Genomic DNA, 1,031,200 nt, shown 5'->3' with positions numbered 1-1,031,200 from the left:
TTTTTCATTGTTCTAAGATCCAAGGGTTTGGGTCTGTGGTCACCTATGCAAATTGGTGAGGATTTTTACCAAACCTTCCCCAGGAAGTGGGGTGCAAGGGTTGGGAGGATTTTGGGAGGAAAGACGTGTCCAAACTACGTTTCCCAGTAAACCCAGATAAAGTTTGGTGGTGGCAGTGGAAATCCAAGGGTAAAATAATTTTGTACCTTGAGGAAGTTTTAACCTAAGCTGGTAAAAGTAAGCTTAGGAGGTTTTCAATCAGGTCCCCACATCTGTACCCTAGAGTTCAGAGCGGGGAAGGAAGGGAGCTCTAGCTACTACTGAACCAAGTACTCTGTATCCAAGTTGCTGTTTACTGGATAGAATGGTGTTTTGTTATTCTACAATGAGTGGTTGGTTTTCCAACTTTCCCCGTGTCAAGGTTCCTCCCCCACTCTGAACTCTAGGGTACAGATGTGGGGACCTGCATGAAAAACCTCCTAAGCTTATCTTTACCAGCTTAGGTCAAAACTTCCCCAAGGTACAAAATATTACACCCGTTATCCTTGGACTGGCCGCTACCACCACCAAACTAATACTGGTTACTGGGGAAGAGCTGTTTGGATGCGTCCTTCCCCCCAAAATACTTCCCAAAACCTTGCACCCCACTTCCTGGACAAGGTTTGGTAAAAAGCCTCACCAATTTGCCTAGGTGACTACAGACCCAGACCCTTGGATCTTAAGAACAATGAACAATCCTCCCAACACTTGCACCCCCCCTTTCCTGGGAAATGTTGGATAAAAAGCCTCACCAATTTGCATAGGTGACCACAGACCCAAACCCTTGGATCTGAGAACAATGAAAAAGCATTCAGTTTTTACAAGAAGACTTTTAATAAAAAATAGAAGTAAATAGAAATAAAGAAATCCCCCCTGTAAAATCAGGATGGTAGATATCTTACAGGGTAATTAGATTCAAAAACATAGAGAACCCCTCTAGGCAAAACCTTAAGTTACAAAAAAGATACACAGACAGAAATAGTTATTCTATTCAGCACAATTCTTTTCTCAGCCATTTAAAGAAATCATAATCTAACACATACCTAGCTAGATTACTTACTAAAAGTTCTAAGGCTCCATTCCTGGTCTATCCCTGGCAGAAACCAGCATACAGACAGACACAGACCCTTTGTTTCTCTCTCTCCTCCCAGCTTTTGAAAGTATCTTGTCTCCTCATTGGTCATTTTGGTCAGGTGCCAGCGAGGTTACCTTTAGCTTCTTAACCCTTTACAGGTGAGAGGAGCTTTCCCCTGGCCAGGAGGGATTTCAAAGGGGTTTACCCTTCCCTTTATATTTATGACACCCCGCTTCGGTATTCCATAAAACCTTTGCTTAAAGAAGCTGTCCCCACTTCAGCACACTATACAGTGAGAGGAACATTCCACAAACATGCCCTTAAAGTCTTGGGTTCCCTTGTTCTCCCCTCAGCCATAACTGGCTGACAAAATTACAGTTTAAAATTTGTTTGTATTTTCTTGATATGTGCAGTAATTCGTATTCTGAATAATCTGCAGCTCTTAAGGATTTATGGAGTCTGTCCAGACTTATAATTGTCTAGCAAGTAAAAAAATCTGGGCTTTCTAAATATTTAACAGCATATTTGTATAATAGGATTATAGTGATCACCTAGCAGGTGAATGTGTTAAGAACGGATATTATATGTTCATATTTAGGCAGGCCATACTAGTAATTATAGCCTACAAAATATTTTCAGAAGTTATGAGATATGTTTTAGATAATGAAGGTTTTAGCCAGAGACCATCACAGTGGCTCCTAAATAGCATTTTAAAAATTCTCAGTTTGTATATATTTTTTTAATTAATATGTTCAAATTTAAAAATGGAAAGTCATACACCTAAAGCCAAGTTAACGTAATATTGGATTTGGGTGGAATACACATTAATCACATGGCTCAAAGTTATTAATAGATCTTAAGTATTTCAGTTGATATGATCCTTTACCAGATAAATGGATAATTTTCTATACTTCTATATGCAGAGAAAACTGAGGCACATTACATTAAGGACACTATCAGCATTAACTATGAATTGCTTTTCTTACATTGGTTTAAGTCAGATATCACCCTCAAAGTACTCATGTAGCCTGCTATTCGGACAGGACTACACCATGTTAAAAGATTGTAACAGCATTGTGTGCACACAACTAGTTTAATAAGAAAGCACAGGATAACACTTTTGAATTTTGTAGGTTTGAAACTTTGCAGAGAACAAAATATTCTGAGGTTTTGGGTTAAGTGACAGTTGACAACTCCTACAGCGAGCTAATCAGAATAGAAGGGGTTAACATCAAGGGGGAGGCAGGAGAACATGATGATGCAATTAGGTTAAAAAGATGCAGAAAAACGCTCAACAATTCTGTTGTCAATCTGCTCTTAAGTTGCTATACCTCTGACCACCACTAGCAATTGTCACTTACACATTTTGCAAAGGTACACATTAAGAGCAGGTTGTAAGAAGTCTTAAGCTTCTAGCATTCTAATGGGAAAAATATTACCTGAAACAAGATATTCATTACAAATAGGGATCAGAAACCAAACTCACTGGAGAAACAGCTGAGAGAGAAGCTTGCTCTGTCATATACTCATTTTGCCTAAACTGTCAAAATGCAACAGGGTATCTTGGCTACATAAAGTGAAAGCTTTAGTGCTTATGAAAGTCAAGGACCAACCCTACTTACAGCTAAGAACTGTATGAGGAGACACTGTGCAGGCTTCCGCATGCAACTCTGTTAAGTAACATATAATGGTATAATATCTACTTCTTCCCCTCCATCACCAAAAACAATTTTCAGAAGTCATTTGCTTCGTGTGGTTAGGAATGTATGTGCACAGTCCACTGTTACAATAGGGTGTTCAAGTAAAAAAGTGAAATGCACACTCAGGCATAATGACCTGGAACTAGGTGGAGTCTGAAAGAGGTGGCCTGGAAGCAGTGAGAAATGTTTGGCAGAGAAAGAACAACATTGCAGCAAGGAGCTAGAGGGAACTGGCAGCACAGGAGAAAACAAGGTGACCAAATGATCCCAGTGTCCTGGAAGATTTTAACTCAAGTGATCTGTCGCATAAAATTGAATGCAACATTGTGATATCAAACTTAGATCTTTCCTCAAGTGCAGTCGCTTACTTTCCCATCTTCAAATAATATAGAGATGGAAAATATCTCTTAAATCTAATCCTATCATCTCTTTGTACAGAATTGTTTTCTATGTATTGTTTACTGGGCATACATGCAGACTGTGACCAAACTGTCAGGACATTTCTCCCGCTATACACTAAATTGTCCTCTGAGTTTCATCCTCCAACTTTAATTATTCTGTTTTGTGGCATCTTAAAGAATTATTCTGTATTGGTGATGTTACTTACAGACAGTTATATTTCTCTAAACTGTTATTCAGTCAAGCTAGGTATTTTTAGCTCTTTTAAAACTATCCTTGTAAGCAAATCCCTTCAGCCCACTAATCATATTTATAACTCTTCTCTGAAACTCCCTCCAATCCACATTCAAATTTCTGGATAATAAAATGTCCAGAACTGAATGCAATATCATAGTGGTGGTTTTACCAGAGCCAGAGAGAACTGTTTACTGAACTCCATCCAATCTTAGTCTTCAGCCTGAAAAAAACCACAAAAGAACACACAGAATTGGGTGCCTTTGGAACTGCTAATCTTGTCATTTTCGCAGACCAGTGGAGTAAAGTTTTCACAGAAAAGGTGCAGATGAAACTATTAGATTCTATCTGTAGAAATACTGTCACAATAGTGACAGGATATGCTTTTTCTGTTCTCCATCACTGTGACTAAAATTATCTTACTTGATATTGAAATTCTATGCATAACTGTGAAAACAAGGATCAAGATTTGTCTTTGTTCCTGGGAGGACAAAGGTGAGTAAAGGGTTTGGATGAGTAAACTGTTTAAACAATAGAAGGTCAAAGTTTGAAACAGACTAAAACTATGTAAGTGGTAAGGGGAAATTTACAGACCCTTGATAGCTCCCCCGGCTTAAAAGAAGGAAGCTTCATCTCCATTATAACATCTTAGAGGAGGCCAAAGTTTTTCTTGAAAATGCATCAGGAGGGGAAGAGTCAAGGACCAGGGGACAGCCAATATTGGGAATCTGTTGGCATGATGGAAGCAGGATTATGAAGTGGGATTACCAGCCATTGTTGAAGCTCCCCAAAGATGAACACTAACTGGGGAAGGAGGACTTGCCGCTCCTCCCCCCTCAACCCTCCATCCCGGGGACCTGAGCAGGCAATAGGAGGGAATTGAGGGGTGAGGTAAATAGCACCAAGAGAACCAAATCAGGTGGGAAGGCAGAGAGAAGGGGGATCTGAGCAGGCAACAGGACGGAACTGAGGGGTGGGGTAGATAGCACCAAGAGAACCAAATCAGGTGGAAAAGTAGAGAGAGATCTATTACCAAGATATCCACACAATGGAAGGAGTACCCTTAACACCACATAGCATTTTTTTGTGAAAAATATTGATGACTGAGCAAAGAATCTATGGAACATATAAACAGATCTTCATCGTCTTAGTAACCTTCATCATATTTGCCATTCATATAATGCCACTCATGCTCAAGGGATCCCCCAGTACTTTGCAGACTGCACACACACACACACACCTTCACTTGCCAATGAAATGCAGCAACATCTAGGGTGGAATATGGCCACTAGAACATTATATGAGCTATTAGTTATTATTTTTACAGTGTGACCAACTCTTGTGATTTGTGTTATTCCTAAAGCCCAGAATCATGTGTTATTCCTAAAGCCCAGAATCAAAGATCCAATTGCATGAGAATCTCAGCTTTCATTGAAGAAAAAAGGTGTGTAGCCTTTATGGTTGCAAAGAAAAGTCTTGAAAAACATAAAGCTAGTGCACCATAAAGGCTCAAAAGCCAGAACCCAAACAACATTTATTATTTTTTAAAATCTCATGATTTTGGGGGGCCAGACTAATAATTTTTGAACATTTGGGGTGGCAGTACTGCATACAGCGACAGTGTATCTAACTCAAACATCAAAAGGTGCTATGGACTCTTATGACCTCAGGTGGCTAGGACTTCTGCTTTTTGTCTCACCTGGATCACAGTGTCTCTACCACACCATGCTGAAGAAATAAGACTCAGAAAAAAAAGGGAATGACCAACACCACTATCTAAAGCACCTTTGTTTTCACTGGAAATCTCACACCCACATACTACCAAGCCTCAATATGCTAAGCACACTTAATTCAGAAAAAAAAATCACAGCCCACAGTATGATGGATACAGATTATTCCTTTTCAAGAAGAACGTATGTCATCCTACAATTGTTAAACTACATTGCTAATTCTGACTCTAAAATTAATCCAGTGGGATAGAAATGAAATAGAACAAAGATCCAATTCATGAGTCAAATGAAAGTGAAATAATATATGAAGATATCATAATCCAACTATTTGTATTAATAAACATACATACTGCTTGACATCTGTCAAAGAAGTGTAACGGTCAATTCCTTCTCATTGCTAAAATGATCTTGATTCATACACACTCCATGAGGTTCTTGTAAACTACCATTTGACTTACTCATAACAAATATAGTGTCCATATTTTAAAAAGAGAAGAAAGAGAACTCAGGGAACTACAGACTGGTCAGCCTCACTTCAGTCCCTGGAAAAATCATGGAAAAGGACCTCAAGGAATCCATTTGGAAGCACTTGGAGGAGAAGAAGGTGATCAGGAACAGTCAGCATGGATTGACCAAGGGCAAGTCATGCCTGACCAACCTGATTGCCTTCTATGACGAGATAACTGGCTCTGTGGATATGGGGAAAGTGGTGGATTTGATATATCTTGACTTTAGCAAAGCTTTTGATACAGTCTCCCAAAGTATTCTTGCCCGCAAGTTAAAGAAGTACGGATTGGATGAATGGACTATAAGGTGGATAGAAAGCTGGCTAGATTGTCAGGCTCAATGGATAGTGATCAATGGCTCGATGTCTAGTTGGCAGCCGGTATCAAGCAGAGTGCCACAGGGGTCGGTCCTGGGGCCAGTTTTGTTCAACATCTTTATTAATGATCTGGATGATGGGATGAATTGCACCCTCAGCAAGTTCGCAGATGACGCTAAACAGGGGGGAGAGGTAGATATTCTGGAGGGTAATGATAGGGTCCAGAGGGACCTAGACAAATTGGAGGATTGGGCCAAAAGAAATCTGATGAGGTTCAACAAGGACAAGTGCAGAGTCCTGCACTTAGGACAGAAGAATCCCATGCACCGCTACAGGCTGGGGACCGACTGGCTAAGCAGTAGTTCTGTAGAAAAGGACCTGGGGATTACAGTGGATAACAAGCTGGATGTGAGTCAGCAGTGTGTTGCCAAGAAGGCCAACAGCATATTGAGCTGTATTAGTAGAAGCACTGCCAGCAGATCAAGGGAAGTGATCATTCCCCTCTATTCGACACTGGTGAGGCCCCATCTGGAGTATTGTGTCCAGTTTGGGGCCCCCCACTGCAGAAAGGATGTGGAAAAATTGGAAAGAGTCCAGCAGAGGGCAACCAAAATGATTAGGGGGCTGGGGCACGACTTATGAGCAGAGGCTGAGGGAACTGGGCTTATTTAGTCCGCAGAAGAGAAGAGTGAGAGGGATTTGATAGCAGCCTTCAACTACCTGAAGTGGGGTTCCAAAGAGGATGGAGCTAGTATGTTCCCAGTGGTGGCAGGTGACAGAACAAGGAGCAATGGTCTCAAGTTTCAGTGGGGGAAGTCTAGGTTGGATATTAGGAAACACTTTCACTAGGAGGGTGGTAAAGCACTGGAATGGGTTACGTAGGGAGATGGTGGAATCTCCATCCCAGCCAGGGCTTTGTCAAGCCGGGCCTTAAAAACCTCTAGGATGATTTAGTTGGTGGTCCTGCTTTGAGCAGGGGGTTAGACTAGATGACCTCCTGAGGTCTCTTCCAACCTTAATATTCTATGATTCTATAACTGCTATCGTTATAAAGGTAAAAGATACTTATCGTCTTCTGGAGACAAAGAGGTACAGGCTTCTATGAATCAGTTCAGACACAGTTATAGAAATCACAATTCCATAAACCTATTTCCTATTTATTGGAAAACAAAGGGAAGAAGATTTAAACCATGGTGCTTTACAATTACCTGTGTAATAGTTTTAAATATATTGTATCATTCTGGCAAATAGCAGTGTCTTACTTTAGCAAGGATTTGTTGAGGAATAAACACATGCAACCTGTATCAAAGATCAAAATAATGCTTTATTCAACTGTGACAGCGCATGACTCACCATGGTGGCATCTCCTACTGGCCATCTTGGGAATTAGCTGCGCAGGTTGGTACACCCTCTCCCAATGGTGGCTTGCCCGCCATCACATCTGCTGTCAGGCCTACATCACTCCAAGAACCGCAGCATCCTCTTCATGATACAGTCATGAGGCTGTGTCACCATCTGTGATCTCCCCTTCTGGGGCTTAGTACGGAAGTCCAACTGTCCAGCCACTTCCCCAGTGGCGAGTGGAGGGGGGGAACCCGGGCCTACCCACTACTCTGGATCCCGGCCCAGGGACTGTCTGAACTGAAGTTACCTACTGCATTTCTTTGCCTCAACTACCACTGCATTTCTTTGGGCCACTTTCCTGTGGCTACAGAACCCTACTCAGTCTCAGCAGCCTGTTTGGAGCTCCTTCTCTACTCCCTGGGTCCCTGCCTGCACTGCTCTGTCCAAGGTGCTGTGGGTTGCAGCCCACTCTGTCTCTCCTCAAGCTCCCAGAGCTCCTTTTATGTGATCCCCCTGGGCCCTGATTGGCTGCTTCCCATGCTGCCTCCCTAGGGCTCTATTAACCCCTTCCCTGCCAGTGTGGGGCAAACACCCAATCACACACCTTCCCCCTCAGACCTCGAGGGTAGGGATGCCTCTTGCCCTGCATCTGTCCAAGATGACCCCGCAGGTTATCCCTCTCTTTCTCAGCTTCCCTCAATAGGAAACATACATTTTCCTGATCCTTCATAGTATGCCTAAACTATTCCCTTAGGTGTGCCTGGTCTCTTTCTGCCCTTAGTCGGGCCTGCTCAACCACTGCTAGTTTCTCTTGCAGTTCCAGCTGAGTGCCTGGCATCCTTTCATTCAGGGTCTGGATCCCCACAGTAGCCTGCTCTGCCCCTGCATTGATTCCCTTATCTGCCTGGGCCCTCTTCATCTGAGTTCATCTTACCTATCAGTTCTTTGCCATCCCCTGCTGGGTGTGGGAGATGACTCCCTGACAAGTCTATGGTCATCACTGCCACGTCTGTCCTGATCGTCTATGACCTAGCCTGGTCCCCAGACACCCCTTCACTATTCCACCTTCTTGTAAGGCTGCAATATCTTTTTATATGGCCCTCTTCATGGCACCAAAAGCAAACTCTTTGCCTCCCCTTGGCCATGGGCCTCCCATTGTTCTTCCATTGCTCAGCTCCTTCCCCTGGGCTAGCCTTTACCCCACAACTCATGTATGGGCATTCGCACTGCTGACGCCCCTGTTGTCCACAGGCCCAACACTTCCGCGTATCCCTGTTCTCTTCACAAGTTGGACTCTCTTGGGCTCTCTCTTCTTTCTGTTCTCTGGGTGAGACTTCTGGCCCCCATCCCAGTAGGGCCACTCTCCCTTCCAGTGTCCTTGTCACCCACCGGCATAACATTCCCTCAGACCAGTCTCTGGCTTCCTAGCTCTGGTACCTCTCTACCCATCCTGCCCCCTGTCGCCTCTACTGATTTCTCCCCGCAGGAGCTTTACTATGGCCACCTGTTGCTCTGCATGGTGGTATCTCCAGAATTATTTGGTATAGCTGGCAGATCTGCACCAAATAATTCTGGAGATACCTCTGTGCCTTCCATTGCCTCTGCTCGTTCTCCAGAACTTCCCGCAGCAAGGTCTCGAGCCATCCCCACTATCTGTCAGTCCCTTTCTGCAGAGAGACTGAACCTGGAGTCCAGCATAGGAGGGCACAAGAGCCCTCAGCAAAGAAGGCCTCTGCATACTGTGGCTCCATTGTCTCTTTTCTTCTCTTGTACTGTTTCTCTGCCGTGCACCTCAGCCTCTCTTAGTCCTTCTCACTCCGATTATATCAGGATATGCGTCTGGTACCATCTTTCACTGTGCACCAGTGGTCTCTCCACCTCCCCTTACTTCAGGGGCAACTGTGTGCCTGCATTCTCCACCAACTTGTGATGGGGCTCACTCACCATGCTGGTACCTCATGCTGGCCATCTTGGGGATTGGCTTCATAAGTTGGAGCTCCCAGTGGTGCCTCTCCAACCATTATATCTGCTGTCAAACCTACGTCACTCCAAGGACCGCGGAGTCCTCTTCATGACACAGTCCTCCTGCCGTGTCACCATTTGTGCTCTGCCCTGCCATTTGGGGATAGTACTGCAGTCCAATTGCCCAGCCACTTCCCCAATGGCAAGTGGAGGACCCGGGCTCACCCACTACTCCCTGTCCCTGCCCAGGGACCCTTTGAACCAAAGTCACCTAATGCATTCCTTTGCCTCGACTATTGCTGCATTTCCCTGGTCCACTGCCCTGTGACCACAGAACCCTACTCAGTCTCAACAGCCTGTCCAGAGCTCCTTCTCTACTTCCCGGGTCCCTGTCTGCACTACTCTGGAGGGTAGGGATAGGGTCCAGAGTGACCTACACAAAATGGAGGATTCGGCTAAAAGAAATCTGACAAGGTTCAACAAGGACAAGTGAAGAGTCCTGCACATAGGACAGAAGAATCCCATGCATGGCTACAGGCTGGGGACTGACTGGCTAAGTGGCAGTTCTGCAGAAAAGGATGTAGGGGTTACAGTGGATGAGAAGCTGGATATGAGTCAGCAGTGTGCCCTTGTTGCCAAGAACACTAACGGCATATTGGGCTGCATTAGTAGGAGTATTGCCAGCAAATTGAGGGAAGTGATTATTCCCCTCTATTTGGCACTGATGAGACCACATCTGGAGTAGTGTGTCCAGTTTTGGGCCCCCCACTACAGGAAGGATGTGGACAAATAGGAGAGAGTCCAATGGAGGGTAACAAAAATGATTAGGGGGCTGAGGCACATGACTTATGAGGAGAGGCTGAGGGAACTGGGCTTCTTTAGTCTTCAGAAGAGAAGAGTGAGAGGGATTTGATAGCAGCCTTCAACTACTTGAAGGGGGGATCCCAAGAGGATGGAGCTAGGATGTTCTCAGTGGTGGCAGATGACAGAACAAGGAGCAATGGTCTCAAGTTGCAGTGGAGGAGGTCTAGGTTGGATATTAGGAAAAACTATTTCACTAGGAGGGTGGTGAAGCACTGGAATGGGTTACCTAGGGAAGTGGTGGAATCTCCATACTTAGAGATTTTTAAGGCCTGGCTTGACAAAGCCCTGGCTGGGATGATTTAGTTGGGGCTGGTCCTGCTTTGGGCAGGGGGTTGGACTAGATGACCTCCTGAGGTCTCTTCCAACTCCAATCTTCTATGATTCTATGATTAATCCCTTCCCTGCCAGTGTGGGGGTGAACACGCCATCACACCAACAAAATGTTAAACACTCCTAAAGAGAGGAAATCAGTCAAATGGATTTATGAACCTTGCCAACAAATTCATTGGACCCATAAAGAGATAACTCAGAACATAAGGTTGAAGTCACCAAGATAAGCCACAATGAATGTGTGTAGTGTTTTGTTTACCAAAAAGGGTGATTTTTATATATAAATGCAAATCAAGGGATAAGGTGTAGACTGAGTTGGCCAGGAAAGCATGTTAAAAATGCAGCTAGGATTTCGTTAAAACCTCACCATATCATTCTGCTCAAGCTAATCCACACAGAGCTGTCGGGGGGTGGGGGAGAGGTCCATTAAACAAGATGTTACAGTATTCAAATATTTGAATCACTACTTTATGATCAGATTAAGATAATAAGTGTTAAAATTTATAACCATTACTTGACAGGCACATCTACATGCTATATGTTCATCCACTAAAATTTCCTGATGAAATGTAAAGCCACCGTTACTAACAACATAGGCAGGGAAGATATGACCATGAAAAACTTGTATATCAATAGAAGCAATACCATGCTGGGTCATAGTGTTTTTTTCTGCCTCTCCTTGTCTGATTTGAGCCAGCTGATACTCAGCTAAAAACAAGAATAATGACTGTGTATCATCCTATAGATATCAATGAAGAACAATTTCAATATTTAGAACGTAGCTCTCATCACCGATCCTTGACAGCCACAGCATATGGGGACAGGGAAGCTTCACAGGCAAACCGTAAGAGACGTGCACTGTTTCAGTATTATTTTCTCAGACAATGCTACATAATTAGAATTGTACATACATTTTTTGTTTCATTAATAGTTTACGATATGTTTGAAGTGATAAACAGGAAAAACTTTTCAGGTTCAACGATGGCTGATTTGTGTGTGAATGAAGCTGAATCTTTAAAGTCAGTGAAATGTTTGGTTTAAACTTTGGAATGTATCATTATAAGACTGCATCAAAAATGCCTGTAAAATAATTTCTAGTACATTCTTTTCAAAGAAAACTCATCGTATTCAGATTATTACGCCTAACAATCAAGCATTCAATAATAGGAAGTTATCACAGTGTGTTGTATGGGGCCAATATGCAATGGAGCTGAGAAAATTACATCTGAGATGCAACAGCTATCTTTTCTGCCACCGCCTTGTAAGGAATAAGAAAAAGAGAGTCTTCTACTTGTCCTTTATTCCAAACTAATGAAGTCTCCGCTGAAAAGCCATTTGAAGTTTCATAGCACCAGATTCACTGTGTTGGCTAGAAGAGGAAATCTCAGGTATTTTTTAAGTCATAGGAGCCGGACATTATGATTATCCAAAATGCACTTGTGTCACAAAGAAATCTATTCTCAAGCATTTTCACTACATCAAAAAGGCATGACTTAGTGAGTCATGTAATTTGGTGCTGAAATGGGCAGTAATATCTGTCAAACAATGCAAGGTCAGAAATACACAGGATCATACTTGTCTTTAACAGGTAAAATTTTTTCCTTCCATTCTGTGGTTGCTATTAAAAGGTCAATATTTGCCAACAATTACCACAGCTCACTGTCTAAAACACTGTAGTTATTTCCTATTTCAACTGTAGGATAATGATGCCATTTTCCAGATACAACTATATGGCAACTCTTGGAAAATGCTGACTCAAAGCAATCACCATACATTGCTTGATGTTCACCCTAAACTATGGAGGTATTGTATGCATGTTGTCAACATTTACTCATAAAACTCTAGTGTCGAATACAAAGTCTACATATTATACAACCATTTCATAGAGAAGTGGTTAGAATTATTGGTTTAGGACACAAGCACAAGTGTACCTGTAGTTAACATACAGTATATTTCTCATCCTGAGTACAGAACATACTTCTCTGCACAGTGCTTTTCAGTGATAAACGTAATGAAAAAAGGGAACATTTTTAACAGATACTTCAACCTTGTCTTCAGTGCAATACACTCCATTTTTCCCCACCATAGCAAAAAATGTGATCAATCAGGATGCCCACCAGTTTATCTCATTTCAAGACCAGCTCCTCAAATGTTCTGGCAAGATATTTGAAGATACCTACACCCTTTGTTGTGCCAGGTAGGCTTTGTAAGCTTGCAAGTTCCTCAGACAGTTATCTGATATCCATTATCAACACCTCACATCATTCTCAGTAGTTAGTCAGTGATATTTGAGCTTTCTTCCAGTGCTATCCTAAAACAAATATATTTTGTTGTAAGCTGAATAGTTAGTTTTGCTTTCCTGCAGAGAGATTCAATCCTTTGTTTGTTGCCATAATGTATTATTCAGTTTTTACTTTGTGTCTTTACCAGCACTTTACATATAGTCAGTTTTACTATTTCCCTTATAAGTTTCCCATTTTGTTCATGTTGGTTTTTCACTAAGGAACAGGGAAACAAAAACACTTTTAGAAAAATATAAAACTGATGGTAAAATCATAAAAAGTAATAGGGGAGATTCAAGTATTACAAAAACCTATATTTTAAAAAACCTTAACTATATTTCAGTTTGATTGTGTCCTTAAAGTGGAACATTGCTGTTTCATGCATCTCATAATAAACATCATTTGTATAGCACCTTAGGTCTCCATTACACTTCAGAGACAAAAAGACTCTGACATGCCCTTGCTTTGTGGGCTTCCTGTGTAAATTAGACATAAGACAGCAAGGGATGATATAAACAAAGGAGGACAAGGATTCCAACAGTAAAATATGGTGTGCTGTAAAAATGCCATCCTTGATATTTCTCTTTCTATCTCTTTTTTTTTAGTTATTTCAGTTGATTTGGATGGAAGTCAGTCCTCCATCACTAACTGCAAGAAGTGAACTTAGTCACAATTTTTTTGTCAAAACACTTTTTGAAAATTTCCACATTGTTGAAGTTTTTAGTTCTCCCCTAATCTCTTTCTCTCCCCACCCCTTTTTCCCTTTTCCACTACCTCTCTTTTTGCCATGAGCTGCAATAAAGTAAATAATGTCCAGAATTTTTCATCACTGTAATTTTTTTAATTTTCTCCAAGTTTGGGAAAAGTTATGCAATGGCAGCATTATAGAATTTCATTTTTCTTTTTGCCACACTGTAACTATTTCAAAGTTTGAAGTTTTGAAAAGTTAGATTGGATAAAGGAAAAAAAAAGAAAAGAAAAAATCCTGGCTATCATTCATTCTATTACTTTCAGTGGTGAAAAGGGGGAACAACATGGAAAAAATCTAGATTTTAAAAATGTCAGTCTTTGAAAACCAAAATTAAACAAATGTTGCTTTGTTTCTTAATGTGCCATCCAAAAATTTCATCTGCAGCGATACATGCCTCAGGCTATGGCACTGCTTTATACCTGTGCCAGTTTGTGGTGTGGATGGGAGTAAGGGGTGTGTACCAGGTCTCAAGTTTCAATAGGCCTCCACCCCCGCAGTTTGAGTGCACTAAACCCTTTTCTTCCTGACCCTTATTCAATTAATAAAGGTCCCTGTCTCCCTGTTTTCACCAGTAGTACCAAGCTGCACTGATTACATCAGTACAGTTTTGCACCACTCTTGTGATCAATATGAGTGAACGTGGATCCTGCTCTGAGACGAGCTGCCTGGCTCAGTGACCATACCAGTGGTTAATCCATGTGTGGTGGGAGTATACCATCCTCCATGACACATCCCAGAGCAGCAGGAACATTCACCTCTCCTGGGATATTTCAGAAGCAAGAGTAGATGGGCATTAAGCAGACTTCAGCCTGGTGCCGGGAACACATCAAGCACTCGAGGCTCCTGTACAGGAGGGCAAAAGATTCCAACAGTCACTCTGGGAGGGCTCATCATACATGTCCCTTCTGTTAGCAGCCAGTCCAGCTGATATCAAGGCTCTCAAATACAGAATCTGAAGTAACTAATGATGTTCTCCTCAATTCTGCTGGCCTCATTGTCAGATGGGATGCTCACCAACGTTGCCTGTGTTAACAGTAGTATTGTGTTTACTGCAGCCCTGCAAAAGTATTTTAGGCAGTTTACAGACACACAAAATGCTTAGAACTGAACGGCTCAATTCTGCAAACTGATCTCAAGGGGCAGAAACTTACTCCCACATTCAGCTCTGTTGACTTCACATGAGATTCTCTGCAAGAGCAAGGGTCCTGTTTGCATGATGATCCTCTAAACAGATAACATACCCACAGGAACTGAGAAAGGATACCCAGTTTTTCCTTTTCCCCCGTTACTGTAACTCTCAAATTCCAGTTTAGATTTGCAGTTCAGCCTTCATTCTTCCCCTCTCCTAGTGCCCCAAATGTTTCCTTCCATGTTCTCTCACATGACCCTTTATCCTTCGTCAGCACTTTATCCTTAGATTTCCCTTTGTACAGACTCCCTTTCTATGGACTGGGTCCATAGAAGTCAGAGGGATGCCAAGGCATGCTGCTGCTTTCGGATGAGAAGTCCTTTCTCCCTTTGGTTTGAGCCTTTATATGTTGCCCCTGAGAGGTGTTTGGTGAGGCTCCAGTTCCAGGTGTTGCCAGGAATACCACTTGTGGCTTATTGCCTCAGAGCAGTTCCACCACTTCTGGTGGGCCCATTCTGCCCCTAATTCACTCCTGGTCATGGGGGAGTTTCTTTTTCTGGGAAGCTGGGTCTTTAATGCAGTGTTAGGAAGGAGACTACTGGGGACATATTTACCCACAAAATATTTTGGAAGTACACAACAAGATTTTCACTAGTAGGCTTTGTTATTTAAGGCATTGTGTACATTTAGTTATGCAAACTGGCAAACCACCGCTAGTGTAGGCAGAGTTATATTGTTATAGAAGTACTTATGCTGGCACAGTTTATTCTGATTCAATGACACACTGACATAAGCACTTTTAGACCACTGTAACTGCATCTACACTAGGGCTTTTACCAGCATAGCTATGTTGGCAACATAAATAAATAAATAAATTTCACACCCCTAATTGACATAGATATGCCCATAAAATGTTTATGTGTAGACCATCATATTAATCTCAATTCACTGCAAGAGATTTGTTAATTTACCAGGTGCACCACTAGCCTCCCAGTCCCACATCATCCCACTCCCTCCTTCACCCACTTCAACTTCACATCCCAGTTCATGTTCCCACAGCTTCTCCCAATCCCAGCGCTCCCCACACAACCTTTTCTCAGGGTCCCATCACATGCTCTCCCCTGCCCACATCCCACCAATCCCCTTTGTTCCAGTCCCTTCTCAGTCTCCCTCTCAGGCACCCCAACCCAGCTGCTACCATACCCCCCCCCATGACCCTATATTCCAGTCAGGTTTTTTCCTTCTCCATCTGCCAGCCCGGGCACTAGCAGGAGCAGCATTGAGAGCTCAGGTGAGGCAGTCTCTCTGCTCTCAGTTTCTGTTTCCAGCACCATAACAACCCTTGGCTGCCAAGAGGAGCAACTGCAGCTAAAGTTCTGCTTCACTCCTGTACCATGGGCTGCAATATACCCAATATAGGCAATATGCTCAGAGAACGTAGCTGCTAATTTTCACACGCTCATAACTTGGCCAAATGTGGGTGGATTTTCTCAGGGATAGCAAAAGGCACATTCCTGATACCATCAAGGGGTCAACGAAATGGTTTTAAGAATTTTCTAACACAGTCTAAACATTTTTTCCCAAAAAAATTCAGCTTGCGACACACCAGGCATGGAAAATGTCAAGTTCTGTGCAATTGAAAACATAGTTATAATGGAAAGTACCAGCTCTGCCTATAATATTTAGACTGAATATCTGGAAAAATTTCATTATAAAGTTTCTTTTGCAGGACTGCAGATGAAGCAATGAGAGGCCCACTTCTGGCGGCTGCTGAAAACCCCAGCTAACTAATCTAAGGCCTTGTTGCAAGTCCACGTACTGACCAGTAAGACCCTCTCTCTTTAAAGATGCCATGTCCCCAGCTAATTGGTACTGCAGCACCTCCTGGAGTGAGGCTGCCCTTGTAGCCCTACTATACAATTGCATTCTGGCTGCAAGGGGCAGGGTGCTTTCCACCTTGCTTTGACTGATTTAAAATCCTTGACAAACGTTAAATTCATCCTCATGCCATCCCTAGCTGCATTTATCCCTGTTTTGCTTGTGGGATAACTAAGGAACGAAGATTGAGGAACATGCCCAAGATCACAAGGGATTTAGTGTCAAAGACAATATTAGAACTTGGGAGTTCCTGGAAACCAGTCCATGTGCTGACCATATGCTGAAACTGTTAAAAGTTTCAAAATGCTTGAAATGCCTCTAGGCTAGAAGGGAGTATTTTTCAAAAATCTGTAAATGAAACTGATGTTATGATTATTTAATCCATTTTAAAATGAATGTGGGATTTGTTTCTCAACAACAGTATTAAATGGATATTCTGTGCTTTGCTGTTTATGATCTAGGGCAATAAATATGCTCTAATCAAAGGGAGTTTGAAAACAACTATGAAGTATAAATTCCCCTTCAATACATAAGCCAAATGCTCACAATTGTAAGAGGCTTTGAAATGCAAAATGTATAGTCATCGCTGGGTACATGCACAAGAGGAGCATGTGGACAATATTCAGCTGACCTTACAAATTGAGGCAAAATTAATTATAGGCAAGAAGAAACATTTTTGCCTCTGGGTATGGAGGTCTTATTTAGAAAAGATATACTAGTTACTATTCAGCTGATATTGCAAGTAACACAAACAAGATAAAAGTTGAATTAGCCCTACTGCAACAGCTTGTACGGGTCTCTATCCATGTCTCAAATATAATCCTTTGTCTCCTGACAGAATGACTGTGTTATCAACAAAAGTAAAACAAAACAAAACAAAAAAAGTGAATAAAAATCTGACACTTCTAGCAGAGAAAACAGTGTAAAACTGTAGTATCCCATCTGGGAGGTTTTTTTAGTCCTTTTGTAGAGAACTGTGTACTTCTGACTGGTTATTTTATTTGTCATTTCTGGTCAACTTACAGAAATCTATACGTATATTTTACCAACACTATTACCTTAACCAAACTTTTAATCTCATAAAAAAGATATCCAGTTCATTTGGCAGGATCCATTTTCCATAAACCCATGCTGATTGATATTATATTACCTTCCTTCAATTCTTTATTAATTGAGCACCATATCAGCCATTCTATTATTTTGCCCGAAATCAATGTCATGCTGGCAGGTCTATAATTACCTAGGTCATCCTGTTTACCCTTTTAATATATTACCACAATATTAGTTTTCTTCTAATCTTCTGAAACTTCCCATGTGTTCCTAGAGTTATTGAACAGCAACCCCAGCAAGCTCCTTGGCCAGCTCTTTTAAAAATTCTTGAATGTAAATTATCCAGACGTACTGATTCTTAAATGTCTAACTTTAGGAGCTGTTGTTTGACATCCCTTTGAGTTACTATTGTAATGTAAACTATTTCATTATATGATTTGACCACATCTGGGTTTTTTTCGTAACCACAGAACAAGAATATTTATCGAACATGGCAGCCTTTTCTGCATTCTTATTGATGTTATTATTATTATTATTCCCTCTAGTAATTGACCAATACTATTGTTAGAACATAAGAACGGCCATACTCTTTGTGTCCTTTTGCATCCCTTATTAATTTTCTAAAATTTCTAGCTTCTAATTTATATTAATTACTACCAACTTCCCATCCCCCTTCATTTTTTTTTTAAGATGACTACTTTGCCTCTAAGGCAGGTTGTTTTTTAAAGTAGTGTGGCCTTCTTTCTTGATTGTAGCATTGAGTAAAATTCTTTAACAATTCCCAATCAATCATTCACAATTTTTCTGTTTAAATTCTTTCTCCCAACTGATTTGGCTCATAAGTGTTTTTGGCTTTGAAAACTAGCCTTTAAAGCACCAACTATATATATTACTGTGTTGGGCTTTATTCTATTTGTACATAATAAACATGGTTAACTCATGATCACTTGTACATAAGTTACCACTAATTTTTAGTTCTATGATCAATTCCTCTTTATCTGAAGATAAAGGTCTAATATATAGAATATAAAGATGAGGTCTAATATATAGAATTCCCTCATGTTGGATGCAATGCTTCTTAAGTTAGGAAATGGTCATCTATAATATTTAGAAATTCCAAAGATGTTTTAGTACTGGCAGTATAAAACCTCCAGCATATGTCACTCAGATTGAAGTCTCCTATAATCAAACAGCTTTTTTCCTACACAACATAGATAAGGTGCTTAAGGAGCTGGCCATCCTGTCTCCTAGTATGATTTGGCAGTCAGCAGCAGACATCAACTAATACCCCATCCAGTTATTGATCCATAAGCATTCAAGATCATTTTCTTACAAGGTATCAGTGACTCAGAAACAGGTAATGTTATTTCTGACAGAGTGCCACTCCCTCTCCCTGTTTGTTCACTTGATCATTCCTAAATAGGTTATAACTATTTTGAAGTATCAGAGGGATAGCCGTGTTAGTCTGGATCTGTAAAAGCAGCAAAGAGTCCTGTGGCACCTTATAGACTACCAGACGTATTGGAGCATAAGCATTCATGGGTGAATACCCACTTCGTCGGATGCATGTAGTGGAAATTCAGGTTTCAGTAAAGCCAACTAAGTCGAATTTATGCTCATAAATGAGCAATTTCTCTTGTTTGTTTCTCAAACTTCTAGTATGAGAGCATCAGCAATTTGTTCCTTCATTTGTTCCTTCTTTTTGCCCTCCCCTTTTGTTATTAATTCAATGCCATCCTGACTTGTCAACCTGTGCCCAGGAAGATTGGTTTCCCTTTTATTGAGATGGAGGCCATCCAAACTGTTCAGCCCCCTCTCCCTATGGAAGGTGGACCAGTGTTCGACAAAATCAAACCCCTCTACTTTATACCACTTACCTAGCCAGTGGTTCACTTCCAGAATTTTCTGACCACCTCTCAAAGCGAGGGAAAAATGTTACTCTGAGGGGATCTACTCTGAGGGAATGTTACTCTGAGGGGATCTAGCTACCATCTCCGGCTACAGAGAGCTGTAAGATCTGCTGTTGTAGAAGAAAGCTGGGCAGGGTAGGGCCCTAAGTTGTTCACCTGATCAGGAATAATAGTAATGGTAAGTATAGAGTTTCCTGGTTATGTTTGCTTGGTATGGAGGGACAATAGCATTCCAAAGTGTGTCATTAAAATGACATACCAGCCCCTAGAATATGCTTATCCCTAAACGACTCAGTGAAGAAACATGAAAGTACAGTAAGCCTGTCAGCCATCACCAGCAAATGCCAGCTATAAAAAGCAATGATGAGTAGCGGAAAACAGCAAGTGAAGTGGGAATAAAGGAATAAGTACATTGATGCAATCCTAATATAATTGTACACACACTTAGCGCTCATACTCCAGTTACCAAGTCCACAAAACATAAGCACATTATAGCCCTCTGATAGCTGCATGACACAGGCAAAAGGATTCCCTATTTCCTATTAAAAAGATCTTTGACCCTTTTATTTCACTGCTTATCAAAGTAACAAAAAAAGTCAATAGAATATAGTCTACAAACACAAGTTATGTAATTAAGTATGGTCATATACATACAAGTCATAAGATCAGAGCTTAGTTCATTCAACAGAAGAATGCTCTTCCATGTATACCAGTTCCTGCCAAAATGGATGAAGCAGGATTAAAGCTAACAAACACATTTGTGAAAGTGCTGGGGGAGGGGGGTGAGAAAGTAATTCTTGGAAGAGGTAGTACTAAAAGTACATATAACAATAGGAATGTTTTTCTACTCACCCCTTACATAAATACTGCATACTAAATACATTTTCTTTAAGTCAGAAATATGGCTCATCTTAGAACCTTAAATTAAAAAAAGGATTGGGGTTTATTACAATGTTACTTCACAGTCTGGGGTTCTGATCCTATAAACACTTATGTACATAAGTAACTTCAGAATTTAGAAAAGATTTCCTCATTAAAGACCTGAGATTATATTAACCCTTTACATTTACATGTATTCAGTAACAATATTGGAAAGGTTGAAGTGTTCTTTGCCATTGGGGCTGCAGGAACTGTCATTCTTTGCCTGGTTGATGACACAAAACAAAGCATCAGCTTTCCCATATCTTTGTAATATTAAATGGTTTAGTAATTTTTTAGTAAGAGTTTACACTTGTTGTTTAGTTTAGTAAGAGTTGACATTGTTATTAATTTATTTCAGTAAAGCTAATATATCTGAGCAAGTCATTATCTTTGACATTTATCCACTCTCCCTTGTGGCCTCATCTCGTTGTGAAACTTCTAAAGAGTTGGGTTCCTTTCTGTGAACCCTACTAGTCTTAGCCCTGGTCTACACTAGGACTTTAGGTTGAATTTAGCAGTGTTAAATCGATGTAAACCTGCACCCGTCCACACGATGAAGCCCTTTTTTTCGACTTAAAGGGCTCTTAAAATCGATTTCCTTACTCAACCCCTGACAAGTGGATTAGCGCTTAAATCGGCCTTGCTGGGTTGAATTTGGGGTACTGTGGACACAATTCGACGGTATTGGCCTCCGGGAGCTATCCCAGAGTGCTCCATTGTGACCGCTCTGGACAGCGCTCTCAACTCAGATGCACTGGCCAGGTAGACAGGAAAAGAACCGCGAACTTTTCAGTCTCATTTCCGGAGACTGCAGGAACTGTGGGATAGCTACCCACAGTGCAACACTCCGGAAGTCGATGCTTGCCTCAGTACTGTGGAAGCACTCTGCCGAGTTAATGTACTTAATGCACTTAGAGCATTTTCTGTGCACTTAGAGCATTTTCACACACTCGAATATATAAAAACGATTTCTAAAAAAACGACTTCTACAAATTCGACCTAATTTCGTAGTGTAGACATACCCTGAGTGCACAGGGACTGCCAGGGCTCCTGCACACCTTGTAAAAGGGAAGGGAAGGGCCTGAGATAAAGCTCTGTATTAGGACAATAAGTCATTTATATGCTGTGTTTCTTTTTGAATTGTTCAGCTGAGAAGTGTTTCTAGGATATTCTCATTTTTCTTTCAAATGTTTGACTAAATGTGGGGGCATAATGTTCACAGAAATATTTAACTTTTATCCATGCTTCTATAGGTATGTATGCCTCCATCCCAACATACTTTCCAAAAGCGTTAAGAAACCCTATGCCAACTGCTAACTTCTCACTATGCAGTTAACGTAGATATGCACACATAGCTGTGCACTTTACAAGCTGTGTGAAAAAGTGTATTCCAGGTGCAGAGAACCTGATTTTCAAGGGGGCATAACTCAGTCAAGTCAAAAGGAATTTTCACTGGAACCTTAGAAGGTACTTCTCAAAAAGGGCCAATTTCATATCAAATATTGACTTCCTAGCCCCAGACATTTTGGTTGGAAAGCTGTTACAAAGAAAGAAAGAAAGTAGTAGTTTTTTATTTTCTAATAATGAAACACTGACACTTCTGCCTCCCTCCCATTTTCCCTCTAATCAAAAAAGGCTGAACAGTTTCTGCTGAAACTTGCCAAAACAAATAAATTCATCTCTAAGCAGAGGCCAAATTAGGATTATTTCTGCCTGAAAGATAAAAAATTTCAGAAAGTTACATCTGTTTAACTTAATTTTTATACTTGCTTGTGTTATTGATATAGTTCTACAAATAAGACTTGTTCATGTATTATTATACAATTACAATTAATACTTAGCACATGCATAGCACTTCTCAAAGTGTTCTATGCACAATCAGATAATGGACGCTTTATGATGCTCAGTAATATTAGATAGGATTTGGATCATTTTTTCCCCACTTTTTGTTGACTAAATTATTGTTTTTCATTAGTTCATCTTTAAAGAGGTCCTAGAAAGCAAGGAAATATTGTTACTCCCCAACACACACACAGGCTTCACAGATGAAGAGCCAGCCTAAATCAATTGCACAAAGCCATATAATGACACAGCAGCAGAACTAGGATTCAGAACTTGGGAATTTCTGGTCCCCAGACCAATGATCTGGCCACTGGAACAATGTCTCAACTGATATAATAGCGTGCTTCAGAAAGGAGAATCTATTTTAATTACCTACATACACATAGCCTTTGACGTGTGTGTGTTAGGAAGACCCCAGAGTAGAGCAATGATAATGTTTTGCCAATATATTGTTGATACACACCGTTTCTTCTGGGGGGGGGGGGGTTGGCCTCTTAATTAAAAAAAAAATCAGAGAAAACAAAGTTATGGGAAAGTATATACAGTACACCAGGACTTTGTATATAACCTTACACAGGATAGAGTTGAGCAGTCTCCTATTTTCCACGGTGGTTCCTCCCAAACTCTACACATTGAGAAAGACAGATTGTTTGAATGCTGTAAACATTAATCATGTGTCTTCTAGTCACCCACCCTCCCCAGTGCAGGAAGGGATTTGCATCCATCAAAGCCCGCTATAGGGGGAACTTGTAACCACCCCCCAGTCCAAGCCTTGCTGCATCCGTCTTGCAGCAGGAGAAGAGGGAAGGGACCGCACACAATTCTGACAGCTTTCAGAAACAAACAAAAATAACCCAGCGACATCTTGCCTTAATACAGCTGGTAGGAGGTGGGGAGAACTAACAGGGCTGCAAGGGAAACTAATAAAGGCAGGAGAGAGATCCCCGCTTCTGCCTCTGCCCAGGAGCTATTTATAAAGCAGCCGCAGCGGCAGCAGGAGGAGAGAGCTGGCAATAAAGATTTTCTCTCCCCCTTGTGTTCTGCACTCGCGCGGTGACTGCGAATAAATCCGAAGTTTCTTTCCGGCGAGCGGGCAGCCCTGCGCTGTGGCGGGAGGAGACACTGCCGGGAAGCGGAGGGACAGAGCGGAGCAGGCAGACAGACAGACGGACGAAGGGTTGTTACCTTGGAAGACGCGCAGTCCTCGGCTCGGCTGCTGCTGCTCCTGCAGGTGCAGAGCGGCGCTGCCCAGTCCGGTTGCTGCGGCGGCGGCTGCCCGCGCGCTAATCCCGCTCCTCTCCTCCTCCTCCTCAGGGTGACCACTGCCGCCGCCTGGCACTTACAGCCTGCCCCCGTCTCGCCTGCCGGGCTCATTCGCAGCAAAGGAGCCCGCGCGGGGCAGCTCCACAGAGAGGGGCAGCGCCGGGGCCGGGGCCGGGGCCGGTGCCGGGCAGCTGCCTCGAGCTCCTGGCTTGACGCGGGAGCCAAGCGGCGCAGCAGCGGATGGGGCCTGGGCGACAGCAGCAGCCAAAATCCCCGAAACAAGGGAGCAGAGGAGCAACCTTCCCCCCCCCTCCGACCCCCAGCTAGATTTCAGTGGCTCTCTGCCCCCCAGGGACTATCCATCCATCACCACCCATTCCCTTCCCTGCCCCACCCCCTTGCCAACAAACGCGTGTGTGTTTGGGGGTATTTTCTGGTCCTGTGAAAGTCACTGCTCATGTGGGTTGCTGTTAAATCCCCATGGCAGAAAACATTCCCCTGCAACGTCTGGGCTTCTCAGGCTGGCTATATCTGTCTTGCTGCTCTCCCGGGAGCATCCATGAAATCGTCCTCCCCCGAGCCCAGCAGGATTATTTGTTATGATGGAAATAGGGCTTTTAGGGAAATAAGCTCCACTTTGGAATTTACATCATCGACAAAAAGATAATCATCGCCCAGCCTTCTGAGTTGCTTCCTGTATAAACGCGCAACCCAGGTACTTCCTAACACTCAAAGCTACAAGAACCGTCCCTGCAGTTGTTTTACTTCAATTCAAGCATGGGCCATAGAGGAGCTGAGCTTGTGGAGGCTAAAGAATCTATTTTCTTACCTAAAAATCTTTCTGATATTGTTCATTGAAACATTCAGTTCTGGAGCAAAGCAGGGAAGAAGCAAAAGACCCTTATTATTTTATTACACATATGATTTATAAAGACACAATTTTTAAAAGCTGCAATTAATATAGCCTTCTGTGAGACATTAATAGTGACTGTACAATTTGGGAGGAAAAATGGCATTTTGATTCCAGCCATGCTTGAAGACCTTTGTAAATGTTAACACATTACAATGACATCTCATGCTTAGGCAAAATGTAGCATCTCTTGTAGCTACACATGTGGTTCTGCTTAGATTCATTAACAAGACTCCAACACTAGAGGCCCACAACCTAATGAAGGATATGAGTGCTTCCTGCAATAAACAGGTGTTGATAAAATCAGCTCATAACATGTGAAAGACAGGTCTTTCATAAACAAAATTAAATCTTAAAGTAAATAATGATTAATAATAATTAAAGTCATTCACTTGCTACTTCTACCTAAAATTCTTGAGATCTTTTCTGATCATTTAAAACTTCTTTTCATCACTGCAGATAATTCTTAAAGTTGTAGAAACTTGATAGTTTGCTCATGCTATACTTACCATCTCCCATCTAGTAACCTACAAGTTTGCACTACCTTACCTATAACATCACTATTTCACATCATAGTCAGAGACAAATACTGTGAACAGAACAGAAAACAGATATACCAGTTCCAAGTACTTTGAAAAGTTAGTTGTTTTCTTTTTAAAATGTGTTCTCTCAAAGGGAGATGAATTATTATACTTTGCTGATAGAAATTTCACTTTTTGGGTGCATTTGCACTATGATAAGGAGACAGAGGAAAGACTGTACATGTAAAATGATCAACATTACACAATTATGTCAACCTGCAATGTAGGGCACATGGAAAGCAAAACCTAATCTCTGAGAGGTTTCCGCTTCATCTGCGCTCATCAGTGTAATCAGCTTTTCATCTTGACATGGGATAAATGCAACCTCCCTGCTGCTTCATTTACCCTACAGAGACAGCTACTGTAGATTTGTATGAAACAAAACAAGTACAGAGTTTAGGAGGAAGTGTCTTGACTTAAATTTCCTGCAAGTATCCCATTCTTAGGACGCATTGAAGTTTGAGGTCTTCTACCAGCAGAGTTCCTACCCAGGTTAGATATGAAAACCATTCATTATATATTTAATATGGCAGTTGAGCTACCATCTGAGGAACTAAGACTCACTTTTAGCTGAACTATAATTTTGTTAGTTTGTAGATGGGAAATAGTGGTACTTATTGCTCAAAGAAGAGCTCAGCAGCACTCAAAGATGAATTTCCTGAACAACTTCAGGCTCCATTCAGTGGAAATAATCAAGGTGATTGTATGGTTGTATTGCTTTGTTCAACTGGGTATGCAAAGGTTCCTACAACTGGAGATTCATAGCAGGAGAACAAATAAGTGCCTCCTTTACACATAGTAATATTCCTGCAAGGAAAGGAGCAAAGTGTCTTGTGAACTGTGGCTCTGTCACCCTCCCAATACATAAACAATTTCACATTGACACTAGTTCTCCAAAGCAAGAAGTAACATCTAAAGTGCAAAAGTGCTAGGGGACAGGAAAAGTAACTCGAAGCATTCTAACCCAAACCTACCAGAGTAGAGTACTGTGTAGGGAGGACAAGAAAGAACTCTTTATTTATGGGAAATATAAAGACTAGCAACACATTTTTCCAAGGGTGGGAAAATATGTTTTGCTTACACACCATGGGATTTAGTTTTTTCAATACAACTTGCCCTTCAAAAAGTTACTCTTGACTTCAGCAAGATGCTCATAAGCACACATTATACCCACACCAATCCGGCCATTTTGGGTGGTCCAACCGTGGACTCTTTTCTCTTTCCCCGAGGGAGGGACTCAAAGTTACAGTTATTGCAGAAAAGGGCATGCCCCTGTCACAGACTCCTTTCACAGCCACTATTCTTCCATTGAGTTTCTCTCCATCCTACTTTCAGGGTCATAGGGCAGGGCTTGAGCAGCTCAAAGTCAGATTTCTTGGCTAAGGTCAGGATGGTGTCAGGTCCCAGATTCAGGGCAAGGGGCAGAATTCAAGTCAGAGCCAAAGTTGATGCCAGGACCAAAGTCAGTCATGACAGCCTACCTGAGCACTTCCTGGTATGCCTGTGGGCTTATATGGAGCCAAAAGACCATTCAGGAGCCTCCCAGGAAGCTGCCAAATCAGGTCTGTCAGGCAGGATTTCCCATAGTGTACATCCACTGTGATCTGCAAGTTGCCAGGAGCAACCTATTTACAGCTGCTGCCAAGTGGCAGTGTGGAGGTGTTAGTTACCTGGTTAGTCTGCTGACCCAAGTTTGAGTCCTAGCGCTCCTTACAGCTACCCGTGGAAAGGCAGTGGCTCTGCAAAATACTGCATCTTCCCTCCTAGCAGAGAGAGTTTTCTATCTCCCTTACAAGCCACTACAGCAGGGATGTCAAACTTTCATTAGAGAGGGCTGAGTCCCATTTTTAATTATGGGACATGAACTGAGACACAAAATTAGGATTCCATACTCCCCTCAACCCATAGAAGAATGTCCACTGCTGTCAATGGGAGGTTTACACAGATGATATGGCCCTTATCTACTAAATAAGCTCTGGGTTTTTATTTGTTCAGAACTTTGATGAACACATTTTCCCCTCAGGAAATGGAAGATCACGGCTATTTCCACCTCCTCCCTTCCCTCTCAATCCTCCTGTTTTCTTCATTCCCTGTTCTCTGTCCTCGTGGTTTTCCCCTGCATTCCTTCTGCACTTTCTTTCCTGCAGCAACTCCCAATCCCCCTCTCACCCCATGCCCTTTCCCCATTCTAAAGTAATCAGCAGTTAAATAGCTAATGTTTATATGCAAGTCTCATCACTGGGCAGAGTTGACATGCCAGTGTAATTAATAGGGAATAGAGGAATTCAAATCTCCCAATGCCATTGCTTCAAGATGTCTCCAAACTCGGAAAATCATCACTTCATCAGCTTACACTTGATTCACATTTGGAAAGTTAGTTTTGCAACCAGAAGAGCTAGAATTCTTCCTCCTTCTCCCCCACCACCAAGGGGGGGGGGAGCTTAGATTCTGTATAATCTGCATCTGTCATATCTGTATAGGGTACAATAGAAGAAGGTCACACATTTTGGGTATGTCTATACTGTGTTTTAAACCCCATGGCAGTGAGACTCAGAGCAGAGTCTATAGACTCAGATTTGTGGGGCCTGTGCTACAACACTAAAAACAGCTATGTTGACCTTTGGGCTCAGGCTCTGAAACCCATCCTCAACCCCAGGGTGCAGACCGCAATCCTGGACAGCTGATTTTAGCCTCAGAGCATGAGCCCGAGGCTGTAGAGCTGGGCTCTAAGATTTGCTACAGGAGGTTTTAACACCACACTGTAAACATACCTTTTGTTACTTCTGCAGGCCAAGAACACTTCACACACCAGGAGCTCTTGTGTCTTCCTCCATTCTCCCTCACAAGCTTTCTGTGCCACCCTCCCATCCCCTTCTGTTTCAGGGACTCCTTGCAAGGCTCCCATCTCCTTCCTCTTGCCCCACGCTCTGTACATTCCCCCACACTCTCCAAGAGGGGCTCTGTGATGCTCCCTTCTCCCATGTCTCCCTTAGCACCATCTCAGTGCCTCTGGGGTCCCCCCATGCCCTCCTTCCCCTACCATTGTCATCCATTCTCCTATTCCCATGCCAGAAACTGTGTCCCCCACCATGACAGGAAATTAGTGTGATCCCCCATTCACCCCATGCCTGGGACTGAATTTCCTGCATCTCCCCCACCACCCACCAGGTCAGGAGCTCTGTGTGCCCTCCATTCCCACCTCCTGGGGAACAGCAGCCAATCTGGACTGTTGCAGGAGGTAGACAGTGCTCTTCCATCTCCTTTCAGGAGCCAGAGAACTTTTTAGGTGCGGGGGGAGGAGGAAGAGCGGAAAACCAAGCTCAGGGCTCCCCCACTCCTGTCAACAATGGATTGATGTGCTCTCTGTTCCTCTTCCTTTTCCATCCTGGCAACACTCTGAGATAGAGGGAGCAGGATGAATCACCCCTTCAGCTGTAGGAGAAGCAAAGTGAGGCTGGGGGAACAGGCAGATTGTGGGCTAGGGAGACAGAATTAATGTGAGGGCTGGAGGTGCATAATTAATTGCTGAGCTGCGGAATGGACAGATAGCGGGCAGGAGACACAGAAGTCATTAGGTAGAAGTCGGAGGTTTGGGAGAGAAGCTGGAAGCTCTGCTCTATCTGGCAGCCTGCAAGTGCTCCTGCCGTGCGGGCCAGAATCACTCAGTACATTTAGGACAACACTAGTTGTCACCTATGCATGCACACAAACCAAAACCACCATAATAAAAAGATTATAAGTCTCATGATTTCAAGGGGGGTGGGGTCTCCCTCATAATTTTTGAATTCTTGGGGCTGGAAATACTGGAATTATAATAAATTGTTAAGAACCCTGTTAAGCTCAGAATGATAACTGTAAAATATATATAAAACACATTAGTATGAATGCTACACCTGCCAATGGAGTGGTAAATAAGATGTAGATTATGAAAAATAGAATTACCTTCTAGTGATAAATTATTTAACAGGAATTAATTGTCCAACAAACATTTTATTGGAATGGAATTGTCCTCAGCTAGCGTGCAAGGCTGTTGAGGTAACTGATCCCTAACTGTACTCCCCCCTCCAATTATGCAGCTCTGATTGGTTCTAAATGTCTGTTTGTATAATCTCTATGTGGTTATTGCTGAATAACCATGATTCAATTGTAATATGATGGCTATGGACATGTCAGTTGGAATTGAACCATGAACCTCTGGATAGAACAGCATAAGATGCTATTGCCTGAGCTAAAGAACCCAAATCCAGAGTTCAAAATGTAGCAGACAAAGCTATGTATGGATTATAGCAATATGTATAGTCCATACCCAGAGAGGGGGACAGAGCTCCACACAGTGAAAGCGTGAGCTACACAATTACAGCTAGGAAAACTGTTTACTTGTTATTCTAATCCCTCTGCTCTCTCATAGCTCCTTTGCTCAGTATTCAAGCTATCTGCTAAAACAAAGATGGCCACCTCAGCTTCTCACTCCTGTCTCACCACATATTACAGGAAAAAAGAAAAAACTACAGATTTATAATCTAAAGTTAATTTCACAAATTGATGGAAATACATTCAACATTAAAACTTCCACACAACACTAAGTTAGCTACTAAATCCATCAATTACTTATTCTTCATTAAACAATCCTTTCTTCTGAGTTTTTTCACATTTCTGAATAATGGTCACTTTCTGCTATATCTTGACAAAATGTAAGAGTTTACACATCTGGCTGCACTAAATACTGTGGATGTGTTTGGGGGATGCCGAAGGTAGAGAAGAGGATGGATAATACTGGATGATTCAGTCTCATGACCTACCCATATGGTCACCTAGTGAATTGATCATATGAGCTTGAGATCAGCAGATTGACATTTATAAGCCACGTAGAACATTTATACAACTCTAAACACAGGCAGTTTTATTCACTGATACTTACTAAAAATAAACTAATATATTACAACACATTCATGTGATCCTGTTCTCTCTAAAATACCATAGTTTATCACAGGACCTAGCAAAACTGAGTGCAGATAAAAAAACCCAAATGAGACTATGTGACTTCAGCATAAGCTTAAGAGAAAGAGCAAAATGAACAAAGACACCAAGCAGAAGAAAACTACGAAATGGAACTGGCTGACTATTATTAAATGCAATATGCAAACATTTGGAGTAGTTTTTTCAAAATTGAATTTAGCTTGGCATTATTGCAGGCTATGCCTAGTATTAAAGTTGTCCAATACTTCCTATTACAAGACTGCTTATAACTTTGCCAAACTTTAACCATTTGGGCTGAAATTTTCCACGTTAGGAGTCTGTCTCAGTATGATTTTTTTCCCCAAAACTTTCAGCAAAAATGGTTGAGTCAGTGCTAAGAACTAGGGTAGGTAATACATTGTTTTGCCCAAGTTAAAAAGGTTCTTGAGACCCTTTCCCTAGAGCCCCATGCTTTGGAGCACAGCCTTCAAATGTGGCAGGTGGTAGCCTTTGTGTCAGGGATTTGCCATCCCCCAAATCTGGCCAAGTTATAAGCCTTTGCAAAATTGCAGTTTACATATGCTAAGTAGAGAATTGCAAGAGTCTAACAGCTAAGTTTCTTGTGCTGACCAGACTCTGCATATGTTATCTCTGTAGAGCAACGGTGTCAGAGACTATGTCTACCCTGCAATAAAAGAGCTGGAGCACAGCCCTGGCTGACTTAGGCTGAAGGTCTATAAGATTGCAGTGTAAACATTTGGACTTGGGCTGGAGTCTTGGCACAATGGGTCCCAGAACCCGGGGTTCCAATTCAAGCCCAAATGCCTGCATTGCTATTTTAAGCCCTGCAGCCTGAGCCCTGTGAGCCTGAGTCAAGTGACTCGAGCTCTGAGACTTGGTGCCATGGGTTTTTTATTGCAGTGTAGCCATATCTAAAAAAGCCTTTCCCTGTAATGCTCTGGGCCTGGTCCAGGTTTCAGAAATAAGAGGAAGGAGCCCATCTCTCTTGTGTTGCCCATGACCTCCCTTTTGGCACCCAGGCAGCATAGAGGAAGAAGCCATCTGATCTGAATGCATTGGGGACAAGAGCCAGACTAGGGAAGTAGGGAAAGGAGTAGATTGAGAAAAGGAGTCTGGCAAGACTGGGACCAGACGGGGGCAGGAAAACTGTGACAGAGTTGGGGGTGGGAGGGAAGACTAGGAGTGGTAGCAGGGAGGCGGGGGAGACTGGCAGCTTGGGGGAATGGGAGCTGGAACTGGTTGGGAAAGGAGGTTGAGACTGCAAACTGTGGGAGGGGAGAGGAAGATAGCAGGAGTGGCTCCAGCCGTCTTGCATATTTCAGCTCTGCTTAGGGAAGCACCTACTGTGACTAGCTGCCTTCCCTACTGGCCAGTCTCTTGGGAAAGAGTAGCCAGTCAGGCCTGCTGCAGGAAGTAGGCAGATCACTTCCCCTATCCCCCAGAAGCAGACACCATTCTCACAGGAGGGAGCAAAATGAGCCCAGCAGCTGGGGGTGGGGTGGGGAGGAGGGAGCAGAAGCACTTCTTTGAGTAATGGGACGGCTACTCTCTGCACCTCCCTTCTCTCCCCCTGCAACACCAGGCCTGGTAAGGGGAAGAGGTAGATAAAGAACCCTTCGGGGTGCCCCGCATCCCAGCCTGGAATGGTGAGAACAGGACCTCAGTGCAGCCTCTTTCACCACCCCCACCCCCAGACCTTGGGGGGGAGGGGGCAGTTAAGAGCCCAGGAGGAGCAGAGGTGAAGTTGTGAGAAAGGGGTCAGAATTGATAGGGGAGCTAAGCAGATGTAGAGGCAACACTGACAGGGGCAGGCAGATGTGGAAGTGAGAGCTCCTGCAGTGGGGGCCCAAAATCAATTTAATAAATTGGAGAGTATTGGCTACACTAACTGTCACACACGTTGGGGGTCATCAAGGAGAACTCAAAAATCAAAGGACAGACCAAAACCAAAACATCATTTAACAAACAGTCATGATTCTGGGGGTGTGACTCATGAATGGGTGGGGGAAGAGAGAGAGATCATACAAAGAACTGGGACTGGCTGGACAAAGTGGATGGGATAAGGAGCCAAAAGAGAGAGCAGAGGTGGTGGGAAGACTGAGATTGGAGGAGGAGCCCAGGGAGGGAGACTGGGAGCCAATGGAGGGGTCAGGGGAAGGGGAGGCACAAATAGGATGAGGAACCGGGGGGGACGGGGACAGACGATGGGATGACAGGGAGACAGTGGGAGATGCGACTTTGACAGCAAACCTGGAGGGGAAGATTGGGATTCGATAGACAAGGAGACTTGAACTGGGTTGAGGAGCCAAGGGGTAAGGAGAGACAGGATTGGGACAAAGACAGGTTGGAGGGGATGGGATAGAAAAGGGTCATAGCTTAGGAGAAAGAATCTGTAATCACTACAGCACACTCTCCTCCAGAGCCTGGAATGCAACTCAGGATTCTTGAGTCTCACAATTCCTCCACTGTCAGTGAAACCAACTGAAAAAGTCTCTTCCTCCTCTCGTGCTGTTCCACAAAGAGGATGACAACCTACTATTGTTAGTTCAAGTGGCAGCATTCTGTGCAGTGGACCTAAAGGTTTCAACCCTGCTGATGAACGATATTAGTGTTAACGAGACATCACATGATGGAATTTGTTTTTTCAGTTTGCTTAAAATACCACTTAGGAAATTACATAAAAACGATGTTAAAAGAACATTAAGGTTGCAAGATTAAGCACTCAAAAGTTAGGAAATGCTAGAATTAAGGTTGCCTGTGTAACCTGAAGTTATCCCTCTTGTACATATGCATTATGGTATGGTCTTTAGCTACATGACCACGTACTATTTTTTCCTCACAGGACCCCTCCCATATTCAGCGCCCAGGATGGAGAGTGCTCAGTTAATGACAGGTTTTAGAGTAGCAGCTGTGTTAGTCTATATTTGCAAAAAGAAAAGGAGTACTTGTGGCACCTTAGAGACTAACCAATTTATTTGAGCATAAATTTTGTGAGCTACAGCTCACTTCATCGGATGCATTCAGTGGAAAATACAGTGGGGAGATTTATATACACAGAGAACATGAAACAATGGGTGTTACCATACGCACTGTAACGAGAGTGATCACTTAAGGTGAGCTATTACCGGCAAGGGGGGGGGAAACTTTTGTAGTGATAATCAAGGTGAGCCATTTCCAGCAGTTGACAAGAACGCCTGAGGAACAGTGGGGGGTGGGGGATAAACATGGGGAAATAGTTTTACTTTGTGTAATGACCCATCCACTCCCAGTCTCTATTCAAGCCTAAGTTAATTGCATCCAGTTTGCAAATTAATTCCAATTCAGCAGTCTCTCGTTGGAGTCTGTTTTTGAAGTTTTTTTTGTTGAAGAATTGCCACTTTTAGGTCTGTAATCGAGTGACCAAAGAGATTGAAGTGTTCTCCGACTGGTTTTTGAATGTTATCATTCTTGACGTCTGATTTGTGTCCATTGATTCTTTTACATAGAGACTGTCCAGTTTGGCCAATGTACATGGCAGAGGGGTATTGCTGGCACATGATGACATATATCACATTGGTAGATCTGCAGGTGAACAAGCCTCTGATAGTGTGGCTGATGTGATTAGGCCCTATGATGATGTCCCCTGAATAGATATGTGGACACAATTGGCAATGGGCTTTGTTGCAAGGATAGGTTCCTGAGTTAGTGGTTCTGTTGTGTGGTGTGTGGTTGCTGGTGAGTATTTGCTTCAGGTTGGGGGGCTGTCTGTAATCCTGTCTCCCAAGATCCGTGAGAGTGATGGGTTATCCTTCAGGAGAGGTTGTAGATCCTTGATTATGCACTGGAGAGGTTTTAGTTGGGGGCTGAAGGTGATGGCTAGTGGTGTTCTGTTATTTTCTTTGTTGGGCCTGTCCTGTAGTAGGTGACTTCTGGGTACTCTTCTGGCTCTGGTCACTTGATTACAGACCTAAAAGTTGCAATTCTTCAACAAAAAAACTTCAAAAACAGACTCCAATGAGAGACTGCTGAATTGGAATTAATTTGCAAACTGGATCCAATTAATTTAGGCTTGAATAAAGACTGGGAGTGGATGGGTCATTACACAAAGTAAAACTATTTCCCCATGTTTATTTCCACCCCCCCCCTCAGCCCCCACTGTTCCTCAGATGTTCTTGTCAACTGTTGGAAATGGCCCACCTTGATTATCACTACAAAAGGTTCTCTCCCCTCCCCCCTCTCTCCTGCTGGTAATAGCTCACCTTAAGCGATCACTCTCATTACAGTGTGTATGGTAACACCCATTGTTTCATGTTCTCTGTGTATATAAATCTCCCCACTGTATTTTCCACTGAATGCATCCGATGAAGTGAGCTGTAGCTCACGAAAGCTTATGCTCAAATAAATTTGTTAGCTTCTAAGGTGCCACAAGTACTCCTTTTATTCGCAGTTAATGTTTTGTTCTATCCCCACTGTTCAACATGTGGTCTAAGGCCTTATTTACTGCACACTATTCAAACCCTGCTCTGAAGACAGAATTTATTTATTTCCTCATGGACTTTTCATGTAACAACCATCTCTTATTATCCAAGTGCTTCCCAAACATTAGTTTATCTTCACAACACCCCTGTGAGGTGACGGGGCAGGTATTACCCCACTTTATAGATGGGGATCTGAGGCACAGAGAAATTAAGATTTAAGAGTATCCACTAATTTTGATTTTTCAGAAGCATTTTCTCAACATTATATAGCACTTCATATGTTCAAAGCACAGCTCCCATTGACTTTAGTTGCAGTTGTGAGTGCTCAGCATTTGTGCAAGTCAGACAAGTGTCTCAAGGGTCTCAAGTTGGGCACACAGAAAATTAGTGACCACCTGTGAAAAGTTTAATTTAAGTGACTTGATTAGCATAACATGAGAACTCTGCCATAGAGACAGGGATAGAATCCAGTTCACCAGGGCAGCATCAAACTGTCTTAACCATGAGACCACTTTCTCTTCCTGCATTCCCTTGCCCCAGTACTACAAATAGTACACATCTTTCTGCTTCTACAGCAAGCGAGACCTTGGCTCTACAGACAACAGCCTCCATTACTACACAACTCCGATTCATCCCCAGAGCAGAGTAGAGTAGAAAATTCAGTATGTAGCTATTTAATTAAAGGCTGTATCATAACGCGCACACACACGAGGGCAAATTAAGGTTGCTCAGGAAACCTTAATTCTTGCATCTAACTTTTGAGTGCTTCACTTTGCAATTTTAATAATGTTATTTTACAGTACTTTGTGTATGTAATATTCACTACATTAAATAATTTGATCATTTGCGGATACATAGGATTGTAAAACCTTCAGAACCAACACTGGATTGACTTTAATAAAGCACTTTAGGTTAATTTTATGCCTTTGGGCATGCACCTAGGTTTTGCACGCTAACAATGAGAAGATGAAAACTAAGAAAATTTCACTATAACTGTTTGATTTTCTTTTGCCTGTCATGTGTAGTGGTGCTGTATGCTGACAGACAAGACTTTAAGCTACAGCTTCCCAAGGGTACTAACATTTTCAATTATAAAAATCTTTGTTATGTCTATATTATATAAAGACTCCCCCTTGCATTTTTCCTTGATAGAATTTCATGCTTGGTAAAATGTCTAGATTTACAGCCCAGAAGTCTTCCATTCAGCCACAGAACAAGTACAGCGCCAGTAGTACAAGCTTCCTCGCTGCCCTTCAACTGTAACCTGAAGGAGCCACACTTCTACAAGTGCAAGAATAGTTGATTTTCATGCCTATTCAATCTTCTGCCTCTCTGCTAGAACTATCAGCAAGAATGCCAATTAATGCCAGTTATGGTGTGTGGGTCTTTGTTTGTCTGGTTTTTTTTAAAATTAAATTAATGTAGGCACCTTCACTGGGTAAAAAAAAACTGAGACCTAACTCTTTTCATATTATCTTTTCAACAGCTATCTGGAACAGGACAGCAGACTATAGGACTGTGCAGAGGGACTTAAGGCTCCTGTGTCATCTGGATTTCAGATGTTTTAACTTTGACTGAAGTTTTAGGGTAATAGGGTAACTGTGCTCATACACAGTTGCAGGTTGGTTTTGTTGCCTGTACATAGGATATATAGTAAAAGGGGCTCTACTGCCTCTCTGGGGAGAGGGAAATAGGGGCTGGGAGAAAGGAGGTCCTGTAAGGAAAATCTTAGTTACAACCAAGCTTGGAGCAGCCGAAAGTAGAAATCTGAGTTAGAGGTTGTATGTCTTGTTGTAATCTGAGTTAGAGGTTGTATGTCTTGTAATGTAAATTACTCCCTTCCTGACTGTCATAAATATAAAGGGAAGGGTAAACACCTTTAAAATCCCTCCTGGCCAGAGGAAAAACCCTTTCACCTGTAAAGGGTTAAGAAGCTACGGTAACCTTGCTGGCACCTGACCAAAATGACCAGTGAGGAGACAAGATACTTTCAAAGCTGGAAGGAGGCGAGGGGGAGAAACAAAGGTTCTCCCTGTCTGTGTGATGCTTTTTCCGGGAACAGAAAGAAATGGAGTCTTAGTAAGTAATCTAGCTAGATATGCATTAGATTCTGTTTTGTTTAAATGGCTGAGAAAATAAGCTGTGCTGAATGGAATGTATATTCCTGTTTTTGTGTCTTTTTGTAACTTAAGGTTTTGCCTAGAGGGATTCTCTATGTTTTGAATCTGATTACCCTGTAAGGTATTTACCACCCTGATTTTACAGAGGTGATTCTTTTACTTCTATTAAAAATTCTTCTTTTAAGAACTTGATTGCTTTTTTCATTGGTCTTAAGATCCAAGGGTTTGGGTCTGTGTTTACCTATGCAAACTGGTAAGGATTTTTATCAAGCCTTCCCCAGGAAAGGGGGTGTAGGGTTTGGGGAAGATTTTTGGGGAAAGACGTTTCCAAGCGAGCTTTTTCCCTGTTATATATATTTGTTAGATGCTTAGTGGTGGCAGCAAAAAAGTCTGTACCTTGGGGAAGTTTTAACTTAAGCTAGTAAAAATAAGCTTAGGGGGTTTTCATGCAGGTCCCCACATCTGTACCCTAGAGTTCAGAGTGGGGAAGGACCTTGACACTGACATTTTGCTTTTTTGTTAAATTTGGACTATATGCAGCACATATACAGTCTGCCCAGAGCAGGGTAGAATTCTATCCATTTGCATCATTGGGGACTAACAACTTCAATCACTATCAGTTTGGGCTAGGTTCAAGAGGTGAAAAGCACTATAAACCCACTGATACTCCACTGAGCCAGTGGCTCTCAACCTTTCCAGACTACTGTACCCCTTTCAGGGGTATGATGGGTCAAGTTTCACCTCACTTAAAAGCTACTTGCTTACAAAAATCAGACATAAAATACAAGTGTCACAGCGCATTATTACTGAACATTTGCTTACTTTCTCATTTTTACCATATAATTATAAAATCAATTGGAATATAAATATTATACTTACCTTTTAGTGTATAGTATATAGAGCAATGTAAACAAAAAGAAAAGGAGTACTTGTGGCACCTTAGAGACTAACCAATTATCTAAGGTGCCACAAGTACTCCTTTTCTTTTTGCGAATACAGACTAACATGGCTGCTACTCTGAAACCTGTCAATATAAACAAGTTATTGTCTGTATGAAATTTTAGTTTGTACTGACTTTGTTAGTGCTTTTTATGTAGCCCTGTTGTAAAACTAGGCAAATATCCAGATGAGAAGATATACTTCCGGGAAGACCTCTGCATACTGCCAGGAGTACATGTACCCCTGGTTGAGAACCACTGCACTAAGCTATCCATTTCTCCAAAACAACAAATAAAGTTGTTGTTTTTTGGGGGGGGGGAAATCCCTCTATTTACAACTCTTTAACCATTAACCGTTTTACATATGACACTGTAATGATATGCAGTTGTAGTCACCTTTGACTTTGTTTACAATAAGAACTGTTATATAAGCAAGTGATTCCAAATTCAGACAGTGGAAAACCAGTGTTGCCCAGTACTGCTACAATCTTCAAAATGTCTGCAGGTCAAATCTCAAAGTTATAAAATCTCTCCCACACATGCCCATTTAAAGTTTCAGACAATGATCAACTAATTGTTTAGGATAGCACAGCCATCAAGAGTCTCAGAATAAAAGACTATGAAAGGCAGCAACTGTCAGCTGGGTAGATATTTAGAAAGCTTCTAAAAATAATGAATGTAAAAAGAATCAGCTACTTGCTTATATTGGAAGAAAACATAGTGATAAGCTGTTTGAGAACTTTACTGACACATATTTCTAGCCAAGAAGAAAGTGGAGCTCTTTTGTCAGAGAACTGACATTTTTAAAAACCCTTAGGAAAAGAAAGCTTGAAAGCAAACAGCCTAGTGTATATCCACTTTCCATTAATGAAGTGGTGAACCAATAAATAAATCTGCATTGCTCGTTTTGAGCAGTAGAAGATGGTATATTCCTGAGGTACAGTGCTGGGAACTGGGTGGGGGAAGGAGGGGGGGGAAATTGGGCTGGTGATTTTCCCTGTGTGATTCATGAGGGGCTCTGGGAGCATTCATGCAATATAGTTGGGTGTGGGGCTCCAGTGATAACAGCACCTGGAGAGGTTTGCTGCTGGTTACTAGCAAGGCATTGTGAGAGACAAGGCCGGCTCTAGTGTTTTTGCTGCCCCCAAGCAGTAAAAAAAAAAAAAAAAAACTGTCGCCGCCGAAATGCCGCCACGGACGGCAGGGGAGAGAGAAGCTGTTGCCGAATTGCCGCCGCCGCGGAAACCCTGCCGCCCCTTTCCTACTGCTGCCCCAAGCACCTGCTTGGAACGCTGGTGCCCGGAGCCAGCCCTGGTGAGAGAGCCCAGGCTGGAGAGAGTTAAGGGGGCACAGCGGTCCCATGGCCCCAGGCTGCACCCCAGGGATCCTATCACACTGTCTTCTTGCTCTTTCATCAGTACTCCCAGGGCTTCTTGGAAAGGACTCAAGGTCTTTTGCTGCCTTCTTCATCGGCCTCTCCTGCTCCTCATGGCTCTCCAATAGCCTCTGCTGTATCTACCTCAGCCTGATTGGGTCACAGGACCAATAGTCACATGATCTTAATTTTCCCTGTCTGGGGAGGAGAGTGTTCTGTCACAGGTGGGGCTGTGACCCATCTTCCTTTAAAGGGCCAGCTATCCTGTGACAAAGCACAACATCTTATATTTATAGAGCATCCCTTCATCATGAAGAATCCCAAAACATTGTACAATGTTATCTTTGTACATATCAAGAATCGATTCACCCCAACACTACATTGCAACAATTTCACGTAAGTAACATGTCAGTAGTAGAAATAGTGTACAGCAGAACTACAGGACATTAAGCGTACCATGTCCAAAGGAAACTGACAAAACCGGTTGAACAAAGTCAATTATATTTACGCTTACCCAAAACAGTTTACTAAACAATATATTAGTGTTTGAAAGAACTTTGCTTTTAAATAAAAACTGTTTTCCCCCCCCCCAAAATTTCCACAATACCTGGGGAAGATATTTGGCAAAATGTTACTTAGAAAGGGGGTTCTGCAGTGTTTGGAGGACTGTTTTCACAACTCTAAGTGCTAGATTATTAGTATTAGTATTTAAATAATGGAAGCTGAAATTCTACAGAAGATGATATCTTAATTCCTTTCATTCTCTAGGGAAAGTTTCCCTTTTACCAGTGAAAACTATTGATGTGGATTTTTCAAGCCCTCTCTTGTTTACTTTAATTTCCCCTCCTCTATTTTATTCTCTCAATTATTCTTCTGAATCTCTCTGCTATTGTTTTAGGGAGTTCACTTCTTTTTTTTCCTAGTCCACTTTACATCTCATTTAATATCTACATCAGTGTAGCTAAGGTGAATGTTTCTAAGTATCCTGCTGTTCCCTTTTCCTAAATAAAGTTTATTTTGCAAGTTTCTTGTGTGTAAAGAAATCCTCTCAAGTCTTCCCTCACAGATATGGTCTTTGCAAATATTATGGTTAGGGCCCTACCAAATTCATGGCCAAGAAAAATGCGTCACGGACAATGAAATCTGGTCCCCCCAAATCTGGTGGTTTTTGTGTTTTTACCCTATACTATGCAGATTTCACAGGGAAGACCAGTGTTTCTCAAACTGGGGGTCCTGACCGAAAAGAGTTACAGGGGGTCACAAGGTTATGGGGGGGGGGAAATCATAGTATTGCCACCCTTACTTCTGCACTGCTGCCTTCAGAGCTGGGCGGCCAGAGAGCAGCGACTGTTGGGTGGGTGCCCAGCTCTGCAGGCAGCAGTGCAGAAGGGTGGTAATACCATACCATGCCATCCTTAATTCTGCGCTGCTGCTGGCGGTGGCTCTGCCTTCAGAGCTGCTTTCAGCTGCTCTCCAGCTGCCCAGCTCTGAAGGCAGTGCCACAGCCAGCAGAAGCAAGGGTAGCATTACCGCAAGCCCCCCAAAACTCCTTTTTGGGTCAGGACCCCTACAATTACAACACTGTGAAATTTCAGATTTAAATAGCTGAGATCATGAAATTTACTATTTTAAAAATCCTATGACTGTGAAATTGACCAGAAAGGACCATGAATTGGGTAGGGCCCTAACTAAGGGATTTCTAGAAAGGAAAATTTGAAAAAGGGTCCCTCTGTGTTGAGCTGTGCTGAAAGCACTAATCTTCACATATTTCTACTTTGCATTGGGTCACTGTATTAGCCAGCTAGTATTTCCAAAGTGTCATGGTCATCAGCAGGTCTCACAATTAATAGGTTGCATATCATTCCTCCGCCATTCTGGTTTTTTGTAGGAATCTTTGCCTGTTTTGTGGAAACAGGCATGAATATATGGAATGGTTTGCAGAGAAGGTGACCGGAAAAAAAAAAGTTTAAGATACATCTAGATGTGCTCCTCAAAGAGGCTATTAGAAATAAAAGAAAGTGGGATTAAGGTAGATTGCATTGGAAAACTTCTTCCTATTTCTAAAATTTCTTATTCATTCGTTATAATTTGTTGGTAACAAAGTTACCATATACTATTACGTATTAACCCATTAACAGCACTTTTTGGAATGAAACAATTGTAAAATAGATCACATTCCAGCAATGTACAGTAACTTTCAGAACCTGTTTAAAGGGAGTAATGTCTAATCTGCATGCATTTGCTTTCGACTAGGCCACATAACACTGATGGAAACTAAGGATCTAATCTTAAAACTGAAGTAAAATTTCCAGCTGTTATACCAACTCTTTTCCTGGTGTTAGGCACATCACTTTACCTCTCTGCCTAACTTCCTCCCACCCCCACCCCATCTATAAATTGGGAATATTAAATTTACCTGACTGACAAGGGTAACGTGAGCGTGATGGGATGAACCAGCCCCATATTGGATGGGGAAGGTTAACGCCTCTCTGATGGTGGAAGAAACCACACCCCCACATCCCTACTGGGCATGCTCCAGGTGTAGCACAGTAAAAGAGGGAGCAGCCCAGCTCAGTCTGGGCTGACTGCCGGAGGGGAAGGCTTCTCCTTGCCGGCTCCCAGCTGGGAGCAGTTAGAACCCCAGACCATGGAAGCTAGAGGCCTAAGCAGATGTCCAGCTCCCTGCAGACTCCCCAGGGAGGTCTGAGCTACAGGGAGTTGCAGTAGCTGAGAAACCCGGAGATCCCAAAGACACACAGACCACCATCACGAGTAGCTCAGTAGGAAATAGCGCAGGGTTGGGGAGACTAACTATTGTCCCCATGATAGTCAGTGTGTTGCGGACGGATCCCCACTGACTCAGTGGCAAGCACCCTCACCACTGACAGGGCCCTGGGCTGGGACCCGATGGAGCAGGGAGAGCCTGGGTCCCCCTACCCTGGCCACCACCCACCCCCTTGCATGGTGGCCCACACACCCCCAACTGGCCATACAGCCCTGTCCCAGAGGACAACTCTTTTGAGTCTGGCTGCTAGGCCCCACTAACCCAGGGTATCTCTATTGACTCTGGCCGCTAGGCCTTGCAAACACAGGGTAGCTCTGACTCTGGCCACTAGGCCTCGCTGCCGTGTGAAGAAGGGTGACCCCATTGACGTGGGTCATGAGACTGTATCACCCTGTGGATCAAGGCAATTATATAGACTCTGGCCATTGGGTCTTACAGCCCAGCGGATCAGGGCAACTCTATTGACTTTAGCCCTTAGGTGAAACTGCCTAGAGACACAGGGCAGCTCAAAGGACAGAGTGAACTCACCCTGCACTGGATGGGGTTCCCCTGACCCTGTCACAGTGAGAATTAATGTTTGTTAAAATGTTAGTACCAATTACAGAATTTTCAAGAAAAAGTCTATCAGATTTATAGTATGTAAATTCAGAAGCAATAGGTCTTCTGGAGAGACATCAGTTTATCCAAAAATCTTGATTCACATGCACAGTGGGAATCTGCTGTCAAAAGTTTAATCAAAAGAATCCCAGCTTTGGGGGCTGGTATTGGAAGTATGGTTTCTTCTTTGCAACAGTAGACAATTCCTTAGGTTTACAGGGGGGTAGATTAAAGACAGTAACTAAAGACTAACTATAGCAAAGGTTTTGGGTAACAGCTGTTTTTATAGATGTCACTTGTAAACTCTGGTCATTGTACTCAACCAGATGAAGCAGTGGTGTACTCTTCACCCCTGAATGTATGCGTATGTACAGGTGCACCCCTCCCAAAAATAGAACAAGATCAGATGCCAAACAGCTCCATGTAGAAAAGGCACTAAATAGAATCTGAAAACTTATGACTGTCACAATGCAGTGTGGTGTATACAATTACCCAGTTCCAACCCAAATGATGATAGGGTTCTCTAATGTTCACAGAACAAGGATGAATACAGGGTTATAAAAAAGAATAAAGACATTATGAAGTGTTCTGAAAGAGACAGCCTCTGAGCCTGTGGAGGAGATGCATATCACACTGCTTTGGATTCCACAGAGGACATCTCCATGGGCTTAGTCTTTAAACACTCCTTGTGAACGACTACACAAAACAAAACTAAGGTAGTTTTAGTAAAAGCTGTAAACCCAACCCATACTAACAGGTTTCATAGGAAAAACAATAATGGAAGTGTTTTATCTGGGGAGAAAAACTGTGAGACTATCTAGCAAACGCGGTCACATTAGAAATTTCTTAATGATTTTTGGGGGGCTGGGGATGTCCACTGATTACATATATTAGAGTGGGGAAGAAGGTGACAAACACAGAATGAAAGAAATTCATTCTAGAGACTGCCTGGGAGTAATTGCTACATACAAATGGAAACCAAGGAGAGCAGAAAACAAAACAAAAAAAACCTGACTGCATTTAAATAGGTCAAACTGCATTAAAAGGCAGAGCTGGGATTTCTGTAATACCCTATGTTCTGTAATATTAAAGGGGAAACATATTAAAAGAATCTGAAAAAAATCTGAACATTTATCTAAAAAGCAATTCACTAGGCAATTCATTTTTCAGTAATCCCTGCGTTACAGTATCAATATTAGGATTCCTCCTAAAAAAACAAAAAACCTCAATTATTCCACAAAGCTTTCTAGAAATGATGATTCCTCCTTCATCTCCAACACAGACTGGAACACGATGGACTGTGTGTGTCAGATCTGTTTTTATTTATCTGAAGAGGAGAGTTAAAAATGCCTTAGGTCACCACCTGGGTCTCATGTGTTTGTAAAGTGTCTCATACACTGCTGAACCTCTTCAAACATAAACCACATTAATTACATTCAATAATGTACAAGTCTAAACTCATTAATACCTAGCCTAGCTAATTGTGTTTTGAACTCAACCTACTTTATTTTTAGTTAGGGTTTTTTAAAAAAAAACAGTAACTGAAAGCATTACACAGAACCTGGAGATTTTACAGAGTCTTGGAATGCCCAGAGTGATCAGTGCAGAAGGGATTCAAACTTCCCATCAGAAAACTGGCTCAAACACTAGAAAGATAAGTTTGCTTGTGAGATTAGTTGTAAAAGACATTATAAACAAGTAATTTCCACCCACTTATACTCTTGTAAACTGCTTCCCAACCCTTCCTTCTTTGGGGTAGGGATGAGAAATAGGCAGAGAAGGATTGAATGAATAAATAATAATAAAATCCAGACCGATGTGTTTAAGAATTCCATGCTGACCTAGTCCAGCTGTTATGTTAGTACAAATTGCTGCCACATATGGAGAATCATAGTTTGTCCCCTAACCTTGTCTCAAGGTCAGCATGCTGCAGAGGAATATCTTTATGGAGTATCTCATATTGCTTTCAAGTGAGTACTTTCATTCCATTCTCAAAGCTGCACAGTTGGATTCTAAGGTAACATGGGGCCTGTGACTGAAGATCTGGGAAAGTAGAATTAGATCCCATAGGACCCCCAAAACACCCAAATATTTGAACCATCCTCTAGAGTTCAAGAGTATAATTAAAGCTATTACCATTCAGATTTTTCATTAACTTGGTACAGTAGAACATCAGAGTTGACCGGTCAACCACACACCTCATTTGAAATCGGAAGTATGCAATCAGGTAGCAGCGACAAAAGCAAATGAAGTATAGTACTGTGTTAAAATATAAACTCCTAAAAATAAAGTGAAAAATCTTTGACAAGATTTGTTTCTGTTCTTCTTTCATTTAAATTAAGATGGTTAAAAGCAACATTTTTCTTCTGCATAAAAGCTGTATTAGGTCAAAGTTGTATTAAGTCAATGTTCCATTGTAAACTTCTGAAAGAACAACCATAATTATTTGCTCAGCGTTATGAACATTTCAGAGTTACAAACAACCTCAATTCCAGAGATGTTCATAACCGTGAGGTATTGCTGTAATTAAGAAATGAAAATTATAGTGACAATGAAACTGGCAGGAGGAGAATTAAGGAGCACAACAGTTCAATTACATAAGAAGTCCTGTTTTTCAAAATACTTGTACTGTAAAAAGCAACAAAAGGACCTAATTATAAAGATGCATCCTATGGCCCATCTGAGCAGTACTGCAAGAAACCTTAAGAGGACAGGAGCCTATGGCAGGCTCAGAGTTATGGTTGTGTATTGCACTCAGCAGAATTTCTCTCAGTGAATACATTTGTGTTCAAGGCATAAAAAAAAAGAGAAGAAAAGCCACATGCCTGCCATCTACAACAAAAATAGGACAGATCTGCTTCTTCATATTCAAACCTTTCATCACATCCAAAAAGTATACCTTAACTATAGCGTGGTGTAAATATTGACCTTTTTCTGGGCTGAAAGTAACAACATTGTCAGATTGTTTTCAAGGCAGCTAATCAATTTCAGAAAGGAAGGCTGCAGTCCAGCAGAATTTAGTACATGAAAGTCTTGACATAAGATTGATTTAATGAAGAGGTGGATATTACATTTGAATAAATTCCTCCCTGTGGACGGATCAAGAGTATTGAAATCTAGCAAGTGATATTCTGGCTAACAGAGCAACGGCACCTGTACTTAGTTTTATTCCACTAATTCAGTTTGAATGTGGCAGACACATTACCAAATGACAATACTAACAAATGTTTAGAAAAATATGTAATAAAGGGCCATAGTTGACATCTAGGGGCTTAATTCATTTTGCTATTTAATCTGACCCACACAGTAGAATCTTTCTAAATTTTAGAAATCATGTCTTCATCACCACTTCATAGTTAGCCTACATCAACATTGAAGGGAATGAAAATTGCCACCTTTTGACGGCTTATCAGCAATGCGTGTGTGGACTTTGTCAAAACAGCATCATTTTGTGTAGGTGTTTTTTGTGATGTGAACACCTATCCGCTAAAAAAACGGACCATCTCAACCCGGAAGCCACAGTCTGAAAGCGTGCCAGAGATTTAGTTTCCACTTTTGCTGTTAGGGTGGGTCCTCCAGGTTAGGGTTGAGGCACTTTGACAGAGCAGTACGGGGAAAGTTGCAGTGCAGCTGCCTCCGTTGTTCTTGAGTCTGTTGATAGATGGAGAACCAGGCCTATCAGTCCATCACTTTTCATGAGCATTGAAATATGGTGAGAGAAAGTCTACAAGTGAAAGTAAAAGATCATGCCTTCAGAGTTCACAGTGAAGTCCTAATTTAAGAGTGTACTGCTACTGAAGGCAGAAAAAGGACTAAACTCAGTTCATCTGGTCACATTTCCATTTGATGCAGAACTGCATGGGATTTGTCTACATGGAGAAATCTATGAGCATTATTACCACACTGATATAATAATACCACCACTATAACTCCTCATCTGGACACTTATTGGGAATAAAAGTGGCCTTTCCTCAATTCATCTTATGTCAGCCCTTAGTTCCTCAACCAGCATAGTATTTTAACTTTATTTTGGGTTATCATGTCTCTAAACTCAACAGCCCCACTTTGTCCAAGTGATAAAAGATAGTCAATGACAATAGGATCCAAAACCTCACAGTTATAAAGGGACTTACCAGCTTTATTTCATTTTGGCCAGAAACAATGTCTTTCATCCAACTATGTCATATTCTACTGCGGGGCGGGGGGTGGGGGGGTGGTCACTGACAAAAATCTCAAATGTCCATCTTAACTGCCATGTACATCATAATATATAGAACCAAAGACCCTTGGTTGTAAAATACATGCTTCTTAATATGTGAGGTAAAAGAAGTCCCCCCCTATCTATCAAAAGTAGTAGGGCTTTTATCATTCTGTGGGCTGCTGCCAGCCACTAGAAGATAAAATAGTGTCCCACCCTACCATTATATTACAAGACCCCTTGTCTCATTTATGCAAGTTAAGGAGTATAGGAAAAAATATTTCCCACTCTTTGTGATATGCTCACCGTTCAGTAAAGATAAAAGCCTGAATTTAGGGTTTAATAAAAAAAAGGGAAGGAGGAACTCACAGCTGTTATTCTTTAAAGCACAGATATTAATATCTGCATGTGAATAATCTGTTAAGGTGTAATTAGAAGCAGAGAAAGGAATGGATGCAGCAGGTGAGATTCAATTTCAAAATGTACTGAGAATGTGGTATAAATAAGAAACCAAAAATTCTTTCATTAGATTGACTAGTGCTACTCAGCAGATTACTCTTCAGAGAAACTTTGACAGAACCATGTTCTGGAGGAATATGATAGGTCCTGCAATGACTATTAGCCAGGATGGGCAGGGATGGTGTCCCTAGCCTCTATTTGCCAGAAGCCGTGAATGGTTGACGGGGGATGGATCACCTGTTCTATTCATTCCCTCTGAAGCATCTGGCACCGGCCACAGTCTGAAGACAGGATACTGGGCTAGATGGACCTTTAGTCTGACCCAGTATGGCAATTCCTATGATGAAATCTTAAGGCTTCATGATATTGAATCATTTCAGCCAAATTTCATTCAGAAAAAAATGGGAAAAAAGTTCCAGCAATGAATGAAATATTTCTATTATATACTATTCTCCACCACATATTATATTATAACCCTTCTGCTAGGTGGAGCCAGCAGCAACCAGGGCTGGGTTCAATATCTACAGGTTCATTTTCAACGGTACAACATAGAACTGGCTCATGCCTCCATCCAGTAACCTGGGAAAATTTACACACCACCCCTGCGCATCTCTGAGAGGCAATACTTCCCCACTCACAAGCACAGAGTCTGGGTGTAGAAAAGAAACTTTTAATGAAAGGAGGGAAGTCACCTGACATTAATTAGGGAAAATGCCACAAGCAGGATTCATAATCCTAAAACTGTGAGCAGAATGCCCACCCCAGAGTGCATGGGGCAGTGCCTTCCACCTCATGTTCTTGAGTTCCTTTTCTGTGCCCCTCTCTGCTCCCTCACCAAACCCCACTCACAGAGGTTGTCCTTGGTTAGAGAGGACCCATCTGTGTGAGTTCACCTCCCACCCAGGGAAGAAGGCACCTTGTTTGCTCCACCATCTGAGTACCTGCTTTGGCTCGCCACCTCGCCAGCCATTCTTTCTGCTCATAGCCTTGCCAGCCGCTCGTTCACAAGCTGTCAATCACCTTCTGCTACCATCTGCCTCTCTGCTGTGACCTCTGAACATCAATCTCTTAGTAATTTTCAGCTCTTAGCAGGCAGGGCAGAAACACAATCCCACCACAACTGATTTCAGCTGTGATTGAGCATTTAAAGTAACAAAGAGTGTCATAAATATAAAGGGAAGGGTAAACCCCTTTGAAATCCCTCCTGGCCAGGGGAAAGATCCTCTCACCTGTAAAGGGTTAAGAAGCTAAAGGTAACCTCTCTGGCACCTGACCAAAATGACCAATGAGGAGACAAGATACTTTCAAAAGCTGGGAGGAGGGAGAGAAACAAAGGGTCTGTGTCTGTCTGTAGTCGTCTTTGCCAGGGACAGAACAGGAATGGAGTCTTAGAACTTTTAGTAAGTAATCTAGCTAGGTATGTGTTAGATTATGATTTCTTTAAATGGCTGAGAAAAGAATTGTGCTGAATAGAATAACTATTTCTGTCTGTGTATCTTTTTTGTAACTTAAGGTTTTGCCTAGAGGGGTTCTCTATGTTTTTGAATCTAATTACCCTGTAAGATATCTACCATCCTGATTTTACAGGGGGGATTTCTTTATTTCTATTTACTTCTATTTTTTATTAAAAGTCTTCTTGTAAAAAACTGAATGCTTTTTCATTGTTCTCAGATCCAAGGGTTTGGGTCTGTGGTCACCTATGCAAATTGGTGAGGCTTTTTATCCAACATTTCCCAGGAAAGGGGGGGTGCAAGTGTTGGGAGGATTGTTCATTGTTCTTAAGATCCAAGGGTCTGGGTCTGTAGTCACCTAGGCAAATTGGTGAGGCTTTTTACCAAACCTTGTCCAGGAAGTGGGGTGCAAGGTTTTGGGAAGTATTTTGGGGGGAAGGACGCGTCCAAACAGCTCTTCCCCAGTAACCAGTATTAGTTTGGTGGTGGTAGCGGCCAGTCCAAGGATAACGGGTGTAATATTTTGTACCTTAGGGAAGTTTTTGACCTAAGCTGGTAAAGATAAGCTTAGGAGGTTTTTCATGCAGGTCCCCACATCTGTACCCTAGAGTTCAGAGTGGGGGAGGAAACTTGACAGTCTCCTAACGAAGCATATAATTTTTTTCCCACAAATAATTTTCTTCTTCAGAATTTTCCTTTGGAAAATTTCAATTTTTTCAGTTGTTCTGATTTGTAATGAAGCCAAATTTCAAAACCCTTCACAATACTAAACTTGTGCACCAGCCTCTATTAACCATAATTAGTGTGTAAAAAGTGTTTTAAGTCCAATCACTATTGTTTTACAGCACTAAAATGTTTCCAAAGTGCAGGTAAGAGTTAAAAGTACAGATTAAAGGTGCAATTTGAAATTTCAGTAGAAAGTCCCGTTGGACTCATTCTCTGCACTACCTTACAGTTTCCTGGCAAACAGGAGTCCATTTCATATTAATGCTAATGCTACCCAGATTTTATGTATATTTGAAAAATCACTATACATAATACAATCCATAATTGACACTTTCAGGAATTTTTATAGCTGGGATTAAGCTTCAGATCACTTTATCTTCCAGAATCCCAAAGTCACACAAACAGTGCAGGAAGAGGAAAATCTCACTCTCAGGATAATTCTGACATGACAAAAATCCAAATTTGCATCGGTAAAGAAATCCATCTGAATACAACAACTATTACTGTCTGCAGCGTGTTCATGCTGAAATAATTGCCAAGGCTAATGTTCACTGTTCCTACCTTCCTTCCTCATCATAATTGATGCTGTCACCTCTAGTTCATCATTCTATAGCCAACCAATGCTATTAAGTCAGGGGTAAATCGACAGGTGGACCTCAGGCCAAATCTGGACCGCCAGATGCTTTTGAATGGACAGCAAAATCTTTTTATTATTATTTTTGTATTCTTTTCTCTGGAGTCTGGACCTTGACTATACCTGTCAAGGTTCCTCCCCCACTCTGAACTCTAGGGTACAGATGTGGGGACCTGCATGAAAAACCTCCTAAGCTTATCTTTACCAGCTTAGGTCAAAACTTCCCCAAGGTACAAAATATTCCACCCGTTGTCCTTGGACTGGCTGCTACCACCACCAAACTAATACTGGTTAGTGGGAAAGAGCTGTTTGGACGCGTCCTTCCCCCCAAAATACTTCCCAAAACCTTGCACCCCACTTCCTGGACAAGGTTTGGTAAAAAGCCTCACCAATTTGCCTAGGTGACTACAGACCCAGACCCTTGGATCTTAAGAACAATGAACAATCCTCCCAACACTTGCACCCCCCCTTTCCTGGGAAATGTTGGATAAAAAGCCTCACCAATTTGCATAGGTGACCACAGACCCAAACCCTTGGATCTGAGAACAATGAAAAAGCATTCAGTTTTCTTACAAGAAGACTTTTAATAAAAAATAGAAGTAAATAGAAATAAAGAAATCCCCCCTGTAAAATCAGGATGGTAGATATCTTACAGGGTAATTAGATTCAAAAACATAGAGAACCCCTCTAGGCAAAACCTTAAGTTACAAAAAAGATACACAGACAGAAATAGTTATTCTATTCAGCACAATTCTTTTCTCAGCCATTTAAAGAAATCATAATCTAACACATACCTAGCTAGATTACTTACTAAAAGTTCTAAGACTCCATTCCTGGTCTATCCCCGGTAAAGACCAGCATATAGACAGACACAGACCCTTTGTTTCTCTCCCTCCTCCCAGCTTTTGAAAGTATCTTGTCTCCTCATTGGTCATTTTGGTCAGGTGCCAGCGAGGTTACCTTTAGCTTCTTAACCCTTTACAGGTGAGAGGAGCTTTCCCCTGGCCAGGAGGGATTTCAAAGGGGTTTACCCTTCCCTTTATATTTATGACAACATTCCATTCAGCACAGCTATTTTACCAGCCATTAAAGAAAAGAAAATCTAATGCGTTTCTAGCTAGATTACTTACAAACTTAACAGAAGTTCTGAAGAGCATTCCTGATCTGTTCCCAGCAAAAGCATCACACAGACAGACAGAGCCTTTGTTCCCCTCACCTCTAGCTTTGAAAGTATCTTGTCTCCTCATTGGTCATTTTGGTCAGGTGCCAGAGAGGTTATCTTAGCTTCTTAACCCTTTACAGGGGAAATGATTTTGCCTCTGGCCAGGAGGGATTTTTATAGTTCTGTATACAGAAAGGTGGTTACCCTTCCCTTTATATTTATGACAACGGTGCTATAAAATCCCTCCTGGCCAGAGGCAAAATCCTTTCCCCTGTAAAGGGTTAAAAAGCTAAGGTAACCTTGCTGGCACCTGACCCAAAATAGCCAATGAGGGGACAAGATTCTTTCAAATCTGGAGGGAGGGGACAAAGGGTTTGGTTTGTCTGTGTGATGCTTTTGCCAGGAACAGATCGGGAATGCAAGCCTTACAGCTCCTGTAAAGGTAGTAAGTAATCTAGCTAGAAAATGCATTTGATTTTCTTTTGTTTAATGACTTGTAAAATAAGCTGTGCAGGAGGGAATGTATATTCCTGTTTTTGTGTCTTTTTGTAACTTAAGGTTTTGCCTAGAGGGATTCTCTATGTTTTGAATCTGATTACCCTGTAAGGTAGTTACCATCCTGATTTTACAGAGGTGATTCTTTTACCTTTTCTTTAATTAAAATCTTATTTTCAGAACCTGATTGATTTTTCATTGTTCTTAAGATCCAAGGGTTTGGGTCTGCGTTCACCTGTACCAATTGGTGAGGATTATTATCAAGCCTTCTCCAGGAAAGGGGGTCTAGGGCTTGGGGGGGAGGGATATTTTGGGGGAAGATGTGATTTTGGCAATTAATTGATCTTTAAATATTCATGATAAATAGGCCCAATGGCCTGTGATGGGATGTTCGATGGGGTGGGATCCGAGTTACTACAGAGAATTCTTTCCTGGTTATCTGGCTGGTGAATCTTGCCTATATGCTCAGGGTTCAGCTGATCGCCATATTTGGGATTGGGAAGGAATTTTCCTCCAGGGCACATTGGAAGAGGCCCTGGAGGTTTTTCGCCCTCCTCTGTAGCATGGGGCAGGGGTCACTTGCTGGAGGATTCTCTCCTCCTTGTAGTCTTTAAACCATGATTTGAGGACTTCTATAACTCAAACATAGGTGAGAGATTTATCGCAGGAGTGGGTGGGTGAGATTCTGTGGCCTGCATTGTGCAGGAGGTCAGATTAGATGATGATAATGGTTCCTTCTGACCTTAATATCTATTAATAGTTATGGCATTTTGCCATAACAAATCAATACAGTTTCCTAAAAATTCATCAACAAGACTACATTTCCTTACTATCAGAGGCTGAGGACTCACAGCTTTCATTTCCTCTGGTTGTCACTGAGCATGCCCAGTTGCTTCAGAAAATCAGGACTAAGGAATCACAAGCAGGGCACCCAGAATATAAGGCACACACAGCTAGGGGCCACCTAAACCAAAATTTTCTTAAGTGACTTTTCCAGTACTCTAGCCAGGGCTGGCAGCACAACCTATAATTAAAGTTGCCCAACACCTCCCACTATTAATCCTTGTTTTCAGTTGCTTATAAGGGAAGGGAAGACAGATCAAATGAGGAGCCGGGAAAGGGGAACTGAGACTAACTGGGAAAGAAGCCTTTGGGGTGTAGACTGGGCCTGTGTAAGTAACGGGAATGGGACAAAGAGCCACAGATGGGAAAGAGACAGGGACATGCTGGACGGGATGGAGTAAAAGCAGTCAAGGACCGAGGGGAACAGATAAGAGTCTTTGCCCACTACAGAATAGTACCCACCAGAGCCAGAATGGAACTAAATATTGGAGTCTCATCATTCCACCGCTGTCAGCAAGCCATACTCAGTGAGGGCAGAATCTTGAGAGATTTTTAATGATCGTAATGCATCCTGCAAATAGTGATTTTTGACAGTGTAGAACTCAGCCACATCACAATGGATTTTCATGGGGAAAACATAAGACATCTCTCTCACCCCAGGACTACCGCCTGCCAAATTTCAGAGTACTGCTGAAAACCTTAGAGATGTTAAAGTTCTTTTTAAAAATGGTTTGAAGTCTTTAAAATGGAACTTATTTGTAAACTTTAATATAGGAGGTGCTACTGTTCCCCTTATAATACCAAGCCAAGGCTCTTTACTTTTTTCTATCCTAGGTTAGTGATCTGCTGGCCTAACTGCTCATCTGGCTCTGCCAATTCTAGTCCTTCTTAATATAAAGTAGTAAGAGTTCTGTTGGCTTCTGCACTTGAGGAAGTTGGAATTTCCTTCAAACTTACTAGCATGTTTGACAGGGATTTCTTGTAGACGCACTCTTCAGTGACAGTCTAATGGGCATTTTAAGGCTTGGGATGGAGATTGAGACAACCAGGCAAATGACTATACATCTCTGAGCTCCAAGAAGCTGGCTCATGAGATTTTTCAGACTCCATGATCACCGTTCATTGCAGCTTTAGCAGGGAGAGCAGTTTGTTTGAATGAACATTATGAGTTAAAATTAATTTAGTGTTTTTAGCTTCATAGAGTACACTGACATTTTTCAAAGTGTGTGCGCCTGCACACCAAATGTGGGTATACAATCCCCCAATGTGCATGCACATAACTGTGTGTGTAACACAACCCTGAATTAAGCATAGGAATTGGGAAATGTGTGCACCTAAATGGTGTCAATGCAAAATACACCTGTTGAAAGTTTTAAACTTTATCTTAAGAAAGGGAGAGAAGGAGCAGTTAAATTCTTAGAAAATAAAGAATATGATCACAGGTAATAACGATCCTTTTATGATAAAAGTTAAAGGAGTGTAGGGGGGGGGGGGTGAGACTCCCTAGATCCCCCCCTACATCCCACTGTCCTTAATTTACCTTCTGTTCCCCCAGTAGCCTCATTTGGGGGAGGGGAGTTCTCTGCGGGACACCCTCCCTGGAAGAGGGCTGGTTCTTCTTCCTTCCTTCCCGTTGCAAGAGAGGAGAGTCTTGGTGGAACAGGGGTCAACCTCTCAGACAGCCCATGGATAGGGCTTCATGGGATCTTCTATTGCCCCTTCATGGGGTTTGTCTCCCAACCCTCTTCCTGTCAGCCAGGGCAGCTCTGGAAGTGATGCGTTCAAGGGCTCTCTCTTCCTTGACTGGCCTGCCTCTGTAACCAGCTGACTCTGCATGGAACAGCCTTCTTTCTAGTCACCATCCCCTCCCTATTTAAGCCCTGCCTCCTCCAGGAGGAACAAGCTGTGCAGGTGCACCTCATTAGCTCAACACTGGCCCAGAGGAGCTCATCAGACTCCTCCATGCCAGTGGGAGGGCATGCCCCTTCACAAGGATGATGCATACAAACACGCACACACTTGCTTTAGTTTGTGCTGTTTGACAAATTTAAGTTTCACTATGCCCCTTGTGAGGGAAGCACAATACCTGTTTTTACAGGTGAGTCAGAAAAGTTGAGATCACAATAAGGCAGTGGCAGACTCTTCATAGGACCCAAGAATTCTGATTTCCAGTCTCCCATAAAAAGACATAGAAGATCTACTGTAACACTAACAGAAATGGCATTTTTGTTGTAAATATGCAAAACTGATCACTTATCAAGAGGATAAATTTGTAGTCACAGTCCCTGAAATCATAACATGCTAAAACGTCAAGTAAAATTTTGCATCAGTTAACCTGTTATAGTAAACTTGGGGGTGGAGTGGCTAGAGGGTAGACATAAGCAAGAAACCAACAAGAATGCATTAAATTCCTATTTTAGAGCATATTATAGGCACAGTTATTTGTCAGATATTTTTCAGCTTCCCCTGTGTTTACAGCCACTCTTGTAGCATATTAAGTATATGAAAATTTACAATATATACAATTTATGTCTATGTATCAGGTACTATCTGCCACTTGGGGCAGGAGAGTATGTTGGAAGAAGATAGGGAGCTTGATACCTAGTCAATTTCCATACACAAAAATTCAAAATAGTTTCACGTACTATGCATGTCCTGAAATTTTCTTCCTCTTCCCTGTTTCCATGTGAAAGACCTACACAAAGCCATCGGATGAAAGAATGAAACAGACTTGAGAGCATATTTGGTAATATGTACAAAATAAACAAGTTGAAAAAATACAAAACATTTTCTATAATCTGTTTTCAGCTATGGTAATCTTAGATGTTACATGTAACACTAAATAGCATTTTAAAGTCAATGTCTGAAAGCTTTCCAGCTCATAGATTGATGTTCCTGCCAGAGCAACCAGAACGCATACTTAATAATTGTAGGCCTGATCCAAAGTCCACTGAAGTCAATGGAGAGTCTTTCTGCTGACTTAAATAGATTTTTAATCAGGCTCTGTATAAAGTATTCTTCTCCACTAAAAAAAAGGCAGTGGGGAAAATTCAAGTCTTTCTAAGTCATGAATAAATGAAGTTCTTAGCTCAAGGTCAAATATGTTTTAGCTGGCATAGATGGATGATGTCTCTCATTCCTTTTGGGACTATATATTTTAAATTTGTAATTGGCTACACAAACATCTCTCATTTAGTAAACACACTTTCCTTGAAGGCTATGCATTGGAGATGAAAGGTAGTTATTTGCATATCTACACAGGCAATTAACAGAGATTTAAGTAGCATATTCCTTAAAACCGTTTCCTGGGGGTAGAATGTGTTATTCCAAACAGCAGAATAATTTTGCTCATCAGACCTGTTATCGGTGCATTAGCTCTAACTGCACCTGCTGCTACTGATCATTTTGTACTATGTTGGATTACAAGGGGAATGAAGGTATTGAGGGTAAGGGAAAACATGAAAAGGGGATTTGTATTCCTATATTGGCTGAAACAAGTGTCCAACTCCAGAAGGAGATTTTAAAGCATCGAAAGGGGTTTTTACTAAATAGATTTTACAGCAGAAAAAAAGATTTTGATTAGAATCTTAAAATAGGCAGTACCAAAAAGTGTTGCTTAAGGGTTTCCAACACAGTTTTACCCTCAGCTAAGTCCAGAAGCAACTTAGGTTTCCACATAAATTTGTTCTTCTTGAGGTTCCAAACTAAAGGGATTTTCTGGATAATTTTAGGAGATCTTATGTATAAACCTTGATCCCAGAACTCCCCTTTTAAAAGAAACCTTTTTCCTTTTATGTTTTTATATGCAAAACAAGAAGCACCTGAAAGCCTCTTGCAACCCAACGCTCAGGACAGTGTATGAGCCCCTGCCCACGCAAATTAGGTCTGGTTTGCAACATCCATTGGCTTTACGCTATGGCATCCCTGAAAGTCCAGTCAGTTGTAGCTGCTCTTCACTTTATTTTTCCTCCTAGCCTCTGCTCAGAGTGGAATATATACAGACAAGACACCCCAAGTTTTGAAACAGAAAATAAGGAACATAATTAAGAGTGAATTGGCTAATGCTTTTAGATGTAAGTAAATTAAGAAAAAGATGAGACTTGGGTATGATGACAAAAGTGATTGAACTCTAGACATTACTAACTTCCAGGAAAATAAAAGTGGGCAGGGCTAGCCTTCAACATGAGCAACCAGTTAGTGCTCTGTGTTTTTACAGAACTTGAAGCAGTTTCAAACTGCTTAACATCCCCATTGGGCAGTGGGACTGGAAACAAAAGGCACCTTGAAGTGCACTCCTGTTCCTCCAGAAATTTGGAGATTACAGGAACTATGGGTAAGTCTATTCTGCAGCTGGGAACAAGCCTCTCAGCCCAGGTAAACAGACTCGCACTAGCGGGGTTGAACTAGCATGCTAAAAATAGCAGCGTGGAGATTGCCGCTTGGGATCTCACACCTAGTGCGTCGGCACTCACAATGTCCACATTGCTATTTTGGGAGTTTAGTTTGAGCCACACTAGTGCAAGTCTGTCTAGCCTGGAGAGCTCTCTTGATCTTCTAGCTCCTATTGGGCCAAAGAAACAGGGAGACTATCACCCTGCCATAGGATTAATGAGAGCACACTTAAAATTATTAAGTTCCCACATATCCAGAATTTGAGGATCAGCAGCAGTTTTATATCCCCTCTTCTAGAACTGTACTGTCATGTACCAGATTTCTTGATTAATGAGTAACTTATTCTGTTATTGATTTTAATCTTAATTGGGTGACTTTTTTCATACTCCCTTGTGCTCGTGGCTTTGTCAAATTCACTTGCTTCTGATGGGGATAGTTTCCTTAGAGTAATCACATTACACTAATCTTCCCTAATTTAGGGAAGTTAGACAATACCATTTTCTTTGGGTCCACATACAATAGGTGTTCCAGAAATAAAGAGAAAAATTGCTAAAAAAAATAAAAAAAATCTTAGCAGTAACAAAAAGGGCTTCTTCTTTCTAACCAGGTGTTTTCATTGATTAAAACACTGACTTTCATTAGAAAATCCTACAAAAGAAGAGAGACATTTTTCAAATGTTTGTGCATTCTCCTTCCTCTCCACTTTATGACAAGAATGGAGTGGAATCCACCCCTCAAAAGCACCCCTTCTGGTCAGGTGTGTCTGTGGTCTTTAAACCATTCTGGCCCTGGTATCAGGCCATGCCTCCTGGGAAAAGGCCCTGGAAGTAACAGTTTTGCCTTGTTGGTCTGTTCTATCCCCAGTTCTGCAGATGGGCCTCTTAACAGGTCAGTTCCCCTTCCTGGGTATTTATTGCTGTCTGATCATAGGCCACTTCCCCCGTGGCCTATGGGGCAGGAGAGAACCCAGGACGGCCCACTACTCCAGGTCCCAGCCCAGGGATCCTAAGATAGTAGCCACATGCCACTGTGTCCCTTTAACTAAATTGCCTTCAGTTCCTTGGGACACTTCCCCAGCCTTAGGACAGGGGTCTTCTGTGTTCAGGCCCAGCATCCAGCCAGGAGCTCTTCCCCAGTCCCTGCCAGCACAGAGCTGTCTTTGGTGTTGCAGTTCCCTTTGACCCGTCAGGAGCACCATCTGCACTTCTGTAGCTACAGCAAGGAGCTAACTGTCTCTGGTACTTCAGCTTCTTTTTATGTAGCCCTCCTGGGCCCTGATTGGTTGTCCCTGCAGCCTCTCTCATTGGCTGTGTCCCCTGCAACCACTCCAGCCTGGTTGGAGGACTTCTCTATTGCTCATTTCCTGGTTCAGCAGAGGGCCTCTGGGCCTACTACATCCCATCATAGACTGTCTCTAATCTTCTCTAGTAAATCTTGGCAGACAAATGAAAAGGACACTTCAATGACGTACAGACAGACAAATAAACTAAGGGGGAGCTTATCCCTGCGATCCATATGGATGGAGGTTTCTTCACAGCAGATCTACACTTCCCACCCATAAAGGGGGCCAGAAAGAAGTCTGTTGCCTTTGTGGCACAAACCTTAATCCTCACATCCATAGAGGGCCTTCCATAGTTTCAGATGTCCCCACAGATTGTAATGCCAGAGGGACAAATAAGTTATATTTCCTTTGAGCAAGCTTTGGCAGAGGGCTGCATTAAACTTGCACTCCATCGCCACTGAAGAAATCCCCTTTAAAGTGGCTTCTAGAGTCAGCAATAAGATGGGGAGTCCCTTACAGAGTGGTTCCAATGGAGCTGATTTTCAAATAATTTGAGTAGAAGAGCAGAGGCAAATATATTTTAAAAATCTTCTGCCAAAAATTCTCACTAGAAAAAAAATAGAAAACAACGGTTTTGAAAATTTAAAAACTTTTCCCAATGCTTTTTATAACCACCTCCCACCAAACCAGCTTTACAGTTTATGGTGTTTGCTAACTCTTATCAAAAACAATTTTCTTGCTGGGAAATCATCACTAAAAGTCCTTTCTGATCACAATTAAACCTAGTTAATATAGTGAAAGCAAAGCTCATTTTCAATCAATTTATAACCAAAAAAATTGCTTAACACAGAACTAAAGTTTTAAAAAATACCTGCACATTTCTATAAAATGCCACAGTGGGTATGAGAGAGAACTATTTATAGGAATTTTTACAGATGAAGTATTCCTATCAGATCCAGAGCATAGGGTTTCAGTAAGGAAGGGCACACTTGAATAGTAAACTAGGCAAGGATGTCCAGTTCTGCGCCTGTACCATAAAGATAAATCAATTTTGCACTTGCTCATAATAAATTACTTCTTGCTACTACCAATCAATGAAAAAACATTCTAGGGCAACTGTGAGAGAATGTAGAGTACTTTGGCATTTCTTCATAATGTTATGCAAAATATTCAGACCAAATTTCAGCTAGAAGCTTATGTTAGCCTGCACAATAGTGCACCATTTTCTTCATCTGATGAAAATAAAGAATATCTTAAATCTTAATTGAGAGTTTAAATTCACTTTTGCTGCATTTTAGAAACATTTCTCTTTGCACTTTTCATCAGAGGATCTCAAAGCGCTTTACAAATGTTAAGCCTCAAACCCATGAGGTATATTACAGGGTAATTGTTTTACAGATGGGTTAACTGAGATCCAGCCATCTTAAGACATACACTAAGTCACACAGCAAGTCAGCCTCAGATCTGGCCAAGAATCCTGGCCCCCAGTCACCTTTTCTAACAAGTCAATGTTCCATTCCCCATATCTTGTAAAGATTTTTTTTTAAAGTAAATCCCTAAGGAACAGAACTAATATAAAGAGGTACTCAAGGCTTGTATAAGAATTTTAGCACTGAAATAGCCAGAAGAAAGGATAATGGAAAACAGTTAAATAAGCATTGAGATAGGCCTTCTGAAAACCTTTACAAAACATCAAATATTGCGTGACCTTACAGGCTTGTAAAGTAGAGTGATTTTAGCCCTCCACTGGAGGACCCAACAGAGATCAAATTACAAAGATTTGTATAAAATGGTGCCTGATGGGGTGGAGCTTCTAAGCTTCTCCCAAAACATTCTAATTAGGTAATTCCGTACTTCCCCCAAACCTCACATCAATTCTGCCATCCCCATATCTCCCCCTTGCTCCTCTGCTCATCTTGCAGCTCTAGGGGTTTTTCGTCCTCATCTTCCGGGTGTAATAGGGCAGCTACAGTGGGGTCCTTTTCATAGGTCTGGGGTGATAACTTCAGGATTACTCACCCCGGACTTTTTCTTCCCAGGACTGGGGGCAGCAGAAGGAGGGTAGTTCTGTAGAATATTGAGAGGAGCAGAAAGCAGACTGAACCATTTTTCATAGGGGGAAGGGGACAGAGCTGCCCTTACCTACGTAGCTCATGAAAGCTTACGCTCAAATAAATTTGTTAGTCTCTAAGGTGCCACAAGTACTCCTTTTCTTTTTGTAAATACAGACTAACACAGCTGCTACTCTGAAACCTTACCTATGGATCTCTTTCCGCTTTTTCCTCTCCACCCCGCTTGTGAATATGGAATTAGCTGCTCTCCCTCCTTCCCCAGAAAGGGCTGTAGACTCCCAGGGCTGGGGGCAAATTGGTCAGCTGCCTCCTGCAGTGACCCTGATTGGCAGCTCTTCGTTGGAGTTGAGAAAGTCAGTCAATCTCAGAGTGGTGTGGTTTCCCCTCAGCTGGGCTGAAATCTATGTGGAGGCTAAAAGCTCATTACTCTGATCAGCCTGCAAGAGTTGGCCTCAGTGTGAGTACAGTCCATGTGTTCTGTGTTGCAGTCTTTCTCGAGAACGGGAGTTAAATAAGCCAGGGTTCTGAGTTATACTAGTATGTTTGCTCCTTCGTTTTGATTTAAGGTGGTTTTTATTTTTATTTTTTGTGGGAGGGGAGGTATATGCCTGTGAATCTTCTAGAAAAAGCTCCTCAGGTGAGCATAGTGGGAATTAATAAACCTTGCCTTTATAATTAAATTGTAATTTTACAATCTTATTTAGATTGTATGGGGTTTGGGGGGGGGCAGAGACTGTCTTTTTGTTCTGTGTTTGTACAGCAGCAAGCACAATAGGGTTCTGAATCATGACAAAGCCTCCTAGGTGCTAATAACAAATAATAATTGCTCCCTGGGATAAGAAAATACTGGATTTTTTTCATACTTTCTTCCCCTCTTGCTCTTCCTGACAGTTTAATAAGTTCTTATTGTTTTGTAAAATTGAAAAAGGAAGATAATACATATAAATTCCAAGCCATGTTGGCAGAAACCAAAAGTTATAACCTGGTTTAAAAAAAAAAACCCACAAAAAGCAACCCCTACACAAACAAACAGATCCCTGTACTTAGAGGCAATTGAAAAGAAAAGCCTCACCAAGTCTCTTAGCCAAGAATATTTAGCCATCTATTAAAATATTCATTATGGCCCCAATTGCAATGGACTGCAGGTGCCCATACCTGTATGGATTCACATGGCAGTCAGCCAGGCTCCATGTGAGGACCAGGCTGCATCCACCCACAGTCAATGGCAGGATCAGGACCTATGACACTTTCTTGGCTGACTAGAGTAAAATTTCTTATCACATGTATAATTAAATCTCTTAGTATGTTTTAATCTGCCTCCATATAATGTTGAACTCATGATATCCCATGATCCCAAGTAAATACATTGCTCTAAACTAGTAGTATGTGTGTATGGAAAGTTAGACCAGGAGATGTTTCCCCCTTGACCAGCTATAGGAGGTGACAAGGCCAGCCCGTGAGTCGGTGCTAGTGTGGCATGTAGAGCAGCAAGAGGCTGTTTCCTTTGTTTATATTTAATGTCAGCCCTGTCCATATATTTATTTCTTATTATATCTTTATTAATATATCGGTAGGTTCTCCATGTTTGTTTACCTACTGCATAATCTGAAGACTATGACCCTCATCCTGCAAGTAGTCCTGTGCAGGTGGACCCTTGTGCTCTTCAGGGGCACTCTATGGATGTGCAAGAGAGAGAATGCATAGATCTGCTTGCAGCCCATGTTGGGGACCAAATAGCTGTTGTGAGAGTGATCAGTTGTCTGAATACACAGGTATCTGGTTACACAAGTTTAATCAAATACAACATTGAAAGATAATATAGCAAGCTGAAATGGAAACAATGTAACACTTCTTGCTTGATAAATTTCAGGGGGAAATGAATTAATGAACAGCTGTTATCCTACCCTATAACCTCAAAACATAAAATACAGCTCTCTTTCTTTATGCTAATTTTATTTCAGATTTTTAATTCCCTAGTTTTTTTTTTTAAGTGTTTAGTTGCTCTGTGTGCAATGTTAAATAAGGATCAAATACCTGGTGTAATTCCCATTGACCTCTGTTTTAAATTTGAGACACATTTTTTCACAACTTTGCAGCGCTTAGCATCTCTTGGAAGATTTGAGTAAGGGCTTTGACTTCAAATTACAGGAAGGTAAATGTATCTATTTTACCTTTTGTAAAGTACTCGCAGATCTTTTTGGTTAGTCTTTACAAGGCTTGTCTCACAGCTCATTGCAGGAATGAGGCCTAAGTTACGAATGTTACTGAACAGCAGGGTATAGTAAAAATATAAAACGGCATACTGATGCCCACCGAATGGATGCTTTAGTCAACTACCTTGTCAAAGAGTTACAGTAGATCTTGTCCACAAAGTGCTCCCTTTCTACTCTTCCAAATCTCTCCTTAAAGCCCACTTATATTATGAATGCTTCCCATCCTTACCTGTACTGTTACTTTCTCTTATTATCCCTGTGTATGTGTCTTGTTTTAGCCCCTGATCTTGTATCCACATGGAAAAATGGTTACGATTGAAGCTTTAGATTATATATTATTTTTAGGTCTAGGAATATAAATTACTCTGTAAGTAATAATCTGTCATCTGTCTTTTGTTTGGAGGAACAACACGAGACTTGCATTATTTTCACAACTACAGCACAATTAAACCTGGTCTATTGTACAGACAAAGATTAGTCATAACAATCTGATAAAATACTAAGGCATTTTTAAGTTGTTTTCCCAGGAAGTTTCTGTGAAAGCACTATTGCTGATTTTGCTGAATGAATTCTGATATTCTGACAGGATTTTGGTTGGAACACTCACTTTAGAAGTGTTTAAGCATTGAGTGCTATTTATAAACTGTGTACGCTTTCTAGAAGATGGCATGAGATTTTTCAAACCCATGTGCTCATATGCATATATCCAAACAGTGGTATGCATGTAAATATCTGTTATATTGCTATCTGTGTATCAGATTATGTACCCCATGAGCATCTTGAGGATGAGACTGAACCATGGTGACCCTAAAGCTGGGGACAGGGCATGTTGAGAATGATTCAATTTCAAAGTGACAGTCCAGTGGTGTACACCCTTTCTTGAGTATTCACTGCCCCTGGCTGGAGACATGGAAACTTCCTGAGTTGCCTGATTGCACAGCTTGATTCCATAATCAACAACTTAAAAGCTGGCTGCAGCCATGCTGCTACTCATTGTTTTCTCAAAAACTGAATAAATATTAATTTCAAATTAGCATGAGTTCCTCAGTCTGTGTCACAGGGTTTCCTATCTGTATGGTTCAGATTATGTTTTTATACTGTGCAGTTAGTATGGATTATCTGGTTTTCTAGTGCACTGCTAGGAAGTATTCTTGGAGCTTTTAGGTGTGGTTGCAAGTTTCTTTTCAGTTTTTTTTTTAATTGGTGTGTTGTCTTGTCTTCTTCACAGGATTACAACTTTTCGGATACTTTGTTGAGGATGGTCAGGGAATCAAAGGTCCTCCCAGTCACTACAGAATGCAGTCAGAGGAATTGTGAGATGAGGGGATGTGTTCCTCTTGCAGATCTTTTTTATTTGTATATTGTCATAAAGTGTGCTAGCTTCTTCATAGACTTACAAGTATAAAATGACAAACTTCCTCCTCCCAAGAGGTGCTTTCAGTCCAAATAAAGATGAACAAAGGATGGAGGAAAGGCCAGTTTGACATGGTGTGTTGGTCCTTTGCGGTTCAGGACATAGAATCATAGAATCATAGAATAACAGAGTTGGAAGGGACCTCTGGAGGCCATCTAGTCCAACCCCCTGCCCAGAGCAGGACCAATCCCAACTAAATCATCCCAGCCAGGGCTTTGTAAAGCCTGACCTTAAAAACTTCTAAGGAAGGGGATTCCACCACCTCCCTAGGTAACGCATTCCAGTGTTTCACCACCCTCCTAGTGAAAAAGTTTTTCCTAATATCCAACCTAAACCTCCCCCACTGCAACTTGAGACCATTACTCCTTGTCCTGTCATCTGCTATCACTGAGAATAGTCTAGATCCATCCTCTTTGGATCCACCTTTCAGGTAGTTAAAAGAAGCTATCAAATCCCCCCTCATTCTTCTCTTCCGTAGAATAAACAATCCCAGTTCTCTCAGCCTCTCCTCATAACTCATGTGTTCCAGTCCCCTAATCATTTTTGTTGCCTTCCGCTGGACTCTCTCCAATTTTTCCAAATCCTTCTTGTAGTGTGGGGCCCAAAACTGGACACAGTACTCCAGATGAGGCCTCACCAAAAATGTCGAATAGAGGGGAACGATCACATCCCTCGATCTGCTGGCAATGCCCCTACTTATACACCCCAAAATGTTGTTAGCCTTCTTGGCAACAAGGGCACACTGTCGACTCATATCCAGCTTCTCGTCCACTGTCACCCCTAGGTCCTTCTCTGCAGAACTGCTGCCTAGCCATTTGGTCCCTAGTCTGTGACGGTGCATTGGATTCTTCTGTCCTAAGTGCAGGACTCTGCACTTGTCCTTGTTGAACCTCATCAGATTTCTTTTGGCCCAATCCTCCAATTTGTCTAGGTCCCTCTGTATCCTATCCCTGCCCTCCAGCGTATCTACCACTCCTCTCAGTTTAGTGTCATCCGCAAACTTGCTGAGGGTGCAATCCACACTATTCTCCAGATCATTAATGAAGATATTGAACAAAACCTGCCCCGGGACTGAAACTTTGGGGCACTCCGCTAGATACTGGCTGCCAACTAGACATGAAGCCATTGATCACTACCCATTGAGCCCGACAGTCTAGCCAACTTTCTACCCACCTTGTAGTGCATCCATCCAGCCCATACTTCTTTAACTTGCTGACAAGAATACTGTGGGAGACCGTGTCAAAAGCTTTGCTAAAGTTGAGGAATAACATGTCCACTGCTTTCCCTTCATCCACAAAACCAGTTATCTCATCATAGAAGGCGATTAGCGTAGTCAGGCATGACTTTCCCTTGGTGAATCCATGCTGACTGTTCCTGATCACTTTCCTCTCTTCTAAGTGCTTCAGAATTGATTCCTTGAGGACATGCTCCATGATTTTTCCGGGGACTGAGGTGAGGCTGACCAGCCTGTAGTTCCCAGGATCATCCTTCTTCCCTTTTTTAAAGATGGGCACTACATTAGCCTTTTTCCAATCTTCTGGGACTTCCCCTGATCGCAATGAGTTTTCCAAGATAATGGCCAATGGCTCTGCAATCACATCCACCAATTCCTTTAGCACTCTCGGATGCAACGCATCCGGCCCCATGGACTTGTATATGTCCAGCTTTTCTAAATAGTCCCGACCACTTCTTCCTTCACAGAGGGCTGGCCACCTCCTCCCCATGCTGTGCTGCCCAGTGCAGTAGTCTGGGAGCTGACCTCTTCTGCACCATCAGCATCCCTTATGAAACTAGTCCCTGGAATAGGGCTCTGTTTGTTTACTCCGGGGGGGGGGGGGTGAGAGAGAGAGAGAGAGAGTGTGTGTGTGAGAGAGACAGAGAGAGAGGTGGGGGGTGTGGAAGTTGGGAACAATATTACCTGATGACCATCTCTCGTTAGGACTCTGGGAAGCTCAGATCCTAGGGAGCACATAACCAAAGACTCAATATTGTCAATCCCAAAAGTTAAAAAATCATGAATCAGACCCCTCCCCCCAAACAAGATTATATTATGTTTTTTTACTTGCTTAATTTTTAATTTCTCCTACTCCCCATGTGTGAGAAAGACAGTAATGCTAGCTCTCCCAAACTTACTGAATTTTGGCCCCTGCTGCCAGAGGTCTTTCTGGTTGCCAGGTGTTGCAGAACTTCTAGTTTCTCTCCAAACACCAATATTGTATTTAATTGTCACCTCACCCCACATATTTGTTCCCCTGCCTAACAATTAATTCTGCCCCCAGCCTCCACATCAACTCTCTCCCCCAGAACTCCATCAATTCTGCTCAACATCTGCCTGCCCCCACATCAATTATTCTCTTCCCTGCCCCCTTCACCTCTGCTCCTCCTGTAGCTCCTGGGGTTCTTTGTCCCCTCTCCCAGGGGGCAGCTGCAGTGGGGCCCAGGGGTGCTGGAACAATTTGTATAGTGGGGGTGCTGAGAGCCATTGAACCAAACTATAAACCTTGCATATAATGAAAACCACTTCAAGCCTTGGGGTGCGGCAGGAGCCCTAGTTCCAGCACTTATGTTGGGCCCCTCTCCTGTTGCAGGGAGGAAGATCAAAGAAGACCCACCCCATTTTTCACAGGTTGGGAGTGGGAAGTGGAGATGCCCTGAGTTGCTGGGCTCTTTCTGCTCCATCGTCTATCATCCCACCATTTGGGAACACTGCTTAATTAAAGTCAGACAGACAGACAAAAATCTGTGACAAACAGAAGAATCATGTTATCGTTGACTATTTTTTTTTTACCACCATGACAAATGTGCAGCTCTACTTATGAGTGATAGTTGGTAACACAGAGACTATAACTCATAGCAGTGAAATATGATTTTTTTTGGGGGGGGGGGTCTGTGTTTTGAACAGCCAAATGCTGCTATTGTCAGTTATTAACTAACTTATCTATAAGGAGATAAGTTATAAGGAGTTATTAACTAACTTATCTATAAGGAGATAAGTATGCATCAATTATACTATTGGGGCAACCACACTGACCACATTAACGATGTGGTCCATCCTGATTGGTTGGTCTGTTTTGAAACACGGCCAACAGATCAGATAAAAGGTACAAAAGCACGGGACTGTGCATGTGTTTCGGTCATAAGGGAAACCTGATCCACACCCTCTGAACCGAAGGAAAGTGCACTTCTTGACTGTCTGTACCTGGCCAGAGCGGAAAATGGCCGACTGAAGGGTAACGCATTTTTCGGACGAATGCAGGGTAAGATTATGGAGTAAAGAAGTTTGGTTGCTCGAGCAAAATTGATCTCAGTTGTATCGATACTGTAGTGTAAAACCAGTGATAAATAACTGGTGGATGATAGCTTTACATATGCTTGTCTTCAGGGCTTTCAGTATAACCTGCCAGGACCAGTGTATGTAGGGTTGCTGTTCATTAGCTCCTTAATGGTTCAGAACATTACATTGTTCTTGTCTTATCCAATGCTGGTCTTTACTTTTTCTTTTCTTATTTTGTCTGTGTTGTTTTTATAGTCAAAAATAATTACAAACCTTTTTTGAGGAATAACTAGTAGTTTTAATTTTTCTTATACAGGCACTACTCAACCTCATTACATCTGTGTTGGGAGGTAGGAAGTAGCAATCACCCAGGGCCCAATTAGGGTCCTGACGCGTGCCGCCTCCTTCCTTTATCTCCGCACTACCTTACATTTAAAGAGTGCTTTTTGTCTGGAAAGATGCCAAAATACATCACAAACACACATATGCAGCACTACTGAACTTCAGCTACCATTGATGTGGAGAGTGACAGTCAGTTGGTATGCATCACATTGGATACCAATGGGGAAACTTTGGCAAAGGCAGAGAAACAAAAATGTCATGGAATATTTACTATCCGCTCAAAAGACATGGGCTCTTTTTTTCTGGAATATCTGAAAACAGCAAGAAATTCAGAATTGAATGCTGTTGTAGGGGCATTAACCTTATATGACTTATACATTGACTGGCTTTATTTGAAGGCGAACTGTAGTGATTTTTATCACTGACTGGTTTATATCAAAGCATACACTGTGATGGCTCTTTGGATAAGATAAATTAAACCCCATTTTCTCAGATCCTGAATAGTATACTGAGTATCCATCCATCACCACAAAATGATCCCTAGCCCTTCAACTCAGCTCTGAGATTGCACATAGAATCAGAGAAGATTAGGGTTGGAAAAGACCTCAGGAGGCCACATAGTCCAAAATGGAGTGCTTTCCAGGGCCTTTTATATCTTCTGCCATGTGGAGGGAAACCCATTGTTTCAAAAAAAGCCCTCAGCACAGCTAGTGGAAAATTACAGATGACAAGATGGGAGTTTGGAGTCACATGGGCAAGTCACCTGTGCATGCCCAATTTCGCTTAGTCATTGAAGGAAGCCATTATCTATACTTCAGATGGAATGTCCACTCTGTGTAGATGGGCGTCTCTCAGGGTTCATTGTGAGTTAAGTGTCTCTTGATGAGCCACTTAATTTGAATAGTCCCTTCAAGATGTGCTGGCTAACTACCTTGTGGGCATTACCCCGAGAGCAAACATTTGAAATACAGGTATAGAGCCAATGCTCATAACTTCAAATACAAAAATGATACATGCATACAAATAGCACAATTATATTCAACAAATCCTAACCTTTCCACAAACGTTTTGCATGCCACATTTTATACAAGATTTGTTGCAAATATATAACAATGATTGCAACAATGATCTATATGGTCATATTTTAATCAGATAATGTCACAGGAGGCAATACCATAGAAAGGCAAAGAAGTTTAAACCATAATGTAAGACATGGCAGCCACAAACCAAAGGGAAGGTAACAGGAAACCACCCTCTGTATGGACTCCCATGAGAACTACTACGGTAGAGCAAAGGCAAAGCAATCTGCACAAGGCACTGGATGGTGAGATACCCCAGCCAGGAGGCATGACAAATTATATTGGGGAGGAGGCACCAGGCATTACAGGCTGTCAATATATACCATGCCTTAACCACAGGGCTTGAGAGCGTATTGCTCCTTTTTATGCTGGCAATTTAGCCATGCTATATAAAACAAAGAAGGCACACAGCAATTTTTGAACTGAAATTGACTGCCTAATTAATTTCTCTTCATTACATGTGAAAAAAGTCAATCTTTCATCCACAAAAGGCCACCCTTTAAGGTATGTTTTGTATCTTGAGATTAAAATGGTAACTCTCTATATTTGACCTTTTTGATAGGCTTTTACTGATTTGTGAGGATCTCTGACATAATGTGGTAGGACTGGTAAAATAGTAGATATTTAAGAAAAGGAGTACTTGTGGCACCTTAGCGACTAACAAATAAATTTGTTAGTCGCTAAGGTGCCACAAGTACTCCTTTTCTTTTTGCGAATACAGACTGACATGGCTGCTACTCTGAAACTAGATATTTAAGTACTCCCACCATAATTTTGAAAGATGTTCTTTGTTTTTGTTTTCTTTTTTTTAAAGAAACTAGTGGATATCAGCAGCATCTTCCATATATATTATGACACTGAATATACTTTTTTTTTCTTAGTAGAAATGAGCCTGAACCAGAACCCTGATGCTGAACATTTCCAAAGTTTGGGGAAATTACAGGGGCACAAAAAAGCTTTTGTAACAGGAAAGAAAATAGCATTCTTTTTCCCCAACTGCAGTGTATCCAAAACTACCTTGATACAACTTTTCATTAATTAAAATTGTATGCCAAGATTAATCTTCATGGTATGTTTATGGAAATTGTAAATTCCTTAGAATTGCTGACAGGCTCTTAAAAGTAATGGCAGTGCTGGGCCTCACTATGTTAAATGGAAAAAAAAATCTTTCAATCATTTGAGGCATTCATTATCATTTTCCCTCAGACTTCACAATTGCATTTTGGGAATATTCTGAAGACTTAATTGCAATTGATAATCTGTAATTGGTGGTTTATGCTTTCCCTAGAGTTAAAATCTAATAGCAGCAGAATCTTATTAAAGAAATTAATTAAGGTTCATCCATTGTATTTTCATTTACAGCAAAATAACTAATAGTCCTAAAATGCCTACTCTAGATTTGAGGAGAATATGTGCAATTACCATTTGTCATAAATATAAAGGGAAGGGTAACCACCTTTCTGTATACAGTGCTATAAAATCCCTCTTGGCCAGAGACAACATCCTGTTACCTGTAAAGGGTTGAGAACCTCAACTAACCTGGCTGGCACCTGACCCAGAGGACCAATAAGGGAACAAGATACTTTCAAATCTTGGGGGAGGAGGAAGGCTTTTGTTTGTGCTCTTTGTTTACATGTTTGTTCTCTCTTGGGACTGAGAGAGGCCAGACAGAAATCCATCTTCTCTAACCCATCCTAATCCAAGTCTCCAATATTACAACCAGTATAGGTAAGCCAGGCAAGGCGAATTAGTTATCTTTTGTTTTTTGTGAATTTTCCCTGTGTTTAGAGGGAGGTTTATTCCTGTTTTCTGTAACTTTAAGGTTTCGCCCAGAGGGGGATCCTCTGTGTTTTGAATCTGAATACCCTGTAAAGTATTTTCCATCCTGATTTTACAGAGGTGATTCTTTTTACCTTTTCTTTAATTAAAACTCTTATTTTAAGAACCTGATTGATTTTTGATTGTTCTTAAGATCCAACGGTTTTGGTCTGTGTTCACCTGTACCAATTGGTGAGGATTATTATCAAGCCTTCTCCAGGAAAGTGAGTGTAGGGCTTGGGGGGATATTTTGGGGGAAGATGTCTCCAAGTGGTCTCTTTCCCTGTTCTTTGTTTAAAACGCTTGGTGGTGGCAGTCTTTCAAACTTGGGGAAGTTTTTAAACTAAGTTTGTAAGAATAAGTTTAGGGGGTCTTTCATGCGGGTCCCCACATCTGTACCCTAGAGTTCAGAGTGGGGAAGGAACCTTGACACCATTTGATTTTTAAAACCTTTACTATGGCTACTAGAGGCATTTAATTATAGCACTTTTATTAAAGATGAATCTGAACAAAAAAAATAAATTGGAACATTCCTTAGCAGTTATGTGCAAGAGTGTTCCCCTAAAATGACCTACATTATTTTAAATTGGGCTTTTTAAGGGGGGGGGGAGTTTGCGTGTATTTTACCAAAGAAATTTCAGGAATGTCAACTCAGATTTTCCTTGGTTTTACTGGAAGACTTCTGAGAGATGTCCTTTTATGGTAATCTCTGACATTTTAATTGAAAAGACATGAATGCTGATTCGCAAGTATGAAGTGTGTCATGTTTGCCTATCAGGTGATATCCAAGTCCATTTCCTCTACAGCTTTCTTTGTTCAAATAGTGGGTTTATCATCACCAGGTTGTTACTTAGGCATAAAATGAGTAGACTTTCTCCTCTTTTTATTTTCTTCACCTAGTCCAAATCCTATTGCTCCAATGCAGGAAAAACAGCCTGATCCTCCTTTCACATTAAAATGTCATTTCATCAGTAACATGTCTTGTTTTGAAACATCTGGTATTGCTTTCTGTAGATCATTATAAAATTCATTAATTTCTTCCTTGGATGCTGCTCAAGTAGGCATATATATTTGTACTATTGTAACTGTACCAGATTTGATCCTGAATCTTATCTTCAGCATATGAGGAGATATTAGGTTAAATGCTGGCTTGCCTTTGGCTTTAGCACAAATGTGACTCCATCCTGGTGCCCACCATCTTTTCCTCCCCATGTTAATATCCTATGTTCATCATAGTAGAATTCTCCTTGGCCTTCTCATCTCATTTTGCATAAACAGATTTCCCACTCATATCTTTTCAGTTCGTGCATCATTACTGCAAGTGCTCCAGCCTGGTGTAATGTTCTTACACTCCATGTTCTGAAAAATGTCTTATCCTTTGAGATCATTACATTACAAGGATATTGTGCTTGTGTTTTGGGTTTCTGCCTCTCGTGTGCTTTCGCCCCTCTTTTGGTTTCTGAATGAGGACCACAGCTCATTTTGTCCAGGCGACAACTGAGTCACTGTATTTTTTTTCTTTCCATTTTTCATTCAGTTTCTATGGTCTTATATTCGCCAAGTGTTTCAACAATGGCTCCTTGGCTTTGTGGTTGACCAGTGTATTGTAATCCATCTGCTACACTGCTATCCGCTAGCTTGCTCCAGAATCATTTCCACTACTGTTATACTTTGGAAGTTGCTTTGCCATAGAAGACTTCAAGCACTTGGAGGGCCAAATGTTTCCTTTCACTAGCGGTCTCTGCTAGCTCTCCCTCACTAGGATTATCATGCCAGCGAGGTCCTGGGGTGTGGTGCTGCCCACACACCACTTTGGAGCCACTAGTGAGAATTCAGTGAGTCGCCAGGACCAATTGCAAGCAAACCACTCCTTATGGGTGTGGCTGCCTGCTATGCAGAAGAATTACCTTTTGAATTCACCCCACACATTCCTGTGGTAGTTAGGACCTAAAAAAGAAAATGAGAAAAGAGAAAGCAAGATTATCTAGGTTTTCTCTCTTCTGGTGAAGCTTTAGGGAAGAAGCTGCACCCTGAGTGGCTGCAGAACAGCTGACCTGCTTGCAATGATCTAAGAGGATGATCAGGAATGGATTAAGTGGGTGAGAGAAGACTGTCAGGAAGAAGACCTCCTAGTTGCTTTAAGTGGACTTTACCAGTAAGAATGTGAGTTGTGGATAAAGAAGGTTCATAGGGGACTGACCTAAAACATTTATCACATATTAACAAACCTATAGGGAGGGAAATACATAGAAAAGTTTGTGGCAGCCCGTTGTTAAAATATTGGCAGCCTATTAGTGTACAAAAGTGCTTTTCAGTGATGGTTTTCTCAACCTGTGGGCCACCTGTGGTACATAGTAACTCCAGGTCAGGGGAGGCAGTGGGAAGGGGCTGGCGGGGGCTATAGCCACTCCAAAATTTGTCTTAGTGCCCCTCCCTTAGCCACCTCTCCCAGAGCTGGGCACCAGGCCAGCAGCCACCACTTTCCAGCTGCCCAGCTCCTTTCTTTGGGAAGCTGATCCATGGCTGGTGGGGCGCTGGAGGAGCTTGCCCCATGCTAGAGGTGGCCATGCCTGAGTGGGTCTCTACTGAGCTGGGGTGGGGAGACAGGGAGCCTGTCTGTGCTGGTGCCTCTGCCTCAGGATTGGGAGCTGTGACTGCTGCTGTACTGAATAAGCTTCAGGCTCCTGAGTGCTTGGCTTAAACAGACAGCACATTGATATGCTCACTCGGGTGCATATAGTCTCCTACACACACTCCCCCAGCACACATTCTCTTTGTCACATAAACACACAGTCTCCCTCCCACACTCCTCTTCCCCCTCCCCCCAACACACACTGTCTCTCTCACAGAAACTTGTGGTCGTAGTGTTGTTACTACTTGGTGGTACTTGTCAAAATGTGCAATGCATGTATTCTCTCAAAATTTGTTAAGGATTACAGTACTTGTTTTAATTTTTTAATTGGTCTGTGCATTTCATAATTTTATTTCTCTTTTGCTTAAATTTAATTCTTTGAGTAGTGAGTTCTAAAATGCCTAACCTGTCCTGGTTGGAGGTAATCATCATTATTACTTTTATTACCATATTGTGCCTTGTCATTCGTTATTTAAAGTGGTACAACCAAATAATAGCTAAACACACAACTTTAGACACTGCAGATGAAAGTCGCTTATTTTCAAATTGTATTTTTAATTATGTCTGTAAAATAACTTAATTCATATGAAAATAAATGTGGTTCCAAGTCTGATAGTAATAGTAAAGATGGAGCCAAATATTAGTGAGTTACGTACATGATTGTGTTCGGTAACCATAAATGCCAAATTAATGAGAAAAATTAATTCCCATTCTTATTAAGAGAAGAAAAACCTTAGCCCCATATTTTAAAATTAAGTAAATTTTTAGTGGTATGAAAAACAATAGACTAAAATAGAGTAGATAATGGCAGTAACATAGAATGTTGGAGAAAATGAACAGATTTTAAGCAATTTTGTTTTATTTTTATTTCTCTACTAAAGATAACGTGCAAAGTATCAAACTTGTGTTTCTGATGTCTGTGTTAAGACTCCAAAACTGATATCTCAAGGCTTGGGATTGGGAATATCTTGCTGTATTATCTACTGATTGTTTTAAACTTTAAAATATGGCTGTAATTGGTGTGTGTGTGTGTGTGTGTATGTATTTTTTCTTTCTTTATATAGGAATTAGATACAGTGTTCCTAGCAATTTCCAAATTATATGTGCACATGCGTGCAAAAAAAAATCAACAACAACCAGAAAACCTCCAGAGTTTTCAGGTGCCTAAGTAGCCCCTGAAATCTCAGTTAAAATTGCGCCTCCTACGAAAATCTGAAATGGCGCCCCTGTGAGGCGGGCTACATGGGTTTGTGAGATTTAGGAAAAAAGGTGCAAAGATTATGGGATAAGCATAACATTGTGGGATGGTGAACATTACATTATGGGAAGTTGATCCTAGTCACCCCATGTGACCGGTTTGGGCCCCAGAATACATTGCCCAAGCTTCCCAAACTACAGTACAGTGGATGGTGGCAAGTTGTATAGTGGGATACATACCCATGGTGGACTGCACTCTGAATCAATACAAGCGCTACTGGTGAGTATGCTCACCACCAACACAAGGAGCCCAGTAGGCATAGTAACTGCAATGACAGTATGCTGATGTAACTTGAGTTAACATAAGTTTGTAGTGTAGATATGGCCTTCGGTATATGAATTATTTGGGAATGGTAACTTCAAAAGTATGCGGCTAGGCCAAGATTCACTCAGGTGTTTAGGCTCCTCCTGTGGATCTGAGCCTCCTGAACCCTAAAGGCTCCGGAACAAAAAGGCACATAAAAAACCCCCAATGTCATTTATTTCTTTTTTAAAATTTCATGACTTATGGGTTCACAGTCCCAAATTTTGAATTCTTTTGGTTGTCAAGCAATCTTGGGGTTGTACATGTGTGTTCATTATGTTGTGAAGGCCAAAATTATAACTGGGTTTAAAAAAAGAATTAGAGAAGTTCTTGGAGGTTAGGTCCATCAATGTTATTAGCCAAGACAGTCAGAGATGCAGCCCCATGCTCCGAGTGTCCCTAGCTTCTGACTGTTAGAAGCTGGGAGTAGATGACAGGAGACGGATCATTTGATGACTGCCTGTTCTGTTGATTCCCTCTGAAGCAACTGGCCACCATTGGAAGACAGGATACGAGGCTAGATGGACCATTGGTCCGACCCCGTATGACTATTCTTATGTCCAGTAAAAATTACAGTAGATTTTTGCCTTTGAGGAGGATTTCATATGAGATAGTATACTGCCCTTAGTGAATATTTGGGAACCAAGTTCTACACACAAGCAGTGACATATGAAAAAACACTAAGGGCTGGATTGAAAGGTAAAATAACAGTTCAGAAAAGCAATCCAGCAATGGCAGGACCGGCTCTAGGCGCCAGCAAAGCAAACACATGCTTGAGGTGGCAGAATTCCAGGGGTGGCGTTCTCGGAGCTTGGGGCAGCAAAAAACCTAGAGCCGGTCCTGACCAATGGCGATTGCCTAAATGAAAATGAAGTATTGACACCAAGCCAGGAAATCAGTCAGACTAGAAGTCACATGATCCAATAGAATGAGCTTGTGCTATAAAAATAAAGAAAAATTTAGAATTAAAAATTCCAAATTAAAAATCATAGTAAAAATATAGGTTTCAGAGGAGCAGCCGCGTTAGTTTGTATTCGCAAAAAGAACAGGAGTACTTGTGGCACCTTAGAGACTAATCAATTTTTCTGAGCATAAGCTTTCGTGAGATACAGCTCACTTCATCAAGCTTATGCTCAAATAAATTGGTTAGTCTCTAAGGTGCCACAAGTACTCCTGTTCTTTTTTAGTAAAAATGTAGGTAGTGCTATACTAGAAACACAAATGTCCTTGATAAAACTACTAACAACTATTTACTTATAAATATTTTCAATTATTATTTGCTGTTAAAATAAAAATTAAATAGCACACTTACATTCATCTACACAATGTTGATAAAGGTAAATGATGGAAGTGCTAAGTAACAAAAATATTTTAAAAAGTGAACAATTAGAAGGAGCAAAACTATATTTAAAATGCAGTACAGGACAGAGAGTGCAATTCAGGAAATCACAGCAGCTGATAAGACAAATTTAGTGAATTGCTATGAGACTTTAAAAGAATCCCTTATCAGTTTGTGTCTGCATAAATTCTCAAATTGTACTTTTGTGTGTGTGTGTGGTGGGGGGGATGTAAAATATTTCAAGTCTCCTGTGTTATATCAGACAGAGAAGAGCTGCGGTGTCTAGGCATCAGGATGCCCTGTGCCTTTAAGGACACAGTCTTAGAAAGCGTGTGCTGTGATGGCCTGTCAGAGGGGAAATAAGAAAGCGCCTCTGTCCCACACACTATTTTGCTAACACTGCAGGTGGCTCATCCCAGCGGGGCAATTGTTATCCCCTCTGCCCCTCCCTATGCCACAGTCTGGAAGTGCCTCAACTCTAGGCTTAATCCTGGCTCCTACTCTGAACTCAGATTTTTGCCCCTTGGCTCCTCTCCTTCCCCTGCCTCCAACTATTTGACCCCCCTATGCAGTCAGTTTCTGCCCCCTGCTCAGACCCTGCCCATACCCACCTCTGATTTGCCCCCCTTTGAACCTCTGTGAACAACAGACCGCAGATTTGAATCCCAAGTGAGGACAGCTGCTTCAGCAGATGTTACTGAGCATGCTCAGTTAGTGTGTGCATGCTCAGTACAAGTCAAGCAGCAAATTCTGTCGAGTAGCAGTTTTTAACATTATACCAGCCAGTAGCCACTGCTCTCTGGCTGCCCAGCTCTGAAGGCAGCGCCCTGCCAGCAGCAGTGCAGAAGTAAGCCCAGATGGGGGAGCTAAGGTGTCCAAGAGCAGCCCCTAGCCCATGTCCTTGCCCACTGGGGCATGCTGCCCAGGGGAGGTGGAGGGTCTGAGGCTCCCCACAGTGGCACAGACTGACCTTCTCTGGCCTAGGCTCCTGGGCCCTGTCCCCCTGCCGTTGGTGCTCCCTGAGGGCTTTGTCAGCCCCAAAGCCAGGTCCCCTGCCCAGGCCACTTAGTATTTTTGCCATACATATTTTATTAAAAAAAAACAAACTGATGTGCAGGCATTGCTGCTGGTATTTCCAGATTTTTCCAGGGAAGCTCCCCATTTTTGTACATGTATACAGCTTCCCATAGCAATCCCAAATTGGGCTTGCCCTGGATGTAGATACAGTTCTGCTTAAGGCCCATTTCTCTCTGCAAAAGATGTGTGCGTTGTCAACTACTAGGTATCACACCCTTTGAATAGGGGAATATGTTACATTTTAATACATAATCCATCACAGGACTTTACACAAACAGAATAATAACTTTTACTCTGCTGTGTTTTGTTGATAATTTATTTATCAAATTCCTATACTATTAAACTACTTTTAGTTATAATCCAAAGAAACCATAGTAAAACAAATTATTGCACAACACATTTAGAAGAAAGAAGTAGATGGGCAAAAATACATTTCTTCAATGTTGAATTTTTACAATAATTGCTTTAATGGGCACAAAGGGATGATGCAATATTTGCTTTCAGATATTTAGTTTATACCCAAAAGCTTTTATTCTTTACCTACATGTAACAAGGTGAATGCATCTTTGATTCATTTGATTATGAAGAATAGCCAGCAGCGGTCTTTAGTAAGGTCTTAGAAAAGAATTCATGTGTTTTTTAACTACATTTTTAGATTATATTAATTTTTTTCTAGTATTCCACAAGCCTCTTCTAACTATCCACTTGTGTGTCACAGTAAAAATATTTTCAAGTATGTTCACATCTGTGTGTGATCAATCATACCAGCTGATGTTTACAGTATATTGTAATTCTGGGTTTTATTTGAGGTTCTACTCTGGATGTTATGTACATGGCTACATCTCCAAAGTACAGGGATAGTCAGTGTGAGTCATGCCTAATTCAAGGTAAAGGTAAAGTCCATTATGCCCTTATTCACTCCTTATATTTAATGAATTCAGAAATAATTCTACGTTAGTATGGCATACAGCCTAACCAGTATATGTTCCAAGAATGAAGTTAAAGGTCTGGATGCCAAGACACTAATGACTGTAGACTTAGTTGCAGGGGTTTAGCAATATTAGACCCTAAATGAGATTTTAGATCATATGAGATATTTGATATCACTTTATTTAATCCTAAATATATGAAACATATTCCATAACTTTTATTTTATTGTACCTGAGAACCAAATTTTCCAATTTTAGTTTTATAGGTGGTGTCAACCTTTGATCATAAATAGAAATGTTTAAAATAACTTTTTATTCCGCTTAAACTTTACAGTTGTTGACTATATATCTTTTAATGTCTTTCCCAAGGAACCATTAAATCAAGCATATAAATGATGCCTAATGTCATTTGAAGATATATTGTATTTAAATACAGTTCACTTTGTCTGACAGGTTACTACAGGTATACCAGTGATTCCACTTGGCTTGCATATACTCTATTCAGGATCAGTTTCTAGAAAAGATTAAGAATGTTATTGCCAATTAAAACATAATTTGGATCAGTGGTGCTCAACCTGTCACTATGAACTTGCTGTTTACTCTCTCCATTCATACAACTTGTCATGTTTAAATGATCTGTTTTACTGAATAAAATGCTGTAGCTGTACCATTGTGACATTTAGTTGCTAATTAATAAGTATTTTTTTTAGTACTAACATAACCTTTTACTTATATTCTTTCATGATTATCCATCTATAACTTATGTGTCAACAGCCTTGGTTTAGAGTCACGGTTGTCAACACTTGTTCAGAATCCTATTACTCTAAGCAAGCGCATGTGCAGCCATGTACAATAGTCCACTCAATTTCAATTGATGGGATTTTCCCCCCCATTCTCAGGCAGCATTTCAGATAGTTTTTACTAATGCTGTGCTGTACTATCATCAAAATCCATTACCTCATGCAGTGTTCTTCGTAAAAAGGAACCTTCAGACTTGCATCTGTTGTATATTTTTTAAAGAAAGCCTCCCTGTTACAATCCTTCTTACCATTACTCTGGTGCATAGCTTTGCCCTTTCCCGCAGCATAGCAATAGCACAATGCCCAGAGGTGTGAACCACATTTGCCATATTCTGAACATTTGATGCACCCAGATCTTTAAGTATCCTTAACTCTGACCCCGGGAAGCTAAGCAGTCTTGCCATTTTCTAGGTATTTGGTTCATCGCTAGTCATCATCACTACCAAATAAGCTGATCACTCACTTGTAACTCCGTACAAGAGGAAGAATTAAACAGAGCAAGTGTTGGTTAAGATGATAACTCGTCAGTTGCTTCCAATCTGATGCAGACAGTTACTATACAAAGATACACATCAGAAATCCCAGGACTTCACCTTATGTGGACCTATGCAAAAACAGTGGTCAGTTGGCCTTGACAAATGATTATCTTATGCAGACAATTTACCTGACATGATCTGTATTGAGAAACCTATCTGTTGGAACTTCCACAGCAACTCCATAAGAACGTCCATAGCAATTGTTTGTCAAAAACAATCTAGTTATTTCCTTTTGTAGCACAAACCTATAAGATAAAACACAATTTATAAATGGCACTTATATTGTCCTCTGCACAAAAGTTTTTCAATATATTTTCTATTGTTTACTGTTAATTCAGTGTATTACAAAATGTTTTCTTAATTCTAAGCAATTTGATTTCTAACAAAAAAATGAAGGTATTTCTTTTGTACGGTTGAACATGCAGAGACTAATATATCTAATAATTCCAGAAAAATAAAATACTACTGTAGTTTTAAAAGGGCATTAGAAAAGTCTATATCTTTCATAATTTTACTAAAAGCTTTTGTTTCCTGTTCCACTACTTCCTGCTAGCTTTCTAGGTACTACTACTGTAAAAATTTAGGCTTCATTGTGCTGTCTTTAAATATGGCTTCTAATAATTTTCAAGTAGCTTTCTGGGTCTACTCTTTTGCTTTGCACGAGCTTTTATTAAGAACCCTCTCTCTGTAGTGTGTATCAATATGTGAGCCGCTGAGTTGTCTGGCATATTCATGAAACCACCTAGTAGTGCTGTTCTGGTGTTGAATTTTTGAAGTTGTAATAAGGCAGTTGGGGGGCCCTGTATTCAGCTTGGCTAAATCTCTAGATATGTCTACACTAGAGCTAGAAGGTGTAAATTTCAACTCGAGGAGCCATACCTGCACTACCTTTGATCAAGCTACCTTGCTAACAATAGAAGTGTAGCCATGGCGGCACAAGGGGCTAGCTGTCGTGAGTACAGTAGAAACTTAGAGTTATAAACAGCTTGGGAATTGAGGTTGTTCGTAACTCTGAAATGTTTGTAACACTGAACAAAGCATTATGGTTGTTCTTTCAAAAGTTTACAACTGAACATTGACTATTAATACAGTTTTGAAATTTTACTATGCAGAAGAAAAAAGTTGCTTTTAACCATCTTAATTTAAATGAAACAAGCACGGAACAGTTTCCTTGCCTTGTCAAATCTTTTTTTAAGTTTTCCCTTTATTTTATTTAGTTGTTAATGTTTAACGCAGTACTATACTATAATTGGTTTGTTTGTTTGTCTTTGTTGCTGCCTGATTGCGCACTTCCAGTTCCAAAGAAGGTGTGTGGTTGACTGGTCAGTTCGTAACTCTGGTGTTTGTAACTGTGAGGTTCTACTGTATGTTCTTTCCAAGACCATCAGTATGTATTTGTTGCAGCTAGACCCTCCCACCTCCCCATCTACACTTCTATTTTTAGTACACTAGCTCAATCAGAGCTAGTGTGGGTATGTCTCCTCAAGCGGAATTGACACCTTCCACCTATAGTGTAGACATACCCTGTTACTTATCCATTATGTAGTTTCACTAATACTGAATGAATTCTGAAAAGTCTGTCTCTTAATTAGATAATTTTGAAAACTCTGTAATGTTTTACTTTCCTTCTTTTTTGAGTCTGTTTTAAAAGGAAACGTGGCACTTCCTCAAATATTAAATTCCTTGTGGCATCTTTCCCTTTGTATGGATAATATACCCTAATTTGGGGAGGAAGGAGATAACAGTGACAAAAGGCACACTGAAATATGTTGCTGAGGTGATGGGAATGAGGGATAGGTTTTTAGGTTGGATATTAGGAAAAACTTTTTCACTAGGAGGGTGGTGAAACACTGGAATGCGTTACCTAGGGAGGTGGTGGAAACCCCTTCCTTAGAAGTTTTTAAGGTCAGGCTTGACAAAGCCCTGGCTGGAATGATTTAGTTGGGATTGGTCCTGCTCTGGGCAGGGGGTTGGACTAGATGGCCTCCAGAGGTTCCTTCCAACTCTGTTATTCTATGATTCTATGATAGGGAGCTCATGCTGACATTCTAGAAGGGATAGATACCATGACAATTGGCAGAGCTCAGTTGCTCTTCTAACAAGGGTTCTTTTAGCAATCAGACTTGAGAATTCTCTGACTGTTTAGAATAAAGGAGCTGGCTTGGTGGCCTTAAAAGAGGAGCAACAGCATAAAACAAGCCGCAGCAAAGGAGCCAATTAGTTAAGAAGAAGGTGTGAACATCAGCCGCAGCCCTGGAACATACTTATCAATTTCACTCAGCCGCTTCCAGTCCCAAGGAAGCAGATTTTGTTTTGGAAATACCATGTTTGGTGGCATTCAGATGTCAGGACTGAAGCAGTTGTGTGCATGTCCTATGGTAGATTTTGAGAGACTTTATTGGTGCAAAAGTAGGCACCTAAGAATTTTAGGTGCCTACAAGGTTAGATGACAGCTGAGTAGGGGTTTGGGGGGATCTAAATTTTGGACATGGACTGCCTAAATGGACATGGATCTAAATTTTGGACATGCTTAAAGTTCCAGTTAGATGCTCAAATACCTTTTTACATCTAACCTTAAGTTAACAATTTTCTGAACAGATTAAAAGAGAATACCTTTTTATTCATAATAACAATTATGTACTATACCTATGCCATGTCATTGTTGCTCTATTTAATTATGTAAGCGGGGGAATTGTCCCGCTATTGGGGGGAACTTTCCTGGCTTCTGCACTATCCCAGTGAAGTGGGCTAGCGAAAGGATCTGAGTCCTCACTCCCACTTCCTTTACCCCATGGCCTCCCTGCCCTGGAGGACTCCCCTTCCACTCTCCTGTCTGGCAGAGTCCTCGTAACCCCAACAAGGCTGGGCCCAGGATTCCTGGGGGGCTCGACCCCCAACCCTGCTGTGGTCACCTAGGACAGGGGCTAGGGTGTCCCCACTCCGGGATACTCTCTTTGCACTAGGCACTTCTCTGACCCACTGATCATTACATACAAGTTAAAGCAAATGCAAGTTATTTAATCAACAATTAATTTTAAAAACAATAAGGAAAAATGGGAAAGGTTAAAGGAAACACATCACCCCGCTCTGTGGCAGGGAACATCACAAACAGTGTCTCTGGAATGTCAGGGCAGTTCACAGTCTGTTCCTTGTAAGTCCCAGGCCACCTTCTCAGGCCCTGGCTTTGCTGCAGGGATCCTGTGGGTTGGACACTTGCTCTGGTGGTGGCCACACGCTCTCAGGCTCTAAGTGGTAGGACCCTTCTTCCCAGTGTCGCCCCCACCATGTCGGGGTTATGATCTGAGCCTGGCCTGCAGAGCCCATTGGCTGAGGCGTCTCCCTGTGCTGGGCCTGCTGCCCAGGGTCCCCCTCGGTCTCCCCAGCTGCTCAGCGCACCCAGCTCCGGACTGCTCCAGCCCCAGCTCCACCCCTCGGTCTCTGCACTGCTGCTGCTGCTCTGCCTCTAGCTCCCTGGGCTGCTTCTTTGGCCCCTCTGGCTCTGGTTGCTGCATCTCTGCTCCCAGGACAGGTCTGCTCTGCAGGCTGCTTCCATGACTCTGCTCCCAGCACTGACCTGCTTCGTGGGCTTCTTTTCTGCCCCTCTGGCTCTGGTTGCTGCAGCTCTCCCCCAGGGCAAGTCTGCTCTCTCTGGGCTGTGCCTCTGGCTTTGGGGCTGCAGCTCTGCTCCCAGAACAGGGTCTGCTCCCTCTGGGCTGCTTTTCTGGTCCCTCTGGATCTGGCACAGCTCTGCTCCCCAGCTCAGCTTGGACCTCTGCTTTCTCCTTAGCTCAGCCCCACTCTGTCTGACCCAGGCAAATCTAGCTCACACGAGGGACGGGACCTCCCTGGCCTCCTGACACTCTGATTAGCCTGCCTGCCCTGTCATTCAGGCTGATCAGGAGCATTGGCCTCTCCCCATTGTTCCTGGGGACTATTAGTCTCAGGGTCCTGGTTTCCCATAGACACTTCCCCTTTTAGTATTGGGAGCTAGCCAACCAAAACACTCTCACTGAATGTTAGTAAGGGGGCAACAGTCCCCTTACATTCAGTTCATTTTAAAAAATATCACCAAGTGTTCTTTCCATATGCTGCGTGCTTTTACATAATTTAAGTAGGACATATGATAACATGTAGTGTTAAAGTTTAGAGGAGGTTTTTCATAGTATCTGTTAAGCTTTGGTTTTGTTTTCTATTTCCGTTTCCAATTCTTTTATTGGTGTGTGTGGCTCCTTGACTCTTCTTAAAGTTTTAGTCTAACATCTATGTAAGAATGATAAAGGGGAGGGCCCAAGCTTGATTAAGCTTTTGAGGATAAAGCCTTTTTCAAGGACATTAAGATTCTGAAATCCTAGACAGCATTATTTAACAGATACTAACAAAACAAATTCATTAAAACATCAACATAAGAAGCTGCCAGATAGTAATTATTATTTCCATTGATTTTTCTCTTAATTCTGTAACATTAGTGTTCAGTGTGAATTTAATATTTTTGCTTCCTTTTCTGTTTACTCTCATCTTTTGATATTAAAGAATTCAGTGGTTACTTTAAGTTGCAAAGTATTTTCAAGAAGTATCAAAGTTACAATTCTAGCTCATACATCAATAATCACGTAGTACGGCACATTATTAAGTAGGGCTGGATTAAGGGAGTTTGAGAGCCCTGCAATGTGTTTGGCTTAGTGGCAATTTTAGAAAACAAAACTAGAGGGCCACTTGCAAGCATACACAGAACCATAGTGTTCAATCAAAAGCAAAGACTTGACAGGGAGCTTGCTTTTGCTGGCATTGTGGCACAGCCACTGCAGTGGATTCAAGTTGACCTGAAGGAAGGGAAAAGCGAGAAGAGACTTCAGTTTGCTGTAGGCTGTGGATCCTAAATGTAGATGGATTTAGGAAACAGGAAGATCTGGGAATCCTCTCTTGAAACATGTTGGTAGCGTAGATACAATTCAGACACATTTTAATGGCAAAACAAACAATGATTCATTTTCCTTTCTTGTTCCCCTTCATTTTACCTGTCTCTGTTAGGGAAGCCCAAATCATCTGTCATTCTTATCCTGGTGCCTAAACTATCTCTAGATCACAGTTTCTTCTCTGCAACTAATCAGAGGCAATGTTTCTGATGGATATATTTTTAGTCTCTTTGTTTTCCTCTGTAGTTGTGTTAAATTTTCACTCTTCTCTTTTCCTGTTTTCTCCTAATCCCCGTTGCCTGTCTTCTTACAGTACTCTTTATTTTGTCTTTATTACTCTCTCCTCCCTTCCCCCCCGCTTTGATAATTGGGCCTACAAATTTACCTAAATTGTGAGATCAACTGTAAAAAATATGTGAAAGTTGATAAAATGTCACAGAAACCTATAACAACGCATGTTGATGGGAAAGGTACAAAAGAGGCAGCCTGAATTAGTACAAACAAAAAGGCATACTAATATAATTCAGGGACTGTTAAGATCATGCTTGGTAAGTAAGAAGTGTGGAACCAAAATTGATGCATCAGAAACTAGGTCTCATTGGTGGAAAAAATAATGAGGGGATGGGTTATTATGCCCATCACATCCTTTGTGGGCCCTTAAAGAAAGAGACTTTAGGGAGAAAAATTGGTACTGGTGTGAGCTTCATCCTCACAGCTACCAACCTCACAGCTACCATCCCCACTGTCTCCTGGGAGCCTGGACCTTCATCATCCTGATCCTAAGAGATGTCCTGACCAGATGGGGCCAGAGAGAGAGACCCAGATACCATTGATGTCTCTACAAGCTCCAGCTGAATCCCAAACACCATCTCAGATGAAATGGGATTGGACTTTTATTTTTTCCTTCTAAGAATTCTCTCCAGTTAAAGAGAAAGGGAACAAGGGAAGTTGTTAAAATGAAAACCTTATTTCATGCTTCACATTTCAAATGCTTTACCTGTTTCTCCTTATCTTTAATAAAATATTAAAATGATTTTCAATTGTGTTTGACATGGTAGTAAGCTCTGAAATTTAACACTGTTTAATGTTGGACAGTGACTGGGTTATCTTAACACCTGTGGTCTATATATTCTATCTAAATTAATATAACATCCTGCATTGATTGGTCTCTGGATCTTACCCTTTATGTTCTTGTCAATCTCTAATCCCTCAATCCACATCAGCATATTCCTTCCTGCTCAGCTCTCTTGGTACTAACATTACTCCACTAGGAATAAACCTAAAGAGGAAAAGAAAATTCTGTAGCTGCTATCAACACACAACCTTCTCCTCGCCTCTGCCAGGACTTTTGAGTGCAGCTGAACTGCTTCTCTGATAGTGGGATGTTTGGGATGAACTACTGCTCTGTTAGTGGGATAAACAAACAGTGAATAAAGGTGCCTTGGGCTTTTAATGGTCAATCACAATGCAAGTCCTCTGTGAGGGCAGGGCCTAAGTTATGACCCCATGAGACTTTTACAAAAATAGCTGAATGCTGAAGTATTCTGAGGATATTTGTTCACATTTGTAATGAATTTGCTTGCCATGTTTGCACCCTCATTGTGTTTGCTTTACATTAATGACAAATCACAATTAAGCATCCCAGCTTGAATACAAAGTATGAAATAAACATCATAAACATAGTCAATCTGTAGGGTAGAAAAAGTTGAATAAATGAATTTGAGTAGATTGATCGACTTGTAGATATTTAGCAAGCAGAAAGAAGCTAAATTTGTCAGATAAATTATTCATTGTGAATTATTCTCATGGCTCCAGTTAATTTGGGCTTGGCATTTTGTCTTTATCTATATGGCAATTCCAATAGAAATAACTGTAATTACATGTTAACTCTTATAATACTGTCATGCTAGATTTTGATAATTGTGCATTTAATTCATTTCAGTACTCTGTGTGCTTAACCACAACCTACTGAATTTTACTAAAAATCAACCTACTTTGGATTTTGTTTCTGTCTCAGTCAGACCTTAAAGTGATTAGCTGTGCTTTTATTACCGCAAAAGTGAATTAGTGCAATTCCCTATTGGCTGGTTTGCTGCATAAGATTTTGCCTAAACTCCGGGTGGTTCGCAATGCGCAGCTGTAGGTACCACTCTAAAATAATGATTTAACTTGTTTTAATGGGCTCATTTCAACCCACTGAATGCCTGTTAAGGTTACTTATCACTTTACATTTTAAGTCTCTCTCTTCAGTTGCTTATACTTTGTAAAACTCTTATCTTTACTGCTGAAATTTCCATACTTGATTTCTACCAGAGGTTGAGATTTTTGGAAAGCTTGGTCAAAATAGTTCAGATACCTAACAATAAAGCTAGTGAAAAATCCGGCAGTTTTGTCAACGTTAGTTTTACTAACATAAAATAATAATTTTGAATAGCTCTAGTGCTTTAAGGGCTTGGATTTGGAACTTGAAATTTTGCAGAGGAATTTTGCCATCCTTGTGACTATCCATCAATGTTTGGCTCAGTTATAAATCATGGAAATTCAGCATTCCCACGGGAGCTCAGCAGAATTAATTAAATATTTATTCTCTGTTATCCATAGTATCTCAAAGTTCTGACTCTAACACCACCCCTGTAAGCCTCCTGCATTACTCTGAAGTGACTGCTCTGTAGAGCCCTGCGCAGGTACAAAATTTATATCTGTGGATGCAGATATCACATAAATAAAGTGGATATCCGTGGAGCTGCAGGGCTCTACCAGGAACCACAGTGGCGAAAGCAGCAGCATGTCGAGCTGCCGCTCACAGGAGCCATCTCCCAGCCTGGGCAGCTCCTCCGGCAAGGCTGTACCATCCCCAGCCATGCCCACAGGGGCAGGCACCATGCTCACTGCACTAATAGGGCAGTTTTTTTTCTCCATGGGCTTCTGCATGCCCATTATCATGGTAGTATCTGAGTCCTTACAAAGACTAATACATTTATCTTCACAACACTTCTGTGAGATAGGGAACTATTATTTTTCCTCAGGTAGTGACCTGAGGCAGATATTATGCCCAAAACTTGCACAAGTACCTCCTAATTTTGAGACCCTCTGTAATTGGGTGATTAGCTTTGCATACCTAGGACCTGAGTCTTTAGAGGAGTGGAAAACTTTCTGTTGAATATAGGAATGTCCATATTGGGTCAGACCAAAGGTCCATCTAGCCCAGTATCCATCTAGCCCTGTCTTCCAACAGTGGCCAATGCCAGGTGCCCCAGAGGGAATGAACAGGTAATTGTCAAGTAAGCCATTCCATGTCACTCATTCTCAGCTTCTGGCAAACAGGCTAGGGACACCATCCCTGCCCATCCTGGCTAATAGCCATTGATGGACCTATCCTTCATGAACTTATCTCGTTCTTTTTTGAACCCTCTTATAGTCTTGGCCTTCACAACATCCTCTGGCAAAGTGTTTCACAGGTTGACAATGCATTGCGTGAAGAAATACTTCCTTTTATTTGTTTTAAACCTGCTGCCTATTAATTTCATTTGGTGACCCCTAGTTCTTGTGTTATGAGAAGGAGTAAATAACACTTCCTTATTTACTTTCTTCAGACCAGTAATGATGTGTTAGACCTCAATCATATCCCCCCTTAGTCATCTCTTTTACAAGCTGAAAAGTCTAAGTCTTATTAATCCCTCCTCATACAGAAGCTGTTCCATACCCCTTATAATTTTTGTTGTCCTTTTCTGAACCTTTTCCAATTCCAATATATCTTTTTTTGAGATGGGGCAACTGCATCTGCACGCAGTATTCAAGATGTGGGCATTCCATGGATTTAAATAGAGGCTATATGATATTTTCTGTCTTATCTATCCCTTTCTTAATGTTTCCCAACATTCTGTTTGCTTTTTGACTGCTGGTGCACATTGAGTGTATGTTTTCAGAGAACTATCCACAATGACTCCAAGATCTCTCTCTTGAGTGGTAACAGCTAATTTAGACCCCATCATTTTATATGTATAGTTGGGATTATGCTTTCCAATGTGCATTACTTTGCATTTATCAACATTGAATTTCATCTGCCATTTTGTTGCCTAGTCATCCAGTTTTGAGAGAGCCTTTTGTAGCTCTTCGCAGTCTGCCTGGAATGTAACTATCTTGAGTAGTTTTGTATCATCTGCCAATCTCGGCAGCTCACTGTTTACCCCTTTTTCCAGATCATTTATGAATATGTTGAATAGGACTGGTCCCAGTAAAGACCGTTGAGGGACATCACTATTTACCTCTCTCCATTCTGAAAACTGACCATTTATTCGTGCCCTTTGTTTCCTATCTTTACCAATACATGAGAGGACCTTCCCTCTTATCCCATGACCACTTACTTTGCTTAAGAGCCTTTGGTGAGGGACCTTGTTAAAGGCTTTCTGAAAATCTAAGTACGCTATATCCACTGGATCCCCCTTGTCCACATGCTTGTTGACCCCCTCAAAGAATTCTAGCAGATTGGTGAGGCATGATTTCCCTTTACAAAAACCATGTTGACTCTTCTCCAACAAATTATGTTCCTCTATGTGTCTGACAATTTTGTTCTTGACTATAGTTTCAACTAGTTTTCCAGGTACTGAAGTCAGGCTTCCCGGCCTGTAATTGCTAGGATCACCTCTGGAGCCTTTTTTAAAAATTGGTGTCACATTAGCTATCCTCCAGTCATTTGGTACAGAAGCTGATTTAAATGATAGGTTACAGACTACAGTTAGTAGTTCTGCAAATTCACATTTGAGTTCCTTCAGAACTCTTGGGTGAATACCATCTGGTCCTGGTGACTTATTACTGTTTAGTTTATCAGTTTATTCCAAAACCTCCTCTAATCACACCTCAATCTGGGACAGTTCCTCAGATTTGTCACCTAAAAAGAATGGCTCAGGTTTGGGAATCTCCCTCACATCCTCAGCCTTGAAGACCGATGTAAAGAATTTGTTTAGTTTCTCTGCAATGGCCTTATCATCCTTGAGTGCTCCTTTAGCATCTTGATTGTCCAGTGGCCTCACTGGTTATTTAGCAGGCTTCCTGCTTCTGATGTACTTATAAAAATTTGCTATTACTTTTTGAGTCTTTGGCTAGCTGTTCTTCAAATTCTTTTCTGGCCTTGGTAATTATATTTTTACACTTCATTTGCCAGAGTTTATGCTCCTTTCTATTTTCCTCACTAGGATTTCACTTCCACTTTTTAAAGGATGCCTTTTTGCCTCTCACTGCTTCTTTTACTTTGTTTAGCCACGGTGGCACTTTTTTGGTTCTCTTACTACTTTTTTTAATTTGGGATATACATTTAAGTTGAGCCTCCATTATGGTGTCTTTAAAAAGTTTCCATGCAGCTTGCAGGGATTTCACTTTTGGCGTTATACCTTTTTAATTTCTGTTTAACTAACTTCCTCATTTTTGTATAGTTCCCCTGTCTGAAATCAAATGCTATAGTGTTGGGCTGCTGTGATGTTTTCCTCGCAATAGGGATGTTAAATTTAATTATATTGTGGTCACTATTACCAAGTGGTCCAGCTATATTCACCTGTTGGACCAGATCCTCTGCTCCACTTAGGACTAAATCAAGAAATGCCTCTCCTCTTGTGGGTTCCAGGACTTGCTGCTCCAAGAAGCAGTCATTTAAGATGTCAAGAAACTTTATCTCTGAATCCCATCCTGAGGTGACACGTACCCAGTCAATATGGGGATAGTTGAAATCCCCCATTATTGTTATTGAGTTTTTTTGTTTTAATAACCTCTCTAATCCTTCCTGAGCATTTCAGAGTCACTATCACCATCGTGTTCAGGTGGTTGGGACTATATCCCTACTGCTATACTCTTATTAGAGCATGGAATTACCATCTTTAGAGAGTCTGTGGTAATGTTTGGCTCATTTAAGATTTTTACTTCATTTGATTCTACGCTTTCTTTTACATATAGTGCCACTCTCCCACCAGCACAACCTGTTCTGTCCTTCCAATATATTTTGTACCCTGGTATTACTGAGTCCCATTGATTATCCTCATTCCACCAAGTTTCTGTGATGCCTAGTATATTAATATCCACATTTAGTACAAGGCACACTAGTTCATCCATCTTATTATTTAGACTTCTAGCATTGGTATATTAACACTTTAAAAACATCACTTTTTAGCTGTCTGCCATTACATGATGTAATTGAATGGGACTTTTTTCATTTGACTCCTTCTCATCAAATCCTATCTGTATTTTATCATCTTCCATCCTCTCCTCCTTACTAGGACATAGGGGAGGATCTATTAATGGAAATTCTCTAAGGGATGTTTCTTTCTGAACCACATGCTCCTTCGCACCTGTCAGCTTTCCCCCAGCCCTTAGTTTTAAAAAACTGCTCTGATATTTTTAATTTTAATTGCCAGAAATCTGGTTCCATTTTGGTTTAAGTCAAGCCTATTCTTTCTGTATAGGCTCCCCCTTCCCCAAAAGTTTCCCCAGTTCCTAATAAATCTTAACCCCTCCTCCCTACACCATCATCTCATCCATGCATTGAAACCCTGCAGTTTTGCCTGTCTAACTGGCCTTGCGTATGGAACTGGAGGCATTTCAGAGAATGCTACCATGGAGGTCCTGGACTTCAATCTCTTAGCAGCCTAAATTTGGCCTACAGGACCTCTCTCCTATCCTTCCCTACATCATTGGTACCTACATGTACCACAACCACCCAGCTCCGGCTCCTCCCCAGCACTACACATATGTCTATCTAGATGTCTTAAGAGATCCGCAACCTTCACACCAGGCAGGCAAGTCACCATGCGGTTCTCCCGGTCATCGCAAATCCAGCTATCTGTTTCTAATGATTGAATTGCCCATAACTATTACCTGTCTCTTCCTAATAACTGGAGTCCTCTCCCCTGGAGAGGTATCCTCAGTGCGAGAGGATACCACAACATCATCTGGAATGAGGATCCTAACTATGGGATTGTTTCCCTCTGCTCAACACTTCTGGAAACGTGGCTCTTTGTTTCCTAGATTGGGCAACCAGAAAATAATTAATGGACACCTTCAAAAATTTTGCTATACACAATTTTTCTAGTACCACTCGGGAAGTTTCAGCAGCATACCTGGTAATAAATACACTAAAATATGAATGATTCATATTCTGATTTAAATGCTTTGGGTTTAGAAAAGAACTAGTGAACAGTCCAGGCTTGTTCTCAAGGAAAAATTCAATTTACAAGTTCACAGCAACATGGACTATAGTTTTAAGTGTATTTTATGCTATTTTATTCTGAAATATAGTTGGAAAATAGATTACTTTTGTCCTACATAAAATATTTTTTGTCATATTACCAGCTTGATACTCAACCAGAGATTCTGGGTTTTTTTCACGTATACCACCAGATGGCAATCTAACATAAAGTTTGGAGATCAGTCAAAATAGAGGGGAAAAAAAAGGGAAGCATAGCAAATAATTACTTATTATTTTCATTGTACAATCTTTTTCTTTATTTGCAATGTTCTTTACTATGTTTCTGTTCACCATAGTAATAGAAATGCACAGAGCTGGAGCAATTGCATTTCACTTGATCGACAGAAGCTGGAGACCTTAGCTGTTTAGGCAGCCTGCTTGCTCAACAGAGATCTTTTCCTGATCCTTCTTAGTGTTGGTAAGTGACAGCAGCATTTTTCTTTTAACTAACAGAACAATCAGCTCTCCATGCAGGTCAGCAAAATAAAATTTTATGTTTTGCCAGCAGGGAGATACTACAGAAAAATAGCATTTATAGTTTTGTTTCCAGAGACAAAGCAGATCAGCTCCATTTTGCACAATAGCATCTTGTACTTGCAGCCTCTGTAATCAGGAAGTCACAGGAAATCAAGTAGTTCTTGTAAAGAATCAGTATTGCAGAGTGAAGAAAAACACCATCACCAAAAAGGAACCGGAAGAGATCTGAGTTTCAAAACTCTGATACAGAGAGGTTTCTGAGGTTTATAAAAACATACAAACAAAAAAGGCATCCATAATTTGTAAAACTTATCTCTAGCTCATCTCTAATAATATCTCATGGAGATAACTTCTCCCATGAGATAATATTAGGCTGCTATGTGACTGTGTGACAGACTTCAAAAGCATGTGTCACGCTGTGACTATATGGGAGTTAAGAAGTATGTTTTCCTGGCAGAGAACCTGAAAGACCTGAGTCTATTCTCGAATATTGAACTGTGGGTCTTACAGATTTCAGCACTGGGGCTTCAGGCAAAGAAAATGGGACTGTAACAATTTCTAATTTAGCAAAATAAATTCTCATTAATAAAATGACATTTTATTTTAAATACCATATCATTTATTTTAGAAAATATTATGATACAAACATATTGAATAACTTCATTTTGATATTAGAAGTAGTTTTGACTTTAGTTCCAATAATTCTATTTCTAAGTAGGTGAAAATAAAGCTAACTTCAAAACAAAACCGCAGACCTAAAATAGCTGAAAGGTTGAACAAGAAAACTACTCTAGTTTGTCCTTCAGAGTTGATTCTGAATGGAATACCCATTTTAGGCTCAGCACAATTCTTTCATATCTTCTAAAGCTTCTAAATCTTCTTCTATCTTCATATCTCTGTTTTCAAACCTTCTCCACCTTAAAACTGCCTCACTTTGCAAATATCATTGAAGGTCTCTGCAGTGCCTATGGAACTTTCCAATCCTGCAGCTGTCTCCTGCAAAAGTGGGCAGGATCTTTTTAGGGTCTGAGCATCTCCTGTGAGGTACTGCCTTGCCTCCCATTGACTGCAGTAGCATTTGAGGGTACTCGGCAACTTGTTAGATTGGGTTTAAAGCAGTACTGATTATGAATATGTAGTGGGCTCCATAAAACGTTAAAAATAATTGTATCAAACAAGATGTCCTGAGTATTCAAAACAAAACTAGCCCTGATGAAAAATCAAGTACTGACATCCAGGATAATTTTAAAGATCTAAGAAGGATAGAATCTTTGACAGCACAGGAGAGAACAGACCTAGAATTTTAGCTAAGATTTAGAAATGCCTATAGATAAATCATACCTCTGTTTAAATTACTAGAAAACTAAGAATCTGTTGGCAAATGTGTCCTTCATCTTGTCAATTTAAACCTGTAATTATTCTGGTATAATTTGTAATAATTCTAATTACATAGCAGTCTATTCCCCCCCTCCCCCCCACCCCAAAAGTAAGAAGTGTAAACTTAGAAGAACACAGACTGCTGAAATTATAAATAATATGAATTAATGCTCTTACTATTCCAAAAGCAACAGATATTATTATTGCAAAGCTTTTCGCTTACTGATATTCAAGGCATCTTTTCTGCCATCTGTGGGAGATTATAATTCTCAGTAGGAGTTGAACATGTATTAGTTGCCAGAAATGGGAAGAAAAATGGTAGATGGCTCTCATCATGCACAGGTTAGAGATGGGAGCAGGATACAGAGGATACAGAGGAATATAGCCCAAAGAAAGATTAACTGTTGCAGAGCAATCCTGGTTTATAGATTCAAAAATCAGAAGGGACCATTGTGAACATCTGACCTCCTGAATAATATAGGCCATAGGACGTCCCCAGTGCTTAATTTATTATGAAAGAGGTGCCGGGGCTCAAGCAATTTTTTACTTTCATAACAGATGCGACAGGCCTAAAAGTGCTGGGGCTCAGCCCTGGCACAAATTAAGCATGGGACTTTCCCAATATAGAGCAGAACTTTTAGACAAACATCCCATCTTGATTTAAAAATACTCAATGATCAGGGATCCACCACAACCTTAGGCAAATTGTACCATTGTCCAATAACCCTCATTGTTAAAAATGTGCCTTATTTCAAGTTTGAATTTTTCAGGCTTCAGCTTCCAGTCACTGGATCTTGTTAAACCTTTGTCTGCCAGATTGCAGAACTCATTGTCAAATTTTTGTTGCCCATGTAGATATATACACACTGTAATCAGGTCACTCCTTAACCTTCCCTTTCTTAAGCTAAACAGATTGAACTCCTTGAGTCTGGCAAACGTGCCTTATAGTGATAATCTTTTCATCATTACAGTGGCTCTTACGTTTATCAATATCGTATGATTCCCATAGATGCATTTTGACTTAAAAATTGAAACAATTGACTCTTGGTGACCAGCAGTGAAATCCCATTGATGAAATTCATCCCAGTGCAGACTGCCTGCAAATCATTTAAACCTTACTTAGAACTCACCTTAAAGGCTTTAGGGAGGTCTTTAAGTGTTTGATGTGGTTTTTTGGGTGGCCTTCTGAACTGGTGTATGTTTCACTCTTACAACTGTAAGAGCACAATTAAACTGAACACATGCACCCCGAGGCATTACAGACGGCCTTTTAATTTGTATGAGAAAATCAGTTAAGTATTTCCAGTCTCTGTCAAATGTTAAATCCTATATCGTATGCAAGAGCTTTCCTGGGAAGAGCCTAATGGAACCAGCTATTATCCAAAGTGTATTGTGACTCAGTTTTTGAGCTATGATTATTATATAGACAAACAGTGTGGCACCACCCACCTGAAGCTGATGCACTTCTGAAAGTGCCAACGTATGCATGCATGTGCACACACTCATACCAATGAGCTTTGTGAATATAGTTTAGAAATCTTCTGACTTAGCTTTTTACAAGGTTTGTTTAGACTAACACAAACAACTAAAAATTGTTCAGCTCCAGATATTTCCCAGTGGCCACAGCATGGACATTTAGTTCCTGTTGTCAAACTCTCCACACTACTGTTTGTCATTGCCAGGCTGGTGCCACTATACAAATTCTGACTTATTGGTTGGCGGCAGCAGCAGTAAAGCTTGCCAAAAGGCAAGCTAGAAGCAAGAATTCATGTGAAGAGTCATAATGAATCTCTTAGTAAAAGGCTAGAGCCAGATGTTGCAGCATAAGCAGAGCTGCATGTCTGTCTGTCCATGGTGATGACAGAAAGAAGGGTTTATTTGCAAGATTTGTTTTTGCTTCTTATATTTTTTGTGGAACAGAAGACTTTTACTTTGAATAATTTAAGGTATCCTAGTCTCTGCCAAGAACAGATTCAGCTGGAAGATGCACTGAGGGGAATGACTCCAGTGAAGAAGCCCCCTAAGGTCAATTGTTGAGAATCAGGACCATTGTGTATATTATGTTCACCCAGTTTGTGTCAACTGACTGTAGATATGGCCCAATATGGTCAAAGTGTTTGCATTCCTAATGAAAGTAGTTATACTTCCTATACTTACTGCTTTCCTCGAAATGCACACCTGGCCATTTCAGACTGAATTATTAAAACTGCACTGAACTGGAAGTAAATTGTTTTCAGTTGCAGCTTAAATAAATCTGTTAAGCTGAACTGCAAGAAAAATTAGAATGCAGACATTAGAAATCAAAGGGATTTTGTTTTGTGTAAGTGAGGCTTATCTGATTAAGTGCAACTCCATAAACTGCTAGATCTCAATCTCAAAGGAAAGGGGGGATGAGGTAGATGAGGCTTTCTTCCGGCAGCTCACGGAAGCTACTAGATCGCATGCCCTGATTCTCATGGGTGACTTTAATTTTCCTGATATCTGCTGGGAGAGCAATGCAGCAGTGCATAGACAATCCAGGAAGTTTTTGGAAAGCGTAGGGGACAATTTCCTGGCACAAGTGCTAGAGGAGCCAACTGGGGGGGGGGCGCTTTTCTTGACCTGCTGCTCATAAACGGGGTAGAATTAGTGGGGGAAGCAAAAGTGGATGGGAATCTGGGAGGCAGTGACCATAAGTTGGTTGAGCTCAGGATCCTGACACAGGGAAGAAAGGTAGGCAGCAGGATATGGACCCTGGACTTCAGGAAAGCAGACTTCGACTCCCTCAGGGAACGGATGGCCAGGATCCCCTGGGGGACTAACATGAAGGGGAAAGGAGTCCAGGAGAGCTGGCTGTATTTCAAGGAATCCCTGTTGAGGTTACAGGGACAAACCATCCCGATGAGTCGAAAGAATAGTAAATATGGCAGGCGACCAGCTTGGCTTAATGATGAAATCCTAGCGGATCTTAAACATAAAAAAGAAGCTTACAAGAAGTGGAAGGTTGGACATATGACCAGCGAAGAGTATAAAAATATTGCTCGGGCATGTAGGAATGTTATCAGGAGGGCCAAATCGCACCTGGAGCTGCAGCTAGCAAGAGATGTCAAGAGTAACAAGAAGGGTTTCTTCAGGTATGTTGGCAACAAGAAGAAAGCCAAGGAAAGTGTGGGCCCATTACTGAATGAGGGAGGCAACCTAGTGACAGAGGATGTGGAAAAAGCTAATGTACTCAATGTTTTTTTTGTCTCTGTCTTCACTAACAAGGTCAGCTCCCAGACTGCTGTGCTGGGCATCACAAAATGGGGAAGAGATGGCCAGCCCTCTGTGGAGATAGAGGTAGTTAGGGACTATTTAGAAAAGCTGGACGTGCACAAGTCCATGGGGCCGGACGAGTTGCATCCGAGAGTGCTGAAGGAATTGGCGGCTGTGATTGCAGAGCCATTGGCCATTATCTTTGAAAACTCGTGGCGAACGGGGGAAGTCCCGGATGACTGGAAAAAGGGTAATGTAGTGCCAATCTTTAAAAAAGGGAAGAAGGAGGATCCTGGGAACTACAGGCCAGTCAGCCTCACCTCAGTCCCTGGAAAAATCATGGAGCAGGTCCTCAAAGAATCAATCCTGAAGCACTTGCATGAGAGGAAAGTGATCAGGAACAGCCAGCATGGATTCACCAAGGGAAGGTCATGCCTGACTAATATAATCCCCTTTTATGATGAGATTACTGGTTCTGTGGATGAAGGGAAAGCAGTGGATGTATTGTTTCTTGACTTTAGCAAAGCTTTTGACACGGTCTCCCACAGTATTCTTGTCAGCAAGTTAAGGAAGTATGGGCTGGATGAATGCACTATAAGGTGGGTAGAAAGCTGGCTAGATTGTCGGGCTCAACGGGTAGTGATCAATGGCTCCATGTCTAGTTGGCAGCCGGTGTCAAGTGGAGTGCCCAAGGGGTCAGTCCTGGGGCCGGTTTTGTTCAATATCTTCATAAATGATCTGGAGGATGGTGTAGATTGCACTCTCAGCAAATTTGCAGATGATACTAAACTGGGAGGAGTGGTAGATACGCTGGAGGGGAGGGATAGGATACAGAAGGACCTAGACAAATTGGAGGATTGGGCCAAAAGAAATCTGATGAGGTTCAATAAGGATAAGTGCAGGGTCCTGCACTTAGGACGGAAGAACCCAATACACAGCTACAGACTAGGGGCCGAATGGCTAGGCAGCAGTTCTGCGGAAAAGGACCTAGGGGTGACGGTGGACGAGAAGCTGGATATGAGTCAGCAGTGTGCCCTTGTTGCCAAGAAGGCCAATGGTATTTTGGGATGTATAAGTAGGGGCATAGCGAGCAGATCGAGGGACGTGATCGTTCCCCTCTATTCGACATTGGTGAGGCCTCATCTGGAGTACTGTGTCCAGTTTTGGGCCCCACACTACAAGAAGGATGTGGATAAATTGGAGAGAGTCCAGTGAAGGGCAACAAAAATGATTAGGGGTATAGAACACATGACTTATGAGGAGAGGCTGAGGGAGCTGGGATTGTTTAGTCTGCAGAAGAGAAGAATGAGGGGGGATTTGATAGCTGCTTTCAACTACCTGAAAGGGGGTTCCAAAGAGGATGGCTCTAGACTGTTCTCAATGGTAGCAGATGACAGAACGAGGAGTAATGGTCTCAAGTTGCAGTGGGGGAGGTTTAGATTGGATATTAGGAAAAACTTTTTCACTAAGAGGGTGGTGAAACACTGGAATGCGTTACCTAGGGAGGTGGTAGAATCTCCTTCCTCAGAGGTTTTTAAGGTCAGGCTTGACAAAGCCCTGGCTGGGATGATTTAACTGGGAATTGGTCCTGCTTCGAGCAGGGGGTTGGACTAGATGACCTTCTGGGGTCCCTTCCAACCCTGATATTCTATGATTCTATGATTCTATGAAAGCCTGAAAAAAATTGACAGCTTCGGCTTCCTGAGGAGACTATAAATTTCATTACACCATAGCAACTGAATATATTTCTCATTAAACATGTAGACATAATACTAAGCAGAACAAAACTAGAGAATACAAGTACTGTACAGTGGTATTGCAGTTCATTTGTCAGTTTTAAAACCATGGCTCTAAACAAAATATTTTGTTAATTGAGGCAGTAAATTGTTTCCCAAAATAATGTGTAGAGTACTTTGTAAAACTGAATACCAGGCAAAGGAATAGAGAGCCTTAACAAAAAAATGAACAAACAAAACTGCTGATGGGAATTGATATTAGGCAGAATGTTAGTTCTTTGAGTGCTGGTTTAAGGCTATGAGTTTTCAGATCAAAGTAAGAGGATATTTAAAGTGAATGTATCTGTTGGTTTTAGAAGTAGACAGTGAAATTCTGGCCCATTGAAGTCAATGGCAAACTCCCATTGACTTCAGTGGGGCTAGAATTGTACCCACTCTCTTTTTACAAAACAGAGAGATATGCATGCTAGTGATGTCAATTAATTTCACGTGCCTAGTGGAGTCTCACAATGTAATTATCTGGAACCAAACTTTGGTACTGAACATCCCTTTATGTGCAAAATATTTGATATTCTGTTTTTGAAAATGCCCATAGTTTTCAAATGGGCCAGATTTAACTCAAGATTCCTGATGCTTTTAAAATGTGTGGGGTATGCCGAGTCCAGAGCAGATATTATTTCTGTAGCTGTAGTCCATTTTTATTTCAACAGATTTATCAACTGTCACTACTTTCATGTGACCATTGAACTAGCTGTATTAGTACAGTTTAAGAGCATGCATCATATACATTTTGCGAAGTTTATTACTTGGTTCTAGTTTAGGTTCTTTTCATATGCAGTAGCATGTTGGATAGTATGTTTTGCTATAGGACCCCACAGAAAACTTGCCCTAGCATAGCAAAAGTACACATTACTGTATGCCAAACCCCACTGTCACTGTAAAAAGACAGAGGAGAGAACACAGCACAAAAGGCTCCCACCTGCTGCTGTCTTCTCAGAGGAACACTGAGTGGCCTGCTTTGATGTCTTTGGGTATGGATGGTAGGCACACTCCTTTCATTGAATTTTCCCATGGATATTTTGCTTCCCTAAGAAACCTTTTGGGAATCCTGGAGAGGTCTCTCTCTTCTCATCTCCCCATTGTGCAGTGAGATGGAACAATGGGAGGAGTGGGTCTCAACCTTCTTTCAAGTGTGGTTGAAACTGAATAACTGATTTCCAGAGCAACAGAAATATTGGCTATATTTGGCATCTGAATATTTTAGGAAGATATTTGACTGCAAGGGATCCAAGTCACCATTTTCATACTGTCCGAATTAGATAGGAACTAGGAGTAATGATCAGGGCTCCAACTGTACCTGAGTACCTCCTTTTGCGGAGGCACTTGCCTAACCAAGTCAGCACATGGCTTTTGAGTTGCCCCTGCGCAATAGGAGCAGGAGACCAACTGTTTCTCCCCCAAAACCCTGCTCTTCCTGGATACCCTTGAAGTTGTAAAGAGAGAGTGAGAGCAAACCCTTGAGGTACCTAGTCCTGAGGTGGGGGAAAGACAGACTGCTATCCAGGCACCCTCTTCCCTGGTTGGTTGCTACGCTTCCTTGAATTAAGGACATAGAAGTCTCATGGTCAGTTTGGACCTGGTACACCTGAACACCCCAAACTTTGAGAAAGTGGTGTTCCAGTTTTATCCCACTGATTTCAGCATTTGCTATGGATGAAATAACACATAAATGCTAAAGATTTTTACATGAGTTTCACTTTAACTTGGATTTAAAGTTATTTTGTTGTATTTTTAACCTAATTGTACCTTATCATTTTTTAACTGAAATATATATATGAGCCACTAATAACATGTTTCAAGTGCACCTTCAGAATGCTTCAGATGAAAACTTTGCAGTCCATAGCATGACTCCGACTGAAAGAGACAGGATGAACAATTACATGTAGTGGCGTTAGACCATTAAATCGTCTTGCCAATTAGACTCTCAGCTGCTTATGCGGAGAAGCAATAAATAGAAGTTAATGTGAACAGGCTGAAAAATCCATTGTCAAAATCAGCTTATGCTATGTGATCTGTATTCCCATCCTTTGATGTATAATCAATAGGTTCAGAGTTGCTGAATTGGTTACGTTCACATGCAAAACTGTAGACCCTAATCTCTGAAAACGGAAGTGTGAGCTTTGCTTTTATTAACACTTCACCATTAATCCTGCTCTGGACGGGCATTGATAAGGGGTGGTGGGGGAGAACTACTGATGTATAGAATGTTTTCTGCAATACCTTAACAATAGGTTTTTCTCTAGGGGGCAAAGAGACAGACAGAAAGAAAAGGAATTGTTTGCTGTGGAACTGGAGAAGCGGCGCAGTTGGTTCTGGCAGTGAGGGGGTTGACTGACAGTCTGCAGTGCAGTGGAGTTAGCTGGGCTCCCTATATGGCTGTGGATTAGCTATATGCTAATACCGATAGGAGAAGAGGAGCTGTACCGAGCACAGCAAGCTGCCAGTGGAGGCAATCAGAGTCTTAGCAGAGCTGACTCCTCAAGAGCCATGGCTGAAGGGGGTGAAGGAGGGGAAGATGAAATACAGTTCCTGCGAACTGTGAGTATCGGCTTTTCTGGGTCATGCAGTAGATTGTTTTAGTGTGTCTTGTGTCTGTTCCTGCTATATTGCATTAAAAATGAAATGTTATTTCTGTGTTGGCTTTGCAAAGTGGGAAGCTTGATTTAGTCAGTAAAAATATAATGCTAGAATCTGAGCTGTAATAGCATTGGGCAGCCTCAGTGGGTTCTGAATTAAGTCTGCTCAATAGCTTGCCTGGTACCAGGTTGGTACAGGGAGACCTATTTCCGTTGTAATCTGTCTGTGTTTGAAGCGTCCCTATCAACTTTGTACTTGGGTTTCTAAATGGTGCATGCCAAATATCTGACCTCTGAAACTTCTGTATAGGTTAGATTTCACTGACATTAACAGAAGCTTTGCAGATGGGAGAGCCCTGAAATGATGAATAAACCAGGCAAGAATGCCCCCTGGTAACCCTCTTCTAACACAAACACAGGCAGCAACACACTTTTGTGAGGGGAGCATTATACTCCAGAACCGTCTTGGGATATTTTCTCAGTTTAAAGGAGGTTTATTTTAAAAGGAAGAAGGGTTTCTTTGGCTAGGAGGTGTTAATTAGTGAAATAGCCTGCACACAATGTAATTTTCTATAAACAGCCCTCACACCATTCTTCCTTAAGGCTTTATACAAACCTAGTGACAACCAATTTGGGCTTTTAAGCAAGCACTGTTCATGCATTAAGTTTGCTAATGGTGGTGGGGAGAGTCCTTTTTCTTAATTCCTTTTTTCACCCAATACCGATACCGTAGTATGTATTAAAGTATAAATGACAGGAGGAAAATCCTGTTGGTTCAAGTGTGTTCCCTCCTCCCACAGCCTTATCACTCCTCATTCATTGCTGAAAATGTTTCAAGAACAGAGAATCCCCAGCATTGGTGATACAACTTTAAAAAGCTAAGATTCCAGACTAGACATGCTCATCACCCAAAATAGATAGTTGCCACACATCACTTCTGGGAGGGTGGTGGCGGCTGCCACTGCTTATGTAAACTGTTAGCTGTGATGAAGTGTCATTGGCACTTCATTGCCTGTGAGCAGTTCATGAAAAAACAGATAGTCTCACTGAAGAATAGTGTTCTTCTGTTTGTCAGAGGGTGCAGATGGATGACAGGAGAGAGATCACTTGATCATTACCTGTTAGGTTCACTCCCTCTGGGGCACCTGGCATTGGCCACTGTCAGTAGACAGGATAGTGGGCTGGGGGGACCTTTGGTCTGACCCAGTATGGCCATTCTTATGTTCCCCCCGACTGCCCTCACGCTCCACTGCCATTTGAGGGGGTGCCTCTTTCCCAAGATGTGCCTGATGGATACCTCAGCCTTGGGGAGAAGGTGCTCTTCAGACAGCAAATCTTTGAGTGTCCTTCATCTTTTCACTTTCTAAGATGATTCCTTCACAGAACACCCTTCCTCAGTAACAACATGAAGAGCTTTGCTCCTGTGCAGTTGGGCTGTCTGCCATGTGAGATGGCAGTGACTGCTGCTGTGATCCTTTCTTGCTGTTCAGGGGGACTCTGTCGTGATCCTTTCCAGCTGAGACAGAATGAAGTGCTAAGCACATGGGGGGAGGGGGTAGGCTGTAGAGGAGTGTTTCTTCTCCTTGGCGCTAGAGAACATTATATGGGAAGAAAGCTGCTCCTCTTCATTTGTCAGGACTATGATTACTCCTTTTGCAGTCCCGTGTTCTCCTTGCAGGGCACAAATGCAGCAGCTGCTGCTGTCTCCTCTCCACATAACTGGCTTCCCATTCAAGGAAGTGGGACTTGCTGTTAGACCCTTTCTAGCCCTCGCCTACTGACAGGGAATGATATCATTTTATTAGATAATCTGGTACCAGTGATGAGGGCCATAAAAACTTATGTTATTTACACCTTCTTTTGCCTGAACATTATACTCATGCATGTGCACAGCATAGCAATTCTTATTAAACTATTCATTGCACTTTTTTTTCTCTGTGGAATTGGATGGCCTATCGGAATCTTTTCCAGACCAAAACTCTTTCATCCAGGATTGGAATCACCTATTGAATGTTCCACAGACTTTCTTCAGAATAGAATCTTCTACTGAATACATCCATCTAAATCAGAAAATTGGACCTACAGTCTTTTTTTTTTTTTCTGAGTGTGTAGGAGCCCAGTGCGCTGGGGCCACTGTGCACTAGAAGTGTCTCCTTTAGGATGACACATAAAACAGAAGATCAGATCATGTGTGAGCCTTAAATATTGTATGGCATTTAAAGAGCAGCTGTTTTAACTCTGTTGGTTGAGCAAAATTCCATTTTGCTTTTGTAAAGCACAATCCCCCATGTTTTTCAATTGATATGGTATTCTTCACTTCCAGACAATCTGTTCTGTAGTTTAGCTGTGTATCGTTTTAAGACTACAACCTTCCCACACAGAAGTGGCTGCATTTCAATAATGGGTGAAGTAATATCTGTATTCATTTCTAAAATTTGTCCACCTTTTTCATATATATATTGTTTCTGCCCCAAAGAACTTGCAGTCTTTTTGTTCTATGTGTATGTGTTCAGTACCTAGCTGACTGGGGCCTTTAAGTGATATGAATAACAGAAATAAATAATTAGACTTACTAATTTAACAGTAACTCTTCATTCCTCTTCTCCCCCCTCCCTCCCAGCTATTATCTATACATTTTGAAGATGGACTATACATTAAGGATGAAGATGTATTTTCCTCTTGGTCTGTACAGTTACAAGGTTGCTACAACCTTCATCTTTTGAGATTTATTTAGTGTTGCCTTTGATAATATTTGGGAATTTCTTCTTTAAATTAGTCTTCAGCTAATGACATCTGCCCCAGCCTTTATTCTGGACACTCAGTAATTTTTGTGTGTGTGTGAGACACGTATGTGAAGAGAGCAAGCAAAACAAACATCTGATACGCAACAAGTATATCTCACAATCTACCACTGTCCTCCAAAGCCCTTCCCCCATACCCTTTTGTTTGTAACATACCACAGGAAGGGGTAACAGATTATAACCACTTGTGTGTGTAAAGCACCATGCACTTCTGTGAAACTGTGTATAAATAATGTGAAACAGCATAATTTATCATTATTATGTGTTGAAAGGGTTGGAAAGAACTCACTGTTGGCCAGTGTGGGTTGGTGAGTGAGAGACTGTCAGTTAAGTCTATCCTCAGCACTGATTTTACTGCTGTGATTGAGATTGCCTGTGACTCTTATCCGTTCAATTTTTTTTCTAAACTTCTATCTCACTCTTCTTGTTTCCAAACCAACCAAATATGAGGTAATGTGTTGAGTCAGACAGCATTTATGTTGCTCCATTGAAAATACTTGCATAATAATTTTGTATCAGGGGACTGATGAAAGAAACAAAATGAAAGTAGTTATACTCACATTTAGTGAGTATAGGCCAAACTAATTTTCCAGGTCACAGTCAATGGTGTTGACTGTGGTAAGATTGATAAGTGAGTGTATGGTACATTAATGTACAATACATTGGCATTTTTCTGGACCTCATGCCGCTAAAAATAATTTCCATTCCCCATCCAAATGAATCACAGGTGGATCACAACAAAAATTAGTGATTCTTCTTTCCCAAGTGTAGTGACTTTGCCTTGTTTTCCATGGATCCTTACAGTGTATATGCATACACACCTTTTTCCCTCAAACTTATTATAAATTCTAGCTATGGACAGAGAACAATATTTTTTTAATTGTGTATTCTGCTCCTGACTTCAGGTTGCTGTTGTCCTCCAACTCCCCTTATGGCTTCTCTCACTGATATAATTCAGAAGCTTGCAGAAAAAATACACCAGAATACAACCATTACATAAGAACGTATGGGTAGCAAAACTAAATTGCTCCATCTAATGTACTGTGAGTGCAGCAGTCTTCTATTTGTAAAAAAGAAGGTATGGGAGGAGAATTTTATTTAAAGGGTTTCACTCCGCGATCTAGGCTAGAACACTTGGGGCTGATTTTTCAGAAGTTTACTCAGGTACATATTGTACACATTTGCATAGCTAGTTGCACATAGTAGAAATAATTGTGCACAATAGTGATCTTTCATGTATCTCACTAATTATTTGGATGTACAATTACAGCTCCCAGTCAAGATCATTGCACATTTACCCACCTAAACTGTTGAATATCAAGTGCTAGATTTCTACTGTCCGGGTGCAGAAAGAGAGATGGACATGAGTCTCCGAATTAGTTGTAAGAAATTAATATCTAGAATCAATGTACTGTACTTTAGTCCTTCTCTAACTCTTGGTATTAGCCAAGTTTAGCCAGTGTTTATTATTAGAAAAAATAACCATAGCTTTAAAGAGTATACTATAGCATTACACTTTGCTCCTGATTAATGTTGTGTAAAGACCATTCCTTTTGGATAAGCCTAGCAGATGTAGTCTTATCAGATCTGCGTCCCTGGTGATACTGCAGTGTAAGTATGAAACATTAAAACAATCCATCTGCCACAGAGCAGCTTAATATCTCATATTCCATACTAATTATTTTGTTCACTCCTGCATGCTGGTCTCCATTTTCAAATATTTAACAAGAGATATGAGAGGCTTTGATTCGCCATATGACAGAGTGGCTGCTCATACTTTGCTAACCAGTTTGATATCTCTGAGCAGGGATGTACCCAGGAATTTCAGAAGTGCTTGACTACTAGGGAGAGGTCTTTGACAACAGTCAGTCTCATAACTGAAGATTTCAGCAAGCTGCACCCAGAAGTTACAGACATAGGGCTATGAGGAAGCACATCACAGGTGGGGCAGCCTGAGAGAAAGGAGATAAAGCAGGCTTTTGTCATCTTTCTGCTCCCCCGATTATGGAATGCTGCAGGGGCTGAAACAGCTCCCAGTGTAAGTTAGAGCAGCCTCTCTGGTTATTAACAGCATTCCCAAAGCTACATATGGTCTATGCAGCAGACCAGTATCACCATAGCACCCAGTACTACAAGAGTGCCCCCTCCAACTCTCAGCATCCACCCCAACAAAACCCATATGCCAGGCCTTTTGAGGGTGGGGAGGAGTGTAGGACCAAATGAAGTGGAATTCTCCCACAGCTCCTTTAGCTCCTGTATAGCCCTTTTATGGCTATACAGGAGCTATATATTTCCCCTTCCTTTTCCTGCTCCCACAGTTTTTAACAGTTGTACAAATAACCCTTTTCCTTTGTAGAGTTTTATATATATTCTGTTATTTTATATATATAAAGTCCAATTCTTCTGTCTTCCATTAACTGTTAGACTTTATTTCTGGTATTTTCTAACTTTAAAGATACTCTATCAGTATACACTACTGTACCTCCACCAAGCTACTTTCTAGTCTTCTTTCCCCCTCCCTTTTGGTTTCTACCACAGAAATAACACCCAATTCTATCTGCTTCTTTGCACCAAGCTACTCAACCTCCTGCGCATCTCTCCCTCCAAATAGTATTGCCCCAGCTGCTCCTATTTCTGCCCACCCATTGAGCTACCTCTCCAGGTCCCTTAACGTATCCTTCACACAAAATCCTACTCATAAAATCTTCGAATCTGGTCATCAAAAGGAAATTTCCAACTGCATCAGCTGTGCTATTCAGCAGCCAAGAAATTGATGACTCATACTGATTCATTGATATAGGAAAATGTCCTTGCAACCAGACTACATCCTATTATGGGCGGGAGGATGGTTATGACATATGATTGACTTCACCAGTGCTGCCATTGCACAGCATGTACCCTAGTACAGTGTCAGTGCTGCTTCTGATGGAATCTGAGGTGATAAGGTAGGAATTTTTTGTAATATTTTTATGAATCCTGTATGTGCCTCAGTTTCCCCATGTGGTGCATTGTTACCTAGAAGGGTGGGAGAGGACTGGTTGTTCACAGGGCAGGCCGAGAGACATAGGTATGGGTGTTGCCTAGCAGTCAGGGCCTTAGTCTCTATATCAGTGGAGCATCTGAGAAGACAATGGCAAATTCAATTGCCAGGAAATTGACACCTAGCAACCAGTGACCCAAAGGGATATGGACTTGCCCGCTTCTCCTTAGGAGCTGAACAACAACCCCCAGTTCAAGATCCAAGGACTGGCGAGATATGAGGTGGGCGATAAGAGCTGGCTGTTGGAAGGAGTTGAGGATCTCCCCTGGAGTCTGACAAAGGAAGTCAGACTGAGGCAAGGGGTTCACTACATCTTGGCTGGGCTCGGGGCTAACCTGAATGGACTATACTTTAACCTTCAGTTCTGTATATTATCCTAAGGACTTCCTAAGCTGCATTCCAGTTAACGAATAAACCTTAGAGTTTTGTGAGTGTGTCACTGGAAATGCTTGTTGAGGTGCATTAATCCCTGAAGAGTGTACAGGTCTCCATTAGGAGTCTATCTCAGTTGGACTTGCTGAACAGAGTCATTGTGTGAAGCACAAGTTCTGAAGACTCAGAGATCCAGTCTAAGGAGGCAGTGAAGCCACATGACTTACCCTGGAGGAAGAGTGAGACCCTTGGGGGGCCTGGCATACTGCAGGGGTTCCTCTTAGACACTATTCCAAAGCTGGGGCCATAGCATCAATCCTGTGGAACTGTGACATCCAGTCAGCCTTTCTGCTATTAGTTAAAATTCTTTTCAAGGCATTGGAAACCTGAGTATCATCCCTCTCAAACTGTGTAAAGCCCCCTGTTTCTAGCCTTGGAGAACCCTGAAACATGAGCCTTCAGAGCTGTTAAATTCTTACATATAGAAAATTGCCACTGCTCCAGGGTTGAATTGTGTCAGTCCAGACAGCAGTAATCTTGGGCTTCAGGCAGGTTTAATTCTTTGAGGAAATTCCACAATGGGGATGGGGGGGAAAGAGGAAAACTTTCAGTTTGATGTGATTTAATAAGAGGGCAGCAGTTTGAAGCTGGTTAATGTTTTGGAAATAGAACTGGGCAATATTTTTTTTTTTGAAACATTTGAAATGTTTGTTTGGCCCAACAATTTTTTCTTTCATTTCAGCAAGAATTAAAAAAACTGTTCACTTCAAAACTAATTGGATTTTTCAGTTTGGCCTATGAACCAAAAAAAATCAGTTATTTGCTCACCTTTATTTGAAATGTTATAATTCATCTGGAGGAAAGATGGATTAGTGGGCAGAAACCAAGGGAGGCAGTCTTACTTAGACTGTAAACTCTTTGGGTCCAGTCTGTCTTTCTGTTGTGTATTTGTACAGCACCTAGCACAACAGGACCCTGGTCCATGACTCAGGCACCCAGGCACTATGGTACTACAAACAACAAAAATAAAAGAAGCATGCTAAAGTCAAACTGTATTAATTGACTATAACATGGATCACACCTCTACATGTGTGGTGTGTGTGTGTATATGCAAATAGCGTTGCTGTTGTCCACTCCTAAACAAATACTATAAATACAAGAAATCGTGACTAAAGGTTCCTTCAGAGTTTAGAAGTCAATTTCTCCACATATTTCAGTTAATACTCACATGTAAGAATGAATAAGAAAGGAATTTCACTATTCAACCTTAACTTGATCACTTAACATTACTGTTTCTCATCGTATTTACTTTAGGTAATGATTTGAGAACTACCCACGAGAGCTTTATTTCCTCCCTTCCCCCCCTGGAAATTATTCAATTTTAAGACAGGTGCTCTGCTGACTCTAGGTTCAAAAAGGAAAATCCTCCCACCCACCCACCAGTGTACAGTCAATGTATTATTTCAATGTACCACCTTCTACTGAGGCATCAGGTATGGTTCATGGGCAGAGAATCTGATATTGGAGTTTATGGATTGATGATCTGATCTGGAATAATAAATCTTGCACAGCACCTAATTGTAGAATAATTGGTTTCCAAGGACCCTAGGAATTATTGTATTAAAGAATAAACATAGATGCCATTTAACATAACTTCAAGTAGGTAATTAAAACATGTCCTAGTTCATAGACAAGTTGCTTAATGTTTAGCAAAGTTGTAAGGAATCATCCTAAAAGTAACTTAATTAAACAAACACTCGCGTAGATATTATACTATACCAATAGCAGGGAAAAGTAAAAATAGAAATGTATGAACTTATTACTCAATAACTTATCAATTAAGAAAATGAAATGTCACCAATTTTCAAATTATTCTGAATTTTTTTTTCATTTTGAAAAAAAAAATCAGAACATCTCTAATTTGGGAAAGAATTACTTTCAAATTAATTAATTACTAAGCCTAAAAAGGGAATAAAAATTGTGTGATTAAAAATTAATCTTGATTAATCGTGTGATTAATCACGCTGTTAAACAATAATACCATTTATTTAAATATTTTTGGGTGTTTTCTACATTTTCAAATATATTAATTTCAATTACAACACAGAATACAAAGTGTACAGTGCTCACTTGATATTTATTTTTATTACAAATATTTGCACTGTAAAAATACAAAAGAAATAGTATTTTTCAATTCACTTAATACAAGTATTGCAGTGCAATCTCTTTATCATGAAAGTTGAATTTACAAATGTAAAATTATGTACAAAAAAACCTGCATTCAAAAACAAAACAATGTAAAATTTTAGAGCCTACAAGTCCACTCATTCCTACTTCTTGGTCAGCCAGTCACTCAGACAAACAAGCTTGTTTACATTTGCAGGAGATAATGCTGCCTGCTTCTGGGAGGCGTGGTAGATACACTGGAGGAGTATACACTGCGGGGAGGGGAGGAAATAAAACTGGGAGGAGAGGCAGATACGCTGGAGGCTAGGGATAGGATACAGAGGGACCTAGACAAATTAGAGGATTGGGTCAAAAGAAATCTGAGGAGGTTCAACAAGGACAAATGCAGAGTCCTGCACCTAGGACAGAAGAATCCCATGCACTGCTGCTGACTAGGGACCGAATGGCTAGGCAGCAGTTCTGCAGAAAAGGACGAGAAGCTGGATATGAGTCAACAGTGTGCCCTTGTTGCCAAGAAGGCTAACGGCATTTTGGGCTGTATAAATAGGGGCATTGGCAGCAGATCGAGGGATGTGATCATTCCCCTCTATTCGACATTGGTGAGGCCTCATCTGGAGTACTGTGTCCAGTTTTGGGCCCCACACTGCAAGAAGGATGTGGAAAAATTGGAAAGAGTCCAGTGGAGGGCAACAAAAATGATTAGGGGGCTTGAGCATGAGACTTATGAGGAGAGGCTGAGGGAGCTGGGATTGTTTAGTCTGCAGAAGAGAAGAATGAGGGGGGATTTGATAGCTGCTTTCAACTACCTGAAAGGGGGTTCCAAAGAGGATGGATCTAGACTGTTCTCAGTGGTAGCAGATGACAGAACAAGGAGTAATGGTCTAAAGTTGCAGTGGGGGAGGGTTAGGTTGGATGTTAGGAAAAACTTTTTCACTATGAGGGTGGTGAAGCACTGGAATGGGTTACCTAGGGAGGTGGTGGAATCTTCTTTCTTAGAGGTTTTCAAGGTCAGGCTTGACAAAGCCTTGTCTGGGATGATTTAGTTGGGGATTGGTCCTGCTTTGAGCAGGGGGTTGGACTAGATGACCTCCTGAGGTCCCTTCCAACCCTGATATTCTATGATTCTTTGATTCTTGTTTACAATGTCACCTGAAGTGAGAATAGGTGTTCGCATGGCACTATTGTAGCCAGCGTCACAAGATATTTACATGCCAGATGCCGTAAAGATTCATATGTCCCTTCATGCTTCAACCACCATTCCAGAGGACATGCATCTATGCTGATGACGGGTTCTGCTCGATAACTATTCAAAACAGTGCAGGCCATTGCATGTTCATTTTCATCATCTGAGTCAGATGCCACCAGCAGAAGGTTGATTTTCTTTTTTGGTGGTTCAGGTTCTGTAGTTTCTGCATCTGAGTGTTGCTCTTTTAAGACTTTTGAAAGCATGCTCCACATCTTATCCCTCTCAGATTTTGGAAGGCACTTCAGAGTCTTAAACCTTGGGTTGAGTGCTATATCTATCCTTAGAAATCTCACATTGGTACCTTCTTTGCGTTTTGTGAAATCTGCAATGAAAGTGTTATTAAAATGAACGTGTCCTGGGTCATCATCTGAGACTGCTATAACATGAAATATATGGCGGAAAGTGGGTAAAAAAGATCAGGAGGTCTACAGTTCATAGAATCGTAGAATATCAGGGTTGGAAGGGACATCAGGAAGTCATCTAGTCCAACCCCCAAGGAGTTCAGTCACAAATTTAATTAATGCATTATTTTTGTAATGATCATCGTCAGCATGGAATCATGTCATCTGGAATGGTGGCTGAAGCATGAAGGTGCATACGAATGTTTAGCATATCTGGAATGTAAATGCCTTGCAATGCCGGCTGCAGAAGTGCCATGTGACTGAATGCCAGTTCTCACTTTGAGGTGACGTAAATAAGAAGTGGGCAGCATTATCTCCTGTAAATGTAAACCAACTTGTTTGTCTTAGTGGCTGGCTGACCGAGAAGTAGGACTGACTGGACGTGTAGGCTCTAAAGTTTTATGTTGTTTTGTTTTTGAGTGCAGTTATGTAACAAAAAAAAATCTACATTTGTAAATTGCATTTTCATGATAAAGAGATTGCACTATGGTACTTGTATGAGGTGAATTGAAAAATACTATTTCTTTTGTCATTTTTACAGTACAAATATTTGTAATAAAAATAATATAAAGTGAGCACTATACACTTTGTATTCTGTGTTGTAACTGAAGTAAATATATTTGAAAATGTAGAAAAACATCCAAAATATTTAATAAATGTCAATTGGGATTCTATTGTTTAACACTGCGATTAAAACGGGGATTAATTTTTTTAGCGCAATTATATTTTTTTAGTTAATCCCGTGAGTTAACTGCAATTAATCGACAGCCCTACTAATTACATATGAGCATTAGCCACAACTAGGTTCAAAATCCATGTTCAGATTTTGGATGTTTCAAAATTCAGGGGGCGTTTGAATGTAGAGTTTTGGTTTTGACTCATCACTGAAGTGCTTTTCAAAAAATAATTTGTACTTTTTTTAAAGGTACTTTAGTATAGATTTACAATAGACCATAATTCCAGTTCTTCCTATGAAGGAAATGAAGCAACATCACACAGAAGTTCATTGTGTTGAAATCTACATAGTGATCACTAAAACCAAAGACTCTACACGTTTTCCCCTCCTCTACCCTACCCCCCCCCCTCTGATATCCTGCCTGGTATCAGGCAGGATTTTTCATTTTGCCAGTAAACAACTTTGTATTCAATGACATCTTTTGCTTTCCTCCTAACCTTCCAGTATTGACCACTGCAGGACACTGCACTTGATGAATCAGTGATGTGATGCAGTTTTGCAAGTCTACTCTAATTGGGTCAGTCTGTATCAGGTAAAAAAATACAGGGTACCTAGCCTCAGGTGAAGCCAGCATCCTGTATGCTTTTAGTCCTTCTTTCCCCCCATTTTAGACTTTCAATAATCTAACATTTTAAATCTGTATATAAAATATTATGAATCGAATATATTCCCTCAGGATGAAATAAGAGGATTGTCTATAGCTGTGCTTTAAGATTTGATTCCCAATGGAAGAAGCAACTATTCACCATCCAATGTGTACGGTTTCTAGCCTGATTAATGGGCAACAAGTTTGACAGGTAACTTGACAAACCCACTGTAGAGAAAGAGCAAGCAGATGAGCAAAGCTTTACATTTATAAATAAGAGGATACTTAATTGTTTCAGCCAGACCAAGCTCAGGTCATTCTCTCCTCTTTAGGGATTCTTTAGCTACTAACTTAGTCAAAAAGTCCTATTGATTGAAATAGAAGTTTGAGCAATAAATACTGACTTAGGATTTTTAGAATGAAATTTCCTCCCCTCCCCATGTGCAGAGAGCCAATACAAGGCATATGCACTACTTACGTCCCACCTTCTGCACAGTGGTGATTTTCACCCTAAGCAAACAACGAGAGCTTGTCCGTGACATTCCTACAATTTCATAGAAGGCACCAAGTTGATTGCCTGATATCAGTGCTTCTCACTAATCCCCTGCCATGTTAACTGGGTATGATTCATATTGAAACCCAGCTGTGAATATTGCTTCCTGCTCGGTTCCCATGACAATGCTATGGTCATCTCCAAATGCTGCCAGATGCATTGGGAACAGACTAAAAAAAAAAATAATAACGAGGGGGTGGTGAGGGAAGACTTAGTGTGGAATAATAAAACCTGACATGAATTATAATGAAATGCATTAAAATCAAGGACAGGACACAATTTAAAGGTTATGGACCACCCTCCACTCTCATTTCTGTACCCTGATATAAAACATGGATATTCCCAAATGGCACTGGATAATGATGGAAGTCTCTTGTGAAGACTTAGTATAGATACTAAATGTGTGGCCCAATTTAAAAAGAATTACAAAGCCAAATGCTCTTTGAAAGAGGCATAACCACAGGAAACCATGATAGTAGGGGAACTGTAGCCTAACCAATATTTGGTCTTATCTGGCAGAGAGAATGCGGAGCCCTATCACATTATCCCTTTCGAGCTTTGTTAGACTCTTATTTGCTCAGATGACTATGTAAAAAAGCCACCAGGCAAATGTCCATTTCCTTATGCTTTTATTAACTAGTCCTGTTGAAACACATTTGGAAGATACAGTTTTATTTAAACCCAACAGCAGCTTTAACCTACTTAGAAAAACCTTGAAAATTAAGTACAGCATAAGCGTTTGGCAAGAGTTTGAGCATTTTGTATAAGGTACTGAGCATCCTCAACTCACATTGATTTCATAGGCTACATTGACATAGTTGCTTATTCGTATCAGGCCACTCGTTTCTTTAATTCCTCTGTGCCAATAACTGTAGCAGAAGTTTGAGCAAGTATGCAACTGTAATATAAGTCTTGCTGAAATCACCAGCAATTTTCTTTTTAACTGCTCCATTTTAAGCAATGAAAGGTCTTTTATTAAGTAAACCACTTTTGCATACTATAAATATCATAACTTGAACCCAACAAAATTAGCATCAAGATGTGTTGCAAAACTGTAAACACAATCTAAGTTTGTCTTCTCTTTTGTATGTTGGGGATGTAATTGAACTCTCCTTGAATGATACTACATTACATTTTAATACACCACGCACAAGCAATTATTTTGTCTAATACATCTAAACATACCTTCTTGGTCAGAGGAAACTATTAAATACTAAATTGCAATGCTCAAATTAAAATGTAAACCAAAGACTATTTAAAAAACAAAAGGAAACAATTACAGTTAAGGACATAGTGTAAATTGTAACTTTGAGTGTCATAGTGGCTTTTTCTCTCTCAAATTTAAGTAGCTTTAAAGTTTGATTTTTACTAGATTTAATTTTTGTTGAATTAAACACTGTCAGAAAATCCTGCAGTTGGAAAATGATTGACATTTTGGTTCTTTTTTTTTTTTTACTTACTTTTGTAGCAGTCCTGATTCATTTAAAAAAAAATTGATACAGCTGGCTTTTTACATTACTGGGTGATGCCTGCATTCATGATGGGAAGGGATTGAATCATCACAGAGAAATTTTAAAAAGTTGCAAGGTAAGGGAGGAAACTTCTTGATATATTCATGGTTTTACCTAAAGAACACATTTACCCAATTCCTTGTAAAGTGAAATAAAGATCTTAGAGGACATCTGGAAAGTATTAGTTTTTGCCATAATTGTAGAGAATGATGACTAGTATTTAATGCATCACTATCAAAGAACAACTCCATGTAAAATGCACTTTTTCACGGAGTATTGAGTGCAGTCTTTTTCATGGAAAATGTATTTTAAAATTTGCTTCTAGAGATTCTGGTAATAGTTTAGTATATAGACCAAACAGGGATACTAGATTGTTGGTATAAAAAGGAATCGGATTTTTTGAATGTGTGAAGTAGAGTTTATATATTAGGCATGTTAGAGGAGTGTGACAGTTTTTATGCAGGTGGATAGTGAGTCTTTGGTACCTGCCAATAGAATGGAATGGTTCTCTCTGATGGAAAGGTCTGAAGTTTGACCAGCTGCTTTGTATTTGTGTTCATCTTCTCAGTATGAAGTGTATGTTGTTTAAAATGACTACACAGATTAATCTGCAGAGTTGCAAACTGTTGCTGACCAGATGTTGGAACCCTGCAGGGAACTGCACACCAATTATAGTTGACTCACTGAAACAGGTGTGACTCATTAGACTTCATCCTCAGAATAAGGGATGAGAGAATAGCTCTTTGGTAGAGGGGGCTAGTATGAAACAAATGCTCCCTGGAAGTAGCCAAACCAGTGGACAAGCCTTAGGCTGGGTTCATGTAGTGTTCTTTTGGAATTACTTTTTGTTAGTAAAGTCAGATGTAATAATGGGATGTTTGAGGCCTTTTTTTTTTTTTAAAGCCCCATGATTGTGTACCTCCTTTTGGAAGGCAAGTGGGGACTGCCAAGCTACTCTACCTCATACCTGACAAAAGATTTTGCAATGCTGTTTTGTATACCAACTGCAGTCTGATATACACTGTTTGCAATATCAGTGAAATGCAATAATCAGCAAATTGAATGGAGGACTATCAGCAGGAAGAATTTTTCTGGTTCAAGTTGTAGCCTTTACATTGCAACAAGGGATTGGCCAGGTTTATTTAACTACATGAGGAAAAGGTAAGAGTGTAGCCTTATGGCAGTATAAAAATGCCAGATTTGAAATAATAAAATATGCAATTTCAAAATTGGGAAGATAAATTTACATTGATAGAATTCATGCTTGTACAGAAGTCTGCAACAAGGTTGAAAATTTTTTGTTTTTTTTTAAATCTCTTCTGTAAAACAACTTGGAATTTATTTACTCATTAAACTTAACCAGCTTTTTTCACTTTATCTGCATGACTTTAACCTGTTCTTTCATGAAAACTCTGAAGTTAACAAAATGTTCTTTCTGTAATCCACACCACTCTAAATAAACTACTAAGGAGATTTAAAAGGGAGATTAATAATTTAGGGACTAAGTAACAAGATTTTGTGGAGCAAAATTTTAAAGCCTAAGATCTATTCTCCCATTTTATGTGCAAAATTTCTGCTGCAAAATATGTACCTGCATTTTTGTATCTACAAAACTAATCTGAGTATGTGTGTTCCTCTGTGGATGCAAGTCAGGCAGCTAACAAGGTAGTCATGAGCATGTACCCAGGTTTGCACTTGAATCCATTTTGTGAGTGCAAAACTGCAAGTGTAATTTAGGCCTGCAAAAGGACAGTCACCTTTGTGAAAATTTGCCCCCTATATCTTAATATCTATGAATATATATATATATATATGAATTGGTATGGATTTGTCTTGTCACAGGCTGTAAAAACCTTATTCTTGAGTGAATTTGAATACCATTAGAAGACTGAATGCACAATCTTCCTCAGTTAAACACAAATTTATGAAACTGTCTTGAAGACTGTAACTTTCTGTAAACACCTGGTTTTGGGAAAGTTCTAAATGATTGGGAATGAGCTATACGTTGTACAGTTGCCAGTTTGATGAAATATGTCCTTGTTACTCTCAGCCAACTTCAAAACTTCAGAGTTTCAAAAGTTTGTCAAAATCCATTTTCCAGTTAATTAATAATAAAAAATAGCAATAAAGCTCATTGTCTGTGATTACTTTTTATGAGATTGCAAACACCTGTCAAGTTTCCAGTGGCTTTTTTAACTACAACGCCCTGCTGGTGACAAACAATAACCCATAACCATTAACTTGAATGGACCTATCTTTACCTGGAATGTTTTGTATTATAAATTCAAAACTTTATCTGTGCCACACAGTGTGCAATAGATGAATTTTTCCCACAGAAAGTAACGAGTGGCAAAATTTGGATTCAGATTTGTGCAAGTCTGGGTGTATACCCCTTTAAGATTCTGGTTTGGTAAGATGTAAGATTCTGTAACGAGTTTTTATTTGAAAAAAAGAATAGCAACATTTTTAGTTGCAGAGCAAATAGTCCACCAGACTGCATTTGCCAAGATAGCTCTGCTGTAGTTTTGCGAAACCATCAGTTTGCAGCAACATTTCACAATAGCAATTCCAAGCACTGAATTGAAATAGTTTGATTTGGGAACTGGCATTTTCCATAGGAAATTAAAGGTTTGGGAGTAATGGGCAACTCTTTTTCCCCCCCCTTAACTCTGATTGCAGTGCTGCCAAGTGTCAAACTCCTCTCCTCTCATGATACATGCTGCCACACCCATATTTGGCAGATCCATCACACCTCCCTTCAGCTCAGTCTCTCACATTTGGCCAAGCTACAAGCAGACCTGCAGTTGCGCCTTTTGGCTGCTAGAGGTAGGGTGATCAGACAGCAAATGTGAAAAATCGGGAGGGGGGTGATGGGTAATAGGAGCCTATATAAGAAAAAGACCCAAAAATCAGGACTGTCCCTATAAAATCAGGACATCTGGTCACCGTAGCTAGAGGCCATTGTGGCACTTGCCAGCCAAGGGGTTGGGATGTTTTTTCTTGCTTCTCCCCTGGCTGCTTGAAACCAGCCCCACTTCAGCAGAGGCAGCTGCAGCCAGAGGAAGGCTCTCAATAACAGCACCAGTTTCTCTCCCCTCAGTCAGCGGCTGAATGCCCCAGACAACCCCTGCTCTCTCACCAGGAGTAACCACAGCAGCCACCCTGTAGGTGCCAGTGACAGCCCCAGGCACCCAGCACAGACTCACCCCACAGCAATTGGAAACATACCACCGCTTTCACCTTCCACGCAGACTTCCCTAGCACTCACTTAGCTTCCCTTTATTTCCCCCACAGTCACAGCTGTCAAGTTTTGAACAGTTCCATGTGCTATCCATGCATTAGGCAGGCTGTGCTGACCTTTCCTCACAGTGGTCTCTACTCATCACAAGGGCAGCTCCTTGTGGTTGCATCTGGGGATTAGCTTCATTCAGGTCTGATGTCCCCTTCTGCTGCTTGCTGTGCCTACTGCAGTAAATTTGTTAGTCTCTAGGCTCAAATAAATTTGTTAGTCTCTAAGGTGCCACAAGTACTCCTTTTCTTTTTGTGAATACAGACTAACACGGCTGCTGCTCTGAAATCTCTCATTCCTTGTGTGTCAGCGTCCTCTGCCTTTTTGGCTTGACCTCCAGTCAGCTCACTATAGTCTTCCCCTTCCAGGGTATCAAAGTTCTTCCGCACCAACAGTCTCAGGCAGTCTCCATATGCACTGCCCTGATGGTTCTATTTCCCCAGTGGGGGAACCCAGGCCCCTACTCTACTCCAGGTTCCAGTCCAGGGATCCTATACCTGGCAACTGTGCCTTCAGACCCTATTGTCCCTTCCTGCAGCTTCTAGTCCCCATCCTGGGAGTACCAACTCAAATGCTCTTCTCCCAGGCAGTAATTTGAGGCTACTGAACCCTGTAGCCTCAAACACACTTTCTTACTCCTATGAAGGGGTTATAGAGTATTTCCCAGCAGCCCTTTTCTGTTGCCAGCTTCCTGCCTTTGTAAACTCAGCCCAGCTCCTCTCCCAGCTGGACTTTATCAGCAGATTAGGCCTTGGCACCCCCTGGCTTTCCTCCAGGTGCACCCATAGTGCAACCTATGGTTATTGGACTAATTTGCCTCTTTAGGCCTTGTGTGGGGTGGGCATGACCCCAGCACATGACCGTAAAGCAAATTTAATCATATCCAGATTAGCTCACAAAGGCCCCATCTACAGTATGCTGCTACAGCAGCCCAGATATGGCACTGCAGCTGTACACTGCCAGCAGGACAGAATGGCTTTTTCCATTGATGTAGTTAATCCATCTCTCTGAGTAGCAATAGCTAGGCTGATGGAAGAATTCTTCCAGTGACCTAGCTATCTCTATGCTGAGTGTTAGGTACAGCTCTTGAGTGTGAAGTTTTCACATTGTTGAGCGCTGTAGCTATGCTGACCTGCCTTTTTAAGTGTAGACCAGGCCTAAGTAATTTTGCCTAACATGTCACACATGGAGCTGCACAACGCTCATCAGCTGTATGATTCAAACTGTTTCAAATCATTAACAGAATGAAGGGCAGTATTTCCAACATTCACAATATTTGGTGTTTTTCTTAAAGTACCAGCTCTTGGATTCTGGTGATTTACATGAGAATCTCAGCTTTCATTTTTTAAAATAAATATATTTGTAGTCCTCATGGTTCAGAGTAAGGCTTGAGAATATGAATTCTAACGGCTGGAAGAGGTCAAATAAAATGTACCCCACACTATTATTATTTTTTAATCTAATGTCTCTTAAACCACTGCATGATTCTTCTTCGAAAATTATTTCCTTCACTTGCCTGCCAGGACCTGAGTTCAAGATTTTTTCCCTGCTGCAAAGATTGAAAACATCACCAACACTTATTATGAAGGAGTGCAGCTACCTTTACGAAAAATGCACCCATGATTAACTTAAATAGCACTATTTTCTTGGCAGTGACTCTTCAATTGGCCTGCCCTCCTGTTAACTAATGCTTTTATAGGTTACCCACACACACACACACACGTTAATAGGTATTAATATGGTATATATTGAGTAATTATGTTAAATTGTATTAAGCTTCTTCTTGTTCACTTATGCTAAGTATCCCACAATACCTTGTTAAAAGTACAATTGAGCATTTGGCATAGGCAGCTAGGAAAACTGTCAAAGGCAAGATGTATAATTGTTCTATCCTGGAACAGGTAGGGCGTGCCTTCATGGCCCAGATAGCTTAAAATGCTGTTTGAAAACAAGGTAAAAGCTGACTGACAAATTTTAGTTTTGGGTAACATGTAAGGTACTTTTACTTTTAAACCCATATACTATTAATATAAGTTTTGGGAGTGTATTTTGGGAGCATACCTCCAGTGTATGGTGAACACAACACAATGGAATGTATACAGAAACATAAGGAAAACTTAAGACATAGTGCATATTTGAGACAGACATATGTCATTAGTGACAGTCCGCCTCAGTTACGCACAGAATTCAAAAGTCATTTAACAACTTTGATAGCATCTTTTTTTTAACATTTAGGATTTCTGTGTACACAGGCAGTTAATAATTTTGACAAGGCAAACGTAATGTGAAAAGCATATATTAAAAACACAGTGTCAGTCTTAATAGTGCTGACTCCAACAATGACAACCTTTAAAATATGAACCTCACCCTGCAAGTATGCCCCTGATATCAAAACCAGTCATATTTTGTGGTGATGTTGTGTGGTATCCAGCGCAGGGCCTGGAATTGAAGGGTGTGGTCAATATTACATGAATATATAAGTGCTCTGACCTGATCTTCCCACTTCTAACCCAGATCACTCTCGTCCATGGCAGAAATTGTCAAAGGGTGGTAGACCCTTTGCAGCATACAGGTTACAATGTAATTTTCCATATTAATGCTGTTTTTGCAGTGTCAGTGAACAGTATACCTTTCTGTGCCAAAAAAAAAAAATCCAATAAGGTTTGGATTTGGCCCAAAGTGTTAAGGCTATGTGACCTAGATCCAGTATAATGTAACTCTGCTGTTCTAATTGGTAGCAACATTTTCCTACTAGGAACCTTATTTTTATTTAGAAGATCCATTTATAAATGTAAGAATGACCTCTTTCAGTTCTGCCATCTTCCTAACCAAACAACTATACTTCCCTCAACTTGAGAATGTCATGCCTGCAATCCCAGCTATCTTTTCCCCACCTTTGACTCATTCCCCAAACCCATCCTTCCTGCTGCTTCCATTTATCTCTCTGCATAGGCCCTTGCTGATTTCTTTCAAGAGAAAATAGATAAAATATGGTGGTATTAGGTACGGGAATCAATTGCTGGCCTACTTCCTGACTAACTTTCCTGCTAGGCAACCAATATGACCAGCTGCACTGCTTAGGAACTGACAGAGTAGGTACAGCACCTGATTGGCTGCTTGTTTTTAGCAGTCCTGTTTATAAGCCTGGCACCCACAGCAGGTCAGCAGCTGCTAAACACATACCATGCCTGTATCTGCACTTGTTCTGCTCCTATTTCTTGACCCTTGCTCCAGCCTGCTTCCAGTCTCTGCCCCTGCCTGGTTCCCATCCTGATTTCCATACCTGCTCCGGCTCCAGAACTTCTGACTTCAAGTCTCAGCCCGCCTTCAGCCTATGACTCTGGTTTACCTTCTGACTCTGGCATTTGGTTTCAACCACGAGGCATGACCACCCACAGCCCAGTAGGCTACAGTTTGAACAGCCAAAATACAAAGGCTAGGCACCCACTTTATTGGTATGGACTGCACTCAGGCCTATTTTTCCCTTGCAGAGCTGGTGGGGGCTACAGAGAGCTTGCATGCACAAGTGTCCACTTTGCAGGAGCAGAATGCAACCCTACAGCCCTGGTGGCTTCTCCAGCAGCCCTGGCTCTGGCTTCCTGGCAGTCAAAGGTCCCGCTCCCAAACAAGTTTAATGGTGATCATAGTCCGTTCCAAGGTTTCCTAAACTAATGCTGGCTCTTCTTCTTCCTGCATCCCCAATCGTTCCCCACAGACCAGACCTGTTTGCTCATGGGGAGGCCTTGGCTTGGGCCTTGCCCATCTTGGAAGAGTCTGGTCCTCTTATGGGCCAGTTGAAGCTGTTTGTTCAGGCCATGCCAGTTGTCTTCAGTGACTTCCACCAGACCACTGAAGACATGCTGCAAACTCTACAGCAAGGATGTTGATCGGCTGCCTAGTATGCTATTAAATTCTGTTCTCTCTCTGCTGACGCTCAGTGGAATGAGGCCATGCAGCATTATCAGTTTCGAATTGCACTGAGTGATGATAGAAAAGATGAACTGGTGTGGGTCAAGCTCTTGCCCCACTCATATCTATTCATAATGCTGCTGCAAAGATTACTTTTCTAGGCTGTCGCTTTAACCGTGTCACTCCTCTCTATGCATCCCTCTCTGGGCTCCACTCCTCTATCTCATCAAACATAAGCTACTTGTCTTAATGACCTATCCCCACTCTACCTACCATGACTGACTTGGTATCAAAAGAGCTACTCCTGTCTCCGTTTGATGTGAGGCCAGTCTCCGTTGCCCACTTGTTTCCGTTTTCAAAAAAGCACCTTTATGCTTTTTCCTGTGCTGCTTCTTGTGCTTGAGAGGACGTCTCCATAAACATCTGCAAAGCTGCCTCATTATCTTCCTTCAAAGCTCTCCTTAAATCTTTCTTGCTGTGATGTCTGCAAAAACTTGACAACGGTGAGGCTGCTTGTGTGCTGAGACAATTGGTTATCATGCCAACCAGAACTGACTCCTGTTTCCTTCTACTGCCCCATCAGTCTGTCTGTATCCGTCTCTTGTCTTATACTTGGATTGGAAACTCTTTGGGATCAGGGATTGTCCTTTTTGTTCTATATTTGTACTGTACCTAGCAAAATGGGTCCTGGTCCATGACTTGGGGCTCCTAGGTGTGTCCCAGGGACCTCGTGGTGCCATCAGGCAGAGTGAACAGGGCGTGCATAGAGTTTTACAGGGCTCTTCTGGGTCAGGTATGTGTATAATAGTTCATCAAAGAGTGGCATGTAAGTTCTCTACCGAGAGCCAATAGCCCACTGGTCATCATAATTGTTGCAAATTGTTTGTACAGAAAATAGTTTGAGAACTGTAAAATATTAGGTTTGAAAACTGTTGAATTAAGCTTGTCATCTGAGTCTAAGTGCGCCTCAGGACTAACTCAATGAACTTAGAGCAATGAACATCCATGGAGACGAGTTACATTTACTGTCTGGGCCAGGTGCAGGCCTGAGATTTTACAAAGACAAAGAAACCCCAAGATAAGACTCTCAAGAGGGGACTTCCTAGGGTGAGACACAATCATCTGTAACTGCATAAAAAAGAGGAGAGGGGACAAAATTTTATCCTTTATCTAGGACACAAACTGAGAGTATGTTTGCTTCACGAACAGAGGGTCACAACGAACCTGGCTGTAAATTGCTCTGACAATTTTGGGTGAGTGTTGCTTTGTAAAACATAAAAGTATCTAGTTAAATAAGGTTCTAGAATGCATGTTATGATTTGATATGTAACCATTTGTTTCCAGTACTTCTACTTGCTATTACTATAATCCAGTGGTATCATTGTGGTCCGCAGGTTGAGAACCACAGTGCCCCCCACCTAACCCCCCCGCATAAACCCCATGCCCAGCGCCCTCCGCCAAGAGACCCATCCACAGAGTGGGGCCTCAAGTGGAGAGCTGGGTGCAGGGCGGGGGGCAGGGACCCTGCCGCAACCCCAGAGTCTGTTGTGTGGGACCGGGTGGCAGCCGGCAGCCTAGAGCCCACCAGATGGGGCTGGGCGGCAGCTGGCAGCCTGGAGCCCATGGCCTTTAGCACAAAGCTGAGCTGGGCCGCAGGTGTGTGCTAATTGGTCCACATGCAGCCAGCGGTCTGTGGGTTGAGAACCACAGCTATAATCTCTATCCTCTGTTAAATAATTGTATACTTGTTTCCACTGTAAATATACATGTGATGTGAGTTAAACAAAGTGGTGATCTAAGGTGTAACTGGCAAGCTGGTGTGTCCTGTTCCTTTTGGAGCAGCAAATCGGTGAATAGTGTGAGTGTCCAGGGGAGCAGGGGTGGACATTCCAGGGAGACAATGGGGGATTGGAGTGTGCCTGTTGCTAACCTGTGAAGAGACAGCAGGGCCTAGAGGGGAATGCTTTGTGTTGCCAGTGGCTGGTGGAGATGGAGAGCTGATCTCTGCCAGGCACAGACAAGGTTTCCTCACGCTAAAAACAGGGGGTAGCGAGGGACCTCACAGCCCTGGGTACCCTTAGGAAGCATCACACTAGGTACTACAATAATACAAATATTATAATAGAGCATAGTCCTGGTCTTTTTGTTATAAGTTGCATCACTGCTCTGTGAAAGCAAACCTTCCTGAGAGCATTGGGCAATTAAGACAACCTTCCTGAAGATATAGTTGGTACCAACTACATGGAAACAGCAAATGTTAAATGTCAGGCTCTGAAAAGGAACATCAGGGTGAGGTTGATTTTTTCCCCTCAACCCTTTCTGTCATAGCAGTGGATTAGAGCTGGCTGGCAAGGAGGCCAATTCCACCTTCAAAGTGGGAGTAAACAGATCTGTAGAAAAGCCTGTTTGTGGCCCAGAAAGTGTATTTGAAATTTCTAATTAGATGGATTAATACCAAGAACTTTGGAGGCCATCTTAGAAAGTAGGAGTACGTTAATTAGAAATACCTCCACCAGAAATACCCTGGAGATTTTTCATGCTGATGAGCAGGAATACTGGTAATTAAACTGATTTCATTTCTGTCTCCCCTCTCTCAGAGTCACTAACATGAAGCTACTTGTCCAATGGACAGCCTTTATGTTCTAGGGTAATACTGGGCCATAGTAAACAACTGGTCTTAACAAAGGAATCTGGAGAAATCACTAACAATCTTTTCTGGGGTGTCTTAAATCCAAGCTTTGGTGTCACATAAAAGAGAACAAAATAAGCTATTTGTATTACTGTAATGCCTACAGTTCCCGCTTGAGATCAGGGTCTCTTTGTGCTTAGACATGAACAAATACAGACAGTTGGTCCCTGTCCCAAAGAGCTTACATTTTATAGAATAGGGGAACTGAGGCACAAAAGATTGCCAGTAGCCTAAAGTCACACTGCAAAGTCTGTAGTAGAGCTAGGATTTTGAACCAAGTTCTCTTGAGTTCCAGGCCAACCCCTGGACCACAAGTCCACTTTGCTTGATGGTCTCACATCAGATATGACAGAGAAAAGTATGAACAATGGATGACAGCCTTCTAGGCCAAGGTCAGTTGAGCACAGATCAATTTAATGAATTCACAAAACATGGAAAAAGGCTCTATATATGTTTCAGAATTTAGGATTATCTCTATGAAAAGGACTGGCAATAAAGCAACTGTAGGGTATATGAACCAGAAAGAAAGCACAAGGAACAAAAGGTTACTCCGGGGACTAATATTAATCTTAGTGCAAGGAGCCCTATCTGTTATTTCGAAGGCTCATCATATCAAGAGTAATCTGGGTTAAATGGGAAAGAAAATAGTGAATAATGTTTGACCAAAGGGAGATTCAAAATAATACATAATACAAAGTTGAGTCTAGCCAGCTGTAGATCTCTTATGAAAAGACAATGTCAAAACAGAGCACTTATTCCAAGGAATCAAACAAAAGGGATGTTTAGGCAAATGAGAAGCTCTCTGTGGAATATCCAAAGCTATTACTATATGAATTTTCTTTATTGACAGACATTAATCAAGACAGAGGGAAAAGACGATGCCATCTCATAAGACTAGTAAGGCTTAGGAGGAGGTTATAGTCCAGCATAATAAAAGTGGTGCAAGCAGAAACCAGAGGGGACCCCTTTTAGTGAAATCCGATACTGTAGCTGTATCCTGAAACTTTTAGCTAGACAAGGGAGCCATTAAAAGGGAGAGAGTGAAAGGTTGTGCTCAAAACCAGTGATTGATATGACTTCACCAATGAAGACAAAGTAGTCCTCCAAGCTTATTTAAGGATATGGCTGAGTTTTACGTGGTGTAGGCAAAAATCCAAATAAATGCTTTTGATTTCCTTCATGGTGGCTTATTATAAAATAAGTTCAAATATAATGAAGTTTGAATAACCACAATGGGCAGCGTCTTGGATTCAGGCACTAAATACTTCACACCTTGCACCCATATATATATCAATTTTTTTTAGAACTGTTAAATTAGCAGTCACCAAAGGTGAAAATTGCTTCACTTGGCATGTAAATGATAGCTTTACAGGCACCAGTAGGGCTCACCTTTCCTGTCTACTTAATTTCTATTATTATTTTGTGGCAATACAAGTGGCTTCCTGATATTGTCACTTTCAACAAAAAGGGTCATTTCATGCTTTTAAAGTATTATCAGAAGAGCAATCCACAAGTATAAAGTGCTTCCAAGACCTGCTGCAAATAATATACTAGAGATGTGACACAGTTTTCACAGGTTTCATAACTTCACAGTGCCATTTTTTCTGTTCAAAATTCACGGGAAGAGAAATGGCACAATTAGAGCATATGTAGAAAGGAATAAGTAGCTTTCCAGAGGTGGTGGAGTAAAAGGTCCAAGTTAAAAGTAGCAAGATGGGTAAGGTGCTGTTAGTCCTACAAATCACCGGTTAAGCTTGCATCATAGGGAAATAGTACCCCCACTCAGTGTAATTATGGCAACTTCATGGACCAAGAGAGCATTTGCTTTGATAAAAAGAGAGAAAAAAGCAATGTAAGCCAATATATATGTCTTCATATATATCTGGATCTCTGTTCACTATGTGAAGTTACATTTAGACCAGGAAAGTGTGGTAAAGGGAAGTTGAAAGGAACAAAGTAAACACAGTATAGAGAAACATTAAAGGGGGCAATGTTTTTAGGATATGTGTGTGCTTTCTCCTGTTTCTGACTTTTTTCTCTCCCATTCAAAAGAATAGCAAGATTTCATGTCTCTTATTTTCTTATCTAAAAATGGTATGTCCACCAATCACTGTCCTTCTGGTATGTGTTTCCTGGTTGGGTGGGAGGGGGAGGAGATGTCTCTTTGCTTTATTTAAACTAATATTTCTCATGAAGAATTCCTAAAATAGTCTATATAAGGAGAATATTAAAGTAAAAATGTTACGTTCTTCTATGTCTAAAGTGCAATTCTACTCTTAAAAAGTGTTTATATAAAAATGGCATCTTCTTATTAATATACATACTCCCTCTTGAGTGTTCTTTTTCATTTCGGCTTGCTTTACTGACTTGTACATGTTTTTACTGCTTTTTACTCCTGTTAGCCCATGTTGTTCTGGGAGAAGGATCTGGATTCTATTGTGGCTTGTGCATCATCAACAGCATAGTTAACGATATTATGATGCATGAAGCAGAACCCAACATGACTTTCTAATTGGAAGGTAAATTTGCAGTTCTGGCAATTAGGAAAAACAAAACAAAAAAGACCCAGCCCATGTATACTGAACTTCTATAGTCACAGAAATCATTGAAATAATAATAGAACTACAGACTGGTATTTTAAGAAGAAAAGGAGTACTAGTGGCACCTTTAGAGAAAAATTGGTTAGTCTCTAAGGTGCCACTAGTACTCCTTTTCTTTTTTGCGAATACGGACTAACACGGCTGCTACTCTGAAACCTGGTATTTAGTGAAGATGCTCCTATGCTGACGGCAGAGCTTCTCCCATTGGTGTAGCTACCACCTCTCGGGGAGGTGGATTAACTATGTCAGCAAGAGAAGCTCTCCCAACGACAGAGTGCTATCTACATGAGGGCTCGGTCGGTATAACTACATTGCTCAGGATTGTGGATTTTTCACACACCTGAGCAACGTACTTATGTTGATATAGGTCTGTAGTGTGGACCTGGCCTCAGAGTAGAGTGGCACTTTAATATGGTTATAATACGTTTGCAGATATTTAATAGTTAAAGTTTTGAAGTACACATCTGTGGAATTTTCCAGAGAAGAGGGTCCTATGATGACCTGTTCCTGGCCGACAGGTTTGCAAAATGCCTCTGTTCCTGCTCCAAGGAAGCAGGGGCACTGGAACAATTTGTATGGGAGGGGTGCTGAAAGCTATTGAGCCAAACTAAACCCTGTATATAATGGGAATCACTACAAGCCAGGGGATGCATCAGTACCCCTAGCACCTATGCAAGGAAGGATGAAACCTAAGGATTGACAGACATTTTCAGAAAAAGAAAATTAACAGGAAGATGTTGTCCTCACTTTCATTTTACATTAATGTGAAAACAACAATACATTTTTTGTTGCATGGATTTCATAGCTTCTTTAAATATCTATGTTTTATCCATTAGCAATGAAAGCATGTAGAAATAGAATGGTATATTATCTTAAAAGTAGACAAGGTGCAGTTCAGTGAAAATAACTTACATTTGTGTACTTAATGGCATTTATAAAAATCATGGTTTAGGAGCTTATTAGCATAAAAAAGTCTTGTAATTTCTCCGTGTATAACCAGTCATGACTACCTGTGAATAAACTGTAAATTTACAAAGATTTATTATATGGATACAGCAATGCATGGCATCAGTTAATGAATAATATAAATATGATCACACTACCAGCAAAATACTTGAGTTTTTCTCGTTGCTGAAATTTATTTATAAGTGACCTTCAAAGAAAATAAATAGCACTTTCTTTTTTTAAAGAAAAGCCTGAAGGATTTTTATCCAATCTTTTTTCTTATTTAAAAAATAAAGTAAGACGCTGCTATTCTACCTTGCAAAAGTGTCTGATTACTGGAGAGTTAGTGAAATGACATTGCAAGACTGAGCAATTGAGAGGGGGAAGACTGTACACCTTTGCTTTTTGTCAAAACCTTTCTAATGCCAGTGTCTAATGAAGTCTTGGTTGAAAGAATATCTGTTAGTTTCTCACCTTCACCCTTTCCATTAAGGAGTGAAAGACCATCTTTAATATCATAAAGAAGGAAAAAAAGGGAACCAGTTCATTTCAAAAATCTCTTCCTTTTCACATCACTGGTAAAGTGAATTTAATACATGTGAAAAGTGGTAGATAGACAAACTCACAATATGTCCACGTCAAAGTCGGGGGTGTGAATGGCAGTTTATGTAGATCTACCTACCCTACCTGTTCTCTAATGAACTTACTAAAAGTAAAGGGAGGACAGCATTGGCTTCAGTAATGGCTGCACAAGCCAGTACATAGCCATCAGGGTCAAGTGGACTGCATAGCAGGTTCCACAGCAACCACATGGTGGCTAGGGGAGCAACTACAGCTGCAATGTAGACTACTACTAGAGACTGAAAAACCCTTTCTGTAGTCATGGAATGTATAGCACATACAGCATTGCAAGCTTCCTATCACTGTGCCTTGATCCTGATCTGAATGGTATTTGTCTCCAGGCCCATTCAATCCTTAGTTTCATTGCGTAGCCTGCCAACAAGGATGCTACTTATGGTTGTGGTTTTTTGTGTAGTCATGTGGGCCAAAATTTTGAAACTGAGTGTCTCTAAATTTAGATGTGTTATGCACCTAAATTAATGTCCTGATTTTCAGACGTGCTGAGCACCCACAGTGTCTATTCCAAAGCTCCCAGCTAAGTGAACAGCTCAGCATCTCTGAAAATAGGTCTCTTTATTGAGATACCTAATGTGGACTTAGTTGTAGAGGTTTAAGAACTTCTGGCCTTGTCTTCTAGGAACTACACTGAAGCCACCAAAGAGCTCTTGTATGCTAATAGTCTTGTCACTTCTAATCGGGGCAATGTGGGTTTGAACTGTTGTCCTGAAATACAGTGTATGCTGTTACAAATCAGTGATCCCCCCCAAGATAATTTTAAATTTGCTTTAATGTGGCAAAAGTGATTTCACATTTTTCTATAGGACAGTGTCCTTATACTAATGCAATTGAGTAATGTCACTAATGTACTTTATGGGACTATTTGTGTTAGCTGCAAAACTTCATTCATATTTTTTAACGAATCAAGTAGTGAATAATGTTATAGCTTAGTTCTGTATTTTATGGCAGTTGCCATTCAACTCAGATCTTCAAAACAAGAATCTGAAGGCAATGATAAAATTTCCATTTTCTTCTTTCATTTCCTTCCTCTCCTCTCTCAAATGTTCCTTACTTCCATTTCTTCTTGTACCACTCCCACAAGCAGTGAGCTCAGCAACTTAATTTGCTGAAGAAGCACTGAGTGGAACAGTGCCTTGCTATCAAGAAAAGCTGCAGCTTCTAGAAGTGCTGATTCAACACAGGAGGAATAGGCCTTCTAGGAGTCATTTGAAATTCATGAAGATTGGTGGTAAGGAGAACACTGAATTCAGTTTTAAGGGCATTTGAGACTGTGATATTGGGTTTATTTTTATTAGAATGTCTTCTGATACAATTTAATCTTCTTCTTTTATATGCCAGGGTTTTTCCTAAAAAAGAGTCAGTCCGCTGTTCTCAGGATTGGCCTTATGTTTATACAACTTCTGCACCTATATAAGGGCCCGGTAACACACTCCCGACTTGCCATTTAGTGTCATCCCCACTTCTTATTTCTGGTTCCATCTGATGCTAGACCCAGTGGTAATCATGGACCACAAAGCTTCAAAATGGTGAAGTGGGATCCCCACAGCCGTTGGTGAGGAAACCACAAAGGCAGAAGATGTCCAGGTAGATAATTGGGGGTATTCTGTAGGTTGGCTTGTGATATCAGTGGGACTTCCCATGTGTTATAAGGTGGGGCGGTGAAGTGTATTGCATCTGGCTGCCCTGTCATGCATTCTGGCAACCCATCTGGATTTTGGTGCACCTACAGCTGGGCTGTGGGCAGGAGCTATAATTTGTTCCTCCAGCAACCAGGTGTCTACCGTGTAACCTCCTCAGCAGATAGCCAGACATCGTCTGTACTTCTGCTCTTGCTCTTCATGTTGGACCTGAGCAAGGAAAGAGCAGACAGTGGCAGTAGTAGTAGCAACAAAAGCACGAGGTGGTGGTGGCAGCTGTTGGGAACAGAAGGTGAAGGCATATTCTACAATAGCCCCAGGCTATTCCCAGGAAGCCCCAGCCAGCTACCCACCACCACCTAACAGTACTCACGAGACAACACTCGGACACCGCAGAACCTCAATCCTGCCAATCTCAAAATTTCCAGATACCCTGGCTGTCCTAAGCACCTGCTCACCCCAGATGGCCACCTCAACATGCTGACCCAGCATCCCAAGCTCCCATCTGTTGGAGAACTCACATCTACCTCAGCCATAGCAGCCAAGCTTCGTACTGCTCTTTATTCTAGCTGCCCTTGCTTATGGCAGAGTGTGTTGACCATAAGCTGAAGTTTATAGTTTATTTGCAAATATGCAAATTAGTTGATTAAGCATTTTGTATAAAATCAGCACAGCTGAACAAAACTCAGCAGGTATGAGGATCAGCCCGGGCAATTTAGGTGATGAAAATATATTGTTGCTTCTTAATTACTGGTTTGATGGCAAACACACTAAACAAAGTTTACAACTTTTGAAAGGGAAGAACACTCAAAAATATTACAACAAAAAACCTTCAAAAACAGACTCCAACGAGAGATTGCTGAATGGGAATTAATTTGCAAACTGGACACCATTAAATTAGGCTTGAATAAAGACTGGGAGTGGATGTGTCATTACACAAAATAAAACTATTTCACCATGTTTATTTTCCCCCGCTACTGTTCCTCACGTGGTCTGGTCAACTGCTGGAAATGGCCCACCTTGATTATCACTACAAAAGGTTTTTTTTCCTCTCCTGCTGGTAATAGCTCACCTTACCTGATCACTCTCGTTACAGTGTGTATGGTAGCACCCATTGTTTCATGTGCTCTGTGTATATAAAATCCCCCTACTGTATTTTCCACTGCATGCATCCGATGAAGTGAGCTGTAGCTCACAAAAGCTTATGCTCAAATAAATTGGTTAGTCTCTAAGGTGCCACAGGTACTCCTTTTCTTTTTTCAAAATATTTGCTTACTAACCAAAACTATGATTATATCAAACCAGAAATTAAATTTCTAAATGTCTGTGTATAAAGTTCAAAAGTAATGGAGGCCATCTAAGTACCTGATATACTAGAACACAGACCTAACAGTCTGTCCAGACCAGTGATACTCAGACCTCAATGGTTCAGGAGCCAAATTAGAGATCAGCATTACCCAAAAGAGCCCCAGTAGTGTGAATTCGGTGTTTCATTTACTATGGTACTATATATTCATATGTAAACAGTATAATAGGGAAATATATGTAATATGATTCTCACAGCAAAATAACTGACCAAGAATTATTTTATTAGTTACAATTGGTTAATAACATAAAAGCATCCTGACTGGTTAATAATTAAATGACACCGTATTTTAATATCATGTGCTGCAAAGAGCCACAGGAGACACATTAAAGAGCCACTTGCAGCTCACAAGCCTCAGTCTGAGTGTCACTGGTCTAGTCCAACATTCTATGGCCCATGTTAAATGCTTCAGGGAAAGGTACACACCTCCCTAATACAGCAATGGCTCAATAATGCATTAAAGGTGAAAATGTTTCCTAAACCCAGCTAGTATGCCCTCTTTTTATGGAAGGGGAGAGAGGCTCAGAGAGGCTAAGTGTCTGGGCAGAGAAATGTGCTTCGGAAGGCTAAGGCTTGGCACCTACTCTGGTTAGAACTCAGCCTTATGGGTGTGGAAGAAGCAGGTGGGTGACAACTTTTTTCATGCTGTAACTAGAGCTAAGGCAGAAGACAAGATAGCAACTGAATTTCTTGGTCAGAAATACACTATAACGGGGTAGCCAAACTTACTGACCCTCCAAGCTGCCTACAACAATCCTCAGAAGTTCTAGAGCCAGGGCGCACCTGCCGCGGCTAAGGCCTTCAGCCCTGTGGGAGGAATCTGCCAGGGCTCGGGGCTTCAGCCCCACTCCTGCTGAAGCCCTAAGCCCCGGCAGGTGTGCCCCGCAGAGCTGAAGCCCCGAGACCCCCTCCTCACTGGACAGAAGCCCCTACCCTACCACCCTTCTGCAAGGCAGAGCTCCTGAGCTTTCCCACCCCCCAAACTAGTAGGTGGAGAAGGGAGCGGGTGGAGGGCCTGAGGGCTCAATGAGCTGCACTTTAACTGCAAAAGAGCCACATGTGGCTTGTGAGCCACAGTTTGGCCTAGGATTGCCAACTTTCTAATCGCGCAAAACCGAACACCCTTGCCCTGCCCCTCCTCGAAAACCCCACCCCACTCACTCCATCTCCCCTCACGCCTTTCGTCATTTGCTCTCCCCCACCTTCACTCACTCACTCATTTTCACTGGGCTGGGGAGGGTGCCATTTCGACCGGGTGTTCTGATTGAAAACTTTTTGGCCACCCCTGCACTATAAGCTCTGAAGCTTCTTTAATACAAAGAAAATTACCTATTGTTGACATTGGCTGCACCTGAACCAGGGAAGCATATTGTTTGTTCTGTTTGCCCTTGCAGATAGCTATGTTTATCATCAGTTCAGTTGCACCCATTGTCAGCAATGGGTTATTTTCCTACAATAGTTGAGGTATGAATTGAATTGAAATTCTGAGGGAAGGATTTCCCAGTCAGAGAGCTTATCCTTCAAGTCAATACTAAAACAAGGATTTTTGTCTTTGGCCAAAGCACTTGCAAAAATACCTCCTTGAACTACCACTTTGCAGGTAAAAATTAAGTGACCTAATAAAGCCTGCAAGTGGTGCAGTGTCATTTATTTGACTGTGCCTCCAAATACTTTAAAATGCTATAAATTTTTCTGTGGGTGTCTTGGCTCCCTTTTAGCCAAAATCAGCTTGATTTCAAGGAATTTCATCACTGTAGAAGGATGCTCTTTCTTAGCTGGTGTTAATGATTCACCCTACCCTGAAGCATTTTTTACGAAGCTCTTGTTTAACGTAAACAAAATAGGTCTTACAGCCTAGAGTGTTCTTCTTTTTGAACATTTCTTAATTTAACTCATATTCCCGAACAAGCACAGAAAAACATATTAAGAGCAAATCAATCTTAAGATGGTGAATGGGAGGGTATGCTCTTGGAATTTTGTTGCTTACAACATACAGAAATAAATACAATAATATTACACTTAGTCGGAGTTCATAGATTGGCAACTAAAGAATGACTAAAGGCATGGAAATAAGCTCATATGAAGTGACACTGAAAAATTGTACTTGTGGCATCTTAGAGACTAACCAATTTATTTGAGCGTAAGCTTTCGTGAGCTACAGCTCACTGTAGCTCATGAAAGCTTACGCTCAAATAAATTGCTTAATCTCTAAGGTGCCAGAAGTGCTCCTTTTCTTTTTACTGAAAAATTGGGGACTGTTTACCTTAGAGAATAAGTAAATAAAAAGGACCATAATGAGAAGGTAGTCTGGGATCTTCTGTACACCCTGTTTCAGAATAGAAGAACAGGAGTCACCTTGTGAAACAGGAAGGTGGCAAATTCAGACCTGCTAAAAAGTAATATATTTTTTTCACATAATGTAAAACTAGCCTTTGGAATTCACCACTGCAGGATATTATTGAGGTAAAGATCTTAGGAGGATTCAGAAAAGGATTAGATGTTTATTTAACTTACAAGAATATCCAGAGTTGTTATAGTAAATAGAAAAGAGTTTTGGAAGGAATCTAAGCAAAACTTTCTAATTACTGGGCATTAGGAGAAATTTCCACAGGGACAGCTATCTCATAACTGCCCACTGAAGGAGGCTATGTATGTATGGGAGGAGGGTGGGAGTTCCTGAAGCATCTGCTGGTACTGTTCACCGTCAGTAACAATGATGGACTAGATGGACCACTGGTCTGACCCAGTATGAAAATTTTTGTGTTCATTTGGCCCAAAGTCTACCTTTAGACGTGTGTGAAATTCTGTTGACTTCAGTGGGAGTTGTGTGAGCATATCCAAGGGCAGAAGTTTCTGTCTTTTTTCTTCTTTTGAGTCTGGAGCCTGATAGATTCTTGGCAACTTTTAAATAGCTGTTATTTCATGATCAGGTATCCTGCCAGCAATCTGCAAAGGGTATCTGACTGAACTGATGTTGGAGTCTTTCTGCATGTCCGTCTATATTATTCCTGTTTATTGCTCACTCATCATAATGAAGCCATACTGAACCACCGACAACTTGTCCGAGTCCTTGAAATCTTCTCTGTACATTGAAATGAGCCTATATGCTTCATTCAGATAACACTGACAATACACTGAACTTGTAATCTGCTTTTTAAAATGTTTACTTACTTACCTGGTTTCTTTCAAACGATAGGGAAATGTGAATTGTAGACAAATGCATAATTTTCATACTATACTGCAAGATAAATTGTTTTTATTATTTACACAGTACTGTAGGTGTTAATGGCACTAAATACAAAATTCCAGTTTCAGTATTTTACAAGATGGTGCACCTCCATAGATTTTCATCTTTTTAAATTTTAGAACAACAAACTATTGAATTTTGGCTAAGGTCTGTGTCCAAACTTGCTTGCAAACTATTATGAGAAGAAGACTCCTTTCCTATCCAAATGAAAATAAGGAGACTAAACTGTAGGACAATTACATGTCTCATATATATGAGGGAACTGGGATTATTTAGTCCGCAGAAGAGAAGAATGAAGGGGGTTTTGATAGCTGCTTTCAACTACCTGAAAGGGGGTTCCAAAGAGGATGGATCTAGACTGTTCTGATCCCCAATCCCCCAATCTAGCCAGCTTTCTATCCACCTTATAGTCCATTCATCCAGCCCATACTTCTTTAACTTGTTGACAAGAATATTGTGGGAGACCGTGTCAAAAGCTTTGCTAAAGTCAAGGAATAACACGTCCACTGCTTTCCCCTCATCCACAGAGCCAGTTATCTCGTAATAGAAGGCAATTAGATTAGTCAGGCATGACTTGCCCTTGGTGAATCCATGCTGACTGTTCCTGATCACTTTCCTCTCTTCTAAGTGCTTCAGAATTGATTCCTTGAGGACCTGCTCCATGATTTTTCCAGGGACTGAGGTGAGGCTGACTGGCCGGTAGTTCCCAGGATTCTCCTCCTTCCCTTTTTTAAAGATGGGCACTACATTAGCCTTTTTCCAGTCATCCGGGACCTCCCCCGATTGCCATGAGTTTTCAAAGATCATGGCCAATAGCTCTGCAATCACATCCGCCAACTCCTTTAGCACTCTCGGATGCAGCGCATCCGGCCCCATGGACTTGTGCTTGTCCAGTTTTTCTAAATAGTCCCAAACTACTTCTTTCTCCACAGAGGGTTGGTCATCTCCTCGCCATGCTGTGCTGCCCATTGCAGTAGTTTGGGAGCTGACCTTGTTCGTGAAGACAGAGGCAAAAAAAGCATTGAGTACATTAGCAGAGTACATCAGAGAACTGCCTGTTGGGCTGTCCAATATTGTCTTATTGTTTACTTGTACTCCCCATCTCTCTCTCTTCATCTGTTTCTTTTGTCTTATTGTAGATCGTAATCTTCTGGGGGCAGGGGGACAGTCTGTTTTGCATTTGTACAGTGCCTAGCACAATGGGGTCCTTGTCCATGAAAAGGGCTCCTAGGTGCTGTGGTAATATAAATAATCTTCCCACAGTCTGCTACTTTTTCAGTCACAAATGAAACTTTTGGTGGTTTGCCATCCTCTTCTTATACAGCAATTTATTTCTTTGTAATATGGTAGTGCACAGGAGCCCCAATTATGGACCAGAATTTCATTTAACTAGGTGCTCTAGAAACATAAAACAAAAAGACAGTCCTTATGCCAAAGAGTTTATAATTTTCATATCTCTGAGTGTGCTATAAATGGCTTTGTTTACTTACTCCTTGATTTTGTCAAATTTGACCTAAATTACTCAGATCGATTTAGTTACCACTTCAATTTACTCTGTAATTAACTCTCTCGAATTTTTAATTTCACACAGCACCAGTTGCTTCTGGTCTCCTTTTAGCAGCAGTTGTCCTTCAAAGTGCCTGAGTGGTCTGAGTTCTCTGTGCAAACACATGCTTTCTCAGTGGATGCAATCTGGAAGTATAGAGCAGTAGTTCTCAAAGCCAGTCCACCGCTTGTTCAGGGAAAGCCCCTGGCGGGCTGGACCAGTTTGTTTATGGGAAGCAGCGCGGGCCAAGGGACGTGCTGGCTGCCCTTCCCGCAGCCCCCATTGGCCTGGAGCAGCGAACCGCGGCCAGTGGGAGCCACTATTGGCCGACCCTCTGGACACATCAGGTAAACCAACCGGCCCAGCCTCTCAGGGGCTTTCCCTGAGCAAGCGGTGGACTGGCTTTGAGAACCACTGGTGTAGAGTACTGACACTACCAATTTCCAACTAGAAGAAAGGACATCTCTAGCAATAAAAAGTATTAACTAGAATACAGAATTGCTATTGAAAGAACCAAGTTAGTCCATGTTGGAAGACGTGCCGCATTGTACTTTCTCTATGAAAATCAGGAGGGATCACTGATTTCAGTGTTGGCGAAAGAAGAGCTACTCATACTATTGTCTGCTTTGAGAGAAACCAGGACGTGAAACAAGAATAAAGGTGCTGTCAGTAGCAAGATGATAGGTTCAGACAGTGGATTTAAAGGAGGATGGAGAAAAGTGGCAGATTGTGGGAACAAGGAAGGGGGGAAAAACCATAGTCCCCTGACCTAGAAATCAGCAATGGCTATTTGGGTTATACTATTAAAACTCTCCTAGTGGGAAAAAACAGCCCCTTTATTTGTCATTTATTTAAACTGAACAAAGTACTTGAGAATATATTGCAAGGATCCACTCCATGTTGGCAGGAGTGGGACAGGTGAATAATAGAGGGTTTCCAATCTCTAACTCCTGTGGTCATTTTCTGTAATAATGAAACAATGGTCACATTTATAACATGGCCAATTATCCAGTTTTCCAAATTCTTACACACACAGTTCTTAAATGTTGCATAGTACTTCTGTTAATTACAGGATAGAAGAGTGATCCTCCTGGAGCATATCTCATGACTCCATTATAAGGAAGATTTTCTGTTAAATTAAAAAATCTTAGTATATGTCACAGAACCATAAACTGCTTTGGAGCTAGCACAGCTAAAGTATTGACCTTTCATTATTGTCTTGATGTTTTTAGTAATGGAAGAGATTACATGACATTATGTGAATACTTTTAAAGATGTTTTTGATATTTTGAAGTGTTGTTGTAACTGTCTTGTTCCCAGGATATTAGAGATACAAGGTGGGTGAGGTAGTATCTTTTATTGGACCAACTTCTGTTGGTGAAAGAATGGAGCTTTTAAACTACGAAGATCTCTTATTCAGGTCTGGGAAAGGTACTGAGTGTCATAGCTAAATGCAAGGTGGAATAGGTAGTTTAGCATAAGTAGTTAACACACGTTGTAAGAGAATATTCAAGGTGAAATGGCCCGTTAACACCTCTGCAATCAGGAGTAAAAAAGGGTGGGTTACAGATTGTTGTAATAAACCATAAATCCAGTGTCTTTATTAAATCCATGATTTTTAGTGTCTAGCAAAGTTATGAATTTAAACTCTCAGGCTTGTCTTTGGAAAGTGTTGTGTGGGTTTCCTTTGAGGATGAGGATTGAGAGGTTAGATATAGACTGACTGATTGTTTTGTGAACAGTGTTCACCCAGGGGTGATATGGTGTTTTTGTCTTTTATAATTTTTCTGTGTGTATTCATTCAATAATGTAGTGATTCTCATTTCACGTACATGGTTGTTACTGGGGCATTTAGTGTACTGGATGAGGTACATCATGTGTTGTGACAGTCCTATAAATAGGTCTAACACCTTGGTTTCTTTTGTGGTGTTGATAGTTATTTCTCCCATTTAAAACTCCTGGATTTTATTTCTACAAATGAACTTCAATCTCAAATTATTACACACACAAAACTTTAGGTGTTAAGTAGGATCATTACAACATTTTTCTCCATATAGTATTAAATGTGTAAAATCCCAGTCATGTGAAAGGATATCTGCAGTCTCAGGTGTAGATACCTTCTGAACTTCCTAATTCTATTTTGCAGTAAGGGCTCTTCCCCTGAGCCTTGTTTTGCCCTTGAAAGAGATAATCTAAACTCCCTACACAGCAACATTGGTTTAGACAGATTTTGAATGTTTGTCTAAATTGAAGCTTAATTAAACTACACAACGTCTCCCTCTTCCTGCTGCCTAAGTGACCGCATAGCCTTTCTCATCAATCAAATTATACTGTGTACTAACTGGAGCTAGTTATACATTATACATACAATATATTCTGCATTATAGATACAAATATATTCTTCAGTATACATTTTGAGAGCTGTAGTTCATGCTGAACATTTTCAACAATAGCAGTTTGATATCTGCACTTGTCTTTTTCTTTACGAGAAAGGAATTTTAATACTTTCTTAGAGACTAATGTAATTTATTGTTGTTTTGAAGGACCATGCACAGCACTAGTGTTTTTCTTAGCTTTTGAAATTTTAAATATTTCAACTTCATTGTACACTGCAGCTTCTGCACTTTTTCCCCATGCTTTGTTAATGTGTTTTTGATTGCTTATTATCTCTGTAATAGACACTGGAATACTTAGTTTTACATAGACATATAATAATGAGACACTGTTTCCTTCTCTAGATGGCTCATAAAAATAATAATTAATAAAGGACTATTGGAATTATTTGATAGCGAGAGACAATATATCAGTGCATTGGCTAATGTGTATCCCAGCAACGCTTGCAATATGAATGACAGGTTTCAGAGTAGCAGCCATGTTAGTCTGTATCCGCAAAAAGAACAGTAGTCTCTAAAGTGCCACAATTACTCCTGTTCTTAATATGAATGAGAATGCATTAGTGTTCTTCGTTCATACAATGAGTGGGAGATCTAGCTGAGAGTTGGAAAAGATGACAACTGTCCAGCAAAGAATAATGATCAAACCTTCACCTGTGATTTGTTTTTATGTTAAATTCGTCTACAGCACTATTCTTCGCTATCAAACCATGATATGCCACAATGCTCCATAAAGGCTTAATTTATGATAAGCTTAAGTTACAAGCTATAAAATGTATTGTTTCGTTAAAGAATAGATGTGTTTTCTAGTATAATGACCTTTTAAAAGTAATCCATGCTTCTACTTATCCTAGATATCAAATGGTTTTTTTTTTAGAAGCTGACCAGGTGTATTAGCAATTTCAAAGATCGCTGTTTCCAAGTGCTCCAAAAGTATAGATATATTATTATATACAGCAATTTTTCTTAAGATGCAATAACTTGGTCTTAACACCCCTCCCCCCCCCAAAAAAAAAGCTTTTAAGAAGAACTTCATGCCATTTGTAAATAGTGGAATTTTATGGTGCAACAAAAGTAATACGCTTGCTTTTTAAAAAATTTGGCTTTCTGAATGAGCTGACCTGCAAGTTACAGCACAATACTTTGATGTTGTTTCTAGTATTCTTTCTCTGTTTAGAGGTCTGTCCAATGTTCAAGTTCCTGTTAATGGCCTTTTATAGCATGAGAGGGAACACTTTATAATGGCTAGACTGTACAACTGGGAATTGGGGAAAAAACAGTTTTTCCCATCTCTGCTACTAACTCGCTGTGTGACTTTTCTGTCTATCAGATTTGCCTACATTGCAAGGGTGTTGTGAGTGAGACTTAATGTTTATAAAGCATTTCTTGATTTAAAATTAAAGTATGAAATCTGGGTTCCACATTTGGTTGAATTATTCAGGAGCAAACTTTAGTGTGCTATGCAACCATGCTTGTCTAGTCCCGCAGTTGCTTATTGTGACAAGCCTCATGGAGATTGAGATCAGACCATACTTCTGATTTAGTAGGACCTAATATTAGGTCTATGTTCAGACTAACCAAATATTTGAGAGTTGACAATTAATCCAATCAAATATGCAGCCAGTAACCTGCTGCTGCATGGATTGTCAGTCTATTGCAATCTAGCAAAGTATATTCAGTTTTTAAAACCTTTTCCTTTTTGAGATTCATGTGCCCTCAATCACCATTTTTCTTTTTATCATTTTTATGTGACAATTTTATAGGTGAAAGATACTAAAGGATCTTTGTTGGTCAGCTCATGCTTTGCTGCCACTCAGCCTCCATAACTTCATTTCCTGGTTGTGAAAATCAAGTGTGTCTCATCTGTAGACAGAGGATTAGAAAACTCTTACTTTATTAAAAAAAAAAAAGAAAAGAAAATAAGCAGCCTACTTGGTTTTCCTTACCCAGTAGAATCACCTATCAAGTGCTGACTCAAATATATTTGTTATTAATGTCCAAATTCTGATACACTCTTGTGCAGTGTGGGGAGAAAGATATAAGGGGACTTCCCCTTGCCCAACCCAGGTAAGGACCAGGCAGGATCTCAGCCTCAGGGGCCCCTCTAGCTCTACTCCTTATAGGAGAGAAATAAGCTTCCACCCACAAAGGGGTATAGACATGTATGTACAACCTGTATGCACCTGGGAACTCTAGTAAGTAGCCTGCATCTTGGTACTCCTGCGGTGATATGGCTCCACACCAGCTCTTCATAAATATTTACTTAGCACCAAATAAGAAAAAGGAATCTGTACCATCTTCCTTAATAAACTAATATTGCCTATTCTATAGTAATGGCCCAAAACTTTGCAGCTCATACAGTATTTTGGACAATTAGTACACAACAGAGTATAATGGCTAGCAGTAACAGACAACACACTGATAGCTCAAATTATAACAGGTGCATGCAATCACACTTGGTGTTCTTACATTTTTTGGATAGATTTGAAATAACCTATACATAAGTGTCCAGAGAGAGAGGTTTTCACCAAAGAAAAAACGAGAGAACAGAGTATGATATGACAGAATCTCCATTATACTCCGGGCTTAGAAGGGAGAAATTGTTTTGGACCAAATATGGGGCTCAGTTTTGCAAAGTGCTGTGAGCACTTGCTGGGGTGCACTGAACACCCTGACCTCCCATTAAAGTCATTTGGAGTTGAGGGTGCTCAGCACCTTCCTGGAACGTGTCCTGTAAAAATATACAGCACAGTAGCTTGAATTATAGCAGGTACACATAGTCATACTTAATATAGCCTGTCATGAGTTATAAAACAATAACTTGTAATTTCTTGAGTCCAGCTTCTGGGAGGAATAAAACAGTTTTAAAATTAATATGTAATTGCTGTGTTTGGAGTTTTATATTCTTCTGACTAGCACAATGCATAATAATACATGACTTTTAGAATTCACTGTATACATTAGTTATTTGTTATTAATGGTAGAGGAATTCAAGCTTCGCTGAAGGTTGTTGATGTAGGGGCACCTACAGAGGACAAACTAGTATAATTTACCATTTCTGTGGTAATTTGTGTATTGTCTACTGCCTAACAATGCTAGAATTCAAAGAATGGAGCATCAGTCATGGTTTATTTCCGTATACACTGCACTTGCATACCACATAATCACTTCATATTGAGTACTGGTTTCATTTTTATTATTTATCATGGCACCTAGGAGTTCTAGTCATGGACCAGGACACCATTGTGTCAGGCATTGCACAAATACAGAACAAAAAAGGAAGTCCTTTCCCCAAAGAGCTTATAGTCGGAAGTATAAGACAAGAGACAATAGATAGGGGAGTACAAGGAAATAATTAGACAATATTGGTCAGAATGATATGCAGTGTTCTCAGCACAGCAGCAGCCAAACTGTTGTCAAGGTTTTTGTAGGCAAAGGAGTGTTTGTTGGTTTCGAAGGATGATGAGATAGCTTTGTGGATGTTTACAGGAGTGTCTTCCAAACATGAGGGGGCAGAGTGTTGAATGGATATGAGCTTTCTGAATGGGGGAGCAGTATTCTGAATGCATATGAGCAGGGTAAGGTTGCATTTATAAAGGCCAGAGAAAAGGATGTTGCAGTAATTGAGACACCAGGTGAGAACTTGGACGAGAATTGTAGCTGTATGGGCAGAAGGGAAAGGCCATATTTTAGGCATGTTATGCAGAAAGAATCTGCATGATTTTGACATGGCCTGGATTTGCGAGGGGATGAGGGTGAGTACTAGTTCTGAACTTTGGTTAGGAAGAGGTCAGTCAAGTCTCTGAGTGTGGTTTCAGTGGTATGCAAGGGGTGGAAGCTGGATTGGAAAGGATCTAGGATGGAATTGGAGGAGAGGAGCTCTAGACAGCAATTATAAAGAACATGTTCAGTGAGCTTTGAGAGGAAGGGGAGATGGGGCAATAGATGGAGAAGCATCTTCAGTGCTTATCTGGGACCCATATTTAGTCACTGGAACTTGGAGTCTTAACTACAGCCGTTCTTAAATAGCTACAAGTTTTGCTCTTGTATTCTCACCAGAAATAACTTTTTACAGATGTGTGGACACACCCACCATCCCTTACTTTCATATATTACATTAAACTATCAGGTCAAATTTTCGAAGGAGTCTCAACTCAGACACTGAAATTATGCAGCTAGACTTAGATGTGTTTTAAAAGATGTGCATGCATACTTTTGCATGCCTTGAACTTAAATGTGCAAATCCCTGATGTGTTCTAGCCAAGGCTAAATGCATGCATATCTATATGCATATGTAACACTGACAGACCCCCGGCTGTCGGTGGGTGGAATTGAACCTGGGCCTTCTGGAGCTAAATGCATGAGCCTTTACTGCACGAGCCTCAAGTCATGTGGCTCTTAGCTAAGGCTGTAGCAGACTCATTAATCTCTAAGTGGTCTCAGTGCCACTAGAGGGGATAAAATACCACACCCAGAAGGTGTGTAGATTACATTTAGAAAAAAAAGTGATTTTTAACCCAACACCAGCCAAAGCTGATTACTTGGAGCTACACAGCTCCTGTCTGCTAGATCCCTATGAAGAGTAGGTGTGTTCATATAAATACAGTTTGCTCCTGAAGTCTCTGCCCCTCCCCAGCTAGCTGTCAGGGCGAGTTCATTCAGACCCTGCTTACATCTCCTCCTCCCAGCCAAGAATTTGCTATCCCAGCAAATCACGCTCCAGATTATACCAACTGCATGTGTTATCCCCAAAGGGTCAGAGGAAACCCACTATGGCTGCCACAAGCCTGTGAGCTAAGTGTATCACTTCTTCACTAACCACCCGAGGTACATTGTAAGTTAGTCTGTTTACTAGCCTTATCAACCTGTTGCGCCTATTGAGAATGGGCATGGCAGGGACAGAGGGGTTTCTTCATGGGCTAGGAATGGTGAGGGTACCCCCACCACTGGGAGAGGCCCCTGCATCTCTTGCTTGGGTACTGGCAGAGCATCCCTTGGGTACGGCGAATTGGGGTGACCGCTCCAGGCCCCACATTATGGGGGGGCCCCATGGGCCAGTGCGATTGACTAGCATGGTCAGTCCCAGAAGACATAGGCAGAGGAACTAAGGGTGAAGGGGGTGCTGCAGAACCACCGGGCTCCCGGCTGCCAGCTCCACGTGCCCGAGGTCCTGGCTGTCAGCTCCGTGCGCCCGGGGCTCTGCCCAGCTGCCAATTCAGAGTGGAGCCCCCAAGCCAGTGGGGCTGATTTGTCCCTGGACCTGGAACCCCCACGGATGGCTCTGGGTATTGGAATGTCCAGGGTACCAGGGACCTTCCACTTGTATGTCCCCTCTGTCCAACAGCCTAGGTGTGTCATCACAGGCATGTTTTTCTTCCAGGAGGTCTGGGAATGTTGGTGGGACAAGCTGGTGGTGTTAGAAGAGGGGGCAGAACACCACAAGCAGGAGGTGTGTGGGTTATATACTTCCCCTAGTTGAGGAAGTGCATCCTGAGCTTCAGAGACGTCCCACTTGAAATCCCGGATGACTCCCCACTTGTAACACCGAATACATGCAACCTTGATTGGTGTGGATATATCAGGGAGTGTATAAAAGGTGTATATTTGGGCATAACATTCCATTTGCTTTGTGCATGTAAAATTGCAGGTGCATATTTACAAGATGTTTTTGGAAATTTGGCCACTGTGTACTGCAGAATGGTACAATGTAAGATTGTTAGTTGTTCATGGTCAAAGTTTAGTGTAACACAGGTGCTAAAACATTGTTAGCATGTGGGAAAATGTCAGATTATTATAAAAAAATGTAGTTTAAACTAAAAATATGACATATTGGGATGTTCCTTCATCCTGTAAGAGCCAGAAGTTTTTTTTGGCAAGACCATTATTTTTCAGTAATGAGTCAGGATATAAAAGTACAGACTTTCTCCTTGAAATGTACAAATGTTGCCTTATTAAATATATTTGGGGTGCCCAAATGGTTAAGAAAGTCCTTTTGAAGGTCATTGCGGGAGGCATGCTATGTAATATAATGTATATTAAGACAAATCCTGGTTTGAAAACTGAATAACTGCGTTTGTCAATTTAAAGTACAAAATATCACTGAATTATGGTTGCAGTGACTTATTTAATCATGTATTCTTTTCAAACATTCTTTATAACTTTTTTACATGTATACGTATTTAACACACACATTTGATTTTCCTCATTCTAAAAATTTCCACCCCTCAAGCACATAGTAAATGACACATAAGCTATTCCAAACTTAGATGGAGGCAAACCAAGAAATCCTGGAAATTATTACACTTGTGCCTTTATTCAAGAAATATATGCATAATTTAGGGGCAGTGAAATAGAATTTGGTTTTGGTTCTTTGAATCCACTTTCATATGTTTGGTATTCAGTATGCTTTGGAAGCAGGCAGTTGAATTATTGGTATTAAATGAAACCTAGGCAACAGGGCATGTGGGGAGAGGGCTGGCGGAGAGAGAGAGAGTGAAATACAGAGGCGGGATCAGTGAGATGACAGACACAGGAGGTGAAGGGCAGAGGAGAATAATGAAAAACTGATGCAAGGGTTGCAGGAAAAGACTGAAACATGGAGGTGTGGGAGGGATAGAAAACACAATGAGAGGAGAAGAAAGGGAAACAAACACACACATTTGTCTTAAAAATAAGAGGTGGCCTAAAATTTTGACAATTCCTGTTGGGATGATGTGGCATTTTAAAAGTACAGGAAAATTTGGGGATGGTGCCCTGCAAAAACACAGTGGAGAGGAAGAAACAGAGAAGGAGGGCCCAGTCCAGTGGAATGACTAACACAAAAGGATGGGGGTGTAATTAGGGTGATTAGGCTCTTCCGTTGGCCATCTTGTCAGCAGGTGTTGAAATCCTTTGTAAAGCTTACTGAAATTTGGCCGACTTGTTGTGGCAAGAATGCTTTGTTAACCACCAGAATATAAGGGAGGTGGCAGTGACTCTGGGCATTATGCTGTTTATGTTACCCCTAAAGCAAAGCCCATGTATGAGATGAGTTTGGACCCTGTCTCCATATCTGTGAACTTTGTGACAAGACAAAGCGACGGCTCATTCAGAAAGAGAGATTGATGGAAATTGTCTGCAGCATTACTAGTTTCTATTTGTTTGGGGTGGGGTGAGAGTAGTTTGTGCCTTTTGTAGTCACACAGCCATGTTCACTCCAGTGAGACTGTTTAGAAAATATATAAATATGTAACAAACCAGTATGTTTGTTTGGAACTACAGAGATCATGCTCAGACATGTCATAACTTGTCATATAACAAAAAGTCATTTTTGCTATAAAACTATTATAATAAACAGGATGATTTATTTAGACTACACTGATCTGTTTTCAACTTCTTATACATCAGATATGTAATTTTTATAGAAAGCATGGTTTTTTGTCAGTGATTAATGGGTTTGATATCACTAGAGGAGTGTGCCTTGTTAGTAAATCTGCACTTTTCATTCCAGTTAGATTCTGGTTAAAGAGAAAAGGGAGAAAAAAATTGTAGAAAACAGATCTGGTTTTCACTGTGTGTTCTCAGGAAAAGAAATAATTAGGTACAGGATGTTAGGCTTGTCTGTTTTGTTCTTACCCAGTATTGCCAACCCAAGTCATTCAAAAATCATGAGTCAGGCCCAAAAGATTTGTGAGCTTAAAAGAAATCATAAATAAGAATTTCACCTTCTGGTTTCTGAGGCATTAATGTACACTCACGTCACATTTCAAGCTATTATCTCAACCAAGAGGCTAGAAACCTACTTAAATTAAAAATGAAAGCTAAGATTGTCATACAATTTAGGAAAGCTTGTGATAATACTTTAAGCAGTCACTGAGCCAGGTAGACAAAATTCCTCTGTAGCCCAGTGGTTAGGACACTCAGCTGTGGGTGGGGTTACCCAGGTTCCAGTACTTGTTCCACAGAATATTTAAGTGTTTATACAAAGTAGAACTGCTTCGATAGAAGAGATTGAGAGACCCACCTCAGAGTACTCATCTGCAAGGGGAGACAGCTGGTGTCCAGTCCCTGCTCCAGAGTGGGGATTTGAACCTTTTTCTCTTACATCCCAAAGATGGGTTCCTTAACCCGTTGGCTAATGATTATAAGGGTGGTAGCTACTGCTACTGTTTTGCTATGTGATTCTAGCCTGAATATTTGAAACAAGAAGTTTTAAAAACGTCTAAATGAACCCTTTCAACATTTCTAATGTTTATTTTTTTGTTCCAACAGAAAATTCACTGAAATTGACAAAAATATGCGAAATGTTTTGCTCTAGTCAAATGTGCATTTTTAACAAAAAATGTTTTGGCCAATTTTTTTTGTCTAGTTCTAATTATATGTACTCTGTAAATGAAATTCAGGTGGCACTTTTTCCAATCTGGCCTTTATTTTCAGTCATCAGACTTTCTATAATTTGCCTTTGCGGCTAAATTCTCATGCGTGATCTCAAATCAGTAGTGAAAATATTTAAAAGTTGCATAGAAACTCTTTAGTGACTTTTGATTGATCTGATCATAAAGTTAAGGCCATTTTAAATCCTTGCTTTTTTCTAGAATAACTCAAAAATGGCTGTGTTCTAAAACTTCAGCTCTGGCTTTTATGTTTCGTTGCCTTGAGTGAGGACTGTTGCCTTTTTCCATGCTGAAAAGTAGTTGTTTTTGGAATTCAAGTCACAATCCCTTAAGAACAGCTTATTGAGCCCCAGCGAGGTGTGTGTTTTCTTAATTTCAAAAAGGTAGAAAGTTTCCGGGCTTAGGATGTCTGCAGGTTCCATTTTTTGAAAGGCCACAGAATAGTTCCCAAACCACAAATAATTAATTATATGGGAGGCCAGGTAATAAAACCTGTATCAGCAACTAGAAGTAAATATGTATTACCTAGAATACATTGTACCTTTTTCTATCTAAATATTTTTGGGTTTTTTATAGTGTCCCTTTCTGCAGTATGTAAGTGCTTCACAGATAAATTGGATCTGTATAGCAATGTCCCTAGCGGACTGCGTGTTGTCTTTAGCTTTTTGCCTTTCCCGGGTTCTAGAGAACTCTGCTTGTGTATGCTTTTGTTTTCCTAAAAAACCTTCCTCCTTGACTCTCAACTGTCCAAAAAAAAAAAAACAAAAAACCCCACCAAACACCAACAAAAAAATCAAACCTAAAAACCCAGTTGTGGTGGGTTTTTCATTAACTTTTTATTATTCTGGGTATGTACTGCCTCAGCACACTTTTTTTTTTTTGGCAACTCTACAACCTTTCTTAATTTTTCAGCATGTCAACAAATCAGCAAATCAAACAAATCAGTGAGATTACAATTTACAGCAACTTTCACAGCGTATGTACCTGTAACTTAGCAGTTGGATGCAGGAAAGCTGATATTCTTGTTTGAATGAGAGGCCTGTCTAAGGCTTCACTTGTCTGCACTAAAAGTGAAAACACATGGTGACATGCTTTTTTGACGATTTTCAATATAGTAGGCTGTGTCCACGCAGCAGCTTTATTCATAAGACGTGTCAACTTTGTGTCCTTGTTCACTGTATTTTATATCTGAGAAGGTACTTAAATACTCAAATTGATAACATACTCTCAGCCTCACCACTTTGATTGTGTATTCACGTGGCACTCCAGGAAATGCATGGCTGCTACTATACTGCATAGCGTGGTCATTTGAAACTTCACAGCAACACTGGGATTGAACTCAGACATACGTTTCATCCTTACAGGTACCAGTGTGTGACATGAGCAGTCAAAAAGTAGAACAAATAACTGAAATGTGAAGCAAGTGTTTTGTTGTGTGCTGTGCCATAATTAAGGCTATGTTTTAGTCACTGGTATTTTTTAGTAAAAGTCATGGACAGGTCACAGGCAGTAAACAAAAATTCGTGTTCTGTGACCTGTCCATGACTTGTACTATATAGCCCTGATTAAATCTTGGGGGAGAGGGCAGCCCAGGGCTCAGGACCCCCACTGGTGATGGGGGCATTGGCAGAGCTGCCAGGCTCCCTACCCGGCTCCTCGCGGCTCCCCAGAAGCAGTGACATGACCCTCCCTTGCTCCACATGCTGCCCCCGCCACAAGTGCAGGCTCTGCAGCTCCCATTAGCCATGACAAATTTGCAGCCTTAGCCATAATTGACATGTTATAATGGTTCTTAACTATAAAATCTGTTTTAATATTTTCCCACTGTATGAATTAAATAAATCAATTTAAATTTTAAAAAGTCAAGAAAACAGTGATCCTATGTGCAGCCCCAGTGACCTCCCCAATGAGTCAACTTTACCATTAAAGTTGGATCTTCAGTTCCTTGATCCAGACGTCAACCACTTCAGCTAATGGGAGTAACCATTATCATGCGTGCATGTGTGTGTACCAGCCACTGTGGCAGGACATGACACGTTTTGTCAGCCAACTATTTGCTTATTGATAACCAGTGGGTCTGATTCCTTTTTAGATTAGACATTAGATATAACCAGGCTCAATCAGTTTATTAACTATAGATAAATCAGCACAATACAGAAAGGATTAATACTTTACCCAATCTGGAGAACAGGCTCGCAGCTTACATCTTGGCTCTGTTCCAAAATCATGAGCTGAATTTGGGTTACATTTCTATCCCCCTTGTTACAATAGAGAAGCATGCCAAATCATCGCCTCCCCCTCATGCTGAATACAGGTATTGGTTGATTTCATAAGGTAGTGAACCTGCACCTATTCCTCTCCAGATCAGGCATTTGCCCCCTTTACTTGACACTGGAAATTCCTGATGCACAAAACCCAATTATGCACAGAGGGATTTTGTAACCATTTATATAAAAGAATATTAGGCAAGGGAATGGGTATAGACCAAACAGTCCAAAAGGGATGAGAAACTAAGGGAATTCAACAGCAACAGTGAAACAATAGTACAGTCTCTTCCACCACCTTCAGAGGTGCCCAAACCCTTTACCCTCTCCTGCAGCCTCTAATCCCACTGGTGCAGCATACAAAGCTGAGATGTGCAAGCCTGGTGTGGTTGTTGCTCCTCTGGTGGCTGCTCAATCTGTGCCTCCGGCCTGGTGGGGTTTTTGTTTACTAGGCCATCACCTGTCCTCAGGACACACATGAGCCTCAGTACAAAGTGTTCATCACTGGCACCAGTCTAGCAGTGACCATCAGACGTCCTGTCCCCCCAACTCACGCACATCTGCACCCAAAGCAACACAGTCCTCCTTCCTTCTTCCAAGCCCCCTCCCCACCACTACAGCCAAGACCACACCCACCCTCCAGTTTCTCCCCACTGTCACAGAATCCTTCAGCTTCATGCTTCTTCTCCTGGACTTGGCTGCTTGCACTTAGGTGCCACCTGCTGAGTTATTACAGAAGAGTTACAGATTCCGCTATATTACCACAAACCTTTCATCCCTTTTCTTATCTAGTTTCCTTATGTATTTTGAAAGTCACAAACCCAGCTGTAGCAATTGTCCTTTGAAGATAACCACCATACCTCGCACATTTTTCACATTTGGCATTGGTTCTGACAGGTTGTGCGCTCACAAAGAGAGAGTACATATAGTTTACCTACTAGTAATTTCCACTGTAAAACTTAGCATAAGTACAAAGCATTCTGGGAGTCCCGTTTATAGTTATACCTTTTAGTGTGAATACAAAACTTTCTACAAATAGATGATATCGGCTAACAAGCTAAACAGCAATAGAATGCTGATGATCCAGGATTTCTAGGGTTCTGTTCTGGGCTGTAGGAAGGGACTCAAATGTAGTGCTCAGGAATAGATCTGCCTTGGGTCTGCCATATTAGAGACCAGGGTTCTCTACCCAGGTGTGCATAGAATGACCTTGCAACTTTTCAGTTATCTCATTTGCAAAATGGTGAGGAGCGGATATTTCACCTATGGTGAAAGTATCGGGCCTTGTTTATATTTCTGTATACTTCATAGTCGTCATTGTGCAAGAGATTTTAACTCATGATATACTGCCTTCCAGTCCTGTGTACTTTCCCTTAGGGTAAGGGGCATTTTGATGGAACCCCTTTCTCCACTGTGCAACAGGGAGACTGATTTAGCTGACATGCAGAATGTCCCACTTGAGAAATCAGATTATTCTGCTCCAAAAGCAGAGGCCCCCATCGCTTGTATTACAGGAGAATCTCCACTAGCTATTAGCAGTATAGGTCTGTGATACAGATGAGTATTTCTGTACAGTAGAGGACAGTGGCACTCCTTGGTTTTGTTTCTTCTAATTCTCTTCATAAACTATATCAAATTAAATCCTGTTTTCCTACAGACAGATTTAATATATTTCCTCCCCATCCCTATACAGCCCCAGAAATAATTTTAAAAGGCAGAGGGCAGTTCTGACTACTGAGGAGGAAAAGCACGCAACAGGTTGTGCAGTTTCCCTGCCTTGTTTCAGGCTACTTTCACCTATTAATACCAGCATAATGGCTTTCATAAGTGCAGGCAAAACATGCTCCATTGTCAGTTGATTTTTTTTTAAACATTTAAAAATCACCTGCCTCTGACAACTCATGGTTATAATTTTTGCTGACAGTAATGAATGGTCAGTGGCTGTCCTTGTTTGCTGTGTCCTGCTCAGTGCTATGTCACAGTAGACCTTTGCAGAGTACTCTGTTCTGCCAGTAGTATACTATACAATATGAATAAGCAATTTGTTCCTGAATGTTCTGCTGACACTTAGCAACATCACTCTCCTGTTTGCTGTTCATGAAATCAGCAAAAATTTACCATTAATTAGCATTATACAAAGTAGTTCTCTGCAGTGCTTAGATTAAACACAACAGACGTTTATAATTCTTTTTTCTGGGGTATGATGTAGAGCAGGTTAGCAACCCCTAGAGAGGATGTTTGCTGCAGGGACTGCCTACTCTCTCTCAGTGGCAGGTCAGACTCCTTGCTGTGAGCAAGTTGACTAGTGTATTAAAAAAAAAGTCTCCTACAAATATTTTGCATTTCTGGAGGCAACTTACACTAAACTACCCTTCCCTGTCTTACACGCACAGTGGATTGAAATATCAATATTGGCCATGTAACATCACATTCTAAGTGGGCTCTAAGGTGGATTCAGCTTCCTGTGGATGCTTGGCCAAAATTACTGTATATTGAAATCAAACATTCAAATTAGTTTACCTAGTGCAATTTTCAAAATTGTGTAATAGTACGAAAGAACATCTCACAAAAAACTCCAAGTGTTTTCTGCCTGGTAGAAGCTTTTTCATATTCTTGCAGTAGAAAAGTTCCTTTTTGTTTCATTTTACCTAACGATGGGTCCAAGTGGTGAAAGTTGGATTCAAATCCAAACTTTCCCAAACTTTAGAGACGTTCAGATTTAAGAGCCCAATCTGGACCATTATAAGAATTTTAGATCAGAATCTGTACTTGCTCAAAGTACAGAGTGGGGAACTGTGGATCTAGAGTTCTTATTCACAGCCATCTCTGCACTTAACATTTGTGTTTTGAAGGCAGTTTTTGTTAACACATGTATGGTGTTTTCAAACCTATGTCAGATTTTTTTCTTTGAATCCTTCAAATCAAATGCTGTCCAATACAAAAAATTTGTTTGCGCAGGTGTGAAATTTTCAAAAGGTCAGCACTGTCAGAAGTGGGGATTTTCTCTTCATGCATTTTGGCTTCCAGATCAAGTGGCACTTTGCATCATATAATTTCTGGACAAAACTTACGTGAATTTAAAGGTTGAGAGTACATATCAGTAATCAAGGGTAGAATACATTACTGGAATGTTGCAATCATTCCCAGAATAATCATTATAAACCCAGGAAATTCATGGTTAAAGAAATCCAATATTGTTAAGATATGGGAATGCAATAGAGTATATAAACAACTTTAACTCTGCCATGCAGTGATATCATGAAATAACGATGTGATTATGATTAAGGCATTGTAGTGTTAGTGGTTCCAGATTGGATAGATCTGATTTTTTTAAAGTTGCAGTACACTTTTTTCTTCCCTTCACCCTCACCCTAAATTCTAAAGCTGTAAGATCAGGAGGGACTTATCTTGGATGGCAAAACTTCATGCCTGCTCTCTCTGTTGAGTCCAATTGGTTCCCTTCCCTAGATCTTCAAGTGGCAATGAATGGTGCCTGGATCCTCCCCAGCAAATGTTCTCTGGTGCATGGTAAGGTCTACTGAAGCCTATAATCTACAATGATCTTTTGGATCTGTGACCACAGGGCAGAGTGAGATGGGAAACATCCAGTTAGCAGCTTACTAACTGAGGTAGGACCAGAGAAATGAATACTTTTGGACCTGGGTTGCTGTTTGTGATTTCAAAAGAGGCACAACTTAATCCTGATTTTGTCTGGGTTCTTTAAAAAGAACAGGAGTACTTGTGGCACCTTAGAGGCTAACAAATTTATTTGAGCATAAGCTTTCGTGGCCTACAGCCCACTTCATCGGATGCTCAAATAAATTTGTTAGTCTCTAAGGTGCCACAAGTACTCCTGTTCTTTTTGCGGATATAGACTAACATGGCTGCTACTCTGAAATCTGGGTTCTTTGTGAACCATTCATACAGCCCTAGCCAGGAGGTCTAGCTAAATGCCAAGGAATCCCAGTGCTGGATGTGTGTTTAAACAGCAGCCTCACCTGGGCAGCATACTCACTGCCAAACTGCTAATAAGAGGGTACAAGTTTAGATCCTCATGCTTTTAAATAACAAAAACTGGAGCTATATGTTACAGATCAGAATCCAGCCCCCAAAGCAGATATTTTCGTTTTTCCAGTCAAGGACGAATGGGAGCAAAAATGGAATTTTGGCCTGTTGTTACATTTGGGTTCTATGATCTATAGAATCTGGGTTTTTTCCTTTTCACTGGAGCACCTGAAGGTTGTACCACATGGAGGAAAATTAAATTTCAGAGGGAGATGTTATTTCCCCCCCTCATTTTATAAGAGAACCCAGCTGCAGTTGCAAACTAATTTGTTTTTGAAATGATGATGTCAAGAAAAGCACCCTCTTGATTCTCAGGGGTTTAACCTTCCAAATGTCAATAGATTCAGTTAATCACTAGACCAGCTAATTTTCAAATAATACAGAAACCTCTTGAACGGATAAGTCAGAGAGGAAAATTGATTCTGAACATCTAGCCTTTGAGTTCTCTAAGAACATCATCTCATTTATAATAAGTCTACTTCAAGGGCGAACAAAATTTTCTGAGAAATAGAATATGAAACCATTCTGAACACGTATCTTTCCCATTGTTGGGTGAGTTGCCTGATAATTGTTTACATCCCTTAGTGCAGCGGTGTCCAATAGAAATTCGATGCTAGCCACACTGTTAGCCACACTTGTGGTTTTGAATTTTTCTTATTAGCCACATTATAAAAAAGCCACATGCATTAGCCACAATTCAATAGCTTATTAGCCACATATGGCTAGTGGCACACATGTTGGACACCGCTGCCTTAGTGCACTCACAAACTTGTATATGCCATAAAGCAGTGGTTCCCAAACTTGTTCCACCGCTTGTGCAGGGAAAGCCCCTGGGGGGCCGGGCCGGTTTGTTTACCTGTCGCGTCTGCAGGTTCGGCCAATCGCGGCTTCCAGTGGCCGCGGTTCGCTGCTCCAGGCCAACGGGAGCTGCTGGAAATGGCGCAGGCCGAGGGACGTACTGGCTGCCGTTTCCAGCAGCTCCCATTGGCCTGGAGCAGCAAACCGCAGCCAGTGGGAGCTGCGATCGGCAGAACCTGTGGACACGGCAAGTAAACAAACTGGCCCGGCCCGGCCCAGCCCGCCAGGGGCTTTCCCTGCACAAGCAGCGGAACAAGTTTGGGAACCACTGCCATAAAGCTTTAAACACAGTGATGCAAATTTAGAGAAGCTTTGAGAAAAACACTTACTGTATACCAAAAGAGATGTACTTGTCTGGTATTTTATCTGTATTCCTTATACTGTTATTGAAGATATTGGTATTTCAAGTTAATCTTTCCTGCACAGACTACCTGATCCTTTTCTGTCCTCTTCCCTCTAATCTACTTCATCATACTGCTCTGTCCTTATTCTAACGATGGGTGCGAGGGCCTCTCTCTGTTACCTCACAGTCTGATGCTATGAAAATTACTTATTTCACAACTTCAGCATTATGACTTCATTGCAGGATAAATTAGAAGGAGCAGATGAGCTGTGATGGAGTTAGGTAAATAGAGACGTATAAATGTAATGGTTTCAATTTCAGTTTACCCTGGGCTTTAGTTTTACAGAAGTTCATAACACCCGTATTCTGAAGTAAGTTCTTGTGGGTTCACACATGAGATTGTATGAAATAGTTGCAACAATTGGCAAAAGTACTCAACTGAGGGGTTTTCACACATCATTATAAACTCTCAGCTGTGCCTATGATGCTGAAATCATTGCCATTTCAGTTAACTCAAAAATGTGGGCTCTTTCCAGTGGTGAAAGTAGTCCCATTTCTGAGGGGGTAAAAAAGGCCTATTTACATAAACTAACAGCTCTCCTTTTTTCAATTTATCTCTGCTCCACATTTGGAGTTACATACTTTTACTCTTTAGAGTATAGGCAGAAGGGATCTGTTATGAATGAGGAATAAAAAAAGAGTTCCACTGATGTGGGAAATGATGAATGCTTGAGAAGCAAATTTCCTAGGTTTGGCACAAATTGGGTTAAATTATAATTAAAAGCAATTGCCCTAAATGTATTTATAGCACCGTTAAAACTGTCGATATGAAGGTCTGCATTTTTAAAAGTGGGTCTGGTGTGTTCTTTTGTGACTGGCCAGTAGTTGCCCAGTCCTGTGTTGTGCACAGAGAAATGCCTGTGGACCTTGAATGTGACATGTCTTGAACACTTGCCCTGTAGAGTTATATTTTGTGCTTTCCATTTATTAGCTTGACTTTTTTCTACCTATGTAGAATTCCCAAATTTTTAAAACACACAATTAGAAATATGACATTTTCAAATAATCAGTTAATCAATGTTTCCTATTAATAGACACTCTGATAGGACATAAAGCCACTTTTTCCGACCATATCATGAGACTCTAACTTCAGTCATTTTCAGCCTCTAGCTCCAGATCTATAAATCCCCAACCTATCTAAATACTTGTGAGGAAAAGATGGACTTTGCAGTGTGCCCAAAAGGATAACTATTCCAGTCTTTAATAGACCAAACAGTGAAGTATATTCCAGAGTTTAAGACCCCTCACAGAGGATGTGATGCCAGGAGCTTTAGCCTGAGAACCTGTGTTGAGTTCCATTATGATAGTATGGAAAAGAGACTGTCTGTCAGGTAACTGGCCTTTAGATTTGTGAACACTTTGAATTCCTCCTGGAAACACATATGGAGCTAGCACACGGGCAGTTCAGAGTATTGAAGTTACATTCTCCCTACATGATACTACTCAACAAGTGTTTGGTTTTTATTTTTTGTGCTAACTTGAGCTTCCATTGTGGTCCCAATGTGCAGCTCCCTATTGAATGCATTACAGCAGTCTAGTCTTAAAATGATGAAGGCAAGAATTAGGACAGTTAGGTCTGTATTAGAAATAAATATTTGCTACAGCTAGTATTTGGTTTTCCAAAGCCTGTCCTAGATTTAATAAATTCCAAGATTTCAAACATAAATGAAAAATGGGAGATAACACCCTCAATCATGGATTCAGATATTCCTGTCATCAACTCTTTCAGTTACTTCTTCCAAGCTGTTAACTGCATTTTGGTCCTGTCTGAACTCAGCAATAGTCAGCTTGTTCTTATCATTTTCTGATTTCAGAAATGTACTGGGCTCTTCATTTCACTGCACCAAGTCTCATTTGATCTGAGTAAAATCAGCATTCTGAATTCACTACAAGTCCCTGTTTCCATACTACCTCTACTAACTGACTCCAATTTTGAATAGGAGAGGTGACAAAATTGACCCTCATGCTACCCTAATTTCTTTGGGGTGGACTATAACCAACATTTGAGTTGATGTTGAGGTATGAACAGAATCACTTGAGTAACTCCAACCACTCCTGCTAATGATCACAGGCTTTCTAATAAAACTGTAGCTGGCTGGTCTAATAAACTAGAAGGAGAACTCTATCTTCATTCATTGCTAGGAGAAAATAATCAACCAGCACAATGCAGTTACAAGCCCAAACATAGTTCTAAAACAAATGATCAGAATCTAGAAAATCTGAAGATTCATGAAATGATTAGAGATGCCTTCTCAGCGACCTTCACCAAAAAATGGAGGTATGATATAGTCTGATAACTGGAAATAATTAATATCAAGCAATTTTTTCTGAAGTAGGGACCCCACAATAGATTACTTAAGGATAGCTCCTCTGCAGGGAGATGATTACAACCTCCAACAATAATGAATCCAATATTTCTCTTCTGTCTTGTACAAGTCTAGAAAAAGGTGATTCCAACTCACACATAATAGCATGGAGTTAGCCCACTCAGTGAGCAGTAATGGCTGAAAAATAAGGCAGGAGAGCCTTTATTTGTCCCCTCAGATTATCACTCAGTCTTCTTGAGTGCAGACAGTCCATTCTGAATCTTAGTGATTTTTTTTTATCTTCAAAGTGACTTGAAAACTTCACAGGGAAAAACTTGATCTACATTTGGAATGGCAGAGCTTCTACACCTGAAATATGATGTGAAAATCACAGCTGTATATTCTGTCCAATCTGTTGGGTGAAAAAGGAGATAAACTCCACTTTAGGTTTAAACAGTTTCTTGTAGCCTTCATTATGTACTTTTAAAGGCAATGCTATTATCTCCTATGAATAGCATATATACTTGCAAAAACAGATAAGGCAATAAAAGTAAATGGCCAAATTACCTCTCCTGGCGACAGGGCAACTCTTTTCACATCTCTGGTCTTTGCTATGTTCTTCCCATGTGTCTTATCCACTCTCCTATTGTCAATCACCTATCTTTTATCCCTTGTTCCATAACTTTATGCAGACTCCGTTTACCCAATTACCTCATCTATGTACCTATCTATTTTAAACATGCATAAATCACAATGACTTACCTAAGATAATATGTATTTTTGTTTGTCCTGCTAAAACTTACTTTTATCCATTAATGGCTATTAGCCAAGATGGTCAGGGCTGCAACTTCATGCTCTAATTGCAAGAAGCCAGAATTGCTTCAACTTTCCTGTTCCATATACTTCCCCTGAAGCTCTGGTACTGGCCACTCCTGGAGACAGGATACTAGGCTAGATGGATCATTGGTCTGACCAGGTATGGCAGTTCTTATGTATTTGTATACATCTGCCATCCCTATTCTCTGTTGTCAACCCCACTCTCTCCATCCAGTTCCTATCTTAGTTGTTATCCTTCTTACTGATCTGTTTTTGTGGCCTTGGGTTTTGGCTTGTTAGTTTGTTTTGCTGGGGATGTGGGAAGCATGTCTTCAGCTAATAATTCCCGCTTAGCACTCTGTTCACCTTGTTATTTACATAGATCAGGTTTTTACAAATAAGACACATGAGCCAGGTTTCATGGTTAACACAACCATGAAGCTGTTTCAGCTAACTTCTGAAATGCTGCATCAGCAGATACACATCCAAAAGCAAAAAAATACTTTAAAATGTTCTTATGCTATTTCTGTAACATTATTTTATTTATATATTTTATTTATTTATATGAAACTGTCATGTATTTTGTTAGTCATATATATAATTTGACTCACAAAATACATTTCACAGTTTTCTAACAAACCTGTTTTCATACCATACTGCACTGTATGCTTGCCAGGAATCAACTGCATCAGTAATGTTCCTGTGACATCACCTAGCTAGGTCTGTTTTATATCCAGTCAGATGCCTCATAGATAAGATAGATAAGATCTTATATAATCCACAGTCTGTGGTAGTTTTCAGCCTTTTCAGCCACTATGAAGTGGCCATCAAGGAACACAGCTACTGTAGCTTGGTGCCCAAATAAGACCCTTCCAAAGTCCATCTCACCCCTTTTTTATCTGTCAACGACACTCACAGGTTCTTATCTCCCAATCACCCTAAAAACTGACCACAAATTTTTTTCTTTCTTATGAATTTCTCCCTCTCCCCTCCCATAAGGACCTTCAATGCTGCCTCACTCTTACTCCCGCCTATTATTTGTCACTTCCAGAAGGAAACTGAACAAAAAGATGAAAGGCACTAGATTAAAAAATATTCTGCAGGCTGAAGTCTAAAGGAATAGATGACTGTTCACTGGAGCTGTTGCCCTCATAAAGTACCAGGGATTTAGCTGCAGCCTGAAGGACACTCTTACACGTTCAGGCTAGGGATAAGTACCCAAATCCTAATTAGAAGGGATCTTGCCCAGTCAACAAGGAACCCTCGCCTTTTCAAGTCAGGCACAACTTTAGGATCTCTGGGTAAGTAATCCAGCCCCACCATTAGATAGCTTCTACACCCTTGGGCAGGAGGGGTAGTTTTCTGGATCTCAAATTAGTCATCCTCTGTTTATGTATTTACCAGCCATGCCAGTCAGACCATTGTAGCCTTGTGGCTATTTGTGGAAGAACCGAAGAAGCTTTTCCCCAAGTACAACATGAACTAATTGCATCTTATAACCATTACCTAAACATTATTTTTGAGATTACTCAAACACTGTAGAATCCATGCTGAAGGAATATCAAATTTGTGTTTTGTCAGGTCTCAGTAGAATATGATGGTATTTGTTGACATGATACCACATGCCTCATAAGGCTAGATGTAATTAGGTAGCACATTGTGTCATCTGAAGTGATGTGAAATGCTGTGTAGTGTAGATAGAGGGTTTGGACTCTCTTAGAGGAGATCTAACCAGGAGGGAAAATGTCCACTGATAAAATTACTAGAGTAAGACTGATTTAAATGGTTGCTTAATAACATTTCATTGTTTTCATTGACAACTTCATTAAGAATTGGCTCTATAATTTATTAGTGGAAGTGATGGTTGATTTCGAGATAAGGAGTAGTACAGACTTCAGAAATGAACAAGGACTCTATAAAGAGGTTTGCAACTAAGTGAATGATAAAAGATTTTTTTAACTTTTGTATCTTGATAGAATCAGTGGCAAATACAATCAAGAGGCTATTACACTATTTTTAATCAGAACAAAATAATTATGCTAACAACTGTATTTTTCCTTAGTGTTGGAATAAGATGTGATTTATGGACATGAAAGATATGCAAATAAACCTTGTATCAGTATTATGCCTTACACCGTCAATTTATATGTACAAAGAACTGGTAATTTTTGTCTTAATACTTTTGATGTCAACTTTTGTTTTCAGTGGCTATACTTTAAATTTTGAATAAGAACATTTACATATTGATGGCAGGTAGTACAAATGGGGATATTATGTGTGACTATACATAAACATTTTGTAAAAATATACAAAAGAAAGAGAGTTTTGCAGAAGATAACAGTTTTAATCCTCCTAATGACAATGATCAATAAAAGAGTAATTTGTCTCCTAGTGCTTATTATGCATATCTTCAGTGAGTCAGATGTTTTAAGATTCTAAATTGTTCTGCATTTTTGTAAAGACTAACACTGTTACCCAGTAATAAGCATGTGAAATATCAGGCCTCTTATTGTTTGATTAGCCGTGCCATTAAAATCAGTCAGAAAATTTGCCTTTTACTTCAGTGCTAGCAAGGTTAGCACCCAAGAATATTAATTACTTCATGCTGCCAAACTTATGTTGTAGCTTTAATTGCATTTTTTGTTTGTTCCTTTGTTTTGGATTGGTTTACTTAATCTTTGATTTTTAAATAAATATTTCCTGGCATTTAAAAAAAAAAATCTAGCTGACCATCATCTCAGTGGAGTTGGAGTAATGCCATTGCAAATAGGCATATTGAAAGTACTGTGGCTTCTTAGGCTAATTATTATGTTGAGATGTTCATGGCAGATAGTAAAATACATGGTGGCTATGGTGGTGCTATTTCAGATAAAGTGCATTTTTCATGTTACTTTTTCATGCATAGTGTGACAGCTAGAATATTGTTGGGCTGTTTTTGAGTTTGTTACTGAAAGACTGTATGCTTGTAAGTTTTGAAGCATTGCTGGTGTTAAAAACAAAACAAAAAGCAAAAAGTACCTATGTTACATCATGTATGCATTCTATAAAAACACACGGCCACTCAACATCATCTTTTAAAGTGTGGAGATACCTAATGTAAGATTTATATAAATATGCTCTGGCATTTTTGGTGTTTTCATTCTTTTTTTAATCCTGGTTGACTTGTGCAAAGACTCATACCAACGCAACATATGGGGAAACACACAATAGTAATGAGCATTTATTTGATAAAATGTCCGAGTAAATATAATGTTTAATTTTAATAGGAAACCTCAAAGAATTCACAGGAATCTAGCAGGCATGTACAGAGTGCAATATCAGCATGGAGGACTATTGCCCAAGAAAGATAAAATATAGATTGATTTGAAAGGCATAAAATAACTTTAACTTTAGTGCATTTCTACAAGACTCAATTTGAATATTCTTTAATACCATTTTTCAGATCTGCAATTAGAAGAATTTAAGTACATAAAATAGCTATTACCTACAGCACTCAGAAACTATGGTGATGTGTGGTATAAAACAACTAAGAGAGTTTGTGCCACTGAAATTTAATAATTCAGTAGAAATGAAGTGGAAGTAATTTGTTACATTTAGACAAAATTTTAATCATGAAAGCTCAGCTTTATTCCTATAATGAATCTTTTATGGATATCTGATCTTGCATTTAAAAGCATTCTCCATGAATAAATCCTTTCTTGCAGGAGATGTGTACTATCATGTCTGAGTTACTGTACTTTATTTTCTTATCACATCCATCTGTAAAGAACATTTAGACTTTCATCAGAACAATTTTAAGTTTGGTAAACTATTGCATGCTGCAAGGGAAGCTAATAGTGCTTGTGTAGACATAGACATTGTGTGGGAAGGTGCTTTAAACTACCCCCACATTGTTAATTTATCTAAAATCCTAATCTGTGACTCCTTTGCTATTTAGTCTTTGGCCTTTCCTGAGCAGACTGCCAGTGATGCAAATTTGAATGTTCTTGCAATGTGAACTCATTTCACTTACTATTTTAGCCATATTACAACCCTGGTATCCAATGGCAAAAGGCTAATGTATTAAACTACTCTGGCCCTAGAGCATCTGTTAGATGTGGTTTAAAACTGATCATATCCAGAAAATCTTAGGTTTTCAACCTGCCCATCCAAAAATTTCCCAGAGTCCTAGTTTTCATAGTTATTGTGAAAAGGGAACATGCACTATAAAACCTGAGCCCTTTTGTATTTATTAATAATAAATGCAATTGTGATCTCATACTTCTGCTTCGATATCCTATTTATACTGGGCTTCTGTAATCCATTTTTCCAAAACTTCAGTAGGATACAAATCATGTAGCTTGCCTGATTTTTCCCCCCTTTGCTTTGCAGTTTACATGTGTCTTCTTTCTTTTCATCACTGCTGATTTCTCATCCGTCTGCATTAGCATGAAAATCTGTTAGTCAAACAAGTGCGTCCTACCGTTTTCTGCTAATATCCTGTTCATTCTGTGAGTTCGCTTTCTCACCATTCTCCTTACCACAGTTCAGTTGTTCTATTTTCTCCAAAAATGCCCAGCTCTATGGAATACCCTTTATTTCTGTTTGTTTTTCTTACTCTCCATCATTTTAAATATAATCTCAAACTCTATCTTTATCTTCTGAACATGAGTTCTGATGATTTGTTAAATATTTTGTATGCCCAGTACTTTGCTTTTATTAGGGCTGTCAATTTTCTTTTTGTATTAATTGTTTGTTACATTTGTTGTTTTGTCCCTTTGTTACCATTACCCAGCACTTTGGCTCCAAGGCACTATTAAAATATGAAGCAACAATGTAAATTCACACAGAGTATATTAAAAAGTCAGACAACAATCAGTATGTATACATCAATGACTAATCCTATGACCTGCAATGGAGGTCCTCCCAAAGTAAGAAGCCTAGTGGTCAGGTCTTCAATGTTTAATTTTCTAAAGCTGCTGTACTGGAAAACTAAGAATATGTGCAATTAGTAACAGAGCTCTAGAGGCCAATTTTAGGGTCAAGTAAGGAGCAGGAAATTATTTGGCACAGAAATGCATTTAGAAATCTCAGGTTACTGCAAATGTATGCATCAGCTATGTTTCTTGAACATCAGCTGCACCTGCGGCTGTCGTTCACAAAGCTTGCAGAGGAGGAACCTGTTTAATTAAATGTACAGAGATTATGATGAATGTATTCTGAAAAACATTCTTGTACCTTTTTTTCCTGGTGATCATGGATATCATGTTCAATTGTGTAAAATAATTTTATATCAAGAAGTACAATTATATGCGAAATGTTTCACATTTTCCTGTCTGATGGTCTAATGGTTTGCCTACTGCTTGACATGCTAGTGACCCGTTATAAGATACGGAAGTATGTTCCAGAGCTTGGATTAGGCTTTGGTCCAACTACCACTAAGGGAGCGAACTGACAACGGAAACCCCAGCTCTATTTATAGACTCTTTTGAGGGTCATCAGGTGGTGTTGTGTGGATTTCCATCAAATAACTCTGCTGTCATCGTCAGGATCAGTTTGCAGTGTTTATTGGCAGAAATTCGTATGCTTATGGGAGAAAGGAAGGCTTTGACATTTTACTACTGAATCAAGAAAGTTCTTAATTTGCAGGAAGAATCTGGAAAATGCTTAATAATAAGTTCTTAAAATAAGGCTAGCCCTACTAATGATTTTTAAAAAAAACGAATGGATATTTAAAATCTATTCATGTTCTCTTATGCTGTTTTCTGATATACAATATTACAGTCTTATCTGAACATGCTTTTATAAATTAACACATATATTGTTTGTCAAAAGATTTGTTTGTAATACATTTAAAGTAGAAGAAAGTCAAACATAAGGTATGTTTACATGACCTATCGTTAATTGGATTATGTGATTGTGTTTGTATATCTGGAGCAAAATATTAGCATAATATAAAGGGGCTTAATTCAGTTCAATGTTGGGATCTTAAAATATGCCTACAGAAATTGTAGGTAGCTGAATATGTTTGCACACATGTATACTTTTGTTTTATGTTCTCTAAAAAAATATTATTTGAAGCAATTTCCTGTTTTTATAACTTAGTTCAGAAACTAATATTGGTTGTAAAACTTGCAATGTTGATTTTAGGGTCATTTTTAGTGGTAGAGTATTCCTTAATATTGATTATAGAATGAAGAAACTAATTAGGAACTTGTAGAAAAGTTGGGACTTTGACATAAAATTTGTAAGAGGACATTGTACAGGTAAGGCACTCTTAGGAGACTCTGAGGAGAGTCATGCCCTTTGGAAAGAATAGCTCACCTTATTTTAGCAACTTTCTTGACAGCCGAGAATTATAAAGCGATGATACAACAAGTGTGACTACAATGAGGTATGAAAATCTTGGATCCAAAGCAGACAGCAGTTTTATTTTTGGTGAGAGGAGAGAAAAGGGAGTTAGAGCAGAACATTATAGGAGAGGCATGCAGATTTTGACCATATGAGGGCTGCATTGCTAACATGCCAGGAACCCAAAGGATGCACCTAATTTACATTAAGTAAAGCTGATGGCTGCCATGCTAGCCTTTCTCTTCTTAAAAATGGGCATGCATTCTGCAGAAACTGAAAGACGCACTATGAAATGTGCCATCTTAATTCACATGGCCACAAACCACATTGAAGAGCTCATAAGGCTCTGGCTTTGGCTACTTTTGCTATGCCATGAACATGGAATGTATGTATTGTGATCTTTGAAACAAAACTGAGTGGTGCCTCATGGAGTTTAGGTAGCAGTGCTGCCCAACATGATGACATATGGGTAGAGACGATGCATAACTCTTGATGGTGAGGGGGCACAATTTAAAGGTCGGGGAGGCATGTGATCGCCCCACATGTCGCCTCTGGGTGAGGAGAAGCAGCAGAACCAGGAGCGCCAGAGCAGAAGCCTCAGGGAGCATCTCATGGGATCTGGGCTCCGCAACCAGGGGCTAGCTCAAGGGGGCATTGCTGGCCCGTGCCACACTCCTTCAGGGAAAAGGCAAGAGTGCATCGGGGTGCAGCTCAGAGTTGTGCCATGCACTTAGCCGGGCGAGCGTCCAGCTGTGCAGAGGTGGCCCAGCTCAGGGATCAGGGCAGGGAAGGCTGCCGGGCAGCCACCTAGCCACCCCAGCTCTCTCAGCACAGAGAGCCAGGGGCCCGAGTGAGCCTGTCAGTCCACTAACTCTTGGCAGGAGGTGACAGTATTCACAGTTTGAAAACCTCTGTCAGAAGGCAGAAATCTGGTGGGTGTGACCCTGCATTCTCCCCCTCTCCCTCTGCCCCATGCATCCCCTTCGCATATGGATTAGATTAGTGGTTTCCAAAAAAAAAAATTGAGGACCCAATTGAAGAAAATTGTTGATGCCCACGACCCAACAGAGCTGGGGATGGGGGGTTTGGGGTGTGGGGGTGAGGGCTGTAGGGTGGGGCCAGGAATTAGGGGTTCCGGGTGTGGGAGAGGGCTCTGGGCTGGGGCAGGGAATTGGGGTGCAGGAGGGGGTCTGGGCTGGGGGTGCAGGCTCTGGGGTGGGGCTGGGGATGAAGGGTTTGGGGTGCAGGAAGGGGTTCCGGGTTTGGGGGGGCTCAGGGCTGGGGCAGTGGTTTGTGGTGCGGGGTTGGGGCATGGATTTACGTCAGGCGGCTCCCAATCTGTGGCACAGCTGGGGTGCAGAGACAGGCTTCCTGCCTGTCCTGGCACCACAGACCGCACTGTGCCTGACGCGGCCAGCAGCTGGTCCAGCTCCTAGGCAGAGGCTCCACGCAGCTCTTGCCCACAGGCACTGCCCCTCCAGCTCCCATTGGCCACGAACTGGCCAATGGGAGTGCGGAGCCAGTGCTCAAGGCAGTGGGAGTGCACAGAGCCCCGTGGCCCCCCTGCCTAGAAACCGGACCTGCTGCTGGCCGCTTCTGGGGACTGACAGAGTGACCCCCAACTTTGAAAAATGCTGGGTTAGATGAATGTGAGATAAAAGCACATGAGCACAGAGGATTCTGAGGCCTAGAACTTTAGGAAAGCCGTAGAATATTCAGTAATCACATATATCACCTCAGTCCCTGGAAAAATCATGGAGCAGGTCCTCAAAGAATCAATCCTGAAGCACTTGCATGAGAGGAAAGTGATCAGGAACAGCCAGCATGGATTCACCAAGGGAAGGTCATGCCTGACTAATCTAATCGCCTTTTATGATGAGATTACTGGTTCTGTGGATGAAGGGAAAGCAGTGGATGTATTGTTTCTTGACTTTAGCAAAGCTTTTGACACGGTCTCCCACAGTATTCTTGTCAGCAAGTTAAGGAAGTATGGGCTGGATGAATGCACTATAAGGTGGGTAGAAAGCTGGCTAGATTGTCGGGCTCAACGGGTAGTGATCAATGGCTCCATGTCTAGTTGGCAGCCGGTATCAAGTGGAGTGCCCCAAGGGTCGGTCCTGGGGCCGATTTTGTTCAATATCTTCATAAATGATCTGAAGGATGGTGTGGATTGCACTCTCAGCAAATTTGCGGATGATACTAAACTGGGAGGAGTGGTAGATACGCTGGAGGGGAGGGATAGGATACAGAAGGACCTAGACAAATTGGAGGATTGGGCCAAAAGAAATCTGATGAGGTTCAATAAGGATAAGTGCAGGGTCCTGCACTTAGGACGGAAGAACCCAATGCACAGCTACAGACTAGGGACCGAATGGCTAGGCAGCAGTTCTGCGGAAAAGGACCTAGGGGTGACGGTGGACGAGAAGCTGGATATGAGTCAGCAGTGTGCCCTTGTTGCCAAGAAGCACTTGGCATTTTGAAGGCATCTTGTTGCCAAGAAGGCCAATGGCATTTTGGGATGTATAAGTAGGGGCATAGCGAGCAGATCGAGGGACGTGATCGTTCCCCTCTATTCGACATTGGTGAGGCCTCCTCATCTGGAGTACTGTGTCCAGTTTGGGGCCCCACACTACAAGAAGAATGTGGATAAATTGGAGAGAGTCCAGCGAAGGGCAACAATAATGATTAGGGGTCTGGAACACATGACTTATGAGGAGAGGCTGAGGGAGCTGGGATTGTTTAGCCTGCAGAAGAGAAGAATGAGGGGGGATTTGATAGCTGCTTTCAACTACCTGAAAGGGGGTTCCAAAGAGGATGGCTCTAGACTGTTCTCAATGGTAGCAGATGACAGAACGAGGAGTAATGGTCTCAAGTTGCAGTGGGGGAGGTTTAGATTGGATATTAGGAAAATAATTTTCACTAAGAGGGTGGTGAAACACTGGAATGCGTTACCTAGGGAGGTGGTAGAGTCTCCTTCCTTAGAGGTTTTTAAGGTCAGGCTTGACAAAGCCCTGGCTGGGATGATTTAACTGGGAATTGGTCCTGCTTCAAGCAGGGGGTTGGACTAGATGACCTTCTGGGGTCCCTTCCAACCCTGATATTCTATGATTCTATGATATCAGAGTTTTTTCTGAGCAATTGCTAGAGGAGGGGTTCCCAAACTTGGTTCGCTGCTTGTTCAGGGTAAGCCCTTGGTGGGCCGCCAGACTCTTTGTTTACCTGAGCATCCATGGGTATGGCCACTCGCAGCTCCCAGTGGCCGTGGTTCGCCATTCCTGGCCAATAAGGGCTGCAGGAAGCAGTGGCCCGGCCCATGCTGCTTCCCGCAGCTCCCATTGGCAGAGAATGGCAAACCTTGGCCACTGACAGCTGCGAGAGGCCGTATATGCGGACACTCACGTAAACAAAGCATCTCGCGGCCCACCAGGGTTTACCCTGAACAAGCTGTGAACCAAGTTTGGGAACCCCTGTGCTAGAGAGTGGGAAGTGAAATCATAATTAGTTTCAAGTGGAGAAGTTTTTTTTAAAATGAAGTTACAAATAATCATATGGTTATAAGGACTATGGTGAGATCTTGCTTAGAATAATATGTATTCAGTATGTGATTTAAATGACATAATTCATCAACTCTGCCATTTGTTGTTTTCTTTTCAAAAAATCAGATATTTTTTCCAAGACTGCTAAGAGAATATAATTGTCCTATTGTAGAGATTGTTTTTAAAGAAAGGAGGCCAGTTTTAAAGTTGACTGTGATACTGACAGAGAAATTTGTTGGCTGTAAAAATGAGGGAGAAATTTGTGTATTATCAGATTTTTTAGCTGTGAACCAAATTCTAACCAATGACTATCTAGAAGTATCAAACAAACAAAAAATTCCCAGAAATGTATAGGATAAAATTGTGGCAAGATTGGTCAAGAATGCATTATCTCCCCCTCTTGTGCTCTGACCCTGTCCAGTCTCATAGGGTGAGAGGTCTGGTAAGTCCAGTCTGAATGAATGAGTCATCCAAGGGAAAACCCAGGTACTTTTAGAAGTAGAGTTGTGATTCAGTAAGTGGCATTCTTCCCCCTGAATCGGTATTGACTCAATGCTGCAGCATGGCTTTGGAGGGCGCTGTGCTCAAGAAGGATGCGTTTTTGTGGCTGAAACATAAAATGAGTGTCCTGATCATTTGTGCTTATGGAGCAACAGGTTCCCACCTCGGTCAGGAAGGGGTTAAAGAGTTGCTCTCGGCACAGTCAGCCGCAAGCTGGTGCACCTGTGAGGCCTGTCAAGCCTGGAGAGGGGTGGCCCCTTAGAAGGGAGTATCCAGGCCCAGTGTAGGCAGCACTCAGAGGGAAGCAGAGCTAAAATACAGAGTGCTCTCTAGCTTCACAGAGCAGGGGCTACATACCAGGAAAGCTGCTAAAGAGTGTCTGCCACTTTGACCCTCAGAAGAAGTAGAGGGACCATCCTCAGTTTGTTTTCCTTTTTAGAGCCCAGGGTACTCAGCCTGGGGCTGTCTACACTGCAAAGCAATAGGGCATGAACCCTGGGTCCTGGCTTGACTCAGGCTCAGACCCTCCACCGCTGTGGTATTCTGGGACCCAGGGTCCAACCTCTGAGCTATTGCATGTGTGTGTGGATGGGGGCTGTTAAATTTGAGCCTGAGTTGACACAGAGCAGCAATGCTATAAACAGGAGTGCTGTATAAGGCTTCAACCAGGTATAAAAATTCATCTTTCATACCAGGGCATGTTTAAACGGACGCAGTTAGGTTTATTTTTTTTTATTTTGGCTTGTGGATCTCCTCTGTGCTAATCCCAGATGCTTTTGTTTGCTTGTAACTTTTAAGCTAACCCCCAAGAAAGCTTAATTTTTGGAATTGCTCTTTTAAAATATAGCAAAAGCCTAAGTTCCATATGTATTGTCTTACTTTTTGTTTTTAATAAAATTTACTTTTTTTAAGAACAGGATTGGATTCTTGGTGTCCTAAGAGGTTTGTGCATGTTGTTTGATTAGCTGGTAGCGACAGCTAATTTCCTTTGTTTTCTTTCTCAGCTCTTCCCTAGAGAGGGGGTGAAAGGGCTTGAGGGTACCCCACAGGAAAGAATTCCCAAGTGCTCCTTCCAAGGGTCCAAGGGTTTTTTTTTTTGCATTTGAGTGGTGCCAGCATTTACCAAGCCAAGGTCAGAGAAAATCTATAACCTTGGGAGTTTTATATAAGCCTGGAGTGGCAAATATTAATTTTTAAAATCCTTGAGGCCCCACACCTTCTGTACTCAAAGTGACTGAGTGGGGATTCAGCCTTGACAGCCTCTCTCTCCATTTGCACAGTAGTTGTGACTTGAGTTTGTGTGTTTTGTGCTAGTGGTGCTGATTTTAAACTAAGGGTAATCCTTAACTCCCATTAGAGACTGGATGGGTGAGTGAAATGCTAGATCAGAAGACCTTTATTACAGATCAGCAAATAACCTAGGATCTAATCTGTCTGAGTATTTACACTATGCTCACCCCTGTGGTGTCTTAGCACCTACCTCATAGGATCTGTACTTCTTTTGGAAGCAATGTTGACAAGTATGCAAGATGTTAGAAACGCTCGATTATAAGACATTTGATTTGTTTTGATTGTTGTTTTCTAAATCCTAAGTATTGATTGTTGATCCTCTTTCATGTGTAGTCACCCCTGTGTGAGTGCACCTTGCATATTTTCATTAAATCATATGGTACAAACAACAAACTTGTATTTCTGTAACACTTTGCAGAGTCTCAGAGGAACAAGGGCAAAGTCATTTATTTGGCATGCAACTCTTGTTTTTCTGAAGCTGCAGTTCAGTTGACCTTACTCTCTCTGTGTGTGTGTGTGTGTGTGTCCTACCTTCGTGCATTTATCAGACAGTGGCTTCAGTCATATGTTTACACCTTATATCTCTGTTCCTATGGTGGATTATTAAAACCAATAGAAAACCGTGTGGCGCTTTCTGGACCACAATGGAAGCACAGTTGTCTTCTGAAGGCAGAAGAACCCTCCAAGGGACTACCATACATCTGTTATGGCTACTTGTGACGGGGTGTGACTCACCACTGTGGCACCTCCTGCTGGCTGTCCTGGGAATTAGCTCTGTTCACCAGTACGCCCTCTTCTGGTGAGGTCTTGCCACTGTCACTTCTTCTGCTCCTGGGCCCAGGTCACTCTCAAGACCACAGTGTCCTCTTCATGATACAGCCCCCTGGCTGTGTTGCACTACTGTGCTTCCCCTCTTCCAGGAGGATGCCACAGTCCCTTAGTCTAGCCATTTCCTCAGTGGCGAGTGGGGGCAGGAAGGGGGGTACCCAGGCCCACTCACTACTCTGGGTCCTGGCCCAGAGACCCTGTAGATGGCCTCTGCTTGCGGCGCCCCCTACGATTCCTCAGTAGATTTCCCTAGGCCACTTTCCGTGGCCCCGGCATCCTCTTTGCCCTTGCCTCAGGACCTCAGCCTGCAAAGCACTGCAGCCTGCCAGGAGCTGCCTTTAGCTCCCAGGGTTTCTGCCTGCAGCACTGCTCTGTCCACAGTGCTTGCTGCCTTCAGCCTGCAAGGCAGCCAGTCCACCTCCCTCCTTAAGCTCCGGCGAGTGACTGACGCTGCTCTGCAGCCCTTCTTGAATGGGCCAGCCCAGCCCTGATTGGCTGCTGCTTCCAACCCCTCCCTAATTGGCTGCTTCCTGCACATTCTCCCTAGGGTTCTGTTAACCCTTTATGGGCCAGTGTGGGGGCCGACTCCCCATCACTCTACTCAATTCCTTTCCTTGCCATGAAATATGAGGCTCTTCCCAAAGTGCCATTCTGCATATGAGAATTGGGTGGTGGATCACTACACCAGGAGAAGCACAGGGGATGCATACTACCAGCGTGGGACTAATTGCTCCTGGCTCACTGACAGGGAGCAGGAGTCAGGCTTGAAGGGATGGTGGAGCTCTTCCAGGGGTTAAACTCAGTGAGTTTCAAGCTAAAGATACACTTCCCTTTAGCAACTAAGGTGGGTAAAAAGGAGCCTCACACTCATCTACCTACTCCTGTAAGGTACATTGTAATCTTGTTTTGAAAAGGGACTAGGAACCAGTTTTTCCATTCATCTAGGGTTTTAGTGACTTGCTGCCTTTCCATCATCAGTGTGCTGAGAAGAGAGTATCAGGGACACGCAGATTGCTGCTCAGGGGAAGACATGGAGGTAGCCCATCTATATGTGTTCCTCTCCACCCCAAGCAGATCCAGAGAAGAGGCTTGGTTTCCCTCCCTCCGACCAGTGCAGGAGTTCTTGTTCTATGAATCCAAATTGTGATTGGGCCCACTGTGTGCTTGGTAAAGAGGAACTGTGAAAAGATGTCTCCACTTTCAGGCTCTAGGGCTCTTTTTTTCGTCTATTGAAAACAAAATGGCTTTATGACGTTGCACTCCATATGATTTTATGAAAATATGCTAATGAGTGTGAATATAATGTAACTGGAATATGCTTCATGCAAAAGGTCTCATGTAAGGTATCATTGCAAAGCTTATAATCTACTGAGTGTGTTCATCCTATTTGTATGACATAAATATATCATTCTTGTATCTGAAACTAGAAATATGAAATATAACTCAGATCCTATTGTAATTATGCAAAGTGTGGGCCATTAATGGTGGTTTGGAATCTTGATGGTTCCCATCAACTACGACAATTAGTTGTAAGGTTTCAGAGTAGCAGCCGTGTTAGTCTGTATTCGCAAAAAGAAAAGGAGGACTTGTGGCACCTTAGAGACTAACCAATTTATTAGAGCATAAGCTTTTTACAATTAGTTGTAAGTGGCTCTGTTTACTTACAAGCCTTCCTGTGAGTGTGGCCAGGAAGAATGAAAGCTTGGGGTCTCACAGGACATGTGACCACATCATCTGGTACTGGAATCCATCATAAACCTGGTGCTTTTCCATTTAGAAGAAGGGGTGGGGACCCAAAGAGACAAAAGATTCCTGCCTTGTGCCAAAGCTATATAAGGGAGTGGAACAGAACAAAGGAGGTTCCAGTTATGAGAAATCTCCTAGTTACCTCCTGAGCCTGAGCTAACAAGAACTGTACCAGGAGAAAGGATTGGGCCCAGACTAAGAAGGAGTCCAGTCTGTGAAAGAAGCTTATTGGAACATCTCTTAGGGTGAGATTTTATCTGTAATCAGTTTCTTACTATATTAGGCTTAGACTTGCGTGTTTTGTTTTATTTTGCTTGGTAACTTGCTTTCTTCTGTCTCTTATTATTTGGAACCAATTAAATCCTACTTTTTATATTTAATAAAATCACTTTTGCTTATTAATTAACGCAGAGTAAATAATTTGGGGGAGCAAACAGAGATATGCACAGCTATCAGTGTTATAGAGGGCAGACAATTTATGAGTTTACCCTGTATAGGCTTTATACAGAGTACAACGGATTTATTTGGGGTTTGGATCCCACTGGAAACTAGGTGTCTGGGTTCTAGAGACAGGAGCACTTGCTATGCTGTTTTCAGTTAAGTCTACAGCTTTGGAGGCGTGGGTCAGACCCTGGATCTGTGTTGCAGCAGATTAGCGTGTCTGGCTCAACAAGACAGGGTTTTGGAGGCCCAAACTGGCAGAGAAAACAGTCTCAGAGATAGTCTCAGCACATCAGGTGACAGTCCTAAGGGGATTTCTGTGATTGAACCTGTAACAGGCTTTTTCAGCATTTTTTTTAAATTAACTTACCCTGAATATCTTACTAACCATGATGAGTAATCAACATTTGGGTGAGTCTCAGGGGCCCCAGTAGCTAATCTTTGAGCAATGGAGAATTATGGATAAGGCTTATGGTACCTGCCCTAAACGTTACATTTATTCTAACTACAGTTGAGAGAAACGTGGTGATTTGTTTTCCAAAGGTATGTGAAATCCTTTTTTTCATATTTTGTTTGGTGAATCCTGTTCCCTTTATTTTCACATTGAGCTTCTGATTTGGATAGACATTGTCAAATAATCTTGGAAACTGCAAGCTTCACATAGTTTTGATAGGACAATAAAATAGGCCAGATTTGCTTAAAATTGGTATTGGACTAAAATTCATTAATAGTTGAAACCTAGCTTGAGTTTTGAATATATAACAAAGCTGTAAACCAACTGGTATCAATAAATATGCTTTAGGTTAAGTTGTAATTAATCTTATTGTTGTATAATACTTGAATGTGAATATATTCCTCAGTCATGCCCTCTTGATATATTGTATGTATGCTGAAAGGTTACAAATCTCTCTCTGAAAAAGTATTATATATTTTTGTGGAAGCCTACACGAAGGGATATCATCAATAACTTTAATAGATACACAGTAAAGAATGAGTTTGAGGAGAAAATAAATCTACATCTATAATGGATTGAGTGGTACATGAGTTCTACATCATTTATAGGTATGAAATATTGTTATGGTTCAAGGGGTGAACTGTACCTTTGACCTCTGTCTTTCTGTAGGTACCCTTTTCAAGTTACCTGTACCTGTGGAATCTAGAAATTGACCCCACTTTAGACTAGATCACCAGTTCACAGCACCTCCAGTGTACCAATGGCATTACCTCCAGTGTTTGGTGCCTGAAATATTGCTCTGTGGGATCTTGATCAATATGAAATTGCAGTGATTCAGGATTGCATCTTCAAAACAAAAGTGTTATTTTTGGTCCACAGGGATATAAAAAACAGACAAGGCAAAGGGTCAAAATAACAAAAAAGCCTATGTGTATATCATTTTAGCTACACTTAGCCTTTCCTTGACAGTTTAAGTAGGTCCTACTTGACCCAGCATGTGCCAGCATTGGGGCTGGGTGAGACAGCCTCCATCTCTGAAACTTCTGACTCTTTGACAGTCTGGCCCCCAGTCTGTATTTTTCCTTCCACTATCAGTCTTTTATCCATTTTAAGAATTACCACCTGAAGATCTTCTGAGGTTCCGAACAGGGATTCTTAATCTGGCCACACTGGTTTGTGTTTATCACATGGACTGGAGATAGTCTTTCAACAGTGGATTCACTGTATTGTCCATTTAAGCACCTGGTAATTCAACGAGTAATTCCTGAGTTTCTGGATATCTGAGGAGAGCTCTAGCTGGAATTAATCCTTTGGGTTCCATAGAATCAGCCATACCACAATAACCATCATGTCCACACATCTGTATATATAAGTATGTATGCCCATTCTGCAGCACCCCCTACTGGTCTCAGGTAGCTCAGAAGCATCTCTCCTCTTTCTCTTTTACCCCGGGCTCTTCGATACATGGTGAAGACTGGAGCGATGTCTTGAGGGCTAGTTTATTAACATGTAATAACTTAAACACAATCTCTGTTTCCCATCCTTCAGTGAGTCATAATTCCCACTTGTTGGGGTCTGAGTGCTTTGTTGATTCATATTCAACCTCTGTTGTTTTATTTCTAACCTCCTGCTGGACAAACACAGTTCCTCCTCCCTGGTTCTTTCTTCACTTGTCCATAGGCTGAGGTTTTATATTTGTCTTTCTGGCTACTCCCTGAGCTCTTTTCCCTTTAGAGTTGTGTGGTTTCCCAGGAACCTTTTCTGCAGTCTCTCTCTAAATGTTCAGGCTACCCCCTGAAGGCTTACCAGGGTGCTTCTCCTGGGAATCCAGCCCAGCTAGTTCGTCCAGGCTATCTCCAGCAGCAGCCCTCCCTGGCTAGTGTTCCTGACTCCTGCTCTGATTGCTCAACTCTGTTTATATAGTCCATCTTGAATTTCTCCCCCAGCTGGTGTGAATTGTCATAATTAAAACTCCCTAACACCTTTAGCTGGAGTCACTAATTGTCACTGGGTTGCAAAGTTACAGGAAGGCTGAGCCCAGCTAGTCTTAAAGGGCCAGCTGGCCTGCGACTTATGTAAACAGTCATAACATTACTATAGGTATCTCCCATGTTCTTCATATCACTAGAATCTACTAATATACAAAATTAGTACAAAATTAAATGTATTAATTAGTCAAGAGTTAGCAAAGCTCAAAATTAATTTCACACATTAATTTTGCTTCTACAGTATCACCTCAGAAACAGGATTAAGGCAGTCCTTATGAGAAACTGAGTCGCAATCTTGTATGTCTCCAAATATTGTCTATGGTAAAACACAAAATTAATTTTTTTATCGAATACTGATTTGTAACGTTTATATCCCAAAACCTTGGTTTTTAAAACAATTTTTCTTAACTGTTGTGCAGGCTATATTAAAGCCCACTGGAGGGGGATCCTGGGTGGAAATCTCCATGAGAAGTCCCTCACAGAGATCCCACTCAGTGGCATTAGAATACCGGTGGGAGAACAGTCCCCAGAAGAGAATGCATGACCAGGCACCAAACCTGACATATTTCTAGGGACCACAGGAAACACTATGTCCCCCACAGCAGTTCAGGCCCCAGCCTCCTCGTAGCTGATAGGTCCTCTTCTCCCCACCCATTCCCACTATTTGCAATGGCACCTTGGGGATCTTTGCAGGTAAGGTCTGCAAATGCAAAGGTTGATGATGTCTCAACCCTGGCTATACTCCAGTCCGCAGTTACTTTCTGTCCCTGCCTCCGTAAGCAGCCACTCTAAATATGTGGAGGGTACTGCCTTGTCAAGGTCAGGTAGTAGTGGAGGGACTATACTGTGGAGGCAGCTGAATCCCCCTTTCATGTGGAACAGGGTGGTTCTACACCTGGATGATGAGGGAGTGTGATCTAGTCCAACATTAAAAAGAAAAGGAGTACTTGTGTCATCTTAGAGACTAACAAATTTATTTGAGCTTAAGCTTTCGTGAGCTACAGCTCACTTCATCAAGTGAGCTGTAACTCACGAAAGCTTAAGCTCAAATAAATTTGTTAGCCTCTAAGGTGCCACAAGTACTCCTTTTCTTTTTGCGGATACAGACTAACACGGCTGCTACTCTGAGTCCAACATTATTAATTAATGCCACTGTATATATAAACAAACTGACATAATTTTAAAAATCAAATGTGCTTTTTTAGATGTTCTTTACAAATTGCTCAGCTTGAGCAATTGGTCCGTTTCATTTTCAGATTCTCAAGCACTTGCACAGTATTGCAAAGGTTGCATAGGAATGGGTTTTTCATTGATTTTTTTTAAAAGATAACTTTAATTTCAAGATTTACATCAATATAAAAAATTGATGAATATGGCCTATGAATTTTCAAGGCAGTAGCATACAATAAAACAAATATAAGCTGGTTGTCAAGTCCTCAAAAATAATGTATTGACTAAAAAGCTAATACTACTAAAGAATTTTATTTCTGCATATGAATTTTACATATAATAACTAATTCTAAACTATATTTTTCTTTTAAGTTGAAGTTGTATTAGATTTATTGACTGAATACAAAGAGCCTGCAAAGTTAAACTGAGCCCCATTAATAGGATGACAAGCAAATATAAACGTATTACTCTCCAGTCCTAGTTCGTTTGATTAAATTTCACATTTTTAAGTGTCTTTTTATGTTCATCACATTATTCATTGAAAAAGCCTACAAAATGAGGCCCCTATTGCTATTTTTCTGAAAATTTTAATATCTAGATCATAAAGTTGTAATACAAACGTTCATATAGAAAACTAAATCAAAGCTGCTTTTACAGTGGTCAAAGTCCAATTAAATGATACCGTGTTATTTAGCAAGACAGCCTACAGAATTAAGTCACTACAGATTATTATTAATAATAATAATAATAACAATAAAATCCTGGTAACATTTCTTTTGGTCTAAAGGTGTCTTTAAAACTTTATTTTTTCAAAACCTTATTTTTAGGGCAAATGGGACCCCATAGTCTCCCTTAAAAATATTATTGTGTGAGGCTTATGTTTTTAGAATGATAAGAACAAATCAACCATAACTGTTGAGAGACAGCATGGTAATGGAAGTGAAGTAACTTTTCTTGCAACAGTAGTGCTAAATTTTATAATTTTATATTATTTTTGGAGCAGAAATTCATAAACTATGACTACTCCCATCCACTGAACTGGAATACACATTGGCTCTCTTGAGTCATCCTTGTCCTATTTCCTCCTTTAGTGTTGCAAATCCGAGGATGTATGGGTCACAGAATTTTGTATATATGATGTTAGCCTAAAGCCAGAAACTGTGAAATTTGGTCTACAACTAAGTCATTTGTCACCTACAGAGAGAGAGAAATGGTATGCCCCACTGAGTGAAGAAATACTCTGACTAGTTAGTTTGATTCTGTTCCTCTCTCTCTTTTCTATATTATTTTAAGGCCATGCAGAGCTGCTGCCTACACAACATTGTTCTTAGACTTCAACATTTGCATCTTTTGCATACAGATTTTATTACAGCTGGTATATTAATTAGGCATGATGAATGAAGGTGGATATTAGCTATGTGTAATCGACTATATCTTCCTTATTCATAGACCAGTTAGCATTCTCATTCTTTGAGAAAACACTCTCTATATGCTTTTATGTGCTTCATATGCTTATTCATTGTCATTTAACATTTACTTAATAGTCTTTAACCTGTCCACAACAAATTTTCAAAAAGACATCAAATACCTGATTCTGACCTCACACAGGATTTATACCAGTTGGTCGTCCATTGGCTTCAGTGGAACCGCTTCTGTTTCCACCAATATATATGAGATAAGAATCAGACTCTAAACCTTTATTTTCCAAGGCAACGCAGTTATACCAGTTTCCCCTGGGCAACGCAGTTGTACCGACCTTACCTCCAGTGTAAATAGCGCTGTGTCAACAGTAGGGCTTCTCCTTTTGACATAGCTATGGCCTCTCAGGGAGGTTGAGTGCGCACACCGATGAAAGAAACTCTCCTGTTGGCTTAGTGGCATCTTCACTGAAGCACTGCAGCGGTGCAAGTGTAGACCTGCCCCAACATTTCAGTGCTAAGGATAGATAGCTTTGGTTAGAGACAAACATATTTATTAACCATCATTATTGGACTGAATGTATACGCCCTTTATTGGAAGTCAAATGTGCCAGACAAAAAGCACAAAGTGTGCCCTGCAGATCTTGAAATCTAAAGTTATGCGTGGAAACAATAAAGTCTGGGGAAGACTGAAGAAGGATTAGTACAACATAGTTGCATCTAACTACATCAGAATTAAATTCTCAACAAATTTCACCTCCCCAAAATTCCTACAGAGGACTAGCACAGGTTAGTCCTATATGGGTGTATTTCACTTAGAATATTGGTCATGAATTTTTTCCTCATTTGGAAATGTGTACCTGTTTTTGTGTATTGTCCCTATGATTATCTTTATTTTTTCCCATCAGTCTACAAAATCTAACCTAAAATTAAAATACTAGGCAAAGCTGAAAGTGCTGTCTTCCGAAGATGATAGACCCTATGGCATGGTTGTGAATTTTGCATATCTTCTCTAGAACGTTGGACGTTGTGTTGAGTCGGGAATTCCTGCCATTTGTGAGAATTCACTACACTGGTCACTTGGTGGTATTGTATTTATTAAGAATTGCCAAGCACTTATACAAACACTAGAAAAGAAGTGTAGGGGTGAAAGTGACTTAGGGATAGTGGAAGAGATTCACAGGATGGCTTTCATGCTGGCAGAGTATAAGCTCTTTCCCTTCCATCATTGGAGAATAAATAGCCATATAAATGAGAGAGAGAGAAAGCTGTAGATGTTTTTAGAGCTTAAATGAGAGGTGCATGGGACCATAACTGAATATCAAATAACGAATTTTATCATTGCATCTGTCATACAACCATATGCCCACTAATGGACTGATTCAGTGAAATCACTATGGAGACTCAACTATCTTATTATCTACAGAGGAAGTCTCTCCCCTTAGATTTGGGTTGAATCATATTGGGAGACATGAGCTTGAGAAGTTTCCCTGAAATAAGAGGACTTCATTCACTAAGGCTCTCAAGGTATATCCTCCCGGCCAATGGCAGCTAGCCTCCCAGCCTAGGTTGACAGACTGGGGCTTGCACTACCGTGCTAAAAATAGCTGTGTGGCTATTGCAGTTCAGGTTGGAGTGTGGGCTCTGAAGCCTAGGAAGGAGAATGAGTTTCAGAGCCGAGCTCCAGCCTGAGCTGCAACTTCAGAGCAATGGCTTCACAGCTATTTTTCGAGTGGTAGCACAAGCCTCACAAATCTGTCAGTCTGGGCTGGGAGGCACACAACTGCGCACTGTGTGGATGTACCCTCAAGCTGATGCCTTTCCTCAGCCTTAAATTCACACAATATTTTTAAAGATGATGTTAATGTTTATATGCAAAATGTTGCAAAATATAAATTGGTACAATTTGCATAATATGACATAAATTGGGCTGTGCAAAATTTATCTGTGGTGTTGACAAGATTCTGCCCTCTATACTGAGCAGTTTATAAATTTGTCTGTGGAGTGGTTTTAGGGCTTGCTTGCTTGCACATGAAAATTAATCTGGAATAAGGTGAATTGTGAATTTAAAGTAGATTGACTATTCCTGATTAACTCCCTGTATGGATGCTCTTGTTCCAGAATAAGAGTACTTTATTCTGAATTATCTTAATCCACTTCCAAAATGGATTGAAATAATCCAGAATACGGCACTCTTATTCCAGAAAAAGAGCATTCACACACTGAGTTAATCAGGAATAGCTATTCCAGAATAACGTCCTTTGTAGACAAGCTCTTACTAAACTCGGTGAAAGTTGTCTTCTGCAGTGCTTCATAATGGGTATTTTACTTCAATCTAAAGCAAACAGTACAAAAAGGGTTGTTTGCATTGTGTTCTGGGGTTTTATTTTTTGATAAGTTTTCCATTTATTTTTGAGATGGTTTTTAAATGAAAGTTGCATAAAGGAGAAATATTTGATTTTGTTTCCTTTTACTGAGAAGATTATGCTGAAGTGATAATCCCATGATGTTTGTTTTGTACAATTAATCAGTCTGAAGTGAATTTGATTGCAGTTTTGTAAGCATCTTGAGTTATTAAAATTTTTGGAGAAAAAATAATTGTGAAATTCAATAGTAGGCTTTTTAAGGATGTTCATTGTAATTCATTGGTTTGTAATGTGGTCAGTCTCAAATGTGAGCACTCAGAGAATATTGTACACAAAATATAGACTTCTAATGACAGTAATTATCATCTGATCTGGGTACAGGTGGTTCATTAACCAAGGCATTCACAACAGGGAAGATTCGCAATATCTTCTTGGCATATACTTAATTTTTTAAAATATATTTATTATTTTTCAACACTATTCATGATTGAGGCTCAAAAATACAGAGACTTCTTTATTACAGTATATATAATATTGCATTAAAAACAATGTTAAAAGAATATCAAGATTGCAAAGTCAAGCACTCACAAGTTAGGAAATGTCAGAATTAAGGTGGCACAGGCACCCCTTTGTGAATATGTATTATCCTTAGAGATGGCTCAAAAATGCTGATTTGTTAAACCTGAAATGTGTCAGGGAAACATCTTGGGTTTGAACATTCATCAAATCACAGGTAGGTTTCTGTTCAAAGCCTGCGTGGTTTCCTGGTGGATTCCTGGGGACCCCAGGGTTTCTAGGTTACATGGCACTGGGACAGTTCTCTGATACAGATGGCCCTGGGGTTAGGGACCCCAGGCCTTACAGGTCTGCAGCTGTGAAGCAACTGCTGTGCAGACTATTCCAGGGCCTCCAGACTCCCCGGCCAGTACTGAAAGCAGCTGACAGCAACTGACATGATTCTTGTCCCTTGCACTACATGTTTTTAGCCTGGTGAAATGGACAAGAGTTATGTCAAATTTCAGTCACCAGTTGCTGGGGTCCTGGGGAGCACATTTCATTTTGGAAATACCATGTGTCAGTGTTTTCTGAATGAAAATTTCACTGAATTTCTGATTAAGGGGAAAAAAATTCTTGAAAATGTTTAGTTTCAGTCCAAATCAGAACAAAACCAACTTTGAAATGTCAAAATTTCCTGCAAACCAGGAATCCTGAGTTTCGGCCAGTTCTAATTATGTTAGCGCATGATGATGTAATTAAAAACTATTTTTTTCCACAGAACCCCATAGATATTTATTGTGATAGGGAACACTTTTTATGTATTTTGAGAATAAATATGATTGTCCTTTGGAATGCTGTTCATTCTATAGAAATATAATTGTGCTCCAGATAATAGTTTCCAGATGTTGATCTTCACAAACATGTTTGAGGGGGTTGACTATGAAGACAAATCCAAAATACATAAAGGGAAATATCTGTGGGGGGGAAGAGGTGTAGAAACTGACAATAGAGGGCTTGGATGGACTACAGCATAAAAGAGCACCTATGTCCTCATCCGCAGTAAGAGTAAAGCAAACCAAAGTGTGGTATAAATCCTTTCGCCCTCATAGTACATAGAGATCGTCCCAAACTTCTCTCTTATACACCTTTCTTGTAAGGTGTCAGGATTGAACCCGAAGTGTTTGTTTAATCATATCTGAAAGTACTGAAAAGTAATTACAGCTTTGCATAAAAACATACAGCATTTGGCTTTCTAGGTTCTTTCTAAAATAAGCCAGAATGAAGATTTAAAGATGGAATAGTGCAAACACTATAAAAACAGAGGTTTACTACAGCAAATAGTGAAACCCAGATATTAAAAACTCAGAGATAGTTTGTTGCTGGGCAAAAATCCACAAAACTATGTTGTTTAATTTAGGTTAAGAATCTTGTTTTTATTTTGTCAACATGTTGTATATTTTAAGTCTAGATAAGTGGACTTTCTTTAAACTCTGTACTATAAATTTTAGTGTAACTAGTAAGGACTGCTGTTATGATCATTTATACTAAATGAAAAGACATTAAAATATCTTTTGCCAATGTGTATTTAGATACCAAAAATTAATACACACAAACACTAGCTGAGCATTGTTTGTTTGTTTTTAATTTATTTTGCATTTTGGAGCTGTTGTCTTTTGCCCTGAAGTGTATATATATGTTGTCTAACAGTATACTGCAAGTGACCTTGCACAAAGAGCTCAAAGTTTTTAAATTATGTTTCCTGTATTTTTATTAGTGACAGTTGAACCTCCAAGCATTTTTAACTCTCATTTGGTCCTCTGTACAGAGGTTACTCTGCAGTTATTGGGGCAGGTAGCAAATTAAAAGTGTTATACAAGTGCTAAATATTATCAGTGGCCTGTGCAAGATACCTGGGGTGTTGGGGTTTGGCGTATCTATTGGCTTAGTAAGCTTCTGAACCCCCTTGCTCTCTGGGATGCCAACTCAACCCCCACTACCAAATGGATTACTAATGAGGAAATGGGCTGAAATATAGGTAGTTGTTTGCCTCTTCTGTGTTTAAAATTAAACAGAAAATATACACAATAAAATAATAATGAGAAATATGAAATATGCTCTCTTTCTCAGCCCTAACTCTTCAGATCATGAAACATTGCTGTCAAAGAGATTATGTTATTGTATTAGCTAGTATACATAGAAAATATAGAGGGCCACAGTGTCTCTTGCACCAAGACCCACTAAACAAAAGGGGGCTCGTTATTGCTGCTCCAGCTTGTATTTAAGGGGGCATTCGAACTTACAACAGCTGGCTATGGCTCCTAAAGGGACACTACTCCAGCTGTGATTTGATGTAGCAGAGCAAAGGTCCATTACACCGCTGATGCTGGGTTGGAAATGGTGGTTGGTATAGAAGTTGGCTCCACCAGCATAACACCAGCTCAGAATTCCTTTCAACCGATCAACTTGGCAGTTACTGAGAGATTCTGGCTCCTCTGTGCCACTCAGGCAGCAAAGAGGCAGGAGCAAGGGCAGAGAAACTGGCCCAGTGCTTGAGCTAGAGCTTCCTCAGTATAAACAAGAGGGAACTGCTGACAAGGTGTTCTCTGCAAGGAATTTTGGTACTTGCTCCCTCCACATTGCTCTGTCAGATCATCAGTTTAACCTTCCAAGTAATTCACAATGTCCATCTTTTTTTCTTTCTTTGTGAACGCTGTTGAGGTGGGTGTGGATTGAGGTGGATATATATGTGGGCAGTTCTTTGTCAGTTTTATGTTGTAATTATAACTGGTGGAAGAGGTACCCAAGACCACTGGATGGGCACCATAGATATCCTTAGAACATTTAATTAAAAATAAATACATCTGAAACAATGTTCTGCCTCTAAATTCTGAGCCCTTTTAATATCTTTGAATTTCATTGGGGGCATAAAAGCAGTGAAACTAGTTGCTTATTATGCGGTTATGTTACCTAAGTGTAACTATATATGTGTGAAATATATGACAATAATCTCTTCTGAGTTTTGCCCAAATAGATAATGCACTGCTAACTTGACATTTTCCTTCTTTGTTCCTATATCTGAGAGAAATGTCTGACATTCTTGTAGAAAAATGACACAAGTCAACATTTATTTTCTTATTTTTGTGAAAGAATTTAGTGATGAGAAAGTAATTTAGAGTGAAGAAAGGAAAGTAATCTCAGGTGTTCCGTTGTTAGGACCATCTGTTCTGATTTGTCTCCTAGTATATATTGTTACTTAGATTGCAGCATTATTTCTCTTTTAGTGAATAGATTGAAACAACAATTACTTGCAGCTGTATGAGAAAATGGGGACTTTCTAAATGCTGTGCTTTATATAGAAAGATGGTATGTTGGTGCTTAATTCTGAGCTGACTCAATTATTTGAAGTGGAAAAGTATAAAAAAATCATGGAGGGTGTCTAAACTTTCTGTGGGCACAAATATTTCATTACTAGATTTTTTTTTTTTTAATCTTTGGCTGAAATAACTAAATACATCCAGTAGGATTCCATTTATGTAAATTGAATGAGGGATGTGAAATTTCTTCAGACCTGAGAGACGGCTTGCTTGTAATTGAAAAAGTTGCCTGGAAAACCACACCTACCTGAATATAGATTAGAAGGTTTCTACTCTAATGAAATGAACATTCTTCATGACTGGAGACAGATGAGGATGAGTAGGCTGTGGTCACCAGAGAGAAGAGGACCAGGAGGAATTTCACACAGCTAGAAGATTCCAGTTGATACCATGTGCTGAACCTGGAAACAGTGGAAGATACCTTTCCAGATCTAGCTGGTTCAAGGGTATGGTGACATGTGCAGGACATACCTGTGGATGGCAGCTAGGCCCAACCTGTAAGAAAACAAGCTTGCCCACAAAGAGTTCTCTAGTAATCCAAGGAAGACCAACTATCCTTGTTGGGAATTCAATACTCAGAAGAATCAAAAGAACATTCTGCAAGGACAAGCAGACAACAGGACAGGGTTCTGTCTTGCCTGAGTGAAGATAAGAGATGTCACTCTAAGATTGAATAGGCTTCCGAAGTCAATGGGCAGGGATTGATGATAGTTCTACTAATAACGAATAATACTGCATAGCTGGTTGTCTTGCAGAGAATAGATTACTTCAGGGAGCTCAGAAGCATGAGATCCTTCCTGTCCTACAAGCAAAGGAAGACAGAAGGCACAAGATTCTGGAAGTGGACCACTGACTAGGTAAGTGGTTTAGGGTGGAGGGTTTTGGTTTTGTGAAACTTTGGTCCACCTTCTGTAAGGAGAGGAGGCTGTATAATTTGGATGGCTTCCACATCAGTAGAAGGGGAACCAATCTCCTCAGGGACAGATTGACTGAGGTAGTTAAGAGTGAATTAAACTTGATAACAAAAGGGAAAATAAAAAGAGGAATGATATGAGAACTCATTTAGCACAGGTTGGAATCATTTGTTCCACAGCAAAGATCACAGACTGCTTTAGCTCACAGAGTGACTGATAGCAATACTAGGCTGTCATCCTCTACATGGACCAGCCACTAGAGGGGGATGAGACAAACACTTTGCTAGTTGTTTTCACAGATATTTGCTGACAGCAGAGGAATGGTGAAACTTGGGAATCTTGGGTTGCATTCTGGGCTCCTACAGGGAGTGTTCTTTAGTGGATGCAGACCCTTCTGTCTCTGTTCCCCAGAAGTTCAACCTCTTTTCCCCTTGTCTCTACTCATCAATCTCCTCATCCTAACCCCCACCCCCATCACCCATTTCCCAGCTCCTCACCCAATTTTAACCTCTTTGCCCAACCAGGTTCAATCTACTCCTCTGGGGTCTTCATTCAAGTCCTAGTTTTCCCTCCACCCCCAATTCTGGTTCCCTCCTCGCTCCCTTGCCCAGTCTCCTTGCTATTATAGGACATATTTTCAAAGAGTTGCATAGCAGTTTTAGATATGACTCCCATAACACTTAGTGTGAGTATGCAAACAAAATTTGACATTGTCCTTTGAAAAAACTGCTTATTTTTATTACAGTTTTATAGCTAAGATCCTTTATTTCTCAACAAGCATCTACAATGGCAGTTCAGTGATTTTTGGGTTTGTTCATCCTTATTTTTGAGAAAAAGTATTGAATACATGGGTTTGGGTTGGGGCACACTGCATGTTGCAACCTGAAGTATCCAAGTAAATGTAGTGGTGTCTATCTTTCCCAACTAGTTCAAGCTAAACATGTAAAACTGGTTGCATTATTAAATACAGCCTCTATACAGATTCAAATGTATTATATATACCTTTGCACTGTGCTTCTCAGTTCTGGGCTGTATGTACTGTACCACAAGAGAATGCCAAACCCTCAGAGGGAGTATCCACAGCAACATAAATCAAGAACATCATGTAGCAGTTTCATTTAGATCCTGAGTGTGTTGGAAAACTGATGAATTGAGCAGAAGCCATAATAGCTGCTGAACATGCGTGTATTGATTCAGTAGATCACTGACTCACTGCTCAGCAACTCAGTCATCGTTCTGTTAAAATTGATTTTTGTACATATTTTTGCCTGCCACTGCACACAGCGATCTCACTGGTGGAAAGATAACTATATATGAAAGAATAAATTATTTCTGAAAGGATATTAATGCAAGATTTCCTGTACTACTTTTAGTGTTTATATTATTTAGGAATGGATGACAGCCACTGGTGCTGTATCTTGGAGGCGGAGAGACAGGGGGCCATGGCCCTCCCACTTTTTAGCAAAAGAAACATAAGCACAGAAATAATGTCTCCTGCAGATTTCCCCCCACCCACCTCCCACCCCAGAATAATAGATTCTGCCAGGGAGGTGCTGCAAATTACACTTTTGCCTACCAGGCGCTGCTGTGGCACCAGAAGAGATGACACCTGGCTCGCGGTCAGAGCAGCCATCCACAAAGAGGAAGGGGACCCTTTGGCATTGGACCCCTCCCCCATTTCTACAAAGGTTCTGGCGCCCTTGCTGACAGCAACTCTAACTCCATGTTGAAGTGTTTTTTGTGTCGCTGTTTCCTTTGTTGTTGTGTGTGTTTTAGTATAAATAGAGAATTATTACTCCAGGGAGCACATGAACAGAACCTAAATGAGTTTGATTTTTTTTTATTAAGTAGATATTGTCAAATAGGAATGTTTAAATTGTTACTCAGGGAACAGATTAGAGAATTCAGTATTTAAATACAAAAAAAAATTCTTCCATCTAAAGAGGAAATCAAGCTGAATTTTTGCTTCTTATAGTGACAGAAGAGAAAAAGAGAATTTCTTGTAAGGAGACTTTTTAGATCTGGTGCACTAATATTTTCTTCAAAAGCAGGGGATCTTAAGCTGAAAAGTGCAACCACCATGTCCATCTCATGTTCCTAAAGAGGAAACTAGTCATGACAGGGCCCCAGGATGTCTTTAAGGAGGTTGCATTATTAAAAAGGTTGAGAACCACTGCTCCAAATCACCTTTATTAGCATCACAAATAACCTGGACAGTGTGGCGCACAGTTGGAGTTTACCCACATATAAAGTGGACCGTACTGATGGGAACTGTACATTCAGATTTAGCTCTATGAGAATGTGATCTTTTACTGAAGAAGAGAGAAATTGCAATGGCAATTTGCTTCCTGGTGCTATAACCAATGTTCCCTCTAATTTCTCCCTCGCATGTGGGGAAATAATTTTGTTATGTGCACCAGTATGGAGGTGATGTGTCATATTGGTGCATATATCAAAATTCACATGATGGGTGGAGCCGAGGGGTTCAGAGTGTGGGAGGGGGCTCAGGGCTGGGGCAAAGGGTTGGGGTGCGGGCTCTGGCTGGGGGTGCGGGCTCTGGGGTGGGACTAGGGATGAGCAATTTGGGCTGTGACGGGGCAAGAGGACTCCCCACAGCTCTCTCTCCCCGCAACAGCACCTGGGCTGCGGGAGGTGGCGCACCTCTCTCACGGCTGCAGCAGGGCCAGGCCGGGGCTGGGTTGGGGCCAGGGGAGAGGCGCCTTTCCCATGGCAGCTCCGGGCCAGACCGGGCTTGGTTGGGGAAGGGGGAGGGTGCGCATATCTCCCGGCCACGGCACGTCTGTGGCTAGGCTGGGTTGGATCCAGGGCTGAGGGAAAGGGATCTCTGCCAGACGCAGCCCTGAGCTCCTCTGCAGTGCTTAATAGACTGCTGCGCAGCCACGCAATGTAGAGGGAACTTAGGCTATAACCCCATCCTGGACAAGTCATGCTCACCTCAGATAGAGATCTGAGTAACAAAGTCTATTTTACACTTTAGCAACGTTTGTATAGCTTGTCATGCCAGTCAAATATTGAAGGAAATTAAAGTGGAATGAAGACTGTGTATGCTGGGCTGGACAAGAAGATGCATTAAAAACTAAGGGGCAGAAGCAAAGGGGAACTGAGCCCCTGGAAGTAAACAATTAGTGGACAGCCAGATGTGATGTGTGAGGAATAGACTTAGGGAAGAGAGGGAGAGTCGTCATTGCTTGTGGCTGGGACCAACTTTGACATCTTGTCCTAGGCCCAATAAATCCTGGCTCAGGCTTTGGATAATTGTGTTTTATATTGACTTCTGTTGTCTCCTGGCCAAATAACCAATTCATGCCCTTATCTATGGTGACTTTAGTTGGATAACTATAACCACACACAAAAATAAAGTAGGACAATCAAGTTGGCACAGGGAGTCCTTGTTTACAAGTTTACAGTGCAGCACTTTTCATTCTTTTGTTCAGTCTGTAATTTGAGCTGTACATAAAATTTGACTGACATGTCTTTTGGAGTTCTGTCCATCCAGAATGTTCCAGGCCATAAAGGTGTAGTAACCACACACACAGTTGTTTTACTTCTTAAAGCTCTATATACCTCAGCTTCATCATAGTAAAAAGTCTTCTCTCATCCATAGTAAAATCCATTCATTGTCAAGTTCTGTGGTATAAGTGAAAAAGAGTACAGTGAAAAATGTAAAAATAATTCATGGTGTCAATATTTAATGTATCATTGGTGACATTATCAATTGGTTAGTCTCTAAGGTGCCACAAGTACTCCTTTTCTTATTATCAATATCTACGCTTAGAAGTTTGAGGTTGCTAAATTACATTGTTAACTACAGGAACCCAATGAGACAGTATAAAACCTGTGAAATTTTCCCAAAATAGGTCAGTATTACTTTCACTTTTTCACTTTGTTGAACAGAGTCACTTAACTTTCACAAACTAAATTTTGCTACCTTTTCTTTTCTTTTCTTTTCTTTTCTTTTCTTTTCTTTTCTTTTCTTTTAAAGGAAGGAGTGAGGGTTTGGGAAGGTAATACTTAATTTTTCCTAATATCAGTGGGAGTAAATGCCTACTTTAACTGCATCACACAATCTTAACTATGGAGTTGTTGTAATTAATGCCTCTGCTATGCATAAGTATTGTATACTATTAATATGGTATGTGTAATATATTGATATAATCCATATACAAACTAAATATACACAGCAAGTTGAATGTTTAAAAAAAATAAAATAAATATAATTCTGACTCTATTTTATCAATAAGTTAAAATTGTCCAGCGATAAACATAGTTCGTGTCAAACTTCAATTTTATTCTAATCCTGGGTATTGGACATTTTAGTCTCTGTTAGCTTGATTTTGAGTCTCTCAAGGGCACATATGTTGGAGTACTGATATAGGAGTATTGTGAAGAAAAATGTTGAAAATATCTTTGTATTTTCATTTTATATCTCTCTCTTTTTCTTTCTCAAACTTTTGGTAGAGATATATGTCCGCCTCTGTTTATTGATCTGACACTCTTTGACTATTGAATAGTGGACTATTAAGCTGGATTGCTTTTTAATTTTTTAACTGAAGAAAGCAGCAACCATCTCTGTACTGAAGAATTTGAAGGATATATGAAAGAATACATTATGGAGGAAATTATAGGAGAGGGTTGTGGCAAAAAGAAAGGTTAATATGGTCTTTAAAATGCTGCCTGTCTCCCAATGGGCAATACACTATGTTCTATAGAAAAAAAACAACCTTGGAAATGAAAATTGCTGAACATGCATTCTGTATCACTTAGCAAGCTGTGTGGCTGGTGATATACAAAACTAACTATAGGACTGTCATCAACTGCCAAATGGTCTGTCTTAAATATAGTAGCCAGCCATGTAGTTTAGTTAGAGATTATCTGAAAAGAATAGTAACAAGGTGGAGAGTAGCCATCTGGTAAAAAGATAAAAGCATGCTCTGCTTTTGTATTTCCAATGTAATGGTGACTTCCTCTTATTTCCAAGGTCAAAAACCTTTTGTCCCTCCCAGATTAAATTCTCTTACTTTTTTGTAGTGTCATTATCTGTGGTACTACTAAGTAATACAGCATTTTACCTGCATACAGTACTTGGAAAGAAGAAGCAATGTTGCCTTTTGATGATATCTGTGCAAGTGACCTGTTGCATAACATCTCCACATGCTGAAGTATCTGGCATGACCAGAATAATTTACACCAGTATAACACTGTAGCTAGGTGGAAACACCCTATTTCTCTTATTTTATCCTTTTTTTTCTTCTGTAGGCATTTATTATGTGGTATATTTTGATGGACTGTGAAATACCTGATAGCTAAAATATGTTACATTATTTGCCAGTAGCAGGTGTATCCTAAAAGGGTTGAAAACCACAACTAATCTATCTTGGCATGCTTATATCATCTTTCATCTAAGTTATGAAGTGAGTAATGGTTTGCAGAACTTGGTGGTTATTTATAAAGTGTTCTTTTCGGAATGTGATGTACAATAATTCCTAAAATGTTTAAAAAACTAAAACATAACAGGATAATTAGATAGTAAAATTGCCCACATAGAGCTAAATTTGAAGAAAATAAAACTCGTTTTCCTCCTTTTCTGGTATATTGTTTACCTTGGAGATTTGTGCTGTGAGGAGTGAATCTATGTGGGCCCTGTGTTTTGAAGGTTTAAAAGCTTCCTTTTAGATATAAAATGTCTCTTTGATCATTGGTAATGCTCAAAGATTTTTAAATTAAATGAAGCATTAAAATGTCTTCAAATTGTGCAGCTAGGGAATCCAAGATGGTGGCTGTAGTGTACTGGTAAATAAGGCAAAATAATTTCTTTTAGTTCTTTTTTAAACAAATACAAGCAATAATCTATTCCAGAATATGTGTGATACCATAACCAGGGAATTTCTAATGCAGTGGAAGAACTCCGGTATTGGCTAAGAACCTTGTTTGATGTATACCATCCACAGTTTAGATAACAGTTACCCTTTTTCACTGCCTCACAAGTTGATTTATAGCTGTAGTTTGGTGGAGCAACAATGATATCCCCAAAATAGTTTGAGTGTATAATGGTGAATATCTCCAGTCCCTCCTCCTTAAAGCTACTACTTTATTTTCCTTTACAAAGATGTCATTTGTAGTATAAATTGATTATGTATTTTAGCTACTTATTTGGCCCTCATTAGCATAATATCTCATTATCTTTAATGTAGTTAAACTCAAAACACCCCTGTGAGGAAGGAAAGTGCTATTATTCCCATTTTACATATAGGAAACTGAGGCACAGAGACACTGTGATTTGGCTAGGGTCACATAGACAGCCCAGGTGTCTCAGGGTCCAGGTTAGAATCGTTCTAATTCTCTGTTGTACATAGCTGCCTGTGGGGTTTGCTACTTGCTACCAGATAGAGGAATGATGTTTACTATCTTTTTGGAGTTATTAAATATGCAATTGTTAGATTAAATGTGGGGGGGAGGGGTTCCTTCTTGACACATGCCTTGATTGAAGCATATCAACAGCAATAGTCCAGGAAACCATAACATTTGATTAAAAGTGCCCATTGTGATTACATACCTTCAAGTGGAAGTAAATACAGTTTTATTTTGGAACTGTGATTACTTTGGACCAGTCTTACATTCACGGGTGACATTTCTCTTGCAGTCATTGGTTTAAGCAAGGACTGTAGATTGGGCCCCAAATTTAGCTAATGACTTGTGTATGGCAGAGAAGGCAACAGTGTACATTAGTAAAGGCAAACTCAGTTACATCCAATATTTCCTGTTGACACCAAAGAAATGCTTTAGGAAGTTTTAACTTCATGTGCCCTTTATTTACCAAGATTGTGAACAAGCAATTTTCATTTTTTTCCCTTTCTACTCACTCTGCATCCTGAGCTGCTAGAGAAGAAGTCTTTGTAGTCAATCTTAGCCAACCATTGCAATAGATATTGTCTATCCTAAGTATAGGAGAAATTGTGTAATCAAAGGGATTGATAACTGTTGGGAAAAGCTGGATTTTTAAAAAATTGTTATCATAGAACATACTGTGAAAATATCCTGGAGAAAAAAATCTTGGCACTCTCTTGGCTGTTGCTCCAATACTGTGATCCTGCAATGTTGGTATTTCCACAGGAGTATATGGAAAATTAGTCTGGAAAAATCACCTGAACCTAGTGTAGTGGGCTTCCATCCAACATACCCACACAGTCGACAGACCTGAAAAATTTAAGTATGATCTCAGACTTGCCTCCTCCTCTAGTGAACTTGGGCCAAAGTTGTCTCTTAAACTCAAAGATGTTGGCAAAGGACTCAGATTCTTTTCTTGTTAACTCAGAGAAGTAAGCTTTAGCTTGGATGCAGTTATCCCAGTCCACATAACTTACAATCAGGACAAATTCAAAGTTGTTCATTTTACTTACTGCTAGACAGAAACCTGCTTTCCTTTCTCTTCTATTTCACTCTGTTCACTTAAACTGTTAGCAAAACACTCTTTATGTCCTATTCCAAATACAAATTTTTATAGATGAGGAAATTAAAATGACAAAAATAAACTTCCAAAACAATTCAGCACCATATAAACATGATGTATTCCAATTTTTGCCTAACCTGGTCCCTGATTAAAAAGTAGTTATATGATTAAAGCCCTCACGTTCTAATGGCACATGTGAAAATATGGATACATGACTGTCTTTAAATAGATGGACAAGGTGAGTGAGGTAATACCTAAAGAAGAACTCTGTAAAGCTTGAAAGCTTGTCTTTTTCACCAACAGAAGTTGGTTCAATCAAAGATATTATCTCACTCACCATGTCTCTCTCATATCCTGGGACTCTCACAGATACAGTACCGCTGCAAACTTTAAACAGATGCAAAATCCCAGACTTGTAATAATGTAGCTCATATGTCATTGCTCCAAACTTTATAGGTATTTTATATTTTCTCACTAGTTCTTGTGTTTCTTGACAGGATGATGAAGTAGTACTTCAGTGTGTTGCCAACATTCAGAAAGAACAGCGAAAGTTCTGCCTGGCAGCTGAGGGACTTGGGAATCGCCTGTGCTTTTTGGAACCAACTTCAGAAGCTAAAGTAAGAATTACTTCAATAAATGCTCTCAGCTGGGGTAATTGATGAATGTTAATCTACCAAATGGCTATGAAGAAATTTAACTGTATGCCCTTTAATATATAGTATATAAATATAAACTATTTGAGGAAATATTTTTCTAGGTCACTGAGATTTGCAAAATTAGTATATTGGTAAGTCAGAGCCTTTTTCCTTTACCTTTTTAATAGTAAAGGGAATTGCATGGCTGAAGTATCATCTATTGTATTAAGGATGTTTCTTAATATAAATCTATTTTTATTCTTTCAGTCTTTCTTTTTTTTTCTTTTTTTATAACTTTAATATTGGATGCTTAGAAAGGATCTCAGTCCTCAGTTCTCTCCCAAAAGGAGGCAAAATTTTGGGACAGTACAAGGCATGCTGTAGTTTTTTAGATGTTATTCACCACTTTCAAATCTGTTACTGTAACTACACTGAAATTTATGATGTAGTTTGAAAATTTACCTTCCAGAAATGTTTACTAATCAAAGTTTGATAATGAACTTCTTCCTGCTACGGCTTCTATCTCTACTGTTCTAATATACTGGACTGGCATGGCCAGAAGCACCATCTCCTCTTAGTGATTGCCATTAAGTGCTGCTTCCTATAAAGCTGACTCAGCAGAACAGAAGCACCGCAGGCAACCACTGGCCCCTGGAAGAGAATTATACAGTATCTGAAAGTGTTTAAAGTTGGTGGATGAAAAACAGACAACAGGGAAACAATATGAGGAAAGGCAAAAGAGACTGGTGCATGGGAGAGCTAATGAGAAGAGTTTGGGGTGGGGGAAGAAGAGATGGTGATAGAAAATAGGAAAGATGGATTAAACAGAAGGGAGTTAAGGGAGAGAAAAGCTGTTGTGGTGGAATACCTCTTATTGTCCTTTGCATCTTTTTCTCTTCCAATATGTTGCACATTTGCACTCATTTCTCTTCTCTTCCTTCTTCCTATTTTCTTCTTTTTTTATTTTTAGAATGGTATCTGTCTGCATCTTCCCTAATGAAACTTTGTCAGGTGGACATATTTTTCAACCCAAAGATTATAGAATCATAGAATATCAGGGTTGGAAGGGACCCCAGAAGGTCATCTAGTCCAAACCCCTGCTTGAAGCAGGACCAATTCCCAGTTAAATCATCCCAGCCAGGGCTTTGTCAAGCCTGACCTTAAAAACCTCTAAGGAAGGAGATTCTACCACCTCCCTAGGTAACGCATTCCAGTGTTTCACCACCCTCTTAGTGAAAAAGTTTTTCCTAATATCCAATCTAAACCTCCCCTACTGCAACTTGAGACCATTACTCCTCGTTCTGTCATCTGCTACCATTGAGAACAGTCTAGAGCCATCCTCTTTGGAACCCCCTTTCAGGTAGTTGAAAGCAGCTATCAAATCCCCCCTCATTCTTCTCTTCTGCAGGCTAAACAATCCCAGCTCCCTCAGCCTCTCCTCATAAGTCATGTGTTCCAGACCCCTAATCATTTTTGTTGCCCTTCGCTGGACTCTCTCCAATTTATCCACATCCTTCTTGAAGTGTGGGGCCCAAAACTGGACACAGTACTCCAGATGAGGCCTCACCAATGTCGAATAGAGAGGAACGATCACGTCCCTCGATCTGCTCGCTATGCCCCTACTTATACATCCCAAAATGCCAAGTGCTTCTTGGCAACAAGGGCACACTGCTGACTCATATCCAGCTTCTCGTCCACTGTCACCCCTAGGTCCTTTTCCACAGAACTGCTGCCTAGCCATTCGGTCCCTAGTCTGTAGCTGTGCATTGGGTTCTTCCGTCCTAAGTGCAGGACCCTGCACTTGTCCTTATTGAACCTCATCAGATTTCTTTTGGCCCAGTCCTCCAATTTGTCTAGGTCCTTCTCTATCCTATCCCTCCCCTCCAGCGTATCTACCACTTCTCCCAGTTTAGTATCATCCGCAAATTTGCTGAGAGTGCAATCCACACCATCCTCCAGATCATTTATGAAGATATTGGACAAAACCGGCCCCAGGACGGACCCTTGGGGCACTCCACTTGATACCGGCTGCCAGCTAGACATGGAGCCATTGATCACTACCCGTTGAGCCCGACAATCTAGCCAGCTTTCTACCCACCTTGTAGTGCATTCATCCAGCCCATACTTCCTTAACTTGCTGACAAGAATACTGTGGGAGACCGTGTCAAAAGCTTTGCTAAAGTCAAGAAACAATACATCCACTGCTTTCCCTTCATCCACAGAACCAGTAATCTCATCATAAAAGGCGATTAGATTATGGCGATTATGAACATGTTAAGCACACAGTGGATCAATGTGAAAGATCCTTGGCCTCTAACCCCAAGGGGAAAGTCACACTGTTGTTTCATTTGCATTTCTTTGTATCCCAACAGTTGAATCACAATGCTTTTCCTCACGTGTAGTATTACAGATCTGTAATAGTTTTCATCAATGTGTCAATTAAAACTGCGAGCCTGCTTTAATAATAGGCTTCTCTCAGAATTCCTTGCTACTATGGAGTTTAAGTTGTGCCTGATTCTGCATAGCCTTACTCTCCTATCATCATCTATTTTGGTATCTATTAATTGGCAATTCAAAATGCAGCATAATATGTCTAACGATCGTGACCCATTTGATCCTTGAGAACACCAATCAAGATTTGAGGATACTAATATGTCAGTCACTTATGCTGGACTCAGGAAAATGAACAATAGAATCTGTAACTGCACAGGACCCAGTGAAATTACAGCAGTTTTAGGGCCCTAAAAGGCTATAGTCTAAAATCTTTACATGGTCATTGGTCTTATTTTCTATTTGGTTTTCTTCCAAGACCATTTGTGCAATGGCATCACTATTTCACATGATCAAAAATTCCCGTTGGTCTTGACACTTCGCAGGGACACCACAGTTACAAAGAGATCCGAAAGACGATTCATTGATAGATGGAAATAGAAGAAGTTCATTTACTTTATACTTTAACAGACCAGTGATAGCAATTACATTTTTAAATACATTCTTATTTTCTTTTTTCAAGAAAAGAAAATGGGTTGGTGTTTGTGAAATATGCTAGATCACTTTCAGTGGAAACTGAAATCCCTTTTTCTTTCTAATAAATCAGAAAGCTCCCCCCCCCTTCTGCTGCAGAACCCTCATTTCAGTATGTATCACTAAATAGTGTCCAGCCACAAGCTCAGATGTCTTTCCATTCCTGTACCACTGGAACAGAAAAAAAATAAAATTGTACACTCATTCTTTATTCCCATGTAACTTTAGTGCCCTGATGGCCAATATGGAGTCTCCTTTGCAGGCAGCTTTGGCCAAGGGACAGCATGCGCAGGAATGCAGCAGGAAAAATTTTTACCACCCCAGAGGCACCTGTTTTAACCCCCCCAGAGTGAACATACACACCCACAGGAAAAGTACAATGGATATAACAAAGGGAGATACACCTCTACCCCGATATAACGCAACCCGATATAACGCGGGTTCGCATACAACATGGTAAAGCTCCAATACGCTGCTTTGAGCAGCGTGTTAAGGGTGACGGGCTGGGCCGAGGCCGAGGGGTTGGATAAGGGGCAGAGGGTCTTGGTTGGATAAGGGTTGGTCAGGGTCTGGGAGGCAAGAGCTGTTGGGGGGCACTTTTGGTGGCCCCGCAGTTCCAGAGAAGCCCGGGGGATTAGCGGGAGGCCAGGAGCAGCTTGCTCCGCTTCCCTCACCACAGCCCCAGCTGTGTAGCTTGGGGGAGGGGCTTGGCAGAAGGGATCCCCCCTGCACTCACCAGCAGCAGCGGAAGTGGAGTAGCCCAGCCCCAGCCCACTCCACTCTGCCAACTCCCAGCTGCGGCACTCTGCTTCTTGCCACAGGTGAGCGCGGGACCTTTCCCCAACCCCGCCCTCCCCAGCGGGGGGCCAGGGCAAGGAAAGCGGAGCAGGCTGGTGCTGCATCGCTCCACTTCCCGCCACCGGTGAGTGCGGAGGACGTCCTTTCCCCAGCCTCCCCACACTCACTGGCAGCAGGAAGCTGAGTGCTGTGGCTGGGAAGTGGCGGAGTGGAGTGGGCTGGGGCCGCTTTGCTCCACTTCCCGCTGCTGCCGGTGAGTGCCTGATAGGGAACAGGGGGGTTGGGTAGTGGGTGGGGTCTTAGGGGTGATTAGGGACGGGGGTCTCTGGAAGGGGCATTCAGGGAACAAGGAACGGGGGGCTGGGGGCAAAGCAAGTTCAATAGAACATGGTCTCACCTATAACGTGGTGAGATTTTTTTGTCTCCCAAGGACCACGTTATATCGGGGTAGAGGTGTATTTATTTACAGAAGGATGAGAGGAGAAAAACAACAAGGGAAAATATACGGGGAGCAGTAGAACAGGGTTGCATTCAAACCAAGGCCCCACAGGCCCAGTGGTAGCACAGTCTGAAAGCAATGTGTCTGCACACAGAGTTTAGGAGTTTTGAGCAAAGTTTTAGTTTAGTGGTGAGTTGTGGGTGCTTCTGGTCGTCTTCAGTGTCAGTGAACTTTTTTTAACAAACCCCTTTGGTGCCCTCTTCTGCCGCTTTCTGCAAAGCCACACAGTGACCACCTTCTCACTTAACTAGGTAGCAGCCTCCCTTCTTATTTTGAATGCAGAGTTACAAGCCCCAGTGCTCACAGCCCCATGCAGCTTTGGGCAGCGGTGATACTGCGTTCAGCTTCGGCCTGTTCTTCTTGGGCGATTTCTCCCTGGCATAGTGCTCCTCCTGGCTTTTGTCCTGGGACGTTCCCCAATTGGCCGCCCTGTCCTTCCCAGGCTTCAGGCAGGTTTTTTTTCCTTCACTTTGTCAGGGTCTGCGGGCTGCAGCCCTTCTCTCACTGGAGCTCCAGCGGCCCACCCTGGAGTTTCCCTCCTTTCTCTCATTGCTCCCCCTGCCCACTAGGAAAAAGATTTAAAGGGGCTATGCTCTCTAAACCCCAAAGGGGTTACACTCAGAATGAGGAGCACCAGCTTCATGGTTTAATTTACATCTACCTTGGATGCATCATGAGGAATACATATCTAAAGGGTATATCTACACTACGAAATTAGGTCGAATTTATAGAAATTGGTTTTATAGAAAGTGTTTTTATACAGTCGAATGTGTGTGGCCCCACACAAATGCTCTAAGTGCATTTAATCGGCGGAGTGTGTCCACAGTACCAAGGCAACTGTCGACTTCAGGAGCGTTGCACTGTGGGTAGCTTTCCCACAGTTCCCACAGTCTCTGCCGCCCATTTGAATTCTGGGTAGAAATCCCAATGCCTGATGGGGCAAAAACATTGCCGTGGGTGGTTCTGGGTACATATCGTCAGGCTGCCCCTTCCCTCCCTCCTGAGGCACTCTCCTAGGCACTCTCTCAATCCTGCACAGCATATTACTGCACCTGGAGCCAGTGGTACCCTCCCAGGACACCCCATCCAGGTCCATCTCCTCCCACCCACTGAACATATTGGTGCTCCTAGATTCCTCACTTCAGGTCTCCAGACTATCAGAAACCAGAGTGAGAGTTCACACAGCTATCACCTGTCAGGGATAAGGCTCAGTCCCTGAAGGAGTGTTAGGAGGAAGCAGAACAGCTGGACCCACCCAATCCATCAGCAGCAATTCCTGCCACCTCGTCTGATGAGGCACCACCCTATGGTTATAGATCACTTCAAGACCTCCTAAAGAGCATTGCAGAGGCTCTCCTGAATCCCCTGGAAGGGGTGCAGCCATCTTTCCTGAGTTTATCACATTGTGCATAGCAAATTATGAGGCACTAGTGCTGAAGTATGGCTTTATTAACAAATGGTCTGAATATGCTAATAAATTGCCACGAGAACTCAGGCCTCAATTCTAGGCCATCCTGGATGAAGGGAAGCTGATAGCCAGATCATCTCCCCAAGTGTTGTTGGACGCAGCAGACATGGTTTCCTGTTCCATGACAACGTCAAGAGTCATGATGGGCTTTATGGCTGTACTCCTTGGGGGTTCCCTAGGAGGTCCAGGTGACAGTGGAGATCTTCCCTTTGAGGGCAATAATCTGTTCAGGGAGAAAATGGAAGAGTCACTGCAAACCCTTTAGGACTCCTGCACCACCTTCTACTCCTTGAGGCAACACACCCCAGCTCCTGGGGGAAAGCACTTCAAACCCTCTTCTTTATAGGCACCATACTGCTCCCCAGCCCTTGCACTGTGAAAGGGCATAGGATTCCTCCTAGGAAGTGCCAATTAATTCAATGCAGCAGACATAATGCCCTGCTCCTGTTCCTTCCTCAATCCTAGCCTCCCTCCAAAAATCATTTTGGTGGGACTCTTGAGAGCTGCCAACCAGTCTCTACACCGCCAGATACTCCACACACACTTCAGCGGCTGCCTGGCCTGTTTCCAACCAATGTGGGAGCATATCACATTGAACAAATGGTCCTATACATCATTTCTAGCAGCAACACAATAGAATTTCCTTACACCACACCCCCAAATCCTCCTACCCATCCTTGTTCAGGGATGCCTCTCATGAGAGAATTCTCAAACAAATAGTGGGCTCCCTGATCCAGTTAGAGCCTCTGTCTCCTCAAAACAAGATATTTCCTTATCCCCCAAAAGAAGGGAATCTGGAGATCCATCCTCGACTTTAGACAGCTAAAGAACTTCATAGGTCATACAAGTTTCAGGATGACCACCCTGCTCTGCATAATCCCCTGCTGTCAGGGTTCCCTCCCCACTCTGAACTCTAGGGTACAGATGTGGGGAACCGCATGGAAGACCCCCTAAGCTTATTTCTACCAGCTTAGGTTAAAAACTTCCCCAAGGCACAAATTCTTCCTTGTCCTTGGGTGGGTACTGCTGCCACCACCAAGTGAGTTAGACAGAGATTCAGGAAAAGGACCACTTGGAGTTCCTGTTTCCCTAAAATATCCCCCCAAGCCCTTTCCACCACCTTTCCTTGGGAGGCTTGAGAATAATTGACCAACCAGATAGGTAAACAAGGTGAGCACAGACCAGACCCTCGGGTTTTTAGGACACTAAAAACCAATCAGGTTCTTAAAAACAGAACTTTATTATAAAAACAAAATAAAAGAAGCACCTCTATAAAATCAGGATGGAAGGTAATTTTACAGGGTAATCAGATTCAAAACACAAAGGATTCCCCTCTAGGCAAAACTTTAAAGTTACAAAAACAAAACAAAACAGGAATAAACCTCCCTCTTAGCACAGGAAAAATTCACAAGCTAAAACAAAAGATAATCTAATGCATTTCCTTCCTATTACTTACAATTTGTAATCTTAGATGCTTAATTCAGCTATGACTTTAGGAGATGTATTTTCACTGCCCTGGTTCCTCGCTGACCTGGAGAGAACACACAGAAAACACAAAAGAAAAACCTTCTCCCCTTATTGGTCCTTTTGGTCAAGTGCCAGCCAAGTTATTTAAACTTCTTAACCCTTTACAGGTAAAGGAGGGATTTTATGCTACCCGTAGGTGTATGTTTATGACACCTGCCTAAACACAGAAGACTGTGCAGCTCTCTGTTTGAAGGATGCCTGTTTCCATATAGGTATTTATCCAGTGTCCACAAGGTTCCTTTTCTTCACAGAGGATCGGGAAGATTTTCAATTCGGAGTTCTCCCCTTCAGTCTCTCAATGGCCCAGAGTGTTCAGTGGTAGCAGCATACCGGCATCACCGGGGCAGATGAGTATTTCTTTATCCTGATGAGGCCAGTCATATCAGGAAGTACAGACTATGGTCCTTTCCCTGCTAAACCTCCAACACTCCTTGGGATTTCAAGCAAATCTAGAGACATTCACTTAAATTCTATAACCCGTGTGGAGATTAATCAGAGGGACTATGAACGCTGTTTTGGCCAAGGCTTTCCTACCGCAGGACAAATTCCTTGTGATGAGGGATCTCATCACCCATCCTCAATTGAGTCCCCCGATGACTGACTGATCCTGTCTAGTCCTTCTAGGCCATAGGACTTCCTACACCTACATGACATTCTTTGTGAGGCTCCATCTTCAGTGCCCCCAGGCATGGTTGAGGATGGTCTATGATACAAGCAAACAAATGAGACTCGATTCCTCAGAATGTGTTAACATCACTCACCTGGTGGGAAACCAAAGAGACTGTGTGCATTGGCATTCCTTTTATTCCCCACCAAGAAACTAGCTATGGACAGCTCCCAATTGGGCTGTGGAGTGCACCTGGATAAACATCTGGCTCAAGGCTCTTGGACTTATCAGGAATCCAAACTGCACATCAGTCTCTTCAAACTTAAAGCAGTTCATGAAGCTTGGAAGAAGTTTTTACTCTTCATCTATGCTGTATGTGTTCAAGTTATGTTGGACAACATGACGATGGTATACTGTGTAAACAAGCAGGGAGGTATGACAGTCATTCCACTCTGCCTCAGGTGGTCAAGCTTTGACACCAGATCACCCTCTTGGCAGTACACCTTCCAGGCAAGATGAACAGTGAGAGATAAAAAGGCATCTTTTAAAAAGTGAAAGTCAAATCCTAGTGAGGTAAATAGAAAAGAGCGTAAACACTTCCAAATTAAGTGTAAAAATGTAATAAGAAAAGCCCAAAAGGAGTTTGAAGAACAGCTAGCCAAAAACTCAAAAGGTAATAACAAAATGTTTTTTTAAGTACATCAGAAGCAGGAAGCCTGCTAAACAACCAGTGGGGACCCTGGACAATCGAGATACAAAAGGAGCACTTAAAGACTATAAAGTCATTGCGAAGAAACTAAATGAATTCTTTGCTTCAGTCTTCATGGCTGAGGATGTTAGGGAGATTCCCAAACTTGTTGAGCCGTCTTTTGTAGGTGGCAAATCTGAGGAATTGTCACAGATTGAAGTGTCACTAGAGGAGGTTTGGGAATTAATTGATAAACTTAACAGTGACAAGTCACTGGGACCAGATAGCATTCACCCAAGAGTTCTGAAAGAACTCAAATGTGAAATTGCAGAACTATTAACTATGGTTTGTAACCTGTCCTTTAAATCAGCTACTGTACCCAGTGACTAGAAGATAGCTAATGTAATGCCAATATTTAAAAAGGGCTCTAGAGGTGATCCTGGCAATTACAGACCGGTAAGTTTAACGTTAGTACCAGGCAAATTAGTTGAAACAATAGTAAAGAATAAAATTGTGAGACATATAGAAGAACATAAATTGTTGTGCAAAAGTCAACATGGTTTCTGTAAAGGGAAATCATGTTTTACTAATCTATTAGAGTTCTTTGAAGGGGTCAACAAACATGTGGACAAGGGGGATCCAGTGGATACAGTGTACTTAGATTTCCAGAAAGCCTTTGACAAGGTCCCTCACCAAAGGCTCTAATGTAAATTAAGTTGTCATGGGATAAGAGGGAAGATCCTTTCATGGATTGTGAACTGGTTAAAAGACAGGGTAGAAATCAATGGTAAATTTTCAAAATGGAGAGGAGTAACTAGTGGTGTTCCCCAAGGGTCAGTCCTCAGACCAATCCTATTCAACTTATTCATAAATGATCTGGAGAAAGGGGTAAACAGTGAGGTGGCAAAGTTTGCAGATGATAGTAAACTGCTCAAGATAGTTAAGACCAAAGCAGAGTGTGAAGAATTTCAAAAAGATCTCACAAAACGAAGTGATTGGGCAACAAAATGGCAAATGAAATTGAATGTGGATAAATGTAAAGTAATGCACATTGGAAAAAATAACCCCAACTATACATACAATATGATGGGGGCTAATTTAGCTACAACTAATCAGGAAAGAGATCTTGGAGTGATCGTGGATAGTTCTCTGAAGACATCCATGCAGTGTGCAGCGGCAGTCAAAAAAGCGAACAGGATGTTAGGAATCATTAAAAAAGGGATAGAGAATAAGATGGAGAATATCTTATTGCCCTTATATGAATCCATGGTACACCCACATCTTGAATACTGCGTACAGATGTGGTCCTCTCATCTCAAAAAAGATATGCTGGCATTAGAAAAGGTTCACAGAAGGGCAACTAAAATGATTAGGGGTTTGGAATGGGCTCCATATGAGGAGAGATTAAAGAGGCTAGGACTTTTCAGCTTGGAAAAGAGGAGACTAAGGGGGGATATGATAGAGGTGTGGAGAAAGTGAATAAGGAAAAAGTTATTTACTTGTTCCCATAATATAAGAACTAGGGGCCACCAAATGAAACTTTTGGGCAGCAGGTTTAAAACAAATAAAAGGAAGCTCTTCTTCAACACAGCGCACAGTCAAGCTGTGGAACTCCTTGCCTGAGGAAGTTGTGAAGACTAGGACTATAACAGGGTTTAAAAGAGAACTAGATAAATTCATGGAGGTTAAGGCCATTAATGGCTATTAGTCACAGATGGGTAAGGAATGGTGTCCGTAGCCTGTTTGTCAGGGGGTGAAGACGGATGGCAGGAGAGAGATCGCTTGAGCATTACCTGTTAGGTTCACTCCCTCTGGGGCACCTGGCCACTGTCGGTAGACAGGATACTGGGCTGCATGCACCTTTGGTCTGACCCAGTATGGTCATTCTTATGTTCTTATGTTACTTTAGCAGACAGCCTCAGCAAGGATTTCTACAAGGACCATGAGTAGGACCTCCACAACTCGGTGGCACAGGACATTTTCCATCAGTGGGGCTGCCATCCTGGGACCTATTTGAATCCCAGGCAAACAAGAAGTGTCCGGCCTGCTGCTGCCGAGCCATTCATGGGGAGAGTTCCAGAGGGGATGCTTTCCTGGAGCTACTAATGTATGTCTCCCTCCCTTCCCCGTTTCTGCTCCCCTCATGTAAAGAGGGAGGTCAAACAGGACAAAACAGTAGTCTTGGTGGCACCTAGATAGTTGATACAATTTTGGTTCACCACCATCCTCCAGATGGCCTCACTCATACATTCTGAACCTACTGACTGAGTATGGGGGGCAGGACCAACTATCCCAACCTAGCATCCTTCTGTCTCAGAGCCTGATTTTTGGATGGATAGCACATGTAAGGAGATCATGTTCAGAAGAGGTCCAATCTGTCTTCCGCAACATTAGAAAAACCTTTACAAGAAAATGTTATGCTGACAAATGGAAGTGGTGCTCCCTTTGGTGCCAGCATCATTACGTATGTCCACAGAATGCGATGATCTTGGACTAACTTCTGTCTCTAAAGACATAGGGTCTATCCATTAGCTCACAGTGTGTACGTCTAGCAGCAACTAATGCCTTCCACCCTCCAGCGGAGAACTGCTCAGTATTTACTCACCCTATGACTGTGAGGTTTTTAAAGGGTACCACTAGAACCTTCACACACGCACATGCTCCCCCCACCACTGGTATCAAGACCTACCCCTGCCTAGAACCTGAACCTGGCACTGCCAGCCCTTATGAATCTGCTGTTTAAGGCTTTGGGGCCCCTAAGGTGGATCTCCCTTACACAGTGGATTTTCCTTACGTAAGGATAAGGTTTCTATGATATTGCATCCCAGTTTCAGGATTTCAGTATTTACATTTATTGCATTTAAAATCTAAGGTATAGTAATGAAAAATCTGTTGCCAAATTCTTGTGTGTGTTCTTGTTCATGGAGAACAATGGAGGCAATGTCAGTGGAGAGAAAATTGCTAACTTATCTTACTGGCTTCTGACAAGTCTTATATTTTGTTTTTAAAGCAACCTACAATAAACAAGTTTTCTCCTTTTATTTATATAGCTATTTATGGTAATTTTAATGTGTTAAATGTTAAGTTTTATCAGTTTTTTGTGCTAAAATGTTTATTTTATAAAGAAAATGTTAAACCTGAATATCAAAATACATAATGGTCTCTGCAATAGTAATGGTCTACCTTGTACCGTATATCTCAATTTTGTTGTTATGAGACCTGGTATGTATGAAGTTGCATATGTAACTTGTGGTTCCTGATAATTTAGCTGGGTATAGTGAAATTGTCTTAATGTTCAGATAACTATAAGGAGTTATTTAGCCAAAAAAGTATGTTGACAGGAGATGAGTTGTTTAGCTTATTCTGGTTTACAATGAGGCATTTTGAAGCGATGAATGGGCATGTGATTTTGTGGTCTTTTATAAATCAGTTAGGAGAAGGATTGATGCCTATTAGAAGTGCTAATCACTTATTGTTTACATTCAGAAGGGTTTTCTACACTGCAAAACGTAAAAACATCTGCACTGCTTCTCTCTGCCAAGTGTTTTTGACAACAGAACTGCTAGCTGATTATTCAAATTGAACACAGCTATATGCATGTTTTTCCTTTTTAAACCAAATTATGTTGCAACATAATATGTACTGTTTAAAACAACATGCACTGACTTAATATTGGCCTTAGTGAAAAATGAATAGGTTGATGTGTGTTTTTTTTAAAAAATATTGACAAACACTGTAAGTTTTCACAGTGACTGATGACATCTGTGCCCAAAGTGCTTAAAAACTAATTCAATAATAATAAACAGAACAGTTTATATGCAGAAAGGAATAGGGAATACCGCATTTCACTACTAAAGCTTTTGAATCTATTATTTATTTTTATTTCAGTGTTTTTTCTGTTTTGGTTTGAAATATGCTCTGGCACACTTACAGATATACAAATTCAAAAAAGGATAATTAGTCCAACTGAATTTAATCATGTGCATAATAAAAAAAGCTTTGAGCAGGAGATTGTAGGAAAAGACATGAAGAGGCTGACTTAGAGGCATACCCCATTGCTGAAGCTGCATTATTACATCTGCATATAAAAGACCTGGAAAATCAATCCTGAATAGGGATAATGGGCACCTTTTGACTTCTGCTTTATGCACCTGATGGTGCAGGATAAATGATGATGACTCCTGTGCATAAAATTACTCATGTACATGTTTGCAGGATTGAGACTTCAAACTTTGCAGCATGACCTGAAGGTCAACAGCACTAGGCTCTGATGTGTGAACTCTTCTGTTCTAGTGTGTAAACTCTTTTGCTTTCAAGGATGCACTGTATATACTTTTTATTATACTTTTCTTGTCCAATAGAAAATGAAAGAGGATTACCGTTTTCCTCTAACATCATACTGTACACATATGCATTAGTTTGGGTTTAAGATTTGTTTTCATCATCTCACTTTTGGTTGGTTTTCTGTTACATTATCAGGATAAAAATATCCATTTTGTGATGTTACTGAGAAAGAAATGCATCAGACTGCCTCTCCATATTTGCTTGTATATTTGGTGGTAATCACATCTATATGTACAACTTTACACAAAAACCTATGTTAAAAGAACATTCTTATGTTTGCAAAGTCAAGCACTCAAAATTTAGAAAATGCTTGTGCAATCTTAATTAAGCCCCCTTCTGCATATGCATCATGAGACAGTCTTTAATTATATGACCACATGCTATTTTGCATCACCTTACACTAATGAAGGTAAGTATTTATAAGAATATATTTTGAGGGGTGAGATTGTCCCTGGACCCCATGTAGGTGTGAAGGAGCACAAGGAACTTAACACAAAGCACCAGTACAATACCCCCCAAAATTTGGGATTCCTGATGAAGATTTTGACTACTTTGCAGTAGGTTTTAGAAGCTGAAAAAGGGCTGGATTAAGATACTTATTGCATAGATTAGAGACTCAGCACACTGTGGCTGGGGTGAATGCGAGGCAGATTTTTATTTCCTGTTTTTTGTGGCCATGCTAACCATTCACAACTAACACCACATCCCCCTTCCTAAAAAGGAAGGGTGATCAAACCTTTATTCTAACAGTACATGAAACAACAAACAGCCCTATGAAGAGCAGGGTAGACTGCCTGAACTTTCAGTGATTTATTCTGCCCCTTTTAAGGCATTTGACTGCTAGTCCTCCGACTTCCTTAAATTCTCAAGATCTTATATAATCCTCCAGGAATGTAGGAGACTGTATTTTTCTTGCTTGATCTCTCCTTTCAGGAAGAGTCTCAAGAGGGTACATGTGGTTCTGTATGGGCAGGCAGGGTGTTGTTCACAGGTTCCATTTCAGGGTAGTGATCTGGGTAGACTGGAGGTCCCCCTGGTGACACAAGGTGACATTGGTTCCAATGGATGATTCCTGCTGGCATTCTAACAAAGTAGGTTTGAGATGTCCTGGCACATCCCCTTTTCTTGAGAGTCTTTCATGCAAATGTGATCTCCTAGATTCAGTACTCCCAAGGATTTGACTCTGTGGCACCTGTCAAAGACCACCTTCTGGTGGGGTTTCTATTGATCTTCCATCTTCTGTATTCTTGGGACATCTGGCCAACAAGAGTTGAGTTGGGAAAGGAAGGTTATGATAGTGGACTTCAACTGCCTTCCCATCAACAGTTTTGCAGGCTGAGTCCATTTGCTGGAGGTGTTGACTGGTATGGCAACAGGGCAAGATAAAGGTATGAGGATTTAGAAAGAAGTTGTTTTATTTTCTTTACTATATGTTCTGCTTCACCATTACTCTGATGAAACTGTGGCTGGATCTGACATGAATGAAACTGTAGGTATCTGCAAACCTCTTGAAAGTCTCAGAGGAAAACTGAGTACCATTGTTAGAGATGACTTGCTCCAGAATCCTAAAACAGGAAAAACATGGATTTTATCCTCTCCACAACTGCACTTGATGTGATGCTGGGTGGCCTGACAACTTCAATGAACATTGAGACATAATCAGTCATCAGAACACAGGTGGTATTATCCAGATAAAAAAATCAGTCCTGACTTTCTGTCACGGCCTGTCTGGTACAGCAGATGATAGTAATGGTTCCAGTGGATTGGGTTCACGTGAGCACAAATTTCACATTTCTCAACTCTCTGCTGTAATTGTTTGCTCAGCCCAGGCCACCAAACTGTCTGTTTAGCTCCCTTCCTGCATTTTGTAATGCCTTTGTGTCCCTCATGCAGTCTGTTGAGGATTTCCTGTTACATTAGGGATAACTAGTCTGGACCTCATCAACAATAAACCTTGCTTTGTAACAAGATCCCTGGAAACCACCCAGTATGATTTCCTGTCTGTTTTGTGCCAGCTTCTTTGTAGCGTTTGCAGTGATTCATATCTTGACTCAGGAATTCATCTGCTTCTTGCAGATGTTTTTCTGTGATAAGTAAATCAGTATGTACTTCATCTGTGAAATCTTCCAAAAACAGCTCCTCTGTTCACACTCTTGCTGTGGCTTGCCTGAGATTGGGGCTCTGGAGAGTGTATCAGCTGTGGAGGAATGCTCATATCTTGCTTCATTTTTCTGAATGCCTGATTCTGTTTAGTTCCAGGAATTCTGTGGACTAATGAGCTCTCGTAATGGCTTTGACTACTCTGCCAAGTAAGGTAGGAATTTTCCTAGGTGTGTTACTATGTCCATGAATCGATATATTTCACTGATGCACTGAGGCTCCTTCATCAGGGTAATCACTTGTACTTTCTCTGGATCTGGTTTGACCCCCTGCTCCATTAGTGACCGAGCCTAGACAGACACTTAATTCTGTCTTTGAGAATTTACATCTGTCATTTCGTGTTAGGCCTGCTGTCTCACATCCTTCAAGAGATGTTGGTTGTGTTGGGTTTGAGCTGATCGGTAGACAAGGATATCATCCATATGGCAGAGAACCTCTTCCAGACCCTCCAGGAATTATGACATTTTTTTCTGGAAGTGTTACGGAGCAGAAGATATGCCACATAGTACTCTATTGAAACAAAACCTTCCAAAAAATGTGATGAAGATCATTGTAGTACAGCTTCTGCAACAAGTTGTATCTGCCAAAACCCAGACGGGGCATCCAATTTTGAAACTTTTGCTTATCTAATTGTCAAATGGTGTGCCCAACATATGGGAGTATGTTTCACTCTCTACAGACATTCTCATTGAGCTTGGTAAGGTCTACACCGATCCAAATCTTGTCATGTAGTTTTGGGATCACAACCATGCCTGCACAGCATTCAGTTGGAGTGTCTATTCTGGAAGTGACACCCATCTACTCAATGAGGTTGATCTTTGCTTTCACCCTGGGTGGTAAAGGATGGGAGATTCTCCTAGGTGGAGTTGGAGCATGTCAAGGTTCCTTCCCCACGCTGAACTCTAGGGTACAGATGTGGGGACCTGCATGAAAAACCCCCTAAGCTTATTTTTACCAGTTTAGGTTAAAACTTCCCCAAGGTACAAACTGTTTTACCTTTTGTCCCTGGACTTTATTGCTGCCACCACCAAGCGTCTAACAAATATAAGCGGGAAAGAGCCCACTTGGAAACGTCTTTCCCCCCAAAATTCCCCAAGCCTTACACCCCCTTTCCTGGGGAAGGCTTGATAAAAATCCTCACCAATTTGCACAGGTGAACACAGACCCAAACCCTTGGATCTTAAGAAAAATGAAAAAGCAATCAGGTTCTTAAAAGAAAAATTTTAATTAAAGAAAAAGTAAAAGAATCACCTCTGTAAAATCAGGATGGTAACTACCTTACTGCGTAATCAGATTCAAAACATAGAGAATCCCTCTAGGCTAAACCTTAAGTTACAAAAAGACACAAAAACAGGAATATACATTCCATTCAGCACAACTTATTTTCTCAGCCATTTAAACAAAACAGAATCTAACGCGTATCTAACTAGATTGCTTACTGACTTTTTACAGGAGTTCTGACCTGCATTCCTGCTCTGGTCCCGGCAAAAGCCAACACACAGACAGAGAGAACCCTTTGTTCCTCCCCCCTCCAGCTTTGAAAGTATCTTGTCTCCTCATTGGTCATTTTGGTCAGGTGCCAGCGAGGTTGTCTTAGCTTCTTAACCCTTTACAGGTGAAAGGGTTTTTCCTCTGGCCAGGAGGGATTTAAAGGTGTTTACCCTTCCCTTTATATTTATGACCGAGCAAATGGCTTTGCATTTGGTGTAAGTTTAATGTGGTATTCTTCCTCTATTTCCCCAGTCCTTGGAACATTTTTGGGACCTCTTTGGAATCTCAGGTTCTAGGTTCATGATGACTGGTTCTATCCTTATAACCATGCTTATAGCTGTGATTGCTGGAAAGTCAAGTAGAGCAGTGTATCAGCTACCTATAGCATAGACATCTTGGGATGTAGTCTTCTCAGAGTTTTAGAGTGGCTAACATTTTCCTTTCACATCAAACAAGGACTTTCCTGTGCCTTTCAATTCATTTTTGAGTCTTGAAGTGTTGGTGGTTTGGCACACCATGGAAATTCTTTCATGCTCTGTTGTATTCTTGTTCTTTACTCAGTGTTAGCATAGCCATCTCTGGATCCCTTTATGCTTTTACTGATCTGGTTGGGTATTGTTTCTCGGCATTCTAGATATTTTCCTTCCCATGTGTATGGCTTCTACAGTGGGTTCCTTCTCAAAATTTTTGTTCTTTGAACAAATACTTTGTTCTTGGCTGTCACTAGTGTGAGATTAGGATAATTTTGGTGTTGTGTTGCTGTGGGCCCTAGCCTAGTTTCAGTGTTCATTACTTTTCTAGCCACACCCCCTGTTGCAGCCTGGACTCACCATAGCAGTTCTCTCTGGACAGTCTGTGTTTTCAGGCCTCTGCCAGTTTCGATGGTACTCTGCAGGTTTTTTTGGCTGTTCTGGATAGAGACTTGCTTTTTTGTGTCTCCCCTCCCCCCCCCCCCCTTTTTTTTTTTTCCTTTTTGCAGAGGTGTTGTGTGATCCACTGGATCTTTATTCAGTCCTGCTCAGACATCATGCAGCGATTACAGAGACCCAGAAGGTGGTGGTTTGGGTGAATGAAAAACTCTGGCTTCTTTGAGAAGTGTGCCTGACTCTGCAACTTGTAGGGACACTACCTGGAGATCAGTACATACTTTTATAAGACACTATTCCCTTGTAGGTTTCAGAGTAACAGCCGTGTTAGTCTGTATTCGCAAAAAGAAAAGGAGTACTTGTGGCACCTTAGAGACTAACCAATTTATTTGAGCATAAGCTTTCGTGAGCTACTGCATCCGATGAAGTGAGCTGTAGCTCACAAAAGCTTATGCTCAAATAAATTGGTTAGTCTCTAAGGTGCCACAAGTATTCCCTTGTAGAGGCATCTAGGTCTTATACCCATTTTGGCAGAACTATCTTACAATCACTGGGCAGACTCTGAGCACCTACTTTCAACACATTAGGTCACTGCTTGAAAGTCACCAAGAATGGAATACATCTGGGCAATCAAAGAAAGAACGGTTACTTACCTTACAGTAACTGTGGTTCTTTGAGATGTGTTGTCCATATGTACTCCATGACCTTCCTCCACCCTTTATGCCCTTGGGTGGGCAGGTGTGAAGACATTCAGAGCACAGGTGTGGCCCCCTATGGACACTGCTGACCAAAACATTCCTATAATGGGTGTATGGGACATGTTTTCCACTGTTGGTACCATGTGGAAAACACATATTGAACACCTACTGTTACTGTAGAGTAAATAACTGCTCTTTCCTGTTGTAGAACTAGTGGATTGAAAATATTTCCACTCTTTTGTATTGAATGTAAGAATTATAATTCAATAACTATAGACCTTTTGATGCTACAGTTAAGGTTTTTCTTATAATGTGAAGTACATTCAAGGGCTGGGATATCAAATTATGATTGCAGATCTTTCCTTATAGTTTTCTATTGATTTTTCATGACTAAATATTTTAATAACTGAGGGAAAAAAGTAGCCTGAAGATACACTCTTCTGCTTTTGGGCCTGATGACCCCTTATTTTAACAGTAGTACAGTGCTCTTGTCATAAATATAAAGGGAAGGGTAAACCCCTTTGAAATCCCTCCTGGCCAGGGGAAAGCTCCTCTCACCTGTAAAGGGTTAAGAAGCTAAAGGTAACCTCGCTGGCACCTGACCAAAATGACCAATGAGGAGACAAGATACTTTCAAAAGCTGGGAGGAGGGAGAGAAACAAAGGGTCTGTGTCTGTCTGTATGCTGCTCTTGCCAGGGACAGAACAGGAATGGAGTCTTAGAACTTTTAGTAAGTAATCTAGCTAGGTATGTGTTAGATTATGATTTCTTTAAATGGCTGAGAAAAGAATTGTGCTGAATAGAATAACTATTTCTGTCTGTGTATCTTTTTTGTAACTTAAGGTTTTGCCTAGAGGGGTTCTCTGTGTTTCTGAATCTAATTACCCTGTAAGATATCTACCATCCTGATTTTACAGGGGGGATTTCTTTATTTCTATTTACTTCTATTTTTTATTAAAAGTCTTCTTGTAAAAACTGAATGCTTTTTCATTGTTCTCAGATCCAAGGGTTTGGGTCTGTGGTCACCTATGCAAATTGGTGAGGCTTTTTATCCAACATTTCCCAGGAAAGGGGGGGTGCAAGTGTTGGGAGGATTGTTCATTGTTCTTAAGATCCAAGGGTCTGGGTCTGTAGTCACCTAGGCAAATTGGTGAGGCTTTTTACCAAACCTTGTCCAGGAAGTGGGGTGCAGGGTTTTGGGAAGTATTTTGGGGGGAAAGACGCGTCCAAACAGCTCTTCCCCAGTAACCAGTATTAGTTTGGTGGTGGTAGCGGCCAGTCCAAGGACAACGGGTGGAATATTTTGTACCTTGGGGAAGTTTTGACCTAAGCTGGTAAAGATAAGCTTAGGAGGTTTTTTCATGCAGGTCCCCACATCTGTACCCTAGAGTTCAGAGTGGGGGAGGAACCTTGACAGCTCTAAATAAAAAAGGACAATTAATTGCAGCGAGAAAATCTTCTGAAGGTGAGAAAATCTTCTGAAGGTATAAATTTTTTTATACAAAAACTTGTGTTCTTAGAAAACAAATGTACTTTCACCTTAAAATGTATGTTTTTTTTATTTTGTGTGTATGTGCATATGTGCTTTACATTTGCTTGAACTCACCAGCTAGGTCATTCTTGTCCTTTGTCTTGTTCTTGTTTTTGCAGTATGTGCCTCCAGATCTTTGCATCTGTAATTTTGTGCTGGAGCAGTCTCTTTCTGTCAGAGCCCTACAGGAAATGCTGGCCAGCACAGGGGAAAATGCCAGTGAAGGGGTAAGTAAATTATTTTTATTTTGGCATCAAAAAGGATACCAGGCATCCAACTTTGAACTGTTTCTCATTTTTTTAATCCCCATTAAGGACCTTTAGAACAGAGGATGCCTCAGAATGGGGTAGCAGATACTTCAATATTCCTTTTATTTAGGGTTGCCATTGATCCATCACCTTTATGATGCAGACAAATTTTCATACTGAGAAGCTAGGTGCATTTAATGTACTTAGCAGATGAAAGAAAACACAACCATACTCTACAAAGGCCAGTTACTGTACTGCTAGTTCAGAATTGGCTGCTGAACAATGCAGAAGTTCACCATTGGGATGAGCCTAGCTTCTGCCAGCCAAAGGAGTATGAGTTGCTTTGAAATTTAGGTCATAAGGTTGCTTTGAAATTTAGGTCATCAGCATGGGGTAGTACTATAAACCTATCAGCAGTCACAAGTCAGAATAAGAGAGTATAATCTTTAAAGTTAACTGTTAGCTCCTTAAATTCATCTATCAACCAAGTAAAATGACATAATTTGTTCTGGACTTCAAATATTAATATACTTTTTGTAGTTGTACTTCTATAACTAAAGATTTGTTTCTCCATTAGTTTGTTTTAGTTATGGTGAGGGAGCATAAATTCTCCTGTGGAAATGTTTCATTACAGATGATTTGTATGTGTTTCTGCATCTCTAAATGTATTAAAACACAAAATTATATTTAAGTAATGTTGATAGTCTGGTGTAAATGCACACATGAAAGAGATTTGAAAAGTAAAAGCTGCAAGTTCTTTCTGTTGTGCTTACATGTTGCATCACTGGTGGAACGTTAGACCACTGTGATACCAAAACACAAGAACGAGCTAAAGAGGATTTTCATGCTGCAGGAACTTCCAGATGTCAAACTAATAAATGTACTTCAGAAATGTATTCTCTTGCCATATTTACTACTGAAAAAGCTATTTGAGTTTAAAAACTGTGGTTTGCTCTTTCACAGTCTATCTTTTTCTCCTTTTGTGATATGGAAGTGAAGTGATAATACTGAATTTGTGGCACTGTAATCATTTCTTAGGCAATAGATGTGATGGTGAGAGTAAAAACTGGCCTGAAACTGAACACCCTTACTTGTGTTCTTCCCCCTTTCATCAAGCACATAGAATCGTGGCTACCTGGTAACATACAGTCTTCTTAATTTATTGGGAGAAAGGACAAATATTTCATTAATCAATACTAAGGAATTAAATAGAAGCTCTAAAATGTGCATGTGTTGCAGCAGAATCTGTATGATGGGCTGCCATATCGGGGGCCACAAAACTCTTGCCCTGGTAGTAGTCAAACAAGCAAATGGGCTCCTCTTGGCTTGTACTGAGCATTATTTGCTGTGGACTTCTTTGGGCCTCTGAGGTTGGCTTTTGACTGCTTTGCTTTGCTGATGTAGACTATAGGCCCTGCTGCCAGCCGGACCATCACTAGGCTGCCGATGTCTGCTGTGATGAGATGCTTGAATTAGTTTCCCAGTCTAGATTTAAACCTCTCTCCCTGGACTGGGAGCCCAGAGCAAAGGAAGGCTGAATCTCCACTCTCAATTTAATTGCTTTGGGCTCAAGCACCCTATCTGAGCCAACCAAGAAACTCCAAATGATACCGCTCTGTTACACTTTGTGTAACTACATGGCAAGAACTTTATATGTATCAAATTAACCTGCATTCAACTAGATGACCATTCAATTTTCCCCTTTTCTGTTGTGGGGAAACCTGAAGACTCCTGTTTTCTGAAAGCTTCATAGCGCTGGGGCTTAAACATATAATTTTGATTTCACTGCCAAATCAGGCAGAAGGAAAAGTGGACCTTGGAGGGAGAAAACTTTGTTTTTCAGATTAACCCAAGGAATGCACCATATGTGTATGTTAATTAAAATTAATTTGGGGTAATATCCTTTTTGTACAAATGCTGCATTATTCCAAATTTACTTCAAAATGAAAACCTCCTTTGACTCAGTTTTCCATGCTTTTATAGACTTAATACGGTTTAAATGTACTTGTAGTGCTTTCTTTTTCTTTTTCTTAGGATAATCCTGGAAAATAAAGGAGGTTGATGCGGGGAGGTGGGGTTTGTATGTTACATAATAAGATAGCCTGTAATGGCTCCTTTGGGAGGTAGAGCGAATGGGTGTTTGACGCAATAGAGGATAATTGTTCCTTTGAATGTTTCCACAGTTTATTTGGAAATTTGCATCTGATGAAGTGAGCTGTAGCTCACAAAAGCCTATGCTCAAATAAATTGGTTAGACTCTAAGGTGCCACAAGTACTTCTTTTCTATTTTCAAAAATGTGTATTTTTATACTAAAGATGGTAATAGGTAGGAATAAAAAATTAGAAACATGATTTTCTCTTTTGAATTATAAATTGGCTTTTATACTGTGGTCTGTTCACTGTTCTGCAACAACTGACCATTTGAAAACAGATTTAGATTTTATCCGCTTGTAAAGTGGATGCATCAAAGTACTACGTAAATATTGATTATGTTACAGTGATTCTTATTTCTCCCAATAAAATGAAAGGTTTCAGAGTAACAGCCGTGTTAGTCTGTCTTTGCAAAAAGAAAAGGAGTACTTGTGGCACCTTAGAGACTAACCAATTTATTTGAGCATGAGCTTTCGTGAGTGAGCTGTAGTGAGTGAGCTCATTCGAAGTGAGCTGTAGCTCACGAAAGCTCATGCTCAAATAAATTGGTTAGTCTCTAAGGTGCCACAAGTACTCCTTTTCTTTTTAATAAAATGAAAGTGTAACTCTAGCTATGATTAGCTATAAAGTAGTTATGTACTAAAGTTTCCCATCTATAGTCAAAAGGCTATATTCTCTTTTCAAATAGGATAAATGTTTCCAAGCACTGTGGGAGTAACAGAGCCACTGTAGTCTGTTGCATAAGGACCCGTCTCAGTGCTCACTAACTCAATGGAGTCTTCCTCTTTCTTTCAGTGTGTGTGTGAGACCTTTAATACATTTTTAGATCATTTTATTAAGTTTGCAATCTATGAAGTCACTGCAATGTTTCAGCAGATTCGCATATATTAAAATTTTCACATTAAAGTGCCATAGCCATGGTTCAAAATTAATAATTGGGTTGGTTGAAAATTTAAAACAGCTGCCCCAAAATGCCACATTAACAACATTGTAAATTAACAAAATAAAGTTTTAGATAACTAGGAATTTTTCATCTGCAAGCAATGCAAAGGGGAAAAAATGAACAACCAAACCCAAAATAGATCAGAAGCATCAGAGATATAGAAGAAATAGCCAAAAATATTATTCCATTTATAAAGATTAATTTTTGAGTATAGACCTGTGTAGGATTTTCATTCCAGAGTAAATAGGTACAGTTGATATATACCCCAAACAGTTAAAGTTTTATATGGTTTCAAAGAAAATGTTAACGTGTTTAAAAAGTTATTCAGTTTCTGCAGATCCTTCTGAAACTTGCTCCTTTGCAGCGGGTCAGCACAAGGCCTGTGTTCCACCACTGTGGTGCAACTTAACAAGTACTTAACTTAGTGCTGGCCCTTAGCATGATGGTGAGTTTCACTTTGTGAGATGACCTCCCATTGACTTCAGCTGAATTTTGATGTAATCTCCCGAGTGCTTTTAGCATCAAGACCTTTTCAACAAAGTTTTATTTTGGGGACGGGGGGGAGAAAGGGCATTTCTGGGTCACAAACACAAACAAACAAAAATTTAAAACTGGTGAATTTTTGCATTCCTGCAATTTGAACAGTCTGTCAAACTTTTAGACCCTCAAATTCATGTTCTTACCAGTTGTTTCTCTTTGCAGGTGCTAAAGATATTCCTGTTTTTTTTATAAAAAAAAATAAAATAAACAATTTTTAAATGCAATCCATAATCCCAATGTCTTGGTCAACAGTTGGGTCAGAATAATAATAATAATAATAATAATAAAAATAATAATAATTTTTAAAAAGTCAGCATCCGCTCTACAAGCCTATTCCTGCAGTGCTTTATGTGTGGGGCTCTCAGGAACTTTACTGGGACAGGCATCTACAGAGGGCTTACAGAACCAGTCATATATGTAAGCATGTTATTTTTCATACTGTTCTATTAGCACAAAATGCTGCAGTTCGTGTGTGTGTGTGTTTAAAGACATAAATTGTGTATATACACCAGGGGTGGGCAAACTTTTTGGCCCTAGGGCCACATTGGGGTTGCGAAATGGTATGGAGGGCCCCCAACCCCTAGCCACCCCATCCCACTTCCCGCCCCCTGACTGCCCCCCTCAGAACCTCCGATCCATACAACCCCCCCTGGTCCTTGTCCTCTGACCGCCCCCTCCCGGGACTCCAGTCCCTAACTGCCCCCACAGGAACCTACCCCCTATCCAACCCCTGCTGCTCCCTGTCCCCCCCCCCCGGAACCCCCCTGACCCCTCAGGACCCCACCCCCATCCAACCCCCCCGCCTCCTGATGGCCCCCCCCAAACCTCTGCCCCATCCAGCTGCCCCCTGACTACCCCCCAGGACCTCCTGCCCCTTATCCAACCCCCCGCCTTACCATGGCGCTCAGAGCTGCAGGACAGGCTTATTGGAAAGCCTGGGAGGTGGGCAGGTGCACGTCATGCTGCCCGCGCGGCTGCAAGGCAGAAGGGACATTGGAGGGGGCGGGGGGGTCTGGGGACTAGGCTCCCCAGCCGGGAGCTCAGGGGCCAGGCAGGACGGTCCCGTGCTGTAGTTTGCCCACCTCTGATATACACACATACCTATAGAATATATATGATGATGTGGTATGAAGTGTTGTGGCTCATCAGAATAAGTTTGGGATGACTGAATTCATTACTCATGAAGATGTGAATATGTTCTTCAAGTCAACCAAAAGGCGTGCCAATAAAGAATTTGCACCATAATAAGCCAACATATATTGCACCTGCATCACATATTTGACAGAAATACTATTTTAGAAGGGTTTTAGAGACTTTAACTTTTTATATTGGGACTATTTTGGATATCTTTCCACCTGTAAAAATAAGCTGCTTTAGTACCACAAATTCAACTGTGCAGTGCTCAGAGGAAGAAAAAAAGTAACTTAATTGTTTTCAGTTAGTTTAATAATTTACACTAGTGTAGACTCAGAGCAGAGTTTTTCACCCCAGAATATTCCAAATCAGGAGCTGAACCTGGGTCTCCCAAGCCAGGATCCTAACTACCAAACTACAGACAGTGTCTCTCTTTTTCATTCTCTCACTCAGTTTCAAAAATCTCATTTTCTTTCCAATCCAAAACAAAAACAACCTTGGAAATGTTTTTCGAAATGGAATTGTTTTCTGGCCATCCCTATTTTTTTTTTTACCTGCAAAGAAAACATCTTTTAAATAAAATGAATGTTATAGCCTAAAAGTTTTACAAAGATTCTATAAAGGCAGCTGACTGGATTGATTTTGTAAAATTTGAGGAGGAAATATACTGATGTGCTGAGATTTTGTAGGGTTCTTTTCAGTGTGCTGGTGGAGCTATCAAGTTGTAGAAAGTGGACAGACCTCTTTATGCATCAAACCTATAATGGGAAGGATTTTATTATGTTAAAAAGAAGATGCAAATGTGTGTCCTGGAGATATTTTTATGCAATGTATCTGAATCAGGATTTGTGTGTATGTGTACAAGACATTTTGTGTGTATATTCGTGTCTCTCTATCTAATCATCAGAGCCCCATACTTAAGTTGGAGTTCAGCTTTCTATGTAAAGCAGTGATTAATTCACTATGTTTTGTATGAAGAATATAGTGTATCCTTCCCTAAATGATAATACACAATCTATGGGGTAGATCCTTAGCTGGAACAAATTGTCACAGTTCCATTGTAATTAGTGGAGCTATGATAGATCCCTTAGCTAGTGTAAACTATCCTTGAGAGTCAAGAATGATTAAACCAGTTTCACTTACAATTAATTAGAAATCAGCCCTTTACGAAAGTTTACTTTTTGAGCCTTATGATTTTTTGGGCTCTGCTAGAAAATTAATTACTGAGTTTTCAGATTGGAAAATTGAGTCACTTGTAGAATTTTTTTCACCATCTGCAAGGTAGTTCAACTTTTAAAAATTATTATTGTACTAAATTTTCATTTGCTGATATTCATCATAACTGTTTCTTTTTCTGTCACATTGTTTACTACCAATTTTTATAACATCAAATGGATACTCCAAAAGCTAAGTATTGCTTTAAAAAAATTGTTTCTAGCCTTTATGGTTGTAGAGAAAATCTGTAAAATATGATCCAAGTGTTGTATTCAGTGGCTAGCAATGCAAATTATCTATTCATTTGTTAGCTGTGGCTCTTGCCAAAGGGTTTTCATGAAAGTGACCAGCTGACTCAGGAGTATAGCCCCTATGTCTACTGGGCACATTTAAGGATATGCTGTTCTTTGTGCAAGAAACTCTTGGTTGGAGATCCTTTCTCAAGCTAAAAACCCTGGGTAATTCATACACATTTTATATTGGTTAAGGTTCCTGCACACATTGCATACCGGACAGCAACCTCAAAGGCAAGGAAATGAAAAGTTAAGCCATCTAACAGTACATATCCTTTACTCTTCCAGCCATGGACTGACACCTTACCACTAGCCTACATCACCTTATCACCAATGACCAACACAAACAATGCACCATCATCTTATCTCTGGTGCAATAAGGATGTCAGCCTTCCATGAATCCCTTTCCCAGACTTGAATGAGTATGATATTCTGGAATTCTGCAGAATGGATGGAGGGATAGGAGCAGACTTATCTGTTTGTGGTGATGAGTTTGGAGGAGTTGCAAGAAGGTTGACTTCTCTCCTTAGGCAGATGTAAGGTTGTGGTACACTGTCTATGGTGATTGAACTAGCTGTGAGATGTCTCTCTCTGGATGGAGGAATAGAAGGTGTGCACTGTTAGATGGTTTAACTTTTCCTTGCTTTTAAGGATTGGGATCAGGAATACTGTGTGTACTCTAACCATAACTCTTATACAATGTAGTATTTATGTGTGCGCATGTGTGAGGGCAAGGAATGTTTGCAACAACAAAAATAATGTGAATTTAAAATACAGTTTTTGATTAGTACTCAGAAGTTTATATTTAAAACTAGTATCAGAACAAGCAAAACCTGGGGCTATTGATTATCAGACCTGTTTTGCTATAGCATTCACGAACACAATCAAATTAATTACTGTCTTTGTGAAAAAGTATGTGTGACACAATAAGAAAGAGCATGAAAGAATCAGTTTTTGTTCAAGCTGATAAAATGAAAGTAGAAAATATGTTTACTAATCTGTTCCATTCTCTCTCTCTCTCTCTCTCTCTCTTTTAATGGTAAAAGCAAGGGTAGCTAATTTTTTTCCTGACCATTTTCCTTGGCTGAATTCATACTTATAAATGTTATGATGTAACACTACTGCAATACCATTACCATGATTTACAGCTTCTTGCAGCTCATTTTATTCTGTTGCATGCAGCTTACTAGCCAGTTTGCTGATGGTATCAGAACTGTGTCAGAAGAGAATTAATGTTGAACGTTATATATCTGTTTATTTGGATCAATTTAAAAATACCTGACAATGGTAGATCCAACCATTAGGTCAGCAATATGTTTATATTGTTTGAGTTTATTGAACTATTTAAAAAAGGCAAACAAAACATTTGAACACATCCACAACAAAATCATATGCACAACTAAATTTTCATTTATTATTTTGTTTTTCACTTTGCTAGCCTAGTGACCTCTCCGAATGGGTATGTTCTTCCTTTCTTCACTTAATATACATACAGTTTGCATGAAACTGACTTCAGTTGTACTTTTAATAAATTAGGCCTTTCACTTGTAAGTGATCAGAACAGTTTCAATCTTTGTACCTATTGTTTCTTGTTGTTGTAGATGTTCCCACACACCTCCAAGCTAATGATCAATCAATCAGTTAAAATATTTGTCTCAGCCAAGCTGAATTCTTTGTCCCTTAAAATAATAATTTTTAAATTTTAAGTAGAGGACTTCTGAAATTTTAGAAATTTCTGAAGATCTGTGATCTGAGGGTACAGTAAATTAATCATCAAACTTTCAAACTATTGTATTAAAATCTACGGGAAGCATGCTTAACCCAAGTTACTTAGAAGCCCTAATACAGCTTCAAATGCTATTATGCAGTTACAGTTTTGCAGTTACATATAACTGTGGAGTGCATAATAAGAATGAAAAAGGCTAGTGAAAAAATTACATACTTTCGGTGGGCTCAATTCTGCACCTTATTTAAAATAAATTGTATATTACATTACCTATAGCCCCGTGAAATCAGTTGGATAACTTTCAGAGCAAGGTGTCCCTCTAATGAGCAAAAGTGGCAGAGTCGGGTCCTACATGCCAAATCTATGGCATTGCATCTTTGGCAATATGGTAGTGAAGAATGCTAACTATGTCCCAAAACTTTAAGGTCAAACTAGCTTTTTACATTTTGCGATCTCATGAGTAAAGGCATTTTCAAGTGAAAGAACATATAACATTTAATCTGTTGACTAATATTTCTCTCTCTTGTGCTCTACCACCTACTTTTCTGAAAATAGAATTCCTATTTCTGTGGAATTGTCTTTTAAGGATGAATTATTTAGTCTTTTTTTTTTTTTCAAATTCTAAATATGCTTGCGATGAAGTCTGGATATTGTTTTGCAACGAGAATAACCACTGTTCTCCCCCTAATATTCTATAAACTCTAGAATTTTTCTTGTGTTTTAATGGATATACAGAAGCAGTAGTTGAGCATTTGTAATGATAGCCTTTGCCTGCAAGAAAAGTTAACTTATTAACTGTAAGGTGATTGATGAAAATATATTTTGAAATACTGCATTAACATAAATAACTGTATTCAAGAGCCTGCAGTAGCCTATGATTTTAAATGTCTGAATAGAAAAAGCATTTTGTTTTCAAGCATTTTGAGGTTGGAATTAGCTACCAAAATACATATTCACCAAAAATATTGAAATTCAAAAATCTATTTTATGTAGTTTTTTGCCTCCATTTAGCATGTCTGTTTGAGTTTTATTTTTTCATGATTTTAGTATTCATGAAAAGGAGCGTTTAGCCAGTCTTTGAAGAGTTTAGCCAATCTTTGAAAATGTTACCTGTGTGCTCTATTTGGTTATGAATTGAAGACATGGATCATTTGTGCAATGCTTGTGAGTGATGGTCACTTGAGGTGGATATGACCAAACGTACTGCATCTGTTACAGTAAGAAGGATTCAAACTGGTTTCACAGGGTGGATTAGAAAGCTGAATTTATTTCATCTGCAATTTTTATCCAGATGAAGTGATGGGGTCAAGTAACACTAACGTGTTTTAAGTCCCCCGCTCCCAGCAATGATTCTATTGAATGTAACAACTCTATATTTTTATTTTTTCATGAGCTGTGCTTCTCTGCTATATAAATAGTGAAGTGTAGAGGATTGTGATGGCAGAGCTGGCTTAAAAACAAACCAGACTTGGTGTGCTCATGGTAATGCATTATTTTTTGAAATATGGTAGGATGTGCCTAAGCATTTCATCTCATCGATAAAATCTGTAGGTCTAGTACTTTATTTTAATATAACCCCATTACTTTTCTGTTCATAGTGTCTTAATTTGCAAACCAAACTTGATGCACAATTGATGTTGTAAGGATGACTTCAACAGTTTTGTGTAGAATAGTAAAGATAGTAGATCTAATGTAGAAATATGATTTGTGATTTAAGTTGGAATGTATTCTGTATTGTTAGTGGTGATTTATTAAAATATGACAGATGCTATGACTGTGGGCCTAATTCAGCAAATCACCATGGTGAATAGTCCCATTGAAGACACTGGGACTGCTCATGTGAGTAAAGGTATTCAGGTCTGCCCCAATGTTTGGAGTGTTGAAGACAGGCTCACGTGAAATGTGTTTCTGTAATTATCAGCATTGGCCTCAGAATTTTCAATGTGCTGTTTTTGAAGCAAGTGAACATTACTGAAATGAACTTCCCCTAAAGTACTGAAGTTCCCCTAAAAGCATTATTTTTAAAAATGGATTCAATACTGCATTGCAGATGTAAGCTAGTTCTTTTGTGTAGGAGAGTGGTGTCCAATCCATGACCCTCAGAGGCCTATGTTAAGGAAAACGTGTACTTGATTATGAATGTGTTCCTTGAGTCACACCATGCCACTTTCAAATGAAAGTGTATGAACAAAGTTGGTCACTACCACTATCTCAACTGCCTGTCATGGCCTGCAGCTTCAGGAGCAGCTCTGATGTGATCCTGGAGCACTCTGAGCACCTGCTCTCTCCATGTGTTGGTTCTTATGGAAAGGAGAAGAGTAGATATGGTTGCTCCATTGCCTGATTATCTGCCATTCTGTGGGAGCCCCAGGGAAATCAGGGTAGGAGCTCAACTGCCTTTGCTTAACCCTATGGGAGTGTCTAGCAAAAGACGGCACTCCTCCCCCACACAGCCACCCAGGACAGCCCAGGAGGCAGTGTTGAAAGAGGAGAAGATGAAAACCATTAGTTAATTTTGGTTCCCCGATTTTGCCCCAGCTCAAGTTAGAACATTTTAGGGGTTGTTCTGACTTGCACCAGCTAGCAACAGTTCCCCAAGGAGCCATACACCCACTGAGAATAACTGGAACACTCTGCGCTTGCAGAGCAGGAGATGCATAGGGATTCCTGTGTTCCAGCTTGGGGTATTTCCAGCAGGGGATTGGTAGATTATTTTTTCATTCTTTGCACCACTTGAGTGGCATAAAGTGAATAAAATAGGAGAGAGAATTTGCCCCTAAATATTGATTGTTGTCTCCTTACCTCCTTAACATGATGTTTGGCCTTGGACTGAAAAGTTTGAATACCTACTGAACTATTATTACTTTGAACTGTTGTGTTTTTTCCCTGATTTCCAGTTATTTGGAATAACATTTGAAGTGTTATATATTCCAACTGTTCAAATGTTGTAACTCGTTGGTTAAATATTTAATCCCTCCCTAGCTTTACTTTATTTAACTTTTCTTAGATTAACTTCTCTTAGCAGTTGGGGAAATTTTTCAAACATGGCCTCTGGATTTGCATGGAAACATTTTCAGGCTTGGAGTTTGGGGCTTAGAAGCTTATTTTTATGAATATGAACAGCATTTGTTTGTGCAAATCCAAGTCTGGAGGACTCACAATATTTCTTGCTTCAAATTGCATGCCCAGAAAGTTGGTCATGTAAATTTAGCAGTTCAATTTTGACCACTTTTAAAAATTAGTACTTTCAGTAAAGTATATACATACATGGGTGGGTAATAATTTTAAAATTGATTTTATACATTATATTTTACATTATAAAAATAAATCCTGTCCATTTGCATCTTTCTTTGGATTTAGTGTCAGAAATTGAAATGGTGGTGTCTCAACCATGTTTGTATAAAATAATCTTTTCCCTAAAATACCAGTGTGCGCCCTCTGCATAATACTTTAATTATTTTCAAGCTGGTTAACCAGTTGTGGAGGTATATTGATACAGAACTGATACAGATTGCATTCAGGTAAACGTTGTAAGAACATTAGAGTCACAAGAATGGATGCATCTGGGTTAGTAAATTCTTTAGAGTAAGCATCTTCTCTTATTCTCTGTCTCGTGAAACATCATGTATCTTTAAAGCATTATGTATATGCTTCATAATACTAACTCATTTAGATTATATACAGTATATGGCTATTGCCTTGTTTAAAAAAATCAGCTTTGACTATTTTTGTGACCATTATTCACAAGCATTCTTTGAAAAATCTGCAGTTTTGCCCACAGGTCAACGGAGAGATCCAGTGAAGGTTTCTGTGCTGCACGAACATATTACATTGTGTTAATTGTGGCATTTTGGGATGTATAAGTAGGGGCATAGCGAGCAGATCGAGGGACGTGATCGTTCCCCTCTATTCAACATTGGTGAGGCCTCATCTGGAGTACTGTGTCCAGTTTTGGGCCCCACACTACAAGAAGGATGTGGATAAATTGGAGAGAGTCCAGCGAAGGGCAACAAAAATGATTAGGGGTCGGGAACACATGACTTATGAGGGGAGGCTGAGGGAAGTGGGATTGTTTAGTCTGCAGAAGAGAAGAATGAGAGGGGATTTGATAGCTGCTTTCAACTACCTGAGAGGTGGTTCCAGAGAGGATGGTTCAATGTTATACCAATAAAATAAAAACCAGCAGGATCTTATTAAAGGGAAAAAGGCAAAATACCACATTTATTGTGAATACAGAAAGAATCATAGTAAGCAGTTAGTTATAGTTATAACATTCCATTCAATCTCATATTTATTCACACACACACACACACCCACACCCACACACACACACACACACACACACACACAGGTTCTGCAAGGTTATTGTCATAGTTACCAGCCTTAGAGTTGCTCATGCCAAGCCACTGGCCAAGTGGCCTGGACATAAGGAGGGAGCAGGGCCTTGTCAGATGCTCATCTGATGTTCCTGGAAGTTGGTTTGCAGAATCAGACCCCAAAGTTCTCACTTTTTAGAGTCTATTTTTATAGGAATTTCTTCCTATGCCAGTCTATGGGAATTGCTTCATCATGCTGTTGCTGAATCAATCAGCAGATGGCACATTCCTGACGGCTCCAAGATGTTATCTTGTTCTTTGGTTCTCCCATTCTTGAGGCTGTTGGGTGGATTCCAGTCTGCCCTCCGGGGGATCCTCTGGTTATTTCCACTTGACGCCTTCTTCAGCCGATGGACACTGGATTCTTAGGCTGGCACCTCCCTGATCATTCAGTTATTATCCACACCAAGCATCCATCCACATACATCCTCTATCTCTATTTTAATCACAATTGTTAATACAACAAAAGGGTGGGGAGTCTCTGGGTGCTGTTTCTGTTGTTAGAGTATTGCTTTGAGTCTCTCTCTCTGTGAATTGCTTTGAGAACAGACTCTGTCTTAGATTGTACTAACACAATTAGCAGCTTGCAAGTTTCACACATAGAGGGAGAGAAACAGTACCAAAAACCAAGAGACCTCTTAATTAGTAATACCCTGGAATTTGAACTATGGGGAATCAAACTCATTTGTGATTTTAATACAGAACTTCTTTAATATGATCCAACATCTAAACTATTCTCAGTGGTAGAAGAGGACAGGACAAGGAGTAATGGTCTCAAGTTGCAGTGGGGGAGGTTTAGGTTGGATATTAGGAAAAACTTCTTCACTAGGAGGGTGGTGAAACACTGGAATGCATTACCTAGGGAGGTGGTAGAATCTCCTTCCTTAGAAGTTTTTAAGATCAGGCTTGACAAAGCCCTTGCTGGGATGATTTAATTGGAGATTGGTCCTGCTTTGAGCAAGGGGTTGGACTAGATGACCTCCTGAGGTCCCTTCCAACCATGATATTCAATGATACTATGAATTTTAGAGTCCTAGTCCATTGGAAAATAACTGATTATTTATTTTGTTGTTGTCCCTCCAAGGAGGCAAATGTCAGCACAAGTGGGATCTAAACACTTTTTAATAATGCTCATAAATTTGTTTATTCCACAATTTACTTTTTGTGTAGATTGCTGTTGACAATTTTAAATTTACAATTTTAATTTGTTGTTCGAGTTGTTTTCATTCATTGTGGCTTGCAGCTCTGTGCAAATATTAAAGTTTATTGCTGCCTTCTAGGTTATCCTGATGGTACCAGAATGATTAATTTTCTGCAGTCAAAATGGAAGAAAAATAGATTCTGATGCTGTTTTTGAGATTGATGCTGCTGAGGCCACTTTTCTGCAATGAGAGGCTATTTTTTATTTTTAACAAATTTTTAGATTTTTAAAACGTCAAAAAATCCAACTATAAATTTAGGCCTTACCTTTGGAGATGCTGAAAACCTACAATTTCCATTGAAGACCATGGAAATTAAGGGTGCTCACCTCTGCAGAAGATTAGGCCATTAGTTGATTGAAAACCACAGACATCTGAGAAGCTAAGTATTGGGAAGGGAAACAAAAGGAGAGTTAGGGATGTTTTAGTTTAAAATAAAACAGTTCATCATATGTTTGTTTACTTCAATACATGGACCACCAACTATACAGACTTGGAGGACAATCGTGCCAGAATATTAATTAGAAATCCCGTATTTAATAAAGGGACTGTGATTTATGGATTGGAAAAAGTGGCTACAAAATATCCACTATTATAGTTGGCTTTGCTAATAAACATGGCAGTGCAGCTACTCTGAAAGTATGCATACAAATTAATAGATTTAAAATGTATTTCATATGGTCAGTTACTGGTTAGACAAAGGAAATATTTGCACCTTTTGGCTTTATATATATACTTGACCTACAGCCTTTAAAGTAACAGAGGCTGAACAGACATCATATGTTCAAATAGATGCTTCAGGTACACCAAACCAGTATTTTTATTGCATTGACTGGGTGTTTTTAAGTACCTTTGACAGGTATCTGAACAATTTCAAGATAAAAATAAAAGTATAATAGTAAACAAAGCTTTGTCCTTAATAACTGGAGAAAAAAAACTGTTTTGCGCCTGACCTTGAAGTATTGAGAAGAACTTGAATGTATGTTAGTATTCTACCACCTTAAGTCAGATCAGGAAATGACCTGAAGACAGCACGCAGCCTAAATGATGCAACCAGCCAACTATCTGACACAGATTATAGCCCAGGCTGTGACACATTTGTTACAGTGGCATATGAATCACAGCATCTCAAAATTCCATGAACAGCTTGAAAAAGGAAAGGGGAATACCAAGACGTCTGTACACAATAGTTCATCTCATCTTCTCTTTGTGTTGTAAATTTATTTTTCCTATCATCCTCATACACTTTTGTTTGTCATTTGTGCTGTCATGTGTTTTATTTAGACCACACGCTACTTAGGCAAGGACCTGTGCACGTATGTGGTGGTACAAAAAATCATAATAAAAGCTGAATTTGTCTTCATTTTAGTGGTAATGAATATACTATAATTTCTACCAAAGTTGGAATTCTGACTTGTGAAACCTGCTGCTTCCTGAGCCAGGACTGGTGTAGTCTTTCTCCTTTTTTTGGAGCCTCTTTTCTTATTATTTGTTAATCCAACATCGGAACAGCTGTGCCTAGTGGCATATATAAAGCACTGCAGCCATTCCTGCCATGCCAGGCTCTCAGGGAAGTTAGAGCTCCTCTACCTCTCTTCCCATCTTAGTGCCAGCCTTTGCCCATCTGGAATGCTGACTTAACTGGTGCTGGCTGTATACTCCCAATACTCTCTTCTCCAACTTACAATTAGACAAGTACAATAATTCTGATTCTAGCAATGATGATGTCTTCTGGGAAGTGGAGGTGTTGGGAGTATGTTACCAGAGGAACTAAAGGAAGTCAGGTTTCAGAGTAGCAGCCGTGTTAGTCTGTATTCGCAAAAAGAAAAGGAGGACTTGTGGCACCTTAGAGACTAACCAATTTATTAGAGCATAAGCTTTCGTGAGGAAGTCAGTACTGCACAGCTGGTCCCAGCTGAGATTAAAAAAAAAAGGGCTGCCTCTCTGCGTCCAACCAGACTGCACATGCTCTACATCCCAGCCACACTCTCAGAAGCAACATGTCAGGCTTGCCTTAAGCTGCTTGGGGCAGAAAGACTGCTGCACTACCTGGCATTCTAGATTTCCTTACTTAGGCTCTCCAAACTGATTTGCTTTTTTCTGGCTAAGACTTCCAGGGGTGCCTCAAGGTTCAGGTCAGTTAGCGGAGTAGAAAATGCCCTAGTGTGAGACTCCTCTCAAACTGCTTCAGTAGTCAGCTTATGTTGCCCTAAATCAGTGATTCTCAAGGTGGAGTCTGGGGGCCGCTGGAGGGCCATGAGCAGGTTTCAGGGAGTCCGCCAAGCAGCACCAGGGTTAGACTCTCGGGGGGCCACGGCAGACAGCCTAAGCCCTGCTGTGCAGGGCTGATGCCCAGGGCCCTGAGCCCTGCCACTCAGGTCTGAAGTAGAAACCTGAGCAACGTAGCTTCACAGGGCACCCAGTGGCATGGGGCCCTGACAATTGCCCTGCTTGCTACTCCTTAATGCTGGCCCTGGCTTATATATGCAGAAAACTAGTTGTGGCACAGGTGGGCTGAGGAGCTTTGATAGCATGTTGGGGTGGGGGACTCAGAAAGAAAAAGGTTGAGAACTCCAGCCCTAAATAACTAGTTCTCATTCCCTATCCCATTCTCTGGAGATTTCTCCAATTTTACCCTGAGTGTGTTGAGTCCCCCCTTCACCTCATCTCATCATAGAATCATAGGACTTGAGAGTTCTTCTAGACCAATTACCTGCATTCAAGGCAGGACTAAGTATTGTCTAGACCAGTGGTCTCCAACCTATTTATGCCCAAGATCACTTTTTGAATCTAAGGGCAACCCAGGATTTACCCTGCCCCTTCCCTGATGCCCCGTCCCTTCCCCAAAGCCCTCCCACTCCATCCCCCCTCTCTCCGTTGCTCGCTCTCCCCCACCCTCAGTTACTTTCACCGGGCAGGGGGTTGGGGTGCAGGAGGGGATATGGAATGCTGGCTCTAGGAAGGGAGTCAGGGCTGGGGCAGTGTTGGGGTGCAGGATGCTGGCTCTGGGAGAGGGCTCGGTGAGGCTTGGGGTGCAGGAGGGGGTGTGGGGTGCTGGCTCTGGGAGGGAGCTCAGGGCTGGGGCAGTGTTGGGTGCAGGAGGGGGTATGGGGTGCTGGCTCTGGGAGGGGGCTCTGGGCTGGGGCAGAGTGTTGGGGTGCAGGATGCTGTCTCTGGGAGAGGGCTTGGTGGGGTTGTGGTGCAGGAGGGTATTCATGGTGCAGGAGGGGGTATGGGGTGCTGGCTCTGGGAGGAGGTTCAGGGTGCAGGAGGGGGTTTGGGGTGCAGGAGGGGGTATGGAGTGCTGGCTCTGGGAGGGGGCTCAGGGATGGGGGTTGGGATGCAGGAAGGGGCTCAGGGATGGGGATTGGGGTGCAGACTCCTGCCGGGCAGTACTTACCACTGGCAGCTCCCGGGCGGCGGCGGGCACAGCAAGGCTAAGTCAGGCTCCCTGCCTACCCAGCACCACACTGCTCCCAGAAAGGACCAATGTGCCCCTGGTGAGGGCGGGGGACACGTGGCTCTGTGTGCTGCCCCTCCCTGAAAGCACCACCCCCGCAGCTCTCCCGGCCAATGGGAGCTGCAAGGGTGGTGCTTGCAGGCAGAAGCAGTGCACGGAGGGACACCCCTGCCACCCTGCCCCCATGGCTGCGGGTCTGTACTGGCCACTTCCAGGGGCGGCGTGGGGCCGGGATAGGTAGGGAGTCTGCCTTAGTGGCAGCCACACTACATCACTGGAGATCATGACCACTGATCTACCATCCCTGACAGGTGTTTGTCTAACTTGCTCTTAAAAATATCCAACAACAGAGATTCCACAGCCACCCTAGGCAATTTATTCCGATGCTTAACTACCCCGACAGATACACAAACTGTAAGTTTTTCCCAGTGTCCAACCTACACCTCCCGTTGCAATTTAAGCCCATTGCTTCTTGTCCTATCCTCGGAGGTTAATGAGAACAATTTTTCTCCCTCCTCCTTGTAACAACTTTTTATATACTTGAAAACTGTAATCATATTCCGTCTGAGTCTTCTCTTCGCCAGACTAAAGAAGCCAATTTTTTTTCAATCTTCCTTTGTAGGTCATGTTTTCTAGACCTTTAATCATTTTTGTTGCTCTTCTCTGGATTTTCGTTTATAGTCAGAAGATTAATTAATTACCTAGACACCTCAAAATTTTACTTTTAAAAATCTCATTGTTTTTAAGCCAATATTATGATTTTTGGGGCCTGATTCTTGATATTTTAATGTTTGCGGTTATCAGTGCTGAGGGCTGCATATAGGTGCATGCTCTCAAATAACTGTAGCCAGGAAGAAAACTATGAAGGTCACTTTTTGTCCCACCCATAAGCCCATGGGCTTCATGCTCTACTGATTGGACATGTAGGAGTTAAAGTGTCATATGTTGTGCCTTGTGTTTTTGCACATTTTCTCCTTCTGAGCATTGCACTCCACCCCCACCACATGTAATCCCCCTATCATGCTGTCTGGAGTGGCTCATGACTGAGTGTGCCAACCTCAAGGCAGACTTCAGGGTGGACACCCCAAAAAGCAGGGCAGACCCCCAAGATTGGTGGTATGTCCTATCATTAAATTTCACCACCCAGTAACAAATGTGAACTCCTAGATCACTGAAACAGTCTTACCATGGGTTCAGACAGTCCCCTTAGGCACTCCAGTCTATCTTGCCACCCAGGCAAGCTGGATTTAATGATAAATAGTCACTTGCAACAAAAATCACACAATATTCAAGTTGCTTCCAGTCCCAAGAGACCAGTCATTTACCCTAGATCAATCTGTACCTTAGATATCACAATGCCTGTAGCCAATCCTGTAATAAACTAACTAAAGGTTTATTAACTTGGAAAAATAAATGAGTTATTTACAGGTTGAAGCAGGCAACATATATGCACAAGTGAGTTCAGTCTCTGATTCTAAAAGGTGACAGATGTAATCTGTCAGTATTGAATGTCCTTTCAGGGCTTAACCCAGGTCGACCCTGGGGATCTCTCATGTCACATAGCTGGACTAATAAGTAGTAATAACAGCAAAATAATTGTATGGGCTGCTGTATCATTTTTCTTTAGATCGTCAAGCACCTCCTGTGAAAAGCTCATGCCAATGAGTTCTGGCAGTTATTCCCGCCTAAGATGGCCAGCTGGATTTGTGCTTTGGCAGACACAAAGCAATAACAATTTTTTTGTGAGTGGGTTTTTTCCCCTCAGTAGTATCTTGCTCCGTCCAATAATTATTATTCATGTTTTAAAAACAAACGTTGGTAGACTTCTCCAAGACTCTAAGAGTGTTGGGCATCTTTGTTTGTTTGTTTTAAAGCAGTTACCTTTCCATTATTTAAAAAAGGTTCCTTGTTTTACACTAACATCAGCAGGTTGTGTTTATGACATGAATCTGCAGTGGTAACTGATTGCCTAAGGTAACTGCCAACCTTTTTGAGAGTGACCACTATACTGTAACAGTTCCTGGAGCATGGACCAATATAATTTAAACTGACTGCAGAATGCTGACTCTTACAAATTAAAAATTAAATTTTGAGACGCAGAGATGAAACAGGAACTGCACAATTTTTTTTTGAAGTCAGATGTGATTTGGAGATGGTTTTGTTCATTGATAGTAAACCCCCCCACCCCACAATATTTCCTCTTCATTTCCATGTCAATCAAAACATGAAAGAAAGGGTGTACATACAATAAAGAGAAAACCCCTTTAATTAGTGGGCAGAGAAGGGTTGTCTTTTGTGCAGATTATTTTTGTTAGTTGTGTAGCAGACTTCTACTTGAGACTTGTTAGTAGAGCAAGAAAATCAGAACTGTGCTCACCCTTATTTTATTGTTATGACAATAAAGGAATCATCCCCAACTTTATTACTTTTGGCTTTTTAGTATGTCTGTTGGACAAACATGATTTCCCCTTTAGTCTTTTGAATCAACATTAGGTAACCTGGGTGCCCAGCTACAAAGTCCCAAGGAATTTCTTCAGCTTGGCATTTTTAGAGCTAGTGTTTTGTTACATATGAAATGTAAACTTAAAGGACTAATCGATGAACTTGTTAATTCATTTAGTGCCAAATTTTTCCTGTGCAAGCTATTTTAGCCCATGGAAACACCTCACTTCTCTGGTCTGCTACTCTCCTCTACACATGTCCAATGGTAAAATTTGGCCTTAAGAGAATTCACTTTTGAAAAATATAAAGTAAACCAGAAATGAGCCTTATTCTACCATTATATTTTCAAGAGCCACCTTGTTTGTGTGTATTAAAAGCTATTTGAATGGTCCCTGAACAAAGTGAGCATCAGGCCTAAATGTCTAAGCATTAAATGGAAAATAAGCCATGGTGAAATGTTCAAACTGACAGCATAAGCTTTTACCAAATGTATGCATCTTCTCTAGCCATATGTAACAGTTAGAAATACATAGGTCAAATTCTGCTTTTTATACTTCAATTGGAAACACCAGAATGCATCAAGAATTAGCCCTAATTCTTTGGACATATTTTGATTAACTCCATAAAATATAAAAACTATGTGGGTGTGTGCACATGAAAGAAAGTTGAGAGAGAAAAAATGAATGGAAGCCCTGTAAAGCTTGTTATTGTTTATTAGTTATATTTTATAGCCACCGTTGCCAACTCTTATGATGTCTGATGCCTTTCTTAAACCGCCAGATTCTGGAATCTTGGCTTTCATTAAAAAAAAAAAAAAGTGTTAAGCCATCCTGGTTGTGGAGAAAAGCTTGAAAATGAGAATTGTAAATGCTACAATTCCAAAAGGGAAATATAAAGAACCCCAAACCTATTATTTTTAAAATCTCATTATCTTTAAGCCAATCTCACAATTTGGGGGGTCTGACTCATGATTTTTGAATGTTTGGGGTTGACAATTCTGCATGTCTTGACCACTCTCAAATTGTATTTAGTTAAAATGAAATGACCCATACCATAATTATATCACCTGTGATAAATACGTAACTTAGGCTAATTTTAGCAAATGCTTATCCTTATTAGCAACATGTGGTCTCATTGAACGTTGATTATTTAGTATGTGGGAACATAAGAAAATGTACATGCCTAAAATATTAATATGGATAATCATTTTTAAGACTTCAATTACATATTTTTTTATTCTGAATGCTTCTGAAAAGTTTATAAGAAAGGTAAGAAATGCCTTTTTTCATTTCATTTCAGAACGTATTTGTAGAAAACTGTGGTTTTTTACTTTACTCGCTAAAGTGATAATTAGGTCACAATTGTCTGGTCAAATATGTTATTTTTTCACAGTGAAAATAGTTATTGCTGTAACTACTTCAATATTGCGAATGTACAAACTTTTGTAACATATCTGCACTTTTGTAGATAATCCAATTTGAGTATCTGTGTATGATACTTAAATTATTGGTAACTTCAGATGAATGGAAACAGTCAGAATCCCTGCATTGCTATCAAGTGTTAACACTTTCTGTCATTTCTATAGGCAGTTCAAGGAGGTGGTCACAGAACCCTGCTGTATGGCCATGCTATACTACTTCGGCATTCGTTCAGTGGAATGGTAAGTGACTTGTTAACTTACATAACAGAGTGCACTTACTATTGGAAAAGCATGTTATGTCTACAGTAAAATAATGTGTTCTCCATAACTGATAATAATAAACTCAAGATATAATAAAAACTTTAGATCAAGTAACAAACAAATATATGAAGCAACATAATCATTTAGTGTTCCCTCTTTGCGCAAGAACATTGAGGCCAATATCATAGAATCATAGAATATCAGGGTTGGAAGGGACCTCAGCAGGTCATCTAGTCCAACCCCCTGCTCAAAGCAGGACCGATCCCCAATTAAATCATCCCAGCAAGGGCTTTGTCAAGCCTGACCTTAAAAACTTCTAAGGAAGGAGATTCCACCACTTCCCTAGGTAACGCATTCCAGTGCTTCACCACCCTCCTAGTGAAAAAGTTTTTCCTAATATCCAACCTAAACCTCCCCCACTGCAACTTGAGACCATTACTCCTTGTTCTGTCATCTGCTACCACTGAGAACAGCCTAGAGCCATCCTCTTTGGAACCCCCTTTCAGGTAGTTGAAAGCAGCTATCAAATCCCCCCTCATTCTTCTCTTCTGTAGACTAAACATCCCTAGTTCCCTCAGCCTCTCCTCATAAGTCATGTGTTCCAGACCCCTAATCATTTTTGTTGCCCTTCGCTGGACTCTCTCCAATTTTTCCACATCCTTCTTGTAGTGTGGGGCCCAAAACTGGACACAGTACTCCAGATGAGGCCTCATCAATGTCAAATAGAGGGGAACGATCACGTCCCTCGATCTGCTCGCTATGCCCCTACTTATACATCCCAAAATGCCATTGGCCTTCTTGGCAACATGGGCACACTGTTGACTCATATCCAGCTTCTCGTCTACTGTAACCCCTAGGTCCTTTTCTGCAGAACTGCTGCCGAGCCATTCGGTCCCTAGTCTGTAGCGGTGCATGGGATTCTTCCGTCCTAAGTGCAGGACTCTGCACTTGTCCTTCTTTAATTTCATCAGATTTCTTTTGGCCCAATCCTCCAATTCGTCTAGGTCCCTCTGTATCCTAGCCCTACCCTCCAGCGTATTTACCTCTCCTCCCAGTTTAGTGTCATCTGCAAACTTGCTGAGGGTGCAATCCACACCATCCTCCAGATCATTTATGAAGATATTGAACAAAACCGGCCCCAGGACTGACCCTTGGGGCACTCCACTTGATACCAGCTGCCAACTAGACATGGAGCCATTGATCACTACCCGTTGAGCCCGACAATCTAGCCAGCTTTCTATCCACCTTATAGTCCATTCATCCAGCCCATACTTCTTTAACTTGCTGGCAAGAATACTGTGGGAGACCGTGTCAAAAGCTTTGCTAAAGTCAAGGAACAACATGTCCACTGCTTTCCCTTCATCCACAGAGCCAGTTATCTCATCATAGAAGGCAATTAGATTAGTCAGGCATGACTTGCCCTTGGTGAATCCATGCTGACTGTTCCTGATCACTTTCCTCTCATCTAAGTGCTTCAGAATTGATTCCTTGAGAACCTGCTCCATGATTTTTCCAGGGACTGAGGTGAGGCTGACTGGCCTGTAGTTCCCCGGATCCTCCTTCCCTTTTTTAAAGATGGGCACTATATTAGCCTTTTTTCCATATCTTCAAAAGCGACCACTAATTTTGGGTGACTCAAAGTATCAATCACCCACACTGTGAAAACCTTTAAGGTGTCCCTTTGAGGCAACCAAAAATTACTAGTATATACCGAGTATGATGTAACTAAAGTAAGGAGTGAAAAGAAATTGATCATTATTTATTCATTCCAGCATTATGGAAGTTCAAATGGAAAGAGAAACTGTAAAATTAGTATAATCGATGTCTAGGAGCTATTAAAATGTTTTGCATATGTTTTAAAGTACTTTAGGAATGAAGGTGTTAACATTCAGAAGGGAATGTGAGGGCCATATGTTCACCCTTTGTGGTAAAAATATGTGGAAAGGATGAAGATCTGCCATAAAACCCGAAACACACCACGCTATAAAAATGCACAGTGCAAGTTGATGTGCAACATGCCATCCAGTCACAGCGCAAAAATTGTTGTAGAAGTCAGCAGTAGGTATGGCTAGGAACAATCATTAGAGAGGCAAAAGGGACGGGTACCTTGTTAAGGTTGTGCACTAGTGCACAACTACATGCATGACAGCATCAAGGATATGGAGGTGGCCCTAAGTTATAATGCATTATTTGAGAGTATTGCAGCCTGAGATGTATTTGCAAGCTTCCATTTTTTGCAGATGGGATCTCTATGCCTAGTGGTTAATTGAAATGTTGCATGCAAATAGGTGCCAATAGTAAGTTGCTGCTGCTAGTAAGTTTATGCCATTTCTGCACTGAGTTATATAGTTTCTCTTGGGTATTTTATATAGTAGGTTCTCCCCTCCCCAACTTCCCCAGCATTTGCACAGTGCACACCCACAAATATGCCTTGACAATATTTTGAGGCACTCTTTTATGGATTTTGTTTGTTGTGTCATTTGTTAAGGCATCTTATCCACTAGGAAGTTCCAGGTTTTTTCCCTCTCTGGATCACATTGTTTCATTGGAGGAGAAAGAATCTCACAGAAGCAGTTATCAAATAGTGGTCAATAATGTGCAGAAGGAAAGAGAGATGTGTTTGAAGCAACTCCCCTTCTTCCCCCTGTGCTGGAATTCACAATAATAGTTTTTGAGCTCTGGCTATTCTGACCACCCACTTTAAGGTGCAATTCTGAATGGACTCGTAGTCCGAGCATATGCCAGTGCCTAAAGTGAGGAGACATTGGTGCTTTCAGGTCTGCTTGATATGTCTTCCTCAGGAGCAATGCTGTCATGGGAAGCCTGCTTGTCTCAAAATCCCTGTTCATGTATGTACCTTTACACCTGGAAGGAGGAGCATTATCTTACATAGAGAAATTCCTGCAAGATGCTAGTTTTGAACTGTCATTGCAGTCAATGGGATATTTAAATTCAGTTTAATGTTAAGGTTGAGCTTTGTGAATCTATGAGCATCTTCGATTAGAGATGTATGCCTCAAATGATTCTGCTGATTTTGATGTTTTTAATAATGTCAACATGTTTTGCAGTATTTGACTTGTTTGTCAACATCAAGATCCCAGACAGATAAACTTGCATTTGATGTGGGGTTACAAGAAAATGCAGCAGGTATGCCAATATTCTGTTATTTTGTGAGAAAAAAATGCCAGTTGTACTAGTCTTAAGAATGCATTTAGGATAGTGACAGATATTATTAGCATTACAAATTTGTGAACCTGCCATTATTTATTCATTAAGAAATAAGAAGACTGACTTACAGTAAGGTAAGCACCCTGCGGGGTGGGGGGTGGACATGAAATAAACAACACTGTATGACCAGTGGTCAGTGTTATCTTAAGATGGAAAACACTGGCAAATATGGACTAAGTACAAATTTCTATATTATTTTATTAATAAAGTTTTATGAACTTATTTTTCAATTCCATTTTAGCATATTTAATATTCACTAAAACTTTTAGTTTAGTATTAAACTGTTAGTTCATCCTTCAGATAATACAATAATGTAACTGTAGTAAACAAAAACAGGCAAAGATTATAAAAGTCTCATAATTAAAAAATAATTTAAAAAGCGTGAGGTGGGAGAGCATGGAAAGTATTCCCTTGCCATACAAGTCCATTAAAATACCACCAGGATAAAATAGGAGAGAGAAACAAATCTTAGATTTAAAAATAAAGATCAAAAGGTTTGGGGCTTTGAACTTTGAGGCTTTGAACTTTTGACATTAAAAGCAATAGACATACAAATAACCTATTTGTCCTCAAATATTGTAACAATAACTATCCTAACTAATCTCATCAAGACTTACATCATCTTCATTTAAATTAGCTTTCTTTTGTCTAAATTGTGTTAAAGAGCAGATTTTGGGCATTGTATTTTTTTCTAAGTTTCACCTTTACGAGAATCAACATGGAAACCTGACAACCTAATTACTAAAGTTCACGGAGTAGTGCTAATAACAGTGAGAGAAACAAAGGTGTTTTTTTTTTAACTATCCCCCACTTTCTTGAAGTCACTTCCCAGGTCTCAAAGGCCAAAGAGAGCTAAAATATGAAACTGCTATTTTAAAAGAAGAAAAAAGCAGACCAGCAACAGCTGCCAGCCATAAACCAAAGACCAGGCCCCCATCCCAGGGGGAGGGACCTACCTTTTGTCCCTTCACAAATGTCTCCCTCCCTTTCATAGAATCATAGAATATTAAGGTTGGAATATAGAATATAAGAGACCTTAGGAGGTCATCTAGTCCAATCCGCTGCTCAAAGCAGGACCAACATCAACTAAATCATCCCAGCCAGGGCTTTGTCAAGCTAGGCCTTAAAAACCTCTAACCTTTGTTCTGAGATTGTCCCCATTTCAGTGCCAGTCCCATCAAGTCCCCCAGCCATTGATGCAGATAGTTGACTTTTTTTGGTCTTTAAAATAATAATAAAAGTAAAGTTTGGGAGCAGTGATGGAGTGACACAGTCATGTACATTCTATACCCCCATTTCACAAGGAGTCTAATCTTTGACATTTCCTCCTGGGCTGGCTGTCTACTCTATATGACCTCTACTCTGAACCCTGTGAAGTTTAGAGTTTTTTTCTTTCACTCCTTTTTGGACTCCAGGAAGGAGTTAGTAGTTGCTTCCAGTCTGTTTCATGGTTACTATTATGGATGAGACCTTACAAGTTTGGCTGCCATTTGTTTTAGCATGCTGCTCTAAGGAATATGTGCATTTTTATCTCTTTGATAATAAGCTCCTGTGAAAATCAATCCTGGTATTTTTGTGATCCCTTTCAGAGTTACTCTGTATGGAGTCCCATGTTCCCCCTGGGCTTTGTAATATATATTTGCTTGCTAGTTGCAGGGTTAGCTTTATCTTGGTGTTTTGTCTTATTGTAAATGTACAAAAAGGGGCTTTTCACAACGTCACATTAAAAAAATAAGTAAAATAAGTCTTTACAGGAGCTTTTATGTGTTAGGAATTTTGATAACGTCTTTGTGCTTTTGAACCAATCTGCATTTCATGAGTAAATATGCCTTTTTTCTATTAAACTGTACCGTGGAATCATCTCAGCAGAAAAGAGGGCTATTACTTTGCATGTACTAAATCTCAAGCCACTGCATATTTAAAAACAATTGACTGACACTTTATAGAAACACATTCTATTTGGAATCAATTGTTTGTATGTCTCCTATAAATTGAGTTTATTTCCCTTTGTTCTTTGTTAAGAATTAGGGCTGTCAAGTGATTAAAAAAATTACTTGTGCAATTAATCACACAATTAAACAATAATAGAATACCATTTATTTAAATATTTTTGGATGTTTTCTACATTTTCAAATATATTTATTTCAACTGCAACACAGAATACAGAGCTCTTTTGTTTTTTACAGTGCAGATATTTGTAATCAAAAATAATATAAAATGAGCACTGTACACTTTGTATTCTGTATTGTAATAGAAATCAATATATTTGAAAATGTAGAAAAACATCCAAAAATATTTACTACATTTCAACTGGTATTCTATTGTTTAATGGTGCGATTAATCGCGATTAATTTTTGTAATCGCAGTTAATTTTTTTAAGTTAATCACGTGAGTTAACTGTGATTAATTGACAGCCCTATTAAGAATATTACCACAGAAAAACCCAGAATATTTGTTTCCTTGGAGTCCATCTTCTCCTCTTATGTAATGTCATAATCTCCATAATTATTTCTGTAGAATTCATACATAACTTTGCAATGACAAAATTATGATTTAAAGTGAGGAGTAAGTGTTAGGAGAAAAACAACTCTTAAGAATATATTGCCTTAGATAATGAAACAGCTCTTTGCCCTCTTAATGTTTGGTCAACTCTTCCACTTGTGTATAATTCCTTCCTACTTTTCACTGGCTCACAACCTCTCCATAAGCAGGCATTAATGGGTGAGAAAACATGGGACAAGCTGAATAATTTCCCTGGGAGTTTTATTTGTGTCAAAATAAACCAGAATGTTACAAGGCATGTGGAGAAAGAGCTCTAGAGTGATCACTTTTAAACTTTGCTCTCCTGGGCAGGTAGTGTCTACCAGCAGAGTCCATTCAATTGGTCCATAGTTTCTACTTTTGTAACACAGCAGTGTTGTAAGGTAGTAGACATCATTTTAAAATAGAGTATAATTTAATTTTATAGTGGGCATATAGCTCCAGTTAAAATGATAAAATAAGGTAGAGGTGTGTGGAAGGTGGGACAACAGGCAAGGGAAGGCATGAAAGACTGATAATAGTTAACTCTGGTGTAGGAAATGAACCAGTAGCTCACTGGTTGTCGCAAGCATAGAGGAGGCAGGTTCTGAACTGCAAGTTTGGTGACCCTCAGAGGTTGTGGGGGGTGTTGTTCAATTACAGTGTCAGCTTCATTGTGGCTTGACTGACAATACTAGGGGAAATGGGAGGTGTGAATTGTCAGAAAAGAGAAAAACTAGCGGGTATATAAGGCTGATACTATCCTTATAAAATGGTAAGTCTTTACTGTATGTTAGTTTACTGGTAGCTTTTTAAGATATTTACATATCTTAGAATGATATATTATTTATTATATACTAAATAATTGGCATAAGCATCTCTGTATATTGTAGGTGAGGCATGCTGGTGGACAATACATCCTGCTTCAAAACAGAGATCAGAAGGAGAAAAAGTTCGAATTGGCGATGATCTTATCCTGGTCAGTGTGTCCTCTGAAAGATATCTGGTAAGGGCGTTTACCTTAGAAATTCTCTTCTTCTGATTGTCCTGTTATAAGCTACTACTATTAACATTGAATAGATTTGGATAATAGTATGATGTGAAACAAGTGTCTGATTTCAAGAAATTGTATAAAGACTTCTGAGATATTGAAAGTTTTCAACAAAATATTTATCTTTGAACACTGTTTGAGAAAAGAATATTTTATCGAAATAGATTTAATAGCAAATCCTTTTAATGATTCTCTCTCCGGGGTATGGCTTTCTCTCTGTTACAGCATCTCTCCATGTCAAATGGAAATGTTCAGGTGGATGCCTCCTTTATGCAAACACTCTGGAACGTCCATCCTACATGCTCAGGAAGTAGCACTGAAGAAGGTTTGTCATGTTAAACATTGTTAAAAGTGAATATTTATTATATAACTTTTCATGGCACTTTACAGAGTCTAAAAATAAAAAAGACAGTTCCTAAACCAATGAATGTAATAGTTTAAATTACACAAACATAGAAAATAAGTGTAACAGAGAAAGGAAGGATGAGTGATGGGCAAGAGGGGAAGTGTGGATAGCACAACAGTTAAAATCATTGGTAAGAAGTAAAATCATTGATGTAATTGTAGGTGTACAAAGCACGAAGGGTTGAGTGAGAGAAGACAAATGGAGTAACAAGATGTGATGAATATGCAGAGCAAAGGTGGTGTGATAGGGATCAATGAGAGAAAAGATTTATTATTATTAATTGATTGAATTTATTTATTTGTATTACCATAGTGCCTAGGAACCCTAGTTATGAACCAAGACCACATTGTGCTAGGTGTTGTGTAAACCTAGAACAAAAAGATGTTCCCCACCCTATCAAGCTTACTACCAAAGTATAAACCAACAGGAAACAACAGATGGTTACAGACAGGCCAATAGGGGAGTACAGGGAATTAACGAGATGTTGGTCAGCATGGTAGGCAGTGGTCTCAGTACACCAGTGGCCTAACCATTGTCAAAGTTTTTTGTAGGTGTCATGGCAAAGGAGGGTTTTAAGGAGGGATTTTTGAAGGAGAATAATGAGGTAGATTTGAGATGTTTGTGCGGAGCTCATCCCAAGCATGAAGGGCAGCATGGAAGGAAGCATTAAGGTGCTGACTTGTTTGGAAAATTTAACAGGTAGGTGATGGAGGCTGGCATCATGAGCTGATTGGAGGCAGAAGTCAACTTCTTGATACTGAATAACAGATGATAGGCCATGAAAGATGTTGAAAAAGAAGACAAGAATCTTATGTTTGTTGCAACAGAGAAGGAGGGATGCAAAGAGAGGGCTGATGTGGTGAAAGCAGTAGGCTAAGAAAATTATCTTTGCAGTTGCAGCAGCATTATGGATGGATCTAAATGGTGTATGATTGCATATAACAAGGTCAGAGAAAACGATGTTGCAAGATGATGCGCATCTGGGGTGAGAGGTTTAGTTTTGTGGATGGATAGGGAAGGCCATATTTTAGAGACGATATGCTGCAAAAATTGGCAAGATTTAGACATAATCTAGATGGGAGGACTGAGAGAGAGGTTCAGATTGCAGATGATGTCTGGGTTATGGGCCTGAGTGACAGGCAGGATGGCAGTGTTGTCCATGGTGATCAAGAAAGTAGAGGAGAGAAGTGAAGGCAGGAGGAAGGGGAAGATTTGAGGAGCGAGTCAGTGGTGGCAAAAAGGCAGCTGGGATTGAGGACATGGGATTGAATTAAGTTTGAGAAATAGTTATTTAGCTAGGAAGATGGCAGAGCTGAAGAAGGATTTAGACAGGGGCAGAGTTGTGTAGAGCCTTAAAAGTAACGCTGACATTTAATTTTCTTCTTTGAGTGGCCTCTGTATGTTCTTGTCTGTGGGATCAAGCTTATTCACCACAAGCTTCTGGAACCTTCTAGAAAGCAGTGTCTGTTGAGGCTTCTCACCCCCCACCACCTGCTGTCCTGGATGATTCCAAGGGTATAAAAGGAGGAGTGGCCCAACGTCTCCTCAGTTCCTTCTAACCACCGAAGGGACAGTGAGCTGGTATCTCACACAGTGTACTCAGATTGTTCGTTGTCATTTCATTAAATTATAGACTTCCAGAACCATAAGAATAGAAGGGACCGCAAGGGTCATCTAGTCTAACCCCCTGCCAAGATGCAGGATTTTTTGGGTCTAAACCATCCAGGACAGATGATTTTCCAGCCTCATTCTGCAAGCTTCCAGTGAAGGAGCTTCCACAACTTCTTAAGCAGTCTGTTCCATTGTCCTACTGTTCTTACAATTCAGAAGTTTTTCCTGAGATTCAATCTAAATCTGCTATGCTATAGTTTAAACCCATTATCTCTTGTCCTGCCCTCTATAACAAGAGAGAACAACTTTTCCCCATCTTTTTATGGCAGACTTTCAAGTATTTGAAGACAGCTATCATGTCCCTCCTTAATCTCTTTTCCAAACAAAATATATCCAGTTCCTTCAGCCTTTGCTCATATGGCTTGCATTCCATTTCTTTGATCATCTTTGTCACTCGCCTCTGGATCCTTTCCAGTTTCTCCACATCCTACTGTCCAGTAGAGGGCTGGGCCATACAGGACATACCCAGTCCCAGATGTTCCCCAGAAATATATGTGTTGGGGTCACCCTGATATAACCAATGCTGGGGAAAACCAGGGTGTGGCTGGCTGGCAGGCTGCAGTTACACACAGACGCTCGGTGCAGCTTACATGCTGTAAGACTGTGAGCGTCCCAGCTGGGAGCTGCTACAGCAAAGCATTGTAAGGCACCCACGGTTGCAGGGCAGGGATGACACAGACCCCACTATGCTGTATTGTGCCCTGGTATGTCATAATGAGTCCATCCATCATGGTCCAAAGGTTGTCCAGGTAAAATGCACTATGTTTCACAGTTATCATGACCTGACAGGTTCAGCCTCCTGGAAATGTTAGTCTTCATCCAGGACAAAGGCAGCATTGAAGACAAGCCCTCACACTGTCTTCATCACACCATACAGACTGAAACTGCAGCTGTACATGTGTTTTCAGCAAAAAAAAAATTCCCCGCATTAAGACATGCTTTGGGAGAGCAAGAAGTTCATTCACCTCTATTCACTCTTGACCTGGCATCCAGAGCTGATGCTTCCTTGGCATACCTGCTGTTCTTGTTTATCTAGAAGAACTCAGCCTCCCTTCCTAGGCTTTGTTCTGCTGGATGAAAGGGTGGGAATATACAGAAGCCTCTTGAAGAAGAAATGAAGTAACTGTAGTTCTTTGAGATGAGACCCTGGTAATTGTGCTCCCCACTTTTTAGGAGTCTCAGGTTAGGAATTCCTGAATTAGTGGAAGAACTGTGGGTCAGTTGGGGCCAATCACCTCTTTTATACCTTTGGAACCCTCCAGGAGGGGCAATTCCCCCAATGGATGGTGCTTTCCAAAAGCTTGTGGTGCAGTTGCCTTGGTCCAACAAGTGGGACTATGAAGAGGCTTATCTCAGACAATGCTGGTTACAGGTAATTAACCTTAATTATGCAGAAAAACATAATTGGAAAGGAAAGAATCAGGGAAATTGGGTGGAAAGATGTTAGGGTCGTGTAGGTAAGAAAGAAGCACCCAGTGAACTATGATTTTGGCAGTAAGGAAAGAGGAAGGGCTATGGTGGAAAGATTTTATAAGATGCAGCAGCAGCAGCAACTTTTGGAGAGCCTAGGTATGACAGGAAAAGGAATTGGGGGAATGAAAGATAAACCAAAGATTGCAAGTTTGAATGACACAGAGAAAAGTGAATTTTTCAACAAACTTAAAAGTGAAGGACAAAAGTGTGAAATGGATAGCACAGAAATTTCAGGAAAGATGAATTCATTTTTATGTTCTTTAGTTTAGAGAAGTGACAGGACACGTAAGAAGATATTGGGCATGTCTACACTTAAAATGCTGCAGCGATGCAACTGCACCACAGTAGCACTTCAGTGAAGATGCTACCTATACTGATGAGAGGCGTTCTCCCATGGAGATAGGTACTCTACCTTCCTGAGAGGTGATAGCTAGGTTGATGGGAGAATTTTAAGCAGCGTGCCTATCTGTATTATGCTTCATTCAAGCCAGTGCTTCACTTTCATGGGTACAAAATGTCCTCAAGGTTTTACATTCTGTGTCACCTTTTGGACCCAAATTTTGGAATTAGCATAAAACCCTCAAACACAAGTGTTTTTTGGCAAGACTACCCTTATTTTCAAAATATTGCTATAGGTATGTAGAAAAATTGTAACACCACATCTCCTATCAAAGTTCTGTGTATGTAGAATATATTTAAAATATAAGATATCTAATTATTAGAGATGAGACTCACAATGGGACACAACTTTCTTTTGTCAGTGTTTCATCAAGATGACGAACACTGAATATACTAATTTTAAAAATAAATTAAGTGATTAACATTTCCAGAGGATGAACTCTGCATTACTCTTAAACACTGAAAATATTTTGATAGAGTTTTGTCTATTTGTAATGATGCAAGAAGAATTGTGACTAACTTGTGAATGTTTCAATGCCTGTTAGAGAGAGTCTGTTTTGCAGTGAGAGGATGTATTAAAAAAAAAAGTGAATGGAAATAATCTCATAAAATCAAGCTTTATGTGTAAGGATGTTGTGGACTAATTATAAAATATGCCATTAACTTTCAATGGCCCAGTTAGTGCTTTATTAGAATATTATTAGTACTGTTAATTTTATAGCAAATTTTTTCTATCAAAAAGGTTATTTTCCAGTATTTTGGAAAAGAGTATACTTGATATCAGAATATGTGGGCCAGATATCCAAAAGTGGCTTTAATTATTTCTGTATGCACCTTTGTCCATTAGTTTTTCAAGCACAGTCACCTGCATCTCTTAGTATGAGAAATTCTGGCCATAGGTTTATCTTTTGTTCACAAAACTGCATATATTTCTGAATGAGCATAATGCAGGCTTGTTAATACCTCAGTGTAGTATGGAAATCTGGATTACACATGCAAATATCTTTATGCTTGTGTAAACCTCCGATGTATCCAGTTATTTAATTATGCACTTTTATACTCACCTGTTTGAAAATTTGGGTTTCTATCATTTGCATATGTGGGTGCATATATACAGCAAGCCTATAGTACCTATCTGTATTGTTAGAAAAATGTACATGCAAGCAGGTGCACCTACTTAAACAGAGGTCACATTTTTAAAACTTGGCCAGTTACATATGGAAGTCAATATATCATATGTAGCATCAATCTACCTTTGGGTCAGTACTATCAAATTATTCAAGGCTTTCTTTCTGGTGTTCCAGAGTTTTCTTATTGATTCTTCTTACAAAGATATCCTTTCAAATCCTGATGCAACAGGGATCTGCAAATGCCTACTCATCTTAAATGCAGAAATATGGGGTCTCTTTGACTTCTTCATGCTAAGTAAAAAGGCTAGAGCTGCTTTTAGGAGCCCTAAAAGCCTCTCATCTGTCCAGAGAGAACTCCCCTGGTGCAGACACTATTGAGAGTGCCATAAGGTGTATGGAGAAAAACTGGACGAACTGAAACTATTAGTATATAAGATAAATTGTGTCTTAATTGGTGTGATACAGACTCAGTGGGATAAATCTCATGACTGCTATAAGGAGTATAGCTTGTCCAAGAAGGACAGGCAGGAAGAAAGGAGGAGGTGTTGCAGTATACATCAAGAATATGTACACTTATTCTGAGGTCCAGAAGGTGATGATAGGCAGACCAATTGAAAGTTTCTGAATAAAGATGAAAAAGGGGGAAAAATAAGAGTGGTGTCATTTAAGGGGTCTATAATAGATGACCACCAAATCAGGAGTAGGAGGAGGTGGATGAGGCATCTCTAGAACATAGAAATGTTGAAAACATAAGACCTGGTAGTAATTGACTTAAACTACCCAGACATCTGTTACAAAATGGCAAAACACAAAATTTCCAATAAGTTCCTGGAATGTATTGGGAACAATTTTTTGTTTTGCAAACTGGAGGAAGGAACCAGCAGGCAAGCCAGTTTAGACTTGAATCTGACCAGCAGGGAGGAATTGGCTGCAAATCGGAAGGTTGAAGGCAATTTGGGTAAACATGATCATGCAATCATAAGCGCCAACTCCGTGGATGCTCCAGGGCTGGAGCACCCCCGGGGAAAAATTGGTGGGTGCTCTGTACCCACGGGCAGCTCCAAGACCCGCCTCCGCCTCTGCCTCCTCCCCTGAGCACGCCGCCGTGTCCTCCTTCTCCTCTCTCCCTCCCAGCGCTTGTGCCATGAAACAGCTGTTTCGCGTGGCAAGCGCTGGGTGGGAGTGGAGAAGAGGCGGAATGTGGCTCGCTGGGGGAAGAGGCGGGGCCAGAGTGCAGGTTTGGGGAGGGATCTAATAGGGGCAGGGAGGGGGTGGAGTCAGTGTGAGTGTGGGGGCGGGCCTGAAGCGGGATGGGGGGACACGTGAGCACCTACCAGTGCCAATGAAAGTTGGCACCTGTGCATGCAATGATAGATTTCATGATTCCAAAAAAAAAGAAGTAGTGAAAGCAGCAAAATAAGGAAAATGGACTTCACAAAAGCAGACTTTAGCAAACTCAGAGAACTGGTAGGTAAGGTCCCATAGGAACACAATCTAAGGGATAAAAATTGTTCAGAAATGCAGAGCTAATAGTTAATGACATCAAGAAGGCTGAGGTGTTTAATGCCTATTTTGGTTAAGGTTCGCTAAAAATGTGAATGTTAACCAGATACTCAACACAGTATTAAGAAGAAGGAAGGAACACAGGCAAAATAGGGGAAAACAGGTTAAAGAATATTTAGATAAGTTAAATGTATTCACATCAGCAGGGCCTGATGAAATTCACCCTAGAGTACTTACGGAACTAGCTGAAACAATCTTGGCACCATTACAAATTATCTGAAAACTCATGCGGCCTGAGAGGACTGGAGAAGGGCAAACTGTGCCTGTGGTTAAAAAGGGGAACAAAAAGATGAGTCAATCTAACTTTGTTACCTGGAAAGATACTGGAACAAATTATTAAGCAATAGGTTTATAAGGAATAACCAGCTTGGATTTGTCAAGAACATGCCAAACCAACCTAATTTCCTTCTCTGACAGGGTGACTGGCCTAGTGGATGGGGGGAAGCAGTAGATGTGATTATATCTTCATTTTAGTAAGGCTTTTGACAAAGCCCCAAATGAAACTCTCATAAGCAAACAAAGGACACGGTATAGATGAAATTACTGGAAGGTGGGTGCAAAACTCGTTGAAAGATCATTCTCAGAGTAGATATTAGTGATTCACTGTCAAACTGGGAGGACATATCTAGCGGGACAAGTGCAAAGTACTTCCCTTAAGAAGGAAAAATCAAATGCACAACTAGAAAATGGGGAATAACCGGGTAGGTGGTAGTACTGCTGAAAAGGATCTGTAGGTTATAGTGGATCACAAATTAAATGTAAGTCAACTATGTGATGCAGTTCCAAAAAAGGCAAATATTATTCTGGGGTGCATTAACAGAATTGTTCTATGTAAGACAGGAGGAAGTTGTCCTGCTCTGTTCAGCAATGGTGGGCCACAGCTGGAGTACTTCTGTCCAGGCACCACACTTTAGGAAAGATGTGGGCGAATTGTAGTGAGTCGGGAGGAGAGCAACAAAAATGATAAAGTGTTTATTATTGACCTGTGAGGAAAGATTTAAAAATTAAAAAAGATTTTGAAAAACTCTGCATGTTTAGTTTTAAGAAAAGAATACTGAAGGTGGATCTGAAAACAGTCGTCAAATATGTTAAGGGTTGTTATAAAGAGGACAACGATCAGTTGTTCTCGACATCCACCCAGGGTAGGACAAGTAGCAATGGGCTTAATCTGCAATAAGTGAGATGTAGGTTAGATATTAGGAAAAACATTCTAACTCTATGGGCAGTTAAGCTCTGGAATAGGTTTCTAGGGGGGCTGTGGAATCCCCATCACTGCAAGTTTTTAAGAACGTGTTGTACAAATGCCTATCAGGGATGGTCTAGGTTTACTAGGTCCTGCCTCAGTGCAGGGGGCTGGACTTGATAACTTCTTGAGGTCCCTTCCAGCCCTACATGTCAGCATAAAGTGGGTTTTGTGTGGCTGATCAAGTGTGTATTTTTCTAGGGCTGTTATTCTGCATATGTAGCTAAATGTATAGCTTTAGATTTACTTCTGGGAATAGTTTTAAATGATGAATGATTAGACCCCAAAATATTTAGAACATTTAGTTCATATTGGGTAGGCAAAATTCCAGTTAACTTATTCATTCTCCTGGGTCTGTAAAACTGAGCTGGAAATCTGGTAACTTGTCTCTGAGATTTCCAATGCTTCCTGAATCTGGTGGGATCATAAATACTGGGAGAACTGCCTTTTCTCCCTATTACAGCCTGGCTTTACTACATCTATTCACTGACGAATGGATAATTTACTTTAAGCCAGTGTTTCTCAAACTGGGGTCTGTGGATCCCTGGGGGTCTCTGAGGGCACTCAAGGGGGTCTGCGGATCCCGATGGTCGACTCCTCCCCGCTCTCTATCTCCTGGAGGCTACTGAAGCCAAACCGGGAGATTTTAGGGACTAAAAGTCCGGCGGTGCAGCCAGGCTAAGGCAGGCTCCCTACCTGCCCTGTGTCCGCACCACTCCCGGAAGCAGTCGGCAGGCCCCCTGCAGCCCCTAAGGTGAGGGGCAGCGAGTCTCTGTCCGCTAAGAGTGAGAGATATGCCCGTTGCTTTCGGGAGCTGCCCGAGGTAACCGCTGCCTGGCTGGAGCCTACAACCCTCAACCCCTCCCACACCCAACTCCCTCCCAGACCCTGTACCGTGCACCCCCTCCTGCACCCCAATCCCCTGCCCCAGGCTGGTGAAAGTGAGTGAGGGTGGGGAGAGCGAGCGGAAAGAGGTAGGGCAGGGGTGAGGACTTGGGGGAAAGAGTGGAGTGTAGGTGGGGTCTGGGGACCAACGGGGGGACTTGGGGGTCCCCAAAATTTTAAATCAAAATCGGGTCCTCGGGTGGCTAAGTTTGAGAACTGCTGCTTTAAGCCATATTGTCAATTACTGTGTTATCTAGTTTGTTTAATCTGTGTTGCATTAGTCACCACAGTATGTAGGTACACATTATCTAGGTTGTTTCTCTAACCCAGGAGTTCTCAACTTCATTGAATCACAACCCCCTTCTGACAACAAAAGTTACTACACAACTGCAGGAGGGGTTACCAAAGTCTGAGCCTGCCCGAGTCCCTCTGCCCTGGGCAGGGGGGTGGGGCAAAGACAAAGCTCGAGCCCCATCACGCCAGGAGAGTGGGGCAAAGCCGAAACCAAAGGCTTACAGACCCAGGTGGGGGACCTGTAATCTGAGCCCCGCTAGTGAGGGCTTCAGCCCTGGGTGGTGGAGCTCAGGCTTCAGCTTCAGCCCAAAGCCTGGGCCCCAGCAAGTCTTACACCAGCTGTGGTGACCCCATTAAAACAGGGTCGCAACCCACTTTGGGGTCCCAACCCACAGTTTGAGAACTGCTGCTCTAACGTTTCCCCCACTTTTACATGTGTGTTCTTTTAAATAAACTAAAAGGCACAGATTTGACTGGTGACGTTAGAACAGTTCGCAGTAAGATGTTGATTAATTATGTTTCTTCTTTTGTGCTGTGTGGCAAACGACCTACATTTGACCTGCAGTCTTTGTGTTAAATGGGTGGGAAAGATAGCCTCCATTAAAATCTAAATCTACAGAATAGCTAAGTGTTTTTCTCTGCTCCAATCACCTTCTATTGCTATGCAGTTTTGATTTTGACACAAATTATAAATGTCAAAACGGGCTGATAGTTTCACTTATCAAGACATTTTGTACTGTAGACATTTAACATTTCAATAATTTAGAAAACTCACTTCTATCTCAAAACTATAGTAGTATGCATTTGACTATGCTTTTGTTTCAAAATGCCACTCTCAAAACAATAGTAATTATGGAAGCTTTAATTTCCACTTGCCTATCTCTGAATCCTAATTTAGCTCTTAAATGTCTGGGATACTTATTTTCTTTTCATCTTCATTTTCAATGCAGACTTTCTTTGGTTGAAAACAATATCATACTAAAGTACTACATTTGATGTAATACAAATTGTTGTTTGTACTTATTTAATTTCACTGCTGATAAAATACTGACTAAATCCAGGTTTTACAACTGTGGACTTCACAAATGTTATTGCTTTTATCAATGTTTCCACAAGTTAATTAGGTAATATGATTCTTCTCCAGGATTTCTACTTGGTGGGCATGTAGTACGTTTTTTTCATGGCCATGATGAGTGTTTGACAATCCCATCTACAGACCAGAGTGATTCACAGCAGAAGTGAGTGAACATGGATTTTTATACACTTTCTTTTTTTCCCTGAAAATCAAAGTGCAGCTTCACTTGCTGAGAAAAAGATTCCCTGACATTTTCTTTGTGTGAGGAAATATAAAACTATAAAATGTATATAAAGCGTGTGTGCATGCACAAACATGCGGAACTTTTATACAATTTCCAAATGCCTGGTACTGACAGTGGAGCAAACTCTGACCTCCAGAATACCCTTGCAATCTCACTGAGGTTAGTGGTGTTGCACTGGTGTAAATAATGGCAGAATTTTGTTCAGTGTGGAGAGAAATCACAGGCACTAATTTACTTGCTACTCTTTCACTAGAAGTCAGTTGCAACTAAAATCATGAAAATGAGTTGTGCAGTCATTAGGCTTCTTCTGATCTTATGTGTGTGTGTCTCTTTCACTTTAGTTTTAAATATATGTTTGGCAAGTGTCTAATATGCCCCAGTGTTCCTGCTTCAACAGGCAGCTTTATGTGCATTCTGAAAATGCTGTATACATACAGTGCTACAATTGAAAAAGTTATTATTTATGTTAATGAAGCAAGACCAGCTCATTACAAATTGGTATTTCAAGAACAGGAGAAATTCCCATGTGATTAGGAATGCCATCTGCAATAGTTTTTGAAGTTTACCCACAACCGTGATATAATATACTGAGATTGGTTTGGAGTTGCATTGTCATCATCAGGATTTCAGAAAAAATAAACGTTAGTACCCAGTTTGAACTGCTTTATATTCAGATCAGTCACACATAGATTCTACAAAACAAAATAAATTTGAAAAATAGGAACAGATGAGGGAAAAAAGAGAGCCAGCAAAATTAATTAGTAAGAACTATGTAAGAGAGACTGAAAATTACTTTGGTTCATGGTACATTGCTTGTGGGAAAGGGTTTTGTGTATTACAGTCCACTTGCTCAACCTGTTCCGGACAACCTGAAATTCCAGTATTACTATTGATGGAGCTGCCTAAGATGTGCATCTCTGATAGTCTTTTCTTTTGTAGAAGAGACATCTAATTTTTAAAAGACTTCTACAAAGACAGCTGTTCATAATGGTGCAATTCACACAGTGACAGAAGGCCCATTCGTGTTTCTGCAGCCACAGGGGACAAGAGGGCCTGGGCTCACTGTGTACCAAAAAGAAGTCCCTGCACCAGCTCAGAGTTTGATGGATGGCATGAAGGGGAGAACTGGAGGAAGTTCCTCTGCAAATCCTGCTTATGCAGATGTCTGCTGAGGAACATGGAGGAGCAGTAGTTACTACTTCAGCAAAACAGAAACGCTGCCTTGTGAGGAGTTTCTGCTGGAGCCATGTAGCTTGCCCCATGTTGGTGGGAGGGGAGTTTATTACCCCAACTCCTTACAGACCTGATTACTAAGAGCTTTGTGGATATTCTGAGAATTTCACCCCAAATTATTTGCATTCCCTACTCATACAACACATACTTGTTATCACTCCTGATATGCAAACAACAGGTTCATGTTTTTACATATGTTTTATTGAAGAAAAGGTCTTGCGATATAGAAAAGCAATTTCAGTTTTTAAATAATTCTATGTATTACATATATATTAAATAGGTGAGGGTGGTATTCATGCGTTCTATAGAAAAGGTTCAAACACAATTGCTATTATAAATCTTGCTTTCACATGCCTGGTAATTTTCTGAAACATTTATTTATGGGGCTAAAATTTTCCATGCTTGGCCTCTGTCTGAAGGTGAACCTTTTGGAAGAAAGGTTAAATAACATTCTTTCTGGAGTTACAGTAATTGTAAAAATAGTCTAACTACCATTTTTACTAAGTCTTAAGCAAAAGTGACAAAAGTGTTTAACTTGAAATTTGGCAAAGACTGAGTCCTCACCGAGGAGTGTGAACTTTGTTTATTCTGGGGTGGGGGACTTAAAACAATGCATGAGTGAAGACAAATTCTGAGCCTGATCACTAGGCATCTGCTAACGTATGTTAGTAGAGCCTAGGGAAGCCCTGACTCTTTGTGACAGCCCAGTGCACATTCTTCCTGATCAAAACATAGGGGCCTGTCAGACACGAGAGCTGCATCTCTCAGTGTGTTGCTGCAACAGTCTCGACATTGATAGTTCCTTGCTCAAACACACACAGCAAATCCCCCCACCCCAACCCCAAACAAACAACAGTGAGGGTGGGGCGGGGAACAACCAAACCCCTGACTGAACATCAGGGATGAGAAAAAATTGCATCAGTGGAAAAATGACTGATCCTTGAGATTTTTTTACTACATTCTACAATATTCTGCAAATTCCAAAATTTTAGTTAAAAAGAAAATTGTATGTTTTTTTCATTGTCAAGAATAATATAAGGGCTACTTCTCTGATAATCCAATCTTGCAGAAAATGTCTGTAAGTAAGAAAGAACAGCACAATGTGATCCTTGTTCCTTCTCTGATCCCATTCACCTTGATGTGTGAACTTCACAGCCTAATTAGGACTAGTTAAATGCTATCATTATTAAGCAAAGAACCTTTCATTTTTTCTTTTCCCTAAGATGCAAGCAAATTAAGTGCAAAAAGATATATAAATAGTATGTTCATGTTGCTGTTAAAAGTCACAAAACAGGACAAGTAATATTTTGGGGCTTTGGCTTTGTGTGGTTCGACAGAATACAGGTTTGTGTGTAGCAGTGTACTCTTAGGGAAAACCTAACATAAAAACTGTATCTAGAACTTTGTGTTCACTCTTGTCTTATGCACATAACAAAGGTTATTCTGAAGCCTGTCCCATGCAGTGTGGCATTTTTCTTGTTGCCCATTAGGTTTGATTCTAGATTATCAGAAACATTTTTGTTTCTGATGCTGTAAGGGAAGGCTCTCCAGTCTCACATGTTTAGTGTAGGCTAATGGAGAAATCACAAAGTGTGAGGACAATATTCAAACTGAATGGAGTTGGGATCTGATGTTGCGGTGAGAATACTTTACTTACCTATTTATTCCACCTCACATAGCTCTTTGTCAATTTTTTTTCATTTATGGTCATTTAGGTACAAATAGATATTCAAGTTGCTTACATACCCTTAAAGACTGCTGGTAAACAATGCTTAAATACAGCTCTCCAAGTGTATCTTGGGACAGATACTATTGAAGCACACTATTCATTACAGTGCTCACATTTTTTTTTAACATGGTAGCACATGGCTTTTGCCTCAGATTTATTAGGAATACTTTGGGAAGACAGCATCAGGGAAATTGCCATCTCCGAATTTTTTGTTAATGGAAAGGTTATGTTTAAAGAACAGTTATGTTCAGAAAAGTGATTATGTAAAAATGTCACTTCCTTATTCAGCAGGTCTAATCCATGTGTGTGTTCTCCATCCTTTCTGCTTTTATTAGTGGCCAAAAGTTTACGCTACTCTTTTATCTTGTTTAGAACTACAGAGCCTACACTGTTGTAAGAAAACAAGCTTGACTGATTTCTAGCTTGTACCCAATCTGTGGTAGTATAAATCAGTTTCCAGTTGCATGGTCAAGTTCTGTCCTCAGTTGCACTTATGGAAATCCCATCCAAGTTGGTTTGAATTCTGTGACTGTGGACAGAATTGGATCTGCAGAATCTTTACTGCAAGTGAAAATGCACACAAAGATCATAAGTTGAGTGTGCAGGCCGAACAGTTGGGCAAATAAAAACAATAATAAACAGATTTGATGTGGAAATCATAGAGATACAATAATGATATGGTCTCCACAATGCCAATTTAGTCACATTTCAGAATACAACTTCAGTTTAAAAGATATTATCTATTCAATGGGATGTAACTTGTACACAAGTCTATAATATTTTAATAGGCTTGTCAGAGCAGGAGTTCTGTAGATTTAGGTGTAGTTAAACTACTTTGCTGTATGCTCTATTGTAAAACAGAAAAGTAAATGTAAATAAAGAAAAAGTCCAGCCCCCTTAAGGGCTGAGCAGGTCTTCCCTCTGCAAAGGTAAATGGAATGAGATTTGGTTTGTGTAAGAAATTTTCTGGTCATCATTCCTGTCATTTCATCCAAGCACCAGAAGTGTTATAATATTTACCATTGCAGTGTAAAGGCCAGGGTTGGCCCTGGAAGTCAGTAATCTTAGATAAACATTCCTAAAACAAACCAGTCTGAACTGCCCTGTTAAACAATACTTCGTAAAATGAAAACCAAATCTCATTATATGGATCAAATTTGAATTTGACCATCAAACTTTTCATATTTTTGATCTTCTAACCAAGTGGACCCATTATGAGGTCTTTTTGTTCCACTGTTCTAGGTCTGTCCATTTTAACCCCTCTGTGAATTTTTTGGAATAGTTTCAATCGTTTGCATTAATAGAGGAAATACTTCTGCAGTTGGTGTGTTCCTTTGAACAAATACTAATTACTGACTACACTCTTGTATTTCTTATGCTTTCCTGTTGCCTTCTCCCACTTGAGAATGAAGGAAAAAACAAACCACACAGATTACCTTCCACAACTGTGTGAAAGCTACAAAAGAATCAGTAACTGGAAATTTTGATAGACACACTTAGGACTTGGTATGAATCAAGCATTCATGTTGAGTAGCTCAGCTAATGCTCCTTGAGAGATGGATGGGTGAATACATGAAAAGGACAGAAGCACCAACAAAAAACAAATTATTAAAGCCCACCTATAAATTCCTATGTTGACATGAGAGAGAGAAGATAACCTGTCAGAATATAAAATGGAAGGTCTTGCAGTTATGGAATAAAATCACTGATTCAGATTTGTTTCACATCTAGAATGAGCCCATCTAAATTAACCCTTCTGTCGTGCTCAGATTCTAGAGGAATGCACTGTAGTGTAATATGATAATTAATAATGTACACTTCTCTAGCAGTTTCTCTCCAAGGGTTCAAATTGTTTTCTGAACATTAATGAATTAATCTCACCACACCTTTTTAGACAGGTAAATGTCGTTATACCCATTTTGCAAATGAAGAAACTGAGATACACCACCATTAATTGTCTTGCCTAGTGTAACACAGGAAATGAGTGGCAGCTAAAAGAGGGCTTTTCCTGCACGGGCATGTACCTATATATTTCCCACCCCACATCTCTTCCAGTCACCTGTGGGGGGAGGAGAGGAGGAATGGATCAGCATCCCCACACTGACCTGGTCTGCCACTGCAGTTGAAAGTCACTCCCTGGCTTTCTAGCCCTTAAAGGGGCACACATCTTTTCCGACAAGCCAGACAATGGCCCCCACCAGTTAATGAGTGGGGAGGTGTGGAGTAAGACTCTCGCTAACCCTCCTTGTCAGTAGTCTCCTCAATGAAATATGTAGTCTGACAGTTTCCCAAAAGCACTAATCTCGCAGTTTGGAAGAGTGAAGCCTAGAAAAGAAGTTACTTACTTTAGTTCTTTTTCTCTAATTGACATGATGTAATAACTTTTCTGAAAGTGCGAGTAACAATACCACACTGTACATGTTAGAACGTTTTGCAAATGATCATAATCACAAACAGAGATGGGAAAAATCAGACCTGAAATCTCCACCAACAGCTTGAACTGGACTTGAATTTTAAATATTTATAAAAAAGTTTGGCTATTTTTCAATTTTATTCATATTTTCAAAACAATTTAGATGATTAAACCTTATTAACAAAAACATTAAGTCCACAAATAATTTCAGACAGTGAACAGAGTGTTCAATTTTGGCATACATTAATAGAAAAGAAGAGTTTAAATATTGTGTGAAAATCATTTAACAACTATACTATGCAATAAGAAAAATACAGATAAGTTATGAAGAGAGATAGTGAGGTTGTTTAAAAGGGATCCTAAAACATTTTAGAATAGGTAAAGCTGCTTCAAACTATAGAATCATTTTTTTCTGGTAACTGTGGAAAAAGTAATAAGTTAGCCAAGGGCTTTAACATTTTCTCATAGCCCAAAAATTTTAACATGGCAGAATTTAATATTTTTCATAGTTTCTGTTAGTTGATGGAGTAGAATGTTTTCTTTATCTCTAAGAAGAGATTTTGTGCTTTTTACCTTAGTCTTACAAAACTACTCTTGTCATTATATTTGTTTTCTTTGGTAGAGGGTGTGAATCACAGAAAATGTTGCATTAAGTGGGACTCCTTAAATCTTTCTCAAGGACGGTTGATATGGAGATAAAGTTTTCCAGCTGAATGAACAACTTTGCAAGCTACTGCAGCTAGTGGGAGGTAGGGGAGTAGCAATGGATGGACCAGTGGTCCCTTAATTCCCATACTCCCTCCTTCAGAACTCTGTTAATTAACATACTTAATCAATTGTTATTTTGTTGATGTTTTAAAAACAATTAAATATACCTTAAAAGAAAGATGATAAAGATTAAGGCATAAGCCTTAAATAAGTCATCTTCCAGCACAGCAGAATACTATTTGAGTACAGTGCTTTGTTACTCCATATACCGTAAGTATACACACAGTAATAATTGCATAAATCTTGCCCGAGAGCCCAATCATTGATGAAAAAAAGGAAATATAGCAATGACTGCCATCAAATTCCAAAAATAATACCTTTGGTAAACCACCCCCACAGTCTGTGTAACCTCCAGTTTGGATTTCTGTAATACACTATACATGGGGCTATCTTGATAGGCAAATCAAAATGGAACCAGTGAAGAATGCAGCAGCTTGTCTACAAAGAAGCATTTTACACCAGTGCCCCAAAGAGTGCACTGATTTTCTACTCACTCCCAGGTGCAATTTGAAGTGCTGATACTTACCGTTTCAACCTTATGTGGCTAATTTTACCTACCTGAGGGACTGCCTCTTACCCCATGCACCAACACAGCATTTGAGAACAGCTGATGCCTTTAAGATAACAGTCCTGATATTTGAGAGCTTAGAGGCTGGTGACGGAATGGAGGGACTTAACTCAGGAATTCATTTGCCCCTGTTGATTTGGCAGAACCTGAATCAGTTGACCTTCAAGAGATAGTATGATGCCAAACTGTTTACTTCATACCTTTTCCTGAATGGTTGGACAGGGGCTACTGGTGTTATGTTTATCTTTCATTTGAGGTAGTCTGTCTTTTTAAAATTATTTTATTGTTCTGAACTCCTTAAATTAAGTGTTTTTGTGAGGGCTATTTGTTCAATATTTTTCTTTCATATTTTTAGGCAGTGTTTCCCTTTAGTAAATGCAAGGGATGAGTCTTTCTAGCAATAAAAATGCAATGTTCCTGCAGATAGCATTGTAATAACTGTCTCACAACATATAATTGGAATTATAGTACATTACAGTACTTTTATTTGTGAATATGTACAGATATATGTACAATCTTTGAAATTCAGATATTGATCTAACAATGAATTTAAAACCCTGAAATTATATTCTGATTACCCAGGTTGCTGTAAATTACAGCTCCTGAATGTGTTCAGTTTTCTGTAATTATATTTACTATCGTACTTCTATGTACATACAGCCTTATTAATTCATACTTGTGATTGGGAACCTCTATGAATTAGAGATATTTGTGAACAATCAAGTGACATAAAATTGATCTGGTGTTTTTGAAGTTACAAAATTTTTTATCAGCACCTAAGACGAAGTAGCTGAGGAAAGAGAGCTACAGATCTTTCGACACTGCAAATTTAACAACAAAAAATCAGATGGTTGTGGATCAACTTAAACTCTTACATAGACCGTGCAGTTGATGAGTAGGAATCTGGTCTCCATTCACCTCCACTTAACATGGCTGGAAAAATAGTGTTCAGTGACGTAATAAGTTATAAAATCCTTGTATTATAAGTAACCACATGGAGATGATCTTTTCAATCTGTCCGCAGGAGGGTATTGTATGAAATAGGAGGAGCTGGTGTTCGTGCAAGATCCTTGTGGAGAGTGGAACCCCTTCGTATAAGGTACTGTAATTTTGTGCCAGTGTTGTTTGTAGATCCCATTAAATTACTAGGAATTTGATTGGATCTTCTACTATGGATTATCCAGAGGTATAGCTTGATTTAAAATTTTTTCCCTGCTACTTGACTTATTTTAGTCCATCCATTAATATTAATAAAAACTAACCTGTAATAATACAAAGATAAGGAGAAATATTGAACATATATCTCAGCAGAATTGTTTGTGAATATGATGGTTTTTAAGAATTTTCAGCAGGTCTTTTAAACCTCCAAGTAGAAATGTTCATTTCATGTAATTTTGAGATTAATCTTTGCTATCTGTTTGTTTAGTTGGAGTGGCAGTTACATCAAATGGGGACAACCTTTCCGCCTTCGACACATTACAACAGGACAGTACTTGGCACTTACTGAAGAACAAGGTCTTTCACTTTTAGACAGAGGGAAGTCAGACACAAAATCTACTTCCTTTTGTTTTAGAGCATCAAAGGTAAATAATTATGAAGCTCTCAAATGTTAGATCAAAATAGGTTCCAGCATCTTAGAGAATTATTAAAAGGAAGAAGCAATTGACAGTGATTTTGAATACAAATACTGTACAAGAATAAGTAACTCTGGTTGAAGATGGTAGTGCGTTTTTTGCATCTTAAAAACTTGATACTATGTTGAACAAATTGAGATTATTATATGCTGGAAAAATTATTAATAGGCAAAAAAGATGACAGACTATCTTTAGATATAATTATTCTAGATATGATCATAGAATCATTTTAGTTGGAAGGAACCTCATTAAGAGAGTCATTATTATCATGTATCATGGTAGGATTAATTTCACTGGGACAAATTCTGTCCTGGTTCTCACTTTAGGTAGTTGTGTAGATAGTAGTGGCATTGCAAGTGAAGCATTTCAACCCAGGTTCCTAGTTGGTCAATCTCTAAACCACAGGTTCTCAAACTGTGACCTGTAGAGAGCTGCTAACTAATCATATGGTGCTAGCATTTTTCCTCATTTCCAGTTGAGAAAAACAGTACAGATGGGAGGGGGAGAGGAGATGAAAAACAGAAGTAGGCAGTGTGATTAACTGATTTCCAGCAGGTCAAACATTTATTATTCCAAGGACAGCTAAAAATGCATAAATACTTTACTGATATTACTTTTTAATGTAAGCAATTGTTGTAGTTGCCACAAGGATGATGTGATTGGAAATGGGAGGTTAAGTGGTCTACATGATCATGAAGATGCATGAGGGAATTTCTCTGTTATGTGTGATCTGAACTATGAAAAAAATAGTAGTTTGAGAACCCCTTTCCTAAACCATCCTTGATAGACAGACGGCTACTGTCGTATTAAGGCAGATACCGCTTTTTTTTAAAAAAACACAAGAACAGTGCTTTTGACCAGTGGAGTCAGACTAACAGGTTAGCAGGGAATTATCCTCTGACCTCTGATCACTAGATATTTGGCTAAGTAATTTTCCAGCCCCTTCTGGTATATGGAGGCTATGCAACATGGATTGCATGTATGATATTGCCTGCACGGCGTATCAAGTGGTGGGGGACTTTGTCCAGTGGACACCAAAGGTGAGTTGCCTCCTTTAATTGCAGGGGCAGGGCTTGTCTGGCAGGCTGGTAGTAAGGAGGTAAAGAGGCAGGAAGCAGTACAGCCAGACCAGGCTGTGGGAGGGGAGGGATGCTACACTTCTCCACCTGACTGGAAGGTGGGAGGTATTTATATCTAGAACAGTTCTGGGACCAGGTTAGTAGTAAGTGATTTAAAGGAGGAATCCTTTAAAGGAGCAGAGAAAGGAGGTTTGGGGCTTCTACAACTAGTATGGCAGGGGGTTAACTCTCCCCCTTCTTTATAAACCCCTTACGCATACATGAGAGGGGTGGGGGTTCCAGCATGGGATGTATGGGACCAGGATTGGAAAATGGAAGGTCTAACAACAGCCCCCCAAGTATATGGAATTACCTGCACTGTATAATTTTAGCTCCCAGGTACACCCCGATATTTAAGTATAAAGTTGCAATAATTAAAGCCACATCCAGGACCTCCTGTCCTCCTTCCCGCATAGCCGAACAGTGAAGCAGGTATGTGGTCTAGCCTCAGGTATTTCCAGTACTGGCAATGCTGCAATTTACTGTGGCAACTTCACCCACTGCATAATTCCTTGAGGTTTCTGCTATCTTTTAGCCTGTATTTTCCCAGATATATTCTTTAATGCTATGATTGAAACATTTTGAACTCTTGACAAACACCTTAGATAAGTAAATACTTGAAGTTAACTTCCATATTCACAGTATTTCCTATAGTAAGTATTGGGAAGCTCAAGGGAATGTTGCAGACACTGAGGTAACCTTACCTATTAATTCTTATTCTGTACTTGTTGACAAGAATAATTGCTTCTGAGCTCCTTACAAATACTGCTTTGTGTTTTTTGTAGACAGGTATCACGTCTCCCCTTCAGGTTTCTTTTTTTCTGAATAATAAGCCCTTTTCTCTTAACCTTGCCTCACAGTACCATCACTGTTATTATTTAGACTTCTGTCCTCTGAACTGCATTCCTCCTGATCTGGAAGCATGTTTAGGACTTTTCTTCTCTCCATTCTTTGCACATTCACAATGCACTTCATTTCCAATAACTCAATTGCTTTTACACAAGCATCTCTGATACTAGGAATAATTTTTAAAAATATGAATTCATACTAGATTCTTTCTTAATGTCTCCCTATAAAAATAGAGCAGAGGTGAAGAAGTCTGCACCTTATAGAAAACTAAAATTATTGTATAAATTTTGTGGAAGTTTCATAGGCAACTGTACTGCTTTAAGTGAAGATGGCTGGAAAGATGTTAATGACAGATACACCAACTAGTTTATCTGTTTTCTGTGGCCATTACGAACAACATTTTCAAATGTAGCATTTCCTGCAGTCCTATTTTGTCCTGATTTTTTTCTGAGGTATTGAGCACCCATAACTCCCACTGAAGTTAATGGGAACTACAGGTGCCCAGCAGTTTTAAAATCAGACTGTTATTTAAGTTTTGAATATGGATTTAGGGGCCCACTTTTGAGCACCTCAGTTTTAAAATGTCAGCTTATATGTTTTAAGGGAAATATTCTATTGTGAGTGGAGAGGCAACAGTTTCCCCACAGCTGGTGGGTGTAATCCTGCTTTGAGATGGGATGTTCCTATTCTAGCACAGTACTTGGCATACTCTGCTAAACTGAGTTCAGCTGCCATTTATAAAACTTTCTGGGCACAACTATAGAAGAACTAGGATTAATTCAAAAATAATATTTTTGTTTCTTTTTTATTTTTTTTAATATTTCAGAATTCATATTTTCTACTTCAGGTTTTATTTTCTTAAAAGTATGTAAAGATAAAAATAAATTATTAACATCAGAGTCAAAGTAAATAACATTCTAATGCATTTAAAAGTCACAGATGACTCATACAGTAGCATTTGGCTTCGTTTCTACATATCTGCCAAAGTGTAGCTATCTTTGGGGATTAAAATGGCATTAGGATGCTGTAATAGTTTAACAGTTATCATAAAGCTTAATTCATTTTTGGTAGAAGATAATGAAATAGGTATTTTAGATTTCTCTTTATATGATAGTTTCCAAATGTTCAAATATTCATTATTAACTATATATTTTATATTTGTCACCAACTAAACACTGCATTTCACATGCAGAATTAAAATGGAAGGAATGTTTTCCTTTTTCCTTTATATTAATGTAGAAGAGAAATTAGAAAGTAGACTTCAAGCTTTGTATTTTCTGAGTTCAGGGACATGGAGCTATAGGATTGAAGTATTCAGCAGCAGCAATAAATAGGCATTGACAAGGTGCAGCCAGAGGCTCAGTGAGCTGGCTTGATCAGGCTATTCTTTTTATAATCCTGGACTGCAGGCCTCTGCTTCTGTCAAGTGGCTTTAACTTTTGCCAAGTGTTGTTAATAAAGGGAGAAATGGAGCAGGTGAAGATACCATTTTAATTATTGTCTAATCTACCTAATCATTTTTGGGATGGGTGAACTTAACCCTAAGGACCTTTCCTTACTGCTGTTTACAGAAGGACTACAGATGGGTCAACATAGTTCTAATGGCACCTTAGAGACTAACAAATTTATTTGAGCATAAGCTTTCGTGAGCTACAGCTCACTTCATCAGATGCTCACAAAGGCTTATGCTCAAATAAATTGGTTAGTCTCTAAGGTGCCACAAGTACTCCTTTTCTTTTTGCGGTTACAGACAAACATGGCAGCTACTCTGAAATCTGTCATAGTTCTAATCACATTCCTGTCCTTCCCTTCATAACAGAAGCCTCTCCTCGGTCACCACTCATGCTCCTGCTTCCCTCTACGAAGTGAGAACACCCAACTTTCCCTTAGTCTATTTCCCAGACTTTTGACAGAATTTGCCCGTCCTCCTAGTATACTGACTGCATCATACAGCCTACCCTCCTCCATTCTGTCAGCCTTCCCTCCCTGCTCTTCCATTTGTTTGATTGCTGATTTTTTTCCTTGCCACCAGCCAGACCTCCTGGTGTGATTTGTTTTCCTCACCTGATTGGTTCCTGTCCTGAGAGAAGCAACCTGAGCACAGGTTATGAGGAGGGAAGAGAAGGGTGTTCCTTGCAGGTGGAAGTGCTTAGGCACTACCATGTTATGGGGTCTGTATAAATACTTAAAGAGAGACCAGGCTTTTGCCAAGAATCCTGACCTATCTACCATTTCAGCTTCTAGAAAACAGCCCTCTTCCCTTGAGAGTGGAACCAAATGTCTTAGCTGAAATCATAGGGAAACTGGCCAGCCTCCAAGGAACAAAACAGCTGGGGGGTTACCTAGTGTCACAAGGTTAAAATAAGAACTGACCTAAAAAAGCCAAAATTCAAGTTGTGTATTTATTTATGAGGTAGAAAAACTTTGGTTTGTGGCTTAATATTATTAACAGGGGCACAGTTGGAGGTTCAGTATAACTTAATTTAATATTTTATTTTGATAGCTAATGTTGTATTAACATAGCTTGATTTCAACATCATAACATGCTCCCTTTAAGCTTGTACTGAAGTAGTTTTGTTTCCTTTGGCATAAGCTTCACAGAGTTAGTACTATAGTCCTTTACATGTTCAAAGTTCTGTGCAAACGTTAAGCGATTATTCAGCCAACATTAATAATTGGCACCAAAATGATTTTATTTTATTTGTGACATTGTATTATACTCTTTTTAGAAGTTCATAACGTCATAATGTCCTCACCATAAATATGCACTGAAATTAGATGAAATTTCATCTCATTTGGACGTCACAGTACAATCTCCAAAAACTTGATCTGACATTTTCCCATGGTTTTGACATTGTAATGGCATCCCCAAGGAGTACATGGTAATTTCATTTCATCTTGGCATTGCAATGCTGTCTATTCAGGCTTAAATTGACATTGAAATGTGGCAGCTCCATGCAAGTGAAAAGAGAATTAACATAGTTATGGCAAACATCATTAAATGCACTTCATGTTTTAATAGCTATTTTTAATATCTCAATATCTTGACTTCAAAGAGGTAAGATAAAAACATTCAAGTGCTGTTGTTATACTCAAGGACATAGGCTGTTTGGGCACTGGGATCAGAATAAACCTTCCAACCACAGACATGTGGTTTATGTTACAAAGGGAAAGAGACGGGACTTAACTTTAGTAAACACAAAGGGATTTTTTTAAAATCCAGGGTGCTGGACAAACACAGTTACTATAGCTCTTCCTGACTTTCTAGCTCCCAGACTGAGAAAAATAGCCGATGCTGTACAGTGTTACCACAAAGGGTCTATTGATATCCTGGCCTGGACTAAGTAATCATTCAGTGGATACAATACATTGCAGTATATTAAGCAATGTGTATTGCATGAATTTGGAGGCAGAGAGAAAGCTAGGTTTTCCACCAAAGTTTCCAACATTGACCATTATCAGTGAGATGATACTAGACTATATGGTCTATTGATATTGTCCAGTGTGGCAGTTCTTTGGTCTTTCTCGTTATGAGTTTGAGCAAATCTGGGACCCTTACAAAATAATTCAGTTGATTTACTCTGATCTGAGACCTCTAATTCAGTGTCAAGCCCTCTTCCCAGCCCACCACCATCCTTAACTTTTGTGCTCTGACTTCTTGCACACAGAGAAGACTGAATCAGGCTTATCAATATACCCAAACAGTATAAATACCTATCTAGATATTAGATAGAACTCGTGTTTGTTAAGGACCTGCTTTGTGGAAGGAATTAGGGGAGATAGTGAATGAAGGTTGCCTGTTGCCTAACTGTAGGGGGAACATGTGGAAACCCTGAGCCAGGCCTTGGTAAAGAACTCATCTTGATTTTCTGGGGCCTGAAGTTGGTATTATCACAGAATTTTAGAGAGGACAAATACCTTGTGCTTCATCCTTGTATCACTGGAACATTAATAGTAAACATAATCTTAGTAACATTGGTGGGTCTGTCTATGCCTGAAGCATTGACTGGCCTAACCCTGGTAACATTAGAAAGACTGTAAATATCAAAAATGCTCAGTCCGTGTATAATTTTTTTTAAAGTCATAAAATTAAATGTCCAAGTTGCTGATGTCATCTGCAAGATTGCCTCCCACTCTTACTGAGTTAGATCCATAGGATCCATTTTGCCTGACACCAGAAATCAGATCGATATTTTGTGATATGTTTTGGGGGAGGTCCTCAAATAAATAAATAAATAAATAAATAAATATTGATGAAAAATTGTTTACAATTAACCTAGTACTCATGTACCAATGAGTCTAAATATGATTTTTGAAATACATGCTCTCTGCCTCTAGATCTGAATATGTGGCATGATGGAACTGCTGGCTTAATCTATCTACGGCAATGTGATCTGCTTTGCTACAATTGCATTTACAGCAGTATTAATACTTTTTTGATAAAGAGTGAAATGCAGTAAGAGTGGGAGGCAATCTTACAGATGACATCAGCAACTTGAACATTTAATCTTAAATCTGTTTAGTCCAAGTGTAAAAAAAAATCTATTTTAAGAACCAGAGCATAAATCGTGTTGATAAATAAGCTCAGTCTATAGTCACAACAGCAGTTTTCTTAATTCATGCCATCAGTCTCTTCATAACTCTCTTTCCTTAGTGCGTGTACCATATATATGGATCGGGTCAATGCAACAACTGATTATTGAAGTCCCTTGTATGTTTGGGCTGTTGAACTTTCAGAACTCCCTCTTTCCACATTAGGCTTCCACCATGACATTGAATCAACCACTTAACTATAAATGTTGTCTGTAACTAGAGGAAAGTTGTTAATATTCCTCCGTAATAAATGTTAAAACATTTACAAAATAATAATAAAATAAGCAAAATGCATATAAATATAATACCGTTAAATGATATTATACAGAGAGTATAGATTTCTACTATAGTACTTATTTAGATACATAGTAGCTATACCTGTTTTTTACAATGCACTGAAATATTTGGAATCATAGGGCTTATCTACTCAGCGACTTAGTGCGCAGCAGGCTAGTGCATTGAACATTCACACCCTGACTTGCCATGCACTAAGTTGCTGTGTGGACCCTGCTACTGCTCACTAAAAGTTCTGTATTGAACTTTTGACATACTACTGTTTCAAATTTTTAGCGAACAACAGGAGAGTCCACACAACCACTTAGTGTGCAGCATGTTGCTGCTCTGTACATTCATAACCTGGCTTGCTGTACCTTAAATTGCCATGTAGAAAAGCCCATACTAAAATAATAAATTCCAAATGTTCTGTTTCCTTATTTGATTTACTGTCCGGGTCCTGTTAGTTTTGCAGTCATAGAATTTGCTACAGAATCCACTTCTTGCTCCAGAATTGTACACTGGCACTGAAACATTCATTTAAAAAACAAACAAACAAACAAACAAACAAAAAAACCCTTAAAAAGAACAGGAGTACTTGTGGCACCTTAGAGACTAACAAATTTATTAGAGCATAAGCTTTTGTGGGCTACAGCCCACTTCATCGGATGCATAGGATGGAACATATAGTAAGAAGATATATATATACATACAGATAAACTGGAAGTTGCCATACAAACTGTGAGAGGCTAATTAGTTAAGATGAGCTATTATCAGTAGGAGAAAAAATCTTTTGTAGTGATAATCAAGATGGCCCATTTAGACAGGTGACAAGAAGGTGTGAGGATACTTAACTTACAGAAATAGATTCAATTATTCAAACCCAAGTTAATGGTATCTACTTTGCATATTAATTCAAGCTTAGCAGTTTCTCCTTGGAGACTGGTTTTGAAGCTTTTCTGTTGCAAAATTGCCACCCTTAAGTCTTTTACTGAGTGGCCAGAGAAGTTGAAGTGTTCTCCTACCGGTTTTTGAATGTTATGATTCCTGATGTCAGATTTATGTCCATTTATTCTTTTGCGTAGAGACTGTCCGGTTTGGCCAGTGTACATGGCAGAGGGTCATTGCTGGCACATGATGACATATATCACATTGGTAGATGTGCAGGTGAATGAGTACCTGATGGCGTGGCTAATGTGATAAGGTCCGATGATGGTGTCACTTGAATAAATATGTGGACAGAGTTGGCACTGGGCTTTGTTGCAGGGATAGGTTCCTGGGTTAGTGGTTCTGTTGTGTGGTGTGTGGTTGCTGGTGAGCATTTGCTTCAGGTTGGGGGGCTGTCTATAAGCGAGGACTGGTCTGTCTCCCAAGATCTGTGAGAGTGAGGGATCATTTTTCAGTATTTGCTTCAGTGGGAAGAAAATCTTCCAGTTGTGAACTGAATGTAAAGTGGTCTAATGGTAGCCTGAGTTTCCAAAAAGCACTATACAACAGTTGGAGAGATGTGAATAATTCCCATTAATCTCACATGGGTGCTAACTCTAAATTTGTCATTATTAACTAATTAATTGCTGATCATTATAGAGGAAATAACCAGCTAATTTGTTTATCCCACAATCCCAAGCAACTTTCTCTACATATACAATTTGTAAATTCAAAAATCACATTGAAAATTAATTGAACTTTAATATAAAAATAAATCACACTCAAATTTATTTATATTTATTTTCATATTTAATTCAATAAAATTCTTAGCTTTTTTTTATGTGAAGCTGCCACAGAATTTCTAGTCATGTACAGAGGAACAATTCAGAAACCAGTGTCTGCTGCAGAGCAGATGGGGTGTTGCTTTATTAACTGTGAATAAAAAGTGAACTAGAATTGTTTTCTGTTTTTGGGGGGAGAGGGTTAATATACATGTAATGCTAGCTTTGAGTAAATCCTCACAAAAGTTGAACTTATTGGGCTTATTTATTTAATTGGTTGTTGTGCTGAAAAATGGTTATAACAATGAAAGAAGATTTAAAATAAGCATTTTTTCTGAGGCTAGAATGTAATTTATTGATTTGGTTAGATCAAGGAATAAATTATGTAAAGGTGTACGTTTAGCTTCATCTGTTAGCAAAGTTGTTAGTATAGGCTTTATTCAGCATTACTGAGTATAATGTTTGCCTTTGACCTATTGAGATTAAACTAATACTTTTGCATTTTATTGTTTGTTTTATATTTTTTTAAACTAAAGGAAAAACTGGAAACTGTTCATAAACGGGACATAGAAGGCATGGGAGTCGCCGAAATAAAGTATGGTGATTCCATTTGTTTTGTCCAGCATGTAACCAGTGCATTGTGGCTGACTTATCAAGCACAGGATGCTAAAGCACCACGTTTAGGACCCTTGAAAAGAAAGGTAAGCGTTTAAAAAAATAAAAGTATAAGCTAAAATCATAGAAATTAAAGGTGTAAGAGATCAATTGGGTCCTATTGCCTTTCATCCTGACAATGTTGAGGTGTTGAGTGCCTTAAACCCCCATTGAACATAGAAGGAGAGTAACGTGGTGCACGCCATGACCCTCCAGTTTGGCCCTTCTCCCCCTCTTCTCAGAGACTCAGGGACACTTCAGGCTGGTGCAACACCCATGCTCTTTATTTGTGAGCAAGTCCGCAGCACCAGTTCCCACTATATACAGGTTTCAGAGGGTAGCCATGTTAGTCTGTATCAGTAAATACAACAAGGAGTCCTTGTGGCACCTTAGAGACTAACAAATTTATTTGGGCATAAGCTTTTGTGGGATATAACTCACTTCATCAGATGCATGGAGTGGAAAATACAGTAAGCAGGTATAAACATACAGCACATGAAAAGATGGGATTTGCCTTACCAAATGTCTGGGGGGGGGGTCAGTGCTAATGAGGCCAATTTAATCAAGTGGATGTGGCCCATTCCCAGTAGTTGACAAGAAGGTGTGAGTATCAACAGAGGGAAAATTATTTTTTGTAGTGACTCAGCTATTCCCAGTCTTTATTCAGGCGTAATTTGATGGTGTCAAGTTTGCAAATTAATTCCAGTTCTGCAGATTGGAATTTGACACCATCAAATTAGGCCTGAATAAAGACAACCCCCCCACCTCACTTCCAGCCTTTTAGCTCCTGCTTACGAGGCTGGCAGGTGCGGTCCCTTACCAGGCAAGCATCAGGCTATCTGCACAGCCCCAATCCAATCCCCCAAGGAACTGATTAAGCCTCTCTAGTAGCACCCTGCCACGCGGAGTTATATATATTCATCAGTTCCTGGAGTGCTCAGCAACTTGCAGAACTGAGCCCTAATGGTCACTATGATTGCCCAAATATGGGATTTAGTCAATTTATAATATTAAGGCTCCCAAATATAGGGTTTAGTCAACCTCTAGTATTAAGGCACCCATGATATTCAATTGGTCTCAGTTAGGAAAACCATACAGCTACAAGAAAGAATTTGAAAACAGTCTTACTGAACAAATGAAACAAATCAAACCTCTTAATAGATAACTCACCTTACGGAGAAAACCTCTAGCTTTCTAAATATTTAATTCTCTTTACTTAAGCAGATTTCAAGATAAAAAGGAAATACCCTCATAATTTAAAATTTTATTTATTTTTGTTAGATGAAATGGGCAGACTTACTGCAAACTTTATATTTTCCTTCTTAACTACTTGCTAAGTACAACATGTAGAAGATTTGGGAAATTGTATTACTTTTTCAGTACTACACGTTGTTGTGTGTCTCTTCCCCTACACCTAGAAGGGAGTCTAAGACCAAAGCATCTCATCCTGGGAATCACATTTATCATGCTGATAAGGAAGGAGGATTTTTCAGGCCCAATTAGGGATAAGGTGTTAAGAAAACCTTTACTGTTACAGCATTAAGCAGTTAAACATTTAACACTGAAAAACACAAGTAAGGCTTTCATTTTAACAATTTCCCTTATTCCCTTTCACTTTAGTTCTATAGAAGTGGGTTTTTTTGGTTTTTAAACGGGGGACCCTGCCTACTTGACAGGGTTTTTTTAGATGATATTAAAGATACTGTTGTGGTTTTCTTTTTTTGTGCTGGAGGAAGATAGTTTAGATGCTGTTGAGCTGTTTTTGCCCTTGTTGTTTCCTTTAATACAAAATGAAGAAAACGCACATAAAATGGGAGAGAAAAGAATATGACAGATAGAACATGCAGCATCTATCTCTGGTGCTTTCTTTTTGGATTGCATCCTCCCTGCTGGAGAAACACAGGCACAGATTAGGACAAGATTTACTTAGTTCACAGATCAGGACATCTGTTGGCATTTTAATTTCATGGAGCAGTTCTATAAACTTCTTATAATGCTTGTAGGAAGTATTCCCCTTTTATGATTCAGTTTACTAGAAAGTAACTGAAGTGTGTAGTGAAGAGGTAGGTATCCAGATAATACTGATATCGCTTAAAATCGAGACTGGGATACTCAGATCTGAGCTGATGAAAAGAAAGGGCAATCCTTGTACTGAGGCATTCTCTTTAATTCCCAAAAATTGTAGACTATCTCACTCTTGACCTTCCATTATAAGGGAGAGATGCGTTGAAGTGATTTCCTTAGTCGGAGGCACATGACCACCTATTTTTTTCAAAGTCCATGGACATTTTGTTTAGAATAATGGAGTTAGTAATAACATAGTTTATCTACAGCATTTCCCCAACTTATTCTTAGAGCTTGTTATGGTAGACTGTACAGTTGGAACACATTGTGCGAATGAGAAAATGAAAATGTTGTGCTGGGCACCAATGATATGGAACAGGTGCCAAAAGAATTAAGTAACCTCCCTGTGTCATTCTTTTAGCAAGGTATTCAATATCTGAAAGCAAAATTATTTCAGCAGATGCTAGTTTTACAGCTAGTAGTGGCTGACGCATTGTGATCATCCATCAGTGGTTATGTTTACAGGGGCATTAAATATATATTTAACACCCTCAAGGATCCTTTCTCACTTTACAAACTCAACAAACTGATATTAATCATTTCAGCCACACTTAAGATGAAAGGGGTATTCAGATAGGTTGAATGTAATTACTGGGGCAAAAATGGGGCAACAGGGCAAATCATACTACTCTGGCCAAAAGTGCCATGGAATTGAATGACTCCAAATGAACCTGGGTTTTACATCATCTTCAAAAGTCAGCATGGTGTTCTCTCATCTTATGCTATTACGGTGGGGGAATAGTTGAAGACAGAGGTAAGACCTACTAAAACATCAGTACCACTTCTTGAAGCTCCTAAGTGTTTCTTTGAGGTCTCCCATCTAGAAAGGCCTGGACTGACTGTACTTAGTTTGGTGATCCATCAGGAACCCAGGTCAATGTAAGAATGGTTAGATGAATCAGGAGAAGTTTTTGGTAAATGTTGATGCTTTCAAAACATCATTCCTCTTGCTGGGTAGTATGTCTTATAGATATTTGTCACTCTAACTGGTTTTCCTGTTTGTAGTTTTTCCATGCAGGAGTCCTGTAGACTGGTGATTCTTAAAATAGTAAATTCAGTCCTCCTTTTCCTGCAAGGTAGAGCTTAGAAAGGAAAGCATCTTTGTTTTTACATTGACATTTTGTTATGTTATCTTTAAAAGGAAGTTTAAAGAATCTCAAAGGTTCACTAATAATCTCTCTTCCCATTTTCTAAGTGGACTTGCTAGAAGAGACTGAAGAATTCATTATTGTTATAGGCAAATTATCAGTATTAGAAGTGCCTGGACAAAGTGGATTTCAGCTATTATATAAATACTATATATATAATTCAAAATTAGGTAGGAGATTTTAGCACAATATTGAAGCAAGAGGTGCAAAGTATTAAAATTACATTTGAAATATTGTTTCTGCCAAATGCAAGTTATTTGTCTAATTATAGGCTTTATATTTGCAATTGCACATTTTTCTCCAAACATGATTTTATTTTTACATTTCATAGGTTATATTACACCAAGAAGGACATATGGATGATGGTCTAACATTACAAAGGTGTCAACATGAAGAATCCCAGGCTGCTCGAATCATTCGCAATACTTCCAGCTTATTTAGCCAATTTATAAGGTATATGGCACAGCATTATCTATAGTGGGTTTTATGTAGTTATTTTCAAATATACTGAAATGTTTTAATTTAATTATTTTTAGATTTATAATTAGATCTGGGACCTAGCTTTGCCAGTAATGCCTGTCTCTACAATCAGCCAAACTTGAACAATGAATCCAAACACCATAGAGTGCTGAAAGTTCATATTTGGGTCCAATTCCAGATTCCCAAATTTCATTTGGCCCCATGATTACTGATAGTATGTCCCCATCATATATATTTTTTTAAACATTTTTAAATTTTCTCAAAATGTTTACCATCATGTGCCCTTAATAGGCTGTTTCCAGATGCAGCAGACTGTCTCCCACCAAGAAACAGAGCCTTGAGAGAATGGATGAGCTGTGCGCTATGTCTGGAAAGTCTCAGCTCTGTTGGATCAATGAGAGAATTGAATTCCAGAGTCAAGCCTTTTCCACCAAAAATGCCTTAACTTGGTCCCCAAAATGCTCGTATTTAGAGTGTTAACAGAACCATCTTTCCTGATCTGAGTTTGTCCCAGCTAAGTGTGGGGAAGGAGTGATTCCCTTATATAGCTAGGACTCAGACCACTTATGACTTTGTAGCTCAGAAATCAACCCCTTGAATTCTATCCAGAAGTGAACTGCATCCCTTTACAAAGTTTGGAGAATAAGTGTTTTATGCTCCCAATGGTCAAACTCCATGAAGTAGGTGGGGCTACATTCTGCATCCTAAAACATCAGACATTCTTCGAGTGCTTGCTCATGTAGGTTCCATTCTAGGCATATGCATGCCCACATGCACAGTCATCGGAGATTTTTGCCTTAGCAGTATCCATAGAGTTGGCTGTGGTGCCCTCTTGAGTGCCATGCTCATGTGCTGGTATATTAGGTGCTGCCGACCCTACGCCCTCTGAGTTCCTTCTGACCACCTAAGACGGTTGGTCAGAGTGCCTCATCTTGAATTGCAAGAGTGTTAGCCGTTCTTAACCGCTATTGTTACCTCCTTTGTATATAGCTGTGCCTCCTCTGTCCAGGTCCTGGGGGACTCCCCAGCTGAGCACCTATAGGAAAAAGGACAAAGACAAGGGATTTAAATGATGACACCCTTTGTCTTCCTGGTCATCTGCTCAGCCTGGCCCTTCCAGGAACCAAGGAAGTTTGAGGGCACACTCGAGGATGGTGCCCCAGTCACATCCCAGGATCCACCTTCCTACTCTTTCCTCAACTGCCTGCACCCCTTCCGGTCAGCCTGGTTGTGGCTGACCTGGGATCATTGGGTGCTTGACATAATATCTTCAGGCTACACCCTGCAGTTCTTGGCCAACTCTCCCTCCACCCCCCTGCCCTGTCCCTCTTCAGGAACCCTTCTCATGAGTAACTCCTCATCCAGGAGGTACACAACCTCCTCAGAATGGGGGCAGTAGAGGAGGTCCCTCTCAAGATGAGGGGGAAAGGAGTCTATTACCGTTATTTTCTAATCCTGAAAGTGAAAGGAGGCCTCAGACCCATCTTGGACCTGTGACACCTCAACAAGCACCTCAAAAAGTTGAAGTTCCACATGGTTTCCCAGGCCACCCTCAACTTGAAGGACGCATATTTCCATTTTTCCAGGACACAACGATTCCTCCTTTTGTGTTGGGCCTGTGCCATTTCCAATTTATGGCACTGCCCTTCAGTCTCTCGTCAGCCCCAAGAGTGTTCACAAACTGCATAGCACTAGTGGCCACTTACCTGCGGCGTTGAGGTGTTCAAATTTGCCCATACCTCAATGACTGGCTAATAAAAGGCCTGGCATCAAATGTGGTGGCATCTTGATCTCAGCACGTAAGGTTGTTGGTCAAGTCACGATCACTCCCTACGCATAAACATCACAGAGCTCAGAGTGGTACGCTTGGCCTGCCAAGCCTGCCTAGCCTGCCTGCCTCACATAAAGAGCAGGATGGTCCAGGTCCTGATGGACAATACAGTGACTGTGTTCTATATCAATGAGCAAGACAGAGCCAGATTGTCAACTCTTTGCAAAGGAGTCCTCAGGATCTTGGACTTCTTTGTTCAACACGCTGTCCATCTCGTAGCCACACACCTCCCCGGGACTAGGAACGCTTTAGCACATCACCTCAGCAGGACCGTCTCGTCTCGCCACAAGTGGTCACTCCATCCAGAAGTGGTCAGCATTATCCTCCAGAGGTGGGGGACTCCCCAGGTGGACCTATTCGTGTCCAGGCAGAATAGGAAATGCCATGTTTTCTGCTCATTTTGGGAGATTGACAGAGGCTCCCTTTTGCATGCTTTTCTGCTCCCATGGTCAGGGGCCTTCTGTACACCTTCCCTCCAGTGCTGTTAATTCAGAGTCCTCATGAAGATCAAGCAGAACGGGGCAAAGGTTATCCTCATAGCACCGGGTTGGCTGTGCCAGCACTGGTTCGACACGCTGCTGGAGGACCTCTTGGTGGCTGCTCCATTATAGCTACAGCTCTGGCCAGACCTGCTGTCCCAAAACCACAACAGTCTTCCACATCTGAACCTGGCGGTGCTGCACCTGGCAACTTGGCTGCTGCATGATTAAATGCGGAGGAGCAGGAGTGCCCGGCTGATGTCCAACAGGTCCTGTTCAGCAGTAGAAAGCCCCCCACCATAGCGACCTATCTGGTCAAATGGAAGCAGTTCACATGTTGGACCTCAAATAAAGGTATTCAGCCCAAGCAGGCCTCTCTGTAGTTAATCCTAGACCACCTTCTGTATCTCAAGCTCCAAGGCCTGTTCCTTTCATCTATTAAGGTCCACTTGGCTGCTATTTCAGCCTTCCATCTTCTGCTTCAGGGCGGGTCGGTTTTCACTCAGGACATGATGGTCAGGTTCCTCAAAGGCCTGGAACATCTCTACCCTCAAGTCTGGCACCCCATCCCTCTGTGGGATCTGAATCTAGTGCCGTCGCACCTCATGGGTCCCCCCTTCAAGCCTCTCGCTTCCTGCTCCCTCCTCCTCCTTTCCCGGAAAATCGTGTTCTTGGTTGCAATAACATCTGCCTGCAGGGTCTTTGAGATTATGGCACTTACCTTGGAACTTCCCTATATGGTCTTCTACAAGAACAAAGTCCAGCTGCAGCCACACCCGGCGTTCCTGCCCATGGTGGTCTCTCAGTTTCATATGGGCCAGGACGTATACGTACCTGTCTTTTTTCCAAAGCCACATAAATTGGAGGAGTAGCACAGGTTGCATTCCCTAGATGTCAGGAGGGTGCTAGCCTTCTACATTGACAGGACCAAGCCATTCCGCAAGTCGACACAATTATTTGGCACATTGGCCAACAGAATGAAAGGTCATCCAGTGTCTGTTCAAAGAATTTTTTCTTGGATCACTGCCTGTATTCACTGCTGCTATGATCAGGCAAAGGTGCCCCCTCCAGCAATTGGAACCGCCCATTCAACCAGGGTGCAAGCCTCTTTGGCAGCTTTCCTAGCCCAAGTGCTGATCCAGCATATCTGCAGGGCAGCCATCTGGTCATCCATCCACACGTTCATGTCCCATTACGCACTACGCAGCAGTCCCGGGATGATGCTGGCTTTGGTAGAGCAATATTGGAAGACCGAGAATTCCAAGCCCACCTCCAAGAATACCGCTTGTGAATCACCTATAATGGAATCAACATGAGCAAGCACTCTGAGGAAAAAATGGTCACCTACCTTTTTGTAACTTGTTCTTCAAGATGTGTTGCTCATGTCCATTCCATTATCTGCCCTCCTGCTGCTCTGTTGGAGTTGCTGGCAAGAAGGAACTAAGAGGGTATAGGGCTGGTGGTGCCTAATATACAAGCGCATGAGCACGGCACTTAAGAGGGCACCACAGCCGACCCTACAGATACCGCTAAGGCAAAAATCTCCAACGACTGTGCACGTAGGAATGCACACACCTAGAATGGAATGGACATGAGCAACACATTTTGAAGAACAACAGTTACAAAAAGGTAGGTAACCATTTTTTCTTCAAGCGTCTACTATGTACACATCATTTTGGCCGTGGTATCTCAAATATTTGTTGATAATTGTATTTATGTCTGCTTCAGAGAGAAGCATGTGTAGTAATTTAACCAACAGGAAATAGGGTGGGGGGAACACATCAGGCTAATCCAATATTAGTTGTAAATTGAGGAATGAACAGGGATCCACATTCATCCCCAAACTATGCAACTAACTAACAAAACCTAATGTATTGGTAACAAAGTAATAGTGTTAACACCATCTCTATCATGGTATCAAGATGCTTCTCCTACCCAGCCAGCATCCCTCCATTTTAGGATCGAGTCTCATCTGTGTTCTGATCTTGTCTAGACACTAGGACATGACAATTTCCCTCTGGTAGATGAGCCATCACTACCATTTGATTCTCTCTGAGAGAAAGAATGAAACCAGTAAAGTGTTGCCCCCATCTAACCTTGTCATAACCTTAGAAAAGTCTACAAAACACTGTGGCATCAGTGGTTGATGACAGTTTTAAGCAAGTCCGCTTGGACATTTGACTTCTGTCCATTGATAGGAGGAGAGCAGCAACTGAGGAGATTAAACGTTGTCTGTGCACTGTAACTGGATTGAAAACCCATGTGAAAGCAGTCAAGGAAATTGGAGATCTCCACATAACACCAGAATATTCCTATCACAACCTTCTCCATAACTTTCTTCATGAAGGGTGGTTAAAAACAGGGCAGTAGTTGGCCTAACTGCTGTACCACGCATGTGAGAGAAGGTAATATTTTCCTTTCCCAAAGAGATATTAATCTCAGCCAATGTTAGAACAAAATTCCCTTATGCTAGATTTTACCAGTCATGAAGACCAAGCATCTAAATTGTAGATTGCAGACAGGGTCCCCACTTCACAAAAAAAAATAAATAAAAATCTTGGACCTCAGTGAACAAAACTGTCAAATTCAGCCAGAGTAGATGTCAGATTTGTCACATTGTCCAATTTTGCTATATTAACTATTTAACTATTTAAGCCAGTATTTAATCAACTGTATCTACAAAGTAGATACTTTTCTCAATGAAAAACATTTAGCTTACTTTTACATTATTCATGCAAATGAATACTTAGCCTAAGTTTTTCAGCTGTCTTGGATTGGGTTTTTTAAAAAAAGTATATGGTGCCAAAAAAGATTTGATCAACTGCGGTGTAGCCAACTTGTGTACTATGGTCTACAGTATTGTTTAGAATCATTGCTGTCAGTTATCAAGTTAGATTAGTTTCAGAGTAGCAGCCGTGTTAGTCTGTATTCGCAAAAAGAAAAGGAGTACTTGTGGCACCTTAGAGACTAACCAGTTTATTTGAGCATAGCTCACAAAAGCTTATGCTCAAATAAATTGGTTAGTCTCTAAGGTGCCACAAGTACTCCTTTTCTTTTTGCAAGTTAGATTAGTATTATAAGACTTTAGTTGCCTAATAAAGGTTGAGACTTTAAATGGAATAATTCTGAACTGTCTGTTCCAGTCATAGTTTGGAGTTCAGATACAGAAGCAAAATATGTGCATAGATAAATTTACCCTTTTGGAAGATAGAAATTACTATAATATTTAGATATATGTTGTAGCTGAAAACGTGTTTTAAATCATGAGGCATATTTTTGGTGTGTTGCATTGTGAATCCAGTATGCTACTTCTGCTTTTTCTCTTGTTTTTTTTCCCTCCTTTGAGTAAATTGGTTGTTGTATTACCAACCTTCCAGAATAACATGCTTTAATATTCAGCAACATGTGTATCTTAAAGGAAGTGAAAATACAATCTTCCTTGTGCTGATCTAGATCTGTGTCTTGTGTTCTGGCAAGGTGATTTCTAGGGTGAAAGGGAAGTTTGGATTCTGTGTGCATTAATTTCTAATGACTTTGGGAAAATGTGTAAGAAAAGAGTGAAATTAAGAATCTTGGTGTGCAATTTTGAAAAATCTGGAGGTAGCATAGAGAAGTAATGCAAAGATGGAAATTGAGAACACAAACATTACTAGAGATGGCCTCAAAGCTTTCACGTTTGGATCTATATCTGGATCTGAACTTTCCTCAGCTTGGGGCATGTTAAGTTATTGGATTTTTATTCAGGCCCATCTCTGACAATAATCAAAGCTCATTTGGAAGAACATATTTCATTTGTTCCTTCTTCAGTATATTTAGTGATACAAGGGAACTGTACAGCAAAAGGAGGGGGGAAATCATAGTAATAGAGCTGAAAAATATCAATCTCTTTGACCTAAACAACATTACTGAAAATACTGCTGTCTCTTTCTCCTGCTCCTCTTTTTCTAAGAGATGTTGTAAAAATAGCCACAGCTGCTATATGATGTGTGGAGTAGTTCTGATCAACAATTTTCTATCAAAACTGTTTAATAGAAAATTGGGGGGTTTTCCTATTAACTGAATGTTGTCATGGAGAGTGTATGTGTGCTTTTCTGTCAATTTTGCTGAAAAAGAAATGGTTTGCATTTTCATTAAAATTTTCTGTGAAGGGGGATTTTCTTTCCAATCAGTTCTACTGTGGAAGTACTATGCTTTATCGTTGTATTTGTCTGATGGTAATTGAAACAATCCTCTGCTTGGAAAATGTGAATACTCAAATTTGAGTGAGGAGAGACTGAGTGGCAGTGTTTTTGACTTATCTTTCCTTCTTCTTGCTCCTAACCCCCCCCCCCCCCCATAACATCATATTAACTTGATCCCTTCTCCACACTCTTAGAAAGATACGTCTTTCTTCTTTTTTTTTGCAAAAATATGAAACTGTATGGCAATATGAGGCTATCCTTGTACCACTATTGATCTATTTGTTACATTCCAATTGACATTTAATGGGAGCAATCTCTATTAGAGAATCCATTACAAAATTAAGAAATAGCAGTTTTCTTTATCTTGTTGCTTTCCCTTATCATCTTGTTTACTCGCTTTCTCTCTTCTCTTTTTCATTTTTTTCCCCTTCATGTTACACATATGTAGGAGCTAACATTCATAGATTTTAAGGCTAGAAAGGATCACTGTGATCATTTACTCTGACCTCCTGTATAAACCAGGCCATAGGACTTCTCTGAATATCATGATCCAGCTTCAGTCAGGCTTGTTTGTTCACGGAATATCCAATAAACTGTTGTATGAGTTACTGGCAATTCAGGTTAATTGCTGCCTAATGTTACACTTGGGGCACACGTAGCAAGTATTTTATTTTTAGCCATTCCTAGTCATATGTATAAAAGGAACTGCTTTAGATATCAAAAGGCCAATAGGTTGCTATATTAATATTGTAACGTAAATTGTATAGAGAAGTTACTACTGTCAATCTTTCTTTCTCGATTCTTAGTGGAAACAACAGAACAGCAGCACCCATCGCCCTGCCTATTGAGGAGGTACTTGAGACCCTGCAAGACCTGATTACTTATTTCCAGCCTCCAGAAGAAGAACTAGAACATGAAGATAAGCAAAACAAACTTCGCTCACTCAAAAACAGACAAAATTTGTTCAAAGAAGAGGTGAGGGGGGATTATTAGATTGTTTCAGCATATCCTATAACTAGCATTAATAGGAAAACAAAATGTTTGTCTTCCAGAGGCATTAATACTAGGATTTGTGTGTACGTATTTGCTGTGGGTATATGTAGTAAATTGTAAAATCATATGCTACATTGCTGTTAGCATGCACCTTTGACTGCCTCACCTGGTCGCTGTCTACTAATCCATGTCCATTTGTATTTAGTCTAATATTTCATTCTTCTGAGCATCTTCAAACAAGTGTCATTATTAATGAAATCACACTGATACAAAGAAGTTATTTATTCCCTCCCCCCAAAAAAAAATTACACAAGAGGCCCAAGGTGGCTTATGTTAAGTCTTGGACCAATGATGAGTTTAAGGTCTGATAGCTTGCCAACCCCTGAGGGTTAGAAACAAGAGCTTTATACTGCAGAGAAATCCCAGTTTTATGGAAGGGGATACACTACGTAATTCTAACATTGGTAGGCTCTGAGATTATTATAAAGTAATGAAAATGAGTTACAACTACAGGGGACATAAAAGGCAATAAAAAGAGGTTCTTCAATACATTCTAAGCAAGAGAAAGATGAAGGAAAGTATAAGTTCTGTACTTAATGGGGAAGGAGAGCAAAAGAACAGATGAGACAGAGAGACATGTTTAATGCTTTTTATTGCTTCAGTCTTCACTAAAAAGATTAATTGTGACCAGAAGCTTAACACAGTTAATATTAACAAGAGGGAAGGCTCTCATGACAGAATAGGGAATGGATAGGTTAAACAATATTTGGATAAGTTAGATGTATTCATGTAGATGGGGCCTGATGAAATTCACCCAAGGTTACTAGCTGAAGCAGTATCTTCACTTTCAGTAATTATTTTCAAGAACTCATGGAGAACAGGTGTGGTCCCTAAGGACTGGAGAAGAGCAAACATAGTACCAATATTCAAAACGGAGGAAAGAAGGAGCTAGGGTGTAGTGGTACTGGAACAATTTTTATAGTGTGGGTGTTGAAGGCAGAAACCATGTATTTGAGTTGTTATTACTACTTTAAGCTCCAGGGGGTGCAGCAGCAACCTCAGCACCCCAAGTTCCAGCACCAGTGCTAGGGTGTTATAGATCAATCAGCCTAACTTTGATATCCGGAAACATATTTGAATAAATTTTAAATTATCAATTTATTCAAAGCTAAAGGATAAAAAGCTGGTAAGTAATAGCCAACATGGATTTGTCAAGAACAAATCATGCCAAACCAATCTAATTTCCTCCTTTGACAAGGTAACCAGTCTAGTGGGAAAGGGGAAAGCAGTAGATGTGATGTATTTTGACTTCTGTAAAGCTTTTGACACATTCCCAAGTGTCAGTCTCATAACTGAACTAGGAAAACATGATCTAGATAAAATTATTATAAGGTGAGTGCACAGCTGTTTGAAAGACTGTACTCAGAATAGTTCTTAATGGTTCACTGTCATACCGCAAGGGCATATCAAGTTGTGTTCCACAAGGGGTCTGTCCTGGTTCTGGTACTATTCAATATTTTCATTAATAACTTGGATAATGGAGTGGAAAATATGTTTATAAAATTTGCAATGGGTTGCGAACACTTTGGAGGACACAATTAGAATTCAAAATGATCTTGATAAACTGGAGAGTTGGTATGAAATCAAAAAGATGAAATTCAGTAAAGACAAGTGCAAAGTACTACACTTAGAAATGAAAAATCAAATGCACAGCTACAAAATGGGGAATAACGCTAGACAGTAGTACTGCAGAAAAAAGATCTGAGGGATTTGGAAAACAAGTGGAATGAGAGTCAGTGTGATGCTGCTGCAAAAAAGGCAAATGTCATTTTGTGATGTATTAACAGGAGTGTCAGATGTAAACACAGAGGGTAATTGTTCTTCTCTACTCAACACTAATTAGGCTTCAGCTGGAGTACTGTTTTGGCACCACACTTTAGGAAAGATGGGAACAAACTGGGAATTGTCCACATTAGAGTGACAAATAAGAGTTTTAGAAAAAACTAACTTATGAAGAAAGGTTGAAAAAATGGAGGTTTAGTGTAGGGAAGAGAAGGCCTATGTAGGGCCAGATCAGTCTTCAAATACGTACAGGTTGTTTAAAAAATAAGTAAGGTGATCAATTGTTTCCCATGTCCATTGAGGGTAGGACAAGTAGTAATTGGCTTAGTTTGCAAGCAGGGAGATTTAGGTTAGATACTTTGAGAAACTTTTGTAACTTTCAGGGTAGTTAAGCACTTGAACAGATTACCTAGGGAAGTTCTGGGATCCCTGTCCTTGAAGGTTTATAAGAACAGATCAGACAAATACCTCGCACAGATGATCTAGGTGTACTTTATTCCTGCCTTTGCATAGGGGAATGGACTAGATCAGTGGTTCTCAAACTTTTTTTTTCATGGACCACTTGAAAATTGCTGAGGGTCTTGGCGGACCACTTAGTGATCTTTCCAAATGTTGTTTGTACCATTAGCTAACTATTTTAAAGTTCTTTGGATAAAAGCACTATATAAAAAAAACTTAATAATAATTAACTTTTTTTGTTCTACAAATAAAAGCACACAATTCATATTTTAATATCAGTAGTCTTAACTTTCTAGTGCGATGGATGTGCCCTCTTTCCCCCGCCAAAGCAGCCACAGAGCTGAGGCTGGGAAGGAGGGCTGTCTCTCCCCGGCAGCCACAGCCCTGGAGCTGGGGAAAGTTGCCTCTTTCTGTGGCCGCTGCAGCCCTACACATCCCAAATTCCCTCCCACCCCCTCTTTTCACCCCACTGCCCCCTCCCACCTAATCTCTATTCCCCCCCATGGCCGCCACCTCACCTTACATGTGCATCTTCTCCAGGGTCCAGACACCTAATTAGTGGAGCCACGTCTGTGTGGCTCCACTAATTAGATAGGTGGCCCTTCATTCTCTCGTGTGTGGCCACCCTGTTGTGCACCTTAGAGGGAACTCCACAGACCACCTGAATGGAGCTCGCGGACCACTGGTGGTCCACAGACCACAGTTTGAGAACCTCTGGACTAAATGAGCTCTTGAGGTCCCTTCCAATCCTACATAGCTGTGATTTTATAATATTTTTATGGATAGAAAAATCTATTTTAAGTAATATTTAGAGATGTTTAAAATACATTAGTTTTTCAGTATTATAATAACAGCTACAAATGAATTAGAATATTTATTCAGGCATTTGGACTTGTTTCTCTTGAGACAGTTTTGTTGGCTTATCAAAATTCCAGCCTTTTTCTAATCACCAGGGGTTTTATGGAGTACAAATTCGTAAGTGGTATCAGTTTGTCTGACTGGAATTAGTTGTTTCCATTAATAAAAAAGGAAAGTTCTGCATCTAGAGCTGTTTCTATGTGAGTCAGATTCCATTCACAGAAAATGTAAAGACGGTCTTTATAAGATTGTCATGCTCTTTATTCCTTAATGTGTACAGCATTTAGATTAAACTCTCGTGGGCAAGCCAACAAAAAAAAAAAAAAAAGCTGAATCATCCTCAAAAGAGGATATTTATAGCTTGGATACAGAAAAATGCATGTTCAAAAAACTCTAATTTCAAGCACAATAGTTCCCCATGTGTTTAAAACAATATTGGCTTTTCAGCATGTAGCTCAACAAATGTGTTAAAATTCAAAGGAATATGTGGATATTTTCCTCTATATCATGTCATTTTTTAGGGAATGCTGGCACTTGTTTTGAACTGCATCGATCGCTTAAATGTCTACAACAGTGCAGCTCATTTTGCAGGAGTTGCAAGGGAGGAAAGTGGAACAGCATGGAAGGAAATTCTGAATCTCCTTTACAAATTGCTAGGTAAGTTCTCAAGCAGTCCATTGTAGTGTAAGAACTTTTTTTCCTGTCCCTTGAAAAAGGACTTTTATGTGGGACATATCTTGCCATGTGAACTACATTATTTGTTTAAAAATAAAAAACTGGACACTTTCAGTACAATAGAAAAAACTAGGGTTGTCGATTAATCGCAGTTAACTCATGTGATTAGCTCAAAAAAATTAACTGCAATTAATCGCACTGCAATTAAACAACAGAACACCAATTGAAATTTAGTAAATATTTTTGGATATTTTTCTACCTTTTCAAATATATTGATTTCTATTACAACACAGAATACAAAGTGTACAGTGTTCACTTTATATTATTATTTTTATTACAAATATTTGCACTGTAAAAAGGATAAAGAAAAGAAATAGTATTTTTCAATTCACATCATACAAGTACTGTAGTGCAATCTCTTTAATGTGAAAGTGTAACTTACAAATGTAGGGTTTTTTGTTACATTACTGCACTCAAAAACAAAAACAATTTAAAACTTTAGAGCCTACGAGTCCACTCAGTCCTACTTCTTGTTCAGCCAATTGCTAAGACAAATAAGTTTGTTTACATTTATGGGAGATACTGCTGCCTGCTTCTTATCTACAATGTCACCTAAAAGTGAGAACAGGTGTTCACATGGCACTTTTGTAGCCGGCGTTGCAAGGTATTTACATGCCAGATATGCTGAACATTTGTATGCCCCTTCATGCTTCAGCCACCATTCCAGAGGACATGCCTCCATGCTGATGACGCTTGTTAAAAAAATAATGCATTAATTAAATTTGTGACTGAACTCCTTGGGGGAGAATTGCATGTCTCTTGTTCTGTTTTACCTGCATTCTGCCATATATTTCATGTTATAGCAGTCTCGGATGATGACCCAGCACATGTTCATTTTAAGAACACTTTCACGGCAGATTTGACAAAACGCAAAGAAGGTACCAATGTGAGATTTTTTAAAATAGCTATGGCACTTGACCCAAGGTTTAAGAATCTGAAGTGCTGTCCAAAATCTGAGAGGGACAAGGTGTGGAGCATGTTTTCAGAAATCTTAAAAGAGCAACACTCAGATGTGGAAACTACAGAACCCGAACCACCAAAAAAGAAAATCAACCTTCTGCTGGTGGCATCTACTCAGATGATGAAAATGAACATGTGTTGGTCTGCACTGCTTTGGATTGTTATTGAGCAGGAACCCATCATCAGCGTGGATGCATGATCTCTGGAATGGTGGTTGAAGCACGAAGGGACATATGAATCTTTAGCGCATCTGGCACGTAAATTTCTTGCTATGCCGGCTACAACAGTGCCATGTGAATGCCTGTTCTGACTTTCAGGTGACATTGTGAACAAAAGCTGGCAGCATTATCTCCTGCAGATTGTAACCAAACTTGTTTGTCTAAGCGATTGGCTGAAGTAGAACTGAGTGGACTCGTAGATGCGAAAGTTTTACGTTGTTTTATTTTTGAATGCAGTTATTTTTTGTACATAATTTTACATTTGTAAATTCAACTTTCATGATAAAGAGATTGCACTACAATACCTGTATTAAATGAATTGAAAAATACTATTTCTTTTGTTTTTTACAGTGCAAATATTTCTAATAAAATAAATATAAAGTGAGCACTGTACACTTTGTATTCTGTGTTGTAATTGATATCAATCTAATTGAAAATGTAGAAAACATCCAAAACTATTTAAATAAATGGTATTCTGTTATTGTTTAACAGCATGATTAATTGTGCAATTAATCGTGATTTTTTTTTAATCAGGCAATGAATCACGATTATTTTTTTTAATCACTTGACAACCCTAAAAAATCCCTCAGCACCACACCTAGAAAAGTAGAAAAATTTTAAATGCAACACACAGTGCTTGTGTGGTTTATTTATAAAATGTGTTTATGGTGTCCAAGTGGGAGTGAATTATTTTTTTTAAATCAGGAAAATAGGAGAGAATATTCTCATATGTAAGATAAAGATGGGCCTATACCAATATCCAGGATCTAAAGACCATTGCATTTTGGGAAAGTGTGTTTCTGGTTCCAAACCTTATGGCTTAAACCAACCTCTAGCAAACAGACCACTGCAACATGGGTCTGTCAAGGCTTCCAGAACCAAACCACCCCTATCTGCCAACAAGTCAGATCTCGATCTCGATCTCCCTCTCTCTCTCTCTCCCTCTCTCCAGAGTATTAGCTTGCCCACAAGTTAGCATAATCCCTTTTATAAGTTTGTTGCCATCCTTTCATCTGCACAAGACTGTGGCAATTTCAGCCTATGGTGTAGTTGGTTTGCAATGTCTCTGAATAGTCTGATCCAAGATTTGCATGATCTTTGGCAGTTGCTGCAAATGTATGTATCTTGGTTGGGAGCTGCTTGCTTCCTATGTACTCTTTTCTCTTCAAGCTGTAGGAGCCAGCTCTTGTCATGGACTTTGATGCCCGGATGGAGACAATGGCGCCACTTGTTACAATCACTTGCCAAAGTTTCCCATCGGTCAGGATCAATTCCAAATTCTTTCATATCTTGCTTGCATGTGTCTTTATAGTGAAGCTATAAAGCTCATGGACCGCCTTTCAGGTTCTTGTCGATCATCAGCATTAAGAAAACGGTTGTATTAGGACAGGGGGTTCCACAAGATCCTTCAATTACCTTAAATGCAAACCAGCTAGAAGTAGCCCAGAATTTCAGTTATTTGGTTCTACAGTGACCACCAACCTCTCACTGAATGAAGAACTAAATGTTCACATAGGAATATAAGAACATAAGAATGGCCCTACTGGGTCAGACCAAAGGTCCATCTAGTCCAGTATCCTGTCTTCCGACAGTGGCCAATGCCATGTGCTCCAGAGGGAATAAACAGAATAGGTAATCACCAAGTGATTCATCCCCTGTTGCCCATTCCCAGCTTCTAGCAAACAGAGATTAGGGACACCATCCCTGCCCATCCTGGCTAATAGCCATTGATGGAACTGTCCTCCATGAAGTTATCGAATTCTTTTTTGAACCCTGTTATAGTCTTGGCTTTCACAACATCCTCAGGCTGCCACCTCCTTTAGCAGACTAACTAAAAGAGCATGGAATAACTCAAAGCTTACCATCAAGACCAAAATGCTTGTGTACCAAGCTTGTGTTCTCAGCACTCTCATGTATGGTGGGGAAACATGGATAACTTACGCTTATCAGGAGAAAAGGTTAAACAGTTTCCACCTACTCTGTTTATGCCACATACTCTACATCAAATGACAATATAAAGTCACCAATGCAGAGGTTCTTCATAGGACATATTTACCAAGTGTGACAGCCCTGCTCAAGGAAAGAGGACTGCACTGGCTGGGCTATCTGAGTAGGTTGGAAGACAGATGCATACCCGAGGACATACTATATGGGGAGCTATCAGAGGGGGGCAAAATAACCAAGCTTTGCTATAAAGACACATGCAAGCGAGATATGAAGGAATTTTAGAACAAGGACTTGCCGTATAGTGTTCTTTTTGATACATTTTTATTTTATTTTTACAAACAAAGCTAGCTCTGGTGAAGAATGATGAGTTAGCTTGTGCCAAAGATTTAGAGCACAGGAAAACAAGGGACAGATGGAGTTTTGGGGAAAGAGAAAATTCATGTTGGAGTGGAAGTGTATGCACCTCAATGAAGTCAATGGCAAACTTCCTATTGATTTCAGTAGGGTAAGGATTTTCATACCTTACATTCAGTCTAATATCACAAATTAGAAAAGAAAGTAGGAAGAGAGCAGAGAAGAAAAGAGCAACCCCAAATTCTTTATTCTTTGTAGCTCTGTAGGACTACTGTACATCTGCGTCTCCCCTGTTATCAGTCTGAAATTTTCTTTCTTAAAAAAGAATACTTGCAGTCTTCATCTATTCTGTTGTAATAAGTAACAAAATTATATAACAATTATCCACCTTATAATAAAAATCTTTGATAATTGGCTTCAGTGGGCCAATAATTAGTATGGCTATTTTTATCTTTGTTTGATGGTGTGTTTGCAAATTAGTGAGCTGTTCTGTGGGGGAGGAAATTAAGAGTTAGTTAATTTCAGTTACATTCTGAAAACAATGCAAGTTCTGTGCTGCTGAACAATAATTATCCATTCTATAGCACCTTTTGCTCAGGAGGTGGAGCTAAAGGCCATTTATTTCACTTGGACTTGTTCCTGTACTGCAGCTGCATGGTATTTTCCCTCCTGGAGATATTTGGGGACAACTTTAGAAGAGTACAGGCCCCTTGATCATGTGCTGTATTTAATAGCTGAATTTAAGGAAGGTGGTAGTTTGTATAACTAATAATGGACTAGAGCACGGTGGGCAGATTCCCACCTTCCCAAGTGGAAGGGTAGGTGAAATGCCTCCATGATATTTTACATGCCCTCCCATCTGGACCCTACAGGGGCTTCTCTATAAGTATGGGGTCTGTAATGGGGGAAGAGGGAAACCAGATGGGTTGTGGGGAGGATTGAGTAGGCTGGGGGTATACCTAAGCAGGGGTATGCACAGTGTCTAACGTCTGGCCCCAGATAGATTCTCTGGAGAAGATAGTACAGCCCAGGCATATTCTCTTTTCCATGGAACCTCTCCCATGGGTCCCATTATACAAATGGGATTATGGAAGGCGGTTAGAGAGGGTTGAGATAAAGATACTTCAATTGATGGACTAATGGTGTGTTCGGATATAGCAAATACTGTTTTCTAAGTACCACTATTACCAGAGTTCTGCTTTATCAAATAGACCACTAACAAACCTCAAGTAATGCATAACATTAAGAGTCTGAGATAGATTGTTTTAAGAGTGTATTCATCATTTAAAAGATGTCATGTTTCAAACATTTCAGTTGGGTATGTACATCCCCTAAAAAATGGGAGCAAGATGGGAGGAACAGGTTCTTTATGAATAATAAGTAGTACAGTCAATTAATATTTTCATGGCTGCCTGTTTGTTAGTGTCAGGTGTGATGGCTTAATCAACTAGACTGATACCATCTAATTAATTTCACATAGGCTACTAAGCAGCTATCAAATGGTAACAACATTTCCTACTGACCTGGGTAGAATTTGGATTAGTAAACTAGATTCCATTACCAGTTTCCTGAGCTAAGTGGTTCAAACAAAATATAGGTGGTTATTTTACTAATACAAAAATTTCAAATATATTTGGTTCATAGGACAAAGAAAGGATAATTATGATTTTTGTTTGGTTTATCCTAGAAATTATATTAAAATATTTGTATTCAGCACTGGTTGTTAATATAAGGGTTCAACTATCATCAGTGTTATCAAACCCTTTTTTTCCAGCTGCCCTCATTCGTGGTAACAGAAATAACTGCACCCAGTTTTCCAATAACCTCGACTGGCTAATCAGTAAATTGGATAGACTAGAATCTTCCTCAGGTAAGAGCAATTTTATAAAAATAGGGTGTTGCTATTGATAATTCTATTACATCCTGTAAAAAAGAAAAATTTTGCTTGAAAAATAGTAAGCATCAGAAAACAGCTTTTCTTGCATGAAAATAAAATTAAAGCCCATCTCTCAAGTTAACAAACTGTTCTTTCTTAAGTAAATCTCTCAGATTAACACTCTGTTCCTTTTTTAGCCTGTCATTTTCATCTTCCTTGCCAGAGGATGTTGTGAAGGCCAAGACTATAACAGGGTTCAAAAAAGAACTAGATAAGTTCATGGAGGATAGGTCCATCAATGGCTATTAGCCAGGATGGATCACTTGATAATTACTTGTTCTATTCATTCCCTCTGGGGCACCTGGCATTGGCCACTGTTGGAAAACAGGATACTGGGCTAAATGGACCTTTGGTCTGACCCAGTATGGCCATTCTTATGTTCCAGCCCTCCTCCGCCTTTTCCTTTGAATTTTCTTTTCCTTAATTTCCCTAGTACCATCACAAAGAACCCTGAAATAAATTATTTAATGAGGCCTGGTACAATCGTATGATTCATAGCAGTGCAAAGTGGTACCACTCAACAGTTACCAAAATAATTGCAAATAGCATAGATGCTGTTTGTGGCTCAGTCCCAGCAAATAACAGCAAGAAAATGTTATACATAAAAAACAGCTTTAAAAAAGTTTACAATAACATACAGTCTGTTAGGAAGACTATTTCCTTCAGTGACTAGCTGAAGCGAATTTTGTTTTTTCTGTGTGTTTTTACCAAGATTTATGTCAAGAAAATCATAAATTATAGTTTCAACGTGCATTTTAACTTCCTATCATAGACAGATTTTTTTTTAAACCAGAGAATTAAATCCAAATGTAAGTCATATCATAGCTGGCCCTTAAAGCCTGTTGAAGATGAGTTCATTCTTTTTAGTCTGGAGATACTGAATAGACTGCAAAAGGGAAGATATGATTACTTTCCCCTTAGGATGTTCTTTTTTCTTTCCCACATTCTTAAATTGTATTCAGTTCTGCAGATTGTTTAATGTAAAATTGATTTTTGTGGCATTCATATAGGTATTCTGGAAGTATTACATTGCATCTTGATTGAAAGTCCAGAGGCTTTAAATTTGATAGCAGAGGAACATATCAAGTCTATTATTTCATTGCTGGATAAACATGGACGCAATCACAAGGTATGATTGAGAAATATAAGACATATTGATAATATCAAGAGTAATTTACAGAAAAAAGTGAATGAGTCTCTATAATGCCACCTATGTGATACATAGTGTCCTTAAATATATTTTAAAAACCCACAGTGAAGAATACCTATTACATTTCTTTGCAAAAACAAAATGAAATATGTGAAATCTATAATTGCTTTTCTGTGTAGAATAAATCAGTGTGTGTAGGAGACTAGGCCTTCAAAACATCCTTTCTATGCATGATCAGCACATTTGTGTCTGTTATAAATATTGATAGGCAACCAAATAATGTGTCAGAATAAATAAAAAGCTACATGTAAATGTAATCTAGGACCTTGAGACTGCAAATTACTCCATATGGGTTCATGAGTCCGCCTGTGTGGAGTAACTTGCAGCCTTGGGGTCCAAGTTCACTGCTGAAGGACTTGCTCTATTGTTTTCATACATCTAAGAAGACAGAGCTCAGTCTTACAAGTCCTTACTCAGATAAGAAGTTCCATTGTCTTTTTCATGTGACTATTCATGTGAGCAAGGATTGGGCTCTGAGACTTGCATAATTTAATTTTTACCATGACCAGGGATCGCATGATATGGAAGGTCATAATCTGATCTCATTTACATCCTAGTGTAAATCCATGGAATTCAATAAATTATTCTGGATTTACACGGGCAAAGTCTGCCCAGAATGAGGAATGATATATTATCATTTATACTTTCAAATATACAAAGGCAGAAATAAGAATATTAAGATAATGTATTTTAAGAAAAAGTAAATGAATATTTAATAAAAGCGCCTTTAAAAAATATACACATCATTTAAAAGGTTTTTACTGTTACCTAAAATCTAACTCTTAAAATGTATTGAATTGGTCTTGCAGATTAATACTATCCCATGGATTGTAAACAAAGTGTCTAGTGAGGTACCACAGAGACCTTTGGTAAATCAGGTTTTATTTAATATCTTAATTAATTATCTACAACAGAGACTGAACAACATGTTAATGAAATTCACAGATGATGCTAAATAGGGAAGAGTTTTGAGCACCAGTGAGGAGAGAGAAATAATCCAAAATGACCTAGAGATATTAGAAATAGGAGTAGAACACAACAAAATTCAAGTTGGAAAACTACAATCTATATCTGAAGGGAAAATTTTGAAACACAGCTATGAAGTAGATGAGAGAAAGCTGGAAAGCAATAATACTCAAGAAATAGTGGGAAGCAAAGTAGATAAGGGTATGAAATGTATTGTGGCAGCAAAGGAGGCCAAGAAAATTTGTAGCTGTATCAAGAATGGCATCACATTACACAACAGAGAATAATTCTCTGGTGTGACTGCAGTTGGAATATTACATTCAGTCCTGGGAACTTTAATATCTGGATGATATTGTCAAATTGGAGGATGATTAGAGAAGAGGAACCATGGTGTTTAGTGGGCTGGAACTTTTTACAGAGAAAGATTATAAGAATTAAATATGGCATAGCTTTCTACAATATAGTATACTAAAAATATCAGAAGGTAATAAACTCCATTTAGGAAATATTTAGACCAACACAAGGTGACATAACTAGAAGTATGCAATTAAAATTAAGACAGGGAAAAATTTAGCTGATTATCAGGAAATACATCCTGTCAGCAAAATCTGTAATACTGTGAAATGGTCTCTTAAGAAACCCCTTCAGTTAGAACATTTAAATGTAGACTGCATAATGAATATTAAAAACACAAAAGGGAACAATTCTGCATTGACAGGAAAGGGGGTTAGATGACCTAACTGGTCTTTTCCATCTATAATGACTATGATTCTGCATCATAGGCTAATTAAAGGATTTTTTTGTTGTTCTGGGAACAGTGTTTCATTTGACTGCTAGATTTGAAACTCTGTCTTGTAGTAAGAAATATCAAACAAGGAATCTCATTAACCCAATTTTATCCAAACATGAGGTTTTTAAAACATTCTTTGTGTTTGTCTGGAGTGATATTGATATTCAGGGATGAGTTCTGACAAGCAGTTTGAGGGAATTATGCAGCATTTAAATCGAAGTGAAATCAATGGGCTTTAGGTTCCTAATTTGCATATGTGCTTTTGAATATCCCTCTGGCATCTCTCTGTATCTTTAGGTGCCTAAACACTTATGAAAATCTGGCCCTGTGTCCTTTGAGATTTTCAGATTGTAGATCTCATCTTGTCCCACCTTGTTTTCCTCTTCACTGATTGGAAGAAGAAAACAAGCTTTCCTGTTTTTTCAGGTCCTAATTCATTTCTCAATTTTCCCAAATTAAGAAAATGTTTTCTCTGTACCTGCAAACTAAACTGAAACCAAAGTAATTAAGCCAAAAGCTTTACTACACAACAGAAACACAAAGTACTTACATTTGGAAAAAAGTAAAATAAACAAATTCATCCATTGTAAAGACTGAAAAATAAACAGAGATACTTATTTAATATAGTGCATGACATCAAGACATATTTACAAAGCTTGAGTTGACCTCAGAAGCTTCTCCCCCTTCTGGATACAATTAAAAGAGAAGCGCCCTTTAACTCATTAAAATTTCAGGAGGTCTTTTCGATGCACCACATTTTTGGTTCTATTTTGAATGATTTTAATAGATTATAATAAATGTAGAATTTAACATAGGTTATCATACTTTTAAATTTAACTTTAAACAGGTTTATTTTTAAAAAGAAATATGTATTAATTAAAAAATCTGATGTAAATTTTGTAAAAATGATCTTTTTCCTTTAAATCATTGTTTTTTTTTAATCCACCCTGAAATTATGGTCATCAATTGCATGAACAGGATGTAAGTAATATACACATCCTGTTCATATTTAGTACCTCATTCTCATTTAGAGTATGTGTACCCTTCAAAAAATGTGTGTGCATAATTTGTGTTAGCTAATCCTTGTTACATAACCTGAATTAAATAGCAGTAAAGACGCAACTCAGCTTTTTACTTGGGTTAACAGCTCAAGTCAAACCTAGGCTGCCATGTAGCAGAGTTAAAAGCAGAGTTGCTGTGTCTTCACTACTATTTTAATCCAAGTTAAGAACATGGCTTTTTTTTTTTTGCAGTGTAGACATACCCATACATTAAGGGCCCTTTACACTTCTCTGACAGCTTAAAGGGAATTTAAAGTGAATGTAAACATCAGTGGCCAGGTAGAATAAATGTAAAGATGGACTCCTTTGTCTTATGTTTTGAGACTATATTCTGAATTAGAGAAGTAAGCAGTGTCAGCTCATAATCATGAAGAAAAGCAATTCTGATAAAGAGAGACCCTTAACTATTCTCCCCCCTTACACCACACTGTTCCATTCCCCTACTCCCCTGAACCTTAAAATCTTTTACTCCAAACTCTAACTGAACATAAACTAAGTGCCACAGATCTTATAGGAAGAACTATTCTTGTGAGATTTGTAAGCCATCTTTAGGATTTATAATCCTAAAGTGTTTTATATAGGTATAAAATCAATAGGAGCTTGTTTTAACTTATTTGATGTCAACTGTCACTGCTACAAGCTGTGTTCAGATCATATTTAACCAAAAATCTTAGAAAAATCACCAAAGTTTTCATGTTATATTTCTCCAGTCTCCTGCATATTTTGAAAGGGAATTAAATTGAGATCAGGATTGTATTGTAAACAGTTACGTTTACTTGACCGTACCCTGATCTGTTTTAGGTTCTTGATGTGCTTTGCTCTCTGTGTCTCTGTAATGGAGTTGCAGTGCGTGCCAATCAGAACTGTATCTGCGACAATCTACTCCCCCGAAGAGATTTGCTCTTGCAAACCCGTTTGATTAATGATGTGACAAGGTATAGTGCAGTGTTTGTTTTGTTGCTATATTTGCAAATGAACAGAGCTTTAGTATTTAGTATTACTTTAAATTAAGAAAATACTCTGTTTTATTCTGGGGAGAGAAACTTTTTTATTAGCAATCACTGAAAGACATACTCTTTAGGAAACTTTTAGATGATAACTGTTTTTAAAAGTTTCATCATACTAACAATATAGGAAATGTTCTGGAAACTGTCTTGGAAGAGAAACTGCTTGTTGAATTCCCACTATAAAAAAATGAAAAATTGATTATTTATATAATACCATAAGTATACAAAATACAATGCTGTATTGTAACAAGGTTGATGCAGGGCCCTCTTGGACATTGGTGAGGTTTGCAAACAAATAACAGGTCCGTTAGGGAGAAAGGATCAAGACAAAAAATAAGTCCAGTACAATAGTGTAATATAGTACAAAAATTGTGTATTATATAAAAGGAATCAATATTCTTTTTCCTTCTCCATGCACACTAGCTAATAGTGTACTATTTTCAAATTAGGAAATTACTATTAAGAGGTTGATAGTTAATGATTATATATATTATTTATTAAAATTTGTACCTCTAATCTGAGCATACTTATGATATCTGGCCTAAATTTCTAAGATTTTGGAATCGGCATTTGAGGGTTTCATATCCGGGTCTCTTCACTGTTTTGGCACTTCTAGCCAACATCTCCTCAGTAATGTTATTCAGATGAATCCCATTCAAGTTCTCAGTTGTCCAGTGGACAGCAACGTGCATGATGAGTGAGACATCACTCTTCCATGAGAGAGTGAAACTAACTTCTCTTAGGCTGGTCCAAAGCAGGGCACTCCTGGATCAGCCTAAGAATATACAGTATGTAAGCATATTGTAAAATAATTTGTTTTATTAAGGATTTTATTTCTTCATATCTCAACCCCCATCTTTTGGTATCAGGAAAATAGAAACAATATTGTTTTTCTTTTTATAGGATACATTTTTCCTTCATGCATAGCACCCTGGACTTGTTTGTTATTCAGTTCAGCTAAGAATTTGGCACAATTTCTTTCTCTATCTTTTATTTATTAGTAGTATTATTTATTATGCAGACATACAAAGTCATAAAACAGATAGAATCAGTCTGGACAGAAGTTTACATGATGTGTCTCCACATCTGAACTCAGGTGTCATATTTACACAGTGCCAGCACATCCCTCGGCCCATGCTGCTTCACGCAACCCCCATTGGCCTGGAGCAGTGAACTGTGGCCAGTGGGAGCTGCGATCAGCCGAACCTGCAGACACGGCAGGTAAACAAACCGGCTCAGCCCCCCAGGGGGCTTACCCTAGCGGGCCGCATGCCAAAGATTGCTGATCCCTGGTGTAGTGTAATGTCATATTCCAGTGTTGCAAGAAGCCAGGAATACATAGTACAAAATGTACAATCAAATGTATCTCTTCTATTCTAGCATGAGGCCAAACATATTTTTGGGGGTTGCTGAGGGCTCTGCACAGTATAAGAAGTGGTACTTTGAACTAATAATCGATCAGGTAGACGCATTTTTGACGGCGGAACCCACTCATCTACGGGTTGGCTGGGCCTCTACATCAGGTTATGCTCCTTATCCTGGAGGTGGAGAAGGATGGGGTGGCAATGGTGTTGGTGATGACCTCTACTCCTATGGTTTCGATGGCCTTCATTTGTGGTCTGGTAAGTACTCTTTAGGCATATTTTTCAATTATTCTTACCAATAACCTTCTAAAAATTAGTATTCAGGAATAATATATCCCTAAATATTACTCCCAGGTCATCATTACTCCATTGCATGCTATTTTGCAATGAGCCAGATTCCACTCTCCAATGCACAGGCTGGATTATTCTGGAATTCTACCTCTATAAATGGAATCAAATTCCTAGGCCATTGTTTTTATATCTTGTCATTATCTAACCTAGTCTATTTTCTATCTACATGGGGACATGTGGTGCACTGGATCCATGCATGGAACTCCCATTGACATAAATGGAAGTTGTAAATGCAGATCTACAGCAATAAAGGGCCCTTAGCGTGCCTGAGATTAGCAGATTATTGAATTATATTGTGTGTGGGATAACAAAGAACACAAATTAATAATATTCAAGATCAGTGAATGTTACCTTACTGTGTAATCCAGTATTTCATTATGATACCACATAATGGAATTTCTGTTTTATTCAGTTAGGGTTTTTCAGCACAATTTTCTAGGTTATAAAAAAGCAACGTTAAAAGAACTATATTCTGTTTGCAAAGTCAAGCACTCAAAAGTTAGAAAATGCCAGAATTAAGATTTCCTGTACAACCTTAATTGGCCCACTTGTATGTGCACATTGCGATATAGTCTTTCATGGCATGATCACACATTTCATTTTCACAAGACTCCTGCCTCATCCAGTATATGGGATAGACCCTGCTCACTTAAAGAGCATCTATAAAATCTTTCTTGTTCTCCTTGTTCACTGTGTGGGTCATGCCTTATTTATTGCACATTATTCAAACACTGCTCAGAAGTTAGGATTATTAATTTCCTCATGGGCTTGTCTATCATCATTAAGTGATCCATCCCATCACCCATTCCCAGCATCTGGCAAACAGAGGCTAGGGACACCATCCCTGCCCATCCTGGCTCATTATCTAGTTCTTTTTGAACCCTGTTATAGTCTTGGCCTTCACAACAACTTCTGGCAAGGAACTCCACAGGTTGACTGTGCATTTGTGAAGAAATACTTCCTTTTGTTTGTTTTAAACCTGCTGCTTATTAATTTCATTTGGTGACCCCTAGTTCTTGTGTTATGAGAAGGAGTAAATAACACTTCCTTATTTACTTTCTCCACACCAGTCATGATTTTGTAGATCTCTATCATATCCCCTTTTAGTAGTCTCTTTTCCAAGCTGAAAAGTCCCAATCTTATTAATCTCTCCTCCCATGAAAGCTGCTCCATACCCCTAATCATTTTTGTTGCCCTTTTCTGAACCTTTTCCAATTCCAAGAGATCTTTTTTTTATATGGGGCAACCACATCTACACGTACTATTCAAGATGTGGCCGTACCATGGATTTATATAGAGGCAATATGATATTTTCTGTCTTATTATCTATCCCTTTGTTAATGTTTCCCAACATTCTGTTGGCTTTTTTGACTGCCGCTGCAGATTGAGTGGATGTTTTAAGAGAATTATCCACAATGATGCCAAAATCTCTCTCTTGAGTGGTACCAGCTAATTTAGACCCCATCATTTTATATGTATAGTTGGGATTATGTTTTCCAGTGTGCATTACTTTGAATTTATCAACATTGAATTTCATCTGCCATTTTGTTGCCCAGTTACCCAGTTTTGTGAGATCCCTTTGTAGCTCTTTGCAGTCTGTTTTGGGTCTAACTATCTTGAGTAGTTTTATATCATCTGCAAATGTTGCCACCTCACTATTTAACCCTTTTTCCAGATAAAAGTGTTCTATAATGCTAAGGACTCTTGGAATGCTAAATGGGGAAAAATGATATGTGATCATATAATTAAAGATTCTATCATAATGCAAACTCACAAGGGGTCTGAAATAGGGTTGCCTGTACAACCTTAATTCTGACATTTATGACCTTTTGTGTGCTTGACTTTGCAAGTTTAATAATGTTTTTTTTAATATATGTTTTTGTGTGTTATATGATATAAAATACATACATGGATGCTTCCATATCCATTTTACTTTTTATGCTTCTGTCATATAACTTATCTCAGATGGTGGAAATAATGGTGAGGAATTTTTGTGGGGATGCCCATCTTTAGAATACTGCAGGAAAAACATGTTGAATAAATTATTCCATGAAAAAATGACAAAAAGTACCAAATAGCATATTCAGTGAGTACTATTAAAGCAACTTTATCCTTACTTCACTGTCCTGAGTTATACTTAATGTAAATTATGAGAGTGCTTCCATTTGTATTCTGGAAAGATATAAAATCTTGGTCCAGAATGTTGTAGAGGGCAACAACTGCAGTAGATACTGCTCTTGTGAAAGCAGTTTCAGGTTTTACACAAGACTCTTGGAATAAACTGGGAGAGATGCTTTTGGGAGTGGTTAGTGCTTTGGATTCATTTAACTAAAGATCCTAGTTAAATGCCTTAATGCCAAATGTATATTAAACCAAGCTTCTTGGTATCTTAGGACACACAAGTTAGTATTGCTGAAAAAATGTATTATTTTTAGTCCTTCAAATGTACCAGTTTGCCTTTTTGTTGTGTTAAATATTAAAATAAAATGAGGATTTTCAAAAATGATGAAATGGGAATGATGATTCTTATAGCCAGGATGATTCTTATAGCCCCAAGTGGGCAAGACAACCTCCAGATGCTCTTGATCCAGACTATAGTGACATTACCTCTTGTACACAACCTACTATCACTGAATTGTGGCCAAGTTCTCGACCTTAGCCCTCTCAGTCTCCACCTTACAGCATGGATGTTGAATGGCTAAACCCATTGGAGAGGGGCTGCTCTCAACAGGTTCAAAATATTCTCATCAGTAGCAGATAATTTTCCATTAGGGTAACTTATCTTGCAAAATGGAAGAGATTTTCTCTCTGGGCCACTTGGCTCCATCATCAAAAACACAGGTTCACAGTATCTTGGAATACACATTGCATTTGAACAATTCAGGCCTCTGTGTAAGCTCCATAAAGATTCATTTGGCAGCCATCTCTACATTCCACCTTGTCATTGAAGGATGTTTGCTCTTTTTGCATCCCATGGCTGAAAGATTTTTAACAGGTTTACCTGGGGGTTTATCCTCCTATTTGTTAACACATTACCCGGGATTTTAACTTGATATAGATAAGGCTCATGGGACCACTGTTTAAGCTACTGGTCTCCTGCTCTTTTCTTCAGCTGTCTGCAAAGACAATGTTCTTTTTAGTGCTAATATATGCTAGAAGGGTGGGAGAGTTGAAGGCTTCGATGGTGGGATCTCCATCTTTTATAAAAATAAATTTCCTTTAAGACCTCACCCTAACTTCCTGACAAAAATGGTATTGGGTTTACATTTGAATCAATTGATTAATCTACAGAAATTCTTTCCAAAGCCTCATAACCATAAGGTTGAAGACACTTCACACACTAGATGTGTGACTCTTTCTATGCTGATCGGACTGTGATCATCTCCAAAACTGTTTCTAACATAAACAGAAGAGAATGAGAGGTCAGGCAGTTTCTGCACAGAGGATCCAGAAATGGATAACTCTTTGCATCACGATTTGTTATGAACTGGCTACTTCTGTGGCACTTTTAATTAACATCCCAATCATGGAAAATTATAGAGCTGCTACATGGTCTTCATGCTGCCACCAAACATTATGCTATGAGAGCTTCCAGAGCTGATGCTGACTTTGTAAAATCTGTCCTTCTGCCTTTATTTAAGAATAATTCTAATTCCCACCACCTAAAGAATTACTGCTTGGGATCACCAGAAGTAGAATATATTTGTGCACAAAGAATCGAAGGAGAAAAAAATGGTATCTTAACTATACAGTAATGTGTTGTGCACATATATTTTCCATGAACCCACCTTTGTGGTCTGACATCACCGAGATACTAGTTTAAAGGAAATGGGAGGAGGTCAGGTGACTTTGCTCTTTTCATGCCTGTTGCTGAGGGCATAGATACACAGGGCACATGCACTGCCCCAAGAGGTACTGCCAGGTAAACATCTCCGACTCACGTGCAGTGGGTGTGCACACACCTGAAATGGATTATATATGTGCACAGCACATCTTGAAGAACAACAGTTATTGCGAAGGTAAGTAACCATTTTTTGTGATTACTTGGAAGTATGAGAGTTATATCCCCTCTAATTTTATTTAGTCCTCTAACTGCAGATGCTCTCGTTATCCCTATAAATATTTAATCCTGTCCATGAATGAAGTTAATTATAATGCAGTGGGAACTCTGATATTTCATGAATAACTGAAATAAGACCTAAGTACTTGGGCAGTAGGTACTAAAATTATCTGCCAATCACTATTAGCTTTATACAGGCAAAGGCTTTTGAGTTAGGTCATGGTATGAGCACACATTGCCTGAGCTGAGCATATTCCTTTTTGCTAACAGCTTCAAAGGTCTCAAACAATTTGCTCAGTTCACGCACTGTTCTGCCACTTATCAGTCTGGAGAATGTAGCTCATTGTCTGTCTCTTAAAGCAAAAACAGTCACAAAGCAGATGAAGACAAGGTTATGTCTTCATGTCTGAAAGAAAATAAATTATTTGAAATAGCTTGTGAGGCTGTCAAAATATTTGTGTCGGTATAGTTGCTATTCTCTTGCTAACCCCTTAAATACAGGAAATTGTTCAAAGCCTTTCTCCCCTAACTCCTTTCTCATCAGGTCGAGTACCCCGAGCTGTAGCATCTGTCAATCAGCATTTGTTGGCATCTGATGACGTAGTTAGCTGCTGCTTGGATTTAGGGGTGCCCAGTATTTCATTCCGCATTAATGGGCAACCTGTACAGGGAATGTTTGAGAACTTCAGTGTCGATGGACTTTTCTATCCTGTGGTGAGCTTCTCTGCAGGTATCAAGTAAGTGCTTGATCTCTTCCTATTAATATTTTGGGCTTTTTGCCATGCTGTCATGATGACATGTTTAACATATATGATTTATTTTATTTTATTGCTTAGATACTCTACTACTTTCAGTCAGGGAAAAATACATCCATTTGTTTGGAGACTAGTTGGTATGGAGTTGGAACGTGGAGCTTTTGATCTCTTGGTGATTGATTTGACAATGACTGAAATCATTATCATTCGATGGCTTTTTGGTGACTTAGAGGAAGTTAGTTTGGTCTCAGTCCAATTATCAGTGGACAAGTATCCACTTCAGAATCACAGCACCACAACTGGCATTAACTGAAACTTTGTTGGCAATCTCAAAAAGAGGTGAAAAAATAAATTATCATGAAGACTAAACTCCCTTCTCACACTACAGAATTTGAAGAACAATAGTGCTGCAGTATGGGAAACCTTATATACTCTACTGCTCATTCTCCATGTGTTTTATAGAAAAAAAATGAAGACGTTTGACTTCAGAACTGTCAGTCTGGCACCTTTCACCACACCTAAACTCAGTTCCAAAAATATTTTTCAAGTGTGATTCTACTCTCAAAAGTCACTGGGTAAAAATAGTATCCTCTTTCTTAAGAGAGCTGATTAAACTGTTAAGTCTGTTTACTTCAGTGACTAAAATAAATTACTAATATTAGCATTGTTAATATTACAGAGCCAGCATAGTAGACAGAAAGGTGGATTCTATTCTGGCTTTTCAATGATCATCAGAATTGTTACCTAAATTTCCAATCAGTTACACCTGTGCAGACCCGTTAGGCACAGGAAGCTCTGGGGGCCTCATTTACGCTTTATTACTGTTTTGATTTGCAAGTAGGAAAGAATGAAACCTGACTTTCAGAGCCCAGGATCATTCTGCAAGTAAGGAAATAACTGAGAGGGTGTGATGGTGTGTAAAAGCTCTCTGCTGAGCTAAGATAAGAAGGGATTGATGGCTTGGCCTGAAGTTCTGTGGTTCTTGCAACACATGCAAGAAGTATCAAGCCTAGAGGGAATAATCAGGAAAGGAACCAGCAGCAAAGGAAAATAACAAGGTGCAGAGGGCATGGGCACCTTTGCAGAAGGGGAATCTCTCTATAGGCCTGGAACGAATTGAATCCCACAGTTGTGAGACCTACATCCCACCCAGAATAGAAAGGAAGAGCAGTGGGGCTTACATTAGGGAAGAAAAACTCAGGCTACAGATGATTCATCCATTTAACAATTAGGAAAAGTGGCTAGGTTTTCCTGAGATAAAGGAAGTCTGAGGACCAGCTGTATGTGGGCTTTTCCCAAGGAGCTGATTTCACAAATGTTATGAAATGGGAGAACTCCCAGGCCTCTCCAAACAGAATAATCAGAGGGCCTGGAAAGAGATGAGGAGTGGGAGTGGGTTTTACTCTCTCTCTGGAACCGACATTACTCTCTACCCAATTTAGGGCGTAGATAGACAAGAGCTAGTTGAAAATTTTCAGAAGGAACAGTTTTCCACTGGAAAATGCTGATTCAGTGGAAATAAGCCATTCTGTGGGAACATTCAGGAGGAGCACACTTCATCAGCCTTTCTGATTAGCTCCTCTGTCTGGAGGACTTCTCTCTGCTCTACTCTGGGGAAGGATGATACAGGACCACGAGGTCTCCATCAAGGGGCCTCCAGACCTAGTCCACTCTGCCACATGCTTCCTCCTTCAGGCTTGTGTCAGTGGTTCTTGCACCCATCAGTCAGGGCATACTCCACTTGGGCTGCTTCTGGCTCTCTTCAGCCTCTGGCTCTTGGGCTACCTCTGCCTCTGAATCTGGCCTTCTTTGGCCTCGGGGTCTGGCTCTGGCTCTGCCCAATAAATACTTAAAATCTTGCCTGTTTTCTGCATCTGCCTCTGGCTCTTGCTCCCTTCAGCCTCTGCCTCTGTTGTTTTACTGCTTTTGCCTCTGCCTCTGACTCCGGCTTCATTGTCTTACTGCTTTCTGCCTTGGCCACTGGCTCTGGCTCCCCTTCAGCCTCTGGCTTTGTTGTTTTACTGCTTTTGCCTCCGCCTCTGGCTTCAGTGTCTTACTGCTTTCTGCCTTGGCCGCTGGCTCTGGCTCCCCTTCAGCATCTGGCTCTGGCTTTGTTGTCTTACTGCTTTCTGTCTGGCCCCTGGGCCTTCTTCAGCGTCTGCTTCTGGCCTCACACAATAAAACAGTTAAAAGCTTGCTACAGTAAAACAGTTAATTCTAACCTAGCCCCCTTTAGACAAGATCGGTCTGAAGATCCCGCTTCTGTTACCAGAATGTAACAGGGTCGGCACCTACCTCTCACTGGTGCCCCCTTTCTCTGGTCAATATGCCTTCAATCAGTTTTTTTCATGGGGCAGCACCCACCTCTCCCAGGTGCCCCCCCCCCTTTGGTTGGTTGATTGGATGTAAGCCTGATTTTGGTTTTAGTTCGTATATCGGGGTGGCACCTGCCTCTCATGCACAACCTCCCCTCCCCCAGCTGATGGTTCTCTTGGCGAGTCTTCAGTGACTCAGTCCTCCGGCCGAGCCACATATGTTGCCCCCCCTTCCGGAGTATACAGGCCAAGTTCTTATCTTGGCCCTGGTATGGGACCATAGCTCTAAGGCTTCTCCCAGAGGCACTGCCTTCTTCAAGCACCTAGCTGGGGCCCATCTCAGTACCCGCAACTGGTGGTGTTTCAGCAGGCCTCCCAGACCAGCGAGACCTATCTCGGTAGCCTCTCTGGCCTGGCCAGGTTCAGTGTTCAGTCCCACTGGGCTTCAGCCTGCCTGCACTGACCTTCCACTGGTCCTGCTGCTCTTCTTGCCAGCCAGGCATCCAGACTTCAGCAGCCTTCTCTGGGCTTCAGTCCTGTCTGCAGTACTGCTGCTCTTCCAGCCAGCCAGTCACCCAGTCTTCATTCCTTGAACTCCACACAGCAACTGAAATTCTCTGCTCTGCTGCTTGTCTTTTATATAAGGCCCTTCTGGCTCCAGATTGGCTGCTCCATGAGCCCCTCTGATTGACTGTTCCTCTGCAGCCACTTTAGGCTGTCAGAAGGACTTCTCTCTGCTCTACTCTGGGGAAGGGTGATGCAGGGCCATGAGGCCTCCAGCACGGGGCCTCTGAATCTAGTCCACCCCGTCACACAGCCCCACAGACTTTTACCTCTGGGCAATATTGCCACAGGCTGATGCTCCCAGGTTGAGACCCCAGAATCCCTGACAGCCTCCTATATCTTTTCCTCCTCATCCCAATCTCCTGACTCAGCATCACGGTGAGATTTTGCATCCGGTGCTCAGCTCCCTGCGTCTCATGGCATGGATGCTACATAGTTAGATGAGGAGAAGGAGGAGGAATGATGTTCGGAGGCAGTCCAGCAAAACTTGCTTAATAGTAGAAAGTCCTCCACCAGAGTGGCCTATTTGGCCAAGTGGAAGCAGTTCTCAATGTGGTTGCTAGCCCAGGGAGTTCAGTCACCAGGGATTAAAGAGATCCTCTGGGCTGACCTAGCCCCACCCTGTTATACCTCCAGTTAATGCCAGTTCTGGAGGGAAAAGGAAAAGAAAGTGTGGCTCAGTTTGGGGCTGACTGGCAAAGGGGCAGGAGCTAACCGCCTCTGTAACTGAGGGGAAGGATCACTAACCTGCCTGCCAATGCCACCATCTGAGAGGAAGCACTGTCTCCCAACCACAGGAGACTCTGGAGGAGTCCAGCACCAAAGAAAACTGAGGGGTGAAGCCTAGGGACATTTTGGGGCTCGGCCTCCCCAGTGTGCAGCCAACTGCCTGAAGCAGTCTGGGATTGTAACGAGGTTCTGTTCAAGGCCCACAAGAGGACCCTACAGGAAGCAGGCCACCCAATTAAGTGGACTAGAGGGGCCATGCTCCAAACAGAACAGATTGGTAGGAAGTAGCCCAGGACTGGGACCTGGTGAAGAGGGAGGGTCTAGGTTCCCCTACCTTCCCCCCTTTCCTTGAAGACTGAGGACCCACAACCAAGTAGGGGGCCAAGAACCATGCACTCTAACCAGTAGGTTGCCTGGGCCTCCGGACCACTCAGTAGAGATGCCTTGAATTCAGGACATCTTGGAGTACCTGTTGCACCTTCAGTCTTCCGGTCTTGCACTTAGTTCATTGAGAGTCATCTGGCAATGATTTCTGCATTTCATCCACTCATCCATGAGAAGTCAGTGTTTTTTAACTCTGTGCTTGTGAGGTTCTTGAAATGAGTCACTTGTAACCACCCACTGCTAAAAGAACTACTGTATTTCCTTTGTGGAACCTTAATGCTGTCTTAGCTGCTCTTATGGGACCTTGTTTGAGCCTCTGGCAACTTCTTTCTCCCTCTGTGTCAGAAAACTGCTTTCCTTGTAGTGATCACATCTGCAAGGAGTGTGTGCGAGTTGCAGGCTTTGATGGCAGAACCTCCTTACACACAATTTTCCAAAGACTGTAACCCTGCAGCCGCACCCTAAGTTTTTTATCTGAAGTTATTTCTCTTGAACCAAGTTATGTCTACCCTACCAGAGTTCTTCCCTAAGTCACATTCAGCCCCAGATGAGCAACATCTTCACACTTTGGCTATCAGGCAATGTTTAGCTTTTTACCTGGGTAGAACTAAATCTTTCCATTCTTCATCTTGTCTGTTTGTTTCATATGCAGATTGAATGAAGGGGCAAGCAGCCTCCCTGTAGACAATCCCCAGGTGGATACCTTCCTATATCATGACAGCATACAAAGTACCTCAGATTGCACCTCCCCATAGGCTGCAAGCTCATTGCATGAGCGCCCAGGCAACATCAATGGCATTTCTAAAGTGATACTCCTATACTGGCATTTGCAGGGCTGCCACTTGGTCCTCTACATATGTTACACATCACTATTGGATCCAGATCAGATGTGAACTTTGGGAAGGTAATCCTGCAGTCCTTGGTTAAATAGCCCACCTCCTGCAAGTACTGCTTGTGAGTCACCTACATGGAATACATGGCTGCATCTATTCAAAGAGGGAAGAATGGTTACTTACTTGTACTGTAACCTGTTCTTTGAGTTGTGATGAAAATGCGCATTCCACAACCCACCCCCATCCCCTATGTATCAGGGACTGTGATCTGGATGTTGGGTACGAAGGAACTAAGGGTGGTTGGAGCAGCACCACCTTTATATAGCCAGGATGGGACTAGGGCCACAGGGTGCAAGTACTACCCTTATGGGTACTGCTAGGCAAAGTTCTCCAGTTTTGGTGCACTGGGCACTCGCATACCTACATGGAATACGTGTCTGCATCCCATCTCAAAGAACAGCAGTTACATTACAGGTAATTATTGCCACATCAAAAGATTCTTAGAGAAGTCTCACTCATTCCTCTTGTGATACACAGGTTCCCTTCTTGGAGCTTGAATTTGGTGCTAGGAGCCTTAACAAAACAACCATTTGAATAACTACATTTTTTCAGCCTAATTTCTCTCTCTCCAAATTTCTTTCTTAGTAACAGTCACCTCAGCTAGAAGGGTATTGGAAGTTGGAGCATTTTCTATGGAGCCTCATCTATGTATTTTTCATAATGACAGATTCTTTGTCTGGACCTGTCATTTATTCCAAAAATAAATACATTTTTCCACGTTCTTTTCTCCTAATCTAAGCATCCCAAGGAGATTGAATGTCATAAATTAGGTGTCAGAAAAGTACTTAAAATCTATCTCAAGAACACAGCTCTTTTCATTTTATATGACTCTCCAGCTAAAGGGAAGAAAGCCTCTAAATCCTCTATTACAAGGTGGATTAAGGCAGAGGTTGCTGAAACCTATAGAGCATTTGAAGTGAATTCACCAAATAATGTTACAGCCCACTCCCTGAGGGGTTCAGCAACCTCTTGTGCAGAGAGGTCTTGCACTTCATATGAATCTGTAAGGAAGCAACGTGGACATCAGTCAACACACTCACAAAGCACTACAAGTTGGATTTCCTTTCTTCTTCAGATGCAGCTTTGGGGAGAATCATAGGACTGGAAGGGACCTTGAGAGGTCATCTAGTCCAGTCCCCTGCACTCATGGCAGGACTAAGTCTTATCTATACCATCCCTGACTTAACCTGCTCCTAAAAATCTCCAATGACGGAGATTCCACAACCTCCCTAGGCAATTTATTCCCGTGCTTAACCACCCTGACAGTCAGGAATTTTTTCCTAATGTCCAACCTAAACCTCCCTTGCTGCAATTTAAGCCCATTGCTTCTTGTCCTATCCTCAGAGGTTAAGAAGAACATTTTTTCTTCATCCTCCTTGTAACAACCTTTTATGTACTTGAAAACTGTTGTTATGTCCCCTCTGTCTTCTCTTCTCCAGACTAAACAAACCTAAATTTTTTCAATCTTCCCTCATAGGTCATGTTTTCTAGACCTTTAATAATTTTTGTTGTGCTTCTTTGGACTTTCTCCAATTTGTCCACATCTTTCCTGAAATGTGGCGCCCAGATCTGGACACAATACTCCAGTTGAGGCCTAATCAGCACGGAGTAGAGCGAAAGAATTACTTCTCATGTCTTGCTTACAACACTCCTGCTAATACATCCCAGAATTATGTTTGGAAACAGCAATATACTGTTAACTCATATTTAGCTTGTGGTCCACTATAACCCGCAGATCCCTTTCAGCAGTATTCCTTCCTAGGCAGTCATTTCCAATTTTGTATGTGTGCAACTGATTGTTCCTTCCTAATTGGAGTATTTTATATATCCTTATTGAATTTCATCCTATTTACTTCAGACCATTTCTCCAGTTTGTCCAGATCATTTTGAATTTTAATTCTAGCCTCCAAAGCACTTGCAACCCCTCCCAGCTTGGTATCATCCACAAACTTTTTAAGTGTACTCTCTATGCCATTATCTAAATCATTGATGAAGGTATTGAATCAACCCGGACCCAGAACTGATGCCTGTGGGATCCCACTAGTTATGCCCTTCCAGCATGACTGTGAACCACTGATAACTACTCTCTGGGAACAGTTTTCCAACCAGTTTTGCACCTGCCTTATAGTAGCTCCATCTAGGTTGCATTTCCCTTGTTTGTTTATAAGAAGGTCATGTGAGACAGTATCAAAAGCTTTACTGAAGTCAAGATATACCACGTCTACCGCATCCCCCACTATCCACAAGGCTTGTTACCCTGTCAAAAAAAAACTGTCAGGTTGGTTTGACATGATTTGTTCTTGACAAATCCATTCTGACTGTTACTTATCACCTTATTATCTTCTAGATGTTTGCAAATTTTTTGCTCCAATATCTTTCCGGTTACGGAAGTTAAGCTCACTGGTCTGTAATTCTCCGGGTTGTCCTTATTTCCCTTTTTATAGATAGGCACTATATTTGCCCTTTTCCAGTCTTCTGGAATCTCTCCCGTCTTCCATGACTTTTCAAAGATAATCGCTAATGGCTCAGATATCTCCTCAGTCAGCTCCTTGAGTATTCTAGGATGCATTTCATCAGGCTCTGGTGACTTGAAGACATCTAACTTGTCTAAGTAATTTTTGACTTGTTCTTTTTCTATTTTAGCGTCTGATCCTACCTCATTTCCACTGACATTCACTATGTTAGACGTCCAATCACCACCAACCTTCTTGGTGAAAACTGAAACAATGAAGTCATTAAGCATCTCTGCCATTTGCACGTTTTCTGTTGTTATCCCCATCCCCCTCCACCCATCCCTCTTTGAGTAATGGGCTTACCCCATCCTTGGTCTTCCTCTGGCCTCTCATGTATTTGTAGAATGTTTTCTTGTTACCCTTTATGTCTGTAACTAGTTTGGTATTGTTTTTTGCCATGGCCTTTCTAATTTTGTCCCTACATACTTGTGTTATTTGTTTATATTCATACTTCAGAATATGCTGCCACAGCATTTATCTGGGGTCAGTCCCCATGTACATTATTTGAACCCTCTCCCCCAACCCCTTCCCTGGGGGTGAATACTGCTTTGCACATCCTGCAGTACAGACTACTTATCTGTGAATTTTCTTTCCAATACCCTCTGATGTTCTTGCCCACCTGGAGAAGATTCATTTTTCTTAGAATTATAGCTTTTTCCCTCTGTTTTCACAGATTAGAATGGAAAATACATGCTTGTGTAAAGGAATATTTGTTTGTTCCCTAAGTCTCTGTTACAAGGTTCACATGTTAAATTTAGGTGACTAAGGGTTTGTCTACATGACCACTTAGTTTGTAGCAAGCTGGCGGGTGAATCTATCTAAAGCTAGCCTGCTAAGATCTAACTGTCCCTGTGGACTTGCTGATGTGCCCTAACAGTTTCTGAGTGTTTCAAACATGGTAATCAGAGCATACTAAGGAACTGTGCACATTAGGAGGGTCTACAGGACAGTTAGTGTCGGTAGACCAGTGCACAGTAGATTCACTTCCCAGCTAAAAGTTGGTGTGGACAAGCCCTTATTGTAATATATTCAGTTAGTATTTTTCGGCTTTGGAAGCTGTCATTTTTGGTTCTCCACAGAAGGGTCATCCTGGCTCCAGGCTGGCTGTCAATCTGTGCTCTGCCTCCAACTAGCAGGGAGAGGGGGAATGCCCACAGTACAGACTGTTGGACATGGAGGGTATTAAAGAAAATTCACAGGTAAAAAGGAAAATTTTGTGGAAACAGCTGAATCATTTGGCTGAAACACATACAAAATTCAGCCTGAGGCAGATACCTGACATGGAAAATTTCAGCCCGAATGGTTATAGTGTGTCCAAGTTATAAACAGTTGAAACTAAAGTTTTATAATGAGAAGTGTGGAGCAACATGAACTGTGGGAAGCACTACTATCTCCTCCTATGATAACATAACACCGTTGGAATTCAGATAATCAAGGAAGGGATTTAACCAGACCACTGTCTTGAGAACTCAGTTTCTTTAAATTTATTCAGATTCATTTAATCTCTGTTTAAGATAGCATGAAGTGACAGAAGTGAAGTCTGAGACTAAATTAAAATGCGCTTTCTAACACATTTATATATATCACAGCTGTTCAGAGGATCTGAGAAACTAGAGGGTCCAGATGTTTTGACATGAAGAGTCAATATGTTTAGAGATAAGTGCTATGTGCAGTTAGTAGCTGAACAGGTGGTATGTTAAATACTGATACCACAGAGCTCTCTATTTCTCAGTCCTGTTCTGTATCACAGAATAATATTAGCTATTTGACATTCTTATCATTCATCCTAGAAAAATCATGTATAATGGAGCGAGCTGTAACCGCAGCTGTCTGGGATATTGAGGAATATGTTTGAGAAAAATATGTCCAATTGAATTATAAGATTTTTTTCCATTTCAGTGCTGAGCCTAAATGCTCTATTGGCTAAATAATTTACTTAACCTTTTGAATAAACTGCAAGAAGTTTATATGTTTCTAATATACTATTAGTAGGTAATATTATGCCAGAATCAGAAATCCTGTTCACCGTTTATCTATGCTATCTCCATTAACTAAAAATAGAAATTGAGAAACCAAGAAATAAAAAAAACATCATAAACTATTTTTCATTAACTTAAAATGAATGGAGATGGGCAAATGTAATGGGAATATCTACACTAAGGAAAATATGTTGGAAGATCTTATGAAACATGTCATGTTGATGACCGTGGTTTCCCCTTTAGCAAAAGCAAAGTGCCAGTGGAAATTTCCCCATAAAGATGTGCACCCCCTTCCCTACACAGATTTAGCCTCGGATTTACAACAGGGCTGCTAAATACAGGTAGGATGGTGATTTAATGCTAACAATAGTAGTGCAGTAAATGAACCTGGAAGGAAGGAATACCAGCATCAGATATAACTAATTTTCTGGTGTCTGCAATCATTCTTCATGTGTTCAGTGAAAGCAGATAGGAAGGAGAATGGGATGCACTCAGGCTGAAAGGAGCAGAAGCAAAGTGAAGGTAAAAACAAAGAAGAAAAGAGCAGTAAAAAAATTAGAGGAGAATAGGAATGCAGGAAAAGGAGGGGGAAAAGAGAAGGGAAGAGAAGAACAGTAAAACTAGAAGAAAGCCATAGAAGTGAAAACTTTATATAGAAAAAAGGATGGAACCTGGTAGATGTGAATTCTTGAAGGATTTTTAGGTTTGTATGGGGGGAAGAGTTTTGGATAGTCCCTGTTCTTGTTCCACTGTTGTTCTTCTGTCTCCAGCTGAAGCTTATTACTTTTTTCATACATCTTTTTTCTTCTTTTTCCTGAATCTGCCTCACTCTTTTTCATTGGAATTTTACGGGCACAGGCATCTGTCACATTTTGTTCCTAATTTGCCCAGATTGGCCTATCATGGAGAAGGGTTAGGAGTGAGGTGGATATAATTCATTACATAATATAATATAATATAATATAAATCATAATTCATTACAAAGCCATTCGCACATATGCATGGGATAAAAGTAAAAGAGATATAAAAGTTTGGTTGACAAAGGTAACTTCATAGATATAATATATTTAGACTTTTCTGAGCTGTTTGATTTAATACAACACAACATTATGATTTAAAAATTGGGACGATGCAGCATCAGTAAAGCATTATGTTAAATGGATTAAAAACTGGATAATCTCAAAATGTAGTTGCCAGTGGACAAGCATCATCAAATGGAGGTATTTCTAGTGGGATTCTGCAGGGGTTCAACATTTTTATCAATGATCTTGAAGTAAATATAAAATTACTACTGATGAAATTTGCAGAAGATACAAAGATTGGCAGAGTGGTAAATACTGATGAGGACAGGGCAGTTATTCAGAGCAATCTAGAGCACATGGTAAGATAGATCCATTCAAACAAAGTGTGTTTTAACACAGCTAAATGTAAATTTTTACATCTAGAACAAGGAATGTAGGCCTACTTACAGAATGGGGGACTGTATCCTGGAAAGCAATGACATTGAAAAGGATTTAGGGGGTCAGAATGGGTAAGCAACTGAACACAAGCTCCTAGTGCAAAGCTGTGAGAAAAAAGGGCTGATGTGACCCTTGGATATATAAACAAGGGAATAATGAGGTGATTTTACCCCTGTGTATATGGCACTAGTATGAGACTGATGATTAAATATGCCTAGCACAGTGGGATGTTGGTCCATTACCAGCAGTGGCGGATTGGCCACTGGGACCCGTGCCCAGGTGCCCTGGCCAATTGGGGGGCCCTGGAAAAATGGGTGCCCCTGTGCCATGACCCACTTTGCCTGCCCGGCCCTCCTGCCAGGGAGCAGAGTCTGAGGGTGGGAACTTCCCCCACCCGCCTGGTGCTCCATCTGGGGAGCGGGGTCGGGACACGGGGCTTGCTGCACTCTCCAGCAGGAGCACTGGGTGGAGCGGGGCAAGCCCTAGCACCCTGACCCTACTCCCCAGGTAGAGTGCTGGTGGGCGGAGCGGGGCAAGCCCCTGTGCCCCAACCCCGCTCCCCAGATGGAGCGCCAGGTGGGCAGAGCATAGCATCATAGAAGATTAGGGTTGGAAGAGACCTCGGGAGGTCATCTAGTCCAATCCCCTGCTCAAAGCAGGACCAATCCCCAACTACATCATCCCAGCCAGGGCTTTGTCAAGCATGACCTTGAAAACCTCTAAGGAAGGAGATTCCACCACCTCCCTAGGTAAGGTAAAAAAGTTTTTCCTAACATCCAACCTAAACCTCCCCCAGTGCAACTCCTTTTTCTGTCATCTGGTACCACCGAGAACAGTCTAGATCCATCCTCTTTGGAACCCCCTTTCAGGTAGTTGAAAGCAGCTATCAAATCCCCCCTCATTCTTCTCTTCTGTAGACTAAACAATCCCAGTTCCCTCAGCCTCTCCTCATAAGCCATATGTTCCAGTCCCCTTATCATTTTTGTTGCCCTCTGCTGGAACCTTTCCAATTTTTCCACATCCTTCTTGTAGTGTGGGGCCCAAAACTGGACACAGTACTTTAGATTAACCAATTTATTTGAGCATAAGCTTTCGTGAGCTACAGCTCACTTCATCCGATGAAGTTACTCTGAAACCGGCTGTTACTCTGAAACCTGTCAGTACTCCAGATGAGGCCTCACCAATATCGAATAGAGGGGAATGATCACGTCCCTCCATCTGCTGGCAATGTCCCTACTTGTACAGCCCAAAATGTCATTAGCCTTCTTGGCAACAGGGGCACACTGTTGACTCATAGCCAGCTTCTCGTCCACCATAACCCCTAGGTCCTTTTCTGCAGAACTGCTGCCAAGCCATTCGGTCCCTAGTCTGTAGCGGTGCATGGGATTCTTCCCTCCTAAGTGCAGGACTCTGCACTTGTCCTTGTTGAACCTCATCAGATTTCTTTTGGCCCAATCCTCTAATTTGTCTAGGTCCCTCTATATCCTATCCAGCGTATCTACCACTCCTCCCAGTTTAGTGTCCTCTGCAAACTTGCTGAGGGTGCAGTCCACCCATCCTCCAGATCATTAATGAAGATATTGAACAAAACCGGCCCCAGGACCTACCCTTGGGGCACTCTGCTTGATACTGGGTGCCAACTAGACATGGAGCCATTGATCACTACCTGTTGAGCCTGACAATCTAGCCAGCTTTCTATCCACCTTATAGTCCATTCATCCAGCCCATACTTCTTTAACTTGCTGGCAAGAATACTGTGGGAGACCGTATCAAAAGCTTTGCTAAAGTCCGGGAATAACACATCCACTGCTTTCCCCTCATCCACAGAGCCAGTTATCTCATCATGGAAGGCAATTAGATTAGTCAGGCATGACTTGCCCTTGGTGAATCCATGCTGACTGTTCCTGATCACTTTCCTCTCCTCTAAGTGCTTCAGAATTGATTCCTTGAGGACCTGCTCCATGATTTTTCCAGGGACTGAGGTGAGGCTGACTGGCCTGTAGTTCCCCAGATCCTCCTCCTTCCCTTTTTTAAAGATGGGCACTACATTAGCCTTTTTCCAGTCATCCGGGACCTCCCCCGATCACCATGAGTTTTAAAAGATAATGGCCAATGGCTCTGCAATCACATCCACCAACTCCTTTAGCATCCTCGGATGCAGCGCATCTGCTTCCATGGACTTGTGCTCATCCAGCTTTTCTAAATAGTCCCGAACTACTTCTTTCTCCACAGAGGGCTGGTCACCTCCTCACCATGCTGTGCTGCCCAGTGCAGTAGTCTGGGAGCTGACCTTGTTCGTGAAGACAGAGGCAAAAAAAGTGTTGAGTACATTAGCTTTTTCCACATCCTCTGTCACTAGGTTGCCTCCCTCATTCAGTAAGGAGCCCACACTTTCCTTGACTTTCTTCTTGTTGCTAACATACCTGAAGAAACCCTTCTTGTTACTCTTGACATCTCTCGCTAGCTGCAACTCCAAGTGTGATTTGGCCTTCCTGATTTCACTCCTGCATGCCAGAGCAATATTTTTATACTCCTCCCTGGTCATTTGTCCAGTCTTACACTTCTTGTAAGCTTCTTTCTTGTGTTTAAGGTCAGCAAGGATTTCATTGTTAAGCCAAGCTGGTCGCATGCCGTATTCACTATTCTTTCTACACGTTGGGATGGTTTGTTCCTGCTACCTCAATAAGGATTCTTTAAAATACAGCCAGCTCTCCTGGACTCCTTTCCCCCTCATGTTATTCTCCCAGGGGATCCTGCCTATCAGTTCCCTGAGGGAGTCAAAGTCTGCTTTTCTGAAGTCCAGGGTCCGAATTCTGCTGCTCTCCTTTCTTCCTTGTGTCAGGATCCTGAACTCGACCATCTCATGGTCACTGCCTCCCAGGTTCCCATCCACTTTTGCTTCCCCTACTAATTCTTGGTTTGTGAGCAGCGGGTCAAGAAGAGCTCTGCCCCTCATTGGTTCCTCCAGCACTTGCACCAGGAAATTGTCCCCTACACTTTCCAAAAATTTCCTGGATTGTCTGTGCACCGCTGTATTGCTCTGCCAGCAGATATCAGGGTGATTGAAGTCTCCCATGAGAGCCAGGGCCTGCGATCTAGTAACTTTTATTAGTTGCCGGAAGAAAGCCTAATCCACCTCATCCCCCTGGTTTGGTGGTCTGTAGCAGACTCCCACCACATCACCACCCGTGTTGCTCGCACTTCTAAACTTAATCCAGAGACTCTCAGGTTTTTCTGCAGTTTCATACCGGAGCTCTGAGCAGTCATACTGCTCTCCTATATACAATGCAACTCCCCCACCTTTTCTGCCTGCCTGTCCTTCCAGAACAGTTTATATCCATCCACGACAGTACTCCAGTCATGTGAGTTATCCCACCAAGTCTCTGTTATTCCATTCACATCATAATTCCTTGACTGTGCAAAGTCATAATGAATTTGCAAAATAATAGTTCTGTGACAAAAGATTGCAATGCTTTAAATGCAGACGTGATAATACTGCATGATAAAGCAAGAGAAGCTGAAATATAAGCAGGAAAGCTCTTAGATAAATAGGAATGTCTGCAATAAGGATCTGCTCCAAATCCCACTGACTTCACTGGGAGTTGGTTTGAGCCTCATGAGTCGAGTACAACAAATTGCCTTTTCTTATTTATTCTCTCTTGTCTTTCCATCAGTGTGAAAATTCCTATATAAAAGTGAAAATAAGGTGTTAAACTTAGATTTATGAAAAATATTGACTAGTTCTTATATATTACTCTTGTAGCGGTTATGATTTGTATTATAACTAGTGACTTTCACATCTCTTTCTAATTCCAGTTAAATTCTATACCATCTTAGCTATATTACAAAACTTTTTTAAACTGACACTTAAATATCTATAACAGCTACAATATTCCCAAATTCATTGGTGGTGTTATTGCAGTTTGTTTTCTTTTATTGTCAACTAACTTGGTTGTGGTTACTTATTAACCTAATTATTTACAGTTTATCGTGATTAGTTTGTCAGGGATTGTTGCTGAGATAAATATACATCTGTGAAGAATGTAATCACTTTGGACTAAATTGCATGAGTTTTGTAGAGAACTCCACCCATAAAGAAATACTAATGCCTTTGTATACATTGCTGCGGTTACTATATCAGCAATGTTTTTGATTAGTGATAAAGTAATTAATCAGCTACTTAATACTGCAGGTCATTTCTGTTTAAATGTCTAACTATATAGAGTAAGGTTTCAGAGTAACAGCCGTGTTAGTCTGTATTCGCAAAAAGAAAAGGAGTACTTGTGGCACCTTAGAGACTAACCAATTTATTAGAGCATAAGCTTTCGTGAGCTACAGCTCACTTCATCAGATGCATATCGTGGAAACTGCAGCAGACTTTATATATACACAGAGAATATGAAACAATACCTCCTCCCACCCCACTGTCCTGCTGGTAATAGCTTATCTAAAGTGATCATCAGGTGGGCCATTTCCAGCACAAATCCAGGTTTTCTCACCCTCCATCCCACCCACACAAATTCACTCTCCTGCTGGTGATAGCCCATCCAAAGTAACAACTCTTTACACAATGTGCATGACAATCAACTTGGGCTATTTCCTGCACAAATCCAGGTTTTCTCACATCCCCCCACCCCCATACACACACAAACTCACTCTCCTGCTGGTAATAGCTCATCCAAACTGACCACTCTCCAAGTTTAAATCCAAGTTAAACCAGAACATCTGGGGGGGGGGTAGGAAAAAACAAGAGGAAACAGGCTACCTTGCATAATGACTTAGCCATTCCCAGTCTCTATTTAAGCCTAAATTAATAGTATCCAATTTGCAAATGAATTCCAATTCAGCAGTTTCTCGCTGGAGTCTGGATTTGAAGTTTTTTTGTTTTAAGATAGCGACCTTCATGTCTGTGATTGCGTGACCAGAGAGATTGAAGTGTTCTCCGACTGGTTTATGAATGTTATAATTCTTGACATCTGATTTGTGTCCATTTATTCTTTTACGTAGAGACTGTCCAGTTTGACCAATGTACATGCAGAGGGGCATTGCTGGCACATGATGGCATATATCACATTGGTGGATGTGCAGGTGAACGAGCCTCTGATAGTGTGGCTGATGTTATTAGGCCCTGTGATGGTGTCCCCTGAATAGATATGTGGGCACAATTGGCAACGGGCTTTGTTGCAAGGATAAGTTCCTGGGTTAGTGGTTCTGTTGTGTGGTATGTGATTGTTGGTGAGTATTTGCTTCAGGTTGCGGGGCTGTCTGTAGGCAAGGACTGGCCTGTCTCCCAAGATTTGTGAGAGTGTTGGGTCATCCTTTAGGATAGGTTGTAGATCCTTAATAATGCGTTGGAGGGGTTTAAGTTGGGGGCTGAAGGTGACGGCTAGTGGCGTTCTGTTATTTTCTTTGTTAGGCCTGTCCTGTAGTAGGTAACTTCTGGGAACTCTTCTGGCTCTATCAATCTGTTTCTTTACTTCTGCAGGTGGGTATTGTAGTTGTAAGAAAGCTTGACAGAGATCTTGTAGGTGTTTATCTCTGTCTGAGGGGTTGGAGCAAATGCGGTTGTATCGCAGAGCTTGGCTGTAGACGATGGATCGTGTGGTGTGGTCAGGGTGAAAGCTGGAGGCATGCAGGTAGGAATAGCGGTCAGTAGGTTTCCGGTATAGGGTGGTGTTTATGTGACCATTGTTTATTAGCACTGTAGTGTCCAGGAAGTGGATCTCTTGTGTGGACTGGACCAGGCTGAGGTTGGTGGTGGGATGGAAATTGTTGAAATCATGGTGGAATTCCTCAAGGGCTTCTTTTCCATGGGTCCAGATGATGAAGATGTCATCAATATAGCGCAAGTAGAGTAGGGGCTTTAGGGGACGAGAGCTGAGGAAGCGTTGTTCTAAATCAGCCATAAAAATGTTGGCATACTGTGGGGCCATGCGGGTACCCATAGCAGTGCCACTGATCTGAAGGTATACATTGTCCCCAAATGTGAAGTAGTTATGGGTAAGGACAAAGTCACAAAGTTCAGCCACCAGGTTAGCCGTGACATTATCGGGGATAGTGTTCTTGACGGCTTGTAGTCCATCTTTGTGTGGAATGTTGGTGTAGAGGGCTTCTACATCCATAGTGGCCAGGATGGTGTTATCAGGAAGATCACCGATGGATTGAAGTTTCCTCAGGAAGTCAGTGGTGTCTCGAAGGTAGCTGGGAGTGCTGGTAGCGTAGGGCCTGAGGAGGGAGTCTACATAGCCAGACAATCCTGCTGTCAGGGTGCCAATGCCTGAGATGATGGGGCGCCCAGGATTTCCAGGTTTATGGATCTTGGGTAGTAGATAGAATATCCCAGGTCGGGGTTCCAGGGGTGTGTCTGTGCGGATTTGATCTTGTGCTTTTTCAGGAAGTTTCTTGAGCAAATGCTGTAGTTGCTTTTGGTAACTCTCAGTGGGATCAGAGGGTAATGGCTTGTAGAAACTCGTGTTGGAGAGCTGCCGAGCAGCCTCTTGTTCATATTCCGACCTATTCATGATGACAACAGCACCTCCTTTGTCAGCCTTTTTGATTATGATGTCAGAGTTGTTTCTGAGGCTGTGGATGGCATTGCGTTCCGCATGGCTGAGGTTATGGGGCAAGTGATGCTGCTTTTCCACAATTTCAGCCTGTGCACGTCGGCGGAAGCACTCTATGTAGAAGTCCAGTCTGCTGTTTCGACCTTCAGGAGGAGTCCACCTAGAATCCCTCTTTCTGTAGTGTTGGTAGGGAGACCTCTGTGGATTAGTATGCTGTTCAGAGGTATTTTGGAAATATTCCTTGAGTCGGAGACGTCGAAAATAGGATTCTAGGTCACCACAGAACTGTATCATGTTCGTGGGGGTGGAGGGGCAGAAGGAGAGGCCCCGAGATAGAACAGCTGCTTCTGCTGGGCTGAGAGTATAGTTGGATAGGTTAACAATATTGCTAGGTGGGTTGAGGGAACCATTGCTGTGGCCCCTTGTAGCATGTAGTAGTTTAGAAAGTTTAGTGTCCTTTTTCTTTTGTAGAGAAGCAAAGTGTGCGCTGTAAATGGCTTGTCTAGTTTTAGTAAAATCCAGCCACGAGGAAGCTTGTGTGGAAGGTTGGTTTTTTATGAGAGTATCCATTTTTGAGAGCTCATTCTTAATCTTTCCCTGTTTGCTGTAAACTTGAAGAGTGGTCAGTTTGGATGAGCTATTACCAGCAGGAGAGTGAGTTTGTGTGTGTATGGGGGTGGGGGGGATGTGAGAAAACCTGGATTTGTGCAGGAAATAGCCCAAGTTGATTGTCATGCACATTGTGTAAAGAGTTGTCACTTTGGATGGGCTATCACCAGCAGGAGAGTGAATTTGTGTGGGGGGGTGGAGGGTGAGAAAACCTGGATTTGTGCTGGAAATGGCCCACCTGATGATCACTTTAGATAAGCTATTACCAGCAGGACAGTGGGGTGGGAGGAGGTATTGTTTCATATTCTCTGTGTATATATAAAGTCTGCTGCAGTTTCCACGATATGCATCTGATGAAGTGAGCTGTAGCTCACGAAAGCTTATGCTCTAATAAATTGGTTAGTCTCTAAGGTGCCACAAATACTCCTTTTCTTTATATAGAGTAATAAATTACATACACACCAAAATTGGTACAGTATTAAACATTTTAAATAGGGTGATGATTTCATTGAATTTATGGTTTTATGGTATGAATACAATTAAAAGGTAATGTTAACAGTAAGATTTGTTGTCCAAGTTTTCATTGTCTGTAGACATAAGCATGAATGAAACTATTAGGAAGGCTTTATTATTAATCTAGTAAATGGCTGGCTAATCTAAAGATTTTGCCTCGATACTGTTACAATGTGTATGGGATTGTTTTTGAACACGCAAGATTTAGGGTGAAATTAATAATGCTGTTACAAATGTTTTCAAAACAAAAATGCTTTTGTGCTTTATAAATTGAGATTGAAAAGGGTGCAGCTGACTAAAGAAGTCAGTCGCCAACACACACATACACTCTCGCACATCTAATTTCAATGAATTATGTGGTTTCAGAAATAGAACATGATTAGCATGTATGTATTTGGCTGAAACGCATCTTCCAGCTAACAAAATGTTTCTTAGGTTTATTCTGATATTTCATCTTAGTTAGGAATCGGGTGTTTCATTGTTGTGGTTTTGGGTTTTTTTAAGAAGAAAAGGAGTACTTGTGGCACCTTAGAGACTAACAAATTTATTAGTCTGCGAATACAGACTAACACGGCTGTTACTCTAACACCTTTTTTTTTAAGGGATTTTAATACCCATGAAAAGTTCTGGGCTGATAGTCCTGTAGATAGAACACTTTTATTTATCTCCAAAAGAGGTATAGACAAATCAGCAACATTATTATGGTCTTGCTCACATTGCCCTGCTACTAATCTTCAGTTGTTCTATAGCATTTGTAGTTCATTCTCCATTACTGTTGTTCAGCCCTGAGCCTCTTTCTTGCACTACAAACAAACGGATCAATTAGTATCAGTTTTTATAGTATTTTGATGGTGTGGACACCTGTTCACCATGAAATTAACTGAGGACACTAACTCATTCCAGGCAGGCCACTCAATCAAGCAGCCAGTAGATGGCTATTGCTTTTAATCCTTATTGGTGTGGGATCAGTTCACACCATGTACATAGGTAGCTTTTCTTTTACTACCTTTATTTCATTTATTACTATAGTCTTAAATTTACATTAAAAATATATGGCTGAGGAGAACTGGAGAGCCCTGTATGTTAATAGAGACTTCAATGAGGATCATGACTCAAACCTACAATGATGATATCTGCGGTGAAGTAATTTTGTTGGTTTAGTTGTTGCACAAGGTTATTCTGATTACTCAGTTCATCATAGATAAATGGAAAGCTTAGTTTGATAATTTAGGGTGGGATTTTCAAAAGTCCTTAAGTGACTTTGGAGCACAAGTCCTATTGAAACTTGGAATTGTGCTCCTAAATCACTTACCTGCTTTTAAAATCCCACTCAAAATGTAGATATTTATTTAAAGAATGACACAGGTGTATTTGGGAATAGAGATTTGAGTTAAATAGTCAAGTTTTGCATTTACCAAAGCATAAATATTTTAATTAGTTTGTAGACTATAATTTTTCAGTATATAGTATCAACTAACATTAGTGCTTGGTAAATTCTTAGGGATTCCTTAAACTTAAGTAGTGTGTCAAAATCTTCATAGATTTCCATTTTTAAAAGATACCAAAATTGAACTTTGTCTCCAGTTGACCCATTTGCTGTGTTATTATAGGCTCTTATTTAAATGTTTCACTTTTTCATTCAAAATTGCGTAGGGTTCGTTTCCTACTGGGTGGACGTCATGGAGAGTTTAAGTTCCTGCCTCCCACTGGATACGCACCCTGCTATGAAGCTTTGCTTCCAAAAGAGAAGATGAAATTGGAACCAGTAAAAGAGTATAAGAGAGATTCTGATGGAGTTAGGGATTTGCTGGGTACAACACAATTCCTCTCCCAAGCTTCCTTCATTCCTTGTCCAATAGATACCACTCAGGTATGTCTACTTTACAATAACGGAAGTGTAAAATTCATTTTACCCAGAATCTTAAAATAAGCAGTAAAAAATTTAGGCCAGCATGTATCCTCTCTTAGCAATATACTGTTTGTGCAATACAGTATTTAATAATATGTTAAATAATCTTGGTATCAGTTATTATAGTTGAAGTCTTTTAGGAAAGTTGGACATTACTGAGTCTCTTCTCTCTTGTTGAATCTTGAAATATTTTCTTCTTAGATTGTTTTGCCTCTTCACCTTGAAAAGATCAGGGACAAGTTGGCTGAAAATATCCATGAACTATGGGGAATGAATAAAATAGAACTTGGCTGGACCTATGGCAAGGTAAGTTGTGAGAGTACTTCTTAGGGAATAAATATCCTTATTATATGTGAAGTTGGTAGTACCACCAACTGTTAAGACTGTATTCCAGAATGATAGAAATGTAGGACTGGAAGGGACCTTGAGAGGTCCAGCCCCCAGCGCTGAGGCAGGAACAAGTATGCTTAGCTCATCCCTGACAGGTGTTTGTTAAGTTCGTTCTTGAAACCTTTCACTGACAGGGATTCTGCAACCTCCTTTGGAAGCCTATTTCAGTATTTAACTATCCTTATAGTTAGAAAGTTTTTCCTAATATCTAACCTAAATCTCCCTTGCTACAGATTAAGCCCATTACTTCTTGTCTTACTTTCAGTGGAATGGAGAACAATTTATCATCGTCCTTAATATAATAGCCCTTAATGTACTTGAAGACTCTTATCAGTTCTCTCTTCAGTTTTCTTTTCTCAAGACTAAGCATGAGCTTTTCCTCACAGGTCAGGCTTTTTAAAACTTTTATAATTATTGTTGTTGTCCTCTGGACTCTCTCTACTTTGTCCACATCTTTCTTCAAGTGTTGCACCCAGAACTGAACACAGTGCTCCACCTGAGACCTTGTCAGTGCTGAGGAGAGTGGGATAGTTACTTCCCATGTCTTACATACAACATTCCTGTTAATTCACCCCAGAATTATATTGACCTTTTTTACAACTGCATCACATTGCTGATTCATATTCAGTTTGTGATCCAGTATAACCCCCAGAGCCTTTTAATTAGTACTACTACCTAAGCAGTTATTTCCCATTTTGTAGTTGTACATTTGATTTTGCCTTTCTAAGTGTTGTACTTTGCATTTACCTTTATTGAATTTAATCTTTTTGATATCAGACCAATTCTCCAATTTGTCAAGGTCATTTTGAATTCTAATCCTGTTCTCCAAAGTACTAGCACCCTCTCCCACTTTGGTGACATCCACAAATTTCATAAGCACATTCTCCACTCCATTTTACAAGTAATAAATGAAAATATTGAATAGAACCAGATCCAGAACAGCCCCTTGTAAGGTCAAATTAGATATGTCATCCCAGTTTAACAGTGAACCATTGATAACTATTCTTTGAGTACGGTCTATCAATCAGTTGTGCATCCATTTTGTGGTAATTTTCTTTTGAGAATGTCATGTGGAACTATGTCAAAAGCCTTTCTAAAATCAAGGTGTATCATATCTACAGATTCCCCCCAATCCACTAGTCCAGTAATCTTTTTTTTAAAAAAGGAAATTAGGTTGGTTTGGCATGATTTGTTCTTGACACATCCATGTTGGCTATTACTTATAACGCTATTATTTTCAATATGCTTACCACTTGATTTTTTGTTATTTTGTTTCAGTATATTTCCAGCTATTGAAGTTAGGCTGACTTTCAGATGCTCTTCGTCTTAAAAGATATTTTAAAAGATAGCTTTAAAGACATGTTTTCTCAGGGAGATTAGAGAGGCTAAAAAAGCAGAAAGCGCAGTAATAATGGGGGATTTCAATTTTCTTCATACTGACTGGGTATATGTGATCACAGGAAAACATAACATTTCTAGACATTATAAATAACTGCTACTTTGATCAGCTTGTCCTGGAACCCAAAAGGGGAGAGGCAATTCTTCATTTAGTCCAAAGTGGAGCACAGGGTTTGGTCCAAGAGGGGAATATAGATTAACCTCTGGGTAATACCAGCCATAATTTAATTAAATTGAAAAATCTTTGTAGGGGGAGAAGTGACAAAGAAACCCACCACAGTAGCATTTAATTTCAAAAAGGGAAGCTACTCAAAAATGAGGATCTAGTTAAAGGGAAATTAAAAGGAACAGACCTGAGGGTGAAATGCTTGCAAACTACATAGAGACTAATTAAAAACACCATAATAGAGGCTCAAATTAAATGTACCCTCCCCACCAAAAAAAAAAAACATAGAGGACCAATAAAATGCCACCATGGCTAAACAACAGAGTAAAAAAAGGCATTTAGGGCAAAAGTTGGAAATAAAATCCTAGTGAGGAAAATAGAAAGGATAATAAACTCTGGCAAGTCAAGTGTAAAAGTGTAATAAGGCAAGCCAAGAAAGAATTTGAAGAGGAACTAGCAAAAGGCAAAAACGAATAGCATTTTTTTTAAGTACCTCATAAGCAGGGAGTCTGCCAAGTAGTCAGTGGGGCTACTGGATGATTGAGGTGTTACAGGTGACTCAAGGAAAACAAGACTGTTGTGGAGAATCTAAATGCATTCTTTTCATCAGTCTTCACTGCAGAAATGGGGGAGATTCCCACACCTGATCCATTCTTTTTAGATGATGAATCTGAGAAACTGTCCCAGATTGAGGTGTCAGTCGAGGTGGTTTTGGAACAAATTGATAAATTAAGCAATAATAAGTCACCAGGACCAGATGGTATTCATCCAAGAGCTCTGATGGAACTCAAATATGAAATTGCAGAACTAATAACTGTGATGTATAACCTGTTGTTTAAATCAGCCTCTGTACCAGAAGACAGGTTTCAGAGAAGCAGCCATGTTAGTCTGTATTCGCAAAAAGAAAAAGTACTTGTGGCACCTTAGAGACTAACCAATTTATTTGAGCATAAGCTTTCGTGAGCTACAGCTCACTTCATCGAATGCATCTGATGGGGAGGGATAGCTCAGTGGTTTGAGCATTGGCCTGCTAAACCCAGGGTTGTGAGTTCAATCCTTGAGGGGGCCATTTGGGATCTGGGGCAAAAATTGGGGATTGGTCCCGCTTTGAGCAGGGGGTTGGACTAGATGACCTCCTGAGGTCCCTTCCAACCCTGATATTCTATGATTCTATGATTCTTACCACTCAAGAAAGAGATCTTGTAGTCGTAGTGGATAGTTCCCAGAAAACATCCTCTCAATGTGCAGCGGCAGTCTAAAAAGCTAACAGAATGTTAGGAACTATTAGGAAAAGGATAGATAATAAAACAGAAAATATCATAATGCCAGTTTTTAATAAAGTTGTGGATTAATTAAATCACAGCCAGTGTCTCCTGTCCTCCTCATGGTATAGCTGGACAATAGGTCCATCAATGGCAATTAGCCAAGATGGTCAGGGATGCAACCTCAGCTCCAGTTGTCCCTAAAAGTCCCAATCTTAGAAGCTGGGAATGGTTGACAGGGGATGGATTATGTAGAAAAGGGGAAAAAAAGGCCATGGAATGTAGGTAGGCCTGGCATGAGTAATTGAAGGTATTGTGGGAGGCCTCGTTCTTTGGAAGACAGGATTAAAGAAATAAATAAATCATCAGGCTGAAAATGTTTGTGCTCAGATAAGTAAATGGGTTAGTATGCTAAAATACAATGTCTGAGCTAGCTAAGATAAGAGGGGGAATGCCCAGGGAGCCATTTACTATGAACAAGATAACAATGGACAAGAGAAACCAGGAGCGTAAAGATGAGGTAAAGAGTAGTGTTGAACGAGGACAATGTGTGAACAGAACATGCTGTACAGGGGTTGGTTCCTGCAAAGTAACCAATCCAATCCAAGGTTTCAGAGTAGCAGCCGTGTTAGTCTGTACCAGCAAAAAGAAAAGGAGTACTTGTGGCACCTTAGAGACTAAATCCAATCCAAGAATGTGTGATGCAATGTATAGTAAGTGCAGAAGTCTAAGTCTGCTCCTGGGGACCCTTTGGAGCTTAGCAAGCAAGGGGACTGAATTAGACTTGTACCAAGCAGTTGGTGCAGGGTCTTGTGGTACCATCTATGATAACAAATGGTACAGTATTATTTCAGTCTTCAGCCATATCAGAGCATGGTACAGACAGGAATGGAAGAGCATATGCCCCCCCCCCTTCTCTGGTATGGGTAGAATTTTATTACCCATAAAACTTTCAGTATCTAAGGAGCTTCATTCCCCTGTATTGGCTCCTCATATCCTCCTTTCCATAAGGGAAAGTAGGATATCCCTGGGACCATCAGGTTTCCCAGTATGGCCAAGCTCAGGGTTGGCTCCATGACCTACATAATCATACTCTGTCTTGCCTATGGAATCTGTTGAAAAAACATCTTCCTCAGAGTCTCAGCAAATACACAATTCTCTCCCATATATCCCCTGGTGGCTCCCCTTTCAGAATTTTATTCAGATTGGTGATATTTTAAGCATGTTGATGGGAGAGATTCTCATCATTACCCTTATAAGACTTGGGAAGGTTCCTTTGGTGTTCCCCTCCTGACCCATATGGGGCCCCCAATGGCATTACTGGAATCCATGGGATCCTTATAGAGGTAGTTTAGGAGAATGCATAAATGTCTTAGCAAGGAGACTGAAAGTATGCAACCTGAATTACCACAGCAACCACACCAACAATTGCCACAGCAGGAAGATGTGATCAACACCCAGGGGAGAAGATCTCATCTTCGTCCCCTGATGAGGTTGTGGTGCTCTCTCTCTTCTTATGCTGATTATTTGAAACAGTTTCAAGAGCTGATGCATTGCAGATCCAACTGGAAGTGATCCAGGAATCTCATCTTAAGTTATTAAACTCTTTAGATGGCAGGATATGTAGCACTTCCAATTAATGAAGCAGTATTGGAATCTGCTAAAGCTGAATGGGACATTCAGCCACAATACCACCTACATGCAAAAGGCTGACAAGAAATATTATACACCTCTCAAGGACTCAGAGTTTTTTATCTTCACACCATGCTACTAATTCTTTAGTGGTCAATGCTGCTGGGAGAACGAAGCAATATCTCTCTGACACCACAGGATAAAGGACAGAAATGGTTAGATTAACTCAGGAGGAAGAGTTATTCTTCAGCTACTCTTCAATTTAAAGTAGCAAATTAGCTTGGCTCAGACATGCACTATGAGTTTTAAATACAGAGTAAGGACTGCAGTATTTAGCCTACTGTTTGCCTTCTCATTCACTAACTATGATTTTACATCTTTCACTATGTTTCAGTGGTTAAGGGGGGTGTTCCATACTTCATAATTTATCATGGAAAGACTCATTTATATAATACTGAATAGCTGTTATAAGGCATCGTGGGATGGATGGTAGAGTTTGTAATACTTTTATCTGTGCAAGGAACAAGTTTATTTTTGCAGTACTGAAATTAGTCTGAGTGTGGTAACGGTACAATATCTTTTTCTGGTATTCTATTATAGATACGGGATGATAATAAAAGACAACACCCTTGTCTCGTGGAGTTCTCAAAATTACCTGAAACAGAGAAGAATTATAACCTACAAATGTCAACAGAAACCCTAAAGTGAGTTTTAAATATAATATTAAAAATAAATAAAGTTTTATATTTTGGTTGATTCTGCCATTTTAAAATCATAGAATCGTAGGACCAGAGGGGACCTGCACTCAGGGCGGGATTAAGTACTGTTTAGACCATCCCTTACTGGTGTTTGTCTAAGTGTGTTGTATGGTTCCAAAATGTGCAAGTCAGATGGACAATCGCGTCCAAATTCCGTTCAAAATAATTTATACAATTTCTGCTGACTTCATTGGGAGTTCTGTGTGTATATTTAAAGGGCAGAATTTGGTCATTTATTTGCAGAGCTATAGAGGAGAAAACAGAGAGAAATTCTGTTGACGTTACTCATGATAAAAGTCCCTGGTGAGTCTAACTTGCAGTGGACTACTCGTTGCAGAAGGACAAGCGAGATTTGGCCCATGTTTTTTAAAACATTAGTTTGTACTTTTTTTTTACTTTGATGCTACTGTTCATTTCATCTTGTAATCCTATTTCTGCTGACTTTTGCTAAATCAAAGTCTTTATTTTTCCAAAGCCTATAAATCTGGAATTAAATGAGAGGTACATCTGAAGTATTTCAAGTATGAAGAATTACGAATAACACAAAACAGTGCATGAGAAGGCGCTATTTTCCCTTAATGCCTGATAGGAGCTGTAACTTCATTCTATTTTACAACAACGAACTTTTTGTCTTTATAGAACTCTTTTGGCCCTTGGATGTCATATTGTGCATGCTAATCTGGCAGCTGAGGAAGATCTTAAGAAAGTAAAACTTCCTAAAAAGTATGTATCTTAACAATAATTATCATGCATTTATTATAATTCTTAATTATGTGTGTGTTACTTAAACAGAAAATACTCATTGCAATTGTTTTGGTAAACATTATTTTTAAAAAAATTATTTTTCGCTGATAATGCTAACTATACGGGCTATGAAAGTTTCACATATACAGACTGCCTGGGCACATGAATACTGACTTGCAACAGCAAATTTTTGTTCCAACACCTGGCCTCTGATGATTGCTGACTGCCAGTCTTGCTGTATTATGTCACCCGGTGGAGTGGCTGTGAGAAAAATAGCCATGCACTGGTGGCTGTATTGAACTAGCATGCTCTTTTTATCTTGTGATGTTAGCCTTGTGTAACCCCAGAATAGAAAGTTTATTTTATCGTGTAGCAAAATATAGTAGATGGTACTTAAAAGGGTATATTCCTCTTCCATATAACTGTCTCCATTTTCCATTTACTTTTTCATTTTGGGTAAAAGTATTGTACTACATACAAAAATGTACAAAGACAAGATTAATCTACCTCTATTGATATTTAGAGGAAAACACTGGGAAAACACAATTCAACATTATGCATTAATTAGGTATTCTCAGCATACTTACCTTTTGTATGGTACTTTGTATCAACAATAGTAATAAACACTTCTTCAGTATTAAAAAGAGTTGAAGATAACTTTTAGGAAGTTGGAACCCAATCCTGCAAACATGTATACATATGGGTTACTCATGGGGATAAATATGTTCACGATCAGGCCTTTAGTGCTTTAGGCAAAGAAAAGTTTCCTTTAAGGCATTTGCCTTTGAAAAGGTCTTTTCCAAATGATTGTATGGGAGAGTACAGTTCATTGCTGGAGGCTGTGTCTGAACTTTAATGGAGTAGTTTTATTTTTATTTCCTTCTTGCTCTAAACCTTCAATGAGCTGAATTCACTACTGATTTGAGGATAGGGCCACTGGTGGTTGAAAGTCTGAGAATGGAGAAGCTGAATTAGTGCAAGGCTGCCACAGTGTCTCTTCCACTCAAGGGCCTTCAAGCAACCTGCACAGCCCAAAAAGTGGCAAACATGGTGCAGCAAACATGCTACTTCAGCACATCTCTGTGGCGGCCTCTGCTGATGGGAATATCATAGTACTGACACAATTTAAAGTTCCCATCCTTTTGCAAAATCCTGAAGACAAACTGGTCAGTCTTTCTGGCATAGGAAAGTGACATGTGCAGTAAGCAAAAGGAATGAATTCAGCTCTACATAGGAAGAATAAGTTTATGATTCTGAAGAGAGCAATACATTCAGTAATTCTATGTTGTGGGAGATGACGTTGAACCATTTGATGATATTGGTGAAGGAAACCTTTTCCAAGGTTTTAATTGCCAAAAACATTTTTCAGCCATGGTAAAACTCTTTTGATGTTATTCCTTTCTACAATAAACAAAGTAAAAGCCAGTTTCTGTCTGTGTTAGTCATATATATGATTCATATGAGAAACACTTTAGTAGATTGTTGCTTTGGTGGATTCTGCAAGGTAAGGTACCGTCACAGTATACTGTATCTCTAGGACAGCTACAGTTTAATTCATAGCACAAAAGGCTTTAATCTTTTTCTAAACGGCTTGCTAGAATATGAGGCTTCACTGAGGTCAATGGAAGTTCCTTATTGTAGGTTTTTTGAGTAACTGCTTGTATATTAATGGCCGAGTCCTGAAATGACATAATATCCATGCTATTCAGTGACTGTTTTGTTGTGTAAGTGTAACCTACACATCTTCTGGGTTTGGTGTTCGTCCCATCTAATGGCACTGAGACCACTTAGAGAGAGAGAGATAAAATGAATTTGCTCTACAGCCTTAGCTAACAGCCAGTTGGCTTTTAGCTCATGCTGTAGAGGTTCATGTACTAAGCTACAGAGGTCCCTGGTTTGATCGTGTCCGCTGAGGACTGGGGTCTGTCGGCGTTACATAAGGTCTTCAAAACCTTTGATATATTTAAACTACATTTTAAACATAATACTCTACAGAAAACTCAGGTGTCTTAAAATATTTGGTTTTATTTATTTTATTCAGTTTTATATATGAAGACGTTAAAGTATATAATCATTAGATGCTGGTGTATTTGAATAGAAAGCATATTAATTGAAATACAATCTATATTCTACAATTTACATCTTTTTTAAAAAAACATTAATCTCCATGTCAAACATTATAGAAATGTTCAAAATATAAATATATCTTCTAATATTTAAAATATAAACATATAAATCTAAATTTGTGCTAAAAAGCACAGTTTATAACATTTTGTTATTTGTTTTACAGCAGCTATTTAAGGACCCAGGAAAGCATTTGGGTCTCATTGAACTAGGTGCTGTACAAATTGGTGGTAAATTAGAGTGTCTGCCTCACAGAACTTCCATGTCATGGGTCTTGTCATAACTTAGAATGGATTCCTCAAGTAAATGGGGAGTGAGGGATGGAGACAGAGGAGAAAATCACACTAAATGCCATATGGAAAATTTAAGAATTCCATCCTTGTGGGGGAAAAAAGTATTTTTTAAAGTTTGTTTTTAAGTTTGCCAAAATAATTTTCACTATTACTATTGTTTTTATTGGGTTATAGTTACATGATGTCAAATGGGTATAAACCTGCCCCTCTAGATCTTTCTGAAGTGAAATTGTTACCTTCTCAAGAAGTTTTAGTTGATAAACTTGCAGAGAACGCACATAATGTCTGGGCAAAAGACAGAATAAAACAAGGATGGACCTATGGCATTCAACAGGTAAGAACCACTTTGTCAGAGACATTTGAAAGCTGTAGAACTGGTGAGTTTGAGCATAGTTAAAGTACGTTTTTATGAATCATTTTTGGATGTTAGATATGAGAAAAATATAAACATAGATTGTACCAGGTACTGTATCTAATATATGATAAATTTTAATAGGCTTTGATCATGCAGTTGGTCCATGGATTGCATGGATCACCTGCTTGGATCTGATTGTAGGATCAGGGCTTGAGGAAGTTAAGTTTTTCTTTTAAACTATAACACTATAGAAGTAGTGTCTCACTCAGTTAATTATAAAATTTCTCAGGGACATATTTCCTTAATTTCCCTCATTCTCGTTTTGTGTGTAGTAACAGTTACTGACTTCTGTGTTTAAGTATTGCATTTACTAGCTTTTATATTTATAAAAATGCCTTTTATTTATGATGTAAGTATGACTTTTATATAGAGGGGGAGGAAGACCCCAAGCCTATATTTTTTGCAGAAAAGAAAGAGCGTAAGTTAATATTAACTGTCTCTTATTACATACATATTGTGTAAAGTTTAAAACACAATTTCCTTGAAATACTTTCTTGTGACTTCTCTTTAGGACCTTAAGAACAAACGAAATCCTCGACTGGTGCCATATGCATTATTAGATGAGCGTACTAAGAAATCAAATAGAGACAGTCTTCGTGAAGCTGTTCGGACTTTTGCTGGTTATGGATATAATATTGAGCCACCAGACCAAGAACTAGGTATGTCTAGTAAATGCTAATTCTTCTTCATGTAGTGTCCCTATGTGTGCTCCACTTCAGGTGTTGCATGCACTTTTGATTGGAGATTTTCAGTAGCAGTGGTTGTTCAGCTTGTGCACACTCTCATGAGATCTTTGTGCTCCACACTGAGAATATATAGAACTGTTTTATGGCCAGGGACTGAGCATCCAGCATGCTTGCTTTCAGATTATAATTTAGCCTTAATGTTAGTGTAGTTAATTTAGTTAATTTTATGATTTTGATAATTTTTTTTATTTGACTAAGAGGTATTTTTGCTCCCCTCCCTACTTTCCTTGCTTATGCCAGAGGGACTTCCCTTGGGGGTTGTCATTGCTGTGGTATACCAGGACACCCAGGCTTCAAGAACTGCCTCTCATGCTCGGAGTCCATCCCAGTTAGCAATGGACATTCTCAGTGCCTCCGCTGTTTGGGAGACACCCATGTACCTAATAACTATAAGATTTCCACATCTTTTAAAAGCAGATCTAGAAAAAAATGGAGAAATCAAATTTAGACTCCTGATGATGCGCAAGCCCTCAGACCAGCCTAGATCCGGACTCAGAGGACCCTTTCCATACCACAGCCTTTGCGTGCACTTAGTGCCCCATCCATCTCTGTATCCAGCTCACAAGAGAAGGGCACCAAAAAAGGCTCTGAGGAAGAGTTCCAACTCTCCCACCAGAGAGCCTTCTTCAAAGAAATCTAAGTCACTTCAGAGAATGACAATTCTGAAGATGTCAGGTCGCAGAGCAAATACCATTGAGGCTCCAAGATTTCCGGTACTGGGAGCTCATCAAAGATTTCCAGTTCCTCCAGGAGTAATGGAACCAAGCGTCCAAAAGTGTCCTTGGTGCTGACCAACATGGTCTCTCCAGCACAGATTCTAAGTGCTCTGCAGTAAAGAAACCAGTATCATATATGGATTCCTTTGTGCTACCGTTGGTATCTAAACTGGTATCCCATACTGCTAAGCACTATAAGCCATTAACATTTTTGGACTGACATCAGACACCAGACATGTTCCACTGAAGCAATCAGTGTCTGTGGTACCGATGGCATCTTCCAGGCAGGCTCTACTGAAACGGTCAGCACCCTCAGTACCCCTGTTGATTGCAGTCTTTAACCTCAGCTCAGGTTTACTCAGTACTGCTGGAGATCAGATACTCAGAAGATCTGCTTGTTTCAGATGAGCTGGAGTCTCCATTGTTAATGGGTACTGAATGTTTAGTGGTGCCCAGATCTGCTGGGACACTGAGGCCTCATCTTTATCAAGTACCAGGGAGATCCAAACCATGTCAGGCAGGCAACTATCTTCACTTTTGTTGTCCACCCATCTCTGGACAGTGCTAAGGATGATTCCTCTGATTCTCAGAGCTCTGTCCAGGGGTCGCTTATCTACCACAGAAATGACATCTCCCCTGTCACCTACCCAGAAAGGAAATTTCCAAGGAAGAAACAATCTTGTGCCACATCTCACTGGTTTGATCAGCAGTGGATGCCCCCTCTTCCACCCTATGGTCCCCCTCGGTGGGCATATTGGGACCTATGGGCTGTTTATCACCAATAATTCTTGAGATCTCTGAGATATTCCCATGGGGAGCATAAAAAAAGATAATGACCTGTTCTATCCCTTACTTCTCAGTAGCCTGAGCATCAGGAGGAAATTTTGAGGAGCAAGAGGCCAGAGTGGACAAGGAGGTGACACATCAAACAAATATCTCATCATCATGGCGAGATGAGGCTGTAATGCTTTCAGCACCTATTTTGGCAAACAACTTCAAGCACTTTCAGGAACAGAATAAGCTTATCACTGATTCACTCAAAATTCCTTTAAAGGAGGTCTAAGAGTCGCAGCATAAACTTCTGGACATCTTACATTTGACAGCTTCCGCAGAAGTAATGTTACCAGTGAATGAGGCTGTACTGGAACCTCCCAAGACAGTCTGGCAGATTCCTGCCATGGTATCCCATACGTGTAAATGGGCAGACAAAAAGTACCATGTTCTACGTAAGAATTCAGAGTTTTTGTTCTCCTACCCACAACCAAATTCTTTAGTTGTGAAAGTGGTCAAAGAGTGTGGTAGAGAGCACCATGCAAAGTCTACACCATATGGTCAGGACAAAAGTGACTTGATTGCATAAGAGCTACTCTTCTGCAGCCCTGCAATTCAGGATCACAGATTACCAGGCTCTGGTGGCAAAGTACAACCACACAAATTATGGTAAATTCAACCCCTTTATTGAACACCTTCCTGACAAACATCAAGAACAGTTCAAGGCCATCATAGACGAAGATCACCTCTTAGCGAGGACCTCACTGAAAGCCTCCATAGGGGTACCCAAACCTGTGGTTCAGTTAATCATCACGGTCATCATACATCAAGCATCTCAGCTGCCTGATCTTATATGAAGATCCAAAATACCATGTAAGACCTCCCTTTTGATGGACTTAAATTCTTTTCTGAATCCACAGGCAAGTGGATAACCATAACTTTGGATGCATCTCTTGTGGGGTGGGGAGTGCACCTAGACACACACAGCATCAAGGTCAAATGATTTGCCCAAGAGGCTTATCTCTGCATCATCCTCTTGGAATTAAGAGCAGTCAGGAATGCCTATCTACACTTTCTTCTATTCGTCAGGGGCCAATCCATAAAAACCTTGGTGGACAACATAGCCTGCATGTTTTACATAAATCTCTAGGGAGGGCAAGATCCCCCCTCATTTTGTGTCAAAGCAACATATGGAACTAGAGTACAGCCAATCACATCCTCATCTCAGTCTTAACCTTCCAGGCATTCAGAACACCATGACTGACAATTTGTACAGGCACTTCTCACAAGATCATGAATGGGAATGAATTGCACTCTTAGACGCATATTTTTAACTTGAAAATTCCCAGAGGTGGACCTCTCTGCAACTGCTGCTAACAAAAAAATGCAAGAAATTCTGTTTGAGGGGAGGACAGGATCATCAGTCTCTAGAGGATGACTACTCTTTGGGGACACAGCCTTCTCTATGCATTTCTTACTCTTTGGAGACACAGCCTTCTCTATGCATATCTACCCACACCTCTCCTCTTGAAGCATCTGAACAGAGCCAGACTGATTCTAATTTCACCAAATTGGATGAGAAATATGATGCCCTTTCCTGATTTGTAAGGCTTCCTCCGCAGTATTACACATCCAGACCATTCCTCATCTGCTACCCCAGAATTCTGGTTGGACTCTTCATCTCCACCTGAACATTGTTTGACACAGGGCCTGGCTCCTTGTGGTTCTCAGGGATAGAGACTTCCTGCACATTAGAAGAACAACAGCTATTATTAAACAGCAAGATGGCATCTGTGCAAAACAATTACCTAAAAAACAGAGAGAGATTTCATCACCAGTGTGTCCAGCCACAGGTTTCACCTGTTCCCTTTTCCCTCTCTGTGGTTCTTGATTACCCGTTAGAATTAAAAAACAGTCCGGTCTTTCCATGAGTTCTGTTGAGGTTCACTTGTGGCTGCCAGAGCCTTTCAGTCTCCTCTAGAAGGATTCTCAGTGTTTGCCTACCCCATGAGGGCAAGATTCATCATCTAGGGGTTGATGAATCTTGCTGCAGATTAGCAGTCATTGTTTTAAAATTAAATTCTTCCATGATATTCTAAGGCAGTCAAAAACACTGGAAGTGTGCTCTTTTGCTTCTTTGTAATGTAGAAGGAAATATATGTGTATATTTCTCTTTTAAGGACTTTTTCTCCCCCCCCCCCCTTTTTTTTTTTTTTTTTTTTACTTCAGACGTATAAGGAATGTCACGTTTGGGCTCTATTTTCTCTAGAGGATAACTAGGAGGTCTAAAGGATACTTATTGCAAGCCATAAAACTTTAATTGAAGGGAAAGGATGTTGAATCTTAAAGGCTTCCTTTAGCCAAAATGTTAGTTACATAAGCTAAATAGATATTAACATCAACAAACAAAAACCAGAATGTTAAACATTCTGGCTACAACACCCTTACTCACTCAAATGTTCAGCTTTCACTCTTTGCTCTGGTGATACCACCATTTCCTGGCTTGGCAGTAATCAGTGAGTCTTCCAGCCTAGACCGGGCTTGAATTTTAATGTGGGTGGGGGTAAAACCACAATGTGTTTAACGTGGGGGGCGGGGAGGGGGTTAAAAACACAAGCAGGAAAAAACATACTTACAAAAAATCAAAATCTCTCAGATTCACTTTATACTAAATAAACAAGCCCAATTTTTATTTCCTTTCAAAGTCATCTCTGACTGCTTTTTAAAGGCTCAATCCTGCATCCATGAAAGTCCAGTGGGAGTTTTGCCATCCACTTCACTTCAATGGAAGCAGGATTTTACCTTAAATTGTGGAATGGATTAATTAATTTTAATCTACATTTACTAATCATATTATTATTTCTTGATCTAAAATATTTTTATTTACCAAAAAAAAACCCCTTTAAATACACTAAATTTGTACTCATGAGGGTTGCATGATCAGTTTTATGTTTCCTAGGTATATCACTGGGCCTGATACTGCTCCCATTGAAGTCAATGGAACTTTGCAAAAACTCTATTGATTCAGGGCAAGAAGGAGCAGACCTATTATTCCTATAGCTGGAGCTATCAGCTAATGTTTAGTAATGTGCTCCACAGAATTATGAGCAGTTTACAGCAGCAGTCTTGCTCAAATGTAGGAAGTCTCTACTCCCATGCAACTTTGTGCTTGGGGCTGTTCCTTGGGAAACAGACTTTTGTTACTCCCCAAAGTTTCTTACACAATCATTCAGTTGTAGAACTAGAATTTGTAATCCTGTGTAGCTTTTATACTGTACTAAATTGTGGATCATTTAGCTTTATCATGGCTCGATGTCTCTCTGTTGTTAATATTTACAGGAAGAATTTATAAAGCTTGTGTGTATGCTTTTTTGTGTTTTAAAAACATATTTGTAAATAAATCTATAGGAATAATTTTTAACATAAAATACAAACACCCAGACCTGAAGAAGAGCTCTGTGTAACTGTGAAAGCTGGTATCTTTCACCAACAGAAGTTGGTCCAATAAAATATATTACCTTACCCACTATGTCTCTCTAATATCCTGGGACCAACACAGCTACAACAATAGTGCAAACACAAACTTCATGTCATTTGAGAAAGAACAAAGCAAAAGACTGCTCCAGATCCATATTATAAATATGAAGAAGAAATGTAGTATCATTCTCAGCCATGTCCATAATAAATAGTTATTTCTTTCAGAACTGAGACAGATGAAAAGTTAAACATTGGCATTTTCAGCTCTAATATTTCATTCTAATTTTTTTTGTTCTCTCTTTCACAGCTGATCAAACTCTGGCAAAAGTCAGCATTGATAAGATACGTTTCTTCAGGGTAGAACAGTCTTATGCAGTGACATCTGGAAAGTGGTACTTTGAGTTTGAAGCTGTGACGGGTGGAGATATGCGTGTTGGCTGGGCAAGGCCAGGCTGCCGGCCGGACATAGAATTGGGAGCTGATGACCAAGCATTTGTGTTTGAAGGCAGCAGAGTTAGTAAATTTATTTACAAAATTTAATTTAAATGAGTTTAAGTTTGTAGTTGTGAATAGGCTACACAGTGACATTGTAAATGTTTTTACTCTCTGAGCTACATTACAATGTTACTGTGTAGCCTATTCCATATGTTCTAATTCTACACACTGTGACTAATTCTACAGAGACAGATTACTGTTATGTTTATCTTCTTGAATTCCATGTAATTCATGGAAAGGACTCTGTTTCAAGTCAAAATTAACAAAATGCAGTTTAGTCTGATAAGGCAGTTCTTTTCAGGCAAATGTCACTTCACAACAAACATAAAGGATGCTTAGCACATTAATATTCGCAGGAGCTCTGTCTCTCCTCTCTTCCCCCCTTTCCCTTTTTCTTAATCTTGACTCCTTCAAGAAGGTGGATAACAATGATATTGTAGATAGGGCTTAGAGTCCTTTGAAATGGGCTTTCATCCAATTTCTGATCTGCTGTGTCACTATATGAAAATTATTTAATGTCTTTGTTCCTCAGTGTCCCCATATAAAAATAGGGAAGATACTAGCCTATAGTACCTCAAAGGAGTGTTCTGGGTCTTAATTCTTTCATGTTCATGAATCTCTTTGAGATCTCTGTATGAAAAGCAGTAGATAAAAACAAAGAAATAAGAGTACAGTCCCACCACTGATGAAATTATTTCATTAAAACTATATCTTAGATTTACAAATTATTCATATATACAGTATTAAGATATATTTTCTTATTTAGAATTTTATGAACCTATTATCATATGCAATATAGATCCACTGATTGGCAATGGGTCTTGGCTTCCCTTTTTTCCCCTTTGCTTTGGATCTCTCTTGCAGCAAATCGGGTGTGTTGTACTTTTAATTCTGAGCTTCTGTTCTTTTTTAGGGCCAGCGTTGGCATCTAGGCAGTGGATTCTTTGGACGAAACTGGCAACCGGGAGATGTCGTTGGTTGTATGATAAACTTAGATGACAAGTCCATGATCTTTACTCTGAATGGGGAGTTGCTTATAACCAATAAAGGTTCAGAACTTGCCTTTGCAGACTTTGAAATAGAAAAGGGTAAGTTGAATCCTATTGTTTTTAAAGTTACACTGCAAGCATATAAGAAAAATTAGGAGAAAATTATGTTGTACTACAGATTTAAAATGAATTGAGAAGTCTGAAATTATATTGTTGCAGATGAATCTGCCTCTTCCCATTTCATGGCTGGGGATTCCTCTTATACTTGGCCCCCAGCTCTGACAGAGCATCTCAGAGCCTTCACCTGAGTGAGAGGCAATGAGGAAACTTACTTGCTGTTGAATCCAGTGCTGTTGCCCATCTAGTCTTTTGTTTGCCAAATGATTGTGCTGATTCCTTGTGCTTGAATGGCCCAAGCCTAGTCCTTTTGGTGTTTCCTGAGGATCAAGGGCAGTTATCAGCTACTTGTCTTGTTATGTTGCAATGTAAAGCCTGAAATTTAATGAAAAGATAATTAATTCTTTAGAGGGCACTGTGGTGAAGGGGTTCTGCAAGCCCTGATCTGGAAATAGAAAAATGGGTTTCAAACAACTTGCAGTACTGAATCATCCCTTTCACCAGGAATAATGGTAAGAACAAACAACCACAAATCAGCAATGATAAATAACTAAACTTAATTAGATAAAATGTTAAAGAAAACAATGTACTCCCAGATCAGGGGTTAGTGGGCATATCACATGAAAAAAATGAACTTGAACCACTTTGATATTTTATTGTATGACAGTGAGAACTAGACTTATAAATTTTAGTAGAAAGTGAGGGCTTGCACAATGAAAGCAATTTTGGGGACAACCATATGTTCAGTTTGTTCTTTTAAATTCTTTACAAAGATTTATTTTCGATACACATTTTCCAAAATGGCTCTATGACTTTCATGTTAAGCAATGAAGATTATTGCCAATCAAATTACATTATTAATGTTAATGTTTTCATTCTAGTTTTTTACTGAAAGGTGAAATAAGTTTGATCAATGTATAGTTAAGAGGGATACTCTCCAGCTTGCTAGACTCTCAATGGACCTTCAGCACTTAAAAAATATCTGTAAAGTCCTTATAATGTGGTGGTTCTTAGGTCCATTATTCATGAATAAGGACTACCCATAGTAGTAAGGATTTTCAGGATCAGCTTCCATGTATGTATGTATGGCAGGGGGAGGTCTAAAGAAATGCATTACTGAAGGTCTGTGCATATTGATCAAATCGCATGTGCATGAAGTAGGAAAGTAAAACATCAGTAAGGAAACAGATTTTAGTTTCATGCTTCTGAGAGTTAATAAAGATAATATTAAGCTAAAATTGTGTCATACCAAGGTACAATCCATACCAATGAGTAGCTGTGTCACCCCTGCCCTGTGACCTGGAGTACATTTTACAATGCCTTGCTGGTGTAGCCTCCAACCTGGACTGCTCACAAACAGCCTCCAGCATGCAAGTCACTCCCAGCTACATCTGTGTGTGGTGCAGCCAGCCAGCCACACCTGGGATCTTACCAGCCTTAAAGATTACTGCAGGGTGCCTCCAACACAATCCCAGCCCCAGTTTTTCCCCCAGAAATGTATGTCCTGTACTGCCCAGCCTTCTCCTAGACAGTCATAGAATCATAGAATATCAGGGTTGGAAGGGACCTCAGGAGGTCATCTAGTCCAACCCCCTGCTCAAAGCAGGACTGATCCCCAATTAAATCATCCCAGCCAGGGCTTTGTCAAGCCTGACCTTAAAAACTTCTAAGGAAGGAGATTCCACCACCTCCCCAGGTAAGGCATTCCAGTGTTTCACCACCCTCCTAGTGAAAAAGTTTTTCCTAATATCCAACCTAAATCTCCCCCACTGCAACTTGAGACCATTACTCCTTGTTCTGTCATCTGGTACCACTGAGAACAGTCTAGAGCCATCCTCTTTGGAACCCCCTTTCAGGTAGTTGAAAGCAGCTATCAAATCCCCCCTCATTCTTCTCTTCCGTAGACTAAACATCCCCAGTTCCCTCATCCTTTCCTCATAACTCATGTGTTCCAGTCCCCTAATCATTTTTGTTGCCCTCCGCTGGACTCTTTCCAATTTTTCCACATCCTTCTTGTAGTGTGGGACCCCAAACTGGACACAGTACTCCAGATGAGGCCTCACCAATGTCGAATAGAGGGGAATGATCACGTCCCTCGATCTGCTGGAAATGTCCCTACTTATACATCCCAAAATGCCAGTGGCCTTCTTGGCAACATGGGCACACTGTTGACTCATATCCAGCTTCTCATCCACTGTAACCCCTAGGTCCTTTTCTGCAGAACTGCTGCCAAGCCATTCGGTCCCTGGTCTGTAGCGGTGCATTGGATTCTTCCGTCCTAAGTGCAGGAGTCTGCACTTGTCCTTATTGAACCTCATCAGATTTCTTTTGGCCCAATCCTCCAATTTGTATCCTATCCCTACCCTCCAGCGTATCTACCTCTCCTCCCAGTTTAGTGTCATCTGCAAATGTCAGTACAAATATACTGAATCTGTTATCCCTTTCAGGGAATAATATGCACATAACTTGTTACCCCAAATGGAGTTACCCAGACACTTCAACTTTAACACATTGGATTAAATAAAACAATAAAACAAGTTTATTAACTACAAAGAGAGAGATTTTAAGTGAATACAAGTAATGAGGCATAAAAGTCAGAAATGGTTACAAGAAAAATAAAGAAAAACCACTTACCAGTGCCTAACTTAACAAACTATATTAGATTCAAAGCAAAGTTTTCTCACCACATGCTTCAGTAGATTTCTGACCAAACTCTCAGGTCAGGACTCCTCCTCAAGAGTCCAACGGCTGCGTCCTTTGTCTTTTCAGGTGCAGAGAATGTGATGGGCAGGGAGAAAGAGAGAGGTATCTTAGGGTGTTTGTCCCTCCTTTTTATATTTTCAGTCCCCCTCTTGACAAACATTTCCAGCTGGGACCCAGGAGACCAAGAGTCTATGTGGAAGGATATTCCCTGCTGGTTGTTGTTGTGGGGTTTTTTTGGGTTTATTTTCTTTCTTTCTTTATTTTATTCTTTGTGCTGAAGTGTAGATTTGTGTCCCTGCCCTGTTTCCTGCCAAGAAGGGCCACTTAGCAGGTAATGGTCCATCAGCCTTGTCAGCCTTCTCTTTGTTTCTGAGGAACTGGTTTGTCCACTCCACAGATTTATCTGGAAAACATACTTTTAGTCACAATCTCAGTTTATGTTTATAACGTCACATATAACACTGCTACATGTATTTTGCCATGATAATATTGATCAGCAAATTATGAGTTTTTAAATGATACCTCACAAGGCATACTTTGTACAAAGATTAGTACAATAATATGTTGGGTATGAACACTGTGGTGTATTCTATCATAAAAATACCTTTATATTGTTCTGTTAACTAATTGCCTGCTTTGGTTTGCACAGTTTGTGATCACTACTATAAATAGCTTTGATTTTGAATAGACATTAAGTCAATACTAATTGATCAGGACATACAGTTGACTGAAGACGGACAAAGGGATGGATTTAAGCAACAGGCCCCAACTTTATTAATTTAGCATTGGAGAGGCCTGCTGTGTAACCACAGGCTCTCTCTCATAAATCAGTGTTGTGTAGTTGTAGCTATGTTGGCCCCAGGATATTAGAGAGACAAGGTGTATGAGATAATATCTTGTATGTATGTATTTATTTACTTCCTTATTTATTTATTTAGAAGTTGATGCAATAAAAGATATTACCTCACTCATCTTGTCCCTCATAAAGCATTTCACTGAATCCAGTGCGAAGTCACAGGGACTCCACCATATAACTATTCACAGCTGCTGGGGTGGGGGCGGGGGAATGGGCAGTTGGTCAGGCTTCCCCATTTGGGAAGGACCCCAAACCAAGGGGTGTTGCAACACCTTTAGTCTTTCTCCCTGCTGGGCACAAGCCACTTGTTTCCTTTCTCTGTTTCCTGCCTGATCCAATCCTAACATCCCAAAGCCAAATGTCAATCCTGGCATCTGAGAACAAAGCTGCCAGGGGTATCAGAGAGAGCATCCTGCTGCTTATGCTGAAGAGGGTTATTGAGAAGGGATATCATAAGTAGAACACAGAAAACTATTTCGAAATCCTTAAAATGCCCACCCCTTTTCCCACAGTCTCACCAAATGGGGATATTGATTGGACTAACTGTGGGGGAGAGAAGCAGCGTGCATGCCTCAGAATGCAGACTTTGGTCTCTTTGCCTCCCTCTGGCCAACTGCGGGGGGAAGGGAGCTGATCAGCTCTATGCTCCCACCCTCCATTATTGTAAACCTCTTCCTGGGCTTTTGGGGGCTTCCTGCCCCTTTACATAGGAATATTCAGTACAGTTAGCCTGAGTTTTTTGGGATGATGAAGTGCACTTGATGTTTGCATTTACTTACCAAATTTATCACTTATCAGCCTGACTGAAAGATACAGCAGTTAATTCTGTGACATTTACAGACTTTAATATCTTCCATTTATTTATTTTTAAATTCAGACTAGTCTGGTCTCAGAGTAGTCATGACATCTGCAGTGTGTGTGTGTGTGTGTGTGTGTATATATATATATATAAAAGTTCCTACTTTGGAAACCCTCTTTTACTTTCTCTTCTGTTGCTGGAATTCTCTTTGGGAACTTTTTAGCTTCCTGTTATTTTATCACCAACTGCTACAAACTTAACCAGTTTTGGTCCCCTTTTGTTCTCAGTTTCCCAGGCTGCCAATCTGCTCTTGTCTAATATTCTCGTCAGAGCTTTTAAAAATTTCCAATGCCTCTGATGCAAGCCTTCAGGCAGTGCCACACATCAACCTAATAAAACGTGTTGTAAGATGGCTGTCTACTAGTACAGACTACGTCTGTTTTCGTTCTTTGGACCACCAATGCACATTAGTTAGGCAATTGGTCATGAAGAGGCAGATTATGTGAGTAGTTTTCCACAAGCACTGCTATGGTGAGCTCATCTACAGAAGTGTACTTAAACAGCAATAATGAATTATGATAGTCATTATTAACACCTTACATCCAAAAGGATCTCAAAGTGTGAGTGTGTTTGCTGTTTATATAATTAGCTTTATGCATTCATATGAGCACGCACAATCATCACTCATGTCAATGCAGATTACACACATGTGGTCAGAGAACATTTTTACATTTGGGATCATTTCACTCACTAACGGTATACGTTATTCTGCACCAGCAGTAGGACACCAATTTTTACAAGATGAATATTGACTTGGCTCCAGTTTATGCATTTTTTTCAGCCTCTGTCTGTCTCATCTCAACTTCTCTTTTCCCTGGCCTCTACATGGTTCATTAAAAAAAAACCTACAGTATTTCCTTCCTCTCTCTCACCCCACCTTATAGAGCAACCCTTACTATATGGTTCTGTCAAAGAGGACCCAAGTGGCATTTTTAATTGTTCTTTCTTGGTTTTATTGCCATTTCCCCCAAAATGTAAAGCAGAATGTAGTGTCCTTGCAATGGTAATAACTTCATGCTGATTAGTAATTATCTGGCAATTTTTATATTTATCACTTTTTTAGTCTCTGGTGGCACTCTGGTTATTTAGTTCTACACAAAATCATTTCCTCAAACACTTAACTTGTCTCATGTGAATTCAGACAGTTCTTCGTCCTGCACCTTCATTTTGCATTTTTATGTGCCACGGTGTAATAGTCATTACTACTTTTTCACATTACCAACCACTGCTACTCACTGTGTTTCTTCCTGATACCATAAAAACATAAGAACAGCCATAATGGGTCACATCAATGGTCCATCTAGCCCAATGTCCTGTCTTCCAACAGTGGCTAATGCCAGATGCTTCAAAGAGAATGGACAGAACAAGGCAATCATCAAGTAATCCATCCCTTCTTCTTTAAGTGCTGTCCCTGTGGATGTTCCACTTCAGGTGTGTCCTGGTGCTATCAATCTGAGATTTATGGTAGCAGTGTCTGTGCAGGTCATGCATGCGCAGTAGGCATCTCGCCTTACTGTTGGTGCCACGTCTAGCACGTGCATGACCCGAGCCCTCCAGTTCCTTCTCAACCTTCCTTGGGTGAAGACGGAGCTCAGGGGCAGTGTTCATTACTCTCACCAAACCTTTAAAAAGATAGCAGTTTACATAGTGGTTAGGGTTTTTTTTTTACAAGTTATAGTTAGTGTTAGTCAGCGTGATGTTTTTAAGAAATAAAAGTTTACTTTCCCAGTTTACCCTCCCCATACCGGGATCCATTAACCGTCAGAGCTGCGTGGCTACCCAGCCTTTAAGCGATGCGGCTCTTGCCGCAAAGCAGTGCCTGTTTCAGACAGACAGTCTTTTTGTGTCTGATGTCGTGGGGAGATGCATATCCCGCAAAAATGCACCCACTGCAGTAATCTGAAAGTGAGAGCTGGACGTGACCGAGATCTCCGCTTGAAAATGATACTGATGGAGAAATCAATCCAACCAGAGCCAGAACAATGGACCTCCTCTCCAGGCACCCACCTGCAGAGACAGAAGACATGGCTTCCTCTAAAAGACCAAGGAAGAGGGCGCAGATGTCTCCACAGAGAGCACCATGGAAAAGTAGATGGTCTCCTGCCAGGTCACTACCCCCGATGCTGACACATGCTCAGGTGAGCACCTATAATGCTCCGGGCACCTCCAAGTCCCAAGTAAAGGAGATGGAGTCAAGTAAGTTATAGAGGAGATCCCCGAACTTCTCACAGTGTGGTACACTCACCCTGTAATGATGATGATGAACCACACACTTTCTTGCCGCACCACTCATCACCGAAAGACCGACGACCAACCTGGAGCCAGATGGGTCCTAAATACCCTCATAACCAGCCAGCCCAACGATGTTACGGACCACCGTGGATATATCCACCAATGGCCTTCCTAATGCAATGGGCACACTGGGAACTGGTGACTTCCCAGGGCCCCCAATCCAGGCTACGCGTGGCTCATAGAGGCGAGTTGAGGTCTAATCCCATGTCTCCCACCCCGAAACCAATGAAGGCCCAGGATGCTGGGGATCACACAGAAACAGCCCCTGATCAGGAAGTGACATCTCCTCCTGTTCACAATTCTTCCTCGTCCCTGGATGATGCAATCATGCCACTGCCGCCTACCTCGGCGGATGACTTCAAACAGTTCTAGGAATTGTTTAAGTGGCTTGCCCAAAGCCAGGACATGCCTTTGGAGGAAGTACAGACAAACCAACACAAGCTGGTACAAATCTTACAACCTGCATCTACTTTCAAAATCACTCTGCCAATCTTAAAACCAGCGGAGACAGTCGGGCAGATGCCAACCTGAATTCCACTGACATGCGAAAGGGTGGATAGAAAGTATTATGTCCCCACCAAAGAGGTGGACTTCCTCTTCTCGCACCTGCCTCCCAACTCCTTGGTGGTCGACGCCGCTAATCAATGTGGCAAACAACAACAGTTTAGATAGATCCCACAAGATAAAGAACATAAGAGGCTTGACCTCTTTGGATAAAAAATTTATTTGGCGACATTACAATTCTGAGTCACAAACTGTTCACCCTTGCTGGCTAAATATGATTATGATAATTAAGGGAAACTCAGCTCATTCACAGTAGAGCTCCCTGAGGAGAAACCATCACAATTCCAGGCTATTATAAATGAGGGTCAGCTCATAGCTAAAACAACCCTCCAAGCGTCTTTAAACATCGTGGACATAGCAGCCAGAACCATTGTCATTCCATAGTCATGCACCAGGTATCCTGGTTGCAGTCCTCTGGCATACCTAAAGAACTTCAAACCAAGGTCGAGGACCTACCTTTCAACCGAGAGAAGCTCTTTTTGAACAAGACATATGAGGTGCTCCACTCAGTGAAGGATTCTCGAGCCACCTTTGCATTTTGGGGATCTACAGACCATCTGTGAAGAGAAGACGATACCAGCCTTACCAGAGGAACTGGGATTACTCTTCCAACTGACAGCAACAACAGCGACAATACGAGAACCAAAGACATCATCAGCGACGCCACCTCAAGATCAACCATTGACTTCTCAGTTGGCTCCACCCAAGCCACAATTTTGAAGTTTTGGTCGAGGGTTTGGACGACCTCCCTCACCAGGCAGCGCTTTCACCCAATCTGTCCCCATGCTATGGATGCCACCTTTGCCCATTCTACCACATGTAGGCATCAATAACAATGGACCAATTGGTGTTAGAGATTGTACGATCGGGATATACCATGCCCTTTACCTCCCGACCACCTACCCTACCAATCCCTCTTCAGGGACCCTTCTCACGAGCACCTGTTATGGCAAGAAGTCAATCGTCTTCTACAACTAGGTGCTGTGGAACGAGTACCTTCTCAATACATGGGGAGAGGGTTCTACTCCCTCTACTACTTGACCCAGAAGAAGAATGCGGGATGGAGACCTATCTTGGATCTCAGGAAACTCAACATTCAAAAGTTCAAAATGGTGACACTGGCACAATACTTCCAGCGCTGCAAAAGTGGGACTGGTTTTCAGCCCTCAACCTTCAAGATGCTTATTTTCATGTTACTATACACCCCTGTCACAGGAAATTCCTGCATTTCACAGTAGGACAGGAACACTTCCAGTACAGAGTACTAGCTTTTAGCCTATCCACCACAGCAAGAGTTTTCTCCAAAACCCTAGCGGTAGTAGCAGCACATCTACGCAAACAGGGAATAATGATTTTCCCTTACCTGGACAATTTCCTTTTCAAAGGCTCAACTCAGCAAGGAGCAGTGGACTCAGTCCAGACAACGATCACACTATTCAGGGATCTAGGACTACAGATAAATGAACGAAAATCCACTTTAGTTCCTGTCCAACAACTGGAATTAATCGGGCCACATCTTGATTCCATAGACACCAAGGCATCACTGCCCTGAACAGATTCACAACTCTGACAAACCTTATCTCAGAGGTAAGAGTCAGCCTCCAAATACCAGCTCGTACTGTCCTGCAACTGCTAGGACATATGGCAGCCACAAGGTTTGTGGTACAACATGCAAGCCTACAGCTGTCTTCAGGGCTGACTGAACTTGGTATACATACCCAGCAAGCACAGCCTACACAAGTGACTTACGGTACCACTCTGTATCCTGGACTCTCTACGCTGATGGACAAGACCAGAAAATGTTTGCATGGGCATCCCATTCCAACAGGAAACCCCTTCAATAGTAATCAAGACAGATGCCTCACTGATAGGCTGGGGTGCCCGTAGCCACCTGCACACAGTTCCAGGCAAATGGTCTCCCATGGAGACTCAGTTACACATCTATCTGCTAGAACTATGCGTGGCCTGCAATGCCTGCAGACACTGCCTACTGTACATACAGAACGAATCAATTCACATCATGACCGAAAACATTACCAGCATGTTTCACATCAATAGACCAGGGGGTGCTCGATCTCATTCACTGTGCACTGAAGCCATGAAACTGTGCAACTGGTGCATACACCACAACATAAACATTTTGGCCTCCTACCTTCCCAGCTGCCAGAATCCGATGGTGGACATGCTAAGCAGATACATCTCTTGAGGCCACGAATGGGAAATGAATGGGAGAGTTTTGCTCTCCATTTTCCACCAGTGGGGCACTCCCCAATGAACAGCAAATGCGCAATGTCCTGCTTGAGAGCAGGAATGGAACCCTGGTCACTGGGGACGCCTTTCTCATCATATGGGATGCACGCCTCTTGTACACTTTCCCACTGATTCCAATGGTATCACACGTGATACACAAGATATGAACAGACAAGGCCAAGGTTATCCTCATAGTCCCAACATGGCCCACATAAGCATGGTACCTTTACCTGATGCGCATGGCGATATGTGCCTGTGGTGCGGCGGTGCCCCACCCCCATGCCAGATTGGGCTACAACAGGCCAGAGCAGCTGCACAAGGCGGCAGCCAATCAGGGAGGGCCTGTTAGAGAGCCAGTCAGGACCAGTATATACAGCCAGCCAATCAGGGCTAGGCTAGGCCCTATATAAAGGCTGCCCAGGAAGGGAGCAGGCAGTCTCTCTCAGACCTTCAAGGGAGAAGGTCTGTCTCCTGAGCGAAGGAGACCAGCAACCAGGACAGTGCAGTGCTGGGCAGGCTTGGGGGAGCTGAGGAGAGCTCCAGCCCAATACCTGCCAGGCTGCAGGCCCTGATAGAAGGGCCCATAAGGTGCAAGCGGGCCGAAGGGGAAGCGCCCAGAGAGGAGAGGCAAAAAAGGGGAGTAAAGGAGGGTAGGGAGGCTGCCACCAGAGGGTCCCTGGCCCAGGACCCAGAGTAGAGGGCGGGCCTGGGTCCCCCCTTCCCCCTTGTACTACACCTGGCCATTAGGAGTGGCCATAGCAGACTGCACCCAACCCCTGATAGAAGGGGTTAGACTTTGTGGATGTGGTTGGCCACTGCAGCTGGGGTGAAGAGAAAAGACTGCTGTTAACCCCCCCCCCAGAAGGGGGCGAGTGTGGGCTTGGGTGCACTGCTGGAGGGCAGTGTCCTGAAGAGGACGCCGCGAGCTGGGAGTAATGCGGGTCGAGAAGCCAATTGAGGACGAGAGATGGACGGGACACCACCGGCAGAGGGCATGCCGCATGAACTGAGCTAATTACCAGAGTGAACAGCAGGAGGCGGTGGGGTGGTGAGTCCCAACCCTGTCACAGCGCCCCTCGAGCTTTCTCTCATTGTCCGAACCTGCTGTCTGAATCATTGTCCGAATCAGTTGCTAAATTTAGAAGCACTTTTAGAACAAGTTGTTCCGCGAGGGATAACCGGTTCTAAAAGGGCTTCTAAATTTAACTGGCCCAAAGTGGCGCCTTAGGCGCTGACTCCATGGGTGCTCCAGCCCTGGAGCACCCAAGGGGAAAATTTGGTGGGTGCAGAGCACCCACCGGCAGCTCCCCGCCCCACCCCACCCCCGGCCCCAGCTCACCTCCGCTCCGCCTCCTCCCCTGAACGCACCGCCCCACTCTGCTTCTCCACTCCCCCAGGCTTCCCACGAATCAGTTGTTCGCACGGGAAGCTGGGGCAGGATGAGAAGCAGGCCACAGCTTCCCGCTTACACCCAGGGAGGCGGAGGTGAGCTGGGGCGGAGGGGCACGAGGAGGGCCGCCCACGCTGCAGCAGGTAACCGGGGGTGGGGGGCACACAGGGGAACCTCTACCCACCCCAGCTCACCTCCACCACCCTCAGCCTGAGTGTGAAGCCATGGCCTGCTTCTCAGCTCTCCCAGGCTTCCCGCCGAACAGCTGATTCGCGGGAAGCCGGTGGAGGGGGTGGAGAAGCAGAGTGGGGCAGTGTGTTCAGGGGTGGAGGCGGAGCAGAGGTGAGGTGATCTGGAGCTGGGCATGGGGTGGGGAGATGCTGGTGGGGGCTCTGCACCCAACAAATTTTCCCCATGGGTGGTGCTTCAGCCCCAAAGCACCCAGGGAGTCGGTGCCTAAGGCGCCACTTTTGATGTGATCAGTGAGGGAGCGGCCGCTCGCCCTGCTCCCCCCTTAGCTACACTCCCCCGCCCCTAGGAGCCAGAGGGACCTGCCGAATGCTTCCTGGGAGCTGCCCCAGGTAAGCACCGCCAGGATTTCCCACCTCGCCCCCCGGCAGGTCCCTCTGGCTCTTAGTCATGGGGCGGAGTGGACACCCACTACGGTGGCCCACGAGACCCTCCTGCCCGGTTCTGGGGGCAGTCAGGGGACAGGGGAGGGGGTGGATGGGGCAACGGTCCTGGGTGGCAGGGGTGGGCAACGACCCCCTCGTGGGGTGAGGAGGGAACCCGTTGTTAAGATTTTGGCAGCTCGTCACTGGGTAGAGGGGAGGTTCGGGGATAGCCTGTAGAGAAGAAAGGAAAACAAACGAAATAAAATAGGTATAAAGCCCAGGGTAACTTTCTCTGTAGAGGGAACATGGGGTTATGGTTTCATAGGGAATTTTTTAAATGATAATTACATTTTAAAAATGTATATGATCCAGAGCCATCAAATTGCATGTTATTGGCCTATGCAAATGTATCCCTTTTATTACTGTTACCTTCATTTTCCCTCCCCGTTTCACTTTTATTGTTTGTTACACTCGCTTCTTATATCTTATTTTCACTAAACTCTTTGGGAGAACGAGCCATGTCTACCTATGTACTTGTATAGTGCCTCGCACAAAGAAGCCGTGGGACCTTTGGGCACTACTACGACAATAGTATGAGCAAGTGCATTATGGAGTATTTTTAAGACCTGTATTAGCACAGCACTCCTCCTGTGCACATTAGAAGCTTTGTAGGAGGATACAGATCTTCTCATATTTATATGTTCCCCAGATTCGTGAGCTCTGAATCTCATGGGCTTGATAAACTCAGCAGATGGAGGGTTGCTAATTTGTGGAACCGTGATTCGTTTAAAGTTTACATGCTCCTATAGAGTTTTTAAGGTCCACAAGAAAAGTGCTGCAGGACTTGGAACCGTGAAGGGCATCAAAGCCCTGCTAATACATAGGAAGTTTAGTTCCTGGGTTGGTTCCCATTGGTCTTCAGCCTGACTCTGAGTGCACCAGAAGCAAATTGGGACCCTAAGGAGAAACGGTGAAAGGCCTTTAACAAAAAAATTCTTAAGACAAATTTCAAGTCCATCTAGTCTTATTTTGAGTTTTGGAAAAAGTTTGTGGCCCAGCCCTTTGTGTTGCTTTTTGGCTGTGTAGATAATTGTATTCCCTTGCATATTTGATATGTATTTGAATTCAGTTTGTATTTTTGTTCACATAGAAATTCATGCTGATTTTTTGCCTAAAATAAGTTTGGAGGTGTGAGTGGTAATTTTATGTATATAACTTTTTCATCCTGAAGAATTGGCACTCAAAGGACTTTACAAGACAATAAAACACACACAGGCATGGGTGTGGGAGCTAGGCAACCAACTACCACACATTGGGGTGAAGGGAAATTTTGGCCAAGGACACCCAGTGAGACCTTACAGAAAATGTGGGATTTTTAATGTTCACACTGAGCAGACATGGCCTTGAGTATTAAGATTGCACCTTAAATATCTCCATTCAGTAAGCTGTATGAACCTATGTTTTATTTGCCTCAGAACAATTAAGAACTGAGTTGATCCTTCCTGTATTTGAATGACTGGTTCAAGCAAACTTGGGTTTTTCAAACCTGATGGTTAGACCCCTAAAGGTATGTTTATGCTTCAAAGAAAATCCTGTGGCACTGAGTCTCAGAGCCCGGGTCAGTTGACTTGGGTTCACAGGGCTTGGGCTGTGGGGCTAAAAATAGCAGTGGGCTCTGAGATCCAGCCTCCATCCTGGGTTTCAGAATCCAGGCTCCAGCTTGAGCAAGAACATCTACACCTCAGCCCAAGCCCTGTGAGCCTGACTCAATTGACCCAGGCTCTCAGATTTGCAGTGTAGACCTATCCTAAACCACCTCTTCAAGTTCACGTATTTTCATGTTTGTTTCAGATATAACTGTCTGTTTGTTTACATAAATGTTGTAGTAAGGATGAACCTCATCCTGGTGCAGAGGTCCAACACAAAGCCCTCTGCAGCAATTGTGCCCCACTGAAGTCCTTAAAAGGGAGAATAAGTGAAGTGATGTGGCCTTGCATGGGCCCTCACGACAGAAATGAATTTCACCCATGTTCATGTATCGGAATGTTAACCTTTCTTAATTCTTAAATGAACTGAGGTTAAATTTACATTGAATAGAATCCAAAATAAATGCTTGTGTTCTCTAGGTAAATTGTGTTTTGTTTTCTGTATTGTCATTTATTTAGGTTTAGTCCCAATTTGCTCACTGGGTTTGTCTCAGATTGGCCGTATGAACCTTGGAATGAATGCCAGCACCTTCAAGTATTATACAATGTGCGGCCTTCAAGAGGGTTTTGAACCTTTTGCTGTCAACATGAACCGAGATGTCGCTATGTGGTTTAGCAAACGCTTACCAACTTTTGTCAACGTGCCAAAAAATCATGCTCATATTGAGGTAACGTTGCATGTTAAGAAGACACCTGTTTCTAAACTGTTGACTTAGTCATGCCAAGACTGTAAATCCTCAGTGATACTTACTGTCATAAGGTAATATATAATAAAGCTATTACTCAAAGACTTCAAGGCCAGAAGGGACCATCGTGGTGTAGTTTGATCTCCTACACATCTCAGGCCTCACAACCACACCCACCCATTCCTATAATAGGCCCATAACTTCTGGCTGAGTTACTGAAGTCCTCAAATCTTGATTTAAATACTTCAATTTACAGAGAAGCCACCATTTATTCTAGTTCAAACCAGCAAGTGACCCATGCCCCACACTGCAGAGGAAGGCAAAAACTCCCCAGAGTCTCTGCCAAGCTGACCTGGGGGAAACTTCCTTCCCAAACCAAAATATGGTGATCAGACCCCGAGCATGTGGGCAAGACTCACCAGCCACACATCTGGGAAAGAATTCTCTATCATAACTCAGATCCCTCTCCATTTAGGGTCTCATCTCTGGCCATAGGAGATATTTGCTAATAGCAGTCATGGATGGGTCATATGCTATTGTAGGCAATCTCATCATAGCATCCCCTACATGAATTATCAAGCTCAAAACAAGTTAGGTTTTTTGCCCCCCACTACTCTCCTTGGAAGGCCATTCCAGAATTTCGCTCTCTGATCATTAGAAACCTTCATCTAATTTCAAGTCTAAACTTGATATTGATAGCTTGATAACTAAATGATGTCCATTTGTTCTTGTGCCAACATTGCCCTTAACTTAAATTATACCCCTCCTCCCTGTGTTTATCCCACTGATGTATTTTGTAGAGAGCAATCATATCTCCCCTTATCTTTGTTTTGTTAATCTAAACAAACTAAGCTCCTTAAACCTCCTCTCATAAAGCAGAATCTCCAGTCCTCTGATAATCCTAGTAGCCTCCTCTGCACCTGTTTCAGTTTGAACTCATCTTTCTTAAACATGGGAGATGAGAATTGCACACAGTATTCCAGATGAAATCTCACCACTGTCTTGTATAACGGAGGTAACGCTTCTCTATTGCTATTGGAAATATCTCACCTGGTGTATCCTAGGATTGCATTAACTAATGTTGGCTAAAATTTCAGATGATCTCCTTGTCTGTCTCCCACTTCATTTATGGTAGTGTTGTCACCCCATGTGGATGTTCATTGTTGTTCTTTATGTATGTATTACTCATTCATACTGGTGCACTACAGTCATTTGGGTACTCAAAGCATGCCAACCGTGGATTATTTTAAATTTCTTTTGTATCCAAATTTATATTTTCTACCTTTTCCTTTTTTACCCTTTTTATCTGCCTTCTTATGTTGAGGGTCTGTTCAGTCACCTTGACCATACATCAAGATAGAAGTCATTGGGACTCTATATTAAAATTAAAGTGAGAATCTAAAAAAAACCTTTTGAATTATGAGTGTAAGAGATTAACAATGCAAATAATATTTGTCTTTCTTGGATTTTTCTCTACTGGACATTTGGCTTGACTTTGTTGTGTGAGGATGAAAAGTTTAAACAGCTACCTGTTCATTATAAGTTAATTCTTGGTCAGCTGAATTCAGCATGAATCAATACAAAATTTCCATAATGTGTTTCTCAGTTTTCTAAATGAATTTGATATTATTTTTATGATTTTTAGATAACGAGAATCGATGGAACCATTGACAGCCCACCTTGCTTGAAAGTGACCCACAAGACATTTGGCACACAGAACAGCAATGCAGACATGATATATTGCCGTTTGAGCATGCCCATTGAGTTCCATTCATCCTTTAACTATGGCACTGGTGTGACAAGTGCATCTGCTGATGCTTTCCAAAAAAGGTTAGATTTATATTTAATCATCTTGTGGTAAACTTCTAGTCGAAATTTAATAAACGATTCTCCATTATTCTCTTTTTTACACATAGTACTTCCCATTCATTTTCCTCCCACACACTGTAATTGTATAGGATTTATGTTACTGATGTTCTTTATTTATTAAGAAAGCACAGCATTTTAAATGTGAAGATTTAAATAACCTTAAAACAAAAATTTGCTGCAGAGCACTAGATATCCAAACAAGAATTGAATCTACCCAAAGAAATGTAGCAAGAGGGCTCTAGTTATTTATTGGCTTGACTTTGAGACGTGCTGAGCACTCAAAAATCCCAGTGAGATCAGCAGGATTTCCAGGGATTCAGCACCTCTGAAAGCCAGGCAAGAATCTTTTACTTAACCTCTAATCTTGAATTTATATTATATAATCTCCACCCCATTTCCTATTTCCACTCCTCTTCTTAGTTCATGTGTACTGCAAATGCAGCAATAAATATGCTCAGGGAAGGAAAAAGACCATTTATCTTTGGTTGGCTGTTGTAAATATTTCTCTCTACAGTTCTTCCTCATGTCAATGGGAATGATCACATATGCATCACCTTCCTTCCTTGATCTTCTCTAGAAAGGGTTGTTGCATTCCATTGACTCTGGGCATGAAAGTACTGTTTGCCCAACAAACAGAAACTAATCCATATGAGCAATTTATTTCAAGTATTCAAAAAAAAATATATATATACAGTGTCACTTAATGCTTTACACTACCAAATTACTACAATGCTACTTTTTTCCTCCAGAAAACAGAACCAAGAAACTGCTCTTCACACTACAACAGTAAGTAAATATGCTCAGTTATGCTTTTCATTGCTTAATGTTTGCTGCATGGTAATATGCTCATTTAAAAAGGGTCTCTTGAAAATCCCTGGAAAATACTTTCCAGTGATTTTATTTGTGTGTATCCACATTGGCCAAAATTTTAAAATTTGGTGCCTATGTTTATGTTTCTAAATATATATCTAAACTCTGTCTTTATTGTGGATTATTTTTTCTTTATTGTAGTACTACTGCTACTTTACTAACTGTAGTATTTCTATATAAGGGGAGACCATTTTCTCATGTTTCAGAGCGTGCACAGTAACTGTGCTTTTTTTTTTTTTTTTTAACTCTGAATGTATATTTGGTGGTCTCTTCCTGTATTTGTTAAGAATGTTTCTTATTTTTGTCTTCATAATACAATTCAGTTTTCTGTCACTGACCCACTACTTTTTCTCTTTTCAGTACTATTACTCAGTACGAATATTTGCTGGTCAAGACCCATCCTCTGTCTGGGTTGGCTGGGTAACACCTGACTACCACTTTTACAGTGAAAATTTCGACCTAAACAAAAATAGCACAGTGACAGTTACTTTAGGTGATGAAAGAGGCAGGGTTCATGAAAGGTAGGGGACTTGCATATCACGTATTAAAGAATATATTTTTTAAATCACCTATTTACTTGTTGTTGGAAAGGAATTTTACTTTATTATCCACAAAGATGAATGAAACAGAAGTAATAATGGATCGTGTTCTAATGCTCATTTAAATTCAAGTATTAGATGGAACTAGTCACTAAATCATATATTTGTTAATTAACAAATTTTAGGTGGTGCTGTTAAAGTCCGATAGGGGGCATTCTGTTTCAACTAATAATTTGCCCAGCTCTCCTCCTTTCATTGTTACACCTGAATAATCACTACAGGTGAACTCATGCTTTCCAAATCAGGCATGTGACAGCTGAGTGGCATTCAGAAAAGTAAGAAATTCATTCATGTTTTTGAAATCTGCAAAGAACATTAGAGAGGGCTTTTCCAAACTGAACCATGTCCAAGCGAATATTGATTCGTTGGTATAAGTGCAAGTAAAGACACCAGGACAAGTGAGAAATGGCTTTGCAAAGTAAGTTTGTTGTTCATTTGACAAATGGTCAGTACAAACAGTGATCAGTAAAACGAAGTTCCTTTATATTTTAAGATGTTCTTTCTTCATTATGACAACAAAACAGTAAAAAATCTGACCTCTCCCTCAGAATTTCTAGTTATTAGTGGAAAAAAAATTATTTAATGTCCATCTTAACCTTTATATTTAATCAGTCACAATCTAGCAAATAGAACAGGAGAACTTGTGGCACCTTAGAGACTAACAAATTTATTTGAGCATGAGCTTTCATACAAATAATTAGTTTTCATTGTTCTTGATATTTTTCTTTCAGTGTGAAGCGCAGTAACTGCTACATGGTTTGGGGTGGAGACATTTCTGCTAATTCCCAGAGATCAAGTCGCAGTAATGTTGATTTAGAAATTGGATGCCTAGTTGACCTGGGTACTGGAATGTTGTCATTCACAGCCAATGGAAAAGACCTTGGCACTTGTTATCAGGTATTAGCAGCTTTTCAGAAAATTAGCTATCAAGTTGGCTGCTTTAACAAAGATTATTTCTTTCTTCGCCAGATGTCTAACTTTCCTGTGACAACAGCACATATTTCTGATATCATTATCTTTTGAAATGTGTGTTGATAAAATGAAAAATCTGCTCATCTAATGCCACATTTCTCCTGTTTCCAATAATTCTTTTAAACAGAGAAAATAGTACTGATATTAACAGAAAAATATTTGTTGGAAAAAATATTGATCAGACCGTTCGTCTCTCCTATATGCCAATATTTTGTTTGATCATTTTTATTTTATTAAATTTTATTTAAAAATAATTCTTTAATATGTAACATATCAAGAAAGGAAGCCAGAATGATTTAGAGTGGAGGTAGATTTTGGCTTCAGAAATCAGATCCAGATTTCAGAAACCCCAAAGTTTGGATCTGGATATCTGGTTTGACTAAATATTTGAATAGCGACCATATACAACTTTTGGATCTTGGTTCAGGTTTTGTATGTCCCCCAGAACTCTGGCATTTGGGGATCTGGTGACTGGGTTTAGTTCAATCTCTAGTTAAGTATACTCTTAAATTTCATTTCTTAAACATTTTGCTCCTTTTTTCAGCTTAGATGGTGAAACTAGACTGGTCAGTTTACTTTATGCTTTTATTTACGCAGTAGCTAACACAATACTGTCACATCTGAGTTTGTGGAATGGCAAGGAAATGTTTAAATTAAAAGTAAACCTTGTTATTAAACTTTAAAAATAATGACAATATTTATTTTCTTTTTAGTATTTTGAAAACTTTTTATTTGCAAAACCTATACATGGAGTGTAAATGCTGAAGTGAAAACTTTAAAAACTATAATTTTTCTTACAATTAAAACACTTACTCTAAATTGGTTAAACAAGAAATTACTGGGTGATTAATCTGTCTGTCCTCTAAACCTGATTTTGCCCCTCTGTATTTGAGACATCTTCGGTTGACTTCAGTAGAATTTGTATGCAAGGATCTTTTGCAGGATTGGGCCCTCTCATGCTGCTGTGACTTTTAGAAAGCACTGTGATCTCCAAACAAGCTATCCAACATTCAGTCTAGCAATGAAATGGCCATATTTCAGATCTAGATGTTTATTTCAATAAAACAATGTTCAGTGAATTATTGTACCAGCAGTCCACTTCACTTTCTTCTGCAGAAGGAGCCTAACAGACTGAACTATTACAAATTATATTAGTTACTTGAAAAACAATTCCTTATTTTGTAAGTCATTGTCATCATATACTAAAAAAGCTGTCACTAGCAACAGATAATAGCATACAGAACCTTCTGAAAAAAAGGATATAAACTACTCATGTGAATCTATCTCTGGCTGGCAGTGAACAAAAATTGTTGCCAGTTGGTAGCTATTTGGAGGCCTATATGAAAGGAGCTGGTGGGTCTCACTCTGCTTCCAACCTGGACAAGTGTCTATATATAATAAAATCCATCATCAAATTTGGTTCTAATTCACTCCTCTTTTTGACAGCCTTAGAAGAGAAGGCAGTGAATGAATGTGCTTGAATGTTTATTTCTCAACCCCTAAAAGTGGGGTAGGCTCATTTGGAAGCTTGCAGTGCTGTTGCCCACTGTGTGTAGCTGCTCTCTGATTAACTTAGAGGACTGCTTTTTCCAATGCTGCCAATTTGTCAATCCTTTTTCTGGATTCCCCCCAAATTCACTTAAATAGCATTAAGATAAATTAAACAATAAAAACTACACTATTAAAGGACTCAGAGGCACAAGTTGAGTAAGAGGCTTTTTGTGGGTGCTAAAAGCAAGGTTAGCACTATAGACTGAGGAGTGTGGCTTGATTGAAGCATCATCTCAAATAGTTTTTCTATTTTGAGGGTATTTTGTTACCCCCTTTTATTATTTTGGAGTGTTCACATTGACGCAATACCAGCTTGGATTCCAGGTTTTAATAAGTTGTAAAACCTGCCAGTAGCAAAATAGCTAACAGGCAAGCTGAATAAATGGAGGTGAATGCTTTGTGATCAGCCATGGGACTAGGCACTGAACCTCTGTTCTTTCCATCTATTGGAAACTGTAACACAATATTTTGGTTGACTTCAGGAGAGTAGTTCCACATTGTTAGTTTTCCATTATAGTAAATCATATGAAATGTACATAAACAACACGGAGGATGTGTGAAATGGAAATGGTGCTAAACATGTTGGGTAAACTAGTCAGGAGATTTTGCACGCCCAGGTCTATACTAGGTCCATATGAAAAAATATCTACATTTCAAGAGCTATAGGTGGATAATATTAAAGATGTTCCACTTAGAAAATATCCACATAGAATTGTATGCTTTTTAGATAGGAATGAGAACAGTTGAAAAAATTGTATTTGTCCCCATATTAGAACAGGCTACTTTGTACGTGTAACACTAACGCTTGCTGGATGGTGCCTTTGACAATGTTGCCCTCTAGTGGACATAGACGACATAAGACAAATGTTTTATGCGGACCACTTTTTTATAAAGGGAGCTGGTATTGACCCCTATATGTTATTTTCTATTATAAACAATTCTTGCAATCCTTTTTTGAGAACCTCTTACACTTCCATTGTTTGCAGCAGACCTTTGAAATTTGCAGGGAAAAACCCCTGCCATTTTCTTGTCCCATTATTATTTTTTTCAAATTTGGATGAGTTATAAGGTGTTGAAAATCAATATAAACCATTTCTGGCTTGCATTGTTATTGCTTAATTTTGTCAGTGTGCCAAAATCTCTGAATATTCTAAGGCCTGGTTGCTGCTGTAGCAGCAGCATACACTGTACTGGGAATTTCCCAGAGCAGAGACAGGCCATCTGCCTCTTTCCTCACTCCCACCAAGCAATTCCCAAAAGCTTGCACTTGGCCCCAAGGCGTATCCCTCCATCTGCGGGTGCTTCATGGGGCATGAACAACAATCATTAATTTATTACACCATAGCCTAACCTACTTGTTTGCCAAAAAATTACCAATGTTCCTAACACCAATTGGCTCCACCAGATTTACAAAGATTTTAAGCCATAGTGCAGAGATGGTTTTCTACCTGTCACAGCTATTTTCGGCACTATGTCAATAAGAATTGCTTGTGGCATGGTTAGGTACTGAGCATGGTTGCCAGTGCCAGAGAGCCATGTGCACTAGAGTTTCTGTTGCAATGGAGCTCAAGCAGTTTTGGCATCCTATTTAAAAAAAAATAATAGAAAAACAAGTTAACAAAAAACCCTTGGGTAGACACAAAAAAGTATGTGTTAACTAAAATTACCCTTAACTCTTTAAACTATATTTAAATTAAATGCTGTGTGCTGCTTTCTTTGAAAACTATTGTAGTGAGATCCCTGATTTTTATGGCCAGTTTTAGATCAAGGTAACAGCTGCTGAATAAAGACATGGAATTTATTGTTCTCATAAGAACAATTAGGTCTGTTATTTTTTGTAGCATTCCTTGTTTGTTAGATGCAAGGATAGTTCATTTAGGTGTTTTCTTAATTTTGCAAAGAACTCCCTGGGAAATGTGGTGATAACGTTAGCGTTATTATTATTCCTGATGTGGCAGCTTTCAAAATGATGTTTCTATTATGTGCAAGCCATTAAAACTCAGGGTCTTTGTACTAAATTTAAAACAGAATATCATGAAAGGACTTCTCTCTTTTTTTCAAGTATTCTTTTCCTAGAAAACACTTTTGAACATATTGAGTGGTTTTCAGATTTTTTTTTTTTAAATTAATGTGGTCTACTAAAACTGGTCTACTAAAAAACAGAGCGTAGCCCTTCCTATAAAGGTGTATTTTCTGTGAAAGTACTTAGGCAATAAAGAGTTAAAAATCTGCACATGAATCATGTCTCAATAACTTTTAAGCTATTTCAAATTGTTTACTTCTTTGCTCTAATTTTCAAAATAATAATGAAAACAACTGTGTTTGGCCTTTGTCTTTCTTTTTAAACACTTCTGGATGAAAATCGTAAAATATAAATGAGATTTTTTTCAGTCACGTCCTTTGGGCAAGTGACTGATAGTTCAGCCAGATCCCTGGACAAAGACTGAAATAATTGTTATTCTAATGTTGTAACTATTTCCATTTTTCAATTTTCTTAAGTGGAGCAGAGGAGCAATATTTGTATGCTGGATCTTCAGTCACAAAGGCCCAGTGACCAAAATAATGAGTGGCTCTAGACCTATTCATTATATACTGTTAGAAAGTTCAGAAACCTTTTTCTATATTTAATATAATAAGGAGGAAATGAAAAATAATATATATTTAATAGAGACATTTATAATTAATTGTCATACCAATATCAAATCATAAAAAATAGAAATGGAATCTTTAATATAGATTTATGAAGGCAGTTTATTTTATTCAAGGCTAGTAACAATGTGTTGACCTTCACACAGGATTAGAAAATAAAAAGTAAATTATTAAAACTGAGAGAGAGAGAAAGTAAGTATCTATCTATCTAGTCAACCTACCTACTAGCAAATAGCAAAGAATTTTACCATGTTTAGTCAATTTCCAAAAGAATATCTAGGATACGTTCAGTATTTTTCCAACTTTGTTGTATTCAAATGTTGCTTTCCAATCTATGATGCTTTGTTTTCCTGCTTCTTAGGGAAAGACTGCGTAAATCACAGGCTGTATAACCATTGCACATTTTGCTTTTTTCCAGGGGCTAGAAATCCATATATTTTGTATCTAACCCAATGCTGAGAGTGTATTTCCCTTAAAATACATCAGCTTAGGACGTGTTGGATACCTACAGTGTATGTTTTGCCGGATGTGATTGCATGATCATTTAAGGCATTTTGTGGTTTTTCTAGAGAATAAAATTGATTGTCTGAGTGACCTACAGAACTTGCAATGCACAATTCTGCAGCCTTCAGCAGTTTGCCACACTTTTTAGCTTGTGACACTTTACACTGATACACAGCATATCTAGTACACTAACTGCACATACATGCTACGTGTAGTATACATGCATATTATATGAAATATTCAGTGATGTGATATAAATGTTTATTTTACTCATTTAGGGTCACTGTAAATGGTGAAACAATTAGGACATACCAAATGAAAGACCATAAAAATATATCCCATTCCACATGGTCAGGTGTTTTTCCATTTACAGAAAAATACTTGAGAAATATTTTTAGAGAGTTCTTAAAAATAAATTGGTACTTTTTCCTGTGTGTAAAGTACCAGGAATCTAAATATACAGATGGCAGAAGAGAAAATTTTTAAGTAATAAAAAAATGTCTACATAAGTTTCTCTGTAAATTACAATGTCACAATTTTAAGGTGTGATATGTTGTGATCAGTCAGGGCTAGACACGAATGCTATATCTAATTGGAAATAGTTAATTCCAAGTTCTCCAAAAATTATAATAGCTTTTATGCCTTTGACATTTGTATGAGAAACTGTTAATTCACTATAAATAATCCTAATATGAAACAGAACTTTACATTACACTGGCTAAATGATACATCTCCCCTCATTTCTTCCCCCTTACAAAAATATGGCATTGAAGTTTACTTCATATCAAATTAGAGTTTACCTAACATGAAGGGGCTAGAGTAGGCATAAGGGCACTCAAAAATCCCCATATCTTGCCAGAGGAAGAACTGTTGTAGAGAGACAGGAGGGGAGGGATAGCTCAGTGGTTTGAGCATTGGCCTGCTAAAGCCAGGGGGTTATGAGTTCAATCCTTGAGGGGGCCATTTAGGGATCTGGGGCAAAAATTGGGGACTGGACTAGATGACCTCCTGAAGTCCCTTCCAACCCTGATATTCTATGATTCTATGATAAAGCTGCTTTCAAAGGATTCCATCACGAGGCTTGGTATATGGCAAGTGCTGGGGTTGGGGTCAGGGTCAGGGCCTCTGTCATAAATATAAAGGGAAGGGTAAACCCCTTTGAAATCCCTCCTGGCCAGGGGAAAGCTCCTCTCACCTGTAAAGGGTTAAGAAGCTAAAGGTAACCTCGCTGGCACCTGACCAAAATGACCAATGAGGAGACAAGATACTTTCAAAAGCTGGGAGGAGGGAGAGAAACAAAGGGTCTGTGTCTGTCTGTAGTTGTCTTGGCCAGGGACAGAACAGGAATGGAGTCTTAGAACTTTTAGTAAGTAATCTAGCTAGGTATGTGTTAGATTATGATTTCTTTAAATGGCTGAGAAAAGAATTGTGCTGAATAGAATAACTATTTCTGTCTGTGTATCTTTTTTGTAACTTAAGGTTTTGCCTAGAGGGGTTCTCTATGTTTTTGAATCTAATTACCCTGTAAGATATCTACCATCCTGATTTTACAGGGGGGATTTCTTTATTTCTATTTACTTCTATTTTTTATTAAAAGTCTTCTTGTAAAACACTGAATGCTTTTTCATTGTTCTCAGATCCAAGGGTTTGGGTCTGTGGTCACCTATGCAAATTGGTGAGGCTTTTTATCCAACATTTCCCAGGAAAGGGGGGGTGCAAGTGTTGGGAGGATTGTTCATTGTTCTTAAGATCCAAGGGTCTGGGTCTGTAGTCACCTAGGCAAATTGGTGAGGCTTTTTACCAAACCTTGTCCAGGAAGTGGGGTGCAAGGTTTTGGGAAGTATTTTGGGGGGAAGGACGCGTCCAAACAGCTCTTCCCCAGTAACCAGTATTAGTTTGGTGGTGGTAGCGGCCAGTCCAAGGATAACGGGGGTAATATTTTGTACCTTGGGGAAGTTTTGACCTAAGCTGGTAAAGATAAGCTTAGGAGGTTTTTCATGCAGGTCCCCACATCTGTACCCTAGAGTTCAGAGTGGGGGAGGAACCGTGACAGCCTCAGCACACATTGCTGCAAAGATACTAAATAATGCTGTTGCCCATAGGGTTGGCCTTAATTTAGATGGGCCTCCAGGGCAGTCTAAATTACATTGAGTGATTCTGGCCCCCAAAGCTGCCTAGAATTGAGAGGTGAGTTAAAGCCATTTTAGCCAGCCCTCCTGCACAGAATTTCACCCCTGATTCCTCTCTTTTTTCCTAACAAAAAAGCCTAAATTCAAATAATTTTACCTAATTTTGATTTCTAAGCTCTTTCCCAGATTGAGTACCTATATACTAATAGATATTTCTTTTTTCTTAATCTTGGTTTGTAATAAACTGCATCTTGAACAGAAGAGGTTATCATAGAATAGCTGACACATTACAGATGACTTTATAGTACACACCATACATATATACCCTGATCCTGCAAGCATATACCTACATGCTTACCTTTAAATTCAAGAGTGGTCCCCTTGACTCTGATGGGGCCACTCACATGCTTAACATTAAATATGTGCCTAAGTGTTTGAAGGATTGGGGTACATTGTACAGTGCAATATAGGGCAAACTGTAGTTTGGCTTCTAATGGGCAATTTAATGCCTTGTGTACAATTATTTAATAAACATGTAGAAGTTGCAGTACAGTATATATATATTGACATAAACTGGTAAGTGACTCTTTATGCCTTTTTAATTGTGATAAATCTATTTTTTCAGGTTGAACCAACCACAAAATTATTTCCAGCAGTTTTTATACAACCTATGAGCACAAATTTGTTTCATTTCGAACTTGGTAAATTAAAGGTATTTGTAATTGTTTTCTATCAATAAATGTTGCTATTTTAAATCTGGTAACTCTCACAGAAAAGCCTGGTAGTGAGATCCTTGTATTGTTAAAACTTAATTACTTTTACAAAACACGTAAATTGACTATTATACAAGGGCAAATTATAATTCTCAAAAGAGGTGAGCCTAATTTCAGTACAGGACAAATTTGTAGAAACTATAATAAAGAACAGAATTCTCAGACACACAGATAAACATGGTTGGTTGGGGAAGGGTCAACGTGGCTTTTGTGAAGTGAATTCATGCCTCACCAGTCTCTTAGAATTCTTTGAGGATGTGGATAAGGGTGATCCAGGGAGTATAGTGTACTTGGATTTTAGAAAGCCTTTGATGAGGTCCCTCACCAAAGGCTCTTACGGAAACTAAATAGGTTAAGGAGGGAAGGTCCTCTCATGGATGAGTAGCTCATCAGTAGCTAAAAGACAGGAAACAAAGTGTTGGAATAATTGGTCAGTTTTCACAATGGAAAGAGGTGAACAGCAGGCTCCCCCAGGGATCTGTACTGGGATCTGTGCTGTTCATTATATGGGGTGAACAGTGAAGTGGCAAAATTTGTAGATGATACAAAATTATTCAACCTAGTTAAGTCCAAAGCAGGAGTTAGAGTGATTTTAAAAAAACGCGTGACTGGGCAAAAAAATGGCAGATGAAATTCAACATTAATAAATGCAAAGTAATGCATATTGAAAAAAATAATCCCAACTATACAGATACAACAATGGATTCTAAATTAGCTGCTACTACCCGAGAAAAAGATCTCTGAGTCACTGCAGATTGTTTTCTGAAATCTTCTGTACAGTGCACAGCAGTGGTCAAAAAAGCTAACAGTATGTTAACAATTAGGAAAAGGATAGAAAAGAAGACAGAAAAGATTGTAATGCCACTTTATAAATCCATTGTGCACATACATCTTGAATCCTGTGTCAAGTTCTGCTTGCTTCATCTGAAAAAGGATATAGTGGAACTGGAAAATGTTCAGAGAAGGGCAACAAAGATTATCAAAATTATGGAACAGCTTCCATGCGACGAGAGACTAAAAAGATTAGGGCTGTTCAGTTTAGAAAAGAAACGACTAAAGGGAAATACAATAGAGGTCTATAAAATCATGAATGGTATGGAAAAAGTGAATAGACAAATGTTATTTATCTTTTCCCACAATATAAAAAATCAGGGGACACCTACTGAAATTAATAGATAGCAGATTTAATACAAAAAAGAGGAAATACTTTTTCACCCAACACATCGATAAACTGTGGATTGCAATGGGATGGTGTGATGGCCAAAAACATAACTGAGTTCAAAAAAGAACTGGATAAGTTCATGGAAGATTGATCCATCAATGGCTTTTGGCCAAGATGATCAGGTATGCAACCCCACGCTTGGGGCAACCCTAACCCTATGACTACCAGAAGTCGTGTGGGGAAGGTGTGTGGATCACTCCATAATTGCTGTGTTCTGTATGCTCTTCCTTATGTTCTGGAACACACTACTGTCATAGATAGGATATTGAGCAAGATGGACCATGTTCTAAAACAAAACTACCTTTGTCAAAATAAATTAAGTACCCTTGATATCTTTAAAGTTGAGTTTGTTTGCTTATTTGCAAATTTATAAATTTCTGTAATCCTCAGTGGGAGTCTCCCAGTGACTAGTGAAAAATAACTACTGTTATACAGAAGCCACGTATTTAAGAGTGTGTGTCTGTGTGTGTTTTAAACCATTATACATGGTAATATTTGTGCCATAAGATGTTGGTAAACAATTTAAAATATTTTCTTTTTAATTTTCCAATTTATTTATTGCAGAACACCATGCCTTTATCAGCAGCTATCTTTAAAAGTGAAGAGAAAAATCCCATTCCTCAGTGCCCCCCACGTCTTGATGTGCAAACAATTACACCTGTGCTCTGGAGCAGAATGCCTAACAGCTTCCTGAAGGTGGAGACTGAGCGTATCAGTGAACGCCATGGTTGGGTAGTGCAGTGTCTGGAGCCACTGCAAATGATGGCACTTCATATTCCAGAGGAGAACAGGTACATTTGGAGAGAACCACAGTGGTTTTCTTGTGAAGGAAATATGTAGGGGTAGCTGACTGAGGTCCCTCTTTCAGAGGGGTGTCCTCAATGCCTAGGAGTACAGTCAGGCTGTAGTCTGAATTACTTTGACAGTCATTTAGAATTTCTGATTTCATTTACTGTAACTAACATCCAGTATATATGTGATTTAAATATATGTTAAAAGCCAAATAATCTTGATGCCATTTGATCACTTTACTGTAGGTAAAATAGAACCCTTTACAGACATTAGGAGAATATCTGATTTTGTTTCATTAAAAGATAGAGCTAGACCTTCTAAAGTACTTTGGATTGAATCTTCACCCAGTTCAAAACACAAATATAAATTACATGCAAATGCTGTAATTCTGCTTCTTTGTGTTGTTTTTAAAAGTATTTAATATTTTCCTATAATCTACTTTAGTTTTACAGTCATTAAACTACATATTCTTGATTGAAATAATATTTTAGAAATCTAAACTCCCTCTAAATTGCACTGAATGTTCAATTTTATCTTCAGAGTTACAGTAATGTAGTTTTGGCTGTTTTATTTGATATTCTAATATGCATAACTTGATCCTGTGCAAAAATGTAGTTTTTTAACCATATTTCTTTTGCAGACTGATTTAATAATTCTGCTTTTGATAGGTCAATTTTAGTGAAATTTGGTTCAAGAAAAAGAGCTAAACATAGTGTACTTTATCCAGAAATACTACAATATTCTTCAGAAAGGCTCCAAAAACACTGCATCTTATATTGATGTTACTGAAGTGTTTTGGACCTTTAAAGTAAAATATTGTCTTTTGAAAATTAATATTCTTGAATGGGTACTCAGGTGCTCTGAAAGCTTTTCCATATATTAGATAACTTATCTGCCATATCCCTTTTATTTCAGTATTTGTCCTCTCCTAACTAGGGATTTCTAAATTATCACTTGCTGGTTAAAAGAAAAGGAGTACTTGTGGCACCTTAGAGACTAACCAATTTATTTGAGCATGAGCTTTCATGAGCAAGAGCTCTCTTCATTGGATGCATTCCAATGTAGCTCATGAAAGCTCATGCTCAAATAAATTGGTTAGTCTCTAAGGTGCCACAAGTACTCCTTTTCTTTTTGCGAAGACAGACTAACACGGCTGTTACTCTGACACTTGCTGGTTAGGTGATGTGGACATAGCGATTATTAGGTACTAAAGTGAATACATGTAGTGTAAAACAGAACTAATCAAAACCTTATCCTTTAACTCATTATACCATTATTCCTATTTTCCCCCAGTTTGTTTGTGGATGTATTTAATGAAATCTCATTTATGATGTTCACTCTCATGTTTCTTTGGTTTGCATTACAGGTGTGTTGATATATTGGAGCTATGTGAACAAGAGGATTTGCTGCAATTCCACTACCACACTTTAAAACTCTATAGCTCAGTTTGTGCACTGGGTAATAATAGAGTTGCTTATGCACTCTGTAGCCATGTGGACCTATCTCAGTTATTTTACACAATAGATAATCAGTATTTACCTGGACTCTTACGCGCTGGATTCTATGATCTACTTATCAGTATTCATTTGGAACGTGCCAAAGAAGCCAAGCTTATGATGAACAATGAATTTATCATTCCAATTACAGATGAAACTAGAAAAATTGAATTATATCCTGATGAATCAAAGAGACATGGGTTACCAGGAGTTGGGCTTAGCACTTGTTTGAAACCAGGTTTTAATTTTTCTACTCCTTGTTTCATTGTGGCCAGTGAAGAACATCAGAAGCCCAGTCCAGAGATACCACTTGAGATACTCAAAACCAAGGCCATAAGCATGCTGACAGAGGCAGTACACTGTAGTGGTGTTCATATCCGAGACCCTGTTGGAGGGAAAGTTGAATTCCAGTTTGTTCCTGTTCTTAAACTTATAGGAACTTTACTTGTAATGGGGGTTTTTGATGATGATGATGTGAAACAGATTTTACTTCTTATTGATCCCAATGTGTTTGGAGAGCACAAGGAAGAAACAGAAGAGAAAACGGATAAGGAGGAAGTTACACAGATTGAAGAAAAAGCTGTGGAAGCTGGGGAAGAGGCATTAAAGGAAACTAAACCACCGATGAAAGGCTTAGTGCAGACAAGATTACCTGAATCTGTTAAACTCCAGGTGACCATTTTAAAGTAAATGTATATCAAATGTTATACTGATGAAACAAGAATAGGGTATGACGTCTAGTGTTTGCAGCCAGTAACCTGGGATTCAGGACTCCCAGGTTCTAGTCCTGGCTCCATCATTGACTTGCTGTGTGACCTTGAGCAAATCACTTCACATGCAAGGTACTTGACATGCATGTTATGGGAGAGAAGAAACATTTATAAAGCACTTTGACAGCATCCAATGAAAGGCAGTGTATAAATGCAAAATAATGTAGATCATAATAATAAAATATCTGTATATATTTATTATTACTTGTTAAAAATCAGAGTTAGTGAAAAAATAAATATTTTTATTATTCTAATTTTTATTGCCTGGCAAATAGAAGAACCTTTCGTATTAGTGTGCAGTGTTCATTGTTGTTCTTTCATTTTAGAGTTTATGGTTTAGATTCTCAATTAAGATATTTAACTCTCCTCTATTTTTTTCATGCTAGATGTGTGAGCTACTCAATTATTTCTGTGACTGTGAGCTGCGACACAGGGTTGAAGCTATTGTATCATTTGCAGATAATTATGTGTCAAAGCTGCAATATAATCAGAAATACAGGTACAATGAACTCATGCAAGCATTAAACATGTCTGCTGCTTTGACTGCCAAGAAGACGAAGGAATTTCGCTCTCCCCCTCAAGAACAGGTAAAATAAAGGACAGGAGGGTTTTTTTAAAGTGTGATAAGTGAGGAAAGGAAGAGGTAGAATTGTCTAACTCCTAAACTAGAATTTTGACCCTGGGAGAGATGGAACATCTTATGAAATAGTTTATTAGGCTGCCACAAGATGTTACAAGCCAAAATTTTCAAACCTGAATTCCTGAATGTAGGATCCTATATCCATACTTAAAGTCTGCCTAATTTTGTAAAGGTGCTGAAGTTAATAGGAACTACAGGCAGTCAACTTCTTTGAAAATCAGGCCACTTTTATAGAAGTGACTAAATGTGGATCTAAGAACTTAACTTTCACGCATAGGTTTGAAAATATTGACCTTAGACCCCTGAATGGAACTCTGTGAACCTACCAGTTTTTGCTTTGCAAGTACTGTTGGTATGCATGAAAATGGACTTATCTTGTAACCAACTGACTTCTCCATTTCTAAAAGTAGTTCCTCAGTTTTGCGGGGGGGGGGGGGGAAATTCAAGGAGAGAGAGAAAAATGTTCTGATTTGTTGGAAATCTATGAAACACCAGAGTCAATTAATTTACCTGTTATTTGCTTCATAGTTTTTGTGTGTACTGCACTAGAGATGCATGCAAAAGGTAGCAGGCATCAGGTTTGTTATGGAGCTAATTTTTTGATAGTTTGTTTTTTCTGTTTTACTTATGTGGGGCTTTGGGAATGTTTGTTTACTTTTTCAAGACAATTGGCTAATGTCTCCTCTAAAACTTTTTTTATTGTTGGGAATCTTTTTATATGAATCATAATGAGGGCTGTTGATTAATCACAGATAACTTACATAATTAACTTTTAAAAATTAATCACATTTTAAAAATTAATTGTCATTAATCACAGTTCTAATTGCACTGTTAAACAATAGAATACCAATTGAAATTTGTTAAATATTTTTGGATTTGTTTTTTACATTTTAAAATATATTTATTTCAGTTACAACACAGAATACAAAGCGTACAGTGCTCACTTTATAATACTTTTGATTACAAATATTTGCACTGTAAAAATGACAAACAAAAGTAGTATTTTTCAATTCACCTCATACAAGCAATCTCTTTATCGTGAAAGTGCAACTTACAAATATCGAATTTTTGTTACATACCTACACTCCATAACAAAACAATGTAAACTTTAGCGCCTACAGGTCCACTCAGTCCAACTTCTTGTGCAGCCAATCGTTAAGAGATACAAGTTTGTTTACATTTACAGAAGATAATGCTGCCCGCTTCTTATTTACAGTGTCACCTGAAAGTGAGAACAGGCGTTCACATGGCACTTTTGTAGCCAGCAGTGCGCAAGGTATTACATGCCAGATATGCTAAATATTCATGCTTTGACCACCATTCCAGAGGACAAGCTTCCATGCTGATGATGCTTGTTAAAAAAAAAAAAAAGCATCAATTAAATTTGTGGCTGAACTCCTTGGAGGAGAACCTGGAGTGCCTTCCAAAATCTGAGAGGGACGATGTGTGGTGCATGCTTTCTGATGTCTTAAAAAAACAACACTCTGATGCAGAAACTACCAGAACCTGAACCACCAAAAAAGAAAATCAGCTTTTGGCTGGTGGCACCTGACTCAGATGATGAAAATGAACATGTCGGTCTGCACTGCTTTGGATCGTTATTGAGCAGAATCAGTCATCAGCATGGACGCATGTCCCCTGGAATGGTGGTTGAAGGATGAAGGGACATATGAATCTTTAGCTCATCTGGCAGGTATTTACCTGCCAGATGCTGGCTACAACAATGCCATGCAAACATCTGTTCTCACTTTCAGGTGACATTGTAAACAAGAAGCGGGCAGCATTATCTCCTGCAAAAGTAAAAAAAATTGTTTGCCTGAGCAATTGGCTGAACAAGAAGTAGGACTGAGTGGACTTGTAGGCCTTAAAGTTTTACATTGTTTTATTTTTTAATGCAGTTATTTTTTTCTACATAATTCTACATTTGTATATTCAACTTTCATGATAATGAGATTGCACTATAGTATTTGTATTAGGTGAATTGAAAAATACAATTTGCTTTTTACAGTGCAAATATTTGTAATAAAAATAAAGTGAGCACTATACACTTTGTATCTGTTTTGTAATTGAAATAAATATAATTGAAAATGTAGAAAACATCCAAAAATATTTAAATAAATGGTATTCTATTATTAACAGTATGATTAATCACAATTAATTTTTTTAATTGCTTGACAGCCCGAATCATAATTAAATTCCTTAAGCCAGTTCTTTTGAGAACCAAGTGTAAATAAGTAACAGTAAAGTATGTCTGTGTTACTGTACTCTGTGTAGGCCCCTGTGCAGTCCTAAATATTTGGGTTTATTTTTGTCCTTAAAAGATTAATATGTTGCTAAATTTTCAACTGAGAGAAGATTGTCCCTGTCCAGAGGAGATTCGGGAAGAGCTATATGAGTTCCACGATGATCTTCTAATTCACTGTGGTGAGAGGCAAATTATTTTTTTCACTGATTGAACATTATACATTTTAGTTCTGATTCTTTTCCATAGCAAGCAAGATACTGAAGACATAACTTACTTCATTTTAGTTGTGTTATGTATCGAATGACTGTTCCTGGAGTTACTAAGTCCCGAAAGGATCTAAAGTGTGTGTCATGGTTTATTTCCATTGTAAAGTTTTAATTGAATTGAACATTTTTATTATATATTATTTAAATTTTCAGCCCTACCTAGCCCTGATATTAGAAGAAGGAGGAGGAGATGATGGTGATTAATTAAATTTAAATAACAAAAAAATCACCAGGGAAGAAGTTCTGGATACCCTAAAAATTAATTAAACTTACAGCTGTAAACGGAGACTGACCCGCTAGACATAATTATATATTACACGGGGGAGAGGGGACATACCTTTTTTGTTCGTTTTGCTTCATAAGTTAGGAAATGCCAGAATTAAAGTTGCCTGTGCAACCTTAATTTGGCCCCCTTGTGTGAATGTGTTGTGATATATTTTTTAGTTACATGAGCACACACTATTGTTTCCACAGGACTCTTGCTTCCGTGCACAGAATGGACGTGCTCTTGGGATGGTTCAGGGTTGTGTAGTGAAGGTTCTGCTTCACTTGTTGGACACTGCTTCATTTGTTGCATAAATTGTATTCTGGGTACCGGGAAGTGGTTGGCCTAAGCCCACCCATTCCTAAAGTCCCTCTCACTTAACCCAGAGGGAGGTACCAGTGGACCTGGGCCACAACTAAATGGTGGAGACAACAAATGAAAAAACAGGGATGGGAGTGAAGGTCATAAGGCAAAAATCAAAGAACATGAAGGGGACACTAAACAGAGAACTCCAACAGTGCCCGCTGCTCCTCAAAGGCTTCTGAGGAGGCAGTAGACACCGCCCAGAGGAACTCTGTTTGGAGGTTTCAGAGTAACAGCCGTGTTAGTCTGTATTCGCAAAAAGAAAAGGAGTACTTGTGGCACCTTAGAGACTAACCAATTTATTAGAGCATAAGCTTTCGTGAGAGAGCTGTAGCTCACGAAAGCTTATGCTCTAATAAATTGGTTAGTCTCTAAGGTGCCACAAGTACTCCTTTTCTGTTTGGAGGCACGATCAAACAAGGGATTGAATGTAGGCTTCGCAGATGTAGAGCAGCCCATCTCTAGCTTCCTCCACCTGGTGTGATGGCCGTATTAGCCAGTGCTGGAAGGAGGTCGAGGAGGAGGTGTTGTGAAGCCACAGATGGGGTGTGCAAAAATCAGGAGGTCCGGGGAGAAGTGCAGCCAGAACCTCAGTGAGAGGTTCTGCAAGTGCTGAAAGAGGCAACAGGTGGCTGGTCCTGCCACTTGGTGTCAGGGCAGGACACAAGGACGAAGAAGTGAATCGTATGAAGCACAAGTGCATACAGGTGTTTTCCTGGCATGGTTTGGAGAAGGACTGGCTGGATGTTGTTCAGCTGACTTAGGTTGCCCGTCAGGGAGGCCAGGGTGGCTCACAGGGCAGGGGTCTGAAGTCAAGTTCTGGAGGGCCAGGGGTGAGGGGTGGCTGGGGAGCAGTTTCCCACAGGACCTGCTCCAGGAAGACAAGAGAAGCAGAAGGAGGCAAGGCCGCCATCACCTCCTGGACCAGATGACAATGATAACCCCATGCGCTGGCTGAGCATCATGGGCGTCCATCAGTCCCTCCAATCATAGTCCAAGAGGACTCCAATTCTGGTGGTGCAAGCCAGGACCAACCTCTGGCATAGCAAAGGGGACTCTACCACTTGCACACTATGTGTGCACTGCAATTAAACACCCATGGCTGGCCAGCTGACTCAGGCTCACAGGGCTTGGGCTTAATTGCGGTGTGGACATTCAGGCTCAGGCTGGAGCCTGAGCTCCGGGACCCTCCCCACTTGTGGAGTTCCAGGGCTCAGGCTGGAGCCCAAGCCTGAATGTCTACGTGGCAATTAAACAGCCCAGCAAACCAGAGTCCCGTGAGCCGGAGTCAGCTGGCAAGGGCCAGTCACAGGTTTTTAAATGTAGTGCACATATATATATACCCTACAGTGTGGATTGTGTGGCAGGGGTTCCGCTAGGAGATTGGAAGGTGTGTAATGAATGAGGCAGGGGATTGTAGGAAGAGAAAGGATGATCTTATGGTTAAATCAGTTGAATGATTTCCTGGAGAAGTGGAATCTATCTCTGCGAGATAGTTTCTGTGTGAGGCAAGTCATGGATACCAAACTTTTCACAAGTGATAATCATTTGTGTTCCTGATTTTCTGATTAGGGACCCTGGGATCTAATTTACAAAAGTGCTTAGCACTCACATATGCAACTGAAGTCAGTGGGAGCTGTAGTGCGAACATATTAAGTGGTATAAAATGCTAAGTACTCTCAGAATGCTAAGTAGAAAAAATAGTTTGTGACAATGTAATTGAGGAAAGTATAATGCATACGTAGAAATTAGCTGAATGAAGGATACACAGGCAACTTTGCTTCTGGCATTTCTTAACTTTTGAATGCTTGACTTTGCAACCTTAACAGTTGTTCTTTTAACATAGCTGTTTGTGTGCAATTTCCTAGATTTTTTAAAAAGCAAACTGAAAATTCAGAAATTCCATTATGTGATATCTTCTTGACACCTATATGTTTCTTCTGCAGAGTTGGAACCCTAAGAGTTGGAACTTCACAGAACTCTGCCATTTGAGTTAATGGGGTAACTGATAGAAGTAGTAGGTTGTAAACGTCTTTGCAGGTCAACATTAGAGGGGGATAGGACACTGGCAGTGTGTTTCAGAGAGATCTGGTGAAACTCAGGAATCTTGGGTTTCATTCCAGGCTCTGGAGGAGAGTAGATCTAATGAACACAGACCCTGTTGCCTCTTTTCCCCCAGATTTGACCCCTTCTGCACTACATATCATCCAATTTATTCTTGACCCAGGTCTGTCTTTTCCCCACTCTCATCTCCTTTTTCCAGTCCCACTCTCTTTACCTACCCGGTCTCAGTCTTCACTGCTCAGGCTTCTTATACTAACCACAGTCTCCTTGCCAAGCAATCCTAGTCTCCACCTCCAGGTTCTCTTAGTCCCTCTCTCCCCCTCCCCACATCCAATCCCAGTCTGCTTGCCCAGCCAATCCTAGTTACTTTCTCCCAGCTCCTCATCCAGCTTGTCCTCTGCTTCTCCCACTGACTCCCAGTTCTAGTCTCTCTCCTTAGGCTTATCCAATCCAATCTCACCCATCCCCTTCCTGCTGACTCTTTGCTGCAGTCTGCTCCCCTCTGTGGATCCTTGTCTCTTTGCACAGCCAGTCCGAGTTCTCCCCCGACACCTCAGCTCCTCATATGATCTCAGCGTCCCACATCTCCCTCCAGCCAACTGAACCCTAGTTCCCCTCTCTGTTTCCGTCATGATCTCTCAGTCCCATTCCCCTTCCCTGCAGCCTGGATTCCAGTCTCAGCTTTCCCTCCCTCCAGATTGCAGCTTCTTTGCCCAGCCAGTCCCAGTTTCCGTCCTCACTTCTGGTCCCACTCTTACCTGATTCTGTGTCCTAATCTACTCCTCCCTTCCCCCCGCCCCCATCCTGTCTGGATTTTGTCTCCTTTGCATTTGAATCAGACTGCTTCCTCCTCCACACTGCCTGGCTGCCAGTTGGAGAGAGAGGCTCCCTGCTCTCCATTCAAGTGTCTGGCTCCACCACAGCATGAAACAACTGGTAGCATCAATTATAGGGAAAGACCACTTTTACCCCTGTGTTCCTGGTCTGGAGGGAACATATCAGTTGCTCAGTGGAGAATATGCATGCACAGTCCCGTCACACATAGGAGCTATAAGGGGATGGAGCATCTCTTTAAGCATGGTTCAGACACAGTTTGGTCAGCTCTAGGTGCTGTGAGAATCTGTCTACACAGCAACTAGACACCCGTAGCTGGTCCGTGCCAGCCAACTCGGGCTCACGGGGCTCAGGCTGCAGGGCCGTTTCATTGCTGTGTAGACTTCCAGGCTTGGGCTTGAGCCCAAGCTCTGGTATCCTCCCACCTCTCAGGGTCCTTTAACAAGAAACAAACTCCACCAGCCAATAAATAAAAGCATCAAACCAACCCCTTTAAATCATCCCATTCAGAGGAATATATTGTTAAACTCTCCCTAAACCCGAGCCAAATCTTACAGGACTTTTGTGTCATCATTAATTGCAGTAGAATCTTCCTAAAACAATAGTTTTATAGTCGTTTCCCCTGTTATACTAGGGGAATCAATTACTGATGTTCAGAAGGAGTATTATATATCTGATTATTTGTAATATTTATACTATAACTGTAGTAAATTTGCTGTTTTGAGGGGTACTACTATAGCTAACATTCTAGAAATCCTCTGGTTAAAAGCTATTTTCAATATTCCTAATCTACAGATTTCTTAACCTTATGCAGTACATGTTGTGGAATTTTTTTTAAGTATGTGTGTTGAACAATTTTATCTTGAAGGCATATGGTTTGTTTCTAATTAGTTTTACTGCATGTTAGGTATTCCACTCGAAGAAGAAGAGGAGATGGATGAAGACACTTCCTGGATGGGCAAACTTCGTTCACTGATATACAAAATCAAAGGCCCACCAAAAGCAGAAAAAAAAGAGCCTACAGAGGTGGAGGAAAAGTCTCCCAGTAAGTTTTTTAAAGTGGTACGTCTAGTACTGCATATTTCTCTTACTCTGCAGAAGTTTCAGTGCTGTAACATTTTTTCTCATAAAAGTTTGTATGAATAAAAAGACATTTTTTATACAGCAGAACGAAGAAGGGAGCTGTATCTTTAAGTAGTTTTCAGACAGTTAAAAAAAGCATCTGGGCTCCAGGCCATGATTAAATGAGTTTTTATTAGAGATGGATCTGAATCTGTGGAATAATTCAGATCCAGAGTTGAACTTCGTGGATGCATACTGGCGTAATGGGTCAAAGCAAAACAAAAACTCAGTGTGGTGTTTAGATGGTGCTTGTAATTATTAGAATTGGGAGCACTGGCTGTTGGGAGTCTGAAAGGACAGGAAACAGGAAGGAGTGGGGAGGAGTTGAAGAGGCTGAGGGAGAGCTACTGAGGATGCAGTGGCAGCTTGGAAAAGAGGTTTCCACTTTAAAAAATAAAGTCCTGTTGAAGTTTGTTCGTACCTTGCTTGGCTACTACAACACTCAGATTGTGGGAAATCCAGATCTAGACTTGCAACTTGTTACCTTGGACCCATGTCTGCTTCAGATTTCTTCTGAAACTTACCATTTTCCACTTTATACCTTACCTACATTTAACTTTTCCACAGTGCCTATTCCAAAGGCTGTATGTTTTCCACTGCCATGATTCCTGTGACAAAAAACTTATCTCTTTCCCCTGTCTTTCACTAAGCAAAACTTTTCCATGGATTTTTACATATTAGTGGTTTGATTCTATTCTGTGTTTTAGCCCAGAACTCGCAGCCCAGGAGGGAAGGGGGCTAAGGTAGCTTTGAGACTCCTTTGTGCCATTCTTACCCTAAGTTGTTCCAGCGTCCACAGCATGATTAGACAGCATTCAGAGCTGTCTAATTTACAGCCATCTCCCCAGGCTGCCCTATGGGCTATGGTGCTACAAGGAATTTTCACATCATTGTGTGCTGAAATCCTGTCACTGGCACCCATCCAATCCCCAGTCCCATTCTCCATATGACAGAGCTTGCAGATGGGTCCTCAGAAGTAAGCCTTGTGGCTCTCTTCCTAAGTGCCTGCACCAGGAGAATCCTCCCATAATTTGAACCAGGGTTTTAAGGGCCCCTTTACGCCATTCTAGCCCTTTACGTAAGCCATTGTTTTTAAATTATTAAATGATAGGTATATAAACTTTTATAATGGAGAATAAACTCTCTTATAATTTAAATGTTGTTCCATGGCTTTTCTTTTTCTTTTCCAATTTTACTGAGATTGTTACTTTTTTATTTTTGACCATCACTTTCTCATTTTTTTGTTATAAAAAGCAACCAGCACCACTTAAACTTAATCATCTTTCCATTGTTCTTACATTTCATTCCATCTACAATTATTAGTGCTAAAATATGTAGTTGGTTTTTGAGTATAAAAATAAAAACAGCTCTTTTGATCTAGTAAAGTAGGGGATAAGAAAAGAACTATGAAGAAATGAATATTAGGAGAGTTTCACTATTTGAATGGATTTAGCAGGGATGGAATATCCTGAATAAGACAAGTGTTTCCACCACTCACGGCCCATTTCTGTGACAATTACTAATGAGTAATCCCAATGAAGTCTATGAATTATTCATGTGAGTGCTGTGTATGGTTGTACATTTTGCTGTCTTTTGAAAATTTTCTACTTTTTTGTCTGAAACACCAAATATTCATCAGATACAATTATACATATCTATAATATGTATTTTCCCTCTATTGAAACCCAGGTAATAATTTCTTGTAAGCCCTTTACGTGGTGTTTGGGACTACTGAAATAGGAATACTATTATCTAGGCATTTTATGTCAGTTTTGCACTTCAGTACAAATTCTGTGTACAATGAAAGCTGTGCTATCCAGCACTTTACCAACCAGAAAGCTCTATAAACCGGCATTTCTGATCTTCATTGAAATCCAGTTGGTGTGGGGCCGGCAGGCTCCCTACCTGGCTCCACGTGGCTCCCTGGAAGCGGTGACATGTCCCTGCTGCTCTTAGGTGGAGGAATGGTCACAAGGAGTCCGGAGTGCAAGAGAGGCTCAGGGCTGGGGCACAGGGTTGAGACGTGGGAGGAGGTGCGGGGTGCGGGCTCTGGGAGGGAGTTTAGGTGTAGGGGGGGCTCGGGGCAGAGGGCTGGGGTGTGGGAGGAGATTCGGGGTGCTGAATCTAGATGGCAATCACTTTGGGTGGCTCCCGCAAGCGACGACATGTCCCTGCTGCTCCTAGACAGAGGCGTGGCTATGCAGCTCTGCGCACTGCCCCCGCCCTGCCTCGCCTCGAGCACTAGCTCTGCAGCTTCCATTGGCCAGGACCCATGTCCAATGGGAGCTGCAGAGATGGCGCCTGTGGGCGGAGGCAGCACACATTGCCTCCTACCTGCACCTCCGCCTAGAAGCAGCAGGGACATGTTGCTGCTTGCAGGGAGCCGCCCGGATCCAGCACCCCAACCCTCAGTCCTGCATCCCCTCCTGCACCAAACTCCCTCCCTCTTAGTTAACTGGAATTTTCAACTTGCCGGCACCCCCCCATTCCCCCAGGATGCTGGATAAAAAAGCTTTTACTGTATATATCTTTGGCCTGAGGTGAAATAATGTTCCAGTGTTTAATATAATAGTTCATTGTGCACCATGTTCCCATAAATCTTTAGCGCATGCCTTCAGAAACAGAGACCAGAGTAAAATATTGTCTTGTTATGATCAGTCTGTCTGAAAACTTTACTCTTTAGTTCTTCAATCTTGTTGCCTTTTTCATTGACCTTTCATCTTATTCAAAATATACATGGGGGAAAGAACTGATGTAATTTATCAGAAGAATTATTTAACTCTCATGTCATAAAGCAGGGTATTGTAGGTACAACCACAAAGGAGAATAAGTGGAATGTATCCCCATAACTTTGCAGTGTTGAGTTAAGCTATGAAATATTCTTCTTATAAAGGTGTATGCAAGTATTAACACAAGTGTTTGAAAGGTGTGCAGAGACTCTGAATTTAAAAGAAGAAGAAAAAGCAGCAGTCCCAGAGGCTAGAGGAATACCTTACACCTTAAAAAAAAACCAATCCCTGGTGTCCAGCAGCATGCACAATGGAGCAAGGGGCTATGGAATTACAGGTGAAAAGTAGAGAATTTTTTGAGGAAGACCACTTCTACCATTTTGTTACTGTTTTTTTAAATTCGTTGTTAGGAACTGAGAGAGGAATAGTGGAACATAAGAATGGCCATACTGGGTCAGACCAAAGGTCCATCTAGCCCAGTATCCTGTCTTCTGACAGTGACCAATGCCAGGTGCCACAGAAGGAATGAAAAGAAAAGGTAATCATCAAGTGATCCATCCCCTGTCACCCATTCCCAGCTTCTGGCAAACAGAGGCTAGGGACACCATCACTGTTCATCCTGGCTAATAACCATTGATGGACCTATCCTCCATGAATATCTAGTTCTTTTTTGAACCCTATTATAGACTTGGCCTTCACAACATCCTCTGGCAAGGAGTTCCACAGGTTGACTGTGTGTTGTGTGAAAAAATACTTCCTTTTGTTTGTTTTAAACCTGCTGCCTATTAATTTCATTTGGTGATCCCTAGTTCTTGTGTTATGAGAGGGAGTAAATAACACTTCCTTATTTACTTTCTCCACACCAGTTATGATTTTATAAGATCTGTATCATCTCCCCCCTTAGTCGTCTGTTTTCCAAACTGAAAAGTCCCAGCCGTATTAATCTTGCCTTTTTGTGAACCTTTTCCAATTCCAATATATCTTTTTTGAGATGAGGGGGGGGCCACATCTGCACACAGTATTCAAGATGTGGGCGTACTATGGATTTCTATAGAGGCAATATGATATTTTCTGTCTTATTATCTTTCTTAATGATTCCCAACATTCTGTTCGCTTTTTTGAGTGCCGCTGCACATTGAGTGGATGTTTTCAGAGAACTATCCACAATGACTCCTTGAGTGATAACAGCTAATTTAGACCCCATCATTTTATATGTATAGTTGGGATTATGTTTTCCAGTGGGCATTACTTTGCATTTATCAACATTGAATGTCATCTGCCATTGTGTTGCCTGATCACCCAGTTTTGAGAGATCCACTCTCTCCCTCCTCCCTTACCTCCCTCCATTCTGAAAACTGACAATTTACTCCCATTTACTCCTAACCTTTACTCCTACCATTTACTCCTACTCTTTGTTTCCTATCTTTTAACCAATCCATGAGAGGACCTTCCCTCTTATCCCATGACAGCTTACTTTGTTAAGAGCCTTTGGTGACGGACCTTATCAAAGGCTTTTTGAAAATCTAAGTACACTATATGCACTGGATCCTCTTTGTCCACATGCTTGTTGACCCCCTCAAAGAATTCTAGCAGATTGGTGAGGCATGATTTCCCTTTACAAAAACTGTATTGACTCTTCACCAACAAATTATGTTCATCTATGTGTCTGACAACTTGATTCTTTACTATAGTTTCAACCAGTTTGCCCGGTACTGAAGTCAGGCTTACTGGCCTGTAATTGCTGGGATCACCACTGGAGCCCTTTTTAAAAATGGGTGTCACATTAGCTATCCTCCAGTCATTTGATTTAAATGATAGGTTACAGGCTACACTTAGTAGTTCTGCAGTTTCACATTCAATTTACTTCAGAACTCTTGGGTGAATACCATCTGGTCCTGGTGACGTATTACTCTTTAGTTTATCAATTTGTTCCAAAATCTCCTCTAATGACACCTCAATCTTGACAGTTTCTCAGACTTGTCATCTAAAAAGAATGGTTCAGGTTTGGGAATCTCCCTCAGATCCTCAGCCAGGAAGACAGATGCAAAGAATTCATTTAGGTTCTCCACAATGGTCTGATCGTCCTTGAGTGCTCCTTTAGCATCCCAATCATCCAGTGGCCCCACTGGTTGTTTAGCAAGCATCCTGCTTCTGATGTACTTAATTCTTTTTTGGTCTTCCTAATTCATAGATATTTCATAGATATTTAGGTCAGAAGGGACCATTATGATCATCTAGTCTGACCTCCTGCACAACACAGGCCACAGAATTTCATCCACCACTCCTGCAAAAAACCTCTCACATATGTCTGAGCTATTGAAGTCCTCAAATCGTGGTTTAAAGACTTCAAGGAGCAGAGAATCCTCCAGCAAGTGACCCATGCCCCATGCTACAGAGGAAGGCGAAAAACCTCCAGGGCCTCTTCCAATCTGCCCTGGAGGAAAATTCCTTCCCGACCCCAAATATGGTGATCAGCTAAACCCTGAGCATATGGGCAAGATTCACCAGCCAGATACTACAGAAAATTCTTTCCTGTGTAACTCAGATCCCACCCCATCTAATATCCCATCACAGGCCATTGGGCCTATTTACCATGAATATTTAATTACCAAAACCATGTTATCCCATTATACCATCTCCTCCATAAGCTTATCGAGTTGAATCTTAAAGCCAGATAGATCTTTTGCCCCTACTGCCTCCCTTGGAAGGCTATTCCAAAACTTCACTCCTCTGATGGTTAGAAACCTTCATCTAATTTCAAGTCTAAACTTCCCAATGACCAGTTTATGTCCATTTGTTCTTGTGTCCACATTGGTACTGAGCTTAAATAATTCCTCTCCCTCTCCAGTATTTATCCCTCTGATATATTTATAGAGAGCAATCATATCTCTCCTCAACCTTCTTTTAGTTAGGCTAAACAAACCAAGCTCCTTGAGTCTCCTTTCATAAGAGAAGTTTTCCATTCCTCGGATCATCCTAGTAGCCCTTCTCTGTACCTGTTCCAGTTTGAATTCATCCTTCTTAAACATGGGAGACCAGAACTGCACACAGTATTCCAGGTGAGGTCTCACCAGTGCCTTGTATAACGGTACTAAAACCTCCTTATCCTTACTGGAAATACCTCTCCTGATGCATCCGAAGACCGCATTAGCTTTTTTCACGGCCAAATCACATTGGCGGTTCATAGTCATCCTATGATCAACCAATACTCCAAGGTCGTTCTCCTCCTCTGTTACTTCTAATTGATGCGTCCCCAGCTTATAACTAAAATTCTTATTATTAATCCCTAAATTAAAACCTTAAACCTTAAAGTGTAAAACCTTACACTTCTCACTATTAAATTTCATCCTATTACTATTACTCCAGTTTACAAAGTCATCCAGATCCTCCGGTAGGATATCCCTGTCCTTCTCTAAATTGGCAATACCTCCCAGCTTTATATCATCCACATACTTTATTAGCATACTCCCACTTTTTGTGCCGAGGTCAGTAATAAAAAGATTAAATAAGATTGGTCCCAAAACAGATCCTTGAGGAACTCCACTGGTAACCTCCCTCCAGCCTGACAGTTCACCTTTCAGTAGGACCCGTTGTAATCTCCCCTTTAACCAATTCCTTATCCACCTTTCAATTTTCCTATTGATCCCCGTCTTATCCAATTTAACTAATAATTCCCTATGTGGCACGGTATCAAACGTCTTACTGAAATCTAGGTAAATTAGATCCACTGCATTTCCTTTGTCTAAAAAATCTGTTACTTTCTCAAAGAAGGAGATCAGGTTGGTTTGGCACAATCTACCTTTTGTAAAACCATGTTGTATTTTGTCCCATTTACCATTGACTTCAATGTCCTTGAAGTCCTTGAATTATATTTTTACATTTCATTTGTCAGAGTTTATGCTGCTTTCTATTTTCCTCACTAGGATTTAACTTCCACTTTTTAAAGGATGCCTTTTTGCCTCTAACTGCTTCTTTTACTTTGTTGAGCCATGGTGGTACTTTTTTTGGTTCTCTTAGTATGTTTTTTAATTTGAGGTATAAATTTAAGTTGAGCATCTATTATGATGTCTTTAAAACGTTTCCATGCAGCTTGCAGGGATTTCACTTTTGGCACTGTACCTTTTAATTTCTGTTTAATTAACTTCCTCATTTTTGTGTAGTTCCCCTTTCTGAAATTAGATGCTACAGTGTTGGGCTGCTGTGGTGTTTTCCCCGCAACAGAGATGTTAAAGTTAATTATCTTATGGTCACTATTACCAAGCAGTCCAGCTATATTCACCTCTTGGACCAGATCGTGTGCTCCAGTTAGGACTAAATCAAGAAATGCCTCTCCTCTTGTGGGTTCCAGGACTAGCTGCTCCAAAAAGCAGTCATTTAAGGTGTCAAGGAACTTTATCTCTGCATCCTGTCCTGAGATGACATGGAGTAAAAAGTACAACAGTTTGTAAGACTGTACAAGATATCAAAATAATTTTCCTATGTGCTATAGTTCTCACGAACATTTTTATAGTCATAGTGCCTATAGGTCAACCAAGTTGGGATCCTATTTTGCTAGGGGTCAGACATAACAGGTGGATGAAACAAAGAAATGGGTCAGGGTGCAGAGGAAGTGAGTTGAGGTATCAAAAATAGTAAAATGTGCCCAATTCTTAGCCAGTCAGGAGCAGTAATCAGAAATTTGCTCTTCCTTAGTCACTAGCATTTGACAGTTTGTATGCTTTATGGAGGAGGTCAATTTTGAGGAGGAACTTAAAGGAGCATAAGATGGTGGCTTTATGGATTTTTATTGGTAGTTTTCCCCACTCGTAAGAGGCAACAAGGGAGAAAGAACAAAAGTGCTTGTCAGAGAAATGGAGAATTAGGCAATCAAGCAGGCATCATTGGTGAAGTGAAAGTGGGAGCCAAGCTTGTGATAAAATAATAGGTGAGATAGATAGGGCAGAGCTAAGTTGTGCATATTCTCTCTTCATGTATTGCAAAAATATGTCCTAATTTTTCCTCTCTCCAACTTTTTTTTAACATTTCTCTGATCTCCTAATGTGAGAATGCTGTCCAGGTTTTCAGTTATTTATCAGTGCCGTAAGGTCATTTGTATATTTTTATTAAACAATACTGTGTCCATCAAGACTTATTCAAAATCAAAGTTACAAAACTTTAAAGTTTACTAAGCCTTTAATATCCAAACCAAAGTTGTAAAACTTCTTATCTACTGCACACACTGCAGCCTAAATCACATCGAGCCTGTGGCTAATAACCATATAGATCTTGCTAAGCAAATCCAACATTGTTTGATAAGTCAAATCCATAGCTCCCGACAGAAAGAAAGTGGGTCTATTTCCTGGCAGCTAGAAACTTTGGAGGAAAATGCTGAATCTAACGTTTCCAGGTATAGTTTATTGGTTTTTAAGTAAAAGTGACAAATGCTAAAAAGTGCAGTGTTTGTAACAATGACACAGTCCCATCTTTTTTGAGCCACACATTCAGGTCATGTTTAACTCTTTCCACTTCTTTCAGCGCAACACTACTAAGAGCCAACTTCTTTCTGCCCACACTGCCAAAATTCTTGTCCAGCCCTAATCATCCCACACCTTATCGACTGTAATCTCTTCCTCTCTGCCCTCAGTGCCCTCATTTCTTCCTATTAAGTCCATTCAGAATGTTGTTGCTAAAATAATTTTACTGGTTCATTGCTCCATACTCCTATAGGCCCTAATTTTTCCACTTCTGAACCTATTCAATATATATCTTTTTATCTTATTTACCTTAAAACCCTTTTTCTTACTAGCCATAATCTCCATTAGGAGATCAACAGAAATAAGAGCCCACTCCTTCAAGAAATCTTATTGGAGCTCTCACAAAGATAAAATTGTTCTTTGGATCCCAGAAGCATTTCTTTACAAAGGTCATCTCTCCTTTCTACACATCAGAGAGTTTTACCCTTTTTCTGCTCTGACCCAAAGCTTGAGAGAGTAGTTCTAGTATAAATTGGATCTAAGCAGCGTGGTACAAATATTTCTCATATGTAGTGAGTGTTCTAAGCCATCAGCATTATTTTCTCATTTCCATCCACTGTGTCCTCTGACATAAATCCTTAAAATCCTCCCTAGCCAGATGATTCATTTGTGACTCAGTCAGATTTATGTAGCATACAGCAAGTTAGTTCTTAACAGTATAATGGCAAATTCCACCCATTCTGTGACAGCATCTTGGACCAAAAAAGCATCTGCATCAACCAAAAAGAACTTCAGAGTGGCCATGTTCTCCACTATTAACAATTTTTATTCTCTATTTCAAGTTGATATTTTATTTCTTAATGGACAGGGACAATATTTAAGGAGAAGATCAAACTGGAGGAAGGGGTAGTGCCTGGGAAGTTGCCCCCTCAGAAAATAATGGTTACTTTCAACCAAACTGGAGCAGGGAAGGTAGGGAGCACTGGGAGAATGATTTTTCAGCTGTAGAGGGAATTCATGGACTGGCAGAGTAGGCAAGCTGCAGGGGGGAGCTGAATTGAATTGTTTTGGAGAAAAGGGTTCACTTACATCAGTGAAACTCTGTAGCTTCTTATATGGGGAAGTACATATGTTTTTCAAGTGCTTGCTTGTGTCCATTCCATTGTAGGTGTGTGTGCTCGCTGGAAGTTTTTACCCTCAGTGGTATCCGTAGGGAACCGGCTCTCGTGCCTTCTGTAGTGACATACATATGTGCCGGTATAAGGGCACCGCTGCCTCCCCTCCCTCAGTTCCTTCTTACTGCCAGTATCGGTGCTGGAAAGCTCCCCTTTCCCTAGCAAGTGGTTCCCATTCAGTGGTTCTTTGAACTTTTTTCTTTGTAAACAGTTGTAGTTACTGTTCTTAATAGTTTAGTGTACTTGAGGGCATGGCTGCACTTGCAGATGTAGAACACCATGAGTTAAACCAGCCCTCAGAGACTGCAGTAGGGAAAGCGCTGCAGTGTGTTCACACTGACAGCTGCAAGCGCACTGACGTGGCCACATTTGCGGCACTTGCAGCGGCATTGGGAGCGGTGCATTATGAGGAGCTATCCCGCAGAGCATCTCTTCCCATTCTGGCACTGTGGCTTGTGGGAAGGGGGCAAGGGGTGCGGGGCATTCTGGGTCCTCTCCTAAAGCCTCGTGATGCATCACTTCGCATCCCAGCAATCCCTGTGCTCCCGTCCACATTTGGTGCCATCTTTCAACATTTTTGTATTGAGCACTCTGTCTTTTCTTTCGGTCTATGGGAATGGAGCCCAAAGTGCTGAGGAATATGCTGATTGGTCTCACCAGCACGTCACGTTTGGCAGTCGAGTTACTCCTTAATCTACAAACTGACAGTGAGGAGTCCGACGATGATGTCGACTTGTGTCATGCATATGACACAAGATTGCTTGTGGCATTCATGGACATGCTTACCACCGTGGAACACCGCTTTTGGGCTCGGGAAGCAAGCACTGAGTGGTGGGATTACATTGTCATGCAAGTCTGGGATGAGGAGCAGTGGTTGCAGAACTTTCAGATGAGAAAAGCCACTTTCATGGGACGGTGTGATGAGCTTGCCCCCACCATGCAGCTCAAGGACATGAGATTGAGAGCTGCCCTGCAGATGGAGAATCGGGTTGCTGTTGCAATCTGGAAGCTGGCAACTCCAGACAGCTATCGCTCGGTCACTAACCAGTTTGGAGTGGGAAAGTCGACTGCTGGAATTGTGTTGGTGCAAGTTTGCAGGGCCATTAATCGCATCCTGCTCAGAAGAACTGTGACTCTGGGTGACATGCATGACATTGTAGCTGGCTTTGCACAAATGGGTTTCCCTAACTACAGAGGGGCAATAGATGGGACGCATATTCCAATTCTGGCACCAGCCCACCTAGCCTCCGAGTACGTTAATTGGAAGGGGTATTTCTCTATGGTTCTCCAGGCGCTTGTGGATCACGGTGGACGTTTCATTTCCGGGCCAGCCTGCGTTAATATCAAGGTGCATGACGCACACATCTTTTGGAACACTGGCCTGTTCAGGAAGCTGCAAGCCAGGACTTTCTTCCCAGACCTGAAGATCACCATAGGGGAAGTCGAAATGCCCATTGTAATCCTTGGAGACCCTTCTTACCCTTTAATGCTGTGGCTCATGAAACTCTACACAGGGAGCCTTGACAGCAGCAAGGAGCAGCTCAACAACAGGCTGAGTTGGTACAGAATGACTGTGGAGTCTGCTTTTGGCCATTTAAAGGGCTGCTGGTGCTGTCTGTATGGGAAGCTGGACTTGGCCAATGACAACATCCCCACGGTTATATCCCCATGCTGTACCCTCCATAACATTTGTGAAGGGAAGTGTGAAAGATTCACTCAGGCATGAAACTCAGAGGTTCAACACCTGGAGGTTGAATTTGAACAGTCAGAGAGCAGGGCTATTAGAGAGGCCCAGCATGGGGCTGCAAGGATTAGGGATGCCTTGAGGGAGCAATTTGAGGCTGAAAGCCACCGGTAATGTTTGGTGCCCTGCACGGGAGTGAGGAGCGGTGGTTCCAATGTTAGTAGGAATCTGTGTTTGCTACACTGACTTGCAGTGCCTGTTGCTTTCCTGGGCTAAGGTATCTGTTACTTAATGCAATAATAAAGAATGTTTTCAAAGCCAAAAAATCCATTTATTGGAAAGAAACACAAATGCTTGGGAAACAGAAAGGGCGGGGTGGGTAACGGTTCAATCACAGATTTGCATATGTCCTGTTATCATACTCAGCCTTCCTGTCAGTAGTGCTGTGCAATGAGTGTTGTACCTCAGGCTGGCAAAATGCATGGTGATGGGGGTTGAGTGCAGTGGGTAAGGGTCGTAGTTTGCAGGGCTGGGTGGTCAAGCTGCAGATATTGGAGGCAGCTGGTGGCGATAAGAACCCGGATGTAGGGGAAAGTGGATTGGAGGTGACATGGGGGCACAAGGGAAAGAGTTTTGGGACAAGGGCTGTGGGGGGGGGGGGGGGGACAGGGGCAGTGGCCATAGTACTCTGCCTGCATTGCTACGAACGCCTGCATTGAGCTGGCTTGGCGCTCCATAATGCTTAGCAGCCACCCCATGCTTTGGTGCCAGTGATCCGCATTCTGCTGATGGACCCTCCTTTCACTCTCCCGCCACTCCTGCACTTTTTGATTTTCATTAAGGGACTGCTGCATTACTTCATGCAGCATGCCATCTTTGTTTCTACATGGCCTCTTCCTAATTCTTTGGAGTCTTTCAGCCGGTGATAACAAGGACGGCTGAGATCTCAAGGTTGCATCTATAAAGCCAAAATGCAACACTTAACAGAGGCAGCATTGTTCACACCAGACAGAGCAATGATTCAGCCATACTTAAGACAACCCAGTCTATACAGTAGCAGAATTTGCCCATCCCAAAGGGAGCACACATAACCCACAGGAGAACCAAAATGGTGAGTAAGCACAGGGGCAAGGGGGACTGATTGTTTCATGGCCGTACTGTCCTCTGGGTTTCTGTGCCTGGGGGAGAGCTAACAGATGCAGGGGTCCCCTATACTGAACACTGTCCCCACATTTGCCACAGAGTTCATCCTGGAAGATATCTCGCTGCTGAGGGTAGCCTGGGAAGCAAGGGAGGGTCTTCTGCTACAACTCTGCTTCCACCCTGGCCCCTATGCAGCTTGCCTGTGTGCAGGAATGGTCCGCCCACCCCTCACGGCACAGTCGCGCAGGCATGTTACCTTTACTGGGACAAGGAGCACAGTGGCTCTCCCAAGAAACCTGCCAAGTGCATTGTCTAGCTTCTGCATGAGACCTTTGAAGAGATCACTGAAGCCGATTACTGCGATGTGAGAGAGCACATCAACGCCCTATTCCGCATCTTTGCATGCATGCAGCCCTAACCCTCCTCGCCCCAAGAGCCCGCACCGAACAACTTCCTTCCCAAAATAAAAGCCGCTTACCGGGAACCTCCTCTGGTGTTTGTCCTTTCCCAAGCATCGACCGCTGCGACTGGCTACCTTCCTCCTGACTTGAGAACAGCTCCTGGCTGCATGCATCTAAGGATGCCGGGGTGTCTCCCTCCTCCTCATCACCCTCACTCCCACTTTCCTCCTCCTCCTGCCCTGTTGAATTGGACTCTGAAGTGTCCATGGTGGTCCTCGGAGTGGAGGTGGGGTCGCCCCCAAGTATTGCGCCCAGATCTTTGTAGAAATGGCAGGTCGTGGGGGCAGCACTGGAGCGGTGGTTTGCCTCGCGGGCTTTGCGGTAGGCATTCCACAGCTCCTTCTCTTTAACCCTGCACTGCAGTGTGTTCCGGTCATGGCCCCTTTCCATCATGTCCCTTGATACCTGCCCAAAGGTATCATAATTCCTGCGGCTGGAGTGCAGCTGGGACTGGACAGCTTCCTTCCCCCAAACACTGATGAGGTCCAGCACCTCTCCATTGCTCCATACTGGGGATCACCAGGCACATGGAGGCATGGTCACCTGGAAAGTTTCGCTGAAAGCACTCCACGCCTTGCTGAGCAAACAGGAAGGGGGTTTTCAAAATTCCCAGAGAATTTAAAGGGTGGGTCTGATGGTTGATCACCTGAGGGCAGGGCAGTAGAGTTCAAAGTGATGACAAGAGTGTCTAGAACAGGCATTGTGGGACACTTCTGGAGACCGATCAGAGCGCATTAATAGACCAGGGCATCCACACTGGCGTTGCGGTGCTCCAGGCGGGGTGCAGCGTTATGCTTCTCGTTGAGGTGAATTACCAGGAGCGCTCCAGCCTCAGAGTCCAGGCGCTCTACATGCCTTGCCAGTGTGAATGTGTCGTGAGTTAGGGCACCCAGGGCTGCTTTAATGCGCTTTAACCCGCAAGTGTAGCCATGCCCTTAGTGATAGATAGTCCCCCGAGGTACTTAGCCCAGGGACGGGGCACGCCCTGCTCCCCTGGCTTCAAGCCTTGCAATTGCTGTAAAAAGCCCATGCCAATCAGCGATTTAAGCTGTTTAAAGTGTCTGGGTGAGTCCAACATTCGCGAGAAGTGTTGTATTTGCAAGGGATTCAAGCCCCAGACTAAGAAGGAAAGAGACATTAAACTGTGAGCGCTCCTCATGGAATTAGTGCTGGCACTGTCCTTAGAGCGAGCATATTCAGACACAGTACCAAGTACCTCAGCATTGACAAGAAGTGCCTCCCTCCTCCCAGCACCGAATTCCTCTCTGTGCCGATCCCTGTCGCCGGTACCAGCCAAAAGGTGTAAGAAACATGAGGAAATGGGGCACTCCCCAGGCACCCATAAGGGCAAGGATAAAGGAGAATTGGAGCCTAGACGGGCTTGGGGTATCTCGCTGTCTCCGAAATCCAGTCAGGCAGCAACCTCACCAGCTGAACATAATCCATCTTACGCTCTAGGGCCATGTCAGCAACCTCTGGAGCTGCACCCCGGATCACAGACCCTCAACCAGGCTGTGAGTTCCTGGCACAGAACGCTGGACTCCAGGCATTGATCCCTGGCATGCGAGACTACTGCTAAGGCCCCTTCATATGTGGCTGTCATTGGTTTATTCCCCAGCCAGACACCCCTTAGACAGGCTCTTCACAATCCCGCCCTGGACACTTTCCTCCCTACAGTTGTGGTCCAGATCCCATCCTGTGATGGAAGGTGTTCCATTGATGACTCTAAGTCCCATAGCATCCCTAGTGTCAGATGCATCCGACCTTGGTTGGGGAGCGCATGTAGGTGCCCTCAAAACTTAAGGGCTATAGTCACTAGAGTTGTTGCTTCACATAAATGTCCCAGAGCTCAGGGCCATCCATCTAGCTTATGAGGTATTTCTTCCCCATCCGTGTGGTCACATGGTACAGGTGCTGACAGACAACGCAGCCACCATATTCTTCTATGTCAGTAGACTGGGGGGAGCCCAGTCATCCGCCCTGTGCCAGGAGGCCCTTTGCCTGTGGGACTTCTGTATCCAGCATGCAATCCACTTGGAAGCCTCCCATCTCCCTGGAGTTTGGAACACGCTGGCAGATCGCCTAAGCAGGTCCTTCTTCTCTCACCACGAGTGGTCCCTCCATTTGGAGGTCATCAGGGTGCTCTTCCACAGATGGGGAGCTCCCCAAGTGGACCTGTTTGCTACCAAGCAGAACAGAAAATGTCATCAGTTCTGCTCTCTGCAAGGCCTCGACAGCAGCTTGTTATCCAACACCTTTCTTCTATCATGGTCGGCTCAGAGGATTTCATCCTGGATCACTATATGCGTCCGTACCTCTCACAAATTGACGTGGGTGGTGCCTCCACTGTTAGTAACTGCTCACTCCGTGAGGGCTCAGGCAACGTCAGCCAAATTTCTGGCCCATGTCCCCATCCGGGACATCTGTAGAGCTGCAACATGCTCGTCGGTACACACCTTCATGAGGCATTACACCATCACCCACAGGCTAGAGATGACGCTGGATTTGGCAGAGCTGTGTTGTAATCGGCACATCCATGAACTCCTACCTGCCTTCAAAGGTACTGCTCGCAAGTCACCTACAATGGAATGGACACGAGGAATAACTCAAAGAAGAAAAAACAGTTACTCACCTTCTCGTAACTGTTGTTCTTCGAGTTGTGTTGCTCATGTCCATTCCATGAACCACCCTTCTTCCCCTCTGTTGGAGTCCTGGCAAGAAGGAACTGGGGATGAGGACGGGGGGCGGGGGGGTTGCAGCGGCGCCCTTCTACAGGTGCATATGTGTGCTGCTCCAGAGGGTGCCAGAGCCGGTCCCCTACAGATACTGCTGAGGGTAAAAACTTCCAGCACTGGTGCATGTGGTGAACACACACACCTACAATGGAATGGACATGAGCAACACATCTTGAAGAACAAGTTACGAAAGCTGAATAACCATTTTTTTCCAGCCAAAAGTGGCAAGGGCTGAGAAACAGATAGAAAGCAGTGGTATAGCTGTAATTTTTAAAGGAAATTAGCTCTCTTCCCACCTGTTTATAATAAATAAGAGAGGTACCTTTTGTGTTTGTTTCAATATTTGTTTAGTCCTATCTGGGCAGAGGACTTTAACATTTTTTCTCACCACAGGAAGTTGGCGGGGAAGGTAGGGGTCTCCACCTCATTTCTCCCCACAGGGGTTGCAGTGGTAATGTTATGATATAGATTGGAACATGTTTGTTTGTTGGCTTGCTTGTTTGGTTTGTTTTTTTCTTTCTTTCTTTGGATTAACATCTCTACCAATCCATCCAAACTTGTTATGAGTTAATTAAGAATAGTTAATCTCAAGACTTATGTCATTCAGAGTGCACATTCTAACCAGCATTTTAATAGTGGTAACTTTCAGTCGAAGTTCTAGTGCTGAGTTTTCACACAATTTGTGGAGGTAATCTTCTTGTAAGCAGTGGGAGCAGGCATGGTTTGCAGTCATTGGTTACAGGCCTCCAGGCTTTACTGGGAAAAATGAACATGAGTGCATAACTCAGACTGTCTATTAGCTGAACTTTTGTATTTGACTTAAGGATAGTTAGACATAATAATTGTGTAGTGTTCACAGACTGAGCCAAATTCTTCCCTTGTGTACTTCAGTGAAATCCTCTGAGTTACCACAAAGATTAATTTGGTCCAGTGTGCTAATGCTATCAACACGCAACAACTTTGTTTCTGTAGAAGTTATACAACTACATTTTCGTGTAACTCTGCTGAGCAATGTTATACTTTATGACCTTTCTATCCAACTAAGCAATAATGAGGATAGTCAGGATACACACATTTTTCTTCTTATTTTTACTTCTCTGAGTGACCTGCTCAAACAAGATAAAAAAAAAAAAGCTTTACTGCTAACTGGGGTAGCTGTCAATTTTCATTTGAGTAGCAAAATTGAATTACAGTCTCTCAAATACAAGCAGTTGCTCAATCAAGGCTCCTTTCATGCTGTGTCACTGTGCTGATGACATTTTATAGATTAAAATAAGGTTAACCAGCTCCTTGCTGCCTCACATACTTGGAATGTGCTTCAAAATTAGCAATGACATCTTCGAGGTGGCAGCGTGGTGCAAAGTTGACATACCTGGGATATGAGGGTGGTATTAAATAATGCTCTTCATCATTCTGTTGTTGCATACAGTATGTGTTGGAAACAGTCAAGAAAGAGGGCAAGCAGAAACAGACTAAACATATCTTTTATCATCAACCCACTTAAACATCTTACCTGAATTTGTAAACCATTCACATGCTTCATAAAATAAGGTTATGATTGAGACCTAAATCCACAAAAACAAGATAAATCTGAGCCGAAGCTACTACATTACCCCTGGAGACCTTGGTGTTAAAATGCAGCTGAAAGGTAGTAGATAAGTATATTAAAAAAATTGACACCATTATTTTGGATCAACTTTATTGTGAACCAGTGCTGCCTCTATTCCCTTCCTCTTTTTTGTTGTCTCTGCCCCTCTGCTACTCTCTGTTGTCTTTTGTTTGTGTGTGGGCTGGCAGAAAAGAGAAGCATATTGAATTCTGATCCCTGGAGTGCTGTGTGCCTTTGCTTGAGAGACCAGGAGACTACTAGCATGTTATACCACATAGCAGAGCAGAGGATTAGAGAGACAGGAAAAGGGATACCATAAAACAGGAGGCAATAAAAAAGAGAATCAAAGGGAGGAACTAGAAAAGGGGGTGGAGTGGAAAATTAATCCATCAAAGTAAAGGAGAGCATAGAGAAGAAAGTCAGCACATGTAAGGGGGAAGATGACTTCATGGAAAGAAAATACACAGTATACAATACTTTGTATAGCACTTACCATCTTTGTAGGTTCATTTTACAGTTCTAAGTTTAGAATTAAACTAACTACTTATATAACCACCAACTGCCATCAAAAATTGTTAAAAAAATAAATAAAAATTGAAAATATAGGTCTCTGAAAACTACCTTAAAGGTGACCTGTAAATGAACTTAAATTTTTAAAGGGAAGACATTCTGCTACTGACAATATAAAACTCACTTTATTTTTGTTTCTTGTAGCTCTCATGACATCTATTCTTTTTGTAGATGGCTGTCTCTTGCTTTGATGAGACAAATCAGCTTGCTGGTAGTATCACAGCTACCTTAGAGACGTGTTGGAACATGCAGCTGACCTACATAGGTCAAATCATTCAAAGGTTGGTTGTAAACCCAGCCAATATCTCCCTGTGGAAATAGGCTTGGGGGGAGGGAATTCACCTCATAAACTTTTCTCTAGCAAGGAAACTCAAGGGGGAAAACAATTTATAGTCTGGTTCCCCACAGAGACTTGGGACCTTGCAAATATTTGGGTAGCCTGCGGGATTCAGTTTTTGATATGAAACTTCCAGCACCATGCATTTCACTTGAGTAGGAGCCAATTGGCCATTACAGGCATGAATACCGCAGGACCTAATTCAAAAAAAGAGGGTGAATTTTCATTTGTTAATATTTTGAATGTCTCCATTTTATCTTTACAATGAAATAAGACCTTTTGTTCAAGGTGATAAAGTGTTTAAAATTCTATATGCGGGTCAACTTTAAAAACAAGAGACTCACCATTACTGCATTTAACATAAATATTTCTTCACAATTGTGACTTGGCTCAAGCAACATAAATTTTGTATCCATTTTGTACACTGTATTATTATGAACAGAGCTCTGCAAAGCTTGACAGCTTTAATCTACAGGAGTTTTTAATCTACAGGTGAATTTCATGAAGTTCTAATTCTTTAACCAAAAATGATCATAGAACTGTTTATGGTTATCTTCACTGCATAGGAATGAATGGATAAACTTGGCAGCGGAATACATTCAGTTTAAATTTTGGACCTAAAAGAGATGGAAAATGTCTCTTTTCTATAGCAGACTAATTGAAATTATTACATCTGCTATTGTTATCCATGCCCAAGTCAACAAAAAGAAAGCCTTTTCAAAATTAAAAAAAAAATTACAGGAAATATTAGGAATTTAACTAATGTAACTGTTGCAGGGTGACTGGCCCCTGGAAGAGGAGGCAGGGTCCAGTGCACCTGTGATTATTTACCTGCTGCCCAATAGGGCTTAAGGGAAGGCACCTGGGCCTTACAAAGTGGGAGACAGTAGCAATACTCACTGACCTCTCTCAACCTAGGGAAGTAAAGATGCTGCTAGAGGAAGAGATGTGAGAGGCTCCAGGGAGCTGGAGGCTCCTGTAACAGACCTTGAGTAACCAAGGGAGGGCCAGGAAAGCAGCAAGGGGCTTAACTGCTGACCTCTTTGAGCTAGAGAGAGTAAGGTGAGGAAGCCTGAGCCCTGCCTGGGAAGGGCTAGAGTGGCTGCTTGGTGAAGAGAAGATTGGGACAGAAGAATTGCTCCAGGACTGGCAGAAGAGGCCAGAGATGAGTACGAGCTTTTGTGTTACGGTGATAAACTTTATTTTGGGGCTTTGCGGAGTGTTTTGAACTGTTTATGTTATTCACCCAGCCCCAGGCAGGGGTAGAGTTAGCCAAAAGAAAGCCTGTGTAAAGTTTATTAAAGAATCCTAAGAGAAGGGAGAACTGAGACAGACCTTTGTAGAGTCACACATGGAAAGCAGGGGGCACTAGAGGGCAAGCCCACCCTTTCCAGGAATACATTTATAATATTTAGGCTCTGATTTTTAAAGGGATCCAAACTTGGCCTGTAATTTATGAGCAATCTTTTGTGGTAGATCACTGTTAATTCTGGTTACAAATAATAGCATGTAGACCTAATTTGTTTTGTCACTAATTAGACTGCGTCATGGTAACATTTTTATCCACAATAACGGCAAATGGAGTTATCTGCAGATACCCAAAAATCATGCCCTTAAACCAGTTTGATACCCAGTGGCTCCTGCTAAAATGCTTTTTATATTCTATGTGTCTGTTTCTTTCTTTTCTGTCAAAGTGGCATGTACCATAAAGTGAATGGAAGAGGCCCCTAAATAATGGTCTGATCTCACAAGTGCTCTGCTCAGCACTCCCATCTAATTTCAGTGCAATTTCCATGTAAGCAGTACTTTCACGGTGTCAGGCCACATGTTTATTATATATCTTTTCATAGATAAAAAAGTGGAAAAAATTAATCATAATCCTGAATTGTAAATTAAGTAATAAAATGAACAGCTGTTCTTGACTGCAATCAATCATTATAACTTGTAAATGCAGCCAGTGGTTATATCATAATAGATGCTTCAGGACATATTAATCACTTTAAGGTTCTCTAAAATATTGGTTTCTTAGATAAACGAAGCCTGTTCCTAACCACAAACAAAACCCTACTGCATATTATAAATGGTCATTTCATTGCAAGGATATTTCTGACGAACATTATTATTCAGTTGGTTAACCGATTTAAGGAATAATGCATGACATACTCATTATCTCTGAGTGATTGATGACTGCCTGGAGGTATTTCAATAATGGCCCAAGGGAGACAGCCATTGAATACACACAGTACTGTATATATTACTCGTAACATCAAAGATAACTGACATTTAATAAAAGAACGCACTGAAAATGAAAATTTGATTGTCATTACAGTATTCTTTGTTCTATTGTGATCTGTTCTATTGGGTATTTCAGCTTAACTGCAGCTTGAGGGCAGAACCAGACCTGTCAGGGGAATGTCCCACTTTCTGAAGTTCTCTCTAGTTCTTTCTGCTCCACACTGGCAAGTGGCTCAACCAGATTTTCCTGATGCAGAGGTGTTCTGAGGAAAGTTCCAAGAGCATAAGAAAGGTCATGCTGGGTCAGACCAATGGTTTATTTAGCCCAGTATCCTGTCTCTGAAAGTGGCCAGTACTGGATCTTAAGGGGAATGTACAGAAGAGGGGAGGTGGGGTAATCTACCACTGTCTTTCCCTCACATCTTCTGGTAGTCAACGGTTTAGGATAACCCTGGGCATAGCATTGCATTCCTGACTTTCTTGGCTAATAACCATTGATGGACTTATCATCCATGAACTTATCTTGTTCTTTTTTTAGCCCAGTTATACTTTTAGGCCATCACAACATGCCATGGCAATAAATTCCACAGGTTAATTGTGCATTGTGTGCAAAAGTACTTCCTCATATTTGTATTAAACCTGCTGCCTATTAATGTCATTGGATGACACCCCCCCCTCACTTTTCTATTCACTTTTTCCACACCATTCATGAGTTTATAGACCTCTGTTATCTCTTTTCTAAGCTGAACAGCTGGTTAGAAAAAGACTTGGAGTTGTATGCAAAGAAATTGTCTACTGCTTTGATTCCTGCTTTGTTCAGGGAAATGGACTCTGTGTGTCCTTTGTGAATAACAGAAATGCGTCAAAGAGGCACAGTCATCATTTTTTCGTCCTAACTCTCAGGACCTCGAATTTTGGCCAATTGCTTGGGTTAGAAAAGGGTAGCAATATCATTGGGTTCAAGGTTTCATCTCAGAGGAACATTTAGATGAAGATTGCCGTTATGGAAAACAAGTGGCGCCACAGAAACCAAAACTCAATTCTTATTGGAGCCTGTTGGAAATTCTGATCTCATACACAGGCATGCTTCGATGATCCAGAATTCATATGATACCTATGCATTAATTTTGGGTATCACCTCCACAGCTGCAAATGAAATCAATATATTTGAAAATCATAAAATCATAGGACGGGAAGGAACCTTGAGAGGTCATCTAGTCCAGTCTCCTGCACTCATGGCAGGACTAAGTATTATCTAGACCAGTGGTTCTCAAAGCCAGTGCGCTGCTTGTTCAGGGAAAGCCCCTGTGGGTCAGACCAGTTTGTTTACCTGCCGTGTCAGCAGGTTCGCCAATCGTGGCTCCCACTGGCCGCAGTTCACTGCTCCAGGACAATGGGGGCTGCGGGAAGAGCGTCCAGCACATCCCTTGGTCCGCACCGCTTCCCGCAGCCCCCATTGGCCTGGAGCAGCGAACCGCGGCCAGTGGGAGCTGTGATCGGTTGAACCTGCGGATGCGGCAGGTAAACAAACCAGTCCGGCACTCCAGGGGCTTTCCCTGAACAAGCGGTGAACCGGCTTTGAGAACCACTGATCTAGACCATCCCTGACAGGTGTTTGTCTAACATGCTCTTACAAATCTCCAATGATGGAAATTCCACAACCTCCCAAGGCAATTTATTCCAGTCCTTAACCACCCTGGCAGTTAGGAAGTTTTTCCTAATGTCCAACCTAAACCTCCCTTGCTGCAATTTAAGCCCATTGCTTTTTGTCCTATCCTCAGAGGGTAAGAAAAGCAATTTCTCGCACTCCTCCTTGTAACAACCTTTTACGTACTTGAAAACTGTATCATGTCCCTCCTCAGTCGTCTCTTTTCCACACTAAACAAATCCATTTTTTTTAATCTTCCCTCATAGGTCTTGTTTTCTAGATATTTAATCATTTTTGTTGCTCTTCTCTGGACAATTTTTCCACATCCTTCCTGAAACATGGTGCCCAGAACTGGACACAATACTCCAGTTGAGGCCTAATCAGCGCAGAGTAGAGCAGAAGAATTACTTCTCGTTTCTTGCTTACAACGCTCCTGCTAATACATCCCAGAAGGATGTTTCCTTTTTTTGCAACAACGTTACACTGTTGACTCCTATTTAGCTTGTGGTCCACTATGACCCCCAGATCCCTTTCCGCAGTACTCCTTCTTAGACAGTCATTTCCCATTTTGTAAGATTGTTCCTTCCTAAATGGAGTACTTTGCATTTGTCCTTATTGAATTTCATCCTATTTACTTCAGACCATTTCTCAGTCTGTCTGGATCATTTTGAATTTTAATCCTATCCTCCAAAGCACTTGCAGCCCCTCCCACCTTGGTATTGTCTGCAAACTTTATAAGTGTACTGTCTATGCCATTATCTAAATCATTGATGAGAATGTAGAAAAACATTCAAAAATATTTATATTAAATTGATATTCTATTATTGTTTAACAGTGCAATTAAAACTGAGATTAATCGTGACTGTTTTTAATCTAGTTAATTTGCATGCATTAACTGCGACTGACAGCCCTATAAATCATTTTATTTTTTGTTTTATTTGAATATCGAGATAATTATTGTTAAAATAGGGGGAGAGGCTAAATCAGAAGTATCTCCCTCACTTCATGCACTCAGATACTTGAAAAAGTCACTCTAAGACTTGCATAGATATGGCAGGTGTCCATGTGTGCTCATCATACTGTCTGACCATGGCATTCCTTGAGAGACAGGGTGATGAGGTAATATCTTTTATTGGACCAACTTCTGTTGGTGAGAGAGACAAGATTTTGAGCTATAAGGAGGTTTTTTTCAGGTCTGGGAAAGGTACTCAGAGTATCACAGATAAATAGATGGAACAGATTGTTTAGCATAATTGGTTAACACACATTCTGACGGATCATTCAAGGTGAAGTGGCCAATTAACACCTCTCCCACTTCACCTTCAATGGTCCCTTAGGGCTTGTCTACACTGGCAAGTTTTATCACCAAAAACTGCCTTTTGGCGACAAAACAGCAAGATTTCAGAGTAACAGCTGTGTTAGTCTGTATTCGCAAAAAGAAAAGGAGCACTTGTGGCACCTTAGAGACTAACCAATTTATTTGAGCATAAGCTTTCATGAGAGCTCACAAAAGCTTATGCTCAAATAAATTGGTTAGTCTCTAAGGTGCCACAAGTACTCCTTTTCTTTTTGCGAAAACAGCAAGAGGGTACACACTACAATGGGACTTTTGTCACGAAAAATGCCCAGTTTTGGCGACAAAAACTTCCATCCCTATGAGACACTTTTGTCTTTTCCCTTCCCCTTATTGTTGACAAAGAACCAGTGTAGACACTGCTGATTGATTGTTTTTTCGACAGAACTGGCTTCCGCCAGTATCCCACAATGCCTGCCCTGATTGCTCTGCTCAGTGTTTTGATCTCTGCTGCCCTGCAGGCATGCACCCCTCCCCTTTCAAAGCTCTGGGAAGTATCTGTGTGCTGCTCCATTTGGGGAACAAACAAAAAGCAAATAATTGGAATGTTCCTGTTCTGCCCTGCACTAGGAACACAGCAGCAGGCAGACTGCTGGGCATTCCTCAGTACAGAGAGCGCACAGAGCTGCTCATGATGCTGCTCTCAACAGCTGAGGGGGCTGTGGGAGAACTCAGAGAGAATCCCAAGATGCACAGCGGTCAGCTCTTCCTTCCCACAACACTGCACTGTGGGATACATACCCATGGTGCATTGCTCACCCTGTTAATGATGGTGTCCCAATGTGGACGTGATCTGTTGACAGAGGGAGAGAGTGTGAACACCCTTTGGCGATCTTTGTTTTGTCGTCTTTTGGGTGTTGACATAAGTTTTGTCAATAAAACTTGGTAGCATAGACAAGCCCTTAGAATATGTATTCAGTGTAGTTGTAGCCCTGTTTGTCCCAGGATACTAGAGACACAGGGTGAGTTTTAACTACTTATGCTAAATATTAGAGACAGGGTGGGTCAGGTAATATCTTTTATAATCATAAAAGTTTAGTAATACTACCTCCTCCACCTTGTCCCTTAGAATATGTGTTAACTACTTGTGCTAAACAATCTGTTCCATCATATATTGAGCTGTGGCACTGAATACCTTACCCAGACCTGAAGAAGAGCTCTGTGTAGCTGAAAAGCTCCTCTCTTTTACCAACAGAAATTGGTCCAATAAAAGATAATACCTCACTAACCTTGTCTCTCTAATATTGTGGGAACGACACAGCTACAACAACACTGCAAACATACTACTTCCTGTCAGTCTCTCAAATGAGTCTTCCAAATCTTGAAGGCGCATCATTTCTCTACCATGCTTCACAGCATAGAAATAAGGATCCACAATGCATTATACCAGGTACATGGGTAACCTAGAGTAGAAGTTACTGGGTCTACTTGCAGGGAGTACTGGGTCAGTTTAGACACAGATGTAATGAGAGACTATTGGACTTGTTTCATCCTTCATCCATTGATTTCAAGGAAAAAGTAACAACTGCAGATGGATCACACTGGCAGACTTTCCATAGTTTCTTCATTACAAAGGTTTTTTGGGTTTCCTGTGCATTTGTGTGTGTGTAGCTTTCTGTGTGCTTTACATGCACAAGGACGTGCACACTACCTTTTCTTTTTTATACACCTACCTAGTTTCAGTGCAGTCTTCTCATCATTGATTTGACCTTTTCCTTCCCTGTTGTTCCATTTCTTTCCAACTCTCTGAATCTCCTAAATCTTACTTCAGAAGCAGTAGAGTTTGCCAGAGGAACAGTCTGACCTCAATTTGCTCATTAATCCATGAATAATTATTCACTTGAAGTACTTTTTTTTAAAAAAAAATTAAGCTGGCAGGTTTTAATGCCTGAAACTCTGAATCCATCTTCTTTGCATTATTTATGATAGGTATAGAGCAGCTGGCTCTCAGAGACTGCCTTGCAGAAGAGAGCATGCAAAAGATGCCTATCCATTCAACTTTTAAAATCAAAAATGTGATTATGTGATTGACAGTCTGTACCCTTATGGTCATCCTTTTTACAAGACTATGATAAATTTTGTACAAAGTATGCCTTATGAGTTGTCATTTGAAAACTCATAATCTGCTGAACATTATTGTCCTCATTAAAATATGTGTGGCAACATTGCATGTCTACTATATCAGACATATTCCTAGTCTAGGGAAACAGCTTCAAACCAGTTTCCCCAGAGACAAAAGGCTAGCCAGCACTTCAGCCGGGTGTCAGAATAATCAAACAGACTCTCACATAGTTAAGCAGCCGTTCTTTGGCAAGAAGAAGGGTATGAGCAAGAAATTTACATCTTGGAAATGGAACAGCTGGAGGTTCCTGTGCAAACAGACTGGCTGCTACCTGAAGATGATTCTCAAAGAGGAGGAAGAAAGATAAAAATGAGGAACAGAGGCCCCAAATCACTTCTCTCCTCTCATCTCTACTCACGGCATCAACAACAATGGAAAGACAAAAGAAGCATAATTGAACTGGGGGAGGGATCCTTGCTGAAAGAAATGAAGCCAGACTTCTGTAAGCATGTGATGAGAGAAACCTTTTCACTTTAAATTCACTTAGCTTGTTAAGTTAGGTATTAGTTTCATTTCTTTGTGTCCAATTCTGACTATTATGCCTCATTACTTCTAATCGCTTAAAATCTTTCTTTCTGTAGTTAATGAACTTGTTTTATTGTTTTATCTAAACTAGTGTGTTTGGATTGAAGTTTTTGGAAACTTCATTTGGGATAACTAGATTTGTGCATATCATTTTCTGTTAATGAAATGACAGACTTTCTAAAAGCTTGTATTGTCCAGGAGGGTACTGGGCAGTAAAAGATGCACATTTCTGGGTACAAGTCTGGGAATTGGAATTTGCTGGTGTTACTCTGTAATACGATTCATGGCTGGCTGGCTATGGCGCTCATACAGTATAGCTGGGGGTGATTTATGTGCTGGAGGCTGTGTGTGGGCAGACCAGGAGAGGTTGCTTTCACAGTAAAGCAGTGTAAAAGGCACCCCAGGTTGAAGAATTGAGGGGACATAGTCCAGATTGCACCCTGGCTAATGTCACAGTGATACAACATGAACATTTAAAATTCAAGTCACTATTGTTGAGCTTAAGTTAATAGTGACGTGTAGTAGAGCACACTTTTAACTGTATTGTCTGTGGCTATGTGTTAGATCGTAAGCACCTCGGCTTCATGGGCAGGTGGGCCAGTGTTAGTGATCCAAATTTGGCATCATTTGAGAGGTTTCCTGAGTTACAACCCCTCCTCCCAAACTCCCCTCCCTCAAAAAAAAGTTTCCTTCTGTTGCTATGTACTGTTACACTGAGAGGTACTAATAACTGGATGAATCACAGACTCACCCTTAAATTAACATAGGTAAGGATATGTTAGTCACTAGCTTCCACCTAAGACTAAAGGAGTTTTGAACTGAGCAGCTAGAGGTTGATACAGTTTGTGAGTCATGGGTGGCAATTTCATTTGGGGAGGACTGTAATCAAAGTCTTTGGGGGGAGGAAATGTGAATGCTTCTCAGGAGGGAGAGATTTAGGAGGCAGAGAAATGGGGATAGAGGGAAGGGGAGGTCTTGGAGCTGCAATGAGGGGCAGGGGATAATTGGGGATGGATGGTGGGGGAAGGTGACTGAGGTTGGAGGCTCAGGTGCAGACATGGCACCCTCCCAGCTCTGCCAGTGCACCCCAAATCCCTGGAGCTCTCCTGCCCCCAAAATCCCAGATCTGTCATTGGACTCCTAACCCACTTGCACCTCAAGCTCGTCCAGTGGACCCCAACTACCCTGCACCCTGCAGCACACCCAAACCTTCCTGCACCCCACAGCTGCCCCTGCATCCCACAACTGTCAGTGTACCACAACCCCCTACACTCCACAGCTCTGACAGTGTATCCCAACCCCCTATGTCCCACAGCTCTGACAGTGCTCCCCAACCACCTTGTTCCTCAGCCTTTCTGCAACCCACCTTTCTGATAGTGAGTCTCAACACTGCATGAAAAATATGCATAATAAGTGTTGGAAGAACATTAATTGGGAAATTTGAGGGTTCATGGCTAGGGCTGCAGATTTGTCATGGCCTTTTTTTGTCAAAAATCCCAGAGCGATCATGATAGATTTAGCAAAAGTCGTGGTTTAGTTACTACTCTGTGCTTTTTATAAATGCCCTGACAACCCCCATCAGTATCCTCCATCCTGGCACCACAACCCTAATCACAGTCCCAGTGGGATGGGAGCCAGAGCAGGGAGCTGGGCCCAGCCCCTCAGAACAGAAGCCACAGGAGCCACCATTGTGGTATGAGTCACAGATGCAGAAAAAAATCCAAGACAAACAGGAAAATCATGCTATTTATGACTTTTTTCCTGCTGTGAGAAACGTGCGGTCTTATTTATGGCAGGCTGGAAAATGTACTTTATGGCATAGAAACATAAAAAACTTTGACAGCTCACTGTTTTTTGGAGATGGGATTCATCTGTTTGACAGGGGCTACAGGGTCTTTTTCTCAAACATAAATCTGTGTGATTTTTTAACAGAAACGCTGTCTATAATTTCTCTTGCTGGCTATGCCATATCTTCATCCTCCAGCTATTGTGGAATGCAACCAGGACACTTTTAGTTGTCCTTTGCCCCAGGCACTGCAGGAATTGGGTTATAGGAGAGAGGAAAGTAACAGCAATAGAAATGTTTGTATACCATGGAGTGAAGACTTCAGGGAGATGGATTTCCTGCTTGCTCTGGGGAGCCTGCGTACAGTAGTGGGGAGAGGCCAGGTTGGACCGGGGAACACAATGAAGGGTCAAGACATGGCTGGAGAGGTTTGCTGAAGCAGGGCTGGTAGGGCACAGCTGCTTTGTGTGTTTGTGAGAGGGGAGACAACCATAATTCTTCATTTTCTGGTTTTCAGAAGCTTTAGTTTTGCTCAGTTCGGTGCTCTGAAAGGGGATGACATACCACCAAGCAACCTTAACTCTGCAATTAACATAGTTTTTTGCCATTAAATATATAGATAGATGAGGAAAAATAAAGGCCATAGTAGAAATATCATCTGTGAATTTCCTCTCTCCTCCTACTTATTGGTTGTGGGGGAAATTCTTCTTGTTTGTGCATTTTTGTTTTGTTTACGAGTATCCCTTTTGTAGACATTCTCTCTCTCTCTCTTCCCCCTCCCCACCATATGTGGGCTCCATCATTGTAGTGTCTTAGCTTCTTTTAATGTATTTATCCTCACAGTACCCCTGTGAGGTAGGGAAGTGCTGTAATCCCCATTTTACAGAAGGGGAACCAGGGCACAAAGAGACTGACTCATCCAGGTATACCCAGAAAGCTATGGTCAAGCAGGAAACTGAACCTGCGTCTCCCAAGTCCCTGGCCAGAACCCCATTATCAGACCATTATATAGAGCAGGGGTGGGCAAACTATGGCCTCTCAGGGCTTTGGATCCAGCCCTTGGGATTGCCACCCTTATGGCGCCGCGGGCCCCACACCGCTCCCAGATGCTTCAGACAGCACATCCTTGTGGCCCCTGGGGGAGGGGGGACAGAGGGATCCGCACGCTGTCCTTGCCTGTGGGTACCTCCCCCAAAGCTCCCATTGGCCGGAAATGGGGAACTGCAGCCAATGGGAGCTTCGGGGGAGGTACCCACAGGCAAGGGCAACACGTGGAGCCCTCTGCCCACTCCTACCACCCCAATGCCCAGGGGCTGCAGGGATGTGGTGCTGGCCACTTCCCAGAGCGGCGCGGGGCCTGGGCCAGGGCAGGCAGGCAGGGAGCCTGCCCTGGCCCCAGTGTACACCGCTACCACCCCGGAGCCACTCCAGGTAAGCGGCCCTGGGCCGGAGCCCACACCCCTGCACCCCGCCTCCCAAACCCCTCCTGCCCCCTGCTGCACCCCAACTCCCTGCCCTGAGCCCCCTGCCTGCACACTGCACCCCCTCCCACACCCCACACTCCCTCCCGCAACTGAACCCTCTGCCCCAGCTCTACATTCATGGCCCTGCCTGCAATTTCCCCACCCAGATGTGGCCCTCAGGCCAAAAAGTTTTCCCACCCCTGATATAGAGGTATTTATATAGAGGTAGTTTGACTTGAAAACACTAGTTTTCAGGCTGCCGTGTAACACCACGATGCATTATAGCACAAGCATAAGAAAATGCTGATTTGTTCTCTCTTTCCCCACTCCACTTCCCCCCAGAAAGTGGTACTAGAGAAGTAGTGACCTGATTCTGTAGATGGCTAAGTCATAGGGAGTACATTCAGGAATAGCTGTTTTCAGGATAGGCTCCAGGTAGTTTCCTATGTGGCGTAAGGAGGAGGTGGCTACTTCTCTGCTATTTATGACTGTGTTACCAAAAATAACAATGTTGATGCATCTCTCCATAATGAAAAAGATAAACATTTTTAGCTGCTACTAATACATAGCTTATTCCTCTAGAGGGAATGTAGAACTTTGCATCCGTGTATGCCAAATTTATATTCAATATTTTTTTTCCTTTTTCTCACTCCTCAAAGAAGCTTTTTGAGACTGTTGGTTTTTTAAACGAACTTCCCTTCCTCCCTATTGTTTAAATATTTTAGAAAGAATTGAAGTAATTATAATAAAAGCAATCCTATTATTAACATGTTAAAAAATCACAAACAAATTATCTACAATAAACACACACAATTTTTATTCTCACTGTTATTTTATGCCCATTTTAATTGGAGCATTTTAAACTACTAAAAGCCTGCATTAAAATGCAAAATACAGTGTTCTCCTCAAAACCTTATCAGTTTTCTTATTTGGTACATCATTTCTTGTAGTATTCTGTGTCACGTTTAATTGTACTAGGTCCTGATCCTGCAAAGGCTTGTGCATGTGTTGTTGAAGGCAGTGGGCCTGCTCACAATGGGAAAAGTTAAGCACATGTACAAGTCTTAGTAAGAATAGGCTTTTAAGCAATTGGAAATGTTAAAGGTGACCAATGTAATTTTTCATTTTCATGCATACGGAAAATGAGAATGAAAAATTGTTCTTCAATTCGAATTAGGTGTGTGTGCACTGCGTGCACAGTCATCAGAAAGTTTTTTCCCTAGCAGCACCCATTGGGTTGACTTTTGGAGCCCCTTGGAGTGGTGCTTTCATAGCGCTCAATATATGACCCTGCCGACCCGGCGACTCCTCAGTTCCTTCTTACCACCAGAAACCGTCGTTGGAACAGTGGCTTCTTGCTTTGCAAGCTCTCCACGTTTCCCTAGCTTCTATCTGGACTGTACTTTGTACTTCTTAGTTAGTTCTTAGTTCTTATAGTTAGTGGTTAGTTAGATGTTGGTCTGGGGGGTTTACCATGGGGGACTTACATGCCAAAGTCCCAGAGGTTCAAGCCCTGCAAGTCCTTCAACAAGCCCATGCCAATGGGTGACTCCCACAACGCTTGTTTAAAGTGTCTGGGGGAAGCACACCAAGCAGACAAGTGCAAGGTTTGTAAAGGGTTTCGCTCCAGAACAAAAAAGGAGTGAGACTTTCACCTCAAGCAGCTCCTTATGGAGGTGGCACTCAGATCGCAACCTAACCCTATGCTCATTGGTGCGCAGTGTCCTGGCAGCAGTGGTGGAAGCAGCACCGCGGAAAGATTCTGTCAGAGACATGCGGCACTGCTGCTTCCCAGTGCCAAAATTGGTGAGATCGACTCAGCACTGGTCCCATTCCCCGGTACAGAAGCGGCACTAGAAGCAGGGGAGGAGTGGCTCTCCAACTCAGAGACCCACCCCTTTGGAGCCGGCCAGTGGGGCACATCCAAGAGAGGAGCACCCCGTGCCAAAAGACTTTGGAGCCAGCACCGTCGACTTCGGCCCCGCAAGGGGGACTGTAGAGTCCGGTGCCATTGGACTCCCCAGGCCAGGTCATCGAAGAGGTGGAATTGCCCAGACACCTTTGAGGCCATGAGGGAACTCATTGCCATAACGGTGTCGAAGTCCCCAGCCCTTTGTGCCAAGCCTCCAGTACCGCAATGTGTGGCACTGTCTAGAGGCAAACTGGCAATGCTCTGTCCCTCGGCACCGCTGATGGAATCATGGCATCGCTCGGAGTCCTGGTGCCACTCGCAATTGTGGCACTGGTCATACTCGCGGCACCACTCCAGGTCACACCAGCACTCCCGCTTGTGATGCTGATCCTCGTGTCGATCCCGGTCGCGCAGCAAGTCCCACTCCTGGCACCAATCAGCGACCCCACACAGATCCCGATCGTGGCACCACTCCAGATTGCGGCACCACTCCCTAGCATTGCGCCATTCACCAGTCCACTCTGCTCGGCACCACCCTGGTCATCACGGTCCTGGTCCCCGTCTTCAGCCTCAGAGACAGGGTCTAGATACTTGGAGCAGGGTTGGCACTGGTTGGGCCGTGGAAGGCCTGAGGTGGAGGCAGAGCCATAGCCTGTGCAGTGGCAGGGACTAGTGCAGTGGCCATTTTGGACCCTGTGGGTGTACCACCAGGCCCAGGGCACCCAATCTAAAGGTTCCCATTTGGCGACCTCTGAACCGCAGATGCCGGAGGCTTCCACCAGTCATCACACCCCCAGGGGTGCTGAGGAAGTACCGTTTGCTTGCCCTCCCCTGGAACCAACCCCAGTTCCTCAGCCTGATCCAGGTTTGGTTGTCCCAGTCAGAGAGGCAGGACAGGAGGCCCCTGGAGACCAAGAGGGTCAGGAGGACCCTGTTCCACCATTAGCCTCCTCGTCTTCTCCCTGGATGAGGCAGTTGCAGGCACCTCCGTTTCTGGACTGCACCTCTGTTCCTGGACTGTGCCCACCAGGATCTCCTTCACAGGGTGGCGCGAAATATGGGCTTGCAGGCTGAGGAGGTGGTGGAGTCGGAGGACCCGATGGTCAACATCCTGGCCCCAGGAGGTCCACTGAGGGCAGCTCTACCTCTCATCAAGACTATACAGGCCAATGCTAAGATCATTTGGAAGATCCCGGCCTCCATCCCTCCCGCCGCAAAGGGTGTGGAGAGGAAGTATTTCATCCCATCTAAGGGGTATGAATACCTCTTCACACACCCGCAGCCTTGCTAGTTGGTGATGGCTGCAGTAAACAAGGTGGAGAGGCAGGGACAACAAGTCCCAGCGCCTAAGTCCAAGGATGCCAAGCTCCTGGATTTATTTGGGTGCAAAGTATATTCTACGGGGTGGGTTACAACTCAGGATTGCCAACCAGCAGGCAATTCTGAGTAGGTACAGGTTCAATTTCTGGAACTCGATGGTCAAGTTTAAGGAGCTGGTGCCTACTAAGTCCAGGAAGGAGTTTGGAGCAATAGTGGAGGAGGGCAAGGCAGTGGCATTAATCTCTTTATAGGCCTCACTGGATGCTGTGGACTCGGCAGCGTGCACCTTGTCCTCCGGTATCACCATGAGGCATAGCTCATGGCTGCAGATCTCAGTACTCCCATCCAAGGTTCAATAGATCATACAGGACATGCCTTTTGATGAGGCAGGTCTGTTTGCAGAGCAGACTGACTCAAGGCTGCATAGCCTAAAGGACTAAAGGGCTACCACGAAATCCTTGGGTATGCACACCCTGGCAACCCAATGTAAACATTTCAAGCCACAGCAGCAGCAGGAATGCTCCTATCCTCCTCAGCCAAGGCAGGATTTTTATAGGAGAAGGGGCAGGAATGGCAGACGAAAGCCTTCCAACCCCCCGTCTGGGCAGGGCAAGGGCTCAAATAAACTATCATTGGGTTCCAAGCAGGCCTTTTGAAGGTGCACCCAAGGATGGCACACCAGCCTCACTTCCGGATCCTTCTCTGTCTTTTTTGAATTGTCTGTTCCCCTTCTACTATGCTTGGTCCCAAATAACTTCGGACCGCTGGGTCCTCCACATGGTGGAAGTGGGATACTCTCTCCATTTCTGCTCCTGCCCTTCCTTCCACCCCCCTTCCCCTTCCTTCTTCAGGGACCCTTCTCACGAGCAACTCCTTATCCAGGAGGTGCAAGCGCTCCTCGCCGTGGGAGCAGTGGAGGAGGTTCTTCAGGAGCTCAGGGGCAAGGGATTCTATTCCCAATACTTCCTAATCCCCAAGGCCAAAGGGTGGGGGGAGATCTCAGACCCATTCTAGATCTGTAAGGACTCAAGTTCATGGTAAAGTTGAAATTCTGCATGGTCTCCCTGGTCACCATTATTTCTTCCCTGGATCCAGGAAACTGGTATGCCGCCCTCAACATGAAAGACACATACTTCCATATAGCTATTCAACCTGCATGCACGCGATTCCTATGCTTTGTGATAGACCACAAGCATTATCAATTCACGGTCCTTCCATTTGGCCTCTCAACAGCCCCCCGAGTGTTCACCAAGTGCATGTCGGTCATGGCCGCTTTCCTCTGTCCGAGGCATGTGCAGGTATACCCCTACCTCGACAACTGGCCGCTCAGGGGCCGCACCAGGGGACAGGTGGAGTTTCAAATCAGATTGGTCAGATCCACATTTGAGAGACTGGGTCGCCTCCTGAACTTGACAAACTCAACCTTGGAACCGACCCAAAGAATAGTATGCATCAGGGTGGTGTTAAACTCGGTGCATGCAAGAGCTCTTTTGCCAGAGCCCCGTTTCCAAAACATCACGGACATCATTCAAGGCCTTAGGCAATACCCGATCACTACAGCAAGGGGATGCCTGAGTCTCCTCGGCTACATGGCAGCCTGCACTTATGTGACCCGGCATGACAGACTGAGGCTCAGGCCTCTACAGGCTTGGCTCGCTTCGGCCTACCACCTGGGATGCAACAGCTTGAATTCAGTGGTCATGGTGCCAGGTCCCTTCAATGGTGGCTCGACCCTCAGACTGTGTGCAAAGGAGTCCCGTTCAGAAGCCTCAGCCTTCCTTATCCCTAGGAATGGATGCATCAGCTCTGGGATGGAGTGCGCATTTGAAAGAGCTCCAAATGCAGGGCCTTTGTTCGCAGGATGAGCTCTCCCTCCATATCAACATCAGGGAGCTGAGAGCAGTGCAACTAGCATGCCAGACCTTTCAGGCCCAACTACGAGGTCAGTGTGTAGCAGTTCTGAAGGACAACACCATTGCCATGTTTTACATCAACAGGCAGGATGAAGCCCAGTCCTCTCCCCTATGTCAGGAAGTCCTCAGCTATGGGAGTTCTGAGTAGCCCACTCGATTCACCTGGAAGCATCCTATCTACCAGGAGTTCACAATGCACTGGCCGACCATCTCAGCAGGTCCATCTACAATCATGAGTGGTCCATCCAGCCAAATGTCATACACCTCGTGTTCCAAAGATGGGCGTTTCCCCAGGTCAACCTGTTCGCCACCCAGAGCAACAGGAAGTGCCCAATGTTCTGCTCTTTCCAGAGACACAGCTCGGGATCAATCACGGACTTATTCTTGCTACCCTGGGAAGGTCACCTACTCTGCACCTTTTCCCCCATCCGCTCTCGTGCAAAAGTTCCTACTCAAGGTCCGTAGGGATGGGGCAGAGATAATTCTGGTACCACCAGTGTGGCCTCGACAACATTGGTACACCACACTCCTAGAACTGTCAGTGGATGCCCCGGTCTCGTTGCCTCTCCTCCCTGATCTAATCACTCAGGACCACAGTTGCCTTCATCACCCCGACCTGCAGTCCCTCCACTTCACAGCTTGAAAGCTTCATGGCTGAACCCCATGGAGCTTCTGTACTCAGAACAAGTAAGGGAGATCCTACTCGGTAGCAGGAAGCCCTCCACTAAAGCCACATATCTGGGAAAGTGGAAGTGATTTACTTGTTGGTGTGATCAGCATCATACACCCCCTCTCCAGGCACTTCTCATCTTAGATTACCTTCTGCACCTGAAACAGCAAGGCCTGACATTATCCTCCATAAAGGTACACCTCACTGCTATCTCAGTCTTCCACCCAGGAGTGTCTGGTTGCTCTGTCTTTGCCAACCCTGTGGTTGGTCAGTTCCTCAAGGGTCTGGAACACCTACATTCCCAGATCAGACAGCCTGTCCCCACGTGGGCCCTTATCCTGGTCCTCTCCAGGCTAATGGGGCCCCCATGTGAACCGCTGGTGACTTGCTCCCTTCTCTATCTGTCATGGAAGGTAGCCTTTCTGGTCACCATTACCTCAGCAAGGAGGGTGTCTGAGTTAAAGGCCCTTACCTCAGACCCACCTCATATGATTTTCCACAGGGATAAGGTGCAACTCAGACCTCACCCGGCCTTTCTTCCTAAAGTTGTGTTACACTTCCACACTAGTCAGGACATTTTCCTGCCTGTTTTTTACCCTAAGCCTCATGCCAGTAGCCATGAGCAGAGGCTGCACTCCCTCGATGTTCAGCAAGCACTAGCTTTCTAATTGAGTGTACTAAGCCATTCAGGAAGTCGAACCAGTTGTTCATAGCGGTGGCAGACTGGATGAAAGGACTCCCGGTCTCATCTCAAAGAATATCTTTCTGGATCACATCATGCAAATGCTCGAGCTGGCCAAAATACCAGCCCCGGCTCTTATGGCACACTCCATGAGGGCCCAGGCCTCATCAACGGCAATCCTGGCCCAGGTCCCTATACAAGAAATCTGTAGGGCAACAACTTGGTCCTCGGTAAATATGTTCACATCTCATTACACTATCATCCACAATGCCAGAGATGATGCAGTTTTTGGCAGAGGGGTGCTCCAATCAGCGATTCCATAACTACAACCGCACTGCCTAGGTGAGGCTTGGGAGTCACCGTTAATTGGAATCGATATGAGCAAGCACTTGAAGAAGAAAAACGGTTACTCACCTTCTCGTAACTGTTGTTCTTTGAAATGTGTTGCTCATGTCCATTCCAAACCCACCCATCTTCGCCTCTGTCAGAGTAACTGGCAAGAAGGAACTAAGGAGGTGCCGGGTTGGCAGGGTCATATATTGAGCACCATGAAGGCGCCACTCCCGGGGGCTCCACAGCCAACCTGACTGGTGCTGCCAGGGGAAAAACTTTCTGATGACTGTGCACGCGGCATGCACACCCAATTGGAATAGATATGAGCAACACATCTCGAAGAACAATAGTTATGAGAAGGTGAGTAACTGTTTTTTATATCTTTTTATTGCAGTTAATACTCATAGTTTTAAAAAATAATTTAAAGGAATATATTGCTTTAAATATTCTACATCTATTTAAATTCTTTCTAGAGCAATTAAAGATCAGCTAGGGAATACTACAAGTATTGTCATAAATCATATAATACACTAAAGCTATCAACAGTTTTTCAGATAGGATGTTGTATATTTGTAAATTAGAAACATGTTATCACTTCCTAAGGCTGCTGCTACTTTTAATGGTTGACTATTAAAAACAATTCTCTGTACTTATCAGTGTTTGTTAATAATAATAAATTTCTGAGTCATGCTTCTAATATCTTATCTGTATCTTCAGGACTTCAGCCCTATAATACCAAAGGTTGATCCTTCTGAATTTGTGCAGCCTACAGTAAACTTAGAAAATGGTACCCCCAACAAAATGTCAGATAAGCTATCTGGATTACTGTTTCACACATATACTGTCTTAGTTAGCAGCTGTGTTCACTCATACACATCTATCTCTCATTTAAAGCTTTGTGGAAGGAGTCAAATTACAACAACCCAGGGTACTTTGTAAGCAAGAAAAGATACTTGTTTAGAGCACTGAAGCATAATCTGCCGCCTGTTAATGCCTCTGGAGTATTTACAGAGATAGTTAAGATGCCATGTAATGAATTTATAATTATTCAGGATTTATAGATTCAGTTTAATCATTTAGGTACACATTATTATTTTTTCATCTTCTCTTACAACTTGTGTATAATGTAAGTTGTCTGCGAAAAGTAGCCTGATTATTTTTGTGGTCAGTAGATTGTATTTTTAAATGTCTTGTTGCAGATGTAGTTCTTCAAAGTAGTCAAATGTTAAAATTATGTGACAATACTAGAATATAATAGAATAAAATACTGGAATAAAATTATGTGATTATTACTAGAATATTTTGGTCACGGAACTGCAGTTTTCACTGTGTAGAGATTGTTAGAAAGTAGAAAAGCCCTTGTGTCACACTTTTAAAAGATTATTATGTTAACATGGCAATAAATTCCTTTAGGTGAATCCTTATATGTGTCATCAATGACAAAAGTGAAGAATTACATGTAATACAGGAAGAATTTCTCTGTTATATAAATGAAAACATGAAATCAATAAGGAGATGTTGTAGGGGAGCAGTGGTATGGCAGTCTGGGACTTCGCAAAATGTTTGGGAGTTTTGTAGCTTTTCTGTTTTTACTTTTGTATCATTTTAAAATCCATAAATGCAAATCATTAAAATCAGTAAGAGCAGCTTGTGGGGAAACCATGGAGGATAATGGGGATTATAGTGGATCACAAATTGAATAAGAGTTAGCAATGTGATGCAGTTGTGAAAAAGGCTAATATCATTCTGGGATATATTAACAGGAGTGTTGTATGTAGGATAGGGAGGTAGTTGTCCAGCTCTTCTCAGCATGGGTGAGGCCTCAACTGAAAAACTGTGTCGTATTCTAGGCACCACACTTCAGGAACGATGTGGACAAATTGGAGAGAGTAAAGAGGAAAGCAACAAAAATTATAAAAGGTTTAGAAAACCTGACCTATGAGGAAAGGTTAAAAAACTGTGCATGTTTAGTGCTGAGAAAAGAAGACTGAAGGGAGACCTGATAAGAATCTTCAGATGTGTTTAAGAGCTGTTATAAATAGTACAGTGACAACCTATAGTTGTTTTCCATGTCCACAGAAGGTAGGGCAAGAACTAATGGGCATAATCTGCAGCAGGGAGATTTAGGTTAAATATTAGGAAATTCTTTCCAACTATAAATATTGTTCTGTAATAGGCCTCCAAGGAATCCCCGTCATTGGAAGTCTTTAAAAACAAGTTGGACAAACACCTGTCAGGGATAGTCTAGGTTTACTTGGTCCTGCCTCAGTTCAAGTGGCTGGGCTAAATAACCTCTGGAGGTCCCTTCCAGCCCTACATTCCTATGACTGTATGACATTAGGGGTCGGAGGCTGGGCTACTCTCCTGAAATTCTGTTGCAGGGGGTTGCCTTTCTAAACTTTCATGTGGGAGCCTAAATGCTTTTGTGGGGGGGAAGGAACTCCACCTCCATGCAAAATACTATTTAGTAGTGATATAATAAAATAGTCTGCTTGTTTATTACATTCACACCTCTAATACACAAACTGGAGCAGTTGCTCTCCTCATATGCCCTTCAATAGAATGAATAGATGAGAGTGCATTCCTAGAGCAGTGCGTGGGCAGGATGATGGCAAAATGCTGACAGAAGGCAGCAGCAAGCGCCAAGATGTGTACATAACAAAGTCTCTTGTTCTGCAAAAGAATTAGTATATCCGAGTAAGTGATAAAACAGGAGAATTACATACGCATTATGAAAATGATTTGTAGATGTCACTAGTAACTTAATTCAGGGGAAATGAAACTTTTAAAATATGTTTTTCAAGCTAACTCTGTCCTTTTAAACCACTTTAGTATTGCATTTAAGAGGTGTTGTATGCTAAAAATAGGATGTAGTATGCAGATAGGAACATGGTCTTGTGTACCCACCTTTTTGTTCATGCTGTGTTGATATAACCAAATCTGTGGGTTACTAGCAAAAATTAAACTACTCTCATCTCTACTTAAAACATGTCTTAAGCAAGCCAATGGGGGTGCCCACTTTGATCTGATCCTTCAAAATGCTACTGGTTTACATAAACTGAAGCAAATTCTGCTTTGCACTAATTAAAGGGTTGGTATCATCATTTTTGACTTTCTGTAAACCAATAAATTTCATAATCTCTCTCTCTCTCTCTCACACACACACACACACACACACACACACACACGTAAAAGGCAGTTAGTCTCCTTTTTTCTTGAAAGAAAACTTGCAGTTTTCTGGTCCTATAGAAAGTGAGCTGGTTTGCAGGAGAGAATGCTTCATTAATTTCAGCAGCAGCAAATAGATATTCTGTGCCTTTTCTTGCTGAATGTGTGCATGAGTGTGACAGGTAGAGAAACAACATTTCTTGTTGCTCTTCTGTTGACCCTGTTGCTTCTGGCTAGATTCCCCAAATGCATGCAGAGGAGACTCAGCCTCCAATCTCAGTTCCGTGGTATGGAGTCCGGTCTCTCAGCGGACTCCTAGATTCTTCCCCCAGCCAAGAGGAGGGAGGGAAGAATGTGTTCTATGCATCCTTGTCCATGAGGACAAACAATTGCCTTGTGTTGTCAGTGACAGACAGGAATGTATGCAACATACCATTTTTGTCAGACCAACCTGGTAGAGAGCACTGTCTGACCTTGCCAGTGACATCTAACTGAACTACAGTTTATCCTGATATTTGCCCACAAGAGAGAAATAATATCATTTAATTGCTTCATATCTGCTTTCTCTGTTCTTGATCAAGTACCATTTCGGACACTGTGTTGAGTAAGGCATGATACACAAATGTAGCCATGACTATCATGGTGTACATCAAGTTTGCACATAACCTAATTTACACCTCCTACTTTAATGAAAGCCTCTCATAATTTAGACCCTCCTTTGTTGTCTAGCTTAGAAGCACTAAACTAGTTTAAAAGAACTAAATATGATTGATAAAGCCTTACTCATTGATATAATGATTTATTGTTTAAATGTTTTGTACATTAATTGAGTAAATGTAACATAATTATTCATAAATGTAATAATAATTCATAATTATTACAACAATTACATAAATTGTTTAAAGAAACATTTATACTTATGACAATCACATAAGCCTCATATTCAATCTGTAAAATGTTTTCATAGAATTATAGAAATGTAGGGCTGGAAGGAACTTTAACAGGTCATTAGGTTCAGCCTCCTACACTGGGGCAGGACCAAGTAAGCCTAGATAATCAGACTGGTGTTTGTCCAACCTGTTCTTAAAAACCTCCAATCATGGGAATTCCACAGTTTCCCTTGGAAGCCTATTCCAGAACTTAACTAGAATTTTTTTCCTAATATCTAACCTAAATCTCCCTTGCTGAGGATTAAGTCCATTACCACTTGCTCTAGCTTCTGTGGATATGGAGAACAACGGATTACCATCCTCTTTATAACATCCCTTAACATATTTGAAAACTTATTAGGGCCCTCCCTCAGTCTTCTTTTCTCAACACTAAAAGTGCCCATTTTTCAACCTTTCCTCATAGTCATGTGGCTAGGGTGAAGAAAATACTTCTATTTTCATTGTAAATAAAGGTCAAATTTTTGTCTCTCTTTCATTCCTTTTTATAAAGCTTTACTGTTTTCAAATTCTGTGTATTTCACTGAATAGCTTTGGGCACACACAGCCAGCATATAGTGGGTTGAAAACCAAAAGTCTATAATAAAGCACTTTGAGAGCTTTTTACTGCTTTGTTGTAGCATCTCTGATTCTAGATTGAATGTTAGAACATTATCAAAATGTAGGTCTGTATGCTATACTTACTGGAATAATGCTACTGTTAGTTGTATTTCCTTAACTACTGTTTTGCTTCAGTGCAGATAAACCATTGCTAAAGAAGCACACTAAATTAAAACTGGGAAGCTTGATGAAAGGAATAGATAGATAGATCAGTGATTAGCAAAGCTCTTTGCATATAAATCTCTGTGTACTGGTAATTGGACTAGAAATCTCACTGAAACAGACTTTGCAAAATCTCCAGAACATCTTAGTTCAACCAGATCAGAAACCTCATGACTTTTTTCAGTTCTCCACAAATATTAATATTTATATTTGTGTCATATTCTGGCTGGACTCCTGAAAAGAGTACCAGCAGAGACAGGTATTTTAATAATTGACATTAAAACCTTATTGAAGAACAATGAAGATAAAATCTAATCGTAGTTTGATATTTATATATCTAATATTATCAGGTATTATGGATAACACCTGTATGTGTATATTCAGCAACTCCAGACTTTGTATGCCAGTCTGTCAGATATATTAGCTTGCAAGACTTCTATCTGTGTATGGCTAAACAGCTTCTTGGGTCTCTCTTTTGTGCTCTAAGGCTAGCTCATACAAATTACAAATAAAGTTGTTGTTGTTGTTGTTTGTTGGTTTGGGGGGGTAGGGCTGCTCATTTGCAGTTTGTTCTACTTGATGATAAAGAATTTGCTTATTACAGGATAATAGATTAATTGGTGAATTCAGAAATAAACCAGTTTTAAATTCATGGAAAAAACATTACGTCTCCCTCCCACCTCAATTATTTATAATGTACATAGAGGTCATTTAAGCCTCATAGCTCACATTCTGGAGATTAGCCAACTTGAATTCCAAAGATAAATTTTCCAAGGATATACTTACTCTGTAAATTCATTAAAGTGATTTTTTTTTAAAAAAAAGATCAATGTCTTTGGCATGTACTATCTTTTAATTTCAAATGTCTTCCTTCCTCAGTAGAGCTGGGCAAATTTCTTGGAGCAAATAGTTTTTGATAAACATAGTCCCCTTTTTCCCTTTGTGAATTATCTACAAACAGGTTTGTGGTGTTTTACAGATTTGTTTATTATTCCCTGAAATGTTTGAACAAAAAAATTGTACACTGTAGATTGTGTGTGGAAAAAATCACAAGCATATGCTTTATTAGTTTGTGGGTTTTTTAGCTACTCATTCTGTGTAATTGCTCACCTATGTCAGATAGTTGTGTTTCTGTTTTCTTATTGGATGACTTAAGCTTTATGGAAAAAAAGGATAATTCCCTTATCTTTCAGTGAGTTATCTTTGAGCTACTATAATTCTAATCTGTTGTGTGAACAATAAATAAGAGATTTTCAAAATGACCATGAGAGAGGACTTTTGGTGTAAATACTCTTGGGACTATTTATCCATGTTAGCACTTGCAACACTTTTGCTCTCCATGAACATTCTTGCAAATAAATGCTTGCTTACTGGAATCTTTGCAAATAATAAAAGAAAAGCAGTCCCTAAATAACAACAAAGCAATTGGTTTTATTTGTATGAATGATTATGAACACATTTTTGCTCTATTTGCCCAGCTCATCTTAATGCTTTTAATCTTCAAACCTCTCTATAAATTTACTGACTTACTAATAAATCAGCATAACAGTGCTGTGAGATAGGTGATATTAATTTTATTGTACAGGTGGGTAACCTAATGAAGTGGTATTAATTACCTTGCCTAAAACCACACAGCGAATCAAGAATATAAGAATTGAGATTAGAACTCAGTAGTTCTTACATCTCAATTCTATGCTTATAGTACTAGACCGGCAGTGGGCCACATATTTAAAGGGAGTTAGGAGCCTTTAAAAATCTGGGGTATGGCTCTTGTTCTATAAAACATACTATATTTTAATAGAAGTTCATAATTACCCATAACAGTATGAGTTGAAAGTGCATGGTATCTCTGAAGCAGCACAGGAAACTCTAGCATCACACTGTTAAACAATAGAATATCAGTTGAAATGTATTAAATTTTTTGAATGTTTTTCTACATTTTCAAATATATTGATTTCAATGACAATACAGAATACAAAGTGTACACTGCTCACTTTATATTATTTTTGTTACAAATATTTGCACTGTAAAATGATAAATGAAATAGTATTTTAGTTCACCTCATACAAGTAATGTAGTGCAATCTCTTTATCATGAAAGTGCAACTTACAAATGTAGATTTTTGTTACATAACTGCACTCAAAAACAAAACAATGTAAAACTTTAGAACCTGCAAGTCCCCTCAGTCTTACTTCTTATTCAGCCAATCACTAAGACAAACAAGTTTGTTTACATTCACGGGAGATAATGCTGCCCACTTCTTATTCACAATGTCACCAGAAAGTGAGAACAGGCATTGGCATGGCACTTTTGTAGCCAGCATGCAAGGTATTTACGTGCCAGATATGCTAAACATTTGTATGCCCCTTCATACTTCAGCCACCATTCCAGAGGACATGTGTCCATGCTGATGATGCTCGTTAAAACAATAATACATTAATTAAATTTGTGACTGAACTCCTTGGGGGAGAATTGTATGTCTCCTGCTCTGTTTTACCTGCATTCTGCCATATATTTCCTGTAGGGTGACCAGACAGCAAATGTGAAAAATTGGGACGGGGGTGGAGGGTTATAGGAGCCTATATTAGAAAAAGACCCCAAAATTGGGACTGTCCGTATAAAATCGGGACATCTGGTTGCCCTAATTTCATGTTATAGGCATCTCGGATGATGATTCAGCACATGTTGTTCATTTTAAGAACACTTTCACTGCAGATTTGACAAAACGCAAAGAAGGTACCAATGTGAGATTTCTAAAGATAGCTACAGCACTAGACCCAAGGTTTAAGAATCTGAAGTGCCTTCCAAAATCTGACAGGGACAAGGTGTGGCGCATGCTTTCAGAAGTCTTAAAAGAGCAACACTGCGATGCAGAAACTACAGAACCCGAACCACCAAAAAAGAAAATCAGCCTTCTGCTGGTGGCATCTGACTCAGATGATGAAAATGAACATGCGTCAATCTGCACTGCTTTGGATTGTTATCCAGCAGAACCTGTCATCAGCCTGGATGCATGTCCTCTGGAATGGTGGATGAAGCATGAAGAGACATGAATCTTTAGCACATCTGGCATGTAAATGTCCTGTGACGCTGGCTGCAACAGTGCCACGTGAATGCCTGTTTGCACTTTCAGGTGACGTGAACAAGAAGCAGGCAGCATTATCTCCTGCAAATGTAAACAAACTTGTTTGTCTGAGCAGTTGGTTAAACAAGAAATAGGACTGAGTGGACTTGTAGGCTCTAAAGTTTTACATTGTTTTATTTTTGAATGCAGTTATTTGTTGTACAAAATTCTACATTTATAAGTTCAACTTTCATAATAAAGAGATTTGCACTACAGTATTTGTATTAGGTGTATTGAAAAATACTGTTTCTTTTGTTTTTTACAGTGCAAATATTTGTAATAAAAATAAATATAAAGTGAACACTGTACACTTTGTATTTCATGTTGTAATTGAAATCAATATATTTGAAAATGTAGAAAACGTCCAAAATATTTAAATAAATGGTATTCTATTATTGTTTAACAGTGCGATTAATTTTGATTATTTTTTGTAATGGTTTGATAGCCCTAATTATTTTTTTAATCTCAGCCGGGAAATGAAGGATGAATTGGCTTGGCGCTTACATGTACCTTATTACCAGTAAGGATGTTGTTGTTACCCATGTTATTGTGATAAGGCTGCATGTGGAAATTTTACTGCTGCCCATATTGTATCAGTCTGGTGACTAAGTAGAGGGCTTCATTCTTCATTGCTACCAACCTGCCACTTTTCATGAGCCCTAATTTTCTTAAAAGTACTACATTAAATTCTGAATAGGAAATTTTATTAAAAAAAAGTCTTTATATGACATATTAAGAAATTAGTCTGCCTGTACTCTCTTGTTATATTGTGAGTGCTTCATCATCCACTGTTAGTCATATGAGGTTTCAAATTAATAAGTACTTTAATGCTTTGGCAGGGTTTCTTTACAATTGCTGCAGTAGTTATTCATGTTTTACATCATTTGTTTGTTATTTCAGCTACTTTGAAGGAACTCATATCTCAGACTATGGTGCGCTGGGCTCAGGAAGACCAGATCCAAGATCCAGAATTAGTCCGGATTATGTTCAACCTACTTCGTAGGCAATATGACAGCATCGGTGAGCTACTGCAGGCTCTGAGGAAGGCCTACACTATTAGTGCTGCTTCTGTGCAGGATACAATCAATTTACTAGCAGCACTAGGCCAGATTCGCTCCCTTCTCAGTGTCAGAATGGGAAAAGAAGAGGAATTGCTTATGATTAATGGATTAGGGTATGGAATTAACATCATTTTATTTTTAAGTATTGAGTAAAGGTTTGGTAATGGGATGCAGAGCCTTTCATTTCTAGGTCACTGGCTTTAGTCTGACCCAGGTAGTGTCTGAATGTCATTACTCTACTGTTATGTAGTTATTCTGCAGCCTATGAGAAATTAGCTGGTGGTCTCATTCCAGTTCCTCAAAGGCATGTGTCCATATCACAAAATCCACCACTACCACAGCTGGTTTCAGTTGGCTCCTTAGCTGCCAATTTGAATGTATAGGCCAAGACTACCAAGGATATTATAAAGACTGAACTTTGTTTTCATACCAAAAACAGCCCCTCTGGATCAGGGTGGCAGTTAATAAAAGTAATAGTGAGATGCTGAAGCTTTGGCTGCTGATCCCCCACATTTTACCAGCTTTGTGGATAAGTAAAGGATTTATATCTCCATTGGTGTCAATCCAGAGGCTTTCATGAACTCTAAATTGACTTCACTTTATTTTATTTTCATTTTATTAAGTTTAAGTGAAAAGTCATTGCTCAAGAAAGACTGTCTGATATCTTTGTAGCAGGCAAGCCTTCATTAGATATTAGGTTGAAACCCAAAAAGCCATCTCAGTAATGACCGACCACATTTGAATCAGAAGACTAGGTAGTATTGACAGTGAACCCTTTATAAGATTATGTTTTTGAGAGACTAACCTGGAGCATTCCCTAATAAAATGAATACATTTCTGCTCCACCTCCATTATAAAACCACCTCTCTTAAGCAATTGATTTTTGTGGGTCCCTGCCTTGGCCACTTTAGACAAATTTCATTGTAGCCTGGGCCTATTGTTGTAGTCCTACATGTGTGTGACTTACTCTGTGTGCATACAGGTCACATATATTTTAAGTAAGAAATGAAATAAGAATATTTTAGATTTTAAAAATTAGAAAGTCAATTGAATGAAAATATTTTATTTAGAGAAAGAAAGCAAGATGATGGTCCTAATGTTTCTGAATAGTATCTTCCAAGACTCTTCGTTAGGCAAGAATTGATACAAGCTGAACATGGTGTTTCTTTCCCTTACAACAGATGTAAAGTTTTCCTTTACCTTCTGTCTGGTTATTATTATTATTATTATTATTTTATTCTGCAAAGAAATTGTTCTTTTTGTTGCATTTAGCAATTCATTATATGGTATCTAGCAGATTACTGTAAGACAGTGGTTCCCAATTTGGCCCTGATCCTGCACCATTAAAGTCCATGGGCACTTTGCCTTTGATTTCAGTGAGCCTGGATCAAGCCTTTTGGAAATTGAAGTTGCCAGTAGCCCTTTTTGGAAGAGGTAGATCATGTCCTACTCCTATTCCCAGTCTTCTATGTTCCTCTAAAGCAGGTTTTTTTTACTGTTTTTTCTAAAATGCCAGCAATATCCAATGGGCCATTGCATCTCCAGGAAAACTATTGTGTCCTATAAAGTGTCGTGAGAGCTAGGATATGTATGAAGAGGACTCAAAGTAAAAATGTTAAAATATCCCCGCTTAAGGAGGCTGTACAAAATGTATTCCAAATGTACTGCACTCCGAAAGCATCTTCCCTTAAAGTACCTCAAAGTGTTACAAACATTAATGATGTAAACTTCAGAAACACCACTGTGAGGTAGGTAAGAACTATCAATTCCATTTTACAAATGTGGCAGAAACAAGAATAGAACCACGGTTCTTGACTCACGATCGTGTGCTTTGACCATTATACAATGTGTCTTTTCTTCAAGGAGACCAGAAGTAAAAATTGTTTAAAGCAGTGTTTCAAGTTGGAATCAGCATATTAGATGCATAATATTTCATATCAAATTAAAGAAAACTGATGCCAAATAAGAAAATGATTAATGTGTGAGAAGTGTCAAACATTTCCACTATTGTGGTAAAAACTCAGAGCTGAAAATGATCATTTTGTAATGACTCTTGAAATATGAATAATGCTATCCACTGAAACACATATTCTGTATTTCTGAAATATCTGTTTTGATAATTTAAATGAAAATATGATTTTTTTAAATGCATTATTGACTTTCCCCCCAATTTAGGGATATAATGAACAACAAGGTGTTTTATCAGCATCCTAACTTAATGAGAATCCTTGGTATGCATGAGACAGTTATGGAAGTGATGGTAAATGTGCTTGGAGGAGATAAATCTCAGGTAATTTCCCAAGTATTTTATCATTAGTTTTATCTCTTGAACATCAGCAAAAACCTATTAAGATGTGTAATAGGAAGCAGTCACAGAGAAAGAAGGATGTTGTTTATGGGCTATGCATACCTGTATTATTTATCTAAGTGGGATGACATCAGATATGAATTAATGTTAAGAATTGAAAGTAATTCCTTGTGATAATATAAGAAAGCTGACTAACATTATAGAAGATGATCTGCTAGGTTTGATATGAAAAACTATATCATAATGACAGGTTTCAGAGTAACAGCCGTGTTAGTCTGTATTCGCAAAAAGAAAAGGAGTACTTGTGACACCTTAGAGACTAACCAATTTATTTGACCATGAGCTTTCGTGAGCTACAGCTCACTTCATTGGATGCATGAAGTGAGCTGTAGCTCACGAAAGCTTATGCTCAAATAAATTGGTTAGTCTCTAAGGTGCCACAAGTGCTCCTTTTCTTTGTATCATAATGTACAATCCTCTTTTCATATAGTTCCATCTTTAGGAATAATGCATTCTGAGTGCTTTACGGAGGTTTGTTACTATGTAAAGCTAATTTTTATATGTTTGTATGTAACTGAATGTCCTTGTAGACTAAGTAGCCTTACACAGGATAAAACATAAAACATGTACAACTGGTAAAGGGCTGCACTGCTAACACTGAAAGCAGCTGCACGATGGGGTTAATTAAAACAGTCTTAATTTTGAATTTCCAAATTCCATCTATTTGTAGGATTGTGTCTCTGCCATAATATTATTGTAAAGCGGTGTTCTCTTGGTTTTTTTTTTTTTTTTAAATTTTGTGGTAGCAAATATTTCACTCAAGCATATGGTGTATATGTATAAACATATAAGCAATGTGGCCTAGGGAATAAAAAGCACTGGATTGGGACTCAGAAGACCTGTATTCTATTCCCAGCTCTGCAGCTGGCCTGCTGGGTGACCTTGAGGAAGGCACTTCCCCTCCCTGTGCCACAATTTCCCCATCTATAAAATTAAGGACATAAGATTTATAATTTAGAGGGGTCTTCTTTTCTGCTCACAAATTATATCCAACTATTTGTAACTATTTGACAAGTCTGTTTTGCAAACAGTGCACTTCTAATGTAAATACTCAAATTCTTGCTAAGATTTTTAGGCATTTTTTTCAGTGAATGTTCTTGAAAATAAAAACTTGCTGCCTAAATATATGCAAAGAAAATGGGTCTTGAGTACTAATGAAGTAAATTTGCAGGTTTTATTCTCAGGATATTTGCATTTTAAAGTTTTTATTTTTGTTTGTTTGTTTTAGTCACCTAACACTAGTCAGGACCTCACCTTTGCTTCTTATCTGAAAGATAGCACTTCCAATAGCACAAAGTCCTCTGGCACAGTATTGAGGCATTGATTCATTTAATTGGGAACAAGGAAAAATAGAGAGAGTGGTATGGCCCACATAGACCTTTGTTAAAGAGAACATCAATCCAGTGACTTATTGCTGAGGTTCTCAACCTTTCTAGACTATTGTACCACTTTCAGGAGTCTAATTTGTCTTGCATACCCCCAAGTTTCACTTCACTTAAAAACTACTTGCTTACAAAATCAGACATAAAAAGACAAAAGTGTCACAGTGCACTATTACTGTGAAGGTAATTACCTTAAAAATTGCTTACTTTCTCATTTTACCATATAATTATAAAATAAATCCATTGGAATATAAATATTGTACTTACATTTCAGTGTGATACTTGAGCCTGTTTTTCACTTGTGAGCCTTATCTGAAGCCCAAGCTGCAGGCAGCAGGGCTGAAGCATGTAACTTAGCTTTGCGGGGGCCCCTGTTGCATGGGGCCTGGGGCGGTTGCTCTGGTTGCCACCTCCTAATGCCGATCCTGCACTTGTGATCCCCCTAAACCTGTCCCAAGATCCCACTGTGAGCTGCAGCCCCCACATTGAGAAACAGTGATCTAGATTGAGTACTCCCTGGAAAACCTCTGCGTACCCCTGGTTGAGAACTCCTTATTTATTGTATCTCTGCATCAAATAAAAGCATAGTGGGAGCCCAAGTATATTTTCAATATTTTGCTTAGCAGGTAGGCTGTCATTGTAAGAAACCTAAAATGATGCATGTCACTGTATGGAATACGTAACACAAGTTATGAAAAGATCTAAAGAAAATTGAGGGAAAACAAAATTGTTGCTGGCAGTTATTAGAAGGTGATCAAGTCATATCAAAGACTTCACAGGAAAGCTGAAGGCTTCACTTACACTGATGTCCTCCACAATTATTAGTTAAGGTAGTTTTTTGTTTTATTTTTTTATAAAAAGAAAGGGAAAGAAGTCAAAATCTAAGGCCCAGGAGAGCAAGAACTGTGGTTTTTAATTGTGGAAAAAATAAAGATAGTGAGAAATATAATCCTTACATCTTTGAAACAAGCAAGGAGAATGCAGAAATCATTCATCTATTCAGGAGCCCTAAAGGGAGGGGATATGTCACAGATAAGGACTGCCATGTATTGTGGGAGACAAGGGGGTGAGGTAATATCTTTTATTGGACCAACTTCTGTTGGTCTCTCTCACCAACAGAAGCTAGTCCAAGAAAATATATTACCTCACCCACCTTGGCTCACATATATCCTAGGACCAACACAGCCACCACTACACTTCATATATGTATTGTGGGAGTCGTGCTCTACTAGCTTGAGGCAATAAGCAAAACGTGCCAGCTTAATAAACTAAAAGTCTCAGACTGCTGTTAAAACATTGATTTTGTCAGTGCAAGCAAATTCAGTGGGAGGACTTTGGGAGGTAAGCCATGAAACTTGTTAGATAGTGCAGTATGTTGGCTTCTATCTGATCTTTGCTAGACTCAGAGTTTGCCAAAATGCAGCTTTTTTTTTGGATGCCATTGCTAGTGGCTGAGATAGATACAATTTTGAATAACACGCAGTCAGCTTTGACAGTAGTTGCCCAGTTATCCACCCATGAATTATGTAAATATGTTTACACCACCTCTGATGGAAACCATATTTGACATTTGGAAGCCCCCCTTGTGACATCTGAAACAAAGATGTAGAAACATGACCATCTTTTTTTTTTTTTTTTACCTATTCCATCTCTATGACAAAACTCATTCTACCCATTTTTGAAACCAACCCAAGTGGTGATGCCTGTGGAGGGCCACATTTCCTGGCTTTATAGGTGTATGTCACACAAACATAGGATCTGATTCTGATCTTGTGCTGGTTTTTTATAAGTGAGAGGAGAATCAAGGTGCGGGAATGCTCAAAAGGTTACATGTTAATGGATTCCAGTGTGCATGCATTGCAAAATATACAGTATTCAAGATGGTTCGGCAGATCCTCAGTTGGTGTACATTGTCATAGCTCCATGAAGTTAATGGAACTTTGACCATTTACAGCAGCGGCAAATCAGCCCCTGCAAAACTCTGCATGTGTTAAAAGAATTTGTTTTAACTGCCAGTATCACACAATATGTTGTAGACATAACTTTAGGAGACTAACTGATCAGTGTGGTATTTTGCTGCCTGCCCATTGAAAAATATAACTGTTTGCTTAGTATAACAGCTGTAGAAGATCAATGTATTAAGCTGACAGTGGGAAAGAAGCTAATGGTTTCTGGTATTGACCAGACTTGCCCTGTAAGTTGGAGTCTTACTGTTCTCATGCTTTTACTACCAGATAGAGCTGTATTAGTACTTCAGAGTTTTCACCTCAGTAATTACAGTACATGCATAATAAACATGAGATTTTCATGTGGCTTTGATAAAGAATAAATTAAAAAAATCATTCTGGAACACAGACTTGATGCCAACAGGAAAAATGTCATTAGGGACAAAAAGGCAAGTTTTTCCGAGTTTGTTTCCCCTAGGAAAATATTTTTGACCATTTTTATAACGATGTTCTTTATTTTATTTTTCAGTAACAAAGTAACAATTCCTCACCTACAGAACTATTTTTCATTTTCACAGATGCAACCCCCCAAAATATTAAATGTCGTCATGAGCATTTAAAAAACCCCAAATTTATATTTTATGTATTGCTTCATAAGTAGTGGGAATTTTTTCACAGTTCTATCATCTGATGAATAAGGGTCTTACTTGTTGAAAAGAATCACCATCAATTTTTAGGAATATGCACATTGGTTATTAAACAAACCCCTGAATGTTCTAGTTCCAATGCTCACAATCTGCTGTTATTACTTCTGAATATTATTGACTTAGTCCGAGCCTATTATTTACCTGAACCATGAACAATAGGTGGCATTGAAGAAACACTGCTGCCTCCATAAATATTAGCAGCAATGTTGTCACTTTGTCACAACCACAAGAAATAAAATAAAAGTTAAACTAATTAAATATATATATTATATTGCGCCCTGAAAAAGAATGAATTCCAGTGATGCAGGCCTCCAGCCGTGTGTGTCCTGCTGCTGGCCCTTAAAAGTTCAGATAGGGGAGGGGTATGTCTGCAAGAATGGTGCAGAATGGCTGCTGCTTTGCACCTAGGGTTGCCAGCTGTCTAATGGCACAAATCCAAACGCCCTTGCCTCACCCCCTTCCCTCACCCTTCCCCAAGGCTCCATCCCTACTCACTCTAGCCCCCCTCCCTCCATCGTTCACTCTCCCCCACCCTCATTCACTTTAACAGAGCTGGGGCAGGGGGTTGGGATATAAGACAGGATGTGGTCTCTGTGTTGGGGGGTGGAGCCAAGGGGTTTGGAGTGTGGGAGGGGGCTCTGGGCTAAGCCTGTGGGCTCCAGGTGGGATTTTCAGTGTGTGAGGGGGCTCAGAGTTGAGACAGGAGGGTTGGGGTGCGGGAGGAGGTTCGAGCTCTGGTAGGGAGTTTGGGTGCAGGAGTGGACTGGGATGGGGGTTGGGGTGCAGGAGGGGGTGCAGGGCGCAGGCTCTGGGATAGAGTTTGGATGTAGGAGGGGCTCAGGGCTGGGAGTTTGGGTGCAGGAGAGGGTTCAGGGTGCAGGTTCGGGCTGGGTGGCTCTTACCTCCGGCGGCTCCTGGAGGTGACGGCATGTCTGGCAGTGGCTCCTAGGCTCAGGGGTGGCCAGGTGGCTCTGCATGCTGTCCCTGCCTGCAAGCACTGCCCCTGCAGCCCCCATTGGCCACGGTTCCCTGATCCCGGCCAATGGGAGCTGCGGAGTCGGCACAAGGGATGGGGGCAGCGTGAAGAGACCCCCCCTGGCCGTGCCTTTGTCTAGGAGCTGCTGCCGGACATGCACTGCTTCTGGAAGCAGACGGCAGAACTAGGGCAGATAGGGAGCCTGCCTTAGCCCCCACTGTGCCACCTGACTTTTAGTGGCCTAAAATCCTCTGGATTGACTTTGGTAGCCCCTGGGAGATTGAGTCCAATTCTGGGAGACTCCCAGACAAACCAGGAGAATTGGCAACCCTATTTGCACCCTGGAAGTGACTGCATAACGAATGACCATATATTTGTGTTGGACACAAAATTGAGTAGAAGAACATTTTTAAGGTTGCAAAGTCAAATGCTCAAAAGTCAGGAAATGCCAGAGTTAAGATTGCCTGTGCAACCTGAATTTGTCCCTCTCGTGCGTAAGCATTACAATACAGCCATTAATTACCTGATCACATATTATATTTTTCCTCTAAACAGCTGCTTCTTTCAGTGCACAGAGAAGACCTGCTCTGGAGATAAATCAGGGTTGCTTAATAAAGAAGGCTATCTACAGCATACCTGCTTTATTTGTGTAGTGAATGAGTCAGGGGGCTGCAGGAAGAGAAAAGAGGGTCTTATGGTTAAGGCAGTTGAAAACTGTCCTGGAGAATTGAATTATATGGAATCATAGAATATCAGAGTTGGAAGGGACCTCAGGAGGTCATTTAGTCCAACCCCCTGCTCAAAGCAGGACCAGTCCCCAGTGTTTGACCCAGATCCCTAAATGGCCCCCTCAAGGATTGAACTCACAACCCTGGGTTTAGCAGGCCAATGCTTAAACCACTGAGCTATCCCTCCCCTGCCTCTGCTACAGAGCAGCTATGTGATGCTAGTCATGTCACTTAAAAACTTGTCTCAGATTTTCTCTAAGTGTGTGTTTCTTATTTTCTGGGTGCCTGACTTGAGACCCTAAGGTCTGATTTGCAGAAGTGTTGAGCATTTAAGCAGGTGATACCATCCCTGTCAAAATCTTTCCCACCACACATTGCTTTCCCCGGTCCAGGTAGGAGGAGGGGTCAGAAACTCTAAGGAGTTAGCACTTTTGGGGAAGTAGCGGCAGCATGGTAAGCCAAGAACAACAGGAAACTGGATGCAGGGAGAGAACCTCAGGAAACTGTGTGTAGAGTAGGGTCTCCAATTTTGGTTGGATATATTCCTGGAGGTTTCATCACGACACAATCTTTAATTAAAGATTGATCTTTAATTCCTGGAGACTCCAAGACAATCCTGGAGAGTTGGCAACCCTAGTATACAGGAGGCTGCAGTACAAGTCAGAGGATCACGAATGGAACAGAGAGTTACTGCTGGACATTGCAGCTGGGAGCAGGTCTGTGCAGGAGTGGGTTGGAAGTCAGTACAGTGGAGCTCCAATAAGAGACACACTGCTAACGATCATAGCCGGGAAACTCCTCTCTGCTTTGAACAGATGCCTGGACTAGTGAGGGAACCCTAGGCACTGGGCCTGAAGAGCTCTAATCCTTCACTGGGCTGCCCTCAGGAGCCCACATAAGAACCACTTTGTCATTCTTTGAGCTGTAAATGTTTAAGCCACTGTTCAGAGGGTATTTACTGTTCCTAGGGTATTTCCCTTTTTTGTCCGTCCTAGTAAAATACCCTTTCACTTCAGTCAGATGGCTGAGTGGTTACTAGGACCCATCAGCACTAGTGCCCGCAGGGTATCCCAGCTGAAGCACCTTCAGTGCTTGCCTCCAACTCACAGTACACCTGGCATGCTACCCATAGATGTTTGGTGTACCACAACACTGGACAGCTATAATATTTACAACTCACAACTACAAGTGAAGTCAGTGGAAGCTGTACTTTGAAATATTAGTACTATATAATGCTTAATACTCTGAAAAATCAGGTCCTAGGTATGTCAGTTTGGGCACCCAAAATTAGTGGGAAAATTTTGACCTTAGCTTGCCTGGGTAGGTCTACACTGCAATTAAACTTCCACAGCTGGCCTGTGTCAGCTGACTCGGGCTTGCGGGACTCCAGCTAAGGTGCTATTTAATTGCAGTATAGATGTTCAGGCTTGAGCCCGAACCTAAACATCTACACTGCAATTAAACAGTCCATTAGCATGAGCCCCATGAGCCTGAGTCAGCTGACATGGGCCAGCCATGGGTGTTTAACTGCAGTGTAGACCTACCCTGTGTGCTTCAGTTCCCCATCTGTAAAATGGGGATCATGTTATCTTGTGCCTCACAGGGGTCTTCTGGAAGTAAATCGACTAATGTTTTTGAAGCACTCAGACGCTACACCCATGAGGTGGTTAATAATTCTCTCTTTACAGCAGGGTTTGAATGGTGTGCAGTAAATAAGGCATGGAGCTCCACACTGAACAATAAAGATAAAACAAAACATTCAATATGTGCTCATTAAGTGAACACCGTCCATCTTGTGCATTGAATGAGGCAGGGGTCCTGTGGCTAAAATACTATGTGATGATGTAATAAAAGACACATGCAAGATAAGGATCTTAGAATCATATAATAGAATCATAGAATATCAGAGTTGGAAGGGACCTCTCTGGAGGTCATCTAGTCCAACCCCCTGCCCAGAGCAGGACCAATCCCCAACTAAATCATCCCAGCCAGGGCTTTGTCAAGCCTGACCTTAAAAACTGCTAAGGAAGGGGATTCCACCAGCTCCCTAGGTAATGCATTCCAGTGTTTCACCACCCTCCTAGTGAAAAAGTTTTTCCTAATATCCAACCTAAATCTCCCCCACTGCAACTTGAGACATTACTCCTTGTCCTGTCATCTGCTATCACTGAGAATAGCCTAGATCCATCCTCTTTGGATCCACCTTTCAGGTAGTTAAAAGCAGCTATCAAATCCCCCCTCATTCTTCTCTTCCGTAGACTAAACAATCCCAGTTCCTTCAGCCTCTCCTCATAAGTCATGTGTTCCAGACCCCTAATCATTTTTGTTGCCCTTCGCTGGACTCTCTCCAATTTTTCCACATCCTTCTTGTAGTGTGGGGCCCAAAACTGGACACAGTACTCCAGATGAGGCCTCACCAGTGTCGAATAGAGGGGAAAGATCACGTCCCTCGATCTGCTGGCAATGCGCCTACTTATACATCCCAAAATGCCATTGGCCTTCTTGGCAACAAGGGCACACTGTTGACTCATATCCAGCTTCTCGTCCACTGTCACCCCTAGGTCCTTTTCTGCAGAACTGCTGCCTAGCCATTCGGTCCCTAGTCTGTAGCGGTCATTGGATTCTTCCGTCCGAAGTGCAGGACTCTGCAGTTGTCCTTGTTGAACCTCATCAGATTTCTTTTGGCCCAATCCTCCAATTTGTCTAGGTCCCTTTGTATCCTATCCCTGCCCTCCAGCGTATCTACCCATCCTCCCAGTTTAGTGTCATCCGCAAACTTGCTGAAGGTACAATCCACACCATCCTCCAGACCATTAATGAAGATATTGAACAAAACCAGCCTCAGGACCAACCCTTGGGGCACTTCGTTAGATACCAGCTGCCAACTAGACATGGAGTCATTGATCACTACCCGTTGAGCCCGACAATCTAGCCAACTTTCTACCCACCTTGTAGTGCATCCATCCAGCCCATACTTCTTTAACTTGCTGACAAGAATACTGTGGGAGACCATGTCAAAAGCTTTGCTAAAGTCAAGGAATAACACATCCACTGCTTTCCCTTCATCCACAGAACCAGTTACCTCATCATAGAAGGCAATTAGATTAGTCAGGCATGACTTTTCCTTGGTAAATCCATGCTAACTGTTCCTGATCACTTTTCTCTCGTCTAAGTGCTTTAGAATCAATCTTCTGTCAACCTAGCTGCTTCTACAGTGGGAGCTAGGTCAACCTAACTACGTTGCACTGCATTTTTCACAGCCCTGAGCTATGTAGCTGGGTCAATCTAATTTTCAGGTGTAGACCAGGCCTAAGATTGCACTGGCAACCTTAATTTTGGAATTTCCTAACTTTTACCATATTTTTTCTATGTAATAATGTATAAACACTGTAGTCTGTGATGCACTTTGGGATGCAGAAATGGTTGTTCATACACCATCTTCTTTCACTCCCGTATAGCCCTTTGCAATTTCCTGAAGCTCTGCAGAATGACTTATATCATCATTTTAGGCTTGCTGTTAAAGTGAACCTAAGAGAAAGGTGCAAGGAAGTCTTTTTTTTTTCCCCCAGAGTAACTGGGGTTAAGGCATGCATATAAGAGCCACTGACTACATTGGTCCTGTCATAATAATTTCTTGTTAGGCATACATGAAGAGGAATTTGTGCAGCATTGGTAATTAATATATTTTTTTGCTTTGTCAATTTTCTTCTTTAGCAGATCGCTTTTCCTAAGATGGTGGCAAGCTGTTGTCGGTTCCTGTGCTACTTCTGTCGAATCAGCCGCCAAAACCAAAAGGCCATGTTTGAGCATCTAAGTTACTTGCTGGAAAACAGCAGTGTTGGGCTTGGTATGTCATGTAACTAACTGCTGAAACCAACTCCCATGGATATTGCAATATCGCAAGACTGCTGTCTGACTTGTTTATCAAGCTGAGGCATGGTATTGTGAGGACCTCTTTGAAGTTTAAATACAATTATTGGATTAATGTTAATGAAAAACATAGTTTTCTATCTTTCTATCATTAGAGTTCTGTGAATTGGATTACAAACAGAAGAATCTTAATCTGGGTTATTTAAACATAATGAAAGAATTAGGAAGAAAACCATATTACTTGATGCCCCTTACCTTTGATACAGTTATTTCTGGAAATTAAAGATTTAATTTAACCCCCATAATAATGCTGGTGTCTAGACGGCCAACTAAATGAATGGTTAGGAAGGTACATATATATCTATATCTATATATTATATTATTATTTAAAAACTTAGTAATGCAAAGATCCTTCCCTGAAGTGCAACCATATGACTTGAAGTTTCATATTCTATCCCCAAAGCCTGGAAGTGCATAGTTCTTAATTTTAGTGTGCCTTAGAATTGTGTGGCCCAAGAAAAAACGACTTTCTTATTACCAACCTAAGAGTATAACAAAAAAATAGTAGGTGATTGTCAGACATGAAACACAATGTTCCAACAAGGTATACACATTTTTAAACTTTTGAGTTGATCTTTTGATAGCACTTAATTCCCTCTAGAGTTATAGAATGAAAATTTTCCCTCTGCTGAGGACATATAACATGTATTCAATTTCTCTAAAGTTCACTGTTTTTATGAGTTGTTATCCCAGGCTGCTTTGGCTGTGTCTTTAAAACAGCAAAGCAGTGTATGTAGGCCCTGAATCCGCACAGAACTTAAGCATGTGCTTAAGTCCATCCCTACTCAGTAAAGCACTTAAGCTTTGCTGTGTTGAGTTGGGACTCTAAAACATACTGTAAATGAATATATTTGAGTATGACCTAGATTACAGTGTAACTGCTGCCCTCTGCTGCACAACTTTCATTAGTGCAAACTAAATAATTTTACAAAAAGAAAAGGAGTACTTGTGGCACCTTAGAGACTAACCAATTTATTTGAGCATGAGCTTTCGTGAGCTACAGCTCACTTCATCGGATGCATACCGTGGAAACTGCAGCAGACTTTATATACACACAGAGAATATGAAACAATACCTCCTCCCAGCCCACTGTCCTGCTGGTAATAGCTTATCTAAAGTGATCATCAGGTTGGGCCATTTCCAGTACAAATCCAGGTTTTCTCACCCTCCACCCCCCCACACAAATTCACTCTCCTGCTGGTGATAGCCTATCCAAAGTGACAACTCTTTACACAATGTGCATGATAATCAAGTTGGGCCATTTCCTGCACAAATCCAGGTTCTCTCACCCCCTCAGCCCCCTCCCAAAAACCACACACACAAACTCACTCTCCTGCTGGTAATAGCTCATCCAAACTGACCGCTCTCCAAGTTTAAATCCAAGTTAAACCAGAACATCTGGGGGGAGGAGGGGTAGGAAAAAACAAGGGGAAATAGGCTACCTTGCATAATGACTTAGCTACTCCCAGGCTCTATTTAAGCCTAAATTAATAGTATCCAATTTGCAAATGAATTCCAATTCAGCAGTTTCTCGCTGGAGTCTGGATTTGAAGTTTTTTTGTTTTAAGATAGAGACCTTCATGTCTGTGATTGCGTGACCAGAGAGATTGAAGTGTTCTCCGACTGGTTTATGAATGTTATAATTCTTGACATCTGATTTGTGTCCATTTATTCTTTTACGTAGAGACTGTCCAGTTTGACCAATGTAAATGGCAGAGGGGCATTGCTGGCACATGATGGCATATATCACATTGGTGGATGTGCAGGTGAACGAGCCTCTGATAGTGTGGCTGATGTTATTAGGCCCTGTGATGGTGTCCCCTGAATAGATATGTGGGCACAATTGGCAATGGGCTTTGTTGCAAGGATAAGTTCCTGGGTTAGTGGTTCTGTTGTGTGGTATGTGGTTGTTGGTGAGTATTTGCTTCAGGTTCCAACGCATTATTAAGGATCTACAACCTATCCTAAAGGATGACCCAACACTCTCACAAATCTTGGGAGACAGGCCAGTCCTTGCCTACAGACAGCCCCGCAACCTGAAGCAAATACTCACCAACAAGCAAACAACTTCAAATCCAGACTCCAGCGAGAAACTGCTGAATTGGAATTCATTTGCAAATTGGATACTATTAATTTAGGCTTAAATAGAGACTGGGAGTGGCTAAGTTATTATGCAAGGTAGCCTATTTCCCCTTGTTTTTCCTACCCCTCCCCCCCCCCCCAGATGTTCTGGTTTAACTTGGATTTAAACTTGGAGAGTGGTCAGTTTGGATGAGCTATTACCAGCAGGAGAGTGAGTTTGTGTGTGTGGTTTTTGGGAGGGGGCTGAGGGGGTGAGGGAACCTGGATTTGTGCAGGAAATGGCCCAACTTGATTATCATGCACATTGTGTAAAGAGTTGTCACTTTGGATGGGCTATCACCAGCAGGAGAGTGAATTTGTGTGGGGGGGTGGAGGGTGAGAAAACCTGGATTTGTACTGGAAATGGCCCAACCTGGTGATCACTTTAGACAAGCTATTACCAGCAGGACAGTGGGCTGGGAGGAGGTATTGTTTCATATTCTCTGTGTGTATATAAAGTCTGCTGCAGTTTCCACGGTATGCATCCGATGAAGTGAGCTGTAGCTCACGAAAGCTCATGCTCAAATAAATTGGTTAGTCTCTAAGGTGCCACAAGTACTCCTTTTCTTTTTGCGAATACAGACTAACACGGCTGTTACTCTGAAACCTAAATAATTTTAATTACTATGTATTATCATATTTTTCTCCAGCATCTCCTTCTATGAGGGGTTCCACTCCACTAGATGTTGCAGCTGCTTCTGTAATGGACAATAATGAGCTTGCACTAGCTTTGGAAGAGCCAGACCTGGAAAAGGTAAGTGCTTATTATTAGCTATTTTTATTTTGCTCTATGTTCTTTCTGTCTCCTTCTAGTCAGATCATGCCATAATGAGGTTGGGTTTTGCAATAAAGGTTTATTAATTATTTGATTATGCTGCAACAATCCCTTTCTCATCTTGCAGTAATGTAGGGCAGAGGGGAAATCTTCCTGACTCCTCTTATTTATAGTTATTAAAGGGCAGCGTGATATTAAGGGCAGGCTAACTGCTCCAATTCTATGTTCTTTTTATAGCAAAGCTATGTAACTAGTTATTAAGGGTAGGGTAAAATAAAAGATCTTTAAAAAATAGGTATTGTTTTAAATAGGCATGAGTGAACTGGATTTGCCTGATTTGAAATCCACTTGAATATTGGAATTCTAAAAATTTGAAACTTTATTGGGTTTTGTGCTCCAAAAAGCTGTCTTGGAATTTAAAGTCTTAAACATGCACCAGTAATCTGCCCCAAATTGGAGCAACACACTTTCTGCCTTGTTGATGTCCGGATCCTTAATTACCCTAAATGTCTTTTTTTAAGTAAAATTAAAGCATGCTAGGATTTCATTTCTAATTTCTTCAGTATCCCCTGATTAAATTCCCGAATATTATGTGATCACATTCCACTGTATATTCAGTACATAACTCAATAGAACAAACAAATTACAGACAATGCAGGAAGTTATGTCTATAGCTAAGGCTGCCTGAGACTTCCCATTATAAGTCTCTACTTTCAGGTCTTATAACTTTGCAAAACTAACTATTTGGTTTGAAATTTTCAAACAGGTATATGTCTCAAGCTATTTTTTTTTTTTTCAGTTTTGGCTGAAATGGTCAAGCTGCTTCCCAAATGAGATTTGGGGAAAATACATTGCTTTGTCCTTGTTAAAAATAATAGTAATAATAAATCTTTCAACTATTTAAGCGAGAAACTCTAGTGCCTCCTTGCTTTGAAACAGGGACTTGAAAGTAGGCTGTGATGGGATCACCTTGGTCTCAGGGATATATCATATGTTATCCCTGTGAAAATTCATCCAAATTTGGCCAAGATATAAGCCTCTGAAAAATCACAGTTCGCACCTGCTCAGTGAAGACTTCTTCACCTGCGTGGCTCTACTAATTAGGTGGGTGGCCCTTTATTCTCTTGTGTGCAGCTTCCCAGGTGCACACCTTAGAGGGAACTATCCGCAGGCCACCTGAATGGAGCTTGCGGACCACTGGTGGTCCACAGACTACAGTTTGAGAACCTCTGACATAGACGATAACAGCCTACTGCTATTAAATTACTCTATTAGCTCAAGTGGCAGAGATCTGTGCTGTGGATTGGAAGGTCCAAATCCTACTGATAACCCATGTGGGGGATCAGTGTGATTCCACTTGGTGTAATTTCTGTTGCCTCATTTTGCTTTTTAAAAAAATTAGAAAATTATATGCAAAAATATGTGAAAAGAACATTAAGGTTGTAAAGTCAAGCATTCAAAAGTTAGGAAATGCTAGAGAGGATGGACCATCTTCTGGGAATCAATAAAGATTGTATAATAAATGACATTGTCTATAGGATCCCTGTCTCACTGGTTGCAAAGTTGGAAGGCATGAAGTGAAAATGCAGGAGATTGCAGGAAGAGAAAGGACGGTCTCATGATAAAGGCAGTTGAATGCTGCCCTCCAGAATTGGATTCTATCCCTGCCTTTGCCATAGAGTTCCTATGTGATGCTGGGCAGGTCATTTAAGACCAAATTTCTTCTGTCTGCTTTGTGTTTCTCATTTTCTGGTAGCCCAACTTGAGACCTTTGGGTCCACATGTACAGACGTGCTGAATGCTCACAACAGTAACTGAAGTCGGTTGGAGCTGTGTTTTCAACATATAAAATGCTATAAAATTGCCAAGTACTCTGAAAAATCAGGACTTATGTGTCTCAACATGGGCACCCAAAATTAGGTGACATTTTTGATAATTTTGGTCTTAATCCCTCAGTGGTTCAGTTCCCCATGTGTAAAATGGGGATAATAACACTGCCTCCTGTTACAGCAGTGTTCTGATGATAAATTTATTAATGTTTGTGAACGGTTTAGGTATTAGAACAGGGGTGGGCAAACTTTTTGTTCTGAGGGCCCTAGAACTAGGAACTAGAAATTGTATGGTGGGCTGTGAATGCTCACAAAATTGGGGTTGGGTTGCAGGACGGGGTGCGGGCTCTGGGGTGGGGGTGCGGGTGAGGAGTTTGGGGTGTAGGAGGGTGCTCTGGGCTGGGACCAAGGGGTTTGGAGGGCGGGAGGGAGATCAGAGGTTCAGGAAGGGCTGCAGGTTCTGGCTGGGGGTGCAGGCTCTGGGGTGGGGCTGGGGATGAGAGGTTTGGGGTGCAGGAGGGTGCTCTGGGCTCGGATTGAGGGGTTTTGAGAGTGGGAGGGGAATCAGGGCTGGGGCAGGGGGTTGAAGCATGGGGAGAGGCTCAGGGGATACAGGCTCTGAGTGGTGCTTACTTCAAGTGGCTCCCGGAAGCAGTGGCATGTCCCTTTTCCGGCTCCTATGCAGAGACGTGGCCAGGCAGCTCTGCACACTGCCCCATCCGCAGGCACTGCCCCTGCAGCTCCCATTGGAGCACGTAGGAGCCGGAGCGGGCCCATGCCGCGGATTCCGGGAGCTGCATGGTGTGGCCCTGACCCTGTGCCCCCACTGGAGCGCCAGAGCAGGGCTGAGCTGCGTGTTCCGGCCCCTGACCCAGCACCCGCAGGCCATAGTTTTCCCACCCCCGTACTAGAGTAGTGAGCACCATAGACACAAACCCGTGAGGAAATTAATAGTTGTGTATTCAATGCAGGGTTTGGATGGGGCACAGTAAATAAGGTCACACATGATTAAGATAAAATGAAATATTGATTATATGAGCACTGTCCATCCTATATACTGAGGCAGAAGTCCTGTGGGAAAAGAAATGTGTTCATGTAATTAAAGATGGTATCATAATGCATACAGCTTGGGTTAGGATTGGCAGTGCAAATTAAGGTTGTACAGGCAACCTTAATTTTGGCCTTTTCCAAACTTTTGAGTGTGTGACTTACAACCTTAACATTCTTTTAATATTTTTGTATGTATATATAATATATATATATATATATTAATTAGAATTGAGGATTATAGTGAAAAAATATTAGCCCACAGATTGATGGTTGAGACCCACAGTAGGATAAAATGCTCAAAGACATGGTTTTCTATCATAAATATACTATTTGAAAAATCCTGGGAGAGAGAACTACTGCTTCTCTTTCCTTCTTTTCCTTCCTTCCTTACCATCTCATGTTATCCTGCAGTATGGTACACATTAGAAGTTAACAGTAAAATTCTATGGCCCATGTTTTGAAGGAGGTAAGACTATTCACTATATCTTACTATAAATAACTTCCAACTTCTTCTGAAAGGTTCATTTGATTTTTCACCTCCCAAATTAAAACACTGTCAATTGTTTTATGGATGTTCTCATCATGTAAATGGGCCATCTTAAAAATAAAAGGGCTTTAGGTTTTTCATTATTTGATTTAGAAAACTGAGAGCTAGAAAAATTAATTGATGCAATGTTACGCATAATCACATTTTTTCTCAGAGGCAAGTCAAAACATTTGCTATATAAAAACATCTTGTAATTTTTTTCTGATCTATTTTGTTTCAAACATTGATAACATTTTTAGAAATGTATGTCAAAACTAAAATATAACAAATGTTTAATACTACAGATGCTTATATTTAACAGGTTGTCACCTACTTGGCTGGTTGTGGGCTTCAGAGCTGCCCTATGCTGGTAGCTAAAGGATATCCTGACATTGGATGGAATCCAATAGAGGGTGAACGTTACCTATCATTCTTAAGATTTGCTGTCTTTGTTAACAGTAAGTTTAAATCTTTGGCATCTTGATTATCTCAAGAGAGATTTTCTTAAATGTTTTAAGAAAACCTCATTTTTTACACATTTCTCTATCAGTAAGATCTAAATCTTTGAGTTATTTAAAGTATACTATCTCTTTACAAATGTTACTAGGGTATTCCTTCCTTTATGTAATTATAATCGTCTTCATAATTGTTATTTAACTATATTTTTTTCTTATATCACATCTTTCAATGCTCTTGCAAATTTTAGTTATTTAACAAAGTCTGGCAATACTTTCTTAAGGTAGGTAAATAAAATTATATGAACTTTAGTGGTGGGTAAACTGAGGTGCCGAGAGGTTAATGACTTATACTGTTCCAGGACACACAGCAATGTCTATACTTTAAATGCACAGTCCTGACTTCCAGCAACTGACCGCATTAATGTTACCACTATGAGAGTTACACGGATATGTCAAAGTGTAACTGTGCCACTTTGTGTTGCAAAATGCATAGTTATATTATATATCACAGTAAAATATTTTTGTGTGAGTTTAGTGTTTGTGAAAGATGCTGGATAAAGGTGATTGAAGAATTTAGTCTTCTCTTCTTCCTGTTGCCTGCCAATGTACCTTAATCCTGAAGTGAAAAAACAAACTCTAGAAGAGAAAAAGTAGTTCCTTCTCAATGTTCATTCATTTCTTGGCCCCTTGGCTGAGACTGCTGATGAGGCTCACAGATAGCAGTTGGCGCTTGAGAATATGTCTACACACTGCATGCTTCTTTAGGCAGCATGTAGTGTACATAAACATAGCTCCACCACCGCAGGTATGAAGAGCAGCATTGACTGGTGGAGGCCTGGCTTAGGTGAGTAAAGACATGCCCAAGTACACACCCTAATGGCTCTCCACTTGCCCAAGCTGTGCTTCCCATCTACACTGCTATTTTTTAGCAGTGTAGTGTCCCACTACTTCCTTGCTGATGGAGCCCTTCCTCGCTGGAGGGAAAGACTCAGGCAGTGGGAAAAGATGTTGTCAGCTCCCCATTGCTGGAGCCCTTCTCCTCAGCAGGGAAAGACTGCAGAAGAGGGGAAAGGCTCTGACAGGGAGGAGGCAATGGGGAAAGGCTCAGTCTTTTAAATGTCATGTAAGTATTCCTAACAAATTTTAAATGTTCATTAACTATACAATGGGAAGAAAGTCACTGATGAAAATCTGACAGTATAATTTTGTTGATCTTGTTTATTATAATATTAGATCACTAATCATACTAGTGAAAAGTTTGATGTAATGCACAAGAGGTTAAAATGAACAAAAAGGACCAGTTCAGTTGTAAGCACAATAATAGTTCAACATGCCAATTGTCCAAAATCTGGTTTTAGTGGCCATACCAAGTTGGGGCTGGGGGCAGTGCTAAAGCTTAAAAGGTTTGCTGATCACACTAATATCAGATTCAAACCTGGAGCCAAGTCTTGAAGTTTTTGTTCTGTCCTTACTCAGGCAAAATAACCATTGTTATAACTGGGAGCTTTGCCCAAATAAGCACTTCAAGGTTAACCTTCAGATATTAATAACAATGGTGTGATTTTTTTTTTAATTTCATCTCTTTATATGACAACCCATAAAGATGAAAAAGGAAATACTGAAGGCTAATTTCAATGTGCCTCAAAAGTACAAATAAATCTAGCCCCTGCTCCCCAGAAGTCCTCAAATAATCTAACTCCCCCAGCCTCACCATATAAAAATGACAAAAATATAAAATATATACAGTAAATACTATGTTCAAATCAAAAGAATTTAGAAAATAATATTTTTAGAATTCAGACATTAGTACAAAATACAAACTGAAACATTACAAGAAAAATTCCAAACCTTATTGAAATTAACAGCAAACAAATCCTAGAAGAGAGCCCTAAGCTAATGAAGAGTCAAACCAACAAAGTATAAAATGTATTAAATAAATTACTGGCCCCTTATAAGGATTTTCAGTTTTCAAGTGTTAGAGAAATGTTTCTCCACCTTTTTTTCATAATTTTTTTCATTACCTGGGAATAGAGTGATCCTTTTGTGAACCACTTACACTTGTAATCTCCCATCAACCTCAATTTGGCTACTGCTGTATGGGGCATAATTGAAAATATTCATTAATCATAACATAGTGATTCTCATTGGGGTGTAAATTCTGTGGAGCCAGCAAACCCTAGAACTTCAAAAATATTTTGAAAGTACCACATGCAGCTCAGGATCTACATATCTGACATAAGGTTAGAGACCTCAGTTTTAATGCTATATGCTGTGTTGTAGTTCTGTAACTGTGAAATAGTGGAAGCGTTTATTCTTCTTTGAGTTCTTTTTTCCGCAAAATATTAAATATTTTCACTTTTACTTTGTCATGTGTATCATAAGCAGTATCACTTTATCCTGTGTTCATAGCCAATATCCGATTTGCATATCTCCTTCCTATAGCATCTCACTGTATTATTTCTCATCACATTGTCTTTTTGCTGTGGAAGTTTTGTCCTGGATATTGAATGTACACTTGAAGCTAGCATCATCAATTCTAACTCCTAGAGGGAACCAATAGTTAGAACTGTAGCGTGAGTGAGGACTTCTGGGTTCTATCTTTGCCTCTGCCACTGACCCACTCAGTGATTTGGAGCACTTAACCACTCAACCCCCAAGTGTACCATGTTACCTACCTGTAAAATGGGTAAAATAATACTTACCTCATAGAGGTGTTGTGAAGTTGAATTAATAGTTGTAAATTTCTTTGTTATACCCAAATGAAAGGCTTTATATAAAGACAAATTTCCACTGATACTACGAACAAAGGTGTAATGCAAGATATTGGGAAAATATGTTCTAACTATAAGCATAATTAAGCACTGGAATAGACTTCCAAGGTAGGCTGTGGATTTCCCATCATTGGAGGTTTTTAAGAACAGGTTTGACAAACCCCTATCAGGGATTGTCCAAGTATACTTGGTCCTGCACTAGCATGGAGGAAGAACTAGATGACTTCTCAAGGCCCCTTTTGAGCACCTTCAGGTTCCAGTGACAGTGAGAGTTGCAGGTACTCGGCACGTCTGTAAATCAGACCATTAATCATCTTCTGCCTGAATTTCTCATCTATAAAATAGGGATAATACTATTTTACTACCTCAGAGGGGTGTTGCAAAGATAAATTAAGAAATATTTGAGTTACTGAGATACAAGCATCATAGAAATGCCTATAAATACATTAGATTTAATACTGGGCTAAAGTATTGCCTGGTGTAAGCTGATGCAACTCCCACGGAGATCTCCAAGCCAAATTCATCATTGAGTTAGACTGTGGCATAGGTTACAGTGGGCTCTAAGAAGTTAAGTAGTAAAGCTTGCACCAATTTGGTATGCAGTGGTCATACAACACAAGTAAAACTTACATGCTAAGGGGGCCAACAATTGCAACCTGCGAGAAATTGTAAAAAAATATTTAGACCTAATTAATTCTGGGTGTAATTTCGTTGAATTTAGTGGGCTACACTAGGGATGAATTTGGTCTCCCTGTTTTGAGATAGAGCTTTCCTTTCCACACACCTCTAACTTATAGTCATATGTAAATTTCTTTGACTTTCACAAACCCACTTTCACCTCCAGTTTAAGTAAGTAGTATAAACCCCACATGTTTCACCACAAATTCTCTACCCTAGGAAATATCACTTAACAGGGGGAGAAACAGGGCATTATCCACCAAAGGAGGTGGATGAAGCATTATCACTTCTCTCATTCAAGAACAGGTTAGATAGATGTTCAGGAGATAAACTATTCAGGCAAAACTGTGTCAGTAGTTTTCTTTTAATAAAATTGTAACGTAATTTTATTCGCATTTGGAGTCTGATTTTGCAACAGGTATGCATACAATCCCACACACCCTCCCCACGGACTCCATACATGCAAGGCTGCAGGAACATCAGGTGTTTGGTGTGCAGTTAGATATTAGAAAGTGTTCTGAATAAAAATGTCTAAGGGTATTAGTTTTGTTGAGTCATTGAAATGTCCATGGAAAGTGTTGCTTGTATTACGTTCACTATGTAATTCAGCTTTACAAAAGTATTTGCTTAACCATTCCAACTAAATCAAACCAAATTTTTTAATGTAAATGCCTGTATGCAAAACTAGATGATGTTATAAAATGAAAGCAGGCAGAATCTATTCCAAGGCAGAGTTATAACTGTGATTTAAAGTAGGATGAGGCATGGTGTGAAATACTTAATCTGAGCTATAGTATGCGTTATATGTAGAAATTGAGAAGGATTCTATTTAAAGCCTTCATATAGCAAGCAAAACATATTTATTCCTACCTAAACATATATTGAAAATAATTTGAGATACTTTTTTACTGCAGTTAAATTACCGTGTCTAGAGGGCAGATGTATCAATCCTTGGAGATTTGACATTCCTTAGTCAAGCTGAGAAGATTTAGTTGCTGGATCACAACAGATATTCTTTGTGCTAGAACATAGATGATACAATATTTAGCAACAATCTCCATTTCTGTTGGACCACTGAAATAATATCACTTTCTTTCATAAAAAACACTGGCCATTTAGAACAATTAATCTTTTAGTTGGGGGGGAATGCACTGAGTTTTATACAATCTGAATGTGAGGGAGCCTGTTAAGTTAGTATTTATTCTTATATCAGTGCTTCATTGTCCCCTGTAGTACATTTTCTAAAGCTTTAAATGAATGCTTCCAGGGACTGGTAATCAGGAATTTAAATGTTATGATTGATCCAGGTCACCAGTTGGAATATTGGCCCTGGTTGGCAATGAACAGAAAATTCTTCTTTGAGTGATTGCACATATGCATTTCATTCTTGGTGTATGTGCGCCCCATGCACAGTAGTCAGAAATTTTTATTTCAGTGATACCCATCAGGGTGGCTTGAGCACCTTCTGCTGTCGCACACCACTAAACTTCAAAATAAAGGACCCAGCTGCCCCAGAGCCCCCTCAGTCCCTTCTTACCACCTGTGATAGTTTTTGGAATTTCATGGTTTGCCTTAGCAAATGCTCTTGTGAATAGTTATCTCGTTTTATAGTTGCTTAGTACTTAGTAAGTGTTAGTTTACTTTTAGTGTTCTTTTTCAGTCCCCAGATCTGGGGTTTCTGTTTCTTGGTACTGAGGGATGCCTTGGTCACCATGCTTCAAGTCCTGTGTCTTTTGTTCTGGGCCAATGCCCGACAGTGACAGGCACGCAAACTGCTTGAAATGCTTGGGGAAGCTCATATTCAGAATCACTGCCAGATTTGCAAGAACTTTAAGCCAAAGACTAAAGACAGAGAAGCCAGGCTGAAGTTTTTGCTCCTGGAAGCAGCCCTGAGACTTCCGTCAGAGCCTAGCTGTCCTGATTCGGCATCAAGTGGTTTGGGATTGGTTAGTAGTGTGCCTTTTATGCTGCCTGAGATTTGGCACCACTTGCCCTCTCCAGTGCCCAAGAAGAGGCATGAGACCTATGGACAGATCACTGAGAAAGCAAAGCTGCTGGCAACCAAATCCTCTAAGCATGGGGATAAGAGTAGAGTACAGCCAAAATCCAAGCATTCCTCTTCTCAGGTAGTGTTGAAACCAGCACCATTGGCTCCAGCACTGAGGCAGGCACTGTTGAGTCTGGGGCCTGAAGAGGTGCCCTCTCCATTTTTGACCACAATAACTTGAGCCCATCTTGGTACTGACCATGCTGGAGGCATTTGCAGCAGTTAGAGATCTGCTGAGTCTGTCGGTACCTGTGTCCCTGGTGGTGCAGGAAACCACGTTCCTGGTACTGGCAGACAGAGGTGCGCCAGTACCGCAGCAACCTCCTTGGCCTCAGACTTTATGTCCCCATTGGTACCATGCAATGTTCGCTGCTTTACAATCTTTACTGACTCGGCACCATTCTCCAGCATAACTGGGAGCCTCCCCCGCCACACCCGACCTTGGTCAGCAGAGAGTGATTCGTCCTTCTCTGAATTGGAGATTGGTTCCTATGTTTCCCAGCCTCAGAGCCAGTCATGCTACTCCCCACCTAGGTGTTATTACCTGGGGTTGCCTTGAGATCCTCAAGCTGCAATGGCCAAGAGTTACTGGGGCCCACCACCCTTCCGATGGTTCTTTTGGAATCTGAAGATTCCCCACAGTTTCCAAGTCATACATAGGGCATTCCTGCTCTGTCTCCTCAGAGAGGCACAAGGAGTCTACTCACCAGACACTGCCTGTTCCTGAGTCCGGTTCTGGGCCCGGTGGTGAGCAGGAAGTGGTGGTTCAAGAGAAGTCTACTGGACAGCTTATGGAGGAGGGGCAGCCTCAACCTGTGCTGACTTCATTGTCCTCCTCCCCTGATGAGGCAGTTTCCGCATGAGCCATCTCATCCCCTTCTGATGATTATAGAGCTCACTTACTCAATGTGTGTGAAGGTGTTCACTGTGTCCAACCTCAGCCTTCATTGACATTGGTGACAAATGCATCTGTTCTGAGTTCGGGTGCTCATCTGGGTCCCCTCAGAGTTTATGGTCCTCACAAGACATGTCTCTACACATCAATGTCAGGGAGCTAAGGGTTATTCGCTAGTATGCCAGTTTTTCCAATCTCAGGTCCAGGGGAAAAGCCTGTTTGTTCTCAGAGACAACACAGCAACAATGTTTTACCTCAACAGGCAAGGAGGAGCCTGCTCTTCCCCACTTTGTCAAGAGTCCATTCACCTCTGGAACTTTTGCTCTGTCAGTTAAATCAATCTTGAAACCTCTTACCTTCCAGGGGTGCAGAGTGAGCTTGCAGACCATCTAAGCAGATTGTTTACAAATCACCACGAGTGGTCTTTCTGCCTGGATGTAGCCAGGTGCATTTTCCAGCAGTGAGGGAATCCCCAGATAGATCTATTCACAACCAAAACTAACAGAAAATGCCATCAGTTTTGTTCCATACAAGGTTGCAGTTCGGGTTCCGTCACAGACACTTTCCTACTACCCTGGCCGAACAATTCTGCTATGCTTTTCCTCCAATTCCACTCCTGCACAGAGAGTTGCTAAAGATCAAGTGGGACCATGCCTGAGTTATACTAATAGCCACAGCATTGCCCTAGGAGCACTGGTTCTCCACTCTCATGGATCTATCGGAGAGGCTCTGATTTCTTTCTGATTTCTGATCAGGTTCTTAAAACAAGAACTTTATTATAAAGAAAAAAGTAAAAGCAGCACCTCTGTAAAATCAGGCTGGAAGGTAATTTTACAGGGTGATAAAAAGATTTAAAACACAGAGGATTCCCCTCTGGGCTCAACTTCAAAGTTACAAAAACAGGAATAAACCTCCTGCAAAGAATAGGGAAAATTCACAAGCTAAAACAAAAGATAATCTAATGCATTTCCTTGCTTTACTTACAATTTTTGTAATCCTAGATGCTCATTTCAGGTATGTTTTTAGGAGATGTTTTTTCCTGCCGTGGTCTCTCTCTGTCTGAGAGAGAACTAACAAGGAGAGCACAAACAAAACCTCTTCCCCCCCCCCCACCCGCCAGATTTGAAAGTATCTTCTTTCCTTGTTGGTCCTTTTGGTCAGGTGCCAACCAGGTTATTTGAGCTTCTTAACCCCTTACAGGTAAAATGATTCTGTACCTCTGGCCAGGAGGGATTTTATGTTACTGCACATATAAAAGTTGTTACCCTTCCCTTTATATTTATGACAGCCCTCATCCAAGATTTCTCTCTAAAGTGATTTCTAACTTCCATATTAACCACTTGATTTACTTTCCTAAAATAGAGATAAGCAATGCCTGCACACCCTAGATGTTAGAAGGGCTTTGGTGTTCTACATAGAACTAAACAGTACCATTTGTCAGCCTAAATATTTGTGGTCATGGCAGATGGGATGAAAGATTTCCCGATCTCTTCACAAAGAATTTCATCATGGATAGCCTCTTGTGTTCATGTATGTTATGTCCTGACTGGCATTTCTGCATCAAGCAGAGTAACTGCTCATTTGACAAGATCTCAAGTGGCTTCGACTGCATTTCTTGTGCATGCCCCTATCCAGGAAATTTGTAGAGAGGCTACCTGATCTTCAGTCCACACCTCTGCATCCCATTATGCCATCACTCAGTACTCTAGAAACTGCTAAATTTGAACGAGTTGTACTTCAGTCTGTGTGCACATCGATTCCTATACCACCACCTGGTTTATAGCTTGTGAGTTGCCAAGTGTGGAATGCTCATGCGCAATCACTCAAGAAAAAATAGTTACTAAACTTCCATAACTGTACTTCGAGATGTGTTACACATGTTCAATCCATGACCCACCCGTCTACTTCTGTGCATTGGGGTTGTCCAGCAAAAAGGAACTGAGGGGACTCTGGGATGGCTGGGCCCTTTATACTTGGATGCATTGGCAGTACCATCCTGGCAGTACCACTGAAGGAAAAGTTTCCAATGACTTGCAGGCTGCACTCATGCCAAGAGTGGAATGAACATGTGCAACACATCTCAAAGAACAGCAATTACAGAAGGTTAGTAGCCATTTTTGTTACCTTCTAGTGATGGTTTAATTATTTATGTGAAATGAGTTCTCAGTCCATTTCCTGCATGGACACTTCAGAAGCTACTATCACAGTTGCTGCCTTTGTTGGCCGTTTCAGAAGAGAGGAAAAAGACAGAAGTAATCATGGAAATGAATTCCCCTGGCAACCCTAGAAATCAATCTTCTAAGTTAAAGTTGTTGAACTTTGGCCAAAGCAGTTTGCAGGCGTTTACACTGTCATTCCCTATATACTAACTGCTCTTTGATTAAGTAGAAGATTTATCTCTGGTGCTGTAAATTTAGCATTTTTTCCTTCTAAAAAAAAGTTTGTTTTTCTTTCTCTCTCTATTATTTTATGTACTGTAAAATTTAGGGAAAAATCCAAACTGTTCATAAATTAGTGATTGCCTTTCAGAAGAAGTATATTGGCTTTTATATAAGAGGCTAACGTGTCCTGTTGGTCTTTAGGTGAAAGTGTTGAGGAAAATGCTAGTGTTGTTGTCAAGCTCCTTATTCGACGCCCAGAATGCTTTGGGCCAGCTCTTAGAGGAGAAGGAGGAAATGGTTTGCTGGCAGCTATGCAAGGAGCTATTAAGATCTCAGAGAACCCAACTCTTGACCTTCCATCTCAGTGCTATAAAAGAGAAGTGTAAGTAAATGTATATGCTCTTTTGGCAAATGCTGATGTTTCATTAGCTGAATTATTAATCTTGTATACTACAGTAGTACCTAATAACTAACCATGTTTGCCCCATTGTGCTAGGCACTGTATAGACACAGAGCAGCAGACAGTCCGTACCTCAAAGAGTTTACAGTGTAAATTGATAAGACAGACAGAGGGGGGACGGGGAAGGATAACACACAAGCAGAGCGAACAGGGTGACAACAGTAAACTTCATGTTAGCTCCATGATTGCTTTTTAGGCTGGGTTTAGTTAGGAGGGGATCAGCTAAATAGAAGGAAAAGTGAAGGGAGAGAGGACATGGAAGGGAAAGAAGGCGTAGGGGACAGGGCAGGGAAGAGTAGGGTAGAGGAGCAGGTGTGGTGTGAAATTGAGGTGAAGAGATTATGAGAGTTGTGGGGAACAAGAGGGTTGGAGCACACACAGAGAGCCAATGAGCACCGACCTCAGAAGTCCCGTCAAAATTGTACAACATTCTCTGGCTGTCTGAAGGTCCCTGCTTTAGCTGCTTCTGCTCTGACCTGGAGTTTCTGACGGGTTCCTCCCTGCAGTTTTTCCCCTGAAGCCACATGGCAGGAGGAAAGAAAGGTCTTAGTGCCCAAGAGTGGTGGAGGTGATGTCTCCTCTGCACAGTTCTTGGATGAGGGGAAGGGTGACCCCAGCTGGCCCTATTTTACCCCCTACCCCAGCCAAGATTCAATAAAATCTATGTATTATTGAATACTTTACACAGAAGAAATGTTTTTGCTTCTGGAATTCTGAAAGAAAAGATTAAGGCTGAGGTTTTCAAAGCAGATCAACAGATTGAAAGATACTTGTCTAAATCCCCTAATGTGCTTTGAAAATCTCAGCGTGAGAAATGTCTTGAAGTTTGTCCTTCCATTTTTCTAAAGCAATTGGACATATTTTTCTAAACCACACTGTAGAGTACATTTTTGAATTGGTCATTGTCACAGAATCCTCCTGTCAGCAGACTCCTGTCTATGACCACACTCACATTTCCATGCAGTGCAGTAGTTTTTTGACTTTACACATCAATTAAAAGTTGATAACTCTGCTTTGATGGTAGACAGCATCCTAAAAACATAACTGAAGAGTAAACAATTATTATCCTTTGAGTGTTTATTCATGTCCATTCTACATTAGGGATATGTGCTTGCCTCAGCAGTATCTATAGGGGACCGGCTCTGGCACCCTCTGGAGTGGTGCCCGCATGGCCCAGTATAAGGGGCGCTGTCGGCTTACCCACCCTCGGTTTCTTCCTGCCGTCAGTGACAGTGCTGGAACATCTGCTTCTTCAGCTAGTGTTGTCTCGTTCTCTGTTTGTTCAAACTCTGTAGAACTTGTAGTATACTTGTAGGTAATTGTTGTTACAGTTAGTTACCTGTAGTAATAGTTCTTGAAGTTCTCGTAGTCCCGAACGAGACTCAGCCAGGGGATGGGGCATGCCCCAGTGCCCAGGCTTTAAGCCCTGTGATTGCTGCAAATGGCCTGTGCCCCTCAGCAATCCTCAGACCAGCTGCCTAAGGTGCTTAGGTGAGAGGCACATGAGCAACAAGTGTCGGATCTGCAAGTCCTTCAAACCTAGGACAAAGAAGGAGTGCCATATCCATCTGAAAGCGCTCTTAATGGAGTCAGCACTCACTCTGGCATTGGAGCAGCAGTCCGACTCCACACTGAGCACTGTGGCCTCTGTACCCTCTGTACACAGTGCTCCGCCAGTGCCGTCCACAGCCTGGCACCGGTCTCCCTTCACGGCTCCTGTCAAGAAGGTCCCAGAGATCCCGACCAAGACTCCCGTCTCGCTCGGGACAGGTCGGCTTCAGGACGCAGCAACTGGCACCAGTCAGACAAGAGCCACTGCTTCACTAGATCCTGGTCGCCTGCTACTGACCGCTCTGCTTATAGCTCCAGCACAGAGCGAGGTTCCCTGACTGTGGGACAAGCCCCGGTACCAGAGATGCTGCCTACATCATCAGCACTGAAACCTGTCCCATGGCCCCAAGTGCAGTGGCTGGGGCCATGGTACCCATGGAACCCTTGGGGGTTCAGCCAACCTCCCCAGGCTGCCCGGTTGGTGTCGGGAGCCTCAGAGAGGCCAGAGGCCTCGGTATCCTGTCCCTCTCCAGTGCTCGAGGCTTCGGGGGGGTAAGACCCCAGAGGTCCAGGAGGACCATGGGGAGTAAGCTACTGGACCACCAATGAACGTTGAGGTTCCCGTGGCACCAGCCAGATGTTGCCAGACAAGGCTATCATGAGGCCCCCTCACCTAGTTCCTCAGGATGACGCCAAAACATACCAGGAACTTTTGAAGAGGGTTGCTTCCAACCTGGGACTTCAGGCAGAGGAATTGAAAGAGCCCTCGGACTCTCTGTTTGATGTGCTCTGCTCCTCGGCTCCTGACAGGGTGGCTCTACTCCTTCATGAAGGGGTTTCCAAAATCACTAATGCCCTGTGGCAGACCCCCTCTTCCGTGTCCCCTATCTCTAAGAGGATTGAACGCAAGTACTTTGTGCCAACCAAAGGGCGTGAGTGCTTATACTCCCACCCAGACCCCAATTCCCTTGTGGTTGAGGTGGTTAGCCACAAGGAGAGGCTAAGACAACCATGCCAGGCTTCAGATGCGGCCCAGACAGCAGTGGCTGGGGATCGTTTATTCCCAGTCCCGAGACCCCCTGGAAAAGATCATTACCATTCCCCAGGTGATACTTACCTCAGTGCGATGGTGGACTGATCACAGGACAGTCCTGGAGTTGGTTCCGTTTGACAACTCCATTGAGTTGGTGTCGGATGCCTTGGACCTCAGCTCGGGGACACATCTCGACGACCTCCAGATACAGGATGTGGTAACCGGAGGAGGCAAAGTTGAACATAAACATCAAAGAGCTCAGAGTGGTCTGGCTGGCATGTGGACTCTTCCTACCCCTCCTGTCAGGCAAGTGGTATGAGTCCTGCCTGACAATAGAGCCTCGATGTTCTACATTAACAGGCAGGGGGGAGCATGCTTGTTGGCTCTCTGTCAGGAGGCGCTTCTGCATCAGCCACAAAATCCACCCAGCAGCTTGTCACCTTCCCAGCATCAAGAATACACTGGCAGACCAGCTCAGCAGGGACTTCTCCTCTCACCACAAGTGGTCACTCTGCCTGGAGCTAGCCTGCATGATCTTCCAAAGGTGGGGGACTCCCCAAGGTGACCTATTTGCCACCACACAGAACAGGAAGAGCCATTGCTTCTGTTCTCGGTAAGGTCTGAGCAGGGGATCCCTCTCCGATGCCTTCCTCCTGTCATGGTTGGGGGGGCCTGATGTATGCGTTCCCACCAATTCTGCTCATCAGCAAGCTACTGACAAAGATCAAGAGAGACAAGGCACAGGTTATCGTGATCGCCCCGGTGTGGCCTTGCCAGCACTGGTTTGGCACACACATGAACCTTACAGCAGCCCCTCCCTGTCCCTTGCCCAACCGACTGGACCTGCAGTCACAGGACCATGGTTGGCTCTTGCACCCCAGCCTCACATCCCTCCACCTCTTGGCATGGATGCTGTGTGGCTGAACCCGGAGGAGCAGGCCTGTTTGGAGGAGGTCCAACAGGTCCTCAAGGGACATAGGAAGCCCTCAACCAGACTGAGTTACCTGGCCAAGTGGACAAGGCTTTCCCACTGGGCATCCGGGTATGGTGTCTCTTCCTCCTGAGCATCCGAGCGTGGTATCTCTCATTCCATTACAATCTGTCTTAGATTACCTGCTTCATTTGAGGAACCAGGGCCTTGCACATACTTCTGTTAGAGTGCATCTCACAGCCATCTCTGCTTTGCACCCATCGATTCAAGGACAGACTGCATTTTCCCATTACATGACGGTCAGATTCTTGAGAGGTCTCAAGAGACTCTTCCCACAGGTGCGGGCTCCTGTCCCCAGTGGGATCTTAACTTGGTCCACTCTAGGCTCACAGGCCTGTCCTTTGAGCCGCTGGGCTCCTGCTCCCTTTTCCACCTGTCATGGAAGGTCATGTTCCTGGTGGCAGTGATATCGGCAAGACGAGTCTCTGAGGTTAGAGCCTTGACCTCAGAACCACCGTACATGGTCTTCTACAAAGACAAGGTTCAGCTGCGACCCCACCCAGCCTTCCTGCTGAAGGTGTTGTCCACCTTCCATATGAACCAGGAAATCTTCCTCCCAGTGTTCTGTCCCAAACCACACAAGAGCAGCGAAGAGAGGTGTCTTCACGCGCTGGACTTCCAAAGGACCTTGGCTTTTTACTTAGAGCTTATCAAGCCTTTCCAAAAATCATCTCAACTCTCCATTGCTACAGCGGATAGGATGAAGGGCTTTCCAGTGTCCTCACAGAGGATTTCCAACTGGATCACCTCGTGCATAAGGACCTGTTATGACCAAGTGAGAGTTCTGCCACCACCGATTGTAAGAGCCCACTCAACTAGAGCTCAGGCGTCTTCGGCGGCCTTCCTGGCTCACATCCCTCCCTATCCAGGACATCTGTAGAGCCACGACGTGGTCCTTTCTTCACACGTTCACAGCTTACTATGCCATCACTCAGCAGGCCAGGGATGGTGCTGGGTTCGGCAGAGCTGTGCTGCAATCAACACATCCATGAACTCCTACCCACCTCCAGGGATACTGCTTGGGAGTCACCTAATGTGGAATGGACATGAGCAAGCACTTGAAGAAGAAAAGAGTGTTACCTTTTCCATAACTGTTGTTCTTTGAAATGTGTTGCTCATGTCCATTCCACAACCCACCCTCCTTCCTGACTGTCAGAGTTTCCGGCAAGAAGGAACTGAGGGTAGGGGGAGCCGGTGGCGCCACTCCAGAGGGTGCCAAAGCCAGTCCCCTATGGATACTGCTGAGGGAAAAACTTACAGCACCAGTGCATGTGGCGAGCACAGACACCTAATGTGGAATGGACATGAGCAACACATCTCAAAGAACACCAGTTACGGAAAAGGTAACTGTCTTTTTCAAAGAGAAATTGGACCTATCACTTATCTTAATATGTATAGGACCTAAATTAGGGCAAATAATTCTCTGTATGGGTGCACAGCAAACTTGAGAACCCAATACATGTTTTAGATACATAAGTATTAGTATGAACTTCCAGATGTGGAACAGGCTACGTAATATATAATTGGACTTTTCATACAAAATGTACACAGGGAACATGCTGCAGTTAATGAAAAATAATTTTTAAACAGAAAACACAAAAGACTTTTCCTTCCTATTCTGGGCTAACTTATAAAATAAAGACTACAATAAAACCTGAATAAAAAGTGAATAATAAATGTATTTCTTAGTGTAGAAGAAATTAACCTGTGACCAGACACAAGAAATAGGTCAATAAACACTGCTTTCAGTCAGCTGGCGCTTCAGTCTAAAGTTTTACACAGTCACCCCTATAATGAAGAATCCAACCTTATTTTAGGCTATCCTATGGCAGCCAAAATATTCTCATGTTTTTGGTGCCTTTTCAGCAGTGTTGAAGAAGAAGAGGAGGAAGAGATTGTGCACATGGGCAATGCAATCATGTCCTTTTATTCAGCTCTGATAGACTTGCTTGGACGCTGTGCACCAGAAATGCATGTAAGTGGTTTTGCTCCCTTGCTCAGAAATAAAAGTAAAAGGAGTTGGGTAAAATATACAAGCTGCAAATATTTCTATCCATTCAAGTGACACCATACTAAGTACACATTATATAAAGTAAACTATACTTATTGCTAACACTGTTATTACGTGAGCCCAAGATTTTGGATATTAGCATATGTGTTGGACTAATAAAGAAATTACAGTATTTCCCTTGACTTATATTATGAGCATAAGTATAAAACTTCTCATCTAGGCAGCTTAACTCAGATGAAGTATAAGAGTTTTGTTTGTTTGTTTGAAGGACCTGCTTTTATACAGTGTTTTATACCTGGATTAGTTATGCTGCAATGAAATTACATTAATTGCCTAGGGTCATGTATTGAGTAAGTAGTCTGGAACCCAAGGACCTTTATTATTATATCTGTATGACAACAACGTGTAGAAATCCCGACTAAGACTGGGGCACAAAGCTGAGAGGTAGTTGCTGCCCTGAAATATTTAATTAGGCAAGAGACAAGTGGTGGAAGAGGGCATAGAGAAACACAGAGGTGAAGTGATTCATCCAAGTTCAGTCAGCATGTCAGTATCAGAGTTGTGAAATAGAACCCAGGACCAAAATCCAGGTTCCATTGAAGTCAATGGGAGTTTTGCCGTTGACTTCAGAGAGATTAGGATTTCACTTTACAGGTCTTATAGTGCAGTGCCCTATCAACTAGGCAGCACTGCCTCCTCAAATATGATACGTCAGTTGGTGATGCTGATGCCTTATAAGTAGGATAGAAAAGAAATCATAGATGCTCTGACCATTCTTCTTGATCTCTAATGATTTGATTAAATGTAAATATAAAGAGTTGAAAATAAAATGTGAGTCTTCAGGATAGAAATAGAATGTAGGAGAAATTAAAAAACCCGTAACTTCCACTCTTAAGGAATAGAGTTAATTATTCTTTGATAAAAACAAACTTTGCAAGGTACTGACAAGTGAACTGCCCACTTGCTAGTTCATTTTACCACATTAGTTTTATTGTCCTGTTGCATACTTTGCAGGAGCTGCTAATGTAAACCGATGATTATGTGGCTACTCACATAAAGATTAGCTTGTCTGTATTTAATTCATCACACAGCAATGAATAATTTGCAAAACTGTACTGATATTGATGCTGGATAGGAATCATCTCTATGGTAGGGAAAAGATGGTATATTTGTAAATGAATGTATATTACATTGTAAGTTTTGTCATAGAAAGCGCCATAAATAAGTTCAGATTTATTTTTTTAATTCTTCTTTTTCATTTGCTCATAACTTTCTCAGCCATTTCTTAGAACATATAACTTCCCCTGTGTGATCTTAGACCAAAGATAACTGTTTTGAAAAATCTGAGGAAAATCAGTTTGGGTGTTTTGAATAGTCTAAATATCTAACCTAAACACAAAATAAGTTCACATAAATAAACGTTCCGGGGAAGATTTTCACAGGCACGTAGGGCAAGTGGGCACTATCATTGGAAGTTTATAGTAATTATGCCCCGAATCAGTTGCACATATACAAAATGGGAAATGACTACCAAGGAAGGAGTACTGTGGAAAGGGATCTGGGGGGATCATAGTGGATCACAAGCGAAATATGAGTGGACAGTATAACAGTGTTGCAAAAAAAGAAACAGCATTCTGGGATATATAAGCAGGAGTGTTCTAAACAAGATTTGAAAAGTAATTCTTCCACTCTACTCTGTGTTGATTAGGCTTCAACTGGAGTATTGTGTCCAGTTCTGGGCACCACATTTCAGGAAGGCTGTGGACAAATCAGAGAAAGTCCATAGAAGAGTAACAAAAATGATTAAAGCTCTAGATTTGTTGCTCTGGTACCCAAGTTAGTGAGATAAAAGTTAGCTTTGGTATGTCTACCTGAACCCTGTGATTTCAGTGTAGTCATAGCCTAAGTGTGTTTTCAGAAATCTGTTACATCCCATTTAAATTGGGACAGGCAAGAAGGGTGGAATGATTGAAAACTGGAACCTCCCTTTTATATACTCTGTTTGTTTGTTTGTTTGTTTGTTTTTGTGGGGGGGATTTGCAGTGATTTACAAAGCAAACAAAACCCTTAGCATTAATATTTCAATCAATTAGGTTTTGTCAATGTTTTTCTGATGTCCCTTCAATTAACTAAATGTCGTCTTTTATATGTATGATTGTGTTTCAACAGCTTATCCAAACTGGGAAAGGAGAAGCTATTCGAATCAGGTCAATTCTTCGTTCTCTTGTGCCAACAGAAGATTTGGTTGGGATTATAAGTATACCACTAAAGCTATCAACAGTTAACAAAGGTAACTTCAATTTATCATTGTGCAGACTTTTCAAAAGTGTTTAAATAGATATACAAAAGTTTTTTTGTTGCTATAGTTTCTATGGACTTTGGGCTAAATTAAACCCTGGTGTGAGTGCATCTTCACCTAAATCAGTGGAGTTGCGCCCACATGCACTAGGGGAGCCCTTGGCTACATTGTTTGGCCATTCCAGAAGAAAGACAAGAAGCAATTATTTCATTAATTCATAGAAAATATCTGGGAGCACCTATCAACAAATTGTACAGTGCAGGTTGTCATCCTTTCCTTAATCAATGCCAAATAATCGCCATGCCCTCCCACACAGGAGGTAAAAGGGGCCTATAAAAAACAGCAAGAATGCCTTTATATGTCTTATACTGGGGCTGTGACTTTACAAACATATTCTGATTGCCTTTTACAATTTCTAACCAATCTTTCTGCATTGTCTAACTGTCTCTATCTCTTTCTCCATAATAGTTCTTTATTGTTAAGAAAATTGCTTTATACATGTTGATTGCTTAGAACAAGAGACAAGGCAATTTTACTGTGGACACAAGTATGCATGCTAGGCCATTGAACTTACTGGTGTTGCAGCTGCCTAGTTCATTGATGAATTAGATCCTATAATTTTATTGTCTTCTATTATACATTAGAATTTTTTAGAAGATTTGAAAAAAAAAAGTTGTTAGGAGATTTTGAGCTGAGCTGCATTTTTTGTGTGAAATAGAAATTAAATATTTAAAAATTTTTTTAGATGGTACAGTCAACGAGCCAGACATGTCTGCAAGTTTCTGTCCTGACCATAAAGCACCCATGGTGCTGTTTTTGGACCGTGTCTATGGTATTAAGGACCAAAGCTTCCTCCTCCACCTACTGGAGGTTGGATTTTTACAAGACTTAAGAGCATCTGCCTCTCTGGATACAGTAAGTATTTTGTTAGTGAGAATTAGGAACATTGGTTAAGGATACTGGCTACATCAGAGTTACAAAACATAACTTTTTAGTTAGTATTGCATAAAAAGGAAAAGTAATAAATAAGCCTTCTCACAATGTTCACTAATATCAGCAAGCAATAATAATGCAATTACAGATTTATAAACATACAGTACATATGTTTGATCAAAAATGTTCAGAACTAGCATTAGGGGAGGAAAAAGCCCCAAAGAAATATAGTATAAAGAGCTTATAAGGTAACAAAAAAGCTAGAAATTTCAATACAAGAATATGTTAAAAAATAAATTGCAGTTAGTATGAATATGCTTAATTGTTTCAGTTAGAAAGCTCTCGGACAGCATCCACAATACTGAAAATTCATATAATAGGATCTGAAGGGATTAGGAACTTAAAGAATATGAAAAATGTGGCAAACTGGGCCAGACCACCTTCAGATGCATAGGAACTCTGCTCACATATCTGAGAAAATAATTTATCCTTTTTCCTTTAAGGACACTGTTAGTTTGGGACAGGGGAGGGGCAAGAAATCTGTTTTCTATGAAAAACTAGAGAAATGCTCATGTTTTTTCTCAGGTTCCCAGAATTACTTTGACTCCTTATGCAGGTGCTGGAGGCACTCTGCATAAGAGTCAAATTCACAGCACAGAATGTTAAATCTACACTGATGAAGAAGAAGAAGCAGTGATGATTGACTGAGGTTACAAAACAGGATTGGTCAGCCTTTCTTTACTCAGCTGCCAAATTCTCCTGTGCAAATCTTCTTCAACTTCACCAAAGCGTCCTTTGTGCGTCAGTCATATTAGATGCCTCAGTTTTTCAGTTTCATAATCTGGTCACCAACCACCATCACAATTAATCTTCTTATTCTAACTATCCAAATTTCTTAGGTTTTCAATTGGGCCTGGACATATTATGATGAGAAACATTCTCATGAGCTTTCTGGTACTTCCTGTAACCATTCAGTCCAGGAATACTATGAATCCAATTCCTTTGATTCTCTCAAAAGATCAGTCTCTGAACCTTTACGTTAATAAGAACTCTTTTCTTTACAGAAACAGGCATCTATTTGTTTTCAGTTTGGACTATCATAGAAGAGAGATTATATTTCCCATGGAGATGCTGCTTTTTTATTCTTTGTTTTTTGTTACTTTGCTTAATCTAAATACACATGATCTTTGCCAAAAGGCCAAAAAGTGATACTTAATCTAAAATAAAAGTAATTTAAACTATTGTATATAGTTCTTCTTTGTGCATAGAAGTCATAATACCCATATCTAATAGTCATCTTTCTGACACATTATGTACTGCCACACATTAAGAGCCTCATTCTCCACTGTCTTATAACTAACTTGGTCATTTACATCAATACAAAATGAGTGTAAAATAGATGTAACAATTACGACTAGTGTGAGTGGAGAGTTATGATTTGGTAGCAAATTATACCTGTGGTACACAACTTCAAGGCAGCTGAGAATCAGGTCCAACAAATGGAGTAGAACATAGGGTGAGACTGTAAGATTAGAATGTAGTGATTTAACTCAGTATTTCTAAATATCTATGTTGAAATCAGATCCTTAACATTGTTTTCAACTGTTGTTAAGAACAATATGTTGTTGAGAATATGAAACACTGTCACTGACACAATTAACTTCCATTGGTGTCATTACTTTTCTTCCACTGAGACTGTCTTTTAGAGTTGATATGATCTGAGGAACTGAATGAGATAATGCAATACTCAGTCTGTAGATCATTAATTTGTTAACATGCATAATGAACATAATGTAAAGATTTATTTCTGTATCCCTATAAGCAACTATAACTGTGGAGGGAAGAGAATGGTAAGATGCACATAAAAGCCCAGAATTGCCATTATGTTCATGGATAATTTTTCTTACAGTTCACCCAGTTAGTCTAATAAAGACTGATTAAGAATAGTAAAAACTAATTAAGACTATCAGGACATGGCCTACTCAGAGAGAGAGAGAGAGAGAAAGAGAGAGTGAGTCTAGATCTGCATTTATATATCTACTAGTTTATAATGCATTAAATAGTTTTTGTTATGGCTATATTAAGGGTTAAACTGATTATAAGACTTCTCCCACCCTTGAAACATAAATGTAAACATTTTCTCTGCTTTCTCCTTACCATTATTAGTCTTTCCAGCAACAGTAAAAGCATAAGGCAATATTTTTCTTGCAATACAAATACATACCTGGGGTGAAATCCTAGGCCCATTGAAGTCAATGGCAAAACTCCCAACTTCAGTAGTAGTTGGGGTCAGGATTTTACACTTTACAATTTTTTTAAATAATAATTGAAACCTCCAGAAATGTGAGTGTGGTATAAAAGAAAAATATTAGTGAATGATTTAAAAATTCTAAAACTGAAAACACTTATTTAACTTATTGGTATAATTGAATAAAGTAATGAGCTAACTGGAGCATAGAGGGAAAAGTATGGGTTCAAGAACAAGCTGAAAAACTTCAAAATCTTGGTAGTTTCTGTTAATACATATGTGTAATTGAAACAGTGTGTAGAGTTTGATAGTAAATCCAAGTGTATAACTACAAGTAATGATAGTATTACAATAATTAAAATAGCAGAGCTCTTGACATTGTTAAATTTCTGATGTAGTTCTGTCTCATATGTTAATAACAATGCCTGGATAGCTGACTCTTGTTGGGTAATTAATAACAATTACAAGAATTTCCTGCTTGTATAATTAGGGACCTTATTTTGCTAGCTTTTCCTCATATAAATAATCCTTACATGAGTAGACCTCTTGACTTCAATAGGACTGTTCATTTGAGTAAGGATCAAGTGAGGGCTGAAGGATTGCCCTGTAACTGAGGCTCCATATCAGTAAGTCAGAATGTAACCAGTATCAAAAAGAGGTAAGAAAAACAAAGTAAAAATACTCAAGGCCCATCATCTTAACATTTTTAATATTCAGATAATGGTAGCTACTGTGTTGGACTGAAATGCATATTTTCCCATTTGTGGATGGATTTAGAAAGGTAAAATTCAACTTACAGGAAAGCTTTGGTTCATACATGCACCTGTACCATATGTTGCATTTAGCTTTTCAGAAAAATAATTATAGTCTTAAAAGTTAAAGCTTTTTTTTAACTAGGGACACATTTCTTAATACCATATGGTTTTAGTTTTAAAAGTTTTCTTTCCAGCCTAAGACTACAAAAGCCTTGAAGGGCTGATAAGAATTTTCCAGCAATGCACTGACTCGTATCAGTAGTGGAGTGGAAGTTATGCTGCAACTGAAATCCAGCAGCTTGCCATAGGATGTGTGCTAACCAGCAGAAACGGCTATTCATATTTTTCTTTGAATTGCATTCTTTTGGTGAGCACAGGGTAGGAAAAATATTTTGCAATTTCATAAAAGATTCAAATTCTTTTGGCCCCATTACAGTCCTAGGCACCTTTGTGTAATTCCATATATACATACAGCATATCCCAAATTAACAGTCCATAGAATCATAGAATATCAGGGTTGGAAGGGACCTCAGGAGGTCATCTAGTCCAACCCCCTGCTCAAAGCAGGACCAATCCACATTTTTTACCCCAGATCCCTAAATGTCCCCTCAAGGTTTGAGCTCACAACGCTGGGTTTAGCAGGCCAATGCTCAAACCACTGAGCTAGTTCACTTTCAGGGAATTTATTAAAATCTATATTTATAGACAAAAGTCTTTCCTTTCTAAAGAAGTTCAAAGTAATCTATATACATGCTTAAATAGAGTATAAGTGCATATGTATTTCTTTGTAATAAACTACATTGATATGTAGTATAGTGTGTGTGTGTATATATATATATATAATTAAAGTTATATACATGTAAACTGCTTTTTAAGTCATGCTTAAAATTGCAGTATGAGCTAAAACATAAGGAGAAAAGAAACTGAATGTCAGTCCTAAATTTCTGTCTTGAGTAGTCTTGATCTATGTAATTTAATCTAATCTAAAGGTGTCCATGGTGTCTAGGATAAATGTAGTATCTAAGGCCATGTCTACACTAGCAAGCATACAGCTGCACAGCTGTATGAATGCAGCTGCACCGCTGTAAGTTCACTTGTGTAGCCGCGCTGTGCTGATGACATAATTAAACCATCTCCAATGAGCGGCGGTAGCTATGTCAGTGAGAGAGCATCTCCCACCGACTTGGCTCTGTGCACACAAGTTCTTATGCCAGCAAAATTAATGTAGCTCAGGGGATGTTTTTTCACATCCCTGAGCAACATAAATTTTGCCAACATAAGGGGTAGTGTAGACCTGGTGTTAGATCTGAGGCTACATGTATCATGTTACATACTTTGGACTGCCATTTATGACCTCAGCAGGTCAAGTATGGAGTGCCTTTATTTTGTTTTTGTTAGTGTCACTGTCTTACCTAATATTACATTCAAGTAAAGTTAAGGTTAAAAGCTATATTTCTGGGTCTAAATTCTATCATTGACAACCTTTAGAAAACCCTAAAACACCATGGGGAGTGAAAGATAACATTTTAATGCCCCAAAATCAGGGCATTAAAAGCTACACTGCAAACTCTCCACAACAAGAACTATAGAGGATTGTTCTTAGGTTCGGTCCAGGGCTTAGTGGATGTGAACTGCACACAATCCTCTTGATAGTGCAACGGCCATTACTTGTACACCCCCAGAGATTATCTATGCTTCTGACAGGTGTTACCTGTGCAGGGAGCCACCACTGGCCAGAGTACAGGCAGACATTAACACTGTTCTCCAGCATAAATGTGTGCCTGTTCGGAGGCTGTTTCAGTGATGAGCCCTATTTCTTTTCCCTGATTTTTAGTATTTCGTAAACACTCTAAGATGGAGTTTTCTCAAACTGACAGACAGTAATACACTTGAAGAATATTTTAGGCATTAAAATTGCCCAACATACTAAACTGATAAATTCACAATTTAAATACAATTGGTATCTAGACACTTTTGGAAATATATCATGGTGTTTATTTCAGAGCATTCTTACTTTACAATATGTAATTCCAGATGGGATTGACAATTATATGCTACTTTTATACAGGTATCCCTGAGCACCACAGAGGCAGCTCTTGCACTAAATAGATATATTTGCTCATCTGTGCTTCCATTACTAACAAGATGTGCTCCCCTCTTTTCCGGAACGGAGCATTATGCCTCTCTGATTGATTCAACACTTCACACAATATATAGACTATCCAAGGGACGGTCCCTTACAAAAGCACAAAGAGATACTATTGAAGAATGCTTGCTTGCTATATGCCAGTGAGTATGATACACATCTGTAAATTGCTTTCTTTTGTACTAGGTATTGAACTGAGCGTATACATTGTAATACAGTAATTTTCTTCTCTTTGTACCATATAGAATGGGAATGTAGTTTATTGTGAAATGCAGTAAATTATCTGAAAGTAAGATAAAAATATTCTTAAGAAAGAAAAGATTAAACAGTTGGTTTTATACTTTTGAATCATGCTGCACACATGATTTGGCTTTGCTACAAACCACAGGGTTGTACAGAATAACTTAACTTTTTTATTATTATTTTGTTTTAAACCAAACCATTATTTAGCAGAAATATCTTCATAATTCTAATCAGACGTGATTTTTAAAAAAAAAAATATTGGCTATGTAGCCTTGGTTATTCCCATTTATTCCTAGAGCTTCCTGGGCTCAAATATCATGAAATCTAAGTTTGATTCAGAAGTAATTTCTGCATTGTTCCTCCAGGTCCCCAAACCTTGGTCTTTGGGCACAGCTAGGGCTTCCTGCTCATTTGATTGTGGATGAAGCTTCTCAAACTAGCTTGAATTGTGTATATTCAGGCTTTGTCTAGTACAATATAAAAATTGCCTTGATTCAATTAAAGTACATTTGTCAATATTAAATCCACTCACTTTTTCTCTTGTATTTTTAAGGTGGTTGTACTACATGACAGCAAACATATATCTCCCAATCTCAGAATCTGACCTTACTAGCAAAAATTAAAGTCAATGGTTCTAATATTTGGAAAATATAGTGCCAGTGGAGATCTCAAGAATGGTATATTTTCAGAACCACTGCCGCTTACGGTCTCAAATGCAGTGGAAATGTCACATTTCCATATCAAGAGATGAGAGGCAGAAAACTGGGATCCCACATGAGGAACTTTGCTAACCCTATACAACACAGAGCCTAGTCCTCACTCACCACTAAAACTAGTGGGAAAATTTGTGATATTTCAAAATATCACTAAAAATGATGAGGGGATGGGAAATTATACCACCTTTTCATTAACAATTTTCCTATTTTTTTAACCAGCTTTGATCTCCATATTGGAACATGGAAGGGGGAGTTACATGCATAGTTTGGCAATAGCACTTGATTCATGCTGTACATGGATCCACAAAGCTAAAACTCTGAGGAGGGGTGAGAATCAGCAGGCCACATTTCTTTTCCCCAGGACCATTAGTAGAAGCTTATCTGTGCACTATGTACTTAAATGTAGGGGCTATGAAGTTTGCTCCTCATCCCTGTGATTTTTAAGGTACATTTTCCTGAGCTAATAGCCTGTTTCCTCAGGCTGTGAATTGATTTCTAAGATTTGGTCCATTGAAATTAAAGATGAAAAAGATATGTTAGATAATTTAGGCAATCTCCCTTCCAGTTTACGTTTGTTTCCGATAATTATAACACATTCCCCGGAGCAGTTTCAATCCATATGGCTTCCACCACTTTCACTGGAAAACTATTTCATATCCCTGTAGTCTCATACCTCACTCTTCTATTCATTTAGTTTAGCTTTTCCACTGTAACCAGTTGCACCCCCCTTGAAGTACTCTGAAAAATCCAGCTCTGTCTTTCGTGCTAGATTATGGCCAGACCCTACATAGCGCATAAGAGAGGGAGGGAGGAAGTAATATATCTTTCCACATTATATTCTCCCATGCATGGACCAAGCACAGTGAGATCCCCTGTTTTACTGACCACCTTCATTGAGTAACTTGAATTCCAGTTGGTATAGTAATTTCTTCGAAATATATGTATGTTATTAAACCATTAATTTCTTTTTAAATTACAGCCATTTACGTCCCTCTATGCTACAGCAGCTATTACGACGGCTAGTTTTTGATGTACCCTTACTTAATGAATACTGTAAAATGCCACTCAAGGTAAATATTGGTCTAATTATTACATGTGTATTCAACAGAAAATGTACTCCAGAATAACCTGTCATCACCATGGATTTTGGGTTTTTTGGGAAGGGTGGTAACAACATTAAAAGAATCCTAACCTCTGTGAAGTTATTTGTATTATGATAAAATTGTATTAAATATAACAGACAAGTACATTGTCAAATGTTTCCCTTGTGAGAACAGTACAGTATATGTTGGTTGTGTGATTTTGCTCAATAAACAGTCACATTTTCCATTGCTTATGTAAGTGTGATATTTGAAAGTAGTAGTTTAAATCTAGGTATTACTTCCTCTCCATAATTTTTTATGAGTCTGCATAGAATACATACACCAACAATGTGTTTGTTGGTTAAAGTGTGTGCATGTGATATAGAGAATAGGACTCAAAATATAGTGCTGTAGAAAAAATTATTTGACTTGAAGGAGCATTTTTGAGCTACCTACAATTGCAGGCCTTAATAATTTCCTTTCTCTCCCTACCACTAGAGAGTGAAACAATCACAAAACTAGTAAGTAGAACTTGTAAGTAGAAATCAGAAAATGCCAATTGAATAAAATTGACATGCACCAAGGGAACATGTCAATTTTGTCAAATCTTCTGTTGGGAACCAGGGAGCCTAGAAGCAAGGCTGCAGGGTTTCCAAGCGGCTCAGGGACCTTCATCAGTTTGTTTAGAAAAATCAGCATGAACCATTGTTTTGATTATTTTTTTTTTTGTAAATGAAATTTCAGAATTCCCACTTTGTAGAAATGTTTGAAATTTTTAAGGTTTTGTTCAGACATGTAGTATTTTTAATTTTTTTTTTAATTTCAGAATTTCCCATGCAATGGAACTTCTGGGTTTTGAGCAGACCTACTAATAAGTGCTTTAGATCAGGTTCTGACATAGCCGTTCCCGTAGAGGGCAGAACTAATCATGCATGCTAGCCTAACAGACAGTGTATTACATACTTTCAGTGCAATTGCTATTCCATGGATTGTTGCAAAGCTGATCAGAAGTGCCTAGTCATGGAAAATTATACATCCTGGCCAGTTTTGCAAAGTTTTCTGATGTCTTCTTTGAATTAAATTGAGACTACTAAATGTGTTTTGCTTGCAGTTGTTGAACTTATCTAAATAACCAGAAGTAAGATCCCTTTGTATTTAGATGAAAAAGAAGACCCCTTTGCCAAAATCCACCCTCATACAGTTCCTTTATTTTCCCTCTGAAATTTTATTTAATTAACCCCCTTTATATTTTATTATTTGGGCAATTTGCACACACTGTAACAAATCTAGGAACTATTTGTCACCTTGTTGCTCACCATAGCTATTCAGAACTTTACAGCAACTGCCAGAATAGACCTCAGATACTCCTGCTTCAAAAGAACAGGCCCCAACTGCTCTAGCAAAAAGGTGGATTGCCATTAGATTAGAGCAGTAAAGTGTCTGTACCGCACACTTAAGTAGTTCTCATTCTTTCTAGTAGATGGCAGTGGTTCAATTCCTCACTAACCAATTTGTTCTAGTATTCATAAGAAATATTAACAGATTTTACATAATTGTATTTTCTTTTGATCTATATAGCTTCTAACAAATCATTATGAGCAATTATGGAAATATTACTGCCTACCGTCTGGATTGGGGAGTTACGGAATTGCAGCAGAAGAAGAGTTACATTTAACTGAGAAACTTTTCTGGGGAATTTTTGATTCCCTCTCTCATAAGGTAACGATGGTCAATCACATCAAAGATTGTAATAGCCATGATAGCATAATTATAATGGTGGTGCGAACTACAAAAAGTGTTTGTTTTAACTCTGCTTTCACTTAATACAGTAGATATTGACAATGACTGCTTTTAACCAGATTAATATGCGATTGAATGCTTGATCACCCACCCTCTAAAATGAATGCTTAATCACCAAGGGCTCTATTCAGACAAGCATAGGCCTAGGGACATTTTAGCTTAGTATAGCATTAACCCTGCATTTAAGTAAATTTTGTCTCCATCACAAACTCTTCCTCCTCCTATTATTATTTATTTATTTATTTATCATAAACATTTACAAATATTTTATTGAGATTTTACAATAAAGCTACCTCTGGAAGATGCATACATGGTGTTGTCATTTATATAGTATAGAAAGGCGTATTATTGTGAAGGGGGGACAGAGTCCATTGCATATAGGAGGGCTCACAAGTTTACATATCAGGATGCAGAAGTCATAATGTGTATATGATTTAACAGGAGGTAATAGAATCTGCATAAAGCACTGACATAAACAACTAAACCCATGGTAAAATTGTATTGTTATTCCTATGTTTCCAGACAAAAAAAATGTGTTTCTGTAGTTTTGCTGGACACTGCATGACTCAGCTCCCAAAAAGCCCCATTCTAGAAGGCAAACATTTTTCTGCATTGCATTTTCAAAGCATGGGCTCAAGGCTTTGGCACTCAACCTCTTCCGTCTATGATTAGGGTAGAATGAGAAATGGTATCTCCCTGATATGAAGAGGACCACTCACAATGAGGGCATAATATTGGACTCATAGTAATCCAGGTTTTGCGATTGACCACAAAGTTTGACAAATTGGAAACCAAAGTAATCAGGCTACCTGTACTCTGCAGATGAGTTCCTGCAGTACAGTCTTGTTCTGTGGTAGTGTTGAGATATCCTGATAAGTCTCAGTGTTCCAGTGGAGACATCTAAAAGTTGGTAACCCAGCGGATTCTAGGATTAAAGTGTCTTCCAATTATTCACTCAGCTCTCCATTATGCTTTGTAAATGCGTGTGCTCAGATAACAATAGACTCAGTATATTAGGCTCTAAGTCCTTATTTACACTATTGATTTTAGTGATATTTCCCACCATTGCACTACCACCAGTGCAGCTCCACCAACGGTAGCAATGGCAGGAGAGCCTAATGTAGACGAACTGCCAACATCTTCATCACTATGTCATCTTAACCTTGTTCCAAATAAGTCTAGACGACATGGTGATACAAACATTGATGCCCAATCTATGGTAGAGCCCCCCCCCACACACACACACACCAATACTGTCATTAGTAGCAGTGCAAATATGACAGGTTTCAGAGTAACAGCCGTGTTAGTCTGTATTCGCAAAAAGAAAAAGGAGGACTTGTGGCACCTTAGAGACTAACCAATTTATTTGAGCATAAACTTGCCTTTTATTTAGACAATTTGTTTGCTGACCAGGTGTGTCCTTTATCTGTAGCTCCTTTGTGCTGCTAGTTCTTTCCTTCCTTTATCAATTAGATAATTTGCATTTGCACAGACGCTTCCTGCTTTTGGATTTAAAGCCATCAGCAGCTCAGAGACTATCTTAAAAGGGACACAATCAACTTTCACCAGAGTTTTGATCACTTTTTAAACTTCTGCTTCCAAAACACACAGCAATCTAAAAAAGAAAACCCAACCTATTGTGGCTCCCTTTGGAACCCTAATAGCATTTTAATTAAGTAGCATGGTATGTATGTAGCTCACGAAAGCTTATGCTCAAATAAATTGGTTAGTCTCTAAGATGCCACAGGTACTCCTTTTCTTAGTGCAAATATGGGAAATTTCTCTAAAATTGCCAGTGTACAGTGTCCTCCTTCATTCTTCTCAGTAAATAGACGTTTGTAGGTTTTAAATGTTGATGGTCTCCAACTACTTTGATGATGTAATTTACTGTGACCTAGCTCCCATTTATTTTCCAGTATATGACATAGAATTAGTCAAGTCTTTCAGGCAGAGCAAGCATGGGAAAATCTCTTTTTAGTACCTCAACTCCTGGGTTTCCCAAGGTGCCATCTACAATACAACCATGTCATATTGACAGTCAGAATTCTCCATGAATCTCAGAAAAGCTTTTCCTTAACTTTTTTTTAGCGTCCAAATGTCAACAGGAGTAATCATTCAAGTTCATAGCATTATATAGCACCGCTGTTTTTCATTACCAACACAATGAAAGGCCTTCCACTGCAGAAGGTTTACCTATAAGTTCCTAAATTTTCCTAAATGTAAGTTTTACCTAAATTCCATCCTCATTTGGTGCCTATGCCCTAATGGCGGGAAGGTGACCAACTTATAAGTAGGGGCCATGCCAGGCTGTCCTAACAAAAGATTACTATTAACAATACCTAGCTCTTACATAGTGCTTTTCATCAGTAGATCTCAGAGCACTTTACAAAGGAAGTCAGTGTCATTACCCCCCTTATATAGGTGATGAAGCTGGGGCACAGAGATGTGAAGTGATTTGCTCAGGGTCACCTAGCAGGCCAGAGCTGGGAATAGAACCAAGATTTCCTGGGTCCTAATCCAGTGGTCTAGGTACTAGGCCACACTGCCTTAGAATAGGTAGCTAAAAGACACTCCATGTATATCATATCAGTTTGCTGAGGGTAGGTTTCTTATATGGGAATTGTGAAGTGCTAGTTCTCTCTCTAATTTGTGCTAATTCAGCTCCAGCTGGTACAAGTTTGGAAATGTATGAAGTGCCTTTACTATGGCAGAAGTCCATTTCTTTTGACCTATGTGATTTAAGCAGAACAGTGTTTAGGAAGAGTGAAGAAGAGACGACAAAATACTACACATTTCCTATAGATTTTGGAAGTTCTATACATGTTAAAGCTATTTTTTGTGGATAGTCAAGTTTTACCTGAACAGGCTGACACATTCTGAAAATATTTGACGTTTGTTTGTAGGTCTTTCAGGTCCATCGACAATTTAAGGCTTGTGCATGTAAAAGGATTGTGTAACATTCAACATTTAGTTTGAAGAGAGCCTTAAACAATGCAACAGTTTCTGTGTAGGAGCATACACCTTTATGCTGGCATGAGTTTCTGCTGTGCGCTTGACTTTAAAATATTCTTCATTATTTGACTGCATCTTCTAGTTCTGCTCCATATGGCTGTCTTGCTTTCACTAACATTTTGCATGTTTTTCTATTGAACTTTCCAACCAGTTCCTATCTCTCCTGCAGAAGTATGATCCAGAGCTCTTCCGAATGGCCTTGCCTTGTCTAAGTGCTATAGCTGGGGCTTTGCCTCCAGATTATTTAGACACCAGAATTAGAATAACTTTGAAAAAGCAGACTTCAGTGGATCCAGAGGGAAACTTTGATCCCAAACCTATCAACACAATCAAGTGAGTCATGGTAACCATACAGGTTTTTCAAATGTCTCTTGTGCCACTTATTGCCAATACCTTTCTTTTCCTTTTGTTGAAGAGAATTGACTGGCACATGGTTTCTTAAATGATACCAGTGCCCTCCATAACTAATTTGGGGAACCTTGCTCCCTCCTGTCAGGCATCAAATATGCCTCGTCTGCAACTTATATTTAGAATGTATATAGCACTTTACATGCCCAAAAGTGCTTTGTAAACACTAAATAAGTCTCCCAATAAACTTGTGAAGTAGGGGCTAGATTCACAAAGGGATGTAGCTGCCTAATTGCGTCTTTAGGTACCAAAGTCCAACATTTAAATGCCACTGACATTCTCAAAACCATTGCTCAGCTGCTGAGTAGTCCCATAGGTGCCTACATTCCCTAAGCACCTAGGTTTCTGCCAGTGGGCATGTGCGAAACTGCCTAAACCTACTTGCACTAACCTGCTTGGACCCCTAGCTCACACCTCAGCTTCAGCAGGATTCTTAAAACTAGGTGTTCCTCCCCCATCTCAGTTGTGGGGGCGGATCTGGTAGGTGTGCTCTGAGCATGCCTAACCTTCACAAAAATTAGGTGGGGATGAAAATTTTGAGGTTTCCTGGTATCCCAAGAGAGTCCCCTAACCACTACCTATAGCCTGCTCTGGGCTGCATCTCTGTGTCTCCTGTTGAAGCTGTTCCACTTTGTATAAATAATTAAATACTCATTGGGTTAAAGTGTGTATGAGAGAGAGATTGACTATAGCCCAGTGGTTAGGGCACTCACCTGGAATATGGGAGAGCCAGGTTTGAATTCCCACTCTGCCTGATTTGGAATAGGGACTTGAGTGAAGGTTACCCATATTCCAGGGGAGTCCCCAACCCCCCAGGCTACTGGCTTTTCTGGAGCAGGTCTCTCTTAATTGCTCATCTCAGAGTGTTCCACTTTATTAAAGTGTTAAATATTTCTTGGAGCAGAGACTTTCTCACATCCCAGCTAAGGGTGCTAACCAGCATGCTGTAGAGTCAGTCTCTCACTTTTTCATTCTCTCTTGCTCTCAGACCTAAGGACAGGTTAATTAACAAAGAGGAATAGCTTCAACAAGTAAGACTGTGAGAGCCCTACCCTAGGATGGGCAGGGATGGTGTCCCTAGCCTCTATTTGCCAGACGCTGGAAATAGGCAACAGGGAATGGATCACTTGATGATTACCTGTTCTGTTCATTCCTCTGAAGTACATGGCATTAGCCATTGTCGGAAGAGTGGATACTGGGCTAGATGGACCTTTGGTCTGACCCAGTATGGCTGTTCATATGGTCTTAGGATACCCAATAACTGGTGGTTAGGGCTCCATCCTAGGAGGGTGGAGATCTGGGTTCAAGTCCTTGCTCCAAATCAGACTGGGGGGGGGAGAGGAGGCAGGTGTTGAAAAACAGGTTGTCCAAATCCCAGGTGAGTGTCTTAACCACTGGATTGTTGGCTATAATTGCAAGTGAAGAGGGGGTGTCTGTCTCTTGGTTATTTTTCAAAAGAAAGGACTGCCCTTCCTCAGATTAATGAGAGTTAAATGCCTAAACACCTTTATGGCCCTTCCCCTTTTCTCTGCATTTTACTCCTGGCTAGCTCAGGCAGCTCCCTGCTTAGCTTGCTGGCTTCTGTAAATCTCCTTCTTAGGTTCCTAACTCTACCCATACAGTGATGGAGAGCCTGGGCACTTAACTCAGGGCTATGAATTCCACTGGGCAGCAGGGCACCTGAGAGTGAGGTGTTACAACGCCAAAGTCTTCTTTATGAATCTAGTCATTGAGTACGAAAGCCAAATCCAAATACTCTGATTATATACTTATACTCTTTTGTTTCTCTCATGATTTAGAGGGGTGAACTATGGTTGAGATGGCTCAAGGCTGCTAAAATCTCACAGGCCAACGTTGCTATAAGTCTATGCCAGGTTATGACAAAATCTTCACTCTGTGTGTGAATTTGTCCTGTGTAATTATAAGTCTCAGCTGTCAAAGTAAATAAGTTGACTTATATAGATAATGATTTAATAGAGAAGTATGGTGTTCCTAGTAATACTGTTGCATTCTCAAAAATACGTTTCTAGTCATTTTTATGCAGCAACCGAACATTATTATTGGGTCATTAAAAATTAACATTTTTTTCCTCCTTGGGGAACCCATCAAAACATTCATCTGAGTAGTACATGTACTAAGAACAACAAAGAATAAAAGAAAAATCTTTTGGACATGGCTTAGCAGGTGTATTTCCTATTACTACAGTTCTTAAATGCTCCAGTGTTCATGCTTTTGAAGAAACTCAGTAATGTCACTATAACACTGGTTTTGGTTTGAGTTATTCCTTGTAAATGGAAATGTAATTATAAAGCATGATTACTTGTTTACCTCTTGAGATGAAACATTTTGACTGTTGGTGTCTCTTATGCCATTTATTTATATGTCTGGTTGGACTAAGATATGGTTAAATGACAGTGCTCTCTTTGTTTGTAGCCTTACTCTTCCTGAAAAATTGGAGTATATTGTTAGCAAGTATGCTGAACATTCTCATGACAAATGGGCCTGTGACAAGGTAGGGATTATTATAAAACTGACAATTGTCAGAAAAGGACAATTAAAGAGCATTGAGGTTTGAATACTGGAAATTTATCCAATTTGTTAAAGTGATAGGCTTGCCCCATTCATTAAGTGTGCATTATACCAGAGCAGCACTTTCCTGGAGTGTCTACAGAGGTTGGTGGAAGTTATTTTTTACATTAATCTGAGAATTGCATTTTTAAAACAGTGTCGGGGGGGAAAAATTGTGTGTGTAGCTCACGAAAGCTTATGCTCAGATAAATTGGTTAGTCTCTAAGGTGCCACAAGTACTCCTTTTCTTTTTGCGAATACAGACTAACACGGCTGTTACTCTGAAACCTTACAGGGAGCTGCAATTGTGGCATGAAATCTACGCAAATACCTTTCAGAGTTTTCCTGAAGCTGTCATCTGGGATTTCAGATTCCACTGTCTTTTTAATGTTCATTTGGGCAAAAATAAAGCTTAATCGGGTTCCTGGATTTTCCATGAAATTACGTTAAATTTGTTAATATTATAGGAGATAAGTAACAAGTTCAGCCCTTTGTTTCCTAGTACGAATTTCAAACCTCTCATTCTGGCATGGAAAGAAATTGGAAAAACTGAGAGTCTTTTAAACAAGTCTGGCCACATGCACATGTGTGTGCACACACACACACACCATTAAATACAATAAATAGTGGTTAAGAGTGCATAAGGAAAAAGCTCTTAAAAGCAAGAAAATAAGTTTTCCTTCTTTTAACTTTCCTTAACAGCCACAATCACAATAACCGCTCTCACTGACAGACTCTGTACCTCTTAGAAACTCACTTGCGTCTACAACAGGTAAAGAAAGACAATCATCTAACTTGAACTAAAATGCAAAAACTTTTCCTCCACACTCTGTGCCCTGTCTTCTCCCTTTGTTGCCCCGCAGCATGGGGGAGATCAGAAGGTCATGCCTTCCCTTCACTAATTCTCTCTTCTCCCAGTCCTCCCAAGCTCATGGAACTTGCTTTTCCAGCCTAAAAGTTTTGCTGGTCTGATATACCACCTTTGGTTCATCAGACTGGGACTTCTGTATCAGCCAACCGCAGGTGTTGCACCCATTGGTGCCTCAGGAGTGGAGTGGCAGCTTGTTTACTGAGACATCTCTCCCATCTCCTGATATGCTGGGTGAGGGCAAGGTGGGGTGCGGAAAGACTTCCCACTGAATCTGTCTAAGGAGCTTCTCAGACAGCTTTCTCTTGCACCATTTGTTATATGGAATGGAGTTGTCAGCCTTGTCTGGCATCATTCAGTTTAGCAAAGGGATAGCATCTGTGTTCAGAGGCTTGCAACTGAATGCTACTGGATAAAAAGAAAGGTGGGGGGGGGGTTGTAGTTTGGATGACAGGGATTTTTAGGTGTAAAAGTGTTATAAAAAGTGAGATAGCTCTGCTCATTTAGAAAGTAGGGGAGTAGTAGAAAGAACTGGTGTGGGTCCGTGTCTGCTACAGTTTAGACGGGTTTTTAAATAGGGAACTACAAACTGTTTAAAGACCATGAGAAATCTTGTAAGTCTGAAATTTAGGTCTACTACCTTAGTCCAGTATCGGGGGTAGCCGTGTAGTCTGTATCCACAAAAACAACAAGGAGTCCGGTGGCACCTTAAAGAGTAAGAGATTTAGTCCTGATTCACATGCCTGCAACTCTTGAGAGGATTGATGTTTACAAAAGCCTGCACTCATGTTGAGTGTTTGAGTGAATGATGTTTGCATGCAGAGGGGATGGAGTAAGTGGTCCGGTGCCTACACTTATGTAGTCCAGCATTCTATATTTGTTGGTTGATAGCCTAGCTGAGATTTTAATGTTTTTATGGTTTCAGAGTAACAGCCGTGTTAGTCTGTATTCACAAAAAGAAAAGGAGTACTTGTGGCACCTTAGAGACTAACCAATTTAATGTAATTAGTCTCTAAGGTGCCACAAGTACTCCTTTTCTTTTTGCGAATACAGACTAACACAGCTGTTACGCTGAAAGCTGTCATTATGCAAGGCACTGCATTTAGCCGTATGGAGTGGTAATGTTTTTATGTTAACACTTTATTTTAGGACTGGTTTTTTTTCTCTGTCACAGGAGAGTTGAAAAATAATGCCCTATAATTTAAGGGAAGTAGGATGGGGTTATATTTTGGGCCTGCCAATCTTCACAGTATCTCTGTTAACACTTTCTTCAGTTTCTGTTTATCTAACTCTGCCCACCTCTGACTTTCTTTGAACCATTAGAATTGCAACTAGTTCTCCGCCAGTTATTCCCATAAGTACTGATAGTAAATAGCCTCAGGATAATGAACACATATGAAATGAAATCACCCATTTATTTCAGAATCAAAAGTTAACTAGTCTTTAAAAAGACACTAGGTTGATCTTAGAAGAATGAAGAATAAGTAGCAGGAATGAAACTACTGTTGTTTCATTTGAACATTCCACTAAAGGAATACAGCTCTATCTTTTTTAATAAATGAGAATAAGAGTCACACAAACTTTGATAATAGCTTTTTTTCTGGGCCTATTTGTAAAAAGGAAAAGAGGGCATCAAAATCTATTTTATATTTAGTCAGTAAAAAATCTGAAGAAATTATCTCAAAATTTTCTTTCATTGTTATCTGCTTATATATAAAAAAAGCAGTAAGAGAGGGAAGCAGAATTTAAACAGCTATACATCATAAAAGTCTTAGGGATAAATGGAGAACAATAACCAAGAATAAAAACCACTTTATGGTCAAAATAACCAGCCATTACACAAGGAAAATATCTGAAGTCTGTGTTTTAGGGGGTCTGCCTGCAAAATATAGAAGGGACAGTATTTTGGGAATCCCTGGGTAGAGACATTTTCCAGGTGTGATGCACAACTGCTGTTTAGGTAGATATGCAGTTCTGTATGTCACATATTAAAATGACTAGTTCATTTACGATTGTTCATTTACATTATTCATATAAGAAAAAAAGTTTAAAGTATATTTTATGTTTTCAGAGTAATAGTGGATGGAAATATGGTGTTTCACTGGATGAAAATATGAAGACACATCCGTTAATAAGGCCTTTCAAAACATTAACTGAAAAGGTAATGAAGGAAAGCTTATAGTTCTTTTTAGCATAAATCAGCATGGTACTAGCACAATTTTCATTAATCCTTTTTAACAAGCACATGAAATAGAGAGAAGAGTTGGGGAGAGCCAAATCCTATTGTATTTCAGTTAATGACAAGAACTGTAGTTTAGATCAACCATTTGCTTTGTAATCTATGCAGGAAGTCTGGATTTGATTCCCAGTCTCTCTCTCTCATCCTGTAGAGCAACTGATGCTGGGAGTATTGTGGATGTAATGCTCTCAGCCCTTTGTGGTGGAGAGAACCCTTTTTATCCTTCCTGTGGCTGAGATAAAGGTATGAGTGAAGATCTTTGAATAGAGATCTCTCCTCAGCCAAGGCAGATCACTTCTCTGCTGAAGGTGTGGAGGATAGAAGGGGAAACTCCCTCTGCGGTAAAACATTTCTAACATTGTTTGTAGGTGAATTGTTTCTTGACCAGGAATGAGAATCTTCTAGTGGGTAGGGCAGCGGCTGAAGTCAGGACTGCTGGTTTCTATTGCATGCTCTTCTAGTGACTGCCTGTGTGACTTTGGACAAGTCACTTAAAGTTACCCTCTCTTTACCTCATTTGTCCCATTTGAGAAATGGGGACAGCTACATTGACATGGATGCTGAAGACTTAATTAGCTGAGATTTGTAAAGTATTTTGAGATCCTTGGACACAATGCACCATAGAACTCTAAGGCATTATTATTATTATTATTATTTGCATTATAATTAAAGTATTTTAATATTTGTTATTCTGAGATAATTTATCTTTCTCATTTGAGGAGAGGATATTTAATCACTTCTTACACAATGTGTTTACTTTATAAACATGCCATATCCTGTAGTTATTAATATATGGTAACTACTTCTAAGAGTTGGATAATGAAACATTCAAATTTTCTTTATGTCATAACCTTTTAAGACAAAAGACCTTTACTTCTCATAAAACCAGCAAGATACATTCCCTGCCAATAAAATTTAGTGGTGTTCATATTTGCATCAAGGGGAGAATAGACCATTATGTTTTATGTTGATACAATCTGTGACTCAAAAGGTGGTGGAAGAAGGGACTCTTGTGCTGACAAACTCAAATGTGCACCATGTAGAGATTTCATTGCAATAATAGCATCTTGGATTGGTGAATATTTTGTGGTAGAAGTACAGTACTCTACATTTTCCTGTTTGGTCAGAAAGACCAGTAAATAGTTTGCAAGCAGCTGCAAATGTTGCTTCAACGTTCACTTGTATGCTGTGCTTAGTTTCTAATGCATTGTACTGTGTCCTAGTAATAAGTGTCCCAAGAGAAAGAAGTAAGCAATATGACTATTTCTAAAACTACTTGAAATAAAGAGCCAAATCCTATCCTCAGTTGTACCTGTACAACATATATTGATTTTAATTGGGCTTTCCCAGGTGTAATTGAGGGCAGAATATTTCTCCATAGGCTTTTGCTAGTTGCTTGTGAAACACTATATAATTATCCACTCATTTGTTTTTCTTTAAAGGAAAAGGAAATTTATCGTTGGCCTGCCAGAGAATCGCTTAAAACCATGTTAGCCATGGGATGGAGTCTAGAAAGGACCAAGGAAGGAGAAGCAATGGTACAGCAGCGTGAAAATGAAAAGCTCCGCAGCATATCACAGCCTAGCCAAGTAAGGCAAAACTGCTTAAAACCACAGAAATTGATCAATTCACTTGTTTACAGAGAATTGACCCTAAAATTGTATCGTTTAAAAAGAAACTGCCACACTTAGCTTATTAGTATTGCTGTCATTTTTGGTATTGTAGCAGCTCCTAGAGGCCTCAGGTGAGATCAGAGACCCAATGCTGTAAAAACACATAGTATCTCATGAAACAGTGTCTTGATAAATTTTATATCATGTCTTGGTGGGGTGTTCTCGGAAATAAAGTTATTTTTAAAAGATTGGGGAAGCTGGGGTAAAACAGTTATTACAAGGTAATGGAGCTTTCATATATGGAGGCTTGTAGTAGGTGATAAGGAAGTGGGATTAGAAGTGACTAGTATGGTTCTGTTTGCTGAAACCTAATTAGTTACACATTAAAACAACTACTGTAGATATTATTTGCAGTCACATACCATAGTGATAGATGTCTTATAATTGCAAATAACAATTATAACTAAAATGTGTTGATAGGGCTGACCAAAATAAAAAAGATAAGCGTGACAGGCATAAGGAGGGTTTTTATGGCTCTGAAGCATTCTATCCCAGCTTCCCTAATAAACTGAGGTGGCATCAACCTACTCACTGGGACAACAGAGTTGTAGGTGAAGGTAGGATCCAGAGAAGTTCCTTGCATGGCTCAGAAAACTTGAAAGACAGCACCTGAATCTCTTTGGAAACTGATTCCCTATAACAAAGGCAGGTGGGCTGCACTGCTAAATGAAAGATAAGCCTATAAAGAGAAGGCAGTCTCTGAAGAAAGAATGCCCTCAGAAACAAGCTCCCTCCATCTCCTCTTGAATCTAGTTGGAAAGACTTGGGAATCAAGCCTTTTTTATATTCAGCCTAGAGGCACTAGGTGGGGTATTTGAAAGCTTTTGTTTAATATTAATGAAACCTAATGATTGAGATCTCTCTGAGAGGTTTTTTTTCCCTCTTGTTTAAGCAAAAGGGCCTCTAGTACTTTGTGGTAGGGAACTGGAAATGGGCCATGACCATGTTAAATACATGAATATTGAAGTCTAATCCCTTTATTTTGTAGATCTTTGTGCTATCTTGTTTTAGCAGTTACATCCCACTTTTTCCATCCGTGGAGGGTGAGAGTCCCAGTTGGCCAGTTTGTATTCCACCCTGATCCCGTGGCCTGCCAGGGATATTAGTTGGCAGCTCCTTCACGGAGCATCCCCTGCCCCCATCTCTTGCCCCTTTTTCAGTGTGAGGGACACCCTGGCACACATTTACATCGATTGCGCCAGGTTTCAGCCCCTTTTCTGGCTCCTCCAGAACCTTCTCCTCAGATTCTGGCTGCACTTCTCCCCTCAGCTCCTGATATTTGCACATCTCATCCATGGGTCCATGAAGTCATGAGACCTCCTCGTCAGCCTCCTTCACTGGCACTGGTCAAGGTGGCCATCCACCATACCAGGAGGAGGATGCTGGATGGGGAGGTGCTCTGTGACTGTGGATCCTGTTTGCACTCCTCCCTTCACTCACATATCTGGGCAGAGTTCCTCTGAGCCACACCCACTGGCTCTCTGGATGCTTTCAAGGAGAAGTGGGTGTTGTTCGGGGTTCTCTGCTCAGTGTCCCCCTCTGGCTCCCTACTTTTGCCCCGTGACTTTCACTCCCTTCCCTGTTTTATATCAGTTGTCCCCCAAAATTACTTGGTATCTGTGGGGAGGGACCTTTAGCTGTGGGTAGACTTGTGCCCTCCCATCCCCAGATTCCCAATCGGTACATCTCACTTTTTCCTTAAATATGGTTTTTATTGTATTTTCTTATATACTTCTTTATAGAACTGATAGATGCCTGTCTGTATACAGCAGAATTGTCTGCCATCAAATTTGGTGTACATTTCTCAAATAAAGAACCTCAGAAATTAATCTCCAAAAGCTTATTTCACTTGCTGGTGTGAATCTCGAGCTCAGTGGTGACCTGGATTAGTGAGAAGCCTTGAATATATTTTCTTCGCCTCTGCCCGGGTACATACTCACACTGTGTGGTGTGTGTCACAGAGTTGCAGTGTCACACATACAATTGAACATGCTCAGAAGCTTACAGAGGCAAATTCATAAGGATCCTGCATCTGTCTCATTGAAGCCAGTGGAAATTTTTTCATTGACTGGTCAGTGGGACAAGACGAGGCCCAAGGAGATAGGTTATCTGTTTGTTGCAGCTAATCACCCTCTGATAGCCTTATCATGTAATGTGCATATATATTTTAAACGTCCTGCTAGAACTATTACAAGAAGAACAAGTTCTCTCTGAAAAAGTCTGTTTACATTTTACATAAATCCATATTATCACCTTTAATTGCATTTTTGAAAATACACAATATACATTACCAGCACTAGATAACATCACATAAATAGAAAACTGTTTCAAACAGCCATGTAAATAAGGGTATGAGCATGTAAAGAAAAATGGACACAATTCAGCAGATCATTTAAGCATATGAGTAGTACCATTGATTTCAGAGTGACTGTTCACATGCTTAACCATAATCATGTTCTTAATTGGTTTGCTGTATTGGGGCCTGATGAACAAAATGAGCATGTAAAGAATAAATATAAGTGTATTATAGCCTCTGTTGTTGGTTAAACATCCATGGTATGTTCATCTCTGTACAAGACACAAAGGCAAACATGATTCTTACTCAAAGGGCTTCAGAAATCTAAATAGTTTAATTCTATTTTTGTTGACAATAGAAATGAAGTAAATAGTTTAAAAACATCAATAACTCTTCCATTATATTTCCAGGGAAATGGATACAGCCCAACACCACTTGATCTTTCTAATGTTGTACTCTCTAGGGAGCTCCAGGTGTGTATTAATATTTTCAGCGTATTCTGCGGAAAAAAGTATGAAGTGACCTATCAACATGTAGGGTCACATCTTCAAAGGAATGTGTAATTGGTGTGCCTACAAAAACCTGCATGTATGTGATTGCAAATGTGTATCTGTGTGTACACTTACCCATTTTATGCACATGTGTGGGGTTTTATGGGTACATGTACATGTCTGTGAGTATACTTGTTGCACCCTCCTATACAAATAGGTAGATACTGCATTTGTTCTCAATTTTGCAGGGTCAGTTAACATGAGTTCAAAATGAGACGTCTACTGTTTGTTCTGTTGATGGTGTTTCATGTGCTAGCTGGTATCGTCTGGCCTTCTAGAAAATAGTGCAATGTAAAGCCCATAAGGGGACTGCAGGCAAAGCATTTTCAGTAACTGCCCCACATCTTAGGAACCTGTCTCTTGCCTTGGTTCTAAAGCGAGTAAATTAATATTCCAAGCATGTTCCAAAGCCCATGTATTTTCCTAGGCATTTAATAAGAGAGTGAGATATGATGGAGGTATGCCTTCCAGAGGTTGCATTATTACTCCAAACAAGTTTACTCGGGGAAAGACAGCCTATATGGCATTGCTTTTCTATGTTTTTTTTTAAGTACATGCACCCAGATCATTGAAAGGGTCATTTTTACAAAACTAAACAAATAATGCAGTTCTGAATCAGAATGAAAATAAACAACTATTTAAAACAAATAAATGTTTTATCTCCGATAGAGCCTGTGCCTTCTCTCACACTCCCCAACCTGGATCAGACCATGGTGGGGTGTTGGCCTTCTCCTCTCCCAGTCCTGCTGCTTCTGACCCTCTTTCCCTCCCTTTTCCCACTCTTTCTTCTCTTTCAAATGGTATTGCTTCTCACTCTTCTCCTTTCCCCCTCCATGATGCTGACATCTACCATCCACCCAGTTCTTCCCCATCCATCCTCCTCATTCTGATTTTGACTCCTGGGGGTCTCTCTTCCTCTTCTCACAATCTCCGACACTCATCCTTGGTGACTTCATCTTCCATTTTGATGACCCATCCAACCCCTTAGCTGCAGGTTCCCTCGCCTCTTTGAACTGCAGCTCTGGTTCAACTCTCCCACTCACCAAAAGACACTTAACTTGATCTTCACCAAGCACTAATCTCTCTCTGTTGATGAGTTCCTCCTCTGTGACCATCACCTGATCTCTTTCAGCATCACCCTTCAGTCCCCTCTCTGCTCCATGACTCCAGTCCATCAGTATTGATGACTTCTCATCTGCTCAGCTCTCTCCTCCCTGTTTTATTTTCCCTTCCTTCCATTGATATGGTGGTTGATTCTCTCCATGCTTTGCTCTCCTTCACCCTTGACTTTTTGGTCCCGCTCTCCTATTGCCAGGTCTGCCTTACTAATGCCCATTCCTGACTTACGCCCAACATCTGCTTCCTGAGCTCCTGTTCTCCTGTTGTGGAGCTGTAACCCATTCCTGCTTGGTGTCCCATTCTAGTGGTGCCTGGTACAGCTAGAGATTGATGAACAGTCTTAGCTCAGAGGCATGTGGCTTTCAGCTCATGCAGTAGTGGCTGATGAATTTAGCTTCAGAGGTCCCAAGTTTGATCCTGGCCACTGCCAACCAGGGTCTGTCAGCATCACAGAGCATATCTGGCAGAAATCCCATGGACTGCTGACGTCTTCCATTACAAATCTGTTCTTTCTTGTTTGGTTCTGTCATCTTCCTAGCTAAACAACTCTGCTCTTCCAACTTAATGGAATCCCATGTCCTCAATCCCAGCCCCCGCTCTCCCAGAACTCCACCTATGTGGGTGCTCTGGAATCACAAGTTAACTCTCCCAGGACACATGATAGATGTAACACACAACACACGCAGAATTCTCTTTACTTAACAGCACAAGAGATGCATAGAACATTTAGAAAACAACAAACACTGGCATCAATACCATTCCTTTCATCCTGGCTCACCCTTCCCTTGGGAGTCCACAGGGGACCATCTGAGTTCAGGTAAGCAGGGTTACCTCCAGCCTCTTCAGGCTCCTGTAGCAACCTCCCTCCACTTGAGCTGGTGAAAATTGGCCTTTTATAACCTTTTTAAAACCTTTGTCAGGTCACTTCTGGAATCAGACTCCTCAGGTGATCACAGATCCACACAGGACCTCATTGCTAGTTGCCTCTCCCCTGACAAACCAGTTCTCCTGAGTGGGAGCCAGCTTATTTTCTAGGGTGTTTATATTTGAATAGAAGATCATCCCATTTAACAATCCTCTATTGTCAGCCCTGTATTTCAGTCCCAACATGGAGGTAAAAAGACAACAGACAAGGCAATTGGCTCCCATAATCAAAATGGAGTTTGCAGTCTGATGAAGATACATGCAGAGAGTTCATGATATCAAACAACATTCAGAAGTTGTGGAGACAAATTCCAAAATCATCACAGCTTCCATGACTTTCCTCTCCTGGTTCTCCTTCTAACTCCCTCCTCACTCCTTCAGCTTGTTCTTCTGGCAATCCTCCTCATTCCTCATCCAACTTTTCGGAGGGTATTATAGGATTCTGTCCTTTGTCCCTTTCTCTTCTCTCTCTACACCTTATCTCTGGGTAATCTTATTCACAGACACAAATTCAACTACCATCTCTGTGCTGAATACTCACAGATCTACATCTTTAATCTAGGTGTGTCTCCATCTGCCCAAGCTAAAATCTCAGCTGACTTCTCCTTGTGGCTGTCGAGCCATCAGCTCAAGCTCAACATGGCTAAGACAGATCTCTTAATCTTTCCCCCAAAACCCTCTTCTTTCTTAGTCGCTGTGGATAGCACCACCATCTTGCCTATCACTCAGGCCTGTAACCTGGGTATTATCTTTAAATTTGACATCTTCGAAGGTCCCCACATCCAGGTTGTGTCTACAGCTTGCTGATTCTTTCTTCGTGACATCTCTAAGATATGGCCTTTCCTATCCATTCACGCAGCTGTAATTGTTGTTGGGGTTCTCATCATCGCATGTCTTGCTTACTGGAACATCGTTTTCTGAGGCCTTGACAAATGCAGTGTTATGCCAATCTATCCACTCAGAACACTGCTTCAAAGATCGTTTTCTTATCTCATTGCTTTGATCATGTCATCCCTCTCTTTGCACCATCTGCTAGCTCCCCTTTCTCTTTTGCATCAAACATAAGCTTCTTGTCTTCACAGTCTATCCCCATCCTATGTATCACCTCTCATTCACTATCAAGATGTCAACTCTCGCCTCTGACTGGCCAGTGAGGCCAACTTCTATAATCCATTTGTTAAATTTTCAAACAATTACTTTTGTGTTTTCTCCCATGCTGCCCCACATGCTTAGGATGAGCTCTCTATAAACATCTACAAAGCTACCTCATTATCCTCCTTTGGATTCCCCCTTAAAACTCTCATTTGCCATGATGCTTACAATAACTGTACAACATTTAGGCCGCTGATGTGCTGAAACCATTGTCTGTCATGCTGACCAACATTGTTTTATTGTTTCCTTGTACTCCCCCATCTGTCTATTTGCACCTGTTGTCTTTTATCTTATACTCAAGCTTTTTGGAACAGAGATTTTATTTTTTCTGTGTTTGCACAGCACCTAAAACAAAGGGGGGCTTGTCCATGACCAGGGTTTCTAGGTATTACGATAATATACATAATAATAATAATAACAATTATTCGTAGTAGTATTATTGGTAAACACAATGATTTTAAACATTCACTGATTCATGCTAGAAAACATCTCTGGATCTGAACTTCCATTCAATTATTGTTGTTCTGAGTCAGACCCAGATAACGTCTCTATTGAGGCTAATGCTTAGTATAAACACCAAATTAATTAATTAATGAAAGAAAATTGTTGATATCCTGTCTACAATGTTTCTGTATTTCAGCTCAGTTTTTAAAGTATATTTATGTGTAATAGTGTTAGCTGAATTTTTATTCTATCACCTTTTAATTTTGGATTGCCTTTTCTTTGTGGCGATGTAGGGAATGGTTGAGGTAGTAGCAGAAAACTATCATAACATTTGGGCCAGAAAGAAGAAAATGGAATTGGAGAGCAAAGGTAAGAACAGAATCTGGTGAACCACAAATGAAATGAGGGAGGGGGAAGAGTCTGAAAGAACAGAAGACAGCATACGACAATGCAAATTATGTAGTTCCCTTTATATTTGAAAAATAACATTACAATAGAAAAATTTACAGTTCTCTCAACTTTCCAAAGGAGGAGGTAGTCATCCTTTACTGGTACCTTATGACACCTTGACAGCCAAGGAGAAGTCTCGGGACCGGGAGAAGGCACAAGAGCTGTTTAAATTCCTTCAAATGAATGGCATTGTTGTATCTAGGTAAGCTGTGTATTTATTTAAAATATTTCCTTACCAATACCTTCATTCTTGCTAATTCCTTTCTCTCGCTATTCTTTGTGTTAATTGTGAACAACATAATTACCATTTTGTATTTTATCTATAACTAAAAGAAAATTATAATTTCCAGTCCTTTCTTAACATAGAAAATTATTTTGATTTTGATTTTGGGGATAGCACACACAGGTAAAATTTATAGTTCATGACAAAAACAGAATACAATAATAAGATCTAAACCAAACAATGTAAACAGCTCAGAACTTCATAAATTAACACCCAGCAGTTGTCAGTAAGCATCATGGGAAAATAGGCTTTGTGGTTATATTCTGTATATATTCATTATATTCTATAATGTTATAGAAATGTATATGCATAAAATAACTCTTTTAGTTGGATTTCTATGATAACTGGTCTGTAGGATTATGTTTGATCTGTAAGACAAATGGACTCTTTGGTGTGCATCCCTGCATAACTTGTTCATGCAACGTGGCAGAACTTACAAAAGACACTGACATGCGTTATTTTATCTGAGGGCAGGATGAACACTAGGGAATTACTTATTCTGCAGTTAAATAAATAATTCATTATTGCAATACTGCATGAGGCCAAACCATTGAAAAATGAATTATTATACCAGAAGGGAAGAACCTCATAAGTTGAATAATATTCTTTTTGTAAAAATTCAATAAGACATTACCTGACAAAGAGCCTGTAAGGCCTTGTATATTTCATAGCGTTCAGTATTTCTTGTAAACTAAAATGGTCTGGTAAGTGGGGTTCTTCTTCAAGTGATTGCACATGTCTGTTCCTTTTCAGATGATTTTACATGTGTATTCCACTTCAGGTGTGGACTTATCAAAAGAGTTTTCCTTACCCATCGGGGTGGCACATGCACTGTTCATTTCCTTGCACGTCCAGGTCAAGGAATAACAGGCAAAGCCATCCCAGCACCCCCTCAATTCCTTCTCGCTGCACTGTTGGAGCTCTCCATGGGCCGTTGCTCTGGTTCCCCTTTTTTCCTCTGAAGAAATTTTTTTTCTTGTAAATAGTTGTTATAGTGCTAGTGTATAGTTACCTGTGTTGTTTCCCACTTGGGAATATTTTATTTTTTATTTTCTCTGTGGTTGTTTCACCTGGCACTGGGCAGTTTGGTTATGTCCAAGTCTCCTGGATTTAAGCACTGTCTAATTTGCAAGGGGGTCTGTCCTGAGCAGTGATTCTCAAACCCATTATTTAATGTGGCCCTCACCAAGGCAAAATAGAGCCAAGTGCTGTGGTTGCTGATCTTTTAAAAAGAGAACACAAAAATCTAGGGACATAAGATTACGAAACTTTATGGAATGATACCAGCTCCTACATGAAGAAGTGATTGGATTTCTTAAAGAAGAAGTGACACATGAGCGGGTCGCTGAAAAGGGATGTGGAAGGGGAAAGGGACAGAAAAGAACTGGAACATGTAACCCAGTTCCATGGTGCTTAGACACTATCTGTCAGTAGTGATGACTTTCCAAGCACCTGGGAGGGGAACAGTCTCCTTCTGAATGGGGGAGAAGTAAGATCCCTGAAGACTGATAATTGATAACAAAGGGTTCTATATCCAGCGAAGTTACATGCTGGATTTCAGCGTCTTCATTGCCCTCTGTTTTGGTGACAGGATGTCTGTGCGAAAAGTAAGATGAGTGTTCAATGCAATAGTGATAACATGTCTATTATATGGAGCAGAAAAATGGTTATTAAAAACAGCTGAGCAGAAGAAACCAAACAGGTTTTTTTCAACAAAAGTTATGGTATATTCTTAACATCCATTGGTTGATTTTGTCACAGACAAATTAGCTGATCCTGGCAAGCTGCAGTTTTGCACCAGTTAAGAAGAAGACAACTGCAAATATGGGGTCATGTCCAATGTGCACAAGAAGGTACAGTTATAGAAGGTTTACAAAGCTGCCATTGAAGGAAGTAGGACATGAGGCCAACCATGAAAGAGGTTGGAAGATTCAATTTTGCGGGATTTAAGAAGCCTAAACCCTCCCATATTGACTCTTGCCAAAGGAAGAAGACTTGCAGGGACCATTCAAGATGGAAGTCCATTCTATGCACTACCACAGCTACATCATAGCTGTGTGAGTCTGCTACTGCTATGGAGAAGAGTTACTACAGCTCTTACAGAATTAAAAACAATAAGGGGTGATTACCCCAGGATTGTAACCAGCTCTGGAGAAGCAGCACCACGAGGGGTGGTTTGCACATACTGGTTCAGAATGGATTTTCCAGAGATGAAGAGACAAACAAAGAACTGGGGATATATAAAGGACTCAGGATCTTCATTTTGAGTGAGCAAATGGACAGGACATTCTGTCCAATGGGAAGGCCCAATCCTGCTAAAAGGATGGAATCACTTTGGCCTAGTAGGGCCCATAAGACTGAAAGGCAACTTCTGCTATGTTTATTACTAAACATGTAAGACTTGTGGTTTTTATGTTTTCTCTGTGATGCTTTGCCCTAAGAATAAATGTACTTTGCTTTGTAAAAGCTGGTTGGTAACTGGTGTACACTGTTGTAGCCCCTGGAGAAACAGCAGCCAGAGGTGCTTGCCCCCAGTCAAGCAGCGAGATGAGAGAGAGAGAAGGAGCATCAACATCAGTTCGAGATGGAGAGATTGTGCCAGCAAAACTGATCTGGTAGGTGGAGCCAGACCTCATATGCCTAGTCTAGGGGAGCCACATAGACTCCAAATTGTTTCCTTGCTTTAGGGAAGGGGATGACATGAATGTACTTCTAAATGCTTTTGAAATGGGATATGAATTGAATAAGATGGGGCAAGAAGACATGGTATGGTGTCTGGCTCCACTTCTGCCAGGGAAGGCCTTAGTGACTTTCATCCATATGAACAGAGAGAACTACAAAGATTGAGGGTTATCTAAAAAAGAATTACTGCAAAAATTTAAAGTGATCCCTGAAGGAAGTTTGAGGGAATTCAGAAAAAAGGAGATATGAAGTATGCTGAAGTTGCAACTCAAATTAAGGGGTACATAAGACAAATGGGAGTGGGTTGGGGAGTCACCATTGTCATGCTGTCTGGAGGGGCTCATGACCATGAGTGCCTACCTCAGGGCAGAGTGTCAAAAAGCAGGGCAGACACCTTAAACTGGTGATACATTCTATAATTAGATTTTACCAAGCCAGTACTAAATGTGAACTTCTGGACTGCTATAACAGTCTTACCATGGAGTCATACAGTCCCCTTAGGCTGTCAAGTCTATCTTGCCACCCATGCAAGCTGGACTTAGTGATAAATGGTCACTTACACCAAAAATCACACAATATTCAGGTTGCTCCCAGTCGCAAGAGACCAGTCATTTATCCCAGGTCAATTTGTACCTTAGATCTCACACCAAAGACAATACCTGTAGCCAATCCTGTAATAAACTAACTAAAGGTTTATTAACTAAGAAAAAGAAATAAGACTTATTTAAAGTTTAAGGAAGGCCACATATATGCACAAATGAGTTCAGTCTATGGTTCTAAAAAGTGACAGAGATGTAATAATCTGTCAGCATTGGATGTCTTTTCAGGGCTTAGCTCAGGCTGACCTTAGGGTTCTCTGCTTTTTTGTTTCTTAGCTCCAGGCCTTGCAAGAATCCAAACAGCAAAGAGATGAAAAATTTTCTTGTGACCCTATTTTATCTTTTACATTTAGCCTTCTGGTCCAGCTCCCTTACATGCAGCATTTCCAAGGTATGAGAGGGTATAGTGGAGTGGCAGTCATCCCTCCCACTCTGGGTCGGAGGAAGGCCACACGGCCTCACTACGCCATAAGGACTGCTGCTGAATATCAGGAGAATTAGCATTAGGCATTAGTGTCTCAACTGGTCTAACAGGGCTGATCCCCCAGATAGTCAATTGGTTCCAGCCCTAAGGCAAAAGCAGGGTCTCCCAGGGCCAGTAGGCTCTGGCCCTTAGGCTGGGGCTGAACAGCCAACCATCTATAGCCCCTGGGCCCTTTAAGCCCGGGCTGAGCAAACACCTTAGTTTGTGGTGTCTGGGCCCTTTTGGCAGCAGCCAGAGCAGACACGATAGTCTGCAGGCTCTGGGCCTGTTAGGCAGGGGCCAGAGTGAACTCAGCTGTCTATAAGCTCTGGGCCCTTTAGAGAAGGGCAGAGCAAACACAGTAGTCAGTTAAGCTCTGGGCCCTTCATGAGGGGGCAGAGTGAAAACCCAGGAGTCAATTAGCTCTGGGTCCTTGGTGCAGGGACAGAGCAAAAACCCAGGATCCAAATGTTCTAGCTCCAGCAGACAACTGACAAATGCAGGCCTCTTGACCTGGCAAGGGGAGGCTACTGCCCCAGGTGTGGGGTGCCAGGGAGGGGGCCGGTCCACCCTACTCCACTAGGCCCCAACCCACGGCCCTTAACAGACAGAGTGGTCCGCCACTGAGTCAGCGGAGAATCTAGCTGCAACATGCCAACCATGCTTCAGGCAGTGCTACAGCTAAACTGAAGTAGGCTGTCCCTGGGCCACTTTCTATCCTCCCCTCAGGGTGTACCTGGCACTATGTGGTGCCTTCCATCTCCTCTGGGTAGGTGGCCAGCAGCAGTCCTGGCAGGTTTGTGGCAGACACAGTTTCCGCAGTGGGCAGGGCATTGCCGGGCTTGGCAGCAGAGTCAGCAGGCTGGAGTAAGCAGAACACATCTGTCTCCCTTGGTGTCCTGGCTGCAACTGAGCCAGAAATAAGGTTTCTGCCCATCATTATCAGGGAACCAGAGGCACTACAGAACAGGGTGTAGTGGTGCCTCCAGCTGAAAGCCGGGACACTGAGGCATCTGCAGTACACTGCCAAATCTATGATACCCATCTAAGGATGGGAAATGTCCCAAGTAAAGTGTGTGACAGCTGCTTGGGAGATGACAATAGGTAACTACAACCAGGAAGGAGGAGGAACTTCTCCCCTGGTCTATGTGAAAATGAAAAAGATACTGAGCCAGCTGTGGGAGGAAAGGCTGCTCAGCTTGACTCAGTGCATTGGGAAGAAAAGGTCACCTCCATCTCCTCCATCTAGCATGCTGGTATCAGGCCATCGCTACCAATTTACTGTCCTCCAAGACTATTTACCAAATGCATGGCCATCATAGCTGTCTCTCTCCACAGAATTGGCATTCAGGTATTCCCCTACCTAGACAATTGTTTAATTCAGGGGCATTCCAGGTATCAGGAAAATCCAGACTCTGCTTGCCAGCTGCACCTGATTATAAACACAGAAAAGTCAATCCTTTATCCTGTACAGAAAATTGAGTGATTCTGGACACTCCTAGATTCTGCATCAGCCATTGCATGCCTCCCTCAGACCAGGTTCTAAGCAATTCTGGAGTTATGCAACTTGCTCCAGGCTCACCTGCAAACAATGGTGAGAAAGTGTTTAAGGCTTCTGAGACACATGGCCTCTTGCATATTTGTAACTCTGCATGCCAGATGACACCTGGGGTGTTTAAAAGACTGGTTAAAAATCCATCAATCATCCATATGACATGCTCTGGACAGGTTGATTCATGTACCTACAAGAGTAATATCCTTCTTGATATCCTTCTTGAACTGGTGGAAAGTCCAATGAAACATTTGCAAGGGAGTGCCCTTCTCTTGACCCTTCCTCCCATGACTCTGGTCTTCTTTAGTTTGGCATGAATGTCTGGGTTCCTGACAGATGGGCAAACACCAGAGATGGAGAGTTATTTAAGTTAAGGGCCAATGTTGGCACAAGAACAAATGGGTATACCTGGCGGTCAACAAGTTTAGGCTTGAAATTAGATCAAGGTTTCTAACCATCTGCAGAGTGAAGTTCTGGAAAAGGGGGAGTAGTGGAGGCCAAAGGGAGTAGTGGGGGCAAAACCCATAACTTGTTTCAAGATTGAGCTTGATAAATTTATGGCATGATGAGGTTACCTACAATAGCATATGGCCTATCTGTGACTGCTATTGGCAAATATCTCCTATGGACAGAGATGGGACACTAGATGGAGAAAGCTCTGAGTTACTATAGAGAATTTGTTCCCAGATGTCTGGATGGGTGGGTCTCTCCCCCATGTGCTCACGGTCTAACTGATTACCATAATGGGGGTCAAGAAGGAATTTTTCCCCAGGTCAAATTGGCAGAGAGCCTGGAGGTTTTTCACCTTCCTTGGTAGCATGGGACACAGCTCACTTGCGGGCTTGAAGTCGAGTAAATGGTGGATTGTCTGTAACTTGACGTCTTTTTAAATGAAGATTTGAGGACTTCAGTAACTCAGCCAGAGTGGGTGGGTGTTGTTCTGTGGCCTGTGATGTGCAGGAAGTCAGACTAGATGATCTTGATCTCCTCTGGCCTTAAAATTTTTGAGATAAGGGAAAACTCTGTTCAGGTCCTTACAGACAATATGACAGCATTATGACATGGGGAGCCAGATCAGATCTGTCAGGAAGCTTTTAGGCTCCGGAATTTTTGCATTCAGAATAAGATATCACTCAGGGTGTCTCATCTACAAGGTATTCAAATTTCTCTGGAGGATCATCTCAGTGGATCTTTCAGCAGGGATCACAAGTGGTCTCTAAAAATCAATATAATATGAGTGGTTTTTCAAACCTGGGAGAGACAGACTGTGGATCTTTTCACTATGAAGCAGAAGAAGTAGTGCCATCAATTCTGCTCCATGGTGGGTCAGAGCCTGCGTTCAATCATGGACATGTTCCTGTTTTCATGGAAGATGAATCTCTACGCCTTCCCTCTCATACCCTTGATATACCTTAGGTAATTCTCAAAACAAAGTAAGATCATGCTTCTCTAATATTAATTGCTCAAGCTCTATTACTAATTGGACACAACAGCACCAGTTTTCGGGCCTCCAGAAGTTGTCAGGACGACTGCCCTTGATTCTGCTTCAGGATATAGACATGGTTTCCGAGAATCACAGCCTTGTTAAATCCAATCCTCAGAGCCTCACAACATGGCTGCTGAGTGGCTAGACTGGTGGGAGGGGGGGTGGGAATGGTCACTAGCTGTGCAGAACTCTACTGAACAATAGAAAATTGTCCACCAGAATTACTTATCTACACAAAGGTGGACAGGCAAGTGGAATGTTCTTCCTGGTGAGGCAAGGGTTCAGGATGTTCTAGAGTATTTGCTGCATCTGAGCGAATCGGGTCTCTCTCTAAGCTCTCTCAAGGTGCACTTGGTTGCACTTTCAGCTTTTCATCTTCTGTTTCAAGGTCATTTGATATTTGATATTTTGCAACCCAATCAGATTTTTTGAAGGGAATGACCAGGCTTTTTCCTCAGGTTAAAGAGCTACTTTCCCCTGGGATTTGAACTTAATATTGTCAGCTCTAATGGGTCTTCCCTTTCAGCCTTTAACTTCTTGCCCTTTTCCATATTATCACCCAGGGTAGCCTTTCTGGTGGCATTTATTTCTGATTGGAGGGTTGGAAAACTGCAAGTATTATTGGCAGACCAACTTTATACTATTTTTTATATGGATAACGTTGCTTTAAGACCTCCCCTGAAGTTTTTTTTCCTAAGGTGAGTACTAATTTCCATATCAACTAAACCATCTATTTACCTACGGGGTTTTTTCCAAACCGCATTCACACAAGGGTGAGGAATAACTTCATTCGCTGGCTGTCATTCTTTGCCTCAAATATTTGTTTCGCGTACAGGGAGGATGAAATGGGAGGTGGTTACCTCACAACAGATTTCTGAATGGATCATGTACATTTCTACGTGTTATGATGTTGCAAAGTCTAAACCACCTTCCAAGCTGATGGCACATTCCGCAAGTGCACAGACAGTTTCAGGAGCATTCTGAAAGAACATTCCAATACTAAATATGTGTAGAGCAGTGACTTGGTCTCCAGTTCACATCTTTATCAAGCACTGTGCCATTTCATTGGCTTCCAGAAGCAATGTAGATTCTGGGAAGGCAGTTCTGCAGTTGCTTTTCAATAGACTCCAAACTCTGCTCCATAGACAACTGCTTGGGAGTCACAGAAATGGAATAGGTATGTGAAATCAGATGATGAAGAAAAAACAGTTCCATACCTGTACTGTAACTGTTTTTCTTTTAGATGTGTTGCACACATCTATTCCATGACCTGTCCTCCTGAACTGTGCTTCACATCTCAAAGCACAACAGTTACAACACAGGTATGTAACCATTTTTCCTCTGTACTTGGAGGAGGTAGATAGCTTAAGTTTGTTCTTTTAAAAAATGAATGCCTATAGGGAAAGCATAGACTCAGCTTCAAAGAAATTAATACTAATTAACACGCAGGTGGTATGACTTGAGTCCCAAGAGTACTCCTATTGGCTGTGATGGTACTATTTGTATGAGTAAAGTAAATCATGTGCATAAGTGTTTACATCATAGGGCCCTAAAAATTGTAGTCCTTTATTTTTACTGAATGAAATCCACTTAACTCAAATATTTAGGCTCTTTGTGAGTGGAGATCAGAGCAGCTGAATTAAATCCATTCAAGTCCAAAGCCAAACTGCAGGTCTGTGGTATAGCACCCCCATTCCTTTGAATAGTCAGTCTGTAGCCTATGTACAGGAATAGGAATTGAAGCCCCTCTATACTAATTGCACAGGATCTTCAGGTCTGGGAAGAAAGTCCTGGCTTGCAGCTTCCTGAACAGTCCAGTGTTCCGAAAGATGCGTGCGTCATGCACCTTTCCGGGCCAGCCTGCGTTAATGTCAATAAAATGCCCACCGTGATCCACAAGCGCCTGGAGAACCATAGAGAAATACCCCTTCTAATTAACATACTCGGAGGCTAGGTGGGCTGGTACAAGAATTGGAATATGGATCCCATCTATCGCCCCTCTGCAGTTAGGGAAACCCATTTGTGCAAAGCCAGCCACAATGTCATGCGCGTTACCCAGAGTCACGGTTCTTCTGAGCAGGATGTGATTAATAGCTCTGCAAACTTGCATCAACACAGTTCCAACGGTCAATTTTCCCAATCCAAACAGGTTAGTGACCGACCGGTAGCTGTCTGAAGTTGCCAGCTTCCAGATTGCAATAGCCACCCGCTTCTCCACTGTCAGGGCAGCTCTCAATCTCGTGTCCTTGTGCCTCAGGGTGGGGGCGAGCTCATCACACAGTCCCATGAAAGTGGCTTTTCTCATCCAAAACTTCTGCAGCCACTGCTCATCATCCCAGTCTTGCATGACGATGTGATCCCACCACTCAGTGCTTGTTTCCCGAGCCCAGAAGCGGTGTTCCATGGTGGTGAGCATGTCCATGAGTGCCACAAGCAATCTCCTGTCGTATGCATTACTCGAGTCGATATCATCGTCGGAGTCCTCAGTTTGGATCTTAAGGAGTAACTCAACTGCCAAACGTGTTGTGCTGGCGAGACTCGTGAGCATATTCCTCAGCAGTTCAGGCTCCATTCCTGCAGACCAAAAGGGAAGACAGAGCGTGCAGTACAAAAAACATTGAAAGATGGTGCCAAGTGTGCACAGAAGCACAGGGATTGCTGGGAGGCGAACTGATGCATCATGGGCTGTTGGGACAGGACCCAGCATGCCCTGCACTCCCTACCCCCTTCCCGCAAGCCACAGCGCCAGAATGGGAAGAGGTGCTCTGTGGGATAGCTGCCCATAATGCGCCACGCCCAATGCCGCTGCAAGTGCCGCAAATGTGGCCACGCCAGTATGCTTGCAGCTGTCAGTGTGGACACACAGCAGCGCTTTCCCTACTGTGCTCTCCAAGGGCTGGTTTAACTCAAAGCGCTCTACATCTGCAAGTGTAGCCATGCCCTCGCTGTTACTGTAATCATACACCACATGATGGAACAAATATATAGAGAGTTATTTGGTTGCACAAAATCAAATAATTAAATAGCAGAACACGGAATGTATAAACTGTCATGCCTTCAATACTGGAGGGAGAATGAACAAATATACAGTGATGATGAAAAAGTAGTAAGCAAAGTAAATGTAGAAAAAACAAAGAGGTAAAGTAGAACAAAAGGAAGTAAATACAAGCCCATTTTAAAAACAAATAAAAGGCATAAATAGATAGAGCTATATGACTTCTATGAGGGAAATAAATTAGGCAAACAATGACAGGAAAATTTCAGGGAGGGAAAGTTGTACTCTGTAACTAGAATATTCTAATTTGGAGGGGGGGTTGGGGTTTTTTTGGTCTTAAATCAGTGCATGGCCTTTTGACAGTTATAGTTTCCTGTCTATTTTTTTAAAATATGAATCCCCACCCCCCATTAGTTTTTATTTAAATAGAGAACCTGAATGATCCCTCAAAGATATGGTTTAAACAATATGCACCACAAGGGAAAAAAACCCTAAGGTTCAAATCTACAAAGGGACTTAGGCCTTGCAAAACTAAGAGTATTGTAGCACCTACAATTTAGGTCCCTAGACACGCAGTGGAATCCAGAACTCTGAGTTTAGGGACTTGGGCTGCCTGTATAACGAATGGGGAGATAGGTGCCTGAAAATGGGATCCATAAAAGCCAGCTAGGCAGACAGAAAAATGAGTCCCTTTAGCCTACTGGTTAGTACATTTACCTAGGACGTGAGAGACACCAGTTCAATTCCTCTCTCTGCCTGATGAGAAGAAGGGATTGAGCAGGGGTTTCTTGCCACTCAACTGAGTGTCCTAATCACTGGGCTATGGAGCTTTTCTCACTCTCTAGACCCTGTATGTTTAATTTTTAATACACAGAAAATACTTTCATCAGGAGAGATTGTGAGAGACCTGCATCAGACTATCCCACAGCCTAGTGCTGTCCTATCCACTCGGTAAAAGGTTGCAAGGCGGGGTTCTTGTCTCCAGCCATTTTGTGTAGAGTTAGGCCTGATCTGAAGACACCTACCAGCTTAGGCCCCACAGGTAAGAAAGGTGGGGGGACACATATCTTCCCCTGGTTTGAGGAGTCCACTGGGGCATAGGCACCTGGGTGTCTAGAATGATGTATTGTGCACATGGTCAGAAGCAGGAACTTAGGTGCTATGGGGAACTTTATGGTGCAAATTTAGACACCAAAGGCGTCTTTAGAGTTGAGCAGAGTTTTTGACCATCTCATTGCCACCTGAATTCCAGACTTAGGTGCTTATGTTCTTTTGTGGATCTGGACATATCTGCTTCCTATGCAATATTCAGCATCTTCACCATGCACTGAAATCAGTGGAAATTGAGTAGCCAGCATCTTGCTGGATCAGGCTCAGAATGAAGTCACTTTCATTTGTGTAATGTGATCAAAACTTTCCGAAGTCATGAAACTGAAGTGCATGATTTTTAAACTCTTTTCATGGAAAAGGATAAAATCCCTCTGAAAAATGTAGCCTTATTTTAAGTAACTGCTATAGAAATAGCTATTTGGAAAGAGTGTTGCTATGAAAGCTGGATTTTAATGTATGAAAATTTACCTTGATTAGGTAATAAAATAAAAAAGGTCATGGAAAGCTTCATAGAAACCTGATAATTTGTAACATTTTTGTAATATCATTTATTTTAACCCTTTCTGAACTAGGGGTCTGAAAGATATGGATTTGGATGCATCATCCATGGAAAAGAGGTTTGCATTTAAGTTTTTGAAGAAGATTCTAAAATATGTTGACTCTGCTCAAGAGTTCATTGCACATTTGGGTAAGTTTCTCAAGTGTTTTTATTATGAACATCATAAAAGTAAAAAGAAAAGGAGTACTTGTGGCACCTTAGAGACTAACCAATTTATTTGAGCATGGAGCTTTCATGAGCTACAGCTCACTTCACGGCTGTTACTCTGAAACCTATCATAAAAGTAGTTAATATTTAAACTTTACAATGATAAAATAAACCCATTATGCTGAGTTGCACATATGACAACTTCTGTTGCTTTTGAGAAAATATACCACAAGATTCTGATTATTATTTATTCTAAAAAAAATGCAAATGCAATACTTGTTGCATCTGCTGAACCTGCCAGCTGGAGTGTCTATACTGCTTTACTTGTACTGCTTCAAAATTAAGTCTGTAAGGCTATTTCAAAAGACTGCAGAGTTATTTACAATTAGATTTTTGCTCAATCTTATTGACATTTATGTTGATTGTATCCTTGCAGAAGCCATTGTCACCAGTGGAAAAACAGAGAAATCGCCACATGACCAAGAAATTAAATTCTTTGCCAAAGTGAGTGACTTAATATTTCAAGGAATGTGCTCAAACTCCTGCTATTATACAGAACATAGTGTGTGTAACAATCGGGACAAGGATGGTTGGACCTAATTGTCAGAGCAGGAGTCAGGCTGAGTCAGGTACAGGGAGGTCAGAGTCCAAGACAGTCCAGAGGGCAAATCGAGTCAGGCATCAGTATGCAGGCAGGATCAGGCACCAGGTTGCAGACAGCAGTCAAAGAGCAAAGGACAAACTAGGGTTGGAAGCCAGAGTCTAGGGTCTATTGCAAGCAGTGTCTGAAGCAGAGACAGGCAGGCAGTCTGTGTTGTTGCTCAGATAGCTCCTCTTCATGGCTTCCTGGTTTAAGTACTGGTGCCAGCCAATCAGTGGGCTCATAGGCGTAGACTCTGTGGGTGCTCCAGGGCAGGAGCACCCATAGGGAAAAAAGGGTGGGTGCAGAGCACACACCGGCAGCCTCCCTACCAGCTCTCCCTGCACCTCCTGCCCGCCAGCAGACCCTGCAGATCAGCACCTCTTGGTGCCTCCTGCCACGAACAACTGTTTCTGAGGGTGCAGGGAGTCTGGGAGGGAGGGAGGGGGGAAGAGCGGGGATGGAGCATGCTCCGGGAGGGGGCAGAACTGGGCGGGAGGGGTGGATTGGGGGTGGGAAGAGGCAGAGCGGGTGTGGGCCCTTGGGGGAAAAAAGGGTGGAGTGGAGGCAAGGCCTGGGGCAGAGCTGGGGGTCAAGCCCCCCCAGCAGTTTGAAAAGTTGGTGCCTGTGAGTGGGCTATGAGGTCCTGCGGTGCGGTACTTCCTTCCAGACCACCCTCACATGGTCCTCCTATAGGAGCCTCACCTAAGCTTCCAGTGGCAATGCAGCAGCAGCATCAGGAGCACAAAATCTCCAAGGTTCCAGCTCTGCAGGTTCCTTCTTCATGTGTTAATGTTACAAAACTATGCATGTAATGGAATATCTGTTTCCCATATATATAGGTGGGTAATGAGTCAGAGAGTCCAAGTGACATTTCCAGAAGTATTGATTTAAGGCACTATTTCTGGAAATTATTTTGCTGAGTGATAGGGGACATAGTATGAAATTAAAAGACAATATATTTATAACTGATAAAACATAATATTCTTTTGTGGAACATATAAGTAATTTCTGGAACTTGCTGCCTCAGGATATTATTCAGGAAAATAGCTTAGTATGCTTTTTATAATAAGATTCAATATTTATATGTATAAGAATGGCATATCCACTTGAATTTGCAGTTACAAGGGCTATCAGTCCTCAGGCTTTGAGACATAAACTCATCACCATTTAGGATAAGGAAGAAATGTCTTGCTCTGGGATAATATTTGCATGGCTTGTTATGAACAAGCAGGGTCACGGGGCTTGAGACCAGATCTGAAGCCAGATAGTTGGTAGGTGTTGTCAATATGCATGGTCTAGTTATCTGAAGGTTTCATAGTCCAGGGTGCAGGCAAGTGCAGCTGCTGTGATATCAGTCCATGGGAGAATGGCAATCAGTGAACAGGCAGAGCGCAGGGGCAGGCTGGTCAGTGTAGATATTGGGCAGGGACAGGCTTGGCAGGATGGGGTACAGGCAGATCGGAAGACTGACTTGGGTAGCAGGAGTTTGGTCTCAGGGTCTGAGCAGCAATATGACTAAAAGATGTGGTGCTCAGTCAAAGGGTGGGGGCAAGAACAGGAAGCTTTATATTAAGGGGTGTCCAATCAGCAGTCTGCTGCTAGTCATCTGATTCTGCTGAGTTAGTGGGTGTAGCCTCTAGTTGTGGGGAACTAGCTGCAGTTCCCTTATCTGACCTTGTAGCATGGGGGTGCAGGATAATGCTCTCACTCTGCAACCGCACGGGCCTGCCTTGGAGATCCATGGCCCTTGACAAATACTGGACAGATAAGATGGGTGAGGTAATATCTTTTATTGGACCAACTTCTGTTGGTGTAAGAGATAAGCTTTCAAGCTACACAGCGCTCTTCTTCAGGTTTGAGCAGACCAGATATCCTGGGACCAACATGGCTACAGCCAATATTGCAAACACGTAATATAGAAAGGGATGGAGAGTACACTTTCCTCACTGATGCTGGCTATTGTTGGGAGCTGCATAGCAAAGCAGATGGATCCAATCTGGCAATTCTAATGGTTTTGCTCAGCAGATAACTGATGAGATAATATCCCAATATCTCTTGTATTGTTAATATTCTGCTGTCCCTATTTTCAGAGGTTCCCATATATTTACATTAAGACACCTCTGACATCTCACAGTAGGCTATTTGTTGCTTGGCTTAATTTCTGTGTAAATTTGTCATATCTGAGATTTGAATTTATAATCTTAATGACTAAAACTAGAAAATGCAATTGTAATATAAAGCCTATGTAATATAAAGCCTAAAATGAAAAGTCTGTGTGAAGGGACTGTGCTGTATTGGAGTGCTGTCTGGTACACTTAACAATGTATGTAGATGATAAAAGTATATTTTGTGTCTGTATTCCCTAGGTTCTCCTACCATTAGTTGACCAGTACTTTACCAATCACTGCCTGTACTTCCTGTCTTCTCCAATTAAGTCACTCAGTAGCAGTGGATATGCTTCCAATAAGGAAAAAGAAATGTTGGCAAGGTAAGTAATAGACTGAGGTAAACTCTGTGGAATTGTATCCAGATTATAAAAATTTAATTAAAAAAAATGGCAAAATAACAGTGCAAAATGTTAGGTTCCTCAAACAGATCATAAAAGGCTGATTCTTCCTTTAATAGAGTGGCAGTAAATAAATAACATTCCTCATCTTTATTTTTTTTCTTTTAATTTTAATCATTTAATTAATTTAATTTGCTTTTCATCATTTTTAAAATGTGAAACGTTAATCAGGTAGAGATTATATATATTTTCAATAATAGTCTTACAAAATTATCAAGCATTTTGACAAGTTTGGTGGTGACCCAAAAATCGGTGCCATGGGATGACTGTTACATGCCCATTCCAGTCTTTCATAAACAGGAAATAATAGCATGAAAACCACCACTACTAAATGATTCCAGATACCACTGTTAAATGTCAGCAGAAAGTCAAGGTGCTAAGTGCCTCCTGATTCCACTGAAGGCATCTGGAATTAAGGGCCTCAGCACCTCTCAGCATCAGAATCTGAATAGTCGTGTATACTGACTCTCCTCTCACTCTTTGAGTTCTACCCTCTGGAAAAGGACAGAGGCAAATAAGAAGCAGACACTGCTGCTGCTTTTACTGTATCAGTTTGGTTACTGAAAAAGGAACTTCAGGCTCTAAAGCCTTTTCTACACTGCCGCTTTACAGCGCTGAAACTTTCTTGCTCAGGGGGGTTGAAAAAACACCCCCCTGAGCGATGCAAGTTTCAGCGCTGTAAGGTGGCAGTGTAGACTGTGTACCAGCGCTGGGAGCTACTCCCTTCATGGGGGTGGTTTTTTTACCACGTCAGCGCTTTAACTTTGCTAGTAAAGACATACCCTAAGATTTGTAAACTTTAAAAAAAGTTAAAAATGAGTCTATTGTGGGAAGTGAAGAGGACAAATCTAGGAAACAATCCAAAACGTCAGTTACAGCTAATGTCTATGATTGAATAGCCTTAGTAGTGAAAAAGGTTTGTGCTCTTTCCCCTGCTCTTCTGTTTGCCCTTTCAAAAGATCCTCTGGATGCCAACATCAGAAAGGAGATAAAAAACTTAAGAAGATAAAAAATGGGAAAGGTCTTGTGTAGAATTTTCCTATGTATGCATGACTTTTGATTGTGTATTTTGGACCTTTCAAAATGAATCCCACAATATTTTTAAAAAATAAAGTAACGGGGCTTTATTCCTATCTATCAGAAACATAACTTAAACAGTAGCAATAATGCTTAGTAAGAAGCTAGAAGATATTGATACTGGTTGAAACTCACTTCATCCACATAAACTGAAGAAAATGGCTCTAATATGGGTGAAGTGTAGGGGAACTGAGTAGGAAAATCTATCCATCTCAAACTAGGGCAGAGTTCAGGTCTTCAGCACACTGCTTCCTCCCCATAGAATCATAGAAGATTAGGGTTGGAAGAGATCTCAGGAGGTCATTTAGTCCAACCCCATGCTTAAAGCAGAACCAACACCAGCTAAATCATCCCAGCCAGGGCTTTGTCAAGCCTGGCCTTAAAAACCTCTAAGGATGGAGATTCCACCACCTCGCTGGGTAACACTTTCCAGCGCTTCCCCACCCTTCTAGTGAAGTAGTGTTTCCTCATATCCAACCTAGACCTCCCCCACTGCAACTTGAAACCATTGCTCCTTGTTCTGTCATCTGCCACTACTGAGAACAGCTTAGCTTCATCCTCTTTGGAACCCCCCATCAGGTAGTTGAAGGGTACTATCAAATTCCTCCTCACTCTTCTCTTCTGCAGACTAAACAAACCCAGTTCCCTCAGCCCCAGTCGCCTACTGACTCCATCCACTTGAGGGAAACATTGACGCCACAGAATGCATGTATAGATCTTATGTCCCCTATGCACGTACCTAGTGGGTTGGTGTGAAGATGCTTTCCACCTCACACAGGTTGTCTGGAAGCCACCCTTCCATGGTCTAACTTCCTGCCCCTCTTCCAACAGCAACTCCAAGCCTCAGTATGGGACTGAGATGAATTTAATCTATTGAAAATCAGTGTAATTGGAACCAAATGTGGTTGAAATACCTTTCAAAACACTAAAGCTAGGGGCTAGAGTCACTGTAGGATTTGCACTAGTGAAAGACAGCACAGACTCTTGCAAAGGGTCCCAGCTGTGAGCAGATAAATTGCTCGGATGCAAGGTGCCCATTAAGAAAAATGGGAAATAGACATTCTTCTCAAAATGGCTATCTAACTGTGGTCAAGCTATGATCACAGTCCCATTGAGAACAGTGACAAATGGCAGCCTTTGAAAGAGCACAGTTCTATGTGGAATTCTCTGTAATATTTTTTTAGTCCCTGCTGAAAGAGAAACTTTTAATTGTGAAGAATAATGTGAAAAAGTTACCATTAATACTAAAAAAAAGTCTTCAAATGTTGCTTGCTCACAAGTTTTTTGGCGAGTTTAATTATAAGAGCAGTTTCAAGTGTCTTTTATTCCATTATTAAGATTATTTGGGATAAATAAACTGTCAGACAATGGGTGCTTCATTTCTGAAAGGATCCATTTATTTTAACTCATAAACTAATTAACCAATTCACTTGTCATTTCTCAGAAAATTCATTCTGTGTTCCGAGTGAATACTGTAATTCTGGAGAGGAGCTGAATGTGTCATATGTACCAAAGTGGTTGAATTCCTGCTTTAAGCACAAAACTCAGTGTTAAGAATGGAACCAACAGTGAAACCTCCATGATTAGTGAAAATTGGAAAATATTAGTGAAAATGTTTTCAAATTAATTTCATAATTTCTGTTCTTAATAGAGAAACTGCAAATGAGGATGAAAGTGATACGTGAAAATTCTATAAAACACTTAACATTATCCCTCTGATGATTTGGGCTTGAAGGCTCTACATATGGATATGAAATATTTCTATTGTTTGTATCCAAATCCTGAGGTACCGTAATACCTAGATTTAAAGTCATGGCAAGAAAGTAACTCTTTGTTTCTCTTTGCATGGGGCTTCAGTTGCAAAAGTAAAATATTGATTAAAATATCACACATTGGAAGGATATAGCCAGGCCTTGCAATGTGGAGTACTTTTGTGAAAGAGGATGTAGCATGGGGGATAGCAGCTGTCACAGCCAGAGTGAGGCAGAAGCAGAATATTAGAAGAAACTTAAAGTGCAATTGTTTAATATGAACATTTCCTCAGCCAGACATTACATGAATCAGAATTTAGTGATAGAAAGTCCAACAAGATCATCTAGTCAGTCTCTCTGCCAGGTGCAAGACTGCTAGTTATAGCAGTATTTCTCAAACATTTTACTATTGTGCCCCAATTTTATCACAGCAATTGAGCTCACAGACCCATTTTCACTGAAGCTACAGATGCTATTCATATTTTATCAGCCATTAATGAAATATAAAAATATTAGAGTTTACAGTGACATAAAAACTACACTAAAAGAACATTATTTAAGTTTCACTGATAAGCTAGACTGCCAAAATTTAGGTTGCAGGTACACAGAATGGACAGTGCCCAGGGAATGAGGAAGCTATTCAATAATTTCTCAGAAAAGTTTCACAACAATCTTTTTATAATGGAAAGTGTTTGACAACCTAAACACAGAGACAGCTCCCAGCTGTCCCTATCATTATAATAGACTTACCATGACACATTTCAATGGATTGATGAGCTTTGGGGCAGCCTGGAGGGTCATTTGAGACTGAGGGAGAGAGACTGGGGCATCCTAGAAGGATGTTATTGGGAGGTAGTAGAAGTCTGGAGCATTGGGAACTGTTTGGAGAGCGTCCTGGAGCATCCTCCCCTATTCTACCCCTCCTACCCATTATACCCCCTTAAGTCCTATGTTTCTCCTTCCTATTCCTCTGGCCTATTCCCCCTTGAGCCCTTGTTCCATATTCTGTCCCTGTCCCACCTCCCTGCCAACAAGGCTCTGAAGCAGCCATGTGCTGTCACCTCCCCTTCCTTCCTGCTCTCTCCTCCCCAGTGATTCTACATTAGCTGAGTACCACTGAGAGGAGACAGCATCTCGCTGCCCTCCTGCTGATGTCATTGTAGCTGAGAGGAGTCAAATCTGGTTGACCCATATAGCTCTGTTAGATGTCTGTGTGACTGTATTTGTTGCTGGAACAAGAAGCAAGGGAGTGTAAAGGAAAATCCCATATAAAGTTTCATTTGTTTATTTTCAAGAGCTAAAAATTAAAAACTAGAGTTTTGGGCCTCACCAAGACACTACCAAAGCCCCAGCACTGGGCTATGGTTCAAGAGTTTGCATTTTTGTGCATTGTCAAGTCCAGTTTAAAAGTCCCAAGTGATGCACTTTTCACCATTACTCTTCTGAGACTATTCTGCAGGATTATAGATCTCATTGTTAGGAAGGTGGGGGAGGGATAGCTCAGTGGTTTGAGCTTTGGCCTGCTAAATCCAGGGTTGTGAGTTCAATCCTTGAGGGAGCCATTTAGGGATATGGGGCAAAAATTGGGGATTGATCCTGCTTTGAGCAGGGGGTTGGACTAGATGACCTCCTGAGGTCCCTTCCAATCCTGATATTCTATGATTCTATGAAGTTTTTCCTTGTGTTCAGTTACATTTTCCTTTTCTTAATTTCATAATGAGTCAGTCCTTCCCCTCATTGAGCATATTTGTTCCTCTTCTCTGAACTCGCTCTAGTTTGTCAATATCTTTCTGGCAGTGGTGCTCAAAGCTGAACAAGGTATTGTAAGTGTAATTGCATGAGAACTTAAAAAGAGGAATATTTAGCTCCCTATTTCTTAATATGTTAACACTACATACTCAGCACAAAACTACATCAGACTTGTTTGCAACCAGTTGACATTGCAAATTAATGTTTAATTCACTCTCCACTATGAGCCTTGAATCTCTGTCCACATTACTGTGTTCCAGGTTTTTTCCGGTCATTGAGTATGTATTTCATATTATGTTTCCCTGGATGCATTAGATTGTCTTTTGTCAAGCTGTATTTCATTTTCCTGTTTCCTACCTAAGTTTCCAATCTTTCTCTATATTCATTTGTTTTATTCCACTTTCCTGACTAGTGTTCACCAACTGTTCCCAGTTTAGTGTCCGCTATAAATTTCATTAATGTGCTGTATACTCTCTCTTCTCGATGATTAATTCAGATATTTAATAAGATTAGACCTAAACATTGAATCCACTAATCTCCTTTCTCCAACTTGTCCACCGATTTATCTTTACCTCTAATCCTCTAATTTTTCATTACCTTTTACAGTCTTCTAGCCAGTTTTCAGCCCACACAACAGTGTTCTTATCCAACTCAGTTTGAATTAATTTTTCAAGTACAATTTCACAAGACACAATATAAAATGCTTTACTGAGCTCCAAATATATTACATAAGAATACGTTCTAGGATGGTCTAATAGTTCGGGAACTAGATTAGAACTCAGGAATTCAATTCCCTGCTCTGCCGCAGATTTCCTGCATGACCTTGGATGAGACACCTAGGGCCAGATTTACAAAGGTGTTCAGGCACCTATGTATTTAGGTGCCTAAAGATGCATAGCAGGATTCACAAATTCACCCAAGTAAATTCAATGGGAGTTAGCTGTCTAACCTGCTTGGGCACTTTTGTATGCCTTCATTCCCCATCTGTAAAATGGGGATATTACAACTTTCCTACCTCCCCAGGGTATTGTGAAAATAAATACGTTAAAGATAATGAGATGCTTAAATACTAGAGCAATGGGAGAGCAATAAAAGTACCTTAGATAGCTATAAGAAATGTAATAAATCTATCTCCAATTTTTAAATCTATTACAAATAGAAAATAAGGTTGCCTGGTGAAATTTATTCTTTAGAAACCTATGCTAGTTATTGCTTATGGTTTCCATTACCCTTTAGATCAGTAAAAAGAAAAGGAGTACTTGTGGCACCTTAGAGACTAACCAATTTATTTGAGCATGAGCTTTCGTGAGCTACAGCTAGCTCACGAAAGCTCATGCTCAAATAAATTGGTTAGTCTCTAAGGTGCCACAAGTACTCCTTTTCTTTTTGCGAATACAGACTAACATGGCTGTTACTCTGAAACCTTTAGATCAGTGGTTTTCAAACTTTTTTTCTGGGGACCCAGTTGAAGAAAATTGTTGATGCCTGTGACCCAATGGAGCTGGGGGTGAGGGGTTTGGGGTGTAGGAGGGGCTCTGGGCCGGGGCAGGGGGTTTGGGTATAGGAGGGGGTCAGGGCTCTGGGCTGGGGCCAGGGATGAGGGGCTTGGGGTGCAGGAGGAGCTCCGGGTTTGGGGGGACTCGGCTGGGGCTGGGGATGAGGGGTTTGGGGTGCAGGAGGCGTTCTGGGTTTGGGCTGGGGCAGGGGTGCAGGAGAAGCTCAGGGTTCTTGCCTGGGGGTGCAGGCTCTGGGGTGGGGCTGGGGATGAGGGGTTTGGGGTGCAGAAGGGGCTCCAGGTTTGCGGGGGCTCCGGGCTGGGACAGGGGTGTGGGAGGGAGTCAAGGCTCTGGGATGGGGGTGCAAGCTCTGGGGTGGGGCCAGGGATGAGGGGTTTGGGGTGCAGGAAGGGGTTCTAGGTTTCGGGGGGGGCTCAGGGCTGGGGCAGGGGACTGGGGCACAGGGTTGGGATGCGGACTTACCTCCAGTGGCTCCCAGTCAGCGGCATAGCCAGGGTGCAGAGGCAGGCTCCCTGCGTGTCCTGGCACTGCGGACCACGCTGCGCCCTGGAAGCAGCCAGGAGCAGGTGTCCGGCTCCTAGGCAGAGGTGTGCAAGTAGCTCCTCGGGGCTCTTGCCTGCAGGCACCAGCCCCACCAACTCCCATTGGCTGGTTCCCAGCCAATGGGAGTGCGGAGTCAGTGCTGAGGGCGGAGGCAATGCGCAGAGCCTGGTGGCCCCCTGGCCTAGAAGCCGGACCCGCTACTGGCCACTTCCAGGGCACAGCGTGGTATTGGAACAGGTAGGCACTAGCCTGCCTTACCTTGTCAGCACCGCCGATGGGACTTTTAACGTCCCAGCTGGCGGTGCTGACCACAGCGACCCAGTGCCTTACATGCCATGACCCAGTACCCGAGCTTTGAAAAACACTGCTTTAGATGTTAGGTGAATTTTCTCTCATCTATTACATTACTTTACTATGGATTGAAACTAAACTTGTAAGACAGTGTTTGCTAGGACCACTCTTTTTTTCTGTTAATATTTCAGGATTAATTTTACCTATCGGTGACTGTTACAAACACAAAAAGATAAACTGTTTATAAACAGTATCTTCTGAAAGCATTTTAAATTATCTTAAGTTTGTTAACGTTTATTTATCTTTCTCATATGTCAAATGAAACAATGCAATGTTATTCACCATGCAGGAAAAATTACAACCGTTAGAGAGAGATTCAGCCATATAAAATGCAGTTGCTGCTAACTATTGTAATTACAGGCAACACATTTAATCTTTGAGGTGCTTTTTAGACTTAAAGTTATTCGGGAAGATATTATTGCCAGATGAAAGAAAGTATCTGGTTGCTTATTTTCATTATGTGATTGAAAATACACCTTCAGGGAACTACCGTGTACCTTTCTTTCACATCTTGTAGTCTCACTATTCTCTCGTTATTGTTTTACCCCATGTTCTAAACAAAACATTAATCTCTGTGTCTTTTCCTACTATTTTGCATTCTTTTCTGCTTTAGCCTATTCTGCAAACTTGCTGCTCTTGTTAGACATAGGATTTCACTTTTTGGTAAGTTATTAAAAGATATTGATGAAGTTTTATTTATAACATGTTGTGCTTCCTATAATATATCTAAGGTTTATAACTGATGAGCAATATGATTTGTGGTGGAAAATAAGTGGTGTATGACTGTTAACTTCATTATTTCTGTAACAACTAAAACTTTTCACAGTCTCTGGATACAGTTCTGCTTTCTGATGCACATGCTCCAATCCCAGTATAGTCAATGGGAGCAACAAATGTGTAACTGAAGATAGAATTTGATACACTACTATACTTTATATATTCTAACAGGTGTAAGTAGCATCAGGTGAAGTGAAAGTTAATATTGAGATTCCATTTGAATCTCTGCCTTTTTCATTTTCTCATAACTTTCACAAAAAATTACTTTATAATAATAATTACAATATTTAGTGTCAGCTGAATTTGATAAATTAACCTTAATTTGCTGTCGTGTTATGTGAGTGTGAAATAAACCCACTTTTTTCATATGGTCTGCTAAGAAATTAGGTAAAGAAATTTAGATGATAAGATTCAAAAATAAAATCACTTTTTCTGATGCTTAAATTCATATATAAATCCTCAATATTGTTGTTATTAAAGTTAAAGTTAATATTTATGAAACACACAGATGCGTATAGCTGGCCAAAACTCCGGGGCGGGGGCAGGGGAGAGTTTGTTGTTTAGGTATTTCCTTCCAATTTAGAGCAAAAGCAAATTTTACCAACATTTCTTCTGAATCAAAGGCCACTACACTCACTAACACCCCTCAAGTTTTTTTTTTGGGAAACATGGTGTTCTAAGAAGGAAATGGGTGAAAATTGACATTCTTGTCAGTTTTATGACTGCTTTGCACTGAACTGCAGCAGTGAAACACAAGAATGTCAGTTTCACTAAACTTCTGCCTGGTGTCCAGGCTCCAGCCAGAGCTATTGCGAAGTAGGGAGCCTAGCTGCCTGAGAGCCCTGGCTCCATTTGAGACTGTGCAGTCTGCCAGGCTCCCTGCCGCAGGTGTCTAACAGACATGAGAGCCCTGGCTCCAGTCATGGTTTCCAGGGCTGCTGCGGCAGAGCAGGGAAACCTAGCAGCCCTGTGAGCCCAGGCTCCAGATGGAGCTCTAGGGGCTGGCAGGCACTCTGCTGCAGAGATGTGGCCTCTGGAACACCAGCAGATTTCCAGTGCCTGTGTTTTGACAAAAGTTTTGTCCAATCTCTAATAGATTCAGTGAAACTATTCAGTTCCTCGAATAGGTGGTTTTGTCAGAAAACTTCCAAACAGCTCTAGTTTAGAGTGCTTTGCAAGTAAGATCCCAGTTCCATGCCACTCACAATTTAAATATATTATTAATTATTTGCATTACCATAGAACTGAGGAGACCAGACTTAATGAAAGGACAGGGAGTGTGGGGTAAAGTGATTATTACAGACACATGTCTCTAGATATATGTAATAATGAGTATGATTCCATATCAGTAAAAGGAAATTGTGGTTCAGGCTCATCACTAGCTACAAAGTTCAGACCCATGTATTGAAATGGGGCCAAGACTCAAAGGGGATTTAGACCCAGTTATAATTGTATTCACACTAAGAAAAATATCCTCTCTTTCTTTCTGCTACACAAAGTAGCACAAAAAAATGCTTAATAAGGTCCTACTCCTGCAATGCAATCCAGTAGGATGAACACCTGTTCCTGTGTGGGATCTCATTAACTGTAGTAGGTCCCTTCATAGGTGGAGGAGTCTGTGTTAGCAGATCCCGTTTCCAGATTGTGACCTACATGTCTACTTTATCTTTCTAAATGTCTTTTCATTCCATATAATTTATAGTATCTTAAGTATCTGAATTTGTTGGGCTATTACCTCTGATAGAATTTCTGCACGTATAAGTGTTACAAAGGAAACCAGAAAGCTATCCTGAAAAATACTTACTCTGTTCTGAAGATTATAAATTGCCATCTTGTAACTAATTCATGATCCTTTAAGAGAAGTTGTCACAGTGCCTTGTGTCATGGAAAGTGGAAGATGGTTAATGAAAACCCTTACCTCATTTTGGTGTGGCACAGTGCTTCTGTTTCATATTTAGAGACATTAAAGAGATAAAGAAAAATGTCTTCAAACAGCATAAAGAAAGCAGGATTGACATCCTGGCCAGAAGTGTTTAATATATACATTTAGGCCCCAAACCTGCAAATATTTATGCACATACTTAACTGTACTCCGGTGAGTAGTTCGACTGAATTAAATGTGTTACTTGGGTGCATAAAGTTAAACACATGCATAAGAGTTTGCAGGACGGGGGCCGTATAACATATGTGTAGGGCCCCCATCCCACCTCTTGTTTAACATGTTGTCTTCTATGGAGATATTTTTTCCAACAATTGGACTATCCTCCATATCTTATTTTTTCATTAACCATTCAGCACCTGCCTCTCAGTGGCTGCTCTTGGCATCCAAGAAGTTTTAAACAAAAAGGAAAAGAACTGCAACAGGGAAAGACAAAACAAAATGAAGGAGACAGAAATGGCACATTCTGAAATAAAGTATGCACCCTGTTCATTTTGCCCAATCTCAAGAGGGAAAATAAGGAGAGAAGGAGGGGAAATAAAACCATTAGTTCTAAAAGATCTTTTTAGCAGGGGGCATTGTAGGCCTTCCCATCACACGTGAATTTGATATATAATTAAGAGTCATGAAATTTGTATGTTTGCACATACTGAAATATTTGTTAAAAGCAAACTATATTGTTCAGAATAATATGTTCTTTATTTATATAACAGGGAGTGATGCTACTACAATGGTGAGCTGCCTGCACATCTTGGCTCAGACACTGGATACACGGTAAATTGGCCAAGTTTTTACTTTATTTCAGTACCAGCTACAAATTATATGGTTGTCAAGAATCACTTCAAAGAACAGTTCTGCAGATCAATTGTTATTTCTTTCTTTATTTCCTGCTGATATTAGATCTCTAGAATAAATATTATGGTCCAGATTTTTCAGACACTGTCCTCCACTTTTTCAGATGTAATGCTGCATCCACAGTTGTTTGTGCCCACAACTTAGGTGATTACAATGTCTAATGTCCCTATTTGCAAATGCAGTCAGGGACTTAATTTAGAAATATAAGTGACATCATCTACGAAATTGCACTTGCAGTTATTTGCACCCACAAAAATGGAGGCAAGTTTACACCAGGCTGAAAAATTGGTACTAGAGGTGCATTGAATAACATTTGAAGCTGGCAGTTAGCATAGTAAAAGACATTAAAATGTAATTCAGTCTGACATTGTCTGATCGTAAATCAGTTTACTTTTAATGACATATAATTTATAATAAAATAAATGCTGAAAAACACTCAAGAAGGTATTAATGAGCAGCTGAGTGATATATGCAAATAAATGTATTAGTGAAAATTATGATGTCCCCCCAGTTATTGCTATTGTATTTTTTTTAAGAAACCCACTGCTCCTAATTATTTGTCACCCCTAACCTCATCTTCATGCTATCTATATCTTCAGGTGTTGCCATTCCAACCAAACAATCAACTGGTTAAAATGCTTGAATCTATTATTTCTTTTATGGATTTTAGTAAGTAGTGAATCAGTGTCCTATCATAGTGTTAGAGGAACACTTGAGATTCTGGAGATGTCACTTTTTGGATGAAGCATAAAACCAAGGAGTCTGCTTATTCTTCTTTGAGTGATGGTCCCTATGTGTATTCCACTCAAGGTGCGCATGCTCACCATGCTCCTTAGACTGGGATATTTTTGCTAGCAGTGTCCATTGATCTGGACTTACACACGTCCCCTCCTTGTGAACTGATTGGAGGACAAAAGGAGCAGTGCAGACCAACCACCTCTCCAGTTCTTTTCTACTACCTGTAGTCTGAGATGGAACCTCTTCAGTGTTTTCGGTATTAGCTAACACTCTTGTTCTAACATTGGACATAGTTGTAGATAGTTTTAGATCGTTTCTAATTAGAGTAGTTTAGCAGATTTTAAGGCTTAGAGGTCTTCCCCAACCTGGTCACTGCCCTGCACAGGGTGCCTAGTTTGTCCAGGATCCCAGGATTCAAGCTCTGCATAGCCTGCTGCCAGGTTTTTCCAATCAGCGACTTTTATGACACATGCCTCTGTTGCTTCAGTGAGCTCATATCACCTTCAAGTTCAATATATGCTGATCATTTCCTAGTTGAACCCATCATGCTCATAAGTTCAGGTTTAGAATTCCTGATGGACTGCACAGTGAGACTTCGGTCTGATCCTGGCCCCCCATTAGATTCTGCCCCCAGTATCCTGGTCTCTGGCTCTGGGAATAATCAGGGCTAAAGACTCTTCCAGACAGAGAGACAAGGAGTGTAAGGGAAAACACTCTCACAAGAAACCTGAGAAATCCTCCTCCAAGTCCTCATTCAAAAAGAGGATCTCCTTTCTGTCACCCCCTTAAGTCATATGAGACAGTATCCCAGCTTAGAGATGTTAGGAGTTCACAAGGAGCACAGTACTGGTTTCTTGGCACCAAGTGGCAAAAGTGACCTGAACCCATCCTTAGCTGAAGGGGGCCAGACCATCCTGAGTACCAGCAAGGGAAAGAAAGCAGCATAACCCTCCTACAATGACGAAGCTGACGCTGAGAGAGGAGGAGTCGTCAGTACAGGAGACTGTTTCCTGTCTGAAGTTGACACCAGCTACACTTCCAAAGGAAAGAAGCCCAGTCCATTGTCCAGCATCACAGTCTAGACAGACTCTACCAGAAAACCTTACTATCTGTGCAGACCTAGAAGAACCAATATTATTTGATCCAGCGCTCACCATGGAGGTTACTATACCTGCTGTTCTCCACTCACCATTACCATTGACCAGTTGAAGTATAATAAAACCTTCAGTACCAACAGTATTGCGCATCAATTTAGAAGCTTCTTTTTCCTCTGATGAGTCCAGAATCAGTGGGAGAATTTCACCACCCCTGTCAAGACATGGGATCTGCCCTGACAGAGGCTCTAAGGTCTTTTGGGCACTTTCCCTCTCTCATAGGACAAACTACCCAACTCTGGACTATTGGTGACCTTCTCCATGGGGACCCCTTCATTTCCCCTATGACTGTTTGTACTGGCTTTACTGGGGTCCCTGGGATCTGTATATGAGACATCCCGAATCAATGAGCTCACTTTGGGAATCTAGATAGGCTTCCACACACAAGAAAGAGCCTCAACCCTCTGAGGAGGAGGAACAACCTGATCACACAGAACCACTCACCCCTGAGAGGTTACCATCCTCATGATAAAGTGGTCATGCCATCCCCACCATTACCACCTGATGACTACAGGCAGTTACAGGATCTCCTGAGGAGAATCACAAACATGCTTCAGATCCCCTTGGAGAAGTACAGAACACCCTCATAAACTCCTAGATATCCTTCAGAGTGCTGGTCCCAGTAAAATGGCACTCTGAATTAATGAGACCATCTTAGAATGGGCTAAGATAGTCTGCTATTTGTGCTCCCACTCCAAAGAGAATGGAGGAGAAACATTTCATTCCCTGGAAGGGGGCAGAATACTTACTGTCACATCTCACTCCAAACTTTACTGCTGCAAGCTATCACCAAAAGAAACAAGCAACACCACCCCAAATCTGCACCGCTTGATAAGGAGGCCAAATGTTTAGATCTCTTTGGGAGAAAATTTGTCTTTGGCAAGCTCGCAGTTCCACATAGCAAACTACCAAGATTTAATATCAAAACATGATTTTATTAATTACAATAAGTTCTCTAAAATCAACAACAAACTCCCTCAAAAAGATAGACTTTATTTCCAAATAATTATTGATGAAGGAAAATTGCTAGATTGGCCCTCCAGGCTTCAGTGGATGAAGTAGATATAGCCTCATCCTCGATGGCAACTTCCATAGTCATAAGATGAGCTTCATGGCTCCAATCTTCCAGATTTACCAAAGAAGTCCTATCCACTGTGGAGGATCTGACTTTTGAGGGAAATAACCTATTGAGGGAGAAGTCAGATGAATCGCTATATTCCCGCAAAAACTCAAGAACAACTCTTTGCTCACTAGATATCTGTGCTCCAGCACCACAGAGGAAATACCTCAAGACTCAGGCTTATGGACAATGACCAGCCCCTCGACCATTCTGCCATCAAAGGACCTACAAGCTGCCTAGGAAACACCAGAGAATGTAGTGCAGTAAACACAACAACCCCCTACATTCTCCTTCCAGTGCCAGCCTCCCACCAAGAAATCCTTTTGATGGGACTTTCGACAGTTACAAATCAGTCCCCCTGACACATTTATTTATTCAAGACTCCTACACACCATTTGCCTCACTCATTTTTCCCAGCATGAAACTATACAATATCAGACAGATGAATTCTGGAGATAATCACCACCATTCTAGAATAGTTTCTCTCTCATTCCCCACACAAAAAGAATCCTTCCTCCTCCCTCTTTAGAGACCCCTCTCACAAGAAGATGCTCAGACAAGAAGTAGACTTTCTGTTCCATCTGGAAATCATAGAACCAGTACCTCTTAAACATAGAGGGAAAGGATTTTACTCAAGATATTTTCTCATTTCCAAGAAGAAAGGGTGCTGGAGGCCCATGCTAAATTTCAGACAGCTGAACATCTTCATCCACCACCTGAGTTTCAGAATGATCACCCTGGCCTGTATAATCCCCTCGCTAAGCAAGGGTGACTGGTTCACAGCTCTTGATGTAAAGGACACTTATTTCCACATAGAGATCCACTCCATACACAAGAGATTCCTGAGATTCACGTTAGGCCTAGACCATTACCAATACAGAGTGCTCCCCTTCAGCCTCTTGATGGCACCGAGGGTATTCATTAAGGTGTTGTCAATAGTGACAGCTCACAGGCATCATGAGGATTCATCAGTGTTCCCCTACCTCGACAGCTGGCTGATCCCAGGGAAATCATATCAAGAAGTATGGATGACAACTCTGCCCCTGCACAGACTACTACAATCCTTAGGGCTCCAAGTAAACATAGCAAAATCAGTTTTAGCTCCCACTCAGACTATAGACTTTGTTGGAGCACCCCTACATTCAATCAGAGCCAAAGGTTACCTTCCTTGGGACAAATTCTAGTGTATGAAAGACCTCATCACTTATCTTCTGCACTTACCCCCAGACAGCAATTCAGACTAGTCTCACCTTCTTAGGGTACATGGCTTTGTGTACTTATTGCAAAACTTTGATTTTGATGTCTACACGCTTGGTTATGGACAGTCTACATGCCAAGAAAGCACAGTCTGGACAGAATGATCTCACTCCCTGTGGCGGGGTGCTCCATTCACCACTACGATGGTGCCTCCTCCTGGTCATTCTGGGGAATAGCTCACAAGGTCAATGCCCCTTCCCACAGCTATTCACTGCCCCGCCTCTCTCTCTCTGGATCTGCGCCCCCTCCCTTGCTCGACGAGCTGCCGTAGCCTCTTTGTGATTCAGCCCTCTGACCAAGTCACTAAATGGATTCACCTTCCAGCAAATGAGCGTCTTTCCTCACCAGCAGTCCTAGGCAGTCTTCCCATTCACTTATTCATAGTGCCACTCTGTCAGTGGCTGGCAGAGGAACCCAGGCCCACACTTTACTCCAGGTTCTTGCTCAGGGACCCTCTAGTCAGCAGTCAAGGCCTGTTCCCTTCTAGACCTTATTGCCTTTCCCTGAGCCCTGTCCTCCCTCTCTGGCTTCCTTTCTCTCTGGGTTTGCTGGCCCAAATGCACCTCCCTTCTCCCAGGGTGTGACTGCAGATTTTCCCAGCAGTCCCCTTTTCTGTTGCCAATTTCCTGTCTTCATAACCCCAGCCCAGCTCATCCCTCCCCAGCTGGGCTCCCTCACTCAGTCCCAGGATTATATACCCACCTGATTTCCTCTCAGCTATGGTCTGCTGGGTTAATTAGTCCCCTTCTTTGTCTTCATTAACCCTTTCAGAGCAAGTATGGGGTGAACACCCCATCTCACTCCCCCAGAGTTCTGACTTATGGGAAAACAGGGAGACAGTATGCATGGGAGTGTCCTTTGTCCCTCTTTCACCCATAAAAATAATGATTACAGATAACTCCTTACTAAGAGGGGGAGCCCACCTCAATGAACACATTGAACAGGGTACCTGGACCACCAAGAATCCCAGTTGCACGTAATCCTTCAGGAGCTGCATTCAATATATGAAGCCTGAAAATGATTCCATTTATTTGAATCTTGCACATTCAGACCATGTCATACAACATGACAACAGTTTATTATGTCAGCAGAACAGGGAGAGCAAGGGCCACCCTCCTTTGCATAGAAATAGTCAATCTCTAAAACTGGTGCATTTGTCACCAGATCACCACCTCTGCAGTGTGCTTTCCATGGTTGCACCACACATTGGTAAACAGACTCAGCAGACGTCACCAGAGACCATGACTAGAAACTACACATATTGATGCTTTCAGCAGTTGGGATTCCCATCATGGGATCTCTTTGCATCTCAAGAGAACAATAAATGCCTGACGTAATGCTGCAAGGCAGCTTAGGGCCACAGTTAAAGGGGGAATGCATTTCTAGCTCAATGATCAGAACAGCTGAGGTACTCATTTCCACACATCCCTCTTTTACCTCGAGTTCTAAGGAAAATCAGGCAGGATGGAACATCAGTGCTGTTGATTGCACCATGGTTTCCCAGGCAATTCTGGCTCCTGAGCATTCTTCAGATGTCCTTGCATCCGTGCATCCATATTCGGTTATTAACAGAGCTATTGACTCAGGACAGAGGCAGGATCCAACTCTCCAACCCAGCATACCTCCATTTAACAATATGATATTTGGATGAATGATGGACCTGGAAAAGTCATGTATGGAGGATTTACAAGCCATCCTTAGCAATAGTAGGAAAGATCCATAAGGAAATGCTACACAGCAAAATGGAAAAGATTCTCTATCTGGTGACAGCATTGTCAGATGCTTCCGAAATCTTCAGAGATCCCTACTATTCTGAACTACTTCGTTTCTCTAAAAAAGTCAAGGTTATCCATCAGCTTCTTGCAAGTATGTTTGGCAGCTATTAGCACTTTCCCCCATCCGGTAGGCAGACATTCTGCTTTATGAGAGCAAGACTTCTGAAGGAACTGTCCTGAACCTTTTCTCCAGTGCTGAAACCAAACCTGATATGGGACCTCAATCTTGTCCTGTCAGCATTGATGAATACCCCCATTTGAACCTTTAGCCTCATGTTCATTCATGCATCTTTCTGTGAAAGTTGCATTTCTGGTTACAGTCACCTCAGCCAGAAGAGGTGAGCAGTGTTCTCTTATGACTGACTTTCCCTATATAGTCTTCCATATGAACAAAGTTTTCTTGAGGTTACACCTCAAATTCACCACAAAAGTAATCTTAGAATTCCATCTGAACCAGATGATTCACTTGTCTGTCTTATATTTGAAGCCTCCCCCATCAGAGGAAAAGAAGCTCCATTCTCTTATGTGACAGACCCAGACCAGTGGGGTACAGGAGTCTGGTAGAAGGCAAATATACTGGCCACTGGATGAATAGTTTTCTGTTCCCTGAGTGATCAGAGCAGGTGCTGCACTAGAGCAATCAGGAACCTGCCAGAACCAATTAAGACAGGCAAGCTAATTAAGACACCTGGAGCCAATTAGGAACATACTAGAATCAATTATGGCAGGCAAACTAATCAGGACACCTGGTTTAAAAAGGACCTCCCATCAGTTAGTGGGGGGTGTGCAAGGAGCAGGGAGTGAGAAGGCGTGCTTCTAGAGGACTGAGGAGTACAAGCGTGATCAGGCCTCAGGAGGAAGATCCTGCATTGAGGATAAAGAAGGTGCTGAGGGGAGGCCATGGGGAAGTAGTCCAGGGAGTTGTAGTTGTAGCTGTCACACAGCTGATACAGGAGACATAGACAGCTGCTACCCACAAGGCCCTGGGCTGGAACCTGGTGTAGAGGGTGGGCCCGGGTTCTCCCCATCCCCCCCAACTCCTGATTGGATACAGGAGGAGTTGATCTGGTCTCTGAGCAGCACCAGAAGGGAAGGTCTAATTTGGAAAGGGATCTGGCCTGTCCCCGACCCACTAGGTGGGACCACAGAGACTGTGGAGATTGTTTTCCATTTTCCCCATGCTGGCTAGTGATGAGGTTAGCTGAGTGAATGGCAGGTTTGAGCCTCTAGCAGAAGCGGCCAAACTGAGGGCTGCCGTGAACCTCTGAGGTGAGCAAATCCGCCAAAAAGTGCAGGACTCACCAAGGCAGAGGAGGAACTTTGTCACACTAGGTATTCATAAACTCTAGCCTTCTACCTATAAAGGATGAAATTCTTCTGCAAATCTCCCAGGCTGTTTCCTTCCTTTGCCGTATACATGAGAGGGGAAGTTACTACCTCACAAAGACTATCCAAATGGATTTTGGCCAGCATCCTGCTTTGTTATGAGCTGATGGCAACCACTCCCCTCAGAAAGTGAGAGCCAACTTGACTGGAGCCCATGCTACATCTGTTTCCGCACTTTGAAACATCTGTCTTCTAGAGATCTGCAGAGCAGCAACATGAGGCTCCATCCCTACCTTTGCGAGACATTATGCTCTGGTACAAACTTCTACAGCAGATGCATCTTTTGGCAGAGCAGTCCTCCAGTTTGTGGTAAAGCAAGGTTCCTCATACCCTCCTCCTCAATGAATACTGATTATGGGTCACCACAAGTGGAACACACATAGGGACCATCACTCAAATAAGAAAGGGAGGATTACTTACCTTACAGTAAGTGGAGTTCTTTATGTGATTCCTACCTATTCCACTACCCACTCTATTTCCCCTCTGTTAAAGAACCTTATTCTGGGCTATTGGCAGTGGAAAGGTATGTGGAGCGGTGGTCAATCCACACTGCCCCTTATGCCCTCAGATTGGAGCACAAGGAGGAGAGAGGGCTGCAGGACAATGGACTGCTAGTAAATATTCTCTGGTCTGTGGTGCGTAGAGTGCACGCATATGTCAAGTGGAATACAGGTAGGGACCACACATCTTGAAGAGCTCCGGTTACTTTACGATAAGTAACTCTTCTGTAGCCTCATTGTCCTTACCAAATCTAAACACGCGTGATCGCATTCTATCTGTCTACATTTACTGAATGGGTTCATTGGGTACAATACTCTTTTTCATGTCTTACCGTACTTTGGTTGTAGTGTTCTTGTTCACTTTGAAACAGCTGTTGTGTTGTATTGTATGGTAGAAGAGACTGCACATTGTGGTGCATACATCTCTTCTTTACCTCACAAGCATATTGTGAAGCTTAATTAATTAAGTACTCTGGATCAAGAAATAAAAGCAATATAGAAATACAGGATTTATTAATAACAACAAAAACTGCCATTTATATAACTAGAATATTTAAGGTGGTTCTCAGAAACTTTATTAAAGATTGATTTGAAGTAATATACAAAAAATTTTAACATATTTGTTGCAAAACTTGTATGATTTTTCCAGTAGCAGGTGGTTACATTTAGAACTGATGAGAGTCAGCGTAGCTAGTGGAAAAGGTGGTGGATTGGGAGTCAGGATAACATTCCCAGCTTAGCTACTAACCTGCTGTGTTACTTCACCTGTTGACCAGAGCAAGAGGCTGGTGTGATTGGCCCTCACTCTGGATATCTGCATGCAGGAAGAAGTTGAAGATATGCACAAAGGGATAGGAGGGTGGAACTGTAATGCGTATGAGTGGCCTGCCCTTCTTAGTTGGGGATGCTGTGTTACAGGAATTCAGCTCACCGTGCATGGCTGCCAGATTACTGTGGCACCAATAAAAGTGGGAGCAGGATTAGGTGTCCTACATCTTGTACCTGATGTATAAGGAGTTTTTCCAACACCAGCTGATTAAAAGCATGGTGAGGCATGCTCAGAAGGCCATTCTGTCACATTTGATGTAGGGTCATGGATTGTGGGATTACAACATTTAGGAAGGGGTTGGTGAAAACATTTGCATGTGATGCTTTGTGCTTTCTTGTTGTCTGTACCACTGTATATACATCATGTTCATTCCATTTCTTCACCTCCATGAACTGAATGTAAAATGCCATTTGGCTTCCACACATACAACCCCCATCCCAGAGGAGTTTTAAAGTTCAAGTTCTTTTGGGGAATATGCACTTAGTTGTCTTTTATCAGCACCTAGGACAACAATATCTCATTTAACTAGCCTTTTCAGTCATAATTCAAAACTCCACTGAGACATAGCAGTGTAACTTCAAAGACTGATTTCAGATACATAGAAACTAAACCAACAAGTAAATATATCTCTGTTTATAAAAATATGTTGACAATAAGTGTGGAATTTAATGCAGATTTTTTCCAAATTATTTTGTAGAACCGTCATGAAATCAGGCTCAGAGTTGGTTAAAGCTGGATTACGTGCATTCTTTGAAAATGCGGCTGAAGATCTGGAAAAGACTTTAGAAAATCTTAAACTTGGGAAATTTACCCATTCACGAACACAAATTAAAGGTGTCTCACAGAACATCAACTATACTACAGTGGCATTATTGCCTATATTGACATCAATTTTTGAACATATTGCGCAGCATCAGTTTGGTGTTGATTTACTTTGTAAGTCTTCTCATTTTTGTCATTTATTTTTAAAGGTTTACTCTGTGGTAATAACATAAAAGACTTTTAATAGTGAATGTATGAGTTCATTGGATCAAAGTCTGTGCTCAGTTACCTTGGCATATTACCACTGTTAAGCCTGGAATTAATTGAATTTTGGTTTTAAAAAATTTGACTTCATTAGAATTACATTTTTGTAAATCTAGCATAACTGAGAGCAGGTCAGTTAATGCCAAAATTCTTTTAGGCTACTGGAAATATATGTTTTGTTTAAAGAGATTATTTGCTTTTTTTATTTTTATTCTCTATGTAAAAATAAGAGATTTTAAGTGCCGAAAGCAAAATTGTTTATGCACAATACCTCTCCAAGCATGGAGGTTAATTTAAAATTCCCCTTCAACTTCCTCTTTTCTAATGTGTTGGATAATACAGACATCATTTCCTAAAAAAATGCAAATGAGGTATTGCAGAAACTTCTGTTGCATACTTTTATTTTGTTGGAGTAAAATGAGCAAGAAGTTGAAGATATGCTCAAAGCTCTGTAGTAAAAGAAGATGGTACTGTTTTCACCTTACGCTGGAGAAAGTATCCTATTAAATGAATGCTTGCTTAGTTTGAAATATTAAAAATTAAAATATTATGAATAAGAAATAGGGATTTTCAGGTATATTTTAAAAATGCTAGTGAGTGGCAAGGAAAAGTAAACAGTTCTATTTACTCTAAGTGTTTCCCTTGAGGTTTTGCAGTATGTCCATCTGCAAACCCCATTTTTTCTTTTATGCATTTGTGGAGATTATGGCACAGAGGTAAAGGAGATAGAGAGTAAAGGTCTGAAATCAGTGGAAATAGTCTCATTGAGTCCACAATGCTTTGGATCAGGCCCCTGCAGATGACATAGGTAGACTGCTTCGGTTTAATTGGAAATTAAGCCTTGGAAATTTGATTATTTGAGAATTTAAGATATATTTGATAAATTTAAGAGTGTATAATGATTTGCAAAGTTTTGAGAGTTGCATAAATCATTGGATAGTTACCAGAGAAACTGAAAATAAATAATATATAAGCACAAGAGTGACAGGCCAAAAGTACTTTACAAATAAACATTCAGTCAGCATTTGGTTAGATTGTATAATAGAGCAAAAATATATTGTTTTCTATTTTTCAAGAGTAACTTTTCAATGAAATTGTAATGACAATATGTCAACTCTTTTTTTTTTCCCTTTCAGTGGGTGATGTGCAAGTTTCATGTTATAGAATTCTTTGTAGCCTATATTCCCTTGGGACTGGAAAGAACATCTATGTTGAAAGGTATTGAATGAAAGTGGTTAATACCTTTGTGAAACTAGAGATAATATTTCTTGCTGTGTATCTAACAAAAGAGGGGTGTTTCAATGTGAAGATATAGGCCCAGATTTTTAAAACTATTTAGGCATTGCTCAGCATTGAAATGCCTAACTGAATCTAAATACCATAGACTGTCAATTGGATTTTGGCTCCTAAATTCCCTTTTGAAAATGATATTTAGGCTCCTAAATCATTTAGGCATTGCAACGCTAAGCAGAGCGATACCTAAATGCCTTTAAAAATCTGGACCTTAGTTAGCTGTAATAAGTGTAAGTGATTTTAGTACAAGTAATGAAATGTTTGGAATGATAAATAGAAAGTGTAAGTGTACTTTTATTAAAATAATGGCACATTTGTTAGTATAATATTTACATACAGAAATAATACAAAATGAACTATTTCTATGGGAACATAAACATCGGTGTACCTGATCAGACCAGTAGTCCATCTGGTCTAGCATCCTGTTTATGACTATAGCCAGAACCAGATGCTTCAGAGATGCTGCAGGAAACCCTGTTGTAATTATATAATATGGCAAATTTCTTCTTAACAGAACTTCTAACTGAGGAGGGTTTATAACTTACTTTGATTCTTCCTAAGCAACCCCTGGTCCTGATGTCTTGTTAATTTTTATTTTATAAATTTGTTCCACTGACTCTAAATTTGACACTTCAGTCTCTGACAGTTAATCTTTATGCATCTTTATTTCTCTAATATTTCTGGTTAGTTATCTCCCCATCCGTAGGTGCCAACTTACTCAGCTCTTTGTGGGTGCTCGAACCCCTCTTCACCCCAGGCCCCACCACCACTCCACCCCTTCCTCCAAGCTCCCACCTCCACTTCTTCTCTTCCTACCCCCACCCTGCCCCCACCCCGCCTCTTCCCAGCCCTGCTCTGTCCCATTATTCAAGCCAAACAGCCATCCCTTTCATAAATGGAAATTCAGTTCAAATGAAGCTAATGGAAGGGAGTACAAACTATGCAGGTAAAACACGAAACAGAATTTAGGAGGACTAAGGAGGAATTTTAGTAGCAAATAACCAAGGAATTTTATTTCAAATTATTAGCCAAATTATTTCAATATCTGAGAACCACTAAACCAGAGAATCTCTGGGTCCACTGGACTATTAAGAAGTAAAAAGAGCAATTGTACAGAGCAAATTATTTCTTTGAACCAAGGATGATGGGAATGTAGGCGCCAACTTCATGGATGCTCTGGGGCTGGAAGACCCACGGGAAAAAAATAGTGGGTGCTAAGCACCCACCGGCAGCCCCACGGATCAGCGCCTCCCTCTCCACACAAGTGCCTCCTGCCTACCACGAATCAGCTGTTCAGCAGCGTGCAGAAGGCACTTGGGAAGAGGGGGTGGAGTGGGAGTAGGAAGAGCCTGGGGGAGGGAGTGGAATCTTTTGAATCTTGTGATTTTAATGCATGCTTTCTGACAGTCATATGATATAATTAAAGTAGCTTCCATGCTAAGGATATTACTTTCCTTACTTTTGCCTTTAAAATATTTGTTACTATTATATTTTACTATTATTATTACTCTCATTATTGTAAATGGACTCAGTTTTTCTTCCTTGGGCAAGGTGAAACAAAGGTGTCGTAAGAGTTTTCATCTGTTTAAGAATGTTAATTTAACACATGACTTATGAGGAAAGGCTGAGGAACTGGGATTGTTTAGTCTGAGGAAGAAAAGAATGACGGGGGATTTGATAGCTGCTTTCAACTACCTGAAGGGGGGTTCTAAAGAGGATGGATCTAGACTGCTCTCAGTGGTAGCAGATGACAGAACAAGGAGTAATGGTCTCAAGTTGCAGTGAGGGAGGTTTAGGTTAGATATTGGAAAAACTTTTTCACTAGGAGGGTGGTGAAACACTGGAATGCGTTACCTAAGCAGGTGGTGGAATCTCCTTCCTTAGAAGTTTTTAAGATCAGGCTTGACAAAGCCCTGGCTGGGATGATTTATTTGGGGATTGGTCCTGCTTTGAGCAGGGGGTTGGACTAGATGACCTCCTGAGGTCCCTTCCAACCCTGATATTCTATGATCCTAAATTTTCAGCGTTCATATTTGGGTTCTTTTCAATTTTGCTTTTTAAATTAAAAAAATATTTCTTCACAGTGAAATATGATTGGGATTCTACTTTTGAATTCTACATAAATCTTTCTATTATGAAATGTTCTGTGGTTGCTGTTTCTGATAGTAATACATTATGTTCTTTATCACAAAGAAGCCAAATTTGAATGAAAAGGATATAAACAGAAATATACGTCTTGAATGTCTGGGTATTTTTTATTTATGTGTATTCTGTTTCTGCCTTTTCCATTTCTTTCCTAGCAATAAAACAACTGTAAGCTTTTACTATGCGATAAAGTGACCTTATCTTAAAATTGTCCTGGATTTTTTCTTCCATTTTTTTCTGTTCTTGTATTTCTATATATTCTATATATTTTTTGTACATACATTCATCAGGAAAAAGTCCTCCCTGCCCCCAGAAAATACTGATGAAAAGAACAGGTGCAGAAATCTCAGAGAAATAGGTTATTATTATTGCAGTGAATTCACTTGGCAAACAGGAATGTTTGCATGTACTCTGTGATAAATCAATATAAAAATACCAAGCATTTTTTTTAAAAGAAGAGAGACAGGTTGATCTTATATAACCCCTTGAAGTGAGCTGTAGCTCACGAAAGCTTATGCTCAAATAAATTTGTTAGTCTCTAATGTGCCACAAGTCCTCCTTTTCCCTTATACTAGAATTACTGAAGTAATTCTCTGGAAAAAGTCAATCGCCATTAAGCGTCAAAGGAGAACAGTCTCACATACATAGTGTTATAGAAAATACTCAGACCAACATAAACATTTTTCATGTTTTCCAGTTACATAAGATCATTTTTATTGCCAATTGTTTACATAATAACCATTACAAAATCACCATCTTTTCTTGCACTGAGAAATAGAACAAATAAATCAGGGACATAGATTTGCATAACTTTATACATTCTTCAATGGAACTTGAATCCAAAAACTACAATCTGTTGGTGGGCAGTTGAAGAGCAGATGGTAAGTCAAAGTCCCTGATGTCAGGTCACAAACATAGCAAAGCAGTGGCTGTCTTAGACTTGCCTTACTTAGTTTTAATGGTACTGCTATTGTTCAGTAATATTAAACAATGCATATATTGATTCTAACATTGTTGCATGTCTTTTTGAAAAAGTAACCCACCTTACGCTGTTTCTCCTCAGATTCCATTTAGCTAAAAGCTTCCACTGGTCATTTTCACTATTATCTCAGTTAATAAGACGAGTAGTGAACATATAGCAAATCTTCCCATTTACAAAAGCAATAAGAAACTATGTTGTAGGCTACTGGTTTTGTCTTTTCAGAATTCAGCACTTCTCTAGTTCAGGAAGGTAAATACAGTTTGCAGTATATAAAACTGCATTGCTACAATAGGCTTTGGTATTTTTGTAGTCTCGGAATAAGGTTCCATTGATGAGTATTGTGTATGAGGCTTGGTTTTGCAGTCTTGGGATTTTTAAAAAATCTTCTCTCTTTAATATTGCCAGGTGTGCAATAGGAGGTATGTCATTCTTACACCTTGACCTACTTCAGCACAGAGGACAGTTTCTGTTGTGGTTTGGATACTGAAAAGAGAAGCTGCTTCCAACTCCAGGGTCACATGAGATTCTATAGCAGTTCAAGGAGGGCACAGAACACTTACAGATGGCACATCAAAATCTGATTACTATTTTTTCTCACAATATCTTTCAGAAGTTCTTAGTTATGTACCAAGAAAGAAAGAGTCTGATGGATACACTCTTGGATTATTTTTCTTTTCCCTCTCTTTCTGCTAGGAATGCAACCATAAAACTTCAGTGCAAACTTAGTCTGCAAGTGTATACAGTAGGCTGGTAATGCGGGTAAGCAAAGGGCTAGATCCACAAAGGGACTTAGTCATTATAATGCTGAGCATGGCAGTGCCTATCTTTTAGGTGCCTTGACACCCAGTGGAATTCACAGCCATGAATTAAGCACCCCGGTTCACAATACACTGCATGGAGAGAGTTAGGCTTCTACGAATCGGATTCACAAATGCCAGCTCACTTAGTAGGAAATTCTGAGGAGAGATCTGTGGCCTAACCCCCTGCCTCCAATGGGCTTAAGCACCTGTTGCAGCTTGGGATTCACAGCTGTGAATCCTCTCCTGGAGTTAAGCATTTAAACCTTTTCTTTCGCAAGCTAGAGGAGGAGGATGGGTAGTGGTGGGGGAGCCTCCCCCACTACATTCACACTCTTATCATTTTTAGCCCAGGGGTAAGATCACTCTCCCAGGATGTAGGAGACCTGGATTTTAGTACAGTAACTCCCCATTTAACATCCTCTAGCTTATCATTGTTTCGATCTTACGTCCCTGCTCCATTACAGAACATGTTCATTGAAAGTTGTACAATGCTCCGCTATGTCATTTGGCCACCTGCTTTGTACACGGCTGGCAGCCCCCGCATCAGCTCCCCTACACCTCCCCCCAGCGCCTCCTGCCCACTGGCGGACCCTGCAGATTAGCACCTTCCCCCTGGTTTGCAACATTCAGGAAGCGGGAGGGATGGGGGAGGAGCGAGGACGCAGCACGCAGGCTCCCCCTCCCTCGTGAACGCCACCAACCAGCTGACTGCTGCAGGCAGAAGGCAGGGGAGGGAGGAGGAGGCTGCACGCTGCGACCTTGCTCCTCCCCCCTCCCTCCCCTGCCTTTTGCCTGTGGCAGTCAGCTGGTTTGCGGCGTTGTGGAGATAGATGGCAAGAGAGAGATCACTTGATCATTACCTGTTAGGTTCATTCCCTCTGGGGCACCTGGCGTTGGCCACTGTCAGTAGACAGGATACTGGGCTGGATGGACCTTTGGTCTGACCCAGTATGGCCATTCTTATGTTCTTATGCTTTAAAATGAGTAAAGGTTCAGGGAAGGCTCTTAGGTGCTTTCTTGCAGTTTACACATTCCTGGTAGTGATGCTGATGGGCTTTGTGAATGAACACTCATTTGCTAGTAAATGGACAAGGTAATCTCTTCATTTCACGTAGTCCACAAAATGCCAGTCAGACAGTATCTTTTAATATTTATGGCTATTGGATTTTATGAGGCAATTTATCCTAATGTCATGCATTGAAACAGAGTTTCCCATTTGTAGAGTATGTAATTACTGAGTTTTAAAAATTTTATTTCAGCATTAATCTGAACATCCTGCACCCATAGATTATGATAAAAGACATCTTCAGATCTTTGCTTCTGGTAAAACTGACAGAGAACAAATGTCTTCAAGATAAACAGATACTGCAGGAGCAATAAATAAACAAGTACATATAATCTGTTGAAAACTGGAAATGACCTGAGTCAGATATGACATCATATATAATGGAGAATTTTACAGACTTATTGTAAGGCTGATTTGGTTTTCTGTGGTGTCACTGGTATACAAGAGGGGGCAGGTGCCCTGTGCCACTTCTGCTCCCTTCTTTGCCCAAGGACTCTCCAGCAGAAGTTGTCACAAACCCTGAAGTGAACTTAGCTCTGGGTACCTAAATTGCAGCCACAAAATCTGTACTAAGGGATATTTGCACATGTAATTACCAGATTTGTGCACAGAAGTCCCTAGTTGTCTACAGAAATATGAATTTTGTACATGGAGTAGGTACATGTTTATGTTAGATAATCATGTTTTTATCTGAATTTGCTGATGATAGTTAACATTAAGGATCAGATTTACAGAGGGGCCTTAACCTCACTTGTATTTGTGCACACAAAGGTGGTTTCCATTGCTTATGTAAGTGCTGCCATTTGTGTGCACAGTTCATGGTCCATCTGTAGTTGCAGGCTGAATATTTAAAATGTGATAACTAACTACATGGACTTCTGATGCTATGTAAGCATTTTATCCATGCATCAGAAGAGCAAAGCCAGCATGAGAACACTAATCACTAATACATACTGCATGTATATTTGAAAGAGATTTTTCATGTTTTGTAATCAGACCTATTACAGCTTCATTTTGACTATGGATGGCTTCCAGAAAAAATAATTTTTCAACCTTTAAGCTTGATATCACATGTCTGTCTTAGAAACAAGTTTCTTGGCCTCAATACAAGAAGGGCCATATGCCTGGTCATTTCAACAAACTGCCATGCTACTTTTAATTAATCTCATCCTTGCATCACCAGCAAACTGTTAATTAAATGTTGGTTATAAATTCTTTACTTAACCAATATAATTTCAGTAAATGTATGTTTGATGTTGGGCTAATTTTCTTCATTCAGTATCTGTCATTGTAAAATGTTTCTTCAGCTTACTTGTATTTGTTGATAGCATTTCACTTGCTTAATGTGACAACATCCCAGAATTCTTTGTACTGGATGATCCTACTTTTAGTTTAATACAAGGTGGAATTAATTGCTTTAGCTAGTCTACTGAAGGCCTTTCTAGCATGTGTGGCCTTGTGAGGCTGAGTGGTTACACTCCTGGGTACTCTTGATAGGTCAGTGTGATTCACATTAATGTTGGCTTATTCTTTAATGTTTTTTGAAGTTGGTCTCTTTCTCTTATATACTGAGAGAAAAATATATATCTAAATATTTTCAAGAGGGTCATCTTATGGCACACCTGAAATAGCTAATAATAAATCTTCTCATCTGCAAGACTGTGCTGTGAGCACATCTGTATGTTGGGGAAGGAAGACTAGGGAGCTGAAGTCAAATTAAATAAAGGAAATGGCAGCACAAAGCTATAGATACAGGTAAAATGTTCTATAGCTCTGGTCCTTTTTGCCATTTTTATGCTGCAAACATGTATGGCTTATTTTTGTAATGTAACTCAAGCCTTTCTATGGTGGATAACAAGGGACTTTACTACTCATAGAGCTAAACAAATATCCTGTTCACAGGGACAGGGAAACTTATTTGCACATTTTGTCAACAGTGCATCATTTTGCTGTCTCCACTGTCTGCAAGTGTGATCTTTACAAAACATCTTTCTCCAGTGCTGCTTTCAAGTGTAATTGCAGGCTTTACTTACAAACAGATTTACTCCTGTTTAGCTGACTTTTATGCATTAATGTACATCAAGATTGTTATAGAAATGTATCAGGAGGTGGTGCTATTCAACAAATACCCTATGTATCACAATACTATTCTGAAATATTTCAGAATCCTTGGTTTGCAATCTAATTTATTAAGAGATTAAAATTATAATAATCAAATTCCTTTTCTTCAGGACAACAAACACTTGAAGAACAGTTTATTCACTTTTAATGTGAAGTGGCATTTATACTGGGTTTTCATACTGCTGTATTTTCCTGTTTCTTATCATGCATTATCATATACTGTAGGTATATTCATGTGAGAAACACAACCAGTTTCCCAAGAGTGGCAAATTAATTCATAATTTGATAAAATGGTAAATAAAATAAGAATAAAAATTGATAACTCTGTATAATGCATGCTGAACTTTAAGAAAGATTTTTCCTTTGAAATCACATTAATTATCTGTCACTTACAGACAGCGTCCAGCACTTGGTGAGTGCTTAGCATCCCTTGCAGCAGCCATTCCAGTAGCATTCCTTGAACCTTCTCTGAACAGTTACAACCCACTCTCTGTCTTCAACACAAAAACTGCTAGAGAGAGAGCCAGTAAGTACTGTACTTCAGAATATAATGTGCTGCACTTCAGACAGTGGGAAGAAATCTAAACAATGAGAAAAATAAAAGTGTGGTTGAGTAAATAACTCTCCTGCTCTTCCATTGCTTGCTATTTGGGCCCTTGCTACACTGTGGTTGAAGCTGGGCTGGCACAGCTTCCCTTACCTGTTTTTCTGAACATTGCATTTGGATTCTTTTTATAAAATTTTATACTTAGGGATTAGTCTAAGGGCACACCTGCACTACAAAATCTGAGTAGAGATACATTTGCCTGACACTGTTTGGTGCATCCAGGGCATAATGGGTTTGGGGGATTAGGGGGGCAAAGATTTGCCTGTATAAACAGAAAATAAAGTTTTTTTTATCCAGGATTAAGAAATCATATTGTGGCCTTCATCAGTATTTTTTGTGCCATTGTAGTTGGGAACCTGTGATGGACTCTGACCCCACCCATGTGGATCCCTAGCCAGATTGACAGTACAGGATTAGTTCCACATGATTTGTAGGGCTCCATTATCCCTGGCAGCATGACTGGCTCTCATGGCACACTCTGGCTCTCTTCACCTCAGTCAGTGATACATATGACATTTGCTGTCTGCCAAAATAAAGTCAATCAATTCCGACTGTTTCCCACAAAAATCCATCAATTCCCTATTGCTCTGCCTTCTCTTCAGACCAACACCCTTCCAAAACAAACAAAATCAAACAAACCCATCATGAAAGCAACTGCCTGTAGCTTCTGTACCTGGCAGCTGTATCTAACAAAAGTAGCAATGGGGACAGGCAAGTTGTTCTGACATGTCCGGCAGTGGAGTAGGCTGGATGGTCAGTTGGTGAATTGGCTGTTAAAGTAGCAGGAGAGGGGAAAGCTGCACTGTGACAAACACATACAGATCATGTTTCTCAGCCACAAACTAATTTTTTTCACTGGTTACATTCAGCTGTTATTATTTAGTTCAAGTTTCTGTCTCCGAAATGTAACTGACTAATCTCATCTTTTCATGGAGAGTGGCAGCATGATCTAGTGAAGGAGATTGGGTCTGGGAGCTAAGAAAAAGTTAGTTCTAATCTCAGCTGTGACACTGAATCACTGGGCATATCACTTAACCTCTCTTTGCCTGTTTCCCCAACTGTAAAATGGGGATGATAGTATACTAACTCACAGGAGAGTTGTGAGTAGTTATTATTTGTCCAGCACTTTGAAAACGTAACATGCTAGATCAGCAGTATGGTCTAAATCCTCAGTCCTGCACCTAGCCCATGTAGCTGGGCTGGACACCAGCTAGCTCTATGGGGGTCGGAATCATCCCATCTAGCTTTCAGAGAGCTCCACAGCCACTTTATAATGACTAATGTACTACCTTGGTAAAATCGTGGCATTTGGGAGGGTCACATTCTCAACCCCCAAATCCTGTCACAGCCATGCACAGCAGAAGGGGCAGGATTCAATCCTAAATTACTTATTTTATTTAACCCCTAATTCTTTGTTTTTAAAACATTTAGACCTTGAAAACACACACACAAATACCGTATTTAAATTAAACATTATTGTTTTCTACCCTAATATGCAGTTTTAGGTATGCCAGATACAGTTGAAGAGATGTGTCCAGATATCCCTCAGCTAGATGGATTAATGAAGGAAATTAATGATTTAGCAGAGTCTGGGGCCAGATACACTGAAATGCCCCACGTGATTGAGGTTACCTTACCTATGCTATGCAACTATTTATCGTACTGGTGGGAAAGAGGGTCTGAGAATATGCCTAAAAGTGCTGGACCCTGCTGTACAATGGTAACCTCTGAGCAACTCAGCATCATTCTGGGAAACATTCTGAAAATCATCAACAACAACCTGGGAATAGATGAAGCATCTTGGATGAAGAGAATTGCAGGTAGCTATACTAAATATAATTTTTTAAGTTTAATTGCATCTAACTATTTGCTATGACCATAGACGTAGTAGTATTTAATTTGTTTACTACCATTTACTTTACTGTTACGTAGTGATATGTAATAGCTAATAACAAGAAGAAATTCAGAATATTATGTTGTTACAAATAATATAAATATTATTAGGCGGAAGCAGTTTTGATTTTAAAAAGGTTTTATTTACATATATTTGGTGCCATCAAAAATGTGCCTAGTGCCACGCACAAATATAGGAAGATATAGTACATGAATCAAATTGCTGATAGCCTAGCAAGGCAAAAACACAAAAAGTGTGAGGAAAAGGGCCACAAAATAAATATGGTGTGAAGAATCCAATTAGAAGTCTACGTTCCAGATGACCATGCCACATCAAGGTGCTCTAGTTGACATCTCTACTGATATGGTCACGTATTGAATAACCAGAAAGACTGACTTTGCAGAAAAGTCCCAAAGAATTTAGTATATATTTATAGAAATTACTCTAAATTCTATAGAATTTAAAAGAGAATGTTATGCTTTCTTTAGGATTTTTTAATCATTTTATAGAATATAGGGGTATAATTTTCAAATCCATTAAATGATTCAGAAAGCCTGCAAAAGATTATAATTTTCTATTAAATTGTATAGAAATTTTGTCAGAAGGGTTAAGTATCCTTTCAGCTCTAGAGATGCTTCCTTCCAAGCAGTTCTGTGAATAACTCACTCCCTTTCACACACCATGGGAAACTCCATTGAAATCAATAAGAACTTTGCCAACTGATCAGAAAGCCCAGTGCTCACAAGATCTGGCCCTATATTCACTTAAGGAGGGAGTATTATGTAGTGTTTACAGCATGGTCTTTAGAAGCTCAAGAGACCTGCGTTATGTTGATAATTCTTCTATGAACTAGCTCTGTGACCTTGAGCAAGTTTATCCTCTCTGTTTCCCATCTGTGAAGGTGATGAAATAACAATAATGCTTAGCACGTCGACGGCTTTTTTCATGTTCAGGTTACTTTATACATGCTATCAAACTGAACTTCACAATATTTCTGACAGAAAAGTATTTGTATTATAACTCCAATTTTACACAAATTTGATAGTTTGAGTCAGAGAGGTGTGATTTACCAAAAGCCATAATTGAATTAGGTAACAAATCTAGGATTATAATTTATGCATTCCAGATTCCCAGTTATTTGTTGTTATCACTCTCTATATAACAACTACCTCACAAGGTTACAGTGATGCTTTCTTAATGGGTATAAGATGCTCCAAGATCACTGGATGAAAAAGTGCTATAGAAATAAAAAGCATTAGCATTAACAAGATTAAATTAATTGGGAATTACTTTTTTCTTTAAATGTGCAGTTTATGCTCAACCTATCATCAGCAAAGCCAGGCCTGATCTGTTGAAAACCCACTTTATTCCAACTCTGGAGAAACTAAAGAAGAAAGCTATAAAGATAGTAATGGAGGAGGAGCAACTAAGAGCAGACAGTAAAAGTGATACCCAAGAAGCAGAGCTACTCATTCTAGATGAGTTTGCAGTTCTTTGTCGAGACCTCTATGCCTTCTATCCAATGCTGATACGTTATGTAGACAACAACAGGTGAGAAACTATAGTATTAATAATTCAACAGATCAATTTACTTTGAATATATGGTTAAAAAAGATATTTCATAAAGAGTGCTATGAACTTAGTGGAATGCTAATAAATGAAGCTCTGAATATCATATGGGTCTTTAATTGTTAGAATGACATATTTTAAAATTTCACCTATGTAAAATTCTATTCACTTTATTTTTTCTTTGCATTTAAAATGTTTTCTAGGACTGTAACAGCAATAATAGCCAATGGGAGTGGCATTTCCAGACTGTTCATGTCAGATGAGATACAGCATCCAACAGTAGTTAAAGACAGTGATGTGCCACTCTAAAATCAAAGGGAGGGATTTAGATAATTTATCATATCTCTGATGGAGTCGCCCTCTGTGGATAGTGCCACATCATCTCCACCAGAGATTATACCTGAGACTCTGAAATCTTCTGGAAAGCATTTTTTAAATGTTTGGAATGGCCAAGATTTCAACAATCATTAAGTATTCTCATCTGCAAAAAGAAAAGGAGTACTTGTGGCACCTTAGAGACTAACAAATTTATTTGAGCATAAGTTTCATGAGCTACAGCTCACTTCATCGGATGCATTCAGTGGAAAATACAGTGGGGAGATTTATATACACAGAGAACATGAAACAATGGGTGTTACCATACACACTGTAACAAAAGTGATGGTAACACCCATTGTTTCATGTTCTCTATGTATATAAATCTCCCCACTGTATTTTCCACTGAATGCATCGGATGAAGTGAGCTGTAGCTCATGAAAGCTTATGCTCAAATAAATTTGTTAGTCTCTAAGGTGCCACAAGTACTCCCTTTCTTTTTAAGTATTCTAAATAATTTACTGGGGATGATACTCTTCAAGCATTCCACAAAAGACTTTAACCCCTTTCCCCATTTCACATTACAAAGTCTGAACGCTGCATTATTGTACATTATCAGTATATAATCAGTCTATTTTTCAGGAACAAATATAAATATGGCTGTACTTAACACACACACACACATATATGTGTATGGGCTCACTAAAAGAAATTAATAGGCAGCAGGTTTAAAACAAACAAAAGGAAGTATTTCTTCACACAATGCACAGTCAACCCATGGAACTCTTAGCCAGAGGATGTTGTGAAGGCCAAGACTATAACAGGGTTCAAAAAAGAACTAGATAAATTCATGATGAATAGGTCCATCAATGGCTATTAACCAGGTTGGGCAGGGATGGTGTCCCTAGCCTCTGTTTGCCAAAAGCTGGGAATGAGCAACAGGGACTGGATCACCTCATGATTACCTGTTCTGTTCATTCCCTCTGAGGCACCTGACATTGGCCACTGTCGGAAGACAGGATACTGGGCTAGATGGACCTTTGGTCTGACCCAGTATGGCCATTCTTATGTTCTTATATATTGCAAAAACTGTGTTAAAAGAAGATTATTGTAATTAACTCTGAAACCTGTAATTACAATGTCAAGCACTCAGAAGTTTTGATATGCCAGTTTTAAGGTTGCATATGAAACCTTAATTTAGTCCCTTTGTGCATATGCATTCTGGTGCTTACATGATTGTGTTTTCCACAGGTCCCTGCCTCATTCATTGCACAGAATGGATGGTGTTCACATAATGAGCAGCTATTCAATATTTTGTTTTCTCTTCATTGGTCAGTGTGTGGCATCACTACTTATTTACTGTATACTCTTCAAGATCTGCTCTGAACATAATTGCTATGGCACACATCATTGTAATTTCTGAGTGCTTCACAAGAATTCACAACACTCCCATGAGGAGAGGAATAATTGGCATTATATAGCATATACCAGTTTCAGCTGTGAGTGCTCAGCACTTCTATAAATCAGATTCCAGAGTCTCAAGTCAGGTACCCAGAAAATGAGGAACACACACTTAATAGTTTGGTATAAGTGGTTACCTGGCATTACATAAGAAGTCTTTGGTAGAAGCAGGGACAGAATGCAGTTCTCCAGGGCAGCATTCCACTACCTTTGCCATGAGACTGTTTTCTTCTCTTCCTGGATTCCCAAGCTTCATTCTCTACAGACTAGAGCTGGCTAGAAACCAGCATTTCTCCTCTGAGGAAAGTTCTGATATTTAAAAAATATTCCAAAAAAGAATGAAAGTTTGAAATTTCTGTGGAATGGGAATTCCAATAATTTTGTTTAGAAACAGTCAAAATAACATTTTGTTTTGACATTTTTGATGTGTTCCCTGAGGCTCCCTGAGCTGTCAGGAGTCCTGGGAGTCAGGAAGCTCAGGGATCATGGAAGCCCTGGGAACTCCAGCTCTGAGGCAACGCCCCCTGGGCTGCCATGGATTCAGGAACGTGCACTACTTAGGAGCCAGCAAGTAGGGAGAAGACCAGGCAGGTTTAGAAATCTGCCTGGTTTCCACTGGAATTTAGTCTAACTTGTCACATTCCTTCAAAACATTTTGATGTTGATGAATCAACATTTTCTGATGGAAAAATCCATTCCATCAAAAAAATTCCAACCAGCTGTCCTATGCACCTTCCAACTTCCGCACCAAATGACACTTTACTACACAGCCCTGATTCAACCCCAGAGCAGATCCACCTTGTTCACTGAATGAGGCAGGGGTCCTCAGGAAAAAATGGTATGTGATAATGTAACTAAAGACCGTACCATAATGCATACAAACAAGGGGAATGACTTAAGGTTGTACAGGTCCTTGGGGATGTTAGAACTTCCCAAAGAAAAGGTCACCAGAATTTTTTTCACATTGCAAAACAATTTATTTTTCCTTAGCCTAGTTCTTGGAACTGGCTGAATTGTTTTTGCTGACATTTTCCAGAACAGTTTAGCCTGATGCAGACAGGTGGTATGGAAAATTGTAGCCTGATTAGTTTAGGTTTGGTAAAGTTCTAAGCAACTGCTAACAGGGTGTTATAATGGGAAGTGTCAGACAATCCCAGTAATAGGTGGGGCTACCAGCCATGCCTATAATACTTTTGCTACACGGTGCTGCCTCTGGTGGTGACAATTAGAGTGATTTGTTTGTTTAAATGAAAGAACATCTCTAATTCTATGGATCGCATATCTCTCAATACTGACCCTTTGATGCCGACCTTGACACCAGATGTGTCAGTACCCAGAGCCCTGGCATCAAGTATCTTGGTATCAGAAGCACCTCTATTCTGATCACCTTGGAACCCAGTATCTTAATACCAGCTATTTCAGTACCCAGCCTATATTCGGTACCAAGTCACTTATCTGTGAGCATGGTACCAGACTCATCTCTTCTTGAGCGATTGAAGATAGTGATATCCAAGACACCCAGCTTCTGAGTTATCAGAGGTCTGCCCAGTACTGACCTCTCCCTATAAGAGACTAGGCACTTCCAATAGAATGCTCCTCCTTTGGAGGAAATGAAATCCTTCTCCTCATCTTCATTTAGCCACAGGAGGGAGTCATCTCCCACCCATCCACCTTTCCCTCTTTGGGTAGCCCAAAAAATGTCAGGAAGGGATTCTTGAGAGGATTCTGAGAGGTAGCAGAAAGAGACCTGGGATTCATAGGGAGCATCCCTCCTGATACCAACTCAGTGTTCATAACCCTACTAACTATGGCCCTATGGGATGACCGAGGGAGTGCAGTCAAATTCTAGAATGCTTGCATCATCTGCCATTTCCACAGCTAGATCCCCCTCCTCAAAGAAGCAGTATAGGTCATTCCAGCCAGGTCAGATAGTACAGCCTGAGGTCCTGGACAGGCAGGAGGATGAAAGTGAAGAAGAGCCTCAAGTGCAAGGGGAAGAACAACCGGTCCCCAATGTGATCTCACCTGGATGAGGCTGTGAACCTTTCTATGTCTGCCTCGGTGGAGGACTTCAAGCTGTCCCAGAGACCCTGGATATACCAATGGAAGTGGTAAAGAAAAAAACACATAAACTCCAGGACATCTTACACTTTTCCACGCCCAGCAGGCTCATGATGGCCATAAATGAAGGACTGTGGGACCCTGCAAAAGATCCATGCTACATGCAAATGCCCATCCTTTCCACATCAAAGTGAGCTGACCGGAGGTATCAGATCCCTTCCATGAGATTTGAATAGTTTTATTCCCACGGGTTTACTTGGAGTGACTGCTGTCCAGAAAACATTAGAAGAGCAGGGATCTCCCAAATCTACACCCAGAGAGAAGGTCCTGAAGAAATGAGACCATCATCTCCTCTTGATGTTCTTTTTGAAGCTTGTGCACAAATTGAGACAACTTATCTCATTTTATATAATCATACTTAGAAAGGAGGACCTGATAATAAGCCACATGTTATTTGGAGTTTGGCTGATATGGCCAATGGGTCATGATCAATAGTTCAATGTGTAGTTGGCAGATGGTATCAAGCAGAGTGCCCCAGGGATCGGTCCTGGGGCCAGTTTTATTCAACATCTTCATTAATGATCTCAATGATGGGATGGATTACACCCTCTAAGCTGGGGGGAGAGGTAGATATGCTATAGGGTCCAGAGAGACCTAGACAAATTGGAGGACTGGGCCAAAAGAAATCTGATGAGGTTCAACAAGGACAAGTGCAAAGTCCTGCACTTAGGATGGAAGAATCCCATGCACTGCTACAGGCTGGGGACCGACTGGCTAAGCAGCAGTTCTGCAGAAAGGAACCTGGGGATTACAGTGGACGAGAAGTTGGATATGAGTCAACAGTGTGCCCTTGTTGCCAAGAAGGCTAACGGCACATTGGACTGCATTAGTAGGAGCATTGCCAGCAGATTGAGGGAAGTGATTATTCCCCTCTATTCGGCACTGGTGAGGCCACATCTGGAGTATTGGGTCAAGTTTTGCCCCCCTCCCGCCCCCCCACTACAGAAAGGATGTGGACAAATTGGAGAGAGTCCATCAGAGAGCAACGAAAATCATTTAGGGGGCTGGAGCACATGACTTATGAGGAGAGGCTGAGGGAACTGGGCTTATTTAGTCTGCGGAAGAGAAGAGTGAGGGGGCATTTGCTAGCAGCCTTCAGCTACCTGAAGGGGGGTTCCAAAGAGGATGGAGCTAAGCTGTTCTCAGTGGTGGCAGATGACAGAACAAGGAGCAATGGTCTCAAGTTGCAGTGTGGGAGGTCTAGGTTGGATTAGGAAACACTATTTCACTAGGCGCATGGTTAAGCACTGGAATGGGTTTCCTAGGGAGGTGGTGGAATCTCCATCCTTAGAGGTTTTTAAGGCTCGGGTTGACAAAGCCCTGGCTGGAATTATTTAGTTGGGGTTGGTCCTGCTTTGAGCAGGGGGTTGGACTAGATAATCTCCTGGGGTCCCTTCCAACTCTAATCTTCTATGATAAGTATAACATGCATAAATAGGTTGGTGCATTCCGAATTACATCACAACAGTGGCTCGGTACCTTCCTAGTCTTCAGAATACTTTGGCAGATCGACTCAGCACACACTTCTCAACAATAACTCATGGTCTGTCAAATATTAAGTCCTGCAGAACATCTTTCTTAAGTGGGAATTCCCAGAAGTAGACCTATTTGCCACACACCAGAACAAGAAGAGTCAAACATTTTGTTCCATTGGGGATTTCAGTCCAGGCTCCCTGGCCAGATATCTTTTTCATCCCCTGAACACTGGGACTGATGTATGCCTTTCCACTGATTCCCATGATACAATGGTTCTGAGGAAACTGAGGCAACACATAGGTTTGATGATTATGAGAGCTTCAGCCTGGGCCATGTAGTTCTGGTATTTGGACCTAATTAACATTTCTATGCAGCCACTGAACTCCTTGCCAGCTCTTCCTGACATAGTCTCTCAGAATAATGGTTAAACCCTGCACCCATATTCAACCTCCTTACATATAACAGCTTGGATGCTAGCTGGATGATATCCACCAAAAGAGGCTGTTCAGCTGACGTTCAGAATGTTCTGTTCCAAAGCAGGAAAGCCTCAACTAGACTGACTTTTTGCTTCTGTGTGGGGATCTCAGCACCATCTGTCTTCCTTCACAACACCCATTTCTGCAATATTGGACTATCTGCTAGCCATGGTACAATCTAGACTTTCTGTCAGATCCATATGGCTCTATCTAACAGCAATATCTGCATATTGCACTCCTATATAAGACCATACTGTATTTTCCCACCCTAAAGTGGTAAGGTTCATTAAAGGTCTCATTCATGTTTCTCCTTTTGTTTGCCATCCCCTTCTCTCCCTTGGCACCTCTGTATAGTACTAGCAGGATTGATGTGTCCCCATTAGAGCCCCTAGCAACCAGCTCACTATACCGTCTGACAATGAAGGCTGCCTTTTTAGTGACCATTACAGCAGGTCAAAGAATAGGGAAGATTCAGGCCCTCATAGCAGGTTGCCTTACATACTATTTCATAAGGACAGGGTCACACTCAGGCCTCATCCCAAGGTTGTTTCAGAATTCCATGTAAACTAATTTATATCCCAATATTCTTCCCAAAGACTCACTCTTCCTCAGAGAAACCTAAACTTCACATATTGTAAAGGTACTGTCATTTTACATCGACAGAACAAAATTATTCAGGAATCATAGAATCATAGAATATCAGGGTTGGAAGGGACCCCAGAAGGTCATCTAGTCCAACCCCCTGCTCAAAGCAGGACCAATTCCCAGTTAAATCATCCCAGCCAGGGCTTTGTCAAGCCTGACCTTAAAAACCTCTAAGGAAGGAGATTCTACCACCTCCCTAGGTAACGCATTCCAGTGTTTCACCACCCTCTTAGTGAAAAAGTTTTTCCTAATATCCAATCTAAACCTCCCCCACTGCAACTTGAGACCATTACTCCTCGTTCTGTCATCTGCTACCATTGAGAACAGTCTAGAGCCATCCTCTTTGGAACCCCCTTTCAGGTAGTTGAAAGCAGCTATCAAATCCCCCCTCATTCTTCTCTTCTGCAGGCTAAACAATCCCAGCTCCCTCAGCCTCTCCTCATAACTCATGTGTTCCAGTCCCCTAATCATTTTTGTTGCCCTTCGCTGGACTCTCTCCAATTTATCCACATCCTTCTCGAAGTGTGGGGCCCAAAACTGGACACAGTACTCCAGATGAGGCCTCACCAATGTCGAATAGAGGGGAACGATCACGTCCCTCGATCTGCTCGCTATGCCCCTACTTATACATCCCAAAATGCCATTGGCCTTCTTGGCAACAAGGGCACACTGCTGACTCATATCCAGCTTCTCGTCCACTGTCACCCCTAGGTCCTTTTCTGCAGAACTGCTGCCTAGCCATTCGGTCCCTAGTCTGTAGCTGTGCATTGGGTTCTTCCGTCCTAAGTGCAGGACCCTGCACTTATCCTTATTGAACCTCATCAGATTCCTTTTGGCCCAATCTTCCAACTGGTCTAGGTCCTTCTGTATCCTATCCCTCCCCTCCAGCGTATCTACCACTCCTCCCAGTTTAGTATCATCCGCAAATTTGCTGAGAGTGCAATCCACACCATCCTCCAGATCATTTATGAAGATATTGAATAAAACCGGCCCCAGGACCGACCCTTGGGGCACTCCACTTGATACCGGCTGCCAACTAGACATGGAGCCATTGATCACTACCCGTTGAGCCCGACAATTTAGCCAGCTTTCTACCCACCTTATAGTGCATTCATCCAGCCCATACTTCCTTAACTTGCTGACAAGAATACTATGGGAGACCGTGTCAAAAGCTTTGCTAAAGTCAAGAAACAATACATCCACTGCTTTCCCTTCATCCACAGAACCAGTAATCTCATCATAAAAGGCGATTAGATTAGTCAGGCATGACCTTCCCTTGGTGAATCCATGCTGGCTGTTCCTGATCACTTTCCTCTCATGCAAGTGCTTCAGGATTGATTCTTTGAGGACCTGCTCCATGATTTTTCCAGGGACTGAGGTGAGGCTGACTGGCCTGTAGTTCCCAGGATCTTCCTTCTTCCCTTTTTTAAAGATTGGCACTACATTAGCCTTTTTCCAGTCATCCGGGACTTCCCCGGTTCGCCACGAGTTTTCAAAGATAATGGCCAGTGGCTCTGCAATCACAGCCGCCAATTCCTTCAGCACTCTCAGATGCAACTCGTCCGGCCCCATGGACTTGTGCACGTCCAGCTTTTCTAAATAGTCCCTAACCGCCTCTATCTCCACAGAGGGCTGGCCATCTCTTCCGCATTTTGTGATGCCCAGCGCAGCAGTCTGGGAGCTGACCTTGTTAGTGAAAACAGAGGCAAAAAAAGCATTGAGTACATTAGCTTTTTCCACATCCTCTGTCACTAGGTTGCCTCCCTCATTCAGTAAGGGGCCCACACATTCCTTGGCTTTCTTCTTGTTGCCAACATACCTGAAGAAACCCTTCTTGTTACTCTTGACATCTCTGGCTAGCTGCAGCTCCAGGTGCGATTTGGCCCTCCTGATAACATTCCTACATGCCCGAGCAATATTTTTATACTCTTCCCTGGTCATATGTCCAACCTTCCACTTCTTGTAAGCTTCTTTTTTATGTTTAAGATCCACTAGGATTTCACCATTAAGCCAAGCTGGTCGCCTGCCATATTTACTATTCTTTCGACTCATCGGGATGGTTTGTCCCTGTAACCTCAACAGGGATTCCTTGAAATACAGCCAGCTCTCCTGGACTCCTTTCCCCTTCAAGTTAGTCCCCCAGGGGATCCTGGCCATCCGTTCCCTGAGGGAGTCCAAGTCTGCTTTCCTGAAGTCCAGGGTCCGTATCCTGCTGCTTACCTTTGTTCCCTGCGTCAGGATCCTGAACTCAACCAACTCATGGTCACTGCCTCCCAGATTCCCATCCACTTTTGCTTCCCCCACTAATTCTACCCGGTTTGTGAGCAGCAGGTCAAGAAAAGCACCCCCCCTAGTTGGCTCCTCTAGCACTTGCGCCAGGAAATTGTCCCCTACGCTTTCCAAAAACTTCCTGGATTGTCTATGCACCGCTGTATTGCTCTCCCAGCAGATATCAGGAAAATTAAAGTCACCCATGAGAATCAGGGCATGCGATCTAGTAGCTTCCGTGAGCTGCCGGAAGAAAGCCTCATCCACCTCATCCCCCTGGTCCGGTGGTCTATAGCAGACTCCCACCACTACATCACTCTTGTTGCACACACTTCTAAACTTAATCCAGAGACACTCAGGTTTTTCTGCAGTTTCGTACCGGAGCTCTGAGCAGTCATACTGCTCCCTTACATACAGTGCTACTCCCCCACCTTTTCTGCCCTGCCTGTCCTTCCTGAACAGTTTATAACCATCCACGACAGTACTCCAGTCACATGAGTTATCCCACCAAGTCTCTGTTATTCCGATCACGTCATAGTTCCTTGACATCACCAGGACCTCCAGTTCTCCCTGCTTGTTTCCAAGGCTTTGTGCATTTGTATATAAGCACTTGAGATAACCTGTTGATCGCCCCTCATTGCCAGTATGAGGCAGGAGCCCTCCCCTCACAGACATTCCTGCCTGTGCTTCCTCCCGGTATCCCGCTTTCCCACTTACCTCAGGGCTTTGGTCTCCTTCCCCCGGTGAACCTAGTTTAAAGCCCTCCTCACTAGGTTAGCCAGCCTGCTGGCAAAGATGCTCTTCACTCTCTTCGTAAGATGGAGCCCGTCTCTGCCCAGCACTCCTCCTTCATGGAACACCATCCCATGGTCAAAGAAACCAAAGCCTTCTCTCCGATACCATCTGCGTAGCCATTCGTTGACTTCCACGATTCGATGCTCCCTACCTAGGCCTTTTCCTTCCACGGGGAGGATGGACGAGAACACCACTTGCGCCTCAAACTCCTTTATTCTTCTTCCTAGAGCCACATAGTCCGCAGTGATCCGCTCAAGGTCATTCTTGGCAGTATCATTGGTGCCCACGTGGAGAAGCAGGAAGGGGTAGCGATCCGAGGGCTTGATGAGTCTCGGCAGTCTCTCCGTCACATCACGAATCTTAGCCCCTGGCAAGCAGCAGACTTCTCGGTTTTCCCGGTCAGGGCGGCAGATAGATGACTCAGTCCCCCGGAGGAGAGAGTCCCCGACCACCACCACCCGCCTTCTCCTCTTGGGGGTGGTGGTCGTGGAACCCCCAACCTCAGGACAGCGCATCTCATGCCTTCCAACCAGCGGAGTCTCCTTCTGCTTTCTCGCCCCAGACATATCATCTGGTCCACTCTCCGCAACGATACCTGTGGAGAGAACATGAAAGCGGTTAGTTACCTGTGTCTGTGTTACTGGAACCCGGACATTCCGCTTACCTCTTCTGGAGGTCACATGTTGCCAAGCTTCTTCACTGGCCTCTTGGCTCCTCTGTGCAACCTGCTCTATATCTGTAGAGCTTTGTGCCCCTAGAAGCCTATCCTGAGTTTCGTCCAGGAAATCCTCAGTTTCCCGTATGCAACGCAGGGTTGTTATCTGTTGCTCCAGACCTTCAATCTTCTCTTCCAATATGGAGACCAGCTTGCACTTTGTACAGACAAAGTCGCTTCTGTCCTGTGGAAGAAAGACAAACATGGCACATCCAGTGCAGGTCACAACAGCTGAACCCCCCCCCTTCCATATCACCTTCCTACTATGAGCTTCCTCAGAGCAGTTTGCAAGACGTAAGCCTCACTGGGCTCCCTCCAGGCGAACTCCCAGGCAAACTCCTGCTGTGTGCTGCTCTGCTGTCCCCGCTGCTCAGCTGGTTCTCCGCCACTCAGCTGGTTCGCGAAGCTCTGGCTATTTTTAAACAGCCAGGCTTCCCTGTCGCAAACAAACAGACACCCTACTGCCCGCCCCCTGCAGGCTAGCAGCCAATCAGACACTCACTCAGGCTCTCACACTGCCCCCCCAGCAAACACACGCTTGGATACTTCCTCAGCAAGCAAACACACACCCTAAGCTATTTATACCCTTTTCAGAGAGGGTTAAAGGACAGGCACTATCCCTTCAGAGACATTATCTAAGTGGTTCTATGACTGTATAGGAACATTTTGAGTGCTAGCCAAGTTATATCCACCTAGTCACTTTAGAGTTCATTCCACTAGAGCTCAGGCAGCCTCTGCTGCTGCCTGTTTGAAGAATTTCCTTGTTTCTGAAATCTTACTCCTGGAGATATTCTGTTCCACTGGGCACTCACAAAATTTATGTCCGCCACAGAAAATAGATTCTGCTGGAGAGAGTCTGCAAGTACACCTTTTGCCCACCAGGGGCTGCTTTGGCCCCAAAACAGAGGGCAGCTGAGTCATGGGCTAGAGTAGCCAGACACTGAGAGGGAGGGGGCACTGGTTGTGTTCCTCATAGCAAAGCCAAGTGAGGAAGTATGGAATGTGGGGGGAACAGACAGAGCGGGGCACTTAAGGCTGCTGGGGTCACACAAACTGTGGTTCAGAATGGCTAGTCGGGGGGGGAAGATGGGGGACAGACCTAATGGGTGACAGCATTGAGCCAGGAGCTGAATAGGAGTGGGGGTGCTGGGACATATGGGGATAGGGGGAGTCTGAGTGGGGATGCAGGCCACATGGGGATGAGGGGGGGAGGAAGTGGCTGAGTGGTGGTGCAGGGACACTTGGGGACAGGGGGAAGGGAGGTGTAGGGACACAAGGGAACAGGGGCAGATGTGCCTGACTGAATGGGAGAGGTTAGGGGTCAGCCAGGGTCTGCATGGGGGAGGCTTCCCAGCTCCCTAATAATCTCCCTTGTGCACTCCCAAACCTGTTCCATACTTCTCCCACCCACACCCAGCAGCCCTCCAGGTTCACTCCCAGGCAATTACTTCCCTCTCCCTCAGCTCCTCCATTACCCCTGACTTCCCAAGCCTTTGCACTGCTTCTGAGGGGTGTGGGAAATTTGTTTCTATATTGTAGTTTAAATGAATTATTACTCAAAATTCTGTAAATATATCTAGTAAGGAATCTATTTGTAAAAACAAACAAACATTTCCTGAATCTTTTTTGTTGTCTTTATTGTTACAGGCGTACTTGCTGACAGGTATTTTGAAATAAATTACCAAAAATAATTGAAACGGGTATGATTATATTATGTTATTTTGACAAATAAAATATGCAGAATTTTAAAATGTGCACAGAATTTTGGCACAGAATTCCCCCGGGGGTAAAATCTGTAGGGGAGCTACATAGATCTCAGTCCACACCTTTACAAGACACATTGTTAGAGGCTTCCAGATCAGAAGCTCACTTTGCTACGGCTGTTCTGGAGTCAGTGCTTAAGCAGGATTTCTACTGCCCACCTTCAAGCAAACAGACAACCGCTTGTCAATCACCAAGCATAGAATTCCTGTGGACAATCACTTGAAGAAGAAAGAACAGTCACTTACTTACTGAACAGTAACTGTGGTTCTGTGAGATATGTTTTCTAGATGGATTCCACCAACTGCCTTTCTTTCCTGCTATTATGAAATCCTGCCCCCCTGGGGTCCTGTATTGGTGAGGGCATTGAGGGATGGTTAGGCCCATTCTTCCCTTTATGCTCTTGGGTGGAGGGGCCTGGGAACATCTAGGGGGCAGGTGTGGCCCCAATGAACACTATTCATCAAAAGAATCTGGTCTCTCACAAATGGGGTGCACATGTACCAAGTGGAATCTATTTGTACAATACATCTCAAAGGCCCACAGTACTATAAGGTAAGTAACCAAGATAAGTAGCCATTCTTTTCTGCAGCCCAGCTTCTCCACAATTCTGGATATCCGCGCTGCTCTCCTCTCTCTGCACCTCCCAGAGGCTGATCAGCATTTGGCACCGCACAGTCTGGCCATGTCCCCACTGCTCCTGCTTGCTTCCAGACTCTTTGGCAGTTTCTTTTGTTCCCTTCCTTACTCTTTCTATGTTAACTTCTCTGCCCAGTTTTTTTGAGGCAGTGGGGAACAGTGTTTTCCCTCCTCAGCATCCCTCCTCCTCCCTAAGTCAGTTAACCCTTTGGTGGTTTAACCCTCCCTGAGTTTCCACTGCAGCATCTCTCTGATGGCTACTCTGCCCCTTGCAGGGTTGGCAGAGCAGCCGAGCAAGCACCAGGTAAAATCTGTGTGCGGCAGCCTTCCCAGGCTTAGAAATGACTAGTTGTTCCCAGTGTACACCCAGCCTTCTGTCCCTAACTCCAATTATAAATCAGATAGGTAAGGGGGATGCCCTACCCGCCGACACAGCAATGAGGGAACAATGGACCAGGAACCCCAGTGCAGAGCAAGAAGAGGCTCCAAAAGTGAGGAGAACCCTGACCACTCAACTGAGAGGATATAAATCCCCAGGGTGATCGCTGATGAGCAGAAAGAGGGGACACTTGTGGGGCCACAAGTCCCCCTCCCTAAAGTGGGTTCTTAGTGTTTTGGGGAAATAAGTAGGGTTTCTAATCAGCCCCCTTCCCTCCCAAGCTGACCAGAAGGGCTCTGACAGTGAGTGCCCCCCACCTTCCAGTGAAATGGGACCCAATCAGGAGAATTCCAAGAGAGACCTCACCAGGCCCTAAGGAGAGCAAACTACAAGAAGGCCTCACCAAAGCTGAAGCAGAGATTCTACACTCCCAAAGTTCACAGAAAAGGTTAAAAATCCTAAAAAGGGTAAAAAGGAGGGGGAAAAAAGGCAAAATAAAAACCTAGAAGATATGAGTCTTCTGACTCCTCCTCCACTGAGGAAGGTGAGCTGTCTCGCTCTGAAATCCCTCTGGGCAGGCTCCTGAGAGTAAGTCTCAGAGTAAATTTCTCCCCTCAACATCCTTCCCTGGGGCTGCAATATCTCTTCAGTCCTTCTTCGAGGAGGTGATTAGTGTTGAATGGAACAAGCCTGATAGGGCAAACACATTAACAACAGTGACCTCAAGATCTAGCTTTAGCATCCCTCACCAAGGATATGGTTATTCCCTCAGAAAGAGAGTTCTTCATTAATGACCCCAACAATAGAAAAATGGAGACCACTCCCAGAAAGGGCATTGAAGCCTCCTCCACCACTGTCCCAGCATCTCTTTCATGGCTGGAAGATCTCAAATCCCTTAAAGACAGAGATCATGCTGACTTTGGCTCCACTTTAAAGAAAGAAAAGGAGGACTTGTGGCACCTTAGAGACTAACCAATTTATTAGAGCATAAGCTTTCGTGAGCTACAGCTCACTTCCTCAGATGCATATCGTGGAAACTGCCACGTGTTTCCACGATATGCATCTGAGGAAGTGAGCTGTAGCTCACGAAAGCTTATGCTCTAATAAATTGGTTAGTCTCTAAGGTGCCACAAGTCCTCCTTTTCTTTTTGCGAATACAGACTAACACGGCTGTTACTCTGAAACTTTAAAGAAAGTCTCCCTAGCAACAGTGTTTGTCGCCAATACTTCAGAGGATGCAATAAGGTTCTCAGCCTAAGCCATGGTCTCCAGCTCAGTAGCCAGGCGTCACTTATGGCTCCAACCCCTGGAAGGTGAGATGTTCACTCTAATCAAGTGCTATGCTTGGCCAAGTTTACAGGCTCCCTCCTTTTTGGAGAAAAAGGCTAGATATGGTGGTAGCTGACAGTGCAGCAAATCCAAAGTGTCTTTCTCTTCCCCTCCAAGTGCCCTCAAAAGGGAATATAGACCAGCCTTTAGGGAGACCAGCCTTTCGCTCATCGTCCTCACAGAGGTACCAGAAAAGGGACAGCAGATTCCCCAAGGGAAAACAATGGAATCAAGGTCCAGGGAGAAAGTCCAGAGGGATCTCAGCCCTTGCAAAATCCACTTTGACAAAGATTGCATAGGCTTCCCTCCAGAGCTGAAATGGCAATATTTCCCATTTTCTAGAGGATTGGTTTTCACTGATGACAGACAAATGGGTTAGGGAAATAGTGAGCCAGGGATACTCCATCAAGCTGCAGGCTCCACCCCATCCATTCTTCATCTAGTTACCCATCTCCAACAACCCCATAAAACACTATCTGATCCAGGATGAAATATGCCATCTTCTGGATATGGGAGTCACAGAGAGTGTTTCAACAGAAGAAAGGCTCTCTTGGTTCCACTTTTGCTCCATCTTCTTAATCTTCATAAATGATTTAGATAATGGCATAGAGAGTACACTTGTAAAGTTTGTGGATGATATAAATCTGGGAGGGGTAGGAAGTGCTTTGGAGGATAGAATTAAAATTCAAAATGATCTGGACAAACTGGAGAAATGGTCTGAAGTAGATAGGATGACATTCAAGAAGGACAAATGCAAAGTACTCCATTTAGGAAGGAACAATCAAATGCACACATACAAAATAGGAAATGACTGCCTAGGAAGGAGTAATGCGGAAAGGGGTCTGGGGGTTATAGTAGAACACAAGCTAAGTATGAGTCAACAGTGTAGAATTTTTGCAAAAGAAGTGAACACGATTCTGGGATGTATTAGCAGGAGTGTTGTAAGCAAGACATGAGAAGTAATTCTTCTGCTCTACTCCTTGCTGATAAGGAATCAGCTGGAGTATTGTGTCCAGTTCTGGGTACGACATTTCAGGAAAGATGTGGACAAGTTGGAGAAAATACAGAGAAGACCAAAAAATAATTAAATATCTTGAAAACATGACCTATGTGGAAAGATTGAAAACATTGGGTTTGTTTAGTCTGGAGAAGAGAAGACTGAGAGGGGACACGATAACGGTTTTCAAGTACATAAATGGTTATTACAGAAGGAGGGTGAAAATTGTTCTTGAGAACCTCTGAGGATAGAACAAGAAGCAATGGGCTTAAATTGCAGCAAGTGGTTTAGGTTGGACATTAGGAAAAACTTCCTAACTGTCATGGTACTTAAGCGCTGGAACGAATTGCCTGTGGAAACTCCATTATTGGAAGTTTTAAGAACAGGTTAGACAAACACCTGTCAGAAATGGTCTAGCTATTACATAGTCCTGCCTTAACTGCAGGGGACTGCACTGGATCACCTCCGAAAGTCCCTTCCAGTCCTACAGTTCCCTGTTTTTTTTTTATTCTATGATTCTTCATTGTATAGAAGTGTATGGATGGTATCAGAGCCTCAAAAGGATCAGCAAATGGATGAAGAAAATGAAGTTTCAGATGGAGATCCTGGCATCTATGGTGTCATCCCTGTCCTTGGGGGACTTCTTTACTTAAGTAGTTCTAGCAGCTGCATATCTCCATATCCTCATGAGACCATGTCACCTCAGACTTCTGAGGTTAATCTCCAGCAGCAAACATTATCAGTAGCAAACACTTCCATTTGGCCAGAGTTCTTACAAATAGGTTACTGGTGATAATAGCTAGACTCAGGTTGCAGGAAACTCACCTGTCCCCTTTCCTAGATGACATCCTGATCAGAGCTCCATTGCAATCAGCTACAGGGCCACCTCTCAGGTGTTGAATCTCTTCAAGGTGGGCATCTTCATCATCAGTACCAAGAAAAGTTCGCTTGTTCCATCCTGGAATTTATTTTCTTGGTCCAGAGCTGCAAAAGACCTACCATAGCCTTCAACTGATAGGACTCCTGGTGTCGTGCATAGGGATCACTCCATTGGCACCATCATGCATCAGAAATCTTCAAGTCTTCATACTAAAAGTCTGGGACGACTTCCCAAAAAACATGAAAGCTCAAGTATGGTTTCCAGCACAAGTGTTCAACTCCTTACAGTGGTCACAGCCACAACAATGTCCATAAAGGCATGCCCATCTGCCTTCCAGATCCTTTCATCCTTACAACCAACACCAGCCTGGAGGGCTGGGGAGCTCATTTGCAGACCTGAACAGCCTAGGGCCTCTGGAGCCAGGAGGAAAAGGCTCACAGCATAAACCTCTCAGAGAAGTTAAGCTAGTTCTGAAAAGGTTCTAGCCCACCCTAAGGCAGAACAATCTGATTCAATCAGACAGTACAATTGTGATTGCATATTTAAACAACCAAGGGGGAAATGAACAGTCTGGCACTGCACATGTAAGCAATGGAAATAATGAGGTGGGCGGAACAGCTCCTCTTTTCCCTCAGAGCAATCCACATCAAAGGGGACCTGAACCAAAGGGTTCAGCAGGCATAGAGTCGTCAACTCGGAGTGGTGCCTGAATCACAAGGGTTTTGATCTCGTTGTTCAGACGTTTGGCCTTCCTTCAGCCAACCTGTTCACAAACTGTACCAATGCAAAGAGGCCAAGATACTTCACAAGGGAGGCAGCTGCATCAAGACAGATGCTTTATTGCAGAGTTGGCCTCAGGGCTCACTTTATATCTTTCTGGGAAGGTGGTCCAGAAAATAAAACAAGAACAGGCGATGGTAATACTGAAAACTCCTCATTGGCTGAGGAGACCTTGGTTCTCAGATCTGATAGAGCTGACGCTGGAGTCCACACACCAGCTTCTGTGGAGACAGGACATACCCTCACAAGATCCTCTTCTTTATCCAGACCCAAAATGGCTTCAGCTGACAACCTAGCTGTTGAGAGGGAATAACTAGAAAGTCTCGGTTTGTCTCCAGAGTCATTAAGACATTGCTTTTTGCCTGTATGTGTGTATCAACAGTAAAAGCGCACTCCTCTATCTGATCGATATTTAACAAATTGTGACAGGAGCATAGTGCAAGCCATTCTGGACTTTCTCCAAGTAGGCATAGACTGAGGCCTTCAGCTCGGTGCCATTGAATGTCAGGCTCTTAGTAGTATGCTATTTGCAGGATCCTTGGGCTCCCTGGCAGACAATCCACAGGTAGCCAGATTCGTCTGAACAGTCCAATTAGCCAGACCGGCTGTCAGGCCACTCTTCCCAAAATGGGACCTACTACTAGTTTTGAGAGCCTTGACAAGCCATCCCTTTGAGCCTGTGACTTTAAAGTCAGCCTTTTATTTATCCATTAAGACTTGTTTCTTAGTAGCCGTCATGTCCACCAGGCAAAAGCTGGCAGCCTTATCTATACAGGAGCCTTACTGCTTGTTCCACAAAGACAAAGTGGTGTTCAGGATACCAGAATTCTTTTTTTCCTAAGGTAAATTCTTCCTATGCTTCCCAAGACGCTGTGCTTCTTTCTTTCTATACCAAACAACATCCAACTGAAAAGTCATGGCGTACCTTAGATGTCAGAAGAGCACTGAAAAAATCTCAAGCATACAAGAATCCACAAAAAGATCAGGTCCCTATTTGTGTCCTTCCTCCTGAAATGCCAGGGACTCAAGGCTTCCAAGTCCTCCATCGCTAGGAGTATTAGACTATGTACTGTGGAAGCCTACAAAATCATCAGAGGCTCCTGTCTGAGAAGAGATAAAGTTGCATTGCATGAGATCCTTAGCAACCTCCTGAGTGGAACAAGCAAGTGTGTCCACTTTGGAAATTTGCAAAATGGTCACTTGGAATACAGCTAACACCTTCATTAAGCACTACAAGGGGGGCCTTCTACCTCCTACAGAGATGGCCTCCTTTGGCAGGAATACACTGCAGACAGTGGTTCAGAAATAAGACAGATGAAACCGAGCTCACAAAAAGGGGGGTAATTCTTTCCTGCTAAACTTTTGTTTCATAACTCTCTTCCTCTGTGTTTTTAACTGCTCACTATTTCCCAGATGTCTAGAATTGTGGGAGATACTGGCCTGCAGAATGGAAATTGGAAAATTTCTTACCGATAATTTTCTTTCTGCTAGCAGCACCTCCCACAATAATGGACATCTCAGCAGATCTCCTCTCTTTGCAGTTTATGGAGGCAGATCAGTGTTTTGGCACAGCCCTGCCCCTCCTGCTTGCTGCCAGATGAGTTATTCCGAAGCTGTAAATCTTGGATAACATTTTGAACAATTATTCCAGAAATAACAAAATTACTACATTAGACCAAGAAAGATGGTGATATGGTAATGATTCCACTTGATATTTGATCCTTGATTCATGGGCCATCTAGGGTCTGTAGAATTGTGGGAGATGCTGCTAGCAGAAAGGAAATTATTGGTAAGAAATTTTCCATTTCCTTAATACACAGACTTCACAATACAAACACATGAGGTTTACCATCATGGAGTTCTAAAAGTGAAGGTCTAGGAAGTGTGTTAAAAGTAGATTTTTAATTCTGCCAACAAGTAGTCATTCAGGCTAAGAGAAGCAAATTGTTTCAAGACCAAAAGGTAGGATAAATAGGAACCTTCCAGCCCAGTCATGTCAAGGGCACTCCATGGATCTGTAAATTGTTTTAATTAATGTTCTGAAAAGCGTACAAATAGTAATTCTGATAGCTTTGACAACTGACACAAAGAAGAATAGCGAGCCCTCCTGAAAAATCAATAAGAAATAGAACAAAAGAACATTACTGACCTCAAGTCCTACTAAATTTAGTTAGCTCAGGAAAAGTGTGCGGTAGATTTAACAGAAGTTTAAATTCAGAGGGTAATCTAACTGAAGAATTCAGAATCTAAGGATGAATAAGGGCAGAGAAAAGACACAGCCAAGAGTAATTTAACACAATGGTACACAATCTCAATCCTATAAATAAAACCTTACTGATAAGGATTTCCGCTAAAAAGATTAAATTTCAGGGACAGTATGATCTGTGCAATGTGAAACTCTTCATAGAGGCCCAGAAATGGATATGGTTACATTAGTCCAGATATAGACGGGGTTCTTTATTTATAAAGTGTAAAAGGTCCCCTGTCCTAAGAAGCTTTATCTTCTAAGTCTCTGATCCAGAGGAACACGTAAGTTTTTGCTTAACTTTAAGCACATGAGCAGTCCCAATGATGTCAATGAGACTTCTCATATGCATAAAGTAAAGCACATGTTTAAGTGCTTTGCTGGGTTGGGAGTGAAAGGCAGAATGTAGTTTTCCCCTTTTACTACAGAGTAGCCTATTTTCTTTAACTTGCAAAATGCCTAAGAACACTAGCACAAAGACAGTTTGAAAAGTTTTTAACTTGCAAAAGACAGAATAAATCTTAAAGATGATGCTGAAGAAGAGATTTAAATAGAAGTAGAGATCCTTTTGGAGAATCCTGTTCCTTTTTCAAATTACACAAAAAATTATGTTGAGCACTATTAAGGTTGCAAAGTCAAGAACTCAAAAGTCAGGAAATGCAAGAATTAAGGCTGTCTGTCCAACTTTAATTTTGGTCCCCTTGTGTACGTTTATTATGATACAGCTTTAAATACATGGTTGGATACTATTTTTTTCCACAGAATCTCTGCCTTGCTCATTGTACAGGATGGATGGTGCTCCGTGAATGAGCAGATATTCAGTATTTTGTTTTATCCTCATTGTTCAATGTGTAGCTCAGGCCTTATTTAGTGCACATTATTCAAACCTTGCTCTGAAGAGAGAATTAATAATATCCTCATGACATTTTCTATGTATAGTATCTGATTGCTTCACAAACATTAAGTAATTTATCTTCATAACACTCCTGGGAAGTAAGGGATAGTCGTATTCCCATTTTACAGATGAGGAGCAGAGGTACAAATTGCTATAAATTTTAATTATTTTGGGTGCCAAACTTTAAACAACTACTACCTGATTTTTCAGAATACTTAGCATTCTATGCCACTTTCAAAGCACAGTTCCCATTAATTTCTGTTGTAGTTGTGAGTGCTCAGCACTTTTACAAATTAGACCCCAGGATCTCAACTTGGACACCCAGAAAATGAAAAACACACAGTTAGTGGCACCTGTCAAAAATCTAGTTTAAGTGGTTTGCCTAGCATCACATAGAAACTTTGTGTCAGAGGCTGGGATGCACTCCAGTTCTCTAGGGCAACATTCAACTATCTTAACCATGAGATTGTCCTTTCTCCTTTTGCAATCCCTTGCCAAAATCCAACTTTTTTGACAAATGAGGCAAGAGTGTTACAGAGAAATGCCTTATTTACTACACAACCATAATTTATCCCCAGAGCAGGTCCACCCTGTGCCCTGAATGCGGCAGGCTTCCTGTGGAAAAAATAGTATTCCATCATGTAATCAAAGATCGTGTCATAATGCATGACTTGACTTTTACCGTGAGTGCTTCACTTTGCAACCTTAATAATGTTCTATTGATGTAGTTTTGTGTGTATAGTTTCCCATTTTTAAAAAAAGTAAACTGAAAAAAACCCCAGAAATTCCATCTCACGACACTCCATGGGCTGGAACCTTAAGATCCACTGCACATATCTCTGCCACTTGACCTAATGGGGAACTGAAAGCAGTAGTAGGGTGTCATCCTTTGTGTCGACGAGCACTAGAGAGGGATGAAACAAACATTGTCAGTGAGTTTTACTGATATTGTCTCTCTTGACATCAGAGAAATGCTGAAACTCCAGAATCTTGGGTTACATTCCAGACTCTGGAGGGAAGTGTGTACTACTGGGCACAGACTCTTCTACCTGTCCCCACCCCCAAAGCTTTGCCCTTTCTGCCTTGTCCCCTCTAACCTATCCCTGTTCCAATCCTTTCTCTTCCCTTGGCTCCTTATCCAAGTCCCATTCTTCTTCTGTACCCGGTCCCAGTCTTTATTCCTCAGGCTTTTCATCTCAGTCCCAGTTTCATTGCCCAGCGAGTCCCAGTTCTCCCCTCCCTGTCTCCCCCTCTCCCTCTCCCTGGATCCCAGTCACAGACTCAATCTCTGGGATTTTCATCCCAACTACATCTCCCGCATCCCTCACAGCTCCTCCCCCACTCTTTTTCCTAGTGTCTTTGCCAAACTAGACTCCGTTTGCTCCTGCACCCCAGCTCCTTATCAGATCTGCCTCTCATCCATCTCTGCCCCCATCCACCCACTGGTTCCTAGTCCAAGTGTCCTTGTCCATCCAGTCTCATCTTCCCTCTCTACCGTGCTGCTTGTCTGATCGCAATGGTGCCCCCCACAGCCAACTGGCTCCCAGTCATTTCTCCCAGTCTACTCCCACCCCCAGTTTCTTCCACTGGTGTTCAGTCCCCGTCTCTCCCTGACTCTGTGGTATTCTGCTTGTTCCAGCTTTCTTTGCCTCTTCACAGTTCCCTATTGCAGACTCCACTCCCTGCCTCTCACTCCTAGCCACCCCTTCTCCACCAGTGAGTCCAAGTGTTCTAGCCAGCCATTTCCAATCACAATTTCTCTTGCTCCCATCTCCAGTCCAAGCCTTACTAGATTCCTAGTCCCATCCTAGTCTTTTCCCTCCCCCGTTTGTCCTGCTTTTCTCCCTGCTGCATTCAAATCACTCCCTGGATGCCAGCAGGTGGGTTGAGAGCACAAGAGAGAGAGGCTCCCTGCTCTCTGTTCCAGTGCTTGGTCCCAGCCCAGCCCAGGGCAGCTGGAAGCAGTCATTGCAAGGAAAGTCTGGCTTTGCCCCATATCCCTGGGCTGGAGAAAGCTCGGCCTCTCTCTGAGGTGATGTGTGCACAGTCTGGTCAATACACGGGGCTGTGAGGGGATGGGGCATGCTGAGTTGTTTTGTGGGGAGGGTGCATGCACAGTCTGGTCAGCACTAAGGGCAGTGAGAGGCTCAATCATACCCATTGTAGATGAATCTTCTGCAATTTTAACTGCTAATGTCAGAGAAGTATCTACTGAGCATGTGCAAACTGATGTTTCAGAGATTTATAACTCGGACAAATTTGGTTGAATTTTCATCCTTGTCAGTTTTCAAATCCCAGTTCCAAAATTTGGAAATGGATTTATTCAAAGCAAAGGTCACCCGAATTTCTTTACATGGGCAAAATAACATATTTTCCCTTAACCTCATTCTCAGAAATGGCTGCAACTGTTTTGGCTGGAATTTTTGTCTTGGCAAAAAAAAAATCAGCCTGAGGCAGACACCCAGCATGGAAAATTGCAGCCTGGACTGTTAAAGTTCCGCACAATTATAAGCAACTGAAAACAGGGTATAATAATGGGAAGGGTTAGGCAACCTTATTAATAGGTAGTGCTACCAGCCTTGGCTATACTACTGTTGTCCCTAGAGAAGGGACCTACTGAAAAATTCATTCCTAGAAAGCAGTTGCATTTGCACAGTCAGCACTTATGCAAACTAAAACCCAAAAACAGAATTGAGTTTGGAAGCACAGACGGTGAAATTCTGCCCTTGGAGGAGTTGCATGCTTGAAATTGAGGGACAGTTTGACTGCCTGGGAGTTATCCTCTGAATGAAATGTTCCAAAAGAGTACTTCCAAAATATTAGTCATAAACCTCAGACATGAATTATTTGTGTGCTGACTTATTCTTGCTAGAACTATTTCTAGTGCAGAGAATAAACTTTTATTTTGTTTATTATCTTCTCTGGTTTCTCCGGGGCATTCCACAGTGGTAATAGAGACATATAGGCTCCCAACCATTCTCCATCTCTGGCAATTTTTAAACCAAGATTGATTGTGTTTTTAAAAGACATGCTCCAGTTCAAAAGGAATTATTTTAGAGCAGTTCTATGGCCTGTGTTATATAGGCAGTAAAACTAGATGATCATCATGATCCCTTCTGGATACAGCACTGTAGCTGGCCACTGTAGTGCTGTCGTGTAAATGCTTCCCACATCAATGGAAGGGGGTTTTCTGTCTATGTATGTAGTCCACCTCTCTGATAGGTGAAATTCTTCCATCGATCTAGCTGCATCTACAGTGGGGATTAGGATATAACTGCGTCACACAGATTTTTCAGTCCTAAGCAATGTAGCTAGGTCGACCCAAATTTTATGTGTAGAGCCAGCCCTATTAATCTATGAACCAAACAGTGTCTTGTTATGTAGACCAGGGATCAGCAACCTTTCACATGCAGCCCACCAGGGTAAGCCCCCTGGCGGTCCGGGCCGGTTTGTTTACTTACTGCGTCTGCAGGTTCGGCTGATCTTGGCTCCTACTGGCTGCAGTTTGCTGCTCCAGGCCGATGGGAGCTGCGGGAAGCAGTGGCCAGCACATCCTTCAGCCCGCGCCGCTTCCCGCAGCTCCCATTGGCCTGTGATGGCAAACTGCGGCCAGTGGGACCTGCGATCGGCCGAACCTGCGGATGCAGCAAGTAAACAAACCAGCCCGGCCCACCAGGGAGCTTATCCTGGTGGGCCGCGTGTCAAAGGTTGCTAATCCCTGATATAGACACTTTCAGAACCCTAGCATCATAAGGAAATTTCTATTCTTTATTGATCTTTTTTACTAAAAGTTTTCTCTTTAGAGCATTGAAAATGATCTACTTCTGCAGTGCCAGTTTTGGCATGTGAAGATCCAGAATCTAGTTCTAGCACCTTTGGTGAAAAGTAGAGAATGGTTCGAATAAGAAAGTACACAGAAGAAAAAGATTTTGAAATATCTTTAACCCAGTGCATGATATTTTCATGGTGAACAAGTGAATATCATGGAGCCAGTGTACCCAATCAGCTGCAAAGATGATCAGGGCAGGTTATGTGAATGTAAAGTCTGTGTGGCTATTTTAAACAAAACACCTAAAGCTTACATCAGAAATACTCAACTTCTCTTTAGTTGTAATGGGTGATTTGCGTGCAGTTTATAAAGCACATGATCATGAAGCACTTAGAGGAGAGGAAAGTGATCAGAAACAGTCTGCATGGATTCACCAAGGGCAAGTCATGCCTGACTAATCTAATTGTCTTCTATGATGAGATAACTGGCTCTGTGGATGAGGGGAAAGCAGTTGACGTGTTATTCCTTGACTTTAGCAAAGCTTTTGACGCGGTCTCCCACAGTATTCTTGCCAGCAAGTTAAAGAAGTATGGGCTGGATGAATGGACTATAAGGTGGATAGAAAGCTGGCTAGATCGTCAGGCTCAACGGGTAGTGATCAATGGCTCCATGTCTAGCTGGCAGCTGGTATCAAGTGGAGTGCCCCAAGGGTTGGTCCTGGGGCCAGTTTTGTTCAATATCTTCATTAATGATCTGGAGGAGGGTGTGGACCTCTGCAAACTTGCTGAGGACACTAAACTGGGAGGAGTGGTAGATACGCTGGAGGGGAGGGATAGGATACAGCGGGACCTAGAAATTAGAGGATTGGGCCAAAAGAAATCTGATGAGGTTCAACAAGGACAAGTGCAGAGTCCTGCACTTAGGACGGAAGAATCCAATGCACCGCTACAGACCAGGGACCAAATGGTTAGGCAGCAGTTCTGCAGAAAAGGACCTAGGGGTTATGGTGGACGAGAAGTTGGATATGAGTCAACAGTGTGCCCTTGTTGCCAAGAAGGCTAACGGCATTTTGGGCTGTATAAGTAGGGGCATTTCCAGCAGATTGAGGGTTGTGATCGTTCCCCTATATTCGACATTGGTGAGGTCTCATCTGGAGTACTGTGTCCAGTTTTGGGCCCCACACTGCAAGAAGGATGTGAAAAAATTGGAAAGCGTCCAGCAGAGGGCAACAAAAATGATTAGGGGGACTGGAACACATGACTAATGAGGAGAGGCTGAGGGAACTGGGATTGTTTAGTCTGCGGAAGAGAAGAATGAGGGGGGATTTGATAGCTGCTTTCAACTTCCTGAAAGGGGGTTCCAAAGAGGATGGATCTAGACTGTTCTCAGTGGTAGCAGATGACAGAACGAGGAGTAATTGTCTCAAGTTGCAGTGGGGGAGGTTTAGGTTGGATGTTAGGAAAAAAATTTTCACTAGGAGGATGGTGAAGCACTGGAATGGGTTAGCTAGGAAGGTGGTAGAATCTCCTTCCTTGGAGGTTTTTAAGATCAGGCTTGACAAAGCCCTGTCATGATTTATTTGGGGATTGGTCCTGCTCTGAGCAGGGGGTTGGACTAGATGACCTCCTGAGGTCCCTTCCAACCCTGATATTCTATGATTCAGGCCATGAACCAACTTCCAGTGCCGTCAGAGATTCTTTCTAGAGTTGAATGAACCCTTTACACTCTGAGGGAATAGTGATTCATGATAGACATAAAGAGAAGTTGCATTAGCACTTAGGGTTATGTTTGAGTGCCACTTCACTTCATTCTAAAGTTAGCAACACAAACACAACCACTTCCTCAAATACCGTAATAATATTTATGTGGAGTTAATTCTTATTGTAAACATGACTTGTTTTTCTTTTCAGAGCAAATTGGCTCAAGAAACCAGATGCAGATTCTGATGAACTTTTCCAAATGGTAGCTGAGGTTTTTATCTTGTGGTGTAAATCACATGTAAGATGTCATTTCTCATTTCTTATCTTCCAGTTTTCTGTATTTGTATATATAAATGTGGCGCACACAATCTTCATGACTTCAACTTCTTAGTGATTTTTGTTTTAGAACTTCAAGAGAGAAGAACAAAATTTTGTGATTCAGAATGAAATCAACAATTTGGCATTTTTAACAGGCGACAGCAAGAGCAAGATGTCTAAAGTAAGTTAAGAAAAATTTTAAGATCAATTAAACCTGAATCATATTTTTCATTTTTTTGATATTTAGTCAGAATAGCTCTGAAAGTATAACCAAATTGCTGCTTTTCTGCTGATAGAGCACACAAAAATGCAGTTGCTTTTTTTTTATAAATATGAAGAAACTTTCTGTGCAGAAACTAGTTATACTTATCACATTTTCTGATGAAATGTTTGCTGAATAAGCATGGAAGGAAACCATTTACATACGTTTGCAAAAAGCATTAGAAAGATTACATGCACAAAAGAATGCTTATCTTAAAAGCAGCAGTGTGGCCTTTTTAGTGTATTACAAGTTCAATATTTTGTGAAAATTATGCAAGGAAACATTTATAGCCTGATTTCTCTCCCCTGAAGTCAGTAGGTGTTTTGCCATTTACTGTAAACGGAGCAGTATGGGCTCATCCTCTGCATATATCTGTTTATGTATATGTACAGTATATACGTTAAAAGAAAAGGAGGACTTGTGGCACCTTAGAGACGAACCAATTTATTTGAGCATAAGCTTTCGTGAGCTACAGCTCACTTCATCGGATGCATCTTGCTTTGTTGTTTATTACTGACAGCATTCATCTCTCTTTTATTCATTTTTGTAACATGCCCAGATACCAGGGTGATGCCTGCAAAATATATTTTGATATACATGTGGTGGAGAAAATGTATGGTAGAGTGGCTTAAAGGTTTCATTGGCATGAGCTGAGGAAGGTCGCAGTACTCAACAGCAAACCCATAAGTGAATTGCACAGGTTAATTCCAGACTAGTGTTGATGAAAACATATCACAAAACACCACCCTGTATTTTATATATGTCACAGATTTATAGAAAACCTATTTTAAAATTTTCTAGAGTGGTTTTAAAAAAATAAATGTGGGCTTATGATGCTTTTGCAGGGTGCCCAGAACTATAAGCCATTGCATTACCCCTCTGCATCAGCAAGACACAGCTTTGGTGGCGATTAGACTATGCCAGCGCCCTGCCACACCAGTCTAGCTGCCTCAACCGCAAATTCCTTGAGACTGTGCCAGTCTTAGCCTTGCCTTGCAGATAACAGTCAGTGAATTACAGTTCCCAAATCCCCTGAAAGAGTGTTCCTTTGCCATGTCTAGCTGCTATCGCTGGACGCTCACAGAAATTACCAATGCCGCTGCCTCCAAAGAGACAATGCACACACAAGCCTGTTAGTCTTGCTGAGGACCCACACTTTACTTTAATACACAGAACTAAGGTGATTGTATGGTCAAAACAAAAATAAGTTTATTAATAAGGAAAAGATATTTAAGTGATGGCAAGCAAGGGTAATAGAAACAGAAAGTGGTTAGAAATAAAAACAAAAATAAAACACACTTTCTAGTGTCTAAAACTTAACAAATTATAATGCTGGTCTCAGGCAGTTTCTCGCTTAGTTAGTTCTCAGTGTCCTCAATCCGCATGGCTAGAGAATCCACCTTTTACAGATTCAGAGAGTACTTGTGGAGGCAGAGGGGTAACATACGGTGACTTAGTTCTGAGCGCCCTGAGCAAGTGTCTCAGGACTCATGGTAACTAAGGTAGTCTAACGTCAGAGGACACGAAGAGACAGAAAGTATATACCTCTAAATTTATTTTAAAATCTCTGTAAATTACCATGTAGTTTCTTTCTTAAACATAAAAATGTCATAAATTTAAAATGCAGCATTTGGGGACTAGTAAGACTAAAACTAAAGTGTGTCCTTGTCATAAATATAAAGGGAAGGGTAAACCCCTTTGAAATCCCTCCTGGCCAGGGGAAAGCTCCTCTCACCTGTAAAGGGTTAAGAAGCTAAAGGTAACCTCGCTGGCACCTGACCAAAATGACCAATGAGGAGACAAGATACTTTCAAAAGCTGGGAGGAGGGAGAGAAACAAAGGGTCTGTGTCTGTCTGTAGTCGTCTTGGCCGGGGACAGAACAGGAATGGAGTCTTAGAACTTTTAGTAAGTAATCTAGCTAGGTATGTGTTAGATTATGATTTCTTTAAATGGCTGAGAAAAGAGTTGTGCTGAATAGAATAACTATTTCTGTCTGTGTATCTTTTTTGTAACTTAAGGTTTTGCCTAGAGGGGTTCTCTATGTTTTTGAATCTAATTACCCTGTAAGATATATACCATCCTGATTTTACAGGGGGGATTTCTTTATTTCTATTTACTTCTATTTTTTATTAAAAGTCTTCTTGTAAAACACTGAATGCTTTTTCATTGTTCTCAGATCCAAGGGTTTGGGTTTGTGGTCACCTATGCAAATTGGTGAGGCTTTTTATCCAACATTTCCCAGGAAAGGGGGAGTGCAAGTGTTGGGAGGATTGTTCATTGTTCTTAAGATCCAAGGGTCTGGGTCTGTGGTCACCTATGCAAATTGGTGAGGCTTTTTACCAAACCTTGTCCAGGAAGTGGGGTGCAAGGTTTTGGGAAGTATTTTGGGGGGAAGGACGCGTCCAAACAGCTCTTCCCCAGTAACCAGTATTAGTTTGGTGGTGGTAGCGGCCATTCCAAGGATAACGGGGGTAATATTTGTTACCTTGGGGAAGTTTTGACCTAAGCTGGTAAAGATAAGCTTAGGAGGTTTTTCATGCAGGTCCCCACATCTGTACCCTAGAGTTCAGAGTGGGGGAGGAACCTTGACATGGTGGCACAGTGGTGGGATTAACCTGAAATCATTTTGAGATTCAGTTGAGATTTTTTGAACTAGAAATACAGATTTTAAAAAGGAATTTTTAGGAAGTCCGGAAGGCAGCTTTGAAACTGAAAGCAGCTTGGTTTCTCTCTGCTTTGTGGCCAAGCAGAGACAAAAGGGGATTATCTTGTGAATTGCAGGTTTTCTTTGCCTGGAGGCAGGGTACTTAACTCCTGCAGGGAAATTCACAGTCTTCCAACCCAGAGGTTTTTTTTTTTTTCTTTTCTTCCTAAAAGTAAATAGGGGGTGTGTGCTCTACCCATTTGCCTGGAGACAAAAGTGGCAGGGTTTTTTTTAGGATTTTGATTTTTTTTTTGTTTTACAAGGAGCACAGGTTTGAAAAGAAATTTTTTTTCTTCTTTGGGCTGGGTAAGCAGGTTTCCAAGTAGTTGGAGGTTTTTTGCTTTAATTTGGGCCCAGAGCAGAGACAAGGGAATTGTCTTTTTCTGTAGGCTGACAATCACTATCAGAGAATAGGTATTCTATTCCAGCACAGCAAAATTTTACAGCCAAGTTTTGTTTGTTTATTTCTAAACCTCGGGTGTAAAGTTAGTTAAAAACAGAGAGGTTAGAATGGCCAAATCCTCAGCTCGACTACAGCTGGAATTAGCCAAATTTCAGGCTGAGGAAAAACAAAGGGAACATGAAAGACAGATAGAACTCATGCGGCTGAAGGAGGAGGAGAAGGAAAAAGAGAGGAAGCATGTGGAGGAGATGGAGAGGATAAAGGCCCAGCAGAATATACCAACAAACCCTAGCAATCCTTCTCCAGGTACCACTTCCCATCCCAGAAAGTTCCCCACCTACAAGGCAGGTGATGATACTGAGGCCTTCTTAGAAAACTTCGAAAGGGCCTGCCTTGGGTACAACATCTCTACTGACCAATACATGGTAGAGCTGAGGCCGCAGCTCAGTGGACCCTTAGCTGAGGTGGCAGCTGAAATGCCTAAAGAACACATGAACAAGTATGAACTGTTTAAATCCAAGGCGAGAGTCAGAATGGGGATAACACCCGAGCAGTCTCGTCGGAGGTTCAGAGCCCTAAGGTGGAAACCAGACATGTCATTTACCCGACATGCCTACCACATTGTAAAACATTGGGATGCCTGGATATCAGGAGCAAGTGTTGAATCTCCAGTAAATTTGCCCTTCCTAATGCAAATGGAACAATTCTTAGAGGGTGTTCCTGAGGAAATAGAAAGATACATCCTAGATGGGAAACCCAAAACTGTAATTGAGGCAGGAGAGATTGGAGCCAGATGGGTGGAGGTGGCAGAGAAGAAGAAAACTGGTCGCAGTTGGAGCGGAGACCAGAAGGGACCACCCCAGACCACACCCTATTACCGGGGGCCGCCCAAAGCCCCACCTACCTCCCAAAGAACCCTCCAGACCCCTTATCGTCCCACCACCCCGTTCTCCAGCAACCCTCCTCGCCCCAGTGACCCGTCAGCTGGACGATGTTTTAAGTGTAACGAGCTGGGGCATGTAAAGGCCAACTGCCCCAAGAACCCCAACAGATTACAGTTCATTGCACCGGAATCACACCAGAGGTCCACAGGCCCAGATACCTCCCAGATACCCTTGGAGCGGAGGGAAACTGTGAGTGTGGGTGGGAAGAAGGTCACCGCGTGGAGGGACACCGGAGCACAAGTGTCAGCTATCCATGCTTCCTTAGTGGACCCCAATTTAATCAACCCAGAGATCCAAGTGACGATTCAACCCTTCAAGTCCAACTCTTTCAATTTGCCTACAGCCAAGTTGCCTGTCCAGTACAAGGGCTGGTCAGGAATGTGGACTTTTGCAGTCTATGATGATTATCCCATCCCCATGCTGTTGGGGGAAGACTTGGCCAATCAGGTGAAGCAGGCCAAGAGGGTGGGAATGGTCACCCGCAACCAGGCTAAACAAGCCGTGAGGCCTAGCTCTGTTCCGGAAACTTCTATCAGGACCCAGTCAGAGGTGATGGACCTGGACCCCAGGCCAATGTCTGCAACAGCAGTAGTGGATCCAGTCCCAGAGACCCAGACGGAACCAGTCCCAGAACCGGAACCAGCCGAACAACCAACACCAGACCCCGTGTCAGCACTGAATCCAGTACTTGCAACCTCAACACCAGAGGGCCCCACCGAACCTGAACTGGCAGCAGCCGATAACCCTACACCAGAGGCTCAGCCGGAGCCTGAATCCCAACATAGTGCACCAGCGGAGAGCGGTTCACAGTCAACAGAAACAGCTCCATCCCCTATATCGCTTCCAGAGGGACCAAGCCTAGGTCCACAATCCCATGAGGAACTGATGTCTCCAGCATCAAGGGAACAGTTCCAGACCGAACAGGAAGCAGATGAAAGCCTCCAGAGAGCTTGGACGGCGGCACGGAGCAACCCACCGCCTCTCAGCTCTTCTAATCGATCCAGGTTTGTTGTAGAAAGAGGACTTTTATACAAGGAAACTCTTTCTGGGGGACACCAGGAAGACTGGCATCCTCAGAGACAGTTGGTAGTTCCAACTAAATACCGGGCCAAGCTCTTGAGCTTAGCCCATGATCACCCTAGTGGCCATGCTGGGGTGACCAGGACCAAAGACCGTTTGGGGGGGTCATTCCACTGGGAGGGAATGGGCAAGGATGTTTCTACCTATGTCCAGTCTTGTGAGGTGTGCCAAAGAGTGGGAAAACCCCAAGACCAGGTCAAAGCTCCTCTCCAGCCACTCCCCATCATTGAAGTTCCATTTCAGCGAGTAGCTGTGGATATTCTGGGTCCTTTTCCGAAAAAGACACCCAGAGGAAAGCAGTACATACTGACTTTCATGGATTTTGCCACCCGATGGCCAGAAGCAGTAGCTCTAAGCAACACCAGGGCTAAAAGTGTGTGCCAGGCACTAGCAGACATTTTTGCCAGGGTAGGTTGGCCCTCCGACATCCTCACAGATGCAGGGACTAATTTCCTGGCAGGAACTATGAAAAACCTTTGGGAAGCTCATGGGGTAAATCACTTGGTTGCCACTCCTTACCATCATCAAACAAATGGCATGGTGGAGAAGTTTAATGGAACTTTGGGGGCCATGATACGTAAATTCGTAAATGAGCACTCCAATGATTGGGACCTAGTATTGCAGCAGTTGCTCTTTGCCTACAGAGCTGTACCACATCCCAGTTTAGGGTTTTCCCCATTTGAACTTGTATATGGCCGTGAGGTTAAGGGGCCATTGCAGTTGGTGAAGCAGCAATGGGAGGGATTTACACCTTCTCCAGGAACTAACATTCTGGACTTTGTAACCAACCTACAAAACACCCTCCGAACCTCTTTAGCCCTTGCTAGAGAAAACTTACAGGATGCTCAAAAAGAGCAAAAAGCCTGGTATGATAAACATGCCAGAGAGCGTTCCTTCAAAGTAGGAGACCAGGTCATGGTCTTAAAGGCGCTCCAGGCCCATAAAATGGAAGCATCGTGGGAAGGGCCATTCGTGGTCCAGGAGCGCCTGGGAGCTGTTAATTATCTCATAGCATTCCCCACCTCCAACCGAAAGCCTAAGGTGTATCATATTAATTCTCTAAAGCCCTTTTATTCCAGAGAATTAAAGGTTTGTCAGTTTACAGCCCAGGGAGGAGACGACGCTGAGTGGCCTGAAGGTGTCTACTACGAAGGGAAATGTGCTGGTGGTGTGGAAGAGGTGAACCTCTCCATGACCCTTGGGCGTATGCAGCGACAGCAGATCCAGGAGCTGTGCACTAGCTACGCGCCAACGTTCTCAGCCACCCCAGGACTGACTGAACGGGCATACCACTCCATTGACACAGGTAATGCTCACCCAATTAGGGTCCACCCTTACCGGGTGTCTCCTCAAGCTAAAACTGCTATAGAACGGGAGATCCAGGATATGTTACAGATGGGTGTAATCCGCCCCTCTGAAAGTGCATGGGCATCTCCAGTGGTTCTAGTTCCCAAACCAGATGGGGAAATACGTTTTTGCGTGGACTACCGTAAGCTAAATGCTGTAACTCGCCCAGACAACTATCCCATGCCACGCACAGATGAACTATTAGAGAAACTGGGAAGGGCCCAGTTCATCTCTACCTTGGACTTAACCAAGGGGTACTGGCAGGTACCGCTAGATGAATCTGCCAAGGAAAGGTCAGCCTTCATCACACATCTCGGGCTGTATGAATTTAATGTACTCCCTTTCGGGCTGCGAAATGCACCCGCCACTTTCCAAAGACTTGTAGATGGTCTCCTAGCGGGATTAGGAGAATATGCAGTCGCCTACCTTGACGATGTGGCCATATTTTCGGATTCCTGGGCAGACCACCTGGAACATCTACAAAAAGTCCTTGAGCGCATAAGGGAGGCAGGACTAACTGTTAAGGCTAAGAAGTGTCAAATAGGCCTAAACAGAGTGACTTACCTTGGACACCAGGTGGGTCAAGGAACTATCAGCCCCCTACAGGCCAAAGTGGATACTATCCAAAAGTGGCCTGTCCCAAAGTCAAAGAAACAGGTTCAATCCTTCTTAGGCTTGGCCGGTTATTACAGACGATTTGTACCGCACTACAGCCAAATCGCTGCCCCACTGACAGACCTAACCAAAAAGAAACAGCCAAATGCTGTTCAGTGGACCGGAAAGTGTCAGAAGGCCTTTAACAAGCTTAAAGCGACACTCATGTCTGACCCTGTACTAAGGGCCCCAGACTTTGACAAACCGTTCCTAGTAACCACAGATGCATCCGAGCGTGGTGTGGGAGCAGTTTTAATGCAGAAAGGACCTGATCAAGAATTCCACCCTGTAGTGTTTCTCAGCAAAAAACTGTCTGAGAGGGAAAGCAACTGGTCAGTCACTGAAAAAGAATGTTATGCCATTGTCTACGCTCTGGAAAAGCTACGCCCATATGTTTGGGGACGGCGTTTCCACCTGCAAACCGACCATGCTGCACTAAAGTGGCTTCACACCGTCAAAGAAACTAACAAAAAACTTCTTCGGTGGAGTTTAGCTCTCCAAGATTTTGATTTCGACATCCAACACATCTCAGGAGCTTCTAACAAAGTGGCTGATGCACTCTCCCGTGAAAGTTTCCCAGAATCAACTGGTTAAAATCGTCCTTGAGATGTGGAAAATATTGTTAGTCTTTATGTACTTGGTAGTATATTTAGAGATGCATGTGTCTTATTAACTCTGTTTTCCTAGAGCTCCAGGAAGAAATCCCAGCCAGTGTTTCACCCTAGCTGAGATTTGGGGGGCGTGTCATAAATATAAAGGGAAGGGTAAACCCCTTTGAAATCCCTCCTGGCCAGGGAAAAGCTCCTCTCACCTGTAAAGGGTTAAGAAGCTAAAGGTAACCTCGCTGGCACCTGACCAAAATGACCAATGAGGAGACAAGATACTTTCAAAAGCTGGGAGGAGGGAGAGAAACAAAGGGTCTGTGTCTGTCTGTAGTCGTCTTGGCCGGGGACAGAACAGGAATGGAGTCTTAGAACTTTTAGTAAGTAATCTAGCTAGGTATGTGTTAGATTATGATTTCTTTAAATGGCTGAGAAAAGAGTTGTGCTGAATAGAATAACTATTTCTGTCTGTGTATCTTTTTTGTAACTTAAGGTTTTGCCTAGAGGGGTTCTCTATGTTTTTTAATCTAATTACCCTGTAAGATATATACCATCCTGATTTTACAGGGGGGATTTCTTTATTTCTATTTACTTCTATTTTTTATTAAAAGTCTTCTTGTAAAACACTGAATGCTTTTTCATTGTTCTCAGATCCAAGGGTTTGGGTTTGTGGTCACCTATGCAAATTGGTGAGGCTTTTTATCCAACATTTCCCAGGAAAGGGGGGGTGCAAGTGTTGGGAGGATTGTTCATTGTTCTTAAGATCCAAGGGTCTGGGTCTGTGGTCACCTATGCAAATTGGTGAGGCTTTTTACCAAACCTTGTCCAGGAAGTGGGGTGCAAGGTTTTGGGAAGTATTTTGGGGGGAAGGACGCGTCCAAACAGCTCTTCCCCAGTAACCAGTATTAGTTTAGTGGTGGTAGCGGCCAGTCCAAGGACAACGGGTGGAATATTTTGTACCTTGGGGAAGTTTTGACCTAAGCTGGTAAAGATAAGCTTAGGAGGTTTTTCATGCAGGTCCCCACATCTGTACCCTAGAGTTCAGAGTGGGGGAGGAACCTTGACAGTCCTGCAATGAAACATTTGAACTGTCAAGATATCAGACTTTGTACTTGTTCCTGACTAAAAAGTGCCCATCCTAGGCTTCAGACCAGTTTCATTTAGAGAGGAAATTCTACATTCGGAGGAAAGAATGAAACATTTTTGTGGGAAGCTGATTTGTGTTTGTCTGTTTATTAAAAAGCAGCTACTTTAAGCCACTTAAGGGATTTGAAATGTTAGTATAATCCTGTATGGGAAGATGAATTAGTGGGCACAGTGTAGGTGAGATAGGAAGAAATGCATAGTAAATGAAATGTATCACACTGTTCAGTAGTTTATCACATGGCTATCACCACATATATATGAGGGGAAAGTGTGTGGATGGATAGATACGTAGATAAACATACACACACATACTATATAGATTATATTTATATATTGTATATAGTTTTGTATATAAAATATATATTAGAAATAAACTAAGGAGTCAATAATTGGGACAGAATTCACTCCAAATTAGGTTTAGAATAGGATCTGGGGCTTTGTTTTAAAGCCAAATTAAGGCTTTGCTATAGTTTTGGTGTTGCCAAAGTGTTTTAAACTGTTCCTGTGATATTTTATCCCAAAAAGACTTGAAATGATATGAAGTGTCTTCTATATAGACTAGGGGAAATATCATAAGAACTGTTCTTATCAGGGAATTTCAGCCACATCTGAACTGCAAAACAGAAAATACATACTACCTGTTGTTGGCTCCAGTGCAGGATCAAAATCATAGGAATTCAAAACCAAATGAATAGCCACACAGAATGAGTAGAGGTTTGGATTTGGGATTAAAGTTTTGCCCATCTCTCATTTGTTATTTTTATATAAAGTATATATAATTTATGGGTAAATCTGTACACTTGCTCAAAGGTATACATGTGTGTATATATAGGTGTGAGAGTGAATCTTTCTATCCAAATGCAGTGCATACAAGAGTATAAGTAGATATGGAAGTATAGTGTTTCTGTGGGTTGTGAATGGTTATCGCAAATGTCTGAATGTAAATAATGGTTTATACTGTTCATGGTTAAATATTTTATTTATATGGTACCATATATGCAGGAGTGATTGCAGAGGAATTCATTCATGTAGGTAGGCATTTGTTTTGTGATGAGTAAAATATCATGATGTGATACAGGTGCAGCACCACTTTAAGTGTTTTTAATGCATCATTCAGGAGAGGTGGAAATAAACTATGTTTCTTAACACACTTTGTATGTATTCAGTACTATTACTAAAATAAGTGAACATTGTAACAGGAAACTGATGGAAATGTTTTAGATGTGGAAAAATTATAAATTCCATCAGTTTTGAAATGTAGTTGATTGGTTATAAGGTTTGCCATTTTCTTCTTCTTGTTGTTGAGCAACTAAATAGTAGAGTAAATTATATGACAGGACTTCCGTTTCCTAATGCTGCTCATTTTAACATTCACCTTAATGTAAGCAGTATTTTGATATTAAGGAGCTCAAAACTTTCCACTTCCTTATTGTGTCATCATTCATCATATTGTATTTAGTGCTGGAATTTAGATCTACTATTTATGAATTGTAACAAATAAATAAGTGTATATGTACATAGAGTAAATATTATTAATATAAATGTTAGCTATATTGGCCCAAACTGTCTCCTGTGATGTGACTGTTTCATGCCATGCTATTGGCAGATGCTGGACTTAATGTCAGTGCAGCTAGTAACTGAGTATCCTCTGTTGCTATGGAGCTAGTGTAGATGTTCCTACCCCAGCTCACTTCCTGACTGGTGGTGTACAGGACAGAACTGGGTTAAGAACAGGTGTGGCTGGGGTTTCTCTGTGCCTCAGAGATCTTCCACCTTCTGGTTTGGCACCTTAAAGTAGTATTAACCGGTGCAAAATATAGCAGCCCTTATGCTGCTCTAAATTATTCCAGGGTTTGGCCTGGTGCACAGTCAATAAGCAGGGAAGCACAAAAGTAGCTTTATTCCCCTCCCCCCCCCCGCACCGTATTTCTGAACTCTATTCTGTACTCCTTAAATGTAGCCAGAGTTCTGGGCAATTATCTATAATATATGTGATGATACTTATGTATAATATATATTTATATAAAATAGAAAAAAGTGGGAGGATATATATAAATAAAATCTTTTTAGTGGATAAAGTTTTAATATCTACAATCTCTAACAGATGGCTATACTATAACCCAAACGTTGATAGAGTATCCACTGTATATTTAGACTATGCAATACTTGTTTGTTAATCTTTATTAAGATAAATGTATTTAAAGCTGAGCAAGTTTTTTAATTTTTCTTTTCTGAAAAAATGGCAGCAGATTGCTCGGAGGGGAATGGTAAGTTAGATAATATTTAGTATGAGAAAGACTGGTTACTTGGACTGCATTGAAATAACAGATTTGTGGCACAGAAAGTGTTGAATATTTAAACTTATTCCACTCCACTAGTGTTTTATTTTTCCAATCCTTCTTAGACTTTTTGATAATGTAGCAGATTTTATAAAGATATAAGTATTCCATATTGTGTTTTACACATGATCTGTATACATTCCTACACATACACCTGTGCATGTATATATTATATGCATATGTGTGTAATATGGATAGAAGCAAATTTGCAAGCTGGGGTGCCTAAAGTTATGTGTCTAAGTCCGTATGTAGGTACCTTGTAAGCAGCTTCATTTTTAAGGTTGCTAAGTATCTGCAGCTCCTACTGAAGTCATATCTAATGGGCCCACATTATAAAACTTACGTCTTGATTTTTAGAAAGTGTTTTGATAGGTCCTTTGTAAGAGTTTGAGGCAGTCATGGAATCCAGGTTTGTATTATTATGTATAATTTCAGGAGTGGCTGGATCCAGATTTTTTGTTTGGTTCTATTTCTACTATACACACTGTTTAGAAATCTTATATTTAGTCTGAATTTCATGCTATTTAATGCTTTATTGTGGGTTTTTTATCTCATCTCCTTGAATCTACTCAGCTTCTGAGACTATGTTTCCATGAATTAGTACGTTGTTTGGCAGCATGCAATAAATCATCAGTGGATTACTGTAATAGTCATCCCTAATGAATGAAATGGGATTAACCTCACTGGCGCACTTACCATTTATTATATGTGTACTATGCCATGTCTGCAAAGCATGTAAAGGCCTCATTTTCCTTATTCAGTTAAAATTCCCATTGAAGGTGTTCCCATTTGCCAGATTAAGGTGTTTAAGATCTGGAAAGGTTAAAGATTTAATTTACTGTAGTTATTCAGAGTTGTAGAAATAATAATATGTTTCCCAATATTACATATGTAAGGGAAAAAAGACATGTATAACCATAGCTAATCCTCAGTCCTTCAGGACCCAAAATGAGAGACTCTGTGCTTTTTAAAGTGTCACAAGGACACACAGATAACCAAAAATAATTGAAGGAGGAAGCTTAAAATAATGTGAAGTACTTTTCTTAAACCTGGACAAAGTTTTCTATTACATTATTTTTGCATGCTAAGGAACACTCCTCAGTTGACTGTTGATTAAATTAGTTAGTTGATGGGTGGGGATGGGTGTTTAATACTAATTATGAATAGTTGATATTTATGTTATGTTAATTTTGTGTGGCATCCTGATATGACTTTGGGCAACAAATAATTTCATCTATAAATAAAATCCTGGTGTAAATTTTTATGCTTAAACAGAGATTTAAAAAAACTAAATGTATATGTGAGGAGGGAAATTTGAGTCTAAAATGAATGCTATTTCTCATTATGAGCTACAATTAAGAGATATCAGGCATTACTTTTGCACTCTGTAACACTGTATAAGAAATTGGAATTTCTTGTTATAAAATAAGAATACTACTTTAATAAATAAAATGCTATATCTGGTTGTATATTTACTGTGAGGTTTGTTTTTCACTTTTATTCTAAGCATAATTTTGTTACAACCAAGATTTAATTTAATAATAAAAGGAAAATTATACTGCTGATGATTGAAATATTCTTCACTGTTGGAGTGTCCAGAGTCCCAAGTCACTTGTCCTATATTACATGAGGGAAACCTAGAATTTAGCATATGGATGTTGTGGCTTACTGGATGTATCCACATCTGATACAGCAGTCACTGGAACTATTCAGTATGCCATGTGTTTGAGAAATAACAACTGATAAATTTAAAAGATAGATTATTTGGTAGGAATTAAGATGAGTAATAAATCATTACTTCATTAAGACCACCTTAACTATACACTCATAGATTCATGATGTTCTAGCTACAAACTTGTTTTAGTTACTCTTCTGATGTTGTAGGCTATTTTTATTACTAACTTGTAAAACTTTCATCATTTCATCTGTTTTACTTACTTTTTTCCTTGTATTTTTCTTTCATACAGGCCATGCAAGTAAAGGTACAGGTCAAAGTGCATGATGTGTCTTTATGTTTTCGTTTTAGAGATGGCCAGGCTCTAAGCATTCTTTCCATTGATCATAGCAGTGGCGTCACAAAGGGAAGGCACAGGCTCCACTCCTGATAAATTTCCTTATTGCAAAACTGGCCATATTTGATTAGACCACCGGATTTTCCCCCCTTAACAGGCCCAGATGCTCCTTCGATGTAAAAATTTAGTCCATTACACTACTTATTAATTTTTAAGGTTACATTCTACTTCTGCTGCCTTCTGCCTTCTGTTACCTTGTTTAATATGTTGAATCACTCACCAGGAGACCACTTCCTAAGTATACCCAAAGGAAACATCGTGTTTGGTTTGTGACTTTCTAAGTCAAATATAAGGGTAAAATATTGTATCAGAGTAACTTCCATAGCACTCCCTACCCATGATGTTTAGCAAGATTGCATGAGATGTTGTAAAATCAGTCCTCCCAAAAAATTTTTAAAAACATACCTTCTTGTTGTGTGGCTGGGTGGGTGCTTGGACCATACCCACTTTTTCCCTACCTATTCTATTCAGAGATTCCCTATTCCCCAGTGATCTATGCTTAGTTCATCTTCCTTTCCATCTTTCAAATGACATTTCTGAAGTGAAATTGTAGTTTATACTATCTGACCTCAGGCTGGAGTTCCTAGGCACTAATAATACAGATAATAAATAAATATATAATAATAAACATAATAATACTGTCAGACCTTGTCAAGTAAATAGGTGTGGGCTTTATCAGCACTGGGATGAGAGGCCTCCAGGAAAAAAATAGCCTGACAATTTTTGAAAGAGTTATGAATGTTAACGCCAATGTCCTGGCCAACTTTGGCAGTTATATTCTGCCTACATGAATTCCCTTTGCATCATAATTATATTTGCAGTTCTTCCAGTTCTGTTGGCAAGTCCTTCTCCCATTGACCTCTATGGGCGTGTTTCCATTAGCATCATCAGGCTTAAGGCCTTAAGCAGTTAACAGTTTAGTGTCCACGTGTGCTGCTAAACAACTGGTTGTATTTCACCCCAGAAGTGGCAGAAAAAAATGTCTTTTCATCATTGCAAACAATTTGGACAAACCATATCCAATTTTATCATGTCTCACACATATCTAGTGAAGACATTGTTTTATTTATGCAGATATCTATCACTATAGTGGGAGGCATTGTTTTGTTGTCACCAATAGTTGAAATTTCTCTGCCTAGTTCTACTTGCATATTTACCAGCAGGAGTTAGTGTTTCCTGCAGTGCCACTTTAGGAAGGCAGAAGTCTAGTGGCAAAGGAAGAATGGGTCACCTCTTCACCATTTTCAAATGTATTGATTTTAAGTGCATTTGTTACTCTCACACACCTTCCACTCTCAATTACAATTGAAAATAAAGAAACTTTGATGGGCAAAATATCCCTCCCACGAATAGAGGTGAGAAAAAAAAATATGGCTTCCTCTTCTTAAGATGCCTCCCATATTTAAGAGGCACAGTGACGCCACTGGCTCCCAGTGATACATTGTGGCATTCGTTTGTCTGCTATCAAAGTAGAGTACAAATAATGTCATTGTAAATATAGTGCCATTACAACAATGCTACTATAGAAAACTTTTTCTAAGGCACTTCCAAAAGCAAAGCTTTAAGGCAAAATATTCTCTTGCAGTTTCTAGTTCCTTAAGAAAGGCAACCACATCCACTTTGTGTACCCTCTGAATTGCTAAACAGTTCGTCTAAGTAATGCTGCCTGCAAATACAGCGGTCACCATTTGAAAGATAGCATTTGGCCAAAATTTACTACAGAGTGGAATATAGATTACTACCATTTTCCTCTATTCTTCTAGTAGATATCATCTATTGTAACTGTGGTAATGATTGGCAGATGATGTAGTTTAATGGCCTCTACTGTATCCTTACATGTAACTTGTACAGTATAATATGAACACAATAGGCATTAGCATTTCATTTACAGAGAGAGGAGGATGTGGAGGGTTAAGTGCAAGCATCTGCTCTTTGTAGTTTTTCATATGCTGAAGGTCCAATCCTGAGCTCTAATCTCCAGCAAAATTCCCCTTAAATTCAATGCGAATTTAGTCTAGATTTGGAACTCAGGATTGGGCTATTTATGTTGCGGTGGTGGTTGTCGTCATTTACCATAAGCTCATTAACCATATGGGTCTGTTTTATGATAAACAATTCTATTGCTAAGAGCTTTGATTTGCTATCTTAAATCCAAAGAAGAAATGCTTTTTTAATATTTTATTTTAAATAACATCTCACGTTGTTTAATATGGTTAGACAGATCAAATATTATTCTATTGTGTTCATTTCTCTTTCCTAGGACAACCTTTCTCTAGTACCTTCGGTGACCAAAGCTGCTGATGGTTTAGTTTGATGTCATTACAGAATTGCTTACACTACAACCCAGCCAGCACAGTCCTGTTTTACAGCTACACCACTTCCTTATTGTTTGGTTGAATTGAATTCTGTGCCTTTTAGATTTTAATCTTTCTCAGGCAGCAGCAATGCAGATTAGCACCATCCATGTATGTAGGACTAAGACCTTGGAAAATCTTATCTGGAATAATCCTTAATAAAAACTTAAGCAACAGGAATTGAATTGTCTCTTTAAAAATGCAAACAAGCAGTCTATTATAATTATGAATCAGTTTTTAGTTACATGTGCCTGTCTGATTCAAGATGTGTGTAAGACCCAGAAGTTATAGTTACATGTATGCACATACATAGGTTAGTATTATGAAAATGAGTATTACTATCACATTATTGCATAGCAGGAAGTTTTCTTTTTGTTTTTTTTTTTTTTACATTTTCCACATAAACTCTACAGTTCACTTTTATTTTACCACTTCTAACTATTCAAAATGTAGCTACATCAATTACTGTAGGCTGGTTGGACCATGAACAGTGAGGAATCATTTTGTGTGTAAGGAAAGTATGTAATTCGGGGTAAATTACATAATCAGTTACCTACGGATCTTTTACTTGTAGTCTGGAGGACAAGACCAAGAGCGAAAGAAATTGAAGCGTAGAGGGGATTTGTATTCAATACAGACATCCTTGATTGTAGCTGCACTTAAAAAGATGCTTCCTATTGGTTTGAATATGTGCACTCCTGGAGATCAAGAGCTGATTTCTTTGGCTAAGATTAGATACAGTCATGTAAGTCTAAATTTTACAATAATTTAGTAAAATAGTAAAATTGAACTTTTGAAGCCAAACTTTGAAACATAGATGCCTAAATATTTGTTCAAATTAACTATGTCAGTGTGTGATAGGGTAATTGTATCTGTAAAATACACATTTGCAGGGTATAAAATGTGGAGGCGTACATATAACTTCCAATTTTCCCACAGTTTCTCCTAACCTTCTATATATGTGTACTTTTAGGACTAAATCCTGAGAGATCTTTAGCAGACGCTTAACTCTCCTCAGGATCTGGTGTATGATTTATGGCCACAATTTAAATAGTTCTTTTTTTGGACATTGAACCCAAATATTTTTCCCAACAATTTGTGTAATTAAAAAAACCAAAACTGTGTGTTATGTGGCAGTACCCTGAATTAATATCTATTCTATATTCTGAATTTATCTCATACAAAAAATTTTATAAGATATATCTCAAACAGAAATAAAACACATTTATATCTTTTCCACAGAGGGACACAGACGAAGAAGTCAAAGAACATTTACGTAACAACTTGCATTTGCAGGAAAAGGTAATATTAAAAAAATCTTTTTAAAATTAGATATAATTGATGTAGGCTAACATTTTTAAATATGGGGTTTGCACTTGCATTTCATGTTCACTCCTATTTCCATAATGAAAATTTTAAAAATAATTTCTGTCCACTTCTTTTTCTGCCAGATCACTTTTTTTCCAGCTTTGCTTGGCTTTTAGGATTCAATACATTCTATAAAACACAACATGTTTGAAGAAAATCAGTTTGTTAGATTTAAAGCTATAATTTTGTTTAAAATCATCTAATTTTTAATGTTAATGAAAACAAAATTGTATCAGTTTTTAACTTGACTCTCCTCTGCCCCTCCCCAAATTATGTTTCTTTGAATACTTTTCCACATTATATTGAACTACGTCTTTAATTTTAACCAGATTATTCCTTTTTTTTGTCTAAAGTCTTACATTAAGTTAAATAGTGTCGACTTTTTAAAAGCTTAGTAAAGTTTGTACTGCTTAAGTAACTTGATACTTAAATTGTTTTAAACGCATTCCCTGATGGTACCAAAACAGGGTCTAAAGTATTATATAAATCCTCATAATTAGGTTCTGGGCCAAAAGCTGTTGAAGTGAACGAGAATCTTTCAATTAACTTCATTGGGCTCTGGATCAGGCCCTGGGTACAAAACCCATGTTGTGTCACAAAATTTGGCTTTAAAAACGGAATTTTCATTTTCTAAATCAGTGGCAGCCTACATTTTCAAAAGTGACTAGTGATTTCATGTACTAAAAGTAAGAAATTTTAAAAAGCCAAGTGCTTAGCACTTGGGAATTATCAGGCCCCTTTAAGGTAGCTCAAATTGGGCACCCAAAATCGCTTTTAAAAATTTAGGCCAGTATTTCTAGCTGTATTGTTTCAAAGAAAACTTTCTACATGAAAGTGTAAACTGATGGAGTTATGTTTGCTTGTCTGCAAACAGCCTGAAACAGTAGCTGTGAGAGTCATAAAGTTTAAGGCCAGAACGAACCATCAGATTATCTTGTCTGACCTCCTGTGTATCACAGGCCACCAACACCATTCAGCATCCGCCCACTAACCCCAACAACCAAAATTAGACTGAAGTATTATAGCCCATCAGAGATTAGACTATTGTGTGTCACAGGCAGAGAATAGGAGGGACCAAGTGTGCATAAGAACATGAGAATGGTCATACTGGGTGAGACCAATGGTCCATGTAGCTGAGTGCTCTGTCTTCTGACAATGGCTAATGACATATGCTTCAGAGGAAGTGAACAGGAGAGGGCAGTTTATCAAGTGATCCATGCCCTGTCATCCAGTCCCAGGTTCTGGCAGTCAAAGGTTTAGGGACACCTAGAGCATGGAGTTGCATCCCTCCCATCTTGGCTAATAGCCATTGATGGACCTATTCTCTATGAACCTGTTGTGACAAAGTTCCTCCTCTGCCTTGGTAGGTCCTGTGCTTATTGGAGGATTTGCTCACCTCAGAGCTTCACGGCAGCCCTCAGTTCGGCCACTTTTGCTAGTGGCTCAAACCTGCCATTCACTCAGCTAACCTCATCACTGGCCAGCATGGGGAAAGGGAGGAGAACAATCCCCGCAGTCTCTGCTGATCCACCTAGTGGGTCAGGGGATAGGCCAGGGACCTTCCTCTCTGGTGGGACTCATAATCCAGGTCACCACCTCTTGTATCAAATAGGAAGTTGAGGGGGATGGGGGGAACCTGGGCCCACCCTCTACTCCGGGTTACAGCCCAGGGCCCTGTGGATTGCAGCTGTTTACAGTGTCTACAACTCACTGGGCTACTTCCCCATGGCCTCCTCCCAACTCCTTCTTTATCCTCACCACAGGACCTTCCTCCTGATGGCTGATAATGCTTGTACTCCTCAGTCTTCCAGCAGTACACTTTCTCACTCTCAGCTTCTTGCACGGCTCTTTCATAGATTCATAGATATTAAGGTCAGAAAGGACCATTATGATCATCTAGTCTGACCTCCTGCACAAAACAGGCCACAGAATCTCACCCACCCACTCCTGCAAAAAACCTCTCATCTATGTCTCATCTATTGCGTCCCCAGTTTATAACTAAAATCCTTGTTATTAATCCCTAAATGCATAACCTTACACTTCTCACTATTAAATTTCATCCTATTACTCCAGTTTACAAGGTCATCCAGATCCTTCTGTAGGATATCCTTGTCCTCCTCTAAATTGGCAATACCTCCCAGCTTTGTATCATCTGCAAACTTTATTAGCACATTCTCACTTTTTGTGCCGAGGTCAGTAATAAAAAGATTAAATAAGATTGGTCCCAAAACTGATCCCTGAGGAACTCCACTGGTAGCCTCCCTCCAGCCTGACAGTTCACCTTTCAGTAGGACGTGCTGTAGTCTCCCTGTTAACCATTTCCTTATCCACCTTTCAGTTTTCATATTGATCCCCATCTTTTCCAATTTAACTAATAATTCCCCATGTTTGCATGGTATCAAACGCCTTACTGAAATCTAGGTAAATTAGATCCACTGCGTTTCCTTTGTCTAAAAAATCTGTTACTTTCTCAAAGAAGATCAGGTTGGTTTGGCACGATCAACCTTTTGTAAAACCATGTTGTATTTTGTCCCATTTACCATTGGCCTCAATGTCCTTAACTACTTTTGCCTTCAAAATTTTTTCCAAGACCTTGCATACGACAGATGTCAACTAACAGGCATGTAGTTACCTGGATCACTTTTTTTTCCTTTCTTAAAAATAGGAACTATGTTAGCAATTCTCCAATCATACGGTACAACCCCTGCGTTTACAGATTCATTAAAAATTCTTGCTAATGGGCTTTCAATTTCATGTGCCAATTCCTTTAATATTCTTGGATGAAGATTATCTGGGCCCCCCGATTTAGTCCCATTAAACTGTTCCAGTTTCGTTTCTACCTCAGATATGGTAATATCTACCTCCATATTCTCATTCCCATTTGTCACGCTACCATTATCCCTAAGATCCTCTTTAGCCTTATTAAAGACTGAGGCAAAGTATTTGTTTAGATATTGGGCCATGCCTAGATTATCCTTAACTCCACTCCATCCTCAGTGTTTAGCTGTCCCACTTCTTTTTACTTTGTTTTCTTCTTATTTATATGGCTATAGAACCTTTTACTATTGGTTTTAATTCCCTTTGCAAGGTCCAACTCTATTTGACTTTTAGTCTGTCTCACTTTATCCCTACATGTTCTGACCTCAATAAGGCAGCTTTCCTTGCTGATCCCTCCCATCTTCCACTCCCTGGATGCTTTCTTCTTTTTCTTAATCACCTCTCTGAGGTGCTTGCTCATCCAGCTTGGTCTACAACTCCTGCCTATGAATTTTTTCCCCTTTCTTGGGATGCAGACTTCCGATAGCTTCTGCAGCTTTGATTTAAAGTAATCCCAGGCCTCCTCTGCCTTTAGATCCATAAGTTCTTCAGTCCAATCCACTTCCCTAACTAATTTCCTTAATTTTTGAAAGTCAGCCCTTTTGAAATCAAAAACCCTAGTTGCAGATTTATTTTTGTTAATCCTTCCATTCAGTTTGAACTGAATTAGCTCATGATCACTTGAACCAAGATTGTCCCCTACAACCATTTCTTCTATGAGGTCCTCACCACTCACCAAAACCAAATCTAAAATGGCATCCCCTCTAGTCGGTTCAGCAACTACTTGATGAAGGAATCCATCAGCTAACGCATCTAGGAAAATCTGAGCCCAGTTATTGTTACTAGCACTCGTCTTCCAGTCTATATCTGGGAAGTTAAAGTCTCCAATGATTACACAATTCCCATTAGTATTTGCTTCATTAAAAACATTAAAAAGGGCTCTATCCATATCAGATCCCGGCGGACTATAGTACACCACAAGCATTATCCCAGGGGAGGCTCTTGTAGTTTTCTTCCCCAATGTAATTTTTGCCCAGACGGACTCTCATCCATTCCATCACTTCTTATTTCTTTACATTCTACCTCATCATTGATATACAATGCTACTCCACCATCTTTACCTTTATTTCGGTCTTTCCTAAACAGCACATACCCTTCAATACCCGTAGTCCAGTCATGACTACTATTCCACCATTGTCATAAATATAAAGGGAAGGGTAAACCCCTTTGAAATCCCTCCTGGCCAGGGAAAGCTCCTCTCACCTGTAAAGGGTTAAGAAGCTAAAGGTAACCTCGCTGGCACCTGACCAAAATGACCAATAAGGAGACAAGATACTTTCAAAAGCTGGGAGGAGGGAGAGAAACAAAGGGTCTGTGTCTGTCTATATGCTGGTTTCTGCCGGGGATAGACCAGGAATGGAGTCTTAGAACTTTTAGTAAGTAATCTAGCTAGGGATGTGTTAGATTATGATTTCTTTAAATGGCTGAGAAAAGGATTGTGCTGAATAGAATAACTATTTCTGTCTGTGTATCTTTTTTGTAACTTAAGGTTTTGCCTAGAGGGGTTCTCTATGTTTTTGAATCTAATTACCCTGTAAGATATCTACCATCCTGATTTTACAGGGGGGATTTCTTCATTTCTATTTACTTCTATTTTTATTAAAAGTCTTCTTGTAAGAAACTGAATGCTTTTTCATTGTTCTCAGATCCAAGGGTTTGGGTCTGTGGTCACCTATGCAAATTGGTGAGGCTTTTTATCCAACATTTCCCAGGAAAGGAGGGGTGCAAGTGTTGGGAGGATTGTTCATTGTTCTTAAGATCCAAGGGTCTGGGTCTGTAGTCACCTAGGCAAATTGGTGAGGCTTTTTACCAAACCTTGTCCAGGAAGTGGGGTGCAAGGTTTTGGGAAGTATTTTGGGGGGAAGGACGCATCCAAACAGCTCTTCCCCAGTAACCAGTATTAGTTTGGTGGTGGTAGCGGCCAGTCCAAGGACAACGGGTGGAATATTTTGTACCTTGGGGAAGTTTTGACCTAAGCTGGTAAAGATAAGCTTAGGAGATTTTTCATGCAGGTCCCCACATCTGTACTCTAGAGTTCAGAGTGGGGGAGGAACCTTGACAACCATGTTTCTGTTATCCCTATAATATCTGGTTTCACTTTCTGCACCGGTAGTTCTAGTTCCTCCATTTTGTTACCTAGGCTCCTTGCATTAGTGTACAAACATCTTAATTTTTGCTGTTTGGTCTCGCTCACATTCTGTACCCGATAAGGCATGGTCATTCTACAGCCAGTATAACCTATTAGACTGGTATCCACACTGCCCTTCCTCCTTATATCCATTCTCCTACCCACGGCTGTATCCTTTCTTACTTTGTTTTCTTCCCTCTCAATGCTAAAATCCGGTGTGGAGGTTACTTGGACATCTCCCAACCACCTCTTGCTCCCAGCTCCTCGCAAGCACCTCACTAACTGAAGTGAGGTCCTTTTTAAAACCAGGTGCCCTGATTAGCCTACCTGTCCTAATTGATTCTGGTAGGTTCTTAATTGGCTCCAGGTGTCCTAATAAGCCTGCCTTAATTGGTTCCAGCAACTTCCTGATTGCTCTGGAACAACCCATTATCTTACTCAGGGAAAAGGGACCTCCTTAGTCCTGATTGTTCTGGAACCTTCCCTATTACCTTACCCAGGGAAAAGGGATCTCCTTCGCTTGCTGCTAATCTATTTGCTTTCTATTCTCTCCTAAAGCCCCCTGGCCTGGGCTTTTCTTACTTTTTGACCCTGCTTCAGTTCCCCCCCCCCCCAACAACCGGGCCAGATGCTTTTTCTTCGTTTTGTTTTGTTTTTTGCTGTTTTTCTTTGCTGCCGTTCGAGTGCTGGTCGGCTGCCAGCCCCCCCCACGCCTGCCCTCAGACGCTGCTACTGCTCCAGCTGAAACCCCTGGAGCAGTGGGGGAGGACTGTCAACCCGCTCCCCGGGGAAGGGGAGTGGACGCCCCCAGACCCAGCCGTTTGCTGTTCGTTTGTGGACCCGTAATTAACCGACAAGTTATTTTTTTCTTCTTATGTACTTGGCATTTTTTTGGAATGCTCCACAAAGCCCGGGAGAGAAGACAGCCAACAGAGAAATCGCCCAGGGAAGCTACAGATCATTGTGGAGGGGGCCGTAAGACTGAGTAACTTTTGAACTGTACTCTCGTGTGGGGGGAGTTTGACTGTGTCTTAACTGCATTTGTAGGGGCACAGGGGGTGTGGCACAGAGCTGCCCCCGATCCATCAGTGCCCCGCCCAACACTACTACAGCCATCACGGCCCCCCCGCCGTCTGTCCCTGCTGGCAACTTGCCATCTGCCTCTGGATTCAGCTGCTTGCTCTGAATTCCGCCATCCGGACAAGACACAACAGCCGACCAAACGAGACTCTTTGGACAAACGCGCGTGGGTCCACGTTCCCCCTCAACTCCCCAGACTGCCCACCCCACAGTTTGCCCCTACTACCTGACCCCAACTCCTGTTTCCTCCCTCTGTCCAGTCCTACCCATTTGGCCCCCCTCCCCCCGCCTGCAGCCCAGCAGGGAGAAGTGGTTAATCTGCTTCCCCCTTCCCCTTCCTCCTTCTGGTGCCTCCCCGTATCTCCCTGCTCACAATGTCGGGGAATGAGAGGGGTGAGGACCCTCTAACAACCTCAGCTGCCCCTCCCCCACCTACCCCCCTGCCCAACCTCCAAGCACTCCCCCACCACTGCTGCCAAAACACCTGCCACTGCACCCACTGGGGCATCAGCAGCAGGAGGTACCGGGGCGACTACTGCCACTGCTACGCCCACCGCCCCCCCCAGATTCTAGGAGAGCCCCCCCCAGTTGGCCGGAAAGGCCAGGGTGTGAAGAAGGGAAAGGGCCCCACTACAACCACCAGGCCCTCCATGGCAGGGGCTGCCCCCACCGCTGTGGCCTCATCATCGACTATGGCGTCCCTCCCCGCTGTTCCCTCCACCAGCTCTGCGAGCGTCCCTCCCTCAGCCCCCAGGGCGTATGCCCGGGCTGTAGCAGCCCCCCCAACCCCCTGCCTGCCGCCTCATCATCTCGTCCACCCACCGCCTCTGCTATCATCAATAGCAGCCGGGGCCCCTTTCCCACCATGACCAGGAAGCACGGCGTCCGTTGTCTCGTGGTGCCCGCCTCACCCCATGTGGAGACATATGTGCAGGCATTGGCGAGGGTGGTAGGACCCATGGCTATTGTGGCGGCCTCCAAAATGTACAGGAAGGTCGTCTTTTTCTTAGCATTGGAGGCTGCCACCCAGGAGACGGTGGAGAAGGGCCTGGCGGTGGGGGGGGGTGTTCATTCCCCTGGAACCGCTAGAGGACCTGGGCGTCCGCCTCGTCCTGACCTCCGTCCCTCCTTTTCTATCCAATGCCGCCCTGTTACCCGCTCTCTCCACCCTGGGGAAACCCATTTCTGTCATCAGCCCTCTCCTGTTAGGCTGCAAGGACCCCACCCTCCGTCACATCCTTTCGTTCGGCCGGCAAGTGCAGCTTCTACCGCCGCCGCCGGCACGTGACGGAGAGGCACTCGAGGGGTCCTTCCTAGTCCCCTACCAGGGAGCCCGCTATCGCCGACGCCCCTGGCCACCCGGCACCTGAAACCACCTCTCCTCCTGCTTGATCCACCGCTGCTTCCTCCCGGGCCCAAGGGACACCTCCCCTGCAACGCCCAGACAAGCGAGGGAGCCCCGCCCTTGCTGTTAACAATCCAGCAGAGCCTATGGAGGAGGGTGCAGCAAAGATATTACCGGGCATAGGAGAGGGCCTGCCCCAAGGAGAACCCCCCCCATGCTGCCTCACCGTTACCCCCCCAAGCCCCTAAACCATCACCTCTGCTCCCCGACACAACCCCTGCTAACCAGCCCCCAGACGATGCTATGGAGGGCTGGACCCTAGTCCAGGGAAAGCGAGGCAAGTGGAAGGCTCGAGCTCCACTGCACCCATCCGATGTGGAGGCCCCCCAGAAGACCAGGAAGGGAGGCACTGACACTGAGCCTTCCGCTATGCCCATGAGTGAGATCCATCGCCGGTGTCGGGAGGGGAAGACAAAATAGCACTGGAAGGTAGGATCTCCCCTCCGAGACCCCTGAGGAAGCCCCTTCTGCCCGAATATCACCCGAAACCCCCGCGAACCCCGAAGCGACCGTCATAGCGGGCGCCAGAGGGGAGACCCCCGGGGTGGCAGAAGATGACCTCTCCTCCATGTATGAGGAGACCGAGGCCCTAGGTTTGACCCTGGTCACCCAGGGAGAGGATGACCTACTGCCTTCTGGCCTCGATCTAAGCAACCTCACCCCAGTCCCCCTTTCCCCATGCTCCCTCCCCCTAACCGCCTTTCCGGGTGGGCACCCTACAGAAGGTAGTCCACCACCTGACGCCGTGGCTGCCAAATCCACCACAGAGCCTGCGCCTAGCATCACTGGGAGCTCCCCACCCCCTTAACCCTTGAATCTGTTCGGGAGGCGTCACCTCTTAGCTGCTTGCCTCCCGAAGCCGAGAGCCTCGCCTCTGCCCCTGCCCCCACCCCTGTCCTGCCCAATCCACCTCCTCCTGCAATGCTATTGCTGCCCCTGGGGTAATTTCTTTCCCTTTTTTTGCGGATCCCCCCCAAGGGGCAGCCTTTGCATTTTCCTGCTGTGACCCATTAGGAGCTGCAATTTTCCCTCCGCCATCCCCTTCTACCTCAAGGCTTGAGATGGACCTAATAACTTTAGCCTGTCAGACACCCCGTCGGTGGTCTGCACCCTGTGTGCCCGCCTCAGCGGACCACGAGGCTGCACCAAGAGCCGCACCAGGGAATAACCAGGAAATCGCAACCCCACCCCCCCATGAGCTGCGAAAAGCGTTGCGGCAGTTTTTAGAAGACATCCGTGGCTCCCGCAACAGGGTACAGCTAGCTCTCCAGCTATGGGGGGACTTTGATCAAATCCTCCAGGCCACAAGGGCCCTTATAAAGAAGGGTAGAGGGAAAGGAAGGCACGGTGCCGCAGCCTACGGGCGGGCCCGCAGCTTCCGTGATGATTTACTCACTTACGGGATGGGTCACGGATTGTTGCGCGACCCGCCGGGGGCCACGAACACCCCCGCCAACAAAGAACCCCCACCCCCCAGACCTCCGCATGATGCCTCTCATTATTGCAACTTTGAACACCGGGGGCTGTAGGATGGCTCTCCGCAGGTCCCAGGTGCTCTCTTACCTTCGGGAAGGGGGGTACTCTGTGGTTTTCCTGCAGGAGACCCATACGGATCCGACCGCCGAGGACAGCTGGCAGCTGGAGTGGGGGGACGGGGTCTACTTTAGCCACTTCACGATTCGGCAAGCTGGAGTGGCGACCCTGTTCTCCCCCAACCTACGGCCCAAGGTGCTAGGGGTCACTGAGGCCGTGCTGAGCCACCTGCTGCATCTCCGAGTCCGTATGGAGGGGCTCGTGGTCAACCTTATTAACATCTATGCCCCGACAACGAGCCCGAAACGGCCGCAATTCTATCAGTGGGTGTCCGACTTCCTCGGCACCCTAGATTCTCACGAGTGCCTAGTCCTGGGAGGGGACTTTAACACCACCCTAGAGGAGCAGGACCGCTCAGGGGCCGAGCTGAGCCCGGCCGCCGCAAACATTCTCCAAGAAATAGTTGAACATCACTCCCTAGTGGACGTCTGGCGTGACCACCACCCAGATGACACTTCCACGTTCACCTTTTTCCGGGTGAAGGCCCATCGGTCACACCACTCTCGGTTGGACCGTATTTATTTATTCGGTTTCCATCTTTCACAAGCCCACTCCTCCAACGTTCGGCCGGCCCCATTTTCCGACCATCATCTAGCCACCATAACAGCCTCCCTCCGTGCAGAGAGGCTGGGGCCGGCCTATTGGCATTTTAACAACAGCCTGTTGGAAGATGAGGGCTTCGTGACGTCCTTCTGGGAGTTTTGGCTGGCCTGGTGAGAGCAGCGGCGTGCCTTTCCCTCGGCGCGGCGATGGTGGGATCTAGGGAAGGTGCACGCCAAGCTCTTCTGCCGTGACTACACCCGGGGCACCAGCCAACGGAGAAATGCAGCGATAGAGCAGTTGGAACGGGAGGTCTTAGAGATGGAGAGGCGTCTGGCAGCCAGCCCCGAGGACCCGTTCTTCTGCAGAGCATGCCGGGAGAAGCGGGAGGAGCTCCAGGCCCTCGAGGACCATCGGGACCGAGGTGCCTTTGTTCGATCCCGTATCCGCTTCCTTCGGGAGATGGATCGTGGCTCCCGTTTCTTCTATTCCCTGGAGAAAATGGGGGGGGGCCCAAGAAACACGTCACCTGCCTTCTAGCAGAAGACAGCACCCCCTTCATGGATCCGGTGGAGATGTGTGGGAGGGCCCGCGACTTCTACACAAGCCTTTTCTCCCTGGATCCGACTAATCCTGGTGCTTGCAGGGTGCTCTGGGAGGAACTCCCCATGGTCAGCGTGGGCAACCGAGACCGACTAGAGCTGCCTCTCACCCTGGCCGAGTTCTCGGAAGCTCTCCGTCGCATGCCCACCAATAAATCTCCGGTCATGGACGGGCTGACCGGGAAGTTCTACCGCGCGTTCTGGGACATCCTTGGCCCAGACCTAGCCACTGTCTGGGCCAAGTCTTTGCAGGGTGGGGTCCTCCCTCTTTTGTGCAGGCGAGCGGTGCTCGCCTTGTTGCCGAAGAAGGGGGACCACCACGATTTACGAAACTGGCGTCCCATCTCGCTCCTTAGCACGGACTACAAAATCGTAGCGAAAGCAATTTCGCTGCAGCTAGGGTCCGGGATGGCGGACGTGATCTGACCAGACCAGACCTACACTGTCCCGGGCCACAGCATTTTTGACAACCTATTTCTAGTCTGAGACTTTTTGGAACTCAGGCATAGAGACGGTCTGTTGTTCGCCCTCCTGTCTCTTGATCAGGAGAAGGCGTTTGATAGAGTGGACCATGGGTACCTCCTGGGCACTCTGCAGGCGTTTGGATTCGGACCTCAGTTTGTGAGTTTTCTCCAGGTGCTGTCCGCTTCCGCGGAGTTTCTGGTTAGGCTCAACTGGACCCTGACCGAACCAGTCAGCTTCGGGTGAGGAGTACGGCAGGGGTGCCCCTTCTCAGGCCAGCTGCACGCTCTGGCGATCGAGTTCCTCTGTCTCCTCCACAGGAGGTTGACAGGGTTGGTGCTGCGGGAGCCGGAGCTGCAGCTGGTCCTGTCAGCGTACGCCGATGGCGTGCTCCTCATGGTCCAGGACCCGGGGGACTTGGCACGGGTGGAGGCTTGCCAGGCCATCTATTCGGCAGCCTCCTCCGCCCGAGTCAACTGGGTCAAGAGCTCTGGCTTGGCGGTGGGGGACTGGCAGCAGGTGAGCTCCCTCCCACCCGTGCTTCAGACCATCCGGTGGAGCGCGGATCCACTGCTCTACCTAGGCGTTTACCTTTCTGCCACACACCCTTCTCCGCCAGAGAACTGGCAAAATTTAGGAGGCGGGGTGATAGAGCGGCTCCGGAAATGGACGAGGCTACTCCAATATCTCTCCCTCCGAGGGAGAGCACTGGTGCTTAACCAACTAGTCCTGTCCACGCTCTGGTAACAGCTCAACACCCTGGTCCCGGCCCCAAGTTTCCTGACCAACCTCCGGACATCAATTCTAGAGTTCTTTTGGTCAGGAATGCACTGGGCCCCTGTTGGGGTTTTTCATCTACTCCTGAAGGAAGGAGGGCAGGGCCTGAAGTGTCTGCACACTCAGGTCCGTGTCTTCCGCCTCCAGGCCCTGCAGAGGCTCCTTTATAGTGCAGATAGTTCGACGTGGAGCATATTGGCACACGCCTTCCTGCGCCGCTTCCAAGGGCTCCGATACGACCGGCAGCTCTTTTATCTTTGTCCGAGAGGTTTTCCGCGAGACCTCTCCAGGCTGCCGGTCTTCTACCAGGACCTCCTCCGGACCTGGAAACTGTTTTCAACGACCAGGTCCGTGGCGGCCACCGTGGGAGCAGATCTCCTGGCGGAGCCCCTGCTACACAACCCCCAGCTCCATGTGCAGGTGGCGGAGTCCCGCTTGGTGCACCAGAGTTTGGTCCTGGTAGAAGTCACGAGAGTCAGAGACCTCCTGGACTACGACCGGGCAGACTGGCTGGATCCCCTGACGCTCACTCAGCGCATGGGGCTCTCCAGACCTCGTACCCCCCGGCACATACTTCAGGAGGTGAAGGTCGCCTTGACGCCGGCTGCTTGGGTTTATCTCAACCGAGCCCTGCGCAAGGGCGCACCCTGCCCACCCTCTACCCCAGGCCCGCGGGACCTTTCAATTGGGCCCCTACCCTGTAGCTCTTAACAAACCCCTCACCCTTTCCCTGCAAGCCGGCTGCATGAACTGCAGCCAGTCAGCTTCCAAATCGCACCACGGAAATATCTATACACACTCACGCTTCACACCCTTCACGCCCACACCCTGGTATCCCGCCCCGTTACAAAGTGGCGGGACCTCCTGCCACCTTTGGAGGGTGAGCAACCCCGGTGGGCCAGCCTGTATTCCACCTTGGTCCCGAGGCCCATCGGGGACATTAGTTGGCGGCTCCTTCACAGAGCTGTGAGCACGGGCGTGTTTTTGACGCGGTTCACCCCCATCCCGGATACTTGCCCTTTTTGCAATGTGAGGGAAACCCTGGCACACGTATATTTAGAGTGTGCCAGGTTGCAGCCCCTTTTCTGGCTCCTCACGAATATCTTATTACGCTTTTGGCTACACTTTTCCCCTCACCTTTTTATCTACATGCTCCCCACAAAATCGCAGCCCCACAAAATGTGGCCCCACAAAATCACGAGATCTCCTGGTTAACCTCCTCCTAGCCCTAGCTAAAACAGCCATTTATAAAACCAGAGAGGGGAGGTTGGCTAATGAAGCATCCTGCGATTGTAGGGCCATTTTCCGATCCTCAGTACATTCACGTATCTGGGCGGAGTTCCTCTGGGCGGCATCCACCGACTCCCTTGACGCCTTCAAGGAGCGGTGGGCGCTGTCCGAGGTTCTCTGCTCGGTGACCCCGTCCGGTTCCCTCCGTCTGACCCTTTGATTGAGGGGAAGAGCGAGAGACCCCAGCCCCAGCCGTTGCCGCTGTGGATACCATCATCACTGTCACCTAGGAGGGGTCCTATCACACGTGGGTGTACGTCCCTCCCACCCCCAAACCGCCCACCCCGCAGCCGTGCCCGTCTTGTCGGGCACTCTCAGGAGAGGAATAATCGGTGACACTGGGCGTGGCACTAGGTAACTCAAGGGGGTGGAAGACCATGAGTGTCGAGGAAGCCTCCCTGCTCTAGGCCACCAGGTAACTCAGGAGGGTGGAAGGCCATGAGTGTCGAGGAAGCTCCCCCGCTCTGGGCCCAGGCTAGCCTGAACACTTCTCCCTCCTAAAGGCTGCTGTGTTATACCTTGTGTTTGCTTTTGTTTTGTTGCATAGTTTTGCTTTATCCTTTTTGGTGATTCTTTGTAAGTGTTACACAAATAAAATTCTTTTCTGCTTTAAAAAAAAAATATTACTCTCCTGTAGCCATCTGGCCCGACCCTGTCACAATAGGCATTGACTCCATGGGTGCTCCACGGAAAAAAATTAGCAGGTGCTTAGCACCCACCGGCAGCCAAGCTCCCCATTCCCACCCCCTAGCATCTCCCACCCAGGGGCAGCCCCACTGATCAACTCCTCCCTCTCCCTTTCAGCGCCTCACACCTGCTGTGGATCAGCTGTTCCACAGTGTGCAGGAGGTCCTGGGGAGAGGGATAGGAGCTGGAACTGGGTGTGAAGAGGCAGAGCAGGGCAGGCAGGAGGGTCTTGGGGGAAGGGGTGGATTCGGGGTGGGGCCTGGGGTAGAGTGGGGGTGGGAAGAGCTGGGATCACTCCCTCCCGCCTTCTTAAATATAGGCATGACATTAGCTATTCTCCAGTCATATTGCACTATCCCCAAATAAATAGATGTATTAAAAATCCTTGCTAACAGACTTGTAATCATACATTCCAATTCTTTCAGCATTCTGGATGGAAATTATCCAGTCCCCCTGATTTGAGCACATTAAGTTTTTCTTCCACCTCAGATGTGGTAATTTCCATTTCCACACATGTTTCCATCATCCGTCCTGCCTTCATGTACATGTTCCTTGTTATCATCCTTTGTGAAAACTGAGATAAAGTATTCGCTTAGTTTTTGGGCCATATCTAGATTATCTTTAATTTCCTTCCCATCCACACTGCATAGCAGTCCAGCCTCATCCTTCATTATTCTCTTTTTATTTATATAACTAAAAAAAAAGTCTTATTATTTATTTTAATTTCCTTGGTAAGAACTAATTCAACTCGATTTTTATCAATTCTCACTTTATTCCTACATTTTTCAACGTCCAAGATTTAGGGTTGGGGTTTTTTTGTTGATCAACCCCTTTTTCCATAGCCTATAGGCTCTCCGCTTACTCCTAATAACTTTTTTGGGGTGGTCATTCATCCAGCTGGGACTGGAGCCTTTCCCTACAATTTTTTTCCTTGCTTGGGATGCAAAATTCAGATAGTTTTTGTATAGTTGATATGAAGAAATTCCAAGCCTTTACATTTAAGTCTTTGAGCTTTTCAGTCCAATTGACTCCTTTAACTAATTCCCTTAATTTCCTAAAGTCTGCCCTTTTGAAGTAAAAAATCATAGTTGACTATCTGGTTTTGATTATACTTCCATTTAATTTAAACTGAATCATCTCATAATCACTCAATCCAAGGTTATTTCCTACAATCAGTTTTGCTCTGATGTCCTCTACTTACTAAAACTAAGTGTAAAATTGCATTACCTCTTCTTGGTTCGAGGACAGTTTGATGAAGAAAGCTGTCATCTATCATATCCAAGAATAACTGGGCCCTACCAGTATTATTAGTATTTATTCTCCAATTTGTATCTGGGAAGCTAGAATCTCCCATTATGACACAATTCCTAATAGTATTTATCTCTCTAATAATATTAAAGAGATTGCTATCCATGTATGAGTCTATAGCAGACCCCTATGCAATCCCAACAGAACTTTTTACAATCCTGCCTCAAAGTGATTTTGAGCGAAACAGATTCTGTTTTGTTCATACTATTACTTCTTATTCCTTTACGGTTAATCACTTAATTGATGTACAGTTCTATCCCACCACCTTTACCTTTATTCTTATCTCTCCTAAACAGCACATCCCTTTCAATACCTGTATGTGACTCATGAGTGCTATTCTACCGTTTCTGTAATCCTTCTACTATCCAGTTTAAACCTTCTGCACCAGTAGTTGCAGTTCCTCCATTTTTTTGCCCAGACTCCTTGTGTTCATGTACAAGCATTTCAGTGTTTCCCTCGCACCATACGCGGTTTTCTACCTGGATTAGATATAGTCCTTTCACTAACCATAACACCTACCTGACTACTACTTCAATCAACATCTGTACTTTTGTCCTCCTTGCTGTCCCTACTCTTGCTTTGTGGTGTTTCATTATCTCTTACTGTTTCTTCAATTAACTGATTATTCATCCAGCTGGGTCTGGATTCAGACCCAGCTGATCTAGCTAAGAGATTTGAAGCATCCTATTCTCCAAAGGGTACTCATTTTGGAACCTAAAGTTGAACTTTAACTATTTCACTACTGGTCATTCCAGCAAAAGCATCCATTTTATGTGCTTATTCCACAATCCCCAAATGCCTTCCACACCTCCCCCAGCACCAGAAGCCCCAGTTGTGCCCTACTGACCTGCTGAAACCCCAGCTTCCCCATGGCAGCTTGTGCAGTGCAGTTCTACATTGTCAAAACAAAAATCTGTGAAATACTGCAAAGTAAAAAATATAAGCGCAATGTAAAATACATTTATTTTAATATCAAAATAGACAGCACACAGTTCACATTACTGTGGGTATTGTACTTTTTCATACATAATTCTATATCAGCTTCCACATTTTTTATTTCATGAAGACACCACAAAATTCCCAGAATGCTTCACCAGCAATCATGAGAACCCATGGAGCCTTGTTACAGAATTTAAGTCCAGCAGTCCTAGTAGTTTGTGGACTTTTGTGCCACGGTTACAGATAATGGAGGCAAATGGGAAGTCTGAGTTGAATGACGAAAATGAACTGGGACTATCTGTCTCTTATCCATGTGAATCAGTGGTAGTAGTCATATTCATTATATTAAGGCAGGACTTGTCTACACAATGCATTAATCCTCACCAGAAAGGTGTAAATTCTGGTGCACACTAATATGCTATGCACTAAATGGCCCATCTGGACCTTGGTAGTATTCACTAAAAGTTCCCTGGTGCATGTTAATGTGGATCTGTTTGAAAGGTAACTGTAGTAACGTGCACTAGGGAACTTGTATTATATGTCAGCAGAGTCCATACAGGCCAGTTAGGGTGTGACACGCTATTGCACACTAGAATTTACTTTTCTCTGATGTGGACTAATGTACTGTGCTTAAAAGCCCTCAATTAGTTAGTTTGTTTTTTTAGATTAAGGAGCATAAAAAGACTCATTTATTATTTGAGAAATGTATTATACATATGAAATATCTTGATTTTAGTCTGATGACCCAGCTGTGAAATGGCAGTTGAACCTGTACAAGGACATTTTGAAAAGTGAGGAGCCTGCTGATCCTGAGAAAGCTGTGGAACGGGTGCAGAGAATCTCAGCAGCTGTCTATCATCTGGAGCAGGTGATAAGGGCTACATTTATAAAGTACTTACTTTAAATTAGAATATGAGGTTCTTTCCTGAGAGCGCATACTGTAAAATGATGTTTAAATTGCTTCATCAAATATACCTGTTGAACAATAGTTTCTGCTTAAAACTAAAATGTGTATATTGTAAATTTAAAGTGTCATCTGCTAAACTTTCAAAGTTCTACTTAGAAGAGCAATCAGAACATTTCTATTTGCCCCTGAAAAATTCTATGAACAATCCCCAAGCAATAGTGCAGAAATTCAGCACACAACTTTTTAATTTAAAAAAGATGCGTGTGCATAAATGTAAGATTTTAATATACATATTTTCAAAGCGACTTCCACATGTTTTCCATTTCTACACATAAGAATACCTTGTATTGGCAATGTCTGCACACTCTTGCATGTTCATTCAAATTATATAACTTAAATATAAAAATTCGTTTGAACCTGATTTGCATTCTGCCCATAAAAAAATCTGTCATTTTCATGCAAAAGTAATAGTGCAAAAATTGTTTACATGAGTGACGGTGCCTGCAAATTTATTTATTCACAGAGGTCACATTTTGGAAATTTTACCCTTCAACCACATGTGAGATCTGTTGACATCAACTGGAGTTTTGAATGTAGATTGAGAACTGTATATGGCCCTAAGTAATTACAAAAAAGTGATTTTTATTAGAAAAGCAATATTTCTAAGAAGAAAGGAAGCTTTTGTAATATCCACTAATCAGTTTACTTGCTAGTCATGCAAATGAATTTTAACTGAATCTGAAGTGTTTGTACTGCACATATTGATGGAAGTGTTTTCCCATAGGTCGAGCAACCATTAAGATCAAAAAAAGCTGTTTGGCACAAACTCTTGTCAAAACAACGCAAAAGGGCCGTTGTCGCTTGTTTCAGGATGGCACCGTTGTACAATCTGCCAAGGTAGGTGCTTTAAATTATTCATGAATAATTATTGTTGAGCAAGCGTTTTGAGGAAGACCAGGAATTTCTTAACACTCACACTGCCTTTGAAATCATTAGCAAAGTTTGTTGCTTTGGCAGAGCTTTTATAGTTGGCAGATGCTGTGACTTTCTGATTTTTAATAAGAATAGTAAAACCAAAAGAAATGTAAACTTATTTTTGAAAAGATCAGCCCTTAGTGCCTTGGCATGCTTAGAAGGACTTTAGAGAGAGGTTGTTAATATCCATTAAACCTATAATAGGTTTTTCCATGTCATTCATTCCTCGTGGTGACCAAATAGGGGCTTTATGCCAAATAACCTACTGGAAAAAACACCACAGGAAGTACACTACTTCACAGACACCGTATTTCAGCTTTTCCCAGTCCTGGTGCAGCCCACTCTTATGTCCCTCACATCATGCCCTGTTACAGTTGCCACAATCTGTTAATCTATTTCTGTCTATTTTCTATCTTCTGTCCTTTTCAACTTTGTTTGGTCTCCTTTATTTATTAATTCTCATCTTCTTCTAATTTCTTCCATTTTTTTAGTTGTTATTTTTCACTTTTATCTGTCTTGTTCTGTGGCTTTCCCTCCCTATTTCCATCCACATGAAGGCTTCATGCTGCTTGCCATTGGGTTATTTCAGCTATGTGGGGGGTGGGTCATGTATATTTTTAAAGCCTATATGAGAGCTGTGGTGATAGAGCTGAGAAATTTTGGCTCATGGACTGCTGGTTGAGTCTGTGGCCCTGCACACGTGAGCTACTCCTGTGTCCAGCTGCATTCAGAGCACTGCGGGGGCTGGGACAGAATGTGTGTGCCCTCCTAGGGTCTATCCACTGCTTTGCCCACACCTGCAAGATCACATTTGTGTTGGGGTGAAAGGACAGATCCACCACCATGCAATTTTCTTCATTCCTACAGTGGCTTTCGTTCGTTCTGTGCCTTCCACCCAGTCTAGTTTAGGGCCTCCAAAGAGATCCTACTCTCAAAGTTGGGAAACATTGCACTGCTAATAAAATGCAATTTCGCCAGTGAGTGTGTGTGCTGGATGAAGTTTGTTTCTTCCCTAAGAGAATAAAGAAATCTTTAAAAGTCAATGTGCTTTGTTCACAGAGTGTTCACAGAATAGTTAATAAAATGCATTTCATCTACCTCTAAAAAATGCATTATTGAAATGTATCTCCATGTTTGGTGTTCACAGCCTTGTAATTGCACTTATAATAGGGAAAGGAAGTTAGGTTTACCACATTAAGACCAGTAAAAGGTTTATTGTACAGTGAAGAGGACACATCCCATCGCTACAAATGACAGAGTTCTGTATTCTTAGAGCTTATCTACACTTCCCAGACAACCATGGTAGCATCTTACTAGATAATCTTTCTTGAACACAGTTCTTGCTAGAAAAAAGCTAACATGTCCATAGAGGGAAGAGAAGAGGGGAGACTTAAATATAATGTAAAAACAAAGTAGCTAGTTTTGGAGTGGTGGCTAATTCTTTCCAAAGTTCTGAGGATTTGGAAAAGGAGATCACATTTCAGAAGATGTACTACTTATGGGTACATCTCGACAACCGTATTCTGGTCTAATTAATTAGTTTATTTATCCCAGGATATGCTTACAACCTCTAAAAGAAGAAACATCTAAGTGAAAAAAGAATGGGATATATTATTTTTCTCTGAAAAAAAGTCACACCTGCATAGTTTTTGAGATACTGGTAAATGGCCGTGCAGAAGATGGGGATGAAGTGAACCTCTGCATTTTATTGTCTATTATCTATAACTTACTGAATGTATTCTCTGTACCAGAAATATTGGGCCTGATTCATTTCAGACTTGCATCATTTTTATGATTAAGTTACTCCTGATTTTCACTAGTTCTGAGTGGTGAATCTGGCCAAGTACCTACTACTTGCCATTTCTAGGGATGACCTTTGATAAAACTGTGCTTTGGTGAGTCAGAATTTTGACATCCACCCCAAAATGGCAAGGTCCTAGAAAAAAAAATGGCGGGGCCTGTAGGTGTATTTCCCAATTGCTGTGTGCAGAATAAAGCATACAGAGGTTCTAGAAAATTCACAGCATTATGGCAGTGACATAAAGATGTCATGTCATGATAATAAATACATAAATAATTATCTATCTATCATTTAAATTGATTGTGGCTTTAAGACATTTCTGAACTCTAGGGAGTTTGTCAAGTCGCATATGATTAGTAATAACAAGTGCTGTGCAACTAAGTCCTTTTGAACCACAATTTCGCATGCAGCTCTTCATAACTGAGTATGTTTTTCCCCAGTTTAGTTTCTGTATTATATTGGGATGAGAGTAAATTCGAAATTTGATAGTAAGACATTAGTTTTAGACACATAAAGCCAGAAAGCTGTTAAAAGCAGCAGCCTTTCCAGCATCCTAGAAAATACTAAAGATTCTAGAGTATTATGACCCTTTCTTCTGATCTGCCTCTGGAAGTCTAGATAGTGGTTCATATGCTTTCATGTTAATCTCACATTTGTACCTGATTTTCTTCAATGGAACATTTGTCCTAATTTAAGATTATCAGTATGTTGTTTCAGAACTTAAAACATCTACTGATGTGCAGCTACTTGTTAAAATAGTACATCTAGAAATCATAAAGAGATTATTTAATTTTCCCCATAAGATTTCTAGGTGCTTCCTGTTCCTGTTCTGAGAAGTGGTTTGAGATACAAAGTAAATAGTAATTGTATTTTTTTAAATATTTTTGTTTCTCAAAAAGTGAACATTTTCAAAACTCATAAATACTAATCCTCTGTGCTCTTTGTTTGGTAATTAGCTACAGTTTGTGCAGTGCTCCGAAGATGAAAAGTGCCTTTTAAGTAATAAGTATATTTTGTGTGACATATGAATATATTTAAATATTTAGAGTTGATGGTTTAAGGAAATGCACTTTATTTACATTTTTTATTTTATTTTTATATACACATGCATAGAGATACAGCAGAATAGAATGTACATGGCAGTTATTCAAACATAACTTGCAAATGCAGACTACTTTACTGAATTTAACAATTTATTGTTAGTTCTTAAATGAAAACCTATATGCTTTTCTTCAGACACAAAATTAGCACTTTCTTCCTGAGCACCTTTCAACGTGTTTGGCTGGAAAAAGTACATGAAAAAACTCAGTATGACAGGCTTATACTCATGTTAACGGTAATGTAACCTGTGGAGAGCCTCTTCTTTATGCGTGCACTTATTCCTTTCCCAGCCATGATATGACGTTGTCATAAAACATGAATTTGTACAATTTTTATAAGGGATTCTGATTGGTCAGTCTTTGAGGTTTAATGATTAAATGGTACCAATGCTGGCAATAACTCACAGGAGGTTATCCAAATAATCATTTCATTATTGCAAAAAGAAATAGGAAGTGCATAATTTGTATACTACATTCCCCAACAATGAGCATTTTATGTGTGTGTATAAATCAGATATGCCCTCTGGTCTTAACTTATGTATACCGTATTTATTTGATTTTTAGCATCAGTGCATTTAGTGCACTATACCTATGATAAAAAGAAAAACAAACAAAAAACTCCATGAATTAAATAACCGCTGCTTTACAGGATACATGGAGTACCTCTAAAAACAAAAACTCCATCTTAAATAGAACAGGGAACATGCAATGTAAAGGCCATATCCAACAGAAGCTTACTTCCAAGACTAGTATTTACTCTGTGAGTTGTCCCAGAGAAATCAGTGGGACTTTAGTATAGTAATTACTGTGTCCAGTGCTATGTGCTTGTAGGATCGGACACTAGGTTCTTGTGAAAGGCACTTTTCAGTATTTTTCCAGTGGATTTTTAAACCAAATGTCTTAGATAACACATCATTATTTATTTAATTTGGAGCTGAAAGAACATAAGCTGAGAAGAGACTTATGTTTGTGGAAAAAGGCACTGGTGAATGTCAAGAAGTTTTATGCTGCAGAATACCTGATGTGGTAGTTACTTAAATGTTGCTGGATGAATTTTGCTGTCTTCGTGGACCAACGTGCCAATTCCCCCAATTTTAATAAGAATTATTCATCAATTTCTGACCACATATTGTGTCCCTTCAATGTATAAAAATCTATGCTTATTTCTATGGCTATATTAAGACCCCAATCCTGCAACGCTTTCACATTACTTAATATATATAAATACTTTAATGGGATTGCTCACAGGCATAAAGTTAAACACATTCACAAGTGTTTGCTGAACCTAAATCTTTACCTAGGTTAATTCCATACATATCTACCATTCAGATGATTTAATAGCTGCACTTAGTGTTGCTTTTCAATTAAAATTAAATTTCCTTTGTCTAGTCAACTGTACGAGACACCAGAATTATAGCAGTCATTCGGTTGTGAACATTATAGTAAAGCTTATAGTACTATTTCATTTAGACTCTATTTCTACTTGTTCATATAGTAACTTTCTGCAGGGGGAAACAACAAAAAAAAAAAAGCCCTCCTCTTTTTGGACTAATATTTTGCATATTCTCAACTGAAAAGTGACTTTTTTGTAAAGTTTGACAAAAATCCATTCAAGTGTACTAAGTTATGCAAGGTTTAAAAATGCATCTTTCCCACTTTAAAAGGAAGTATTGTCACACTTTTTTTCCATGAACATAATTCAGGAAGAGATAAATTTGAAACTTGGTCTGTAAAAAGTGTTCTTTATGGTGTGTGTCCACAATCTAATTTGAAAATATTTGGTTGAATAAAAAATGATTTAAAAATAACTGATTGAAAAATCACTTCTGTGCATGCCCAGCAGGCACTTAGTTAGTTGGTTTTTTTTACCCCATTCTTTTCTGTGACATTACCATGTATGTTCTCCCCACCTAGACTTCCTACTTGATTAGGCACAAGAATTACTTCCTCTAGTCTTCTATCTTAATTTGAGGAATAAGAAAAAATATGTGGATTTGAATAAAATACAGATTGGGCTCTGATCGCAGTCTATGCTGCATTTTGTAATACGTTGAAATAAACAAGCTAAACTTTGATTTGGAAATCACCTATATCAGATGCCAAGATACAACTGTCATAATGTGAAGTATGGTAAAGAGACTTCTTTAACCCAGCCTTACAAAAAATTGTCTCAAGTCAGACAATAGCAAAATAAGATGTAAAACTCACCCCTTCCTACCCCACTGAGGTAAGAAATGCAGAGCCCAACACAGTACATCTAAATGCTAACATTTTTAAGCATGGATAATTTTTTTCTCCCTCCTTTTCTCAAAAACACCCAAGGAAATTAAAGAACTTAAAGCAACCATAATTATTGTGTACTTAAAGTTTATTTTTTGCAAAGTTAAGGTTCCTACAGCAATGTTTGCTGGTCAGATTGTACATATTATTTATTTTCTGGTATGCATTTGAAACCTCTTTGGGGTAGGGACTATGTCTTCCATGTGTTTGTATAGCACCTAAAACAATGGCATCCCAGTCCTAGTGTGGGTCTATCACAATAATACCAATGAAAACAGAACCATATGCAGGAAACTGTGGTGGCATTAAGAGGTATTTGGTGTGCTCCCTCAATGTACCTCAGGTACGCTCAAAAGTCTGAAGAAAAATGTTATTTCACTGAATATTTGCATTAGTTTGCATATTATTTCACTGACCAATCAGAGGATCAAAATTGTACAAAATACATATCCTTACTAATCATTAACCACCTAAGCTATTATACTATGTTCTGTTTACCCCTCTTGATCTCACTTTCACCCCCCCTCCCAGGCACCGTTCTATTAACCTCTTCCTCCATGGTTATCAGAACTATTGGATAGAAACAGAGGAATATTCATTTGAGGAGAAACTAGTTCAAGATTTGGCTGTAAGTACTGGAATAACTGGGCTTAGTTATCAGTGCTCACTTCAATATATATATATATATATATATATATATATATATATATAAAATAACATGTATTTAACTTTTGTGTACCATAGTTATATGTTTAAATTTATAAAATAGCAATTCCCATGCTTCAGGGCATAAACTGATCACCTGTTTTGATCAGGAAGAAATTTGCACCAGGGTATAGTATTGCACATTTAGGAATATTAAAGGTGGTTCATGCCCTCAACCAAAGTATATGGTGTTGATTACTTTCAGAAATAGAACTGGACTAGATGGACCATTGGTCTGTTTTTGTCAGTATGGCAATTCCTATGTTCCTATGTTTTTAATTATTATTTGTTTGAAGACTTAACATGATTGATGCTTTCCCTTTTTTGAATTTTTGTTGTTACATAATACTTTATTTTAACATTCTAAGCTTTAACGCAAATTAAATTTTGCCATTTTCTTGTTGGTATTCTGGAATGAAATGTAAATATGCATAGCCATATTCAGCAGAAATTCATCATTCATGTATCGTGGATGTGGAGGATTAGCAAACTTCTGCATCTTGGCCCCTAATCTTGATTCAAAAAGATCTCCATTTCTGTCTTTCGCCTCCACGGAATTCCTAACTCCAGGTTTTATGCATTTGTCTAATATTTCTAAAATGGCTATCTCCTTGGTGTCTAACGACCATGGGAAAAGAAGATACCACTTCAGTATCTCACAAGGAGGATATGCTTAAGTCTTAATTCAACATGAGCTAACACTGACATACACAGAAAAAGCCTCATTATACTTTTTAAAAGGCACTGGCATATGGGGAAGGATTTGAATTTTTGGAAAATCATAGGTAACTATCCTACCTATGTAGCCCTAGCTTGATATGAATAATTAGAAATGGACTCACCAGAGAAGTATTAGGGGGAGACTGGGACCAAGTGGAAAAGGAATTCCAGAGAGTAGTATTAAATGGGCTCAATGGGTAGTGATCAACAGCTCGATATCTAGTTGGCAGCCAGTATCAAGCAGAGTGCCCCAGGGGTCCGTCCTGGGCCTGGTTTTGTTCAACATCTTTATTAATGATCTGAAAGATGGGATTAATTGCACCCTCAGCAAGTTCGCAGATGACAGTAAGCTGGGGAGAGAGGTAGATAAGATGGAGGGTAGCAATAGGGTCCATAGTGACCTAGACAAATTGGAGGATTGGGCCAAAAGAAATCTGATGAGGTTCAACAAGGACAAGTGCAGAGTCCTGCACTTAGGAAGGAAGAATCCTATGTACCGCTACAGGCTGGGGGCTGACTGGCTAAGCAGCAGTGCTGCAGAAAAGGACCTGGGGATTACAGTGGACAAGAAGCTGGATATGAGGCAGCAGTGTGCCCTTGTTGTCAAGAAAGCCAATGGCATATTGGGCTGTATTAGTAGGAGCATTGCCAGCAGATCAAGGGAAGTAATTATTCCCCTCTATTCAGCACTGGTGAGGCCACACCTGGAATATGTCCAGTTTTAGTCCCCCCACTACAGAAGGGACAAATTGGAGAGAGTCCAGTGGAGGGCAATGAAAATATTTAGGGGGCTGGGACACATTACTTATGAGGAGAGGCTGAGGGAACTGGGCTTATTTAGTCTGCAGAAGAGAAGAATGAGGGGCATTTGATAGCAGCCTTCAGCTACCCGAAGGGGGGTTCCAAAGAGGATAGAGCTAAGCTGTTCTCAGTGGTGGTAGATGACACAACAAGAAGCAATGGTCTCAAGTTGCAGTGTGGGGGTCTAGGTTGGATATTAGGAAACACTGTTTCACTAGGAGCATGGTTAAGCACTGAAATGGGTTCCTAGGGAGGTGGTGGAATCTCCATCCTTAGAGATTTTTAAGGCTTGTGTCAAGGTTCCTCCCCCACTCTGAACTCTAGGGTACAGATGTGGGGACCTGCATGAAAAACCTCCTAAGCTTATCTTTACCAGCTTAGGTCAAAACTTCCCCAAGGTACAAAATATTCCACCCGTTGTCCTTGGACTGGCCGCTACCACCACTAAACTAATACTGGTTACTGGGGAAGAGCTGTTTGGACGCGTCCTTCCCCCCAAAATACTTCCCAAAACCTTGCACCCCACTTCCTGGACAAGGTTTGGTAAAAAGCCTCACCAATTTGCCTAGGTGACTACAGACCCAGACCCTTGGATCTTAAGAACAATGAACAATCCTCCCAACACTTGCACCCCTCCTTTCCTGGGAAATGTTGGATAAAAAGCCTCACCAATTTGCATAGGTGACCACAGACCCAAACCCTTGGATCTAAGAACAATGAAAAAGCATTCAGTTTCTTACAAGAAGACTTTTAATAAAAATAGAAGTAAATAGAAATGAAGAAATCCCCCCTGTAAAATCAGGATGGTAGATATCTTACAGGGTAATTAGATTCAAAAACATAGAGAACCCCTCTAGGCAAAACTTTAAGTTACAAAAAAGATACACAGACAGAAATAGTTATTCTATTCAGCACAATTCTTTTCTCAGCCATTTAAAGAAATCATAATCTAACACATACCTAGCTAGCTTACTTACTAAAAGTTCTAAGACTCCATTCCTGGTCTATCCCCGGTAAAGACCAGCATATAGACAGACACACAGACCCTTTGTTTCTTTCCCTCCTCCCAGCTTTTGAAAGTATCTTGTCTCCTCATTGGTCATTTTGGTCAGGTGCCAGCGAGGTTACCTTTAGCTTCTTAACCCTTTACAGGTGAGAGGAGCTTTCCCCTGGCCAGGAGGGATTTCAAAGGGGTTTACGATTCCCTTTATATTTATGACAGCTTGGCTTGACAAAGCCTTGGCTGGGATGATTTAGTTGGTGTTCGTCCTGCTTTCAGCAGGGGATTGGACTAGATGACCTCCTGAGGTCTCTTCCAACCCTAATATTCTATGATTCTATGAAAAAGAAAAAAGAATGCTTAGCAGAGAAAAGCAGAAGTCGGTTAAATGCAATAAATAAATAAATGGCTAAGCATACCACAGGTCTGTTCAGTGTCATTGCAATTTTGAAAAAATAGGACCCAATTGCAGTCCTGGAAAAAAACAATATCTACTTTTGTTATCTGAAGGGAGTTGGGGGGGAACCAAATCAAGGCAGCAATTTCACAAGGATTATTTCTGGTGGCTAAAACTTTACTGATGAAATATGCCACACTGAGGAAAGAATGCAAAAGTATAAAGAGCAAATCAAAGTTGTAGAGCAGAAAACAAACTAAATGGAAAAAATCCCTAAAAGGTCAGAAAGAAAACGTTGTTTGTTACTTTGGGTTTATGCAAATAGGTTAAAAGCAGCTGTCCTTCAAGGACTGTATTTAGTGAGTGCAGCTTTGTAGGCAAAGTGTACTAAGGCCATGTCTACACTTACAAGCTTACAGCTCTCCCGTCGACATAAGGAAAACCAGCTCAGAAAGCTGCCGTAGATAGGTCAGCAGGAGAGCGTCTCCCGCTGACATAGCACTGTGGCGCACGAGCATTTATGCCAGCAAAACTTATGTCACTTGGGGGTGTTTTTTCACATTTCACAGAGACAGAATGTTTGTATTAGCTAAGATAAGGGGGAAACACCCAGGGAACCATTTACCAGGGCCAGCTCTAGGCACCAGCAAAGCAAGCACATACTTGGGGCGCCACTTTTCCACAGCTGTTTCACGTGGCAAGCCTGGGAGGGAGTGGGGAGAAGCGGAGCAGCGGTGCGCTCAGGGGAGCAGGCAGAGCGGAGGTGAGTTGGGGGGGGGGAGTGGGCGCAGGGAGGGCCGCAGGAAGTAACCCAGGGGGTGGGCAGAGGAACTGCTCCCTGTCCCAGCTCACCTCCAGTCCACCGCTGCCTCCTTCCCCAAGTGCACCTCCGCTGCTCCGCTTCTCCCCCTCCCTCCCAGATGCGGCAAGCCTGGGAGGGAGAGGTAGGAGGGGAAATGCGGCGTGCCCGGGGGGGAGGTGGGGCCGGGGATTTGGGGAAGCAGTTGGAATGGGGCAGGGAAGGGACGGAGTTGGGCTGGGGGCAGGCGGGCGCAAAAAAACGGGCAGGGGGTTGGTGGCAAAAAACCTAGAGCCAGCCCTGCCGTTTACAATGGACTAGATAAGCCTGAAATGTAAGAGGAGGTAAATATAAGAGCATGCTGTACAGGGATTGGTTCCTACAAAGTAACCAAGCCAAACCCAAAGTGTTTGATGCAATGCATATAAAGAAAGAGGTTTTCTGTGTAAATTTGGACGTGTATTATGCTCTTTACCCACCTCCTGTGCAGGCTGTAACCAGTGCGGTGTGAGCGGGGCAGCCACCAGGGCACAAAACTTCTGTGGTGGAAAAAAGGGTTGGAGAAATGCCAAAAAAAAACCCTGACAGGGGTGCGAGTGTAACCCACACACCTTCTGGGCGTGCTGTTCTGTCCCTTCTAGTGGCACCGAGATCACTTAGAGAGAGTTAAATGAGTCTGCTCTACAGCCTTAGCTAACAGCCAGTTGACTTTTAGCTCATGTGGTAGAGGCTCATAAACTAAGCTCCAGAGCTCCCCAGTTTGATCCTGCCTGCCGACAACTGGGGTGTTTGCTCGCTTCAGGTGCTAAAATGTCTAGTTGCAGTTCTGCTCCTACTCTTGAGTCTAATCAAGAATGTACCTTTGCTGTGTGCCAATTAAAAATAACTGAGTGACAAAATCTAGAGTCAAACTGAGTTCTTGGAAAGCTGAGTAGAAAGAGACCTTGGAGGTAATCCCAACACCTATGAAAACCATAGTCAGATTCTTTGTTCACTTTTTTAAAATAGTGGCAGGAGCCCTTTTGACTAGACAGGGATTCCCATTCAAGATTCGACCCATGTCATGACAGTACAATTCCCCTGTCTTTGGTTTTCATTGTGTTGTACTAGTTTCTTTCCTTCCCATTAACTCACTTGCTGCCATGGCTTTTCATTCTCACAGATTTGCTTGAGAAAAGTAAGGCAACCTCAGTATTGTACCTTTTCTTTCATATGTTTTCTACTTCATAGTAAATTTTCAGTTGTAAGTAAACAAAAATTACTAAAAAGATCATACTGTTTACAAACCTATCACCATTTTAATTAATTACATGGGAGCAAATTGCTACCTGTAAGAAGTGAATATTTCCATGTCACAGCAGTGGCAGGATCAACAGGTCCACTCTGTTGAACTTGCAAACACTACAAAACATTCCTCTCTGGAAAAGATTTTCCACCATTGGAATGTCATTCACAGTACTGACATCTCCTTATACTCTAAACTGCTATCAATCCCAAAAGACACCCACTCAAAAAACAAAACAAAACAAAAAAAACAACTATCCCACTGAGAGTTTTTTACCTCAAAAATTGCCAGAAACTCTATGGATTCTATTAGACTTCACAATTGCTATTGTTTTTACTTGGAGGATGCTCATATATTACAATGATGGAAACCTTAAAATAGGCAGACACCTACAGTTAAGGATGAGTATCTGTTTTCACGCTAAGACTTCATTTTCAGTTGCTCATAACTTTCTAAAAACTGTCACCTTTTGGGCTGATGTTTCATATGCTTGATCTCTGCTTAAAGATGAATTTTATTAAAACTTTGAGCTAAAGTGGTTCAGCCAGCTTTTGAGTCAGAGGAAAGATAGAAACCAAATATCTTTATCTGGGGGAGAAACAACAAAAAAGCTCCTGAGATTTCTGTCTAGCTTAATGATAAATTGGCTTAGGGTGGAGAGAAGATATTTGAGATGGTTATAGCCCTCCTTACGGAGAGTGAGTTTGATTCTTCAAGAGAAAAATAGTTTTGATTTGATCAAGTTCAGAGTGTTCATTGCTTATTTGTAGTAAATCTGGCACAACATTAACATTAAGCATGTAATGTGTGCAGGTAAATAAAGAGGGCTGTGTGGCACAAGTATGCATCGCTAACTTACATGTGGAGAAAAAAATTTGTGAAAATAAGCAATACATTTGATGGGTCTTCTCAGGAACCTTTCTCTCATTATTGCACAGCTTGTTAAGTACATCTGCATACCTCCTAGCCTGTGTCAACATTTATGGTGGCAGGTAAAGTACAGGCGCTATATATGAAGCTACATGCTGCAGTAAAAGAAAGGCTTCATCCACACTTGCCATTCCCACCCATCCTTCGGGACTGTCTACCACACTACAGGCCTGATAAAGTTTCTCACCCAGTGGGACAGGGTGGGTGACATTCTATAAGTCCTACTCAGGAATATCCAAACAGTCTATATCAGGGGTTCTCAAACTGGGGGTCGGGACCCCTCAGGGGTCACGAGGTTATTACATGGGGGGTTCTGAGCTGTCAGCCTCCACCCCAAACCCTGCTTTGCATCCAGCATTTATAATGGTGTTAAATATATAAAAAAGTGTTTTTAATTTATAAGGGGGGGTCACACTTAGAGGCTTGTTATTTGAAAGAGGGTCACCAATGCAAAAGTTTGAGAACCACATGTAAGGTTAACAGATGTCTCACTGATCTTATGACTCAAGATTAGTGATATATAAAAATATCACAGTAAAGTCTTCACTCCCTTGACAGTTATCTACAGGAGGCATCTGTGTATATTAGTAAAAATGGTTCCATTTCCTAGCTGATTTTCCTGCTGAATAACTCAGCTGGGCCTTTCATTCATCTTTGGTGGCACAGAAGCCTACATATTAATTTCTGCTGAATAAGGTTTGTAGCTGTCTAAGTCAATACATTGCAAATGAGAAACTTTAACTTTACTATCAAATAAGAGTAACAGAATTAGGTATTGTAAATGCTTAATAGTCATACAAAATAACATGTTTCTGATGTTGTAAACTGCTGAATATCATGAATATTGGCAAAAGAATTTAAATTAAACAAAATAAAATTATGATGATTTTGACTGAGTTCAATTTTCTCTGTATTAATTTGTTGTTTGCGATGCTTTATTTATAAAATACTTAAATGTAAATCTTTGTACAGACACCTCCAAAAAAGGATGAGGAGGAGGTGGAAGAGACTGAAAAACGCCCTGATCCACTTCATCAGATAATCCTCCATTTCAGTCGCAATGCTCTCACTGAGAGAAGGTAAATAGAACCACATTCAAAATTACACAGGACCAATCTACACAGTCCAATTTTCAATTAACTAATTATAGAATTACCCTGTAAAAGTAAATTTATTGTCACAACAGAAGTAAAATCATACATTACTGAATCAGTAATAGACCTTTTCATTACAAAAGTGATTTAGTACCAATGCAATTCAGTATTGTAGAGGATGAGCAGTGTTCTGCCTCTTCTTTTCTGCTTTCTACTTGCCCTTATGTATTTATTTTTCATGTTTAACCTCTATATAAACTTTATATTACTACAAATTTTAACACTTTTTTTTGGTCAAAGGGGAAGAGGCATATATAAACGGTAGTGAATATGTAACACAGACATTGCAAAGCTTAATTTCTCAAAGACATATGAGCCCAAACTAATAATTATTGCCTGCTGCCAGGATGATCCCATTGCTGTTTGGTACTAATATACAAATGTTCATATTATTAGCAGGTTTTCATCACACTTCATGCAATATGTGGGAAATGGTTCAAAATACCACTGGTGGGAGAGTGTGATTTCCTGTTAATGCCAGTTTCTGCCTTATTTGCAATTAGACTACTAGTAGAAGAACAAATTACAGACAAGCAAAGCATCCCTCCACTGTTTTGCAGATTCTTCCCTATGTTTTTTGAATACATAATCTATCTATAATCTTATCACAGATAATCATTAGATAACGGGAACAGCTATAACTGTTATCTCCAGCCCGCTTTTCCAGACATGTCAGCCCTGCCTGTTAATCAGCAGTAATATACATAACGATCTTACTCTCCTGCACATACATATGAATAAATATGTTTTAACAAAGAATTTCACATGGACTGAGAGATTAGGAGATATGACTACAATATGGCTTGCAGATAATGAAGTGTATACCTTCCCCTTAATGAAAATGAAACCTGCATTCTGGCAGCATTATAAGAACCTCAGATGTCAAACCCACATAATAAGCATTTTGAATTATATTTTTTCTCCTTACAGCAAACTAGATGATGATCCTTTGTACACTGCCTATTCAGCCATGATGGCCAAGGTAAATATTTAATTTCAAGCCCTATTCCCAATCCCACACATGCACCTCTAATTTATTTGCGTGTATTTTCTGCATGCTTTCTCCTTTTATCCTTTTGTCTCTTTTGTAAACTACTTGATATTAGTGGTTCCTGGTTTGTACTCTAGCCATATTTATATGGAAACATTGAATCAAGTTCTTCCCTGAGTTACACACTCCCACAGGGTTGAATTTAATTCATTGGATTAGGACAGGTGTAACTGATGGCAGAATTTAGTCCATTCTTAGGGCCCAAACAAGGGACTTTTTGTACTACAAAAAATTATAATTTTGCCACTTCTGCTACACTGTCTTAAACAGAAAATGATTTAATGCATTAAAATAAAATTTTTGAGAGACCCTATTCAGGGAAAACTACTATTGACTTCAGTGTGAATTTACCTAGAATATGGACAGAAGCAGGACTTAATATTTGCTCCTTAACAGTATCTTTATTATTATAAAATAGGTCATAGAAAATCAGCATGCTTTAATCCCTGGATGGTATTTCATGTTTGTCAATCAGTACTTACAGCATGACAGACACAAATCAATAAAAATCAATATTCATAACAGGTCAAAAGTAATTACAACTTCATCTGAGAAAAAAACATGAGATCAAAGGCAAATACTATAGTTAAATATACTGAGTTATGACCAAAAAAACACAACCTGGAATAGTAGCTTCATTTTATTTGTTGGATTTTTGTATGTGTGGGCAAATACTTTAAGGCACTCTCAGCCTGGAGGAATATCAATTTCTTAGCATTCAGGAGCACAAGTGTTAAACGTTATAAATATATATATTTTAAATGCTCTGTCTACTAATGGCTTTTCCCTCTCTAAATCTCTTTACTAGCTGCATTGTCAGTAGTAAGTAAAGTTGCAGTATTTACATAGAGTAGGTTTTAATATGCTTAATTTACTGCTCATGCCTGTAATAGTTTTAGAAAGTTTCTGTTAATTGCTTTTTGCTCACTCAGCACAAATTGTAATGGAAATAGCCACTGTTTGTTTCGAACTGAGTAAAAATTTGCAATTTCTCGTTCCAATGTAAAAAGAGCTGTCAAAGTGAAGAAGAGGAAGAAGAGGATGAAGAAAAAGAGAAGACATTTGAGGTGAGAGTTTAAACTACCTTTCCACACTGAGTGAAAGCACAGAACATTATTTTAACAGGAGCCTGTCAGGAGGTGTGCAGTGACAATAGCCATGTGGAGGATATGGAGGAGCTTTGCTACTTTATTTATATAATAGCAGATCAATATATTAACACAAATTTCTGGAAGCAGAAAAGCTATAGAATAGGATGGCAAGCTGTCTGCATCAAGCTCAAATTTCTAATCCATTACCCTTAAACCTTTGCCTGAATCTGCTCCTGCCTATTTTTAGGCTTGAAAAGGTTAGATTTTTATCAGTAAATATCAGTAAACATCAAGTTACACGCACAAACTGATGAAAAAATATTTTCATTCATAATAAGAGATTTACTGCTTGAGAACTTAATAGAGTTTGATTTTAGAATATTTACTTTGTCTATTTTGACAATTTGTGTTTCAATGGTTATAAAGACAGGTTTCAGAGTAACAGCCGTGTTAGTCTGTATTCGCAAAAAGAAAAGGACTTGTGGCACCTTAGAGACTAACCAATTTATTTGAGCATAAGCTTTCGTGAGCGACACTCACTTCATCGGATGCATACTGTGGAAAATACAGAAGATGTTTGTTTTTATACACACAGATCATGAAAAAATGGGTGTTCATCACTACAAAAGGTTTTCTCCTCCCTCACCCCACTCTCCTGCTGGTAATAGCTTATGTAAAGTGATCACTCTCCTTACAATGTGTATGATAATCAAGGTGGGCCATTTCCAGCACAAATCCAGGTTTTCTCTCCCCCCCCACCCCAAACAAACCCACTCTCCTGTTGGTAATAGCTTATCTAAAGTGATCACTCTCCTTACAATGTGTATGATAATCAAGGTGGGCCATTTCCAGCACAAATCCATGGTTATAAAGTTTTAATATTTTGAAACTCATTGTCTACTGTCTGATTTCTGTCTGTCTGATTTTTCCCATAGTTTCCTGCAACTGTGAAAATATAAACAGATAAAAGTTGAAAAAATGCTAAAAAGTAAACATTGTAATCAGTCAAAATTATTTAAAAAAAAAATTCTGCCAGCCGAGCTATATTTTGTTTTGATTTCTTATTTTCCCTTTTGTTGACTTGGCTCTACCTCCCACCTCAACGCTCCCTTAGTTTCCTTCTCCCACTGTCATCTTTTTGCCATCTTCTATGCTGCCCCTAATGCCTGGAGCAGTTTAATCTCTTGGAGCATCATGCAACCATCCTTATTTCATTAATCTCTCTATCAAATACATTTATTCGACATAGTTTATCAGTTAATCTAGCAATGAAAGGAGCATTCACGGCTATTATCATGCACATGGAGTCATGGCTCCATGCATCAGGGTTCCCTAGGGAGGTCCAGAATACCATTGAGGACCTCCCCTTCGATGAATCACACCTCTTCAACTTCTTTTCAACGGACAAGTCTCTCCATAAAGGATTCCAGGGCTACCCTCTTGTCAAGGTTCCTCCCCCACTCTGAACTCTAGGGTACAGATGTGGGGACCTGCATGAAAACCCTCCTAAGCTTATCTTTACCAGCTTAGGTCAAAACTTCCCCAAGGTACAAAATATTCCACCCGTTGTCCTTGGACTGGCCGCTACCACCACCAAACTAATACTGGTTACTGGGGAAGAGCTGTTTGGACGCGTCCTTCCCCCCAAAATACTTCCCAAAACCTTGCACCCCACTTCCTGGACAAGGTTTGGTAAAAAGCCTCACCAATTTGCCTAGGTGACTACAGACCCAGACCCTTGGATCTTAAGAACAATGAACAATCCTCCCAACACTTGCCCCCCCGCCCCCTTTCCTGGGAAATATTGGATAAAAAGCCTCACCAATTTGCATAGGTGACCACAGACCCAAACCCTTGGATCTGAGAACAATGAAAAAGCATTCAGTTTTTTACAAGAAGACTTTTAATAAAAAATAGAAGTAAATAGAAATAAAGAAATCCCCCCTGTAAAATCAGGATGGTAGATATCTTACAGGGTAATTAGATTCAAAAACATAGAGAACCCCTCTAGGCAAAACCTTAAGTTACAAAAAAGATACATAGACAGAAATAGTTATTCTATTCAGCACAATTCTTTTCTCAGCCATTTAAAGAAATCATAATCTAACACATCCCTAGCTAGATTACTTACTAAAAGTTCTAAGACTCCATTCCTGGTCTATCCCCGGTAAAGACCAGCATATAGACAGACACAGACCCTTTGTTTCTCTCCCTCCTCCCAGCTTTTGAAAGTATCTTGTCTCCTCATTGGTCATTTTGGTCAGGTGCCAGCGAGGTTACCTTTAGCTTCTTAACCCTTTACAGGTGAGAGGAGCTTTCCCCTGGCCAGGAGGGATTTCAAAGGGGTTTACCCTTCCCTTTATATTTATGACACCTCCATTCACTGGGGAGATACATGCCTGCCCCAAGAGGAAGTTTCACTGCCCATCGGTGAAATCTAGATATGTGGCTCAGCAGTTTTTCCACCAGAGTCTCTATGGACCACCACGTAAGAGACAGGGGGTTCAAAAGTCCCACTTTCCTACACCATCTGTAACAGGCTGAACACCTCAATCTCAGCCCTTGGCTCGACGTTATTATTGACAATATCTTAAGAGCTGCAAAACCTCTAAGCCCAACACCTCAACCCCCTCACACCATTTGGGGGTAATTTAGCATTCCTTTTAAACACCTGGAGTGCAGTAACAATGGACAAGTGGGTGCTGAACATCATCCACTTTGGCTAAACAATAGAGTTTGCATCCCTACCTCCTCCAAAAAACCCATCCCGACTCGCCTTTGGGGACCATTCTTATGAGAGTATTCTCAAACAAGAGGTGACAGTGCATCAACGAGCAATAAAATACATCCCTCCTCAATACCAAGAGAGGGTTTTACTCTACCTACTTTCTGATACCCAAAACAGAAGGGTGGTTGGAGACCAATCCTCGACCTCTGCTATCTCAACCACCTCATTCACAAACTCAGATTTCACATGCTCACATTGACAGCTATAATTCCATCTTTAGAAAAGGGCATGCGGTTCATGGCTCTCAATATGAAGAACAACTACTTTCATGTAGACCTTCGTCCTGCCTACAAATGCTTTCTTAGATCTGTGGTAGGCTCCATCCATTTTCAGCACCAAGTACCCTCCTTCAGAATAGCAACCTCAGAGTCTTTACCAAGATATTCTCAGTAGTAGCAGCCCACATCAGACATCGTGATCTCAATGACTGGCTCCTTGTTGCCAAGTCCTGCCAGAAAGCCTATGCATCCCCTTCCATGATGCTACACCTCCTCTCTTCACTGGGAGTCAGCATGAATGTTAAAAAAAAAATCTGTTCTCACCCCCACACAATCTCTGCACTTCATCGGAGCAACTTTATAGTCTGTCACCGCAAGACTGTACCTGCCCAAGGACAGATTCCAGACCATGAACAATATCATGGCTCATGTCACAAGCAATCTTTGAGTACCCATCAAGACATGTCTGTCCCTCTTAGGTAATAGGGTTGTGCACCTGCATCATCCCTTCAAAGGACTCTACCTTCATTGCCTTCAAACTTGGTTGTGGTTAGTATAGTCTCCAAGCTGTCATTCCTTGAACCTCATAGTGATAGTTCCGGCCAAGGTATTGTCTTCACTGCTGTTGTGGACAATTCCTCATTGGATATGCATGGGCCTCCCTTTTCCCCCTTCCTATCTGGCCAGGACCATTATTACGGACACATCCCTATTAGATTGGGGAGCCCACATGAACAGCCACACAGCACAGTGTGCCTGAACATCTTGAGAATCCAGGGTGCATGTGAATATCCTGAAGTTTTAAACTGTCCAGAAGCCATGTGAGTCCTTTCTTCTGTTCATCTGCATTTACCATGTCCTTACAATGTCAGAAAACACTATGACTGTCTTCTACATCAACAAGCAGTGGGGAGCAAGATCCGCCTTCCTATGTGCAGAAGCAGTCAGTCTCTGGAACTGGCGTATCAGCAATCAAATCACCCTATCGGCAACCTACTTTCAAGGGAAGCAACATGTCTGCTGAGGGAATCTGCAAGCACATTTTACAATTGATCACAAGAGGGAGCTCCACGACTCAGTACTGCACGGTATTTTTACTCAGTGGAGGACCTCAACAAGGGCAAGGATCTGTTCAGCTCTCAAGCGAACAATAAATGCACCGCATATTGCTCCAGAGGAGCACTAGGTCACTATTCCCAGAGTGACACTCTTCTTCTTCCTTGATTGGACTGCTCCTGCCACAAGTTTTACACACAATCCGGTAGGACAGAGCATAGGGCATCCTGATCGCCCCCTTCTGGCCCCAACAGTTCTGGTTTCCCAAGAGCCTATGGATGTCATCCTGACCACCAATCATTCTACCAACATTCCCTGAGCTCCTGACCCAGTGGGAACAGCAAGATCAAGCACCCCAATCTGTGTCCACTCCACTTCAGGGCTTGGTATTTGGATAGGCATCATCCTTAGAACATTCATGCTCCACAGCCATTTGAGACATCCTCTGTAACAGTAGAAAGAACTCTACTACAAAATGTTGCCTAGCTAAATGGAAGCACTCCTCTTCTTGAGCACTCCAAAGAGGCATTGTCCCAGAGACGACAAATATTTCCCTCATCTTGGACTACATCCTATCTTTGAAAACATTAAGTTTGTCCATCAGCAAGACCACTTGGCGGTGGTCAGCACATACCATCCAATTTCTAAGGGCTACTCAGTCTTTGCAAATCCACTGACCAATAGATTCTGGAAAGGCCTAATAAAAACTTTCCCACCTACTCAGAAGCCTACTCTCCAGTGGCATGTGAATCTTGTTCTTTCAGTACTCGCAAGTCATCCTCCTCCCTTGTTTTGAGCCTTTAGCAACTTGCTCCATGTTCCTCCTTTCTATAAGGTCACTTTCCTTGTAGCCATCAACTCAGCAAGAAGCATTGGTGAACTTGGAGCAATGATGGCAGATCCTCCATACAATATATTCCTTAAGGATACATTTATTAATGTCTACACTCCAAATTCACCCCTTAAGTAGTTTAGGAATTTCAGGTTAACCAATCCATTCACTTACCTGTGTTCTTCCCAAAACCACATGCTTCCACAGAGGAACAAAGACTCCACTTCCTCAATATTTAGCAAGCCTTAGCTTTTTACATGCAGAGAACAAAACCAGCCAAGAAATCTCTGAGACTGTTGCTATAGTAGAAAGTCAGAGGGCAAAGCATCTCCACCCAGAGAATCTCCAAATGGATCTCTGGCTGCATTCTACTCTGCTCTCAGCTTTTAAATCTCTCACCCCCATGGGGTAAGAGCTCATTCTACCAGAACACAAGCAACAACTATGGCATCTCTTCAGGAAGGTACCCCTCCTGGACATCTGAAAAGCAGCCACATGGGCCTCCAATCACACATTTTCAAGACATTATGCCCTGGCGCAGGACTCTTCTGTTGATGCCTCCTTTGGGATGGCAGTATTCTGCTCAGCCCTACTGTCTACTTAGGTACTGCTTGTCACTTACCCACAGTGGAATACAATTGGGACCATCACTTGAAGAAGAGGAGGTTACTTACCTGTAACTGGAGGTTCTTTGAGATGTGTGGTCCATATCTGTATTCCGCTACCTGCCCTTTTTTCCCTCTGATGCATATGCGTAACTCACAGTGGAATACAGATAGGGACCACACATCTCAAAGAACCTCCAGTTCGTAAGTACCCTCCTCATTTGGAATTTCTGCTTGGTAGTTGTTGTTAATTATTTGTCGTATGATAGTGACTGGAGGCCCCCACTGTAGTCATAACCCCTTTGTACTAAGTATTGTATAAATGCGTAATATGAGAGACTATCAGAGTCAGGAATAGAACCCAGATCTCCAGACTCAGTGCAGTTCCCTATCCATTAGACCACACTGCCTCTCTAATACTCTTCAAATCATATAATTCACTTATAGCAATTTTCATATAATTGTTGAATCAAAATGTAATAGTATACCAATCAGTCAGGCTTTATTGCTTTAACCAACATTATAACTGGTTTGAATATTAGTTATGTATACAGTGGAGATACCTAATGAATAAACGCAAGTAGATTGAAATAGAAGCACTCAGTACAAATAAATCACAAAAATACATAATAATTTGGATCACAAAAACTGCTCCATTAAAGAGATTTGAACATGCAGACTACAGGCAGGACTAGCAGCAGTATGAGGGGAAGAACTGGTTTAGGAAGTGGCATCCAGGAATGATAAAGATTCTGCAGGCAGAGGGAGGTGGTTTTAATCAGATATTTCCCAGCCTTTAATGAAGTTCAGATGTATCTTAGGGGCTGAGAAAGCATAAAGGTCAGTTCTTATTTCACTTTAGAATCATAGAAGATTAGGGTTCGAAGAGACCTCAGGAGGTCATCTAGTCCAACCTCCTTCTCAAAGCCCACTTCTAATTTTGATGATCACATCTGGCACAAGCACACAGATCTGTAGTCAACTAAATCCATCCTTCAGATTCTAACAGTGTTGACTAATTTAAATTTTCTTGTTGTGAATACTTTCCACCCTCTTGTAGAGGAGATGTTCAGGTGAGGAACAGATGACTTAAGGAACAGAAGATTTAAAGAGTAAAAACACTGTGTATAACCAACAGTCTTTTAAAAGATGGAGCAGTTTGAGAGAGAAGCCTTTCTTCTGGCCACCTGGTGCATTATGGATTAGATTTTGTGGGCCAGCCGAGCTCTGCCTGAGTGCAGCTCATCTGACTCTATAGCTGTACTGGTCATACTGTATGTACATGCAAATAATGCATTCATTGTGGTGTTTGTTTCCAAACTCAGGAGAAAGAAATGGAAAAGCAGAAAACTCTTTATCAGCAAGCTCGTCTGCACGACCGTGGAGCTGCTGAGATGGTTCTTCAGATGATTAGTGCAAGCAAAGGTAAAGTTCTCTGAAGTATTTAAATTATGTTAAACCTATATGCAATTATATAAATATATCAGCTTACTAAATGCATGGTATATAATAAATCAAAATTAAATTCACATTATGAACTACATTAGGTATACTCTGTTCTGTTTTCCGATATAATCAGTTACGTTAACACAGATTTTAATTGTTATATGATTGTTTTGACAGGTGAACTGGGCCCCATGGTTATTGAAACATTAAAACTTGGCATTGCCATTCTAAATGCTGGTAATACCTTAGTTCAGCAGGTAACAATATTAAACTTTTACAAGCCTTCTCTTTGTAAAGGGAGCATATTATTTTGAGAATTTTAGTTTATTACTACTGTTCTTATGCTAGGAGGAGTTTGGTTAATTTTAGATTAGATGACAAAAAATGTGGGGGGTAATATTCTGGTTGGTTGAACAGTTAGATGCACACTAACATAATAAAGGCTAGAGCAAACTACATTTTAATAGGAGCAGTAATCAAATATATTGCTGGCCAATTTTGTCAATATGACAATGATAATTTGGCAAATTGTCAAATTATAATGATTTTTATATAGTTTTTCCTAAATCTCTCTCTCCTGTAGAAAATGTTAGACTACCTTAAAGAGAAGAAGGATGCTGGATTTTTTCAGAGTCTCTCTGGCTTAATGCAATCTTGCAGGTAAAAGCACAAACCATGTTGTTACAGCTTTAGTAGCATCTAGGTTGGTGGCTAATTGCTCAGAGTTGGTGCAGAGTTTGGATTACAGCAGTCGAGAACTGAGCTGGGAATTGATCTAGAGGGAATTGTATTTGTGGATCTTAGGCACTTAAGAAGAGTAAGTTCATCTGTGGAATATTCTTCCAAGAGAAAATAAAGCGTAGGCTGACCTTGTACTTCTCAGCAAGCACACATAAGAGTAATACAGCATTTGGTAGGTTTTAGCTCAGTGATAATTTGCAATGACAGCAGTGCCTGTTGCCCATGTGTGTCTTTCTGGGCAACAGTAAAAACAAAGTTCACTTGAAGACAGACCATAAAATGTAAAGGACACTAGAAACAATATGCTAGTGTTTCCCTTTTTGGTTTTAATAATATCACTGTGAATAAAAACAAGTACATGTGTCACTGTGAAACTAAATGAACTGCACTAGCTAAAAAACTTAAAATATATTCAGATTATAGAAATAAAATTATTTCACCAGTGTACTGAGAGAGGTTACCAGCTTCTGTTATGGGAAATGAGCTTTCCTGTATTAGCAATAGAAAATTATTCCTGGGGGAATTCTGCCCCACTGCACATGTGCAGAATTTATGTCCCCCACATATTTCTTTGCTTCCCCACAAAAAAATGACTTTTTTGACGGGGAAGCAAAGGGAAGCCATAAGAGTGGTCATGCGACCCTCTTCAGCCGTCTGTTTTGGGTGCCCAGTGCAGCCAACAGAGAGGTAAATCACTGTGGGGCAGGGAGCAGGACTGGAGAAGACCCAGCTGGTGGCTCCTATCCTGTGGCAGGCTCAGCTGCTAGTACCGGCTGGTCTGTGGAGGACGGGACTTCCTCTTCCCCTGCACGGCATCCAGGGCCAGAACACACCCAGATTTCTCCCCAGCTGCAGGAAGCTCTGCAAATCTCCCCTCTCCCTCCCCCCACTCTTCCCCGCTTCCTGCACCTATTGCTCCTTAGCTGCAGGGGGAGGTATCCCTGTACAGGGAGCTGCTCCCCCATCCGCCTAACCCCCCCGCATCCAGACCCCCTCATACCCAGACCATCCCACCGAGTCTCACCCCCACCCCCGTACTCAGAATCTCACTGATGAGTCCCACTCACCCTGCACCTGGACCATTGCAACGAGCCACCCACATCCCCTCCCCACCAAGACGCAACCAGCTGCAGCTGGATCCCCACCCCACTAAGCCCTACTCCCCCAGCATCTGGACCCCCCCACAATCAGACCCCCATGCCGAGCTCTATCCCCCTCAAACCCAGACCCCCTGCTGAGCCCCAACCACCTTCATCTGGACCCCCCCCTGCAGAGTCCCCTTACCATTGCACCCAGAACCCCCCAACAAGCTCCCGCACCCAAATTCCCCATTGAGCCGCTCACACCAAGATTGCCCCACACAGAACTCTCTCAACCCCCACCAAGCCCCTGCACACTTGGATCCTACCTTCCTGAGCCTGCCTGCCCACACCTGGTGCACCTGGCACAAAGGAGCCAGGACCCAGGGGTGTTTCTGGAGCAGGCCCAATCCTTGCAGTATGTCAGGTGTTGGGTGCAGTCTCTCCACTGAGTCCGTGTCCTGGGGTGGGGCAGGGAGCTACACAGTGATCTCCCACCTCTGTGCAGCCAGTGGCCTGTGCTCCCCAGTGCCATGCTGGAGCCTCCAGATTTATTTGACATATATAATTTGCAGAATTTTAAAATATTGTGTGCAGAATTTTTAATTTTTTGGCGCAGAATGCCCTCAAGAGTAGAAAATCGATCTTTCAATAGGTTTTGACCTTGGAAGACAATTAGACTCTCAACAGGTTCCTTTTAAATGGTAACGGTTTGGTAGAAACCATACGAATGAGAAATAAAGTAAACTCGAATTACGACTTTTTGGCAGATCTGACAGAATTGAATCAATACTCAAAACAAAATTTTGGGTTCCTTTTCTCTTCTACATATAGATGTGTAGCTCCTCTTGATATTAATGGTAGTAATAGGTGTATATCAAGAGGAGATTTAGAGCTGTATCTTTTCAGAAACAGACACTGGACCCTTATCCCCCTTCAAACCCTTTTATTTAAAACATGTTTCATTTTAGATATATGAGTCTGTGTAAAATGGGTAAAATGTGTGGGTCAAGGCTTCCAGAGAGTTCATGGAGGAAATTAATTTTGCCATTACATACAGCAGCAGAACTTTCTCAATTTTCTGTGCTTTGTTAAAAGTGTTCTTGACTTGAATGCATTTGAAAGACAGAATAAAGCAGAAGGTCTTGGAATGGTTACTGAAGAAGGAACTCGTAAGTATAATGAATAAAACCCATTTAATTCAAGTAACAATTAAAGAGTTTATTATGCTTCCTTCTAAAACTGGAATTTTCAGGGCTGTTTTAGCACATTGCTCTCTTTATTGATAGCCTCATTAAAATTAGGATTAGATTAGATTTTTTAACATGGTTAATGTTTATTAAAATTCTAGCAGTAAACATTTGAACGGAAATTATCTTGTAACTTACAATTTGCTTATCCTGTATTCTTATTATTTTTCTCTGATCCACAGTCATCGTTCGTGAGCGTGGTACGTTTGGGTTTACAGCTTTTGATGCTATTGTGTGTTGCAAATACAGAAAGAAATCTTCTTTAATTGCATCTTCCCAGACATCCTTTAGGTTTAGTTTTATGGTCTGCAGCAGGTTGCGTGTTGAGCTTGGACAAAGAATTTGATGCTTAATTAAAGAAGTGTCTTTCATATTTAAGGCATGGTTTTATTGACAACTAACCATTTACTTATTAGAACTTTAGTCCAGTAGTTTTTACCATGAATGCATTGGAGTGCTAAATATTTTGGCTTTTGCTTTTTCTGTTCCATAATTTGTTTTATTATCATTACTCTCAGTACATTTATTTAAAATTACTTTAAAGCAGCTTACAGTATTTGCTTTTTATTAGAATCACTTATTTTGAAGGATGCTATTTAAAGAATATATGTTTTGCATGTTTAATGATGAACAATGATCACATTCATTGTATATATTTTCAAGGTGAGAAAGTGCTACAGAATGATGAGTTTACTCGAGATCTGTTTAGATTTTTACAGCTGCTTTGTGAAGGTCATAACAATGGTAAGTAGACTGGAATGAATTTTCAGGAAAGTGATTGTATTCATATTCTTAAAAGGAAGGACAGTAGTCCTTAGTATTGATGCTATTCAAATTGACTTTCTGTTTTTTGCTAAAGGAAATCCAGTCACCACTCTAAGCTGAAGTGGTTCTTCAAAATGTGACAAACAATGCAATCTAATCAACTTTCACTCTTTAACTTTCACTCTTTAACTAACAGTCATAATGACATTCCAGAATTTATACATCTCACCATTAATAGAAAGATGGATGGCAAGACATTCACAAAAAAGTTCTTGTTATATGTTTAAATTATGATATATTTTAATAAAATTTCCAGAATTTTTAATAAGCATCTGTGCTTTTAAGTGTAGTGTATATGAGATTGTCTTTCACAATTAGTAGCTATAAGAGTAATTATAGTCAGATAATCTCCTATTTTTTTGTTTCTTATACATATATATTTATCAAACACAAAGTATTTGTGATTTCAGATTTTCAGAATTTCCTGCGTACTCAGATGGGCAACACTACAACCGTGAATATTATCATCAGCACTGTTGACTATCTCTTACGTCTTCAGGTAAAAAAAAAGACAAAGACAAAACGAAGAATAAATTATTCCCCTCCCCTTCCACTGAGGCTAACACAAGGAGCAGCACTAGCTTTGTGTAGTCTTTGCACTGGGAGTATCACAAAGATACTTTGTGCCCACCCCTGTGCAGGTGAATGAGGAAGCTGCCTGCACCCTCTGCTCCCTCACCTCGTGCACATGCTCATGGCTGCACATATTTTGGATGGACTTAATTTCATTTGTGATTACTAGTGTGGTAATCCTGTATATGAAGTTGACCTGTAACTAACAGGCTTAATATTAAAGTGTACTGCACTTGTTGTCTTCATTTTTAAATAGCCCATAACTGTCAGATGTGCCTTTGTAAAACAACAGAGTAATAATGTATTTCAGTATTGATCACTGCAGAATACATAACTGGACAAAAATGTATAACATTATTGTGGTTAGAAATAAAAGCACATAAAAATGTGAAATCCTATCTACCATTTCAACTTCTGTTGATGTGATAATGTATGGCAATTGCTGAATATATAATATGAGAGTGGAAAAATATAATATATTGTCATTTGTTCTTAGGAATCAATTAGTGACTTCTATTGGTACTATTCAGGAAAAAACGTGATTGATGAATCTGGACAGCGTAACTTCTCTAAAGCTTTGGCTGTTACCAAACAAATTTTCAACTCACTTACAGAATATATCCAGGTAAATGGAAACCTGACAAAGGATGTTCAAATTTCAATATTTACAGTAAATGTATTTACATATAAACTGCCTGCTCCTCAGCTGGTGTAAATCAGCAATTGACATAGCTTCATTAATTTGAACCGAGCTATGCTCAGTTACACCGGCTGTGGATTTGGTCCATAATGTAAAAATCTATAGATATTTTTGTGATTGTCTATATGCTTAACATTCACAACCTATGTGGTAATTATATTTTGGAAGACATTCTAGAATAACTTCATGGAAGATTGTACTTATTTCTTGAATTGCTCAAATAGGAGCCTTAAATGGGAAAAGCATTTCTTACCCTGATTGATGCGTAAAGAAAAAATGTGTTTTTCTTTATTTTTAGGGACCTTGCATAGGTAACCAGCAGAGTCTGGCTCACAGTAGGCTGTGGGATGCAGTTGTTGGCTTCCTTCATGTCTTTGCTAACATGCAAATGAAACTCTCTAAGGTATTTTCAGTTGTTCAACAATTATCTATAGTGCATAAGCATAAAATGCAATGTAAGCATAAAATGCAATAAAATGTGCAGTGAAAGCTATAAGTCAATCAGGAATAAGGTCTCTGTTCAGTTGTGTATAGCATTCTTATTTTCATTAGGTAACAAATAGCCCTCAACTTAGATGATAGCCCTAGAAAAACCTGTTGGGCCTTCTGCTCTATGGATTATGATTCTCCTTCTGTGCTCAAGTGAGTCAGCTAACCTCTTAAACATGTCCACATACAGTGTGCTTCAATTTTCTCTTTAGACACATCATTCATTACCTAATTGTCCTTATATGGCTAAGGGACTTTTTTTTTAATGGCCAGCCTACAAGTACCATGTTAATGAGTCTGAAACTCCTTATTCACAGCTACTTTAAATAATCCTTGGTGGTTTTTGCTTTTTTTCAAAAGATTTATCTCTGAAATGACATGCTTTCCATCACTTGAGAACATACAAAGGGTGCACTTAAGTTCTACAGCTTTCAAAGATGTTTACCATTTCAGCAATAGCTATGTAACAAGAAAGTTTATGAAAATGGTAAAATCTCTGAGTATAATAGAAATTTTATATGGCACCCATCATATTTGCTTTAGATTTAAAAAAATACAGTAAAATGTTTTAAAGAAATGAATAGTAATATCCTAATTTCACTGATAGGGTATTTGCATCTATGTCAAAAAAGAACAGAACCAATTAGCATATTTACAATTTGTATTGTGATAATAAGATGCAGGTTATTTTTACAGGTCCTTACTCCCACAGGAATTCTGTGCCACTGCGTGTGCGCAGAATTCATGTCCCCTGCTGATTTATTTGCTTCCCCGCAGAAAAAAGACTTTCTGACAGGGAAGCAAAGGGAAGCTGCAAGAGCAGTCACACACCACTCCCTAGCAGTTCAGGTACATCGTTTCAGGCACCCCGAGCAGCCGGCAGAAAGGTATATCACCATGGGGCTGGGGACACCCCAGCCAGTGACTCCTACCCTGAGCCTGGAACAGCTGCTAGTCCTGGCTGGGCTGGAGGCAGGAGAGGACAGGACTTCCTCTTCCCCTGCCAAGGAGTGGCTGGGACTGTGTCAGACCCATCCACAGAAACCTCTCCCAGCTGCAGGAAGCTCGGCATCCTCTCCTGCCCCCATCGCTCCTCAGCTGCAGGGGGAGGGGTCGCTGTATGGGGAGCTGCTCCCCCATCCACCTAATCCCTGTGCATCCGGACCTCCCATACCCAGACACCCCCGCCAAACCTCACCCCATACACCCATAACCCTCCATACCTGAACTCCACCCCACTGGACCTCAACTCCTGCATTTGGAGCCCCCCTGGACCTAGACCCCTGTCTCCGAACCCCCATCCCTGCACCCAGACCACCCCCCACTGAGCTCTCTGCACTCATACCCCCACACTGACAAGCCCCATCCCTCCCGCACCACCCTGAGCCCCTACATCCAGACCCCCACGCCACTGACCCCCAACTAGCTGCACCCAGACCCCACCCTACCAAGCCCCCCTCCCTCAGTACCCAGACTCCCCTGCTGCTGAGCCCAAACCACCTTCACCAGGAAGCCCCTGCAGAGTCCCATTGCACCTGGAACCCGCCCACCGAGCCTCTGTGCATCCAGATCCCCCCACACCTAGACCCCCCAGTTGAGCTGCCTGCACCCAGATTGTCCCACACATAATCCTCTCAGCCCACACCTGGATCCCCCCACATTGAGCCTCTTCACACTTGGATTCTGCCCCACAACTGGTGCACCTGGCACAGAGAGGCAAGGCCCCAGCGTATTGCTGGGGCAGGCCCAGGCCTTGTGCTGTGTCAGGGCCAGGTGCAGCCTCACCGCTGAGTCCGTGTTCTGGGGGTGGGTGGGGGAGAGTGGGTGATCTCCCATCTTAGTGCAATCAGTGGCCAGTGCTCCCCAATGCCATGCTGGAGCCGCTGCATTTATTTATTGACAAATAAAACTTGCAGAATTATAAAATATTGTGTGCAGAATTTTTAATTTTTGGTGCAGAATGTACAAATTTGGTGCAAATTTTTGGTGCAGGAGTAAAAGGTCCTTCTACCAGCTTCCTCCCTCTCCAGTAGAGCTGTGTGGGAATGGGATTTTCCATTCCACACACACACACAAAAAGAGAGAGAGATTAAAAAAAAGTATTATTCCAAATTGGAACAAAAAACAAAATCTCAAAATTTTTCTCAGGAAGAAAAGACAAGAAAAATACCACTGGGGGGGAAATGAAATTTTTTGTGGCTTGTCAGCTTCTTGGTCTGCCTAGACGCTTGCCTGATGGGCTGCTGAGGAGTCAAGGATTCTGAGAAACAGGCTCTCCCGAAACAAGGGGAGCAGGGGGAGGAAATATCTGGGACCTCAGGAAGGCAAGCCAGGCAGCTTGTTGTCTGATGTTCATCAAAAGTTTCAATGGCATTGACTTGTTCCTGCAGAACATTTTGGTTTCATTAAATTGGTATTTTCAAATGGAAAATTTTCCGTCAGACAATTTTCAACAGGCTTTACTCTGCAGTTTATTTCCCACCTTCCTAGAAGTCCCATGTCACATTAGCCTTCCTTCCAGCTTAGGAAAGCAGAATGGAACTCTTGGAAACCCATCACGATTGTTCTTAGATTGGCCTTAGTTGTTTCTGCAGAACAACATAAAGAGTTTGCCTGTTTTTAGGGAGCCAGAGACTCAGCATTTGAATGTGGATCTCTTGCATAGTTTTCAGAACAAATCACATAGCTAAAGAACCAGCCCCTGTGTTTACCAATATGTAACCTTCAAGATGCGCTAGTGTATTTTTATTGTATTTTGTATCTATATCTTCTTGGAGCTGAATTAAACTGACTTAACACTGATAGACACAAGCTACTCCAAAAGGTATAAAATACATAGTTTTACAGTTTTCTAAAGCCTGTATCCTTTTATTTTTTGAATAATGTCAATAATCATGTCATTTTCTAGTAATAAAAATATGAACTTCATGTCTTCACCACTGCAGATTACCAAATTTTGTCACTTAGTGGTTGAGCAAATGTTAAAAAAAAATCAAGATTACTTAATCACAAAATGTTCATTTATTTTGATAACTGTGATTTAGTTTTAGTTACTTCTCTGTAACCTCTCTCATGGATAAGCTGGCCCTCTCGCGTTCCTCCACCACCCAGTTTAGATGTAAACATTCATAAAAATGCTTTGATTATCTTGTAAACCAAATTGATTTGCATACAAGTATATACAGTATGGTGACAAGGAATTACAGAATGGGGAGAACTGAGAGAAAAACAGAGCTGGTGCCTCAGGGAACAGCTTAGGTGTACATCCCCCACACAGGAGAAAAGAGACCTACTGCTGACAGACAGCAGCCACTTCCTTCACTTTAGAGGACCAGCAATGCTTCTTACACTTCTAATCAGCATTCCCCTCCCTTTCTTGTTCTCTCTTCCCCTTTGATCTGCATATAAACATCCTTCTCACCACCTAAAATTATACCATGAATCTTGGGCAAAATTTTCAAGCTTGGGTGCCTAAAGTTAGGCATCTAAATCCATATTGGTCTTGTTATATTAATTAATGTACTCTGGTATATTCTGTAAACATATTAAAGTTTTAGTAATTTGAATCCTAATATATTGTGCTACATCGGGGGGATGGATTTTTTGGTGAGTATTCTCTTATATATGGATTAGCAAAATTAATAAGGTTCTCCTTCACTAATAGTCTCCACTTCAGTTGTCCTCGGTACTTCATTACAACATACCCCAATGCTCACACATCTGCTCTAGTTGGGCACATCGTATTGTATGAGATTATTATAATATAACATTATGGAAATAACAGTGAACGATCCTGACATGTCCGTGTTTACTAGGACTGTATGTGTTAACCATTCCAAGTGCTATTTCTTCATGTTAAATGTATCCTTTATTAATAAGAAAAGGAAAAAAATGTGTTCACCATTTATGTTGCAGGATTCCAGTCAGATTGAATTACTTAAGGAATTGTTGGATCTCCTGAAGGATATGGTTGTGATGCTCTTGTCACTACTTGAAGGTCAGATCTATTTTTTATAATTGCGTGTTATTACTTTCAGTGTTATGAAGCTGAGCTGTCACAATGCAATAATTAATCTTTCAGAATTGTTCTTTAATTGCATTTTTATTATGCCAGTGCAAAAAGCAATTTAGCTTTTATTAAAAAATATTTAAAAGAGAATGATATAAGGTGTGCATACCATTGAAAAAAGAAAAGGAGTACTTGTGGTACCTTAGAGACTAACCAATTTATTTGAGCATGAGCTTTCGTGAGCTACAGCTCACTTCATCGGATGCATACCGTGGAAACTGCAGCAGACTTTATGTACACACAGAGATCATAAAACAATACCTCCTCCCACCCCACTGTCCTGCTGGTAATAGCTTATTTAAAGTGATCATCAAGTTGGGCCATTTCCAGCACAAATCCAGGTTTTCTCACCCTCCACCCCCCCACACACAAACTCACTCTCCTGCTGGTAATAGCCCATCCAAAGTGACAGCTCTCTACACAATGTGCATGATAATCAAGGTGGGCCATTTCCTGCACAAATCCAGGTTCTCTCACCCCCTCACCCCCCTTCAAACTTCAAATCCAGACTCCAGCGAGAAACTGCTGAATTGGAATTCATTTGCAAATTGGATACTATTAATTTAGGCTTAAATAGAGACTGGGAGTGGCTAAGTCATTATGCAAGGTAGCCCATTTCCCCTTGTTTTTTCCTCCCCCCCCCACCCCCAGACGTTCTGGTTAAACTTGGATTTAAACTTGGAGAGTGGTCAGTTTGGATGAGCTATTGCCAGCAGGAGAGTGAGTTTGTGTGTGTGTGTGTGTGTCCCGGAAAAAAAAAAGGGGGGGGGGGTGAGAGAGCCTGGATTTGTGCTGGACATGGCCCACCTTGATTACCATGCACATTGTAGGGAGAGTGGTCACTTTGCATGAGCTATTACCAGCAGGAGAGTGAGTTTGTGTGTGTATGGGGGAGGGGGGGTGAGAAAACCTGGATTTGTGCTGGAAATGGCCCAACTTGATGATCACTTTAAATAAGCTATTACCAGCAGGACAGTGGGGTGGGAGGAGGTATTGTTTTATGATCTCTGTGTGTATATAAAGTCTGCTGCAGTTTCCACGGTATGCATCCGATGAAGTGAGCTGTAGCTCACGAAAGCTCATGCTCAAATAAATTGGTTAGTCTCTAAGGTGCCACAAGTACTCCTTTTCTTTTTGCGAATACAGACTAACACGGCTGTTACTCTGATACCATTGAAAGAGCAAGGAAAATGCAGAAAAATACATTTAAAGGAAAATTATGGAGATTTAGGAATGAAATTGGAAAAGAGGGGTTTTTTGTCGTGTTTCTGAACATAAATATGAAATTAATTTATTTTTACATGCATTTATAGATAAACTAAATAACTTACTGTTTTAACATACAATGTAGGTAATGTTGTAAATGGGACTATTGGAAAACAGATGGTGGACACACTGGTAGAATCATCTAGTAATGTAGAAATGATCTTGAAGTTCTTCGACATGTTCCTCAAATTGAAAGACCTAACCAGCTCAGATGCTTTCAAAGACTATGATCCAGATGGTAAAGGCATCATCTCAAAGAAAGAATTCCAGAAAGCAATGGAAGGTCAGAAACAATACACACAGTCAGAACTTGAATTCCTTCTGTCCTGTGCAGAAGCTGATGAAAATGACATGTTTAATTATGTTGATTTTGTGGACAGATTCCATGAGCCAGCCAAAGACATTGGATTTAATGTGGCAGTCTTGTTAACTAACCTTTCAGAGCACATGCCAAATGATTCACGCCTTCAGTGCTTACTAGATCCAGCAGCAAGTGTACTTAATTACTTTGAACCTTACCTTGGCCGTATTGAAATAATGGGTGGAGCCAAGAAAATTGAAAGAGTTTACTTTGAAATCAGTGAGTCCAGTAGAATGCAGTGGGAGAAGCCACAGGTGAAAGAATCCAAAAGGCAGTTCATATTTGATGTTGTAAACGAAGGCGGGGAACAAGAGAAAATGGAGCTGTTTGTGAATTTCTGTGAGGACACAATCTTTGAAATGCAGTTAGCTTCTCAGATCTCTGAATCAGATTCAGCTGAACGACCTGAAGAGGAGGAAGAGGATGAGCCTTATTATGTAATGGAAGTTGGAGATGATGAGGAAGAAGAAAAATCTCTGGAATCAGCTTCAGCTTTTGCAATGGCCTGTGTTGCAGTGAAGAGGAATGCTGCCAACTTTTTAAAAATGGTCACTTTAAGGAACCTTAGGAAACAATACAGAAAAGTTAGAAAGATGACTATAAAGGAATTGGTGAAAGTGTTTTTCTCCTTTTTCTGGATGCTATTTGTAGGGTTATTCCAGTTGTTCTTCACCATCGTATGGGGGATTTTCCAGATTCTCTGGAGTACTGTGTTTGGGGGTGGCTTGGTTGAAGGAGCCAAAAACATCAAAGTTACCAAAATATTAGGGGACATGCCTGACCCAACACAGTTTGGAATCCATGATGACATCATGGAAGCTGAGAAGGTTGAAGGCATTGAGCATGGCATTAGAGTTGAACTTGTGCAGTTTGTGAAAGGTGAAAAAGGAGAAACAGACATAATGTCGGATATTTTTGGCATTCATGCAAAGAAAGAAGGTGGCTCAAAACATGGTCATGATGCTGGGCTCGGTGATGTTGCAGAAATAGTTGGTACAGATACTCCTCCCTCTTTGGAAAGCACTGTTCGTAGGAAAAGAAAAGCACAGGTAGGTGGAACAAATTTATTGTCCCTTACAGCAAAAATGTATTATATATTACTAAAAGTTCCAGTAATGACTGAACTTATTTGCTCACTAAATTGCTGTTCCTATGAGATACAGTATATACTCGATCATAAGCCTGTTCATTTATAAGCCGACCCCCCCCAAGATGGATAAGTTAAAATGGAAAATTTCTATGACCCATTCATAAGCCAACCTTGTAATTCAGGGGTCAGCAAACTTTGGCTCCCGGGCCATCAGGATAAGCCGCTGGCTGGTCGAGATGGTTTGTTTACCTCGAGCGTCCACAGGGACAGAGGTAAACCGAAGTAAACAAAGTGTCCTGGAGCGCCAGCTGCTTACCCTGATGAGCCGGGACAGCAACTGGTGGGGCAGTTTTTTGGGGGGAAGAAGCTGGGGGTCCGAGGAGTAACCCCTGTGACCACCCCCCACATGACCCCACCCCTAGCCCGAGACACCCACACTCTGCCCATCCCATCCCTTCCCACCTTAGCTGGGGAGGGCCAGGGGAGGATGTCTCTGGTCTGGCCGGAGCTGCTCCGGCAGGCCGGTCAGTGCAGCCGCAGCCTTCTCCGGTGGGCCAGACCGGTCGGCGTGGCCGCAGCATGTTCCAACGGGCTGGGCCGGGTGGCACGGCCACAGCCTGCTCTGCGGGGTGGGGCTGAGTGGCACAGCTGCAGACTGCCAGCCCCGAAGCTGCAGCTGCTTCGGAGGCTGGGGGAAGAGCAGTGTGGCCAGAAGCGGAGAGACTCTGGCCCCGGCTCTTCCCTTCTGGCTCTACTGGCTGTGCTGCCTCTCCTTGCCCCCTCTGTTGAGGGGAGGTGCTGTGTCCCACCTCTTCCTCTCTATACCCGTTCATAAGTCGACCCCCTTCTCTGGTGCTTCCCTTTTTTACTAAAAAAATTCGGCTTATGAACAAGTATATATGGTATATATGCTGGGAATGTCATTTTCTTATATTTTATTATCTAAATCTTATAACAAAGAATAATTTTCTGGAAAGGAAAATTTTAGCCTACTTTTGACTTAATAATAATAATTATTGTTGTTCATTTAGATTGCAGTATTATTACTATTTATTATTTGTATTACTTTAGCATCAAGGAACCTCAGTCCTGGACCAGAACCCCATTGTGCCATGCACTGTACAAACACAGAACAAAAAGACAGTCCTTGCCCTGAAGAGTAGTAGCACCCAAAGAGTCCTAGGTGCTTTCCAGACCTAGTTGCTAACTTCCCATTCTGTAACTGTTATTTCAGCCTCCTCCCTAATACTCTTCCTCCATAATTATACCTGATAATCCCCTTAACTTACTTATTTTGTTTCCTTAATCGATTACACTTAATAAGCTGTCCTTTGTTTCCTACTCTCTGAAATAGCTTTGCCTGAATTTATTGATTTACTGTTAATTTAATATTTACTTTATTTTTAATTGTCCTTTCCTGATGTGAACAGTTTATCTTGTTCCACTTCACTAAATATCTACATAATTGAGTGTAATTCCATTTAAAGATGGGCCTGAACCAAAACTCTGGATCCAAATACATTTTCAAATTTTGAGAATGTCTAAACTCTGCAGTATAGGTCCATCTCTACTTGTATTTGGCCATTTCAAAGGCTTCTCTTCTATAATGGGTTTTAGCCCAGCCCTTAAGGCAGTGATATGATTTCCAGGATTTTCAATATAAACCTCCACTACATGACTATATAATGTATATTTACTCTTCAGTCAAGCTTTTAGCTTCCATTAAATGTGTATTACCATTTTTTCCTACATATCACATTATATTTTCCATTTACAGGACAGTTTATTTATTTATGTCTGTTTTATATACATTTTCTTTAAAATCCTAATTTACTTATGACTATTTCATTGTCAAATCTCATTTTGCACAAATTCCTGATAATACAGTAGCAATTTCATGTCATTTTATATGGATAGTTTGTTGTATTTACATTAGTACTGAGGTATTTAAAGGACATGGTCATTGAACAGAGTGAATCGGCTTTGATATTAAGGTCCCTGGTAAGCCCTAACAAGTAATTTATAATATTTTTTCAACAAATTTTGCCTTTCTTTCTATTACCAAAGTGATTGCAAAGTTCTTAAATGTATTTGTTGTTAATTATTATTCTCATATTTCTTTTGGAATTAATGCAGATCATTTGAATCATTAATTGTGACTAATCAAATATACAATTTTTGGTTCTTCAGGTAGATGCAGCTCTATATTCCACTTAGGGGTGTGTGCACACAGTATACAGAAGCCAGAGAATTTTGCCTAGCAGTACCAGTGGGAGTGGGAAGGAGAGGGAGAGCTCAAAGTGCAAATTTTACAATCTAATACACAATTCAAAATTGGCTTTCAATGAATCATTCAGCATTTAATCTAAAAGCTGCTTTTTATTAGTATTCACACTAATAAACTTGAGTGCTTGGGCATTGAAAAGTTAATGTGAAAAGTTCTCAAACTGAAATTCTCTTTAGTATTTGTGGAGAAAAAACTACTGTTTACTCAGATATAGTCCCTACAGTACCACAGTGTAGTAGGAGGAGCCACAAAATAAGGAAGCGAAAAAACAGACATACTATGTACGGTTCTGTCATGGAGAATGTTAATTTTTTTTAAGATGACTGTCTCTCTCTCTTACTTTTAAAAACGTGAAATGGTAATAACCCTTTTGAGGTTTCATTGTAGCTTTTATAAGGGAGCTTGGAGAGGAAGGATTGTCCAAACTGAACAGTAGCCTGCCACTTGAAAAACCTGAATTCATGGTTCTGTTCCTCCACAGACTTCCTGCGTGACTTTGAACAAAACACTTAGGCACAGATTTTCAAAAGTGTTTTGGCATTGCTCCACTCAGCATTGCAGTACCTAAGTGATTTAGGGAACTAAGTCATTTTCAAAATTGGTTTAGACATTTAGTAGCCTAAGTCCCAATGACTTTCAATGTGATTTACAATCCTGGGAAAATAACTGATTTTTTTCATTACTGGCAAGTTCAGGGGAAAAAAATTAAAAATGGTTTGACCGTACTGAATCCAAAAATTGCAAAACAATTTTGGCAAATCAAAGCTCTGTCATGTTTTGTTCAATCTGAAACTAATTTTGAGCATTTTTAAAGGGCTAGATTCACAACATCGGAGGAGGTGGTGGTGCCACCATTCTTCTCATTGTTAGCCCAGTTGTTGGGGTACTGACGTGGGATGTCTGGGAGACAGGTTCAATTGCTCCCTCTGTCTGATTTGGAGAAAGGATTTCAAGTTCGGTCTCCCACATTACAGGAGTGTTCTCCAACCCACTGGACTATGGGATATTGTGATGAGTATCTTTCAGTTTCTCTTTTCAAGGCTGTTCCACTGTGTATAAATAATTAAATAGTAATTGGAGCAGGGACTGGAACTTATGAATAACTATGAATTGCCACTATGAATGACAATGAATAGTCATTGGGACAGGGAAAGAAACTGAGAATGATTCTGTAGGGCAATCACCTAAGATGTAGGAGACCCAAGTTGAAATTCCTTCTCCACATCAAGAAGAGGGGGAACTGAACCTAGGTGAGTGCCCTCACTACAGGGCTAAAGAATATGAGGAGACCACTGCTGCTGTCATCTTTATGTGAATAGCATCTAAGTTCCAAGTAAAAATTATGACTGAAATTTTTGGCAAATAGTTCTGGGTGGACCCAAAACTGCATTTTTCTGCAAAATAAACTTTCTGACAAAAAGATTACATCAAGGTTTACTCCTAAGTCAATCTTTAAAATGAGACTTAGGGCTTGCAAAACAGAGTGAAGCAAGGCCTAAATACCTTTAAAAATCTGGTCCCTAGCCTCTTTGTGCCTTAGTTTCCTTTCTGTAAAATGGGGATAATAGTACATCTTTATCTTACAGGGGGTTGAGGGTAAATAGATGCATGATTGTGAAGCGGTCAGATACTATGTTATGGGGGAATAGATAGATAGTTTAAGGGGGGAAGTATTGCAAAAATAAAACATATACATATACTCTGCTAATTTTGATTAGATTTATAGAATACTATTACTTTAATCTATATTGACAAAATAGAAAATGTTGCCACTATTATAAACTAAACAATTACATGGAATTTGTGATATTGACATACTGATATTTGTGATAATCAACATTTTTCCACATTCATAGAAATTATACAAAACCATAGTTACATTAATTTTACATGCCACTCGTAACTGTCAAGTTCTTAATGGTGATCACTGTCCTCCAGCTAATTTTAAGCTATGATCTGTGCTCAGTTATCTCCATTCCTTTCTGGTAACTTCACCAGTCTCATTACATTGACTATTACTTTGAGTCATTCAGTCATCTGCACCGATTACTGTATTAATAATATATCTTGAAAACATGTTAGAGGAAGAATCACGATAGTTTTCACTATTGAAATGTTGTCTGCTACTTGTTTTAGAAGCAAAAAAATTTAGAATTATGATAATATGAAAGTGACCCAGTGTTAATGAGACATGGTGGTAATTGATTGTTTTGTTTGCTTTTTAGAAAGCATTAAGTAGAATTGAGAAGATTTTTTTAAAAGTAAGTTTATGGCAATTTTAATATCTTTTTGTTTTTAGATATCTGAAATAGCAAAAGAAGATGAAACAGAAACAAAAGCAGAATCTGAGAAGGCTGAGTAAGTTACTTTTACACTATTGTTTATTTTCTTGCTGTTCCTTGACGAGCTGGCCAGAAATAGCCCTGAGCAGGCATTGATTGGACTCTCCATCTTACCAGTATCTTGGGCAGCCAGCACAACTCTTCACAGGCAGCAAGCATTTTCACTGAGCAGCAGAGCAGGGACCCTATCCCAGGTGCAACTGTCAGCAATCCATAAAAGCCTATTCACAGTCTTGTAAAACTCTCTGCAGCTGCTTCACCTAAAATCCCGAGAAACATTTTTAACATGACAGCCTTCATTAGTGTGGTATTTACTTCACTTGTTTCCAAGCAGCAGGTGAGGCAGTGTGTGATCAGCTTGTGCTGAATCATAGAATATCAGGGTTGGAAGGGACCTCAGGAGGTCATCTAGTCCAATCCCCTGCTCAAAGCAGGACCAATCCCCAACTAAATCATCCCAGCCAGGGCTTTGTCAAGCCTGACCTTAAAAACCTCCAAGGAAGGAGATTCCACCACCTCCCTAGGTAACGCATTCCAGTGCTTCACCACCCTCCTAGTGAAAAAGTTTTTTCTAATATTCAACCTAAACCTCCCTCACTGCAACTTGAGACCATTACTCCTCGTTCTGTCAACCTTCTGAAGTATTAAGATTGATAGTCCTGCCAATTTCTTTGTTCTTTTTGATTGCCTCCTTTTATAACTAGGTGGTCTAGCAAATCTGATGACTCACACAGCTTTCTTGTTCCTGGCATACTTAAACAATTTATTATTATTATTCTTTATATTTTGGTCTATTATTCAAATTCTCACTTTAGTTCCATTAATTTCAGTCCTACGAATACCTCTTCTAACCTGCTAAGTTTATGTCCTGGTGTTTTTGAGCCACTTGTGTTGGAGATTTATTTTTTAAAAGGATAATTTTGAGGCCCAAATAAATTAGTGTAGCTAGACACTTAACTGTGCTATTTTCTTTCTCAGCACTATACATACCTTCAGTGACTTTAACAAGGTAGACTCTAAAGTCTCCATGATGGTTCAGTAATTTTTAATTTCTTAACTTGTTCCCTTTCAGGCTTTTTCTAACTAATTTCCTCATTTTTAAAAAATCCCTTTCTTAGATTTCACTGTTAGAGAATTATTTTGGTATTTTTGTCTGCCCTTCCTTTCAACCCTGTGCAAGGATTTTAAGCATAAATGTTACTTGCAATGTTACAGTACTTCTCTGGTAATTGTCAACTGCACTTAAACTCTTTTGCATTTCTCTGTACTAAGAATCCAAAGAATCAATTCTATATGTTTCTCAGTATTAAGACAAAAATAGCCTCTCCTCTTGTATGCTCCAAAACAAGCAGTTCCGGAAGCTTTTGTTTATTACACCATGTTGTGTTATGATATTAAACTGGTTTATATTTAGGTGGTTCAAATCTCCCATTTTAATGGTTTTGTTAGATTTTATTAGATTTTATTCCTTTTCCCTAATCTCTCTCAGCTAACTGATTTCAGTTTCCTGACCCAGAGGCTAGTAATGTACCTTATCAAATGCCATTGATAAAATATCTAGGTATTCCCCCAATACCAGATAGTTCACCTCACCTATTCTTGGTTAGGCTTTACATATTGTTATGTAGGCATTTATAGCTTTTATTTTCAATTCACCTAACCTCTTTCTATTGACAGTTTATTTCCTTATTCCTCTTCTGCACTTCCTTCCAATTAAATCATAAGTGCTTCTCTCTCACTATTGTATACACAGATTCCCTTGTACTTCTGCTATTTACTACCATGTTTCATTTTCAACTTAAGTACTTTGCAGTACCTGCAAGCATGCAGCTTAAAAATTCTAGTTCTAAAAATTCACTCCCCCAAATCCTCATTGTCATTGCCAGCAGACTAAATCCTTTTTGGTTGATTAAGGAGGAGACCCTGCCTTCTTTATAGAATCCTACTTTCCAAAAAAGGTTCCCCAGAGCTTACTAAACATAAACCTCTCCTCTTTGTATGGCTGGCCCTCCTGTGCATATCATCAGGGGCATTCCAAAGAAAGTTAATGCAGGAGCCGTGGAATGATGCTTTGTTAGTAATAATGTAAGTAGCTCCTCAGAGTTCTCTCAAATGGTTCTTTATTTCACTGGTACTGCTATATACCAAACCACAAACTCCTCTCCATTTCTTTATAACCAACCATCTACTTGCCTCAAAGTTTCAATCCCCTCCCACCTTGGTGGTAATTTACCTTACCATTCTCACCGTTATCACACAGTCAGCTATTTATGTTTTGAAAACTGAATCTTCTAAAACAACAGTGAGTCTTGATACTTGCTTCTCATAAAGGGAATTACCTGTTCTGTTCATTTCTTCTTGAAGCACCTGGCATTGGCCACTGTCGGAAGACAGGATACTGGGCTAGATGAACCATTGATCTGACCCAGTATGGCCATTCTTATGTTCTTATGAATTCTTTTGTGCAGGAGGAATAATTGTCATCTTCTACATGTTTTGTAAGGTGGGTCCTTCTGAAGGAAATTTTCCTTTCATTCCTCACTGATTCCTTACTTTTATTATGGTGATTTTTTTGGTTGAAATGAAACCACTCTGCTATGAAATTGTGTGGCACATCCATAAATGTTTCTATCTTCTGTTCAACTTTGAACTCAAAATTCTGCACATAAACTCTGATAATTTTGAGTTACTTGCACTGGGTATATACATACTTCACTTGTTTAGGCAGCAAGTAATTGTACATTTTGCATTTGGTGCTAGTAACCCCACTTTGAGCTGCTTTTGCCTTTTCTCCATTGATCGCCCCTAAACTCACTAAGTGGATTATTGCTATTCTTCCACCTCACTTAGTAGTAAGGTAACTTTTTTGACTCTTGGTTGTATTCTCTAACTGTCACTTCTCATAGTCACTCACCTCCATTCACCTTCTCTGCAACTAACTCACACTCAAACCTGCCTCTCTTTATTGGGACACACTGTTTTAATCATAGCATAGACAATGCGGGAACTTACTCTGTTTTATTTCTGTAATCTTTTTTCTAGCATGGAAGATGGTGAGAAAGAAGACAAAGCAAAGGAAGAAGTACAATCTGAGCATTTGGGAAAGGAGGAAACCAAGAAAAAGAAACGAAGGCATGGACAAAAAATAGAGAAACCTGAGGCAGTTATGGCTAATTTTTTTAAAGTCGTGGAAATTTATCAAACGAAAATGCTGGTAAGTTTTGCTCCCATTCTTTTAGTCAAACAGAAGTCAAATAACACAGAGAACAGCTGTGCATGAGATACAAGGAAGAGATACTGTCAGTTTTTTACAAATTAATTATTTGTTAAAATTGATCATGTTTTTACAGTAGTGCCTAAGGGCCAACCAAGAATGGAGCGACATTGTGCTAGGCACCATACAGATGCAGAATAGTAGACAATCCCTGCCCTGAAGAACTTAATATCTAAAAAGAGAAGACAGACACAGGGTCAGGGGAGGGGTACAACACACAAATAGAGTGAACAGTGTGATGGCAGAAAACATCGACTTAGTTCTACTATTCATTTATTTAATTTTTGGGAGGTGAGTTTACTTAGGAGGGGATCTGATAAATGGAAAGAAAAAGGCAGAGAAAGGGAGTGAGGGCAGGACAGGAAATGGCGGGGGAGAAGAGGGTAAGATGTTGAGTGACGCTGAGATGAAGAGACTTGGAGAGAAAGGGAGGAGGAAGCTTGGAGCAAACAGCCAATCAGCACAGGATAGAGAAAGTCAGAGAATATTCTACAGTTTTGACTGGAATGTCCAGAGGTAAAAAGGGTCTCTGCTTTGGCTGCTTCTGTTTCTACCATAAGTGCTGGTGCTGGAGGTGCTGGGGGGGCTGCCACACCCCCTGGTTTGAAGTGGTTTCCATAAAAAAGGGGTTTACAGTTTGCTTCAGAGGCTCACTGACAGCAATTCCGGGCCCCAGGGCAAAATAGTCAATGGGCCTCCACGCACGCACAAGCCGTGGACGTGGTCTGCCTGACATTTGGGCGGTGCTGCACCTGCGCTGGCTGGTGCCCAGTGAGCTGCCAGCTGCGCTGCTGGGTGTGGTCTTCCAGCACGGCCAGGGCTTCCACATGCCCGTCCGATAGGGTTGCCAACTGTCTAATCGAGCAAACCCAAAGAACCTTGTCCCGCCCCTTCCCTGACACCACGTCCATGTCCCGCCCCTTTTCCGAGGGCCTGCCCCCTGCTCACTCCATCCCACCCTTCCTTTGTCCCTTGCTTTTCCCCACCCTCACTCACTTTCACCAGGCTGGGGCAGAGGGTTGGGGTGCAGGAGGGGTCATGGGGTGCAGGCTCTGGGAGAGAGTTTGGGTGCTGGAGGGGGTGCTGGGTGCAGGTTCTGGGAGGGAGTTTGGGTGCTAGAGGGGGTGCTGGATGCAGGCTCTGGGAGAGAGTTTGGGTGCGGGAGGGATTCGGGGTGCGGGCTCTGGGAGGGAGTTTGGGTATGGGAGGGGGTGTGAGATCAGGATCTAGGAGGGAGTTTGGGTCGGGGTGAGGGCTCTAGGCTGGGGCAGGGGGTTGGGGTGTGGGGAGGGTGGAGTGTTCGGGTGGCTCCCGAAAGCGACCGGCACACCCTTCTTGCAGCAGCTCCTCGGCAGGGATGCAGGGGATCTCCATGCACCGCTGCCCGCAGGTACCACCCCCGCAGCTCCCATTGGCCGCAGTTCCCAGCCAATGGGAGCTGCAGAGTGTGCACTTGGGGCAGGGGCAGCACGCAGAGACCCCCCTCCCTAGGGGCCACAGGGACGTACCGGCCGCTTCCGGGAGCGGTCCCTGGGCAATTGCCTCCTTTTCCCCCCTCTCTCAGCGGGCCTGCTCTCAGCATCCCCACCATACAAATTGTTCCAGCGCCACTGGTTTCTGCCAATTGGAGTCTGACTGGCTCCTCTGTGTAGTTTTCCCCTAAGGCCAAAAATATCCTGTCATGAATATATAGATACAAAAGAAAAGGTGGCAAAAATTCTAGACAGCAAGTCTGGTGATTCTACCATGAGAGCTCTAATTGTTTTGTTGAACATTACAGAATATAGTTTAGATTTGACTCTCTTAAATAATTTCCTAACTGCTTCCCCAATTCTGATTCCATGACACTTCTAATTTTTTTTTATTTAAATGTTCCTCGTATTTCCAGCATTACTTGGCTAGAAATTTCTACAACTTAAGATTTCTTGCTCTGTTTGTTGCATTTGCCATCAACTTTATACTGCTATTCTACAAGGTAAAGTATTATTTATTGCATTTCATTCTTTGTAGGCTTTTCTACTTATTTTCCAGAGCAGCTGACTGAAGGCTGGTTTTAACATAGTTAATCTAAACTGGACACCCATTTTTGTAAGCCCTACATGCACTGACTAAAATCAACACTGCCAGCCTAGAAATAATGTATCTAAAATTATGTTCTTACCTGAGTTACTAATCACACCTTGAGTAACTAAACATAGGTACTTCTGTATTTTATTCAATCTAGGACAATGAAAACAAACTAATCAGTTGAGCTTTTATTTATTGTCATTTTTTTCTTTTGGCTCTGGTGCACTGGCACAATGTGATTAGGTCTGGCTTGCAAACCCTGACAAAGGAATGTCTAAATCCCAGCCAAAAAACAAAACAAAACAAAAACCCTCCATCTCTCAAAGCACTTTCAATTTTCTTAAATGTTTCTCTAAAATCTAATCCTAAATTGGTACTTCAACTCACATGACTGTTTCTTTAACAGTACAACTCTTTGCATAATACTGATCACCTTGATTTTCAGCATGGAAATGATAACTAAATCATTTAGGAATCATATTAAGGTCTCTCATACTCTAGCTGGCTTAGATAACGTTTTTGCTTCTGTGTGTGATAGTTCTGTTTTGTCTATTTGTAAAATTTGGCTACTTTTTCCTCAAAAGTGTTCAGTGCTTTTTTTATTAAAATATTCACAATTCAATTTAAAAATTTATTTAAAATAAAACAAAACCAAAAAAAGTAGAGGGTAGCAATGGGGGACTTCAGTGCATTGTTTCCCCCACATTGTCTTCATCTTTAACTATTTCTAGGTGTGAGACAATACTTCAGTCTTCATACCCATCATCCCGTCTGTTTTCTCACTGAAACCAACAAGGTTGTTAGTGCCTATTGTGAAGGTATTTTTTGTGTTGAAGACACCTGTCCACTAGGAACCTGTTTTAAATTGTTGAGGACGTACAAGCAAAAGAATAACAGATGCAAAGGATGGATTTTAAACAGCAGGCTGCAACTTTATTAATTTACAGCATGATATGCCAGGCATTTAAAGATTCAGTGCAAGGTTCCTTGGGGTAGATCCACCTAAATCTAGGACTTAGCTCACTTCTGAATCCTCTTGCATTCCCCCAGCCAGGGAGCTAGGAGTATCAAGGGGGAACATTAGTCCATGAAGGCTTCAGGTTTCCTTTTCTCCTATAGGCACACCAGCGAAATTCTGGTTCTCATTTATCCCTTGAAGCTGGCCCTTTTAGCCTTTATTTGCATTGATCACCAGCCTCAAGTTGTGACTAACTAATCGGTCTAATATTAAACATTGAAGTCCTATTGCTTACAACTCAGCTGGGCCTCCATGACACTGCACAGAAAGCAAAAAAAAAAAACCCTACTGGGCCTCAGCCACTTTGGCTGAACAGGAAAAATTCCTTTTTGATATGAAAATAGGCAATTGGTCGTAACAGCAGCACCCTGAAGAACTCAGATCCTATACTAAATGACCTAGAAATGTCTGGGCAGAACTTAAATCAGCCCACTTAGTCCCCACAGCCCAGCCAATGGGAGGCAGAAGATCAGAGGAAGAGGGACCCAGCTCCCTGTATCATCAATTCTCTCCTGTGTCACTGGCTCATCCCTGTTGGTCTGACCAACCCTTGGTGGGGGCATGTGGAAGACATTGCTCAATTAATTTTGCATAGGTCATCAAACATGCCATCAAATGGTAACAGTTTGGCCAATACTGATCTGTACTGACAACCTAGAAATGAAAGGCCAATTTCTCTGCTGCATCCAGCCTCCACTGGTCATAGAAGAGGATAGAGAATTTTGGATTTCCGGGAGCCGATTATGGCTCCCTGATTCTGAGGCCAGTTTCGCAATGGCCCTGGCAGAGTTTAGAGCAACTGGGAGCTTGTTGGCCAGATATTAGTGTGAAATGCTAATCAACTGCTATAGCAAGACTTGTAAACTTTTTAAAGAAGACTGTGAAATAAAAATGTGTGCACAAGTAAATTGGTGACAACAACATAGTTTTTGCCCCCTTTCTCTGAGACTAGTAGTCAAAAATAATGTAAATTCCAAAACAAACCCTGAAGTTTGTTATACCAGTCTATCTCAGCATTGCATTAATTGTTTATTTAATAAAACATTGGTGTTACTTTTGCATTGATTTTGCTTTCATTTTTGCCATTGCATGCCCTAACAGGGAGATTTGTAAATTGAGCTACCACTGAATTGCTCCTTCTATGTCAAGTGTGAGGTACATTGATGAGGTAGTGTAGGAAGCCTGCACTCTTCTTGTATCTGTGCCTGTCTTGTTCTGAGGATGAAGAACTTCACTCTTTAGGACTCAGTGCTCATGTAAAGTGCAAAATGATCTTCATAAAAAAATTAAAATAGAAATAGGGAGCAAAAAGAGATTTGTCCTGTGACTAAGAGAATGGAAGAAAGCTTAAGTTGTTCCTGTTGCTTTGTGTGTGTATGTGTGTATTTCTCCATTCCAGGTGACAGAAGAACCATTAGATGAGTTAGAGGAAGACTCTGATCTATGGAATTCATTTGAAGAAGAGGAAGAGGAAGAGGGAGTGGTGTTTTTTGTTTTACAAGAGAGTACAGGTTACATGGCACCAACACTCAGGGCTCTAGCAGTTATTCATACTATCATCTCCTTTGTCTGTGTGATTGGATACTATTGTCTAAAGGTGAGTTGTGTGTATGTTTGAAACCCAGTTACTTAATCATGTTTGGTAGACAACTAACTCCAAGTCACTGTTCTGAGACTTTGAACTCTTCAGTTTCAATTGAATGTAGACAAATACCAAAATCACTCCGCGTAACACAATGAATATCAGAGCTGAGATCAAGATGATTATTTTTGTCCAGACTCTTTTAAGCATCCATCACCTTTATATCTGAATGGCTTCCACAGAACTGGTAGGCATCTTACTGCTCTGAGGAAAACATAATACAGTATAATATAGTTTAAAATATTCAGAGTTTAAAGCCTAATCAATCACGTTAAAAGCAGTCATCTTCTCTCTTTATTCTAGCAGGGATTAACCTGAAGGAAAATAAATGTTAGTATCTCCCCATCTGCTCTTACTCGGAGTTTTTGTTGTGTGATGGCAAGTGTTGTCTGAACAGAGGCTGCCATGTGTTGAATCAATACATTCTTGACCACCCTAACCACACACCCACCCCAGTGAGCATCACCAACTTTGGGGATATTGCTGGCTTGCTCTCCAGGGCAGTTTGGAAGCACACTGCACCAATGCAACCACCCCATAGTAGACTTTCTGGCACCAGGTGCTTTCCACCAAGATTTGTAGATAGGACAGTGAAGTACAGCATCTAGACTTCGCTTTGATTTCTGTTTTCTGCCAGAAGTTCAGTTTCATTTAACTTTTAGTATAAATACATTTATCTTTTATATAAACAACTTTCAGTGGCTGAAGATGCTGCTGCAAGAGCCCTGACACCTTTATGGTCACTCCTAAATACAATATTCTCAACAAAAAGCAACATCAGAACTCATTTTTTATTCCCCTGAGCTGAGTAACCCTCCAAACCCCACCACTGTCCAGAATACCCTGTTCTTAGAATGTACCCAGTTCCAAGGTTTGAAATTAGGTAGTGTTCTGAGGGTTGGTTTTACACTGTAGAGAGACCTAATTGTTTCTAAGAAATGTGTGAACCATTGCAAACATTTTAAATATCCCTTTTCCAAAGGTTCCCCTGGTTGTATTTAAGCGCGAAAAGGAAATCGCCAGGAAGTTGGAATTCGATGGTCTGTACATTACAGAACAGCCCTCAGAGGATGACATTAAAGGACAATGGGATCGCCTGGTCATAAACACTCCGTAAGTAAAACAAGATGTTTAAAAAAATCTAAAAATAGTATAGCTCACCAAATTTTGCAGTGGAACTTCATAACACTCATACCACCTAGTCCACACAAAAAATTGGTTATCTTTCCTGATATCCCAACAAAGATTTTATAGCAGATACTGTTTTGAGGTCTGATATTACCAAAGATCTGTTCACATAGCAAATACCATATCAGGGAATGTATTTTTCCTTTCCTCTTTGTATTTTTCTGTGGTTTGATTTGTCAATGGCTAAATTTATAGCAATGCTTAATTTATAACTTCAAGGCTTTTGTAAGTCTCTCCTCTCAGCCTCTCCCCTAAGAAATTTTACAAATGAATCACTTGGGAAAACAATTTTTGGCTTTTGCACCTCTCTTTTTGTTATATTCTTCTTCTTTCCTTTTTAATTCATATAATAAATTGGTACTTTTTCCCTCTTCATCAGACACAATTAGTGTATAACAAGATAAGTAAACCTGGACTAAAAAAGCATTATCAGAATATCTAAGTAGATCTGACTTTTCTGTCCAGTTTGTAAATAAAGAGTGTAGGATTCACACAGTGATCCATAGAAGTCTTATTTGCTATTCTGTGCATGAATTATACAAATGTAGGCAAGAGAGAGGAAAAAAACAAAGAACTGTAATAACGTTGAGCAGCACTCAGTTCAGAAGGTCACTTGGGTTTTCTTTCCCCGCCATTGTTCAAGGTGTTGAATTGGTTAGAAAGGATAGATATGAGGCACTTTTAAAAATATTGAGATTTCAAATTACCATTTGCATGTTAATGCAACCAAACTGATTATTCTTCAGTGTAATAGATTGAACACAGAATAATGCTTAATCTGAAGAGAATGATATAGAGCCATTACTGATAATCACTTTTCATAGACAGTGCACCTAGGGTACATCACAAATCAAATAGATTTTTACATGTGTGTTCTCTAGTGGTCCATCTCATGCAGATGTACTGTTCTGTGGCAAACTGATACATCAGTGCTATATATAGGTACACCATTACAGTGTGTTTTAATTTTTCATCAAATAAAACATGTAGAAAATTGTACATTATAATTACATATTACTTATGCCCTGTTACGCCATTGCTGTACAATGAGTAAGCTGTGCCTAACGTAGTCCCTGCTCCCAAAGGACTTAAAGGCACAAAAGGCTATAGAACTGTAAAATACAAGAGACAATAAGCATTGAGTGGTTTGTAGTGTTTATAATTGGAATGATTCACTGAATAAGTTGGTTCTCCTTTGAGTGATTATTCCATACACATTCCCCGTAGGTGTATGTGGGCCCAATGCACTCAAGTTGATGACTTTTGTCAGCAGCACATGTACCCTCACTATCCTCATGCATGGAGCTGACGGCATAAAGGGATCTGGCTGCCATATCCCTCTCAGTTCCTTCTTACCTCCCATGGCAATAGCTGGAACTCCCCTTCACTCTTGAGATTTGTTTCTCTTCTCTTATCCAGCATGTAAAAAAGAGAAATCCTCTTTTCTGCATATAGTTATAGTTAGATAGTTTACTGATCCTTCGAGGCTGGGGGTCAGTATGCAAAAATTGCCAGGATTTAACAAGGTGCCACATGCAGGGCTGTGATCCCTGTAAGTGATAGGCACAAAATAGCCTAATCTGTTTAGGCAAGGGACATGTGAGGGATGAATGTCCCATTTGTACCTCCTTTCTGATGAAGATGAAAAAGGAAAGGGACTTCTGCCTTAAGGTACGTCTACCTGAAAAGGCAATGTGTCTCTCTTCAGTGCCCGACCCTAACCACAGGAGGACGAAGAGCTCATTCATCAGTAGTAAACCTCCAGCTGCCTCAGCTCCTAAGCCCATACTGAGTGAGAAACAGTTGTTCATCTTCGTCTCCCATGGCCTCCATGGAGCGTTTGAAACTTTCTTTGTCCTCTGAGACTGACAGACCATCAAAATCTCATTATTCATTCACAAAAAGGGACAAAGATTTTAAAAAATAAAATAAAGTAGTCTGGTGCTGAATTGAGGTCTCATCACAAACACCAAATGACACCAGCACCATCTGAGGTGACACTATTGACTCTAGCTCCAGTGGGGCCATCGAGACTAGCGCCTTCTTCTCTACCAGAGAGATCGACACCATTGACAGCACAATCATTCTTTATGGCAAAAGATCTATTGTGTCTCCTGCCTGACTGTCCTTTCCTGCATCTTCCAACACCACTCACAGTAGTTTCAACCATGTCAGCATCATCGGCATCTTTTATCATCACAGCACAAAAGGTTCATCTACATCATTGATGCAGCCTACAACATAGGCAGTGCCAGCACCATCAATGGTGACTCATCTCTCTGCCTTCCATACACCTCAGCTGCTTCCATCAGCACCAGTGGATACATCTTTGACATTAGTAATGCTAGGGCATCACCAGAGGTTGCCAGTGCCAACACCTTCACAAACACCTAAAGGAACAACTTCCCAGTCACTGAGGGTAAATATATCTCCTCCTCTTCAGGCATGGAGCATGACAGGTCTTTCAGATCTTCTTACATAAGGATACCTGTGCTGAAGCGCAATAGTGTTATTCTTGCAAGAATGTCCGGGTGTGGTGTTCACCACCGTGAGCAGTATAGAGACGGACTACCCACCTTCGCCTTACTGGGCCTCAGACTGCTTCAGGAGTGTCTAGGTCTTCATTAGCTCCAGAGTCATTCTCACCTCCTCCTGAAGACTTTAAAGTTGTTCACAACTTCATGAGGAGGGTGGTCACATCACTAGGAGTGCAAGTGCAACTTGTACAAGACATTCTGCACTAACTATTACTAAGGCTAAGATTTAGTCATGGGTATCTTTAGTAAAAGTACTGGACAGGTCACAGGCAATAAACAAAAATTCATGGCCTCTGACGTGTCTATGACTTTTGCTATAAATACCCCTGACTAAATCTTAGCTCCTCTGGGGGGTCCAACAGCTTGCACCTGATCCACCCAATGCTCCGAGGCCCCCATGGACCGCTGCTCCGGGGTGGCCCCCGGGACTGCTGCTGCTCCAGGGCAGCCCCCAGGACCGCTGCTGCTCCGGGACCACTGCTCTGGGGCCACCCAAGTAGCAGCAGTGCAGCTGGCCCTGGGGCCGTTCCAGCAGCGGCTGGTGCAGCTGGCCCCGGGGATGCCCCAGCAGCTGGCTCTGGGGCCAGCTACTCCAGGGAGGCCCAGGGGTCATCTGCACAAGCTGCTGCAGCTGCAGAAGTCATGAAGGTGCCAGAAAGTCATGGAATACCAAGTTCCCTAGAAGGAATTTGATTATTTCTCCAACCACCCAGTTCCAGATTTTTTAGTGTCATGGTGGCAAACAAGTGCTAAAGGCAATTTTACCCTAAAGCTACCCCAAAGGATAAAGAACATAAGAGACCTCAGAATGCCTGAGATCTAAGCCTCTTAGATGCTGACCATTGGTATCTTTCACAGCATGCCCTTCTCAGTGGACTTCAGTAGCTTCCAAGTACACCAATAATATCTCTTTTCATCTTCGGGACATGCCTCTCTCTCTTTTACAGTGCATCAGACAAGTGGGTGCTCAGCACAGTAAAGGAGGATATGCCATCTAGTTCATATCCCTCCTTTTCCCCAACCCACTTTTCCCATCCTTTTTCAGGGACCCATCTCATGAGGCTGTTTTGCTTCAAGAAATACAGTCTCTTTTACAACTGGGAGCAATAAAGGAAGTTGTGACATACCCAAGGCACAATGCAGAATAATGAGTAGCTGTGTCATGCCTGCCCTCTAACCTGGGGTGCCCTTTACAATGCTTTGCTGCTGTAGCCTCCAGTCAGGACTGCTCTGTCTGTGTGTGTGCCTCAGCCAGGCCAGCCATACCTTTGCTCTTACCAGCCTGGGTTATATTGCAGAGTGACCCCAACACACTCCAACACACCCCCAGAAATGTATGTCCTGCCCAGATCTCTCCTGGACAATACAAGCTTATATAAAGTCTGTCATTTTATTGATAGAAATGTTATGCACACATCTTGATTTAAACAAACTGGATTAGATAAAACAATTAACTATAAAGAGAGAGATTTTAAGTAAGTACAAGTAATGAGGCAAAGACATCAGAAATGGTTAAAAGAAAAATAAAGATAAAATGCAACTGTTGCCTAACTTAACAAACTATGTTAAATTCAATGCAAAGTTTCACATCACATGCTTTCAGCAGTCTTACTGACCAAACTTCTTAGGCCAGGATCCCTTCTCCAGTTCAGTGGCTACTTCATTTGTCCCATCTGGTGCAGTGAATCAATGGGCAGAGAGGGGACGAGAGAGAGGGTTGTGGGGGGGGGGTGCGGGGGGAAGGTACCTTCTTTTTATAGTGTCTGTCTCCTCCCCACGCCCTTGGAAAACATTTCCAGCTGAGATTCTGGACACAAAAAGAAGGATATTCCCTGCTGCTTTTCCTCTCTTGTTCAAGGTTTCTTTGTCTACCGTTTAGTGCTTAAATGCAAATTAGGCAGAGCACACATTACTTGGTTTGAGACAGACCTTTTCGACAACTTCTGCTGTAGTTTTGGAATGTGTGTTAATTACATTATATAGGGAAATCTTATAATTTCACATACAGTGTTGCCACACATTTTATCAAGATACTATTGACCAGCAAATTATAATATTAGACCTCAAAACAGTATCACGAGGCATACTTTGTACAAAGATTATTACAGTGTGTAGGGTGTGGACACAGAGGAAAGGCTGTTATTCCCACTACTTCCTGATGCCCAGAGAGGTGTTTTTCATTGTGTTCTGTACTTAAGAAAGCTGAACACAGTTGTCAAGAAAATCAAGTTCATGATGTCACCCTTGTGTCTGTTATCCCTTCTGGATTGATATGCTGCTCTTGATTTGCAGGATACTTACTTTCACATGCAAATATATCATGGCCACAGAAAGTCTCTTTGATTCATGGTAGGCAACATGGACTACCCGTACTCTGTGCACCAGCCTGACCAAGGCAGTCCTTGTACACAGACCTCTATCAGTTCTCCATTTGATCACTCATAGTTGTACCTCTGGTTGAAGATCTCTTATCATAGAATCAAGGCAAATCACTGCACCCCAATCTACAATCTCTCTACTCATGGTGTGGATGATCTCTTGTTGAGCAATAAGAAGAGAGTCTGCTTCCAAGATGTCCAGGCCATTTTGGAGATCAGCAGAAAGGATTCCCCCAAAGTCATTTGTGCAGTAAAATGGAAAAGGTTTTCAGTCTGGACTGAATCTCACGAGTTATCACCAATTAACACCGAGGTTAGACACATACTAAACTACCTGCTGCATCTGAAATCTTCAGATCATTTTCCCGGTTCAATAAGTGTCCATTTAGCAATCATTTCTGTGATAGAATACCCATCCATTGGTGGATGTGTATTCTATCTTTTTGTGTCCCTTCATATCCAGATTTTTAAAGGGACTTACTCATGCTCACCTGTGTCCAGTCCTTCATCTTCATGGGACATGAATTGAGTGTTTTCCCATTTGATGGGTCCCCCCTTTGAACCTTTGGCAACAACATCCTTGCCATTGTTGTAAATGAAAATAGCATTTTTGGTAACAGCTACCTTTGTGAGGAGGGTGTGAGATCTTCCAGCACTTCTGGTTAACCCTCCTTTCTCACAGTATTTCACAAAGACAAGATCTCTCGTAGGCTACACACTAAGGTTGTCTCCACATTCTATCTCAATAAGATTATCCATCACCCAGTGTTCTTGCTGAAACCTCATTCTACCAAGGCCAAAGAAAAAGTGTATCTTGGGTGTTTAGAGACCTCTTGCATTGTACCTGGAAATCTTTCAGATCATCTCCCAGTCTTTTTGTAGCCTATGCTGATAGGATTAAAGGGCAACCTGTAACAGCCCATTATATATCACATTGGATTTCTGACTGTATCAGGCTTTCCAAGCAAAGTCTCTCCTCCACCCATTCCACTAGAGCTAATTCCACTTTCTGAGTCTTCATGAGCAACATACCTGTAGTTGATATTTGTGAGGCAGCAACATGTTCATCTGCACATCCCTTTTCCATGCACTACGCTATTACTCAAGTGTCCAGAGACAATGTCAGCTTCAGCAAGTCAGTGCTGCAGGCTCTCTTCAAGTAATCCAGAATCTCACCACCTGTAGGGTTACTGCTGGTGAGTACCCTACAATGGAATGTGAATGTGCACAGTCAAATGAGAGGAAACAGTTACTTACAATATAGCAACTGTTGTTCTGCAAGATGTCTTGCGCGCATATAAATTCCACGGCCCTCATGCCTTCATCGCTACTTTGGGTATTAGTTCTGTGGTAATGTGAAGGAACTGAGAGGGAGGTGGTAGCCACACCTTTATACGTTGGCTCCAGGCACAAAGATAGCAGGGGCACACAAGCCTACTTCTGATAAAAGTCTCAGACCCAGGTGCAATGGGCACGCATATACCTACAGTAGAATGTATAAGTGCACAACACATCTCAAAGAACAACGGTTGCCATACAGGTAAGTAACTGTTGTAGAGTGTTCTGACAGAAGAGATAGAGGGCATTCAGTGAACATTGATTGGAATGTTGTGGTTCCATATATAAAGGGCAATGTGACAAGGAAATTTGATGGATTTTAGAACTTTCCAAACTGGGATCACTGCTACCTAATTAACACTTTTCTTGTCAAGCAAACTTTAGCTTGGAGGCTATTTTTCTGAGTTCCCTCTGTAAGAGGTTTTAATAGCATGTTTTTGAGTGGCCCAGCTATACAGTTAGATCTCCTTCCTTTCCCTGTTATTGCATTGTAGATTAAAGACAGTTGCATAAGGCTAGAGAAGAACAACAATGTACCCAATTCTTTACAAGTCTAAAACAATTGTTGGCTGTATATTTACAGGTACAAATAAGTATTTTAAAAAACGGACTTTCAAAAGTAATTACCAATATGTCTGAAAGAAACAACATTTTGTCAATGAGAAGAAGTCAAAAAAGCTACCTTATCCAGTCATAAACAAATATCTGTCTGTGACTAGACTCCTGTGTTATAAGACACTTAGCACAGCTCTCTTTAGGAACTGATGGTCTGCTACCACTATTGTCTACTCTGAACTTACAGCCTTTGCTGCCTATCTATCTTTGGGCTGGGATAATGCTTTCCCAATTTTAGAGTACATCTACACTTGAAGCTGGAGGTGTACGTCCCAACTCGAGGAGATATACCTGTGCTAGCTCGATCAGAGCAATTATGCTAAAAATAGAGTGCAGCCACGGCAGCAGGAGGGGCTAGCTCCCCCAGTCCAATCCCAGCCAAGACACTAGATATATGCCCACAGTGACTAGCCCTACAGTTAGCACATTAGGTCGATCAGAGCTAGAGCAGGTATGTCTGCTCAAGCCGGAATTTACGCTTCCAGATAGAAGTGTAGGCCTATCAGATTCAAGTGTTAAACTCCTAACACACACTTTGGCAACCTACTCTACCTAAAGTATTTTCCAGTCTCGGACCAAGTTCATAAGTTACATATCCCATCCAAAAGATACATTCTGTGTCAGTGTACCTTAGTAGTAGCTAAACAAATATGCCATGGCAGCTGCCAGAGTTGACCTAATAAAGAATTTCCTTATTACAGTAGTTGAATTCTTCTATTTGTGCATAAATTTGCCAGTGTATGGTGTCTTTTCATAGTATGTATTTTCTTCAGTTATCTTTAAATGCTTCTTTTCTTTTGCATTGAACAACATGACTAGCTTTTTCATTAAAAGTTAAGTATGCTAGTTTTGTTCTCTTGCATCAAGAAGCATGATTTCCTGAAGCTCATCTCTAAGGCAAAACTCTTTTAGTATTTTAGGAATAATGTCTGAATTATTAGCAGCCTTTTAATGCTTTATTTTCCTCAGGCCATATCCTAGGAGTTTTCCACTGATTTCAATTTCGTCCATATAGTGTGATGACACAGATTGGTAAAAAGTTAGAATTAAAAAATTACTTGAAAATATTCTTCTGGAATCCTGCCAATCTGTTTCTTACATCCAGAATGGTCTTTCATTTTGTCAGTAGATAATTGCACATTAGAAAATGTAACGAGAGTCAACAAGCTGAATAATACTCTGTGATGACAGCTTTGATTAATATATGGTTATTAAAACACAGAAGCAACATATTTTTGATGTATGATTCTAGGAAAATGTTAGCAACAATAGAATTCAGTTTGCAGGTTAAGGTTCTACTTGTGAAATAATTAACTTTGTTTTTTCCAGTTACAAACCGGTTTTGTGTAGGAGTTGAATTCATCAGTTCCCTACAGCAAAGTGGTGTTATTTTCTGATTATTTTCTGTAACGGGTATTATAGCCCAGAATTGGCAGTACTGCTGCCGTGTTTTGATCTTCAAGGGAAAATACTACTATGTGAAATGTATTAATTCTTGCAATTAATATGTGTTTTAAAATTATAAGCTTTACGATATTTGTTTCTGTGGATTAATAGATTTGCAGAGCTGAGAGAAACAACAACATACGTGCAGTTCTAGAAGAGTGCAAAGTATTTAAAAACATCATTTTTGAGGCTCAGTCCACAATAGCGCAAACACTAGGTTTCTTTTCATCCCTCACTTTGGCAGGCAGGGTGATGACCATCTAGTATTTTCCTGCTCTTTAGGGCTCCCTCTTCTGCTTCTCCAGCTTCACTCCTGCCTCACTCAGAGCAACATGCAGGTAGGCAACCTCCACAGCTACATGTGGCTGCCATTTAGGTCTTGAGCAGAAAAGCCTAAAATAAAAGGAAGAGGATTGAAACACCTCAACCATGTCTCATGGATTAATGCTTTCCCATGGATGGCATAAATGTTTTTTCTGCTTTCACTGAAAAATGTTCACTACTTAGTAGAATGAGACAGCAACTGAAGGGATTTCTGGGCCTGTGTCAGACAAAGCCAGCCTGCCCAGCCTTCCTATAGGGAGGAAGGAAGGTAACCTGCAGGAGCTGAGACTCTCTCTCAAACAGCTGCAGAGTGAGGGAGTGGCTGAGATGGTCTCTGGGGCTGCGACAGACAGAACAGTTCATGCAGTTCATGCACAGGGAAAAGAGGCTCTCCCTGAGTCAGCCTCAAACTCTTGAGGAAAACTTTAAGAACTTTTAAGATTTCCATGAAATAAGGGATCTTATTGAGCCAGGTCTCCTTAACTGTACAGCATGCTAGTTATACTAATCGAGAGTCTCCCAGGAGAGTTGTCCATAGCAGTTTTCCAGTAGCTATAAGAAGTGGAGAATCTCCATTGTAGAACTGTTCATAACAAAATTCAATGCTAAGTGCTTCCTTTTTTGGCAATGGTTGTCTGGACCCAGCAATGCTAGTGCAGGATGCATTTGTCATTTCATGGAACTTTTCATTGGCTTACATGTTTCCTCCCCTCCAACTCCTATGGAGAGTCCTAAAGAAAACTACTCATCATGGGATTCCTTTAATCCTGATTGTCCTGGCCAAGGCTATCTTAACATATGGAACTGATGATGCTCTTGGAAGGGATAAGAATCCTTCTGCCCTTATGCCATGACCTTCATCAGGAGTATTGCCCTCAAGTCCAGGTGCCCTAATTTCTTGTACAGTGAGACTTAGAACTGATTCCACTTCAGCTGTGCCACTTACTAGGTCAGAGAAAGGAAGTGGTAGTGGACAAGGTTTGCAAAGGTGCTTCCTACATTCTCACTAGGCACTATGGGCCAAATGTGCAGGTGTGTATAGACCCATCCTTTGGCTTCAGAGAGCTGAGAGCACAGTTTAGATGAGCAACTCTCCTTTAGGAGGGAGTAGCTGTAAGGTTAGGCAATCCCCTCCTTCTTCTGGTTCAGTTCCAAGTCTTATTCTCATGCCCTATGGTGTGTTGTATATGGTGCTACTAAACCGAAATCATTATATGCACTGTCTCAGGTCAAATCACAGAAAGGTAAATTATATTCCCATCTACAGGCTAATCCTATGAGGGCATCAACAAAAGCCTTTCTTCCTTAGGAAGGTAGATCAGGCTAACAGATTTCTGTCAGATCAAAGGAGTCAAACTGAAGATTCAAGAGGAGGAAACCCAACAGAGAGAGAACTTCTGGATAGTGATTGGTCATCATGCCAGTAAGTGAGTGAGAAGGAGGAACCTAGAATCTGAACTGGCTCTGACAAGCCACAGATAATTTGCCCTTGTCAAACAGACACCACTGATGGTGGTTACTTACTATCTCATTTTACAAAGAAAACTCATTTCCAAGTTTACTGTTGTGCCTGAAGCATGCCAGATTTACATCTCTATAAAATACATTAAGAGACTGAAATATATTATGCATTCACAGAAACAATACAGCAATGATAGTGCCAATGCAAGCTTGCCCAAACTGTCCTACCAAATTACGTCAGTGCTGTGCTGGAGGGAGCATCTTGGCTTCACTGAAACTACCACCAAGGCCAGTTAGACTATGTCTACACTTTCAGTGATGTGTAGAGTACATACACTGCACACCTCCTAGCATGGGTTTAAATAGCACTATAGACTGTGAAGCACTGCTTAGATGAGTAAAGACACACCAGAACCTTAGGGTATATACCCTGCACAGCTTTCTACAAGCCCAAGCAGTGCCTCACAAATCTACACTGCTCTCTTTAGCAGTGTAGTGTCCTGCTGCCTCCCTGCTGCCAGAACCTTGCCAGAGTGACAAATTGTGGCTGTGGGGGCAGGCTCTGGCAGGGGGAGGCAGCGGGGAAAGGCTCCACCAGTTCCCCATCACCAGAACCTTTCCCTACTGCCTGCTGCCTGCCAGAGCCTTTCAGTGCTCCATATAGCTACACATCACCGTGTGGACACAACATGCTTTGCACTGGGGCATGTACATGTGCCGTACAACATACTGCCAACCGTGCAGACAAGACCTTGCTGTTAACTGTAATGGTGACTTGTGTGAGAGGGAGACTTATCAAGTAGGATTTGATCTAAAACCTTTTACATAGTCAGTGAACAGCCTTCAGATTATTAATTTCAGTTACTATCAGATTAAGGCAATTTCGGATGAGTTATCTAGAGCTGTGTGAGCCACTGTAGGTTCTCTAAACCATCCAGTCTATCTACTTCCCTGTCATATGTTGTTTAAGAACCAACCCATTTTCTTTGTTAAGTAGGACTGTCATCTTTCTTTGACTGAAAACCCACTGAAATTCTTTAAAGTGATAATTATTATACAAGTGTAACATTCTTTCTTAAAAGACATCTACCACAACAGATCCCTCACTCTTGGGTCCATACTGCCAGACAGGAACTCCCATTATTCTAAAGTTCTGAGCCATTACTACTCCAACAGGGGAGCTATGCAGACATGCCCTCTGTTCCTAGAGATCCTAACAATAGTTCATTTTTGACTTCTATTGATAAAGAAGCTCACTACACTATCTCAGCAGTCCTGCACCATCAGCTGTATTACAGATGGATGGGTGCTGAGCAATATTTTTTCAGGCAAATCTTTTATTCTCCAAATATAAGTATTTTTCATGGTGCTTCTTTTGACTCAGTGGCTGTTTTAGAAAACAAAAAATCATGATTTCTTCTGTCTCCTCTAGGTTTTTTATTCTGTGAGAGCAAAGACGCCTCAGGGCTCCTTGCCTCCCTATCCTCAGACTTTTCTCTCTCTCCAGATCATGTGCACATTTTATTTTTGCCAGTAGTTCATCCTAAAGATTTGAAGTGTCTGAGAGGAAGCAACGTAAAAAAGTCCCAAGTGTAGTTATCTCGCCTTCTGATAAATGTGACCACAACACTGTCTACTTCTGAGAAGAGCATGACAAATTTGCCAATTATATCTACATGCACATGTCACCAGGGGCCTTCGGGTCTAAGGATGAGCGTTTGAGTTCTTTGACCCACTACACTATGGCTGCTGGAAACCAATGTTGAGAGGGTGGCCTCACCTCCTCCCAACTGCAGAACAAGGAACCCACTGACTTCCAACATGTTTCTTTGCCTCCTGAAAGCAAGCAGTTAAGGCATTCAGAATCAGTGCTAAGAAGTTAGACATTGTCAGCTGGGCTCAAAGAACATATTGTACAGTCTGTACTCCTCCTGCTACATCACCACTCCAGTTGAATCAAAGGTGAACACCACTTTCAGCTGACTAAAATCTGGTCTTGATGTGAAGTGGATCTCAAGCGTCGGTCACCTCAATGTACTTGAAGATATGATTCTCTCAGTATACACAACACCTTCTGTATGTTTTAATGAACTTTTTACATATCATATGAGATAAAATACGGAAATAGGCGCTCTGATAAATGCAGTTCAATTCAAGGTATCCCTAGACAAGATACAGGTCATTATGGAACTAGTCCACTGCATCTGAAGCAACCTGTGCTTTAAGGTTTTAGAGTTTTCAAAACAAGCAGCGACACTTGAACCCACATCCAGGTAACAGACAACACAGGTACAGAAAGACACAAAACTCTCAGCCTCTACTATGTCATGAACGATACTACCAGATATAGGGATTCAAGGCTGAGAGGCAGAGAAAAATCCCTGATTCTATGTGATCATATGGAACAAGACTCTGATGATGAGGGGCTGTTGGCCACTGCCATCCCTAAAAAGGTCAAGAACCATAAATGGTCAATTAGGTGCAAGTAACAATCCATACTTCTGTCTCTCCTGACACTAGAGATAATGAAGGGAAGACATTTTTTTCCCCTGTTACAGCTCAAGATACACATATTTCCCAGTGGCTATTGCAGTATCTTATTCTTTAAAAAAAATTATTTCATGAAGACCTTGGGGAGTTCAATAATGTCCAAAGAGTGCGGAATCTGTTGCTGAGGCAATTTTAGGAGAACTATTCACCCCTCACCCTCCTTTTGGTGACTGAAGATTCTGTAAACTTTATAACTCCATGTTTGTGTACCCTTCTATACACAGTACTTTCAGTTTCCCTGAAAGGAACGGTCCTTTGGGGACACTAGGGACATGGCTGTTCTGAAGGGCACGCCACCTGCTGGAGTAAGGTTTCATAACATTAGAGCTGTCAGTGTTCTATCTGGCCTTGTGCTGGGATTTTGGACCCAACAGTGGTAAGTGCTACAAATAAGGCCCTACTTGAATTGCGGGATGATTGTCAAAAAATTGCAGCTGAGTTGTGGACAAGCCATGGAAAATTGCAGAAAAACAATAACAGACCTTGTTATTTGCAGTAATGAGGTCCAATATTACTTTCCTGTGATTTTCCACTGTCGGACACCTTGGGCTGAGAGTGGGGGCTTCTGCTGTCAGCAGCCCGGGGCTGACAATGGGAACACGGGGCTGAGAGCAGGGTCTCCCACTGTCGGCTGCCCAGGGCTGAGAGCTGGGGGCTGAAATTGACAGCGGGAACATGGGGTTGAGAGCGGGCTCTCCCAACAGTCAGCTGCCCAGGGCTGACAGCAGGGGCCCAAGGCAGACAGTGCCCACCCTGGGCTGACAGTGCAGACTCCCGCTCTCAGCCCTTGGTGGCCAGGGCTCCCACTGTCAAAATTGTGGTGGATGCCTAATATTGCAGAATCTGCAATTTCCACAATATCACAAGTTAAGTAGGGCCTTAGTTAGGATGATGTACCATCAGAGAATACAATTACAACTAATCACTGCTTCATCTAAGGCTACTCCTACACTTGGATGTGGGGGTGGGGGTGATTCCCAGCTCTAGCAGACATACTTGTGCTAGCTCTCATCAAGCTAGCACACTAAAAATAACAGTGTAGCAATGGTAGTATGGGCAGTGGCGAGTGGTGGCACAAGCTAGCCACCCCAAGTACAAACCTGCTTGGACCTCTTGGGTTTGTGCTCGGGGTGGCTAGGCAGAACTGCCCCTCGCCACTGCCTGTGGCTACACTACTATTTAGTGTGCTAGCTCAATGAGAGCTGGCACGAGTATGTCTGCTTGGCAGGGAATCACACCCCACCAACATTAAGTGTAAACATAACCTAAATCATCATCCTTATATTTATAGCGTCAGTGCACTGTGACATCTGGTGCTACATGTCCCCGTGAAAATGTCTATTTCTGGGTTTTCCGCCATGGATAGAAATGAAATCAAGGCTACTATAGTGGTTTACATGCTGAAAAGAGTCATCTGCATTGAGAAACTTCTTTATCTTCTCCAAGAATGCAAATGTGGGTTGTGCTCATGCATGTATCTTGGGGTGTGGGTGGGGGCTAGGAAGGATTTTCAAATGGATTTGTTTAGTGTTGAAGGATGTTATTATGGCAGCCTTCACAATATCAGGTAATGGTGAGCATTAAATGAAAGCAACCAGCAGTCTGTCCTTTATATTTCACTGATAAGTAAGTATTTACATGGATGGTATAAAGAGAAAAAGCGAGAAGAGACATTGATGTTACAGTGAATTACAATTTATGAGGGCCAGTTACTGTCCTTGCACAAATCCCACTGACATGAATAGTAGTTCTGCTCAGCAAATTGTAACAAAACGTTACCATGAGCAAGAATTTTATTTGTTTTTTGCCTCCATTGATGTGTTAAATAACTTGAGAACTTTTTATCTATGCAGATCCTTTCCTAACAATTACTGGGACAAGTTTGTAAAACGGAAGGTAGGTTCTTTATATTATTATGCCTAACGTAAGACAATATACTGTGTATTTAATTCAAATATCTGTATTTTTGTGGTATAAGCATACAAATGTTTGAGAATTGTATTTTGTTTCATGGAACTCGTAGTTATGGTAAATCTTACTGGGAATAGTCAGTTGTGATGTGGGTGGGGGAAGAGGAAGAAGAGAGAGTGCTTTGGCTTAATTCCTAGACTCATATATTCTAAATAACTTTGTGCTGTCAATCAGCCATGCAGTTCTAATTTACAGCCATTGTCATCATTAGGATACAAAGCCCCCTCATCCCCCTAAAAAAAGAAAAACATGCCAGCTCAAATTACTTTAAATTATACCAAAGCTTTAGATAATAGCCTTTTATGCTTCTAGTTTTCATTTTTTTAAATGCTTTTTCTCTCTCTGAGTTCTCACTGTTCTTGCAGTACCAGTCCTGGAAAACTGAGGTTTTAAATTTTTTGACAAATGTGGGGTAAAGTGAAGGGGATGTGACAGCAGTGTCTTGTCCTGACCAGAAGCTCATCTTTTCCCCTTTTAGGTTATTAACAAATATGGTGATTTGTATGGAGCAGAGCGCATAGCTGAACTCTTGGGGTTGGACAAAAATGCTCTTGATTTCAGTCCAGTGGAAGAGACTGAACCAGAGGAAGCATCTCTTGTATCATGGTATGATATTTGGAGATTTTTTTTAAAAAAAAAGCAGTTGACCTTAGCTGATTTCAAACAAATCAGCATTGGAAGGGATTTTTAATCTGTTGCTACCACTACGTAATTAAAGATAAGAACAGATTTGATATGTTGAGTGTGTGTATTTTCAATACTTTGCTCAGTACTAAAAATCCACATGGTAAAGGCTTCTTTGTAGTAATGAAGTAAAATAAACTAGCTTTTAAAAAATGTACATATACCACTTAAAATAATGGCCCAACACAGCCTTCCCACTTCACTGCACGTGTGTCCAAGGGTCTTTGTCTCAGTCAGAAGGAAGGGAGCACTGATCACAGAGCAGACCTGGTCAGGGATTTTTCCAGTATACAGGTTTCATCAGAAAATGCCAATTGCTCAAGTATGAAATATTCCATGTTTCACTTCCAACAAACCACAGGCAACTTTCTATCAGAAACCTGCCTGGTTTCCTGCCAGCTAGCCTCATGGAATGATGGGGACTCCCACTTCCAGGGTCCACTGCTCCCGGGCACCTCTGCCATGGAAACTGATCTTGGGATAGGCACTTCAGGGCTGCCAGGCTCCCTGCCACAGAATCCTGTCTCTAGCTGGGGCTTGGCTCCTGGCTTCGCAGCAGGGAGCCTGGAAAGCTTGGGGGCTCTCAAGGCTTCCATGCTTCCTGCCACAGAGAGGGGCTCAGGGTGTCTAGGCTCTCTGCTATAGAACTAAAAGCCCTGGCTCCCAAGCTCTGAGGCTCCCAACTCAGCTATGACTTCTGATCAGTCTGATAGGGCTCACAGGGAGCCTAGAAGCCCTGAGAGAGACTGCTGAACCAGGAGCCCCAAAGTTTGGTCTCCCAGGATCAATTCTATTTTTAAGTTTCCAAAATAACATGTTTTGATTATTTCAGAACTAAATTTATTCAGATTTCCCTTCTGCAGGAAATTTTCAGAATTCTGCTTTTCATTGTGAAATGAAACAAATGTTTTCCATAATTTTGGAATTTCCTGCTGAACAGGAATTCCAACTTTCAACCAGCTCTGTCATAGAGGCCAAGTGGGGAAGTGCTGGGCAAAAGGATAGGTGTGCCAGTGATTGTTCCTGTCCATCCTGACAACCACAAAAGGGGGGCATAGAAAGAAGGAAGTGCAGAGAACTGCAAAATAATTGTCATGTCATCCTTCCCTGGTATTGTGAAATTGCTATGAAAATGTCACGTGAGGATGTAAGATTGAAGTAGTTTGGTGCCTTTTCTACAACTCTGAAGTGTCTAAAATTCTTCAGAGTTGAGTACCTCTGTGTTATTATAATACAGGTGATGATCTAATAGCAAAGTAAAAAGAAGGGTGGAAGAATCCTGAGTTCTCTTTGCAGCTCCTGCACTGACTAGATTACACTTCAAAATGACCTTGATAAATTAGAGAATTGGTCTGAAATCAAAAAGATGAGATTCAATAAAGATAAGTGCAAAGTAGTTCATTTAGGAAGGAAAAATCAAATGTACAGTTACAAAATGGAGAATAACTGGCTAGATCAGGGAATGGCAAACTACAGCCCACAGGCCGGATCCGGCCTGTCAGGACTTTCAGTCCAACCTACGGCATTGCCAGCCCTGTGGTGCAGCAGGGCTAAGGTACGCTGCACGCTGCTGCCACCCCGGAGCCTCCTGAGCCCCTTAACCCCCTGCCTTGAGCCCCCTTCTGCACCCCAATGCCCTGCCCTGAGCCCCCTGCTGCTCCCCTCTGTATCCCAATCCCTTGCCCTGAGCCCCTTCCTGCACTCCACACCCCAACCTCCTGCCCCAGCCCTACATCCATGGCCCTGCATACAATTTCCCCATCCAGATGTGGCCCTCGGGCCAAAAAGTTTGCCCACCCTTGGGCTAGATAGTGGTATAGCTGAAAAGGATCTGGCGGTTACAGTGTATCATAAATTGAATATGGGTCAACAGAGTGATGCAATTGTGAAAAAGATTAATATTCTGGAGTGTATTAACAAGAGTGTCATATTTATTATTGTTGCTGCAGACAATTCCAAACCCTCAACATTTAAGCATCTTGACATGCACTTTAATCTCAATGGGTATGTCTTCACTACACATTTAAGTGGGGCTTACTGTAACCCAGGTTTTAACCTTAACACCCACTACCATTTACACAGAAAAACTTCTGACCTGAGTTTAGAGATGCTTTAAGCCTGCACTAGCAGACCTGACTCAGGGTGTGTGTGTTAGAACCTGGGCTCCACTTTAACTCAGGCAGGAATCCACCCAATTTGTAGTGAGAATGCAAGCTAAATCATTCACGTGTTGATAGTCCTCCAGTGCCCTTCCCACAATTCCCCCGAAAGGACAGACAAGTTCTTCCACAAATGCCACAGTTGACTGGGAAAGAATCTGAGTGTGTCTCAGCACAGAGAACCATGGGATATGCCCCAAGACACACCTGGGTGAGTGCAGAAAGACCAAGGACACAGTATATGGGTATGTCTTTGAAGTGGGGATGTGGGATGCTTACATCTGGGGTAGGCTAACCCAGGTGCCCAGACCTGAGTGCCACTACCCAGTTTAACTGTGCAGTGTAGATACAGCCTATATGTTCAAAGTAGAGCTGTAATACTTTTACTGAAACTCAAACTCTTGAGACTATTGGAACTCTGTGGCTAACACTCAATACAGTTTTGAAAATGTAGGGAATGCTCTCTAAAATAGAGAGACCTGCACATCAGTCTTAAAATAATTATCCAGCATGTACCAGTGCTTACAAAAAATAAATACAAATAAACCACCAGAAAGATCCTAGTTACATTTTCTGAAAGAAAAATGTTTAGCCATTATGTGAAGATGTGTTTGTGTTGTTAAGGAAAGGAGTGTAACTGTAGTTATTAACTACTTAACGCTGACATTTATGAGGTTCAAAATATTTGTACTCCATAGGTTAAGCTCTATTGATACAAAGTACCACATCTGGAAGCTTGGAGTTGTTTTCACTGACAATGTAAGTATGTTAGCCTAGAGAAAGACTTTCGTTTATTCTAAATGCAAATATGTATTTTGCACTCAAAGCTATAGTTGGGCACTTTTTTAATAAAGAGAAATAAAGACGTAAATAAAATTGGGTAAGATAAGAAGGCAATTATCTTGAGTATGGTGAAATAAGCATATGTGGGTAACCAAAGAACCTGCAAAAAATAACATATACATTGATAAATTAATAGCTACATACTTATTCAATCAATATAAAAAGTTTGTTCTTTTTCTGTCTTTAACCTTAGCCCAACAACTTTCAGTTAAATTCTCTGTGGGAATATTTGTTTTTGACATCATAGGGCAATATTCAGGAGATACTATAATTGCAATACAAGATTTTGGAAATTAATAATAATGATTGGGTGGTGTTAAAAGGAATAATATTAAGAAGGTTTTTATTGTATTCTGGGGTTTTGATTAATTTTGACTTTGGGGGGTTGTGTAAGTTGCCAGACTGATAGCCTGAAGACCAAAGCCTTCTATCTTCAGAATAGGTACAGCACAGTCAGTGTCTTCAAACACTTGCTCTGTCTTAATCCTGACCTGCAAAGACCACCTGTAGGGGTCAATGGTTAGTTCAGACTCCTTTAGAATCCTTTCTTAACTCCCACAACCATCTCTAAAGGTCCCTAATCACCTTAAAATTCCCTCTTGCAAATGTGGGCTGTATATATCTCCTCCAGGTCTGATCAATACTGCTCAAAGGGTATGTCTACACAGAGCTAAAAGACCCTCAGGACAGCCATGGCTGGTCCAGGTCAGCTGACTTGGGCTTGCGGGCCTTGGGCTGTGGGGATAAAAACTGCTAGAGCCCAAGTTCTGAGACCCTCCATCCACACAGGGTCACAGGGTTTGGGCTCCAGCCTGAGCCTGAACATCTACATAGTGATTTTTAAGCTCCGCAACCCCTGACCTGGGCCAGCCGTGGGGTTTTTATCCTTGTGTAGCTATTCCCTAAGAGTCAGCCAGATGAAGTGGCTTATGAGGCACTCCCTCTCCCTAAGGCTTGTATGCTGTGTTTGTAGCTGTCTTAGTCCCTGCAGAAGCATCAGATCTTCAGAAATTCAGAATGCATAGCAAGCTCTCCAGCTCTGTAAAATATTCTCAACCAAAACAAGATAGTGTTAAGAGCCGGGGGAATTCTGATTTTAGTAATTAATCTGTTCTGAGGAATATAATCAAGTGAAAGATTTAAAGTAAATGTCAAAGGCATCATTTCCAAGGTTAAACGGCAAATCTTTTTATCAGAGTAGTGGGGTGTGTTGGAGACAAAGAATAAGACACAGTTCTTCTGCATAAAAATATGGAGATGCTAAATCCATATTAATTTACGATTGGAAAGCTCAAACCATTAGATCACTGCCTACAGTTCAGAGTTTCATTTTGTGTGTGTGATGTACACTATCCAGTAAAACACATTAGTAACTGTTAATATTCTCTAACATTTCACATTTTCTGTAGTCCTTCTTGTACTTAGCTTGGTACACAACTATGTCTATCCTTGGCCATTACAACAACTTCTTCTTTGCTGCTCACTTGCTGGATATTGCTATGGGTTTCAAGACTCTACGAACCATTCTGTCTTCTGTAACTCACAATGGCAAACAGGTGAGTGCCGTATATGTACTCTGAAAATGAACACCATTCATAACTATACTGAACAAAAATGGTAGTCCTATAATATACCTTGGAAACCAATGCGACTCTTTTCTATTAGATAATATTACATATTTTTAACAGATATTTTTCATAATATAAGTGTCACAGCCTCCTAGTTTCAAGAGTTATGATTCAGCTGCTTCTTAAAATCTCATTCTCAGAAACATGGTGTAAATGTTTGTCAGGCTGGACACATTATTTCTTTGTTTAATACAAATGATTTGACATTTTAAGGTTGCAAAGCAGCAAAAAATAATGTTGATATGGTTTTAGTTACCTTTTATTTACCAGCACTATCTTAAAAAAAGATTTTATTTTGTTGGGAATTGGTCCTTTTATGTGGACCTTAATGACCTACACTATTTAGAAATGCCAAAAGTTTTAAGAAGGCAGTTGAAGGTTTTGAAAAAAGAATTCCTGCACACAGTAGTTTCTATTCAGAATTTCTTTACATTGATGGTGTGGCTATTGGAATGTGCTTTCATTTAGATGGTAAGTATTTGGGGCAAGGAATATGCCTTACTGTGTCTTCTGCAAAATACCTGCACACTTTTAGTCCTAAATATAGAATTTATTATAATCCTATACCCACGGGACAGTAAATGCTAAAAATTTCCAGCGTACAATACATAGCCATCTGGACATTGGAAAAGAGGGAGGAAAGGAACAGCCATTCCTAAATGCATTTAGAAATACAACCATTCTGCAATTTGGAATCTCTACACAAATGTGGCCTGCTGGATTCAGATGTATACAAATCTGATTCCAAAATCAATTTGGATACCTTATAATAACACAGCTCCTTCTTTGTCATCTGACCTGCTTCCTAGCCATCATCTCAACATAAGCACAGGTAATTTATCAACTCACCATCTCCCTCCTATCTGTGTTTTCCCAGACTAAGAGTGCTCTTCACATACTCCCACTAAGGTGCCTCCCACTGCAACCCCTGAAAAATTCCTTCCTGTATATACCCTTCCATTATCTGGTTTCAACCCTAGCTCCAGACATGCACACCACAGTCCCTCCTGCCATCCCTTCTCAAACGCCGTAAAATGTATCCCAGGCCGTCCCCACCTTTGCATGTCTGGGATTTGCTTTCAGTATCTAGTAGAAACTAACACACATGACAAGGGATACTCCTCCAGTAGCGGGGGGTGGGAGGCGGCAGTGTTACCTCTGTCAAACAGAAAGTGATTCTTTAAGTAGGGAAGGAAGGCTTTGAATGAGGTAACTTTCATACTGAATGTTTATCCTCTGTCTAATATACCCTAACAACAACCCCTTACCTATCAGCTTTCTTTTTTAGGGGAATAACAGTGCCCTGAGATTCCCAACTTCCTTGTAATCTTTCTATCTTCCATGAAGTCCATACATGGGCCTGATCAGTTCTTTCAGCAGAGGACATCTAGATGCAGCCCCTTCCTTTATCAGGAAAAGGAAATTGCTAGAGCATGACACCCAGTACTCTCCACAAGAAGCTTATCATTCCTGCTTCCTTCCTACTTCTGACTCAAAAATGAGACCTTAACTCTGGTCCGCCCTCCAGTAGCTCTGATAGTCTGGCTACACCTAGTGTGTTACCTATTAATATTTTAATTCAGTGATTGATATATTTTCTCAGATTTCTATTAAGATGATATTTCTCAGAAACTCTGAGACGGTGTGTGCTGATGAAACAGCTTCAATTCTAGGTCGCAACTTTCAATAAACCTACCATGACTACCCTCCCTGACAAGCAAGTATTAGCACTGCTAAGATCGTCACTGTTGGTTTCAGCACAGACATGAACAGAGTTTTAAATAGAGTCATACATTTTAGAAATATGCCCAATGATCTGCATAAATTGCTCACTTAAAAAGCAACTAAAATGCTTGATTTTTTTCCCTCATTTTAAATAGTAATATCAGTTCTACAGTGCTTTTTAAATATATATAAAAATCTTCCAAAACCACTCTTATAAAACCACAACTCCAACGCCAATGAGTAGGGCCCTACCAAATTCATGGTCCACTTTGATCAATTTCATGACCGTAGGATTTAAAAAAATCGTAAATGTCATGATTTCAGCCATTTAAATCTGAAATTTCATAGTGGTGTAATTGTAGGGGTCCTGACCCAAAAAGGAGTTGTGTGGGGGGGGGGTCCACAAGGTTATTGTAGGGGTGGTTGCAGAACTGCCACGCTTACTTCTGTGCTGCTGCTGGCGGCAGGGCGCTGTCTTCAGAGCTGGGCAGCTGGGAGGTGGCAGCTGCTGGCCCGGAGCCCAGCTCTGAAGGCAAAGGCAATGCAGAAGTAGGGACAGCATGGTAACGTATCATCACCCTTACTTCTGCACTGCTGCTGGCAGGGCACTACCTTCAGAGCTGGATGCCCGATGAACAGCCACTGCTCTCTGGCCATCTAGAAGGCAGCGCAGAAGTAAGGGTGGCAATATCGTGACCCCCCCCAAAAAAAATAACCTTGCAACCCCCCTGCCTGCAACTCCCTTTTGGGTCAGGATCCCAATTTGAGAAATGCTGGTCTTCCGTGTCAAATCTATATAGTATAGGGTAAAAGCACACAAAAGACCAGATTTCATGGGGAGAGACAAGTTTTCACGGTCCGTGACGTGTTTTTCATGGCCGTGAATTTCGTAGGGCCCTACCAATGAGTAATATATTAGTGGTTCTTTATGTGCTGAATTTTCTTGCTCAAAAAGGATTTGATTTGCTTAAGAGTAAGAATTTTAAACCTGAAATGCTGCTGTTTTTGACAGCTCAGTAATGAAAGAAAGAAACTTACCTATTGTATCTCTTTGTCTCATTGGAATTTTAGAGCAGATGGCATCAATAACACAGCTTATTAGACAGAATATTGGCAACAATAATCTGTACTAAAATAGCAAGCAGTTCAAATAAGCCCATATCAGTTAATTCAATAAAGTACATTTCACACAGTTTGATATGTTCGCTGCATGTCCAGTTTCACAAATCAGCTGGCATTTCACCACTCTCCCAAATACTGAATGTACCACATTACTGATATGAAGTTGTTGTTAAGGATATATTTCAGAAAAATAACCATATAACAATGTGTTTCCTAAAACCACTCTGCTGCTATTTTATCCACCAAAAAAGGCATCAAAGTATAAATTTAAGATGTATTTCACCCCATTATAGAATCTTGTGCCTCAGAAACTCTATGTTGATCCAGACAACGGAGAGAGAGTCCATGGATAACAAAGCCATCATCTTTCATTCTTTTGAAAAAGAAACAGCATAGCACTGTCAAGTTTCGATACTTTTGGGAACACAAAAGATCTCCTGACTGACTAGTTCATCAGTAGTGCCCGAAAGAGATTGGAATCAATCATGCCCTTCCGTTTTGACTGAAACTCACGTTTCTTTCTTTCATTTCATTTATTTTGTTTGCGTATAGCTTGTACTGACTGTAGGATTGTTGGCTGTAGTAGTCTACCTTTACACTGTTGTGGCATTCAACTTCTTCCGCAAGTTTTACAACAAAAGCGAAGATGAAGATGAGCCAGACATGAAATGTGATGACATGATGACAGTAAGTAAAATATCACTAGCACTTTTAAAACAGAAATGTCACCCTAGTTTTTAAACCTGATACTCAACATATCCCAAAAGCACTAGATGAAATTGAGGAGGAAAGGTTTTTCTATCATTAAGAACTTGGCACTTTGGGTCTGTTCAAGCTGCTTTGAGCCACTCTTAACAGTGCAAAGAATCTGGAAATTCACTCAGCATCCTCTGATGGTGTAAGGTCAAAATAGTAGATATATGCATGGTATAGAAGGCATGAATGGGGTATCCTGACACTATGGAACTTGCTGCTGAAATTAACATCTGTGAACAGGTATATCTTAGAGTATCTGTGAAGCTGATTTTATCTGTGCTGAAGTGAAAAGAGATTCAATTAAGAAAAATCTACTCCATAAGTAGCAGTAAACTTAAATTTCCAGTCCAATGAAATATAGTTCTAGTTTCTTTAGACCCTAGCCAGTCCAGAAGGGGAGAAGAAAGAGAGCAATTGCATGAGGCTGAGAAGACTTTACTGTGAGTGATAAACAGCTAATACTCCAAGGCCCCTTCTCCTCTCCAACCCCAAAATATAAAAATTATTCATAGGAAATGCAAAAGTATCCCAGAAATATTTACTCTGGGGTGAAGTGCCTGTTGGCACTCTAATCTTCTTATTGTACAAAGAAACACCACAAAAGAACACAATAAAATTTTAATTTTGTAATTCGAATGGCACAGGCTGAAATGAGAAGTGCTGGTCACAAAAGACCCAAAACCCGAAGTGCAGTATATACTGCATGCATGTATTTTTTCTTCTCCTGACCTCTGTATAAAGTATTTAATGCAAGTCAGATAACTGAATAATGGAAAGAATGAACTCCGTCCCATCCAATATTGTTTTAATTGGTCCCTTTGTGGACTGAATACAAAGGTCTGACCTGAAATAAAACTCACAAGATTCAAAAGTACATGAGCAGTTAGAATAATTAAAATATTTAGCAACATATTTTACATATTAAACAGTTCTGCCAAATGAACTAAAATGATTCTAAGTTAATATTTTTATCTATGGTTATAGCAGTATCTCCCCTCAGTAGTAAAAATGCATTAAAAGTCCATTCATAGTTCTATATTGTGTTTTGTTCTGCAAGATCAGATTTATCACATTATTTACTTTCATTAAAGCATGTTTCATGTAGAACTAATATTGCTGCCTGCTGTGACTAAAGAACATAGCTAGGGCTTTTCAAATATATTTTTGACATATATTGCGTGGCTGAAGATAGTTAAAGGGTAATATAACTGTTTTATAGGAGAGAGTTCCCAGAAAGTCCCCTGGAATTAGACTATATACGTGCTTATTTTTATATGCCTAAATTATACTTTAAGCATCTAAATGTGTAATTTGATAATTGGGCCCACAGTGAACATTTTGGTAAAGTGTGAACTTCTGCAGCTAGGACCAAATCCTGCAAGCTTTACTCAGGCAAATCTCCCATGGAAGTCAGAATTAGGGCCAGAGGTTGTACAGAATATATAAAAATATATATATTAAAACTGGCTTCTGGGTGCTGAAAATATCCAAGACTCGAGAGATTATCTGAACACAGTGTTTTGCAAACATTTCATACTCTGCTTTTTGCTCACAGTCCACCTCCTTTACTTTAATTGGGATTCTTGCTAAAATTTTCTAGATCCAATTAAAAGATAAAGCATACAGATAACAACAGTGTACCCTAACTGCTCAGAACACTTTTAGAAGGATTTTGAATTATTATTCATACAGTTGATAGAATACAACAAGTTTCATCTTCTAACATGAGGAAAAAGGCTGTAGACAAAATGGATCTAAAGAATAATGCATTGAAAACAGTCTTGTTTGTGGAACACTGATTTGGAAAAAAATGAATGTGCCTAACTGACTCTGATTCCATTCCAGTCATTTTATTTTAGTGTGAACCTTCCCTAAATACGAAGTTTGAATGTAAATATCACGGTGTATTGTAACATCATTCTCCATGTATTATTCTTTGTACAACTTGGTCTCAGACTTTATGGAAATACAGAACATAAGTAATACGCAGAGTTTATGCAGAAGACAAAATATATTCTTCAAGTGTACGTCAGTGTGACTACCCACTGTAGGTGCACATGCAACCAAGGTTGGAATCTTCTGCATAGCCATGTCAAGTGCTTCCTCATGCTCCCACATGAGGGCACAGACAGCAGAGTGGCCTCTGCCCTCCCTCAGTTTCCTCTTACCACCCATGGCAGAGAGACAGAACCTGGACTGTGTCTGATTGGCTCAGCCTTTTGGATAAGATTCCAAACCTTGGTGAAGAAATATTTTTCATTCCTAGTTTTATTTCTATATTATCTTTTTAGCTGTATGATTAAAAAAACAGCCACAAGAGAAGAGAGACAGGAGAATGCCCTGTACAGCAAGACAAAGTAGCACGGCTGTTAAAATGGCAGATTCTAAACCTTGAGGATTTAAACCCTGCTCTTTGTGGAATGTTCCTGATAGGCAGACATAGCAGGGTGTCTCTTCTGCCTCGTGGAAGCTCAAATCCCCAATAAATGCTCCATCTGCTGTTCCTTCTCCTCCCACACTTGGAAATCAAGGGACTTGAGGCTCAAACCGCACCTATTGGAGCAATCCATAAAGGTAGCTTCAGATCCAAGGGAAGAAACAGTGTCCCATCTGGAATCAAGATGGCTCTTTTCTGCAAGTGCTCCAGCAACCAGGCATACCTCTGGTGACAGAGACAAGAAGAGAACAAAGAAAGCAGCCAAATCAACACCAGCATCAGGTGTCCCAGCACCAGTGGGTACCTCCTTGTTGCTGACCTCTTCACCATCAGCACTGGGACAGAGAGGAGCAGAACACTCTGCATCCAAAATGTAGTGCTGCTTGAGCACAGCTCCAAGCAGACATCATGTTCACCCCAGAAGGAGGACTGTTTTCTGGGCAGAGAGCCCTCCCAAGGGAAGCTGGAATGACATCTTGGGGGATATCCTAACAGCACTCATTACTGGGGTTCCCTAAAACACTGGCAGTGGATAGGCCTTGCACAACCAGGACAATATCCATACGAGATGCCACCATGGCTCTATTGGCCGTATTGGGGCCCACCATCTTATCTGTCCTGCAGTCACAGCCTATCACTCCTCCACAAGAAGGGGGATATATTGGTCTCCATCAGCATCAATAGCGAAAGTCCCTCTCACTAGAAACAAAAGAGCAGCACGGAAAACCAACAGAGCAGGCCAGGGAGTCACTTCTGCTTCCCTCTCCACCCAAGTAATCATCCTCCTCTCCTGAGAAGGCTATAACCCTGGTGCTGACACTGACGGTGGATGACTTTTGGACACTCCAAGAACTCTTATCCAAGGTATACACAATTCTAGACATCAAAACAACCATAATCCAAGAGAATACCCATGAACTATTTGACATCTTAAGTTTCATGGCACCCACAAGAATTGACTTACCTATCAACAAGGGCTTGAGGGACCCTGTGAAGGGTCTCTGGCACACCTCGACCTTGTTCACTCCAACCTCAAAGCAGGTAAAGAAGTGGTACCAAGTACCACCCAAGGGTTCAAGCAGTTCTGCGCATACCCTACACCAGAGTCACTCACATCAGTCATACAAGACAAAACAGGTTCCATCAAAGAAATGCCAGAGGACAAGGATCTGAAAAAACTTGACTCTTTTCAGCAGGAATGCATGCACTTCAGCCTCTGTGGAGTTCCACATCATGACTAATACATGATAATTGCATGCTTCTTCATGATGCTGTGGACCTGCCTTACATTATTAGGCCATATGCCCTATATCCATGTATGACACCATTTGATAGACTTCACGCAAGGCCTCTACAGCTTTGGCTTAGGTCAGTCTATTCCCCAGTGAAGCATCAAGGGAGCAAACAGTTATCATTCCCTCTTGCATCCTCCGGGAACTGTCATGGTGGCTACACCCCAACCTCAAGAAAGGAGTAGCATTCAAGATCCTGTTGCCATCTGGAATGATAGTCATGGACCCTTCTGGAACAGGTTGGGGTGCGCACTTTGACTATCTACAGATACAAGGGACATGGTCCCCAGAAGCCATGAGGCTACACATAGGTGTTTTAGACCTTCAGGCCATCAGACTGGCATATATGACGTTACTTCTGGTTCTGTGGCACATGATAGTACAGGTGCTTATAGACAATACAAAGAGGTGCTTGTTCATCCCCCTATGCAGGGAGACAATCAAACTGTGGAACTGGTGCTGCACCTTGATAGCCCTGCACCTTGATAGCCCTGCACCTGCTGGGAACCAGAAACAGCTAGGCAGATTTCCTGAGCAGGCAATCTGTCTTCAACCAGGCGTGGCCACTGCTGGGGTCCATCACCAAAGGGACATTTCTCTAGTAGGAGGAAATCCAGTAATAGACCTGTTTGCCCCTAGAGACAATGCAAAGTGCCTCAACTTTTGTGCCTGGGGTCCCTACTGCAGTGGAATGAAGAATTGCTATACCCTTTTCTACCAGTCCCACTACTCCCACAACATGATCACCAAAGCCAGAGAAACTCCAACATGGAATCTCAGCGCCTTCATCCTGAAGCTGATGAAGCTCCCATTTGAGCCCCTCCCAAGACTGCTTCATTCACCACCTGATCCTTAAAATGTGTTTTACTCATGGCCATCATCTCAGCCAGAAGAGTGAGCAAGCTCAGGCCCTCACGGTGGAACCCTTGTATACCTCATTTGCAAGGACAAAGTTATTCTGAAACCGGTAGGAAGTTCATCCTCAAAGTAGTGTTTTGAATTAAACCAAATGATCAATTTATCTGTGTTCTTCCCTAAGCCACATTCCATGCCTGGGGAAAAAGAAACTGCACACTCTGTACATATCCTGTGCTCTGCATTACTACATCAACAGGACTAAATCTTTCAAACTGTCCCCCTGCCTGTTCATGATGATAGCTGGCCACTCTACAGGCTATGCTATTTCATTTCAAAGGCTGTCTAAGTGGATACTATCAAGGATCACTTGATGAGGCTGAAACAGCATCCCCTTCTTGTTCCCAAAATATGCCAACAGCCAGAATCTGCAAGGCTGCTATTTGATGCAATCTGCTTATGTTTCTAAGCACTATGCACTGGACTTGGCTGTTACATTCAATGCTAGATTAGGGAAAGCAGTATTCTAATCTCTGTTTGACTGACACAACTGGTACACCTCACTGTCACCATCCTGAAGAGGCTACTGCTTGCCAGTCCCCTACAGTGGGATCCACTGTGAAACATGCTCGAAGAAGACGGAACAGTTACTCTACAGTAACTGTTGTTCTTCAAGATGTTGTAATCTGTGTGGATCCCATAACGTACCCTCCATCCCTACTTTCAGAGTCCCCAGCTAACATGGGCTCAATTTGCCAGGGAACTGAGGGAGAGTCAAGACCATTCTGCCCTTTATGCCCTGGCATGGGAGCACAAGGAGGCACAGTGACCCCAATGGACACTGCTGTGCAAAAGATTCTGAGCTCACACATATGAGCGTGTACGGCTATCTACAACATTTCAAAGAACCACAGTTACCAAAGGGTAAATAACCATTCTTTATTCAATGCCAGCCATTTTAAATACTTCTGTTTTTTGACCGATGTAACTTTCCCTTCTTTCTAGTGTTACCTGTTCCACATGTATGTGGGTGTGAGAGCTGGTGGTGGCATTGGGGATGAAATTGAAGACCCTGCTGGGGACCCTTATGAAATGTATCGAATTGTCTTTGACATTACATTTTTCTTCTTCGTCATTGTCATCCTACTGGCTATCATTCAAGGTATTTCCACTTACAATAGTAAGAAGCCTTGGAGTCTAGTGAGCCTGTTTACTTCTGCAGTGCATGTCAACCACTCATTGAATAAGATGGTTTAAGCAATATTGCTACATTCTCCATAGCAATTCATAAAACAATTCATTCTGGAAGTAGTAATTGTATAATTTACCCATAAAATATATACATTGTCCCAAGCACCAGACAAGACACCAGGAATGTGGTTTAACTAGACTGCAACTTCAAGTAACACATCTGGGTACGGTACAGCAGTAACTTATCCAGTGCAGGTCATCCTTGCTTCCATAACCTGTGCTACTTTGAGGGGATGCTCTCAAGTCCCCCAGCTTTCTGTTAACCTCGTCACAGAACCATTGCTGGGATACCACTGTTTTCCCTTTTGTACAAGGGCTAGGGGGGTGAGAAAGAAGGGGCTGTCTCCTCATTGTACCAAACATTAGGATCCCAACCCCTTTCCCTGCCTTTTTAGGAGATGCCTTTTCCTAATCTGCTTCTAATTCTGGTTTATCAGGGAACCAGATCTCCAATTGAGCCATTAACTGCACTTGACACTTGCTACTGTGACCTCCTGAATTTTAAAACCTAACCTACACACCTGATCCCTGGGCTGCTGAAAGGTGAAAAGGCCCAATCTGACAGGAAAATTCCTTCTGTGCCCAAAATTGGGACTGGCATTATGCCCACCGTAAACACACCATAAAATGGTAGGGAAGAAGATTTTGCTCAGGGCACAGAATGGCACCTCAGGTAGGGGAAAGAGTTAATAAGCCATCCATTGAACTAACAGGCTTACACTGAACCCAAGAAACCCTGCTCCTCAACCTGATGAGGATGGGGTAAAAAAAAGGTGGGTGGGGGGGAAGTTTGGAGAAAAATCCTTAAAGAAATCAAGGCTTTTCTTTCACCTATTGGCCCAGCAAAGCCTTCCACCTGCACCCTAAGTATATGTATATATCACAGTTCTGGGCTTCAGAGTAGCAGCCGTGTTAGTCTGTATCCACAAAAAGAACAGGAGCACTTGTGGGACCTTAGAGACTAATAAATTTATTAGAGCATAAATTTTCGTGGGCTACAGCCCACTTCATCAGATGCATAGAATGGACTAATGCACGCCCTGTCCCTCATGGTCTGCTCAAGAAATGCCCTCTCTGGTCTCAGGCCTCTAGTCTTCACTGCTCCCTTGGCAGAGACCTGCCTCACCTGACAAGGGGTGTAGGCTTGTTGCCCCCTTTCACAGAGTCAATCCCAGCAAAGAGTCCGGCTTATGCACTTGGTTTTCACACCCAAGGGCTACCGCTAGTGTATGCTGGCTTGTTGCGAGATTGTTTACTATACGAATAGTTGCAGTTTGAAATTATTAGGGGTAATGGCATACTCACCCTCCATGCACTAAGGATGCTGGTCGGGTACCCTAGGTATGACAAACACAGATCTACCTTGAGACTATTCTACTTAATATTATGAATGTTATCTGTATGTTTGAGCCAGTCCTTGAAAGCATGAAACCTTCAAAATGCTGAGATGGGCCAGACAATAGGGTCCCATAGAATATTCATAGACTTTTACGTTTTATACGCATTTGTGTGTTCCTGGCTCATTGGGTGGATTCTCTATGGAATCTAGAATTACTCGGGGGTGAGGAATGCAAAATCCCAAGACTGGTTGTGCAGAAGCCCAGCCTTTGAAACTTTACCTGAGGAAGAAAGGGGCAGCAACTGGTTTTACCTGTTTCAGGAGGCCTGCGATTTGTTTGCGTATAAAGGCTGAGTTTGAACTTACTGATGGAGGGGTCCTTGGGCTACAAAATGCCCCGATCTGACACTCAAGAGAGGCAAACTCTTAGAGAAGGGTTTGAAAGACTTTGGTACCTGTCAATCAGGGACTCTCACAAGAACTGATTTGGGGGCCAGAGCGGGCATGCTGGTAAGCTTAAATATGCCTTTAGGTCCCTCTGTTGTTCTCTCTATAAGACTTTTATCCTAAAATAAATGTACTCTGCTTTAAAAGAGCTGTTTGGTTACTTGTAATCGCTGGCCTACATTGTTCATAGCCTTTGAGAAAAAGCAAAGCGAAGCACAGGGGCTGGACTTTTATGTCAGTCCTACCAGTGCGTTACAGGGAGTTGGAAGGCCGGACCCCTGGTCAGGAGAGGAGACAAAGTCCCTGCCCAGAGATAAGTGAGGGCATTCCTTGAGCAGCTTACCACACAACTGTGACAATATAAAGGTTTACATTTCAATTACGAAGCCCTCCAGCAAGTGCAGTGCAAATAATGTTATATCCAAGGGGTCGGCAACCTTTAAGAAGTGCTGTGCTGAGTCTTCATTTATTCACTGTAATTTAAGGTTTTGCGTTCCAGTAATACATGTTAACGTTTTTAGAAGGTCTTTTTCTATAAATCTATAATATCTAACTAAACTATTGTTGTATGTAAAGTAAATAAGGTTTTTTAAATGTTTAAGAAGCTTCATTTAAAATTAAATTAAAATGCAGAGCCCCCTGCCCTGGTAGCCAGGACCCGGGCAGTGTGAGCGCCACTGAAAATCAGCTCGTGTGCCGCCTTTGGCACGCGTGCTCCAGGTTGCCTACCCATGTCATGTGCTACCTGCAGGCACCACCATGCTAAGGCAACTGGAGTCTATGCTATCTGGTGTGCTGTCCTTTTGATGAAGCCTAAAACAGCTACTTCTCCCCCACTCCATAACATGGAAAAGTAATACTGAGAGGTTTTTCACATTACATCTTTCCATTTAAAACAACAGGTCTGATTATTGATGCCTTTGGTGAATTAAGAGATCAGCAAGAACAAGTGAGAGAAGATATGGAGGTAGAGCAACCATATTACATTCTGTACTGTTTCATATTATATCTTAACTAACTGATAAGAACCTAGATTACTGTGTTAAGAATGTGCTAATATCTTCATTTTCTTTCTAGACCAAATGTTTCATTTGTGGAATTGGTAATGACTATTTTGACACGACCCCACATGGTTTTGAAATGCATACTTTACAAGAGCACAATTTGGCAAACTATCTGTGAGTATATTTTTGTTACTGTTTATTCCCAGTGTCATGTTAGTTGAAGATCACCCTATGGAGGCTTTCAGTACAGCAACAGTATGCTTGAAATGCATGTATCTGAACAGCCCTGCTGTTGGGGCCCACACAATTTAAGCACATCTCAGAGAAGAAAGAACAAACATTTGATGCTGTCTGGCTCTTCCCCTCCCACTTTTATTTTAAAGTGGGTCCCACTGTTTGTTTTTTTTTAAGAGTCTTCTCACTGAGTGTTGGTAAAAGGTAGAGGCACATTAGCAAGAATGGGGCTAATGTTCAGCCAAGGAGGAGTCTGCACCGCTATGATTTTTGGTCCATTAAGTTAGGCAGTGCTGTTAGGCAGTCCATTCTGAAGCAGATAAATACATGATACAGCACCAAAAGGGAGATCTTTTAATTTAGAGTTTCATATACAAGCAACAGTAGCTATTTATTGAGAAGAAATCAACAGGAAATAGATTAACTATCGGTCTGCTCCTGCAGTTCTGCACTGAAATGGCCTTTGCTGATTCTCTGTTAAGCGGAGTAAATAGCCTCACAAAGAACTGCAATTTCCAAAGTAGTTTAGCCAATGCATGCAGTTTAAGCTACTAGGGCCCAAATGTCCAAAGAGAGGCTTATAAGTGACTGGTCCCAACTGCCCACATTAGCAAATACTCACAGAGAAGACAAGTTAAGAGGGGGGAAAAATGTGTCAACAGCAAGAGAGGACCTGAATGGCATGAGATGGCAGTCCTTGGTTCTGGCTTTGACATGTGGCATCCGATCGTAGAGTGCACATGCCACCAAGAGCCTAAAGTGCATTGGAATATTCTGGGTACTCACAGGGCAGCAGACTGTGTGTATTAGGAGAACTTGCCTTAAGAATAAATAACCTTATTTCCTTGGTTGGACAAACTCCCGCTGACTTCAGTAGTTTTACCAATGTACAAATTGCAGACTTGGGCCCTCTTGCTTGCACTAGATCACTGGATTTGACATAAGCATTGCTTAATGGTTTCTGGTTTATAGTAAACTACGTTTTTCATTTCCGTAACAGTATAAAGAGGCTAATGAATCTCCCTTCATACAAATAAACAAGGACTTCTTTGTATTCTGGTTTTATGCAGATAGTAAGGCCTGGTCTGCATTAAAAGTTAGGTCGAACCAGCTGTGTCTCTCAGGGGTGTGAAAAATCCACACCTCTCAGCAATGTAGTTAAGCTGATCTAACCCATGGTGTAAACAGCACTAGGTTGATGTAAGAATTCTTCCATTTATCTAGCTACCACCTCGCAGGGAGGTAGTGCTTACATTGAAGTGTTACAGCTATGCACCTGTAGCATTTCAAGTATAGACAAGACTTAAATCTCAGTAAGAAAATGGGCCATATACCACCTTCCCAACCCCCAAAAAACCAACAGATTTTACAGGCCCAGAGAAAAGAGAGCAAAGCAGATCTTGAAATCAACTCATCTAATTAGGGTCTTGGTGGTGGTGGTTGGTTTTTTGTCACTTGTGGTCAGAGTAACTAAACATCAGCAACTCTTAAGGTGGGAGAACATGGCTTTGGCACAGTTTTCACACAGAACAGAATTGCTAAATTATAGGATAACTGTCCTCTATTTAATTTCCATGCTATGGTAGATCACAGGGTATTCTTCTGCCCACTTTCAGAGGGAGCTGTATATCACCTCTTTTCTTTGTCCATTAACATGGAGATTAGATGCAACTTTTGCACTGTTTCTTTGTATCATTATAAATATAAAATGTCAAGAAAATCGGTTTGCTGCTAAAATATTTTCTCAAGGAGTACAATGATTATATTAATACACACATTGTAACTGATTCATGACCAAGTTTACATCTTACAGTATGCCTGGGAGTCTCATATACATGGCCAATATATTTGTTCACAGTATAAAAGTAAAGCATGAAGTGCCTGCTTTGGAACAGCACAAGGCTACAGTAGAAAGATGAAGGGAAGTACCTGATTTATAAACTGTGGGTGTTCATTTCAAAATCACTTGTGAAAATATATGTACAAAAAGAACAAGAACACCACTATGTGATTTGACACAGTCAAGCTGTCCCAGAGAACTGTCTGAGATCAATTCATAGTTAAGGCGTTCAGAATATAAAGCCAAATCATTTTGAAGAATGAAAGGCTTATGATCAGCTTTCAGATATTCTTGGTGTATAGAGGGGCTAAACTGCTGGATAAGTTTCTTGTTAGGTATAGCTTGATAGGGATATGATAGCTGGTGTAAAAAATCTTTTCCAGGACTGCATCAGAAACACCAGACCTTTGAAATGGTATTTTCATGAACATTAAACTTGTTGGCAGTACCCCAAAGCCACTTATTTCTGAAAATTACTGGGTTTCCAATCATAACACCAAAGTTAGAATAGGCACTAACATAAGTCAGAGTGCTAATACAATTTCCTTCTAATAATCCATAGAGTTTAAAATGCACAAGTGCATCTTAATTGTTGTTCCAAGATGTTTGAAACCATCAGTTCTCTGATTGGTGTTATAATAAATATGTAACTAGACTAAAGCTAAGGTTCCTGTGAAGACACTGTTTTTTCATCTCTTGGTGAAGCAGATACTTTAGGGGAGGTACTGTCATGAGTTGAAAAAAGAAATGCTATTCCCATGCTGTTTTATTACGAGGTATTAATGACGCTAGAGTCATTATGGGGATGCTTGTATTCTTTCTGTATGGCTTGACTTTTTATTAAGTCTTATGATCTTTCGGTATCAGGAGGGTATTTCCAGTCATTTAAACATTCTTAGAGAAAACAAGGCTGGGATTTTCAGTGGGAGTTAGGTGTCTAAGCCTAACTTCCCTAGTATGCTTTTAAACTCCCAGCCCAAAAGGGCTAGGATATCCCTGTGAGGCTATGCTGGGTGATGTCTAGGGAAAAATTATGCAGCTCTTGAATTCCCCCCCCCCCAATGTGTATGAGCCCTAGAGGCTACTCTAGCCCATACTCTGCATTAATTCCTTTCACGGTGACCCTCAGTACCTAGCAAGTTACTCAAACTAGACACAGAATTTCCTCAATAGTGCTTGACTGTATGCTAAGATACAAATTATAAAACCAATGTTGTTATAGGGCTTGTCTTCAGTGCAGTGTTAGTTCCAGTCACCTACACTCAAGTTAACTCCTTTTGAGTTAGCTTAGTTCAAGTGAGAGCAGTCACACTGCAAAACACTCAAACTGTATAGAGTGACTTGATTAGCAACACTAAGTAGCTGAGTCCCTACTGCATTACTAGCTTGAGTGTAAGCACCCCCCAATCTTCAATAGACAGCCCCCTCCTGGGCCAGCTAGCTCAAGTTTAAAGTACTACTTAAATCAAGCTAGATATTTTTACGTGTGCACAGAAGTCAGGCACACGTTGTGCAAGTTACACAACTGCTGTGAAGAAATGCCCGAAGTAAATTCAAGCCACATAAGGCCAGAAGAAACCACTGCGATCATCTAGTCTGACCTCTTGTATAACACAAGCCACAGAAATTCCCCAAGCATAACATCCAATCTTGATTTTATCAATGATGGACAATCCTCCACAACCTTTAATAAGTTGTTCCAATGGTTAATTACTCTCACTGTTACACTTACACCTCATTTCCAGTCTGATTTTGTCTAGCTTCAACGTCCACCCATTGGAGTATGTTGTACCTTTCTTTGCTAGACTGAAGAACCCATTATTAAATATATCTTTCCTTTCCTATGTAGATACTTATAGACTGTAAGCAAATCATCCTTTAACTTTCTCTTTGCTAATAATAAAATGAGATAAGGTAGGTTACCTTTGATACTGATAACTGGGATTTCACATCCAGTGTCTGTATTAATAGTATCATAGGAACTAAAAACTGCAGAGGGGAGGGAACTCAGAGGACAGAATCTGGCCCTGAACGAATGCTTCTAACTTTATAACATGTTCACAACTAACCTCAATGCTATTTTGTTAGTTTTGTTAGCTAATGTGCAGTTTGCCTTACACCTCATCTCCGTTTGTCAGGAAATATAAAATGCCGTGTTAGATTTTGCACATTAACAAATATTTCTTGTGCTTGTTTCAGCTTCTTTCTAATGTATCTCATTAATAAGGATGAAACTGAGCACACTGGTCAGGTGAGTATGAAGTAGAATTTTCAGAGCAGGCTAAAATGAAGCATAAATTCATATTTTCATCTTCAAGGTCTGAGTATGAAACTTCAGTCTTGACATCACCACACTACTAAACTAACCCTTCCCAACACACCAAACTACTAGCATGGGGAGGCTACCATCGGTAGGGGATGCGGAGTTAAGGTTGTGGTCTGTGGTAAGGTGTGGGGCTGGCAGAGCAGAGGATACATACTTTTAAATATACTTTTTGTATCTGTGTTTGTGTGTCAAGTAGCAAATAACAACCCTGTTTCACAATGTAGTTTTTGTATGTTGATTTAATTTGTAAAAATAAGCCATTATAAAACCTTAAACCCATAGAATTGTTTCCTCTTTTTAAAAAATGCATTGTTCTGAAATTGGTTCTAGTTATTTTCAAATGTGCAACTGATTCATGTTTAATTGTCCAAGCTGGGAGAAAAAGACCATCAGATTTTTAAAATTTGTATAATTAAAGATACTAATATGAGGATATTTATTCAAAAAATGTTTGACAGGTTCAAAATTAATGGGACACAAATATTTTAACTTTCTCTTTAAGGATTTTTTTTTAAGTTTAAACAAACATAAGTACAATTTAAAACAAAACTTTTAATTAGGAAGGCTTAATTTGCAGTACAATAGTTGTTAAATGCGTATTTTATATTGGATGTGTCCAAGATTTTCTAAAAGAATATTTATGTACATTTAAAATGATGAAGTTTCAGAACAAAGAAAAGTCCACTGGTAGCTAAACTGATTTACAGTTTATCTAGTTGTATTAGTACGAAGCCTCAGTACACATTTAATTGGCTTAGCTTGATTTTGTAACTTACCCTATGAGCTAAAAACAGTTTGTGCCTGTACATGGGGGTTTGCACTGGGATAATGAAATTGATTTAATGACACTGGTGTAACATTTCATAGACCATGACTGAGGGCTTGTCTGCACCGCTTAAGTCAGTGTAACTTATGTCGCACTACATCGACTGAAAGCAGTGTCCACAGATTCCGCCTCTCATTGAGGCAGCGTCAGACATGTTACAGCAGAGTAGGTGCAGCTGTGAAGAATGTAGAACAGTAGTGTAGACTAGCCCTAAGAGACACTTTTCTCTCACTATGCCCTGAAAATTTACTTCTGGGTATTTACGTACAGAAAGCTGCACAGTTAAACTTTAGCGCAGGTTTCAACAATAAGTTTATAAAGGTTGTATAATGTCCTCTGCCATCAATTGTAATATGTGTACATTGTAAGGACAAAAAGAAAAGGAGTACTTGTGGCACCTTAGAGACTAACCAATTTATTTGAGCATAAGCTTTCATGAGCTACAGCTCACTTCAGCGGATGCATACTGTGGAAAATACAGAATATGTTTGTTTTTATACACACAGACCATGAAAAAATGGGTGTTTATCAATACAGAAGGTTTTCTCTCCCCCCACCCCACTCTCCTACTGGTAATAGCTTATCTAAAGTGATCACTCTCCTTACAATGTGTATGATAATCAAGGTGGGCCATTTCCAGCACAAATCCAGGGTTTAACAAGAACGTCTGAGGAACGGGGGGGGGGGGGGGGAATAAACAAGGAGAAATAGGTTACTTTTTATAATGAATCAACCATTCCCAGTTTCTATTCAAGCCTAAGTTAATTGTATCCTCTGCCATGTACATTGGGCAAACTGGACAGTCTCTATGTAAAAGAATAAATGGACTCAAATCAGATGTCAAGAATTATAACATTCATTAACCAGTCAGAGAACATTTCAATCTCTCTGGTCACTCGATTTCTGATCTCAAAGCGACTATCCTTCAACAAAAAAACTTTGAAAACAGACTCCAACGAGAGACTGCTGAATTGGAATTAATTTGCAAATTGGATACAAGTAATTTAGGCTGGATTCAAGACTGGGAATGGTTGATTCATTATAAAAAGTAACCTATTTCTCCTTGTTTATTCCTTTCCCCCCCGCCCCATTGTTCCTCAGACGTTCTTGTTAAACCCTGGATTTGTGCTGGAAATGGCCCACCTTGATTATCATACACATAATCATACACATAGATAAGCTATTACCAGCTGTATGTATATAATCATACACATAGATAAGCTATTACCAGCAGGAGAGTGGGGTGGGGGGAGAGAAAACCTTTTGTAGTGATAAACACCCATTTTTTCATGGTCTGTGTGTATAAAAACAAACATATTCTGTATTTTCCACAGTATGCATCCGATGAACTGAGCTGTAGCTCACGAAAGCTTATGCTCAAATAAATTGGTTAGTCTCTAAGATGCCACAAGTACTCCTTTTCTTTTTGCGAATACAGACTAACATGGCTGTTACTCTGAAACCTGTCATTGTAAGGACAGTACTAATTATGGTTATTTTGTATAAAGCAATAACTGAAAATAAACATATCTTAAAATTAAAACACCTTTTTTCTCCTACTGTTTCAGGAATCATTTGTATGGAAAATGTACCAAGAAAGATGCTGGGATTTCTTCCCAGCTGGAGATTGCTTCCGTAAACAATATGAGGATCAACTTGGATAAACTTATCATGAAAGAAGCTAATATGTTAATGAAATGTAAAACCCAGTAAAAATTAAAAACTTACCTTTTATAGTGTAATTCAAAGGTCACATTTGTTTACCATCTCTTTACTGTGAACTTGTTTAAAACCATCCACTTAGGATTTTTGTGCCTAGCAGATAAGACAAGGGCCTTATAGTCTGGGTTTCAATTTTCCTTTTGAAAAAAAAGGGGGGGGGGGGAATCTATACATTGAAGATTTAGTTACCTTAAACTTTCCAATTCAAACGGAGACTGAAATTGTAACTGTTTTTGACCCAATGTTTGGTGGTATAGTTGAAAGGGCTAAAAAAGACATCATTTCTTAAATGCACAATATCTGAATCTTAAGCACTTGAATGTCAGGTGACTATGACTCACATTGTGAAATTAAACATTTTAACTGCAATCTAATTTTTCCCTTGGTATTTGCTAGTGAATGTATCAAGATACAGCTTGAAAAGCTTTAAGCAGTCAAAGAAAAATTTTCAAACACTTTATCGACCTTGAAATATCGATTAAGTGCCTTAAAACCTCTGTAGACATAGCTATGCAAGGTTTTTATTTATGTTAGTGTTTTAGATTGACAGTTCTATTAATTAGTTGTGTTGCTTTTCCATCGTACTGTATGAAATTGCACTTGAAGGTTATTCATATACTTCTTTCAATAACAGCTGGTAAGATGCTGCTGTTAAAAGGCCAAAATTAAATAATGCTTTATGGTCATCTGTAAGTAGTGAAGTTGCTACCTTTATGCATTTTTCTTCAAATAAAATTAAATGCCCGCTGCAATAACCAAATAAATAGTAATTGGGTTGTCTTTGCCTTATTTTTGGCTGATTACATAATAGAAAGCTGATACAACACAGGATGCACAGTTAAACACACAACTATATTTACTAACACTATTTTATTTTTGGAACTATAGATAGCAAGTAGAAGTAGAAACAAACACTCTGTCAGTGTGTATTATTTTGCATCTTACATTATAAGCACAGGTTTTTGAAAAAATCCTAATTTCATTACAAGATCCTTCTTAATGAACTCAATTGTAACTTTAGACCTTTTTGTTTAGAGAACACTTAGATAACATTCATTTAGAATTTATCCAAATGTGTTATTTCAGATATTGGCTGAAATAAAAGTATGCATTCAGTATATTAAATCACTGAGATGAAGCAGCTAGTTCAGTGAATTCTTGTAGACTGATATTTTGTACTTAACTTCTGCCATGTTCATTTATTTTTCATTTACTTGCATGACAATGAAATGTGGGCTTTAGGAGATCATACTATCCAACCAATCTTCAAGCTCTTCCTCAGTAATGTTTTTAGATGTAGTTTTCTGCTGTTCAGATGCTGAACTCATTTCTTCAGTCACACCCAACTCGAGCGGAACTAAGAAAATAAATACAGGAAACAATTCGATGTAAAGTTTATCTTTGCACTATGGAAACTTTTGAGATATGACAAAGTTAGCATTTTGCTTTTCAGTTCCTGATTGAATAAAAAGAAAGGATGACATTTAAATAGAGTGTATGTCAGCTAACTGGGAGAAATCACAAAAAAGCAGGTGAGTAAAGCAACCAGTATTAGGTGGCTGCCATCTGACTAATCTGCTGGATTTTTTTAGGGCCACTGTAAAAGAAGAGCTTATAGCTTCTAACAGGGCTAAGTTTCCAGTCTACAAGATTCCTAACTGATCCCTACTCCACCCCCCTACTGAGATCTTGTCTCCTGTCCAGTGCAGACTTCCTCTTATGTGAGAGATCAGCAGGAGATCATGGCAGCAGAGCTCCTTTTGTGATTATTAGAGGGTTATCTTAGTGACTACACATTTATGTGTGCATTTTATTTTTCACTTAATGCAAATCTTCTAAGAAAACATAAAATATCACAGAAATCATTCTCAGATGTGCTATTTCAAGGTCTTTTTTTACACTCTGTAGTAACAGCTCAAGGTTTCTTGCTCTGTTCATGGTGGCAGTTTCTCAAATGTACAACCTTAACCTCAGAATTTTTAACAACAAACAGTAAAATCACCAGTGTGAGAGAAGCTGTAAATTACAATTTCAGTTTCACATCTTTTGGGGTTTTTTTGGTGGAAAGCATGAAAATGAACATTTAAACATCTCTTTATTGAACTCTTTGAAAAACGTTGCAGGCTCAGCAAAATCCTGCCAGCTACATCCTTTTCTAAAGCATTAAGGGGCCATGCAGACTTCAGTATGTATAGGAAAGCTGCAATTAATATATAACTAAATCAACACTTAACTTTTAAGTGTAGACCAAGTCTTAGACAAGCTTTATCTTAACTTAGATAGGTCAGTCAGCAGTGTGGAAAAAACCAACCCCCCCCAACAGACATAGTTATGCTGACAAAACCCCAGCACAGATGCAGCTCTGTCAATGGAAGAGTGCTTCTGTCCTTTGGCATGGTAGTGTTTCCACACAGGGGGCTATGCTAGCATAGACTCCATAGTGCAGATGTTGCCACAGGGACCAACAGAATAAAATATACTGGAGTTTCCTAGACAGGAATTTGAATACATAAGCCCAATAGGTATTAGGATAATTTTCAAAATATGAAAGCCTTACTACATCTATGCTTTCCACAATCTATCCTGAGCCAAGATATGCAGGTATCTCACTTTTGGTTTTGGTGAAGATGGAGGAATGATGAAAATTGGGTTTATAAGAGGCAACTAGCTTCAGTCTTTACCTACAGAGGTTCATCTCCCTAATTATATTTAATTAGTAAATGATGTGAAAAATATTTTGTAAAAATAATGGAATCATAGTAATATGACACCTCGTTACTGGTGAGAATTTGGAAGAGATAACCAATTGTTTCGGTGTGGATTAACAAGCTTCTACTGTACTTAGCATCTTCAGTAAATTTCACTCAAGGATTATACCCATTTTTGAGTCCTAAAGCTTTGGAAATTACGTTAGTTAATATTACTCTTATGAATCAGACATAATTGCAGTTAAGAATATATTTTTCTAAAAAAATGTAGAAGACAAAAGTTTAAAAAGTATTTTAAAACCTGTCATCAGAAACAAACCCCTGTGTGTTTTCCCCAGGCTTATTAAAAGGTTAGTAACTGAGTAATAGCACTGCCACTCAAAAGGCTACTGAAATCTTTCATTGACCGATAACTCCCGAGCAGTGAGCCGTTACGTGTTTAAACTTTGCCAACTAAGGTACCACGTTGCAGAAGAGCTCTATCGATCTCTTAAAATGTTCAAAATGAGCATGCTGACTACAGTAAAGTTCTTCACTGATGTTACTCATTGTCCTTGAAAATGAAAATTCCATTAAACTCTTCAGTGGAACATCACTTTCTGTATTATAGGGTGGAAACGTTTCATCAGTTATGTACACCAGTTTTCTGCCTAATGTGTTTTGGCAGATACATCACTGTGCGGTCTGCTAGATCCAAAAGCAGCATAGTAACTACTGCTGAGTATCTTGCTGTTGACAGGACATTTTTTCAATTCTAGCTCAGATAGAGAAGCAAAAGTATCCTGCAGGTAATAGGATCTTGTTCTGAGACGTTATTAGCTCTACTCTTGCTAACTGATGTTACTTCATTTCTAAGGTTATTAACTCATCTAGAGTGGAGGTCCTTGGGGCCTAGGGAGGTTGCTGAGGGGGCTCTACAGCAGTGAGGAGGGAGGCATCTGTGTTCACTGTCAGGCACAATTCAGTCAGGATTTCTGCATGCAAGTCCTGACTGGCTCCTTTTCCTTCATTCTGGGAACTAAACCCCTCCCCATCTCACAGTGAGCTGCATCTTGTGGACGCTAGGTCCTGCCCTTTCATTCACACAGGGGACATAACATCTACAACAGAGCTGGGGGAGGGGAGTAGAAGGAAGCTGGCACAAAGCCCAGAAATATGTCTAAGATCAGAGGCCAACAATTTGAGTCCAGCAATTCTGCTTGGGGAAGAGAGGGGGGTATGCTTTGAAGTAAAGAAGGCTGAAAGCAGTCAAAGTGGTCCATTGCCTTAGGGTCCTAAAGGACTACACACACTATGGGCATTTTTTTAAAGCAGCCTGAAAAAATTGAAGATGAACTGAATAAAAAAACAGTTTAAGATCCAAAATTATTTATCTGCCCAGACGTGAGTTTAGCGCTGTAGATTTTTTTCTGCTATACAGCATACAGTAAGGAATATGACTTCCTGCTCTATTATAGTTATGGGATCACCAGTTACTACTGGCAAGACATACAACTCAGTCCATCACATTTCATCCTATTTAAAAATGGTGTCTATTCCTTATAGACCTATTCTTGGAAGTCAAAGAATATGCATATTTTAGTGAGTACATTTTCTAAATAATGTGTTTAGAATGAGCCAAGTTATGAGTCAGAATATGATCTAGTACCGAAAGGCCTAATACTGGAAAGCACCATATTCCACTATGCTATAAGTAGTAAAAAAAAGTTGGGGCAGAGGAATGTATTTGTTCTACCACAGTATGTATGAAAGACTCGTATACAGTTCAGTTTTCATCATGATTTTCAACCACAAGCAACTGCAGTAAGTTTTGGAATGTCAAAGTACTAAACAAGAGAGGTGCCTCTCTGAAAGGTCACCTGACAGGGAGAATGAGAATGAACAGATGTGTTCCTACGCAACTCCAAATCAATGACATACACTGTCAGGGATATGGGGATGATTAGAGAAGCATTGCTGACTTACTAATCAGGAGTTTAACTAAAAGCATCACTACAGAAAGAACATACAAACTAAAAAGGAGTTAAAAATATAAATCTCACCATTTTCCATTTTCAAATTGCTCTCAGCTGTCGTGTTGTGGGTTTCTGACAGGAAGTTGTTTTCTACATGAACAGGAGCATCTAAATTTAGCAGTAAATCTAGTTCTTCATCCAAATTATCTGCCTCTTGCTGTGACACAGAACAGCCTCTCTGAAAGGATTCTGAAGAAGTTGTTCCCGGTCCATCTTTACTTAAAGGCATCAAATGGACAACAGAATCACTAACAGGATCAGAGATTGATGCTATTCCACTTTGACCCAAAGGTGGTTGTAACTGAGTCACTCTCCTCTTGCTGTTTTCAATACTTTTAGATTTTATCTGTGGGAGTTCTGTGGGTGTTGATGCCTAAGAGTACAAGAAAAGACTTGGGTCTTCATTATGGTGAACTCAATTGTTACAGTTGAAATTTTAAAAAGACAGAACAATAATTCATGACTCCCACATACAAATCACTTACTTAATTAAATTCAATGGAACAGATTTTAAAACTGCAAGGAAAGTAAATTAATACAAAAATAAATTTGAAAATATTTGTGCAATATCATCTATATGTAAAGGTAACTGTGCAAAATTTTTTAAATGAACTATGAGGTTAAACTCTGAATACACCAAACAGCAGCTAGTGACAGGCATTCAGTACATACAGGGAGGGAAGTACTGCCTGTAGTTACACACATTCAGTCCCACTGGAATCAACCTGAAATTAGTAGAATTGCTTTGGTGTCACTGAGGGGAGAATTTGGCCCAGTAATTAGCCTACTGTCTCTGATTTAGGTTTTCCCTCCATAGTATCACATACTGAATCATTCTCTGATGTGACACTGTGTGGTTAATGAGGGATTTTTGGTAATATGTGTATGACCAATATATGTGACTCAGTTTACCCACTGATTTTGTATTCCTACCCACTGTGTGTATAGCGGTGAAACTGCTTGCCCAGAACAGGGGCTCAGAGATAGTCTGTTCAGATGCACCAGTCAAGCATGGATGGATATATGCACATATGACTGAAAGACCCAAAGACTGGAACATTAACTTCTAATGATTGGTAGCCCAGGATGGGCTGAACGCAGGGGAATAAAAACAGAGTCTGAGAGACTGTGTTTTAAGGGTGCTGCCTGAGACACAGGAAATGTCTACCCTGAAGCTGGGAGTGAGCATCCCAGCTCGCACAGACACACTAGTGTTACTAGGGCTCAAGCTAGTGCTCTAAAAATAACAGTGTGGATGCTGCAGCTCTGATGGCTGCTGAGGCTCTCTGAGCTGGGTATGAGCTCAGGTGGCTAGTCTGAGTCACTGCCAGAGCTTCAATTTCCACACTGCTATTTTTAGTGTGGTAGCTCGAACCCTGCCAGCATTAGTTTGTCTACCCGGGCTGGGAAGCTTGCTCCCAGCTGCAGCGTATACATGCTCACTCAGGACTGAGGAAATCGCAGACTCAGAGACTGACAGAGGGACGGAGAGCCAAGAGGGGTCCTAGGAGAGCATTGTACGTTGGTGCAGTTGCTTCTGCCAATATGGACTCTGACTTAGGTTAACCTGGAAAAGTGAAGCTTAAGGGTTCTCAGATGCTGTATTCCAGTTAACTAAGAAATGCTACTTTGTTCTGAAAAAGCTATGCTATGTCACTGCAAATACCTACTGGAGTGCATTGGGCATCTGCTATAGACTACCGGATCAGAAGGATGAGGTAGATGAGGCTTTCTTCGGACAACTAACTGAAGTTTCCAGATCACAAGCCCTGGTTCTAATGGTGGACTTCAATCACCCTGACATCTGCTGGGAGAGCAATACAGCAGTGCACAGACAATCCAGGAAGTTTTTGGAGAGTGTTGGGGACAACTTATTGGTGCAAGTGCTGGAAGAATCGACTAGGGGCTGTGCTCCTCTTGACCTGCTGCTTACAAACAGGGAAGAATTGGTAGGAGAAGTAAAAGTGGGTAGCAACCTAGGCAGCAGTGACCGTGAGATGGTTGAGTTCAGGATCCTGACAAAAGGAAGAAAGGAGAGTAGCAAAATACGGACCCTGGACTTCAGAAAAGCAGACTTTGACTCCCTTAGGGAATTGATGGGCAGGATCCCCTGGGAAGCTAATATGAAGGGGCAAGGAGGCCAGGAGAGCTGGCTGTATTTTAAAGAAGCCTTATTGAGGGCACAGGAACAAACCATCCCGAAGTGCAGAAAGAATAGCAAATATAGCAGGCTTCAGTGAGCTTAAACTCAAAAAGGAAGCTTACAACAAGTGGAAATTTGGACAGATGACTAGGGAGGAGTATAAAAATATTGCTAGAGCATGCAGGGTTGTAATCAGGAAGGCGAAGGCACAACTGGAGTTGCAGCTAGCAAGGGATGTGAAAGGTAACAAGAAGGGTTTCTACAGGTATGTTAGCAACAAGAGGAAGGGCAGGGATAGTGTGGGACCCAACATAGTGACAGACAATGTGAAAAAAGCTGAGGTACTCAATGCTTTTTTTGCCTTGGTCTTCACAGACAAAGTCAGCTCCCAGACTGCTGCACTGGGCAACACAGTATGGGGAGGAGGTGAGCAGCCCTTAGTGGTGAAAGAACAGGTTAAGGACTATTTAGAAAAGCTGGACGTGCACAAGTCCATGGGTCCAGATCTAATGCATCCAAGGGTCCTGAGGGAATTGGCTGATGTTATTGCAGAGCCATTGGCTATTATCTTTGAAAATTCATGGCAATCGGGGGAGATCCCGGACGATTGGAAAAAAGCAAATATAGTGCCCATATTTTAAAAAGGGAAGAAAGAGAACCCGGGGAACTACAGACTCACTTCAGTCCCTGGCAAAATCATGGAGCAGATCCTCAAGGAAGCCATTCTGAAGCACTTGGAGGAGAGGAAGTATCAGAGGGGTAGCCGTGTTAGTCTGGATCTGTAAAAGCGGCAGAGTCCTGTGGCCCCTTATAGACTAACTTCACATGCATCCGATGAAGTGGGTATTCACTCACGAAAGCTTATGCTCCAATACGTCTGTTAGTCTATAAAGTGTCAAAGGACTCTTTGCCGCTTTTGGAGGAGAGGAAGGTGATCAGGGACAGTCAACATGGATTCACCAAGGGCAAGTCATGCCTGACCAACCTGATTGCCTTCTATGATGAGATAACTGGCTCTCTGGATATGGGGAAAGTGGTGGATGTGATATATCTTGACTTTAGCAATGCTTTTGATATGGTCTCCCACAGCATTCTTGCCAGCAAGTTAAAAAAGTACGGATTGGATGAATGTACTATAAGGTGGATAGAAAGCTGGATAGATGTTGGGCTCAACGTGTAGTGATCAATGGCTCCATGTCTAGTTGGCAGCCGGTATCAAGCGGAGTGCCACAGGGGTCAGTCCTGGGGTTGGTTTTGTTCAATATCTTTATTAATGATCTGGATGATGGGATTAATTGCACCCTCAGCAAGTTCGCAGATGACACTAAACTGGGGGGAGAGGTAGATATGCTGGAGGGTAGGGATAGGGTCCAGAGTGACCTAGACAAATTGGAGGATTGGGCCAAAAGAAATCTGATGAGGTTCAACAAGGACAAGTGCAGAGTTCTGCACTTGGGAAGAAGAATTCCATGTCCGGCTACAGGCTGGGAACCGACTGGCTAAGCAGCAGTTCTGCAGAAAAGCACCCGGGGATTACAGTGGACAAGAAGCTGGATATAAGTCAGCAGTATGCCCTTGTTGCCAAGAAGGCCAATGGCATATTGGGCTGTATTAGTAGGAACATTGCCAGCAGATCGAGGGAAGTGATTATTCCCCTCTATTCGGCACTCAGGAGGCCACACCTGGAGTACTGCGTTCAGTTTTGGGCCCCACACTACAGAAGGAATGTGGACAAATTGGAGAGAGTCCTGCGGAGGGCAACGAAAATGATTAGGGGGCTGGGGCATATGACTTACGAGGAGAGGCTGAGGCAACTGGGGTTATTTAGTCTGCAGAAGAGAAGAGTGAGGGGGGATTTGATAGCCTTCAATTACCTGAAGGGGGGTTCCAAAGAGGATGGAACTAGGCTGTTCTCAGTGGTGGTAGATGACAGAACAAGAAGAAATGGTCTCAGGTTGCAGTGGGGGAGGTCTAGGTTGGATATTAGGAAATACTATTTCACTAGGAGGGTGGTGAAGCACTGGAATGGGTTATGTAGGGAGGTGGTGGAATCTCCATCCTTAGATATTTTTAAGGCCAGGCTTGACAAAACCTTGGCTGGGATGATTTAGTTGGTGTTGGTCCTACTTTGAGCAAGGGATTGGACTAGATGACCTCCTGAGGTCTCTTCCAATCCTAATATTCTATGATTCTATTGCTTCCCAAATGGTGAGCAATCTTTAAACAGGAGTCTGAACTCAGTGGGACTTGCAGAGGAGAGCACACAGGGAAAAACAGGACAGCTGAAACCAGAAAGCGTAGTCTCGTTGGAGAGCTGTGGAGCTCACTTTTGAGCTGGCCAATAACAGAGGTACTTAAAGAGAGAGTGTGTACAGACTGGGGCATAAAACACACCCTGTAAATCTGTAACACACCCCAGCATGTAGACATGGTTTTGACAAGTTTATATTTTAATTTTTCAAAGGTTAAGACAGCAATATTAATAGAAAATTTGCAAAACAGTAGCAAAGAGTGAACCAAGAAATACCCACTCTTTACCTAACCACTTAGAGGCAGTTTCTTTGCTCCTTTGGAGCTTCTTGGAGATTGTGCTATCACAGGTTATATCACAGCATAGCCCAATGGCAAAAGAAAGATAAAGATTAATTTAAATATTACAATATGCACTGAATGACCCTATCTATCTGCACATACACATTGTAGGAGGAATCAAATACATTTACAGCACAGATGGTCTTTTATTTTGTTTGAAAAAGAAAATAAATGAGTTTATTTAACTAATAAATTCATCCCCTTGGAATAATTAATACTGGGAAAAGAAATTAATTCTAGTCTTGGCATTTTGGTTGCAAGAACAGAACTTTACTTGAAAAAGAACTATATATGAAGATTCCTTTATATACTCTATATCTGCAGACATACCTTTCAGCTACAGTAAGAAAGAAGTTAGCTGTGTAATTGTCTGAACATCCCCACAGAAAAGAAAATATTTCCTATTAGAGTCATACATCTTTCCCTTTCTAGGGCAGATTGATTTTGTTGTCGTCATTTTTTCAGCTGCTGATAAACTGCTCTCCAAATGTAACCTCATGACAACCGTTTTTAACTCAAGACTCTCATTAGTTCTCTTCCCTCTATGTGAATGATATTTTGTTTTCCATAGCCTGAAGAAAGCATTTTGCTGAAATGCTGTTACCTAATTTTCTATACCCTGAATAGAAGTAACCTTTTTCTTCAGCTGTTTGACTGGCAGTTCACATTCTGACAACTGACTCAAATTTTTTTTAATAAAACTGGATAACACTTACATTATGCCATATCAGATCAGGAAGTTAATTTTTTTAAAAAAGATTACATATCAAATTAGTTTCATTTAAAAAAAAATTCTTAAGGATAGTGAAAACAGAAACCAGTACTGCAACTGTGTAGTTACCCTATGAAAAACATCAAGGATCCTGGCCCTTATTTCTCCTATTTACTGAAGTATTTAAATCTTCCTGTAATTTTATGTGCAACCAGAGCATTACCTGCACCATTTCAGCAGCCACATTCAACCTGAGATGCAGAGGAAGCTCCTGAAGGGCGTGGACCAAAGACTGGCAATCAACGTAAAGTGCAGATAGCTGAAATACAATTAAACACACAGAAAACTTGCATAAAGAAAATTAAACTAACAATGATTTCAATGTGTTATTGAATGTGAATCTGTTCAATGTGTAGAACAGGCAATCTCAAATGACTAAAAGCATTGTCAGAATTTTACTGAAACCTGGATAAAGTTTATCCCTGAGTTGATTACTTGGAATTCCACATCTCTAGCACATATAAGGATTTTAAAAAACAATCTTACAAAAATGTTTCCGAAAGACTGACATTCTTCCTAACAGCTGCTGCCATACAAAAGCAAACTTCAAGATATTATGCAGAACAATTTTTGAAAACTAAAATGTCTATATTTCAACCCAATGTGCAAACACATTAAAAGACACTACAAGCTTTTTGAAACAAATGCTTAGGTAGAAAGTTACTTGAAAACACACCACTTTACCTTCCTCTTACAAAATGCTTTGTTATGTAATGCACTTGGTGGGTTTAATATTTTATAGTCAATTGTAATGCTTTTGTTACCTTCTATTTTATTTTAAGCCTTATTTCTCACTTCCTCTTATTTAAAACGAATGACAACAGAGGGTGCTGAGTTGTACCTCTGTTTATGGATTTTAACCAATCATAACAAAAGCAAAGAAGAGTGTCTGGATGCAATAGTATTAATAGCTCCTCAAATATCTAAATCCTGATGTCCGATTTCCAGTACTGGGCGTAAGAAAAGACCTATTGTGCCTCATACTTCATTGGTACCAATAATTATAATTCTTCAACATTAAGTGATCATTCAAAATGCATCAGTGCTCATCACTAAGAAAATTCTTTAGCACACAGAGCCACAAAAGATCTTTGATCTCAATAAAGTATTAAGCAATCTCCTGGACAACACAGCTATTACACCTCAATGAACTAGCACTTCAGAAAACCTGGCACTCTTGTCAAATACTAAAGAGGAGCCTGGAGTCTGCACACAGAGCATGAATGAGGAGAAAAAGGGGAATTCTGACATTTAAATAACTCCAGGAGTTGATAAATTGTAAAGTAAAAATTAAATTTTTTTTGAAAACTGCTGAATGTAAATAATGCTTTTCAAAGAACTGGAGTGTGTGAGGGAAGAGAAAGCGAATGGAATGGAGAAGGATTAAGAGAGAAGGGGGGAAGGGTAAAGGAAAAGATGATGATGGTGGTACAGAGAAGCAAAATAGCATAAAAGGAAGGATTCAAAATTTTCAAAGGAATATTTTACTATAAATGATGCTCTATCAAGAGACAAGAAAGGGATCAAAGGAGCAATTCACCAAAGAATACAAAGGCCATGAAACAGCAAAAGTATTTTTGTTCAAGAAAGGAAGAAACAGCAATGATATTTGCTGCTGAATTTACCATTATCACTGGCAAGAATGAAAAAGATGCAAATTATTTTATCACATACCCTTGATTTTAAAATGGCACATTAACAGAGATGGCAACTATCAAATATATCACCTCCATTTTGTCCACATTTGGACAAAATACACTGAGTTTTCTACAATTGATAATTACAATGAAATGAGAGGTCACACATGTTCATTTCACTGTTGCATTTCATTCTACCATTTTCAGTCCTTTGTACAACTACCAGGCAACAGTACCAACCATTTTATAAAAAGAAAAGGAGTACTTGTGGCACCTTAGAGGCTAACCAATTTATTTGGGCATGAGCTTTCGTGAGCTACACCTCACTTCATCGGATGCATACCGTGGAAACTGCAGCAGACTTTATATACACACAGAGAATATGAAACAATACCTCCTCCCACCCCACTGTCCTGCTGGTAATAGCTTATCTAAAGTGATCATCAGGTTGGGCCATTTCCAGTACAAATCCAGGTTTTCTCACCCTCCACCCCCCCACACAAATTCACTCTCCTGCTGGTGATAGCCCAGAGAGTGAATTTGTGTGGGGGGGTGGAGGGTGAGAAAACCTGGATTTGTGGAGAGTGAATTTGTGTGGGGGGGTGGAGGGTGAGAAAACCTGGATTTGTACTGGAAATGGCCCAACCTGATGATCACTTTAGATAAGCTATTACCAGCAGGACAGTGGGGTGGGAGGAGGTATTGTTTCATATTCTCTGTGTGTATATAAAGTCTGCTGCAGTTTCCACGGTATGCATCCGATGAAGTGAGCTGTAGCTCACGAAAGCTCATGCTCAAATAAATTGGTTAGTCTCTAAGGTGCCACAAGTACTCCTTTTCTTTTTGCGAATACAGACTAACACGGCTGTTACTCTGAAACCATTTTATAGCTATTTTTGTGCCTTTTCCCACTTATTCTGTCCTGTTGTGACTACTTCTTTCCAATTTATAATTCTATAGCCATTCCTTGTAAATACTGTGCAGACAGACAGATCTGATGAGGAGCTGGGATTAGGGTTGCCAGGCGTCCAGTTTTTGAACACCTGGTTGAAAAGGGACCCTGGTGGCTTTGGTCAGCACCACTGACCAAGCCGTTAAGTCTGGTTGGCAGTGCAGCAGGGCTAAAGCAGGCTCCCTGCCTACCCTGGCTCCGCACGGCTCCCGTAAGTGGCAGCAGGTTCCCCCCCTCTTGGCTCCTAGGCGCGGGGGCGGGAGGGTCCAAAGGATTCTGTGCGGTGCCCCCCACCCCAAGCAACAGCTCCACAGCTCCCATTGGCCAGGAACCACAACCAACGGTAGCTGCAAGGGTGGCGCCTGCAGACAGGGCAGTGCGCAGAGCCCCCTGGCCCCTCTGCCTAGGAGCTGGACATGCCAGCAGCTTCCAGCAGCTGCCTGAGGTAAGCACCGCCCGGAGCCTGCACGCTGCACCCCCTGCCCCAACGCAGAGCCCCCTCCTGTAACCCAAACTCCTCATCCCTGGTCCCACCCCAAAGCCAGCACCCCCAGCCGAAACCCTCACCCCCCTGCATCCTAAACCCCTCCCCCAGCCCGGAGCCCCCTCCCACACCCTGAAACTCTCATTTCTGGCCCCACCCCTGAACCCATTCGCGCACCCCAAACCCCTCATCCCCAGAGCCCGCACCCCCAGCCGGAGCCCTCATCCCTCCTGCACCTCAACCCCCTGCCCCAGCCTGGTGAAAATGAGCGACTGAGCGAGGGTGGGAGAGAGCAAGCAATGGAGGGAGGGGGGATGGAGTGAGTGTGGGGCAGGGCCTCAGGGCAGGGGCAGCATGTGTGGTTTTCTACAATCAAAAAGTTGGCAACCCTAGCTGGGATACATATAGAGAACTAGGAAAAGCTGAGCAAACAGTCTGGGACAAGAAACTAAGGGGGCAAAGTGTGTGAGGGCTGATATTGGAGGAGAGGCCCAGGAAGGAAGACTGGAACCGAGAGCCTGTGTGGTAGGGATTGGTGGGCAAAAGACTGGAGAAAAGGGATTGCGGGGTAAGGGGTGATAAACAGGTCTGATGAGGAAATGGGAGGGAAGGGACAGGGACTATGAGTGGGGGGATGAGGAGAAAATTGGAACTGGCTGGGTTTGGGACTGGGACAAGAAGCCCGAGGAGTGGAGTCTGGGAGAGGCTTGGTGAAGAGATGGGATTGAAATGAGAAGTCTGGAGTAGGGAATAACTGAGACAAGGACAGATTTGAGGGGAACAGGGCAGAAGGGCTCTGTCTTGGGAGGAACAGGGACAGAAGAGTCGGTGCCCATTAGAACACACTCCTGCTCCAGAGCCTAGAATGGAATCCAATATTACTGAATCTCATCATTCTTCTATCAGCAAATATTTGTGAAACCCACTGGCAAAGTATGTGTCTCACTCCCTTCTAGAGCTGGTCTACACAGAGGGTGACAACCCACTATTGCTATCAGTTACTCCATTAGCTCAAGAGATCTAGTGGTAGAGGTCTGTGTGGTGGATTTAACAACCCTGCTGATGACCCATGGGGGTGTCAACATGATACCACATGATAGAACTGAAGGCATGGGGTTTTTTACACACAAAAATACATTAAAAGAACATTAAGGTTGCAAAGTTGAAAACACAAAAGTTAGGAAAAGTCAGAATTAAGGTTGCCTGTGCAACCTTATTTTGGTCCTCTTGTCTGTCTTTAACCATTTTTTCCCACAGGTACTCTGCCTCATTCAGTGAACAGAAGGATGGTGTTTGGGGATGAATCAGGATTGTGTAGTGAAGGAAGCTGTTGTCTGTAGAATCTCTACCTACTTTGTAGTAGAAGTTGGAAGATGTATACTATTTGCATGACTGGGACAGGTGAGTCTAGGCCTGCCCAAAACTAAAAGCCCACCCCCTCAACTAAGGAAGAGGAAGCACTAAGCCCAGGCTTTACTTGAATACTTGGGACAACCAAGGAGAAAATATGAACAGGAGTGAAGTCAAAGGTTTAAAATGAGGGAACCAGAGTAGGACTCCAAGAAGAGCACCCCAGACACCACTCACCACTCTTCAAAGGAGTTTAAGGAGCCAGTGGATTCTGCCCAGAGGTGTGATTGTATGCAAAATCAGAAATAGGCCCCATAATCACAAAATACCCTCCTTCCTCTTCCTGGAGTGATGGATGGCCAACTAGGAGGAGGATCACAATGAGGTCCCACAACTTTGTGGGGCCATAGATGGGGCATGCTTGTAAGGTATGTAGTGAATGGTTAAGGCAGTTAAATGCTACCATAAAGATTTGGATTCTATCCCTGCATTTACCGGAGAGTTCCTACGTGATGCTGGACAAGTCACTTAAATCAAATTTTTCACAGGTTGTCACTAACTGTGTGTTCCTTGTTTTCTGGGTGCCCAACCTAAGACCATGAGGTCCACTATGTCGAAGTGCTCAGCTGCAAATGAACTTAATGGGAGTGCTTTGAACATATATAATGCCATATAATGCTAAGTACTTTCAAAAATCACGTCCTAAATGCCTTAAGTGGTGCACTCCAAATTATGGATACTTTTAATCGTTGTGTGCCTCAGCTCCTCACCTGTAAAATGGAGGATTATACCACTGTCTTACCTCATAGGGATGTTGTGAAAATAAAATGTATCTTTGTAAAGCACCTCAATACTACAGCAATGGAAAAGCCCATGAGAAAATTAGTAATTCTGCATTCAGAACATGGTTCGAATAGTGCACAGTAAATAAGGCCTAAAATCATATGTTGCATAAACAGTATGAAACAAAATATTCATAGATTCCAAGGCCAGAAGGGAACATTGTGATCATCTAGTCTAACCTCTTCTATAAACACATACCACAGAACTCCTACAAAATATTTCGTAGCACATATATCTTTTAGAAAAACATCCAATCTTGAGTTAAAAATTTGTAGCGATGGAGAATCCACCACAATCCTTGATAAGATGTTCCAATGAATAATAACCCTCAATGTTACAAATGTACACCTTATACTGCACAGCTGCTCATTCAACAGCACCATCCTGTGCACTGAATGAGGGAGGGGTTCTTGTGGTCATGTAATTAAAGACTGTGGATACGCATTGTGTTACAAGAGAGCCAAATTAAGCTTGCACACACAAATTTAATTCTGGCATCTCCCTAACTTTTGAATGCTTGACTTTTGAATCAAAATCCATCAGTTTCCCATCCAGGAAAACTTTAGATCCAGAACAGCTGTTCCCTAGTTATTTTCCACAACACCACATGGACTCCATGTATGATAACCTGAGAAACTAACTTCTCTTATGTTCAATTTGGAGTTCAAAGTCACAATCAGATGATGTTTGTTGGTAGAATGAACAGGGGAAAACTACAACACAAACTGAATAGCATAAGAAGTGGAAATCATCATGCTAAACCTCTCCTCTCTTAAGTAAACCTGAAATATGGAAATGGAACATTAATAATTGCCCGAAGAGACTGCAAAGATAGTATTAGAATGTGGCCAGAGTAATCTAAGTTTAGGTAAATACTACTACTACTAAGACTAATATAATAACCCCTTGTCAATGTTCCTTCCCCACTCTGAACTCTAGGGTACAGATGTGGGGACCTGCATGAAAACCTCCTAAGCTTATTTTTACCAGCGTAGGTTAAAACTTCCTCAAGGTACAAACTATTTTCTTTTTGCCCTTGGACTTTATTGTTGCCACCACCAAGCGTCTAACAGCTATATAATCGGGAAAGAGCCCGCTTGGAAACGTCTTTCCCCCCAAAATCCTCCCCAAACCCTACACCCCCTTTCCTGGGGAAGGCTTGATAAAAATCCTCACCAATTTGCATAGGTGAACACAGACCCAAACCCTTGGATCTTAAGAACAATGAAAAAGCAATCAGTTTCTTAAAAGAAGAATTTTAATAGAAGAAAAAGTAAAAGAATCACCTCTGTAAAATCAGGATGGTAAATACCTTACAGGGTAATTAGATTCAAAACATAGAGAATCCCTCTAGGCAAAACCTTAAGTTACAAAAAGACACAAAAACAGGAATATACATTCCATTCAGCACAGCTTATTTTCTCAGCCATTTAAACAAAACAGAATCTAATGCATATCTAGCTAGATTACTTACTTAGTTCTAAGGCTCCATTCCTGTTCTGTTCCCGGCAAAAGCATCACACAGATAGACCCAGACCCTTTGTTTCTCCCCCTTCCAGCTTTGAAAGTATCTTGTCTCTTCATTGGTCATTGTGGTCAGGTGCCAGCGAGGTTATCCTAAATTCTTAACCCTTTACAGGTGAAAGGGTTTTTCCTCTGGCCAGGAGGGATTTTAAAGGTGTTTACCCTTCCCTTTATATTTATGACACCCCTAGATCTCAAAGCACTTTGCAGAGGAAAGAAAATATCATTATCCCACTTACAGACAGAAAAATTGAGGCCGAGATGTGTTGTCTCTTTCCAGTATAGCTATGACCTCATCAGGGTGGAGAGTAAGTGCTTTTAGGATGTCTTGACACAGGACTTACCTACTTACACCCTGATCCACCTGAAACAGCTCATGTTAAAAACCACTGCTGGCACAATTAATACACATTACTGTTATTACAGCGGTCTGCAAAACAAGATCACAGTCCCTAATTTTTCTTCCTCTGGATGGATTTTAATCTTACAGTTCATTTTTTCTTTTTGCAACCTTTATCACCAAAATAACCCAAACAACTAAATCATGCTGCTGCTTTGAATGCCCCTCATTAGAAGCAGAGGAAAACACAACAGGGTGCAGAAAGAGAGAAAAACATACCAAAATGCATACATAATAGTAATCCATCAACAACAATCATCCACCAACAATTGGTGTTGCTCTAACAACAACAATACATGCTGGCTGCACTGGGGGACTAAGTGTGCATTACTACTGTACTTAGCTTGCAAAAGTTTTTAACCATGCTACTCAAAATACATAATAAAAATGAAGCTGTATTTGTGGTTTTATCTTGATGAGAAGTTATGAAGTAAAAGCATTGGAATCCAGTCTGGAATTACAGAAACATTTTACATTTACAAAAATCTTCTGAATAATAATTCGTATGTGTTACCTGTTTAGGGCCTATGCTTCCTGTGTCCCATTCTTTTTCTTCAGCAAATCGGAACTGCGTAAAGGAATCTCCTGTAGAAGGGAAGTAAAATGCAACTTTAATTTTAAACAAAACAGGCATTCCCGAAAACTCCCCCACAATAAAAGTAAACTCATTAAGTCCAGATGAATAAAAACCTGCAATGTCTCCATATATACATTGATTTTTTTTATATTGCTTTCATTCAGGCCCCTTTAAGAAAGCACATCTAAGCTAAGACCCACATTGTGCTAAAATTTGCTCTGGTCTGCAAAAGAGTTACAAGACCAATATACATATTTGAATCTTTACACAGATAAGTCAGTAAATGATATCCTTTAGCTTAACAATGAAACAGAGCTTTAGGAGAAACTTTTCAAGGACAGACTACGGTAGGAAAGAGAAAACCAGTCTTCATGCTATATAATAGTAACTCTTAAATGCTTAAAATTTAGAAAGCAAATAAGAACCTCAAACTTATTTAAAAAAAAACACACACACAATTTTAAAGCAAATCTCATGATTATTTGAATATTTGTGATTGGCAATGTTCAATTAAGCCACTCGTGAAAGTTGATTTTCTGCTGAAAAAGGAAATAATTAAACCAAGAGGTTCTCTGTATCTTTCATATTATGACAACTGTGATGATGACGTCAATGAGGTCAACCAAGAAGCGTGTGACACCACCTACTACAAAGAAGTTGAAGACGACCCCACACAACAATTCACCCACAAATTTAAGAATATCATCAAATCCTTCCCCAAACAACACCAAGAGAAACTCCACAACCTCCTCCCCCAGGAACTCATCCCAGGAACCTCCCACAAGCTTCCAGAGATACACAAACAAGGGAACCCTGGCAGACCCATCATACCTGATCACAGCACTCTTACTGAAGGAATGTCAGGACTCACAGAAACTATCCTCAAACTACTCACCACACAAAGGGCCAGTTTCCTCCTTGAAAAACAGACTTCCTCCAGAAATTCCACAGCTTAACAACCTCCCTTAGAATACCATCCTTGCCACTATCAATGTCAGTTCCCTACTTACCAAAATCCCTCACAATGATGGTATTGTTGCCTGCCTCAAATTTCTACAAGACACTCAGATATCCACCCCAAACACATCACCAAACTCATCCATTTCATCCTCACCCATAATAACGTTACATTCAACAACAAATACTTTGTCCAAACAATGGGAACAACCATAGATACTAGGATGTCTCCCCAATATGCCAACCTCTTTACAGGCCACCTCAAGGAAGAAATTCTGGACAAATGCATGACAAAACCAATGAAATACCTGAGATACATCAATGATATTTTCATCCTCTAGACAGATGACCCAAATTCCCTCATAGACTTCTACCACAACTTTAACAACCACTACCCATCCAACAAACTCCCTCTAGAATTCTCCCATTCCAGTGTCAACTTCCTGGACACCACGATCAGCTTCAGTGATGGAACCCTACAGGGAACTATATATAAGAAATCCATGGATCAACTCACTTATCTTCACAGATCCAGTAACTACCCCCAAAACACAAAGAAATCTATTATCTACAGCTAAGCATTAAGATAATATAGAATATTATCTGAGGAGAAAATCAGGGATACACACCTTAATATACTTAAAACCACCTTCACCAAACAAGGGCATTCCACCAGACAAGCAGATCGCATCATGGAACAAACATCCCAAATACCATGAGCGAACCAGCTTCAAATCGGCGGGGGCTGGGGGGTGGGGAGGGATGCACCCTCTGGCTGCACACTCCTAGTTGTCACCAACCGCTCCACAAGAGAACTCATTAAGGGTACTATTAAACAACTACAACCCATATTTGCTGGGGACCACAAATATGAAATAAATCTTTCCCGAACCCACTCTTATGGCCTTCAAATAACCCCCAAACCTCACCACACTCATCATCAGAAGTAAGATTACCAAAGACCAGCCACGAATGTAATGATGCTGCCATAACGACAGGTTTAAAATCTGCAGACATATTGCCACTACTACGATGATCAATGCTCCCCACAGCACACATTTCAAAAGTACCTTTCCCATGCCTATCACCTGTGGTGTACCTTATCTAGTGTACTAAACGCCCCAATAAGAACTATGTAGGTGAAAAGAGATGATCAGCATGCTTTTAAATGAACTCGCACAGAAAAATGATACAAGACAAAAACGCCATATCACCCATAGGCAAACACTTTCACAAAACCATCACTCCACATCAAACCTCTCAGTCCTCATTGTCAAAGGAAACTTGCACAACGCCTTCAAAATAATAGCCTGGGAGCTTAAATTCGTAATTTTGTTCGACACTAAAAATCATGGATTCAATGAAGACACTGGATTTATGGCTCATTACAACAAACCATAACCCACTAACCCTCCTTTGTCCTACAACTGCAGCAGTGTTAACTGCCTAGTTCACCTTGAACAGTCTCTTACAAAATATTAACTTCTAATGCAAAACAATTTGTTCCACTTTGTATTTAGCTGTTACATACTGAGGGCTGGTCTACACTGAAAAGTTTGATTGGGATGGCTATGTCACTCAGGGGTGTGAAAAATCCACATCCCTGAGAGACGCAGTTAACTCTCAGTGTAGACAGTGCTAGGTTGATGGAAGAGTTCTTCTGTTGACCTAGCCGCCCCCTCTCAGGGAGGTGGATTACCTACAGTGATGAGAGAACCTCTCTTGTCACTATAGTAAGTGTCCAGACTGACATGCAGCTGCGATACTCTAGCATTTTAAGTGTAGACGTAGGCTGAGTGCCTTTCCCAGCCCTCAAGAAGGGCTCTATGTAAGCTTAAACAGCTTGTCTCTTTCATCAAAGGAAATTGGTCCAATAAAAGCCACCTTGTCTCTCTATGACACCATAATCATTCATAACTGGTCCTCCTCAGAAACACCAAAGATCCTTTGCATCATTTCCCATGATTCACCACAAGGAAGCAAGGGCTTCCACAGCTCTTCAAAGAAGTTGCAACAGCGGCACCAGGATATATGGGGTGCCTTACACATCTAAGAATGGTTTCAGAGTAGCAGCCGTGTTAGTCTGTATTCGCAAAAAGAAAAGGAGTACTTGTGGCACCTTAGAGACTAACATCTAAGAATGATTGGCTGCAAAGCAGCTGAACAAATTCACTAAAGCAGAAAACTCCTCTGGGATCAGGAGCTGACTTGTTACTCCCCACTCCCAAACAACTGCCGCCAATTGTTTCTGGGGGTCACAGAGACCCACAGGTTGAGAATTGCTGAATTAAACTATAGATGAAATATACCCTTTAACTGGGCTTTTTAAATACAGTGACAAAGCATGCCTTTCAGATGGAAAAGTGACAACTACAATTCACAGAAGCACATTTAATGCAAATTAGGTTAATGAGAATGTTGGTCTACCCAATTATCTTTTCAAAAATTCCTTTAGCCTGAAAATAACCTCCTTTTACACTATGAATACTAATAAAACATCATACAATGACTCTGAGCTCCTTTCAAATACAAAAGCATGTTTATGATAGATTACAAAGTACTATTCATATTTCAAAGCAGTTTACAAATATACGAAAACATATTTAATTGAGTATGAAACATTAACTTTGTCATTTTTTACAATAAGTTTTAATAGTAATTATTGCACAAACTGCAACTGTAAAATGAAATGACAGGACCTCTAAAACACAGCAGATTTTTCTATCACTAAAAATGCCATTTATCCAATTAAATGAGATGATTTAAACAGAATGCATGTTTTATACCCAAATTAAACTGCACAGTATTAGCCTGTTGATTTTTTTCATATGAATAACACACTAATTTGCAACATCTAACAGAATATTGTCAATATTCTTTCAAATATTTTTAAAATGTCGAAATAATAATACGTAATGCCTAAAATTGAAAAGGTGAATATCTAAACTGGAGAAAAGAACTGACAAATGTTTTTAACAATGATTTGATGCTCAATATTGTATACCATTTGTCTTTTGTCTGAAATATTTCATATACTACTTCATTAAAAATAAGAGAGATAAAAGGTTACGGATATTTGTATATGTGTAAATTGGATAGTATCTTTAGCACTTCATGTTTCTGAGTACATTTATATTATTAAAAAACTCCACAGTAAAATTTAATCCCTATAGGACTATGACATGACTGTGCCCAAAGGTATTATAAGGGTAACAAGCAAAAGGTAAAATGAACTTCCTTGCCCATAATTTTATCTTCTCCAAAGTGGGTACTCACTGCTCCATCAGTCCCATACTGGGTTCTCCATCTTTAATCACTCATACATTGGGAATGGAACTCAAGGTCCCCCTCCCACAACTCCCCCCCCCCCCCATTTATTAAATTGAGCTCCTTGTCTGCAGCTCCTGCTGGTACTCTAGAGGAAATACAATAACTTTCAGACTGCAGACATACTGCCAAAGCTGATGAGACTCAGAGAACTAAGCCATATTAGAAAAATTAATATTGAAATCTAAAGGATCTCAAGCAGGTACTGAAGAACCTCTTGATTGGTGGAACTAGAAAAATGCCCCTATTTACTATACTGTTCAAAGCTGACTATGAGTAATTTGTTGTGCCAGGCTAGGTTGTTGCTGAGGACAGATCTGGCCAAGAACCAGGTAATCTGAGCTTCCTCTTAGAATCTCCCTCTGAATTCTTTGGACCTTTGGTAACTGAGGATATAAGCAGAGATTACACAGATCATAATTTCTCATAAGACAAAGGAGGAAGATTCAAAGCCCCTTTTTAGTGAGTTCTTACTCTTCTGGCTCACAAAATCCCCGAGTACCTCTGCTCAATCCACTGGGATCAAAATTTTCCTTTGTGTAGACTGGGGAGAATTTGACTGATTGGTTCAAGTGTTGTTGGGGTAGCTCCTAAGACAACCAAATGCTAGTGGACCTCTTCCTCTCTGGACTGGACTATTCAGAGTCCACAACCTTTTCCTAAGATTCTGATAACAGAACAATCCATTTGCTCTTCTTATTCCAATTCACTTTAAGAAGGGCTTAAAGTTGGAGGGAGCTGGATGAAAGGGCCTGTTATTTTTAAGGTGGAATAAATCAAGTTCAGCAGCCTCTTAACTTTTTCTTGTAGGCAATGGCAATCCAAATCACTGAACTTATCTGAGGCTGATCAGGAGAGCTCATTTTCCATGAATGGCTTAAGTGACCACTTGTGAAACTGACCAACTCTCCCAAGGATGAAGATCACTGTAGCCTCTTCTTCCTAAGGGTTTTTCCCTTTTGGAGGTCAGATTTTGACTGGGAAGAGCCAGGAAAAAAACAAGCTTTTAAGATTTAATTCAAGGGAATGCAAGACCACTGATACCTATGAGATCTGAGCTAGTTTGTGTGGATCCAGACAGCAGGAGAGAGAGCAGTGTTGGTGTCTTCTATGAAGACTCAAAACCCAAGGATATTTGCCATGAGGAGAGGTCCTACTCAAAATCTTTTAGTTTTAGGTAGAAAATCAAGGCTTGTGAGCTGGGTAGAATTAAGAACTGCCCATAAGGTATAAAGCAGTAAACCCATCAATATGTGATGGATGGAGCACCAGTTACCCACATGGAGAAGGAAAGGGGCACAGCAGAGGTGTGAGAGAAAGAACCTGCACCTGTAAGTTCCATGGCTAGTCACAAATATAAAGACATTCTGAAAACATCATGGTAACTGCAAAAACTAAAATCAAGTGCTTTGTGATGTCACCAGAACTCTGAGATGTGTTATTTCTTATTCTTATTTTTCCTACACTGTGCTTTATGAACCGGTGTATCCACAGCTATCATTTACATACAAAAATCCCAATAGTTTAAACACTGTAAAAAGTGTCCTAGATTTTCCTTAATTTAGATTTCATTCTTCTAAAGTTATTTGCACATCTAAACTGATAAAAGCCATGTGATGATGGCAAATCCATGAGATACTTCAACTAATAAAAGAAGTTCTAAGATTTTTATATAGAACACTAAATGTCCAAATGCAAAGCTTTACCCAAAATAAGGTGCTATGATGGAATGGAACACGTTTTGAAGTCATGAAGCATACAGGTAAAGCAGCCAAGGAGAGCTAAAGACTGGAACAAATTTAAAAGAAACAACAACAGAACAAAAAAAGGGGGGGGCGGGGGGATAGAATGGTAATATTAGAAAGGAAAAAACAAGGAAGTCAGCTGGAGACTGGAAAGAATGAAATACTATGCCTGAGAAGATTAAATGGAGAAAAAAAATCATTACAGAATAAATGTCACAAAGTGATTCCTTCAGTTTCAAAAGAGAAATCACCGTTATCTCCAGACATTCTTAACACCTCCTTAATGAAAGTGTGCGCACAATGGTAGCTTCAATTAACTTCAACAGCAGCCCTTCAGAAAATCCTCCATGAGGTCAATGAATTTCTCAGGGTACAGAAATGTGAAGTACAACAATCTATTAATGAAGTTGCACAGCTTTAGTTTCCTTCCCACTAACTTGCTTACAAACAACTACCTCTGCCATCAGTAAGAGATGGAGCAGCCCATGGGCACAAAAGATAAACACGAAAACTTATTTAAAGGCATTAGCAAGGAAACAAAAATTACAGAGCAGCCCGATGTGTATGATTTATATATTTGTAAATTGACCAGTCAATGAAGAACATTTCCTTATATTTTTCCACAAGCAGTGAGTCAATCCCGCCATAATTTTGGACAATTTCTTAGCAGCTCTGTCAGCAAATATCACCTTCTACTTTTTAAATGTCTACTTTTTAAATTTTGTTTTTATTTAGATGTAGCCTACACTCTCACTAATGCAATCTTTCACTCTGACTAAGGGTATGTCTATACAATCAGACGAATCGGCAGGCAGCGATTGATCCAGCGAGGATTGATTTATCGCATCTAGACTGGACGCAATAAATCGACCCCCAAGTGCTCTCCCATCGACTCCTGTAGTCTACTGCCGTGAGAGGCGCAGGCAGAGTAGACGGGGGAGCGGCAGCAGTTGACTCACTGCAGTGAAGACACCATGGGAGAGTAGATCTAAGTACATCGACTTCAGCTACGTTATTCACGTAACTGAAGTTGCGTAACTTAGAACGACCCACCCCCACCCCAGTGTAGACCTGGCCTTAAGATTTCTAGCTGGCTATGTACAGTTGTATGTATAAAAGAGCCACCAAGGATGTTAAGAGGAAGACTATGATATTTTTACCAATTTATTTTGTCATCTGCAGCTGGGCGCCCATTGTTTACTTGGTCCATTGAGAGAGAAAAGTAGAAAAAATTACTATGCCACATGCCTCCTCCCTCTGCCATTTTTAGGTAGTGCATGCACCAGTTTTATTGTTAAACAAAAATTAATAAACAAGGAACCTTTATGTATAAAATAAGCTCTATATTCTATTTTAACTAGTTTACCCCAGACAAGGTTGGGGGGAAGGGGGGAAAGAAGGAAGAACATATGGTGCATAACTATAATTTTCTCTGTACCTAAGTCCTCTTATAAGTCAATGCAAGTTTCACATTCATACAGTGTTTAGAGAAAAAGAAAAAGCCTGTAACAGAAAACAAAATCAGACTAAGCTATGCTATGGTAGGTTGCATAAACTACCTCCAACAGGTTGCCTTCCCCATGTGTTACTGCCTTTTTTCATGGTGAATAATTGTACAGCAGAAACATAATATTTACAGGATTAAGTTTGACTAAATGTTTCTTTAGTACAGCTCTTAGCTGCAACATCAATACACAGTATTGGAACAATCTGTATTCAACAAAACAAATATATATCAAAACTTCACACAAAACCATATAGCTATTCATGGGGAGCTACCTTCCAAGGACAGGAAGTTGAATTCTTCTCTATTATTCATTTTTTTTCTGAACAAATAATGAAATGGAATTCCAGTGTCAAGTTATTGATTTCCCTGTAAGTTAAGTTTAAAGCTTTGGTTAAGTTTAAGCTAGTCACCTTCAACATTAGCCCTTAAGACAAGCCTTACGGCACTGTTCAGCATTGTGAATTTTTTCAAGATTACGAGTTTCTGCCATTTTATTTATTTATTTATTTTAAAATATAAATATAACCAGCTTGTTGGTCAAGTTAACCAAAATATAATAAAAAGACTTCATTGGACATCTGGTCACTGGCTTTTGAACTATATCATCTATGTGAAAACTGATGAGAAATTGGAAGATCCTACAGTGGAAATTCATAAATTAATTTCCTCAGACAAATATTGTAATTATTTTTAGAACACCAACAGTGTGCTAGGTGCTCTACAGGCAGCTAGGACGATGAAGTCCTAAAGGTCTTAAAATGCAAACCAGAACACACACAAACAAGGGATAGGGGCTGGTATGGAATGAAAAAGCAGTGATCTAGGCAGTAAGCTAGAGCACACAGCTTGTTTGCACCACAATTTTTGCAGAGCAAGGGGGCGGCATCTGGGAAGGAATACTATAGACACATAGTAAGTCAATGATCCCATACCTATCTAGTTTAGAACTGACAAGAGCCAAGGAATTCTGAAGTAAAACCAAAACTATATCCTTAACCCACACCTTACATAGGTATTACAGCTCATAATTTAAGCAAGATCCTTCACACTATTCTGAGCCCCATTGTACCCAGGAGCTATGAAATATTCCATAGCTAATATCATTTGCATTTGGTCTAGAAAGCTTCAATTTGTTTTGATTTGTAGACACAGATTTGGCTTTTACAGCGTTTCTAAATCCAGATCTTATAAACATGGCAATGTGTAAAACAATGTTTAATTTCAAACTTAGCAATCATTTCAAAGACACTTTCCTCCTCTGCAAAAAAAGTGCCATACTCCTTTAAAGAGTATTACACACGCTCTCCATACTGTCAGAATCCCCACTCCAAAATGTGAAAGAACACACAGCATGCAAGTTTTTCCTTCTCAGCTGCTTCCACAATTTGGTTTATGATTTTTCCCTCATGCTCCCTGGATAGTCAATATAATGTTCTGATCAGATTTCTAATAGTTTTATTGGACCATCTGTTGATTCTCTCTGTCAATACATGAGAGGAGTTAATAAACATAGGCCATGTCTATATTAGAAACTGGTCGATAAAGTTATGGTGGCATATAACTGCGTATACTCACCAGGAGTGCTTGTGTCGATACAAAGTGCAGTGCATCATTGTGTCCGCTGCAATTACTTTTGGGAACTTTTCACAACATGTTGTGGGACAGAAATGATTTGTCCAGCAATCTCTGGGAACCAGGGGACAAGGTCCCAGCATGCAACTTTCTCTATCCCAGAATGCAATCCATATCTTATAAATTTATGCCTTTTAAAAAAATATCAAACGAACACAGCACTTTTTGGTGTCTGCCATCTCTGACAGAAGCATGGAACCCCAGAGCTCAGCACTATTCTCATGAATATTGCTAATACAGGATGCATGGTTCTCCTATATTTGCAGACCCACAGGAAGTACCGGAACAATGGGGTACATAAGGATTTCTTGGAAGAGAGTTTGCTGAGGGAAACAGTAAGAAACAATTCAAGGTTGTTGGTGACGTTTGTAAAACAGATGCAGAGGATGCAGCGCTGTTTCTGGGCCCAAGAAACAAGCACTGGTGGGATCGCAACATAATGCAGGCTTGGCATGACGAGCAGTGGCTGTAGAACTTTCAAATGCAAATGCCCATGTTTTGGATTTGGGGGCTGAGCTTGATTCAGCCCTCAACATGCAGGGACACCGGAATGAGAGCTGCACTGAGAGTGGAGAAGCAAGTGGCGATCACACTCCGGAAGTCTGCAATGTCGGATGGATACCAATCAGTGTAAAATCATTTTGGAGTAGGAAAATCCACGCTGAGGCCATTGTCATGCAAGTGAATAGGGCCACTAATCGTCTCCTGCTATGCAGACCTGTGACTCTGGGCAGTGTGCAAGACATAGGGGATGGAGTTGCAACAATGGGGGTCCTGGAACTGTGGTGGGGCAATAGACTGCATGCATAACCCTATTTTGGCACCAGCCAACCTTGCCACAGAGAACATCAATGGAAGAGGTTATTTTTCTATAGTTGGTAGATCACTGCAGGCACTCCAAAGGTATCAGTGCAGGCTGGTTAAGGAAGGTGCATGACACTCCCACCTTTAAGAACCCTGGACTGTTCAGAAAGCTGCAAGCAGGAATAGTCTCTCTCAACCAGCAATATTGAAATGCCAACAATGATTCTGGGGGACCCAGTCTACCTATTGCTCCCCTGGCTATGAAGCGGTACTCTTGACACTTTGACAAGGAAAGATTTAACTACCCGTTCAGCAGGTGCAGAATGACAGCTGAATATACTTTTAGTAGATTGAAGGGATGCTGGTGTTCTTTACTCACAAGACTGGATCTCACTCAGAAAAATATTGCAGTGTTATTGCAGCTGCCTGTTGTGTCCTGTGCATAATATCTGTGAAGCAAAAAGGAAAAAGCTGCCACCAGGGTGGAGGGCAGAGGTAGAGTGGCTGTCTGCTGACTTTCAACAGTAGGGCACAAGGTCTAAACATGGTGGGAGGCTTTGAAAGAGAACTTCAATGGTCAGCCACAGCACTGTTCTATGTTGGAGGTTCTCCTGGCCTGGAAATTTGGGTGCTGCTAGGAATTGTGTAGTTCTTGCTGTACAGTTGATTATGTGCCTTCTTGAACCTATAACTTATGTGGTGCTTGCTGCACAAGTGCTGTATGGTTTGAGTGATGCTGTGCATTCTACAATCAGTGTTGTGAACTAATAAAGATAATTTTATTCTCCAAAAATTGAAATTTGAGTGGCAAATCTAGGCAAATAATGTGCAAAAAGCAACAGGTAATGCAATATAAACTTTTAACATAAATTAATGGAATGGAACTTTAAAATTGGAAAGGCAGTGCACATTTCAGTGCACAAACATAGTGAGTTGTGGCTACACATACACCAATCATGGTTCTCACAGGTCAGCATATGTGAAATTGTGCTTTTCCTTGCTGTTCCCTAGCATAGAGTCGTAAAGGTAAGGATGCAGCCCATGATGCCACGTGGTATGTTGGGGAATGTAGGAAGCTGCTACTATACAGTTCTCTAAGAATTTCAAAGGGTGGGGAGATCGGGATTTTTGGACCTGTAGGTCAAAGGCCTGCAGTATTTCCGTCTGCTACCTGAGAAGACCAATTACATACTGGTGCATCTCCCTCTCTTTTTTTTGCTGCAATTCCTGGTCCTCTCTCCTGTCCCCCTTCCTTCTCTAAGCTATCAGCCACATTGGCCCTCCAGGCCCTTAGGTCACCGTCTAGTGCAGCAATGGCTTGCAGGATCTCACTAAATACGTCCTCTTTTTTCTCTTCCTAATCCGTGTCAGGCATTCTACAGGTGTGGAGGCAGCATTCATCAAGGATGCAATAGCAGAAGCTGCCAGTAAAAACAGACAGCTGTATCACTGGATTTACAATCACAATAGAAAGGGAAAGAAAAGTTTCAGAACTCCCTTCTCTTATTTACATACACAATTTTAATAAGACATGCTTACTGGCACTTCAGGTTTGGAGCGCCTCTGCGCAGCACCACTCCCCAGCCCCAGCCGCGGTGAGTATGGCCTGCTGGGGGCAAGGCTGGGCAGGATTTTCAGTTGCATGAAGCAATAACAATCTCAGTGCCTATTCCATAAGTATGAGTATAGGACAGGCCAACGACACTGAATACTGTCACTGTTTTCCACAGGCGGTGGTGGTTTTACTCTAGCGAGTAACAAAGGCACAGAGAGCACAGCTGCTACTGGAGTCCTGATGCTGGCCGGGCCCATATGCCACTAGCCTATTTACTGCAATGGTGCCAATTGACTCATCATGGAGGGCAGTGGGAAAACGTCTTACCGCAGAGGAAGAAATGAGGCAGCCATCCCTAGAAACCTTTGGGAGAGGACTGAAAAGTTTGTACCTGTGTCTTGTTAAGATGGGGATGGACTGGCACCATTTTAAAATTTAAACGTTGTAAGGAAAAATGCTCGTGCACACTTATCTGAAGTCCCTTCCCCTTCATCGGGCTTATCTGGGCTCAACTGGAGGGACTGGCTAGACTGTGACCGAATCTCAAACAGGTCGTAGAACACAACATGGCTGGAGCCTCCATCCATACCTCCCACCTCTTGTTTTTCCTCCTCACTGTTCATGATAAGGGTCTCTGTCTTAGGCTCCTCTGTGGTATCCACGGTGGTCTGCAGGATGCTGGTGAGGTCTGTGCTAAGTATGGCATGCAGCTCATTGTAAAAGCAGCAGTTCTGCAGCTCAGCACCAGATCTACTCTTGGCCTCTCCTGGCCTTGTGGTATGCCTGGTGAAGTTTCTTTGCTTTCATGCAGCACTGATGTTGATCCCTGTCATAAACCTTTGCCTGCATCCCCTGTGCAATCTGTTCACAGATGTCCACATTTCTATGACTGGTCCATACCTGTGCTTGCACCACCTCTTCTCCCCTTTGGCCCAGGACTCCCAATACCTCTTCTACTCCAGGCAGGAACACATCTAGTGAGCAGAGCAGGCACTGTCAGTTGGGCAATTGCGTGTTCAAAAATTTTTTACTGATGGGGGTGCGCCATCAAAGAAGTTTGGAGACCACTGGTCTACATTACCTAGTGTTGACCATGGTTCCACTCTATTCAGGGAGCTGGTTTTACTGCAGCACTGGAAGAGGGCACTTCCACCAGCTGGAGGCAAATTTGAGTGTAAACACATGTACAAATAGGTCAACACAAGATTACTTTCGTTGATCTAACTTTCTAGTATGGACCAGGCCATATTCTAACAATTGTTTTTCAAAATTATTTAAACATGGTTCCTTCCCATCCACACTGGCTAATGCAGTGCTGTTTAAACAATGTCAGGCAGAAGCAAATATAGTTTGAGACATAGTGGGCACAGAGCTTAAACTGACTAATTTAAATCATTCTCAGAAACTGTTCTGAAAGGGGTATAGGCAAACAAATGGTGAGCATGGTTTAAATTGCAAATGTGCCCAAAGGTAAACCATGCTGAGTATCATTTTAAATACTGTGCTTAACCCTCCTATCCCAGTAAGTCAAGCTTACATTCATTCCCTCAGATTTCCCCTAAAACAAACACTTTTACCATTCAGCCTATCAAATTTAATCCTCTACCTTCCCATCTAGCAATACTAATGCTTATTGGGAAATTAAAAAAAAATTATGTCCATTTTGTTTTCTACTGTTTGCCTTCTAACAACGCTAGGTACTTGGGACAAGGATCTTACCTCTTCCATGTTGTTTTCAGCAAACAAACGGGTTTTTTTTTCAAAAAATAATAATTAATAAACCTGCTAGCATTTAAAATGCTCTTCTTGGCACTGAAATTAATATCATGGCCTTATCTCCACTTGACTTTTTCCTGAAAGTTTCCCACCATTGCTACCATAGGTGCAGCTCCACCAATCATAGCAATAAGATATGTAGATAGGCCACCATTATTTTACCTCCATTATTGCCTAAACTTGCTCATGATAGTTTTTAGGGTGTATGTTGCTGGATTTTGAAAACGTGAACTGGACTCAGAAGTGACTGCTTACTGGACATTCAGAATTCTTCATGCGGCAAAATAACGGAACTAACGTTCTTGCCACCTTTTTGCAATACAACAATAGTAAAACCTAGCTTTTATATAGTGCTTATCAGCAGATCTCAGTGACATCAGAACTTTCACATTAACCTTTTCCTTTACTATGCAAATATAAAAATACAGTATATTCATCTAGGTCTGAAGAAATGTGCAGTTCAAGTCATTTAAAACTGAAGAATAATGCCAATGACTTTCATTCAATATATTTATATTGGCAGTGTGAGTGGGTAGGTTAATCCTTTATTATTTTAAGGGTTGGCTAATTCCTCTCCCTTCTTAAAAAATTAAAGTTTGTATATCTTTCAAACAAATGTTAAAAGAGTATTCATAGAGCAAAACAGTTTTGCAAACTTAAAAGATCCTTTAAGTAGTTTGATACTTTTATTCTGACAACACTCATCGTTTTAATAAAAATTAAGGCAAAACCACATTGCTTTCTGCACCTCCACAATGCTACACTAACATAATAACCATTGGGACTTTTTTGTAAATTATGACTCTCTTTCTTCTCCCCTCTCAAATATTTATAGGCAAAGTGAAGAGACTGTAAAACAGCTTGACAGTCAGTATTCATTGTTCAATCTTAGCTATTTTAAATACATCTTAATTTTTGCTAATAGCACACATTTTTTAACGGTCATTGAATTAGTAGAATTTCATAGTCAACAAGAGTGTTCTGAATCTCTCTTGCTGGTGTGGTTTTATTCATTACTCTGGCTTTGCTAGCTCATTTACAGTGAGGTACACAATCATACAGCAAAAACCATCTTAAAGTTTGATACAATACTAATGCATTTTAGTTAGTTTTTTCTGCATTCCATTCAGTGTACATTCAATTGGAAACAAGAAATAGCACCAAAATTTCAAGAGCAAGAAATATTCACTCTGGGACAATGTAAAACAGAAGAAGGAAAAATGGTGGCCAACTAACACTGAACAGCTCTGGAAAGACAATCAATAAATTCTGAAATAAGTCAAGAGGAAAGTAAAAAACTGAGTATATGCCAAGACATGCTCTGACTGTGCTGTCTGCAGGGACATAGTAATAACAGATGCGTTTGTGTGCTTGTCTTCAAACAACTGACTTATTTTCATAATTTACATTTATGTTCATAATTTTTTTCTGTTTTCCTTACAAGACCTACTGTATCTATTAATTATTTAGCAATACCATGCTAGTAATGCAGGATGTATGAGTAAAGATTCAGGGGGTAGCCGTGTTAGTCTGTATCCACAAAAACAACAAGGAGTCCGGTGGCACCTTAACAGATTTATTTGAGCATAAGCTTTCATGGGTAAAAACCTCACTTCTTCAGATGCATGGAGTGAAAGTTACAGATGCAGACATAAATATACTGACACATAAAGAGAAGGGAGTTACCTCACAAGTGGAGAACCAGTGCTGACATGGCCAATTCGATCAGGGTGGATGTAGTCCACTCCCAACAATAGATGAGGAGGTGTCAATTCCAGGAGAGGCAAAGCTGCTTCTGTAATGAGCCGACCACTCCCAGTCCCTATTCAAGCCCAAATTAATGGTGTTAAATTTGCAAACGAATTTTAGTTTTGCTGTTTCTCTTTGAAGTCTGTTTCTGAAGTTTTTTTGTTCACATATAGCTACTTTCAAATCTGTTACAGAATGTCCAGGAAGATTGAAGTGTTCTCCCACTGGCTTTTGTGCGTTACCATTCCTGATGTCCGATTTGTGTCCATTTATTCTTTTACGTAGAGACTGTCCGGTTTGGCCAATGTACATGGTAGAGGGGCAATCCTGGCACATCATGGCATATATAACATTAGTAGACATGCAGGTGAATGAGCCTCTGGTGGTGTGGCTGATGTGGTTGGATCCTCTGACAGTGTCACTAAAGTAGATATGGGGACAGAGTAGGCAACAAGGTTTGAAACAGGGATTGGTTCCTGGGTTAGTGTTTCTGTGGTGTGGTGTGGTGTGTAGTTGCTGGTGAGTATTTGCTTCAGGTTGGGGGGCTGTCTGTAAGCGAGGACTGGCCTGTCTCCCAAGGTCTGTGAGAGTGAGGGACCATTTTCCAGGATAGGCTGTAGATCGTTGATAAGGTGCTGGAGAGGTTTTAGCTGGGGGCTGTACATGATGGCCAGTGTTCTGTTATTTTCCTTGTGGGGCCTGTCCTGTAGTAGGTGATTTCTGGGTACCCATCTTGCTCTGTCAATCTGTTTCCTCACTTCCCCAGTTGGGTATTGTAGTTTTCAGAATGCTTGATAAAGATTGTGGCTTCTGGGGAGCATATTAAAACTGTAAGGAGCTGAATATTGGGAGCCCTGCAAGGTAAAATGTCCCTTTCAAAGGCAAAGGTTAAAATCCCCTGAACTTGGGGTCCTGCATAGGTGGTAGGTTTATGCTGTTGTTCCAGACATACTTTAAACATTCAATATCACATGTGTACTAATGCCTTTTGTAGTTTTCTTTTCTTTCTTACAATGCTGTTAACTATTTCATGCAGATGATACCATATGCAATGCCTATAGAATGACATCTCAAAAATGTTTCTGAATAATAAATGAAGTTTTGGCCTAAAAATATCAGAGTAGTTTGATACTCTGGATATGGCATTTTGCATTTCTGCTTCGTTGCACTGCATTTATGAGGTGCACTGCAGCATGCAGCGCATTGTTCTACTTAACATCAGCCTGCTAGGAGTTTCAGTTTTAAAATGAGGTGAAATAATAGATGAGGTATAATACAATAAATGCAAAAGACAAAATATAAAGAATTTTTTGTATAGGAGGCTGAGAAATTAAAATTAGTAAAAGGCAACTCTTGGAAGGTTCAGAGTTTCCATTTGGATAAGTATGGAAAAGTTTGGAAGCTTATCTGCAGGGTCCATATTGAAGTCCTGTTCTAGTTCAGTTCCATTCCTTTTGCCCTTGTGATTACTATATGCAAATCAATATACATTACATTAAATATATCAACATTAAATTTTATTTGCTATTTGCCATCAGATTTCCAAGTTCCCTCTTATTTTGTGGCATTTAATACAAATAAATACTTAATTGACTAGCATGTTGATCCTTACACATAGGGCATTTATATGAGCTAAAAAGAGCAGAAGTCCGTTCTTGGATTCTTTCACTTGCTGTCACTAATAATTATATATCTATTAATTTTATGCTTTATGCTAAAATACACTGACTAGCACTTTCACTTGTATTTCGCAATTGTAGACACAGAATTTAAACGTGTAATTTCACAGCTTATCCTATGCATCCTAGTCTGCTGCCACAGGCCTTGCTAAATGATACCCTTCTGCCTGCCCAGAGGGAGATTCCTAGCCTGGACCTACTTTAATTAGTCTTGAGGTAGAGAAAGAGAAGGAGGTGGATGGGTACACCCAATAGCATTGTCCTAATTCAGAGGTGGGCAAACTACGGCCCATTGGCCACATCCGGTCCGCGGTACCCTCCTGCCCGGCCCCTGAGCTCCTGGCCCCTTCCCCTGCTGTTCCCCCTCCCCCACAGCCTCATCTCATTGTGCTGCCGGTGCAATGCTCTGGGCGGCAGGGCTACGAGCTCCTGCCGGGCAGCGCAGCTGCAGAGCCACAGCCTGACCCAGTGCTCTGTGCTGCACGGTGTGTGTCTGGTTCCAGCTGAGCGGCACGGCTGCCTGTCCTGGTGCTCTGGGAGGCACAGCTGTAGCTCCGCCAGCCACCAGCGCTCCAGGCAGTGCGGTAAGGGAGCAGGGAACAGGGGGGGTTGGATAGAGGGCAGGGGAGTTCGGGGTGGTGGGTAGGGGTGTGGATAGGAGTCAGGGCAGTCAGAGGATGAGGAACAGGAGGGTTGAATGGAGGCAGGGGTCCCGGGGGAGGGGGGAGAGTCAGGAAGGACAGGGGGGTTGGATGGGGCGGTGGGGGCATTCAGGGGCAGGGGCTCTGGAGGCGGTCAGGGGACAGGGAGAAGGGGTGGTTGGATGGAGCAGGGGTTCCGGGGTGGTCAGTCAGGAATGAGAGGAGGGGTTGGATGGGATGGTGGGGGGCAGTCAGGGGCAGGGAGTCCGGGGCGGTCAGGGGACAGCAGTGTGTAGATAGGGCAGGAGTCCCAGGGTGGCCGTCAGAGGGCAAGAAGCGGGGGGGGGGGTTGGATGGGGGCAGGGGCCAGGCCACGCTGGCTGTTTGGGGAGGCACAGCCCCCCCTAACCAGCCCTCCATACAATTTTGGAAACCTGATGTGGCCCTCAGGCCAAAAAGTTTGCTTGCCCCCATCCTAATTGGTCAATGAGGAAACTGAGCAGAGCATATCCATCCCATCCCACCAGCTGACTGCTCCATAAGGAGCCAAGAGCACAAATACAGAGCTGAAGCAGAAAATAAAACTGAAGAAAGTAGGGAAACCAGACTGAAGAGAGTGTGCAGTAGGATGGGAAGAAAAAAAACTAATGGAAGGTAGTAATAAGTTCCTCTGTCTATCAAGTTCAAACAGCAAAGAGAAACTCATTGGGTTGACTAAGTAGGAGCAGAAGTTTTTATGACAAGTTGTAGCACAATTTGAATGAAAATACGCCTCTAGAAAATAGAGCTGAAAATGAAAGAAACTTAGCCTTACCTGTATTATTATAACAAAATTCATGCTTAGAAGACAGATGTGCCCAATTCACTTCATCTGTTTTTCTGTTCTTTTTAGAACATATTATGAAATTCAAATTCAATCTTTTTATGTAAGGCTAAGATATATTTACAATGTAGTCCTACTCTATAGAGGGATTTTATTTTGTAAAAGTTACAGTATAGAGTTCCATATTTATTGTGTCCCAATCATGTATCTCACAGATTTGCTCATTTTACAAGTAAAAGCATCAGAAAGTCAATCTGTGCATCTTCTGGCTTGTACATCATCATCAGTAATAAAGATTCCGCAGGCCAGATCTTGCCCTCAGTTGTACCTAAGAAACCCCATTGCCCTGAAATTACGTCCTCAATTACAGCTGTACCAACCTATTCTCCTCTTTGGGGTTGTACAGGTCTAACGGGGCAAAATCTGCAGACAATGGGGTTAATCAAGAGGCCTTGCAACTGGAACTTAGCTAACAATTTTCTTGATAATGCGCAAACCAGAACAGAATAGAATTCACTCTCTCACAGTTGTACTGGCTCTGCAGGGCAAAGTAAAATCTTACTTTTTTCATTGAAGAAAAAAATACATGCAATACGTTGAGTAAAAAGACGGCATTTTTTCCAGAGTAGAACCACACTTCAATACTTCTATCATGAGCTTCCAGAAGCGATCCTTTACTTAAACCAGAAGAGCGCTTATTCTGGGAGTAAGCTTGAAGGAAAGAATTCAAAGCCCCTCCATAAATCTCTCTATATAAATGTGTTATCAAGCACATGTTAATAAGGTGTGGACAGGTCTCTACTGATGAGTGAATGCACTCAGAAAATTGTACATTGATTCCTAAGTGATGTGTCTGACTCATGACCCACTGTGTTTGGAGCCTTAGAACTATTTCGGCATAGAGGTAAAAAAAAGTGATTGCCCCTTCCCAGACTCACGGAGGCTGTGGTAAGGTTCTGATACTCTGCCCTTCCCCTCAGTCTCCATTTTAGGGTCTCTCTCCTCATTGATAGGTTCCAGAGTCTACTACTTCTGCTGCTCATATACTTCTGCTGTTCCAAAGATTTGTCTAAGCATTCCCATTTCATGACTAACCACAGGATTCTGAATAGCAATAGCAAACGCTAAGAAAATACTGGTAAGTTTTCACTCTGATTTCATGATGTGCATGTTTGCTGGTGATGTCTGAGGAGAAGCTTATTTCAGGTGCTTTGAGAGTCCTCTGACACACATAAATAAAAAAAATAGCTGGGTTTATTTTTGGTAAGTGCCTAAAATATTTGTCTTTCTGGTGTTGACCATCAATCTTGTTCCATTCCAGTGAAGGCACTAGAAGGCTCCACAATGCTATTACCTATAGAACTTCTTAGCATTTCATGTGGCTCTCTCAGGCCAACTCTATTTTACAAACTTACATCCGTAGAACTATGTTGCTCAGGGGTGTGAAAAATCCACACCCTCAGTTATACCAACCTAACCCCAGGCATAGACAGCACTATGTCAACGCAGGGACTTCTTCTGTTGACATAGCTATTGCCTCTCACAGAGGTGGATTAACTATGCTGATGGGAGAAGTTCTCCCATAGACATAGTAGCATCTTCAAAGAAGTGCTACAGTGGCACCACTTCATCATTTTAAATGTAGACCTACCCTCACTCTATTCATGTTTATCTTGTTCCTTAGTAACAGAAAAACAGAGTATAAATACAATATGAAAAAAACAAGTAACGTATTTGTGTGAGGAAATGATGCAGAAGGGAGGAGGATTCTGATTTTGTGGAATACTGAAATACCATCTGCTCTTCATTATTTCTACAGTTGTATACCTATTCTCCTCAGTTTTTGAACAATACATTCCTAATTATTTTGCATATTCAGGTAATTTAGCATTAAAAGTGCACATTCTAGCACTTCACTTTTAAATATGAATTAGCACATTTGTTTTCTGCTGTTGTGTTGGTATATTATTAATACTAGTAGAAATATCAAAATTCACTTTTTAAAAGCCTAAAGAACAATGATATATTAGATGATAATGACATAAGGCTAAAATTATAGTGCATCCATATCTTAGCCATATACATACACACAAATGTTAACTTTATGCTATTTTTATATTATGATCCACTTGAAAAGATGGCACACTGCACTTTCAATATATTTAAGTGTATATTAACTTAATATGTGGCCTTTCTTCCAGATTTTTGTAAAATAATTTATCAAGCTATTCAGTCATAGAATAATAGAAATTAGAGTCAGAAAAGATTTATTAGGTCAACTAATCCATCTTCTTTCTAACAGAGGATTGCTTCCTGCAGTATATTTGCTAGTGTTTTGTCTTGTCAAGTTTTGGATGTCCCAAAAGATGGGGCTTGCTCCCCTTTCCTTAAGGGACTATTCCACAGCTTAGTTTATCTTGGTGTCAATTTTTTTTTCTAATATTCAGCCTAAAATTTCCCATCCCATTTGTCCTAATTATACCCCTTGTGCCATTCTCAACATTTTTCTCTATCCTTGGTGTTTTTGTCTATATTTATGTTCTATCTTCTACTCCCCTTTTGAGGTATATCTTTGCTAAGATAGATATCTATGTTTAGCTTTTTTATGGTTTCCTTGTAAGTCAGTTCTTCCAGTTCTGATCGTTACTGTCGTCATTGACCTCCCTCCAGATTACCTATGTGTTGCCTAGGACTGGACACACTATTCCAGGTGGGGATCACACCTGAACTGTGTAGAAAGTAACCTTTACCCTCCCTGCACCATGACATAATGCCTTTGCATATTCAATCCAAAACTACACTGGCCTTTTACCTGCCATGCCAACCTTTTACCTGCCATGCCAACTCAGGGTGTAGTTTGTTGACCATATCTCTTACAGATTTTAGCTTGCAATTTTTCAAGTAGAAACTCATCATGTGATTTCTGACCAAATTTTCTCATCCCTTTGTATTATTATCTGACCTCACTGCTAGCCTCCAACTCCTCTCAATTGGGTAGCACACCTTGCAATTTACCCCGCCCATATAACTGATAGAAATCTGTAATTAATAGACATGTGGACAACAAGTCACTCACACAGTAAGTTGACAGTAGAACGAGTGCACAATCCTAAAGTGCCTAGAAAAAGTTTTAAGTTGATCCTAGCTGGAATGAACAGTTATAGACCTTAGGAAAAAATTCTATAATTTATGCAGAGATAACACAAGCAAATAATGACATTGGCAGCATTAAAGAAATAGTATTTTCACAGGGCTTAATTCTTATTGAACATTTTTTCCTAATATATTAGGCATGAAGAAGCTTTCCCTCAAGCACATGCTGTTTCTTTTTACTTTTTCTTGAACATGCATCTGTCACTGTATGAAAAAATGTACACTTTTCATTTCTTTTTCAGCTTCTCTGCCACTATGCCTCAGGTAATGAAAGGAGAACAGGACCTTAATAAGAATTCCATGGCTACTAACTCTTCCAAATTATTCAGCACAATCCCCAGGTTAAGTGAGCTGTCCAGCAACACAATGGTGCTGCTCTCTCGAGTTCTACCCTGTGGGACTGGCTCCTGCAGTTTGACCTTGAGTTGCAGCCACAGAAGGGAGTTCTGAGTGGGAAGTGGAGTGTAAATAGAGCAGAGGAGAGTACAGCACAGAGGAGTACACTATAACAAAATATCTTCCTAACAATATCTAAGGAATATCTTTGGGGGGGGGGCAGGGAGACTCTTTTAAAACAAAGTTTCCAAACAAAAAATTTCACCATTATCCCTTTGTAACATTTCCTCCCTTAATACTAAGCGAAAATGGATAAACTGGAATTTTCAGTAGACTAAACTGGTCACAAAACCTATATAGCTAAAATGGTACCTGTAGGCATTTCTGTAAAATGCCCTTTGATACAGTGAAGAAAAAAGTGTCAGGATTCTCAGAACAACATCAGTCACCCAATAATGTTGCTAAAGCAAGATTTGCTCTACTATTGATTTTTAAGTCAAACTACTTAGGGTTTCATAAAGTTTCTGATCCTGGTGGTACTGCATTTGCTAATCATTACCTTAGGAATTCAAAATGATTTAAACTTCTGTCTTGACTGCCTTAATTTTTCATACTATTTTGACCCCTAGACAGGACGTTTTTAAAATGTTCATTTGTGCACAGCTTCAAAGTCTAGTAGCATTTCCCTCAAAGCAAATGGTTTATAAGTTGAAATTTCTACATGGTAGGGAGTCCCATAAAGATCTCAAGTTGCAGGCTGGGGTATGTTATAATATATTTAGCAGATGTTAATCAGAATGGCAGAAAAATACAGAGAGAAGGGGCTGGGAAATTACTGTCTATTTTGAACGAAGAAATGAGTATTTTAGAGGGGCGTGGGAATTTTCCTGCCTTCTTCCCAGCCCTCTTACAAATAAATCATTGCTAAATTCATCTTTTTGAAGGGACACCAGCAATTTAAAAACCAGTCCCCATCTTTTTACTTACTACTTTTACACTTATCCAAGATTACTATAACTGAAAGAGATTAAAAGAAAAAAAAACAAAACACTTATTTTTCTTTTTTTACTTTATATATCTGGCAGTACTTTGGTTTTATTCAATTTCATTGTTCCTCTGCATAGCAGTGAGAAAGGTCTTGAGCCTATCCCTTGATTTCAGTGGACACTGGACTGGGCCCTTTGTTTCTCTCACTATTTCTGTGGGTCTTTGACAGAACAGAAGACATTTTTTAAAAATAGAATACGGTGATTATAAAATCACAAAAATTAGCAAAGGTATTCAGAGAGAAGGGTAGCTCATGAAAATACTTTTAATTCCCATTTAAAGCTGACTAAATTTCAAGTTGATGGCTGTCGCACTGTCTGGAGTGACTCACGACCAAGAGTGCCAATCTCAGGGCAGACTGCCAAAAAGCAGGGCAGATATCTCAAACTGATGGTACGTTCTGTAATTAGATTTCACCGACCCAGTAACAAATGTGAAATCCTGAATCACTGTAACAGTCTTGCCATGGAGTCACAGACAGTCTCCTTGGACACTCCATCCTATCTTGCCACTCAGGCAAACTGGACTTAGTGATAAATGGTCATTTACATCAAAAAAATCACAAAAATCTTCAGGTTGCTCCCAGTCCCAAGAGACCAGTCACTTAGCTCAGGTCAAATTGTACCTTAGATCTCACACCAAAGACGATGCTAGTAGCCAATCCTCTAGTAACTTAATTAAGGATTTATTAACTCTAGGACAAAGAAATGCAAGAATCATTTATAATGACAGGTTTCAGAGTAACATCCGTGTTAGTCTGTATTCGCAAAAAGAAAAGGAGTACTTGTGGCACCTTAGAGACTAACCAATTTATTTGAGCATGAGCTTTCGTGAGCTACAGCTCATAGCTCACGAAAGCTCATGCTCAAATAAATTGGTTAGTCTCTAAGGTGCCACAAGTACTCCTTTTCTTTTTAAGAATCATTTACAGGTTAAAGCAGACAACATATACACACAAATGAGTTCAGTCTATGGTTCCAAGAGGTGACAGAGATGTAATAATCTGTCACCACTGAATGTCTTTTAGGGCTAACACAGGTTGATCTTGGGGATCTCTGCTTTTTGTTTCTTAGCTCCAGCCCTTGTAAGCATTGAAACAACAAAGAATTGAAAAATCTTTATGTCAGCTATCTTTATTTCTCTCTTCCAAAATTCAAGCTGATTGGATGTGCTCTCTCACAGGTAGCACCTTCTGGGGGGTAAGAAGGGCATTAAACCAGGCTTAGTGTTGTGATAGAATCATGAATGAGGGGGGATTTGATAGCTGCTTTCAACTACCTGAAAGGGGGTTCCAAAGAGGATGGCTCTAGACCTTTCTCAGTGGTACCAGACGACAGAACGAGGAGTAATGGTCTCAAGCTGCAGTGGGGGAGGTTTAGGTTGGATAATAGGAAAAACTTTTTCACTAGGAAGGTGGTGAAGCACTGGAATGGGGACTTACCTAGGGAGGTGGTGGAATCTCCTTCCTTATAGGTTTTTAAGGTCAGGCTTGACAAAGCCCTGGCTGGGATGATTTAGTTGGGGATTGGTCCTGCTTTGAGCAGGGGGTTGGACTAGATGACCTCCTGAGGTCCCTTCCAACCCTGATATTCTATGATTCTATGTTCCACAATGGCCCATTCAGTTTTGATAGTTCTTCGGATGGGTGGGAGAACCACTTTTCCTACCTAGGTTTACAAGTTCAGAGGAAGTGGGTGAGGTAATAGCTTTTATTGGACCAGCTTGTCTCTCTCACCAGCAGATGTTGGACCAATAAAAGATATTATCTCACCAAGCTTGTCTCTCTGGGACCAACACAGCTACAACTACACTTCGTAAGTTCAGAGCAGGCATATTTTTACAATTATAAAGCAAAACTGACATATCTTACAGCACAGGATGCAGACATTGCGAGTAAGATTAACGCATGCAGCAACTTACAAGCATTTTATAAAGTCTAAACACTAAACACGTTCTTACTACTCCAACTCCTACCTTGAACAGTACTAATACACAAGTGAGCTGGTCTGGTTTCCATCTATGAATTTGTCAGTGCTCAACTGGCAGCTACAGCTTTAGCAAGAGAACCATGAAATAATTCCCAGCCTGAAAAAATTGGAAAAGTTGTCAAATATTATCCTGCTTTCACTTTTTTTTTCTTTTGTTATTCTTAGATCTATGAATGCGATCTGGAACGATCTGTAAAAAATTACAGAAGGCCTGAGATGTGCAGCACACACCGAATAACTTTTTTAAGCCATGCAGCAAGATATTTAAGCCATTTTGGACTTTCAGTTGTAACTCGCCAAGGGTTCTTAACCTTTTTCTTTCTGAGGCCCTCCCCTCCAACATGCTACAAAAACGGCCCACCTGTACCACAGTTGTTTTTCTCCATACAAAAGCTATGGCTGGCATTAAAGGGTAGGAAGCAGGGCAACTGCCTGGGGGCCCATGCCACAAGGGGCACCGCAAAACCAGGGCTATGTCTACACTGACAACTGAACAACAAAACTTTTTGTCTTTCAGAGGTGTTCAGAAAACACACACATACTGAAAGACAAAAGGTTTGCCAACTACAAGTTCCGATGTGAACAGTGCTTTCTCAGCGGGAGCACTCTCCTCCCGACAGTGCTAACGCTGCTTGTTGGGGGCGGACGTTTTTTGTCAGCAGAAGAGCCGACAAACAGCAGCTACAGTGCACGCCTTTTAGCGGCACGGTTGTAGCAACACAGCCACGTCGCTAAAAGCTGCTCAGGGTAGATATAGCCTCAGTTGCTCAAGCTTCAGCTTCAGCCACAGGTGCTGGAGCTCAGGACTCCGGGCTGCAGTCCTGCATGGTGGGGCTTCAGCTTTCAGCCCTGGGCCTTAGTGAGTCTAGCACCAGCCATTCTTGGCGGATCCCCTGAAACCAGCTCGCAGCCCCTGCCAGGGGGCTCCGGACTCATGATTGAGAACCACTGTTCTATACTAATAGTCATAATTCAAGCTTAGCTCTCCTTCATATAAGATAGACATACAAACGCCCTATTAGCACTATTACTCTTAAACAGGAAATTTTACCTGACAGATTCCCTTGAAACTAATAAAGTTATAAGAAAAAGTTTATTTTAACATTTTTTACTGTTCATTGTATTCTACTATTTGCCAAATTCTCTGTTCCTTGAAACTAGTTTTAATGGCACAATACTAGTGTTATACATGCAATACATGTTTGACACTTTGAATATATCAGATGAATATTTATCAAATTAATTATTAAATACCAGGAGGAAAAAAAAAAAAAAAAAAAAGATGAGCTGGAATTTCATTGAACTTGTTTACTTTTATAGTAAATGGACAGTAATATTCCTGTTTACATTTGCAAGGTTCTTTTAAACTGATCTCTGTTTTCTACCTTTTAACATTTTACATATTTATTAAAATTTTAACACACCGAAATGAAATGCTAGAGGATCTGCCTCTAGGTATTTATAAAAACTTGGTTTTACAACACACAAAATTTTCATTTTCTTGATGTAAATTGGCTAGCTTCTGGTGTCAGGATTTGCCACGGTTTTCCCTACTGGTGTTAACAAGCAGTTTCTGGTCTGAGTACAATGTTAGAAAGAAGCTTTGGGTAAGGTACAAAGTAATCTATTGTACTGTTTAACTAGCATAGCTCTCAAGGATCAAAAAACCCCTCAGTCCCCATTGGTTAGGAAAACTGAATTAAATTTAAATTATTATTAATTGGCCAGTTTTTAAAGCACTGGACTGGGTTCTACTCTCAGCTCTGTCATTGGCCTGCGGGGTGACCTCGGGCAAGTCACTCCCCCCTGTGCCTCAATTTCCCTATTTGTAAAATAGAGATGATAATACTGACTTCCGTTGCAAAGCAGTTTGAGATCTATTGATAAAAAGTACTATATAGAACCCATGTATTATTATTACTGCTACACTTTCCTCCTGAAGTCTGATACCTGAGAGAGAACTTTCAAATTACTTGAAAATTAAGGAATTTCTAAATTCTAAAGAAGTGATGCTCAAGATGAGTACAAGTCTAGTCATGATCTCTCCCCAAAAATGTACCTTTGAGCACACCAATCTATTGTTAAAAAAAAAATCCCAAGATTCCTACAATTAATTGTTCCAAAAGATCGGAAAGATAATGTTATGTTTGGTACATGTTCTTCACTATACAGTAGATTTACTTTTCTGTGTTAATAAAAGTAGGAGATTTTATGTTACTTGTCCAGGGGCTGGCCCTCTAGTTATTGATGGGCAAAACACAAAAGTATTCAGAGGCTCAGTTTGGATGCTTATCAAAATTAAGTAACTGTTTAAAGGAGATCTAGCCTCCCAATACTCACCTTTTCTTCCATACTATATTGTCTCAGTTGTAGAGAAAATTCCTCCTTCTCTCTGGTTATAGCAGAATTTTTTTTGGAGAAGCTCCTCAGCCTCTTGAATCCACAAAAGCAGGAGCCTTAGGATGGGAGAGACTCTGCACTTTCCTCCCAAGAGAAACAAGTTGCAGCAATAGTGAAAATGTTTTTTCCTTTTTGAATTTTGATCTCCATTCCCCAGCTGTGATATCCAAAGGTGTGCAGCATATACTGTAAGCCTTAGAATGAGATATTTGAGACTTCCTGGGAATGCTGAGCACTTGACAGCATCACTAATAGGAAATCCTCAAAATGCAACAGGACGCCAGATTCAGCTATCGAAAGGTGAGGAGGCAGAGGGTAGGATGTAAAGGTTCAGATATAATCCAGTTAAAGAGATGGGTAAAAGTTTAGTTCACTTCTTATTTCAATCAAGCATGTTTTTGTCCATTTCTAATTTCTATACAATACTGATATATGCTCTAGACAGACAAAAAATACAGCTATTCAACGTTTGACATTTACAGGGGTGTTAAAGGATTTCTGAAAGACAAATTAAAAAAAATATACCTGAATGATCTAAACTCACTTAGGCTTTATACGTGTGCATTTTTTAAAGCTATGAACAGTTTCAAGCCTGTCAGCTACACTTTCCTTACCTACATCTGATCCCTGATGACTCACTGCAGAAGCTAAATCTAGTCACTAGATTTCTAGTGCAAGGCCAATGCTGATGTGTGACTCAGAACTGTCTTTTAAACATCCATAGACGAGAAAAGAGAAAGCAATGGGAATTTAGAAGATCAGACCTTCCTGATAAAACAAATAAGTTTTAAACTACTCCGTAACCACCCCATCACTCTTAACAGAGAAAAGTAGGATTAGACCAAGAGCTAGTGGAAACTAGGTACAATAAACTGTTGGACTCAGTAAACAAAAACATGCATTCTTGCACTTTTAGGATGTTTTTTTTTGTCAGTGGAATATTGAATGATCTACAGTAGGCACCACAGCATCTCGGGTAAATAATTCATCAATATCACAGGAAAAAAGGGACACACTTAAAATTAGCCATTATTAATTACCACAAAGTTAGATATTACTAACAAGAAATCATGATGACTCAATACAAACATTAAAAGTATGCTGTGTATTTATTAAAAATATGGTAATTAATTAATTAAATCCACTGGGCACAGATAAGAAACCAAATAAATTAAGAGTGTGATCCATTTTGATGTTTGAAAATATTTTTCATAGGGACTTTATGGTACACTTGTGGTTGGCTACGGTTGGAACCATGTAGAATAGAATTTAAGAAAAACTGAGAGAAGATGTTAAAAGCAGAGCCAGTACATTATTTCAGAATTATGCCATAACTATTTATCGTACTCAAGGAAAGAAAAATAATTTAACAGGTTCAATTCGGCAGTGCTAAACTTACTGTGAAATGTAAAGGTAACTTCACACAAAAGAAAGTATTTCTAAATTCAAGAAACTGTTTGAGAATAAACTGCTTCTATGAGGTCTGTTTTTGTTTTGGTAAACAACATTTCTCTCTCAGACAACTGATTTAGTGCACTGAACAAACAGATGCAGCATTTGGAAAAGTCTCCTTAAAGATTTAAGTTGCTACACTGACACTAAGTATCAGAGGGGTAGCAGCATTAGTCTGCATCCACAAAAACAACAAGGAGTCCGGTGGCACCTTAAAGACGAACAGATTTAGTGGGGTTTTTATCCACAGAAGCTTATGCCCAAATAAACCTGTTAGTCTTTAACGGACTCCTCGTTGTTTACAGTGATACTGTCACTTTTGTATAGGAAGCCAATCAGGAAGAATGGACAGACTCAACGATTCTAGTCAAATTATACCAAGGAAATAAACAAGGAACGTGTGTCACACCATCTAGCATAAAAGGACAGTTATAGAGGCTCACTGCCAGTATGCTTCCATTACATAAATGGAAGCTCATTCCAAAACAGCTCTTTTCCAATACTTTCAGTAGAATCGCTAAAGTGGTTTTTCAGATTCCACACATGCAACTTCTGAGACAGAGATCAGTTTGTGACCTCTCTGAAAGGCAGAGAATAAATATTCAGTTTTTGAGACAGATCTATTATCAAATAGTTATCAAATTGTAAGTATAACAACCTCTCCTCCTCCAAAAGATTTTTTTTATTTGTAATTACGTATGTGTTGCAATAATGTATAAGTGACTGATTCTAACTACCCTAATTTTATTGCATTCTAGCTTTGAGCATACATTTTTATTGCATTGTATATATGGTGATTTACAGACTATATAAAACCAGTGGATATTTCTATCTTAAGGTACTCAGAATATTAATGAAATTATCACACAAATAGAAAACAGCCCAAATAAGGAGGTATGCTTTCTTTTTTTCAAGAGCTAGGGCTAAGAGGCACAAAGTAGGCTGATCTTTAAAGGATAGATACAGATGATCAAGTCAAAAACATGTGTAGCTGAAATGTATCAGGAATTATCAACAGGGCTAATGGGAATTTTGACAGGATATAGGGTTTGTCCATAACTTTTGTTTTATAATAAGAAAAATTAATAAATGAATTTTTTAAAAGGTCACTGTCACGCTGTCCTGGAGTAGTTCATGGCCATGAGTGCTACCTTGAGGCAGACTGTCAAGACACGGCACGAACCCAAAACTGATTGCGTGTGCTATACTTAAATTTCAACAACAAAGTAATAAGTGTGAATTCTTCAGGCACTTAATAGGGACACACACACACACATTCCCCTTGGGTATTCCAATCTATCTTGCTACTCAGGAAAGCCTGCCACTGTGATAGATGGTTTCTTACACCAAAAAACATCATAATATTCAGGTTACTCCCAGTACCCAAGGACCAGTCACTTACCCCAGGTCCACCAGGATAGGTATACCTGGGCATGGAAGCAGACACAGTAACAGAAACTTAACAAGTTGACCAAAGGCATCAGAGAAAGGGATTGTTTTCAAAAGATAAGATATTCATGTTTCTTTTTATAGCTGTAATTAAATTGAAAATGCCTTATCCAGTTTAGCTGATGAGAAATGTAAATCTAGATATCTTAAGCCAATTTTTCTCCTGTTTCAATTCTATTTTCTCTGTCTTTAATAAAATTTATTATGTTAATTTTACTGTTCTATGGGTAATTTCATGCAGATGCCATAAAAAAGAAAAGAGAAATCTATAAACTCTCAGAAAGGTGCCGAAGTGTAAGGAATTTCTGGAACCTACATCCGGCAGGGCATGGACAGAAGTGTCTTATCCCAGTAGATTGCTATTAAGCTGCAGCAGAAGAACGTAAAAGTAGCGTGACTGAAGGATAAGGCAGAAAATGAGAGTTGGCAGTGGAGTTGGCCACAGGAACCATGAATCCTAATGGGATATTGTTTACAAGAGTAACCAAAACCTATTTGGGCTCAAACAGATAGAACACAACTAGAAACAGCTATCATTAACATGGTGAGTACTATTAATCTGGAACAGAGATTAGAAATTTTAATCTCATTTGGGTAGAATATCTCAAGCAATGAGGTGTTAAGTGGAATTGGCAACGTTGCATAATAGAGGATTATATAATACAGAGCTGATTTAGTCCTTCCCTATGCTTTCGGTAGTGAATTGTGTAAGTATAATTTCTTTTTTTTGGGGCGGAGGCGGGGGGGGGGGGGGAGAGAAGCTAGAAATGGGAAAAACAAGGACCTAGAATGAAGTAGTGTGAAAACCAAAAAGACACAATTTAGATAACTCTCATATTCAGAGTCGAGAACTGTTAGCTTTTGGTGAGGATCATGGATGAGTGAATTAAACCAGATGACCTAAGCCCTAGCAAGCAGCTGAATACCACTGCCATCAGGATAACAGTTACCATCTACTCTAATATAATAAAACTAAGTAGGGGGAAAAGAAGAGATGAGATTAGGTATCCTTATATTTGATAAAGAGTTACCCTATATAGAAGTTATCTGATGTAAATACTCAGAATTATTATTTAAGATACTACAGTTAGCCGATCATTTTTCACCAAAAAAGATACAGTAATATTACCTAATTATCATTAATTTTTAATCTAATATCTTAATTAAGAATAGTCTTTTTTATATATTAAGACATTATGTGCGTGTGTGCACGTGTGGCAACGGAAGTACGAGTTTCACAGGGCAAGAACCAGCAACTGTAACAACTGCGTTCGTACATTTCATGCAATTACTTTTCCTGTTTTCTTCACCTAATCAAGAAAATACTGTGATTTTAAAATTAAAGTAATTTTATGTCACTGTAGTTCCCCCCCCCTTTTTTTTAAGGAACCAAATTGTCCACTAACAAAAGCTTTTTACCCAAAAAGACTAAAACTAACTTATAGTTGACAAACATTTAAATCATGCTATTTAAATTAACCAAAACATGGTCTGAATGAATAAAAATACTTATTTGTATCTAAATTATATTTTAAGACTCCCACAAAAATATGGAATAGCATATACTTTTCAAAATGAAGTGTATCAAGTTAGTATCTAATTGGAGAACACAATATGAGAAAATCTGGAAATATTATTTTGGAATATTTTGTTGTCATTAAGCCATGACCCGCTATGGACAAAGTGCAGCATTGTACTTTAGCATACTATAAATTGCATATAAATACTGTTGGGTCAAAGAAGACGATGACAGAATACAGAAAATTGAAAGTTCATCCTCAATTGTGTTGCAAAAGCAACTCCTAACAAGGTGCAAACTGAAGTTACACTGTCAGTCTTCACTTTCAAAATACAGCTAAAAAGATTGCAATGTTTTAATTTACAACTGATTTAGGGTAAGTTTAACCAATGTGTTTTATTGTCCTGCAGGAATTTGAACATCAACCATAGGAAGTGAAGCTTGGAATACACACACTTTGGAATAGGAGGGAAAGTTAGCATAAAATGCTATGGCTAATGCCACTGCTACCAGCTGTACTGGTTGGCTTTGATCCTCCAACTTCATTAAGTGATAAAGACAACTGCTGTTGGAAGATACAGAGTTGTTTGGAGAGATAAGAGACCCAGAAATTAGTGTTTCTGTTCTAAAAGCAATCTGGTCAATTCCTTTCCAAGACAAGACAAATAACTGAATGGTGACTGACAAATGCTTATTTACATGTTCCACAAAATATAAACAGGACTTCTAGGGGAACACAGGTTAAAAATTAATGTCATTCTTAAAACAAAAACTGAACAACAGCTGCAAAACTAACTTAAGTTTGTGGGCAATCTATAACTTTCTAAAGTAAATAATACGAGGGGTGTTTTTGTGTTGGACCTATTTATATAAAGGCTTTACACCTCTATTAGAGAAGCTGGATAAAAACCAGGAACATGACTGTTTACAGTGTTGTTGTAGCTGTGTTGGCCCGAGGATATTACAAAGACAAAGTGAAGAGGTAATATCTTTTATTGGAACAACTTTTGCTCGTGAAAGACAAGCTTTCAAGCTGCACAGAGCTCTTCTTCTGGTCTGGGAAATGTACTCAGAGTGTCACAGATAAATAGAAGGTGCAACAGATTGTTTAGCACAAGTAGTTAACACATATTCTAAGGGACCACCTTGTCTCACAGGGATAGGACTAGCAAAAGAGGATAAGGAACCAGCTATTTCTCTCCTGGTCACACAGGAAGAAAAACAAGGAGCAACTGATTTGGTTTAATTAGGCCACAACCTCAACTGGGAAAAACCAGGCAATAATTTGAACAGTACAGGACCATGCTTTCCTTAATTGTTTCCATCTCTTGGGGAGGACTGCCATCAGCTGTCCTCCCTCTTACCTAGTCCCAGTCTGTTGCTCTCCTCTCATATGAGTTAAAGGGGGATCAGAGGGAAGGGGGCTGTCTACTCACGGTATCAGACATTAGGAGCCCCAACCCCTCATTCCCCAGTTTCCTCCTCCAGGTCCACTTACAATTCTGATTTCTCAGGGAACCACACTTCTTCTGCTTCACCATGCCCCCTCCGCCCCTGCAATCAAATCCATACAGTACTTGTACTGGACACCTGTGACAAGCAGGCATCAGCAGTTAGCATAGCTGCCTCCCTCTCACTCCCACCTGGGTTCCAAGTAGTTAACAGTTCCCTTCCTAATAATGGCCAAAGTAGATCTGTTCACTGGTTAGATAGGGGTGTACCCCATCGTCCCTGAATAACTCAAGTGTCCAATGCAATATTTTCTGATGGACAATTACTGATCATCCCCGCTCGCATACAAATTTAGCCGCCTCCCTATGCAGACACCTTCTGGCTTTATCAACCCAGAGGCTCGATGGCTTCCCACTATATCATTCTCTACAGCATTTTAGATCAATTAATCACCCCTGGAAAAAGGCCTTGAATCCACACCAATCCCTCTTTGCCCTGATGATCAAGTCAACCCCTTTACACAATCTTACATCGTTTTGACCTGTGTGAACAATAATCATGTCCAGTGGCTATTCCCTGGCTGCCAAAGAGTGTAAGAGGGGCATCAACTGGTTCCAGAACATGCCCCTCTTCCATGCCAACTCAGGATAACCTCAAAGCAAGGAGGGCATATTCTGTACACACTCCTGAACTCACAGCCCAATCCTCTGTTCATGTCATGTGGTACCCTAGAGTCTCTAATCCTACCAGATCCCCAGCGGCAGCAGAAGTTGCAAATCAATCAAATGATCTTTTCGGTGACATGACACCAGAACTGCAAACACCCTGGCCGAACCCTGTGTGACGCACACCAATCAGGTGCAAGGAGGCAAGGAGATGTAGATAAAAGTCCCTGAAATGTAATTTAAGATTCCTGAGTCTCACCATTCCTTGGCTGTCAGCAAATATACATGTAACCCACTGGCAAAACATGTGCCTCATCGCCCTCTAGTGCTGGTCCACACAGAGGATGACAACCTATTATTGCTAGCATTTACTCCATTAGCTCAAGTGGTAGAGGTATGCACGGTGGGTCTCAAGGTTCGAACACTGCTGATGACCCATGTTTCACTGATGGCATATAATGGAATTTGTTTTTTTAGTTTAGTTTAGTTTAGCTTTTTTTAAAATCTAGAATATGACACACCAAAATTATGTTAAGGAACATTATCAATGCCGTGAAGTTAAGTACTCAAAAGTTAGGAAATGCCAGAATTAAGACAGTAAGTTAGTTGAGATGGGCTGGAGCTGTTCTTGTTGAAGTCTGATCCTGTTTCCTAAAAAAGACAAAACAAGACAAACATACACAAAGGGAAGAGAAAAGAATAGCAGAGATAGAAAATCTGCTTCTGTGTCTGGTGTTGACTTTTGCTTTCAACCTCACCACTAAAAACAACACAGGCACAGCAAACAGTCTTATCAGCCAATCCACAACCTGTCAACTTGTACCAGCACTGGGCTGTTTAGGGTATTGCTTTTAGCTGCCTCTTTCTGGTCACAGGCTTACAACAGTGTTGTCTCACATCCCAGATGATGTTCAGAATTTAGCCAAAGCCAGTAGAAGTGGTGAAGTTATCTGGGCCCCTTTCTCTATCTTAGCCTGGCCAGGACATCTCTCGGGATTAGGATGAAGGAGGTTCGCCAGTTGTGAACCAGCTGAGCAGCGAACAGCAGAGCAGCTAACAAAAGGAGTTTGCCTGGGAGTTCGCCTGGGGAGAGCCCACTGAGGCTTACATCTTGCCAGATTCTCTGAGTAATTACTACAACTCCTGAGGAAGCTCGTAGAAGGAAGGGTGTTCAGCTGTTGCGACCTGCACTGGATGTGCTATGTTTGTCTTTCTTCCACAGGACAGATGCGACTTTGTCTGTACAAAGTGCAAGCTGGACTCCATACTGGAAGAGAAGGTTCAAGGTCTGGAGCAACAGGTATCGACCCTGCGCTGCATAAGAGAAACTGAAGATTTCCTGGACGGATGTCAGGATAGGCTTCTACGGGCACAAGGTTCTGAAGATTCAGAGCAGGCTGCACATCGGGCACAGAAGGATGGTGAAGAAATTTGGCATCATGTGACCTCCAGAAGAAAAAAGGGGAACGTCCATGTACCAGCAGGACAGATACAGGTAAGTAACTGTTTTCATGTTCTCTCCACAGGTACTAATGCAGAGAGTGGACCAGATGATACGTCTGAGGAAAGGGAGCAGAAGGAGACTCCGCCGATTGGAAGGCATGAGATGCACTGTCCTAGGGTTGGGGGTTCTATGACCACCACTCCCAAGAGAAGGAGGCGGGTGGTGGTGGTCGGGGACTCTCTCCTCAGGGGGACTGAGTCATCTATCTGCCGCCCCGACCGGGAAAACCAAGAAGTCTGCTGCTTGCCAGGAGCTAAGATTCGCGATGTGATAGAGAGACTGCTGAGACTCATCAAGCCCTCAGATCACTACCTCTTCCTGCTTCTTCACGTGGGCACCAATGATACTGCCAAGAATGACCTTGAGCGGATCACTGCAGACTATGTGGCTCTGGGAAGAAGAATAAAGGAGTTTGAGGTGCAAGTGGTGTTCTCGTCCATCCTCCCTGTGGAAGGAAAAAGCCTGGGTACAGACCGTCGAATCGTGGAAGTCAACTAATGGCTACGCAGGTGGTGTCAGAGAGAAGGCTTTGGATCCTTTAACCATGGGATGGTGTTCCAAGAAGGAGTGCTAGGCAGAGACGGGCTCCACTTCACGAAGAGAGGGAAGAGCATCTTCGCAAGCAGGCTGGCTAACCTAGTGAGGAGGACTTTAAACTAGGTTCACCGGGGGAAGGAGACCAAAGCCCTGAGGTAAGTGGGGAATTGGGATACCGGGAGGAAGCATGAGGAGGAAAGTGCGAGAGGGGAGGGCTCCTGCCTCATACTGAGAAAGAGGGATGATCAGCGAGTTATCTTTACACAAATGCACGAAGCCTGGGAAACAAGCAGGGAGAACTGGAAGTCCTGGCACAGTCAAGGAATTATGATGTGATTGGAATAACAGAGACTTGGTGGGATAACTCACATGACTGGAGTACTGTCATAGATGGATATAAGCTGTTCAGGAAGGACAGGAAGGGCAGAAAAGGTGGGGGAGTTGCACTGTATGTAAGGGAGCAGTATGACTGCTCAGAGCTCAAGTATGAAAATGCAGAAAAACCTGAGAGTCTCTGGATTAAGTTTAGAAGCATGAGCAACAAGGGTTATGTTGTGGTGGGAGTCTACTATAGACCACCAGACCAGGGGGATGAGGTGGACGAGGCTTTATTCCAGCAACTCGCAGAAGTTACTAGATCGCAGGCCCTGGTTCTCATGGGAGACTTCAATCACCCTGATATCTGTTGGGAGAGCAATACTGTGGTGCACAGGCAATCCAGGAAGTTTTTCGAAAATGTAGGGGACAATTTCCTGGTGTAAGTGCTGGAGGAACCAACTAGGGGCAGAGCTCTTCTTGACCTGCTGCTCACAAACTGGGAAGAATTAGTAGGGGAAGCAAAAGTGGATGGGAACCTGGGAGGCAGTGACCATGAAATGGTCGAGTTCAGGATCCTAACACAAGGAAGAAAGGAGAGCAGCAGAATACAGACCCTGGACTTCAGAAAAGCAGACTTTGACTCCCTCAGGGAACTGATAGGCAAGATCCCCTGGGAGAATAACATGCGGGGGAAAGGAATCCAGGAGAGCTGGCTGTATTTTAAAGAATCCTTATTGAGGTTACAGGGACAAACCATCCCGATTTGTAGAAAGAATAGTAAATATGGCAGGCGACCAGCTTGGCTTAACAGTGAAATCCTTGCTGCTCTTAAATACAAAAAAGAAGCTTACAAGAAGTGGAAGATTGGACAAATGACCAGGGATGAGTATAAAAATATTGCTCGGGCTTGCAGGAGTGAAATCAGGAAGGCCAAATCACACCTGGAGTTGCAGCTAGCAAGAGATGTTAAGAGTAACAAGAAGGGTTTCTTCAGGTATGTTAGCAACAAGAAGAAAGTCAAGGAAAGTGTGGGCCCCTTAGTGAATGAGGGAGGCAACCTCTTGACAGAGGATGTGGAAAAAGCTAATGTACTCAATGCTTTTTTTGCCTCTGTCTTCATGAACAAAGTCAGCTCCCAGACTACTGCACTGGGCAGCACAGCATGGGGAAGAGGTGACCTGCCCTCTGTGGAGAAAGAAGTGGTTCAGGACTATTTAGAAAAGCTGGACGAGCACAAGTCCATGGGGCCGGATGTGTTGCATCTGAGAGTGCTAAAGGAATTGGTGGATGTGATTGCAGAGCCATTGGCCATTATCTTTGAAAACTCATGGCGATCGGGGGAGGTCCCAGATGACTGGAAAAAGGCTAATGTACTGCCCATCTTTAAAAAAGGGAAGGAGGAGGATCCTGGGAACTACAGGCCAGTCAGCCTCACCTCAGTCCCTGGAAAAATCATGGAGCAGGTCCTCAAGGAATCAATTCTGAAGCACTTAGAGCAGAGGAAAGTGATCAGGAACAGTCAGCATGGATTCACCAAGGGCAAGTCATGCCTGACTAATCTAATTGCCTTCTATGACGAGATAACTGGCTCTGTGGATGAAGGGAAAGCAGTGGACGTGTTGTTCCTTGACTTTAGCAAAGCTTTTGACATGGTCTCCCACAGTATTCTTGCCAGCAAGTTAAAGAAGTATGGGCTGGATGAATGGACTATAAGGTGGATAGAAAGCTGGCTAGATTGTCGGGCTCAAAGGGTATTGATCAATGGCTCCATGTCTAGTTGGCAGCCGGTATCAAATGGAGTGCCCCAGGGGTCGGTCCTGGGGCCGGTTTTGTTCAATATCTTCATTAATGATCTGGAGGAGGGTGTGGACTACACCCTCAGCAAGTTTGCAGATGACACTAAACTGGGAGGAGGGGTAGATACGCTGGAGGGTAGGGATAGGATACAGCGGGACCTAGAAATTAGAGGATTGGGCCAAAAGAAATCTGATGAGGTTCAACAAGGACAAGTGCAGAGTCCTGCACTTAGGACGGAAGAATCCAATGCATCGCTACAGACTAGGGACCGAATGGCTCGGCAGCAGTTCTGCAAAAAAGGACCTAGGGGTTATGGTGGATGAGAAGTTGGATATGAGTCAACAGTGTGCCCTTGTTGCCAAGAAGGCCAATGGCATTTTGGGATGTATAAGTAGGGACATTGCCAGCAGATCGAGAGACGTGATCATTCCCCTCTATTCGACATTGGTGAGGCCTCATCTGGAGTACTGTGTCCAGTTTTGGGCCCCACACTACAAGAAGGATGTGGAAAAATTGGAAAGAGTCCAGCAGAGGGCAACAAAAATGATTAGGGGACTGGAACACATGACTTATGAGGAGAGGCTGTGGGAACTGGGGATGTTTAGTCTTCAGAAGAGAAGAATGAGGGGGGATTTGATAGCTGCTTTCAACTACCTGAAAGGGGGTTCCAAAGAGGATGGATCTAGACTGTTCTCAGTGGTAGGAGATGACAGAACAAGGAGAAATGGTCTCAAGTTGCAGGGGTGGAGATTTAGGTTGGATATTAGGAAAAACTTTTTCACTACGAGGGTGGTGAAACACTGGAATGCGTTACCTAGGGAGGTGGTGGAATCTCCTTCCCTAGAAGTTTTTAAGGTCAGGCTTGACAAAGCCCTGGCTGGGATGATTTAGTCGGGGATCGGTCCTGCTTTGAGCAGGGTGTTGGACTAGATGACCTCCTGAGGTCCCTTCCAACCCTGATATTCTATGATTCCAAGGGTCTGGCTCTCAGGAGATGGAAGGGGTGGCTCCCTTCTCTTGTCTTTCAGTCAGCTAGCATTGCAGTAGCCAACTTTTCCCAAAATAGTCTCTTTTTGAGGACCTCAAAAGGGGAGCGATGGCCAGAATAGTGGATCTTATTATTTGGTTAACCTGTTAGGCCTGGTTTCTAACACACCAATTTTGGTTCACTGATTTCTGCTTCCACGCTTTTCTTGTTTACCAAGCATGATCTTAACACAGTCTTTGAGTTATATCAGTAGGTGTTTTTGTTTGGACTAATTCAGTCTTCCTGTCTCACTTTTGCACCTTTTCCCATCAACATGTGTTATTATAGGTTACTGTAATATCTTATGAACTTTCACTCACTGTTTACAGTAGAGCTCACAATTAGAGTAAGTTTGTAGCACCAAGAAAAAGGAGTACTTGTGGCAACTTAGAGACTAACCAATTTATCTGAGCATAAGCTTTCGTGAGCTACAGCTCACTACCGGGGTCTAATGAGCTTCGTTCACAAGCAGGTCTCACCAGGATTTAATCATCAGGAAGACCTGACACAAGAACTGAAAGACTTACAAACTGCACATTTGCTGGGAATGTGAGATTCTCCTGGACAACAGAGGCACTTCGAGTGTCCATCCAAGGCTGGGATAGTTCCCTCGCATGACGGGTAGTATTTAAATCCAAGAGAACTTGACGATGCCATCATGTCAGCAATTAATTTCTAAAGTACTAATGACTGCAATAGGCAAACAGGTATCTACCTACTAACTAAGCTCTAAAGTATAAACTACAGAACTGTAAAACTACTGAGAAATAACTAGCAGACAAAGGTTGGCAGTCTCACAGACCGTCAGGGATCCATCTCTAAGGCCTGAGGTGGCAAAAAAGAACTGAATGGCAGCCAGTATGCTTCACCCTTATATGCCCTTGGTGAAGACCATGAGGGCACGGGGGGGGGAGGGGGGCGAGCATAGCATTTGAAGGAGAAAGTGAGGTTTTCTGAAGATTAATCATTTATTTTAAAAACACACACTTTAGTCCTCAAATTTTACATGACTCTAATAGAAGCTCTTTTAGCAAGTTTTCGATGGGTTATATCAATTTAGTTTCTTTTCCCTGGAGGATTCTATGGTCAGCAAAGTAAAAATCATTCCTGTAATATCATGAGTTCTGCTGCTGGAAAGTTTATCCTGTGAAAATATTTTTAATGTCCCGTATTTTTAAAGTTGTATCTCCATTATATTAGCACTAATTTTTAGTTTAAAGAAAAACATCATTCTATAAAAAAAGAGCTTTAGGGGAAACATGCTGTGTTATTATGTAGCAATTAAAAGTATAATGTCAATGGACTTAGCTTTCATTTTCAATGGATGTACATTTAGTGCCAAAATGGGATTAATGCACTGAATCCTTTTTAAAAGATAATACACATTTGTCTAACTTTACATACTAAAAGTAACTTTTTTTTCCTTTTCAATTCTAATTGCTAGATAACTGGGTTTATCATCTTCATACCTACCTCAAAACACACAGCAAATTCATGTTTGAGAGAGAATACACCTCTATCTCAGCAGTGGTTTACTTAAATTAATTTACTTATTTTAAAATAATAATCTTATCCTTGTGATGCTCGCAGGCCAGGAGCCAGCTCTTGCCAAGGCAGGCATTAGCTAAGAATTAACAAACTCATAGCTGGAGACCAGACCAGTTTACTCACGTGTTAGTGTTGCTCAAAATATGTAATAGTCTTATAAGAATGCATTTTATGTTTAGACTCTTTATAATATATGTAAGTTGCCGCAGAAAAACTATCAAAATCAGATAAGCTATCAAGGAACACCACAATACAAAGGATTGGTTAATGGCCCTATCGCGCCTTGGAAATGCTATCTGCAAGAAGCTTGTCCTGTGGACTGGGGCTGAATGAAGAAAATAAAATGAAGACTCAGGAAAATTTTCAATCTCTTTGTTGTCTGAACTCTCACAGAGCCAGAGACACCAACCTGAAGCCAGAGATCCCTGAGGTTTACCTCCTGGGTCTGCCCTGAAAGACATTGAATTGACAGACCACTACAACTCTCTTACTTCTAGGATTTAGATGGCAATTCATTTGTATATATGTTTGCTTGCTTCAACCTCTAAATAACTCTCTCATTTCTTTTTCCTAGTTAATAAACCTTTAGATAATTTATTACAGGATTGGCTATAGGCATTGTCTTTGGTATAACATTTAGAGCAGGGTTTCTCAACCCAACATTGGGTCACCAGAATGTTTCAAAGGGTTGTGTGGCAGCTTCAGTGGCTCCTGTTGCTGGGCTCACCTTCCTGCTCCAGGCACAGCAACCTCTGGGATCCCAGCACCACTCAGCTTTAGCCCAACCATCATGACAATGGGTGTCTGGGTAGATCAAAGTTAAGCAAGTGGCACTGCAACCTCATGAGCCAGGTCAAAACTCCACTCACACAAATTTGGCCCAGTCAGGTGGGCGGGACCAAACCTGAACAGCACTGCAACCCTGGAAATTGCAATGCCTTGAGCAAAGAGCCAAGCCCAGCCAGCCCTGCAGCACAGTAGCTGCAGAAGCTGTCACTGTGCCATGAATGCTGGGCAGGATCCAATCCCCCTAGAAGACAGGATCCAACCAAGACAATCCCAGATCAGGGCCATAATCAGGGTAGGGCAAAAGGGGCAGTCACCCAGGGCGCAAAGCCATGGGGGCAACTCAGGCCGATGATGCTGTGCAGCAGGGCACAGTGGGGCTCAGGGAAGGAACACCACCTCCACCCCCTGACTCACCTCAGCAGGCCACCCAGCCTAGCTGGGTTGTGGGGCAAAACAAAAAAAAATCAGGGTGGGGGGGCCTGTTCCCCCTTCTTCCCTCCCTGCATCGCCTCTGGTAGGAGGGTGCAAATATTCTTGCTCGCCTTGGACAGTAAAATTCCTAGTTACGGCTCTGCTCCAGGGCCTCCATCCCCAAACTATTTACTGGGTTACGACAGGCCAAAAACATTTACAAATGGGTACTGAATCCAAAAAGGTTGAGAATCACTGATCTAGGGTAAGTGACTAGCCTTTTGGGACTGGAAACAACCTGAATATTGTGGGATTTTTGGTGTAAGTGACCATTTATCACTTTTATTCATCCAGCTTGCTTAGACGGCAAGATATACTGGAGAGTCTAAGGCAACCATCTGTGACTCCATGGTGTGACTGTTATAGTCATCCAGGAGTTCACTTTTGTCACTGGGTTGGTGAAATTTAACTATAGAACTTACCAGCAGTTTGGAGTGTCTGTCCTGTTTTTGACAGTCTGTCCTGAGGAAGGGACTCATAGTCATTAGCCACTTCAGACAGAGTAACTTAAAACTGATGTTGCTGCAGTACTTCATATCCTCTGACTTCAAAGAACATTAAGAAAATGAGAACATTAAATAAAAGACTGATTTTAAAACAACAAATTGCACTGATTTTAAAACAACAAATTGCATCATCAAGGTCACCAGTAAACACATCTGTGCTCGGAGAATATGAGGAAATAAAGACTTTGTTCATATGAATAATATTTAATAATTGAAGTTACATAAAAGTTCTGCTACACTGCAAGAAAGAATGGTCTTATATAATCAGTTAGTCAAAACATGTTCTTTTATAAGTTACATAAATGTATTTGCATATTTATAGTACAATACTACAGTAAGATTTCCAGCTTAAACTTCCTCACTAACAAAACGTTAATCACACCAAGCTGCACTACTCTGAAATTCAAAAACTCTGCATATGGATGTTTCATTATATTCAAGGAAGTCACTTGATTTTTAAAAAGGATATTATCAAGGCTATCAGGCGCCAACTATGACTCCCTTTTCCTAAGCCCCATCCCTGAAAAACAGCTAGCTTACAGTTAAACTGCAAAGTGAGGGCTGTAATACTCTTAAAATTATGTAGTTTTAGAAGACATGAGCCTACCATTCTATATAAGAAAAGACTTTCAAATTGGGCCAAGTTTGAGAAGGGTCACATCCCAATAAAAACAAAATCTTAACAGATGAGGTAGGTTGGATCACTCTACTTCAGAAAACAAGCTGAGATAGTGAAGTGGGGTTTGACCCTCCCCTCTGAGTACAAATGCCAGCAACACTGCTTTGTGAATAGGCATGCATAACCACATGCATCAGACTACAATTGAATTATCACTGTGATGTGCAATGCAAGCTTCCCTTTCTTGAGCAGTGTGTCCTAAGACTAGGTTATCTAGTTTATATTAATAAGAAATTAAACCAGACAGTCCTTAAACTTAATTTATTTGATGACAACAGTTCCATGTCTAGTATCAAAGGAATAAAAGTTTGGGTGGATACCCAATATCGAGCTTGGAAAAAAGAACTTCACTGTGATACACAAAAACCCAGGGAAGCAATCCTCAAAGTCTACAGAACAAGGCATATATATCCACCAGTAGATTGTGAAAGACTTTCCCATGCACAAAGTTAAACACATTAAAACTGGGCTAGGTAAGTTTTGAATCATTTAATCAAATTTGCCTTAAAAGCCCAGAGTGTGGGGCACTTACTAACAGAGGATATTAAATAAAAAAAATAATTTGTATGAACTAAATGATCAAGGAAATTGCAAAACTGATCTATCTTCCACCTAATTCTGGATGGGCCAAAATAATCAGTGACCAAATAATTACTGACAGAAACACACTTATGGTAGAACCCCTGAAATCCAATGGTATGTATAAACATTAGATTTGTGGAGGCTAAAATCACCAAAACCCACTAATTACAATAGAGGCTATGTCCAAGACCATCTGGTAGAAAACACCCTTTAAACCTCAGAGTATATCATCCAGAAGATAGCATAGGAATCTCTGTCCAGATATTTGTAGTAGACAGAACGCAACCTCATGAAACTGAAACCTGCCTGAAAAATAAAATAGAAAACGTACAAAACTGACAACACAGAGAGGTAGCAGATGCCTCACCAAGCATCGACTCAACTCAGTCCATTCAAATACTCTGACAGAAGAAAACCAAAAATATTGAAATAATTAACCTCCGGATTAATTATTAAACAGCTGAATCTCACACAGGCAGCCAGAGGGAGATCCTCAATTGCCCCCAGCAAAAAGGGAACTGACAGTTGAGGGCAAAACAGAACGCACCACTCAAACTACATGGTCAACATTTTCCATTTTCTCATGTGGGGAGGATACAACTCTTTAGCTTTAAGAGTTCCTGCCACTCTTGCACTGAAAGCTTGAAAGCCAAGCATGAGAATACTGTGATGACTGTATCGTCAAAGAAAACTGTTTACTACAATAAGATATTTCTTTTATGTAGAATGGGAAATAAAGCAAATAATTTTTACATTTAATTATTACAGGTACACCAGGAGAATGAGGACAATCACATTAAAATCTAAGATTTGTCAAGCTCCTAGCACAAAACCACCTGCAGAATCAAGATAAAATATTATGGGATGGAAAAAAATCTTAATTTGCAAGATGATCATGATACTAAGGTTTTATTAAACCAATGTTCATAGCTTACAGTATTTAAAGTTAAATAGATGAACACAAGACATGCAAGTTGTTAGCATCAAGCCACAGAACTTTGACACAAATGTCGAAATTATAGAACAACACAAATACTACTTAATAGACCAATGAATTATCTACCATATTGCAGATACACTAAAACTGATACAGTCTGATGAGAAATATATCCTCAGAATTCTAAATAAACATTACTGTAATTTAAAATTAAGAATAGCCCTTATTTATCTTACACTTGAAATAAACCAAGGGAGGTAGTTAAGTTCCCATTACAGGTTCTGCAGTAACAGTTAATTAACAAAGCATATTTTGAAGAGCTGATGAAGAAAATGAAAAAAAAAATGCCTAATTTCAAGCTCCATCTGAAACAGGGATAAAATCAATGTTTGTAAAACGAAAGAAAATGAAACTGATAAATGAAAAGAATGTTATTTTCAAGATTCAGGGCACTGCAAATTTAAAATGGACCTAATTCTGCAGTACAATTCAACAAGAACTTCACATGTACAGGATCACAGGATCAATGCAAAACATTTTTTAAAAACTTTTAAAGCTCTGTCTCAAGTGCTCTTCAATTATAAAATGCTCTGATTTTCCCCACTGGATTTGTATTTAATGTGTGATCCCCCACCTCCCCAAAAACAACCATCCTTATGCCAACCTGATGATTAAATCAGCTCTCTCTTCTGCCCACTTGTACACACACTGGGACATGGTCTCTCCCCCTTGTGATCCTACTGCCAGCAAATGACTGTGAATGTGGAACTCACTCTTCTCCCTCCGCTACCCTGGTGTACTTAAACAAAATGGTAGTTACAAGGCAGACTGTAATTGTAATGGCAATGGTTCAGGCTCCATGATGTTTCAATACCATACAATTGGCACACTAACAACAGACATATTGGATAGACATATGTGCAGACCACAGGGTGAAGCAATTAATTTTTCAGTAAAGATCAAAATTAAAAATACATAGAGATGAGACCCCCAATTTTTGGAGGTGCTGAGCACCCTCAACTCCAACTATATAGTCAATGGGATTTATGGGGGTTCATCACTTCTGAAAACGAGGTCTAATTATTTTTTTTACGTAGCATATACCCAGAGCTGTGAGTGGACATTACACCCTGAAATGGAGTGCCAGAAATCCAAAACACAAAGACTTGAGCTTATTAATTAGGAATGGTTAGTAAAAACAAAACCACCCATTTATACTTGTTTTGAAATTCATATTTTAGGATTTTGCAAAAGTTGCAGCTGTATCATGTTACTGTCTATTACTCCGTTTGTACAGTGCCTAGCACAATGCAGCCCCATTTTTCATTTGCTGCTAGGTATTACTATAATAATCATAGTATTAATAAATAATATTTAGAAGTGTTAGAACAATTTAGTGAAAGTGATAAACATTGAAATGAAGTAATTAGAAATACGCTAAGGTATTTTTAATCAGCTGTTAATTCCTTGTGATGTACCATTTTTACCCTCTCACTGCTGGATCCTGGAACAGGCTCAAACTCTCTCAGGAATCCTGCAATCTTGTGACTCACTTAGTCTAAATGAACCCACAAGATTAGTTTATTTTCCAGAGTAATCCCCAAGTACCGAAACAAAATAAAATCCAGCAGCATACTCAGAAACAGACAGAAGCCAATGTCTTATCTGAAGAGTAAGCTGAAGAAGTGACTCCCTCTAGGCAGATCTCACTATGACCTTTGTACAGCACCTAAATACTCTGGTGAGAGGTACTTTAGAATCACCAGTAAATTAGACGAGAAAGCTGAGCTGGAGTCAGGAGTTGTGCATATTTCAACCTGTGAAAGGGTTAGCAGTGCCTCTGCTGTGTCCACTCCAACGACCCAGAAGCAAAGTTAACACTATGTCTCTACTGCAGAATTAATTCAAGTTAAGTATACTTAAGTTCTCTCAAGTTAGCCTAGTTTGAGTGAGAACAGCCACACTGAGAAAGAACACTCAAACTACACAAAATGATTCTATAAACAGCTGATGAGTTGTACCTGCAAAAGGGCCAGCCATCTTGAGTTAAATGCATCACCACACTCGAGTTAAGAGGTTGTCTGTGGGGGCACAACTTGAGTTATACCTCAAATTAACTCCACAGTGAAGAAAGGCTGTAAGGGTATATTTTCACAGCAGAGTTAACCCAGGCTCTTACTCAGATGTTACATCCAACCCCTTCTCTCATCCCCACACACAAACCTCTGACTCGAGTTTAGTGGGCTATCTGGGACTACAGACTAACGCCTGGGTGCCGCTTTCACTCTGGCTGCCAATCTGCCCACTTTCCTGTGAGGAAGCAGACTACACTACTTGAGTACAGCTAACTCCAGTACCTCCCACAATTCCCTCTGCAAGCCCAAGACAGACAAGTTCTCCCACAATTCACTGGGAAAGAATCAAAGCAGCTTAGCTTACTGCAACACAAATAATCATGGGATATGCCCACAGAAGCCCTAGTGACACACACACGTGAGAGCAGCACTAATGAGGACAAAACTACACTTGAGTTACTTGTGCCATGCAACTGCTTACATCCAGGTTAGGCTAACCTGAGTACCCATAACCAGGTGCCAAACACCTGAGTTAACTCTGCCATGAAACATCCTCAGACACAATGCCACCAGTGGGTATGCCTTCACACACCCCTACCATGAACAGTGTCTTAAAGTGATTTTTTTAATGTAACTTGTATCAGGGTGCCTAGAGATCAAGAGATGTGTGTTTATTCTGCACAAATAAAACCACAATAGAGGCTTTTTCTGAAAGGCTAAAAGGAATGCTTAACACAGTTTTCAGAGTACTGGCAGTATTTTCAAAGATACAAAAGTGAAGCATTTTTATTCTCCGTGTGACCTTTATGGATCAAATTTAAGATATAAATCTGCATCTAGCAACAAGACAAAAGCCCACATAATTTGAACATAAAGGTGACTATTGCTATAATTTGTGTGTCGAAGAAAAACAGAGCATGTTATGAAATTTAATGAAGTGTGCTGAGTCTTTCTAGTCTATTAAATTACAGCATCCTTTTTTAAATTGAACAGTTTTATAAATAGCATGATACGGAATGATGAAAAAAATCCTCAGTTTAGTGGGAAATTAATCTGTGTTTTAATGGGGGTTAGCAGTGCTAACTTCCCATTTCAAAATGTATGTGGCTCACTCAGGAAAGCAATTATCGCTAAATGGCTCTACATAGCTGTGCGCAGGCTGGCAGAAATATTCTTTCTAAAAGAAAGTCACATTCTAAAACATCAGAGGGGTAGCCATGTTAGTGTGGATCTGTAAAAGCAGCAAAGAGTCCTGTGGCATCTTATAGACTAACAGATGTATTGGAGCATAAGCTTTCGTGGGTGAATACCCACTTCATCAGATGCATGTAGTGGAAATTTCCAGAGGCAGGTATAAATAGGCAAGCAAGAATCAGGCTAGGGATAATGAGGTTAGTTCAATCAGGGAGGATGAGACCATCTTCTGGCAGTTGAGATGTGAACACCCAGGGAGGAGAAACTGCTTTTGCAATTGGCTAGCCATTCACAGTCTTTGTTTAATCCTGAGCTGATGGTGTCAAATTTGGAAATGAACTGAAGCTCAGCAGTTTCTCTTTGTAGTCTGGTTCTGAAGTTTTTTTGCTGCAGGATGGCTACCTTTAAATCTGCTATTGTGTGCCCAGGGAGATTAAAGTGTTCTCCTACAGGTTTTTGTATATTGCCATTCCTAATATCTGATTTGTGTCCATTTATCCTTTTACATAGGGACTGTCCAGTTTGGCCGATGTACATGGCAGAGCGGCATTGCTGGCACATGATGACGTATATTACATTGGTGGACGTGCAGGTGAATGAACCGGTGATAGTGTGGCTGATCTGATTAGGTCCTGTGATGGTGTCGCTGGAGTAGATATGTGGGCAGAGTTGGCATTGAGGTTTGTTGCATGGATTGGTTCTTGAGTTAGAGTTACTATGGTGCGGTGTGTAGTTGCTACTGTAGTTGTAGTCCAACCCCTCAGACAGAGACCAACACCTACAAGAGCTTCACCAGGCATTCTCAAAACTACGATACCTGCACAAGGAAATAAGGAAACAGATCAACAGAGCCAGACGTGTACCCAGAAGCCTCCTGCTGCGAGACAAGCCTAAGAAAGAAACCAGCAAAACTCCACTGGCCATAACATACAGTCCTCAGCTAAAACCTCTCCAATGCATCATCAGTGATCTACAACCCATCCTGGATAACGATCCATCACTTTCACAGGCCTTGGGAGGCAGGCCAATCCTCGCCCACAGACAACCCACCAACCTGTAGCATATTCTCACCAGCAACTGCACACCCTAGCCTGATTGAACTAACCTCATTATCCCTAGCCTGATTCTTCTTGTATATTTATACCTACCTCTGGAAATTTCCACTACATGCACCTGATGAAGTGGGTATTCATCCATGAAAGCTTATGCTTCAATACATCTGTTAGTCTAAAAGGTGCTACAGGACTCTTTGCCAATTCTAAAACAGTTTACCTGAAGACTTCCACGCTCATGAAATGCAAAATTCCACATTTGAAAAAAAGAACAGAGTGCACAGCTCTCTAACAATGAAAATGTTCTTTAACTGGTACAGTAATTGCAATCTCATACAACAGCTACATAACACAAGAATAAACAATTATTTATTTCTAGCTCACAAGGCCATAGTGACTGTGATGCCGATCAGCTGACTGACCCTAATATTTTTAAACTTCCCCCATGTCAAGGCTTCCCAACACCTCACAAAGTACAATATGCCCTATACAATGGCCCCTTCTACAATGGAAGATGGTCCTATTTTGGGGGTTCTCCTCAGTAACCTATGTGGCAATGTGCTCCCTTAAGAATAAGCTGCCATCTCCAGCTTCTGATAGTGTGTGCTCTCTTGTCTTCCCTATAAATAGAATCTGCATCATTACTCCATAATTCTGTTGCTGAATAATGTGAGGTGCCAGCACATATAAACAACTACAGTCCCAATAAAGATAGCTGTGTGGGATCACTTCCTTTTTCAATTTGCATCCTGTCTGATGGTCTAAATGCTTCAGATTCTTGATAGTCAGGTCTTCTCAAACACTATGCTGCTGTCTGAATATAAATCCATGTGAATATGAAATAAGAAACTGTGTAATCCCTACATGCAGTATCTCCTGTACTCCAGTAAAAAGAAGAGTATCAGCCATATGACACTCAGTATGTCCATTATAACCTCTAGTCAGTGCAACACAACAGTTCAGAATAGAGGTTTATTATTGGATGATCATAATAGTCTGCCAAATATTTGAAGATTATATAAATTGCTCATTTCCTCTAACTGTCAAGAAGTACACTTCTTAACAGTTTATAAGAATTGATGTTTACTGCTGCATAACCATGGTTCTTCTGTGTCTTTTAGGTTTACTTCTCTATCAAAACCTTATGCTACACCTCTCTCTCACTGCTCCTTGAACTGGAATAATAAGAGTTTGTTCTGTGATTTCCTTACCTCTCTGCTCTTCTAATTACAATGCCTTCTAGAAGAATGATACTATAGTCTGTGCTTCCTACAGGAACATTTTCCTATCCTTTCCCTCTGCAGTGCTGTAGTTTTCTTTAAAAGGTGTCTTTACAGAAGTAAACCTTCGGTATTCATTTCCTATTCAATTTCCCACTTAAAGTCTACACTTCTGTATCCCCAGTTTATGGTTGACAGAATGCTGGTAACCTCGAGAACTGAAATGCACATTGACGGCTAGCAGAGCCTTTTGAGTTGTGAAATTCATGCCTTCCCATTCCTTAACAGCTGCAGTACTCCAAACCAAGTTTCTAGATGTCTGAGGCTGATTATTCCGTTCTTACGAACCTTATTACTGACTTCCCTTAGGTTTTACAGTAATACTGGATTATAGCCTGTACATTATATTTATTCCTTTAAAATATAATTTAGGATGTAACCTCCTACAACGTTTTCCATTTTACTTCACCCTTCATACAACATGTTAAGCTTATACTCTCTCACAAACCCAACACATATCAGACAATTTATTTAATGCGTGGTAAGTTTATACGGTTCTCTTAATATTGGCACCAGTTGAGAAAATAATTAAGACATATCTCATAGCTGTATTCCCATTCTTTCCATACACAAAAGAACATAAAATCCTCCCGCACCCTATGAAAAAAATCCATTAAATCATTGGAGGTAGCACTTCAGAACCACGTAGGAGACCCATTTAGAATATAGACTCCTCACTGCAGGGAATTCCTTGCCTTTTTTTTCTGCCTGCCCCTCTCCAGTACAGCATCCTTTTTAGTTCATTATCTCTAAAACCATGAATAGTCAAAAAAGATGCAAGAAGCTGTCAGATTTTTTGTACCTTATAAAAGTTACTATGAACAGATATTTTTCTGAAAATGTCTTGAGGTTGCTGCTAACTATGCAGATGGGTCAAGAACAGAATATGACCCTCAGAATAAAATACGACATATAATGTCTTGTTTACATTACGTATTAATGACATAAAACTTTGCAGAGAAATACAGAATTGTTAACTGAAACCTCTTCAGATCAGCAAACGTTTGCACTAGGTGTATGTGCAAGGCCTAAGAATATGGGGCCACAATCTTGGTTGGGGTGTTTAGGGTGCAACTGTACTACAACAAAACACTTGCTTACCTGAACAGTAACTGGAGTTCTTCTAGATGTTTTGTCCCTATGGACGCTCCACCTCGGGATATGTACATACCCATGCACTCTTGATCGGAGATTTTTAATTATCAGTGTCTGTGGGTCTGCACCTGTGCCACACACACCCTGGTGCTCCAGTGCGATGTTATATAGGGAGAGGTGGACCCACTGCCATTCCAGTTCCTTCTCAACCACAAAGCTCAGAAGTCAGACTGCAGCAGAGCGGAAGGAGGTTAGGTGGTGAAGCACCAACAGGGGAAAAACATCTCAAAGAACTCCAGTTACTGTACAGGTAAGTATCCTCCCCTTTTTCTTTGGTCATAGTCCCAATGGGTGCTCCACCTTAGGAGACTCCCAAGCAATACTTTAACGAGGGTGCTAAGGAGACAGATTCAGTACAGCTTGTAGAACAGCATCACTAGAGGCCACATCTGCCCTGGAACCAGGTATGATAATCTAATACTTGGAGAACAAGTGAATGGACAGCCAGGTGGCATCCCTGCAAATGTCCATGATGGGTATCTCCTGAAGAAGGGCTACAGATGTAGACTGAGCCTTGGTGGATTGGGCAGTCACTCAAGGTGTGGGATGCACTCCAGGGAGGTTCCTTACAAGCTAAGGTGCATCCTGAAACCCCTTTCAACAGTCTGAGCAGAAATCCTTAATCCTTTCAGCAAATAAGATGAAGAGTCTGGGAGAAGCCCTGAAAGGTTTTGTAGGGGGCAAGAACCCTTCTCACATCCAGTGTAAGAAGACTGGCCCCCTCTGTTGAAGAGTGAGGTTTAGGGTAAAATAATGGGAGTTGAATGCCCTGATTGATGTGGAATTCTGATGAGACCTTAGGTAGGAAGTGAAAATGGGGACATAAGGTCACTTTATCACAGTAGAAAATCATGTAGATGGAGTAGTCACAGCACCTCTAGTTCTCCCACTCTTCTGACCAAAGTTATGGCTATGAGGAATGAAGTCTTAACAGAGAAATGACTGACATAACAGCTGCCTATGGGTCCACACATGGGATAACCTGGAGCACTGAGAACTAGGAGTAGGCACCTTCACTTGCAGAGAAAGGTTAGACAAGCCCTTAAGGAACCTAGCTGAGGTAGAGTGAGCAAAAAACAGAAAAACCTTTGGACTGGCAGGTGAACGGCTGCAAAGGAGGCTAGAAAAACCCTAATAGAACTGAGTGACAAACCTTGTGTTTTTAATTTCAGCAGGTAATCAAGTATCTTCATGAGGAATGAGACTGATGACATGGATATGGATCAATGGGCACATCACACCTGGAAATACTTCCACTTTTGCAGACAGGTCTTCCTCATGCCAAGGTTCCTAGTGCTCAGGAGAACAGATCTAACCTTGGGAGAACAGTCCAGTTCAATGGCCAAGAACCATCATGGAGCCAGTCCTGGAGATGCAGTGAAGAGAAAAGGGGGTGTGTCACAGTGCCCGATTCCTGTGTCAGGAGAACCACTGCGAGCAGATGGAGTAGAGGCATCTGCAGAGAGGGGTGAAGCTGACCCGGCAACCACTTTGCCTTGGCCATGATAATGCTACCAGGATAGTTACTGCTCCCGCTTGCTTCAGCTTATTCAGGGCCTTGAGGATCAATAACACTAGAGGGTAGACATACAAGAAGGCCTCCCACATTGAGTTATGACCATAACCTCCCCTCAAGCGGATGGTGATGCAAAGAGATCTATCTCTGGAAGACCCCAAGACTAATAGATGCTCTGAAGACTGAATTGCTAAGTTCCCACTCATGGTCTTGATGAAAGTGTTTGCTCAGGGAGTCTGCAGGCCTGGCAGGTAGACCACTGAGAGGTCTATGTGATGGCTTATTCACCACTTCCATTGCCTTAGTGACTCTGCAAATAAGGAGTAGGATCCTGCTCCACCTTGACTATTTATATAGTACATTCCAGCATCACTTTCACAAAGTCTTTCCTGATGTTGGCTCAGAAGTGTTCACAAGTATAGCAAACTGCCCTGGGTTTGATAATGTAGATGTGGAGGGACGCTTCTGGGGAGTCTGTTCACCCTGGCCTAACAAGTGCTGGAGATGGGCACCCCAGTCCAGCAGGGACACATCTGTGGTGATGATACATGATGGGGATGAACAGGAAAAGGGGAATCCACAAAAGCGTTGCCAGGGTCCCTCCACCAGTTGAGGAAATTGACAACTCTTGGAGGTATGGTCACAGCCTTGGGAAGACTGTGCCTGTTGGGAATGTAAGTCTAGGCCACGTGTGAAGGTATCAAAAATTTAGCCTTGCGTGGGGCATCACAAACGTGCAGGCTGATGTGTTATCGAACAGCTGAAGACAAATCAATGCTTTGGATTGTGGGCTTTGTGACGGAGCACTGTAATGAACCTGTCTTCAGGTAGGTACACTCTTGAGGATGAGGAGTCTAGAATGGCTCCAATGAAGTATATGCACTGTACTGGTGTCGCAGCAGACTTCAACGTGTGAATGGTATAATTGGTCTTCTTACAAAACAGTTCAGGACATTCAAATGGTAGAACTTCCATTGTATTTTGTAGCTCTTTTGGGATGCTGGAGGCCTTGCAGCCAAGAAGAGCATCTCATTGAGATAGCAGTCACCACTGAATGTGATGCGATATCTGATGGATCAATAGCCACCTGGAGAGATAGCTGAATAGTGAGATGACCCTCGAGAACTATACCTAAAAACTGATCCCTGTATTCTTTGGACAGTTTGTCCCCAAATTTTGAAATTGCTGACCAGTTAATGAAGGACAAAAAAGCTTGGCAATCTGACACCCTCATTTAAAGCTCACCATGTTAATAAGCCTTTCTGTCATATACACCTGACCTCTTATATTCCATATCTCATGGACTCATAGACTTTAAGGTCAGAAGAGACCATTATGATCATCTAGTCTGACCTCCTGCACAACACAGGCCACAGAGTCTCACCCACCCACTCCTGTCACAAACCCCTGACCTATGTCTGAACTACTGAAGTCCTCAAATTGCGGTTTAAAGACTTCAAGGATAATCTTTGAGTGAGACTGCCTCAAACATTCATTTGTCACTGTGGCCACTAAAGAGTCTGAAATAGAATGGATAAAGAAATATTTAGATTCTTGCTTGGGAACCTGATACTGTCTGACCACTTATTTGGCAGCACGTGAGATAGAGGCCAGTGCCTGCCAAAGGATTTTCATGGGATCCAGAAAGCCTTCATTAATGGCAAGGGCAACCCATCCCAGGGCAGGCGTTTGCAAGATGTCCAACAGTTTGTGCAAATAGTCTTGCACAGGTTCTACCTGTATTCTCAGAGATGTGGCCACTCTCCTAATAAGATACTGACAATTTTTAAAGTCTTTAGGAGGAGGTGACAAGAACTTTGGAGTTATGTGTTCATCCAGGAAACTGAAAGAAATATGGATAGGGAGGAGAGGAATATCTAAAGGCTCCTCTAGTCTCCTTGTCCTCTGTGGGCTTCAAAAAAGGAAGGAGGTTGTGGATTAGGAGGAGGATCTTCTCTAATTACTATAGGTACTAAAGAAGGCAACTTTCTCCTGAACTGAGTGACCAGCAGGGACCTAGATGCTCTTGGAGCAGCCCAAGGGGCCCAATAAGGCCAAGGAGGACAGTCCAGTCTTTGTACTGCCCATGGCAGGGGTCACCATATCAGGGCATCTTCATAATTCTGTTCTTGCTCAAGGGTTCAGGTATCTCTAGAGCATGATCTGCATGGCGACAGAAAGACCTTGACAGAGATATGAGTCCGTCATGATCAGAGTCTGAAGAGGGAGATATATAACTGTTCTCAGTGAATGACGGGGCAGCGCCAGTAGGCATTGGTGGAAGTCTCAGTACCGGCAACAGATGATGTTGTTCCAACTGTACCAATGCTGACAATGTGTCCAATAGTGTTGGTAGAAGCAGACGAGACGGACAGAGTACAGATGAGTGCACAAGCATCCATGGTGCCAATGAATCTAAAGCAAGCTGCATCGATGATGAGGATGGAACTACTGGTGCCATGACAATAAGTAGTGTGGGCGGTGTCAATGGTGCTGAGGTACTGGAAGCTATTGAGATTGGGACACACAAAAGGTCTTTTGCCACAAAGAAAGCCTGCAGTATTCACCAACAGTGAAGGTGAAGTGCTTGGCTGCTAACAACAGAGGTGCTGGATCCGGTGTCAAAGATCTCCCCAGGAGAGGTAAAGGCACACATCTTGACGGTCTCACTGGAGCTTGAATTGACAGTGCCACCTCAGATGGTGCAGATGGGCGTCAGTGCTTGTGACCAGACCTCGACTTTTTCAGAGCCTTTTCAGTGAGGGGAAGAATGAGACCTTGAATGTCTATTGGTATCTGACAACAAAAATGGTTTGAGCACTTCAAGGAGGCTGCAGGAGAGGAAGAGGAGTGATAGCCTCTAAGCTGAAATCTGGTGAAAGATGAGGCAGCTGGGGGGACACTCCTCATGGACAAACTCCCCGTCCGCTCTTGGTCAAGATCAGGCTTTGAATAGGGATGCATCACCTTCCTGTGAAGATATACTTTACCATGGAAATACATCTATTCTTCATTTTTGTCAGAAAGGAAATTTAAATAGGACATCTGTCCCTCACATGTCCCTCACCTAAGCAGGTCAGGCAACTTTTGTGTCTGTTTCTAACAGGGATCACAGTCCTGCACATGGCATATTATTAAAAACCTGGGGCTTTCTGCATAGTAAATTCCAGGTTAAATTAACTAATTTACTAAATTTAACTAAAACTATATACAAGAATTTCTTTGTTTCAAAAGCTAGCTAATGAAAGCTCAACAGTGACGGGGAGCTCCAACTCTTGCCCTCCCTACAAGTGGTAAGAAGGACCTCAGAGGGCAATGTTGACCATGCCCCTTCGTAGCCTTTGCTCGGCACCTGAAGGTAGCAGGGGTGCATATGCCGCCTGCTGATATGGCTGGTAAAACTCTCTGACTCAATTACACTGGGCACACATACACATACAGTGACATATATATGTGCACAATCACTTGAAGGAGAACATGCCCTTAATGTTCAGGTAACTTACACAAGTGTGCATAAATCTGCACACTGAATTCAAAAAGTTTATGACTTGGCAGTTTTATATTTCAATCCGTAATTTAGGGACAGATTCTGCCATCTTTTTTGACACTGGTAGGACCCTACTCCGATAGTAGTTCCATTAAAACCAATGCAACTACTCACAAAGTAAGGAACCACCCAACATGAATAAGGGGGCAGAATCCGGCTCTTAATGTTTAATACTATTTAAACGGCTATTTGTACTGTTGTGTCTGGCAGATTATTTCACAAAATGTATTATATAAACAAATTAGTGAACTATATTTTTCTTAAGCTTATGAAGGGGACAGTAGGAAGCTGTGCTGATTATTTCCCCTATTAGGTTTATTAAAATGAAATGATTACAGGGGAAAAAAAGCTTTTAATTTTAAACCCACTCTACCTCAGTATTTAAAATATGCCTTTGATAGCTCCGTAAACCTGCAAATGGAAAACTAAATCTATTCCAGAGGAACTTTATTGATCTGACAGTTAGAGATGTCTCAAATGCTGACCAACTCATATTCAGGTAATACCAACTCATATTCAGAATTACATCTTTAAAAAATAATAGGGAAGTAAGGAGAAGGTGCATTTTATGGGCTATCCTTAAAGCATGGTCACCTATGATAAGCCTAACCAGCTATTGTTTCTATACAGATGAAATGGCCTTTATCTGACAGTGAAATCACATTTCAAAAATAAAAGGTAATTCTTACATTGAAATTCACACTGCTACTAAAATGAAGGCTGCCTGCTTCTAAAACTTCAATAAAAAGTTGACTGAACCATTGATGTTATCAGGCGCCAAGACTGAAATTAGACTCAAAAATTGGAAAAAAAAACCCTCTCTCACGTTCATTTAAGCCCTGCCTGTCTTCAGGCTGCTTGTTCTTCACTACACTGAACCTGCATTTCCAGAAGCAGCACTTCCTGCCAGTCACTGGGGAAAACCACTAGGGGCAGCACTTTCCGACCTCAGTAGGCGACTCTGAACAAAGCTTTAACTCATTTCAGCTGTACTGAAATGTTTACGCTTCTAAACCTTCTATTGTTCTTGGGAAATTAAGTTGAAGTCAATTCATTTTGAGTCTTTACGGTTTTCTTTACTCAAGTATATCTACACTATGGACATGCAGGACAGCATGATTTAAATCACTGATTTTAATCATGTTTTGCATTTGTACTTTTAAGTTATTTTTCTAAAGAAAGGTTGATTCTCATTGGTTGGCAACCATTAAAACATGTTGATTTGAACTACATATGTTGCTTCTTTTTGCTAACCAGGAGGATACAGCATATCTATAAACATTTATTTAAGCAACTATACTGTTTTTAAACTTACATTTATTCAGAATCTTTATTATAATGTTTTTATTATGTTGAGATGGCCACCAAATGAACTTTAACAGAGTGCCAGACCCTGCTGCTTTAGGTAGAGCAAACAGTCCAAGGTAGACTGAAGAGAAGATAGAGATTGAGAGTGATCTTGTTCAGAGGCCCAACAAGTGAAAGTTTCCACTGGGCCAAGTAGCTAGCCCTGATGGAAGGCTACCTACTACTTAGCAAGACTTGTCAAACCTGTTCCAAGCAGGCTCACTCTTCAGGGTTCAGCCATGCAGCATCTAGTTAGTTAGGTGCTGGGAGGCGAGGTTTCGTGAAGCAATCAGACATGGTCATGTGAAGTCAAGTTAGGGCAGAGAAGGCGTGAGAGTGGAGCTGCCACTGAGAGATCTAGAGGCTTGCTGAACCAATGCTGGTGTGGCCACGCCAGTGGTATCAGGATAATTCTTGCCTTGTCCCATTTGATTTTTAGAAGAAGCTTGTTAACCAAGGGGTTTGGGGGAAAGGTATACAGTACGCGGTTTTGCCCACAAGAGCAGGAAGGCGTCTGAGAGGGAGCCTGTACTGTGCCCATGCAGCGAACGGCACTGATGGCATTTTCTGTTCTGCCTGGTGGCAAACAACTCCACCTGGGAAGGCCCCCACTTTTGGAAGATGACACTGACCACCTCTGGGTAAAGAGACCACTCGTGGTGAGAGAAGGACCTGCCGATGTGATCTAACAATACATTCGGGGCTCCCAGAAGGTACAGGGCCTCAAAATGAATGGAGCGAATTGCACAGAAGTCCCATAGACGGATGGCCTCATGGCACATAGCAGAGGATTGGGCCCCTCCTTGCTTGTTCATATAGAACATGGCCACTGTTTTGTCTGTCAGGACTTGAGTCACACTGCCTGAGACCTGGGGAATGAACATTTGGCAAGCCAGGTGCACTGCCCTGAGTTCCCTGACTTTCATGTGCAAGGAGAGTTCTTCCCAGGACCAGAGGCCATGAGTCCTGAGATTGTTGAGGCGGGGCTCTCCAACCTAGGTCTGACACATCCAAGATTAAAAATACCAATGGCTATTGAGCAACCAAGGGCACCCCCAGCATTACTGACCTTGGTTCCTTCCTCCAGCCCAGGGACGCAAGAACTGGGGGAGGGACTGTAAATACTGAGTCCAACTGGTGTCTGCTCAGGAGTATACTGATGCTAGACACATCTGGAGGGGCCTGGGGTGCAGCCTTGTGTCTTGAACCATGGAAGTGCAAGCTGCCATATGACCCAGTCATTGCTGGGTGCGCCATGACCTTAGCTATCAGGTTTGCCATGATCTGGAAGCGGGCCTCTGGCAGGAAGGCCCTGAATTGGGCTGAGTTGAGCAATAGAATAAATTCTATTCTCTGAACTGGGACAAGAAATTACTTCTGCTTGTTTATCAGCAGGCCCACTGCACTGAAGGTGGTTCGGTCCATGCTGATGCTGTCTTGCACTTGAGCCTGCAACTGACATTTATCAGCGAGTTCTTGAGTTATGGATAGACCTGAATGCCTCACTGCCTGAGGAAGGCTGTTACAGCCACCATACTCTTCATAAAAACTTGTGGGGCTGTCTATAGGCCAAAGGAAAAGGCAGTGAATTGGTAGTTGTGATGATCCACTATAAACCTGGGAAATCTTCTGTGGCCACGGAAGATAGAAATGTGAAAGTATGCATCCTTTCAGCCGAGGGCGGCGTACCAGTCACCTGAGTCCATGGAGGGAATGATGGAGACTGGGAAACCATGTGGAACCCAAATTTCTTGAGATTTCTTTAGGGCAACGCAGGTCCAGGATGTTTTAAATTTTAAATTAAATACAGGCTTCCCTTTTTCCAGCGCTGTCCTGTATTACTGAGACAATAGGTTTAACTAGGACAGAGCCTATGAGGATCCTGGACGTGATTCTTTTTGTTTCTTCTTTTAAGGCAGTCTAATAGCTATCCTACTCTATCGTAGGGAAACATCAAAACTTCAGACAGCTTTGTAGTAATCAAGTCTGTCTTGCCAAATTCACCTTAATAAATATATACTCCCGCTTTTCCAACCTGAAATGTTACTGGCTCTATACACATTTGCCATGCTGCCTTGCCAGATCTAGTTTTAGATGTCTCAAGTGATGGAAAGCAACACAAGTAACTAGCAAACAGTACTGTGCAGATTCCACAGCTCTTAGGACTCTGTGTAACTAAAGTGGAAGTCTTCTGCTTGAACAAGGCCCAACAACATAACTATGAATAAAGAAAGCATTATCAAGTGTAACTTCTAGAATTCTATAGCATTTTAGATAAGGTACTGTCCTAAAATATGCTTAGTTAAGTTGAACAGTTTAGGGTCTCTGGAAACAGAATTGGTTTCGCTCATGCTCTTTTCTATCATCGATTTGGTATGCCTCTTAACGTTAAAAAAAATTACAAAAATAGAACTAGAAGAGAAGAATAAGCATATCTATTACAAGGAAAGTTGTAAAATCCTTATTTTGAAAAGGTCTGACCCATGTCACAATAACCACTTTTGCCTAAAAGAAAATGAAAAAGAAAGTATGAAATATTAAATCATGAAGCAGGTACAGTCTATCATTTAAAAATCCTGTTAATGCACAAATCTAAAAATCGTTGGCAGGAGCAGTGTGGTTTGATAACTATGCATACACATATGTATACATGCGTACCATGTATAGTAATCAAACCACAGTGGTTCGACCAGTACTTTTTTAAACTTGTACACACACATATGCACCCACCCACCCCCACACACAAACAGATATAACAAATATTTGAATTCTTAAGCAACGATAAGGAATGTCAAAATGTTAACATCCACTGCTTTTAACCCCAGTGTTGCCTTTTAAAAATAAATTCTAAATGGTTCGTACGCCAACTGGTAAAAAAGGGTGATTGAACATATAATCATAAATGAAAATGCCTTTAGGAAAAAGCACAGTATAGCATCACTCCTTCATTATCTGACACAAAGAAAGTACTCATCCACAAACCATAGTGACTACATAAAACTGCTATAAAATGGCACAGCTGATAGACTATTCAGTTAACAACTTCCAAGGAGTTATAGTTCAACAACTATACCAAGATAAATAGAGCATTTTAAACTAACAAAAGAGAAAGACATGATCCACTGTTCTGTAGAAGAGTGTGAAAGCCAGGAACACCCTGTGTTCTAATTATGCTCCAACAATGTAACTGTTAAACAATTCATTTAATTTCCCTGTGCCTCAGCTTTCCCATATGTAAAATAGGGATAATAATACTTACCTGTGCTATGTAAGTATTAAGAATTAAATCATATTTGGACAGTTCTTCAAATACAAAAGGCCGTACAAATGCTAAATGTCACCAGCTTTATTTTGAGTGCCTACAGTTTCTGGGGCCTTTTTTAAACTGTATTTACTTTTCCATTCCATTCCATCTATGAACTATCATACATTTTCCTAACTCCAAGACTGTCAAGAAACATATGGCCTTGCACAAAAAATATACATAAAATGTATCAATGGTTCATGTTTTTAATAGCATTCTTTAATCCCTCACTCTGTAAGGCAAATATAGTTTATTTGAAAGCATTTAGGTGCCATGGCAATGGGCAAGGTACAGATCCCTAAAATAGTGTTATTATAGAATTACAATTGAATTACATTAAATTTAATAACAATATACTTTGCATTTATGTAACATTTTTCACATAATTTAAAGCCCTTTGAAGATGGGAAAGGGAAGGAGGACTCTTTGACAATAGTTACAAGCAGTATACTTAACCCTTTATGCAACTTAGAGAGCCCTGAACCAGAGATTCTCAACATGTGGCTCTTAAAGGCTACCTCTAGCAATGAGACGACTGGCCCAATACAGATGGCCACTTTTCAGCCAGCATCTACCAGAAACTGATAAAAGTAACTACAGAGGAAAGTAGTGCAGCATTCCTGCATACATGATTTTCACCTCCAATGCCAGATATGAATGTGATTTGACTAGGAATGCACTAGTCTAGGAAGTCCAGCGGTAGTAGTTATGGATATAGTGTTTATATTCTATAGCACAACTAATTTTCTGTAGCTATTGACCCATTCTAAGAAGACAGACACAAAGAACAAAACAATAAAGACACAGGAATCTTATTTGTCTGTTCTACAGTAATGTGCGTATCTGGCCACAAAAACAAATGCAAACCTACATACACAACCATGTATTTCTTAAAAGGGAAATGCATTTTAGACTTGTTAATTTTGCCAAATGAATAAAGCATTTTAGTTAGCACTTATCATACAGATGCACTGTTATTGCCAGTGAAAGTATATGAAGAGTGGCAACTTCATTAATGAATAGCAAGAACCGGACATATTTGTTGCCAGCAAGTCAGTAGAATCTCATTCAAGAAATGCATTTGCCACAGGAATTTCCCTCAAAAGTTATCAGGAACCACATAGAGTTATAATTTTGTCTGAGTTGAAAATCAGAAGGACCGGAGTTATTAACTTTCAGTGGAGAATTGTCCCAGATATGGAAAAACATTTTTATTCTTAATAGCGTCTTTTGACTTTAATTCTATCATCATTCCAATAAGAAGCTGACTCGCAAAGTAATGAAGTGGTAGAAGTCAAAGCATTAACATGGAAAAAAGTTCTCTACATTTTTTATAAATCTGTTATCCTAACCCAGACATTGGATTATGTGTTAGTGGAGAATCCTATTTTGGCTATACAAAATACACATAATTACAACTCCACAACTATCTGTGAAGACACTGTGTAAGCCATTGACCCTTGTTAGATGAGTGCAGATATAATAAAACATCTGATTTTTGAATATATTAATATTTATTACTACAAAAGCACAAAACATAAGGGTAGTAAAAGGAATTAATGTCTTACATGAATGTATGGCAAAATAATGGTTGCTAGGCAACCAATAGGAAACACGCCTGATAAAGAAAAGAAGTATATTTACAGTTCGAACAATCTTTCTCTTATACACAAATTGTAAAGACTGGTTGGAAGGTTCAAAAAGAGTTCATATGGACTATATCTTTTACCACTTGTTTTCCCCTAATCAAAGGCAAAACACAGACTATCACTCTCCTCACAGCACAAGATCTGCAGTAATTCAGAATTTTATCCTGACAGCTATCTGAAAAGCATAAAGTTCTAAATTAGAAGCAGCATATATGCAAAAGGACTCCTGCACTTAATATTCCCAAATGCACTTGTCTGGCTTGCTCTTGTAATAAGATACTCTATGTGCACCTGGTGTGAATTATTCAATTTTCCATGTGTTTTCTATATCATAAAAGCAAAAGTGATGACACAGATCAAAATGTTTGAACATAAATTCAACAGAACTACTCACATAAGCAAAGTTACTCATATGCCTATACTGTAAATTCTTTGGGAGAGGAACCTCATCCATTGTTTGTTCAGGAAACCATGTATATTTTATGGTGTAATACAAATAATACACGTGAATCAATAGATTGGATTCATCATATTAAACTAAAAAAATTACATTTTTCTAATTAAAATATTAGTAGTTGGACTTTTTTCCTATTTTTTTTAAAGTACCATTGAGGCAATTACTTCAGGTAGATTTTGAAAACGTTCATCCCAAGGTATCTGTGTGCATACAAACATGGCAAGAGCAGTGATGTGTACCATACATAATAGTTGTTTTCATGACAAATTAGTGTACTTCACAAATACTCTGAAGCCTATCATTAAAAAAATGCTCAGTTTATTCCTAATAAAGATCCTTTACCACTTTATAATTGAAATAAAAAATATTCAGTAATAATACAGTCATCTAGAAGGCTAGTCAATAATTTAATTTACTTTGATCACTATCATACTTATACTCTTTATTATAATTATGTCTACAATTTAAATCATGCTCACTACATTATAGCTTATTAACAGAAAAAAGATTTAATAACAAGAAGACAATGCAGCAGAAAAATCTGATCTTCATATAAACCTTGAAAAGACAAATAATGAAGAGAAAAAGCATAATAAAAAATATGAACGGTAAACTATATGATGGCCACGACATCAGCTATTTCTTCATTCAAGCTACCAGTAACATGGTATAATGTTAGGTAACGATATAAATTACGTAAGGGGAGAATACCAACTAACGACACATGCCAAGCAACATTCTAATTATGAATGAAGGAAAAAGAACTGCTAAATCAGGCCCAATAGACATGACAAGTGAAATTCTGCATCCACCAATCTTTTTTAATTTAAAGTTATAAAAATGAAACAAGCAATGTCTTATTTTTTCAAATTTACTTAAGTATACTCGTACATTGACTAGTTCCCAGTGTAGGTTTCAGAGTGGTAGCCGTGTTAGTCTGTATCAGCAAAAACAGCGAGGAGTCCTTGTGGCACCTTAGAGACTAACAAATGTATTAGCCCACGAAAGCTTATGCCCAAATAAGTTGTTAGTCTCTATAATAGTGTAGTTTCTATACAAAAATAAAATAAAATAAAATACAATAAAAAAAACTATTTACTAAGAGAAATATATATTGGTTAAAAAAATCTTTCAACTCCATGCATCATGTTCTTACATGGGGCGGGGAGGGGGGCGGAGAATGGAAAGAAAGTAGTGAAGCAGCACAGCAGTTCAGTCATATAGAACAAATGTGCTGTGAAGAGTCCCATCTTTACTCTAAGGAATTCTACACAGAGTAGTAAGATAAATAAATACTGTTTTCTCAAATTCTCTATGCATTTTCTACTTTATAAATGCAAAATTAAGTGATAAAATTATTTATATTTAAGAAAAATAAGAAACCCAAAACATTCATTTTCCTGGAAGTACAATAATTATGAAGGTATCCGTAGTGACTGAATAAATTAAGACTGCCTTCAGATTTGCTTTGAAAAGGGACAAGAATGACGTTGTTCCACACTTTAATGATTAAATTTCATATATAAATTTTGCTCTATCACAATTCAATGGACAAAATATTTTATCTATCTATGTATGGATATAACAAATAGTAGTTACTAACATTTGGAGAGGAAACATTTTTAAAATGTCCTCTGCTAAAGACTGTCACATTCACCAAGATTAGCCAGGGGAATAGCTCAGATTAATCAGGCATCCTACAGTTCCATATTCTACACACACCTACTTCCCTCCACCCAATTTCTAAAGATACACAGCCCAAATACATCCTCGCACCCCACCACGCCCCTTTCTACTGATCTTCTACATTTATCCTTTTAACATTAACTAGATGCTGCTAGACATTTGAGTTTCAGACTCAAAACAACATTTTTCAACAAAGTTTTGGAGAAAAGAAAAAATGCCTTTTTAAAAATCATCTCCAGCTGAAAACATGTCACAATTGATATATTTCAGCATACAAAAACTGAATATACTAAGGAAGCACAGGGTATACAGATACAGGGTGAAGTATACGGAGTATGGCGTAAACCAGTTTGTGCATGTTGGAGTGGAAACGAGGCACTGTATGAGGGACTTCAGGCAGAAGTGCAGCTCTGCAAGAGTCAGGAGTTGACACAAAGTTATTTAGGTAGGTATGGGAGACAATGGACTTCCACTACAGACATACAGTAGTTAACATTGATAACTATCCATTTGACTATCAACTTTAATATATATAATCCAAAACCTGGAAATAATTTTCAAAACCTCAAACTAGTTTTTCAAAAGTGATGAGCATCAACAAATCGCCCTGACTTCAGCTCCAGTTGTGGATGCTCAGCACCTCTAAAATAATCAGGCCCTTAAAAGTTAAAGTGGCTAGACTTCACACAATTCACCAATGCAAAGTGAAAAAAGCAAGAAAATAAGTGGTTAACTCAGTTAGCATTTTACATACACTCATCTCATCAATTCCATTTTTCAGCCTCATCTACAGCTCAATGCCCACATACCTCCACCCTCATCATGAACAATCAACTTGCAGCCTGATCTTTGACCATAAATACAATAAACCAATGCAGATTTCAAGGCTTTATTTTTTAGATAAAAACACCAATTTTAGACCAATCTCCAACACAGATTACTCATGCATATAAATTTTCCTAATATTTACAACAACAACACCACAAACACATTTCAGCCATTATGCCCAATATAACACCAACTTCTATAAACAAATAAATCACACACAAAAATACATGCAATGTGATTTACTATATCAATCCTATATTAATCATGCAAACAGATGTAGGTTTTTCAGAAAGAAGTTGTAGTTACATGGACTTGGGTTAGTAGAAGGAACACATTAGAGAATGTGGAGAACTGATGTACTATGTAGCCCAACAAATTTAGCTAGAAATTAATGAATATGTTAGTGTGGGAGCAAAGACTATGATTATGCAACAGTGGAAGTAAATGTTCCTATTTTTAAATGCAACATCATAGTGGACTCAATTTCTAAACGGAAAATTTTTTATGTTAGCAATCAATTATGATTTTGGATTTTCTTTACTAAACAGTTTGTTGCAAGTATTCACAACTAGAAATTAGTATTCAGAATTGTGTTCCTCAGTTGCAGTCAGTGATTTGTGCCAATAAAATTTGAGCTCAGAAATGTTCAAAGAAAATGAATGCAAATTGATCAAAGTAAATAATTTAAATAGTAAAGTAAATAGTTATATATTTTTTGCAATATTCCCCCAGATTAAAGTTTTCATTTATAAGCTTATAACACAAGTAATGGCAGCCAGCTAATTAAAAAAGTGTACAGTTCTGGTTGCCTTATCTCAAAAAAGATATATTGGAATGGGAAAAGTACAGAGACGGGCAACCAAAATGATTAAGGGTATGGACAGATTCCATATGAGGAAAGATTAAAAAAGACTGGGACTTTTCAGCTTGGAAAAGAGATGAGTAAAGGGGGAGATGATCGAGGTCTATAAAATCATGAATGGTGTGGAGAAAGTGAATGAGAAGTATCACTTGCTCCTTCACATAACTCGGGCCCTACCAAATTCACAGTCCATTTTGGTCAATTTCACAGTCAAGGATTTTAAAAATCATAAATCTCATGATTTCAGCCATTTAAATCTGAAATTTCACAGTGTTGTAATTGTAGGGGGCCTGACCCAAAAGGAATTGGGGGGAGGGGGTCGCAGTGCTGCTACCCTTACTTCTGCACTGCTACTGGCGGCAGCGCTGCCTTCAGAGCCGGGCAGCTGGAAAGCAGCGGCTGCTGGCCAGCAGCGCAATAGCAAAGATGGCATGGTATGGTATTTCCACCCTTACTTCTGCACTACTGCTGGGTGGGGCGTTGCCTTCAGAGATGGATGCCCTGGCCAACAGCTGTCACTCTATGGCCACCCTGCTCTGAAGGCAGTGCAGAAGTAAGTGTGGCAATACCACAACCCCCCTAAAATAACCTGGCAACCCCCCTGCAACTCCCTTTTGGGTCAGGACCCCCAATTTGAGAAATGCTGGTCTCCCCCCGTGAAATCTGTACCATATAGGGTAAAAGCACACAAAACATCAGAATTCACGGGGGGAGACCAGATTTCACAGTCCGTGATGCATTTTCATGGCCAAAAATTTGGTTAGGGCCCTACACATAACACAAGAACCAGGGTCACCCAATGAAATCAACAGGCAGCAAGTTTAAAACAAACAAAAGGAAGTACTTCTTCACAAAATGTACAGTGAACCTGTGGAACTCATTGCCAGGGATGCTGTGAAGGCCAAAATTATTACTGGGTTCAAAAAATAATTAGATAAGTTCAGGGAGGCTAGGTCCATCAATGGCTATTAATCAAAATGGTCAGGGATGTAACCCCATGCTCTGGGTATCCCTAGCCTATGGCTGCCAGAAGGTGGAAGTGGACAACAGGGGATGGATAACTGCATCAGAGGTATGCCAACCAGGGGGCACTTCCTCCTGGGGGGCCGGTGGGGAGACACAAGAGGTTCTCTGGAGATTGCAAAGAAGACTATGGGTCCCCCAGGACCCTCTGCCATAATAGCGGGTGCAGGATAAAAATGGAATGGGTATTGTGGAATATTGCGGGCGATACAGGAGCAGGATTAAAAATATAATCCTCCCATGCTGCAAACAACACCAACGCCCTGGCCAGCAGCTGCCAATTTCCAGCTGCCCAGCTCTGAAGGCAGTACCACCGCCAGCAACAGCACAGAATTAAAGGCATTATTTCAGATTATAAGTAATAGGGAGGGTGTGCAACAAATTCTATGAATGGTAAGGCGGGGGGGGGCACGACTGGAGAGGATTGCCTGTTCTGTTCATTCCCTCTAAAGCACCCGGCATTGGCCAGCTGTTGGAAGTCAGAACATTGGGCTAGATGGTCTGACCCAGCATAGCCATTCTTATGTAATTATAAATCCTACATAAGAAACTATAAATTACCATCCCGTTTCCCACCTCTTGTATATAGCAATGTGCTATAAGAGCTCCTCTACATCCCTACTGGATGGTCTCAGGATCTCTGTAATCTGCTGCTTTCTAGTCTCACCTCCAAGAGACCACACCACAACTACTATCCTTCTGGCTAAGGAGGATAGGACTCCCTGAGGATAAAATTAACACATCTCATTAACTTTTCTTGGCTACCAGAGGTACTGTTGAATGACACAAAGCACTCGCAGCGCCAGTAGTCCTGGGAGCTCTATTATGTTTTAACAGCAATTAAGTAATCATTAAACAAACTGTTTCCAAACATTTTTCTTCTGTTTATTAAACAGGTACAAGCAAACATGTGCAGAGTTTTCAGAATCTTGTTGAATTAGTTCCAATCAAGCCAAACCTGTTTCTTTTGTATGTGTGTGCACGTGTGCCAATTTCCTTGCAGCCTCATTATTTTCTATCGTGATTACTATAATTTCTGTGGCCTCCCTGCAAATGTCCAATATGGAAATGTCATTTAGAAATGCCATTAACATTGCCTGAGCTCACATAGAATGAGCTTGTACTCTCTTGAGGAGGCGTAGCCTGGGCTACTTCATATGCTGTCATGATACAGGAAGTTGTCCACCTGGAGACTGCCTGTGAAGAAACTGCTTGATCCTTCATTTAGTTCGCATATGAAACAAACAGACATAGTAAGGAATGGAAAGATTTAATTCTGTCCAGATAAAACCCTAGACATACAAACTGTAGACACATTGATGCTCTGGGGTTGAATGCAGCTTAGGGAAGAATAGCAGTAGACATATAACTTGGCTCAGATGAAACTCGGAAACCACCTTAGTTAAAAACTTAGGGTATAGCCACAGGGTTACTTTGTCTTTGGAAAATTGCATGTAAGGAGGTTCTGCCATCAAAGTCTGTAACTCATGCACTCTGCTTGCAGACATTATTGCCACAAAGAAGGCAGTTTTCTGACGCAGAAGGGAGAAAAGAATTTGCCAAAGGCTCGAACATAAGAACCGCTAAAACAGTATTAAGGTGTCACAAAGGAACTCTCTCTTTAACCAGTGGGTGGAGACAAGTGACACCTTTCAGGAACCTTACTGTCATGGGATTTGAAAACACCGACTTCCCATGAATAGGGAGATGAAATGCCAAAATCATTGCTGTGTGGATTCTCAATGAACTAAGCGGAAGACTGAAGGTGTGACAGGGCTAATGACCTGGGCTAACGACAACACCAAGAACCACTTCCACTTGGCTGAATATGCCACCCAAGTGGAGGGCTTCCTTCTGTTAAGCAAGACCTGCTGGGATGCCGCCGAACAACATTTCTCTTCCTCATTTAACCATGCAGCATCCGTGCTGTGAGATGCGGGATGCAAAACCTGACTGTCATGCTGAGTCAGGAGGATGTGATGAAGAGGAAGGGATTTGGGAGGCCAGATTGATAACACAGCGTTGGAGAATCAACACTGTCTCCGCCACGCTGGAAAATGAGAATGAGTCTGTCATGGTTCAACTTCAGCTTGACAATGACCTGCAGGAAGATCAAAATTGGAGGAAAGGCATACAACTGTACAAATTTCCAGCTCAGGTGAAAAACATTGGCCAAAGAACCCCCCATGAGCAAAACAGCTGGAATGTATTGTTTTCTCTCATCGCGAACAGGTTGATTGCCAGGATGTCCCAAACTGCGAAGATGGACTGCAGGATGCTGGGCTTCTGAGATCACTTGCAAAGAGAGAAGGAGAAATTCAAGGAGAAATTCCTGCTGAGGTGATCCACCAAGTGATTGTGGATCTCAGACAAATGACAGGCCATGTGGGTAATGTCTTCTCCGCTGCAAAACTGCCAGAACCTGATTGCCTTCTGACAAAGCACATTAGAATATACTCCCCTCTGCCTGTAAACATAATACATCGCCATAGTATTGTCAGTGAATATGAGAACCGCTGAGTCCATCTGTGATCTTGAAAGGTCTGACAAGCACTGTAGATGGCATGAAGCCCCAGGACATTGATCTGAAGAGAAGCTTCCCATTTTGACCACAGTCCTTGGACCTTCAGTGATTCCAGATACGCTCCCCAACCTATAAGGTGACATAGATGACAATAGTTCTGGTTGGTAAAGACTGAGCAATGGAAATGCCCTGGCACACGTTCACTACCATAAGTGGGGTCCTACCAAATTCACGGCCATGAAAAACACGTCCTGGACCGTGAAACCTGGTCTCTCCTCATGAAATCTGTTTTTTTGTGTGCATATACCCTATACATTACAGATAGGGTAGCAGACATATGCCTCAGGAGGTCTTCATATGCCTTTAAGTCCTTAGGTGCCAAGGGAGAGGAAGATTCCAGCATAGTAATCATCTGGGACAGACAAGGAGGTGGTCAACAGTAAATCCTGTTCTTGTGCCACAGAATCCAATCAGAAGAGCCGCATAGGACCAAAGAAAATAGACTCAGTGGTCATGGGAACCACTGTCAGGACAGCAATCTTGCTCTGGAGCAGGTTGAAGAGCAGGACCTCAGGGATGGAGGAGCACTGGGCTTATGGATAAGACAAAAACTAAAAACTTCCTAACTGTCAGGGTGGTTAAGCACAGGAATAAATTGCCTAGGGAGGTTCTCCATCATTGGAGATCTTTAAGAGCAGGTTAGACAAACACCTGTCAGGAATGGTCTAGATAATACCTAGTCCTGCCATGAGTGCAGGGGACTCGACTAGATGACCTCTCAAGGTCCCTTCCAGTCTTATGATTCTATGATTGGTGGCCAGTAGGCACCAGGCCATGAGCTTCTGTCTCATCTGCATGGAAAATGCCAATCTCAGCACCGACAGTGATCCAAAGGCAATTCTTGGCACAAATCCAAAAAGGAGTGGGAGGACAACCCTGACCTGGATCTTGAAGAAACCCAGAGGTTTTGTAGTGACAACGGGGGAGCCATCCCCAATGGAAAAACAACCAGTCAGATTCATCTGAAGCACAATAAGGAAGCGGCATCAGTGCCGAAGCCAAGTGGGGAACTGACACCAGTGGCACTGAATGAGACACACTTCCACCCCGGTACCAGGAGAGGAGTCAGCACTGAGGCCAGTACTGAATGTAATGATGGGATCTGATGCCAAGATAATGATGGTGCCAAAGGATGCTCCCGAGTTAAGTGGGGCTTTGGTGCCTGGCCCGGCCTCAACTCCACAGTCTGCAGCCCAGGAGAAGTGAGCTGCTGTCCTGTAAGACCTGGTGGCTTTGTGACATGTCCAGAAAGTGCCAAGGGCACAATGGAGGATGTGTAAGGCCTCTCTAGCCACATGCGGTGAGAAGGAACTGAGGGGGATCATGGAGGTGCTGCCCTTATAGGCTTGCGGAGGGGCTAGGGCAAAAGGGCATGAGCACTGCCTCTGTGGATAGTGCTAGGCAAAGTTCTCCTGCTCCAGTGTGCACACTCAGATAGAATACACGGCTACCTCTACTCAAAGAAGAACTCAAGGTTAGTTAATACAAGTTTGGAGTATGCATTCCATGGACTGTCTTAAAATTACAAGTAGTAATATTGATAAATACTGAACATGTATCAGTTTAATCTATATAAAGTATTACAGTGATTTGGAGCACAAATTTGAAATCAAGTGGCTAAATCATGTACGACAGATGCTTTTCATTATTTTCAATCCAATAATATAGCAGAATTTAAAGACTATTTATGTATCTTTATACTTTCAGTAGCAAATCTCCAGATCGGAGGTTACTGTGGTTCACAACAGGATATATATATTAGTAGTACTGAGCATTTCTTGTTTGGACTGGCTTCAAAACTGAGATTATCCATCAAGGTGTTATTACAGAAAACAGGAGCTTGTAGGGTGTAGGAGACAAACATAATCTTTAATTAGTGCAACAAACAGCTCTTATTCTCCTGGACAGAAAAGAATCCGTCATCCACAATACAATATTTTGATGTGGGAGACTGGGGAGCCAGAACTAGGAGTGGAAATGATTGTCATATCACAGGGCATATGTGTATATTACACACTGTGACATTCCCCAGGGTACAATTTGGACTGTTGAACAGCTGTGTCCCCTCAATTCTCCAGCCTAGGGTGCCTTTTACATTGCTTTGTTGTGAGAGCAACCACTCCTGGTCTGCGCGCACACAGCCTTCAGCATGTAAATACTCCCAGCTATACAGTACAAGAGCTATGGCCAGCCACTTTTGAATCACACTGCAAAGCAACACCAGCAAATTCCCAGTCCCAGTCTTTCCCCTCAAAGTGAGCTGTAGCTCATGAAAGCTTATGCTCAAATAAACTGGTTAGTCTCTGAGGTGCCACAAGTACTCCTTTTCTTTTTTCAGAGAGATTGAAGTGTTCTCTGACTGGTTTCTCTGTCTCCCAAGATCTGTGAGAGTGATGGGTCATCCTTCAGGATAGGTTGTAGATCCTTGATGATGCGCTGGAGAGGTTTTAGTTGGGGGCTGAAGGTGATGGCTAGTGGCGTTCTGTTATTTTCTTTGTTGGGCCTGTCCTGTAATAGGTGACTTCTGGGTACTCTATAGGCTCTGGCAATCTGTTTCTTCACTTCAGCAGGTGGGTACTGCAGTTGTAAGAATGCTTGATAGAGATTGTGTAGGTGTTTGTCTCTGTCTGAGGGATTGGAACAAATGCAGTTGTATCGTAGAGCTTGGCTGTAGACAATGGATCGCTTGGTGTGATTTGGATGACAGCTGGAGGCATGTAGGTAAGCATAGCGGTCAGTAGGTTTCCGGTATAGGGTGGTGTTTATGTGACCATCGCTTATTAGCACTGTAGTGTCCAGGAAGTGGATCTCTTGTGTGGACTGGACCAGGCCGAGGCTGATGGTGGGATGGAAATTGTTGAAATCATGGTGGAATTCCTCAAGAGCTTCTTTTCCATGGGTCCAGATGATGAAGAGATCATCAATGTAGCGCAAGTAGAGTAGGGGCTTTAGGGGACAAGAGCTGAGGAAGCGTTGTTCTAAGTCAGCCATAAAAATGTTGGCATACTGTGGGGCCATGCGGGTACCCATAGCAGTGCCTTGATTTAAAGGTATATACATTGTCCCCAAATGTGAAATAGTTATGGGTGAGGACAAAGTCACAAAGTTCAGCCACCAGGTTTGCCGTGACATTATCGGGGATACTGTTCCTGATGGCCTGTAGTCCATCTTTGTGTGGAATGTTGGTGTAGAGGGCTTCTACATCCATAGTGGCTAGGATGGTGTTTTCAGGAAGATCACCGATGGATTGTAGTTTCCTCAGGAAGTCAGTGGTGTCTCAAAGATAGCTGGTAGTGTAGGGCCCGAGGAGGGAGCTACATAGCCAGACAATCCTGCTGTTAGGGTGCCAATGCCTGAGATGATGGGGCATCCAGGATTTCCAGGTTTATGGATCTTGGGTAACAGATAGAATATCCCTGATCGGGAGTTCTAGGGGTGTGTCTGTGCAGATTTGTTCTTGTGCTTTTTCAGGGAGTTTCTTGAGCAAATGCTGCAGTTTCTTTTGGTAACCCTCAGTGGGATTAGAGGGCAATGGCTTGTAGAAAGTGGTGTTGTAGAGCTGCCTAGCAGCCTCTTGTTCATATTCCGACCTATTCATGACGACAACAGCACCTCCTTTGTCAGCCTTTTTGATTATGATGTCAGAGTTGTTTCTGAGGCTGTGGATGGCATTGTGTTCTGCCTTTTCTTTGAGAATCATCTCAAGCTGGGGTTCAGGAGACAGGCATCTCCAGCTGTTTCTTTGCCAAGATATAAATTTCTCTCTCACACCCTTTTTCTGGCCAAAGAATGGCCACTTAACCAGGTGATGGTCCATTTGATTTCATTTACACCTGGCTTAGGCATCACTTTGCCTTTTGTCTCTGAGGAACTGGTTTGTGGCTCCTTCCCCAGATTTGGAATATGTCTTACTAACCGCAAACAGTAGAATCTTATAACTTTACACAAAATGTTGCACACTTATTTTATCAGGACAAGAAAGATCAGCAAATCATGAGTTTTCAAATGATACCTCACAAGACATACTTTGTACAAAATTTATCATAATCTTGGAAAAGGGGTGCACATAGGGGTACAGACTGACACACACCTATAGTTCTATAAAATAGCAGTCAAATATATTGATTAGTGTGTTTAAGTCACTAAATTTTCATAGTATCTAACTAGAATCATTTAGATTTAATTTGCTTTTTTACAATGCAAAACTAAAAGTTCCAAGTAAAAGTATGTAAGCAGTCATTTTAAATCAGGACATGCAGGTGAAAACAACACAAACACAGGGATGGGTTTTAAGTGACAGGCCTCAACTTCATTAACGTAATAATGGAGAGAGATGATAACTTCTCTACTTAATTGGGTTTGGTGGAGGGTTAAATGGCTTCACACCATTTAACCAATAATTCAGGTTCGACCCTCTTCAGCTTAACTCTGAGGATTCAGTCTATATTTGAATCCTCTCACCCTTCCCCTGAAACAGGATGAGGGTACCAAGGATTCCTCAATCTGTTAAGTCTTGCCTCTCTTTGTTTCCTTAAAGGCAAGAAGTGGATGACAGCCATATCCCTGGTCTCATTTACTCTGAGAGCTGGCCCTCTTTTAGCTTTTATCAACACTGTGCTGCAATAATTTCAGGATTTAGTCCAACTTCCTACAATGTGGTAATTTCTTAAACACACCTGTAAATTTAGACTTTCCAAAACAAACTAAGCCTAACAATCTTCTTCTTAGTTCTATATTCTTGTTCCACCAAGAAAGTGACAAACTTTTTATCCTTTACCCCACTTCTCTTTTGACAGAGAGAGCTCTTTTTAGCCTAGAATTTTACAACAATCTCGTTTAACTAATGAGAGTCTATCAGTTATACAACAAAAGGTTCAGAGCAAGTGTAGATTTCTAACTATAATTCTCTCAATACCCTGCAATTTAAAACTGTCCCTTCCTAATTCCAAACTAATCTATAAACGTATGCACTTAACTAAATAACACTGAAATTTCAAATCATGAAGCCATTCTATAATCTACTCAAGATACTTCCACAGCCCCGATCCTATAGTTTCTGATAGCTGTAGACAGCAAGAATGCAAAGATCCATCTAAGTGGAATTCTTAGCACAGTTGTATACATTTCCAAGTTTAAAAAAAAAATGTAATGTTGCAACCATTTATTACAAAATTTTGTATGGAACTCTGGGTGTAGTGGAAACCACTCAGATTGAGACTCCACACAAATCCATATATTGTGGAGCTATCACTAATTTAGCACCACAACTTTATACGACAGAGACAAAAGTAGACACTGACAAAATATTAGATGACAGGAAAACTAAACCAGGCTCTTTGAGAAAAACCTGGGCAGACAGATGCAGCTTGCGAATGTTTTCCGAACGTGGCTTTTTCAAAGAGTATGTTTTTGAAAGAGTACAGGAGGCTTTTGTATTGAATTTCAAAGATTCAGATAGAAAACTTGTAAGTATTGGGAGTTAGAAAATGTTATGAGCACAAAAATGTAATATTAGGTTAATAAGTATAAATTAAACAGATTTCAACAAGGGAGAACTCCACAAAAAGAAGATTTTAAAATATCATAAATTTCATGATTTCAGCTATTTAAATCTGAAATTTCACGGTATTGTCACTGTAGCGGTCGTGACCCAAAAGGGAGCAGTGGCAGGCATCACAAGCTTTTTGTAGCTCGGAAGGCAGCGCCACCACCAGCAGCAGCGCAGAAGTAAGGATGGCAATGGTATGGTATTGCTACCCTTACTGCTGGGCTGCTGCCGCCTTCAGAACTGGGCCCTCGGCCAGCAGCCACCACTCTCCGACCTCTGAAGGCAGTGCAGAAGTAGGGTGGCAAGAACACGACCTCCCCTACAATAACCTCGCAACCCTCCTGCAACCTCTCTTCGAGTCGGGATCCCCAGTTTCAGAAACAGGTTTCCCCTGTGAAATCTGTATAGTATAGGGTAAAAAAATCACATTTCACGGTCCATGACATGTTTTTCACAGCAGGGAATTTGATAGGGCGCTTCTCAGCAAAGAGAAGTAAGGGACTGGGAATGTCAATTAATTACTACTAGCTAATAGCATTTTTTAGTTTTGAACAGTACACTCAAAGAAAAACTACAAACATTTTCCTTAGAAATGATCATGTTAATTTAAAACTTTATATACACTTGGCTGAGTCTAGAGTTGGTGACAGTCACCTAGATAAAAAGTGATGGCATTTTTGGGATAAGAAGTGTGGCTCTCCAATGCAAGAACCTATAAAACAATTTTTCAGCTGCTTTAATAATGGCTTATCAAAGAGATTCTAACATACAACAAATTTTCAATTACTAAAACAGGTTTTTTTCTATTATTATGCCAGGCTGGAAACTGGTTGACAGTTTCTTACACTAGAAAACACAATACTAGTGTAAAACCCATAATAAAATGATATCACTTAATATAGACAAATGCAAAGTTACATATCTAGGACCAAGGAATGCAGACCATGGCTACCAAAGGGGGACTGTAACATGGAAAGCAGTGACTGAAGAGGATTTAGGGGTCACAGTAGACAATCAACTGAACATGGGCTCCCAGTGTGATGCCGAGGCAAAAAGAGCTAATGCATGTATAAACATGGGAGTAGTGAGTAGGAGCAGGGAGGTGATTTTACCTGTACATACAGCATCTTATATCCATGCATACAGCTCAGCTACAAAATAGGAATACCTCACTTGGCAGGAGTGCAGCTGAAAAAGATCTGGGAATTACAGTGGACCACAAATTTATGTCCCAACGTGATGCAGCTGTGAAAAAAAGTTTTGTATCATTCTGGGATGTATTAACAGGAGTGTCAAATGTAAGACAGGGAGTTAATTCTCCCTTCTGCTTGGCACTGGTGACGACTCAGCTGGAGCACTGTGGCCAGTTCTGGGTGCCATACTTCAGGAAAGATATGGACAAATGGGAAAGAGTCCAGAGGAGAGCAATTAAAATGATAAAAAGATTTAGAAAAGCTGACCTATAAGAAAAGGTTAAAAATCCGGGCATATTTCGTCTTGAGAAAAGAAGACTCAAGTGGGACCTGATAACAACCTTCAATTGTGTGAAGGGCTGTTATAAAAAGAATAATGATCAATTGTTCTCCATGTCCACGGATGGTAGGATGAGAAATAATGGGCTTAAACTGCGGCAAAGGAGATTGAGGTTAGATATTAGGAAACCCTTTCTAACTATACAGGCAGATAAATAGGAGAGGAAGGATGGTGCAGTGTTCAAGGTTCTAGTCTGGGCTTGGGAGACTTGAGTTCAATTCCCTGCTCTGCCATAGACTCTCTGTGCGACTTTAGACAAGTCACTTGGCCTCTCTGTGCCTCAGTTCCCTATCTGTACAATAGGGATAATAGCACTACCCTGCCTCCCAAGGGTGTATGAGGACAAATACATTAAAAACTTTGAGATCTACTGACTAAATGTGCTATATAAAAAACAGGTATTATTATTATTAAGCACTGGAACAGGATGCCCAGGGAGGCTGTGGAATCATTATCACTAGAGATTTTTAAGAAGAAGTTGGACAAACACCTGTCAGGGATGGTCTAGATAATACTTAGTCCTGCCTCGGTGCAGGGGAATGGACTTGATAATCTTTCTAGGTCCATTTTAGCCCGACATTTCTATGGTTCTGTGGTTGGTGAGACCAATCTGTGATTGGTGAGACTCTATCTTTTGATGTCTCCGAATTCAGACTGGATGTCCTTCAGGAAGATGCTTTAGCCAAACAGAAGTTATTTAGCTCATTATAGGGGTAAATGGGTGAAATTCTCTCACCTGTGCTGCACACAGACTATATGATCTAATGCAGTGTTTCTCAAATGAGGCCACCAGGGGATTTTCCTGAATCTACGACAGCCTCCTGGTTAGAGGCGGAGGAGGGTACAAAGCAGTGGACCCACCATGCAGTGCCCAGGGCTCCAGTCACGGGACTCCTGGGGCAGGCTTCAGCGCCCCCCCCCCAACTTCAGCAGCATGACCACCTGGGGTAGTGAGGCTCCGGTGATGGGCCCCAGACTTCAGCCCTTTCCCCACCCCTTGAAAATTTGTCAGAGCAGCCGCTAGCAAGAGTTGGTGGCCACAATCTGAACCCACCAAAAAATCTGTCGTGAAAACCCCTGATCTAATGGTCTTTTATAGCCTTAAACTCATGTATCTATGTATGTATATAGGTTATGGAAGAGCAAGCAAACTTGCTCACTCTCAGGCCCCTGCCACACTGGAAATGGCCAATATTTTAACCAAAGTTTTTGTTGTTTTTCTACAGCAACAAAGAAAAAAAAATTCAAAACAATAAGCCTATCTTGTACTTCATACAATTACTCAATGTTTTTAAGAAGTAATATTTTTTTTTATACAGGCATGATGCTACCTGCCATTTTCTGAGGAGTGTGAATGAATTAAAAATTCTTGAAAACAGCAGCTTATAATGGAAGTGCTGACACAACCTTAACTACAGCAGCAAATGCTCTGCTATAATCAAGTTGTTATGGCAACTAGAATTGTCAGGTTGAGAATGGGAGAGAGAGTGTGCATGCAGAACTTTCACACACATACACCAGAAATCTTACAAAAATTTGTAGCAACAATCTTACCACTATCGTACATACCCCTATAATGAACTACTGAAGTCCAATATTTTCCTAATAAAAATGAAACAAGTTAGATTTATTGTCTATTCATGTCTAAAATACAAGACAATAATAAGAGCAAGCTCATCTTCTCGGCTAAAAGAGTATATAAAACAGAGTTGGTTAAACAATATTTGTTAATACAAAATTCTATACATTTTGGCTTTTGTTTGGGTTTCATAAAACATTAGTGAAACTGCCTCTATCCAGTATCCAAAAATATTCAACAGATATCACAACTGAACAAATGTCAGTTATGCATTATTTGTAATGTATCTTGCATTGATATTCAAAGCTTGAACTGATTACATTGCTCGGTAGAATACATATATGCTACTATGTATTTGACCAAATCATGCAGACGAGTATCAAAGGTTCACAAATAATAAATTGCTCAAAAATAGCCAAATGTACCTGAAATTCAAATATTGGAGAAACATTCATTATTTCCCCACCATATATTCAATAAGCTCAACATTTACCTTTCACATCAGTCACTGAAAAGGGATGGTCACATTTTTAACATATAAATGAAATGCATAGTTAACGTACAATTAAGCCAAATATAAAAATATTCAAAACTGGATTACTAAATCATCATTATATCACATTTTAATCAATGTATAGTTTAATCCAATAAAAATTCTCCAATTTCCTCTATGAATGTTTTTAATCCTAACCACACAAATCCCACTTTGACATCTAATTGGGTAAACTCTCAGCAAATATTTGTAGCATCAAAGGTCAGAATCCTTCAAATAAAATAAAGTCATAATTAAAATGTATTAAATAATTTTTAAAACATTTTTCCCAAATTAGTAAAATTTTAACCAGGTATATACTTATAAAAATCACAAACTATTTTGCCTCAGTTCTCAAAGGATTTGAAATGAAAGCTCCTTGTATTTTTAAGCTGGATTGCCATATGCAAAGCCCGATAAGAAACTCAAGAGGGTGACAGTCCTCAGGATTTTGACAAAGCGATAGAGATTCTCCTGGGCACGCCAACAGTTTTCCTCTGCAAACAATAACTTCCTTCCACCTAAAAATTATTGTACCTCTGTTTCTATTCAGAGGCTATCAGCTATTCTAATCCATGTTTCTCAGAGAACAGGAAAGACCCATTTTATGGGGTGCTTTCTTATTCTATTATATTGGAGAATGAGGTTTCCACTTGCACTGAGAGTAAGGGCTTGTCTACACTATTGCTTAAGTTGATGTAACTTATGTCAGTCAGGTATGTGTAAAAGCCATCCCCAGAGCGACTAAGTCACATCAACTTACAGAGGTGTCTCAGCTTCTGCCTCTCGTTCAGGTGGAGTAATTATGCCGACAGGAGAGTGCTTCACCAGACCCGCTACGGCAGCAAAGCTGCACCAATGCAGCTGCACCAATGTAGTGCAGTAGTACAGACTAGACGTAAGTAGATTTTTCCTTTCAAATTTTCATTAGGAAGTCCTCTAAGAATAAAGTGTTCATGCTCTTGAATCCCACAGAAAACAATTAAACTAAAATGATTTAATGTTAATCTAATGTCTGGTTGATTACGAAGCTTTTAATCTTTGAAGACTTCCTTCATTTTTTAAGACATTTATTGATTTTTCTTAGAGACAAACAATATAATGTACAAAATTCTACAACGATCACTGACAATTTTACAGCTGGATTCAATTTAGATAAGCACACATTCTGTTCACAGCATAGAAGTATTTCAGTTGCAATAGTGAATAATTAATTATTGTATAGCAGCAACAAAACCAGAAAACCAAGATTCAACTACAAAAGGAAGGGCTAGAGAATCGAATGAGAGAAATAATTTTGTTCACACAAGCAGCCACTACTCTTGGAAGACAAAGGAACTGAAACAATTACAACATTTGCTTTAGAAAGACAGGGAGTTCTTAAGAGATTTAAATTGTGGTGGATGTATCCACCCTCCCACCCCCACCCTCCACCCCAAAAAAAGTCACCACTGAAGTATTAAGCTGCATAAAACATGAAATCAGACAGCACTGCAGAAACAAAATGACAACATTTAGTCATAGGTTAAGAGTGCAATTTATTTATTTTTTGTTTGTTTTTAGTGGGATGAGGAAGTGAGTAAACGTTTAAGGATTTGGGAAAGGAAAAAAAGAAAAAGAAAGAAGAAAGAAGGGATAGGCCTACAGAGCACATCTAAATGTTTTTTTTTTCATAATTTGAGATTTTCACCCTTCCTGGTGGCATTAACTAATGTTCACCCAACCTCTTACAGCTCTAATCCTCAGTAACATTTAATCTTAAAATTGTTTAACTGACAAGTTACTCCTGGAAAATCTGTTTTCCAGTGCTTTAAACAAGTGGCCCTCACATACAAGCTAGTCACGGCCTCCAGCAACACATAGGAGGGAGTAATGACTGGATTTTTACACTGAAGATGAGAGGCCTTATGCACAAATTATTTACCATCAATACCTATGAATTTTAAGTAAGGGTGATTTCAACTTCAGTGCTTCCCTACTTCTCATGCAACATTTATTTTAAAGTTTGTCATCCTCTTAACATGAATAACTGTATTGCTCATACATTGTTTAATTTTCATGTAGACAGCCTCAAGATATTACTACCTGAGGAGAGTCTACACCCCAATATACCCAAAGTACATTTTCTGTCACTTTGGTCTAGGACTGTTTTTGGTAGGGTGGAACAAGAGGAGAAAACATGATGTGGGTTTTAATAAGTTTTTTTCTTTCTTTCTTTAAGGGTGCCATGGCTCACTCAGAGGATGACCAACAGCAGAGGACCAGATTAATGGTTTAAGTCTAATAGCAGCTACATGGAGATTGGCATCACCTACCATTACAGAGCACCTCACCAGGTTTTCATTTTGCTCAAAGCTTGCATGACAGCCAGGTCTGTCCAAGAATTAATCACCCACTGTACACTGGATGGTTCATAGTGAGATGACAGGCATTCAGTCACTACAGTGATTTCAGACAAAGTTTGTTCTTAAGACTTTGAACTTTCTTGCCTTTATGAATTGGTTACCTTAGACTCCTGTGGCACTTTGTGTGTAGTGGTAGATTTACCTTCACCCTACCATTGTGCAACAGTTTCATGTTAACCACCAGTTCTGAGATGGGTGCATTTCACTGATGCTATACATATACAGACGGTTTAGATATTTAAAGACAAAAAGTGACATTGTGAGTGTACACACACACAAATAAATAAAATAGCATGCTTTCTTTGTCCTTTGCAAGATTACCCAGCCATACACCTAAGATATGGAGGCATATTTATTGCTACACACAAACGAATACCCTCTCATCAGGTTCCAATCTTTTGCAGGAATTTGATCTTCTAAAAGTCACATCCTAACCAATTTAGAGCCTCTTCATTTCAGAGTAGGATATAAACTCCAGGTAAACATTCAGTGCTTACATAGGATGATAAAAGAACTATGAAATAGGCAGTCTATATTACTCCTGAAAACCTACCTGGATGGTAAATTCCAACACTAGACTTTATCTCACATATCCACTGTACCATGGGCAGCTCAGATGCCTTCCTTTACAGGGCAATAGCATTGATTGTTTGGATTTGCAACTACAGCTATCATTCGCTGGGCTGGATTTGGAGCCAGCAGCTAGGTAGCATAACTCCAGGCTTAGGGTCCATGGTGTTCCAGAGCCATTTGGAAATATGCATGAGTGGGGCCTGACCAAATTCATGGTGCATTTTGGTCAATTTCAGAGTCAGAGGATTTTAAAATATCATAAATTTCATGATTTCAGCTATTTAAATCTGAAATTTCATGGTATTGTCACTGTAGCGGTCGTGACCCAAAAGGGGGCAGTGGCAGGGATCACAAGCTTTTTGTAGCTCGGAAGGCAGCGCCACCACCAGCAGCAGCGCAGAAGTAAGGATGGCAATGGTATGGTATTGCTACCCTTACTGCTGGGCTGCTGCCGCCTTCAGAACTGGGCCCTCGGCCAGCAGCCACCACTCTCCGACCTCTGAAGGCAGTGCAGAAGTAGGGTGGCAAGAACACGACCTCCCCTACAATAACCTCGCAACCCCCCTGCAACCTCTCTTTGAGTCGGGATCCCCAGTTTGAGAAACACTGGTTTCCCCTGTGAAATCTGTATAGTATAGGGTAAAAGTACACACAAAATCACATTTCATGGTCCATGACACATTTTTCACGGCAGGGAATTTGATAGGGCCCTATGTATGGGGCATAGGATTTGAACTAACTGCAGTGATCATTAACAGACTGGATGAACCAAGGGACCAAGCATTTGTAAAGCTAACAATTTAACAAGCAGGACGAAGGTGAGCTTGCTTGTACAGCTGAAGCAGGATTGGAGCAAATTCTGAAAGTTGTTCCCCATACATATGATGGACTGCCAATACACACAGGCTTATTTTTGAAGTCTCTCTTCCCCACTCCTCTTCCATTCATGAAATGAAGATTGCATCCTATTTCTTCCCAACCAAAACTTCATATCTCTGTTCCCAGTCTCAATGTGCCAAAGGCAAAAGGGAAATTAAACAAAATTTTGTACTTGTTATTGTTTCTGTCAAGAAAATTTAAAATTAAAATAAATTTAAGTTTCTCAAGGAGGGGGCAAATCTTTAACAGTATTTTTAATTATTGTGTTTCTAATATTTTAGGAAGCTCTAAGTGTAGCTTTAAACTAAGATTTTCCCCACAATACACGTACAGGTTTTCTATTAGCATTAACAGAAATACGTGGGTGCAAGGAATGAAGATTTTACCCTGTAATCTTTAAGGACAGATTTTTGATGGGAGGGTTTATGCTATGTTAAATATATTTTTAAAAATACATTATTTAATTTGTATGAAGAGGCATATTAATCTTGAGAGCAATTATTCAACTGACATTAAAAGGAGAACAATTTGTTTGAAATTAACAGCTAATTAAAAAAAGGATTTGTGAGTCAAAAAGCCATTGTCTCAACCAACAAAAACGGGTAACAAGTCTGAAACAGTATCTTTTTCACATGCAAGTGACTTCTTCCATAATGAATGAAAAATTAATTAAGGTAAGAAAAACAATGTTTTAAAATTATTTGTTCAATGGAGAAAACACAGAGCAAGTGTGTAGGCTGAACCTGCACAACAAAGTTGTAAATGAAACAAACCGCAAGACTATAGCCAGATCCACAAACAAAAAGCAAACTGAAACAAAACCAGAATTTTCAATGTCATCTCTTTTTGGATGATTAATCTTTGATTCCAGCTGGCAATAAAGAGGTCTTGATCTGAAGGGAGCTTTAACCCCCACATACGTCACTTACTATGTCAAAACAATCACTGTCCATTCTACCTGATCACACCCAAAAGCAGCAGTCTTTTCCTGGATTCATTTCTTGATAACAAGCTGTTCAAACAGAGAGCACCTATCAAACCTAATATTATAATCTGCTGCTTTTTTTCTTCTAGTATACACTGCTGTCCATCAGAAGAAATAATTAATAGGTTTATTATATATGAAAGCATCATCCTGTCAGTTCAGTGCCAGGTTTGCATAGCTCATATCAGCTACTCATTGATGCCATGCATGCTCACTGTCCCAAGATATGACAAAACACTACACCCTTTGGGATTTTTTTTTCTCCTGTTCAAAAACAGCGTTTCACATCTGTGTCTGACAGAAGCATTAGAAGCAGAGAGGAGCAGACCCGTCATCATCCCTTACGAATATGAGGCTGAAGCATGGGTGAAAAGTTAAGACAAAACCTGAAGTCCACTGATCTTGCATTATAGTTTTTCAAAGCAACATACAATGTGGAAGCTACTGAATTTATAGGAAAACAAGAACTTTTCACTGTTGGAATCATCTACAGAAAACAGATGGGATTTACTGGTTGCTAAAGCTTTTACTCAGTTTTTAATAAGTACTGAACACTTGAGTTATCTGAGGTATGTTCATCTGCCTCTATTGTTTGAAGAGATGTGAAGTTCAGAGCTCCCTTTCTGGAACCGTGAAAGAACAGAATAACCTAAAATGGTGCATATAGAATCCAATCAAGTATTCAGGATGCCTGAGAATCAATTAGAAACAACCACTACCACAAAAGAAAGCAGCAGCAACGAATAAAAATGCTGTGGAGAAAGAAATCACAAGCCACAAGAGAAAAATGCACTTAAATAGAAAAGCTTCCTACCTGATGAGCGTCTTTCCATATATTCAGACACAGCACAGATAAATGAGCTTCGATCAATAAGATTCAATCAAATATCTCCAGGTAAGTTTTTATTTCATATACTACTGTACACCTTTGCTCACAATAATATTACCACGATTTTAAAGACAATAAATCAGTGATTTTCAGTTAAGTGTAACCTTTACACTGATAAGTTCAAACCTTCCCAGGTAAATATTTTGTCCTGTTAAATTTCCTGCACTGTACAAATACCTGATCTATTTTGCATAATTATTTTTTCCAAATAATCTTATTAATGTCCTTCTCTGGGTTTGACCTGGAATTGTTTACTAAGATTTAAATCCTTCACATTGTTTGCATTTAATAGTTAGGAAAATATACGCAAAGAACACATTCATAAGCCATGCTTCTGTTACTATTTGCAAAATAGATTTTCTGTACTTCATTATCTAAGTCAATCTACTAAAGCAAAGAGCATTTTACACAATGGCAGTATCAAATTTGAAAGGATATATTTTATTAGAGGAAAATAAATCCCCATTTACAAAAATAGAAGCTCAACTAAATCTGGTAGTGTCAATTACAGCCATTTATAAAAGGCAAACTACAGTACAATGAGATAATAGCACAGTGTTAATAAACCATAAAGATAAAATGTATATATTTTCAATACAATGATTGAACATAAGGGGCTCAACAGAACTACAAAAAGAACATCTTGTATCTAAATTGTTTTATCTCAGATCACAACTGTACAAGCCAAAGGGTGTGGGTAGCCAGAGCACACAGTCCAAATTGTCATTGGTCCTACATAAAAATATCCTGTGAATCACTTCACAGTGAGATTCTAACATCTGACAGGGCTTGAAAAATAAAATATACCCAACATCTACTAGTCCAAAAACTAAGCTTACTAGTCCTGATGAAGGTGCTGCCACACCCACAAAGTCACACCCCCTGAAAATAAAAAAAAATAAAACAGTTGTGCACTGTTTTATATACACTATATTTTATTCTAACATTTCAGAGTAGCAGCCGTGTTAGTCTGTAACAGCAAAAAGAACAGGAGTACTTGTTGCACCTTTGAGATAAATAAGATAGAGACTAACAAATCTATTACTATCTTATTTATCTCAAAGGTGCCACAAGTACTCCTGTTCTTTTTACTGTAACATTGCTTTTCATTTTTCTATTTAATATTTGTTTTAAAATGTACCTTACTATAGATCTCTTATTGTTATTCTACCCTCTGTTCCTCACTGGTTTCAGCACACTTTTCTTTCCTAAAAGAAAGAATGTCTCTTTTCTTGTATTGCTTTTAATATATGGTTCTTCCATTCCTTCTCTCCCCATTTGTATTTCTCTCTTCCTTTCCTCCATGGCCCCCAGAATATGTTGGCTCTCCTTTCTTCTTCCTGCTCTCTTTTTTCCTTACCTCTTTTCTATCTTATTCAAATAATTTCTCCCCTTCTTTTGCCTGTTCCTCTACCCATCAAACACAAAACAACCATCCATCCACCCACCCAATCATAGAAACTTCCACTCACATATATAAAAGGACTCGGAAATTCTACCAAACACCTAATCGCCAGAAGACTAAACCTACTAGCCAAAGACTAATACAATGAAGAGCCAAAAATATGTGGGTTCCCCCTATCCAGAGGCAACTGTCAAGTGAGAAGCCAACCCCGTTGGAATTCCTATCAGGGAGCTGAGCCTGAAGCCTGCTTGGGGGATTCATCTTTCATGTCACCCTTTAACTAGCAGGTGTCTTATAAATTTGACGCTCCTCCCACTCTATTTGTTCTTTTACCCCCCACATCCCAGAGTCTCCTGGCTGCTACAGTGGGTGGAAATTTTCATTACTCTATCCCCTCTTCTAGTGTCCTGCCTGCTATGGCAGGCATGGAGAGGTTCAACAGAACCATACTGCTACTGTACTCCTCCCTCAGCCTTCTTGCTGCTGCTGGGGATATTGGCACTACTTTACCCCTCTCCCAGTTTCTGCCCTCTTCCCTAATGAATAGCTCCAGATGCTACTTCTGCTGCTTGGAAAAGTTTTAAGCAATAGAAGAAGTGAAATTAACCTAATTGTTGGTTTTCACAGCACATATTCAGAATCCTATGGCAGCAGTAACACTGATAAAGACTGCTGCAGCTTGATAAAACTCTGAGCAACAGCAGATGCAATGCAGCCTATTTGTCCACAGATTCTGGAAGACAGTGATGCATTGTTTACATTTGATTTACATTGGGAAGGTTATCTTTACAGTCACAAGGGCTAGAAACATTTTGTATTTAGGATGTTATTGTCCTGGTTGTTTTAAATGCAAGCTTTGATTCTGCAGAAGCTGATGGCTCTCACCCTGGAAAGTTTACTACGAAACGTGGGATGTAACAATTTTTAAGGCCTGCATATAGTACCCGTGTTTAAAAAGAAAAAAAATGGTAGCTGAGCAACCAAGCCCTCCTTGTAGGAAAGGAAGCCTACTTCTGAAAACACTTTAAAATAGTCAGTTTTAGATTTCTATGTAGCTTGCAAAATTCTATGCAAAACTTCCCCCTTTAGAGACCTTTGAATGCAGTCTTACATATCTAAGCTTCTTATGTTCTTTGACTTAGAAAATATGGAAAGAGTAAAAGCAGACTATAAAGTCAGATGTAATGTACCTGAATAAACCTATTTAAAGAACACAGACATTTCAGAAATTATTTATCCACGCAACCTAAAATAATTTTTATTTTAAATCACCAAACAGCAGTAATTTTTCATTTCATTGGATTATTCCTCTTTAAAATTTTAATTATGATACTGAATTGCTAAAGCCTCTTCCCATCTCCAGAGACACCAGAAATAAACTTGCATGTCATTCAACTAATCCATTTGAATTCTTAATGATCCACTATCAAGTTCCAGTATAAAAAGAGTAATGCAATGAGAAGCAGACACAACCTTCTTTTGAAAAAATATTGTAATTTGTTTTCTGAGTTACTGTGGAAGAGTATCTAAACTGAAAGCAATGCATTAACAATATAATAATACTTTGCACTTCTAGAATGCCCTTTATCCAAGAAGCACAAAACACTTTACAAACAAGTAGATCTCAAAATTTCCTTTGTAGTTAAGTATTATATCCATTTTAGACTGAGAGCAGCTAAGAGGCTGGCCCAAGGTCACTTAGTAAGCCAGTGGCAGAGGAACGAACAGAACCCAGAAGCATTGCCATCCAATCCTGGGTTCTAATTACTAGCCACACATTTGCATTTAACCTTGAATTATAGTCCAATATAGAGAGATTTTTCATAACTTATTATCCATCTCCCCCACGGCCGCTTTAGTAGATCTCTTTCTACACAGAGAGCTATGGTAATGAGGTAACTGGTGCACAGGCACTATGACGACAATTTGCACTCTAGATGTACAATGGCAGAAAAAGTACTAATAGAGTTGGCTGAAATCTGTAAAAAGGTTTTTGGGGTTTTTTTTTTTTGCAAAAATGTGAACATCTTTTGTAGGGAAGCATGCAAAACCTGAGGAGTGGGAACCCTTGCATATAAAGGTGCAAGAAAGACAGGATCATCTTCCTAGAGACCCTATGGCACAGATGAATGAACAAAATCATGGAAGCCTAAAATCCTGAATTCTATTCTCACCTCTGCTACTTCTTTTATTGACTGAAACTGCACTTACATCACACTCTATAAGCATTATTTTTACCAGGCCTCACACCTATTACTATGAGGTAGAGAAATATTTTGCCAATCTAACAGATAGCCTCAGTTTCCCTATGAGAGGGTCAAACAGGAAATCACAGGCATAATCAGGATTAGAACCCCAGTTATTAAGAAGGTCACAACGACACCCTGCAAATCACTTAATCTCTCTTTCAATCTCCCCATATGCAAAACCGGATAATAATCATACCTATCCACATACTTAGGGCCCTAACAAATTGACGGTACATTTTGGTCAATTTCACGGTCATAGGATTTTTAAGATCATAAATTTCATGATTTCAGATATTTAAATCTGAAATTTCACGGTGTTGTAACTGTAGGGGTCATGACCCAAAAGGGGTTGCAAGGTTTTTGTGGGGGGGGGTCGTGGTATTGCCACCTTTACTTCTGCGCTGCTGCTGGCAGTGGCCTTACCTTCAGAGCTGGGTGGCAGGAGAGTGGCAGCTGCTGGCCGGGAGCCCAGCTCGGAAGGAAGCATGACTGGCAGCAGCAGCGCAGAAGTAAGGATGGCATGGTATGGTTTTGCTACCCTTACTTCTGTGCTGCTGCCTTCAGAGCTGGGCCCTTGGCCAGCAGCCACTACTCTCTGACCACTGACGGCAGTGCAGAAGTAAGGGTGGCAACAACATAACCTTGCAACAGTAACCTTGCAACCCTACTGCAACGCCTCTTTGAGTCAGGACCCCCAGTTTGAGAAATGCTGGTTTCCCCTGTGAAATATATATGGCATAAGGTAAAAGTACACACAAGCCCAGATTTCATGGTGGAGACCAAATTTCACAGTCCATGACGTGTTTTTCACGGCTGTGAATTTGGTAAGGCCCTACACATACTTGCCAGTGTACTCTTAAAACATTTTCATTTCTCTTTTGCCTCTGGCAAATATCATTACCACCATTTTACGAAGGAGTCACAAATGTTAAGTCATTGCTCTAGGACACATTGTAGTCTAGTGGATTAGGCCTGAACTGGAAATCAGAAAACCTGGGTTATAATCCTAATTTCAAAACTGTCACTTTGAGCAAGGCACTTACCCACTCTGAGCCCCCGTCTGTCAAATATGGAACAACGATACTTGTCTATTTCACAGGGAGATTGTTAGGCATAATTATTCTCCTTCCACAAGAATTTTACATCAAAATAACTCTAACTGCAACAGAAAGTCAGGAGGATCTTTCCACTTCAACAGTAACTCTGAAGGATGTTAAACAGCAGTTACTAAAGTTAGACATTTTTAAATCAGCAGGTCCAGATGAAATAACTTCCACCCAAGATGTTTTAAAGAGCTGGCTCAGGAGGAATCCAGACCATTAATGTTTATTTTCAATAAATCTTGGAACACTGGGGAACTTCCAAAGGACTGGAAGGAGCTAGTGTTGTTTCAGTATTTAAAAGGGGTAAATGAGATGACGCAGTTAGTTACAGAAAGAAAAGGAGTACTTGTGGCACCTTAGAGGCTAACCAATCTATTTGAGCATAAGCTTTCGTGAGCTACATTGGAATGCATCTGATGAAGAGAGCTCTTGCTCATGAAAGCTTATGCTCAAATAAATTGGTTAGTCTCTAAGGTGCCACAAGTACTCCTTTTCTTTTTGCAAATACAGACTAACACAGCTGCTACTCTGAAACCAGTTAGTTACAGGTCTTCCAGCCTGACATCAGTCGCAAGCAAAAGAGTGAAACAGCTAACACAAAACTCAATTATTAAAGAATTAAATGATAATATAATGAATGCCCTTTAACATGGATTTATGGAAAATAGATTTTGTCATACTAACTTGATTTTTTTATGAGATTATAAATTTGGTTGATAAAGGTAATAGTGCAGGTCATAAACAGACTTCTGTAAGGCATCTGACGTGGTACCACATGACATTTTGATTTAAAAACTAGAATGATTACAAAATCAGGACGGATTAAATGGATTAAAACCTGGATAATGGCTAGATCTCAAAATATAATTGTAACTGGAGAATCATCATTGAACAGGTGTGTTTCTAGAGGAGTCCCACAGGGATCCATTTGTAACCCTATGCAATATAATAGTTTTATCAATGACCTGCAAGAAAAGATAAGATCATTACTGATCAAGTTTGCATATGTATAAACAGGTGAATATTGATTAGGAGTAGGGAGGTTATTTTACCTCTGTTTTGCGCATTGGTACGACCACTACTGGGAGTAGTGAATCCAGTTCTGGAGTCCACAATTCAAGAAGGATGTTGAAAAACTGGAGGGGGTTCGGAGAAGAGGATTGAGGGGTTGGAAATCATGCCTAACAGTGAAAAACTCAAGGAGCTCAATCTATTTCATTTATCGTAGAGAAGGTTAAGATGTGACTTTATTGCAGTCTATAAAACACTTACAGGGAACAGAAATTTGATAATAGAAGGCTCTTCAATCTAGCAGACAAAGGTATGACAATATCCAATGTCTGGGAGTTTAAGCTAGACAAATTTAGACTAGAAATAAGATACAAATTTTTTAACAGTGAGAGTAATTAACCATTAGAACAACTTGCCAAGCCTTGTGGTAGATGTTTGTCTAAAAGATATGCTCTAGTTCAAACAGGACTTAATTCAGGGACGTCCTATGCCCTGTGTTGTCAGGAAGTCAAACTAGGTAGTCACAATGGTTCTCTTTGTCTTTATAATTTATGAACCATTTTAATTTTATTGACTTCATTAAAGTTAGTCTTGATGTATACCACATAACGGAGGCGAGACTCTGGCCAACTGTTTGTAGAATGATATAATATATCCACAGTATTATTAAAGCCCATCAGGATTTGAGATACGAATAGAAGCTAGGTTGTCCTGGGCTCTCAGGCTTGTGACACTGGTTGGTACCTGCTCAAATTTGCCCTACTCCTCCTGACGGAAATACTATACATTTTTTTTTTCACAAAATTGACACTATTTCACAGGCGTGTTGCCAATGTACAGTGAAGCCATTGCATGCAAAAAAACTGTTTGCTGTGAACATTTCACCAGATCTAACAAACACCATAAATGAATTTAAATATTTTTAAAAATCTGTTGCAAGAGTACAACAATGCTTATGAATTTAGTCATGCCACGTTATCAGGATTAAAATAAAAAATGATAAGACTCCAGGGGAAAAAATCAGTTTCTAAAATGCCTATACACAATCTTCTTAATAAGGGGTTCAACAACTGCTTTACTCATGGTCATCTAAATTATGCAAATCATCCTTACTGTCATTACGTGGACATCACCTTTTCCTGACTGACAGACAGTGTGGAAGTATACTACCATTGCCACCAAAATATATCTTGTCCATGTTAAATTCACCCTGTTTAACCTATTACGGTTTTCTTTCATAATTAAATGAACCCTTTTCACTGTAAAACAATACTTTCAGCAGTAACTGTTCAATGCCACAGTAATGCAGTTTCCAAAAAACATGTTAGGGCAGCTTTCTATCATATATTATAGTTTGTTCAACCAGTTGGATTTGTGGTAGAGCAAATACTAATCTCATTAGTTATTGCTGGATGCATTAATTTTCAATTTAGAATTATAATCTTGGAAATTGACAGTAGCGTGGAATTAACAGGCTTCAGGAAAACAGAATTTGGAATGATTTTAAGTATTTAGAAACAAATTATTTTCTGGAGCCTCCTTCACCATATTGAGGTATTCAACAATTATGACGTGAAAGTCATTGTGCGTCTACACAGCTGTTATTAACTGGCTATTTTTTTTAGAATAAAAATGCCTCTCATGGATATTTGTGTATTTTTAGTTTATGATAAATTACGGACTATAAATTCTCATGTTTCCCATTATTGAACAAGTTTGTCAACATTGCTAGGAGATTTATAGCTCTTATACACCCCTGTACACCATTTTTTTACAACCATTGCAGCAGAAGGAAGAAGTAGTACATTAAAATACTTCCAAGTAGGGAGGTTTGGGAAAAGGCTATCCCAACATTTGTTAAGGAACTCTCTATTATTAACAACATGAACAACAAAAAAGAAAAATATCAAAAATAAAATTAACAAATACAAGCAAGTTATTGCATACTGCACACACTATACACAAACAGCCACATTTTCTTACAAAGACAGACAACACAATCCAATCAAGCCCTTCTGATACTGTTAAATGCTTTGCTTTTAGTCAAGTTTTATTCTAATGCTTTCAGGTTATATTTTCACAAGCTAATTTAGCTATCTCATATTTGTGGATAATCTTCTTCTAAGTGACTAGCTTGCTCTTCCTTCTCTAACAGTAGATTTCTGCTACTCCTCTTTCTCTCCCTTGCCTTCTTGTTCACAGTCTCTCATATATACACAAATTCAGCAAAAGTGAGGGATGGTGTGTATGGGGAGGAGAAAATAGGAGGTGGGAAAGCAAAATGGAGTGAAGGAGAGAAGGTGAAAATTAATGTGGGACTATGGAATGAATGGTAAGAGAAAGTAGACAGTGTGAATGAAGGGACAGAGGGAGTAAAGGAATGGAAGTCAGAGAGGCTGCATTCATAAATCTTGTTTACAATAGGAAAATCAGTTGTTGCTAATACCTGTTGTCAGCAACCAGTTCAGCCTCACACAGTTTAGCTACAAACAGAGATTTGGACAAATTGTGTTCAGCACCATTTCAGAAATAGGTTTTACCAACATTTCTGAAATACTGCTGAACATGTTTTTGCCAGTGTGTACAGGAAGTCAAACTGTATTCAGCAATGATTTCTGACACCCACAGTGAGCAACAGGTCATTTTCCTAGCATAAAAAAGGCTATAGCTATTAAACTGGGCTCTGACAGTCACTGGATCCACAGATAGGAGCTAAGACAAAAGAGAATATTGATCAGAGTACCACTGTGACAGATACTGTACAAGCACACAGAAAATATGGTCCCTGCCCAAGAAGCTTACAAACTATCTTGAACAGCTAAAGAATAGTCCATTAGGGAGAGAAGTTTGTTTCTTATTGGATTTCACTTGTTAACCCTGTCTCAATAGTGCTAGCCATTTCTACTACAGTTAATATGCTTAAAATAAATCAGCATAAAAATTATTTTTAACTTGATATATTCCACACAAACACTGCTTGGATATAATACCATGACTGTGACTTACACTCATAAACATCAGGAAATTCGATTTTAAAGCTTAAGGGCTTCCTTTAACTCTTCTTCTGCATGCATTACAATAAACCCAGAGGAGAAATCCTGGCCCCATTGAAATTAACAGGAGTTGACCTCAGTGGGGACAAAAGATTTCACCAAGGGTGTTTTACTGCATGATCACAAATGCAGAATATGACACATATGTAGGACATATCAGACAAATTGCAGGATTTTATCATCAAACTTGCTAATTTGGATTTTCTCTTCTGGGTATAACTTTCATTGCACTAGAGAAGTTTACTTTGAAGGGCTTAAAATTCAGAAATGATTTTACTACTCATCAGAAAGAGAACTGCAATATATTATCTGATATTTCTTAGCAATTGATGGAAAATGCTGGGGGGAGGGGCAAAGTTGTCTTAATGCACAGATGCAACAAAAGTGACGGCAAAGGTTCATTCTACCAAACAGCTTTTGCATTTAACTTGGAGTACTGTTCTTACCAGGAAACAATGCTATTCCAAATCCTGTGACTATATCTGGTGAGGTCTTCTAAGTGTTTCATAAATAATTAAAACATATGTTAATAGGTCAAACAACATGTCCAACTATGCAGACTTCAGTGATATGAATAGTTCCAATGACTTCAATGGGATTACTGGTGTAAATAAGGGTTACTTGCATAAATGAAGGTTGTAAGAACATTTTTATTATGTATTTTATAATATGCCTTTGGTCATTGATCATCTAAAACTACAATCTGATTTGCTGACACTAACTTGTGGAGAATGAAAACCAAAACAACATAATCAGACATATATAGTTGAAATTTTTACTTTATACATCCATCAATGCCTTTGCATTCCTGCTTTATTTCAAACTACTTTTAAAATTTAAGGAAAATCAAAGGATCTTTGTTACACACCTTATTAAAAGTAAACAGTATAGAAAAGTAAGTTCAATAAAAGTGCATGGCAAGGTCAACAAAATATCTATAAAGAATGAATATATTGTATGTAACTTTAAAAAAATGTAGTATCACTGAAGAATTCTTAAAGCCTGAATTTTCAAAAGGGAAAGGATCAAGATAGTTCATAATCCAGAGCTGAAGTGTCATGCAAATTCAGATTCATTATTTTCAAAAACAATAACTCAAAAACATCTGCTACTTCTGCATATTAAAGACTTCTAGAGAAAGAGAAAAACAAACATCCAGTAAAAAATGTTCACTGAACTGAACAAAGAATCAAAGACAAGCAAGGGTGTGAAATTACAGTCAAATCCATGAGGTTAATTCAAAGAAATAGAAAGATTTTAGCATCATTGTGGATAGTTCTCTGAAAACATCCACTCAATGTGCACCAGCAGTCAAAAAAATTAACAGAGTGTTGGGAATCATTAAGAAAGGGACAGCTAATAAGAAAGAAAATATCATATTGCGTCTATATAAATCCATGGTACGCCCACATCTTGAATACTGCCTGCCAATGTGGTCGCCCCATCTCAAAAAAGATATATTGGGATTGGAAAAGGTTCAGAAAAGGGCAACAAAAATTATTAGGAGTATGGAACAGCTTCCGTATGAAGAGAGATTAATAAAACTGGGACTTTTCAGCTTGAAAAAGAGACAACAAATGGAGGATATGATAGAGGTCTATAAAATCATGACTGGTGTTGAGAAAGTAAATAAGGAAGTGTTATTTACTCCTTCTCATAACACAAGATCTAGGGGTCACCAAATGAAATTAATAGGCACCATGTATAAAACAAACAAAAGGAAGTATTTCTTCACACAACGCACAGTCAACCTGTGGAACTCTTTGCCAGAGGATGTTGTGAAGGCCAAGACTATAACAGGGTTCAACTATGTAAATTCATGGGGGATAGGTCCATTGATGACTATTAGCCAGGATGGGCAGGGATGGTGTCCCTAGCTTCTGTTTGCCGGAAGCTGAGAATGGGTAACAGGGATGGATCATAGAATCATAGAATCATAGAATATCAGGGTTGGAAGGGACCCCAGAAGGTCATCTAGTCCAACCCCCTGCTCAAAGCAGGACCAATTCCCAGTTAAATCATCCCAGCCAGGGCTTTGTCAAGCCTGACCTTAAAAACCTCTAAGGAAGGAGATTCTACCACCTCCCTAGGTAACGCATTCCAGTGTTTCACCACCCTCTTAGTGAAAAAGTTTTTCCTAATATCCAATCTAAACCTCCCCCACTGCAACTTGATCACTTTTACCTGTTCTGTTAATTCCCTCTGAAGTACTTGGCATTGGTCCTTGTCAGAAGACAGGATACTGGGCTACATGGACATTTGGTCTGAACCAGTATGACTATTTTTATGTTCTTAAAGCAGAGGTGGGCAAACTACGGCCCACAGGCCACATCCAGCCCGCGGGACCATCCTGCCCGGCCCTCAAGCTCCCGGCTGGGGAGGCTAGCCCCTCTCCCCCACCGCCTCAGCTCGCTGCGACACCAGCGCTCTGGGAGGCAGGGCTGCAAGCTCCTGCCGGGAAGCATGGCAGCAAGAGCCGCCAGCCTGCCCCAGTGCTCTAGCCTGCATGGCGCTATGCCTGGCTCCGGTCAGGCGGTGCGGCTATCAGTCCTGGTGCTCTGAGCAGTATGGTAAGGGGGCTGGGAAGCAGGGGGGTTGGATAAGGGGCAGGGGGTCCCGAGGTGCAGTCGGGGACAGGGAGAGGTTGGATAGGTGTGGGAGTCCTGGGGGGCCTGTCGGGGGGGGGGGAGGAATGTGGATAGGGGTTGGGTCAGTCAGGGGACAGGGAGGTTGGATAGGGGGTTGGGTCCTGGGAGGGCAGTTAGGGACACGGAGTCCCAGGAGGGGCCATCAGGGGACAAGAAGCAGGGGGTTTGGATGGGTCAGGAGTTCTGAGGGGGGCAGTCAGGGAGTGGGAAGGGGCAGATAGGGGTCGGGGTCCAGGCTGTTTGGAGAGGCACATCCTTCCCTACCCGGCCCTCCATACAGTTTCGGAACCGTGATGTGGCCCTCAGGCCAAAAAGTTTGCCCACCCCTGTCTTAAAACCTTGCACAAAAGAAACAAGTCCTAAAGCAAACCACCATCACCTTCATCAGAATCATAATTAGTGGACACTGACTCGATGATAATGGGATAAAGAACTTTTCACCTCTACATTAGTACTTCAAATCAAGCCCAGCTCAGTAATCACTACTAGTCATCATCTGGTACAGTCTGATTGTCTTGGTCCAGTTCATAGGGCTAAGTGTCCACACCTTAAAGCCAGCAAAAACGGCACTACATGACACCTTTTTGCAGACTAGAGACAGAGGACTTTATTGGCATGGAAACTGAACTGTTCTCTCTCCCCTCCCACATCAAGTTTATTCCTCTAGGAAAGGATTGAGACACATTCTGTTCTTATTTTTATACCATACCCATCACAATTGTACCTGAACACCTTCTAAACATAGATTAAATAAAATTACTAGCACCTTGCACACGTGGTTCCTCTCGAACTTTTGACCCAAGGGAACTAGTGTGTGCATGGAGCATTTTTTTAGGAGAGGAATTTTCTCCCCAAAAGAGATGTGCTATGTGCTGCTATATGAGAAGACCAGTTCAGAGAAGCATGCTTAGCATTTGAACTGGAAAGCAATGAAATTTGAGGTATTTCTCAGAGTAAGTTCCTGTGGAAATCAGTTTCACAGCCTTGAGCCAGCTCCCAAGAAGATTCTGTCTCTTGCACAGATGAAATTTACAGTTGTAGCAGATTGTCTCCCAAGAGAACTAGAATCATTGATGGGGATTGAGGTCCCAGAGGCTCTTTTAGTTATCCTGACCCCAGGTCACATAGTAACTTGAAAATAAGGACCTACTCAAATTTAAACACAATATTCTATGGGAAGCCAGTGCAGGGAATGTGCTTATACTAACCCATGCTTCTGGAGGAGGTAAGTGGCTGCATTCTGTACCTGCTGTAGTTTTATCAGCACTACATTATTGTATTCATCTCAGAGATGACATTATTGGTTTCACAATCCACATTATCTGCACTGAATTCAAGCCCACATAGACTGCATTGCTATAGACCAGACATGAAGGCACACATTAGTGAGGCCAGGCCATAATCTTCAAGGATGGGACAGAGTGCCCCAGCCTCTTGGAAAGGGTAAATGCATTGCTCATATATACTGCTATGCGAGAAATCCAAAAGAACTCTGCACTTCATAGTTGTGGAGTAGTGGATAGCAGGCTTTAATCAAAGGAGGTGCAATATGGTTGCAAGCTCTTAGAATTTTTTTCCTCTGACTACCAAACATAACTTCCATCTTGCTAAGATTCAGCTTCAGCCATATCTACCTTCAACCTGTGATGATTTCAGCCAGCAACTGGTTTAGTTAAGTGTCAGTGGTGTTATTCAATATTGTGGAGGTCAGATACATGTGTAGCATCTGCATATTGCTGACATTTGAGTCCATCAAATTTCCCTGTATCTTCTAGTGGATGCATATAAATGTGACCACGACCAGAGGGGGAAAAAACAGAGTCCAATAGAGTCCATGAGAGAGGAGTGTGGTGGCAGAACTGCTGTCTCCCATTACCACCTCCCTTTTGGGGACTTCTCCTAGAAAGAGTCCGTTCATTTCAGTAACACTTCCTTGAACCCTTGCCACTTTTCTCAGGTAGGAAATCAGGAACTTGTGAGACTATGTCTGGATACCTGTGCTAAACCTTTCCCTGAAATAAACTAACGACTTCTGTTTTCAGGACTCAGTCTGGCACATTTCCCTAGCATTAAATTTACTAATAAAAATCAAACCCAATTTCTCTTCTATTACCACTGGGCTATTAGCTTCCAATAATACTTAGCTTTTTGGCAGCTCAATTTTACCAGCATTTCCTCAGTGGAAAGCTAACCAAGTGTCTCAGGTCCAAATGTCCTTACTATTGGTACCATCAGTAATGACCTCTGGTTGCACAACATAAAAATCTCAGTGGTTACAGTGATGTCTTTATGTCAAACAACTCCATCTTCAACTGGACTTCTTCCTTAATTGTCTACACTTTATAACTGCTTTATCTTTAGGTAACCCTCACATAAATCTGCAGCACAGTTAAATACAAATACAGCTATTCAGCAATAAAAGACAGCATGTCATGGTCAGCTTTCAACCAAGGCCTTCAAAAGAAGAGGCTGGAGGTGGAGGACATTATTGTTTCCACAATCCACATTAGCAGCAGTGAATTCAGAAACATCACACTTTCATGTGTTGAGATGGTGAGTGTATACTGCCAAAGCAAGGTCATCTGATTCACATGCCAGTAAAAGTTGAAAATGAGTCAGAGTCAAACAAATCATATTTCCTTCCCACTTCTTTTTGTTATCAAACAAGCACTTCTATACAGAATCTCCTACTTTTAAAAAGTGTCTTTAGTCCAGTGTCTCCAACTCTCACAATCTAATTACAAGTAATGCAATTGTGTCCTGTATTGAGATCTTATTGAATTTCTGGGAAGCGGGCGGGCTTGTGCCCATCTGCATCTAAAGGCCTCTCCCCCAGCCTTGTGGGAGGAGCCACTGGACCCAGGACCCAACTGAATTCAGGGGACAACTAAGGAGTAACAGGGACGGGAGTGGAGGTCACAGGTTCAGAACTAGGGATCCAGAGGACACCAAGCAGAGAACCCCGGACAGCGCCCACTGCTTCTGAAAGCTGTCTAGGTAGCCAGCAGAGGCTGTCCAGAGGAACTCTGCCCAGATGTGTGAAACAAGGGAGGAACGGAAATAGGCCCCATAGTCGCAGAGCACCCTGTCATCCAGCATCCTCCTCCTGGTATTGTAGATGGCCACTTTGGCCAGGGCCAGGAGGAGGTTGATGAGGAGGTATCGCGACTTCATGGGACCACGGACAGGGTGCAAATATACATAAATGTGGGGAAAAGTGCAGCCAGAACCTCAACAGGAGGCTCTAGAGGAGCCAGAATAGGGGCTGCAACCTGGTGCTTTCTAGATAGGCGTGCACCAGGTTCTCCCTCATGCCGCAAAAGGGGCAGGCATCAGGGATGGGGGTGAACGACACCAGATATACACCCGTGCTCACGGCTCCATGAAGGAGTCACCAACTGATATCCCCAGCGACCTGTGGGATCAGGGTGGAATAGAGGCTGGCCCACCGGGGTCCCTCACCCTCTAAAGGTGGTAGATAGTCCCACCACTTGGTATCACGAAGCGACATGTGGGTGAGGAAGTGAGACCTGTGGAACACGAGCATATAAAGTTGTTCCCGTGGTGCAGTTCGGAAGCGAACAGGCGGCAGGGCGTGCAGCCAGCTCAGGTTATGGAGGGAAGGGAGCCGTGGGGGGCTCGCAGGACAAGGGTCCACTAATAAATACACATTGGTGTAGGGACTTGAACCTGACTTTTCCACATCTCAGTTGAGGGTCCCAACCACTGGACTATAAAGACAGTCACATTCTCTCTCTCTCCCCCTCCTCCCCGCCCCAACGAATGGCATTTGGGAAAAGCTATTTATTTACAGTTTTACTCCTTTATATTCATGGAAAACTATAAACAGGTTTCAACCAAACCACCCACTACTGATACTCTGCCACCATTCATAAATATTAGGAACAGAATGGTGAGGTGGAGGTTGTTTTTTACTGGGGCCTGTATGGGTAGATCTACACTGCAATTAAAAACCCACAGCCGGCCCCTGCCAGCTGACTTGGGCTAAAGGGATGTTTGTGTGTGGTGTAGACATTTGGGCTCAGGCTGAAGCCTGGGCATTTGGACCCCACATTGTGGGAGTATCCCAGGGCTTGGGCTGCAGCCTGAACCCAAAAATCTACACTGCACTTAAACAGCCCCCTAGCCCGAGCCCAAGCCAGCTGGCATGGATCAGCTGCGGGTGCCTAATTGCAGTGTAGACATGCCATTAAAGATGGGACCACAGTGGGCTCAGCTTCTAACCAGATGAAAAAATCAATGTGATACAGGAAATACATGTATTATAAGACAGACATTACAAAGAAAAAAAATTAAAACCAGAGAGCACGTGTATTTATGTTATGACAGATAAAGTTCCCTAATTGCATCAGTACATTAGACATACAAAAGACAAGGTCCCTGCCCTGAAAAGCGTGCATTCCAATTCAGATAATTTAAAAAAAGATGAAAGTGGAGCAATGGCTCAGTATCAGAAGGCTAAATAGAAGCAGTAGGTTTTAAGGAGAGATTTGAAAGAGAGGAAACTCAATTGAAACACAGAGGGTGTGCAATCCAAGGTCAACATGAAAAAATATGAAGTTCAAAATATAAAAGAGAAAAGAGGGGGAATTTAAGGACAGGAGCTAAGAAGAAAATAAGGAGGAAATGGGAATATAGGAGAAAATGAGACCGAAGATGTAGGTGGGACAGATATGTGAAGAGCTTTGAAAATGAATACTAGAATTTTGAACCTGCTTCAGAAAAAGGATAAAAGACAAGCTGACAGATGAAACACAGTCAGAACAACAGAAGATGAAGATGAGTGGGGTTGGGTAAACAGTCAAAGCAGAAAGGATAGGAGGAGCAGGCTACACTAGTCAAAATGTGAGATGACCAAGGCATAGACCACATTTTTAGTAACTGAGAAAAAGGACTGGTTTTTGAGATATTATAGAAGGAAGAAGAGACAGAACTTAATGAGAGAAGGGGAAAGCCAAAGGTTGTATCAGGGTTTCAAGTCAGGGTGAATGAAGAAACTGGAGCTGTCAGGAGTAAAAAGGGACTGAGCAGGAGAGATTTTGGGAGGAAAGATAAATAGCTCTACTTTTAATATCTTTGAAATGTGATTCCACACCAGTTTACACCAGTGTAATTCTGCTGAATTCAGTGGAGTTACTCCCGATTTACCTCAGTGTGAGATCAGAATCAGGCCCACTGAGACCCTGAAACGGTGGCACAACACTAAATGAAAAACATATTGGTGACAGAATCTTCAAAAGGGAAAAAAAATCAGAAAGTGTGATGTATAAGTGCTTTCAGAGGTGGACTAGAGGTTTGTGGGGCCCTGGCCCAGAGTAAGCAGGGGCCCCTCCCCACCCCTTCCGCCTGGGTGCACCTCTTCCCCCCACTCTCCCGCAGCGCTCCTGCCAAGGAGCTGGGTCAGGTGTGGAGGCTTGTCCAGCTTGTCCCACCTGCCCTGCCCGCAGGAGCGCCGAGTGGGCGGGGCATGGGGATGCCCATTTTTCCAGGGGGACACGGGCCCATTGGCCCAGTGGCTAATCTGTGACATAGTACTTTAGAATAAAAGCCAGTGTGTGGACATTAAAAGTGGAAAAAGCTTACCCTAATTTACTTCAGTGGGGCCAAGATTTCACCCTTTTACTCTATGAATCTCACATTACTCAATTCTCATGGTTAGTGTATACAGAAAATAACTGTGCATTGCCCAAACCTTTCAATTGTTTCCTTTTATTATTATTAATCATTTATGTTATGGTAGCATCTAAAGGCCAATCAGATCTGGGCCCAATTGTGCTAGATACTGTATAAACATAGGGTAAGTACTTTCATAACAACTGCTGGGGGAGAGGGAAACTGGCATTCAGAATTTAATTTTAAAAGATACTTTACTCTCTGCCTTCTTACTCTCAATTTCCACACCCCATCTCTAATTAAGGACATAAAAACAGACATAAATTAATAGTCACTAACTTAAGATTATGTAAAATGATTGAACGAAAGACAGCCTACTATGTAAAAGACTGCCTTCTACAAAAAACAGTCCCAAATGTGCTTAGTTATTTGGTGAGTTTAGTAAATTCTGTGGCAACATTAATTTGTCCTTTGCCCATAAAATACCCTTCATTCACATCCTTGACCCTGCCCTGACAAACACGCAAAGCTAAATGTCAATTATTAGGCAGTGGACTTGATGGGGTTTTGTGGTCAGATGCCACCTTGTGCTGAGGGGTTCCTCAATAACATCTGAAATTGGTAGGCAATCAAACTTTTGCTGCTATATCCCTCATGGTATGAAACGCACTTACTTCTGAAATCTGGCTCATTTCACCTGTCCCCACCTAAAAGCTTATTTTTTTAGAGATGTTTTTGAATGACCACCACTATTGTTTTACTGTTTTGTACTTTTTGCTTTTGTTTACCCACAATGTCTGTAATTTTGTTGAGGTTGTAGAGTTATTTTATTAATGAATGAGATATTGTTTTTATGATTGTTGTTGAGCACCCGAAGTGCTATTGCAGTAGTTACTTAATAAATAAAAATACTATTTTTACTAATGATTTATGTTCCTTAAAGTTCAGACACCAATGCCATTGTGAAATGAACAGCACAATGTACTGACCTGTAGATGATCTCATCTACTCTGGTTGTTGTAGTGGTAATGTATCTAGGAATCCTAAAGCAAAAAAAAGGAAGTATGGTGTGTCTATGGCATGTGTCAATTCTTATAACTGTATTCCAGTACAGTCATCTTATAGTGTGATGGTGTTTTTGATCTAATAAGGGTGAGTGCATGGATACAGTGTTCTCTTCTGTATACAAGAAAAAAGAAAACATTTCTAAGGAAAATCCAACGAGTAGTTTAAAATCTGGCATTTCCTATTGTTAGACTGTGATAAAAGGGCAGTTTATTTGATAGGACAAAAAGCATACCTTTATGTGCTATCAGAAAGTTAGAGAGGCAATACTGAGGAGGCAGAGAAGCAGCTTACAGTAATGCCAAATCTTGTGATTTTTCATGGTTTGTTTTAAAAAAATATTCTCATGAACTTCAGATTTCTGCTTTCATTTTGTGAAGTCCTGTCTTTATATAAAATGGGAACCACCTCCCATGACTGTCCCTTAGCAAGACAGCCACCATAACTATTTGACCTTTGCAGGTGAGGGTGCGCTCCACAAAGATGGAAACCATCTCCCAGAAACTGAGCTACCCTGAGAGAAGATGGTGGCTCCTTAGTCACCATGTGATGGCCAGGGAGTAGACAGCAACATTTAGAGATGCTGGGAATTGAACTGTGGGGACAGCAGGAAGGGGGGACTGTGTTAGGGAACAGGACAGGAAATAATAAGGAGTCAACAGAATAAGTGGGAAAGGGGGGCAGTGACAGAGAAAGAAAACGTGAGGAGGAACATAAGACTGAGGGAAAGGAAGGGAAATATGGTGGGGAGTAAATGTGTGGGACAAGAGACTGCTGGGCAGCATGTGAATGAAGCAGCTGCCTATCCTGTCTAACTAGGGAGGAGGATACAGAAGGACAGAATGTCAGAACCCCATACCCCAGGGAATGGAGAAAGGAAGTGGAGTTCAGACCAACTGGCAAACAGGGAGGTTTTCAGTTTTGTACATATACTGAAGGTTGAATTTTGAACTCGAGATAATCTCTCACAGGTTAGGTATGAGTGGCTTCCCCAAAGGTGAAAAATATCAAAATGCGACCAACAAAAAAAAATGTGATTTTTTTTTTTAAATCTCATGTTTTTTGTGGGTTTGGAGTCATTATTTTTTAATGTTTGTAGTTGGAAATACGGACCTCGGAGCTGATGAACAACAGTTCTTCAGTGGTCCAGAGCAGTGCTACTCAAAAGTGGTGGTCCGCGGACAGGTCCGCGAGCCATCGGCTGCCAGTCTGCGCGCACATTGGAGAAAAAAAAATGCATGTCCCCACATCAGATAGCTTGAGAAGCACTGGTCTAGAGCATTTCCTAACCATATTGGGGCTTTAAGAGAAAAGAGATAAGAAGATCAAATATATGCAATTCAATATAGATTTAAGTTATCCCAGCATTTAAAAAAAGAAAGTAAAGAATCCATTTATATCGCTGGGAGAGATGCATATTCGCATTCTGAGGAAGGGCAATACTGTCCTTTTGCTAAAAATCTCTTTTTCATGTATCTGAGTGCTCTGTGAGATTCTCTTTGTTGCAATGTCTTATAGCTAACTCAGTCTGCTTTACTGACATAGAACAATTTAAGTTTTCTTGTGACTCATCTTAAAGATAAGTTGTCCTAGCATATTAAATGTATCACTAAAAGGAAGTCAAAGCAAATAGCCTTTTTCTGATGGCACTTGTGCCTTTGCCTATGCCTTATTTCTCAGGCAAGTTACCAGAAAGTTGTTAAGCAAGACTTGCTTGTCTAATTTGTGTAAGAAATCAGAATTCTCCAGTTTAATTCTTCTGTTGCTCTAGGACTTCTCTGATCTATAGGAAGAACTGCATGACTAAAAACTGAAGCAGAAAATTAGGAAATAGGAAAATCTTGCACGAAAATAGCAAATCATATTGATTCTTCAGGGCATAAACAATTTTTAAGAGCAGGCATATAAAAAAATAAATATCTGTGGCACTTATTATACAGTACATTGCCAATAACCCAAGCCAACAATGAACAAGGCAGCACTGCAGAAATAATTTGTACATAAGGATGAACAGGTTTTGAACTACACTCCAGAGCAACAGAAGGACACAGGCTCTCTCTTTACCATTTCTATTATTTTTTGCTTGAGCAAAATTTTTATGAAAAATATAAAGAAAATCAATTCTCTGTTCATGTTATAAGTTTTTCTATTAGGGTGGCCAACTTTCTAATTTGTGAAAACCGGACAATGAGCAAAGGAACCTCCCTCCGCCCCCTACTCCGCCTCTTCCCCTGAGGCCCGGCCTCCTGCTCTGCTTCTTTCCCTCGAGGCTCTGCCCCCCACTGCTCCAGCCCATCACTCGCTGCTCTCTCCACCTCTCCCTGCCAGCTGAGCAGAGTTCTAGGGGTGGAGGGGTGACTGGGGCAGGACAGGGAAGGGAGAGCCACGCTCTGGGAATGGGGATTGTGTGTGGGGGGGTGACTGTGGCAGGACAAGGAAGGGAGAGTTGCGCTCCGGAGGTAGGCGCATGACTGGAGCAGGATGGGGAAAGGAGAGCCACACCTGGAGCAGGACAGGGGAGTCACCAGTACCTCTCTCTGCTGGAGCCTTTCCTGAGTGCTCCTCTAAGCTCCAGCAGCAGCAGCTGCTCTCCCCACCCCCTGGTGACAGAGGCAGGTTACTGCAAATGACCAAACACTGTCTGGTCAAAAACCGGACACCTGACAACCCTATTTCCTACATCTGTCTTACCATATCCACAGGATAGAAAAATTATATGATCTTATTTTAAACGAAGGTCTGTTTTTTCCCTTCAGTCCTCCAGAGGTACACAACAGCTCTTGGCGTTTAGTAATTTTGTATACCACTAATTCTCATCCTGAGAGCAGAAATACATGTTAAATAACTGAAATTTAAGGATAAAACTACAACTTGATGGCCAAGATTGTAGAGAGAGACCCAAAAGCAGATGGTGAGAAGGCAGTCAACAGTAATTTTAGATACTGGAAATGAGATCAGCATCATCCTATGGCAGTTCACCCATCCACCATTAAATGATAAAACTAAACAATTTCTCTGTTCTACTTAGGTTCTTAGACAACACCCAACTGCAATGGTATCTGAGTACCATCTATCTATGGAAATAAAGTTTGCTACTAAATACTGTGTAAAGTATTCTAGCAAAAACAAGATTTATGATCTAAACTTACAGTTTCTTATTCTTAAAGTTCTTTTGGCTGGATTATACAGAGCCAACTCTCTTGCCCTGCCTTTAAGAAAAGTCACCTAAAGCTGCCAGCCACCCCTAAAAAATGTGAAGTTAAAAAACAGAACAAAACACACACAAACCCTGCATTGTCAAAATTCTATTTTCTATCTCAACATCTACCATCCAGCAGTGGAGACATAATCCTACTGAAGCATGGCAAGTAGGTGGGGCATTTTTTAGTTGTTGTGGTGGTAGTAGCTATTGTCTTGAAAGAAAAGGGCTCAGATCCCAAGAGACAAATAGTAACATTTTAATTGGCTCAGTAATAAGCCACTTGACCACTTATTTCTAGCTAAAATATTTATTCACCATCAAGAACCTACTGAAGGATCAAAATCTATATTTGGTACTTAAGATAGATGAATAAAAGAATGAAGGCAGTCACTGAAAACATGGCAAGATTCTTCTAGCAAAGTAAGATTATTCTATTGTTTCCACTTCTTTTGTTCCTTCTGCTTGAACAGAGTTTTTACTAGATTGGTTCAAGACATATTCCCTGAAGACTCCACAATGGATTTGTAGTTTACTTCAGCTAGGAGCCAGTACTAGGTAGAGAAAACTGTTGTCTATTTTAAAGTTAATTTTAAATAACCTGTAGAAAATAAAAATAGATCAATGGAATCTTACATGGCAATCAGAAAATGCTAAAAAGGAAAAAAATGTGAATGTTTTACAACTCTGATTATTGATCCAAAGATGAAGAAAAATCAATGAACTGATGTATTGCCTTGAGTTGTAAATGTAGGCTCATTTAGTCCTAGCAATGCCAATATTATTAAACAGCTCCAAGGATTCCTAGAAACTGCTAACAGAATCACAGAATATCAGGGTTGGAAGGGACCTCAGGAGATCATCTAGTCCAACCCCCTACTCAAAGCAGGGCCAATCCCCAATTTTTGCCCCAGATCCCTAAATGGCCCCCTCAGGGATTGAACTCACAACCCTTAGTTTAAGCAGGCCAGTGCTCAAACCACTGATCTATCTCTCCCCCTAAGAGTGATACAAGAATTACACCAATATATATTGACGTGTGTGGTCCAAAGGAATAAACAGTGTTACTTATTGTAAAATAAGTTACAAGATCCTTCAAGTCTTAACAGCATTAAAAAGTTCTGCTTCTCATCTCCCCAGCCCTCTCCAGTTCTGCTATAACATTTTATGGCATTTTGAATTGAATCCATTATGCTATATTGGAATGCTGAACAGCAATATTTTAATGTGATAAGCCAATTCAAAATGATCAACAATAGGAATAAAGATAAGTCTTTTCCATAGACTACTAAAAACAACATCACCTTATTTTGAGTCTTCAGATATTAAAAGCATTCACACAATAAATCATCAAAGAGAATGTGCACAGAAAAACAACACACAAAATTTAACAAACAAGGAACACGCAAATTATCGGTGAAAATGAATGTACAGCTTGACTATATTAGAAGGCTTTTATATGCTGTAATGCAAACTTGCCTGAGTTTTACACTCAGTTTGGATTTAATTAGCACAAGACAAGAGACTGTTGGAGCCTAAAAGGATATTAGCAGCAACACCATAGAAACTAAAACCATTTCTAACTATCCAAGGAATACATGACAAAAGTACTGCTTTGACTCAAGGCTGGAAGAATATTAAAAAAATTAAATCCAAGAGTTCCCCTTCACCTGTATGAAAAAAACCATGCTTTTCAGGACAGCCCTATAATAATTAAATGAATACAGTATATTTTATAAAGATTTAAATGCCTTTCTTAATATATATACTGTCCATCACAGAGAATTTAAGAGATTAAAGACATTGTGCAAGTAGCATACCTTATAAAAATCATTTCATTGAGTTCTAAACAAATAAATAAGAGAAAGGCTCCTGTTTCAATTTCCTGAACAGAATTGCAACACATCATAAAAAGTAATCACTTAACCAGAGAATTTAACAAACATTAACACCTTTGCAAACCTACAGGGAATGTTCATCATAAATCCTCATTTAATTAACTAATAAATGTTGACATTTCACTTTTTCATTAAGTTATATCAGGTCTGAATACCAAACTGCTCTAATTTAAGTTCTGACACCAGCCTATTTTTTATGACAGCAACAAACTCAGGTTTGAAATCTCTCTCATCAACAATCTATTTCACCAGTTTGTCCAATTATTCCATGACGTGGGACCAGGTGTTTTGATTTAGCCAGAATGGTCTAATAACCCATCCTCTGATAACAGGTACATTTAGTCTTGTTGGTATCTAAAAATAACAGGAAGTCAATCACAATAGATTGACTTGTTAAATTAGAACCAAGATACACCAAAATAACATAGCATGAATCCGATGAAGTGAGCTGTAGCTCACGAAAGCTTATGCCCAAATAAATTGGTTAGTCTCTAAGGTGCCACAAGTCCTCCTTTTCTTTTTGAGGATACAGACTAACACATCTGCTACTCTGAAACCTGACAAAATAACATGTTTTTACATAGCAACATTTAGTATATAATGAAGAGCACCAAACTGGAAAGTCCCCTGAGAACATCACCGACTACTGGACTATTTCTTGTCATACGGTGAGTATTGGCTGGCTACAGATGCAGCAAAATAAGAATAGAAAACGTATGCACACAGCTTTCACGCTGAAGCTTATGCTATAGTCATGACTATGCTAAAAAAATTCTAGTGCTTCTGTCATTTTAGAAAAGACAAGTGTGATGCTACAGAAATAATAAGAAAAATAGCTGAATGAACACGGTTACTGATTTCAGAATTCTGATGCTGCGGTTATGAATAGGTCAAAATATACTTTTATAGATATTCCTTTAACCTTCTTTCTTGTGTTTTCTACATATTAAATTCTTTTAAATAAAATTATTACATCTCTGAGTTTAACACAGAAAGCCAGACGAGCCACCTTCTTCATCCTTAAACTAAATAATGCCTCCCTCTACCTAACTTCATTTTCTTACTTCCTATGAAATAAAAGAGAAAGGAAGTTGCCATTTCCTCTACCACTTTTGTTGTTTAGTTACTGACAAGCAAATCTCCCTTGTTCCTCATCTGCCCTGTAGCACCTCAGGGCATTCAAAGTACATATATTTTGTCTGGAAGCAGTGGTGCTGGAAAAGGGGTGCTGCCACACCCCCGGCTTGAAGTAGTAATAACAAACACGTAATACATAGTTTCCATCATCGGCACCCCCACTATAAAAATTGTTCCAGCACCCCTGACTGCATGGTCTTTTCCTCAGAGTCAGCTCTAAACCAACATCCCCAGCATAGCAACAACAGTGTGTGCTGGAGATGCACTCTTTTGCAGGAGACATAATTCAACACCCTGCTCACCACTTGTGCTTATTAAATAACCCATAGCACTTTATGCAGGGTGTTAGCCCCTACATCCTAGTCCAGGGGCGGGCAAACTTTTTAGCCTGAGGGCCGCATCAGGTTTCCAAAATTGTATGGAGGACCGGTTAGAGGAGGCTGTGCCTCCCCAAACAGCCAGGTATGGCCCTGCTCCTGCCCCTGCCCCCGCCCCCATCTGACCCCCCCTACTTTTCACCCCTGATGGCCCCCCCGGGACTCCTGCCCCATCCAACCACCCCTTCTCCCTGACCGACCACCCCTAACTGCCCCGTGCTGCCCCATCCAACCCCCCCTCCTTCCTGACTGCCCCCCCAGGACCCATGCCCCATCCAATCACCCCTTCTCCCTGTCCCCTGACCGCTCCCGAAACCCCCACCCCTGACTGCCTCCCACCACCCCATCCAACCCGTCCTCTCAGGAATTCTTGACTGCTCCCCCGGGACCCCTGCCCCATCCACCCCCCCGCTCCCTGTCCCCTGACTGCCCCCAGAACCCCTGTCCCTGACTGCCTCCTGCCACCCCATCCAACCCCTCCTCTCCTTCCTGACTGCCCCCTGGGATCCCTGCCCCCATTCACACACCCCCATTCCCCGCCCTCTGACCGCCCCGACCCTTATCCACATCCCCTGCCCCTGAACTCCACTGCCCTCTAGCCAACCCCCCACTGCTCCCTTACCACACTGCCTGTAGCACTGGTGGCTGGCGGCGCCCAGAGCACCAGGACTGGCAGCCACACCACCCAGCTGGAGCCAGCCATGCGCCGTGCAGCACAGAGCACCAGGTCAGGCCGAGGCTCTGCAGCTGTGCTGCCCCAGGAGCTCGGAGCCCTGCCATCCAGAGCATTGCTCCGGTGACCCCGTGAGCTGAGCCTGCGGGGGAGGGGGAACAGTAGGGGAGGGGCCGGGGGCTAGCCTCTCAGGCCAGGAGCTCAGGGGCCAGGCAGAACAGGCCCGAGTTTGCCCACCTCTGACCTAGTCAGATTTTCATTTGGCTACGTTATTCTTCCCATCTTGTCCTTAACTGTTATTTAGTGTTGCTTGATTGCTATTAAAATAGCTGCTGCTTTCCACCCTTGAAATTGCTGTACTTATCCTGGTGTATAGCTTATAAAGCACTTTGGGATCATTTGGTATGAAATGTTCTATATAAATACAAACGTAACATATTAATACACTGATTATAGAAAACAGATGTAGCCATCCAGGGACGTGCTAAGAATGACAGTAGAGTTAATCATAAAAAACCCTACAGATGTATGTAAGTTCATGTTCTATTTCAGGAGTGTTCATTTCATAGAACAGTACATATTTTTCTTCTATTCCAGCGATGGATAATTTCACTCATCCACCAATACCCACACAATGCTATCTTCACTGCAAAGTCAAGAACTCATATTAACAGCAAACGCGAATAGAATTGCACTGCTAGTTCTAAGTAAAGGTTCAATATTTTAAAATGCATTTTCCAGTCACTGTACTGAGCATATTTAATGATCCCACCCTTTTCAAGATATTAGCTGCATGCTGGCATAATGATGCAGAAGACCAACAGACTTTCACCTCCAAGACCCTACACCAACCTCAGGCCAGACCAAAATCATTCAGATGAGGTGCTACAATCGTTTAAAATTACTCTCTCTCATTCAGATATAAAAAGTAGAAAAAAAGTCACTCTTTCAATTATTGTTTGTTCCACTTATAAATGTGTATAAGGAATATTCACAAACACATTTTTCCTTTAGAACTCAATTTCTGCTGCTTTTCCCCCACATACTTATTGCTCCATTTAAAGCTCAAGAGAGGAGGATAAAGTGCTTTGTGAAGAAATAATGTGTATTGATGATGAAAACACAAAATTAAAATCTGCCTGTGAATTCACTTCTATATGTCCAAAAAGATAATTTTTTTCTCAAAGTGTGCATGGTTGTTAAACATAACTTTCCTAACTGGAAAGTATTTCTTCACCAAGTCTAAAAGAAGAAAATACGGTTTTCACTTTTGGAAATACAGTTCTAATTTAATCAAACAAATCACAAGAAAAATTATTGGGTGATTCACCTTATTATGCATGCCACAAAATTGGACACACAGTTTACTATACTCTGAGATTTTCATACTACAGAGAATCGCAAACCTACTCTAACATGTACACTAACTCCCACTTGCCAAAGGCTCTCTGTAAAGCTGAGGGCAGTGAGAGAAAAAGAATGGTTATTTAACCATTTAACCAGTAAATGTGGGTATTCAAAATGTTTTGTCCACAGGGATCCCACTCTAGGTGCACATGTGCCCCATGCATTCCAGATAAAAGTCTTTGGCCAGCAGCATCCATTGGGGCCCCATCTGCATATCCTCTCACCCCTACTCATCTGCACCCAAGGGCATTAAGTGTAGAGCAAGCCCAACTGTCCTTCAATTCCTTTGCCAATACAAAAAGAAAAGGAGTACTTGTGGCACCTTAGAGACTAACCAATTTATTAGAGCATAAGCTTTCGTGAGCTACAGCTCACTTCATCAGATGCATATCGTGGAAACTGCAGCAGACTTTATATATACACAGAGAATATGAATGTGTATATATAAAGTCTGCTGCAGTTTCCACGATATGCATCTGATGAAGTGAGCTGTAGCTCACGAAAGCTTATGCTCTAATAAATTGGTTAGTCTCTAAGGTGCCACAAGTACTCCTGCTGTTACTCTGAAATTTGCCAATACAGTATCCTGGGGGTTCTCAAACTTCATTGCATCCCAACCCCCTTCAACAAAAATTATTACATAACTCGGGGGGGGGGGGACGACAAAGCCTGAGTCCACCCAAGCCCCGCCACCTCTGGGGAGGAAGGGGGGGAAAAGCCAAAGCCCGAGCCCCACCACTCAGGGCAGTGAGGCTCAGGCTTAGGTTTCATCCCTGGGTGATGGGGCTCCGGCTTCAGCTTTGGCCCCAGGCCCCAGCAAGTCTAACATCACCTATGGCAACCCCATTAAAACAGGGTCGCGATCCACTTTGGGGTCCTGACCCACAGTTTGAGAACCACTGCGGTATCCCAAAGCTAAAAGACTCTTCAGTGGCAAGGAAGTATGAGTTAGATTAGCCTGCCCTCTAGACCTGTCACCAAATGCTACTAATAGCCTTGGTGACTTATGGAAAAGCTTTGTTCTACGGAACAAATAGTAGAGTGGAGGATTACCATCAAGACACTGAGCGTGTGAAGTTTTGTTTCTACAGAGATCAAATGGGGTTTGGAGAAAAACTCTGGAAAATATATATATATTGATTCAAATGACACCACTTTAGGTAAGAATTTAGGATGGTGAGTCCTCAGAGACACCTTGTTTTTGTGAAAATAGCATAGGGAGGTCCTGCCCTTAACACTTGAATCACACTCACCCTTTGAGCAGAGGTAACAAAAATGCTTCCTTGATAAAGAGGTGGTAAAGGAGCATGACGGTAAAGGCTCAAAAGGAGGAGATCTATTAGGGCCAGGAGTACAATATTTAGGTTCCCAGGAGGGGAAATGTCCCTCGTTGGGGGGACAATACATGGATCAGACCTTTCAAGAACTTAGATATAATTGAATGTGGGAATATGTAAACCTTGAAACGGAGGGCAACAGGCAGATACCCTGGCTACACAAACCCTACCCAAGCTAAATTAAAGTCCTAAATGTTTCAAGGGTAATAGATAATCCAGAACAACAGGATTAGATGTCGCTAACGGTTAAAGGTCATGCTGTGCAGTCCAGAGCAAAAATAGTGGGAAAAGCATTTAGAATGCCCATCACTTGAGGACACTGCCAGCTCACCAGAAGGGCAGGACTTGAAGGACAGTGACTTTGCCTCAGCCATGAGATCAATGCCACTGTATCAATGATCCTAGGGGTTTTCTATTTTATTTTTATTTTTTGTCAGCAGGCTAAATTAAAAAAAATGTTAAGTACTAAACTAACTAAACTCTGACAGAAGGAAGCAGGTGGGCACTGCTAAATTCTGTCTTGCTGCCATGACTGGTAAGAAGAATTCCATCTTACATGCATGGGCGTGCATGCACATCTAGAGTGGGATCCATGTGGACAAATATTTGAAGAACAATTATTTTTATTACTCCCGAAGTTTTCAAAGAAAATACAGGATTTGTTACTAAGAGTGAAAAAGGTAAATCATCATACAGAAGAAAAGTAATAATCTTTGCCTTCCCTTCTACTTCCTCAGTACAAAGATGGTAGTCTAGATTCTCTGGTGTGTCTAACTGTCATTGAGTGTATCCTCATTCTCTGCCTCACCTCACCTCAGCCCCTCTCGGATAAAGCAAGCTCAGGAGTGCTCTAATATGCAGCACCTGGCTTTGTGCATTGCTATTCTGTACCCATGAAAGTTCACAGACTCAGGGGCTGGGGTAAGGTAATATATGAGCCAGCTCTGCTAGCTTTACACTCACTGAGGACTCCCCCATGTTATGGAATCCTCCAGCTGAGTGTTTGCAATCAGTCTCAACTCCATTTGTACTGTCAGGTGATGAAAAGGGAGCACAGTGGAGCAAAGAAATTGCTGAAGAGCCTAAATCAGTCAGAATAAATAAGGGGAGAATGGGGAGAGAATGTAAATTAGTACCTACCTGTAAATAACAGGGAGAAACATATCTCTGTATAGTAGATACTGTTAAGCAAGTTAGAGGGACACGGCAATGTCTGATAGGTAAATTTAGTTGCCTGTATATTGCAACAAAACTATCACTCACTCGGGTAATTTTTCCACATTCTGCCTATATATGTAGATTCTACCTCAGAGAAATAATTGAAATGCAGAAATGATAAGGTAGGAAAAATTCTATTGCCCAGAACAAACCAGATCTCATTGCAACATGGAAGTTGAAGGGACTTCTCAATTACAATAATCTGGGTTTCCACTAACGTTATTAAAATAGAAATAAGTAAATCTTACAACTTCAGCATTTAGCAAGCAGCTCTTAAAACTTGGTTAGACCAACAAAATACTTTCAAAGACTTCATGCAATTGTGTACAATTATATTACTTTTACAAAGATTCTAGCTCTGCTAAATTAAAATATAGAAAGAGTACTGCAGATAGGTGCGGATTTATTTTTTAGTTCATCACATAACTCAGAAGCAATTCTTAACAAAAGCTCACAAGGAGCAGAATACTTAGGGATCAAATAATAATTCTATTGTATAGAAAAACAATTTTTTTAAATAATAATGATAGGACTTGATAATCTTCTTCCTGACTTTTCTAGTGCTGACAAGAGGGTGAGAGGAGTAATTGTCCCAGACTACAAAGGAACAGTTTGTTTTTTCTAAATTAGTATAACAGAAAAAAGAAACTAAAAATGCTTCTGTCATACTAAAAATATTACATATAAATTGTATATAAAAATGTTTGCTGATACGACAGCAAATATAAAGAAATTCAGAATGAAAACAGTTTACAGGATATAAAACATGATAAACTCTAAATTAGATTTTAAAAAACGTAAGGCATTCCCCAGGGGTATGTGAATGGTCAACAGTCACAAACTAGATTATCTTGTTTTAAACAGGTATAAAACAAGCAACTTCAGTTTCTAGTAATCGGTTTCTCAGTCTTTATGAATACAAACAGAACAGGCAACTCGTGAATCCCTACCATGCTGTAAAACCCAACGTTTTATAATCCATACAGGCATACTGAAATTATAATTTTCAATAACATACAATTAATTTAATAATCAAAATGGCATTATAAGAATGAGATTATACTTTAATTTAAAAAACAGTTTAAGCAAGGCTTGAGTATTTTTCATAAGCAATTTAGTGTACAGTTAAAGATCATCAAAGTTTATGAGCTCAAAATATGATCTACTTTTTTCCCTTGCATCTCTGTGAGAAATCCATATTATTCTTTTGTAAGGTTTTTATCTTCTTTTTATCTTCCCAAAGCAAATATTTCATTTGCTTCGTTGGTATTTCTTTTTATAAAAAAAACAAAACAAAACAAAACAAAACAATGCCAGCAGCACAGCAGTTGTGACATGCCCTATATAATAAACTGGTTTATATGCACAACGAAGGACAAGGAATTGGTAAGTATTAAAAAGACTACTACACAAATTTTAAATTTCAGCCATTTAGAGAATTCACAAACAACAAAAATTGTTGACAATATAATTTTTTAAACAATACAAGTTGTTAGAAACTTAGTTCTTTGTAGTTTAGCTCTAAAAAGTACACAGCACAAAAGAGAGATTTCTAACTGGAGTTTTAATACTATCACACAAGAAAAATGATGAAACATCATTACAATTTTTACTGAAACCCTAAACTCATAGGCATATGGCCCATTCTACACCACAGACTAATCATGCTAGAAACAATTGTTACTAAGATGGTTCCCTGCTCAGTATAAAGAAAGATTATTTTTTTCCTGAAAGCCATATCATAACAGTTTCAGAGTAGCAGCCGTGTTAGTCTGTATTCGCAAAAAGAAAAGGAGTACTAGTGGCACCTTAGAGACTAACCAATTTATCTGAGCATAAGCTTTCGTGAGCTACAGCTATTCCAACAACGTGGAAATATGTTTTAGGTAAACCAGTGAAGGAAGCCAGGCTACCAAAATTGGCCATTAGCATGGTTTCAGCCTACTATGAACAGAGCCTCAGAAGCGAGCTGCCTCTCCATCATGCTGAGGTATTCTAGAGTATAAGATTTATTATTCTAAGATACCTGCTAATAGCCACAAGGTCTTGTCAAGAGGAAGAGTGAAGATGAGACAAATTAAGCTCTGAAATAAGATGTACACACCTCATTTTAACTGGACAGCATTCGCTACAATATTCAGTGATCAAACTAAATTAACTGGTTAAAAAAATTATTAAAACTTGTAATTGAGGGCCTGATCCTGCAATCCTCAGTTAGGCAAAACTATTGATTTCAAGGGACTTCAGCGCAAGTAAGGACTACAAGGTCTGGTCCTTATGTATTTATTGTCGAACATTCCTAAGTTGCCCCTGCTGCCTGTAGCTGGCAATTCTAGGCATAACGAATCTGCATGTTAGTTTTCACAGCTTTTTCAAACCATCCAGATAGTGTGTAACCTTTTACATACCCTTCTATACTAGCACAGTTACTCATCAATAAGTTCATAATGCTGACTACTCCATATGAAACAGGCATGGAAAACTCTTTCTGGAATAATTTTAAGGGATCCTAAACTCAATACTGGATTTAGTCAAGTGCATACAAGTAGCATTCCAAGTGCCATTCCAGAACCAAGGCTAAGAGCTAAAGCTAGAGTTATGATGAAAAAAATGTCTCTCATAAATAACCAATACTCTATGTGATTTTCTCATCCTTACCTGCTGAGCTAAGCAGAACACTGAAGTCCGTTCCCCTCTGAGATTCTCCACTTTCATTTTGTGCCTCCTTCTCAGCATCTTCACCTTCATAACGGTTCCAGTTGGAGACTATCTTTCTTTTTGAATAGCCTCTCAGTTCATCCTTTTTCTCTTCTTGTGATTCAGCATCATCATCATCATCATCTGCCTGTGACATTTAAATGATGATATAAATAAGTAAGATTCATCCAGCATTTAGCTTTTATACAAACATCTCCTGGATCCTCCAACCAAAATATTAAAGCCTGCACATACAAATAGGAAGTGGCGGATCTAATTTTGGGTTATGGGATCATGACATGGTAGCGTTCAAAAGCCACTGCGATATACCATGTTGCCAATAACAGGAAATGTTTATATATGCACGCTCCACTGTTTTGTATGAGCTTTAGGTAAATTACCTTTTCCCTCTTCTTAATCCCAAAGCAACAAATAAAAACTCTAAAACAAGTTTAGGGAACTACCTCTTTTTTTGGTGATGTGGTGCCAGATCTGCATTGCTAGGAGCTAGTGCACAGCTATGATTTCAATAAAATAAAGATCCAAAATCCACCTGCCACGCTAATTGAGGAGAAGCCACCTGACCAATTCCTCTAGATTGAATGGTTTGCTATGGGCAAGCAAATGTTTTGGACTGAAATACCCAATACATAATCCAATCTAATCCCCACTATTTAAAGATGAGGAGACACATTTCAACAGTAAACCATACTTGGGCATGCTTTAGTAAGGTATTATTGCATTTTTTGGTTGGCTGATGGCCCTTGGCCAAATACACCCAACACACCAAATACAAATTGCCTTTACTATTGTTGCTTATCACTTTAATAAAGAATCTTCCAAAATTCAGACAAGGCAGACCCACCTAAGCCAACTCTGGCACCATAATTAGCTACCATACACAGAGCTGTCTGTACCATTTGTTCCTGTCAAGCCGTGATCAAAATACGACCCTATGCTTCTTACTCCAGCCATGCCAGTTTTCAGAAAACTAGCATGGATTTAATTTCAGCTGAAATGCTGAGATAACTCCAAATGAGATTCTATTTTTCAGGGTCTTTTTCCATCAGCTACATTAAATACCAAAGCTCAAATAAGCAGGGCACTGAAGTTAAAATTTCATTTTGAGCTTTAAGAAATAAATCACAAAATTATCATAGCGTTAATGGGAATTGTGCAGCCTAATTCTCTAGGTACAAGGCTGAAATTTACCTTTGAATGGATAAACTTTAAAAAAATATAAATTTAGACCATTTGCAATTCCAATATAGTGCTTCACAGAAGTAAATAATACATATAATAATATACACAAATAATATATTGGCATAGTCTAAAAAAGGTTCTGCCACTAATTACGTTTACAAATTCAACGTTCAGATTACTTAAATGTACATTTTTATCTTCAAAACTACTATTGATTTTATCAAATACATATATTTTTAAACATTCCTTTTTTTGCATAGTGAAGCTTTAGAGACTAAATTTCCTTACTATTTCTACATGGTGGCTATTTTTCACCATTAGTACAGTAACTACCTAAGACATACATCCGTACATATAAACCTCTTTCTTTCCACTTCACACTTTGTTCTCATCTACCTATTCAGAGTGACTTTTTTGCTACCTTTGGCATCATAACATTGAAATGAGAAATTATTTTTACTTTGGTAGCAAGAAGACATCAGTATTAAATGTGGCCCCTAAATATACCACAATATCCAATAATCATACAAGTTAAAACAAAATCTAAGAACTACCTTAAAAGGTCAACTTTTAAATAATGTGACCTTAAATAAGCAAACAAAAAATTTTATCTTTACACTTTTTTAAAGCAATATCTCCAAATAGCTGCAACTTTAAAGGGTCACTATCAGCTTGACATCTAGTCAGTTTGAAAAATGAATTTAAAGTAGTTTCAATACCACATTTTCCCCCAAGTCTCCAGTCAATTTCATGGGATGTTTTTTAATTACATTTCCCTTTTTTTTTTTTTAATTTTCACTCATTTACTGTGTTAAAGACACACACAAAAATAGGAAAAACTAAATGAATGTACAAAGTTATCAAATGTAAACGTAACAAAAACAGAAAAAAAAATATTTCTCTCTCTAATCTCAGTAGAAGCAAGTTTACGTGTTAATTTAACAAAAAATAGGAAGTAAAATTCAGACAGAAGAGTGATTTTTTATTTTACAGTGTTCCTTTAACTTGTTAAAAAATATTATCATGAATATGTAGCTTGACAATGATGTTGGTCTTCAACCAAGAATGCTACTATTTATCCCCAAGACAGATATAGGGGTTGTGTATACAAACACTTTGTAGCAAGCTGGGATGTAAATCTACCTGATACTAGGTTGCAGGACACTAAATGCGCTTTAATCCACTCCTGTTTCAAAGCAGGAGTCTTTCTAGGGCTACGTCTACACTGGCAATTGAACAACAAACCTTTCCCTCCCCCCGAAAGACAAACGTTTTGCCGCAACAAGCACCAGTGTGAACAGCAGGTTGTCGGCAGGAGCACTCTCCTGCCAACAACAGAAATGCCGCTCGTTAGGGGTGGAAGTTTTTTGTTGGCAGGAGAGCCGTCAAACAGCGGCTACACTGCACACCTTTTAGCGGCACGGCTGTAGCAACACAGCCCTGTCGTTAACAGCTGTGTAGTGTAGACATAGCCTGAGGAAGCCTTTGCGATTTTGCAGCTGGGATTGGGTGAGGAATGGTATGAAAAAAACTAGTCACACAATCCCAGGAGATAAAGCAGAAAATTAGGCTATTCTCTACAGGCAGCGGTTATGGCAGACGAACAAAACAAAACAAAACTACATCCTGCCCCTTTAAGGACTAAGTCATGTCAACAAAGCTCTCCAAAGGTCCGTACATGGGGGATGAAAATGAGCCAGGTTTGCCTCAGGCTCATCAACTGCACAAGAGCTTGTGCTATTTCAGAGCCCCCTTGCCCAAGAGCATCTTTCACTTCCCCTCAGACCCCATCATCCTGCTCCCTTTTGGAAGAGATTAGTGTCACTGATTCCCCACCTCTGATCCCAACCTACTCCTTTGCAAATCCCTATGAAAGGGCCAGGCAGCTGTGGACAATTTGTAGCAAAGCAGGATAACTCTTCCCACATTTCCCAGGGTACAGACACCCCTTCACACACAGATTTTGCACAATGAGTTGGAAAGGTATAGCAGCTGAGAGGAAAGCAAAAACAGTACCAGACATTTGGTTCAGCCACTTTCTTACAGACAAGTTGATGCTGATACCTATGCTTCAAGAATGAGGGCCCTAAAATGAATGGAATACGGTTTTCAACTGGACAATTCCCTGGAATCAGCACTCTCCTCTTGACTGGAGCCTAAGTATTGAGTTTTGGCTCAAACCATGAGCTAAAAGGAATGGAGAAAATATAACAGCAATCCATAACATCCTGCCTGTACTCAACCACTCACTAAGGGTGAGTCTTGGCACACTTGGCATGTACACATACACTCACACTCAACAAACACTGTGAATTCAAGGCTTTTTAATACAACTCTAAAAATTAAAGAAAGAGAGATCTTCCAAATGGAATACATTATTTTAAATAGTTGTATCTGATAACCAAGAGAAGTTGTCATCATCCCTCTTAAAATCCTCTTTATATTATCCTACTGAGAGAAGACTGAAGCATTTTATCTGTCTTTCTAGGTACTTATATGTTCCCCGCTCTTCCATTGTAGCTTGAGTATATTTCCATTTTCTCTTTTTCAGGGCATTTCTGTTCTTCCTCCCTATTATATTGCTGATATACTTTACTTTGTCCTTCTCTTGCTTCTTTTATACCTTATAGTACTTTTTCCTCATTTTCTTTTCCAACTTTTGCAATATATAAGTACTGTAACTCATTTTATGCTTTTCCTCTTCTGACTTCCCTCTACCTGCTTTCAGTACTATCTCTATATACTCATCTCGTGTATCATCATCTTTCCCTATTTTGTGCAATTATTACCTCCTTAAAACTCCTTGCAACCACATTCATCATATGCTACTTTTTTCATTGGCCCTGCAATTGCTCTGTACTGAACTTTAAATATTATGCCCATCAGAAAGTTTCAGGTTTCCTTAATCCTTTTCTCTTTATTTTGCCCAGTTATAAGGCATTGTTAGTCTGGATTTTCCAGTGGTAACAATTCTATCCATCCACAAACACGCATAGATTGCATGACGTAATTAGCCATAGAGTTACCCAGACAAAAGGTTTACAAACTGGATTCCTATTGAATATTATGTATATAGCACTGTGCTAATAAACTTTACATTTATTTATAGAAAGTGATTCAAAATAGGTGCAATTTGCTACACAAAGAACACGTTGCCCCATAGAACTTACAATATAAAAACATCTGTCTCAATAAATACAATACAAATACAATATATTGTTGTCTCACTCTTCCCTTGTACTTCCCCGTCTATCTGTCTGTATCCATCTGATGTCTCTTATCTTATACTTCAACTGTAATATCTTTGGGCAGAGGCCAAATTTCTTTTCTGTATTTCTACAGTACCTAGCACAATAGGGTCCTGGGTCCATGACTAGGGCTCCTAGGCACTATGATAATACTAACAATAATAAAACACTAACACAGAAAGTGGCTTATGATCTTAATACTTGTAATGTTTCATGGAATAAAATGGGCATTCAGAAGCTTTTATGAAGAAAGCCAAGTAGGGAGGTTGGTTTTATTAATTGAGTGGCTGCTCTAAGCATGAATAGAAACACAAGAGGTACATTAATAGCACAGCAACTTAAATTCCTCTTGGGAAGCCATATAAGATTTTAATTTAGTGCACCAAATTCATTCCTGGCATATTGATAGTGAGATTAATGGGGTTGCATCAGGACAATTTGCCCCAAAATGAGTAACAACACAGCCTCAAAAAAATCCATTTTCACAAGGGTGTTCATTAAAGGTATTTTTTCCCTTAAATCCAGAAATGTACAAGAGAGTCCTCCAATAACTTAATTTTATCAATCACAAATGGAGTCAGGTAGATTTGTAACCTTTGAAGATAATACTAATAATATTCTAGTCTTTTGCACTACCCTACTTATATCTCCTGGACATACATTCAGCCCTTCTGTATTGCAAGCAGATTAAGAATTCATTAATTTAACCTAACAAGGGCAAAGGGCACTTGTGTAATATGGACAAATTCTGCCCTGTGAAGCCAAAACAGAATGCACACTCAGAATGATGGTAGTTCAGGCAGACTTGCATTAATTTTACACTGTATAGATTAGTGGTCACCAACAGGTAGAAGCGATCAACTGGTCAATCCTGGAGCCTCTACCAATCGATCGCAATCTCCGGCCGCTAAAAGTCCTGCGGAGCAGCGGGGCTAAGGCAGGCTCCCTACCTTCCCTGACCCCATGCCACTCCTGGAAGTGGCCAGCACACCTCTGCGGCCCCTGGAAGGAAAAGGAGGCTGGGGTCTCTGTGCACTGCTCCTGCCTGCAAGAACCCCCCCACAGCGCCTATTGGCCGGGAACGGGGAACTGCAGCCAACGGGAGCAGCGAGTGAGGTACTTGCAAACAGAAGCAGCATGCGGAGCCATGTGCCTCCCCCCAGCAGGGGCTGCAGAGGCATGCCAGATGATTACACTCCACTGCTGGCCAGAGCCCAGGACTCTGCAGCCACCCCAGGTGCAGCAGCCAGGAGGGACCCTGGCCACAGGGCTGGCAGTGGAGTCCCCAGGCATAGGGCCGACAGCCAGGACCCCAGCCGTAGCGGGGGCCAGTGGCAAGCAACAAAGTCCCCAACCGCAGTGGCGGAGTCTCCGGCAGCGAGGTCCACCAGCCAGGATCCCCAGCCCCCAGGCAACGCAGCCCAACATAAAATGTGAGGGTGCTGCAGCACCCCTCGCATCCGAAGTTCCCCGGTTAAACGTTTAACCAATAAAATTTTAATCGGTTACATGGTTATTTTTTTAACCGCTATTTACATCCCTAATTTAGACTACATATAAATAAGGCAAATATGGGGCATAAGCAAGGATAGAATATAGCCCTAAAACCACAGCCATTAAGTGGTTATCTGCATTTCACACTTCTTGTACAGATTTTCAAAAAATAAATGTAAATGACTAAAATATTTCATAATATGGTTGTCATATTTTAGACATTTTTCACAAATGGAAAAAATGTTTTATAATGGTAACCTGCAACACACTTCTGTGGAGATATAACAGGCTGATAGCTTACATATTTAGAACCCCATTTTTACAAGAAGTCATTGTCACACAAATATAGAGATTGTTTTTATAAGTCACAAGTGAAAATATACTTTGGACTAAAATGGGACATACAACTGAAACCCTAGAAATAGGTCCAATTTACAAAGTGTGGTTGAAAATAGTTTAGTAATTTAGTTACAAATGGACAAGTAAATTAAGTATTTTGGCCTATTTCTAATTACCTCCACCATGATTCATACAGGAAATTGTCAGCTGATAATGCCTAGGCAGGTGAGCAGTAGGGATTACGGATATCTATGTTAGGGTTGTTTTCATATATGCGTAAATAAGCAAAAAACAAAACACTGAGTCAAGGCATAGATCCTACAATGAACATCATGTAGGCTGACCCCTGTGCCTGCAGAATTAAGGCAAAATTGTACACACAGCTAGTTTATGTAGCCACGTTCCTATAACCATCAACCTCATCTTCCATTCATTAAATCCACTAGATAAATCTTAATATACACTCTGATATTAGAAACATTTATACACAAGTAATCTCCCTGAGAGATACTCAGCAGGCCTGAAGTAATTTTCACATTGTTACATAAAATCTAAAATTGAACGTTTTGCTTTCAAGTTTACACTTACCACATATTCTGCATGGTACTCACACAATTGATGACAAGTGTCTCACTTCCCAAGTAAAATTTCAATTTTTTTTTAAATGAGTGTAAGTGAGGAGATCCTACCCCATAAAGTACTTATTGGCCTTGGGGAAGTCATACAGGTCTAGAAGCCTGTAGGTCATGAATCCTAGTTTCACTTTTTCCACAAACCACCATTAATATTTTTGCAGTTCCCAACCCATATTACTGAGCAAGCTCTATACTCCTACCTGGGAACAGAACCTAAATCTCTAATGTAATAGATCCAGATCACTTCCATTAACTTCACTGCCTTTCAGAAGAAATGAACCAAATTTGTAAGTTTGGCTGTTGGCTGCAACCATGGACCTAACCATTAGACAACACTCCCCATCCATAAATTGGAAGAGAACCCACAAATTCTGGCACTCAACATTCCACCGTTGTCTCACAAACAGTTCAGGAACCCACTGGCAAAAGGTGAATCCAGGGGTTGGTCCACATAGAAGATAACAGCCAACTTCTGCTACCAGTTAATTACTCCTAAGTTCAAATGATAAGAAACCTGTGCTGTGGCTCTGAAGGGCATTGGCTGAAACCCTGCTGACAACCTAGGTGAAGAATAAATAGTATGTGATCATGCAGTGAAAGATTATTACAATGCATAAACGCAAAAGGGAAGAATTAAGATTTCATATATTGTCTTACATCTGGTATTTTCTAACTTGAGCACTTAACTTTGCAACTTTAATGTTATTTTAAGAGTTTTGTTTGGGGGGTGTGTGTGTGTACACACACACACACCCCCCACACAAAACTGTTAAAATAACATTAAAGTTATGTAAACATATATATACACACACACACACACACACACCCCTTAAATAAGCACTTACTGGGGCACTAGATGCTTCATGGTATTGCTCACTGGATAGTTTTTCACCTGTAGGTGAGCAGTTTGAATCTGGCACAGCTAAGCAGGGATTAAAGTTTGATGGCCCCTCTATTACGACGGGAGTTTGCTAATTCTTAGTTCCAGCTCAACTATCAGAAATTCACCACCACAATTCACACTAATTGGAAAACTCAGCAGAGAAGCCAAGAACTGTATAGGCCATGGAGAATGAACTATCCCCGATCCCCCTAAAGAAAGTCATCTCTCTCCACAGTCAGGGTTGAGCGCACTGCAGGGTATCGTGTATGAGACACTTGCCTGGATGTTGTCCTGTAGATAAAGAGGACTTCATTTTCCAGCCTTGTCAGTCCAACAGTTTTCATCAACACTAAATCAAACATGATTTTATATTAAGTCAAAGTTTGTGGTTATGTTAAAATAATTTGCAAATGTGTAAACTCACTCATTAAATAATGTGTATAAATTGTCACATGGAACCGCACCGACTTGGCTGCTATGTTACTTCCAAACTGACACTGTAATTCGTGAAAGCAGAGTATGCTTTTCTTGCAAATATTCAGAAACAAATGTAAATATAAAACGACAGCCCTAATCTTGTTAGAAACAGGTTTGAATAAATCCTTCCAAAATGAGTGCGTTGAAACAAGGGTTTTAGCATTTCAGTCAGATTAGTAATCGTTGCTAATGCACTGAACATATTCGTGCAAGATCAATTTTAAAATACTTGTTCTAACCAAATGTTGTATTATATGTTCAAAAATAAATCAATCATCAAAAGTATGCTACAGAGATGTCCAGCTGCCGTCAAATGCCTGCTGCTGTCAAAGCTGCAATTCTTAAATGGGAATAAAAATATATGCTGAGGTGTGTTGGAAAATACACGATTAGACAGGATTTTGTGTCATCTTGTTTCATAGTCTAATTGACTATATTTTATTTTGTTCCTTTATTTTAATATTTTTAAAAAACTACACTGACAGTTTCAATAATAATCTAAAAAGTTTATATTTATAGAGACTTCAAAATGTCAAGGAAGCAAAATAAATTGTTAGCATGTATAGTTAAGATCAAAGGTAAAATAAACCCAGACTGACCATTTTCTAAGGAGATTCCCTCTCTTTATTATTATTTTTGATTCTGCTAATCTCTACAAGTCAGTGACACCCCCCTCCCCAAAAATCTCTCCTTCATGATCATATTTAGAGGAAAATATGTGCAAGAATAAGAGGTTAATCTTTGATGCAACCTACAAATGTGATTATATTGTAAAAAGCAATAATGACATTTTTGTTTTATAAACCCAAATCATATATTAAATAGCACCATACCTTTTGCAAGTATCTTATTGATGGAATGGAAGTAATAAAATTTAGAAATCTTGTCAATCAAAGTACATGGAATCAGTACCTGGAATCCAAGATACATTTATGTCTGACAGCATGCAAATCCTTACCCACACAACTAATTTCATTGACTTTAATCAAACTACTGAAGTGAGTAAAGCTTTGTACGCTTGTGTGTTGTAGGTCTAAACTTCAGACAGGTCTCCTCTTATTCTAGCCAAAAGATATTTGCACGTCTAGATTTAAAACCACCAAAAACGCTCTACCCCACTAAGTTTACCTAGCCACAAAACTGAACTAACCCTTCACAAAACCCAATTAAGCCATAAAGATCTGGAAGAGAATTCAAGGCTTTAATGTATATGAAAAATACTTCAGATATATTCAGCTATATAAGAAGATTCCAGAATTGTCATGCTCTGTGTCACTCTGAAGCCTAAAATATCTGTTCAGTCAGAGTGAAGCAACTGAAACAGCTAGAAGCATGGTTAAGGGTTTTTTGTGTTCAAGGTATCTATCACCAGTCACATCAGTCATCACTGGGATTCTCTGTCTGTTACCATCCAATTTTTAAGTGCTCAGACATTTGACTTTACATATTACACCTATGCAGTGTATAGGTACAGCAAGGCATGTATCTATGCCATTCCAAGAGTCCTAGACCATTATGATATCAGAGGTAACAACTAATCAATACCCTTACAAACAATTTCATTGGTTGTATGAGGAAAATGTCACAGATGGCAAGATTACTTGGCCCAACAGCCACATTGCTTGAAAAATTAAAAAAACTCTGGAAATCTCCCATTTTGTTATGGATTTAAAATGGGATTATAATTCTGAGACCTACATTCCATCTAATTATCAATATGGCAGCTTCCTATCCAATTATTTTAAAATAGTATTTAACATTACTTTTTTAAATTACTGCTGAGTTTTCTTCTGAATTTAGAGAACATTTATATCTTTTAAACAATTTTTATTTTTATAAATACATGAAAATTAAGAAACTAGTTTTCTATATCAGTTTCAAAACGAAAAAAGATCAGAGAGTTACTAACCTGGCTTTACTATTATAAAGGTAAAAAAAAGTCCACAATATTTCAAATAGTACATGTTCCTTACATCCGTAGACACAGCCTATAAGCAAGTGCGGCAAAATCTGTCTCAATCTACCACCAATCATGGCACTACAATAAAGTTACACTGTAAATCTTGGAGATCCCTTAAGTGGATGCTTATGACACAGACTCACCTTTCTCTTTGAAGCAGCCAGCATTGGCCACTGTCAGAAGACAGGATACAGGGCTAGATGGACCATTGGTCTGACCCAGTACGGCCATTCTTATGTTCTTAATAGGCAATCCTATCTGCCTATTTCACTCTTACTGAGCTAGGGTCCAAAACTTAATGAGAACATTTGGTGACAACGTCACTCAGACTGTATTTAGATATTTCAAGATATGAAGCTTTTATTCTTATTTGCACTTTAATGTGACAGCCCGAATTTATCCAGCTTGATAAGTTTTTTTTTTTCTAAAAAAATAAGACTGACATATAATAAGGCCTTTGAATGTGACTGGAAATCTAAAATCAACTCACACCAGATCACGATATGAAATAGCCTGCTGTCACTCTATCGTTCAACCAGTCAACTATTTACAACAGGTTCTGATTCCTGATGTTCCAATAAACATTAATATTGTATTTACTCCACTTAATGAAGAGGAAAACACTGGACTTTCTTAATTCATTGTAGTGCTTATGGGCTTTGAAAGCCAGTTTTGTTTTCTGCCTTCCTTTCTCAAAGGATTGTAGGTTTCCTGGCTTATTATTACGCCCATGCCATATGATACCTGCAGACAAGGTAAAGCCTCTGAACATTATATATATAAAGCCTTCAATGCATTCTCAGTTTAAAACATTTGTCACTGTGCTTTTTTCAGTCCTGGTTTTCACTTACTTCTTAGTCACTGATAATTGTAAAATATATCATCTTATGTCAGTCACTTCCTTTTTGACAGCTGTTTTCAAAAGTTTTAATACTTGAGAATGGAGGTTTTAGTTCACAAAGGAAAATTCTTCTACCTTGAATTTAAACTAATATCCAACTGTCTCTTTTTCAGTCAAAAGAAATTATAAGGCTAAACTATCACATATAATAATATTCACACACAGCATATTATAAACACACACAAAAAAATTCAGTTGGTGACAAGTAAAGTTGCATCAGGACACACTCCATGAACTCAAACCCTTAAAAGCATGGGTATAAAAAGTTAAGGGAAATTGTCTTACATTCCTTCCCACTTTCACATTGCCTACAACACAACACATTCCAACACTATAAGGCTTTCACTTCCATCACCATTAAACACCAAAAAGCAATATATACCCCCAACTTCATCAAAATCATACTCTAGCGCAAAACCTTAACAGTAACCTCTGATACTCCCGTTATCAGCAGACTGGCATATCTGACTATACTACACATTCAGGAAGTTATTCTACATTAACATTGCTGATATCACCATTTGGCACAGTGTGAGATTGATGTAGTTGGGAGTACATACTGCTTTTTGGTATTTTCTTGAGGAACGAAAGCCTCACGGAGTGTTGGAATATGTTATCAAGCACATTGTATGCAATGTGAAAGTGGCAAAAAAAATTGCAGGATTTTTTTTATTTCCATGCTTTCAAGATTTTGAGTTGGTGAGGTGTGTCTTGTTCTGTATAGTCTCTCATAGATACTCCTATTGCCCTTTCCTCTTTATTTATCACTTCAGAACCCACATAATTAATGTATTTCCTCTCACAACATATCTGTGAGGTAGGGAAGTACTATTATCCCTATTTTGCAGATACGGAACTGAGGAAGACAGCAATTCAGTGACTTGCCCAAAAAACAAAGGATGTCTGTGGCAGAGCAGGAATTGAATAGTATCCAGATTTGCAGTTCACAACCTTAACCTCAAGGCCACTGAACCTTAACTGTCATGAAATGAAGTCTGCGTGTGTTTATTTCCTAGCTTTTGTTATACACGGATGGTGTACTTCGGGGGCAGGTCCTCAGAGTGAAGGAGAAGAGAGGAAGAAATAAGAAATGCGAAACAAAAAGTGCAAGTATGTGTGTTATGGGTGTTTTGCAGCATTGCTCAAACAGGGTAGAGTTATGGTTGCATGGATGTTTTCCTGTATTTTGGTTTTTCATGCCATAATTAACAGATAATAGTTCTTAAATTAAAAATATCAAAGGGGATGTTTCTAGTGAGGTTATGTGGGGATCAGTTCTAGGCCAGACACTATGTAATATTTCTATCAGTGATCTAGAAGTGAAAATAAAACAATGGCCCATAAAATCTGCAGATGACAAAAAGACTGATGGATTGATAAATAATGAGGACAGGGTAAGTCATACAGAGTGAACTGGATTGCTTGATGAGCTGGACTCATTTAAATAAACTGCACTTTGATACAGCTAGGTGCAAGCTCAGACATCTAGCGTTAAGGTTGCCCAATGACAGCTCGTGTCCTTCCAGAATGTCTAGTTCAGTAGACCTCCAATTTCTGAAAACCAGGAAACACAGAGTTAATGTAAACACCCATGAAACCTTAATTCTGCACCTCTGGAGCTGGCAAGAGCTATGGGGATTTATCTGCCTGCAGTCCAGTTGCATTCAGTGTTTTAGGTGGTGCAGCTGTACTGAGTAGTGGAGGCAGTATGTGAGCCAGTTTGGTAGAGGTGTGTTTGTGATATGAGATTCAGGTCTGTGTCACCCGTGTGTGATGAAAGGAAAGAGGTGCATGTGCATTCTGAAGTTCCAGTCTATATCATTTCAATACAGAATTGTGCAGGTTGTGTCAACAGCTGGGCACTGACAATATGTATAATCATGCAGATTTTAGAGCACTGGAAAGAGACAAGCTCTAAACTTTAACTATACCAGATCTGGCTGCCTGATTTAATGTCATCACATAAGTAAAGACTGTATTTTAATGCATACCCACAAGGAGGCAGACTTGTCATTGAACACAATACCTTATTTCTGGCATTTTCTCACTTTCAAGAGCTTAACTTTGCAACCTAAATACATTTCTATTCATGCAATATTTTGTATGTAATTTCCTAAGGAGGTGGTGGGGATTTGTTTGTTTGTTTTCTTTGTTTTTTGTTAAAGAAAAAACAATAAAAACAAATTCCATGATGTTCAGCTGTAATAAACCCCATCCCTTCCCTATCATGCAACACCACCAAACCTTCAGCAATGCAACACAGGCTTCTACCACTTGAGCTACAGGACTATCTACATTATCTGGCAGCACAAAAACACTCAGGCCTGATCTATGCTACAAGTTAGGTCAACGTACGCCACCTTGAGCTGACCTAGTTGTGCACGTCTACACGTAAAATTTCTCTCTTACTGATACAAGTGCCCCATTATGCCAACATAGTAACACCACTTCCCAAAGCTACACTGTGCTATGGTCAATGTACGTAGGTCAACGCAGCACAAGTGTAGACACTGCATTACCTATGTCAACCCTAACAGCCCTCCAGCTGATGTCCCTCACTACCCAACACTGACTGCTCTAGTTACAACTGTTAACTCCCCTGCCTGGGGGGCGGGCACGCACGCATGCACGCACACCTTTAAAACCCCTGTAAATGTTTAAAATGCCTTTTCCTGATTGTCCAGCTGAGCAAGCACACCTAGCTGACCATGCTGTTGTGTGCAACTGCCCAGCTGACCATGCTGACTACACGCTCTAGACACACTCCTACCTGGAGTAGACGGGAGATATTGGATCTCTTAGGCTTGTGGGGAAAAGAGGCTGTGCAAACACAGCTCTGAACCAGCCATAGAAATGTCACCATCTACAAGCAGATTGCCTGGTGGATGCAGGGGAAGGGCTACATCAGGGACTAGCAGCAGTGCTGTTTGAAAACCAGGGAACTCCAGCAGGCATATCAGAAGGCCAGAAAGGCCAAAAACTCTTCAGGTGCCGAGCTGCAGACCTGTCACTTTTACAAAAAGCTGCATTCCACACTTGGTGGAGACTCTACCACAATTCCGCACACCCACCGTGGACACCTCCATGGAGCCTGAGTCACAGGCCCGTGCCATGAACAGCGAGGAGGAGGACCACCATGAGGAAGAGGAAGAGTACTGGGGACAGGCAACCAGAAGGTGCAACTGTGCCACGAGTCAGGACCTGTTTTTGACTCCACCACAGTCCAGCTAGTCCCTGAAGTTGAGCGCAGGCAAGCGTGAAGCAGGGGAAGGAACCTTGGGTAAGCGTGTAAATAAAATTCCCATTACAGTTATTATTTCCCCAACTTATCAGGGCACAGCTATTGAATTTTCTTGTACTAAAAAAGGTAGAAACAACAACGAGCAATAGAGTTACTACCTCTCATTCCTCTCTATAGTTAGACAGGCCGGGGGGGGGGGGGGGTGTACAGAGCAGTTTGTCTGTAAACACAGGGGTGTCCATTGAATCCTCCTAAAAGATCTTGATGACACTTCGACCGAGGTAAAATGCAATCTGCTCCCAAAGGCTTCTAGAGATTGCAGACTTATTTCTTCCTCCACGGTCTGAAACTTTCCCACACCACTGGACAGGAACTAGAGCGGGCGCCTTTGCATTAAACAGGCTAGCAGTGTACAGGCCTGAGCAACTTCAGGACATCAGCAGCAGCTGTGCTCTTTCTGCCTTTGTTACCCGCAGGAGTGAGGTATCAGCTAAAACCACCACTACCTGTAGAAAATGGTGCCAGTATTCAGTCCCATTGCCCTATACTCTTAGTTTCATGCAACTAAGCAACTCCCTCCTCGTTTCCCTCACCCCAGCGAGTCATATTCACCATGGCGGGTGCTATTAGTGGTGCCTTAAACAAGCGATCCGAAGCAGAAATGGCAATAAGCAGGTCTTGTTTAACACTTTTGGGGAACAAAGGAAGGGATGATTTCTGAATCTTAAGTTTCGCTTTCTGTACATACTATACCGACAATGGTACCTGTGTGCGTTTTATCTGTAGCTGCAGCCATTGCAGCCTTGAGGGGTATCTTCTCCACATCAGCGGAATGACTGACACAGATGGTGGGTGTAGGGGGGAGGCCATGGGAGGACATGTCCTGCAAGTTAGTGCTGCATCAGACTTTGAACAGAGAGCCTGGAGGGTGAATACTGTGGACTGTATTTGGAAGGAAAGAGTATAGAGGAGAAGGGCCCAGGAACAGAAGAGAAAGATGCACTGAGACATAATGGAGCTTCTCCATCAAGAAACTCAGATCCTGCAGACTCTTGTGGACCTCCAGATGCAACAAGTGTGGACTTGATTGCCATGGCAGTTAGTGGAGAACTATGCCAGCACGTTTACTCCTACCACTGCACTCCGTAGAAACCATGGACAACCACAGCTTAAAATACACCAGGGTGGATCTGATTTATATCAAATTGATTTAAAATCACAATTTAAATCACTAGTCAGGAACACTCGATTTAATCATGGATTTCTACATAAAAGTGCATTCTTGGGTGTTATAACCTTAATACATATTCTTCACAACACAGAGATAGATGTAGGTTTCATTTTTAGAAACTATACACACTATACATTTTTAAAGTGATTTATTTTGAAAACTCTTCAGATTAGTTTTACAGCTATATCAGAAAATGAATGATTGTATTTACCAAAGGTAATTGAAGCAGATATTTATGAAGTCATTGGGAGGTGAACTATCTCAAATTCAACAGGTTAATCATTAATATTTGGAGGATTTTCTTGCCATGCTGTATTAGGAGGAGATCACCACCAGACAGACATTTAAATTGTTTATTTAACTAAAACAACAACATTATATATTCTGGATTTTTTTCTTCAACAGCAAACATAATATTTTAACAAAACAAGCATATGAATTTTTGAATTTAGTTGAACATTCAAGTTTTTTAAAATTAGATTTGTTTTTGTTAAAATTGTTTTTAACTAAAATAGTTAAATGAATTTTAAAAAAACACAAAACAAAAATTAAAATTGACTATGTCAGCCAGGTCAACATGAGAAACTTAAAATATTGGCTTCTGCAGCTAACTCAGTCATCTTCACCTTCATTTTCTTGTTTGTTCATAACCTGGAAAAGAAAAACAAGCTCTCCTGCTTTTTTAGATTCTAAATGATTTCTCAATTTGGAATGAATTAGTCCAAAGGAAGAAAATATTCTTTCTACACCAGCAGAAGAAGCTACTGCTGTTAAAAGTGAGATTATCACTTCAACAGTCTCTGAATCCAAGTGCTTAAGTGACGCCCACCAGTTCATTGTTGTGACTTTCTTTAAAACGTCATCAGCAAACATATTTCTTGAATGGTTCACCCTTAGCTCTGAAGTTTATGATATTTGGCATTATGGAGGGATGATTGCTGGATGTCCATATCATAGCCAACTCCTCTTCTTCAGCAGTTAAGGTTTGACCCTGGTACCGAGAATTGAGAATATTTGCAAAAAATGAGCTGGAGATAGCGCTTGTCCCATTTGTTTTTTTAATGCTTGTAATTAAACTCTGTCACTGCATATTTCTCTTTTTAATATCTCACTCAGTTCCTTCCAAATTTCAACAGCATCAGCAATAAAACAGCTATTTCCCTGCATTTTGTTCAAGGCTACAGAAATAGGCTTCAGGGTATTCAGCATGTGTTCAACATTTCTCTTAAGCCCAGTGTTGAGAACTTTGGTTGTGACAGGGCCATCTATTTTTTCACAATGTTGTTCATAAACTGTCATCAGATTAAACCAATTCTTGATCTAGTGCTCAAAACAGTCCACTACTGAGTTTCATCGCACGTCTTGTGGGAGAGTTAGCTTGGTTCCTTCCCACTTTTTTCAGAGCAGCTGCTGCGAAGTGGTTGTTATGGAAGTATTTTGCAATTTCATCAACATTAGCCTTCATTTCTGGAACACTGAAGTCTTTGGCTAGGAGGTGCATCAAATGAGCCCTGCAATTGTATTTTGTTAGCTTAGGACTCTCTTCTAAACTTCTTCTCATCTTGGATACATTTGCAGCATTGTCTGTGACCAAGCTCGTACTAGACATTTGAATTTTTTTTTCCACAGTTTGTTATAGCTTGTACTGCTACTTCTTGTAAGTATTCTGCTGTGTGCGCATTTCCTGATTTATCAGTTGTTTCTGTAAGGAAGACATTCCCTTCTTCTGTTGTCAAGTAAGCACATACAACAGGAACATTGTGGACACTGCTCCACCCATCAAGACTCAGGTTAATAATTTTACCCGCGAGACCTTTTGCATGCTGCTCAATTTCTCTTTCATATACTTTATCCAGTAATTTGCCTGTGACATCTGCTCTGTTGGGTGGACTGTATCCTGGTCTTAATGAAGTGTGGGTTCTCAATCATACAGAAAGAGTTTGTTGCATAAACGAAACGGGCAATTTTTTCATCAATTATCTCTTTTTTTGTAATCTGCTGGTTCTTATCACGAACTTATCTATGGTTGTTTCTGGATGATGGAGTTTTTTTTTTCTTTTTGCTACAGTTGATATACTGTGGCTATGTGACATACATGATGTGACTGAAACACTATCATTGGGAGATAACTCAAACTCTAGAAAATGATGGTGATCTTAAAGGTGGATAGTCTTCAGAATCCTGTATGTTGAGGATGGATTCTCCTAAACAAAATAAGTCAATGAAGTTATTTAATTATTATTACCATACTGCTTATTTAGTATTACTCACTGCATTCACTGACACTCAGTACTACTTTAAAAGGTGAAATTGTAAAAGGAAGATCTGCCTATTTCATCTATTTATTTTTTATCACAACTGAATCTAAAATGATTGAGCAAAAAATATAGTTGTTACTCTATTGTACTAACATGAGAATTCAAGAATAGCCCAGAAGACAGGCAGTCCTTAAGAAAGAAGTGTGAAATAAAAAAGTTTACCAACCTGAAGATCCTGCATGTTCAGACACGTTCCTTTCATCATTTTCAACGCAGCTTCCTCCTGAGAAGAAACACTTCTCATGATATTGTTTCATTCGGGCAACCAGGCCTTGCATTTCTTTATTGCACTGTTTGCATTTTGCACACGTCTGTCTTACCCACAGGTAGAGGAACTTCATTAAATAGTCCCAAACTGGGTCTCTTTTACAGTCTGCTGCCATTATAGGTTTTCCCTTCTAGTGAGAGAATGGTACAGTAGATATCTAATCAATGAAGGCTACACTCAGAAAGACCTCAAGACTTCTGGAATGAAACTGTTTGAGCAGCACACTTTTGTTTCTACTGCCTGTCCCTCCCTTCTCACATTTATCTCCAGACTTCTCCTTGTCCAGATCTATTCCGCCCCCAACAATCTTCTGTTCATTGAACTTTTAGAAACTTTGCAATTTTAGAGAGGGGTAAGGGATTGACTCTGTGTACACAAATTTGCAGAGGGACAAGAGGATTGAGGACTGTTATTTCTCACCTCTATATATTATTTATTTATTTTAAAACATTTTTGCTGTTAACAAGCATGTTATCTCTGGAGACACAAACCCAAAGTTTGAGAACTGCAAAACTAAGTATCTCTGATGGTATCTTCTAGACTGAGAACTGAGTCCCATTGGGTAGATAGAAAGATTAACCTAAATAATCTATACAGAAGCCCCTAGAACCCCATAAGATTGTGTCCCTAATCCATGAACTATTGGAACTCATTTACAAAACGTTTCTTAAATATTACATGAACATATTGTCTCATACTACAGAATTAGAATTTATAATCCCTATTCCATGATGAGATCTCTTTAAACTATAATGTATCTTAATTAAAACGATCTTTAGATAGGTTTTTTCCTCAAAAAGCATTTTATCAAAAAAATCCAATTTAAATTAAAAAAATCATTGATTTTTATCCACCCTGAATACACTGACCTCTGAGAGCCGCAACTGATGTATGTGTAGCTACAATGGACATCAACGTTCTTTTCCCCTGTTTATTTGTTAAGGGTTCCCAAATTTTTTGAAGTTAAGAAGTATTTACTATTATGTTCTTTAGATATTTTGTTAGGTGCTGTTTTCATTATTGAATAAAACTTTTTTCATTAGTTTACACACATTGTGTGTAATGTCTCTGGGCAGTGAAAATAGGGGTCTTGTAAACTCATAATATGTAGGGTCAGTGACAAACACAGTGTAACAATCATCAATGTACAGCAAGCACCACAAAAATTAATAGTGCACTGTCAGTGTTATAGTCATATATGCGTACCACGCACCACACAATTCCTAACAGGCCCCCAAAACAGCAGGGCTAGGTACAGCACAGTACATCACAATGCATTACTGTGGCGCACTATTAAAGTACTCTTTCAAAACCTCTCTGAGCCATATAGCTAGGCAGCTGCTCCATTCTCTACCTCTGCAGCAAGTTTTCCCTCTTTGCTTCACAAATATCATGCAGGACACTACACATGCAGGCAGCTATAACCACTGGGATATTTTTCGCATTGAGATCCAATCTAGTGAGTAAACAAAGCCAGTGCCTTTTCAATCTACCAAAAGCCCACTGAACTGTCATTCTGCACCTGCTGAGCCTGTAGTTGTAAGTCTTTCCTTGCTGCTTTCGAGGTGGCCTGACAGCTTCATGAGACGGGGAATAAAGGGTAGGCTGGATCCCCCAGGATCATTACTGGCATTTCATCATCACCAGTGGTAATCTGTCAGTGAGGAAAGAAGGTCGCTGTTTATAGCTTTCTGAACAGTCCTGTGTTCTTAAAGATAGGAGCATCATGTACCTTCCCTGACTAGCCAAAACTGATGTCAGTGAAGTGTCCCTGGTGATCCATCAGCACTTCCATAACCATGGGAAAATAGAGTATATCAACAGAAAGGGCTGTGTTAAGGTAATGGTGCCAATATAAGGATGTGTGCGCCGTCTACTGTGCCACCAGAGTTTGGAAAACCCATAGCTGCAAAAGCCATCCACTATGTCCATCACATTGCCAAGAATGACAGTCCTGCATAGCAAGAGACAATTAATGGCTCTGCACACTTGCTTGACAACAGCATCCCCCAGAGTGGATTTTCCCACTCACCGGTAGCAATCCAGTGGTGCAAGTTTCCACAGTGAGATTTGCCATTTACTTCTCCACTGCCAGTGAAGTTCCCAGTTTGGTGTCCCTGTGTTGGATGACTGGGGCGAGCTCATCACACAGGGCCAGGAATGTGGTCTTGTGCATCTGAAAGTTCTGCAGCCACTGCTCATCATCCCAACCCTGCATTACGATGCATTCCCACCAGTTGGTGTTTGTTTCTTTAGCCCAGAAGTGGTATTCCACTGTCTGCAGCTTCTCCGTGAATGCCACCAATAACAGTGAATTGGTTCGCACTCTATGTCCCACAGCAATCTATCCTCCAAAAAAATCACGTTCCTCCAGAGTCTTCTGGAGAGTGTGCATATACCAGAGGATTGTGCATCCTGTGCTTGCAACAGTCATGACAATAGTACAGAGCTGTGCAGGTTCCATTCATCTGTCAGAGATAGTGGACAGTGATCAATCCAGCAGAGACTTGTGGGAAATTGAGTACAGGTACAAAAATTATGAGACAGATATAATATCATTGGATGGAGAACACTGCATTATGAGAAGTTGACCCCTTGCTCAGTCACCCCTGTGTAACTCATTTCTCCCACACCATGCATTGCCAAAACCACCCACAGTTCAATGCACTCTGCATTGACACAAGTACTCTTGGTAAGTATGCACAGCACCAACACAAGGAGCCAAGTAAGCATATGCACAAGCGATGTACCAACTGTGGTGGCTATACGCTGACATAATTTGCATCAGCAAAACTCAGTAGCGTAGACACACTCTTACCCTTTTTAAACAAGCCAGGAGAAGAGGATGTATAACACACTGAAACAATGGGCTACCCAGGCATGAGTAACCCCATTTTACAGACAGTGTAACCAAGGACACAGATCTAATTGATTCTTTCTGAGAGGTAGCATGGTAAATGGATGCCATTTTAGAGAGCTGTGTTTTATTCCCAGCTTGTATACCATGTCTGTAAAATGAGACACATCTTAATAAGAGTTGTGAAAGGCAAAGATTAAAATCAGCTAGTAGAAAAAGGGACTCTAGAACTCACACTCTCCTGGTTCTCAGCTGTTATTGCTCTGCTGGAAAATGTTAATGGCAGCCATCAACCACAGACCTAGTAAAAGTTGAGGGGAGTACTAGTCACCCTTCATTCAGATGAAATGAGAGAGAAATTAAATGCCCTTTTATTTAGTAATAACTAGAACAATAGAAGAACAGGCCAACATTGCAAGGTACGAGCAGAAGCTAAGCCATGTGGCACAAAGGGGTTCATGGAGATTGATGCAAACACTGGATAGGGGTATGAGTGAAACAGAGAACCAGAAAGTAAGAAAAAAGCCAGCAGACAAGGGAAGCAGCAGTGCCGTGTGGTCCTCTGAGGAAGCTAAAAGACAGAGCTTCTTTTGGGCACAGCACTTGCTGAAATGACAGACTTTGATTTCTGAACAAGGCAAATGCCTCATATTGTCTGTTTCTTCTGGGCTCAGGAAAACAGGACTTTACATACATTCTTTGTAAATAAACAGGCTTGTTCTGAAGTAATACCCAAATCATATCTTCAGTTTCTCTGACTGGAAACAACCTGACAAGGCCCCGAATATTGGCTAACTGCTTGGATCAAAGGGCCACATTATTATTTATTATTTGTATTTGTCCTTGCTCTGGGGGTTCTCATTCCAGTCCAGAGAGGTCAGAGGCTCCTACATCATACAGTGGCCCCAGAGGAGAAAGGGATTGGTTGTTGGGGTGACATGCTCAGTCTAGGGATTGGTTGGTTGGTGAGGGGAAGCCCAAACACTGCTGTCTCCCAACCCACTCCATAGTTGTTCCAAGAGTAGCTGAGCTTGCTCTTCTCCCATGGGTTCCCAGTATAGGCTAGTGTGTCCTGCTGCTGCAGTGGCATATTCAAGGATTCTGATATGCAGCCATAAGAGAATGTGTTTGGCAGCGACATCTGTAGTCAGGTTGCCTACTCCCCTTATATACTGTCTCTCTCAGAGTTCGGTACTCGGTCCCTCTCCCTCTTAGCTCTCTAAACTCCCATTCTGCAACTTTATCTCCTATCTTCAACCTGTCCAAAGTGTACTGCAAACATAACCTTCCTGCTCTGAGCACTCCACTACCACTCTAAGAATCCTTGTACTACTTAAAATCAAATATTTTGTACTCTCCTACAAATTCCAATACAATCTTACCCCACCTATCTCTCTGCTCTCATTTTTTCCTACTCAACCCACCCTCCATGCGCTACCAAGTCCTTTTGCCTTACCGCTCTCCATCTCCTACTCCCACTCAGCTGCATGTCCTTGTATCATGCTGTTCCTATGCCTGGAACAGCCTCCCTGTTCCCACCCACCACCACCAATGCTTTTCTTTTTACAAGCAATATCAAAGTGCCAGAAATTCTATAAGCCACAGCACATGTTGTTTCTAATGTAGGTTGGCAGACATAACAATCGTCCTACTGTATATTTTGAGATCTAGAAACCAGAAATCGTGCATCTTGTTTGATAAAATTTTTCAGCATCATAAATTATGTTGTTTGCATTTAGCGACAAACAACACAATAGGGCGAGAAATCAAACAATCACTTCTGGAGAAACCATCAATCTAGTCTGCTGTCTCATTGACATTAAACCACCCTCCATTATATGTCCTCCTTTCAGGGTTTCACATTGTGTAGATAAGCTCATTTCCCTTCCAATTAATCATTAATTATTCATTAGAAACTAACCATTTGTAAAAGTCATTCAACTGCAGTTTTTATCAGACACCTCAGACAAGTGAATGTGGGCGTTTGCACCTCCTCTTGCATTTGTGCTTTGTTCTTTTCAGTCTTGGCCTAAGTCTATTAGGTCTGTAGACAAAACATCCTGACTTTTCTCTATCTTTAAGCTAAAAGAACAGGAGAACTTGTGGCACCTTAGAGACTAACAAATTTATCTAAGCATAAGCTTTCCTGAGCTACAGCTCACTTCATCAGATGCATTCAGTTTGGTCAGGTGCGAACGAGGTTATCCTAGCTTCTTAACCCTTTACAGGTGAAAGGGTTTTTCCTCTGGCCAGGAGGGATTTTAAAGGTGTTTACCCTTCCCTTTATATTTATGACACGCCCCCCCCCAAATCACAGATAGGGTAAAACCTTGGCTGGGATTTCTTCCTGGAGCTCTAGGAGAAAACAGAGTTAATAAGACACATGCACCTCTAAATATAAGGTGGTGGGATATAATTGGTTACATAATCATTTTACAATATGTTAGGATTGGTTAGTAAAATTTCAGGAAAATGATTGGTTAAGGTATAGCTAAGCGGAACTCAAGTTTTACTATATAGTCTGCAGTCAGTCAGGAAGTGGGGGAGGGAATAAGGTGGGGAAATTGGAAACATGTTTTGCTAAAGGGGGAAATGGGAACAGGGAATGAGGGTGAGGAAATTGGAATCATGTTTGGCTAAGGGCAGGAATGGGAACAGGGACACAGATGTAAGTCTCTGTGGTGTCAGAGCTGGGAAGGGGGACACTAAGGAAGGAAACTGGAATCATGCTTGCTGGAAGTTCACCCCAATAAACATCGAATTGTTTGCACCTTTGGACTTCGGGTATTGTTGCTCTCTGTTCATGTGACATGGACCAGGGAAGTAAGTGGGTGAAGGAATAAGCCCCCTAACATCTGTTTCTCTGTGCCTTGCACTGCCTTTCTTTTGCATTTTCATAGTAGCACTAACATGCAGATAAAACAATAACAAACAGTACTGCTGAGAACTAAATCTAGAGAGATTTAATGTCACAATTATAAAACTGAAAAATGGATAAGAAAATATTTTTGGAAGAGCATTAATGCATTATTGGTGGTTAGGGTGTTCGTATTTATTTGACATTCGTTTCTTATTGGCATTTGTACAGTTTCAGACATCCATGGATGAGGCTCCCTCAGTGACCTTTAAGTACTGCCTCTCATTAACAGGGATAATTTACTTCCTTTTTTATGGGACACTTAGCCCCCATAACACCACATCTCTCTCTTCCAGCACAATCTCTCCTCTCATTACAGACTTTATCAAGATGAGGGAAATAAGAAAAAGCAAATGAGTTTTACAGAAGGTAAAAAATGCCTTGAGAGAGGTCTTTCATGAAGGTGTGTATATATATATATATATATATATATATATGTGTGTGTATATATATAGAGAGAGAGAGAGAGATCTCCCTGCAACAAAGAGTAATCCTCTCCACTAGCTTGCTCCATTTGTGACCTTTAGAGAGATTTACCAAAGCAAAAGAAGAAGTTTAATTAGAAGAAAGGGCAGCTGAAAGGACAGATACCAGGCAGAAAGCTTTTAATCTTTGTTGTACAGTATGGGAATTTCTGAAAGCTGTATGAAGTCCAGGAAACTGCCTCATGGATTTTGGACATCAGGACTGATCACTTTAGGCTTACAAGAGCCAGCATGTGCTAAAGTGGAGAAAAGGTATCTTCTATAAATAAGTAAGTTCTAAGTGATGCTCTATATAAAGATAGAGAAAGAGATACTATGAAGCAAGTCCCAACTTGATTGTTGAAAGAAAACAAAAAGTTCATCTTCCTGAAATCTTTTGCTCTACCAAAACATTAGTGGTCTTCAACATTCACACACACTCAGCCTGACCCTGGAGTTTTTACTTATGCGAGACATCCCACTGACTTCAAGGGGGAGAGATTATTTTCCCCCTCCCCTATTTTAAAATTGCTTGTAGCAGGTGAACTTAAATGGGACTAGTAATGTGAATACAAACTGAAGATGGGGTACACTATAGTGAATAGGTTCTAGAGCAATGGAACCTCAGAGTTACGAACATCAGAATTACAAACTGACTGATCAGCCACACACCTTATTTGGACCTGGAAGTACGCAATCAGCCAGCAGCAGAGACAAAAAAAAAAAAAGGCAAATGCAGTACAGTACTGTGTTAAATGTAAAGTTTAAAAAAAAAATGATAAAGCAAGAAAACTATTTCTGTATTTATTTCATTTAAATTAAGTGAAAAGCAGCATTTTTTCTTCTGCATAAAAAAAGTTTCAAAGCTCTATTAAATCAATGTTCAGCTGTAAACTTTTGAAAGAACAACCATAAATTTTTGTTCAGAGTTATGAACATTTCAGAGTTATGAACAACCTCCATTCCTGAGGTGTTTGTCACTCTGAGGTTCTATTATACTTTTAACTTTTCCCCCAAGAAGAATCACTGCAGCTACAGAAAACATGGCCTGAAATGACTGAAAAATAAGTTACTGGCAAGGTAGGCCAGTTCCCAAATCTGTTTAAAGCTCTAGAGGACACTCTGGATGGTTCCCATCTATCTCTGGCATTTGTAAAATACACATTACTATATCTGGCTCAACGTATTCGAGAGGAATATTTGCAATACTATTGTTAAGGTGGTGTGAACAATTCCACTATACATCGTAATATCCGCAGTGTTTATAAAACAGCTATCCCACTATTCTTAAACTAGATATGGCATATCAGGAATCCGCAAACCTGCATTTTAGTTCAGTGGTTTTTCAGCTATTCAAGGACAAAAAAGTTCAGAGGATGTATTCAAATGCCTTTCTATGTGCTCTAACAAAAAGTACCTCTGCTTTTAAAAAGAAGTTTGGTAACTTGATTTAGTTAAAAATCTAAAAAAAACCCCATACATTTATCTTTGATGAGTGGCTACTTCACATATGCTTTTTAAGACCACAATTCCATCGGGTTCCCCGTTCATTTCAGCATTGTGTTCAAAACTGCACTCTTTGCAAGATCGACTTCATTACAGAACTTTTTCCCCCTAAAGAGTGACTCAGCGCCACTTTCCTGAAGGTGGAGAATACATCCTTTATGTAAGCTTATTGGTGCTGTGATACTGTTCTAGTACATTCATCTCTAATGTGTTTCCCAAACTTGGGACGCCGCTTGTTCAGGGAAAGCCCCTGGTGGGCCGGGCCAGTTTGTTTATCTGCCGCGTCCACAGGTTCGGCCAATCGCGGCTCCCACTGGCCGTGGTTCGCCACTGCAGGCCAATGGGGGCTGTGGGAAGCAGCGCAGGCCGAGGGACGTACAGGCTGCCAGGGGCTTTCCCTGAACAAGCGGCATCCCAAGTTTGGGAAACACAGTACTAGAAATACCTTGACAAAACACCATTTTGCATTGCTACCTGTCCACAGAAGGTCTCACAATCCTATATTATCAAAGTTGTTGCACAATTAGGCCCTGATCCTGAAACTGACTCTGTATGAACACCCTCTTGTAATCATTCAAAGAAGTCTACAGGGCATCGCTCACGTGTTAGATGCTGCCCACATAGATCCATTTGAGGATCAGAGCCCCAAGCTGTAACTTTCTTTATGGACCACAGTTCTAACAATTGTACTTGTATGTACTCATTTTTAATCCATCTCTTAGGGACCATTTATTTTTTGCACTCTTGCTAAAGATTGCTATGAAGGAGAAAGAGAAAGGGAGTATAATATCACTTCATTTTCAAAAAAAGAAAAGGAGGACTTGTGGCACCTTAGAGATGAACAAATTTATTTGAGCATAAGCTTTCGTGAGCTACAGCTCACTTCATCGGATGCATTCAGTGGAAAATACAGTGGCGAGATTTATATACACAGAGAACATGAAACAATGGGTGTTACCATACACACTGTAACAACAGTGGTCATGTAAGGTGAGCTATTACCAGCAGGAGAGCGGGGGAGGTGGGTGGGGGGACCTTTTGCAGTGATAATCAAGGTGGGTCATTTCCAGCAGTTGACAAGAACGTCTGAGGAACAGTGGGGGGTTGGGGGGTGGGAATAAACATGGGGAAATAGTTTTACTTTGTGTAATGACCCATCCACTCCCAGTCTTTATTCAAGCCTAAATTAATTGTATCCAGTTTGCAAATTAATCCCAATTCAGCAGTCTCTCGTTGGAGTCTGTTTTTGAAGTTTTTTTGTTGAAGAATTGCCACTTTTAGGTCTGTAATCGAGTGACTAAAGAGATTGAAGTGTTTATGAATGTTATAATTCTTGATGTCTGATTTGTGTCCATTTATTCTTTTACATAGAGACTGTCCAGTTTGGCCAATGTACATGGCAGAGGGGCATTGCTGGCACATATCACATTGATAGATGTGCAGGTGAACGAGCCTCTGATAGTGTGGCTGATGTGATTAGGCCCTATGATTGTGTGCCCTGAATAGATATGTGGACACAGTTAGCAATGGGCTTTGTTGAAAGGATAGGTTCCTGAGTTAGTGGTTCTGTTGCATGGTGTGTGGTTGCTGGTGAGTATTTGCTTCAGGTTGCGGGGCTATCTGTAAGCAAGGCCTGGCCTGTCTCCGCTGCTACTCTGAAACTTCATTTTCAGTTACTTTGATGAGTTCCCATTGTTGCTATGAATTAATAGGCACAGGAATAAGTTGAAGAACACAAAGCAGCAGTAACTGAGTGGTACACCACCAAAAGAAAATAAGGGCAAAGCTACAATGTTCAGGCAATAAGAATAAGCTTAAAGCAATGTTGGCAACATAAGAGACGTAGCCCAGGGACAGTTGTGACCCAGAATCTCAATCTCTCATCCCTGTGCAATCCTACAAATCAAAAAAGTCTGGCCACCCCAGGGTTAAAGAGAATCTTTCTATAGCTATCCTCTCGGGAAAGGCAGGAATAGAAGCAGAATTGCAGTAACCTTGAGGCAAGGTTCTCACACACTCCACTGAATTTACCGATTTCACTGGCAAGGTTCTGTTATTGATGTCTACCAACAGAAACACTGAAGCCTCATACTTATACCAGGTGGCATTTTTAAAGCAATAAATAAGATGACAAACGCCCATACAAATGCAAAGGAATACCATACATAAAAGTGGATGGGAAAAACTGGGAGCCCCTCATTCCATAAGACAGATTTATGCAGGCATGAATTACTTTGCTGTTTTAAAAACAGTCAGAAATATTCATTCCAGCATTTGTCATGGGGTCCTAAATCAACAATGAATCGCTTGCCACAAAGTTTTTCTTTTAAATTCAATTAAAACCTTTTGAGGACTACTAGAGAACAATATGATCATATTATGTAGGGCTGAAAAGCAATAATACTGTTCCCAACACTCACTCACTCTTGTGAGGAAATAGGAAACAGAAGCAGTCTCACATTAGCAGTCCATTTACACAGAACTATGAACCCACTTAAAATTCCCATGCTGAAAAATAGGACTGTTTTTTAGCCCACTTAGAATATTCTGGGATAAAGATTTCTGAACCACCAGAATGTATAACTTTTGCAAACCATTTTAAAAAGTTAGTTTTCTGTTTGACTACTCACAAAATCCCATTTGGCTTACATGAATAGTTCCAGGGACTTCACTGGGGATGACTACATGTGAATTAGGCAAGCAAGTTTCCCTGGTCCTTGTACAGGTAATATTCCTACTGAGTTTTTCCTGTGGTAAGGATTGCAGCTACAGTCCGTAAGAATCCAACTGAAGATGAACATTCAAATTTTGGTTTCTTGCACATTATGGAAAACACCACAAAATGAGATGAGAAATAAATATATTCCCACATTGTTTTTATGTTTTGAAGCACTTACCTGTACACTATTTATTTTAAATGGTCAACTACCACCTATTTCTGAATAACTAAGGCAGTCAGGCACATAAATACTGGATATGATCAGCATAAAAGAGAAAGGTTAGACTACCTACCCCACCTGCTGTTCATGACTAATGCTGTTTCCTTGGCAGTCAGAATGCTGTATTTTAAGCTGAGTAGTACAGAAAAATGGTATAATGGCAAATTCTCTGACCTTTAATTCTGTTCTCTCTCAACTTATACTTATTTTTTCTAATGAAATGTGCTGTTAACTTCTTGTAAGAAGTCTTGGAATTAAGTTCTCTTAAATACTTAAAACCATTATCAATATACAGTTTCTTCCAAATAATGCCCCCCTTTATAATATAAACTGAAGAGTGTTAATGGTTTATCTAAAATCCTTTAAAATAACTTTCCCGCTTTTAGAGTTAAAAATATATGCAACTTAAATGAAGACACCTTTAAAAGTTCACAGAATTTCACGATGACCTCTAAGCGTACTTGCTCATAAAATTAAAGAAACTACCAGACACACCCTGGGAGAAATAGAGAGACAAAACTGTTCAGAACAGCAGAAGCAAGATAGTAAAAGTGCAAAGACAGAACCAAAGATGAAAAAAGGGGGGGAAATAACTTTTCCTACTTGGATTAGAAAAAGACACTATGTGATGGACTTACAGCAGTTCTGTAATAATTTATTAATATTGTATGTTAACATGGTTACTGGGATGTTCACTGTATGACTAGATTGGGTTAAGCATTGTTCGGAAAATAAGCAGAATGGAAAAACAACGGTTTAAGATAAGCCATCCATGATAAATGCTTGAGGGCTGGTACAGGACAATGGCAGAGCCATTCACTCTGAGGAGACTGGCTCAACTTCCTATGCAGCCTACCAAATTGGTGTGGACAAGCAGGAGGAAAAAAAAAAAACCAGGAACAGACAAGGACAAGACATCTCTGGCTGGATAAAGAGAGATTCTCTTTCTGGAGGGAGGCTGTTTTGGGGGAGCCATTCAGTCTGACAGAGATAAGAACTTATACCTGCCTAGATTAGCATCCCCTGAAGTTAAGTCTATAGGTAAGATAGATGTGTGTAGACTGCTGTTTTAAAATCCTTTATCTCTAAATGCTTTGTTCCAACTGTTAACATTAAAACAAAAACTTTGCTGGTTATAGGCTCCCAAAGGAAAGAGCCATAGGTGCCAAAGCTAGTAGAATCGCTTACTAAGCTCATATGTAGTCAATGGCCCAATGTAAAGGCACAAGGCCTGACACCTGATGGAGTGCACTCAAAGATGCCTAGCACAGGGATAAAGGTGCAGTTAGCCCTGTAACTGTGACAGAGTAGTCATCTGATTAGTTGCAATGCTGCAGACAGAAATTAATATAAAAATGGATTTTATGATTTTTAAATTCTTTAATTAATATTGAAGGGAACTAGTCAATATTTCTTACTCAGGCACAACTTCCACTGACTTCATGTATGTATATTTTATATTCCTGTTAAGAGTTTTTGCTGAATAGAAGCATCGCTTAATATGAGCCCAATTTTGCAGTCCTATTTGTGAGCAGTCCTTTTGGCTATTACAAAGACTCTAAGAGTAAAATATCCCATATGCCACCCTCCACCTCCTATTTACGATGACTGCAAGGTTAGTGAAGCAAAAGTATTGATCAAGCTACAAAAGGTTCAAGTCAAGTTTTACTGACTAGACAGAATTTAACTTAGGCTGATAACATTAGATATTAATTTAGACCAGCGTTATATCTTTAAATAAAATACTAAGTTCCAGTTTGAGACTGAAGTGAATCTGATGCCATCAAGAGGCTAACCACAGGAAAGGGAGTAAGAAAGCAAGCAACAGATCTATCCATTCAGCTTCCACCACTCAGAACATAAAAAATGCACTCTGACCTTTCCCTACCTGTGAGAAAAGGAAAGTCAGAACAGACCAGGAACTTCCAGCTACACTGAAGCAGCAGGCTTCACATAACATGTCTGATATGTCACTCAGCAGTGAGAAAAAGATATGGCAGTTAGAGAGCACACTACATTCTGTCACAAATGTAATGACAAAAAATATAGAATTAGAAGGCAAGCCCTAAAGCTTTTTGATGCTGCCTGAGGAGCATCCAGTCAAGATAATTATCATAAGGAAACTTTAAATCCTTTCTAAAACTCTGAATAAATGATATACTATTTTCTGTGTACACAGGCTATGACTTAAACATAAAAGTAAAAAAATTCATGGTAGAACATGGAATAAAATACAAAACTGTCTAGAATATTAAGATAAAGGAGTTATACAGGATAAAGATGGAGACAAACATTCTGCTGGTTGATTGAAAAATTAGTACTTGATGTACTATAATTTCTAATTTACAAACAGAAAAAAAAGTAACTGAAAATGTGTTCCATTTATTTTTAACATAAATTAGATGGTTTAATAGAGCAAGCAACATACGTCCTCTATCTGAGGACTATATATTAAATGGATTTTTGGAACAGGGAGATGGAATAGGAGTTTGCTCCATCCACTCCACACATCAACCTGGTATTTCAGTACCTCCAGGAATGGTGCACAAAACAAAAACAAAAAACAAAACAAAAAAAACATAGAATTATCCAATATGACCCACACCTGCAATGAAATATGACATTTGGCAAACCAACTGCCCCAGAGCCTGTCTCTCCCACATATCATGTTGTGGTAGAGGACTGGGAACATTCAGTCTTCGCGCCAATTAAAACAAAGTGCATCCTGGTCAAAGATAACACCATTTGGTTGTCAGTCCCCTTTTTTTCCCCTTTCCCAAGGAAGAATATCAGACACTAGTCACACTGTTCCTCATGGTGTTCTAACCTGAGTGATTCTAGGCTTATTTGCTGAAAGAATGACACAGCAATTATGTCAATTCCTTAATAAAGTGTCCAGATACTTCAGAGAGGTGCATTGGTAATACATAAATCAGATTTAAAAAAAAAGAAAAACAGACCAAAACACTTAAAAACACAAAAGTGTTTGAGATGTAAATCAGTAACACAAAATATATGCAGACATAAAATTAATAAAATAAATTTGTATTTTAAAACTAATATTTTAACGTTATTTTCTCCTTTACTATCCTAGAGTTCAAATTGCAAGTTTCTCTTGCAAGCCTGGACAAAAAACACGCTTCTCTGATGCCTCTGATACCATCAAAGCTTCCAAGTGAAAAGCAGAATCCTGAACTCCAGATCTCAAAAGTTAAAATGTTTCCATTCTAACGCCAGGTCTACACATAGGAGACTTTACCAGCATGGCTATGTCAGTCTAGCTATGTTGGCATAACCCTCTAGTATGGATGTAGCATACACCAATGGAAGAGGTTTTTCCATCAATGTAGGAACACCACCTCCCCCAACAACAGAAGCTAGAGTGATGGAAGCATTCTTCCACCAACTTAACTGCATCTACACTTGGGGTTAAGTTGGCACAGCTACATGGGTCAGGCTTGTGGATTTTTCACTCCCCTGACCAATGTAGCTATGTCAATTTAAACTTTAAGTCTAGACAAAGCCTCACTTGCTTTGGGTACAGAGATTTACTAGTAACTAAGACAAAACATCTGTTGTGGGTTAACCTACACTGAGACTTGATCTACATTTATAAGTTATGTTGGCGTAGCTGTGTTTGTCAGGGGTGTGAAAAAAACCACCCCACTCACTGACATAGCTATGCCAACAAAAACCACAGTATAGACACTGCTATGCTGACGGAAGACCACTTCTGTTGACATAGGTAGCATTGTTTGTGGAGGTGGTGTTCCCACACTCACAGAAAAACTCCTTATGTTGACGTAGGTTGTGTCTACAATAGGGGGCTATATAAATTTGGCTATGCGGTATAGGCTCTGTGACAGACATACCCTGAGGGTTTCTCTACACAGGTCCATTCAGGAAAGTTAACTTTACAACTCGTTAATTCATCTTATGACACATAAAGTGCATTAAAACCCTGCATGGATGCTCTCATTCAGACGTAAAGTGGCTTTAGTTTGCTGTATATTAATCCTGGAGGATTAAACCACAGCAAACTAAGGATTTGTCTTAAAAAACACAAAAAACAAAAAACCCACACCCTAATCCTGAATAAGTCCATGTGTAGATACTTATTCCAGAATAAGGGTATGTGGCAGTGCTTTAACATGGCTGTGTAGTCACAGCTCCGGCGCTGGGAAAGAACCACCCCCACAAGGGGCGTGGATACCAGCACTGGTGCACTGTCTATACTGCCACTTTACAGCGCTGAAACTTGCAGCGCTCAGGGGGGTGTTTTTTCACATCCCTGAGCAAGAAAGTGGCAGTGTAGACAAGGCCTAACTTTCAAATGTAAACAAGCCCTTAGGCCACTTTACTTCTGAAGTAGAGCATCCATAAAGAGGTTTAATGTGCTTTATGTGCATTAATTTCACACCATATGTTAACTTGTCTTAAATTTCCTGAATCTAGACACGCCCTGAGACTAACCATGCCTAATCAATGACTGACACAGTATGGGGCATCAGTGTTTTAACATGGTTTTTGTTTGCACTGCAGACAGGAAAACATTATTACAAAACAGTGTTGGAGATTTGCATTACAGCTTAAGGACATGCTTACATGGGGAAATAGCCCAGAATCAGCTATTCCACAAAAGTTCTCCTTGTAGACACTCATTGTGCACAAAGAGTGCCTTTGTGCAAAAAAGAACCCTAAAGCCATGTCTACACAGGGACACTCAGGAAACTTAAGATGAACATACTAATGGTGTGACATCAGTACATGTTTCTCAACATATGAAACTATTTTGTTCATAAAAGTGTACTTTATTATAGGTTTACTGAATTGCTGGTCTCTGTTTGCCCGTAATTTTATTTGCATTTCATCTCTCATCTGCATGGAAGTAGGCTGAGCAAACCAAAAATCTGACGACTTTAATTTGACATAATCTTAATAGATCTCACCTAGGTTTACCATAATTGCAAGCATAATACAACAGAGACTTCCATATTAGAGGTTGAAATGCCAACAGTGAGAAGGAATTCAAATATCGAATAGGTTTCAGAGTAACAGCCGTGTTAGTCTGTATTTGCAAAAAGAAAAGGAGTACTTGTGGCACCTTAGAGACTAACAAATTTATTTGAGCATAAGCTTTCGTGAGCTACAGCTTCATCCGATGAAGTGAGCTGTAGCTCACGAAAGCACATGCTCAAATAAATTGGTTAGTCTCTAAGGTGCCACAAGTACTCCTTTTCTTTTTGCAAATATCAAATAGTTTACCCTCAATAGTTTTCTAAGCAAGTTTTCTAAGCGACTTTGCAATGTATTTTTAAACTTTGTGTAAGAATACAAGTCTGAAATTATTTTTAAGAAACATCTAGTTCAGCTTCAAGATCTACCACATTAAAATGGTTCTAATCCAAACAGGAAAGCTCTCCCAAAATGCCTGACCAGGACAAGGTTGGTTGGGATGGAGAGTACAGTCTTCTCTCCCCAGGGCTCCTCCATGGGCCCCAAGGAGCATCTAGAATGACCTGGTAGGAGCAGAAGGGATTGGAGGAGGCAGATATTCCTAGTACTTCTGTGGATTCTAGCAAACTAAGAGCCAGCATGCCAAGGTCTTCCCTCCCCACAGGTCCCAGGGAGCTACAGGAGCTGGTTGAAGGAACGGGGAATGGCATGGTTTGAGGTCTTCAAAGTACCCAAATGGGAGCTGCCACACTTTCGGGGTACCTATTCAACAGTTCCAAGCACATAGGCAGGGAAATTATAGGATAGCTCTGGGAGCACTGTGTGCACTGTTGGTGCTGTCATGTGATCCATATCAGTCCCACTGGCACTGACATAACAGAATAACATAGAGGATACTGACAGTGGTTAGTCTTGCTGGAAGTAAGTCTAATCCAACCTACAGCTGGCACATACATACACCATTGGGAGTACTTTTGTGAGCAAAAATAAGGTGCGTTACACGTGCACTTGATACAGAGTACAACTATCAATAAAATAGTGAAAGTATTGTCAAATGCACAAAGTAAACAAACTGAGAAAATAGAGAACTAAAAAACACTCTCTGTTCTCTTAGTTATAGTAAACCTTTGGGGGCTACTTCCAAAAATATCAGGTTAAAAAATTCATACAGAAATGTGATTTTAGGTTGACTGTTTCCCTTTAAAGTTAGAAAAACTGTCTGTAAATAATCAACAATACTGGAATATATACAAAAATATCCAGATAAAAAAATTAATTATACAAAGGTTGAAACTGTTGTTATTTAAAGGCCACACACATGCATGGGCTCACATGCCTGCCTGCCTCCCCCCCCCCACACACACACACACAAATAGCTTCAACTGAATTAAATTAACTGAATTAAATAAATTTTGCAAGCACTTTCTCCTGTAGACAAGGCCTATCATGGGGCAGTTATCTTTGCTATATTCTCTGCAGTAGATGTCAAAACTCTTTAGGACTTTACGTCCTATTTCCTGTTGCCTGTACTCTTGCAGGATCCAGCACAAAGCAAGCCAAAGCTATTGGTTTTCTCAAATATTGCAGGTGCTGCAGAGTGCTTTTATTCCACCTGCATTTGTATGCCCCAGGATTGAAAACAAAACTTAATATTCAAAATAGAGAGTCCAGTCATTTTTATGTATGTAACACCATAGAAGTTTATATTGTTTACAAATGACATTACTAGTGAATACGTTTTATGTAATGGCACCAAACAACAGTTTCATTTTATACTTTAAGGCCCTGATTCTGCACCAGGATCCATTTGTGCCTTAACCCCCGTCCTGCAGTGTAAGGCCATATACCAGCATAAGCAATGGTGAAAGCCAGAACATAGCCGAGACACCAGCTGACACCAACGTTCTAAATCATCACATCATCTAAGGGCTCAGAGTGTGATCAGAAATGTGGCAGAAGCAGCTGCTCTGTCTCCACCTGGCTCCCCACGGTGCCAGACCACTACCGTAGTCAGGGGCTCACTCACAATTTAACTGGGAGATTAACCAGAGGGCAAGAGGAAGAACCGCAGTATAAGAATCAGAAATACTGAACCACTGATCCCAAAAAACACAGCACAACGTCACAAGCAGAATTTACGTGAAAGGGGTGGGTGACGTGTGATATGCCGGGGTGGGCACAGTGGCCTCTCAGCTTCTGCAGCTAGTCACTGGTGCCAGTAGTTGGCTGAACTCGCTCCTCCCACTCTGCCAAACAAACGCGTTCTGGCAAGCGGCGCTTTTCAGTGTCACACTAGAGATGGATTCACGCCACGAAATCCAAATCTGCATTTCAAGCGCTGCACAGCGTGTTCCCCTCCCCGGAGTCTCACAAAACAGGCTCGGGGGAGTCCAGCCCCGGGCTCGGCTCGCGACCACCTCCCGGGTAATTTTCAGACCCGGCACTGCTGCGGGGGGGTCACGGCTCCCCTCCTGCAGGGCGCTCCTCTCAGCCCAGCCTGCACCTCTCGTCAGCGAGGAGGGCGCGTGCCGGGAAGCGAGCGGCAGGCAGGGGCCGAGCGGGGCCTGTGCCTGCTGTGGTGGCTGCAGCAGCCCCTTCCCGGGGCCGGCGCGTGCCGCGGTCTCTGCTCCCTCTTACCCGTCTGTGGTAGCGAGCAGGGGCGGGAGACGCTGCCCCCCGGCTCCGAGGGTCTCGCCTGCCTCGGCCCCCGCCTCCTCCGTGCCCATGAGCGCCGCCTCTTCCGCGGCCCCCGCCTCCTCGGCTGTGTCCGTCCCCGCCGCCTTCTGCTGCTCTATCCCCGCCGCCGGGCCTCCTCCTGCCCTGCCTGCAGCCTCCCCGCCTGGGCCGGCCGCCGCCGCCGCGCTCCGCCTGCATGGCCCGGCAGCGCCTCTCCCTCCCGCCGCGCGTGCAGCCGAGAACCGGCCTGACCCGCGCCGCGCCGGTCCCCGCCTCCGGAAACAACCACCGGGCAGGCCCGAAAGAGGGGGCGCCGCGTCCGCTCCCACCGGGACGGCACAACGCCCCCGCCCCTCAAATCCTTCCCAACCACAGCGACCCCTGCCCACCACCGCATAGCACAACCAGCCACCCTGAGTCCCTCACAACCACCCCGAGCCCCTCACACAACCACAGTGACCCCTACACAACACAACCACCCCGAGCCCCTCGCAACCAGGGACACCCCCCGCAAATAACCACCCCGAGCCCAACACAGCACAGAACAGAATCACCCCAAGTCCAACACCACACAACCACCCCGAGCCCCTGGCAACCAGTGACACCCCTTGCCCAAAATAACCACCCGGAGCCCCTCACTACCACAGTGATTCCTGCACAACTCATCCATACCAAGCCCCTCGCAACCACGGTGACCCCTACACAATATAATCACAGGGGCCCCACACAACACAACCACAGGGACCACTAACACAGCATAACACTGAGACCCTTACAACTAAGCATACCAAATCCCATAACAACTAAACTATGCAACAACACAACTGCAACTCACCAAGTTCTCTGCACACACAGCCCTTCTCTCTCACATACACTCCACAATGGCTACACAACACACCAAACCCCACCATTGGCCCATTCTTGCACACAGACACCCCGTAACACTGACCCTCCCCACACAACGTAAACACAATGAACCCCCTATGCACCTACAACAGACCACTACTGTAGTCAGGGGCTCACTCACAATTTAACTGGGAGATTAACCAGAGGGCAAGAGGAAGAACCACAGTATAAGAATCAGAAATACTGAACCACTGATCCCAAAAAACACAGCACAACGTCACAAGCAGAATTTACTTGAAAGGGGTAGGTGACGTGTGATATGCCGGGGTGGGCACAGTGGCCTCTCAGCTTCACTACACACAATATCCTGACCTAACATATTGAGACCCCAACAGCATTGATTTCCACACAACACAACCATGACACATATCACAACCATATTAATGCTCACACACCACAAACAACCATAGTGAGCTGCCACAATTGCCACAAGTACACTAAACTCACTGTGACCAAATGGACCTCTGTATTCACACCCTACACACTATTGTAATGTACACACTATTGTAATGTACAAAATATGCCTTGTAAGTTATCATTTGAAAACTAATTACTTGCTGGTCAGTAATATCATGGTGAAGTGTATGTAGCAACATTATATGTAAAGTTATGAACATAAGCTGAAATTGTGACTGAAGTGTGTTTACCGGACAAGTCTGTCGAGTGGATAAATCTGTTTTTCAAAGACAAAGGACAAGTTCATAGATTCATAGATATTAAGGTCAGAAGGGACCATTATGGTCATCTAGTCTGACCTCCTGCACAATGCAGGCCACAGAATCTCACCCACCCATTCCTGCGATAAACCTCTCACCTATGTCTGAGCTATTGAAATCCTCAAATCATGGTTTAAAGACTTCAAAAGTAGCCAGGTGACATCAAAACTGATGGGCTGTCACATATCAAGTATCAGAGTAACAGCCGTGTTAGTCTGTCTTTGCAAAAAGAAAAGGAGTACTTGTGGCACCTTAGAGACTAACCAATTTATTTGAGCATGAGCTTTCGTGAGCTACAACTCGCTTCATCGGATGCATGATCACACACACAAACTGAGCAGGAGAGTGAGCAGTGCTGAGCAGGAGAGTGAGTTTGTGTGTCGGGGGGGTGAGAAAACCTGGATTTGTGCTGGAAATGGCCCAACTTGATTATCATACACATTGTAAGGAGAGTGATCACTTTAGATAAGCTATTACCAGCAGGAGAGTGGGGTGGGAGGAGGTGTTGTTTCATGGTCTCTGTGTATATAAGATCTTCTAAACTTTCCACAGTATGCATCCGATGAAGTGAGCTGTAGCTCACGAAAGCTTATGCTCAAATAAATTGGTTAGTCTCTAAGGTGCCACAAGTACTTCTTTTCTTTTTGCGAATACAGACTAACATGGCTGTTACTCTGAAACCTGTCTTTAATGGGATTGTAGCCCACTTGCCATTCAGTGGTTTGAAAGAAGCAGCTCCTGTAGACAGCACCAAATAGGTAGAGGATGGGAATCTGAAATTGTCTGTCTAGCCTGTGCCTAAGATCTAGACAAGCAATGAGTGCTTGGATGGAGAAGAGTTGGAGTTCATGTACCCTAGATCTGACTCACATTCTTGGATAAGTGTGCCCGGAATAGGCTGCACAAGGTTGGGACCACCCAGATGTGCGCCCAGCCGAAACCAACACGCTGTTTAGGAGAGAGTACGTCTGCTTCCAGCTACAGAAGCACACAGATGTTCACAAGCAAGTGGGCCCTATAATTCTTTTACTCCAGGAACAAGCTCCATAACTGGGAGGACAAGTTGGGGATTAAGTCCTGCTTTGAGAAGGGGTTGGACTAGATGACCTCCTGAGGTCACTTGCAACCCTGATATTCTATGATTCTATGATTAGACAAAACAACCACACTAAACTCCTACATATAAACTCCTTGCATCCGATGAAGTGAGCTGTAGCTCACGAAAGCGCATGCTCAAATAAATTGGTTAGTCTCTAAGGTGCCACAAGTACTCCTTTTCTTTTTGCGAATACAGACTAACACGGCTGTTACTCTGAAACCTACATATATCAGATATCCCACCTTGTAAAGATTGCACTGACCTAACTAAATAAATCTAGACACCAGTTTTGTTAAATAGATGCAATGTCTTTGTGTAAATGGGGCTTAAATTAAAGCAGGACTGAAGCTGCTGTATTTTACTGCAGGGACCGGGTAGGCCCCCAAATGTTTCTTCCACCAAAACTGAGGAACAGGTCCCTGATATCTAATTCACCCCAAGCCACCTGCCATATGCCCCAAATGTATCTTTTTCCCACTCTAATGTTTGTGCTGCCTTCTGTTAAACTTCATAATTATTCCTTAAAACACACTTCTTTTATGAAGCGTAATCTTATTGGGGAAACTTTGTTTAACACCTGACCTTGCTCTTTATTATTTGCTTAGTTTGATGAGTCTTCTGCAGGAAGGAAAGTGCTATAAATTGTACATGATACTAAACAGATTATGTACCAAAAGAGTCTGAGTCACCAATAGAATCCTCCAGGAACAATGAACAAACCACGTAATTCTGATGCTTGTTTACCTGGAGGCGAGGAGGAGTCAGAGGGGCAAAATGACTTGAGCCACTAATTTTGTTCCTGGAGGAGAGGAGGTGGCTGCTACAGAACATCTCCTTCAGCCTTCTCCTACCCAGATCAGAATCAGTGGTCCTCTATTCTGACTATCCTCCAGCCTATAGATTCCCTTTCACCATCCCTTCCCCCCAGTAGATAGATAGATATAAGCATATTACCAACATGCTTGCTTTGAGAATTACTTCTATCTGGTATTTCTGTCTGAACTGTTTTTGCTGTCTTTTGAAACATTAACTTTTCAGAGGAGTTGTCTTCTATATTTTGTACTGTGCTAAGCATACTGTAGATCCTCAATCAGTAATAAATAATTAGTAGTATTATTCTGTGTGTATATACCCTAAAAGCTTAACTACTATTTGTCTTATTCTGGAAATTATATGGTCATATTTTGTCTAATAGGACAAATAAAATATCTTCATAAGTGCTTGAATGATCCATCAAAGAGCAGAGATTTTTGACAGCTCCAAGTTATGGCACTTATCCACTGGTGCAAGTAAACAGCAGCATGGAACTGCACAATTTGGGGAGACCTCTTTGAGAGGGCCAGTGTACAGCGGCACTACACTGACAATGCCAGACTTAACATTTTACGCCGTGAGGTTGGGGCTATGGACGCACCTTCTCCCTCTACCCCACCCCACTTTGCAGCATTATGTGCCCTCAGGGATGCACAAAAGGAGCAGCTCCAGTGCTTCTTGAGCACAGGCACTACAATTATGAATGGCCATTATGTAGACTGGGCAAGGTGAGAAGGTTCCTTGTAGTTCAAAACCAGAACTTCAAAACAATCTGATGAAGTGAGCTGTAGCCCACGAAAGCTTATGCTCTAATAAATTTGTTAGTCTCTAAGGTGCCACAAGTCCTCCTGTTCTTTTTGCGGACACAGACTAACACGGCTGCTACTCTGAAACAATTTTACTAGCGTCCTAAATACAAGCAACCAAATTCAACCCTGGAATAACACCATTAACTACAATTAGCGTTATTTCATGAATGAATATTACTGAAGGGGTTTTATTTCAAAAGTATACAATAGATTTTAAAAAGATAGTGGTCACAACAATATATATTTGCCCCCTCTTCAAAATACACTTTAACACCACCCCAGGATATAGATAGGCAATACTGGTGCTAAATTGCTCAAAGTCATGCAAATATTAGGTGCATTTCAACATTACAACAGACTATTATTTCATGGAATCTGTGTAGGCAGCACCTGTGCCCTGCTTTGAAAATGTGTATTTCAGCTGAGAATTATGCTGTTGAATATAAAACACATGGCGATGTGTAATAGTTTGCTGTGTATTTTCATAGTGTGCTCCAAACCTACTAGTACAAGTTATGTATTTGTTATGATTAAATCCACCTGTATAAAGTCTGAGTATTTGAATTATACGCAGATGGAGTGCAAAGTGGCTGGGAACCCACAAGCCAGTGCCATGGTGCAAGGCTGCAGCCACTATTCCAGCCCATAGTATTCGGTACTATTCCTCCCTTATTTGGCTTGAGTTGCTAGTCTTTTAAGTAGAGGGAAGGAGGAGGCAGGGAGTGAAGTATCTTGAACCACTAATTGTTTACTTTGAGCAGAGAAGTTGCTACTACAGAGCAACTCCTCTTTCAGTCTTCCCTTACCCAGACCAGAACCAGTTGCCCTCTATTCCTGACTCGCCTCCAACCTAGCTATCTCCTTTCTATGTGTAGTCTAACCCTCTTCCCACCTCTACCAAAATCTAGTGACTGCTCTCTCTCTCTCTCTCGCCAAATCCCTCAACTCCACAACCTCTCTTCTATCTAGCTCTTTAATCTAACCCCAGGTACCCCCGAATCCTCTTTAACACCAGTACTCCTCTTGTGTCTCCCCAAGGTCCTCCAACTGCATCTTTCCCTCCTGCCTCTTCCAGACACACTCAACTCACCTACCCACTCTTACCCTCGGTTCTCCTGATGGTTCCCCAAACACTGGCTTCTTCACAGAATCTTCCTAATTTGTTTTTGAAATGTTGGCAATTATGATGCACAGTGCACTACATTCAAAAAGGAACACTATGAATCCCTGTCTCATTGTTTTGTGAAACTTTAAATGTCTGTGCATCGAAGAACATGTCCTGTATCCTACTGAAATATTTAGGAGATAAGGGATGACAAGACTGAATACTTTATGAAACAGTAGTTATTTTGGCTGCACTTAGCATTGTTTCAGGATCTACAGAATGCAGCAAAGGTCCCTAAAATGCACCTTTAATTTATGAGTAGAATGGTGGAAACAGCAATCACAATGCAAAGAAAGCATGAAAATAATCTGATTATAATGTTTCATTTGCAGCAAAAACAGTCATCTGGAGCAAGTTGTGTTATTTAAAACATTAAAATAACATTTTTACTGCTTCCAACATTCTATATATACAATGGCTTAAAATGTCAATATTTTGTGCTAAATAAGTCTGTTGAAAGTCCTGTGCTGTTTAATGAGCTGCACTCTCTCTCTCCCCTTTATTCTTTACAGGTGTCTTCAAAAATATTATCAAGTACAGAAAACATTCTTAATATCCTGATGATAATACACTAAGAACAAGAATGGAAGTAAATTCAACCTTTGTAAACAGTACTTCTGTCAACCATAAACAGTTAGAAGGGCATAGCCTTTGGGAAGTCATTACAATTGCCACTGTCACCGCAATTGTAAGCCTAATAACCATAGTGGGAAACATTCTTGTAATGATATCCTTCAAAGTCAACAGTCAACTCAAAACTGTTAACAATTATTACTTGCTCAGCCTTGCTTGTGCAGACCTCATCATTGGAATATTTTCTATGAATCTTTACACATCTTATATACTAATAGGCCATTGGTCTCTTGGAAGTCTGGCATGTGATCTGTGGCTAGCATTGGACTATGTAGCTAGCAATGCCTCAGTAATGAATTTGCTAGTTATCAGTTTTGATCGATACTTTTCCATCACAAGACCTCTAACCTACAGGGCTAAGCGCACACCCAAAAGGGCCGGCATTATGATTGGTCTAGCTTGGTTAATTTCCTTTATTCTGTGGGCACCACCAATCTTATGCTGGCAGTATTTTGTGGGAGAACGAACTGTCCCATCTGAAGAATGCCACATACAATTTTTGTATGAACCCATTATCACCTTCGGCACTGCAATTGCTGCTTTCTACATCCCAGTGTCAGTGATGACTATTTTATATTGCCGCATTTATAAAGAGACTGAGAAACGTACCAAGGACCTTGCTGAACTTCAAGGCTCTGAGTCTGCGGCAGAGCCTGAGATGATAAAACCCCAGAAAGCTCTTCTGAAGTCCTGTTTTAGTTGCAAGCAACAAAATTTAGCCAAAAGGGAGAGGTGTCAGGCTTCATGGTCTTCATCCAGTCGAAGCACTTCAGCCACTGCAAAAGTACCTCAAACACCAAATACTTGTAATGATTGGTCTAAGGCAGACCAGCTAACCACCTGCAGCAGCTACGCATCCTCAGAAGAAGAGGACAAACCTGCCACTGATTCAGTTTTTCAAGTAACTTACAAGAGTCCAGCCAAAGATAAGGAAGAAGAGTTTAATGAGGAGGAGAATAAGGAAGTTTTTATCAAAGACCACCCTATGGAAAATGATTTTGAGACTCAGAAATACTTTCTATCTCCAGCCAAAAGCCAAGTGCAAAAAAGTCCAAAATGTGTAGCCTATAAATTCCACTTGGTGGTTAAGGCTGATGGCACCCAGGAAACCAACAATGGTTGCCGAAAAGTAAAAATAACTCCTTGTTCTGCTGCTTTATCAAAGGACCCTTCCATCAAAAGCATGGATCCAAATTTAAGTAACCAAATCACTAAAAGGAAAAGAATGGTCCTTATAAAGGAGCGCAAAGCAGCCCAGACTTTAAGTGCCATTCTTCTAGCTTTTATCATCACTTGGACTCCCTACAATATAATGGTATTAGTCTCCACATTTTGCTCAGACTGCATTCCTCTAACACTGTGGCACCTTGGATATTGGCTGTGCTATGTGAATAGTACTGTTAACCCTATTTGTTATGCTCTCTGTAACAAAACTTTCAGAAAAACTTTCAAGATGCTACTCTTCTGTCAATGGAAAAAGAAAAAAGTGGAAGAGAAGTTGTACTGGCAGGGTAATACCAAACTGCTATAATTGAAATATACAATGAGAGGCAAACATAAAAAGTATGTAGTGACATTGTCCATGCATCGTAAATTGGCTGCAGTTCTTTCTTTTCAAAGTTGTTGCTTTACATGTCTGGAGACAAAAATTCCCGCACAGAAAGGCCAAATTTTGCATAATGACAGTCTTGTGCATGGGTTCCAGAGGAAAGCAGCAGCTGCTATGAGTGTCTATGGGTGTCTGCAGTCATGCAATGGAGCTGCATTACTGTCAACATCTTAGGGGCCTGTGGTGTTCCCTTTCAGCCAGAGAACTAGTAGAGTGAATCACAAACCCCTGGAAATTAGCGATGGATAGACCTATTAGGTCATCCAGTCCATCTCCCTGCAGTTGCAAGGCTGTTTTCCTGTGTATTTTCTAGTGTTTTGTCTATTCTAGTTTTATACATCCCTGGACCTTGCACTACTTCCCTTGTGACACTATTCCATAGCCTGATGAAATGGCACAAGGACCATCTAAAAGTGAAAACAGTAGTGCGCAAAATAAAGCTTTGGGGGATCTTTTGGATCCCAAATGGGCAAATCTGTTGAAGGCAAGTATAAAGCTAAGAAAATGTTCTATTGTAGGATAACTTTTCTGGGTGGAGGGAGGACTCATAGGTCATGTAATGCATAATGTTACATTGGTGTAATATTAAGAACCCAATGCCTATACCAAGGCTATTATACAAGTTACTATCACCTGGAAACAAGTAGTTAGCAGAAATTTCTGAATTTTTATTTCTTCATATACCTGGAGGGGTTATTTTAAAGTCACTATACCAGTGCAAAGTGATGGTGCAAATTAGAATCTCTTCTTTAACTCCACTACGCCCCCTCAGAAAATCTACCTTTAGTTTAATGATATACAGAACACAGGAAAAATATAAACTGATGTCATGCAGTCATCAATATATCATGAAGTTATTAAAAATACTGAGAAAATTGGTATTGCTGGAAGATGAAAACAAGATTTTTTGTGACTCACCTCTGATAGTTTCTATATTAATCTTAATATTATTTAGCACTTATGCAGCACTTTTGATCTTCAAAGAACTTTACAAATATTGCCTAATTAATTTGTTTGGAATTATATGTTCTCTTTGGCCAGATCTTTTGGGCTGGTCAAACTGCTGGGCGAGGGGAAAGGTGGCTGTTAACCATCTTTGTGGCTCCTGTATTCTGGGGCCAGCATGTGCAGGCCCTGAGCCCAGGTGCAAGTTAGTGCAGGACACAAGGGGCTGTTCCAGGAACTGAGGTTTGCTGGGGCCTAAGGATCCCCCAGTAATGCCTCTCCTGAAAGGAGGAGTGGGGTGTTCAAGGTGGCATTGTGGTTTGGGGCTGCATGGAGGATTCCGTTTGACAGGAGATCTCATATAGATGGATTCACTGTCATTACGGCCACTTGCAGCACAAAGCTGCTGAAGTGGGGTAATGATCTGGCTCACTGCAGTGTAATAAAATCAAGTGTCAAAAAACCCAGGAGGAAACAAAGGAAATGGCAACAGAAATCAGAGGGTATAAGAAAAGACTGAGAATAATTAAGTGTTTATAAAAAGATGACAAAATAAAGGTCCTGTAAGGAATTACAAATACTGCACTAGAGATGAGCCCAGGTCACAGGGTTCAAATCCAGATCTATCTAGCCTTTATCAAACTTCAGGGGTATTTGGATCTAGAGTTTTGATTTGGGCCCATCTCCATACTGCATGTCACAATATACTTAACATGATAATACAGTGTGACATGAAATACTAGCACAGTGCAGAGATAATGCAGCAGATTTTGTGCTAGTTACCCTGAATTTGTCATTGTTTTCAGTGAAGTTTGTTTTTAGTGGAGCTGGCCTATAATTTAGTTAATGGTAGTTATCATGAAAGACATGTTTTTTCTATAACTATCCAAGTAATTCATGTAAATGACCACTGTGTAAGTAATTTTTTTAATATTCCTAATTTTCAAAGGGAAAATATATGTCAATGAAAGGCTAGCAATATGTGAAAAAATGTATTTTGAATTCAACATGATTGATTTTGAAGTATATTGTATTGTCCAAGTAATTTCTGGTACTTTAGCATATGATTATTAAAGGGAAGTATGGGTTTTTATGAAGACCCTTTTTTTGATTTAGCTCTGTCACCATCCAGAACTTCTTCTGTGTATAGTGAGTGGCTCTTATAGTGGGTTGATCTTATTTTGCATTGGATCAAACACATAAATAGTGTGTTTGATTCAACACAATATTAATGTGCACATCTGTGACAAAAGCTATAGTAAAGGCAAAATGTATAAGGCTGTACGAGTTCTTGCTAGCCGCAATGTTGTTGCTAAAGTAAAGCATTGGCTTCTACTTCTGAAGTTAAATGGGATATTTTTGTTGTCCCTTTTGGGCTTCTGTTAAACAAGAGTGTTTTGTAAATGTTTATGGACTCTGTGCTGAATAGATGTATAAGATAGATTATACAGTGATGGATGCAACTATGTCAGTTCAATGTAATTGTGAAATGTGTGCTCAAACTATGCTGCTAGCATCTGAGACATTACATTACCAAACTGCAAGGTACGTTGTAAATACCTGGAATTATATAAAAGAAATATAGGATGTTTATGCTTTCCTGTTATGTAGTATGGTAACATGAACCTCAACAAAACATAATTTAGTTATTAATTATACCTTGTTTCAAGTTCTGTAAAGCTCCCTTTTAAACTTAATGTAGACTAAAAAGCTTACTTTATCTGGATTCCTGTTCTTTTAATGATTCTTTACACCAGGGGTTCTCAAACTGGGGACCTTGACCCCTCAGGGGGTCACGAGGTTATTACATGGGACATTGAGAGCTGTTGGCCTCCACCCCAAACCCCGCTTCACCTCCAGCATTTATAATAGTGCTAACTATAAAAAAAAGTGTTTTTAATTTATAAGGGGGGGTCGCACTCAGAGGCTTGCTGTGCAAAAGGGGTCACCAATACAAAAGTTTGAGAACCACTGCTTTATACAACCATTAACTTTGATAATTGGTTATTTACTAGGGACCTTGTGAAGAGGTCTTTTTTGGTTAAACTTCTATATCTCTAAGTAAGCGTTCCCCAGTCCAACTGCACATGAATATTTTTGAGGATCTAATCCTTACTCAAAATAAATGTCATAATTTCCTCTCTCTTTCCATAAACTCTCAATCCCTTTCCCCTAAAAAGTAACAAATAAAGTAGTCCTGACTCTTCTGTAGATTTCATTCTGATTGAAGATGCAGACTTGAAAGATGTTCAGAATTCTAGCATAGAATATCTAATTAAAAGAGGCATATATTCACCTTTTTGTGGGAGGAACTCAGGACACAACGGGGCCTAGATTGGGCTCAAAACTCCTTCTTTTGTGGAAAAATCCTGTTGAATTTAAGAAGAATGAAACCAAAAGAGATCTACAGAAATTATTCTAACTAACCTATAGAATTTGATAGAGAATTATCTTTTCATTAGAATTTTTAAATCAACCTATAGGATTCAATAGAGAATCATACCCATGCTACAGGAATCCACAGATTGGTTTAAACATTTTGTAGAAGGAAGATCAATCAATCTTAATTTTTTAAAAGATTTTTCCACGGGGTCATTTTTTCTCATTTCTTTTAATCAGAGGTAGGTCCAAACTGAGACCTGGATCAGAATGCTGTGAATTTATGGGGCACATAGTTCTGGATCCAGATGTGAACATGTACTTCAAAAAAGAATCCTGCTCCAAACACTTCCATCTCAATCCTGAACTTGGGGGGAAATTGTGATTCTGATCCGATACTAGAACTCAGCATCATGAAAAGGTGTCATCTCTACTTTTAATTACATCTAATTAAAAGTATTACTTATTCTGGACACTTTCCAGAAAATTGTGACATTCTTTCCTAGCCACATTTGGTACATAACAATTTAAAATTAATTGTACAGGTCAAACTTATTTAATATATCTAAGAACAAATGTTCCTAAGGATAGTCACACTTGAAGAAGCTTTCTACCTGATACAAGCAAAAAGTAAAAATATCAATGAGACATGGTAAGTGGTTTACATTTGATAAATGAGAACTCATGGTAACAATTAAAGAATCCCATGTAATTCTGGAAAATGCTGTTATTGTCCTAGAGAAAAGTCACTACAAAATTGGGTGCTTTTATTGTGGGAAAGTAGAGCTGAATCAAAAACCCATACCCCCAAACCCTAAAACTTCAGCAGAGTTTGAAGTTTGAACCCAGATTCTGATTTGAACTTTGCAAAAGGCTCCTATCTATATTATGGGCCAGCCGAAACTCTAAATCCAAAATACCTTCCAAAACTTTGGGATTTCCAAAATCCAAATCTGGATCTGAACTTTCAGGAATTCCTTGCTTGAATGTGTGGATAAAAATCCATTTGTACCAGGAAAGTATGGAATTGATGTAACCTGTTTAATACCATTTATTTGATAAACAGCTGAAATTCTTCTGAGGTGAATTGAGTTCGGTTAATACTGATAATCTATTCAGAAACTTCTGTCCATGAAAACAATAATCTTAACACTTCCACTCTGTGCAGTGAGTTAGTTGAATTCATACAGACTACTTCAGGCCATTTAGAATGAGCATCTACTGCGATTAAAAAAAGTGTGTCCCATAAGTGGTCCAGTGTAATCTATGTGGATTCATTACCATGGTGACTCCCAAGGATTCAAAGGAGCATGTTTAAGCATGTGTTACATTTGATGACAAACTTGACATTGTTTTTCCATTTCCTTCACATGTGTATCAATCTGTAGACACCAAACAAAATTCTTGGTAAGGACTTTCATTTTTACAATTCCCAAATGGCCTTCATCAACTTCTTAGAATACATATGGTCTGGGTTTTGAAGGAATAACCACTCTAGTACTACACATTAGGCAACCTTGATATATACTTAACTGTTCTTTTCAAGCAAAGAAAGCTGGAAGTTGTTTGTGTGCATAAGCCATTCATTCATTACATATCATACATTTTAGCCAGTACTGGATCACTTTCAGTTTTGTGTTTTACTGTGGCATTTGTCACTGGCAATGGTTCAATTTGTGCCAGTTTGTCTGTCTACTGATACTGCAATTTCTAGTGCACATTTTAGAGTTAAATCAGCCTCCGTAAATTACTGTTTTTGGATTGCTTTCTTTCTGCATATCTCACTCTAGGAACCCCTTAGTTCATCATTAAACTCCCTCTAAACTGGCAATGCTCTTTTAATTTCCAGACTTCAGCCACATATTCAGAAATTGTTACATTTTCTTTTTGATTCCATTTATAAAAGCAGAAACACTCTTCAATTACCAGTGGTTTTAGGGAGAGATGATTTTGTAGAATTTCAACAATCTCAGCAAATAATTTGTCTGCAGATTTAATAGGTGGTGTTAGGTTACATAGCGGGTTATACATTTTAATACTCATCGCGCTCAGTAAAACCACCATCTTTTTTCATCAGTTATATTATTAGCAATTATATACTGTTCCAGTCTCTTAATACTAGTAGGCTAGTTCTCTGCTGAGCTATCAAAGAAGTCTATTTTCCCCAAACAACCAGGAATTTTTAACCTTTAAAATATTATGTAAATGTGTAGTTAAATCTGATTCCCAGGGGCTGTAGGCTCCAGTTTCCTTTGTACTTTTACTAAGTTTCTGCAATCACTCTCTGCTTCACTATATTCCTGGATTAGAATCCCATCCTCATCACCAAGTGTTGTGTCTTTTACTCTTTATACAATAAATGTAATATGAAGGAACCACATCGATACAATGGGATTCAGATAACTGGGTTTACTAACTATATACTTACTAGCATATAAGTATTTGGGGTTGGGGGGAATTTTCCCCTGGATCAGATTATCAAAGACTCTGTGGGAGTTGGGGTTGCCTTCCTCTGCAGCATAGGGAACAGGTCACTTGCAGGTTTAAATTAGTATAAATGGTGGATTCTCTGTAACTTGAAGTCTTTAAATCATGATTTAAGGAATTCAGTAACTCAGTCAGAGGCTACAGGTCTATTACCAGAGTGGGTGGGTGAGGGTCTGTGGCCTGCAATGTGCAGGAGGTCAGACTAGATGATCATGATGGACCCTTCTGGCCTTCAAGTCTATGTAAGGCCTACTTACATACATGATCTCTGCTGCTCTGGCAGGGTTTTGGTGGCTCATAATCCTTTGTATAATGCCATGGTGTAAGATCTCACATTATTGTCACTCTCAGATTTTAACTGAAGTCTAGTCTCTCTTGTTAGTACTTGGGTGACTTCATATTGCACACTTCCACCTACAAAGAGACCAGCAGGAAGTTATCTAAAACTCAGAAAGGCTGGATCTCTAATCCATTGAATTCTGTGGCCACCGCTAGATTGAACACAGTGGAGAATTAGGGACAGAAGCTATCCCTGGCATAGGCTTCAGTCTCAAACAAGTACTGTAAACATTAGATTACCCAGGAACTTTAATGGAAGACAAATGGGCTCATACAAGGCAGCATCTTTGAGGTCATACCATTTAGCACCAATGAGACGTGGTGGGATAAATCTCATGATTGAAATATTGGTATAGAGAGGTACAGTTTGTTCAGGAGGGACAGACAGGGAAAAAAGGCAGGTATTCCATTATACATCAAGAATATATACACTTGTTCTGTGGTCCAGAAGGAGGTGAAAGGCAGATCAAATTAAACTCTCTGGGTGAAGATGAAAGGCAAAATAACAGGGGTGATGTCATGGTAGGGGTCCACTGTAGACCACCAAATCAGGAGGAAGAGATAGATGAGGCATTTCACATGACATTCTCATAAGTAAACAAGGGAAATGTGGTCTAGCTGAAGTTACTATAAGATGGGTACAAAACCGGTTGAAAGAGCACCCTTAAAGAGTATTATTAATGTTCACTGTGAAACTGGGCTGATGTATCTAGTATGGCCCTGCAGGGGTCCTTCCTGGGTCTGGTATTATTCGTTATTTTCATTAATGACTTGAATAATGGAGTGGAGTGTATGCTTATAAAATCTGTGCACAAAACCAAGGTCAGAGGGGCTGCAAGCACATTGGAGGACAGGATTAGAATTCAAAATGACCGTGACAAATTGGAGAATTAGGGTATGAAATCAACAAGATGAAATTCAAGAGAGACAAGTGAAAAGTACTACATATAAGAAGGAAAGAGCAAATGCACAACTGCAAAATGAGGAATAACTGGCTAGATAGTAATACCGCTGAAAAGGATCTGGGATGATAGTGGATCACTAAGGGAATATCAGGTATTGTGATGCAGTTGCTAAAAAGGCTAATATCATTCTGGAGTGAATTAACAGGAGTATTATACGTAAGAGATGAGAAGTAATTGTCCCATTTTACTAAGAACTGGTGAGGCCTCAGCTGGAATACTGTGTCCATTTCTGGGTACCACACTTTAAAAAAAAAAAAGATGTGGACAAAGTGGAGAGAGTCCAGAGAAGAGCAACAAAAATGATAAAAGGTTAGAAAAACTGGGCATGTTTAGTCTTGTGAAAAGAAAACTGAGGGGGGACCTAATAACTATCTTAAAATATCTGAAATGCTTTTACTTTTATAACGAGGACTGTGATCAATTATTTTCCAAGTCCACTGAAGGAAGGACAAGCAATAATGGGTTTAATCTGCAGCAAGGGAGATTTAGGTTAGATATAAGAAAAAGCTTTCTAACTCTAAGGATAGTTAAACTCTGGAACAGGCTTTCAAGGGAGGTGCGGAATACCCATCAGTGGAGGTTTTTAAGAAGACATTAGACCAACACCTAAGCATACTTGGTTCAGCACATGGGGCTGGACTTGACTTCTGGAGATGCCTTCCAGACCTACATTTCTATTATTCTATTTTTTATGATTTCTATGAAAATTATTAGGCGGTAAATCTGTTGTTCCTTATACAGACTTCCCCACTTTGTTGCTGTTACATACACTTAATTGCATGATTCTGACACAACATATTCACTTTTATACTTTGGTACACAAATACATCTAGATGCCCACTAATCTTCTCACAGAGATGATTTCTCAGTCTCTATAATGTGGCCTCAAAAACATGTGTGTGTGTGTGAGACTTGGGTTCTCCAGAGCCAGAGGAGAATGGCAACCTCACAGTTCCCCACCAAACATTTCAAGACTCTTTTTAGCAAAACAATAATACAGAGATCCTTACAGGCAGCAGGAATTCCAGTCCCTGAGCTAAAAGCTGACTGTTTCCTCAGTTTCTAGCAAGCAAGGGAATCTGTAGCCTATTCCAAAGCAGTACAGGTACTGAGAGCCAGCCCTCATAGCAGACATCTCTTGGTCCTACATCAACCAACCACTGAGTTCACAGTATTGTCTCTAATGCCCATACTTGTAACCTTTTTTTCGTTTGAGCTCCAGTACACAGACGGTGAAAGTGTGGAACCTATGAGAATGCTTGCCGTTAATTGAAACTGTTATGTACAGCTTTGGAAACAGCCACTAAGCATATCTAGTAGCTACCACACCCCTCCGGTCTTTCCCAAATTGCCATGGCCCACTTTCTGCATGTGTATATGCACATAGGACTCAACTATAATCTATCTCTCCTCTTCATTACTTCTTTTATTTGAACATCAGATACTGCAATATAAGCATGTGAGTTACATTAACCTATCTCCTGCAGACCTCACCTATGCTTTTAATTCCTGGTCTCTTTTGCATTACATGGTGAAAAATAATTCTTACTGCTTAGCTACTTCATTTCACAGTCTATTTCTCATCTCTCTAATTATCCCCTATGGATCCTCCTGAAAGGTGCTGTAATTTCTTTTCTTTACGTTAATATGCATGGAAAGTATGTGACACTTCTAACATTTTAAAGAAATTCCATGAAAAGATTCCATTTTAAATTGAAAAGCAGAAGGTTGCCAACCTCTAATGAGTAAACATCTTTAATGGAAAACTCCAAAGTAATACAGAAGATCTTCTAATTATTACACTGATGTCTTGCATAAAACAATAATAAAAACTAACAAATAGATATTTTGGTGATGCAGAGTAGGACTGAGTAAAGACAATTCTATTCATATGCACAAGAAAACAGGAACTTTCCAGATTGATGTAAGATAAATAATTTTCTTTATATTTTTTAAAGTGATTAATTTAAAAATTGTTTAATGACTGTTAATGAACAAATTTCTATAGACATATCATATTTCATATTCATTCAGTAACATTATATTTCATATTCATAACAAGAAAAATGCCTGTGTTTAAATAATGTCAAAGTTGAGTAACGTCATCCAAAGCTAGCAAATGTGAAATAAGGCTAATACTTAGAGCTCTGCACAGATATGAAATTTGTATCCACATCCCATCTGCGATCTGCAAAAATGATCTGCAGATATAAAGCGGATATCCACAGATTTGCAGGGCTTTAGAGATAAAATTTGCATCCATATCCATCTGTGATCCACAAAAATGGTCTCCAGGTATCCACATATCACAATACAGTAACTCCTTGCTTAACATTCTAGTTATGTTCCTGAAAAATGCTACTTTAAGCGAAACGATGTTAAGTGAATTCAATTTCCCCATAAGACTTAATGTAAATGGGGGATTAGGTTCCAGGGAATTCTTTTTCGCCAGACAAAAGACTGCCACACATATACACAGTATAAGATTTAAACAAACAATTTAATACTGTACACAGCAACGATGATTGTGAAGCTTGACTGAGGTGGTGAAGTCAGAGGGTGGGATATTTCCCAGGGAATGTCTTGCTGCTAAATGATGAACTAGCACTCGGCTGAGCTCTCAAGGGTTAACACATTGTTGTTAATGTAGCCTTACACTCTACAAGGCAGCACAAATGGAGGGAGGGGAGACAGCATGGCAGAGAGAGACAGAGACACACACTGTGTGTGTGAGAGAGAGATGCGGATTGCCCCTTTAAATACTCTGATCCCACCCTAAGTACATTGCCTTTTTAAGTAGATCAGCAAGTTGAGACAGCAGCTGCTGCCAGAAAGCTCCCTCTATCCTGAGCCCTGCCATGTGTCGTCCCCCCCCCCTGCACTGTGGAGATGAAGTAAAGGTGTGGGGGGAAGGGGGACACCCTGACATTAGCACCCCCCTTCCCCTCACAGTAGTGGGGAGGGACAGCTGAACTACCTGGCAATTGATAGCCTGCTGGGCGTCTGCCACACAGGGAACTTAGGGGAGCAGGGAGCTGATAGGGGGGCTGCCGGTCCATCCTGGTTCCAAACCCCCACCAGCTCGCTCCAACGGGTTGCTCTTTCTGCACGCAGTGGACAAAGCAGGTGGCTGCCAAAGGACGTTATAAGTGAGCATTGCACAACTTTAAATGAGCATGTTCCCTAATTGATCAGCAATGTAACAACGTTAACCGGGACAACTTTAAGTGAGGAGTTACTGTAATGTGAAGAAAAGAAAAGGCTAGAAATATATCATGAATTAGGGGAGAAGCAACACCCTTAACATTGTCTTTATAATGGAATAATATCCTGCAAAATTTCATTTTAAAAATGAAGCAAGACTACAACACAGAAATAAACAGAGAAATATAGGTAACAGTGTAACAGTGTAAAGTTTTTTTTTTTGTTTTTTTTTGCATTGCATTGCAACAACTCAAAAATTACCATTTTGTTTTCAATTTTTTAAAACTGATCACCAAGTTTCATCCTGGAGAGAATTTTATAGGTGTTGTAAACCCAGAATATAGGACTTTCTAATGGAAAGGCTGATAAGATCATTAACTCTGGCTAGTCTATTAAAAATAAACAAATACCCTTTGTTGGATATTTAGTCCTATTGGGGCTCATAAAAAAGGGAATGGGGAAAGAACTAACGGGGGAGAGAAGCCATGTGAGGTAAGATTTAGAAAGACACAGTTTTATGTATTGAAATATCTCTTACTACAGATGAAAAGCAAAGATTGATGCTGCCCTTTGCGATGCAGTGATCACCAATATGCATCTTGTAAACACAGCAACTGCATATGAACACATACACACACACACACACAGTGGGTGACTTTGCAAGACACATGAAAATGAGCAATCATGTATATGTCAAATGCAAATATGAATACTTACATAAGAAGAAAATATTCTGACTCACATATATGTACGTTGCCGCCCTCTACTGGATACAATATGTCAGATCTGCACATTTCCATATCAGTCCTCTCTTATGGCCGAGGCAGTTGAGCTGTTTCTTTAAATCACTTGGTAGAGGCCTGCGTTTCTGCCTGATTCTAGTCCCATTACTGGATGTACTATACATGGTTAGTAGATGACAGTCATGGCTGTAGTCCCAATCTTGCAAGCTCTTTGAGCATGAAACTTGTACAGTGGCAGGACTGAATTGTGAATATGTAGGAAGATCTTTAGCAGATTCATGTCAATTAGGGCTGTCAAGCAATTAAAAAAATGAATCGCGATTAATCATGCGATTAATCGCGCTGTTAAACAACAGAATACCATTTATTTAAATATTTTTGAATGTTTACTACATTTTCAAATATATTAATTTCAATTACAACACAGAATACAAAGCGTACAGTGCTCACATTATATTTATTTATTACAAATATTTGCACAGTAAAACACAAAATTGTATTTTTCAGTTCACTTAATACAAGTACTGTAGTGCAATCTCTTTATCATGAAAGTTGAACTTACTAATGTAGAATTATGTACAAAAAACTGCATTCAAAAATAAAACAATGTAAAATTTTAGAGTTTACAAGTCCACTATTTCTTGATCAGCCAATCACTCAGACAAACAAGGTTGGTTACAATTTTCAGGAGATAGTGCTGCCTACTTCATGTTTACAATGTCACCTGAAAGTGAGAACAGGCGGTCGCATGGCACTGTTGTAGCTGGCATTAAAAGATATTTACGTGCCAGATGTGCTAAAAATTCATATGACCTAACATGCTTCAACCACCATTCCAGAGGACATGCTTCCATGCTGATGATGGGTTCTGCCTGATAACGATCCAAAGCAGTGTGGACTGGCACATGTTCATTTTCATCATCGGAGTCAGATGCCACCAGCAGAAAGCTGATTTTCTTTTTTGGTGGTTTGGGTTCTGTAGTTTCTGCATCAGAGTGTTACTCTTTTAAGACTTCTAAAAGCATGCTTCACACCTCGTCCCTCTCAGATTTTGGAAGGCACTTCAGATTCTTAAACCTTGGATCGAATGCTGTAGCTATCTTTAGAAATCTCACATTGGAATCTTCTTTGCGTTTTGTCAAATCAAATCGTTATCAAGCGGAACCCATCATCAGTATGGAAGCATGTCCTCTAGAATAGTAGCCAAAGCATGAAGATGTATATGAATGTTTAGCATATCTTGCACATAAATACTTTGCAATGCCGGCTACAAAAGTGCAATGTGAATGCCTGCTCTCATTTTCAGGTGACACTGTAAATAAGAAGCAGAAAGCATTAACCTTGTTTGTCTGAGTGACTGCAGAATAAGGAGTAGGACTGAGTGGACTTGTAGGCTATAAAGTTTTACACCGTTTTGTTTCTGAATGCAGTTATATAACCAAAAAAAAATCTGCATTTGTAAGTTACACTTTCACAATAAAGAGATTTCACTTCAATACTTGTATGAGGTGAATTGCAAAATACTATTTCTTTTGTTTATTATTTTTACAGTGCATATATTTGTAATAAAAAATAATAATATACAGTGAGCACTGTGCACTTTGTATTCTGTGTTGTAATTGAAATCAATATTGAAAATGTAGAAAAACATCCAAAATATTTTAAAAATTTCAATTGGTATTCTATTGTTATAAGTGCAATTAATTTTTTAAATTGCGATTAATTTTTTTTGAGTTAATTGCGTGAGTTAACTACAATTAATTGACAGCCTTAGTCATAATGAATCTAGGATTCACATAGGCTATCCATGAATTAATGAATCTGCTGTTTACTTCTCTCCTCAAGATCATTAATAAAAGGAACAAAACACTAACTAAACCTGAGTCTTTGTCTTCAGGCAGGATATCACACAGATCTATCATTTATTCTTCCCTCTCTGTGCTGTGAATGGTGATCATTGAAATAATTGCTCATACTTATTAGTGCATTTATTATTTGGTACCAGAAGAGTCCAAAATGAGTACATCTAATCAGCTGATGTCTGAATTAGAGAGAAGAATGTACTACCCCCCACTCCCACCCCCACCCCGATCTAAATGTCCCTGAACTTTGGAAGAGATTCAGGATCTGAATCCAGATCCAGATCTGAAATTGTCACCTGACTTTAACTCTGCTATAAGTGGAACCAAAACCCTGGGAAAAACTTAGGAATGTTCAAAGTCTGTCCCTGAATTTTGTAGCATGAGCTCATCTTTACTTTGAAATTAGTTTCAGAGTTTCTAGAAGAAATAATCACAGAAAGTAATTATGCTATAGACTAGAAAAAAATTGAACCAATGGAGTCCACTCAGGAGATCAAGAAAACATTTGAAAAGAGTTTTGGAAGCTGATTTTATTGTCTCACCTCATAATGTAGTAATATTATCTACAATTCATCTTTTTCACAACGACAAGCCTTGTTAGGACACTGGCCATTGTCAGTGGGCTTGACCATCATCCAGGCAAACTTGCACAAATGTTCCTTATTGCAGTCTTTTTGCCAGTATATAACATTCCTGCGGTTTAGATTTGCTCCAGCGCAAGCATCATACCACCACCCTCCACCTGGAATGCCATTGTACTCTAGTTTGGCACAATTCTGAAAATAGTTATCATTGTCTCTGTCTTTTGTAGTGAACTTCTGATTATCATGGAGATATGCTTCTGTATCCTGGGTCAGGGCGTCAGCAGCATTGCCTTTGTATAGGCCAAGCCTGATCCTGTATTGAGACTCTTCATCTTCAATTTTGAATGGTTCATACTCTCCCCATTTGATTTCGGCATTTAGGTCTACGAGTTTGACCCTAAGTGTATATGGCCTTGACGTGTTAGTTAACTGATACACATATTCATTCCCTAACCAGTAGTTGTCATGAACTGAGCCAAATCCATACTTGTAGTCATGCCATATCCTATCAAAGTCCACAGTGCTATTGGCTGTAATGTGTTGAATTACCGTCCACCCACCATCTTCCATATTACAGTAAGCAACAATAGGATCTTTCATTGGCTGAATGACATAAAGACCATCCTTGGCACTTCCTTCAGAGTGCTGAAAAATCTCATAACAATCCCTTGCATATTCTGTAGGGGCGGGAAAGAAAAGTATGTTTAACATTTTACTCTGCTCAACTTGTAAACCTCTCAAAATTCTGTACTTTTAACCTCAGAATGAATGAATTATTGTCCTAACGGTATTTGACAAGGACATAGTATGGCCACATACTGACTTCAGTCCATACATGGGACACCCACTAAAATCAATGGAAGTCGTACAGCAGATGGTCAGGACAGAATGTTCCCGTAAGATCGTGAGGGAGATTTTCAAAGGCAAAAAAAGAAATTACTTGCCCAACTCCCATTGTCTTTCAATGACTGTATGGTACTTAGCTACCCTTTGGGTCTCTGAAAATCTCCCCTCTATAATCTAATCATTACCCAAACTCTATAGCAGGAATGCAATCCTATTTTACTGATAGGAATACATGTAGAATTGGCAAAAAAGATAATTTATATTAAATTCTAATGATTATGTCCAGTGTTGGTTTATGAAGGGAATATTTGCACAACTTTCACAAATGCAGACGTATAGAAGAAAGTGGCAAACCTAGAAATTCACTTTAGAAACAGGTTTCAGAGTAGCAGCTGTGTTAGTCTGTATTTGCAAAAAGAAAAGAAGGACTTGTGGCACCTTAGAGACTAACAAATTTATTTGAGCATGCATCCGATGAAGTGAGCTGTAGCTCATGAAAGCTTATGCTCAAATAAATTTGAGCATGCCACAAGTACTTATGCCACAAGTACTCCTTTTCTTTTCACTTTAGAAACAGATTATTTCATTTATAAATGGCTAGATCTTGACACTGATTTTGGATAATTGATTTTAGTTGGTGTTGTATTCATGGAACTACATCCGGGTGTGGCCATTTATTCCCAGTATTTTATAGATACAGATCAGAGGGGAGCTAACAAAATATTTAACATAGATAACAGGAAAATAGATGAAAAAACTATTTCTTTTCACTACACTGTAAATATGAAAATCTATGGGCTGAAGCGGGACTTGTATGCTGCCAAGGGCTTAGCTGGGATAAAAGTGGCACATAAACTTTGGGCTGGCCCTCTGCAGAGCGGTGAATTTCACCCTTTCTGAATAAGTTTTAAGTAAATCACTGATAAGGGTCTATTAAGGCAACAAAGGAACCTTTGGTGACACTCAGGCTGATTTCAAGCAGCTCTGAGACTAACCCACAATGTCTGGTTTTTGAGCTAAAAAGCATGCTTATACATCTCAGCAATTCCTCTTTTGTAGGGAAGGATAATATTTAGTATCTATTCCATTAATCAGAGACTCAGACATGAACTAAAATAGACAGTACTTCACAGATATACTATTATTCTCTGAACAGAGTTGAAAGGAACCCAGTTACATTAAATACTATTTATATTATATTCAGTGAGATACTTTGACAATGTTTGTGAAAAATATCTACAGAGCACCAATAACAGACTACTACAGAACTGGGGTTTTCAGTCCTTAGTTGGTGCTTACTGTAGAGTTTTGACAGACTGATAGGAATTAGCGTGCGGTGTATTGAACTTAATTGGTTATTATGAAAAGGAGAACTCTGCTCCTGAGATAGTTCAGGTGAGCCATGTTTTCCAAAGACTTATCAAACACCAAACAGGAAAAATCTGCCTACAGCTAAATAGTCAAAGTGAGAGTTCAGAAAAGACCCCCCTTTGCCCAACTCTCTAGAACAAAACAAAAGGATGTCTTTGTGAACCCAAAATATGAGTACTTCACAAGGATGGCTTTTCCCAGAAAGCATTTCCTTTTTCCAACAAGGAGAATTTGGTTTCCGGTAAACTCTAGTTCCAGATTATCAAGAGTCCTCCACCTGCTGTTGCATAGTGTTCTGAGATGATGACATAATTCACAGCATCTGGGCCCCAGGTTTCTTTCCTTAAGTCCCTAACAGACCTTCCACTGACCAAACGTCTATGGTCTTTCCTTTCCTCGGGGAAAGATCAATTAATACACTGAAGCCTGTCAGAATTGAAACCATCAGCAGACCAGAGGGACACTAAAGAACTGAACACCAAGAAGGCGTTTGGAAGAAAACACATTCTGGGAAGAGATAGAGACTAAAATCCTTTGTAAGTAAAGTGGTTTTAGACTTTTAATATATTTCAAGATCTGTGAATAAGAGGCATTATAGAAGTTCTAACTAGTAATATGAACATTTATTACTAAATACAGTCTTTGACCTTCAGATGCCTATCAATGTTTGTGAAGTACTCAAAGACTATTGTAGTGAGTGCCATAGAAAAAAAAGATAGTAAAGGCTATAAAGTAAAATAGTGCATACATCCCCGCCACTCCCTCTCTTGCTGAGTACCTTTCTCATTGTTGTTACTCAGTCTCTGGTAGCCTCCTGGAGAGAGAAGGTGGGCATTAGCAAGCACCACAGCTTCTTCAGCACTTGTCCACACCACACATTTAAAGAGTAACAGCAGAATAAATCCCACTGAACTTTTCAAATTCATCTTTCTTCTAAGTCGATCCCTCTGCAGAGATACACACTGAAAACATAACACAGACTGACATTTAAAATTAAATGATTTTTTACTTGCAGAAAAAAACTCTTGAAGGCAAAACCGAAACACCTGCTTTCAACAGAGCCAGTCTGTGCCAAAACAGGCTTTTCACCTCTCACATTCCCTGCTCTCTCAGTGTGTCACATTGCATTTCTGACAGATCATTTTTATGATGTGTAGCACTGTGGCCCATCACTTAGAATACAACTCGTCTCGTTCCTTTACACCATATCATTCAATGCGACATAACACAATTTTGCGGGTGATAAAAACAGACAGAAAATAATGTAATGACAAAGTTTAAATTTAAAAGCATGTTTCACATTTATCAGATCTGATGCTTGGTATTCCCTGAACCTGATCTGTACTGGCACGAGGGGACAGAAGGAAGAGCTAGCACATACAAAACACCAGCTCCACTTGCTGTCTATGCATGAAGCAGTGTTAGATAGCATGGTGTACTAACTGCTGAGAATATTTTCAGGCACCAGAGCTCACTTAGCACATTTGGACTATAATATTTGTATAAACTTCCACCTGTGGCTGCAAGGGACATGTCAGGTAAGCTTAGGGTGACCAGACAGCAAGTATGAAAAACCGGGACAGAGTGTGGGGGGTAATAGGTGCCCATATAAGAAAAAGTCCCAAATATTGGGACTGTCCCTAGAAGATCGGGACATCTGGTCACCCTAGGCAGGCTGAGGTCAGGTGAAGAAAACCAACCTGTGGATTTGGGGCTTGAATACACAAAGCAAAAAGGGCTCCCCTTCAACCAGGCTTTCCCTAAATAAAACCACAAGGTGTATCTTGCAGTCAGAATTCAATATGTTAAATAAAGACTTTTTCATAGTCACATTTTGCCCTTCTCCCTGGGTTATCTGACTCCTAGATTAGTAACTGTTACTGGCCTAGTCAAATCTAAGAGAAAACTCTGCATTATAAATTATTAAGAAAACAACTAAATAAAAGAGTACTCGGCAGACAGCTTACCTCTCGTTTCAAGTGAAACCTGAGAAAGAAATAGCTGAGCACAAATCAGTGAGCTAATTCTTTGGAACTGTACTTTGCCTGCTGCTGAAGTCCAGATGAACAGCTCAGCCCTATCTCAAAATTGGAAGGCCAGCAAAAGTGCACCTTCATGATTTCATTGTGTGTTCTTGGACTAGTGGACTTTACTCTGACACATTGCATTTGCAAGTAAGCACATCTGAACTAAAAACCTACAAAGTTCCGTGAAGCTTAAAATGACACCATTAAAACTGAAACATCTGTGACTATGGAGTGTACACAGTGCTGAGAACAGTGAACATTTAAGACCCAATGCAAAGCATTTAAGTTCATTCCTATTCAGCATAGCACATAAACACCTGCTTCATTTTAAGCAGATGCTTAAGTCTCACTGACATCCATGATGAGTAAAGTGAATACTGAAAGTTAAGCATACACTTCGCTGTATCAGTAGTGTTCCGCATTTTTTTTTTTTTTTTTTACAAATAAAAACTGAAAATCTGGGAATTTTTCAGTGGTTATTTTCCAAACATTAAAACCGGGATGAAATCAGGTTAAAAAATAAAATTAAAAAAAAATGGGAAAATTGGGGGGAAAAGAAAAAACAAAAAAGTTAATAATATACATTTTAATACAGTATAACAAACTTTTTTTTATATACAAGATAGTTTTTCCAGAAATCCTGGTTTGCATACACCCACATAATTTTCTTCAAAGTATCCTTACTCATGTTGAGCTTCTTGCTATTTTGGAGAAAAGCAGTCCATTAATTGAACCCTATTTAACCAGCTCTGATGGTCAATTTAAAAAGTTCTACTCTGGGCCAGCCACACAGGGATCTAAGTTTGAGTCTCTCATCCCGTACCAGCAGTGGCTGGGAGTACTCTTGCACAATCTAACAACAGAAGGAGCAGTGTGGAGACATCTGGGAGAAACTTGGTGTAGTCTTCCTCACAGAGGACACACTGTCACAGGAAGGTCTTTGAAGGAGGGTGGACGAGTAAGGTACTCCTAAACATGAGGGAGTTTTAGAATCTGGTGCCTTAATGTTTGTGAGGTGCTCCGATCCTATGGAGATGAGCCCCTCAGAAAAAATGCATTTATGCATAAATAAATAAATGCTCTTTGTTGCCAGTCTCTAACACAGAATCAACCAAAACTGTGTACCCAAACAACTTGGAACTTTAGGAAAGTTGTGGCTCTGTCAAGGTTCCTCCCCCATTCTGAACTCTAGGGTACAGATGTGGGGACCTGCATGAAAAACCTCCTAAGCTTATCTTTACCAGCTTAGGTCAAAACTTCCCCAAGGTACAAAATATTCCACCCTTTGTCCTTGGATTGGCTGCTACCACCACCAAACTAATACTGGTTACTGGGGAAGAGCTGTTTGGACGCGTCTTTCCCCCCAAAATACTTCCCAAAACCTTGCACCCCACTTCCTGGACAAGGTTTGGTAAAAAGCCTCACCAATTTGCCTAGGTGACTACAGACCCAGACCCTTGGATCTTAAGAACAATGAACAATCCTCCCAACACTTGCACCCCCCCTTTCCTGGGAAATGTTGGATAAAAAGCCTCACCAATTTGCATAGGTGACCACAGACCCAAATTCTTGGATCTGAGAACAATGAAAAAGCATTCAGTTTTCTTACAAGAAGACTTTTAATAAAAATAGAAGTAAATAGAAATAAAGAAATCCCCCCTGTAAAATCAGGATGGTAGATATCTTACAGGGTAATTAGATTCAAAAACATAGAGAACCCCTCTAGGCAAAACTTTAAGTTACAAAAAAGATACACAGACAGAAATAGTTATTCTATTCAGCACAATTCTTTTCTCAGCCATTTAAAGAAATCATAATCTAACACATACCTAGCTAGATTACTTACTAAAAGTTCTAAGACTCCATTCCTGGTCTATCCCTGGCAGAAACCAGCATATAGACAGACACACAGACCCTTTGTTTCTCTCCCTCCTCCCAGCTTTTGAAAGTATCTTGTCTCCTCATTGGTCATTTTGGTCAGGTGCCAGCGGGGTTACCTTTAGCTTCTTAACCCTTTACAGGTGAGAGGAGCTTTCCCCTGGCCAGGAGGGATTTCAAAGGGGTTTACGATTCCCTTTATATTTATGACAGGCTCAAGCTCTCATTTATTAGAATCACTCCAGTTGGGTCAGCCTAATGGTTGGGGAGTAGTAATCCTACCTGACTATTGGAGTTCATGCCAAACTTGGAGTCTTGGGTGATGATCACTTGGAGGAGACTGCCAGTCGACCATTCTTAATGCAGAATACGTCCTGCAACTACAGCTACCTGAAAGACTGGACATAAGGATATGGAGTAGTGCTTTTATAGAACGAAAGGGTGTGAATTTTTCACTATCCAGTTTCTGCAAGCTTCATTTGGACTGGACATAACCCGGTGTTCAGGGGCTGGGATGACGACTCCCACAGAAGCCAGAAGAAGAAAATCTGCTTGGGAAGCGGCATTGTGTCGCATTGCACTGATAGCCTCAGATGGAAGATACTGTACAAATATAAAATGTTAATGCAATTCTAGTAATAGATTAACATTGCTTGTTCTCTACCAAACCAGGGCAAAGAATTTTTTGACACAATCCAACACATAGCTGTACTTTTGTTGCACTGGCGTTTGGGGCCACAGTGTATTACGGTAAAGAAGTTAAATGAAGTGTGCGTATGCACACAAACACACACAAAATCTAGCATTAGTTTAAGTTTCTGGTTAAAAAAAAGGATTCATAAGAATAAAGAAAGCAGGTAGTTACTTTCCCAGTTTACAGGAACATAGTTTATAGTAGAAACAGAGATCATTTCATCTTCAATGGTGATGATGATAAACTGTTTTAATATTCTCAGTAAAACACCCTATTATTGTAGTAATATACCTGTATTTACATAGGTTATTTGAACTCCTGACTTGGAACATGATAGAAATATTAGGCAGTAAAAGTATGCAGACACAAACTATAGGCAAGGTGTTAAATATACATAAAGAAGCAGGTAGTATGAACTCTATTTAAAGGAAAAAACAGTTCTTAAATCATGCTAGCAATTCGTCTTTGAAACTATAATTGTTCCCTAACAAGAGTGCAACTGAGAAAAGACAAAGTTCAGGCAGGAAAAATGAATGATGTATCTATTAACAATTTATTGCAAGACAATAGTAATAGAGCAAATAATGAGTTCTAATGGGTATATTTGGCCTATCATAAAATACTCAAACTAAGTAGGAAAGATAGGCTAATTTTGTAGAAAATCCATACTTTTTTCTAATAATACTGAGTTCAAAGGAGAAAGAGACAGAGTTCCTCATTGTTTTTCTCTTTTGTTGTGTGTGCTACTAAACACAGACTCCAACGAGAGACTGCTGAATTAGAATTCATTTGCAAACTGGACACAATCAACTTAGGCTTGAATAAAAACTGGGAGTGGATGTGTCATTACACAAAGTAAAACTATTTCCCCACGTTTATTCCCCACCCCCACTGTTCCTCACAGGTTCTTGTTAACTGCTGGAAATGGCCCACCTTGATTATCACCACAAAAGGTTTTTTTTCCTCTCCTGCTGGTAATAGCTCACCTTAGCTGATCACTCTGGTGACAGTGTGCGTGGTAACACCCATTGTTTCATGTTCTCTGTGTATATAAAATCTCCCCACTGTATTTTCTACTGCATGCATCCGAAGAAGTGAGCTGTAGCTCATGAAAGCTCATGCTCAAATACATTTGTTAGTCTCTAAAGTGCCACAAGTCCTCCTGTTCTTTCTACTAAAGAAGGTACTTCATGTATCCGGGGCTGGTGGTGGGGTGAGAGCAGAGTATGACCTTTGGTATCATGTACTGGTACTTAGGATAAAGTTTTGCATAAAGAGCTTTAAAACCTCTGTAGACATTTTATTCCATTTTTTAAAAGCAGAAAATCTAAATACTGAATTTTTTTATACTGTGTATTTTCAGTGAAATCTGGCTGATTCTGTATAATCCTGCTGTATTTTTCTTATTGTGCCTAGATTAATAAGGCTTTGGAGAAAGTAACTTCTATCACAACATAAACTTCAGAGGCTAATAAGCACAGAAATCTGGCCAGTCCCATTCAGGCCAGATGACCTCTTACCAGTAGGAAGGTGCCTGGTGATAAAAATAATTAGTTGATGCAATGAAAGAGTTGAAAGTGCTAATAATACATATACTTTTTGCCAGCACTAAGTGTCTCAACAATATGTTTGTCAGAGTAAGTCAAATGAGGCCCTTGTAATCTGTGTAAAGTGCAGAGCAAATCTAAGTGGAAAAGAAAGCCATGTACATACACATTATGAGCATGCAAACAGTAGGAAAAATTAAAAATATTAATTAATTGAGTAGAAGCTTCTGCAGTAGAATCTCAGTGCTATCATAGAACTACAGTATGAAGCTTCCAAAGGGGCCTAAGGGAATTACATATCTAATTCCCACAGACTTTCAATGGGATTTGGGTGCCTAACTCCACTTGGCCCCTTTAAAAATCTCAACCATGGATATTACATTTAGGAAAGGATCTTTTGGTAATTTTTAGCCCAATATAATACATCTAGTAAGGAACCTGGATTCCTCTGTGTGTGTGGCCAACCCTTCTCTAAACACCTTTGGTAAATAAGATAACCTTTGCAGCTCACTAGGCAGTATTCCTGTCTGTAATGTTCCACCTGATGGAGCACAGCAGTCAACCGTCCACTCTCTTGTAGTCTTAAGAGGCTGTGGAAAGGGGCTTGTCTACTCACTGTACCAGGCATTAGGAGTCCCAACCCTGTTCCCCAGCTTCTGTAAGGAATATCTGCTCCCTTATTCCACTTCCAGTTCTGGTTTACCTGGGAACTGGCCTCACCACTGATTGAGTATCTGCACTGGACACCTCCCAAGTTGCAACTACTTGAACTTTTCTTCCTAATCTACCCCACCATCTTCCTTGGCTGCTGTGAAGGCAAAAAAAACCCAACAACAACAACCACCACCAAAAAAACCCCCAAAACAAAACCAAAAACTCTACCTCATGCCAGCCAATCTGGCAGTGAGGGGAAAATTCCTTCCTAGTACCTAAAAGGTGACTCTCACAATAGCCACAGCAGACCCCAAATCCAGTCCTACTCTAATCCTATGAGTGGGACCTGATCTGGGCACCTAATAGTGCCTGACCCAGGGGGAAAGGGCTTATTTGACCTGTGTGTGTGCAGGAGCCAATGGGCTTGCACTTCACCCCTCAAACCAGCCAATCAACTAGGAAGCCCACACTCTAACTACTGTCCCCCATCCCACACCCACAAGGAATCAGAGCTCCCATAAGGTGTGTGTGTGTGGCTTGGGGGGAAGACCTTGAAAGCCACAGAGCCCTCTTTCCCCTTCTAGCCCAGAGACCCTCCTCAGGCTGCAGGGGGTATATGTATTCTAATATCTAGGTGAAGTGTGTGCCTTTAAACATTCTCCCATTACTTGTTTTCATAGTAGCATTCAATGTAAATAATTCACCCACCTTTCATATTGTTGCTCTTCTGATACCTGTAGTCACCTATCTTCGCTACACTCATCTTTAAAGTTTCAGTTCAAAGTGCAGCTGTGATAAAAAAAAAGGGACACTTGAAATCTATTCCTTTCGTGTATCTTTCAGTGTTTTTTGTGTCCCTTCTGTGTATCCTTCAGTGTTATCCGGGCCTACCTGCATTGCAAAGTTTTTATTAATTTTTACTGTTAGCTGTGCACAGGCAACAGATTTAAGAGGGATGAGCTGAGCTGGAGTCTATTTTGAGCATCTACAACAGAATTACGTATCTTCCAACTGCATGGAAAAATTCTGTCACTGCAGCTTCACAATCGTATTGAAAACAAAGGACTGTGCAAGTGTCACTCGGCATAATTTGAAGAGAAAGGTGTTATAAGAGTTTAAAGGTGGGCAGAATTTGGCCTGCAGAATCAGTAATACTGATGACAAAATAGGACTTTGGATCCCAGATTGATTTTGCAGCATTGGAAGTTAACCGCCTCCTCTTTTTTACCTGGAAACTCAGCAGACCTGTGATGGAGTCACAAGGACAGAACAAACACATTTATTTCTTACATGCATTTCTCTTGGCTTCAACAATGTAAAAAGGCTTGCAAGTTTTTCATTGGTTAAGGGCATTTCTAAATGGTCACCTTCAGATTAGCATGCGCTAGCATGAAGATGAAGGGATGGTTGCAAACACTGGGCTAAAAAGTGCCATGTAGGCAGAGCCTTGCACTGAGGTACAATCTTTTTCTCAGTGACAGGTGCAGAGACGGTGAGGTTGTCTCAACCTTTTGGGATGATATAACAATACCTAGCTCTTATACAGTGCTTTGCACCAGCAGATCTTAAAATGCTTTCCAAAAGGTGGTAAGTCCTGTTATCCCCTTTTACAGATGGGAAAACTGAGGCACCAGGAGGGAAGCAATTTGCCCAAGATTACCCAGTAGCCATGCTGGAAATTGAATCCAGATCTCCTGAGTCCTCGTCCAGTGTCCTACCCACAGTTCACTTACCCTCACCCCATACAAAAGGGGAAGCATGGCCACTGCCTCTTCCTTGCCCCATCTGGGTGATTTGCACCACCAGGCACACAGAGAGGAACAGTGCATGTGCTTTCTCAGGTGCAGGAACCATGACTGTGACAAAGCCATGCATGGGACTTGCAGCAGGTGGGTAGGCTCCATGTATTGCTCTCCCCGCTTGCCCACACATACTTGCACAATGGCCAGACCCAGTGTACCCAACTGTCAGTGAATATTGTTTGTTAAAATAAAACTAGTTCCTGCAGGAATTAATTTTTTGTTTAATCATGAGAATACTTTTATTGTTCTAAGGTTTTTTAAATCCCCAAATTTGAGCCAAATCTGACTTGTCAGTGACCCTTTACCTTCTTTCAGTATTCCTTAAGTCCTTATATCATCTTGGTGGCCTCAGTCTGAATTTTCTCTCCTTTAACTATCCTATTAGGGTGAAGAGCAGCCTCAAGAATCAAATTTTCTCCTAAGTATATAATTTTTGAATAACTTAAAAAAAACATTAAACCTCCTCTCACATTAGTCTGCCTGAAGCTCAAACACACTTTGTTCTTTCTGTATTTACTATGCTCCCTACACCTGTCAGTTATGGATTTAATCATTTCCAGATCCATGGTCTCCTTCACTTCATTCACAAGTACACTTAACAGTGCTAGTCGTGGTACAAGCCCTTTTGGGACCACCTTGATACATGAGACTGGAAGGAGAGAGGCAACATCATTGATGTTTTATTGCTATCCATCTTTCAGGCAGGGTTTTTTTTTACCTGTTAGAATCACAAAATACTTGGGTACATTGCTGAGGATGATGAATATCACACCACACGTTAAGGAATCTCATTCAGCATTCCAAAATCCTTTGCATGGTAGGCTTCAAAGTATTCACAGCAATAAGATAAAGGTCAGGCAAGACATCCACTCGCTCGCTGAAATCTCCTTTTTAGTACCTTAAAAATGCTGATACTGCCTTTAATTTCTAGCGAAAACACTGAGTTCAGTTCTTTACCATCAAGTCACAAGCAACTCTAGCACAATTTGAGCCTGTATTTAGTTCATTTTAGTGCAATTTAGTTCATTTTAACTCAAGGCTCCTACCTGACTGTGCACCAGATTCAATAACAAACAAAACCAAAAACTCAAAAGAACACTTTCCTGGCTTGCACACAGAGGCCCATCCAAGACTATGCATTAACCCAAAAATATATCGATTGGTGGCTCATGTAGTATGGAATGGAAGCCAGACAGAGGGTTTTACTGAATCAGGTCCTGATGTAATTTTAGGCTCAAAGCATAGCAAGTGTGTGTGTAGAGTGACATTATTTATTAACCTTCTGAAAAAAAATCAGACTTCAGAGACAAATAAATACACCGAAGTTATATATACACACACATTCTTAAAAGTGGTGGATACATATTTTATAAATGATTCATACACTATATATAATTTGTAGAAGATAATTAAGAGGACATAATCAACTTGAAATCCAGTCCACTAAGACAAAATGAACTAAAAGCAGTCTTGGATATTACGTATGGCCCAGACATCCTCAGTCTATTTGTGTGGTTTTACAATCACATTTGCTGTTTTGTCAAACGCTTTTCTCAGACTTTTCTCAGCAAATCACATTTGCTGTTTAAAAAATCCCACAAAAACAGAAGAGGAAACTGACTGTACAAGGGAATCAGGACCTTTCATAGTTGGTTTCACTGTCACATGCATAAACAAAAGAATTTTCTCAATATTTCAGTTACAGTAATTGAAGGTGTTACTTCTGATAACAATTGTTAAAAAACAAGTTACAGTTTTGTCTGAAAATTATTTAAGTTGACAGTGTCCCAGGAACAAAGGCAGGATGCAAGCACACAAAAAACACCACAGAAAGCGGCAGCTGCGAGTGATCCAGTCTTTAAAAACTAGGGCTGTCAAGCAATTAAAAAAATTAATCGCGATTAATCGCACTGTTAATAATAGGATACTATTTATTTAAATATTTGTGGATGTTTTCTACATTTTCAAATATATTGATTTCAATTACAACACAGATACAAAGTGTACAGTGCTCACTTTATATTTATTTTTGATCACAAGTATTTGCACTGTAAAAAAAATACTATTTTTCAATTCACCTATTTCAAGTACTGTAGTGCAATCTCTATCATGAAAGATGAACTTACAAATGTAGAATTATGTACCAAAAAACCTGCATTCAAAAATAAAACAATGTAATATTTTAGAGCCTGCAAGTCCACTCAGTCCTATTTCTTGTTCAGCCAATTGCTCAGACCAGGGGTTCTCAACTTCCTTGAACCATGACCCCCTTCTGACACAAAAAATTACTATGTGACCTAGGCAGGGGTAGTGGGGGAGGAGGCCCAGCTCAAACCCTGCAGCCCCAGGCTAAGGCACTCAGGCTTTGGCTTCAGGCCTGAGTCCCCAGAATCTAATACTGGCCCTGGTGACCCCATTAAAGTGGGGTCACGACCCACTTTGGGGTCCCAACTCAGTTTGAGAACCTCTGGCTCAGACAAACAAGTTTGTTTACATTTTCAGGAGATAATGCTGCCTGCTTCTTGTTTATAATGTCACCTGAAAGCGAGAACAGGTGTTCACATGGCACTGTTGTAGCCGCAGTCGCAAGATGTTTATGTGCCAGATGCGCTAGAGATTCATATGTCCCTTCATCCTTCAACCACCATTCCAGGGGATGTGCGTTCATGCTGACGACAGGTTCTGCTCAATAACAATCCAAAGCAGTGTGGACAGACGCATGTTCATTTTCACTATCTGAGTCAAATGCCACCAGCAGAGAAGGGTGATTTTCTTTTCTGGTGGTTTGGGTTCTGTAATTTCCGCATCGGAGTGTTGTTCTTTTAAGACTTCTGAAAGCATGCTCCACACCTTGTCCCTCTCAGATTTTGGAAGGCACTTCAGATTCTTAAACCTTGGATCGAGTGCTGTAGCTATCTTTAGAAATCTCACATTGGTACCTTCTTTGCGTTTTGTTAGATCTGCAGCGAAAGTGTTCTTAAAATGAACGTGTGCTGGATCATCATCCGAGACTGCTATAACATGAAATACATGGCAGAATGCGGGTAAAACAGGGTAGGGGACATACAATTCTCCTCCAAGGAGTTCAGTCACAATTTAATTAAAGCATTTTTTTAAAATGAGCATCATCAGCATGGTAGCATGTCCTCTGGAATGGTGGCTGAAGCATGAAGGGACATAAGAATGTTTAGCTTATCTGGCATGTAAATACCTTGCAAAATGCCATGCAAATGCCTGTTCTCACTTTCTGGTGACATTGTAAAAAAGAAGAGGGCAGCATTACATCCTATAGATGTAAACAAACTTGTTTGTCTTAGGGATTGGCTGAACATGAAGTAGGACTTCTAATTTCAGTTACAACACAGAATACAATATATATGAAAATGTAGAAAAACATCCAAAATATTTATGTCTTGCCTGACCTTTATCTTATTGCTATGGATACTTTGAAGCCTAACATGCATTTCAATTGGTATTCTATTGTTTAACAGTGCGATTAAAACTGCGATTAATCATGATTAATTTTTTAATTTGTGATTAATTTATTTTAGTTGACGTGAGTTAACTGCAATTAATCAGCAGCCCTATTAAAAACATATTTCAGCTTCTGCAAATTCACTGCTTATTTATCTTTCTCCCCACTCTTGGAAAACCACTTCTAAATTAAGCATACTCCAGCAACAATTTACGCATTAAATTTTTTACACACATTTAAACCCCCCCCCCATTTTCCTTCTTAAAGGGTCCAACTCAACATGAAATAATTGGATATTGAGGTCACTGTAGCTTTTAGGAGCAGTCTGCTACATGTAATCCTTATGCAATCACAGGCCCAGTAGCCACTGAGGCTGAGATTTTCAAAGCATCTTCCTTCAGTTAATGGAGGATGTTTGTTTAAATTGGCTAGACTGCTTTAGAAATCTCAGCCTGTGACTATGTAAAGGGCTGATTTACTTAATGTTCGTACAGTACTTGGAATCTGTAAAGTGCTATATAAATGTTTAATATTAAAGTCTGATTTTATATATTTTTTTTTGAGAACTTCATATTCATTAATGAATTTATCCTCACAATACTCCTGTGAGATAAGGGAAAAATTATCAATATTTTACAGGTGTGGATTTGAAACACTGAAATATTAAGTGGCTGGCCTAAAGACATAGAAAGGTTGAAGCAATGTCAAGAACCCTTGCCTCTTGAATATCAGTCCTCTTCTCACCTCAGTCTGAATCTCAACCTGCCCTTCCTCTAATAAAATTAGTAATTAATCTTCAGAACACCCTTTGGAGGTAGGTATGCATTATCATCCACATTTTACAGATTAGGTAGGAGACAATTACAAATTGTTTAACAACAAATGTAAAACTCAGTTTTGAAAATAAAATTTCTGCCCCATATCTACATAACAGAAAGATCACTGGTGACATCTTTGGCAAAATTATTTTATAAGTGCCTAAATCACCCATCACAGTAATATCCAGATCTTCTTACATGTGTGTCCAGTAGATGGAATGAGCTCTAACAGCAGCGTAGCTCTCCCTTCTCTCCTTCCATCCAAGTTCTCAAAAAGGGTCGTTCAGAACATGCCTAAATGAGATGGTGGAATTTTTCTGAAGTAGGTAAGAATAATCTTCAGTAGAAACGTGTACCATATCCACTGACTCTCCACTCCTACAGTCCTGTTGCTGCCAGGTGGTGACCCTGTTTTCTGTTAGTGCAAGTATCCTCTTTGAAGGCAGCTATTATTCTGAGGTATGGAGTGAGAAACAGTCCCTGAGATGGCAGGGTCACAGCCTATTCAAGGATATGTATAGGACCCCAAACTGGACAAACAATAGACAATAACTACAGATCGCACATTATACTAGCAGTAACTGAGCAGGGGAAAGGCATTCTTGGTGGAGGTTCTATGGCTATGAAATGAACTTCTGTCAGGTCACCTTTATGGCCAGCTCCAAGCAAAACACGAGATAACACTGTGGCTAGAACCTCATCTGCAGTAAACAATGCCATACCCAGATCAACTGCAGACAGGGGAAAAAAAACACCCCAAAAAAACACATTTGCTACTTCCGTGTTCTGGACTAGTTTAGCAGCACCCCAAAGATGGTTCTGCATACCACTGTCAGAACTGGGGACAGATGCCCTCACTTACGGGGAGGAGGAAACCATGCCAAATAACATTGTTTTTTATATTGAGCCTGAAATAGCCTTCAATAGAAAACTGCAACTAACAGGAGTCTCACCAAATGGAGACAGGTGCCTCTATCTCCGAGAAGGTGAAAGGTATAGAATCCATATTCCGCTTCTAAAGTTTCACCGGAATCCTGCCACTATATTTGCTACCCAGTGCCTTAGTTTTCACAACGTAAGACTTCACTTCCCCCTCAAGGACTAAATTCCCTCCTTTCACACGACATCAAGCCCTCCAGACATTATGAAAGGAGATAATCTGGAAAATTTCTATTTACTCAGTCACTACAGAAGAGTTGTCTACAAATATCAATTACTGTGCTAAGCGTAATTAAACCAACAGTTAATGCAATATATTATGCTGTCGGAAGAAAGGCTAAGCCTATCAAACCACAGTTTGTACATCTAGGGAGAAATACCAGAGGTAATTCCCTCTTCTCCACTTTCAGAGGTTTGTTACACTGAGGACTTGTCTTCACTACTGGGGTAAGTTGACTTAAGTTACGCTACTCCAGCTACGTGAATAACATTGCTGGAGTCAACGTAGCTTAGGTTGACTTACCCCAGTGACTTCACTGGGCTGTGTCAGCATGAGATGTTCTCTGGTCGACTTACCTTACTCTTCTCGGGGCGCTGGAGTATCTGAGTTGACCGGAGAGAAACAGAGAGAGAGCGCTCTGTCATTGATTTAGCAGGTCTTCACTAGACTCGCTAAATCGACACCTGCTGCATTGATTGTAGCAGCATTGACCCTGATAGTGAAGACAAGCCCTTAGAGGGCAAATTCTATGGTATTCTAATGAGTCCTTCAGAAACTTGCTGTTGAAACAGGTGACCTGATATATTCCAGCTTGGCTCTTATATAAGCAAGATTACTTTGGGAAGCAGATAATGCCTCACTTTAGGAATTAGTAAAGACAGACCATTCCTCACATCTCAAAAAAAAAAAAAAAAAGTACTCATCAATATACTACCCACAATTTACTTTTGAAAGGCTGAAAGCTTCTTTATACTTGTCAGAAAGATCCAACTGCTTACTTCCTGTCTCACACCTTGTGTTAACTCAATCATGTAGATCAAAATATACAGATTGAACAAGTATTAGTTTCTAGCTTTTATGTTTCCTAGCTATAAAGGTCTACCATAATAAGATAACTGATGTTTTCCCTTTATGCTGCCTTGTGGCTGCTTAAGTTTCAAGTTTATTAAAATCTAACTTTAATGTGTGTGTGGACAGATGGAAAGAGTGAACTTAATGTTTAATCAGCCCTTATTCCAAGGACAGTTGGAAAGAGTGAGTTTCAGCTATATATTACTTTAAGCCTCAGTTTGGCTATGTTATAGCACCCATCAAGGTCTTGTTATAAAACATTTATTGGTCTAGCAGTTTGGAAAATGGCTATTAAATCTCAGAAGAGAGATGAATATCAGGATTAATTTTTACTTCAGTTGTATAGTAGTCAAATTTTAAATAATTGTTTTATATATCAGACAACCATATCCATTGTATATGGGTCCTACTGCTTATGGCATTAGCAGGCAATGAGAAACAAAATGAACTATAAAAGCAAAAAAAAAAAAAGCAACTGAAACGGATATTTTAAGAATAGCTACATTGTTGAGCTCTTTCATTAAATTAAAATATTTGGGACATGACCTAAGTCCCTGAAAATGTTTGCTTCACCCTGAAACAATTATTCCTTATAAAGCTTAAAAATGGTTTACAGATAGAGCCACTAATGGAAGTAACCAGGTGTTCCTATAATTTTAATTCTACAGAATGTTCATAGAGTGGAGAACAGTCAACTGTGTACTGCATCTGAATTTAAATCACCTTTAACCTGAATTTAAATCACCTTTAATTTAAATCACCTTGCTTAACACCGAGCAGCTTGAGAAGATTCTCTTCTTTCATTTATATAAATGAATGAGTGATTCTAGAAAAGACTAACAAGTCAGGATGAAAAAGAGTAGTGTTGCCAATAAACGACCACATGCAGTTCCATTTACCTTGTAATGCAATCAAGTTCTATTATGGAGTTTGTTATAAACAGTTTTAAAAGTTGATATAAGTGGGAGTCAACCTAGCTACTTGTAAAATTATTTGCCCTGTGTTTGGCTTCAAGTCTGACTCCTAGACAGACTAGTAGCAAATACAGTCAGAGAACTGGAAAGAATCAAGTATGTTTCAGAGACTAGGCATTCAGTGTGGTTAGTGTAAGCGAAAGGACCTGAGCTGCATTCCTCTTACTGTATGGTTATTGGAGATCCATAAGTAACTTGATGGAGGTCATGAGCAGTTTTGGAAAAGGATGCTTGCCTGCTCTTGTGCTGGAGTTTTGTGGCAGCTGCTAGATAAGTAAAATGAAACGGAAAAACCCATGAACTACTATTCCACTCAAACGAACCTTATTAAATAGGATTTTGGCAGCCAGCAAATGTACATACAAAATAAAGTAACTCAAATACATAGTATATTCAGTTCAAATACTTCTAGCTGGCAGAGCCAGTTCTTTCCTCAGTAAACTCAAATGACTCAATTTCATCAAAGGGAGAAACTTTATGCACTTGAGAAGTGGATAGAAGAGAAGGATAGAAAAACACTAAGCTCATTTTTAAAAATAGAACTCTTTCTTTGAAACCAAAAGTTGTTGTTACATATAGTGAGATTTTGTCTAGGGATTAAAACTTATTCATTAATGTATAGCACATCATATAATTTAATTATTTTAATGTCATTTTCTACAGAGCAATATAGTTAATTTAGTATCATCAATATTGACCTTATACACATACAAGATTTAAGCCACGTCCTCCTCTGCTTACTGCCAAGTACAAAACAGCTTAAATAGGCTAAAAAGCCACATCACATACAACAGTTGTAGCAGATCAATTTTCATGTTGGATCAAGTTTACAGTATTGGTGTTTTGAACTTCCAAGACCCACATAGATGATACCACACAAAAACAGCTGTGCAAACTCAGGCGCAGGAGGAAGCAACAACTACCTCCTTTTTCCAGCACCACTTTTCCCTGCTTTACTGCTCCCACTGCCAGACTTGCTGGAAGATTTTGAAGAGAAAAGTCTTGTCATGAACTCAGAGACATCGGGCAGTTCGTGGTTGGAATTTAGCATATTCATTGACTGCTCCATTTCCTGCACACAAAAATCAGACAATCTAAGTGTAAACTGTTGACTATTTAAGGCTGTTTCTGTAACATCAGTTGAACTGGCACATTAAGTAGCTTTGCAATTTCCTCGATCATGTTGCTATGCACTAGTTCTCTAGTGAGCACATCACTATAAAGATAATGTATTTGTGCAACCGCAGCCAAACCCCAAACTACACAAAGAAACTTAAAAACAAACAAAGACAAATAAAAGCACTCAGTATAGCCCAGGCAACCATGTCTCAAGTAGTCTTACAGGGCAGATACTTGTTATATAAAAACTATCAATTTTTCAAAGCTAACTGTAGCTAAGATACACTGATCCTCTGCACAATACTATTTAGACTTGTCTTAAGATTTAAGATCTTTAGATTTTAAGATCAATGTCCTCTTCTGGACTTTACATATTTTTAAGTTTTGCAGATTTGGCCCAAAGGTTTGAAAACCTAGTATTTATTGCACATCTAGCAGAAATTTTTAGAATTTCTTACATAGCTATCAATTACTGAATAGCTAGTTTACAGCTCTGATCCACTGCCTTAATATCTTCCTTTTCCATGTGCAGAAAAGGATCTTAAATGTGAGGACATCTATCCATCCATGCTTAACCTAGCTTTAGACAATTTAGCATAAATATTCTTTCATTTTGAAAAATAAACAAGTTATCTTCTTTTACAAAAGGAAATAAAGTATTTTATTAATAAAAGTTCAATTACTTTTCCAAAATGCTGTAACTTTTTAGTTATATTTTTATTATACCAGCCCTTAACATGAGGGACAGAAAGGCAATACAAACATTCAGAATTGTTTTATAATTTCAAGTATTTTTCAAGTAAGAACAAGCCAAAAGTTAGCTGGGTAGCCTGTTGATATTATTCCTATATTTAAATACTTCTACAAGAGCACAACTATTACCTTAGCTTTATATATTAGATATCAATATGCTGATCACCCAAAGAAAAAAAACAAGCAGTTGAAGAGTGCAGTAAAAGCTCCTTTTTCATAAGTGAATGAGTTTTAGGTTTATACTGCAGGGTTTAATACATAGCCACTAAGGCAATGTCATTTTCCATTTTATTCTAGCTCTTAGATTTTAACACTTTCCCATTCCTCCAAGATAGAATCTTGATAGTCACTGAGACTTTCAACTTTGAATTTTTTATTACAAAGCCAAATTACCCAATTAATAAAAACTAAAAGATGAGGGCAGCTTGTCTGTCCTCAGCAGTGGATGAGTGCATGCACTTCATAAAGAACAACAGGGGTTTTTTTGTTTTTTTTTGGCTGTTTTGGCTTTTTTCTAAAACAGACTCTACGATTTAACCTACTTCAACAGCATTTCATAGGTAGTTGGTCTACTTTCAAGTTTTAGCTTCTCTCAAAGTTAAACCAGAGGCATTACACACCTTCTTCTGATTTTTGCTTTTAATAGATATCACTTTAAAGAGGTCTGGACACCTGCAAAGTACTACTGAAGACAGTGGTTTCTGAGAAAGAGGAGTTGGAACCAACTGAATCCCAAAAGAAGCAGCCACCCAAAGACAGACAATGAACATTTCTAGATAGTAGAAAAGATTTCGTAAACACCTTGAATCTCCATTTTGTCCTAGCTTTCCGCTATTTGGCATTTTGCATGGTAAAAGGACAATAAATTAGGATCATTTAAAAATAAGTGGCTACATTAAGGTTCCATATCAAAACACCTCTGACACCAGGAATAGACACCAGTAAACCATACATTTTTTGTGGTGGCACAGGAGGGGAAGAGAACACGAAGTCTTATGCCCCACAACACACCCAGAGGAGTCTATAAATAGTATACAAAAGCAAGCCCTGTTGGGTCTTCAATGCTTGATTTTAACAGTGAAGAATAAAAATTAGAAGATTTACAAGAGAACTAGGTGGAGAGAGATTTGGGCATTAATTGATTTTTGCAGAAGGTCTGGAAAATATCAGACCATAATACAATTCATAGCTGTGCATAATTAAATTAAACTCTGTGTTCTGACCCAAGTGCAGGCTTATAGAACTGATACTAGAACCGAATAACGGTATTTGCAACTCAGGCCTTGTCTAAACTACTGGGGTAAGTCGACCTATGTTACGCTACTCCAGCTACATAAATAACGTAGCTGGAGTCAACGTAGCTTAGGTCGACTTACTACGGTGTCTACACCACGCTACGTCAATGGGAGATGCTCTCCCGTCAACTTACCTTATTCAACCGGGGAGTGCTCTGCGATTGATTTTGCAGGTCTTCACTAGACCTGCTAAATTGATCGCAGCCGCATTGATCTCCCATAAGTGTAGACATGGCCTCAGTTTTCACTGAATGAATACAGCTGTCTATTAGTGCGTCCCATAAGGCAACTTTCAGTTTATACTGTGTTTGTTTTTTGTAATTTAATATCTCATCACCATTGTTTGCTGCAAATTTGAAATCCACTCATGTTTTTGATATCCACTCATACTGAGCATACTTACTCGTCTCATGTCAGGATCACTGGTGTTGACAACTTTAGGCAGCAATACAAATATCAGTAATGGAAGAACCATCATCATAACCTAAACAGAAGAGAGAAATTCAAAGAACATTTCCTTAGTCTGAGTCATTGTTTGAAGTATTTTAAGAAAGACTTCAGTAAGCAGGAAGACATCTGACATTGAACACCTGAGAGGGAAAATTCAATCTTAGCTGGAAATCCATATTCCAAAACTACTGAAGATTTGGCTCAGTAACCTAGTCATTCTATAAGATGCCAAGTAGGAGACTTCAGTTTAAATTCTGAATTTGGTGATTCATTGGCAGAGAATGGAATGTTTCAAATGGAATATTGTTAAAGCCTTCAACCCTGATTGCTACAATAAAGCAATGCACTCTAGGAGTGTGGAGGGCAACAAAACCATCATGAATTTTAAAGGCAACTGATCACGGGGAAGTTCCAGTAGGATGGGTGTGTGGAGAAGAGGAGGCTACAAAAAAAACCCTGTCATTTATTGAAAGGGAAAAAAAAACAAATGAAATTATAGTTTTTTCCCCAAAATTCTATCAGATTAATCTTTCAGATACACTTGAAAAGGAAGCCCAAGAGATGGATGTATGTCAACTCAGATCCTACTTACACCGTTTTTGGGATGTGTGCACATTTGGTATGAAGTTTTTAACATAGGTGAAAAGTTGCATAATAAACAGACTGTAGTTGAGAGACTGTAAAAAGGTAAGACAAACAAGTAGGAGAGAAACATGTCAATTTTTAGAACACATCACCTCCTAGAAAAGGTGTCATTAGGATCTGTGACCTGTTCCATGGTAGATCAACCCAACAAAATGGAGTTTCAGGGAATCTCAGCTCATTCCCATCAGCAGTTCTGTAGCAAATAGAAGACTTCATTTTCCTGAAAAGTTATTTCAGTGTTTTAGGATAGTCACAGAATCGGATGTACTGATACGTACACTGCCACATTATGGGTCACTAGAGAGATACATAACTAAGGATTCTCAGCAGGACTGCAAAGAATTTAAATAAAATTTAGAGAGCAAGGTTAGAGTGCATGCCAACTATATCAAAGTGGTTGAGCTCTCAGATTCTTTAGAGACTGATTTTAAGAGAGAAGTGGATTCCTGAAACACTGGAAGCACATCTTTTGCCCGGTTCTGTTTGTCATAATTCAGTAAGAACTCTGCCTATGAAAAGATCTGCAGGCCTAAAAGTAATCAAGACAGTACTACCTACCTCAATTTTAAATCTAGTCAACATGCCTTGAAGAGGAAAAGCAGGAACATGTGTGTGATGGGGTGTGTCTTTTATTTCTCTGAATACCCTCCTATTCTGCTAAAGCATGGGAACTCTCTAGGACATTAAAAATATCTAGAAGGATTTTGGTTGGGATTTGTCCATTTTCCTGATACACTATCCATGATTAACCCAGGATATAACAAAATACCCTAAAGATTGATTTATTTATACATACATACACACACTATACATATATAGTGTCTTGTTTTGAAACTTGTACTGAAAGTCTTAAACAAAAACATTAACATACAATAACTGTGCATGCTCAGACGTATTAGGACCAGTCTACAGTAGAAGTTTAACTATCATTGGACAGAGGTGCCCTTAATTGAGCCAGACACAGTTAAACCTCTACTGTAGATTGGTCCTAATTCATCTGAGCATAAACAGTTAGTTTGTTAATATTTTTGTTCATGACCTTCAGAACAAGGCACTATTTAGTCACCAAATTAGTTCTACAAAATTTTATATTGCAGTTACATGTGCTTTGCAATGGATGCAGATCCACAGCTTGCGCTTTAGTGTTTCCCCATCTTAGACTGTTCCAAGTCTTAACTCTTTTAAAGCTCTATTAAGATAGAACCTAAGCATAGTGCACATACACAGCTTTGTTTACATTTGGGACTGACATTAAAAGGAGTAGTGTGCATTTTGGTTCTTCTGATTTGAAGACTATTTTAATTTGATAGCCTTGTTTTTTAAACAATCACATTTACAACTATAACATTGTCCAAGACAAAGTAAAGCTTAGTACCTAGAGAGCCATAGCATTCCTTTAACATATTTTAATACAAAAATGAATGCTTCAGGATGTTTAGGATGCATCATATTTTCATGTATTTGCCTGTGATTTCCCCCTAGATTGTGGTTTTGTTCTCTGCATGTTAGATTTTAATATGCTCACTTATATTCTAATTTAAAAAGTATAAAATAAAGAAATAACGCTTTCATGATTTGAACTGGGAAAACAGCAGATAGCTTGATCCAACAGGAGATTAATATTTTTACTATGAAAACTCATAATCTGTATTGGTTATTTGCAATTACCGTTATGCTTAATGCTGCAATGCCTGCTCTTATTAATGAAAAAAGCAGCGAAAGAATCTTGCTGCTGGCTGAGAGTGTGACCCTTTAAGTCAATGTTGCAACCACCCCACTGGGTTCATCCAATTATCAGTAATAAGCATTTTTCAACTACCATAAACCTGCAATTGCTCTTCAGCTGGTGTAACCATTCATCTCTAGTAATGCCTCTTATTCTATGGACAATATATATGAAAAACAAGTTTATTTTACTGAGATTTCCAAACTGATTGTGTATTTTCTCTATTTCACAAGTACCAAGAATTAATTTTTTTCTTTGCTTGGCGTTCTAACTGCTATGGATGGATGCTACCCTAAATCCGCTATTAAAAAGCTTTAAGGTAAAAATCTCAAATCAGCAGCAAATAGATTTGTGTGCTGCATCTATACATACCATTGGGTTCATTAGAAAGTCTGTCCATCCCCAAGACTCTCTCTTTATGAAGTAAGAAGGGGGTCCAGAAGATTTCATCTGAAGCGGGTATGGCAGCCTGACTACTTCTGACGTTTTGATGTAATTCACATATCTTGCTCTAGTGAAAAAATAAGTATTTTTAAAGCATTTTTAAAACCCTTTCCTCTAACTTGACAAGTCCTTTATAATATTCCCTCTGGTCAAAGCTTGTTACAAGACTACAAACTTAACAAGCTGCTACATGGAAGTGTGAACCATGGAAAACATTTGTCCAAATGTTACTCTTTAAGCAGTACCCATCATCCCATCCACTAATAATATCCCCTCTTAATATTTTTCCAGACTATCAATTATGGTAGAATGTATAAATTTAAAGTGGACAGGTAAGAAAACAAAACAGAAGATCAGAAACAGTAGAGCCATTTGTTGGGAAGTGGTTGATGAAGAACTATGTGTGTTAATTTATTAATGCTGGTCAGAAAAGATTAGTCAGCTAACTTTACCATGAGACAATTTGATTAAAGCTTTAGAAAAAAAATTCAGCTGTGACTCCAAGGTCTTCTTCAATACAGTTATGGAGATCTCAGTAACCAGCTAACTGGTAAACTTGGTTTGTTAAGTATAACTGGGAGAACACATTCTTCTGGGTACTGAATATCATAGTCAGGTTAAATATGGATTATAATGTTAACAATTTCTGAAGTGTCTGCTTAACCCCCCCATGCCGGAAAACAAGTGCATTACATTCACCAAAGCTCATTTTCAAGTCTGGCATTCGACAGGAACAAATACTGGAACAATCTAATTCAGTGATACTCAGACCTCAAAAGTTCAAGAGCCAAATTAGCAATCAACATTACCCAAAAGAGACACAGTAGGGTGAATTCATTGTTTAAATATAAATGTATAGTACTATAGTAAATGAAACAGTATGATGGGGAAATATTTATATTTATATCATATAATGCAAAGAGCTAAAGGAGGCACGTTAAAAGAGCCACTTGCACCCAAGCCTCTCTCTGAGTACCAAAGATTCTAATTATGTCTGACAAACAATCAGTCCCACCTCAACCTGGGATTCCTTTTTAAAAATATTTTACTTTTAAAAATTTAAAGTATGTCATGGTTGTTAATAGGATGAGACATCTAATGAGCTTGTAGGTTTAAGCTTTCAAATAAGACAGACAACATTATGATATATGTAATTAAATGCAAAGACTCGGTTAATGCAATATTCAATTTGAAATGTTAATTTTTCAGAACCAGAAAAATAAGTATTACAGTTCCCATAGGCACCTTTATTCCGCCTCTTGTGCTTATCACTTATAACAGGATTTGCCATTGTATGATCACTTAACGTGTCAAGTTAAAGTTGCTACATACGTATAGAAATTAAAGAAAAAGTACAATTTAAACATTTTTATTTCATCTTACTAGTTCAAATAAATCCCTCTTATTGGACAGGACAGCTATTCCTTTGTACTATGTGCTGAATAGTGTACAATAATGTAGAGTTGTATATTAGGTTATGTCTACACTACGCAGCTTTTAGCGACATGGCTGTGCCGGTACAGCCGTGCTGCCAAAGGGTGAGCAGTGAAGCTGCTGTTTGTTGGCAGGCGCAAGCTCTCCTGCCAACAAAGCGCCGTTCCCACCAGCGCTTGTGGTGGACAAAACTTTTGTCTTTTGGGAGGCTGTTTTTTCCAACACCTCTGAATGATAAAAAGTTTTGCCTTTCACTTGCCAGCGTAGACAAAGCCTTAGTGTGCACTAAGATGCCCTACTGTAACGAACACAAACAAAGGACGCAACTAAAGTTGCTGCGGATGAGGAAAGCATAGACAAACAGTACAGGAATCTGTGCCATGGTCTAATAAGAGCACTTCAGAATTTAGGAACACGTATGGTCCTTCATTCTCCATACTAACACAGCAACCTGCTCCACTCCTGGAATAAGGATGTGCGTTCTTCAAATAACTACTTTAGACTAACTGAAGGAGAATGAACAAAACAGCACAGAGAGATTCCAGGGACAGAGAGATGGAGACCGTCTTCCTGACTCAGACAGAAAGTAACCAAGCAAGACAGAAAGGGGACACATACTAAAAATGTAAAGAAAAGAATCTCAGGAGACCACTGGAAGCCTCTCAAAAAAGAAAGGAGGTAGAGATTTTAGGGGAAGATTTTATTTTACATTGCCTGCTATCAACCCAATAAATTATTGAAGTGGTGAAAGGAAACAAAACTCTTCCAAATCTTTTCCATTCACTCATATTAAAGTTGCGAGAATAGGGAAAAAAAAATCAAAATAAAGCTAAACTTTTGAAACTAAATTTCCATCTATAAATAACTTTTGAAAAAAGGTTTCAGAGTAACAGCCATGTTAGTCTGTATTCACAAAAAGAAAAGGAGTACTTGTGGCACCTTAGAGACTAACCAATTTATTTGAGCATGAGCTTTCATGAGCTACAGCTCACTTCATCGAATGCATACTGTGGAAACTGCAGAAGACATTATATACACAGAGACCATGAAACAATACCTCCTCCCACCCCACTCTCCTGCTGGTAATAGCTTATCTAAAGTGACCACTCTCCTTACAATGTGTATGATAATCAAGTTGGGCCATTTCCAGCACAAATCCAGGTTTTCTCACCCTCTGCAGAGGGGCATTGCTGGCACATGATGGCATATATCACATTGGTGGATGTGCAGGTGAACGAGCCTCTGATAGTGTGGCTGATGTTATTAGGCCCTGTGATGGTGTCCCCTGAATAGATATGTGGGCACAGTTGGCAACGGGCTGAGGTTGATGGTGGGATGGAAATTGTTGAAATCATGGTGGAATTCCTCAAGGGCTTCTTTTCCATGGGTCCAGATGATGAAGATGTCATCAATATAGCGCAAGTAGAGTAGGGGCGTTAGGGGACGAGAGCTGAGGAAGCGTTGTTCTAATTCAGCCGTAAAAATGTTACCATCCCACCATCAACCTCAGCCTGGTCCAGTCCACACAAAAGATCCACTTCCTGGACACTACAGTGCTAATAAACAATGGTCACATAAACATCACCCTATACCAGAAACCTACTGACCGCTATTCCTACCTACATGCCTCCAGCTTTCACCCTGACCACACCACACGATCCATCGTCTACAGCCAAGCTCTGCGATACAACCACATTTGCTCCAACCCCTCAGACAGATACAAACACCTACAAGATCTCTATCAAGCATTCTTACAACTACAATACCCACCTGCGGAAGTGAAGAAACAGATTGATAGAGCCAGAAGAGTTCCCAGAAATCACCTACTACAGGACAGGCCTAACAAAGAAAATAACAGAACGCCACTAGCCGTCACCTTCAGCCCCCAACTAAAACCCCTCCAACGCATTATTAAGGATCTACAACCTATCCTGAAGGATGACCCAACGCTCTCAAAAATCTTGGGAGACAGGCCAGTCCTTGCCTACAGACAGCCCCCCAACCTGAAGCAAATACTCACCAACAACCACATACCACACAACAGAACCACTAACCCAGGAACCTATCCTTGCAACAAAGTCCGTTGCCAACTGTGCCCACATATCTATTCAGGGGATACCATCATAGGGCCTAATAACATCAGCCACACTATCAGAGGCTCGTTCACCTGCACATCCACCAATGTGATATATGCCATCATGTGCCAGCAATGCCCCTCTGCCATGTACATTGGGCAAACTGGACAGTCTCTACGTAAAAGAATAAATGGACACAAATCAGATGTCAAGAATTATAACATTCATAAACCAGTCAGAGAACACTTCAATCTCTCTGGTCACGCAATTACAGACATGAAGGTCGCTATCTTAAAACAAAAAAACTTCAAATCCAGACTCCAGCGAGAAACTGCTGAATTGGAATTCATTTGCAAATTGGATACTATTAATTTAGGCTTAAATAGAGACTGGGAGTGGCTAAGTCATTCTGCAAGGTAGCCTATTTCCCCTTGTATTTTCCTAAACCCCTCCCCAGACCTTCTGGTTAAACTTGGATTTATGCTGGAAATGGCCCACCTTGATTATCATACACATTGTAAGGAGAGTGGTCAGTTTGGATGAGCTATTACCAGCAGGAGAGCGAGTCTGTGTGTGTGTGGCGGGGTGTGTGTGTGAGAGAGAACCTGGATTTGTGCTGGAAATGGCCCACTTTGATTTTCATACACATTGTAAGGAGAGTGGTCACTTTGGATAAGCTATTACCAGCAGGAGAGTGAGTTTGTGTGTGTGTGTGTGGGGGGGGGGGGTGAGAAAACCTGGATTTGTGCTGGAAATGGCCCAACTTGATTATCATACACATTGTAAGGAGAGTGATCACTTTAGATAAGCTATTACCAGCAGGAGAGTGGGGTGGGAGGAGGTATTGTTTCATGGTCTCTGTGTATATAATGTCTTCTGCAGTTTCCACAGTATGCATCCGATGAAGTGAGCTGTAGCTCACGAAAGCTTATGCTCAAATAAATTGGTTAGTTTCTAAGGTGCCACAAGTATTCCTTTTCTTTTTTTGAAAAAAAGATATAAACAATTGAAACTTAAGGTCTAAAATGAAAGTACCAACCCTGTCCGAACTACAGTGAGTTCAAGCAACACTAATACTGCACTAGCAGGCAGATTCAATTTGTTTCAATGGATCAATGCAGAAATAATCTGAAGGGCTCACCTCATTTTGCCTTTTGAAGTTATGTCCACTCGAACTGGTTCAAACCTATAAGCTGGGGATATAACTTCTACTACGTAAGATCCAGAAGGTATATCATGAACCACAAAACTTCCATCTGTCCTGAGGAAATAAAATAAAGATTCATCACGCTTCAATATACAAGAGACTATTAGAACTGACAGTTTTTTAAGATGATTTATACATAGAATCTCAGGGTTGGAAGGGACCTCAGGAGGTCATCTAATCTAACCCCCTGCTCAAAGCAGGACCAATCCCCAATTTTTGCCCCAGATCCCTAAAGGCCCACTCAGGGATTGAACTCACAAACCCAGGTTTAGCAGGCCAATGCTCAAACCACTGAGCATGTGATGTCACCTGATCGTTGTCATTCAGGGACATTAAAGAGTAGCCTATAAATTTCAATAGATACTATCAGAGTTTACAAAAAAAAAAAGCTATGATGGAATCACTGATGACATCACAATCAGGTTCCCAGAAATAAATTGGTGGAAGCTTTGCAACTGTGACTGAACTACTTGTCCTACACGGTTTTTGATTCCTATGTTACAACATCTGTGGAAGGCAGCTCCCTTTGCCTGCACAAGCTGCCTAACCTCGTGGGCCACTGGGAAGGCTGGGCAAGTGAGAAATGTGGTCTGGTTCTGCCCATAATTCTGTGGGTTTTTCCTGCCATGAGTAAGGGAAGGGGGTTAAGAACGCCAGCCACCCACCGATCATAACGAACCCTACACCATCAACCCAGGGGGCAAGTAGGAGCGAGGGGCACAGCCGCGGGCCAGGCCGCCAAAGCATCAACAGGCCCAGCGGGGCGTGACAGCAGGGCGGCTCGGCAGGGCGCGCTCAGCCCCCGGAGGCCGGCCAAGTGTAAGGCGTGCGGAGGCGTAAGGCGGCCCGTGACGGGGAAGGGCGTTTGCGGCAGGAGCCGGGCGAGCGTCAGCCCAGCCCCCGCTCCCCAGATCGCCCCCTCGCCGCGAAGGGCTGCGACGCAGCTCTGTGTGCGGGGGGCTCCCGTCCGTCACCCGCTGCCAGTCTAGGGAGTGGGCAGCAGAGACCCCGGGAGGGGCGATCCGCCCGGCGGGGTCTAACGGCCCTGCTGACCCCGGCACGCGGCGACTGCCCACCCCCGGCCCGGCCTCTCCCCGAGCCCCTCCGCCGCTCACTTGAGGAAGCCGACGTGCTCCTCCCCGTCCACCAGCACCCGGGCCGCCGCGATCCAGTCCTGCGGCTTCACCCCGGGCACCACCGCCCGGCCCTCGATTTTAAACCGCTCCCCGGGGCCCGGCCCGCCCGGGGACTCCCCCGCCCCGGCCGCCTCTGAGCCCCACGAGCCGCCGGGCAGCACCGACGCCACCAGCAACAGCAGCACCGAATGGAGCGAACCCGGCCAGGCCGCCATCACAGCCGCCGGTCCCGGTAGTAACGAAGGCGGAGCTAGAGCAAGGTGGAGCGCACGGGCAGCCTCCCTCAGCGCATGCACCAAACAGGGCGATGGAGTTCAACGCATGCGCAATAGAGTGCGGAGGGGGGAAGAGGGCGGCCGCTCAGAGCATGCGCAGAAAAAAGGCTAGCCGATTAACCGGCTGACAGAGACTGAAACTTACAGCGCATGCGCCAGAGGAACGCCGCTGAGAACGAAGCCATCGTGCGAGTCACGTGGCGGAGGAGAGGCTCTGGAGGGGTGAAACGATTGGCCGTGAGGGTTACCGAGGCGGAAGTGTTGACGTTCCTTTGCTGGCATGAGGTGGGTATGTGGTTGGTGCGGCTCCTGTACCGGACATGGATAGTCGCAGAGCGTGGTTGTGACCCCAGATATGTCGTCATCAGGCCCTTTTAAAGCTCGGCCAGGCATGCTGAGGGTGGTTCAAACAGGGTACGTCGCGCACAGCGCCACCTAGTGGCTAAACCTCGCAATACTATTCAATTTTTCACATCCCACGTGTACCTCCCCCGCCCTCAGGTCTGCGCCCCAACCCTTGACAGTGTTTACAGGAGCCGGCTGCTGCTGAAGTTCCGTGCGCTCGGTCAGCTAACGGCCTCTGCGTCATACTGTTTTTCTAATGACACAGCCGTAGTGCATAACGCTTGGCCATCTGACTGTCCGTTCGTGGTGGCAGCGCCTGGCTGTGGTCAGGCTGGAGTCCTGGGGTCTTCTCGTTCAGCATCGGCCTTCTGTAGAGTCATTTCAAAAAGTTAAAAAGTTTTTTTCTCCTGCAGATAATAGCCCATCTTAAGTAATTAGCCTCTTACAGTTTGCATGGCAACTTCCACCTTCTCTGTGTGTAGATATAGATCTATCTTCTTGCTATGTTCCAGTCTATGCATCCCATGAAGTGAGCTGTAGCCCACGAAAGCTTATGCTCTAATAAATTGGTTAGCCTCTAAGGTGCCACAAGTCCTCCTGTTCTTTTTGCGGATACAGACTGACACGGCTGTTACTCTGAAACCTGTCATTTATTGGTGGTTCTTTCTGACGGAACATGCTGCGGATGTCGATGGTTTCTGTTGAACTCTCTGTCATGTCTGATCTGGGCACTGAATTCCTTTTCTTTCTGACAGCTGGAGTGGTCCACCCTTTTTCTCCATTCAGTTTGACATGAACATAGTGACCAGTTTCTAGACCTGGCAGTTGTCTAACTGAGTGATGTCTCTTGTAAGAGTGTTCACAACTTAGTCAGTTTAACATTTTCTTTGGCTAATGGAATTTGCCAGAATCTGCTGGAGGCGTCCAGTTTGGAGTATACTATAGCTTCTTTCACTTTGGGGAGGAAGTCTTTGGATGTTGGGAGGATATATTTTTCTCTCACAACTGCTCCATTATGTCTTTTAAGATCCACACAGATTCATATTTTTCCATTTTTCTTTATAAGTGGTACCATTGGGGCACATTATGTTGTTGGCTCAGAGATTTTCTTGATTATGTGAGTCCACTCCATTCACCTTAACTAAGGTTCCACTTTATGAAGCAATGGGCTAGGGATCCTGCAAAGTGTATGTACACTGTATGGTTTAGCATTGTCTCTTAAGGTTATTTGTACTGGATCTCCTTTCAAAAGTTCAATATCACCAAATAGTCAATCAAGTTCTTTTACCTTTCTCACTCGGCCTATCATGGCTGTCATGCTGCATCAGAGAAAGATGTTGGTCTGTGGTCCTTTCATCACATATACTCTGAATGCATAGCTTTTGTCTTTGTACATTGTTTCTGTGGTGAACTGGCCAGTGCAGGTCAGAATATCTCCAGGGCTAGTCAGAGCTGTGTCAGGTGACTTCAGCTCTGGGAGGGGTTGAGGATGATTGTAAGTCCCTTCTGAGATGACTGTGACATCAGCTCCTGACTCAGTTTCAAAGTCAACAGTCTTGCCATGAATATTCAGTCTCTCCCCCCAGGCAAGCTCTCTGTCATCACAAATAATAGATCCCAGAAAGAATGGCTCCTGATTGTCTGTAATATGAACCAACTACCTGACTACTTTGGTGAGGTAAACAGCTGCAAAATGTCCATGTTTTGAGCATTTATTACACCATGTGCCTCTGGCTAGACGTGCATTACCTCTTGGGATATAAATTTTTTCTTCAAACCTGAAGAAGAGCTCTGTGTAAGCTAAAAAGCTTGTCTCTGTCATCAATGGAAGTTGTTCCAATAAAAAATATTACCTCACCCACCTTGTTTCTCTAATATCTTGTAACCAACTCAGCTACAACAACACTGCATACAAGTATTATGTTGTTCAAAGAGGATTAACCCATCAGTGACAAAATCTGACATTACATGAAAACACCATGTTTCATTAAAGCATCATTTTGAAATCTGATGACACAAGGTGGTCCATGCAACTGATTTTGGGACTCCCAGAATTGTCCTACAGGCAGTGTTTGTGAGATGTGGGGTCTATAAACTTAGCACCCTTAGACAAAAGTGGGAAGAATTAGTAATCCCAGTGACTCATAACTTTGTTCCATCAGATAAACTCTTAAAAGATAGCACTCCAGAACTTCAGTGCTGACCAAACCTGGGAAATAAGGGCAGATCCATTTTAGCCAGTTATAACTGTCAAACAAGCACGTGGGTTGGGGGACTACAGGTCAAGATAAAGAAGGGCCTTATAAAGTACTACTGAGAACTTTAATTTGTATCCTTTGGTGTATTTGGACGCAGTGTAGTTTGATGAGAACAGGCGCAAATTTACACCCATCCTTCGCTCCAAAGGAGAAAGTGTGCAGCTGCATTTTTCATTAGTCATAGCCCCTGAATCAGTTAAAGAGAAATCCACTTAGGAGTGCATTACACTGGCCTGGGATGTAACAAAGACATTAATGACCATGCTGGAGTTTCCATATGAGAAAAATTATCAACTTTTCCTGATTAAACTGGAAATGGTTATAACTCCTCTTGATTACTGTTTCATGGGCCTTTATGCTAAGAGCAGTCAAGAGTGACGTCCAAATTCTACCCTGGTCTTATCAATGAGGGATGCGTTCTCTGGATAACAGACACACAAACTGCCAACAAGCTGGTCAAAAGGCTTCTCCAACTCACCAGTATATCCTCAGTTTTGTCTGATTGAGTCCTTTCAACCAGCTGTTGCTCATTCAATAAACTGTCAGCTAGACAGTCTGATAATCATCTGACAGTCTATAATCAGGATGTATAGAATAATGTAATATTAGCATTCTGATAATACTGCAACCTGAATCTCCATATTTTTGACTCTAGCAATCTAATACACAGATTGAACAGCAGAGGGGACTAATGAAATATACAAATGTAAGAATGGCCATACTGAGTCAGACCAATGGTCCATCTAGCCCAGTATCCTGTCTTCTGACAGTGGCCGGTACCAGATGCTTCAGAGGGAATGAACAGAACAGGGTTCTTTATCGATTGATCCACCCCATCACCCAGTCCCAGCTTCTGGCAGTTACAGGTTTAGGGACACCTGGAAAATGGAGTTGCATCTCTGACCATCTTGGTTAATAGTTATTACTGAACTTATCTTCCATGAACATATCTAATTCCTTTTTAAACCCAGTTATAACTTTGGCCTTCACAACATCCCCTGGCAACGAGTTCCACAGATTGACTGTGTGTTGTGTAAAGAAGTAGTTCCTTATGATTGTTTTAAACCTGCCTATTAATTTTGTTGGGTGAACCCTGGTTCTTGTATTATGTGAAGGGGTAAATAACACTTCCTTATTCATTTTCTCTACACCACTCATGATTGTATAGACCTCTATCATATCTCCCCTCAGTTGTCTCTTTTCCAAGATTATTAGTCCCAGACCTTTTAAACTCTCCTCATAGGGAAGCTGTTCCATACCCCTAATCACTCGGACATCCCAGAATGCAACATCAAAATAGTCTTTATAGTTCATGAAATCTATATTCTTTATAATAGAATGATATATTCTGCAATACTGTTGATGAACCAAGAAGTCCCAAGAGTCCTTCTCAGGGGGAAAAATAATATACAAAAACCCTTAGTTAAAATTTATTTCTGTGCTGAATGTTCTTTGCAACCTGGTTAGTAGCAACATTTGCCACATAAATCTGGACTTAATTTTAATTTGTCGCTGGCAGTTCACCTTTAATAAAGCAGTTATTTTTTTAATTCACTTCCAGACTTTTACAGGCAATAACTCCAAATACCTCTCTATGAAAGGGTAAGCAGCCAAGCACCTAACCCTCCTTGAGTTGACTCCCAAATAGTTTGTTTATATTGAGAAACAGCATCTAAGCTGTTTGACACAGAAATCCAAATAACCACTTTTGGGTCATGAATATTCATCAGAAATGAAGACCCAGGACTGATAAACCAGATCAGACATACTTTTGCATAGAAATTCATATACAGTCACCCTAGAAATATGAAGAAAAACTAAAACATTAACCATTGGCTCTTAACTGAAAGTAAAAGTGGCAGTCCATTAAATGCTCAAATCCTACCACAGGAAAAGGGTAGGTACTGTGATTTTTTTTGACAATTAAAATACAGTTCTGAGTCCATGTGATCTCATACTTTCTCATGTTTCTTGTGATAATAAAACACTTCCCCGAAAACAAAGATATGTAACAAAAACTTGTCCTATCCCATCTCCCCAGGCCTCTTGACTGGAAACAAGAAAGATTCCAGGTTAGACAGATATTGTTGGTTCTCCACAATTTGTTTCCATCATGAGATAACAATATTTTGCCCATGGAGAAAGATACCATCAGATGATGATTCTTCTCTGAAAATCTACTTCCTCATTTGTTATATGTTGAAGAAGCTAGAGACTGTAGAGGGAAATTTGGCCAAAGAGTTCATTCTTGCAGGTATTCTTTTAGCAGGTTTTCTTTTAAAAGTATTCTTGCCAGCAAGTTAAAAAAGTATGGATTCGATGAATGGACTGTAAGGTGGATAGAAAACTGGCTAGATTGTCGGGCTCAACGGGTAGTGATCAATGTCTTAATGTCTAGTTGGCAGCCGCTATGAAGTGGAGTGCCGCAGGGGTCTGTCCTGGTGCTGGTTTTGTTCAACATCTTCATTAAATGATCTGGATGATGGGATGGATTGCACCCTCAGCAAGTTTGCAGATGACACTAAACTGGAGGGGAGAGGTAGATATGCTGGAGGGTAGGGATAGGGTCCAGAGTGACCTAGACAAATTGGAGGATTGGGCTAAAAGAAATCTGATGAGGTTCAACAAGGACAAGTGCAGAGTCCTGCACTTAGGACAGAAGAATTCCATGCACTGCTACAGACTGGGGACTGACTGGCTAAGTGGCAGTTCTGCAGAAAAGGGACCTGGGGATTACAGTGGATGAGAATCTGGATATGAGTCAACAGTGTGCCCTTGTTGCCAAGAAGGCTAACAGCATATTGGGCTGCATTAGTAGGAGCATTGCCAGCAGATTGAGGGAAGTGATTATTCCCCTCTATTCGGCACTGGTGAGGCCACACCTGGAGTATTGCGTTGTTTTGGGCCCCCCACTTACAGAAAAGATGTGGACAAATTGGAGAGAATCCATCAGAGGGCAACGAAAATTATTAGGGGGCTGAGGCACATGATTTACAAGGAGAGACTGAGGGAACTGGGATCGTTTAGTCTGCAGAAGAGAAGACTGAGGGGAGATTTGATAACTGCTTTCAACTACCTGAAGGGGAGTTCCAAAAACACTGGAGCTAGGCTGTTCTCAGTGGTAGCTGATGACAGGACAAGGAGTAATGATGTCTCAAGTTGCAGTGGGGGAGATTTAGGTTGGATATTAGGAAAAACTTTTTCACTAGGAGGGTGGTGAAACACTGGAATGCGTTACCTAGGGAGGTGGTGGAATCTCGTTCCTTAGAAATTTTTAAGGTCAGGCTTGACAAAGCCCTGGCTGGGATGATTTAATTGGGGATTGGTCCTGCTTTGAGCAGGGGGTTGGACTAGATGACCTCCTGAGGTCTCTTCCAACCAAAATCTTCTATGATTCTATGATTCTGATTCCTCAGCAAAATTGTTTACAATCAATATATACAACCACTGAGAAGGGTTTTATAATATCTACCTCTTATAGTTTCCTGATACAGTCTTTTCTTTTGAATTATCCATCCTCAATGAGACAGCTACTGACTGTTAAAGTTGCAGTCATCTCCACTAACCTTGGGGAAGTGTTCTTATCTCCTATTCTAATGCTGGATTTCCCTGAAAGAGTTACAGATTTTTTTATATATGGGAGATAAGAACTTTTGCATGCAGGCAAATCTCTCATGTAGAAAATCTTTCTTGAGCAGCTCATGTACAGCTATCTCCCACGGGATAGGACTAGACTGTGAAGGAAACAGCTCATGGTAAACATCAATTATTGATTATTTCAAAAAGGATAGTTTTGGCAATGGTGGGTTACTTTGATAAGAAGGGAATCGGGAAACCGTCAAGTAGGAAGAGGAAAAAGGTCTTTTATTAAAAAAATTCCAGTATATTACAATAACAGTCCAAATATTATAATAATAGCAATGTACACTGTACATTGTTTTGGACCAGGCAATTTTTTACTACAGAAAATACATAATTTCTAATCAGAACTAATCAGGTGTGTGAAGAGATCAAATCACCAACTCTTTCCCCCCGCCCACCAAGCAGGCAATTTTAAAAGAACATGTAAAGTCTGAAATGGAGGATAGAGGTATGAGTCCAGAATTAGACACTGAAGTACAAAAGGTATGGAGTTAATTTACATCAGTTCTCCCAACCAAACAGCTTTACTAGAAGTAGATCTGGTGTTTACACAGATAGTAGAAAAGAAATAATAAAAGTTGCCCACTAACAGTATTTCTCAAACTTATTAGTAAGAGAAATCATTGTGCCATCTACTGGCAGCTATATGAGTGTTCATTTAACACTAACATTCTTTTAAAGTAAGAACATGAGCAGAATAGCAAGTTAATACCAGAGACTAGACACAGTTATAATCTTTTTGTTCTTTTGCACAACAGATTCCTCCAGCTCCTTTTATTTCTGCTGGGGTGCACAGGGGTGCTGAGAGCCATTGAACCAAACTGTAAACCCTGTATATAATGGAAAGCACTTCCAGCGTGGCAGCACCCACAGAATCCATAGTTCCAGCATCTATGTGGATGCAAGTGCATGCTTCACCTTTGCAAAGGCTGTGTAGTGGCTGTGCTCCTGTTTGCTCCTGTAGGCGTACCAGTTTCAGGTACTGTACAAAGCCTGTTGGAGCTCTTCACTGAGGATCTGAAAATACACCCACTTCCAGTGCTTTGCTATGCCTAAAAGGTACATTAGAGTCCTAAAAACTTGTAAATTCTGTATCAATCAAACAAATCTTTGCATTTCTAATGCATCAATCACCATAGTACACAGGCACCACATAAAAGAATTTCAGAGTGGAGTAATTTCTCTCTGAAAGGACTATTTATCCCTCCCTTGTCTGATGCCACTTTCTGAAGTGAGATCATTCTTCATGCTTGTCTTCTACATTTACCCTTCCCTCACCAATCCCCATTTTTCCGCTCTCACTTCATCTCTGTTTTTGAGGAAGGGAAGTGTTCCCCCTCTTCTAACTGGACATGCTTGGGAAACAAACAACTATATTTCACCAGAAAAGATAATATTTTAATATTTTCTTCATAACAAATATTAATTGCTATAGTTATTGCAAAACACTTTCTAAGACTGTTCTGAGGTGGTCACCATTTTCTGAAATATTCAACTTCAAAATACCTTTAGCAGTTTTTGACTTATGGGTGAGGAAAAGGAAAAATATTTTCCTTCTGTTTACAAAAAAAACAACCCCTAATCACATACTAACCACACTACAGCCAAAATGGATAGATTTTGAAACATGGCATGGAAATAGTCCTCAGTAAGTATTCTGTGTCTTGCTATGTTTGAATAAATGATTTTAACAATTTTTTTTACTTTAGTAAGAAGCCCATGTGCCTGTACCTAATGTAGAATTATCTCTGTTATAGATTGATTGTACCTGCAGCAATTTAATAAATACATCATGCATCAGTTATGAAGCAAGAAAACATAGTGTGTGGAAGTGCATGTGCACTGCACATGTAAACGCATTGCTCTGTTGTTGCTCATACAGACACAGCATATAATGATTCACCTATATAATGATATATTCACTATTAACATTTGGATTTCCTAAAATATAAAAAATCTGACACTTTCATCTGCTCATATGTATGTTAAATGCTATGTTAATTTTCCGTTCCATTCAAGTTCTGTTCCATTCAAGTTCAAAGTACATAACACACACCTTTTGTGTCTTTAGTCACAAGGTGGCCTCACCATAATACTATATATTACATCCTAACAGGATGATTAAAATGGAATCCTTTCTGCTTTCTTATGTGCTATTTCATAGTAAAAGATTTGTCAGTGTTTCAATTATATACCCTAGGTGAGAGTCTCAAACCACTTACAGCTCTTGTATGCTACATAATAGGACAGAACAGCTTATAGAGGCTCTAAAAGTATCAATTTTGGCCAGAGGAGAATCCTTTTGCAAGTCCTGGAGTAGGTGGCCTGTCTGGGCTGCAGCTGGCAGGGGTATCTTGAATATGGGACTGTAGTACTATACACTGCATAGATTCAGGTCAGCATCAAGTAGGCACCCAGTCACAGGCTGCTGTAATTCGGAGAGCCCCCTTAGGGTTGTCTAAATCAGCAGTTCTCAACCAGGGGCGTGAGACCCCTGGGAGGCTGTGAGCAGGTTTCAGGGGGGCCACCAAGCAGGGCCAGCAGTGTTAGACTTGCTGGGACTCAGGGCAGAAAGCTGAAGCCCCGCTATGTGGGGGCTGTCATAAATATAAAGGGAAGGGTAAACACCTTTAAAATCCCTCCTGGCCAGAGGAAAAACCCTTTCACCTGTAAAGGGTTAAGAAGCTCGGATAACCTCGCTGGCACCTGACCAAAATGACCAATGAGGAGACCAGATACTTTCAAAAGTTGGGGGGAGGGAGAAACAAAGCCTCTCTCTCTGTCTGTGTGATTTTGCCGGGAACAGAACAGGAATGCAGTCTTAGAACTTAGGGTATGTCTACACTAAGGAATAAGGTCAAATTTATAGAAGTCGGTTTTTTAGAAATCGGTTTTATATATTCGAGTGTGTGTGTGTGTGTCCACAGAAAATGCTCTAAGTGCATTAAGTGCATTAACTCGGCGGAGCGCTTCCACAGTACCGAGGCAAGCGTCGACTTCCGGAGCGTTGCACTGTGGGTAGCTATCCCACAGTTCCCGCAGTCTCCACTGCCCATTAGAATTCTGGGTTGAGATCCCAATGCCTGATGGGGCTAAAACATTGTCGCGGGTGGTTCTGGGTACATATCGTCAGGCCCCCGTTCCCTCCCTCCCCCCATGAAAGCAAGGGCAGACAATCATTTCGCGCCTTTTTTCCTGAGTTACCTGTGCAGACGCCATACCACGGCAAGCATGGAGCCCGCTCAGGTAACCGTCACCCTATGTCTCCTGGGTGCTGGCAGACGCGGTACGGCTTTGTTGCACAGTAGCAGCAACCCATTGCCTTCTGGCAGCAGACGGTGCAATACGATTGGTAGTCGTCCTCGTCGTGTCCGAGGTGCTCCTGGCCACGTCGGCTGGGAGCGCCTGGGCAGACATGGGCGCAGGGACTAAATTTGGAGTGACTTGACCAGGTCATTCTCTTTAGTCCTGCAGTCAGTCCTATTGAACTGTCTTATGGTGAGCGGGCAGGCGATATGGACTGCTAGCAGTCGTACTGTACCATCTTCTGCCAGGCAGGCAAGAGATGAGGATTGCTAGCAGTCGTATTGTACCATCTTATGCCAGGCAGGCAAAAGATGAAGATGGCTAGCAGTCGTACTGTACCATCTTCTGCCGAGCAGCCATGAGATGTGGATGGCATGCAGTCCTTCTGCACCGTCTGCTGCCAGCCAAAGATGTAAAAGATAGATGGAGTGGGTCAGAACAAGAAATAGACCAGATTTGTTTTGTACTCATTTGCCTCCTCCCCTGTCTAGGGGACTCATTCCTCTAGATCACACTGCAGTCACTCACAGAGAAGGTGCAGCGAGGTAAATCTTGAGCCATGTATCAATCAGAGGCCAGGCTAACCTCCTTGTTCCAATAACAACGATAACTTAGGTGCACCATTTCTTATTGGAACCCTCCGTGCAGTCCTGCCTGAAATACTCCTTGATGTACAGGCACACCCTTTGTTGATTTTATCTCCCTGAAGCCAACCCTGTAAGCCGTGTCGTCAGTCACCCCTCCCTCCATCAGAGCAACGGCAGACAATCGTTCCGTGCCTTTTTTCTGTGTGGACGCCATACCAAGGCAAGCATGGAGGCCGCTCAGCTCATTTTGGCAATTAGGAGCACATTAAACACCACACACATTATCCAGCAGTATATGCAGCACCAGAACATGGCAACGCGATACCGGGCGAGGAGGCGACGTCAGCGCGGTCACGTGAGTGATCAGGACATGGACACAGATTTCTCTGAAAGCATGGGCCCTGACAATGCATGCATCATGGTGCTAATGGGGCAGGTTCATGCTGTGGAACGCCGATTCTGGGCTCGGGAAACAAGCACAGACTGGTGGGACCGCATAGTGTTGCAGGTCTGGGACGATTCCCAGTGGCTGCGAAACTTTCGCATGCGTAGGGGCACTTTCATGGAACTTTGTGACTTGCTTTCCCCTGCCCTGAAGCGCATGAATACCAAGATGAGAGCAGCCCTCACAGTTGAGAAGCGAGTTGCGATAGCCCTGTGGAAGCTTGCAACGCCAGACAGCTACCGGTCAGTTGGGAATCAATTTGGAGAGGGCAAATCTACTGTGGGGGCTGCTGTGATGCAAGTAGCCCACGCAATCAAAGATCTGCTGATATCAAGGGTAGTGACCCTGGGAAATGTGCAGGTCATAGTGGATGGCTTTGCTGCAATGGGATTCCCTAACTGTGGTGGGGCTATAGACGGAACCCATATCCCTATCTTGGCACTGGAGCACCAAGCCGCCGAGTACATAAACCGCAAGGGGTATTTTTCGATAGTGCTGCAAGCTCTGGTGGATCACAAGGGACGTTTCACCAACATCAACGTGGGATGGCCGGGAAAGCTGCATGATGCTCGCATCTTCAGGAACTCTGGTCTGTTTCAAAAGCTGCAGGAAGGGACTTTATTCCCAGACCAGAAAATAACTGTTGGGGATGTTGAAATGCCTATATGTATCCTTGGGGACCCAGCCTACCCCTTAATGCCATGGCTCATGAAGCCGTACACAGGCAGCCTGGACAGTAGTCAGGAGCTGTTCAACTACAGGCTGAGCAAGTGCAGAATGGTGGTAGAATGTGCATTTGGACGTTTAAAGGCGCGCTGGCGCAGTTTACTGACTCGCTTAGACCTCAGCGAAACCAATATTCCCACTGTTATTACTGCTTGCTGTGTGCTCCACAATATCTGTGAGAGTAAGGGGGAGACGTTTATGGCGGGGTGGGAGGTTGAGGCAAATCGCCTAGCTGCTGGTTACGCGCAGCCAGACACCAGGGCGGTTAGAAGAGCACAGGAGGGCGCGGTACGCATCAGAGAAGCTTTGAAAACCAGTTTCATGACTGGCCAGGCTACGGTGTGAAAGTTCTGTTTGTTTCTCCTTGATGAAACCCCTCCCCTTGGTTCACTCTACTTCCCTGTAAGCTAACCACCCTCCCCTCCTCCCTTTAATCATTACTTGCAGAGGCAATAAAGTCATTGCTGCTTCACATTCATGCATTCGTTATTCATTCACCACACAAATAGGGAGATGACTACCAAGGTATCCCAGGAGGGGTGTTGGAGGAGGGAAGGAAAATGCCACACAGCACTTTAAGCACAGCACTTTAAAAGTTTACAACTTTAAAATTTATTGAATGACAGCCTTCTTTTTTTTGGGCAATCCTCTGTGGTGGAGTGGCTGGTTGGCCGGAGGCCCCCCCACCGCATTCTTGGGCGTCTGGGTGTGGAGGCTATGGAACTTGGGGAGGAGGGCGGTTGGTTACAGAGGGGCAGCAGTGGCAGTCTGTGCTCCAGCTGCCTTTGCTGCAGCTCAACCATACACTGGAGCATACTGGTTTGGTCCTGCAGCAGCCTCAGCATTGAATCCTGCTTCCTCTCATCACGCTGCCGCCACATTTGAGCTTCAGCCCTGTCTTCAGCCCGCCACTTACTCTCTTCAGCCCGCCACTTACTCTCTTCAGCCCGCCACCTCTCCTCCCGGTCATTTTGTGCTTTCCTGCACTCTGACATTATTTGCCTCCACGCATTCGTCTGTGCTCTGTCAGTGTGGGAGGACAGCATGAGCTCGGAGAACATTTCATCGCGAGTGCGTTTTTTTTTCTTTCTAAGCTTCACTAGCCTCTGGGAAGGAGAAGATCCTGTGATCATTGAAACACATGCAGCTGGTGGAGAAAAAAAAAGGGACAGCGGTATTTAAAAAGACACATTTTATAAAACAGTGGCTACACTCTTTCAGGGTAAACCTTGCTGTTAACATTACATACATAGCACATGTGCTTTCGTTACAAGGTCGCATTTTGCCTCCTCCCACCGCGTGACTACCCCCTCAACCTTCCCCCCTCCCTGTGGCTAACAGCGGGGAACATTTCTGTTTAGCCACAGGCAAACAGCCCAGCAGGAATGGGCTCCTCTGAGTGTCCCCTGAAGAAAAGCACTCTATTTCAACCAGGTGACCATGAATTATATCTCACTCTCCTGAGGATAACACAGAGAGAGAAAGAACGGATTTTGTTTGAATGCCAGCAAACATACACTGCAATGCTTTGTTCTACAGTGATTCCCGAGTACGTGTTACTGGCCTGGAGTGATAAAGTGTCCTACCATGAAGGACGAAATAAGGCTGCCCTCCCCAGAAACCTTTTGCAAAGGCTTTAAGGACTACATCTAGGAGAACCGCAAATGCCAGGGCAAAGTAATCCTTTCACATGCTTGCTTTTAAACCATGTATAGCATTTTAAAAGGTACACTCACCAGAGGTCCCTTCTCCGCCTGCTGGGTCCAGGAGGCAGCCTTGGGTGGGTTCGGGGGGTACTGGCTCCAGGTCTAGGGTGAGAAACAGTTCCTGGCTGTCGGGAAAACCGGTTTCTCCGCTTGCTTGCTGTGAGCTATCTACAACCTCCTCCTCCTCCTCATCTTCTTGGTCCCCAAAACCTACTTCCGTATTGCCTCCATCTCCATTGAAGGAGTCAAACAACACGGCTGGGGTAGTGGTGGCTGAACCCCCTAAAATGGCATGCAGCTCATCATAGAAGCGGCATGTTTGGGGCTCTGACCCAGAGCGGCTGTTCGCCTCTCTGGTTTTCTGGTAGGCTTGCCTCAGCTCCTTCAGTTTCACGCGGCACTGCTTCGGGTCCCTGTTATGGCCTCTGTCCTTCATGCCCTGGGAGATTTTCACAAAGGTTTTGGCATTTCGAAAACTGGAACGGAGTTCTGATAGCACGGATTCCTCTCCCCAAACAGCGATCAGATCCCGTACCTCCCGTTCGGTCCATGCTGGAGCTCTTTTGCGATTCTGGGACTCCATCATGGTCACCTGTGCTGATGAGCTCTGCATGGGCACCTGCAGCTTGCCACGCTGGCCAAACAGGAAATGAGATTCAAAAGTTCGCGGTTCTTTTCCTGTCTACCTGGCCAGTGCATCTGAGTTGAGAGTGCTGTCCAGAGCGATCAGAATGGAGCACTCTGGGATAGCTCCCGGAGGCCAATACCATCAAATTGTGTCCACAGTACCCCAAATTCGAGCCGGCAACGTCGATTTAAGCGCTAATCCACTTGTCAGGGTTGGAGTAAGGAAATCGATTTTAAGAGCCCTTTAAGTCGAAATAAAGGGCTTCATTGTGTGGATGGGTGCAGGTTTAAATCGATTTAACGCTGCTAAATTCGACCTAAAGTCCTAGTGTAGACCAGGGCTTAGTAAGTAATCTAGCTAGATATGCATTAGATTCTGTTTGTTTAAATGGCTGAGAAAATAACCTGTGCTGAATGGAATGGATATTCCTGTTTTTGTGTCTTTTTGTAACTTAAGGTTTTGCCTAGAGGGATTCTCTATGTTTTGAATCTAATTACCCTGTAAGGTATTTACCATCCTGATTTTACAGAGGTGATTATTTTTACTTTTTCTTCTATTAAAATTATTCTTTTAAGAAACTGAATGCTTTTTCATTGTTCTTAAGATCCAAGGGTTTGGGTCTGTGATCACCTATGCAAATTGGTGAGGATTTTTATCAAGCCTTCCCCAGGAAAGGGTGGGGGGTAACATTTGGGAGGATTTTGGAGGGAAAGACATTTCCAAATGGACTCTTTCCTAATAAAATAATATTGGTTAGACGTTTGGTGTGGCAGTGAAAGTCCAAGGGCAAAAGGTAAAATAGTTTGTACCTTGGGGAAGTTTTAAAAGTAAGCTTAGGAGGTTTTCATGCAGGTCCCCACATCTGTACCCTAGCGTTCAGAGTGGGGAAGGAACTTTGACATGGTGGCAGAGCAGTGGGATTAACTTGAAATCATTCTGAGATCAATTTGAGATTTTTTGAACCAGAAGCACAGATTTGAAAAGGAAATATATATTTTTTTTCTTTTGGGCTGCTGGAAAGCAGGTTTTAAACTGAAAGCAGTTAGAGGTTTTTTTCCCCTCTGCTTGGGGGCCAGAGCAGAGACAAAGGGAATTGTCTTTTGTGAGCTGGAGTTTTCTCTACCTAAAGGCAGGGTAGTTAACCCCCTGCAGGGAAATTCACAAGTTTTCACAGACCTGAAATTGTTTTTTTTTTTTTTTTTTAACCTAAGAGCAGCTAGAAGGGTTTGCCTGGAGACAAAGGTGTTAGGGTTTTTTTTTTTTGTGTGGGTTTTTTTTGTTTTTTTTTGTTGTTGTTTGTTTTTTGGTTTTTTTTTTTTTAGGATTTTTCTGTAGGCTGACAATCACTGTCAGAGAATATAGGTATCATATTCCAGCACAGCAAAATTTTACAAGCCAAGTTTTTTTTTTTGTTCATTTGTTTTATTTCTAACTCTCAGGTGTAAAGTTAGTTAAAACAGAGAGGCAAAGATGGCAGAAACCAAGACACAACACAAACTGGAGTTAGCCAGACTGGAGGCAGCGAAAGAGACAGAAAAAACCCAAGAGGCTGCCCACAGGAGAGCTATGGAGGCAAAAAAAAACCCAAGAGGCTGCCCACAGGAGAGCTATGGAGGTAGAAAAGAACCAAGAGGCTGCCCATAGGAGAGCTATGGAGGCAAGGGCCAAAGAACTGGAGGAGAAGGAAAAAGAGAGGAAGCATGCACTGGAGATGGAGAAGGCAAAGGCTCAGCAGAATATACCAACAAACCCTAGCAATCCTTCTTCAGGTACCACTTGCCATCCCAGAAAGTTCCCCACCTACAAGGCAGGCGATGATACCGAGGCCTTCTCAGAAAACTTCGAAAGGGACTGCCTTGGGTACAGCATCTCTACAGACCAATACGTGGTAGAGCTGAGGCCGCAGCTCAGTGGACCCTTACCTGAGGTGGCAGCTGAAATGCCTAAGGAACACATGAACCAGTTTGAACGGTTTAAAAGCAAGGCGAGAGTCAGAATGGGGCTAACACCCAAGCATTCCCGTCGGTGGTTCAGAGCCCTAAGGTGGAAACCAGACGTGTCATTTACCCGACATGACCACATTGTGAAACATTGGAATGCCTGGATATCAGGAGCCAGTGTTAAATCTCCAGAAGATTTGCCCTTCCTAATGCAAATGGAGCAGTTCTTAGAGGGTGTTCCTGAGGAAATAGAAAGATACATCCTAGATGGGAAGCCCAAAACTGTAATCGAGGTGGGGGAGATTGGAGCCAAATGGGTGGAGGTGGCAGAAAAGAAAAAAACTGGTCGCATTGGGAGCGGATACCAGAAGGGACAACCTCAGACCACACCCTACTACCAGGGGCAGCCCAAGGCCCCACCTACCCTCCAGTCACCTTATCGTCCCTCCACACCGTTCTCCAGCAACCCCCCTCACCCTAGTGACCCGTCAGCTGGATGGTGTTTTAAATGTAACGAGCCAGGGCATGTAAAAGCCAACTGCCCCAAGAACCCCAACAGATTACAGTTCATTGCACCGGAATCGCACCAGAGGTCCTCAGGCCCAGATACCTCCCAGATACCCTTGGAGCGGAGGGAAATTGTGAGTGTGGGCGGGAAGAAGGTCACCGTGTGGAGGGACACCGGAGCACAAGTGTCGGCTATCCATGCTTCCTTAGTGGACCCCAATTTAATCAACCCAGAGATCCAAGAGACGATTCAACCCTTCAAGTCCAACTCTTTCAATTTGCCTACAGCCAAGTTGCCTGTCCAGTACAAGGCCTGGTCAGGAATGTGGACTTTTGCAGTCTACGATGATTATCCCATCCCCATGCTGTTGCGGGAAGACTTGGCCAATCATATGAAGTGAGCCAAGAGGGTGGGAATGGTCACCTGCAGCCAGGCTAAACCAGCTGTCACGCCTAGCTCTGTTCCGGAAACTTCTACCAGGACCCGGTCAGAGGTGATGGACCCGGACCACAGGCCAATGTCTGCAACAGCAATAGTGGATCCAGTCCCAGAGACCCAGACAGAGCCAGTCCCGGAACCGGCGGAACAACTAGCACCAGACCCATTGCCAGCACTGAATCCAGTACTTGCAACCCCAACACCAGAGGGCCCCACCAAACCTGAACCGGCAGCAGCCAATAACCCTACACAAGAGGCTTAGCCGGAGCCTGAATCCCAACATAGTGCCCCAGTGGAGAGCGGTTCACAGTCAACGGAAACAGCCCCATCCCCTACATCGCTTTCAGAGGAACCAAGCATAGGTCCACAATCCAATGAGGAACTGATGTCTCCAGCATCAGGGGAACAGCTCCAGACTGAACAGGAAGCAGATGAAAGCCTCCAGAGAGCTTGGACGATGGCATGGAGCAACCTCCAGGCATCTCAGCCTCTCAGCTCTTCTAATCGATCCAGGTTTGTTGTAGAAAGAGGACTTTTATACAAGGAAACTCTTTCTGGTGGACACCAGGAAGACTGGCATCCTCAGAGACAGTTAGTAGTTCCAACTAAGTACCGGGTCAAGCTCTTAAGCTTAGCCCATGATCATCCTAGTGGCCATGCTGGGTTGAACAGGACCAAAGACTGTTTGGGGAGGTCATTCCACTAGGAGGGAATGGGCAAGGATGTTTCTACCTATGTCCGGTCTTTTGGGGTTTTCCCACTTTTTGGCATACCTCACGACCAGGTCAAAGCCCCTCTCCAGCCACTTACCATCATTGAAGTTCCATTTCAGCGAGTAGCTGTGGATATTCTGGGTCCTTTTCTGAAAAATACACCCAAAGGAAAGCAGTACATACTGACTTTCATGGATTTTGCCACCCGGTGGCTGGAAGTAGTAGCTCTAAGCAACACCAGGGCTAAAAGTGTGTGCCAGGCACTAGCAGACATTTTTGCCAGGGTAGGTTGGCCCTCCGACATCCTCACAGATGCAGGAACTAATTTCCTGGCAGGAACTATGGAAAACCTTAGGGAAGCTCATAGGGTAAATCATTTGGTTGCCATTCCTTACCACCATCAAACAAATGGCATGGTGGAGAAGTTTAATGGAACTTTGGGGGCCATGATTCATAAATTTGTAAATGAGCACTCCAATGATTGGGACCTAGTGTTGCAGCAGTTGCTCTTTGCCTACAGAGCTGTACCACATCCAAGTTTAGGGGTTTTCCCCATTTGAACTTGTATATGACTGCGAGGTTAAGGGGCCGTTACAGTTGGTGAAGCAACAATGGGAGGGATTTACACCTTCTCCAGGAACTAACATTCTGGACTTTGTAACCAACCTACAAAACACCCTCCGAACCTCTCTAGCCCTTGCTAAAGAAAACCTACAGGATGCTCAAAAAGAGCAAAAAGCCTGGTATGATAAACATGCTAAAGAGCGTTCCTTCAAAGTAGGGGACCAGGTCATGGTCTTAAAAGTGCTCCAGGCCCATAAAATGGAAGCGTCATGGGAAGGGCCATTCACGGTCCAGGAGCGCCTGGGAGCTGTTAATTATCTCATAGCATTCCCCACCTCCAACCGAAAGCCTAAGGTATACCATATTAATTCTCTAAAGCCCTTTTATTCCAGAGAATTAAAGGTTTGTCAGTTTACAGCCCAGGGAGGAGATTACGCTGAGTGGCCTGAAGGTGTCTACTATGAAGGGAAAAGTGCTGGTGGCGTGGAAGAGGTGAACCTCTCCATGACCCTTGGGCGTATGCAGTGACAGCAGATCCAGGAGCTGTGCACTAGCTACGTGCCGACGTTCTCAGCCACCCCAGGACTGACTGAACAGGCATACCACTCCATTGACACAGGTAATGCTTACCCAATTAAAGTCCAACCTTACCGGGTGTCTCCTCAAGCTAAAACTGCTATAGAACGGGAGATCCAGAATATGTTACAGATGGGTGTAATCCGCCCCTCTGGCAGTGCATGGGCATCTCCAGTGGTTCTAGTTCCCAAACCCCATGGGGAGATACGTTTTTGCATGGACTACCGTAAGCTAAATGCTGTAACTCGCCCCAACAACTATCCAGTGTCATGCACAGATGAACTATTAGAGAAACTGGGACGGGCCCAGTTCATCTCTACCTTGGACTTAACCAAGGGGTACTGGCAGGTACCGCTAGATGAATCCGCCAAGGAAATGTCAAGCTTCACCACCCATGTTGGGCTGTATGAATTTAATATACTCCCTTTCGGGCTGTGGAATGCACCCGTCACCTTCCAAAGACTTGTAGATGGTCTCCTAGTAGGATTAGGAGAATATGCAGTCACCTACCTTGACGATGTGGCCATATTTTTGGATTCCTGGGCAGAACACCTGGAACATCTACAAAAACTCTTCGAGTGCATAAGGGAGACCGGACTAACTGTTAAGGCTAAGAAGTGTCAAATAGGCCTAAACAGACTGACTTACCTTGGACATCAGGTGGGTCAAGGAACTATCAACCCCCTACAGGCCAAAGTGGATACTATCCAAAAGTGGCCTGTCCCAGAGTCAAAGAAACAGGTTCAATCCTTCGGCTTGGCCAGTTATTACATACGATTTGTACCGCAATACAGCCAAATCTCTGCCCCACTGACAGACCTAACCAAAAGGAAACAGCCAAATGCCATTCAGTGGACCGAAGAGTGTCAGAAGGCCTTTAACCAGCTTAAAGCGACACTCATGTCTGACCCTGTGCTAAGGGCCCCAGACTTTGACAAACTGTTCCTAGTAACCACAGATGCATCCGAGCGTGGTGTGGGAGCAGTTTTAATGCAGGAAGGACCGGATCAAGAATTCCACCCTTTAGTGTTTCTCAGCAAGAAGCTGTCTGAGAAGGAAAGCAACTGGTCAGTCAGTGAAAAAGAATGTTACGTCATTGTCTACGCTCTGGAAAAGCTATGCCCATGTGTTTGGGGATGGTGTTTCCACCTGCAAACCGACCAGGCTGCGCTACAGTGGCTTCATACCACCACGGGAAATAACAAAAAACTTATTCGGTGGAGTTTAGCTCTCCAAGATTTTGATTTCGACATCCAACACATCTCAGGAGCTTCTAACAAAGTGGCTGATGCACTGTCCCATGAAAGTTTCCCAGAATCAACTGATTAAAATCGTCCTTGAGATGTGGAAAATAGTGTTAGTCTTTATATACTTGGTAGTATATTTAGAGGTGCATGTGTCTTATTAACTCTGTTTTTTCCTAGAACTACAGACCCATTGTTCTCCTTGGCTTTGTTTAGATGTCTTCTGTTCCTCCTGTAGGACAGGTTCTTAGACAGGTGAGATATACAACCTAGCTGCTAGTGGTGGGAATTTATCAGCCACTTTCTGCTTGGAATCTAACTCTTGCAATAGGACTAATTGTTTGACAGTCTCTGTTTTATATTCTGTGTCCCAGGTTTCTGGTGTATAGTTCTTTTGCAACTACTGTGAAGTGAATTGTCTTTGGCTAAAGAAGTTTGTTAGATTTTGGCCCTAAGGTTTTGTTAATCGTTCTGCCCATAGTCTTTGAACCGTTGATCTCAATGTGGCATTGTGAAGTATGTTGTGACAGTCTAACAATGCTAAGTATTGATTGCCAGGGTTTTGTAAAAATCAATTTATCGTGTGGACTTTTCTGCTAATCAAATTGTCTGTGAATAGCAAGGGCTTGACTTGATGTGCCTGAACTGGTAGGTTGAAGACAATTGCTAAAATGAGCAACTGTTGTGTATTATGGGCCATTATCTATTATTAATACGTCTGGAATCCAATGGCAAATGAACTAATTTACTATGTGTTATTATTACATTGCTACTCAATGTGTTGGGCAACAGCTTAATTTAAAATGGGACTAGTAATCTGTCTTGTTTAATTCAGATAGACATCTGTGACAAACTTGGACCAAGGGTTCCTTCTGCATTCTGTTCCTTCTAATTTATTGCAGATTTTGCACTTGGAAACTTTATCTGTGGTTGACGCTTACATGCCTGGCCAGAACTGTTCATCTTGCGATGTGTTCTTGTATTTCTCAATATCCAGATGGGCACTGTGGATTAAATTTAGCATTTCTGATTTTATGTTGTGTGGTATTAACATACAGTGTTCCAGGATCCCATCATATGCACCAGTTTCATTTCCAGAGCCCCAATAACATTTTATGCTTGGAGGTACCTGGACTTTCTCAATTGGCCATCCGCCTAGGATTACTCTTTCAAGCTATTGTAAAGTTGGGTCACTCTATATTTTTAATAGGAGCTTGTCAAATTTTGTTTCAGAAATAAGTAGTGCTTGCGTCATATTCAAACTCCACTTTTTTAGCTTCTTGTTTCCACTATATATAAATGTACTTGAAAGCTGGTTCACCATAAGAAGTTCTTTTTGGTCCTCTGGTTCCATTAAAGTCAGTGGGAGTTTTACCATTCACTTCAATGTGGTCAGGATTTCACTCCTGTATTTCACATTTAACTTTTGCAATTTCATACTAATTTTCCAGATGGTAGGTAGTCCTGAGAGCTGTAACATCTGTTTGATCATCTGCATTTGGAGACTTCAGCCCAAGAGCCTTCCTGTTCACTATTTCAAACTTTATTAAGTGGTATCTGCCTTTATACAAACATATCAATGTAGCTTTCCCCTGAGAGCTCATTTTGTGCCAACTGTACAAAATGAGTAGTTTTCAGTTTTAACACTGAGTAGTTTCTACTAACTTTGTATTTGCACTCAGCTTCAGTGTGTCTTTTGGAATTTAATTTTTGTTAATGTATTTCCAGTGTCACAAACCAGTCTGTTATAAAGTCTTGCTTTGTAAATTTATGGTGTAGCCTCATTACATACGGGCCAGGAATTCATGAGTTTTAATCCTGGTCCTGCCACAGACTTCCTCTGAGACCTTCATTTGACTTCTCTAGGTCTCGGTTTCCCCGGCTGTTAAATTAAATTAGTCTAATAATACTTATCTATTGTTCAAGGGTGTTGTGAGAATTAATTTTTAGTTTGTACAGTAGTTTAAAAAAATCTAAAGGGCTAAGAGTTATTCAAACAGGACAAGGACATTGCAGAGAAGCTAAAAGATAACTTTGTATGGGTCTTCACCACAGAAGGATGGGGAGATCACTACTTCAGAGATATTCTTTGCAAGTAATAAAGATGAGGCACTGTCAGAGACTGTGTTGTCAAAAAAAGAGATGTTGGAACAAAGTGATAATTTCAGTTACAGTAGTCAGGACTGGATGGTGTTCATGCAAGAGTTCTGAAAAAAACCTTAGAATGAAGTGGCTGTACTGCTAATTAAAATATGTAATCTATCATTAAAACCAGCTACTATACTGGAGGGCTGGAGAGTAACCAGTACTGTACCTCTTTTTTTAAAAAAAAAAAGTTTCTACAGGTTGTATTGGGAACTACAGACCAGAATTTACTTCAGTATCAGATAAAGCAGTTGAAAAAAAATTAAGGATAGATTTGTAATTCATCTAGGTGAATATAATATGACAAAGACAAATTAGCACAGCTTCTGGGAAGGAAAATCATGTGTGCAACCTATTATAGTTGTTTGAAGGTGTCAGCAAAATTGTAAATAAAGAACGGGTGAAAACAGTTTACATGGACTTTCAAAAAAAGTCTTTTATGAAGACCCTCAAAAGTTACAAGGACATTAAGTATTCCCAGAGTGAAAGGGAAGTTCTGTCTTTGTTTAGAAAGAGAGAGTGGAAAGCAAAGACTAGGAATAAATGGTCAGTTTCCATAATAGAAGGTGGATTATTAGTGGATTGCCGCAAGGCTCTTTATTGGACGGGGCTTATTACCTGGGAGGTGGTGGTGGTGGTGTGTGTGTTTGTGAATGAACTGGCAAATTTTGTGAATGATACAAAATTACTTTATTTAGTCAAATCAAGATAATCTTTTGATAATCTTCAAATGCATCTAACAAAGGTAGACAGGCAATACAACAGCAGACATTCATCGCAGACAAATGCTTAGTAATGCATATGGAAAAGAACAATCTGAAGTACTCAGACAACTTGTTGTCTTCACTGCTATAGTCACAGAGCCATATGGTACCAAAGTACCAGGCCTAGCTATGGTGACTGCATCTGTGGAAATTCATTATTGTTGGAATCTCAGGTATGGTCTCCTAATGGACACTGGCACAATGTTGCTTGACCAGAAGGTTGAGGAAAGACAAGAATAAGTGAAGGGAATGACTGGAGACATAGGGAATAAGAAGATAGGAATGAGGTGAGGGAAGTCTGGGCTGAAAACATCCTCCATATCATATTAGCAGATAAGTCAAAAAACACCTCCTGAACTCCAAAATGTGGTATTATCAGCACAGTGAACTAGGTAACTAGGGGGAAAAATAGGTAGTTGAAAGTAGTATTCAAAATTCTGGGCATTATTTTTAATTAAACAATTTTTAGTTGAACAATAAGTAAAAATGTTGCTCAAGAACTATATTGTTGAAGAGTATTACACACACCCACACCTTTCTCTTTAGATAAGACAATTTATAAAACACAAAACAATCCTAAGTAAACATTCAGGAATAACGTTCATCCTGTCAGTGTGCTGTATGCATGCCTCTAGTGTTGGTGCATGAGGAATACATGTCAGGAGAACATAAAATGACTAATGAACACACACCACTTCCCTTTGTTATTTACATAAACTACAGGCCTTTAAATTTGTAGAACATGATAGAGTTTTGATTTGTAGCCATGTGGTGGGACTTCTGAGATATTAAGGCATCATTCTGGATACCAGGAATGCCACTTCTAAAAGCATTTTTTTTTCCTCATTTGGGTGAATGACAAAGTTTGGTTGGAAGTTTGGAACTGAGCTGAGCAGGTGTGCTCCAGCTCAGAGTGGTGGAAGAATATGGAGTGGGAGGAATTTGGGCTGCCTTGTAAGCCTGGAGGAAAGAAAGACTGGAGTCTTAGGTTGCACAATTCTTACCAAATATCACATGAACTACATCCACCCTTCTGATTTATATCAGATCCTTGTCCTGTCTTGTGAGCATAACTGGATTACTTGCATGAGTTAGTGTATAAGGATTGTAGGGCAGCATGTAGAATTTTTGCTGTGATAATGGAGAATCTGAGGTGCATGGCTGAAGATCCTAAAGAGAGATGGGGTGGGGACAGCAGCAGAGGGTAAGAGTGAATGAAAGCTGGTGATGGAATCATAACTGATATAGTTTTTGGGTTCCAGGTTTTTGAGCTAACCTCCACATTTCCAGATTTGCATGGTGTGTATGTTTTTTAAAGTAACTACAACATTCTAATAATGGTTTTGGGAAATAGTAGATATCAATTTACAACCTTAACTTTATCTTATTGAAGGTAGGGTTTGTGTGTGTGACAATATATAGTGTATATGAAATAGACAAACATATAAGTGGTGGAGGAAGTATAGGCCTGGTTGTCAAAAGGGCTGAACATCCCCAATTCTTATTTAAGTGAAAGAAAGCTGTGGGTGCTTAGCACTTCTTAAAAAAAAAAAAAAATCAGCTCATAGATATGACTTACTCTGGTAGCTGTGGAGGAGGGTAAAATGCTGTAAGAACAAAATACCTTTGTCAAAAGTATAGTATTCTAAATATTGGCCTGGTTAATTGTATGGAATCCTGAAAAGTCACTGTGAAGAATAAAGAAGTGCTCTGTATTATTTTTTATGAACATGAAGTTTAGCTGCTTGATATTATCTTGTTTGACTGCAAGGAGTTAAATCAAAGGATGCGGCTGGAGGAGATAAGATAGTAAACAAAACAATGGCAAAGATATGGTACCACCAGAGAGAATACCAAGGGTCCTTGAGGAAACAATAAGGGAGCTATTAAGTGGAGAATGTGCCCCTACCTGGCCCAAATCTAGGCTCAAAGGGGATACTCCTCAGCCTAGGGAGAAAGTGGGGCCACTGGGAGCCGTGATTACCTGCGGATGCGGCAGGTAAACAAACCACCTGGCCCGCCAGGGGCTTTCCCTACACAAGTGGCGGAACAAGTCTGGGAACCACAGGGCTAAAGTGTAGGTAAGAAACAGATGTACAGGCCTTTTAAAAATCCCCTTTCCCAGGTTGCTATGTACCGTTGGGTAAACAAACAATACATTTGTTTTGATAAAACTGTTTTGAGTCTCTCTAATCTGGTGCTGGGTATAGACTCCCCAAAAGTAGTTTTCTTGCAGGTGCCAAATGTGTTTACATGATGGTGGAGAAACATGGGGGCTTCAGAGAGATTGAACTACAGGGTGCCATGGTTGAGAGGTGGAAGAAGCGAGGCGGATTACCTGAAGAATGCATTCAAGAGACTAAAAGGGGTCTAAAGTGCAGTCCACCTGGTAATTCCCTGTCATATTTTGTTTGTTCTTCAGAATTCAATGAGTGTTTTTTTACAGCCATAATGGATGCTTGCCATTCCTAATAGTGTTGATATGAAGTCTCCTCTCCATTTCTGGGTGAATCTGACATATGTACAGTACTTAGTAACTCATACTGGCTCAAGTTATAGATTAAATGTGAAACCTGAATTGCTTCTCTGTTTAGGATAAGTCAGAGCCTTATATTTTAACAAGTAGCTCAGATCTGTTAACAGTAACTAAGCTTGTTAATGCCTTTGTATGAGTTTTATTATCAGCAGACATGCAAAGAACTGATTAAGTTTTTTCTTGGTCTCCATTCCCTCTTCACATTTAGATATTCACAGAGTGCAGTGAATATCTGACAAAGTAACTCCATTTTTTTCATTCATTGGAGCAGTCCAACAGGCCACTGCAGTTGGGTCTACTCTGACCCCGTACCCTATTCGTGATGGAGTCCCTTACCATTCCCCTTTCTAACCCACACAATCTACCTTCGAGGAAGATATGACTGTAGCTAAAGGCTTGTCTACGCTACCCGCCGGAACCTCCCACGTGGCTGAAGTCTATAACCTCTTTTGCAGATTTATGGAACATTTCAGAGTTACGGACAACCTCTATTCCCAAGGTGTCCATAACTCTGAGGTTCTACTGTATTAAACTTTTAATCCACTTTTAACTTTTAGGAATCCCCAGAATGCCAGCACCCCTAGGCACGTGTCTATTGTGCCTAATTGGAAATCCAGCCCTGCTACAGCATGAATCTAAATCTCATAGACTTCGGAAAGGCTGCTGACCTTTGAAGTGATTACAGCAACCCTTTCTAAAACTATTTGTTTCACTTTTGCTGGCTATGCTTTTGTAATAAACTTTATAAATACATATTTAAAGGGGTATTGTCAACTTAAAAAATCACATCTGCCCATTGTTAAAGCCTATTACAATTCCTACAATTTTCTGTTTGATTTTTTTTTGAAAGTGGATTACTTTGCACATTTGACAACTCTCTGTTGGATTCCTCAGTTGGTTACGTAAGTCTTTCAGACAGCAATAAAAAAGAAAAACACGTTTTAAAACCCACAAAAATTGGCCGGAGCATTCAGGTGCAGGTATAGTACCTGCAAACAATTTAAACTTTTTAAAAGGAGTAAATGTCAAGATTTTTAAGTTACATGATACTTTAAAATGACTTGTAAACAGTTTAAAAAATGACAGCAGGGTGTGCGCTTAGTCTAATAGTCACACACCTACAGTGGAAGACTTAGAACATGGCATTAACTTGAGTTTGTACTCACTTTAATTATTGCACAATACCCATGCAGCTTATGTCTCATTGTTTAAATTATACTACTCAGCTTTAAAGAATAGAATGTTAGTAATTTCAATATACTTCACTTTTTTTGCTACTGCATCACAATTACATGTAGAAATTAACAGCTCCCCCTCCCCCTTCACAGGATAGACAAAAGACAGTGTTAAAGAAACAGAGTACTAGGAAAACGTAAAGCAGGCCTATTTGCAAAACAAAACAAAAAAACACACTTAAGACAATTGCTGGAAAGAAAAAGTACATGCAAGCCATTCTTACTATGCAGGAAAAAAAAAAGTGTTTTAAAATGGTGATTACAGCCAGTGGTCCATCTGCCCTATAGCTGCCTAGAGTGTTAGCAGTTGAGCTGAGCCAGTGAACTGTATGAAATCTTTAACACATTTCTTCCAAGTAGACAGAACCCAAAATGGCACAGATCAGAACAGTTGTGTGATCTGCATAGTATCTGCATAAAGAGGTGTTACTAAAAACACAAAAGCTACAAGAACACTGCTGCTAGTGCAACAAAAATATTCTGTCAAAACATTAAATACAATTTAAAACTAGAATTACTGTGAATAAAATGCTAATCCCCTTTTCATCTGAATTAGAAATTTTCATCTTCAGAATGCTTTGAAAATCTTACCTACTTAAATCTTTGCAAACGCCCTATGCTATCAGCCTACAGTATGATCTCCATTTTACATGGGAGGAAAATGAGGCAGAGGTTAAAACTGATATTGCCCAAAGCAAGACCATGTCAGAGCCTGGTTTAGAACTCCCAAATTTCTGTCGTGCAGAGGTATTCTCAAAACACAGGAACACACCTTCCTGTTTCAAGCGTTCAAGTCTGGTGCACAGAAGCAGCCCTGAATGCCCACTGCAACGTTAGTTAAAGTTTGAATATTTTACATAAATATATTTGTGGGTTTATGGGAATTAATTTCTAAACTACAACTGTAGTTGGTCTCTAACTACGGTTTCTGGGATTTTTTTTTCTCCATAGGATTTCCATTTCCTCACGTTTTAGCCACTCAAATGCAATATCCTTACAGACTGCACAAACTAACTGCATTAAATGGGCGTTGAATATTGCATGTATGGATCTTGTGGTGTCACAGAACTTGCATCCTAGGGTTGAGGCTTCAGATGGAGGAGACGAGACATTCAAATTAACAGCAGTTATTCTTGTATAATTGTTTAAACTAAACATCTTGTAGAATATCAGAGGTAGATTTTGTGGGGAGGGATTTAATAGTGTTAAGTACTATGGCAGATAATTTTCTCAAATGTATATTTAAAAGATCCATGTTAATTTAAAATGAGAAATTCTGGTGGAGCAGGCACAATCTTTTTTCTGTGTGTATGAAGTGCCTAGCACAATTGGGTCGTAGGCCATGACTAGGTCTCCTAGGCATTATGGCAATATAGAGAACAGTATAGAACAAGAATCTTTCTAATCCAAAAAACAGGGACCATATGAGCTTTGGCAGTCTAAGTATTCCTCTGGTACTTTGCTAATGTACCCTCAGCTGTTATCGAGAACAACAACTACATTTGAGAGATAATTTAGTCTCCCTGTCCATGCAGTCCTTGTTCTTTGCCAAGGCTGCCAAAACAGGTGCAATTTCTGAAGTAGTTTTTATGATGTGCATACCTGTTCACTAGGAAGCTGACCAAGATATCCCACAACTGTTAAAGCTTCCCCCACAGTGAAGAACCTAAGCTAGATTTGAAGAACTCTTATACAGAAGTTGGAGCAGTTTTACAACAGTGGTCTAATTTGCATGTTTCTGTATTTTTACCTACCGAGTCAATTTTTGACAAGAGTATCTAGTAATCTAGTTTGTGTATTTATTAATAACTGGATATAAAAAATACAGAAACAAATATACTATAGCTACTACACTCCCAAACTTTCTACCTTTGATATTAGAGTTGAGAGTTTGGACACCCTCACATGTTGCCAGAATAAAATGCAGGCCTCTTTTAGATACATGTGGTGTGAAGCAAAGCTGCAATCTTGGGCTGTTAATCACTAACACAACAGAGCAAGTAAATCTTTTCTGATCATTACTCTTTTGTTCTTGAGGCTCATCTTTCTCTATGAATAGTGCAATACCAAATCAATAGGAATGCAGCTTACAGAATGGAAAAGAGCTATCAGAAGGGGGCAACAGTCTAGTTAAAACACTCAGCCTCGTAAACACACTCCTGGAGAAATCAGTCTGTTATGTTTTGGGATACCAAAACCACAGGAAAAATATTTTATCTATGATATTAGGAAGATGTAAGCTACAGAATCTACCCTTTGAGTTAAGGGTTTTCCACTTCTAGATGGTTACTATTTTAATTGCTATTTAGGAAAAGGTATGTTCACTTAGCTCCTTCAAAATGAGTTATACAGCATCAGTAAAGCACTCTTTTGTGTCCACTTTGGCTTTTTCCAAGTTCAGTCGTCAGCAAAGTATTAGTAGAACTTAGACATGAATTCATATACCAACAGTTTAAAGTGGTTCTTTGAGAAGTTGCTTTTGCACAGTTCAAAGTTTGCCTGAGGGCTTCTCCATCTTCAGTTTAGGGAACAAGCAAGCTGTTTTGCAATTCATGTCAAAACTCTTAGTAAGATAGCCTCAAGCCCTTTCTGTGAACGTTGGAGTGAAAGAACATTCTCCAATGTGAAGTCTCATTTTTCAGACCTCATTAATTTCATATCAAGGGATGTAATATAAAGAAACATATCTGTGTGAGAGCCTTAATCCTCAAGTAGATACATGCTTTTGTCACATGAACTCCAAAACTTTAATCCAGCACTTGCAAAGTTTTCTCCTCAGTGAATCTTGTATGTAAAGCAAGTGTATGAAGGCCTAAAACATTAAAGAAGTGAAAGGACAAAAGCTCACTATTTCTTTTTACCAGCTGCAGTTCACCTTGAGTAACTACTATGAGTAAAAAGATGCCAGGGGAAAGAAATGGCACAATAATGAGTCTTCCAGTTGACCAATAAGTATCAACTGCGGGCAAGAGAGAGTGGGGGGAAGTTTCTTTTCTCACTGAATTATTCATTGGTCCAGTAATGACTCTTGAACAGATAAATTAAGACAGTCACTACACAAGGATTTTATAAGTTTATACAGATTCTGACATCTTTACTCATTGTATCACTTTTTTGACTTGACATTAGACACAGTACATTCCATTATAGCACAACCCATTCCCAGCCAGTTGTGAAAAGCAAATAGTAGGCACCAGACACTTCCAACTAAGCTGCCCCTCCCCCACTTTTTTTTTTTTTAAAACACATTTAACTAGTAAAGCAGTCTATATATATTTATTTATTTTGCTGGATTGATAAATGAAGCTTTGGTTAGAATTCTGTTGATACCAATGACCAAGAATTTTGTTCATTTCACAGTCCAGTAGCTCCCTACCAGTCACAAATTAAGATATGCTCTCATTCAGATAAGGCAGGGATGTGAAAGACACTGCATTTTTAATACTGTACTCTTATAAATGCCACAGAAACAGAACTTATTGTGGAAAGACATACATTGTTTACAAATCATTTGCCTAAGTTGGTTCTCCAGACAAGTCTTATCTTTGCTGCTGGCACAAGGGATACCACAAGAGACAACCACTGTCCTCTTAACTAATCTGGTGAGACTAATGACCATCTGCAACATTCATTTGGAACCAATGCCTTTGTTACTATAGTCAAGCTGGATACTGACTAAAAGATGTGCATTTTACTTATAGTAATTATTGTAGTCACCCTCTGAAAGGCTTCCATTTATTGAGGTTGATTTTCTTTCTTGCCACCAAATCTAGGAGAAAACCTGACAGTTTTAATCTCTTTTAGAGCTCACTAACCTTGCAGAGTGATTCAAAAACTCTCACAATTGCACGTCAAAACAAAAATCAAAAGAAAGGAATTTCAAGATCATCTTTATGCATAATAGAGGAGCAGTAAGGGGCGTGAGAACATCTTTACTTTACAGTGTCTCTAAGAATTCGTTCTATACCACCGGTTAACGCACTGAAAAGTGACTAGTTTTAGCAGGAAATTTGGTATCAAAATTACATGAGCATGAATTACATTTCTTGATAAACTTCTATAGATGGCACTCAATTCTTCTAGTGAAAGGAGAACTTTGGTTCAAATTAACTTTTTAATTCTATTAGTTACAGTAATCTGAATAAATTACAAAAGCTTATTAGTGAAGAAAATCCAACTAAGGACTACTTTAGAAATAACATCTCATAAGAAAAAGATCATTGGATGATGTCAACAGGTAAATGCAACTTCCACAATTATATCTGAAGTTGTCCTAGAGCAATGTCAAGTTTGGGAGCTGCTCTAAATCTCTTGTTCCTTAGGATGATCGTGTTGTTGAGATGTTCAGAGTCTTTGGCGGGTTAAAGGGTATTTACCTATACAAAGATAAACATCAGATTGAGAAGACACTTTTCTACTTAGCCCTCGAAAGTTAGTGATTATGATCATGCAGATTAATCTCAAAGTGAAGTAATACTCTAGAGCCTTACGCTTCCCACAGTGAAAATTTATACTCTAGTTGTTTTATTTGCAAAGCAGAGGGGCCCCTATCCATGTAGGGGAAGAAAAAAGACTGGCAATAGACCCTTCTGTGCAGAGTTGCAAAAGCACACCTATTAAGCTACTACAGTAATTATAATTGCTGATTTAAGCATGAAGACAACTTCCATAATATTTTTAATTCAAAAACAATGTAGTCATTGGCTGGGTACATGCTATAGATCTACATTTCAGCTTCTGTTTTAAGTGCACAGTTGGCACTTCATAGAATTTCATTTGGACAAGCATGGTCACTCGTTTCAAAATAGAAGAGAAAGTTGCCAGTCTAAAACCCCCAAGATTTTCCATAGCTGTTAAGTTATAGTGGTTAAACGAAAATATCACAATCAGTAAGACAAAATATAGCTGTAAACTGTGCTACTGAATTTGTTCCATTGTGGATCCATTTAGATTTAAGGTAGCTTGAATTTATCTTAATTAATCAGGAAAAAAAACAGACTTTTAACAACTAATTTTGTAAAAGCCATGTGTTAAATATTGTTAGAGGAGGTAGCCTATAAGTTGTTAGATCTGAAAAAATACAGGTCTATTCTGGCTGTAAACATTTCTAGAGCAGTAGATATAAATATCCATAATAAAAAGTAGTGTGGAAAAAGTTGTTCTAGGAAAAAAGAAAACAGGTAAAATTATCTAAGCTTCAAAAGGAAAAACAGTAGAAACATTTAATACATTTACTCATCTGTGTAGTTTAAATGATATAGAACTGAAGATTAATATATTACAAATCCACATACAATAAAAAAAGTGTTAGCTGTATAAATTCACTAGTCTGTTGACATTTGTAATAAGCATTTATCCAAACAAATTCAGGTATTTTTATATGCTAATTATGTCATACGCATCTGACGATTCTCCAAAGAACAGATATAGTGGAAACATTGATTTGATTTAAAAAAAAAAATGTGCAAATGCTTCACAAGTGAGTTTTACACAGTGTGAACCCCTGATTTTTAGAGCAGTTTTTCATCATGTCTTGATTCTAATCGATATATTTTGTATCTTAATAAATTGGCTTTTTCGAACATCAGTAATTAAGGCATCTTGCTGTATACAGTTTCTTAATAGTGCAAACAAAAACCATCTTTAATAGTTTGATTAAAACAAGATACTAAAACATTTCAAAGTTTTTTCAACGTAACTGGAAGATAGCTGCACATTTTAACTTTTCTTGTGAAACAGTTTAAAACCTTCTTATGGTGGTGATTGGTCTTGTTGGTTCCTTATAACTGGTTCTGCAGTTTTGTCTTCGTGATGATAGAATTTATATTCCTTTATGCAATATTGCAGTGAAACACAGCAGCACTTAAAATGACTTTACCAAGTAACTGAACAAATCCCAAATACAGCAAAGGCATATAGTTTTCATAGTGCACTTTCACCTCATTGAAGTAAAAGCTGCTCCTATTAGGCATTTTTCCACTTCAATGTGAAGTAGATTGTTAGGATTTTGTTAGTGGTTTCATTAAACAGTTTTTGAAAGTCCATTCCTCTTCTGCCAACAGTTCTTAGAAGAGATATATTTTGGAAATAGTGTATAAATCCAGGGATATTTAAAAAGATTATTTAGACAAATATGCACTCCCCAGTTCTCCAAGCATCTCAGTGTAGCTGTAATAGATAAGCACCTACATCCTGAAAAGGAGAAAGAAGAAAAAAGTTAGTCACATTAATTCAATGCTGAAATAAAGAATGCATAAGGTAGGATGCATATTGTAATCATTTCAAAGTATACTACAAAGATATTGTAATTTGCACTGCAGTAGTGCCTAAGAGCTCTAGTCATGGACCAGGAGCCCTTTGCACAAGGTGCTGTACAAACACAGAACAAGTAAAAGTAAGGCTCCAGTTTATGTAAAGTATAGGCAGGACCCTGTCTGCTGAAAAGCACATTGGGACCAAATTCCACAGCAACATCAATGTGGTCTATTTCCCTTCTCCCCCATGCACACTTACATCTATGGCACATAGCTGAAAATACTCATGATGTAAAATTACTAGACTATTTTCAACAATATTTTTCTTCTTCTGCTATGCTCTCCAGGCATCCTAGCTCCACTCTCTGGGTGTCTGCTCCTCAGTGTTGTTCAGGTGGGCTAAGAACTTCCTTCTCCCCGCACATGGCACAGAAAGGGGACGTGTTTGTAGCCAGCTTCAATAGCTCATCTCTGGACTTTGGTTGCTGAGCTGCTCTTCAGGTAGCTCAGTTGACCAGCTTAAATTGTTTTTGCCTCCTACGACTCCATGGCTGCAATCTGGACTCCAGTTCTGCCTCCTTGACCCCCTGCTGCCCGGCTACATGGAACATTGCAGGGAGCATGCACTCCTTGTGGGGACAGCTGGAGTGCAGCTACAGACAGGTCCCAACAGGGCAGGAAAACAAAAGATATCAGGAGTCTGGATGCAGCAAAACGGCGAATTCCCTAATCATGGAATTGTAGACTTCACAAAGTTCCAACTGAGATAAATGAGGTAGGTCATAGCCTAACGTAATAGCTTTAGGGGTATCTGCAGACTCATGAAGACAACACTGAACTGACTTACACTCTGATCCTTTATGGTAGCCAAGGTAATTTTGGAAACATTAAGTTTTTTTTTTTTTTAAAAAAGCTGAGATACGGGAACAGAATTTTATGACAGAGATGAATTCTACAAAGGGTCCTGACTATAAGCAAACACCAACACTGTTACCTCACAATACAATGCATAGTCTTTTGTAAATACTAGTCACTGCATCTCCATTTTTTCCCCTCCAATGAACAAGCAGCTAGTGAAAAGCTGTTTGGTGGGTAGTGTAAGTACTATATGAAAAGCTCACAGCTATGCATTTCTAAATATTAGTCAGTGCAAACTTCCTCCCCTCCCAGGTTTGTCCTCTTACTCTCTTTCTTGGACTCAGGAACCCCTCTTTCACTCCACTGCTCAAAGCATGCAGCTGAGCCAATGCCTACCCTCCCTCCTTTCCCATACTTGATCTATGTCAGAGCTTTCCTGGGAAGAGGGCTCTGGCTAGGTGCAGCCCTGTTGATCCCAAATTGGTTTGTGTGAGGAATACATGGTCCTACAGCTCTGAGTGCAAAGAGCAGCGCCTGCAGAATTGGGTGCTCAGGCACCTGTCTCCTCAGTGGGCCTGTCACTGCACTAGGGTGAAGAGTTGCAATGAACAAGCAGCAGGGGAAGGCAGACATTTAGCATGCTTTAGAAAGCTGTGGGCTTCTTTCCTCAGCCCTGAAACATTTTAACTATCAAGCTTGTTACCCTCTCTCTTTGCCCAGCCACCCAACACTTAAACCCAAAGATGCAGCAGGTATTTAAGATTCTCGATCCTGCAGTACACATATATTGGTATGTCAATATTTAAAGAAGCACCTCTCTCCTTTCATATTCTGCCTACTTATCTAGGTTTTTATACTAATATCCAAGTGCCTTACTAGTATCAGATAAAAAAAACAACCTAACATATCTTTCTCTCCCCAATTGGGAGGAATGTGTTTTTGTTTTTGTTTTTTTTAAATAAAATGTTTATGGGAAAGCCAAACTAGATCCCCATGTCACTGCTAATAGATGAAACTGTAAAGCAGACATTTGAGATTTCTCCAACCAAAAACTTTTCTGATTTATATGAACATTAAATGAAAAATATTTTGAAGATTCTACATCCTGTAACACTTGTGGGATGCATACATATTTGATGTCAAGTTAGATGGATATTCAGTGTTACACTGATTACTGAACATCACTGGAAACAAATTACCTTAGCTATATTACCAGTATATCCTGGAACCAGAGTTAGATGATTTTCTTGTTCCCACAATCCACTTAATTGTTGTTTTAAAATCTGAATATTTCTGGAAGAGAAACAGTCACAAGTGCACTTTTTATTTATCTGAATATCACTCTGGTAACAAGTGTTTTACGGTAGATATGTATTAGAGAACGTTATTCTACATCACATTAGTGGCAAGATCAAGACAGAGTGTAGACTTCTGGACTTATTGTTTAAAGTGAAGTTCACCAGTTTTTGTATTACTTTCATGTATGAGTTTTGCATTTATTAAGACTCCAATATAAAATCACTGAGAACCTTTAAAAATGAAAGTTTTGAAGAACACTGTTTGCTTCACAAAAATAAATCAACTTATTTTTAAAAAAGTCAGACAAAGTAATTAGATCATGCAATATTGTGCAGCAGTAAGAGTCACAAAACACATAAGAGGAGGTTACTTACTGTAATTGGACGTTCAAGATGTATGGTCCCTATCTGCATTCCACATGTGGGTGTGTATGCACGCCATGCGCCTGAGTCCGGAAGTTTTCTCCAAGCAGTGTCCGTTGACCCGCACATAAGCCGTATGTCTCCTCGCATTCCTGACTGAGGACATAAGGGGCACCGCGGGTTGATGCCACTCCAGTTCCTCCTTTTACCAGAGTGTATTAGAGTCCGAAGCAGAAGGGAAGGAGGCAGGTAGTGGAATACAGATAGTGACCACACATCACAAAGAACTTCTACTTACAAGAAGTAACCTCCTTCTCTTTGAGTGATGGTCCCTACGTGGGTGACCTGCGAGCACTGATCAGGATGGTGTTGAGTGCGAGAAGGCTGATGCTAAAGCCATTTGCAATATAGCTCATCTCATGATCCAGGGCATAGTGTGTTGTAAACGTGTACAGAACACCACTTGTGGCTTTGCAGATATCTTGCCATGGAACAACAGCTAACGAAGCCAAAGAAGTGGCCTGTGCCTATACAGTATGAGCTGTAACACCCTCGGAGGGTGGGAGGGGGTTGATATTTTGTAGCATATCAGTATGCAGCCTGAGACCCACTGAGAGATCCTCTGTGAGTATATGGCTTGCCCCTTGATCTTGCTGCCATAGCCACAAAGAGTCTTGGTTACTTTTGAAAGGGTTTAGTTCTTTGTAGGTAGAATACCAGGGCCCGCCTGACATCGAGGGAGTGTAATCTCTTGTCTGTGGGGAGGCGTGTGGTTTGGGTAGAACACAGATAAGTGAATAAACTGGTTGAGATGGAATTCTGACACAACCTTGGGGAGAACTTTGGGGTGTAGTCTCAATGAAAGTTTTCATTTGTGGAAGATCATTTAGGGGGTCTGCCATCATGGCTGCTAGTTCACTGACCCTTCTGTCTGAAGTGATAGCAACCAGCCAGGAATGCCACTTTCATGGAAAGGTGGGTCATGGTACAGGTTGCCAAAGGTTTGAAAGGTGGTCTTGTGAAGGCTGACAGGATGAGGTTAAGGTTGCCAAATCCACACCTCACTGGAACCAGTGGAAAGATTTTGAGCAGGCCTTTCATGAATAGTACCATTGTAGGGTGCGTAAAGATGGAGCATCTGTCCACTGGGGGGAGAGAGGACGGTGCTAGGTGCTTCCAGGTGCACCTGGATCACGCTGAGAGCTAAGCCCAACGTTTTCAGGGAAAGGAGGTAATCTAGGGTGACAAAGATGGTCACCATGTCTGGGGAATGGTGGTGGCAGTAGGCTCACTCCAGAAAGTGATGCCACTTTGCCTGATACCATGTTCTGGTGGATTATTTTCTGCTCTGGTTAAGGATCTGCTGGATCTGGGCAGAACACGCACAGTCTATGTCAGATGCCCATCCAAACACCAGACTCTGAGGATGTTTGAGTCTGCCCTGGTCTTGTGTGAGAAGATCCAGTAACAACCGGAGCCTGACCAATAGTTGGGTAGAGAGCTTCAGGAAGTCTGTGAACCAGAACTGTCAGGGACAGTAGAGAGTTAGGAGGATGATGTGGCTCTGTCCCCACACACCTTCCTGAGAACTTGAGGCAACAGGGGAATGAGGGAAGGCATATTGAAGGTCGCCCATCTCAAGGGGATGCTCTCCTGCTCCCGGAGAGTCTCTTCCCATGGTGTCCCTTAAGGAATACATAGGGAGCTTCTGATTCACATATGACACAGAGGTCCTAGGTGGGAATACCCCACCATGTGAAGAGGGTGGTCAGTGTAGTTCCCATTGTGGAGAGTCCTGCTCAGTGCTTCTGCCAAGGAATTCTGGGTGCCTGGAAGATACAGAGCCTGTATGGTAACCTAATTTCTGATGCACCAATTACACAGTCTGATCGACTCTGAGCAGAGGGAACGAGATCTGGTCTCCTCCTGCCCCCTGCTTATTCATGCAGACCACCATGGCAATGTTGTCTGAAAGGATTTGTATGTGGAGATCATATATGAGGAAAAGGAAGGCTTTGCAGGAGAGACGGACTGCCCTGAGTAACCTGGCTTCCCTCAGTGTCCACGTGCCCTGCACCATGTAGTGGTTCAGGTGGGCATCATGATGGTGGCCTTCGGAGTGGGAGGCTTGAAGGGGATCCTGATCATGACCTTGATGGATTGGACCACCAAACAAGAGAGGTCAGAACATCCAACGGAACAGCGACTCTGGAGTCGGTGTGGTCCCTGGTCAGCTTGTAGGTCAGGTGGAGCCAGGTCTGTAGGCACTACAGGTGGAGTCTTGCAAGAGGCGTCATGGGTGCAGGCTGCCATGTGCCCCAAGAGAGAAGCATTAGCTGACTATTGTGTGGGGTTTGCTGCAAATGTAGGCAATCAGGGTGCTCATCATTGCTAGGACGAAGGCCTATGCAGCAACTAAGTCCAGTCTCCAATAAAATTTATTGTCCGCATGGGTGGTAAAACGGACTTGTCTTCATTCACACAGATCCCTAGGGAGGCCAAGAGTCTTCTAAGAGATTGGATAGTGGAGAAAAATTGTTGTAAAAAATGTCCCACAAGGAGTTAATTGTCCAGGTAAGGGAACAGCATCTCATCCGAGCCGCTCTGAGCGCAAATACCTTCGAAAAGACGCATGGTGCTGTCACTATTCCGAAGGGAAGGATGCGAAATTGATAGTGTTGATGTCCCCCTATGAAACGAAGAAATTTCCTGTGAGACAGGTGGATGTCTATATGGAAGCGTGCATCTTTCATGTAGAGAGCTGTGAACCAAGCTCCCTCTTGGAGGGAGGAGATCATCAATGACAATGTAACCATGCGGAATTTCAACTTTCTGATTAATGTAGTTAGCTGATAGGATTGGTATCCACCCTCTGCTTTTTTTCAGAAGGAAGAAGTATGGTGCATAGAATCACCTTTCCTGGTATTGAAGTGGGACACTCTCTATCTCACTATGTTTCCTGCTGAAGAATCAACTGATGGGAAGGATCCCTTGAAGGGGGTCAGGTGGGAATGAAAGAAACTCTATGGAGCATCTGTGATGGATGATCTCCAGTACCTAACTGTCTGTGGTGATTTTGCCCCAACTGTGGGCAAAAAAGGGAAGATGGCTGCTGAAGATGACTGGCAATCAGGTGGTTAGCATCGGAGACTGAAGCCACGGATCCCTGCGCAGCACTAGTCCGGTGGCTAAGGAACGGGAAGCAGTGTTGGCTGGCATCCACTACTGCCTGGAGGGTGTCCTTTGCCACCTGCCTCCCCACATCCACTAGGGCCTGGAACTGGGCCTGATCCTACACAGGGAGCTCGTCCCTAAACTCTGCCAGCCTGCCATACGTGTTGAAGTTGTACTTCGCTAGCACAGATTGGTAGTTCACTATGCAGAATTGCAGACCCACCGATGAAAGGGCCTTTAGCCGGCCCGAAGTAGCATCCCTCGGGGGTGGAGGCACGTGATGCTGGAGTGTGTCACACTGTCCGGTTCCAGGATGGCCTTGTTTATAGGGAGGGCCACTCTGGAGAGTTCCAGTGGCTGGAGGATGTCCAGGAGATGTTGTTGAGGATCCTGACTTCCTCCAGCAGAATCTGCAAGTTGGTAGCCACCCGCTGCAGATGTTCATGGTACTGCTGATCATCTGGCGGACAGAGCGGCAAATGGATGACTGCCTCGGCTAATGATGAGGTGGCTCCAGTTGGAACCAGTGGCACTGGTTCCACGTCTTCCTCCTCATAAACTGACGGAGCAGGCTGATGTGTGTGAGAGGCACGATAAGAACCTTGAAATGGTGCTGGGAATATGTAGTACAGGTCCCAGCATTTCCAGTAGGGCCAGAACGCGTGGTCCATTGGTCTGGGTGGGTCCATGGGGAAGCAATACCAGGCTTCCCTCAGGGGTCCTAGCCAGGTGGGTAGGGTTGCTTCAGCTGCCTGTTTAGGCTCCTGTGAGGCAAAGGCGAAACTAGCTGAGTTAAGTCCTGGAATTCCTCAGAGTCAGATGACCGTTCCAGTGGAAACGGCAGGACCATTGGTACTGGAAGGTCCCAGTCCAATGAACATGGAAGGGGCCTTTCCTGCAGCAGGAGCAGCAGTTTGTCCTCTGGTGTGGGGATGTCCTGGAGAATGGATGGGCTCGAGAGGAGTGCGGACTGCAAGTATGGCAGGATCACCGCCTCTGGAGATAAGAATGTCTGAGTCTGCATAGTGCCCATGGAGACTCCAGAGGGAATCCGGCTCCATAGTCCTATGCAGGTGGTGGTAAAGTGGCACTGATGGAGTATCCAGAGCTGCAGTAATAGATGGGCACGCTAAGTGTCCTGGTACTGAGGCCACTGGCGGTCCTGAGAGATCCTACTTCTTCTTAGTCTTACCCTCCGGCCGGGTTGGGGGCGGTCTCTGGCATTGGTTCCGCAGGATCTGCTTGTGACATCTCACCTGACCTTGCACAGCTCAGGGAGGGAATGCGTCTCTTATGAGCTGTCTGCTGTGAGGATCTGCTGTTGTGCCCATGAGGGTGTTTCTTGCTCGTGTGGTGGGACTTGTCCTTGCTCATCAGAGTTGGTAATTCTGCATTCAGGCATGTGGAGGCTGCTGGACTGGAGGGTCTCCTTGGCCAGGATCTGAGTGCATCTGTGGCCTCATTGCCTGTTCCAGTAGGAACTTGCCAAGCCGGAGATCAAAGGCCTCTTAAGTTCTGAACAGGAAGGGCTTATAGATGTTGCACACATCTTGGCAAAGTGTTTCTCCCGGACAGTATAGGCACTGTTGATGCTCATCACTGATGAAAAAGGAACAAGGGCAGGAAATGCAGTTCTTGAAGCCTGAGATCCTCGGCATAGTCTCTGGGTGGCAAGGGGTTGAGTCATACAACCATAAATAACTATATTAACTATTGTAAGTATAAAACTATTTACAACAGTGAAAGGCAACTCTCTTATCTGGATAAGAGTGAAGGAGGAATACGGGTTTCGACTCAGATAATGTGGCAATAAGAACGAACTGGAGTGGTGTCGGCCTGCACTGCCACATATACCCTCCTCTGTCAGGAGCATGAGGAGACGTATCGCACATGTGTGGGTCAGTGGACACTGCTTGGAGAAAGCTTCCGGACAGAGGCGCATGGTGTGCACGCATACCCACATGTGGAATACACGTAGAGACCATCACTTGAAGAAGTGAAGTTTTTACTTTCACGTTATTATATGTTGCCTGAAGCTTTTTCATTTTGGGAGAACACATATCTGAGCCTTGTGATGATAGGACAAAACAGTCTGAATAAATTTAATGCAGCTTTTGAATAACTACACTACTACAGTAATGAGTGACAATACCATGATATCATACTCACCCATCTTTTACTTTTTCCATGTGTGCAGACAGTTCTGACCACCATCTCTTAATGACAGCTAGGAGCCAGTTTAGACCAACTATCACATACCTGTAATAACATATTTAGATATTATGTACCTACCCTCCCTTTGGTGCAGATGGACACCATATCCACCAACTGAAAGGAGAGGTAAACAGACTCCCTTTTACTTGAGGGTTAACTAAAAGATTATAAAGCTCAGAAGGTGACAACGCAATTGGAAAAATCATGAAGGAAAATCATTTCACATTTTAATTCCTTTATGTATTTTCTACTTTGAAATGATGAGGCAACCTCACATAATAAAGGATGTTAAGATGTTCTGCATCAGAATGTTCCATCAAGTAGTCTCATAACTTGGAATCAAGACTTTGGTGCTGGGTCTACAAGATTTTAGTGTTTGTGAATACATTTTGAAACAAGGGCAAAGACAGCTTCCTCCTCTGCAGCTGTGGAGAACCCTTGGCTAAAAACAAACAAACAAAAACAAAAAAACTTGCGCTTTTTGCACCACTCGGGGACTGGGCCTGGAGGAAACGGGGATAGGGATTTACACCAGAAGAGTAATCCCTGCAGAGTGCTTCCTGCATGGAAGCAGTGGGGAAGTGAACAGCAGGAGGATCCACTACTATGCTGAGATACTTCTGTGGGGGAGTTGAAGGGAAGAAAAGTGTATCAGCGCCCATGAAGACTACTTTATTCACTTTGGATTGGAGGAGGAGTTCATGACCAAGAGTCTGGTGGGGAATGATTCTTTTGAACCATTCTGAAGGTTCTGATATAAAATATTAATATTGTGATTCATTTTGATACTTACTCTTCATATTTGCTTTTAAGCAGAGATTTTACTAAAGGAAATAGATCTACACAGCAGCCAACTGAAATATATGGTTTTTCTTCCTGTAAACTAAAATAAAGTAATGTTAAAGTACATGAACTTGGATCAATTCATTTGAACCTTGTTCAAACTCCCTCCTCCTGGTTTTTTTTTTTTTTTTACCTGCTAGTAAGTACCGGAAGGCAATCTACCACTACTCCAAGATCCTGTATCCTAGAGACATTAAGGAAAAATAGGTTAGATTACTAGTTGATTATCTTATACTGTGTAATTCCACTAGGATTAATTTTAAAAAAAAACATCAGGAATTGTAGCTAAGTTACAAGTTGTTTCAAGTTAAATAAAGTTTACAGTGCTGCAGCAGGCTTGGGATGGCTACTGCATTGGAGAAGAATTTAAAAAATAAAAACTTAAAAAACAGACCACTCAGTTTACCTCACTAAATAGGCTATGAGTTCACTTATACTTCTCCTTCTCCAGAAGGTTAAAGCTACATTCAGTCTCAGATTTCTACTAAAAAGAACTTGTGCCATAGTATCATGGTCCTGGGAAACCTGTATTTAAGAAACAAAAAGGTTTTCAAACTTAAATATTGGTTAGTTATTGCACAATGAATTCCTGCAATATAATTACACTGACATAGTTTTTCTAGCCAAATGGTGACAAATCTTATTTGTGTAGAAGGAATTTTAAATTTTTGTAATACAGGTAAATCAAGTAATCTTCAAATGCAGAGGTCCAAAACACTAAGTATTATTATCTTTTTTAAACCAATAACAGCTCATAAGTTTCCCTTTAATAAAAAAAAATGCAACACAAATAGATTTATTACTCTGGTCCACCATTTAAAAAATGTTCCTAAAGTTAGATATCTAAGTAAGTGACCTGACATTCAGAGGTGTCAAGCACCTGCAAATCTCTCAGATTTCCATGGGACCTGCTTGATGTCCAGCAATTTTGAAAAAATGTCATTGTACTTATTTAGATGTCTAAACAAGGATTTAGGAGCCTATTTAAGAACTCATTACAGAAAATCTTGTCCCTATACAGTAATTTAAACCTATACATTCTTTTATGTACCTAGTTACAACACATCTTTGACTAATAACAGAGAAACACTTTGGAAGATGTTTACAGCATTACGTCACCCACATCTCTCAATACATGGTCACCTAGGAAGTAGTGCAGAGAATCTACACAAATATAAAAGGACAGCATTCAGCATTTAAGTGATTTTAATTATGGTTTTCTTTCAGGTCACTCATTAAAATTTATTATGGCATACAAATTATCTGGCCTTCTGAGCCAATTACAAGAAGTGACACTACATGCATTCACAGGGTTTGGTCAAATACTCCTGTGAAGGATACTGTTTTTCATCTGCTTCCCACCCATTCATTCCCTGGCAGAAATTTACTTCCAAAACACTCACTTAACGTTCATTTCTTTTATTGGTCCATAAGTTAAGACTAATTACAGTCTCTTTAAAAGCATCTGCAGCTAATGTAATAAAACCAAAATGAAAATAATGGACTGAGGTGATCGGCATCAACTGTATTAAAAGAAAGACTTCTGCAAACTTGACTTACCTCTGAAAAAAATCCACTGTATTTTGATGAGGGACCTTGTGTTTGAGCGGAGCCAGAATCACTGGCATTTAATAAAAGCGTATGACTGTCGTGTAGTTTTGCCGGCAGATTACCTGCACAAGCCAGTTCATTTTCCTTATTTGCCATTTCACAGCCCCTGACTTTAGGGAACTGTTTTTTTCTGTAACAAGGTTTTGGAGTATAACAGTGAACTTTTCTTTTACAATATACTACTTTGAAAAGAAAAGGGGAGCTGGTCACAGTTTGTCCAACTGTTGTTCTGCAACAAGAGAATATTCATGAGAAATCAAGTAAAATGTTATGTATAATTCACAGTCATTAAACACTAAGATATTTTAATGGATTTAAGCCTTAAATCTAAAGATTATTTTAATCAAATGATTTTATTTTCCAAAAACAGTAATTTGCTATCTTTCTGAAGCTTTAAGACTTTAATTAGGTCATTTGCATAGTGACAACTTCTGTTAATATCCCTCCCTGTATTTATCTGAAGGCCCATATGTAGTATTCCAGGAATGAGAATAATTCAAGCAACAAAATTGAAGGGTTGATTTATGCCCTCAAAAGCGGAGTTCCTACATTGGATCTAATCTGATGGCTTTCCCTTTGATATGGCAGAAAGCTCCCAAGAAAGAACTTAAAATCCACCCCAACAATGGAGTTATTGACCACTACTATTCCTATAAGCTTTTGAAGGACCCTATATAGAAGTACAAGGATCTCAAATAATTTCTTGTTTTTATTAGTATTTTTAAAACAAAGATCCAAGAAACAGTTCTAAAAAGTGATAGTTTTGCCCCTTTTCCCCCTCAGATTCTAAACAGTAGCTCTCCTACCTGTTTGTGTAAGAAGCCAACTGTTTTGGAGATTTCTTACCCTATGGAAAAACAGTATTATAAGAAGGCTTAAAAAACAATTCCACGGTTTAACAGAACACCCCCACTTTTATTGCTTTACTAATGTTTTCCAACCCCCAACCGAGTACAGCAGTGGCCTTTGTTAATTTGTTCCCGCTGGCTTGTATCTGTGAAAGATGCATAGGTTTGAAAAGGTGTAGCTACCCCTCCACAGTTGCCCTATGAGCATCTTGTTCAGAGATGGGATTATGATGTCTTTGGTGAGTGGTAGGATTGTGACATCAGAGATAATTTCCCTTTCTACAAGTGTGGTGGAGGAGTGTGATCAATATAAATTATCTAAATTTGGTAGTGAGATTGTGATAAAGAAAAGTCACCTGTATCAAATTAATTTACAAGCCACAAACCTTTTTAATATATTGGTTGCCAGGATTGGGTAAGGATGGAGGCATAAAGAGAAAACATACCAGTTTATAGCTAGTTATATACAATATAATCTTGATTATTCCATCTTCACCTATCTGGAACAGGTTCATGTACTAACATTCATGCATTGAATAAGTATGGATAATCAAAGGAACTGCAGATATCCTTCAACACTAAATCAAGATTTTGCTGTATAGATTATAGATGAACCTTTTAAAAATTAAGCATATAAATGTTTGAAGATAACTAATCTTCATTACAAAAACCTTTAAAATGAAAATCACATTCTTGACAGTTTTCAGAGTAGCAGCTGTGTTAGTCTGTATCCGCAAAAAGAAAAGGAGTACTTGTGGCACCTTAGAGACTAACAAATTTATTTGAGCATAAGCCTTGTGCCTTGGGCAAGTTTTAATCTAAGCTGGTAGAAATAAGCTTAGGGGGTCTTTCATGCGGGTCCCCACATCTGTACCCTAGAGTTCAGAGTGGGGAAGGAACCCTGACATGACACGAAAGCTTATACTCAAATAAATTTGTTAGTCTCTAAGGTGCCACAAGTACTCCTTTTCTTTATTCTTGACAGTAATTTTCTCATTTAAAAATTAACTTGTAACCTCCCACTTTATTTTAGTATTTGGAATCTCTAGCCAGTAGAGATTTTTAAAGAGGATTAAGGTTCTAGAGCAGAGGTGGGCAAACTACGGCCTGCAGGCCACATCCGGCCAGTGGGACTGTCCTGCCTAGCCCCTGGCCCCTCCCCCCCGCTGTCTCCCCTTCGCTGCCGCTCGGGCAGTGCAGCCTGCACCCGCCCACCTCTCAGTCTTTCCAATAAACCGTCCTGCCGCTGGCATGGTAAGGGGGCGGAGGTTGGATAAGGGGCAGGAGGTCTCAGGGGGCAGTCAAGGGACAGGGGGTGGTTGGATGGGGCGGAGGTTCGGGGGTGGGGGCCGGTCAGGAAACAGGGAGCAAGGGAGTTGGATAGGGGGTGGGGTCCCCGGGGGGGCTGTGCAGCCCTGGGGGGGCAGTTAGGGATGGGTCGGGGGTCACAGGGGGCCTGTCAGGGGGCCAGGGTGTGGACAGGGGTCGGGGTGATCGGGGACAAGGAGCGGGGGGGGGAGGGTTGGAGAGGTTGGGAGTTCTGAGGGGGGCAGTCTGGGGGTGGGAAGTGGGAGGGGGCCAGGCTGTTTGCGGAGGCACAGCCTTCCCTACCCGGCCCTCCATACCGTTTTGCAACCCTGATGTGGCCCTCAGGCCAAAAAGTTTGCCCACCCCTGTTCTAGAGTGATAAAGATTAAATAATTTTCATATGAACACGTATTGTGTTCATAAGACTTGCAAAACTATATAAAGATTATCCAATTGCTTTAATATTCTATTTAAATCTATAGCTCATGTTAAAGTCTTTAGGAATTTTGTGCATATATTCAATTTAAATTTAAAATTTATGTTAACATCCACTTAGGGTTTGTCTACACGAACAATTAGTTTGCAACAAGCTGGGGTGTGAATATACCATACATTAGCCTGCTGTGGACTAACAGTCCCTGTGGATCCTGGTGACACGCATTAACAGTTCAGGAGTGTGCTCTGAACTAGGGCTGTAGATTAATCGCAGTTAATTCACGCGATTAACTCAAAAAAATTAGTCGCAATTAAAAAAATTAATCCCAGTTTTAATGGCACTGTTAAACAACAGAATACCAATTGAAATTTATTAAATATTTGTGGATGTTTTTCAACATTTTCTAATATATTGATTTAAATTACAACACAGAATACAAAGTGTACAGTGCTCATATTTTTATTACAAATATCTGCACCGTAAAATGATAAATAAAAGAAATAGTATTTTTCAATTCACCTCATACAAGTACTGTAGTGCAATCTCTTTATTGTGAAAGCGTAACTTACAAATGTAGGTTTTTTTGTTATATAACTGCACTCAAACACAAAACAATGTAAAACTTCAGAGCTTACAAGTCCACTCAGTCCTACTTCTTATTCAGCCAATCGCAAAGATAAACAAGGTCGTTTACATTTGCAGGAGATACTGCTGCCTGCTTCTTATTTACAATGTCATCTGAAAGTGAGAACAGGTATTTGCATTGCACTTCTATAGCCGGCATTGCAAGGTATTTTTGTGCCGGATATGCTAAACATTCCTATGCCCCTTCATGTTTTGGCCACCATTCCAGAGGACATGCTTCCATGCTGATGACGTTTGTTTAAAAAAAAAAAAAAAAAGACAGTCAGTTACTTTTTCTGTAACTGGTGTTCTTCGAGACTGTCCATTCCGTATTAGGTGTGTGCGCTCGCCACATGCACCAGTGCCGGAAGTTTTTCCCTTAGCAGTATCTGTAGGGGACTGGCTCTGGCACCCTCTGCACTGACACCCACATGGCGCGGTATAAGGGGCGCTATTGGCTCCACCCACCCTCAGTTCCTTCTTGCTGGAAACTCCGACAGTGGGGAAGGAGGTTAAAGGAGGACGGGTTGTGGAACGGACATGAGCAACACATCTCGAAGAACATCAGTTACGGAAAAGGTAACTGTCTTTTTTTCTTCGAGTGCTTGCTCATTAGGTGACTCCCAAGCAGTACCCCTGGAGGCGGGTAGGATTTTGTGAACATGTAGATTGCAAAACAGCTCTGCCGAAGCCAGTGTCGGCCTGCTGAGTGATGGCATAATGTGCCATGAACATGTGTACAGAGGACCACGTCGCAGCTCTATAGATGTCCTGGATAGTGTTGTGCGCCAGGAAGGCCACTGAGTGGGCTCTGACAATCGGCAGTGGCTGGACCCCCACCAGATCGTAACAGGACTGTATGCAAGATGTGATCCAGCTGGAAATCCTCTGCGAGGACACCGGAAGGCCCTTCATGCTATACTCAGTGGTGAGCTGGAGCCAGTTCTCGTGAACCAGTTGTTAAATTTTGAAGCTGGTTTAGAACCGATTGTTAAAGAATACAAGGAACCAGACAGTGTGCTGTGAGGCAACTAGAAAGTTTTTGAATGCTGTAACAAGAAAACACTTAAGCACATGGTTAACTTTAGGCAATTTTTACTCACCCGGTGGCACTCCGGGTCTTCAACAGCACTTTGGCGGCGGGTCCTTCAGTGCCACCAAAGACCCGGTGTGACTGAAGAAACCGGTTCTTCAGCTTTTGGCAGCTCATCACTGCCTATCCTCTGTGGTGATGAAGAGCTGAGTCAACTTATGGAAAGGCTTGGTATGCTCTAGGTAAAAAGCCAGGGCCTTTTGGACATTCGGGGCGTGCAGCCACCTCTCCTCACTGGTCTTGTGTGGCTTAGGACAAAACACCGAGAGGAAGATGTCCTGGTAGATACCACCTTCCACAGGAAGGCTGGGTGGGGCCTCAACTGGACCTTGTCCTTGTAGAAAACTGTATATGGCAGTTCTGAGATCAAGACTTTAATCTCAGACACTCGCCTTGCCGATGTCACTGCCACCAGGAAAGCAACCTTCCATGACAGGTGGGAAAGGGAGCAGGAGCCCAGTGGCTCAAAGGGCAGGCCTGTGAGCCTGGAGAGGACCAAGTTAAGATCCCACTGTGGGACGGGTTCGTACCTGCGGAAAGAATCTCTCAAGGCCTCTCAAGAATCTGACTGTCACGTCATGAGAAAACACTGTTTGGCCCTGTATTGGCGGGTGAAAAGCGGAGATGGCTGAGAGATGCACTCTAATGGAAGTGTGTGCCAGACCCTGGTTCCTGAGATGAAACAGACTATATGGAAGAGTGCAAGGGAGAGATGCCATGCTTGGACACCCAGCAGGAAAACGCTGTCTATTTGGCCAGGTAAGTCACTCTGGTTGAGGGTTTCCTACTCCTTGGGAGGACCTGTTGGACTTCATCCGAGCAGATCTGCTCCTCCAGGTTCAGCCAAACAGCATCCACGCCGAGAGGTAGAGGAACACGAGGCTGGGGTGCAAGAGCCGACCTGGTCCTGTGATAGCAGATCTGGTCAGTTGTGCAGGGGCCGCTGTCAGGTTCATGAGCATGCCAAACCAGTGCTGGCCAGGCCAGGCCGGGGCAATCATGATAACCAGCCTGAGCAGGATCAGCCCCACAAACAAGCCAAGGGCTATAAGCGCAACCCGAGCCACCCGCCTCTGCCCTCTGCTCAGTCAGGCTCGACCTGTGACAAGCAAGGGGCCAAACAGTCCTTTTGAGAGTGCACCTGAGGGCGACCTACCAGACTTTTCCCCAGATTCATCTTTCCCTGTGTTCTCCAACTGCCTTTCCCTCCTCCTCCCTGCCTGGAGGGCTATAACTTTGGACCGCTGGGTCCTCAGTACAGTGGAGCAGGGTTAATTCCTCCAGTTCCTTTCTGCCCCCCATCCCCTTCCCCCCACCTTCCCCATCCCTCTTCAGGGACCCCTCTCATGAGAGTCTCCTCCTCCAGTTTACAGTGGGCCCCCCGACACTACCAGTTTGCAGTCCTCCCGTTTGGCGTAGCGACAGCACCAAGAGTGTTTGCCAGATCCATGTCGGTGGTCAGGGGTGGCGAGTTGTATGGGCCCGTGGTGCCCAGGCTCCAGCAAATTCAGGGCCCAGGGAGCCGGGCTCCACCAATTTTCAGGGCTGAATCTCTCCCCCAACCCTGCCTGCCGCCCCCGCGCACCTCCCCCAAGTGTCCCTGCCTGCCCTGGCTTGCCCCCAGCCCTCTCCTTTTGGTAATGGAAGGTAGGAGATAGTCCCCTCACATTCTTCTTCCGTTTCATGACCATGGAGGGAGACCGATGCTGGCTCGTGAACGGTGCCAGCGGAGCACTGTGTATGGAGGCAACGGTGCTCGGTGCGGAGTCAGACTGCCTGAGTGAGTGCTGACTCCATTAGGAGGGCCCTTAGGCAATTTTCACACTCCTTCTTCATCCTAGGTTAAAGGACTTGCAAATATGACACTTGTCGCTTATGTGCCCCTTGCCTAAGCACCTCAGGCAGCTGATATATGGATTCCTGATGGGCATAGGCCATTTACAGCAAACGCAGGTCTCAAAGCCCGGGGCATGCCCGCTCCCCTGGCTGAGACCTGTCTAGGACTACGAAGACTTAAACTACTACTAAGGGTAACTAACTGTAACAGTAACTATCTACAACTATACTACAAGTTCTACAGAGTCTGCGCAAACAGAGAATGAGACAACGCTAGCCGAAGCAGCAGATGTTCCAGCACCATCACTAGCAGCAAGAAGGAACTGAGTGTGGGGGAAGCCAGCGGTGCCTCTTATACTGCGCCATGCAAGTGCCACTCCAGGGGTGCCACAGCCAGTCCCCTACAGATACTGCTAAGGGAAAAACTTCTGGCACCAGTGCATGTGGCGAGCACACACACCTAATATAGAATGGACATGAGCAAGCACTCGAAGGAAAAGAATACATTAATTAAATTTTGACTGAGCTCCTTGGGGGAGAATAGTATGTCTCCTGCTCTTCTTTTACCCACATTCTGTATTTAATATTATTAGCAGTCTCAGATGATGAGCCAGCATATGTTGTTCATTTTAAGAAAATTTTCACAGCAGATCTGACAAACGCAAAGAAGGTACCAATGTGAAATTTCTAAAGATAGCTACAGCACTTGACCCAAGGTTTAAGAATTTGAAGTGCCTTTCAAAATCTGAGAGGGATGAGGGTGGGAGCATGCTTTCAGAAATCTTAAAAGAGCAACGTTCTGATGTGGAAACTACAGAACCCGAACCACCAAAAAAGAAAACCAACCTTCTTCTGATGGCATCTGACTCAGATGATGAACGTGAACATACGTTGGTCTGCACTGCTTTGGATAGTTATCGAGCAGAATCCGTCATCAGCATATTCTTGTTTCCGTTAGCTACCCTGCCACTGTCCTCAAGCTCCTTATTAAAAACTAAGGCAAAGTATTTGTTTAGGGGTTGGGCCATACCTAGATTATCTTTCATCTCCACCCCATCCTCAGTGTTTTGGGGTCCCACTTCTTTCCTTGTTTTCTTTTTTTTACTATTGATTTTAATTTCATTTGCAAGGTCTAGCTCTACCTGGCTTTTGGCAGTTCTCAATTTCTCTCTATACTTTCTGGCCTCCAAAAGGTAGCTTTACCTGCTTATCCACACCTTCTTCCATTCATTGCTGGCATTCTGCTTTCTCTTGTTTGAAATGTTTGTTCATCTAGGTTGATCAGCAGCCCTTCCCTATGAATATTTTTCCTTTGCTTGGGATGCAGGCTCCAGATAGTATCTGCATCTTTAAATCAAAGTTGCAGAAACTAAATGCTAAGCCTCCTCCACATTCAGATCCTTGAGTTCTTCAGTCCAATCCACTTCCCTAACTGATTTCCTTACATTTTTAAAGTTTGCCCTTTTGAAATCTAGGACCCTAGTTGCAGTCCTACTTTTGTTTATTCTTCCATTTAGTTTAAACCAAATGAATTCATGATCACTTGAACCAAGAATGTCCTCACTACTTACCAATATTAAATCTAAAATGGTATCACCTCTTGTTAATTCAGTGAGTACTTAGTGAACAAAGCTATTGGCTATCACCTCCAGCAATATCTGGGCTCTACCATTAGTAGCACTTGTCCTCCAATCTCTATCTGGGAAATTAAAGTCTCCCATAATCACAAAATTCCCAGTAATATTTTTTTAATTAAAATATTTAACCATATCCAGATTGGATACTGGGGGTCTGTAGCAAACCCCAAGCACCATGCCAGGGAGAGGCTCTTCCTTTTTTTTCCGCAAAGTGATTGTGTCCCAGACTCTGTTTTATCCATTCCATCACTTCTAATTTCTTTACAGTCTACCTAGCCATTAATATACAATGCTACTCCATCACCTTTACTTTTATTTCTGTCTTTCCTGAAAGCACATCCCCTTAAATACCTGTATTCCAGTCATGACTGTCCACTGTTTCTTCATTATCCCTCTGTCATCTGGTTTCACTTCCCACACCAGTTTTCTAGTTCCTCCATTTTGTTACCAGGTTTCTTGCATTCGTGTACAGACTTCTTAGTTATTCCTGCTTGGCTTCCACCCAGATTTTTCAGCTGATTAGGTACAGTCACTTTCCTGACAGTATCTTCTACCTGATATGGTCTTCGGTATTGGCACCATGTTTCTTCTGTTGTCCATTCTCCTATGAAATGATCTTCCTTTTCCATTGCTGTATTCTTTGTTACTTGATTTTCCTCCTGCTCAATATTAGAATCAGGTGTGGAGACTACATGAACATCTCCCCTCTCCCGCAAATTCCTAGGTTAAAGCTCTTTTAAAATCAGTTGTGGCTTCCAATGGCAGAACATCTACAAGCTCTCCTTACAGCACCAATGCCTGAGCTACTGACAAGTTGATCATCAGTTTTATCTCGCTTACGCTCTCCTCCTCCAGGGACGGATAGAATCCCATTGAAATTTACCTACGCTTCCACTTCTTTAAGTGACTTCTCCCGCCTGGCGTAGTCTTCTTTGATGGATCCCAGGGAGAATGGAGCAGTCTCATTTGTTTCCATATGAAGGACAATCAGTGGATTGTTTCCTACTCCTATTAGGATCTTCTTCAGCCTCAGGTTCACATCCCACACCTTAGTTCCCAGCAGACAACACACCCTTCTTTTCTCCAGATCAGCTCTGGTGTCAAGCCTGCCTCTTCTTCTTAGTAGGCAGACCCCAGTCATGTAGACCTGCCTCTTCCTGGTGTTGGTGCAAGTCTCTGGCCTTCCACCATTTGTTCTTTCTGGATACAGTCTTCTTGTCTTTTATACAATCATCTGCAAGTCATCCTCTATTCTCCTGGGGCTCCAAACTCCGCCTCTCTTCTTGTAGGACTAGCCACTCTTTTCTTCTTTCTTGCTCTCTCATCGTCTGCTGTGCCCCTTCATTTTCCAGCTTAGCACAACTGTTCATCAGCTCTATTTCTCCTTTGCTAACAGGTCTTTTCCTCTGCCTTGTTCTCATAGTCACATACTTCCACTGGCCACTTTCCTCATCCAGCAGTCTACCCTCATAGTTCTATGGTTCAGCATGCATCTGCAAGTCTTGTGTTTTCCCTTCAGCCTCTTCTCTCCTTCCCATCATCATTTGCTCAAATCCCCTTCAAAACTCAACCATAGTTTCTAGCTGCATCGCCAACCCTTGGATATTCTCTTCCATTGCATCATCTATCTGCTGGCACTTCATACAAATAAAGCAACTTTCAGGTACCCTCTCCAGAATAATGTACATCCTGCGACTTTCATGTAGTCATCTTCTCTCTTCATTTCGATAGAATTGATATTCCCCTTTTGTGTCCAGCCTGAAAAGCGTGGTGGAACATATCTCAGTGTTTGGGTGAGATGATGTCAGGAAACTGGCTGAGACTCAATCCAGATGAGACGACAACGGATTACGGTGGTTTGGGAAAAAACAGCCAGATGATATCTAAGGTGATTCCCACTCTCCTAGTTGAAGGTTTATGTCTAATTTGTTTTAGAAGTTTTTGACTTGAGGTCTGTTTAGATTCCCAGCTGCTTTTAGATGATCAAATTGCAGCAGTAACCAGAGGACTGCTTTCTTCCAGGCAGGTCCAGATGCTAACTTTGCTGTCAATGCCCTTCTCATCTCTAGATCGAACTATTGCAGAACCCTACATAGTGCTGCATCTTAGCTTCAGCTTCTGAATAGCTCTACTGTACAATGTGGTGGCAAACTTGTTTAAGCTCCACAGTTTGCACTGGTACCTTTTGGTTTCTGGGTTTTATTTAAGGTGTTTTGGACTGCCAAAACCCTATTTAAGAGACTGGTTCTCTTTCCATGCAATACTACCTTGATCAGTGGATGTTGTTTAAGCTGGAGCTTTCTTGGTTTTATAAGAGTCTCCAGTGGTAGGAATCTCCACGAGGGCCCTCAGCTTTGGAGTTACTCCCCCATCTTGGTGGGAAGAGCACAAATTTATTGACTTTCATTTAATACTGCAAAACCCATCTTTTCATACAGGCATCTGGAGAGGGCTGAGGTGATTGGGGCTTGGGGTTTCTTTTGAGTTTCTCAGCATAGGGAGATTGTGATTTTGTAATAGTGTCTTGTTAGCTAGCTGTTTTGTATTTGCTGCTTTTTTTTGTTATGACTATGCATTATAACCTTGGGACAAAAATCTCTGCCTTGATTTAGTTTATTTAAAGTTACAGCTAAATTAACTAGCATCAAATTTATAGTTTTAGGTAAATAAGTTTACCTGAGGAAATAGTAACAAAGTAAATAAACTTACCTCCTTCATGTTCTTATTAGTGGAATGAGAGATCCTTTTTCTGAGATCAATGTGATGGCCCTTGGTATGCAACAGGTTCCATTTTCTAACATTGTGGGCTTCAGATGCCATAATCTCCTAAATCCCTAGTTTTCAAGACAATTTACAAATTAGGGAATTGAATTTTTAAACATCAGTGAATTTTAAAAATTCAGTTTTTTTACCTACAGATCTTAGAGATTGTTAAGACAAATTAAAATAACTATACAAATCCACAAAACATTCTGGGTAATTTACAAAATGTAGGGGTGCCATTATTTAGCAGACATTAAAGTGAGGTCTTATCACGGGTGGCAGTCATGGAGAACATTTGAAGTTCCACCCTTCGTCTACTTGTTTTGCAAGCATTTAGTGGGAGGAACCTTATCTAAGGCACTTGGGAGATTGGTGCTGCCATACAAAACAACAAACTTCGGATAAACACCTTGCAACAATAAGTAATTAACAAAACTGCATGGCTAATATTTCATGAAAAAAAGTGTTAATTTGATTTCAAACTAGTTAATCATTTCTGCTACAAGCTCACAGGGCTACCATCTAGAAGAAAATCTAAACAATTCTACCAGGAAAGAAAACACAGACAGCAATTGGATGCAAGAGATTCAGAAGGGAAAAATGAACATCTAACCTGTATGCAAGAGGGAAGACAAAATGGGGGGTGTGGGGTGAGTGGAGGTGAAGGAGAAAGCTTGGTAGGGTCAAAATGTAAGTCACCCATAACAAAGACCTACCCAGATTTGGTAGGTAGGTGCCAGCTTCAAGTTCACTGATCTTTCAAATCTTTTCATTACTAGTTTTTAGCATGCAACATTAGGTTATAAATGGACACTGGGTAATTCGTTTAATTTAAAACCTATAGCTTTCCTCCCCATACATTGCCTAGAAGAACATGCCAACTGTAGAGAGATGCAAGTATTTGTCGGTAATAAGTACAATAGCCAAACGGTTCCGTAGAAAGTGCTTATCAGGTATGTTTAAATTTTTACTTGTTGCATACAATATTACAGAAAAATGACAAGTGTATTATGAATAGGACACCACATCGAAAAAATCCATGAACCAGAGAATGTGGTATTTATCTACACACGGAAAATCCACTGCAGAAGAATGCATTCATAAGATTACAATATCTTACGGTATGTTAGATACCAGCCCATAAGAAGAACTTTACTGTTTAAACAAACTGAAGTTCTAATGATTAAACAAACAAGTATTAAAAATATGATAGGAAATTAGTTTATATGTTCATAAAACATTACAATCAATATCTTTGTTAGCAGCTTCAACAGAGAAAGCTCAAGGCTACTCTCCCCCTTCACCCTTAGAAGGCAGTCTGTAGATCGGGGTTGGCAAACTACTGCCCATGGGTTGGATCTGACCCACCAGCCGTTTTAATCTGGCCCTCGAGCTTCCGATGGGAAGCAGCGTCAGGGCCACTCCACGCGGCTCCTGGAAGCAGCAGCATTTACCCCCTATGGCTCCTATGTGTAGGGTCAGCCACCTATGGCTCCTATGAGTAGGGGCAAGAACTGCAGCCAATGGGAGCTTCAAGGGCAGCAGACGGGTCAGCATGCAGCAGAGATGTCTGGCCTCGCCTCCGTGTAGGAGCTGGAAGGGGGCGGGGCATGCCGCTGCTTCCGGGAGCCACTTGAGATAAGCACTGCCCAGAGCCTGCACCCCATAGCCATCCCACCGCACCTCAACCCTGTGTTCCAGCCCAGAGCACCCTCCTACACCCTAAAGTCCTCATCTCCAGCCCCACCCAAGAGCCTGCATCCCCAGCCACAGCCCTCACCCCCTCCCACACCCCAAGCCCAATTTCGTGAGCATTCATGGACCGCCATACAATTTCTATACCCAGATGTGGGCCTTGGGCCAAAAAGTTTGCCCATCCCTGCTGTAGATGAAGGTTGAAATGCTGTGGCAAGGTAGACTGGTGAAGTTTGGACGTATACTGTTTGCACAGTACCCATTCTAGAGATAAACTGAGATCTGCGTGTGGCACCATTCAATAAAATTAAATTAAGACTCGCCTCTGCTGTGATGCCTACAAACCTATGACAGCTGACGATACGTGGGCAGGAGGTGAGCTGTGACTACTGCTTACTCTGGAAAAACTTGCTTGTTTCACTGTTAGATGTGAACATGAGCATCTTTGTTCATTATGTAATCTATTCCTGACAGTATTCTTTCATAAAAATGGTGTAATAAAATTAGCAATAATTAGATATTGCATTTAAATATTCTGTTCAGTAGTAGTAGTGCCTTTTACATTACCTGTTATGTAAATGTATATGTAACATGCAAAAATTAAAGATATAAGAAAGCCACCAGTGGCACAGTTAGAAATGAATGCCCTACAGCATAAACCTAATTAAGTAGTCTAAAAATCAATCATAAGGGTACTATATGCTTGATCAATAAAAAAAACAAAACAACAAAAAAAAAACCCCACCCAACACACAAGCTCTGTGAAAGCTGTTGATACAATAGCACAGGGATTGGCAACCTTTGGCATGCGGCCCGCCAGGGTAAGCTCCCTGGTGGGCCGAGCCAGTTTGTTTACCTGCTGGATCCACAGGTGGGAGCTGGCAGGTAAACAAACTGGCCCGGCCTGCCCGGGGGCTTACCCTGGCAGGCCATGTGCCAAAGATTGCCGATCCCTGCAACAGCATATCAGTTTGGTCAATGACATCACAGTGCCATTGAAGTAGGAAGATAATCTGGGGATATCCAGGAAAATTCATCTGAAATAACTAAGGGTGTGAATCTGAAGTGGATTAATTAGACCACATTAAATCACGGTGTGAACACCCTCACTCAGGGCATGTCTACATTTACCTCCGGAGTGATCAATCCAGAGGGGGTCGATTTATTGCGTCTAGTGAAGATGCGATAAATCGACCGCCGAGCGCTCTCCCGTCGACTCCAGTACTCAACCGGAGCGAGAAGCTCAGGCAAAGTCAATGGGGGAGCGACAGCAGTTGACCTACCGCAATAAGTAGATCTAAATACATCAACTTCAGCTACATTATGCACATAGCTGAAGCTGCCTAACTTAGACCGACTCCCACCCCCACCCCTCCCAGTGTAGACCAGGCTTCAGAATTAAAGAGCCTTAATTCAGTTTAGCTTCAGTCACTTTGTTATTCACTTCATACCCCTAGTTATTTCAGATTAACTTTCTTGGGTGTTCCCATGTAGGTAAGCCATGTAATAACATATGCCAAATCTCTGGGTTAGGGAATGAAGTTCAGCAGTAAAATGAAAAATAAACAGTTTGCTCCAGAAAACAACTGACCACCTCATAGTAATAATGGATCAACTTTCCATACTGAAAGATTTGCTGAAGGTTAATTTTTAAAAGAAAAAAAAAGTAAGCAAAAATAAAAAAACATTCATCCAATAAAAACTGTCACTTTTAATAGTGTTACATAGAGAATGAGCTCCACTAACACTTTGTTTATAAATTACCACAGTAGAATCCATAAATACATCTTGAATAAATGGAACATTTCTCAGTTGCCAGCCTTTAGCCATTGTTTTTGAATTGCATTAATTGGGAATTTTATTTAATTATAATTCTGCATCTTCCTTTTGAGATGATCATATATTTATAAGTGATCTCTTGCTATCATAAATCTACTTTCTGGACCTTTTTACAGTTATAAAACTGCTCCAGTGTGAAGTCTGGAATACGTCTGTGCAGAGAATCATGTTTTTTGAAGCTAGATGTTAAAAAAAAAAAATGCTACTTAGAAACAAAACTTAGGTCAGGGTTTTTAAGGGACTTTGGTGCTTGTAGCAAATTCTTAAAGCTAATCAATTTTCAGGATACTCATCTGATAAGAATTAAAGATTTTACAATAATATCTGTACAAAGACAAGTACGTTGATACTCCAAACATCTAACTTTTCACCATACTTACTTGCAGGTCCTGCTCAGGTGCGATATTACCCAAGTGGACTACTCACAGACGGAATATCAGGATTGGAAGGGACCTCAGAAGGTCATCTAGTCCAACCCCCTGCTCAAAGCAGGGCCAATCCCCAAACTTTGCCCCAGATCTCTAAGTGGCCAGTTATTCCAAAACTAAGAAATATTTACACAACTACAGCCATTCTTTAAGAACTATTAGTACCAAATGGATAATAAGAAAAACAAACATGTTCATATCAACTGAAATACTTTTATAATACATACAAAATGTTAATGACCATAATTTGTCTATTCATGTCTCTTAATAATTAGGAATACATACGTTTTAGAACAAAATATTTAAAAGAGGAATGGGTTCCTTCACTTACACACTAAAATCCAAGTTCAAGGTTCTGTTCTCCTGTAAAATCTGACAGCCTCAAAACAAGCATAAGAAATGCAGGCTCTCTTCTGTTTATGCTGCCACTAATTTTTACAAGAAAGGCACGCAACTGTACATGTAGGCCATGGCAAGCTTCTCCATTAAAGTATATTTATTTGTAATCTTAAAATGATACTTGTGGTTTGGATTAAGATATTAAGCCATTTTTTGCAACTGTGCTTTTAAAAGAAGAAATTCATTTCACCTTTAATCTAAGAACATGTTTACCTCGGTTGCAGTTCAACAGTGCAATTGTTCCAATAGACCAAACGATGTCTCAATTCTTTGATGAACAACTCATTCATTAAATAGAAAAAACCCCCCGAAACAAATCCAAAACAAACCCACATAGCCCCTGCTTTGCCCCCCTCCCTCCCCACCTTCAGTGTGGATCTTTGGAATGCTTAAAATTTAAATCTAAAATGACCAAACAACATACTTTTACCACTTTTAGTTAATGCTTACTATTCCATTACTCTTCAGGAGGTAGCTAGTTCGATGCTCAAGTCACTGCTACTATAATTATCTTGTACAGAATTAGTTTTATGTTTTGATACATCATTTAGAAGGGTCACAGACAACAGTTTGGAATCTAGACACTTGGATGATTTTTAAATGTTCCCTTTGTGACTAGAGAGCAGCTGAGTCTTATTAGTTCAAAACAGTAACTTGCACAGGAGAACATAATAAATTAAGATTGATGGAAGTTACATGCAAGTGTTAGGGAGAGAGCACACTTTAAATTTGAAAGCATTATCTTATTTGATCTATGCAAACCTTTCATAATAAAAGCTGAACCCCATCTAAAGTTGAGTTTTATTAATGTAGAACTAAACTAGGGCGACCAGAGGGCAAGTGTGAAAAATCTGGACGGGGGTGGGGGGTAATAGATGCCTATATAAGAAAAAGCCCCCAAAATCGGGACTGTCCCTATAAAATCGGGACATCTGGTCACCCTAAACTAAACACTAGTGCACAAGCCTATAGAGTGATGGATGACTGTCAACCTCTCTTTCCTCATGTGGGACACCATCCCCCCCTAAGTTTTCTGCTATCTTGAACAGAGAGAAGGGGTAATGGGCAGGAGCCTGAAGCCAATGTATTCTGGGGCATAAGAACTCAGAATAAGGTACTGGAAGCCCACAGCAGGGTTTCACTCCCATTCCTGTCAAATGAGGGCATCAGCAGGAAATCTACTCTTAGAAAGATCTTTTCAATTTGGGGCAGGGGGGTAAGGAAGGTACAGGAGTAGAAAGAGGAATAAGTGGCTTTACCTTGCAGGTTACTGGAAGTCCACATTTTGGGGACAGGAGGTAGTCAGATCCCAGCCATGGCTTTGGTTCTGAAGCGTATAAGAAATTAAGCAGCTTGGGCACAGTTTCACATACTTAGTCTATTCAGTAAAACTCTAAGGATGTGATCCTAAACAGAAATGGTATCCACTAAACTAATCACATTTCCAAGTTCTACATAGTTCAATTTATCAAACATTGCCTCTCTCCATCAGTGAGTGTTTTTGATCTAAAACTTTGCCTTGGCATTTTACCCAAGTTGGTAAGTGTCTGTGATCTAGCCAAAATTATCTGACATGTAAAGAAATAAAAAAATATTTATTGCTTTCCCCCCTTTTTACAATTAGATTTCAGGTACTGTCTATTCTGCTTTACATGAAAGACTATGGATAACTGGAAAGCTAGTAGGTGTAAATATTGGAAAATGAACGAGTTTATGACAGACAATATGCAAATGAAACCTGATTAACTGAATGGGGAGTAATTTTTATTCTCACCATTAAAGGTTCAGTTTTGTTTCTGGAAACACTGACATCTGAAACAACTGTAAGAAAGCCTCTTTGTTAAAGATTCAAAACCCTCACTTCTTCAGTTAAAGGCTAGAAAAGTTCACAAACCCACCTGAAAGCAAGGAGGCATTCTCTAGCAAAACTAAGACTGCCAGAGTATACATGTCAGATATTTCTAGGGTTAAAAACCAGAGAGTTTTTTATTCTGAGGTGGGCAAGAAGTCGTTCTGCGCTTCCTTTATACATCACAAACCAAAGGGGTATACATCCTCTTTCAGGGGCGACGGATTCTTCCTCAAAATGGGGGGGAGGGGGAGCACAAGGCACCACCCCTCCGTGCCCCAGCACTCTCCCCCTCTTCCACCCAAGGACCCGCCCAAGCTGGGCCAGGGAACCTGGGGCCCACCACCTGGCCAGGGTGGGGGGACCCTCAAGAGCAGCCGCTGACCCAGGTGGAGGGTCTGCGGCTTGCCACAGCTGACCGAGTGTCTCTTACCATGGCCCAGCTGCGGCTTCCAGCCTGCATGGGTGTGTGTGCGTGCCCACCTTGGGGGGGGGGGGGGGAAGAGGAGGGGCAGGGGCTGGCCCATGACAAAAAGTAGGAGGGCCATGGCCCCTTGGCCTCCCCTGTTCTAGCATCCCTGTGCTCCTTACTATTCTGCAGGTCACCTTGAAAATCCACAATGAGACTTGGTCACTTCAGATATTGACAAACTAGTAATTTATTACCGAACACAAATCTCTAAGAGCACATTACATGGCTTTTTTGTATTTTACATTGTTTAGTGTCATTCCACTTAATATATTAAACCTTCATCCCTAGTTTATTTTAATCAGCAATTTCTTCTATCTTCTAAGCTTCCATTCCACTATAACATTCATAGTATCTGTTCACAAACACAAATATTCTTGTTGATTCCCCCATATTAAATCAAGTGACAGACTCCACTGAAGACCACATTAATCTTTATAAGAGTCAGATGAAAAAGTGTCATTGATTGTCACTCCTTAAGGAGAGCACAGTTTGTGGTTTGAAAGCAACTGAAAATTGTCATAGATCAGAATTCCAGTCGAGAGCATCTGGTCTTATTATTCACTTTCAGATTAAAAAGAAGAGTACAAGGAGGCTTAGAATGATCATTTTTAATTTATTGCCAAAAGAGTAACTTGTCCGGCAACCTAATTTAGCACTGCTGAATCATTTCTGCATGTTGCACTAATGCTCAAAGTGAACTCCTTTAATAATAAAAGTAACTTATCTTTGACTGACAAAATTCATAATGTTAGAGCCCAACAGCATTTCGGTTTTACAGGTATTGGTTACTGGAGATTTCTTGGTCCTTTGGATGCACATCTGTGCAGTTTTTAGGCCTTTTGTAAAGACTCGGACTATGACAATTTGTCAGCTGTGCTCAATTACGTCACACTTATGAGTCAGCTTCCTTTACTGTCTTAGGAGTATTTGGGACATCATTGGCCTATTCAGTACTAACAGTATTTTCTAAGGTGTTGTAGAAAATGCCTTTTGAATTAATGTTCATTTCTAACAGGATAAATCATAAATGTGTATGTGTGTCTAGATTTGAAAAAAATCACCACTCAATTTCAAGATTGTTTTGGGTTTATATAATATTTTTAATACTCTCTAGCTCTCGCCACAGAGCAGGCAGTAGTAGTAGTAGTATTTGAGCTTCAATCTATACCCCCGACAGGCCAGCTAGCTTGTTTAAAGCACCACACTTCAGCTTCAGATTTTGCATGGATGGCGTCAGGCTCAGAGCTACACGAGTTATAACTTAAGTTAACTTTGCAGTGAAGACACACACTCTGTCAGACTGCTCACAACAGGAATAGTGCTCTGGTTCGGGTGTTAGCATGTGGGCTAGTCTGCTGAGTTTTATACTTACTACTTATTTAACATTTGTCCAAGTCACTTGATACAGAGCATGACATTCCTAGAGGAAAGAGTCTCATACTTAAGGTACAGGACTTTGGCTTGGTCACCCTGACAAAAATGGGACTTACAATTATCTACTGGTAGAAGATGCAGCGTAGGCAGGGTTCAGGCATCTCTGGTAAAAGAGTATGTATCCATTGTGAATTATGGGTTCCCATATTTTGCCAGTGTAGACCACTTCAGAGTCCAAAAACTGAATTCTATTACAGGTTTCTGTCCAAGCCATCTTGTGCAAATCAAGAAACAAGATGCCCTGCTTACAAGTTCTAGAAGCACTTTACAAAAGTACATACCTGAAGTGCTTCACTTCACTGTTATCAGAACTTGGTATATATAAAAAACTTAGTATTTTCTACTAAAACTAGCTTATACTGCTCTTCAGAAGTTATTGTGGCTATTCCATTTGTGATTTCTGGTCACCATTTTAGCTGGAGTCAGCTGCAATAGATTTTCCCATCAATTGCTCAAATCTAAAAAGAAGCGTTTCAGATACCAATTGAAATGAACTGGAAGTCTGCAATGTGAAGATTTATCATTTAAAATTAAAACCTATGCAGATCTGACTGGGAAAAGACTAGCATACACTACTGCTACATTTGGAAGAGACTCATTTAAGTAACACGTACGTTGGTGGATTTCAGGAGAAAACATAGTAGAAAATAAAATTAATGACGTATGTTCATCTGGATATCGAGAAAAGCATGCTCGTCCCTGAAATTTCAGACAAAAAGCCCATACAAAATCTTTACCTGTCATTTGCTTTACTATACATTTCTCAAGGTAGGCAACTGCATACTTAATTAGCTATTGGAGTTTCTCTCATTTATAAAACGTTAACTATGCTTTGCAACATATGTGAAACATTCACTTATCACATTTATAATTGACCATTTTAGTTTTGCTTAATAAAAATGGTGAGTATGGTCAACATTAAACTAAGATTCTGATGCTTGTGTATCTTACCATCTGTACACAGATAACCTGTGTGCCTCAACTGCACTTGATTATAAATAACCAATTTTAGACCTAGATTTATGTCCATTCAACACAAATTTAGTATCTATACTATTAGTGTAAATTTACATCACAAGTATTCATAATATACCAAAAGTATAAGATTCATGAAGAGTTAAGAAATGTGAGAAATCAAGATGAAACTTTGAACATGCAATTACTTCTCATGAGTAAGGGTCCGTGTTTGTCACGGAAGTCACGGATTTCGTGATTTTCCATGACTTCTGCAACAGCCCTGTGCAGCTGGCCTAGGAGCTGCCTGACCAGCTCAGGCAGCCTCCGGGTCAGTCGCGCTGGCTGCTGCTGGGGCAGTCGCTGGGCTGCCCCCCTCCCCAGCAGCAGGAGTTTGGGTGTTTGGGGGCTCAGGGCTGCTGCTTACCAGGGAGTGGGGTAGGGATGGGAGGGGGGCTCCTCTCCCTCAGTTCCCCTAGCTCCACATGCTGCCTCTGCTAGCAGCCAGGCACTGCCCCCGCATCTCTCATTGGCTGCGGTTCCCAGCCAATGGGAGCTGAAGAACTGGGGCTTCAGGTGGAGGGGAGGCAGCATGTGCAGCTAGGGCTGCTGCTTACCAGGAACTGGGTAGGGAGCCTGCCCTAGCTCCATCAACCCCCCCCCTCCAGCACCCACACTCCCTGCCAGGCCATAACTCCCCCCCAGCACTTGTGCCCGACTGGGCTGCACCCCCTCCCCAGCACCCGTGGCACCCCCCCGGGCCATGCCCAACTCTCCAGCACCACGGCACCCCCTGGGCTGCAACTCATCCTCCCTCCCCAGCACCCATGGCATCTCCTGGGCTGTGCCCCGTGAGTCTCCCCCCAGTTTTAGTCACAGGTATTTTTAGTAAAAGTCATAGACAGGTCACGGGCCTGTGAATTTTTGTTTACTGCCCGGGACCTGTCCATGACTTTTACTAAAAATACCTGTGACTAAAACAGCCTTACTCATAGGGTATGTGTGAGGACACACACACACACTTTAAAGATCAGGATTACATTTGGAAGGTTAAGATCTATAACAATCTGTACTTTGAGATCCAGTGTTCTATGCAATACAGTAACTCCTCACTTAACGTTGTCCCGGTTAACGTTGTTTCGTTGCTGATCAATTAGGGAACATGATTGTTTAAAGTTGTGCAGTGCTCCCTTATAACGTTGTTTGGTAGCCGCCTGCTTTGTCCACTGCTTGCAGAAAGAGCAGCCCGTTAGAGTGAGCTGGTGGGGGCTTGGAACCAGGATGGACCGACAGCCCCCAATCAGCTCCCCTAAGTTCCCTGAGCGGCATTTGCCCAGCAGGTTATCAATTGCCAGGCGGTTCAGCTGTCCCTCCCCTCAACTGCCCTCTGCCTTGGAGCTGCTCCCAGGAGCATCCTGCTTGCTGTGCAGAGGGGGAGAGGGGGAAAAGGGGTGCTAATGTCAGGGTATCTCCACAGAGCAGGGGGGACGGACAGGGCTCAGGACAGAGAGAGCTTGCTGATCTAGTTAAAAAGGCAGTGTACTTAGAGTGGGGTCAGCATACTTAAAGGGGCAATGTGCATCTCTCTCTCTCTCTCACACATACACACACAGTGAGTGTCTCTCTCTCTCTCTGCCATGCTGTGTCTCCTCCCTCCATTCATGCTGCCTTGTAGAGTGTGAAGCTACATTAACAACGTGTTAACTCTTGAGGGCTCAGCCAAGTACTAGTTCGTCATTTAGCAGTAAGCCATTCCCTGGGAAATATCCCACCCTCTGACTTCACCACCTCAACCAAGCTTCACAATCATCATTCCTGTATACAGTATTAAATTGTTTGTTTAAAACTTATACTATGTATATAGGTGTGTATGTATATCGTCTTTTGTCTGGCAAAAGAAAGTTTCCCTGGAACCTAACCCCATTCACATTAATTCTTATGGGGAAATTGGATTCGCTTAACATTGTTTCACTTAAAGTAGCATTTTTCAGGAATATTACTACAACATTAATTAAGGAGTTACTGTATATCAGTCCTATTACTGGAAACAGCTGGTTGCCACTTATTTGTGACTTGATAAGTGAGTCCCCTTTCATTCAGTAGAGAGTAAGTTAATCCATTCCTACAAGTCACTGAAAAAAAATTGGTTTCAGAGTAACAGCCGTGTTAGTCTGTATTCGCAAAAAGAAAAGGAGTACTTGTGGCACCTTAGAGAAGAACCAATTTATTTGAGCATAAGCTTTCGTGAGCTACAGCTCACTTCATTGGATGCATACTGTGGAAAGTGTAGAAGATCTTTTTATACACACAAAGCATGAAAAAATACCTCCCCCCATCCCACTCTCCTGCTGGTAATATCTTATCTAAAGTGATCACTCTCCTTACAATGTGTATGATAATCAAGATTGAGGTGCCACAAGTACTTCTTTTCTTTTTGAAAAAAAATTAAATCTATCAGCTCACATGCTGCAGAGACTCCAACAGCTGCACTGATGAGAAAAAATATCTTCATAGCTGAGGATATTATTGATAAACCAAGGCCAGGTGCCTTGTCAGATAACTTAATAGTATAAATTTGGCGGACTGGATGTATTGTAATGTATTGCACTTATTTCTAAGCAATTATCTGAAACCAGACCACATCAGTAAAGACTGAAACTGTTACATATCAAGACCATCAACAAGCTGTCAAATGGTAATGTATATATTGATATCTCAGTCCAGTTTTGGGGGAAGTGTCCACATTACAAAAAAATGCCCAACCACAACTTTCACTTTTTTACTTCGTAACAGTGTTCTTCTGAAAGTTCCATAAAAGCACCTGCTTTAAATGAACAGAAAAAGGTACTTTTAATTTTCTTTAGCAGACCACGTAATACATTTAAGTCTTCTTTAATTCAAAGCACAGCTTATGTAAAAGGCAATTTAATCATTAGTCCATATTTTCAAAACATTAAGCTGATGAAATAACTAAAAATTCTGTGAGGTCCAGCTTCAACAGCTGCATTATTAACTTGCAGTTCTTTTGGGACAAGGTTGTAAAGATTTGGATACATGTAGAGTACTCTATAAAGAAACTATCACAGCTTTATCTGGTGGGTGTTTTTAAAACGACCAATTGAACCAAAGTACTAAAGTTCGTAAGCAAGGTGGATAAAAGTGATTTTATTTTTTTATATGAATTATAAATTTTCTTTTTTAAATAAACCTGTTTGAAATGAAATCTGAATTTAATACAAAATACTTTAAGGCCTAAATTTATAATCTCTTAAAACATTTAAATAAATAAAAAATATGTTCAATCCATGCGTCTATTAAAAAAACTTTAAGTTAAAGGCGATTTTTCTATAAAAAGAAAGAATGAGAGGAAAAACATTTAACTTTTGAGGCCAAGCTTTATAAATATAGTACAATAGGTCATGTACTGTATTAAGGGCTTGTTTTTAATAAAAATAAAATGTATATGCTAGTTTGTTTAGTTACATTCCAGTTACCATCCTAATGCAGCTTGACACAAATCATGAGCAAAACGTACTCTCTGCCAGAGAATAGGTGAGCAGAGGCATAATAGAAGGACTGCAGAGGGTTCCCTATGCAGCTGTGGGGCTGGTGACATTAGATTCCTGCAAATACAAGGTGCAGAGAAGGCGGTGGTTGCCAACTGTTACTGATGGATTATTTTTTTCATTAATTTCAACGTGTCAAGTAAAACTGACATTTACCAACTATTTAAATCAAATCCTGCAAAGCCTATTTATATAAGCCAGCAATTATTTTTGTGATCCACTCAAAATATTATTGTGTGTGTAAAACTAAACAGCATTCTTCCAAGACTTCTACCAACCTTTTGTGGCTATGCCACTTAGGAGTCATAGAATTACTCAAACAATGTTTTGGATCTGTTTACAATCTGGGACTAGCTCAATATATTAAGTCATGAATCTCACCACATGCTCATATATGGAAGGTGACCCAGGTGGATGACTGAATTAAGTATGTACAAAGAGCTTTGCTGAGGCTATAAAGGGGAGGCAGAGACTCAAAGGCTGACAAATGACAATCCACACTCTAGCCAATTATCTTTAAAGGGAAATGGGTTTATGGTAATATTTGCCAGCACTCTGACTGCTAGATTCAGGCTCTCATAGATCAGAGAAGACTGCAGTTGTTTTGATATTACTTATCTGTGACCAAGATGAAAAGGAGCACTTTTCTGTAATATTACTTTCACCTGTAATTATGTCACAGAAGCAGGTAGGGTTGTGTCCTTTTTCCTCTCACACAAAGGAGTTTGGGTTATGGGCTTTTGGTCAATTGCCTACTTCGTTCAGCATGTGCTAGTGCTTTTAAAAAGCGATGCTCAACTTGGTTATATTTGTCTGAAAGCGTTGCTCCTATTAGTATTACAAATAAGATTACGAAAACAAAAGTTAGTGAAGAAAAAAATATTTTTCAATTTACTTTGTGTAATTGACAGCACTTTCTATAGTCAGTTAACAAGGCAGAAAGACTGAGAAGATCCCACTATAAATAGAGGAGCAGAAAGGTGTTTTTTTTTTTTTAAACTGAAATTCTAAAAAAATTAAGTTGATAGTACACCTTTCAGCTTCCTCATTTGAAGGCAAACTTCCTCCTAGGACCACTCTCTGCTACAGACTATGCCTGCAAGTAACACCAGTGCAATATTTTTATATGCTTTCTTGCTCTTCCTTCCCCCCCCCCCCCCTTTTAAGTTACTTGCTGCCTGTCTGCCAGTAGAATTCCCTGCCAGTCCATGTCTTTTGTTTTCTAGTTGTTTGAAGCACATAAGTGCCTATAAAAAGACAACTATACACTCCATGCCATTATTTAATTACATTAACAAAGGACAAATATTCACATTGATATTAATTATCTATGTTTAACATTCCAATTTAGTAACTACTTCATAATAGCTAGGGCCCTACCAAATTCATGGCCATGAAAAACATGTCATGGACTGTGAAATCTGCTCACTCTCCCCTCCCTGCCCCAAAATCTGGTCTTCTGTGTGCTTTTATTCTATACTATACAGATTTTTCAGGGGAGACCATCAATTCTCAAATTGGGTGTCTTAACCCAAAAGTTACAGAGAGGACTGCAAAGTTATTTTTTTTTGGAGTGGGGGAGGGGGTCACTTCTGCGCTGCCTTCAGAGCTGGATGGATGGAGAGCAGTAGTTGTTGGCCGGGTGCACAGCTCTGAAGGCAGCACCCTGCCAGCAGCAGTGCAAGAGTAAGGGTGGCAATACTATACATACCATGCCACTCTTACTCCTGCGCTGCTGCCTTCAGAGCTGGGTTGCCGGAGAGTGGTGACTGCTTACTGAAGGTAATACCATACCATGCCATCCTTACTTCTGCGCTGCTGCTGGCGGCGGGACTGCCTGCAGAGCTGGGCTCCCAGCCAGCAGCTGCCGCTCTCCAGCTGCCCAGCTCTGAAGGCAGTGCTCCTGCCCCAACTCCTATTTGGGTCATGACCCCCACAATCACAACACCTTTACATTTTCAGATTGAAATAGCTGAAATCATGAAATTTATGATTTTTAAATTCCTATGACTGTGAAATTGACCAAAATGGACCATGAATTTGGTAGGGCCCTAATAACAGACATTTATTTACACATTAAAAGACCAATATTCCCCTATGCAGGGAAGTGAAGACTCCCCACTGGTTTTAATTTACAGTTCCCACCTCACTCTTTTACTAGGGGCTGAGATTTACCAACACCCCAACATGGAAGAAGCTGGGAGTTCAGTCCCTTAAACCAACAGATTCCTTATAATTTACTAGTGGCAAAGGCCACAAAAAGAGGATCAGTGCTTGCACGCTGCTGCCTGTTTGTCTGCAACAATCTTAATATCATGGTTTCTCTATAAGCCATGCTGCCTGGGGCTCCTCCAATTACCAAACCACAGCCATCTCCCCAAGAGAGAGCACCAAAGTACAGACAGGAAATCTATACAAGTTACTGCAGATATCTGCACTGTTCTGCCTTATGGGCCAGAGGGTGGAAGGCAGGGATATGGCACACCCAGCAGTCATTCCTAGATCTGGATTCCCACAGAACACTATCAGAGGGACCTACAGGAAGGGTGAGCCTTGTTACAGAGGTAGCATTCCTTCCCTTTGATGCCCCTACTGACATAGATTTTGGCTCCTTCAACTTGGGAAAGATACTTCCTTCTAGGCCAGTAGAGCTAGCAATGCTGAGACAAAATCCACACTGCAACAACGATGCATTCTACCACTGCAATTATGCGATCAACACATGCAAAATTTCATCTTTATCTGAGATTACATAAAAATTTGTCTAAAAGTAAACATTGTGAAAGAGGGAGAAATTAAACATACCCAGAGCGATATCTGCATGGGCCTCCGCCATGCTAGCTATGGTAGTTTCCTCCTGTGGCATTATTACTTTTTTCCTTTCTTGGCCCAAAGACCAGTGTAAACTTTTATTCATCTGTGGATCTGATGGTAATTATAACACAGAATTCAAAAATTCCACATTTGTTTTGAGAGCTCTCAGGCTCTGTCTTGATGCCACACCAGAGATGTTCTGCAACAGAATTTACTTAGTATGACTAAAAAGCCCTCTTAATGCTTTTTAAGACGCAGGGTAACATAGCTGACCATATTGTATGGTTTCAGACAATACATGCCTTGTCTACACACAAAAGTTGTACTACTTGGGTGTAGTTAAAGTGGTACTACCCGACTGCTGATGCAGTAATAATACTCATACAGGCTATGCAGGAAGGAGACTAAGCTATTCAGACATAAAGCATCTTTATACCAGCACAATTATGCCCACACTATGTGTACAACTATAACTATATCAATTAAAAAGTCACATTCCTAACAGACAGTAATACTGATACAGAAACTAACTGTACAGACTAAGACAATTTCAAATATATTAGCCTGAGTCTTAAGGAGCATTCAGGGTCTGTTTACAGTAATTAAACCCCACAGCACTGAGACTTGATCTTATCTGACAGGCTAAAAATAGCAGTACAGAAGATGTTCAGGCCTGGGCCTAAATATCTACACTGATATTTTTAGTCCCGTAGCCTGAGTTCCATAAGGGTGAATCAGTTGACCAGGGCCAGCCGCAGGTCTTCTACTGCACTGAAGACGTACCCTAAAGGAGCCTTTTTAGTCACATTAAGCCAACTCAATTGAACTATACCAAACCAACGCTTTTTGCCCGTCAGAGATTTTAACTACTACATATTTCTACATCTTTTAGTTTGACACCAATTAAACACATTCCAGCTCTAAGTATGTAGCACTAATTAAGCAAGATCCTTAGTGTCAAAGCATTGCCATTTAACTATATAAGTGTCTGTGCACTTTTCATAAGTTAGGTTAGGTTTAGCTGGAGGTTGGGGTAGATGTCACCTGCAATGGATTATATAAAATTATACTGATAAAAGCCCTGCCTTGTTAGGCAAAATGTGTATTTTTCAAGTGTGTTAGCTTAATACAATTGAAAAGCTCTATTAAATAGAAGCCAACACGTTTGAAGCAGTGCTGGCTGGCCACATTGTAACCTCGGTTCCCCTGCCATGATCCTGGCCCACCTTGGCACTGGGCCATTCCCCCAGTACAGCTTTCAGAGCCTAATGGCCCGTCTGAATACATCTGACTACCTACAGCCACAAGGGACATTCTGGCAGCCAGGAAGTTAACTGTACTTTATGTCCCCGTCCCTTGATATGCCTCCAACAGGGGCTAGCACAGAGCCAATAAACCAGGAGTTCTCAAACTGGGGGTCAGGACCCTTGAGGGGGTCGTGAGGTTATTACATGAGGTGGTCGTGAGCTGTCACTGTCCACCCCAAACCCCACTTTGCCTCCAGCATTTATAATAGTGTTAAATATAGAAAAACGTGTTTTTAATTTATATGTGGGGGGTCACACTCAGTGGCTTGCTATGTGAAAGGGGTTACTAGTACAAAAGTTTGAGAACGACTGCAATAAACCATCTTTATACCACCCAAGTATTCTCTCTTTTGCAAATCCTCAAGGAAGACATTAAGCAGCAGCAGTGTAGTGGTTCTCAGCCAGGGTTATGCAGAGGTCTTCCAGGGAGTACATCAAATTAAACTCATCTAGATATTTAACTAGTTTTACAACAGCATACATACAAAGCATTAGCGAAGTCAATACAATCTAAAATTTCATAGACAATGATTTGTTTATACTGCTCTGTATACTATACACTGAAATGTAAGTACAATAATTATATTCCAATTGATTTTAATAATTATATGGTAAAAATGTACCATATAACAGTAACAGTAACAGTGTGTTGTGATACTTTTGTATTTTTCTGTCTGATTTTGTAAGTTTTTAAGTGAGGTGAAACTTGGGGGTACACAAGACAAATAAGACTCTTGAAAGGGGTACAGTAAAGGTTGAGAGCCATTGGTGTAGTGGAGAACCAGAGCCACAGAGTTAATAAATTAACCACAATAGTGAACTTAGAAAATAGCCTATACCACAGTTTTCTGGAAAAGCCAATTCTATTCAGTGTGAAACATTACATTCCTGGCATAGAAAGTCTAAAAACAAGCTTTCTCCAACCAGCACTCAAAGCTTTTTAGTCTTCCATGTTCACCCAACTTCACATAAAAAGCTTTGTGTGCCACCAAAGAAAGCTGGCACATAGACTGAAGCTCTCTCTGCCTGGTGCACTGTTTTAAATGGAGGAGATCTTATTACTTTCCTAACTCCACAGACAGCTCTCCTCTGTCCCCACATATACATGTAACATTAAGAAAAGTATAAATGGTCACAGAAAGCTTTGTTAACTTTGAGTTAAGGTTTTTTGAGATTATTTCCTCACAACACAAACACTAAAAATCAAGAATATCTTAAGTTAAGGTAACAGTCCCGTCCCACCCAACAATCTCCAAGCATTACCCTGCTACCACTATGACACTAAATTCACACTAAATCTTTTTGGTAATGCCATCACCCTCAGCACACACATCAAGAAAGTGAAAAAGGAAAAAAATAATCCCACCATCACTTATGGTATTAAGAATGTACGTAGAAGACATTTGTGCATAAAACTTTATTAGTCTGATTTTACTAAGGTAATAAATTGACTATGTAATCTACTTTGCCTTCTTCCCCTACCTAGTGCAATATTGTATTTTAACATTATAATTGGTATTACTTTAAATGGTGTGTTCCAGGGCTGTGCACTGTAATGTTATTTTCAAACTGTTTGATGTGCACACACTGACTGCAATAGTATCACTGAATTAAAATTCAGCATTTTAAAAAGGGTATTCGGTACAATGGAGTACTGTAGACCGATATTGTATTAGATATGACTGTAGCTGTAATTCCTTGCTTTTTAGTATTTGCATTGCAAGGAAAGATATTTGAGGGATTGTAACCAGGTAAGTTCACAATGGCGGAAGATGGGGAAGGTGTATTTTTATCACATGGTAGCCAACAAAATCCTAGAAGACTAGAAATCTGTAGTTTTCATGTGTTTTAGGAAACATCTTTTTTCCTAGCAAAGACAAGGCCTAAGTTAACAAAGTTTGTTTGGGAATTCATGCTGTTGTAGGTACCTTCTCAACACACAGAAAGACAGTCACTGGTTCAAGTAGCTACACAGATCTTTTCAAACATATATTAAAAAAGTGACACTCTTAAGAACACTCAATATAGCTATGAGTACGTGTTTCCAGATTAAAAACCCTTAGGCATTTTAGATAGCAAGTAACAGATCACCTAACAAAACCAAGAGAAAATTATTAGTTATTACTTCATACTGATTGTCTCCTGTATTCTAACTGAAAGAAACCTACAGCTTGTTTTACAATATATAAAACGATATATCCAATTGGTTTATTAAAGAGAGGATAGTGGCCTTTAACATGGAATTTTAAGAGATTTTTCTTCCTCAGTCTTAGGAAATTGTAGTTAAAGGCTTCCAGTTTAAAATATTAGAAGCTTGACATATTGAAATTACAGTGATGAGAGAACATTCAATCAGCCTATCTGCAAGACTGCATATTTTGATATGATAATTTATGGGTTCAATGCACATTAATTAAAAATTATTAGTGTGAATACTTGCAGTAAGGCAGGAATTTAGGTTTAATTTTAAACATGAAGCAGAAAGAATGTCACATTTCTCCTTGGCCCTCAATGTTTACAAAAAAAGAGCAATATTAAAACTAAGATTGATTAAGTCTGCTTAAAAGAATACTTATAAGCAATTTTGTAAGCTGCCAGTTTCACTTTGTGCCTGCTTACACTATGCCAAGGCAGATGCACTTTTGTGCAGGAAAAACAAGATCATTCTCTGTTTGATCCTCCTTCAGCGGAACCCAATCTAAATCAGACAGTGTTTGTGAGCACCCTCTCATAACAAGTCAATGTGTGCAGAAAGATGGGAATGAAAGTTTAAAGGGAAGCTGTTTCAGCTTCAGGTTTTCAAAGGGCTGGTGTCAAACGGGGGGTATGCAGTACTCTTCAAGTTTCATCCCTACGCCTAACCAAATGAAAAATTACGCTCAGTAGATTGTGACTGTACATGTTCTGAGCTCCTTTATCTTAGCTTCTCCTTGGTGGGGACTGAGTATATCTGTGGCTTCTTGGGGTCTTTCTTGATTAGGAAAAAATAAGTGGTACTATTCTCCAATATGAAACCAACACATGGCACCAAAATAAGATCAACTCACAGTAAACTGCACAGATCTGTGATCCTCTCTCTCCTTTCTTATACAATGAATCAACAAATACCAACATTTAAAATCACCAGTAGGCACTGGAATTAACACCCCACTGAAACGAATGGGAGACTCCATCTCTCGAAGCTATTGTTCTGGGCTCTCTAAAGATTCTTATGGGCCTTGTCTTCAACCTGTGGGGTTCAAGTCTTGGATTGCTATCTATCAGCTCATATATGAAAATACAAACTGCTTTGTCTACACAAAGATTTAAATTAACCCATTTTTAAAAAACAACAAGAAGAAATCAGATCTCTGCTTGTTAACCTCAAAAATATGAAATTAGCTTTAAATTTCATCTGCTTTGGATTTAACTATCTTGAATAATTTTGTGTCATCTACAAATTTTGCCACTTCACTGTTCACTCATTAATGATCTGAGAAAGGAAGTACGTTGAACAACACAGATTCCCATACAGAATCTTGGGGGACCCTACTATCTACCTCTCTCCATTGTAGAAATGGACCACTTATTCCTACCCTTTGTTTCCTACATTTTAAACCAGTTACTGAGCCACAAGAGGCCCTTCCCTGTTATCCCATGTTTCCTTAAGTGGCTTTGGTGAGGAGCCTTGTCAAAGGCTTTTTGAAAATCCAAATACACTATATCAACTGAATCACCCTTACCCACATGTTTGCTGACACACTCAAAGTTTTTAAAAGATTGGTGAAGTATGGCTTCCCTTTACAAAAGCCATGTTGAATCTTCCCCAACATACCATATTCATCCCTGAGTTCAATAATTATGCTTCACTATAGATTCTACCAATTTGCCCAATACAGAAGTTACGTTCACCAGCTAGTTGCCAGATTGTCTCTGAAGCCCTTTAAAAAAAAAAATCAGCATTACATTAGCTATCATCCAGCCATCTACGACTCAGTCTTCTTTCAGAGATACTCTACATACCAGTTAATAGTTCTGCAATTTCATATTTGAGTTCCTTTAGAACTCTTGGGTGAATACCCTCTAGTCCTGGTGACTTATTACCGTTTATCAATTTGTTCTGAAACCTCTTTCTATTGATACATCAATGTGAGAAAGTAATTCAGATTTGTTGCCCAAAAGTAGCTCTGATGTGAGTATATACACCACATTCTCTGCAGCGAACACCAATGTTTAGTTTCTCTGCAGTGACCTTATTTTCCTTGAGTGCTCATTTAACACCTTGGTCATGTAACGGCCTCACTGTCTGCCTGGCATGCTTCCTGTTTCTGATGTACTTAAATATTTTTGCCATTACTTTTTGCTTCTTTAGCAAGTTGCTGCTCAAATTCTTTCTTGGCTCACCTTAGTATACTTTTACACTTTACCTGCCACAGTTTGGCTATGTCTACACTATGCAGCTTTTAGCAACAGGGCTGTGTGGCTACAGCCATGTCGTTAAAAGGTGCTCAGTATAGCCGCTGTTTGTCAGTTCTCCTGCCGCCAAAAAACTTCGACCCCCAATGAGCAGTGAGCGCTTCTGCTGACAAAGAGCAGTTCACACTGGCATCTGTCATGGGCAAAACTTGTGTCTTTCGGGGTGTATGTGTGTGTTTTTTTAAAACACCTCTGAAAGACAAAAGTTTTGTTGTTCAGCTGCCAATGTAAACATAGCCTTTGTGTTCCTTCCTATTATGCCTAGTAGATTTTGACTTCCAAATCTTAAAAGATGCCTTTTTGCTTCTAATGTCCTCCGTTACTCTGCTGTTTAGCCACAGTGGCCTTCTTTTGTTCCTCTGGTCTTTACCGGTATACATTTAGCGTGAACCTCAATTATGGTGTTTCTGCATACATTTAACCCTTATGACAGCTTCTTTTAATTTCCATCTAACAAGCATCCTCATTTTTGTGTAATGCCCCTTTTTGATGTTAAATGTTACCATAGTGTGTTTTTTTGGTATTATCCCTCTTACAAGGATGTTCAATTTAATAACATTATTATTATTATTACCAAGCAGTTCAACTATAGTTACTTCCTGGACCAGATCCTGTGCTTCACCTAGGACTAAATCAAGAACTGCCTCTCCCTTTATGGGTTCCAGGACTAGCTGCTCCAAGAAGCAGTCATTTATGGTGTCTAGAAGTTTTCTCTCTGCATGATGCCCTGAGGTGACATTTAGTTATTATTGCCCTGTCTACTTTTGTACCCTCACCTCCCTGACCATTTCACAATCACTGTCATCCTGGTCAGGGGGTCGATAGTACATTCCTATTGCTATACCCTTTATTCAAGCATGGAATTTCTATCCAGTTTGTTTCATTTACCTCATTTGGCTCTATTTTTACATATAATGCCACTCCCCCAAGTAAGGACTGCTTACTCTGTTATTCCTATATATTTTATACCCTGTTATTACTGTGTCCCGTTGATTATCCTCAGTCCACCAAGTTTCTGTGATGCTTCTTACATCAATATCCTTGTCTAATTCCAGGCATTCTAGTCTATGTAAAAGAGATGAGTGAACATCTAGCTTATGTATATAAGCACCTGGACATTGTCAGTTTTAAGTTGCTTGCGTTTGTGTGTTATATTTAAATGGGAGTCTCATCTATCTTTTCCTCACTAGCTCCTACCTGTACTTCACCAACTTTTTCCTTTTCCCTTTTACAGGTATATAGAGTTTCCCCTTTAATAATCTGACTGAACCATGTGCTCCTCTCCAGCTATTGACTTTCCCTCACCCCTTAAGATTAAAAATGCTGTAGAGGATTTTTTAAACTTATTTTGTTTTAGGTTGAGTCCATCCCTCCTGTACAGGCCACTGCTTCCCCAGTTCCAAATAAAGCCACATCCCTATACCATTGTCTCATCCACACATTGAGACCTTGCAGTTTTGCCTGTCTTACTGTCCCTGCAAGGGGAAACAGAGAATGCTACCATGGAGGTCCTGGCCTTTAATCTCTTACCTAGAGACTAAATTTGGCCTCCAGGACCTCTCTCTCATACTTCCATGTCACTGGTATCTACATGTAACAAGTCCACAGCACTACCTGTAAGACTATCTAGATGTGAGATCCACTATCTTCACACCCAGCAGGCAATCCATCATGTGGTTCTCTCGGTCATCACAAATCTAGCTATCTATAGTTCTTCTAATTGAATCCCCACCACTATTGCCCATCTCTCCCTAAAAATTGGAGTCCCTACTCCCAGAGGGATATCCTCAGTGTGAGAGGATATCATGACATCATCTGGAAAATGAGTCCCAACTATAGGATCATTTCCTTCCACTCCAGTTGATGCTCTCCGGCCCCAAGACTTTCATCCTCTTTAACAGGACAGGAGATGTTGGACAGGAGGTGGGACCACTCTGCTTTGTCCCTGAAAAATCTCTCCATTACCTCTGTCTCACTTTGCTTCTCCACTTCAGCCACCCTGGTTTCCTTTTGGGGAACCATGATTATTAAGGTCCTAAAACAGAGGTACCCCTCAAAATGCAACAGGGAAAATTGCTAATGAAGGGTTTTTTTTTGTAATTATTCACAAACATAAGGTTGGATTTTGAATGAAAAAGAAAGAAAATACTGAAATTTTGGGGTCAGAATGCTCTTTAACCTCTCCCCTCCCTCCAAAGTGGATGATAATACACACACACTGATTCTGATATTGAAATATAAAGATAAAGAATTGCTAAATGGTGTGATTAAGAGCTCTCTTAGTTACACTTTAATAATGTACTATTATGGATAGTGAATGCATTTAAAATGAGGTAACACTTAAGCCAAAGTTTTGCTGGCATAAGTGTTGTTTTGCCAATTTTCCTTTTAAATAGAATTTCTGATTTGTTTAAAATGATGTTACTGCTGACAGGAAAAATATAATGCTGTTCTAGATGATTTTACGTATAAAATAAACAAACCTATATGACAAGAAGCTCCCTTTACTGGGAAAATCCAGGAGCAGGGTGATGCAGAAACAGAATGACAAACAGTGACAGTTGTGTAAACTGAAGCTTGCACTTTGTTTTAGGTAACCCATACAATACACAACACTTAACATGCTTAATGCTGACTGAAGAAAGGTTTATACATTTCCTCATTACATATTTATTAAGACCCAAGTGAACAAGGCCCACACTGGAGAAACACCAGACCAGAAACTGAAAGAATGGGTCTCAAGGACCAGGCTAAAGATCAGAGGTGGCAATGACCGATCAAGAAATACAGAACTTCCCAGTGGCCCAGAATGTAGTAACTTGGGCCTCCTGCCAATTCTGTCTTATCCGTTTATCACCTGGCATAAATATACATTCAGAGAGTATAAGTGACAATTGTCGTCTGAAATAGTGAAAATGAAGGTGAAAACTGATTAAGGCTAAACTGGGTAGACTTGAGACTCAGTTTCCCACCTTACACTTTCAATATTCCAGTGCATGTATTCGGTATCCGAGGGCCATGAATGTCTTGCACCGCATGCTCATATATACCTCCTGCCCACAAGACAGATCAGTGTAATAAACTGAGTAGTCTGCACCCTGCTGCTGGTCTTTTGCCTGCATCTTTACTCATGGGGCTTTTTTATTTAGCCTAAGTTTAGGGTATATTTTCTTTTTTCTGTCAGTTACTTTGCTGCGGACTTAGTGTCTTTCTATTTCTTAAATCCCTTGGACTCCTCCCCATGTAGCCAAACTCTCCTTACCTTGGCAGCTCACTGCATTACTATGCGCCCTCACTTTGTCAGGGGCTCTCTCTACTTGAAAAGGAGCTCTTGCAGGAGCCCTCTAAATTTATACCTGTGGCTCAGCCACACATCCATGCCACCTCCTACTAATTATTTGGGTCCTGACCTCTACAAGGCATCCCTTTGATCAACAAGTGATTTACACAGTTGCCACAGTCCCTAGCATTTCCAAAGTCACCAGTGCAGCCTCTCTGACCAAGTTTGGAAGTCAGGATTTAGATCTGGATAGATCTTTATATTTTAGGCAAAAATTTTAGAATGCTTAGCCTATAAAATGCTACGCCCCTACAAACAAGATTTTAAACTAAGACAAGGTCTTGGTGGCTACAAGGTACCGTTCAGTGCATTATTAGCAAAAGAGTAGACAGAGACTTTTAACACATTATTTTTAAACTAATTAAATGCCATGTTGATAGCTTGTCTCCATTACAACAGGGTTTGTAATCGTCTCATTTCAGCTGTAACACAGACAAGACAACTAGGTAAAAACAAACAAACACATAGATGCACCATGTCTCACTGGCCCTCCTGCAAGCATGATTATTATAACTACAATTCTCGAATCATAGAATATCAGGGTTGGAAGGGACCTCAGGAGGTCATCTAGTCCAACCCCTTGCTCAAAGTAGGACCAACCCCAACTACATCATCCCAGCCAGGGCTCTATCAAACGTGACCTTAAAAACCTCTAAGGAAGGAGATTCCACCACCTCCCTAGGTAACCCATTCCAGTGCTTCACCACCCTCCTAGTGAAAAAGTTTTTCTTAATACCCACCCTAAACCTCCCCCCACTACAACTTGAGACCATTACTCCTCGTTCGGTCATCTGATACCACTGAGAACAGTCTAGATCAGTGGTTCCCAAACTTGTTCCGCCGCTTGTGCGGGGAAAGCCCCTGGTGGGCCGTGCCGGTTTATTTACCTGCTGCGTCCGCAGATTTGGCTGATCGCAGCTTCCAGTGGCCATGGTTCGCTGCTCCAGGCCAATGGAATCTGCTGGAAGTAGCGCGGGCCGAGGGACGTACTGGTCACTGCTTCCAACAGCTCCCATTGGCCTGGAGCAGTGAACCGCAGCCACTGGGAGCCGTGATGGGTTGAACCTGCGGACACGGTAGGTAAACAAACTAGTGCGGTCCACCAGGGGCTTTCCCTGCACAAGTGGCGGAACAAGTTTGGGAACCACTGGTCTAGATACATCCTCTTTGGAACCCCCCTTCAGGTAATTGAAAGCAGCTATCAAATCCCCCCTTTCTTCTCTTATATTCTCAAATATAAGTTTAGGAATGCAAACTAATGCTCATTTTAATAATTCAATAAAATTCTTTGTAGAACCTATCCATAACATGTAAGACTATATATCAATGTTTTTTAGACCTAAGATAGTGCTATCTTGAATGGAATAGTTTTGATACTGTCTTTTATTTATTCCTTCTAACAAAGAAGACTAGCAAATTACAAATTCCCTTTGAAATCACATTTAATTTTCTACGGAACACCCAGCATAGCTATCACGTTCTCTGTTTAAGGCAGGGAGTTCAGGAGGAATGGAAGGAGGGGAGTGGTAGGGAAAAGGGAAATTCATCTATAACCAAGAATGTAACTATTTTTAAATGCATATAGATTTAAGCCAGTCCTAAAAAAAAGAGTAGCATACATCACAGTGAAAAAATTATTTTTGGAAAATAATTTTTTTCTGAAGTGCTAAAAATGTTAACAGACATTACAAATTAAATCGTTTCTTTGTATTTTATCTAAGCTTGTTCAGATAGCAGTAATTAAACCTAAATATACTGAGTGACTCCAGCACAACAGTCATGTATTTTCCTCAGAAAACCAAAACTCCTTTTAGCAAAGCAATGCACTGTTCCGCCACAAACAGTCTGTAGGTATCTGAAGAGTTTCCTTCTTTTTCCCCAGGAATAAAACATCAGTTCCACCCACTGAACAAAGTAAAGACCAGCAAACCTCAGGATATGCTTTTCAGCCGTACTGGTGTCTCGTTTTAAATTGGAGCTTGTATCATCATCCTGTTAGGAAACGCAGATCTACCCAACCTTGCTCATTTGGAAGTACAATTATTTGAAGACATTCTGCCAGGTAAAATGAAGGGGCTGATCATCTACTTAATGGCACGGGTAACGTCTCCTTCCAAGGGGCAGCCAATGCGCATGAAAGGCACAGCACGGGCGAGGAGAGGAAGGTGGCAAGGTCGCGCACCGGGCGGGTAGGAAAAGAGAGGCGCAGGGCTGCTGTCAGGGGCTAGCCCACGCCCTGGGAAAGGCCGAGCTGCGAGGCCTGTGACAACATGCCTGGAAGTGTCACGAGAGAGGAGCGCACCCCTCCCCCCGCCAGCAGCAACACCTGTCCCGGAAGGGATACGGCTGGAGAGACGGTCCCTGTCAGCCTCTCCCGCCATGGCTCTCACCTGGCACCAGCCAGGGTCTAACACATGACGGACAACCCCGCCGCAGAGGCGCCAGCACCTCCGCCCCAGGCCGATCCATGCCGGGACCCTGACTGAGCTGCGGGCCGGGACTCCCCGCTGTGGAGCGGGGCGTCCGCGCTGCCCGGCAGAGGGAGCGGTCCCGGGCTCAGCCCCCAGGCAGGAAGGGCCGTGACCAAGAGCGGTCCCGAGACCCCGGCTGCCCACTCACCCGCTGCTCATGGTACCGCTCCGCCCGGGCTACGCCGAGCCGAGGAGGCGGCGCTGATCCAGGGCAGTCCTAGCGCCGGGGCCCACTCCCCAGAGCCTGCGCCATTCAAACGGCGGCGCGCTGCATGCCGGGCCGGAGAGAGCCGGGGCGGGCCACCGAGGCCTGCCTCCTCCCAGCCGGCGGCCTTCGCACCGCGCAACGAAACCGCCTCCCCTGGTGGCGACCGGGGGAACTGGCCGCTCACGTCACTCGGCAGCCTCAACCTCTTCCTTGCGCACCAGTGCTCTCGTGTAAACCCGCCTCGCTGCCCAGGGCAGCCCGCAGACAAAGCAACATCCCTGCCTCGCTCCAGCCCCCTATTGGTCTCGTCCACCCCGCGATTTTACTTCTCCATTGTCACCAGCCTCTAACTAACCCGTCCCACCACCGCTCCACAGCTCTCCCTCAGTCCCCCTTCTTCCCTCGCCCTGCAAGGTTTACCAGTTGCCCCCTTCAGCGCCCCCGCTCCAACTCTCCCGGCTCTCACTGCTACCCCAACCACGTCTGCCCCTCAGAGTCAGGGCCCCATCATCCCATTACCTCCCCATCTCTTCCCCGTCCCCTGCCTCACCATCCCACAACATACCTTACACTGTCTCACCACCCCCTGAACTAGTGTCCCTCACAGAGTTTCAGTGCCAACCCCCTTCAGCATCACTAGCCTCACAAGCCTCTCAGTCTCACTGCCCCCCAAACCCACCTCCAGGGAGTTTTCCTGCCCCCACAACCCAGCCTCAGCCCCGCCGCTTCCACAGTTCTGTCAGGCCACCTCCCTGTCCCACAACTCTTCCCCGTGCCCGCCAGTGTACAACTCCGTCAGACAGTCATTCCCCCCATTTTGTCTCACAGCCACCACAAGCAGCCCTTAACCAGTCTGAACCACCCCTCTCTACAGCCCAGTTTCACTACCCTCAATCCCCACCACCATGACCCCCATCAAAACCACCTTATTGTCCCCACAATTATAGTGGTATGTATATATTTTTTTGGCTTAAAAATGACTTTTTGATGGAAATAATGTTTGCACAAAAAGTTTTTGTTTCCTTCAATTTTTTTGATTTTTCAATAAAATGAACCTACACTTTTTAAATTTTTTAATATAAAATGTTTGTTCCTTCTTATTTTTCTCCTCCTGCCTACCGTTCCAAGGGGAAAAAAGGGAAAAGGGGAGATGGGATTGAGTTGTTTCATCAAAAAAATCAGTGAAATTTTTTGATGGAAAATACTCAACATTTTCCAACCCAGCCCTACCCGTATTCTCTCTGTAGATATAATCCTTGCAGCCAGCCTCATCACTTCAGCACCCTCTCAGGCAATCACTTCTTCTCCCCACCAACTCCCTTAGTCTCATTTGTGTGAAATCCTGACTGCATTGAAGACAATGTCAATTTTGCCATTAACTTCAACTGGGCCAGGATTTCACCCTTTGTCCCCACAATCCCTCTTAACCCACTACCTCCACATCCTACATAGGGCTCATTGCCCTCACAAACTCCCACAGTCTCAACTTTAGAACCCATCTCTCTTTCTCCACACAGCCTCCCTCAGACAGCTTCATCACATCCACAACACCCCCCAGACTCACCATCCCCACAACACCATAAAGGCCTTTGCCCACACAATTCCTCTCAGGTCTTGGTCTATACTTAAAAGTTTTGCTTGCAAAGTTATGTCAGAGTGTGTGTGTATGGGGGGGGGAGGGGGGGAGGCATTACACTTATAACTGACATAGCTATGCTGGCAAAAGCCCTGGTATAAATACAGTTATTTGGAAAAAACATACTTTGCTGGTATAACTATTTCATTCGATTACTGGTGTAAGTGATATTGGCAAAATAACTCTTTTGCCAGTTTAAGCTGCATCGTGGTTAGGAGAGTTTGCCAGTATAGCTATATCCATAACTACATGGGCAATCCCTTTCTAGTGTAGACCCTTTTCAGTCTCTCCTGCTTAAAACATTCTGATTTCTGGCAAAAAAAAAAAAAAAAGAAAATGAAACAAAACAACCAACCCAAAATTCTATCCTTTCGGTTGAAATTTCTTATGCTTCTTGTGAGCCTCAAAGTACATTTTTGGAAAGAGAAGGTTTGCTGATGTTCCTTTCTTTCTTCACAGAGTCATCTGAGTGAGAAAATTAAAAATGTATCTTCATGCTTTAAGAACTTTGATGACCAAGAACATTGGTGCTTGAATAACTCAAAGACTATTTGCATTTAAACATAAGGTAGGCTTATCATTTTCCTGAGTGTGTTCAATCTAGGTAATAATCTTGTGACACTGTGTTGGTACGTTGCAAAGCAAGATGACGTGTAAAATGTCTTTCATGTTGCAATCCAATGTCACAAGCTGATGACATTTCACAAGCCTCAGAAGTGACTTGGGGAACTGTAAATTTCCTGAAAATTGTCTTGATGCATGCATAATTTTTTCTTACTGAATTAAGAGCACATGAGTTGTGGATGTCTGGACATATAAAACTATTACAGATCCTTTTTTAATGCCTTACTTTGTACTATGTTGAGAAATTTGGTGCCATGTTGGCAAAACCAGTATCAAAAGAAGGGAAAGTATCATATTACCATAGGTCCTGCTAAAATGTCTGGCTATTATTTGACTGCACAACACATATCTGAAGATGTTGATCTTCTCAAGTAGGGATCAATGTCCCTAAGTGTGTCCATAACACATCATGGATGCTAAATACATTTTTAAAATAAGCCAACTAAATAAGTTTTGATGTTTGGTAGTGATGATGGTGGCAGGGATGTTTCCTAGTATATTTTTTTAATAGCTGTAGAGAGAATCTCAGAAAACAGTGTGATGTCCAGAGGGATTTTTGTTGTAACACAGTAATTGATTCCCCTCAACATCTTGTGGCTAATTAAATCAAACAAAAACAAAATATAAAGGGATTGTCAGTACCTGGAGAAATTGCAGAGACTTCCAGGAAAATTATCAGGCCCTGTGGTATTGTATTAATTATTATTAATTATTATTATTAATTATTATTATTTTATTGTCTTCATTTGTATTACGGTAGCACCTAGAGGCTCCAACCAAGATCTGATTCCCTTTGTGCCTGGCACATAGTAAGAGACAGTCCTTACCCTGAAGATTTTACAATCTAAATGGACAAGACAAACAGTTTGAGAAAAAGCAGAACTGAATTTGCAGGTTACAGGCCAGCCCAATCTCCTCCTCTGGCAACATTAGGAAGTGTAAGTGTGTGTATGTGTAACTCACTACCAGATAGCTCTCCTTATGCAGTGGGACTGGAATGGGAAGGTAATTCATCATCTAATGCTTCCTTCTGGCTGGGACATCACAAATTATAAGGTGGATCTGATATTCAATATAATTTTGGGAAAGGCTGTGGCTCTCCTATTTAATAATTCTACTGTGTAATTTATTGGGCTTTTCATCAGCCTCTTTTGCTCCTTTAAAAAAACACCACTTTGTTCCTGTTCCACCTGTTTTTCAAATCATGTCTGTTAAAGGAAAGTATGGATCTCTCCAGTAAAAATTATTTAATATTGTGGATTTAGCAGGTATGTAGTGCATTACATCTTCAAAGCAGTGTACAGATATTAATTTATTAGTTCTCACAACACCCCTGTGAGGCAGATAAGTAGATCAATGGCAGAACTAGTGGCAGATAGGACTCAAGAGCTCGTGGCTCAGAGCAGTGTGCTCTGACTACTAAAGAATACTGCCTTACCCATTTTATACTTCTTTTAAAGAGCATGTATCAAAAATGTTATATTTGTCATGTTTTGAAAACAGTACAGCATGTTTTTATGGGCATATACTGTACTTGACATTTTTCTTTCAGATTAAAATCTGAGGGAACAATTCCACAGCTTCCATATCCATATGCCAGAACAGAAAAAACTGTAGAAAAGCAACATGATGGCGTATGTGTTGAAATGAAATAATTGTACAGTAATTCTACCCTAATAAAAATAATTGTCAGTGTGGATGAATACTGAAGACACCTTGTACTTCATCCCACAACCAACATATTCTCTTGTATTATTACTAGAATATATCTCAAAACAATGCCACCATCAACTGGAAATAAAAAAAGACTGTAGTAACATGAAGAAGAATTAAGTACGTTACTGCAAAATACAAAGTGTTATTTTATTTGAAACAATTCTAACTTCCTGAAAATAAGTTGTGATGCGTAAATAACTTGTCATTATAAAGTATGTATTTTGCAGAAATGAAAAAAAATATAACTATACAAAAGATTAGCAGCACTCAGGATATTGGATGTACAGATAAATCAAGATTTTGCAATAGCAATTTATTTTATTTAATAAAAAAAGCCACATAACCATGTATGTAGCTTTTAGGATAGTAGTGTAACTAGTTTGTTTAGTCAGGGCTGCCAAATTTAATCATGTTTTTGCTACTGAACCCTGGTATCAAATACCTCAGGTGAAGACAAGCTGTTTTGCAGCACCACCTAGGGGTCAAAAGAGGTAATAGCACTATAACTTCTGTTTAGGGCCCAATTCTGCTTTCAGACATACATACACAAACAACCCCCAGTCCACTTGGTATTTCACTTGATGACTATTTTTATGCTGCTCCCTATGCCTGGAAAGACATTCCTCTTCTGGTAACCAAGCATCCTCACTCTCTTTTTCCAAATACCTCCTCAAACCCCATTTCTTTCACCTTACTTTCTACTGCTTACTTCCACTTTTGTGGTATCTCTTGCCCTACTCCACTGTCAATTAAAAAGCAAATCAGAATTTATAAGATTGATTTGCAATATTTCATGATTCACCTTCTTTGCCTTAATCCTAATTTCTCCATTCTCTTTTCCTTCCTTTATCTGTTTTCTTAATTTTCTATGTTTGTCTGATTGAGGCCAGGTCTACACTAAGCACATTTTGCTGGTATAGCTATACCAGTATACTATACTGGCAAAGTCTGATCATAGCTTATGCTGGCAAAGCTATTTTTTTGACAGTATATCTTATTCCAAATAAGTGAAATAAGCAAAAGTGCAGTTTTGCCAGTATAACTGCATTGACACTATGGGCTTTTGCCAGCACAGCTATTTTGATCAGGGATCACAACTTGTGACATAGCTATGCTAGCAAAAGTTTGTAGTGTAGTGTAGACTGTAAGTCCTTTTGGGACAGCATTAACTCCTGTGGCATCCCCTCCACAAATTAGTATTATTTATCATTATTTTTATTATCATAGTACATAGGAGCCCCAGTCATGGACCAGAACCCCTCTGTGTTAGGCGCTGTACAAAGAATGAAAAGAGATGCTAAACTCTGATGTGAAACTGAGGGAGACTAGAATCATGCTGACAGTGATTAGAGAGATCAGCTCTGTATTGTTGAGTAGTTGGCTCTCCATGCATCTAGTTCCTGCTTCCATACACCTGGGGATTTCCTTCTCTTTAGATTTCCAGGTTCTGAACTGTTGAAAAACTTTTCCACATGATGGGACAATTTTCTGAAAACTCCTTTACCCTATCTGTCTCCTGTCAGGAATCAGAGCCTGCAGCAGAGTTAGTCTCCAGGCAGCCTCATCAGTAGCTGGCCTGCAGCAGGCTGCCTGAGTAGCCATGTCACATGATTGGCTGTAGAAACCAGTAGGCTGACTCAAGTCAGCAGCAGCAGTTTACTGCCTTCTCAATGCTCACACCTACTACTGTGCCTGCTCCTGTGTTACCTTGTTCCTGCTTTGCCCCCAGCCTTGCCACAGTCCTGCCCGTGCCTTGAACCTCTCCTTGCTTGATACCCTGCTTGCTCACTTCCTGCCCTCTGGTTTAACCCATAGCTGAGTACTGAATCTGGCTCAACTCCTAGCTCTGGTACCCAGTTCCTGCCCTCCAGTATGACCCTTGGCTTTGGCTCCTGATGCCTTCTCTGACCACTAGGCTAGACTGCCCTTGTCCTGGGTAGCTGACACTCCCACAGGTGGTGTATCTGGGATATGGTCTGGGGAGAGGAATTTGGCTAAATGGGCTCTATGCTCCAGTTTATTCTAGACTGCCCAAAGGCTGCTCTAGCTTACGCTGAGGGCTGAACTGATTCCTGACCAGTCCTGGAATCCACTAGCCACAAATGTGGTATATATCCATGATGTTGCTCCCTCCCAACCAAAGCTGCAGTGAGCTCAGCATGACCACAGCTCGAAATTGGAACCAAAATACCCAAATGCATGCTAGGTGTTTTGCAGACAACTAGAGAGACAGAGCTTACAATCTAAAGAGAAAACATACAAAATATAATATTCAAAGTACAGGAGGCAGGACAAAAGCAGGACAAGACAATCACAAATTCTTTAAAAAAATCCATCTTTGTTAATTGGTTTTGGTTCTTTGAACTTTGTGAATTTGCAATTTTATATGGTTATCTAGAGAATTGATTGAAGAAAGAGAATTACAGAACATTTCAAATCATTTTAATGTTTTTGTTTTGATTTTTGATGTAATCAACATTTACTGAAAAATTGTATTGGATTTTTTGGTTTATTTGTTTTCTTTTTTTTAATTGTCTAAATAAAATAGCATTTAATATTTTTTGTCAGTTAGTCACAGGATTTTTTTTCTTAAAAATGTATATCAAAGTTAAAATATTAATTTTGAATATTTACTATTTTTAAAAAGGAAGACAAATGAAAAAATGAGACTTTTTGATAAAAAATTAATAAAAATTCACAAATCAAAAGACCACCAATTTTAAATTCAATTTTTGATGTAGAAAAAGGGTATTTTTAATATTTTTTATTTAAAAAGTTTAGGGAAACTTTAATTATATATTTCTAAAAATGTTTTTTTTTCAACTAAAAAAGTATTATTAGTGGAAAATATGGTTTATAATAACTTCTTTAGAGTAATATTTACTACAACTGCACATATATATACACATATAGAAGATGTGACAGTGTGATATAAAAGTTTTATCAAAGGAGGTTGGGATTATTTAATTATTTATGAGTGGCAGAGGCATGAATGAGTTATGCAGGTAACCTTGAATAAGTGCTGGTCAAACCTTCAGAGCATACTTTCAAATATTTTTCATATGCCACGATGTAGTCATGATTTATGATTTAGTTACCATAAATCCAACTGCACAAAACACATAAGGAATAAAAAAATAAAACTAATACAAGTAAAACATCTCCCAAAACAGTAGTTTTCTCCTTGCCACATAGATCAGTGAGACCTTGTATTTAACTGACTTGTATACACACACACAATAAATATATGTATAGTTAAGGGACTATAAACATACCTATCAGCAAAGGGAAAAATAAAAAGCCTATTTTTTTCTTGTCTTATTTAATCCCTCTCCCTACTATGTTGCATTTGCTTGAGGTTTCTCTGCGCTGCTTGAAAAAATTGACACCAAGCATATTTCTATTTTGAAAATAATGAATTTAATTAAAGTAAGTGAATCTGGATATGGAGGAGCTCAAGAACTCAAGGGTTGTCTCCTTCACAGCCAGCTTGAACTATATATTTAGCATCATTTTCACAGCTGCAAATAACTTGTGGTACTTATGGCTACAGTTTAAGATTTTGGTGGTGATTTGGGAGACAGTTTTGGGGGCCTGGGAAACAGGCTTTCAAAAGCCTGATTCTCTGGCAAAAAGCCTGTAGTTAGGTAAGTGTGACAAATATGAGTAAAAGTAAAAGTGAGGAAGTGGCAGTGCATTTTAATGAGAAAGCAAATTTTTCTACGGTTGAGATTCTACCTAGATGTAGAGCATGTACAATGTTATAATATATTATTGTTTTGAGTCTTTCTCAAATCTAGGTTTCAGAGTAACAGCCCTGTTAGTCTGTATTCGCAAAAAGAAAAAGGAGTACTTGTGGCACCTTAGAGACTAACCAATTTATTTGAGCATAAGCTTTCGTGAGCTACAGCTCACTTCATCCGATGAATGCTCAAATAAATTGGTTAGTCTTTTTTCTCAAATCTAGGATGCTGTGTGTGTCTTACTATTTCCTGCCTTATAATTATAGTCATAATAATGTGTATTTTCCTTGTCCTAGTTTGTCCCTGTTTTTCCACATTGCTTTTTTTCACAACAGCCTACTTGTATTTTCCATTTTCACTCGTATTTTTCTATCCTTTGCAAACTTTTCTTTGTCAATTATTTGTGTAAGGCTGCAGTATGCCAACTGGCATTCTTGTTTTTCCAGCCTGACTTCCTTTCTTATTTTTCCTGATGTAGGGTTCAGATGCAATAGCATGTTTTGACAATAATGTGATATACCTTATCTTAGATCTACACTGTAATGTACACTCTGAAATATGTAGTAAATTAGGTATTTGAGGCTCTGGAACTTAAATACTTAATCTTTAGCTCATTGGTTGGTGACAGGATGATTCAGGGGATTGGTAATAGGATAAAGCTTTTCACTTCTAAATTGCCAAGTCAAATCTAGCCCAGATTAATAGGGACAGAATGTTGTTACCATCTGGTGTCTGTTCAGTGACCTATGTAGAATAAAGTGGTAGGCTCAGTCCTATTCCTAGTGGTCAGGTATCCAAATCACAAAAACGCTATCAGAATTAGCATGCAGGTGAAGACCAAAGATTCAATGGGAAAGAGGACTACACTCTCCTCTGAACCTTAGAGGTTGGCTTGTGAACACATTGATAGGAAAGTGGAGAAAGCTTGCTTTGCTACTGTTAGGGCTGTCAGTCAAGCACCTTTCAACACAAATGTACACAAATCAAACAAAATATTTGACATAGCCTGTGGCCCCACAGTGTAACAGGCTGATAGGGTTAGCCTGAAAACCATTCCAGGTTTCCAGGTAGGGAGATATGTTAGACAGGAGCGACTAATCCCAAGGAAAATATTTAGGCTGAGGGTTTAACGTAGGGTAATTTTGAAAGAACCTTTTTATTAATAAATGAGACCCCAGGAGAGAGTACTTAATTTTGATTCTACGAGAGTGCAGGGTTGTTTGTGTGGGAATGCAGGTGCTAACACTGCCACAAGTACTCCTGCGTCAATTAAAAATGACTAGGAAACTCATTCAGGACTAACCAGCCAGAACAAAGGACATGGTAAACCGAAAAAAAGTTTTAGACCGAAATGTGGGCAAGTGTCTACAATTTTTTGAAAAGTTATTGCTATAGTTTTAGTTGGTGCTGCTTACGGAGATGCCAGGAAGTTGCTAATTATGACCTATGATCTCTCAGGAAGATGCCAAAAACCATTTTTGGAACTGATTGTCAATGCAAGCATTTGGGAGATGAATATGCCAACTTCTTTTAAAGAAGTCGCTGTTGGATTCTTGATAAAAAATATTGATGTTGACAGTCTCCCATTATCATCCTGTCTTTAATCTTTCTTTTCTGGTAAGATTATTGAGGAAGGTTATGGCAGAATAGGTTCGGCAGCATTTTGGTGTTTTCAGGCCTCCTCAACTCCACACAGTTTGTTTTTCTACCTGGGCTTAGAGAATATATTGGTCCTGTTAGTTGATCTTCTCAGGATGGATGGTAGTCCACAGATGTATTAGCACTACATCATGGCCCACAGTAGGAAAGACAGCAGATAGATTTAAAAGAATCAGTCAATCTTCATCGGGAACTGGCTGGAACATTTTTCTTGAAACAGTGTTCTGTCAGAAAATGCATTTTTTGACAGAAATATAATTTTCTGCAAAGTCATATAGATTTTGAACACAAATTTAAAATTAAATTTTCTGTTTTCTCATTGTCTTCTTCTGCCCTAACATCATGTTTTGAACCCTTTATCTAGTTTTTGTATATATTTACATATTTATTACATTCCTCACCTCTTGTTTCTTTTATTTCCTTTCTCCGTTTCAAAAATTGATTCCTCCTTTCAGCTTTTTCCTGTCCTGTTTTGTCCTCTTCCTTAGCTTCTCTACTGCAAATTACCTCAATGAACCTTCAAGCCTCTCTTTCTTTTAAAGGTGATAATAAAAAATATAAAAAGAACTAAGGATAAGGAAAAAGCTTTCCTCCCCTCCCCCCACAGTATTGCATTGTTTTGAAAATGCAGTGTTGAATTTGTATGTGTTGAATTTGTATTTGTTGAATTTGTATGTGTTGAATTACCACCTAATAAAAAGTTTAAGGGAGCCTTTCAGCATCCAAGGGGATTTCAGCTCTCATCCTTCAAATCTTACTTTCTTAAATAGCTCTATTGACATTAATGCTCAAGTGCATGATGGATGCAGAATAAAGCCTGACACCATTCAAACTTAATATCCTCTGTTTTTGTTCTTCTTTTGTTCTTCTGAAATTCAAACATGCCAGGTCTCCTACTTCATGAGATATGGATCATCACATCATGCTCCTTGCATGATATTATATGAAGTATGGAAGCTGCTGTTGATACAATGGCAATATATCAGCACTGAAACCTGCAAATTGTCCTTTCAGGACAAGGTAAGTTCCACTGTTATTAATTTTTTACTGTAATTTTCTCTTAAAAATACAATTATTGAAAACTTAAAAAAAAATTTAAAAGTTCACGATAGTAGAATAATGTAAAGATTGGGATTCACCTTACTTCTATGTACAGGTTCCAGTGATAGTCATCAGTGGGTGTAAATTTCACCAGCATATTACATGCTGGGGTTTCATATCTAATGGTAGCTAGTGAGTGTAGACTTTCAGATCTGAGAAAGCTGGGGAGGTGATGGAAGCATTGTCAACTGACATGTCTACCCTTTCTAATTAGAACTTTCAGCTCCTCTGACATATTGATAGTTTTTTTTAAAACAGGAAATCATCCTAAATCTGTTTTTTCTTTAAAATGTTCAGGTATTGGATAACCAGCAGAATAGAAGGAAAGAATATTTCCTGCATTTTAAGTCTTTGATTCTAAATGCTTTTAACAATTCTTCTTATACATATAGCTTGCTGAATTTAATTTCTTTTCTGACCGCCCTTCCATAGCTTCACTCTATTTCTCTCTTTTTTATTTTTTGGTTAATCCTTCTATGTCCTTAAATCTTTCAGTTCAGCTTAATCCTTCAAATCCTATAATTATTCAAACAAAGCATTTTAACCTTTTAGCCTTCCTGGACCCTTACCAATTATGTATGATGTGTAGGTCTATCTTGATTAACAATGCTTATTGCTGCACTTTCTTTCTTAGGATACTCACAGAAAGATTCATGCCACTGAGGTCCAATTTCTAATAGACTCAGTGTCATCACTATTACCATGAGCATTATAATGACTGTAGCACCTACTTTTTACTGTTAGGACAATTCTTTCATTCAGTCATCGCGTGAGGATATCATTAATGGAGTTGATGTAATCCCACATAAGAGGAGGCCAAAGCCTGGTTCCTTATAACAAAACACTCTTTACAATTCCTGTGTGTTCCCAGTGTTCACTCTAGTGAATTTTTTTGCAGACCACATAATTAATGTGTATCTGTTTATTTCAGGTATTTAAGAGCTTAAACATTCAGTTTAACATGTCATTTTGTCTGAATGTTTTAGAAGAATCTTCACACTCACATTGTATTAAATTGCCTCAGGGGATGAGGTAAACTAGTGTGACCACACTGTACATTGTTTATTTTATTTTTCACATAAGGTGTATTAGTGAGCAAGTCACCTTTATAGATGGGAAACATTTTCTAGGAACACAGAGCTGGAAGGGACCTCTTGGGTCATCAAGTCCAGGCCCTTGGTATTGTAGACAACCCCTCATATAATCCTGTTCATAAATTTTTCAAGATCCAGTTTAAGACTAGTTAGGTTTTTGCCCCCACTACTTCTGCTGTAGGGCTGTTCCAGAACCTCACCTCGCTGATGGTTAAAGATCTTCTAATTTCCAGACTAAATTTATTTATGGCCAGTTTATATCCATTTGTTCTTGTGACAGCAGTGTTCTTTAGCTTAAACAGCTCTTTTCCCTCGTGTTTACTCTCTGATGGATTTCTAGAGAGCAATCATATCTTTCTCAGCCTTCACTTTTTTAGGCTAAACAAGTGAAATTATTTTAGTTTCCGCTCATCAGGTAGGCTGTCCATTCCCCTGCTCATCTTAGTAGCACTTCTCTGCACCTGTTCCACTTTGAATTCATATTTCTTGAACATGGGTGACCAGAATTGTACAAAGTAGTCAGGATAAAGTCTTACCAGTGCATTGTACAATGTCATTAATACTTCCCTATCTCTACTGCCCCTATATCTAGAAGTTAGAACAGTCCAATATAGTCTTTTTGTAAGAAACAGGTCTGTATTAGAAATTGTTTCTGGACATGGGAATCATGGAGAATACAAATAATAAATAATTAGGGCTGTCAAGTGATTAAAAAATTAATTGCAATTAATTGTGTTGTTAATAACATCATACCATTTATTTAAAATTTTTTGGATGTTTTCTACATTTTCAAATATATTGATTTCAATTATAACACAGAATACAAAGTGTACAGTGATCACTTTATATTTACTTTTGATTACAAATATTTGCACTGTAAAAAACAAAAGAAATAGTATTTTTCAATTCACCTCATACAAGTACTGAAGTGCAATCTCTTTATCATGAAAGTTGAACTTACAAATGTAGAATTATGTACAAAAAACAACTGCATTCAAAAATAAAACAATATAAAACTTTCATGGTCTCTCTCTGCCTACAAGTCCATTCAGTCCTATTTCTTGTTCAGCGAATTGCTCAGACAAACAGGTCTCTCTCTGCCTACAAGTTCACTCAGTCCTATTTCTTGTTCAGCCAATCGCTCAGACAAACAAGTTTGTTTACATTGAAGGAGATAATGCTGCCCGCTTCTTGTTCACAATGTCACCTGAAAGAGAACAGGTGTTCTCATGGAACTGTTGTAGCTGGTGTCGCAAGATATTTACATGACAGATGCACTGAAGATTCATATGTTCCTTGATACTTCACCATTCCTGAGTTCCCTTCCAACCCTGATTTTCTATGAAATACCCTCCCTACCCAATGAAGCCGGAGAAGGGACCTCTGATGAGTGTACCTTTTTAAATATAATACCTGTTATAAAAGCACATGTTCTTTAATGATTAATTAGCCCTGAGGACTTGGGATGCATTCGTGGCCAGTACAGCTACTGGAAAAGTCTGTTAATGTGTCTGGGGATGGAGCGGAAATCCTCCAGGGACATCTCCATGAAGCTCTCCTAGAGGTACTCTAAAAGCCTTTGCAGAAGGTTTCTGGGGAGAGCAGCCTTATTCCATCCTCCATGGTAGGACACTTTACCACGCCATGCTAATAGCAAGTAATCTGGTATCATTGCATGACAAAGCCTGGCAGCGTATGGTCCCGGGGTTTGCTGGCATTCAAGCAACATCTGTTCTTTATCTCTCTGTTTTATCCTCAAGAGAGTGATATCATTCATGGTAACCTGGTTGAAATACGAGAATTTAATTAAGGGGACATTCAGAAGTGGCCGCTCCTACTGAGCTGTTTGCCTGTGGCTGAAAAGAAATCCTCCCTGCAGTTAGCCACGCGGTGGGGGGGGGGGGCATTGGTGCGGAGCTGTTCGCTTTTGGCTAGCAGGGATCTTCCTGATACCAGCCATGAGGTGGGGTGAGGGGTAAAGCAATCATCCCAGAGAATTGGATGGGGGGGGGCGGTTAGTTTGGTTTCTGCTGCTGCACGTTAAGAAGAAAACCGCCACACTAAATGGCCAACTCAACGTGCTTTGCTTGGTATGGGAGAGGAGGGCACTGCTGTTACGAAGGTTGCAGAAGCTGAAAGACTATGGCTTACCATGGCTGCCTGCAAGCTGAATTCTGTTGCCCGGCACTGCGTGTGTGATCTCTAACACCAAAGCCGCAGGCACTCAATATAAGATGCAAAATGCAATCTTCTACCAAAATCACATGTGCTATGTAATGTGAATAGTGTTGTTCACCGTGAAAGAGTATAGCCATTGTTCTGTAAAATGTATCTTTTTAAATACTTCACTCCCTTTTTTTCCTCCAGCAGCTGCAAATGTTTCAAGCCTTCCTCCTCCGTCCCAAAGGCTATCTCAGATGAGGTGGTGGAAAAAACGCACGTGCGATGAAATGTTCTCTGAGCTCATGCAGTCATCCGGCACTGACAGAGCTCAGCAGAATGTGTAGAGGGACACAATAGCAGAGTACAGGAAAGTGGCCGATGAACGTGAGGAGAGGTGGTGGCAGAAAGATCAGAGGAGGCATGAGGCAACACTGGAGCTACTGCGGGATCAAATGGACATGCTCCGGCGTCTGGTGGAAGTTCATGAACGGCAGCAGGATCACAGACTGCTGCTGCAGCCCCTGTTTAACTGCCCTCCCTCCTCCCCAATTTCCATAGCCTCCTCACCCAGATACCCAAGAACGTGGGGAGGGGTGTGTGTGTGTGGAAGGCTCCAGGCACCCAACCACTCCACCCCAGTGGATAGCCCAAGCAACAGAAGGCTGTCATTCAAGAAGTTTTAAAGTGGCCTTTTCCTTCCTTCCTACCCTCCTCCTACACCCCACCCGGGCTACCTTGTGAGCTATCTCCCTATTTTTATAATCAATTAATAAAGAATACATGTTTTTTAAATGATAGTGACTTTATTTCCTTTGCAAGCAAGCTGTGATTGAAGGGGGGAGGGCGGTTAAACGGGTGGCTTACAGGGAATTTAGAGTCAATCAAGAGGGCGGGTTTTCATCAAGGAGAAACAAACAGAAGTGTCACACAGTACACTAGCCAGTCATGAAACTGGTTTTCAAAGCTTCTCTGATGTGCAGCGCTTCCTGCTGTGCTCTTCTAACCGCTCTCATGTCTGGCTGCGCGTATTCAGTGGCCAGGCAATTTGCCTCAACCTCCCACCCCACCATAAACTTCTCCTCCTTACTCTCACAGAGATTGTGGAGCACACAGCAAGCCACAATAACATTGGGAATATTGGTTTCGCTGAGGTCTGAGCGAGTCAGTAAACTGCGCCAGTGACCCTTTAAATGTCCAAATGCACACTCTACCACCATTCTGCACTTGCTCAGCCTATAGTTGAACAGCTCCTTACTACTGTCCAGGGTGCCTGTGTACAGCTTCATGAGCCAGGGCATTAAGGGTAGGCTGGGTCCCCAAGGATAATTGTAGGCATTTCAACATCCCCAACAGTTATTTTCTTGTCTGGGAAGTAAATCCCTTCCTGCAGCCATTTAAACAGACCAGAGTTCCTGAAGATGCGAACGTCATGAACCTTTCCCGGCCATCCCACATTGATGTTGGTGAAACGTCCCTTGTGATCCACCAGTGCTTGCAGCACCATTGAAAAGTACCCCTTGCGGTTTATGTACTGGCTGCCCTGGTGGTCCGGTCCCAAGATAGGGATATGCGTTCTGTCTATAGCGCCACCACAGTTAGGGAATCCCATTGCAGCAAAGCCATCCACTATGACTTGGACATTTCCCAGAGTCACTACCTTTGATAGCAGCAGGTCAATGATTGCATTGGCTACTTGCATCACAGCAACCCCCACAGTAGATTTGCCCACTCCAAATTGATTACTGACTGTCCGATAGCTATCTGGCGTTGCAAGCTTCCACAGGGCTATTGCCACTTGCTTGGGAACTGTGAGGGCTGCTCTTATCTTGGTCTTTTTGCGCTTGAGGGCAGGGAAAGCAAGTCACAAAGTGCCCTTACGCATGCAAAAGTTCCGGAGCCACTGGGAATCATCCCAAACCTGCAACACTATGCGGTCCCACCACTCTGTGCTTGTTTCCCGGGCCCAGAATCGGTGTTCCACAGCATGAGCCTGCCCCAGTAACACCATGATCTCCAAATTGCTGGGGACCGCGGTTTTAGAGAAATCTGTGTTCATTTCCTCATCACGGCGCTGCTGTCGCCTCCTCGCCTGGTTTTTCAGGTGCTGATTCTGCATAAATTGCACGATAATGCGTGAGGTGTTTACTATGATCATAACTGCTGCGGTGAGCTGAACGGGCTCCATGCTTGCTGTGCTATGGCGTCTACTCGGGCAATCCAGGGAAAAGGGCGCGAAATGATTGTCTGCTGTTGCTTTCACAGAGGCAAGGAGGGTTGACTGACAACATTTACCATAACCACCCAGGACAAATTTTTGGCCCCATCAGGAATTGGGAGCTCAGCCCAGAATTCCAATGGGCAGTGGGGACTGCGGGAACTGTGGGATAACTACCCACAGTGCACTGCTCGGAATGTTGATGCTTGCCACGGTACTGTGGACGCACACTACCAAATTAATGTGCTTTGTGTGGACGCATGCACTCGACCTTATACAATCTGTTCCCAAAAATCGACTTTTGTAAAATCGGAGTACTTTCGTAGTGTAGACATGGCCTAAGTCACATTGGAGCTAAGGATTCTATCCCTCAGCCCTGTGCCTGTTATGTACATGAATATGCAGAATATTTTCTGAGTTTGTGCTAAGCAATCTCCAGGATTTGGCTGTACATTACATGAATTAACTTAAACTGCCCAAACTTAACATGTTAGGAAGCTTCACAAAAATAAACTGGAATGACTTTTAGCCACCAGAATCTTCCATAGTCTGGACCTGATGCATATTTATCACACTGTACCTTTTCTAACATGTGCCGCAGAGAGTCCTTATCCTAGAAAATGAGTTATCCTTATATAGTACACTGACCCTAGCTAGAAACAACATAATGGCTAGAAAAATTTTGTCAAGATTTCTTAAGAGAATTTTTTCCCTGTGCTTGAGTAATTAAGCACAAACCAGGGAAAATAAGAGATTTATAAACCGTCCGTTCCTTCTTCCTCATTTTTTGTGTATCTAGTATAACCACATGAGCCTCTGAGTGGAGCCTCCTTTCCCATCTCATTTCAAAAAGGCCATAATAAAAGATCCTTAGAAGGGAAACAAAAATGATTAGGGGCATGGAGCTGGAGAAGGGGGCTCGGGAGAGGTTAAAAAGACTAGGACTATACAGTTTGGAAGGAGAAGTGTAAAATGAGATGTGGGTCCCAACCCTGCTCCCGCTGAAGTCAACGGAAGCAGAATTTGGCTAATGAAAAAGGTAAACAGTATAAATAATGAGTGATACTGAGAAGGATAGACAGGTTCCCCTTTGTACATTTTCTGTAATACAAGAGCAATAGAATACTTGAGGAAATAAAAAGCAAGATTTAGAATGTATAATTAGAATTTTTTAAAACAAAATGTACAATTAACTTTTGGAATTTACTATTGCAGGATGTCATTGAGGCAAACATTATAGTAAGATTTTAAAAATGTAGTATAATATAAATAAGAGTAGCATTTACAGTTACTCTAGCTAAAATTACGAAGGCTAATAATCCTCATGTTTCAAGGAAGAAGTTGGTCACCAACTGGGGTCATGTAGAAATTTCCAACAATTTTAATACTAACTGCATACATAAAGGTAATATGCAGGCTTTGTACTTTCCTCTGATGTATCTGGCCTTGGCCAGTGCTAATGATAATACACTAAACAAGATGGATCAATTTGCCAGATCATGTAAAACAATTCTCAGTGATTGTAATGACCTTGATCCTGCAAGACCTTGCGCAGTGCACAGCAAAGTTAATGAGCTCCAGTACAACTGTGACTAGAGGGTATGGGTTGACCCAGGTAAATTGAAGTGCTAGTCATACTGCATTACAATACATGGTAGTAAGTCTTAAATCCCTGCTGTCTTATTCACAGGCATATAGGGGGGCTGGGTGGGATGGAGAATGAATGTCTGAGGAGACATAACTTTAGATAGCATACTCATCATGCCAACAAAGAATCATCTAGCTCTACTTTCATTTCTTTGGACTTACTTCTTGCTACTAGGCAGGAGTATCATGGGGCCAGATCCTCAAAGGTATTTATGCACATAGGCGCTGACTCCTGGGTTCGCCAGCTCCCTCCCGCCCCGCTAGCGCCCCCCTAGCACCACCCAGCCCCACTAATCAACTGCTCCCACTTCTTCTCAGTGCCTCCTGCCTGCTGCGATCAGCTGTTCCATAGCGTGCAGGAGGTGCTGGGCATGGGGAAGGACCAGGGACTGGGCGCACTTGTGGACGGGGCAGACCTGGTCAGGAAGGGGTGGAGCAGGAGGGAGCAGGGGTGGGGGCTTTGGAGAAGGGGGGGGTCTGGGTGGAACAGGGCAGGAAGAGGCGGGGCGGGGCTGAGGGCTTGAGGGAAGGGGTAGGGTGGGGGCAGAGTTGGGGGTTGAGCTATCCCCGAGGCCTGGAGGAAGCCGGTGCCTGTGTTTAGGCATGTAAGTGGGTGGCATGCCCCTGTAACCCCTTTGGGGTTTAGAGATCATGGCCCCTTTAAATCTTTTTTCTGGGGTGGGGGTGAGGGAAGTGTGGTTGGGGAATTTCCACACAACCTGTGGGGGGAGAGCAGAGAGAGAGAGGAGTGTGAGAGGGTGTGTAGCAAGCAGGCCCTCAGAGTGAAGCAGCCAAGATCCTGCCCGAAGCCTGGGAGGGACAGAGTGGCCGACCGGGGACACCCCAGGACAGGAGTCAGGAGGAGCACTGTGCAGGGAGGAATTACCCAAGAAGGACAAGCCAGAGCTGGACACAGTATCACTGCTGCCCAGAGCTGCATGGGATCGTGAGTACTGGGATTTGTGACTTTGCATTGGGAATAAGGAGGGAGGCTGTTAGCTGGTTAATTGGGGAAAGCAGTGGAAGAGGGCACTGGAGGGGTTTGTTGGGGAAAGTTTACTGGTGCTGAAGACGACCGGGAATGCCCAAGACTCACCACTGGACTCAAACTTTGCCCAGGGCTCCTGAACTCTGTGTGCAGACGCATTGCTTGGTGTCTGCCCTTTCAGACTGTGGTACCACTGGGCCTGTGGGGCCTTGAGTTGAATGCAACCCTGTTTTACAGCTCCCCCTAATATTTTCCCCTGTTGTTTTTCTCCTCTCATCCCCCTGTAAATAAATATTTTCCTTTCCTATATTCATTGTACTCGTCCGGTGTGTGTGTGTGTGTTTATGTTCACTCTGAGGGGGTTGGAACAGGTGCCCCAGGGATAGAAGGGACTTTTCCTGCTGCATTCTTGTATGTGCCTTCTCTTGGCCACAGCTGCCTGCAGAGCAGATGCCATCTTACCCATGAGGGTGCTAAAGTTACACTGCTTTAAAGGCCAGAGGCCTGGGGTAAGCCAGCCCTGTTCACTAAGTAGATGAGTATGGAACAGGTGTTCCCTATAAAAAGCTCAAGAAAAAGCGGGGACGGCTTGAGAGACAGGTTGCAGAGATCAGAAAGGTCTGTAAGACTCCCTAGAAATAGGGAGACTGGCCAGAAGCTAGGAGACCTAGGTAGTGGGAGGGGAGACTCGGAAGAAAGAGGAAGGCCCAGGGAGTACTCCTGTGGCTACACGAGGGGGAGGGAGCTGGAACTAACCCAGGAGGGATGTGGGCCTTTTATCAAGCCCAGGTTGTGTGGAAATTGTTTGTGATATTGCATTAGGACTGGCAATAAGCCTGAGAGCCCTCCAGTCTGAAGGATAATTGAGACTGATGAAGAGCCTAAACATCTGGGTTACCGTATGGAACTTTATTTTGTGATTTGAGCTGCCCTTATTAATAAACGACCCTGTGACATGAGTGTTGTTATTATTCAAGTATTCTTGACAGGCAACTGTTAGCTCACTGTTGGTTTCAAAGTTGTTAAATTTTGATCATGGTGAACACATTGGCTGTTTTGTTTCATAATGACATTAAGTTATTGGTTTTTAGACTTAATGCTAACCTCTATTTCCATCTCCTCTTAATGCCATTCAGTCACGTCCAATTTGCCCTTCTACATTTGTAATCTGGCAATTAATGGTACAATTTTGCTTTCATCAAAAGTATGTGTTGGTTATAACAGATTTTTGGTGTACACTTTCCTGACATTGATTGAGAGAGCTAAATTTCATGGCTAATTTGTAGGCCGAGGCCTTGTCTATGCACACAAAGCACACAGGCTTAATTAAAGATGGGTTTTAAATTGATTTAGTTAAACCAGTGCAAACCCCCATGTGAACACACTTAAATCTGTTTACAACTGGATCACCAAGAGTTAGTTTAATTTGATGATTTTTGGTATAGATTATTGTAAACTGTATAGAAACCATTTGTAAGGGTTTTGCCTCTATGCCTTATTCTTGTCCTTCAACAAATTTATTGCTGTTGTTAACCATGGTTTCTCATGGTTTCTCAAAGGTCCTGTATGGGATGAATCATCCATTGATTTAAGTCAGAAAAATCTGAACACATTTTAAGTGTTTATAGATGATTCTTCTAAAAAATCGGTGCTGTTGTGAAGACACACAGCGACCTCACTCCAAGGTAAGTGGTTTTAACACTTATATTTAACAGCATTATAATAGCATTTGGACACTTTGGGGTATCCATTAATACAGCCTCAGTTAATTGAAAGCTCTTGACTTTGTGAGTTACAATGAATGTAGAGCCAAATCCTCATGCTAGCAGCATCCAGCCTGAATAGTTGTGCACTGTGTTGGAAAGATGGGAGGAATCCTCCTTCAGGGTGCTTTGGAGAGGCTATTTTAGGCTATTAGTAAAGCCCCTTTGCATGCTCCGCTTAGGTGGGGAATAGAACCAGAAGATCTGTGAAAAAGTGATTCCTCTGCCTCACTCCTTTCATTATCCATCTTTGGTGGACTCTTACCCCACCCCTATATGGTGCCATGCAGGTTGTCACCATGGAGCAGGGGCTCTGTGCTGCAGAGGTTGCATGCAAATCTGTATGGTTCTGCCAGAAACTAACACCATCTTGTACAGTGGAACCACACTGGTGCTGCTGCTAAGAGGCCCTTCATATCTATGGAGGCACTGGAAGGATTTGCCACCTAGTGCTTGTTTTGATATATGCAAGCTGGTAAATTTTCATTCTCTTCCACTGCACTCTCACACTACCAGGTCTCAAATGACATCTCCACTTGATGCCAGAAGGCTCAGAGATGCTGACTGCCATTAAAACTTCATTTTCAAATAGATGGTAAAATGTACTCAGGATGATAGTATTTCTTGATGTTTTGAACTTTCGGATTACTGGACTAAGAGGAATAAGTGGCAATTTCTACTAGTATGTTTATATGTAACCCACACAGCTTCGGGGTGTGGTGTTCTGTCCCGTCTAGTGGCACCAAGACCACTTAGAGAGAGTGAGAGTTAAATGAGCCTGCTCTACAGCCTTAGCTAGTAGCCAATTGCCTTTTAGCTCATGCGGTAGAGGCTCATGCAGTAAGCTCCAGAGGTCCCCGGTTTGATCCTGCCTGCAGACGACTGCGGTCTGTTGGCATTACGTATAATTAACTGGATTCTTTAAAAACTATCCAGATTCATAGTAGAGGGTTTTTATAGTTTTTTGTTCAAGTAATAGAGCTCTCCTCATACTCCATCTGTTTAACATCAGTGTAACTCCATGACTTCAATGGGAGATACTTTATCATAGTTCACATAAAAACTGCATGAACCTGCAAACTTGAAACCTGACATATTTAAAGAACCCATTTCACTAGCATAATTTAAATGGGCATAGGAGTCTGTAATCAGCAGTGCCATAAAATGCCAAATATAATCTAAAACAGTGGTCTCCAACCTTTTTATGTCCAAAATCACTTTTTGAATCTACGGCAACTAAGCATCTGCCCAGCCCCTTTCTCCAAGGCCCAGCCCCTTTCTCTAAGCCACGCCCCTCTCACTCCATTCCCCCCCCCGTCGCTTGCTGTCCCCCCCCCCTCACACACTTTCACTGTGCTGGGGCAGGGGTTTGGGGTTCAGGAGTGGGTGCAAGCTCTGGGCTGGGGCTGAGGGGTTCACATTGTGAGAGGGGGCTCTGGGCTCTGGGGCAGGTGGTTGGGGTGCAGGGTGTGTGTACAGGGTGCAGGCTCTGGGAGAGAGTTTGGGTGCAGGAGGGAACTCCAGGCTGGGGCAGAGTATTGGGGTGCAGGAGGGGATATGGGGTGCTGGCTCCGGGAGGGGGCTCAGGGTTGGGGGTTGGGGCGCGGCCTCCAACCGGGCAGCACTTACCTCCAGTGACTCCCAGTTGGCGGTGGGTGCAGCGAGGCTAAGGCAGGTTCCCTGCCTACCCTGGCCCCACACCACTCCCAGAAGGGGCCAACGCGCCCCTGCAGCCCCTGGGGTGGGGAGGGCGGGGTACACATCGCTCCACGCACTGCCCCTCTCTGCAAGCACTGCCCCTGCAGCTCTCTAGGTCAATGGGAGCTGCAGGGTGGTGCTTCCAGGCAGGAGCAGCGCATGGAGGGAGACCCACCCCTGTCCTCTCTCCCCCCCCCACCAGGGCTGCAGTGGCCACTTCTGGGAATGCTGTGGGGCCAGGGTAGCCTTAGTGGCAGCCACACTGTGCTGCTGCCGGAGATCGCGGTCAACTGGGAGATCCTCTAGGATCGACCAGTCAATTGCGATTGACCGGTCGGTGATCACTTATCTAAAACATAGGGAAGTTGTGTTTCAAACTATTTCCTCATAAGAGTCTTTAAGTTCAAGCAACATAAAATTTCTGTTCACTTGCTTGAAATAGTAATATGGTGGAACCCTCTTATAATGAATCCAGACAGCTTTATTCTAACTGGAGATTCACTATAGTTTATACACTGCAATAGACAATGTTGGCCTTTAATTCTACTTCACTACAAGTTGAGATTTATTGTATCTGAGTTTACTGTAAGCAGATATAAACAATATGAATATTGAGTGGACCATTCCACTTTTACTATACAATTCACTGCAAAACTCCAAAGAATCCTCCACTAGATGGTGAAGCCAACTTTATGGATGGGGGATGAAATCTTGGCCCTGTTCAAGTCAATTGCAAAACACCCATTGTCTTCATTGGGGCAGGATTTCACTTGCAGTGCACTGCTGGAGTGGCACAAAGCAGCTGTGATAGGGCCAAAGAGTCTAAGTTACCAGTGGAAGTAGTTTTGAGAAGTATTCAACTCTCAAGAAAGTTCCTAGTTCCCCAAGAAAGACCAGGGATCTGCAGAAGGACCCCTGTAGACAAGTTCACTTCACTTATCTTAGTACAACAAAGCATAATTGAAAGAAGGTCACATCCCTCAGTGATCAAAACCAGTACAAAGTTGCTGGCAGAGGCTATCCACTCACACCTGAATTACTCTTTCTGGACAGCCTGATAGTACTGTATCCTAGAAGTTTCATCTTCTGGCTGTTTGTTCTGTTGTGCCAGCAGCTCTAGTTTTCCTTTTTTTCTGCACTGGGTCTGAACTCCCCTTGGACATGTTGACAAATAACAGCTAACTGGATATTAGATTTTGGTGCTATTGCAGCTAGTTTACTTATGCTGGTTCAAAGCATGGTATTCTGCATCATTCCACATGGTGGCTTCATTGACTATAAAATAATTGAAAAGAGTCAGGAAATCCATTTTCTTAGAATCTCTCCACGCCGCCCAACCCGTCTCCTCTTCTCTCACCCCCTTCCACTTATGGAAGGACTGTCTAACCCAGATGTGCACTTTGCAGAATTTAAAGCTGTTTACTTGAAAGCTAGGGGTTTTTTGCTTTTGTTTTTTAAAGAAAGCCAACATATTAAATGGTTTCAGAGTACTTTAAAGTGCTTATGGGAAGTTAAAATTGTTAAGAGAAGCTGGTAATGCTGATTTTACTATTAAAGGCTCAGAAGAGATCCTTATTTGCTTTCCAGGCATATACCTACATTCAGGCAAAATGGTATTCATTATGCTATTGTAGGTGAGTTTACTGAACATATTTCTTGAAAGTGTGTGAGAAATTAACCCTATGATGTTAACTCCTTATTCTACTTTAAATTGTAAGAACTATGGGGCCTGGACCTTCTCTCCCTATGTGTTTGCACAATACTTAACACAATGGGTCCCCCACAATATAAGTAACAAGAATGTAGGTGCTTAAAAAGCAAAGGAGGGCTCACTGCCTGGTGCCATAGCCTCAGCATGTTATGTGATTGACTCATCATCTCTGGAGAAAAATCAGGACAGATGAATTTTGCAGATTATATTTACATTAAAAAGGTTATTAATTCTACATATTGCTCCTTATTTATGCCAAAATAGACATGACTGTGAATGGATGCCCTAAACTATTTAATGTCAACATTAATAGCATTACAATAACTGTCACGCTCAATCCCTTGGGTGGCTGCATTTGTGTGGTTGGTTGAATGATCCTGATAAATTTTCAAATTACCTTTCAGGGTTTTTGTGAGGTTTAGGCCCAGATTTTATCAGGCCTCGTGTGGTTGTGCAAGTGGGTGGAGAGGGTGCCAGGATCCTTTCCACTCAAGTAGCTGTCATGCAGAGTCCAGCCACAATTGCAGTCTCTTAGGTTGTCCTGGGCAAAAGGATAGCTCCCGGTTAGTACAGGTAGCCACCAAAAAAGGGGTAAGAAGATGAGGGCCATAACACTGTTTCCTATCTCCACATCAGTCACTTAAGTTGGTTGGGTTTGGAAGGGAATGCACACTGCACCGACTTAAGGGAACCTTGGTTTTACTACCCCTTAGAGCTCTTGATAGGGTACAGCACCTCTGCACCACCCTAAAGGAAGCTGGCACTTTAAAAGCACAACTGAGCCCTTAGTTAATTTGTGTTTGTAAATCTGTGAATGAAAAACATTGTACATGTGCAAAGTACTCTTGCATATGAATGCACAAGTGATTGTGGAGAACTATTTTAAATATGGACTATTTGCTGTTCATGTGAAAACAGGGGATCTCTCCCACTTGCATTATCAAGTATAAAATGGCAGTTTTGTAAATCAGAACTGGCTGGTGGCCTGGGTCAACTGTAACTTAAGCAAAAGATTATTTTGGCAATTTGTTTGTATTCTTTAAGGAGAATTTTAAAGATGGAGATAAAGAAAGCAAAGAGGAAATTTAATGAACAAATAGTCAAAAATATAATCAGTAATAAGAAATTATGTGTGTACACCAGAAGTAGGAAACCTATATGAGAATCATAGGAGTCCTTTAGATAACCAGGATAAGATATAAAGGTAGTAATCAAAGAGGCTGTCAAGGTTCCTTCACCACTCTGAACTCTAGGGTACAGATGTGGGGACTTGCATGAAAGACCCCCTAAGCTTATTTTTACCAACTTAGGTTAAAAACTTCCCCAAGGTACAAATTTTGCCTTGTCCTTGAACCCTATGCTGCTACCACCAAGCATGTTAAACAAAGAACAGGGAAAGAGCCCACTTGGAGACGTCTTCCCCCAAAATATCCCCCCAAGGCCCACACCCCCTTTCCTAGGGAAGGCTTGATAAAAATCCTCACCAGTTTGTACAGGTGAACACAGACCCAAACACTTGGATCTTAAGAACAATGAAAAATCAATCAGGTTCTTAAAAGAAGAATTTTAATTAAAGAAATGGTAAAAGAATCATCGCTGTAAAATCAGGATGGTAACTACCTTACAGGGCAATCAGATTCAAAACATAGAGAATCCCTCTCGGCAAAACCTTAAGTTACAAAAAGACACAAAAATAGGAATATATATTCCATCCAGCTCAGTTTATTTTACCAGCCATTAAACAAAAGGAAATCTAACGCATTTCTAGCTAAATTACTTACTAACTAACAGAAGTTCTGAGACTGCGTTCCTGACCTGTTCCTGGCAAAAGCATCACACAGACAGATGAACCCTTTGTTTCCCCCCCCCCTCCCGATTTGAAAGTATCTTGTCTCCTCATTGGTGATTTTGGTCAGGTGCCAGCAAGGTTATCTTAGCTTCTTAACCCTTAACAGGTGAAAGGGTTTTGCCTCTGGCCAGGAGGTATTTTATAGCACCGTATACAGAAAGGTGGTTACCCTTCCCTTTATTTTTATGACAGAGGCCAACCTGGTTGCAGAGGGACAAGTTTCACTGCACTTGTCTTCATAGCAGTAAATATGGAGATATTTTGCTTGGTATCTGTTTCCAAAGAAGTGAATTTTCTTTTTGGAGTGTATATGGCATTTTAAGGAAACTCCTTTTGAACATTAACTACTATCTGAACCCAGGAAGAAATTCTTTCTCATGCTAGTGGAGTATGATTCGATTAAAAAAATCACAATGGGATTATAGCCCATGACCTGGTGTGGAGTGTGCAGGTGCACCCAGAAGTATGGCGCTGCACTGGCAACCTACTTACATTCCAGTTACAAGTCATTTTTCTTTTCTCTGACATCTCTGAAACCTCAGAATTGTTATAACAGTCTGTCACTCCCACAAGAAGAATATTTTAATGTTATTGTATAAGCACAGGACACACAGATAAGTAAGGGTAAACATGTGGGTTTTTAAAAAATCTTATATGGGGAAGGATCTAATAAAACAGCAGGAAAAATTGTTTATTTTTGACTAAACAAAGATATTATTGTTATATATATACAGCATTCTCTCTCCGGTAAATAATTCAGTAGTGCTAGGAATCCTCAGAAAAGTCATAGATTAAAATAATAAAATAATAATAATAAGAATTAATTAATAATTTTCTATCCCCAGTGGAAAATGTAGATTTAGGGAGTTCTAGATTTTATTCCAGAAATCGTTAGCATGAGTCTTCCCAGTTTCTGTCAGAGTCAGCATTTAGACTAATTAGAACTGAAAGCCCCTTGAAGTGGATTTGGCAGCCATAAGAGGCTGTAGACTATGATGAGTAGGCTACATGCAATTGGTTCATAAATATTCTGTGTAAACTAAAATCTGGAGATGCATATACTGACAAGAACAACCAATCCATGACCCAAATCTTTATAATCAGTCTAGTCTTAAAAAAGCCCTCTAACAATACCTTCTGTAAATAGCAAATATAACAATTCTTAAAAGAAACAACTTCCCCCACACCCTAGCCCCCTAACAATACAGAGTAAAAGAATACCAAGATAAGTATTACAGTGATCAGTTTAAATCTTAAGAAGTTGTAAAGGTATGCCATTTTGAAGGGAATTTTTACAAAATGTTTTTTTTTGTGAAATATACTAAAATATAGTAGCAATTACCTAACAGTACTCTACAAAATAATGCAGGAGGCCAATTTTTCAAGTTGTCTGTAAAATTGCATCTGCAATTTTGCATGTACAAGTTTGTGCCCATGCCTTCTTCGGTTTAACTTTGGGAGATAAGATTTGTGCATGTGAAAATTAGGTAGCAAAAATTGTTAGGCTGAAGTTATAGTTCAAAATGTATATCTACTGAACACACCCAAAAACTGCATTAAAATGGTACCATAAATAAATGCATAATGCATGCCACATAAAGGGGTTGCACAGACAACCTTAATTCTGGCATTTTCTAGCTATTAATTACTTGACTTTGCAACGTTAATGTTGTTTTAATGCAGTTGTCTGTGAGTAATTTACTAGTTTAAACACTCTTGGTGGAACTGTTGCGCTGTGGAAACCTCTTTGGAATATGGAGGTCCAGAATTATGGATCTACCCTTGGTCTGCTACTGCCCATCCTTCATTTTCATGAGTGCTAGAGTCATTCTCAAATAGATCTTAAAATTGTGGTGCTACTGAATTAAGTATTTCTTCTAAATGATAGTTTTGTACCTGGATGTTATGTTACATCTCACTCATTCAATTCCTTTACATACAACCTGCTTCTGTACATCTTAGACTAGCTCTAAGTCTAAAATATTTGCTATTATTTCTTTTTTCCAATTATGCTGCATCTTTACTCTACTCTGAACGGCATTTCTGTTTTCCTAGAGCACTGGCATAAATCCATGGCCAAAGGAAACTGTAGAATTCCTTGTGGTCAGTGGCACAGCCAATAACAGCAGAAACTTGATGCTCATCGTCAGGAATACACTAAAAAAACCCCAAATGATTAGTTTAGTCTCCTGCTTCACATTTTATTGTATGGTTTTTTGAGGGGAATGTCACTCTTTTGACCTATAGGAGGAATGCTTGGTGGTTATTAAAGTGATGAAAGATTGTTCAAGCAAAAACAATATGAAACAACTGTGAAGTCCGTTTTTGGTCAGCTTCACTTTTTTTTTCTTTTTCATTGGTCTGCTGGAAAATTCCCAGGACTCCTGACATGTTTGTGGGCAGTCTGGAATTTCCTTTTAGTTTTTGCTTTTTAGATCACCTATCCAGCAAATAGGATAGGTGCCCTCTTGTGAATGACAGTAAACATTTGTGTAATGTATATTGCAGGAAATCACTTGAAGTTCTTACAATATAAACACTTAATAAAAATATAAAGGTACAGTGTACTAATTTATACCAGGGTGCAAGGAAACTTACCTTTGCTTCAGCATTGATTTACAGACAATCTAAACACAGGATTTTCCCATGTGGATTTAACCCTCACTTTGGAAAAAATTAAAAACTCTGTATATGGTGCTTTATGTACAATACTTGTAAAGAACTGACATTTAAACACTTCCTCCTCCCCTCCGCCTGAATTATGTGGCTTACAAGATAAATTGATGTATTTTTACCTTTGATGTTTTAAAGCTGTTCAAGGTTGTAAATGAAAGGGTTTGTGGGTCCCAATTCAGTCCCCAGATTGTAGAGCCCATATCACAAGACAATTTCACATATAGCTCCTTCTTCAGAATAAGGCTTTAACTAGTGTTTTATTTTTGTCAAGAGATGCCAAAATTAAAATACCACCAACAGAATGATTGATTTGGACACCTAGTTCGGGATCAAACCTTTAGCAGGGCTTTTGCAGACAAAATTTATTATGGGCAACTGTGCTGTAACTTTTTATTTGATCAAAGAGACCAACATTTCAGCTTTCAATAAGAACAATTATTTGCTCAAATTCCTGAAAGGAGTTTGTTTCTCCTAGTGTTATTTGTTCGTTGCTTTTATGAGAACCAAATTCATACATTTCTTTTTAAGGTGAATCTTACAGTGCTATTTGCACCATGCTTTTGTATTCTTTCAAGTTTCAAAAGAGCTTGTCACTAAGCTAAGTAGAAGTATCGTTTAGAACTTGAAAAACATATAATTATTTGTTTGCTTTAAATAACTGGTTTTAATGGCACTTTAATGGACATTTTACAGACTGAGCTTCTTCAAACTGGGCTGATAATATGTGGAGGACATCTTTTGAAAGGGAACTCATAGGTAAGAAGTAATGACCAGAATACTAAATGTATATGTCTATGTATGTGCAGTGCTAAGCTGTTGAGAAAATCAGAACATTGGTTAATTGTTTGTGGAACTTTAAATCTCCTTTATGATGAAAAGCAACAAGGAGCCCAAACTTTTAGAGAGCTTTTCCTTACTCTGTTATAAAAATGGACCCATTAAGTTTCACATTCTGGCTTCATTCACATTCTGGCTTGTGAGCTGCATATTTAATAGTGGAATGAGGAAATAGCTGCTGTGATGGTTCAGGGGTGACCCGTACCTGTGATCTCTTCCCCCAGTTTCTCCGTGGGCACTCTTTCCAATGACAGGTCTGAACCTCTACTCTGCCTGGCATCAAACCCTGTGGTTTACTGGATCACCGGGCTACAATGCCCCCTACCCCCATCGTCTTGCCATGGTTACAAGGCAAGTAGTGCCTTGGACCCACTGTGCAGTCCCTTTTGAGTTCACCCCCCTGAGATGCCAAGTTTCACTACTTCCCCTCTCTCTGGATGGAAGTCCGCAGTTCTGCCGTGGTTAGAGTTGATTCTAGGGTAACAGCTCACCTGTTTCCACCTGTGTTAATGTAACAGGTTTAGTTACAATTGTTACCTCCAAGACACTCTGCTCTGGTGCCTGTGACCAGCGGCTGATTAAAGTAACTCAAAATAACTTCTTCCAAAGACTTATCTGTTTGCCAAAGGCTCCCAGCAAGCAGGGTTAAACCTACAATAGACTGCCACATGCTTGGGACTTGTTTGCAGTTCATCACCTCTCTCAAGAGGAGCTCAGTTGGGCACATCCTGCAGAGCTCCTGCCTTTGTTCCACAGCTCTGCTGAATTCTTTGCTGATTAGTGTCCCTCCCAGAGAAGCTGCTCCCAGCTCTCCCGCTCCTTTTCCTCTAGGTTGGGGGTTTTAACAGCTTAAATCATCAGAAACCATATACTACTCACATATAAAGGAAAACTGTGCTTCCCTGTTCTACTAGAATTCTTTGAGCATGTCAACAAGTCAATAACAAGGATTGGTTGATATATATTTGGAATTCCATAAAATCTGTGATGGAGCACCTCACAAAAGATTATATCGTCAACTAAAATCATTGGGTTAGAGGTAGAGTTCTGCCATGGATCAGAAACTGCTTATGAGAGAGAAAGAAAAGAGTGGATATTAGTGGTCTGTTTTTCAAGTGGCAAAAAGGGGGGTTGTCATTGTTCCAGTGCTAGTTACACCTCTCTTACCTTTCTCTTTTGATTAGGTGATTCCATAATTGTCCACTACTTAATGTCCTGTATCTTCCTCTAAGCCTCTAGTATTGTCAGAGGCACAATACTGGATTGCCTGCTCTGGTTGCCTGATCAGATAGGGCAGCTTTCACACTACCTCTATATAAGTATAATTAAAAAGCATTACTTTGCTTTCTATTTTGTTTTATCCTGTGTCAGCCACTTTTCATTATACTGTAATCGTCTGCATCTTATAACCTGGGATGTTTACTGTAATAGCACTTAGCCACTGTGTTTTTTCTCCCTGCCTTTGTGAATAGTCAAGACTTTTGATTATAGTACAGAAAGGATGTACTCAGCCACCTAACTTGATGTGCTGAATGCGATGAAGGGTTTTTTTAAAATCCAGGGCCATTAAAAATATATTCACTTTGGCAATGGGTCAGTAAACTCACAGTTGCACCTGCAGTTCATGCCACTTTTATCTTTAATAGCAAGTCTTGGCCTATGGAGACCATACGTCTCAGCATGCAGTGCTCCATTTTGTTACAAGTGTCTTTTATTATTTAGATACCACTCAGCATTAGATTTCAGTTTTCAAAGCACAAGCAACTAGTCTATTCATTTTCATTAAACAATTTGCAGATGATCACAAATTAAAAAATAACCGTCAATAAATTGAGGTACCCTAAATATCAATAGCATAAAAAGTTTAGAACAGTAACACTCTGGCTAGTAGTTCTGAATTACAATAAAAATCAATACTAAAATACATTTTTTGAAATGAGTTTTTATTATGAAACATGTACACCAATAATATACGAAATAATAGGAATAATATACAACAAGTACAGGGAATCATTTGTACAGGGTTTTGTGAAGGTTTTACCGAAAGACAGGTAGTGATTTTATTTCTCTTGACTGCCAGAGTGTTTCTAGTTTTCTCTCCTTTTTCTTTCTCCTCAGTCTTCCTTCTTTATTACTTCTCTCAGTTATGCCCCCCCGCCCTTCTCTTTTCATGGAACTCCATGGCTGCACTGGCCAAGAGGCCACACTTTGGCTACTCCTTCTATAACTTGGTCTATTGCTTGTGCAAAACAACAAGCAAACATATGATAGAATCAGATGAACAATGCATGAATATAACATGGGATATCTGAAGAGCTAATTCTTGATGGAACAGCATGTCTATAATGCTGTTCCTTTTGTCATTTTTTGACATTTGCAAAAATCCCTAAGGAAGTTAAATTTGTGCAAGACAGAAATCAAAACAGTGCTAAATATGACTGCTACCAGTTTTGAAAAGAAGTCATGAAAACTGTTGTTAAACTTGGCCAATTTGTAACATGCTGATTCACTTAGGATTTCATTTTGATTTCATGTGTCTAAATAGTTTGTATTAATAATACAAGTCAATATAAGGTTTGTTTTGCCTATTTAAATGTTGGATAATCCAATGGAAGTTTTGTATTACAAATAAACCTCCAGTAACTCAGCTCAGAAATGTTAAATACAGGTTTTAAGGCTAAAATTATAGCAAGGAACCTGAAATGCTCTATGATATAAAGTATTTTCCAAACAAGAAATGACTGGTCAAAATGACCAAAGAAGACAATTCAGCTTTCAGTTAGATTCTTACTAAAATTCTAGGAAACATAACTGTCCAACTACGGCCTTTTGTTGTAAACACAATTATACTATAATCAGCTGTGGTCCTATAAATCCTTTTCATATTGAGGTGTACTGTGAAGTAACAAACACTGCTGTTAACGACTTAGCAAGCGTCTCTGCCAAACCCATAGAGGAAAAGAGAATAAACAGTGGGAAAGAATCAACATTCTGTTCCCATTCAATTTGTCTAACACTGATACTTTACATAATTTTATGTGGCTATTAGTATTTCCATTCATTTAAAAATCTTAGTGGGAATACTGTGTTGTGACAAACTCCCCACCTGCTGCTACCTCCTCCTCCTCCTCCTGCAGTTGCCACTTCCTTAACTTGTGACTACATGTAGTCATACCTCCCCAGTGGCCAGTCCAACTAATGGTAGGCCAAGGGTTTCCTTGACTCCTGGCTGCAGACATCCCTAGCCCATTCTGATGGCCATTCCTCCTGTCCAATAATCACCCCATCATTACCTCTTCCTTGAGGGTGGCTCACCAGCTTGGTTGCCTCTGTGATCCTTAGTGGTAATGTACCCTCTTCCATTTACTGAAGTATGCCAAGAGTCCTCTCTGATTCTAAGTTATGGGCAATGCTTTTCTGGTGGGTTTGCTGAGTCACAGTAGCTGATACTCCATTTCAACTCCTCACACAGTTTTCTGTAATTTTAGCTCTCTGCCAAGTCATAAAGGACTGGAATAAGGTGACTGTGATGGGATCTACAAAACACAGGCAGGAAGGGGTTTTGTTATGTTGCTGTCCTTTTAAAAGCAGTGAACCCTTCTTGCTCTGCCACTTCATTATGACCTTCATGAAAGGTCAGAGGGCTTTTTCTTCTTTTGTGCCCCTATTTTCCTCTCTCACAGGGACAAATGCATTCTCTCAGGGGTGCAGGAACGATTTTATACTGTGGGTGCTGACAGCCATTGAACCAAACGTAAACCCTGTACATGATGGAAACACTTTAAGGCAAGGGGTGTGGCAACTCCTCTAGTTCCAGCACCTGTGTTCTCTCCTGGCAGCTTTCCCCTTAGGTGGGTGGGGGAAAGATGTCCCACACCCCCTTGATAGTTTATTTTATGAAGGGTTCTTATTCACATGAAGGAGGGTTTCTGCTTCCCCTTTGATTCTCACAGGAAAGGCAAGTTTTCTTCTACTGCTGCTTCTAATTCAGCCAAGGGGACTATTTGTTCTTTGTGTAAGGGTGTTATCTGGATTTTGTATGGGAAACTAGTATTTGACCTGACATAAAGGGTAAAGGATGGAATAGAATCCTGTATAGTGTGTGTAAATCTCTTCTGATGAAATACAATAATTTAATATACTTGTAGATAATAGGCATTCTATTATGTAAATAGAGAAATGTGTACTGGGATATGTATTCATTACAGTATGCACTGTTCATCAGCTGACTGATAATTCATTGAAAAAATACATAGGGAGCAAAACAGAACATTTGTTTAAAACTGAGTAAATGTCTACTGTCTATACACATTAGAATATACAATACCTACTGTCAAGGTTCCTCCCCCACTCTGAGCTCTAGGGTACAGATGTGGGGACCTGCATGAAAAACCTCCTAAGCTTATCTTTACCAGCTTAGGTCAAAACTTCCCCAAGGTACAAAATATTCCACCCGTTGTCCTTGGACTGGCCGCTACCACCACCAAACTAATACTGGTTACTGGGGAAGAGCTGTTTGGACGCGTCCTTCCCCCCAAAATACTTCCCAAAACCTTGCACCCCACTTCCTGGACAAGGTTTGGTAAAAAGCCTCACCAATTTGCCTAGGTGACTACAGACCCAGACCCTTGGATCTTAAGAACAATGAACAATCCTCCCAACACTTGCACCCCCCCTTTCCTGGGAAATGTTGGATAAAAAGCCTCACCAATTTGCATAGGTGACCACAGACCCAAACCCTTGGATCTGAGAACAATGAAAAAGCATTCAGTTTTTTACAAGAAGACTTTTAATAAAAAATAGAAGTAAATAGAAATAAAGAAATCCCCCCTGTAAAATCAGGATGGTAGATATCTTACAGGGTAATTAGATTCAAAAACATAGAGAACCCCTCTAGGCAAAACCTTAAGTTACAAAAAAGATAGACAGAAATAGTTATTCTATTCAGCACAATTCTTTTCTCAGCCATTTAAAGAAATCATAATCTAACACATACTTAGCTAGATTACTTACTAAAAGTTCTAAGACTCCATTCCTGGTCTATCCCCGGTAAAGACCAGCATATAGACAGACACACAGACCCTTTGTTTCTCCCCCTCCTCCCAGCTTTTGAAAGTATCTTGTCTCCTCATTGGTCATTTTGATCAGGTGCCAGCGAGGTTACCTTTAGCTTCTTAACCCTTTACAGGTGAGAGGATCTTTCCCCTGGCCAGGAGGGATTTCAAAGGGGTTTACCCTTCCCTTTATATTTATGACACCTACATAAACACATTTGGACATAATTAAATTGTAAAATTTAATTTTAGAGAGATTTTCCAAATCACTCAGCATTGGCTTAACTCTGATCCCATTTAAGATAATCATGGACTTCAGAGAGCAGAAATAGGTCAACACTGAGTACTTTGGAAAATGTTAGAAACTCTGAGCATGAATTTGTTTTGATATATAAATAGTTTGAGAGGTTTTTATAATAAAACAAATCATAAGGGCAGGATTTTCAAAAGTGCTACATATCATTTTTATATCTTTGGAAAATGATCTAGTTTGGAAATTTCTGAGGGAGAAATATTATAATGTTCTTTGTTTAGGTTTACAGTATCCGCCTCTTGAAATGTTCTGAAGTAAAACAGACCTCATCTCCTAGCTTATCAACATGATACAGAGAATCCTAAGAAATTATATATTTAGTGACATTTTTATAGGTGATAATATTTTTAATTTAAATTAAAAGGTGAGGTATCATTTTGTTATTATTCACTAAAAACTCCTCATATGGTATCAAAACATCCTTTTGTGAGCACAGAGTTCTCACTTTCCACAGAGACATGAGTCACTCTAGCCTACTTCAATAGTAAACAAGAAGAAATTGTTCTAAAAGCATGTAAGCCTTCCTGCTACTGTTCATTTTAACATTTATGTAGGACAGGGTGGAGCAACCACAGAACGTTAACTATCAAGTCTTCTCAATTGCTAGACTTTCATCTTATTTTTATATTGTTTTCCCATCCATGAATTTACATATCCATAAAATAAATTCATATTTTACAAGAAATTGTATTTCAAATGTTGGAATTTTTTTTTGTTCAAAACTAATTTATTCCTGTCATGTCTGTCTGTCTTCAGGGAAATCAAGAATAACTATAAGAGGCACAGGAAACCTCAGTCTGTAATTGCTGATTTAAGACAAAATTATCAAAGATTTCTTTTAGAACATGTAAATTAAGCTGTGGATAGACTTTATAATCTGATTTTGGAAAGTTATTTGTTTAGATTAGACTAAGTAAATAATAGAATTAAATGACAAGCAAGTTTGCAGTTTCTAGGATCTGCATAGAAATGCAAGGCTCCTCTGTTGAGCAACTCTAAGCAGATGTATGCTAAACCCCTGTCTAATGATGCAGAAAGAAAAGGAGTACTTGTGGCACCTTAGACACGAACCAATTTATTTGAGCATAAGCTTTCGTGAGCTACAGCTCACTTCATTGGATGCATTCAGTGGAAAATACAGTGAGGAGATTTATATGCACACAGAACATGAAAAAATGGGTGTTATCATACACACTGTAAGGAGAGTAATGACTTAAGATGAGCTATTACCAGCAGGAGAGCGGAGGGGAAGGGGAGGAAACTTTTTGTAGTGATAATCAAGGTGGGCCATTTGCAGTAGTTAACAAGAATGTCTGAGGAACAGTTGGGGGTGGGGGAATAAACATGGGGAAATAGTTTTACTTTGTGTAATGACTCATCCACTCCCAGTCTCTATTCAAGCCTGAGTTAATTGTATCCAGTTTGCAAATTAATTCCAATTCAGCAGTCTCTCGTTGGAGTCGGTTTTTGAAGTCTTTTTGTTGTAATATTGGGACTTTTAGGTCAGAGATCGAGTGACCAGAGAGATTAAAGTGTTCTCCGACTGGTTTATGAGTGTTATAATTCTTGACATCTGATTTGTGTCCATTTATTCTTTTACGTAGAGACTGTCCAGTTTGACCAATGTACATGGCAGAGGGGCATTGCTGGCACATGATGGCATAGATCACATTGGTAGATGTGCAGGTTAACGAGCCTCTGATAGTGTGGCTGATGTGATTAGGCCCTATGATGGTGTCCCCTGAATAGATATGTGGACACAGTTGGCAATGGGCTTTGTTGCAAGGATAGGTTCCTGGGTTAGTGGTTCTGTGGTGTGGTGTGTGGTTGCTGGTGATCCTTGATGATGCGTTGGAGAGGTTTTAGTTGGGGGCTGAAGGTGACGGCTAGTGGCGTCCTGTTATTTTCTTTTTTGGGCCTGTCCTGTAGTAGGTAACTTCTGGGTACTCTTCTGGCTCTGTCAATCTGTTTCTTCACTTCAGCAGGTGGGTATTGTAGTTGTAAGAACGCTTGATAGAGATCTGGCTATATATAACCTATAAACTATGTTGGAATAAACATAAATTTTAGTGCCAAATGCTTAATAAAAATTCTGCATACAATATCAAGAACCTAAAGATTTTATCTATCCTATTACCTATCTGAACATTCTGTGTGCCAAATTCTTCTCTCAGTATCTTCAGTATAAATCCTAAATAACTCTATTTTTGCCCCCAAATGCAAAGGACCATCTATATATAGACTTTCCCCCTTACCTTGTGAGAGAGAGACTTGACAGTCCATGGCACTTTCCCTTTGGATCCCACCAAAGCCTCTCTGGTCCAGTATCCATAGTGTGTGGGCCAAGGATAGCCTGAGGGTGGATGTACATTATTCTCATTCTCCTGTGGAGAATCTCCAACAATACAATAAAACTCCATCTTGTATAATCTTTTCTGGAGAATCTCACCCTAGGGATCCCAGGAGAAGCTGTGGTCAGGAGGTAGCCCTTCTAGGAAGCCAGTGGTTGCTGCCAGGATCTGAGCCAGATGTGATGTGGGTGAAGATTTCTCCCCCAAAGCCTCCTTCCACTATGCAACTCATGGGAGGAAGTGTTCTGGGCCACAGACTTCATGGAATTACTCTGGATTTTCATTGGCATTGTTGAATGCAGAATTTGGCCCTGCCACTGTTGTCCTAGCCGCTTATTGACTAAGAAGAATAGTTATAGTAAGAATGATAACAGAATTAGATCTGTGAAAATAACTGATCTTTTGATTTGCTGGCAATTCAGAAAAATTGAGAAAAGTTCATATAGGCTCAACCTGAAACTAATTTTTTTCTGGTTTCAGAGTAACAGCCGTGTTAGTCTGTATTCGCAAAAAGAAAAGGAGTACTTGTGGCACCTTAGAGACTAACCAATTTATTTGAGCATGAGCTTTCATGAGCTACAGCTCACTTCATCAGATGCATGCTGTGGAAACTGCAGCAGACTTTATATATACACAGAGAATATGAAAAAATACCTCCTCCCACCCCATTGTCCAGCTGGTAATAGCTTATCTAAAGTGATCATCAGGTGGGCCATTTCCAGCACAAATCCAGGTTTTCTCACCCTCCACCCCCCCCCCCCCCCACAAATTCACTCTCCTGCTGGTGATAGCCCATCCAAAGTGACAACTCTTTACACAATGTGCATGATAATAAAGTTGGGCCATTTCCTGCACAAATCCAGGTTCTCTCACCCCCTCACCCCCCTCCCAAAAAAACCACACACACAAACTCACTATCCTGCTGGACTTTGGATGAGCTATTACCAGCAGGATAGTGAGTTTTTTTGGGAGGGGGGTGAGGGGGTAGCCTCATGTAGCCTGATGACTAGGGCAGCCAGCTAGAGAGGTAGACCTTGGTTCACGTCCCTGCTTCAGGGGGACCTGTATCTCCCCCATTCCAGGTGAGTGCCTTAAGCACTGGACTACTCAGTTTAAGGAGGGGAACCACCCCATTTAGTGAATGGTGCCTAAATCCCCTAGTGAATATAGCCCAAAAAATTGAAACATTTTATTTTGGAAATATCAGAATGAACCATTTTAATACTGCTGTTTTTTTTTTTTTTTTACTTTTTTCAACCATGAAAAGAGTTTTGTCTGAAGAAATTCTCACAGCTATAAAAAAGAAAAAAGTTAAATCACCATTTGTTTTAAGCCACAATGTTAGATTTTTGTCATGATAAACATGCTGTTGTGTTTATAGGTTAGGTAATAAGGACCTCCCTCAAATTCAGGGCTCAATCCTTCCATTGAAGTCTGTAGCAAAATTTCCATTGCCTTCAGTGGTGGAGGATCAGGCCATCAGTTAGGGAATTAGTAATTTACGGACAGTTAGATGTGGATAATTTGTAGGATACTATGGATAGTGGTGAATATGTTAGTTCCCATATTTCTTGTTTTAAGCTTAGTTTTCACAACAGACTATATAGCCATAAATCTAAACTTCAACTTGAATACCTGTTCATCAAAAGAATCCAAACAATTGACTAATTATTTCAGGAAGCAGCTGACTTCTACTTAATTCTCAGGTTTTTCATGGCATGTTCTTGACCTAGTCATTAGTGATATCTGTCCCCTTCTCCTATTCTTCCCAAGAAGCTGCAGGGCATAAATAGTAGCTGGTCCATTTCCCACCCCTTTTCACAGACTCCTCCCTCTATGCTTGTTAAATAAATATTGGATCATTCAATTTACAGTGAAAAGTACCTAACTTCTTTTTAAAGTGACACAGTGTGAGGAAAATATTTTAGCTTTTCTTTCAGTGGGTACAACTACTTTTGCCTGGAAATGTTTAATTTCATGACCTCTGATTATCATACAGATATTAATGTATGTAATTGTACAGCTAGAGCTAGTTCTATAATAATGTAATTTACTAACATAGCACCTTTTATCCAAAGATCGCAGTGAGATCTTTCTAAACATTAGGTCTCAGAACACCCTGAAAGTTAGGTAAGTGTTATTATAATACCCTTTTTTCCCCAAGGAAAGGAGAGGACACCTCATCACTTGAAATAGGACTAGAGAGGACAAAGCACTAACAAATATTATTTAGGGAACAATCTTGCATTTGCAGACATAGAATGAGATAACCAAGAGCCAAATCCGGCTCATTTATTGTGATTACTCATAGGAATAAGGAGAGCAGATTTGGCCCTTAACTAGTCTTTTCCATCTCTGTTTTCTTTGCTTTTTATATGGTTAAACTGAGGCACAGAGTGGTGGTAAATGCCTTGGCTGACTCCCAGTCCACTGCTCTAATAACATTTCCTCTACATTTCTTTGGAATTGTTCTCTTCATAGAAGAGCTTTACAAAAATCTGTGTCTGACACTTATGCATAAGCCATCAAACAGGGAAAATATTTTTTATCTTAGAAATAACTGATACATGGGAATGCTGTGCCTTAGGAAGCAGTAAATGCAACTCTTTACCTCTGCTTTAGAATTTATGACTGCGAATATCTGAAACTGAGGTATTTTTATAGTGTGCCTTTCATTGTTATTGCTACTAAACTGAAAAAGGCAATTTTAAAAAAGTAGGTTGTCATAATTAACTGCATATTTTTGAAGTTTGGTCCCAAGACAGACCACAGTATTGATTAATGTTAAATTAAGAGAAAAGTTATGCATTGGCCGACAATCAAAGTGAAGGATTAACACACTGCTCTTTCAACAGCTTTTAGTTAGAACTAGTTTTATAATGTGTTAATTGGATAAAAGCTCAGTTTTTTGATAGGCTGATGAAAGTTCACTTTTAGCACAATAGTTATATCCAGGGCATTTCTCAAGTATTGGACTTAATGGCTGGTTTACAAGCTAGTGGCCTGAGGTGAAGCAGAGATGTTATTGCTTGTTATGATGGTTGGTCATAAACTATCTACTGAGGGAAGGATATTGAGATTTTTTTCTCCATTAACTGTCCTGAATATGAGAAATTTATATTTCATATAGTATGAGTTAGGGAACTTGTAATCCTTTATAAAGACTTTTAATGGAATTTGGACTCTCTGCCTTATAGGATTCTGTTCAGCCAGCACCCTGTCCCAGAATCTCTCTCTAGGCTTCTCCAAGGGCCGTGCTGTGCTTCCAAGCTGCTGCTTGGCTTGCTTTCTTTGCCTCTGAGTCTATCCCCCTGCTGGTCTTTTCTATACACACAAACATACACCTGCTCCAATGAGTACCCATCCACAGGGTGCTTGTTTTTGGAGCAATCTCTATTATGCTTTATTTGTTGGGGGAGGGGCCTTTAACTGTCTCATACAGCTGTCTTATGTGAAGAGCACACCCACACCCTAACATTTCAATGAGCTTTTAACCAACCCATAAGCCTTTTAGGGTGGGGAATGGGTCTTTAAGGCATGTGTACACTGTAATTAAAAAACCCATGGCTGCCCCATGTCAACTGACTGGGGGTCCAGCTAATGGGCTGTTTAATTGTGATGTAGATGCTTGGGCTTGGGCTGGAGTCTGGGCTTTATGACCCTGCAAGATGGGAGGGTCCCAGAGCTTGGCTGCAGCCTGAGCCTGAACATCTACACCACAATTAAACAGCCCCTTAGCCTGAGTCAGCTGACACAGACCAGTCATGGGTTTTTAATTGCACTGTAGACATACCCTAAGTGTATAAAGTTGGGAGTCAGGCAATCTGTTTTTGTAGGGAGGGTCTAGCTAGTCTTTGTTGGGGGAGAGAAGAGAAGCTGATGTCTGTGTGTAAATTCATGCCCAGAGTTGAGTAAAATGGTTGGTGTCTCAAACCGGAGACTTAGGAAGTCAACTTCTAGCATGCATCTTTCACTGTGTGATTTAGCATTGGTATGTGAAACACAGAAGAAATCCCTTTCCTTTGTGACTTTCTAGTGCCTACTAATCCTTCCTGTGGTAAGGCTACCTTTCTATTAGAATTTTTTCCCAGCATGCCTTTCCAGTGGACTCACCTTTTTAGATAACACAGTCTCATACATCCTTTCCTTCTAATATCTTACTGGGTCTGGGAAGGTAGAGAGAACCATCCACTATCAATTTCTCCACAAAATATGCTAGATACCTGTATTTTGTCTGAAGTGTTGTTTCTCATGTGAGAATCTAAATCATGTGAGGCACTATGCTGAAATAAGTGGTGAAGACTAGTGCATGCAAAAGGTATGGCTAGCTTTTCATTTTGCACATTGCATATTTGCGTAGGTCCTCTTCTCTCTTTCCAAAATCTGAAAGTGCTATTTATATCTCTTTTAAAAATCCTGGTGTGGAGGGATGGGCATTATTCCAGCAGCCCCCATAACCATCTCTAAACCACAATCTCCAGTAACATCAGAGGAGTTGGATGAAGATGACAGAAAAAAGAATCAGTAAAAGTTCAGGGTCTCCATAGTCTATTTTTGCTTTGGATTTGGGGGTGGAGGGGGCTGTCACTCTTCCTGTAACAGAAATCTTGAATGTATATTTGCCTGGTCAGAGAACGTCTTCTATAGTTACTTGCATCCATTAATAGACAAGAATGTGAGGGGAAAATGGTTCATGTGGGTGTTTAACTCAGATTTTCTTATCCTGTAAAAATCTCAGACCTGAATTTCATTTCTAGAAGTAATGCCTGGCTTGCTGTGGGGCTCTGTGCTAGACAAATTAGATTTGCTGTTGATGAATTATAGGAATTGCCACCCTAGTTATATAACTTCCCTGCTTCCAGCTGGAGCCAAGTACAGATTGTATGTATCATAGCTGATCTGCAGAACCAGTAGGGGCTGAAACAGCTGACGCTGGTCATCATTAGCACCAGAACCTTGAAAGAGGAACACAGTTGATTTATTACCCAACTAGGGTAAGGAAGGTGCATTATTCCTTGTATAAAAGCAACACATATTAACAAACTGAGTTCCTTTCTAGGAACAACAGTGAACATTGCAACCCTTCAAAATGTGCATTATCCCTACATCCACATAATTCACTTTGCTTTATCAGGACATGTTAATTAAACAGAGTTTCAGCTTATTTTATAGTATAACTAAAATATTTCAAGTGCAGTTTTACCACATCTTGCTTCTCACTCCTTAAGCATATTTTCTGCTCATTGTTTCATGGGCTTTTGTTGCCCTCTTGGAAGGACAATATGAGAATCTGTTCAAAAACACTTCATCAACACTTCAGTGTAGATTTTAGCACAATGGAGCTTTGTGGCTTGGACTTCTCTCTCCCATCAACTACCTCTTGTCCAGCTGAGTCAAACTGTCTTACTAAAGAGCTCTCCAAATAGGTACCCTTACTAATATCACAGTGTGTGTACCAATTTCTGTAAACTACATTTGGAGGCTTGAACATGCACCATTAATCACAGAAAAAATGATTTGGTTCATAAATTTGATGAGGTGTCTTAATAGTTCTGTTTTCTTAGCCACTGTGATATTTTCCGAGTTCTCAATTTCCCTGATGACAGAGTTGAATTTATTAGGATTATCGCCCTTTTCCATGTATAAGTCTGAGAGAATGGAAGATATCAGAGTATGATTCCAATGAGAACTGGAGTCCAATCAGACCTAGACTAACACTTTCTTCTCTGTTAAGTGTAACCTTGTTTAATATGAAGATTATTGAAAATTTACAGTTTTCCATTGAAGTTGCTTGATAGGTGTAGAATTTATAGTAGCTCTGGGCTGATTTAACTGGCTTAACAACTGACAATCATGGTCAAAAGTTCATAAAAGAACATGTACAGAAGTCACAGCTATGCAAGAGTGACCCACCTCTTAATCAGAGACACAAGTGGGTGAGCACTGAACAACAATACTCTGTAGTACTGATTTCTAATTGCTTCCTAGGGCAATTGTTTCTTGCTTCTAATTGCTGAGTTTATAATTTGGTTCCCTAAAATGGCTGGTAACAATCTGTTTGCAGTAATTAGCTTTAACCAGTGCTGGATTAAGATTACACAGGTTTTGGATCCAATCCAAACAACAAATCAAAGGGTTGACCCCCTTACCAAGTGCTTATAGCTGGATAATAGGACCTCTTGGCCCTCTCATCCACGGTGGCTTCCCCTTCACTGATAATTGGTTCTCAACTTTATGGGTGCATGGGCACCCTCCTGACTGAGGTCATGGAGCCCTGTGTCCTGTCTTGATCGGCCCTTTTACAAGTTAAACATCCTACACTCCATGATCATATGCAGGAGCCAAATTGCCCCATTATTGCATGGTTGGCCCGAAATGTATTGTAACCTTTTTTTGAGGTATAGACAGCAGAAAGAATGACTAGTTCAATGAGTCTAGGGGTCCCTTGCAAAAGTAAAGGGAATTGTATGGCTCAAGCACCCACTCAGGGCTGTGCTCCCTTTCCCATCTTTAGGAAATTGAACTCTAACCTCCCTCATCACCTTTCCTGCTGTTTCTTCCCCCTTGCAAGCATATGGGATTCCTCAGTAATATGAAACCATCACAACCCTTTATTTGGAAAAACACAACAAAAATATGGATTAGCAAGCCCCAAATGGTGTATGTAGGGTGTGGACCACCCCACTGTCTCAGTGAACTGCCCCACTGGTTGAGGGCCATTAAATCAACCCTCACCCACCCAAACTTTGCTCATGAATCCAGTTAGATCCAGTGATGGTCAAGTGGGTGCTAGGAGGTGGCTGTTCCTACATTTCTACTTCAGTCTATTCAGTGCAGCAGCACCACATTCTGTTCCACTCCACTCTGCTGCCTTCAGTATGGTCTGTTTTTATTAATTTTAAATGAAGTCCGTGGGCCAAAGGTGTTAATGTAATCCATTTACTCTATAACATTAAACAGTGCTAAACAATATTCAGTGTGTGGTATACAGAAACCTCAGCCTGCTGGAAAACACACCATTAAACATACTTTTAACCTTTTATTAAAAACCAAAAAGGAAGAAAAAAAAACAGTTAAAGCATTTTAAATGTAAAGTATTAAATGAGACTTTCATTTTAACAACATCTCTTGTTCCCTTTTGCTGGAGAGAGTTTATAGAAGACAAACCCCATAATGTAACAGTATTTTAGATGGTATCAAAGATGGTAATAACTGGCCTTTTAGGGAAAAGAGAAGGTAGTTGAGACAGGTTGGAGCTATTGTTGTTGCTGTTATTAAAGTCCATTCCTGTTTCATCCCTGGTGATGTTCAGAATTCAGCTGGACCTAATAAAGATGGTGATGCCATTTGGGTCCCTCTCTCTAGTCTGGTCTGGTCAGGATATCTCTCATAATCAATGATGACAAAGGCCTGGGGTCCCAGGAGATGGTGAGGGTGGCAGCCATGATGGAGAAGCTTGCTCCAGTAGCCTATTTTTCTCCTGAAAGTCTCTTTCTTTAAGGACCTACAAAGGGAGTGGTAGCTGGAATGACCCATCCCCTCATTATTTGGTCCACCAATTTGGCCTAGTTTCCAATACCAATTTTTGTTCACTGATTTCTGGTTCCAAATTTTTATTGTTTACCCTACATGATCCTAACACAGTCTTTAAATTATATAAATAGGCCTTTTTGTTTGAACTAATTCAGACTTTCTGTCTCCCTTTCCATAACTTTTCACACCAATATTTATGGTTTGTAGGTTATTGTGACATCTGATGAATTTATACTCACTTTTTGCAGTTGAACTCACAACTGGGGTAAATTTGTATGCCCAATTATCATGACAGATCCCACAAACAAGTCTGCTCTACTGTTAGTCTGTCACCTGACCAGTTCTGTAGCGTCCACTCCTCACAGGGTTCTAATTTTCTGACTAGGAAACCCAATGCACAATAGGACCAAAGACAGAGACTGCTCTCAAATAGAGTCTTTCAACTCTCTCTTTAGTTCCTTGAGTTTTGGGCTCTGTATCTGGAGTTCATTGTCTTTAGCCCGCTTTTTCCCGGGCTATAACTCTCACAATTCCTTCTCCCTTACAGCAATACACTTATATGACTCATTTTAATAAAAATTTCCCAAAACAGAAAACAACCAAACTCAATGCAACAGAAAATACTGGTCAAAAATGCATTGGGGTAGAATTATACTATGCAAATTAAGCTTTCTAGAACGCTTCCTCTTTCTTCTGTAGAGGGAAGTAGAGAGTTCCATCTAGAGCCTTCCTGTCACAGTGGTAAGAGGAGAGTTCCACCCCTCTAAGTTTGCTAGCTCTGGTGCATACTGTATTAGTAACTCAGTATTATTGAGATCCAAGTTGTGTTTGCAGTCTTGGCCATTTGAAATGCCAGCCTTTGACTTGTCACAATGTTTTGATAACGGAGTGTTTTTTGATAATTTCCTAAATTCTAAAAAATTCTGAATTGAATATTACTGGGACCTTGGAATTAGCTATGATTTGCCATGGGTGAAATCCCTGCACAGAATAGTTGTAAGAAAATTTTGAGACTTTGTAAATATATCTCTGCTGGATGTCCATGATATACAACATGGAGTTTTTCTGGAAGAGCCATGATGAAATGAAGCATTAATTCAATATTTACATTATGATGCCATTATTATTACTTATGATGATACTAATTATCTACTGTGTATACCATGCTCTGTGTGTATTCGAAACACATACTCCCCAACTATTTTTAAATGGCTTCTTGTCAAAATAGGAAGCTTCACCAAAGTGCTAACAGATCTTGGCAAAGCTGGTTATGCAGTTGTGAAAAGAATATAATTTATATCTGTACTGTTTTGTGCCATAAGCCATACTGCAGCTGCATTGCATTGTAAAAAGACTCTGCTTTTTAAGTCTAATCCATGTTGTATATTCACCTGACTAACTGGCTTATTGAATAAAGATTTTCTTGTATCAACACAGTTTTAGACAGACTATCTATTGAAGTAAGGTGTTAATCTTTTTTTCTGGATAAAAATATTAGAAAATTAAAAAAAGACATCTGTCATGAGTGGTGACTCTAGGAACTTAACAATGATAACGTACTGAATAGTACTTACTTTTCACTTCCCCTGGGCTGTGGTTAAAATATTCTGTATTATCAGGTGGAGTATTTACATTTTTTAATCCTGTAACTGAGAATACATCCTGTATCAGACACATTTAGATTATACTGCATTTGTCTTGTGGAGGCCCTGCTCTGTGTAAAAGACTATGTTAGGAAGAAAGTAATCAGAGAACACCTAAACATAATGCACCAGACTCATGATAGAGTGTCACATAATGGTTATTTCTAGAGATGCCTGGAGGACAACAATTCTGGTTTGGGGCAGCTTTTGAGGTTTAAAAAATATCTTTTAGCTCTGTATTGAAACAAACACAAAAACGTTAGAATGTTTTTGTGAAAATGGAATTGTGTTGAAATGTCAATTTTTCAGATTGAAACCTGAACTTTTCATTTCAGGGAGAGGTAGGAGGGCATGTGTGTCAAAATGTCAATTTTTGGATCAAAACCCGAGCTTTTGGATTTGGGAAGTGTGTTTTGGGGGCTGGGAATAGAGCACTGGTCTGGGTATGGGGGAAGCCAGGTTCAAATCCCTGCTGTGCCTGATTCAGATCAGAGATTTTCATCCTAGATTACTCTGCATTAGACAGTGTAGGTAGGGACTTAAACCTAGCTCTCCTACATTCTGAGCTAGTGCCCTAACCACCAGGCTGAGAGAGTCTTGCAGCAAAACTGATACATCTCTATGAAATGTTTTGCTTTGACAAAGTTATATTGACTTGAAAATGTTCCGACCAGCTCTAGTTAATTCTTTGATTAGATTCGTTTTTGTCTGATAATGGTTTCAGCGTTGCTGTATATAGTAATCAGTTGCTTATCAAGGAAGTCTCTATGCAAAGTTTATTGTGATACTCAAAGAGAAGATACCCTTAAGGACCACCTGGAAGCTAGTTCAGAACAATAGTATTATTCAGAAGGAACATGATGCACCAGTTCATTAATTTACGTAGCTTTTTGCTTACTTTCAAGTGCAAGTCAAGGTGCTGAGTTCAATGTATAAAGCTCTATGGTAAAGCGTTTGGAACTATATCTTGCCATGGAGCCAACATGGTGGTAGGGGTTCAGAGCAGTACTTGAGTTAACTGTACCTAGATTCAGTTGTCTGGGACTGGTAGAGGGGGTTCTTAATGGACGATGCTTGACTTGGGAATTCACTTCCACAACTTGTCTGTTAGAACAAGGGTTTGTTGATCTGTGGGTCACATTGCAAAGCCCATCTCTCTTCACAAGCTTTCACCTGAGATTATTGTGAGTAGGTTGTTGTCAGTATGTCATAGGCTTTTCTTTTTTTTTCATATAAGCATATTATGTTTTTCATTTATGTACATGTGTTGATGTGTCAGTGGGCACAAATCAAATTTAATATAAAAATAATCTGGAAAAAAGCTCTTTTAAAATTCAAAGCTCTTTTAAATTCTTATAACTCTTGTTTATGATATTTGCAATTATGTAATACCTTTTTATTT

At 41.0% G+C, this 1,031,200-nt stretch overlaps 6 protein-coding genes across 6 annotated transcripts; 2 read left to right on the top strand and 4 right to left on the bottom strand.

The window, feature by feature from the left end:
- Nucleotides 1-100,509: 100,509 nt before the first annotated feature.
- Nucleotides 100,510-680,498, top strand: RYR3 (ryanodine receptor 3; the record flags this gene model as incomplete). The annotated part of the gene is made up of 104 exons (XM_084631721.1): nt 100,510-100,560; nt 192,195-192,314; nt 212,153-212,260; nt 233,346-233,420; nt 236,510-236,588; nt 240,083-240,195; nt 240,466-240,565; nt 250,449-250,542; nt 258,359-258,433; nt 258,761-258,917; nt 268,038-268,211; nt 271,768-271,889; nt 279,214-279,382; nt 283,081-283,216; nt 288,548-288,643; nt 289,720-289,838; nt 293,538-293,671; nt 295,124-295,365; nt 300,063-300,255; nt 320,449-320,665; nt 320,906-321,010; nt 326,153-326,256; nt 326,950-327,033; nt 329,646-329,805; nt 330,398-330,545; nt 335,904-336,109; nt 337,005-337,179; nt 350,891-351,099; nt 352,763-352,947; nt 353,736-353,772; nt 354,217-354,377; nt 355,187-355,352; nt 362,886-362,972; nt 364,820-365,046; nt 366,414-367,215; nt 367,700-367,900; nt 370,275-370,377; nt 374,898-375,035; nt 419,873-420,146; nt 422,209-422,323; nt 431,858-431,987; nt 434,842-434,945; nt 438,694-438,829; nt 447,803-447,983; nt 453,503-453,611; nt 455,817-455,937; nt 456,692-456,861; nt 461,951-462,171; nt 463,967-464,057; nt 465,648-465,788; nt 469,051-469,214; nt 471,723-471,801; nt 474,797-474,886; nt 476,407-476,553; nt 479,344-479,406; nt 483,417-483,492; nt 483,652-483,775; nt 495,316-495,431; nt 495,886-495,953; nt 498,459-498,580; nt 506,260-506,309; nt 509,076-509,136; nt 518,674-518,912; nt 520,139-520,220; nt 527,805-527,935; nt 529,516-529,836; nt 531,221-531,461; nt 557,336-557,423; nt 557,532-557,624; nt 570,893-570,907; nt 573,926-574,096; nt 574,594-574,653; nt 591,144-591,275; nt 592,099-592,211; nt 598,002-598,098; nt 605,080-605,186; nt 606,192-606,243; nt 607,323-607,379; nt 614,228-614,327; nt 614,526-614,605; nt 614,932-615,008; nt 617,267-617,340; nt 617,601-617,618; nt 618,082-618,162; nt 618,654-618,742; nt 619,313-619,441; nt 619,815-619,919; nt 623,921-624,002; nt 625,426-626,750; nt 631,378-631,436; nt 634,463-634,634; nt 636,583-636,669; nt 639,179-639,376; nt 640,404-640,534; nt 655,112-655,154; nt 655,708-655,835; nt 658,771-658,831; nt 660,325-660,471; nt 663,943-664,077; nt 669,736-669,892; nt 672,670-672,734; nt 672,845-672,945; nt 677,045-677,096; nt 679,566-680,498. 104 exons carry the CDS (start codon nt 100,510-100,512, stop codon nt 679,659-679,661), a joined length of 14,616 nt encoding a protein of 4,871 aa, XP_084487847.1. The 3' UTR covers nt 679,662-680,498.
- Nucleotides 680,499-680,830: 332 nt separating this feature from the next.
- Nucleotides 680,831-851,522, bottom strand: AVEN (apoptosis and caspase activation inhibitor). The gene is made up of 6 exons (XM_084631722.1): nt 851,135-851,522; nt 814,622-814,808; nt 697,654-697,724; nt 690,113-690,208; nt 684,470-684,815; nt 680,831-681,076 (listed from the first exon to the last, which is right to left on the bottom strand). Exons 1-6 carry the CDS (start codon nt 851,369-851,371, stop codon nt 680,958-680,960), a joined length of 1,056 nt encoding a protein of 351 aa, XP_084487848.1. The 5' UTR covers nt 851,372-851,522; the 3' UTR covers nt 680,831-680,957.
- Nucleotides 851,523-857,264: 5,742 nt separating this feature from the next.
- Nucleotides 857,265-859,554, top strand: CHRM5 (cholinergic receptor muscarinic 5; the record flags this gene model as incomplete). Its single annotated transcript, XM_084629991.1, has 1 exon — nt 857,265-859,554. The coding sequence occupies one exon, from the start codon at nt 857,265-857,267 to the stop codon at nt 858,843-858,845; it is 1,581 nt and encodes a 526-aa protein (XP_084486117.1). The 3' UTR covers nt 858,846-859,554.
- Nucleotides 859,555-872,359: 12,805 nt separating this feature from the next.
- LOC311522887 (fibrinogen-like protein 1) lies at nt 872,360-876,721 on the bottom strand. Its single transcript, XM_084632445.1, has 3 exons — nt 876,616-876,721; nt 875,427-875,610; nt 872,360-873,108 (listed from the first exon to the last, which is right to left on the bottom strand). Exons 2-3 carry the CDS (start codon nt 875,572-875,574, stop codon nt 872,411-872,413), a joined length of 846 nt encoding a protein of 281 aa, XP_084488571.1. The 5' UTR covers nt 875,575-875,610; nt 876,616-876,721; the 3' UTR covers nt 872,360-872,410.
- Nucleotides 876,722-891,145: 14,424 nt separating this feature from the next.
- Nucleotides 891,146-903,132, bottom strand: EMC7 (ER membrane protein complex subunit 7). The gene is made up of 5 exons (XM_084631720.1): nt 902,792-903,132; nt 901,611-901,730; nt 896,889-897,027; nt 894,099-894,179; nt 891,146-891,600 (listed from the first exon to the last, which is right to left on the bottom strand). The coding sequence occupies exons 1-5, from the start codon at nt 903,025-903,027 to the stop codon at nt 891,448-891,450; spliced, it is 729 nt and encodes a 242-aa protein (XP_084487846.1). The 5' UTR covers nt 903,028-903,132; the 3' UTR covers nt 891,146-891,447.
- A 29,322-nt stretch (nt 903,133-932,454) lies between these two features.
- On the bottom strand, nt 932,455-983,917 carry KATNBL1 (katanin regulatory subunit B1 like 1). The gene is made up of 10 exons (XM_084631718.1): nt 983,725-983,917; nt 956,500-956,624; nt 946,815-946,855; nt 945,958-946,237; nt 944,804-944,922; nt 944,531-944,581; nt 944,348-944,437; nt 943,510-943,599; nt 937,705-937,798; nt 932,455-935,585 (listed from the first exon to the last, which is right to left on the bottom strand). Exons 2-10 carry the CDS (start codon nt 956,608-956,610, stop codon nt 935,553-935,555), a joined length of 909 nt encoding a protein of 302 aa, XP_084487844.1. The 5' UTR covers nt 956,611-956,624; nt 983,725-983,917; the 3' UTR covers nt 932,455-935,552.
- Between the last annotated feature and the right edge of the window lie 47,283 nt (nt 983,918-1,031,200).

This window comes from Lepidochelys olivacea (genome assembly GCF_965140295.1).
Source record: "Lepidochelys olivacea isolate rLepOli2 genome assembly, chromosome: 6".
NCBI classification, from domain to species: domain Eukaryota; kingdom Metazoa; phylum Chordata; order Testudines; family Cheloniidae; genus Lepidochelys; species Lepidochelys olivacea.
The sequence above is the reverse complement of the archived record's forward strand: the minus strand, read 5'-3'. Positions and strand labels throughout refer to the sequence as shown.

Excerpts from the sequence above, each read along its gene's own strand:
- EMC7 (XM_084631720.1), bottom strand. The coding sequence starts at position 903,027 with ATGGCGGCCTGGCCGGGTTCGCTCCATTCGGTGCTGCTGTTGCTGGTG. Across the intron at positions 897,028-901,610 it reads ACTTCAAAAGGCAAAATGAG|AGCAAGATATGTGAATTACA; the intron begins GTGAGCCCTTCA and ends TTTTTTCACTAG. Across the intron at positions 894,180-896,888 it reads ACTTTCTAATGAACCCAATG|GTTATGATGATGGTTCTTCC; the intron begins GTATGTATAGAT and ends TCTTCTGTTTAG.
- AVEN (XM_084631722.1), bottom strand. The coding sequence starts at position 851,371 with ATGCAGGCGGAGCGCGGCGGCGGCGGCCGGCCCAGGCGGGGAGGCTGC. Across the intron at positions 814,809-851,134 it reads CTGCTCGCTACCACAGACGG|GCAGATGATGATGATGATGA; the intron begins GTAAGAGGGAGC and ends TAAATGTCACAG. Across the intron at positions 697,725-814,621 it reads TGTTCTGCTTAGCTCAGCAG|GAGATTCCTTTACGCAGTTC; the intron begins GTAAGGATGAGA and ends TCCCTTCTACAG.
- KATNBL1 (XM_084631718.1), bottom strand. The coding sequence starts at position 956,610 with ATGGCATCTGAAGCCCACAATGTTAGAAAATGGAACCTGTTGCATACC. Across the intron at positions 944,438-944,530 it reads CTTCCGGTACTTACTAGCAG|TTTACAGGAAGAAAAACCAT; the intron begins GTAAAAAAAAAA and ends ACTTTATTTTAG. Across the intron at positions 943,600-944,347 it reads CTTAAAAGCAAATATGAAGA|GTATGTGATAGTTGGTCTAA; the intron begins GTAAGTATCAAA and ends ATGTTATTACAG.
- LOC311522887 (XM_084632445.1), bottom strand. The coding sequence starts at position 875,574 with ATGAATTTGAAAAGTTCAGTGGGATTTATTCTGCTGTTACTCTTTAAA. Across the intron at positions 873,109-875,426 it reads GAGTAACAACAATGAGAAAG|AATATGCAAGGGATTGTTAT; the intron begins GTACTCAGCAAG and ends CCGCCCCTACAG.